Source organism: Apostichopus japonicus, chromosome 19 (assembly GCF_037975245.1).
Source record: "Apostichopus japonicus isolate 1M-3 chromosome 19, ASM3797524v1, whole genome shotgun sequence".
In the NCBI taxonomy this organism is placed as follows: domain Eukaryota; kingdom Metazoa; phylum Echinodermata; class Holothuroidea; order Aspidochirotida; family Stichopodidae; genus Apostichopus; species Apostichopus japonicus.
Window position 1 is genome coordinate 26,693,361 of NC_092579.1, and position 1,036,632 is coordinate 27,729,992.

General features: G+C 37.4%; 30 protein-coding genes and 9 long non-coding RNA genes across 107 annotated transcripts; 18 read left to right on the top strand and 21 right to left on the bottom strand.

Annotated features, from left to right (window-relative positions):
* Nucleotides 1-8,194: 8,194 nt before the first annotated feature.
* Nucleotides 8,195-24,923, bottom strand: LOC139959834 (tyrosine-protein kinase Fer-like). Its single transcript, XM_071957713.1, is given in 6 exon segments — nucleotides 8,195-9,413; nucleotides 9,954-10,076; nucleotides 23,095-23,118; nucleotides 23,121-23,248; nucleotides 23,904-24,026; nucleotides 24,721-24,923. Coding segments are annotated over 6 exon segments (612 nt in total). The 3' UTR covers nucleotides 8,195-9,402.
* LOC139959868 (uncharacterized) lies at nucleotides 10,737-23,088 on the bottom strand. Its single transcript, XR_011790247.1, has 2 exons — nucleotides 18,779-23,088; nucleotides 10,737-18,471 (listed from the first exon to the last, which is right to left on the bottom strand). It is a non-coding gene; the product is annotated as an uncharacterized lncRNA (long non-coding RNA).
* LOC139959867 (uncharacterized) lies at nucleotides 24,779-39,532 on the bottom strand. 3 transcript variants are annotated; one of them, XM_071957775.1, is made up of 6 exons: nucleotides 39,373-39,532; nucleotides 34,828-34,959; nucleotides 32,415-32,589; nucleotides 26,552-26,750; nucleotides 25,922-26,091; nucleotides 24,779-24,916 (listed from the first exon to the last, which is right to left on the bottom strand). In XM_071957775.1, the coding sequence occupies exons 1-4, from the start codon at nucleotides 39,429-39,431 to the stop codon at nucleotides 26,556-26,558; spliced, it is 561 nt and encodes a 186-aa protein (XP_071813876.1). In that variant the 5' UTR covers nucleotides 39,432-39,532; the 3' UTR covers nucleotides 24,779-24,916; nucleotides 25,922-26,091; nucleotides 26,552-26,555. The 3 variants fall into 3 exon arrangements, 2 of the variants coding, with proteins under 2 accessions (XP_071813876.1, XP_071813875.1); XM_071957774.1 differs by lacking the exon at nucleotides 39,373-39,532 and adding an exon at nucleotides 37,240-37,711; XR_011790246.1 differs by lacking the exons at nucleotides 24,779-24,916; nucleotides 25,922-26,091; nucleotides 26,552-26,750; nucleotides 32,415-32,589 and adding an exon at nucleotides 37,737-37,876 and having other exon boundaries at nucleotides 34,827-34,959; nucleotides 39,373-39,523.
* Nucleotides 39,533-45,415: 5,883 nt separating this feature from the next.
* On the bottom strand, nucleotides 45,416-110,057 carry LOC139960049 (unconventional myosin-Ia-like). The gene is made up of 25 exons (XM_071958073.1): nucleotides 109,419-110,057; nucleotides 78,509-78,637; nucleotides 71,868-72,103; nucleotides 67,199-67,365; nucleotides 64,634-64,730; nucleotides 63,580-63,657; nucleotides 63,102-63,261; nucleotides 61,368-61,471; nucleotides 60,181-60,307; nucleotides 59,669-59,787; nucleotides 58,365-58,512; nucleotides 57,387-57,532; nucleotides 56,632-56,805; nucleotides 55,480-55,580; nucleotides 54,683-54,873; nucleotides 53,544-53,604; nucleotides 53,060-53,168; nucleotides 52,260-52,359; nucleotides 51,928-52,025; nucleotides 51,141-51,235; nucleotides 50,530-50,712; nucleotides 48,875-48,995; nucleotides 47,930-48,059; nucleotides 47,403-47,530; nucleotides 45,416-46,251 (listed from the first exon to the last, which is right to left on the bottom strand). Exons 1-25 carry the CDS (start codon nucleotides 109,504-109,506, stop codon nucleotides 46,219-46,221), a joined length of 3,123 nt encoding a protein of 1,040 aa, XP_071814174.1. The 5' UTR covers nucleotides 109,507-110,057; the 3' UTR covers nucleotides 45,416-46,218.
* An 11,029-nt stretch (nucleotides 110,058-121,086) lies between these two features.
* Nucleotides 121,087-128,680, bottom strand: LOC139960050 (uncharacterized). The gene is made up of 3 exons (XR_011790292.1): nucleotides 127,230-128,680; nucleotides 125,886-125,971; nucleotides 121,087-122,261 (listed from the first exon to the last, which is right to left on the bottom strand). It is a non-coding gene; the product is annotated as an uncharacterized lncRNA (long non-coding RNA).
* Nucleotides 128,681-130,148: 1,468 nt separating this feature from the next.
* Nucleotides 130,149-133,600, bottom strand: LOC139960370 (uncharacterized). Its single transcript, XM_071958684.1, has 6 exons — nucleotides 133,468-133,600; nucleotides 132,774-132,988; nucleotides 132,546-132,648; nucleotides 131,928-132,095; nucleotides 131,137-131,230; nucleotides 130,149-130,827 (listed from the first exon to the last, which is right to left on the bottom strand). The coding sequence occupies exons 1-6, from the start codon at nucleotides 133,547-133,549 to the stop codon at nucleotides 130,221-130,223; spliced, it is 1,269 nt and encodes a 422-aa protein (XP_071814785.1). The 5' UTR covers nucleotides 133,550-133,600; the 3' UTR covers nucleotides 130,149-130,220.
* A 544-nt stretch (nucleotides 133,601-134,144) lies between these two features.
* On the top strand, nucleotides 134,145-137,164 carry LOC139960371 (uncharacterized). 3 transcript variants are annotated; one of them, XM_071958687.1, is made up of 6 exons: nucleotides 134,145-134,469; nucleotides 134,661-134,836; nucleotides 135,122-135,221; nucleotides 135,746-135,913; nucleotides 136,443-136,543; nucleotides 136,932-137,164. In XM_071958687.1, exons 1-5 carry the CDS (start codon nucleotides 134,358-134,360, stop codon nucleotides 136,529-136,531), a joined length of 645 nt encoding a protein of 214 aa, XP_071814788.1. In that variant the 5' UTR covers nucleotides 134,145-134,357; the 3' UTR covers nucleotides 136,532-136,543; nucleotides 136,932-137,164. The 3 variants fall into 3 exon arrangements, with proteins under 3 accessions (XP_071814788.1, XP_071814786.1, XP_071814787.1); XM_071958685.1 differs by having other exon boundaries at nucleotides 134,148-134,469; nucleotides 136,443-136,542; nucleotides 136,929-137,164; XM_071958686.1 differs by having other exon boundaries at nucleotides 134,148-134,469; nucleotides 136,443-136,539.
* A 16,889-nt stretch (nucleotides 137,165-154,053) lies between these two features.
* LOC139960384 (uncharacterized) lies at nucleotides 154,054-170,258 on the bottom strand. Of its 2 annotated transcripts, none has more exons than XM_071958717.1 (13): nucleotides 170,002-170,258; nucleotides 166,752-166,947; nucleotides 166,172-166,265; nucleotides 165,296-165,429; nucleotides 164,694-164,759; nucleotides 163,940-164,081; nucleotides 163,313-163,473; nucleotides 162,627-162,799; nucleotides 162,072-162,182; nucleotides 161,335-161,396; nucleotides 160,648-160,707; nucleotides 157,525-157,758; nucleotides 154,054-157,127 (listed from the first exon to the last, which is right to left on the bottom strand). In XM_071958717.1, the coding sequence occupies exons 1-13, from the start codon at nucleotides 170,052-170,054 to the stop codon at nucleotides 156,484-156,486; spliced, it is 2,130 nt and encodes a 709-aa protein (XP_071814818.1). In that variant the 5' UTR covers nucleotides 170,055-170,258; the 3' UTR covers nucleotides 154,054-156,483. The 2 variants fall into 2 exon arrangements, with proteins under 2 accessions (XP_071814818.1, XP_071814817.1); XM_071958716.1 differs by having other exon boundaries at nucleotides 166,752-166,950.
* A 331-nt stretch (nucleotides 170,259-170,589) lies between these two features.
* LOC139960385 (probable ATP-dependent RNA helicase DDX5) lies at nucleotides 170,590-186,574 on the top strand. Of its 2 annotated transcripts, none has more exons than XM_071958718.1 (14): nucleotides 170,590-170,776; nucleotides 172,425-172,626; nucleotides 173,016-173,109; nucleotides 173,473-173,606; nucleotides 174,072-174,137; nucleotides 174,488-174,629; nucleotides 174,945-175,105; nucleotides 175,656-175,828; nucleotides 176,363-176,473; nucleotides 176,851-176,912; nucleotides 177,094-177,153; nucleotides 180,294-180,527; nucleotides 181,007-181,306; nucleotides 184,663-186,574. In XM_071958718.1, exons 1-14 carry the CDS (start codon nucleotides 170,712-170,714, stop codon nucleotides 184,761-184,763), a joined length of 1,905 nt encoding a protein of 634 aa, XP_071814819.1. In that variant the 5' UTR covers nucleotides 170,590-170,711; the 3' UTR covers nucleotides 184,764-186,574. The 2 variants fall into 2 exon arrangements, with proteins under 2 accessions (XP_071814819.1, XP_071814820.1); XM_071958719.1 differs by having other exon boundaries at nucleotides 172,428-172,626.
* A 2,199-nt stretch (nucleotides 186,575-188,773) lies between these two features.
* On the top strand, nucleotides 188,774-226,864 carry LOC139960181 (sodium-independent sulfate anion transporter-like). Of its 3 annotated transcripts, none has more exons than XM_071958350.1 (16): nucleotides 188,774-189,213; nucleotides 205,747-206,065; nucleotides 206,670-206,889; nucleotides 207,398-207,563; nucleotides 209,927-209,981; nucleotides 216,985-217,084; nucleotides 217,790-217,941; nucleotides 218,544-218,616; nucleotides 219,415-219,465; nucleotides 219,866-219,926; nucleotides 220,879-221,075; nucleotides 221,588-221,718; nucleotides 222,589-222,759; nucleotides 223,718-223,783; nucleotides 224,454-224,586; nucleotides 226,381-226,864. In XM_071958350.1, exons 2-16 carry the CDS (start codon nucleotides 205,832-205,834, stop codon nucleotides 226,395-226,397), a joined length of 1,827 nt encoding a protein of 608 aa, XP_071814451.1. In that variant the 5' UTR covers nucleotides 188,774-189,213; nucleotides 205,747-205,831; the 3' UTR covers nucleotides 226,398-226,864. The 3 variants fall into 3 exon arrangements, with proteins under 3 accessions (XP_071814451.1, XP_071814448.1, XP_071814450.1); XM_071958347.1 differs by having other exon boundaries at nucleotides 188,775-189,213; nucleotides 226,469-226,862; XM_071958349.1 differs by lacking the exon at nucleotides 188,774-189,213 and adding an exon at nucleotides 201,527-201,846 and having other exon boundaries at nucleotides 226,469-226,862.
* Nucleotides 226,865-239,647: 12,783 nt separating this feature from the next.
* Nucleotides 239,648-246,440, bottom strand: LOC139959585 (ADP-ribosylation factor-like protein 16). 4 transcript variants are annotated; one of them, XM_071957305.1, is made up of 6 exons: nucleotides 246,106-246,440; nucleotides 244,974-245,011; nucleotides 243,948-244,003; nucleotides 242,511-242,630; nucleotides 241,357-241,472; nucleotides 239,648-240,909 (listed from the first exon to the last, which is right to left on the bottom strand). In XM_071957305.1, the coding sequence occupies exons 1-6, from the start codon at nucleotides 246,243-246,245 to the stop codon at nucleotides 240,729-240,731; spliced, it is 651 nt and encodes a 216-aa protein (XP_071813406.1). In that variant the 5' UTR covers nucleotides 246,246-246,440; the 3' UTR covers nucleotides 239,648-240,728. The 4 variants fall into 4 exon arrangements, with proteins under 4 accessions (XP_071813406.1, XP_071813405.1, XP_071813409.1 ...); XM_071957304.1 differs by having other exon boundaries at nucleotides 243,948-244,048; XM_071957308.1 differs by lacking the exon at nucleotides 244,974-245,011.
* A 153-nt stretch (nucleotides 246,441-246,593) lies between these two features.
* Nucleotides 246,594-264,785, top strand: LOC139959583 (hepatocyte growth factor-regulated tyrosine kinase substrate-like). Of its 2 annotated transcripts, XM_071957301.1 has the most exons (18): nucleotides 246,594-246,760; nucleotides 247,503-247,587; nucleotides 248,268-248,343; nucleotides 248,864-248,956; nucleotides 249,756-249,876; nucleotides 252,699-252,751; nucleotides 253,090-253,110; nucleotides 254,249-254,317; nucleotides 255,618-255,742; nucleotides 256,373-256,463; nucleotides 256,874-256,969; nucleotides 257,322-257,399; nucleotides 257,871-257,915; nucleotides 258,444-258,602; nucleotides 259,161-259,374; nucleotides 260,413-260,585; nucleotides 261,510-261,674; nucleotides 262,115-264,785. In XM_071957301.1, exons 1-18 carry the CDS (start codon nucleotides 246,724-246,726, stop codon nucleotides 262,799-262,801), a joined length of 2,388 nt encoding a protein of 795 aa, XP_071813402.1. In that variant the 5' UTR covers nucleotides 246,594-246,723; the 3' UTR covers nucleotides 262,802-264,785. The 2 variants fall into 2 exon arrangements, with proteins under 2 accessions (XP_071813402.1, XP_071813403.1); XM_071957302.1 differs by lacking the exon at nucleotides 253,090-253,110 and having other exon boundaries at nucleotides 246,595-246,760.
* Nucleotides 264,786-266,468: 1,683 nt separating this feature from the next.
* On the bottom strand, nucleotides 266,469-278,889 carry LOC139959584 (vacuolar fusion protein CCZ1 homolog). The gene is made up of 15 exons (XM_071957303.1): nucleotides 278,624-278,889; nucleotides 277,183-277,382; nucleotides 276,100-276,197; nucleotides 275,565-275,658; nucleotides 274,682-274,804; nucleotides 274,181-274,264; nucleotides 273,553-273,728; nucleotides 272,753-272,834; nucleotides 271,609-271,652; nucleotides 270,666-270,777; nucleotides 270,010-270,043; nucleotides 269,553-269,667; nucleotides 268,966-269,109; nucleotides 268,173-268,300; nucleotides 266,469-267,778 (listed from the first exon to the last, which is right to left on the bottom strand). Exons 2-15 carry the CDS (start codon nucleotides 277,261-277,263, stop codon nucleotides 267,723-267,725), a joined length of 1,371 nt encoding a protein of 456 aa, XP_071813404.1. The 5' UTR covers nucleotides 277,264-277,382; nucleotides 278,624-278,889; the 3' UTR covers nucleotides 266,469-267,722.
* An 8,824-nt stretch (nucleotides 278,890-287,713) lies between these two features.
* Nucleotides 287,714-302,403, top strand: LOC139959460 (glycerophosphodiester phosphodiesterase 1-like). Of its 2 annotated transcripts, none has more exons than XM_071957096.1 (8): nucleotides 287,714-287,874; nucleotides 290,228-290,655; nucleotides 291,035-291,210; nucleotides 292,500-292,605; nucleotides 293,567-293,659; nucleotides 295,927-296,138; nucleotides 296,669-296,838; nucleotides 300,809-302,403. In XM_071957096.1, exons 2-7 carry the CDS (start codon nucleotides 290,335-290,337, stop codon nucleotides 296,808-296,810), a joined length of 1,050 nt encoding a protein of 349 aa, XP_071813197.1. In that variant the 5' UTR covers nucleotides 287,714-287,874; nucleotides 290,228-290,334; the 3' UTR covers nucleotides 296,811-296,838; nucleotides 300,809-302,403. The 2 variants fall into 2 exon arrangements, with proteins under 2 accessions (XP_071813197.1, XP_071813198.1); XM_071957097.1 differs by having other exon boundaries at nucleotides 287,716-287,917.
* A 714-nt stretch (nucleotides 302,404-303,117) lies between these two features.
* On the top strand, nucleotides 303,118-336,308 carry LOC139959459 (TBC1 domain family member 16-like). Its single transcript, XM_071957095.1, has 10 exons — nucleotides 303,118-303,588; nucleotides 317,460-318,733; nucleotides 319,947-320,123; nucleotides 320,788-320,936; nucleotides 322,848-322,982; nucleotides 326,688-326,874; nucleotides 328,195-328,289; nucleotides 329,273-329,423; nucleotides 329,926-330,003; nucleotides 333,112-336,308. The coding sequence occupies exons 2-10, from the start codon at nucleotides 317,522-317,524 to the stop codon at nucleotides 333,274-333,276; spliced, it is 2,349 nt and encodes a 782-aa protein (XP_071813196.1). The 5' UTR covers nucleotides 303,118-303,588; nucleotides 317,460-317,521; the 3' UTR covers nucleotides 333,277-336,308.
* A 3,789-nt stretch (nucleotides 336,309-340,097) lies between these two features.
* LOC139959876 (uncharacterized) lies at nucleotides 340,098-341,786 on the bottom strand. The gene is made up of 3 exons (XR_011790250.1): nucleotides 341,753-341,786; nucleotides 340,441-340,512; nucleotides 340,098-340,260 (listed from the first exon to the last, which is right to left on the bottom strand). It is a non-coding gene; the product is annotated as an uncharacterized lncRNA (long non-coding RNA).
* A 3,375-nt stretch (nucleotides 341,787-345,161) lies between these two features.
* Nucleotides 345,162-352,547, top strand: LOC139960568 (uncharacterized). The gene is made up of 4 exons (XR_011790570.1): nucleotides 345,162-345,318; nucleotides 346,778-346,917; nucleotides 349,571-349,702; nucleotides 352,325-352,547. It is a non-coding gene; the product is annotated as an uncharacterized lncRNA (long non-coding RNA).
* Nucleotides 352,548-353,932: 1,385 nt separating this feature from the next.
* Nucleotides 353,933-356,904, top strand: LOC139960578 (uncharacterized). The gene is made up of 2 exons (XM_071959031.1): nucleotides 353,933-354,181; nucleotides 354,637-356,904. The coding sequence occupies exon 2, from the start codon at nucleotides 354,638-354,640 to the stop codon at nucleotides 356,756-356,758; it is 2,121 nt and encodes a 706-aa protein (XP_071815132.1). The 5' UTR covers nucleotides 353,933-354,181; nucleotide 354,637; the 3' UTR covers nucleotides 356,759-356,904.
* Nucleotides 356,905-361,985: 5,081 nt separating this feature from the next.
* On the top strand, nucleotides 361,986-364,965 carry LOC139960576 (uncharacterized). The gene is made up of 2 exons (XM_071959030.1): nucleotides 361,986-362,242; nucleotides 362,698-364,965. Exon 2 carries the CDS (start codon nucleotides 362,699-362,701, stop codon nucleotides 364,817-364,819), a length of 2,121 nt encoding a protein of 706 aa, XP_071815131.1. The 5' UTR covers nucleotides 361,986-362,242; nucleotide 362,698; the 3' UTR covers nucleotides 364,820-364,965.
* A 26,206-nt stretch (nucleotides 364,966-391,171) lies between these two features.
* Nucleotides 391,172-393,434, bottom strand: LOC139959443 (uncharacterized). Its single transcript, XR_011790118.1, has 2 exons — nucleotides 391,737-393,434; nucleotides 391,172-391,663 (listed from the first exon to the last, which is right to left on the bottom strand). It is a non-coding gene; the product is annotated as an uncharacterized lncRNA (long non-coding RNA).
* A 24,744-nt stretch (nucleotides 393,435-418,178) lies between these two features.
* On the bottom strand, nucleotides 418,179-432,279 carry LOC139959433 (uncharacterized). 20 transcript variants are annotated; one of them, XM_071957048.1, is made up of 11 exons: nucleotides 431,248-431,372; nucleotides 429,433-429,779; nucleotides 425,631-429,306; nucleotides 424,825-424,904; nucleotides 424,064-424,129; nucleotides 423,748-423,781; nucleotides 423,012-423,107; nucleotides 422,383-422,458; nucleotides 420,479-421,080; nucleotides 420,084-420,094; nucleotides 418,179-419,173 (listed from the first exon to the last, which is right to left on the bottom strand). In XM_071957048.1, the coding sequence occupies exons 2-3, from the start codon at nucleotides 429,581-429,583 to the stop codon at nucleotides 427,589-427,591; spliced, it is 1,869 nt and encodes a 622-aa protein (XP_071813149.1). In that variant the 5' UTR covers nucleotides 429,584-429,779; nucleotides 431,248-431,372; the 3' UTR covers nucleotides 418,179-419,173; nucleotides 420,084-420,094; nucleotides 420,479-421,080; nucleotides 422,383-422,458; nucleotides 423,012-423,107; nucleotides 423,748-423,781; nucleotides 424,064-424,129; nucleotides 424,825-424,904; nucleotides 425,631-427,588. The 20 variants fall into 20 exon arrangements, 16 of the variants coding, with proteins under 16 accessions (XP_071813149.1, XP_071813148.1, XP_071813151.1 ...); XM_071957047.1 differs by having other exon boundaries at nucleotides 418,179-420,094; XM_071957050.1 differs by lacking the exon at nucleotides 431,248-431,372 and adding an exon at nucleotides 431,728-432,279 and having other exon boundaries at nucleotides 418,179-421,080.
* LOC139959435 (uncharacterized) lies at nucleotides 431,525-442,634 on the top strand. 2 transcript variants are annotated; one of them, XR_011790113.1, is made up of 3 exons: nucleotides 431,525-431,661; nucleotides 432,291-433,842; nucleotides 442,515-442,634. XR_011790113.1 is itself a non-coding variant. In XM_071957064.1 (2 exons), exons 1-2 carry the CDS (start codon nucleotides 431,581-431,583, stop codon nucleotides 433,599-433,601), a joined length of 1,392 nt encoding a protein of 463 aa, XP_071813165.1. In that variant the 5' UTR covers nucleotides 431,525-431,580; the 3' UTR covers nucleotides 433,602-438,885. The 2 variants fall into 2 exon arrangements, 1 of the variants encoding a protein (XP_071813165.1); XM_071957064.1 differs by lacking the exon at nucleotides 442,515-442,634 and having other exon boundaries at nucleotides 432,291-438,885.
* Nucleotides 438,904-471,235, bottom strand: LOC139959432 (sorting nexin-14-like). 2 transcript variants are annotated; one of them, XM_071957044.1, is made up of 32 exons: nucleotides 471,083-471,235; nucleotides 468,397-468,597; nucleotides 467,465-467,540; nucleotides 466,487-466,533; nucleotides 463,252-463,339; nucleotides 462,841-462,925; nucleotides 461,786-461,942; nucleotides 461,371-461,446; nucleotides 460,396-460,440; nucleotides 459,917-460,000; nucleotides 459,031-459,145; nucleotides 458,156-458,311; nucleotides 457,373-457,430; nucleotides 456,347-456,413; nucleotides 455,121-455,176; nucleotides 454,239-454,307; nucleotides 452,094-452,176; nucleotides 451,479-451,540; nucleotides 450,548-450,747; nucleotides 449,205-449,254; nucleotides 447,195-447,307; nucleotides 446,324-446,426; nucleotides 445,703-445,743; nucleotides 445,019-445,089; nucleotides 444,018-444,063; nucleotides 443,765-443,894; nucleotides 442,540-442,633; nucleotides 441,937-442,007; nucleotides 441,048-441,143; nucleotides 440,620-440,711; nucleotides 439,761-439,817; nucleotides 438,904-438,972 (listed from the first exon to the last, which is right to left on the bottom strand). In XM_071957044.1, the coding sequence occupies exons 1-32, from the start codon at nucleotides 471,196-471,198 to the stop codon at nucleotides 438,919-438,921; spliced, it is 2,859 nt and encodes a 952-aa protein (XP_071813145.1). In that variant the 5' UTR covers nucleotides 471,199-471,235; the 3' UTR covers nucleotides 438,904-438,918. The 2 variants fall into 2 exon arrangements, with proteins under 2 accessions (XP_071813145.1, XP_071813146.1); XM_071957045.1 differs by lacking the exon at nucleotides 454,239-454,307.
* LOC139959445 (uncharacterized) lies at nucleotides 470,334-471,074 on the bottom strand. The gene is made up of 2 exons (XR_011790120.1): nucleotides 470,862-471,074; nucleotides 470,334-470,482 (listed from the first exon to the last, which is right to left on the bottom strand). It is a non-coding gene; the product is annotated as an uncharacterized lncRNA (long non-coding RNA).
* A 103-nt stretch (nucleotides 471,236-471,338) lies between the features above and the next one.
* On the top strand, nucleotides 471,339-481,309 carry LOC139959437 (phosphomannomutase 2-like). Its single transcript, XM_071957066.1, has 7 exons — nucleotides 471,339-471,556; nucleotides 473,761-473,952; nucleotides 474,933-475,024; nucleotides 477,152-477,251; nucleotides 478,138-478,213; nucleotides 479,030-479,142; nucleotides 480,065-481,309. The coding sequence occupies exons 1-7, from the start codon at nucleotides 471,491-471,493 to the stop codon at nucleotides 480,167-480,169; spliced, it is 744 nt and encodes a 247-aa protein (XP_071813167.1). The 5' UTR covers nucleotides 471,339-471,490; the 3' UTR covers nucleotides 480,170-481,309.
* Nucleotides 481,310-484,771: 3,462 nt separating this feature from the next.
* Nucleotides 484,772-499,940, top strand: LOC139959438 (uncharacterized). Of its 2 annotated transcripts, none has more exons than XM_071957068.1 (6): nucleotides 484,772-484,847; nucleotides 494,395-494,633; nucleotides 495,091-495,144; nucleotides 496,324-496,473; nucleotides 497,088-497,222; nucleotides 498,239-499,940. In XM_071957068.1, the coding sequence occupies exons 2-6, from the start codon at nucleotides 494,412-494,414 to the stop codon at nucleotides 498,371-498,373; spliced, it is 696 nt and encodes a 231-aa protein (XP_071813169.1). In that variant the 5' UTR covers nucleotides 484,772-484,847; nucleotides 494,395-494,411; the 3' UTR covers nucleotides 498,374-499,940. The 2 variants fall into 2 exon arrangements, with proteins under 2 accessions (XP_071813169.1, XP_071813168.1); XM_071957067.1 differs by lacking the exon at nucleotides 484,772-484,847 and adding an exon at nucleotides 493,439-493,598.
* Nucleotides 499,406-515,453, bottom strand: LOC139959440 (calcium-regulated heat-stable protein 1-like). Of its 2 annotated transcripts, none has more exons than XM_071957070.1 (4): nucleotides 515,224-515,453; nucleotides 513,702-513,891; nucleotides 509,214-509,336; nucleotides 499,406-507,990 (listed from the first exon to the last, which is right to left on the bottom strand). In XM_071957070.1, exons 2-4 carry the CDS (start codon nucleotides 513,818-513,820, stop codon nucleotides 507,834-507,836), a joined length of 399 nt encoding a protein of 132 aa, XP_071813171.1. In that variant the 5' UTR covers nucleotides 513,821-513,891; nucleotides 515,224-515,453; the 3' UTR covers nucleotides 499,406-507,833. The 2 variants fall into 2 exon arrangements, with proteins under 2 accessions (XP_071813171.1, XP_071813170.1); XM_071957069.1 differs by having other exon boundaries at nucleotides 515,210-515,396.
* A 1,049-nt stretch (nucleotides 515,454-516,502) lies between these two features.
* On the bottom strand, nucleotides 516,503-519,993 carry LOC139959444 (uncharacterized). Its single transcript, XR_011790119.1, has 2 exons — nucleotides 519,242-519,993; nucleotides 516,503-518,564 (listed from the first exon to the last, which is right to left on the bottom strand). It is a non-coding gene; the product is annotated as an uncharacterized lncRNA (long non-coding RNA).
* Nucleotides 519,994-522,841: 2,848 nt separating this feature from the next.
* On the top strand, nucleotides 522,842-535,380 carry LOC139959436 (ubiquitin domain-containing protein UBFD1-like). Its single transcript, XM_071957065.1, has 7 exons — nucleotides 522,842-522,994; nucleotides 526,325-526,872; nucleotides 528,287-528,466; nucleotides 530,402-530,499; nucleotides 532,299-532,404; nucleotides 533,344-533,426; nucleotides 534,997-535,380. Exons 2-7 carry the CDS (start codon nucleotides 526,455-526,457, stop codon nucleotides 535,105-535,107), a joined length of 996 nt encoding a protein of 331 aa, XP_071813166.1. The 5' UTR covers nucleotides 522,842-522,994; nucleotides 526,325-526,454; the 3' UTR covers nucleotides 535,108-535,380.
* Nucleotides 535,381-541,392: 6,012 nt separating this feature from the next.
* On the bottom strand, nucleotides 541,393-554,317 carry LOC139959441 (uncharacterized). 13 transcript variants are annotated; one of them, XR_011790117.1, is made up of 6 exons: nucleotides 553,607-553,817; nucleotides 551,997-552,099; nucleotides 551,550-551,744; nucleotides 550,132-550,282; nucleotides 544,679-544,751; nucleotides 541,393-543,483 (listed from the first exon to the last, which is right to left on the bottom strand). XR_011790117.1 is itself a non-coding variant. In XM_071957079.1 (6 exons), the coding sequence occupies exons 4-6, from the start codon at nucleotides 550,142-550,144 to the stop codon at nucleotides 543,302-543,304; spliced, it is 324 nt and encodes a 107-aa protein (XP_071813180.1). In that variant the 5' UTR covers nucleotides 550,145-550,282; nucleotides 551,550-551,744; nucleotides 551,997-552,099; nucleotides 554,299-554,317; the 3' UTR covers nucleotides 541,393-543,301. The 13 variants fall into 13 exon arrangements, 11 of the variants coding, with proteins under 11 accessions (XP_071813180.1, XP_071813177.1, XP_071813178.1 ...); XR_011790116.1 differs by having other exon boundaries at nucleotides 544,679-544,757; nucleotides 553,607-553,816; XM_071957079.1 differs by lacking the exon at nucleotides 553,607-553,817 and adding an exon at nucleotides 554,299-554,317 and having other exon boundaries at nucleotides 544,679-544,757; nucleotides 550,082-550,282.
* A 6,700-nt stretch (nucleotides 554,318-561,017) lies between these two features.
* Nucleotides 561,018-731,462, bottom strand: LOC139959431 (protein sidekick-1-like). Of its 6 annotated transcripts, none has more exons than XM_071957039.1 (41): nucleotides 731,289-731,462; nucleotides 728,368-728,593; nucleotides 649,832-650,095; nucleotides 645,113-645,193; nucleotides 635,987-636,187; nucleotides 624,978-625,104; nucleotides 613,102-613,283; nucleotides 602,550-602,707; nucleotides 600,238-600,358; nucleotides 599,581-599,697; nucleotides 598,750-598,917; nucleotides 597,594-597,872; nucleotides 595,736-595,870; nucleotides 592,203-592,367; nucleotides 590,569-590,639; nucleotides 589,834-590,068; nucleotides 588,097-588,212; nucleotides 586,259-586,553; nucleotides 585,771-585,962; nucleotides 585,271-585,570; nucleotides 584,544-584,614; nucleotides 583,148-583,382; nucleotides 582,131-582,246; nucleotides 581,557-581,743; nucleotides 580,047-580,153; nucleotides 578,912-579,089; nucleotides 578,165-578,357; nucleotides 577,632-577,735; nucleotides 576,643-576,713; nucleotides 575,868-576,096; nucleotides 575,184-575,489; nucleotides 574,532-574,669; nucleotides 573,753-573,920; nucleotides 573,275-573,403; nucleotides 572,571-572,741; nucleotides 571,998-572,138; nucleotides 571,180-571,318; nucleotides 569,534-569,548; nucleotides 566,558-566,602; nucleotides 563,856-563,985; nucleotides 561,018-563,049 (listed from the first exon to the last, which is right to left on the bottom strand). In XM_071957039.1, the coding sequence occupies exons 2-41, from the start codon at nucleotides 728,540-728,542 to the stop codon at nucleotides 562,819-562,821; spliced, it is 6,486 nt and encodes a 2,161-aa protein (XP_071813140.1). In that variant the 5' UTR covers nucleotides 728,543-728,593; nucleotides 731,289-731,462; the 3' UTR covers nucleotides 561,018-562,818. The 6 variants fall into 6 exon arrangements, with proteins under 6 accessions (XP_071813140.1, XP_071813139.1, XP_071813141.1 ...); XM_071957038.1 differs by having other exon boundaries at nucleotides 731,271-731,462; XM_071957040.1 differs by lacking the exon at nucleotides 731,289-731,462 and adding an exon at nucleotides 731,056-731,160.
* Nucleotides 731,463-737,902: 6,440 nt separating this feature from the next.
* Nucleotides 737,903-767,312, top strand: LOC139960495 (exportin-6-like). The gene is made up of 24 exons (XM_071958892.1): nucleotides 737,903-738,204; nucleotides 740,214-740,310; nucleotides 741,265-741,377; nucleotides 744,096-744,293; nucleotides 744,967-745,126; nucleotides 746,072-746,206; nucleotides 746,926-747,382; nucleotides 748,529-748,655; nucleotides 749,230-749,342; nucleotides 749,682-749,790; nucleotides 750,591-750,683; nucleotides 751,671-751,740; nucleotides 752,522-752,681; nucleotides 753,056-753,148; nucleotides 753,421-753,718; nucleotides 755,153-755,342; nucleotides 756,432-756,587; nucleotides 757,414-757,528; nucleotides 758,570-758,629; nucleotides 759,343-759,454; nucleotides 759,938-760,093; nucleotides 760,915-761,013; nucleotides 762,213-762,443; nucleotides 763,320-767,312. The coding sequence occupies exons 1-24, from the start codon at nucleotides 738,202-738,204 to the stop codon at nucleotides 763,419-763,421; spliced, it is 3,447 nt and encodes a 1,148-aa protein (XP_071814993.1). The 5' UTR covers nucleotides 737,903-738,201; the 3' UTR covers nucleotides 763,422-767,312.
* LOC139960494 (meiosis inhibitor protein 1-like) lies at nucleotides 767,096-834,331 on the bottom strand. The gene is made up of 31 exons (XM_071958891.1): nucleotides 834,312-834,331; nucleotides 813,903-814,178; nucleotides 813,330-813,377; nucleotides 812,879-812,952; nucleotides 810,480-810,585; nucleotides 809,339-809,539; nucleotides 808,216-808,316; nucleotides 804,486-804,652; nucleotides 802,499-802,639; nucleotides 800,925-800,954; nucleotides 798,478-798,612; nucleotides 796,543-796,767; nucleotides 795,480-795,645; nucleotides 794,272-794,383; nucleotides 793,760-793,817; nucleotides 793,039-793,172; nucleotides 783,780-783,924; nucleotides 781,452-781,600; nucleotides 779,740-779,864; nucleotides 779,287-779,409; nucleotides 778,790-778,973; nucleotides 776,954-777,058; nucleotides 775,475-775,600; nucleotides 774,569-774,741; nucleotides 774,068-774,140; nucleotides 773,362-773,531; nucleotides 772,590-772,671; nucleotides 771,148-771,254; nucleotides 770,846-770,962; nucleotides 770,154-770,272; nucleotides 767,096-768,127 (listed from the first exon to the last, which is right to left on the bottom strand). The coding sequence occupies exons 2-31, from the start codon at nucleotides 814,168-814,170 to the stop codon at nucleotides 768,028-768,030; spliced, it is 3,864 nt and encodes a 1,287-aa protein (XP_071814992.1). The 5' UTR covers nucleotides 814,171-814,178; nucleotides 834,312-834,331; the 3' UTR covers nucleotides 767,096-768,027.
* LOC139960498 (uncharacterized) lies at nucleotides 815,304-832,726 on the top strand. The gene is made up of 10 exons (XR_011790545.1): nucleotides 815,304-815,901; nucleotides 816,729-816,898; nucleotides 817,564-817,721; nucleotides 819,043-822,188; nucleotides 822,975-823,144; nucleotides 823,798-823,955; nucleotides 825,279-828,424; nucleotides 829,211-829,380; nucleotides 830,034-830,191; nucleotides 831,515-832,726. It is a non-coding gene; the product is annotated as an uncharacterized lncRNA (long non-coding RNA).
* A 1,310-nt stretch (nucleotides 834,332-835,641) lies between the features above and the next one.
* On the bottom strand, nucleotides 835,642-841,146 carry LOC139960432 (uncharacterized). Its single transcript, XM_071958775.1, has 4 exons — nucleotides 840,554-841,146; nucleotides 839,557-839,726; nucleotides 838,737-838,894; nucleotides 835,642-837,414 (listed from the first exon to the last, which is right to left on the bottom strand). Exons 2-4 carry the CDS (start codon nucleotides 839,641-839,643, stop codon nucleotides 837,339-837,341), a joined length of 321 nt encoding a protein of 106 aa, XP_071814876.1. The 5' UTR covers nucleotides 839,644-839,726; nucleotides 840,554-841,146; the 3' UTR covers nucleotides 835,642-837,338.
* Nucleotides 841,147-846,090: 4,944 nt separating this feature from the next.
* LOC139959847 (protein sidekick homolog) lies at nucleotides 846,091-900,697 on the top strand. Its single transcript, XM_071957728.1, has 18 exons — nucleotides 846,091-846,325; nucleotides 861,056-861,170; nucleotides 874,279-874,463; nucleotides 876,216-876,286; nucleotides 878,115-878,370; nucleotides 879,709-880,023; nucleotides 881,078-881,383; nucleotides 882,076-882,390; nucleotides 883,386-883,679; nucleotides 885,351-885,583; nucleotides 886,092-886,161; nucleotides 886,989-887,095; nucleotides 887,363-887,567; nucleotides 888,968-889,067; nucleotides 889,667-889,895; nucleotides 891,045-891,081; nucleotides 892,561-892,678; nucleotides 893,388-900,697. The coding sequence occupies exons 1-18, from the start codon at nucleotides 846,259-846,261 to the stop codon at nucleotides 893,434-893,436; spliced, it is 3,072 nt and encodes a 1,023-aa protein (XP_071813829.1). The 5' UTR covers nucleotides 846,091-846,258; the 3' UTR covers nucleotides 893,437-900,697.
* Nucleotides 900,698-902,195: 1,498 nt separating this feature from the next.
* Nucleotides 902,196-958,671, top strand: LOC139959885 (rab11 family-interacting protein 4-like). Of its 6 annotated transcripts, none has more exons than XM_071957792.1 (17): nucleotides 902,196-902,619; nucleotides 908,655-908,763; nucleotides 912,828-912,931; nucleotides 924,575-924,804; nucleotides 928,436-928,609; nucleotides 934,280-934,357; nucleotides 941,693-941,728; nucleotides 947,168-947,203; nucleotides 947,925-948,033; nucleotides 948,763-948,866; nucleotides 949,426-949,516; nucleotides 951,234-951,283; nucleotides 952,197-952,278; nucleotides 953,604-953,741; nucleotides 955,889-956,041; nucleotides 956,965-957,111; nucleotides 958,112-958,671. In XM_071957792.1, exons 1-17 carry the CDS (start codon nucleotides 902,494-902,496, stop codon nucleotides 958,286-958,288), a joined length of 1,944 nt encoding a protein of 647 aa, XP_071813893.1. In that variant the 5' UTR covers nucleotides 902,196-902,493; the 3' UTR covers nucleotides 958,289-958,671. The 6 variants fall into 6 exon arrangements, with proteins under 6 accessions (XP_071813893.1, XP_071813894.1, XP_071813896.1 ...); XM_071957797.1 differs by lacking the exon at nucleotides 902,196-902,619 and adding an exon at nucleotides 905,382-905,713; XM_071957793.1 differs by lacking the exon at nucleotides 941,693-941,728.
* A 6,776-nt stretch (nucleotides 958,672-965,447) lies between these two features.
* LOC139960496 (LLGL scribble cell polarity complex component 2-like) lies at nucleotides 965,448-1,036,041 on the top strand. 11 transcript variants are annotated; one of them, XM_071958894.1, is made up of 28 exons: nucleotides 965,448-965,731; nucleotides 969,951-970,073; nucleotides 976,146-976,243; nucleotides 989,043-989,124; nucleotides 989,895-990,004; nucleotides 990,723-990,869; nucleotides 994,154-994,226; nucleotides 994,794-995,001; nucleotides 998,249-998,461; nucleotides 1,005,713-1,005,764; nucleotides 1,008,840-1,008,997; nucleotides 1,009,704-1,009,776; nucleotides 1,010,248-1,010,395; nucleotides 1,011,107-1,011,322; nucleotides 1,012,034-1,012,186; nucleotides 1,012,981-1,013,370; nucleotides 1,014,207-1,014,312; nucleotides 1,014,832-1,014,948; nucleotides 1,015,311-1,015,474; nucleotides 1,016,291-1,016,396; nucleotides 1,017,555-1,017,744; nucleotides 1,018,269-1,018,366; nucleotides 1,019,179-1,019,235; nucleotides 1,023,218-1,023,338; nucleotides 1,024,751-1,024,773; nucleotides 1,029,140-1,029,198; nucleotides 1,030,030-1,030,095; nucleotides 1,033,336-1,036,041. In XM_071958894.1, the coding sequence occupies exons 2-28, from the start codon at nucleotides 969,981-969,983 to the stop codon at nucleotides 1,033,393-1,033,395; spliced, it is 3,381 nt and encodes a 1,126-aa protein (XP_071814995.1). In that variant the 5' UTR covers nucleotides 965,448-965,731; nucleotides 969,951-969,980; the 3' UTR covers nucleotides 1,033,396-1,036,041. The 11 variants fall into 11 exon arrangements, with proteins under 11 accessions (XP_071814995.1, XP_071814994.1, XP_071814996.1 ...); XM_071958893.1 differs by lacking the exon at nucleotides 965,448-965,731 and adding an exon at nucleotides 967,490-967,647; XM_071958895.1 differs by lacking the exon at nucleotides 965,448-965,731 and adding an exon at nucleotides 967,490-967,647 and having other exon boundaries at nucleotides 1,023,257-1,023,338.
* On the bottom strand, nucleotides 990,958-994,194 carry LOC139960499 (uncharacterized). Its single transcript, XR_011790546.1, has 2 exons — nucleotides 994,085-994,194; nucleotides 990,958-991,921 (listed from the first exon to the last, which is right to left on the bottom strand). It is a non-coding gene; the product is annotated as an uncharacterized lncRNA (long non-coding RNA).
* Nucleotides 1,036,042-1,036,632: the final 591 nt, after the last annotated feature.

Genomic DNA, 1,036,632 nt, shown 5'->3' on the forward strand with positions numbered 1-1,036,632 from the left:
GGGGGGGGGTGGATTGATAACATGGGAGGGAGGAAGGAAGGTAAGAAAGGGTGGACCATTGCACTTTTCCCAAAAACCTTCAGTTTTGTTTCTCTGATTCACTTTATGCAGATTCACTTTATGCAGATTCACTTTTTTCAGAGCCAAACACATGGCTAAATCTGGGAAATAAGCTATGGACACCCCTCCCCTCAGACCCCTGCCCCTGATTCACTTTATGCAGATTCACTTTTTTCAGAGCCAAACACATGGCTAAATCTGGGAAATAAGCTATGGACACCCCTCCCCTCAGACCCCTGCCCCTTATTCAGACATCAAAGCTCTATGCAGCTGTTAGTGTGATCCAAAGAAAATATCATGCTTTGTGCGCCACTGATGTACAGTACTTGTCAAGTGAGAAGATTCAAATTTGGCCACCCCACTTTCCAAACCCACTGCTGATGCCGTCATGAGGTGATCCAAAAAACTTTCATTCATGAAACTACACAAAATCTATAAACATGAATTATTCCTTAACAATTGCCAGCAAGAGCCTGATCATGGATAGTACCATATTGACATTTATGTCTAGCTAGTTTTCCTTGTTGAAAACAATTCTCCTCTCCTACTGACCCTACCAATTTAGTAGGGCAGCTGAAAGGGCTGTCAGCTGGGGCAGGTCTCACCCAGCATGCCCAGGGCCACGAGGTGAGTGCCCATACAAAGATTACACAAGTGGATAAAATGCTCTTTTTCCTGTTGTGATCCTAATGAAGAAAAAGATTGATGAATTCAAAATAAAATTTAAAAAAATTGAACCCCAAAATGACATGTTTGTTGGACAGTAAGAATGCATATATTCCATTATATTTTAGTAACTCAACTAATTGAAAAAGAACATTTTTCCTCTCTGCATGCAAATTATTATTTTTGTTTTGTCTAAGGTTAACTTCTAGCTAGGCTGACTCCTACTGGCTCCTGCTCAACTTGGTGTGTCTAAATTTCACCACATGGTAGAGCAAAGAAATACCATCATAAATGCATACAATTCAGCCATTACATCTTAAAAATGACAATAGTGTTATTGAACTAAAATTACAAAATATCTTACTTATATGTAAATATTAATTATCCTTCCTGAGTGGATGAGATTGCAAGTCTCAGCTCGACACATGGTCCTTGTCATTGATGGAATGTGTACATGAGTACAGGTGATATTTGATATTAGAAAAGTAGGTTTGAAAAGTTTGGTTTGTCCTATTGCTGTTGTCTATCAGGTGCCTGGATGACTCTGATGAATTAGCTGAGAGTAGCAACCTTAAAGGGGAGCATTGGTTTAATTCCTTTAAGTTGCTGATGTGTTTACAAGTCTCAGCTCATCACCTGATTGGTTGTTGGCATTGATGGCATATGTTCATGAGTTGCCAAGGCCTGTGCCATTTAAGTAAATTGTTCATGTGGAACATTGTCCTTATTTACTGCTTTTTATATCTAAACAATGAAATTAAAACTTCATTGTTACTTAAATCACATCAAATTTATGCATGTTGATGACCCACATTTGACCTACATCACTTCTCAGCAATAAAGTACCTGTCTGAACATATGATATTCCACTCTAAATTTGTTAAACATGACATTTTGTCACTAATATCTGAGAGTTAATCCTAATATTTGAATATTCATAACAGCATCTGGAAATTTTTAAAAGTACACATTGGATAGATGTGAGGAGGCAAACTGTTAGGATTTCTACTTGGGAGGCACACTGGTAGTGTGCAAACTGGTAGTGGGACAAAATGACCTGTTATCTTCTCAAACTGCCAAAATGTTGATGAATGAAAACATAGTATAGAAGCTTCTACTTCTTAAATGCATTTTCATATATTTTGATAATTACTTTCAAGAAAATGTAACAGTAACTTCAGTCCCATACAGAAACTAGAATTTCTTCACACATTTACTGTGCAAAAAATGTTTGTATATTCAAAACTAATTGTTGAGTGTATATTCCAGTTGGTTCATGGTGAGTCACTCTAGAGATCACAATTTTGTTTTGAGGTACTGATCAAGTTAGGTCTATAAACAATTATCACTACATTTGACAAATTTCACCATGATGTCTTTGTTGGTATTTCAACAAAACTTACAAGTTAATTTTAAGCAAAGTTCTGCATAAGTTTATTAGCTGCAAAACCTTACTTTTAACATACAGCCGGCTGTTGGCCAACAGGTACTGATAGAGTGCTGCAATATTTCTGTACCTTTAAAGTAGGGGGCTTCCATGGACCATGATATTTTCTAAACCAGCCCCTTACTATTAATCTCAAAATAACAAAATAAATTACTGAATGCAAATGAAAACTCCCATTTTATAAGGGTAAATTTCCACTCCAACCTGTTTTTTATCATTTAACCAATAACTCATTTGATTATAAATGAATTTGGATTCTACACTTGTGCAAAAGGAAATATCATCTACCATTAGATAATCACTAGTTATGGCTGGTACTTATAGTGGCTATCTTTGGTGTGAAAGCTATAAATAATCAAAAGTTGCTGTGAGTCTTAACTACTCTGGATCATACCTTGCCACTTGGATTTGTTTTTAACAAATATTCATTTTGAGAGCAACATGTCTCTGATACAAAATGGAAAAAAAAATCAACAAACCATAAAGAATTCTTTCTACCTATTATTAGATTAAACAGTAGTAATTATTTCTTAAGCGGCGACTTATGGGACATCATCCAGTTTTGCTTCTGCTTTTAACTTACTGCTTTCAATGTCATTGTATGTGTATTGTTTTTATGATTTTAAATATTTTGTGATGTTATCTCTCTTTTTTATGTAGTTTCTTAAAAGGATCACCCTACACCAGGACTGCCTCCATCATGTACAATCAGAGTGTGATAAGGAAGACTTTCAAGTGAGGTTCATCATTGATACCATTGGTAAGATGTAAAAAAAAAATCAATTAATGCCTTTTTAGGACATTCTGTATGATAGTGCATCAAATTCAGGTGGGAAATGATCCACAGCTTAAACTATAAAACTAACACTAAATATTTCAACTTGAACGTTGGTCAAATTGTTTTACTGACATTGGAGTACAGTATGTTAAAGGTAGTCTGTATTGGCCCTAAATTTTGGCATGCTTAAATTGCTAGAAGTTTTCAAAAAGTACTGACCTTGAGGTCTTTACTTTCCAAACTGTTCTCAAATTCTAAATGAACACACAAGACGACTGAAAGTCCCAGTGAGGTAAATTGATTTAGTTCCGATATGGAAAGTACCGCCATTTACTGTTGCTCAATGGAATACTATTATAAATACAAAGCAATTTTCCTTCCTGCCACTGGGATTGGGGTGGGGTGGGGGGATGAGGGGGTCATGCCCAGTGTCTCTCTCATTTTGTTTTGACCTTTTTGTGTGTGGGGGGGGTGCTCATTTAGAAGAGTTGGTCTTGATAACATTACTGTTTCATTATAATGATTGTACAGATGGAGGGATGGGGGTGAGCAGAAAGAAGGGAAATTATTTAAGAACAAAATCACTTTTAGAACACCAACTGTGTATGGCCTTCTGTGATTGTTCCCAATTCGATATGGAACGCGGGAGTGAGGCTGTCCAAGATTGAAGACATTGGACACAACATCAAAGAATTCTTCTATTTTCTTTCCCTGTATCAGAAAATCTTTTTCAATCCATTCCTTTTTTGATATCTTGACAGGAAGAGGAGTGTTTGCAACAAAGGAAATCAGGCAAGGTGATTTCTAGCTAGAGTATAGAGGAGAAATAATTTCTCCTGAGGTGGTATCCAAAATAGCTAGAACCAAGGAAGATGGCAACACCTTCATGTACTTTTATGAGAATGGTGGAACTATAGAATGGTAAGTTAAAATGTTTGCTTCCCATATTATGGTCTGTAATTGTTTATTTTTCTTTGACTATTCACAACATTAAGGATAACAATTTAAACTTTGAAATGCATATTTTGTTCTATAAATATTCACAAAATGGAGGGTTCGAATGTCACACTACTTGCTAATTTGTGAGTAGGATTTTATTATTACCAGGAGAAAATGAAAGGCACTACTATTTTTCATGGAGTAGCCTAAATTACCTGAGAATATTCGCTGCATATTTCTACAAATAAAACCTAGTCTACTTTCCAAAGATTTGTCTGATGGAGCGAGATATCACCTTTGAATTACACTGATTTTTCACCAGAAGTGGACTTGAAGCAAACGAGGGTGATGTCAGAGTTACGCACTGACAACAAAGCGTTTTTTTTACCTTTCACAAACTACTGTATGTTTGCACCTTGGAATGAATAACTTGCAAAGGGGAGTCATACTTGATGCTTGGGGTTGACTTTTGTGTGAAAAGAGACAACTTCAAATGTACATCAAAACATATGACTTGAATCAAATTCCTCCAGAATGTTACATTCATTTTCCTATTTAACCTGTCAAATATTCATTTTGGCTTGTACTATCATAAACCATGGGTGATCTGTCTATTTAGCTCTCTATACAGTGTTTCAACTTTTACAGTTGTTCAGTCCTGCTCCTTTGGTTTCATAGTCATTCTGAATTGTTTTATAATCCACTTAAACTTTCAATTTGTTGCCCTCAGTATTGATGCTACAGACACAGCCTGTGTTGCAAAGATGGTAAATGATGAGATTGGCAGGGAGGCCAATTCTGTTATGAAGAAACAGATACTTGAATGAAGAGTCTGTCTCTGTTTGTTTGCCCTAAAAGACATGAAACATGGTCAAGAACTCCGGTACGACTATGGGCAAACAGATTTACCGTGGAGAAAGAAGGTAAGAAAGAAATTGCAAGGCATGAGTAAAAAATCACTGGTTTGTTAAAGTTTAATAGGGTATGGAGAAACATCTTAAAGATAAAGTCTTGGTCATGATGTTTTTTTTCAGATTTTAACTTGTGAAAGTTCATATCAGCATTAAGGAAAACTGAATGGATATTGCAACTGTTTCCACATTATGTAGGGAACAGAGTGGTATGTTGTAACTGAACTGTGTAGACTGGCGATAAAAACACTGCTGGCACTAAACACATTTCTAATGTAAAAGATAAGTTTAAAAACCCTTTCTGCTTGAATGAGATTTGATTGAGGAAACCTTGGATGTTGTCGTAACCTCATTATTCAATTGCAACTATTTTTTGTGGTTTGACACATTTCATAACATTTTTTTAATTTAACCTTTGTGTTAGTTTATACTAATATCACCTTAATACCTTCCCTGGAGTTCAGTACTTGTCTTACAGTACTGATACTTAGCTATGCATGTGACTATGAAGAAGACAAATATGTGCTGTGAAAGCCGAGCACAAGACTCCTTTGATGTTTGTAAAACCATAAAAAAAAGGCATGAAGAAAACTGCCCAAAGCTTCAAGTTTCCTTCCTTATTTCGAAGATAAGAATTTATGGAAATTATTAAAAATAAGAAAACTTTTGAACTGTTCTAGACCTACCACGATTTGGACCCTAAACCAAGACCCAGAGAATTATAAAATTTATAATTTGAAGCAGTGTTAATATCACCTTTCATGGGATTAATAGTAAGGTACATAACCGTGAGAATCTGTAAGATAAAATATATACTTATACAGCAAAATAGTTCAATCTACTTGCTTCTGAACTAAACAGTGAGGGTGGTGTCTTAATTTAACAAATTGTAATGGAAGTTGTCAATACTTGGTAAACTATTTACGAGCTAATAGTGGCCAAACATGATGTGGTAGGAATTAGAAAATATGCAATGAAATATAAGCAAGAAATTTTTGGCACAGAAATAAATGAATTTATAACAACCTTCAAGAATATCAGCTTAACCACCAATATGTGCTAGAAATGAAATAATGGTCACTTATGCTCTTTGCTTCATTCCTCAAACTACTATTCTGTAGCACAAAATTTTTAGAACCATTTGTCGTGAATAATCTTTCTCTTCTCAAAACAATAAATAAAAGGTGTTACTGTAAGTTAAATGAAAACAAATGAATGTATGATCTTATATTTCTCAAGTTTATTTTCCTTTAATAATGTTGAAATCAAATACAGTATTACAAAACGATATCATGCAGTGTATGAAATATTACAAACCTCGGTCCCTGGCACCAAATGTTCCTATTTTCACCCATCAATCCTCGTCTACCCCCTCCCCACCCCACTCACAATCACTACTTACCCATCTAGTAACCTTTATTTACATAAACAGATTAATAGGGAAATATTCTAAATCTGTTGCATGATATGGATAAAATTGAAAGCAAATAGTTAATAGCCATCTCTGTAATTTCTTCCTCAAAAGAAAGAACTATTTCACACGTTTTTGTAGAAAAATAATTATTAAAAGTTTACTTTTAAAAATAATAACAACAACTATTGCAAAATAATATATACAGTATCTGTGAAGTTAAGATTTCCCTCTACCAGTAAAAAACAGAACACTATTTAAAACAAAAATAGGACAAAATGTACCACAAAAAAACAAAAAATCTTGCTTTTGTTTGAGATCTTGAACATAACATACATCGCATGCATCTTGCTCATGTCCAGATGTTTAAAGGAGCATTTTGAGGAAAAATTTAACAAATTTTCTGCCCTGTCAAGATACTAAAATCCCATGCCAATGAAGGTCATTAATTTCACTAGACAACTTCAACCTAAAATAATGTATTCCAAGTGGAACAATTTCAAACATTATCAATGTGATTTCTGTGCCTGAAATATGAAAAATGTCTTGAGTGTTAACTATGGAAGATCATTGGATTTGTTCACCACTTTAACCACTGTAGGCTTGATTAAATTTACAATTAAATGCATAAAGCTTCTGTAATTGCTTCAAGAAAGTTGTTGTTTTTGGTTGAAAGCAATTTATTCCTTTTCTCCCATGTTGTAAGTCCTATTCATATAGGGTAAAATGAATTGGTTTGTTTACGAGGTAAACACCCCCCCCCCACCCCAATACAGAAATCATTGATACAAATATGTAGCTAACCTGTTGCATTATTGTTCAAAATTATACATGGCTTTAGAACTCATTTGTATACATTGACTCAAGTTCTGCTTGTGTTAATTCTAGTTAAGAATGAAACTTCATGTCTTCCTATGGCATATATACATTTTTGTTACATGCGCAGTTTTATCAAGTTTTTTGAAACACACTTAGAAGGAAGTGAAAATACAAGGAACTCTTTTTTCTGATACAACAAATTTGTTACCATCGAAGAACAGAAAGTAAAACCCAAAGTGTGTATCGCAGTCTAAGAAGTAAAATACTAAACTTTGTCACACAAAAGAGAAAAAAACTTTATGAAATGTTGGTCCGTCAAATGTAATACAAACTATTCCTGTGTAAATAAAAAAATATCTACAATGGCAGAAAAGGAGACAAAAGTCCTCCAATCAATTCTGGGATACATATAAATATTGCAAAATTATGAGGAGATATCAGATATGGAAAAGTTATCCTGTGTGACATATTGACTTTTAATTTTGGGGATTAACCTTGAATAAATAGAAAGGAAATGCATTTCTTTTTCAAATGTTGAAAAAAATAGCCATCGCAATGAGCACTCAATCCATAACTTATTAAGATTTAATACAAACCAATGACCTAGTTTTATGATCGCATTGTAATGAGTGACCATTTAGCAGTACATGTAATTATCCAGCAATGAGCTATTTCATAGACCCATTGAAAGTAGTGACCATTTAGCAGAACGTGTAATTATCCAGCAATGAGCTACTTTGTAGACCCATTGAAATTGGTGACAATTTAGCAGTACGCGTAATTATCCAGCAATGAGCTATTTCATAGACCCATTGTAATTAATGACCATTTAGCAGTACACGTAATTATCCAGCAATGAGCTATTGAAATTAGTGACCATTTAGCAGTATGTGTAATTATCCAGCAATGAGCTATTTAATAGACCCCATTGTAATTAATGACCATTTAGCAGTACGCGTAATTATCCAGCAATGAGTTATTTCGTAGACTCATTGAAATTAGTGACCATTTAGCAGTATGTGTAATTATCCAGCAATGAGCTTTTTAATAGACCCCATTGTAATGAGTAACCATTTAGCAGTATGTGTTTTCTATTGTCTATTATCTATTGTTGTTACATTGCAAGACAATATTACAACTGTATTATTCATTATGAGAATTGAATTCATGTTATTGATCCACTAACCAAGCTCTGCCTGTATGAATTTCAATATGTTGAACAATCAATACCTTGTTTTGTGCACATTGGGACAATCATTATTAACTTTTGCATATGAACCTCATTTTCATCTTTCTTTCTTCAATTTTTTCAATAGTTTCAAATCGATAATCCAGCTTTTTGCCTGCAAACGGTCCAATAGTGTTATACAAACTTTTCTTGCAAAGCAAATACTGCAAAAGGAAATACCAAAGAAGCAGCTTGTGTCTCCAACATGGCTAAAAACTCATTGGGTATATTTCCCTTGATGTTATTGATCAAACTTTTTTGTTGCCAATTAATTTATAAGAAGTATTTGAAATTTTCTGATACAGAAAAAAAAAAGAGTTGGAACACAAAGATATATGTTGTTTCACTGATCATATTTACTTTGCCATCAACTATATCAGAGTAACTGTGGTAAATATGCTAATGGCCGTCACAATGTGACAACGAACAACATCTCACCTTTAAATAAAAGACCTGGTGTCATCCCACGACAAAATAGTTAACGAGACTTACCATTAATGTATATCAGTTGGAATTTAGGTACACTTACTTAGGTACACTTACTTAATCAAAAACTGTTTCAGACTGTATAAATGACAATTAACTCTACAGGGTGACAAATATATTGTAAATACATCATTTCTTAACAAGACTGCAAGCCCACGATGATTGGATGAGTACTGTCATGAACAAACTAAACATAGGTAGATGCCATGCTATGTATATTCCATTTTGAAACGGTTATCGGTTCCAATCGTTCCAAGAATCCAGTGTTTGATGGGGGAACCATGCAACCATACAATCCATTCTCTTCTTCACCAGAAAACACCGGATAACGTGAAACATTCTCGATCACGTAATTTGGGATTCACTTAATCGACGGCCATATTTCTGGGATGTTTCCTAAGCAAACATTGGCAATAGATTTGTAAAGATGGTGGCTTTTCACCTCTGTACCCTTGAGTTGTATCAGACTGAGTCTCACACTATTGGGCGTTGAAATAATTGAATTTTTTTAAAAAGAGATTGCATTCTATTTAAATATTTTATGTATCTTCTTCATCGCTGTCTTGATTTCTGAAAAGTTTTTTCTGTCCTCTGGTTCTTTCCTCCAGCAGGCCTGGATCCATTCCCAGACGGCACCTGGACATTCGGGAGGCTGGTTCATCCGATAGCTTGAAATTGAGGAGAAGATAGGCTTATAACCATGACAACGACAAACAAGCACAGGCATCTAACAGTCGCTATGGTAGTGGTCAATAACGAGACATTTTAGGCATATTTCCAAGAATGTCAGACTTTTTTCTACATCATTTGTATCATTAATATTATATGTAAATAGCAGTAGTTAGTGCTAACGTAAATTAAGGTGGCATTTTTCTTGAGGACGAAAAGAAGGAAGCAGTTACAGCTTTACACAAATTAATCCCCCCTCCACTCCCCCAAAGAATAATTCATTAACTGTCTGGTACAGCTTTGGAAACCCTCTATTATACCTACTGAGGCTTTCTTGTGTAACTATAGTAACCAACTGAGGACCACCTGGTGTAACTTTTGTTATCTATTATATATCATCTTTTAATTGTAATTTGAATTGCATACAGTGAGTACTATTATTTTCCAGTTCATCTGGCCAATATTCTTATTTTCCTTAAAGGGGGAGGGTAAGGTTAAAGTGACTTCATATTCCTCTCTCATTGTTTTTCAGTACTTACTGCCCTCTATTTTCTCTCTGGCCTCGTTGTTATTCATGCCGGGGTACGGAGTGCTACCTCTGGAGAATATCTCCCAGAGGAGTACTCCATAATTCCAGACGTCAGAGAGCGACGTGTATCTTCCTGAAAGAGGATAGAGAGAGGACAAGCAGAACGGGTTGATTCGTGAGGAGATAGATGATGCAAGTCTCACGTTGAATGGAAGAGTCTAAAAAACATATTTATATATATATATATTTTATTATATATGCAATCAATTTAATATGTATCTGAACAAGATTTGAATGCTAGTACCTGTCTGTTGATGTTTCATGCTACGATGTAAGCTAGGGGCAAATTTTTTACGGATTTTGACTGGTTGTCCATCTGACAACCCGGCCTAATAGTTTATATGTCGAGAAAATTATAAAAATATCAAAATAAGAATCACTAATATATTCACTTTAGGAGAGATTGATTAGACCATTGATTAGATTAGATTCATTAAAACTGATTGGTTGGAATTAAACAGGACTATATCTGAGCCTTATGATGTTTTGATTTATATATTTGATTATTGATTCCTAGAGCTACAGTATGATGTGTCAACTGTTTTTAACAAGTAATTCTTATTTTTCAAATTGGGGGGGGGATGTGGGGTGGGGAAATACATTATCAATGAATTTGGACAAAAAAAAGCTAAGATGCCAATCAGGATGCTCATTATGGATTCCAAGGGCTCAGGTAAACTCTTCAATGAAGTGGCAGGGTTTGGGATTGAAAGAGTTTCACATAATAAAACGATTTTCAAAATGTTTCCTTGTGTTTTATTTCAAATTGTGAATGTTCTGATTTTGGCCAAAAATGAGAAATAAAATCTTAATGCTTTGGCCAGACAAAATCATTAAATTTTGAAAGAAAAAAAAAATGTTCTCAAATGCCAGTCAGGATGCTCATTATGGATTCCAAGAGCTCGGGTATACTCTTCAATGAAGGTAAGTGTCGGTCTATGGAACACTAATAAAATGATTTTCAAATGTGTCTTTGTACTTTCTTTAAATTGAGAACGAATAATCTCATTATAGCTTAATAAGAAGGACACCCTCTATACAGTGTAGAAAAAACTAAAAAAAATGGCCAAAAAAAGAAGAGAATTGATAAGGCTATAAGCCATACAAAATCCCAAAAATTTTGACCAAAAAAAAAAAGTTCTCAAATGCCAGTCAGGATGCTCATTATGGATTCCCAGAGCCCAGATATGCTTCTCTCTGGAGTTAAAAGTGGTAGCCTATGGAATTTTTAGCCTATTAAAATGATTCTCAAAATGTTTCATTATAAATTCCCTCAAATTGAGAATGAATAATATCACTGTTGCTTTGGAAGGACACCCACTATCTAATGCATATGTGTAGGAAGAACTAAAATAAGGTCATGATTTTGGCCAAAAAAAAATAAACTCCTTAGGCTATATAGCCATACAAATTCATTAAATTTGGACCAAAAAAAAAAGGTTCTCAAATGCCAGTCAGGATGCTCATTATAGATACCAAGGGCCCAGATATGCTTCTCTCTGAAGTTAAAAGTGGTAGCCTATGGAATTTTTAGCCTATTAAAATGATTCTCAAAATGTTTCATTATAAATTCCCTCAAATTGAGAATGAATAATATCACTGTTGCTTTATAAGAAGGACACCCTCTATCTAATGCATATGCATGAAAGAACTATAAAGGTCATGATTTTGGCCCCCCAAAATAACTCAAGGCTATAGCCATACAAAATCATTAAATTTTGGAAACAAAAAAAAGTTCTCAAATGCCAGTCGGGATGCTCATTATTGATTCCCAGAGCCCAGATATGCTTCTCTCTGAAGTTAAAAGTGGTAGTTTGTGGAATCTTTAGCCTATTAAAATGATTCTCAAAATGTTTCATTATAAATTCTCTCAAATTGAGAATGAATAATATCATTGTTGCTTAATAAGAAGGACACCCTCCATCCAATGCATGTGTGGAAAGAACTAAAAGGGTCATGATTTTTACCCCCCCCCTCCCCAAAGTAAGGCTTTGGCCATACAAACTCAATAAATTCAGACAAAAAAAAGTTCTCAATGCCAGTCAGGATGCTCATTATGGATACCCAGAGCCCAGATATGCTTCTCTCTGAAGTTAAAAGTGGTAGCATATGGAATTTTTAGCATATTAAAATGATTCTCAAAATGTTTCATTATAAATTCTCTCAAATTGAGAATGAATAATATCATTGTTGCTTAATCAGAAGGACACCCTCCATCCAATGCATATGTGTGGAAAGAACTAAAAGGGTCGTGATTTTCACCCCCCTCCCCAAAGTAAGGCTTTGGCCATACAAACTCAATAAATTCAGACAAAAAAAAGTTCTCAATGCCAGTCAGGATGCCAAGAGCCCAGATATGCTTCTCTCTGAAGTTAAAAGTGGTAGCATATGAAATTTTTAGCATATTAAAATGATTCTCAAAATGTTTCATAATAAATTCTCTCAAATTGAGAATAATATCATTGTTGCTTAATAAGAACGACACCCTGTATCTAATGCACATGTGTGGAAAGAATTAAATAGGTCATGATGTGGGCCATATGGCTGCAACTTTACAAATTTAGTGAATTTGGAGAACGAAAGTTCTCAATTGACAGTCAGGATGCTCCCTATGTTTTCATACAGAGCTCAGAAATATGCTTTACTATGCAGTTTCTATGTTTTTTAGAATTTCTTTCAAGGTGGGAATGGTTCTTCTCATTCCATCTATTTTTGTAAAATTAAATGAAATTAGAAAATCAGAAATTTGCTTTTCTATCCAGATAAAAGTGGTAGTCTATGGAATTTTAAGCCACGTGATATCATAACAATTTTCAAAGTGTTTTAGAATAACCTTCTTTTAACCTGGGAATGAATAATACATTATTACATAATTCAAAAAGACACCCTCCATCCTATGCATATACTTAAAAGGTCATGATTATGGTAAAATATAGAGTTATTTTTAAAGGGTTAAAAATTCCCAATAAACCACTTTAAACTGATCCTAGACAAGCATATCTGGTAACTCATAATGAGCATTCTATCTGACATTTGAAAGGGGTTTTTTTTCCGACTGAATTTAGGGTTCTATTTATTATTGTTTAGCATTGGGTGTTTATTACTGTTTTAGGCTTTTACAATAATTGTCTTACTGTACTATTGTTTCTCATACTTATTTATATTTATAAACATAGACTATGATTTAATCTTTTGTGCATTTTGTTAAGTTTTTAAAATTATTTTACTATTTACATACTTCTGAAGTTGTTTTGGACTATGCGTTCAGGTTGTATTTTTTTATTATCGTTTAGTACAAGTGTTTTTTATATTGTTGGGCTTTTCATTTTATGCCTTATTGGTTCTATATATTTAATATTTAGGTTTTTGTTACTATTTGTTTTTAGGTTTTACATTTGCAAAGCGCTTTGAGCACTGTTGCTGATTATGCGCTTAAAATATTACTTATTATTATTAATATTATTGAGTGATGATTTTTTTGTCTTAGCTTTTTAATTCTTTCCAAAACTATGGTTAGGATGGAAGTTGTCCTACTGCATTAAGTTCAAATAATATGCTACATTCTCAATTTGAAAGGAAGTGAAATGAAACATTCTGATAATTATTTTAATATTTATAGGTTTAAACAGTCCATAGACTTCAACTATTAGTTTCAGTATAAAGCATATTTCTGAGCTCTGGGAATTTATAATGAGCATCCTGACTGGCATTTGAGTACCTTTGTTGATTTTTGCATGGCTGAAACCTAATGATTTTTTTGTGGCAAATCATGTCTTCCTGTTTTTTTCCACAAGCAACAATGATATAATAAATTCCTAATTTGAAAGAAGTTATAACAAAACATTTTAAAAATCATTTTAATATTTAGCGGCTCTAAGTTCCATAGACTAACTATTTAACTTGGAATCCATAATGAACATCCTGACTGGCATTTGAGAACTTTCTATTTTTTTTGGTCCATATTTAACAGTTTTGTAGGCTGAAACCTTATAATTTTGTTTTATTTTTGGCCCAAAAAATGACCTTTTAAGTTGAGGGTATCCTTCTGAATTAAGCAACAATTATATCAATTCCTAATTTGAAAGAAGTTATAATAAAACATTTTAAAAAATCATTTTAATATTTAGAGGCTTTTGGTTCCATAGACTAACACTTTAACATCAGAACTTTCTATTTTTGTTTGTCCAACTTTAACAGTTTTGTTACTCTAAAACCATAAAATTATTTTAATATTATAAGAGGCCTAGCTCTGAGAATCCATAATGAGCATCCTGACTGACATTTGAGAAATTGTTATTTGGTCCAAATTAAATAAGTTTGTAAAATTAAATTTAAGTTAAATTTAAATTAACTAAGTTATGATTTTCTTTAGCTAAACCATGACCTTTATAAGTATTTCCACAATGATGCATAGGATGGTGTGTGTCTTTCTGAATTAAGCAACAATCATATAATACAATCCAAATTTGAAAGAAATTATTATGACAAATTTTGAAAATCATTTTATGCACATTTCTGAGCTTTGAGATGCCATTATGAGTATCCTTACTTCTGTCCAAATTGAATGATTTTTGATAATATTGGAAAACAATCATGACCTTTTAAGGCCTTTCCAAAATTACGCATAGGGTGGAGGGTGTCCTTCAGCAAAAATCAATGGCATTTGAAAACTTCTGCCAAATTGAAAGTTTTGTAGGGCCATATATAGCCTATGACTTTTTTTTTTAATTCTTTAGCAAAAATCATGACTGTTTTAATTCTTTCCAAAATTATGCATAGAATGTCTTTTATTCTCAATTATCAGGTCTGGATGCTCTTTATGGATTCCTAGAGCCCTGGTTTGCATTTGTTTAGTGGTAGTCCCTAATTATCAAATTGATTTCATATAACACAAAATCATTCAATTTAGATTCTCAGCATCAAGAATTTTATGCTTTTCTCTGAAGCTAAAAGTGGCATGTTAAGAGGGTTAAAACTCCATTTTTTGCTGTGGCTAAAATTCTGACCTTTTTTTAATTCTTACTAATATTATACCTAGATTGGAAGTTGTCATTCTGATTTAAGTTATTATTACTTCTGAATTATTACTTCTGACTTATTACGTCTGAGTACTTATTACTTCTGAGTTATTATTACTTCTGAATTAAGTAATATAATCAGTTCCCACATTGATAAAAGTTATAGCCATTTTTTGTAAAATCACTTTAATTTTTAGAGGGTAAAACTTCTAAAGACTACCACCTTAAACTCCATTTTTTTTTCTGTGGCTACAATCGTGACCTATTTTTAATTCTTTCTAATATTATACCTAGATTGAAAGTTGTCATTCTGAATTAAGTTAGATGAATATGATCTGTTCCTACCTTGAAAGAGGTTATAGACATTTTTGGGGGAAAATCACTTAAATGTTAAGAAGGTTAACTTTCAGAGAAAAGAACATTTCTGGGCTCTGGGAATCTATTTAAGAACTTTCATATTTTGTCCAAACTATAATGATATTGTACATGCTTATAAATACCTTATTTTGTTTGCCTTATGATGATTTTTAATTATTTGCCAAAATAATGACCTGTTTCTAAAATGATTTGATCCCAATTATTTATTATGTAACGGGCAATAGCCCTGTGATTCAATTTGTTTTTGGCCACACTCATTTTATCTTTTCATTTTAACTCAATACATGTTTCTGCATTTGAAAACTTTCGTTTTAGTCCAAATTTAATGATTTTGTAAGGCTAAAACCTTATGATTTTTTTCATTTTTGGCCAAAGTCATGACCATTTAAGTTTTTTTCCACAATTAAACATAAAATGGAGGGTTTCCTTCTGTGTTAGGCAACAATGGATACAATCAATTCCAAATTTGAAAGAAGTTATGAGAAAATATGTTAAAAATCATTATAAATATTTAGAGGCTTTAAGTTCCATAGACTAACACTTTTTACTTCAGAGAAAAGCATATTTCTGGTCTCTGGGAATCCATAATGAGCATCCTGACTGGCATATGAGAATCTTTTTATACTTGTCCCAATTTAATGTTTTGTAATGCTAAAACTTAATGATTTTTGTTTTACTTTTTACCAAAATCATGACCTTTTAAGTTGTTCCACAAATATATGCATATGATTTAGGGTGTCCTCCTAAATTCAGCAACAATGATGTAATTCATTCCCAATGTAATAGAAGTTATGAAAAACATTTTGAAAATCATTTTAATAAGCATAAAAATCCATACATTACCACTTTTAACCTTCAGAGAAAAGTATGTTTCCAAGCTCGGAGAATCAGTAATGAGCATCCTGGCTGGCATTTGAGAACATTTTGTTTGTTCAAGTTAATTGATTTAGTAAGACTATTCATATCGCCTTACGAATTTTTAAATTTTCCACCAAAACAAAATATCATGACCATTTTCATTCTTTCCACAATGATGCGTAAGAGACAAAGGCTGTCCCTCCTAAAGTAAGCAACAATGATATAATACATTCCCAATGTGAAAGAAGTAATTATGAAACATTTTGAAAATCATTTTAATAAGCAAAAAAATCCATACACTACCACTTTTAACTTCAGAGAATAACATATTTTTGAGCTCTGGGAATCCATAATGAGCATCCTTACTGGCATTTGAGAACTTTTTTTTTTTGTCCAAAATTTAACAGTTTTGTAAGGCCTTGTAAGCCTTACAAGTTTTTTTTTTGGCCGCCAAAATCATGACCTTTAAGTTTTTCCACAATAATGCATAGGATGGCGGTGTCCTTCTGTATAAAGCAACAATGATATAATACATTCCCAGTAATTATGAAACATTTTGAAAATCATTTAATAAGCGTAAAAATCCATACACTACCACTTTTAACTTCAGAGAAAAGTATGTTTCCAAGCTCTGGTTCCGTCATGGGCATCCTGAGTGGCATTGGAGAACTCGTTGAGTTTTTGGCCCCAATTTAGATATCATGAACAGTTTAATTCTTTCCACGGTGATGCATTAGATGGAAGGTGTCCTTCTGAAGGAAGCAATATGATATAAAACATTCCCAATGTGAAAGGAATTTTTAGAAACATTTTGAAAATCATTTTAATAAGCATAAAAATCCATACACTACCACTTTAACTTCAGAGAATAGCATATTTTTGAGCTCTTAGAATCCATAATGAGCATCCTGACTGGCATTTGAGAACTTTTTTTTTTGTCCAAAATTTAACAGTTTTGTAAGGCCTTGTAAACCTTACAAGTTTTTTTTTTTTTTTGGCGGCCAAAATCATGACCTTTGAGTTTTTTCCACAATAATGCATAGGATGGAGGGTGTCCTTCTGTATAAAGCAACAATGATATTATACATTCCCAATGTGAAAGAAGTTATAATGAAACATTTTGAAAATCATTTCAATAAGCATAAAAATCCATAGACTAAACACATTTTAACTTCAAAAAGAAGCATATTTCTGAGCTCTGGGAATCCATAATGAGCATCCTGACTGGTATTTGAGAACTTTCTTTTTTTGTCCAAAATTTAACAGTTTTGTAAGGCTAACACCTAACAAGTTTTTTTGTGGCCAAAATCATGACCTTTTTAGTTCTTTCCACACATATGCATTAGATAGAGGGTGTCCTTCTGAATTAAGCAACAATAATATCATACATTCCCAATGTGAAAGAAGTTATAATGAAACATTTTAAAAATCATTTCAATAAGCATAATAATCCATAGAATAACACATTTTAACTTCAGAGAGAAGCATATTTCTGAGCTCTGGGAATCTATAGTGAGCATCCTGACTGGCATTTGAGAACTTTCTATTTTTGTTTGTCCAAATTTAACAAGTTTGTAGTGCTAAAACCTTACAATTTTTTTGCCAAAAATCATGACCTTTTTAAGTTTACCTACAATTATACATTAGATAGGTGTCCTTCTGCATTAAGCAACAATGATATCACCAATTCCATATTTGAAAGAAGTTATAATAAAACATTTTGAAAATCATTTCAATAAGCATAAAAATACATAGACTAACACATTTTAACTTCAGAGAGAAGGATATTTCTGAGCTATGGGAATCTATAATGAGCATTCTGACTGGCATTTGAGAACCTTTTTTTATCCAAATTTTAACAATTTTGTAGGGCTAAAGCCTTATAATTTTGTTTAATTTTTTGCCAAAAATCATGACCTTTTTAAGTTTTACCACAATTATACATAAAATAGAGGGTGTCCTTCTAAATTAAGCAACAATGATATAATCAATTCCTAATTTAAAAGAAGTTATAACAAAACATTTTAAAAATCATGCTTTAAGTTCCAAAGACTAACACATTTCAGAAGAAAAGCATATTTCTGAGCTCTAGGAATCCATAATGAGCATCCTGACTGGCATTTGAGAACTTTCTATATCTGTTTGTTCAAATTTAACAATTTTGTAAGGCTAAAACCTTATAATTTTGTTTTAATTTTTGCCAAAACTATTGACCTTTTAGGTTTTCCACAATTATGCATCATATAGAGGGTGTCCTTCTAAATTAGGCATCTATGATATAATCAATTCCAAATTTGAAAGAGATACAATAAAACATTTTAAAATCATTTAAATGTTTAGAGGCTTTAAGTTCCATAGACTAACACATTTCAGAAGAAAAGCATACTTCTGAGCTCTAGGAATCCATAAATGAGCATCCTGACTGGCTATCGAGAACTTTCTATTTTTGTTTGTCCAAATTAACAATTTTGTAGGGCTAAAACCTTATAATTTTGTTTTAATTTATGCCAAAACTATTGACCTTTTAGGTTATTCCCACAATTATGCATTAGATAGAGGGATGTCCTTCTAAATAAGGCATCAATGATATAATCAATTCCAAATTTGAAAGAGATATAATAAAACATTTTGAAAATCATTTTAATATTTAGGGACTTACATTCAATAGACTAACACTTTTAATGTCAGAATAAAACATATTTCTGAGTTCTGGGAATCCGTTATAAGCATCCTGACTGGCATTTTGAGAACTTTTCGTTCTTGATATTGTAAGAATTTGAATTTTAAAATGATAATTTTCTTTTGAGGTCATCTATTTTTTTAATTTTTGACCAAATTCATGAACTTTTTAATTGTTTCCGTAATTATGTGTGGGATGGAGGGTGTCCTTTTGATTTAAGCAATAATGATAGTTTACCATTTCAAAGATATTATAACAAACATTTTGAAAATCATTTGAGTATTCAGAGGTTTAAATTCTCAATATTTTAGCACCCTGACTTAATATTTGAGTCCTTTTTTAAAACCTTCCTTAAAAATATTGTAAGTCTTTAGTCATTATGATTTTTTTTTTCTAGAATCACAAAATTTTAAAATTTTTCCCAAAGTGATGCATAGGTCACCATGTTGATTATAAAAATGCAAAGAGTTCAATTAAATTCAGTGTTATTTAAAGCTATATTATAATTTGAGGCTTAATATTTCATAGGACCCCACTTTTAGCTCGAGAATAAACCAGACCCTAGTTTGGGGGGAATTTCTAGTTTCTAAACTGTTTAATTTTTGCTAAATTTTAAGGTTTGCATAACCTGTGATAATTTTTCAATTTTCAGCAACAAAGCACAAATTCCTCTTGCTTAATAAAAAACGTGCCATCATGATGACGTTATGACGTTAAAATGCCCCTAATGGTAATTATTATGACCAAAAAAAATAAATAAATCATCAAAAAAAAATAAAAAAATAAAAAAATATTCCACTTTAAGCGCTTTACAGAAGATATGTTACCCCTGGTCAATGATAACCTGTCCCAGAGACAATCCCTCCAGGCGGCTGCAGTTATATACTGCGCCCAATGACAAGTTACCTCACAGGTACCCATTTAACCCCTGGGTGGAGGGAGGCAATTGAGATAAAGCATCTTGCCCAAGGACACAACGTAATGGACTAGGCAGGAGTCGAACCAGCAATCCTTGGATCACAAGTCCGATGCCTTAGCCAATCGTCCACAACACTCTCTAAGGTTTTGAACACGCAGGTTTTGAAACAGACCCACAGAATATTTCACTTTTATATAGCGCTTATACCAGCAATAGGTCTCAAAGCGCTTTACAGAAGATATGTAATCCCTGGTCAAAGATAACCTGTCCCAGAGACAATCCCTCTAGGCGGCTGCAGTTATATACTGCGCCCAATGACAAGTTACCTCACAGGTACCCATTTAACCTCTGGGTGGAGAGAGGCAATTGAGATAAAGCATCTTGCCCAAGGACACAACGTAATGGACTAGGCAGGAGTCGAACCAGCAATCCTTGGATCACAAGTCCGATGCCTTAGCCAATCGTCCACAACACTCTCTAAGGTTTTGAACACGCAGGTTTTGAAACAGACCCACAGAATATTTCACTTTTATATAGCGCTTATACCAGCAATAGGTCTCAAAGCGCTTTACAGAAGATATGTAATCCCTGGTCAATGATAACCTGTCCCAGAGACAATCCCTCTAGGCAGCTGCAGTTATATACTGCGCCCAATGACAAGTTACCTCACAGGTACCCATTTAACCCCTGGGTGGAGAGAGGCAATTGAGATAAAGCATCTTGCCCAAGGACACAACGTAATGGACTAGGCAGGAGTCGAACCAGCAATCCTTGGATCACAAGTCCGATGCCTTAGCCAATCGTCCACAACACTCTCTAAGGTTTTGAACACGCAGGTTTTGAAACAGACCCACAGAATATTTCACTTTTATATAGCGCATATACCAGCAATAGGTCTCAAAGCGCTTTACATAAGATATGTTATCCCTGGTCAATGATAACCTGTCCCAGAGACAATCCCTCCAGGCGGCTGCAGTTATATACTGCGCCCAATGACAAGTTACCTCACAGGTACCCATTTAACCCCTGGGTGGAGGGAGGCAATTGAGATAAAGCACCTTGCCCAAGGACACAACGTAATGGACTAGGCAGGAGTCGAACCAGCAATCCTTGGATCACAAGTCCGACGCCTTAACCAATCGTCCACAACACTCTCTAAGGTTTTGAACACGCAGGTTTTGAAACAGACCCCGGAATATTTTACTTTTATATAGCGCTTATACCAGCAATAGGTCTCAAAGCTCTTTACAGAAGATATGTTATCCCTGGTCAATGATAACCTGTCCCAGAGACAATCCCTCCAGGCGGCTGCAGTTATATACTGCGCCCAATGACAAGTTACCTCACAGGTACCCATTTAACCCCTGGGTGGAGAGAGGCAATTGAGATAAAGCATCTTGCCCAAGGACACAACGTAATGGACTAGGCAGGAGTCGAACCAGCAATCCTTGGATCACAAGTCCGATGCCTTAGCCAATCGTCCACAACACTCTCTAAGGTTTTGAACACGCAGGTTTTGAAACAGACCCACAGAATATTTCACTTTTATATAGCGCATATACCAGCAATAGGTCTCAAAGCGCTTTACATAAGATATGTTATCCCTGGTCAATGATAACCTGTCCCAGAGACAATCCCTCCAGGCGGCTGCAGTTATATACTGCGCCCAATGACAAGTTACCTCACAGGTACCCATTTAACCCCTGGGTGGAGGGAGGCAATTGAGATAAAGCATCTTGCCCAAGGACACAACGTAATGGACTAGGCAGGAGTCGAACCAGCAATCCTTGGATCACAAGTCCGATGCCTTAGCCAATCGTCCACAACACTCTCTAAGGTTTTGAACACGCAGGTTTTGAAACAGACCCACAGAATATTTCACTTTTATATAGCGCATATACCAGCAATAGGTCTCAAAGCGCTTTACATAAGATATGTTATCCCTGGTCAATGATAACCTGTCCCAGAGACAATCCCTCCAGGCGGCTGCAGTTATATACTGCGCCCAATGACAAGTTACCTCACAGGTACCCATTTAACCCCTGGGTGGAGGGAGGCAATTGAGATAAAGCACCTTGCCCAAGGACACAACGTAATGGACTAGGCAGGAGTCGAACCAGCAATCCTTGGATCACAAGTCCGACGCCTTAACCAATCGTCCACAACACTCTCTAAGGTTTTGAACACGCAGGTTTTGAAACAGACCCCGGAATATTTCACTTTTATATAGCGCTTATACCAGCAATAGGTCTCAAAGCTCTTTACAGAAGATATGTTATCCCTGGTCAATGATAACCTGTCCCAGAGACAATCCCTCCAGGCGGCTGCAGTTATATACTGCGCCCAATGACAAGTTACCTCACAGGTACCCATTTAACCTCTGGGTGGAGAGAGGCAATTGAGATAAAGCATCTTGCCCAAGGACACAACGTAATGGACTAGGCAGGAGTCGAACCAGCAATCCTTGGATCACAAGTCCGATGCCTTAGCCAATCGTCCACAACACTCTCTAAGGTTTTGAACACGCAGGTTTTGAAACAGACCCACAGAATATTTCACTTTTATATAGCGCTTATACCAGCAATATGTCTCAAAGCGCTTTACAGAAGATATGTAATCCCTGGTCAATGATAACCTGTCCCAGAGACAATCCCTCCAGGCGGCTGCAGTTATATACTGCGCCCAATGACAAGTTACCTCACAGGTACCCATTTAACCTCTGGGTGGAGAGAGGCAATTGAGATAAAGCATCTTGCCCAAGGACACAACGTAATGGACTAGGCAGGAGTCGAACCAGCAATCCTTGGATCACAAGTCCGACGCCTTAACCAATCGTCCACAACACTCTCTAAGGTTTTGAACACGCAGGTTTTGAAACAGACCCACAGTAACTGCTTTTACCACTTCTTTGCCATACTCAGGCGCGTAGCCAGGAATTTGCCAAGGGAGGGGCGAACCTGTAGGCAAACTATCAGAGCCAAATATGGCTCTGCAAACTATCTTAGCGTAGCGCCATCACGAGTTGGCACGAAGCGTACAAGAAAACTTTGGCTGAAAATGCCTCCCAGATCGCTGGCACTTCTCAGGCCTTGTAAGTTGCATTTAAGCATTTTCTATTTTGAAATTACTAGGGATATCATAAAAATATACAAAAAAATATGCTCAAGGGGGGGGGGCGGTCGCCCCCTTGGCCCCCCCCTTGGCTACGCGCCTGGACATACTTATACACAACCTTTACCATAGTTCATGGCCTCAGGGGCCGCCATTTGATTGGTACCTGTCTCATGTTGTTGCTGTCGATCTGTTATTCCTCTTCTTCTCTCGACATTCCAAAATCGCTGATCTTCAGAATATTCTTCGTGCCGACCAGACAATTCCTCGCTGCCAGGTCTCTGTCAATGAGGTGAAAGCATGACCATGAGTTTTACAGAGGTATACTGTGGGAGCACGGCAGTGACCATATATCAATCTACTAGATCTGCTGTAATATACAGAGCATTTGGCATCTCACGTTATTGGGCCCCTCCCCAAAAATTTCTCCCTACCTTGAGGTTTCATTCCTTAATGTTGCCGCATTTTTGATAATGTTAACATAATTTCAGTTCCACAGAGTGTTTTATTCTAACATTCGTGTAGATGGATAGGAGATCAATGGTGTGAGGTGTGGAGGGGGGGGGGTGCATGATGGTGGTGAGGTTCTATCTGTTAACAGAAAGTTACTTATCACTACAATTTACTAGCAGCATTCTACAATTACAACCATCAAGAGCAAAACGTCTAATTTCTAAAAGGAGTGGGAATGTCCCATTCTCCTTATGTGGTTAAGTAACGAGAATTGTCTTTAATTAGTATCCAGTTTTGACATTTTCCCTTTGAAAGCAGATATCACACAAAGTATTAAATAGACACGAGTCCTGATTACTTATCTGAGTTCTTCTTGTTTGTTCCTCAACAAATACATACTAACATACATGCATACCCATGCCTACATCCATAAACCCACACACATACACATGTTTATTAATCCCAGGACAATTTCTAGTTTACCTGTGAATACAACTTTTGTCCTCCAAGTAAGCCATCCCTGATGCTCCGTCTTCACTCATTTGAATCCTCTCGGGGACACTCAAGGTCTTGCTGTCATCTCGAAGCAACTTCAAAGATCTCCTCCTGCAAAGGTGACAGAGAAGCAAACATCAGTCAGTAAAATCAATCTTTTAAACAATTTACTGATTTCATCTCATAAATCTATTGTTTTTAGACTGTTTTGTGTGTATTAATTATGATACAAGCCTAAACGTACGCAAATAAAGTTCCTCTGTTCATGGTACATGTTGCACATCAGTGTAGAGCAAGCCAAAAACAACTAAAAGAGCTTATATATAATTGCAATCTTCTCTGAATGTGTAACCAGAAATACACCATACAAAACTTCAATTTCTAGAAAATGTCACAGTATATTTAGAAAGATATTTATAAGGATATTTATGATATACGGATATATATGGACAATATAAGGATATTTATAATATTTATAAGCCGGTCAAAATAGGTTACATTCAATCAACCAATACATCTCCAGTTAGGTGCATAGATCTTGAGTTGGGCTATTCAACTACTAGCAGTGAGTAAAGATTTTCCTCTTCGATAAAATTTCACGTTGTTTGCGACCAGAAAATACTTCTCCATACAACTAACCAGAGTGGCAGGGGATCCATATACAATAACATGTTGATGGTGTACCATATTCCCTAATGAATCAAAGGCAAAATTTGACCCCTAATCTAACTAATTTGATAGCTGTCACAGAAAAAAAGAACCAATGTCAAATCTATTTTTTTCTGGTTTTTGACCTTGTACAAGCTCCATGACGATGTAGATTGGATGTCTGTCTGTTGCCACGCCGATAAGTTTGACGATGTTGGGATGGTTGTAATTCTTGAGGATGTAGGCCTCTGAGAGGAACTTCCTTCTCGTTGCAGCATCTACTGTGGCCTTGCACGTCTTGACGGCGACAGGTTTATTCTTAAATGTCGCTTTGTGGACGTCACCGAAATGTCCTTGCATGTACACAAGAAAAAGGATGCTTATGAAACTAAAAGTACAATGCAGTCAACAAACCCCGCCCTCACCCACCCCACCCCCATTTTCATTTTTTAATATTTTATTTCACTGGGGGTGCAATAGAGAAGAGTTACAACCATATGGGTTGTAATTAATACAGTTCTAACAAGATATTCATATAAAAATTCACTTTTTTTCTTCTTTTTTTTTCACCTTAAATAAAGAATGCAGCAGTAGTATAAACAAGGAGATGTCACATGCGAGGTCATGTGATATGTCACATGAGAGCTCACAATATATGTCACATGAGAGGCAACCAGTTGCTTAATCAACCTTAAAACAGTAATTTTTCATTGCCTACAGCTGAAGGGGTATACACTAGAATTCAGTTAACATCTTACGTTAGCCCATATGTACCACCAGTACGAATCTCCCCAACTAACTCAACATTAGTGCACACATACTGTGTTGATAGGAATAGACTGGAGTAAACAACATGACACATGTTGCGCACACAGGGTCATCCCTGTTAGCTTCAAATACAAGTCAATTGGCCCAAAAAAATTACAAGGTTTCAGGGTCACTGGTACAAAGTGGGTAAATGTCAGTGAAATTAATTCATCAACCAACTAACTTTTCAATACCATTTAAGGCAATGAAGACTCGCCCCAAACAGCGTGCTGCCATCTGAAAAAGTTAAATCTCTGTTGCTTACAAGTGACGTTTTGTTTGTGTCGCTACAAAATGCAGACAGTAATGAAACGTGATACCTTGTTATCTTTAGCTGGACCTGAGATGTCCATCTCTGTATCGTATGTACACTGTGCTGTGGGTATTGACCGCAGCTGTATGTACTGACTGTATACTAGTATCTAATTTACTGACGGCAGTTACACCTCATTTGAAACTAGGTCAGATTACTGGCATTAGACGTTTCTTTTTTTGCGCGAGTCTTCACACCCTTTAAAAGATTGAATCGTTGTGTCTTTCATGAAACTCACCTGTCCTAATTTGGTGTCCAGCAGGATGTCCTCATGTCGAAGGTCGTGCTCGTCCTTGACCTTACTTATTGGATTTCTGATCATCGCGTTGGACGCTTTCGTCACCGGTGTTTGAGTTGACATGTGATGGTTCACTAGTTCCTGGATTGACCCAAAACTTCCAATCGATACTGTAAAAAACCAGAACATTCAGACATTAAAAAAAAATTGTGTGGAGGAGAAAAGTCAGGCTTAATGATATATCATATCAAACACACACAGTATGGCATTTCAATTTTATACCTTGTCATCACGTAATGTGAGGGAGGAAGGGGAAGGAGGGACCCAGATGTGTGGAAGGGGGGCCTTTGAGGACCCCTGGCCCCACCACTGCCTACAGAGGATGGTATTGTAACACCAAAATGTGTATTTTACATGGTGTTTTTACATGCTTTTATTTAAAAAATATTATGCTATTATGCTAATATATTACATATAAAATATATGTAATATATATATATATATTATGCTATTATTAAAAAGTGAAGCACTATTGTAATAATAGCTATCAGCAAACATAAGTCCCAAGATTGATTTGCTGTCATAGATAGGTTAACTCTCTGCAGGTTTAAAAACTCGCAATGTACTGACCGTGCTATCGTCTTGTTTCACGATCAGGAAGTGCCTCTGTTATCGGCGGACCTGCAGGAGAGCACATACTGGCCGGAGGCGTCGCTCTTGAATCTGACGATGAAGTCTCCTGTTTCAGCAGCTCCTCCGTCTCTTGTCTCGGCAGGGCGCCGTGGTACCAGGCTTCATCCTCCAGGGGCACGTCCTTGTTGGAGCTAGGCTGTAGACACAAACATCTCTGCTGTAAGTTACTCAACATCAACAACATTCTGTTCTGTTAAACAACAACTTTGGACGACAAAAAATATAACTGAACCTAACTGTAATGCTTTCTAGTCACTTCGCCCAACAACCATTTCGCCCAACTGCCATTTCGCCCAACCAGCCTGGTCATTTCGCCCAACCAGCCTGGTCATTTCGCCCAACCAGCATGGTCATTTCGCCCAACCATCATAGTCATTTCGCCCAACCTTATATTTACTAATATTCAGTCAGAATAATATTACTTTTTCTATTCCACTAGTTCAATTTGATTTATTTTGCGTTAGGTTACTTCGTAATAGGTAAATAAAAAAGTGAGGTCCGCTCGATATCGATCGAAGTCTGAGCAGTTATTTCGGGTATAATGGGAGGATTACACTACTTTAGGCGTTTACGCATACAATGGAAGTTAAATTATTATACAAACACAGGGGAATCGGTCTTCATAAAAACCTATCAAACCTGACCCCTAAAACACTGATCCATCATACTGACTAAAAATTCCGAACGTTTCCTTATTAAATTGAAGAAAAAAATATAAAATCCGTCCATAATATTGAAGTACTATATTTAATCAACGTAACCACTTTATCAATGTAACCACATATGTATTAACATTTGTAATCAATTTAACCACGACTTCAAGTTTCCTTAATACTTGGTTCGAATCCCATAACGTTAACAATTCCCGAACGTTTACTATCAAACCTAACCCCTAAAACACTGATCCATCCTCAAGAATCCTTAATATTCGGTTCGTATCCTGTAACGTTAAAAATTCCCAAACGTTTCCTTTTGAAGTATCATATTTAATCAAGGTTGGGCGAAATGACCAAGCTGGTTGGGCGAAATGACCAGGCTGGTTGGGCGAAATGACCAGGCTGGTTGGGCGAAATGACCAGGCTGGTTGGGCGAAATGACCAGGCTAGTTGGGCGAAATGGTAAGGTTGGGCGAAATGGCAGTTGGGCGAAATGGTTGTTGGGCGAAGTGTCCTGCTTCCACTGTAATAGGAGACTGACTTGACACAATGAAGTCAGACCACAGTTGGAGCACGCTTCTCCCATCTCATGTTTGTTCAGCTGGAAGATTTCAATTATCATATGACATGTGCACACTGTCACCTGACTAAGTACACTTGTCACCTGATTGAGTTCACATATCACCTGACTGAGTGCACTTGTCACCTGATTGAGTGCACTTATCACATGACTGGGTGCACTTGTCACCTGATTGAGTGCACATATCACCTGACTGAGTGCACTTGTCACCTGATTGAGTGCACATATCACCTGACTGAGTGCACTTATTACATGACTGAGTGCACTTGTCACATGACTTCAGTGCATGAGAATGGTCTACCCTTCACCCACTCCAGACCGAAATACTTGCTCACGTCACAGAACCTAAGCAGACTCAGAGATTGAAATAAACCAAGACAATAGGATCAACTCATATCTCCCATTCTTGGTATCATTTAAATGTACTATGAATTAACCATAGTCCAGTTCTTCAATTATCGGCCAAATGCTTAACACGCTAAAATTGTTTAAAGTACTTCCCGAAAGGCTCTCATCAGCTCTACATTATACTGAGATGGGTGGGTGGGTTTTCAATTAGATAAATATGTCGCAGTGAGTTTATATGCTTTGTGGGTTGAAATAATATACTTCTTGTTATTTGATGTTTTTAGTATGTGTAGGGGACACACTGATGACTATTAATATCAGTGGTTGATGATTTAATATTCACACACACTTATGACTTGTATAAACTACCTTCATAACTCTTTAATACTTCACACTGTGACCCACGCATGTTTATGAGACTGATATTTTCACCGGTACATTAAAACAGAGCGAATCTAAAACATATCAGTGAAGAATTGCCAAAGTATAATAAATTCAGGTTGCAGATAAACCCAGCTTCCTTTAAAAAAATAAGGTATCAATAAAATCTGAAGTTTAATCTTCCTTCCAATCTGTAATATCACTAGTATACTAGCACTCTCTATAGCTAAATCAACTGTAACACACCTGCTGGCCTTGTTTATCAGACACGAGACACCTTGCAGCTAGCATTACTGTACGGACAGGTTAACACAATATTAGCAATACATGTTTTGGAAATGTCATGTCATAAGTGTAGTTTTCGTAGAAATCAAGTCAGAAAATCTGCTAAAAATGAAAACTTCCTTGTCCAAGGATATGTTTCTCTTGAATCTCCCAGAGGAAGGAGTCTTGACTAAGACGACAATGGAGATTCCTAATTCAGGATGTTTGTACATGAATAAAATTTCAACTAGCTTCAATTACGTCTCTAGTTTTACAGTAGCAACAGAGGATAGGAGGAAATGTATGTATTTTCCTCCCAAGTTCTTTGCAGACGTTTCTAGTCAGTTAAATAGGACATTTAAGTGTCTCATGCCATATGGTGGCCAAAGCAAGAATTTAAGTGCAAATGATTGGTCATGGATTACCACTTTTCTAGCACATTTTCACATACATATATACATGCACGCATACAGGGGGATACAGTAGGAGCTTGGGGGGGGGGAGTGGGGGCATGTGCCTCCCAACTATTTTTCAAAAAAGCAAATGTGCCCTACTGGCAAATAAAATGTGCCCCTTTGATGAAGAACTGTCTTTTGGATATCTTAAGCCTTTGTTAATTTAAAAAAAAAATTAAATTATTATGTGCACCAAAATTGTATTGATAGCATACTAACACATCATATATATATTTAAGTGATTTGGCCGGTGTGTATCGGTTTATAACATAACGAGTGGTGGTTGTGGAATGAGAAAGTGCCCCTCTGATGTTGTGCCCCCCCCCCCCACTTTTTGGAAGCTTCCTACCCCCTGCACCCACACATACTTATACATGAATACACAAACACATACACCCATACACATACTGCAATTCCATGCTCAACATGCAATAGTGACATCAAACAGGGCGCTTACTGTCAAACACATTCACTTATTGCTATGGGAACGGGGAAGGTGGGTGTCACATCAGGTCATCTACATTACCATATTCAGGAGGCACACCTCCATGATGTATCACGAACCCAATACTAAAGTTGGCATGCATGTTACTGATGGCAGTTAGGATGTGTGGGAGTCAACAGAGGTTGTTTTCATATAGGTACAAGCACCTCCTTTCCCAGGTTACCATCACAGCATGCACTCATACATGATAACATACACACATACATTTATACACATGCAAATGCAATTTTAATACACAAAACCCAAAGACAGGCTCCATCCTGTACATCTCAGTTTATGAGGTTTTATTAAGTTGTAACCATGGGGGTCTTTAGCTATGACTAACAGGCCAAGTGTACTGAAGCATCTTGTTTCTAACCAAAGCTAGAAGCTATTCCCACATATACTTCTTGCATTGTTGCTATATTCGATGAAAGGAAGGGCGTGCCTTTACCATATCGAACACAAATTGTTTGTATGGTGGAGGGATGGGGAAGGGGTATGGTGGTTCGTGGATCAGTCCTGACAGAAGATCCTGGGGGTGTAGGCCTAAAAGTTTGCATACCTCTGATAACAAAACCTAGTATCCTACACCTCAAGTTTATTGTAGTGTTCAAACGATTATGCATAACAGAAAATACCGATTACCGATTATTTTATTCATAATCGTACCGATTCCGATTCCGATTATTTGAAAATGAGAAAATATCCCGTTTATACGAAATCGGCAATAAAGTTTGACAGAAACAATTATTGTTGTGATTTTCCCGTTTCCTTTTGCTTCGTTTTAATACAAGGCTCTAAGGTATCCTTTTGTATTTACCAAATTACTTCTGGAGTTTCTCGGAAAGAAAAAAAAGGTTTTTTTTTTTTAAATTTCCAAAATACGGAAATATGACATCCTACCTAGTCAGCACTGTGCTAAGCGAAAGGCCTAACCACTTCGATGTGAATGTCACCTGTTAATGGCTTGAAATGGGCTAAGAATAGTTACTCAAAATATCCATCTCAAAAAGTATCAAATAGAAATGTTACAAACTTGAAGTTAAACATACAATTCGTTACCTATTTAACTCCATTCAGGTTCAATCGGAAAATGTAAGCTGAGGCCAATCAAACTGAAAAGCAAATTGTACCATTGTAACTTGTTTAAAATTACTCTAAGATGTAATACCAGATTGATGTAACAAAATAATAACAACTAGAAACTACTCCAATATAAAATATAACATTCCCTCTGTAAGACATAGAACATACAGTTCCTTCCAAACAAATGCCGATTTCCAGCAATTGAAAGTTGTAAACTAAGCTACGCATTTTTTTTTTTTTTTACAAACCGATGGTTAAGCTACATTTCCCATTGACTTAGTGTGGTTGTTAGGCTAACATGTGGTCGAAGGTTGCACTTTCCATGGATATTTTTATTGTTTATTTGCAACACAACTAGAGCAAATAAACAGATGGCAAGGTTATATTTCCATGCAGTGGACTTAGTGTGAAGTAAGGCTACCATGTGGTCGGAGATTTGTGGGGATTTTAGGTTATTTTCGCTGGTACTGAAATTGCTTCGTGGAGGCCGTAATTTGCCACGGGAACTTTCCGGTGATTGTGCGCGACCCTCCCGCACTGCTTCAAATTTGATGCGCGATGTGAGAACTGCTTGCGCGATTCGTGCTGCAACTGCAATTCCTAGCTTAAGCAAACGCATGTCACAATTAATTTTACACAGACACCTGATATAACGAGGGCGATTTTCTTATATTTCTTTTTTCTTTTTCGCACTCGTAATTGTGCTTTAGGAGGGCTTTTTTAGCACTTCCGAGGGCGAATCGCTTGTCATCCCCACTTATTTCCGACCCTGTCCAGCACATTCGTTAATTCGCGGAATTGGTATTGCTGCTATGCTTACTGTGCCGAGAAATATGAAGTCACTAACCACGAGGGAAGCAAAATCGGCGACCCTGGCAGCCTAATTTGATGAATTAACATTGTAAAAGACGTATAGAGGGTGTCTTTATTTTAATATTTGGCAGTTAAAGAACAAACCTAATACATCAGTTGGTTTTTTCAACTTCCCCATGTTTTTGAATAATGATATTTTCACCTTCCATATTTTTTTAAATAATTGGTATGACATTATTGGTATTCCACGTAATTTTTACCAATTCCGATTATGTTCCGATTATGCAATAATCGTACCGATTCCGATTAGGTTAATCGTTTGAACACTAATCCTACTACATTAAGTTGTATCCATGATGCCTTTTTTTCTTTTCAGTATCATCCATGAGATGCTTCTACAATTTATTTACTTCGTAAAGTTGAAGTGAAATATCAAGATTCGACAGAAAATTCCAAGTTTTTATCCAAAAAATGGTGTACCATCATCTAAACTAACTTTACAACCTAAAAGGAATTTGTTGGGCAAGAAGGATCTTTTTCAAGCACTTGAATTTCATTATAATTTCAGAAATAGCAGGTCTCTGTTAAGTACACCCCTGAGCCAGTCCTTATATTTCACAACAATTTAAAAGTTAACAATTATTTTGTCTGCCTTCATAATCCTAGTTTACCATCTGACCCTATTTTACATAATTATTCCAGAAAATTAAAGATTGTAATGTAAACTCACAGTCTGGGGTATTGGTCCCAGGGATTGCTGGTCCTTTAAGTCTATCCCTAACGGCAGTTGGTCCGGGTCAATTCCTTGTAACTTTTCCAGGAGGCAGGACAATTGCTGCTCTACTTTAGCTTCGTGGCACTTCAAGTTTAAGATGTCTCGGTAATCTTTCTGTTTTGTAAGCAGGCTGCGGAAAAATAACAACAACAACAAAGCAAAAGATGAGAGATCAACATTATCCAAGAGAACCACAAATTTCAGTTAAAATTGATGTAAAAGTATTTCCTACAACTTTTGATCAGCTTTTCTGCCCATCTGGTGTTACCATAAAAAGGAACTGTAATATTGCTAGAAATGTCATCTGTTATATTCAACCCAACAAATGAGTGGACAAGGATTAAGGATATAAGGCAAGGTTCAGTTTGCTCATGAAAGAATAAAGGATGACATTAAATCAACATTAAAGAAACCATAATTGTTAAATTCGTCTGTGATAATGGCTTGGGGAAACCTTCAACATTTTAATGGCCAATCCATCAAAAAGGTCATGCATTTAATCTTTTGGTAGTGCATAAGATTGAAGACAATGGTTTCTTTGTAATATTTTTCCTGTTCCTTGTGGCTTTTTCTTTGTTTTATTTACTTCCTTCAATAGAAGATCCATTTACAAAAAGTATTTGAATAAATTGATTCAAATTACAGGAGAAACAAACAAAAGATTGAATCAAGAGCAAGAAATTGGGCATATGTGACAAGAAATAACCAGAGGTTTTCAATACAAAGACTGCTACACCTAATACAGTAGGCAATAGCCTACACTTTAGTTTCATAACAACTAGTAGTATTAATACACTGCTAACCCAGGAAAACTACCACCAAATAGGAACATCTCCTGTACAAGTTGATTAAAGTACAGAAATATAAGTACAGGTGAAGCAAAGCAAAACAGAAAGAGGAGAATACAAGCACAACTACTGCATGCATGTACTTCACTGTCACCAAAGCTAGTAGTAACAAAATGTTTACCTCAAGAGCCTGTGAAATGACCTTCAGAACATTGATTTGCATAGATGCCTTAAAGTACAGGAAATATAAGTGAAGGTGAACCAAAGCAAAACAGACGCAATCAGAGATAATTTGCAGAGTATTGCAGAGGTTTGGTAACACATTTACAAACTACGCACAACTACAGTATGCATGCACTTGAGTTTACAAAAAGCAAGAGTGATTTGAACAGCCACCAAATATGGAAAATATTCAATATAACAAAGACATGTCAGAAATGTTTAACATACAGGACAAACTGAGGTAAACACTCACCCCCCCCCACCAAAAAAAAAAACCACCAAAAAAATTAAGGAGAATATTTTAATAAGTTATATGACAAAAGTTGTAATGCATATAAACACCAGGTACCACCACCAATGGATACATGGCTCATACACGCTTAATTCCCACACTTTTCAAGTTTATTAAAGAGTTGTTCTTTATAAACAACTTTTACAGGCATAATTAAGTACATCAAATAACTGGATTAATATTCGGTCAAAACTTTAAAGCCACCATACCTTCTACAGAACTAGCTAGGAACAATGTTAGACTTATGATTTCCAAATCTCTAACATTTTTTTGTTTTTTTTCCTTCTTAAAAATACTTTTCATAAAGGTTCAAACTGAACCTGGTAAACTATGTTGATTACCCTATCCATATACAAACCTGAATTAAACAACATTAAATACAACACAAAAGTAGCCACTAAGAAATAAATAAATTAATTATATATATAAAAGATTCAATAACTTAATTAACCCAACACGTGTAACTAACTGTTACACTGCTATAAGAATAATTCCATTATAAAAAAAGTCCACAGAAAGGCATAGAAAGAAAATAAAAACTTGACATTATTTAAATTGTTAAGAGTTACATGTATCAAACAAACTTTCTCATGTTGACTTCAGCTAATTTTGAATTGTAAATGCTAAAGCCGTGCAGTTTACTGGCGTGACTAGTTTACATTCACGTAATGGAGGAAAATTCAAATTCATATTTTTTATTTATTTTTTTTATTTTTATTTTTATAAGTTTTATAATTTTTTTAATATATATATTTTTTTTATTTTTTTTATTAAAATTTGATTATTTTTTGTTGTTGCAATATTTAAAAAAAACTTTTTTAACTGCATGTCATATGTTACTCTCATAGATTCAGGAAAGTTCCTTTTGGAATGATTGATGAGAACTCTTGTCAAATTTTCCTCTTTTGTAAATCAATAACAGAAAACTATAACTGTGATATATGTTAACAAATTAAGTCTTACTGATCTCCTTCAAGTTTTTGTCTAATGTCCACAAGACTGGAAAAAAAGTGCTAAAAAAGTGATTATCTACGATACTGCAAAATCCCTGTGTAAAATAACTTACTCCAAGACAGCAGTTTCTGTGTTTGATTCTGGAGGTATGTGTCTTATCTCCTCGTCTAAGATCCGTAAATCATTTTCTTTCTGGCTAATGTTATGTTGTAGTGTATTTAGTTGTTCACTCAATGCAGACAGTCTGAAATGGAGACAGAAAATAAGCAAAAACAAAATGAATTTTCAACATTTACTTACACCACCATCAAAGTCAAGAAGTTAGGTGAAAAATAAAAAAATAAATCCATCTACATTGTTTGTGGGTTTGCTAAATCCCTTCTACATTGTGAAAGATTTGGCAAAATAAGAAGATACTTCAAAGAGTCACTTTAATCATTTATTGATGATATCCTGAATATTTGTGTATGGTGTCATTGCACAGCGGGTGGAGCTAGCTGTGTGGTTCAACAATTTCAAATGACCTTTGACATTGGGTCACTATTATCTCACTGTTACACTTCCATGGAAATGGTTAAGATGGTCGAAACTTAAATCCTTTATGCAACCTTAAGTGTTTCTTTTCGATGGTTAGGATGGTCTAAACTTAAATTATTCGGTTTTTCTTTCACCAAGAAAATACATTTAATTTCCCTTCCGTTTGTTGGAAGGCATTATGAACTCCTCTTTAATTAAGTGATTAATTCTAAAGTAAACCCTTGTTGGTTTTTTTCTTCCCAGTGTATTTCCTGGTTATGTGTCACTTAAAAAAGCTATTTTGATGACATCTTAGCAACCCATTAAATCTCTACTCATTCTTTTTTCCAAATATTCCAGATCTGGCATTACACCTACAATGCTAAAACACCCACATTCCTTCCTACCTTCCTCACAGGATCACCAAATATCTTGTCTTTGCTTTGGTCATTAGTTACGCACTTTTAGTAATGTCACATGGGCTCAATGGCATTTTCTGTCACTAACACTAACAACTGCTGTTTCAGTTGAACCAAAATTCTCAGGCCTGTAGGCTACTTCTTGAATGATATCATAAAAGTCACTTGTCAATATTTAACTGAATTTATGTTTCAATTTCATTCTTTAAATCCACCTCAATCTAAAGTTGTTAGGTGGCTAATCATCCTTTGTAGAGAGCTTGCAGCCAGATTATCAGTGCACTGATGAAAGTACCACAACAATTATCCACCCATCATATATACCTTTAGCAATGGAAGTAAGTGAACTAATGAACATTACAAACTGGCAGGCAACTCTTGACCAAGATGGTCACATTTCTGATAAGTGGGAGGATACGTTGGGTGAGCCCGATGATACCTGTGAAGCTTCACCTTTGGAAGATGATGAAGAGTCAGAGACAGAGTCCAGGAGTGGTTCATCATACATCTATAGAGGACATTGGATGACAGTAGAAACAAGTCTCCTCCTGATACTCACATTTGCAACATTCCATCACTGATGTCCAGCTGTCTGATATGCTAGTACTAATTAGTCTCCATTGTATGGAAACTCACTCTGCCCTTGGTAGTCTTCATAAGTTTAAGAACTATTTTGAAAAGGCAGATTCACCAGTGCAAAAGTATTATTACTGTGGGTCCTGTTTTAGCTCTGTTGAAGATGGCCACACCAACTTACTGTAATATATGCAGGATGACAATTGACTTTGAGAAGAACAAATTCCTCAATGTAACACTAGAGCCTCAAATTCAAAACTTGTTTCAGCATCCTGGTTTTGTAGATAAAATGCAGCATAGATTTAAGGGAAGTATGGATTGTTTCTCAGTTACTTTCCAAATTTTAAAAACCTAATTAACATTTTAAACCTATTAACTGAACCTATTAATTGATTAACATAAACTACAGTGAAGTTTGGTAGAATTATGAATAAGAATCTTCCTGAGTTATGTTCTCACAGTTTTGAGATTACTTTTAAGATTCTAAAGATTTAATAATTTGCATTGCTTAGTGTTATCTGTGGGTTTCCTGTACGAATTAAAAGAAATTAATAGATCAGTAATTTTTTAATTGCTGATCTATAAGCCTTGATGTTACAGTAACCTATTTGAATTAAAGTACAGGAATCATAATCTCTAATGTGCCTCTCCTCATGTTGTAACCATTACAGTTTGTTCAGTGGTACCACATATTTTCTATTCCTACAGGAAAAGTTAAAACATTTAAAAGATTATGGCTCTTTAATTGAAACCAATAAAAAGAAATCCTTAAAATTGTATGATATCTGTTTGGTTTGTGTAGAGTTTGAGTCTGTAAGATTGTATGTAAGTTTCTCCTTGTTGTGAAGATAAGTTAACTGCAGAACCGCTGCACTGTGAGCTTCATTGTGCTGCACTATGAAAGCTTTCTCGCTGTGTAGTAAATACAGCTAATTGGAGAAGGGAAACCTGCCCATGAATCATGATCATGCAGTAATAACTTGAGTTCCCACAACTAGTCGCAGGAATGGTACCTTTCTGTAAAGTGATTATTCCTTGACGCAAAGTAGCCGGGACTGGTTGCAACGAGAAGACCATTCCTGCGAAGTAACTTTCTCTGCCGCGAAGTAGCTGCGACTGGTTGCAACAAGAGGGCCTTTCCTGCGAAGTAATTTTCCATTGCCGCGAAGTAGCTGCGACTGGTTGCAACAAGAAGGCCTTTCCTGCGAATTAACTTTCCTTGCCGCGAAGTAGCTGTGACCAGTTAAAACAAGATGGGCCTCCTGCGAAGTCATATTCCTTTGCTGCGATGTTGCTGCGACTAGTCACAGGAGCAAAACCCTGCGGCGAAGTAATATTTCTGCAGATGCGAAGTTACGGCAAAGTCAGAGTAAAAGTGAAGTACTGCGAAGTCTTGTAGCGAAGGAATTCCTTCGCAGCGAAGTCGCAGCGACTGCGCAGCGAAGTAACCCTTTTGGTAGGGGATTACATTGTGTGAATATGATACTTTACACAAACATTTGCTACTTACATTTGTCCTCACTAGTACTTAAGCCACAATCTTTGGCCTTTCTCCTTCACCTGGTGATGCCTGGCTACATGCTTCCCACAACTGAGGACATGCTTCCCGCAACTGACACACTGTATTGCACATCTATTCTCCATATTTGCCTATAGGAGAATATACAAGAATAAAAAAGATTGCTGTATCAAAGATTATATGAGATTCTGTATGAAAGATTGTAAAAAAAATTTGCCTGTGAGTCAAGAAAAGTATCTCAATGGAACATAATTAAAGTTATCGTGTATTGAAGCCGTGAGAAAAGTGAGGCAAAGAGCCAGATCATTTATAAGTCATCATACATACATTGTCCATTCGACTTTGAAAATGGAATTTGATTTTACCCATTTTTCCGAAAGAGTAGGTGTACTTTTCACAAGAGAGACATGTTATGGTGACCACATCAGAGTAGTAATTACTATACTCCTGACTTATAAGAACAAACTTTGAAACATTTTCTCGCCTCTTATGAGCAATTGGAGTGCTTTATGCAACTTTTAATGTCTGGAAAGTGTCATTTCCGGTATCAGAGAAGCATATGGCAACATTTTCTTGCTTGTATTATTTTAGTGCTCCACTCAGATAGTGTCATAGTTGTCCCAGGAAAATGCAGTGAAGAAGCAACCCTCCCTCCTTCCACCCCACTCCCCTCCCCCTTTCCACACACCTACTTTTGTGTAATATTTCCATATTAGTCTGTGCATGCAGTTTTCAGTTGAATGTTAATGTTGCAAAGTGGGTAGTAGATTATGCAGGATAACAGATCCCACCTTATGAAGTGAGAGTGCAAACAGTTTGATGCATATCTACATTTTGATGCATAGTTTGATGCATATCTACATTCAGTCACATATTGTCATCATTAGATGAGATGTTATCACAAGTAGTGGCTTGAGTGTGTTGTATTGCCTACAAAGCTTTGTCCAAACATGGTAAGTGAATATCATTAGGCCTTTAAATCATAGTTGAGTAAATTTATGCAAATTGCCTGTAATTAAGTTACTATCCAGAACATACCTGGCTATAGGCTTTGGCCTAGCCTACCTCAAGACTCAGATTACTGGCTAGGCCTTTAGCCTGCTTTACTGCTTAGGGGCCTAGGCTAGGCCCTATACCCTTTTGCCACACTTACTTGTACATTGTTGGGAATATGTTGCAAATGGAGAATGTGTGTGAATATTTGTACAATTCTAGTAGATATATTAATAGACTGAAATATTGTAGGCTTCGTTATGACCTAGGCTAGGCTAGGCGAACCGACGTTAGAATCTTACTCTTCAGTAGACCAAGGGCAAGGTAGGCTATGTAAATTTCATCTTCAGTTATTCTGGCATGTGGATCTATCGTTAGGGATAAAGTTTTAAGTAAAATGAGGTGGTGATAATTGCTGTCATTAGGCTTAGCCTAAGTCATTTCGCATCCAAAAGGACAGCCGTATAGCTGGTCTAGGGGCCTACAGTAGGCTAACTAGCCTAGGCCTAGGCTACATCCAATTTTCCAGTGAATAACAATACAGCACTACTCACTAGATCTTTAGATGGGCAGACGACACTAAAGTAATTATATTCCTATGTAAATGATTCTGCTATCGCTTCTTAAGAATTACCTGTGAAGCTGCAGTCCACTGCCACATTTTTGGCGAAATGCGGCACACGATATCACCATTTGGAGTGATTTATGTAAACTTTATCACTTTAGTTATGTCAAAGTTAGTTATGTGTTTGTACTTCGCGCTGGTACTTTCTTGCCGTTCAAGCAAAGCGCCACCAGTTTGATGAGTGGCTTCAGTCGATGTCGTATGACGTCATTCTTCCTACTTCAGTGCATAGAAATTGGTATAGGAAGGAAATTTAACATGTCTATGAACATGAATTGACACTTGTTGTAACTTTGTAAGTGCTCCATTGATGAAACATTTAGATGGTCAACCCATGATGATATTTGTAGAATTGAAGTGTGGCAGTAGCAATTTCTGACTGCCACACTTGTGTCAATTTTTCAACCAGGCTTATTGGTATGTTCCTGTTACACAATGGTTTTTGTGTGCTGACAAGAAAAAAATCTTGGATCCTCACATGCCCAAACATAACTTAACATAATTTTGAATTTATCTTTTTAGCAATGCAGTGGCTTAATTGAAAAATTCTCAACTTTAGAATTTTTGTCATAAAATGTTGACCTTTTAATCTCACAATTTGAGTGTTTTTAGCCAAAAATAAAATTTACAAAGTCAAAATTGTGACTTCGGTATCAAACTTTTGTCTTTTCGTTCTAAACAACTGACTTCATAAGTTATCATAATGAATTGACATTTTTATCTCAACATTTTCACCTCTATATCTCAGAAAGTGAGTTAGGATTTTGCCATACAGCACCCATGTTTTAAATGATATAACAAAATACAGCATGAACCATCCCAATTACCTCATATTTCACTTGGCTTGTAAATTTTTCCTAGAATTGGTTCAAATGTCATATTTTGAGATAAATCACACCCCTACAGTTGAAGGAGATATTTTAAGAGCTAGTTTGGTTTAATTGAGACTAGGAAATCAGTGGTCAGTGATCCTTCAGGATATCAGATCCTGATGTATTACCAGTGTAAATTATGCAAATTAGATCCAGATCAAAGCCCCTAATAGAGCGACCAGGATAAACGGCAGATCATTCCGGCGCTTGAGATCAGATTTTGAAGTGTAAACAATGTTGAGTGGTGAGCATACAACAAATTATTAGCCAAAGATTCAAGAACATACAATAGCTATTTTTTTGACATGATAGTTGATAAATTCCTGTTTCTTGATCTCTTGAGGGATCTCAGTATGTCAAAAGATCCAATGTTAATACCCTATGGTTCACGCGGGGAGGGGGGTGGGGAGGAGTCTGCTCCTTTGTCAGAGATCTGATCTTAAGAGTGGGGATCAATCGTTAACATGGCCTTAAAGATCTGCTGCATGGGCCCAAAAGTTGGCACAATAATAGACAGTGCTCTGACGTGCTCAGTATCAACCATCATTGAACACCAGGTATTGCTTTTCAGTCTAAATATATTAAGACACACGTTGTTGAAATTGTTTACACAAATACTTAGTGGGGCTAACCCCAGCAGTTCAATTTCATGGTGTTGGAAACTATTCTAGTTCATATCATATTATATTGGGAGTTGTGACCAATATAGCAGATAGCTGAGATCCTTTAGAGACATGTTTGGTCTTCTGTGCAAGAGAATTTCATAGCTCAGGTTATTAAATTCTGCATTAGTCTATATTGTTGTTATTAACACAGACATAAAATTTGAGCTGACTGGTTATTGCAGGTTTAATGGCAGATTTGGGGTGAGAGAAAAGGGCCTTTAAATAATCACTCATTTAATAAGGCAAATATGTAATGCACTTGTTATATTTTGTATCCCTACATCTACCATCACAGACGGACTCCACCTACGGTCACTAAAAGAAAATATGCAATTGGTATTGGTGAAAGCCTTAAAGATCCACATAGACCAACAGTTTATGTAAGTAATTTATTTCAATAAACTGGTTTGAATCTTATTGCAGATAATAAAGCTCTCAGCCAAAATTTGATATTTGTTGACCCTCAGGCCTTGAGCCTCTGCAAGGAAGGGGCAATGGCGGCACTCACCTCCCCTGGAAAATCAAACAGTAAAACATTAGTTGTGATATGAAATTATGCTTGCACAAAAACATGTTTATATGATAACTATCCTGGAACATGTATGATTTGATATTGGAAATGGCCACAGAAACCATATCATTTCAAATTTTATAATTTCTGTTGGAGAACCCGAGGAACCCCCCCCCCCCCCCCACCCGACGGTTTTGTGGCTATGGCACTTGCTGTGATAGGGACGTTGTTGTAAATTTTGAAACCATGCTTCGAAACAGTTGTTCTGCAGTATCTTAGTTCAACATTAATTGCAGAGATATTAGCATGGGTAGGAGGAGAAATGGTTTGTCTAATGCGCAGAGCCAGTCAAAATTTAAATTCTAGGTACTGTGATCTTCCCAAGGCAAGAGGAGAACTTTTTTTCTCACTTTAAATGTTGGGACAACACATTACTTGGCAATGGACATTGCCATAGAAAACATTTCATCCCCCCTCCCCCAACTTCACAGTAGGCAGAAACTTTGGTAATGTGTTTGCCCCCCTGCAATTCTTCCTCTTCATGCAGTGGCGGAGCGTTCATACAGTCAAGGGGGGGGGGGGGAGATGCACCCCCTGACGGACTCAAATGGACTGCTGGCGCCCTTTTTCAGATTTTTACCACTTTTTATTTATTCGCGATTAATGAATTTTTTATTGCGCTCTCATCTATTGTACCTATTGACATTTGACACATTTTGTTGGTGTAATTTTCTGACAAATGCTCTAACAGCTGTTTATTCTTCGTTTATCTGCAAATTAGCAAGGCCCGAAAAGGGTCATTTCCAGGAACTAGGGAATATGTTTACTCAAAAATTTCTGTACGCTCCGCGCCAACCTGTGGTGGCGCTCCGCTTAGAATGTGTCGAAATTGCCCCTACAGACCATTCTTTCCCCCCCCCCCTCTGACCGATACCCCTAGCTCCGCCACTCTCTTCATGCCCTTGAATTTAGCAGAAAAAGAGGTTAAAGGTCACATGCGTAGTGTTGCTAGTTCAAACTAAAATTACTGCCACATACTCTTGTGGTATTTCATAATTTGTGAGAGTATTCTTGATGGTAAAGATGTCTTGAAAGATACTTATGAAAACTCTTAGCGATTTTCAACCTTCAGCTTAACTTGGGAAACGACATTTGAAGTCTCTGACTGGATAGTGCTACATAATGTGGACCATATAGTACTAGGTACATTTCACTATTATTTTCAGGAAGCTTTTTTGGATGAAAGAACCAATACAGGATTCCTTGCAGCGAGGATAAAAAGCATTGCATTCTTGCTCCTGTATAACAATAAAATGCTAAAGAAAATTCATTGTGATCAGTTCTTGACATGTAAAGTAAATCCTGGAAATTTCTTGCTTGCAGATTGAACAAGACTTCAGGTTATTGTTTCCAGAGGAATAACCAAAAGCTACTGGAACAGTGGCTTTTCCTTTAAGCAGAAAGTTATTGCTCTTACAAGATAAAGCACTGCTATAGAAGCCACTGCTGAGCTGTTGGCAACAGTGGACCGTGGACCATGTGAGGATTTGAAGTTGAGAAGTAAGTAAACAAAGATGCTTCACTTTGTCCTCTCTCACCATCCCCGACATCACCAGTTGACACATGCAGAGCTGGTGGAATTGACTTTGTTGCATTATACACTCATTACTCAGAGGATGGTGATCAGATGCCATTGTTTATTAATTGATACTCATGCATTACTTGCTAATGTGGTGAAGGCCACTTGAAATCTGTCAAGTGGAGTGAAAGCCCATAGTCTGTTCAATTGGAATCATGTGACTTGTTTTAAATGCATGCGGAAATCTCCATTATCATCTGTAATATTAAAGCTCACAAATAATATTCCCTCATTAAAATTAAGATAATTCTAAGCTTCAGCTCAGTTCTCATGTAGAATACAAATGGGGGGGGGGGGGGTTAATTACAGCTAAAGTATGGAATAAGCATGCCACAGGGAGCTGCATGAAAACTATCCAACAGCTAAAATATTTACAGCTTTCCAATGGCTTAGTAAAAGTTTTATTAGAAAGCAAATTATCAATACTTGAATTAGTACCTCAGGTTATTAGGTTATGCATAAAAGTCTTAATCTTCCTCCCCATGTATATATTTCTACCTTTGCAGCTTGTGGTTGATAAATTCCAAACAACAAAAAGATGATTTAACTGAACACTTAGTGCCATGTCTCTTTCAGGCGCGGCGGAACGGAAAAATTATTGGGGGGGGGGGGGGCTAATGTGTGGAGACTATCTAAGCGGAGCGCCACCATCGGTTGGCGCGGAGCAGCAATTACTAAAATTATTACACCTATATAGTATACGTGTGCATCGGACAGATCGACAAGTATGCATTGAAAAATGGGCAGATGCACGTTTCGGAGCCTTGGTAAATATTGGGGGGGGGGGGCTTATCATGCATTTGCCCCCTCAACTTTTTCATTGGGCGCTGAGCCCCCCAAGCCCCCCGGTTCCGCCGCCACTGGTCTCTTTAATTAATTACCTTTTCATTTTACTTTCTTAGGCTGGGACAAAGAGACCGCTACCATACTGCTGGTGCTCTGTCTGTTACCACCTGCAAACCATGGACGTACAAGCTGGAGTGTCAAAATTTGAAAAGGTTTGATAATGGTTGTGTTAAATGTATTTTGCTGGGAGGATTTAGGTGAACATACAGGAAATATAAGTGACTTGTTGATACTTGAAAACTTTCATTGTGAAGGGTTGCCCTATTTCAATATCATGGAATAGTGGGGAATCCCCAATTTCTGTTTTGTGTACGGCAGTACGGATTACGGGTTTTATCCACGTGCGAACATGTTAATCTAATATCTTACGTAGAGTATGAATGAAGGATGGTGTGGGGTGCTTTATTCCAATGTTTGTGCTTTTCTTTTTGAAAGTGTATGTTAAAAACAAAGGCCCTAATATAGCGTGTTATTTTGGATGATTTTTTTTTATAATTGTACGTGTAAGAGTATGTACATGACCTAGGCTATGCCATTGAATGTATGACATTGACAGTCTCGTAACTAGTGCTTTGAACCGTAGATGAAATGTTGAGGAAAAACCAGGTAGTAGTTACAATACCTGGATTTTATGTTGCAACACTACCGGTTGTGGAAAATTTGCACTACAGCACAATGCTAGCCCATGTTAGGAATGATGTTTGGTTTTAACATAAATTATTTGGCAAGTATTACAAGCCTTTTCATTGTTATAGTCTACTGCAGTGGATATATCTTGAATAAGCTATAAAAATGTCTTTTGGGTTTTTACATGAATATTTGGCACTATTACAAGATTTTTGCTTTAAGTTGTTCAGTCTACTGCAGTGGGTATATCTTGAATAAGTTACAAAAGATTGATCTGTCCATGTTAAATATGTTTTGGCTTTAATGTACAATATCTGTCAAGTATTTCTCATGGATAAATTTGTGAAGTCTACTGAAGTGGATATTTGTTGAGGAAGCTGGAAAAGATCATAAATAGTGCTGAGCACTGCTTTGCTGGAAGGGTTACCTTAAAGGGATAAATTTCTTTCGACTGATATGAACCATGGTGAAATAATTTGTTTTCAATCCTTAGTGATTTTTCAAATTATTGATAGCGTGTATCATGAACTTTAAGCAAATAGGGGTGATGTCATAGTTGTATACTGACAGCTAAATGTTGTTTTTCACTTGCCCTTGGATTGGATTTGAAACTTTGATTAAGGGTATGTGAAGTAACGAATACCTGTAATGACTATAACGTAAAGATATGTTATTGGATGTTCATCTTAAAGAAACACATCTATCAATGTGCATCTATATGACAAGTTTACTTTTGGTATAAAATACAAATGCAATTTCACCAGGGTTCATAGAATGTTCACTTTCATCAGCCAAACATGAACTTTTGTCTCGACTATCCTTCTAAAATACGTATTGTAGGAATTACAAATAGAAACCATGCAAAATAAGCGAAAACAAGAGTAAATATTCATGATGATGTAACTTCTGTTTTGTTTATTTCTTATCACAGATGATTCAACTTTGATGATACAAGTTACACAAGGTTAACAAATGCATGGTAAACAGTATGTAAATGGTTGTATGAAAAGAAAGAAATTTAGTATCATAAACAAATAAGGTTATTATATAATACTGTACAAACTTAATATATTACAGCTAGTAATATTGTTATCATTATACTTATTAAAACCAGCACCATATATTTTCTTTGTCAAAAACCAAAATATATATTATTTACATTGTTAGATATTGTTGCACAGTGTAGCCACACTTACGTAGTTGAAAGGACTGAAAGAGAACTAAAAAATAAATCATCACTTTTCATGAAAACCTTAGCAAATTCAAAAAAGTACTGATTTAACAAAACTGTTGAAAACAATGCTCGCTGTTGGATCGTCATAACCTGTCAACTTGTGTGGCAAGATCGTTAGTGATGGTACATAGTGATCCAATTAGTGTTATCATCGTTAGTCGACATGTTAAGCGACTATATCGCACACTCAAAATCAGCTATTATGTGTAGGGCTGTCGTTCCTATATGGTGGTTCACACTTTACTAATATTACATTTACAGTGTTTCATTCTTTGGCATTTTACTTTCTAGCTGCCTGAACATTTTTTGTCTGAAAAAATTCCCTAATGAAATCGACGGGTGGTCAAACTAGCAAACAGCCTTGAGGTTTATTTTAGTAATTCTTGTATATATTGTTTATACTAATTATATATCATAAAAGTTAATTAAGTACAGGATATCTTGTGTCGTCTTCTTTGTCGTCATAACTTGGTTCCCAGCACCGTCCCGTTGACCTGCAGAGAAAAATAAAGTAAAATAATAGGTTGGAAGAAGGAATGGACTGAATGAAAGATTTGCAGTGTTAATTTGCAAACAACAAATTAACTACTACAACTCTGACATTTTGCTTAGCGATTTGTTAGCGCTATGGTGGTAGGCATCGACAGCGTGGGGGTGGTAGTCAGAGACACAGTGGGGGTGGTAGACAGAGACACAGTGGGGTTGGTAGACAGAGACAGAGTGTGGTAGGCAGAGACAGAGTGGGGGTGGTAGGCAGACACAGTGGGGGGTGCAAAGCAGAGACGGAGTTGGAGTAGTAGGCATCGACAGTGGGGGTGTTAGGCATCGACACAGTGGGGATGGTAGGCATCCCAGTGGGGGTGATAGGCAGAGACAGTTGGGGTAGTAGGCAGAGACAGAGTGGGGGTGGTAGGCAGAGACAGAGTGGGGGTGGTAGGCACAGAGTGGGCTGGTAGGAAGAAACAGAGTGGGGGTAGTAGGCAGAGACAGAGTTTGGGTGGTAGGAATCAACACTGGGGGGATGGTAGACAGAGACATGGCATCGACACAGTGGGGGTGGTAGGCATCGACAGAGTGGGGGTGGTAGGCAAAGACAACACAGAGGGGGGTGGTAGTCAGAGACACAGTGGGGTGGTAGGCATCGACACGGTGGGGGTGGTAGGCATCAACACAGTGGGGGTGGTAGGCAGAGACAGAGTGGGGGTGGTAGGCAGAGACAGAGTGGGGGTGGTAGGCATCAACACAGTGGGGATGGTAGGCATAACACAGTAGGGGTTGTAGGCATTGACACAGTGGGGGTGGTAGGCATTGACACAGTTGGGGTGGTAGGCAGAGACAGAGTGGGGGTGGTAGGCATCGACACAGAGGGGGGTGGTAGGCAGAGACAGAGTGGGGGTGGTAGGCATCAACACAGTGGGGGTGGTAGGCATTGACACAGTTGGGGTGGTAGGCAGAGACAGAGTGGGGGTGGTAGGCATCGACACAGAGGGGGGTGGTAGGCAGAGACAGAGTGGGGGTGGTAGGCATCGACACAGTGGGGAAGGTAGGTAGATACACAGTAGGGGTACCACGTTGGTAGATACACAGATTGATAGGTACGCAGATAGATAGATTAGATAGACAGACGGACAAACTGATTCCTTACCATTACATTGGCTAATTCTTCAGGGATCCTGAGCAGGCAGCTAGTATGTTCAACATAGAGTGTGTCTTCACCTTTGACCTTTCCTGTGACTAGCACAGCCTCTCCAGCCTTCAGTAAAGGCTCTTTTACTGTAACAGAAGTGAAACAGAAAGCTGTAATCACCACAGCTCAGAACTGACTGTCAGACAGTTCAAGGAATGATTAACAGTTGAGCACTATATAACATATATATCTAATATAACTTGGCCAATGGTCTGGATACCATTCTAGCCTCCAATTGTATCCTGCACAAAAGGATCTAAATTTAAACAAAACAAAGTTTAACGAAATCCTCACATCTTGCCATTATATAAATTCTATCATTTTCAATTTTACAATCTTTTTAAATTCAAAAGAAGCTCTTGACACTTTCGTTCTGGTATAATTAGCAATTGTTACGTTACATCTGACCATGCTATTGTGGAATAAACAATTTTAGCCTCGAGAGAAAGTTTGAAACATTTTCTGCTTCTGGATAGAAGACTCACTTGGGTAATCACACTGCATAATCCTGGTCTGAGGGTATTCCCCAATTGATGTGACTTCTAGATCTTGGCATGGATGGTTCCGCGGGAGAGGGGGAGGGAGTCCTTCAAGTGGCCGTGGTGGGGGTACAGCCTGAGGAGTGAAGAGAGGTAGTCATATATTGGTTGACTGACAAACATAAAGCTAGTTACATTTGCAACTTAATTTCTGAGAACATGTTAGTTTATATCATATCAATCACACCCTTGTCTGTCTTTTGTTAATACAACCCATAAATACTACCCGAGACTCTACCATACAATCAGGGCTGTGGTACCTGGCTCAGACAAATTTGACTATAATACTTGTCTATAACTTCAAACCCAACAAATAGTTGGTCAATGGTGACACTTTGTACCATGGCACAAACATTGAACCGAAGGTAACAAAACAGTTTTTTTACAAAGCTTTTCCGATGATGACATCAAATGAATAATTAGGGTTACTATTTATTTTCAAATGAGGTACCCCTCTCAACTGTGCTGGCTGACTTTAAGTTTGCAAGAAATTTTCAGCCACATGGATATTAAATACTATCATGTACATAAGATACATGTATACTAAAATGTGTAACCAAAATATCAAAGATATTTCACATGTTCATCTTTGTAACAATATACATCTAATGCAATCACAATATAATAACAGTACTAGGTACCCAAGCTATGAGCCTGGGCAAGACAACCAAACAACTTGATCCACTCTCAACCCAAATCTCCTAACATTATGATTACGGCAATGTCACATAATACAAAAACCTATACAAGATTGTATGTACAAAACGGTATACAAATATGAGTCCCTTTGTAAAGGGAATAAGATGTGACACGAGGCCAAGAAGCATAACTTACTAGGTACCAGGAGTTAACAGATGTTACCTGTAGTACTATATTATTATGATGACTTACTGGTTGTATTGTTGTCATCTCGGCTGTGATGATGACCGGTGAAGCCTCCATGTATTCCGGATCTTCAGGTCCATCCTCCATCTCATCCTCTTCCTCCATGGGAGCCGGGGTCAGTGGGATGCTGCAATCAGAACAAACCAATTAATACCCATGTACACGTACAAAGGTTTTACAAAGTAGCAATCAAACCAATTAATACCCATGTACACATTCAAAGGTTTTACAAAGTAGCAATCAAACCAAACCAAGTAATACCCATGTACACATTCAAAGGTTTTACAAAGTAGCAATCAAACCAAAACAAACCAATTAATACCCATGTACACATTCAAAGGTTTTACAAAGTAGCAATCAAACCAATTAATACCCATGTACATATTCAAAGGTTTTACAAAGTAGCAATCAAACCAAACCAATTAATACCCATGTACACATTCAAAGGTTTTACAAAGTAGCAATCAAACCAAACCAAATAATACCCATGTACCCATTGTTAGCTATGATATAGAACCTACCATTCATAGACAGGTGGTTAGCTATGATATAGAACCTACCATTCCTACACAGGTAGTTATCTATGGTATAGAACCTAGCATTCATACACAGGTGGTTAGCTATGATATAGAACCTACCATTCATACACAGGTTGTTATCTATGATATAGAACCTACCTTTCATACACAGGACCTCGTTTCTAATTAAATTGGTTAGCTATGGTATAGAACCTACCATTCATACACAGGTGGTTAGCTATGATATACAACCTACCATTCATACACAGGTTGTTAGCTATGATATAGAACCTACCATTCATACACAGCTATGATATAGAACCTACCTTTCATACACAGGTTGATATAGAACCTACCATTCATACACAGGTGGTTAGACTTTGATATAGAACTTACTATTCATGCACAGGTTGTTAGCTATGATATACAACCTACCATTCATACACAGGTTGTTAGCTATGATATAGAACCTACCTTTCATACACAGGATCTCGTTTCTAATTAAATCGGTTAGCTATGGTATAGAACCTACCATTCATACACAGGTGGTTAGCTATGATATACAACCTACCATTCATACACAGGTTGTTAGCTATGATATAGAACCTACCATTCATACACAGCTATGATATAGAACCTACCTTTCATACACAGGTTGATATAGAACCTACCATTCACACACAGGTGGTTAGACTTTGATATAGAACCTACCATTCATGCACAGGTTGTTAGCTATGATATACAACCTACCATTCATACACAGGTTGTTAGCTATGATATAGAACCTACCTTTCATACACAGGATCTCGTTTCTAATTAAATTGGTTAGCTATGGTATAGAACCTACCATTCATACACAGGTGGTTAGCTATGATATACAACCTACCATTCATACACAGGTTGTTAGCTATGATATAGAACCTACCATTCATACACAGCTATGATATAGAACCTACCTTTCATACACAGGTTGATATAGAACCTACCATTCATACACGGGTGGTTAGACTTTGATATAGAACCTACCATTCATGCACAGGTTGTTAGCTATGGTATAGAACCTACCATTCATACACACAAAGGTAGCTATTATATAGAACCTACCATTAACACACAGGTTGTTATCTATGGTTTACAACCTACCATTCATAAACAGGCTCTCGTATCTGGACATGTTTCTTGGCTTTCTTCTTCTTTGCTACTGGTGGTCGTTGAGCCTTCCACCACTGCATACAGATCCATCGTCTGACATTTGATTGGATGACGACTGCAGCTCGATTGCGACGGTGGGATAGGAAGTGGTTGAGGAACCTCAGGGTCTCATCGCTACCCAGAGAGAAATCGCAAGATAATGTTAAAAGAATAATGTCAACATTACTACAAGAATAGCAGAAAGCTTTTGATGAATAATGCAAATCAATGTTAACAAGGAACATTCTCTCCTTAGGGAGAAAACCCTGTATTACTCCTATCATCATCCTATGTCTTAACTTAAACATCAACGTTAACCATCAACAGATAAGCACTCGTTCTATTGCTTCTACAGAGTGAAAAGGTATTTAGTTTAGAGTACCACCAGATAACCAAAGATTGCAGAATCATCATCGCACAATTGTTATTATTATGTTAAGCGCTACGAGAATTATTTCATAGTTTGTTTGGTGCTATATAAAAATTATGTATTATTATTATTATGATTATTATAAGATCAGCTGTTATGATGGGCAATGTGTTTAAGGTGTACTGAGGCATACCTGAGGAAGACTTGAGATGAGCCAAAGCTCCATCTGGTGGTGATGAAGGGCATCTTACTCTCGTTCATCTTATGAAGGAGCCCCTCCAAGATTTCCTGTCAGAGTAAGAAATGAAAATAAATTACAGGTACATGACACATTTATAGTGCAATTAGTGATCACATTAGATGACAGGAGTCCTTCTTTATAGCACAAATAAACAGTTTCATGCGAATATACACAGCTGTTGCACTCTCGTTGATAATGTGGTCTTTAGATTTACGGAGATACTGTGAATATAGATAGATATAGTGTTTTACAGGATTTTCTTTAAAGGCAACCAGTTTATATCCGGTCAGGTGCTAGTAGGACCAAAAACCCATGCTATGATCTCTTTCAAGGTTATTTTTCATCCATTCTGATTTGGTTCTGCCTGTTATCCTCCCTTAACCTATTCTCCTTCATATTCAAGAATATGTTGACCATCAATGCATGGTAAAAGACAGACTATGAGTATTGTGTAAACATCAGAGAAGAGGAGGATTAATTGGTCACACCTTTGTCTTTGCTACCTGCTCATAAATAAAGTTAATGAGAGTTAAAACATGAGACAAATATTACAGAGCACACAGAATGATAACATTTACCAACACCATCACAGTCTTTGTGAATACCATAGCCGTATAATTATTATCTTTAACTATGATAGTACTGTTTTAGATACCAAGTTACTTAGAACTATACAACGATTCCTCTACCAGGGTACTTGTCCATTACTATATAAATAGGTTAAGTACAGATCACTCACTGTGCAGTATTCTTTCTTCTGGCCTGATGGGGGAAGGCTCTCGGCCAAACATTTAAACTGTCTGATAAAGGCATCAAGCGACATGTGGTGAGGAAAACCTGTGAAATTGAACCCAAAAAGAGAAAATTAAGAAACAATAAATAAACCCCAAATCAAAGAAATAACTACGAGCCGAAAATTGTTGCCAAAAGGTTGCAGAGGCTACAACTATAAATAGCCGAAGCAATTTTCTAAGACTAATAGATATGTCTATGTATAGTTAGGGCTATAAGTGGCAGAGGATTTAGTTTTTAAAGGATTGGTTAAAATGACACAAGAGGTGAGGTACTTACCAGCAGCCATGAGGTGTACTGTGGGTACAACCTGCAAAGCTTGGACCTGCCTCTGGACAACTTCCATCTCAAACTGATTGGCTGATTGCTTGTCATTTGTCTGCATATTAAAAAAAACATGACAGGATCAAACACTACTTAAAAGGTGTCATTATAGGTCACCCCTGCACAGAGAATCTTGTATTTCTCGAGTCAGTTGTTTACCGTTGATAATTTAACCTTTATCAGCATTAAAAGGCATAACATTTCAGCATGCTTTGATTGAACCCCTCCACCCCCCCCCCCCCACTTAAAAAAACTGTTTTCAAAAGTACTTTGTTGGAGGTTCTGACCCTACCAATTGTCAGCGATTCACTACTATTCAATAAGACAATACTCATGCAGTTAAAATTCTCCTTTAAGTTGACGATTATTTGACTTTCAAGAATAATTTTTAGCTATATCATGCTAACCACCTGTGTATATTTAAAATTGGGGATGAAGCTGTTTTAATTCACAGATGAAACTCAACCAAGGCCTAAGATATGGCTAGGAGGTATCCCAGGGTAGACCCACTAACCCCCCCCCCATCTCCTCCCACACCATCCCTCATGCCTCCTCCCCTTCATTAGACATAAGACTGATCTAAAGTTCTCTTCATATACCCAAACACACTCGAAATCGTCAGTCTAGTTTCACAGGCTGACGAATATCACAGCTTACGCCCTCAGCTCTGCTGCTTATAAAACCAATGGAAGCAGTTTCGAGTGGTTTCACATACACTTTTGAAGACACCTACTTCAGTCGTCATGGTGACTTACCTTGACACACAAAATGAAATGCTTGTCAGCTTCCTGGATGGTTTCAAGAACACCTTCAACTCTTTGTCGAAAGTCACTTCCAAACGAGGAAACATTCTCTGATACAGATCTGAGACAAACGAAAGTGAAAAGAGAAATTCTGTAAAACAATGGAACTAAATTAGGATGTTACAGATTGACTTTGTGTCTCATAGTGACAAATATCTTGTAAGTCACAAATCTGTAAGTGAAACACAGTAAGATGGTAATAACAACTGTTAAATTTGTACAGTTTTTCTTGCAAAAGTGTAATACACAGTTTGAACAGTGCAAACATTCTTGTTCAATTTACATCCAAGCTCCATGCATCCTTTCTTGTATTTTGTTAAGTTAAAAACAAAGCACTTAAAGGCTACTATACAGCTAGATATTGTGAAAACTAACTTACCAATCAAACAATGTTAAAAAAAAACATAAAAAGATTGCACAATTTTGGGAAACTTACTCAGAGTTTTCAGATGGAGGTGGAGGACAAATCCGAAAGAGAAGTCCCGGTGATCTGGTTCCTAAAAATGAAACAACATGAAAATATCTAATAACAGCTTGTCAGACCACTATGACACAATAACAGCTTGTAAGATCACTATCACAATAACAGCTTGTTGGACCACTATGACACAATAACAGCTTGTTGGACCAGTATCACACAATAACAGCTTGTTGGACCACTATGACACAATAACAGCTTGTTGGACCAGTATCACACAATAACAGCTTGTTAGATCACTATCACACAATACCATTTTGTTAGACCACTATCACAGTCACATCAATGAGAGTGCTGTGGAAGTCAAGCATCTGGAAAGACACCGGTTCAAGCCGGAGCAAACCAAGTAAGACAGCATAACAGAGTTTTACAGTTAATAAATTGAAAAAAAAGAACATCCAACATTTGCTAAACTAGTTGAAGTAATTACCACCTGACCAGAAATATGAGCCATTCCACAATACTAGCTTTAGTCTTCATGGCCGATTGCAAATCAGGTATCATTACGATTCAGATCCTGATTAGCAATATTGTTATAACTGCTGATTTAAGGAATAACCAACACAAAAAATCATTTATGGTCTTTGTGATAATGATGGTAATGGTTTCAGGGTCAAAACTGTTCACATTTTACCTTGAAAATGTGATTAGAAACAACATGAAAGGTTTCAGAATAAATTGACACTAAGACATCAAACATTTTCAAAAATGACCGCGCCCAAAACAAGACTTTTAAACTAGGATATCTCCCCAAATTGGAACAATATTTTTCTCAGCTGCTTCTGGGAGTTGTTCTTCACAAAGACCTTGATAATATAAGCTTAAGAAAACAGTTGGGTTCGTGTCATGAGTTTGTGAACGATAGCTACACGTTTTTGACACCTTCCACTTTTTGCCTATCCTTCGTAGAGAAGTACAAACCATACTATTAATTAATAAACATATTATAATTAATAGCCTGACATTGATAGCTTCAATTTATATGATATCAAACTTCGGTCAATATAATGAAAGTCATAAGGAAGAATTGCATACTAAGGCAATGTGTAACCAATCTTTCTATTAAAATTTCACAGGTACGAAGATATCAAACTTACTTTTCAAAAGTCTTAATTCTGGAATGAAGAGGTGGGTCGCGAAACCAAAGTTACAGGCCTTCCTGGAGAAGAGCCCGACAATCTCATCCCCGATGACATCTCGATTAGTCCAGATGAAATCTGAAGCTTGATACTCCACTGGGCCGTTAGCATGGCTGATAATGAAAGACTCGGAATTAACAGATTTTAAGCTGAAAGATAGAAATGCAAAGTGACACAGTTTAAGGGAAATCCTCACAGCTGTTTATAGGAGACCAAATATTAATCTTTGTAGCATAACTTGGGGCAATATTGGTAACTATTACATGACCAGAAGAATATGAAAGCCCCCTGTCAGAGAAATGGTTGATCAAAGGACAACCATTGAGCAGACTTGTAGCACAAGTACAACTGCAGGGGCAAGTACAACATTTGGGGGTTGTGGGTACAACAGCAGGGGTGGGTACAACAGCAGGGGGGCGAGTACAACAGCAGGGGGTGGGTACAAGAGCAGGGGGTGGTGGGTGCAACAGCAGGGGGTGGGTACAAGAGCAGGGGGTGGTGGGTGCAACAGCAGGGGGTGGTGGGTACAAATGCAGGGGGAAGTACAACAGTAGGGAGCAAGTACAAGCAAAAGTCTCGGAGTATGAATTACTTAATCTTGTGCTAGAGTCCCTAATAGATTTCTAAAACGCACGGAGTACATGTACAAGAACAAATCCATGAGGATCAGTGCAAGGCAACTATGCTAGAATCATTAGTACAAGTACAAACTCACCACCTGTCAGCCAATCAGAATGCCCTAGAGTATAACTTACCTATCTGACTGTGTACTCGACGTCAAGGTCTGCAGAAAGCTCTTTGAATCAGAGAGGCGCTGAAGACAAGCTTGGTCAAGAAGGCCCAATAGACCAGTGTCCTAAAAGAGAGAAGAATGTAGCTTATGAATATTTAAATGACATAGTTAATAATACATGTAGATAGTGGGATGTTCATGGCTCAACGGATTGCCTATATGGAAATTCATGCTACGGTGTTCAGTTGGGATATTATGTGTCACTGTGTGTTGTTTGTTGCAATGGGATATCCATGACTATGTGGATTCACTTTATGTACAATGTTCACAGTTGGGAGATGTTATGGAATTGCTGTGTGTTCCGTGTCAGTCACAAGAGTGGGATTTCAGTCACTTTGTGGATTGACTTTATTGTGCAAACTCATTCTGAATGGTTCTTCAATAACAAGTCTCAGCCTGAAAGTCTTCTTTACCTGTTCATACACCATGGAGTGATAATTGATCAAAACAACAATGTAAACTAAGTTCCCAAAGTAACCCTTTAGAAATAAACCTGTTAACTGTTGACAGGGTTCCCTGCTAAGCTTTAAACGACGATCATTTATACAAAGGCATTAACTGTATAAAAGATTACTGAGGCGTCCATTCAGGAAAAGCAAAATGGTTCACGGCTGAGTGGAAAAGTTAAAACTGAAATAATACAGTACAAACAGAGATTTATGATTAAAAGAAACACCGGGTGGATAGGTCGTGGGAATTTTTAACTTTGAGGTTGAAAAGAGTGAAGAATTTTTTTCTATTTATTTTTAACATCCACATGACAACAAAACAGAGTATTATTACTAACCCTGTTTGTATTGACAACAACTCAAGTCATGCTTAACAAAAGGAGGCATTTCCAATGCGCCTATATCTTTAAAAGCTATAGTCAAAACTAAACTACAAGCCAAACCTAATGTCCAATTTTTTTTTGTTGTACCTGTTTTACAACACAAGATAAATTTTTCAAAAATAAGACTAGATGCTAACGATATTATCTTGTATATTTGTTTTTTCACATTTCTGGGGTATTTTTTATTAATATTTTATTAATTTAATAATTATTTTTATTAATTATTTTTTAATTATTCATTTATTCATTTTTATTCATTTTTATTCATTTTTGTTGACATACCTGATGGTAGAGGAGATCCACCAGTACTGAGTTGTCTTCATACGTTACATTCACGTCACACTGAATCTGGTCGTCCCTGCAAGCTTTCAGACTGGACTCCAGCACGTTGGCGTTGTAGAACTGATGCAACCGTTCCGCTGAGATGTTTGATAACAGCTGGACTAGTCTATTATTCTGTTCAAGAAGATGAAAAATGATCGCGATAAATGACTTCTTTTTGCAAAAGCAATTCTTAACTTTGTTCATAATTTTTTTTTAATTCAAATAATTGAAAATTTTTAATTCTCTATTCCATCAAAGCTATTTATGGACTTATGAACTGATTCACTTAGTAATATGATCAAGCAGAAAGATGTCAAATTCACGACAGGCACTTAAAAAAAATCTATTGCCAGGGAGGATGTAAGAGGATTTTGCTTAGTACTGATCTGTGAACCCTATACTTAGTTTCAAGATCACAGATTCATCAACATTTTGCAATCATTTCCTTTATTAACTGTGTTCATATTTAATAATAATATAGGCTTTATGGTGCAGACGTAGCCACTCTGCAGAGCACTCAATGATAAGCCTCAGCCATATGAATAATGTTCCTAGAGTTTCTTTCTTCAAGTACAAATACTTGAGGCCCAACCTGACTTCCAAGAAGTACTATATTTCAATAACATGGTCTGACAGCAACACCTTATTTTCCCAGTAGTTTTATACAACACACCATTCAGCCTACTAGAGCCTACTAGAGCCTATTGACTTACTGTAGAGGACTGGAAACCAGGCATGTCTAGTATCTGTATGGTCTGTGTGACCTGAGCTGTAAGGGTGGCTGTACTGGTAGAATGAGATGTATACGAGCTGACAGAGGGAGTTGGTGAACCGATCGGAAGAAGAGATGAACAGGAGGCTACCGTACAGGAAGAGGATAATAATATATCAGGAATGATACATTGAAAGGAAAAGGGCACTTGTATTAAGAAGATTACTGGCCACAAAAGCAAACAAGTTTTTTAATGTTTACTGCACAAATTCACTCTCAACCCCAGTCATGGTTACACTTGGGACTGTGATACCGCACACGATCCCATCCAAAAGGCCAAGCAGCAAGGGCACTTATATAAGAAAAGTCACTGAAGATAGACTGTGCCTGAAAAACATAACTTGTTCCGCTATCAAGCCCAGTGCCCTTACATTGAGACTGTCACCATGTAATCATGTCAATAAGAACCTACCCACAATGCAATATTACAGAGAACAGTTAGCATGTTTTATTAAAGTATTGGACAATTTACAACTGTCTGTAATGCTGCAGGCTAGCCGTAGAGTAGACCAGGGAGAAAAAAACACAAAATGCTGAAGACGCAATACAACTGTGTCACCTCAAACATTGACTACTTTTTTAATATGATACTTTAGTACTAAATTTACACAAGAACCATGATAAGTTCTGCTTAAAATTACTCAATAATTGACTAATCTATCAGCTTTTAGAGAACAGTTTTTGCTTTCAGGCTTTAACTGTGACTGGTGTTAATATTGACAGTCAACGGGGCAGGGACAAGACTCAACAAATTCAACTAGCTGGTCTTAACCTCCCTTTTTTCTCAAATTTTCTATATTTGGAGTGTCCAACGTCACTCGTTGATTGGTTTTACAATATGAGATCATACTAGCAGTGAGGAATCTTTAAACAAGGTGCATCTCCCTAAAACGTAAAGACGGCATGCAGCATCACTTACTACAGTTGGCGATACCACACTCCTCCCCCGGAGCCGACAAGATTGCATATTGGTGTTCGAAACGACAAACTGAGTTGATCCTCTTCACGATTGCGAGGACTGTCCTGCAATACAAGGCCTTGGCAAGACTAGCAGCATTTAAATTGGCCTGAAAATAAAGGAATGCAGATAACCATCTATAGATTTAGAGGTGGCAAAGAGTGAAGTAAGAAATTAAGTATAATGTAGTATTAAACAAACAAAAATCCCTCTGCCCCTCTCTCTTAATCATTTTGGGGACAAACGGGGAGAAAAAAAGAAAGAAACAGGAAATGAATCTTCACAAGAAGAATAACTTATGCAAACAGATGAAGTTAATTTCAATAAATATACAAGGTCACTCAAAAATGAAGAATAATCTATGGTTTGATCTCTTCTTATCAAATAAAACATGGGAAACTTAAAAAAAAAACATTATTAGAGAGCAAAAGGGGAAAGTTTTATGTAACTGTCAACAATAACCGTATCCACCATTATGTTTTCATCACACTGTAGTCACTCTTTTGTTATTTGGGATAAATTGGAGATAACCGAAATGTTTCCACATAAAAAAACAGACAGAACATAAAGACACAGAACATAAAGACATAACATACAGACATAGAACATAAAGACATAGAACATAAAGACACAACATACAGACAGAACATAAAGACACAGAACATAAAGACATAACATACAGACATAGAACATAAAGACATAGAACATAAAGACACAACATACAGACAGAACATAAAGACACAGAACATAAAGACATAACATACAGACATAGAACATAAAGACATAGAACATAAAGACACAACATACAGACAGAACATAAAGACACAGAACATAAAGACATAACATACAGACATAGAACATAAAGACATAGAACATAAAGACACAACATGCAGACAGAACATAAAGACATAGAACATAAAGACATAGAACATAAAGATATAGAACATAAAGCACAGATATCAACATATTTAATGTGAAATAAAAACATTGTCATTTAGGAAACATATGTTTTGTCAATTTTTTTTATCTTTATTTCCAAAACATTTCTACGATTTCAGTTATTGATTCTCTGTGCACAATGATGTTCTCCAGCGTTGTTGCCGATGTACTGTTTACAAAATCTCCTCTTCAAAAGTATCATGATCGATATTGTAGTTCTCACACCAATGGAAAATTGTTTGCATTTGAACGTAAAAGGAAAGTAAATGGTGGAAAACAGGGACACCATCTAAGAATGAGATGTCTTTATAAGACAGTCTTAATACCTTCTTAGCATCACAGAGTGTTTTGATGGCCTGGTCTTTATGTACATGTGTTCTTGAGGTAAGTGCGTGGTACAGGCTGACTCCAGATATTCCCAACAGCGAAGAAACAAACTTGATTTCTGGAAGACAGATGCAATACAACAAATATTAGCAATACATTCTTGAACAGTGCAGAAAAATCCTGCTACGTCGGTGCAAAAGGTACACGCTACTTTTGGAGCAGCTGTAACAACCGACATCTTAAATAGTGGTCTGAAAATACTGATCAACAGAAACAAACAGCAGTACAAGTCTTGATGTATTTTGTAACTTATAAATGTAAATTTCATAAGTTTTCCCTTCCCTATTACTTTACATATCTGGCTATAGTATTAGCTGCAGTAATTCTGTTCACACTCACCACAAAACTATAAAAGCTCTCATTCTTTAAACGTACCAGAATATCAAAGTATTGCTTTGTTTTTAACATGATTGGCGATGCCAGTAGCTGCAGTAATTCTGCTCATACTCACCTTCATTGCCATTCATGTCCAACTCGTAACCACCGTTATCTTGGAACTCGAGATTCCTCAAGAGGAGGACAGCACTGAGTACCCTCATGACATCCATGAACTCTATCCCCAGGTTGTATAGAGCACTCTGACAAAAATAGAAGCAATAACAATGGTAAAATTAAAATATAAGTAACTAAAAAATATCAACATTTCATACTTGTACTTCATAACCACCTCAAGCCAGACAAAAATGAAAGTATTATTCATAAAATAAAATGCAAGCCATAGTAAGAAAAAGAAGAGTTTATAAGGAGAGTCATATAATTTTTACTTTCTCATTTTCTCATATTTCCTCATTTTCCTTGATCTTTCTAATTTTCTGATTTATTTTTGAACTGCATTTATTTCTTGGATTTAGGTCTTTTCACACTTCATGGGAGAAACTATTTTGGACTCAAGAAATCAAGAGAATTCCTCAGAGCACAAGCTTAGCCTAAATGGATGGATAAGCAATTTTAATCCAATTTTTGGGTAATCTTCTGTAAAAGTTACTCATACCAAATTTTTACAACAAAGGAGGCTCCTAGTCTTAAGTTTTCTCTGATGCGAGTGATCCACAAACAACCGCATCATCTCGTGCCACGGTAGAGTGAATACAGCCAATGACAAGTCAAGCCTGCTAATTTAACCTTAGCTATAAAGCTATAACTTTCACAAAGTTAGCTGTGAATGGAATCAACACAGCATGCATGCTGCAAGGCTTCACAATTTGGGCTCAAAATCTGTCCTCTGTGACTATGTGAGCTTATTCTTGCACTTGGATAACCATACATCATGGGGAAAAGAAGTTAGAACATGGAATAATGCAATGTCAACAGTTAATCTGGAAAGTCGTCTTGGTTCAGCAAGAGAGCAAGTGTTACATGGTAGCAGCAGTGGGATAATGTGACAGCAGTGAGGCTCTTAACAGTTAATCTGGAAAGTCATCTTGGATCAGCAAGAGAGCAAGTGTTTCATGGTAGCAGCAGTGGCATAACAAGACACAGTGAGGAAAACTGATACCATCAGATTTTCCCCCACTTATTATGCTTTTTTTTCCATTTGATTGCTGTGTCAGAGTTGAAATGAATGAACTATGATGATGTCACATGAACAATATTAAAATACAAACAGCCAATGAACATTCACATTGTAAATCCACTCACCCTAAAACATTCAAACTGTATTCTAAGGTAGTCGACATCATCGCTCTTCGATGCTGAAAGACATCTCAGACTAGAAGCAGTACAACCCTTCAGATGGAGCTTAACTACAGAAAAAAAACAAAAAACAGACACGATAAAAAACATGGTGAGAGATATTCTCATAGCAATGAACAAAACAAAACTTTCCCTCTTAAAGCTAACAAGAAGTGATTGGGGCACTAAGATAAACATGTGAGGACCTCACATATTCTCATAGCCGTAGTAAGAGTTAAAAGATGACCCCCTCTTCATCTTATACTGACTAGCATAAAGGTTTGAAGCATTCAAGACTGAATGACTTACTTCTCCTGTTAGATCGAATGAAGCAAAAATTGACAATCCTTTGAGCCCCCCAAACAGCCATCCACGAACAATTCCACTAAACCACTTCAGGGCCTTCAATTTCAAAATTCTCCATAAATTGCTGTAACCTAGTAATTTAAAAATCTTCAAGTGTTTGACATTAAAAGGGTACTTAATTAAGGTGGGTATTTTGTCATTAAAAAAATATATAAAAAAATATTAATATAGTGAAAAACAAAACATTCTTGTCTTTTGAGCTTCTCGGAACTGAAGACTGATGGATGTGCATTGTTGGTAAAGCAGGCAAAGTGTCTCTCTTGTATGACAGCACCGAAGACCCGAGGCTGTAACTCTTGCTAGATTTTAACATGCAGTGAAGCACATCGAAGCTGACAATGTGGACTGCCAATCACAGTCATGCATCAGCAGACTTCATTTTATTACCCAGACTTAAGGGATGGCAGCGTTACACGGTTTATTGTGACGAAAATCATTTCTGAAAGGTAAAGATCGGATTTCACAGCAGCTTGCCTTCCGCTAAAATTACCTCGGCGAGAGGGGGTTAGGATCACCAGGGTTATAAAGAAATCTGCACAAACTGTTTCTGACAAGCCAAAATTTATTATTTCCACTTCTATTTTGGACTTTTGACTGCTTTAGCTGTTGGAATAAAGTACTAGCAGCTGTAACATGGAGTTTCAATCTGGTGATATGTATACCATGCGTGGAGAGAAGCTGTGGTTCACCTTTATAGTCCACTAATTTTGTGGATATTATATGCAGTGATCCGAACTGACACAATATTCCACCCAACAGAAAACACAGTTTGAATTAACTTTTCCCCGCCCCTTTCCCCCGCCCCTGCCCCCCCGTCCCCCCCCCACGTTGTTACCTGCTGTATAAAATGTCTTTTTGTGAATTGACAGTACTACTTAATTAGTTCTCTGTTCAGGCTCTTATAACATTATGTAAATATATACCAAAAAATTATTTTAAAGACACTTGAATAGTTAATAGGAAGGGTGAGGGGAAGTGGACCCTATTACAGCGCCTTATCAACAACAGTCACCAATCACTGATCAAAACCAGATCTCTGCACATCTGTATATTTTGACTGTCGATATATAAGTGTTTCCCCGATAGTTTTATTTGACATGAAGGACTTTAATATTTCTTTCATATTACTTTATCAACCAATCAGGGTGAGGCACTAAGATAGAGATGACTCTATCAACCAATCAGGGTGAGGCACTAAGATAGAGATGACTCTATCAACCAATCAGGGTGAGGCACTGAGATAGAGATTACACTGAGGGCATCGGGGGAGTAGTGACTAAGGTAGAGGGCAGTGGGGAGAGGTGGGGGGTTAAGGATCTACTTAAAGAGTCTCACCTTTTTCTTCAGGTGTGAGCCCGACCACCATCTGTTTGAGGATTTGAAAGTTACTTTCATCGGATCGTTGGCTGACAACCCTGCACTGGTCCATCCAGAGAGGGTGGAAACGAATTCTATCCAGGCCCTTACTAGATATCCCAACCTCTGTTACGCAACCCTGCAAATAAAATTAACATAATCGATCAATCGATGTTAAAAGCTGGCAAAAAGTAAAACTCCAAGTTTAAATGCTTAAAACAAATTCTTCTTTTCATGTAGAAATCACAACTGATTTAAATGCCAGCCATATGCTACTCAGGTCAACAATTTAAATCAATCATAATATTAAAAACAAAATAGAAAAAAAAACAATGCTAGAACTTCACTGCCACAACTTGCAACAACAGTACCCCTGCAGTTTACCTAATTGTATATCCCCATAATATATGAGGGAAAAATTATAAACAGAACTCTGGTTAAAAACTTGAGAACCTACCATTCGCGTAGCACTTGGATTGGACTGTGTCTTGACGGAACAGAGCGCCCTCAGGACATGGCTGGCTGCGGTGAGAAGCTATGCGATACAATGAAGAAAACCAACAAGAGTGTTAACACGGTATGTGGTGAACAACCACACAATTCACTGACAGACATCTCGACAGGGGATTCCCCCGAAGGTAAAAATAGGAACTGATGGGGTGAAACATAGCCCAAGGGGGAGGGGGGCGGGTGGTTCTTATGAGGGTTGATAAGGTCAGGGTAATTTCCCTTGTATGAGAGTCGCTTTATATTCACTGTCAATGGCCAGGTGAAAATCTTCAGTTGGTATAAGTGGAATAAAGGTGGATATGTGGTTAATATATGACCTGATGGAAAACTTTCAGTGGTTGATTACTGCTTGCCTCAAAAAATTATTACCATCACATTTTCTGTGTTGTCACCCCTTTGTTGACTGAAAAGTCTGTAATAGGAAATTTGGGGAAATCTTCAAATGCTTGTGGAATATGTGGCATCCTCTGTCTAAATTTGGTGTTGCCATAAAAGTTTGAAGTAACCAATTGGAAAATATCCTTCAAAGATTTCATAGCAGATAGTAATATTTGTAGCAAGCAGGCTCATCGTCAAACTCAGACAACAATTCTTCAAACGCTGAAACTTTGAAACTTCTTGATCAATTTACAATCATAATTCAAGCAAAAGATGTAGCCATGATATTATGGAATACAGACTTGTTATCCCTTTTTGAGATTGTGACTAAAAGCAAAGCAATTGTGGCATGATTATAGAAAAAGAAATAGAAAAAGCAAAATATAAATTCACTTTAATATCTTCTTGTGACTATTGAAAAACTTCACTGCTAACACAAAACGTGATTACTTAACACTCAAACACACCTACAAAATTTGCATACTACAACAGCATGTTTAATGATCAAATTCTGGTCGGTTGATATTATTTTCATTTTTGTTTGTGTTCTCTTTTCAGTGGCGATAGTTGAAAATCTCCCTTTTGAAACCTTCCTTGGAATTCTTTCATGATTATTAAGTTACCTTGAATGACTCTGAATCTGACCCTTCACCTTTGAGGTCGTAGATCTGCCTCAGGAATAACTGCGAGGTGTAACTTTTACCACTCCCACTCTCTCCGCTGCAGGAAAAGAAAAACAAAAACATTTGGTAACATCATCATCATCAATATCCAACACAAATGTATTAAAGGTTTCTATATCCCAGAGGCAAGATAACTAAAAAGAAGTGTTGTAACATTTTTGCAGGCATTTGGATTCATGTAGCTTGATAACACACCCACCCATACATATAGTAGTACAAGGGAGTTAGTTGTTCCATAAAAAACTCCCTGGTAGTACATAATCAGGTAAGGCAAGACCAGCAATGTTGGTTACTGCATCCAAAACTCATAGAAAAGAAATTATTCCAAACCAGAAAATTTTCAAACTTTTGACAGTCAGAAACGGTATGATATATAAGCCACAGGTGATGTATGTGATGGGGTAAATGTAACTTATCCAAATGTTCCATGTTGTAGAAGTGGTATACATTAAAGCAAAATTATCCTACTGTAATGTTGCATATATATGTTGCAATGCTATCTCATTGCAACATTGCTATGTTAGATGATTGGGACTGGTTGCTAGGGATGAGTTGCTCAATAAACTCACCGGTGTTAGTGATACGGACGACATACCTAGGTTTCTTCGTCTACTCGTTATTTAAATTAGCTACATTTAGAAAAGAAATACAGAACACAACACCTCTGCTCCTTTTCCAGTTTATGCAGTCATTGCTTCACTTATATGACTCTTCTGTAGAGAGAGGGAGGGCATGAGGGGTGGGAAGGAGGAGGGGGCACATGGGGGAAGTTATAAAGGGGGAAACACTGAATTGTTGTCTTGCCTGGCTGGATCAATTAATAATCTGGTTAGAGTGTTCACTCCTTCACTTGATTGCTATTTCACCCTTCAGATCAATTGCATATGGGACAGTGTGTTTCATTCTCAGCCCTCCCTAGGAACAAGAGTGACCTCAAAACCACCCAGGAGGTTGTCAAACATAAGAGGGTCTCCCTCTTATCTTTGAACCTTAGATGAAACATCTGGGTAGATGTACCCCCAAGGCCTGTCACATAGCTACATGAGTATGTTTCACATTAAGCAGATTTCCAATGGCTTTACACAAAGTTAAAAGCAGGTCACACAGAGGGCCTGATAATAACTCAAAGATTTTGTTGGAAAACTTTGTCCACATTAAGTCAAGGCTAAGTCAAAAGATTTTCACCAAGTAAAAAAATGTGTTGGTGATTCTTCTTCTGTGACCACTGTAAGATGCCAAACATGTTTAAGGTCTCTCCTGTGGTTAGTGACATGAGTATGAAGGGGTTTTTTTTGGCAATGGTTTGTAAGTGTTGTGTCATGTACTATTCACATATGTCTTGTTAAGTTTCATTTCAAAAGCTTTTACCGGATTTAATCATTCCTGTAGCTATTTTTGGTAGACCATGGTTTATTTTTTTTTCAGGTATTTATTCTTAAATCAAAATGGATGTATAGAACCACCTGATTCTCATAAAAGTATGAACATAATCTACATTATTGTTAGTGTATGGACTTGCCACTACTTAACTGGTCTAGGAACCCAATTATAATCAACTTTCATCCCGGCTGGAAAAAAAGAAAAAGTTTACACCCGCCAAATGTCAACTGTCAATGTAATTTGATTTTCAATGTTGTATACATCCTTTGGGAATGTAAGTATCAAATATTGGTTGAAAGGAGCCCTTCACATTCTCCCATTTTTTTTCTTTCTTTTATTCATCTTTGATGTTCCCTTCAGTGAGCATTTTACTTCCATGCACCCTCAAAGCATTTCCACTTACTGACACATTTGAATTGACTAGCTGATAGTAATCCTGAGGGTTTTAAATTCCACCGGAAATTAGAACCTTTGAAAACTGTAAGCAACTTTTATCCTAAGATTTCAGTTCAATGCTGTTGATTTTTAGAGGCCTTTTGAATTGATCAACCTAAACCATCCACCCAAAACTATTGGGTTCTTGTACTAAATATGTGGAAGCCACATGCCAAATATGAGAACTGCAGAAGTTACCCATCTCAAGATATCTAGTTTAGAAGCTAGGGCATCTCAAATATACATACACACGCCAACTTAACTGCATCTAGGAAACTTGCCTGCCTGTGGCAAGTAACCAAAAATGTCAAAATTAAAGGCAAACAGGTACATTAATAAAGTCACAGAACTAAACCAGACTGAGAACCTACGCTATGTCAATTTGTACTTATTCTAATGAATGTCACATTAGTCATCCTTTTTACCAAGCCCATTAACAATCATTACTTCATACTTTGTTTTTAACATGCGTGGATGGTAATACTAATCGGTAAGTATTAACCAAGAACACATTCTATTACTATTAGCACTAACCGAGAGCAAAAATTGAATGCCCTTGAGTCCCAAGTAATCAATGATTTCACATTTTAGTCAGGTTTCCCATTCTTGAAATGCCTCTCATTACGACCTTAATGACTGTACAATCTCTTCAAGCATACACGTATTCAATTAACCATGGGATATACTTACTACAGGATGATTGCTTGAGATGATCCTTTGTCATGTAAATTATTAACGACATTGCTAGCTAATTGGCTCAGTGGGAGATTCTGTCCAAGCTGAGAGTACTGGAAGGCTTGCTGGATTGGTATCCCTCGATGAGGATTGAAAGTGAGCAGTACTGGACCGACACGAGTCTGCGGATGGAGGAGAACGTAAGAATTAGTTTAATTTGGTCAGTCCGTCCCAAATAAATGCTAACAAACTCACAAAATGGGCATTCACATATGAACTTCCAGAAAACATTTTACTGTATCCATGAAAGCATTATAATAGCTGAACACTTAATAGCCTAAATATCTCTCATTATCTAAATTACTAAACAGTCCTCCATATCTGGGAATAAATTACAAACATAACGAGTTACAAGCTTACCTGTCTCCCCGCAACTTTAACACTCTCAGTCCCTTGCCTAGAGTGAACAGGTTTTCTTTTAGCACTGTATGATCTCTATGATAGGACCCTCCCAGTGAATGACCTATCCTTCCCATTCCTCCACACATAGTGCTTGAAATGGGTTTTTTCAAAATTATCAAATATCAAAATTATCTCTTCCTCAGTTATTGTTATCCACAAACATTTTACCGTCACCGAAAGAGAATTAAGTGTTACCTCTTTTTACGGGCTGATATAAAAGCTCATTACCTAAAATTAACAGTCCTCCATGTCTGGGAATAATATGGAACGTCAAAGCCACAAAGTTCTTTTGGAAAAACTTTAGCACTTTCTAGCAATCTCACAAAGATTATTCCTTGCGACATTCAATTACGATGCAATGATCATAAACATCATAAAAGGCACCTACCTATCAGCACTATTCTGCTCATATGAACGGAATGATAGAATAGTTTAACCGACCCTAACACAGTGCAACTATACATCATTTTCTAATGACCTTTACATACATTGCTTCTGAGGTGTTGACCTCATGGTGACCTAACAGTGTTAGACTACAAGTAGTCCAGTCACTTTCAATGATCGCCTTCTGATATTTTCTCCTCAAGTCGCACCAAATAAATGTGGCATAGAAATGCTGTACAACCCTGACAACTGTAATGTAAAATCGACTTTTAGTGGGCCATAGCATGTCAAAATTTATGTTGAGGTTATATACAATCACCCGTTAAACACACGAGACATTCAGTTATGCACAGAGCCTCGTAAAATTACAATAACGAAAAGGAAATAATTGGAAACCTGTTTGAAATAGCATGTATATCCTCATCCTATTGAATAGGGTAGAATGTCTCTTAAAATGCTGATGCTTTTTCCTATTTCTGGGAAACTAAGAGCCACCTATCGGGTGATTTATACTGTTTTACGATGCCTCTAACGGCTATTGACACAGAGTCCCAGAAACCGCGAGACTACGAAAAGGACTCTTCGTGTTTAAACTTGAAGAAGTTGACATCTATTCCTGTCAGTCTCTGCTTAATTGGTTGTGCTTCAACTGTTCTCCTCCAGGAAAGTGAGACTACTTCTCGACACTTAACATCTCGCTGGGAGGCCCTATGAACATTTCCGCTTTAAACTTTAATAACTTTAAATTTTCCTGGACCACATTAAACAAATCTAGGGATCTAGAAACTACGGACAAAGGAGAACATCTTATAGAATCATGTCACTTTTACCCATCTGAGCGACGAGTTATAAAGCAAAAGAATTCAGCTCATTTCAACCTTAACCTAAGGAATAGAATGCTATACACATTTGCTCAAAAAAAGGTTTGAATTTGTGAATTCTGAGGTGCTCACTGCAATATTATGTTCTTTTCTATAATTTTGTGTGTGCGTGTGTCATTGTGCCTTCTCCTCAATGTGTTCTTCACACCTTATTATATATTATATTTTCCTAGTTTAGACTTATTTTTACGTATCAATTTATACTAACTACTCTCCTCTTGAATCATTGCTTTTCTGTATCTATATCTTGAGCCTCAAAACAAACCGTGAAATAAAATTTTTGAGAATGTGTAAAAAGCCTTTTCAATTAAGTGATATAGCAACTTCATGTATTTTATGTTATGTAGCATTACCCTTCTTTTAGAACTTTAAATCCTGATGGTTATAATAATTAAATCAATTTTGTATTTTTTTTTTTTTTTAAATATATTTACAGACATTTCAGGTCCTAAAATTTGTTCAATAGAATGAACTCATTTTAACAGGATGCGAAACTAGATAAAGCTCTTCTTTAAACACATGCATCAATATTCTCCTCTGTAAGATTTTTGTTTCCGTTTTAAAACCATTTTATTTTGCCGTTTTTTTAAGTGTGTAACGATAAGGATCTCCACTGAAACACTTTCACATTTCTTTTTTCCCCATCCAGCTAAAACTAGGAAGCAAGCAACCTTTTGTGACTAATGATGTACAAAAGCCTATGACTTTGACATCTGGGGATTATCGAGAACCCATGTGACCTGCTCTCATTCATTTTAATACAAAGTGTGGAAGACTACAGTACTCAATGCATCTCCATCCACTTTATGTATAATGTATGTATTCCATGCAATCAGCACAACTCCCCAGATGACACTACACCTTAAATCAGCTCCACTTAATCCGATCTGAAAATCACAAGTGAGTAATTCAAGCTCATCAAAGAAGTTCTTCTCCTTCTTCTTCTCTTTTCAGGTTTTAGCAGCGGCCGAGTAGCGCCGTCATTAACGATCTACGTTCATTATGCATTAATTATACAAGTCCATGTCTATTCCTGGCATTGCATTGCTATGCATGTTTTTTCGAGGATTATGACGCAGCCATGCATTTCATTACTTTTAATCCCACCGTGGTAATGAGTTCGGCCGTGTGAATAGTTAATAAACCTGTTGTCATCAAGCAAATACCAATCTCGCTGGTAAGAAGAGAATCGTCAAAGTCCTCCTTGAGAGCACTCTAGAGATCACTGAACCTAACAGACTTGTCAGAAACCAAGAACCACTAGGAAGACCGCCAACATGCACTCAGGCAACCACAACACAGCAAAGGTTCAATGACCTGAGGCTAGGCTTGCTGGCTACAGTACTGTAAGTATTCCTTAAAGAGGATTAAATCTCTTGAACCTACTCAAGTGGAACAAAAAAAAAATACTAGATAAATTGGCCTAATTCCTTGTTCTGTCGTAAACAACCGAGACATTGCACTTCAATTATAGTAAACATGCCAATGTACTCCCCCCCCCCCCCCTTCAAACTTAACTTCTGTTCCCCTTGATATGTCATACACAGATAGAATGCTTTTCACACAAGATTTCTGAGCCGGGGATCTCATAAGGATCTAAATCCTATGCTCGAGATTAACTTCCCAGTGAGAAAGCCATCACACAGTCACACCCAGGATTTGACCTCGGTATCTTAATCCTCCTCTCTGGGGAGATCCCCTCCATAGCTCAAAGTCACTCTCATGTTATATACCCATTTGACATCATGCCTTTTTGATAAGTTCCACATAATCTGGGACATTATGGGTGATATTTTAATTAAAATCCTGTTGATACAACCAGTTGGAGAGGGTTGCTTCACGATTCGTATTTGTGGTGTCTCTGGGTTGCCAACTCTAGGAAGAGATGATGCGAAAAAACACGGAGCGAACGCCGCTCCACCAAACAACCCAAAAACCCCTCTAATAATAAGAAAAGGATACTTATCGGGCTGCAAACTACTTCAAACTCTTCCAAAAGCAGTGGATGGGAAAAACTCCGATCCTGGGAAACCAAAAGTGGACTAAATCCAATGGAAAAATCCACTCGAAAATAATGATCTAGACACTTTGGATGGTAGAATGAGAAGGAAGGGCGGTGACCGGAGGAGCCGGTCGTAGAGCGTGCACAGTGTTAAAAGGTTACCAGGACATTCTAGGCACGGTAGAATGAGGGTGCTAAGGTTGTGGGGAGACAGGTAAGCGAGGAACGAAGTAAATAGTTGTGATTGTAACACTGAGGCTTTTCAACATGGATCATTTAAATATTCTAAAGACACAATTTTTTTTGTTCTAAGCAACACCACTCAGTAAGAAAAAACAAAACAAGTAGGTGCCCTACTGACCTCTCTACCAGGTCTGTGTTGATCATGTGTTGATCATGTGACTGTTAACTATCAGGCTTGCTGATGAATCTCAATAGAACTAACAACTGCCTTTTAGTACTTACCACCTAACAATAATATCCACCTATACCTGTTATGAATTTTTTTTTGTCATTCCCTTTTAATTCAACAACAAGACATTGTGGTAAATTCAGCTGTTTACTCTGTTATTGTGATCCAGCAAGTGTAAAAATTCTTTGTGGTTTCTATAAGAACATTATTGTTAGCTTGCATTTCGCAGTTTTACGAAGACAAAATTACAGAGTGGAACCCACACTCTTGTCTAGGGTAGAGATTTGATCTTTTAATGGGCTTTACCAAAACTGTTTTGATTTGCTTCAAAAGATATTGAATACGCTTGAGACAAATGTCTATTGTGGCAACGGTCTGCATGTCCTAGTCACTGAAAAAAGCTGTGTTTTTTTTCTTTCTTTAGAAACAAACAAACATTTACAAAAATTTACAAAAGTTATTTTTATCAGCAAATTCTGAATTAATTGTATTTTTTGTATGAAGTCTACAAACAGTTCATGAGAGTTTGTTAATCAAAAGTACCTGACATTCTCCAAATTTCCATCTCTGGTGGAGAGCTCTGAGGATGCTCTCTTCTGTGAGGGGACCTGACATCTGCGACAGGTCGTCCGGACGGGTACAAAAATCTGACGAGGACGAGGCTGAGGTCTGTTGCGAGCCGCAGGAGCACGTCGAGTAGACGCTCTTTGGGGTGGCCGAGGACACGTAGGAGGATGAATAGGAGGATGTCTCTGCTATCGCATCGCTGTATCCAGAATCTAAAACAAACAAACAAACAAATAAATCAATAAACATCCAAACTCAAACAATTAAAATTAAACCTCTGTTTGTGGCACTACTAATATTACTAAACACTGAATTTGTGGCTGGTGTTATTTGCATGGCCATGTAGAAGAGTATACTCCTCTACACACTAGAAAACAAACAACAAGTGTCTTAAATTCAAGGGGTTTAATCCACCACCCCCTTTCATCACTTGAACTCAAGAGCAAATTTCCTCTTCTTCTTCTTCAAAACCTGCTTATCTTGGAGTAATTTGGATGGCTGATTATAAGCCATGGTGTCTCATGACTCTTCATCCATATTAGCATATGCAATAACATCCTACACAGATGAAGCATTGGAACAAATAAACTGATGAAAGTAAACTTGGTTGAAGGGAAGTCTATGTCCACATTCTGAAGCAGTAATAAACAGTAAACCTCGGCTGGTTTTATGCGTATTAACAAATGACCTGTCTCCTCAATATGGATGCACTACAATCTACCCAGGTTTTGAGCACTCTTGCATATATACTGAGTGGGAACAGGTTTTAGACAGGAATGAAATACAGTAGATGCATGCAGTTGCAGTAGATGCATGCAGTTCTACATGCAGTTCTACTGAAACATTTAATTATAACATTTTCTTGCATTTTTTCACTGACTAATGTACTGGAGCCGAGCCCCAATTTTTCTTTTGGTGAAATCCAATGAAGTATGTCAGTATGAAAGTTACTCAAAGTTCTTATAAGAAGTTTACTACCAGTGATTTTAGTTATATTACCTACCTTCCCTAAACCCCTCCCTCCCCCATCAAACCCAACAGAAAATTGATACAATGTAGTGCAGGATCTGGTAGAAAACTGAGATGCTTATACATGTTAAAACTTTCAACGTACTGTATAGAACAACTATATATGTACGCTGTTAGTTTTACCTACAATGCTAACATATGTGGTACTGTATACAAGTAAACAGCTACAAGTACACAGTACATAACAGTAATATGCTAGGAATAATTTAGGTTTTCAAATTTTATGTACAAATTTGACTGCCCTTATAAAATACTACTGTTCCAGTGTAAAAAAAAAAATTGCTATGCATCTTTAGACCTGTATATTGCTTATTTGACAATGTTTGCATAGCATTTTGTGGTGCCACACCGGATAAATTATTCCCCGAAATGCATCGTAGATCATTTCAACACACCTGCAGAACAGCCAGGACTATTAAATAAGCCTATTGAAACTGTAAACACAAGACCTACTGTACACTAGTATAGTAATTGGTCATATACTTAACATGTAAAAATGTAAAGTTTACAACAGTACAGTAAATGTCAATCTATCAGCTCGTTTTATTGTCACAGATGGATGGATCAGTTTGTTTTTAATGTCTTCGTGGCATAATGTTACTTGGTTTAATTCTTTCCTCCACAAAACATTCTTCCAGAATATCTATATATATCAGTCACCAAATCAGACTATACATTTGAGTACCTGTATGAGAAGCTGGCCATGATGCATAATGAGACCAGGCAAGCAATAAGTTGAGACAGTAAGATATCCAGATTCAATTTCACCACAAATTATTCATGGCATGCTTTATTAACTACTTTATTAACTACTACTAACTGTACTGACATGTCTCCTTGAGCAAATATTTCTTTGATTATTTTTCTGTATTAGAAGGTCGCCCAAGCACTGAAATGTACATTCTGTTAACTATACTGGAGTAAGTGAGAAAGTAACCACACATAGCAATTCAAAATGATAGACATTTTGAATTATACCACATTTGGCATTTAGAGGGTTTCCTTAAATCCCTACATATATAGTGCTACTGAATAGCAGGGTAAGAAACAATGGAGCTCCTGACCAATGGAATTTGAAATCTAAACAAATAGTATAGTATAAGTTCTACAATGTACATGCAACAGACTATGTCACAAGTTGGATGCTGAGCTCTCATAGAAACAAGTAAACTCTCACACACACTTTAACATTAAAGTGATGTACAGTTTCAACAATACACACTGTCAATAGGGAACATTACTATCATTTACAAACCAGTAAGAATACACATATAGGGTAGTAGAAAATTAGAAATAAGTTCCTTTAAAACCAGTTAGGGGAGGCACTCTGAAGTCTGAACTTGTTGATCAGGCTATATTCAGGTTCTCCGAATACATCTGCTATTATTAACACTGACCTAATTGCTCAGTTTGACTTGCAACATTGATTCCATGATATGAGTTTCAATTCCATTATCTGTTGACCTGAAAACATCCAATGGTTCAATTCACTACCAGGTATGGCAGGTATGCCCAACCATGGAAATTCTGAAGATTGGGTAATACCCTCCATGGCTCAAACAATAGGTATCTTGCTGTTTGCATTATCACCAAAGTCACAATTTCATCAAAACATGTATTATTCTCATTTGGTAAGGATTACTAAAGGGCTTAGTATGTACAGTAGGTACAGTAATAGTGAATGATGATGCATAGTAGGTGGTTTGTGTACATACATACTAATACCAGTATTGGGTTGTTAACTATAACAAACTCTAACAAACTGTAACAAACTGTAACTAAATTATGCAAAATCAGCATTTGCATGTCTAGAACACATTTCTTATATCCTTTCTAAATTTGTATGCCACATAAAATAGTAACAAATTTTTCAAATTCTTAAGCAGGGCTTAATTTCTCTTATCATTTGTACATCCCTACGTGTCTAAGTTTGATGGTTACCTGCAGTGCGTTCTCCGAAGTAAACGTATTTGCATGTTGAGCAGATCTCTTTTGTTTCTTAAATATGAAAAGCTTGATGCTATAATACCTGTGGGCGACCTTAAACATTTTGTTGTTGATCAAGTAGTTTTTTTTCTTCTCTCAACCATCTTGTTTGGTTAATACAAGTTTCCCTATACCCATCCACACAGTATTGTATTGATAAAACTACTCATCAACTGTTGGGGATGGCAGATGGATGGGAGAGGAGGGGTGGGAGAGGAGGGGTGGGAGAGGAGGGGAGGGGAGAGGAGGGGAAGAGGAAGGGTGTCCTTTCATGACAGGAGATATAATGACTACCATGAGGTAGACTGTACATTTAGATAACTGCACAAGTAAACACGCCATCTTTAGGAAGAAATATTGATATTAATATTTTTAAAACGTTTCTGGTAAACAAGCAAGTAGCTTGATTATTTGCTTTTCTGGATGGATTTGGGAGGTGTGGAATGGAGTGCTGAATTAGCTCTGTGGGACATGTAACTTGAAATTTGACCTGCTTTGAAAGATGAACATGTAGTGGTTTAATTCTGGAGTCCGGAAATATAATTTATAGTTTTGCTTATTCAACTTAATCATCACTTATTTTCATTAATGTTCAATAATATATGAGACTTGTACTACAGTTTTACATTCACTGATCCAAATATAGCCCCAGGTGAATAGAGTAGTTCCTATGGTTTTCAATTTTCACCGGTTATGCCTCAGAAACATGGCCCCTAACTTACCCACTTGTAGTTGATTGAGATTTTATCGTTTCTTTACAGTGTGATAATGAATTTCGACTGTCGGGCAGATTGGACACGGTTATATACTGTACGTTCAGAAGATCAAACCAATGTACCCCAGTGGAAAAACATCTTTCACATAAATCAATAAGGGCTAATAGTTTATCGTTAGACTAAATCAATTAAGAGAGCTACTTCAGCTAGTTTGTTGTCTCAAAATCAGTATTCCTTTTTTTCAATATTTCGTCAGGGCAAATGAATTACTTATCCGGGGATCATATATACTGTATTGTTCAGAACATCAAACCAATGTACCCCAGTGGAAAAACATCTTTCACATAAATCTATAAGGGCTAATAGTTTATCGTTAGACTAAATCAATTAAAAGAGCTACTTCAGCTAGTTTGTCGTCTCAAAATCAGTTTTTCCTTCTTTTTTTTTCAATATTTCGTCAGGGCAAATGAATTACTTATCCTGGGATATGACATCCTGTCTGGGGATTTGTTTCATAATCTCAAATATCTCACGAAGGATAAGAAAAATACATCGGTAAGTAAGCAAGCTGCTGGCTCAGATGGGTTCGTGAATTGACATATATATTTAAGACAAGGTGATTTCCAAAAAGACACACACACGTACCTCAAACATGAACAAAACACCGTAGTGAGAATGTCACAACAAGCCATATACATGTGGACAAACATCTCCATGTGTCCAACAACACAAAATCTGTCGTCAAAGTATGACTGATTGCCAACCGTTATGTTTATTTCTACTGTGTTACCGACATCATTTACTACAGTGTATCTTTATGACAGGTTAATGATTTATAAAATTTCATATTTTTAAGAGTTATTTTCAGAACCAAGAAAAAGAGAAATCACAATTTATGACTTCAAAACAGTACATTGTTCTGAAAGAAGAGGAATTAGGCACTAATCATCACACCGAAAATCAGTCTGACAGTGGCAAAGTGTATAAAACTTTACAAGCTTAAATGTATCGGCTAGATTATAGGAGTAGGGCAAGAATTAAGTTTTAACTGCAGTATAAGCCTCAAAACACTAATTTGATGACTTTCTTACAGTACAAACAGTATCGTAAGCTAAAGAGAACTAGCTGTTCAAATGCCTTTTTTTCCTTCAATTTTTTTCCCCCTGCTTAGAGCATTTTGCTACTTCTTTTTTTTTTCTCTATTTTTTCCAATTTTAATTGTCTTTTTCTACCTTTTTACCTCAATTTCTTTTATTATGATTGACCTTATAACTTGTTGCTAACCAGCTAAGTTAACCATCTAACCCTTGAGGTCTCGGGAGTCAGAGCTGTAATCAATGGACCATTACTAGAGATAATCTCCACATACCATACTGTCAAGTAACTTTCAGATTTTGTTTCTGCTATGCCCTAAAAAGAAATACCCATTTGAGTAAATCCCTTAATTGCAAAATTGTTATCTGCTATTGACTTTTCGGAATGAAAGATGAAAAGAGGTACAAGTTAGAAAATCTCGTAATTTACTTACTCTGCGAAACTTTTACCAGTAATTAGAACACAGAACCTTGACAGACCGAGAAAATCTGAGATTGCGGAGAATCTCGGTGATTAATCGCAAGATTAGACGTGACATGTGCAATAGTGGCAATCTAATGAGGTAAATGTAGGGAAAACAGGGAGAAGCCAACAACACAGCAGACAACACACCAAAGCATTGTTCCGTGGGACTTCTATCCGTACTGACGCAAATCAAATTTACACATGAATTTAACATGAAATTGCATTCAAAACACAGCTTAACCTATACCTTTCTCTATACAGCCTGTTTTGGCACTATGTGTAGACATGACATAATCACTCAATCAAATGTTACACTTTGTTTGCCAAACTTTTGGCCCATTTGTTAGAGAACCAGTGGATGAAACATCCACATGTAAACATTACCTTTGTTGACTAAGCAATTCTTGTTCAAAACATCAATGGGAGGAGGCTGTGCATGAGGAAATGTGTTGACCTCACGATATGTGATATTGAAACACAATTAAATAAACACGGTGAACAACTCTATCTGGACCCAGTACAGTCATGGGATTCGACTGCCTACTAAAGTAACTTATGACTTGATTGTATTTGTTAAATGTGTCTTTTTAAATGGTTCACTCTGCTACAGATATGTAATTTTTGGGAGAGGGAGAAACCCCAGGTAGTGAAGTCTGTGGCAGACAACACATTACAGCAACTTTGTAAGTCGATGATTGGTTTAACTTAAAAAACATGATTGTATTTGTTGTACTACATAAATTCAATTCATCTGCAAGTCTCTAAAAGTTTAATGAATCGACGTTCCGCATACATATTCTACATATAAAACCAAATGAAAAAAGCAATTACTATTTCTAGGAGTGTCACTAGTTTTTATCTTTCTTGATCTCTTTTAATGATATTAATAGCCAATTTGCTTTCAGTAATCACTTACAGATTACATCTTTAGAGCAAATAGATCGTAAAGGTATAATAATCTCATGGTTGAGTGGATTCACACATATTGCTGCATAAAATACGCAATTCTGGTACACAAACAGTGCAACCCTCCACAGCAGGAGCTTAAATGATAGAAATCTCACACACCATGCAATGTTAACCTTTTTTCCCAACTTACAAGCAATATAGGTTGCTAGTGGAAGGTGACGTGATTTTAGGTGACGTGATTTTAGTGAAGAGCGAGTGGCCTTGAAGAAACTTCGTGAAAATATAAACTAAATAACGCCTCTGATGAATGATACAGAACAAGAGTCATCCTGACAAAGTCATATTTCCTTGGATGAAGTGGAAGAAACATTACTATACAGTCACCTCACGGAGTCCTCAGATTTCCAACAAAATTACCTGTAAATGGATGTGAAAATAATCCACCGAGTAGGACATTCTTCAACCCCAGTATTTGCTTCAGAGAGGCCAACTCTGCCTTCAGAGACTTGAGTTGTTCCTTCAACAGCTTCACTTCATCTTGAGTAGCTGAATGGAAAGAAACAAGAGACACATCGTTGGTTAAATTCCATCCTCGTAAGATGCATGTCAAAAGTTTCGCTTTTTAACCCCAACTTCAAGGGTGCCTTGGGATGTATCAAACCTAGACACTTTCGTTTGACTTTGACTCGGTCAAACACTCAGGAACATAAACAAGACAATTATAGGCTAGAGTTATGTAATTTACTCTATGGCTTCCTGTTACTCAATCCCAGGCTACCCTCCCTCCTACTATTTCATCTCTCATTCGTTTCTACTGCTTCGTCATGCGTTTGCCGTTGTTGTATCAATCTCTGTATCATATCACCTCTCATGCAGGGACAGCAGATGTAATGACCTACATGAGGTTTGATTACAGTACATCATGGAAAAGCACTACGTTATCAAGAAATTTAAACATATTGAATTATCACACATGAATAATATAAGATTATATACATGAATATACAAGGACTGAAAAAGAATAAATTCGTGAAAGCACTGATAAGCAGTTATCCTGTTATGATCCATTCATATTCATGTTGAGGAAGTGGAAGAGAACTGTGGGGCAGGTTATGGGTGACAGGAAGGGGAGTCATTGAAGGTGGCAGGTCCCTGAAAACTTAATGATCTGGGATATTTACCAGCAAAGATACTTTACTGTCTCCAATCAACATTTAAGCAATTCCTAATTTGTATGACATTACATCCTTTTGATATGGAATGCTTATAACTAAGGAAAGTACAGTAAGGGAGGAGAAAATTTAAAAAAATATTTATATATGGTGTAAAATTACATCGTGATTTTGAAGCAATTGTAAGAACAAGCAGAAAAGAATTTCAAAAATGATGGAAAAATTGACCAAAACATAATGGATGGTTATAAATAACTTATAAGAACACATTTATTACAGTGGAGAGAAGGTTGACTTGTAGTTCCCCACCCCTATCTCCCTTTCCCTTTGTCCCTTTTATTTCACAACTGAGATGAAGATGTTAAAATTTGCTTCTTTACATCTGTCAATCCTTGTAGTTGGTACAAGGTAGTAGGTTGAAATCTTCCTTTCATTTCATTTCCTTTTTTCTTCTCCCCCCCCCCCCCCCTATCTCTCAGTCTGAAAGTTGACCTTCTTGATACATGTTAAACAGTTTTAACATGAAAAGTTCTAAAAGAGTTCATGCCTGCTATGTAACCTCACATCCAGTGGGATGTCAAACATCATTTTAACTGTCACCTCTACTCTCCATAGATGATCAGTCTGTCATGGCTGGCTGATGTGGTCTTGACCTAGAGGTCAAACCATTATTAATCCCAGACAGAGGACACAGTCAGCTACCCTATTCAAAGTGTGGTTACCAGAATGGGCTGGGTGACAGATTTATGATTGACGGCCTCTACTACTAGGGTAAACTGCCACCTGGCAACAGACTAAATACTTGGTCAAGCCACAACAAAGTTAAAACACTGACTGGCCACTCAGATAATTAATAAAATGAAGTTGAACTGTAACTGTAGGAGAGAGATATCCAAATGTAAAGATGAAAGCAAATAGTTTCAGTATGGGGACTAAGTCAGTTTTTTTTTATTATAAGTATAGTTAAGGAGGCAGTGTATGAGAAATAACACAGATCAAAAAAAAAAAGGATATATGACCTAAAGATTGGTGGTCTCAAAAAAAGAAGTCATAAGCCAAGTGGATTCTCCTTCCCCTGATACCCCCTCCCCCCCTTCCTCGTTTTGCCGATCACAATGTACAATGTCCAGCATTTAAACAGGAAATGTTGGGAGCTATGGAATTAATTACTGTTATAACTCACAAGTTTGAGAAATCCTTTGTGTCTCGATTATTGCGATACTCGCGACCACACAAGTGGCAAGAGGAAGAGGATTTCATTGTTTTAGATTCCTGTTTAAGAACATGATGACAAATTACTGACACTGAATTTTCAAAGATCATATCATATGGATGGAAGTGTTGAAGGGACATATTTCAATGACAACATTACACATATGATTGAATGGAAAACGTCAGAAAACTACTGCTTTGTACATTGTACTATAGTTTCATCATTTCAAAAAAATGTCAAATATCTGAAAAATTCTGTTTAGTGGAAATTATGACCTATTTAAAGTGGTATTTACATCTTAATTATCACCGAGTGTACATAATAGTAATTTTCAGGTTTTAACCATAGCAAGTGTCTCACCACTCCAATTTTTTTTTTTTTTTTTTTGGAGATACTTTGCCAAAATGAAACTGATACATGTATGTGAGTTACAGCAATTGTTTTCAAAATGTTCACTTTCAAATGCTTCATATATTTGTCAAAATGTTCAAGTGTCCAATCTGGTTGTCAGCCTTTTATTGTCTTACGATGTACATAATCATGTGATATCTCTGTTAGTGTACCCTACTGTAATATAATAATCCAAACAGTTGTGAGCAGTGTGAATATAAAAAGAACAGATTACATCACAAAACTATTACGATTCCTTTTTCACTTTTAAGGAAACTATAATTACACAAAATATATGAAAATTTACTGTTTGTAAAAAAAAAAAAAAAAATTTTTTTTGTGTATTTTTTTTCCTTTTCAGAATTCCTTACACAGAAATTATAAGGATTTTACCTAGAATTAAAGTAGCTTTTTATTTACCACATATCTAGTGGAGGTCGTTTGTTTGCTCCATAAAGACCATCAATAAACGATAAAAGTGTTCTCTAATAAAGTGCCCTAGGGAAAATCCCAACCCCTCAATCTTTGCATTTATGGCTGGTTTTACAACTTGATCATGAAATATTATAAAATCGAAGCTCCCTCTTAATCCGCGCTATCAAAAACCTGTTTCCACCCCATCGCTTCATTTCGCTCCATCTCCGCTGTTTTTATTTCCTCATCAATTAGGATCCGCTTATAACTATGAGGTGTGAAACGTGATCCAAAACGAGTTAACTTTCTGCACAGATATGATGATAGAGTCCTGTAATTTCCACGAGCAAATTTCACGCTTATTTCAAACATTTATCCAGCAAAATGACATCCCAGCAAATTGGAAGGGAATGATGCATTAGTTTTTCTGCTATAGAATCCACTTACACTCTGCCAAAAAAGATTTATGATTTTTGGAAAGAGTCAATAACCTGCATTCTTGGCTTTCGAAATGAGTCTTCTTTTTCCACTCCTTATCATAGTAAAGATTGAAGGCTAGATAAACAGGTTCTTTGACTGAAATCGCTTTGAGCTCCGCAGCCAACCAAAACACTGGCCATTAGGAGTCTTATGATAGAATCCATCTTCCATTAATCATGACAGTTTAAAGAGTTTGAAACAACCAATGTCACATTTCCAAATTGCCAACAGCTAAGAAATATACGTGCTACTATAGTCAAGTGTAAGAAAGCTTTTTTTTCCTTCCCTTTTCAAAAATAAAATGTCTATTTATTTGGTAATCGCATTTTACTGTACAAGCCAGGAGCATATTTTGAAATGCCAAATCGTTTGGTGTAGGCATCAGTAGATTTTTGTATTTTAAACCACCAATTCCCAATTGATGGATTGATGCTGATTGAATATGCAGACAGAATGTTGCACGTTGCATTCCTACACTGAATGCACATGAAACTTTGAAAGTAGCAAAACTCGTCCTACATTTAACCCGGCGCACCCATCTGATTTCTTGCTTCCGTAGCTAGCGTGGATGATGCTATTGCAAACAATTTGCTTTACAAGAAATTCTTAACACTTACAGTATAGCAGTTGGTTCATATTGATTGGTTGGATCTTAAATACTATTCAATAGAAAGAAAAAAAAACACCAAAATAATGCACCAAAGAAATCAGGTCTCTTTGGAAATTTGACCGAGTTGAAAAATTGTGTGTATTTCTTGTCTTCTTTACAAATATGATAAAAGTGACAAGAAAAGTGTCTGGACAACAAAATTATAACTAATATCTTCACTTTTTCCTCATTTTTTGTGTTCCTTCCCTTGAAGGATACATATTGCTATCTGTATTCTTGTGCAATGCTCTCTATATAATTTAAGTTTACATTAGTACATATACGGAAACCATACTGTAGGTGCATGGTAGAAATTAGAGAAGATTGCTGCAACACAGAACAGATGTACTGTACCATTCTAAAACAAACTGTTCAAAATAAAAAAAATTGTATATATATGTATATATTTGTATATAGTATATGAATCATCTTTGTATCATATTGTATCATATTTATATACATATATATACATCATATTTGTATATATATGTATATGAATCATCAAGTTTTCACACTGAATTGCATTCTGGGGAATTGTGTTTGTTCAGCTTGGTGGACACACTGCTGTGCTTCTTGGATTGCCCAATTATTTTCCCAGGGTAGGCTAAATAGATCTGTCACTACACAAACTGTACACTTCACAGCATAGGCTAGTTAATGGGACTTTTAATATCTTTCAGTTTCTGGATTAAATATAAGTAGAATTTCTAACACGTTCTTGCACCTCTTTTAATTGATTTATAGGAATTTTGTAAGTGTGAGTGTGTGGGAGGATTCAGGAAGCAAATTACCTACAGAGAAAAATAAATCCAGAACAGAAATAATTTATACTTTGCCTATTTTTTGCCACACCTGAGCCTCCAAAGGTTGAATGTAAATTATATCTAAATCTTACAATTACCATAAATGTACAGTTATATCATGCAATAAAGCTACTTTGCCCAACAAGGGATTTGACCACCTGTAATGCATGATTTTCAAGTCCCTCATTTTCAGTGTTTGTAATAATAAAATTTGATGGCACTGCAGGTAAGATGATTCATTTTGACATTAAATTGATTACTTCATTTTACATTTGTAGTAGAGAGGTGCACTTTGGTGGAGCCCTATCACCCAGATTAATATCTCAATATTTAGATATATATATGGAGCTTCTTTATTCCATTTTATTCCATATTATTAAGTGTATGTTGTTGTTTCTAAGAAAGTTCTGTTCTTTTAATGTTGTTTGGGAGGGGTGGGGATAGGGAGGGGAAAAGCAGTGGTTTGCTTGTAAAAATATTTTTAAAAACTAGTTATCGGTCTGAACTAGTACCATATGAAATGTTATACAAGTAGTTTCAATATTTAATGTGTTTGATTTGAAGTCATACGTGTTATTATGCTGTAGTGTACATCCATACTTACATACAACCTTTAATAGTATATATATACTCTCTACATGTAGATTGAACTACTGTATTAAGCTGGAATAAGATTTTCTTTTTCTTCTACTTTTCTTTTCTTTATTCAGAGTAAATCATCTATGCTCTGATTCAAGATATTGACATCATCCTGGTAGGGTATTAATTGTGTAGACCTATACCAGCATATCAGCCACACAATAGGCTCTAAGAGGAGACTGAAGGAGATTATCAATTGATGTTTACAAACTTGTCTACATCAAACTCATCAGAAAAGGAGGATTTTAAGGTAAATGTCCTCCCTGACTACTGAGTCCATTCAAAGGCTGAACAGATGCCTATTTCATTTGGAATGGAAATAAAGGATTTTGACCAGTTTTATAGGGATTATGGAAAGAAAGTTGGTCTACAACAGAAACCATAGAAGCTTAAAAAAAAATCTCAGCCAATAAACCTACTAGTACCTGCATGTACAATACTGAATAGGGTTTAACTAAATGCACACTGTGTGTACACATATGTACATGTATGTGCATGTAAGACTTAGTATGAATCGCCAACATGCAGCTCTGTTACAAATAAGTGTTGCGGTACATAGTACTAACAGGAATTAACAGCCAAGGAAATTTCACACGTAATTAGACTCAAGGAAACATGGTTATGATTTCTACCAGATTTTATAGATTTTTATCTTACAGAGTTGGATTAAGATCAAACTTGTATTATACAGATCCCCAGATGGGAAACATTTAGTCCACAGGCAAACTTTCTGCAGCCTGCAAGGAATTCAATGCCTCACTAATGTGGCCTACCAAGGGGTTATATCTAAGAAAATTATGCATAAAATATGTATATACTTTGGGGATATTTGTGTTAAGTTTCAAAATGTGCATGTTTAACCTTCTATTCCTTCCCATTTCCCATAGAATATTTCTACTTTATTTTTGTTTATTTTTCACGGGAACAGTGCCTCATAATTATGCATCATATATGTATATACTTTGGGAGTTTGGGGATATTTGTGTTAAGTTTCAAAATGTGCATGTTTAACCTTGAAAACCTTCTATTCCTTCCCATTTCCCATATAATATTTCTACTTTTATTTTTGTTTATTTTTCACGGGAATAGGAACATGCTTATGAGTTCGGTTCATGGACCGCAATGGGTACAAAATCTCACTGTGGCCTAGGAGATCGTGTTCCTACCCACCCCTGATATATATATTTGATATTCCTATGTGATCTTTGTAGCAATTAACAGTACTATAAACAGGTATGTCATGATAAGGACAATGAAAAGACCTCTAATAGCCTATACAGTGCATTTTACCAAAGTGGTTTTACTTAAATGCACTTTTAACCTAACAAACATTCCTTTGAGATTCCTTGTTTCCAAAAATAACATATTTGATTTGTCATCTGTGTGTACTTAGAAATGTTAATGTGAATAATAAAATATATATATACCATCAACATCTGTTATGAAACTAAACCAAATTTGCATAGCCATTTCCTGTTTATCAGGGCTGGCATAGTTAACCACATTCCCTAACAGTACATCTACAGCATCTGTTAAGCGGTCCATGAATGAATGTCGTTATCAGCATCAAGGGACCCACAGTTCTTCTTCTTCATCACTTGCAGAAAGTTGGCCAGACCAGAAATCTCTTGTTATTTCTCTTTCTTAGAAATCTGGACTGCAAAATACCTATGAATCACCTTGAAATATCATCAGTGGTTTTGACAATGAACTTGATTCAGACAAATGAAAAAAGCCACTGTCCCCTGACCTAAATGTCTGACCTCAGACATCCATCTTCACAAATTTATTGGCATTTTTCTTTCTTTCTTTTTTTTGGGGGGGGGGGTGGAGAGGGAAGGTTGTTGATGAAAATTGTTGGTCTTAATATTAGAGATCAAGAAGGGTGAAGCAGATTCCCCACAAGTAAACAAATTAATGTCAGACTCCAGAAGGTAAGGAACCTTTTTTTCTTCAACATCAAAGTACATGGTCCTATGATCCTGGCTTGGTTTTATCTTCTTGTTTTTGAATTTTTCAAACAGGACAGTGAAATTAGAAACAGGACAGTGTCAAATAAAGTACAAAGTGGGAATGTAGTTCTTTTGGGGTTGTTTTTTCGCGTAGGTCACACTGTCACCCTTTGTGTCATAGTGTATTTACCAGCCCTAGATGGAAAATTCCCCAACCCCAGTCTCATGTGGGTCACACTGTGTCCCTCTGTGTCATAGTGTACTTACCAGCCCTAGGTAGATGGAGAAAAGTTCTTCAACCCCAGTCATATGGCTTGATTTGCTTTCTTATTGGTACAGAAGGTCATTTTACAAATTGTGACTGATCGAGCATTGAGGTTGCATGACAAAAGCAACCAGAAGATAAAACACTATACATTGTTTAATTTGTGTAAGTACTCTGTATGAATGGAGACACAGTACAGTAGATCCCATGTTTATAAATAATAGACTCATATAAAGAAATGTGCTGCAAAGTACATATACTCGAATTTGAAAAGGTTACAAAAATCTTCAGCGACCTCTTGAAGTATTTAGGGCAGGGCTAAGTTGTGGTCCTTTCGGGGTGACAGACTGGCTGTCCTTGTACATGGTCTGGTGATTGGCCGAATTATTCAGCGCAGCTGTAGACTGTCACTGGAGGTACCGATGGGGCATGCGAGCCGATATTCCTTGATATTTCTTGGTTGCCGCTAATTAGTACAGTATTCATATCGAGGATTCTATTCAGTAATAGGTTAGGGTTAGTTTGAATTGCCTTTGCATTGTACATTTTACGTTAAGTAGTAGTGGTTTTTATGTACGCCTGTGATAATTACACATATATACCATTTCATATATACTCTACTTTGTTTATTCCCTGCTTTGGGAATCAAGAAAGCAAGTAAATGTCACATCCGAGCTAAACAACCTTGATGAACAAGTCCCACGATTCAGCTACCCACACCCAATTCAGACTGTTCGCTCCATTACAATTCTGACTACACATTCAAGTACTTGTGGATAACCCTTTGCATAAGAGCTTGACTTGATGATAAAGCACCACATCGACATTCTCGTCTCACCTAAAACAAAGAGGTTCATTTATTTCCGACAACATAAGAAACATTTCATGTCACCGCCCCTGGTCTTAACTTTTGTCTGGGTATTGACAGCCCAGTTGCTTTATCTCCCTTCCATATCTCCTCTCTCTGAACTTGCCATGAAAATTTTGACATCTCCATTTGTTACCCCTTTTGTGCAGCTCTTACTAAACCTAGAAGCCTGCAAGTGTAAGCAGCTGACTTCTACTTGACATCATACTCACACGGTCATAAACACAGATAAAGGTTAACCACATCGGTCATAACCCTGCAAATATTGTATAAAAGGAGAGTGTAGATAATATACTGTAAGGCACATTTCACAGGTAACCCACAGAAAACAAAAGCATATGGAAAAATTGTCCTTGCCCAACAGTCATGATATAATTATTATTCACAAATATGGACTTACTGTAACTTAACTTTTTTGTCACTTTTGACATTTTTGTCAAAGGGTTAGAGGGATTTTGGCAGTCCATGATGCTCGGAGACCAAAGGACTGATGAGGTACACTTAAGAATAGGAAGTATTGTGACATGTTATATATGTAGCTAACACAGAGACAGAGATGTTCAACACTGCCATTGGGGCTATAAGGACAGATGTTTTCAGGAGTGGTGTGAGGTACACCAAAGATAAGAAGCATCCTTATCAGGTACACCGAAGATAAGACGCCATCCTATGCTAGAGGCAAAGCGCATGTGGAGAGGACCAAGCGTCAAAAAGAGGCTTTGTACTGTAGCAGTCATATGACAGACGTATCCAAGTTAGACAAGGCAAGACTGAGAGGTACTGTAAATGATTACACAGTAGAATCATTGGATAAGAGCGTACCCCCCCCCCCCCCCCTCTACTGTCTACAGGTCATCTACTCTACAAGTCTGTATCAACTCTCTGCACCTCTATCAAATAAGGATCAAAGAGGTAGCCCTCTTGATCTCTCCAGAAATAATCTCTAAAATCCTGCTGCCAGATATTATCCCTCCCTCCCTCCAAACTCACTTCCTGAGAAGACATGGAGAGAGATTGATTACAAGAGAATGAGAAGTTCATCAACATTGTGAATGCCAGTGTAAGTTGACCTGCTGGAGAGGTGATGTAGTAAGTAAGTTGAGGGTGGGTTGTTTAATATTAAAACAGCCCCCTGAGGCAAATCGAAATTGCTTTCAACTCTTAACAAGACAGGTGTATACAACAAACCTATTACTTACTATCCATGATGGAGGAAAGGAGTATAAACCTGTGGCAAACTGGCAAAGGTATAAGAATTCTCATATGCGTAACAAAATAGTGTGAATATATTTGGTCTTTATACTGTACTACACAGCAGTGATTCAATATGAACTCCTTTACACAATTTACTACCTGTATCAGTTATTACTAAAAATAAATACCAACTATTAGGTAAATTTAACAAGTAAATTTAGAATCCAGGATTAAACAAGTCAGCTGTTTATTAGATAGGGTCAATGGAGGTGGGAGCAGTGCAAGAATGTTACCAGTTATTAGGTAGATTGTAGTGCGTATGTATGCGCAGGTGTGCATCAATAAAGGAGACAGGTACAGTAGAGGAGTGGGGTAAATTAAACTCTTCCTAGCGAACAAACAGTCGGACTATAGACAGTGTAACTTACACTGTCTATGTGTAACTATTAAATAATCTACTAATTTTAGAGAACACATGTGAGCCTCCAGATTAAAGTACTGTAATGCTATTAAACAATGCAAATATATAGCATCAAAAAAAACAAGAGTTCAAAAGAGGTCTATGATTTTCTCAGTGAAAACATTTAGTAGAAAATGAAGGTTCAATTGGAATTTACAAAATACAAAATGAAGAATTGCAACTTTATTTTGGTGTATAACTGGCACTGGAAAGATCTATGTAAAAGTTAATTTGCCTATTTTATTAAAAATTAAAATCTTTTATGGACGATGCCTTTTATATAGTGAAAGAATTTACTCTACCAAATGGTTCAGATCATGTTGTGTATGATTTACATTCTTTTTTCTTTGGGAGGCGGGAATTTGTTTATTTGTTGACTAATATTATATTACGGTATACTGTACATTAATAACATTACAATTCTAAATCATTTTCAAGCTCATAAATACTTATATGCTAGATCTAAACTTGGTCACTTTCACAGATAAATAATGAATGGCATTCATCATACTTAAAGGTCATCAGTATTGTTCAAACTATTTAGCATGCTAATAATTGACTCCGAGTCTCCAAATTATTTCTCAGACAAGGGGCAGTGCTAAATTAGACATGTAATATCTCAGTGAGAAAGAAAGGTTTGGAGGCTGGCAGTAAAACTGATTGTACATTTTACGTCTTTTGTGTATCTTTATTATGTGTCCTATTTATAAATATTGTAATTTATACTGGAATAATGAAATTGAATTGAAAAATTGCAATCTGAGCATCAGTGACCAACATCTGACTTTCTAGCATATTTGGGGTGTTTACTGATGAATCAACGAAAAACAGCAACAGCACCACGGAAAATTAGTCAGGTCTTAGACAGCAGTCTTCTACTACCGGGGTTTCCCACCCCTCACTCTACCACGAAGGAATATATATCATGAACCGATGGTCCGCAGATTTTTAAAATTTAGACCCGACAGGGCCACGACCGAGGATCCTCTATTAGTACTGAGCCACGACCCACGACAGCTAGACTTAATAAGTGAAGTTACAAAAAAATGACTTAATCAATCTCAATTGGCACACGTCGCTCCTGAAAAATCCAAGCGACCCAATGGAAAATGTTCTCAACCCACTTTTGGGTTGTGGTCCCCCATCCTGTAAACAGATGACCAATATTCGTAGCAGAAAATTACAGAGGTAAGCATAGTGCGCGACTACCCATACCACCTTTGTTGGCCTACTTTGTGAAGGTCTGGTCTCTATACTGTGGCACATTGTCCTAGATATTTCTAATCTTTTTCATATAATTTGCACATACTGTATGAAGGCCTATCACTTTTCACACTCCCTTGGGCCCTAAGACAGATCTTACAATATTCCTCTAGAAACATTCACTACTCGAGTCAAATCTACTAATTAAGCAAATCAACCAACAGGAACAAAGGAAAAGAGATCTGCCATGAAGCAAGAGAGATTTTCTTTGAGACGGAACTAGCCAACTTGGTTCGTTCCTTCCTCTCCTCCGCCAGGTTATATAGCACCTCCTCGTGTGACTATACACAGCTCTTTTTACGCAGTCGTGCTTCGCGAATTCTCATTTCAAAATTGAAATTGGATCAATAATACCCCCCAGGAAAAAATTTGGGAAGAAATAAGTCCAAATTGGTTCGCCCCCACGAATCGGTAAATTATTCTACAGTATTCAAAACGCTGGGAGGAATATGTTCAGTGACACTTCCAGGTGTGAACCAATTACCAAAACCATGAGGCAAAATTTAACACTGCCAATGATGGGACTTTGCAAAACAATGAAAAAATGTAGGAATAGCCCAAAAATGAGATTAATTATGTGCTTTAACAACCTGGTTAATACAATATACATTTAATCACACTGTAGTAACAAAGTGCACTAAACAATCTAATCTGTGAACATATACCAGGGAACAATTTAGTGTTCAAATGTTGTGTAGCATTTTCAAAGGATATGAATTGTTTCTCTCATTGAACACTATAGTTCCTGTGTAGAAAACTGATATATTTACACCTGTATAGCAGCTTGACCGATTGTATAGCATTTTGGATAAATTATTCCCTGAATATACTGAGCTGTCACAATGATTAAGCACTGTTCAAGAGCATACAGCATAGTATTAATGTATATATTATTGGACAAAAGCAGAGAAATAAGATATGACTCATAATTGTCTAATAAGGAGTACTGTTTTGAGAAATATATTGGAATTTTTGGTCCTCCAGGGACCTTCATCAGCAATACTTTGCAGTGCCACTTGGAGTACACCAGGATTTTCTTTATAAGATACATCATATGTATCTATGTCTATATCACTTGTAAATGTAATCTAGACATTACGCATTTACTTTCATTACCCATCTGCAAAACATACAAACTTAACCTTTGAATTAATATTAAATTTTTCCACACTCCACGGGCCTAGAATTTCAGCCGCTTGCTAAAAGCAAACAAAGCCAGTGCATAAAGTACAATTCTCCCTTGGCATTTTCCTGGATTACAACCCATACATTGAGAGCAGACAAATAATGTTTCCTAATAAACAGTAGAATCCATGGCTCATGTCAGGTACGGAAATCATGCTGGCTCTTTGACCGACTATTACTATTAACCAACTTATCGATGTGTCTCAGTTCTTTGTCTAAACTGGCCAGTGCCTCTTTTATTCCCTTCCTTCTTCTAGCTAGCATATCGCCCAACTTTTGAGGTCTTACAACCATAAAGAAATTGAAACCCTCAACAACTATTTTGCATTACTTTGTTGCTGTGCAAACTTGCAGTACAAGTAGTCAAATATACAGAATGGCAAACTGATATACGAATCTATGTTAACGAAGAGGCCGTAAATGCAGATATACTGTAGTCTTTAAGAAGGACGGAGATAACCTATCTTTCAGCTGCCCCCCCCCCCCCCCCCCCGCTGCTGCTGCTACGTGAATGTCTCCGAAAGATGTGTATGTCTCCTGAAACTCCAAAACTTACTGGTTTGGATATTTACGAGTGACGAGCTTACCTGTCTCCCCCCAACCTATGCACCTCATTCTACCGCGCCTAGAATGTCCTGGTAACCTTTTAACACTGTGCACCCTCTGTGACCCGGCTTCACGGGTCACCAACCTTCCTTCTCATGAGACCAAAGCCCCTCCAAAGTGGTCTCTGCCTTGGAGTCGAGTAGTAGTCCTTCCCGACAGATGGGAGGGCTACCCCCTCGACTCCTAGTCTAACATCGAATTTCTGACGCTTCCAACGGGAGGGGTAGTACTCCCCTTCCTGTGGGGAGGGGGGGGGCTACCCTGTACGACCCCATCAGCCTGTACCCCTTAGGTCTAAAAAAGGTAGCAGAAGGTACTCTACAAGTTAGGCCCAAGGCCCTGAGCACCGTAGTGTTTAATGGAGAAAGACGAAGGAAAAAGAGTATCAACATTATAAAGGAAATATATATATAACGCTTCTCCATATATATATAAAACACTTTAAGACACTCTTCCTTAAGTCACTCATAGTGGCCCTAAGTTACTACGAGATACTACAAGTTACTACCGATTACTACAAGTTGCTACCGGTTACTACCGGTCAAGATAAAACTTTGCAACAAACTCGCTGGTAACAATAGGTGATGGTACGGGGGCTCGTACGGTAGTGGAACCTCCTTTCCTCAGGTCTCTTGGCCTGTGCTAGAAGGTGTTTTGTTAAGTCAATGAGACCGCTCCTCCGTGCGGCTGTGTTCCACCCCCCTCGGGGGAGGGAGGCGGGAATGGAGACAGGTAAGCTCGTCACTCGTAAATATCCAAACCAGTAAGTTTTGGAGTATTTACTTCGTTCCTCGCTTACCTGTCTCCCCCCAACCTATGCACCGAGTGGCACTGCCCGATGGTGGGAGGCCCGAGGGGTGGGACCTAGTACCCGCCGGATCTCGCATCACCACGCTACGTAATGTCGCCTCAGCCTGTAATGAGTCTGAAAGGTAACAGGCGACGAACGTCGTTGGTGTCCGCCAAGCTGCTGCCTTAAGGATGACCTCTATTGGGACTCCTGCAAAAAGAGCTGTCGAGGCCGCTTTTCCTCTAATGTCATGGGCTCTCGTTAAAGTTGTGCCAACTGCGAAGGGGCGAATAATCTCCGTCAGCCACCGAGAGAGGGTGTCCTTAGACACCGTTGAAAAAGGTGCTCTGGGTAGTATGAACAAGGACATGGTTGTTCGTCTCAGGGGTTGAGTCTTGTTTAAGTACCATTTGAGAGCCCTGACTGGGCCCCACAGTATATCCTCTGCGACTGAGGAAAGCGTCTTTATTACAGGGATAAAGATGTCCCCCGGCAGGAAGGAAAGGACCTGGTTCTTGGGTATGAAGGACGGATCGGGGACCATTCTCCCATAGTTCTCAAACCTAATATGGTTCTGCTTTGTAGGCAGAGCGTGGAAACAGCTCCTTCTTCTTGCTGACGCGAGGGTGATCAGGAAAGGGGTTTTCTTTCTAAGGGCTGCCAGCGAGGCTGAAGCCAGTGGTTCGTATGGTGATTTAGTGAGTGCCTGCAGTGCTGCTGATGGACTCCACGAGGGGGCGAGCCGTCTGGTCCGAGGACGCCTGTTTGCCATCCCCCTGATGGGCTGGGTGATGTCCCCGTTGTTGACCGGGGTGGACCCATCTGGAAAGCCGCGGTGGATCGTGGTAATTGCCAACCTGTAGTTCTTGATGGTTGACACTTGCTTTCCCTCCTCGAAGAGGGAGTGAGGAAGTCTACCACTTGTGCCAGAGAGGTCTCGGCTGGCAGTGCCTGTCTGTTCTGGCACTATTCCCCGCCTAACAAAATAACCCTGATCAGCGATAACCTGTCAAACATAGAGACAGATCCCTCCTCATTGCGGTAGCCAAAAAGCCCCCGACTGACAGTTTATCTAAAGGTCCCCCTTTATACACCTGAATGGAAAGACGCAATGGAGATAAAATGCCTTGCCCAAAGACACAACGGGATGATCTGGCCAGGACTCAAAACTGCAAGTCTTAGATCACCAGTCCACTGCCTTCACCATTTGACCACAGTGCTCTCGAAAATTGAGTACTGAATGGATAGTTTGCTTCATCAGAATCTTGGTCAATGCTACAACTGTTATACTGTATGTGACTACTAAAACTATATATGTATTTATGTATTTTAGTATAATGTATTATATGTATTTTGGATCATCCTGCAAGCAGGAACTTGTGAAGAAACCTCGTAGACCTATCAAGGCCGCAAGTTGACCGAATTCAGTCTCTTACATTCGTATTTAATTTCCATGATAATGAATTGTCAACAACTCTGTGACTGGACGACATACATTAATCTTGGAGTGACCCCAACTCGGGACCTTATAATTGCAAGGCACCGGCCTTAACCACTGAGCTACAGTAACTGGGCTATAGGTCTACTCATCAGAAACAAACTCCCAACAGGGACCGTGAAGTTGGTGAGAGGGTGGGTTTGTAGAAATTCCACCTCATACATCCCTGGCTGCTTTAACCGAGCCCGGGGAGTTACTCATCACGCACAAACGCGTTATTAAACGCTTCGTCTTTTGTTATGATAACGTTATTTGCGGTGTAAAAAAATATGTCACCGAAACGTTTTCAGGCTAGTAAATCCACACAAATTTCGTAAGGACATGAATATGACATTAATATAACATTAAAATCTCATAGAACGTTATGTCGACGTTTCAACAACACCACATTTGATGTTATAAAACGTATTAAATGTTATGCTAACGTACCTGTTACTTCTCAAGTCTCTTCATGTCGAGATGAGAATTGTATCACTATCGTAGTACAGTGAAGGTTTCCAACTTCCTATTGAAACCAGCTAGCGCATGGTCACGGCCAGCCTATCAGGTGCTACGAAGTGCAACTCTGCTTAAAGTTTTGGAACATCGAACAAGTTATTCATGGAGCGTATCCCGTATGTTCGGAGCGTGATAGCCCTTGTAGCTTTCATGGGGTTCTATCCTACCCCTTATTCAACTTACTCACGCGTATGTCTTGGTAATTCTCCAGAGAAATAGAGAGGCTTATACCATAGGATCGCTCACATAGTCGACAGCTCGTTGCAGCAAACGTTGAGCTCACACGTGGCAAGCCAGGTGACTGCCTGGCCCCGCCTCCTCTCTTAACAAATGTACCGCGTTATACACATTGCTGGCAGTTTGCCAAGGCTTAAGAAGTTTTCGTTTTTCTGGCACGTTGCCAATGTTTGAGATAGTCCTCTTTTTGGCAGTTTGCCAAGATATTAAAGCATCGTTTGAAACCATTCAGTCTTGCGCATTTTAGCATATTCGGCTTGCGCATTTTAACATGTTCTGAGAGTGGGTTCCACAAGTGTTTTAGAACACAAGTGAGGTTTTAAACCTAGATATATGGCGATGAATTATTATTATTAGAGAGGAGTATAATTAGCGAGGACGATCTGACCCATGAATGCGCAGGAAAACTATGTCATGTCCTGGTTTCTGCTGGTACTGTACTTGTTAAACACATTTGGGATGTGTAGCGATTAAAGGTGTAGCGGTTGCGGTGTTTTTCTGCAATTGATTCGAACCTGTCGTCGCAGCCCAAGCTGCTAGTTTCGGGGGGCAACGATCCCCCCGATGTAGAAGGCTTTCCTCCTCTGGGAAGCGGGAGTAACCGTCCTCTGTAACCCCGAAATCTAGGGGTCGACCTCGTCGTCTAGGCCGGACAGGTTGACCGACGTTCTGCAAACCAGAAGTTCCTCACCGGGGGACAAATCAGGTTGCATTCTTTGGTCTGGGATTGATCGTGGTGTCGCGGCCGGGTGTTCAGTGCCCGTATTTGTCCTTCCCTCTCTGAGGCTGGGGATAAGTATATGTCCCTTCGCCGTGGGAACCTCGTTCGGGGCCGGCTCTCTTTTCGGATTGGGCGCTCTGGGGGCCCAGCAGTTGTTACTCTCGTCGGCCCCCGGCCTCGGGATCGGCCGCGGCTCCAGCTAGGAGGTCTGCGGACCGGGTTTGTGCCCCTGCTTCCCCGTTCTGGGGGCCCAGCAGTCGTCGATCTCATCGGTTCCCGGCTCCGGGACCGGCTCTGGGTCCGTAGTGGGGCTTTGGTTTCGGGCTCCCTATGGAGTCTCGTCGGACCCGGGCCCTCCGAAGCCCATCTCTCGGGACCCAGCAGTCGATTGTAGCTCCGGTTCCCGGCTTCGAGGCCGGTCTCGGATCCGGAGTGGAACCTCGGTTCTTCACTCCCTCTGGGGTCTCGCCGGACCCGGGCTCCCGGAGCCCATCTCTGTGTGTACCACGCCGAGTACCACTCTCCTCGACCCGGACATTTTGTCCGTTCCGGTCGGAATTTCTAATGGGCTTTACATTGGCCTTTAGCCTTGCCCTTGCCTCCCCCTTGGTCATACAATCCGGACGTCGCCGGGACCTTGGGTTCTGGTCGGAATTTCTAATGGGCTTTACATTGGCCTAGGCCTTGCCCTTGCCTGCCCCCTTGGTCATACAATCCGGACGTCGCCGGGACCTTGGGGGGGCAAAAACTCTTTCTTCTCTCTCTCTATCTCTCTCCTCCGGAAGGGGAGTCTCGTACATCAGCTAGTACAGTGCGCCAAGCCATTGGGCCACTCTATGTGTTCTTGGCCACTCCCCATTCTATCTCTTAACGACTCTTTGGCTTCTTCCTCACCTCCAGTCTCTCCTACAATTCCCTCCCCTCTCGGAGAGCCGTTGGGGGTACGGGATGGTGTCCAGTTTGTCCCGGAGCTAGCTAGCTAGCCAGCCAAGTGTATAATTCTTGCCAAGGAGCTGGCGTAAACAAGATTTAGACCAACAAGGGTCTCTGGGCTACAGGTCCTGCCTCTGGGGCAAGGATCCTGGCCAATCCCCGCCCGATCCGGGCGGAACATCAAAACAATTGACATAATTCAAGTGGCTCCGAGTACATGATTGAAAAACTCACGTTAGGAAGGCTAGGAAAGGTAGTCTATCGTAAGAACGTAAACTAACCAAGGGAGTGGAAGGAGCGGGGTGGGGAGACTAGAATTGCCTTTGCGGTTTTTGATCGCGATAACTTTCGTGGAAAATTTGTAGAACTTCGTTGACAACCGTGCCCGCAGTGGTCTAAATTTTGTCAACGAACTTATTCGTTTTCAACTTTTTTTTTTTTTTTTTTGATTTTCAACGTTTGTTATCGATCGTTGGTTTTTTTTTTTTTTTTTTTTTTCCACGGGAGTTAAGCGAAACAGTACTGTACGCTACAAGAGTGAAAACCAACACTTAGAAAAGCGACCAAGTAACGAAGTACATGAAACGAGCAAACATCTTATAAGAAAAATAACAGATAAAAACATGTACAGATAAGAACATGTAAACAATGCGAGAACCGCCCATTCGCGCTAATGCGAAAAGGGGGTCGTGGTTACAAGGTACGCTACAAAAGTGAAAACCCAACACTTAAAGCGAACAAGTAACGAAAGCATGGAAGGCAAAAAAATTTTCTCTTGGCCGGAGCCTGGCCCTTCTCTTTCTCTGTCCACACTCTCTTCCTCGGCCCCCTCTCACCACCTCTCCTTCCTCTTCCTCTCCTATCTGTACTAGGTCTCCCACTACTAGGGAGCCGCTGGGGTTGGGGAGCAAGTCTAGTATGTTCTGTAGCTACAATCTAAGTCCTGCTAGCCAGGTAATGATAATTAGCCAAGGAATGGGGGTGAACTGGGAACGCACCAGACACGGAACCCTCCTGGAAAAGTACGGCACTAGGGACAAGGGCAAGTTCATCCCCGGCCCTCACTGGCCGGAACATGGAGCAGTCAATGCATTTCAGCTGATTCCTAGACATGACTGAATGACCCCTAGCTAAGGGAACAACTTCTTAACAATATGATAGGAGAAGCCCCCCTTCTTTGGGGAGGAAAACAGCTAACAAGGAAGAGATAGGTATAATGTAAACATTTACAAACAAATGTAATTATAAATATGATATACCCATGTAGTATAAATTAATATACACATGTGGTATAAGGATAATAAAATATACACACATGGTAAGGGCAATGCGATACTACCTTAACACCGTGCCTCGGCTAGAGGCCCGCGGCTTACAAGGTAACAGAATAGGCATAAGGCCAGCCCACAAAAAGGTGGGGAAAAAGCCAGGAACGAGCCTGGGAGCAAGGAAGGGACAAGTAATATAGATATATAACGTATAAAGCAGCGATAATACAAGAGAAGTAGAGTAGTTAACAACTAAACAACGGGTGAGGGAAAGAACTAACGCAATAGCGTGTGTAGCCAAAAAAGGCGGGAACTAGCGTAACTACGGTAAACAATTCGCGGAACTGCTACCAGTACTAGAGTTCTGCACAGAAAAAAAGCGGAGCGAACGCCGCTCCCGAAAAACAGCCCTAAAAACCTCTCTAAAAAAAGAAAAGGATACTTATCGGGCTGCAAAGACTTCAAATACTTCCAAAAACAGTGGATGGGAAAAAATTTCCGATCCTAGGAACCAAAAGTGGACGAAATTCGGTGGAAAATATCCGCTCGAAAAAATACGAAGTAGACGCTTTGGTTGGTAGAATGAGAAGGAAGGTTGGTGACCCGTGAAGCCGGGTCACAGAGGGTGCACAGTGTTAAAAGGTTACCAGGACATTCTAGGCGCGGTAGAATGAGGTGCATAGGTTGGGGGGAGACAGGTAAGCGAGGAACGAAGTAAATGACGTGTATGTCACCTGAAGACTGTTTCTCTTCGTTGTCAAGTCACAGTCTGTCTGAGATCTGGGACAATGACCTGCTTATCGTATTAAGCTGAGACAACTTTATTACAAAATATTAGTGACAAGCCCCGAGGAGTACATATCAGAATTGACAAAAAAATTACCAAGCTTTCCCAGCCAAGCCCTGAAGACGGTAACCAAAAATTTGTTCTTTCTTCAATTAACAAAGGTTACAGGCTGATCAAAAGTGACCATGCAGATCTTTTGTTAAAGCTTTTAGGGAACTGAAATTAGCCAATTGTTTCACAACAACATGTTTTGTGACATACTTTTAAAAGGCATTAAAATTAAAGGTTGCCCATTTTTAGCTCAACAGTTATTCCATGATAGAAATAAGTAGTACTGTTTGGCCAAACGATTTCCAAAATAACCTCTCTGGAGTCTGAAGGTTTTTACCCTCTAGAGGTACAAATTAAAGACAATATGAGTAATCTACAGTATTTGTACAGGTTTTGTTGATTGATCATCTCACAAAGTTTGGCTTTTTCGTCGGATTTTTTACCTCACAGATGTAATGGTTTTTGCATTTCAACCAGAGGTTTCTGACATTTTCTGATGCTTTGGACCTATGACAGTTATTTTCTTACTGTATGTGAACTAGGACAAACTACCATTTTCAACTTGGTGCAACTTTTCGTAGTATCGACAAACTAACCACATTAATGCAGAGGGTAACATCTGCTGTCCACTGTTTTTTTACTACGTAACTTCTACTCTGATAGGCTAGATTGTATACAAGCAGTACGGTATTCAAATCGCATTCTTAATAACTTAACTCTTAAATAATGCTGTATCATATACCTGTGCTACACATTCCCAAATTCCTACACCATTTCCCCCCCCCCCTTCCACAAATATTTTGTCAAAGCTGGTTACTATAGTCCATAGGGAAATCAAACGCAGCGACTTGTAAGAACAAATGACACATTCCACACACAAAAAAGAAGGAACCTTTGCTGTTTACAAGTCTTTTGATACCCACACATAATAATCAAAACTGATATTCCTAGAGGCACCATATCATTCAAACCTAAATAGAAGTTTTTTGAATTAAATCAGAAAGAGAACTAAAGACATATATACAGATCAGTGATCACAGCATTGAGGTTCAAATGCAATGGACACAAAAACTAATTTTGAAAAAAAATTTCAAGTTTCGGGCTGCCGTTTACATGTAACTACTGTGTTTGATCAAATTCGTGTAAGATACATATTATAGTTGAATCACCATTACTCTCTTTAAAGTTGTTACTGTACGTGGTGACAGAATTTAATGGTGAATTATATTGAAATATTGAAATTAGGCAAAAACTTTTCCAAATGAAGCAAGGATAGATCTATGTTGTTAAAGCATCTTTTTTTTCAGCTGAAATTTGATAAATGTTTCAGTGTTACTTCATACAGTAGGTAAATCACATAACAAAGTTACTCAGTAGTTACTAGTTAGTTTGTTGATCAAGTTTTATTTCCGGTAGCAAAGCAAAAGTCAAATATTTTGAAATTTACTCTGGTGTGCGTTTTAAAACGACTATGGAAAGTGTCTGGTCGATGAAAACTATTGAATGAAAGGATTGAATCAAATTCAATTCATTCATTAAATTCATTCTGTGAAAAAAACTGAAATCTAGAAACTCGGATGTAATAGTTTGAATAATTGCAATCTTATCTGCAGCAAAACTCATAGGTTTGAATTTCCGAAAAAAACTCAAAAAACGGCTTTTGGTGCTCAGGCATTTAAGTTTTAGGATCAGAATGGTAACCTCCCACCACCCCCACCCCCTCCCACCCCTCCTCACTTTCTTTTAGTTAGTTCCAGGGTTACACAACTGTGTGTGAATATTGCATGGCCAATCAGAAATTATGTAATCTGAGAAGCCAGAACAAACTTGAGCTTTCATGGAATGCAGGTTTGAAAAAGATTAAATGTGAATGACACATGTTACCATACTCTTGCCTTCAGGTTTATCGCCGGTCGTCTCTGTCAAGGTGTAAGAATTAAAAATTTTATCATAAGAGTCATAAAAACTACAACCGATTTCACGTTATCATCGAGTCCTTTCAACTCACAGGAGAATTGTTGTGATACCATTTGTACTTGACCACAGGCCTTGTAATCATTTGTGTCGGTATGAATCAGTTTTCAATATTCAATAGCTAGCGTCAACACCTAGATGATCGAGCATGAATAATATGGAGTGCAATGGACTGGGTTAATCCCCGGCACAAGAAAAAACAAGGTACCCTCCAGCTAAACCCTTCAAATCTTTGTCAGAGGAGGTTTAGTACTATAGCTAAGGCTATTTTTAAAGGCAATGAAACAGTAAAAGAATAAAGGGGCAAAAAAGGGGTCAAAAATATGAAACTATGGGGCCACCTCTTTTGTCAATTTCTAAAGGGATTATAAAATATCTTTTGCTGTTGCAGTATTGCTTCGCGACAATTTTATCGTCAGTAGTAAATGCTAAATATTGCATATATGTAAACTGTACCAGTTCCAAAGACTGTCGATTTCCTGACAGGTTTAGTACACCAAACCTACAGAGTAACATTCAAATCAAAATTGAAAAGAAAGATGCCCTTCTAGATGACTTCCTTAACGACTTATGAATAATTAATTAACGAATATTCGCATTTTCCTACTTTAATTCAGAGAATCGTGAGGCCACCTCTTTCCCACAGTAAGAATCACCAATTTAAGCAACTTTAGACAAAATTTAAATGATCCATTTTTTTGTCCATTCTGCACCAAAGCACTGCCTTTCAGGCATCCATTTTAGCTATCAAACAATACAAAAGATACAGTAGTTGAGTATAAGAGCCTATCATGCTATTTCCCTGGTTAAAGTAACTCTTATCTTTGATGCTTCAAAGAAAACAAACAATCCAAACTTACTTTAAAAACTAGAAATCAAAAGCCTTGTACAAAGTAAATAAATGTTGGTCTAAGAGGACTCCCAGAAAATGGGTGTAATGGCCTAGAAATGGGGGGTTTTATCCACAGTAAACAGAAAGGGACTTCAAGTGTCTATAGGAGGTCAGATAAGAATAAGACTGAAGAAACACAAATAGCTAAATTTCCAAACACTTGAGATGACTTGAGACTACCTGCAAAGAGCATTAAAGTGGTTTCAGCAAAACACTCTATTATACTGGATCTCCTGCAATGACCCACACTGGGTTCTTCAATACAGCAGGGTCATCACTTCCATTTTGCCACCAAATAAGCTAGGAATTCAAATAATGGTCAGCCATGTCTCTGGATTCAACAAGCATTCTGCGCCCATTGTCAATGCATTTTCCTCTTTATTTTCTTTCTCATTTATCACTTCTCTCGGGTCAGGAGAAGTAACATGGTCAGAGCCTCAAGAACAGAGTTCTTCAGAAAAGATTTTAGCTACTTTCTTGTTTTTTAGCAGTGATTTTTAGGTAATTACTTCTTATTGATGACCCATAGAAAGTTGGTATTTAAAAAAAGTGTCCAGATTTCAACAAGTTTAACATGTGTTCCTGTGAGCTATGGGCTATAGAGACCACAGTAGTTGAAATATTATACATACAGCATCCGCATGTCGGATTCACAATACGAAATGTAACATACTTTACCTGAATTTTGATCTGTGACACGGTTACAACAACAAAACAACACCTCACCAATAAAGATAATCATGATAAATTTGAACAGGAAAGATAAACAAAAGTAACATTTGAAACTAATCATACCCAATGCCTAAATCAGATAATAAGCATTTAAAAGGATTGTCTGGTGGCCCAAAGAAGTTACCTTAAAAAATAGTAAATAATTTTCCAAACATGTTGTCAAAGTATGAGAACGCTAATGTTGCGTTTGACAGAGAAACGATTTTTTAATCGTTATGGATAGACATTTCAAATATGATTTGAACAGTACAATACGTGACGTCAGCTCTGCCATAGCAGATTGCGTCATAACCCACCCTCCGCACAGTACCTATACGGTAATCACAACAAAAACAGCGTGTGTATACAGATAAATTTCTTCCTTAATTTCCGGTGAAATTTCTTAAAAATTAGATATGTTTTCAAAAACTCCTTAAGCCACCATGTACTTGAGCGGTGGTTCCGTGGTCTTTGTGTAACACAAGGTAAATTTTAACAGCAGACTCTGAGTTGTTCAGGCTATGCATCGCGCTATCCAGCTCCAACGCGAAAAATGTTCGCATGTAGGCTGTACTCAAACGTTGACAATCGGACAGTTCTGCGAAGCCTAAGCTTTTCAGCGCTATATTCTGCTCTGACAACGATTCGATCAATTTCTTCAATAATTTCCGGTGAAATTTCTTATAAATTAGATATGATTTAAAAAACTCCTTAAGCCGCAATATATTTAGTAGATCGGTGGTTTCGTGGTCTTTGTGTAACACGATAAGTTTTAACAGCAGACTCTTCGTTGTTTATACATCGCGGTATCCAGCTCCAGCGCGAAGAATGTTCGCGTGTATAGGCTACTGTAACGTTTACAATCGGACAGTTCTGCGATGACATCGATCCCGCCAAGTTTCATCTTTCGGTTTAACGAATACTTTATAAGTTTCCTTTTACTGTTAATTTGATCCGTGAATTTTATTTCAGCGAGTTCGAAGAACAGTTAATGAACTGTGGTTTGAGTGTGAGTGTACTATGTGTAACGCTATACAAGTACACCAACTGAGCATCGTAGTATATACGTTCGCGAGTATGTACGTTATATATATGAGGCAATTCAATGTGCTTACACGTGAGTTAATTTGCTGCGGAATTGGGAGTGCTAACTTCAAGTCGCCTGTTTTGCCTATCTGCAAGCACTACGTCAAACACCATATTGAAGCGTTCGAACAAACGGTACTTTTGGAGAGAAACTGGTGAATTTGAAAACCAGATTTCTACAAGAAGAAAATGTCGAATGGGGACAATTTTTACATGGTTAGAAAGAGAAAAATAATAACTACAAGGACAATGTATCGAAATCTTCCACCAGACAATTCCTTTAACAACTTCGTTTGATAGTTTTGGGGAAGTTTATCTACACAATAAAGGAACGGAACTATTCCAAAATTTCTTTTAAAAAACAAACAACTGCTGTGAGTAAACCCAAGTCCAATATTTACCAAGAGAATGTAGTCTGAGGGGGTGGGGGGGGGGAAGAGATTTGTTTGCCAAGCAACCTTGTCTTTGCATGATGTTTTTAACCATATATTCCGTTGCAGGTCAAGTGGCAATATAAGCACAAATGCTTCTTAACTTTGCTTCATCTACAGAAGGTGTTTCCTTTCATCAAATGTATTTTTTTTTTTTTTTTCTTTCACTTATTGACACCTAAAGTATAAGTATACATACCAATTCCACAGAGACCTTTGTTAATTTTCGCTACAGTACAGTGTTCATATCCGTAAGGTCATACAGCTAAGTAATGCTTTAAATTTCAGTAAAAAAATGGTAATAAATCTATAAACAAGGTAAGAAAATTGTCACAACAGATTGCATCAAATCCCATGTTGTGTCATTAGCCCGAGGAGGAAGTGATGGCAAGATGTGTTAATACCGTAGAGATGCTTACTAATGCTTGTGCTATCGATTATGAATGAATCTGTCCTCTATTTCCTATTTATCCTCTGTGACGAGACACCAATCTCTGCCCGCATCTCTCCTGCTTCTCAGATGGGGACACTATGACAACTTATGGAACAGACAGCCACAGGCTAAACATCAAATGACATCTGCAGAGAATAAAAGTCCTTCCATGGGGGAAGATGTTGGCAAAGATGGTAAAAAAATGGGGGGGGGGGAAGTGAGTAGACAAGATTTATGGTGTGAAAAAACCCAGAATGTTGTAAATTCTGACTGAAGGGACTGATGAGGCAAGACAGGGAGAATAGTCAGAACATAAAGAATTGTGTGAGTGTTACAGCAGGGAGCTGCATTAGAGTAGCAGCTCCCTGGTTACAGTATGTTGAAACTACTGTAGTCCGGTGTGGGAGAATAGTCAGAACATAAAGTATTGTTTGAGTGTTACAGCATGTTGAAGGACCATAGTCAGGTGCTCAAGAGCATGACATATGCAGAAAATAAATCAATAAAATGAGCCATACTGTGAGTGTGTGGTCACTGTGGTGGGGGAGGGGGCAACAGGTGTGGGAGGATTGGTGTGTGAAATTGGCTGTCTAAGGGACCTAGTTTGCTGTGAAAGGGTAGAGGTGAGGCAACCATTTTCTATGAGGGAAGCACTGATACTGTTTCTGTCAGTGACCTAGGTCAGTGGTTTTGTATTATGTACTATATATTTCAACTACTGTTGATAATTATATAGTGGTAAACAAGATGCTTTATAGGAACACTGTATATTGGGAGCACCACATTTAGTGGGAGCACCCTATAGTGACTGAGAGCACCATATAGTGGGAGCACCACATATAGTGGGAGCACCACATATAGTGGGAGCACCACATACAGTGGGAGCACCATATATAGTGGAAGCACCGCATAGTGAGACCCTGGGTTGAACCCAGTGGGTTCCCTTGAAGGTACTAACGACTAACCCATTGACACGTTGGTATATAGACAGCTGACTTATACGCAGCATTCAGCTTGAAGAGGCACACTTCCTGTAACACTCAAGTTACGGGGACACAGGACATCGACTGAAGTACTTCTATAAAGGTAATAGGTATGATGTCAATAACAAGCAACAGTTTCGAGTACTTTGAAGTGAATTCTGTTAATTAATGAACCATAATTTTTAATGATATGGTGATTGCATCAACCTGAAAGTGAGCAAAACCTTAATTTGCCAATGATACAATGTAGTTGAACAGATTGAGTTCAGTGCATGGCCATTTCCTGTTCCGATAACTTTCTTTTTCTGGGTAAAACGCTTACACGCAACTTTCATCCACAATTGTTCTATGCAGTATTAATTAGTCTCTTTTTTTGTTAAACTTTAAACCATCAGGAATTGACACCATCGGGAATTTGAATCAAGTTCAAATAGTGTTTCTCACAAGAATGTCCTTAAATTTTCAACAATGAGAGAGAGGCTGCTACAAAACCACATTCTTTTCATTGTGTGAATTGATCACATATTAAGAACGTAAAAGGACCTCATTTTCCACCATCCACAGAAAAGAAGGGAACCTTTAGAAAACCTTTAAAAAAAACAAGGTCCATTGCTTGAGCTTATTGGAAATAAAAAACAGCATTTCTCCCGCCCCCCCCTGAATCATCTCAATCTGAGCTCACACATCCATTATTTTCACCATCAGCTGATCCGTTAACTTTTGCCTCATTTTAAAACTGGCAGCAATGACAAACACAATGGATTATAAAAGAGAAGAACAAATAACCCTCCACAAAGACATCCAGTCATTTTCCTAAACTTAAGGGTACCTTTTTAAAGGAATTTGTATTTTAAATAATCCAATAAAGTTTATTGAAAAAATCCAACTGAATTCATCCACCAACTGACTTCACATGAACCCATTATGCTTGAACCAATATCAATGTACTGAGAATATGCATGAATCGATAGCATACTGGCACATTACATCTTCTTTTCTTTCTCGATATTTACTCTTCAAGAACAATCTAAACAAGAAGGGGACCAATTATTGAATACAGCAGTCATTGATTGCCAGAAATACAGTGAAAAGTCAATCATATCCAAATATAAGACGCTCAGCCTAGCGGAGAAGAGGATGTTTGATCTGAGAAGTATGAGAGGAAGAGTCAACAGCTGACCTCCGACAGTCAGACTGAAGAGGTTAGTGACTGAGAGAGAAGCCGAAGGACCAAACAAGACTCAAGATGACAAAGACTACTATATTTTAAGTAAAGGTTAACAAACGACTATTCAGTTCACCACAATTTATCGCTGCAAAAATTCCATCAAATAAAAAATTAAGCCCTTATTTCCTTCTCTACGACTGCAGGGTATTGGCTGTTCTGCAGCAGGTCTCACTAAAAGACTATGGGGGGGGGGGGAGGGGGGGTCTTTTTTAGCTGTAATATTTTCATGAAATTAATAAGTCCCTGTAAAAACTGTACAATGAAGAAATTGCAGAGCTCTGCTACATGGCAGCCTTGTCAAAATTTATGAGGACTATTAAAAAAAATAAGTACCGTGATCTTCCACAAGAACTATATACTCACTAAAAAGGAGGATAAGTTAACATGATAATGAACCCCCCTCCCCACCCCTCAAGCCCCTCCCTTCTGTCCTTTCTTTGTTCACTGACATATGTACTATATACTTTCTATGCCGGTAACTGTCAGAAACTATGGGTACTTCCGTCCCTTAATTATGGTAACTAAAAAAAAAAGCTTTCCCATAATCCATTTCTACAAAAAAAAGATTTCTCATCAATATGAAGCAAAGGTTCTACCATTAGAGCACATGGTGTAAACAATTGAAAAAGAAGAAATATATTTAAATCTTCAGTTAACGTTATTAGCTGAGACTTAATATACCACACATTAAAAAATCACTAAGTTTGATATTAAATGGCAAGCAAAACTTCAATACAGACTCAGAAATAATTTAAGTTAAGAAGGAAAATAAACAATTCAAATCCTTACCACCAGCCTTAGCTTCTGAATTAGGAGTAAAATCTACCTTTACATTAAATAACGTTTATCTTTTCATCTTCCTCTCCACTTTATACGTTCGTTCCACCAAACACACCTTATCCTACATATCTAACAACAAACAGTAGTTTCCCCCTTTAGACAAATATGCTTTCCTCCCCTGCAGAAGGGAGGCACTTTCTCTCTATGGCAGCGGTGAGCTACCGTTTTTCTACGTGGCGGAAACTAAAAGTAACCTTCAGACTATGGAACGCCAAAAGGACCACAGTGACATGTACCACTACTAATTTGACATGTACTACTACTAATTCGAAGTGTACTACTACTAATTTGAAGTGTAATACATGTAAAATGTCGCGTACTACTACTAATTCGAAGTGTACTACATCAAAAATGTCGCATACTACTACTAATTCGAAGTGTAATAATACTAATTTGAAGTGTACTACATCTAAAATGTCGCGCACTACTACTAATTCGAAGTGTACTACATCTAAAAAGTCACGTACTACTACTGAATTGGAGAGATGGCGCTATTCACAATCTTTCCGATACCATGTCATCGAGTTGCGAATCTGCATTAAAATAATGCTGAAGAAAACATTCTTCAATACTCTGTTGATTCAAATGTCTATTTTACAGTTTATACCTTTAAGGTCTGTGGCAAATATAGAAAATAGCATAAAGTTAGGCACAGCTGGGGAATCAAAAGCATTCTTGACATTTCAATGACGGGGAAATTGCTGCTTGTGAATAATAGTGTGTATAACAATTTTAAGAGTTAAAAACTGGTGTATTTGATATATATATATATATATATATATATATATATATATATGTAAAAACCTCGATGGACATGTCAAAAAAATAGAAAACGGCGCCCAAACGCAAAATGATGCTTTACATTCAGAAAAGACCGGTGAGGTGCTACTGTTAATGAGCTAAAGTTAGGCTTCCTAGACTTTTTCTATATGCTAGACCAGGCTGCGGCTAGGATATAGTGTCTAATTTAAATGATATTCCAAAACTGCTACTTGTTTAAATTATATACAGGTCTAGTACCGTATGCATTTTAGGTGTTCTACAAATGGCCTGAATATAGGCCTACTAAAGTACTAGGTCATGGATTAATTCCGAGCATAACTTAAGAGCCCAAATATACGTTACCGTTTAAATTTAGATTTTGGCACAGTAATGTGTGTATATGCAGAGCTTAGTATGCGTAGGATTAGGAGTATATATGTCCGTGTCAGTCTTCCTGAATGTTCCCCTTCTCCTTGCCTTCATTACTAATACTATAATCACCATTGTCTGTGACCATTGGGCATCACAAAAAATAAAATCCAGTGGTGGCAAAGCAACAAGTTTTCGAAGCCCCAGCAGGTGGAACAATCGATCCCCAAGAATGTGCTTAATGTAGCTTCAGTTTTTAACTCTTAAAATTGTTATACACATTATTATTCACAAGCAGCAATTTACCCGTCATTGAAATGTCAAGAATGCTTTTGATTCCCCAGCTGTGCCAAACTAGTATATGCTATTTTCTATATTGGCCACAGACCTTATTATTATTATTATTATTATTATTATACAAAATTTCTGTAGCGCCTTATCCAATCAGAAATTGCTCTAAGGCGCTTTACAGTAAAATACAAACAATCATGATATACAAATATATAAATCGATAATGTAAGGTATAAAAAGGGTAGAAAATTTGTTAAATACCATCTGACAATAAACTGTATAAAAACTGCAAATGTAAAAGCGAAAATGATACAAATTCTTAAAATTTAAAATATATATAAATGTGAAAATTTTTTAATTTTAAAAGCGCTATAAACGCAAAATGGAAACCTTAAAGGTATAAACTGTAAAATAGACATTTGAATCAACAGAGTATTAAAGAATATGTTTTCTTCATCATTATTTTAATGCAGATGCGCAACTCGATGACATGGTATCGGAAAGATTGTGAATAGCGCCATCTCTCCAATTCAGTAGTAGTACGTGACTTTTTAGATGTAGTACACTTCGAATTAGTAGTAGTACGCGACATTTTAGATGTAGTACACTTCAAATTAGTATTATTACACTTCGAATTAGTAGTAGTATGCGACATTTTTGATGTAGTACACTTCGAATTAGTAGTAGTACGCGACATTTTACATGTATTACACTTCAAATTAGTAGTAGTACACTTCGAATTAGTAGTAGTACATGTCAAATTAGTAGTGGTACATGTCACTGTGGTCCTTTTGGCGTTCCATATCAGACTGAACTATTAATTGCTATCCTTTGAGAATTCTTATGGAATTCCAATATTATCACCTTAATCAAAATCAACCAAACAGCTGTGCTTTGAAAGAGAGGTTACCATAATAATTTCCAGCTACTAAGAATTGCTAAATATTAAAGCCCCAACAGCTCCCTGCTTACACCATCATCATGCACTTACCTTTATCACAGCCACCGCTACATTTAATCGCTTTTATTTCCTCAAGGTATTTCTCCAACAATGTTTTCTCTGCTTCCTGGCTTGTCATTTTGTCCTCATTTTTCACAAGAGCAAACACTCTTGACAATTTCTTGATATTTTCATTCAATGAAATCCTATCAAATTGTCTTTGATCTCCACAAAAATTGTATAAAAAATTATGGTACAAAATATAGCCCAAAAATTTCTTCTCACTTGCACAGAACTGAGCAGCATCTATCAAAGTCTGCAACTGTCCAACACAATTAACAAGTTTGAAGATTGATCCTAAAATTAGAGGGTTTGTTTGGTAATAAACTTTACAGCTCAAACTTATAATAGCACAGCTTGCCTAGTCACCCTTGAGTTGAAACAGCTCAAATGTTTTCCCCTGTGGTGCTTGCAAAGTTGATATATCCCATAAATTCCTATCTTGAGATATTATGTGTTGCAGGAAAAACAGTTGATAAAGATGTCCAGAAGGTATTCTGCTCTATTACTAGTAATGATACCCCTGTCTAGTTGTTCCAGTTGGATTATGTCCGCTCTTGCTTTGGAATACTGCTAAGCCAACCTTACTACTGTGTAACTCCTTGTGGACATGCCACTTCACTGGCAGATCGGTGTGTGCAGCTATGTGTCTCTGTGTAGTTGAGTACAATAAGCCAAGATTAACCTAATACATATTCATGTCACAACAACCAATCAGAGGATACTTCAGTGTGAGTGGGTGGGACAAAGCTGTATAATTGTCATGCATGATACATATGGATGAGTCAGTAGAGGAAAGCTTTGACCAATAGCAATTGACAATCGGGGATTTGTGCCAAGTGAGGTGCAATGGTGTGCAGTGGAGTGAGTCATGTCTCTCCCCCATAGGTAAAAGAAGGGTTGATTGAGAGGTTGGGTAAGCTTCTTCACCTTGAGTTGAATGACCAGAGTAGGAAAGCTCAACTGAAATCCTTTGTAGTGAGTTACTAGACCAATTACCTGCCACCTTAACAGTTTATTGAAAACAAGACAATAGTTGGGGCAACAGAGGATTAACAGGAAATGAGGAGTCAGCATAGCAAATCTATTGAAACTTCCTAACTGAAAAGAGGAGAAAGTTGGAGAGGAATCTGTGATGCACAGCAGATTAAGTAGAGAGAGTGGTCTGTAGGTGTGGTGGGCTTATGAAATAAAGCTAATGCTACATACATGACATCCTGCGATTGTGATTCATTTATTGATATTTATCTGATAAATCTTCAGCTATATATATCTATATATAAAGAGCAAGTGGGTTCGATTTATTGATTGATTCATTGATTGATTGATTGATTAATAAGGTATTCTACTTCATGACATTCTTGAAATCTTCAATGTGCTCATCTATATAGGGGGAAATAATTAGCAAGTTTTGAAGAGGTCCGTTAATATGACTCTCTCATGAAGAAGCTGTTCCATTCAAAGACATTTTACATTGGCTAGATAAAGGTGGGAAGCCAGTGACTCAATCGAAAATGGTTAAGTCTTAATATTGCTGGTCAAGTTGAAATGACCAAACTGAAAAATAAGGCCACATAGTTAGATTATCAGTACATAAGGAATTGTACCCCTCCTGCCCTTCCTCCCTACTGCGCTCCCCCCTCCCCCCCCCAGAAACCAGATTGTAACACAGTTAGTACATTGCATTAGAGTAATTTACTAGCAATGAGCTATTGTTTTCTTGGAAAAAGAATCTAAGCTTTTGGATCCAAAAAACAAAAATCACTCAAAAGAAACCAGATGAATTTCCAAATAGTTAAGTGTAAACGATTAACACTGTTTGTATGTGAAATGTGGACTCACTTATACCTACACCTATAAATTACAGCCAATTAGGGCCAAAAACACAGTAATGTCATCACCATAAATGTACTTTAAACCTGCCACTCAGTTCACCAGCATCGCTTTGCAGAAAATGTGGAGAACTTTGATGAATCTGTAATATTTTAATCTTGTATGTTTCAGAATATGATGGCATCTCTCTATTAAAAAAAGAGATTTGCTCACTGCTTTGATTTACACATAAAGTGCACTGTGGCATTACCCTCTAAGGGTATAATTTGTCCTCTTTTGCACCTACCATGCTTACAGCCTTCAACAGAGCCTTCCACTCAGCTTCCCTTTTTCTTTTCAGCTTGTAAAAATTCTATGAACCCCCAAAAAAGTCCACTCACAATCGGCTGAGAAACCGACACGTGAGAATTTCAAGTTCGTGTCAAGATGTTGGCCGGGTGTAAAATTCTGAAACCCAAATTCCCTTTTCAGCTGAATCTGATCCCAAGGACACCCATACATTAAATTAGGTATGTGCAGTGTCTACAGAATAGTGGAAAGACATCATTTCAATCTAAGACACGTACCAAAAAGGGAAAAAAAACTGTCAATTAATGACGTTTTCTGGTGAATTCAAAATATCAACTTTGATCAAAGTTGGGTGCTGAGGTTCGTTGACATTTAATAGAGCTGCCTTAGTTCCTTTGGAAGATATTTCAGAATTTAGATGTAGATTCAAGTATCAATTTTTATCAACTTTGATCACCACTGGGTGAGGTTCATTGACATATAACAGAGTTGCCTTACTTCTCCCTTGCTAGATAATTTCAAATTTTGTTCAATATTTTGTGAATAAGTATAAATATGCAGAGAGGTGAGAAGTGAAGGGACCCTTGTGCTATCCTGAGTGTAGCCTCATATCCAACATTAGTTATCTAATTTTATACTTATCAATTATTTATTAGTTGTATTCACACTCAAATATTGCTTTTTGTATTGATCTTGACAAATATTTCCATACTGCACAGATACTTAAAATCAAATGAGAAATCAGTTCAGAGTCTTTATTATCGTGAAATTTTCTTGACATCTGTAACATGTTGACAGAAATGGCAAAAAAAAATTGAAAAATATCTGGAAATTGCTTCATGCATGTGATTGATAGCATTATTATAATAAAGGTAAGAGGGCCTGTGTTTCAATCCATGCAACAGTATATCCTTCAAAGGTGGACTTTAAACAAAATCAGAGGAGGGTCACACCACAAATATACAGAAGGACAGACAACTTAATTGGAAAATTAATTGACAATTAATTGATAATAGAATTAAATTAGACAACACAAAGACTTATACTGAGATGAAAGGAAACAAGAAATGATATTCTAAGAAGATATGAAAGGGCTGAGGAGATTACAGAGAGATTAAACAATGGGAGTAACTTAGAGGAGTAAAATGAGGGTAAGGATGAAAATGGGGGTGGGGGGGGGGGAAGATTAGGGATAAAATGAAATGTAAGGGTAGGATGAACATGATGTGTGATGAAGAAAGGAGGGTATGAAGGAGGCTGGGAGAAAAAGGAGCGGGTGGGGTGGTTTAGTCATTTGATCCTTTCTTGGATGACAAAGCCATCAGGTTGAATGGTGCATCAATAAAGGCATTACATCTATGTACAGTTGTTTCCTACTGAGGCAACCTTTACATCAGGGGGGGTGAAGGGGGGGAAGAGCCCAAGAAATAGGGCACAGAAGGTAAATTGCCATATGGGAGTGTTTATTCTTCCTTAGGAAGGGGAATGTCCTTTAATATCTTTTGGTTTTGTCTTGGTCTGTTGGGATTTGTGGGGGGGTCCCTCCATTTTCTCTCTCTTGCTTAAAACTTCCCCCAATTAAGGCATAATGCTCAGGGAAAACATGCACATATTTTGGAAATTATCAACGTTAACTTGAGTTTTGGTCAAAATTCTCTAAAGTTCCAGCTATATATACCAAAGCTGCACTTCTTTGACAAGGAGCTGAAATAATTTCTTTTAACACTTCTTACTGAGAAATAATTTCTACAATTCATAATTAAATGCTGAAATCATAACGTAGCACACGCAGTAATATTTACTCCACACCTGTTCTCTTTACACCCACTGGTCAAGATTCAGTCCAAAGTTAATTCATGTCCTGACAATAAAAAAGTTTCAGAGTAAAGTGAGACATTACCTGCACAGTCATTTGAGGACAGCTTATATATATAACCTGCCTGCTTGTAATTGTTTCATAAGTTAAATGAGTTTAATATCGAACCCTTGAACTCCGCTCGGACAAACCCTTTAAACTCCCTGCTTTTATCTTAGAACCATGGAGGCCTTTCCTACATGGTATTTAACACAGCTGTTTGCATTAACCATCTGAATCTCCATAAATCCTCCTAGTATTCAAGCTGTTTTCCTCAGAGCCAGCAGGTGATAATGACCACAGCAATTTTCTTTCCCATTTATTTGTCTTACGCCAACACAATTCATTTGCTTCAAAGAGCAGACAACAAACAGAAGGAAATCAGCAACATCATGTTAGTTCTTTGATTCACATTGGAGTGATCTATCACAATTGGGTTCTAAACAAGACTCCGCTCTGAGCAGGAAGGTTTGGTTTCTAGCCTAGTGCTCTACTCAAAGGATGCCGAACAGTCTACAGAAACCAACACGATAGGCAAAACTTTGTCATTAAGGACGTCTTTTGAGTGGGTATAGTAACGTTGCATTTAACATGATTCTCATAAAGCCAGATAAACATTCACTTAAGTATGAGCCCCAAAAGTTAGCACACTAAACATTGCTAGGAGTTTTCTAAGATACTTTGTCCTGTTTAAAGGTATGTTGGTTCTAATTCTGACATTCAGGGAGGTTGAAATAGACAACTTGATGTACATATCAGATTTTCAGAGAACTACAGTGGCAGTAAGAGGTGCATGTTGAAAGTTAATCACAGGCAATTTTTGATGACCTTTATTAAACCAAACTAACAAGATATATATGTGCATACGTTATAGCCAAATATAGACCTATATAAGACACAGAATGCACAATTTGACATCAACACTTTTGTTTTTCCTGGGGTGGGGGGACATCCTCAGATACCCTACATAGCAGTTGGCTTCAACAACCTTAGTGCCACACCCCCTCCTTTATAAAATCCTTTATTCAACTTTGACCCTACCATAAAGATTCATGCCACCTACATAACTCAGTGGGAGGGGGGTGGGAGAGATTTGAATTTGGCAACCTGCCCCACCTTTGAAATCCTGCACACTCTGGACAGAAATAGCATACAAATATATTTTATATTCAAGAGGCCTACAATAACAGACAAATCAAGTTAATTTTCCTTTACCACACTTTAAGGGGTGCAAGAGGGGTGGGAGCTGGGGTGGAATGGATATGATGGAGTAAGCTAAACTTCTTGGGGAAATAGAAACTGCTTTCTACTTGTTCAGTTCTTGTTCAAAAGATGAAAATTTAATGTAAGTTTTTCTGTGATATGTAATGAACTCTTTTAATAAGTGGTTGCAACCACTTCAAACCAGAAACAGTGCTCAATCAAATTACAGGTATGGAAAGCTGAGGATGGGCAGAAGCAGAGAGTAATGACAAAAAGTAAGAAAGTGACTCCCTTAATACAACATCACAACTACTTAAGTAAGCCGACTGATTCAGTGGGGATCATCCATATGTGAGTGGACAAAGTTTAGTTTTCAGATTTATAATATCACCTCATGTAGACTTAACAGATTTGTTTTCGGACAATGGACATCTGGACAAGGAAGTCACAAGGCAGTCTGTGTCACACGTAATCCATAAACTTTCCTCAGGCCGAGAGGATTAAACAATTGAGACGGATTTAAAATGTTATTCTCTCTGGTAGTAACTGCTTATACAGGTGAGCAATGTTATGAGTTGCGTAGGGGGAAAAAAATCTGTCCGCAAATAGGTAAAAGTCTTTACTCGACGAATGCTTCAGTGGCTTGAGAAGAACCCTTTAAGCTACTGGCGCTCTAACAAGTTGAAACTGTTTTGAAAGTAAATACAAAGGTTTCTTTTCTTAGGCCCATTGCTATGGCATTTTACTTTAATGATGGCTCATGGATGTTTTTCTTAAATTCTTGACTGATGACTGCCAACTTGTCAATCAAACATCAAGTAGATTATCAAACTGATTATCAAATGAATCGTACATCCCGACCAAAGCATCAAAGTTCAGCATATATAGGCTACCTCATTGTCACATCTTAATGCTAAGTAATACTGAGTGAATACAATTATTCATGTATCTCATATAAATATTCATATGTGATATGGATAAATGAATATGCAACGACTATATAGTTTATACATGCCTAGACATGTATGTCAGCTTGCTTTAGGAATCTGTTGAACAAAGGTTATACACTGTGAATACAGCAGCCTGGTGTTGAGGGGGGGGGGGGGGGTAAATGTTTACGTGCTCTTTGCCTGAGATATCCTCAGCCAAGTAATGGTAACTATTCATTAAGGGGTCACTCGCACACTCTTTGCAATTTTTTTACCCTTTTTTGCAAAATAATAGTTGGATGGAGGTTGGGAGGGACATGTTTTATCTGCATGTGGGTGTGTGTGTGCCAAACATTCCTCCCTACAATTACCACACCTCGGTCATGTATACTCAAATATAAGGATTCACCTAATGTGACACACACACACACTACAAGTACAACCCCAGTTGGCTGAAAATCATACAGGTCTGGTGAGTCCATTACAAGTCATTTGAACCTTTGATAAGTTAAAACTCTCAATTAACTGTCAATCACAAGCTACACACAACCAATTTTTTTATCCTTACAATTCCGCTGTGAAACAATTTTGACACGAACACTTCAAAAACTGCTCAGTCTTGTCAAAACTCTGTCTCTATAAATTCCCTCTCCTCATCTCAACTCATCAAAATAATATAGTCTCCACTTCACAGGGGCTCTGCATGCATTGGGATTTGAAATTAATACTGAATATTATGACTGCAATATATCACATGAAGAAAATATTGAAGTTTAAAGCAAACTGAATGGTTTCTATAGATTCCTAATATTATAACATCCAATATAGGGGGGGTAGGAAGCTTCCAAAAGTGGGGGGCACAACATCAGAAGGGCACTTTCTCATTCCACAACCATCACTTGTTATGCTATAAACCGATACACACCAGCCATATCACTTAAATATATGTATGATGTGTCAGTTTGCTATCAATACTATTTATTGAGATTGTTTATTGTTAACCGTGCTACAAAAAGATATGGGATGCCATTTTATAAAATAGCATATGTACAGACTAAAAATAAATAATTAAAATAAAATATTAACAAAGGCTTAAGATATCCAAAAGACAGTTCTTCATCAAAGGGGCACATTTTATTTGCCAGTAGGGCACATTTCCTATTTGGTAAAAAATTGGGGGGGGGTCACGTGCCCCCAGGGCTCCTACCCGCTGCATGAAGAACATATTGAAGTTTTAAGCAAACTGAATGGGTTTTTTTTATAGACTCCTAATATTATTACATCCAATATTTAACATACTCCGATTGTTAATTGCAAAATAGCAGACAGTAAACATTCCCGCCAAAGTACTACAACATACTATATCAAATTACGTACTATATCAAATTTTTTTAGCCTTTGAAGAAGATCCTGCTAGGATCGAAACGACAGGCCAACTTTAATACTTTTACACATTCTCCTACACAGGCTCTCTAGTGGATAAGCAGTTTGCTAACAGTTTTATTTTATTTTGAAAGTACTACAACATCGGAAATGCATCTGAGCATGCAGGGTGAACCCTTGTTTATAAAGTATCGTGTTGTATCATATAATGTTGCATCATACACAGTGTGTAAAAGAGACATTTGAATCTTGAATCCAAGGTAGAATATATATCAAATTTGTTGCTCCAGAAAATTCAAATGTATTACATCAAAATTTTTGTTTGGAAATCTTTAAATTTTTGCCTCACTGTCAGTTCCTAATTAATGCGATGCGTGTGGTTTGAAGTAAAAGACTACTTTTTCAGGTTTATTTTATTATTTATAGCAAATTCATCACCCAATTTATGCAGCAGATATTTTCTATACAGCTCTTCTTACATTTGCACCAGCATTGCCCACAAAAAGAAAGAATGTAAACAAATGTTTCAAGCATATTAATCCTTTTAATTTTTTTTGGGGGGGGGGGTTACACTAGGATACTTTGGGGGAGGATATTCTCAAACTGAATTGATTTACTACATATTATGTTTTGACCTCACCATAACTGGTCACAGAGGACAAACAATTTCATCTCATTATATTGTCACAAAGCATTTTCAGAAAATTTTGCATGCTTCAGAAAAGGAAGGGGGACAGGAAGGGGGCATGATGGGGGCATGAGAAATGAGATTGGGGGACTGTATACGATGAGTTGGAACCAAAAGGACAAGCCTTTATATGGTCAGTATCACAATGTCTGGTACCTAACACATGCTGACCCTTCAAAATAAACTGTTCTAGATCAGGTGCTATACATTAGGAATGATACCAACATCCGTTACAGTAGCTTCTGAATGACAGCACAGCAATGTATTGATTAATATCAACTAATAATGTTATCCTCACAAACTCTGGGTTGAGTTGCTCAGTAGGTCTGGACCCAATCTGGTCTTGCAGTATTTTTAGCTGACTCTTTACATCTTCTCCTTTTCAATCTTCAAAAATAGTACAAGCTTGCAATGAAAAAATCAGGTTTAGTCCAACTAGAGCTCTTATTATCCTCTAGGACTAAATTTCTTTTACACATGATTTTGTCAATTTCACAACAGAACAAAACAGTGACAGATTTTGTGACAACCTCCTGGGGATGCTATTGTTCTATGTTCAAACCTTTCTCTCATTATAAATAGCATCGTCCCTCCTGCAGAGTCACCGATATACCAGGGTGAACAAGGTAAAATTAGTAACATAAAAAATCACCCACAAATAGTCAATTGTAATTTAATACTTACAAGGATGGAAGAGAGGACACTGGATACTCTGACTGACCCCCTTTGTGTGGCCATCATGGAAAAAAAGTACAATCGGAGCCACAAGTGAAAGATCTCCTGCGAGCCATTTTATGCAAAACAATCATGACCAAATTGAATCCTGAAATATTCAAGGTTCCTTGTATTATAACTTATTTAATTGGTCACCGGGGAGGAACTGCCATGCATCCCCCTAAAATGCATGAGATTAGACGACAAAGGTGTGAGACAATTAACGTAAAATTATGCAAGAGTAATAGTCACGTCGTCTTGTATCTAGCAGTTCGTAAGGATTTGTGAATCTTTAGTGCATAAAACACATATGTTACATGTAAAAAAAAAAATTCTACATGCCAATAAAAATAGAAAGTTGTACACCTTTGCATTTGGATATCAGTTTGTCCCTTTTGGATACCATTTTTACTATGCTATATTCACAATGAATAATTAACTTTTGAAATGATGGTGGCAAATACCAAGAAAATCAGTTAAAATGGTGATCTTATCTATATTCATTTCAGCAATTGATCTTTGGAAACATCCTCTAATATTTAAAATTGATCCCACATCTTTAAGACTAGCTGAAATAGTCAAAGATCATTTAAAAATAAGACACAGCCACAAATGTTAATTTTTACAATTTGAGTGTGTACATTCGCAAACAGGTAAATTTAAAACCATGGAATATGAAATATGGGGAAATCAGAATCTTCTAAAATAAAAATTATTCATTGGCCGGAGGCCTTGATTTTCTCTGAATTGAAACCTAAGGCCATTACCAGAGCAGTATTGTGTTTAGTCTTCTAGGAATATATAGTATACCAAGCCTCACAGTGTAAGTAGGGCTGTGAATCCACTAATCAGTCCTACAAACACCATTTACAGAAAGAGACCACTCTTACAGGGAAAGAAAGTACCTGAAAAGGTTATCAAATAAACTTCAAAGGCATTCTGCAGTGTGTGTCTGGCCGGGAAATCTTTGAAGGTAGTAAGCTAAGTGTTAAAATTCACAGTCAAATCTCTGGAATGCAACCCATTCTCACCAGACAAGTTCAAGTAAGCTTAAGTATACAATGTTGAGGTTTAACTTGGTCAATAGTAATCCTTCATTGTGTAAAAGAAGGACAATAGAGGATTTATGAAAGAAAAAAAATACCAAAGTTATTTGACTGGTAGTTGATTATGGAAACCAATACACTATATGTACTTAACAGATTAACTGAGCACACAGGCTTACAAGGGGTAAGGATGAAAACATCATCAAAGGTCGCACACAAAAATGTAAGTTCTGGATCAATAAACAATCTTTATGTAATTAAACAGGATGATAATAAATGGTTTCCTGATTTTATTATTCCTCCTTAAATGATGTCCTATTGATAAGTGCTCCACCATTGATTTGGGGTTTTAAACAGTTTTGACAAAAACTGTCCACAAATTGCTATACTGTACAGTGGCGGAGCTAGGGGTATTGGTCGGGGGGGGCGAGAATGGTCTGTAGGGGTGCTTTCGACACTATCTAAGCGGAGCGCCACCACAGGTTGGCGCGGATCGTACAGAAATTTTTTGAGTAAAAATACTCCCTAGATCGCCGGAAATGACCCTTTCCGGGCCTTGCTAATTTGCAGATAAACAAAGAAAAAATAGGTGTCATCGCCATTTTGTCAGAAAATTATACCAACAAAATGTGACAAATGTCAATAGGTATTTGAGAGCGCAATAAAAAAGTCAATAATCGTGAATAAGTAAAAAGAGGTAAAAAGCTGAAAAGGGCGCCAGCAGTCCATTTGAGTCTGTCAGGGGGGGCATCCGCCCCCTCTGACTGTACGAACGCTCCACCACTGATACTGTACTTATACTTTCTACTGATCATTTCTGGAATGTTCCCACAAGCTAGTAACCTTTCCTCTAACATATACAATTTTATATATAATTGTATCAGTAATATATATACAATTATCCAAAAGTCAAATTCATAATTATACAAAAGTCAAATTCATTCATGCATCACTCATGTCCAAACTTCAACAAGGAATTTACTGCCACCTTCAAAGAATCTTCACTTAGTGAGACATTTAGGCCCTGTTAAAACATATATGACCGCAAGCATGCATGGTTACCCTAGTGTTCGCGGAGTTAAATTTGTAATACCCAACATCAGAAATGACATCGCGATTTGAACCCAAAGTTAGTACTGCGATCTACTGCGCTCAGCTAAAAATTTGTAATGAGATCGCAGCTCTGGGTTGACCCAGGATCAGAGATGACCTTTGAACTTCCATTTTTGTTCCTTACATGGGTAATTTGACAGAATAGTAAGCAAGTATGCATTAGAAAGCAGCACTGCACATCACATGGCTTATGGTTTCGCCCCTTCCCTCTGGGTAAAGAAAACTTCAACAAGGGTCTAAAACAGAGCACAGGGTCTGGTGTATACAACATCAATTTCTTGCTGGACACTAAGCCAGGCATCTGATTCAGATGAACTAATTTAACCTGCCTTCATTAATACTCAGAAATGATATTGAAGGTCGAAACCCCCAGGAGGGAACTTTCGTTAATTCTGAGAGCAGTTTGATAATGACCGTTAAATCCAGTTGAACTGTCCTTGTGAGAAATTCACTTGCCCATTTTTCCCCTTTTTTTCTGTTTTTTCTTTACGACCAATTAAACCTCATATTAATAATATTCAACTTAAGTCCCTGAAACAGAACTTTTTTATTTTTTCTCATACTCTCTGCACTTTCCATTCAAATCTCCATAAATCTCCACAACTGAATATTTTTCAATATGCCATTTTATCTGTCAAAGCTGTTTACAGGCATCTGATGAGGAAAACATCCCAAAAGTTTGACACTTAAATATTACTCATTGCTCTGGAAAGCTCATTTATCAGTGGGCGACTGTCACCAAAGAATGTGAAATTAATTCAGTAGAATACCCCATCAACTCAAAAAAAAAACAGTGTACAAAGTCTTCAAACCGCATTATTTATGTCTCTGTTTACTGCCTAAAGATTAGCTTAGTCACTCATAACTGTGGTTGACTGTAGACACATATCAGAGGAGAAGAATTTTATTAAGGCAAGAATCGATACAGATAAAAAAAAGAATTCAATTGAAACAGTCCCACGAAATGATGGTAGAATTGTAAGTATGATAAAACACACAAAGACTTGGTTCAAGATTGTAGGCAGGTCTAGCTCTTCAAAGGGAATTTCTGGGAAGACAATTCACAATTAATAATCCAGTAGAACACTCTTGGATGGAATGTCCTGATAAGCTTTATAGTAAGTGTTTGGCGGTAACAAATTTAAACAAAATTATTACTCACCATTTCGTCTACAGGGTAGCACTGCAAAAATATAAACTTGGTCAACTGGGCCGGTCCGTTGTAAAATAACTTAATAGGACAAACCGAATCCATCCATAATTAAAAGTATGTTAAGATCCATCACAAAGTACAAACAGTTTATGTAACGAAATAAAGGAAGGCGGCTCCAATAAAATAAAACGATAGAACTTGATGAGAATAATCCGATCCAAAGTAATAATAAGGCGATTAATGTAGACGATTAATTTAGGCGATTAACATAGTTGGTAGCTTGTTGTGTTAAGCAGTCCAAGTCGAAGTGGTGTAAGTTCGAACTAGAGATACCACAAGGGTAATTGAGGGCGCTATCAGTTGACGGAAACAATAGCGGTGTCAAATTAGCCGCTACAAGTGTGTAGCGGCTAATACTCATAGGTAATATCACAGACGACGTAGTGAGAAAACTCGGAAGAAAAATATACGTAAGTAGCTCAGATCTAGTATAGCTGCTTCTTCAGAATGGTAGATTCGAATGGAAGAGAAAGTGGGGCGGTGGCCCAGAAGCGAGGGGGCAGTGTACATTGTCTGGTTACCTTGAATCAGGGTTGCTAGTTTTTCTGTGATGCAACCGGCTAAATTGGCTGAAAATATGCCAAACACAAATTTGTTGTCACACTGAACAACAAAGACTGATTGAAATTAATGATCTTTGGGGGCATTTTCAGTTACAATTTTGATTTCTAGATTTGTAGGCCATTAGGAAATGCCCCAAAATATACAGCCAAAATGTTGTTTAGTCTATCATTTTCCACTGGCCGAGGAAATTATTAAAAGCTCAGATTTACCTCTTTTTTTTTTAATTGAAAGCATTAAAACTTGCAATCCAGGCCTTAAAATCATCAATCTTTCCTTAAAAGCATAGTCCAGGTGAAACTTTTGATACATATTATATATATTGATATGTATTTTTATTTTAAATTTAAATTTTTATTTTAAATTTATGTTTAATTATCTTCAATTTTTGAAAATATTTGATTGATAAAAGAGGAACATTTTCAAACATCCTGGTGAAGTGTAGTCGCTTTCTATGAATTGTTGCGAAATATCAACATTTGGAGGTTTGTTATGACCAACAGTGAACATGAAGCAAACAGGTGTGATGTCATAGATTGCACACTGACAAATTTGTTCACATCTTTCTTGGAAATCACCCGGTTGGGACAATTTTTTTCTACACTGTTCTGTCGGGGGAATTCCGCGAGACCGAAATTAAAGAAAAGTCCGCGAGACCGAAATAAAAAAAAAAATCCTCGAGACCGAAATTAAAGAAAGGTCTGCGAGACCGAAATTAAAAAAAGGTCCGCCAGACCGAAATTAAAAAAAGGCCCGCGAGACCAAAGGTCCGCGAGACCGAAACTATTACTAGGCCCCACAACATTGACGTAGCCAGAAATTTAGTGCGGGGCACATTTTGAGATTGATATGGGGGGGGGTCTCTGTTGAGATTTGTTTGAAAAATTGAAGGTCGTTAGATGCGATCTGGTGCAATGTTTTGCCAGTTTCATCGGGGGAATTCCGCAAGACCTTCGGTCTCGCGGACCTTTTTAATTTCGGTCTTGCGGACCTTCGGTCTCGCGGACCTTTTTTTATTTTCGGTCTCGCGGACCTTTTTTAAATTTCGGTCTCGCGGACCTTTTTTTAATTTCGGTCTCGCGGACCTTTCTTTAATTTCGGTCTCGCGGACCTTCTTTTAATTTCGGTCTCGCGGACCTTTCTTTAATTTCGGTCTCGCGGACCTTCGGTCTTGCGGACCTTTTTAATTTCGGTCTCGCGGACCTTCGGTCTCGCGGACCTTTTTTTATTTTCGGTCTCGCGGACCTTCGGTCTCGTGGACTGTAATCGTTCTGTCATGTCACGCTTCTGTGCACTCGCACAGTGTCAGTATCAATATCATATTCCTATCAGATAAAGGTTAGGAACTGTTTGTACTGTCGATAAGAGCTTTGAAGCATAGTACGAGAGGACAGTACAGAGTGGTATTAACACTCGGAAATTGGCCCAACTTGCTGTGGAAATTTTACTCCCAATTTTCTTCATCAAAAATAGAGATCATGATGATATGCATATATACAATGTAAAGTCTTTGTAGTATTGTTAACTTCACATTCCCTAAAGCAAAGTCTGAACCCTATCCAATTCAAGGTCAAAACAATACAGTAAGAAAATAGAGCCAACAAATTCTGCTGTCAGTGTACACGACTATGATATCACACCTGTTTGCTTCAAGTTCCACCTATTGTAAGAAATGTGACAGTTTCAAGTATCAATATCTTGAAAACACTTTTTAGAAAATGTATAGCAAATTCCACCTGGATGCTCTAAAATGTGTTTCTTTCATTTAATCCAAAATAAATTTTCACCTGGACTATCAAACAATTAAGCTACAGAAATCTCAAATCTCAAATCGGAAATATTGGTTATTTCCATCAAACATGGTAGATCTCTCTACTGATTTTTTTCCAAAATATGAATCATACTATTTGGCACTCGATCATCAAATCTCCAAAGAATCAACATGATGAATTTGGGGTTAACAGACCAGGAGCTTAACAGCACACAGCTCTACACCCGCAACTCAGAAAAAGATACAATTTATAAGATGGCAACTGATAAGCAATATCTAATTAGCCACAACATGTTAACATAGTGAGTGACAGTTCAATAAATGTAAACAACTTGGGATATATGTTGTTATAAATAGAAGTTAACTGTATATTTAAAAGTAACAATATGACCATTATTGGTTAGACTATTGCTCAATGCTTTGTGTTATTTTTGTAATCTTTATTCAGTATCGGTTCATGTTGCATTCGCCACATTAGGGTGGTATGGATGATATCAACAGTAAGCCAATACCCTTTTGTGTTCAAACTTGCCATCAAATTTTATGTTATATCCAACAGATAATTTCACACTGGTACATTCCATCACATGATTCCAAAAATAATACAGGGCTTTACAGAATAATCAATGCCATGGGGGGTTTAGCTTATAAAAAAACTTTAATTGCAAATGTACCAGCTAGCTAGCACAATTTATTGGTGAAGGATTCGTGGCCTCAATTGCCATTACTAAACCCAAATCCTTTCGTCTAATACGCCATGCATAAAAAAGTCTTGGAACTGATACACGCTGTGTCACCAAAGGTAACAGATATAGTTTTGCCTTGAGAACTGCTGATCAGTGTACATGTTTTGACTTAAAACCCTCTGAGAATTAAGGAGCCTCATCAAGAAATGATGACTTTGCAATGTATACTCCCAATGTGATTTCATTAGTCTTCGGCTAGTAGCACGGGAGACGTGATGTGATAAAGGAGGAAACATAATACTCGGGTTGCTACAAGCAACTTAATTACTCAGAAACCTTGATATGAAAATATCATCCCCGTCTGACTTTCGGAAATTGAGCTATAACAAATACCACAGCTTAGCGGCTTCACACCAGCGATGATATGGTTCAAGTTTAAAACTAGCTGATTCTGTGAGCTGCTAACTTAATTCCCCTCATACGGAGGGCTTGGAACTACATCGACAGAGATTAATATCAAATTAAGTCCAGAGGTATTCGTTAACACTGAAACAAGATTAGTACACCACTGCAGTAAAGTCGTCGTGGTATGGTCATGTGGCCAAGACAATTTAAGTTAAAAGAATTCAAGTTTTGCCCCCAAGTAAAGTTTAGCAATATCAGCATGCCACAATTTTGGGATCAATACTGATACTAACGATAAACTTGAACAGTTTGTCTCACTTTTATTCCTTTTTCTTGTAATTTTTTCTCACAAAAGTTAGTTTTCGAGAGTATTATTACTTGATTCTGCCATTTTGTTCACAACAGAATCTCATTACCCACTTCTTTTGAAGTTGATCTGGCTCGCAGAAAAGGAATGATTAATTTTGCTGGCATACTTTCATTTCATGAAATACACCATGAGATGTATAGAGAGTCTGAAACTGCTCTCTTTGATTTCTGTTGTAAAGAATTTACACAAAATACAATTAATTATTTTTCAAATAGTATAGTAACGTTGCCAAAATAGAGCAACAAGCTGCATGCTGTTAGACGGAGTTACCTATCAAATGCGAAACTCAAAAAAAAAATGTAAATTGAGGAAAAGGGAAGAAAACTATCGGATCATGGAAAAAATTACAAACGTTAGTTTTAAGATCATTCATGTTGCTAAAATGTTAAAAACCACATACCTCTCCATGTCTTTCTTCAAGCATATGCAAACACTGCTAAGTGAAATACGCACCAATATCTTCTCAATTCAGTGGATGAGAACTTTCTGGAAGAGAGTTAGATGACATTTTGGTATGCTATTATCAATTAATTAATTAATTATTATTAATAATTAATAATGATGACCTTTTGAAGGAGACTATTTCATACAGTTGTATATGGAATCTACTACATTCAAATTTATTTCCAGACAACTCCCTCCTATTTGTCACTGCCTTGAAGTGGATTATTTGAATAAATTAAAGAGATTCCGACACCGTATAACCTATTACCAGCAAAAGCTTTTACACTCAATTTGCCACAAAACCAACCATTTCATTATAATATTTTTTTTCTTTCTACCTTAGTGTAATTTGTGCCTTTAGCCCATTTCTGTGTGGAGCAAAAATTTGTCATTGTCTGTTTAGTTTCTTTTATTATTAACCTCAATACAATTTAAACTTTCATTCACATATACATTATTCAAAGGTCTTAGGCTACAGCTATGATCTTTATCTTGAGATGAACCATTTGGATGTATGAACCCTTTAGCATTTTAAATATTTACAACTTCAAAAGGATATTATCCAAGCGTTTGAGTAGCTTTTGTAAGTTTTAGTCCAGAACTTTATTAAACCAACCGAGTATCGATCAAAATAATGTAGCTGTTGACCCAAACTAAGATGCTTAAGATGCATATTTCATGAAAACAAATGGTTAGTGAGCAATTTAAAAAGAATCTGATTAGATCTTCAACATTTCATCACACTCAAAAGTTTACAGTCTCACCCACACATTCATATATATATATATACACACACACATACAGAATGATAGGAGAAAAACAGGCACAAGACACATGGCATGCTGCAAAATGATTTAAAATAATTAAATTAATATATAAGTAGTAGAAAAGTCAGATCAACAATATTTCAGCTGGATAAACCTTCCTTGTTCACATATTAATATATAACAAAATCATCAGGATGGTATTTTCTTCCAAAATGTCTGGAAAAAAACAATTCTGGAACGTCAGGAACTTGCTAGTAGTCTTTGCCACCTTACTAGCTTTGGAGATTGGACATAATCTGACTTTTCTACCATCTCTGTCCCTACATATCATTGTAGAAGATTTTTACAGTTATTCTATTACTTGAAAATGAAGTTTAGTTGAACATTTACGTATCCAAAACTATCAAGCAAATTATCAGACTGAACTCAAAAAGCTGCTCGATAAGTTTTCCTAGCTTTAGAAGATCAGTCATTACGGAACTCAGTCCCGCAATTTTTGTAACTTATTATTCAACCTGTGTAGGCCAACTTACCTGTAACCTATGGGCTATTGTTTAATGGCTGGGCATCCAGTGCTCCACTTTGATTCAATATCCACCATTATCCAGGACTGCTTTGAAGTATATACTTCCATTCCGGCCTGAAAAATTAGATCAAATAAAATAAAATATTTAATACTTTAGAATGTAAGATCCATCTTGGTCAGATTAAAGAAAACAACAATAAGTGCTTTTTATATTTTTTGTTTTAATACTACGGTGGCTACTATAATCATAATTATATGCTCAGTTGTGTACATCCTCAAAGCAGCATTTTGAGTTGATTTTTACAAATTTATAAATGCTACTCCATATTTAGGGAGATGTTAGGTCTCCTGACAATAATTTGGGTGATTTTCTTGACCATCAACATTTCACTTAATTCAAAATAAATCTGTATTGTTCGAAGTTGCATTTTCCATGTTATTGATACTATACATACAAAGGTGTCTGTACCAAAAAATTTGGAGCATCAAATTAAATCACTCATTAAAAGTTCATCTTGCTTGGAGTAAAGTCATAGTGAGAATGAGCTATAGTACAGGCTAAATGCAAAAAGGGAGCTGTAATTTGTCGCATTGCAGGAAGGATGATCTTATTATACAGAATGTTATGAAAGATGGTGATTCGTGTCACTAAGTGTGATGATGCAGCAGTTTTTTTTCTATTCCTAATGGCAGATTTCAAAGTATACAATAAACTAGGTTAAAGATGCCATATTTTCAGTTTCCTAAGGAACCACCAAAAATACTGCCACAGAAACTGCCATCCTTCCCTCAAAGCGTCCTACACAAATATTGACTTCATGACAGCACCAGATCTGCATTATTGAATATCAATATTTTGAGGTCTGTAAAGGCCTTCATTGCTTGCTTGAACCGTAAACTTTTCAAAGCTAGGCCTATCATCAGGCTGTTTTGTTTGTTCTTAGAGGAACAAGTATGAACTATTTCACCCATTTTACCTTTAGAAAGTTTACTTACAATAATCTCATTCTGGTGAAATTTTGTCAAGTAACCGACTGAGTTACATGACTAAATATTTAAGATAATCTAGGCCTTATTGTAAGAGCCTCGCCTAGGAATAGGATTAAGATAGATAAATAGGTATATAGACCTTGATAGCCTAGGACCAGGCTACTTTGATTTTACTTTCATTCTTAACTTAGGCATAGCATAGGCTAGGCATAGCCTATATTAGGTGAAATAGCCTAGCCTACGTCGGAGTGAGATGTTCTCCTAATTGATTTGCATCACTGAAACACCGAGTAGGGGTGCAAGCAGGTCCACTCAATGCTGTGGCCAAAAACCCAACAGTTTATTAAGTTGTCAGCAAAAACAGTGGATATTCTTTACTTTTTACTAACAAAAATATCAAAGACTTATCTGCAAAATTAATCTTTGACAAGCTTAAGTAGCACGGCGTGCTGAGAGATTGTAAATTGGGTTACTATGTATATAGCGGAGCTGAATTGGTCTTTGTACGGAAGCCATGGAAAGACCAATAAATTTGTAATTGTCTCAACTATCCACTTTATAATCCTTAAATACCTACAATGACATTACTTAATAACCACATTTACCTTAATTATACTTACATATCCACTTAGGCTTTAAAAAATAAAATATGGATAGTCATATTCAGTGACTTTCAATTGTGATTATTTGAAGGAAGCTCCGAGTTTTGATGAGAGAGACATTACAAGTGATTTTTCTGACCCAATGAAATTTATTCAATAAAGTCATGACATTACAGGAAGTTCAAATTCCTGAAATTTATGTAAAAGATATTGAAGGCTAATTAAGTTTATGAAGGTATTTAAATAGCTTAATGCGGCCATGAAGAAGCTAAAGTGTTTATTTAAGGATTATAAAGTGGGTATTTTCAGGGGCTTCCATAGTTCTGCTTTTGCATCCACAACATGTCACCACATTTCTGTTTTCTTTCATGTTTAATCAGGCTGTTACTTCCTTGTAACCTACTTTTTAGGAAAATTCACCCACGATAGACCCTGGGCTCGAAAATCAAACAACTTGATCCAGTCTCGGCCATGCATGGTTTGCTGGTAGTACATCTGACCTGAAGCATGGTGCGAGCAGGGATCGAGCTACTATACTTGTAACCAGGGGGTAGGAGCCGGGGCAGACACTGGGGGGGGGACGTGCCCACCCCCTCCCACACTTTTTTCCAAAAAAGCAAATGTGCCCTATTATCAAATGAAATTTGCCCCTATGATGAAGAATTGTCTTTTGGATATCTTAAGCCTTTGTTAATTTTAATATTTTATTTTAATTATTCACATGCACCATAATAGTAATGATAGCATACTAACACATCATATACATTTATGTGATATGGCCGGTGTGTATCGGTTTATAGATTAACGAGTGGTGGTTGGGAATGAGAAAGTGCCCCTCTGATGTTGTAACCCCCGCCCCCACTTTTTGGACGCTTCCTACCCCCTGCTTGTAACCGACTCTCTGGGTGAAATAGTGTGAGGTACGTGGTATTGATCGGACTAGTAGAAGATCAGATGAGGGCTGTCGCTTCTCGACTTTTCTTACTAGGGCGGAGAGGGGGATTTGCAAGTGGCACAAGGCTAAGGGAAATGTCGTATGAGATGTTTAAGAGATAAAACCCTTCCCTAATCCCACTCTCTAGAACGGTGACAATGAAATATTGTGCCCCCTCCCCTTAAAATTCGTATTGTAAATTAAATTCCCGGCTGGTTCCGCGCCTGAAGCTAACTGTTTGGGGCTCGTGATTTAAACGGGGAACTTTGCTGGTCATGAATACACTTTAACGTGAAATTACAGCTGTAACCTTACGTACATTATGTTACTTAATAGTTCGGGGCGCTCTTTTGTAACTAGAAGAAAAAACGAAATACTAGAAAGAAATGGTTTCCCAATATTCACTTGATGGCTCTGTACTTTAATTTATTCTCATAAAGACAATGAGCAGTTAACTTAAGACAAATTGAGTTTACATTTCACGATCCATGTATGAAAGAAGTTCCTTTAGAATCAGTTCCCGAGTCAATGCTGCATTTGATTTGGTTCCGTCGCCAGCCCCCGTTCCAGATCCACTAATTGGAGCGGACCCATCGCCACCACCAGTTCCGGATTCAGGCACACCATCGCCACCACCAGTTCCGGATTCAGGCACACCATTGCCACCACCAGTTCCCGATCCAGGTACACCATTGCCACCACCAGTTCCCGGTCCAGGTACACCAGCAGTTCCCGACCGATCGTCGACATTAACAGCCGCCGACCCAGATTCATTCCCTGGACCGGACCCATCAGTTCCCGATCCAGGTACAACATTGCCACCACCAGTTCCCGACCCAGGTACACCAGCAGTTCCCGATGGATCGTCGACATTAACAGCCGCCGACCCAGATTCATGCCCTAGACCGGACCCATCAGTTCCCGTTCCGGGTACAACATTGCCACTACCAATTCCAGTTACACCAGCAGTTCCCGACGGAGCGTCGACATCAACCTCTGCCGACCCAGATTGAAGCCGTGGACCGGACCCATCGTCACTTACCGATCCACCGTTGTTATTGAATAGCATTTCGATGCCTCTGCAGTATGGAAAGCAAAAAATAAATAAATAAATAACTAATGGGGAGCGAATGTGCTTAAGAAACGGTTAGAAACGTGACATGCGTTATCTAGGGTGGGGTGGGCGTGACGTACACTCATATTTACAACCCCTACATGGGGGACCCTACATATCAGAAGCCCTACATGGGGGAAAAGGATCCAACGACCCATTGCCAGAATATACAATCTTGCGACTCGTGAAGCTGGGAGTAGGAATTTCGTTAAGGTGTACCAAACATGAAACAAAGAATAATGGACAGGTATATACCGCGTAACGTTACACTTACTTAGCCGTTTCGCATATATCTCTCTGAAAATTCAGGAGAATATAATCTGTGATTTCCTGGGCTAATCGAATGGTGTCAAGGTACTCGTCGATCTCTGGCGAAAACAAAAATTCGAATATATTGAAAGTCCACATTTATTGAAGAATAGGTTGTAATAATGGGTGCGCTGGTTCACATTGTTCTTACACGTCATCGACTGTATTAACTTGACCAGTCTGTATAGTTAAATTTAATACTGTTCATTTTATCTTGGACGATGCTTGAAACGTTCCGGTACCCTCAGCGCCAGAGTGGTATTAGAACAGTGTATGCTACTTGAAATTACCCCGAGACAAAAAAACACATAAACTGTGCCTGAAAACCCCCTTAAAGGGTGTGAAGACTCTCGCACAAAGAAACGCTCATGCCGGTAATCTAACCTAGTTTCGAATGAGGTGTAACAGAAGTGTTTGACACCACCATCGATCCCAGAAAATACACACACAGCTTGCTAATAAGACACTAGTGTACAGTCAATACATACAGCTACGGTCAATACCCACAATACAGTGTACATATCAGCGTGGACATCTCAGGTCTAGAAAAAAGATAACAAAGTATCACGTTTCATTACTGTCTGTATTTTGTAGCGAAAACTCTGAAAACTCTGAAAAAGTTAACTTTCCGTTGCTTGCAAATGCCGTTAACTTTTTCAGAGCGCGGCACGCGGTTTGGGGCGAGTCTTCAATGCCTTTAAACCTATGATAGCCGTTAAAATCGATAATAACCCGCTAAATTTATTTAGATCTTACCAGATGTTGAGAGTGCATAGCTGTTAACGAGAAGATCTGCCTCGTTTCTTGCATCTTGAAGGATGTCCAACCAGACGGTCCTCAGTTTGCTAGTTATGTCCTCTATGTTTTTCACATCAGATGGAAATAAACCATATTGTTGTAGGAATGAGCCACATTGCAAGATATCTGTAAGTATAGAGAAAGAAGAAGCACCGTATTAACTGTTAAAATTAAGGCCCGTAAAATGTGCACGGTGAAGAGATAAGATGGAACATGGGCTCGTGTATAGGGTCTGTCACCAACTAGGGAGTTATCAGTAGGGGTTAAGAAGAGATACCGTGGAAGGAGAGAGGTTTGGGTGGGGGGCGGGCGGGGGAGTACATGGAAGGCTTAATCTGTGATTTCTAATTATTCTAGCATCTACTAAGGGTCGATGTACGCTATTGCGTAACACGAAACATACAAGTACACTTTCTATTGTATAACATGTGAAAAACACGCACAAACACATGATACATGCTATTGCGTAACGTAACGTATGAAACATGTAAACACCTGATGCATGCTAGGGCGTAACATGCCATTGCGCAACATAACGTCTCAACATGCAAACACTGATATGCTGTGACTGATTACCTTCAGAACCAGTGTCAGCACTGATCCGGACATTGTACATCGCTGTTGACAGGTCATTCAAATTCAATAGCTTTGGGTTGAGGGTTGTAGCAATTTGATCAATCTGTGAAAAATAAAGAGTTGAAAATTTTTATTTCCAAGGCAGCCAATATTTGACTTTTCTCGTATCGGGTATAGGTAACGACGTATAACTGACATTTTCTGCTAATAGTCGACATTTTAACTTACATAGTTAAGGATTTCAATCATATCGGTCCAAACAGGTCCATTGGGTTTAACTTGCGAGTATCTCGCTAATATGGTAGTATGAATGGCGTGTATCTCTACCAGAGTTGTAGTTAAATCCATTCGAAGGAGCGCCACTCGGTCCGCTTGAAGCATCTGCCGATACGCAGGCCTGGGATCATCTATGGTGACGTCTCTTCCGAAAATTTGATCGAATACTATTTGAGAGACAAACAGCTTTGAAAGATTACCCTGACATCAATCAAACACACGTCTACATTAAGGCAATAGCCATATAAAAGAAGGGATATTGTTTTGAGGAATATTTCTATGTATATACGGCTCAGCGAACGAAAATCCCTGCGTGGCGGATGGAAGAGGTGATGGCGGACGGAGGGGCGGATGTCGACCAGCCCCACAGAGGATTGCGTTGACTGGTGAGACAACCATTCCAAACAATGCTTTTTTACAAAACTTGGATATCATCGTATGGGCATTTTGATAAACTATACGAGACTTTTAAATAATGTTAATATGGCCGAACCCTGCAGCACGTGCACGTAGCATGTAAATAGTGCGAACATGGGGCGCTAAACCAACCATATCGGGGATGGGGGGGGGGCAGTCGAAACGTGTATCACTAAAATAAGCGTTTAATTTATAAAAACGACGTCCTCTTTATGTAAGGGTAACTTACCTGCACCAAAGTCTGGAAGTCCTAATGATGGAACGACGATGGCTCCGAAGAGCGTAATAACGTAGATGATGAACCGAGCCATGGTGGTATACCACTGCGGGAGAAGTAGTGCAAACTGCAACAAATTTGATTCTCCTTATAAATATCCGGCTATGGAAGTGTACGGAGACTTAAATTGACCAAGAAAGGGCGTAAATGTTTCAGGGTCCTATCATGTAAACTTGAAATCCCAAAAGGCTCACCTAGGCCTCCGTAGGTACTTTTGTTTTGTGGCAAGCATCAAGAAAAATCCTTTGAATTCCATGTCCAGCAGGTTTCCATTGTATCAGTTGTCTTATTTGAATGTCCATTTAGGAGATGTACGTACAGGCCAATCATATGTTAAACAGACTTAACATTTAGTACTTAGCTATATGATTTCGTGCACCTGTTTCTTCCTTTGGGACCGGTGTGCATGTGTTAGTTTGTTTTCTCGTTCTTCTAACTATTATTATTGAAACTATTAATTCTTCTAACTATTATTATTGTGTGAGTGTTTGTGGGTTTTTTTTTGGTATGTGTGTTGCGTTTTCGTTTACAAATTGTGAGTAAATCAGTGTTGTGTATATAGGTAACGAACCCACGTTCCGTAAAGGCTAGTAATTTACATATGAATCGGTAGCAATTTCACTCAGCTGATGAGATTGTGTAAATAACATACCTTGAGTTATTGAGACATTTAAAAGCGTACGTATCAGAACTGTGCATTACAGGCTGTTCAGGCTCGATATACGGATGCCCAGTGCGTCGATTCAGTAAGTCAAACTTGGAGAGTACCCGTCACTGGTCGCCATTGTAATTTATTACGGAGTTATTAGATAACTAATAGAATCTTGGAACGGTTTGTCACCATGGCTGCTACTGTAACCACGTCAGTGCTGCTTCTGTCCATTTTAATCGGAATTACAAGTAGTCGTCTACCCGCGGATAATAACCTGGAGATCTCTGCTTTTAAAAGATCTGGTGAGTCTGTGTTTTGAACTTTTTCCGTTTTCACTCAAAATGCAATACATCTTAGCAGAGTTTTGCAACCCCTCACCCCTTTTTCTCGTACCCTTGCCCCCCCCCCCTTTCAAGGATGAGTCCGGTGGTTTTAAGCAATCTTCTGGGGTGCCACGCATCGTTTTCATTACGATATTCCTTGTTCTACATAGTGCAGTCCGATGACCATGTCATCCAGACGCCAATCCCTCTAGTCCTGGTGGATAAGGTCCAGTCATTGCGGGAGGATTTGATCACGATCACGGCACTGCTAGGCACGTATGTCCTCCTGTATGAAAAGACCAGCTTCAACCCTCCAATCATACAAATTGTGGACGTTTTATTAGTAGTAAGTATATAGCCATATTTGTGGTGGGTATACCCTGTCTGTTATCACACTCTCAATATAGACTCATGAAATCAGTAAGCAACAGTACGGGGATTTCAAAATATATAAAATTTAATTACCAGGGGAGGAGGGGAGGGGTGGGGTGGGGTGGGGGGGGGGTTGTGCTCGTTGGTAATACATTGTATCCTGCAGGACTCCTGCATAAACACTGGCCATAAACACTGCCACACCATTTCAAATTTGGATTCAAAACTGTTTCATTTCCTCTTATTATATTCTCCGTAGTTAGAGAGTCTGTCCCAGAATATCCGACCAAAGGAAGACCAAGTCGATTGGGTGACGGAGGTACAAATCCGGTATGGCGAGGTCCTACAGAACCCCACTGGTGAGAACTATAAACCACGATAAGGCTTTAAACTGGCAGTGGTCACCATTTCTGTTTCATTATTTAACGGAAGATGTCTTGATGGTTTAACATTTTACTTAAACCAAATCGCCAGTATTGCTTTGTTTCAACTTGCAGTGAGACAGATAACTGATATCTTTCAACAGTACTTACCTGCAGGTTCTGACTGTCCAAGATCACCCAGGACAATGAGCGAGTTTTTAATTAGATAATAAAATACCCCATGCAGTAAGGGGAGGGGATGATTGGACTGTCATTGATGATGTTAATATGCGCGTCCCAAAAACAGACCTGCGACAGATATTGTCCGGCAAGGGATTGTGGAGTGTGGGGTGTATATCACCTTGTATTTCCTCTATCCCAAATGGAGGCGGTGTCTCAAAATTGGGGACAGAATCGATCCCGTTATAGCTTCGCCGTTGTCACAAAGAACTGAAATAAAAAAGTTAGGCTTTGCGATGTCAATATACAATGCATAAATTTTGGTTTGTCTTTCTTTTTAGCCGGACTATTATGCAGTGTTGAAGCCATTAAGAACGAAGATTTACCAGCAGGAATTGTGTCCTGGCTAGACGAACAAAACCCCATCCATGAAGCTTGGCAACAGATCGCAAATGACGCCAATATTGATGCACAACAACTTTATCAGAATCCAACGATGGATATAAAAGGTATGGTTTGTAGTGTTATCGTCTGTGCTTTTAATTTATTACGAACTATAAGGTACCGCAACACCTTTTGCAAATTAGAAGCTTGTATGACAAATATGACAACATGTTTTACAAATTTTCCTCACCTCACGGGCAGAGAAACTTTCTAGCGACATTACTTCTAACAATACTGCTTTAGAAAAGAACCCGCCAGCAGTTATACTTCTCAGGGGGTTTTGTGTGTATTTCTCTAGAATAAAATTAGGGTATCAGCACCCGCTAGCCCCCCCCCCCCCCCACTGGCAGTACATAAATATATAATAAATAACTAACGTGTATGTGCTGCACAACCTCAACAGTAAAAATGCCTTAACACGGTTTCAAATGTTGCTAAATATAGCACCATTTTGCATCTGAGCACCCTCCATTTTACCGAAATGTGGTAGGACCCCCCCCCCCCCATCTGACCCCTCACTGGACGACTTTTGGCCACCTAGTACCAATGAATTATGAAATACATTTCGGTTTCTTTCTTTTTTATTCCTAACAGAACTTGTTAAAAGACTGGATGGAATTGAACTTCTCCTCCGCTTTACGAGATACGCCGTTGATGGTTTGGGACGGAGTGCTTGCTATTAGTCATACAAGTAGGTAAAGTATACAGCTGACAGTACACGCGAAGACAAGGGCAAGACGAAGTGACGGACACATAGGCATACATAGTCATACACAGGCATACATAGGCTATAGTTATAGGTCTAACGCAAGGTTGTGTTTGGTCGGAAAGGAATGTTCACATCCTACTGAATAGTGGGTTGCATTGGGCAGGGATGGGCGGAGTAACTTCCAGCAGCGCTAAACTTTACGTGTACAATATGAGCATATTTCTACGTTATACGGTGAGGGGGGGGGGGGTACTTCCGCCGTTCGGTTCCCCTGCTGCGAAGGTATATTTACACATTGTTCATTTCTCAATTTAGAAACTGCATTATCCAAGTTTACCTGGAAGGTGATACCTGTTTACTTTTCTTTTGTGTAGATCTGCAGAGAATTTCCATCGAGGCACATCAGAACATATACCTCGTCTTGGACCGCTCGTACAACGTCGCTTATGTTTAACAAACACCACAGCCGAAAATGTAAACCGGGACTGCGGCATTGCTGTCAAAAAACCAACAATGCAATGATGTCCTAAAAAGGACAAGTTTTTAAAGTTATGTAAACATTTCAAAGATATGGAATTCATGTTTACAATTAAACTACCTCAACTGACATACCTTTAGTTGTGTTTCTTCTAATTTTGTGTTGATTATATTATTTTGCCACACTCTGCCAGCAACCCCCCCCCCCAACCCAAAAGCCTCCTTCACCAATCATAACGGATATTGCTATGGCGCCTACGCTCTGCAGAAAAGCTTCCCCATTCGCCTTCAGTAGCATGAGCCTTTTTCACTTAAATCGAAGAATAACTGTAAAAGTTAACATTGAGCCCCCCTCCCCCCACAAAAAAATCCTATTTCTGATCTCTTGTCCTCCCTTGCAAGCCTTCAGAGACAAAAAGAGAACAAATACCCTTAACGTACGACATAAAATAAGAGGGGAATGCTGAGCGTGTCGACATAAACAAATATGCTAAATTCGAGATGGCGATCTTTCCATGTTTTTGTTTACCAAAATATGACCTAACTTCTCTCGTTTGTGACGGTGCTTCTGTTGAATTTAACAAAAGTTAGAATACTCGCGATCACAAATATAGTCGAAAAATGATATCAATTTTCCACTGCATTATTCCCTTACAGCAACATAACCTTTCCTTTCTTATTCCTTCCGACAGAATCCGTTGTATAAATTTGAAGAATAACTGAAAAGCAAAAATTAAGATGAAACGTTATCACATGTTTTTCTTTCATGCAGGCGCGTAGCCAAGGGGGGAGGGCGAAGGTGGCAGCCGCCCCCCCCCCCCTTGAGCATATCTTTCTTGTATGTTTTTATGATATCGATAGTAATTTCAAAAGAGAAAATGCTAACATGCAACTTACAAGGCATGGGAAGTGCCAAAATTTTCTTGTACGCTTCGCGCCAACCCATGGTGGCGCTACGCTTAGATAGTTTGCAAAGCCGTATCTACGTCTCTGATAGTTTGCCTACAGTTTCGACCCATCCCTTGGCAAATTCCTCGCTACGCGCCTGCTTTTAGGTACGTTCCTTTTTAACCCTAGTGAGCTTTCCAATCATAATTTCTACATTATACTGCACAAAACACAAAATAACATGAACTTAAGTGTAAATTTACAACAATCAAAATAGCGGTATAGGAGCGTCTCTACATAACGAGTAGGTCTATATGTTAAATACGAGATTGCGACCATTCCAGGTCACTTTATTTCAGCTCTCATGGCTTAAAATTTCATCCGCATGGAATACCTAATTCCTCGAGCTAATTAAATATCGGAAGTCGACATATCAAGTATACTAACCTCGAAATTTTGACCTCTACTTCCGACATTTTAATTTCACCAGTTTTACAGTCTACAACTTACACTAGCATGTTACACCTCGGTACGCAAGCGATAACAAACATTAAGAATGTTGAAAGATAAATGGAACATTTTAATGACAACTCACCTCTCTTAACCCGTATTTATATCCATTCATATTTTGTATTCTTTCTTCAGCGTGTACAAGTTTTCCACACTTCGTTTACCTAACCATTACGTTTGGATTTCTATTTCGTTTGTGACGTAGCTTCGTTTAAGTATAGTTTTTTCTTCTTTTATTTTTATTAAAAGTTATAATACTCACTTTCTCTTTGTCATTCTTGTTATGATATCATTTTTTGGGCCGATCGCAAAATATAATATGTCGCAAACATTCAATTTTCATTGATTTTTCTTCTCGATATGTTTTCCTGAAAAGAGAATTCCCTTTTAATAGTTGGATCATCAGAATCCGTTGTAAAACTCGAAGACAGCTGAAAAGCAAAATTTTAGCTGAAAAGTTATTAATGTGATTTTCTTCCATGTACGTTCCTCTTGTACCCTTGTGAGCTTTCCGATCATAACTTATCTTACATTACTGCATACATCACAAAATAATCTTAAAGTGTAAATGTACGACAAAAAAAAAACAAAGGTGTAGGAACGTCTCGACTAAAGCAGTATAAATTAAATTCAATATAGTGATCCTATTTCTGTGAATTTCGTTCTCAGCTCCATGGCTACGAACTTAATCTGCAAGGAATACCTAACTCCTTAAGTTAATTGAGATATCGAAAGTCGACATGTCGAGTATGCTAACCTCGAGATTTCGACCGTCCGACATTTAAATATCATCAGCTCTACTTTCTACAAATTACAACACATTTTACACCTTAGTATGCAAGCTGTAAGAAGCGATAACCAACAGAATGCTAAATGATAAATGGAACATTTTAATGACAACTCACCTCTCTTAATCCGTCTTAATCTCCATTCAGGTTTCTTATTCTTTCTTCAGCGTGTACAAGTTTTCATGTTTCGTTTACCTAATCATAACGTTTGAATTTCTCTTTCGTTCGTGACGGTGCTTCGGTTAAATATTTAATCTAATCTTATTTTTATTTAAAGTTATCATACTCACTTTCTCTTCGTCATTCTTGTTATATAATTATTATTTCTCTTTTACCGATGTTGATCGCAAATTATAATCTGTCGAAAACATGCAATTTTCATTGATTTTTCTTCTCGATCTTTTTTCCTTGAAAGAAAATACCCGTTTAAACTTTGGATCGACAAAATCCGTTGTAAAACTCGAAGACAGCTGAAAAGTAAAAATTTAGCTGAAAAATTATTGATGTGATTTTCTTTCATGTTACGTTCCTCTTGTACCCTTGTGAGCTATCCAATCATAATTTATCTTACATTGCTGCACACATCACAAAATTCCCTAACAGTGTAAATGTGCGACAAATAAAACCAACATCAAACAAACAACGGTGTAGGAACGTCTCGACATAACCAGTATATGTTAAACTAGAGATAAAGATCTTATTACTGTGAATTTCGTTGTCAGCGCTCATGGCTGAATTTTCAACCGCAAGGAATACCTAACTCTTAAAGTTAACTAAGAAATCGTACGTCGACATATCGAATATACTAACCTCGAGATTTCGAAATTTACTTCCGACATTTAAATTTCACCAGTTCTACTGTCTACAAACTACAATACCATGTTACACCTAAGTACTAAAGCTGTAAGAAGCGACAACTAACAGAATGCTAAAAGATAAATGGAACATTTTAACGACAACTCACCTCTCTTAATCCGCAGTGTTTATCTCCATTCAGGTTGTATTCTTTCTTCAGCGTGTATAAGTTTTTCATGTTTCGTTTACCTTAACATAACGTTTCGATTTCTCTTTCGTTTGTGACGGTGCTTCGGTTAAATATTTTTTCTAATTTTTGTTTATTAAAAGTTATCATACTCACTTTCTCTTTGCATTCTTGTTATGTTATAATTTTTTGTTGGCGGATGTCGATCGCAAAATATAATATGTCAAAAACATGCAATTTTTATGGATTTTTCTTCTCGATATGTTTTCCTTGAAAGAAAATTCCCTTTAAACTTTGGATCAACATTATCCGTTGTACAACTCGAAGACAGCTGAAAAGTAAAATTTTAGCTGAAAAATTATTTATGAAGTTTCTTTCATGTACGTTCCTCTTGTACCCTTGTGAGCTTTGCAATCATAATTTATTTTAGCTTACTGGACACATCACAAAATACCTTAAATGTCTAAATGTGCTACCAAAAAAAAAAAAAAACAAAGTGTAGGAAAGTCTTGATAAAACCAGTTTATGATTAACTCGAGTTGTTGATCTATGGAACGCGAAAATGGCAAACTTATTTCGTTAGTAAGTTTAACGTATTTTATACAACGACGTAAATTAAGACAACGGAATTTTAGACATCAACGTGAGTTTGAGCAACAACGTGGTAAAACAACAGCAACAACTTTAGTTTAGACAACAACAAACTTAGTTTAGACAACGAAATAAGTTTGCACTTTTCGCGTTCCATAGTGATCCTATTTCTGTGAATTTTGTTCTCAGCTCTCACGGCTAAGAACTTCATCCGCAGGGAATACCTAACTCCTAAAGTTAATTAAGATATCGTAAGTCGACATATCGAGTATAGTAATCTCGAGATTTCGACCTATACTTCCGACATTTTAATTTCACCATTTCTACTGTCTACCAATTACAATAGCATGTTACACCTAGGCACACAAGCTGTAAGAAGCGATAACAAAGAACATGCTAAAAAAAATAGAACATTTTAATGACAACTCACCTCTCTTAATCCGCAGTGTTTATCTCCATTCAGGTTTCTTATTCTTTCTTCAGCGTGTACAAGTTTTTCATGTTTCGTTTACCTAAACATCACGTATCGATTTCTCTTTCGTTTGTGACGGTGCTTCGGTTAAATATTTTTTCCAATTTTGTTTATTAAAAGTTATCATACTCACTTTTTCTTTGTCATTCTTGTTATGTTAGATTTCTTTGATGGCGGATGTCGATCGCAAAATATAATATGTCGAAAACATGCAATTTTCATGGATTTTTCTTCTCGATATATTTTCCTTGAAAGAAAATTCCCTTTAAGCTTTGGATCAACAGAATCCATTGTAAAACTCGAAGACAGCTGAAAAGTAAAAATTTAGCTGAAAAATTATTTATGTGATTTTCTTTCATGTTACGTTTCTCTTGTACACTGGTGAGCTTTCCAATCATAATTGATCTTATATTACTGCACACATCACACACAAAAAACTGTAAAAGTGTTAATGTACGACAAACAAACAACAACAAACAAACAAAGGTGTAGGAACGTCTCGACTAACCAGAATATGTTAAACTCAATCAGTGATCCTATTTCTGTGAATTTCGCTTTCAGCTCTCATTGCTAAGAACTTCATCCACAGGGTATACTTAACTCCTAAAGTTAATTAAGATATCGTAAGTCGACATATCGAATATACTAACCTCGAGATTTCGACCTATACTTCCGACATTTTAATTTCACCAGTTCTACTGTCTACCAATTACAAAGCATGTTACACCTCGGTACACAAAGCTGTAAGAAGCGATAACAAACATAATGTTAGATGATAAATGGAACATTTTAATGACAACTCACCTCTCTTAATCCGTCTTAATCTCCATTCAGGTTTGGTATTCTTCTTCAGCGCGTACAATTTTTCCCTGTTTCGTTTACCTAAACATAACGTTTCGATTTCTCCCTCGTTTGTGACGGTGCTTCGGTTAAATATACTTTATTCTACTTTTTCTTTTTTAAGTTATAATACTCACTTTCTCTTCGTCATTCTTGTATTGTTATCAAATTTTTGCCGATGTCGGTCGCAAAATATAATAGGTCGGAAACATGCAATTTTCATTGATTTTTCTTCTCGAAATGTTTTCCTTGAAAGCAAATTCCCTTTTAATCTTTGGATCATCAGAATCTGTTGTAAAACTCGAAGACAGCTGAAAAGCAAAAATTTAGCTGAAAAGTTATTTAGATGAATTTCTTTCATGTACGTTCCTCTTGTACCCTTGTGAGCTTCAGTCATAAAATATCTTATATTACTGCACACATCCCCCCCCCCCCCAAAAAAAACTGTAAAACTGTTAATGTACGACAAACAAACAACTACAAACAAACATAGGTGTAGGAACGTCTCGACATAACCAGTATATGTTAAACTCGAGATAGTGATCCTTTATCTGTGAATTTCACTTTCAGCCCTCATGGCTAAGAATTTCATCCGCAGGGAAATCCTAACCAATAGTTAATTATGATGTCGGAAGTCGACATATCGAGTATGCTAAACCTCGAGATTTCGACATTTTCATCCGACATTTTAATTTCACTAGCTCTACTGTCTACAACTTACACTAGCTAGCATGTTACACCTGAGTACGCAAGCTGTAAGAAGCCATAACAAACAGTTAGAACGTTAAAAGATAAATGGAACAATTTAATGACAACTCACCTCTCTTAATCCGCAGTGTTTATCTCCATTCATGTTTCATATTCTTTCTTCAGCGTGTACAAGTTTTTCGTGTTTCGTTTACCTAAACATAACGTATCGATTTCTCTTTCGTTTGTGACGGTGCTTCGGTTAAATATTTTTTCTAATTTTCTTTTTATTAAAAGTTTTAATACTTACTTTCTCTTCGTCATTCTTGTTATGTTATAAGTTTTTGCTGGCGGATGTCGATCGCAAAATATAATATGTCGAAAACATTCAATTTTCATTGATTTTTCTTCTCGTTATGTTCTCCTTCAAAGAAAATTTCCCTTTTATTCTTTGGATCAACATAATCCGTTGTAAAACTCGAAGACAGCTGAAAAGCAAAAAATTACCTGAAAAGTTATTTATGTGATTTTCTTTCATGCACGTTCTTCTTGTTCCCTTGTGAGCTTTCCAATCATAATTTAGTTAACATAACTGCACACTTCACAAAATACCCTAAATGTATACGACTAAAAAAACAACAACAAACACACAAAGGTATAGGAACTTCTCGACATAACCAGTATATGTTAAACTAGAGATAAAGATCTTACTTCTGTGAATTTCGTTTTCAGCTCTAATTGCTAAGAACTTCATCCACAGGGAATACCTAACTCCTGAAGTTAATTAAGATATAGAAAGTCGACATTTCGAGTATACTAACCTCGAGATTTCGACCTTTACTTTCGACTTTTTAATTTCACCAGTTCCACTCTCTACCAATTACAATAGCATGTTACACCTAAGTACTCAAGCTGTAAGAAGCGATAACTAACAGAATGCTTAAAGATAAATGGAACATTTTAATGACAACTTACCTCTCTTAATCCGCAGTGTTTATCTCCATTCATGTTTTATATTCTTTCTTCAGTGTGTACATGTTTTTCATGTTTCGCTTACCTAAACATAACGTTTGGACTTCTCTCTCGTTTTTGACGGTGCTTCGGTTAAATATTTTGTCTAATTTTATTTTTATTAAATGTTATAATACTCACTTTCCTCTTCGTCATTCTTGTTATGTTATCAATTTTTTCCGATATCGATCGCAAATATTATAGGTCGAAAACATTCAAATTTCATTGATTTTGCTTCTGAATATGTCTTACTTGACAGAAAATTTTCTTTCTAATCTTTGAATCAACAGAATCCGTTGTAAAACTCGAAGACAGCTGAAAAGCAAAAAAATTAAGCTGAAACTTATTTATGTGATTTTCTTTCATGTACATTCCTCTTGTACCCTTGTGAGCTTTGCAATCATAATCTATTTTAGCTTACTGGACACATCACAAAATACCCTAAATGTCTAAATGTGCGACCAAAAAAAAAACAAAGTGTAGGAAAGTCTTGATATAACCAGTATATGATTAACTCGAGTTGTTGATCTATGGAACGCGAAAATGGCAAACTTATTTCGTTAGTAAGTTTAACGTATTTTATACAACGACGTAAATTAAGACAACGGAATTTTAGACATCAACGTGAGTTTGAGCAACAACGTGGTAAAACAACAGCAACAACTTTAGTTTAGACAACAACAAACTTAGTTTAGACAACGTAATAAGTTTGCATTTTTTCGCGTTCCATAGTGATCCTATATCTGTGAATTTCGTTCTCAGCTCTCAGGGCTAAGAACTTCATCCGCAGGGAATACCTAACTCCTAAAGTTAATTAAGATATCGTAAGTCGACATATCGAGTATAGTAATCTCGAGATTTCGACCTATACTTCCGACATTTTAATTTCACCTTTTCTACTGTCTACCAATTACAAAAGCATGTTACACCTCAGTACGAAAGCTGTAAGAAGCCACAGCAAACAGTTAGAACGTTAAAAGATAAATGGAACAAATTTTATGACAACTCACCTCTCTTAATCCGTCTTTATCTTCATTCATGTTTCGTTTTTTTTTCTTCAGTGTGTACAAGTTTTTCGTGTTTCGTTTACCTAAACATTACATTTCGATTTCTCTTTCGTTTGTGACGGTGCTTCGGTTAAATATTTTTTCTAATTTTTTTTTTAAAGTTATCATACTCACTTTGTCTTCGTCATTCTTGTTATGTTATAATTTATTTGTTGGCGGATGTCGATCGCAAAATATAATATGTCGAAAACATGCAATTTTCATGGATTTTCCTTCTCGATATGTTTTCCCTGGAAGAAAATTTCTTTTTAATCTTTGTATCAACAGAATCCATTGTAAAACTCGAAGACAGCTGAAAGGCAAACATTTAGGTGAAAAATTTTCTTTCGTGTACGTTCCTTTTGTAAACTTCTGAGCTTTCCAATCATAATATATCTTACATTACTGCACACATCACAAAATACACTAAAAGTGTAAATGTACGACACAAAAACAATAACAAACAAACGAAGGTGTAGGTACGTCTCGACATAACCAGTATATGTTAAACTCGAGATTGTGATCCTATTTCTGTGAATTTTGTTCTCAGCTCTCATGGCTAAGAACTTCATCCACAGGGAATACCTAACTCCTAAAGGTATTTAAGATATCGTAAGTCGACATATCGAATATACTAACCTAGAGAATTCGAAATTTACTTCCGACATTTTAATTTCACCATTTCTACTGTCTACAAATAACACAAGCATGTTACACCTCAGTACGCAAGCTGTAAGAAGACATAACAAACAGTTAGAATGATTAAAGATTAATGGAACATCTTAATGACAACTCACCTCTCTTAATCCGACTTAATCTCTATCCAGGTTTCGTATTCTTTCTTCAGCGTGTACAAGTTTTTCATGTTTCGTTTACCTAAACATAACGTATCGATTTCTCTTTCGTTTGTGACGGTGCTTCCGTTAAATATTTTGACTAATTATATTTTTGATTAAAAGTTATAATACTCCTTTTCCTCTTCGTTATTCTTCTTATGTTATAAATTTTATTTTTTGCTGATATGTATCGAAAACATGCAATTTTCATGGATTTTTCTTCTCGATATGTTTTCCTGGAAAGAAAATTCCCTTTTAAACTTTGGATCAACAGAATCCGTTGTAAAACTCGTAGACAGCTGAAAGTAAAAATTTAGCTGAAAAGTTATTTATGTGATTTTCTTTCATTTTACGTTCCTCATGTACCCTGGTGAGCTTTCAAATCATAATTTATCTTACATTACTGCGCACATCACAAAATACCCTAAAAGTGTAAATGTACGACAAAAATACAACAACAAACAAACAAACAAAGGTGTAGGAACGTCTCGACATAACCAGTATATGTTAAACTCGAGATAGTGATCCTATTTCTGTAAATTTCTCTCTCAGCTCTCATAGCTAAGAACTTCATCTACATGGTATATTTAACTCCTAAAGTTAATTAAGATATCGTAAGTCGACGTATCGAATATACTAACCTCGAGATTTCGACCTATGCTTCCGACATTTTAATTTCACCAGTTCTACTGTCTACCAATTACAATAGCATGTTACACCTAGGCACACAAGCTGTAAGAAGCATAGGCGTAGGAGCCCAATTTGATTGGGGGGGGGGGCTGTAACGACTTGCCCGAAAAATGAAGCCGAAATTTTTGCGCTTCGCGCGTGTTCAACATGTTAACGTGCATATCATATAGGCATGCATCGGTTATTACATCGCATGCCAATAACATAAAATCATTTGCCGTGTTATTACCCTTCCATATTGGTTAGAAATATTGGGGAAGTCGTTACAATAATTATGATAATAATAATATCAGTTTAACCATTAAAAAACACATTGCAAATTATTTTTCTTACAGTAGGTGCCCGAACAATTCTCAGCATATTGCCCGAATTTTCATAAAAATTTTGGTTGGGGGGGGGGCTGCAGCCTCCTAGCCCCCCCCCCCCGCCTCCTACGCCTATGGTAAAAAGCGATAACAAACAGCTACAATGCTACAAAAATGGAACATTTTAATGACAACTCACCTCTCTTAATCCGTCTTTATCTCTATTCATGTTTTTTGATATTCTTTCTTCAGCGTGTACAAGTTTTCCATATTCCGTTTATCTTAACATCACCTATGAATTTCTATTTCGTTTGTGACGGTGCTTCGATTAAATATTTTGACTAATTTTATTTTTATAAAAAGTAATAATACTCACTTCCTCTTCGTCATTCTTGTTATTTTATTAATTTTTTGCCGATATCGATCGCAAATATAATATGTCGAAAACATTCAATTTTCATTGATTTTTCTCCTCGATATGTTTTCCTTGAAAGAAAACTCCTTTTAATCTTTGGATCATCAGAATCCTTTGTAAAACTCGAAGACAGCTGAAAAGCAAAAATTTAGCTGAAAAGTTATTTATGTGATTTTCTGTACGTTCCTCTTGTACCCGTGTGAGCTTTCTAATCATAGCTGATCTTACATTACTGCGCACATCACAAAATACCGGAAAAGTGTAAATGTACGAGAAACAAATAATTAAACATAGATGTAGGAATGTCTCGACATAACCAGATAGTGATCCTATTTCTGTGAATTTCGTTCTCAGCTCTCATGGCTAAGAACTTAATCCGCAGGGAATACCTAACTCCTAAAGTTAATGAGATATCGTACGTCGACATATCGAGTATGTTAACCTCGAGATTTCGACCTCTATACTTCCGACATTTTAATTTCACCAGCTCTATTCTGTCTACAAATTACAAAGCATGTTACACCTCGGTACACATAGCTGTAAGAAGCGATAACAAACAGAATGTTAAAAGATAAATGGAACATTTTAATGACAACTCACCTCTCTTAATCCGTGTTAATCTCCATCCAGGTTTGGTATTCTTCTTCAGCGTGTACAATTTTTCCCTGTTTCGTTTACCTAAACATAACGTTGGGATTTCTCCCTCGTTTGTGACGGTGCTTCGGTTAAATATACTTTATTCTACTTTAATTATTTTTTTTAAAGTTATAATACTCACTTTCCTCTTCGTCATTCTTGTATTGTTATCAAATTTTTGCCGATGTCGATCGCAAAATATAATAGGTCGGAAACATGCAATTTTCATTGATTTTTCTTCTCGAAATGTTTTCCTTGAAAGCAAATTCCCTTTTAATCTTTGGATATTCAGAATCTGTTGTAAAACTCGAAGACAGCTGAAAAGCAAAAATTTAGCTGAAAGTTATTTATGTGATTTTCTTTCATAAACGTTCCTCTTGAACCCTGGTGAGCTTTCCAATCATAATTTATCTTACATTACTGCACACATCACAAAAATACCTTAAAAGTGTTAATGTACGACAAACAAACAACAACAAACAAACAAAGGTGTAGGAACGTCTCGACTAACCAGAATATGTTAATCTCGAGATGGTGATCCTTTTCCTGTGAATTTCGTTCTCAGCTCTCATGGCTAAGAACTTCAACCGCAGGGAATACGTAACTCCTAAAGTTAAATTAAGATATCGGAAGTCGACATATCGATTATTATAACCGCGAGATTTCGACCTTTACTTCCGTCATTTTAATTTCACCAGTTCTACTGTCTACCAATTACAACAGCATGTTACACCTAAGTACTCAAGCTGTAAGAAGCGATAACCAACAGATAGAATGATTAAAGATTAATGGAACATTTTAATTACACCTCACCTCTCTTAATCCGTCTTTATCTCCCTTCAGGATTCGTATTCTTTCTTCAGTGTGTACACGTTTTCCCTGTTTTTCCTTTCCTAAACATCACGTTTGCATTGCTACTCGTTTGTGACGGTGTTTCGGTTAAATATATTATTTTATACTTTTATTTTTATGAAAAGTTATATTAGGCCTACCCACTTTCCTCTTTGTCATTCTTGTTATGTTATCAATGTTTTGCCCAAATCGATCTCAAATATAATAGGTCGAAAACATTCAATTTTCTTGGATTTTCTTCTCGATATGTTTTCCTTGAAAGAAAATTTCCCTTTTAATCTTTGTATCAACAGAGTCCGTTGTAAAACTCGAAGACAGCTGAAAAGCAAACATTTAGCTGAAAAGTTATTTATGTGATTTTCTTTCATGTTACGTTCCTCATGTACCCTGGTGACCTTTCCAATCATAAGTTATGTTACATTACTGCACACATCACAAAAATACCCTAAAAGTGTAAATGTACGACAAACAAACAACAACAAACAAAGGTGTATTAAAGTCTCTATATAACCAATATAGTTAAGCTCGATATGGTGGTCCTATTTCTGTAAATTTCGTTCTCAGCTCTCGTGGCTAAAGAACTTAATCCACATGGAATACTTAATTCCTAAAGCTAATTAAGATATCGTAAGTCGACATATCGAGTTTATGTTAACCTCGAGATTTCGACTTTTTAATTTAACTAGCTCTACTGTCTACAAATTACAATACCATGTTACACCTCAGTACGCAAGCTGTAAGAAGCCATAAGAAACAGTTAGAATGTTAAAGATAAATGGAACATTTTAATGACAACTTACCTCTCTTAATCCGCAGTGTTTATCTCCATTCAGGTTTCTTATTCTTTCTTCAGTGTGTACAAGTTTTTCATGTTTCGTTTACCTAAACATAACGTATCGATTTCTCTTTCGCTTTTTACGGCGCTTCGGTTAAATATTTTTTATTAAAAGTTATCATACTCACTTTCTCTTCGTCATTATTATGTTATAATTTTTTGTTGGCGGATGTCGATCGCAAAATATAATATGTTAAAAACATGCAATTTTCTTGGATTTTTCTTCTCGATATGTTTTCCTTGAACGAAAATGTCCCTTTTATTCTTTGAATCAACAGAATCCGTTGTAAAACTTGATGACAGCTGAAAAGCAAAAAATTACCTGAAAAGTTATTTATGTGATTTTCTTTCATGTACGTTCCTCATGTACCCTGGTGAGCTTTCCAATCATAATTTATCTTATGTTACAAAACACATCACAAAAAACTGTAAAAGTGTTAATGTACGACAAACAAACAACAACAAACAGAACAAAGGTGTAGGAACGTCTCGACATAACCAGATATATGCTAATCTAGAGATAGTGATCCTATTTCTGCGAATTTCGTTCTCAGCTCTAATGGCTAAAACTTAATACGCAGGGTGAACCGAATTCCTAAAGTTAATTAAGATATCGGAAGTCGACATATCGAGTATACAAACCTCGAGATTTCGACCTTCCGACATTTTAATTTCACCAGCTCTACTGTCTACAAATTACAATACCATGTTACACCTCAGTACGCAAGCTGTAAGAAGCCATAAGAAACAGTTAGAATGTTAAAGATAAATGGAAAATTCTAATGACAACTCACCTCTCTTAATACGTCTTTATCTCCATTCAGGTTATTCTTTCTTCAGCGTGTACAAGTTTTACATGTTTCGTTTACCTATAACCATTACGTTTGGGTTTCTCTTTCGGTGCTTCTAACGGTGCTTCGGTTAAAACAAATTTCTACTTCTATATGTATTAAACCTTATAATACTCACGTCTTCGTCAGTCTTGTTATGTTATCAATTTTTTTCCGACACCAGTCGCAAATATATTAGGTCGAAAACACTCAATTTTCATTGACTTTTCTTCTCCATATGTCTCCCTTGAAACAAAATTTGCCTTTTAATCTTTGTATCAATATGTTGTAAAACTCGAAGACAGCTAAAAAGCAAAAGTTAGCTGAAAAGTTATTGATGTGATTTTCTTTCATGTACGTTCCTCTTATACCCTTGTGAGCTTTCCAATCACAATTGATATTAAATTTACTGCATACATCACAAAAATTACTTTAAAATACAAATTAATGTACACAATTTAAAGAGAGGGTATATACGGGCGTGTCGACATAACAAGTATGATCAATTCGAGATGGCGACAATTTCTCTTCAACTCGATGCATGGAGTATGCTAACTTCGTTATGGTGTCCTTATTGTTATGAAGTTCGTGGAAAGGAAAGACGTCTATTCTCAAGAATTATTATTTAACGTATGATGGTCTGATAGACTTGTATTTGAACGTTTGTTTTAATCATTTGAATTAATATATCATATTTGGGAAAGAAATATCTTGAATGACGACTCACCTTGTTTTATTTGTTTATTATGAAGTATTTTCAAGATTCTTCATTCTGCCAGTAATTCCCTTATTGTTCTTCTTTCTCATCTTACGTAATACTTCGCGAACGCTTTCGTGTTTTCACGATATGTGGGTCGTTGAATCGTCGATTCTTAACTACGACTGTGAATTCCTAGTATATATCAGTATATTTTATACATTTAAAGAGACCAGTATTACTACATCATATTCCAAGAAGAGAAAGTTTCGATAACTTTGACAATTATAATGTGGTGAAGGTATTGAATATGCTGGTTGTTGTAAGTTTGTGCTTTAAACCATACTTAAAAAATAAAAAAGTTAGAAAAGTTACTTTCTTAACGACACCAAAGCGTTGTCTGAATTTGAAATTCTATGTATATTATATATTTAGCCATTACTGTGTCTAAGCCTAGGTTCCCTTCAATGAACACTATCGGAACCTCTTTTTTTCCCTTCTGTTTTTCTTTTGTTTGCTAACTATTGAAAGGATCTAAGTTTACTACCGCAAACAATCACCTGTAAAGATGTATTCGAGACACTTACCAATTGGTTTAAGAGATTTTTTAGAAGTCTTTCCTGTGAAACTACCGTACCAGTAATAGTCCTGCTTCTTCGTCGTGTTGTTGCAGTTAATGAATGTCAACAATGTTTGTGTATACATGAACGTATGGCGTTGCTGTGCTCACTTAACTCTTGTAACTTTTATGACGAAAAAATGAAGTGCTTGCTCTCACGATATAAAGCGCGTTGCGCTTACTGTTGTCAACCAATCAGACGAATATATTTAGCACACGTCATAAAACCCGAAAACGCGCACGACATTGCGTCGTACAGTTTCACACATGATACTCGCAGAGCGTTTCCCGTTGAACAGTATAACATGTTGCTGATTCTATGGCAACCACATGGATTTCTGCGACGTTGCGCATTAAGAGTGTGAGTTGGCTTCAAATGGCGCTCTTCTTCAATACGCTCGAAAAAGACCGTAGCCAGTACACTCGGCGCTGTATCATGTCTCGGCCTTATTCTACAATGCATTACAGCGACTCGTTGTGTTTACGTATAGTAACGCACTGAGGTTGTTTTCCTTACCCCACCCCCACAAGTACTGTACTGGGATGATATATTGTACTCTAGCACAAATTTAAAGTGGTTATACTAGAGGGGGGGGGGGGTGGGGGATGGGTTGACACAATGATATGTGATGGACTTACCATTCTGAGGTGGGGGTCAAAAAGTAATGTGCGTCTGACTGTGTGTGTGTATCATAATCAATTTCTATGGTGTGTATATTGTGGACAAAGGTAGCCTATAGGCCTTTGACCGATGGACTTCAAATTATGTGGGTGTGTGCCTGGTTATGGGATGAAGTGCCTACCTAACTACTGACGTCATAAGTTCAAAGGTCAGACGTCAAATAAAAATTATTATGCGCATATCAAAATGACAAATTACAGAAACTTACTAGCCTTCTCCATTTAGTACACCTTGAAGTGTACCAGACTTGTTAAGTTTATATTACATTTATTAATATAACACGACAAAAAAGTCACATGGTCAGCGGAGGTCAAGGGGTCAAACTTGGCAATGTATGTGGCCGTACTAAAATGGGGACATGACGGAAAATGTCTCGCACATTTCTTTAATCTTAAAGGGATATTCCGGTGGCTGAAGTTGACTGCTTGACTGAATATTACTGGACATGGAAAACTTTAAATATTGAAGGAAACTGTTCTTGTGGTTATAATGTAGGCCTATACACATGACAAAGCGACAGAATATATCTGAAAGTGTCATAACCAGATAGGAAATAACGAACGTTGTAAGGAAATGTTTCAACGTATGTTTAGAGCGTATAAATTAACGTAAAGGTCAATGTCATAAGGTTAGTGACGTTCAATTCCCTTGTATTTCAAAATATAACGATAATTACAGATGCTTATAAAACATACTCAAATTTTGTGATGAGATCTGCAACTCCACGGATTACGTAAGTGTTACGGTTTTTGGTGCAAATTGCACAACAGATTATGTAATGAGGGTGTACACTTACTTGAGCAAAACCCAAACCATGTGAGTCCACATGGGCTTATACATGGACAGAATGAATATTTATGAATTAACGTACGGCCCCATTGGAAATGGGCCGGGGCTCTGTCAGCCTAATGGGTTTAGCTCCTGTTACTCTTTTTGTTCTTTTCAATCTGTTCAGTTCTATTATGTCTTCTCTGTTCCTTTTTTTGTATTTTGAACAATCTGAGTGCGAATAAAACAAACAAACAAATACGTATCTAGTGACTACCAGTCCCTGTGCCATACAGGTGCCAATTCATATACCACTACAAAATGAAGTTTCATGTACTACCTTAATAGATTATTAACATAATATGCACACATAACAAACGTCTACTTCTGTTAGGTAGTCCGTGTCGCACGTAAATGGGGTACCATGGGGGGGGGGGGGGGGATGATACACCAGCTCTGTAAATACTCTCTACATCAGGTGAAATAATGCAACCCTGTTAATGGTGATCTGTGACGTCATCCTGGTAGCAATCACAATGTTTGTACTGAGTGTGGATGGGGCAGCTAAGATGTTATTTCGTCCATGGACCGGTGTAAGGGGTCCCTCCCCCTTTGAGACATTTTGATATATTGGAGGGTGCTTAGATGTAATATGGTGCTACAGTTTTTAACTTTTAAACATTGTAGTAGAACTTTCGGCTATTTAGGTTGTACGGTACATAAATGGTATATTTAGCTTACATTAGTATTTTTTGGTAAATTGTTTGCCCGTTGGGAGGGGGGGGGGTAAGGGGATGATCCCCTGATTTTGTTCTGGGGGGGGGGCTGAAGTCCTTCAAGAAGTATGTGACTGCACCCCTAACTGGTAGATGGTCTTCCAATAAACTTTCCTTTGAAGTATTCTCTCTATGAAATGTCAAATAATCTGCCAAGAGAAACCTGAACCATTTGCTCATCTTTACTTTCTCTATCATCCTGAACAACAAGAAATATGTTAACAAGAATATAACTCTCATAATAAACAAATAAACCAATCAAATTTGGATTTTCTTGTGTCATTTATTTATGCTCGACAACCTACACAAACTACTCGTCCGTATTAAAAATAACTTCAACAATGAAACTTATGAAATATTACATATTATGACCGGTAAAAGTGTTTCTAATGGCTACAATCTGACCTAGTACTCACACACCTCTATATGTAGGAAGGCAATACAGTAGCAAGCTACTGGCCGTCGAATGAACGTTATGTCAGATGCAAGAAGCTTCCAATGGAAACTGCTGACCATTTAATTTAATTTCCTTTCCATATAAATAAATACTCAGTTCACGACCAAAACCAAAGAGGAAAAATAAATTATTATATTAATTTCCAAAACTTTCGTCCAAACAGTTAAGTTGAAAGTATAGGAATCACACACTACTAACAAGACAGTAAGTAACATTAACATAGTTTTGCATATACCATGCCTCTATTTTACCAACTATTCTTGCTATAATTTCCAACTTTTCCTTTAGTAATGAACCTCTTAACACCTCAAGAGTAAGCAAACATGTCAGTTCAATCAGTCTTTATCTACAAAAATCAATGGAATATTTGTATCAATTCAAACTGCATCCACTAATGACGAATGTAGTTCAGGCATGTAATACAAGTACACAAAAAAGTCAAGAAAGGAAAAACAGAACCTTGCAAAGTATCTTAAAGGCTTAAAAGGATGTCTTCAGGCACAAAATAAGAAAGGGAGGGAGGAGGGGCATTCTGTTTGACTATATGAAGTTATTTCAGTTGCTGGCTTTTATATAACATTAGATTAAGGTTTAACATTCAGCTCTACATTGAGGAGCTACTGTCATCCTCAACTTAAAGGAGCATTCCAGAATAAAAACTTTGGTGCCTAAAGTCTTCCTTTGACCGCATTCTTTGACTAGCATCAGTCCCTGACTGACTTCCATTATCAGTACGGTACCTTTAAATAATATGAAACAAATATTACTACTTTCAGCATGTCAAACCAACAAATCTCACTTTCAGATGATTTACTCCTACTCTTTCAAAGCTACATGACAAAATATGGCTTTATAATCACATTGCAAACTGGAAACCTACTGATTTTCGAATAAATCGTTAGAGAAAAATTAAAACACTCATTCATGGCACATACCCTTGGGTGATTGTCTTATTGTTATTCACTGGAAAAATGGTAAAGTAAGGTAAAATGGTGATGTACATATAACATCAAAGTCAAAAGTTGTATTTCTTTTTCAGTATTAAGTTAAGATTTTTTTTTTTTTTGTGGTAATATTCTTCTTTCCCTTCATTATTTTTTACATTCTTGTCATGAAAGGAAGCCTACTATTTTTCAGTGATTTACAGATATATGCACAGTAATGAAGACAAGAGAAGTTGTGTGTTTTTTTCCCCTATTAGTTAGAAGCATTGGCAGCTATATGCAAGCAGTAACCAATATGATAACAAAAAAAGGTCTCCTTCATAATGGACACCAATGCCTAGTGTAACAAAAAAAATTAAAAAATTATGCATAACAAACGAGCAGTAAGCATCCTGAACAAAATAACAAATTTAAATGTGCAATGCATTCAAAATGCAGCCGATCATGATGTAATATCACATGACACATGTCTCATATCTTTTCAATTATTCAAACAAAATTGCTGTTCTCTATCCACCGTTTCCTTTTCTGACTCCAACACGTAAAAGAAACGGATTAAAACATTTTAATAGAAAAATAATTCTGTGTGACCAGTGACTGCTTCTTTTTTTTTTATCTAAGCTGATAGAGAGACCATTAACCTCAGGGTACTGTCTTAATTAAAATGAGCCATCTAATTACTACATACGAGGGTTCCCTTAATGGGATAACACTGTCCATTTGTGCAAAAAGACGCATTTACGAAGTGTCATTTTGGTGCCCCACAGAAACATAGTCTATATACATAAAAAAAACAAAAACATGTGTTTGACAGTGCTCTGAGATTGCTGACGACATCAAGTGACTACAAATTACCTCCTTTTTAGTTTGTAATTCTTGTCATTTCATCCTTTGACCACATTTGAGATATTAGGGGAGTAACCAAAACAACATTTGAAGTGAATTCCAAGTACACTGGTGGAGTTTCATCTGCCATGCAAAACAACTAAACCATGTCCATATCCTTTGTAAATATCAATAGTAAACATCCACACTCTATACACAATATAGTTTATTTTGAAACTCTTTTAACAAAAAATGGGAATATGAAAAATGTAAAGGTTGAAAGCTACTCAAATTAAAATTCTAACCATTCATCAAATACAGCACAAATAACACCTTGAGACATGTACATAAGCATTGACGAGAATACTCCTTCAAGCACACTGCCCTCAACTTCTATAACAAAATTAAAGGTTCTATTCCTCCTACCCCCCCCCCCACACACATTAGTAAATGCTTGTTTGTGTGTTTTATACCTTCATTTGACTCTGAAGTTGGTTGTAGTATTGTGTATAATACTGCTGATAGTAACCCTGGTATTGTGCAAATGAAGCTGGGTCCAACTGGCCTTGTAGTTGGGCCATGGCAACCTTGGTGGCTTGAGCTGGGTCAAAGTTGGCCATGTTCACCTGTGCAGGGGCTCCTGCCAGACCGCCGACGGGTGCGGGGGCATTCTGCCCTGCCACTGGTGCCGCAGGCTGTTTCGGAGGGGCACGTTGGAATGTAGCTGGTGGTGGTCCTCTCATGCCACCGGGTGCACTTTGTGGTGGCTGCTGTTGTTGTTGTTGACCCTGCGGCGGTCTCTGGGTGGCATGGAATCCCCCATTCTGCATGCCGTTGGTTTGGCTCACTGGTGGCCGTGGACTGTTATTCTCCATCTGTCCGTTCTGTCCAGAGGATGACTGGAATCTACTTGGTCCTCTAGCTCCGTTGCTGGCAACATTTTGTGAACTGTGGCCCCCTTGGTTACCCTCCCTCGATCCAAAGCGATCCCTAGATCCAAAATCACTTCTACTGTCGCTCCTCCTGTCGTCGTATCCGCCCCTACCTCGAGGACTGTCTCTGTTTCGGGAGCTATCGAATCTGTCGTCCCGCTGACGGTACCTGCTTCGTCCTGCCATAGAAATAAGGATACACATAATCATGACGAATACAAGAATTTAGGGGAGACTCTTGCCAGAAAAAAACATGTTTACTTATCATGAATATTCATATATCTGAGAAATCAAGATGGCCAATACGAAACCTTGAGAGCTTCACTCAGCCTTACAGTGCAGTCGACAAACTGTAAATAAGAAGAGCTCTAAAACAACATTCAATCACACATTAACATTTTTAAAACTCCCTCAAACCACTGATCACCCGCCTATTACACAAGTAATGGCCGTCAAACTACATACCGACTTAACTACCAAAACACCCAATACCAGTGATCCACTATACCAGCAACAACCATCCACACAACATTCACTTCCATGAATAACTTGCCCATCTCCCAAAGGTCCACTCACCCCTTCCATATCCGCCACCGTAGCCAGACATAGCTTCAAGTTGAGGGTTGACGTTCTGTTTGGACTCCCTGAGCACTTTCAGCAAGTCCGGTACCTGCTTGGCATTGGCAGCAGTAAAGAAGGTGTAGGCCGTTCCGTGCTTGTTACTCCTGGCCGTCCGTCCGATACGGTGCACGTAGTCCTCAGACGAGTGCGGGTAGTCGTAGTTGATGACAAACATGATGTCGTTCACGTCTGGATTTTTACGTGAAAGTTCAGAAGAACATCACAGGGAGGGAATTTGGGGGAAAAAAAAACATATACAACATTAGGGTTCCCCAACTTTAAAATCTTTTTTCTATTCTTCTTGTTCAACACAAGAAACCTATGCTGGCTGGAAAAATTGTCCCAGTCTTTAAATATCACAGATCACAAAACTAATAACCCACTTATGTCAAGTAGTTCACACTTCAAATTTGTAGAACATTTTTTTTCTCCTTTTTGCAATTTTTGGCCCAGAAATGATCAATTAAGGCAATTTTCTTGCATTCCTTAAGAAAACACCTGAAACCTCTTCTTTTGTTTTTGAAAGAGTAACTAGTGTCCCATGCAATGTTACTATTTTATCATCCCCAAAGACATCAGAAAACAAGAGGAATTCATTTTAGCATAGCACTAAATTGTAGGAATAGTTACAGCTCGGTCACTCTGATCCTGAGCTATCGAATTCAAAATTTTCACATTCCGGGCGAGAAACTTGGGTTTCTCGACCTACTCACTGGTTGTTCTTACGGGGGGGCGGGCGGATGGCAATGGTTCCTGACATGACAGGTGACATCTTTGAGGCTCAACCGACAGGAGGATCCAGGATGAATATCCTCGACGCAAAGTGAAACAGTCAAAATGATTTGCTTTCCCGTTGCTTGCCTTACATTTCATGTGTTTTTTTTAAGATGCATACAAGTGAGAATATGGACACACACATGGAAGAAATCTTCCCTTAAAAAAAATGATTGTGAGTAAATCTCATTCTGAGTTACTTACATGCCCAGAAAAACACTACTCAAAAAATCCCACCCGAAAAAAATGGATGACCCACAGGCTACAATGTTCTGTATCGACCTATTTAAACTCTCTGCACTTTAAGAGCAAAAAGTTATTATGACTAAAGGAATGGATTTTGAGGTACAAAAAATTAACAACCAGGTCTATTGGTGGATGAAAGGAACTGTGTGTGTTGGATTTAGACGGGTTCGTTCTGAATCCGGCAATACTATCCCATTATACCGTGCTGTTTCCTTTCGAATAAATGTAGTAAATGTTAACAAGTATCCACCAAGACTCTCTAGGCTAAGGAAATGGGAATTGGGTAGAACTACTCAAATTGGTAATGAGAGTTAATTTGGTGAAAACTACAAGAAAGGTGTCTTAGTTTGAGTAATTGTAGTAGTAGTAGTAAGTTTTCATTTTGCAAATATTTACAACCCTTCTAAAACAAGAAAAAAAATGAAGCTGCTTTAACCAAATTTCATACTACTTGATTTGTGAAAAAATAGTGCAGTTTACCCATTTTTTTTATTTCGAGGGGGGGGGGGGCCTTAAACTATTGACTTCAATTAGACTGCCATTCCACATAAAAAAAGTATGATACCAAAAAAGGAATAAGAATAAGGGAATGTATATCCATGTGACAGAGATCCAATGTGTCCATTATATGTACCCTGAATCAATGTACTGTAAATGCTCGGAGCAAGCAAAAGCAACCAGAAACACCAAGACTGAATCAGACTTGCGGATCGAGGCAATCACTTGCCTTATGTCCCCTCCTCAGGTGAACGACACGTCATGCCAAGAAACCCCGCCACTTGTAAAACTAGGTTTCCTACAGGAGAGAAACTAAGAAAAAGAGAGACAGGTTTTGTAACAAGATGTAATTGCATCAACACTCAAAAAAAAAAAAAAAAAATCACCAATTTGCTTAAGTATCATTGACGACTACTAGCAAAGGTGATTAAAAAAAAAAAATCATCTTGTCACAGCTTGTGCCTTCTCTCGTTTGTAGCCTCCAATTTATCATGACTTGACAGAAACAGTGAAGATAAAATGACATTCTACACATAGAAAGGTATTATATATAGGACAAAACATGCACAAATTAATATTGTAAGACAAATGACTGATTTCGGTCGGGCACCACAGGCAAATTTCTTTTCAGCATGGCTCTGCATATGCATTCAGTGGGGTAGGTTGCAGATAAGGCAGAGACCATTATTAAATAGCTTTTGGAAATTCCAGTTTGTCTCTTTCATTTAGCAAAAATCAGGTGACTATCATTACCCGATTCCTGCCACTTCATAATCATCCGTAGGGGTTCCCAAAAACAACAAATTTAATTAACAAAATCAACGAATTTAATTCAAATTTTATTTTACAAAGCCAGCGCACATAAGCGGTTACAAATCATGAGGATACATTTTGCCTGCCTTCACAAGTACGAGTCACGAACAAAGGATTAGACTCAGTAGCGGGAGAGAAATATAATGAGGGTCGACAACGGAGGTTGGGTCACATGCTTCCTTGTAGTAAATACACAGAAGCGTGCATTACGAAAGCGCACTTGGAGGTTTGACGCACTAAAAAAAAACTGATATTCGTTACTTGCTGTTTTGATGCAGAGAGATACTACAGAATCAATACTCTGGTTATCCGTATCATAGCACTGCCATTAAACGTTTAAGGTGTTCGTCTATCAACCACAGAAAACACCTCCACGTCTGACCACGAGGTACCACTTTTGGCAGATACTTCAGTGCCATCTTTTTATAAATCTAGTAACTAGGCTACTAGCAATACTGGCGTCTTCATTTGAATTCAAAGTCCTTTCTATATCATTAGAACATCTTCTGACCTATTCGCCAATGACGATGGCTTAAATCGAGGACTTTCAAAGAACGTTATTCTCTAAAGGACCATGAAGAGTGTCGCAACAAAAAATCACAAGAAATGGAAGACTTGGATAGAATTACGGAAAGCAAAGTGTGTGCTAAGGATTTCAATTTCTTGAGAAGTATAAAAAGCTTGACAAAGCAAATATTGAAGATAATGTTTGACTTATTAAATGAATCTTGAATCTGAACAACAAACCTAAGCCTCTAGATGCCACATCAGTAGCTACCAAGATAGGAGCATTTCCAGTTCTGAATTCTGAAAGAAAATGGGAAAAAATTTATTCGTCGTGTGTGAAAGGGCAAACAAAATCAAACTTACTATTTACAGGTGACTTTCAACAGAAACTGATGTGTCTTGATATGTTATTGTCATAAACACAAAACACATTTGAGAATTAATGTTTCAAGAGGTATTCTGGCTTTAAGCTTGTTGCATTGATGACCCTTAACAGTTTTAAGGGGTCATTTTGTCAAAAATAAAGTGTTAAAGAAAATACTACTTGGACTGATAGCAGTGGTTTTTTCTTCACATATCTATAACATATCACAATTAAATTTGTCATCCTTAAAGAGATATGCACAATTCACAGAAATAAATTCCTCAAATTTTGCAGAAATGCATACTGGTAATTAGACACTAATAACGCAAATCTCAAATATCAGATTTCCGTGAGGAGAAACAAACTTTTAAGACGTGTATGTTGTGGATACACAAAATAATAACTGTCATCTAAGATGCATGTATTTACTGGGCTTTAACAGACATATAGCTATGACTGCAATTTGCCCTTAAATTTGGCCATCACTTCTCTCCTCCTCCAGAATAAAATGACTTATGTCACCTATACAGTTCTCTTAACACATTCTGAACTTGTTGCCTTACCATTTAACACCCAGTCTCTTTCTTGTTGGGCCTTATCGCCATGGATACACATTGCTGGCCAACTGTGAAAGAATTAAAGAGTTGAAAGACCTCAAAATGACAGAAGAGCAGTACAAAGGATACAATTATTCCTTATGCTTGTATATATTAAATCCATGGCTGGAGTGTCATTCATTGGTTGATATGGGTAAGTGAATACAGCAATAACTGATGGGAGGAGTCAAAGCATCTCCACTAATTTCACTTGTATTGTATGTTGCTGAAGAAATGAGGCTAACTGACCTACAAATGCAGAGATGGGAAATAGGTTTGTATCCAAAGCTTAATCTAGTCAATATCAGGGCAAATTTTTCAAAGATAGTCTGGTCATCCGAAAGGTCTGTTCGGACGACCAATGTCAGCTGTGAAGGTTGTCCAGTGGGCGACAAATTCAGATTGCATTGTAACCAAATGCCATAAAATAATATTTGTGTCACCCCTGAAACCGATTCTATTCACTAACCTACACAACCCTCCTACAGTGTACATTTGTTCATTGATATTTTGCTGCACTTTTACTCAACAACTATTATTGAAAGGCCTGGTTTTCCAAGGGACAAACCTAAAAGAAACCCTTAAAAGTTTGCCCTGAATATTATAGGGCAGAGGGCTACAGAATGACGATTAAAGGAATAACTCGTTTGGTCAAGTCTAAAGGGCAGGTGGAGGAAAATAAGTATAAGCAGTTAACAGCTTACCCATCCCGGCGTAATCTTCTGACGAGGTCATCCGATTTCTTCTTGGTCTCTGTGAAAATCAATGTCTTGTTTTCCTTTTCTCCCATTATCTCTTCTAAGAGCTTCATCAATCTATCATGCAAGAAAAGTTTGAATGTTCTATTTAAGGGACAGAAAATTTACTATTCTTTTCTACATCATTATCAAAACTGATTCTAACTTGCATATCGTTTAGATAAAATTCCTAAAACTGAAACATTCCGACAGCCAGTTCAGTCATTTCTCATTGCTTCTAACTTTTAACTGAGTCTTGACAGTGCTGCTGCTATGTTATACTTTACATAGGACCGAAAGCTACAGCAGACTCATAATACAAAATTACACCTGTTTATTTTACTTTCACTAATCTTCGCAATAAAAATAAAAGATGTCCATAGTTTTCTATATTCTTTAACCTTATCTAACCTTCTGCACAAGACAATATAAAGATGCAATTTTTTCTATGATATTAATTATTCTAACGATAGTATTTTGATGCGACCCCTGCCCAGATACAAACAATGATTTTTTGCTTACTTTTTGTCTTTTTCCTCTTCCCTGCAAACATCAATAATTTGAAGAATGTTATGGTTAGCTGAAAGGTCTTGGTTTCCAATGTTAATCTGGATAGGATTTCTGAGGTAGTCGCTGGCCAGGGAACGAACCTCTTTGGGCCACGTTGCACTCCACATGAGCACCTGCCTGTCAGGCTGTTTAAAAGCAAAAAAAAAAAAAAAAAAAATGTGGTTAGTGAGTCATGTTTCCCATATAGGCATTGGACTACACAGAAAGATGTCACTTATACAACATCTTACTACTGTACAAAGTCCTCTCATTTTGAAATGAACTTTGGCAAAAAGTAAACAAATAATCAGAATAAATTAGAAACATCAATTATCATCAAACAAATCAGCAATATGTAAATTAATATAAGTAATTAGGTAAAACTAATATCAGCATATAGAAACAAGTATCAGCAATCAACTTCATATCACCACTTAATCCACTAATATGAGCACTTAGTGATCAATTATCACTTATTAAACTACTAAATTTTCTGGGTAAAATATGTCAAAGACTGCACATTTTGCCCAGAAAATTACTTCAAGCTAAGACAGATTTTCCTAATTGCCAAGCGATGTCGCAGGAAGTTAAGAGAGAGCTTGTATGTTAGTACCAAACATACACAAAGCTTCCTTAAATACAGTGAATGTGCAACCTACCCTGATTTGATCCATTATTTTACGTATTTGAGGTTCAAAGCCCATGTCTAACATACGATCAGCCTCGTCTAGCACACAGTAGGTGCACCGTCGTAGATTGGTCTTCTTTGATTCTAGGAAATCGATGAGACGACCCGGTGTAGCTATACAGATCTCCACTCCTGATATGACAGAGAAGAAGGTCATCAAAAATTACAACATCAGAGTTTATAATTAATCAAAATGCAATAATGTCATCAATTAGTAAAAGAGTTTGAAGTAGAATGAAAGTAACCAATAAGCAACATCAACAAAACAGCTGCAGTGCACTGCTGCTTCCCCCCCCCCCCCCAACCCACCCTTATTTGTCGCTCAAAAATAAACTTTTTTTTCTTTTGTGGGGGGGGGGGTTCTGAATAGAATTTCTGTGAGCATTAAACTTCTACATTTCAACAAGAATGGCTCTTGAGGTCACTTATCACATATCTATTGAATGAACTGCTTCAAAAAACATACATCTACAATAAGAGACCATGTTCATCCCATGACCTGATGCAAGACCTAATACTTTGGAGAGCCAAAATAAAATGGTGTCAGAACTCCTACTTTAGCCCCAAACTATAATTTTCTCAATGAAGCTTGTCTCACCTCTCCCTAAGTCCCTCAGTTGTGGACCCCTCGGAGCACCGCCATAAACGCATGTGCTCTTTATTCTGGATGAGGAACCAAACTGAGCTGCCACTTGTTGCACCTGCTGGGCAAGTTCACGGGTTGGTGCGAGAACCAAACACTGTACAGAGTATGAGAGAATGTTAATAGCAAACTTAATTCATTTAACAAGATTGATTAAAAACGAATTGCAGACTACAAATAATGTATCTCATTTCTGTATCATCGAAAATGGAACTTAAGCAGACTTTTTGCATCTGAGGAATGGATAGGCTGCCATCAACATCACCTATGATTTGAAGTAGTCCAGACAATTGACAAATTTAATAGGCAAGATTCTTCACAGAAAAATATATGACCAAAATTTTGATGAGCTTTCACATATCAACTAATATCCATATAGCGTAAATTCCATCTTCTAACTTAAAACTGAATACTGTTATGACAAAAGCACAAAGACATCACTTCAGGAGGTCTTGCATACATCGGGACAAAAGTCGAAATCATAGTACGTTTTCAAACTTTGCAGTTGCCATAGAAATGACTACTCTAGAAACAACAACACTAGTTCCCACAGAAACAACAAATAAGGGACTATATAGTGATGCAAAGACCTTAAAAAAGTACTTCTCAGTACTTCCTTGACAGCTTTTAAACATCTATTTTTCATGGGTAGCTATGTTTGCTTCACTTTCTACAACCTCCTTTATGCAAAAATATTGTGTTCACTTACGACAGGACCATCACCAGATTCCAGGAATGGCTGGTGGTTGATATGTACAATTGCTGGCAGTATATACTGGAAGAAAAAAAAGAATAATATGAACTATATGAACAGACGAAAAATGCATTCATGAGTATATATATTATATTATATGTTATATGTTTTGCTTTTCATTTTGCTGAGAGAGCAAGTATCACTAGAGATAAGAATCTTTGACAGACAGCCATGGACCATCTAACTTTTGGCTAACTGTGCTGTACAATAATTTTCAGTTCGGTGGCAGTCTCAATAAACTTCTAACATAGGCGAGAAATTCTGCAAACAGAAAGATACTTTCACTCACATACACACATTGTCCTTGATAAATCTCCCAACCGAATAAAAGAGACAAAACTGGATGCTATATGACAAACACCTCAAACGCTAAGGTTTTCCATGTGACAAAGAAGAAGACAGATTTAAACACGATAGAACCAGGTTTTTTCACACTAAAAATTCATCTACAATTTACCAACATATCCTAACACAATTCACATCTGTTTGTTCTGAATCGACGACATATGACGTTGGCCTGATGTTATAGACCAATCGCTAACATCAGCAGTACTCACCGATAGGGTTTTACCAGAGCCTGTTCTTGCTATTCCTATCATGTCATTTCCACTCAGCGCTATAGGCCAGCCCTGGGCTTGGATGGGTGTCGGCTCTGTGAATCCTGCCTTCCTGATTTCCCCCATGACATCCTCTGGTAAAAGAAAAAAATAAAGAGGGCATTGAAAGGGCTGAAGTAGCCAGAAGGACAAAAAACTTGGCCGGTATTTCAATTAGCCAGATAAGGCTCCGTTGGACATTGTAGAGAAGCGATACAAAGAAGAAGACCAACTCACCTGGCAAATTTGTCTCTTCTTGAGATATCGTGTTTACAAGCTGGGCGTCACAAACCCACTCACACATACGGTTATCATGAATGCATTGGTTACGATTATCATCGAAACCAAAAACAAAAGAAGCCTAAATCTTCCATATCATGAAAAATATCCTGCATGAGTGTTGCTATGCTACATGAAAAAACATTTTTTAGTAAAACTCTATCCTCCCCCCTGGCTTCAAGCCTAAAAGCTGGAAAAATAAAATTTCTGATCTTGATAAAAATGTAGTGACGTCGGAGGAACGAGATGAGGAAGGTAACCCTCACCTCTGAAGTAAATCACTGATTGATTAATATCCCCCTTACCGACTCAACAAGTTACTCCATTAGAATAAGATCCAATGAAGGCTTGTTAAAAAGGGGTTTTTGCTATTTCATAGAATGGTAGAATGTGGAAGAGAAGAGATGCCATGCATGGTAACTTGTTAACTTGTGATATCTTAATGCTGGCCAACCCTACCAACTGATACACTACTGTTGGCCGGTATTTTAATTAGCCACATAAGGCTCGGTTGGACATTCTAGAGAAGCGATACAAAGAAGAAGAAGACCAACTCACCTGGCAAATTTGCTTCTTCAAATTTGAAGACAGGTTTAAAATTTGCACCTCGCTGGGTAATTTCTTTGGCACTGCAATATTCTGCTATTTCAGCCTGGAAAGCGGGGAGGAAAAATGAAATATGAATATAAAAGAGGCATCACAACACTACACAGACCCAAGTAAAATATAAGCCTTGTAACTAAGTTGCACTAGCTGAACAGGACAGAGATGATGAAAACAGCAGATGATTCAAACAGAATTTACGGACATAACTGGTGAGATGAACTATGCCAATGCAGGTTGTTCTAAGCGATGTACTACGGTCTGTATAGACAAATAATCATCCTTTTATTAAGAAATCTCTTAACCATGGCCAACCTTCAACCAAATTATAATAGACGTTATTGACCATCTTTTGACAAAGTAGAGGATCACTCTAAGATCAACATTTCATGCCTACATTGCAAAGTTAGGCTAGGAGCTGGATGTGGTTAGGCTTACCTATGGTGTATAAATTTATATTTCGGTTACCTGAGAACATGTCAAACACCCTCCTACAGTATACTATTGAACATAAATTATATCCACACAAACTTACTGGCGATCTATTTACTACATTTGGGTGTTCTTTGTAAAAGTTCTTGTCGAATGGTGTTAATTTATCCAGATCCCATCTTGGTTTCCTGAGAGTTGATCCTTTGTCCAAGTTGTCAAATTTGTCACGTTTGTTAAACGGTCCACTAGCACCTCTGCTTCCAAATCGTGGAGCCGAGCCCCCACGTCCTCCACCATAGCTACTAAAAGAAGGAAGGAATACAAGAGTTAACCAGAATGGAAAAATGCATTGTGGATTCGACTACGATTATCATCGAAACCAAAAAACAAAAGCCTAAATCTTCAATATCATAAAAATATCCTGCATGAGTGTTGCTATGCTATATGAAAAAACATTTTTTACTAAAACTCTACCCTACCAAAGCCCCCCCCCCCTTTGGCCTCAAGCCTAAAAGCTGGAAAAATAAAATTTCTGCTCTTGAAAAAAAATGTAGTGACGTCGGAGGAACGAGATGAGGTAGGTAACCCTCACCTCTGAAGTAAATCACTGATTGATTAATATCCCCCTTACCGACTCAACAAGTTACTCCATTAGAATAAGATCCAATGAAGGCTTGTTAAAAAGGGGTTTTTGCTATTTCATGGAATGGTAGAGTGAGAAAGAGAAGAGATGCCATGCATGGTAACTCGTTACCTTGTCATCTCTTAATGCTGGCCAACCCTACCAACTGATACACTACTGTTGGCTTAAATCACCTAGATAGGTCCACAATGGCATTATCACATGTTTGAAACCAGAATGCAAAAATGCATTGTGGTTTCGATGATGTAACATGAGCATATTTCTTCATGAATCTGATGTAACGTATAGTGAGGGTGTACATGTTTACAAGGGTTTCACGATTTGACCTCTGATGACCCCAAATGACCTTTGAACTCCACAATAAACAATAGGCCTTTAAACTCAATGTGGTACTTCTACAAATCAAATATGAAATTGGTCAGACCTTCCCTTCTTGAGATATCGTGTTTACAAGCTGGGCGTCACAAACGCACTCATACAAACACGTACACACGAGAGCTGTTACCCGTCCGGTATTCAGGTACCCGGGAAAATTGTTTACCCTTGTGTATCGTGATTTTCAAGAAATTACATATTGGATGCTATAATAAATGAATTATATTCTCCACTGACAGTGATTTCATCTTCAAATAAGTAGGTGTAAGATAAGGTATAAAACCTTCCTCAATAATTCCTATTTGCTTTTGTTTCTTGTTATTAAGCTCATATAGTTAACATCACTACTAACCTGGCACTGCCGCCGCTGCTTATGTTTCTCTCCACCTCTATTGCCATTAGATCAGACCATATAAATATCCCATTGAGCTCTTAAACAGTTTTTACTACTACTATCTACTGTATTATGCAGGCCCAGGGTTCGCATTAGCCGCAAGATTGTGAGATTCGCGCAATTTGAAATAAACGCTTAGTAAAAAGTCACTTGCGATTATTATTTTTTAGTTATCCTGTCTATAATCCATTAGTAACATCTCGTAAAATTCCTTGTCAGTTTTTCCTTAATAATAATTATGAGAATTCTTTCAATTTCTCCCACATGGTAGCCTAACACCACACTAAGTCAATGGGGTAAATCTAGCCTATACCGCTGAATTTGTGACGCAGTTATTAGATATCCATGGAATACTTTCATTATTGCTGTTATCTTCGACCACAAGGTTGCCTAACTGCACACTAAGTCAATGGGGAAATCTAGCCTATACCGCTGAATTTGTGACGCAGCTATAAGATATCCATGGAATACTTTCATTATTGCTGTTATCTTCGACCACATTGTTGCCTAACAGCACACTAATTCAATGGGGAAGTCTAGCCTATACTGCTGAATTTGTGACGCAGTTATAAGATATCTATGGAATACTTTCATTATTGCTGTTATCTTCGACCACATGGTAGAGTGAGATCTTTTGTATTCACAGCCATACACAAAGTCTGTAACTCTGTACACATTCCTGTGTATTGTTTCAAGGCCAAGTCTGGAGTGAGATTGGATCAATTCTGACCAATGTGCCGCACTGACGTTGATAACCCACTGATGTCACGTCTCAACGTAAGTCAGTGTTAGATTCAAATTTTCTGGCAGGACGGGTCAACATTTCAAGCACTCTATCATGGAATCTAAAATTCATCACAAGGCAAGACTTATTGCGATACCAAGACAAAAATGAAATATGACCGAAAGGACTAGATCCCATTTTCCACCGAACAATTCCTTTAAAGAGCAATTAGCCTATGTAAGGCCTAATTGTCTTGCAGCTATTTTAAAACTGCCTAGGAAAAGTGGTGTCTAAGCTACCACAAACTATATTACGTCATCAACTAATGCTGCTTGACCAGATTACCCAAGATAATAACTGTCAAACCAACTTTACCGATCGGCCAAATAAATGACTAGGCCAAGCAGGCTAGGTCTAGTTTGGCAAATCTGTCAGTAAACAATGCCAAGGCATATTAATAACTAATATAGTCAGTATTGCGAAGTTCGGCATGCTGCGAAGTTCGGACACCCTAAGAAATACACCATTTCACCATGAAAACCTACAGGAAGAGCCAAATTTCACCAAAAAGTACGAAGCTACAGTTATTTTCTCTCCAAAATGATCCGTGTGCAAGAAATTACTTTCATATTTGTCAATAAAATGACGAAGATCTATGAAGTCTGTTATAATTACTGAAAGAGCAACTGCGCCGCCACACCAGCGCCACACTGTGGGTTACGTGTCCGAACTTCGCAATACTCTAGCAAAGAAATACCAGTTCCACAATCACGAAGAATCTTCTTGGAAAACAACGTGAAAACAGTTTGCAGGAAAGAAAGTTTGGCCGTGTATCGTGCTATAACACAATTCTCCCACCATATGAAGTATATTTTCTGGTGATTTAGACCAGATTTAGTTTTGGGGTGTTTTAAGTCTTAAGTGTCCGAACTTCGGAAGTCACCATGCTACTAGTACTTTTATATATGTTAAATACTTTGCGGTATTCGTTGGGAGCGCCTGTGCCCACGTTAGGACTAGACTCCCAACAAAGGACTAAGTTTGGGCAACGTTGCTTAAAGCTTTGCCAAGGCAAGGCCCTAAATCTAGCATGTAACTAGTGTCAGTTAACCTAGGCCTAGCCTAATTATGACTGAAGTTACACAACGTAATCCAATTTGATACATATGAAGTTAATAAGAAAGGAAACAATTTCTGAAGACTTTCAAACTCTTCACCTTCCTCCTCTCCTTCCATTATCCATGGAACCCCTCCTATCGAATCGTGACATGTTTTAAAAGAAAAACTGTTTTTATGAATGCTCAAATTTCGAATAAGTTTGCGATGCACATGCGAGTAGCCGTCACACGATGATGTCGTTGTTATACAAAGGCAATGCTGATACGACGTGTGCGTACGGTAGGCTAGAATGTATACCGGTATTTCTATACAGTCATGAACATCCGATTTACATGTGTGTGTGAGCTCCACATTGTTCGGAAAGCCTATCTAATGACGTCATCAACGCCGGAAGTACAAGTCACGAAATCCAAGAAACCACGCACTCCCCAGTCAATTTAAGGCAGGTGACAAATATGAAAGCAACATCAAACATTATTTCTATCATAATAATGTACAATAATTTAAAAAATAATACATTTGCATATATATAAAAAGATATATATTATTATTAGTGGGTAACTATTTTCTTTTAGTAGACAATTTAATTAAATAGCATGACATTAGCAAGTGCCTGTACTAAGTAGCGATCTAAACTGCATTGATCATGCGCCTTACGAATGCCGGTCTTGCGCATGCATGGAAAGTACGACATATAGTTATTCAGGACTCAATAGGCCAATTTAGTTCAGGAAATAATTCCCATTCATTTCATTTTGGCAAACATATTTCTAGTTTGACCGTACCTTCTATCCGTAAATTTGCAGTCATGTCAAGATTTGGCAGGGGAAGACCTTTTGATGGTGGAAGTGGAGGAATGAGACGCGGCGGAGGGTAATTATATAAGTTTTTTTGTCTGCGCCAAGGCCCAACGTTGCTCGAGATGGCTAACTTAGTGAAAACCTCAGTTAGGCTAGGCCTAGCTATAATTATAACACAATGACATTGGGTTGCATTGTGAGTTTCAAAAGGAGGTTTTACCGATAACGGTTAAAAATCTTATATATCAGTAATGTTACTTGAGAAAAAGAGTTTCCGTCCCAGAGACGCAAGTCCCCCAACAAGTTTGAGTTCCCTAAAAAATGTTTGCGTATCAAACAAACACCAATTGCATTTAGTATATGATTACAAAATAAATTGTAAAGATGCGATTGTATCACCCCTCTTTTCGCCCACCCTGCCCAATCTGTTCAACCGATTTTCACCACCAGCCCCTCTTTCAACCACCGTTGTGCATCCCTAGACATCAAATCCGTCGTAGCTCCACGCTTTGACCTTGAATCGATTTCACCAATAACCAAACATCCAAGTACTTACAGTGTGCATATCTCTCGCTAAATTCCACAGTTCACTTGCGTCCTGTATGTACATAGGCATGTTCAAACTTCGGAGTTCCAACTACTGTACATATGCCCAAAACCTCACCCAACATTTTCCGTTGGCACTTTGTGGTGTTTGCAAACACCTCCACAAAAATTACAGTGGGCCTATGTAAATAACCTTTTCTACACAATGTCGATTGAAAAAATTCTCCAATGGCTACTTTTGATGATGCATGAAGTACACTAATTTACACATGACGTTACACTAAAAAGAAAATAAATGACCGAATCACATGGTCAAAGGAACCACAAAAAGAAGTATACAACAAAAAAACTACTGTGGGATGAATGCACATTTTACATTAGCAACTCTCAATGCAGAGAGAACAAACATATCATATCCTTTTCAGTATCAGAGAATTACCTTTCCTCAAAATTCGTACTCTCAACTTGTAACATTTTCTGATCAAAACAATGATTCAAATATTTTAGGTGATAGTCTCAAAAACATTTTGAGTGCATCTTCTTACCATGAGCGCTTTTTGTTGAAACATACCTGCTGTATGGAACAACAAGGCCTAACCGTATTATATTTAAGTGCACACAAATTATAGCCTATACCACAAACTTTGTATCTCTACACAGGGGAAAGTAACGTTGCAAGTAATTGTTGTTAAACAACATACTTTGTACTCATTGAGCACTACAGTGCAAGAATGTTTCCAGACAATGGTTAGGGACTAGTAGTCAATCAATTCACAGGAATTTTGGAAAATCTATTTTTAGCATGAAAATCTCTGTAATGGAGTGTTTTTAACCCTGTACCTTGCGATTGATTGTTATGATATATTTATTTCAAACAAAGTCAATGATCTGTAGGATTGGAAGAAATTTTTGTTCTTTTCCGAAGAAGTTGTGTGTTTTTTTTGGAAATATAGAATGAAAGATGTTCATTCAGAATGTGTTTTGTTATGTTTTCCAGAGACCTAGTTGTGTGTACTTGGGGTTTGTCTCTTTAGAACAATATATAAAAGTTTGAGCGGCGATTTGATAATTATAAACAGTGTTTCTGACCGTAGCCTTATATGCCAAAAGTAGATAAATTTTCTGTGAATTATGGTACTGATAGTTCAAGACCATATCACCTTGCCTTTCTATAGCAGCTATGGAGGCGGCATGAGCAGAGGTTCAAGCTTTTCAGGTCGATTCGGCGGTAGAGATATGGGTCCCCCACAAAGGAAATACGATGGCTTGGATCAACCAGGACAACGGTTAAAGAAACCAAAGTGGGAAACAACAGAGTTGAAGGCTTTGGAAAAGAATTTCTATCGGGAACACCCAAGTGTTGCCAGTAGAAGCTGGGTAAGGCATTTATGTCTATTCTGGTTTGGGTACCTATCAAACTCATCCCATTTGAAGAGTTGTCATATCTTAAAATGTTTTTTAATCTTACTTTGGTTAAATCCACCTATCAAGTATGGCATCATCATGAATGACTGACAGCCACTTGGTGAACTTGGCTAATTTATAACATTAGGTCCAATATTTATTTAGAAATGTCAAATTGTCTAATAAATTCACTGTATCCGATCTAGTTATGATTTTAATACGCAAGACAGACCAAGTTGACCTGGAACTTGTGTCGCTGTACACAAAAGTAAACGTTCACTGTTAGTTTGTTCCCCTACAATCTGATTGTCAATGTATTAAGACAGTGCTCACTTATTAAAAGATCTTTCCATTTTCCATAGGAAGAGATTCAATCATTCTACAGACAGAAAGAAATTACGGTCGATGGTGGAAGCATAAAACCTATATTCACATTTCAAGAGGGAAATTTTCCAGGTAAGTTATTCATGTTGCATATGCAGGTAGATTTCAAGGTTGTCAAAAAGGAGCCACTTGTGAACATGTGATCACTTTAACAATGTGTTGGTTCATTGTTATAATTCACACAACCTTGCATCAAACCCCAATGTCTTATCTAAATATGCTTCAGAATTTGCCATTTGATGTCTATTCTTTGAGTTCTTTGCTTTTGGTCGGGGTAATTCATTGCACCACTAGGTTGGGCAAGAAGTTGGGATGACCGTAGTGTTGACTGTGATAGTATGGAAATGTTCTACTTACTGTCAACAACTTTTTTTTAAATATATTGGTTCAATGATATATGTTTTTTCTTTCATTGGTCATTGTTTTTCTCTTCAGATTATGTCCAAAGAGAGATCAGTCAATCAGGTTTCCAGGAGCCAACAGCGATTCAATCTCAAGGATGGCCCATAGCTCTCAGTGGTAAAGATTTAGTTGGTATAGCACAGACTGGCTCTGGAAAAACCTTAGCTGTAAGTGTTGGATCATGATATTCATTTTCAGTTTGATGCTGAACAGGCCAAGCAATAGGAACTTGGCCTATTGCCTACAGTACTGACATAGTAACTGTTACCTGAAAGTATAAGGGTTGGTTGCAGCAAAGAAAAGGGAACCTCTAATTAAAGCAGAAGTTGTTAATGTCGTGACTGATTACCAGCTAATTTCATCTTTTATCATATAAAAATAATGACTCTGTGGCATTCATATAGAATATTGCACTAGTTATGTAAGAGTGTTAGACAGCAAGGAACTGTCTGGGTACGTAATGAAACCCAACCCAGCTGCAGATCAGTTGTGTAAGGTATTATACTAACCTCGTCGAGTCAAAGAGATGTATTGACGACAAGCCGTAGATGTTTTAGGGAGCTGATTGATATCACAATAATGACTGAGGTGTTGACTTTTCCAACCATCAATTTTGTTTCTCTTCCAAACAGTTCATTTTGCCGGCAATTGTACACATCAACCACCAGCCCCCTCTTGACAGAGGTGATGGACCAATTGTAAGTTGAATTCCTAGTCTTTCTTTACTGTGTGTTTACAGTGATAGATGCAGAAGGGAAGCATGGCAGCATCAAAAAATGATTCAAGTTCCAAAATGTTATATCTCGTCAACATTCCAAGCTATCAACAAGGAAGTTTGACGGACATGCTTCTTTATACTTTGTTCCCTGCATAATATATATAAATATATATATATATATATATATATAAATATATATATATATATATACATATATATATACATATACATATATATATCAAAGTTTTAACTTTGTGATACCTAGCCAAGGTGTAGGCAATGTCCTTACAAACGAGTCGTCAGTCAGTCTTCCATTGTTTCTTTCAACAGTGTTTAGTCCTGGCTCCTACCAGAGAGCTGGCACAACAGGTGCAAGAAGTCTCCTACCAATTTGGTCGCTCTTCTAGGATCAGGAGCACATGTGTCTATGGTGGGGCACCAAAGGGACCTCAACTGAGAGATCTTGAGAGGGGTATGTGTTGCCTACCTTAGAACATCTGTCATGAAACAGATTTAGCCTCTTAAAACATCCTGAGAGATCACAGTCATCAGCTGTTAACTTTGAACACATATGTTTTAGATCAAAGTCAGTATAACCCCATTTTGGGCAAATTGCTTCACAAATGCAAAGATGTGCATAGCATTTTTGGTACATAACATGCGCTGGTATTTTTTAATAATCTGAGACAAAGATCAAGGCCTTCACTACAGCTATGCAGAATTTCAACAATAAACTATTCCTTGTCTTCTTGTTTTCATTGGTTTTGTTTGTTCCGTATATTATCAGGTGTTGAGATTGTCATCGCAACCCCTGGACGTCTTTTAGACTTTCTGGAAATGGGAAAGACCAACCTTCAACGCTGTTCGTACTGCGTCCTGGATGAAGCTGACCGTATGCTGGACATGGGCTTTGAGCCTCAGATTAGGAAGATCATGGAACAAGTCAGGGTGAGGAACTTGATATTGTGCTCTTACTTTCTTGGTTAATTTAAATACTCTTTTAATGATTCTGTATCATTTGCACATGGATTTTGAGAATACTTTGTACATGTACAGAGAAACCAAAAAGCATTTAGTGAAACAAGGCAAACCTGGATGTGGTCTTTTCCAAAATATTTCAAAGGTAATGGAAGAGCAATAATTAAAAATATTTGGCTAACTTTAAGGGTAACAAGAAGTAGGTGGTACAACCTATGTGGATCTGTACATGTTTCCTTCACAGCTAATTTGCCATTAATAACTATGTTGGTAAAGTAATGTGGAAATTTGTTCATTTTCATCATTGCAAACACAGAATCTTATCTGAGATGGTGAACGCTGTGTTTTTCTTCACTTCACTTGCTGTTATAGTCATTACACATGTACATGCCTTCTGTTGAAGTCTTATAACCTGGCAAATCTCTTGATATGTAGCAATATATCTATATATGCATCTCTGACCATTTCATTGGCTTTAAGGTCGATTACACTTTGTTATCCCGGTACTTTCATTACATAGCCCGATCGGCAAACTCTCATGTGGAGTGCGACATGGCCTAAAGATGTCAGGAGTCTTGCCAGTGACTTTGTCAAGTCCCCCATCATGGTGAATGTGGGGTCGTTGTCTCTATCAGCCAATCATAACATCCTGCAGATCGTTGATGTGTGTGACGAATTAGCTAAGGACGAAAAGTAAGGCCACTTCTACCTCATGTTATTTCTGGTTATGAGGGGGGGGGGGGTTGGAGGGGCATGTTGTGGCTCAGATAAAGTATCCTGAACTGTTAGTAAGTCACGGTAACCTAAAGTATTGGTTAAACATGATAATTAGCCAAAATAGGCTTCTAATTTTCTTCTTCAAGCTTGATAATATTCTGGTCATTCATCTTTATTAACCAAGATATATGTCAATGCGATTAACTTGCCCCTTGCAATAATTACACACAGTATTCCTATATTTAGGAATTCCTTTCCTTTGTGTGCTGCGACCAAAGGGTCTGGCTATGTGGATTGCTATCACTGAAATGTTGGAAATGTTTTTTATTTAAATTAACTGTGTCATGTATGCCATGATAGTGACATATCCCTCGCTGAAACGTGCCACATGGCATCATTCCCAACAGCTGGTAAGAGTAACTCCGTTGGAGGCCTTACCAAACACAGTCAAATAATGCATTGCGGCAATTTTCCAGAATATAAGGCTAAGTTATACTTTTGTTCCTCCAGGCTAGTGAAGTTACTAGAAGAGATTATGCAGGAGAAAGAGAACAAAAGTTTAATCTTCACAGAGACCAAGAAGAAGTCGGACGAACTAGTGAAATGGCTGCGCAGGGATGGGTAAGTAGTACCGCTAGGCGAGGTGCTCCTTCACCGTTTAGACAGATTGTGACAATTGACCTCCCTCAGTGTTGTATTTGGCTGGTAGGGTTCTACAGTTCACAGCTAGGTTTGGGTCTCCTTAACTGGAGCTCTCCGGTAAAAACAACTCTCATACTTTGGAAAGAAAGTGATCCATTTTTGTGAATATTAAAATAACCAAATGAAAAACCCTCCTTTGTTCAAATGTTTCTTGGGGAGGAATAACATTTTAACAATTTTTAACAATTTTACATTTGGATGGCAAATGTATGTTCACAAAAGATAAAACGGTTGACTGTGTAATTAAGTGTAGTTTTTATTATTATGTAATAGTCAATTTTGTTTATTTTCTTCAGCTGGCCTGCTATGTGTATTCATGGTGACAAGGCACAAAGAGAACGTGATTGGGTCTTAAGTGGTAAGTTATTTGTCAGTTTTGTTCATGAGAAGATACACATGCAAGCAACGTTAAACAAATGTCATAAAATAAACTGAAACTCAGAAGGAAATACTTTAATGACCAGACACATGTGCATGTTTCTACTGAGTGCTGTTTAAAATGTTTATTCTCTCTCAATGTAATATTTTCATTCTTGCAGAATTCAAACATGGTCGCTCTCCAATTTTGGTGGCAACAGATGTCGCTTCTCGTGGACTAGGTTTGTCAAATCAAATCTCTGATTAACATATTTTGCAATGATAGCTTGTGAAAAGTGCTCTGATGAATAAATGTCACTTTAGTAAGGGTCATTTTCCAAATATCTTCAAGGTTTGTGTACAATTCCAATTAGTCAAGGCAGCTGATAGCTATTGCCATGTGATGTGTCCTACCAAGGAACAAAATTAATAGTTGTGGCATTAAAAGGAAAGCAAGCCCTAGTTCATGTTGGTTATGCATTCGTAAGATATTATATTGTTCATCACTGCCAGCTGTGTTCTTTCTTTACTACTGTTGAAATTATTTTACAGTCATACAGTCTTCTTTATTCAAGATAAAGGCTCTGCTACTCCATGGAATGGCCCACATTCTGCAGTTATAGATATCTTTGTATGTATTATGCCATGAGATTGCGTTTCTCCCAGAATGATTGCAGGAGATGGACAATGTCTGTATAACTCAATTCGTTTTTAACAGAAGATAAAACAGAAATCACTGAAAGTGAAGATGTTTGTTAGCTCATCATATCTCGCATATATCTCGCATCACCAATCATTCGCCATGGTTAAGTGTTTATTATGTGGACATGCTTCATCACCAGCAAGTTTGCAAGCTAATGGAAAAAATCCGTTTAAAAAGTGTCGTTATTTGATGTCAAATGTTAACGTGTATTCTCTTCCAGTTCTTTGAAACTGCAATTGAAACTTTATTGTATAAGTGGCGACAAAATGCTTTCAGTTTTGAACACACAGCATTGTGAATTGTGCCCTAAATTTCAATTATACAGAGGTTAAGTCTTTTTTCCCCCCTTTTTTTTTTGTCTTTGGTTTTGGCAAATATTACCAGGCAGCTAGATGATGCTTAATGTCATTTCATTGTTGGACCTTGAATTCAGGTCATTGAGGAGTTAACATTTCCTTTATACAGGAGAGTTTTTGCATTATTATTGTACTCGCTGTTACAGTTATTCCTTGCAATATTTACGATCCCTGTTATAAGTTATTTACCAGAAGATCCCTTTCAGTTCTCTTTCCATAGGATTTATTGGGATGTGCAGCCCCTTGGCATGACATGTTGTGGAGGAGAGAGACAGCCGACCAAGCTGCTACACAAAAATCAAATATACATAAGTTTTTGAGTCGGAGGATGATGGCCGACAGAAATCCCTAAATCTGGAAGACTTATGCCTTGGGGGAAGATTTGCTTCAACTCTCAGGTTTAGTCAGGTCTTTACGCTACCAGCCCTTTGAACTGAATTCAGGTTTTCTTTGACAGGCATGGATTGTGTGGGCTGATAGAACTCTCTGCTTTTGAGTAGTAAGACAGCTGTTTAGTGCCCTAGCATACTTGGAAGTCTAAAGCTGGTGCAATTTAGCTTGAAAGCTTAGCTGAACACAAAAGTGCTTAAGAAAACCATCACATTAGGTTCAAGATGTATCTACTCATTTTAAACACATTTCCACACTTTTGAGCATTCATGTTGTAAGTCCTTTAGTTCAAGACTAAAGAAAAACAAGGTTTAAACTTTTGAAAACAAAAGAACAAATAGAAAAACAAAACGGAACAGACTAACACAGTGCATACATTGAATTAACGAACACAATCTATCTCTATGGACACACATTGTGATGAAGTACAAACCTGAGTATAAATTTGATTGCAATATTGTACAAGTACATAGTGACCTCTACTAACAAGATTAGCCAATCCACCAGCCTTGTGGTCACATGTCTGCAAAGTTTGCAAGACTTTCTTAGCAAACGAATGGGGTTCTACCTTTTGTAGTTGGATAAGGTGCAAAGCAGAGATAAAAGCATCACACACCTGCCTGTTGAACAATGACACATTCAGTGTCCCTGTTAATGTGCCATCACCTCCCACCTATCTTGAAGCTGTGCACTAGAACTTTTTCATCATCCAGATCAGTCAATACTACCCTCTGTTAGGGGTGACATTTGCCCAGATAAAAAAATTAAAAAATGACTTCGGTTTCCAGTGCACAGCAATGTATCTCCCACTCATAGCGGTTTTCCGTGTGTCTGTTGCTATGGAGATGTCATGTGTCATGTCGAGGAGAAGCTGCCCGTCACCCTGGTTGTCAATCTTGGGAAAGGAGTCGGTTTTGTTTCGGAATGCCCACGGAACTTTTTGAAACAAAACTGAACATATTTTGGCCAGAGACATTTAGTGCTTGATATTAGTAGTGTCGGGTTGTTGTGAGTACTTCCTCCTCAAGTCTGGGGGGATTGATTGATTATTCAGGGGGCTGTTATGTTCCCCGACTTCCCCTACCAAGCTCTCTTTCAAAGAGACCTCTGACTCAAGATGAAGCAGACTAATTGTTCTTCTCTCAGGTAAGTCGGTCTCTTTGGAGGTAAAACCCCATGCATGTCTTTGGCCAAGACACCCTTTCCTCAGTAACATAAACGAGACACAATATTTAATGGTAATATTGATTATCAAATTCACTTAACGTCCATAGTCATTAGCCAGAAACTTCAAAAGTAAGGACTGAAGAATAGTGACTGAATAGTAACAATTGAAGCTATGTTATTGTGAATATGAAAGTTTTCAAATGCTGAAATCATTTCCAATGCTCTTTATTACTAACTTTATTACTGAGCAAACATACAATAACATGACTTTCGTTTCTTTGGATTGGGTAATAGATTCATGTTTGAACGTAAACTGCCGAATGTAAACCAAATGACTTAGCTCGATATGTCATTGTCTGTAAAACTCCTCCCCTACTCTCCCAAACTATATCACTCCTTCATAGTAGGAGAAAAAACTGTACGACATTGCTCCCTAGACAGTGAAACAGCCAAGAACTTTAAAGGGAATTTTCTTCCTAAGTCTGTTGTATAATATAGTACTGCAAATACTACTGCAAGTAAAATTTTATAGTACTGATATTCATTTTACTCTAATGTTTCTTTTGCATTGTGGGTTGGTTGTTAGTACCAGACTAGACAATGATTCAAATTATTTAAAGACATGGTACATGCTGTTTTTATTCTGTTTATCTCGGGGTGTGAGAGGGGGGGGGGGTGTCCTTCAATATACAGAAGCTTCATACCTATTCATCTTTAAATATTTACTATAGATTGTAATACCTGCCCTTTATTCCTAACCCATCAGATGTCAATGACATTAAATTTGTCATCAACTACGATTATCCAAATTCCTCCGAGGACTACGTCCATCGAATCGGTCGTACAGCCAGAAGTGAGAACACTGGCACAGCTTACACATTCTTCACCCCCGGGAACATTCGACAGGCTCCCGATCTGATAGACGTTTTACGAGAGGCCAACCAAAATATACCTCCGCAATTGATGTCGTTAGCACAGGGTGCCCGTGGAATGGGGAAAGGTACGATATATTTCCAACCTGTTACTTAACTTTAACCTTTCTTAAAATTGAATGTTGTCTATACAATTAAGAAAAAAACAGTGTTTGAAGTACTTATATATGATTATGAGCAACTTGTCTCTGTCATGATAACAGTTAGTAATTTATCCAGTATCGCATTGCAAATGCTATGCTAAATGGTGAAAGTGTTATACAAGCACAAAGATGTACCCCACTTTTCTTTTACACATCCTTTTTAACGTTTTATAATAGGCAAAATTCACTAAACACTAAAATTTATTCCCTGTGGTAACCTTTTAAGTTTTTTTCAGGTCTTTGCTATCTCAGTTCAAATGTTTGGAATTTTCAAACTGCTTATCGCCTTAATCCCTTCTCTCATGTGGCTGTGTTCTTCCATCATGCCTGGTACTTTGTGATCTCAAATGCAATGTAATGAAAACAAAGATACCTGAACGAATCCTCTACTCTTTTTTTTCCAGGGAGGAATCGCTACAGGTCAAACTATGGTGGTGGCAGCAGCTACGGTCGAGGAGGCAGAGGTGGCGGTCGGGGCGGCAGCAGCTTTGGCCGCTCGTCCTACGGCAGTTCAGACAGCAGAGGTGGAAGCTTCGGCCGTGGAGGAGGGAGAGGAGGGAGCTCGAGCAGTTACGGTAGCTCTGGCAGCAGTTACAACGGCTCCAGCAGCGGGTACGGGAGCAGCTCAGGAAGCCGTGGAGGAGGAGGATACGGAGGCAGTTCAGGCGGCTCACAGGGAGGATACGGAAATGGCTCAAGTGGAGGTGGGTTTGACAGGAATGATGAGAAAAGTGGTTATAGATCAACCCGTGAGGGGCCCAGGAGTCCCAGAGAGGACTCCAGCCGATCGTATGGTAGAGGGGAAGGGTCCGATAGTCGGGATGAAGGGAAGGGGAGGGTCAAAAAGACAGATATTCCATCCCTGATGAGCATTGGGCTGAAATCTAGAGACGGGGAGGAACATGCAGGTAAGAGGGAGGAGGAAGGTAGTTCCAGCTCTAGGTTCGGTCCAAGGGGTGACAGTTCACAGGAGATGGAACCCAGAAGAGATGGGATTAATGAAAGGTGGAGCAGGGAAGAACCCAAACCACCTCGTGATACCCAAAGAGTCAGGGATGAGGCTATTCCTCCCCTGATGATGGGAGGTCAGGTTAGTAACCAACAAGGGGGTATCAACCAACCTCATTCAACAGGTGAGGTTAGAGCAGGCAGCTTCCACCCTAGGGGTATACAACCTCCAAAGGAGATTGGAAGTGTTATTGTTCCTGCAGGAGTATCTCATAGTGATTCCCCTGTAACTGCAGGAAATCACACTCATGCTAGAGGTTATCATGACAATTCGCAACAACCTCAGGCACCACCCGCTCACCATAACAACCGCCCACCTGCCCCTTCTCATGCCTTGCCCTTTAACCGACCCACTACCAACATGAATCAACCAGCCCCCATGAGGATTCCAAAACCCCATGCCAACCCCATACAAACAACCCCGGTGCCTGCCCCTGTTACGACAGCAGCACCTGCCACCCCAGTTCAAGGTGACATGGCAAATTTTGATCCTGTTCAGGCTACCCAAGTTGCTATGCAACAATTACAAATGACCTTTGACCCTGCATTATTTACTCAATATCAGACATACTATCAGCAGTATTATCTTCAGTACTACCAACAGTTGAAAAGTCAGTGGAAGGGACAAACCTCTTAGATTTGTTTTTCCATCTACATACTGATATCACAATGTATCTCTCCTACAGAGTAAATTTGGAAAATTGATGATTTAAATGACCTGGGAAAGTCTCAAGCATGTTACTGTTTGATGTTGTTAATTTGGTGACTTCCAAATTGTGGAATGCACCAGTTGAAGGTATTAAACAGTCTCATTTTAATTTCCTTTTGTTTTGTTTCAGTGATTTTAACATACCATTACCTACTCAGTTGGTGCATTTTTGGTACCACAATATATAAAGATTCAAATTAAATAAAAAGACAAATATTGAATCTAATTTGACTGGGATCTATAACATTCCATAGATATCATTGTTGTCTTCCAGAAAGTAGATAACATTAATGCACATAAATCATCTGTTCATGGTGTTTCCTGTTTATTGGTACTCTACCGTGTGGATAAGTGATATCGTCTAGGTAGGAGATATTATCTCTATATCATGACTGAATATAAAGCTTCTGGCATTGTGCTCACATGAGGTGCCTAGAATTTGTGTCCAGATGTGTTTTCCATGTAGGCATTCAGGACAATTGCACAAATTTGGTGTAACTATATCCAAGTACGAGAGCTATATTTTTCCTCTCTTTGGTGGTTTTCTTTATAAAATATATCATTTGTCAACAATGCCAGGTTTCTTTTGCGTGTTTTATGCAATTTTCGAAATTTCATTTTAAGATCGAGCAATTGTCCGCAGTGGCGCTTGGCATAGTTTTGTAAATATTTCTGTGTTACTATTGACAAGAGCAGGGGCTTAAGATTTGTCACTAAAGTTTGATAAGGCTTTATGGCAATTTTTTTTTTTTTTTTGGCTGCAGACTCATTATGAAACTTGAAGCCATCAAGGGTAGTACAGAGTACAAGGTGTTATTAGTTATTTCAAGTACTGCATATAATTACAGACTATTAAAGGCAACTTTAGCAAAGTAGGAACAACCTACTTGTGTTAATATGTATATAATGAACTCTACTTGGTATCCTTGTTTTTCATTTGATTATTACTCTTCATTCTCGTTAACCTTTGTACATAGTTAAAACTTTTACATTAGTTCATTAGTTGCATACTTGCCAAGCTGTTTTATATTCCTATGTAAGAGGGACAGTTGTGTCTTCGCCAATATTTAGATTCTTCTTATTTGATAAGCTGTTTGGGGACAAAAAAATCTAAGGTAAAAGAAACAGAAATATTGTGCTTTTATTGTGGCAATCTGATTTGCCTATGTTATAATATAAAATTTGGAAAATTAAAGATTTAAAGCATATTAAACTAGGAAGAAATGTTTTTGATCAACTTTTGAGGGAGCTCATTGAGAAACAGAATGGGGAGGGGAATGTGTTATCTGAAGAGATAACTGTGTTGATGTTGTATGCAAGGGGATCTAGTTATCAAAAACTCTTACTCTTACCTTTAGCGATTAACCTTCAATAAGCCTAAATTCATTTTAATCTGAGACAGATGTTTAGTTTAAATATGCATGGATTGTTTTACATGTACTTGTTTTCTCCCGTTCATACACTTCAGTTGAACTATTTGCAGTTCTCTTCTTTCCTCCAGCTGTGTAGTAGCACGGTATCGAATTCTTAATGCACGATCTCTTATATACCTCAGGTAGAGAGAGTTACATGATACCATTTGATGTTGACACTGATTTCACCACAATTAACCATTTTTTTGCATTACTTGCTAAAGGTGCAAGCTAATTGGTGAATATTGAATAACTGTGTCACCAGACTGTTTCATTTTGATTTTCTCTCCATTAAGGTCATAATCTTGTCAGGAATTACCTCTCAGTTTACTGACATGATGGTATCAATTTATGTCAACACTAGCATATTTTTTTTCCTCTCCAAATACTATTATGTCAGCAGATCCGGCAAGGAGTTCTTTTGTTTTCCTCCTTTTCACAGCAATCATTGTTTCATTTAGTTTTAGTCCAAACAGTTGAGATGGAGTTGTACCAACAAGATGGTGCATCTATTTTGTACATTTGACAAGAGGTCAAAGTAACTCTATTAAGCGGTTTTCCAACAAGTCTATTTCTCTGTTGGTGAACGTAACATCAATATTTAATACTTGCCCAAATTTCTCTGCTGTTCACTTTCCAGTTCCATGTACCCCCTCATATCATTTATTTCCCTTACACCACACCCCTTTGCCTTCCATCCATGCTTCATGGGTGCCACCACCCCATGCTGCAGTGGTTCTCACTGCATGGAATGGGAAATTTTGACTGTCTCAAAAACAACCATCCAAATGAATTTTCCTTCCCTGCATCCTTGAATGTTTTGACCAAGTCACACCAGAGGCTGTGAATACTAATGCCATTCACTTCACAGTCTTTACAATTGTTCACCGATTTATCTTTCTCTCCAAATTCTTGGTCTTAATGTTTGCAGGGTATGGAAAGCCGAGCAGTCAATATGGGGGCCAACAAAATGGCAGTCAGTATGGTGGAAGGCAGTCTAGTAGCTACCCTCAAAATGGAGCCAGATGGTAGAGAACGGAGAGAAACTTGTAAAAGAAAAGATCAAATTCCGATTCCTTGGTTTACTTGGTATTGTAAGTTCAGTGTCATATAGGACTGGTGAAGTCACACTCATTCACCGGACTGATGAGAAAATGACCTCTTCACGTAGAAACAGCATTTCCATTCTTGTCTCTCCTTGGAGATAAAAAAAATGTATAAAAAATGTATTTTGAAGTGTTAAACAATATGCACACTATTGTCATGGGAAAATAGATGAACCTTTGCATTTAAGAAAGATTTACAAGGGGAAATGCTTTCAGAATAGGATTACGTAGAACATTTTTTAGGTCATCTTTCTTACGAAAAGTTTTGTCTTTTATTACCTCAGCGGCTTTTGGCTAACATGTTAATAAAGTATGTGATAAAAGCCTGTTCCGCAAGTTTGCTTAGTGATGTAATAAGTCATCTTTGTTCCAATTTTCAATCTCGGACATTGACCAAACACATTGAATTAATAGCGAAACAAACCAACACTTCAGCTGTAGTTTACTAGTACCATAGTGTAGTCTCTGTAACCACAAGTGTTTAAAACAATTAATACAGAGTGTGCCTGGAACAGTGGGAAATACACTATGGAAATGAGAATGATAGAATGACTCATTTTATTGCCAAAGAAAAATCATGGGAATTTATGGCATTTAGTCCTGCTTAATAATAATTAATTCATAATGCACTGAAACAAATACACCTATGTTCTGTTATGTAAGTATTCATCAGTTCGCACTTCCTTCATGTAAATTTGCAATCCAAAGGGAAACAAAAATTGTTCTGCACTTTTAATACTGGTGTCCTCCCTCACTGAAATTCATCCACAGGTGTCTGAATAACATCTTAAAAATGGAAGACATTTGTCGGTCTGCATATCATTAACCATGTGACCTCTTCACTACCCCTCCCCCCCCCCCCCCAGCTTGTTGTTAGGTCTAAATAGTCCGCAACTTCCTGCTTTGTTCACCGCTTTGCTCCCGATTGAGAAGATGTGACGCTTTGCCTCTTTCTTATTCAAGTTGATATCAGAAGGATTCACGTCTTCTTGTTTTGAGCGTTATTTCACAAATCTTTTTCATTCAGGAAGGATGGGAAGGAGGCCTGAAAAACACAGATCAGTGGTAGATGCATCATAACTTTTAGTGTCTTTGTAAACTGTTTCTGATTCTATAAGTGTATATAACCGACAGATAAGTAGTGTCTCTGAATTGGGAGTCAAAGCTTTCAAGATTGGTGGGGGGGGGGGGGGGAGGATTGGTGCATATCTTGAGAGGAACACAAGTTTTGGAAGAGAGGTGTAAATGCAAGCTTGAAAGTTGTTGAAGGAAAGTGCCCATCATTATGATATAATCCAGTTATTGTATGTGTGCTGAGGGTGGGAGGGGTTGACATTGCATAAATGGTATTGCACTAGGAAGGGGTAGGAAACCATTTGAAAGATGTGTAGTTTGTATAGTGATTTTTGCTATTTTTGTAAAAAGTATGGTCTTCAAACCTTTTTTTTTTCCTTTTCCTTTTTGGGCTTTTTATGTTGTGTAATTTTAAGCAGTACCTTACAGTTGTTTATGGCACAGGTCACTTGCAAGCTTTGCTTGAAATATTAGAATCTTGCATCTGGCCTTCACAAGCAATCAATACAAATAAGCAAACTTGCTTTGGAATCTTATCATAGGGGGTAAGTAGTCTAAACCAATTTTGTTCCCCAATTTTAGCTCCTTTGTTTAATCCCTGTCATTTTCATTATTATTATCTTAACTTTTGTTCATTTCAAGTAATAAATGTAGAAAACTACAGATATTTGGTTTGTGAACTTTATTTTTCATTCCTTTTCTGTTTATGGATAACAATACAGCCATTGTCCTCTGGCAATTCTGACCAGCCTCCAAACCCCTCTTTGCCCCTCCCACTATTAAGATATGACATATATGACATCATGGTAAACTACCACCATCCTACTCTATAACCACTTTATACCCCTCCTTTACAGCCATCGAATTACACCCAACCCACACTCCCCTACGACAGGCGCGTAGCCAGGGGGGGGGGAAGGGGGTGACCGCCCCCTTGAGCATAGTTTTTTGTATGTTATTATGATAGCGCTACGCTTAGATAGTTTGCAATGCAGAATCTATGGCCCTGATAGTTTGCCTACAAGTTCGCCCCTCTCTTGGCAAATGCGTGCCTGCCCAAGGAATCCAGAAAGGAAAGCTGTCAATTGTTATAAGGGGTGGGGGGGGGGAGAGTATAATGTAGTCTGTGCACCATTGTGAAAACGCTACATTTAATGGTGCAGTCACTTTTAACCCGCCCCCCCCCCCCTCCAGCTGATACATTATTAGCATGTATGAAATATCTACCTATGAACCTCACTTGTACGCTTATGAAAAATGTTCGGCGATGCCTTCTCGCTGTGACGTCACAGTAATTATTGACAAAGGCTTTATTGTTAAAATAACATTACAAATTTCCAGGCTTCTTACTAAATCTACCGAGTGTACTCCAGGGAACATTGCAAGTGATCAAACCGACACACCTTGGGGAAATTTTCATCCATATGAATGTAAATAATCATGTGTGTGTTTCCAACCAGCAGTGATCCAGTCTAAGGCGTCGCGAGATCATTCAACTGGATCTTTTCTTAGTTTCATGTGCCTCACTGATAATCCTTGAACACAAACCCAATTTGATAATACACATGAAAGAGCCCTAAAAGGCTGATATCAGTGGCGTAGGAAGGTACTTTTGAGTGGGGGGGGGGGCTGAAGATCGATGGCCGGCCTGGGAGAGGGGTCAAAGGGGAGGGGGACAGCCCCTCCCCTTTGGAATTTTTTGCATTTCCAGGTGGCCTCAGATGCAATTTGGTGCAATATAGCACACTTCAACACCCACTCCGTTTTGTAAACTTAATTTTGTATTTTCACCTGGCCTTAGATGCAATTTGGTGCTCCAAATGAGATTTTTTTCTCATTTGGAAATGAAAAAGGGGTTTTCTGACTTGCGAAGCGGGGGGGGGGGGGCGGAATGATACTTCGGCCCCTCCACATTTTTCACTGGGGGGCTGGCGCCCCCAGCCCCCCGTTCCTACGCCCTTGGCTGATATAGTTGTAAATAGCCTGTTATATAGATACATCAAAATAAAACTCCTCTTGGAATGGTTCCGAAATCACGCCCCCATCTGGCTTCCCACGCTCTCCCCCCATCCGTTTCCAAACGATACGGCTGCACTGCAGTGATTGAATGGAATTTGACGCGACAGAACTTTAGGTGGTTCGCTCTTTTCATATCTATTTTCCAAACGAATGGTATCACATTAGTTATACAGATTCGTTCTTTACTTGAAATTTGTTGTCATGATCAATTCCCGAGGAGACTATGTCGCAAATACATTTCTCAAAATGACATTGCAAAATATGAAGATGAGACTAAGAAACTCTCCTACATGATTTCATATTTAATTAATAACACTCAATGATTTTATTCGTCACAAACAATTTTTTTAAATCCTGTTATACATAATCTTAAGCCCCCCAAAAAAACGAAAAAAGTTCGACCTGATCTTCCTTACGTGAAATAGACCTTGATTAAATCCAAGCTATAAGAATGCGATCTCATTATGAAAAGTTCCATTCTTATCGTTAACATAAGTGGAAATAAACTGAATTGAACACTTGTGTACTTTGGATGAATTCGTAGTGTATGCCTATATCAAATATAAAATGTCTTCGCCAGTACATACAACAATTGCCAATACCTTCCAATCCATGTAGCATTTCCTTAATAACAAATAGAACACAGCCAAACGGCCCTTTCATTGTTTGTGGGCACACCTAGAGTTTAACCTAACAAGGCTTGTACTTGCGGGTAGCCGCTGCTCACACAGTGAAGGAAAGTTTTAGAATGTCCATACGCAAGCGCATAACCGACCAACCATGGCTTGGAGTACATCAACAGTTACATACAGACGTAAACAGAACACATCTTATCGGGCATATGTTTGCTATCTTCGTTGTGGTGAAGTTAGCTAGCCTATCGTGATACTCAAACATTCACTATAAATATCAGCTGATTAGCCACGGATTCCTTGTTGACAAAATATATCTACTGATAAAACTGATAAAAATGATGGTATATCTGGATACGACTTGATAGGAGAGTTAAGTGTGGTTATGCTATTCAAAGAATAAACACATTTAGCGCAATCGACGACCGAGGTACACACCTGTGCTTGATTATTATTAGCTAGGAACAGACCGGGTGACTTATTTTTTTAGAGTCCAATTCATAAAGTTAGGTTTTGTAATGATGTTTACATGTCATTACCTACAGTGAGGCCTAGTCACAGAAGGTTGCATTCGTCCGTCGAGTAATACCGATTCAGCAGAATTTGATCAACTGGCTGCTACAATTCTAGTCAAACAGAAAAACTTTGAACGTAAGTATAAACTCATTTCTTTCCTAGGTCAAGCTAGGTTTGCATATGGTGTAACTTTCGTTGTAGCCTAATCACATGTCAGCTGTAGCCCTAACTTTAGGCTTACCTTAGTCTAGTTAAACCCAACTTTGCCCTTATTGAGGTCTATGGCTCCTAAACGACAGACTGAGAGAAGTGCGGACCTAACGTTCCAAGACAAAACCAAAGCGAGGTCGTACATCAATTGAGTACATCGAAAGCCTCGACCTAATCACAAATGAAATCCATTAAAACTAGCAATTGAATTGAGCTTGAATTATGGTATCTGGTTATAATATTTCACCATTTTGATACTATAGCCTAGGCCTAAGGGAACCCTTTAAAAAAAACATGAGTAAAGCAGCAGAAGATAAGCTCAATCACCACCCAATACAGAAATATTTCTGAATGACAATGGGTGTGCTTTTCATGTTAGCCTGAGAGTTGGAAACAAGCTGGCTTTAGTTTAAGCACTGTAAAATGCTTCTCACCCCCCTCACCCCCATTTTATTTGCTCTTTTATTTTATGCAACATATATGGCCACAAATGATCAATTTTAATCTCCCAATTCATTGATAATACAGTTTGAAATATAGAGTTTATGGTTAGCATTGATAATTTGATAATAGAATTCAGAGGACTCAAGAGAAATGTTCACATGTGAATAACTTTCTCTGAGCGGCTAAGCCCTAAGTTGCACTATCACCTCCTCCTTTGTGTTCGACATTATACTGCACTCTTTTCATTTCATATATAGCCTCTGTTCACCTCCCTCCCCACTCATCTCTCTCTACATGACTGCAAGAAACAAATTTGTTTGACTTTATCAATTTATAAAATGCAGTTTCTCTATAGAGGGGATTTGTTTTCCTCGTCAGATGGTATCAGATAAATGAAATGAAAGTCAATCAAACACAGCAAAGGAGAACGTTCAAAACTCTCCGCAAATGAGGAGCATTTTAATTAGCAGGAGAACTCGAGTTCAGGGAATAATTTATTATTCTAAGTTTGTTCAGCAGTTTGAAGTCTGTGAATATTGTCTTTTATAAAATGCTAGATGGTTCAATCATGTGTAAAGAAAGAAAAAGAAAAAAAAGCTATACATCTCTTAACTTGTATATCAATTTGACTATTTGGGCATAGCATTTTGCCATGAAATACTGGATAAATTCTTCATTTGTGGTAACTCAATAGTTTTTATTCTGTGATCAAAGTTGATTTCCCCTTAACCAGCTTGAGTATTATGGTAGAAGAATATTATTTACATAAAACTCAACAGACACTTTGAATATTATTTACATAGAACTCAACAGACACTTTGATTTCTATGAGGATTTTACTGATTTGCCTAAGGTGCAGAAATGTTTCATCTGATGCATGCAAATTGAGTCAGCATTTAATTCACCAAAACAAATGTTTCCACCTTTTCTATATACCCAAGAATTCAATGAAAGGACAAAATTAGTCAGTTGCATTAAATATACCCAGGTCACTCAATGCATTTAATGAGACTGTTTTCTACTGTCTTTTTAAGTTTTTTTTTTTTTTTTTAGTCGTACCAAACAGTTGTGCAATATTTATATTGTATACATTTCTAATCTTTATGGCCAGTCATGAAGATAACCATCTTAACTTATATAACTAATACTATTGTTGTAGGATACTTTGACATGACTCTGTCAACCCAGTACAACATAAATTGGTAATATAAACCTATATAAAACAAATATATGTGTAAGACAGTTTGATTGTGTTATCATTTATCCTGAGTGACTGACCTTTGACTATCCTATGCAAACCATTGGTCATTTACATCACCCAGGTTGGATTTGTTTACATCCAAAACAAAATAAGCCCTTAATTACCCATGGTGCATGGACTTGACGTAAACTGTTGTAGAAAGTTAATGACTACCCATTTTTTTAAATAATTTTACGACTTTATAATTTTTTTCTACTATTAACATAAAGATGGGTAGACTGATAGATTCTGCTCAAATTAAATGAGGAATCCATCTGCTCTTATTAACATTTTTACAGTAAAGTTCAGCATTCTTGTTGTAGTAACTGTTAGAGTAATACCATGCAGGCCTAGGGTTGGCCCAAAGAAATTGTCCTAGCTTAATAGGAGACTTCCTCTCATGAATTATGTGAGTAGCCAAGTCACGTTGAGTGTCCCAACAAGATTTTATGACAGTATGACTGTGGACAGTACAGTGTGAGTCAGGATCAGAAGCCACGCCTAGGTTTCAGCATTCAATTGGTCTTGTTGATACATTAGCAGCTGGGCTCAGTATCAGACCATGCGCTTGGGATCACTGGAGAGTAAGTTCAGGTTTCTCTACTAGAAAACCAGAAGCTGCTACTGATGCCTACTACTATTGTGTAAAATAACGCATGCAACGAAAAACATTGGAACAAGCTTTACACCGTGCTTGTGGTCCAGTGTAAACAGGGCCTCGGTGGCATTACTGTCTCTCGGATATCCTCAAAGCCATTTAGATCTAGGTCATTGTGCAAAAGAAAACCTTTAGTACTTTCAGACTATGTATAACCCTTCAAAGATACCAGCTTTGGCCCTCTAGGATTTGGTGGACTGTGTAGACCAATACTGTGATGACCTTAAGAATTGAAATGTTTATGTGGAAAGCTCACCCAGGTGCTCTTTTTCATTCAAAATGTTCTTCCCAATTTATAACAGCCACAAGAAAATATCCTTGCACGCTGGCTACATATTCGAAAGTTGAAAAAAATTGGAAACAAAAAAGGGAAAAGAAAATACACACACATTCAAAATATGTTGAAGCAGTGTACATTAAAATGACAACCCTTTTTGCAGCCTGCAGCCTCTGCAGTGACGTTGCCATGACGTTAATCATTTGACTGTTACTTACTGTCACAAGTGTTATACAGAGTGACACTTAACCTTTGACTTACAAACACAGTGAGTGTTAAGTAATCATTTTCAGACACAGGCTGCTGTGGCTTATGAAATCAAGTTATTCAATTTAGTATTAAAATAATAAAATCACCTGTGCAAGTTTGATACTGTGGTAAATGCAGGACTAGCAAATCATTTTGTATTGTTATGTTGTTATTCTCATATATGATTTATTCTCATATAAATTAAATTTAAGTTTGATATTCATGACAAAGACAACATGAAAGTTTTAGAATCAACTTAATTATGACTAATATTTGTTAAAAGCAAACGTCAGTCAGTATTCTTTTAAAACATGAAAGATCAGCTATCAATCTGTTTGTTTGAAAGATAGTAACAATTAAATACTTTCCATGACATGTTTTTTTTTTTAATGATAAAGTTAAGATTTCTTAGTAATTAAATGTCATCATACTACAGTCCAATTTAAGAGGATTACTGTACCTTTCAGGCTTACATACTCGACAATCTAATTGTATTGGCCACGTTGCTGCAGCCCCCCCCCCCCCAACCCAGTATCTCATTCATGCATAAACATGAGCAAATGATTAGTTATAACCATTGAAAATTGAACATATTAAATATCCTTACTACAGTGTACATGTAAAATTTAGAATTAACATTTTGTTTCTTACCTTACCATCCACCTTTTTTTGTGACGATCGTTGCCTTTCTGGAGTTTTATATATATTTAATATCTGTCTATATTAATATCTGTATATATATTTGCATGGTGTTCATTTGGAATGAGTGTTTTGGGTTCACATTAATTGTTTTAATATGATGTTGATTGAGCAATTGGTGCAGTCTTACATTTTGGTACTATCAAAAGAGTTGCTTCTTTTTTTGCTGAAAACTATACAGTTCCTTTAAAACATATACTGTAACTGTATATTGGTAAAATTGCACCAATTTCTAGTTCAGAAGAAAATCTACTACGGCAGAAAAGAGATGAATGTGAAAGATTATGCAATTTAATGTATGTCGTCCAGATTAATGTATGTCGTCCAGTTACAGAGTTGTTGACAATTAACAATTCATAATCATGGACGTTAAATATGAATGTGAGAGACTGACTTCGGTCAGCTTGCGGCTTTGATAAGCCAATTAGGCTTCTTCGCGAGTTCCTGCTTGCAGGAGGATCTAATATACATACATACATACATACATACAATGCTTTCTTGTACATTCCCATTAACTGAATGTACCAGCCCATTAACAGAATGTACCAGCCCATTAACTGAATGAACCAGCCCATTAACTGAATGTACCAGGGTGGCTTTCTTGCACATTCCCCATTAGCGAAATGTACCAACCCATTAACAGAATGAACCAGCTCATTAACTAAATGAACCAGCCCATTAACTGAATGAACCAGCCCATTAACTGAATGAACCAGCCCATTAACAGAATGTACCAGCCCATTAACTGAATGAACCAGCCCATTAACTGATTGTACAAGCCCATTAACTGAATGAACCAGTCCATTAAATGAATGTACCAGCTCATTAACAATGTACCAGGAGTGCATGCGAATCCACTGTTGAATAAAGCTTTCTTGCACATGCCCCATTAACTGATTAATGTACCAGCGGTGCATGCAAACCCACTTTTGAATAATTTTGATGCAATGCGATTTCCCAAAGATCTCCACTTGCTGTTGGTCTGAACGGCATCCATGATGGACTCAAATTATTACACACCACAATTTTTACACTATGCAGTGACTTGGATTACTGTATGTGTTTGTGTGTGGGTTGGGGTGGGGAGGGGTGGGTATTACAGATGCATATTGAGTTATATTTCTGCCAAATATAATTTCTTTAAATGTACCGTATGTGTACTGACACAAAACTGCTACATTATGCTAAAACTAGCCATGCACAAGCAGAAATTGGGTCCCAACGAAAAAATGCTTTGAACGTTGTGTTTTACTGTTTTCCCTACCTTTCAGAATCCAAGTCTTACAACATCATCTCATACCTTCCAGCAAACAGTGATGGCTAAATTTAGTGACACATAACAAACTCAAAATTGTGAAATGACTAGATATTATCAGGGGAGTGTGTTGGACTAATAGTCATCAGTTTGGTAAACAGTATCTTGTACTTAACTGTGATAAGAATGAAGATTAGGGCATCTATATCAATCACTAATATACTCAATAATTGACAGACACATATGTAATTGAGATAAAAAATATTTGGTATAGGATAGAACAAGTTTGACTGATAGTTTAATCTTAAAGGGGATAAAACTCCAACAACATCCAGCATGCATCGTTCTAGGTGATAGAGATCACAGTGATGAACAACTTTCCCCAAAAAGCTAAGAAAAAATCTCTGTTTCTATCAATTTGGGAGATATCACAGGTTTGAAGTTCCTTTACATACAAGGCTGAGGCCTCGAGCAATTCTAAATCTGACATCGAACCACATGTGTTTTTAATTTTTTTTCAATATAATTTTTGTGTGTGCATATTACGATGTTTGTTTTCTGTATGAAGGAGATTGGTTTTGCAAATACTGAATGTAAAATATTGAAGTTCTATGTCAACGCTGAATACATTGTAACCTGATCCATGGAAATATGAAAAGAAAAACAGCGTGAGATAAAACGTGTCAGATTCTGAGCTTATCAAATTGGTGATCTCCATTATTTTAGATCAATAGTTGTTAAATTTCCATAAATTTCAATGCCAGAAATTTTCAAATTGCATTTAAAGAGTATAGCTTTAAGGTACAGTATCAGGAGCATGCAAAGATTAGTTAGTTAAAGATAGGTCTGTGGACTTTAGAATATGTCATTCACAATAATGTCTGTCATTGCAAGTATAGACAATTATTAACCTTGGTGTATGTAAGGCCATCACTGTTTAAGATCATGGTATGGTAAACAAAGTAACAGTTAAGTTTGATAAATATAGAACTAAATATGTCAGCCAATCTAATCAAGATGCATCCCCCCCCCTTCCAATGATTTTATCTTTTGCTATTTTACACTATCGATGTCATTAGTATACTGATAAATTGTTTTAATCGTATCTTACGATAGATTCTGCTAGTTGATCATTACGTTCTGCAGCACACAAGTGTGTTAATGAGTTGTTATTAAGAAAGACAAGAAAACAAAGGATTTAAACACTTAATTAGCCACATGATACCAAAGTATATGGGATGTAGGTATGGTATATGGAAGCATTTATGAGGCTGATGCAGTTATTGTTGTTATAAATTATATATATATTTATTTTTCAGATTTTATAACATTCTGAATATTTCATTTAAGTGTAACTTACATTTTTGTTAAATATGATTTAGAGGTGCCTACTTGCAATTATGCTAGAAAATAAGCAAACTTGGTCAGCTATGGTGACTTTAATCCTACCTCCATCCCAGGGTTCATTTTTGCTCAGTGAGACATGTTAAATGGTCAAGTAGACATTGAATTGCATAATAGGATCATTTTCAATATCTATTCAACATTGTCAGGTGGTGGGGGGGGGGGATGGGGGGAGGAAGAAGAGGAGGGGATTGTTGGAACCTCTTTTATCATAATTAATGACGATAGCTACAGTATTTGACATATATGAATTTAAGGTCGTCAGTATTGAACCCGATATAAAAACTTCAGCTTTGTATTGTACTGCAAACCTCAAAACCATTTCCCTATCTTAGAATGACATGATATTGGGCACTGACGAGGCAAGGGGGTGGGGGGAGGGGCTAGAGGGGTGCAACAATGCTCCCTTTAATTCTCCTCATAGACCTGTGTGGGAATCCCTATTTTTTATAAATTGTGTTGTCTATTTTAGCACTACTCATTGTCTAGGATTGATTTGGAGGGCCAGAACCCCTTCATTTTTATTAGAATTTTTTCCCCTTTTTTACAGTGTTAAGTATGTTAAAAGTGAGGCTATACAAGTGATCTATGATGTGAGTGTTACTGCCACATTCATATTTCTCTGTTTTGTTACAAACGTAAGTTTTGGATTCAAATTATAGAAGAATAGGGAAAAATATTTCAGCCTTGCTGCAGGGGAATTTGTGGCTGCAGCCTGTGTTTTTGACACAGTGCCAATTAAGTCAAAAGAAATTATCATTTGAGTCAATAGTAATGGCGACTGACCTTTTAATAGGACTGTATCTGTTGACTTTCTTTGTATACACATAGGTAGCAGTAAATAAAAGTCTTTTACAATGATTTAATCAAGCATCTCTTATAGATCGAGGGATTGGATGGGAGGCTTTCATGAGATTATTTGCAGTGCAATATATAATTTTCTTTTGAGTGTAGCTTTCATAAGGCTGCCAGTATTCTTTAATGTCTTAATTCTTGAACAGTTGGTGGTACTATAAACACATGATCTTCTACCCCGGTTTATGAGGAGATTATGTTGACAACAGTCATATTTAGGTGTACTTGCAGATGGGTACATCAATCCATATTGTCCTTCTAAAAGTTCAAAGACCAATATAAGTACAGTAACAAGTAACAAGCTTTGAATCGATTGCTCTGAATAGAAGTAAACATTTGACGTTTCCAGGCTTCTCAGAGCAAGTCGTCGACATTAAACAAACGTGGAAGTGCCATGTTCTAGTCTTAAATGAAGTGTGTTTCTGGGGATCAAGTGACATATAAAGTCCAAGTACAAAACACTTCACAAACCTCACAGTTACTATGGATAATATTTGATATTAATATGGGTACTAAAAAAGGTATTCTGCTGACAAACAATGTGAAACTTATATTGAAGAGAGTAATATTCCACACTGCAAGTTAAGACCCCCATCTCAATATCATATCCATATCTCGAGAAACGTTTGATTGAATGTAACCTATTTTGACTAGCTAAACCTTCAACTACACCAGGAAGTTGGATCACAGTAGGGGGTCTGTGATATAATCTGGGCAAATGCTCTTTGGAAGCTTTACTTAGGCTATTATAATCTACTTGTTGATTTATCCTTGAAACTTGATACATTAGGAATATTTGCATAGCTATCAAATTTCTCTGTACTTAGAATTACATCCAAATTCTTTATTTTGTAGAAATATTAGTTCTGTTTGTTAATAAACGATCCGCAAATTATAAAGAAAAACAAGACATTTTCAGCTGAAGCACCCTGATGACGTCATCCATTCTGCTGTTGCCAGATGCATATTTACAAAATATCTCTAAATTTAAAAAAATCATATCTTGGCAATACCAAATGCTATGAGGATGTGGTCTTCACGGTTAGATTCAGAACAATTTGGGCAACTTTGTTCAGCAATCAACTTTAGCCACCTGGCAATGCTTTAAACTACCTCCTCACAGTTGCTCAGTCTCATACACATCTTACTGAATCATTCTCATCTCTCCTCAATGGCTTGGAGTAGTAGTCTGGACATCTCATCCTCCAGTTAATAAATTAAGGCCGCCTACTATTGAAAATTCTTAGCAATATTGAGCTCAAAAAACTTTGGGGATAATACTGACGATGGACTTTCCAATAATGACACAGATTCATTTTCAGAGTTAAAGGTATTGTCAGTATAGACCCCAAATAATAGCAGGCTATAATTGCTAGAAGTTTTCAAAAAGTACTTTCCTGGAGGTGTTTACTCTCCAAATTGTTCCCATGACATTTTTAAGGTACACTGCACAAGATGACTGAATGTCCCAGTGAGGAAAATTTCCTCGAAGGTTGTAATGAAAACAGTTTAAGAATTTTGACCACAGGTGACCATATTTGAATATCTAGCATATTTGGGGCCAATACAGCATACCTTTAAGTCTTCTTCAACCTATAACCACAGTCACCTGCTAGGGTAGATGCACTGATTGGTTGACGTCACTGTGGTTCATCTGATGAATGGCTTCACCCCACCGGGTCATGTAATATGTGAGATAAGGTTAAAAAACCAAAAAAATGATGGCTTTTGTCTGTGACGTAAACATGTTTTTATGGGAGTTGGTCGTCAACTTTACTCACTGTGAAAGTTAACAGTTTTGAAAGCCAAAGAAATTTGACATGTTTGAAATAGCATTTATAAAGCCACTACTTTTCATCAACAAGTTACAAACTAATGATGAAATAATAATGGTTAATACAAGACTGTGTATCATAAGCCCACATATACTGAGTCATTAACCAAAATTTCATTCCGCTCCCGTACAAAATTGGTCTCGTCAAAACCATAGTTGATAGGAAGAACATGTAAGATCAACAACACGTGGAAAGGTTATCATGTAGATTTATAACGACTAACGTCAACAGTCGGGAAAAATCAGTTCCCATCTCACTTAAGTTGTAAAATTTCATTTAGAAAGCAAGGTCTCTTTGCAAAATATTACTGAATCTGTTTCTCACAGCACTAGATTTTTAACAAGCTTCCCTACAATGGTTACGCACAAAGTAAACTTTGACAGTTAATCAAATCGTATTGCACAGATGTTGATGTTAAGTTAGTGTTGACTTTTTTTTTTTTTAATATCCCTAATATGTTTGTTGTAGAACATTCTATTCCTAAATTTATGCCTTAGGTCTGGTGTATTCTATAAATTCAACTGCCCAAGCTGTAATGTTTGCTGTGTAGCAGAAACCCATAGACACCTCGCTACACAGACTTCTTAAACTGACAAGAAGTCACATATTTACAAACACTTAGATAAATCACACCATTGTAAGAAGCAATGCGATCACAACTCTTTCAAAAGTATTGACTCAGCTAACACTAAGCTCCAGCTTACGATCAAAGATTGTCTCCAAATCAGCTCGAAGAAGCCTAATCTGAACAAACAGCTTAATAGCCCATTGGTCACACTGATAAATTTAATCTATACTTTAACCTTGTGTTATTGCTATACTAGCCAAATGGTACCATTACTTGTTCACTATTAGTTGGTAACCTGAAGATGTAAGTAGTGACTTTTAAAACATGTCGTTTCTTCTTCAGTGTTTTTGTGGATAGATGTATTCGTTAAAGTATGCGGTGTTCTCTATGTTTATATAATACAGATATAAGTTTACATACATGCTTCAGTATGAGTCTATTTTAACATCTGTAGTACTTTTTTTATGATGTAGAAAATTTAGGGATCCAAACGTTAGTCATCCTTTGATCTTTCGACTGACAAAACATTTCCCACTCCTTAGTCACCATGTCGCATACACTGATAAACTAAACAGCACAAATCCTGGTACGGGGAGGGGTGTTTCATAGTCCAACTTTTGTAATTAATTTGTATATTAATTAAAGAGATAACAGGAGATAAAAAGCACTGTTGTTTCATAAGACTTTCATACATGTCCTTTTAGTTTCGGTTAATTTGTTGATTGTAGCTTAATCGATCAAGTCGGAATTCATTTCATCAAAAACACTGGAGATAATAACTTGATATTGGACTTTAAATTTGTCATGGAAAATTATCTTAATATTCTGATGAAAGATAATGACTCATAGGTGACACATCGTTTTTCTTCTAATTAACTAATTGTTCATATATATACATTTCTTTATCAGAGAAATACATAACCTATTGCATTATGGGAAAGAGGAATGGGAAATATATTTTACGTCGTCTCCTGCACTATAACTTTTGTACCCTTTTTTTTTTGTCTTTTTTTTGTAATTGTCCAACACTGGACTATCAAATAATATTTAATGATATATGTTATTATATTAAATAATAAGTTATATATATGAAGTTATCATATCCTTACAAATGAACTCTACAGATATTGTAGTCAAAAATTGAAGTTTAAAACATATTCTGTCACCATTTAAAAAAGTTGGTATCCTGTTAATATAAAATTCAAAATGTTGTGACAGAAGTAACAGAAAAGAATTCATGACATTTTTCTCTTGTCTCTTCATTTCCCTGTTTGAAATATTTGGAATGGGGATTAAGTCATTCCCTTCCCTTCCTGAGATGTATACCCGCTACTAGTGTTGGTACTGTAGTTCACATTTCAGAATTGGCAAAATAAGCAGTGTGACATTGTGTCCTCAGATATTTCACTGTATCAATTTAAGTTTACTGATGAATATATGTATAGTAATAATTATCATGATTTATTTAATATAAATCATTTTCCCTTAGAAGAGACAAAGATCTACTCCTTTGAATACAGTTAAAAACTGACTCTGATTGTTGAGGGGATGGGGTTAGAGCAGGGAACTTACACCTTCTGTTTTTATTGATGAAAAAATGTTAAATTGCAAATTTGTCATGAGATTATTTGACTGAAGTACACACAGTACTTTTGCCACACCCCAGTTAAAGGCCATATTATTCAAGCTGTATTTCAGTGCTTGGTTTTATAGTACACCAATGAATATTACAAATGTCTACTCACTCAGATAAAAAAATTCAGGAAATGCAGACTTTGAAGTCAACATATCACCTGTTCGTTATTGAAGTACAGCAGTGATAAATTGGGTACACTGTTGTTCCATGTATATAGGTCCAGAGATTTGTCGCTTACATGTAGGCCTACTGTACAACAAATTTCTGAAAGGAAAAGTTGACAGATTCCAGGAATGAGATTCTTTTACTAAATTATTTGAATTTAACCTGCTTATTATTCAGCTAGAAAGGAATGAACAGCAGCGGAATAATGTAATTATATCCATTTATTGTTCAAATGTAACACTAGTTGCATCTATGGCTATGAAAGCATGTTTTATAAAAATTTGAGTTTTCACAATTTTCACAAAGGTTTGTATGATATCATCTGGCAAGAGCAGAATGCAATGCTCACATGACATGTCCCAATTCCCTACCCCCCCCCCCCCACAGTAGCCTACTAGCAATAAGGCATGGGAAAGTCTCTGATGTATCCTAATGAGATCTTTAGCAGAATGGTACAGTATATAAAGCTTTCCAGCTTCTGTGGGGGAATAGTGTCAATGGGAAAATTTCCTCAAAGGTTAGCAACCTTTGCCTTAATTTGTTACTGGTTTCCAGAAAAGTTATCACTCATATCAGTTTTATATAATAAGTTCTCCCTAAAGTTTTTTTTTGGTATGATGGTTGGATGTAAACAACTTGGGCAATTCAGATTTGTCAGATCTAACCTTGCCCTTTGAAATCTTAAATCACCGCTCACTGTCAGAATGGTTTGGCAGTTTTAAAAAATACAACATTCTACCAAATATATATGAGTGTACAAACAAACCATTTTCAATAACTTCCAAAAAGGAAAAAAAAAAATTTTAAAAGCCACTCTGCACAAAGGTTCCTGATAATAGTCACAAACTACCTGGCACTATAGGATAAGTTTTTGTTACCGTGGAAACTGGGATCATCGACATTTTACGCATTTTACTACGTAAGTACTTGTGGCAAATAGTCGTCGTCCATATCTGGATTGCTTCAGGAGCCAGTAAAGAGTTTTGATCGAAGTTGATTTGATTGGTGGTAAAGTACAATAAGGAAGTACAACATATCTCGGGTACCGTCATTGGGAAGGCGTTCTCTGATGAGCCTGTCATACATACCTATACACAGCATTGATTTCAATATACCTAACAGTCTTGTCTGCCATTTGGTGTGGAGTGATGTCTTGAAAACCTGTCTTTGGCATTTTGTTTTTTGGTTGTGAATAGACATTATTGGCAATTTTGAAATCAAAGTCCACTGACAAACAATATAAGGCAAGTTTTCAGAGCTCTGCAGTTGATTGGTAAGCATGTTCTTTTGATTCTTTATTTCATATGCACCATACAAGCATACACGTTTTATATTGGATTTAATTGGAGTAGTATCCAGGCAGTAAACGCAGGTAAATGAACATGTCATATCACACAGTCACATGTAATCCTGTGTAGACATGTTAATATGGCTTTTTTTTTAAATTGTAACATTGACTTAAGTTCTGCTGTTTAACTTATGCCAGAGGACTTAAAGTTCCTCGAAATGATAATGAATCTAAGATTGGCAACAGAATGGTAAGGCTTGTTAAAATGATATATGAATCGTTCTGTAAGCTATAATTTGTTGATACTAGACACCTGGCAGAAATTATGATTATAGGTAGATGTTAGATTTTTGTCAAGATGAATTTGAAGGAAGAAAGATAGTTAGTTCAGATAGTTTGCAAACTTAATCCACACATTCCACGTCTGTAGTTACTCTTACACTTATTTTGTTCCTTTTCCATATATATGTATATAAACAGTAAATATGAATTAGTGATGCTAAGGGATTTTCAAGTGTACACTCAGTTTGACACTTTGATACATCATTCAAGTGTATTTGTTGTTGTTAGTACAGATTCAAAAGCCACAATTTTCTGACATCAAATAGAACATGGTTAACATGTATTTAATTCACTCCTGGAATCCAAACATTTCCTGACACTAAAGGAAAAGCAATTCAGTGCAATACTATTTGGAAAATACAATGAAGTACCTAGGTTTAGTGGCGTCACTGAGATCAACCCCCTTCCTCCTCCCCCCTCCCTCCTCCCCCTCCCCTCAATAAAGTTTGTCATGTTCAAAACAATTTGGCAAGTTCTGCTGATTTGAAGCTGATATAAGTTTCGAAAATGAAGAAAACTGCAAAGCTTCATGTGTTCTACTCACACTCATAGGCGTAGGAGCCTCATTTGATTTGGGGGGGCTGTAACGACTTGCCCGAAAAATATGACCAAAATTTTTCGCGCGCTCCGCGCGCGTTTCGCATGTTAATGTGCTTATCATATAGGCATTCTTCAGTTATTACATCACATGCCAATAACAAACAATCATTTTCCGTGTTTTTACCCTTCCATATTGGTTAGAATTATTGGGGAAGTCGTTACAACAATAATGATAATAATATAAGTTTAACCATTGAAAAACACATTGCAAATTCTTCTTCTTTTCAGTAGGTGCCAGTGGCGGAGCTATAGGGGTAGTAGTCAGGGGGGAGAGAATGGTCTGTAGGGGCGCTTTTTCGACACTATCTAAGCGGAGCGCCACCACAGGTTGGCGCGGAGCGTAAATTTTTTGAGTAAAGATACTCCCTAGATCGCCGGAAATTACCCTTTCCATGCCTTGCTAATTTCAAGATAAACAAAGAATAAATAGGTGCCATCGCCATTCAGTGTCAGAAAATTGCACCAACAAAATGTGACAAATGTCAAAGGTATTTGAGAGTAATTTTCTGGTATTTTAAGCTATTCTCCATGATGAGGCATTGAATCATCACTTTTTTTGTTTCATAATTTCCCCTCAAAGTATCAAATTTTGTATCTATTTCAAACCGATCCTCAGGTTCAACAGTACAATGACTTCCTCAGGTTCAACAGTACAATGACTTTCGGGGGGGGGGGGGGGGATGGGGTCATTGAGAGGTTTATTCTCTTTGCTGAAATCAAAGAAAAGTTGACAGACTACGTACTTCAAGGATATTTCAGTCGTTGACCAGTTTGTTCAAAGTTTAGGTCCCTTTATTTAGGGAAGAATTCTCTGATCTTCTGCCGACACCATAGATCATGGTGATACACCTCTTGAACATCAGTCTTATTATATTAAGTGTGGTCTCACAAATATTGAAACATTATTATTATTACTTACTTTACCCCTTACTTCCCCCCTTGCTTCATAAAATTCATTTCAAGTATACATACTGTAGGGTTGTTGTACTTTTTATAACCCGTTTCAACATATTCCTGGTTCGCAACTAAGTATTAAAATCAAAAACAATTTTAGCACTATATTGAGAGGTTTATTCTCTTAATTTGCTTTAATCAAGGAAGTTCCAGGATTTTTAAGTAGGCTACTTGAATCACTGGTATATCAATCGCCGAAAATATGACCATGCACATTCAAGGTCTTGGACACTATTCCACCTAACGGGAGGGGAGAGGTCAAGGGAACCATGGTCCCTTATATTTTACCGCACATCAACAACACCTCTGCCCCCCCCCCCCCTGCCTGCCTGCCCGCCCAAGGTCATACCTTTCTTATATCCCTCTACAATATGTTAGTTGATTATAAAAAAGTTAATTCTAACACTGAACCATTTTCAGACTTTAGGAATGTTAAAAATGGATATATATCCATGAGGGAAAATGTTTTTGAAGATTAATTGAAGGGAAATTGCTGTAGGCCAGGCCGGGATTTTGTTGCACTTGACTTTTTAAAAATATTTGAACAAGCTTTTCAATTTATGGCAATACTTAAAATTATACTTGCATTGTGAAGGTTTTCAAGACGTGCTCAGCTGTGCTGTATACGTCCTTAAGAATAAACTTTAAAAAACTATAAAAAAAAAATCCTACTTGAAGATATCATATATCAGTGAACAGATGATGAAGTAAACATATAAGCTTCTATTTTTATAACCATAAATGTTGAATAATCTTATACTCTTGAAGATAAAAAAGGGGCACAAAGTAGGCTCTGCAAAGTACCACTTAACAGAATTTAAGTTTAGTGTTTAAAAAGACTCACCTCACTGTGGGAACTTCTTTTGGGGAAAAACATCTTTCTGGTACTTGATTTCTTTATCATGCTATATAAATTGATCAAAGTTCTATCTAAAATTGCACAAATCGCTACACAAATACTTGTGAAAATGCATAGCATTTTCGTACACGGAACCTTATGAAAACAATATTCATAAACTTGGAAAATTGCCATACTGTAAGAGTTAGTCCTAACTTACTTGCAAAATAATGTAAACCAGAATTCAGAATGCATTGAGGTTTCGATGACTTCATTGCACTAGACTTCTGCTTGAAGTTAACCAGAAATAGCTGTCACAAAATAAATGCACTAGACGTCTGCTTGAAGTTAACCTGAAATAGCTGTCACAATATAAATGGCCGAAACACTATTTTGATGTACAGTTACACTATGGCATAGTAAACGTAGGTCAGTCTATTGTACCTGGCAATACGCACCACCACCAAATACAATAGAGGTCTTGTACTCAATGTGATGCATCCACACACCATAGTGTCCACAACTCCCATCGTTAGACATCATGTAAAGGGTTTTTAAAGTTGACCTCTGGTGACCTGAAATGAGATTTGACCTCACAAGCAACGATTCTTGTACTCAATATGGCAAATCTGTATGAAAAGTATCCATGATTTCTACTATGAGAAATCATATAGAAATCGACACTGAAAAATATTTTCAAAAGTACTCGCTACAGATCATCCTTTTTGATTTCTATACTGAAAGCTACTATATACAACTGTTCAAATATTCAACATATCTTTATCCATATCTTTCCCATACAAAGGATCACAATTTGGAACGATTGTTCGAAATCGATGGCATTCAGACTTTTTTGCTTGGTGATCACAACTTTCTACTGCCTCATCTTGGTGACCTTCGTGTGGATTATTCGAGTATCAGCTTAACATCAGCATTAGCCTACCATTTATACTTTTTTCTTTCATCTTTCTCCTAAGTAACAGTATACCCGCTACCAACGCAAGTAATTACCATGCAGCCCAGCAAATAAACTTATGTTGTTATTGCATCTCGTATTTACTTCAGTTATTTTTAACTATTAATAACTGGATTTGCATTTTCAGGATTGCTTGATTGATTGATTGATTGGTTGATTTCTATTCGCCTCCCAGATATTTTACTCGTGACTATATATCAGAGATCCCGGCCGCCACTCCCAGAATTTCGTTTGATCGTCGTACACCTACCTGTCCCAGAATGGAGCGCTCCACCTCCAGGACTCCGCTGACGTCTCTGAAGAAGGACTTGCGGAAACGCGGGAAGGAATACTGCTCCAAGGAGAGATGGATGGAGAGGTTTCCTATCAGTATCTGGGCTCCCAAGTACAACTTCTCTAAGGGGCTCCGTGACTTGATTGCAGGCTTCACTGTGGGTCTGACTGTCATTCCGCAAGGTTTAGCCTATGCTAATATTGCCAAACTGCCTCTTGAAGTGAGTATTTTTTTCTGTTTTTGAGTTCACATCAAGTTTACTTCCAGCTGCATTGCACACATGAGGATCAGGGATGCAACCATTTAAGAATGGTAGGGGAGGTTGTGGGATTTCCCCCCCCCCCCATCATCAAACTTAATATGCTACATAAATATATGACATGTATAAGTGGTGTATTACCTCACTAAGCAGTTGAAATTCTTTAACATTGTTTTTTCTATCTTCAGAAATTGCAAAATATAGTACCAAAATTATTCAAAGGGGATGGAGCACCCCCTCCCCCAGACATATCTAACATCTTAGCAGCCCAGTGCAAAAATGGTGGATGTGCATACCCCATGAGGAAGATCAACTTGGTTTCTCTAGCAAAAATTCAGTTTTGTGATTGTGGAAAACAATTGTTGTTTATCAAAAGGTTTCTTCAATATCAAAACCAAACTTGTACGACTCAAAGTTTGTTATAAATTTCAGAAATCATTTCCTTATAAATTATAGGCTGCCATAACTTGGACACAACAGTGGTCTGTTATCTTCTCCATTTTGATCTCATTGCTGTATAATCTGATTATTATCACCGATGATTTTCTATCCTCTCGTCACACAGTACGGATTGTACTCCGCTTTCATGGGCGGCTTCGTCTACATGTTCTTGGGCATGTCCAAGGACATAACAGTGGGTCCGACCGCCATCATGTCCCTCCTCGTCGCCGGTTACGGCGAACCGTTAGGCGACGCAGCAGATGACCTCAACGATCCTACCTATGCAATATTACTGGCCTTCTTCTGTGGAATAGTTCAGCTCTTTATGGGCATCTTTCATCTCGGTAAGTCTAACAGGAAAGGAAGAAAGCTTATCTATGATCCTCCCTATGAATATTCATAGTTTATCAAGGATTGATAATTAGATAGTTGCTTTGTATCAAACAGTCAAACAGACAGACAGAGAGACAGATGGGCAGATGGAGAGACAGAGGGACAAAGACAGTGAGACAGATAGACAAACATAGGGATGGACAGACAGATATAGACAGACAGATAGATAGACAGATGTGCAGATGGAGAGACAGAGGGACACAGACAGTGAGACATGGAGACAAACATAGAGATGGACAGACATAGACAGACAGACAGATATAGACAGACAGACAGATAGAGGAACACAGACAGTGAGACATGGAGACAAACAGACAAATGGATAAATAGATACAGAAAGACGGATGGACAATCTTGGTAGCAATCTTTGAACTTCTATTGTCTTATTGGTTTCCTCTTCCCTTTTTAATTTTTTAATTTTAATTTTTTTAATTTTTTAACTTTTTTTCTTTGCTTTAGGGTTTGTAACAAATTACATCTCACATGTGGTCGTGTCCGGATTCACCTCTGCCTCAGCTATTACCATTGGCTTTGGGCAGGTCAAGAACATCCTTGGCATCAAGTTCTCAGCTCACGGTTTCCTGGAAGAATTTATCGAGACGTTCAAACACATAAAAGATACCAGGTGAGTTAATTGATTTCCGTCCGTCCGTCCGTCCGCCCCCCTCCCTCCCCCTGTGGAGTACATACTTGTATAATAAAATAATAAACATAGAAAGCCAATTTGCTCATGAAATTCTTCCCCTTACACTCTCTGGGTTTTATCAGATGAAATTGGGGGAGGGGGGGGGGGCCTGATTACACCAACATGCATGGTACTGTATCTTCTGCAATAAAGACCCTTTTCTAAATTATTTTTGAGGTCAACTTGGTATTAATAGTTCAACAACACACTTGCCTTAAAATCCCATTCATGCATTGCATTTTAAACAGAAACTATTACCAAACCCCAACCTTACAATCTTTTTTTTTTTGGGTACTTCTGTGTTGTAACTAATCACGTAATCATATCAATGTACTTTGTTCCCCAAAAATGTTGGCCCCTTTTTGCTGAGATGCAGCAAATGCAAACTTTGAACCCAAACACGGTTTCTGTTCTTTGTTATTGTTTTGGCTGAGATTAAAACATTGGGCGGTTGGGCAAAGTCGCCTGGATGGTGTAAGTCAGTCCTTTTTGAAGGCATGGTTGGTTATAATGGAGGTTTCATCTTGGTATTCAAGGACTACATCATGCAGTCATTGTAAGAGGGAATTCATCCCTTACCATGCACCCAACCTTGCTACATCGCCCCCTCTCCCTGCCCCCCCTACCACCCATCCCTTAGCAACTAAATTTGCTCCATCCCCCTCTCTCCCTACCCCCAATGTTACCCACAGTATTCAGGCCAGAGGTGAATAGCAGTTTAGATTGAGGTGTAGTGCAGGTTAGATTGTGGTGTAGCAGGATAGATTGAGGTGAAGAGCAGGTTAGATTGAGGTGTAGTGCAGGTTTTATTGTGGTGTAACAGGATAGATTGAGGTGAAGAGCAGGTTAGATTGAGGTGTAGTGCAGGTTAGATTGTGGTGTAGCAGGATAGATTGAGGTGAAGAGCAGGTTAGATTGAGGTGTAGTGCAGGTTTTATTGTGGTGTAACAGGATAGATTGAGGTGAAGAGCAGGTTAGATTGAGGTGTAGTGCAGGTTAGATTGTGGTGTAGCAGGATAGATTGAGGTGAAGAGCAGGTTAAATTGAGGTGTAGTGCAGGTTCGATTGAGGTGTAGTGCAGGATACATTGTGGTGTAGTGCAGATTACATTGTGGTGTAGTGCAGATTACATTGAGGTTTAGTGCAGGTTAGATTGAGGTTTATTGCAGGTTAGATTGAGATGTAGCAGGGTAGATTTAGATGTAGCAGGGTAGATTGAGGTGTAGAGCAGGTTAGATTCAGTTTTAGTGCAGGTTGAATTAAGGGGTGAAGCAGGTTAGATTGAGGTGTAGCAGGTGAGATTCAGATATGTAGGAGGTGTATTTTAATATGATGTCATTTTGTCAGAGTTACACAAACAATCCAACTAAAAGAACACTTTTACATAGTATCATCAACTTGCACCCAAGCTGTTCAGTGGTATAATTTAAACCTAATCTACATTTAACATTTCATATCATCAAATAAATATTTCTTTACCTCCTGATATTACCAAAGTTATCTCCAGTGACTATTTGTATAAGGAGATTTAATGTATCATGAATGATAAAAATGTGGTTAATGGTATTGGAACTTAACCCTCAAATAGAATATGGACTATTTTGGAGGTTACTGAACATACATTGTACAGATAAAATATGATGTGATTATTATTTATATCCTTTCAGCGGTTCCCTTTTGTTTTTTCATTAGATAACAGAGGGCTAATAAATGGATAACAATGTTGTTAATAATGGTGTTGGAACTTACGTAAATCTCAAATACATTTTCATGCAGATTATGAATTATTATGTGATTGTTATTAATTATCTTTCTTTACAGCTCTCTATTCTTTCTTTAGTACAACAAATTTTCAATTGTAACAAATTCTAATCAACAACAACTTTATAGCAGAAAAATAAATATGCTTTTCAAGAGCAATGTATCATATGATGACATTATTTGATGACATCACATCTTCAGTGAAACATTTCATAGAATAAAGAAGAGGGTTTTATCTGGCAAACAGTAAGATTAAGAAGATAGTACACAACCAAAATGTGCCCTGAATTAAGTATCTCTAGTTGTTCCTCCATGTAAAATAATGTGATCATGTCATATATTCTACAAGACATAGTAGCTTGAATATGATATATAAATGCAATGCCTGTCACGCTTCCAAAGAAACCGTGCATTATAAATACTGCAAAAGGAAAGCAAGAATGAAAGTCAGTTTACAATTTCAAATAGTTAGCTTTTTTTTTTCTTTCAAGAATCTTTGTTTCATGTTTTGTTTTCTTCACTTTTCTCCCCTCTCTTTATAGGTGGCAAGATGTAGTTCTAGGCATCGTGTCCATTATCTTTTTGATACTTTTACGGGTAAGTCGTCTGTTTTTTATTGTCCTCAATTCTAATTGAGATTATGTAACTAACAGAATTGATTACATTTCATTTAAAACCCAGTATTACCCGAACATATGGGACAAACTTCAAAGTGATCCTTTTTTGGCTCACTTTCGTATGTCTTCCTCTCCTTCACCGGTCTTTTGCGTCGTGAACGAAAAGTAAATGCCAGGAAAGACAGTTGCTTCAGACTTATCCCATTTTTCTATTTACAATGAATTTTTAATAATATAATCTTCATGCCTTTTGCAAGAACAACAGTTGTATTATAGGATGTCCTTGGGGACGGACTTAATTTTGTACATTATATATTATGTTATGTTTTAATCTAATAGAGGGTGTAATAGTACCACATACCCCCCCCCCCCAATCCCACCCCCACCTCATTGAAATAAAAGATCAGAAAATATAACATGTGCATTATCCATCCATTATGTTGATATATATCCTCAAAATGCTCCCAAATAGATCCTGAAGGTCTTCTCTGTACTAGCTGCCAAAGTATATACATATGTCAAGTTTTCATTGCCTGCTAGTTCTGTGTTCCAAATCAACACAGCTTTAAAAACAAAACTCGCAGGGCACAGAAATTTGCCCTAGGTCGGCATGCCACCGGTAGGCCTCACATAGCCATCCAGTGGTTTAGACTATACTTAATTTTGATCATTTTAAGTTATTCACCTCAATGCTAATTTTTTTCATGTTTTGAAAAAAAAAAAAAAGTTACCCTTTAAACATTTTATGCTCATCAATCAAAGTGGATGAAGTAGAAAAATCAGTATGATCAATTATAACCTAATAATAATTCACTACTATGAAAGACGAATGGATTAAAAATTCTTCAGTCGTTACCCTGTTGCTATGCTACTTGGACACTTTTGGTAACGTTATGAGAGTTTATAATAGCATAGCTTAAATTGCACAATTTAACGGCATGAACAGAGATATAAGCTAGACCCAATCAGCAAGTTTGTGTTCATTAAAGGAGCGTTCTAGATCTTTAAAATAAGTTTGAAAGATGACTGAATTGAAGACCTCCCCTAACCCCCCCCCCCCACCACCACAATTTGTTTTTTTTAAATAATTGAGGGAGTCAGATGCTTTTCAAGCAAGAGTCAATAACTTAGCGCAAAGTTTTACCATCCTATCAAAGTAGAGACCCTCCTAGCCAATAATTTCAAAGAGCTGTTCAAATTCTAAACTATGCCTGCCTGATTAAGATAGGGGCACAAGGCGGATTCAGGAGTTTACAAAGGATTGTGACCCAGGGGTTGTTGAAGCAGACTTTCTATAAAGGGGTGTCTGAGGTCCTCTCTAGGATTTTTTGGGGGGAAAGTTTAGACATCAATTGGTGCATTTTTGAGTTAGACTATAAAGTGTGTCTTTTATTAGGTTTAAATACAAAGTTGTGCTAATGAGTTCTTGTTAAGTTCTGTTGAGGTTGAAAGGTGGGAGAGTACCCCCTCCACCCCCCCCCTTACAAATAAACCCGACAAAGTTTAATTTGCAGTAAATGGGACATGGTCATGAATGAGATTAAGTTACTTTAAATTCTACCGCAGGCCATAAACCCACGTGTTCATCAAAATATGATGAATCATGGATGAAAAGTTTACCCATGTTAAGAATGACCTACATTGCTTATAGAGTGCAGAGTCATCATAGATTCAGGCTGCAGGTGTCTTTATATTTGCCAGATTAGCAAATTTATTCCCATATGCCAGACAACATATAAACAACACTGCTTAATGGAGAAGATCAAAATTGAAACAGTCTGGTGACACAGTTATTCAATATCCACCAATCAGCTTTCACCTTTAGCAAGAAATGACAAAAAACCGTTAATTGAAATGAAAACAGTGTCAACATCAAATGGTATCATGTATCTCTCTCTACCTGAGGGTATATAAGAGATCGTGCATTAAGAATTCGATACCGTGCTACTACGCAGCTAGAGGAAAGAAGAGAACCGCAAATAGTTCAACTGAAGTGTATGAACGGGAGAAAACAAGTACATGTAAAAACGAATCCGAGCATATTTAAACTATACATCTGCCTCAGATTAAAATGAATTTAAAGAGTGTGAAGACTCTCGCAAAAAGTAAAGGTCTAATGCCGGTAATCTGACCTAGTTTTGAATGAGGTGTAACAGAAGTGTTAGACACCACCATCGATCCCAGAAAATACACACACACAGCTTGCTACCATCGGTAATTAGACACTAGTGTACAGTCAGTAAATACAGCTGAGGTCAATACCCACAGCACAGTGTACAAACAATACAGCGATGGACATCTCAGGTCCAGCTAAAGATAACAAGGTATCACGTTTTATAACTGTACTGTTTGCATTTTGTTACGACACGAACAAAACGTCACTTGCAAGCAACGGAAAGTTAACTTTTTCAGATATCCGCACACGGTTTGGGGCAAGTCTTCAATGCCTTTAAGCTTATTGAAGGTTAATCGCTAGTAAGGGTTTCTGATAACAAGCTCTCCCTGCATACAACATCAACACAGTTATGTATGTTTGTATGACCTTGTGATTGAAAGGCACCGGCTTAAACCACTGAGCTAACACTCCTTATCTCTCTTCAGATAAGGTTGTCTCTTCAGATAATGTTATCTCTTCAGATAACACATCCACCAATCAGCTTGCACCTTCAGAATGTTCTCCACTGTTTAGTTGTACACCTCATCTCCATATCTTGTTCCTAAAGTTAAGATATATCATATTTGGAAGGGCTAAAACCCACTTTTTTCTCCAGGAAGTGGATCACACTCAATGGTCTGTGAAGTTATCGTAGCAGATTTGCTCTCAAATTTTCTGTCATATATCTGACTTTTGACGTATCATTGAAATGTTTATTGCAATGTTTGGAATGCTTGGCTTCCATAGTCGTTGTCTCTTACTGTACTGTGAATGGACGTCTATATGCAATTCTATTGTAAATATGTAGATAAATGTTATAAGTAGTATAATGAAAGACAAAAACATTTTTCAGTTTAAATGCCAAGATAACATCATTCACTCTGTGGTTGCCAGATGCATTCATACAATATTTATACCAAGTTTGAAAAATTGATACATTTGCCATATATACAAAGTTCTTTTGAGAATGTGGGTTTAAGGATGCATGTATGTATGTATGTGTGTATGGGTGTATGTATGTATATTAGATCCTCCTGCAAGCAGGAACTCACGAAGAAGCCTCATTGGCTTGTCAAAGCCGCAAGCTGACCGAAGTCAGTCTCTTAGATTCATATTTAACGTCCATGATTATGAATTGTCAATTGTCAACAACTCTGTAACTGGACGACATACATTAATCTGGGGAGTGACTCGAACCGGGGACCTTGTGATGGAAAGGCACTGGTGTTAACCACTGAGCTAACACTCCACCGCATATAGTTTGAAACAACTTTGATCACTGGAAATATCTCTTTAATGCCATTAAAATGGAGTGAATCACATAGTTAATTATTCTATCCTAATCAGTTAATTCTCATTCTATTAATGTTGAAGTTAATTATAAATCCAGCCGTTCAAAGTCTGAAGAGATAAGATACATACATAAACCTCTCTCACCCGCATTGCTTAAGTCATGGAACAAAGAATGTGGGATTTGTCCACTGATTTCAGATTGACAGTCATAATCCTTTGTCATATTTTATGATGATGTAATATTTGCCGTAATCGTCAAACCTCAAAGATGGATGAGTTATGAACAAGTTTAGCTATTAAACTCTCTCAGGCAATTATTTGCCTACATTGATATATATCACTACTGCATAGAGTGCTTCAGTGGCTTTATCTGCAGCTTGGGGAGGGATGGGAGGCTCATGCCCACCCCAAATCGTAGGTTTCCCTCACCCAACCAAATGAAATTTTCCATATCCAACAGAAAACATAAGCAGGAAGATACACAACTCTCCATAGCTTCTGTTTACATCTACCTGCAAAATTCTGCTAATTTGAACTAAAACAAGTTCTGGAAATGATGGAAACCACAAAGCTTCAAGGGGGCCTGGACCCTTGACTCACTGTGTCACACTAGCGCCCCTGGTGCAAGCTGCCATATCCAGCATTAAGTCCCCTTCCCCACCCAATATTTCTCTCACTTTGCTGTGCCCAGCCCCCCCCCCTACTTATCTCACCACACTTTCAAAATGTCTGGCGACATCACAGGATATATGTATGTAAATCTGCGTAATATTTAATATACAGATAGACAAGACGATATGCTTTGATGTGGAAGAGATAACCATCTGGGTGGAGACAGTGAATATTGTTTTTAATATACTGTACAAACAGTTTTATATTTGGTCACTTATCCAGAGGTGCAGTTATGAAGTTATCAGGAAGGCTTGGCTGTACGATAATGTCGTGGGTTTCATGTGTGCACCATGGAAGGCCACTGAAAGTCTGTAATTAAAGTGAGCTAATTCATGTTGTAGTACCTGTTATCACTTGAATAAATTTATGACTCTATATATATATATATATATATATATATATATATATATATATATGTACACATATATATATATACACCTTTAAACAAAAACAAATCTAATAGTTAACTGAATTACAGTATACAAGAATGAGGATTGAGGTCTTTCATAAGAGATCCTGATGTAGATAAATCTCTTCTGTTTTTTTGAGATGATATATCCAGATTAAACTCATCAAAACATGTACATTAGGTCCCCTCCCTCAATAAACGATATAGATCTGGAATTTATATAATGGTAAGAATGCTTTATGCATCTATTCCCATCTTGTATATACATGTTTAATAAACCCCTCTGTTGAAATCATTAATCAGAGGAATAAAGTCCAACTTCTCTCATCTACCTCAGTGGGCATGATGTTGCTTGAAAAACTCTTTGTCCCTACAATCACTTCAGAGATATGCCACCTGTGTTTTATCATCTTATCAAATGTATCCTCAAGAGATTGATTAAATATTAACCAGACAATTTCGATATGAACATGCAAAGTTAAAGATAAACATAACTTATATTCTGCTTCAATATAGTCTGTTGTTTTAGTACTACGTCAGTGTGCTTGTAGAAACTTCCATGGGAAATGGATATGGAGGGAGTAAGTGAACCATGTAGGAAATATGGCATACCGTTACGCCTGCCATTCACTGCCCCCACTATACTGACTCATGTGGACCTAATGAGCACACCCAATGAATGATAATGACCTTGTACGACAGAAGCCGACGTGACTCAAAACTGATCAGTCGTAGTCTTAAGCACACAAACACACACACGGTCGGACTATCTACAATTTTCCAGGTAACAACTGTCGAGTCATGTCGCCTCTTGTTCCTCCAGACAGTGGGCGGGGCGGACATTTAGGTGAACTCTAGAACTCTGCTTTCAGTAGTCACACAGAAATATGAAATACTGCTGAGTTTAAAGCTCTGCATCAGGGGCTCATGAGGTCATTTTATATGTAAGTGTTTAAAAACATCTGGCCGACCCCTCCCTCCTCCCCCGATCAACAAGTCTTCATAATTATTTTGTCCCCAACACCTCCCAAATTTTGTGTCTCACAAATTCAATGAACTATTTTTTTTCATTTTCTTTCAAATAAGCTGATTTCACAAATCTTTTGCATATATGTTCATTATGTTCCCTGTATGCATTTCAATTACAAATTTATATATAAAAAAACCTGTGACTTTCCTGTAACATTTACAGTTTTTTTTATCACTGAATTGTGGCAACAGTGATTAAAAAAAGAGCATCTTTAAGAAGGTAGATTTTTTTCGGACTGAAATCCTGACCTGAATTTGTTTATATGGATTTATGTTTGTTTTTGCCCTCCTTTTCTTAGTATGGTTTATTTTTATTTATAAACTTGTGTAGGCCATCCCAAAGTTTGTATTTCTGTTCCTTTCAAGACAAATTAACCAGCAGGATGTACAAGTAAAGTCATAATTCAGAGCTCACTTATTTTGTTTCTACGCATGACCTTTGATATATCATACTAATGTACTGGCATGACTATGATATAGTATAGCAATAACCCCAAAAAAGAATATGGTACATCTGACCTTTTTTTTTGAAAAATAAAAACTCAGTGAAAGTGAGAGATACCTACTCCTTTCTCAAATTGTTTATTTTTCTTATTATTCACTCTAGACTTTTTCCAGTTGCATCTTTTGTTTTTCCTTTTTGTAAACAAAATGGCCGACAGCTTGTAGAGAACTTAAAACCCAGAGAAACATGTCTTTGGGATTACATTTCAAATTCTTTTTGGGAAAAGAAGGAGATTGTATGGAATACACCCATCTCGTCCAGGACACTTTATCTGTTACCTTACAATATCAAATGAGTTACTACTAGTAGTAACTCATTTAATATTGTAAGGTAACAGATAAAGTGTCCTGGACAAGATGGGTGTATCAGTTTACAGATGTATCTAATCAAGCTATAAAAAAAAACCGAATTCATAAGTCTGAATGTTTAAGGGCTTAAACTTTTACAAAGATTGATATTCCTGTTTCTGGTGTTGGATATGCTTACCAGTAGCTTTTTTCCTTTTTCCCTTTTCTGCTTTTATTGTGAGAGGTTTTATGTTATCTGTGGATTATGATCTTTGTTGAGTATTTTATCCTTTTTCCTGCAGACTAAACAAGGATGCATACCACATGAGTACACCTGTCAATTAAAACATCATATTATCTACAAAAACATTACAGGTGGTATCTAGCCTAGGGAATCATACATGTGGAATGGCATGCCATGGGTCGCTAAGAAATAAATGTTTGGGATGTCAAGTCCTCAACAAAACATGGAAGCACATTTAACAGTAACATTAGCAGTGTTGATAACTTCTCTTCATATGTCACATATTGTGCTTCTTTGAAATACTTTTTTCTTTTTTTTTGGCCGTCTACAATCAACACAGCCTTGCACATAATTTTAATTTTTAATCTTTATCGTCTTCCTTTCAACAGTTTCTTAAAAACTGGTCCCAAGGAAAAATTGAAAACCTCGGCAAGAAACCTCCCGTCGCAAAAATTGTGCATTGGAAGTTACTATGGATTCTGGGAACAGGTATGCAGTTTAATATATGACTTTACTATTTGGAAAATATGTAGATCGGATATTAATATTAGTACAAGTCATTTAAAAGGTAGAAATTATGTGAAGAGTGATAGAGGGCTTCATGGTCAAATGGAAATATGTTATCTCAGGATTGCAGGTCGGAGTTCTGGCCAGATCATTACGTTGTTATCCTTGGGCAAGGCACTTTATCTCCAATGCCTCTCTTTACCCTGGTGTATGAATGTCGGACCTAGCTGTGAGGTAACTTGTCAATTTAGTTGCTTGTACCAGTCTGTGGGTTCACCCTATGGGAATTCCCCAGGGGGACACTTCCATGTGATGCACTGTAGTGTCCTAGCTGGGAGTGACTGTTAAACTTGTGCACACTTGGGTGTGTGGGTGTGACGAGTTACCAGTGACCAGGCATCAACTAGCTGTTGTCAAGTCGTGTGAGAAGGCCTTGACCGTGACGCAAGATTGTTAACCCTTTCAGTTTTAACCTGAAATATCACAATTTACAATATATTTATAGTAAGGGTTTTTAAAGTTAGGAAGCAAGTAAGATGATTCTCTACGCTGTTTATTTTGGGTTTTTTATTTTCAAGAGGAGTAAATGTAACTGTTCTTTTATTGACCTTATTTACCGTTCCTAAACTTTATTTTATTTTCATTTCATGTCATAGTTTCAATTTGATTCTTATTTCTCTTTTGCAGCACGAAATGCAGTGTGTGTAATACTAACCGGTGCCTTAGCCTATGGCCTCATGGACGATAGGAACGACATCATCTTCACAATCACCGGCAATGTCACAGAGGGCCTGCCTCCGTTCAGCGCACCAAATTTTAAAGCTCCAAATATACTCAAGGTAAAAATGTCTTCAAATTTTGTTATAATATTCATAGCATAAACCTGGCTCAAACGAAAAAGCCAGCCGTTTATTGCACATGTCTAAAGTTGCAAATGACAAGAAAAAGGCTTTAATACACGGTGGCACGTAACACCAATACATCTGGCTGATCTTTTTTTCGGAATACCAGCCTTCTCGCTCATCTCGGCCATGTTTGCTCTGTCAGCCACCATCTGTCTGCACCTTCTACTGCGGTGAACCCGTCTTTTTCTGTCGCAGCTCCAGCAATATTGAGCAACCTACCATCACATAATCGCAGGGCAACATCTGTAAAACGCCTTCAAATGATCCCTCAAAAAATCATTCGTACAAGGACTGCACTTTTGTTACTAAGCGCATTGTGAGTTTCTATGTAAGACGCTATATAAAATATACTGTATTTTTGATATCATAATTAAATGATAAAAACATGATGGTTGGGTGTGTGTTCCCTTTAGCTTCTATGTATATGCATGTGGGATGCTGGGGTGGGAGTTGGCGGTTGGTAGAGATAAGAGGTTGAAATAGATGACTAATTTTGTTGAATTTTATGGATTTCTAATTTAATTCCTTCTATATAGGTCCTCGAGAGTGGGCTCATAATTGTTCCTCTTATCGGATTTCTGGAAAACATCGCCATCGCCAGAGGATTTGGTAAGTTTTATTATGGTCCTATTTGTCCCCAAACCACTACCTGGAGACCAACATTGCATGGATGGCTTAAAAAAAATGGTTGCATAAATAGAAATAAATCCAATTCACAGATGGCAAGAAAATCTGCTATATATCTGGTAAGTTCTGTGTACAATTCAATGAGAAAAAAACCTGACTGCCCTAATATGCATATTATTTGTCTTTATGATATCATGTACTCATCTAGTGTAATTAAGATTACATTTCTGCTAGACAGTGGGCATTGAAATTTCCTACAGCCAACAGTTCTCATATGCATATGCTTTTTTTACTAATATTACAAGTCTCAATGTTACAGTGGTAAAGTACGTCTTTAGATTACGGCCCAGACTCGCTCCCACAAGTTTACAAGTTTATAGCCCATGAGGTCGCTATCTGACCAATCTTGCTCGCTGAACAGCCGGAAGTTGAGCTTTCTTCATTAGAAGGAAAGGTCGAGAAACTGGTTTGTGTGATGTACAACGCTGTAACTGATGCCTACTACTATCGTGTCAAATTATGCGTGTGTCAAACAAGGACACCTTTATAATCCCAGGTCAACCCCTTGCAAGCTGTGTTTATAATATACCAATTGAACACAGAACGTTGTGGGGTCGGATCCTCCCCGCAATCCTAGTCTATGGTGGGGTCTGCTCCGCGTTTATTTCAAAACTCTAACACCGTGCTCGGGTATTAATTTAAAGGGTCCATAAAATGTATATGTGGTAGACATGAACTGCCGTTTTTTGGTATAAACAGTTTTCCTTCTTTTGTTTCCAGCACGTCAAAATGACTACAGAGTGGAATCCAACCAGGAATTGATAGCTTTAGGTAAGATCATCTTTATGACTATCTTTTCTTTCTTTGGGAGGACCCTCAAACCCCATACATGAGAGTCACCTTCAACAGACCCAAGGACTAAAACTCTTCCTTTGTGAATTCATCACCCGCCTATGGCTCTTTCATAAATGTTCAACCCCTACCTGAAGAGTTGGGGAATTTTTGCCCCCCGCACCCTTACTTTGAAATCTTCTGCATGCCACCGATGAGAAGTACAGAATTTGTATTGGGACTTTGCCACTTTTACTAGTAGTTTCATTGTATGTGGTGAGGTATGGAATATGATCATTATTTAATAAATGACTGTAAGTACTGAAACCCACAGCACTGTTTTAATATGCTGCAGAGATGTACAAACAAATCATACCTTTCTGTATCTTCTCCCCGATAGGTACTTGCAATGTAGCAGGATCTTTCGTCTCTGCGTATCCAGTCACCGGCAGTTTTTCAAGGTTTGTCATCTTGTGTTTTGGGAGGTACCATTACCTCTCTTTACAACTATGCCTTTTATATTCTTCATATATCTAATTGTTGCATTGATTATGTTCGTGTTATCCAACCTGTTCTGTGATGTGACAGGTTTTACTTTCTGTTCTGTGATGTGACAGGTTTTACTACCTGTTCTGTGATGTGACAGGGTTTACTACCTGTTCTGTGATGTGACAGGTTTTACTGCCTGTGATGTGATGTGACAGGTTTTACTACCTGTTCTGTGATGTGACAGGTTTTACTACCTGTTCTGTGATGTGACAGGGTTTACTACCTGTGATGTGATGTGACAGGTTTTACTACCTGTTCTGTGATGTGACAGGTTTTACTACCTGTTCTGTGATGTGACAGGTTTTACTACCTGTTCTGTGATGTGACAGGTTTTACTACCTGTTCTGTGATGTGACAGGTTTTACTACCTGTTCTGTGATGTGACAGGTTTTACTGCCTGTTCTGTTCTGTGATGTGACAGGTTTTACTACCTGTTCTGTCTGTGATGTGACAGGTTTTACTACCTGTAGACAGTGAGGTAGGCTTAATTTGATTCAATTTGGTTTGTATGGATAATCTCAATGGAAGAATTGATAGCCCTGTTTTTGTAATGCCAAGGACTTTGAAAAAGTCTGTTAAAACATATATATCCTATCGTTGGCACTAATAATAACATCACGCATTGGACAATAATGGCTGCCACATTATTTTTCTATAAACAGAAAAATTAAGATGTCGTTCAAGAACTGACAGTACAGAATTCCAACGCATATTCTTCAGTATAAATTGTCCCCAACTGTGCTTAGAACTTTTAGATAATGATCATCAAGTCTGGATGTCACAGCCTGGTACTGGTTTATACATATTAACTAATCAACTAATTTATCAATATTGTATCAATTAAAAATTCTACTGTCTCTCCAGATCGGCGATTAATTCGCAGAGTGACGTAGCGAGCCCTGCATCGGGGATAGTTACTGGTTTCTTGGTCTTGTTAGCCATTGCATTCCTCACTCCTGCGTTCTACTACATCCCCAAGGCATCTCTCGCAGCTGTCATCATCTACGCTGTAATCTTCATGATCGATTACAAGATCGTTCCGGAGCTCTGGCACGTCAGAAGTAAGTCACAGACTAAGGGCAACGAAACAATTTCAGTGAGAGGGAGGGGGAAGAGGGGTTTGTTGGTGGGGGGGAAGAGGGTCTATGGCAAAAAACATCCAAAGCAGTTTAGAGGAGGGGGATGGCAAGTTGGAGAAACTTACAGCAAGTTTTTGCAGGGCTTGATAAGTAAGGCACACCATATAAAGTATATAAGGTCAAGGCCAAAAGTAGACTTCAGAAGCAGATAGACACTATAATCTCACAACTGATATATTTACAGGATTACTCTCAGCAGCGTCGTCGGGGAGAGGGAATAGATCTCGCCCTTTGGGGTTGATTAAAAACGTAAGATAACAAAGCCTATAGATAACAGATTGGTGATCCCTCCAAATGAAAAAGTTAACAGTTCAAGTTGATATTGTCTTTGGGAGGAAGCTTCTTGTGAGGAGGGGGAGGGGGGGCAGGGGAAGAAATGAAATTTAAAATTTGCTTCATACACGATCTCTGCAACTTCAACTATTTCACCGCAGAAATTGACCTGATACCCCTTGGAGCGACCTTCTTCTTCTCGTTGTGGTTGGGGGTGGAGTACGGGACTCTGATAGGCATCGGTGTCGACCTGGTCCTCCTCATGCTGCCCTACGCCAAGCCAAAGACGGTGGTGAGTAAAACAACTTTTTGCTACGTCTCATGATTCTTGACTAGTGAAATTTTACAGGATGAGACTCAAAAAGATAAATTGCATGTGGGATGGAAATGTTAAACGTACATCTTTCGTTTAAACACAGAAGCAGAGTTGTTCTTTCACAGCAAATAATAAATCCCAATTCCTCAATGGTATTTGATTTCTCAGAACTGACAAAATGTACTTCAAATGAAGTTGAATCTTGGGATGAGGGACAATAGCAACTGGGGTCAATATGACTTATATGCACTAATACCGTGATATAGCTGTCACTGAACTGACAAAGGTGTACTCCACCGGGCATCACTGCATCATGGCCAGATGAAGTTGAATCTTGGGATGAGGGACAAAAGCTACTTGGGACAATATGACATGTATGCAGTAATACCATAATATAGTTGTCAATGAACTGACAAAGGTGTACACCACTAGGCATCACTGCAGTATAGCCAGATGAAGTTGAATCTTGGGATGAGGGACAAAAGCTACTTGGGACAATATGACATGTATGCAGTAATACCATAATATAGTTGTCAATGAACTGACAAAGGTGTACACCACTAGGCATCACTGCAGTATAGCCAGATGAAGTTGAATCTTGGGATGAGGGACAAAAGCTACTTGGGACAATATGACATGTATGCAGTAATACCATAATATAGTTGTCAATGAACTGACAAAGGTGTACACCACTAGGCATCACTGCAGTATAGCCCACTAATGTTGTATCTTGGGAAAAGGTTTGAAAGCTACTTGGGACAATATGACTTGTATGTAGTCGTACCATAATATAGCAATTCATATGACTGCAATGCTGATTTAGAACCTTGATTCCATCTCTACTAGGTGAAAAGGAAAAACCACACAGTTTTGGTGGAGCTTGAACGTGGCCTCCGATATCCAGCCGTGGACAAGATTGAGAGTCTCCTGGATGAAGAATGCATCATGAGAGACGACCCAAGCTCCGTCCTCTTTGACTTTACCTACATCAGCGCCATCGATTATTCCATGTTGGAGGTAATGTACTAAAGTACTAAACCAGGAAAATATGAAAACAACAAATGTTACTCATTTAACTGAATAAATACCAGCAGGTAATTTAAGAGAATTGTCAGCAACTCTGTTGTTTACTATTGAAACAATAGAGGGATATCATTTCAGGCAACTTGGTGCAGTTTTTTGTTTTTGATTTTTTAGTATAATATTAATTACATGCAAAGCACATTTTCCAAAACGTTCACTCAATTTTCTTTCATGCCTTGAAAATAAACCTCGAAAGGGAAAAGTCTACCCGATGAATTGCATTGTTTGTGATACCAAATTACTTTAAAATATGTGGAAATTGATGCGAAAAGCTGCCAACATGGTCAAGGCAAATGCTGCGAACGAAGATGCGGGCATGACTGAGGTGATGATATTAATAGTCCTGGTAACCACACCACACCCATCCAGAATAAAGGGGCTTTTTCATCAAAATTGCAAATACTTAGCTCCATGCATCTTAGACTTGAAGATTGTTTGAAGAAGTGACATCAAACTATGTAACTTCTTTTGAAGAATCCATGATGCATTTCATTTCTACCCATGTCATATCAATGAAGAATGAATAATAAATATTAGTTGGGAAGAATTGACATCAAAACTATGTATTTGGTGATGTAAAAATCTAATAAACATTTTATTTCTCCTCATTCGTAACAGTAATGAGACATTACGAATGATCAACAAATGGTTGATTTGTATGTATGTATTTTAGATCCCCCTGCAAGCAGGAACTTGGGAAGAAGCCATCAAGCTGACCGAAGTCAGTCTCTTACATTCATATTTAACATCCATGATTATGAATTGTCAATTAACTCTGTATCTGGATGACATACATTAATCTTGGAGTGACTCAAACTGGGGACCTTATGATTGCAAGGCACCAGCGTTAACCACTGAGCTAACACTGCCTTTTTGTCTTTTTCTCTGTCAGACGCTGAAGTTAAGCGCAAAAGCGTTCCAGAAGAAAGGGCAGACATTTGGAGTTGCTAATTGTAGGGTACGTGAGTTTCTTTGCTGCGTTGACATGTAGGCACAACATTATACATTACTCATTAAGATATGGACCAGAAACATGTATGTTATTAAATGAATGTTGCTGCCTAAAATTAAAAAAAATTGAATTGAAGTAATGATTTTTATAGTTATTTCCCCCTACGATGTTGCTGGTTATAACACAATGTTGTGGACAAAAATATTTTGCGCCAGTTTATAACCTGGCCTCAAAGATTATTCCCAGAAATCAATTAGGGTCATATATGATGCAATTTAATAATACTTAGTGAGCAACTGCTTTCATATTAAGAGAAATAAAACTTGCATCTTGAGCGACTATATTTGGTCTTTCTAGCATATTTGAGGATTCCTGATACTTGTGACAATATTCTACAGGATTTTGAAAAGAATGATGAATTTTAACTTCCACCCTCAAAAATCTTTTCCTATATGGAGATATTTATTTCACTATAAATTAAATGTAACCCTCCACAATGGGTGCAAGAAGAAAATAATAATAGGTGGCTACAAGCATCCAGGGATGAGAGTATTCTCTGTCAAGTTGAACAAGTTTAGACATTTATAAAATGAGTGACGATAACCGATGATCGAGTATTGATGAATTTTTATGGGATTGAATTGATTTTCTTATCTTTTTCTACCTCATGCCGCAGAGGAAGATATCTGATCTGCTGATTAAAGCTAACATCGAGGGGATGGACATCTACGATACCATGGAGGACGCATTATCCAAGATGGGACCATCCACGATTGAAGTGAATGGAGATGAGGTCATTGAAGCGCACAGTAAGTCTTAATATAGTCAATAGGTAAGGAATCTCTGTTGGGCCATCAGTGAGAGCACACACACATATATACATATATCTATCTATATATATGTCAAACTCTGTGGTCCCACCCTGTGTCTTGGTGTGACCTTCAATAAGCATTCGTGCTTCAGCCGGACTAGAGTCCGATGGTGTCACAGCTCGCTCCAAAGCAAATTATAAACCAGACATTTTCTTGCCTGTTTGCGATTCTGAAAGGAAAATCGAACGTGACCATAATCTTGACCTGTTACCTGATAGAGATATTATTGATTTATAACTCTAAACAAAAAACTAGCTAAACAGCACTCTGTTTGTAGCTGCCCATCTTGTGAAAGCTTGATATTCTCGTGCCACATGGAGAATGAAAACTTTTGTTACTTTCCTCTTTGCCTCTGTTTTCATATTATCATGCTGGAAAATATGTCAAGCAGCATTTTCTTCCTTAAACCAATACAAGTATTGCAGCAAATATTAACGACCTATGGATGATATACAATAGTAGCATTTTGAATAGTGATATAACATGAAAGAGTTTCTGAGTGACAGACTCTTTAGAATCGAATGAAAACAAGGGTTCTTTTGGTGTCCAAATCTTTGCAATCTCGTTTCTCGAAGAAGTACTCGGTAAGTTTTGATCAGACGGCGAATAAAATTAAAAGGGAGATGGCTTCCATCACTTTTCTTACACAAGGTTTGTTACATTTAATTCAGACTTTCAACAAAATAAACCTTTCATAGGCTGGGAAAAGAAGCAGCTCTTTTCATTTAATCACAGATTGTCATCGCCAAAATTTTCCAAAAACAAAAAAAATTACCAAAAAAAAGGGGGAAAAAAAAATTACACCCATGTGAACTTTTATAACGGCAAAAATCACTTCACCTCAACGGTAACATTCTGTAACCTCCTTTTTTATCTCAACTTATCCTGAAAAATATTCCTCTATCTCCTTGTAGAAACATTTTGATAAGGTAAGGTCGAAGATTTACTTAAATTGGTCATTTTGGTTGGTAATTCTCCTCATGTCATTTAGCTTTTCTATGTCCAGGGGACAACATATACTTACCACAGTGAATTTCTTCTTCAATTCTGTGAATAATAAATGTTAAGCTAAATAAATTAAAGCTGAAGGAAGACTTTCTAAGAGAGAGGACGGAAAATATGAGTGTAAAAGTTTGAGCATAATAGAGCTTTATTTTGAGGTTCTAGCATATTTGGGACCATTAATGTTGACCTTTACATTTACATATCGAAAATGAATTATCCCAAAGATTTTTCATCAAGCATTATTTTGAGTGTTCTTTGATGTATACATTTGTTGGTGTGTATCCCGACTATAAAAATCAACGATACAATGCAGATATAAAATAGGCCTTGAGTACTCCAGCTTCAATTAGTATTAATGAAGTATTAAATTTAAATAAAAAAAAAAGGTACATTGAAAATGTTCCTATTTTGATTTTTTTTATGTGTGAAAATTACTAGCATGAGACAGTGTCTGTGCTTCAAAATTTTTAGGAATCGAAAAGGAAATAGAATGAATAACTCAGTCGTTAAATTTAAGTTTCAGGGGGAAATTTTTCTAGGGAAATATCGAAATTTGAACAATCACAATTTTTGGTTTTGAGAAAAAAACGGTAGGTTTCTTTTAGTTGTAGAGGGCAAACAAAAAACGCTGTTTTACGCCCGCTTTTCATTTTGTAATTCTCGCTCATTACGGTGATGATAGTTTTATAGTGTGAGTGTTTCAGTGGATCAATTTCTCACCCACAGATACCCTTCTTCAGTGAGGATAAAAAGGGAAAATATTTGGAGAAAATTTGATGACACTCTGAAAAACTCTTGCTTTCTATTTTTGCAGTTCATTGTGAAGATGACCACCTTTGAGAGAATGGTTTGGTTTGAAAAGGGAAAAAGAAAATTGGGTTTTTATGAAATTCACACTCAATCGATACAACGTTGAGTAGTTTTGCTTTTATTCATTTTCTTTTGTGTGTTAAATGTTTTAAATTTTTTTAAATTAATTACACATCACTTTCACTTTGAAGAATCTTCCTCATTTTAACCATTAGCATTCCTCATTTACAATCTTTCATATATCCCTAATCCATCCTTTTGTGTACTAATTAAAGTTCTGTTGTTAGTACAGAAGAGTCATAAATTCTAGACTATATTAAAAAAATAAAATTATATTTTGCAAAAAACTAACGTTAATAAAAGAAAATTATAATAGGAAATCTATTTTGGGGGTGGGGGGATATATATATATATATATATATATATATATATATATATATATATATATACATATACATATACATATACATATACATATATATATATATATATATATATATATATATATATATATAAATGAAAATCGTAATGAGTATATATATATATATAGCTGGACCAGAAAGTCTGAATAAAATATATTAGCCAAAATTATTATTAAAGGAATGACATAACTGTGCTTTGTCATTATACCCAAACCAATGATGACACTTAAATATCAAAAACAGACAAAAAATATTTTTCTATTTTTCCTTTCATATTTTTTTTGGGAGGGGGTGGGGCATGGGCGTGGGAAGGACATTTAACCTCAAACATACAGATAACAGACTTACAAGCATGCAAACATTTCCAGATTTTAGCAGTTTATATCCAAACATGTAGCAAGTACTAACACATTCTGATTAAACACATTAAAAAAAAATGTCAAATGTTGTGCACAGTCCATTGCTTTGATAAAGAGATGCAAGCAATTTGCGTTTGCTTAACTATAAAAGATTGGCCATAATATATATATATATATATATATATATATATATATATATATATATATAATATATATATATATATATATATATAAATATATATATACATATATATATTTATATATACATCTTTATCTATATTGCTTCAAAGCTCACAGAAAGTGTCACTACTCCTTGCTTCATTCCTTTCGGACTTCAGATAACATTGATTATGTATCAAAACATAGCCAGACATGAGCTTTTCATATATTAAGTAATTACATACCTACAAGTGCATATTAGGTAGAGTTAAACTTTTTCCTAATAGCCATCACTGCTTATCATCATACTCTATATATATAGTATCTCGTCAGGGGGGTTCCCACAGTTACATCACTGTACCTAGAGTCTTCGGGGAGACACATACACACATCTAGGCTAAAGAGATGCCGATATGGCTCCTAGCAGCACCCCCTAGATTTGAGTATAACAGTAATGCATAAGATTTTTCTTGTACAATAGTTCAAACAGAGCTTTTTTCTTCTTCTTCTTCTTCTTCTTCTTCTTCTTTTTCCAAATTTTCCTGTATCTGCCATTTAATAACCTTGTCTTATATTCAAACTCACTGAAACAATTTGACAAATCATATCGATATAGTTTAATCCAGGGGTGTCCAACTTTGTGCAAATATCGACAAAGTCCATTCACAGTGACGAGGAAATATAAAATTCATTACACAACAAGTGTAAAAATATAACGATTTAAAATTTGATATTCGAGTGGTTATCGCATATAACCAAATATCATCTACCTAAATACTATTAAATGGGAGTTTTCATTTCATTTTTTTCTATATTCATTTTTACACTTAAACTTGACCAATCACAATCAACTTCAAACATTCACTTTATCCACGACAAATTTCACACCACACATACCACGTCGTTTTCTCCGTTTCTTTCGATATATTTTTATCACATCTTTGAAAACTGAGCGTTTGGTTTTCAATCCGGTTCGACAATCATTGCACTTCCATACAGAAATTTCCTCCTATATTCATAACTTCCTGTTTTTCATCTGATTCGCTGACATTTTATCAGCTTGTGTCATTTGTACTTCCCGAGCAACTAAAATGTAACCCTCCGATTCTCGGTCGCTTTTTGGCCCCAGCATCATTTGTTTGTTAATCCCATTTTCGTTTTTATTTGTATCGTATTAAACGGATGTGTTAGAAAAATGCTAGAATGACTCTAAATGGTCACACTGAGCTTGTTTGACCTCAATTTTTAAGATCAGTTGCCATGCTTCTGCTGTCTCAGATCATGAAAAAATGTTGAAACTTTGAAGCATGTTAACATTATGGCAGATACAGTGCTACCTTTTAAGGCAAAATATGAAATTTTCTGACATAAGTTTACAAGCTTATTCAATCTCTGTGCACCTCACTCGTGTAAGGTATGTAGAGTACAAATATGCTTACAAAGTTCATATGACAACAACTCACTGCCTGCTTGCTTTGTTATTGGAAGGGTGTGGGAGGGACATAATTGAAATTCAAAAGGCACTCCTTCAAATAAATGATCTTTTAAAGCAATGCTTAAAAGTTTCAGTTATGCTTTGCATTAGGGGGGGGGGAGGTTGGTTGATACATGAGTGCCACAAAATGTCATTTGTGCTGTTTTTGCATTCTTTTAATCATGATGTTAATTGTAATTGCTGCTTTATTGTAAATGTATTGTTTTCAATGTTTTTGATAATATTGAATAGTGTTAATCGTAAACGTATCGTGTTCATTGTTTTGATAGTATGGCATATGTTTCCATTGTTCTGATAGTGTCCAATTGTGTTAATTATAAATGTATTGTTTTCATGATATGGAACATTTCAACTTTCTTTTTGTTAATGTATTGTTGTCATCGTCTTAATAGTATGGGAATTGAGTTCATTGTAACTATTTCTTTTTTTGCAAATGTATTGTTTTTCTTCCATTGTTTTCACAGTATGAAATTTCATGTTATTGTTTGTGTTGTTGTTACTGCATTGCAAATGTATTGTCGTACGCTTTGACCACGTATTTTCAATCAAGCAAAAGCATTTTCTACTGAGATATTAAAAGCGATTGTTCTCATGACCCTATGGAAAGCCTTCCATACATTGTTTAGCTTTAGTGTTAACTTGATAGCAAAACATGTTCATTTAACATGGACCATGCAGAGGTCAAAAAGAAATTTCTGTCCAATGTCTGCAAAGTCAATTATCCATTGAATAGAACAAACTTAGACATTAGCAGCTAGGTTAAGATGAAATTAGGATGATTTCATATGGTTAAAAGCATTAGAAAAGTTATGAAAAGAGGAGAGAGGTTGAGGAATTCCTCGGATGCCAAATCCGTTTTGCAAATTTTTTACTGTGTATCATAATAAACCAACCATGGTATGATGTTTCATGGTTAAAATAGCAAGGGGTCGGGAGGGGGGGGCAGTTCGAACTGGGTCCACGTTTCATCGCACCACAATGAATGGCATGTGGTAAGATTAAACACAAAGAAAGTACTGCTTTGACTAGCATGCTTTCGTTGACAGCTTGCATCATTGACAAAAGTGTCGTGCAACGGATTAGAAATTGCAGGTTTCATCGGCCAGTTTCAGTCTGAGGAGCTGAAGAAGGTCGAAGAATATTCAAATGACTGGGCCCTGGGCATGACTGTGGAAATTGATCAATTGTGAACTTTGTATTGCACTTCTGTCAGTCCTAAACTGATGTTAAAAGTTTGTCCAAAGTTTTCCTCACTTAATTTTGTATGATTTTTGCCACTGCACTGTGTAATAACAATAATCATTATCATCAAATTGGTTAGAATCAACTTTGCACTGAATAATTGGCACGCTATGGGTATAATATTGCTGTGCATCAATTAAAAACAACATTCTGATAAACTTTTGGCAAGCAAATCTGATTTGCTTGCCCCCATTTTACAGGCCACAGTGGAACTATCCCATTTTGGCTACGGGGACCTCGTAGAGAGGGAGGCCCTGGTTCGAAATCCCAGTGGAAGCTGGAACTTTTTTCACTGTTCTAGACTTTCTAACTCACTGCTGTTTATATTAAATATATATATATATATAAATATATATATATATATAAGATGAAATTTAAAAAAAAAAAAAGGCTGCATTAAAAACATCTTTACAGCAAAAACAAGAAAAAATCAGAAAGAATAAAATAATGCTGATGGAATTGAGGTGAGCATACAATAACAGGAAATTGAGTGTGTGATACAGTTGTGAAGTTAACTGATGTATGCTTCTGCTACATCTAGTAATATACCAAAACACATGACAATTTTTCACTACTCTAACCAACTAAAAAGAAATCAATTGTTTGTTCTTTTCGCCTAAGTTTATTTTCTTCCTTCCTTCCTTCCTTTCTTTATTTTTATTTTTTTGTTTGATGAATCACATTGAATGGGGTTCCCAAAATGCCATAAACTTATATAAAAGTGCCAATATTGTTTTCTAAACTTTTAATGAAGCAAAGAAATATATTATAGTAATGATGTCTTCCAAATGAAATTACTATTCCAAAGAAAGCTTTATATGTCTTTATGTATTGGTTTTTTTTCTTCCGATTTGACCTTTTTCTTTATTTCTCTCTTGCAAACAAATATACAGTAATATACACATTGCAAAGACATATATCCGAATGCCAGTTTGTAGATATTGATATTTGAATTTCTTTCTTTGTTTTTTGTTTTGATGGAAGATTATTAATGGAAATGTGCACTTATGTTAGATGAAAGTAAAAGATTTTATTACAGGGCTGCTTTTAATAGTAAACTTAAAACAAAACCAGTAAAAAGAAGTAAAATATAACTTATTAATATCTTAATATCTATTTCATGTATTGACACACCAAATAAATTGATTTATTATTGATCATGATTAATGCCATCACTGTAGTGGTAAGTTATTAAAATCTCTATATCCATTTTGAGGTATTGATCATGCCAGATAAATTATTTTTATTATTTTATTATTGGTAAATATTCATGTTATCAGTATATTGGGTCACTTATTAAAATGTATAAATCCATTTGATGTATTGATCATGCCAGATATATTGATTGATTATTGATAATTATTCATGTTATCAATACATTGATCATTGATATAAGGTATTGATCATGCCAGATAAAATTTAGTAATGATAACTATTAATATTATCAATATATGTTGATAACTTAATGTTGACATCCATTTGATGTATTGATCATGCCAGGTAAATTGATATATTATTGATAACTGTTTAAAGTGGGTGACTGGTCTGGTAGTCTTTGTTTGTAATAAATTGATCGGATCATGCTTGATATATGAATGGATTTATTATTGATGTATTGATTTCAGTTATTGATCAGTCCAAAATAAGCCAAATTAATTTTGAAAACCTTACCGCAAGAGATTTAATAATCACTTTTTATCATGTTCCATGATTCCAGGTATTGATATGCCTGATATGTGAGTTATAATGTGTTATAATACGTTGTAATGTGTTATAATGTGAGTTATATATGTGAGTTATAATTAAATGTGAGATATAACGGTAACACCGCGTGAATAATAGAATCCTACGAAGGCAAGACAACATTTGAAGGGATTTTTTTTGAAGCTAACTTAATATGATCACAAATAACACTAGATCAACTAAAAAGCTATTATCTTCAAAGGAATTTTAAAATATTAATATTTAATGCCTTTGGCATTCGTTTGTTATACTATTCAGAATAGACACATTGTTTCAATATACCTACAATATACCTACTTTCACTCCGCTATGACTACAGTACTGCCACTGGTCACAGAATATAAACATAATGTTACATTTAATCAAGTGTAATATTCTCATTTCAAAGTACCAGGAAATGTCAACTTTTCTACCTGAGTTTTCATTTTGAAATGAAGATGCAGCTTGTAAATCAAGGCTTTGTTGCTGAACTATTATCAATATATTATTGATAATATTATAAATATTACCTTATTTTGAGTGCAGGCTATATTTCAATATCTTTTTTTTCAGTTTTCAAGATATTTTGCCTTTTAAACTTTGCACACTTGTCTGGAAAGTTTCTAAAAGACAAAGTCGATAAATGATGTCAGCTCTTCATTATATACCGGCATCAAGCACTGTGTTGACAACGAACATCCTTTAGGATGAATCAAAAAAAGATTTATCCATAATCCATTTTCAAAAAACTTTGTTTTGATATGCAAAGAAATTATGGGATCTAACAAATTGTCTTACCGTTTTTAGAAGATGTTTGTTGCCGCTGAGGAGCTAACTGAATAACAGCTACGTGTTACACTTGATAGTCCAGCCACTCTGACTGACATGCCTGCAGTCAGGTTAAAGTGGTCTTTCTCCAACTACAAAAATTGGTATTGTAATATAGCCTGCACTGATAAGTTTTCTTGAATGGAGTGCAAAATATCAAATTTGACTGTTCACTTTTAAATTCATCCTTGAATTGCATAGACAGTTAACAGATATGATCTATTCTGAAGAACACTTTTTCATTTTTGTATCCATCTCAACTTTTTCGTTATAAGTTTTAAATCGCTTTCTTGACTTTTTCTTCTTAATTCTTTCTTTGTAAGATTTGTCAGGCGATGACAAATTCTTACCCTTATACTTTACCGCAAAGGTGCTTTCCCCTTACTAGAGGCTTATTCAGTTTGTACATATACATATATATATACTTTGTCTTTTATTGATTCAGCTCGACTGCTCAACTTGGTTTCAACCGAAGCTTGGAACAATCCCTCCAACAAAATATGTTATACTAACTTTAAATCAATTCATTTTTTTTTTACCTCCTTAGTATGAACTATATTTTTCCTCATTAATCACTCTAGCCTGTGACATTTTTAGAGATCTTTCTCATACTTGTATTGAATCGACCAATTTGGTCTGCAAATTCAGATGGACTTTCTTTTTGACCTTGTCCCTAAATCTCTCTTCACATTCAATTTGTTTGTTTTCTAATCTTTCCTGTGTCATTAATTGTCCTTTTAAAGAAAATGTCTGAAATCATGCCAAATTTATTCAAATTTTATTCTCCGCCTCATTTCTGCCATGAGAAGTTTACTGACATTTGAGTCGCAGCAAGGAGAAAGATGGTAGTCCTTGTTAACATTTCTCTAAATCTCTAGTTGCTAAAACGAATAAGACTAAAAAAATATATATATATATAATAAATAAATAAAAACAGTACATATCACTTATCCATTCTTTATTCATTTGAATACAAACTTGCTGGGAATTCTGGTCAGAAAATTAATCTGCCCAAAAAAAAAAGAAAAAAAGATGCAAGAATGTATTGTTAAAAAGAGGTTAAAAAGTCTGTCCACAAAGTATACATATGCAAATGTGTAGAAAGTTCTCAATTTGTAAGGGAGAGTCAACGAGACAGTGAACCCAAGAGGTCACTGATGTTGATTTCATAAAGTGCCTTTATCTGTACAAGTCTTCTTTTATTATATTTTTTTAATATCTTCTTTGCTTATATAAATAGTAATTTGTAATGAAGAAACAAAAACATTTAAAATAAAGAGAATTATATTTTGAAACTTTCCATAACCATGTTCAGCTGTTAACCTTAATAGATTCTCTAAATGATGCTAAATTACTGTTTCTTGGTTTTATTTTTGGTTCAGATTTCTGAATTTCCATCCCAGAGACAAGGGAAGATTTGTGATGGTGATGGCATGTGCGTACTGTGTGTGTATGTGTATGTGTGTGAGTGCGTTTGTGACGCCCAGCTTGTAAACACTTTATCTCAAGAAGGAAAGGTCAGACCAATTCATATTTTGTGTGTAGACCTACCACATTAAGTACAAGAAGCCAATCGTTTTTGATGGAGGTCAAAGGTCATTTGGGGTCAAATTGTGAAAACCTTGTAAACACGATATCTCAAGAGGGAATCATGGGCGAACCTCATATTTGGTGTGTATAAGTACCACATTGTGTAAAAGAAGCCTACTGTTTTTGGTGGAGGGCAAAGTCATTAGAGGTCATCAGATGTCAAATCTTGAAACCCTTGTAAACATGTACACCCTCACTATACATTTCGTCTGATTCATGAAAACTGCTCATGTTAGATCATCGAAACCACAATGCATTTTTGCATTCTGATTAAACATTGAGCGAATTGATTGCTGTAGGAGGAGAGCTGAGGTTGTTGAGTTTCTCATAGGTTATTTCCCCGTATATTATTTATAATCGTAGAAAAGTATTAAGAAAATGACTCAAAAAAGGCAGCAGTGATCGATGCTGTAAAACGTTGTTTATTATGATGTCATTTAGAAGACACCGTATATACGTAGCGCGGGTTTGTCGCTGTGAAAGTTGCAAACCGGGTACAGAATCGGAATATTTTGGACCTAATGTTAAAATCGTGTATTGACCTTGAACGGAGGGGCCTACCGTGCAAACGTACGGGAATTTCATACATTAATATCTCAGCGAGACGATTTCACAGGAAACAGAAATACCACTCAGAAGTCGTTAGATGTTATCATTATAACAGCCATTCTGAAAGATAACTCTGAAAAGCAGATTAAAAGCATCATGAAACAGGAAATTCGGTTGGGAAAAACGATGTCACTACGGATGCCGTGTAACGACATTTATACAACGTGTGCACGTAGGTACGGTAATTCCATCGTGGAAAATTGCGAAATACGCGTAAAGCTGAGAGTTGCTCCAAGCATCACGTCAAAGAAATAACAAGAAGACTGCATGTCAGGTGGAAACCTGCTGCCTTATGATGGAATAGTATCTGTGTGGTGTGTGGGCGGGGGGGGGGGTTGAGGAGGGGGTTACATGACGGTGTAACCAGGGAAACCGATAATTTGTCTAATGAAGTTTGAAGAAATAAATTCAAAGATTGTTTTTATTAATGCCTGTTCTCGATGATTTGTTTTTAGGTGAAGTTACTCGGATGAAAAAAGACCCATTAGACAATGTTTTAAAGAACAGATTCTTATAAGTTCTTATTAAAAACTTTACACGTTAAATTACATTTGGAAAACGTTGATTCAATTTCATTAATGCTATATTTAAAACAAACTTCGTGGTTAAGTATATTTCATACAGCTATACATCTTTCTTCTCTCCATCCCTTATCTACTAATCCCCTTAAATCTTTCTCTTTGTGTTCACCATACTCATTAACCTGTCTGTATTCTGTGCGTGTTTTTGTCCCTTCTGTTACTGTTGTCATTTAGCCTTTGAAGAAGGTCCTGCTAGGATCGAAACGTCAGGCCAACTTACTTATATACAGCTATACGTTGCCACATATTTTCATTGAAAGATAAAATGGTATTACATATTAAGTGATTTTATTGTTTTAACAGACCAAGGGAGAGCAAAGCAGGTTCCAGGAAATAAAGAAAAAGTATCAGAAACCATGGGTGTCTGTGTGGAAGGGGGGTTGTTTTATCATTTTATTTTGAGTCTTAAACATGTTCAGCAATTAAGAACGAATAAAATAGTACTTTGACACTTTCCAACTGTTTTTCAACAAATTGAGCGAATTGATCGCTGTAGGAGGAGAGCTGAGGTTGTTCAGTTCACGACGACCATAGGTTATTTCTCGTATATCACTTATAATCGTAAAAAAAGTATTAAGAAAATGACTTAAAAAAGACAACAGAGAGAGCTTATCGATGCTGTAAAACATTGTTTATTATGATGCCGTTTAGAAGACACCGTATATACGTAGCGAGGATTTGTCGCTGTGAAAGTTACAAACCGGGGACAGAATCGGAATATTTTGGACCTAATGTTATAGTCGTATATTGACCTTGAATGGAAGAGCCTACCGTGAAAACGTACGGGAATTTCATCCATTAATATCTCAGCGAGACGATTTCACAGGAAACAGAAATACCACTCAGAAGTCGTTAGATGTTATCATTATAACAGCCATTCTGAAAGATAACTTTGGAAAGCAGAATAAAAGCATCATGGAACAGGAAATTCGGTTGAAAAACCGATGTCACTACGGATGCCGTGTAACGACATTTATACAACGTGTGCACGTAGGTACGGTAATTCCATCGTGGGCAATTTCGAAATACGCGTAAAGCTGAGAGTTGCTCCATGCATTACGTCAAGGAAATAACAAGACTGCGTGTCACGTGGAAACCTGCTGCCTTATGATGGAATAGTATCGGTGTGTTGGGGGGGGGGGGAGGGGGTGCTTTTAGGAGGGGTTCAAATGACGGTGTAACCAGGGAAACCGATGATTTGTCTAATGAAATTTGAAGAAATAATTTCTAAGATTTTTTTTATTTTTTATTAATGCCTGTTCTCGATGATTTGTTTTTAGGTGAAGTAACACGGATCAAAAAAGCCCCATTAGACAATGCTTTAAGGAACAGATTCTTAGAAATTCTTATTGAAAACTCTACACGTTAATTCCATTTGGAAAACGTTGATTCAATTTTCATTAATGCTATTTAAAACAAACTTCGTGATTTAGTATATTTCATATAGCTATACATTGCCATATATATTCATTGAAAGATAAAATGCAGGGGCGGACTAGGTCTTAAAACTGGCCCGGGCATTTTCCACCTAGACTGGCCCATTAATCATTGAAATGCTACTTAAATAGTGATCGCCGTCCTGGTGGAGGGGTCTAAGGGGGTCTATGGGTCTAGGTTACAATAATCCTTTTGAAAATTTTTGAAGTTAAGATGCAAAATGGTGCTATATTTCTCAATTTTGTAGGTTACAATAATCTTTTAAAATGACCCAAAAATAATTTTCCACAAGCAACACTTGATTAAACTGAGGAAAAATAAAAACGTAAACAAAAATAGACAAAACTATATGTTTTAGACTGGATTTTATTGAGTTTTTCAAGCATTTTGTGACAACATGCTTGAAAAAAAAAACCTAAGATCCATTAGCACGGACGGGTTGCAATTGCTAATAGCACGTTCTTTTTTCACGAACTAACAAACTAACTAACATGGTGATTTCATGAGCTGATACCCACAGTTAAAAATATATTTCTACAGAGCCCGTTTGTGTTCTGTTAACTACTGTGAAAATGGGCTGTAATTTTTACCAGGCTCCCCAGCCCACCGGCCCACCAGGCCACCGGGCATTGCCCAAATACCCGTGTGGCCAGTACGCCACTGATAAAATGGTATTACATTTTCATTGACTTTATTGTTTTAACAGCTCAAGGGAGAGCAAAGCAGGTTCCAAGAAATAAAGAAAAAGTATTAGAAGTCATGGGTGTCTTTGTGAAAGGGGGGGGGGTGTTTAATCATTTTATTTTGAGTGTTTAACATGTTGAGTAAATAAGAACGAATAAAATAGTACTTTGACACTTTCCAACTGTTTTTAAAACAAATTGAGCGAATTGACCGCTGTAGGAGGAGAGCTGAGGTTGTCGGGTTCACGACGACCATAGGTTATGTCCCCGTATATCATTTATAATCGTAGAAAAGTATTAAGAAAATGACTTAAATAGACGACAAAGAGTTTATCGATGCTGTAAAACGTTGTTTATTATGATGTCATTTAGAAGACACCGTATATACGTAGCGCGGATTTGTCGCCGTGAAAGTTGCAAACCGGGTACAGAATCGGAATATTTTGGACCTAATGTTATAGTCGTCTATTGACCTTCAACGGAAGAGCCTACCGTGAAAACGTACGGGAATTTCATCCATTAATATCTCAGCGAGACGATTTCACAGATAATAGAAATACCACTCAGAAGTCTTTAGATGTTATCATTATAACAACTATTCTGAAAGATAACATTGGAAAGCAGATTAAAAGCATCATGAAACAGGAAATTCGGTTGAAAAAACGATGTCACTACGGATGCCGTGTAACGACATTTATACAACGTGTGCACGTAGGTACGGTAATTCCATCGTGGACAACTTCAAAATACGCGTAAAGCTGAGAGTTGCTCCATGCATTTATACGTCAAGGAAATAACAAGACTGCGTGTCACGTGGAAACCTGCTGCCTTATGATGGAATAGTATAGGTGTGTTGGGGGGGGGGGGAGGGGTACTTTAAGAGGGGTTCAAATGACGGTGTAACCAGGGAAACCGATGATTTGTCTAATGAAATTTAAAGAAATGTTTTTTTTTTTTTATTATTAATGCCTGTTCTCGATGATTTGTTTTTGGTTTCGATGATAATCGTAACCTTTGCATTCATGGTGGCGTATGTACGTGTGTTGGTGTTTATGTGACTCCCCTCACATGATATGATATTAATTAGGTTCATAAAAGTACAACTTGGTTGAGCTTGACATTTGGTAGGTATATCCAAATAGTGCAAGATTTCTTTGGAAGGTTGGAGGTCAAAGGTCAGCAGGGGGCAACATATGAAAACTTTGTTAACACACTAACTACAAAAGTTACACTTGGGTGAACTTTGTACTTGATAGGTTGGTCCACGTTAGAATAAGAATGTAGCTATTCACTTGAAGTCAGTTATGGCCAACACTTAGAAATCTTGTATACTGGATAAAAATACTGTTGAATGTTCTCATATAAAAATGTAGTAAGTTCTCAATCACAAAGTGGATTGACTTGCTGATTTCTTTTCTCTTTTGTAACCAAGGATGGAAATTCTCTCTAAAGTGAGGTGGTTGTTGTCACCAAGGACACTATTTTTTGTTTCACTGCTAAGCATAGGAGGCTAGAAGCCCAATTTGATTCAGGGGGGCTGTAATGTCTTGCCCAAAGAATGTAACCAACATTTTTCGCGCGTTCCGCACATGTTAACAACATGTTACATGTTAATCCATATGACATTGGCTTTTACATTAGTAATGGAGAATTAGTCGGGCAGGCTTAGAAGTTTATTTTAATTACCGAGAGAATTTTTTTTAGCTACATAATTACAATTTTTTTTTTTTCAGTAGGTGCCCGAATTTTCACAAAATATTATTTGGTTGGGGGATGCAGCCCCCCCCCCCAGCCTCCTATGCCTATGCTGCTAAGCCCTAATTAGTACCCTTAGCAGCTCATACTTCTTACACAATGTGCTAGCCACTTCGTCTGCTTTTGTAGGTTTTGGTGATCCAGACTGGGTCCAAGCAATACTGATGCCAGTCGCGTTATTGTCAAAGGTCATAGTTACAATTTTTCAATGCAGGTCGACACGGCGGTGATTGTTCTACGATGATTTCAAATGCCATACTACATGGAGTGATCGTTCTTACATACATATAGAAGAAAGACATTTCTGGAATTCAAACAACGTGTATTTATTCTGGTTTGTGTTAAGTTCTATACAGAAACATCAAAGCACACTTTTGCATTTGCTAATAATTGGGATAACCAATATTCAATATTCTTTTTCTTGCGATATAAATTCTGTCACCTTGGCGGGCCGCAACAACCTCGTCTTCAAAGCATATTCTCATGCCAGCTTTTGTTCATGTAGTATAAAAGGAAAGGATCATATCTGAGATTGAAAACCATCAACATTAACAACTTAACTTCCAAACCTGTCAATCAAACGTTTGAAATTGAAACAAAGGATTTATCCAGTCCTTTTCAAGTTTTCTCTTAGTGCAACCAATGTTCATCAATCCCAATTGCACATCCCTGGTTCTACCAGCTGTGATAGGGCCAGTCTCAGCATCAGGGCAAAAATCTAGACCTCTGGATGGCCAATACCCCCTACCACACCCCACCCCCTCCCTCCCTCCCTCCTATTTTCAGATACAAAGTCTTCTTTGTATTTTGTCTTCCACCAAGGAACCTTCAGGTGCCTCCTGGGTGACCTTTCCTGATTTCTAATATCCACTACTCCACTCATTACATTCTGTCAAGCCTCTGTCGTCGTAACACTACCTTGCATCACAGTGATGCTCTAGGAAGCCAAGCCTTTCCGGTTCAGCAGCTCTCACCTGCTATTCATACATTATCTGTAGTATGTGCTTAGGTAACACTAGATTTTCAGATTCGGACATCACATAGAACTTCCTGTTTGAAAGCTGCTGCATCTTTAGTCGTTCATCACAGGTAACATTGTGATCTTCAGGTATTTGTTGAATTACCTTTACTGTATTCTGATATCCATGTCATAACTTCTGTCAAGTGGCTACCAGAGTAACACTACCTTGCATCAAAGTGATGTCCTGGGAAGCAGTGAACACCAAGCCTTCTGGTTTAGCAGCTCTCACCTGCCATTCATACATTATCTGTAGTATGTGCTTAGGGCACTAGATCTTCAGAGTCTGACATTATGGACCACCAGCTGTATGGGCCGCACAAGCATCTCCAGCGATTCATCAAAGGTGAGGAGGTTGTGATCTTCAGGTATCTGTTGAATTACCTTTGCTGTTTTCTGATATCCATGTCATCACCTCTTTCAAACCTCTGCCATCTTTGGCACTGCACTGTATCACAGTGATGCTCTGTGATGCCGTCAGTACCAGGTCTTCCAGCTGCATGAGGTACATTAGCTCTGACACCGACAAACTGGATGACATGTCACTGAAGACAAATGTGAACAGAGTATTAGAAGGACACTGGTGGCAAACAATGTGGACAGAGTATTGGGGGGACACTCTGGTGGCAACAATGCGGACAGAGTATTAGGACACTCTGGTGGCAAACAATGTGGACAGAGTTAGGAGGACACTGGTGGCAAAAAATATGGACAGAGTATAAGGAGGAGTTTGGAGTTTGCCAAAGAAAATTGCATAACAGGATTATCAGCTTAAAGTGTCTACTGGTATCTTTAAAGGAAATACATTCTGAAATTGCCACTGCAGCCCAGTTTATCCTCAACTTGTAAGATCAACAATAATATATAAACAACAGAATTATACATCAGGATTTGCTTCTGCATATAATAGATCCCTTTAAACTTGGTCCTCTACCCTTGGCACTCAATTAGTATGCCTAATAATACTGTATCTGCTTGAAATTGTGACTTACATTTTATTGAGGAGAACTAAAACTGAAGCGCTCTGAAGCTGATCCGAGGCCAACGTTGTCAACAGGAGGATGGTAGAAGCAGAGATTTGGGATGGACTAGAAGCATCAACCATGAACTTGAGAGGGAAAAAACAAGAGACAAGATAACCAATAAAATTCTTGAGCCCCTCAATTTGCATGCAAGAAAAAAAAGGGGTTTTCCCCATCTGTATGATGGTGCAGGTACATTTGCCTTGTCTGTGATCTAACAGTGTATTCTGACAATGATGTTAATGTTGGAAGCCATTGTCCTCTGGGGTGCATTCGATCACCTAGACATTAAAGGGCAACGGTACTGGCCCAAAATATGCTAGAAAATCAAATAATGGTCACTAATATTCAACCATCAATTAGTATATTACTGTTATCCTAATATCATTTTCCCACACTGGGACATCTCATATTGTCTGAATAATATAGAAGCAAACCCAACCATCATGTAATTAACTTACAGTATGATATGATAGACATGTGATAGAGTGAATACTTGAGCAAGTTTAAAAATGACATCGCAGAATCACTACATATGGGTTTCAGAAAATATCATTACAATTCTGTTTTCTTTAATACTTAAAACCACCAACAGGAAATCACAAAGGTATTCAATAGCCAGAAACATATAGATCAAGATTGTAAATTTGCTTCTCTGCTTGTGGCTTGCTTCATTGGTTGATATTTTCTACCAATGACAATGCCACGATTCAGCCACACCCCCCACATTAACCAATCCTTGAACATTTCTCTTATTTTTTTTTCTCTGAGAAATCAAGGCATTCATATTATTTTGTAGCTAGTCACCGACACATTAAAAGACTGACAAACCATGTGATGAAGTGTTACAAATAAGTGTCTCAACAGAAGGTACCCAACTTCAAAAAAGTCAGTCTGCTTTGCCAGAAAGACTATGAGCTCTTTGAGGAGAGTAGCAACTCCTGCATGGGTCTACTGTATTATACTTTCATACTATGCACAGTATATATGAATGATGTACAGAAGCCTAATTTGAAAGTGATACTAGGTGAATGCTGATATGGTAACAACATGAATTTGATAATTATCAACAAATTACACCCATTTGGAACTGGACAGAATTCTTCAGTTGAGACAGGACTTACGAGAATGACATTAGTATCATTCAGATATGTTGGCCAGATAGGAGCCATGGCACCTCCAAGCTCCCGTACCGTCACTTCCCTTTTCTTTTCAACTGTCAGATTAGAGAGATTGGTTCCAACCTAGGATTGATAATTAGTGTGAAGATAACACAATTGTATTTATGCTGTTTATGAGTCTATAGCAGTACATGCACAGTAAATCATCCACTTTGAATATGCATGCTCGGTCAGGTTCAACATATCATTTAGCAGCCTTTGTGATCATACAGACAGCAGGTATTCCAAAACCCAAGAGAAATTTGTTGTATTATAGAAGATGATATTTTATTAAATAAAGAAAAGAAATATGTAGCTGATGGGGATGCTGTTTTTGGAACAGCTTTTTTTTCACACACCCAAAAAACAATCATAACTAAATAAAAAATAGAATGAAAATAGAGAAATAAATATTGTAATAACATACAACTGTAACCAAACGAAAGCAAAATAAGAAGCAAAGCATATTAGAGGCTACCTAATACTGCAACACAAGGGCGTAGGAACCGGGGGGGCTGGGGGGTGCCAGCCCCCCCAGTGAAAAATGTGGAGGGGCGGAAGTATCATTCCGCCCCCCTTTTTCATTTCCAAATGAGAAAAAAATGTCATTTGGAGCACCAAATTGCATCAAAGTCCAGGTGAAAATACAAAATTAAGTTTACAAAATGGAGTGGGTGTTGAAGTGTGCTATATTGCACCAAATTGCATCTGAGGCCACCTGGAAATGCACAAAATTCCAAAGGGGAGGGGGACACCCCCTCCCCCAGGCCGGCCATCAGTCTTCAGCCCCCCCACTCAAAAGTACCTTCCTACGCCACTGCTGCAACAAGATATCTCATGATACTAATGCTGATAGTTCCAGGTACACTTGGAATGATTTGGACATTTGGAGATATGGGCACAGAACTGTTCCTGGCAAACAGGATCTCATAAAATTACTGTAATAGACATGATACAGTTTTCTTAAAGCAATGTGAAAATTGCCATAGGATATCAACTTCATGTAATACATCTTTCTCTCATACCATCCTCCCCTCCCTACACCCCCCAAGCACCCCCCCTTTTCATCACAATATTCAAGTTGTTCCCAGAGGTGTTACCCATGGATAATTCACCATTCAGTGTGTGAAATTCCTAATTTTCGCAACAAGGCAGTTATAATATGTGTATATCAAACCAGTGATTAATTTATTCGGTATTGCACAGTAAAATGCTATGCAAAATGCTATGCAAAATGCTATACAAATGCAAATAGTGAACATCGGTTATTGTATACAGGATGCTTAACATGTTAAAGACACAAATTTGAGAAACAAAACTACTACATTCAATTTGAACAGTCAATTTATGTTTCTTGCAGTGAAAAAGTAAATGAATGGAAAGAACAGTACAGAAGCCTACCGTTGGAATGGTGGCGGGAACATCAGTGAATGTAACAGTGCCATCACTGGATATTTCTGGACACAACATATTAAGGAATTCAATTAAACAATGAAGTGTAGCTAAATCAGAGAAAGAAATATGAAACATATCATACATAAAAAGGACAAGATGTTTGTCAAAGCTTTTAGTGAGTGAAACTAGAGAAATATGAAAAAAGTTACAGGGTGTGACATGTACTGCAATAAATGCAATGTCTTCACAACATTCAATTTCATGGTTTCAACATCTAGGAATAAAGACCTCTCATGACCTCGTTGCCCCTCCCATCACTGTCTGCTTTTAACCCTCATCTTCTGCTCTCCACCACTCATCTTCTCTTCTCCTTGATCTCCCACCCCTTCCTCTATTGTCCTCTTGTCCCATTTTGACCTTCTCTGCTGTCAAACATTCTCTTTGTTACTCTTCTGCAAAGTTTACCCTCATTTTATCTCCTGTAGCCCTTTCACCCTAATTGGGTTTCCTTTCTTCTCACTGCCCATTTGTCCCTGCTTGTTTGTCTAGTGCACTTCTATCTGTTACTTAAATTTTCCGATTAATGAATTTGTCCATCTGACAGTGACTTTCTAATTTACTGTCTTCCCTGTTCTCATTCAGTCTGTATCTGAAAAAGATGTAAACTGCTATGATGGAAAAATCTATAATGTATATGTTTACCTACCACTTTGCTAACAGTCTTTTTTTCTTCTCTATCCCTCTGATTTATAGTATACTTTGCATCAGTTTGCATTATCATATTTTTTAACACTGTTGGTGTCAAAGGAAGGGCATGCTGAAAATGTGTTTATGTACTTGATGATCTGCATAAAGATTCACTTTTTTCACTAATTCGTATAAATCACTATAAATAGGTGTGAAGCTCTACCTGCCGATTATCAGCACAACAGAAACTATGTATGCTTCAGAAGTGACTAGTCAGGAAAATGCTGTGCAAATTTCAATATGTTAAATGGTAGAGACAGGTATATGGTGCTTAAGTTAACTTACCGTTCCCAGCTAACTTGGGAGTAACGATGAATGGAGACCTACAAAACATGATAAAAAGTGTATATCCCAAGTGGAAAGGTGAAAAGCCTGAAAATATACTTATGAACTAAATAATATTGACAAACATGGCTATACCGCCTAACATGTTCAGCTTACATTAACAATGTATCCAGAAGAGAACTAGATTCTGGTTTCAACAAAACATTTAGACTGTAAACTGCTGCCAACTCAAATTCCAAGTAACAAGAGGTAGCTAGTGTGGAACAAAGAACAGCATTTTCATTGGAATGCCAGTTAAATATACTGAGAGATTGTCTGACAATTATAAAGAATGCAAACATGGTCATTACTAGTAGTATAGTCAGTAGTGCAAAGTTCGGCATACTGTGAAGTTCGGACACCCTAAGAAATACACGATTTTACCATGACAACTTACAGGAAGAGCCAAATTTCACCAAAAAGTACGAAGCTACAGTTATTTTCTCTCCAAAATGGCCCGTGTGCAAGAAAATACTTACATATTAGTCAATAAAATGACCGAGATATATGAAGTCTGTTATAATTACTGAAAAAGCAACTGCGCCACCAATTTTATCGCCAGCGCCACACTGTGGGTTGCGTGTCCGAACTTCACAATACTCTAGCAAAGAAATACCAGTTCCACAATCACGAAGAATCTTCTTGGAATACAACGTGAAAACAGTTTGCAGGAAAGAAAGTTTGGCCGTGTATCGTACTATAACACAATTCTCCCACCATATGAAGTTTATTTTCCGGTGATTTATACCAGAAGATTTAGTTTTGGGGTGTTTTAAGTCTTAAGTGTCCGAACTTCGAAGTCACCATGCTACTACACTGTACAATTATCATGTTACAAGCAAGGCTATCCTCGACTCAGTTGTTTCAAGAGTCTGAGTGTGCCCTAACTACACAAGTTTATATTAGGCCCCAATACATATATAATGTGTAATGGGTAGATGTAATAATAATCAACACTGCGGAGACGAAAGTGGAAGCTATTTGACCATTTCTGAATGTAGCCTAGGCCTGCCCTTTGATAGGCCGAAGCTTACGCTCATAACATTGTTTCGGGAAAGGATACTTTTCAGCCTCTTCAGGAGCAGCGTCTTACCAGTACCAGTTGCACCGATGAGAAGGCACATTCTGCCAGAAGTACGAGGTTTGTAAGCCTTTTGTAACCTCTATCAACTTGTCAACAAATTTAAGACTAAGCAGCGATAAACTTGAATGACAAATCCACTTAACCTGCATTAATCAGGCAATAACAAACCAAACCAGTATGTATAGGTTAGCACAGCTGAAGCTCACATAACACAGAGCGTCTATGGGTTGTTCATGGTTACCTAACTTCAGTATAATGGTATGAATCTAACGTCGATTTATACTCAATGATTCTTTGCACCGAAAGTGGAAAATGTATGGATGGTCATATTAATGATAACGACTGTAACAATTAAGCATAAAGGTGTCCCGCAAGGGCTTACATTCCCGTAAGCGCTTCCATATTTGCCTGAACCATTGAGTACAAGGGGAAAAAGCTTCTGAAGGTTAGATCTAAAAATAGTATATGTGTAATGTACCTTATGCATATGTGTGCGAAGTGATTGTACAGGAAGTGAGCGTTAACGTTTCCAGGTCATTCGATGTTTCATTACTGAGTGATACAGCAAGAAGAAAGAAATTTACGTCTACAGATTCGTTAACTGATTTAAGAAATTTGGAAGTAATCATGTTTTCGTCAAAAACGCCATTTGATAAAAATCTTGGTAAGTTGTTCCGAAAGATCCCAATGACATATATGCTTCTCAGTACCCAAAAGAACATCGTTGGCTATCCTAACACTGTCACTAGTGTTACACCACTTACAGTATTAAGTCAACGATGTTGTGTCAACATATTCTAGTTTAGGCCGTATTGTTATTGTCAGTATAACGTTAGGCCAAGTTCAGCCTAGGCTTAACATACAGTACAAGCTTTACAATTTGTCGTATGAATGCACACTGCTTTGTTAATTGAATCCTCCTAATTCCAAATGCAGCTCTGGCACTGGGGATGGTTTTGCTGTAGAAATCACAAGTTTTCAAAGGCTGTAGCCTAAGCTAATTTGGAACAGCAAATACTAACATTAACAAATAGATGATTGGAGACGAGCACTTAACTTAGGGCCTATAGGAAGTTAGCGTACTAAATAGTGCAGATCCAAAGCCGAGGAGCAGACGAAGAAGTACAGCATGTTTTAGGCCAAGAAGTCATTTGTAAGGCTTGGCAGTGTTTGAATTTTCTGCTGGTTTCTGTTTGGCTGCTGTTTCCCAACAAATCAGTGGAATAGCTTGACAATTTTTGTGACCAAACTGGGCTATATCATTGACAACTCATTTTCGAGAACACTTGTTGCTTAAATTTTTAATAAATAAAAATTGTTAAAGTGGAAATGGGTGACAAACATACTAATGGTGTGTATTTTCACTTGTATGTTTGTCACTTAATTCTGTTTCTTTGAACTTACAGATAAAGCTACCAGCCAACTTCTGTTTGAACCAGATTGGGATGCTACATTACAAGTCTGTGATTCAGTCCGGCAGCAGGATGTCACGTGAGTGCAAATATTTTCTTCACCACCCGGGAAATTAGACGGTTTTGAGGGGATATAATTCTGGTGTGCAAGATTGGCCATGGTTTTGATAATTTAGAAATTAGTGACTTTCTCAGTTTTTCCAAAGGAAGGGACAATAGAGGTCATTAATTTGTTTGTAGTAGGAACTTAAAATGTTTATAAGAATTTCTTTTCGCAGATGGTTGTGAATGAATGGAATTATTTGCCTTCAGGAGTCTTTTGTCCTTCTCACAGTGCCAATGGATTTAAGAATGCCGAACAGATGGTTCTTTTAAGAATTGAACAGGACTTGATGGGGATTTTTTGTCTCTCCTGCTCTTTGTCTTCTCCTAATCTAAATTAACTTGGGAAAGCTAACCAAACATATGTCATGAAGTACAGTGGCTGATAATTCTGGCAGTGGTACTATTGTTTTCAAAACACAATGATCATTTTTCTGTTTATAATTTACTTAAATGGATGAACAGTATGGTTTTCGTCTGGCTTTTAGTGCTGAATTTAGTATATTAAGACCACTTTCCTGTTTCACTTGGTAAAATAGAAAAAAAAGTTAGCTAGGCTATTATTGTTTTATATTATTATCAGCGAGGCTTTTATTAGATAGGCTATTATGAAATGAAGAATTAACTAAATCCCCCCTTTTGTTCACTCTCTTACAGAGCAAAGTATGCCTTGACACAGGTAAAGAAGAAGCTACAGGATAAAAACCCAAGAGTTGGGTTATATGCCCTTCAAGTGAGTTTGTAAATACTTTTTGTTCCTACCAAGAAACACACTAATCAATTGAAACTACATTTTTAATCTTGAGTATATTCTTTGGAGAAGAGTGAAGAATTTATTTTGTTAATTTTAAATTAATTAATTACCCCAGGAAAAGTTATTTTTATAGTAGTCCTCTTCTCATCTGCCATCATATTTTTACCCACTTTGTCTTCTTTCTCATTAAGGCTTTTAAGCAGATTTAATAAACACAAATGCAGCTTTAGGATGTTCAAAATGATGCTCTAATTTCTGATATAGAAAGTTGCCTACCAACATCTGATATGAATGTATTGTATTTTCCTTTGTTGAGTTTGGGTTTTATTTACTAACTTGAAGGAGTTTAAGAGAGCTTGAAAACGTGTGACTGTTTGTCTTAATATTCAACAAACTTACAACATACCTTTTCTTTTACCGTGTTCCCTGTGTGGGCTTTACTTTTTACTTTTTCAAAAAGAACCAGATGTGCTAACATTTGCATTGTTTTGGTCAACAGGTGTTGGAGTCTTGCATGAAGAACTGTGGAAATCCAATCCATGAGGAGGTAGCAACAGGTCCATTCATGAACGAGATGAAAGATTTGGTCAACGTAAGCTCTTTTAATACCCATGATACCCATATTAACCTCTTAAGTGAAGATTGGATTTCTAGAGTTCAAAATCTTTCTCCAATTATATGAAATATGAAGCAAATTTATCAGACCTTATTTTGTTTCAAAAGATTGCTAATTAGCAATTAAGTTAAAAGAATAAATAGTCCAGAGTTCTTTCATTTTGCTTTAAATTACCTCTGAAAGATATAACGATACTACGCCAAACTGGTTTGCTCATCATAGAAAGACTGAGAGAACGCAGATTGTTTGAGTATAATCCCAACTGCCAGAAGTTTTTAGCAGTAGGAACATGGCTGTGATGTGTTTTGCAGTGTATGAAAATATAGCTGAGGCCTCTTTTTGCTGGACCTTTCAAAATAACCCTTGTAGCCATTAGTATATATATATAATATTTTAGATTGTTTACCTGCATATAGGTTGTACTTGTTTGATATTTTCCAGGCCAAGAATTTCACAATTTAAGTCACCTCCTAAAGAATGCCAGTGGATAAATATCTACTGGCTAAAACCAAATGGAGTTTGTGTGATTGAAAAGGTCCTTAAAGCATTTGTTTGGTTATAATTGCATAAAATTGCTAAAATTAATCAATGGTAGACATTTTACTGTCGGTCCCCAGGGTTCCCGGGTAACCGTTCCCATCACTATTCTCTCGGATTATCAACGACGGTTAAAAAATTTGTCCCATTTCTAATATGATGCCTGAGTCAAACCTCCACTCCTGGTTAGTGAGTCAAAAATGAGTGAAATAAAAATGTTCATTTCTGATGATTACAGTCCTCCAATGATGCTCTGAAAAATAAAGCTAAGGAACTACTGCAGGCCTGGGCTCATGCTTTCAGAAATGAAGCCAAGTTGAAGATTGTTGTGGATACATTCAACCAGATGAAAAGTGACGGTAAAGTTAACTGCTCATTTTCTACTCTTTTTCTCTGTTTTCATATTTTTGAGTTTGGTTGGAAGCTGGTAAGAGATAGACAACTTGTTTCTACAGGCCTTTGGAGAACATCAGAAAGATTTTAATTCCGTTTGTAGTACAGTTTCTCCTACTACGGTATATGTAAATGAGCGATTATAACGATAGGCGTTTTCTTGTGTGGGCGTACATGTATATAGTGTAGCGTTAGGCTATGGTGCACTTGTATCGATGCATCGCTGTTTAATAACGTAACGGAGGTTTTTAAACGTATCGGGCGCGGCGCGTTGATTGTGTTGCGTGCGTGTAACTTGTGTGAGTGTGTGCGTGTGGTGTGAGAGAACTTTCTTGTGTTTGAAAATGTTTGGCAGAGCTTATGAATGAGGGAGTGAATACGGATGGTTGACCGGTCAACACTTGTGAGCGAGTGAGTACGTTTGAGTTATATGTGTATGTGTGAAGTGAGCTTGAGACTTGTAAGTAAATTATATTTTATATTTAGTTTGCTCCAGTTAATTATTATTAAATTATTTAAGTTTACCGTTAATCTTTTGTTCCTGCGTTATCTTTACAACTTCTCTCCCCTGAGTCATCATACTTTTGGGAGGGCACGCCAGTACGGAAAACCCCTAAACTTACATTGGTGTCAGAAGTGTTGGAGTACTGGCTTAGTTTTAAAGATTTCGCAGAGGCACGTACGTAATTTTAGTTAAAAGAAAAGTAAACAAGTAAAGTTGTTAGCGAATTTTATTCAAGATTTTATTTCAATATCGTATTAAATTATTAAATCATATTATAAGGAATTAAACAAAAAGGAAAAAAGGAAAGTCAGGGGGAGATGCAAAATCCAAGAAAAGTGGGAGGAAGATGTCTACATCATAGCTAAACAACCTAACCCGGACATACCAGTATATGTGATATTTCCTGAGAATGGAAAAGGAAAGAAACAAGTAATCCACAGAAACGAGCTGAAATTGTGCACCTTCCAGGAAGACATGAAACCGGACGATGATAAAAATTAAACGTCCCCAACCTGAAAGAAAAGGAAGAAGTCATGCATCCACTATATACTTGGAGGAGGCCAATCAAGAAAATCGAAGAGAAAAAGCCACAAGAAAATGCGGTTGAGAAAATAACAAATTCTACTCAAATAAGAAGATCCGAAAGGAGTAATAAAGGATTTCCGCCGCCACGTTTTGGAACTAATGCAATCACAACGGACACCACTGTCTTTGACCTGGGGTGGGTTTAATTAGCTCATTGATTAGTTTATTCTGAATGTGTGACAATTTTTAAGACAATTACAAATTTTAGGATGATTTTCTGATGCATCGATGCAAATTTGCCATAGACCTGTAAAGCTGTTCATATGTGTGCGCCGATACACGATGCATGCAGTGTTGTGGTTATTTATGAAATTTTTATTTTAATTATTTTATTCTAAGTAGTCCTTTTATGTGAGGTTTGATAAGAAGTGGCTGATCTCGATTACTACAATTGTTACGGACTCGAGCTCCGTTTGAGAGAGAAGGACTTTGAGTCAAACTGGCTGTCTAAGCCTAGGCATAAGTACCTACCTCCTTCTAGGTAGCGAGGAATGTGACTATTTTTAGTCTGTGTTTTAGGTGGAAAGAAAGTGTAAATGAGCGATTGTAAAGATTGACTAGTTTTAGACTTCAGGAGAAGTCTGCGTTTCAGGTGGAAAGAGTGTAAATGAGCGATTATAACGATAGGCGTTTTCTTGTGTGAGCGTACATGTATATAGTGTAGCGTTAGGCTATGGTGCACTTGTATCGATGCATCGCTGTTTAATAACGTAACGGAGGTTTTTAAATGTATCGGGCGCGGCGCGTTGATTGTTTTGCGTGCGTGTAACTTGTGTGCGTGTGTGCGTGTGGTGTGAGAGAACTTTCTTGTGTTTGAAAATGTTTGGCAGAGCTTATGAATGAGGGAGTGAATACGGATGGTTGACCGGTCAACACTTGTGAGCGAGTGAGTACGTTTGAGTTATATGTGTATGTGTGAAGTGAGCTTGAGACTTGTAAGTAAATTATATTTTATATTTAGTTTGCTCCAGTTAAGTGTTATTAAATTAATTAAGTTTACCGTTAATCTTTTGTTCCTGCGTTATCTTTACAACTTCTCTCCCCTGAGTCATCATACTTTTGGGAGGGCACGCCAGTACGGAAAACCCCTAAACTTACATATAGATACCAAAGATTTGATTTCTACATTTTGGCAGCTCAAAGTTTATGTAGATAGCATCACTAGGAATGGTTACATTTGATCATAAAGACTTTAAGACATATCATAACAATTTCCTGGTGATTTCAGATAGATAAAAAAATGCAGATAAGTGCAAGGCAAGTCATGTCAAGAAATCCCCATTTCACTCTGCTCATTTAAGATTGAAACAGGTTGTTCAACTTAAAGAACTTTATGGTTAATAAACAACAGAATGATATATTGGATTCTAATCTGTCAAAATTAACGTTAACAAGAGCTTTGATGAGCTACTGGAAGTGGTGTGGAGATTTATCATAGGAAGTACTTTCAATATTGTATCTGGCAATTACATGTGAATAATATAGCACTTCGTGTAATGAAGCACTTGGCAATTATTTCAACATTCTTTCTGCAGACGTCAAAAAGTGAGAAAAAAAGTGCATCGCCATGATTGTTTGTGATTGTTAAACGACACATAAGTGTAATAGAAACTAATTATGATTCATATATGTACACATGAATATTCATTTATTTTGGATGTATCATCAACAATAATGTCATTGTTTCTTTCTGGTCAGGTCATTCATTCCCAGAGTTGAAGGAGAGTGACGCGATGTTCGTAGCCGAAAAGGTATTATTTTATTGATAAATTTTTTTTCTAGATATTTTAAGCTGATTTTACCCAACAATTTTCAATCAAGAGTGTGTGTACTTTTCTGTATTTAGTTTCCTTGTAACAAAAGATTCCGTAGTGGATGTTTGGCTTCCATTGGTAGCGGACGACAGTCCAATGAAATAATTACAGAAAAAATAGGATTCTAAAGGTTGGCATTCAATTATCTTGTTGACACAAAAACTAAAATATGTAAGTGTTAAATTTGTTAAATTAGCCTATCTGCTGTCATCATTTAGGAGATTTATTTCTAAAGGTTACTGTTAAAGTGTGTTACTCTTTTACTCAAAATATAGACTGTTTCTACAACTCAAGAGGTAAGTTGATTGAATGTAATATAATATCTGCAGAACTGCCTCGACTTCTCACTAAGACTTCATTATTATTACTATATAAAACCAATACAACAAACCAATGTAAAGCCGCTGGTAGTCAGAAAGCAAAACCTCAGCTGTATCTCGGGTAAAGTAAAACATAAAGACACATAAGCTGCTCATATTTAAAGGATCACAGACTCTACTAATCATAGTTACAGATTTGCTCCAATCCACCCCTCATAGTCCACCTCCTATCCACCTGAGTTACCCTATTGATTCGTTTGACCAGCAGAGCCTTTTGGACACTTCATCTTTTAAGTCGCATCCTGAGAGTGATTTGTGGCCAGATGCAATAAAAAATGCAGCTCTAGTTTAATTAATTATTCAAAGATGGATATATTTTAGTTATATTAGGCTAACACTTTCTGGAGCATATCAGCTACTATGATAAACCAAGCAGTATCATGTTAGTATCATATTTATGTGGAGGTTTCATTTGTATTCATAAATTTTCAATTCTTGGTTGCTTCTTTGGCTTTCCTTGCAATGACACATAAGCTAACAGATACTATAGCTGCATCTCATGAATTCTTCTGCAAATGCTCATTTTGACATATATGCCGTCAGTAATCAGTATGTAAATATGTATATCATAGGGTATTTATATAGCCCATTTGCACTTTGAATGTTTTGTATGGTAAAATGAACTTGAAATGAAATTATAATGTAATGAAATTCAATTTTTCAAAGAAAAAAAATGAAATTATTATGGAAAATGCTTTGCTGGCAACTTGGGTACATTAATGCCATAATAAATGTTGAAATCCTGGAGAAAGGTTTGTTACCTTTCCGAATCATACGCCCACAAGGACAGATATATCTTTGCCTATCACACATTCAGGGTAAGGGATACTTTAACCTAGCCTACATTTCATATTATAATCTCTCAGCTTGTTAACTGTGCCTTTGCAAATGGCAAAGAAAAGCTTCAACAATGAAATGTAGTCTGCTACGTACATTGTATATTTTACAGTTCTGACATTTCTTCAGAATTTTGCATATTGTTATTACAAAATATTGATTTAAAAAACAGTTTTCTTCACTCACAGTTGTAAGTCTCTCTCTTCTTAATCTTCAGGCTCCCGACTGGGTCGATGGCGATCGTTGTTTCAACTGTAGAACCGAATTTGGGGTGATTCAGAGGAAGGTATGATCTCATGCAGCTGTCTCATGAACTATCTTAACAAGTTTTTAAAGCCCAGCTTCCCACCCTATACTCTGGTTATCAAAAATTGTGATTTCCATGGCTACTCTGACTGATCAATTTTTAAGGGCCCTGAAACCACCTAATGTTCAATCCCTGGGGATTTGACTGTTGGACTACACATTGATGGACTTGATTACAAGTTTGATTTGATCCCACATTTGATCGAAAGTTTCATGAACAACCTCATAGAAATTTATACATATTAAAACTTTGCTTGACAGGAAGGAAATCTACTGTCAGATTCTGTAGGAAACATAGTTGACAAATCCATTCTTCTTCCACTAACCAGCTCAAGAACACCTTTTGTAGGTTGTGGCTGATACTTTGGGAAGTGTAGGTTTAAATAATTTGAGTCACTATCAGGGGTCTGCTATCTTTGATGACTTACAATTAGATTGTTTTCTACTACAATGCTGATAAGCTCATTGCCAATCTTCTACAACAAAAAAGAGTTTATCTGGTTTTGGTGAACTTCTCTGGCAAACTCCAAAAATCATTGCCATTTATTATTTCCAAACTAGGGCAACCATCTTCTATTTTTTATTTTTATTTTAGAACAAGATGTATGATGTTACATAATGTGTCCTTCCTTATTAAAGCTCTGTTGGGCAATACTGGAAGGGATTAAATATGCATATTCATATATTTCTGTTTTCATCTGCCTTATAGTCAGACAAAAATTTAAGGGTATAACCAAGGCAAAATGTTCTTCCATAAGCAAAAGAAGTTCCTTCTCGTACAACCTTTGCAAAACAAGATCACTTCCCGCTGATATTTGGTAGTGAAGATGTAGATGATAAGAGTTATTTATCAATGGCTGGTTTGGTGTCCAGTTTTCTTTTCAGAGAAGTGAGACTGTAATGTTCAGCTTCCTTGATTTGGAGCAGTTTAAGACTATCGATATTGCAATGAACTTGTTTTTGGGTAGCTATCAGTGCTATGACCAATCATATTCATTGTAACAAAAGCTATTTATTTATTTCTTTTTTAATAGCTAGAGCTATTTGCACCTCCTGGTTTTCATTAAAATCAATGCTTACAACACTTTTTTGATTTTCATTTATTGAGGTCATTCTTTTGCATATTTAACGTATATATGTTTAATAGTTTGCTTTTGAATTTCTGGTATATAATTCTAGTCATGTGTGTCATATCGTAGACCATTCTTTGCTTGTTATCGGACAGTTTCCTTGATATATATTTTGGACCATATCTTATATTTATTGGTTGGTTTTCACAGCATCACTGCCGCCACTGTGGTCAGGTATTCTGCAGCAAGTGTTCCAGCAAGGAGAGCAACATTCCCAAGTTTGGAATCGAGAGACCCGTCCGAGTCTGCGATCCGTGCCATGGAAAGCTAACGGGGTAAAAATTCAAAAGCAAATTTTTAGTTTGTCTTACTTTTCATGTGAGAATTTAATAGCTGGGAATTGTAGTGATATGGAAGTGTGACCTGTTAATTGATCCTAACGACTTCTTCTACAAATGCTTCTGGGATAGTCGACCTTGGAAACTGAGGTTTTTCTTGCACTGTTTGTAAATGTAGTGATGGGTAGCAACTTAAAAACTTTTGACATCGTTAGTAGGAGGATTTACCCGGACTCTTACATTCCGAGTAGTTAGGTAAAACACTATCATGTATCGTTAACTTGTGACCCCTTCATCGCCATGCCATCGACGCTGGTAAATCGAGATTTGCTTCTCAGACTGATACTACCATCCTTCTCAACTGGGGGGGGGGGGGGGGTTTGTAAGGGCAAAAAGAGGTCTTTAACATCTGAAGGGTACTGTTAACATTTTACCGACTTTATGCTGTCAAGATGGTCGAAAAATATCCACATCTTGCAAAGGAAATTAACATTTCCCACAACTTTGGTGGGACTTAGGTCGTTTGGTGGTTCTATGTCTGGGAGGGCATGAACATGGTCAGTAGATGACAAAAAAAGAGTTGAATAAACAAGGTGTCACAACACAGGACTCTGTTTATATTTACAGGAAAGGTGGCTCGGAAGGAGCACCGGCCGGGGCGGCTGAAAACGATCTGCCTGCTGAATACTTGAATAGCCCCCTCTCACAGCAACCACAGGTAATCAGTTTGAAAACTTCAATTAAAATCTGCTAGCTTTAACCATCACTGAAGTCAAGGAAAGAGCTTTCTTATGAATTGAATCTCAAGGGAATACAACAGAAAATACATGGCATGTGTCTTGATTCTCTTGTTAAAGTTTATTGGGCTGTTGTATATCGTGAGCTGAAAATCATCCAAACTATTGTTGGCGTGTCTTTTCTACAAATTATGGCCATCAACTCCTGCATGGTTTTGCTAAAAGTTTAATTCTTCAGCATTCAAGAAACAATTACTATACAGCCACTATCCTTAATGATTGGTTTTTAATTATTTCACTTTGACTGCTTTCCAACTGTGACATGATTTATCAATGGCCAGTAATTGAAGTTGTTCATTAATTCTGACCCAAGACCTCTGACCTTTCCCAGGTGCCTCAAAAGAAGAGTGAGGATGAGTTGAAGGAAGAAGAGGAACTGCAGCTAGCCCTTGCTCTGTCTCTTGATGAAGCAGAAAATAAACACATCGTAAGTCATCCATTCCCCCTTCTCTACTTTCTCCACAATTCATCCTCTGTCGTCGATCTCAAAATATTATAGGATTAAAAAAACAAGAAAATTTGGAAGAGCAAAGATGTTATTGACTAGTGGATGAAAATGGGTAATATATCTAACATAGAAAAGCAGACAGTGATTGTTTCCTTTTTGTTGTTGAAATGCATCCAGCTGGTTTCATACATGAAATGAAAGTTACATGAAGAAACTTACCTAATGTTAAGCAATCTTGCATTGACTCTCTTGTTAGGATACCGATGTAGGTTTGTGTCTCTGTGTGTCATACTTTAAGAGATATATTGTAATTTGTCTTTTGTTTTGTTAGATTAAAAAAGAGAAGGGTAAAGGAAGTACCACAACCTCTGCTCCGTCTGCACCCAGCTCAACGTACTCTGCTCCTCAGGTGAGCGGAAAACTCTCTAGTCTTACAGACCCCAATCCCCAGCCCATCCGAATCCATTTTCACTTTTGTTTTTCACCTACTGAATGAAGAATTTTAAATCCCATTTCCATGAAGTTGATATCACAACTTCCCCTGTTTCCATGGTAACAACTTCCCAAGGCTTTCACTCATGGGTTCCACTTCTTTTTTCATTTGAGAACACTAGTTTGTTTCGTTTTCTTACTTTCCATAATTATATATGATGATATTATTGTAGAACATTTCCCAGTTGACAGTGTTCTGTCATAAATGACTGCTTGATATTTAAATTTTCGTTTCTAGTAACTTGTATGAAGTGTTGCTACCAAGCCCATACATACTATTAACTACCAAGCCCATAACTACTATTCAGTAATGCTCAGATTTATTAGAAAATTACAATATTCCCTCAGATTTATCAGAAAATTACAATATTCCCTCTTTCTTCTGTAGAGTTCTTCTTCAGCCCCTGCTTTCGAGCAAGAACTGGACCCAGAGGTAATCTATGGTCTTTTTTTTTAATAATTAATTTCTCTTTGCTTTTTTTCGCTAATATTTATCGTTTGAAGGTTTTATTCCACACTCTTTCTATAGTTTGGTCTTTACTCTTTCAATGTATTGTATGATCCTTGGAGAAAAAAAATGCAGTGGAAAAGTTTGACAGTGTTTTTGTCAAAAGCTTGGTTCACAACTGACTGGTGCAAAAAAGATTTGTATGGGTAGGAATTCAACCATCCTAATCCTACAATGGACATATTGTGTAACATAACAATGGTAGATAGAATTTTACAAACATGTTGCAATTCTCCCATCGTTGTGATACCCTTCAAAATGTTGGTGTATAGTGGCTTTTTGTGTTGTTTATGGGGGGGGGGGGGGTGGGGCGAAGGGAAGGGAGTGGGATGAGTTTGTGAAACTTCGATGAAATAATCCCTCGTTACTGCAGTTTGTTAGCTTAATCGGTTTTTAAGTGAAGTATAAAAGCAATGGAATTGAAAAACGTCCAATTTGGTTTGTCTCTTTCAGTTGGCTCGTTACCTGAATCGCAACTACTGGGAGTCCAAGCACGACGAGGGGCTCGCTGGAATGACACCTTCTGCTCCGGGGGTGCCTGCAACAGCGCCACCTATATCCCATGCAACAAACTCAGAGCCTATCTACGCCCAAAGCGGCCAAACCCAATCTGTAAGTCGTCCATTCCTGTTATCAATTTATATCACATATATTCATGTTCACCACTTCTTTTTTATCCTTGCAAACATTTCTAATGCACAATGAGTTTCAGGTTTCTGACATAACTTTGATTTATAACAATATTTGTTGTCACTTGAGGAGTGTTGCCTACTCCAATTTAAAGCAGCTTATTGTGTTGATTTGATAAAGCTGTTGAAGCTGTTTTTATACTAAAATCTCAAACCTCAAAATCAATAGAGTTCATTAGTCAACATTCAATTGAAATTTGAAATGTTTATGTATCTTGCAACTGTGTTTCATATAATGCTATGAAAAGTGTCCAGATGACAAAATTTTGAGAATTTAATCAAGTTCTTTAATTCCTTACTCATGAAACTTCATTTCGCCAGGAAAATCTCCACGAGTACCTTGGTATGATCAATTCATTCTTTATTTCAAGTAATATTCGGCACATAGAAAACAACTGCGGACCGAAGGTAAAATAGCTGCTCTGAACATAATTTTTTTTTTTATTAATTTAGTTTGTGTTTATAATTTTTTTTTTTACAGGAGGTGCAGCAGAACGGGGACGAGGATGACGACGAGCAGCAGTTTATCCGAGCAATGTCCGGGAGCATCGACGTCCTCGTGAACCGGATGAGGAGCGATTCCTCGAGAGGCAGGAGCATCGCCAGCGACACCACCGTACAGGGTCTGTTCCAGACTCTGCACCACATGCACCCCCGCCTGCTGAAGATGATGCAAGAGAGGGAGGAGAAACGAGGTGAGTAAATAAACTCTGCTAACACTTGGAAAAGTTGTTGCTTTTCAGGTTCCTGTAGGTCTTGGAATGTGAGGAACGAGATTGATTTATGGAGATGATTGGTCGTTTTTTGTTGTTTTTATTAATGACATTCCATTACTGGTCATATTAACACAAGTTGCTAAGTGCAGTGCTGTGTTAGTTTATAATTCTAGGAAGTGTCTCTTTGGAATCATAAGGGCTGGTTCTTAGCGTCACTCATTAATGTCATTTTACATATTTGGATCGGTTGGAGGTAGTTTTGTGCTGAAACAAATATATAAAAATATTTATGTTGGTGCCCTTTTTTGAATTTTTTATCGTGTTCTATGAACTTGGTTTATGGGATATGCAAGAGTTGCTAGGAAGTGATGTATGAGATGAAAAGAAGTGTTTGCTGCAAGAACACACAGCAGGCAAGATGAGAGAGAGAATGAGCTGAGGCAAACTAGGTGTGTCTGGTGTATAGTGTGGTGTGAACCCTCACTGTTATGGAGTGTGGAATAAGGGTAAGCTAACTATTCTATGCAGAACTTAACCTCAAGAAGATTGGGTGGACCAGACAAAGTTGGAGTTGGGGATGTGACAGTGTTTTCTACTACATAGTAAAGAATAATGGGTGTGTAGGAAAAATGGGAGGGGGAGAGGGGGGGGTGGTTGCAAATGAGAATGGGAGGTTGTGAGGAAAATTTCACCTTGCATTTCAACCATTGACAGTGCAGCCACCGAAAGACAGTTTCTTATAATCAACATCTCCTTGTGTGTAAACTGAGAGTAACATATCAAAAGTTGTAAGAGATAGGAATCTATATATAACTCTTCCTGTATAACAAAATATATGCCACAGATAAAGATCCATATACAACAATGTTATATAACTTACCATCAATTTTCTTATATATGTTACCCTATGGCATGATAGAGCACTCCCAGTGTGTCTGAGAGGGGAACAGGGATCAAGAGGGTTATTTGATAACAAAACTCTTGTGTGATTGGTTTTCATCTTGACCTTGATTTCAGCTCAAATGGAAGCTCTCCAGGATAAGTTGGCTCAGATCCGAGATGCAAGGGAAGCACTTGACGCTCTGAGAGAAGAGCACAGAGAGAAGCTGAAGAGAGAGGCAGAGGAGGCCGAGAGGCTTCGACAGATTCAGATGGCACAGAAGTTGGAAGTGATGAGAAGGAAGAAACAGGTTTGTTTTTTAGCAATTCCATCTGTGTTTGTTTGATTGACTAAATGATATAAAACCTTAAAATATCCGGAATTAAATCGCATCTCTTCACTGACGCAGTTCCAAGTTTTATCAAATCAGATTTGAGGTTGCTTTGAAGTCAACCAGTGTACACTGTGTGGCTTCTCATTGTTACATAGGGATGTCATAATAATCAGAGGTGGATTAAGGATTTTAAAATACGAGAGGGTGTGGCCCTAGGGTCATTGAAGCGGACACCCAAATAGATTGGACGGATGCAAAATCATAAATAGAAACACATTCTCTACTCGCGTTCCTTTTTTGTCAAAACTAAATGAAGTACACAAGATGGATGTGCATTTAGCTATGCCAAGCTTTTACTTTAGGCAACCACTATTCCTAGTACCATTATTCCGTGTCTGTCCCAGACTTCACCAGAGCAAGCCATTCGAAGGACACATTTAACTAATACTAGCAAGTTATTGCTTGGCTGGGTGTTAGGTCACTGGGTGCATTGTTTTTCAATGAGATATCTGTTACAGAGTATTCAGGTCAAGATATGTGTTCTTGTTTGTCCGAGTAATGTTTCAAACATTATGTTTACTCTCTCAGTACACCAAGGCAGGGCAAAGTGAATCATGCATGGGTGACGTTTATATTTGGAAGTTTCATTTGCCGCATCTTTCAAATGGGCCAAAACTTTAGGGAAAAAGTAAATAGTCAAGATTGTTTAGTAATTATTGGTGAAAAAAAAAGAAGCAACTTTTAGGTAGGTATCAGTTTGCCGTGGTAACTAGGAAATGCATAACAAGGCTGTTAAAACATGTGATTATAAGAAAACAAATGAAATATAATTATCAATTTAGGAAACATTTATGAATATTCAATATGCAATTTTTTTTTTTTTTGTATTTTTTTTTGTAGGAGATGTTGCAGATGCAACAGCAGAAAGCACTGATGAGGATGCAAGAGCAGGAAAGGGAGAGACAGATTTGGCTGGAGCAACAACGACAACAGATGCAGATGAGACAAACACAATACACCTTCCTCCCTCAGGGACTGCCAGGCCAGCAGCAGTTTCCACCGGAGGTAAGGCCCCTTTTATCCCTTGGTTGCTTTAATATTTTGATTAGAAGAAGTGGTATTGTTTGGGCAGTAGAAACTAAACTGCTTCCAAGGGGTGGGGGGGGTGAGCACCAAAACATTGCCATGTGAGAGAGGTAATTAAAAAATTGTGGTTAACTTATTCAGTTAGTTTACTGTTAAAAAATTTATGGAATCTTTTTCCCACTCTCCTTCTCCCCATGGCAAAAGTGATGTCCAATAGTGATTTTTCCCAGAACCCCTTTTAGTGTCATCTGCATTGGTTTCTGAAATATTTGTATATTTCCCTTCGTATGGTGGTGCTTTAACCATCATTAAACATCACCAACTTTATGAGTACACAAATACATTTATGAACACACTTCTATTGCTGAATGTTGTATGCTGCCACCTAACATGGCTAACATTTATTGTTTTCTTATCAGTATGGGTCACCATCTCACATGCACTATGGTGCTCAGCAAGGATACCCCAGCGGTCCTCAGCCTGGCATGGAGGTCCCTGTAGGACAACCTCCTTCAGGATACCAACCTGGTATGTATCAACAGCCTCAACAGAAACCTCCAGGGCAAGGGGGCATGGAGGGCCAGTACCAACCGGGGCAACAGCCACCACCACAGGGGGCATTCCCACCAGGCCAATATCAACAGCAGGAAGGCTACACGCCATTGTCGTCCGTTGACTACCAGGCCGGTGCACCGGGACAGAACCCATACAGCATGCAAGGAATGCAGGCAGCTCTGCCCAACCAACCACCTGGCATGCAGCAGCAACAACAACAGCCACCTCCTCCCCCACAGCAAACTATACCACAATCTCAGCAGCAGCAGCAGCACCACTACCAACCAACCACCACTGCACCACAGTATGGTGTGCCACCTGGTCAGCCACAACAAGTCCCAGGTGGGGCCCCCATACAACAGCCACCACCCATGGGTTACCAACAACCCAACATGGGGTACCAAGGAGGGTATGGACCACCTGCGGGACAGATGCCTCCACAGGGACAGATTCCAATACAGGGCCAAATGCCTCAACAAGGCCAGGTACCCCCTCAACAACAGCAGCAGGTGCATGATAGACCAGAAGAAACACTCATTTCATTTGATTAAATATTTGGTATGATTTGCTACTTTTATCATAATGATAGCTTTTACATGGGTAGTTATGAAACAATAACAGCAGAGATGTGAATCGCATGAGACATTGAGATAAAGCTAGTATCATGTTGAATAATAGAATTGGCTAAAAGGTGTTGGTTGGCATACGTGAATCACTTTAAAACTTTGAGCAGAGAAACAAGTCTGCAGTAAACAATGCTCGTTTTGGAAAGGAAGTTTCATAATCAAACTTTGAAAGCCATTCAGTAATTTTTTTTTTAAAGTTTTCATGCAATGCTTATGCTTTGGACTGTTACATATTAGATGTGTTTTACAAGCTGCTACCCATTTCACAAGAAATCATCATACTGAAAAAGATATCCTTAATTCAGCTTGATTTTGAACAGTTAGCAAAGCAAGATGGAAGATGAATGGGCATTGGATCCATTTGTTGACATTGGAGTATTGTCTGGCATTACAGGATACTGTGATATCGTCAATACATCCACACAGGGACAGATACAGTGTTGTTTGACTTGTAAGTACACTGTTGTGTGTAACAGTTGAGTGGTGACTGCTTTGCTTGTCAAGATGATTGATATCCATTTGTTATCTGAAATCACACAGTGCACACCCCAATCGGCTAGCGATCAGTTGATCACACTGATAGCACAAATGGTTAAAGCGGCTGGTTTGTACTTGGAATGTAACAACTCTTGGCATACAAATAGCTCGGTGGAGGGAATAATTTAGAGTCTTAAAACATTCAAAGTGTTAAATTCTGGAGAGAAAGGAAGACCAGCCATAATGGACTCGTTTATTAAATTATGATTATTATTATTATTATTATGATTCACAATTAAATTAATAGTGAAATGCAACCAGCAGCTTTAAAGATAATTGTCTGTTTTTTGTTGTTGTTTCTTTTTACCCCAGAGTTTGTGTCCACGCTAAGGTTTCATTTCATGCATACTGGTGACTAAGATTCAACAACTCATTTTGCGTAATACCTAGCATATTCTGCTGATACATCGTTGCATGCTTTTTACATTTATAAAATCATTCGCTGAGACCACTTTTCTTATTTCATGAGGCCGAATAATTTCCAGCTTTGCTAAAAACTGTCTGGGTAGATTAAAAAAATAGAAAAAGAGCAAAACATGTCTTTGTTAGATCAGGATTGGAGCGAAGAATGTTGTTGCCCTTACAGTGTCTTTCTAACCGAAAGTCAAATGATAAGTCTTGCATAAACTTAGCAGCCATCAAAAGAAATTGTTTGAAAAACAGATCAGGTTGTTGATTCTTCGACTCTCAGCAATAGTGATGGATGGAGAACTGAGTTGTTCCTTTTTTCTCAGATACCGCATATCAATGATCTCTGTATTCTGTTTAATCTGTTTCCAATATGTTTTGTGTAGCCTCTCAACAGTGTATTCATTAACATGTAACAATTTTCTGAAGTTGTCTTTAAAGCTTCCCATACCTGGATTATCATTTATCAAGCAAAGCACAACTCTTAACCAATTTTTTTTTTTTTTCATTTTTTTTTTACAGAAAATAGGTTATTTGTTGAATTAGAAAGGAAATTTCACAAACTGATTTAGCAAGAAATGGTCACAAATTAATTTTAGGAATTATACTGCATTTCGACTGAGTTAGAAAGTTAATTTCAGATATGGCCTTTATCCTCCAATAACTATTTTTCCTGTCAACATCTTCATGTGATTCTTTGAAAGTCCAGAATGGAATAAGTTGGTTACCATTTATCTTTCTTATTGGTATACACAAAGAGGGTGGAATGAAGGGAAATATTGAGATGCGTGAAGTATTATTAAACAATAACCATTTGTTGAAATAAACTATTTGGTATGTGGTATTTTAATCAAAGGAAATGGAAAATTAAGTTTTAATAGACGTCCCAGTTTAATGTGTTGCATCATTGTCATAAAGGAAATTAAATTAAATAAATTTGGAATCAAATACATATATATAAATATTCGTTTACAAAGTTAATCATCTTTTGTTTTAACCTATTGACAGTGTCATAGTCAAGCTCCCCCCCCCCCCCCAGTACCTTGAGATTCAGAGTAACAACTACAACAGGCTGAGTACTTGTTTTTCAAGTACCAGTGTCAGAACAATGCGTTTTACTAGTACTCTTTCATCTGAGTACATATGAGTTATGAAACAGACAAGAACATTATGCTTATTACTGCTCCTCGGTCATCAATGTTAGTGAAAGATGATCAATTTGTTGCATGCGACGACGTTGCTTGGATCTTTTCACCGTTTGCCTTATACTCAGAATGTCTGGATATTATCTGATATTGGAATGACAAAGTCACAATAGGAAGCAATGGCGTGACATGTACAGAATAGCAATGCTGCAATCGTGCTACGTTTAGTTCCGTACCTTAGCAAGTTGATGTACGCAACTCTACATTCTTCATTTCTGCACAGCCTATACGTAAGTGGTACAACACTAAGCTACATGTATGATACTTTTAGGAGATGTATCAGTAAGGTACTATCCATATAGAGCAATAAAGTAGAAGGCTAAAGGAAACAAGTTATGCAGCTTCCTGTAGTAAGTTGTTTTATATAACTAGTTTTCTATGTAACTCGTCCTGAGTACCAAGTACTGGTAATCTGGTACTCAGTTATTGGTACCCAATTACTGGTACCAATTACTGAGTACCAATTACTTTGAATAGAGAACGAGTACTTGAGCATCAGAGTCCGAGTACTGAACGAGGAGTACTTTAGAGTCCCAGTACTTTTCATCGAGTGCGAGATCGGAATACTTTTCGAGTACTACAACACTGCTATTGAATGTTATCTCATCTCATCTGCATAGTTCAATTTGTCAAGTAGCACCACAGCCACAAGTTGTATTTTAAACTTTGTGTTTGATATTTAGGGTCACTAGTGCCCTCCCAAATTTATCCAAAAGTTTGACTTTGTCCTGGTGGTTCTTATCCTCCATATTTAACCCAGACATGAGGTGTGTGGATTCCAACCAATGTTAAACATTTCACTGAGTGGAATCCATGAAAGGTGGCCATTAATGGTTTCTCAAATTTACTTTACATAGGTGACCATTATTTGACTTTCTAGCATATTCGACAGCAATACTAATAACCTGTATAAGGGCATATACATTTATGAAGTGAAACAGTTTTAAGTGGGATCTGTCACCTGATCAGTAATTAGCATCTTTGTTGTATATATTTTTTGGGGTGTTTTCAAGCAATTACCCCATAATGATATTTGACCTCATACACCCAGAACAGCCAACCAACTCTGGGTTATTATGTCTAAAATGCTTGGTAAGCATGCATAGATAAAGATGAATTCACTCTGTTTAGGACTCTGTTCAAGGACACTCTTTACGACCTGTACCTTGCTTCGATGTGTTGTTTCAAAGTGCTTACACTGACAGGTTTGAGCAGTATGAAGCACTTTGCAACATGATATGAGAGTACAGTGTACAATTGTAAATAGCATTTACAAAACTGTCCCAAACAGGCTGGATGAACTTTCTACAATTGTGAACACACAGACATGTAGAAGGACAGATAGACACAAGTTGATTGTATGTAGAGGTTTGTCAGCTTTTCAGGTACAGTCTGAAAAACTATTACTGCAAAAATATGATGCAAAATAAATACAGAACAATTTTATTTCTTTCAGGTTTATATTTTATTATTTTATAACAGTAGATAAAAAAAATTAATTTCCAGTAATCCAGAGGGTATCTTGTTTGAATTGTATTCTAGCCAATACTTTCTTTGTTCTCACAATTTTTTTTTAAGACAGTTGCCTGAAGCCTGACTTTTCCATAGAATATACCTCCTTCTCAAACTAAATCTTTGCATCCAGACCTCTACATTAAAGATAAATTTATGTGTCATTCTTTTCATAAATGTTTTCAATGTCACATCTTGAAAGCAAATAAAAACAGTTTAAAGTTCTTCCTCAATACCTACTTAAGGATTTGTTAAAAAAAAAAATCATTCATATTTCTCCTACACATATTTGTTGCATGCGCTCAAGTGGGAAGAAAAAAATCCGGATTGCACAAATGTTTTACTTATACCTCAAGTTGGTTCTGCAACTGTGCAGAAGAAGTGAATTTCATCAGCAATTTTTACAGTTAAAGAATAAGCAGTTTTGATGCTGGGATGGAAAAGTGATTCATTGCTCTCCTTCAGGATGCCATGTTGACTCCTGACATATCCAGGGGCACGACACTTTCCTATAGCTTCCATTTCTAACTTTCCTAATCTTTTTAAGTTTTAATCTGCAGTTCTTGAATATGCGTTACTATTCTATAGAAACATGCTATTATTATTATTATTAATATTTATGTCAGCTGATTTTCATGATCCCATCTTGATCCATCCTTCACTTTTAGTCTCAATCTTGGATCAAACCAATCAATGTCTAGACCTTCGATCAAACCAAATCTATTTCTCCCCAGGTGGTATTTAAGTTATTGATCTACGGTCTATCTCATTCTTGACGAATCTTGATTAATTAATCTCTGTTTTTCATCTTAACCTGATTGCCTTTGACCTAAGATCAACTTAGATTAGTGACTTTGTTTACCTATGATGATTCCATAACAGACAAATCTTACTTTATATTATCAATCTTGTTGCTACCCTATCCTAAATGTCTTGCACCCATCTGAAGATTTGATCCCATCAGAGAAATTTCTTGATCTTTGATCCATCCAAGTCTAGAAAATTGCTGATGTTATTGATCCTCATTTTATTCATGCTATTCTGGATATTCTTGATCCAAGATCCTTGAAAATGAAGCTGTTGTTTTAAAAGATGTTTTCAACGGCCCTTTCGTGCAATGTTTCAATGAATGGAGCCAGTCCACAGGCCTCAGTATTCCTTTAAACTTCGGATTGTGCTCGTGTTCAATCCAGAAAGAAAATATTTGTAAAATGAGAGGCACACATCTTCTTCATCTCCTCTTTAAGAAAAAAATATGAGAAAAGAAAAACAAGGAAGTTAATACCGGAGTTATAACGTTGAAATTACTGCAATCAGATTTTAACGGAACTTTTCATGATGACACCATTGTTTAACCTAAGATATCGGTAACGAGCATGTTACCTCTGCCCTACTGACAACTCGGGCTTAAAGTCTGCAGGGAATGTACCTAGACATGTCACCTGTGCCCTTATGTATAGGACTGGTTAGGTTAGCCATTTTCCCTTTTTAGTGCTTCTTTGACTTGCACGAATGAAACAACGTTCTGTTTCAAGGTAATTGTAAAAAAGATGAATGTACATTGGGAAATATAGATGTTGATAGCATGGTTTTTTTGGTAGGTAATTGGTGTTATATAGTAGAGTAACACTCACCATTCACTTCTATGAGGTTCCAGTTCTTCTGGTTGATTGCCACGTAAAACTCTCGCTGGTCTGACTTCTTCCCTACCACCCACCAATCTGTTAAGCTCCTCATAAATGCTTCACCATCTTCTTCTGATCTACGAGATCAAAAAAAAAGAGAAAAAAACTGATGTATCGGATACTTTCTACTAAGCACATTATAAATGTATCAGCTACTCAAAATTTAGCACATCACATCCATGACAGACTTGATACATAGCACATCACATCCATGATAGACTTCATAAATAGCACATCATAAAGACACAATGTATCAGATACTCAATATTTAACACATCACATCGATGATAGACTTGATACATAGCACACCATAAAGAAACAATGTATCAGATACTCAATATTTTAGCACATCACATCCATGATAGACTTGATACATAGCACACCATAAAGAAACAATGTATTAGATACTCAATATTTAGCACATCAATGATCGACTTGATACATAGCACATCACATCCATGATAGACTTGATACATAGAACATCACATCCATGATAGACTTGATACATAGCACATGATAAAGAAACTATGTATCAGATACTCAATATTTAGCAAATCTATGTAGCAAATCACACAATGGAAGAATCCATCAGGGACTCGATAAAAACACATGGAAAAACACATCTGCCTTAACTCAGTGGTTATACTGAACCTTTCTAACTAATTCAGCCGATGGTACTATGGGGCAGACTTGTGACAAGTTGAATACTTGTGTTTGATTCCTTAACTTTCCACTGACTTACTTTGAAAAGTCTGCATTGATATCTGCTATCAGCCTCAGAATCTCTGGACTGATGGTCAGCGACGCCGTCTTCTTACTGTGCACCGTTGTCTTCTGTGCCAAATTCATGTGATTGAAATAGACAAATTTGTAATCCTGACTTCCGCTGAAACCAAAACATGACCGCAAATGTGACATCACTTGAAGAAGATTCGTATCAGAGATAGAAAAGATATTAAAACTTTATCAGAATCAAAAAAATTAAGAGTGAACAAGAATTTACGGGAGCAAGACAAACACCAGTTGTTGATCTTCTAATGTTTTTTTTTTTACTAGGTTTCATTGGACTATGTTGCAATTTAATCTTTAAGTCCAATGGCTCATATGTAGATATTCTGCACATAGTTCCTGATGGGGAGCCACCCCCCCATCCTCCTGTCCATGTCCCCACAAAACAAATAAAAACACACACAAATGTAAACTGAATCTCTCTTCCAACAACCACTTTACATTTACTGCACACAAGTTTATACAGCAAGCTTGAGTCTATACAAATTTCCAGCTTATAAGAACATATCGCTATATTTCAGTCAAGTAAGTACGACCTACCCAGACACTTTCCTGTTTGCGTACTGTTCGGCGATGTCGGACGCCAGCCTACTGAGTTGAGGACCTAAGAACTGGTCTATCTTACGAAACCAATCCCTGGAAGGTAATGCACTACCTATGTCAGCAGAAAGGTAAATGGAAATGTGTTACATTAAGAACACAGAATGTGGTCAAGCCTCTCATTATGGTGTGACGGTTTGGGGCATAAGTATTATTTAAGTAATAATATTATAAAAACTTGGGTTCATCTGTTCAACCTATAAGATGGTAAGAAATGAATGCTACGGAAATCAAGTGTTACAAAGCCATCTGAGGTGCTCCTCAACCTTTCCACCTGTGCTAAATATTACGCATTAATGTGTTCTCATTCATGCGAGTAGAACGAGCACTTCCAACTTAAAACATCTAAGTGTGTAAAGAGGTTTCATTAAATATGACAGATTTGTAGAAAACTTACCATCCACCATAAGGCAAACTGTTGCACTTAGTGCCTACGGAAAGAAAAAAAGAACAATACCCTGATATTGAACAAACAGCAAAATCAGAAAAATATTTCAACCTTGGAAAAGTACAGGGACACAAGTTCTCCTGAAAGAACTCTTGTCATTAGAAAATAAGCAATAAACAAATTGCGAGACATCTGAATTAGGAAGTAATGATTACCTCCTGAAATAGCTATTAATTAATTATTTAATTAAATATTTAATTTAAAAACAAACACATTTCATCTTAGGTGTACGAGCCATTAGGGAATGGCATCTGTCCTAAGACTGGAAAGCTCAGCAGCTTGAGTAAAGGGATTTACATTCCTATGAAAGGTTACTGGTTTGAATCTCATTCTAGAAAAAATCACTTCAATGTGTCTTAAAAAATTGACTGAATTTGAATTATTTTATTACATCTTTGAGGGCATGCTTTCACTTTAAGAATTTTAAATTCTTACCCTATGAACAACATCATTTAGGTTGTGTTTTCACTATAAGAATTTTAAATTCTTACCCTATGAACAACATCATTTAGGTTGTGTTTTCACTATAAGAATTTTAAATTCTTACCCTATGAACAACATCATATTTGGCGTGCTTTCCCTTTAAGAATTGTAAATATTCTTACCCGATAAACGACGAGATGTAACACATCTGTTTTACTTTCAGAATGAATGTATATATTAGGTAGCTGGATGGAGGCGTTGACATCACCGAAATTTTTAGGTCCCTTTACAAACCTGGTAATAGATACGAAAAAACAAAACTATAGATCAGGAATGAGACATTCCTAAAAATATTTAGTCATAGAAATAGGTTAATTACGACATGTTTTTAGTCTTTACTTGTTTAGATGTATATCTGTGTTTATTTTAGACTTATATTTAATATAAGTTGAGTGTGTATTAGTATTCAGAAATTGTGTGTGTGTGCGTTTGTTTTGCATTCTGACCGAGGACTTGAACAAAAGAATTTCAGGTCCTCGGTTGTGATTTCTAAAGAATCACTATGTCCTCAGAAGAATTCTATTGTATGGGGTATTGCTAAGGTTAGGGTACATGGATCTGAACAATGGAAAATACAATGGGGTTGTCGGTCTGAATGTAATACAAACGTGTGTGCGTGTGTGGGTGTGTGTGTGTGTACATGTCTAGGCCTGACAAGTGGTGACATGAGCCAAAAGAAATCAGTGTCACCAGTTGTCAAGGCAATATAGAACAATAGTCAATTGTTGTCCAGACAAAGGGTTGTAGCTAATACAATGTCAAACAAATGTGTGTGATTGTGTGTGTTTGCATATGCGACAGAATAATATGCATCCCATCTTCTGTTCCCAGAGTCAAATCAACAGCAGAAAGAAATCCTTTTCCTGTTCACAATCTGCTGTTATCCAAATGAATAAAACTTAAAGGAGGTGGTATGAAATTTTGAAAGAATTATATCAGCCTTGGTCAATTCACTGTCTGAGAATGATTTGTTAATCATACTGAAAATACCGCTCCGCTCATGACTCTGTCCGCATATCATTTAAAATTTTAATTATGATTATAGCAAATGAAGATAGTCCTTACTTGCCAAAGTGAGCACTACCCTGGGGTCCTTTTGCTGCAGACTCCTGAAACGGAAAATAGCGGAAATGATATTTGATGTCATATTTTGCTTTATCGATATTATACTACATAAGGTACTTTCCTGAAATCACAATGACATGTCAAAGGTCAATTAAGGTAAGAAAGATTAAGATCGTATGATAAATGTAAATATCGGCCATTTTTGTTTTCTCTTGACCTCTTGGCTCACATCGCATCACAGGTTACAGATAACACGATCAAATTATTTATTACCACTACAACGACTAAGAAGATAAGTTAACATCACAAGACTGATGGTATTAATGATATCTCAAACCTGAATGTGACATATTGTGTCAAGTACAAATATTTGATGTCATGACATAGCTTGACACTTCCCCCCGGTTCTCGGAGTATACCAGAGTGTAGCCGATAAGCAGGTTTTGCTTGAATTCAAAGTACAACAAGCTGACATTAATGTATCCTACAGGACAAGGCTCATTATATTTATACTTCCCTAATGTGAACTGAAATGAAACAAGCATGTCAAATTTATGTCTGCTTCTCCCATTGTCCATTCCAGCAAATGGACAAATGAAATATATATGATAACACTTCTCAACCCCCCCTAGTGCTGTGACCGATAAGCGAGTACTCGCTAACCGCTCGCAAATCGCGATAAACGAATACTAAAAACACTCTTGCGATTAATCGCTTTTACAAAAAAGTTTTTTGAGAGTATGTAAACACACACTAAATAAACTTAACATTACGTTTAAGTTTTACATAAACTTTACATTACGTTTTTGGGGGGTCCCCCAAAAGGGGATGAGGGGGTTGGTGAAAATTGCGAAAATTTTAATTTTGGACAGAGAAATTCTGACACTATGACATGAAAAGAAGCACATAAAATAAATGCCCATTAGTAGAAGAACAACTCTATTTGTACAGAGGAAGAAAACCATCTTTACTGTCAAGATGAATATTAATATCATATGGTCCCCCCCCCTCATGCCCCTCTGCTTCTGAAAACATACACCAACTTATTCCCTTCTCTCATCTTCCCTCATCTCTTTCAAAATGTGTGCTCATGTTTTTTCATAAAAATTCAGTACTTCAAGGAAGAAGAAAAAATTGGCTTTACCTCTGTATCCAATAATGTTGGGAAAAGACTAGTGGTGAGATACTTGTAGAGTGTTCTCATGTCATCTTGTTCCAGCCCACTCCTGAAATAAAAATGAGAGCTTTTTTTGTCCCTTATACAACACTGGTGGTATGCTGACCCTTTTTAAGGCACAACCTAGTCAGTGAAGATAGCCAGGTCTCCTAAAAGAGGGAAAGGCCCAAAGGCACTCTGAGAGAAAAGGTCATGTACTTCAACCAATTCAACCTTTTTTGCCGTAACACACTCAAGGCGACAGTTACACAAATCTAACCGGGAAATGTCTCCCAAACAGTTTATATTTACTATAGCATGAGCAAGATAAACCACAAGCATACTTCATGGAGATAAAGCAACTTTTATTGGTTGTTTTCTGGCAAACCAGCTAACAAAAATATCCATAATAAATTCCTTTCTTTGGCATAACAGCTCACAAATGTATCCATAATACAGTCCTTTTAATCCATTACCGAAGAGTGATACAAATTTTTGTTTACGAGAAATGATTTTCCCGGAATTCTACCACCCCCCCAAAACATTGAATACATGAACTAGGATAGAGTGATACTAAAAATACATGTCTGATAACAGTTGCTAGACAATAGTCTCAGGTACATCATCTTCTAAACAGGACTGGGCTAGTACAGTCTCTTAATACATGCTTAACGGATGAATTAACTTCAGTATTAAATTAGAGGGTAGGCAAAAATGCAATGATAATGCTTTACCATACAGCAGCCAATTAATTGACTCTGATACTCCAGTCAAGGTAAAGCACTTACCATACTAACTGATCGTTGTATAGGAAAGCCGTATATTTGATCTGTGTGAAAGAGGCTTCGATGAGGTTGATGAAACACTGAATGCGTAGGTAGGTATTCTTGTCAAGCGGTAAAAACTGGATCCCATTCTGTATGTCTAAAATATCACTCTGGTTAAGCCTTAAAGTTTCCAGATACTTGATAGTAGAGACAAAAAAAAAAAAATTCAAATACATAAAAAAAATTGTCACTGCAAAGACTAGAAACATGATCTTATAAACAGAGATATTTTATACGATAAAAATGATAATATATTTACTTCTGAAGATAACACTTGTGACAAAAGCTGAATAGTATTTTTTTCCATTTTTTTAAACAGCATTGTACTATGCGATACTACAATAGAATTATTCCCTAAAGTGCAAGTCATCACAACAACTATGTGTTTGTAATACCACATGTTTGATAGCAATTTTTAGTGTATACTTTTAGTAAAGCAGAATCAGAAAACTATTCATCACAATAAAGTAAATTCACTCAGGGAGCAGACTACAGGGTGCACACTGCTAAAATGGTTACTCAAAGGAGCAAAGAGTGGTGATAAGGTGAGAGGTACACTAGTACACTAAGAAAGAAAACAATGACAAACCTGCGAGAAGAAATGGTTCAGTCGACTCTTTAACTCTTCAATGCTGAATTTGTTCACGATATCAGCAAAGCTGCCCATGAAGAACTACAGGATATGGAAAACAAAACAAGATATGACATTCACCTGCAACCTTGTCGTCTTACGATAGGATGAAAAATAATAAATCAATATAACAGGTCCGGAACATCATAGCTAAATAGGGAACCCTCAAATCCTTCAATGAAGGAAAATGCTTTGTACCATTTCAATGGCTTACCCTTATAAGGGAGCCCTTATAACACATTCACCCTCCAGTATTGTAGCGCCCTCCATACTCCATAGCATCTACATTTACTCACCTTTAAGTTTATAACATGTCTCCCCCCCTTCCCTTACCCTTCCCCTTCTCATTACCCACCACCAACTGCAGAATGGCATTTCATGGACATAATTCCGTCATCTTCGACAAAGATTATTTCCGTAGTCCAATACCCCTCAGACCAGACCAAGATCAGAGTTTACCTTGAACATGGTGTATGCTTGCTTCAGAACAGCCTGATATACTGTATCCTGCACATCTTCCTCATGGTACTCGGCTATCGTCTTGCCATCTTCCGTCCGATGTGTCACTGGCACTTTAACAATCTGGAATTGAAAAGGTAAATGTTCAGAAAATTATACCATTCATATTTCTAGATTGATGAATTATTGTTTATTTATCTAGATAACTTTATTTTTTTTTGGGGGGGGGAGGGGGAAGGTTGGTAATTGAACACCATTGCATCAAATCCTTCTGAAACTGTGATGGATTAAAATAATTTTATTAATTCTTGCTTTAATTAAACCAAATATCATATTAGAAGCAATTGAAATTGAATTTAAATTTCAAAAAGCTACTTTAGTTTAAGATTTTCATTTATAATCAAGACACACAATTCTCCAGATTTACATATAGCTTGATTTTGTATGTTATAACTATTAACTAGAAGCGGAGTTTAATAGTATAGTCACTGTGTTTAAGCTAAAAATATGAAAAGGGTTCCAAATTCAATAATGAGCACTATCTACAAATATTGAGAAGTCAAAATGTTCTGTCACTTGCTTGGAAAACACTGTGTAACTGTGATTAACATGAAAACATTAAATTTATCAAATTTATTTGAACTTAACATTGAAATCTCACTCACAAATTCATAAGTGAGGAATCAGCTATCAAACTGTATCAAGAGCTTCAGCAACGTCATTTGGCTAAAGTTCTTATAACATTTCTTCAGTCATGTCTTAAGTTTGAATTTGTATTTATCTTTCCACTTAAGGCATCCCAAAATTGCCACTTCTCCCCAAGATCACTTTGTTATTAAGAGGTTTCATGACTTGAAATCAAACATAAAATAAAAATACAGACCAAAACAATCCAGAAATCTGGCTCTGGATTTAGGAAGAGTTGTCTTGTCTTTTGAGTGTGAACTGCCTCGCAACTCTTGCTTGGTGCAAACTCACTGTGTGATAAAATACAAAATACTACATGTAGTTCCATTCAGAAAGGAAAACTGATTAAGACTCAGAGGATACATATATTACATACTCCCCTAACCCTCCCTCTCCCCCCCTCTCCCCCACCCCAACATCCTTGGACCCTCATATCTCACTCCTGTGAAATTGTGAAAGGTTTGAGATGACCATTGAGTTATATTCAGGCTTATGGCAGTATACTGAGAGGACAATACTCAATGTATTTTCAAATTAATTACATTAACAAGTTTATACTTCCATTTATTGGTATAATATCCTGTATGACTGCCAGGAATTATTCATCTTCCAATGAAATTAGCAAATATATTGATGACTATAACAATTCCATCACGAGTCATTCATCCGGCTGGAATATTAACAACACCTCCCATGTATTAGACGTGAATCAAAGGAATATAGGAACTCACTCTGCAAATTGTACCACTGCTTCAGAGAGACCGACGCTCCTAATTTGAGTATCTAAGTTTGTACTTGATGGATGGAAAAAGAGCACTTTCTTGTGTTCCTGTGTAAAACAATATCCATTGGTTTCTTGCAATATTAAATTATATAAATATGTGCAACATTCCAATAACAAATACACAACATTCTATTTCATTCATAAAACATATATCTTTCGACATGTTTCAAAATGAAGTGTGAAACGGGAAAGTTAGGATGACCAATGATGAAGCTGTAAACTCAGACTGGAATGTAATGGTCGCAAACTTTTAGCAAGAGTCTGTGGGAGCTAGGGGGTGGGGGGGGGTGGATGTTATGACACTACAATTTAAAACTTGGGTATCCTAAGAAGGGCACTGTCACACCGAAACATCTGCGCTGTACTTTTTCTACGTGACTTGTTATGACATTTGAACGTCACTAGTAAATAAATAGTCAATTTCTTGAATCAATTTATCGGACATATCATCAATTATTTAGGTATACTTTTTGAAGCTCTGTCAATAAGCAATGCCAATCAATGTTGAGGAACAGACATAGGCGTCCTTCTGAATGTTTCATATTGAAGGAGAAGAATGTGGACCAGATCTTGGAACCGAGATATGAATGGGGGGGGGGGGGGAGAGACAGCAGGCCTACAATAAATCATTTGTTTTACGGGTTAGATACATTAGATTAGGAAATCATTTTGAATATTCAGGTACCTAAGTAAATAATGTTGTTGACATATGAAGTATGTTAAGACAAGTGGTGGCCACACAGACATGTTGCTTACATGCACATTATGAGGATGTTGCTCAAAGAACAAATATTACGAATGCCTTGCTTTGTAAATCACTGAACTTTATATCAGTTGAAAAAAAACTTTTTTTATTGCTGAATTTTCTGCTTTCCTGTTTTATCTTCCAAAGATATATATCTTTATTCAGTTTCAGTTTTTTTCCTGTCAAGCAAATACATTTGAGATTGTTTGAGACACCCAAATTAAAGAAAATATTACCTATTTGCCAAACTATTTATAAAGCAAAGAATATTCTGTGAATAGTTACCTCTCCTTCTCTTGGTCCATAAGTTGCGTTGTAAATGTAAAAACTATGAAGCGAAATAGGACTGGTTTGTGCAGACGTCATAGTTTCACTGGAGATGAGTTACAGATGCCTTTTCTTTGGTCACACTGCTATGTACTTGAAATATGTTGAGTTTGCCACTTCTTTGTAGCAACAGAAAGAGTAATAACCTATGAAACATTCTGGATTAGAGAGAAAGAAAGTTAAATGTCTGGTGTCTGGTGTAACAATGCAATGAATTTGGGGCACCAAAATGAATTTTCTGTTGTTGTAACATCATCACAATAGGTCTGTGTTTGAGTCTTTGGGAAATTCCGTTCAATTTATAACATATTATTTCTCAACACTTGGCCTGCCACGTTTCATAAAGCAATTGGTTTCAGGCAATGGTTGCAAATGAAACTCTGTAACGAAGGCTGATATTCAACAGTTCTGGTTGAACCATACTGGCTGAAAAGCTATAGATCTATGTTGACCTACTTCATAGCACTTTCACAGACCCATTGTTACTGAACTCCAGTAGTGGAACTAGTGGATTGGGGTGATGGGAGGAGTGAGGAGTTGAACATGCGGAACATATAACAAGAACAATCTCAGCTTCAATTTATAGCTGCAGTTTTCCACAACATTAGGTTTATTTATCCTACTGTCCTGTTATAAGTCTTAAGAACTTAGAATGTAATTGTTACATGTCTCTTTATATCAAATTGCTGTTAAATTATCATGGATGGGGATGGGGAGGGGTTTAATGGATGGTTGGGGATGTTTTCCATTCTACTTTGTGGTTTAAACCTACTGTTGAGCTGTCTCTTTTCTGCTAGTCTTTGTAGTTCATTGTTTCGTTGTTTTTGACTACTGTGCATATCTTCAAGCCAATGCCGGTTTTCTGTGCACTTTCTTTCACCTCATGTATATATAATTTCTGTAATTACAATTTATGTTATGTTGAATCTGTTGTGTTTATACGTGAAGTGATAGACCAAATAAACAAAACAAAACAAAAACAGACATACACCGCCCAATGACTTTCACCATAGGTTAAACTTATTGCTAGGGCTAGGCCTGGACAGTGCCATGATATTAAATCCAATGTTATTCATACTATTTTCAAAATCACAAAAAAGTTAGACTACTCTATACCAATGGGCCTAAGTAATGATAGTTCTTCTTAATTGTAACAGACATTGAATAATGTTGTGGGGGAAGACCCTTGACCTTCTGAATCTGATGCCTAGCATTATGATTGTTAGTCTTTTATCAGATGTAAGTTACGTTCCCATTGTCTTAGACATTTACAACCCGTTGCCCAATATGTTGGTTACATGATAGTGTTATGGTACAACTATATCCTAACTTTAAAGTTTAGGCTAGTATTAATAGTTAAAGAAACTTAGAGACGAACTGCAATAGGAACTTCACTTGCCTTAACTCAGCGTATGAATCAGTTCCACGATGTTCCGTGAAAATCACCGAAAAGGATTGCTCTCATGGTCACACTTGGAATGAAAACGCCGATTGAGAGGTGATAATCCTATTTTAAAATGAAAAATCCAGTTATGACTTAACTTCACCTTGTGAAAAGCCTGTGAAATGAGTTTGTTTCAGTTTTCCGACGTTATTTCCGAGGTGCGGCAAATAAATTTTCATTGATTGACCAGAATGGAGGTAGAAATCTTCTGTACTAACTATACTAAGTAAATAAATTACAAATCGGTGTGTTAGTACGGTGGTCATGTAAGTCCTTACGGCATACATAGCGTGATTGTGTTACAATGACATGATATATCGAGATTGTACAATCTGCATGCACATATTATCCATCCCAGCATCAGCCGGGCACGGTGAACTCACAACCCTTTCAATAATTTGTGATGAAAAAAATGTTTCTGTCTACAAGCATTAATGAACTTTAGTCACAATCATGTTCATTTACTACTAGGGGGTGGGTGGGGGAGCCACCCCGTATACATGGGGAAGGGGTATGAGTGGCTTAGTATGATACCAGTGTTAACCCTGTTGTTGCCAGGTGCATTCACAAAATATTACCCCAAAAAAATGCAACTTAAAAAGCCATGAGTGTGTTGTTTGAGCTACATGCAGAAAATGTTAATTTTTTGGTGGAACATTAAATGATTTCCGCCACCGTGGTGTCCCTTTAACAGTACACCAACTAAAGCATTAGAGATTTCAGAAAGCATTTAATGGTGACAACTAATTTGGCAACAATACTGGCCTGTTGTATCCAACAGAAATTATCGGATAACCTCCCTAGTGAGACAACAGAAGTTTTCTGTTGGAAGATTCACACATATTAGAGATTAAATTTAAAATTGGCTGAGTGAGGAGCAATCATAAATACATCACAAAATGGCTCATTATTTGTTCGGAGTTCACGTTACATCGTAAATAAATAAATATCGCGATACACTAACAATGCATCTTAAAAAATATTATTAATTGTTGAGATGGTTTGTTACCCTCTACTTCTAAGTTCTATAAAATATAATGTGACAGAAGTGTTCTTCAGATTTGTTTTCCTCCAAATGCCAAAATCATGGAATGGTTGGTGATAGAGCTTTACCTTTAACATAGTAACGCTATATCTCGTATGTCCTTTACGAACCACCGTATTTATCAAATGAAAATTAAATTTGATTAGTACTTCTGCGGCTAGTCGTGGTTGTCATCAGTACAGTGCATGCACATGCGCCATTAATTCAGTTCGATGTCATGAAAGTAACATGGTACTGGACTTCTCTGTTAACATTCGATCCGGGTGCTGGTGTATGGAACGCGAAAAGGTCAAACTTATTTCGTTGTATTAAATAAAGTTTGTTGTTGTCTAAACTAAAGTTGTTGCTGCTGTTTTACCACGTTGTTGCTTTAACTCACGTTACTTTCGTTGTCTAAACACACGTCGTGTCTAAACTTAGTTATTGCTATCGGCGCTGTTCAAAATTGTTCAGAACTAGCTTTGTTTATAAAAAGATATATGTATTTTTATATTAACATTCAAGCTGCGTCCATTTTATTTTTCGTATTCATATTTTAGGGGTTTTATCATTTTATTACTTCATTGTAAATCTATATTATTTTTTAAATTATTCCTTCTTATATATATATTTTTTTTAATATTAATATTTTAGCTGCGTCAATTTTATTCTTCATATTCATATTTTAAGGGTTTTGTCATTTTGTTTTCATTGTAAAGCGCTCTTGAGCATGAAAAGAGAGCTAAATAAATTTGGTAAATAATAATAATAACAATAACCGCGTAATGTAAACCAGAATGCAAAATGCATTGAGGTTTCGGTGACTTCATTTAACTAGAAAGTTCTGCTTGCTAGTATAAGCAGAACTAGCTGTTGCTATAGAAATGGCCTGAACCACCATTTTGATACAATAACACTATGGCATGATAATCACAGGTCAGTCTACTATACGTGGCTATACACACATCCACCAAAAACAATAGGGCATTGGAGGTCCAAGTCCATTGGAGTCACCAGACGCAAATTGTGGTAACCTTGTTTTATAAGCTACCGTATCTCCCACCGCCAGCCTATCAGATAACATGTGCGTTAGTACAACTCATACGAATAGGAGGCTGCACGGTAAACAACTTTTAAAATGTTATAGGCTATGCATATACGCTGTGAATGTCGGAAATCAAGTAAAACGAGTGTCGAGACAAAATGCCAGCATAAAATACTGTACTTTAAATTGTTTTATTAAATGATGTCTGGATATGTTGTGAACGTCGGCAATGAACTAAAACGAGTGAAAGTAATATTACTAGACAAATGTTTTCTTCAGGTTCGAACACCGATTGCGTTTATTATATGACCTATACTTTTATTAGTGTAGTTGTAAAGATGCGATCTTATCACTGCCTGTACTTTGTGAATGCTCTACACAATATATATGGCGGATGCCATCCAGTGCCCTAGTTCGCTGTTTACAGTGGCGGCCGTCCGACCTTCATTTCGCCTGCCCTGCCACTCTTTCCTCCTCGCCAACTCCGTATGTAGTACCTCCATGCTTTGACCTGCAGCGATTTCAACAGCAACCCCAACTCTTCAAATATGTAGTTTGCATATAGTGTGCATATCTCGCTAAATTCCACGCAATTTTATTAACTGAAAATTTGTGGAGAAAAGATCACATCACCGTATACCTACAACACATAGCCCAAGTCAAAACTCGAGTGTATCTTGGATGATTCATTTCTTGCATAACATGTTAGCGGTCTTTTTGGTCTAAAAATTCTTAACAATGCTGAGCGAGGTTTGTGTGTATTCCATTTACCCGACAATTATAGTATTTAAATAACTTTTTACGCAATTTCGATTAAGTATCTCAAACTTCAATGACTACTTTTCACGATGTATGGATACGTACAGTAGTTTATACACACGAATGTTGCACCAGAATCATGACTTGAAGCACGTGGCCAAAGGGACTGCCAAAATTTACGCAAGTTTGCAACGAAGAAATTACTGAGGTATGAATGCACATTTTACATTATCAACTCTCAATACGGAGTGAACAAAACATACTGTGATATGAAAAGTTCATTTCAGTATCAGAGATGTTGTGGTAGCTTCCCGCAAAATTCATAGATTGTCTCAACTCATATCTTTCTGTGATAAAACAATTATTCAAATTAGGCGTCCTCGGAGTTGTAACAACTACTATGCAAATATCGTTGACAACGTGAATTTGCTCGACAAATCAGGTTTCTAACGATATCTACATTGCTGTTGCTACAAATCAGGACGTTAACGATTTTTTCCCTTTTCGCTTTCCATAGTTAAACCATCATACTTTGCGTTCATTGAGCACTGAAGATGCAAGCATGTTTGCAGACAATGGGTAAGGGACTCACTGGCGGACCCAGGGCCATTGTTTGGGAGGGGCCAAAGTGGCATTAGAGTGATATGGGGAGGGGTCTAAGGGGAGGGGGTGACCCCCTCCCCTTTGGAAAATTTTCTATTTCTGAATGCCCTCAGATGCAATTTGGTGCGACAAAAGTGTACAATGGTGATGTTAATTTACTTCTAAAAAAAATGTTTCCCAGGTGTAATTTTCTAAAATATTTATAAAACAAAGTTGAGATCATCTTTCTCAAAAAATTTGATGTCTCATAGGTTATAAATTTCTTACAACCAGCCTGTAACTGCAAAATGGTGTTAAACTGTAAATCCTCATGCTCATACATTTACATAGCTCCCAACTCTTGAGAAGGCAAATGCTGGTCCATGCCACGAATCGCCGTCCTGGGGGAGGGGTATAAGGGGAGGGGGTGTCCCCCTCCCCTTTTGAATTTTTTTTGGAATCCTGGTGATGCCTACATGTAAAATGGTGGCACTTAGAAAGGCTTTTGTCACCCAAAATTTTCTGAGAAATATGCATTTTTTTTGTGTGTAACATCAATAAATTGAATAGTATACAAATAATGAATGGTTATGAGTGCAGTAGTGCAAATATTTCATGAGTTGAAAGATGGAATGTTCCATTCAACGAGGCGCAGCCGAGTTGAATGGAACAAATCACCATTCATTATTTGTTTTATACAACACCTTCAGATTTGAATATAATTGGATGTAAAATGCACTCATGCAACAGATTGTTTTGAACAGACAGGTTTCTCTGCTCTCTTACCATTGAAAAAAGTGCTACCAAAAAAGTATAACGCATGGTTCTATCATCATAGCGTGCAATAGAGCGGATTTTGCATGCAATCGACGAGCAATTGACCAATCAAATCGTCCCCGTTCTGGCGTAGTGACGAATGTTCAAAATGTGAGTTTTGAGAAAACGCGCTCTAAAGATTTTCATATTTTGACTTTAGTTTTTTACCGAAAGTTGTCAATATTTTAAATATAACAAATAGAACTTTGAGTTCTCATGTTTGTTGCTGAAATTTCTTACATAGTAGTAATTTTAGTGTAAACATTTTCGTCGTTATGTCATGTCATTTTCAGTTAATTTTAGACATTCGCCACACATTGATCACTGTGCTAGAACTAAATTTTGAGGTTTCGTCCTGTCACAGACTTGTATTCGTCACTTTTGTGTGTAGTAGCCATAGGGTACACCGTGAATGTTCACTGTCACATGGGGAGAGGAAGGGGGGGGGGGGGGTTACGTGGAATAACCTTACGATAGAAGAAAATAATCGAAGGGGTGGTACATTGGTCTTATTAATTTTAAAAAGAATGTCCACGGTTTACTTTAATGTATAAAATAGACAAGGAATGGGTTATACGCAGGTATCAACATACGTGTTTTAGTATGTTTTTCTTGAGTGACATGGATGGAGTCGGATATGACGAGGGGAGGTGGTATATAGGGCAAGGAGAGCCGGCTGTTGAAATGGTGGTATATTGGTCTTATCAATTTAAAAAGAACGCCCACGTTTTGTTGCAATGTATAAAATAGACAAGGAATTTGTATGGGTTATGGGCGGATGTAAGTGTTTTAGTATGTGTTTCTTGGGTGAAATGTAGGGTGTCGGATAGAGAGATGTTGAGGTAGGGAGGGCAAGGAGAGCCGGCTGCTGAAAGGGTTATATATTGGTCCTATTTATTTTAAAGAACCCCCACCATTTTCTATAATGTATAAAATAGACAAGGTATATGATGAAATGTGAACACATGCAGTTGCAAAAATAATAGTTCCAGTGGCGTAATCTGTTAAGTCGGAACTCTTATAAAGCACACAGACTACGGAAAATTGTGTGCAATTCTTCATTTTCAAGTTAGTGTATTACGTGAAATGTCTCTGACGATAGTTTCTAAGTATCCTTCAAACGCTTTGGGAAGCTATTCCACTATACTATCCCCTTAAACGGAATGTGAAATTTTATTACGCTCACAGGCACATTCATAATAACCAACCCAACAATTGTGCAATTGTTCAAGTGTTTCCAAGTTGTACTATAGTATGTTGTTCCTTCTTTTTATTTCCTTCCAGTATACATATAAAAAATTTCTTACGCTCACAGGCACATTCATAATATCCAACCCAACCTCGTGTGAATCCTCAGATTTAAAGAAGGAAATAACTGTGCCATTGTTCAAGTGTTTCCAAGATGTACTGTAGTATGTTGTTCCTTCTTTTTATTTCCTTCCAGTATACATATAAAAATTATAGAGAGGAGTCATATAACACCTCAACAAGAAGAATAACTCATATAAAAGGTTTTTTTTAAGATGATAGGATACCAAACAGTCCAAGAATAACTAATATAAAAAGGGAGAAAATGTCAAGATGATAGGATATCATATAAAATACATCTACTAATACAAAAGTTATTACATAAAACGATATAACAAACAAACTATAACAAACATTCTAAGTGCTCGAATGGAATGTATAAAGCAGCACGGTAAATAAATGAGTTGCTGTAAACTTGCGTTCGGTATTTTGTGTGGATTTCTTAGATTTCTGCTGGATTTGTGCAGGAGAGTTTTCAGTACAGTATACAAAGGGTTATTCTGATCACTGTAAATCTTATTAGCCATTCTTGTAAACTCAGGTCTTGCAGCAGCATTTACTTTTTCTAAAAGTATATTGTATTCTAAATTAATATAGATGATGTGTATTTAAGAAACTTCATTCTTCTTTTCTTTGCTTTTTTTTTGCAATATAAAATGGTACCAGGCAGGCACTGTATAGATCACATGTGCCAGGGTAGAATAATAGTATTGAAAACATTTTCTTTAGCATTTTGGTTAAAGAAAGACACAACGTAAGCCACACTAGGTACTATATAATATACTTTTTTAATACCTTAATGTTTTGCAAGAAAAGGTCAAACTGTCGTCACTGTATACTCCCAGTACTCAGTTTTGGAGGTTCTAGCCACATCAGATCCCTCAATAATAATAATAATAATACGTTGCGACCTTGATAGAATGAGACCTTCATGTTTTATGGTTTATTTTCAAAAACAAATTTCCCTTATTTTTTTTATTTTTTTTGGGGGGGGGGGGAGTTACGCAATAAAGTCTTGCGGTCACATGTTGGAACTATGTCATTTACAGAACACTGAAAATTTCATTGGTCAGTTTCAACAGAGCTCTTATGAATTGTACATGATACAGCAGTATCATCTGCATATTTTGTATATAGAAATGTGTGAGTTTGACCTAATTTCATCAGTATATATAGTAAATAATGTAGCATATAATGGACCCCCCCTCCCACCCCAAGGCACACCAACCTTTATTTCCAATATTTCCGATAACCCTTTATCCAACCTTACTTGTCTGGGCCATCCTTGAAGAAATTGTGTCAGCCAATGAATAAGCCATGTTTCTTTGATAAATCGTAAAAGATCCTTCATTAATTGAAGCATTTGGCAAGACAGTATTAAAGGTTGCTATACAGATTTTCTAGTAATTCGGTCTAAACGCCCCCCCCCCCCCCTCCTCGTCCTTTGTAGCAAAGTAACTACTTAAGTATAAACTATGCTAGTACCTTCCAAAGTTTCATGTAAAAGTATGTGACCTTCAATTATGTAACTAGGTATTACTTAGCTAGAAAAAAGTAGTTTTAAGTTAGGCTAGAGTAATGCTCGTGATGAGCAAAGCCGCCAACAGCTAAGAGAAACCGAACTTCTTTAGGGAGATGTTACATTTGTAACGATTTGTATCTCGGCAAAACGTCAATTTTCAGATTGTTCTCATTTTGACGAGTTGTCGTATCTCAACAAAACGTCAATTTTCAGATTTTTTTTCATTTTGGCGACTTGTTATATTTCGGCTAAACGTTAACATTCAGATTTTATTCATTTTGACGACTTGTTGTATCTCAGCAAAACGTCAATTTTCAATATTTTGTCATTTTGACGACATGCTGTATCTCGGCAAAACGTCAATTTTCAGATTTTTGTCAGTTTGACGACTTGTTGTATCTCGGCAATACGTTGAGATTCAAATTTTTGTCATTTTGACGACTTGTTGTATCTCGGCAAATTTAATAATTTTGTCGTTTTGACGAGTTGTTAAACTCGGCAAAACGTCTTTTTTCGAATTTTGTCATTTTGACGAGTTTGTATCTCTTTCATCACCATGTCCCTTCTACGCTTCCGTAGTATATGAATACTGTATTAATCAATTAACTGACGAGGTGAACTAATAAAGATATTACCTTCCCATAATCCTGGGTGTTTTCAAATGGCAGTTAGTTGGTTCTCAAATCAGTATGGCATGGTTGTTATGTTCAGCTTGTTCCAAAGGGTAATATTCGTCGATATGCAAAAATGCATGGACCTTAGACAAATAGTGTTACTGAGAGGTTGTAATGATGACTAAAGTATTCGTCAGTATGTAAAAACGAGAGTGGGTCTTAGGTGGACATTCGTCAAAAATGAGTCAGAAAAAACGAAAAAAATAGACAGTTTTAAAACTTCTAACCCGGCTCAACCGATTCTTCACCCTCGAAGTAGGTAAGAACAATATTTAACTCAATTTCGCCAAAAGTGCACGTTCGCCACTACGCGAAAACGGGGACGAAATGGCCGGAATATAATTAGGTGTTGTATAATAGGTGATAATTCATTCTTTCCCGTGGCATGAAAATGTTCGCTGCTCGCCCCAATGAAAAGAAATATAGGCTAATTTGAGGTTCAAATGATGCTGTAAAGGAGGTTTTATACTCTATTATGCTAAATGCTAAAGAAATGATGGTTGCTAAGTCAAGATTTGATGCAAATTTTTTTATGTATACTTGACAATTACAATGCGGTTTTTTCGGACGCTTGTGAGGGTCAACGGGTTTGGGTGTTAGAATGCGGGTCTAATTCCCGCGAATTGCGGGTCAGTTGGGAGCTCTGCATTTAATTTTAAACCAGAAAACGAAAAGGTTTAGACTAGTCTACCACTGCTATTCCTCTCGATTTTTTCAATTTCCAATGATATGATTTAACGGATGTTCGGAAACACTTTTTGGCTCACCTTTGGGGGGGGGGGGGGGGGCATGGCCCCCCTTGGCCCCCCCTTGGATCCGCCAGTGAAGGGACTACGACTATTAGCCAAACAAATCTCGGGAAATTTGAGAAAACATCATTGTCTGTATTTAGCATGAAAATCACTGTAATAGACATGTTGTTAGTTCTGCACGGAAGCAACTTGCGGTTGGTTGTTATAATTTTTTGAAAAGAAAGAATGATGTTCGTTCACAATGTGTAACAACAACGGAACATTAGATATATAGCAACGAAAGTGTAGACATCAACGTGAATTTAGACATCAACCGTAAGTTTAGAAATCAACGTGAGTTTAGACCTTAAGGCGCGGTTAGTCATCAACGTGACTTTAGAGTTTAGACATCAACGTAAGTTTAGACATCAACGAACAACAGCAACATGGTAAAATAGCAGCAACAACTTTAGTTTAGACAGCAACAAACTTAGTTTAGACCATAATATTATTTCTATGGTTAAGACCGAACGAAATAAGGTTGCCCTTTTCGCGTTCCATACTGGTGATCATACATCCAACAAAAGCCGTCTGCTCACTTTGCGCGGAATATCTCTATGCAACTTTACTTTAGTTTCCGCTCTGCTTCAAGTTCAAGTTCAAAGTTGTGAAAGGAAGGCCACGGAATATCTGTCCTAGCCTGCATGCATTGAAAGTAGCAGTGAACGTATCTTGAGCAGTACAGGTGGTTGTCCTTCCAACCTTATGATTATATTTTGATCTGAGAAGTAAGAATACTTAGGCCTAAAGGCAGTTATGCTACTTGTTAGACCTACAGGCAATAGGCTAGCACGTAACTTTGCAAGTTATGCTTAAACTAGGCCTAGGCCTAGCCTAGTTCAACTTTAAAGTTGCCAAACGGAACTTGCCTAGGCCTAGTAAAATAACTTAAGTTAGGCTAGGACAAGGCTAGGAAAATTCCTGAAATAGGCTAGGTTGCAATATCTAGCGACTATCTAACTGTAAATGTGTAATATAGGATGGTGACTTCGAAGTTCGCCCACTTAAGACTTAAAACACCCCAAAACTAAATCTTCTGGTATAAATCATTTGAAAATATACTTCATATGGTGGGAGAATTTTGTTATAGTACGATACACGGCCAAACTTTCTTTCCTGCAAACTGTTTTCACGTTGTTTTCCAAGAAGATTCTTCGTGATTGTGGAACTGGTATTTCTTGCTAGAGTATTGCGAATTTCGGCCACGCAACCTACAGTGTGGCGCTGGTAAAAATTGGTGGCGCTGTTGCTCTTTCAGTAATTATAACAGACTTCATAGATCTTCGTCATTTTATTGACAAATATGTAAGTAATTTCTTGCACACGGGTCATTTTGGAGAGAAAATAACTGTAGCTTCGTACTTTTTGGTGAAATTTGGCTCTTCCTGTAGGTTTTCATGGTGAAAATCGTGTATTTCTTAGGGTGCCCGAACTTCGCAGTATGGCGAACTTCGCAATACTGACTATACTTAGTCTAGGTTAGTACTCGTAGTACCACTAGTATAGTCAGTATTGCGAAATTCGGAACACTGCGAAGTTCGGACACCCCTAAGAAATACACGGTTTCACCATGACAACCTATAGCAACAGCCAATTTCACAAAAAACTATGAAGATACAGATACTTTCTCTCCAAAATGACCCGCGTGCAAAAAAGGACTTACATATTTGTCTATAAAATGACGGAGATCTAGGCCTATGAAGTCTGTTATAATTACTGAAAGAGCAACTGCGCCACCAATTTTATCACCACCGCCACACTGTGGGAACGGGTGTCCGAACTTTGCAATACTCTAGCAAAGAAATACCAGTTCCATAATCACTAAGAATCTTCTTGGAATACAACGTGAAAACAGTTTGCAGGAAAGAAAGTTTTGCCGTGTATCGTAATAAAACACACTTCTCCCACCAAATCAAGTATATTTTCCGGTGATTTATACCAGAAGATATAGTTTTGGGGTGTTTTAAGGCTTAGGTGTCCGAACTTCGAAGTGACCATGCTACTAGTTTTAATAGACCTAGTATTAGTAACACTCGATTTGTAACATAGGCAACCTTACTTCAGCCAGGCCTAGCCTAATCCTAAGGCACAATGTTTGTATGTTCTCACAACATTTAAGTATTGGATTTAGATTTTCCTGCTCCACATCCAACATTTCAGACTATATGGGGTTAGGTCCTTCTTAATATTAGGGTTCCTTCAAATATGAATCATGATGGCAACTGGGTCTAAGAAGAAAGTGCCATAAGAAGAATATCTGACAATAAGCGAGTTCGCAAATTGCCGCGCGCAAAGCATGATGAGACGGTACGGCCGGGGGATCTTGGGATACCCTTGTCTGTAAGGTAGTTCTTTAACTCCTTCATTGATCCTCAGAATGCATGAAAGCTAGCTTGGGCTATGGATTTGATGTTTCAAATATAACTAACTCATCAATCTCAGTTGTCAAGATCTAAAAACTGTAGGTTAAATATTCCTAGGGTCTGGAAATATCCAGCAAACCACCAAAATTTGTTTAGGCAATCCACTGCTCTAAAGAGATATTGGCATAACATGACTGGTTGCCATTCACACCAAAAGATGTAAGTGTTTTCTATTTCCCATCTAGATCTGCTCCTTCAGTAAACTAATGCCTTGTATTAAATGTTCTCTCTCATTGAGTGACCTTACCAACCCCATTCGTACCAATCTGAGTATCTGTTGGTACATGTACATATCATTCCCTTGAATGTGGTTTTGGTCTAGCTAGGTGGCTCTAAACATGGAAGAAACTTGAAAAAGTTGAATTGTTGAAAAGTTGAAAAGTTGAATTGTCTTTGGTAACTTGAATGCAACCATGTTAACAATTAAGAATGCGTATTGTACTCAAGAACATACATATGGTTAGAGACATGTCTCATTCATATTATCCAGCAACTTGTATTAAAGGTTGTAAATGCATCAGCTTTGAAAGGAGACACACATTCTCATCATATTGTAAGTCTACATACTGTACCTTGAGATATATATAAATGGATCCTTTTTGTTTACCTTTACAGTAAATGAATGCAGTACTTCTGAGGATGTTGGATTCATTGCAGATGACCCCAAATCTTATTGTGAAACAGGATGTGAGGCACACGACCATAACGTGCAATATCTCACAATGGCAGATATGAACAGTCCCTACTCAAAACACATATGGAATCTTCTAATTAATGTTGGATTTAAACTCTTCTCGTCAATATTTGTAGTTTTAGTCACCATTTTAAGTACATCAGGGCTCTTGGGTGTCAGTTCTTGTCTAACTGTCAGTATCCTAGTTTGGTGCATCTTCTGTGCAGTTGTCTACTGGGGAAAGATTGATAGGCTCCCAAGTCACAGAATAGAAAAGTTCTTGGAAAATGAAGAGAACGGACCAGCCATTATTGGTCACAGGGGAGGAGCAAATGAAGCTCCTGAAAATACAATAGCAGCTTTGTTAGAGGTTTGTAAAATCTCCAATAAGTTTATTATTGGAAAAGGAGGGGCATAATATTCAATGCTAAGCATTACTCATCTGTCACTGATTGTATGTTATTTGTAGTCATAAGTTGCAGTAAATGAAAAAAATGCAAGTGAGTTAATTTGTTCATAAATTCTCTGTCAGTGTTTTCATTCATTGTTTACACATAAAAACAAATCAAGCCGAAGGATTCCATCATTTTTATGTCATTTACTTGGTTTGCCTGGTCAAGTTTAAATGGTATTTCTCTGGTTTTAGAGCCCCGAAATGAATACAACATGATTGACATTACTTGTCACTTGTAAACCTCTGGTTGGTCACGTTGCTCTCCGAACACTAAACATTTCTTCAAATTTCACAGGCCAAGAAGAATGGGGCATATGCTGTTGAGGTAGACATAGGAGTTACCAAGGATGAAGTTGCCATTCTGTTGCATGACTGGACCGTCGATCGTACCACTGATGGAGAGGGGAAAATTTCAGAGATGACCCTTGAAGAGGCTGAGCGTCTCAATGCTGCTGCTAACTTTTCAAACAGGTACAGTAGGTTACTGGAGATCTTGCAAGTTGGAATCGATTTGGTTCATCTCCTACCATTATAAACTGACATTTCATGGCTTGTACAATGTCATCAGTATAGCATCAAAATATCTACATGTATAAATTGTACAAAATATAACTTTTCCCCAAAGTTATGCCTTTTTACCCTATCTTTACTAATTATCTGTCTGTTTTCTGTCCTTAAAATGTTGTGTGAAATGACGTTGGTTAAGGTAAAACTGTCTCTCTCACATGCTGCATGGTCATACCAGCAAGTAAAGTAATTATTCAAAACATTTTGACAACTCTGCTAAAAAGTACCCAGCTTTCAAAAAAAAATTACGACATGGTGTGCGGTGCAGTAGTTTTATGTGGTAGTCCATTTAATGAGTGTTTTTTGACAAAATTCTTTGTTGCGTTGCAGTGAGAAATGCTTTAAACAATCAATATGGCCTTGTTGATTCTCTCTGCTAGTAAAACATGACCTCTAGGAAATACAAATTCCATTAAATTTACTATTTGGATAGTTGTTCCATGGTAGCTAGAACATTTCCATATTTAGCAACTTTTACTTCATTTTCAAGGACCATTCAGAAATGAGGTATCAATTTTGTTTGTTTATCTAACTTTTTGTAGTACATGCCAGAGATGACAGGAATTTATGCCATGGTGTGGTATTGTGTAAGGGCTTGCTGGTACAGTATGTAAGTGTGTGTATGTAAAGAGATGCCTGGTCTTGTAAACAATGTTAATCCAAGTGTACATTGTGGATGGATTTCATAGACACGGTGTGGCTTTCAAAACGCCTACTGATGTAAAAACTTGTCTGGTGGATGTTATGCACAAAAATTCATTGTAATCATTAATTGCAATTAAGTTACCTTTCATTTGGTGAAAAGAGAAAAACAAAACTAGTAAGACGACTTATTTTAAATCATTTAAGGAGTGAGTGAAACCCAGTAAGTCTGTCAAAGTATCTGGGAAATATCAAATGAATTAAGGCAAGAGCTTGCTTTATGGGCAGCTCAGCATGACTGGCATCTTGCGATATTTTATTAATTAGGTAATTATGAAGGCTGTGAGGCAAGGGTGGTGAAAAAGTAAGATGTTAGTTAAGCAGCTATAGAATAACCTCCCCGACCCATTGTCCATATTCATTTTGCCCAGTCAGTTTTATTTGTTGGTTAGAGTTAGCAACTAGTTTAGGCTTATGGTAATCCTATTGGCATGAACATTGTGAGGAAGCTGCATCAATTTTAATTATATGCAAATGATAATATTCAACAGATCTCAGTTTCCATCGGAGAAGATTCCAACCTTAGAGGAATGTGTCATAAAGTGCCTTGAACTTGATCTGAAGATTTACTTTGATGTCAAAGATTTCTCTGATAAGGTAACATTATCTAAAGGGGCCCCAGGACTGGCATTTCAGAAAGATTTGCAATGTCTTGAATGCTTATTGTAACATTGTCAGCAATATTAAAGAAGGTTTCAAATACTTGAATTTGTCTAGTGAAAATTCTGCCTGGGTATTAAAGATGGTTGGACATAATAGAAATTATGACTACAAGCAACATCTTTACTAGAATGGTGCTTGCCCATGGGACAACCTTCATGATAGGTTTGTGTATCCTACAAAAAAGTTTTAAGTTAAGTCATATCAGACCTCTTGAAAAATTAAAACAATTGTCTTACAGCCTTTGTTTATGAAAAGTCCTTGTCTCCTTAAATATCTGAATTCTTGGCTCCAAGCAATAACCAACTAATTACTTGGCTTAATTAAAAATGTTTAATAGGATCTGGAATAAATACCAGGAAGAGTGTCCAATTTGATGACAAGATTTGTTTACTGAGGAGTAAACTTCACAGCTCCAGCAAGAGCCCTAGTTGTACCTGAGATGTGTTGAGTGATTGCATGATTATCATATTTAAACACATATAGGGTATCAAATTGATGAAAAGAAGAGTGAATTAAGATTGCTTTTAAAGAATAAACAAGTTTTGTGAGCAATGTTGGAAATAAAGAAAACATGAGTTATATCTATCTTATTTTGCAATTTTTGTATCGTCTAGAGAAGCCTCCATTCTCTGGGCCCAATTTGAAGCTTTAAAGGGGGGACCAAAAATTTTGTGGACACAAGGCTAGTTTAAACTCAGCTTGGTAGTAAATTAATTGTTTAAAAGAACATTTTTCTTCTGATTAGCAATGAGCATTTTTTAAATGAGAATTCCAGGCTAGTTTAATACTGAATTGATCAGATTTGAAGAGGCCCAGAGGTCCAATCCCAAAATGAATTTGTACAGAATTTCTTTGTATTTCCAATGCACCTTTATACTTTCTTCTTATTTTGTAGACTGTATCAATTCTCATAGATATATATGAAAGATATCCAAGGCTAATGGAAACTGCTATCGTCTGTTCCTTCATTCCATCAGTTATTTACAAGGTGAGTGTATTTACAAATAGTTGCTAGTCTTTAATATAATAAGGATTGATACAGATAAGAATCCAAGTTACCCCAATTGAGCCCTAGAAGAAGGTCTTTCTGGGGAAATTGGGTGGCATTAAAAAAGCTCAAATGGCTGATGGTTTAGAAATCTGTTATCTTTAGGCTTTTATTTGGTCATTATCTTACATAAGAGCTAAAACTATTAATAAAGAGGGAACTAGGGAAGGTGTGAAAGTAGTAAAGGAGAAGAATGGGAAAGGGCCTTGATATTGTGTGTTTGTCTGTGTGTGTGTGCACTTGTTTTGTATTCTGACCGAGGACTTTAACAAAAGAATTCCAGGTCCTCGGATGTGATTTCTAAAGAATCACCACGTCCTCGAAGAAATTCTATAGTTATGGGGTATTGTTAAGGTTAGGGTACGTGGATTTGAACAATGGAAAAAACAGTGGGGTCCTCGGTCTGAATGTTAAACACACCTGTGTGTGTGTAAATATAATGAAATTGAACATTGCACAGACCATGTTATTGACAATGTAGGTGTGTTAAATGATATTAAAATGGGCAATATGAGCAAAATCTGTAGGGAGTGTGATATTAAATTCCAAACGTCTCCTTGCATATGATTACAACATTTGTAAGATATGAGAGTAGAGTTAGACAAACTTACAAACACATTGTCACGTTGCAAACGTTACACCAGCAATATTCAAGCACCTATCTACTATGTAAGAGGAGCCAACATTGTCACCAAACATGTGAATATCCAAAGGAGGTTATCATTGAAATGCCCCTTTTTTAAGATAACTTGAAGCTAATTAAAATAGAAACTAATTTAATACCATGTTGTGCCAAACAGGTCCTTACATCCAGAACTTCATCATAATTCTGGTGCCCCATCGAAAGCAGGAACAGCTCAAATTTCTGTTGTTACATTTTGCCTACTGGGTTTCTTTATAACTGTTGAAGACAGTTACGGTTTAATTGTAATGATTGTAAATAATGTTGCTTGAAAACTGAGTGACTCATGTGGAGTTTGTTCATAAGTTAAATGAATTATTACCGGCAGCTTTCAATAAGCAGCTCAGAAGTACTACAGTAGGAAAACACAAATGTTGATCCCAGTGTATCTCAAAAGGGTCCAAGAATATGGAGGTATTTGTACATAGTAACATATAGCCTAGTTCTAACATACATTGGTTTCAGTGTAATGTAAAATAAAGAATAAGAATGTGGACGCATTTGTTCCAATCATCTGTTGTTTGCCAGTTAACATTTTCATGATGTGTACACAGTCATATCCTGAGAATTATTGAAAGAGCGTAGGCGAAAACGACTTAATAAGTATTGCACTTCTGTTTTCTCCTGTTCCATGCAATAAAGGTACAATACAAGAACAGTAGCAGGAAAACATGGAAATATCACTTGTATATGTACACACATGCATAATGACGATGAAATGCAGGAAATAGTCAATTCATTCATACACAAACTGCAACACATCTGTCCTTCTGTGAAAGTTTGACAGTTCAGTACAGCATTTTGCTATGCCATGTCAACTTCATTATTCCACAGGCATTGTGTGAAAAAATAGTACTGTAAACATGGTGTTCAAAGATAAACCTTTTAAACTTGATATGAGATATTAGATACTGGATACTGATGTGCTGGTAGATGATATGATTCTGTGAAAATTTGCTTTAAAGGGTGTGAAGACTCATGCAAAAATAAACGTCTAATGCCAGTAATCTGACCTAGTTTCGTATGAGGTGTAACAGAAGTGTTAGACACAAATTTGCTTACAATATCTACATTGGGTTTTTGAGATATTGATAGTTTGAAATTGTCACACTTTGTACCATAAGTGAACTTGAAGAATGTGGATTCACCTTATTGAGTACAAGACTAGGATGGTTTTCTGTGGAGGTCAAGGTTAATTTGAAGTCAACAGAGGTCAAAGTCTGAAAATCTAAACCATTATAATTCAAAATGTAAAATTTGGAGGAACTTCATAGTGGTATGTGTATCCATCTTTTTTTTTTGGGGGGGGGGTAGGAGGAGGGGTGGTGTTGGGAGTTGTTAAAGATTGTGTAAGGTCAACATTGGTGAAAGTCTCTGAAAAATGTAAACAAGTAGAATATAACATGTAAAACCTGGATGATCCTTGCACTTGGTATGTGGATCCACGATTAATGTTAAGTATTAGAATCGTTGATGTCAAATGTGGCAAGGAAGTAATTAAAGCCTATTGTCTTTCTGGTCGTAGGTTAGACTCAGAAACCCAGAGATATTGACTGCTCTGACGACATCACCAAGGTTCTTCCAAACTGAGGTGAAGAAAATGAAGATACCACTGAAAGAATGGATTAGTCCCGTCAGCTATGTGATGGATTCCATCATGGTCTGGAGTATGTTTAACTGGCTCTGGTACCTCTGCGGTAATTCTGCTATTCTCCTCAACAAGGATTTCATCTCTAGGTGAGTTCAGGGAAAAAAATAGTTTAAGAAATTCAGATCTGTAACAACATTTTACATCGCACTACTCGAGACCCCGTACACCATCGCAGATACTCCATATCGTTCACCTGTGTAGACTAGGACACCTTCAAGGGCTGTAGCGTGAATTATGATGCAATACAGGCGCTTCTCTCTTTGTGTCCTGTTGTGAATGTGATTGTTTAGAAGACATGTAAGGGAGAAGTGGGTCTCACTTTTGTGGCTATTATGACACATACTGGTATCACTTGTTAACTTGCTATCCCTTCTTACCTTTTGTGTGACCTATGACCTTATGGAGAGCCGTCTGCATCTATGCGATGATTGATGAGGTGTGATGGGGTAAAATGATGGTTAAAGAGTGGTAAACCAGCTCACCAGTTTGGACATGGAGGATCATTCCAAATTCCTTACCTACTTCAGTGGTGAATATCCTGACACCCAGGAAAGCATTACAATCCTCACTAACACTCTGCCTAACTTTATTTTCCTCCCCTGTTCTTGCATCTTAGGTCAGTCTTGGACCATTGGAACGCCTGTGGGATTCATGTAGTACCCTGGACTGTGAATGACCCCGGTGACAAGGTGTATTTCACAGAGTCTCTGAAATTGGCCATCATAACAGACTGTGTTCTGAGCAGCGTCGATGAGTGACGAAAAGCAATAGCGGTGGAGAAAAATGGTAATCCATACAGATTGAACTGCAATAGTTGAGCTGCTGTTATTGCTTTGTTAAGAAGACTACTTTCATAAATTAGTGAAGCCTTGAGCAAATATTGTTGTGTTAGGTTGTTTTCCTTCATTTCTTGTACGAGTACATGATTTACACATTGAGGATATTCCGAGTAAATCTTTGTGCAAGCTGGATGGGCATCGTTAGACTTGAAGTAACAATATTTCACTATGCAGATGTACCTGGTTTGCATATAAGGTTTTGTAACAATGGCTGATATCACCACAAAATGATAAAGTGACAAAATGATAAGACTATTTTTGTGCTTATTGCACATGTTTGAACGTAGGGAAATGTCTGCATGGGATCTGTAAGTAACGACAAGTAAAAATTGCTGAAAGACTTAGTATGTGCAGGAATGTGCATGTTAGTGCATTTCACTTGTTGGCATTAGTTATGTAGAGCTGATTTTGACTAGTTTACTGGATTTTCTGTGAAGGTTGTCCAAACAGCAAAATCTGATTTATTAAAGGAAACTATTTGCATGCCCTTACTTCAAAGAAGAAAAAAACAAGAAGTGGTTGTGTCAAATACACCAAGGATTGTTTTGGCATTTTGGCAAAGAAAATTGAGTTACTTCAGACAACTAGATGTCTGTTAGTAATGAAATTGCAACAATCCTCATTAAAATAACTAATGGTCTAATTTGTTTCTAAAATTGAAGGTTTACAGTCTTGTTCAACGCCAAGGCCCTCTCACACGAGTTTACAACTTAATCCTGGTCATTGGTAACTTTTCACACCCACACACCAAAGTGTGCACAATTCAATCTTTCCTAGGGCACTACAGTTCACCGCATCCACGTGTCCCCAAGACTTCCCATAGGGTGCAGCCACAAACCGGCGCACATAACTATATTTACAAGTTACCTCACAAGTCCCTGTTTATACACCTGGGTGAATAAAGACAATGGAGATAAAGTGCCTTGCCCAAGGACTCAACACAATGATCTGGCCAGGACTTGAACCTGCAATCTTTAAAATGATTTGGTCAACCATATATGCTCATAATGTTTCAGAGTAATAACCCAGAATTTCTAGCATACATGCTTTTATTACTGTGTGCATTTAATGGATAAAACTACTGTATCACGGATATTGACTCTGTAACAGATTTTTAATAACACTTCACAACTTTGATGGGTGTATACCAGGTGCGTATCCAGGGGGGGGCGTTGGGGGCGCGCGCCCCCCGGGTAAGAAAAAGAGGAGAGAAAAAAAAGAGGGGAAAAAAGAGGGGAAAAAAGAGGAGAAGGAGAGGAAGAAAGGGGAAAGAAAAAGAAGAAAGAGAGAAAAAGGAGAAAAGGAGGGAGTAAAAGAAAAAACGCGAAGAGAAAGAGGAACAGTGACATCATTACAGCGCTGAAGGGTAGCCAGTTGACGTTTCCATTTTCCTCTCTCACTAATGATCTATATATATACTATATATGGTCTATCATAACGCGTGTGTAGAATTGTGCTTTGAAACCAACTGTAGCTGGTCTCGAACTCGACCGTGTCGTCGGGGAACATGACGATTTTTGGGATGGGGGCGACCGCCCGCCCCCCCCATTCAGCATTTGTTTTAAATGATATCGCTAAGTAATTTCAAAATAGAAAGTGCCTAGATGCAACTTGCAAGGCCTGGGAAGTGTCATTTCCAGCGATCTGGAAGACATTTTCGGCCAAAATTTGCTTGTACGCTTCGCGCTAACAAATGGTCCTGGGTAGTGCCATTTCCAGCGATCTGGGAGGCATTTCCGGCCAAAATTTTCTTGAACGCTTCGCGCCAACCTATGGTGGCTCTACGCTTAGATAGTTTGCCTACAGGCTTCGCCCCTCCCTTGGCAAATTCCTCGCTACTCGCCTGTTCGAATTTGTAACGCAAACAGCAGATATCACATCATATCAGTGAGCATGAAAATGGCGTTCCAGGATGAAAAGCCTCAAAACTGTCCAACTTGCCTGAAAAAATAACCAAAAATTTTCGCGCGCTTCGTGTTCATGTCAATATCATATAAGCAAGCATCGGTTATTACATCGCATGCCATCATGTACCGTACGGTCCGTTAAAATTGCGCAGTATACCGCGGGATGCTAATGTTAACAACGACATGTCTCATGTAGATGTATAAAAAGCATGGAGGTCCAATTATGTCAAAATTCTCTTTTACATTAGTAATGGCGAATTAGGGGCTGCACCCCCGCCGCGCAGTGGCGGAGCGTCCATACGGTCAGGGGCGGATGCCCCCCCCTGACGGACTCAAATGGACAGCATTTGTCAGCTCTTTACCACTTTTTACTTATTCTAGATTATTGACTCTTTTATTGCGCTCTCATCTACTTATTGACATTTGTCACATTTTGTTGGTGTAATTTGGCGATGACACCTTATTTTTCGTTTATCTGCAAATTAGCCAGGCCCGGAAAGGGTCATTTCCGGTGATCTAGGGAGTATCTTTACTCAAAAATTTTCTGTACGCTATGCGCCAACCAGTGGTGGCGCTCCGCTTAGATAGTGTCAAAGCGTCCCTACAGACCATTCTCGCCCCTCCTGACCATTACCCCTAGCTCCGCCACTGCCGCCGCGCCTCCTACGCCTATGTGTGTAGTGTTCGGTTTCGGATATATCTGCTATCTTTTCATTTCCTTCAACCAAGTTTTACAATAGCCGTTATAAGAGGTTTTAATATTTGTACACCAATAAATTAACTGTGTCTGAATTTTTGAAAATTTCTGACAAACATTCTGCATCACACTTCCCTCTACTCGTGCAATTTTGACCGGTCTGTTAGGGGTTGAAGGAAGTTTTTCTATATTGGTTGTCCATAGATGAAATTTTGTACAACATTATGGGTATGTTTTGAAGTGAGTTTATTCACGAGAAATGTGAAGTTTCAAATTCTGAACAAATATGGGGCTTAAAACCTTGAAAAGTGGGGCTGCGGGTATTGAGGGCCGCGACGTAGAATCACCTACAAAAGCAAAGACCCACAGGAAATGCGATCAGGTCGAACATGATGTGTGCCGGGTTGACAATCTTCAAAAAGGTTATGGATGGAAAAAAAAACTTTTAGGAAATACTTGGTTCTCAGGCAAAAAGTGTACATCTGGTTGGTCATTTCAAGCCCAAGAAGTGCCGTTTCCGGTGATCTGGGGGGTATCAAAATAAGAAATTTTCTTGTACGCTGCGCGCCAACCGATGGTGGCGCTCCGCTTAGATAGTAATTCGCGCCCCTGGGTTTCAAAATCCTGGATATGCACCTGTATACAAAACGAGACTCAAGACTATAACCATTCTACACTATTATTATTCAGTCGGTTTTGGCAAAGAAAAATATTCAAAAATATTACACTGAGACCCACAGAAATATTGTATTGCAACTAGCTGATGACTCACAGTAATTAAGGAAACCAGTGTTCTACTATATCATAATAGAACACTTTCATATTTTATTTTCAGATTGGTATTAAAATCTATCATAAATGTTTCAATATTGGACTCCATAGTAATAATAATTAAATGCACTATTAAATTTACATTTCTTAAAGATGGGAGTTCAGTTATTTAGTAAGTTAAATATGTACCAAATATGTAACAAGTGGTTTTGGCAAAGAAAAATATTTCAAAATACTACACTGAGACCCACAGAAAAATATTGTATTGCAACTAGCTGGTGACTCACAGTAAGGAAACCAGTGTTCTACTATATCATAATAGAGAACTTTCATATATTATTATCAGATTGGTATCAACATCCATCATTAATGTGTCAATATTGAACTCCATAGTAATAATTATTAAATGCACTATTAAATTTACATTTCTTAAAGATGGGATTTCAGTTATTTAGTAAGATAAATATGTACCAAGCTGGGCTTTGTTCTTCTATTTACATAGCAACTTTAAATGTCATGCATCTGCCATATTTATTTATTAGATTAGAATCTTGACACTGTACTACCCAAGCTACATAGTGCTTCAACAAATCCATCCTGTCCCTCTGTCTGCCATTCAGGTATCAACCAGCTAAATATGTCTGTAATTGTGGACAATTTGTCATTGTCTTTTTATCTATGCATGTAGCACCTGATGTTGACCAACAAGTGTCTGATGCATATTTTTGGCATTTTTAGTGTTAATACCCAAAAAGTTAACAAATGAGTCTGTGTAAAAATTAAACTTATATTTGAGAAATGATGAATTGCTGCATCATAAATTCCATGAAGGTTTATTTTGAGCATATTTGTAATAGGTATGTTTTAATAATTGGAACACACTCATTGACACTATGCCAATGGGATGGGGTGGGGGTTGGGGAGGGTGAACAAAATTACTTTTGTGATTCCTGCCAAACTAGGCAATCATTGATAGTGGTTACTAGCAAAGAGACTTGCCACTACTCAACTTTTAATTCCTGATTTTGACACTGTAGCTGATAACTAAGTCATTACTTAAAAACCTTTTTTTCTGGTAAATTTGTAGGTTTGTTCTTAAATGGTATATATTATACATATTAAATATGATTAAATAGTTTATAGTTGTTGTCATTCAATTTCATAAGAACTTTTCATAAATGTGTTACTTTAATTACTGTTTCATGGTTGGATGTTGGTTTTGTTCACTTTTCAACATTTTTGCTCTTTCCTGTTGATCTTTCAATTAATTCTCATCCCTTCCAATTGGTAGTAGAAGTTAATAACTTGAAAACTTGTTTCTTTATCTGAAGTTGTTGTAATATAACAGGGAAACCTGAATAGTTTGCTCGAATAATCAGCATACTCATCTATTTTCATCTGACATTATTTTAGTATTTGCTGTCTAAAGTTAATTGCAGTGTTTGCAAGACTTTTTTTCAATTCTGAACGTTTTTTAAACAATAGCTTTACCTTTTCTATTGTTGTCTTTGTTTTGGATTACTCAAGGGTTGCAAATAGCCACACAATTGGTCATTTCTTAAACACTTTTCTATGGTCAAATTTGACTTTAGTTAAAGCTTATACAAGTATTTTATTCGTTCATAGATTCAACAACTGTTAAAAATTCAACTTTGAGTGGACATGGTTTGTGAAATGTGTGCTTTGCTGAATGTGAAAGTGGACTTCATAAAGGTACTGTATAATTACAGGGCACTCAAACTGGCTAAATTGTATCCTAAAGAGATCTCATTCCTATTTTTAAAGGATCTCATTTGGTCAAAAACTTCATTTACGGTAGTATTTCTTTTGATTTATTCGCATAATATTCATTGTAGTGCTACTTACAGTAGCCAAAAGTCATTCTTTTTATGAATTTCAGTACCCGACCGTTAGGAAGCAACATTTCTTTGAGCTTCACTTAACTATATATAGATGTTTGAAGCAATAAATATATTATATACAATTCATTTACAAATGTGGGAGGGAGAGAACCTGGGGAGAATTTCAAGGTATTGCAAAGATTATCAAGTATGCTTTTCAGATTTTTTATTTTTACCCGGTGGTTAAAATATTATTAAAGAAGTAAGTCTGTTTCATTATAATAACATTTATGCAATTTCTGTATCTTATTGTCTTCTTTTTCCATTGTCTTCTTTTCCATTGTCTCCCTTCGCTGTTTCCCTCAGTTGAAGTTCACAACCAATAATTAAAAGATCACACAATTTGACCACGTATTCACATCTTATGATATTTCATTGTTTCTTGATGCCTTAGGGTAGCATACGCCCATCAAAAGCCCCATTGACTTACACACTAAATCACAAAAGTAATGTGGTCTATAAGTCTAAATAGAAGTTCTCACTAGCTTAACACTACCCATCACTGGATAGCTGACAAGGTGGCCTTTCATGGCACCATCAAAGTATCATGACCATGGAGATTGTTTGCTATCCGAGCCTGAAGTTTTCGTCACTTGTAAACAAACCTCTTCACTCAGTTGTAAACAATTTTCGAACGCTACTCCTGGGAGGCCTAAAGGGGTCTAAAATTGCCTCAATTGACCCAGTTTATGCACCACATGTACTTCCATTCATGCTCTTCAGCATGCAAACCACAAACAAACAGATTCTTATTGATAACATGTCAAAAAAAGATTTTCTCCTACTGCATTTTGGCACTTTTCCTACTGTAATAGGATTATACCACCTTAGCATACCCCCTGGAAAATTGTTCAATAGCGCCGTACGGATATCGGTAAAGACAAGACCCGTAAACAGATGGCGCTGTCGCACGTCTTTAGCTTGCACGGCGGTAACCCATTTTTGATTGGTGAGAGCAAAACAACGATCAGGCTCAGCCGTTTACGTCGCCGTGCAGGCTTGATGAGGTAAACAGCCTTGTATACAGGTTGTTCGTGACATTTACAAGTTCGTACTGAATTTAAGTTTGAGCTCGGTAGTTGTGACGAGCACAGACTGGACCCGAACCCTAGAACCATTATTTCCTTTGGGTACAGAATTGGAAACGTTCGCTGTAATAATCTGGACCAAGCCTAGCCTTTTCATGGCATGTGATATTTCAGGCCGCAGACTACAGCCTGGAAATAATACAAAGGCTGCATAGCCTAACGCGAACGACGAACGTTTGACATAAAATAGTAACAGCAGCCGAAGTTAGTAACAATAAACAGTATACTCTAGCTAACAGAAGTGCTTCTTGTATTAGCCTGGTTGTAAATTGCCTCATTTGACGTTTCAATTGACTTGATGTTACTGAAGTTGCATAGCCGTTGCAAATTTAGGTAGGTTGAACAACAGAAGCCTAACTCGAGGCGATTTGTTTTCATTAGTCTAACGTCCTAGCCTGTAGGCCTAACTTTAGTTAGCCTACTCAGTTGTTAATTTAAACGACGTAGCCTAGCTTGGCTACGCTAGTCACAATGCCCCAACTTGCTAGCTTCCATCCGTTACATATTTTCTTAAGCTCAGAATTACCATAGGGGCCTATAGAGCACTGATTCATGGCCTAACTTCCTATGCTATGCCTAAAAAAGAAGGCTTCGTTGGATGAGTACTAACAATCGACTGGCCTATAGGCTACTGACGTTTGGTGAAATAATGACTTAAATAAGGAGGACATTAGTTTCTACCAAGATGGAATGGCAGGTTCTTGATGGCGGATTGTAACATTCTTAGATTGATCTTGTTTCTTCAAAGATTTCACAAAATGTTTGTTAAAATGTCAACTTTCCTTGGTATGCCACAGTCAATTGACTTGTTAGTGTTATCATCGAATAGTCCTTTATCTGTCAATCTCTAAAAGCAGAGGACTTTTTGAGTGCAATTTATGGCACCATACCCTGATACACCCTTTCAATGCTGCCCATTTGTGTCTCTACATGCACATCAAAGGGGAAGGGGAAGTGATCAGCAACTCCTGCCCCATCCCTCCCAAAAAAAAAAATTACCGTAACATACAAAAGAAAAAAAGTTTCTTAGGTTACAACATGATCCGTCAATTTTTAATTCTTTTTCAGTTTGTTCATGCATAATATTCCATAACTTTCCCATATGTGTAACAACCATATTTATCAATAGTCTTATTTGATTGTTCCAAGTCCCACAGGAAGTGATAACACTGTGAAACAATTCAAAAATAAGCATCACTTGCTAAAAACAACATTCCCAGGACTCTATGACATCAAAAACAATATTGTGGTTTCCTGGCAACTCCATGCACTGTTATTTCTAACTTCCACTTTTGATTTTGCCATTAGTAAAAGAATTTATGGGATGGTGATGATGAGCCTGACATATTTCTGTTTGATCAATACTTAAAATGGTCTAATATATTATCCAGCTAAGGTTTTCACTCGCCCTACAAGCATGTAAAATTTCCAATGGAATGAGGGCTTAAAGTTCTTTCAGAAAATGAAATCACAAGAGGTATGGGGCTAGGCCTACATCAACTTTTTGGGGATGTGCTTCCAATGCAATTAAGTTAACAAGGAAGGAAAATGGAATATTATTTATGCTATCCATAAGCTGCTGAAGTCAATAGAATGTCTTATAAAAAGAGGAGCTAAAACCAAGAAACCTTCCTTTCACAATATGACCACTTGTATGTTGTTATTTTACTTATTTCCATTCTTTTGGGGAAAAAAAGTGTATTTGAGGTTGAAGTTGAAGTGTAATTCTTAAATTCAATTACAGAAAGGATTTAGACAAGTTTCTTGGTTTATACAATTTGTAACATTGATGCACAGCAAGAGTGCTATCATGTATCTTTGTATTAGTTGAGGGGGGGGGGGGGGAGATCGAGAAGGGGATGAGCTGTCATCTAATGGGAAGAGAGACCCTTCCCTTGCCCTTCATTTTGGTAAAATGGACAATGCTTAGATATAAATGGAGCGATAGTTTGCAACTTTCAAACAATTTGGAAGATTTTTTTACTGTTTAAGTTGTACAAACCGCATATGTGCATGTATATTTTTATGTGCAGTACACTAGGAATATTTGTAATATTCTGAGTGGTAGGAGGGATGGGCATATCCTCCCCCCCCCCACCCATATTTTCTTTCTGCATGGCCTAACCCCATCCCACCCCTTGAAGTATACAAAGTTGCAAGTGGTAGCTTACCAATTTTTCTTAAACTTGCTTGCACATTCCAGTTTATGTCAGAAAACCTAAGAATGAGAACTCAAACTTTCTTAAATATCCCTTGCACACAAATTTGTATCAATGAGCTGTTAGCAAATCTGTATTCTTTGTAGATTTGTGACATTTTAGGGTGGAAACCTTCTTGATCAGAATGTGAACATATATTTACGTTATGTGCTCTATGTTTCTATGAGATGCAAACAACACATATATCTTAACACTATATTGTCTAGACAAAGTCAGAACTAGAACTAACTTGCAGACTTAACTAGTCAATGTTTTCATGGTACATCCATCTGTCTCTGTCATTATATGAACCAGAGACATCTTCCTCACCATTCTTCAGCTCAAATATACGGATGAATTTTCCTGCCTTGGATGACCTCACTGCATAGCCAATAGCTGTGCGTGTACATAAAGCATTTTGTGGCAAAAACCATGTCTACCTGATTTTCAAGCAAGTTTTGGCTGTCCAATTGATGTTTCTTGGACAAATGCTAGAGATATAACTTGGACATCCCAAGAAAGTTTGACATTGCTAAAATGTCTTCATACACTTTTCAGTCCTAGAATTTTACAATTTTTAATGCCACTTGCTAACAAAGGTAAGTGCTTGAAAAAAAGACATATTTCTGAAATTATATATAGTGCACACATCAGTTACAGTAGCATGTACTGTACAATGTTTACAGTATGGAAGCAGCACAATAAATATTTTGCTGATCATAAGCATTAATTACATGTTGATTCTTTGATTGATGATTGTTTGCCAGTAGACAAAAAAAAAATCACAGTTTTCTGCCAGTAGACATGAGAACAATAATAGTATTTATAGTGTATATGAAAGATATCATCATGGTAGTCTCTATGGTTCAACAAATTGGAGTTGGGGGGGGGGGGAAGGGGTCAGTTGGCATTTGCCAGACAAAGATCTGCGGTGAAAAAAAATGTCAAATTAAACATATAGGCCCCAAATTATAGCATGCTATGATTGCTAGAAGTTTCCAAAAAGTACTTTCCTGGAGGTCTTTACTCTCCAAATTGTTCTCAGGCATTTTAAGGAACACACAAAATGGCTGAATGTCCCATAGAGGAAAATTTCCTTGAAGGTTGTAATAAAAACAGTTTAAGAAATTTGACCAAAGGTGACCATATTTGAATATCTAGCATATTTGGGGCCAATACAGCATACCATTACCTGACACCGCAGTATGAATAATTTATATTTAAAAATTACATGGTGATATTAAAAATATAAAGTTTGAAATAAAATATCATTTTTTGTGATAAAGGTAATCATTTAGAAATTTAAGTTTCAAAATGTCAATAAAATTTCTATTCAAAATTTTGTACATTTGCAGTGAAAGGTGGAAATAAACATCAAACTTTGGAGAAAAAACATCAATATTTCAAGTTTAATGTTTAAATTTCAAGTTGAAAGGTACGGTAGGAATTGCAGATTAAAACATTGCTTTCATAATCCGTTCATGGTAATGTGGACCATTTGTAGGCAAAACATTGTAAGTTTGTCGGAATTTTGTGATAAAATGTCACAATTTCAAAATTGCAAATTAAAATATTATAAAAAATATAAAATGTTGATTGTTGATATAGAATGTCAAATATTTAGTTACAATGTCAGAAGATACAATAAGACATATAACTAAAATTTCCAAATGAAATGTGATGTTTTATCTTGGGATTGCATTATATCATCGATACGCAATATTGTTAGTAAATATGTACTACAAAATTCACAACAGTCCTTGGTACAGTACACACAGATGCATTATGGATGATCCACTTTACTCATGAGTCTTTATTTATTTCATCATATTTAAGTACTACAGTAATGTGTATCGATATCATGTACATTAAACATCTACGATAGCATGTTTACACATAAACTGCACATACCCTGGTGACCAGTAGTGTGTATCGCAGCTGTTTATTATGACAGTGGCATTTACAGAGTGTGAGATGATGATGATCAGAAAACAGATGGTAATTGTGACAAACAGCCAACCTCCCGTTGTAATTGCTCCACCTAATTAAAATTGGATGTGACAGTTTCAAAATTCAACAGTTATCCGTACACATTTGTCGGAGGATTATTTGCAATGTAGTGAAGTTTGATGACTGTGTATCTAGAAATTGTCACTGAAGTGCTACAACCATGGAAACAAGGATGCATGCAAAATTCCAGTTTGTGTATTTATATGTACAGCACTGTGCAGTAGTTGTGCATAGCTGAAAGTGCTCAAGGTGTCGGCAGGTACATGTATGATCTCTGTGTACACCCCACAACACTAATTGTTGATGGGCTGTGTTACCAGTTACACTCAGAGTATCTGTGCAAGTGAGGTTTTGCAATATAGATGTAGTTAAGTATGATGACCGACTGCAAATTCGTCACTTTGTCAAGAAAATGCTAGGAAGAACAAGTATGTATGCCCCCCCCCCCCCCCCAAAAATGCATAATTTTATACTTCACAGAACATTGTGAAGTAATACCGGCATTGTCAAGTAATACCGGCCACTATCTACAATATCGGTCCCAAGGACGGTATACTGCACAATATGAATACAGTATTTGTTGCCTTGATTAAAGGTTAATGTGTTCGTGCAAATAAATCTTATGCAATGTTCATGTAGTTATTCAAATTTGTTGACTGTTTATTTATCTGTTTGTCATGAGAAATGCAAACAGCTTGGGATGCAAAGATGCAGACGAAATTCCAACTGTTGTACTATGTACAGTACTGAGCAGTACAATATAGTACAGTGCAGGACTGAATAGTACAGTTTAGAACAGTACAATATAGTGGAGTACAGTACTGTGCAGTATAGTTCAGTATAGTACAGTAGAGTAATGAACAGTATAGTAAAATACAGTGGAGTATAGTACAGTATAGTATAGTACAATACATTACAGTACTGTGCAGTATAGTACAGTACTGTGCAGTATAGTACAGTACTGTGCAGTATAGTACAGTATAGTAATGTAATGAACAGTACAGTATAGTATAATGAATAGTACAACACAGTGGAGCACATTACTGTGCAGTATAGTACAGTACTGTGCAGTATAGTACAGTACTGTGCAGTATAGTACAGTATAGTAATGTAATGAACAGTACAGTATAGTATAATGAATAGTACAACACAGTGGAGCACATTAATTTGCAGTACAGGACAGTACTTAACAGTACAGTATAGTACAATACAACACAGTGGAGTATAGTACAATGCATTACTATACAGTATAGCGGAGTAGTTTTTAATTACAGAAGCTGAAACCAATGCACATACAGACAAGTAACTCCCAAGTCCCAACTACAATCCCTGAAGTACACTCCACAAAATGAATAGTTGATGGGCTGTTTAAGCAGTGATTCTGCAATGCGATAGTTCAGCTATAGGAACAGTCTGCTGGTAAAATAACCAACGGCTAAAATGAACGTTTTCATATTTATACAGTGTATCTGAAGCATACTCAATAACATACAGTAAGTGCTCCAAATTGCACCAGGAAGTACTTAAATCAGGTTTTAAGGTCTAGTGTTAGAATAATTTGAGACAACTATACATAGCAAGACATTTTCTGGGACATAAAACATTGGACTTTAGTTTGAAGAATAAATACCAGTACCACCCTAATTTGGAGCTGCTGTACGTATTAGCTGTTAGTTTATTGTACCTACAATCAGAAATTAATGAGGCAAAGAACAACAAGCTACGTATTTATATAAAATTTGTGGATTTTTTAAAGTGCTATGTGTATATAAACTACAAGCGCAATGGTAAGTGAATTGCTTTCGTGTTAAACAGCAGGTCCCCCCGGTGGCAACCCGAGTAGCGACTTGCTGATTTGTAAACATTTAGGTAGTAAAGTACACTGTTGTGTGTTATAGCAGTGTTAACAACCTCACACACTGATTCCTCTCTCAGATATGGAATGTAATAGTTTACAAGGGATGATGATATTGCATGGCTGACGTACCATCATGAATACTAAAAATATTTTTGGTGTGTCCTCTAATTTAAGTTAGAAACATTTTCTACAAGTTACAGTCCTCTCTCTCTGAAAGGTTCTGAACTACAAAATTATCACTAGAACTTGAGGAGTGTTAAATAATTAGTTAAATGTCTCTGAGAAGGAAAATGCCCTAAGAGAATGAAACACTTTTCAGATGGGAGCTGTTTAAATTGGTGCTTGTTCAAAGATTTAACATGCACAAGTATTATGTCACCTGCGAAATTGTTCTTTGACAACACTAGTGACCTTCTATACAGACTTGTAAAACATTAAAACTTATAGCAATTATTAATCATAAGAACTCATAACTTTATCCCAGTAACCCCCTCCCCTCCCCCCCCCCCCACCCCAGCACTGTACAAATTTGAATAATTATGTGGTGAACGTCCAATTATTCTACGATACCATTCATCTGTTACAGTAATTGCAATATTGTTCAATAATTTTCCCCCTTGGAGCGATGCATGTCTGTTAGATAACTTCTCTGTATGTTGACAATACGGTAATGGTAATATAGACAATAACCCCGCTGTTACACAGCTGCAATTGTTGAATGTGAAAAGGTCAGAGACTTAATAAATAATCATTTCAATAGTAGATGTGGGTAAAAATTGACCTTGGTTGGTATCAGTGCATTGTGAATATTATAATGATATTTCTATTGGTTTAATTGGGTATTTATTGCAATGCATTAGATGTGCATTGTGAATATTATGATATTTCTATTGGTTTAATTGGGTATTTATTGCTATGCATTAGACCTGTTATGAATACAAACAGTGTCGACACATTTATACTGTTTGTACTTATAGGTTTGAATTTTCATTCATGTATATTAATTTTACATTTTCTCTCCAAAGGTGGGAAAAAAAATAGTTCCGAACAGGAAATTGTGCTAAATTTGATAGAAAATTTAATTTTGTTTTTCAGACTGATTTTTTTTCTTCAAAAGAGAGTTTAAAAGTTCAGTACTATTTTCCTACATGATTGCGTTAGGGATAAGTCAGTTTTGACCATACCTATTGTATATAGCTATATACTTAACAATGTTTATATCTAGATCATCTACAAACCACAGATTAACCCATGTAGTGTATATGTTTCTGAAAAAGGCTTAAATCAGAGTTTCCTTGTTAGATATAAACATTAAATTATTATCAAATACTAAAAATTCCAAAATTGTTTCTGCCTTAATTTTAGGATTCCTATGACTATTCCCCCCCCCCCCCACACTTTTTGTCTTTGTTTTTTTGTCTTTTGGATCCTTGAATGAAAGCGCCTGAGAAAAATTCACATAAATTTCTTATTAAAATTATCCTGTTGGACATTCTACATGTATGTCTGCAGAACTATATACTAGTGAGTGGTGACTGTATGCATGCTCATCAATAAGGGAACACAGTACTTGACTGAGTTGAAGTGCTGCCTAACAAGTACCTGCAATATTTGATTACCTATATAGCATGACTGTACTATGTATGTATGCCGTGTATATTGGTGAGGGATATAAGGATCTCCAGTTCAGCAATTTATCGTAAAACAGATATTTTGCCAAATGAAAATAATTGACAACTTTTTGTATTTTTTGTAGGATGGGATAGGGAGAAGGTGGAGGGGGGGGGGGTTAGGGTGTGGTATAAGAATACAACCATTTAATTCTATTGTTGCAGTATGAAATGACATTGTCATAGATCTTACATAAATTATTTGGTGAAATAGTATGTTGGGCACCATTGGGAATTCAGAGAATTTTTTATTTTTTTTTCCAATTAGTTTATAAGTTGTGGCTTGTTGTGGCGATTGCAGTAGATTTTATGTTGTCTGATCATGCTTGGCTGATAGAGAATAGAACAGTGTGCCCTGCGTTTTTCAAGGTAATATTCATGTGGACGAGTAAACAAGGCAGTTCTCATCTAGAACCTATACTGTTTGTATGTGAGATTACAGACCTGTACAGTCATCGACTCATTTGCATTGGTTTGCTTTGTTCAAATAATATGATATTTTTCAGTAAATTATACTGATATTTATATATGATATTTACATATGATGTTTTTCAATATATATTTTTCAGTTCGGTAGTTTTCAGTAGTGTTTTTTTATTTGTTTTATCCGAGCAATGGAACAAGCTATGAACACAGGTGGTACAATCAATAATTTCATGTAAAGTACAGAGAACAAGAATATCTGTGTAGATCTATTTTTTTGCGAGTGAGAGCAGCCTGGTAGCATTAACCTTTTAAAGTACCCTGGGCCACTTCATGGATTTTGGGTCCCCAACTTATTGTACTTAAGGCAATTCTTAGATTTTAATCCCTGGGTGCACACTGTGTCACTCAGCTGTGTGTATATATGATAAAATTTCATTCATAACTTTTGATTGATGTTGTATTTTCTAAACCTTGTAATTAGGAAAGTAAAATGAAGAGGCAACAAAATTTAGAGGTTCCTTCTGTAAGGTTTGCAAAATGCTTCTAAAATGTCACCATTCCCTCCCCTCCCGCCTTCCTTTTTTGCCTTCTAATTTTGGTAGCCCAAAATTGGGGGTGGGGCAAGGAACTGGATGAGAGACTGAGAAATTACAAAACTTTAAATTCAAGAAAATTATAAAACTTTCATAAAAAACTAGTTTGTAAATATTCCTTTACTTTTTCCAATGTTTTTGTATCTTTTAACAGTCACCCAGCTGTAAGTGATCACGTAAATAGTTTCTCGAAAAACTTACTCTTAGTGACAGACTCGCATAGAACTGTGAATTGGGGGGGGGGGGGGGGTGTAGGTGAGAGACTGGAGACACAGTGATGAGCTTGAAGCTGCGGAGGTCCTTGTAGATTTCTCTGGTTCAGTCGTTTAGGAGAACATACCTCACATTCTTGTCATTATTCAAAGGTTGTAAGGAATGTAGATTCATTATGTGATACATTACCGAGCTACAATATGGACTCAATCATGCTGGATACTCCATTATATTGTCTCGTCTATTCGGGAAGAATGTGCTGATTACCTGAGCTATACTTCAGTGTGTTACATTGGCTGTAGTACTGTATCTCGGTTAACAGTTCTTTACAGTACAGACATGTGTGTGTACAGAGTCATGGCCACTTTGATCAGAACTGTACCTGAAATAGTTCAGCAGGTATACCTTGGCCCTGGTTTAAAAAACGCACTTTATTCAACGGTACCTTGGCCCTGTTATAAAGTTCCCCGTTTGTTTAACAACAGTACCTTGGCCCTAATTATCCCAATTTATTCATCATTATCATTGCCCCCTTTGTCCCAATTTGTATAAGATTATCCTTGCCCCCTTTGTCCTAAATTTGTTTATAACAGTACTGTACCTTGGCCCTGTTTATCCCAGTTACTTTCAAGTGACTGGATAATCCTTGGGGATACACTTTTTCCAAACACCCAATATGGGTTTAATTAAGAACTGTACCCTACAATGGTTTTCTCATTCAGTCTTCCAAATATTGATAAATACAGTAGAACTTCCTTTTTCCTAAAGTATTAGCATAATACCATAAACTACAGTGGTCCTTGACTGTATTGCAGTCAAGATACAGTATAAATTGTATTTAAGATTATAGCATGTAAATTATGTTAAGTTATTACCAAAGGATAAACCACAAATTTGCCAATAAAAAATGAAATTTGAAAAGAAATCCCAAGATAGAAATATCTTTTGTGTTTGAGTGTTTGTATGCACATAGAGTGTATACAGTGTAACCAAGTATACAATTTGTACTGTGCCACAAATATTTATTCATCTTGTTTGTGAAACTGTTACACCTTTCTGGTTGCCTCTTGTTTTCATTTTCTTTTTTTCTGAACCGGTCATTGCACTGCTAAACTTGCACACAAAAAAAGAAAGAAAAATCATACGATTGTGGACGCTTAGTAACACCTCCCTAGCGGAAGTAACAGTAATTTCTCGTGGCATGTGTTGTTTTCTTCTTCTTCTTTCTCCTGCCTCTCATGATGAAAATGTAATTAGAGTGTAAGCACTACACTGTATGCCGAGTAGAGGAGATTTAATTTGCTCTGGGCTGATTAGGTAATTAGGACATGACCATGTTTACATAATTTACAACCAGGGTTGGCATTTTCCCGGGGAAAAACCTGTTTTTCCCACTAAGCGGTAAAAACCAGGTAAAAACCGGGAAAAACTGGTAAATACCGGTAAAAACCGCCTCCGTCTCGAAAACTAGTATTAATTGTCCGTAAAATGCAGGGTCATCAGTAGGCACGATATTGTTTCATGACAGGCATATTTTATTGAATATGGGAGTTTCTTAGCTTCATTTTGAGCTATTTTATCACATTCTTATTCGACTTTTTGTGGAAAAAGGAGTATTTTTCGTATTGCACATGTATAGTTATTCTGTCACGATCTCTTTAGCAGTATGCATTGCCTATTGCCCAAACCATTATAGGTCTACACTGGGACATTCACCCCTCCTAAATTCTTCAGGCCTATTATGTGGCATGAACAGCGGAGGATAGAACGAAGTGGCGAACCATGGCATCCAAAGCCTCAAAGGGACAAGGAACCATATAATAAGATAATATTATGTGCTCAGACAGTTCATTCCATTAATACAGTAGGCAACAGTCTATTGAGGTGAACTTCAATCCAGGGGGCTCAATAGAAACTGCTTTGAAACTTTGTAAGGCACATGGGCCCAATTAAAGTATTAAACGCACAATGGCCCTATGGAGCCATTCACACAACCAAACTGTTTACCTTGATGCAAACATGGTCCAATTATTATACAACTTCATGCATGAGTGTTTAAACACTTTGAGGTGGACAGGTAAGGTGATACTGGGCACTTCCTGTGTATAGGCTAACTGAAGAGGTAGGAGTATCAACAACACAAGTAACTGTTCCAATTGTTACTTATTCTCAAATTAGTTGATGTCACAACAGTCACTTAGTACAGTGCCTATAAGCAATATAAGCATAGTACAGTGCCTAGTGCGAAGTGTGAACAGAGTACAATTTATCGCAGACATGAAGTGATCGTTCTTGGATGTGAATCATCATTTGGATCTGAGCGGACTAATGTGGCATGTATAATATGACGAACCATAGCCCTAGGAGGCACCAACAGTTTGATACGAGTCCATTCTCTAGATAATGGAATTATGCATCTCGATAGGAAAATAAAGTTGGTTGATTTGAGCATCCAATATATTATTTATTTGAATTATTTATAATAGTCTAATCGGTAAACTCACAAGTTATAGATCATAGCTGTTCTTTGGATGTAACCCAACCCCCTACCATAAGATGCCATTTTCTTGTAGATTCTATGCTCCTCCACAAGTTCCACATGAGTTTTGAGGAATTCTATATAATTTGAGGTTTTTCCCGGTTTTTCCCAGTTTTTCCCACTTAAATGTGGGAAAAACCTCCCGGTAAAAACCGGTAAAAAACCTGTTTTTACCGGGGCGGTAAAAACCGCCCGGTAAAAACCGGCCAACCCTGTTTACAACCCAGCAGGCTTGAGAAAGATAATAGGAAGACCATCTCCTGTCAAAATGTTTGTTATGGGTGTCAAGTCTGTTTTCAGTAAATTGAAAAGAAAATCCCACATGTATGTGAGAATTTCTGGTTATTGGATGTTTCAGACTTGTTATGTTTAATAGTAAGGCACATTGTCCTGTATACTGTGTGACATTCTACCAGCTAATTTATAGCTTGTCTAATTTGATAAGATCTGTCTCTCTGCTGAGTAGTTCATTTAAGAGTAGTGGGTACCCTGTCATACTCCAGATGGATCATATGGTAAGTGCAAATTGTCAAAGTACGGTTCATATCATGTTACACTTTTGTATACCACATGCTTGGTCTTGAAAAACCACAAAATCAACCACTTCTTTGATGAGATTTAAAGTAAATTCCAAGTAACATGGTATTACTTTGTAATCTGATTATTTTAGAACAATCTACTACATGAATCACTCGGTCTCTGTGGCATGTGCAATGGGGGATCATGGCTTGGGTGATGGCTGGGGAGATGGCTGGGGTTCCCCTGCCCACCTTCCAATGTCACTTGAGGAAAATTGTTCAGTCAGGGGATTGTTACATTTTGGCCAGAGAAAAATTACCACTCGACCTTGTAGAAAAACTAAAGAGTATCACAACCTTTCGAGGTACTTTAGAGGTACTTTTACAGTTATAGTCTAAATATGCCCCAGAATGAACCATTTGATATCAAACCTTTTTTTTTTCTGTTGGGGGAAAATTCAGTAAGACTCATTTTCCATTGTTTGGCACATGAATGAAAGTTAAGTATATATACTTGAATGGCTTATCCATGCAATGGAGACCTTCATACTTTCACAGTACTGTTAGTCCATTTGAATGATTATATCAAAATACGAATATTCATGAGTTGTCGCTATCGGCGAAGGAAACCTGATGGAAGCTGGCAGGTGGTAACCAGTATAAGGTATCAAAGCTCATGAATGACACCCGCTACATAGGGAACTGCATACAGACACGTTGCATTACATCGTTTTGAAGACTGATATAAATCCGTACCTCGGACAGCATGCAGGGATGGTGTCGTCAATAGTACACCTCACATGACAATAGTATACCTCACATGACAATAGTATACCTCACATGACAATAGTACACCTCACATGACAATAGTACACCTCACATGACAATAGTACACCTCACATGACAATAGTGTACCTCACATGACAATAGTGTACCTCACATGACAATAGTGTACCTCACATGACAATAGTGTACCTCACATGACAATAGTGTACCTCACATGACAATAGTGTACCTCACATGACAATAGTGTACCTCACATGACAATAGTGTACCTCACATGACAATAGTGTACCTCACATGACAATAGTGTACCTCACATGACAATAGTGTACCTCACATGACAATAGTGTACCTCACATGACAATAGTGTACCTCACATGACAATAGTGTACCTCACATGACAATAGTGTACCTCACATGACAATAGTGTACCTCACATGACAATAGTATACCTCACATGACAATAGTATACCTCACATGACAATAGTATACCTCACATGACAATAGTATACCTCACATGACAATAGTATACCTCACTTGAGAATAGTATACCTCACTTGACAATAGTATACCTCATATGGTCAAATCCATCGAGCTGATTATGTTATGTATTATTATGTTATACTGTATGTATATTGCTGAACCTCATGGTTTATATAATGACACAAAACTTTGTATGGAATATTTCTTGTTGGCTTTTTAAGAATTCCAAATGGTTGAACAGAATGGTTCGTACAGAGCATCATCTAGGTCTGGGTGGGCAACTTACAGCCTGCGGGCCACATGCGGCCCTCCAGTGATTTTTTGCGGCCCGTGAGATGTCTCAAGAAAAAGACAAAAATTCAATCTATTTTACATTATCACAAAAAACGTGCTAGCTGAAGAGAATTTATTGGCACTAATGATGCTGTCAGGTAGGCCTGTTATCCCCATTAATTATTGACTGTACTGTATTGACATTATGTTTTTGTGAAAACAGATTAATTACACACACCTATTGCTTGAAAGTCCTCGGAATCAAAGGTTTGAAATCAACAGCAGGTTGTTGGTTAGGTGCGGCCCAGTCAAATTTTCACTCCTTATATCTGGCCCATTCATTCAAAAAGGTTGCCCACCCCTGATCTAGATGGTATTCTGCATTCCATAAAGTCTTCTGTGTTTGTCCATAATCTTCAAAGCTTTTGTGTGTTGTACTTTATAATATCTATACTTTTCACACAACTGCAAACATTTTACAGCTCGTTTCAAACACTACTTCAGACTAAATTTTGCCAGTATCTGAAGCCTATTTACTTTGATACTTATTACCCCACGGCTTCACTTGAGCACAGTGTAAATAAGATCATTTTCCAAATCAAAGTCATATATACATAATATTTCTTTATCTTTTCTGTAGATGAAGGGATTGAACGATTAGCCAGAGAACTTGCCTGTCAAAAAAAAAATCTCCCGGCCAGGATGTCGAACCTGTGGAAGAAATTCAGTGACTTTCTGGGTATTTCGGACCCAGAGTTTATCATTGCACCTCCACTGGAAGGAGAGATCATTTACTGCAAAAATAATGTTTGCGTGCACCCTCCACCTCAGCTGTCGTCCCTACCGAAGCATCTGCCGGGTTACATGACCATTCGGACCCACGGCAGTGGATATCTGAACACCTCCCTGATTCTGACCTGGATTCCTAACATCTCCATCAACCTGAACACAGCAGAGAGGGATTCTGTCGTATCGTCCACTTCTGAGTCTTCCCCGGTCAGAGTCGAAGAGAGTCCCAAGCTGAGTCTGGGATCGAAGGAGGACAACGAAAGCCACGACTCTGCCGTGGGCGGATTCCATCTGGATGGGGAGGAGAAGGACGGGGAGGAGAAGCATACAGAGGGCGACAGTCCAGTCAGTTTAAATGTGAGCTTCCAGGACTCGGGGATAGGGGATGGAGACCAAAAATCAAAGCTGAACGAAATGTCGGACGGCTCGAGAAATGACTCTGAGAATTTGGGGGACAGCCAGGTAATTCAGGCGGATGGACCGCCAGAGGTGGAGAGAGACGGCGTCAGCATAGAGGATACTGCGGAGGATGGAGGTCTGGCGGCACGGAGGGGCAGTTCCTCCGAATCCTCGACCAGCGGAGACTTACACACGGAGTTGATGCTCCATAAGTTACTGGGGGATCATGAGATCCGTAACCCAGAGGAGAGCGAGAGCCAGCCAGAGAGACCATCTGAGTTGGATCTACTGAACGGGACGAAGAAGGACGAAGACGACATCGGCGACGACAACAGCATCTCGAGCGCCTCTCAAGGCTCGGAGTATCCAGAACCGTTCAACAGCTTCCTCAGGAATCTACAAGAGGATGATCACATGACCAGCGACATGTCACAGGCATGGCTGCATAACATGATGTTTCCCGATAACGCCATATCTCTGTTTGCGGAAGGCCAGACGGTCTCCATGACAAACCCCAGGGAGCAGCTCTGCGGGGTGTTTGCAGTTGACCTCTGCCACATGAGGTCGTTGAGGATATTCTTCAGCGATGAGAGCTGCACAAGTGGACAGTTTGTGATCGCCAGCCGTGAGAGTCAGTACAAGATCCTTCATTTTCACCACGGTGGCCTAAATAAGTTAGCAGAGGTGTTTGAACACTGGCAGCATTGCATCAAAAGTCTAAACAGAGTAAGTTCAGATTTTTTTTTTTTTTTTTTTTTTTTTCAGTTTGGCATTTCCAGAGTTCTCTACTTTCAAATATTTCTATTTTTTCCCGAACTTTTCTATAATTGTCTTTTATTTGCTAGGACGACCCAATTCAAGTCTACATGTCAATGACTTAAAGTAAAATATTCATGAGGATTTTACCTGCGTTGACAGTATAGGCAAATATACTGCTTGGAAGGAGAACAAAAAGATGAGGCCTCCCACGCAATTTTCCTTTTTCTTCTTCTTCTTCTTTTTATTCACTCTGTTGAAAAAGGATATCTTCTACTCCAAAGGCATTTCAACCATAAATGGAATTTCATTATGTGGAGATTTTAAAATATTCAGGAGTCTACCTTCTAGGCTTAATGTAGTGCACATAGGCTTTCTGTGAGCTGAGTTTGACAACATTACCCAGTGTTAGTTTACAAAATAGTTGACGTAACTAATGTATCTGAAAGGGCTACATTTTGGTTAGCTTCAAGTTGAAGGGATGACTTTTTCTAATATTCAAATTGAACAGCTGTGAAGGTGATAGTTATTATAATTGGTCCTTATCTTGGGTAGGAACTCTAGGAAGAACGAAGTTGACATTTATAATATTTTACTTCATTTCTCGGTTAACTTTCTCCTCACAGCTAGAAAACTTGATACATACAATTTTTGGTTCATAACTGGTACATGTAGGTTTTTCTGGGCCCATTTTTGGGCTTGTTGTGCCCAAATTTTAATTTCCACCTCAAATTCATTCAGGACACATTCTTTGGACCCAAATTTTGTGGAGCCCAATATTTTTGGGACCATATGGGCCCACATTTTCTTTACATTGCAATAACTCTGCAAATGTAAGTTGGGTCGTTGCCATACTTGGTATACTGTTGTAGGTTACTAGCTGGTACACTTGGGCATAAGTATTATGATATTTGGTGATGACATACAACGCTTTAATATTCCACTAAGCAAGAAGCTGTAGTACCCGTTGCGCTCTTGATGCCTCCAGTCAATAGATTACCAAGAACACCATCTGAAGTCATATAGTACAAGATTTGGTGTCCAAGTAGTATCTATAGACATCTCTTGTACAACTTCCTGTTTTCTTGTTACTGATACAAGACCTTTTTTTTAAAACACATTTTTTTCATGACTTTTTTTTGACACAGAGTATCTACTCTTCAATTTCTATTTTCTATTACAGGACCAACCAGGAGGGGAGACCACCGACCTCTGTCGGAAATTTACGATTATCCAGTCGGGTTTGAAAGCCAAAGACTGCCATCCAGAAGAGGGTATTTATGGGGTCATTAATGAGGAAATTTGGAGGTCGTATGTTAATGAGAAAGGTCAAATTGAAGAACCCTATGCCTTACGGAAGGTAAAATTCTGCAATAATTTTTTTTCTTCTATCATTGCAAGGTGAAATTGAATGGTGAAAATATATACAGTAGTTACATATGTTTCTGCTTTGCATGAAGTACTGTAACTATTTTGGGATGGTTCATGTTCAAGCTTTGGCTACTATTCTACACTAAAATCCCACAGCAATGCAGTTTTTTAGCTTAGACTTCAGGTAAAGTTTTAAGCAAATTGGAAAAAAAAATTCAGCTGGTAGTTCTTTACATCAGATTTAAAACCAAAGTGAAAAGCATGTGGACCAAGAAATTGTTATTCATTCATGACTTACTTATTACTCCCCATTAATTAACTTTATTTTAGTCAGTGTGGTATTCATGTACGTTTGATGTTATGTGTTATCTTATGGCAGGTTTGTTAACACTGCTAGAAATAGCCTTCCAGATGCAAGCTGAGCTACTTTTATTAGCTACAGTTCCAATGTTGTATTTTTCATTTTGTAATATTTAGTTTTACAGTACTCTATGAAACGGACAGAATTCAAACTTTTCAGTTTCTTAAATAATAGACTACAAGTCTTTAGTAATTCAGTCCTGAAAAGTTTGCAACACTCAAAGTCTTGCTTTGATTTATACTCAAAATGTCTGTCCCCCTTTTCTTTTCTTTTCTTTCTTTCGTAAAAAAAGGCCATATTTTTCGGAGGCATCGATAAAACCCTCAGAGCAGAGATTTGGCCCTTCCTTCTGGGAATGTTTGACTTTGAGTCAACAGAAGATGACAGAATGGTGCAGGAGAAGGAGAAAACTGCAGAGTATGAAGATATCAAGAAAAAGAGGTGAGGATGACAAGAAATGGACAAATATAAGTAATGGTTAAAGGCATTGAAGACTCGCCCCAAACCACATGCGGCCATCTGAAAAAGTTAACTTTCTGTTGCTTGCAAGTGACGTTTTGTTTGTGTCACTACAAAATGCAGAAAGTAGTGAAACGTGATACCTTGTTATCTTTAGCTGGACCTGAGATGTCCATCGCTGTATCGTTTATACACTGTGCTGTGGGTATTGACTGCTATATGCACTGACTGTACACTAGTGTCTAATTACCGATGGTAGCAAGCTGTGTATGTATTTTCTGGGATCGATGGTGGTGTCTAACACTTCTGTTACACCTCATTCGAAACTAGGTCAGATTACCGGCATTAGACGTTTCTTGTTGTGCGAGTCTTCACACCCTTTAAGTAAAAAGAAGATAATAGGGTTCTCTAGCCACGCCCCAAATCAACAGAAGGCGCTGTCATGTCTTTCCCATCTACTTGACAAGCTGCAGTCTGAGTCTGAGTTGATAAGAAGTAATTTGTACAATTTGCCATCTTAATTATGGAGGAAGAGACCTTTTGAAACATATTTGAAAGTTTCAAGTCAGAATTATTGTTTTAAGCAACTTAACTTTTCTATATAACCCATTTTGAAGGTTCAGTCAATATGCACAAGTTGGGGCCTTGAACTAGTCAATCACTCAGCGTGTCTGTATGCAAGTTCATCCTGTGTGTTCACATGCATGTGAACGCTTTCATGGAGATGGTGTTACTCTGATTCAGGGATCTGTAAACGGTACAGGTTAACTTTCGTTAGGACCGATGTGAAGCCCTGGAGAACGCCCCATTGATATATAGTGTACAGCAAAGCATAGCACTTTCACATTTTAGCCAGACTGAAGTGAGCTGCAGTTTTCAATGAGCAATGAATATTGTGAGCTGATGCATGAGTCATCACTGCACATGGTATTATTTTGGAAAGCTTTTAGTCTCTTCAACAATTCATGAGTAAGATTTATGATCTGAAATGATTCACATTAAGCTTGCTCTCAGACTGTCATGTGATGCCTCGCCTGGAGGCCAACATCCAGAGCAAATATCATGTGTCAAAATGATTTGCAAAAATGGGCAGATTATTGTGTATGCAAATTTGTGTAAAGATGTGTATCAGGGTTTTTACATACAGACCATTGTACTAGTGCAGCTTCAAATCAGCATTTTACAATAAACCAAATAAAACCAAGAACTAAACTAAAACCCTGCCCAACCCAAATGTAATGTACAAGTCAGTGAATATTAAAGGTAGTCCCACCTCACTTCAACTGTAGCAAACTAAATCGGGTAAGAGGCCTAAGGACCCAAATTGATCCCACCCTAATTGCATTGCTCTACAGTAAGTTACAGTCTTGTAAATTCTCTTCTCTGTGTGTAGGGATGTGACAATTATCCTATTTCCCTAAAAATCCCTTATTTCAAATTCTTGGGAGGAGTTTCCTTTCCCCTACTTGATAAACTTTTCTTAAAACAAAGACCCTGGCTTTTTCTGCTAATGTAACCTTGATGCATCCTGTCACATGACCCTGTTTGCTCCTCTTTTCACCATCTCTGTCCTGCCATGCTCTTTCTCTGGTCCTTGCTCTGATCGAGTCCAGACGTGTTATTCGCAAACCACCACAAATCAGTATTCCTGATTCTTGGTTTAGATTCTAGTAATTCCGATCAAGTAGTGGTGGTACCTTATCATCCTGCATCTGATACAGATGACAATGGTCCTGAGCCTAGCAGTAGCGACAGCTCAGGAGATGATGGCAATCAGGCTGACTCTGATTCTTCAGATTCAGATGCCCCTAGACCACGGAAAAGTAATAGGGCCACCAATCTAAGCAAAGCATATGATGTGCAACTCTCTCTTTTTGCTTTTCATCTTTTCAGAGCATCAATGACTGAAAAGGAGAAAGAGCAGTTTTGGAAGGATGTCAGGTGTACCGTGGAGAAAGATGTCATTCGCACCGACAGAGGCAATCCCTACTTCAGAGGCAAAAATAACCCCAACCTGGATGTCATGTGGTAAGTTTTGTCCTCTTTGAATGCAGTATTATTCCAGCTTATCTTTTATCCTGGATTATTGAATACAGTAAATCCCAGCTTCCCTTTAATCCTGGATTATCTCAATCTGATCTCCAGAGTATTAAACCTGTCACTTGATTTGAAGGAAAGAGTCAAGTCATAACTACTTATGTTTTATTGATGTTGCTGGATGTGTCATCTATTGTCAGAATTTTGTGCTACAAGTACCTCAAAAACTGACAGATACGAGGTACAACCACATATACTGCGGGAGAGGGAGAGGCCAGAACAGTCTTGAGTGATGCAGTTCAACACCCCCCCCCCACCCAACCCACCCATCCCCATTGGCAGATCAAATTTCTAATGTACAGTATAAACATAAATAACAAGTATTTTGCAGAAAACTTGTTCCACTTTTTTTCAAAAGATGCCACAAGTATTGCAACAATTTTGCATATAAGCACCCTCCATATAACACCAAATTTCTCAAAATGGAATGGAGCAACCCTTCCCCTAGAACTACTTGGATTGAAGCACTCAGCTTCAGCTGATCTCCAACACTAGCTCCAGTGTGGGCTTCAGTACGAATTCTGAGTCCATTGTCTGATCTATTCTAACACATCTTATATCTGATTGGGGGGGGGGGGACTTCATGCAGCTGTACTTGGCTTGATTCTTGAAGAACAAACCAGCTCCAATGAACCAGGCACTGGCCTCGGTTACAGAGTTGACTCCACAATGTGCAGGATAAGCGAAGCTCCTTAACCAAAGTAAACCTCCAGTTTCAAAGGGATTGCTACCAGTATTGTGACAGTGGAATCTTGATTTGAAAACATGGGTTCTTGGAACCAGGGAGGATCAAAGAACTTTGCTCAGAGAGGTGGTTAAGTAAAAATGTGGGAGGAAAGGTTATTTTTTTTACTTGCCCTGTCAAATCTCCTTCAAAAGTCTTTCTGACAAATCTTCAACTCTACTTGCTCCAGAGACAGCTTCATATCTGTTCTGCAACTACTGTCCCAAATGACTGTTAGGCAAACCCTGGCTTGCACACCATATAGCAAGCCTATCCAACTCCCATCTCAGTCATGGTATTGAAGGTGGCTCCTTATCCCTGTTGGTCCCTAGATTACCTCCACTGAAGCCATCTTCACACCAATCACTGACAAGGTTTCCACCTGAAAGGAGTGGTTGCTTAAGGAACTAACTTTCTTCCTGAGAAAATCATATTTATGTTTGCAATTAAATGGTACCCCTGAGCCTAAGCTGATTTAGGGAATGAAAAGACATTCCTTATCGTTTGCTGGATTCAGTTTGCTTGAAATTTAACGATATTGGTCCTCACAGTCTGAGTCATGATTAACTGCTTTTAAGTCATGCACATTTGTTTCATTGATCATATCCGCCTTTAGCTAGACATAGCTGAAATATTTGCTCTTTACGGTAATTCTTGCATATTATTGTTTGTCTGCCATACATATATCTTCCTAAACTACGTATTAGATTGTGTCCTGGAAGGAATTGTCAACCAGTATTTGCTCTTGACAGCAATTCTTGCACATCATGACTTTGTTGGCATGTTGTATATCTTTCTTAAGTTCTCATATTACAAAGTGTCCAAGGTAGTGGTACCAGTATTGGCTTGTACAGCAATTTTACATGTTACATGTCTGCCTTTACTTCCCATCTTATATCTAGTGTACAAGGAAGTAGAACTGGTAATTGCTCTGTAGCAGTTCATTCAAGTTTATCATGATTTGTCTACATGTTGTATATCTTCATTTACTTGTGTCCATGATACCATCTGTTGTAGGCTAGGTAGATCAACTGCATAAGTAGAATCGAGACAGGTAAGTATCGTCATTCGTAAATCCCCAAACCAGTAAGTTTTGGGACCCAGCACAAGAAAGGTGCTTGTTCCTTGCTAACAGAAACAAACGAGTAAATGCCCCCCTGCTGACAGAAACAATGGAGTTAGTGTCCCCCTGCTGACAGAAACAAAAGAGTAAATGCCCCCTGCTAACAGAAACAAACAAGTAAATGCCCCCTACTAATAGAAACAAACAAGTAAATGCCCCCTGCTAACAGAAACAAACAACTGAATGCCCCCTGCTGACAGAAACAATGGAGTTAGTGTCCCCCTGCTGACAGAAACAAAAGAGTAAATGCCCCCTGCTAACAGAAACAAACAAGTAAATGCCCCCTACTAATAGAAACAAACAACTGAATGCCCCCTGCTGACAGAAACAATGGAGATAGTGTCCCCCTGCTGACAGAAACAAAAGAGTAAATTCCCCCTGCTAACAGAAACAAACAAGTAAATGCCCCCTGCTAACAGAAACAAACAACTGAATGCCCCCTGCTGACAGAAACAATGGAGTTAGGGTCCCCCTGCTGACAGAAACAAACAAGTAAATAACCCCTGCTAACAGAAACAAACAAGTAAATGCCCCCTGCTAACAGAAACAAAGAATTGAATGCCCCTCCTGCTGACAGAAACAATGGAGTTAGTGTCCCCCTGCTGACAGAAACAAAAGAGTAATTGCCCCTGCTAACAGAAACAAACAAGTAAATGCCCCCTGCTAACAGAAACAACAACTGAATGCCCCCTGCTGACAGAAACAATGGAGATAGTGTGCCCCTGCTGACAGAAACAAAAGAGTAAATGCCCCCTGCTAACAGAAACAAACAACTGAATATCCCCCTGCTGACAGAAACTAACAAGTAAATGCCCCCTGCTGACAGAAACTAACAAGTAAATGCCCCCTGCTAACAGAAACAGTGGAGTACATGCTGGCGCACATTATGATGCTATAGAATGTTGAAACTTTAGTTTGTTATTACTCAAGTTATTAAAATTACTAAATATATTATTACTATATTAGTACTTAAAGTGTAGAAACACAAGTTATCTTTTGATACTGCTTTAATTCCACATCCAGAGAGTCTCAAGAATAGACTTGTCTGCATATCCAAGGTTAATATGCATACACAGGCATTTAAAAAGATATATGTGGCTGAAGCTGATTGCTTGACAAAATTCCTGGAAACGTTGCATATCTTTAGGTCAAACTCACATTCTCGTAGTATATTGTTTGACAAAAGATATGAATTTTTTTCACAAATGGTGATCTTATGTGAATGCATCCGTCAATGGCAGAATAATTGATGTCATCATGGCAATTAAACTGAAAGTGTCTTTGTCTTAATACTGTATAATGTTTAAAATCATGCTTCCACTAACGAAAATATTATGTATATAAAAGCACATGAAGAAGGGAAAACTGACAGGAGAAATCATATACAATGGAAAAGAGCAAAGCAAATTTCTTTGCCCTTTTTTCATTGAAAATAATATTCCTACGAAAATATTGCTATTTGATACAATTTCTAAATATATAGAAACCATTACCAGCTAAGCAGATATGCCAGATATATCACACTTCAAGGATAAATGAAAAAGAATGTTATAAGAAGGATAGCTGAGCTTTTAAAAATGAAAGCATGATTACAGTATCTATTATCAAAGTTATCATTTTTTTTTTGTAATTTTTCTTTATGATCCAAGAATGTGTTGCATTTTTTTCTTTGTCGCATCCTGTTAACAAGGAAGACTTAGCAAATAAGAAAATTCGAATAATTGCTTTTCAAAATCAGTTTTGTTTTGATGAATAGAAAAATAAACTAAAAATCTTCTTTCTTTTCCAGTAACATCTTGTTGAATTATGCAGTCTACAACCCCCAGCAGGGCTACAATCAGGGGATGTCTGATCTGTTGGCGCCGATCATGGTGGAGCTGCAGAACGAGTGTGAGGCCTTCTGGTGTTTCGCCAGCTTAATGGAGAGTGTCATCTTTGTCTCGTCACCGAAAGATGAAGACATGGAGAGACAATTGGTGAGAGTTTGTTTCCCATCCACTATTTTAACTCCACTCTCTTTGATTCTGTCGATTTGATTCCTGAATTGATCTCACCCACTCACCTTCCCACCAGGCTCACTCGGGTAGTTGGCGTAATGTTACCGTACAAATGATGCGAGGTAGTGGCTCCTCAAGAGAAATAACCGGTTTACTTCACGAATAGACCACACAGCTTCATCCTATGCCCTTAACTGTTGTGCAAAAGGGGGCACATCCATACTTACCTGTTGCTATGTAGTAGATTTTATTATTAGTTTTGTCATGTCGCCGGTATATTACACCAGTGCCCTTTGGTTTACTATAGCCTTGTTTCACATTTGAGAACAAAATGGGGATCAGGATCCTGCCTTCTCTCGCGGAGGTAATAAAGCTGACCACGGATATATCCATAACTGAGAACAAAAGAGTGTTAACGCAAGCATGAAAAGGGCTCGATGAGTGTTTACAAATCAAGTAGCTGCTTTATGGTGCATCAGCGCGGCCCGCCATGGTCCCCCGCCAGTCTGTGTTTATGCGAAAGTGTCAACGCAGACGAGGGATAACAGGAGATCTGGGTTCACGTGATGCCTGTGCATTCTCACTTACAATCTTGATCACCATTGGGGGATCCTCACTAAACATAGATCATGTACCTAGGCCATTACCAGAATGAATCTGCCAGCCCTACTTCATAGCATGAAGGGTGACTCTCTGTGACAAAAGTAAAAAAAAAAAAATCAAAATTCCATAAATATACATTTCCCTGATGACCATCAGAGAAATTGTTGATATTATTTCACACACCTGTTGTAGGTCAATGAAAGCATTTCATTCAAACCTTATCTCATTGGTTTTTGTCTTCTATTCCCACTGAAATTACTACATAGTGTTTCAAGTCCTACAGATTTCTTTACCTCATTACTGGAGATATTTCTATCACATTTTGAATCTGTTTTGTTAGTGTGACTCATGTATGAATCATACTTCATTTACCCAGCTGCTGAGGTCCTTGACCTGAAACTTGCATCACGTTTTCAGAATGACACTGTAAAAGAATATCAAAATGTATGTTTGTTTATACTGTGTTAATGTAGAAGGAGAGGGTGTTGGTGGTTATCGAGGAGTGAGTCATGGGTAGGGGGTGATGGGCAGGGGGGGAGGGGGAGGGAGTCATTGCTAATAAATTTACAAACCATTTTTTTTTTTACATATTTATATTACTGTGTAGTTGATACTTCAACGATATAGTTGTAAGCTATCTGCATAAATCAACAATGAATTTAATGTAATTTAATTTTTTCTGCTTGTTTACTGAAGTCCTTCTTACGAGAACTAACTCGAGTAATGTTGCCAGGATTCTGGAAACACTTGCAGAACATTGAAAATTCCATGGAACTTCTCTTTTGTCACAGGTGAGACAATACAGTATGTTTTGATTTATGTTCAAGTAAATCATGGTAAACATATCTATAGAAGTTATCAGTTATCACTTGTGTAATAGCATAAACATGTGTACTAGTAATCACTTGGATAATGACAATCGCTTGTATAGTAGTAATGACTTTGTACTCTAGTATTACTTGTACACTAGTAACTACTTGTATTATAGTAATCACTTGGGTAATGACAATCACTGGGATGTAGTAATGACTTTGTAGTCTAGTATTACTTGTACACTAGTAACTACTTGTATTATTGTAATCACTTGGGTAATGACAATCACTTGTATAGTAGTAATGACTTTGTATTCTAGTATTACTTGTACACTAGTAACTACTTGTATACTAGTAATCATTTGGGTAATGACAAACACTGGTATGGTAGTAATGACTTTGTATTCTAGTATAACTTGTACACTAGTTACTACTTGTATACTAGTAATCACTCGGGTAATGACAATCGCTTGTACAGTAGTATAGACTTTGTATTCTAATATTACTTGTACACTAGTGACTACTTGTATACTAGTAATCATTTGTTTAGTAGCATGTACATGTACAGTAGTAAATAATCTCCGATGATGAGTTTTCAAACAGATTAAACTTCTTATAAGAATAACCGACGTGAACGTTGATTGTATCAACAGCAATTATTTGTGTAGTAGCCACTACTATGTATGCCAGTAATCAATTGTATCAAATGTACACTTAAATTCGCTTGTAGATTTTTTCCTGATAAAGAATGTTTAATCTGACATTCACATTTCAATCCTTAAGAAAGAACTTATCACCTCGGGTTCTCTATCCTTGTCATAGACGTGTCTAGTATTTCACTTACTCCTTAACAACAAAAAAAGAGGAAAACAAAAGGTATTTTGCCCCAATTAACTGGATTTGAATTTTAAATAGGGCTCTAAATCAATACATTCCCTACGGCTTTTCCCCGGCTCGTTCAGGTGGATACTTCTCTGTTTCAAGAGGGAATTTCCAGAAGCGGATGCATTGAGAATCTGGGAGGCCTGCTGGGCGCACTATCAGACGGATTACTTTCATCTCTTTGTATGTCTTGCTATCATAGCACTGTACGGTGAAGACGTGGTTCAACAGGTATGCTGTCTCTCTGAGCGTTGCTTTGAAATAATGATGAGAATTAGCTTTTGATTGAAATTATTTGAATGCGTAGTTAAGAACGGTCTGGTTGCTTCCTTCCTCGTTAGGGCAAGATGACCTGCTTTTCGGTACATTGAAAGGAGAGCAAACAGTAGGGTTGCCCTCGATGCATTTAATTGTATTAAATCCCCCGGAGCAGAAAGACATTACGCAGGTGGACTGTAAAACTCAAACTTAGGATAAAGCGACTCAAAAATGGAAGTTTTTTTTTATCATAGTCAGGGTGTATGGACCATATATAATTAGGGTTATCATTAGCTTGTACAGTGTACCTTTTGTATGACTTTTCATGTTCTTATGAAGAATTTGATGAAGATTAGTGCATCATGTTTGTATATCCCATTCATCAGAGTTCCCCCTGGAAGATGTATTTATTTAACTTGATCTTATTTAACTTTCATTTTATCTTTGTTTTTTTCCTCCCTCCCCTTTTGAACAGAAACTTCCATCAGACGATATGCTGCTTCACTTCAGTAATCTAGCCATGCAGATGAACGCCGACCTGGTTCTCAGGAAGGTATGATTGTCAACACCACCCACCGCCCTTCTTATGCCTTTTCCAGAATTCGTCTCATTACACATCCCCTTAACTGCTTATGATACACCTTTCCTGATATCATTACCCCTTTCTGATTATGGTTAAACTTTTGGTTTCGATGATAATCGTAACCTTGTGTGTGTGTGTGAGTGGGTTTGTGACGCCGAGCTTGTAAACACGATATCTCAAGAAGGGAAGTTCATACAAATTTCTTATTTGGTGTGTAGAAGTACCACATTGAGTACAAGAAGCCCATTGTTTTATGTGGAGGTCAAAGGTCATTACAAAGGGGTTACCAGGGGTGAAATTGTAAAAACCTTGTAAACACGATATCTCAATAGGAAGCTTGGGCAGATCTCATATTTGGTATGAAGGTGTATAGCAATAAATTAAAGAAGCCTATTGATTTTGGTGGAGGTCAGAGGTCATTTGGGGACAACAGGTCAAATCGTGAAAGCCTTGTAAACAAGATATTGGACGGATCTCATATTTGGTTTTTAGATGTACCATATCAAATTTAAAGAGTCTATTATTGCTGTTGGTGGGGGTCAAAGGTCATTTGAAGTCAACGAATGCGAAACATTTACTTCACTGCCCCCTTACCTGTCTCTTAACACACCTTACTATACATAATATTGCAAGGGAAACTTGGACAGCTCGCATATTTGCTATGTAATTGTGACACATTGAGTACAAGAAGCCTAATGAGTTCACTGGGGTCAAATTATGAAAACCATGCTTAGTTTCAAAATATTTCAGCAAGGACAAATGTCATATTTTTTAGTTTGTTGATGTATCTATCACATTTAGTACAATAAGCCTGTTGTTGAGGTCAATGGTCATTTCAGGACAGCCTGTGTCATTGTGAATTTATTGTTTGTTACATCACACTGCTTTCAACTTTTTCGAACTTTCGACCCAAATATGAGTAAATAATACCCATGCATTGAAGTAAATCCTGAAGCCCACCAAATGAACATCTTTTGTTACAAAATGCTCAAAAGTGCACAGTTTACTCTTGCTAATATAATGGAGTAATGTATATGTGTGTGTGTGCGGGGGGGGGGGGAGTTGAAGGAGGTGGTCTGGGAGGTGGTAGGTGGAGGGGGAGGGGAAGAGTGACTTGGAAGTTATTATGTGTTAGTTTGGTCAAAAAAGTTTATGGTGAATTCTGTTGTCATGAGATTATTTTCATTGGAAAATTTTGTATCGGGACAGGATAAGGGTGGTGATTGAACTAGAGAAAAGTCCTGTCACTGAACAGATTTGGCATGAAAAAGATCCAAGCTCATGTTCAAAATATCCTTTATTAAACCTTAAATATATTAGAAGCAAATGTAATCCTTCTCTAACAACTATCTGCATCTAAGGAATGGTTAGAATTACTTAATTCACCTGCTATGGAATGGTTTGTTCTAAATAAAACAATAAAAAATATATGTATTGAATTTTTAAAACATTTTGTTTGATGAGTTTTCTGCAAGCTGCTAAGCAAGGTAGGATATATTTTGATGAAAAGAAGGCAGTAGTTGGTATTGAACCAGGGACCTTCTGCTGCCAAAACTTTTTCTCTACCACTAGACCATTAGGTGGGAGAAAGCTTTTGCTTGATTTTGAAATATTTAAAGATCCAGTTGTTTGGACTTGGTTTTTTATAAAACATTTTCTCCACTGATCCTTGTCAGGGCTTGGGAACCTTGTCAGGGGGGCCGGCCAACTCCCTTGGCCGCTTGGGAACCTTGTCAGGGGGGAGGGGTGCCGGCCAATTCCCTTGGCCGCTTGGGAACCTTGTCAGGGGGGAGGGGTGCCGGCCAATTCCCTTGGCCGCTTGGGAACCTTGTCAGGGGGGGAGGGGTGCCAGTGAAGTGAAGTCCTTTTGCAGCGATAACTCACCCTGGACTTGAACCAAGCCAATCAGAAATGTCTAATCGCCTACGGAACAACCGATTACACCATTTTGGTTCCCAATGAATGTAAACACGATATCTCAAGAAGGGAAAATTGGACCAATTTTATAATTGGTGTGTAGGAATACCACATTGAGTAGAAGTTGTTTATTGTTTAACGTGGAGGTTAAAGGGCATCTGAGGTCACCAGATGTCAAACACTGAAAACCTTGTAAACACCATATCACAAGTTAGGAAGCATGGAGATTTTTATAAGTGGCATGCGGATGTGTTATATTGAATAGAAAAATTCGATTGCTCTTGGTAGAGGTCAAAGGTCATCTGGGTCACCAGCAGTCAAATCTGGAAACCATTTAAACATGATACCGTATCTCATGGTAGAAATCAGGACATTTATATTATAAAAGCTGTTTCTGGTTCAGCAGAAGCCTATTGCAATGAAGTAATCAAAACTACAATGCATTTTTGCAGTCTGGTTCCTATTGTAAAAACCCCTTTCCTAATACTGTAATACTTTATCCCATTCCTGGCATGATTACCTCTTTCCTCTAATTTCATTGCAAGTTTCCTTGCCCCCATTTCTACTCACGGCTGCTTTATATTTTCTGTAATATATATCTGAGTATCTGGTATATCACCTTTCCTGCCATCATACTCCGTTATCTTCTACTTGTTAATTTAATTCTCACCTGGAACGATTTTTGCCTCCTTTGATGTTGCAATAGCATTTTCAGACACATCTCTTTCAGTCACGATAGCCACACAGATGTACAATTTGTACTCTTAAGCGAGATGTCGATCCTGTCGAGTACGTTCTTTAGATATGCTATCATAATAAATATACTCAGCAACTTTATATTTGGATGCCATTTGCTTCAAGTAGTGGTGATTTAATCTCACCCCCCCCCCTGCCATCTACTTTCTACACCCCTCTGCAAAATTTCAAATAACCTCTGATCTCATGTGAAATGGCAATGACACATGGTCATAACCACACTAATATGTATCTGTTAAATTTAAACATGTCGGCCACTCTTGTTTTTAACTTGCATTTTGTCTTCAAATATGTACAATGCTGAGCAGACCAATCTTTTCAAGATGAAGAACTATGTTAAAGAACATGTGAAGTGTAAGAAAACATCACCAAGATTTGTGTTTCCTTTGTTAATTCAATCCCCAGGCAAGAGCTATGCTGCACAGCTTCCGAACGCTTCCCAGTATTCCCTGCACCCTAGACGACCTCTGCCGGACATGTGGCACCGGAATGTGGGACAGCGGGCACTCTCCAGTGGTGGAGTGCGTGGGTACCCATGCAGAAGGGAACCGTTGTATTCACATCCGGTGAGGAAGAGTTCACACCATGAAGTTTGTGAGTTGTTTTCAAGTTTGATACAGCTGGCTTTATGATTAGTTTGCAAGAATTTGGTGAGAGAGTGGAGGAACTTGAACTTGAACTAATTTACAAATCACTTATTTATATAAGGATGTTCATGAATGTTTATAGTTGGGTGCAGACTTTTTAAACATTTGCTGCTGCGGGAAAAAAATGTGCAAAAAAGTTGTTACAAGGACATTTGATGGATTCTCATCAATTTAGGAACATCAACAGTAGTAGGTCTCTTGAGGGAGTACCTTTTTTCAGAGGGAGGGCAAGATGTATTCGGTTTTGTACCAACATAAATTAAGTTATTTTAAAGCCTTACTCTTTGTTTTCATCATATTTTTAATTATCTGGCAAAGTTAATGATTTTGGGCTTCCATTTATGTCGGTTTGTTGCTGTTTCTTTTTGTGAAAAGAACGCAAAACATTCTTCTGAAATATGTGTAGAAACCAACAGTCCGAGCATGCCCGGCAGTATGAACAAAATGTAATGACAGAGGTGGTAAATATTAGTGTTTTTTTTTTATTATTGAAAGAACTTTTAATTGATTAATGTAATGGCCACTCAGTATCAACATTATCAGAAATTGTGATATTTTAAGTCATGGAATCATATATTCCTTCATGTAAATAATTATTTGTCAAAAGTGAACAAGTATCTGAAGTATTATTTTCACTGTAGCAACTCAAAGGGGATAGGCCCTACAGGTGATATCCTATCATTGCAACTCTAAAATATATATGCCAGATCGGGTTTGGTAGCAATCTTGGTCCGTCCCTGAAACAATGATCTGCTACCGTGTCACTTGTAATATTATTTTAATTTCGAATGGATTGTAAATAAAGAAAAAAAGTGTCATGTTAACTTTGTGGGTAAAAAAGTTTGACAGAGTCATACATGAATATCTTTCTAGTTTGAATATGTTTATCAGATAAGGGGAACTGTTCAATCTGTCAGTACAAGTGCTTTAAAGTATGATATTGGAGGACAGTATATAGTGGTGTCAGCATTACAAAATTGTCTCAACTGGCATATAATGTATAAAATATTAAATAATGTAAATAATACCAATTTATTTCATTTTCACAATTCTGCAGTGAAAAATTATTTTGTGTTAGGGCTTCAAGGAGCCTTCTTGTATGTTATTTATTGTAAGCAAAAGGGGAACAACTGCTATAGTGATCATCCATATAATTTATTTCTTAATTTTCATTAATTAATCTTTCAGTACTGAACTACCTTCTTATGCATAAATATGCATAACCTCATCTTTTAAGTAATATTTTCAGTAGTTACTGTATTTATGACAACTCTTCTCTTTACAAATCATTAAAAATGTTTTGAATTTAGTATGATCAGATGTGTGCAATTTATCAGAATGGTTATTCAATTAGTTGCGATTTTGTTGTTGGTAGCTTACGTTAAGGGTGCTAAGATCCATAGATTACCGTGTCATAAGATTATATCGAATACAAAACACAATTTTGAACAATGGAATCAAACCGTTCTTTGACATTGCACTAATATGTCTTCATTCAGTGATAGCATACTCAGTGATTGCATATTATTGCATATTCAGTGATTGATCACTAATAAGATACCCTGGAACTCTGAACATACTTGGTTGAGTTTGTATTTCACAGATCTATTCATGTTAATATGTTCTGTCTTTTGTGTATTTATCGACCACTAGTATTGCAATGTATCATAATGATGGTATTTACTATTTATATCTTGTCTTGTCCACTTCTAATGCGACCATGACCTACCTGTATGTTATATTTAAACAACGTATGTGTCATAATGTGTGTATTTCTTAAACATTCCTTTTTCATTTCATTTCAACAGTTATGTTAATTTACATTATAGACTTGCACATCTGTCTATTGTGTAGTCATATCTAAATTCTTCACATTAAGAAATGTAGTGTTTAGTTATACTTATGTCAATACAATGTGGCTAATGTGAAGTAATTTAAGTGAATCCCACTATTATTAGAAAAGTTATGTGCTTAACATTCTTGAAAATGAATGTTTTTGAGGAGTCACTCATAGCGGAATATCGTAGACTGCAACCAACATAGTTTTGTATTACAACTATCCCAAGTATTTTCAATGTGCTTTTTTTTACCCTTGGCTAGTTTCATCAAGTGTCTTTGTAAGTCTCTTTGACTGACTGCACAAAATACACAAGTTATTGCTACTCTTTGTTACTATACTTCATGCTACTCTTAATGCTGAAGAGCATAATTTCGATTAGATTCCTTTATTCTCTCATATATTAGTACTGAATCCATTTGTTATTACCGAAGTTGATGTTCTAATTTTAAACTTCATGCTCCTAAATTTGCAACCACCATGTATTAAAGAGGTCTCTGTTATATACAGATCATATCAGGTTGTGTGCACCCTACTCAGGCTCAACCTCAGAACCTAATCATGCCACCTGTATCAACGAAAATACTAATGCTAATCTACTGCTTGACTTGATCTCTGCTCTATTAACAGTCACAGGGCCTCATACTTGGCATTGCCATAGCACGGTTTTACTTTCAGTTTATTATATCCCTTGTTGCGAAAATAAAGAAAACTTTATTTCAAAAATTGATTTATTAGGTATTTAAGTTAGTTGAACCTATATAAAAGTTAAATAGCATATAATATTATTTTCTCCTATGTTATTTATTATTGTTTGTTGTTTAATATTATCTTCACACTTTGAGAATGTTAACTTGACATGAGCCGCAATCCATTACCACACTAATGCTAATGGTCATGTACTACGCATTTCAGTTCATATCGTCGCAATATGCTTAGCTGTTACATACTTTTTGGTTCATTGCAATCCAATGACTAATGTACTAAATTAATTCAAAAAATATTAAAAAGTCTCTGATAAGGTCATTGTTTATGTATCGTATGTGTATTACTTCAAATGCCTGCCTACAAATGAAAGATTATAAGAATTAATTGCTGGTGGTGAAATATAAAAGAAAGATCAGATTCAAGGAAAATATTTCATTCTTTCTTTACAAGTCTCTAGTATGGAAAGAGTATGGAACTCACACCATTTTTATTTAGTTCGCCACAAACCCTCTTCTATTTTCTGATATTTTCTGTAATTTTCTGTATTTTTAATAGTTTGAGACAAACTGACCCTCATGCCTTTAGCTGAGTTCCTTTCTGTCAACGAAACAAATAAAAGCGATGTATTATGTATAAATTGAATCGCCAACATCTTTCACCCATAAATTAAAATTGCTGGCATATGGCATCTTTATTTATTGCACATAAAACTGAAATACATTTAATTCAAAATATTCAACAGATATCTTATCCTCGCTTACTCAGATACTTGATAGTCTTGTAATAGTTGTTCAATAGTTGTTCAAACTTCAACAACATGCCTCAAAACAAAACACTCACTGAAACATTGAATTCAATCTTCCTCGATGCCTGGAAGTAATGGCCAGAACCAACAAAGGAAAACTTTTGGGAACTGCAGTAACTGCAACTCGGCAACTGCAGTAACTCAAACTTAGGACCCCAAAATACTTGTACAAACAAAACCTGCAAAGAAAATCATTCCATAATTCATGTTCTATTCTCATATCAGCAACATTTTCCACTATTGCTTCATAAACCTCTTCCGGGATTGACAACTCCGGGATTAAAAATTTACCCAGGGAATGTCACTGGATTTATGTACTGTCCAGGGAATAAATTAAAGTTACTGTCTGGCCTTCCAGTTGTAGAAACAAGCTTGCAGGTAAGCTGTAATTCTCTACAGTAACAAACCATAAGTTCATTCATCACTCCAGATAAAGGCAACCCTCATCATTAAATCATGTCATAGCCTGTTATTCACATAGCAAACATTTTCAGTTTTATGTGCATTGGGCTTTCTTGCTAAGACAACAGAGGTTTCTGCATGAGGTGTACTAAACTTAGACATTTGACCATCAGCCTTGAAACAGACTTAGAACCACCAAAACAATAATGACCAGCCCTCAAAATCCCTCTTTCGTATTAACGTACAGAGAAGTGACTAACCCTTGATGTCACTGTATCATAAAGAATATGGTCAACTTACATTATTTGCCTTTTAATGCTCTCTATTCTTCCATGTACTTGCGCAGAATTTCAACTTAATATATGTAGTGTTTCAGCTTCTCACATACCTGACATCAGTTCGCACTGTACTGCTTTGAAAATGTCACAGCAAACTACTATCTAGTGCCCTTCTATCTTGCCCCCCCCCCCTGCTCCTCACTCTTGCCGGAGCCCAAAGGCAAACAATAACCACAGATAATAAGCAAAAAGTATCTGGCCTCTGGATAACCCCTCAACTTCTTAGCTTACTACAGGCCATTTGTTGTGAAATTGTTTGACTTATTACAAGCCTTCTCGGATGCATGGGACCTCACATGAACCTGTGACTAGTACTTTAGTTTCCCCTTTAGCCATACAAAGCAAGTAATCCAGCCTTACAAGAGAACACATTATCAATGACAGTCTCAGCATAAATTTGAATGGCATTCTAGTAACACCGTTCATATGTATGTACCAGCCTTTGGACTTTTGTATAGATTATATTGCCATTGAAATGTCAGAGGAACTATTGACACTTTTCGAGACAGAGATCTAAACAGGTGCTCAGCCACAAGAGTTGTACAGTTTTATGGTTCACAATGTGAATACAAGGCTTTACTGAATTGTCAACATTTACAAAAGGAATGCATATATGCCCGCCCCTCTGAGGTTCTGACTATAAATTATTTACCTAGGATTGGATACTACAAGATGACCATGTACAGAGAATGGAGATATGTAACGATATATCCTTAATATATATCGTTACTATATATCCGATATTATGTCGTTACGATATATCGTTACGATATATCGTTATGATATATATAAACGATAAATGGTAAAAAATATATACAATTAAATACACTACAAAAGAAAGCAAATATATATCTATCTATGAGGTGATAGCTGAAAGAATAGGAATGTCTGCTAATTACCCTTATTAACATTACAAATTACAAACAAAGATATACTTACTATAGAGATCATTGTACGACACATTACCTACAAAATCATATAAAACACTACAAACCTCCAGATGTATCATATGAAATAGCTCTGAAACTAAACGCTATCATCCATATCTCCTATTGTGTAATGCAAAAGCAGTATAGACACGTAATAGGAATAATCACATACAGTGGCGTAGGAAGGTACTTTTGAGTGGGGGGGCTGAAGACTGATGGCCGGCCTGGGGGAGGGGTCTAAGGGGAGGGGTCTAAGGGGAGGGGGTGTCCACCTCCCCTTTGGAATTTTTTTGCATTTCCAGGTGGCCTCAGATGCAATTTGGTGCAATATAGCACACTTCAACACCCACTCCATTTTGTAAAGAATTTTGCATTTTCACCTGGCCTTAGATGCAATTTGGTGCTTCAAATGAGTTTTTTTTCTCATTTGGAAATGAAAAAGGGGTTTTCTGACTTGCGGAGCGGGGGGCGGAACGATACTTCCGCCCCCCCATATTTTTCACTGGGGGGCTGGCGCCCCGCCAGCCCCCCCGGTTCCTACGCCCTTGATCACATAGCTTGGCAAGATTGGAGACTTTGAAGAGAAACAATTACAACAATTTCAAATGACTTTGGTTTGGAAGCAGATCATTAATATAAATTTGGGGAATTAGTAAGAAACCATGGTGATTGTTGCATTCTTATACTGCAATTAAAAATGCAACTCAACAGCTTCTTGAAATAAAGTATTGGAAATTAGCACATGTTAGGAATTGGTGCACCATTAAAATTCACTCCAATCCAAGAGCAGGGATAGTCGAACCTGTTTGGATCCTGTAAGGGGTGATATTTGAAAGTGTAAGCAAGCCACACACACAATCAATCCATGTATCATTGAACATATGGCTGTTAATGTGGTTGTAAGGTGTTACTGCGATATGCTGTTTAACATACTACAAGCTACAAATCAAAGCAGGTCTACCAACACAAGGGCTAAAATACTGAAATCTACATACTGACAGGGGAGAGCCACTTAGGGCCCCCTCCCACCCCAACTATGATATATATATAAATGATGACAATGAAGTCATATGAGTGATGGCTAAATACAGTTCAAAACTAATAGCAGCTTTTTTAGTGTGATTTGGCAATTTTACAAATCCTACCATTTATAATTCAAAAAAAAAAAAAGGTCACCCTTTGTAGAATTCTCACAAAATTACTGTTTTTAATGACCAAGTAATTAAAAATTTGGTTCAATATATCAACATTTAGTCACTTTTCATAGTAGTGGTTACACATTTCAAACCAAAATTGGAAAATTGCAAAAGATTTTGATACACCTTACTATTTGACTTTGTTGTATTCCCCCCCCCCCCCATTTGTATTCTACATGAGAACTGAGCTGAAGCTTAGAATTATCTTAATTTCAATAGGGGAATATTATTTGTGAGCTTTAATATTTACAGATGATAATGGAGATTTCCGCATGCATTTAAAACAAGTCACATGATTCCAATTGAACAGACTGGGCTTTCACTCCACTTGACAGATTTAGAGTGGCCTTCACCACATTAGCAAGTAATGCATGAGTATCAATTAATAAACAAAGACATCTGATCACCATCCTCTGAGTGTATTGCAACTAAGTCAATTCCACCAGCTCTGCATGTGTCAACTGGTGATGTCGGGGATGGTGAGAGAGGACAAAGTGAAGCATCTTTGTTTACTTACTTTCCAACTTCAAATCCTCACATGGTCCACGGTCCACTGTTGCCAACAGCTCAGCAGTGGCTTCTATATCAGTGCTTTATCTTGCAAGAGCAATAACTTTCTGCTTAAGGAAAAGCCACTGTTCCAGTAGCTTTGGTTATTCCTCTGGAAACAATAACCTGATGTCTTGTTCAATCTGCAAGCAAGAAATTTCCAGGATTTACTTTACATGTCAAGAACTGATCACAATGAATTTTCTTTAGCATTTTATTGTTATACAGGAGCAAGAATGCAATGTTTTTTATCCTCGCTGCAAGGAATCCTGTATTGGTTCTTTCATCCAAAAAAGCTTCCTGAAAATAATAATGAAATGTACCTGGTACTAATATGGTCCACATTATGTAGCACTATCCAGTCGGAGACTTCAAATGTCATTTCCCAAGTTAAGCTGAAGGTTGAAAATTGCTATGAGTTTTCATAAGTATCTTTCAAGACATCTTTACTATCAAGAATACTCTCACAAATTATGAAATACCACAAGAGTATGTGGCAGTAATTTTAGTTTGAACTAGCAACACTACGCATGTGACCTTTAACCTCTTTTTCTGCTAAATTCAAGGGCATAAAGAGAGTGGCGGAGCTAGGGGTATTGGTCGGGGGGAGGGGGGCAAGAATGGTCTGTAGGGGCAATTTCGACACTATCTAAGCAGAGCGCCACCACAGGTTGGCGCGGAGCGTACAGAAATTTTTTGAATAAACATACTCCCTAGATCGCCGGAAATGACCCTTTCCGGGCCTTGCTAATTTGCAGATAAACGAAGAATAAACAGCTGTTAGAGCATTTTGTCAGAAAATTACACCAACAAAATGTGTCAAATGTCAATAGGTACAGTAGATGAGAGCGCAATAAAAAATTCATTAATCGCGAATAAGTAAAAAGTGGTAAAAATCTGAATAGGGCACCAGCAGTCCATTTGAGTCCGTCGGGGGGGGGGGAGGGCATCGCCCCCCCTGACTGTATGGATGCTCCGCCACTGCATGAAGAGGAAGAATTGCAGGGGGGGGGGGCAAACACATTACCAAGGTTTCTGCCTACTGTGAAGTTGGGGGAGGGGGATGAAATGTTTTCTATGGCAATGTCCATTGCCAAGTAATGTATTGTCCCAACATTTAAAGTGAGAAAAAAAGTTCTCCTCTTGCTTTGGAAAGATCACAGTACCTATAATTTAAATTTTGACTGGCTCTGCGCATTAGACAAACCATTTCTCCTCCTACCCATGCTAATATCTCTGCAATTAATGTTGAACTAAGATACTGCAGAACAACTGTTTCGAAGCATGGTTTCAAAATTTACAATAATGTCCCTATCACAGCAAGTGCCATAGCCACAAAACCGCCGGGGGGGTTCTCCAACAGAAATTTCCTTCGAAATTATATGGTTTCTGTGGCCATTTCCAATATCAAATCATACATGTTCCAGGATAGTTATCAAATAAACATGTTTTTTGTGCAAGCATAATGTCATATCACAACTAATGTTTTACTGTTTGATTTTCCAGGGGAGGGGAGTGCCGTTATTGCCCCTTCCTTGCAGAGGCTCAAGGTCTGAGGGTCAACAAATATCAAATTTTGGCTGGGAGCTTTATTATCTGCAATAAGATTCAGACCAGTTTATTGAAATAAATTACATAAACTGTTGGTGTATGTGGATCTTTAAGGCTTTCACACGAATACCAATTGCATATTTTCTTTTAGTGACCGTAGGTGGAGTCCGTCTGTGATGGTAGATGTAGGGATACAAAATATAACAAGTGCATTAGATATTTGCCTAAATTGCCTTATTAAATGAGTGATTATTTAAAGGCCCTTTTCTCTCACCCCAAATCTGCCATTAAACCTGCAATAACCAGTCAGCTCAAATTTTATGTCTGTGTTAATAACAACAATAGACTAATCAGGGGCGTATCCAGGATTTTCCAATAGGGGGGGGGGGCGTCAGGCATGAATGATCGCCGTCCTGGGGGATGGGTCTAAGGGGAGGGGTGGACAATTTTTGCTTTCGAAGAAGGGCTGAAATGCAAAATGGTGCCATATGTGATCCATTTTTCGACCTTAATAATAAGCAACAGGCGCGGCGGAACGGAAAAATTATTGGGGGGGCTAATGTGTGGAGACTATCTAAGCGGAGCGCCACCATCGGTTGGCGCGGAGCGTACAAGATAATTTTCGGTTTTTTCAAACCCCCAGATGGCCGGAAACGGCACTTCCCGAGTGTTTTATGCTGCGAATACCTAGCCCTAAAATATGGGTCTCAAGCCTGCAATTTCTCAGATTGCACGTAAAAGTCTGTAAAAACATTGTAATTTGTATGGTGTTTTAAGAGAGTAGCTATTACTCGTAGTGTACTCGCAAAGACGTTTTTGAGTGTAGTAAGGGCAGTGGCGGAGCTAGGGGTATTGGTCAGGGGGGGGGGCAAGAATGGTCTGTAGGGGCGCTTTCGACACTATCTAAGCGGAGCGCCACCACAGGTTGGCGCGGAACGTACAGAAAATTTTTGAGTAAAGTTACTCCCTAGATTGCAGGAAATGACCCTTTCCGGGCCTTGCTAATTTGCAGATAAACGGAGAACAAATAGGTGTCGTCGCCATTTTGTCGGAAAATTACACCAACAGAATATGACAAATGTCAATAGGTATATGAGAGCGCAATAAAATAGTCAATAATCGCGAATAAGTAAAAAGTAGTGAAAAGCTGAAAAGGGCGCCAGCAGTCCATTTGAGTCCGTCAGGGGGGGGGGGGATCCGCCCCCTGACTGTATATATGGACGCTCCGCCACTAAGTAAGGGGATGTTGGAGAACTGGCTGAAATGAGGCAAGTCATTGGCCTAAGACGAAGTTGTGTTACGCTTACCGGTACTCACACTAACTGCTTCCACTTTTCACGGGGCGTGAAGACGCGGTTGGGGTGACAATGTGGTCTATAGCCAGAGGACGGGCCGAGGGACCAGGGTCCCCCAGCAATTACTAAAATTATTACACCTATATAGTATACGTGTGCATCGGACAGATCGACAAGTATGCATTGAAAAATGGGCAGATGCACGTTTCGGAGCCTTGGTAAATATTGCGGGCTTATCATGCATTTGCCCCCTCAATTGTTTCATTGGGGGGGCTGAGCCCCCCCCCCCCCCAAGCCCCCCCGGTTCCGCCGCCACTGATAAGCAACATTTCCAGTAAAAATGGACACAAAATGCACAATTTAGTATGGCTGGCATGTCACTTAGTGTTTATAGTGATAATACAAACACAAATACCATCTATGTTTCTAAAACTATTATGCCGCCGAACTTCGCCAGAACCTTTTTTTGGCAAACAAAAAATAAAGCATACGGGAGGGGGGGGGGGGGTTGAGTGATCACCGACATCTCACATAAAGGTCGTCATCAATTTTTTTTTTTTTTTTTGCTAAACTTTTTTTTTTGTGGTGACGGCCAATAGGGGGGGGCGCGCCTGTTGCGCCCCCCCCTGGATACGCCCCTGCTAATGCAGAATTTAATAACCTGAGCTATGAAATTCTCTTGCAGAGAAGATCAAAAATGTCTCTAAAGGATCTCAGCTATCTGCTATATTGGTCACAACTCCCAAATATAATATGATATGAACTAGAGTAGTTTCCAACACCATGAAATTGAACTGCTGGGGTTAGCCCCACTTAGTATTTGTGTAAACAATTTCAACAACGTGTGTCTTTATATATTTAGACTGAAAAGCAATACCTGGTGTTCAATGATGGTTGATACTGAGCACGTCAGTGCACTGTCTATTATTGTGCCAACTTTGGGGCCCATGCAGCAGATCTTTAAGGTGATGTTTACGATTGATCCCCAGCTTAAGATCAGATCTCTGACAAAGGAGCAGACTCCCCCCCCCCCCCCCCCCCGCGTGAACCATAGGGTATTAACATTGGATCTTTTGACATACTGAGATCCCTCAAGAGATCAAGAAACAGGAATTTATCAACTATCATGTCAACAGAACAGCTACTGTATGTCCTTGAATCTTTGGCTAATAATTTGTTGTATGCTCACCACTCAACATTGTTTACACTTTAAAATCTTATCTCAAGCGCCGGACTGATCTGCCGTTTATCCTGGTCGCTCTATTAGGGGCTTTGATCTGGATCTAAGTTGCATAATTTACACTGGTAATACATCAGGATCTGATATCCTGAAGGATCACTGACCACTGATTTCCTAGTCTCAATTAAACCAAACTAGCTCTTAAAATATCTCATTCAACTGTAGGGGTGATTTATCTAAAAATATGACATTTGAACCAATTCTAGGAAAAATTTACAAGCCAAGTGAAATATGAGGTAATTGGGATGGTTCATGCTGTATTTTGTTATATCATGAAAATCATGGGTGCTGTATGGCAAAATCCTAACTCATTTTCTGAGATAAAGAGGTGAAAATTTTGAGATAAAAATGTCAATTCATTATGATAACTTATGAAGTCAGTTGTTTAGAATGAAAAGACAAAAGTTTGATACCAAAGCCAAAGGTTTGAGACAGTAAGATAGTGAACTAAAAAAGCCAATCCCCAGACAAGAAGTCACAATTTTGACTTTGTAAATTTCATTTTTGGCTAAGAACACTCAAATTGTGAGGTTAAAAGGTCAACATTTTATGACAAAATTTCAAAAGTTGAGAATTTTTCAATTAAGCCACTGCATTGCTAAAAAGATTAATTCAAAATTATGTAAAGTTATGTTTGGGCATGTGAGGATCCAAGATTTTTTTCTTGTCAGCACACAAAAACATTGTGTAACAGGAACATACCAATAAGCCTGGTTGAAAAATTGACACAAGTGTGGCAGTCAGAAATTGCTACTGCCACACTTCAATTCTACAACTATCATCATGGGTTGACCATCTAAATGTTTCATCAATGGAGCACTTACAAACTTACAACAAGTGTCAATTCATGTTCATAGACATGTTAAATTTCCTTCCTATACCAATTTCTATGCACTGAAGTAGGAAGAATGACGTCATACGACATCGACTGAAGCCACTCATCAAACTGGTGGCGCTTTGCTTGTACGGCAAGCAGAGCAAGAAAGCACCAGCGCGAAGTACAAACACTATGCCTTTGACATAACTAAAGTGATAAAGTTTACATAAATCACTCCAAATGGTGATATCGTTGCCGCATTTCGCCAAAAATGTGGCAGTGGACTGCAGCTTCACAGGTAATTCTTAAGAAGCGATAGCAGAAGCATTTACATAGGAATATAATTACTTTAGTGTCGTCTGCCCATCTCTAGTGAGTAGTGCTGTATTGTTATTCACTGGACCTTGGAAAGTTGGATGTAGGCCTAGGCTAGTTAGCCTACTGTAGGCCCCTAGGCCTAGACCAGCTATATGGCTGTCCTTTTGGATGCGAAATGACTTAAGCCTAATGACAGCAATTATCACCACCTCATTTTACTTAAAACTTTATCCCTAACGATAGATCCACATGCCAGAATAACTGAAGATGACATTTACATAGCCTACCTTGCCCTTGGTATACTGAAGAGTAAGATTCTAACGTAGGTTCGCCTAGGTCATAACGAAGCCTGCAATATTTCAGTCTATTAATATATCTACTAGAATTGTACAAATATTCAAACACATTCTCCATTTGCAACATATTCCCAACAATGTACAAGTAAGTGTGGCAAAAGGGTATAGGGCCTAAGCAATAAAGCAGGCTAAAGGCCTAGCCAGTAATCTGAGTCTTGAGGTAGGCTAGGCCAAAGCCTATAGCCAGGTATGTTCTGGATAGTAACTTTAATTACAGGCAATTTGCATAAATTTACTCAACTATGATTTAAAGGCCTAATGATATTCACTTACCATGTTTGGACAAAGCTATGTAGGCAATACAACACACTCAAGCCACTACTCGTGAATCGTGATAACATCTCATCTATTGATGACAATATGTGACTGAATGTAGATATGCATCAAACTGTTTGCACTCTCACTTCATAAGGTGGGATCTGTTATCCTGCATAATCTACTACCCACTTTGCAACATTAACATTTAACTGAAAGCTGCATGCACAGACTAATATGGAAATATTACACAAAAGTAGGTGTGTGGAAAGGGGGAGGGGAGTGGGGTGGAAGGTGGAGGGAGGGTTGCTTCTACACTGCATTTTCCTGGGACAACTATGACACTATCTGAGTGGAGCACTAAAATAATACAAGCAAGAAAATGTTGCCATATGCTTCTCTGATACCGGAAATGACACTTTACAGACATTAAAAGTTGCATAAAGCACTCCACTTGCTCATAAGAGGCGAGAAAATGTTTCAAAGTTGGTTCTTATAAGTCAGGAGTATAGTACTTACGACTCTGATCTGGTCACCATAACATGTCTCTCTTGTGAAAAGTACACCTACTCTTTCGGAAAAATGGGTAAAATCAAATTCCGTTTTCAAAGTCGAATGGACAATGTATGTATGACGACTTATAAATGATCTGGCTCTTTGCCTCACTTTTCTCAAGGCTTCACGGCTTCAACACAAGATTACTTTAATTATGTCCCATTGAGATACTTTTCTTGACTCACAGGCAAATTGTTTATACAATCTTTCATACAGAATCTCATATAATCTTTGATACAGCAATCTTTTTTATTCTCGTGTATTCTCCTATAGGCAAATATGGAGAATAGATGTGCAATACAGTGTGTCAGTTGTGGGAAGCATGTCCTCTACCTTGCACACCATGTAGCCAGGCAACACCAGGTGAAGGAGAAAGGCCAAAGATTGCGGCTTAAGTACTAGTTAGGACAAATGTAAGTAGCAAATGTTTGTGTAAAGTATCATATTCACACAATGTAATCCCCTACCAAAAGGGTTACTTCGCTGCGCAGTCGCTGCGACTTCGCTGCGAAGGAATTCCTTCGCTACAATACTTCGCAGTACTTCACTTTTACTGTGACTTTGCCGGAACTTCGCGGCAAGGAAAGTTAATTCGCAGGAAAGGCCTTCTTGTTGCAACCAGTCGCAGCTACTTCGCGGCAAGGAAAATTATTTCGCAGGAAAGGCCCTCTAGTTGCAACCAGTCGCAGCTACTTCGCGGCAAGGAAAGTTACTTTGCAGGAATGGTCTTCTTGTTGCAACCAGTCGCGGCTACTTTGCATCAAGGAATAATCACTTTACAGAAAAGTACCATTCCTGCAACTAGTTGTGGGAACTCAAGTTATTACTGCATGATCATGATTCATGGGCAGGTTTCCCTTCTCCAATTAGCTGTATTTACTACACAGCAAGAAAGCTTTCACAGTGCAGCATAATGAAGCTCACAGTGCAGCGGTTCTGCAGTTAACTTATCTTCACAACAAGGAGAAACTTACATACAATCTTACAGACTCAAACTCTACACAAACCAAACAGATATCATACAATTTTAAGGATTTCTTTTTATTGGTTTCAATTAAAGAGCCATCATCTTTTAACTTTTCATGTAGGAATAGAAAATATGTGGTACCACTGAACAAACTGTAATGGTTACAACATGAGGAGAGGCACATTAGAGATTATGATTCCTGTACTTCAAGTAGGTTACTGTAACATCAAGGCTTATAGATCAGCAATTAAAAAATTACTGATCTTTTAATTTCTCTTAATTCGTACAGGAAACCCACAAATAACACTAAGCAATGCAAATTATTAAATCTTTAGAATCTTAAAAGTAATCTCAAAACTGTGAGAACATAACTCAGGAAGATTCTTATTCATAATTCTACCAAACTTCACTGTAGATTCTGTTAATCAATTAATAGGTTTCAGTTAATAGGTTTAAAATGTTAATCAGGTTCTTAAAATTTGGAATGAGAAACAATCCATACTTCCCTTAAATCTATGCTGAATTTTATCTACAAAACCAGGATGCTGAAACAAGTTTTGAATTTGAGGCTCTAGTGTTACATTGAGGAATTTGTTCTTCTCAAAGTCAATTGTCATCCTGCATATATTACAGTACGTTGGTCTGGCCATCTTCAACAGAGCTAAAACAGGACCCACAGTAATAATACTTTTGCACTGGTGAATCTGCCTTTTCAAAATAGTTCTTAAACTTATAAAGACTACCAAGGGCAGAGTGAGTTTCCATACAATGGAGACTAATTAGTGCTAGCATATCAGACAGCTGGACATCAGTGATGGAATGTTGCAAATGTGAGTATCAGGAGAAGACTTGTTTCTACTGTCATCCAATGTCCTCTATAGATGTATGATGAACCACTCCTGGACTCTGTCTCTGACTCTTCATCATCTTCCAAAGGTGAAGCATCACAGGTATCATCGGGCTCATCCAACGTATCCTCCCACTTATCAGAAATGTGACCATCTTGGTCAAGAGTTGCCTGCCAGTTTGTAGAGTTCATTAGTTCACTTACTTCCGTTGCTAAAGGTATATATGATAGGTGGATAATTGTTGTGGTACTTTCATCAGTGCACTGATAATCATTAATCTGGCTGCAAGCTCTCTACAAAGGATGATTAGCCACCTAACAACTTTAGATTGAGGTGGATTTAAAGAATGAAATTGAAACATAAATTCAGTTAAATATTGACAAGTGACTTTTATGATATCATTCAAGAAGTAGCCTATAGGCCTGAGAATTTTGGTTCAACTGAAACAGCAGTTGTTAGTGTTAGTGACAGAAAATGCCATTGAGCCCATGTGACATTGCTAAAAGTGCGTTAATGACCAAAGCAAAGACAAGATATTTGGTGATCCTGTGAGGAAGGTAGGAAGGAATGTGGGTGTTTTAGCATTGTAGGTGTAATGTTAGATCTGGAATATTTGGGTAAAAAGAATGAGTAGAGATTTAATCATGGTTGCTAAGATGTCATCAAAATAGCTTTTTTAAGTGACACATAACCAGGAAATACACTGGGAAGAGAAAAACCAACAAGGGTTTACTTTAGAATTAATCACTTAATTAAAGAGGAGTTCATAATGCCTTCCAACAAACGGAAGGGAAATTAAATGTATTTTCTTGGTGAAAGAAAAACCGAAGGCCTTCATAAATAATTTAAGTTTAGACCATCCTAACCATGGAAAAGAAACACTTTAGATTGCATAAAGGATTTAAGTTTCGACCATCTTAACCATTTCCATGGAAGTGTAACAGTGAGATTATAGTGACCCAATGTCAAAGGTCATTTGAAATTGTTGAACCACACAGCTAGCTCCACCCTCTGTGCAATGACACCATACACAAATATTCAGGATATCATCAATAAATGATTAAAGTGACTCTTTGAAGTATCTTCTTATTTTGCCGAATCTTTCACGATGTAGAAGGGATTTAGCAAACCCACAAACAATGTAGATGGATTTATTTTTTTATTTTTCACCTAACTTCTTGACTTTGATGGTGGTGTAAGTAAATGTTGAAAATTCATTTTGTTTTTGCTTATTTTCTGTCTCCATTTCAGATTGTCTGCATTGAGTGAACAACTAAATACACTACAAGATTACATTAGCCAGAAAGAAAACGATTTACGGATCTTAGACAAGGAGATAAGACACATACCTCCAGAATCAAACACAGAAACTGCTGTCTTGGAGTAAGTTATTTTACACAGGAATTTTGTAGTAGATAAGCACTTTTTTTAGCATTTTTTTCCAGTCTTGTGGATATTAGACAAAAACTCGAAGGAGATCTGTCAGACTTAATTTGTTAACATATATCACAGTTATAGTTTTCTGTTATTGATTTACAAAAGAGGAAAATTTGCCAAGAGTTCTCATCAATCATTCCAAAAGTAACTTTCCTGAATCTATGGGAGAGTAACATATGACATGCAGTTAAAAAAGTTTTTTAAATATTGCAACAACAAAAAATAATCAAATTTGAATAAAAAAAATAAAAAATAAAAAATATATATCTATTAAAAAAATAATAAAAATTATAAAAAAAAAAAATAAATAAAATTAAAAATAAAAAATTTGAATTTGAATTTTCCTCCTTTACGTGAATGTAAACTAGTCACGCCAGTAAACTGCACAGCTATAGCATTTACAATTCAAAATTAGCTGAAGTCAACATGAGAAAGTTTGTTTGATACATGTAACTCTTAACAATTTTATTTTCTTTCTGTGACTTTTTTTTATAATGAAATTATTCTTAAAGCAGTGTAACAGTTAGTTACAAGGGTTAATTAAGGTATTGTATCTTTTTCTTTCTTCTTCGATTAATTAATTAATTTTTTAGTGGCTACTTTTGTGTTGTATTTAATGTAAGTTTAATTCAGGTTTGTATATTGATAGGGTAATCAACATAGTTTACCAGGTTCAGTTTGAACCTTCATGAAAAGTATTTTTAAGAAGGAAAAAAAAACAAAATATATTACAGATTTGGAAATCATAAGTCTAACATTGTTCCTAGCTAGTTCTGAAGAAGGTATGGTGGCTTTAAAGTTTTGACCGAATATTAATCCAGTTATTTGATGTACTTAATTATGCCTGTGAAAGTTGTTAATAAAGAACAACTCTTTAATAAACTTGAAAAGTGTGGGAATTAAGCGTGTATTAGCCATGTATCCATTTGGTGGTGGTATCTGGTGTTTATGCATTACAACTTATGTCATATAACTTATTAAAATATTCTCCTTAATTTTTTTGGTGGTTTTTTTTTTGGGGGGGGGGTTGTTTACCTCAGTTTGTCCTCTATGTTAAACATTTCTGACATGTCTTTGTTGTATTGAATATTTTCCATATTTGGTGGCTGTTCAAATCACTCTTGCTTTTTGTAAACTCAAGTGCATGCATAGTTGTGCGTAGTTTGTAAATGTGTTACCAAACCTCTGCAATACTCTGCAAATTATCTCTGGTTGCGTCTGTTTTGCTTCGGTTCACCTTCACTTATATTTCCTGTACTTTAAGCCATCTATGCAAATCAATGTTCTGAAGGTCATTTCACAGGCTCTTGAGGTAAACATTTTGTTACTACTAGCTTTGGTGACAGTGAAGTACATGCATGCAGTAGTTGTGCTTGTATTCAGTTTCTATAGACATTACCAAACCTCTGAAATACACTGTGATACATTTCCTGTACTAAAATCAATGTTCTGAAGGAGATGTTCCATTTTTGGTGGCCATCAAAGGTCATTTCACATGCTCTGGAGGTATAAACACTTTGTTACTACTAGCTTTGGTGACAGAGAAGTACATGCATGCAGTAGTTGTGCTTGTATTCTGTTTCTATATATATACGTTACCAAACCTCTGAAATACACTGTGAAACATTTCCTGTACTAAAATCAATGTTCTGAAGGAGATGTTCCATTTTTGGTGGCCATCAAAGGTCATTTCACAGGCTCTGGAGGTATAAACACTTTGGTCACAGTGAAGTGCATGCATGCAGTAGTTGTGCTTGTATTCTGTTTCTATATATACGTTACCAAACCTCTGAAATACACTGTGAAGTATTTCTCCTCTTTCTGTTTTGCTTTGCTTCACCTGTACTTATATTTCTGTACTTTAATCAACTTGTACAGGAGATGTTCCATATTTGGTGGTAGTTTTCCTGGGATAGCAGTGTATTAATACTACTAGTTGTGATGAAACTAAAGTGTAGGCTATTGCCTACGTATTAGGTGTAGCAGTCTTTGTATTGAAAACCTCTGGTTATTTCTTGTCACATATGCCCAATTTCTTGCTCTTGATTCAATCTTTTGTTTGTTTCTCCTGTAATTTGAATCAATTTATTCAAATACTTTTTATAAATGGATCTTCTATTGAAGGAAGTAAATAAAACAAAGAAAAAGCCACAAGGAACAGGAAAAATATTACAAAGAAACCATTGTCTTCAATCTTATGTACTACCAAAAGATTAAATGCATGACCTTTTTGATGGATTTGAAGGTTTCCCCAAGCCACTATCACAGACGAATTTAACAATTATGGTTTCTTAATGTTGATTTAATGTCATCCTTTATTCTTTCATGAGCAAACTGAACCTTGCCTTATATCCTTAATCCTTGTCCACTCATTTGTTGGGTTGAATATAACAGATGACATTTCTAGCAATATTACAGTTCCTTTTTATGGTAACATCAGATGGGCAGAAAAGCTGATCAAAAGTTGTAGGAAATACTTTTACATCAATTTTAACTGACATTTGTGGTTCTATTGGATAATGTTGATCTCTCATCTTTTGCTTTGTTGTTGTTGTTATTTTTCCGCAGCCTGCTTACAAAACAGAAAGATTACCGAGATCTCTCTCGAGAAATCTTAAACTTGAAGTGCCACGAAGCTAAAGTAGAGCAGCAATTGTCCTGCCTCCAGGAAAAGTTACAAGGAATCGACCCGGACCAACTGCCGTTAGGGATAGACTTAAAGGACCAGCAATCCCTGGGACCAATACCCCAGACTGTGAGTTTACATTACAATCTCAATATTTAATTTTCTGGAATAATTATGTAAAATAGGGTCAGATGGTAAACTAGGATTATGAAGGTAGACAAAATAATTGTTAACTTTTAAATTGTTGTGAAATATAAGGACTGGCTCAGGGGTGTACTTAACAGAGACCTGCTATTTCTGAAATTATAGTGAAATTCAAGTGCTTGAAAAAGATCCTTCTTGCCCAACAAATTCCTTTTAGGTTGTAAAGTTAGTTTAGATGATGGTACACCATTTTTTGGATAAAAACTTGGTATTTTCTGTCGAATCTTGATATTTCACTTCAACTTTACGAAGTAAATAAATTGTAGAAGCATCTCATGGATGATACTGAAAAGAAAAAAAGCCATCATGGAAACAAATTAATGTAGTAGGATTAGTGTTCAAACGATTAACCTAATCGGAATCGGTACGATTATTGCATAATCGGAACATAATCGGAATCGGTAAAAATTACGTGGAATACCAATAATGTCATACCGATTATTTAAAAAAATATGGAAGGTGAAAATATCATTATTCAAAAACATGTGGAAGTTGAAAAAATCAACTGATGTATTAGGTTTGTTCTTTAACTGCCAAATATTAAAATAAAGACACCCTCTACACGTCTTTTACAATGTTATTTCATCAAATTAGGCTGCCAGGGTCGCCGATTTTGCTTCCCTTGTGGTTAGTGACTTCATATTTCTCGGCAAAGTAAGCATGGCAGCAATACCAATTCCGCGAATTAATGAATGTGCTGGACAGGGTCGGAAATAAGCGGGGATGACGAGCGATTCGCCCTCGGAAGTGATAAACAAGCCCTCCTAAAGCACAATTATGAGTGCGAAAAAGAAAAAAAGAAATATAAGAAAATCGCCCTCGCTATATCAGGTGTCTGTGTAAAATTAATTGTGACATGCGTTTGCTTAAGCTAGGAATTGCAGTTGCAGCACGAATCGCGCAAGCAGTTCTCACATCCCGCATCAGATTTGAAGCAGTGCGGGAGGGTCGCGCACAATCACCGGAAAGTTCCTGTGGCAAATTACGGCCTCCACGAAGCAATTTCAGTACCAGCGAAAATAACCTAAAATCCCCACAAATCTCCGACCACATGGTAGCCTTACTTCACACTAAGTCCACTGCATGGAAATATAACCTTGCCATCTGATTATTTGCTCTAGTTGTGTTGCAAATAAACAATAAAAATATCCATGGAAAGTGCAATCTTCGACCACATGTTAGCCTAACAACCACACTAAGTCAATGGGAAATGTAGCTTAACCATCGGTTTGTAAAAAAAAAAAAAAAAAATGCGTAGCTTAGTTTACAACTTTCAATTTGCTGGAAATCGGCATTTGTTTGGAAGGAACTGTATGATTTACTTCGCTCCTCGCTTACCTGTCTCCTCACAACCTTAGCACCTCATTCTACCGTGCCTATAAAGTCCTGGTAAATAAATAACACTGTGCGCCCTCTATGACCGGACCCCCCTTCCGGTCCCTCCCCCTTTTTCATTCTACCATTCCAAGTGCCTACACGCATATTTTTCTTGTGGATAGTTTCCTTGGAAAATTGTCTTGGTTTTCTTCGACGATCGCCGGAAGTTTTTTAGCTTCGGATCTTTAGAAGTTTGACAGTCCTTTCCTGACCGATAAGTATCCTTTTTGTCAAAAAGGGAGGGTTTTGGGGACTGTTTTTGTAGTGCGTTTCCTCCTCGGGTTGGTTTGCGGCGGGGTTAGCAGTTCCGCGAGACTGCCTAGGTTCCCGCCCTATTCCTCCCCACGCTTAGGCGTGTTGTTGTCTTTTGTGTTTTCATAGCTTGTTCACTAGCTTTCTTCCCCCCAATTAGTTTTCTCTCGTCCCCCTTTTGGGGATTCATATTGCTCACTCATATTCACTCTTTTTGTATGTATTTCTCGCTCTCTCATATTCGTTTCAGCTTGCATTTTTCTTGTTAGGCCACCTCGTAGCGTTACCTTGTTTACCGTTGCTAGGTTACGCTACGCTCCACCTAAGCCTAATTCCCTCCCTAGTTCTCCCTTCTTACGTTAAGCTTCTATTGTTGTTCACTTATCACTAAGAAGTAATCTTCCTTAATCCGGTTATTCAGTATGTCACGCAATCCATTGAAGTGCATCAACTGCTCAATGTTTCGCCCAGGCAGAGCCTGGGACGAACACGACCTTTGTCCGAAATGCAGATCCTGCACTCGACGAGACCCCTGCCTGGTGTGTATTAAGTTTACACCAGCTCAGTGGCAGGACATCGACCTGTGGCTTGAGGGCTTACGTAGCAAGCTCCAGGGAAGGCTGGACTCGATCCCGAGCGCAATCGGGGCTCCGGAGGTTCCAGGAGTAACGGGAGATAGAGAGGAGGAGGGAGTAGTAGAGAGAGAGGTGGAGGAGAGTGGCCAGGAGAGGGCCGAAGGAGAGAAAGAGGTAGAGAGAGAGGAAAGAGAAAGAGAAAGAGAAAGAGAAAGAATTCCCCTAACGGCCCCGGCTACGTCCGGATCAGTTACGGCCAGAGGGAAGGGCAGGAGCAAAAGCAAGGCTCCTGCCAAGAAAAGACCTCCAAAGCAGAGGCACAGCTCGGCCGGGCTGGAGACTCCGTCTCAGTCCAGGCCGCAGCTAAACAGACCCACGGAGCGCGGCCCTCCGGCCGTGGGAGGCTCGGGTCCAAAAGAGAGAGCAACCGAGGGGACGCGGAGACGGAGCCGGTCCCGTTCCAGGGAGCCGGAGAGGCGGGTTCCGACGGAGATCCCGGCCCGAGAAAGTAGGGAGAGAGAGTCCTCCCGCCGACCCAGAAGGGAGAGATCGGGGTCACATACAAGATCCCCAAGACGGAGAGAGAGGAAGAGATACTCTCCGGTCTCCGACGAGTCCTCGGACTCATCCGACGATGGATACAGAAGAGCTAAGAGGAGGCGCCGGTCCCCGAGACGGCGTCAGGAGGAGGAGCCAGCTTGGCTATCAAAACTCACCGGCCTGCTACGGCCCCTGCTGGAGCAAAGGACGTCCACGGTAGCTGACGTGGCACCAGGCCCTACTAGCCCCGTACCGACCATGGCCCCGCAACCGGCCCCGGACCCGGACGCTCTGGATTGCAGAGCGTCGGTGAATCTTTCCGGCTTGGAGGACGAAGGGGAGCCCATAGATCCAGATCCTCTCGACTACGATCCTATGGAGGACAGCTTTGGCCATAATTACGAACCGGAGGAGGCGCCCGTGACAGGAGGAGCCCTCCCACAGGAGCTAATAACACGGGCGGCAGACATATTCAGACGACACCTGGGGTTCAAGGAACCCGAGACGCAACCGCAGAAGGCGGGCCGGGTATCAAAATTGACGGCGACCGGCGAGGCGTCATATAAGCCCAAGACTACCATACCAGTAGACGCAACCTGTTATGACAGATTTGAGGCCATTGCCAACAAGACCAAGTGGACGGCCTTCCCGGCCAGGGCAGATAGAGTGGTCAGGGTACCTGACGAGGCCTGGAGGGATCTATTTAAATGTCCAACCATCCCCCAGGAGGCCAAGGAGAGATTAAAAGCCGAACAAGGGGCCTCATCCACACACGTGTTCAAGACCCCGGCCCAGAGGAAGCTAGAAGAGCTTTTGGTAGAGGTGGACATGGCAGCCCGTTCGGGCATGAAGTTCGCATCGGTACTAATGCTATCAGCCGAAGTCCTCATGCGACACCACCAACAACTCCCTGAGGACAGCAGCCAAGTATCCAGGGACGAAGCGGGCCAGCTCCTCCTGCTGCTGGGCCCCCTTGTCAGGCTCGCGTACGATCAATTTGCAAGGATCGCTACCAGGTCCGTAAAGGCCCGTAGACAAAGCATCGTCTCCGCCATCCATTGGCCATCGACGGAGGCTAAGGACAGAATGCTGGAGCTACCAATCCTCGGGGAAGACCTTTTTGCGGGCTGCTTCCAAAAGAAACTGCAGGAAGAGGTGGCCCGAAGAGAGACTCTGGCCAAATCAGAATTCCGACCCCCACCTACTCAGAGAACCAGACCCTTCCGCCCGAGGGAGAGCAGAGCACCTAGGGGAACGAGAGCAGCACCCGCCAAATCTATGAGCAGAGGAGCTCTCAGAGGCAGAAGCCGGGGGGCAGCCTTCCGTCCGACCCGTCCCTGGGCCCCCAGAGGAGGCAGAGGCTCGACGTCGACCAGACGGGACAGTGACCGCTCCTCCACTCGACCAGCGTTCGCCGCCCAGCCCTAGGGGTGCCCACCTCACCGCGGCCATTCCGCCGGTGGGGGGGAGACTAACAAACTTCTCCCAGCAATGGGAATTTATTGGCGGGGACAAGTGGGTGTTGGACACAGTCAGACACGGGTACAAAATAGAATTCTCCTCCAGCCCGCCTTTCGGGGGCGGAGGAAGGCAGACACTCACACCCACGGACCCCGTCAAACGCTTAGCTCTAGAAGGGGAAATTCTGGCCCTGCTGGCCAAGCAGGCAATTACAAGAGTTCCGGAAGAGACGGGACCACTCTTCCGGTCCTCCTTCTTTCTGACCAAAAAACGGGACGGCACCTGGCGTCCCATTCTAAACCTAAAACCCCTGAACACAAAACACATCAGACCAAAACACTTCCGTATGGAGACCTTAAACTTAATATTACCCCTACTCAGAAAGGGCATGTGGGCGGCGACCGTAGACTTATGGGACGCCTACCTGCACATCTTGATACACAGAGAACACCGACGATTCCTAGCGTTCCGGTACGCAGAACAAGACTACCAGTTCCGGGCGCTCCCATTCGGCCTAGCCACGGCTCCCAGAGCCTTCACGAGAGTCGCGGGAGCAGTAGTCGCCTATCTCAGAAAAAGAGGAGTCACCCTCTACGTATATCTAGACGACTGGTTGGTAGTAGGGAACAGCCTATCGGAAGCAACCAACAACGTCCACAAAACGCTCCAGACCCTTCAAGAACTGGGCTGGATCGTGAACCAGAAGAAATCACGGCTATCGCCTTCCCAGACGATCCAGTTCCTCGGGGCCATACTGGACTTCACCACCGGGGTAGCCCGACCCTCAGAAGAAAGAGTCGCGGCGGTCAAGGCGACCACACAACAGATCTTGGCACACGGGGGTCACCAACGGGGACATGGCTCCGGGCCCTGGGACTCATGGCCAGCCTCGTCGATATAGTGAGACTGTGCAGGCTACACATGCGACCCCTGCAACTGCACCTCCTGAGGTCCGCAGACCCTACAGACCCAGACAAAACAACGCTCATCTACAGGTCAGAGGAGGTCACCCAACACCTTCGATGGTGGCTCGACCCAAACAACTGGAGTTCAGGGGTACCCTTTGCGATACAGCTACCAATGACATCGATAACGACGGACGCGTCACTGTCCGGATGGGGAGCTCATTGGAGCAATCGCACAGCATGGGGGACGTGGTCCCAAACAGAAAGATCTCTCCACATCCTGGAGATGATGGCGGTCAAAAGAGCCCTGGAAACTTTCAACGACCACGTACAGGGAACGATAACCACAATCTTCACGGACAACACGACAGTGGTGGCCTACATCAATCGACAGGGGGGCACCCACTCAGAGAGACTGTGCCGACTCGCGTGGGAGGTGATAACAGCGGCCGAGGACTCCGGCACGATCTTACGGGCTTCCCACATCGCGGGCAAGCTCAACGTGATGGCGGACGCCTTATCCAGGGGGCATATAGACCCCAACGAATGGTCTCTGGAACACGAGACTTGCGACAGAATCTTTTCGATCTTCGGCAGGCCCACGATAGACCTGTTCGCAACACACAAGAACAACAAACTCCAGACCTTCTGTTCCAGACGATTCCACCCCCTGGCCTACCACACGGATGCAATGTCCCTCTCTTGGGACCACATGGATGCGTATATCTTCCCGCCGCTGTGTATGATCAGACAGGTCCTCAGGAAAATTCGGAACTCCAAGGGCAGGTTCACACTAATAGCCCCGTTCTGGCCTCGCAGACCCTGGTTCGCCGAGATCCCTCAGCTCCTCATGGACGTCCCAGTGAGTCTACCGGACAAGCCCCACCTACTGTCCCAGAGACAGGGAACTCTCTCCCACCCAGACATCAAGGGGTTACAATTAGTTGCCTGGAGGCTGTCCGGTCTTCCCTACGACAGAGAGGCTTTTCAGAAGCAGCTGCCGCGATGGCAGCCGACGCTAGAAGGGGAACGACCGCAGCGACTTACGATTCCCGTCTGCGGAAGTTCGACCAATGGTGCCGACCGAGACAGATACTGCTGCCTGATGCCTCTGTGACACAGATAGCCGAGTTCCTCCTCTCACTCTTTGGAGAAGGCAAACAAGTCTCCACTATCAGGAATTACAGGTCGGCCATCGCTGCCATCCACCAGGGCTTCCCAGATGGCTCCACACTGGGCAATAACCCGTACATTGCACAACTCATCAAAGGCATGGCGAATCGTCGCCCACAGATCAGACGGTTGGCCCCCTCCTGGGGACTCTCAGCAGTGTTACATGCCCTGGCAGGACCACCATACGAACCAATGGCTAACACCTCCCTGGCTGCCCTCACAAAAAAGACACTCTTCCTCGTCGCAGTTGCGTCAGCAAGAAGGAGGAGTTGCCTCCACGCCCTATCCACCAAGCAGAATCACATCAGATTTGAGGGCCACGGGGTGAGGATGGTTCCAGACCCGTCATTTATTGCAAAGAACCAGACCTTGACCTTCTTGCCAGGAGACATTTTCATCCCGGAAATTAAGACCATGTCATCAGTAGCCGAGGACAAACGATGGTGTCCAGTCAGGGCACTGAAGTGGTACCTGAGCAAGACAGAGAAGTTAAGACAATCAACTTCTCTCTTCATCATACCACGACCACCCTACGCAGCGGCCTCCAAAGACACTCTATCCAGGTGGCTAGTAGAGATTATACGCCCGTTCACATCGGGGACCGCCCGACCAAGGGCTCACGACGTCAGAGGGGTCGCGGCCTCTACAGCTCTATTCGCCGGCATCCCGATAGAGGACATACTCAAAGCAGCAGCGTGGAGAACTCCAACTACGTTCGTCGCCTGCTACTTGACCAACACTTTACACGCCGAAGCGGCATTTGGTAGCGCGGTGATGCTTTGCTTCACCTGTACTTATATTTCTGTACTTTAATCAACTTGTACAGGAGATGTTCCATATTTGGTGGTAGTTTTCCTGGGATAGCAGTGTATTAATACTACTAGTTGTGATGAAACTAAAGTGTAGGCTATTGCCTACGTATTAGGTGTAGCAGTCTTTGTATTGAAAACCTCTGGTTATTTCTTGTCACATATGCCCAATTTCTTGCTCTTGATTCAATCTTTTGTTTGTTTCTCCTGTAATTTGAATCAATTTATTCAAATACTTTTTATAAATGGATCTTCTATTGAAGGAAGTAAATAAAACAAAGAAAAAGCCACAAGGAACAGGAAAAATATTACAAAGAAACCATTGTCTTCAATCTTATGTACTACCAAAAGATTAAATGCATGACCTTTTTGATGGATTTGAAGGTTTCCCCAAGCCACTATCACAGACGAATTTAACAATTATGGTTTCTTAATGTTGATTTAATGTCATCCTTTATTCTTTCATGAGCAAACTGAACCTTGCCTTATATCCTTAATCCTTGTCCACTCATTTGTTGGGTTGAATATAACAGATGACATTTCTAGCAATATTACAGTTCCTTTTTATGGTAACATCAGATGGGCAGAAAAGCTGATCAAAAGTTGTAGGAAATACTTTTACATCAATTTTAACTGACATTTGTGGTTCTATTGGATAATGTTGATCTCTCATCTTTTGCTTTGTTGTTGTTGTTATTTTTCCGCAGCCTGCTTACAAAACAGAAAGATTACCGAGATCTCTCTCGAGAAATCTTAAACTTGAAGTGCCACGAAGCTAAAGTAGAGCAGCAATTGTCCTGCCTCCAGGAAAAGTTACAAGGAATCGACCCGGACCAACTGCCGTTAGGGATAGACTTAAAGGACCAGCAATCCCTGGGACCAATACCCCAGACTGTGAGTTTACATTACAATCTCAATATTTAATTTTCTGGAATAATTATGTAAAATAGGGTCAGATGGTAAACTAGGATTATGAAGGTAGACAAAATAATTGTTAACTTTTAAATTGTTGTGAAATATAAGGACTGGCTCAGGGGTGTACTTAACAGAGACCTGCTATTTCTGAAATTATAGTGAAATTCAAGTGCTTGAAAAAGATCCTTCTTGCCCAACAAATTCCTTTTAGGTTGTAAAGTTAGTTTAGATGATGGTACACCATTTTTTGGATAAAAACTTGGTATTTTCTGTCGAATCTTGATATTTCACTTCAACTTTACGAAGTAAATAAATTGTAGAAGCATCTCATGGATGATACTGAAAAGAAAAAAAGCCATCATGGAAACAAATTAATGTAGTAGGATTAGTGTTCAAACGATTAACCTAATCGGAATCGGTACGATTATTGCATAATCGGAACATAATCGGAATCGGTAAAAATTACGTGGAATACCAATAATGTCATACCGATTATTTAAAAAAATATGGAAGGTGAAAATATCATTATTCAAAAACATGTGGAAGTTGAAAAAATCAACTGATGTATTAGGTTTGTTCTTTAACTGCCAAATATTAAAATAAAGACACCCTCTACACGTCTTTTACAATGTTATTTCATCAAATTAGGCTGCCAGGGTCGCCGATTTTGCTTCCCTTGTGGTTAGTGACTTCATATTTCTCGGCAAAGTAAGCATGGCAGCAATACCAATTCCGCGAATTAATGAATGTGCTGGACAGGGTCGGAAATAAGCGGGGATGACGAGCGATTCGCCCTCGGAAGTGATAAACAAGCCCTCCTAAAGCACAATTATGAGTGCGAAAAAGAAAAAAAGAAATATAAGAAAATCGCCCTCGCTATATCAGGTGTCTGTGTAAAATTAATTGTGACATGCGTTTGCTTAAGCTAGGAATTGCAGTTGCAGCACGAATCGCGCAAGCAGTTCTCACATCCCGCATCAGATTTGAAGCAGTGCGGGAGGGTCGCGCACAATCACCGGAAAGTTCCTGTGGCAAATTACGGCCTCCACGAAGCAATTTCAGTACCAGCGAAAATAACCTAAAATCCCCACAAATCTCCGACCACATGGTAGCCTTACTTCACACTAAGTCCACTGCATGGAAATATAACCTTGCCATCTGATTATTTGCTCTAGTTGTGTCGCAAATAAAAAATAAAAATATCCATGGAAAGTGCAATCTTCGACCACATGTTAGCCTAACAACCACACTAAGTCAATGGGAAATGTAGCTTAACCATCGGTTTGTAAAAAAAAAAAAAAAAAATGCGTAGCTTAGTTTACAACTTTCAATTTGCTGGAAATCGGCATTTGTTTGGAAGGAACTGTATGATTTACTTCGCTCCTCGCTTACCTGTCTCCTCACAACCTTAGCACCTCATTCTACCGTGCCTATAAAGTCCTGGTAAATAAATAACACTGTGCGCCCTCTATGACCGGACCCCCCTTCCGGTCCCTCCCCCTTTTTCATTCTACCATTCCAAGTGCCTACACGCATATTTTTCTTGTGGATAGTTTCCTTGGAAAATTGTCTTGGTTTTCTTCGACGATCGCCGGAAGTTTTTTAGCTTCGGATCTTTAGAAGTTTGACAGTCCTTTCCTGACCGATAAGTATCCTTTTTGTCAAAAAGGGAGGGTTTTGGGGACTGTTTTTGTAGTGCGTTTCCTCCTCGGGTTGGTTTGCGGCGGGGTTAGCAGTTCCGCGAGACTGCCTAGGTTCCCGCCCTATTCCTCCCCACGCTTAGGCGTGTTGTTGTCTTTTGTGTTTTCATAGCTTGTTCACTAGCTTTCTTCCCCCCAATTAGTTTTCTCTCGTCCCCCTTTTGGGGATTCATATTGCTCACTCATATTCACTCTTTTTGTATGTATTTCTCGCTCTCTCATATTCGTTTCAGCTTGCATTTTTCTTGTTAGGCCACCTCGTAGCGTTACCTTGTTTACCGTTGCTAGGTTACGCTACGCTCCACCTAAGCCTAATTCCCTCCCTAGTTCTCCCTTCTTACGTTAAGCTTCTATTGTTGTTCACTTATCACTAAGAAGTAATCTTCCTTAATCCGGTTATTCAGTATGTCACGCAATCCATTGAAGTGCATCAACTGCTCAATGTTTCGCCCAGGCAGAGCCTGGGACGAACACGACCTTTGTCCGAAATGCAGATCCTGCACTCGACGAGACCCCTGCCTGGTGTGTATTAAGTTTACACCAGCTCAGTGGCAGGACATCGACCTGTGGCTTGAGGGCTTACGTAGCAAGCTCCAGGGAAGGCTGGACTCGATCCCGAGCGCAATCGGGGCTCCGGAGGTTCCAGGAGTAACGGGAGATAGAGAGGAGGAGGGAGTAGTAGAGAGAGAGGTGGAGGAGAGTGGCCAGGAGAGGGCCGAAGGAGAGAAAGAGGTAGAGAGAGAGGAAAGAGAAAGAGAAAGAGAAAGAGAAAGAATTCCCCTAACGGCCCCGGCTACGTCCGGATCAGTTACGGCCAGAGGGAAGGGCAGGAGCAAAAGCAAGGCTCCTGCCAAGAAAAGACCTCCAAAGCAGAGGCACAGCTCGGCCGGGCTGGAGACTCCGTCTCAGTCCAGGCCGCAGCTAAACAGACCCACGGAGCGCGGCCCTCCGGCCGTGGGAGGCTCGGGTCCAAAAGAGAGAGCAACCGAGGGGACGCGGAGACGGAGCCGGTCCCGTTCCAGGGAGCCGGAGAGGCGGGTTCCGACGGAGATCCCGGCCCGAGAAAGTAGGGAGAGAGAGTCCTCCCGCCGACCCAGAAGGGAGAGATCGGGGTCACATACAAGATCCCCAAGACGGAGAGAGAGGAAGAGATACTCTCCGGTCTCCGACGAGTCCTCGGACTCATCCGACGATGGATACAGAAGAGCTAAGAGGAGGCGCCGGTCCCCGAGACGGCGTCAGGAGGAGGAGCCAGCTTGGCTATCAAAACTCACCGGCCTGCTACGGCCCCTGCTGGAGCAAAGGACGTCCACGGTAGCTGACGTGGCACCAGGCCCTACTAGCCCCGTACCGACCATGGCCCCGCAACCGGCCCCGGACCCGGACGCTCTGGATTGCAGAGCGTCGGTGAATCTTTCCGGCTTGGAGGACGAAGGGGAGCCCATAGATCCAGATCCTCTCGACTACGATCCTATGGAGGACAGCTTTGGCCATAATTACGAACCGGAGGAGGCGCCCGTGACAGGAGGAGCCCTCCCACAGGAGCTAATAACACGGGCGGCAGACATATTCAGACGACACCTGGGGTTCAAGGAACCCGAGACGCAACCGCAGAAGGCGGGCCGGGTATCAAAATTGACGGCGACCGGCGAGGCGTCATATAAGCCCAAGACTACCATACCAGTAGACGCAACCTGTTATGACAGATTTGAGGCCATTGCCAACAAGACCAAGTGGACGGCCTTCCCGGCCAGGGCAGATAGAGTGGTCAGGGTACCTGACGAGGCCTGGAGGGATCTATTTAAATGTCCAACCATCCCCCAGGAGGCCAAGGAGAGATTAAAAGCCGAACAAGGGGCCTCATCCACACACGTGTTCAAGACCCCGGCCCAGAGGAAGCTAGAAGAGCTTTTGGTAGAGGTGGACATGGCAGCCCGTTCGGGCATGAAGTTCGCATCGGTACTAATGCTATCAGCCGAAGTCCTCATGCGACACCACCAACAACTCCCTGAGGACAGCAGCCAAGTATCCAGGGACGAAGCGGGCCAGCTCCTCCTGCTGCTGGGCCCCCTTGTCAGGCTCGCGTACGATCAATTTGCAAGGATCGCTACCAGGTCCGTAAAGGCCCGTAGACAAAGCATCGTCTCCGCCATCCATTGGCCATCGACGGAGGCTAAGGACAGAATGCTGGAGCTACCAATCCTCGGGGAAGACCTTTTTGCGGGCTGCTTCCAAAAGAAACTGCAGGAAGAGGTGGCCCGAAGAGAGACTCTGGCCAAATCAGAATTCCGACCCCCACCTACTCAGAGAACCAGACCCTTCCGCCCGAGGGAGAGCAGAGCACCTAGGGGAACGAGAGCAGCACCCGCCAAATCTATGAGCAGAGGAGCTCTCAGAGGCAGAAGCCGGGGGGCAGCCTTCCGTCCGACCCGTCCCTGGGCCCCCAGAGGAGGCAGAGGCTCGACGTCGACCAGACGGGACAGTGACCGCTCCTCCACTCGACCAGCGTTCGCCGCCCAGCCCTAGGGGTGCCCACCTCACCGCGGCCATTCCGCCGGTGGGGGGGAGACTAACAAACTTCTCCCAGCAATGGGAATTTATTGGCGGGGACAAGTGGGTGTTGGACACAGTCAGACACGGGTACAAAATAGAATTCTCCTCCAGCCCGCCTTTCGGGGGCGGAGGAAGGCAGACACTCACACCCACGGACCCCGTCAAACGCTTAGCTCTAGAAGGGGAAATTCTGGCCCTGCTGGCCAAGCAGGCAATTACAAGAGTTCCGGAAGAGACGGGACCACTCTTCCGGTCCTCCTTCTTTCTGACCAAAAAACGGGACGGCACCTGGCGTCCCATTCTAAACCTAAAACCCCTGAACACAAAACACATCAGACCAAAACACTTCCGTATGGAGACCTTAAACTTAATATTACCCCTACTCAGAAAGGGCATGTGGGCGGCGACCGTAGACTTATGGGACGCCTACCTGCACATCTTGATACACAGAGAACACCGACGATTCCTAGCGTTCCGGTACGCAGAACAAGACTACCAGTTCCGGGCGCTCCCATTCGGCCTAGCCACGGCTCCCAGAGCCTTCACGAGAGTCGCGGGAGCAGTAGTCGCCTATCTCAGAAAAAGAGGAGTCACCCTCTACGTATATCTAGACGACTGGTTGGTAGTAGGGAACAGCCTATCGGAAGCAACCAACAACGTCCACAAAACGCTCCAGACCCTTCAAGAACTGGGCTGGATCGTGAACCAGAAGAAATCACGGCTATCGCCTTCCCAGACGATCCAGTTCCTCGGGGCCATACTGGACTTCACCACCGGGGTAGCCCGACCCTCAGAAGAAAGAGTCGCGGCGGTCAAGGCGACCACACAACAGATCTTGGCACACGGGGGTCACCAACGGGGACATGGCTCCGGGCCCTGGGACTCATGGCCAGCCTCGTCGATATAGTGAGACTGTGCAGGCTACACATGCGACCCCTGCAACTGCACCTCCTGAGGTCCGCAGACCCTACAGACCCAGACAAAACAACGCTCATCTACAGGTCAGAGGAGGTCACCCAACACCTTCGATGGTGGCTCGACCCAAACAACTGGAGTTCAGGGGTACCCTTTGCGATACAGCTACCAATGACATCGATAACGACGGACGCGTCACTGTCCGGATGGGGAGCTCATTGGAGCAATCGCACAGCATGGGGGACGTGGTCCCAAACAGAAAGATCTCTCCACATCCTGGAGATGATGGCGGTCAAAAGAGCCCTGGAAACTTTCAACGACCACGTACAGGGAACGATAACCACAATCTTCACGGACAACACGACAGTGGTGGCCTACATCAATCGACAGGGGGGCACCCACTCAGAGAGACTGTGCCGACTCGCGTGGGAGGTGATAACAGCGGCCGAGGACTCCGGCACGATCTTACGGGCTTCCCACATCGCGGGCAAGCTCAACGTGATGGCGGACGCCTTATCCAGGGGGCATATAGACCCCAACGAATGGTCTCTGGAACACGAGACTTGCGACAGAATCTTTTCGATCTTCGGCAGGCCCACGATAGACCTGTTCGCAACACACAAGAACAACAAACTCCAGACCTTCTGTTCCAGACGATTCCACCCCCTGGCCTACCACACGGATGCAATGTCCCTCTCTTGGGACCACATGGATGCGTATATCTTCCCGCCGCTGTGTATGATCAGACAGGTCCTCAGGAAAATTCGGAACTCCAAGGGCAGGTTCACACTAATAGCCCCGTTCTGGCCTCGCAGACCCTGGTTCGCCGAGATCCCTCAGCTCCTCATGGACGTCCCAGTGAGTCTACCGGACAAGCCCCACCTACTGTCCCAGAGACAGGGAACTCTCTCCCACCCAGACATCAAGGGGTTACAATTAGTTGCCTGGAGGCTGTCCGGTCTTCCCTACGACAGAGAGGCTTTTCAGAAGCAGCTGCCGCGATGGCAGCCGACGCTAGAAGGGGAACGACCGCAGCGACTTACGATTCCCGTCTGCGGAAGTTCGACCAATGGTGCCGACCGAGACAGATACTGCTGCCTGATGCCTCTGTGACACAGATAGCCGAGTTCCTCCTCTCACTCTTTGGAGAAGGCAAACAAGTCTCCACTATCAGGAATTACAGGTCGGCCATCGCTGCCATCCACCAGGGCTTCCCAGATGGCTCCACACTGGGCAATAACCCGTACATTGCACAACTCATCAAAGGCATGGCGAATCGTCGCCCACAGATCAGACGGTTGGCCCCCTCCTGGGGACTCTCAGCAGTGTTACATGCCCTGGCAGGACCACCATACGAACCAATGGCTAACACCTCCCTGGCTGCCCTCACAAAAAAGACACTCTTCCTCGTCGCAGTTGCGTCAGCAAGAAGGAGGAGTTGCCTCCACGCCCTATCCACCAAGCAGAATCACATCAGATTTGAGGGCCACGGGGTGAGGATGGTTCCAGACCCGTCATTTATTGCAAAGAACCAGACCTTGACCTTCTTGCCAGGAGACATTTTCATCCCGGAAATTAAGACCATGTCATCAGTAGCCGAGGACAAACGATGGTGTCCAGTCAGGGCACTGAAGTGGTACCTGAGCAAGACAGAGAAGTTAAGACAATCAACTTCTCTCTTCATCATACCACGACCACCCTACGCAGCGGCCTCCAAAGACACTCTATCCAGGTGGCTAGTAGAGATTATACGCCCGTTCACATCGGGGACCGCCCGACCAAGGGCTCACGACGTCAGAGGGGTCGCGGCCTCTACAGCTCTATTCGCCGGCATCCCGATAGAGGACATACTCAAAGCAGCAGCGTGGAGAACTCCAACTACGTTCGTCGCCTGCTACTTGACCAACACTTTACACGCCGAAGCGGCATTTGGTAGCGCGGTGATGCTTTGCTTCACCTGTACTTATATTTCTGTACTTTAATCAACTTGTACAGGAGATGTTCCATATTTGGTGGTAGTTTTCCTGGGATAGCAGTGTATTAATACTACTAGTTGTGATGAAACTAAAGTGTAGGCTATTGCCTACGTATTAGGTGTAGCAGTCTTTGTATTGAAAACCTCTGGTTATTTCTTGTCACATATGCCCAATTTCTTGCTCTTGATTCAATCTTTTGTTTGTTTCTCCTGTAATTTGAATCAATTTATTCAAATACTTTTTATAAATGGATCTTCTATTGAAGGAAGTAAATAAAACAAAGAAAAAGCCACAAGGAACAGGAAAAATATTACAAAGAAACCATTGTCTTCAATCTTATGTACTACCAAAAGATTAAATGCATGACCTTTTTGATGGATTTGAAGGTTTCCCCAAGCCACTATCACAGACGAATTTAACAATTATGGTTTCTTAATGTTGATTTAATGTCATCCTTTATTCTTTCATGAGCAAACTGAACCTTGCCTTATATCCTTAATCCTTGTCCACTCATTTGTTGGGTTGAATATAACAGATGACATTTCTAGCAATATTACAGTTCCTTTTTATGGTAACATCAGATGGGCAGAAAAGCTGATCAAAAGTTGTAGGAAATACTTTTACATCAATTTTAACTGACATTTGTGGTTCTATTGGATAATGTTGATCTCTCATCTTTTGCTTTGTTGTTGTTGTTATTTTTCCGCAGCCTGCTTACAAAACAGAAAGATTACCGAGATCTCTCTCGAGAAATCTTAAACTTGAAGTGCCACGAAGCTAAAGTAGAGCAGCAATTGTCCTGCCTCCAGGAAAAGTTACAAGGAATCGACCCGGACCAACTGCCGTTAGGGATAGACTTAAAGGACCAGCAATCCCTGGGACCAATACCCCAGACTGTGAGTTTACATTACAATCTCAATATTTAATTTTCTGGAATAATTATGTAAAATAGGGTCAGATGGTAAACTAGGATTATGAAGGTAGACAAAATAATTGTTAACTTTTAAATTGTTGTGAAATATAAGGACTGGCTCAGGGGTGTACTTAACAGAGACCTGCTATTTCTGAAATTATAGTGAAATTCAAGTGCTTGAAAAAGATCCTTCTTGCCCAACAAATTCCTTTTAGGTTGTAAAGTTAGTTTAGATGATGGTACACCATTTTTTGGATAAAAACTTGGTATTTTCTGTCGAATCTTGATATTTCACTTCAACTTTACGAAGTAAATAAATTGTAGAAGCATCTCATGGATGATACTGAAAAGAAAAAAAGCCATCATGGAAACAAATTAATGTAGTAGGATTAGTGTTCAAACGATTAACCTAATCGGAATCGGTACGATTATTGCATAATCGGAACATAATCGGAATCGGTAAAAATTACGTGGAATACCAATAATGTCATACCGATTATTTAAAAAAATATGGAAGGTGAAAATATCATTATTCAAAAACATGTGGAAGTTGAAAAAATCAACTGATGTATTAGGTTTGTTCTTTAACTGCCAAATATTAAAATAAAGACACCCTCTACACGTCTTTTACAATGTTATTTCATCAAATTAGGCTGCCAGGGTCGCACAATCACCGGAAAGTTCCTGTGGCAAATTACGGCCTCCACGAAGCAATTTCAGTACCAGCGAAAATAACCTAAAATCCCCACAAATCTCCGACCACATGGTAGCCTTACTTCACACTAAGTCCACTGCATGGAAATATAACCTTGCCATCTGATTATTTGCTCTAGTTGTGTCGCAAATAAAAAATAAAATATCCATGGAAAGTGCAATCTTCGACCACATGTTAGCCTAACAACCACACTAAGTCAATGGGAAATGTAGCTTAACCATCGGTTTGTAAAAAAAAAAAAAAAAAATGCGTAGAGGCTCGGGTCCAAAAGAGAGAGCAACCGAGGGGACGCGGAGACGGAGCCGGTCCCGTTCCAGGGAGCCGGAGAGGCGGGTTCCGACGGAGATCCCGGCCCGAGAAAGTAGGGAGAGAGAGTCCTCCCGCCGACCCAGAAGGGAGAGATCGGGGTCACATACAAGATCCCCAAGACGGAGAGAGAGGAAGAGATACTCTCCGGTCTCCGACGAGTCCTCGGACTCATCCGACGATGGATACAGAAGAGCTAAGAGGAGGCGCCGGTCCCCGAGACGGCGTCAGGAGGAGGAGCCAGCTTGGCTATCAAAACTCACCGGCCTGCTACGGCCCCTGCTGGAGCAAAGGACGTCCACGGTAGCTGACGTGGCACCAGGCCCTACTAGCCCCGTACCGACCATGGCCCCGCAACCGGCCCCGGACCCGGACGCTCTGGATTGCAGAGCGTCGGTGAATCTTTCCGGCTTGGAGGACGAAGGGGAGCCCATAGATCCAGATCCTCTCGACTACGATCCTATGGAGGACAGCTTTGGCCATAATTACGAACCGGAGGAGGCGCCCGTGACAGGAGGAGCCCTCCCACAGGAGCTAATAACACGGGCGGCAGACATATTCAGACGACACCTGGGGTTCAAGGAACCCGAGACGCAACCGCAGAAGGCGGGCCGGGTATCAAAATTGACGGCGACCGGCGAGGCGTCATATAAGCCCAAGACTACCATACCAGTAGACGCAACCTGTTATGACAGATTTGAGGCCATTGCCAACAAGACCAAGTGGACGGCCTTCCCGGCCAGGGCAGATAGAGTGGTCAGGGTACCTGACGAGGCCTGGAGGGATCTATTTAAATGTCCAACCATCCCCCAGGAGGCCAAGGAGAGATTAAAAGCCGAACAAGGGGCCTCATCCACACACGTGTTCAAGACCCCGGCCCAGAGGAAGCTAGAAGAGCTTTTGGTAGAGGTGGACATGGCAGCCCGTTCGGGCATGAAGTTCGCATCGGTACTAATGCTATCAGCCGAAGTCCTCATGCGACACCACCAACAACTCCCTGAGGACAGCAGCCAAGTATCCAGGGACGAAGCGGGCCAGCTCCTCCTGCTGCTGGGCCCCCTTGTCAGGCTCGCGTACGATCAATTTGCAAGGATCGCTACCAGGTCCGTAAAGGCCCGTAGACAAAGCATCGTCTCCGCCATCCATTGGCCATCGACGGAGGCTAAGGACAGAATGCTGGAGCTACCAATCCTCGGGGAAGACCTTTTTGCGGGCTGCTTCCAAAAGAAACTGCAGGAAGAGGTGGCCCGAAGAGAGACTCTGGCCAAATCAGAATTCCGACCCCCACCTACTCAGAGAACCAGACCCTTCCGCCCGAGGGAGAGCAGAGCACCTAGGGGAACGAGAGCAGCACCCGCCAAATCTATGAGCAGAGGAGCTCTCAGAGGCAGAAGCCGGGGGGCAGCCTTCCGTCCGACCCGTCCCTGGGCCCCCAGAGGAGGCAGAGGCTCGACGTCGACCAGACGGGACAGTGACCGCTCCTCCACTCGACCAGCGTTCGCCGCCCAGCCCTAGGGGTGCCCACCTCACCGCGGCCATTCCGCCGGTGGGGGGGAGACTAACAAACTTCTCCCAGCAATGGGAATTTATTGGCGGGGACAAGTGGGTGTTGGACACAGTCAGACACGGGTACAAAATAGAATTCTCCTCCAGCCCGCCTTTCGGGGGCGGAGGAAGGCAGACACTCACACCCACGGACCCCGTCAAACGCTTAGCTCTAGAAGGGGAAATTCTGGCCCTGCTGGCCAAGCAGGCAATTACAAGAGTTCCGGAAGAGACGGGACCACTCTTCCGGTCCTCCTTCTTTCTGACCAAAAAACGGGACGGCACCTGGCGTCCCATTCTAAACCTAAAACCCCTGAACACAAAACACATCAGACCAAAACACTTCCGTATGGAGACCTTAAACTTAATATTACCCCTACTCAGAAAGGGCATGTGGGCGGCGACCGTAGACTTATGGGACGCCTACCTGCACATCTTGATACACAGAGAACACCGACGATTCCTAGCGTTCCGGTACGCAGAACAAGACTACCAGTTCCGGGCGCTCCCATTCGGCCTAGCCACGGCTCCCAGAGCCTTCACGAGAGTCGCGGGAGCAGTAGTCGCCTATCTCAGAAAAAGAGGAGTCACCCTCTACGTATATCTAGACGACTGGTTGGTAGTAGGGAACAGCCTATCGGAAGCAACCAACAACGTCCACAAAACGCTCCAGACCCTTCAAGAACTGGGCTGGATCGTGAACCAGAAGAAATCACGGCTATCGCCTTCCCAGACGATCCAGTTCCTCGGGGCCATACTGGACTTCACCACCGGGGTAGCCCGACCCTCAGAAGAAAGAGTCGCGGCGGTCAAGGCGACCACACAACAGATCTTGGCACACGGGGGTCACCAACGGGGACATGGCTCCGGGCCCTGGGACTCATGGCCAGCCTCGTCGATATAGTGAGACTGTGCAGGCTACACATGCGACCCCTGCAACTGCACCTCCTGAGGTCCGCAGACCCTACAGACCCAGACAAAACAACGCTCATCTACAGGTCAGAGGAGGTCACCCAACACCTTCGATGGTGGCTCGACCCAAACAACTGGAGTTCAGGGGTACCCTTTGCGATACAGCTACCAATGACATCGATAACGACGGACGCGTCACTGTCCGGATGGGGAGCTCATTGGAGCAATCGCACAGCATGGGGGACGTGGTCCCAAACAGAAAGATCTCTCCACATCCTGGAGATGATGGCGGTCAAAAGAGCCCTGGAAACTTTCAACGACCACGTACAGGGAACGATAACCACAATCTTCACGGACAACACGACAGTGGTGGCCTACATCAATCGACAGGGGGGCACCCACTCAGAGAGACTGTGCCGACTCGCGTGGGAGGTGATAACAGCGGCCGAGGACTCCGGCACGATCTTACGGGCTTCCCACATCGCGGGCAAGCTCAACGTGATGGCGGACGCCTTATCCAGGGGGCATATAGACCCCAACGAATGGTCTCTGGAACACGAGACTTGCGACAGAATCTTTTCGATCTTCGGCAGGCCCACGATAGACCTGTTCGCAACACACAAGAACAACAAACTCCAGACCTTCTGTTCCAGACGATTCCACCCCCTGGCCTACCACACGGATGCAATGTCCCTCTCTTGGGACCACATGGATGCGTATATCTTCCCGCCGCTGTGTATGATCAGACAGGTCCTCAGGAAAATTCGGAACTCCAAGGGCAGGTTCACACTAATAGCCCCGTTCTGGCCTCGCAGACCCTGGTTCGCCGAGATCCCTCAGCTCCTCATGGACGTCCCAGTGAGTCTACCGGACAAGCCCCACCTACTGTCCCAGAGACAGGGAACTCTCTCCCACCCAGACATCAAGGGGTTACAATTAGTTGCCTGGAGGCTGTCCGGTCTTCCCTACGACAGAGAGGCTTTTCAGAAGCAGCTGCCGCGATGGCAGCCGACGCTAGAAGGGGAACGACCGCAGCGACTTACGATTCCCGTCTGCGGAAGTTCGACCAATGGTGCCGACCGAGACAGATACTGCTGCCTGATGCCTCTGTGACACAGATAGCCGAGTTCCTCCTCTCACTCTTTGGAGAAGGCAAACAAGTCTCCACTATCAGGAATTACAGGTCGGCCATCGCTGCCATCCACCAGGGCTTCCCAGATGGCTCCACACTGGGCAATAACCCGTACATTGCACAACTCATCAAAGGCATGGCGAATCGTCGCCCACAGATCAGACGGTTGGCCCCCTCCTGGGGACTCTCAGCAGTGTTACATGCCCTGGCAGGACCACCATACGAACCAATGGCTAACACCTCCCTGGCTGCCCTCACAAAAAAGACACTCTTCCTCGTCGCAGTTGCGTCAGCAAGAAGGAGGAGTTGCCTCCACGCCCTATCCACCAAGCAGAATCACATCAGATTTGAGGGCCACGGGGTGAGGATGGTTCCAGACCCGTCATTTATTGCAAAGAACCAGACCTTGACCTTCTTGCCAGGAGACATTTTCATCCCGGAAATTAAGACCATGTCATCAGTAGCCGAGGACAAACGATGGTGTCCAGTCAGGGCACTGAAGTGGTACCTGAGCAAGACAGAGAAGTTAAGACAATCAACTTCTCTCTTCATCATACCACGACCACCCTACGCAGCGGCCTCCAAAGACACTCTATCCAGGTGGCTAGTAGAGATTATACGCCCGTTCACATCGGGGACCGCCCGACCAAGGGCTCACGACGTCAGAGGGGTCGCGGCCTCTACAGCTCTATTCGCCGGCATCCCGATAGAGGACATACTCAAAGCAGCAGCGTGGAGAACTCCAACTACGTTCGTCGCCTGCTACTTGACCAACACTTTACACGCCGAAGCGGCATTTGGTAGCGCGGTGATGCGAGGTCCGGTGGGTAACAGGTCCCACCCCTCGGGCCTCCCACCATCGGGCAGTGCCACTCGGTGCTAAGGTTGTGAGGAGACAGGTAAGCGAGGAGCGAAGTAAATATTCCAAAACTTACTGGTTTGGATATTTACGAGTGACGAGCTTACCTGTCTCCATTCCCGCCTCCCTCCCCCGAGAGGGTGGTGGGACACAGCCGGACGGAGGAGCGGTCGCTCGACTTGACTCACGACTCCGAGCTTCACACCAGATAGACAGAACCACCATCCACCAGAGAGCCATCGACTATGTCTATCGGTGAGTGTACCTGTGTGTTTTCGTATGCGTTTGCGTACATAGTCTTCCACTTACGTTCTCACCTAAGTTGTTCTAAGGGTAACAAGTGGCGGACCGTAAATATTTAGGCTCCTTGTTAGTTTAAGGGGTAGTTCCGCCTGCAGGGTTCAGGAGAGTGTCCCCCCTTCCCGCTGCGCCGGGGAGGGTTACACTCCCCCCTGCTAGGAAGGCGTCAGTGACTTTTTGTTAGGGGTTCACTTTGGGAAGTTAACTCGACGGGAGTCGTTGGGGGTGGCCAGAGGGCCTTGCCACCCCCACTCCCATGTCCGTGAGGCCACTCTTTAGGAATGGTCTCATGAGAAAGGAGGAGGGACCGGAAGGGGGGTCCGGTCATAGAGGGCGCACAGTGTTATTTATTTACCAGGACTTTTTAGGCATGGTAGAATGAGGTGCTAAGGTTGTGAGGAGACAGGTAAGCTCGTCACTCGTAAATATCCAAACCAGTAAGTTTTGGAATTTCTATGTGTTACAGAGGGAATGTTATATTTTATATTGGAGTAGTTTCTAGTTGTTATTATTTTTTTACATCAATCTGGTATTACATTTTAGAGTAATTTTAAACAAGTTACGATGGTACAATTTGCTTTTCAGTTTGATTGGCCTAAGCTTACATTTTCCGATTGAACCTGAATGGAGTTAAATAGGTAACGAAATGTATGTTTAACTTCAAGTTCGTAACATTTCTATTTGATACTTTTTGAGATGGATATTTTGAGTAACTATTCTTAGCCCATTTCAAGCCATTAACAGGTGACATTCACATCGAGGTGGTTAGGCCTTTCGCTTAGCACAGTGCTGACTAGGTAGGATGTCATATTTCCGTATTTTGGAAATTTAAAAAAAAAAAAAAAAGTAATTTGGTAAATACAAAAGGATACCTTAGAGCCTTGTATTGAAACGAAGCAAAAGGAAACGGGAAAATCACAACAATAATTGTTTCTGTCAAACTTTATTGCCGATTTCGTATAAACGGGATATTTTCTCATTTTCAAATAATCGGAATCGGAATCGGTACGATTATGAAAAAAATAATCGGTAATCGGTATTTTCTGTTATGCATAATCGTTTGAACACTACAATAAACTTGAGGTGTAGGATACTAGGTTTTGTATATCAGAGGTATGCAAACTTTTAGGCCTACACCCCCAGGATCTTCTGTGAGGACTGATCCACGAACCACCATACCCCTTCCCCATCCCTCCACCATACCCCACCCCCCAACCATACCCCCACCCCTCAGAATCAATGCTCAGAATCCATGAAAGCTAGAAATACAGCTTAATTCATCTCCGTCGGCAAGCTAAATGAAAACATAGAAAACTTTTCCAATATCTGGAAAAGTTGAGCCACCCACTGTCATTTCTTTGGGACCCCCCACATAAGTGTTGTGCCCCCATCGTTCACAGTTGTTTCATATCATTTTCGCTGGCTGACGAATAATATTATTTTCAAATGGCCTTTGATGTCGTAATTCAAGAACATTTCAAAGGGGTAAATACCGTTCTTGATTGTCATTCAGTGAATAAGTTGTGAATTAGTTGTATATCTGCCATGAATTGGAGATAAATACCTCCTATTGTTAAATTGAGGGTTGCCTTTTTTGGGGATGCTCCAATCTGTGAAAACCTACAGTAGTTGTGGGACTGATGTGTTTTGAGATCCTTGACGTGTCATGTTTGAATGGTTATTCAAACCTTACTGAACAAACAGGAAGTGAGTGTTTTGCATCCTGGGAAGACATTATTACTAAATATTGCAATATAGCTTGTCCTGGCAATGTTAAAGCATTTTGTTGTGCATAACTTTCTTGTTACTTTGCTGAGATTCTCAAGAATGCCATAAATGACCATGTAAAACAATTAAAGAAAATTTCCAAGTTACTATTGCTAGCTGGGTCATGTCCTTCTGCTGGGTACACAATACCAAACTCTCCTCCACCAAACAACCCCTCCCCCCTCCCGCAAACAAGAAATAAACCAAAAAACAATGTGTTCGATATGGTAAAGGCACGCCCTTCCTTTCATCGAATATAGCAACAATGCAAGATGTATATGTGGGAATAGCTTCTAGCTTTGGTTAGAAACAAGATGCTTCAGTACACTTGGCCTGTTAGTCATAGCTAAAGACCCCATGGTTACAACTTAATAAAACCTCATAAACTGAGATGTACAGGATGGAGCCTGTCTTTGGATTTTGTGTATTAAAATTGCATTTGCATCTGTATAAATGTATGTGTGTATGTTATCATGTATGAGTGCATGCTATGATGGTAACCTGGGAAAGGAGGTGCTTGTACATATATGAAAACAACCTCTGTTGACTCCCACACATCCTAACTGCCATCAGTAACATGCATGCCAACTTTAGTATTGGGTTTGTGATACATCATGGAGGTGTGCCTCCTGAATATGGTAATGTAGATGACCTGATGTGACACCCTCCTTCCCCGTTCCCATAGCAATAAGTGAATGTGTTTGACAGTAAGCGATATCACTATTGCATGTTGAGCATGGAATTGCAGTATATGTATGTGTGTATGTGTTTGTGTATTCATGTATAAGTATGTGTGGGTGCAGGGGGTAGGAAGCTTCCAAAAAGTGGGGGGGGGCACAACATCAGAGGGGCACTTTCTCATTCCACAACCACCACTCGTTATGTTATAAACCGATACACACCGGCCAAATCACTTAAATATATATGATGTGTTAGTATGCTATCAATACAATTTTGGTGCACATAATAATTTAATGTTTTTTTAAATTAACAAAGGCTTAAGATATCCAAAAGACAGTTCTTCATCAAAGGGGCACATTTTATTTGCCAGTAGGACACATTTGCTTTTTTGAAAAATAGTTGGGAGGCACATGCCCCCACTCCCCCCCCCCCCAAGCTCCTATCCCCCTGTATGCGTGCATGTATATATGTATGTGAAAATGTGCTAGAAAAGTGGTAATCCATGACCAATCATTTGCACTTAAATTCTTGCTTTGGCCACCATATGGCATGAGACACTTAAATGTCCTATTTAACTGACTAGAAACATCTGCAATGAACTTGGGAGGAAAATACATATGACCTTTAACCTACCTCTATAAATAAGACATGATAAATGACTATATTCTGTATATTAACTGTTAAGAGTTGATCTGAATGTCAGAGAAAATTTGTGTCTGCTTGGAGATGTGCTAGTTCTCCTGTTTCCTCCTATCCTCTGTTGCTAAAACTAGAGACGTAATTGAAGCTAGTTGAAATTTTATACATGTACAAACATCCTGAATTAGGAATCTCCATTGTTGTCTTAGTCAAGACTCCTTCATCTGGGAGATTCAAGAGAAACATATCTTGGACAAGGAAGTTTTCATTTTTAGCAGATTTTCTGACTTGATTTCTACTAAAACTACACTTATGACATGACATTTCCAAAACATGTATTGCTAATATTGTGTTAACCTGTCCGTACAGTAATGCTAGCTGCAAGGTGTCTCATGTTTGATAAACAAGGCCAGCAGGTGTGTTAAAGTTGATTTAGCTATAGAGAGTGCTAGTATACTAGTGATATTAACAGATTGGAAGGAAGATTAAATTTCAGATTTTATTGATACCATTTTTTTTTAAAGGAAGCTGGGTTTATCTACAACCTGAATGTATTGTACTGTACCTTGGCAATTCTTTACTGATATGTTTTAGATTCGCTTTGTTTTAATGTACCGGTGAAAATAAACATGCGTGGGTCACGGTGTGAAGTATTAAAGAGTTATGAAGGTAGTTTATACAGGTCATAAGTGTGTGTGAATATTAAATCATTAACCACTGATATTAATAGTCATCAGTGTGTCCCCTACACATACTAAAAACATCAAATAACGAGAAGTATATTATTTCAACCCACAAAGCATATAAACTCACTGCGACATATTTATCTAATTGAACACCCACCCACCCATCTCAGTATAATGTAGAGCTGATGAGAGCCTTTCGGGAAGTACTTTAAACAATTTTAGCGTGTTAAGCATTTGGCCGATAATTGAAGAACTGGACTATGGTTAATTCATAGTACATTTAAATGATACCAAGAATGGGAGATATGAGTTGATCCTATTGTCTTGGTTTATTTCAATCTCTGAGTCTGCTTAGGTTCTGTGATGTGAGCAAGTATTTCGGTCTGGAGTGGGTGAAGGGTAGACCATTCTCATGCACTGAAGTCATGTGACAAGTGCACTCAGTCATGTGATAAGTGCACCCAGTCATGTGATATGTGCACTCAATCAGGTGACAAGTGCACCCAGTCATGTGATAAGTGCACTCAATCAGGTGACAAGTGTACTTAGTCAGGTGACAGTGTGCACATGTATGTCATATGATAATTGAAATCTTCCAGCTGAACAAACATGAGATGGGAGAAGCGTGCTCCAACTGTGGTCTGACTTCATTGTGTCAAGTCAGTCTCCTATTACAGTTAGGTTCAGTTATATTTTTGTCGTCCAAAGTTGTTGTTTAACAGAATGTTGTTGATGTTGAGTAACTTACAGCAGAGTTGTTTGTGTCTACAGCCTAGCTCCAACAAGGACGTGCCCCTGGAGGATGAAGTCTGGTACCACGGCACCCTGCCGAGACAAGAGATGGAGGAGTTGCTGAAACAGGAGACTTCATCGTCAGATTCAAGAGCGACGCCTCCGGCCAGTACGTGCTCTCCTGCAGGTCTGCCGATAAACAGAGGCACTTCCTGATCGTGAAACAAGACGATAGCACGGTCAGTCCATTGCGAGTTTTTAAACCTGCAGAGAGTTAACCTATCTATGACAGCAAATCAATCTTGGGACTTATTTTTGCTGATAGCTATTATTACAATAGTGCTTCTTTTTTTAATAATAGCATAATATATATATATATTATATATATTTTATATGTAATATATTAGCATAATAGCATAATATTTTTTAAATAAAAGCATGTAAAAACACCATGTAAAATACACATTTTGGTGTTACAATACCATCCTCTGTAGGCAGTGGTGGGGCCAGGGGTCCTCAAAGGCCCCCCTTCCACACATCTGGTTCCCTCCTTCCCCTTCCTCCCTCACATTATGTGATGACAAAGTATAAAATTGAATGGCATACTGTGTTTGTTTGATAGGATATATCATTAAGCCTGACTTTTCTCCTCCACACAATTTTTTTTGAATGTCTGAATGTTCTGGTTTTTACAGTATCGATTGGAAGGAGGGAGTTTTGGGTCAATCCAGGAACTGGTGAACCATCACATGTCGACTCAAACACCGGTGACGAAAGCGTCCAATGCGATGATCAGAAATCCAATAAGTAAGGTCAAGGACGAGCATGACCTTCGACACAAGGACATCCTGCTGGACACCAAATTAGGACAGGTGAGTTTCATGACAGACACAGCGATTCAATCTTTTAAAGGGTGTGAAGACTCGCGCAAAAAAAGAAACGTCTAATGCCAGTAATCTGACCTAGTTTCGAATGAGGTGTAACAGAAGTGTTACACACCACCATCGATCCCAGCAAAACACATACAGCTTGCTACCGTCAGTAAATTAGACACTAGTGTACAGTCAGTACATACAGCTGCAGTCAATACCCACAGCATGTATACGATGCAGCGATGGACATCTCAGGTCCAGCTAAAGATAACAAGAAATCACGTTTCATGCCTGTCTGCATTTTGTAGCGACACAAACAAAACGTCACTTGTAAGCAACAGAGAGTTAACTTTTCAGATGGCAGCACGCTGTTTGGGGCGAGTCTTCATTGCCTTTAATGGTATTGAAAAGTTAATTGGTAGATGAGTTAATTTCACTGACATATACCCACTTTGTACCAGTGACCCTGAAACCTTGTAATTTTTTTTGGCCAATTGACTTGTATTTGAAGCTAACAGGGATGACCCTGCGTGCACAACATGTGTCATGTTGTTTACTCCAGTCTATTCCTATCAACACAGTATGTGTGTGCACTAATGTTGAGTTAGTTTGGGAGATTCGTACTGGTGGTACATATGGGCTGACGTAAGATGTTAGCTGAATTCTAGTGTATACCCCTTCAGCTGAAGGCAATGAAACATTTACTGTTTTAAGGTTGATTAAGCCACTGGTTACCTCTCATGTGACATATATTGTGAGCTCTCATGTGACATATCACATGACCTTGCATGTGACATATCCTTGTTTATACTACTGCTGCATTCTTTATTTAAGGTGAAAAAAAAAGAAGGAAAAAAGTGAATTTTTATATGAATATCTTGTTAGAACTGTATTAATTACGTCCCATATGGTTGTTACTCTTCTCTATTGCACCCCCAGTGAAATAAAATATTAAAAAATGAAAATGGGGGTGGGGTGGGGTGGGTGAGGGCGGGGTTTGTTGACTGCATTGTACTTTTAGTTTCATAAGCATCCTTTTTCTTGTGTTCATGCAGGGACATTTCGGTGACGTCCACAAAGCAACATTTAAGAATAAACCTGTCGCCGTCAAGACGTGCAAGGCCACAGTAGATGCTGCAACGAGAAGGAAGTTCCTCTCAGAGGCCTACATCCTCAAGAATTACAACCATCCCAACATCGTCAAACTTATCGGCGTTGCAACAGACAGACATCCAATCTACATCGTCATGGAGCTTGTACAAGGTCAAAAACCAGAAAAAAAATGGATTTGACATCGGTTCTTTTTTTCTGTGACAGCTATCAAATTAGTTAGATTAGGGGGCAAATTTGGCCTTTGATTTATTAGGGAATATGGTACACCGTAAACATCTCATTGTATATGGATACCCTGCCACTCTGGTTAGTTGTATGGAGAAGTATTTTCTGGAAAACGTCAAACAACGTGAAATTTTATTGAAGAGAAAAATATTTTTACACTGCTTGTTGAATAGCCCAACTCAAGATCTTTTCCCCTAAGTAGAGATGTATTGGTTGATTGAATGTAACCTATTTTGACCGACTTATAAATATTATAAATATACTTACATTATCCATATATATCCATATATTATAAATATCTTTCTAAATAAACTGTGTGACATTTTCCAGTAATTGAAGTTTTGTATGGTGGATTTCTGGCCACACATTCAGAGAATAGTGCAGTTAAATATAAGCTCTTTCATTAGTTTTTGGCTTACTTTTACACTTCTGTGCAACATGTACAATGAATAGAGAAACTCTATTTGCATACGGTTAGGCTTGTATCATAATTGACACACACAAAACAGACTTAACAATAATAGATTTATGAGATGAAATCAGTAAATTTTTGAAAAGATTGACTTAACTGACTGATGTTTGCTTCTCTGTCACCTTTGCAGAAGGAGATCTTTTGAAGTTGCTTCGAGATGACAGTAAGACCTTGAGTGTCCCAGAGAGGATCAAGATGAGTGAAGATGCAGCATCAGGGATGGCTTACTTGGAGAGCAAAAGTTGTACTCACAGGTAAACTAAAAATTTGTCCTCGGATTTATAAACGTGTGTGCGTGTGTGTGTATGTGTGTATGCGTGCACTTGTTTGTATTCTGACCAAGGACTTGAACAAAAGAATTCCAGGTCCTCGGTTGCGATTTCTAAAGAATCACCACGTCCTCGGAAGAATTCTATTGTATGGGGTATTGTTAAGGTTAGGGTGCGTGGATTTGAACAATGGAAAATACAATGGGGTCCTCGGTCTGAATGTAATACAAACATGTGTGTGTGTTTGTACATGTTTGTTTAGGAAAAAACAAGAACTCAGATAAGTCATCAGACTTATTTTCTATTTAAAGCTTTGTGTGATATCTGCTTTCAAAGGGAAAGTGTCAAAAATTCTAGTTACTTAACCAAATAAGGAGAATGGGACATAACCACTCCTTTTAGAAATTAGACATTTTGCTCTTGATGGTGGTAAATATAGAATGCTGCTACTAGTAAATTGAAGTGGTAAGTAACTTTCTGTTAACAGATAGAACCTCACCACCATCATGCACCCCCTCCCCCTCCACACCTCACACCATCGATCTCCTATCCATCTACACAAATGTTAGAAAAAAACACTCTGTGGAACTGAAATGATGTTAACATTATAGAAAATGTGTCAACGTTAACTACAGAATGAAACCTTTAGGTAGGGAGAATTTTTTTGGGAGGGGCCCAATAACGTGAGATGCCAAGTGCTCTGTATATTACAGCAGATCGATTAGATTAATATATGGTCACTGCTTTTTATTCATCGTCATGTTCCCACAGTATACCTCTGTTAAACTCTGTTATCTAATATGTAGTTTGGGCCATGTTTTTACTCACTGACAGAGACCTGGCAGCGAGGAATTGTCTGGTGGGCACGAAGAATATTCTGAAGATCAGCGATTTTAGAATGTCGAGAGAAGAAGAGGAATATCAGATCCACAGCAACAACATGAGACAGATACCAATCAAATGGACGGCCCCTGAGGCCATGAACTATGGTAAAGGTTGTGTATGCATATGTCCAGGCACGTAGCCAAGGGGGGCCAAGGGGGCGACCGCCCCCCAGCCCCCTTGAGCATATTTTTTTTTTGTATATTTTTATGATATCCCTAGTAATTTCAAAATAGAAAATGCTTAGATGCAACTTACAAGGCCTGGGAAGTGCCATTTCCAGCGATCTGGGAGGCATTTTTGGCCAAAATTTTCTTGTACACTTTCCGCCAACTCTTGATGGCGCTACGCTAAGATAGTTTGCAGAGCCATGTATTTGGCTCTGATAGGTTTGCCTACAGGTTCGCCCCTCCCTTGGCAAATTCCTGGCTACGCGCCTGAGTATGGCAAAGAAGTGGTAAAAGCAGTTACGGTGGGTCTGTTTCAAAACCTGCGTTTTCAAAACCTTAGAGAGTGTTGTGGACGATTGGCTAAGGCGTCGGACTTGTGATCCAAGGATTGCTGGTTCGACTCCTGCCTAGTCCATTACCTTGTGTCCTTGGGCAAGATGCTTTATCTCCATTGCCTCTCTCCACCCAGGGGTTAAATGGGTACCTGTGAGGTAACTTGTCATTGGGCGCAGTATATAACTGCAGCCGCCTAGAGGGATTGTCTCTGGGACAGGTTATCGTTGACCAGGGGTAACATATCTTCTGTAAAGCGCTTTGAGACCTATTACTGGTACAAGCGCTATAAAAGTGAAATATTCTGTGGGTCTGTTTTAAAACCTGCGTGTTCAAAACCTTAGAGAGTGTTGTGGACAATTGGCTAAGGCGTCGGACTTGTGATCCAAGGATTGCTGGTTCGACTCCTGCCTAGTCCATTACCTTGTGTCCTTGGGCAAGATGCTTTATCTCAATTGCCTCTCTCCACCCAGGGGTTAAATGGGTACCTGTGAGGTAACTTGTCATTGGGCGCAGTATATAACTGCAGCCGCCTAGAGGGATTGTCTCTGGGACAGGTTATCGTTGACCAGGGGTAACATATCTTCTGTAAAGCGCTTTGAGACCTATTGCTGGTAAAAGCGCTATAAAAGTGAAATATTCTGTGGGTCTGGTTTAAAACCTGCGTGTTCAAAACCTTAGAGAGTGTTGTGGACAATTGGCTAAGGCGTCGGACTTGTTGATCCAAGGATTGCTGGTTCGACTCCTGCCTAGTCCAGTACCTTGTGTCCTTGGGCAAGATGCTTTATCTCAATTGCCTCTCTCCACCCAGGGGTTAAATGGGTACCTGTGAGGTAACTTGTCATTGGGCGCAGTATATAACTGCAGCCGCCTGGAGGGATTGTCTCTGGGACAGGTTATCGTTGACCAGGGGTTACATATCTTCTGTAAAGCGCTTTGAGACCTATTGCTGGTAAAAGCGCTATAAAAGTGAAATATTCTGTGGGTCTGTTTTAAAACCTGCGTGTTCAAAACCTTAGAGAGTGTTGTGGACAATTGGCTAAGGCGTCGGACTTGTGATCCAAGGATTGCTGGTTCGACTCCTGCCTAGTCCATTACCTTGTGTCCTTGGGCAAGATGCTTTATCTCAATTGCCTCTCTCCACCCAGGGGTTAAATGGGTACCTGTGAGGTAACTTGTCATTGGGCGCAGTATATAACTGCAGCCGCCTGGAGGGATTGTCTCTGGGACAGGTTATCATTGATCAGGGGTTACATATCTTCTGTAAAGCGCTTTGAGACCTATTGCTGGTATAAGCGCTATATAAAAGTGAAATATTCTGTGGGTCTGTTTTAAAACCTGCGTGTTCAAAACCTTAGAGAGTGTTGTGGACGATTGGCTTAGGCGTCGGACTTGTGATCCAAGGATTGCTGGTTCGACTCCTGCCTAGTCCATTACCTTGTGTCCTTGGGCAAGATGCTTTATCTCCATTGCCTCTCTCCACCCAGGGGTTAAATGGGTACCTGTGAGGTAACTTGTTATTGGTCGCAGTATATAACTGCAGCCGTCTGGAGGGATTGTCTCTGGGACAGGTTATCGTTGACCAGGGGTAACATATCTTCTGTGAAGCGCTTTGAGACCTATTGCTGGTATAAGCGCTATATATAAGTGAAATATTATTACTTTTTTTTTATTTCATTTATTTATTTATTTTTTATTTTTTGGTCATAATAATTAACATTAGGGGCAACGTCATCATCAAATGATTGCATATTTTTTTTAAGCAAGAGGAACTTGTGCTTTGTTGCTGAAAATTGAAAAAATTATGACAGGTTATGCAAACCTTAAATTTAGCAAAAATTAAACAGTTTAGGAACTAGGAATTCCCACCAACTAGGGTCTGGTTTATTCTTGAGTTAAAAGTGGGGTTCTATGAAATATTAAGCCTCAAATTATGATAAAGCTTTAAATAACACTGAATTCATTTGAACGCTTTGCATTTTTATAATCAACAGGGCATCCTATGCATCACTTTGGGAACAATTTAAAAAAATTGTGATTCTAGAAAAAAAATCATAATGACTAAAGACTTACAATAATTATATGGAAGGTTTTTAATAAAGGACTCAAATATTAAGTCAGGGTGCTAAAATATTGATTTCAAAAGCTCAGATATACCTAACTTTAAATTGTTAAATTGGGACAAACAAAAAAGAAAGTTCTCAAATGCCAGTCAGGATGCTCAATATGGATTCCCAGAGCTCAGAAATATGCTTTTCTCTAAAATTAAAATGTTAGTCTATGGAACTTAGAGCCTCTAAATATTAAAATGATTTTGAAATGTTTTGTAATAACTTCATTCAAATTAGGAATTGATTATATCATTGTTGCTTAATTCAGAAAGACACCCTCTATCTGATGCATTATTGTGGAAAAACTTAGAACCTCATTATTTTTGCCCAAAAAGTAAAACATATTTATAAGGTTTTAGCCTTAAAAAACTTAATACATTTGGACAAACAGAAATAGAAGGTTCTCAAATGCCAGTCAGGATGCTCATTATGGATTCCTAGAGCTCAGAAATATGCTTTTCTTCTGAAATGTGTTAGTCTATGGAACTTAAAGCCTTTAAATATTTAAATGATTTTTAAAATGTTTTATTATATCTCTTTCAAATTTGGAATTGATTATATCATAGATGCCTAATTTAGAATGACACCCTCTATCTGATGCATAATTGTGGAAAAACCTATAAGGTCAATAGTTTTGGCAAAAATTAAAACAAAATTATAAGGTTTTAGCCTTACAAAATTGTTTAATTTGAACAAACAGATATAGAAAGTTCTCAAATGCCAGTCAGGATGCTCATTATGGATTCCTAGAGCTCAGAAATATGCTTTTCTTCTGAAATGTGTTAGTCTTTGGAACTTAAAGCATGATTTTTAAAATGTTTTGTTATAACTTCTTTTAAATTAGGAATTGATTATATCATTGTTGCTTAATTTAGAAGGACACCCTCTATGTTATGTATAATTGTGGTAAAACTTAAAAAGGTCATGATTTTTGGCAAAAAATTAAACAAAATTATAAGGCTTTAGCCCTACAAAATTGTTAAAATTTGGACAAAAAAAGGTTCTCAAATGCCAGTCAGAATGCTCATTATAGATTCCCATAGCTCAGAAATATCCTTCTCTCTGAAGTTAAAATGTGTTAGTCTATGTATTTTTATGCTTATTGAAATGATTTTCAAAATGTTTTATTATAACTTCTCTCAAATTAGGAATTGGTGATATCATTGTTGCTTAATTCAGAAGGACACCTTCTATCTAATGTATAATTGTAGGTAAACTTAAAAAGGTCATGATTTTTGGCAAAAAAATTGTAAGGTTTTAGCACTACAAACTTGTTAAATTTGGACAAACAAAAATAGAAAGTTCTCAAATGCCAGTCAGGATGCTCACTATAGATTCCCAGAGCTCAGAAATATGCTTCTCTCTGAAGTTAAAATGTGTTAGTCTATGGATTTTTATGCTTATTAAAATGATTTTCAAAATGTTTTATCATAACTTCTTTCACATTGGGAATGTATGATATCACTGTTGCTTAATTCAAAAGGACACCCTCTATCTAATGCATATGTGTAGAAAGAACTTAAAAGGTCATGATTTTGGCCAACAAAAAAAAAACTCATAAGGTTTATAGCCATACAAATTCATTAAATTTGGACCCCAAAAAAAGTTCTCAAATGCCAGTCAGGATGCTCATTATAGATTCACAGAGCTCAGAAATATGCTTCTCTCTGAAGTTAAAATGTGTTATTCTATGGATTATTATGCTTATTGAAATGATTTTTAAAATGTTTCATTATAACTTCTTTCACATTGGGAATGTATGATATTATTGTTGCTTAATTCAGAAGGACACCCTCTATCTAATGCATATGTGTGGAAAGAACTAAAAAGGTCATGATTTTGGCCACAAAAAAAACTTGTTAGGTGTTAGCCTTACAAAACTGTTAAATTTTGGACAAAAAAAGAAAGTTCTCAAATGCCAGTCAGGATGCTCATTATGGATTCCCAGAGCTCAGAAATATGCTTCTTTTTGAAGTTAAAATGTGTTTAGTCTATGGATTTTTATGCTTATTGAAATGATTTTCAAAATGTTTCATTATAACTTCTTTCACATTGGGAATGTATAATATCATTGTTGCTTTATACAGAAGGACACCCTCCATCCTATGCATTATTGTGGAAAAAACTTAAAGGTCATGATTTTGGCCGCCAAAAAAAAAAAAAAACTTGTAAGGTTTACAAGGCCTTACAAAACTGTTAAATTTTGGACAAAAAAAAAAGTTCTCAAATGCCAGTCAGGATGCTCATTATGGATTCTAAAAGCTCAAAAATATGCTATTCTCTGAAGTTAAAGTGGTAGTGTATGGATTTTTATGCTTATTAAAATGATTTTCAAAATGTTTCTAAAAATTCCTTTCACATTGGGAATGTTTTATATCATATTGCTTCCTTCAGAAGGACACCTTCCATCTAATGCATCACCGTGGAAAGAATTAAACTGTTCATGATATCTAAATTGGGGCCAAAAACTCAACGAGTTCTCCAATGCCACTCAGGATGCCCATGACGGAACCAGAGCTTGGAAACATACTTTTCTCTGAAGTTAAAAGTGGTAGTGTATGGATTTTTACGCTTATTAAATGATTTTCAAAATGTTTCATAATTACTGGGAATGTATTATATCATTGTTGCTTTATACAGAAGGACACCGCCATCCTATGCATTATTGTGGAAAAACTTAAAGGTCATGATTTTGGCGGCCAAAAAAAAAAACTTGTAAGGCTTACAAGGCCTTACAAAACTGTTAAATTTTGGACAAAAAAAAAGTTCTCAAATGCCAGTAAGGATGCTCATTATGGATTCCCAGAGCTCAAAAATATGTTATTCTCTGAAGTTAAAAGTGGTAGTGTATGGATTTTTTTGCTTCTTAAAATGATTTTCAAAATGTTTCATAATTACTTCTTTCACATTGGGAATGTATTATATCATTGTTGCTTACTTTAGGAGGGACAGCCTTTGTCTCTTACGCATCATTGTGGAAAGAATGAAAATGGTCATGATATTTTGTTTTGGTGGAAAATTAAAAAATTCGTAAGGCAATATGAATAGTCTTACTAAATCAATTAACTTGAACAAACAAAATGTTCTCAAATGCCAGTCAGGATGCTCATTACTGATTCTCCGAGCTTGGAAACATACTTTTCTCTGAAGGTTAAAAGTGGTAATGTATGGATTTTTATGCTTATTAAAATGATTTTCAAAATGTTTTTCATAACTTCTATTACATTGGGAATGAATTATATCATTGTTGCTGAATTTAGGAGGACACCCTAAATCATATGCATATATTTGTGGAACAACTTAAAAGGTCATGATTTTGGTAAAAAGTGAAACAAAAATCATTAAGTTTTAGCATTACAAAACATTAAATTGGGACAAGTATAAAAAGGTTCTCATATGCCAGTCAGGATGCTCATTATGGATTCCCAGAGACCAGAAATATGCTTTTCTCTGAAGTAAAAAGTGTTAGTCTATGGAACTTAAAGCCTCTAAATATTTATAATGATTTTTAACATATTTTCTTATAACTTCTTTCAAATTTGGAATTGATTGTATCCATTGTTGCCTAACACAGAAGGAAACCCTCCATTTTATGTTTAATTGTGGAAAAAAACTTAAATGGTCATGACTTTGGCCAAAAATGAAAAAAATCATAAGGTTTTAGCCTTACAAAATCATTAAATTTGGACTAAAACGAAAGTTTTCAAATGCAGAAACATGTATTGAGTTAAAATGAAAAGATAAAATGAGTGTGGCCAAAAACAAATTGAATCACAAGGCTATTGCCCGTTACATAATAAATAATTGGGATCAAATCATTTTAGAAACAGGTCATTATTTTGGCAAATAATTAAAAATCATCATAAGGCAAACAAAATAAGGTATTTATAAGCATGTACAATATCATTATAGTTTGGACAAAATATGAAAGTTCTAAAATAGATTCCCAGAGCCCAGAAATGTTCTTTTCTCTGAAAGTTAACCTTCTAAACATTTAAGTGATTTTCCCCAAAAAATGTCTATAACCTCTTTCAAGGTAGGAACAGATCATATTCATCTAACTTAATTCAGAATGACAACTTTCAATCTAGGTATAATATTAGAAAGAATTAAAAATAGGTCACGATTGTAGCCACAGAAAAAAAAATGGAGTTTAAGGTGGTAGTCTTTAGAAGTTTTACCCTCTAAAAATTAAAGTGATTTTACAAAAAATGGCTATAACTTTTATCAATGTGGGAACTGATTATATTACTTAATTCAGAAGTAATAATAACTCAGAAGTAATAAGTACTCAGACGTCATAAGTCAGAAGTAATAATTCAGAAGTAATAATAACTTAAATCAGAATGACAACTTCCAATCTAGGTATAATATTAGTAAGAATTAAAAAAAGGTCAGAATTTTAGCCACAGCAAAAAATGGAGTTTTAACCCTCTTAACATGCCACTTTTAGCTTCAGAGAAAAGCATAAAATTCTTGATGCTGAGAATCTAAATTGAATGATTTTGTGTTATATGAAATCATTTTGATAATTAGGGACTACCACTAAACAAATGCAAACCAGGGCTCTAGGAATCCATAAAGAGCATCCAGACCTGATAATTGAGAATAAAAGACATTCTATGCATAATTTTGGAAAGAATTAAAACAGTCATGATTTTTGCTAAAGAATTAAAAAAAAAAGTCATAGGCTATATATGGCCCTACAAAACTTTCAATTTGGCAGAAGTTTTCAAATGCCATTGTTGATTTTTGCTGAAGGACACCCTCCACCCTATGCGTAATTTTGGAAAGGCCTTAAAAGGTCATGATTGTTTTCGAATATTATCAAAAATCATTCAATTTGGACAGAAGTAAGGATACTCATAATGGCATCTCAAAGCTCAGAAATGTGCATAAAATGATTTTCAAAATTTGTCATAATAATTTCTTTCAAATTTGGATTGTATTATATGATTGTTGCTTAATTCAGAAAGACACACACCATCCTATGCATCATTGTGGAAATACTTATAAAGGTCATGGTTTAGCTAAAGAAAATCATAACTTAGTTAATTTAAATTTAACTTAAATTTAATTTTACAAACTTATTTAATTTGGACCAAATAACAATTTCTCAAATGTCAGTCAGGATGCTCATTATGGATTCTCAGAGCTAGGCCTCTTATAATATTAAAATAATTTTATGGTTTTAGAGTAACAAAACTGTTAAAGTTGGACAAACAAAAATAGAAAGTTCTGATGTTAAAGTGTTAGTCTATGGAACCAAAAGCCTCTAAATATTAAAATGATTTTTTAAAATGTTTTATTATAACTTCTTTCAAATTAGGAATTGATATAATTGTTGCTTTATTCAGAAGGATACCCTCAACTTAAAAGGTCATTTTTTGGGCCAAAAATAAAACAAAATTATAAGGTTTCAGCCTACAAAACTGTTAAATATGGACCCCAAAAAAATAGAAAGTTCTCAAATGCCAGTCAGGATGTTCATTATGGATTCCAAGTTAAATAGTTAGTCTATGGAACTTAGAGCCGCTAAATATTAAAATGATTTTTAAAATGTTTTGTTATAACTTCTTTCAAATTAGGAATTTATTATATCATTGTTGCTTGTGGAAAAAACAGGAAGACATGATTTGCCACAAAAAAATCATTAGGTTTCAGCCATGCAAAAATCAACAAAGGTACTCAAATGCCAGTCAGGATGCTCATTATAAATTCCCAGAGCTCAGAAATATGCTTTATACTGAAACTAATAGTTGAAGTCTATGGACTGTTTAAACCTATAAATATTAAAATAATTATCAGAATGTTTCATTTCACTTCCTTTCAAATTGAGAATGTAGCATATTATTTGAACTTAATGCAGTAGGACAACTTCCATCCTAACCATAGTTTTGGAAAGAATTAAAAAGCTAAGACAAAAAAATCATCACTCAATAATATTAATAATAATAAGTAATATTTAAGCGCATAATCAGCAACACTGCTCAAAGCGCTTTGCAAATGTAAAACCTAAAAACAAATAGTAACAAAAACCTAAATATTAAATATATAGAACCAATAAGGCATAAAATGTAAAAGCCCAACAATATAAAAAACACTTGTACTAAACGATAATAAAAAAATACAACCTGAACGCATACAGTCCAAAACAACTTCAGAAGTATGTAAATAGTAAAATAATTTTAAAAACTTAACAAAATGCACAAAAGATTAAATCATAGTCTATGTTTATAAATATAAATAAGTATGAGAAACAATAGTACAGTAAGACAATTATTGTAAAAGCCTAAAACATAGTAATAAACACCCAATGCTAAACAATAATAAATAGAACCCTAAATTCAGTCGAAAAAAAAAACCCTTTCAAATGTCAGATAGAATGCTCATTATGAGTTACCAGATATGCTTGTCTAGGATCAGTTTAAAGTGGTTTATTGGGAATTTTTAACCCTTTAAAAATAACTCTATATTTTACCATAATCATGACCTTTTAAGTATATGCATAGGATGGAGGGTGTCTTTTTGAATTATGTAATAATGTATTATTCATTCCCAGGTTAAAAGAAGGTTATTCTAAAGCACTTTGAAAATTGTTATGATATCATGAGGCTTAAAATTCCATAGACTACCACTTTTATCTGGATAGAAAAGCAAATTTCTGATTTTCTAATTTCATTTAATTTTACAAAAATAGATGGAATGAGAAGAACCATTCCCACCTTGAAAGAAATTCTAAAAAACATAGAAACTGCATAGTAAAGCATATTTCTGAGCTCTGTATGAAAACATAGGGAGCATCCCGACTGTCAATTGAGAACTTTCGTTCTCCAAATTCACTAAATTTGTAAAGTTGCAGCCATATGGCCCACATCATGACCTATTTAATTCTTTCCACACATGTGCATTAGATACAGGGTGTCGTTCTTATTAAGCAACAATGATATTATTCTCAATTTGAGAGAATTTATTATGAAACATTTTGAGAATCATTTTAATATGCTAAAAATTTCATATGCTACCACTTTTAACTTCAGAGAGAAGCATATCTGGGCTCTTGGCATCCTGACTGGCATTGAGAACTTTTTTTGTCTGAATTTATTGAGTTTGTATGGCCAAAGCCTTACTTTGGGGAGGGGGGTGAAAATCACGACCCTTTTAGTTCTTTCCACACATATGCATTGGATGGAGGGTGTCCTTCTGATTAAGCAACAATGATATTATTCATTCTCAATTTGAGAGAATTTATAATGAAACATTTTGAGAATCATTTTAATATGCTAAAAATTCCATATGCTACCACTTTAACTTCAGAGAGAAGCATATCTGGGCTCTGGGAATCAATAATGAGCATCCTGACTGGCATTGAGAACTTTTTTTTGTCTGAATTTATTGAGTTTGTATGGCCAAAGCCTTACATTGGGGAGGGGGTGGGGGTAAAAATCATGACCCTTTTAGTTCTTTCCACACATGCATTGGATGGAGGGTGTCCTTCTTATTAAGCAACAATGATATTATTCATTCTCAATTTGAGAGAATTTATAATGAAACATTTTGAGAATCATTTTAATAGGCTAAAGATTCCACAAACTACCACTTTTAACTTCAGAGAGAAGCATATCTGGGCTCTGGGAATCAATAATGAGCATCCCGACTGGCATTTGAGAACTTTTTTTTCTTTCCAAAATTTAATGATTTTGTATGGCTATAGCCTTATGAGTTTATTTTTTTTTTGGCCAAAATCATGACCTTTATAGTTCTTTCCATGCATATGCATTAGATAGAGGGTGTCCTTCTTATAAAGCAACAGTGATATTATTCATTCTCAATTTGAGGGAATTTATAATGAAACATTTTGAGAATCATTTTAATAGGCTAAAAATTCCATAGGCTACCACTTTTAACTTCAGAGAGAAGCATAAATGGGCCCTTGGTATCTATAATGAGCATCCTGACTGGCATTTGAGAACTTTTTTTTTTGGTCCAAATTTAATGAATTTGTATGGCTATATAGCCTAAGGAGTTTATTTTTTTTTGGCCAAAATCATGACCTTAGTTCTTCCTACACATATGCATTAGATAGTGGGTGTCCTTCCAAAGCAACAGTGATATTATTCATTCTCAATTTGAGGGAATTTATAATGAAACATTTTGAGAATCATTTTAATAGGCTAAAAATTCCATAGGCTACCACTTTTAACTTCAGAGAGAAGCATATCTGGACTCTGGGAATCCATAATGAGCATCCTGACTGGCATTTGAGAACTTTTTTTTTTTGGTCAAAATTTTTGGGATTTTGTATGGCTTATAGCCTTATCAATTCTCTTCTTTTGTTGGCCATTTTTTAAAGTTTTTTCTACACTGTATAGAGGGGTCCTTCTTATTAAGCTATAATGAGATTATTCGTTCTCAATTTAAAGAAAGTACAAAGACACATTTGAAAATCATTTTATTAGTGTTCCATAGACCGACACTTACCTTCATTGAAGAGTATACCCGAGCTCTTGGAATCCATAATGAGCATCCTGACTGGCATTTGAGAACATTTTTTTTTTCTTTCAAAATTTAATGATTTTGTCTGGCCAAAGCATTAAGATTTTATTTCTCATTTTTGGCCAAAATCAGAACATTCACAATTTGAAATAAAACACAAGGAAACATTTTGAAAATCGTTTTATTATGTGAAACACTTTCAATCCCAAACCCTGCCACTTCATTGAAGAGTTTACCTGAGCCCTTGGAATCCATAATGAGCATCCTGATTGGCATCTTAGCTTTTTTTTGTCCAAATTCATTGATAATGTATTTCCCCACCCCACATCCCCCCCCCAGGCCCCCAATTTGAAAAATAAGAATTACTTGTTAAAAACAGTTGACACATCATACTGTAGCTCTAGGAATCAATAATCAAATATATAAATCAAAACATCATAAGGCTCAGATATAGTCCTGTTTAATTCCAACCAATCAGTTTTAATTAATCTAATCTAATCAATGGTCTAATCAATCTCTCCTAAAGTGAATATATTAGTGATTCTTATTTTGATATTTTTATAATTTTCTCAACATATAAACTATTAGGCCGGGTTGTCAGATGGACAACCAGTCAAAATCCGTAAAAAATTTGCCCCTAGCTTACATCGTAGCATGAAACATCAACAGACAGGTACTAGCATTCAAATCTTGTTCAGATACATATTAAATTGATTGCATATATAATAAAATATATATATATATAAATATGTTTTTTAGACTCTTCCATTCAACGTGAGACTTGCATCATCTATCTCCTCACGAATCAACCCGTTCTGCTTGTCCTCTCTATCCTCTTTCAGGAAGATACACGTCGCTCTCTGACATCTGGAATTATGGAGTACTCCTCTGGGAGATATTCTCCAGAGGTAGCACTCCGTACCCCGGCATGAATAACAACGAGGCCAGAGAGAAAATAGAGGGCAGTAAGTACTGAAAAACAATGAGAGAGGAATATGAAGTCACCTTAACCTTACCCTCCCCCTTTAAGGAAAATAAGAATATTGGCCAGATGAACTGGAAAATAATAGTACTCACTGTATGCAATTCAAATTACAATTAAAAGATGATATATAATAGATAACAAAAGTTACACCAGGTGGTCCTCAGTTGGTTCTATAGTTACACAAGAAAGCCTCAGTAGGTATAATAGAGGGTTTCCAAAGCTGTACCAGACAGTTAATGAATTATTCTTTGGGGGAGTGGAGGGGGGGTTAATTTTTGTAAAGCTGTAACTGCTTCCTTCTTTTCGTCCTCAAGAAAAATGCCACCTTAATTTACGTTAGATACACTAACTACTGCTATTTACATATAATATTAATGATACAAATGATGTAGAAAAAAGTCTGACATTCTTGGAAATATGCCTAAAATGTCTCGTTATTGACCACTACCATAGCGACTGTTAGATGCCTGTGCTTGTTTGTCGTTGTCATGGTTATAAGCCTATCTTCTCCTCAATTTCAGGCTATCGGATGAACCAGCCTCCCGAATGTCCAGGTGCCGTCTGGGAATGGATCAAGGCCTGCTGGAGGAAAGAACCAGAGGACAGACAAAACTTTTCAGAAATCAAGACAGCGATGAAGAAGATACATAAAATATTTAAATAGAATGCAATCTCTTTTTAAAAAAATTCAATTATTTCAACATCCAATAGTGTGAGACTCAGTCTGATACAACTCAAGGGTACAGAGGTGAAAAGCCACCATCTTTACAAATCTATTGCCAATGTTTGCTCAGGAAACATCCCAGAAATATGGCCGTCGATTAAGTGAATCCCAAATTACGTGATCGAGAATGTTTCACGTTATCCGGTGTTTTCTGGTGAAGAAGAGAATGGATTGTATGGTTGCATGGTTCCCCCATCAAACACTGGATTCTTGGAACGATTGGAACCGATAACCGTTTCAAAATGGAATATACATAGCATGGCATCTACCTATGTTTAGTTTGTTCATGACAGTACTCATCCAATCATCGTGGGCTTGCAGTCTTGTTAAGAAATGATGAATTTACAATATATTTGTCACCCTGTAGAGTTAATTGTCATTTATACAGTCTGAAACAGTTTTTGATTAAGTAAGTGTACCTAAGTAAGTGTACCTAAATTCCAACTGATATACATTAATAGTAAGTCTCGTTAACTATTTTGTCGTGGGATGACACCAGGTCTTTTATTTAAAGGTGAGATGTTGTTCGTTGTCACATTGTGACGGCCATTAGCATATTTACCACAGTTACTCTGATATAGTTGATGGCAAAGTAAATATGATCAGTGAAACAACATATATCTTTGTGTTCCAACTCTTTTTTTTTCTGTATCAGAAAATTTCAAATACTTCTTATAAATTAATTGGCAACAAAAAAGTTTGATCAATAACATCAAGGGAAATATATCCAATGAGTTTTTAGCCATGAGTTTTTGATGACACAATGAGTTTTTAGACACAAGCTGCTTCTTTGGTATTTCCTTTTGCAGTATTTGCTTTGCAAGAAAAGTTTGTATAACACTATTGGACCGTTTGCAGGCAAAAAGCTGGATTATCGATTTGAAACTATTGAAAAAAATTGAAGAAAGAAAGATGAAAATGAGGTTCATATGCAAAAGTTAATAATGATTGTCCCAATGTGCACAAAACAAGGTATTGATTGTTCAACATATTGAAATTCATACAGGCAGAGCTTGGTTAGTGGATCAATAACATGAATTCAATTCTCATAATGAATAATACAGTTGTAATATTGTCTTGCAATGTAACAACAATAGATAATAGACAATAGAAAACACATACTGCTAAATGGTTACTCATTACAATGGGGTCTATTAAAAAGCTCATTGCTGGATAATTACACATACTGCTAAATGGTCACTAATTTCAATGAGTCTACGAAATAGCTCATTGCTGGATAATTACGCGTACTGCTAAATGGTCATTAATTACAATGGAGCCTATTAAATAGCTCATTGCTGGATAATTACACATACTGCTAAATGGTCACTAATTTCAATGAGTCTACGAAATAGCTCATTGCTGGATAATTACGCGTACTGCTAAATGGTCATTAATTACAATGGGGTCTATTAAATAGCTCATTGCTGGATAATTACACATACTGCTAAATGGTCACTAATTTCAATAGCTCATTGCTGGATAATTACGCGTACTGCTAAATGGTCATTAATTACAATGGGTCTATGAAATAGCTCATTGCTGGATAATTACGCGTACTGCTAAATTGTCACCAATTTCAATGGGTCTACAAAGTAGCTCATTGATGGATAATTACACGTTCTGCTAAATGGTCACTACTTTCAATGGGTCTATGAAATAGCTCATTGCTGGATAATTACATGTACTGCTAAATGGTCACTCATTACAATGCGATCATAAAACTAGGTCATTGGTTTGTATTAAATCTAAATAAGTTATGGATTGAGTGCTCATTGTGATGGCTATTTTTTTCAACATTTGAAAAAGAAATGCATTTCCTTTCTATTTATTCAAGGTTAATCCCCAAAATTAAAAGTCAATATGTCACACAGGATAACTTTTCCATATCTGATATCTCCTCATAATTTTGCAATATTTATATGTATCCCAGAATTGCTTGGAGGACTTTTGTCTCCTTTTCTGCCATTGTAGATATTTTTTTATTTACACAGGAATAGTTTGTATTACATTTGACGGACCAACATTTCATAAAGTTTTTTTCTCTTTTGTGTGACAAAGTTTAGTATTTTACTTCTTAGACTGCAATACACACTTTGGGTTTTACTTTCTGTTCTTCGATGGTAACAAATTTGTTGTATCAGAAAAAAGAGTTCCTTGTATTTTCACTTCCTTCTAAGTGTGTTTCAAAAAACTTGATAAAACTGCGCATGTAACAAAAATGTATATATGCCATAAGAAGACATGAAGTTTCATTCTTAACTAGAATTAACACAAGCAGAACTGGAGGAAATGTATACAAATGAGTTCTAAAGCCATGTATAATTTTGAACAATAATGCAACAGGTTAGCTACATATTTGTATCAATGATTTCTGTATTGGGGTGGGGGGGGGGGTGTTTACCTCGTAAACAAACCAATTCATTTTACCCTATATGAATAGGACTTACAACATGGGAGAAAAGGAATAAATTGCTTTCAACCAAAAACAACAACTTTCTTGAAGCAATTACAGAAGCTTTATGCATTTAATTGTAAATTTAATCAAGCCTACAGTGGTTAAAGTGGTGAACAAATCCAATGATCTTCCATAGTTAACACTCAAGACATTTTTCATATTTCAGGCACAGAAATCACATTGATAATGTTTGAAATTGTTCCACTTGGAATACATTATTTTAGGTTGAAGTTGTCTAGTGAAATTAATGACCTTCATTGGCATGGGATTTTAGTATCTTGACAGGGCAGAAAATTTGTTAAATTTTTCCTCAAAATGCTCCTTTAAACATCTGGACATGAGCAAGATGCATGCGATGTATGTTATGTTCAAGATCTCAAACAAAAGCAAGATTTTTTGTTTTTTTGTTGTACATTTTGTCCTATTTTTGATTTAAATAGTGTTCTGTTTTTTACTGGTAGAGGGAAATCTTAACTTCACAGATACTGTATATATTATTTTGCAATAGTTGTTGTTATTATTTTCAAAAGTAAACTTTTAATAATTATTTTTCTACAAAAACGTGTGAAATAGTTCTTTCTTTTGAGGAAGAAATTACAGAGATGGCTATTAACTATTTGCTTTCAATTTTATCCATATCATGCAACAGATTTAGAATATTTCCCTCTTAATCTGTTTATGTAAATAACAAAGGTTATTAGATGGGTAAGTAGTGATTGTGAGTGGGGTGGGGAGGGGGTAGACGAGAATTGATGGGTGAAAATAGGAACATTTGGTGCCAGGGACCAAGGTTTGTAATATTTCATACACTGCATGATATCGTTTTGTAATACTGTATTTGATTTCAACATTATTAAAGGAAAATAAACTTGAGAAATATAAGATCATACATTCATTTGTTTTCATTTAACTTACAGTAACACCTTTTATTTATTGTTTTGAGAAGAGAAAGATTATTCACGACAAATGGTTCTAAAAATTTTGTGCTACAGAATAGTAGTTTGAGGAATGAAGCAAAGAGCATAAGTGACCATTATTTCATTTCTAGCACATATTGGTGGTTAAGCTGATGTTCTTAAAGGTTGTTATAAATTCATTTATTTCTGTGCCAAAAATTTCTTGCTTATATTTCATTGCATATTTTCTAATTCCTACCACATCATGTTTGGCCACTATTAGCTCGTAAATAGTTTACCAAGTATTGACAACTTCCATTACAATTTGTTAAATTAAGACACCACCCTCACTGTTTAGTTCAGAAGCAAGTAGATTGAACTATTTTGCTGTAAACTTTAAGAATATATTTTATCTTACAGATTCTCACAGTTATGTACCTCACTGATAATCCCATGAAAGGTGATATTAACACTGCTTCAAATTATAAATTTGATAATTCTCTGGGTCTTGGTTTAGGGTTCAAATCCTGGTAGGTCTAGAACAGTTCAAAAGTTTTCTTATTTTTAATAATTTCCATAAATTTGAAATAACGAAGGAAACTTGAAGCTTTGAGCAGTTTTCTTCATGCCTTTTTTTTTTATGGTTTTACAAGCATCACAGGAGTCTTGTGGTCGGCTTTCACAGCACATATTTGTCTTCTTCATAGTCACATGCATAGCTAAGTATCAGTACTGTAAGACAAGTACTGAACTACAGGGAAGGTATTAAGGTTATATTAGTATAAACTAACACAAAGGTTAAATTAAAAAAATCTTATGAAATGTGTCAAACCACATAAATAGTTGCAATTGAATAATGAGGTTACGACAACATCCAAGGTTTCCTCAATCAAATCTCATTCTAGCAGAAAGTGTTTTTAAACTTATCTTTTACATTAGAAATGTGTTTAGTGCCAGCAAATGTTTTTGTCGCCAAGTCTACACAGTTCAGTTTATACCACTCTGTTCCCTACATAATGTGGAAAAAGTTGCAATATCCATTCAGTTTTCCTTAATGCTGATATGAACTTTCACTTGTAAGTTAAAATCTGAAAAAAACATCATGACCAAGACTTTATCTTTAAGATGTTTCTCCATAACCTATTAAACTTTAACAAACCAGTGATTTTTTACTCATGCCTTGCAATTTCTTTCTTACCTTCTTTCTCCACAGTAAATCTGTTTGCCCATAGTCGTACCAGAGTTCTTGACCATGTTTTATGTCTTTTAGGGCAAACAAACAGAGACAGACTCTTCCTTCAAGTATTTGTTTCTTCATAACAGAATTGGCCTCCCTGCCAATCTCATCATTTACCATCTTTGCAACACAGGCTGTGTCTGTAGCATCAATACTGAGGGCAACAAATTGAAAGTTTAAGTGGATTATAAAACAATTTAGAATGACTATGAAACCAAAGGTGCAGGACTGAACAACTTTAAAAGTTGAAACACTGTTTAGAGAGCTGCATAGACAGATCACTCCAATACATTAGATAGTCAAAGCCAAAAGGATTTTTTACACATATAATAGGAAAATGAATGTAACATTCTGGAGGAATTTGCATCCAATTCTTATTGAATATAACCCCTTTTTATCATTGATATTTTTTATTCAATGGACACATGATTGTATATTAGACTGTTATTCTCTGTGATGTCTTTAATTATGCTGATAGCTTATATATGATTCTTTGTGTAGTATAAAAGTTATTTCAAATTTAAGACCAACAACAACATGAAAAAGATTTCAAACACCAATATTAAACGTCTCTCAAATTAGCTTGAAAATGGAAAACTATCAAATGACTCCATATCAATACTTCTTTAATTCCCTGTTGCCCACCCCAGTCCTTGCACACTCCCTCTTCCTCAGTAAATTAGGCTAGCATCCACTGCCAGATCACTACATCCAAAGTTGTACACAAGTTTATGCAAATTTTACTTTTGTCAACATGTGAATAGGCTGGCTTCTCCCATTTGACTGAGTGTAGTGTTAAGCAAAATGTGGTTGGCATATGGTGCCAGCACTCCCTTGTCCCTACCTTATAAACACCCATCCCTCTCTCCCCAGTCCTACCCTCTTCCCAATTTATTATTCTTAGCTCCACGATCCACTTACAGGTGACTACATGTAAAACTTGTAAGCATGGCTATGCATTTCTTTTGTTTTTCATAAAAAAAAAAATGTTTTTTCTTTTAAACAAATGTTTAGGCTAGATTTTCTGCACTTAACTTAGTGGATTGCTTTGTGCCAGCCACTCCCTACCTCTAGAAAAAAGTTCCTCCCTCTCTTCCACAAAACATTAAATATCAACCTCTGGTCATGCTACCCTGAGTCCTCCCCCCCCCCCTCTCCCTCCATCTGACAAATCTTCTGAAAGAAGACTTTTATTTGTAGAAATGTGTACCTAAAATTCTAGGGGAAGTTAGGTTACTCCCCAAAAATTACTAGTGCCTTTCATTTTCTCCTGGCAATAATGACATCCTTCTCACAAATTAGTGATTGATATAGTCAAAATTTGAACCCTGGATGTTGTGAATATTTATAGAAAAAAATATGCATATTTTAAATTGTTATCTTTGATGTTGTGAATAGTCATAAAAAAAATTAAACACATACAGACCATAAAATGGGAAGCAAACATTTTACCTTACCATTCTATAATTCCACCATTCTCATACAAGCACATGGCGGTGTTGCCAGCTTCCTTGGTTCTAGCTATTTTGGATGCCTCCTCAGGAGAAATGATTTCTCCTCTTTATTCTAGCAAGAAATCACCTTGCCTGATTTCCTTTGTTGCAAACACTTCCCTTCCTGTCAAGACCTTAAAAAAGAAATGGGTTGAACAGGGAAAGAAAATAGAAGAATTCTTTGATGTTGCATTCAATATCTTCAACCTTGGACAGCCTCACTCTCACATACCATATCGGATTGGGAACAATCACAGAATACCATACACAGTTCGTGTTCTGCAAATGATTCTGTTCTTAAATAATCTCCCTTCTTTCTGCTCACCACCATCCCTCCATCTGTACAACCATTATAATGATACAGTAATGTTATCAAGACCAACTCCCCACCCCCCCCCCCCAGAATAGGAAAGTGTCATAAAGTTCCATAAAGCTGTTTCAACAGTACACTGCATTACCCTGGTACTATACATATTACAGATGAGACAGACACTGGGCATGATCCAACCCCCCTCACCCCCACCCCTTCCCACAGGTGGCAGGATGGAAACTTGGATTGTCTTGATAATAGTACTCCATTGAGCAACAATAAATGGAGGTACTTTCCCTTTTTATACTTGATAAATTTACCTCAATGGGACATTCAATCTTATGTGTTAATCTTATGTGTTCATGTAGAATATATGAGAACAGTTTGGATAGTAAAGATTTCCAGTTGGCCTTTCTTATGTAGTATATATGTAAGCAAATGCTTGATCAATTACACTTTGGAAGCCAAAACTACATTCTATAGAATACTTTCAAGTGGTTACTGTAAGCTCTTGTTTAGGGTATATCATTCAGGTATGTCATTGCCCCGGCTTTCCAATATTTGAATCCCACAATCAATGAGAACATTTCTTGTCAAGTTCCATTTATTTTACTAAAATACTTTCCTCTGTTACCTTGCTGATTGATTTCTAATGGTGGTCTCTCTTCAGGAAACACTTACTACAGTTAGAGGTTGAAAAAGTTAGAGATACCTTTGAAGCCCTGCGAAAGGTTAAAACCCTCTATCATACTTAGTCTCGTTAAGACCATAGTTTAAGCTGCCTCAGTGTACACAGAGTTTACCTTCCTTCTTTACACAAAGCTGAACACATCTTCGCTCAGAGTGCCCCCCCCCCCCATACTTGATGTTTATATTCATTCCTAGGGTCTTGTACATTTCTCAATAGTTATCTTATCGTTCTGAGCTAAACGGTCTTTTCGATGTTTTAAGGCAGATTTGCCAAAGAAAAGTGAAGCAGCTAAGCAGATAGCCAGAAGGGCTCACTCCTTCATACATTCATGTATGTCCTGCATCCCACCCTCATGATTTGTTCTGTAAGAAACTGATCACCATGGCATAGCAATTTTGTACAAATCCCACATCTCTTATATGAATAAAGATTCATGTTGTTTGGAGGAATGTCCAAGATGTTTGTAACGGACAGAATCCTCAGCCAGGTGGTATTCAGTGAACGATCTCCTTCAAATACTGGGTATACTGGAATTTATCTTACACATGTTTCTCCATACCCTATTAAAGTTTAACAATGAAGCAAATATTTACTCATGCCTTGCAATTTCTTTCTTACCTTCTTTCACCACGGTAAATCTATCTGCCAATAGTCGTACCAGAGTTCTTGACCATGTTTTATGTCTTTTAGGGCAAACAAACAGAGACAGACTCTTCCTTCAAGTATTTGTTTCTTCATAACAGAATTGGCCTCCCTGCCAATCTCATCATTTACCATCTTTGCAACACAGGCTGTGTCTGAAGCATCAATACTGAGGGCAACAAATTGAAAGGTTAAGTGGATTATAAAGCAATTCAGAATGACTATAAAACCAAAGCAGCAGGACTGAACAACTGTAAAAGTTGACACAACTGTATAGAGAGCTACATAGGCAGATCACCCTTGCATACGATAGTACAAGCCAAAATGAATTTTTGACAGGTTAAATAGGGAAATGAATGTAACATTCTGGAGGAATTTGATTCAAGTCATATGTTTTGATGTACATTTGAAGTTGTCTCTTTTCACACAAAAGTCAACCCCAAGCATCAAGTATGATTCCTGATTTGCAAGTTATTCATTCCAAGGTGCAAACATACAGTAGTTTGTGAAACAGGGTTGGCCGGTTTTTACCGGGCGGTTTTTCCCACCTATAAGTGGGAAAAACTGGGAAAAACCTCAAATTATATAGGATTCCTAAATTTAACTTGTGGAGGAGCATAGAAAATACAAGAAAATGGCATCTTATGGTAGGGGGTTGGGTTACATCCAAAGAACAGCCATGATCCATAACTTTGTGAGTTTACCGATTAGACTATTATAAATAATTCAAATAATATATTGGATGCTCAAATCAACCAACTTTATTTTCCTATCGAGATGCATAATTCTATAATCTAGAGAATGGACAAGTATCAAACTGTTGGTGCCTCCTATGGCTATGATTCGTCATATTATACATGTCACATTGTCTTGTTACATATATATATAATGCAACACCATCACAAAAACATGGAAAGTGAGCAAACATATTCACAGTGTAACTTTTACAACTCGCTCGCCAAGTAGATCTCTCAAGTAACAAGTAACAATGAAAACTACATAGAGTGTACTCTGTTATGTTCTTGCAAACTACAGTATGAACTATGAACATGTTTTTGTGTCTTAAAATATAAGTTACATGAAACTAAAAAATACCTGTATAGTGTTCAAACTGTCAAGCTCGACATAACAATTTTGCAAAGTGAATATTAACTGGACCTCCAGAGTAAGTAACTGACGTTTAAACACATAATTCCCAGAACTCTAATGACAGTGTCCAGTATGAGAATATGAGTCTGATGTTGTAGCTCCTGCTATAGCATACTGTACTTTCAGGTTGAAGTGCTTTAGGTTTTCAGTAGGCACAGACTACCAGTCCACTTCTCCTTTCCCTCGTAGATACCTATAGCAAGCTACAAGTTTCACCTCAATAGACTGTTGCCTACTGTATTAATTGAATGAACTGTCTGAGCACATAATAGGCCTGAAGAATTTAGGAGGGGTGAGTGTCCCAGTGTAGACCTATAATGGTTTCGGCAATAGGCAATGCATACTGCTAAAGAGAGCGTGACAGAATAACTATACATGTGCAATATGAAAATACTCTTTTTTTCCACAAAAAGTAGAATTAGGTTGGTATAAAATAGCTCAAAATGAAGCTAAGAAACTCCCATATTCACTAACATATGCCTGTCATGAAACAATATCGTGCCTACTGATGACCCTGCATATTACGAACAAGTAATAATAGTTTTCGAGACGGAGGCGGTTTTTACCGGTATTTACCAGTTTTTCCCGGTTTTACCTGGTTTTTACCGCTTAGTGGGAAAACAGGTTTTTCCCGGGAAAATGCCAACCCTGTTGTGAAAGGTAAAATATATGCTTTGTTGTCAGTGCGTAACTCTGACATCACCCTCGTTTGCTTCAAGTCCACTTCTGGTGAAAAATCAGTGTAATTCAAAGGTGATATCTCGCTCCATCAGACAAATCTTTGGAAAGTAGACTAGGTTTTTTTTGTAGAAATATGCAGCGAATATTCTCAGGGAATTTAGGCTACTCCATGAAAAATAGTAGTGCCTTTCATTTTCTCCTGGTAATAATAAAATCCTACTCACAAATTAGCAAGTAGTGTGACATTCGAACCCTCCATTTTGTGAATATTTATAGAACAAAATATGCATTTCAAAGTTTAAATTGTTATCCTTAATGTTGTGAATAGTCAAAGAAAAATAAACATTTACAGACCATAATATGGGAAGCAAACATTTTAGCTTACCATTTCTATAGTTCCACCATTCTCATAAAAGTACAAGAAGGTGTTGCCATCTTCCTTGGTTCTAGCTATTTTGGATGCCACCTCAGGAGAAATTATTTCTCCTCTATACTCTAGCTACAAATCACCTTGCCTGATTTCCTTTGTTGCAAACACTCCTCTTCCTGTCAAGATGTCAAAAAAGGAATGGATTGAAAAAGATTTTCTGATACAGGGAAAGAAAATAGAAGAATTCTTTGATGTTGTGTCCAATGTCTTCAATCTTGGACAGCCTCACTCCCGCGTTCCATATCGGATTGGGAACAATCACAGAAGGCCATACACAGTTGGTGTTCTACAAGTGATTTTGTTCTTAAATAATCTCCCTTCTTTCTGCTCACCCCCATCCCTCCATCTGCACAACCATTTTAATGAAACAGTAATGTTATCAAGACCAACTCTTCTAAATGAACACCCCCCCCATCCCCCACACACAAAAAGGACAAAACAAAATGAGAGAGACACTGGGCATGACCCCCTCATCCCCCACCCCAATCCCAGTGGCAGGAAGAAAAATTGCTTTGTATTCATAATAGTATTCCATTGAGCAACAGTAAATGGCGGTACTTTCCATATTGGAACTAAATCAATTTACCTCACTGGGACTTTCAGTCATCTTGTGTGTTCATTTAAAATTTGAGAACAGTTTGGAAAGTAAAGACCTCAAGGTCAGTACTTTTTGAAAACTTCTAGCAATTTAAGCATGCCAAAATTTAGGGCCAATACAGACTACCTTTAACATACTGTACTCCAATGTCAGTAAAAGCAATTTGACCAACGTTAAAGTTGAAATTTTTAGTGTTAGTTTTATAGTTTAAGCTGTGGATCATTTCCCACTTGAATTTGATGCACTATCATACAGAATATCCTAAAAAGTCATTAAATGATTTTTTTTTTACATCTTTCCAATGGTATCAATGATGAACCTCACTTGAAAGTCTTCCTTATCACACTCTGATTGTACATGATGGAGGCAGTCCTGGTGTAGGGTGATCTTATTATGAAACTACATAAAAAAGAGAGATAACATCACAAAACATTTAAAATCATAAAACAATACACATGCAATGACATTGAAAGCAGTAAGTTAAAAGCAGAAGCAAAACTGGATGATGTCCCATAAGTCGCCACTTAAGAAATAATTACTACTGTTTAATCTAATAATAGGTAGAAAGTTTAAAGAAAGAATTCTTTAATATGGTTTGTTTGATTTTTTTTTCCATTTTGTATCAGAGACATGTTGCTCTCAAATGAATATTTGTTAAAAACAAATCCAAGTGGCAAGGTATGATCCAGAGTAGTTAAGACTCACAGCAACTTTTGATTATTTATAGCTTTCACACCAAAGATAGCCACTATAAGTACCAGCCATAACTATCTAATATCTATCTAATATCTGATTATCTAATGGCAGATGATATTTCCTTTTGCACAAGTGTAGAATCCAAATTCTTATATATTCAAATGAGTTATTGGTTAAATGGTTAAAAAACAGGTTGGAGTGGAAATTTACCCTTATAAAATGGGAGTTTTCATTTGCATTCAGTAGTTTTTTTGGTTATTTTGAGGTTAATAGTAAGTGGCTGGTTTAGAAAATATCATGGTCCATGGTAGCCCCCTACTTTAAAGGTACAGAAATATTGCAGCACTCTATCAGTACCTGTTGGCCAACAGCCGGCTGTATGTTAAAAGTAATGTTTTGCAGCTAATAAACTTTTGCAGAACTTTGCTTAAAATTAACTTGTTAGTTTTGTTGAAATACCAACAAAGACATCATGGTGAAATTTGTCAAATGCGAGATAATTGTTTATAGACCTAACTTGATCAGTACCTAAACACAAAATTGTGATCTCTAGAGTGACTCACCATGAACCAACTGGAATATACACTTAACAATTAGCTTTGAATATAAATACATTTTCTGCACAGTAAATGTGTGAAGAAATTCTAGTTTCTGTATGGGACTGAAGTTACTGTTACATTTTCTTCAAAATAATTATCAAAATATATGAAAATGCATTTAAGAAGTAGAAGCTTCTATACTATGTTTTCATTCATCAACATTTTGGCAGTTTGAGAAGATAACAGGTCATTTTGTCCCACTACCAGTTTGCACACTACCAGTGTGCCTCCCAAGTAGAAATCCTAACAGTTTGCCTCCTCACATCTATCCAATGTGTACTTTTAAAAATTGCCAGATGCTGTTATGAATATTCAAATATTAGGAATAACTCTCAGATATTAGTGACAAAATGTCATGTTTAGCAAATTTAGAGTGGAATATCATATGTTCAGACAGGTACTTTATTGCTGAGAATTGATGAAGGTCAAATGTGGGTCATCAACATGCATAAATTTGATGTGATTTAAGTAACAATGAAGTTTTAATTTCATTGTTTAGATATAAAAAGCTGTAAATAAGGACAATGTTCCATATGAACAATTTACTTTAATGGCACAGGCCTTGGCAACTCATGAACATATGCCAACAATGCCAACAACCAATCAGGTGATGAGCTGAGACTTGTAAACACATCAGCAACTTAAAGGAATTAAACCAATGCTCCCCTCTAAGGTCACTACTCTCAGCTAATTCATCAGAGTCATCCAGGCACCTGATAGACAACAGCAATAGGACAAACCAAACTTTTCAAACCTACTTTTCTAATATCATATATCACCTGTACTCATGTACACATTCCATCAATGACAAGGACCATGTGTCGAGCTGAGACTTGCAATCACATCCACTCAGGAAGGATAATTAATATTCATCATATAAGTAAGATATTTTGTAACATTTTAGTCCAATAACACTATTTTCATTTTTAAGATGTAATGGATGAATTGTATGCATTTATGATGGTATTTCTTTGCTTTACCATGTGGTGAAATTTAGACACACCAAGTTGAGCAGGAGCCAGTAGGAGTCAGCCTACTAGCTAGAAGTTAACCTTAGACAAAAGTCACAAAACAAAAATAATATGCAGAGAGGAAAAATGTTTTTTCAATCAGTTTAGTTACTAAAATATAATGGAATATATGCATTCGTACTGTCCAACAAACATGTCACTTTGGGTTTCAATTTTTTAAAATTTTATTTTGAATTTCATCAATCTTTTTCTTCATTAGGATCACAACAGGAAAAAGAGCATTTTATCCACTTGTGTAATCTTTGTATGGGCACTCACCTCGTGGCCCTGGGCATGCTGGGTGAAACCTGCCCCAGCTGACAGCCCTTTCAGCTGCCCTACTAAATTGGGAGGGTCATAAGGAGAGGAGAATTGGTTTCAACAAGGTAAACTAGCTAGACTTAAAAGTCAATATGGTACTATCCATGATTAGACTCTTGCTGGTAATTGTTAAGGAATAATTCATGTTTATACTGTAGATTTTGTGTAGTTTCATGAATGAAAGTTTTTTGGATCACCTCATGATGGCATCAGCAGTGGGTTGGGAAAGTGGGGTGGCCAAATTTGAATCTTCTCACTTGACAAGTACATCAGTGGCGCACAAAGCATGATATTTTCTTTGGATCACACAAATAGCTGCAAAAAGGCTTGATGTCTGAAAAAGGGACAGGGGTCTGAGGGGAGGGGTGTCCATAGCTTATTTCCCAGATTTAGCCATGTGTTTGGCTCTGAAATTATGGTATCTGCATAAAGTGAATCAGAGAAACAAAACTGAAGGTTTTGGGGAAAAGTGCAATGGTCCACCCTTTCTTACCTTCCCTCCTCCCTCCCATGTTATCCAATCCACCCCCCCCCCTCCCTATCACACCTTCTCATGTTATAGATGTTTAGTGGGACAAGATTAAAGTACAAGGCAGATATTGAGATACCAATAGATTAGCACTAAAAATTGGAAACGCAAACTAACATGGCCAAAGCTATTTGTTATAGGCCTCAGTAAACCAAGCCCAATCACTAATATTCATGAGTTGTGCACCGAAACAATAGGGATCACCAACTTCCCAACTTATTAAGTATGGTATCACTCTAGTATGCATTTTGTAGAGATATTTTGTTCACAAGCTCATTGTCACATACACACCCAGACACCAACTTGATTGCATAGGTTTTAGTTGCCTCCAGTATGGGAAGTAATTAACAAGGAGCCAATCAATTGTTTCAATGCAATACAACTCACTGATGTATGGTGTTGTCTCATTCTTCAGCATCATAACTACTGTGTTTATATCTTCGGCATCAATCACTTTGTCTATATAAAAGAAAAATATGTAATGACAACCTAGACCAGTAGAAATATCATGGCTTGCTTGCACTACTGATCATTATTTCACATGAAATGATAGTTAGTGTGAACTTTTCATTGTTTACCAACAATTAATCACATAATTAAATTAGTAAGGGATGAGTTTGCATATGATCAACCACCAATAGAAATGACTTCCTTGCCAAAAATGAGCTATTAGCCACAATTGTAAGTTGTTATTAATTAACTTTTACTAAAGAGTGCAAATTGTTCAAATCTGCATTGTTGATAAAGTAATGATAATAATCATATTTACATGGGTTCAATCCAAATGGAAAAAATAAAATAATGTTATAGCCATACAGGAATTAACATTCTAGTTAAGCAAATTTAACAAAATGGTAAAATATTCTCCAATATGATAATTTCTCACTGGTGCATGTTAACACCTACAGTAATCAACCAAGAAAATTTGGTAAAAAAAAACCACAATTATTAAATGTAACAGTCAATGTTATGTTTTTAGACTAATTGGCATAAGAATGGAATGATCCACACAACACAAATACAACTTTATGAAATGTAACAAAACATTCCCCAATTATTGGCATGTAGAAATCTTGTATTGGTCCATGAAAGTTTGTTTTTTACATTTTATGTTTGAGTTATAATAAAGTTTTCAAATTTTGGTAAGGTCAATTTATGTTGTACAGCAGCACATTCCATGCTTGATGAAATTTTACCTACTTTATAGTTGTGTATATATTGAAAACTTAATTCATAATTAATTTATGGTATGAGTACCAACAATCCAACATAACATGGCATATTGGCTCATTTAACTATATAACCCAAGATTCCATTATAAGACATACACACACACATAATCACACAAAAATATGCAGACTTCCCTATGTCTGATCAAACCTCTCACCTCTAATCTAGGATTTTAACTTTCTTGCTGGTCTCTTCGCACGAGTCCCTTGAATGATGATCTTTGAGCTTTGCATGGTGATTATCACACTGAAAATAAACAAGGTTTGAGGTTAAAATGATGCATTCATAGTTTTAAACAGCTATGGACAACTTTTCTGGGAGTCATCCTGTTCCAAAGTTTTATCTCTCCCTACCCCTCCTCCACACCCATACCCACCATTCCCCAATAGCCTCCTTTACTCTCTTCTGCCCCCTCCCATACAAGATGACATGGAAAACTTGTAATACTGGACTCATAGACTGCTTCATTAGCACTACTATGCCAAGAGTTTTAAAATGTCTTTGAATCCTAATTGTCACAAGCAGTTGACAAACTGTACATACTTATCATGCCTTATCGATAACATAATGGCAATCCAATATTTGCAAATATTTAAGTACAATCACAAACAACATTAGCAATGGCAATACATCCAGGCCAGCCAAGTTGGTGTGAGCAACAAAAATCAAAATTATGTTTCAACTAGATTCTCGACTCTGATATTCTTGTCCCGGCCTTCACTCTGATTCTGACATGGCTTGGACTCAGGACATGTTGACTTGGACTTGATTTTGGACAAGTGAACCTGGCTAGAGCCCTGCTATATGCCTCACTATTGGTTGCTCACAATGCTCAGATCATATTAATTAGGTCACATGGGTCAATACTATATTTCTGAATTTTTAAATGGTAAATCTGAACTTCTTCAAATTGGCTGGCCTGGAGATACTGCTACTGAAGTTGTGATTTTACTTAGATATTTGTAAAATATTAGATTGCCATGATTGTAGTTGTATAAACAATGATGAACCATATATAAAAGTGCTTTTCCAATGTAACAGCATGTTGGGCAAGGAAATGACAGCTAACAAGGAAAGAGAAAGGAATTAAAAATTACAGGACAAACAGGAAATTACAACCACAAAAATTAAAAAATTACAGAAACACATTCAACATTAATCAATAAGAAAAGCCACTGTAAGCTTGGATAAAAACAGTTCAGCACTGCAAGCAACAATTCCTGCTTTCCTGAAATGATGCAAGTGAAAGATAGTATAATTGACCCATGAACAGGAATTCCGATTCACAGCCTGACTGGACAAGCATAGCCAATGTTAGGTAACACATATAGTCTGTATGAAAAAATAATCAGAAATGCCTGCATGCACATAGCCACAACCAAAGATGTACAAATCATCAAACAAGAATATGACTAAGTAAATTCAGCCTGAGAATTGATAATGGGGATATTTTAGGTTACAAACCAAAATTATCATCAACTCATGCACCAGTGCTCAACCTCTGACCAGTGAGAACTGCTTAGGCGTACCTGACATTTATATACTGTAGGCTATCATTAATAAGAGAATGCTGAACTTGATCTGTCATTCCTCCATAACCTGAATTTTCGAGACTCACAAAACACACATCATTTCTATTCAAAGCAGACATAACTCAAGTATCCATAGGACACAGTCTGCCCTTTTACAGATGTCATGAAAATCCCTTTCTAACCCCTCTTCTTCACAAGTTTCTGGAAGGACCACTTTCATCCCGCCACAAATGAGCTTTCTGCCAAAGTCTAACTGCCAACTGGACATACAATATATGCCCAAAAGGCTAGGTAATTAACTAACTGATGAACAGGACACTCTTGTCAAAATGCAAACATTCTACAGCCTCTGATATGGCAAGGTTCATCCTTGGCTTGCCCAATGACAGACTGACTACCCATATCAGAGACATTCATTCCTACAATCTGACCAAGGATAATAACCATACTCACTGTCTCAGACTGGAACTGTTTGTAAGTTGATCCTTAACTGCTCCAGCCATCTGTGAGTCTACCTAGGTCCCCATCTATCAGTCCTGATACAAGAGACACACCCCTTCACAGACCATACAGTCCTTTGCTATAATCATATCAATTAGTTCATTTTTCATTGCTATTTTATGTCTATTCGAAACACATCAGTTCAACAGTGTTATGTGCTTTGAGGATGAATTTGAAAATTATGTCAACATACATCACACTTTTTACAAAATATTTAACCAAGGCATAATAGTGCAACTGATGAATTTGATTTGGTATCCACCATATTGTACGATATCAATATTTAAGCAGGTAATCATTTAAACACTTTAAGATGGCAGCAAAATGAATTGATTAGCTGCAAACTCTCCTGTCCATCAAAAAATCACTGCAATATGCCATAAGTCACAATTCATTCTCTGAATACTTAATTTCAACATATTTCCATCTATTTCTATCTTTGCAGGTTTTCCTTAGTTCCAGTGTGTCATCACTTAAATTCTTTACTCTAGTGGCCATCAAAATCTGAGTAACTACTGTACAGTATAGGATTGCCCCTCTGTGAAGATACAAATAAATTCAAACATGGTTACTATCTTAGAAACTTACATGATGGGTTATTCAATACATTATGGGTCCAAAAGTGTGGCATTTTGATAAAATATTTACTTTCAAAATTTAACAAAAGTACTGTGAGTAAATATTATGACACAAAAATAGTATTTTTTTGGCATGTGCTACCAAGACACCAAGCTCACTATCTCCAAGTTAATAAAAGTCTTCAGTCTCAAAACCTGGTTTGATTATACATATCAGCTTCACCTTTTTATAACATTTCATACTATTAGTATTATCTCAACACAAATTTGTTACAGTACTTGGCTATCAAAGATTTCAATAACTATCAGTGTTGAAACTGAAATTTCTTTACTTTTCCAGGATTTTCCACTGGACAAATCAAAGTTATCCACTGCCGAATAAAGTTACTGACTGACTGGAATAACATCACACAATATGAAACATGGTCTAGCCACTTAAAGTACTGCATCTTTAGATCTAACAGGAGAGACCTTGTAAACTGTGAAGGGTAATTTCTGAAAGTACCTTGGATTAAAAGTACTTTTGATTAAGGGCAGAAGTACAGGATGCTACTACAATTGCATGCTGATTGAGCAGAAAAGGAGAGAGCTAGATGCTGTCATTCAAATTGGAAGAAGAATGTGAGTTCCTTAATAAAAAAAAAGGCAGTAATTTTACTTGTCAAAATATTAGAACTTTACTTCTATTACATTGTGTGAATATGATACAGTACTTTACACGAACATTTGCTACTTACATTTGTCCTCACTAGTACTTAAGCCGCAATCTTTGGCCTTTCTCCTTCACCTGGTATTGCCTGGCTACATGGTGTGCAAGGTAGAGGACATGTTTCCCACAACTGACACACTGTAAATTGCACATCTTTTCTCCATATTTGCCTATAGGAGACTATACGAGAATAAAAAAGATTGCTGTATCAAAGATTATATGAGATTCTGTATGAAAGATTGTATAAACAATTTGCCTGTGAGTCAAAAAAGTATCTCAATGGGACATAATTAAAGTAATCGTGTGTTGAAGCCGTGAAACCTTGAGAAAAGTGAGGCAAAGAGCCAGATCATTTATAAGTCCTCATACATACATTGTCCATTTGACTTTGAAAACGGAATTTGATTTTACCCATTTTTCCGAAAGAGTAGGTGTACTTTTCACAAGAGAGACATGTTATGGTGACCAGATCAGAGTAGTAAGTACTATACTCCTGACTTATAAGAACCAACTTTGAAACATTTTCTCGCCTCTTATGAGCAAGTGGAGTGCTTTATGCAACTTTCAATGTCTGGAAAGTGTCATTTCCGGTATCAGAGAAGCATATGGCAAACATTTTCTTGCTTGTATTATTATAGTGCTCCACTCAGATAGTGTCATACAGTAGTTGTCCCAGGAAAATGCAGTGAAGAAGCAACCCTCCCTCCACCTTCCACCCGACTCCCCTCACCCTTTCCACACACCTACTTAGAACTGTGTAATATTTCCATATTAGTCTGTGCATGCAGTTTTCAGTTAAATGTTAATGTTACAAAGTGGGTAGTAGATTATGCAGGATAACAGATCCCACCCTATGAGGTGAGAGTGCAAACAGTTTGATGCATATCTACATTCAGTCACATATTGTCATCAATAGATGAGATGTTATCACAAGTAGTGGCTTGAGTGTGTTGTATTGCCTACAAAGCTTTGTCCAAACATGGTTAAGTGAATATCATTAGGCCTTTAAATCATAGTTGAGTAAATTTATGCAAATTGCCTGTAATTAAAGTTACTATCCAGAACATACCTGGCTATAGGCTTTGGCCTGGCCTACCTCAAGACTCAGATTACTGGCTAGGCCTTTAGCCTGCTTAGGCCCTAGGCTATACCCTTTTGCCACACTTACTTGTACATTGTTGGGAATATGTTGCAAATGGAGAATGTGTTTGAATATTTATATAATTCTGGTAGATATACTAATGGACTGAAATATTGTAGGCTTCGTTATGACCTAGGCCTAGGCGAACCTACGTTAGAATCTTACTCTTCAGTAGACCAAGGTAGGCTATGTAAATGTCATCTTCAGTTATTCTGGCATGTGGATATATCGTTCGGGATAAAGTTTTAAGTAAAATGAGGTGGTGATAATTGCTGTCATTAGGCTTAGCCTAAGTCATTTCGCATCTTAAAGGACAGCCGTATAGCTGGTCTAGGCCTGGGGCCTACAGTAGGCTAACTAGCCTACATCCACCTTTCCAATCACTAGATCATTAGATGGGCAGACGACACTAAAGTAATTATATTCCTATGTAAATGCTTCTGCTATCGCTTCTTGAGAATTACCTGTGAAACTGCAGCCCACTGCCACATTTTTGGCGAAATGCGGCACACGATATCACCATTTGGAGTGATTTATGTAAACTTTATTACTTAAGTTATGTCGGAGGCATATTGTTTGTACTTCGCGCTGGTACTTTCTTGCCGTCAGAGCAATATACGGCTTTATACAACACCTAATTATATTCCAGCCATTTGATTGGTCAATTGCTCGTCGATTGCATGCAAAATCCGCTCTATTGCACGCTATGATGATAGAACCATGCGTTATCGTTATACTTTTTCAGTTTTTGATAGCACTTTTTTCAATGGTAAAAGAGCAGAGAAACCTGTCTGTTCAAAATAATCTGTTGCATGAGTGCATTTTACATCCAATTATATCCAAATTTGAAGGTGTTGTATAAAACAACAAACTGCGCCTCGTTGAATAAAACATTCCATCTTTCAACTCATGAAATATTTGCACTATTGCACTCATAACCATTTATTATTTGTATACTGCTTGCCGTCAGCAGAGCCGTATATCTCTATATCCGGCTCTGGCCGTCAGAGCCGTAAAGCGCCACCAGTTTGATGAGTGGCTTCAGTCGATGTCGTCATTCTTCCTACTTCAGTGCATAGAAATTGGTATAGGAAGGATGCTGACACAGTGTATCGCCGTGTGTTTAAGAAAGTTTGGATAACTGGTTTTGCTTCGATTTTTCTTCACGCATTCCATGAAGAATAGAAGATCAATCTTTGAGAGATAAATGTCACAGTTACGTTCAATGTGTTCTTCTTAGAGTTGGCGAGGCGTTAACTTGTATACTACTTTTTTTCTAGGAGTATGAACAATTCTGTGCTATAGTCTGCTCCTATTTTTGCAAGTGTTACGTGATTTCTAAGCAGTCAAATAAAACGCTTTATTTTTCAGAAATGTTTTCCGGTTTAGTGTTGTTCCTCGGAAATTGAATGTTAAGCGATAGAAATGTTCCAAAATGAAACGGTGGGCGATAAAATACCGCTGTCCGATACAGTTGTTTTAACTGGTTGTTTTATATTAATATCTTTCATGTGCGTTCAGCGCCTTCTCTTACGTCTAGCAGCTGCAACTTCTTCGAAAATTGAAGTCATTATAATCAACATTAGTCTTTAAACGATCGTAAATTATCTTTTAGATATTCTTATGGAATGACTTCCGAAAATTTTAACCGAATCTTACGTAAAACTCTATAAACTCAGGGATTTGTGCTAAAAATGAACATGATTGAATTGATTGGGTTTATTCTAGGCTTGAGCAACAGTAAATATCTATTTCTCGGGATGATTCAATCAAGCCAATAAATATTGACAAAACGCTGTTACCTTGAGATAGGGGCCATTGCGAAATAAACAGACGTAAACTTTTGCTTACCTCTTACCTGCATTTTTTAAAATAAAAACAATAATTTTTGTTACAATTTTGAAATAGACTTAATATCCCTGGCAACTTTGAGAATGCTTATATATCGAGACCTATGGTCAGAGTTTATATTATAGATGTGTGTACTGATTATGAGTTGGTTAGCATCATCAGTGTCACAAAATATGTGTTATGATTAGGTAACATTACTACCAGTGATCGATGAGTGTTCTTTTAATAATATTTAAAATGTCATCATTTCTGCTACCTGCATACTGTCTTCATTTTAGTTAAAAGGCTATTCTTCTAATTCACCGATCTTTCAACAGTCTGTATGACACTAGGTTCATACAATTCATTATCCTTGATTATGATTACCTTATTAACTGAACTACTCCAGGATCCCTGGATTGTAAACAAGAATTAAATGATTCCCAAAGTCCCTACACTCCCCCCCCCCACCCAAACCCGGCCACCCGCACACATGTTACTATGTGTACAAATATGAACAGAATCCTTTTCCACTAGCTGTCAAACTTTCTTTCCTTTCGCAAGCAATACATTTTATGAACATAAAAGTTCCTCCTCCAATGAAGTTTGAGAGTTAGTTTTGTTGACCTTGTGGCTGTAATACCAAAGTTAGTTGCAAGCAGCTGTGGATAATTACTAACTATTTTATGGTGCAGTGTGAGGTGCACTCCAGTATTAGAATTAACAGATACTATTAGTTTGTTACCATACAAATGTACTTAAAAATGTACATCAGTACACATGGCTTATTAACTGAGTAACTGGGTTTCAATTTAAAATCAAAACACAAAGGTAAAGCCTATAATGTCAGAACAACTTTAAAGTGTGAGTCTTCAACAAGTTGTCCTTTTCTTATGACCATTTTAAAAGTATATTCCGTTCTTGGCATTGCCCAGGAGAGATCTTTCTGGCAATTTTACTTACTAAATCTTACTTCCGTAACAAAGTAATAGCATGTTGACAGTGGATGTGACCAGGGAAGGGGTGTGAATGGGGGGGGGGGGAGGACTGGGAGAAGCTTAGCCGCACCAGTTGGAGGATGATAGGAACAGAGACAGATTGAGAATGGGATCAGGATAATATTTTGGTATAGACTTTTCCAGAATAAGAAACTTTATTATTGTCCTATGTAATGTAATGTAAATAAAATCTTTCATAGCGCACTATGCGTGATGCATCTGTGCGCTTTACAAACAATCTAAAAATACAATGCCAATAAACTCAATAACTAGCAAATCACTCAATTTTTTGAAACTGGGAATTTCTCAATTAATGAAATAGTAACTCATATTGAAGCCACGATTATTCAAACAAATTTATTCATTTTACATCTTTCTCCATTGCAGCACTTCAGCACTCTTACCACAACAAACGCATTTATCTATAACAGTATTTCTTCTAAACTCTCATACATATTATATAAAGTGATTCCTGGTATTAAACCATCCTCTAATACTGCATAATACAGATAATTTTCTTGTCATATATGTCATGGATGCGCTTCAATTTGTTATAGTTTCATGAAAGCATCAATATTACTGGATTATTAGGATGTAGAAAATAAATCATTGAAGCAAATAATAAGCAGTTACATTTAGTTTAAATGTTAACTTGAAGTTAGTTGTAATATTGGTATGCATATATTAATACATACTTGGGAGAACGGCACAACTTATACCTGTATCTTATGCTGTAACTTTGAAATCATTCAGACCAAACCTGAAATACAACCCTCAATCAAGCCAGGACATCAGCCATTTCGTTATTATGAAAGAAAAACTTATTATAAAACTTCCTCTCAAGTGCAACAACTCATTATAAGCAAGGACAACAGACATTTCCAATAGAACCTTAGCATAAAAAGTGAAAATCAATGAGGCAACAGGTTATTTGGAAGGTTTTTTCTTAGAGTGTGGAATAATTCTAACATACTTTTGCAGCTGTTTATCCTGTGTGAACATCTTATGACACATGAAACAAAAGAAATGCTCTCGGTCACCTAACTTGATTTTATAATGTTTGGACATCTTCGATTTACAGCAAGCACATGACTTTACCAAAGTAGGCGATTGTGCACTTTTCTTTCGAATGGCCGACTGCTTCTTAGAAAGATTCAAAGCCTCAACTTGTGTCTGCTCATCTTGTACGAAGTTCCGAATGACTTCCTTAGCATGAAGGACCACCCTGGGTATGAGGGGTCAGAGGTAAACTTTGGTGGTGTAGTGATGACCTGGGTCATTGACTAACAGAAACCACAGGGTTGTTAACCTCTGAAGTGAGGGAGGTGGACTTAGCCCCTGATAGGAAAGCAAGAAAATGACAGTTGATCAATGACATAAGCCCCCACACAAGCTCTCTGAAAATCGATACTCATTCTAATAAAAACTTTCCTTTGCATTAAACTAAACATATAAGCTGTTTACATTTTCAAAACATCATCCCAAAGAATAGCTGAAGAAAGAAATTTCTCTAAATATTAAAAAGTAGATTTTTTTTTGGACAGGTAGCTAGAGTAACTTTACTGTAGGGGGAGACAGCGATTATCTGGTAATAATAAATAATATTTAACATTTACAAATTAATTTTGATCTTATTTCATGTTTTAATAGTAATACTTAATAAAACTGTGGTTAGGTTAGTACATATAAATATGAAATGCCATAAAATGTAACCCTTTCATAAACATGCCTTGTAACAACTAATGATTTGTCATCCAACCTATTTCAAGTCAACATATTAGAATATTGAAACAGTGAATCCGTGATAATTTCAGAAACACATCTACAACTCTGTCATAACAAGAATGGTGTTAAAATCACAGCTTAGCAACTACTGTCATCAACAACCACACATTTTTTTTATCATGCTGCAATATTTGAGCAATACAGATATAAAGCTGAGGTTTTGGATGGGAGTGATGGTGTAGTTGTTAGCAGGAGTCATGGTAAGTCCTGTTGATTGCAGCTAAGAGGCAGTTAGATACGTTAGTATGAAGAATACAGAACAAAACAATAAATGGAAACCTGTGACACAAAACAAAATAAAAGAGTACAATTCTTGTAACTATTCAGAGACTATGCTTATGCTCATGGTAAGATGTAATGTGAACCACCAACTGGGTATAATCATGATATTACAACACTGTAATTGAAACAACATTTTAAAGATGTGTAACAATGAGCAGAACTCTGTTCATGGCCAAACTACCTGTTACATCTCTTTTAGTTGGGAGGGCGTTGTGGTCAAGTGGTTAAGGCAGTGGACTTGTGATCTAAGGATTACAGGTTCGAGCCCTGGCCAGATCATTGCGTTGTGTCCTTGGGCAAGGCGCTTTATCTCCATTGCCTCTCTTCACCCAGGTGTATAAATGGGGACCTGCGAGGTAACTTGTAAATATAGTTGCGTGCGCCGGTTTGTGGCTGCACCCTATGGGAAGTCCCCCGGGGGACACGTGGTTGTGGTGCACTGTGGTGCCCCAGGAGAGATTGATTGAACTGTGCACACTTTGGTGTGTGGGTGTGACAAGTTACCAATGACCAGGGGTTAAGTTGTAAAGTTGTGTGAGGAGGCATTAGCCTCATACAAGACTGTAAACCTTCAACTTTTTAGTTGGTAAGCCTTTCCTCTTGGATGATGATCTGGTTCCAGCTGCAGGCTGTAAACTCACTGCCTCTGGGATACTTGCAGGCGCAACATCTGATGGTTCTGCACCCCTGGAGGGGTAAAGTCTCTTACGCTGTTGTCTCAATTTATCACCTCTAACAATATCCTCTTGCAATGGTTATGTGTCAGTCTGCACACTATCAATACTACTATAACTTGTAAAAAGCCGGCTCTGGTTAGCGAGTCTCTCGGCTTGAGCGAGCATTGCTCTAAGGTAAGTGGAATAATTTGGTTCGTCAAAGGGTGTTTGGCACTGTTCAACATGACTACCTTGTACTGCAGGCATAACCCTTACAGGTGGAGGAGAAGGATAACTTGAACAACCAGCCGTGGGACTTTGTAACTGACTCTGTTTGTCTGCATGGATGTAGTCAAAGGCTTCATTTTGTTCGGTAGCCGGTATGTTGTGATGTTCCGGTACCGGCGAAAGACTTCGACTGAGTGAAATAGCTTCTTGGATATTCAACATCAGGGTGTTGGGTGCTGGTGTCCGTTGTGGTCTTAATGCCACAGGTAAATGGCACCGATTCATCATGTGCATCTATATGGTGAAAAGAAACAAATTCTACACAACTCAACATCATATTTAAGTCTGAGTAGGGCATAAAAATATGCTAAACAAATGGGGCTAATTCGTAATAAATTTGCATTGTGTAGCAGTTGTAGTACACATAACAAGTAACAACACAAATCCTGAAGGCTTTGTGATTCTTGCCCATATAATATGCTTCAAATTCCACCTAACTATCTGACTTATCAGTTAAATTTGTCCAAGAATTAAGTGTGAACCTGAAAAGATCAGAGATTTCCCAGCTCTTATATGTAGCACTCGTTTGTAGGCATCTACCAATTAATTCACTGGTAAGGATTTTCAAATATTGAGGTTTTTTGACAAAATGTTTCAATATCCAGAAGAACAGTCTTTCTATGTGAAAAATAAAAACACAGATGTTTAACCTATGAGCACATGGACATTTTCTTTTACCTATTTTGAGCTAGCAAATCAGCTCTACTACCAACCATCCCTTTAATAATTGTTATTAATGAATGAGAGCTCCATGACATTGTTTAAACACTGTGAAACATTTTCACAACTTACTGTTAAAGCAAAAGACATCTAGTATATATCACTGAGAATAAGGCCAATTTTAAGACCATTGAGATAACCGGGTGATCCATTAAGAAAATCTTGCAAGGATCATTTGAGATAACCTATTGACCCTTGAAGCTCAGAGAGTAAAAACTGAAAGAGATGGCCATTTGAGTTTGTTTATAGAACCCAACACAAGAATATCTTTGAAGATTTCTTTCCTGATTGGCTGAAGAGTACTTCAGACCTATTGTATATTGAGCCCCTTTACAAAACTGAATGCAAATTAAATCTCAATCATGCCTTTGTTTGTAAATAGGAGCACACTCAAAGTAGGTCAAGAAAAGGCCCCTATCTCCTTTTCTGCCATTTTAATTACTTGTTACAAAAAATTTAGACCGTAAATTTTCCTCAAAATGAGCTAAATTTGAAGACTGGTCACATGTCTTCCACAATTTCTGCAATATCAGACATAAAATACTTTATATTTATGAAAAAGATGGCTCCAAACTTGAGGGAAGATTTAAGGCTCTTAAAATGCAACCTGGATTTTGTTGCTAGGTGTGGCCATAACCTAGCAACCAAAAAGTTTTAAAAGTTTTTATGCCCAATATCATCCTTTGAGACATGTGGCAAAGACACCATATCAATTTCAGGCAATTCTGAGAGGGTCAACATGGGGGCCTATGTTGATTTGGCATGGATTGACCCATATGTCAAACAGTTTATTATAACTGATTCCTTACAACTAACCTGAAGATGAACTCTTCTGGTTGTTCTTGTTGGCTGCTAAAGCTCCTTTCATCTGGCTTCTCAGTCTTGACAGAAACTAATGAACAGCAAAAACGATAAAAAAAAACAAAAAAAATTAACTATGACTTCTTAAAATAGAGGATAACAATGATGGTTGTCATCTCAAGGTTACAACTGATAAACAAACATAAACATAACTTTCTCCTATTGTTGAGATTTGTTTTTTTAACAGATATGTTCTTCTGGTAAACAGCTAGAGCAATGATCATCAGATCAGTGATAACCTTGTGATCTCTCTGCTGGATGAATCCTAACTTCTGAATATGCAACAACCACATCAGCTGGTGTACTGATCATCAAATTCAGTTTGCTATTGAACTCTCCTCATTCCATAACAAACACACCTATCCCCTGAATGAACAGAGTTCAATATTTTATACAACTCAATGATTGAACGAGATATGAAGCTCAGAGTACAACCATTAACTTCTTTGCTACAAGCTTGGTATTAAATATTAGTAAAACTTGATATTTTTGTCTCCGTTTATTGCTGCTTTTTGATAGAATGATATGGAAAACCAATGAATAAATGAACTCTTTTTTCTCCTTAATATTTTCTTAGGTCTTACCTAATTATGTTTTCTTGTCTGCAGGAGCACAGACATCAAGTGAATCCAAACTATGGTTATCAAGAATCTCTTGTTTGACTTGGACGGGACTGGACTCTGTAATGGAAACACACCACATCCATTTCCTTGGAGAGCAATGCATGTACAGTACTATATCTCTGGGAATCTCGAAGCAACTTTTACACTCAACATTTCTCCATTCTTCAACGGAACTATGAAACACTTGTTCAAGTAATCAATACAGTGAGGAGAAATTTGCAAGGAAAATACGAATGAACTAATTTTATGTTTGTATCAAACTTGAGAAAATCAAACATGAGGCACATTTTTTTAAACACCACTCAAAATTGAATTTAGTCAACCTCATTGAACATTGATGGGTATGTAACCAATCAATTTATTTCCCAGATACTTTTACATATTAGGCATTAACAACATGTTACAAATGAAATAAAAAAATGAAATAATAGCAAATCTAATTCTCAATATGTTACAGTCTGCACTTCCTCTAAAATTTCATCTATGCAATTTTTATCGGGCACTGCAAAGAAATTGATGAATTGGTTCTTAAATAAATAATCATTTATTTCAGTAAGCTAATAAGTTGGAAAAAAATCAAATCAAAATGAGAATAAGAAATAAGAGAAGTATGATATGAAAAACGAGAAATATGAAAATCAAATCAAAACTAAACAATAGCAAACCTAATTCTCGAGATGTAACAGTCTGCACTTACTCTAAAATTTCATCGATGCAATCTTCTTTAGGCACTTCAAAGAAATTGATGAAATGGTGAGTTAACAGACAAAATTATATCAATATTACTGAAGTTCTCAAATACAAATATACCATCAAACTGTAACAGTGTACAGATTTAGAATTTCACAAGTTTTGGTTACCTGCTCAAAATTGCTAGTCAATAAAATATTTGGCCTCATAGAACATTGATTGATGAGCATGTCACTAATACATTTATTTCCCAGACACTTTTCCATATTAGGCATTAACAAAAAGTAAAAAATCAAGACAGAAAAAAATCAATAATAGCAAACCTAATTCTTGAGATGTTACAGTCTGCACTTCCTCTAAAATTTCATCTGTGCAATCTTCTTCAGGCCCTACAAAGAAATTGACAAATTGATTTTAAATAAATAATAATTTTTTACTTCAGTAAGAAATAAGTTGAATGGAACAAGAAAGTAAACACATGTTACAAACAATGATAAGTTGTGATAATTAATGGGAACAGTTGACAGACAAAATAATATCAATGTTAGTGAAGTTCTCAAATACAAATGTTGCATCAAACTGTTTCAATGTACTGATTTCGAATTTCACAAATTTCAGCTACTTGCTAAAAAGTGCTAGTGCATTAATTTACTTGCTAAACCATATTCCCACTGGCATTTCCCTTAATCATAAAATACCCAACATGTGCTTACTGGTAGAAAAATGCATGTGCCTTATTTCCTACTGACAATTGGCAAGTATCCTCTGGCATTTAACCAGTCAATAGCATGCATTCAGAGGCTTGCATAAACCCAATCCATCATAAAAACAATAGAAAAAATCCCACTGTGGATGCAAGTGCCTGCTCAAATATGTCAAAATGCCTATAATACTTTACCTGATAAAATACATGTAGATAAATGAGGCAAGACGAGGTTTGCAAAGTCCAAACCTAGTTTAGCTAAAGCTTACTCCTGGAATTGACAAAATAAAGTCGGAAATACCAAAGCTCTCAAGATCATATATGCATAAAATAACTTTTACCACCAATACGATTCTGATTTTCACTGTCTCTTTGGCTTACCTTGTCCTCCCATTCCTCATCTCTGAATAGCTGGGAATTATCCTCTAAATGTGACTTGGAGTAGCCATTTAGATGTACTTCTGAAATAAGAGAACAATTGAACAAAGATAATCTTAAAAGTTTCTGAAAACTTGTTTTCTGTCCAACATGTCCAATGTTGTCCAATCTGTTGTCCAACATGTCCAATCTGTCCAACATGACTAACTGAGCTGAAAGAAGCATCTGAATACAATATGAAGCTCTTTCATTTCCAGATTATACAATATATATATATAATAGCATGTTCAGTGAGTCTTTTTTCGTTATATAACACACTTCTCCCACCATATCAAGTATATTTTCAGGTGATTTATACCAGAAGATATAGTTTCGGGGTGTTTTGAGGCTTAGGTGTCCGAACTTCGAAGAGTCCATGCTACTAATGATAAAAAGTCTATTCATGAACACAGAGATGATTAGACATGCTCATCAGCAAGAGATTCAATGCAACTTATTTATTATGTCTTTCGACAGCAGCTTATTGCAGCACGAAACGATTGAGAACCCACACCAAAATTATTTTGCCTGCATTACAGTGTGATGATGAGTGTGAGGCTACTTTAAGGGCCTTGGTCTAGTCTTACTCTTAGCCTAGTTTTGTTGGTGGCCAATAGGGCTGGGTAGCATGCATAGTATACGACCGTTTAACACATTTTGCTTTCCTACTTTCCCGAAACGAAATAAAAAAATATATTTTTAGTTTATAATACAGGATTGATGCATATACTATTGATTTTTAAAAAGAATTAAAATATTGTCTTTTGTACTTGCAGTATACCACAAAATATATTTGATGATATTTCATGGGCAGAATACGACCGCATGAATGCAGAATTCGACCAGCATTATTCACTATTCGACCACCTAATATATATACATGAATAATGATGTTAGCCTGTTAATTTATGGCCAGCCGTTTTCTCTCTTTAAACCATTACCAAACTATGAAACAAAGAGGGTGTAGCAGGGAGGGAGGGGCTTAGGTAGGGAGGAGGTTAGGTACATGGGAGGCAGACCCCCACTTTTTGCTACACTTATTTCACAGTGAAGATGACTTTATGTGCCCCCCTCCCCATTGGAGATAAAAGTTTCAGAAAAGAGAGATCGATACAGAATGTTCAAGTAAGTTACTTGGCAGTGCACTCCTTTCCCCACTTTGCTTTACCCCCCCCCCCCATTGAAAAATGGACTCCGTCTTCCCTGTATAGTATGCTATTATTTTACCAAAATATGAAAATATTTGTGCTTGGTTCATCAAAAATATCGGTATTTCTATTCTTTATATTTTATGCCTCTATTGTTTCACGTTTTTATTTGTTACTTAATGCTTATTGAGTAATTAAGGAGTATAGTTTTCTCCATTTTCCTGGTAGGAAAATCACGAGTACATGTATGCTCATATAAAAACGGAACTGAAAGACATCAATACACTTTCAATTTTATTGAAAATAATAGCTGAAATATGCAGAGAAATATTGGAACAAAACATTAACTGTACGTTAAGAAAGAGATATCAAGTATCAAAAATTCAGTGCATAGGCCTATAATAGGTCAACTTTGATCTTAACGAAGATCAATTCAATTTAAAGGTTCATATGTATAAAAGTTCATATGGTAAATGGAAATGAAATGTAGTAATATTGAATTATTGATGAATACAATTATCATATAGTAAAGAGTTTTGAAGAACAACCGACACATTTTTCAATCAGTAATTATAATTATTCTGATTTGTAATTCTGTTTGTTATATTGAAAGGGATATGCCATCAAAATGGAATACAGCTGCAAAGTTTGGAAAGAATATCATTGGAAGAAATTTGCTATGCTTAATAAAAAAAGTCAATTATTTAATTAATATAAATTGATTGAATACCCCCATTATATAATTGCAGAAAAATGTGATGAAAGAAAATTATTAAAGATTTTTTGCATATCAAGTATTGTGCATATCAAAGGAATTGGAAATTTCAAGCATTTAAATTAATTTCAGTAAGTATATGCATTTCAATTAATTGTACAGAAAATGTAATATGAATGATAAAATATAAAACGGAACCTGTTTTTTTAAAACACCAAGTTTGACAATAATAACAATAACAACAAATGATAGCATTCATTTATAAAAAGTTTGCATAACAACGATGAATCTGAAATTTATTGCACAACGAAAATGTATTATGTACCAGTATGTTTAGACTAACATTTATTAATAACCTGGCAAGATACGTACACAGCGGTAAAAAAATGACTTTCAAAAAAGAATGAATGAAAATAGAAAAATGATATATATTGAGGTGTAAAGTTTATTGCCAGTATTTGTTCAGGAATGTAGAAAGTAAAATAATTGCCAGTAGATGACTAAAAACTGGAAAAATAGAAACAAATGAAAAAGAATTTTAAAAAGCAAAATAGGTGTGGAAGAATAAGGAATTACTAGCCACCAGTGGTGGATTTAGGTGCATACCCCGCCCCCTTGAATATCAAACGTGGGTTCCCTCATACTCAATTCACTATATCGGGAACAATTGTTTGTCTACAGACTTTGTGCCACTTTTTAACATCATAGCTCCCCCTACCACCCACCCCTTATTGACTTCGCGCACAGTGTTCGAAATCTGTGAAAAAAAAAATCAGAATTTGCTATGATAAAACCCATTTCAAACAGTGCTTACGCCCCCCCCCCCCCCACCTTACAATTCTCTCAATGTGCCCCTCTCAATGAACTACTTTTCCATGCAATGGTCGCACTGCCATTCCAGTTCACTCAGCTCAGTGTCAGACAGCTCTGCTGCATCCATTATATCTGTGCATTCCTTGTGGAACCATCTCTCACAAAATTCGCAACCAATCCAGTTACCATCGTCGTCCTCGTACGGCTTCTTACATTTTGCACACATGTTTTCATCAATTTCTATCTGCTCATCTACTTCCTCGGTCGTGCATTTTCTTCGTGGTGTTTTCTTTGTGGCTTCATTCTTTGCAGCTCTTTTTTCACGGTTTATTCGCTTGCGTGTTTCTTCGATTTCTTTTTCCCTCTTTTTATCCTCCAAGTACTGAATAAATACTCTGCCGGATATGGCATGAGGGAGCAGCTTACGTTTTCCATTTTGAGGGCGACCTGGTTGAGCGGTGGGGTATCTCAAGTGTTTATCAAGTGCCTCACTTACGTTTGTTCGCTTTTTCGCCGCTGGAGATGGAGTAGTGATGGCGTGGTGATGGACGTCAATGGTATTGCTACCAGTTGCTGCCTGGACGTTATCGGTATTTATACCAGTTGCTGCCTGGACTTCATCAGTGGTGTTGCTACCAGTTGCTGCCTGGATGTTGTTGGTGTTGCTACCATCAGCTTGGAGTTTAATTTTTTTCCATGCGTTGTATAAGGTATCAGTGTCAAAATCGTAGCCTTCGTTTAGGCGTCGCTTGAATAGCCATACCTTTTCTTCCATCATGGATTCTTCTAACACTCTAAGTACCATCTCATATGCTGTGTTACTCTTCTTGGCTATACTGCATCCTGCTGCAAGGACGGCTGTCGTACCTGTTTGGGGTGTAGAGTCAGGACTCTTAAGAAAGATACTTGATGGTATCAGCTTGTCCCTGTCAAATCTGCCAGAGTCCAGAGGGAAAAGACCAGCTGATTCGAAACCGTTATTTGCGTTTTTCACCGTACTGGCGCTTTTCCATGCCCCCACGAATACTGATGCAAACTGCACTTTAGTTATAGTCTGACCTGCATGGTTTGCTTTCCATATTTTGGTGTGTATCTTCCATGCAGATTTGAGGCTCTTAAAAAGTGATAAATCACATGGCTGCAATACGTGTGAGGAATGTGCCGGTAAGCAATAAAGGATCACCTCATTTTCGGCACAGAAGGTGGCCGTAGCGTAACTCACATGAGACGAGTGGCCGTCAATGAAGAGGACTATAGGAAAAGGTATCGTTTTTTGCTGCACCTCCGGAACAAAGTGGTTAGCAATCCACTCATAGAAGACCTCACTGTTCATCCAGCCATTTCCGCTTCTCCCAACACACCACGTGTCAGGGGCACCGTCGAGTGGATTGTACCGAAATCTGGTGTTTGGAAAAATCAGCATAGGTTCAATGTAGAAACCAGCCGCATTCATACACGCTAAGACCGTTATCTGGTGCTTATCACTGTTACTAAACTGGTACACATTTTTGGTTCCTCGTGGGGCGAGAACCTTCTCTGCTTTTCCTGCCAGTGGAAAACCGCTCTCGTCACAGTTGAACAGACGACGGGGATCACTAAGGATTTCTTCACCATCTATTATTTCATCAGATGCCATGAATTCTTCAAGCTTTGCAAACCACTCTTCCAGTTTACTGCTACTTAGCATTGCCCTTTCCTTCCCCAGAGCCTCGCCTGCCCTCTCCGAAAGTTTCGGGTGACGTCTCATAAACGCTCTTACCCACTGAGGACCTGCAAAAGAAGAATACGTTTATTAATATTAGACTGAAAATGTGTTGTGAATCTTCTTGAAGTTTAAGATCTCTATATTTCATGGGCCCTGGTTGACTTTCTCCACCCACTCCCTCGTCTAGTTACCTGGCATATTGTCTTTAAAGGGGTTTTTTCTCCCATCGTCATCAAGTATTTTCTTGACCGTTAGATATAGCTCTCTTCTGGTTTGGCCATAGCCTATCCTTGACATACTTAATAACCATTTTTCCAACCGCGTCTCTTCTTCAGGTGTCATTACTGGTTTTGGCCCGTGTAGTATAGACGGGACGTCTGCCACTCAACTTATCCAACAGGGTCGTCTTGGGAATGTCGTACTGTTTTGAAGTAGCTCTAACACTATTGCCCCCATTTTGTATTTTATTTAAGGCCTCTACCAGATTTTCTTGTGAATAGGCCCTGTAGGGAGGTCGTTGCCTTCGAGCTCTCAACATCTAAGAATACAATATAAAGAAGAATTGCTCAATTATATTATATAATGGATATTACTATGATTGTCTTCATCATAAATTTCATAAAAAATAGTACATAACGTTTGTGTTGCAATTGGAGGGGGGAAATTTGGGGAGGGGAGGGGGGGTTGGGGATGACACTCTATTTATCAATTTTTGCGGAATACATTTTGAAGAGAATGTAACCTCGAAAAGCCTTTCGGATAACACTCCATACTAATTCATACCGTTGATAACAATCAACAAAACGTGTGGCCATTCTAGAATATCTAGCAGATTAAAATAACTAAATGATTCACATCATGATCCTAAATCAATATTTAACATGTGAAATTAGTTCATTGAGTTTGCTTTATCCTAAAAAGTTCTTAACCGAGTAGGAAATGAACTGTTTTCGAATGGTCGAATAAAAAACATGATGTATTTTTATGGTTTAAGTATTCGACCGCACAAATTTTACTGCGGTCAAATATTGGATAGCTCCATAATTTTATAATCTATTATTCGACCTCCCACCAAAGTAGAGGGCGTCAATCATTTCATTGAGTTTTCTTGGCGGCAACAGACGTATTTAAACTAGCTTGTAATTGTGACGAAGTTTCATACTTAAAAACGGGTGTTTGGCGGGTAAAAGGAGGTACTAACTAACCATAAATTCTTATAACACAATTTAAGAAAAGCTAGTGAGTGAAAAGTTGTACATACCTCGAGTATTTCAGATCCAAAAAATTCTTGTTTTTCGCGCCACTAGGTAACACTTGTAAGTGATATGAAGGCAACGGTTATAGCTGTACTGTGTTGTACAAGTATATATAGAAATTTGGCTGCTTACGTAGATTACGTAATGAATACTAATTAGCGGACGAATAGTGGATATAGGTCAAATAATGTGCACGTTACCCTAGGCCTAATTTACAGTAGGGCGCCCTTTTTAAGTTAAACCAGCTGGGGCGTAAACTATTCATATAGGCTAGGTCAAGTCGCCAATGACCCTTTGAACTGGGCTAGGCTACATCATACATGCATTATATTCGAGACTACGGATAATGGAGTAGGCATATGGTATCACTATCACTCTCCATTTCACATTATTAGTAAAATGGAAAGAAGTACTCTAATTTAAAAGTGATACATATAATCGTGATACACAGCCCTGTTCAAGGGCAAGTAGTTATTAAACTGCCAGCTCTATATGCCTCCCCAATGATACAACGTTACGCATGATCTAATACTACTACTAGACCTAGGCTTTGGGCCTCTAGAGGCTACAGGGCCTTCGGCAACAATTAGCTTAAGCCCAAGTTACGCAATAGGAGTATGTCTGTTAGGCATCTGCCTATGATGAAGTAATGAAAGGCAACTTTCCCTTGCCTCCGTATATTGCGTATCTTTTCACGAGAAAGTTGAAACCTATAGGCTATACACAGATTATCTTCAAGAGAATGCATACCGGTTTCAATCAAATCTCTGAATTCCTTGAACACCACATACTTCCTTGCTTCATTTCGAAATAAACGAACAATTATCATTTTGCCCGCTTCGTTTGCACTTCGCCTGCTTGCGCGACTTTGGCTGTATCAGCTTCGCAGACGACATCGATATGATAATTACTGCCACTACTATGGACCAATTAGGAGTCCTGGTTTCTATGACATAATGTTTTTACGCGATTAGGAGAGTAACTTGGAAAGGGATTGGCTGAAACTTCTACCTGTATAGTCAGTAGTGCCAAGTTCGGCATACTGCGAAGATCGGCCACCCTTAAGAAACACACGATTTCACCATGACAACCTATAGCAACAGCCAATTTCACGAAAAACTACGAAGATACAGATACTTTCTCTCCAAAATGACCCGTGTGCGAGTAAGTACTTACATATTTGTCAATAAAAGGAAGTTTTCATTCTCCAAAACACACTTAGAGTATTACCAATAAGGTCAGATGCAATGTTGAAGCCTAATTTCAGCTTTTTCTTGTCCCTCATCCCGCCGTAATCTTTCCTTCTAATGAATTCTGTCGTCTGCGTCATGGAACAAAGGTCGTAGTGCAAACAACATACAAATAGGCGGAGCCTAAGCTGTTTTGACACCGCCCACAAACAATCTTACTTAGGAAATTAAAGAGACCGTTCATCCATTTTTATTCAGTTAACAATCGTCCAATGAAACATTTGGGATATGACCTAGAAAGTCCAAGAAAATGCGAGATATATTCATAACGGGGAAAGGGCAGAGTTATAGAAACATAAACATGTTTATTGTGGATAGGTCCTGAGCAATTTGTACACAGGGTCGGGAAGGGGGGGGGGTGGTCTGGGTCTTGGTAGTTCGTCATATTTTTTATTTCTAGACAGGATACAAGATTGTCATTCGATCATGCATGGTCCCAAAAATGTGTTTGCAGCCGACATCAAATTTCAAAGCTTCTAACGTTAAAGTTGTCAGTGCAGGATGAAATCCTACCAAGAATCTTATATTTTTGTTTTGTTTTAGGAAAAGAGATACCGACAGTATGAGGAGAAAAACATGATCAGGGCCTTGCACTTAGTGAGGAACAGAAGATGGGCAGTGAGGAAGTCTGCCAAAATATGCGGTGTGCCAAGGAGCAGTCTTCGTGATATAGTGAGTGGGCGAAGTAAAGTTGGCATGCAACAAGGTGCTCCAACTTTATTTACAAAGGAAGAGGAGAAGCTTTTAGCTGATCATTCGAAGTATTTTGCAAAAATCGGTTACCCACTCGGCAGAAAGCAGTTTTTACGCCTTGCCACAAACTCTGCTATCTTTGCGGGCAAGAAACCTGACGGGAGTCAGCCGCTTACCGACGCTTGGCTCCAACGTTATCTAAAGCGGTGGCCAGAGCTAAAGTTAACCAAACCACAGAAGCTGGGGATAAAGAGGGCACATGCTATGTCAAGAGACACCGTGGACAGTTACTTTAATGAGCATGTTCTTCAACCTCTTGACAAGTGTATTTTCAGCCCTTTGAAATCCCACTACATTTCTGAGTGTGAAAGACATATGAGAGAAAACCCAGGAGAAAAAATAACGCGATATAACATGACAAAACTTATTTCGCGGAGTTATACAAAGGCATTTTCACCATCAAACCTATTCTCTGCCTTCAAATCTACAGGAATATTTCCAACAAACCAAAATATTATCAGAGAAGCGCATTTCAGTATTGCTGAAAACTTAAAGAAAACAGCAGCATCCCAAAAGGTACAAAAACCTGCTTCAACGACACGCAACAAAGAAGTCCCAGGAAAACTAGCTGAATATTTGCAAAGTCAGCTACCAGCACCTCAACCTCTTTCGAATCAGCTTAAAGCCAAACGTAAATATTCTTACCGTCCCGGAGGCGTTGCGATTACAGAAGATCGAATTCTTCTAAAAATACGGAAAGTGGCCGATGACAAAGAAAAAAGTACAAAATCTAAAAGGTCTAAAGGAAAGAGTAAGCTGGATGGAAAGAGTAAACTGGATGGAAGACGTAAATTAATTACAACAAGTGACACCACCAGCACAGGGACAACTGCAGCAATACATCTTCATAGCCCCACACTTGGTGTAAACCCTCCAATTACAGAAACAGAAACGGAAGAGGAAAATTGCTGTGTTTGTAGGAGATTTTCACCCCCAGAAATGAGAAATATTCTTCGAACTGAAATAAAATTTGTAGACTGGGCACAGTGTTGTGCTTGCCCTCATTGGGTCCATTTACAGTTCTGCACGAACAAAACACAAGCCGATCTAACTCATTCCCAACTGTTTTACTGTCCCCATTGTAACATTCAAGAAGAATAAAAAGCTTTTTTTTTAAAAAAATCAATAATCACTTTGACATCCAAAATTAACTCATTACCCCTTTAATGACAGAGATCTATGAAATCTGTTATGATTACTCAAAGAGCAACTGCGCCACCAATTTTATCACCAGCGCCACACTGTGGGCTGGGTGTCCGAAATTCGCAATACTCGAGCAAAGAATACCAGTTCCACAATCACGAAGAATCTTCTTGGAATACAACGTGAAAACAGTTTGCAGGTAAGAAAATTTGGCCGTGTATCGTACTATAACAAACTTCTCCCACCATAGGAAGTATATTTTCCGGTGATTTATACCAGAAGATTTAGTTTTGGGGTGTTTTAAGTCTTAAGTGTCCGAACTTCGAAGTCACCATCCTACGAGGTTGAAGGTCAGATTACATTCTCTTTGGTGTCAAATCAACACTGAATTAAACACCGACTAGCTAAATCCAAAATGTTAACACCGGAGTTTTTGCAGTGTACCCATAATGTTCAGGCGCGTATCCAGGGGGGTGGGGGCGTTGGCGCCCCCCGGGTAAGGAAAAGAGGAGAGAAAAAAGACAAGAAAAAAGGGGAAAAGAGGGGGAAAAGAAAAGGAGGAGAGGAAGGAAGGGTAAAGAAAAAGAAGAAAGAGAAAAAGGAGAAAAGAAGGGAGTAGAAGATAAACGCCAAGACCTCGGGAAGAGAAAGAGGAACAGTCATAATTACAGCCCTGACCCCTATTATGTACATAGGGTAGCCAGTGACAGATGGAGTATTACAGCGGGTTGTGCGCCTCACCCTACCCCTTACACCGACACCTCCATTTTTGACGTTTCCATTTTTCCTCTCTCACTAATGTATCTATATATATATATATATACTATATATGGTCTATCATAACCCGTGTGTGTGTATGGACGCCTTAAACAATTGTTACAATTGTGCTATGGAACCAACTATGGCTGGTCTTGAACTCGAACGAGTCGTCGGGGAACATGCATTTCGGGAAGGGGGCGATCGCCCTCCCGCCGCCCCCCCCCCCAGCAAATTTTCTTTACGATATCGCTAGTAATTTCAAATAGACAATGCTTAGATGCAACTTACAAGGCCTGGGAAGTGTCATTTCCAGCGATCTGGGAGACATTGTTGGCCAAAATTTTCTTGGTGCCAACCCATGGTGGCGCTACGCTTAGATAGTTTGCCTACAGGCTTCGCCCCTCCCTTGGCAAATTACTTGATATACACGCATGTTCGAATTTGTAAAGCAAAGAGCAGATATCACATCATATCAGTGAGCATGAAAATGCACGTTCCAGGATGAACAGCCTCAAAACTGTATATGTGTGTAGTCAAAGGCGTAGCTAGGAGCCCAATTGGATTTGGGGGCTGTAACGACTTGCCCGAAACATATAAGCAAAATTGTTTGCGCGCTTCCAATTATATCAAAACTCTCTTTTACAGTAGTAATGGCGAATTCGTCGGCCAAGCTTAGAACTTTATTTTAATTACCAAGGAGATAATTTTTAAACTATTCATTTCCTTAAGCTACTGTACATTGCTATTTATTTTTCTTTCAGTAGGTGCCGGGAAAATTCTCAGCATATTGCACAAATGTTCAGGGAGAATTTGGTTGGGGGGGGGGGGGCGGCATGTAGTGTTCGGTTTCAAAATATCTGATATCGGAAGTATCTGGTATTTTTCATTTCCTTCAACAAAGTTTTATAATTGCCGTTACAAAAGGTTTTAATATTTCTACACCAATAAATTAACTTATTTGGTGTACAAATATTAAAACCTCTTATAACGGATGCTATAAAACTTCGATATCATAAAAAAATACAAAAAACATGCTGGAATATTTTGCGCACAGTTTCATTGAATGGCCTCTAGTAAAAGAGATGTCGCTAAATTCAAACCATAATTGAGGGCTAGATTTTTCGTAACATTTCATCATTTTAAAAGCTTCAATTAAATCTCCTCTTAGTCTTCTGGTGGATAATGTGGTGAGATTTAGAGCAGAAAGTCTTTCATTGTATGGCAAATGCTGCAAAACAGGTATCATCCTTGTAAATCTTCTCTGTACTTTTTCAAGATAATCTATATCACCTTTTAAATATGGGTTCCAAGCTTGAATGGCAAATTCCAAGTGTGGACGAACAAGAGATTTATAAAGTTGCAACATTAATTCATGTTCCTTTGTTTCAAAAATCTGTAAATCATTCCCAAAATCCTGTTGGTGCCTTTTCACACAGGCAACAACTTGTGTATTTAATTTGAGAGAGCTTGAAACAATAACACCAAGATCCTTTTCTTCATTCACTGTCTCTAATGGCTGACCATTCATAAAGTAGTTGAAACGATGATTATTATGACCAAAGTGCAGAATCTTACACTTGCTAACATTAAATAACATTTGCCATTTCTCAGAATGTAGATGCAGTTTATAGATATCCTCTTGCAAAGATAATGCATCGTTTTCATCTTCATGATCCTGGTAAAAACTTTAGTGTCATCTGCAAATTTTAAACCACGGCTAGAGATTTTCATGATGAAAGAGTACCATTTAAAGCCACTCGCTGTATTCTACCATTAAAGCCAGGCTGAAATCCATGCATTCACTGATCCAGAAATACTATGAGCTTCAATTATGTGACACCTTATCAAAAACTTTAGCAAAGTCCAGATATACAACATCAACTGGATAACCTTTGTCAACTTCATTGGTAACATATTCAAGAAAAGTCAGAAGATTTGAGAGAGTAGAACGTCCTTTAGTAAATCCATGTTGTGTATCCTTTAATAATTGATGATCATCCAAGTGTTTAATAATAGCATTCTTTATCAACATTTCCAAAACTTTACAAGCCATGGATGTCAGATTTACAGGACGATAATTACATGGATCATGCTTTGAACCTTTTTTGAAGATAGGTATTACATTAGCCTCACGCCAATCATCTGGGACAATACCTTCATCCAGAGATTTGTTAGATAATTTGGCAAGAGGGCTAGAAATTTCTGGAGCCATGGACTTTTAAAATGTTATCGTACACATTATCAGGTCCTGGGGCTTTGTTTGGCTTCAAGCTCTTAATCTTCTATTTAACATCATCATGAGTAAAGCACAGACCTAACAATACTTCCTCACTTCCTCTTGTAAAAACACGATCTGGCACTGGTAAATGTTCAGTGGATTCATGATGTAAACACCGACGAAAAATATTGATTCAATATACTTGCCATAGATTGATTGTCAAACACCACATCACCCTCTGAATTATGAAGAGGTCCCACAGTATCCTTAGTTTTACATTTTAAACGTACAAAGGAATAGAATGTCTTTGTATCTTCTTTAATCTTATCGCCAATTTTTCTCTCAAACTGCCTTTTAGGCCTTCTTAATTCTGTTGTAGCTTCATTAAGAGCTTTCTTATATTCTGACTCTGCTGTCTTTGTTTGTAACATTCTGAATAGTTTCCATTTCTTGTACTTTCTCTTGCACACTTGAAAAGCCTTGTAATCCATCCAAATTGGCTTTTACTTCTTTTTCTCCAGGGAACAAAGTCATCCATTGCCTTATTCAAAATCATCTTGAAATGGTTCCACATGTCAACATATTCAGACCATCAAATAACTTATTCCAGTCAATACTTTGCAGATATCTTCTCATCCCATCATAATCAGCCTTTCTAAAGTCTCGGAACTTGTTAATCACCTTTTTAAAATTCACTTGAATCAAACGTGACTATATTGTGGTCACTAGTTCCAAATCGTTCCATAACATTAATATCTTCTACCATCCCAGGTTCAGAACTGTAAACCAAATCCAGTACAGAGTCACCTCTTGTTGGTACATAAACCACAAGCAAAAATCTGGTCAAAATCAACTCCAGTATTTTGCTAAACATTTTGCTTTTTCTTTAGCAGCCTCTGTTGAATAGGATGGATTGATCCTGCTAGTTATTTACAAAAAAATGTACATTCCTTCCAAAAGACATTCCCTGCAACTTGATTCACGAAAATACAGTTAATTTGTGCAATTTAACTCTCAATGAATGGATACTTGAAAGAATAGCCTACTGTGTGCAAAACTATCGTTAGAAAACATCATAAAACACACATGAAAATATTCACATATTTTCTATTAAACAAAATATCAGCTATCAATCATTATTTCAAGCAATGATTTTCAGAAATGTTTCTGACAGTTTGATCCTAATTATTTTTTACAACAACAATGCCAAAATGTTGGAATTCAATCAAAAGAAAATCCTTTGCGAACAAAAAAAATCTTTTGTTCTTTCCTTTGTGAACAAAAAAAATCCTTTGTGAACAAAATCCTTTGTGAACAAAAAAAATCTTTTGTTCTTTCTTTGAACAATCTTTTGTTCTTTAGTAATGTATTTGGTGTACCACTGGAACAGATAGTGTCTTCAGTCAGTTTAACAGCCACCCAGTATTGCATCTGACCAGAATTAAACAAACTTCGACATTATACTGTCTATGTACCTTTTTCAGGCAATAGTTCCAACAGGTGTTGGGTGGGCGTAGGGATGGAAGGTTTTGAGTGTGTGGGTGGCGTTAATAGCTGGGAGATATGGGTGGGGGAAAGGTGGGATAGTCATGGCAGGGGTCAGGAGGTTTTTGGTGGCAACAGGGACAGGGTTAGGTTTTTTTTTTCCCCCTCTTCTCTTTTGTTTGTTTCTTTTTTAGAAACATACTGTATGTATAGTTAAGTAGGGAGTGCTACTCATTATGCCATAGAGGTTTTTTAGAGCAACCCCTTTCACTTTTTTCACATTTTTTTCATTTTTTTTTCACATTTCACATTTTTTCACATTTCACATTTTTTCACATTTCACATTTTTTTTCACATTTCACAGTTTTTTTTCACATTTTTCACATTTTTCAGAATTTGTGACAGGATTGACGCTTGTTGTTGTTGTGATATTAGTCACTATACTTATTTTACTCTACCAATATCTTTTTTTCTGAAAGGATTTTAACTGCAAGTCTTTTTAATGTAAGTGCCACACGATGTAGCCTTCGAAAACCTCCAGCCTGCTAAATATTTCACGTTTAGCTACATTTGGATATTTGCTTTAAGTCTTTCTTGCTTAAGTCGTTTCTTGATATTTCTGAATTGGTATTAAAAGCAACATGTTTTTAGAAGTTGAATAATAATTTCTTGCAAAAATGACTACTTTTGATTTCCTTTGACACTGGACGTACAGCATCAATAAACTTATCATAAAGTACATTGCGACAGCCACCGAGTTGAAGCCTCCAAGAGATAATAATCTTTCAATTCTTGTAGTGGTCTCAGCATCTTTCAATTCTTGTAGTGGTCTTCGTCGTAAACTGTGAAGGATTCGCCCATTTTGTCCTGAACATGAAAAAGAAAGACTGTCACAAGATCAAACGAATTTAACACAAACTTGCTTTCAAAATATATTTTAAAAGTATTTAAAGGAGGAATTAAAAATATGTCTTGAGGAATGAAAGTGGAAAGAACATGTCATTACAGACAACAAATTTTCCTATTAGATCAAATAAACCAAGAGCATTAAAAATGGCTTTTAAATGATCATACTGTGTATGAAAATGTGAAATCATAATGGAAAAGTTATTGCTGGCATTATCTCTTAGCTGTTTAATTTGGACAATACATGAGAGTTATATTGGCTTAGAAAATTGGCCTGGAAGGCAATTATGTTATGATGCAAAAATAGCCACATGTTTATGTGAGAGAAGCGGAATGACTTATTACTTGCACTACAGGTCAATTGGTTATCCAGGTTACTGTTTTTATTCATTTTAGAAGTTTTTTAATAATTCTGTAGACCACTTCAGATGAGAACACCATAGATTTCTCCTGAATGAAAGACCCATCTAACTTTAGCAGGCTATGAGTGGCACCCCCAACCTCCCAAGCTGGTAGATTTTATTGCTAAAATTTTATTGCTAATGCCACTGCCTTTATCCACACAACAATAGCACTGTTAGAATATGACATGATTCACTGAAACATGATACAAATTCAATAGAACAAAGGTATAAAATCTTTTGCTCACTTTGACAAAGTTATTCATATTTCTTTCAGATAGTGAACTCTGGTGAAATGATATACTCCGGTGTTCACTTTGATAGATATCTCTGCAATAAAATACTTACATCGGCCAACTCTGGGAAAAGTTCTTGGGCCACTATATCCAATAAAATATAAGCCAACTGTAAAAATAAGTAAACATCAGATTAAATGCCTTGAAATTAATCAAATCCTCCATTTTAAAATTCTTTTCATGGCTTTATTACTGTGATGCAATTATTATATTATTAAATTTTATGTTTTGGGAGACATTCCAAAATTGTTCTAATGCATATTCTTAATAATTTATTACCATTTAGTTATAAACGTGTAGGTATGGAAATATTACTAAACCTGCTACGGCAGTCATAACAGTGGTCACACACATGTCATGCTTATCATTGGAGGCACTGAATACAAAATGGTCAAATTTCCCAAATGCAAACAAATGACCAAACACATTGGCTTTATCTACAGAATAGTGTTTGGTATAGATTTCTAGTAAGCTACTTGAAGCTATGGAATGTTTGAGAGGTTCTCGAAAATTATAGCTGAATTTTGCATTTGGACTGTAACATTTGTTCACTTCGATGAAGCCATGTTATAGTTGAAACCCGAGTTAACTGAAAATCCTCTCCGCGTTAAGAGAGATTTATGTAGTAACAATAATTTGCCTGTTACTATATTAGTAATCTAATACAACATTTTAGTGCCACACAAATGAAGTAATTTTATGTAAATTATTTAATTTATGTAAATTATTTAATTTATGTAAATTATGTTAATTATGTTTTGGGTTAAAACATCATGCCTGCCGGTAGACTACTGTAACACATAACACTATACTTATGGCAACTTTAACAGTAGTATGTATTACCATCAGATTATGACAAATTTGATGCATAATAAAACATTTGAAAAAAGATGAAGCCAAACTTTACTCACATGTTTGTTCAGTTTTGGACATTGTAGGCCATCAAAGATGACCTTAAAACCTGCTATGAAATTCTCCTCACCGAGAATCTTACCCAGAATATCTGAAACAAATATTGGAGGGAAAAACCAACAAAATTTGTAAGAAGAAAAAAACATCATGGACTTGTCACAGAGGATATTAATCAACATTCCCCTCATTTGATCAAATTTAAATTTTCTCCACAAATTTCATTATCCATATAATTATTTGGAGTAAGAAGAAGAAGAAGAAGAAGTAAAAACACAACATAGAAGAAACCATAAAGAAAATTTGTGCAGCATAATAACCTAGCTCCTGGTTTGGCAATTCAGGTAGGTATTAAATTGGCAATGTAAAACGTTGGTACTGATACCAGTAACCACTTAAAAGTTGAAAGTAAACGCCACATCTTCAATACCTGGAAAGAAGTCTATCATCTGCTTGAACGCTTCGTCTTTCCTCGTCTGTTTCTCCGTGTCCGTTCGTGGAGGGTCGTCATCGATGAATAAAACCTCTAAATTGAAAAAACAGCAAAATTGAAACAGTTTATTTCATCTGAGGTTTTATACTGAAGCATTTGAGCCCTTTCTCTCCCTTCCCTGCAGAAAACTCCAACTTTGCCCAGAAGAAACCCCTCCCCCCTCGCTGCACAAATCCCACTCTCCAAACGGAAATGCGCTTGAAAATATAAGTAACATAACATGCATCATTCCAATTGCATAATCAAGTCCCACCATCCTTCCATCCCAACCGATCAGCTATTAAGGAAACACGGATGGGGGGGGTGGGTGGGGGGATGCATAGTTTACCTTGTTCAATATCAAGATGGTAAGACAGAGTTAAAAGGTAAAAATTAACAGTGAGCCCTCTGGCTTTTGCTTTGTGATTTAGTTTAACCCTCACGCCTTCAGCTATGTGAATTTTTTTTGCAAATTTTCAAATTTTACCAATAAATTCCAATGGAAAGACTTTAAACAATCCCTTTAGAAAGACAAAAAATATATTATTATTATAATATTAATAATATAATTTTGATGTGTTCATGGTTAGCTTGTAGCAATGTTATTCATTTTGTGTTTAGAAAGAGGATTAAAATTGTGATTAAACACATGATTACACATGTTACATTCTGACAGCAACTGCAGTGTGTATCAATATGGAAACCTGTGTTTAAACCAAAATTCACAAATTTATGGAAAATTAGAAATTGCATAAACCAACGTACAATTACATAAGAAAAATATGTGGGATCGACTGTGCAATAAGGTCTTTTAAATTAAAGACATGACAACTGATTTGATTTTTACCTGTGAGTAATGTGATGAGCTTCTCCATTTCTACCTCACTGGCCACTAAATCCATCTTGTAGGATAGGTAACTGTCAAGAGTGTAGTAATGTAAACCATATTAGTCAACAAAGGATAGGATAGGAAGGTGTGGGGTGGGGGGAGGCAGAAGGGAGGAGGAAGCATTGCAACTGGTACATAACTTTAGGAATGCTGGAAAGGATGACAATTGCACTAACTATGAGAGGTCTCACAAGTCACAGGAGAACCTGTCGTTTGCCAAAGATATACGGATGGTTCCACAGGCAAGAAGGAATCGGTGATCAACCAGAGTAGTTACAGCTGTGGCCAAAATCTGAGGGTGGGGAGCAGAGGGGTTGGCTGAGGTGGGGGGGGGAAGGGATCCCTATATCTGGTTCTGAAGAAACACATTTGGATGAGAAACATCCTTCATTGGTTGACTTTGTTTTTAAAGGAAAAATATAAAATAGATACGCAGGTTTGTAGTAAAAACCATAAAATCTTGCACATGAATATGGGGATTATCTCTCAATTATAAAATATTTGAATACCTTGAAAAACATTTAAAAAAAATTCAGATAAAGAAGATTATGGGATACTCACTGGTCGAGGAATGTCTCCAGAGTGTTCTTGGCTACCTTACGAATCAGAAAGAGTATATGGTGCATACCGGATGAAATCTCAAAGACCGATCGAGCTGCAAAAAAAGGTAAAGTAAATGTCAACTTCATGAGCCAAAATACACCAATTTTAATATTTTACAATATAACAAATTATGCCATCTTTCACTCGCAACTGTGTAACCTGTTTCTGTATTCCTGTTATATCTATTTCTTTGTTTCCAAATAGGCTTCAAAAACAAAACACTAAAATTTGGAACAAAAAACATACAATTTTTATTTCTGACTATAGTTTGACAACTAGACTGAGACTTGTTTTGGATCCAACTGTTGAACCAATTCTCGATTTTTCACCTCCTCCTTTAGTGAGCTATTAAATGGTATACTCCACACCAAGAACTCTTGTGTCCTACACATTTATGGTACAATTCTATTGTTTTGTAGGCAATCCTTTATATGTCTTGCCTTCTTTCGTTCTTTAATGATATACTTGGTGTACCACAGGAACAGATAGTGTCTTCAGTCACTTTAACTAGCGACCGAGTATTTTATCTGATCGGAATTAAACAAACTTCGACATTATAACGCCTATGTACCTTTCTCAGGCAAAAGTTTCAAAAGGCGTTGGGTGGGGATAGGGAATGGGAGGTTTTGGGTAGGTGGGTGGGGTTACAGCTGGGAGTTATGGGTTTGTCATGGGATAGTCATGGCAGGGGTCGGGAGATTTTGAGTGAGGTCAGGGGTTTTTTTTCTCTTCGTTTTTGTTTGTTTCTTGTTTAGAGACATATATTTATGTATATTTTCATTGTATATTTTCATTGTTAAGTATAGGGAGTGCTCTACTCGTTAAGCAATAAAGGTCTTTTATAGCACTTCCTTTCACAACTCTTTGTATGTTTGTTACTTTATATGTGCTTATTATTATCACCTGAATGTTGCGATAACACAAATAAATAAATGAAACGAAATGTGAAGAATTTTTAAGAATCTCCGAAGCCTAGGCACTAAACTCACTGTTGATAGTTTGCAGGTGTATTCAAAGACAACGGGGTGAACTCAGACCAAAGTTACATTATATTTCCTGGGAATGAGTTGCTATAAAGCCCTATGGATATTGAATAAAGTACCCTTTGATATAAAGTTCAATTCTAAAATGCCATTACTCCATCTTACTTGACAGTACAAAAAAAAAGAAACAGTAGCCTTACCAATGTAGAGTATGTAATCGAAGATTCCATTCACCTCTTGGAGGTCACCAGATGACCTTTGACCTGGCATCTCCACCGTTGACCTGTCAAACATCTGGCAAGCATTGTTCCCATGGACGGGATCGGATACCTACGACCAGAAAAAGTTGACGCTTAAATACTCCGGTTCATTGAAAGCTCTAGGTGCGTCTATCAATGGCTCGAAAAGATACATTTTGCAATTTTTAATTATTTTATTTTTGTTTTGTCTTACCATGTCTTTAATAATCTTCTCTGGGTTAGCATCCTCTGTAGGATCTCTGGAAACAGTAAAGAAATAAAAATGAAAACAAGTAAGATAAACCTATTAATAAAAACTGAGAGCAAGCCAATAGACTTAGTATTTTGCTGCTTGAACATTGTTGACATTGAGGTTCTATGCGCAAATGCGGCCTAAGATGCAGTTCACCCACACTTTGATTTTGGGGATATTGTATAAGATTTCACTCTTGGATAGTCTGAGAGCCATTGGTTCTTATGCAGTCACTGACACAGAAGAAGCAAAATACCTTTAGAGACTACTTCAGCACAGTTCCCCTGAGCAAGTTATTCACCACCTCAATCAAGATCTGCTTCATCCCGAAGATCTGGAAATCAGCCATTACCATCGTTATACCCAGACCTCACCAAGTAACTACAGCCCGATAACCCTTCTCCCTGTATTAGGAAAATGCCTCAAAAAATCACCAGCGACAGACTATCACGCTTCATCTGACACAACCACATCCTGCAAAATGGTCGGGCCGGGCGGGCCTCAGAAGAAATTGTAGCACGACAGATCAATTATTCCACTTCATACAAGACACCAAGAAACACGGGACTCCATACCATGGCAGCCCTTCTTCGACACAGACAATGAACATCGGCCACATGTGGTATGAGGGCCAACTACTCAAACCCCCAAAAATACAACATACCAACAATGCTATCGTCGTCCCATCCTGTTGGGAGACAGGTGGCAGGAGAGAGAGCTGTGGATGCTGTCGTGAAGCTGATTAAGAGTCATTTTCATTTGACCATTTAGGCTGAGAGCCGTAGACCTACTTCACCACCTTGGGGGGGGGGGAGGGTGCATGTTCTACCTTTCTTTTCCAGGATGCCAAGATGCATGAGAGGTCCATGTCTTAATTGCTATCAGTATTGTACTTTCAAATCCTTTCCAGTAGATGCTGTCCCTGCAAATTCTTTTCTGTGATATGTTTGTTGAACACTTACCCTGGTTTAGGCTTCGGTTCTTCCACAGAACTCAAGAAAGACTGCAGGAATGGTTCCAGATGTTGGCCCCGCTATCACACAGAGAGAGAAAACTTAATAAGTCATTTTGATACTCTTTAATCATTGGGCAATCTCTGTACATAAATCGTTCCTTTCTGGATAATCTTGCAGGACGGATATGAATATTAATATTCAATGCTAACTTAGTAATTCTTGCAGGTAATTCCTGTATATGCTTACTGGGTAATTCTTGCATATGTTTACAAGGTAATTCCTGTATATGCTTTCTGGGTAATCTTTGTACATATGCATGCTGGGTAATTCTTGCATATGCTTAGTCATTAATTCCTGCATGATTACTGGGTAGTTTTTTCATATGCTTACTGAGTAGTTCTTTCATATGATTACAGGTAATACCTAAATAAATGCTTACTGGGTAATTCCTGTTAACTCTTGCATAGTTATATTAAATTCTTACTACAACCAAATTCTTTACTCACTGAGTAATTCCTGCAAGTTAATATTCAATGTTTACTGGGAAATTCTTTCATCTCGATATTCAATATTTACAGCGCATTTCTCGATATTCACTGAATTAAACTCACAAATCATTCACACTGCCAGAACTATGCTACAAAAGTAGAGCATATCATTATCTTATTTCATAACTCCACAGTGCCTTACCTCTTTAATCACTTTTGTTGAAACACTCTTCATTATTTTTCCTGAAAGGAAATATAAGAAAAAATGTATCAAATTTAAAGTACCTATCTCACTTTTTGTGGACAAATAAATTAACTATATCTTCAAATAACACAAATATTTCAAAGCACCAGTGATCTTATTATGTCTTTCCCTTCCTCTTCCACCTGGCCACCCTACAACCTCTAATTCTGTCCCTAAAATAATATTCAGAAAAAAAGTGGTTGAAGAGCTGCAAGCCATCAGAACACTTAATTTAAATAATGATAAGTAAATATTCCATTATTTTCAAGTCTGCACAGATGCCTTCCTTTCAATTTCATATTTAATGTTACTTTACATGAGGCAATTTAATTTCTTAGATACCTCTGAGTCCCCTCAACCACCTCCCCCCTCAACCACCTCCCCCTTAACCACCTCTCCTTGCCCCCCTCCTTTACCGATCCCCACTACTTACAGCTACTTAATATTTAGTTACCATCACAGAAGAGTAGTTGGCTAATTATTATTTTCAGGTGAAATTGTTGCAAAAAAGCTGTAAATTATGCAATTACTTTTGAAGAATGATTTTTTGACTCAGAGAGAGCCAAAAGTATGTCTTACCAAGGTTCACGTCAGGAAGGAACTTTGTCGCAAACTCTTCTTCAGATGTCAAGAATCTATAAAGGAGCTGACTGCCTCTCAGGAATGGTTTGGTGAGCAAAATCTAAAAGCGAGAAGCAAGAAACAAAGACATATAGCAATATCCTAATGGTCAGAAATACAATGGTAATAAAATGATACTAACAAACTAATTAAAAACACATCAAAGTAAATAATTAAAAACAATTACTGTGTAATTTGTAATAGTTGTTGCCATTATTGTGCCAAATGCTAAAATGCCAGATATTAAATTGTTAAATATTTGTTATTTTGAGGTTGAAATTTAAATTTGTCTCATGTTTATAAGATATAATTTACCTCTAACATTTACCACAAATTATTTCATTCTAAATAAACATATGACAAGATCAATAAACTTTTACAAATGACATATATTCAATTCCTATTAAGGTTTATAGTTGGCTTTGAAAACGTAATGAGATATAGTTTGTAATTTATTTAATTATGTAGATTGTCTACCTTACAGAAAATAGTATCAGTTCACAGTAACAGATTCACAAACTTATATGAGATTGGCTACTTAAGAAACATGTACAGGACAGCAAAAAAAGTAAGAAAATTGTGCTATGATCTTTAGATAGCTTTAAAGGTATTTACTGTATCATGAATATTAAACAAAGCCAACTAAGCATAAACAAACTCTTTCTTCTTTCTGTACACCCTTACAGTAATTTCAGATAACCTAGAAAAATACTTTTATGATTTGATCCTTTAAAGGGATTAAGTTACTTTTCTGCTTCTTATTCTTTGGTAGTTGCAATTTGCTCTCAATAATGGAATGATGTTGAAAACAATTCTTAGATCAAGTTACCTGTAAATATTTCTCAAAGGCGGGCCTTTTCTTCTCCATAAATTCAATGTTTTTAGCGATGACTAGAAAGGATCTCTTCGGAGGCAACTGTGAATCCTCAAAGTCAAAACCACCTGCAGAGAGACAGATCGAAACGTGATGAACTCCATACAGTCCACAGGGTTCTGCCCAGGGTGGATTGAGTGCCGGCAGGACTATCTAAGCGGAGCGCCACCATCGGTTGGCGCGGAGCGTACAAGAAAATTTTGGGTTTTGGAAACCCCCCAGATGGCCGGAAACGGCCCTTCCCGAGTATTCTGAGCCACATGTAGACAGCTTTGAAATGAGATCTCATGTTTGGAATTTTTCATAATTAATGAAAAAAGTTAGGACAACTATCTGGAGCACCAGAGTACAGACCAGCCGGTGGTGCCTATTAAATAAATCATTCAGGCTGAGATGATAATTTTAGATGGACAGTGAGTGAGAGTCCACTCCCAAATAAAGATGAATCATAATGAATTATGTATTCTCTCTCATTTATTCAACATCGGGCCTATGAAATCGGTCCATTGAAAGGATATCACATAATTACAGCAGTGACTGCCGACTCTGACCACTCAGCAGACGCAGTGTGTGAGTCTTCGATTCTGTCCATACCATACACGCATAGCACGATATCAAGGCCCCTTGCTATGGCCATCTTTATGAAAGGTACCCTTGTAATCACATGTTTTCGGCCACTTGGCATGATTAACTCAATGTTAAATATTGTTTCCATGTTCTTGTAGAAAACGTTAACTCCGCAAAATACAATTAGTTGTGATTTTGTAGATATAAATGAAACTATCAAAGGTACGATCGGGAGTTGGAAACGGAAAACAGTCATTGGTCTGGAATGCGGAACTCTGGTAATTTTTACTAAGTATGACACTGTGATGTGTTGGATATTTTGAACAGTTATGAACTGGATTTCCCCTAGTCTCAAACAGATTGTTTCTGTACGTTCAACCCTCTGGCTATGGAGCTGTTTTTTGGAGTTCCTATCGAAAATAAGTGCCGGTCGGAAAAGTCACTCAGGCAGATTGTGGCGGTCGGTAATTCAGCATGCTGGTCGGGCCGACCGGCAGTGGCAGAACCCTGAGTCCAGATATTGGGGGTGGGGAGGGGGGAGGAGAGGGTTAAACCAAACAGTGGGTGATTTTGAGGAGAGCAGCTTGATATCAGTGAACAGACCTTAATATTACCACAAAACATCCCAACAACAAAAAAAAGGAACCCTCTATGCTTTTCATACCACAAATTCTAGTTTCTGGAATGTGTTTCAAAAAAGGGCACTTTTTAACTATATATTTTTTAAGTTGTCAACACTATTTACTAAGCACTATTTACACACATTGGGCACTCATAGCCAAACAAGAGGCACCTATTTCTCCATCCAGTAAGACGGATCTCAAAAAACAGTTAAAAACTATCCTTTTTGAGAAATATCACAGTTAGACCCTTTATATGGGAGCGCATTTGAACATTGCCTTGTGCTCTGGATACCCCCCCAAATAACAGTTATTATTATTATTATTAATATTATTTTGCATAGCAAAAGATCCCTTCTTAATTACAAAATAACACAAAAGGGCACAATTTAATTACACAATGTAGAAAGGGTACTACTTTCTCTAACAACAAGGGGTAACTTCAACATTTATTAAAAGGAGCAGTTTTCAGGTTTTCACAAAAGTGGCAAGGCATGTGCCACCTCCAATCCCACCGGCTCCCCCTTCCCAAATTAAGTCAATTGATATTATCAAAAACCCACTCAATGTTCTACTTAATTGCATTTTACTTGGGGTACATGTCAGGAGACTGTTTCTCAAAACTAGCTAAATAGCTTAGGCAGATATTTACAAGTTTGATGCACTTTCTCAACTCAATATTTTTACACAAATAGCATTTTGACCAATTATTCCAAATTCAATGGAAACATTAAAACACCTGAAATAAGTAAAGGAGCACATAGTTAATATCACTCACCATGGAATTCACTCAGCTTGTTCTCTAGTACATAGAATTCATGGAACATCCTGTTGAAAGAGACAAGGCCAGGATGATAAAGAACTTGTCGGATTTGAAGTGTTCAACATCATTCAATGCTGTAAAAACCACCTAACTTCAACTCCAGCCCTGTTGGTTGTGCTTTATTTCACACTTCACAACAGATTCACTATTCATAACGAGCTGTACAAGAAATCTCTACAGACCTGCTTCCCAAACAATCCCCTCTGATGCCATAATGTGATTGTCATTGGCTAGCCGTGACCCTAAATATCTCCCCATATGTACTCCCTGGTATTTTGATGGGTAAACTGCACATTGACCACCTATTTGATCGTACATTGACTAAAAGTCAGTAAAGTCACAAAAATATATACATATTTAATCAATACTTGAGAAACAAATCACCACGCTGCATGGAGGAAGTTTACTGTCAGATTCTAGTGGAAAACTATGACTACCCATTATAACATATACCCAATCTCGCTGCCCAGGTCACGGCCCACCGTAAATGTTTGGCAACCCATATTTGTGTTTGGACCCATAGTTTGGGGAGGTTGGCTTTACAGAAGCTAGGATGGATTCTTGAATCTGAAAAGGGCTTTTAGTTATCAGTTAATGATCAAAAGAGTGTTAAAGAAGTATTCACTTCTGCTTTGATAAGTAAACATGCTTGCTTCAGGTTTGGAACCTCTGCTGTGTCCACCTTATGAATTGCATGAACATATGGAATCAGCTACAAATCAGGCCACACTGGTACATATGGCTATGGTACTGTATATATAGCTATGGGCAGACTGATAATGTAGTAATGGGGTTATTTCACTCCAGGTAGGCAAGAGAAGTCTACGGCAAGAGGATATTATATATATATAAAGAGATTGTTTATGTTGCTTTCAAAGGTGAAGACAAGCAACTTTTTAATGCACAAATCATTTCTTTTTCTATAACACCGAGGTATAACACTGACTGGTTAAACACTGACTGCTTTAACACTGACTGGTTTAACACCAGCTGCTTTAACACTGATTGCATTAATACTGACCACTTTAACACTGACTGCTTTAACACTGATCGTTTTCACACTGACCCCCTTAACACTGACTGCTTTAACAATGACTCATTTAACACTGATTGCTTATAACACTGATTGCTTTAAAACTGGCTGCTTTAACAATGGCTCCTTTTACACTGACTACTTTAACACTAGATGCCTTAACACTGATTGCTATTACACTGACTCCTTTAACACTGATTGCTAATAACACTGATTGCTTATAAACTTCATCGTAAGTTTAATGTAACGGTTTCTCTTTCTTTACCTTTCCACCTCCCATTCACTCCTCTCTTCAGAGTTGGTATTGATGTCGATCCTCTTGATGTGAATTCGGAAGATGAAGAGCTCTCGCCCCGCCTCTTGTCTGCTCTCCACCCTGGGGATGCTGATCCTCCACGCTGAGAGATCATGCTGAGGGGACGACATGCCACTTTCGTCGTCCTCCAGCTCGCTTTCAGCCTCCGACTGTAAGAGACAGGATTTTTTTAAATAAACTAGTACGATGTTTTGTGGAAGATCATTGCTGTTGCAGGTTCCATCCCATGCGGTCCACTATGCACTCTCTCCAATTAAATCATTTTGGGGAAAATATGTGAAACACTGCTTTATTTTTGCTGTTACAGTATATACAGACATAGTATAGTGTCAAAGGTTACAATGTTAAGTGTCACAGAGTAGTGTCACAGTGTGACGCATTACACAGAGTAAACATGAGACCGTGTTAAGCCTCAATGTTAAGCATTACAGCCTCATAGGGTAAAGTGTCACTTTGTGAAGCATCACAGTGTATAGGGTCACAATCTATATAGGATCACATTGTCAAGTGTCACACTGTTACGCTGTAAAGTGTACAATGCTACATAGCCATGACAAAAGCGTCACAGTGTTAAGCATTACAGCCTGATAGGGTCAAGTGTCACTTTGTGAAGCATCACAGTGTATAGGGTCACAATCTATATAGGATCACATTGTCAAGTGCCACATTCACTATCACATTGTGAAGAGGTAAATAGCCATGACGAAACAATGTTAACCTCTGGTTCATAACATTGGTAACGAAACAATTAATTTGTTATGTAGAACCCTAAGATGATATTAAAGAAGAATGTCCTGTAGTTATACATGTAAGTTTGTGCTGGAGTAGACCCTCCGGATAGTGTGATTACTCATTCAGTAGAGGTCTATATATAGCTTACATTTGACTGTGGAGCACTTTCAGAATCCGAGTAACCTAAGGGGTATCCAGGAACTTCATCAACTGCATACAGAAGAGAAGATATAGTCAGATATATATATTATAAAAAAGATGTGTTTGTAACTCATTGGCAATTAGTAACTTTTCATTCAATTAACCACATATAAATGTACCTTAAACCACCAATTATTGGAAGGCAATGCCCCAAAGTTTGTAACGATGAAATTAGTTAGGAGAAGCGTTGATACAAAATAAGAAACACTTTCTTGGTAGTAGAATCAGGTGTGTAGTTAAGATTCAGGCAAGTAAGTTACATACAAGGTAGAAACTATTCCCGCTTTACTTGGTTCTAGTCTAAAGTGTCAAGTTTGGAGGCGTATAATTGAATACCTATTGTTACAGAAAAATGTAACATGGGAAATATTGGTACTAAACTAAAACGTTAGAAAAGTTTATAAATTGCCATAAAAGGAACACAGCAATTGAAAGGTCCCAAAGCCCAAGCTAGTACAAAGCTTATGCATTGCTGCAAGAGTTTCTATACTTGTTTAGTAAAATTTACTTGCTTGAGGCTATAGCAGCAAGACTGAGCACAGCTGTAAGAGTTTCTACTTACTGGCTTGAGACTTGAAAACACCTCTTATTCTACTGCTCAGTTTATGCATGGCTGCAAGAGTGTCTGGTTTCTTGACCAACATCCTATAAATTAAAAATTAAATATAAATAAATTACACCATGCACAATATATAGTTTATGGTGATTGTCACACTGAACCCCTACCGCCAACCCCCACCTCATTCTCCAAGTTCACTCCATACAAAATATATTACTGAACTATTGCTTACACATGGTTAGATCCAAATTAAATTAATACCCAATACCACTTCGTATCCCTCTCTGCCTCCCCCCCCCCCCACCAGCTTTATCTCCATCATCCCATTCCACACACACAAACATCATCACAATAACAGTGATAGTATTCCTGCCCACCACTGGTTTGGTAGAATGTATGAGAGAAACTATGACAAATCTCTAATGCAAAAGAACAGGGAGAGAAGAATTCTCTAGAGATGGACCAACTTTGTGATATTACAAAACAGATATGGCAGAATTTTGGCTGAAATATGGAAAAAAAAAAAAACGGAGAAGAGTAAACAATATAATAAAAGAAATGGATTATCATAAAAAATGATATGTGAGTATATACCAAAGGTGTCATGCACCAATTATCGGTATGTGATGGCTCTTCCTTGATGACAATATGTAGCAGAAGTTTGGAAATATCAAAAAAACAAATGAAGCCCGGACAAAAACTCAATCGTTGGTTGTGAGAAGCAAAAATGGCATCCCCTTTGCAGACAGGAAGAATTCCAAATACAATCAGAATGTACGAAAATAGTGAGGAAAGCAATCTTGAGATGGTGTGAAGAATCTAGTGACAGGTGAATTTGTATTTTTTTATAAACAACTATGGAATGAAATGATGGACTATAGGAGGCCGTGGAGGAAGAGATTGGATGTTTCAAATCATGATGTGACTACGAAAATAAACATGGGATACACAAAACAACAAAATATATGTGAAGGTGACAAGTAGAAATAGTGAGAGTATAAAATAAAATACAGAGACAACATCACACCAAACATGATATACAAAGAGAGATCTAGAGAGAGAGACAGTCCTTCCTGAACCAAGGTATGTTAAAATCGCTCTTACAGCTTGTGCATATAGTTAAAGATAAAGATGAAGTTAAAGTAAATTAAAGTTAAAGATAAAGTGGATAAAGTAGCTAATTGCTTCCTCAGTTGCATATTTCACATCACCTTCTACTTACATTTTTTCATTAAAAGTTGGTCGAAGAATTTTCCTTCCATCAAACCTAAACCCTAAACCCCCAACTTCACCCCTGCCCTCCCTTCTATGAAACAGATTTTATAACTGCATCAATTCATTGCAAACTTCGTCTTTTTAGATTTCTACAGAGGAAAACTCATCTCACCTCCAGTCCCACCTCCCAGTATGCAATCCCACCCAGCTGGCCATATTACTTGTATGGCAAGCTGACAAGCCCCAGATCAAAATTTTCGCAATTTCGGACACTTGCTAGAAAAAAAATAGCAAGCGCTCAAAACAATCTACTGGCTAACTTCAGATTCACACTGGCATTTTAAAATTACAGCATATGATGGAAACTACATTAGCTTATAGGAGAAGCTCATTAATAATTGCTGATAATAATTAATAAATAAATAAAAGGCCTTGGTAGCTATGGATATCATGCCATGTTTTGACTAATGATTGACAACAGACCTATCATGTTCTTAATGTCAAAAAAGAAAAAAAATCTTGTTTTGCATTTGTACTGACTAACAGCAAAATCTATTGGCATTTAGCCAGAAAATGGCTTGAATTTCTAGGCCTGAAGCCTTACACCAAGCCACATTAAAAAGTTGTATTAAACTGCTTTTAATATCAGTAAATATGATAGCACAAGAGTAACAAATGTGATACAATAATGTAACACTGCGAAAACACTGATTCTGAACAAGGGCCACAAAATGACAATTTATCAGTTTCTGAGCAGAAAACAAAAATATTGAAAGAAAAAAAAGCCAGTGAATAATAATAATAATAATAATAATACAGAAACCAACGGACCATGTAGAATAGAAAAGACTAGTCATTACAAAAGATCACACCAAATCTAGACACTTAAAAGAGGTGGAACGACATTTACACGGAGAGGAGTCTTGTACAAACCGTAAAGTGGGGAAATAAGAAGGCGTTTCATTTGGAGGAAACACAAAATCCTCTCCTTCATCGGAGGAGCTAAAGGGTAGGCAGTAACGAGAAAGTAAAATAGAATCGGTGATAATTACTGAAACGTTTCATAAATTTCTATCACATATTTTTCCCAGAGGTGTAAAATTTTGCCAGTGGCCACAGATGACTAGAAGTGGTCGCTTAAAGTGATTCCTTGGTAAAAGCGCTTATTACTGAAGCAATTGGTTAGTTAAAATGCAGATTTTGCACTGCGGTTAAGAAATGATTTATGACTAAAACTTTGGTGAGTATAAATTGATTACGATGCATTCTACTAAGTTTCACTTCTCCTGTTTCATCACGAATTATCCAAGACCAATTTGTAAACGTCTTGATGTTTACCTCTGATTGGTACTGATATGAAGACATGACTGGGGGGGACAAACCATTTATAATCAGATGGAATCATTCATTATACTCCCTGGGTTAATTTATGTCTTGGTGAAGAAAGGAAACAACATAAGTAGTGAAGCAAGAATCTGTATGTCAGACCTCATACCTATCGTGATCGTCCCAACACGCTAACACCATCCCCTTCAACAACTGACAATTAAGACTGTTGATGGTACTAACACAGTTGCACCTAATTCTTAGTTTTGTGATGACTCTGCATTTCTGCACCTCTTGCAAAAGCTGTTCTTCCACTTTGAAGTAGACCCAGAAGAATGATGATTTCAACAAACATTAAGGTGTTGCAATAAAAGTTGACAAATTCAGTCTCAATTTACATTTAATTTATTAATAATTAGTAAAAAGACTTTGCAGTCAAATTTTGGAAATATTATCAGTTGTTTTATTTTTTTGGGCCTGTAAACTGACCTGGTATAGACGGGTACTTTGTTTTCTGGTCGGCTCCCGCAGTGAATTGTGAAAAACTGCAAAACAAGATGGAAGACAAAAGAAATGAATATGACTGACTAGCTTCTGAAGATTTCGGACAAGGACAGAGAAAGGTGAGCATTGCTAGGGCTTGGTGGCAAGCATTGTTAAAGGGTGTGAAGACCCTGCGCACAAAGAAACGTCTCATGCCGGTAATCTGACCTAGTTTCGGATGAGATGTAACAGAAGTGTTAAACACCACCATCGATTCCAGAAAATACACACACAGCTTGCTACAGTCGGTAATGAGACACTAGTGTACAGTCAATACATACAGCTACGGTCAATACCCACAACACAGTGTACATAGCAGTGTGGACATCTCAGGTCTAGATAAAAGATAACAAGGTATCAAGTTTCATTACTGTCTGCATTTTGTAGCGACAAGAAGAAAACATCATTTGCAAGCAACAGAAAGTTAACTTTTTCAGAGCGCAGCACGCGGTTTGGGGCGAGTCTTCAATGCCTTTAAGGCAAGGTGTACCTGACAGATGGTAATTCAAGTCCTGGACATATCATTGCTTGGGCAAAGCACTTCATCTCACCCAGGTGTTTATTAATGGTAACTTGTAAATATAGCTCAGTGAGCCGGATTGTGGCCGCATGCTATGGGGAATTCCCACCGAGAATTTTATCCATGTGGTCCTCTGTTACACCATAGGAGGGACTGGCTGAATTGTACACAATTGGATGTGTGGGTGTAAATAAGTAACCAATGACCCAGGGGTCAATGGTTGTGATGTTACTTGAGAGGGTCTTGACCTTGATAAAAAAAAAAATACAACTTTTTTACTTTTAACCTTCAACTGAAAGAGGGACTTCTGATAAATCCAATTCTAGCCTACACAATAGAGGCTCTCTAATGATCTACTAATTTATTACAGAGTGTGAAATGAATAACTTACTAAATCCTTAGAAGATGTAAGAATAGGGGAAAAGAGAAATTAATCAGATTGGTTTATTGTCGGAGGTCTGGTGTCAATACATTAACAAGCCCCAAAAAAATCTTTAATATTAGTACAGTAACCAAATACATGTTAATTGAATGTTTTAACAAAGCCTCATTAGTTCTATTCACCGCTTTCATTTAAACAAAACTAACAACATTTTCTGCAGTATAATAAATATATATAAAGTAAGTCTGTAATAATGTGCCCTACACATACCTCATCGCTATGATGGAACATTGGACAGAAGGTGTTCTCCAGTAAGCTGAATGCATGCTCATATGCTCTGTATAAAAGATGTAAAATTAATTTAAAAAATTGTTAAAAAAAACACATTGGGGAAAAGGAATACAGAAACAATTTCAGTGATGAATGGAATCCTGTTTATGCTTTAGTAAATGTCACCTTGTAATTGGAACTAAATTCAGCCAAGTCCAGTCCCTTGCTTGACTCAAATCTTTAAAGGAGAATTCCAGTGGCAGACAATCTTATATCTTTTCTTAAAATAATTCCACAATGTTGGTTAGTTAAAAAAAAAAACCATCTATCTTGTTCCTAATGGGGGTATGTTTGACTGAATTTCACCTATTTTGATTGGTTAAACCCTCAATTCCTGCTTTGGAATGGATCACTGGAAGTGGCCCGTGATGTCATCATAGTGAATGTTGTTCAAAATCTTTAGTTTCCAAAATTTCAATTATAATCTTCTTGTTGATTATCCTTCAAAGCTTTTACATTTGGAATGTTTGCTTAGCTGTCAATGTTCTCTGCGCTTACAATTTCATCAAAATGCAATTTTGTGGTAAAAATATTATTTTCTTCTGTGAATAAAAGAAGTTAAAAATTAAAAAGGAAAGTAAGGACAATTTCAGTTAAATTGCAATGACGACATCATTCACTATGCCCTTGCAGATGTGTATCTGTAACTGCATATCATCAAAATACAAAATGCTATTAAGGGAATGTGGAATCTCGTAGAAAATTTCCAGCATTTTCATTATCAGCCACCGATTACTTCAGTGCACACAAATGACAAAGACATTGGGACATAGCATCCATTATTAAAGAACCATCAGAAAAAGGAAAGAAAAACCACTGCAATTAATTCCTTAGAATTTATAGTTATAGTTCAAATTTATGACAACAAAGTTACTCTCAGCTATTGTATCTATTGCTTAGAGGGCATATGAGCAGTATGTTAGCTTCCAAGTCGGGTTATCTATAAAGCAAAGAGTTTGTCCTCACCTAAACAGTGCAGAGGATGTCCTCAACCTTGAGACTTCCTGAAAGTTTCCTTCTGCAACTGTAAAACATGGGGAAAAGGGGAACAGTAAGAGATGAAAGCACAAAATGCTAAATGATGTTAGATCCACCACCACAAGCAGATGAGTTAGCTGGGGTGGATGGGCAAGATCATAAGAGATGGGGTTGGTGGGGGCATCAGGTAGGGTAGATGGACAAGAGTAAAAATATGTGTTGAGGAAAGTGGGTTGATTTAGTTAGGCGGGTCAGGAGCAGTACCACAGGTGTAGAGGAGAGCAGGGGCTAAGGTGAGAGCATGGCGATTGGTATGTGGAAGAATGAATAGTCTTGAATTGGGATAGGCAAGGGGATAGTTTGAAGTATGACAATGAGCAGGAGAAGGGTGTCGGTACAAAGCAGCATCAATTTGTGGGATGTGGTGGGTAAAATCTGTCTGTTACGGAGTAAACTTTTCAATTCACTACTTTATGTAACTTGAACCTATGGCATTTCCACGTACGACTTTCTGGATTTTGTATATAAAGAAACCATGTATGAGACCAGAGTTCTCCCCCATTCCTTTTTTAAAAAGCTATTAGTTTGGAATGTTCTCGTAATGCAGGACACAGGCTGTATCTCCATTTCTCTCCATCTCTTGTTGAACTTACAGTTCTGCTGATTTCAGGTCCAGATAATAGAGTAAACAGATAATAGATATCAGGATAACCCAGGTTTTACTGTACTTTAGAATAATTTTCAATTTCAATAAATAGAATTCTGCCTTACTGTCTTTAACCTCTGCGATGATATCGTCGTCAAACTGGATCCTGTCAACAGCGTTAGCTGCAAAGTATAGTCGGTACAATTCCTTGGCCTCGCTGTGCAGCTTCATCTTGGCGGCGTCTGTCAGTTCGGGTATCAAACTTCTCTTGTTGAAATCCTCTGTTGAGCAATTTCAAAGTAAAACCATTTCATTGTGTGGTAGAAATATGCTTTTTGCAATGCCTAGTTAGTTTTCCCTATTAAACAGTACCATTTCACATAACTACATGCTTAAAGACTTCACCACTTCGACATAGGAATAGATTAGTTTATAATATTTTGAATCTAGATTTGATATTAATGTATACCTTTTTTTATATGTATTATATAACACTATATGGAAGAAAAAGGTATATTATTATGGTAGGGTAGCTTTGCTCGTCTTTCAACTTTGTGTACTGTGTTAAAGACATATGTAGCTGCACAGAGGTAGACACTGCAGTTGCTGTGTTTGTAAGTCAAAGCGTAACCCATTTGATCTATCGCAACTTTAATCTACAATGCCTTAACAGACACAGACAATATTGCCAATGTCATGAAAAACATCAATTTGGTATTTTAACAAATGTCTGTGAATTATTTTATCCATTTACAGAAATTATGTAATAAAGTTAAACACATGCACAAAATTAGTGAAATTTGTCCTTGCTTCGAGCAGTTTGACTCCCGACTTTTACAAGTATTATTCTTTCTATCACTGGCAAAAACAGGTTGAACTATAAGTGAAGCCACGTGGTAAGAGAATAGAACTAAATAGGTAGTCATTAACGTTGTCCTTTAAGAGAACATTGATGCACTTAGTATCGTAAAGTTACCGTACACCATCCTACTTCACTCACCGACGGTAAGACAGAACTGAAGAATATTAAGAGAGCCCTCCTTTCTCATAAACTGAATGAAGGGGAACAGTAAATCTCTGTTGTTCATGATTTCCTCTGCTTTAAAGTGCAGGGCCTGAGAGCAAGAAATTACAGAGAACAATCACAATTCATGACAATTAATTAATTAATTAATTAATTAATTCACCACCCGTTTCACATTTTGACAAAATTAATATGTATTTATAGATTTCACTGTTAACTTCAACAACAAAATTTAAAAGCACATAACTCCACATTTAATTATGTCAAACATTTAAGGAGCAATGTAAAATGGCAATGTTAATAATCTCCGAATATTGTCATTTTTATTGTAAAAGGAAAGACAGTTATATGATCTTAAATTTGAAAGAAACATTTATGAAATAATTTATGATAACAATAAAACTTTCTTGATTAGCCCATCACATTGGTATTAAATGCTCACCCTTTCTCTGTCAAAACAGGAGAAAAAAACACTAAAATAAAGAAAGAATGTATACTACCTGTTACAAGTAATTGTATAAATGGTCATATTATATCAAATTTTCTTAACATCTTGAAAGCAGATTTCCCTTGAAGAATCTAATAATATTGAGCTCACACTCTCTCTCATGAAAACCAATTTTGGAACGAGATTTCCTTTGAAGATTCTAATAATATTGAGCTCAACCTCTCTGGTGGAAACCATATTTGAAAGATTTCCCTTGAAGAATCCAATAATATTGAGCTCACACTCTCTCTCGTGGAAACCAATTTTGGAAGATTTCCTTTGAAGATTCTAATAACATTGAGCTCACACTTTCTCTGGTGAAACCAGTTTTGAAAGAATATTTCCATTGAAAAAATCTAATAATATTAAGCTCACACTTTCTCTGGTGGAAACGTTTTCATCACAGAAACTCTGAAGCATAGAGACTTGTTTTGTGGGTGGTTCGGTAGAAGGGACCATCTGTGGGTGAAGAAAATAAAAGATAATGAACTAGTACATCAGTAATGAAAGATTCCACCAACAGAAAAATTTTGCATCCATAATATGATCAATTAATATTACATAAAATATAGTTTCATTCCAAAGGAGATAAATTCATTAAATCACAATCACAATTATACATTATTATTTACTGGACTTTTCTCTTGGTTTTGAATATTGTAATATAATTACACTTTCATAACAGTTTTAATATCAGTAATTTTCAGCCAAGAAAGATCATAACAGCTCCCAGCTTAGTACTTGGTAGTTTTACAAAACAAATTAAAAAAAATAAAACAGTGAAATAGCGACCAGTACAGAATGTTTAGCTAAAGCACTGCTGCTATGAGAGATAGATAATCAATAGAACTCACCGCTTCGGGGTCGAAGAAAAGATACAGCAATAAGTTCACAACATCCTGAAGAAAAAGGCACAAAAAATATGAATTTTAATGTTTATTAACTTATCCCTTGGAAGCATAGAAGCACATATGTTACAAATGACTTATTTGTTTAAACATAAATGCAGCTTGCTCTTGCTAACTGTTTAAAAGTTACATGTGAATAATTCAATGCATCCATAATTCATTGCTTTTCATCTTACTTGTAAAGTACTAATTTCAACATGGACTCAACAAAGATGTCTTTTTTTTGTTCAACATTTCAGACCTGGTATCAAGCATCGTCATCTGTGGATAACAGTTGCTCAGTTAAAAATGATTATTGTTTAGTACAACACCCTTGCAAACCAGGAAGCTGTGGCATAAACGTACTGGAATATTCTTCAATCAACAAAAAGAGAATATAGAACTTTAATGATTCCACTCCTATCATTGTTTTGTCATACTTTTATATCTCAGGATATGTTTGTTGTTGAAAATATAAATGTAGCCACGATTTTTGTTTTTTTTTTGCTGAAAGCTCTGTCATCATTTTTTTATTAATAAGTGATGTAACTTTTAGCTCTAAAGTGAGGGAAGAATGTAAAAATATTTGAGCAAATATATGTACTTTCCCTTAGGTCCTAGTCCTCCCAAAACTTATCATCTCTAATCTTCTGACCACAGGGTTCTGACCTGACAGGTTTGACTGGACATACCTCATTTTTTCAATCTGTTTCTCTCCCCCTTTTTCTCACAACGATATTATATTTGTTACCCATTTCTTTAGAATTTTGAAACTGTATGTGAACTAGATCAGGGAACACCTATTGCAGCCGTACATATATATTTACATGGACTGACGAATACTAGGGTGGCGAAGAGGATGGGATTCGAACCCGCAACTCCACTGGATATTACATTACATAAGTACAGTAACACTTTTACATTGATACATTAAAAACTTACAGGATCAGAAACGACATCCATAGCCGGAAGAAACACTTTACAGGCAACTATCTCTCTTAGAAAAACTTTGGAACCCCTGAAAAATGATATTAAATGAAATAATTACATAACTGTCTAAGATTTACATAATCAAAACATATGCATTCAAGTGGGAGTTTGGGTGTTAGGTAATAGTTAATATCATGTTGGACATTAAATTTCTACAAGGGACAAAGAAAGTGAAAAGCTGTTCATAAAGGTATACAAGACAATAAAAATATAGAAAATTTGTGAATGTAAAACTAGTTATTGTTAATTATATTTTAATGCAAAATATTGATGTTGCAGCATAATTACAGATGAATTGCTGGAAGGAAATTTGTGATGTCTAGATGGGGACTTGAAAGTTATAATGTCTGTTATGTCTGTTACTTACTCGCTGTTAAGTGTTTTTTGAGGGAGTACAATTGGTAGAAGCAACTTGCAGAGATGTTGAAGATATTCCAATTCTGTAAGCCTGTTCCTAGCGGCGATATGCAAATGAGGTCCAAGTTCACGGATGGTAGCAGTCTGGATGTCTTGACCATGTGTCACTGAAAATGGATAGGAAAGAGTATGTTTTTTAACCTTTGTAATGTAGTTTTGACAGACCGAGTAAAGTACTTTATTAACAACGGTAGCTGCTCATTGGTTAAATATTAAGACGGTTGTTTACCATTGGTTACTTTGTTGCAGAACAAAGTATCTGTGTGGACAGACATACTGTAACAGCTACATGAATATTCATTGAATTGGTTAAAAAATATTACAGTACAAGATTATGGTAATATTCAAGCACACATGACATGAGGTACTCTGAATTTCAGAGATCTTGCACTTTCTCAAGTCTGTAAGTGTTCAATTAAACTGCGTCTCTGCTTATTTGAACTCAATACAAAAACAATAATGTGGTAACGTCTGTGAATGCAACAAGATATTTCTCTTAAAATGTGCTGTTTACTCTTCAACACTGTACAAACAGTGTCTGAAGCTAGCCAAACACTCTCAGACCGAATGCAACCCAATTCAAACCTACTGTCTGACCATGGAAAACTTGTGGATAGTCGGACAGAGTGTGCGTGCTTAAGGCTATGAAAAATCAAGAGTTTGTCAGTTTTAAGCTGTGCGGACTTCAGTCTGGGAAAATCGATATGCAGCATTTTCCATAACGGTAGTCGACAGTGTGCTGCAGTTTAGGACTAAAATTGCCCCCCATTTTCAGTAAATGTAACCAATCACAGGCAGATGAATCTGCATGTGACCTAAATGAAAATCTGTCATTAACAGAAAACAGTCACTGTGTGCACTCATCAGTCCTTCTTAAGAAAGAGTCAGTTTACTCAGTTACAAGACTGTGGGTCTTCACGACTATCAATAACTAGGTTTGGAGTCTTCCATTGTCTGTCCATTCTTAATTCACATCTGCTATTGTCCTACTGGTCGGTGACTTACATTTCCTCTTTGCTCTCAAATAGACATCCAGGTGAGACATTCCAGCCTTGACCAACTTATCGATAATTAATGACGGAATATCGACCTATGAAGGAAAAACCAAATAAAGAATGAAATCAAAGGGTCCAATATGTCTGGGAAAATTTGAGGGTGGCAACACCCACTGACCCCTCACCTGACCATCCCCCTCAAACCCTCCCTCAAACCCATCCCCCTGAAAATCAAACTTCTAGAACAACATTCTAGAAAGAGTTCTTCCGTTCTCTACTGTACACCTTGATATGTATGTTAATAGCACCCTGAGTGAAAGATACATTATCCAAGGCCAAGATGATATATGATAAATACATATCTAAACAAACAACTGATTTGACTTTGGTTATTCTCCAAGTAAGAATTGGAAGTCCTTACGTGGCAAACCCTCTTGAAGAACACTGCCATGATGTGTCTGATGGTCATCCGTAGCTGGGTAACAAACTCTTCATTACTGCTTAACTCCCTGTGAGGAAAATAGGAGGACAAATAACAACAATGAGATTTCTTCACACATAGGCACATGTACACCTTGATGTGGATAGACAACATGTATAGATCACAACATTTTTTTCGCCTCTCGGAAATCCTTTTTCTCAGTTAAATATTCATTCAGTATATTATTTCATCATTATTCTGTGAGAGTTCATTGTTAGTACTAAAAAACGTTGAAGATGCCACCTAGAAAAGCTACAAACGCAGCAAAATCGACCTCAACTAGAAGGCAGGTTCGCGAACCTCAGCCTAACGATGAGCCTACACCTCAACCTAACACTGATCTAATTAATGTGGACATTATAGACTCTATCTGCCAAGAGTTGAATGCTGCTATTAACTCAGATGACTTTTGCACCAATCTAATAAGCAAACTAGTGCCAGCGATAGCGGAAGCCGTGAAAAAGAAGGTATGTAAAGAAATTCATGACACCTTCCAACTTGAACTGTCCAAAAAACAAAAACAACTTGATGATGCCAGGGAGGAAATATGCCAGCTCAGACGAGACTTTATTGCAGTCCAGGACTCTGCTGACCGCCAGGAGCAGTACTCAAGGCATAACTGTCTCCGCATACAGGGGATTCCTGAATCTCCTGGAGAATCGACTGACGAAATAGTCATTAATCTGGCGACTGAAAACTGAACGTTACCCTTACCACAGGAGAGATTGACCGTTCACACCGCATTTCACACCGACCTAGAGCTAACAACATAGCAAACGCCACCAGACCCAGAGCTATCATCGTCAAACTGAACTCATACAACACAAGAGACAGGATATATCGTGCCAGGACCTCACTAAAAGGCACCAGAATATACATCAACGAGGATTTGACCCGCAGGAACCAGGAGCTATTCGCCCGTGCTCGCAAACATGAGAGAGTTAACCGGTCTTGGACCCTAGATGGGAAGATATTCGTCATTGATGGGAACGATCATAAACATCATATTGCTTCTACAGAGGACCTGGCAAGACTTCGGTAATGTACGGACACAATGGTGAATTTGAAGCCGTCATCTTGAATTTGAAACCGCTATCTTGATTTTTTGGGACAATACCTACCATTAGCGTTAGTTACTTTAATCTAACAAGTAGTTGCATGTATTACTGGTATTTTACGGATTACTTAAAAGGAATTCCCTTTTGTCGTATGTTTTCGTTTGTCCAACCACCCGTCTTATCCACATTCAAGGTATTATACGTTATAATACTTTATTTGCACTCTTCTTCTTTTTTTTTTGTTCGGTTCTATTTTCTTTTTCTTTTTTTTACTTCTTTGATAGTTTGCATTTGATACTGCATGGAGCATTGTACTTTATTTAGTCATCTCTGTTGTATTTGTGCGCATAGCTTAACGTCTAGTGATTGTTATTCCATAGGTCATTGCTGTAATTGCTCCGGGGTTATTAAATGGCATAATGACTGTATTAGTAATCCTATTGTTAGTTTACATGGGGGACATAGCCTGTATCACTTGTAAAAATACTCGTAATCACTTTCAAGCATGCGACGACATTAATTCCCCTCTCAGTTCTATTGATCCTGATATCAATTCTGTTCAAAGTTTTCAAGCTACTAATTGCAAGTATTATGATTTTAATTTCTTTCACGATTTTACCAACGATTTATGGGATCAGAAACTTACCTTGTAACATGTGAATGCTAGGTCTCTGAATAGTAACTTTAATAACTTATTATTATCACTAAGATCCGTTAGGCATAATTTTTCTGTTATCATTATTTACCGAGACCTGGCTTGGTAATCCTAATACTTTACATACTCTCTACAACATCCCTGGGTATAATATGGAACATGCCTCTAGGCACGGGCGTGGTGGAGGGGTCGCACTATATATCAATTCATCTCTTAAATACAAATCACGTTCAGATTTGAGTATGTTTGTAGAAGGAGTATTTGAGCCGACATTTATAGAACTACAGGCTTCTCATTCGCCAATCATCATAGGGATTATTTATTGCCCCTCCGGTGTTAGCGAATCTGTGCTTGACATGTTCTGTAGTTTATTTATTTCGTTGAATCGAGAAGACAGTTGTGTTTCTTAATGGGCGATTTTAATTGTAATCTCTTAATTACATCGGAAAACATTCGGTAATCAATTTATCAACCTTGTACACTCTTACTCTTTTCGTCCACTCCACAATTTGCCTACTAGGATAACGTCACACTCTGCTACACTTCTTGATGTAATTTTTACGAATAGTCCATCATTGTCATCTACCTCGGGCATAATTTGTGATGACATTTCGGATCATTTCCCTGTTTTTACTATTGTTGACATTGACAATGTTAAAACTAGTATTTTGTCAATTACTCTAAGGAGGCATGTTGATCAAGCAACTATACGGTTATTTCGGTCTGCTATTGAAAACGAATCTTGGCAAGATGTCTTTAATGACAATGATGTAAACGTTGCATTTGATCATTTTAATAAAATATTTAGTAAGCAATTAAACAACTGTCTTCCATATGTTGCTAGTAAAAAGAAGGGTATTAGTGACAAGAATGACTGGATGACTCCTGCCATCCTTAATTCTTGCCGTACAAAGAATCGTTTATATAAAAAATATCTCCGTAGTTGTACTGCAAACAACTTGAACGATTACAAATGTTTTCGAAATCGTCTTACGTCTGTTATCAGGCTGGCCAAAAGTCTTACTACACCAATATGTTTAATAATAACAACCAGGACGCGAAAAGTATGTGGCAGTCAATAAATACCCTTTTACATGGTTGACAAGCTAATCGCACTCCTGAACAGATTAATTATCACGGGGTCAGTTTTTCTAATCCATTGAATATTGGAAACATTTCAATGATTATTTTACTACTATTGGTCCAGCCACTCAACATAAGATTCCTAATGTTAACTCTCACTACAAAATGTACCTGCAAGCACCAGTCATTGACTCTTTATTCATTATTCCTGCAACAAGAGATGAGGTCCTTAAAGTACTTCTATCACTCAAGCCATCCGCTGCTGGTTTTGATAGTGTTTCTGATATTATTGTACATTCAAATTTTGAACATGCTCCTGAGGTTATCTATATTTCTATGGGTGCTGCAACTATCAAATAACCATGTGTAATGTACTTACTTGTACCAGAGCTCATAAACAAAATCTTTCAGAACGTATTCAAATAGCTGTGAAAAACAAGAGAAAAGAGAAAATAAATACAGTGCCTACATATAAACTGCTCGCTTTTATACTGTTTTAATATCTCCCCCCCTTCCCCTCTCTACAACCTCTCCCCCCAATCCACCCCAATTAAAAACAATAAAACACAACATATGTTTACATTTTGGTCAAACCTCTACTTTTGATGATTTTCTTTTGACCTTGATTTCTTCAAAGCAACATTTGTCACTGTGATATGACACTGACACTAATAAAAGAAATCATTTCATTTCATATTTCTCAATTTCGACTATTTACAATAGGATGTGAAAATACAAAGTATTGTATTCTTCCATTCTTCACAATATTGTTTTCATTAGACACTTCCCTCCTTCCTGTACAAACTCTACACTGATTTCCAAGTCTAATCTTTGAAATCATTAAAAGGCAAACTTGGAGAGGCCACCACCCAAAAAATATGGAACATCTGCCTCCCTCAACCCTGTGTTACCATGGAAACTTGTTGCAATCAGTTCAGGTCAAATTATATATTAATGTTTATCAAAATTGCAAATTAGTTTTGGCTGTTTCTTGAATTACAGTCTTGGATATTCGGAATAAGGATTACCATGAAACAGCCCGATTACATTCAATTTTTTGAATTTGGTTGTGTGAAATCAACTTGTGCAGACTATAAGATTTCTAAACCATAGCAACAAAAGAAATTTGTAATCAGGAAAGCACCTTCTAACTTTCAGCAAGTACATTTACATCATATGATTTCAAAATTTATAAAATTTTGACCGACATATTGCTCAGGCAAACCAATACAGTGACTGTGTGTGACAATGAAGTAGTTCCTGAATGTAACAATATTTTTTTTCAAATTTTACCTGACCAAAATTGTTCTTTTGATCCAGTGCAACAGATTTGGTTTTCTTTTCGTTTCAAACTTACCTTGGATAAAGCTTTATCAACTCTCTCAGGAATAATGATATCCATCCATGGTTGGTTATTTTTGGGATTCAACTGCCTGAAAAAAAAAAAAAAATAGTACAAACAAAAGTTAAAGATTGACAGTCTTGTATCAAAGACATGTACCATTCTACAATGAATCTACAAAAATGTAAACCCCCGGTTACTGGCAATACACAAGACATCCTTTACTGCACATCCCATCAGCAGAGACCACAACATGGCTCTCACGATACCCAAAGAAAGAGGCCATAAACTCATAAACCATACAGAATAAAATAAAAAGAAACATTGACAATGGTGATGATTAAACTTTCTCTTCTTGAATTGTTTTCAAGGGGCAATCTCCAGAGGGTAGTTTTGCTTTACGATTGAAGATATTCAAAGTTCTCCAAAGGGGCAGCAAAAACAAAAAGCTGTTAGTTTTTCGTTTTTTAAATGTATTAAAAAGTCAAACCAATCGTAACACAGCAATGGATAAGTAGAATATGTATTTACACTTGGGAGGAATTCAAAACAAGCTCAGGTGAGGAAGCATCAGTGCTCACTTATATCTAGTCTGTAAAGTTACACACATAAACAATTTAACAACAAGACAACAAGAACAAGGAGAGAAGAAACAACTAAGTGTGCCGCCAGCAAATTATACATAGGCTATTCATATAAGTAGGCCTAGTGTTCAATAGTTTTCTTTAAGAAATATTAAAGAAATATAAAGTGTGTTGAGAAGAGGTGAGCCAGTAGCAGGGTACACAAGGAGATTACTACAAAAACTTTACAATCAGAGTATGCCAATGATTTGAATTACTACACCTGAGAAAAAAATTAGAAAAAAAGAATTTGAAATGGAGCTGTCCTGAATTCCTCTCAATCAAATTTGTGCAAAAAATATGATGCAATTAAATCTTCCCTACCTGTGCCTGAAACAGTGTTTGTCTCCGCAGACTGGACAGCTATCAGAAACTTCGGCTTCCAATGCTTTCTTCACACCTTGTTTCCGTTTGCGCACAAAAATGGGGAGCAAGTTTGGCAGGACTGGCGTATGATCGAAAACGATGTAACAAGTGATGATTCCCAAGAGGACGGACCATGGTATAAGAAGTATGTGAAGATGGCTGTTGAGAAGGAAACATGACAGAAGAATCAATAAAAAACAATACTCTTTTACTTCTTTTCTAATGTTTTTGCTCAATTTTTACTGTACAAAGGGAAAGTACAAACAATTGAAGTAAATACATTTGGCTGTGTACTCTTGCAAATGGAGTTCCCAAGGTAAAAAGTCACAAGATTTGCCTCCAAATTATAGCAATTTTTAGAGTACAGTATATTTAATGACACTGCAAACTTACCCTGATGTTAAGTCCTTGATCTGGCTGACTCTTGCAACCTCTAGAATAAGCTCATGATATGTACTCAAACACAACCAAGGAAACCCCCAAAGCAGGAAATTGACTCTAGAGGCCACTTCTGCTTAATGTAGGTATTATAAAATAGGAACCTCTTCTGCTACTTGCCAGAAAATAAAATAAAACTGCTGTCTTACAGTTAGGGATGCACCGGATATCCGGTCCGGCCGGACTATCCAGCCGGATAGTGAGCAATTATCCGGCTCCTGCCGGATATTTTTCAAAATCCGGCCGGATCTTTTTCAAAATCTGGCCTGAATTATTCCTTAAAAAGGTGTTGGTATTAACTTAAATCAATGCAAACTATTTCCAAAAATTAATAAAAACATTCAAAGTAAGGAAAAATTTGGTTTAACATGTTTAATTTAATTTTCTCAATGGTCTGACCCACTGTTTCTAAAGATCCAATTAAATAATCATTTTCTTCAGTATAAAGTATGAGATTTATGAAATGTAGCTTCCTGTTTTAAAACAAACTTTATAGGTAGTATGCAGTATTTTTCCAGCAAACAAATTTACATACTGTATCAAGCTTGTCAACAATTATATTGTAGTTATTTTATTAAAGAATGTAGATTACACCACAAGTCATATTTAATGTCATAAATGGGGTCTTAATTTCACCTTCTTTTTAATATGCGTATACCTCACCTAAGATTTGCTCCTTGTTTCATACTTCTACTTCTTAGTAATGATTTTCTTTTGTGTAATGAAAAAATCCGGTTCCGGCCGGATTTTATGCGGCCAGATTTCATGTACTATCCGGCAAAATCAGGTTCCGGCCGGATCCAAAAATTTGGATCCGGTGCATCCCTACTTACAGTTATTAGTTTGATAGGGTTTAGGCCTAAGTTTAGATAATGCTACTGCAAGTATAGGTTGACCAGCAAGTAACTTAATCAGACTAGACCAAGGTTCTAAACCTAATAGTACTATTTTGTACTTCAGAAATGTCACAAATTATTAGCAGGAAAGCAATATTAAACTTGTACCAAGGATGAGAAATGATAAAAATTTGACTCCATTGTTTGGAGTGTACAGTTCCTTTTCCAGCAACAGGATCTAATGCCATGTGCTACCCATGTAGCATGCACTGACTAAGTGTATACAACAACATGTAGAGAAAGTAGAAATTTTCCATTCATGAATATTCAAGTATCAGCTTCTACTTGACCAATTGTGGTCATGAATTTTCTAATGAACAAATTAACATCACAACAGATATTTATAAAAATATCAAATAATTTATCAGTTGTGATCTGCCTTCACAAGTTCATTCTTGGAGATTTTTAACCTTGCAAATGAATTTCCAGACATTGAAAATTATTACATTAGACAATTAAAAGTACCTCAGGACGGCAAGTCAGCAGTACACTAGATGAGGTAAAGTTAACATCATACGATGTGCCATCAGTGAGCTTTATGTTTTAGTTTTCAACAATTACATCTTTTGTTCAAGCATTTCTATGTTATCCCGCGGCGGGCATGAAATCTGTGGCCTGTCCCTTTAAATTGGAGATGTCCAGATGGTCCAAATTACCCCATAATGTAACCAGCTCTGAACATTTGGGATTTTCTTTCATAAAGAAACACTCTGTCAATGGTAAATATATAACTAACTGATGTAATAGTTAGCAAAACCTTGCTGTAATGGGAGCTGGCAAAGAAACAGTTGATGCTGCAAGTTTGGTGTTAAATTCGCCATGTTTGTCATTATTGAACAACTGATTGTCATCTTAAACAGGATTGATTGTTATAGAGGTGGCCATAGTGCTCTCTAGTGAGACTAATTGAGTAATGATTGAGTCAAACTAGAAGTAAAAAAATCAGCTATGCTGTTGTAACGTTGGTTAGGCTAATAAGTCATAATAAGACACCTACCTTGTCCCTAACATAAATACAATAGTAAAGCAAGCAAACGTAATTGACGCCTGTGGATTGAAAAATGGTCGCCACAAGTTTGTAACACTAACTTATGTATGCTGTGAACATTTGAAGCCGGTTCCAATACAATATTGGCTCGTTTTAAACCACAGAGAATACCCATAAAACTCTGACTTAGGCTAGGTCTTGGTTACTTTAAGTTACGTATAAGTTGGCAACACCGTTTAGGCTAAGCAACATGGCTACTAAGTTTAAGCGATAAAACCATCATAAACCCTGCATATATATATATTCAGTACCGTTTCTTTACCTATAAAAAAATAAACTGAAGAGGAAAAGTATGACAGCAGCTCCAGACAGTAGAGCATTTTGTCTAAACAGTCGCTGGAGCTCGTCTACAAGTGCGTCCGCCATCTCTTGAAACATCTCAGATACCTCAAGACATAGCTTAGTACGATAGTAATTAGTAGTAAATATTTATCTAGTCTAGTGTATTGCGTAATAACATGACGTCATGGGACGCCTTGTTGACATTACGTGTCATGCTTGCCATTTACGTGTCCATAGAGCAAGTATACTAGCCAGGTATTCAGTACAGTGCATTGAGAATTTTTGGCACAAGTTTTTCTGGTCTTGAACTTGGAAGTTCTTTCACTATCCCAATCTTGGTGTTTTCGATTATTCCATTCCAGTAGTACATTATTGCAAAAGGAACAACATGGCAACCAAAAAATCTACGCTCTGTCTTTTTGACGTCGACGGGACTTTGACGGAATCTCGACTGGTTGGTGAATGAATTTTATTTTGCTCGGCCACTAAGCATACTACACACGTAGCCTTTGTGTTTGACGTTTAGTTCCTCTCGTAATTTCTTATATTTATTTTCGAAAATGTTTCCAGTTCTATGAATTATACACATATTAAGCGCCAAAAATAGTAAATGCTTTACTTCGTATTAGGCTTTAGTTTATGCAGTCAGGTAACCAAGTCTAGTAAAGGGGCTAGGCTTATTTCAACTTCTATCAAATAAGTTGTTGATTTTTAACTTTTAAGACATACCAAATTTCTTACAGCTTCATTCGTTTCACACCAAAGAAATATTTTAGACTTTCAGAGGTTGCAGTAGCCTTTAGTATTTATATACTTCTATTGCATTGGGGCAGATACAGAGATGTCTTTATAGGAGTGTAATTTGGATATCTATGAATGGCCTTCAATATGATTGGTAAAGTTTTGGGTTATGTTCCCCAAGTACAGTAAGTCCAACAATGAACTTGAAGTTTTCTGGTGATTTACTGTACAAAGTGGATTGCAGTTTTTGATAGAAGAACATTGCAGCCATAGCTTGAGAACACTGAGACTGTTATTGATGTATGAATATCATGACATGTAAATAATACATATCTAGGCCTATGACAAAAGTTTCATAACTTAAACCTAATTGTGTCAAGTTTTTGAAACTTTAATGGCATATCCATGATTACATTATAATGCACATGTAAGAAACATTAAGTCATGGGGTGGGGGGGGGGATTTATTCCACTCTGTTAAGTTTGAATGATAACTTTCAATTTTCAAATTAAATTTATATTACACTACATATCTAGCATTGTATCTAAGACAAATTCAACCAAGGTTATCAATTGAACTGGATCTAAGAAATTTTTTCATCCAGTCTATGGTTTCGGGGTTTGATGCATTTGATAAAAGTCTTCTGCAAGTCAAGTTGCTTGTTGCATCAGACTGGTGAACTAGAACCTTTATCTTCCAATCCAAAGGTCATATGAATGTAGTATAGAGAAATAAAGATATATTCTGCATTAGTTGTACACAGTACGCTATAGGTATACCATGTATCCACAAACAGTAAGTGCTGTATCTAGGAACTGTGACCTTTGGCAATCTTGACTAGCATTGTGTTAAGGTATTAGCCAATCAGCTAGAATTATGAGGAGGAGTGGCAAAGGTGTGACTGTGAAATATAAATATTCATACAACCCCTGAACTTTACAAAGAAATTGTGAGTTGTGGTTTATAGTTTGTTCTTAGCCAACATACAATATTGTGATATGCTTTGTTAATATAACTGAAATTATTGGATACTATAGTTTGAATTGCAAACTATCATAGACTTATTAGCATAGGAAAATAGAGAAGGAGAACTTTTAAATGGTTTGGAACCTTTTTATTTACTCATAGTGTCAGACTTGTATAGAATTTCTTAAGGGTCAAAAAATACTTTCCTGAAGGTTCTGACCCTCCAGTTGATTTCCTGACGATGAAAAGTATTGATCTCTCAGCCAGAGAAACTACTTAATGTGGTAGTTTTAAGCTACTTCTTGAAGTTTGAACATGGTTTTCTAGCATAATTGAAGGCAATATGTATAGAGAGAAAGGTCGAGACCCTATAGAGATGATCATACCACCAACCCCCCCCCCCCCACCCCCTTGTATTTCTTGCAATGTTCATGTCACCTTAGCATATTATAAAAACAAGCATACACTATCCCATGTTATCACAGTCCCCCTCTGCATGTTCCTGTGCCTCCTAATTGATTCCTAGTCCTAACCAACTCTTGCCCCAAGTTCGCATTATCAGGCCTGGCAATTCTTGAGACAACCTTCACAGGAAGCTACTTGAACTGCTTTGACCCAAAGTGTGGCAATCTGTTTTGGTGGGCGAAAGAAATACAGTAAGATGTAGCATTGATCCTAAAGAGATAGAATAGATATTCAGTTTAATAATTGTTACTTAAGTAGAAATTGTACATAACACTTATACTGCGACTATAAAGTGTATTCTAGTACTCTTGTGCCCAGAATGCATATATGGTCTGTATGCACAGTGTTTTGTAACTTATTATCACTCATAAGTAGTACATTTATGTATGCCTAAAGCTTCTTACAAATCAAAATCAAAATTTGTGTACCCAGCACATTAGTATAGCAGAATGGATTTTATCTCACATCCTTTTTCTTCATCTGCAGAAAATCAAACCTGAGATGGAAGAATTTTTAGCGAAGTTGTCAGAAAAGGTGACTGTGGGATTAGTTGGTGGATCGGACCACTGCAAGATCTTGGAACAGATGGGAGGAGACTATGCTCTGGAAAAATATTCCTACATCTTCTCAGAGAATGGAGTTATTGCATACAAAGATGGAAAATTATTTCACGAAATGGTAACAATCTTCTTTCAGATAAACTGTCTGTATTGGTTTTACATTGGCACAAATTGTTAATTTGATACTGTTTTATACAGATGGTCTTGTGTTTGACCTTGGAGGTACAATTATTTGTGTTTCGTCCAAACATTGCACCTGGCAAGTTTGTTTCACACTGTACTATAGTATACTGTTCTCACATTAGTTATAAAGTACAATGTAATGTGATATTATGTGAGGAACTGTTTTAATCACCTGCTCTTCAATCATGGAACTTAATGCTGATAGTTTGATGTTTGCAGCCAACTACCAGTAGCGGATTAAGGGCGGGGCAACAGAGGCACATGCTCTGGGCCCCCCACATTTTGTGGCTCCCACATTTAGAGTATCCTAAAATTTACAAAACTGTCGTAATTGTGATCCACAAAATTCTCAGTCCAGTCGTTATGTTAAAGAAACACAAACTCTGGTGTGATGATCGCGTACTTGTTGTGATATATGCAGAGACTGGTAAACCTCAGTATTCTCGTTATGGAAAGTGACATTTGAAATTCATTGAAACACGATGAAATACTCTCTGAATAGCAAGCATGAAAGTGCGGAAAAAACACAGACTATAGGGCCCCGCACACAATTACGTGCCCCGGGCCCCCCACACACTTATTCTGGCCCTGCCAACTACCTTCTCTCCTCTTCCCCTTCCTAGAAGAAATAGAAATGACTGAGACAATTGCTAAAGGTGACTTGAAACCTAAAATGTATTCTTTGGTCGGTTATAACCAAGTGGTTGAACTCCTTTCCTGAGACCAACCAAGCTTTTTCTAACCTTATGATTTTTTTGGTCATGTCTTTGTTGATTGTTAGTCAGATCAGACTCTTTCTTATTTTACATCACTTCTAAAGTTATTATTGTATTAAAAAACCTTTTTAATAAACATTTTCTCCTTAAATCCATTTTGACAATCTAATAAATATCAATAATTTATGTCCTTTCACAGAGTATAGCAAAGCATATGGGAGAAGAAAAACTCCAGGATTTCATTAACTTTTCTCTCAAATATTTGTCTGAATTGAGACTACCAGTTAAGAGGTATGATATAACTTGATATTCTCTCCTTCATCGTTTAACTATTCATTTTTCATTCTTGGACTTGGGATAACTGCCCCGTAATATGCTAGAAAGTTCAGTAATGGTCACTTTGACAAGGATCAGCAGTTTTTAGCTGAAAACAAAATTGTATAAAGCAGTTTTCTTTGTTTGATAAGATTTTTTCAACCCTAATGAGTATCACTAATAAGGAGATTACCGTTAATCACCTAGTTTTCCAGCGAAGTGAAAGTTAACGAACGAGTGATTGATGAACTTGATTTCTGTCTCAAGATTTCATCCCCACTCAGATGTTCTTACATTTCACTTTTCATTTCATTTATTCAATCCAGTATAAATATAAAATATTTATAAAAAAGAGAAACATAGTATACACAATTCTTATGAAAAAGATGGCTTGGAAGTTCTGTTACTTCAGGCCTCAAAATTTGGTCTATTTACTGGCTAAATATCAGTGGATCTTCTTCAAAATAAATGGGCACTGGCATGTTTCTGCCAGTAAGCACTAAGACCATATACACATGATGAGTGGGTTGGACAACCGTCAGTCAAATAATCGGAATAAATAAAGGTTCCATACAACTATTGAGAAGTTCAGATCAGGTGCTAATCATTGTGGTTGGAAGGAAATCAAGGCATTTAACTCCTTAATAGTCATGAAGTAGAAATTCTCAAAACTTTTGCTTCCTGTCTGGTCAAGAGGAAATTTTTGCGTCTGGTCGTGGTAAATATCTGTGAATCCAGCTGGCTTGATGACCAGGCCATATGCAATACAGATATAAACATCGTCAAGATCAGTAGTTAGTATCAGCTGTGACATCCAGCGACCCTTCTGGTGATTGTAGGTCACACAATTGTTACTCGCTGCAATTAATTTGTAGATGTACAGGAAATTCCATTTCCTGTGTTGCGTGAAGATAAGAGAGTGAATGTGTGTTCATGGTAGTCAAGGCATGGTAGTCAGCCGATATATCTGATGGTCACTTGTCTAGTGACCATCAGGTTGATAACCTTTAGGACAGGGTTGGCCATACAATGTACCTACAGTTGGCAAAATTGGCCTGCAATGATAACGAGTGTCGCACTGCAGATCCTTCTGTCATGTAATGACATGGAATATGTTTAATATTTTTGTATTCTGTTAAGCATCTTATAAGTCCCTTATAACTACCATGGAGATGTTCCTCTAGTTTTTCAGGCATCCCTAGGAGGTGTTTACTGTTTACTCAATTATAAAGGAAAAAGTCTTTTTGACAGGCACATTCTCAACTGTTCAGCATGTAGATGTAGCTATCTTTGAAAAGTTCTTATCTTCACTTGTAATTCTCTCTTTAGATCAATTTGCTATACGTTACATCAGATTCATGAAGAAAACTGCTCATGTTACATCATCGAAACCTCAATGCATTTTTGCATTCTGGTTTCGAATATGTGACAATGCGATTGTGGACCTATCTAGGCGATTTAAGCCAACAGTAGTGTATCAGTTGGTAGGGTTGGCCAGCATTAAGAGATCACAAGTTAACGAGTTACCATGCATGGCATCTCTTCTCTTTCTCACTCTACCATTCCATGAAATAGCAAAAACCCCTTTTTAACAAGCCTTCATTGGATCTTATTCTAATGGAGTAACTTGTTGAGTCGGTAAGGGGGATATTAATCAATCGGTGATTTACTTCAGAGGTGAGGGTTACCTACCTCATCTCGTTCCTCCGACGTCACTACATTTTTATCAAGATCAGAAATTTCATTTTTCCAGCTTTTAGGCTTGAGGCCATGGGGGAGGATAGAGTTTTACTAAAAAAAAAATTTTCAGGCATTCATGATGGCGTATGGGTGTTTGCGTGTGTGTGTGTGAGTGCGTTTGTGACGCCCAGCTTGTAAACACAAGAAGGGCTGGTCCGACCACTGTCATATTTGATGTGTAGAAGTACCACCCTAGGGGCAAGATCTGTAATCAATACCATCTATCCAACATTATTAGGAGTCCAATCCCTGTAATCTCACACTTTGTTTATCAAATTATACACTTATTCTGAGACTTTATTCTATATTTCTGGCTATAATTTTTCATAATCAAATCATTGTTATTTGACCTTCTCTTTGCAGGGGTGTTTTCATAGAATTTCGGAAGGGTATGCTCAACGTTTGCCCTGTTGGAAGGAGTTGTACGCAAGCTGAGAGACTACAGTTTGCTGAACTGGATGGTGTAAGTGAAACCCCCTCCCTACTACTGTTGAAGGTTTTGTTGTGTTTTTGAGGAGGAGACTCTGTATCCCCAATTAATATGTTCAACTCTCATATTTTTTCTCTGAGGTAAACCATTAATTTGTTGTAGCACTAAAGTCCTTTTAGATATGAAGTAGCAGATTGTAGCTAATTCAGTTTCAGTTTCAACTTTTTAAGTTTAAATTTTTTTTGCACATAATATTTAACAAACACATTATTTTAGGAACATGAAGTATACAAGTGAAAGTAAGTGAATTGAAGAATCTGTATGACCTCTGGAGGTCAAATGGTAATTTCAGCTCAATAGAGGTTCAAAATCTGAAATGAAAGCATTGTAACTACAAAAGTGAAGGTTGAATAAAGTTTAAACTTTGTATTCAGGTCCACCTGAGTTAAAAAAATCTGTTGCTTTCTGATGTCAAATGTCAGTTCAAAAGAGTTCAAAGTTCGAAATGGCAGTTGGGCGAAATGGTTGTTGGGCGAAGTGACTAGCTTCCGTTTCTGAGGATGGATTTGCTTATTGTCAGATGATGAGTCCCTATCTTTGAAGATAAAAAAGGGATCTTTTCTGATTCTAACAATTGTTGTTTGATCCACTATTTCATGAATGAGGAGAGAGTACTTCAAGGTAGAAACTCTGAAGGTAAACAGAAAACGAGTTTTCTAGTTAGTACCACCCTCCAATTGTAATTGGCATGTGCAATTTGGAGGCAAGAAATAACTCACTGTATTTAACAAAGCCTCTGCTTAATTGGTGATTGGATATCTGCATCCTCTTCCAACAAACTGAGACAGAGGTTCCTTTATTCTTTCTTAATCTCATCTCACATATTTTTTACCTTTTCTTGAAAACTTATTCCTTTTAGAAAGAGAAAATCAGGGAGAAGATGGTAGAAGCCTTTGAGAAGAAGTTTGCAGATAGTGGATTACAATTTTCAATTGGTGAGTAAACTTCCCATTTTTTTCCCTTGGTTTTTATTTCTTTTTTCTCTTAAATAATTCTCAGCCTTTCACAGCGACAGAAGACATACGTTCCTGTTTTGCCAGTGAATAGTGAGCAGAAAATATCTTACTTATTCACAGAGTAGTTCGTATGACGAAAGTGTCACAAAATGAAGAACACCTCCGTAATAATGGAATGAGCCATATTTCAAGACTCTTGGATTTTTGAAACCACTGTAAGAGAAGTGCTGTCTAGTGCAATGGTCATCTAATACCTGATCTGGTGGTCCGATTTTTCAAAAAATTAAAAAATAGCTTTCGAATTAGAAGAAGTTTGAAACCACTTCCGGCAGTCATCTACGAATAGATTGAAAATAGATGGTGCTTCTGGTCGAGCAGAGGTTCTTAATAGACAGCGTGTGGACCAGATATGGGCAGGACATATTGACCCCTAAGGTCATTAGGCTTGTGCACACTACTGTCCAACCCTGTATATTGAATAATCAGGTTTAGGCCTAGTGAAGCATCCTGAGCTCTCGGACTGTTATGTCACCTCCCTCCCCCCCTCCCCCCTCCCCCCTCCCCCCCTTCTTAAAGTCTTCAGTTCTAACTAATTATGTCATGAAAATGGGAACATTCATTTATTCCATATTTTTGTATATATTATTATATATGTTTCATATATTCCTTGTAGATGACACTAACAAAAATTCTTTCATAATTCACTTAAAAATGTTGCTCATTCATATTTAACAATGTTTCATGAATATTAAAATTAAATATATAATATCACTTTTTTTTTTCTACTTTTATCAGGTGGCCAGATTAGCGTGGACATCTTTCCAGCTGGTTGGGATAAAACGTACTGCTTACAATTTGTTGAGAAGGACTTTAAAGAAATCTACTTTTTTGGCGACAAGACGTGGAAGGTATTAGTCACCCTTCATTTATTTTTCTGTCATAATGTAGATATCTGAGTCCGTTTATGAAATTCCATTCTTGGCATGTACTACAGACACCTATCATACCAGTACAAACGATCTTTTCAGCGTCGAATAGGAAATAATTTATATTGTATTAGCTAGGCAAAATGCTCAACATTGGTACATAATTGCAGAAATTAAAGGTTAATGGTTTTGACTTACTTTCAGTGAGATCTTTCATGCCCAGCCTCTAGTCGCTTGCTAGATTCTTGTAACGTAGTAAGCAATGAGAGGTTAAATGCTTAAGTGTCCCCATCGATTGTATCACCCATGTTATGATGGGATCAGGTACTGATGAGTAAACCTTCCTAGTGCACGGGAATACATAACCCCTCATGTGCGCAACACAATTCATCAATTAACAGTATAGGTTTGTACATGTTTCTGTCAGAAATTCTATCTGCACGACCTTGGTCGAAAATAAAAAATAGTAGTATTGCTAGTGCTCTCGGAAGACAAATAAATGGAATGTATCACTGACCAAAGAACACTGCCTTAATAAGCCTCTTATCATGGGTAAAATGATTGCCATGGTAACATACACTAAAATGCCCAATCACAGCTTGTAATAATATTTTGTCTGCATCGGTTGGAGGAGAAGTCTTGGTAATTAATGCAATCTTCTTATCGACACTTGAAATAAATTCCAAAAGTTTTAAAGGGAGATTCTCATGCTCAATGTGGACTGTTTGCAACAACTACCGTAAATTGTCCCCATTAGCCGGTGAAAAGCCAATTGTTTGATGACAAAGGGTCTAATTTAACGTTGGTGTCTGCTTGTTTCCGAGATTTTTCAGTGTAAGTCTGTAAAACGTTAGTTTTGTTAATTTTGATCAATTACAGCTATTGTCTTTTCCATTGCTTTCAGGGAGGTAACGACCATGAAATTTTCAACGATTCCAGGACGAAGGGAACAACAGTCAAGGGACCAGCTGATACACGCCAAAAACTAGAAGAGTTATTCTTTAAGTGAAAATGTTAGGATGAGAAGTATCGTACGATGAAAAACTACCGCTTTAAATGACATAGACATTGCCACATTCTTTATTATATATTCCCCAACAATTTTAACTTTATCGTTGAAAAAGAAAAGTTGATTGTGAAGTTTAACAATTGCCAAGAGTGATGCAACTTGCAGATGGCATAAAATTTTTGGGAATTTTTTATAAAAAAAAAGAGACAAAATATATAAATATAAGTCCATCCCTTACATTTCCCCCACCAACACTCCCTGTAGCAAATCTAGTTGCTACAGAGTGTGAAATTTCAAGATTTGATAGCTAGCATATTCCAAATCTAGGCTTTTCTTTTCTTTTCTTTTTTTACCAAAATTGGTATGGAAACATTCACTTTCACATTGCAGCTCTTTCTGTTTGACATTATTTTCATTGAATACATATATACTATTTCATATAATTGAACGGGTAAAATAGAGGTGTATGAAAGTACCTGAAGGCAAATTGGGGACAAACAAAAACCTGGAATAGACAAACAGCAAGATTGGCTATTTCTTTCAGAATGCATTAATTATTTATTCATTTATATTTTCACTGAACAGAGAAGATTGACATAAAAATGCCCTATAACCAAACATGAATTAACACTTCATACACCGTGTGTATAGGTATGGCTTTAAGTTAATTAAGTTTAAATTTTTCCTTCCATGTTTGTACCCCCATTTGTAGAGACACTCCAAAGCCTTGTGGAGGTAAAACATTGGTGCCATCTGTTATGCCAGGCAGATGATTTCTACCTCTTTTTGACCATCATGCTAGAAATCAGTTTTTAAATTTTGTTTTTATTGTCACACTAGACAGTATAACAGGTCATCATATTTCAGGGGAATTCGTTAACCGAAAACAAACAGCAAAGCAAACAAAAGCAGTGTAAAAGAGTAATTGTACCTGTCCAATTTCATTTAAAGTGAGAGTATCAGTCATAAATTTATAACCTAATGTGATAAGGTTTTTTTCGTTCATTATTTTTAGAAGTTTAAGAAGGCTCAGGAAGATGCTATTTCCAGCCTAACGTGAAAACGTGTTTTCAATATCATTAGAGATTTTCATTTAAATATTTTGTATTATGATGCGATATTAAATTTATAAGACCATCAGCTGCTTGTGTCAAAATGTGTGTGTATGTGTTGCAAGTTTTGTCAATCTTCTTTGTAGGAGGCAATAACTATGAAATTAGAGGTGAGGTAGGGGGTGGGGGGGGGGGGGAAGGTGGTTGGTGGTGCGATCTTGATATTTTTCCTCCATCTGGTAATTCACCTTGTCTTTGAACAACCATTCAGTATTATAGCCAATGGATGTAGGGGACCTCCTTCACCCCTCTGTCCCAGGCACTCCATACGAATTATGTACTTTGGCCCGTTAGAACCCTTGTGATAGAAAATGCAGGGAGCAATTTGTTGCTAGTTAATACCAGAAAAGTTACCCCCTCAACACCTGCTCCACTCCTCTCCCCCATACTGACTATGTATATGATATGTATATTTCGCACAGGATGCTGACTGTGGGCTACCAAAATCCCATGGATGGTTTTCTCAAATTTAAAGTGGGGCTCTATCTAGTTCTTAATCTCAAAAAGTATGAACTCTAATTATACCTTTTTGAATTAATTTTTCATGAAAGACGTTTTGGTTTAACAATCAGGGGGAATTATTATCACATTATGCGTGGTATACAATCAACAGGCAAACACAGTCTGGGTAAATGATTTTGGAAAGAGTCAAAAAAGTCATAATTTCATTCCAAAATTTTAAAAAATCATAAGCATAATTAAAATTTAAATTCACCTTCTAAATGGAAGTTATAACGGCAGCTAGTATCATTCACTTGAAATGATTTGTCCTGCTCATGAATATTCATTTACTGTACTGTTTCTTCAGTTGTTGGGAAATATGAAGAGAGCAGTTAATACTTAGTCTAGTATTTAGTGTGATTGAGTAGCCACAGCTTGAAGGTGCTAGACTTAAGTTACAATGGACTTGTTAAAATGCAAACACAAGAACTAAGTAACTTTCTACCAAATCTTACTATTTTTTACTAATTTTTATATTTCATTTCCAATTGTTTAAGAGATCTGTCAATGAGTATATAAAGCATTGCTTTACATAGTATGTGAACAATGTTTCAGAATTTTGTTAAACATATTTCTGATTTCTATGTTAGCTTAAATTTGACAAATGATAAAATCCTAGTTCTTTATTGAAATTGATGCTGTGAGATGATAATTGATGCTTTTATAAAATGAGCACAAAATTCTTTTGGTAAATCATTTCAAATAAGAAACTCAGAGGATATGATTCTGTTGACACCTTCCAGCCCCACCCCCCCCCCCTCAAAAAAACACACACATTGCATCTCCTTCCTGTCCTGGTCTCTGCCACCAATTAAACCCCTTTGCAAAGAAAGTCACAGAAAAGAAGAATGGACATTTTTAATGTCATCTGTAAATATTTAATAGTTATTGGGTACCCGACTTTAGCCATTGTTTATTACAATTATAAAGTATAAGTTTCAATGGTACTTCAGTAAATAAATGACCAATCATAAACAAGAGACTTTCACTTCTGAATATTGCATGGTGATATTCATAATGGACAATTTCCTTTTCACCCTGATGAAAAACAAGTCTTGGGCTATAATGAATATGTAAGAGACGAAATTGAAATTAAAATTAAAATCTTAATGGATGTAATAAAGACAGCTAGTTTCGTTCACTTTATATGATTTGGCATTGTCATGGTCATGAATATTCGTATACTGTTCTATTGCTGTCTTGAGGAAAGCATGAACAAAGAAGTTAATACTTAGTGTATTTTTTTTTTAAAGTCTGACTGTTCCATCACAGTGGATGCGTTTGTTTTTTATCCAAAGTGAAGCAAGCTGTCCTTCATAATTATTCAACTTAATTCATATTTCTTGAGGGGAATAGTGAATATGGAGTTCCTTTGGAAGAGAAAAAACTGTTTGTTTTATTGCTTTTTGTTAATTTGTAATTTTTCTGGACTTTTGTCCGCATTAGGATCAGACTCTCGTTGTTACTGGAATGAACCGGGTGACATTAATTGCTCAATGTGTAACATGTCAAATGGAACCATCTTGGATTGTGGCAATAAGGGATTAGAACAGGTGACTGTTAATAGAAGCTGTTCCATCATTGGTTTGAATCTATCTCATAACAGATTGTCGAAACCTCCAAATATCTCTGGGAGTCTGGTAATAGAATGGATTGACTTGTCTCATAATCACATCAAGTTCTTGAATGCAGAGAATATTGCAAGACTGAGTAGTCATACCTTGAAGGTGATAGACTTCAGCTACAATGGACTTCTTATAATGAAAACAACAAATCTAAGTAACATTCTGCCAAGTCTTACTATTTTCAATCTGTCTAACAATCTGTTGAAAACCAACTCTTTTGAGGTTTCTGACTGGAAGAGCTTTCATCATTTTAAATTGCTGGATATACGGAACAACAGCGGTGATGCAAATATGAATTTATCTCCATGTGACCTTGCAGAAGAAGATGGAGTTATTCTCCTGAATTCACTCAACTGCAAGCTCTCCTGCATTCAGAGCTTCCTACAACGACATTGTGAATTTAATCACTACTTCTCCCAGTGCCTTCTTAATGAAGCATCAAGTTGTCACAGAAGCTTCGCCGTAGAGAAAGATGTTCACTGCAATGTGACTGAAAGTCTGATTATTGGTGATGAAGTTAAGACTTCAACAGAAGAAGTTTTCGTTAAAAGCACAGTGACTTCTGCAACATCGGATGGACCCGTTAGTTCAAGAGATGTGGGGGAAACAATACAGAAAGTATTATTGGTCCTTGTGACATGTTTAGCATATGTTCTAACTATTTACCTTGTCTGGACGTATTTCTAACAACCTAGATGACACAACTTTATTGTATTTCAGGCATAGTTGTAACATATTTAGAAGACATATTTGTTGTACATTTGTGGAGAGAAATGATAGTGAGGTCAGTCAATTAAAATGTCATTTTATTATTTAAAAAAAAAATCGTTCTTATGACCTGTCAAAATTTGTATTTGAAACAGCTAAGGATGAGAGAAAAACAGCCTTTATTTAATGTAAGTGTAATAGACAAGACATAAACAGTTTATTGAACATTCATTTTGAACCTTTGTATAGAACAGAGATACTTCAAGAAAATGTTTCTGAGAATTATTGAAAGTAGATTTGTGGCCATATCTCCACAAAAAGAAAAATATATATAACAATCCAATAGAACTACCTTGAAACAAGATAGTGTCCTTCTCATACTTATTTCTGAAAGTTACAGATACATGCAGTTATGCATAAATATTATTGCTTCTGGAGATTAATGCTCAGTCTAAGAAGTTGATCACAATGATACTAATCTTATTGGCATAACAGAAAACTATATTTACCTTTATAAAATAACTGTACCTATTTTATGTGGAAAAACTTCCTTCTGTTTATCATTATATATTGAACCATTTGTAACAGGGTTGCTGTACCCCCCCCCCCTCCCCCCTATAAAAATTCACTATGAAGTATTTGTCTAAAGAGGGCGCGCGACAATAATAAATTTGTTGCTGTATTTACACTTAAAGACGAATCTATACGTAATCGCTCACTCATACTTTACAGGTAGGTTAATGAATATTTGTGGTCATTTAACAAACAACACACTAGTCATTAAATGTAAAACATGTTACTGTCCTAACTAATGGTAAATCAGAGTCAATGACTCTCAACTGTAGTAAATATCAGAATAGAAGTAAATCGTCGCTATAAGCAGACCTTATGTTATAAGTTTGCATGTTAGTATATTCACTTATATAGGCGACGGTCGTCTGCACTTGTAGCCACTAAAGCGTTGTATTGTTTGTTATATTTCATTATTAATTCAGCCTTTTCATTAGTTATACGTATGATAATCCAGTGCTAGGGTGCTTCGAGGTTAAATTATGACATGTGTGTTTAACCTGGATGCAAAATTACGTGCCGCAATTCAAAAGGTTGTGGATGGATTAGACCGGCAGCCCAGTGCACTTTGATCAAACGAACGAGGTACCAATATCAGAGTATTGGAACATTTGTGGAAAAACCCAGTATATCCAAAAGTGGATGTCTGCCGTGGTCGCTCTGCTGCATGTGGCCCCTGGGGCCGGTTAAAGGGGGCCCAAAAATGCATCTGTGCAAACGAACGAGGTACCACTTGAAACCAATGTCAACTTAATGCATGAATGCCACATAGTACTGAATGGCCCATGCCAGACAAATTTTCTGCTGCAAAGGGCCCGCCAGACGCCCCAAAAGGGCCCATAAAAATGCGTCTGATCAAACGAACGAGGTACCACTTGAAACCAATGTCAACTTAATGCATGAATGCCACATAGTACTGAATGGCCCATGCCAGACAAATTTTCTGCTGCAAAGGGCCCGCCAGACGCCCCAAAAGGGCCCATAAAAATGCTTCTGATCAAACGAACGAGGTACCACTTGAAACCAATGTCAACTTAATGCATGAATGCCACAAAGTACTGAATGGCCTATGCCAGACAAATTTTCTGCTGCTAAGGGCCCGCCAGACGCCCCCAAATATGGCCCAAATGCCCATTAGCGTAGCATTGACCCAAATTAAATATGCAATGTACCACTCAAAACCGGTTTGGAATGTTCGGGTTGATCTTACAGACTATGGAAATCATCATGCCAGACAAATTTTCTGCTACAAAGGGCCCGCCAGACGCCCCAAAAGGGCCCATAAAAATGCATTTGATCAAACGAACGAGGTACCACTTGAAACCAATGTCAACTTAATGCATGAATGCCACAAAGTACTGAATGGCCTATGCCAGACAAATTTTCTACTGCTAAGGGCCCGCCAGACGCCCCCAAATATGGCCCAAAATGCCCATTATCGTAGCATTGACCCAGATTAAATATGCAAGGTACCACTCAAAACCGGTTATGAACCACACAAAAGCAATATTAAATGCAAAGGTACTTTCCACAGAGTAAAGAACTGCCATTGCAAGACAAATTTTCTTCTGCATAGGTCCCACCAGATAGAAAGAATAGGTGGCCCAATGTGGCCCTATATGTTATGCACAAATGAAATGGGAATGTTAATGAGAAATCTGTTGATCTGGCCCAGAACAATTCCATTTGCTTCTAATGATTTTTTTTATGTAAATTGAGTAAAAAAATTTGAATTTTTTTTCTATTACCGTTAACATAATCTTTACTGAATTCAATTCAATCTAATGAAACAAATACAGCCAGCAGAGAAGGACATTTCTGAGACATTTCTTAGAAATATGAAATTGGCTTTGTTTTGCACTTAATTTTGACATTGTGCTATTTTAAACTAAAAAAGAGATATGTAAAAGTAATCAAATGAATCGAAGCATTGAGAGAATATAGTTATTTTATTTAATCGTGCACAATGAAAGTGTAACAGGGTGGTCAGGATTCTGTAAAGTAGGAGAGAGCGATAACGTACGTATAGATTCGTCTTTAGGTGTTATGCAGCAACAAATTTATTATTGTAATTTATTATCTCCATTTGGAATATAATCAGTGGAAAGAAATCATAGAAAAACGATGGTAAAACTACTTAAATAAATTACACTTTACCCTAAATCAGTTAGTAAAATGAGCCCAAAACAATACAAACTAATAACACAACTGGTTCAATCGGTCCCTGAATGAGGAATTAGACAAAGTAGACAATAATAAGGGAGTTCCCCTAGTAAATACCGACTGCGCATGCGCAGAACAACGGCACCCAGCGCAGAACAACATCAACCGCCGTACCTGCGCAGAACAATATTAACCGGCGCTCAAAAGCGACCGTACGTACATCTAGACCAGCAGCCCAGTGCACTTTGATCAAACGAACGAGGTACCAATATCTGAGTATTGGAACATTTGTGGAAAAACCCAGTATATCCATTGTGCATTTCATTTTCTAATCATAAAGGAAATAATGCAAGATATAAATTGGGCTATCGTCTTTCTTTTCCCACTTGATAGAAAGGAAAAGGGGAAAACCCTGAAAACAATTATTGTTCTTGAGGTCGAGACTGACATAAAAATAGAGAGGAAAATTTGTATCTTACTCTCTGTATTGGCTTCTATTTGTTAATTCCTTCATCTCTGAATGTCTCTTTACAACTAATTGCCACACCCTAAAGTCCAAAATAGAAATATTGCCTATTTCCACTGAACTTATATCCCCATTAAAATTCCAACCTCTAACCCATGTGACCCCCACCTGCCAGGCCTCAGTGCACGACTATAGCACTACTACAGCTATACCCTCAAGGTAAGCCCCAAATGGAATATCTCTATACACCAATTCCTACACACAAAACTGGTTCACTTTTAAAGCTAATTAACTGCAGATAAGAGTCACTAGCCCGGAGGCCTGCAAAGGGGTTACAAACAATTATTAACTTGTAAGATTATACTTTACTTTTATGATTTTTAATATTTTAAATAACTCCACCTGTCCAATTATTATAAACTGTTTGTTTCTTTGTACTTGTTTACTTTAGTTTCTGAAAAATATTTTTAATAATAAAGTTAATAAAGGTCAATTTATTTTATGATTCTTAATAGTTTTATTGTATTTTAGTACAACCTTTTTTTCCTGAATGAAGCTCATATTTGCCTGCATGGCATGGCATGTTAACTTCTTTTACTCTTATGTTTGACAAGGTTATGATTTAAAGGGTGCCCTAACAGCCTATGGAATAAATATCATATGCAGGTTTATGAGCTGAATCTATGAGTACAGTTTCATATAGATATTACAAACCTTCCTATTTACCTGAGAGCTGCACATAATTAATTGTTAGTACAGTGAAAAAACACGTAGGAAGGAATTGTTGTAAACATTAATCAGGATGCCGACTTTTAAGAAGGTACCTGGGTTAGGAAAGTCTCTTTTAGTTTTATTTCCTAACATTTCAAAAATCTGATTATAAGGGAACATTTGTCAGTTCGTTATGCTTTTTCTTTTGTTGTAACAGACAAATTGGGACTTGAAATTATGACTCAGACTGCAGAAATGAAGACAGAAAAAGAAAAGAAAACACATTTTTATATGTCAGCAAATTGTCAATTCAGCAAACTTTAATATTGGAATGTTTGAAAGTTTGAACACACACCAGAGACTTCTTAGTCTGAAAATGTAAAGTCAGATCAAGACTAAACAATATACAGATAAGATATATAATATATCTACACTAGAAACATTCAAACAAAAACATTTATATACAACATTATATCACAAGCCTCCATCACCTATCACAATTTCGTAGAAAACAGCTGAACCCTCGGTCTAAAGAAAGATTTTTGATCACTGTCGTTACAAACGCGGAGAGCTTCTCTTGTTGTGCCTGGCAGTTCGAATTAGAGATATCCAAAATTGAATTAGAGATATCAAGAATTCGAATTTTTGATATCTCTAATTCAATTTTGGATATCTCTAATTCGAATTCTTGATATCTTGAATTCAATTTTGGATATTCGGAATTCTTTTCTTGATATCTCGAATTCAGTTTTGGATATCTCGAATTCAATTCGAGATATCTATAATAATAATAATAATATATATTAATAATAATAATAGAATAATAATATTAATAATAATAATTATAATAATAATAATTATAATATCATAATCAGCAGTTATTTTTAGGACGCTTAAGCGACCACAAATGTGGGAGAAGCCCGCAAGGGCTTATGGATTCCAACTTACACGTCGGGTGGCTTCCAATTCAACATTTTAAACTCAAATTTTGAATATTTTTAATTTAGAAAGTCATTTCAGATGGGAAAACCGTAGATTGCTCTTGGAAGAAAAGCCCACCTTACTATGACCCCCGAACCTCCCGATTGCTTAGCCTCATTGCTTCAAATGCCACCGCCTTTATACACTCGGCCACAGCACTGGTTATCTCGAATTCAAGTTTGGATATCTCTAATTCAATTCGAGATATCTTTGATAATGTTCCCTTTTTTGATATCTTTAATTTATTTCTTGATATCTTAAAATCAATTTGAGATATCTTAAATAAAATTAAATAAACAAGATATCGAAAATGCAATTTCTGATATCTAAAATTGAATTGAAGATATCTCCAATAATTAGAGATATCTTTAATTTAATTCGAGATATCTGAAATTAATTGAAGATATCTCTAATTATTGAATACATGTTAACATGGCGTTCCATACGTATGGTGTTATGATGAAACTACGGTCAAATCGTGGAGATGACGCAATGCTTAGCATATAACTGGTCTAACGTTACGCTGTACGTAGCTAACAAGCTGTCACACCAAACGTGACTCAGATAAGGGAGTTGTTCCATCACAACTCCCTGATCAGATCAACGAACGTGCGTGCAGATAAATCTACGTGGCTAAATGAAGATGCACTCGAGTGAGCTAAATTGAACAGTAATAAATAATTACAATTCCCCCCCCCCCCCGTTTCTCATTTGCCGTTCCCATTGCGTTCCCTGTCCGCAACCTCACCTGTTTGTAGCTTGTGTACATTAGAGACCAGTGGCGTAGGAAGGTACTTTTGAGTGGGGGGGGGGGCTGAAGACTGATGGCCGGCCTGGGGGAGGGGTCTAAGGGGAGGGGGTGTCCCCCTCCCACACCCCCTCCCCGTTGGAAAATTTGTGCATTGGCCTCAGATGCAATTTGGTGCAATATAGCACACTTCAACACCCACTCCATTTTGTAAATAATTTTGCATTTTCACCTGGCCTTAGATGCAATTTGGTGCTCCAAATGAGATTTTTCTCTCATTTGGATATGAAAAAGGGGTTTTCTGACTTGCGAAGCGGGGGGCGGAATGATACTTCCGCCCCCCATATTTTTCACTGTGGGGCTAGCGCCCCCCAGCCCCCCGGTTCCTACCCCCTTGTTAGAGACAGTACATTAACCCTAGAACGGAATGTTGTCATGGATATGGAATATGATTGCGCGATCTACCAAGATTTAGCATAGTTTTATCATATCTCTCTGGTCATTTAGATAGATGGATAGATAGATGGTTTATTCAGCCACATGCATAAAAATACAATGGAAATTGTTCAAAACACAAGAGCTCTAAAACAAACATGAAATTGAAACGCAAAACGATGAAACACATATAAAAAGTGATATTGCATGAGTAATAAATACCGGTAGGCTATCGACAATGGTATAAAAACATTGCGATAAAATTGACGATGTAAAAAAGTACGAATGATAAGAAATATGTACGGCAAGAACCATAAAATGTATACTTGTACGATAAACAGAGCGCTAAGTCAATAAAACAGAATTCAGAACAAATAAGACATAAGATACAGGGAGTGATAAAAAAGTTAGCGACTATGATGCGCATTGAAAACCTTCACTGCAGATGGATAAAAACTGTTGGTAAAACGCTTCGAACCTCTAAAAGCTAGTAATCTATTTCCTGAGGGAAGGACATTGAAATGCACAAATGCTGGGTGGGAATGGTCTTTCATAATACAGTCTACACGCCTCAGTGCTCGCTCCTGATACAGTGAATGGAGGAGGGACGGTAGACTAGTGCCAAATATACGCTCAGCACTCCTGATAACTGACTGAAGTTTCCCTAGATCCCTCTGACTCACACGACTAAACCAGACTAAAATGTTTGTAGTTAAAATACTCTCTATAATTGCACGATAGAAATTCACTAAAATAAAATCACTAACACAGAGTCCGTAAAAAGAATAGTCTCTGACGTCCCTTCTTCAATATTGCATGTGAATTTTCATTCCAAGACAAATTTTCCATAATGAATGTGCCTAATAATTTAAATGTGTGCACCTGCTCTACAGCAGAACCATTTATGATCAGAGGGTCCTTTGTATTTTTGTTACGCCTAAAGTCCACAATCAGTTCCTTGGTTTTGTCCACATTAAGAGTTAAGTTGTTATCGTGGCACCAGTTCACCAGAAGGTTTACCTCATCACGGTAGTGGCTTTCATCGTCATCTGTGATCAGGCCAGTCACTGTGGTGTCGTCTGCAAATTTGATGATCCGCGAGTTTGGGTGGACGGCTGCACAATCATGTGTGAACAGGGAGTACAGCAGTGGCGAAAGTACACACCCCTGTGGGGTGCCCGTGTTGAGAACGACAGCCGCTGAATAATGTTACCGACCCTCACAGTCTGTTTACGTTCCAGAAGGAAATCCAGGATCCAATTACAAATTGAAGGAGGGAATTTCAAATGTTCCAATAATTTAAAATGTAACTGTGAAGGAATAATAGTGTTAAAAGCTGAGCTATAATCGATAAAAAGTACGCGGGCGTAGGAACACTTCCTCTCCAGGTGAGCCAGGGTCCCATGTAACCATATAGAAATAGCGTCTTCAACCGATCTGTTCGTGCGATAGGCGAATTGCGAGCGATCAAAACCTTCGGGTAAAAGTGATTTGATAAAAGAAAGGATAAAACGTTCAAATGTTTTCATCGGTACAGATGTAAGCGCGACCGGTCGATAGTCGTTCAAGCCAGATACTTTGCCCTTCTTTAATTGGGATGGGTACTATGGTGGCATCTTTGAATGACCGGGGTACTTCTGACGTGCTCAGCGACCAATTGAATATGTCAGTGTAGACGCCAGCAAGTTGTTCGGCGCATATTTTGAGCAGTTTTGGAGTGATGCCATTGGGTCCTGGTGCTTTCCGTTCGTTGAGTCGTTTGAAATTGTTCCTCACCGAGGTCACATCGATGACAAATGGCGCGGTGACATCTGTGTTGTTGGCTGGAGATGGTTGGCTGTTATTATCTTTGTCAAACCGCGTATAAAATTTGTTCAGCTTGTCTGGCAGCTCTGCGTCATCACTATCCGCTGACCTCTTCACCCCTTTGTAGTTGGTAATCTCCCCGATGTTCGCCCATGCTTCTCTCGGGTTTACAGTATCAAACTTTTGCTCAATCAGTTCCTTTTGTGCTCTTTTCGCGTTCCTAATGGCTCTCCTGAGGTCAGACTTGGCGAGGTGGTATCTATCTGGATCAGTGGTCTTAGTCCGATAAGCTTCATCCTTGGCCTTTATTTTTGCTTTGACAGCTTTGTCACACCACGGTTTGTTGTTTGGGTATTGTGTGACAGTCTTAGTTGGTATACAAATGTCCTGGCAGAAATTGATGTACGCAGTCACCGTATTTGTGAATGAATGCAAATCATTATCCTCTTGGAACAAATCCCAATTCGTGTCATCAAAACAATCCTGTAGTTTATCGATCGCTTCCCGAGTCCATACTTTGACCGTTCTTTTCACTGGCTTCGTTATCTTCAACTCTTGTTTGTAAATAGGGATAAGTAGCACTGTGTTGTGATCAGAGTTACCGATACCAGCTCGCGGGACGCGAAATTATTTTTCCCACTTCGACGCGGAAACATGGGCGTGGCTAATGAAATACGTCACAGGCCGGCAAGTTTGTGACTTCGACTTCGAGCTCTTACGTATAGCTCTTTAATAATATACTGAGCTAATATACTCAGGCCTAATATACTCAGGCCTAAGACATGACTTCATGAGATCCATGATGATGTGCGACTGCTCCTCCCAGTCAATCGGTTCTTATGGAGCTCTTGAGGTAAATTCCATCACAAAATCAAACTGTGTTTGTTTATTAGATGTGTTATGAACCTCCCGTGTCTGGAAAAGTTTGGAAAAGAACCTCCTGTGACAGCAGGGTCTGGAAAAGCTATAAATGAACCTCCCGTGGTATTGATTATTACACTTCATATTACACCAGGTAGGCCCACTGACCTTTCAATGCTAAAAACCTACAAAGATACATGTATTGTATTGTGCCCCATATTGTTTTATCCATCATTCTAAAATATTTGTTCATTTATAAATGAACCCACTTTTAAACCGCAGTAAGGAGCCTACGTGCTTTCATCATTAGTTCGTATTGTTACGGACTTGAAATATTCTACCCATTTTATTAAACAGTTGTCACTTGCGTCTGTATTAACTATAACCAGGGAGCTGTTACTGTTAGAGTAGCAGCTCCCTGCTATAACTATGCCTAAATAGCAATGTCCCTCTGTACTATACTATTTATTATACTGGTACGTGTACTAGAATCCCTGACATGTAACTTCAGCACCCAAACAAACACCCGAGAGATATCGCTGCATAGTCTGTGACGTGGACCAATAAGCCGTAACAACGACCGATAGTCCACGCCCATTATGCTAATATGGCCGCGTCGAAGTGGGAAAAATAATTTCGCTCGCGGGACTGACCTAGTTTCTATTGACTTGACGTTCGCAGTCGATTTCGCAGTTGGACTCAGAAAGAAATCTTGGTGTCTGAAGAACTTCCTTTCATCCCCGTAAATACTGCATTTTTGATTACCAATAATGTTTTAAAACACTTCTGCTTATGTCAAGTATTTAATGTTAAGTTTATAAGTAATACCAACCATCGCCTTTCGCGTTGAAGAAAACCTTGCGTAGAGACCTAGGCACAGGCACTCGTAATGTTATCAAGGTGTATACTATATACACGGCTATATACTATACACCTAGATAACGTTACGAAATACGAGTGTCTGTGGGCCTCTAGGCACGACAGTTAGATCGCACTTATCCTACTTTATGTAATTTGTTTGAACACTAAAGCCTACATAATTTGATAATGTATCAAGTCTCTTACGTTTTATGATCACTTGGAATGTCAGATGCATCCCAAACATAGAAAGTAAATGATATCATAATATGTGTCACAACAGCGGGGATGTTGATAATGATACTCAAGAAGTAATGTTAGACTAGAGTTTTGACAGACAGATATGTGGAAATCTTTTATGTTGAGCAGTCTTTTAACACAATTTGTCTTTCCTTACAATATTGGTTAGCATGCTTACCTTGGAAATCGTTACCATGTTTAAAATGTTTTGGATTAACTGTCTTGGTCAGAAAGAAACCTTAAATAGTCTAATTTGTTGTTGCAAGAACATAATTTGCAATTTGATCAGCTGCTTTCTGCATGTACTTCAATCCTTAGTCATCCCTCCAAGACAACATTTCTTTCACTGCAATGCATTATATCCATATGCCAAACATAATTACCAAATTACTGTATGAATGTTTCCCATATGACATGATGTGTCTTAAATTTCTTTACAGATTCATAGCAAGTCACCATGCAAAACCCAGTAGATACCGGAATGCATGTGCAGATGGCACCATACGCACAACCAGCCCGCAAGTCATCTAGAATGAAGAGTATCTTCACCACTGGAATCCTGCAGATTATTGGGGGAACCATCCTAATCCTCTGTGGCTTCGTGCTCGTCTGTGTCCGTTACTACATTCCCTACAGGAACAATTTTGACAATTCCATCTGTGGGATCTGGGGTGGTAGTGTAAGTTACATGTCTTGTACCAATTGTCTTGCACCAGAATTGCACCAATATTTGGCTGAATAAAAGTGGTTTAGATGTTTCTGAAAATTTTTTATGGAAGGTTTACAAGCCTTTAGATTTAGCAGTCCTTGAGGAGTGGTGAATTCTACAATTAAATATCTTGTGGTATTTGTGCATAATGAGGCAGTAGGACAAGAGTGAAATGTTGACAAAATCACAAAAATTGGTTCTTTACAGAGGGCAGCACAGGTGGTACTATGGTTGTCACTCAGATTAAAATCTTTGTAATGAAGCTAGTTGTGCGTTTGCAATACATGTATTAGATGTCCTCCTATGCAGATTTATTGTAACAACGGCCTAATTGTATGATTAAATTGAATTTTGTCCGTACTGCATTCCTCTGCCAGAGATGATATCGGTTTTTAATTCATGATGTGTTTTGTCTATGTACACTTAGATGCTTCTTGTAACCGGGATCATAGGAGTGCATGGTGCAAACCGGAAGAGATGGGTATGTATACAGTGAAGAAGTAATTTTAACATTTAAAACAACATTTTCTGTGTTTACGTTTGATAAACTGTTTTAATGTTCTTCAATGTAAAACTAAATGCTGTAACAATGCTAGGGTGATTCCATTCAAAATCAACTAAATCACCAAATTTAAGAAAACCGTGACAGGTCACCCCTTGAATTTGGCTCATGTTTGCATCATTTGTTGATATATGTGATTCAGGAAGGCGTGCAAACTTTGAGCATTCTCTGACTTACATATTTTGAGTGACAGCTGTTTAAAGATGAGGTGCCACGCCCACTTTTGCTCGGCCTTTTTGAGTCCTAATAAATTCTTGATAAAACATGCTAGAGTCCTGAAAAAAGCTGCCTAGGCCAAGTTGTGGCCATAGAGTGTTAACTCACTGATATCAACAAATGGTGCAAAATAGGAGCCAACTCCATTAAGAGACCTGTCAAGCCTTTGATTGATTTTGTATGGAATGATCCCGTAGGGCATTGGCTGGATTAATCAAAATATCTTTGGAAGATGTTCCAAGTAAGAAGACAATTTTTTCATTTATCCCCAATGTCCGATAACATTTTGTGAAATACACAGCCAGTTAAAGGTATCTTTATTCACAAGTCTTTCTAAGTACAGTTTGTGAACGGCAAACTGAATTGCTCGCATGAAGTATTTTAATCTAGTGGTCTGGATGACTCAAGCCTATTTAGGGTACAAAGGTCTCAGTCGTAAAAGTTTTATAGCATTGCTAGTTTGTTTGCAAAACGTGTTGGATATAACACACTGTACATACATTAAGTGCTTTCATGCAGTATACTGTGGTGTAATCAAGGTGTATTGTAAAGTATTTTGCAAGACATCAATTGTACCATGGTACAGTGTCCTACTCCTTAACTACTTGTTAGATCTTAAAGACTGATATCAGACGTGATAAATAAGGTTATTGTCTTTGTAAGAATTTTGAGATCAATGGTATTCATTTGTTTACACCAGTTGTTATGAATCAGGAAAAAATAGTGACATCTTTGATAACTGATATCATGATTTGAAATATGTCATGTATCTTTATTCCACTGGTGCAGGTCTATATAACCTATTTTTATAATAAGATTTCACACTTCCCACCACTTTCTTATTTGTATTTTTGTGTGTCTGGTTTTTCGATTACTTGACAGTTTACTGCATACCTGATCTGCACGTTGGTCTCTATTCTGCTTCTCATTATTGTCACGGTCATCGGGGCCGTGGCTGCGGCAGACAACGTCCACTACTGGAAGGAACACCCGGGATACCATCACTATGATGATTACAATTACCCAGATCAAGTGAGATATTTACTAACCTCAGGAGTATGATTGCAAGGAAGCAGATATGCAATGATGGCTCCTTCAAAAATAAACATGGTTTACATTGCAAAGTGATGGGAATTTTTGAAAAAGAAGTGTTACATTATGGAAAGCACATCTTGAGTCCTTGTTGGAAGCAAAGGAACGTATGCAATCATGTTGGCTTGTGTATATGTGTGTGTTTGTGCATCTGCGACACTTGTTTGGGTCATCGATAACTGGGGTGATGGATATTTGTTGTACTTGCTATGTACTTGCTATAGTGAGAAGGTGTCCTCTTTGGCATTATGAGTATAAATGAGGCTATGTGGTTAAATGTGAAAAATCTTCACATTGCAAGAACTCTGCAACAGTAAGTCCAATTATGTCCAAACTTGGAGTACTGTTGTTGGTGAACAGCTGGTACATGTGGGCATAAATAATATGACATTGGGCGACAACATTCAACACTTTAATATTCCACTAAGCAAGGAACCATAGTGCCTTTTGGGCTCTTATTTGTCTATTGTTTGTTGTTCTTTGATATTTCATTGCTAAGATCTGCCTCTGTTTAATATCATATGTCTAATCCACTCTCTCCTCTCTGTCCGCAGCACGGGGTTTCTATCACAAAGCTTGCGTTCCATCTGGTGCTTTGCATCGTGGGCAGCTTGGAGATTGTGGTCTGCGTGTTGGCGGCAGTGTTCAGTTGCACCGGAATGTGCCCAGGAAGCAATCAAACCCAAACAGTAAGGGACCTTTTTTGTCTGAATTCTGTTATGCCAATATTAAAGCAGCCCTTTTTAACTGCTTGTGTAAATGTTATACATTTTGCAACACACTGAGACGTAACAACACAGTTTATAACCTCAACTACTCAAGTTTCTTTTCTAGTAATAAAGGAAAATTTGAAACGTTTTTTGTTTGTTTATGGTTTGCATGCATTGTGGAATTAACTTAGAACTTGTCCTGTGTGTAAAGATATGTTTAATGAAATAGCTCTTTTAGTAACTGTTTTAATTACTCTTTAAATATTTTATGGTGAAAATGTAGCAAGAGGAACCCGATTGAAATTGGTAGAGGTCAAAGGTCACAGGAGGTGAACATGTAATCCTTGTAAACATGTTAGCTCCAAAAATATAGCTACAACTCATCAGTGAGTTCTACCATGGGATTTCTCTTGGTGAATATAGTTTGGTCAATTTCAGTTCAGTTTAATGAAGGAGCCCAATATAAAATAGATCTCTAGTGATATATAGTCATACAGGGATTGAAATCTGCTTCAAATAGCTGTAAACACACTCAAAGTGGCCCTTTGGGAGCATTGCCAAATCAGATCGTCGTCAGCAGGGCTTGTGCGAGTCTATTGTCTATTCACTGAAACCAGTAAAGCATGACTACAGCACTTCGGGCTCTCTTCCCCAATATGCAATGTGGGCGGATTATTTGTTTTCATAAACTCTTTCACAAGAATATATTTGGCATTTGAATTATTTTAAAAACAAAACACACACAGATAGATAGAAAAGGGAGAAGACCAAAAGACCAAAGTCAAATAAATCTCGAAAGCAGTTATGGAAAAATTTTCCATAATTTTATGTCAAATTGCTACCAGGTACTTTCAATAATAAATGTTCATGTCAATTTTCAATTGTTTCTCATCTCCTCACTCCTTGACCAATGTTTCCATTCTTGTGTCATTCCTTTCTTTGTTTTATTTTTTGTGTCAAGTTTGTAAGCTTTTTGCTCTGCTTTGACTTTTCAGATCACCTACCAACCCACACCAATGCAAATGCCTGCCCCTGGTTCTTATCCACCATTGAATGTACAACAGCCTCCAAGCTATCCCTACCCTCCTCAACCCGGGGACAAACAGCCTGAAGTTACCCCAGGTTACTAACTTGGAATCGTCTGCATTTAGACAGGTTTCTATATTCCTCAATTTTTTGCTCTAGTTTAAATCATTGATGAATATGCAATCAGGACAATGAAAAAAGTTCAACCAAGTTTGTTTAGTAGATGTCCTCCCCCAAGCACTCCAAAATATGAAAATCAAGTTGGATTATTGTCTTTGCTCCTTTGTGGTGAGCGATTGTATCAAAGGACAACTTTTAACAGCTGGGTTGGCATTCTGTTTATATACTCTTTTGCACTGTAAAGTAAAGGGCTCATGTATATCCCTTTATGTATTCTATTATTAATAAAAGGGATAATCTATTAATATATGTATATATACAATATTTCACTTTTCTAAAGAAGAAAAGATTTTAAACTGTAAGATGAAAAAGGATTTCCAACTTTGACAAAAATTCTGCAATACAAAACGCTTTGAGGAGGTGGTTTGACCAATCAATGGCAGAAAAGTTAAAGCGTTTTACTACAGCCACTGGGGTATAGTTTAGTGGCTGTAGTAAAACGCTTAATTTTTTCTGCCATTGATTGGTCAAACCACCTCCTCAAAGCATTTTGTATTGCAGAGTTTTTGTGAAAGTTGGAAATCTTCTTCATCTAACAGTTTAGTAGGTCAGTTTAGAAAGGTCATCATCTAACAGTTTGAAGATTGCTGGTTTACTGAGGATGGTCTTCAAGTAATGTAAAAATGCAGCCTTAAGACAGCACTTGTCTTTCCGTCTTTGTGCCTTCGTCTTGCTGTCTTCATCATTGTCTCTGATTTCTATGAACTGTCTACAGTCATTAGCATGAGACAAGGAAAATGTTAAGAAATTTTAACCAATTGAGCTAATTCTAACTAATTGAAACTTTGGTCTAAAGCAATTTTTTAACGGTCAGTTATCTATTGCTAATATTTATTTATTAACATGAAAACCAGTTAATTATTATGTTCACTTTTAGATACCCAACAAACTTTTTCATGTTCTTTCAAACATGTATTTATTATAGACAATATAATGTCATCTTTTTCTTGTTGCAATGTATTGGGCATGGAATGTAAATTATTTATCCTCATAATTTGGACAATAGGTCAGTATAAATTTCTGAAACGATTGATTCTTTTATGATCAATTATTGCACATCAATTCAGTGATGGATGCATTATTTAAATAATAATTGGTGAAGGCTGGCCATTTATTTCAGAATTATTACTCAATCATAGTATTCATATCTCGCTGAACAAACAGTCAAAAGTTTCTTCTTTTCATCATTCAAACTTCTTCTGTAATGTAACTTGGCACACATTTCCCGATCTCTGAAGTGTAGAGTTTGGACAACCTTAGAAGGAAGTGCAAAGTTGATCTGAGGGCGGGTAGGGGAGAGGGAGCGGGGCAGGTGGGCAGGGGAATAATAATCATCCTTCAACTCTGATGTACTCTTTTACTAATATTTAGATTTGCCTTTGAAATCAATATAACATAATTACCTTTACTGAAACAGAAATTCCAATTTGAAGACTTTCATATATGTACCGTGTTTTAAAATATATATTATTAAAGACAAGTTAACCTTTATCTCTTTTGCTTCAATGCATTGTGCAAGGAATATTTGTTTGTTTTATGTGTTCATAAACGATATTCAATTTTTTAAACAGTTTTATCCTTTGTTGATTCAGCTGTCAATCATTTCCCTTACTTTCCTTATCTTGCCGAGGCTACCGCAGAGAGGAACAGGTTTTCTTCATTAACGCTGCCAAAGAGGCTGAACACAACGGTCTTTAAGGTTGTGATGTTATAAAGGCCGCAGCACTGCTCACAAGCTTCACAAAGGTGCTTACCATCTGACCATGGGTCTTTGATTGGCTATCGTTGGCTCCCATCAAGGCAAATGCCTCTGAAAAGCCCTTCTGTCTATGAAAAGCCCTGACAGTTTCCAGACAATTATGTTCAGCCCTTTGATGTTTGGGGTGATAGGGTTCCTCTCTGTGACGATAGATGAGTAAATCCACAAAAATTCAATGTGTAAATCGTGAGAGGGAAGGGCGAGAAAACTAGCGGTAGCAATTCGTGTAACCGCTACACATACTCCGAATAAGCAACACAAAACAAGAAAGGAACCGCTGCCAAATTTCCCCAAAAACCTTCCCAAATCATAAAGGATACTACTTGGGCTGCGCATGGAACATGAATTAATTTTCTTTGTTCTGAAAAGACCAAATATTGTCCTGATACCAACAGTTCTGAGCAAATTGGTCGAAAAGAAATCCAAGCACAAAACAAACATTCTAGACACTTTACTTGGTAGAATGAGAAGGGATGTTGTTGGCCGGAGGGTTCAGCCATAGAGGACAAACAGTGTTAAAAGGTTACCAGTGCATTTCGAGGCATGGTAGATCGAGAGTGCTGAGGTTGTGTAGTAATGTTCTGCTGAGGCACCGCTGCTGTAACAGTACTTACAGTAAAAGATATGATTACTTATTTTGTACCCAATTTTCTATTTCATTTTTCTGCAAACAATTATTTGTCATGACAAAAAGAGAAACTTCCAAAAAGATTGTTATTTTCTCCAACATTTTATTTCCATGTAGGAGAGATCATATTTACAGTAGACAAAGATTTTCAAAGTGAGTGATGTGCATCTGTAGTGAAACAAAGACAGACAGACAAATCAATATTCTGAAATGTAATTATAACAAGAAAGTTTACAACAATCTTTCTAACATTAAAATCATCGCTAAAATGTGTATATCCTATCTAACATTTAAAAGTATGTGAAAGGATTAAGAAATTATGTTGTACATAGAATAATAAGACAAATAACTTGGATGATTTCCATCTTCCGTGGCATATTTCAACGTTATACCTGTTTTCTGACGAGAAAAGGCACCCGGCATGGTTAAGAAAATTGTTGTCATGTAGGTTTTTTATTAATACTAGACTTCCTTTAGTACAATTCTTACAAACCAAACTGGTTGTCCTGTAGAAAACAATTTCTACAAATATTGATACAAATAGTTATTTGTTGCTGTAACAGCAATCAAAACAACACCTATATTTTTTTCCCTACTGACTGCAACAAATACTATCCATAATAAGGTCACTAAAAATACTGGTGTGTATAGAGAGAGAGAGCTATTATAGTTTGAAATAAGGTGTACATAACAACACTGTTCTATGTACAGGAAACGGATCCCCTGATTACATAATTTGAAGATGTCAGACTGTTTTGGAAATCATTTCAAAATGAGGTATCAATATTTATAAAAGTACAGAAATACTGTGGTTATACCATAGACGATTAAAGGAAGTCAGTATAGGCCCCAAATTGTAACACGCTATAATTGCTAGAAGTTATCAAAAAGTACTTTCCTGGAGGTCTTTACTCTCCAAATTGTTTTCAGACATTTAAGGATCACACAAGATGACTGAATGTCCACGTGAGGAAATTTCCTCAAAGGTTGCAATAAAAACAGTTAAAGAATTTTGACCAAAGGTGACCATATTTGAATATCTAGCATATTTGGAGCAAATACAGCATACCATTAAACAAAGCTTAACTTCCACACTCAAAAGAGATTGCCCCTGATATGTACAGTACAGAAACATGGCTAATTGAATTCTCTTTGGATACTGTAGTCTGTTTACCTGTACAGAGAAATCCTGTGAAGTTCTTCGCATCAAACTCCTCAATTTTCGCTGTGACTAAACAAACGTACCATACCTTACAGCTTCTTACATGTGTGGTACTAAATGTAACAATAGCTGGATTAACTGATGCAGATTATCTTGGATTCTGTTAATCCATGTTTATGTGCAATGCAACTTGCTCCTTTTTTTTTAAAGTGTGTCACAGTAATTCAGCACAATCTTAGATTCTAGCAAACCAAAGTGCTTTTAACACGATAACTTTCATAAGATCTACCTCTAACTTTTGAGGAGGATTTGTCGACTAACATTTTTTCTTCAATAAATGTTTTTTTTTGTTTCTCTTTTTTTGTCTTCTGCATAGTATTTTGGAATGTTTGGTAAAATGAATAGCTTTACTTGCTGTGTTATTTCTAACAATATTTGAGAGACATTATGTATTGTTCAACTGATGTGTCACTTCCGTATCTTGTCATAATGTCAACAATTTCACAGAAAAAATATATTACCTAATATTTTCAACAGAGCAATGAACTGTTGACTACACTAAATACATGTAGAAACCATGACATGAAAGTGATAAATTGTTGCTTTACTAATATGTAAACCATGGCGACAAACTGATGAGTTATTGAGTTAGTGTATCACCAACCATGACGACAAAATAATTTCTTCCTTGCGAAGTCATGAAAGTCACAAAGTATCACAATTTTTGTGATTTAAATAATCCAGCATTTTTATGCAACTTTGGTGAATTACTGATTGTTAATAGTACAAAACAAACAGTTTGTTACAAAAATGCTGACAATACACAGTACATATACATGAGAATTGATAAACTCTGGTATTTCCTGAATGGCAAAATTCTGCTTATTTAACGTGACATAACATATAACATAGGTTTGTTAGTAATATCAATCATTCCATAACACTTACATATATTAAAGTAATGCAACACTCAGATAAAAATGTGCTCATAAATGTATATGATAATTTTAATACTTCCCAGGCTCTTTAGCAGATCAAATGTTTTCCTTATGTATTTCCTGTCTTTCTGACACCTACAATAAATGTTTCCCTGGTTTAAGTTTGGAATGCCAATTAGTAACATTATATTCCTGAGGCATATGTCAACAAGTGGGACCACAACTAAACAGTCTTTGTCGCGTGGGAGACATTTGAAAAAGAGACATTTAAAAAAATTAGTGTATCCACTTGGTTTTTATATCATTTAAAACATTCAGTTCGTATTGAACAGAATTTTTGAATGAAATGTCCCTACTAGCGTCTACTTCTACCAGATACTTCAATTGATTTAACCTGCCGATGGAATGCCACTTTTTCTACACTAAATGGAATACTTTCATGGCTGACGTTGCTGGTAATGTTCTGCATCTTTAGGTCGAAAACTACATCCTCTGAGTATTTTCCATAACATTATGAATTTTGAAAATGAGAAATATTTTGTTAATGCATCTGGCAAGAGCAAAGTGAATGATGTCACCGTGGTAACTAGGTTGAAAATTGTCCTTCTTCCTCATTAAAATACATTTCAATTATTTATCCAGTGACGAAAAATAATATTTCTGTAAAATGAGTTGCATTTTGATGGAATTCTAACCATAGAGAAAGGGGTTGAAATGCTAAGCAAACATTCCAAATAAATGAAGTTTCAAGGATACCAAAAAGGACTCATTAAGTCAAGGTTCTAAAGAATGTCTAAACAGATGAAATCATATAAGCAATAACCAACCAAGGTCCACTTCTTCAAGAAGATATTGACATGTATGGAATATTTTTCTCTTCAAAATATATTTTACATTGTCTGTCTTTGGAATAACTTTGTAGATTTATAACATATTATTAACAGTTACAAACAGTATATGTGTTTTTTTCGTGTTAGTTCAGACAAATTAGGATAAAATTGTCGTTTGGAATTCTGGTGGCCCTTTCATTATGAACAACAACAGGATAAACACAATATTGTACTTTTTGACCAGATCTTACCGAAACATTCCAATTTCGTTTATTTTAACAATTGAAATAGAGAAATATGTTCTTGTTTGCTGTTTCTACCAGCTGTGTATGTTTCTTGATCAAGGTTCTGAAAGCTAGTTTGACCTGTTTTAAGCTTAAAGCACAGAATGTTTGACTGACCTTAAAATATATGGAAGTATTATTACACAATTTCCAAAAACACTGTTTTTGCCCTTGGAGTTTAGTGTGGTCAAGCGAAACACATTGAAGTTAAAAATATGACCTATAGCCATAAATAGGATCATAGCAAAACTGACCACTCCTATCATAATGAAAAGGAAAGGCAATGTTTTAGCTCTCAGTTTTGTCTGGGTGTTTAGAAATTAATTGTAAATTTAAAATTTCAAGTCAAGGTTGTAACTGCTGAGGCAGTGACGAAACCATTCACCAAAAGAGTTCTCGAATTAGAAAATATCGCAAGAACATGGCAATTTATTTACTCCATTTGCCAAAAAAAAGTTTCGCTTTCCTCTACTGCCCAACAGTACATAAGTCTCCACTTAATAAGAGCCCAACAAATGGTAAAAAACTCATGGAAAGTACAATCAACACTGTTGACAATTTCCAATGAAATGTTTCCAATATCCAAGGCATGGTTTACTTGTAACCAAAGATATGACATAAAGAAAATAAAGATAAAAATTCTATAAAAGACATCCTCTAAAACAAAACTTCTACCCAATATCTAAAGAATCTACGATAAGAGTGTTAGGATTATTAAAATGATAAATATCATGCTAAATCATAAACGATGAACATAATGTGATAGAACCAAAAGAAGATGAAACTGACAAACTTAACCTTATCAGAGATAGCATTATACCAAATGACATCCCTAACCATGTCAGAATGGTACAGAATACCCAATGACACCCCTAACCATGCCAGGATGGTACAGTATACCAAACGACACTCCTAACCATGTCAGAATGGTACATCATACCCAATAACACCCCTAACCATGTTAGAATGGTACATTATACCAAATGATACTCCTAACCATGTCAGAATGGTACAGAATACCCAATGACACCCCTAACCATGCCAGGATGGTACAGTATACCAAACGACACTCCAAACCATGTCAGGATGGTACAATATACCAAATAACATCCCAAACCATGTCAGGATGGTAGCAGGATCTTTCTTCATAGGCTGTTTTATTTTGTAAGTAAATCAACACTGAAAATTGACTGGGAAATTCTAAAACAAATTATACAGTTTTTTGACAAGATCTTACCTCCACCAAATAACCAATGTTATATTCTCAGACAGAGAAACAGGACACTATATACAAAAACTCATTACAAAAGGAGCTAAAAGGAAAAGAATTTTGGGAAAGGTTTAAAAACTTTTGACTATCATGTCAAGTCTGTTTAGCACATCAAAGAGCAAAACCCCCATAAAAGGATTATCTTAAGCCCTAAATTATGGCAGATTATCGGACCTGCTTTTCATCGTGCAAGGTATTTAATACACCATCAACATCTTTCACTGTATTACAACAAAGAAACACCCATCAAAATATTTCTCAAGAGGGAAATTAAACCATTCCTATCCCTTACTGCAACCCACCCTTTTCAATACTGCCTATCACATTTTGAAGCTACCCTGTTCCATTTCATATTAAACTACAGTATTTTCTTTTTCCATAATGACCCAGACAAAAACAGGTACTGTTAGTTTTACAGAACGGCTGAAAGTACTTTTCATTATGATATTTCAAAATTTGTAATTTTTAACTACTGTATGATTACATAATTTTGAAGTCTGTCAAACTACAGAGGGTAAGGAAACTAATGTCAGCTATTACAGCAACCCTACTTTGACTCCCGATTCGAAAAAAGTAGGTCACAGGGATTCCGACAAACTTTCCCATTTAGATCATGCCAAGTCAAACGAGCAGAACATTGTAAATTTTTGTGCATTTTTTGCATATTCATTACCCTAATAATACATAGGCTAACAGTGTTGAAAACTCCAGTGACTTGGTGCTATACCCATACATTGGTGCCTTTGGTTTTTTGTTAAGGAGTATGGAAGGTTGTTTTTTGTTAAGAAACATCCTTTGATGTAGTCACTCTACCAAGAAGAATGAACATAATAAATGACCTGCATAAACCCATCTAACCTACTTCCCCACCCTGCCCCTCTTCCCAACCTATACAAGTCTCAGAGTACCTACAAGAATTGTATGAGTGATAGATGATCAACAAAATAGTTTTGGTAGAAGCTTTCAATCTACCACAAATATAATCAGAAAAAAATCCAACATTTTTGGGGAAAGTTTGGAAGTGAATTTCAGCTTGTACCCCTCTAAAACTTGAACGTTTCTTCAGATATCACTTTGAAAAGTCAGACATTAACACTTCCTTATAGAGTCATATTTAAAAATATTTTAATAATTGGAATAGAGGTAACCCTGTAAATTAAGGAATATTTTCATATAATGCAACGATTGCGTACAAAATGTGTTCTACTCACAATAATATATATGCAGTCATTCCTGCAGTGTACCAAAGACAATAACCCTGTAAACTGTTTAACAGTAAACTTTCTAATTGCAGAGAGGGTGTCATTTGGGTAGTGATGCACCTCTATCAGACTAAATGTAGAACAAAAGACTCATTAGGAGAAAAGCTTTCTGTGTCTTGGCAATGAAACTTGTCCAAATGGGTCTGTCCAGCATATCTACTGTGAGATGATATCATATCGGTGCATAATATTTACAGATCTTCCAATCAAAGGTACAGGATCGCATGAATGCACTCACTAGGGAGAGAACATGCACACAGACACGCTGGATGATTGACTAGCTCAAGGTTCCACCTGTGCAGTTTGGCCAAACTAAATACAGTGCTTTATAGAACACAAGATGCTTAAAGCAATTAGTTCTGACCTGAAACATCAAAAATGTGATTCAAAAGATCTCTACAATAATTATGGACAACACCTACTTCTACAGTATGCACTGAATATATTCCTAACCACTTTTTGTGATATTAGATATACCGTTTGGGTACAAAAGTACACTTGGTATGTTTGAAAAATGCTGGGAAAAGAAAAGTCCCAAAGATCATTGGTGGAAAGTCTCAACTAGCAGTTTTCCCAATAAAGCGCTGCCACGTCTAGGTTGACATAGCTAATACCCTGAAACTTCATTGAAAGCCGACGGTTAGCCGAACCTCGATGTGACAGAACTGTAGCCCTCTAAGATCCCTTACAACGGCTAGTTGAGGAAATATCATACATACTGAGAAAATGAGAGGGATGTACACAGCATCATTGAAGCATAACACCTCAACTCCTCTACATTGAATAGGAATTTTATGCAACGTTCCCAAAAAAAGATGTGAAAGGTTTTGTTGTACCAAGTAATAAATTGTGTAAATTTCCAATGATATGATGCTTTAAACAGAAAAAAGAAAAAAAGGGTGTTGTTGTCTTCACAAATGTTGTCAAGACAACTGCATATAATTGTAAATATTATTATTGGCTCATTACTAGCGCTTCATCAATTTCCATGATTACAATATGTGGTCATTAACAGGTAACTGGATTGACGGCTAATGGTGTTAATACTAATGCACTTTTCTTTCTTTTTTTGTCATTTCTGACTCTCCTTTTGTGATTCAAAGTATTACCTGAGAACTTCACTGATGATGTGTGTCCACTCTGTAGCAAGAAAGAGCAAAACAAAATAGTGCTCTACTTGTGCAAGACAAAGTGATAAAGGCTGAGAAATCTGTTGTTTTTTTTTTTTTGGTCCATGAGTTGTGGTGGAGATCAACCGTCTGGGTCCTCCCATCGGTGATGTTTGGTCCCTGGTGCTAGGTGAGTGATGATGACCTCTACCGCTTGGACCTTGGACCTCTTTGGAGGTATGGGACATTCTTTGTAAGTCACATGGTCGCCTGCCATCGGCACATACTCTCCTTCGACGCTGGGAAAGAGAAGAGAAAAACAAGATCAAATCAAGAGGACCAGTTTTACATTTAAAGTAGCTTTCTTTTTTCTTGCAGTACTTTTAACTTTTCAACACTGTGCACAGGACAGGTACAAGGTGTGTGTGAGAGAGAGAAGTAAGGTGGTGGGAAGGGAGGGTTTCAAACTTGTTTCCAATTAGCACTTGGTGCACCAATCATTACTGCAGTGATATGAAGGTATTTATTAAACTAACAATCTGCACACTTTTAGGCCTACAACGTTCTATTGGGAGTTAGCCATGACCCATCAGACTCCCACCCCTGTGATTGAATGCTCAGAACCCACAAAGCTACAGTAGCTTAGAATATGGACATCGACAAACTCTGGAAACTGCAGATAAACTCTCAGATGCCTGTGAGCCACATTGGGTCGTGCCCAATAGTCTGTAATCTACCAAGCAGTATCCCACATTAGAAGGTTGTTTAACAAAAAGAGCAAGGATGTGAGCAGAATTTGTTGGCCTACTCGAACATGGAATATTTGCTTGTACATTGACACTTGATCCAATTTCCATACCTGACTTTATTTCTTCAATCCTAGAGTACAGTACTTTAGCAAGATATTTTCCAGTACTTAAATCCTAGACGACAACATCCAGAGGATGTAATAAGATAGCTGGTAATTTACTTCAATTTTAAACAACTTCGTCCTTAGAAAAACATATCCAATTACGTTTTTATGGCTTAATGACATTACTACGTCATCGCTTCGTTTAAAATTAATCTTTACAGACAAATTTTGACTTTTGGCTATGTAGGAGGAACAAAGCCTGTCTGTTGCAAAATACCAAACCAGACACTTAATTAAAAGATACACAGCGTGTACCGCAGGGCAACCAATGTTGTAGCACTGCACAAACAAGATGCATATTCTGGACTGGAGCATTTATCAAAGAGGTAACATTATTCTCTAGCATCACCATTATTTTCTAGTGCTCTGTAATATATTGGGGCATTGAATTTTCATTCAAGTATTTACCTAAATTCTATGGTTCTAGTAGCAATATGGGACAAATTAAGTTTCAACGAAAAATTTTCACACTACCTATGGTTCTGGACAAAATCGACGTCCACTGTATGGTATAAAGTAAAAATTGTAAAATTTCTGACATTCCATCAGAAAACAGAATTCTACTCGCTAAATATTCCCCCTAAGAAAGCTGGAAGAGAATGTACATACTCTGAGACGTGAACAAAGAGTCTGTCGGGGGATTCATCTGGCGTGATGAAGCCGTGGCCTCTCTTCTTACAGAACTCGGCGATGACTCCTGTCTTCTGTGGATTGTCTGCGGCGGACCGAGACCTGTCGAGAGAGAAGAACAAATATCCGATTTTAAAAGCAGCCGATTCTGTTGGCAGCATTACGATACTTCTGGAAAAGCGAAAGCTCTATGTGGTGTTCACTGGCACAACAGATATATTTAAGATCTTGAAAAACCCTGCATGATACCTTTGGAAAAGTAGAAAGAAAATCCTCAATATTGACTCTATATACTTTCATAACAGGACGTGTACTATGTCAAATTGGTCATAAAAGTATCTGGACAGAAGTTTGTAGTGACTGTTGATGAAATTTGAATACATATTGGTGTGAAAAGAAACACTTGATATAGTCGGTTAGTTGGACTAGAAAAAAATCAAGTCATGCTGATGGGAAGTTAAATATATGTCTAATATTGCTTAGACAATGGTTTGATGCTATTTGATAATTAAAACTCCATGAAAATGTGGCTTGACTATTCAAGTTTCACTATAAAAGGCCAAAAGCGAGTAAGAAAAAAGGAATAAATCAGTATTAAAAACCATTTACAAAGATGTTTGCTAGTGTGTAGTAAACTAACTTAATATAATATTCCTTATAAACTCCATGTTTGCTGCATTACTTTTGATGCCCATTCATGATTCCACTCGAGGCAGCAGAATCACACACTGTATCACACACAGTTCCATATATACCGTAGATCTAGCCGAGGGCACACACTGCACAAGACCAACACATACAAACATTTTACAATCATATTGAAGGCCTTGTTAATTTAAAGCCAAATCTCTGTATGAGAAGCATACAAACATCAAATTACAAAGTAAACTTAATTACAAAACAACCTAGATGACAGGTGACTTCAATATGTGTGTACTACCCCAGAGAGAGAAAAAAGGTGTCAAAATCAAAACATAATATTTGATATTTACAGAAAGGTATAATACTATGTGATGTAAACAAGCTCTTTTATACCCCCCATTGGTTTCTTACGAGAGTCAAACAAGGTTTGCCACCTTCTATAATCGTGTTAAATCTGTCAGGGTATACAGTATGTAGACGGTTGTATTATTAAAGTTTTATACACAACTACTGTATCACCAAACTGAGTATACAGTGGAACAATGATGAAACACAAACATGTTAACATTGCGGTGAGTTGTGCGCTTAGAAAGTCTGTATTTACACCAGTTGCTTTTATATATACTGAATATACTGTATATATACAGTATACTATAGTATATGTGTATATATACAGTACAGTATAAATGCAGTATAGTTTATATACTATACTAGTATACTGCATTCTATACTGTATATATTAAGTATAGTATACATACTGTAATTTATACAGTCTACAGTATGGGAAAGTAGCTACTGCAATGAGGCATATAATTTGTTTCAAAATTTCAACTGTTTGCTAGGTATGTGTACTTGCAACATGTTTGGAGCCAATTAATTACCAAACGGTGAGCATAATAGAAATGATGGGATATTGGAGATATATATTCAGGTAATAGGGAGTGTGGATATTCTTTGATCTTTGTGTAACAGTATCCATTTTAATCATGTACATTAAAAAGACAATATTAATGTATTTATCAATTTGAATTGAGGTTGACTGTTTGCAAACTTTAAATCAGTACATAAATGTATGGATTATAATATCAATTCTATTCCAATTGTAACTCATGACTAATACATTACACAATTCTATCAAGGACAACTTCCAAAAGAAAATCCTCATATATTACCGGGAACAATTAAGCGAGAAAATTTTGGATAGCAGCTCTGCAGGCTATGATTCTAAAATACTATGGCTCTGTGTACAGTAACTGCCATGCATCTTTGCACAGTTTGTATAACTTGCCTCATACAGTAGTATTTTGCGATTCGAAATTAGATTGATTATTCACCGCATTATACATATTTGGGGACATCACTCTCTAAACATCAGTGACAATAAAACAATAGGACTACTAATATGACTAACAAACTGATCATTGTTAGATCAGACTGAACAGCAGTCTAAAAATCAATAGCAAAGACAAACCACTTAAATTATGGCCTCAAAATAACACGTTTCCACTTTCCAATGGGTTTCAAATTTGTCAAGGACGGATATTAAACACCTGTCTAATGTGTAGTAATATCAGTGTTAGCAAGACTAATCCGATACTGAAAATTTTGTGTCCCATAGATATTTATTTCATGTAACGTCATATTGTTTCATTTCCTGACCTTTCAAGTCTAGATCCCTCATTTCATCATTCAAGGGGAAAAAAATCTTCAGGTACAATTCTGGTGGACAAAATTTAACAGATTCTATTTCCACAGATCTTCCGACTATCTGTATAACATACTGTAATTGCTACCACCAGATTCAAGATTATAACCAAATTCAACACCAAAAGTTAGCTGTACATTAAAGTGATGATCTGACTTTTGAAGAAAGAGCAAAAGAACAAAGAAACAATACCAGGATTACCAGCCTTCACTGATTGAATATCACTGATGAACGTGATGAATAAATCACGTAATGCTTGATATTGATGTACATTGCAGAGTTTACAAGACTAATTTATTATTTATAATATGTAGGTGTCATTTTTAAATGATTTATTCTCAAACAAGCCTTCAAATAATAATTATACTTTAATCTCAATGAACTGAGTTAAATCAAAGCTTATTGTTTTATAATAAGAATACTAATACTGTAGGTCAGATGCAGTCTGGCTTCATATCAAACGATCCAAATACTTCAGTGTGCTACAGTAGCTGTACAGTGATTGTATGTACATGACTACATGTGCCGAATAACACAATCATGCATGGAAGAGGCTAGCAATGACAGTAGTCTTGTAGGCTGTTTGACTAAACAGTATAACTGGGCTGGCTTCAAGTGTGACCTGTTTAATAGATTAGAGGCAAATATGTTAACCACTGACCTATGGAGCACATTTTGTGTACAAACTTACAGATAATTTCATAATAAATGTGTACATGTTATATTGTAACATAACACTATATATACTACAGTATATCAGTTTACAGCTGATTAGACTTAACTGCTGAATGTGAAATCCGTCCGTCCGGAAGATCTTACTATTACTGTGTGTTTATATCTTCCTGTTTGAAGTATCACAGATTATTATCTTGGAATGCATTTATTACACTTAACACTGTCATAGAGCTGTGTTATCAATACCTGTGCAGATATACAGTTTTGACCCCTGTGGAGGTTTGCAGAATTTTAGACCTAACCAGCATTGGCATGACTTTGCATATATTGTAGAAACACTGTGTATGGCTTTTTAACACAGTAATCACAGTCTGTGCTTGTGTTTCATAAGACAGATTCCGCATGGCGATGGGCAGTACGCATGTGCAGTGTTTACAACGTTGCAGTCTTGTGGAAATTTAGGTGGCAGATTAGGTAGAGGTTTTGACAAGATATATACCATTTGTGAGAATTGCGATGAAACCTAACATCCACTCTGAAATGGAATGGCTGGAAAGTGTTTATTCAAATTTTGGTTATAAATCCGATTGAAATGACAACTGACAAATTTCCCCGCCTGCTGCAGCTTTTACGCTGTAAATGGGTTTTATGTTGTTGTCAAAAAATAGGTTCCGATTTGTCAACCACAGATCAAGAGTGACTGCAGGCCAACCTGTGTCATTTCAACTCTTGAGTAAACCTCCTAAACAATACTAATTGTCTTTAAATTGCAGCAAAAAAGTTCTTCAGGTTCTAACAGCCAATCCAGAATAACTACTGTACTAAATGCATGGGATTCAAAATTTTGGGTTGGAAATGCACTTTTCGTGATTATGAAGTTTACCTTTTATACAAAAGTTTTATGTACTGTTAATGGACCATTGCAGTACAGTATGCATTTGTGTAGCATGGGCATGTGGAATAGCATTTTGTTGTGCATTAATCCCTGTACACAGACACTATATGCAGCCAGCTGGTTTGAAGGCAGATAAGTTCTAATTAAGTGTTTTAATTTTTGTGTAGCACTTTTCCAGGCTCTGAGCCACTATTTAAAATATGTAAGTTTAAAATAAGTTTTTAAAATAAGTTCCTGTGTAAAAAAGATGCATCTTTGGACTTGTGCAACAATTTGACCATTTTGCGATGTGATACTGGATAATTTATTCCCATGCAAAATTGTCCAAATTAACAGCGAGAGAAGTTGCAATTTAAGCAAATACAGTGATATAATTATTTCTTCATGCATTTGTTTGTTCTTTTGTTCATTCATTCATTCATTGAACTATTGAATCTCTTCTGAGACATCCACTTTCCTTCTTTTTATCCTTGTTGTGGCAAAATAATACGTCTTTGCTTGTTTTGTCCAAATATTGCAAACAGTTGCAAAAACACACTGAAATACTCACAATGATGACGTTCTTGTCCGTCTTGTTACTATGGGACTTGGAATGAGGAATCGCATTTTAGGCGACATCTGATTAGGGCTGAGCGGCGATTTCTTATTTGGAATATCTGCGGCAGACATATTGCATCGGCTGACTTTATTCAATATTGTTCAAAAATTGTTGTCTGCTTTCCTTGGCTTGGGTCGTCAATCTGTAAGAGAATCAAAATGGTGACAATACATTCAACTTTAATATTCACAATCATTTTGAGGGGTCTTAAAAAACCAAAAGAATTACATCACTGATGATACTGATAAAAATTTGACGAGAGGAAATAAGGATACAAATACAAGAAAACAGAACAAGATCATTCCACTTTAATAATAGATTTTAAGCATTTTTTTGCCACCACCATATTCAGAGCAAGATTTTGTGTAACCATTTCCTATCTGCTCTTTGAGAAACTGCATTAGTTTCACTCTCCCTTTAATGAAGCAAATCCCTCTGATTTGTCTTTCATGAATTAAGTTCAAATCCACAGTTTCTAGAAATTAAATGCATTTTGGCGAGGAAAAGAGACTAAAAGTTCTGCTATTAGGAGACCGTTTCAATTATCAATGCAAAATATCAAAAGCTAATAGATAATCACTTCGCTGATAGCTGTTTCAAAAACTTCAGACCATTCATAATTGTGGATAGGCCTAATTATCTTAGGTCAGAAGTTTAGTCTAAATATTCTGTCACTAATGAAAGATATAAGAATGAGCAATAGAAAAATGTTCAAGTAGTAATTGGTACAACCAATTGCATGTATCAACCTAATTATAGACCTAATTTATAGCCTACATATGCCTCTGAATGTACCATTTAACATCTTCCATCTTACTCTCTTTTTTTCTGGAAGAGGACACCCACATCCCTTCCCCCCTCCCCACCCCCCACCCCCAACCCCCCGACCCCAAACACCCACCAAACATGGAAGTCGTGTTGAGTGAATTTGTGGCCAAATCCCCTATTTTTACAATCCTTGATCTGCCACCTCATTTCTTGATTCAAATTTATTTCAATCTATGCAGGCTGCTACTGGTTATTTTGGTGTAATGGGGTAGCCTAGAGCAATATCATCAAGGCAAAGTAGGCTTCTAAGTTCTAGCATATTGTAGCCTAGATCCAACAAAGCTAGCAGTAGCAGTATGAAAATCTAAATGTATTGACAACTCAGTCTATAAATTACAATAGTAACTATTAGCAATAAGAAAGCGCTGTCGTGATTGCAGACGAAACCAGCCAAGCATACAAAGTAACATCGATACTAGTACTACCTTATAGTAGTAGTAGTACTAGTAGCCTAGGTCTACAGGCCTTAGTTTTATGCTAGGCCTAAGCTCTTATTAGCTACAAAACAGTAGCTTAAAGTTAGGCCTAACTTTGTTACTGTAGTGTAGGCTAAGATTGCTTGATAAATTCAAGTTACACTATACTCTAAAGTACGTTAGCTAGTGACAAGAAAGGATGATGTAGTTGCTTACACTTGCTTGCAAACCTCGTGAAGACGAAATGATTACTTTTAGAACAGTGAAATAACACACAATATTGTTCTATTCCTGTCTCAACCATTGAACAGCTGACCTCAATAGCCGTGAAGCAAGTTGGATACACACACAGATTGTACGTCAACAACAGATACCGTTGAATTGCATGTGATAGTACACGCCTGATCATGTACTTCAGTTGACCTCCTACGCATTTGGTTTACGCAGCTTGTTTACTTGGACCATGACGAGTATGCCTCCATTGTGGCCTGTCGTCTTAGGGAATCTCCCCAATTAAACGCCGTATTGAATATTTCATGGGCGTGGTCAAGTCGGTGGGGCCTATATCTGTAAACGACATTGAGAAGAAATTTGTGAAAGTTATGCTTCATCATGACAATTGAATTTGAATCGAGAATTACAATGATGCATGTATAATTGCAGAATTTGAAATAAGATGAAAAGGTGTTGCAGATAAAATTGGGGTCCACGTCATTGAACAGATCAAGTCCCCAAGTAATGCGTCCAAGCCTCGAATCGGAGTGCTGCTATAGCTGGCTTACCCAGTAGCTCCCTGCACGAAATAATCAAAGTATTATGTGGTTTCACCAAATGTGTTCAGTGCTACAGTATATCATGAAACTGGGCTGAGAGTCCACAGGAGTGAAGTTTTGATTGTTCATGCCCTGGTAGGCCATCAGCTGAAGCTCAAAATGTGGCTGTAAAATCAGTTTCGTTCCAGCAACACCGGGTCTAGACTTTTAATGCATTTTTGGGTAGTTTAATGCATCACAAACATTATATCAAAAGTTCTCCAAAAAATTTCCTGCAGTATTTTTGTAAGAAACCCTTGAAATTGGGTATGTTATGTAGACATTACGTGCTACGATGCTATGTATTAGGAACACATGTGCTAACGTTAGATTTGGTACAGTGGTGCATACATACCACTCTTTTCTTATATGTTAAATTACGACTGAGATATTTTTTTTGTATAATAGTTGGGTCAGGGTTACAAGAATGGTGGAAGAGGATTCTGGTCTAAGGGTCAGTGAGGGTTGTTTTCAGGCATTACAAGTTGTGCCCCCCCCCTCCATTTTCGCCAAAATGGTAAAAAATCACATTTTCAACTTTGAAATATGAAATACAATTTTTGCACATTATAACTTAAAGGTTTTAATTATAAAAATATACCACTTTTAATAAACTCAGATATAATGCTTTGTAATAAATCAAATATTTTTAGATTTTCCCCCTATGTTATGAATGCATTTCGTCTGTGCATGTATGCGTAAATATACACATATAATGAAAAGTTCCTCTCCATAATTGTTACACTCCCCATCCAAACTGTTTTACAAATGCGACCCCCTCCCCCTCTACTTTACATGTAGCTAAATCCCTAGTTACAATGAGATGTACCAATGCCCCAAGACCAGTGAGCTATTTCTTTTGTATAAATCAATATATAAGTTGGCACACTAAGACGTCATGGCATATCGTAGATGTGAAATAAAGTTATAGTCGGTATATATCCGTTACCTTAGTACTCTTTCTACAGTCTTCTGCACAACTAGGTATTTTCTCCTTGTTACTGAAACGACATGTTTATAATTCTTATTCCTGCAAAAAGAGTTTCCAAGGGAGTTAACGTATAAAAGAAAAGATCGACAAGGTTTCAAATGGTATTTTGAATAATAATAGTTCTATATTCTACAAATAATATGAATAATAAAGGTGAATGGTACAAATAAGTGAATAACGAAGACAGTTAACTTAAGCCCCAGATAGAAAGAAATAATGTATCTATTAAGACTGGGTCGATACACTCAATGGTGTAGTAGAGCTGGGCCTTTGCGATGATTCAAGATACAGGTTCTTCATCAAAAGGCGCGGCGCGGAATTAATAAGTGATTAAAAGTTCATCCAAGGACAGTTGTACTAGTCTTAACAGTATCCACTTCAATTCACTGCATGGAAGTCAGATATGGTATTGAAAAGGGAAAGTCTATTCCGTAGTAGAGGTGAAGATAATTAGATGAAATAAAAGTCACTAAAGACTTGAATATCCTTCTGTCAAAACTTGAACAGATGCACAGACATATTAACAATATGAATAAAACAGGTAACGAAATGTTACGGCAAACAATAAAGAACCGTGATATTGGAACAGGGTCAGGGGCGATGGTTCCCCAACAACAGTATATAAACCTTTGACTGGTTTCAGGACGCGGTATTTGCGTCATCGTCATCAGTAAATGTAGTTGTGAATATGCAAGAGGTAAAGCATGCCCATAACACTCTCCTCCCCCCTCCCCTCCCCTCCCCTCTCAAGAAAAAGTGTGATTTGAAGAAAATGTGGATATTTATCAAAGGTGTCTGGTAGGTAGGGTAATCTACGTAAAACTACTAATAGCTAAAATGAATATATGAATAAGATCATGTTTTCTGGTTCCTTTAAACTCTGGGGAACAAAATAATGACAACATGACTTTGAAAAAGTTAACCCTCTTCACAAACTTCAAACTTGATTAAAATTTCAGACTAAGATATCAAGATTTAACACCATCACAGTTCATCCTCCAAATCATCTTCCCCTGCATCAACAATCTCAACATCTTCTTGGAAGTTGCTGCAATTTCTATATTTACATAGGTCTGTACACGGTAGTTGTGCATTCATTCAGGAACATCTGTCTTTAAGACATTTGCCGACTCTACAGCTACTGCTGACACACTGAAGCAAAACATCTGGGTCAGGTGGCTTCGTCATCCAAGTGATTATAAGGTCATCATTTTCAAGTTTCCATCCATGTCCCTCTGGTGAGAGGGCATCAATCCTTTGCTGCAATGCCCTACTGTGAATAGCAGCCTGGTTGGTGCAGCGCTGGATCAGAGCATCTTTTGTTGGTGGTAAACTCTGCTCTGAGGAGGAGATGAACAGAACACCTTGTACCATGAAATTGGATATTTTTGAGTCTCACATTTTATGATGGGGTACCAATATAATTACAATTCAGCTAGAAATATGTTGCAAATTACTTTAATAATTTCAATGGAAAGATTAACCTGATATTGCATCTCAAAGCGTTTAGAGAATTTTTTAATTTTCCTTGGGGGAGGACCCCCATATTCCAAAAGTCCTAGATCCACCCCTGAACACTCAATGAACCACACATTGAAGAGAGTACTTTACCTTTCAAGATCTGTATGTCTTCCTTGTCAAGAATTGTATCTAGTTTCTTCAACATTGAGAGTGGTACCTCACTTCAATGGCAACAGGGTCTTTTCCTCTAATATTCATAAAATCTGGGCTCATCTTTTTTCCGCTCTGCTGCTTGTCGAAGCAATACCTTAATAAAATGAAATAAAAAAAGCAAATTGTTTTGCATTTTCTGTTGATCAAAATGTAAGTTTGAACGAATAAGAACCAAGACAATTTTATTTATATACCATGTGATCTGCTCATCTTCTATGGACAAACAAAGACACATTCAAATTTTGCAAACCAGTGTCATGCAAAACAGAATTAAAACAGGCTTTTTTTGACAGTACAGTACATTATCTCTTAATGTTACGGTTTAAATTATACAATGGTAGATTATATCTGTTACTAATAATAAAGAGACACATACTTGTTCATTTTGGTAAAGCTAGACAGGCTGACCATAAGACCTTGCAAACCTAACCTTATTGCACCTTTGTTACACTTATTTTTCTAACTAATATAATATCTCTATCATTCAAATAAAGGGCCACAGTAAGAAAACTATGAAGCCTGTATTTAACACTTAGGCTAGTGCCCCAGATGGAGAATTTGAAACAAATTTCCGTTCCTACCACCATATAACAAAACAAATCAGATGACCATGCCACTAATTATATTATGTTCAGGTCCAACACTGTGCCCTTTGACTTGGATTATATCCCTTAAGAGCTACCGATCTTGCATTATGCAACTTCTCTTAACACTTCAACTATGCCACAGAAGTACAAGTAGAGTCGTGTAGTATGCTTAGGCTTACTGTACCTCCATCGAAAGTCTCTGCCTGCTGCAGCTTGTCCCGTAATATAATAAATTGAACAGGCAATACACCAGAGCTTCTGCTTGGTTTCCTCGATCTTTTCCGTCAATTCTTCGTTTAAAATCATATGGGGTCTCCTCTGGAACTGTCCGTTTTCTTGCAGCAATGTGCTTGCTATCAATGAACCGCCTGTAACACTTATCGTGGAACCCCATCATACTATGCTGTTGAACACACGCTTGATCGTAGTAGGCCATGGAGTAATCAGTAGTACGGCGATATCACTGTCTCCGCCGCTGAGATTAAGCCAATCTTTAGCGCAGGAAGTAACTTTAGTCCATCGTTTATTCGTCAGTGCCTTAAATGCTTCAAATTTTACAGATTCAATGTGCACTGAGCACTGTAGATTTCCGTGTGTCGGAGACTGACTAGCGCCCGTGGGAGCCGCCATGTTTGTTGTTTTCTACAAAGATTGCACACAGAACTCATGGCTCATTGGACAATTCATATCACATGGTACAGATATCTCACTGGCGCACAACTTTTGAACGTAAAACGGCAAGTTTCTTAACATACGCAATACAAAATATAGTTCGATCTTTCGAGCGGAATTGCAAAAAAACTGCAGGAAAGTACATGGAGAACTTTTGGATCATTAATCTTAATTAATTTATGTATTCAATGCTGTAGAGAAATTTTAGACCCGCAGTTGCTGGAACGAAACAAGCGAATTTCGACCTTCAGCTGATGGCCTATGGCTCGTTCATGGATCAAATGTGCAATATTCAAAATTACCCAGGCCAATTTTGGGATCCAGTACATATCAATTGCGTGTCCCTGAAAGGCTGCTACTTAATTTCCAATGCATCATTGATTGATTGATTGTGAGAGAGAGGGGATCGGGGGTTGAAACCATTAGTTTGTATCCATGAAACCTGCGTTTTTTATCAGGGGTATACATAATTTACCATGGCTCTCCAATGTAAGGTGACATAAGTGAGATATGAGGGTCCTTCGGATTCCCGGATCTCTGATATTTGCAGTGCCTTAGAGCTAGTAACCAAAATCATACAGCTACTGACAAGTGAGACTCTCGACGCACCTATAACGTGTCCTCGGTGACAATGTCCTCCATCTTTCACATGAAATAACACTAGTTTCCAAATAAACTGTAAATAAAATAATACAAATAGCTATCAGCCGATAGAAAAACGTTTGCACATTGACAATTGAACAAGATCATTTTCTCGCATGCACTGGGCCATGTAGTCTCATGAATGAATGTATCCGGGGGCTGTGTCCTCATGAATGGATAATAGCTAGCCCCTTATTGTCAGTGACGAGTCTTTACCTGGGCGAGCTATAATGGGTGTCAATGTTCCTACCCTCCCATTCATTGCATTGGCCTTTCCCCCAAATAATATTGTGATGCATCTTCAGTCAGAGATTATTAGCTGTGACTTGCAAATGTGGCTCAAAGAGTCACCACTGGCCTTTTTTTTATGATGAAAGAGCAATATAATAGGCCGTACGGTAATTATGGAGTTTTCAAATGTTTGCGATTGTTTAGAATCTTTACATTGGAATCATGTTGATGAGGGGAGGAAGTTCAACTCTTTGACTAATTATGAATTTGGTTCAAGGATTCACCGATAAATATCTTTAGGAAATCGGTTATAACATAGTGCAGCGTATTTCCGATTATTGCAGATATGCGTAGGCCTACTAATGTAGATGCAGTAAAGCGGAAATACCTCATCAACATTGCACTAAAAATAAAGGCCTCCGGTACCACAGGGTAACTGCAGCAACTCCTTGCGTATATGTCTATATAGATTACTGTTAGCATGCGAAGAATGTTCACGCTTATTAATTTCCAACCAGCTGCTGATCAGCCCTTGCTGAGAGCCTTTTGTAAACACATTTGAGCATACAGAGAACTGCCTTCGCAAACTTTCTTGGAGGTCCCTGACCTTCCATAATTCTCGAAGCCATTGACCCGGTATAGCTTTTATAAAGTCTCTCAGTTGGAGGGTAAAGGAGGTTACAAGCTTACTGAAGTTTGAACCTGAACCATTCATTCCGAGCAATTAGCTATATAGTGACTGGTATGTGTGTAATTGTAGCGTTGTTGTAGGCTTGTAGCTATAGTAGTTATTCCGAAAAGAGCTGATGACAATTTGCGGAATGGACAAAAAATATCAATAGCTACACATAGAGTTAGTCGTCTGGACCCATAGCCAGACACGTGGCCATGGCCTGACCTCCATGGCACCCCCGTGTTTATATTTACCACTACACCCACTCACCATCATAGTACAAAACTTAACGAGTTTCACGAATATTGCGCCCACTTTAAAATTGTTGTTGCCAGTCTGCTTAATTTTTTAATGCCCCCGGCTCCAACTACTGAATTCCAGGTTACATTGGCCTGGAGCCGTCTTTATGGTTACTTATATTCATCAGACATTTTATACACTGCCAATATATGTTCATTATACAACTATAATATATTCGCATTTGCACGTAAATATAACTTTAAACGCTAAGTGATGACTGCCCGAGGTAAGGTTGTACACTGAGCTATATATTTTGCCGATGCGATATAATTTGGCAAGCAATATAAACTTTTACTCCACCTGGCAATGGTTTTCCGTTCACCGTCAAATATAGCAATGCTTGAGATACCGTACAACTAACTTACAGGACAATACAAGGCTTCCTGCGCTATTGTCTTGCAACTATCGTTTCTTTCCTCCAATAACCCGAACAGCTGCAATAACTTATACAAAACGAACACTGAAAGTGTGTACAACTAGTTAGCGCTGCATATATTGCAGGATAATGAAAAGTATAAAAATGTCGATATGCAACCTACGAAAAAAAGAAAAAAAAACTTTGCATTGGACACAACCGCTTTGTATTATGACGACATTTACGGTACCTCAAGGCTCACACATACACGTATGTATATCTTTTATGTAGGATAGATATTACAAAGCGCCCGTTTCCAACAATTTTGCGTTTTATAATAAGGCGCACTCGTCTTGCATCACTAGTGAGCGCGTATTCGGAATGAGATCCAAATCCAGAGATAGATGAATAGCACCGAAGATAGTTGATTTCTTACTGAAAGTTTAAGTATTATTGCAGTTTTGTGTCTGTGTTGTGAATAGATTTTATGCATAACAGAAGAGGCACATCGTATAAATTGTTTTATTTTCGGTACTTTCCTAACATAAACTTCTTCGCTTTTTACAAAGGAAATACATATGCTTCTATGCTTTCACACACAGAAAATTGAAGCCAGTGTATACGCCACTGAGTGTACAAATCAGTGGTATACGCTCGCCGGCCCGCCCATATTTGTCACTTAATTATTTCTTACTGCTTTGTTCGTAAATATTGTAATGATGATTACTTTGCTGTTTGTGGTGCCATGTGAAGGTGCCATGTGATAGGGACTTCACGTAATGCCTTGAAGAAGTTCAAAGGGTCTGAGCTCAAACTTTGATACGACCGAAAAATATATATTTGCTGTACCTACAAGGATAAACGTGCAATAGAGAAAATCCTCCCCTTAGGGACCCACATTTATTAGGATGTCATGTGAAAACGGCACAGTCCTAAATCGAGAGAACGAGAGTGTGGGGGCGGTGTTGCTCAATAACAAAACATGACGTAAGACCCCTGTGTTGAGAAAGGTGACGAGTTGCAAGGAAAAGAGAGCTGAATACCGCATAAATGTGTTCCCAACGGTAACTTAACCATTGCATATTATCAAAACAATGCTATTTGATCTGTCAATAGCTCATTTGTTTCTACGTTCTGATCTGTTAAGACTTTTGCAACATCAACATGTTCTCAATCGCAAGCAGCCTTTACAGATGCGCCTACTAACATGTTAAGAGATACAAAGTACAGAGCTTAGGCTAGACCTAGTGTTAAAGCATGGACTAAGCCTAGTGTGCTTTTAATTTCTTGAGCATTAATTGCTATATCATTCAGGTGTTCGTTAAAATTGAGGAGTAAGCTTACAGGTAGCGTATAGGCTACAGTAAAAATCTTCCAGTTTGCGACCAAGATTTAATTTAAGAGCTCAATTTGGCTACTAATCAAGGCCTAACTTAACACTGCAAATAACCTAGGCTAGCCAAGTTTGCAGTACAAAGGAATTGTTCTCATAAACCTAGTTATAAGGAATCTCTGTAAGCTACAATATGGTGTGTATTATAGGTAAACCAGACATATCTCTTAGGGCCTAAGATCTAACTTTGTTGCTGTACCAATATACTCTCTGCCCATTTCATACAACCCTGTAATAGACCCAGTAATTTATTCAGTATTGCATCGCTACTTGCTATACAAAATGGTCCAGTTCTGTTGCTATATAAGTGTAAATATGTGTAGCAGTTCTCTAAATGGCCAGGAACTACAGTATAATAATAATAATAATATAAAGCATTTATATAGCGCCTAACATCACAAAGGCCACTAAGCGCTTTACAATAAAAGGTGAAACAGAAAAATACAAAACTACAAAACTGCAAAATATCAAACAACGAATAAAAACACTAAAAAAACACATAAAAGATCAGGAGATACAAATAGACATGGTAAAAATGTGGATAAAGGTATAAGAAAGTTAAAGTATGGAAAAAGTTATGAAATGTCATTGTTAAAAAGATATGTTATTAAACGGCTCTTAAAAATAGTCACAGATGGAGCGGTTCTGATGTCAACCGGAAGCTTGTTCCAAATGTCTGGGGCTGCTGCTGCAAAGGCTCGGTGACCGTAGAACGACGTGTTGGTGTTCTTGGGGGGCTCCAGTAGGGCAAGAGATGCAGAACGAAGTAACCGGGGTGGTGTGTAAGGCAATAAAAGTTCAGAGATGTAAGTAGGTCCCTGATTGTTAAGGGCTTTGTATGTAAGAAGCGGACTTTGAAAACAACCCTGTCTCTAATGGGTAGCCAATGTAAATCTCGGAGAACTGGTGTAATGTGCTGATGGTCATTGCGCTTTATCTTAGTGACAAGTCTCGCTGCAGCATTCTGAACTAACTGGAGTCTCCCAAGGTCACGAGCCGGAAGACCATAAAATAAACTATGGCAATAATCCAAACGGGACGTTACAAAAGCGTGTACCAGGCGTTCTGTTGATGAATTATCGAGGAAGTGACGTATTTTGCCGATTTTGTATAATAAAAATGAAGCGTTTCGAGCAACTTCTCTGACATGACCTCTCATCTGTAGAGTGTTGTCAAGCGTGACTCCGAGGTCTTTCACAGCTGCAGACGGAGGAATTTCGGCTCCGCATATAGATATATTTGGAAAAGAGGGAGATCTCTTGAACCTAGACGTAAGATGAAGAACTTCGGTTTTGGATTCGTTCAACGTAAGCTTGTTTTTCACACTCCATGTTTTAATGTCAGCGATACATATCTCCAGTCTATGAATGGCATTGCCGCGATCCATCGGGTCCAACACGAGGTACAATTGTGTGTCATCGGCGTAGATCATATGTTCGATACCATGGGACTTTATTATATCGGCGATAGGTGCTGTATACATGGTAAAAATGGAGGGACCGGCTACTGATCCTTGTGGTACACCTTCATTAATTGAATATTCATCGGACTGAACACCATTGATGTTAATTGTCTGAACTCGGTCGCTGAGGTACGAAGAGAACCAATCAAGAGCTGTCCCACCAATGCCGTAGCGATCATGTAAGCGATGAAGTAAAATGTCATGGTCGATCGTATCAAAAGCCGCTGAAAAATCCAATAGTATTAAAGCCGTGTCCTGGTGGTGGTCGACTGCTTGGAGGAGGTCATTGTAGACGCGGAGTAAAGCCGTTTCAGTACTATGGAATTTACGGTAAGCAGACTGCTTCTCGGCCATCAGGTTATTACGTTGAAGGTATTCATTAATTTGAGAGAAACCGACTCGTTCGATGGTCTTGAATAAAAACTTCAAGTTCGATATTGGTGTGTAATTATTGAGATCATTCTTACAGAGGTTGGCCTTCTTAAGCAATGGTGTAACTCTGGAGGTTTTCAAAGAGGACGTTATCTTTCCAGATGTCAAAGATTGGTTTACAATCCGCGTGATGCAAGGGAGTACAGCCTCGATGCATTCCTTCAGAAGATCTGTTGGTAGCGGATCCAAGGATGATGATTTCATGGACGATTTCATAATGACGTCGCGAATTTGACCAACTGTCGCAGCTGTGAAATTAGTGAAAGAGCACTGACACAGATCCTCAATGTAAATAGGTGAGTCATCATCGTGCATCCGACCGTGAAGATCCTTAATCTTATCGTCAAAAAAGCTTGCAAACTTGTTTGCTAGTGTTTTAGCACACGTAAAGTCTGGTAAAATACGGCTTCTGGTGTTATCAGGATTAGAAATTTTGTCAACAAGGCGGAATAATTGACGGTCATCGCATTCGGCAATACATCTTTGGTGGTGAGCCCGCTTAGCATCGGTAAGCATTTGACGATAAGTCTTACACTGTTCATGAAAAATTTGTCTGTGCACTTCTAGGCCTGATGCAAGCCACTTCCGTTCACAACGGCGCTTGACACGTTTCGCTTGACGCAGATCATTTGTTCTCAGGGTGGTAGACTTGGTAGTCCAGGGAGCATGGTGATCGAGCAAGCTGGTAAGAACATTATCGTATTGGAGTGCCAATGTGTCGAGATCTCTATCAAGATGGTTGGCGAGGGCAGATTTTCCAATGTCATTAATGAAATCAGGGATGGCAAGATCACGCAGATTCCGAGTAGTTTTTGTCACTCTAATAGCGGCTGGTTGAGATATTCCAATCTGACAACTGATGGCGCTGTGGTCCGAATCCGTATCATACAAGATGTTGACGTCAGATATGACATCATCGATTTTGCGGGTGATGAGCAAGTCAAGTGTGTGCCCATTTTTATGTGTACGACCTTTGACATGTTGTTGGAGGCCAATGAGAGTAACAATTCAGTGCCTTTGAAAAAATACTGCACAAAATATGAGCATGATTATTCCCTGATGTGTTTATATTCACCTAAATTTTTTACTCTCCTTTCATCTCTACAGGATATTTATTTTGAAGGGCTAAAAGCAGCCAGTTATATCAGTCCGAAATATTTTACCTTGAGTGGATTTATTTCTTCATCTTTTCACATTGTTTCTTGTATTCATTTGCTCGCTTGAACATCTTTAAAAAATGGATGGAGAAAAGGAAACATTTAATTCGCCAACAAAGGACACAAGTGTGGATTTGCCAGATAGCAAAGCGAAACAGGGTGACAGCCCCATGGACATTGACCCACCGCAAGAGAAAAAGCCAGAGACAGTTGATAGGACTGAGAATGGTAAAGATTCTGGCCTCGAAAGTGGGAGTGGGGATGGCACATCGACAGAAGAGAAAGCTGAGAGTGCATCAGTAGAACAAAGCGAAGAAAAGAAACAAAAGCTTGACACCTCAGGAAACAGTAGCGAGACAAAAACTGAAACAGCGGAGGATGCAACTCCCAAGGAGAAGGTCACGTTCAAAGTCATGTTCAACAAGCAAAAGTACGATGTGACCTTTGACCTTGATGGTACAGTCTCCGGATTAAAAGGTCATATTCAAACTGTCACAGGTAAATATGTGTGCATTTTTATTTTGGAAGATACTGTACATATGGTCTAGATGCTGTTAAGCTAGTTTTGTGGCTATTTTTTTTTCACAAACAATATTTCTTTGTTTCTTTGTATTCTGGCAGGTAAATTTCTGTTAAGGTGGCAACAGCAGTTTCAGTGTTGGTCCTTTCAATTTTGAATCATGTTGTGAAAAATATCACAAGATCAGCAATATTACAGTTTTATTATACTGCATGTTCAGTTTTTGACTGAAGATGAGGTGACTTCAAACTGGCAAATGTTTATCAGTTGTGAAGTCTTAAGCTTGCAAACTGCCCCATCTATCCACACAATGACAATCAAGTTGAATGTGGTTTGCTTCTCATCTTGTTCACGTTTGGTCGAATTCCTTACCTTACCTTGAGGCTTTACAAAACTGAATTCATCAGAAGGTATAAAGTTTAACAGTCTTTTCGTGTGATTTAAAATGCAGGTGATACTGTATGTGTACAGTAATGACATGTATACATAATACTTCTTCACTACCTGAAAAAATGTGAAATATTGGTAATTATTAAGAGTCAAATTACATATCTCACATATTGTAAAGGCCAGTTTTATTTACTAGTCTCTTTCAAATTACAGCGATTATAAGAAAGAGAGTGTTTTAGAGAGGAACATAAATTAGTATTGTGTACAGTAGGTAGTCTTAGTCTTGTGTTTACAAGTAATGACCTCAACCATTCATATGTACTGTGTACACTGAAGCAACACAAGAAAGACAAAGTATATATTATAGTAAGCCAAATGATGTCCATGAAAAATTTTAATACTTAAAACTCCATCACAGGAAGTTAGACAGTAGTCTATGGAGGGAAACCTTGCCCTTCTGCTTGGAAAACCCTTTGGAAATTTGGCATTGTAAATTGCACCTGTCACACAAATGCTCAAGCAAAGAAATGTTAGTTTGCTCCGTCAGTTGCACAATAGTTGAAATAGGGTCATACCTGAAGCTTAGGAGAGACCTCACACAGACATGGTACAGAACAATGCTGAAGAAAAGGTAATTAAGTGAAAAACCAACAAGCCTGGTAGAAAGTACACTAAATTACCAATAGATGCCAAGGATGCAAAATTGCTCTTATTGAATGGAATATGATGAGCTGGATTTGAAATGAAGCTTTTACATAAATGTATGGAAGTACTGCACAGGTACTCTTTAAAAAAAGTATAATTATAAAACAAAATTGTTTAAAATTTTGTTTGTTTCTTGCATGTCAGGTTTAAGTATTCTACTCCTGGAGTGGCTATTTATTTTAGTAACTTGTAGCTTCTTTGTTTCAAATTTTTGGAGAATCATTTGCCCCCCAAAATTGTTTTCTTTGATTGATATGTAAGCTAACAACTATGTTGCCTATTGCTTTTGTATGCCAGGTGTTCCGTCTGCCATGCAAAAACTTATGTTCAAAGGGTTGTTGAAAGACGACAAAACGTTGAGAGAGCTGAAAGTTACGAAAGGTGCCAAGTTTATGCTGGTCGGGTCAAAGTTGGATGACGTACTCGAGGTCAACAAGCCGGTGGACAAAAAAGCACTCGCAGAAGAAGAAAAGAAAGGTTGGATCAAACTGACAATTACCCCCCTCCCAATCCACCCACCTCCCAATCCATCCCTCCCTTTCTCTCTTTACTGTTCTTTGTAGTGTAGTCCTGTTAACAGTAGCATAAAAATCATGAGCAAAATATTCTGTCATTGATTCAAATTTAAAAATTGGCAAGTTTGGCAGTAAATGTTGGCTGCAGTTTAACCATCACCTCGCACCATATATGAGGACTCCATCTCCCTCGCATACCCTAACTTAACAGAATACATGATTTTACGTTGTGAAACATATGGAGACGGGAAGGGGGGAGGGGGAATTTATAGGCTTTGACTTTTAAAATCTGTGACAAACCTATCGCGTATCACTCGTAGGAACCTAGAAGTAATATTTGACAATCTAAATATTGTTGAACATGTTATTATCATCTGTAAATTAGCTTCTTTTAGCTCTTCACAAAATTGGTAAAATCCATAACAAATTAGACCAACAAGCAACTGAAATGCTGGTGGATTCATTTTGGTCCTTCGGCTTGCACATTTGTAATAGCTTACAAATGGCCTCCCCAAAATCGTCACCTTATGAAATTATGACGCATTCAGAACTCTGCAGCCAAGATTAGTTTCACGGGCCAGATCTAAACTGTTGTTATTCTAATCCTTCTCAACTTGAACCTCCTTCCTGTTGAATCACACAACAATTTCAAAATTTCTTCACCTTTGTTACGAAGTCAGATACAGGTTTTAGTTATCTTTAGGTTTTGTTGTCGGAGTGGGAAATGAATCGGCAGACGAGAAAGTAGACGAAAGGGCAGTTAAATGTAAAATGAAATATAATAGAACTGTCCTTGTAATTGCATGAAATTATACAAAAAAAACACAACGTACCAGTAACTTACAAACTTAGAACTTAAGTAACGTGCGCAGAGGTTCCTCGTTTTGGTAGTGTCCGGTGGTGTAGGGGTTGGTCCGGCCGTTGGGTACGAGACTGGTTAGTACATTTTCCACAGTATGCTGGAGTATTCCACAGTATGCTGGTGTATTCCACAGTATTTATAAAAGTTCAGGTAAGCAGGTAATTAATTCTGATTGATTACGATAGAGACTTCGGTGCTGGGCAGAGTTACAGGAAACGGAAACGGGTTTTATAAGATAAAATATGCTGCGTCACAAGAAAGAGCACTAGAGGCATGTGGAACTGTTTGTTATATACAGTAGGGAGTTCAGCCGACCGTAACCGCACCTTGTTATTCAGCATGGCATGGCTTGACAAATAAAGGAATCCGGTCACATGCTTGGAATGGTAAACATGGTATACAGACACAAACATATTGACTTTGCATAACACCTTACTTTCAAATACATCCATTGCCTTGCCCCAACATACTTATAATGTCTTGTTCACAGGTATATATACCCCAGTTCATCACCTGTGCTTTAGTACTAACATTTGAGTTGCTATTCCTACTGTAACCATGAAGTCTAATATGATCATCAAACTTCTGCCTCTTTGTGGAATATTCTACCTCATCCAAAGAAGTTGAATCTGTGTCTAAATTTAAAGCTTTACTTAAGACTCATCTATTCTCAGTGTTATAAGTTTTTGGTCTTTAGAGCAGCAAGACTTTAAATGTGTGTTGCGCTATGTAAGACTTAGAGTATTATTATGATGATTATTACTCATGCTTAGCTTGTACTTAATCAAATTATAAACACTCCTCTAGAAACTGAGCAGAAAGTTCCCTTGAAATGAAGATGAATAGTAAAAGATAACGCTTCACTTCAGTTTTGAGCAGTTTTTAAAGTACAGATGGCTTTTACATTAATTAGTAAAAATATACATGAAATTGCCAGAGAATATTACCCTAAAAGCTTTGTAGGTAGATCTTGTGTCCCTTTCATGTTCCGCTTCTTTATGATCATAATTTTTGTATTTGCTTTTATTTTCTCAGGTGCTACAAAGGAACCTTTCTGTAAGATGAAGCTGCACAAAAAGATATTAGACAAAGGAGTACCAGATGACGCCATGCCTGGTATTAAAGGCGTTCATGTGAGTAGTTGGAAATGGAAGTACAATAATGGCTGCTAGCCTGGTATTAAAGTCTTACATGTGAGTAGTTGGACATGCAGTACAGTAATGGCTGCATGCTTGGTAGTAAAGACTTACAAGTGAGTAGTTAGAAATGCAGTACAGTAATGGCTGCATGCCCGGTATTAAAGACGTACAGGTGAAAAGTTGGACATGCAGTACAGTAATGGCTGTATGCCTGGTATTAAAGTCTTACATGTGAGTAGTTGGACATGCAGTACAGTAATGGCTGCTAGCCTGGTATTAAAGTCTTACATAGTTGGACATGCAGTACAGTAATGGCTGTATGCCTGGTAGTAAAGACATACAAGTGAGTAGTTAGAAATGCAGTACTTACATGTGAGTAGTTAGACATGCAGTACAGTAATGGCTGCATGCCTGGTATTAAAGAAGAACAAGTGATTAGTTGGACTTGCATTACAGTAATAGCTGCATGCCTGGTAGTAAAGACATACAAGTGAGTAGTTAGAAATGCAGTACAGTAATGGCTGCTAGCCTGGTATTAAAGTCTTACATGTGAGTAGTTGGACATGCAGTACAGTAATGGCTGCTATAATATCTCTGTCGCAGATGTTGAAATATCTTTCCTGCAGCTGTCTTGTGCTGGCAGCATAATCCCTTACAATGTAAATATATACGCATGAGTACAGAGAAATGGAAATAAATCACATTTGTCCAGGTTTCATCTTCAAAGTTTGTACAAATGTACCACTGATTGATAGCTTCAATGAGAAGAAATTATTGCACAGTCAACTGTCATGTCATGTACAAGACTGTGACAATACTTTGCTAGGAAATCTAGGGAGATGATATTTAAGTTGACCCTCTCCCTGCCCCCCCCCATTCCCACGCACCCTTGTTAAGATCAAGGGGTAATTACCTTCAGAATGAAAATTCAAAGAGGAGGGGTGGCATTTTGAGGGTCACTCAGAGTTTTGATGGTTTCATGGATGAAGGTCAAATATCTCAGTTTAGAACACCTCATGCAGAAGGAAGAAGTTTGTTCATGGCTAAGAACATGAAGGTCACTGGAAGTCTCATTATTTATTACTGTGTGAAAAAATGTGTTTTCAATGTGAATTGCAGGCTATGAAATTATTGAATGATCTGATATGGATTGAGTTTGCATTTGCAGTAGTAAATAATCACAGCTTACAATCAAAATTAAAATTAATAAGGGTCTTTCTATAAATTTTGGGACCTTCCGGGTACAGTACATAAAATCAAGGGAAATTGAGGGGCACTCTTTTAAACCCGCGATGGCACATTAAATCGGGGACCTCTGGACGCCTTAGTTGACGGACACATGGAATTGTGCAGCGCTTTCGTAATACAACTGGGGCTCAACAATCATAAATGGTGTTTCTAATCTGAGAGTTTGCTTCGCTCACTTAATTCTATGATGTTATGTAAATTTCTGTTTAAAGTGAAAAAGAAGCAGTTGTTATTGTAGTGCCCTGTTTGTCATGACAGATTATTGTGCACTTTTAAGTACAACACTCATGTAAATTAGCAACACAAAAAAATTCTCGTCTTTGTTCTGGTTTTGATGAGGTTTTTCAACTTAAGGCATTAATATTACTTAAAAAGGATTCTTTTTTGTGTTATATATCAACTAATTTGTGGTCTCTTAATCTTAAAGTATGATGAGCTCATAAAATGTATGGAAAGATGCTTATTTGAATTTCATGGTTTGTATGAAATTTTCTCGACTGCTGCAAAAGGTCATATCATAATTAATTATTTTATTCCTGATACAGGAAAGGCTGCCATCAGTACCTGTGTCTGGGATGGTGAACAAGGCAAACAGTAAAGTTAGGCTAACATTCAAGCTGGAACTTGATCAGATCTGGATTGGCACTAAAGGTAAGAATCGTACAAAAATTGTCCATTTGTTTGTGTCTGTGTGCGTGTCAGTGTGTGAGGTTTAAATCAAAATTGCACTTCTTAATATCAGTGTGACATATAATTCACTATTTCAGTTTGACAATTCGTACATATTTGCTTCCAATAGGGAACACAAGGAAATGTATATTAAATAAGTTTATTGTTTATTTTGTATTTACTTTGTATTTTGTTCATATTTAGTTTGTATTTGTATAAATTTGAAGCATGTTTCACTGAGCATAGCATTCATACTGTCATTTTAACTGATTAGTTGAATGTTTAAAACTGCAAAAGTCCCAAGTTTTCTGACTGATTTAGTTAGGGGCTGAACCGTTATGGAAGGGCCAGAGGTGAATGAAGGATTTTATAAAGATGGGGGTGTGACCCTGGGGGCATTGAAGGTGACTCTCATGTCAAGGGATGAAATAACTGGGTTCGCATAGCAATTTGCTACCCAAGAATTGCCAGTTGCTAATCAATATTACTTTTGATTAGCAAAAGATGCAGTACCTGCTAATGCTAATTGCTATTTCCAAGAATTGTCGAGCAATTATTGCTAATCAATTCTCTAAAACTATTTCGTCCCTTGCATGTAGGGAGGTCTGGGGACTGTCAGAAAGGTAGACACCAACTGGTGCATACTGAGGCACACATTAGCTATAAATTAGGTCTTAAAGCTTTAAACAAAGGATTGTCCTTATATTATAGCCTAATAAAAACACTTTTTTATGTGAGGTTGAAAAGGGGGTGCACACCCATAATAGTGGTCTTATTCTTCCCCCAACTGACAATGGAAGGCCACACCCCCAGCCACCCACCCACCCATCTTTGCACATCCCTAACGACAAATGACTTGAGTGTAGCTTCGTACCATCCTTGATACAGAGTTATGAAATCTGTAGTAACTTATAATTCCAGAGAGGACGGAAAAACTACCCATGAACTCAGTCAAGGCAGTTGTGAGTGAGCCCATAGAAGGACATGAAGAGTACCACATAATGGTGAGTTTGACAATACTATCTGTGTGGTGAGTAGGATTGGAGAGAACCATACAGAGGAGGTGGGACAAAGTATGGAGTTGGATGGTGTTGGTAGGATGAAATCTTGCAGAAGGGCAATATTAGTCAAGTATTGGTAGGAGTGGTGGCATAGAAGTGTTTTAGTATAGAGGGTGTTCTAATAAAGTGTTGGTAGGAGGGCTGGTGGGGTTGATGTGCTTGTACCTAAGTTATGGAGTAGTTATAATCAATTGATGATGGTAGGATGGGGTGTAGGTGGAGTTCTTGTGCCTTAGTTATGTTAGTTTTAATCAAGTGTTGGTCAATAGGGGTGGTGCGGTTGATATGTTTGTACTTCAGTTATTTAATGACTCGATTAAAACTACTCCATAACTTAGGCAAAAGCACTCTAACCCCACCCCTCCTACCATGATCACTTGATTAAAAGTCATCCATAACTTAGTCACAAGCACTCCAACCCCACTCCTCCTAACAACATCACTTGATTAAAAGTTATCCATAACTTAGTCACAAGCACTCCAACCCCACTCCTCCTACCAACATCACTTGATTGAAACTAAACCATAACTTAGGCACAAGCACTCCAACCCCACCCCTCCTACCAACATCACTTGATTGAAACTAATCCATAACTTAGGCACAAGCACTCCAACCCCACTCCTCCTAACAACATCACTTGATTAAAAGTTATCCATAACTTAGTCACAAGCACTCCAACCCCACTCCTCCTACCAACATCACTTGATTGAAACTAATCCATAATTTAGGCACAAGCACTCCAACCCCACTCCTCCTAACAACATCACTTGATTAAAAGTTATCCATAACTTAGTCACAAGCACTCCAACCCCACTCCTCCTAACAACATCACTTGATTAAAAGTTATCCATAACTTAGTCACAAGCACTCCAACCCCACTCCTCCTACCAATATCACTTGATTGAAATTAATCCATAACTTAAATTCAAGTATATCAACCCCACCACCCCTCCTACCAACACTTGATTAAAACTAATCCATGACTTAGGCAAAAGCACTCCATTCTCAACCCCTCCTACCATCATCACGTAATTAAAACTACTCCATAATTTTAGTTGGAATGATCAAGTTAAAAATTGTTGGTTTGGAATGTTATGTTAGGGCAGTTGGTCGAAGAGAGTTGGTCTGAAGTTTGTTTGACAGATAGTTGGTAGGTGGTTGTTTTAGTGAGATGGCGTTGCTCATAGATAGTAGATAGGTTGGGGGTTCTTGGTAGAAACACAATGAAGATGCAGATGTACTGGGAGACCATTGTTGTCAGGCTTTTTGGTAGAAGAGTATGCTCTCAGTATTTTGGGTAAATTAAAACAAAGGAGACAGGGTTTGGACATAGTAATTTGCAGTTATACCAATAAAGGCGTGTGCTGCAGAAGGACTTTTTGGCTTGCAGTTATCCCGATGGGTCACCAAGACCTCTGACAAATGATAGAAATTTTCCCCATGCATCATCCATCATTCTTGATTGAAGTGATAGTTATTTTTTTACATCATGTGGGAATTTTCTGTTTCACAGGCCATTCAACTCGGGCCCACAGAGGCTTCACGGTACTGGATTTACTGGGTCCCTGCGCAATACGTGAATGCAATCAAAGATACCATTCTAGGCAAGTGGCTCTACTTTTGACCCTCGGTTTGGAGGTTAGAAAACGTCGTTTGGCTCTCTGGCAGATGTGATTTCGATGACGAACAACTATCCATTTTGAACCCCTTTGACAATTTTTCTACCTATGGACACAACGGTTAAGTTTTGTCGGGGTGTCAATAAGAACAAGCCTTGTTTACTGTGGCACTTCCAAGTCCACGAAATGGAATTTTGTAGTTTGGAATTCTGTGTTAAAGCTGGCCTTTATAAATTTAAAGATTTTGAAGTGGCTTTCCCACCCCCACCCCCCCCCCCCCATAAAATTTCAGCCACTGTAAAATTAATGGTAGAAACAAAAGGATTGGTCTTGGAGGGAGGTTTTTGGTGTCAGTGTCAAGATTGCTACATGTGGACTTCCCAACTTTTCCCAACAAGAGATTTCCAACTTAATTTATTGGTATCTATAAAAATCTTGTCTTTTTACCGTGAGATGTGAAAATGTGACCCTTCCGAAAACATTCTGCCAAGGGATGAATTCAGAAGGATGGATTGAGGAGGAGCAAAAATTGTGGTGCGTCTGCCTTGTTTAGTATGGCGAACCAATTGCGAAGGAAAGAAGACAGAAAGAGAGAGAGAGGAGAGAGACGGTTGAAAGGCCTCGTCTAAAAATGCTGTTTCTGAAAACTGAAGTTCAGAAGTGTACTTTTGAAAGTCACAATAAGTTACAGGTGGTAAGTTTGAGCAGCAGTGGACTGATCTATTATTGGACAGCCTTGCTTCTTGGTCCAGTGTTTACATGAACTTTTGAAAGAAAATGCAATGCATATTGAATAGAGCTTGTGTCTTTGCAGGAATGGCTGAAATAAAATGCAATCGCCAAAGAATTTCTTGGGAATTTTTTTGACCTTTTTTTTTTGCCGCTTAATGGCAAAGTCACCGTCACGACAATTTTGTCACTTTGTCTGTCCGTCTGTCTGTCCGTGAAAATAGTATTAAATCAGTGGACGAAAGCCTACTGTTCCCAGTCTCGTTGCTAAATATTTTACCAGACTTAGGTGAAGTTGTAACAAATTATAGAGGGGTGAGAATTTCATCCTCAAAAAGTAGGTCAAAGGTTATTTGAGGTCATGAGGGTTCAAACAGTGATTTCACACATGAGCCTAGTACTCCTAGGGTTTATGTACGATTTTTGATCAAACTTGGTTCTAATGATGACATGTTTATAAACACTGTTCTCTAAAATCTCAGGTAGGGATCGTCATGCTTTTTTTCAATAAAATATGTAGCCCTCCTGCAAACTGAATTGTGCTGATTTTCTAAACATCTCTATGATGTTCAAACATTGCACTGTTTTCATGATATGCAAAGGTAACTAAATGTACACATACAGAACACATCACTGTATGTGACTGGATTATAAGCAAGATTTACACCTTTTTGCCAAGTAACTTTCAGGTAAGAAAACAATACATGGAAAGTTATACACTGAACTAAAGAGGTGAATAATGCATGTTCATATTCTATTTGGTATGCAGCCCTATTTAAAATCCATATGGGGGAGGGTTGGAATAAAACTCCCTTTCCTTTATAACCCAAGTACTGGATGCTATCCCAGTAAAGTAATATGCGTTAACATATGACCAAAGAGACTAAAAACTCTTGTCGACGTTGTGATGTCCTTTAAGAGACACCGTAGATAGGTTGCTCGGTTTGGTTTGCAGCAAGTACACAGCAGCAAATGGAGACCAAAATCCGAAATAATTAGACCTAATGTTATAGTCGTGCGTTGACCTTGGACAGAGGGGCCTACCGTGAAAACGTACGGAACATTCATCCTTTTGAGAGTTCCTCCATGCATAACATTAATGAGGGAAATAGATCATCGCGTTTTACGAGGAGGGAGTTTGTTTTAGTTATTAGCATAACTTCTGGGTAATAGGAACTGTCACTCTTTTCTTGGAAAAAGTTTGGAATATGCGGATCAGGAAGAAAGTTGCGAGTTCCTCCCATGTATTAGATTAATGAGGGACCTAGATCATCACACTTTACGAGGATATCTCATACATTAGGTGTAAGAGAAGCGGAGAGTGTGAGGTTGAGGAAGGGTAGGGTAGGAGCAGGATGGGGGGGGGGGGATAAATGAAAATATATCCAGGTGGACCTGATAATTCGTTCTATATGTCATTTGAAAAGTGAAAAGTAAATATTACTGCCTGCTCTCGCTGATTTCTTTTTAATTTACGCTTATCGGAAGACTAATTGGGCCGATAACACAATGCTTCAAACAAAGAGATTCTTCTAACTTATTACTAAAAACTGTGTAACTTCATTCTATTTGGAAAAAAATACACTTCGGAGGCTCAATAGTTGGGAGACTCAATAGATTAATTAAGAAGAACAAAGATGACTGCGTGTCATGAGGAATTTTCCTACATTAGGATGGAATGGTATCGGGGTGTGTGGGGTTGCGTAGGAAGTTAAATGACGGTGTAACTAAGAAATAAAAAAAAAAAGTCATAAAATAACTACTGCCTGCTCTTGCTGATTTATTAATAAAATACGTGTCGCTAATCAAAAGATATTCCTTAACAAATGGGGTTCGAGCAGAGGGGGGGGGGGGGGGGGGGGTTGTGGTGGTGACAAGACGGATTGACGGGGAAGAATGTCTGGAAGTGCAGTGTAGGAAGAGAAGGGGCGGTATTTTTGAACGCTTTGGGTGAGTGTCTGAAATGATTCGTCATGATATATTATCGCGAGCGTTCAACATGCTGAAATAAAATGAATGAATGAGGAGAAATTCATGTCACTTTTCAAAACTTTAAAACAAATTGAGCGAATTCATCGTTGGTAATCTTGAAAATTTGATTTTATAACGGTCATAGTCCTGTTTCCCATATGTACCTTTCTCTTATGAAAAAGGGGGGAGGGCGAATCTGTACGTAAGTTAATCAGAAAATACTGATAATATGACACCAGAGATACTAAAAATTCTTTTCGACATTGTTAAAAATGATGTCCTCTAAGAGACACCGTAGAAAAGTTGCTCGGGTTGGTTTACTGCGATAGTGGCAAATGGAGACTGAAATCCGCACTAAGTGGACCTAATGTTATAGTCGTGCATTGACCTTGAAAAGAGGGGCCTACCGTGAAAACGTACTGACGATTCATTCTTTTATATCTCAACGAAACGATTCCACTGGAAACCGAAGTACAACTCAACACTTTAAGATGTGGTCATTATAACGTTTAAAGCATGGCCGGAATGAATATTAACGATTTTATCCCTTCTGTAGAATCAGAAGGACCCATATGCATGACACTGCATGACAAAAGAAAAATTCACCTCAAACTCAAAAAGTTAGACCGAAAAACTTTTACGACGAACAAAGGATTAAAACCTTTTGTTGTCCCTAAAAGTTTTTCGCTTTTCTATTGTTCCTCTGAAGTTGCAAACTGAGCGAAATAAGTGTCATAATAGGGCGCTCTCGACGCATCTTGCCAGTAATACGTGATTTCAAAGCAGTCAAATCAAACCTTTGTTTGTCATCTTGAGTTTTATCTTGACATTTATGAATAAATGGGTCAGTTTTGGCAAAAACTGCAGGAGTTACGGGGTTTTTTTAGGTGAAAAACTTGTTGTTGCAAAGGCGATAATCGTGTATCTTTTCTGGTAGTTCGCGACACGCTGATTACGAATCTGAAGTTTATTTTGGAATTGGGTGTTGTGTGGGCCGCGCAGGGGGGGGGGGGGTGAGGCCAAAAAAAACTGATTTATGATTTATGAAAAAAATAGAAATCATATAGACAAAAAGCCTTTCCCGGTCAGATAATTACACGAAATTGGTGTATAACAAAGACAAGGGTGTCTTCTACTCCACGTCTAATTTTAACGTCGATGGGTGTTTCAGAGAGGACAAGAGAGGTGGCTGAAAAGAGGGGGTTTTCCAAATTGTGCACTTATAAAGAACATGTATTTCTATGGGGTCCTTTGGGACCACGTATCTCCCGAACGGAAGCAGATATGGACCTGGGAGTTGCAGATTTTGGGCTCCTGAGCATCGATTACTCCCTGTTACGTCTCTTGGGCGAAATCGATTTGGGGGTCAATTTTGGCAATTTTTATTTGCGCCAAAAATAGGTGTTTTGTCTTGAAAAGTTAAAAAAGTACCTCTTTTTGGTACCCAATTCCAAAATAAACTTCAGATTCGTAATCAGCGTGTCGCGAACTACCAGAAAAGATACATATTTATCGCTTTTGCGACAAAAAAAAATTTCACCTCAAACTTAAAATAGTTAGACCGAAAAACTTTTACGACGAACAAAGGATTAAAACCATTTGTTGTCCCTAAAAGTTTTTCGCTTTTCTATTGTTCCTCTGAAGTTGCAAACTGAGAGAAATAAGTGTCATAATAGGGCGCTCTCGACGCATCTTGCCAGTAATACGTGATTTCAAAGCAGTCAAATCAAACCTTTGTTTGTCATCTTGAGTTTTATCTTGACATTTATGAACAAATGGGTCAGTTTTGGCAAAAACTGCAAGAGTTACGCACCCCTTACGGTTTTTTTTTAGGTGAAAAAACTTTTTGTCGCAAAGGCGATAATCGTGTATCTTTTCTGGTAATTCTCAACAGTTCTAGTGGCGCAGTTGGTAGTGCTCTGGACTGGAGAGACACAGACAAACTCCATGTCTCAGGTTCGATTCCCAGAGAGAGCATTTTGATTTTTTCTCTTTTCCTTCTTCCATTCTGGACTTTGAAGTTTAAATATTAGAAACGAGCATTAAGTCTCAACAGTTCTAGTGGCGCAGTTGGTAGTGCTCTGGACTGGAGAGACACAGACAAACTCCATGTCTCAGGTTCGATTCCCAGAGAGAGCATTTTGATTTTTTCTCTTTTCCTTCTTCCATTCTGGACTTTGAAGTTTAAATATTAGAAACGAGCATTAAGTCTCAACACTTCTAGTGGCGCAGTTGGTAGTGCTCTGGACTGGAGAGACAGACAAACTCCATGTCTCAGGTTCGATTCCCAGAGAGAGCATTTTGATTTTTTCTCTTTTCCTTCTTCCATTCTGGACTTTGAAGTTTAAATATTAGAAACGAGCATTAAGTCTCAACACTTCTAGTGGCGCAGTTGGTAGTGCTCTGGACTGGAGAGACAGACAAACTCCATGTCTCAGGTTCGATTCCCAGAGAGAGCATTTTGATTTTTTCTCTTTTCCTTCTTCCATTCTGGACTTTGAAGTTTAAATATTAGAAACGAGCATTAATTCTCAACAGTTCTAGTGGCGCAGTTGGTAGTGCTCTGGACTGCAGAGAGACAGACAAACTCAATGTCTCAGGTTCGATTCCCAGAGAGAGCATTTTGATTTTTTCTCTTTTCCTTCTTCCATTCTGGACTTTGAAGTTTAAATATTAGAAACGAGCATTAATTCTCAACAGTTCTAGTGGCGCAGTTGGTAGTGCTCTGGACTGGAGAGACACAGACAAAACTCCATGTCTCAGGTTCGATTCCCAGAGAGAGCATTTTGATTTTCTTCTCTTTTCCTTCTTCCATTCTGGACTTTGAAGTTTAAATACTAGAAACGAGCATTAATTCTCAACAGTTCTAGTGGCGCAGTTGGTAGTGCTCTGGACTGGAGAGACACAGACAAACTCCATGTCTCCGGTTCGATTCCCAGACAGAGCATCATGTCTGCGGTTAATGTCCAGACAGAGCCTTTTACTTTTCTGTTCTTTGGAGGGAGTGGAAGTATAAATATAAGAAACAAAGTTTTTCCAGAGGGAACCGAAATGGTGTAATTGGTTATTCCATCGTTCAGTAAGCGGTTGGTTTGGATTGCATCGGTTCAAGTCCCAGGTGAGTATTCGCAAAAGGAGTGCTGACAAGTGGATAAGGTGAATCCCGAAGGCGGGCGGTCCCCCTCCTCCTGGCAGGTGGACAAGGTGAGTACCGAGGGTGAGAGGTGAGAGGGGGAAGGTGAGAGGGGGTGAGGGTGCGGACAAGGTGAGGTCGCCTCCCCCCTCCCCCTGACAAGGTAAAGGCGCGGACAAGGTGAGTTTGCCGCCACCCCTCCCCCCTGACTAGCTAATCGAGGGGTGAGGGAGTAGTGGAGGAAATGTTTTACAAAAAAAGACTAAGTCCAAACAGCAGGATCTTTAAATATTTGTAAAGCTTTTGAAACCAGAGGCCCACCTAATGGTCTAGTGGTAAAGACTTTTGCTTTTGCATCTCAAGGTCCCTGGCTCAAACTCAATCTCTGCTTTTCCTTTTACAATACTCAAGTAAAAGGAAGGAAAAAAGGAAAAAGAAAAAGAAAAAAAAGTGATACTTTGAAATAATTTCTTTTTTTTAATGACAAATCAGTTCATGGACAGGATATACCTTCATCCCTCCCACCACAGTTAATACCCTTCAACTACCTGTCCAGAAACAGGTTATCCCTCATCAAATTATTATGCAAATACTAATCAAAACATGCAATATATATTTCATAAACATTCTTAGTGATACCTGCATCTACTATTGAGATGGTTGGGTGACAACAGACAGTTATTTCCTATAATGTTTCTATTATTTATAATATCAGCCTGGAGGGCAGTTATTAAATGATACTAAGCAGTCACATGTACATATGGGATAAGCCCTATGGCCTTTTTACTTTACACCAGGTGGCTATCCAATTCACACCAGTACATTCTTTTTGGACATTTTTTTTTTAAAACATTTGGAAGACCATTTTTAAATGAAGGGATAAAGAATGGATTTCTCCTAGATAAAAATAAAAACCCCATCTTACTTTAGCCAGACAGTGCTTGGATCCATAGGTTTGCTTGACAACAAGTTCCCAATAAAAAGGAGGTGACCTTCCATGGCTGCTTGAGTTTACAATACCATGGTTCCCCTGCTACCATCAATATCATTTTCTTTAACTTTCATTTATTAACTTAACCTGATTTTGAATTAGTTTTAGAAAACTCTTAATTTTTACATTTTTGCCCTCCAGTTTGAAAAAGGAAACAATACTACCATAGCACAAACAACATAAATGTGGAAAGGTTGCTCCCTTTCATTGCCGTCTTAATCGCCCCCCACCCCGCTCGGACTACCACACCCCAAATTATATACACGAAGAGTGCATTATTGAAAGTATCTTTAAATATAACCTTATCAGTAAACCTGTGCTACTGCAAACTGAAAATTCAATTCAAAGATTCTCCCTCTTCACTTTCAACACTTTCATTTCTCCTTCTTGATCCTTTGCCTCACCACCCACCCCCCCCACCCCTGGTCCTTCCAACTAATATCCAAAACTCCTGCCAATATCAAATTCAGTCACCTTAACATCCCCATAAAGTGTCAGTCGGTCAAGCACCACAATGTTTGTAGACCAAGAATCAACAACCGAAACCCATTTTTAAAATTTTAAAGCCCCATCAAATAAAGATGCTGTTTTTTCTTCTTTTACTCTAAACGAGATAAACACACTAACACCAAATCCAAAATATCTGAAATTCCACTTCCCATTTTGAATGTTCTTCAAATTTTTTGGGCCAAGCCACATTAAAAAAGTGAGTGTTATTCTTTTTGGCCTTGCTCCATCTTTGTGTTTGAATTGCAACAAGGTGTACTTTTCTCTACTAAAAAAACAAATCAAATCAAATAAAACTTAAATAAAAGATGATGACAGCACATGCAGGAGAAGAGTGAGAGCCCTCCCAAATACTACCGGCTTTTGTATACAAAAGACCTCACGGACCAGATTAAGGGTGAAGGAGTTACAACGATTTGAAGTTCCAAATAACCTGGACTAACCCATTTGACCTGACGTGTGTCATTTCTGTAGTCTTATGATGGATGTTTACGAAATGTGATATATCAATCTATGGGTGCCTCACCTGAATGCACCCGGAACCACGACATGCAATACATGCAGATATAATCATGTACCTGTATAACGCCAACATATACATACTGTAACAACCAAAACCAAAGAAGAGAGGAAAAAAAGAAAAATAACATCGTTGGTAAAGGATATCACTCCTATTCGCCTGCTGACATTCCCACTGGGGATTGCATTTGATCCTGGAGAGTCGCTACCTTTGGATCCTTTTTCCGACATCATGGCAAATCCCGTTACTTTTCACCCCCGCTCCACCATCCACCCAGACCCCCCTGCGCGGTCGATTTATTCTGTTCCAGTTTCATGTCCAAGGAGGGTAACTCTATATGGTTCAGAGCTATGTCAAAAAAGAGGGGTTTGCATGGTGACGGCTTAAAGTCCGGTGGGAATGCGGTGAAGTTGGGCTTGGCTGCCAGGTCCGGCTGGTTGGGTTGTACTGGTCAAACTGTTCTGCCAGCGGTCGATTGTCCTTCAGACCGAGTTGCGCCATTCCTTTGCGGATGGAAGGTTCATTGGAATCTGAAAAATGAACACAGAGAGGTTCTCGGTAAGCCATGGCCTCTTTTTTTTTTAAAGTATTCTTGGGTGGAGGGTATTTTCTATGGGTGAGGATAATCCGGAGGGTGGGGGAAGTCAATTCAATAAACTGTGAGAAACTTCATTGAATTAGGAACCACCTAAGGCCTTTTCTCATCATTTTCGTAAGTTTGTCACCTTGAGCTATGTGACAGTTCATAAGTAGGGGGGTTATATTCGAGTGGAGATTCGAATCCCTGAATAGAGAAAGTTTACAAAAACTTGTTAATTTGCAGTCATTTTTTGTTGTTGCTGTCACAAACAGAAATGGATACCCACTTTCTATTATTTGTAGATGACAGAGACTGGTTCAATCGCAGTCTACACGGCCAGATAAACTCTTTATATTTTGGCTTTTAATTTCTTTATTCTGACAAATTTCGATAAAATACGGCATTTTTGATCGGGCTTCTGATACTTCCTTGTGATCCCTGGACATCATACATTCAGCTACAAGCAAAAATAACTGTTGTCTGTCCTGTCCACCACAATAATCCTATTGTAATATTTTCAGACCCTAAGGGATAATAGGTCTCCCCCAACCCCCCACCCCCTCCCAAAAAAAGGGTGAAAAAGGGCGGTGCTGCATCCAACCGAATGAATCTTTTCACTCATTGTTTAACCAAAGAGAAAAATTTGTGAAAGAAAACAACAGATTATTAATATAAATGCCATATTTCTCTGAATCATTGTCTATGCTCTGATGGAATACATTTGTTCCAGTAGCAGGGTTCAATTCCCAGGTTCCAAATGGACATGGCAGTTTAATCTGCATTTTCCTGACGATCAGACCCAAAAGAGAACATCGATATGTCTCTCCACCGTTATCCCAAAGAAGAAACCTTTCAGAAACTCAAGGGTACTAAAGGGATTTCTTTTAAATTAACCAGGGTCCTACACAAAATTAACAGGGTAGTAGCATGATGGTCTCTGCCTGGTTCCCCCCTCCCCCCACCCAATTTCTTTTCTTAAATTTTTGGTATTCATCCTTTCATATATAGTCCATCTTGCATTTTGCCTTTTGAAAAACAAGAATCCTTAATCTTCATCCAAAGCAGCAAAAAGTTTCTTTCCAAACACAGTAAATTGATTATTATTTTTATTATTATGATTATTATTATATTATATAAGTACATACCTAGAATGGAGGCCGCTTGAGCAGAGTACTTCAAGCCGTTGATATCTTGCGCAAGAGTGTCCAATTCCTCTACCTCTACCTATTGATTAAATGAAACCAAAATCTAATCATGATGTCTTCCACATTAAGTTTTTTAGGGAGTGTCACTACCCGACAAGCCCTATAGGGTTTTTTAGTACACTTCCTTTCACAAGTTTTGTTTCTTATCTCCTTCTATGTCATATGTCATACTTATGTTAAGATAGAACAAAAATAAATAAATGAATTGAAATAAATGAAATTAGTTACATTTTTTTTAAATTCAAGTAAAAGCTTTGTTTTTGTTGTTGTTGATATCGAATCAAAAGGAGTTTAACCCCTGGTCGACCTGACGAGAGGTCCTACGGGGGATAATAAGTTTGTTTTTATAGAATAGACATTTTTTTCCCTTTTTTTTCTTGGAATAGTTGTCTATGTTCAGTCAGGGAATTGCTGGTAAATGAAGTCTTATATATTTACATTGGACAGGATAGCCATAATCATACCCGAGGTCGGAGTCGAAGAGCCAATTAGGGAGTGACTTCTAAAGGACAGGAATTTCTAAGTACTGAGGATTGTGGAGACGGAGTGGTTTCTATTGTTTGGGTAGGGAGTGGTTGCAGTTTCTATTGTTTGGTATGGGAGTGGTTGCTACTTTATGTTTTAATCAATCAGTCATTGTTGGAGTTGTTTGTTTTGTTCTGTATATATAAGTATACTTGGAGTCGGGGCCTAGACCCATTTAGGAAAGGATTTTTTTAATGGAATGAGACTTTAAGTAGTAACAACTGTGAATACAGAAAGGGTTTGGTTTTTGTTGCGACTTGGTATTTCAGGGGGAGGTCTTCAATCAAAGTGTCGTTCTCGAGGTTGTTTTTGTATAACTTGGTGTTGAATTCTCCAAGTCGGGTGAAAGTAGATTTTGTGTTTCCTGCACGGAGAACGTACAAAGTAGCAATATAGGTAGGGATTTTGAGTGCGAGTCGATAAGCTGTGGTGTGGATTCTGTTTAAAATTTGTTTATTGGGAATAGAGATGGTAAGCAGGGAGATGCTCCCGTAACTGAGAATCGGTTTAACTTTTGATTTATAGATTTGGATAATTGTTTTCGGAGGGAAGTTATATTTGTGTGAGAGAATTTGGAATGGAAGTTGGAACCAGCAGCGTCCTGCAGTTCTGTTACAATGTAGATTAAACAATAATTTGCTATCGAAAGTGGCACCGAGGAAGGTTGCATTAGGAGTAGCAGTGATTGAGGTGTTGAAAAGATTAATTTTGGAAATATGGTTATGGTATTTTGAGTTTATTATGGAGAAATTGGCTAGGTTATATTTTGAGGGATTTATTTTTGTTCTCCACATTGAGCACCAATTTTCGAGATGTGTAATTGCTCTTTTAATATTTAGTTCCGTCATATAGATATTTTTACTGCTGCTCCAAATGGCTATGTCGTCAGTGTACTGACTATAGTTGCATTTAGATAGAGGGGGGATGTTCAAATCATTAACAAATAGGGTGTAGGGGAGGGGCTGAGAACAGCGCCCTGAGGGGTGCCTGCACGAAGTGGAATAGGTTTTGAGTATTGGTCTTTGTAGTATTTTTTTGTGTTGCGCTCACTAAGGAAAGATGAAAGAAGTCTGGTGTAATTGGAGGGGAGATTAAATTTAAGTAGTTAAATTCTTATGCCGTTGTGCCAAGTTTTGTTGAACGCCTTTTCGGCATCAAGGAAGAGGGCAGTGGTATCATGTTTTTTTATGAAGCCGATGCGAATTTCTTTGGAAAGGCGGAAAGTTTGGTTTATTGTAGATTTGTGTGCTCGGATTTAGCCTGATTGATACGGGCAAAGTGATTATTTTGCTCTAGGTGGGTTCTGGTGCGGCTATCTATAATTCTTTCGAAAATCTTACCTAAGGCTGGGAGGAGACTAATTGGTCGATAGTTTTGAATTTTGGTGTATCTTTACTTAGTTTCTGTATTCAAATCATTTTGGCGGATTTCCACAGGGTTGGGAAATAACCGATTCTAAGGAGATTGTTAAATAATGGGAAAATATGAGAGTTAATGAATATCGGAGGCAGACGGAGGGAATCTTTTAGCATTAGGTCATTTATGTTGTCAAGATCAGGGAAGGAGGCATTTTTGCATATTTAGTGGCACTATACCAATCGTTTATATCGCAAGGTCGTCGGATTTAATATTAATGTCGGCTTTTTGGAAGGTGTATTGTACTAATTCAATTTCAAAATTTGCGATATTAAGTTTTTCTTCAGTGGCGATTTTATTTGTTATTTCAATTTTATGGGTAGATTTGGTTACATTCGCATAGGTTCTTTGTTCTTGTTGTTTGTTATTAGCTTCAGTTTTAGCTTCTTTAAATTTTGGGCATCCTTTGTAAAGGGCGGCATGAGTCCCTGAGCAATTGGCACATTTTGTGTTTTCTTTTTGTTCGGGACAGTCTCTAACTCTGTTGACCGTTTTCGTCGCCGCTGGAGGCATGTCCAGCACCTAGCTAACCAATTCTGGCGAAAGTGGTTAAATTATATCTACCTGAATTGCAAAAGAGGTCTGAGTGGACGAGGGTCACGGATAATCTGGCAGTCAGTGACTTGGTTTTAGTCTTAGATGAAATGACTCCCCGTAACCTCTGACCGTTGGCGCTGGTTGTTAGTGTTAACTGTAGTAGAGATGGGTTAGTTAGGTTGGTAAGAGTTAAGACTAGGACTACCGAGCTGGTTCGTCCTATTACTAAGATTGTTTTACTTGAATCTGCATTCTCATCTTCTTAAGTGTTTGAACACAATGCATTATCGTTGAAATTCCAAGTAAATATAGTTGATGTGTTCTATCTTCGTTATTGAGCTGTCAGGTGTGTGAGGCTTTATAGTTATTTACTTGGTTTAGAAGACGTCACAATTTTGATTTCTAAAGCTGTTATGGAATTTAATGTACAGCCATGGGGTGGTTTAGTTATTGTAGGCATTGTTATACTTGAATATGACGTATTCCAGTGGGGGGAGTGTCATCGTTGCCGATGTGTGCTATTTGCTTAGCGTGACCAAAGGGAAATTTCCACTTGGTCGAGGTCGGGCAGAGGTCATTACTGCCCATTTACTGGTTGCCTTTCATATCCACCTCCTTGATCTGCATACTTATGTAATCGACGTACAATTACGTATTCGATGTATACTTGCATATTTTGTGAGGTACACGTGCTTCATTCCTCTCCTGGTTCAGAGAGGCGTCGCATGTGTTCCTGTAGCACTGTTCCTTAGTATGTAAGTATTCTCAATATATAAGTATTATGGGGCTTGATATTGTAATTGTATATCTATTTTAATATGGCATAATAGATATTTGCCTTTAATGTGATTTTGCTGTATGCTTGTGCTTGTTATTTTGATTGCCTTTTTTGTGTATTTGTTGTTTGCTTATTTGTAAGAGTATCTGGAGTAGAATATCTCACCAGAGGTTACTTTTTGTTGGTATTCTGTACATTCTCCAGAAAGTCGCCGTTAACCCCGGAAAGTCGCTGTTAACCCCAGAAAGCCGCAGTTAATCCATGTAAACCCCTGTACACCGCAGTTTGTCGTGCTGTTGGTTTTGCCCGGTAACGATTGTAAGTTAAGTTATAATTATCAAGAATGTAATTGTTGCCAATCTTTCTCTATGTCTTGTTTCATGTTACCAAATGTTATAGTTTTACTTCTTCCTTTTGTGCATTATTTATAAGGAGAAATATTATGCATTATCATGTTATTATTGATTTGTTCAATTCATGTGTTTATTTCACCAATGTTTGTACATTGATGTTTTGATATCTTTACTTTCTAGTATTCATTGTGGTCTTGTTGAAACCACGCGTGTAAATAAATGGATTAAAACCTACAACCACCTGTTCAGCTTCATTGAGCGTCGTCTCGGTGACAGTGAAAAAAAACTCTGTGGTTTTTGCTACATCTGAGACATCTGGTTTGATTTTTGCAAGTATGGTGGGTGTGTCAAAATAGTTGACATTTGAACATTGAGTGATTTGGGGGGATTCGTGGTATTCTTCTGTTTTGTGTTTAGAGTATCCTAAGTAGAAACCTTGTTAGATTAGGGATTGTTGAGGTTCTTGTTCTTCAAACGTTATTTTTACTTTCCAAGTTGGATTGTTTGTGGCGTGACTAATGAGTCTTTTAGTTGTATTGGGGTGTATTCTTGGTCTTTGAGTTCTTGTTCAATATCTTTGATTGAATTTCAGGGTTTATGCCACAGGCTACTACAGAGAAGTTTCTTTGTCTTACTTTTTTGGGGATTCTTGGTTTGGGGTTGCCTAGTTTAGTCTTTTGAGTCCATGGTTTCAGGAGGATATTTGCAGATTTAGGGTTATGGGGGTGGTTAGGATGTTGTTACTATGAAGATCGTTTATATTTGAGATCATGGCATTTGGTTTTTCTTCATTGATTAGTATAGCAAGGGTTATTGGGTTTTTTGATAGTTGTGGTAAGATTCCTGATACAATGATTGTTTGAGCGGACTTTTTGGTGGTTGGTTTGGAGTAAGGATGTGGGCTTATTTCAACAGAGTTTGGACGTTGTCTTTTTCTGCTATTTTTGTACAGGGATTCAGTCATTAATGTCTATGTCAAAATCAGAGAGGTTTAGGTTTTCGACTAGGGGGGCCGTTATAGGTGGGTTAGGGATTGCCATATTGGCAAAACAGCTCCTCCCTACGGGTTTTAAATGGCTTCTATACAATGAAATTGATTGGAAAAAAAAACGGAAAACTATTCGGAGACCCCGGGTGAATGCCGTCCTAACACATCCTACTCCTAGCTCTGACTACTTACACACTATCGTTATGTTAGGCTAGCTCAAAATTATTAGCGCTAACACATCCTACTCCTAGTTCTGACTACTTACACACTTAAGCCCGGGTCACATCTGCGCGATTCAACACGCGATTCAACTCGCAATACAATTGAAGTTGAATCGCGTAGTTAGACACGGGTATCAACTTGTTGCGCAATAAAAGTTGCGCCGTCGATTTGGGTTGATTTGCAATAGAGCAATGTCCTAATCAGCGCAACTTCTTTGAAGCAACTTTTCTGATGCGCGTGATTTTAGTTGCGAGTTGAATCGCGTGTTGAATCGCGCAGATGTGATAATTACCAACAAATTATCACAGCACTTCTCTTCAATTAAGCACAAACAGACCACACTAATTAGCTACTCATTCCACCAAACTAAGCCACAATGTCTCTTTAAATTATCACGAAACATAACACACCAATTACCGACTGGTTCCAACAGGCTAAGGCACCGTGTCTCCTACATTAAGCACTGATCTTGACAACAATCAACTGTTGAGAGGACAAGACTGATGTTAATGATTCTGGCTCACAATGATGTTTCCCTTGAAACTTGATTTTTCTCCAATTTCTGTTAAATCACCTCCAGATAACATTTCCAGATCTATCTGTAGAGGACAGGCTTGAAGGATCTTCTCGTATTTGGTGGAGTTGCGATCTTTACCAAACAAAACGTTTCCTCTCACGGTATCATTTTGGATCCAAGCTTGTTGAGCAATATAGGCCACAGATCTCTGATGAAAGGAGAGGAATACATAACAAGTAAGTCACTTTTCTTCAAAGTAACAGCAAAAGTAAAAATGTCAAACCCTACAACCAAACTGTCAGCCGTGAGACAAAAGATGTGTACCCTTCTAGAGGGGCATTTTGTGAAAGAAATGGAATTATATGGTCAGATCAAAGTTATTGGACACTGGCTTGAACAACTCTCAAAAAAGACCTCACTAAATACCAACTCGTTCCATCAAACTAGGTACAATGTCTTATTAATTTACCACAAACCAGACCACACTAATTGGCAACTCTTTCCAACAAACTGAGGCAACAATCATCAATTTAAGACAACCAAAATACTTATTACAAATTCATTCCAACAAACTAAGGCAACGGTCTCATTAATTTAGCACAAAACAGACCACACTCATTAGCAACTCATATCAATAAACTAAGGCAGAACTTATCAATTTAATACAAACACACCACCAATTACCGACTGGTTCCAATTACCGACTGGTTCCAATAGGCTAAGGCTGAGGTCTTATACATTTAGCACAAAAACAGGCAACACCAAATACCGACTGGTTCAAACAGGCTAAGGCACAATGTCTCCTACATTTGGCACAAAACAAACAACACTAATTAAAAACTAAAACCAATAAACTAAGGCACCATGTCTCAATAATTTAGCACAAAAACAGACTACATTAATTAGAATCTCATGCCACTAAACTAAGACACCAATTAGCTTCATTTTGATGTTGTCATGGTTGCTTGGAATGAATGGAATGTGTAACTCTGTTCAAACCATATCATGGAACTTATTCAGCCTTTCTGTAAGAATAGTAGTTTAGCACAAAAAAAATCACATCAAATACCGACTGGTTCCAACACGCAAAGGCACCGTGTCTTGTACATTTAGCACAAAAACAAGAACACACCAAATACCGACTGGTTTCAACAGTCTAAGGCACCGTGTCTCATTAATTTAGCACAAAAACAGACCACACCAATTACCGACTGGTTCCAACAGGCTAAGGCACTGTGTCTCGTACATTTAGAAAAAATCAGACCACACCAAATACCGACTGGTTCCAACAGGCTAAGGCACTGTGTCTTGTACATTTAGCAAAAAACAGACCACACCAAATACCAACTGGTTCCAACAGGCTAAGGCACTGTGTCTCGTACATTTAGCACTGATCTTGACAACAATCAACTGTTGAGAGGACAAGACTGATGTTAATGATTCTGACTCACACTGATGTTTCCCTTGAATCTTACTTTTTATCCAATTTCTGTTAAATCACCTCCAGATTGCACTTTCAGATCTCTCTGTAGAGGCCAGGCTTGAAGGATCTTCTCGTATTTGGTGGAGTTTATGATCTTTCAACCACTTGTTCTAAACCTGATCCAGCTTCATTACAGACATCCAAGACCCACAATTTTCCTTCCATTTTCTTCACCTTCTTCTTTCACCTGAGACAGTATTGTAAAAGATAAGAAGATGTCATATATTGGAAAGCAGATACTGTAGACATTGCAACTAGACTCAATTTTATAGACTCCCTCCCTTCCTCCCCTCCCGACTACCTAAACAACCCTGACTGCTGCCTCATTGATATAACTATGTATAAACAAATGTATATCATCGTGGTTTAATGGCAGAAAGAAACAAAACGAATACCAGAGCTTAAATATTTCTGTGTTACTATAGTTAATTGTGCATACCCAAACGAAAGCATTACAGAATCTTCAATGTCTCAGACCTCCAGCAGGATGTACAGTCACAGTTCATGGAGTCTTCTTGTGAATCAGTGTGGCCAATGCAATGCTGTAAAGACGAATACAAAAGCAATATGTATAGATATATACCTATGGTGTGAAATAAATTTTGGTATTTTTTGTTTAGTAGTTTTACATAAGATCATCTTCCAGTTTGCGTATGCAGATACCTTTCCGATGAATGTTTACAAACATGAATAAACTGTACCTCTTTTTGTTACTAAGTGCCTGTTTATTTTTAATACTTGCAATATGAATCATTAATGAACCTTACTAGACATTGCTTTCAAACATTTGGAGTACTTCATTAAATGCCAAAACTTCCTTTGATGTACATTGTTCACTATAATAGTAAGGAATGAATTCAACACAATTTTGAGAACATTTCATCAGCCAAACAATTTTCAGTGTACACTTAGCAAAGATGAAAACTGGCTTTTCAGCCTTACACAAGTACCAACAACATATTGTTATATTCATGGTACTGTAAACCCTCATGTGCTTCCATGACTTCTAGCACAGGTCTGTGTAATAATATTCTATATCAACAAGGACAGAGGTACTATATATTGTACTTATCTCTCAATACTCTTAATATGTGTTTACCATGAGTCATGTTCCTCACAACTTTCAATCAATGTTTTCAAATTAAAAACCAAATTAAGGACAATTACGTAACAATGAGAGGTCGACTTAGCAAAGTTTAAATCCGGTTTAATAATAAGCGAAGTTTCAGTGAAACAGTTCTGCCGACCATAAAATCATACCTTAGGCATCAAAAGAAGTCTATGATCTGATAAAGATATGCGGAGAGTTGGATCAATACTGTTAAGCCTAGCTTCAGGTCAAAATTATGCTACTTTATCAAATTAATACATGTATATCAATTTAGTTGCCTACGCTAGGTATTAATATGAGCTTGCATGGAGAGTTTTCTCCATATTTGAGCTATCACCAACATCACTTAGACCGCAGAGCTAAAAAGTTGGTTTCCTCCCCTAAAATTTCAGGGAGGAAACTAAGGTTTTTATTCTTGGAAGTTGGAGAGGAAACCGACGCTTTTCCTGTCCGGAACTAACAGTGGACGGCCTTGCCTATCTGACATGATAGAAATAGAAAAAATAGCAAAGAGAGAGAGCTTTCATCCTAAGCTAGTTTTTCTGGCTTCGAGTTAGTTTCTTGAGCCTTGAGAATGTGTTACTGTGCCATAAGTGCTAGATCAGATGGCATAGGCTATGGTAGGCTACTCTGGTAGGAATTTAAAGTCAATTAAGTTAGGCCTAACTGTACTAGCCTTAACCAGAACGTAATTATGTCCAACCAGCTAGGTCTAGTATTCTGTAGGCAAATATAAAGTGACTTATTTTACTTACATAAATAGTCTAGTGAATATCATATTAGGCCTAGGCCAATACTGTGGCATAATAGCATTCCAACTTACTATAGACGCCAGTGCCTACGTGAGCTAGCCTACCGTTAGGCCTAAGCGAACATATTATATGATAGGCTAGCCTAATTTATCACGCTCGCTGACTCAAACAATGTGAAGTACTAACTTGCTCCACAAAACTAAGAACAACCTTCGAGCTGGTGAATATATCTGCCATCCACATTCTTTGGCAGTTACTCCCCATACAGAATAGGCTACAAATTACAATTACGTATGAATTATTAGCCTACGGCTGTCAGGAAGCGAACTGCACTGCTCGTGCAACGTTTCGTGAGCTTTTATATACAGATCATAATTCGCGCTCCTTAGCCTAAACCTTTGACCACGACCGCGTGCGACTGACCGAAGATAAACTAACAATAACATGCTAGATGTATATCCATTAAAATCATTACATTTACAACGAAACAATTCAAATGGTCTCATAATATAGGCCTAACGTCATTAAACATGTTGGTCAAGATAATTTATTGATTTCGCTGAGAATCTCGTCACAAAAATTGATAATCTATGTCCCTCATTAATCTAAAGCATGGACGAACTCTCAACATTAAGCATATTCCAAAGTTTTTGCTACAGAACCTACTACACACAAATTATGTAAATGTCATTGAACGGCATCCGTAGTGACATCGTTTTTTGGTCCACATTTGAGTTTCCATCATATCTTTAATCTGCTTTTCATACATATCTTTTAATGTGATTGTTATAATGACCACAATCTAATGACTTTTGAGTCGTTTTTCTGTATCCAGTGGAATTGTCTCGCTGAGATATAAAAGGATGAATTTTCCGTACGTTTTCACGGTAGGCCCCTCTGTTCAAGGTCAATGCACGACTATAACATTAGGTCCACTAAGTGCGGATATTGGTCTCCATTTGCCACTATTGCAGTAAACCCAACCGAGCAACGTATCTACGGTGTCTCTTAAAATACATCATTTTTAACAAAGTCGAAAAGAATATTTTAGTCTCTTTGGTGACATTTTAAAAATATTTCTGATTACATTACGTACAGATTCGCCCTCCCTCCTTTTCTATGAGAAAGGTACATATGGGAAACATGACAATGACCGTGATAAAATCATTTTCAAGATTACTAGGGATCAATTCGCAAAATTTGTTTCAAAAAATGGTTGAAAAGTGACATGAATTCCTCCTCATTCATCCATTTTATTTGAGCACGTTGAACGCTTGCGATAATTTGTCATTACGAATCATTGCAGACCTTCACCCAAACCGTTAAAAAATACCGCACTCACCCCTTATCTTCCTACACTGCGCTCCCAACAGTGGCGGAGCGTCCATACAGTCAGGGGCGGATGCCTCCCACCCCCCTGACTGACTCAAATGGACTGCTGGCGCCCTTTTCAGCTATTTACCACTTTTAACTTATTCGCGAGTATTGACATTTTTATTGCGCTCTTATCTACCTATTGACATTTGTCACATTTTGTTGGCGATGACACCTATTTATTCTTCGTTTTTCTGCAAATTAGCAAGGCCCGAAAGGGTCATTTCCGGCGATCTAGGGAGTTTCTTGACTCAAAAAATTTCTGTACGCTCCGTGCCAACCTGTGGTGGCGCTCCCCTTAGATAAAGTCGAAAGCGCCCATACAGATCATTCCGCGAGTCGCCCACTCTGACCAATACCCCTAGCTCCGCCACTGGCTCCCAATCATTCTTCTCCGTCTATCCGTCTAGTATCCCCCACCCCCTTACCAACCGCACCTCGTTTGTTAAAGGAATATCTAATGATTAGAGACACTAATTCTAATGTTAAATCAGCAAAGAGCAAGCAATAATTATTTTATCACTAAGATTTTTTTTAAATTTCTTAGTTACACCGTCATTTAACTTCCCACTCAATCCTACACTCCTTGATACCCTTCCATCCCAATGTAGGAAACTTCATCGTTACACGCAGCACACAACGACCTTTGTTATGATCCTTACTGAGTCTCTCAACTTAAAAGCATGTTTTTTCCCGAAAAGATTAATGAAAGTTACACAAGCATCTCTTTGTTAAAGCATTGTATAATCGGCTTAGTCTTCCGATAAGCGTAACTTAGGGTTGAAAGAAATCAGTGAGAGCAGGCAGTAATGATATTAATTCTCACATATATATTTTTTCAAATGTCTTATTGAACGAATTATCATCAGCCCCCTGATTACATCGTCATTTATCCCTCCTCATCCTGCCCTACCCTTCTTCACCTCACACACTCCGCTCCTAGGGTTAAAAGAAATCAGCGAGAGCAGGCAGTAATGATATTTACTTACATTAATGAATTTTTCCAAATCTCATTTAGGACGAATAATTAGGTCCCCCTGGTAACATCATTTACTCCCCCCATTCCCCCACCCTTCCTCACACTCACAGCTTCTCTTACACATAATATATGAGATTTCCTCGTAAAGTGTGATAATCTAGGTCCCTCATTCTAATGCATGGGAAGAACTCGCAACTTTCTTCCTTATCCACATATTCCAACCTTTTTCCAAGAAAAGAGTTATACAGTACCAATAACCCAGAAGTTATGTAAATAACTCAAAAAAAGCCTCCCTCCTCGTGAAACGCGATGATCTTTGTCCTTGGTCAATATAATTTTTGGAGGAACTCTCAACTTTAAGCATATTCTAAAGTTGATCCACGAGAGAGCTACAGAACCTACTACACACAAATTATGTAAATGTCACTAGACGGCATCCGTAGGGACATCGTATTATGGTCCAAATTTGAGTTTCCATCATATCTTTAATCTGCTTTTCATACATATCTTTTAATGTGATTGTTATAATGACCATATCTTATGACTTTTGAGTCGTATTCCTGTATCCAGTGGAATCGTCTCGCTGAGATATTAAAGGATGAATTTTCCGTACGTTTTCACGGTAGGCCCTTCTGTTCAAGGTCAATGCACGACTATAACATTAGGTCCACTAAGTGCGGATTTTGGTCTCCATTTGCCACTATTGCAGTAAACCCAACCGAGCAACGTATCTACGGTGTCTCTTTAAGGACATTATTATAAGCAACGTCGAAAATAATGTTAGTCTCTTTGGTGTCATTTTAAAAGTATTTCTGATTAACTTACGTACAGATTCGCCCTCTCTCCTTTTCTATGAGAAAGGTACATATGGAAAACAGGACAATTACCTTCATAAAATCAATTTTCAAGATTACTAGCGATCAATTCGCTCAATTTGTTTAAAAAAATGGTTGACAAGTGACTTGTCTTCCTCCTCATTCATTCATTTTATTTGAGCATGTTTAACGCTCGCGATCACATGTCAAGACGAATCATTACAGACGCTCACCCAAACCGTTCAAAAAGACCGCCCCTCCCCCCTTCTCTTCCTTCACTGCGCTCCTGATCAGTCTTCCGGGCCCGTCAACCCGTCTATTTTGCCCCATGCACCCCCACCCTCCCAACCGAACCCCGTTTGTGAAAGGAATATCTTCTGATTAGAAACACTCATTCTAATATTAAATCAGCAAGAGCAGGCAGTAATTATTTTAATGACTAAGATTTTTTTTAAATTTCTTAGTTACAACGCCCCACTCAATCCCACACTAGCCGATACCCTTCCATCCTAATGTAGGAAACTTCCTCGTTACACGCAAAGATCTTTGTTCTACTTAATTGATCCTTACTGAGTCTCCCAACTTAGAGTATATTTTTTCCAAATAGAATAGTTAAAGTTACACAGTTTTAAGTAGTAACCAAGAAGCATCTCTTTGTTAAAGCATTGAATTATCGGCCTAGTCTTCCGAGAGCAGGCAGTAAAGATATTTACTTACATATATATATATTTCAAATCACATATAGAACGAATTATCAGGTCCCCCTGGTTACATCATTTACCCACCCCCCCCCATCCTGCCCCCTACCCTTCCTCAACCTCTCCGCTTCTCTTACACCTAATGTATGAGATATCCTCGTAAAGCGTGATGATTTAGGTCCCTCATTAATCTAATACATGGGAGGAACTCGCAACTTTCTTCCTCAACTTCGTATTCCAAACTTTTTCCAAGAAAAGAGTAACAGTACCTATTACCCAGAAGTTATGTAAATAACTAAAAAAAAGCCTCCCTCCTCGCAAAACGCGATGATCTAGGGTGTGGTTTTGACCCTATCATGCAGTACATTTCAAGCAATCAGCTTTGTGAAAGTAAATCAAAAACTCAACTTGGCAATCAACCACCAGAACTGAAACAGACAATGAATAAATGATATTCATGTGCCATTTTAAATACAATGGCTAGTTTATTATCTCTGATTGTTTCTCTTGTTCTAATAATAAAATAAAAACGGGGTTTAGTTAATACAAAACAATACAATAACATGAACAAAATGTACAATCAAATCAACCATTCTTTACATAATCTGTCGAGCAAAGGAGAAAGGTTCAGTTTTAACTGTGTTAAAACTCATATGTGAATTCTCCAATAAAAATGAAAATTGAACAATTGAAAGTGAAAACTAAGCATTTGGACAAATGTATTGAATACAACTGAATACCCAAATTAAAACAAAATAACAACAAACCAACATTGGCTGGATTATTTTGTGTTTTTGTAAAATATATAGTGCAATTTTACCTTTTATAATATAAACACAAAACATTCATCGATGGAAGTTAAATGATAATGCTCTTAAAGGTAGAGAAAATATTGGAACTACTGGAAACTAATTTTATATATTGTTTTTTTTTAAACTTACGGTTAACCCAGATTGTATTCTGTAGACACCATAAGCATCGTAATACATGTAAATGTAGGTTATCAGCTTAAACAATCTAAAAAATTCATGCCAGGCTTGTAAACCCATAATATTCTAAGACTTGATACCTATTTCAAATAATTATCTGGGAGAGAGGAGGGGGGAAAAATGAGTTGTGAGATTTCAATGTAAAAATATGCAAAACACCCAGATTGCAAAAGAAATTGTGAAGATTTGTTACATCTGATGTGCTGAGTGCAATAATTTCCGATACATTAATACACAACAAAATATTATTTCCAATTTTTGTCATAAACATAAAATAAGGTGGAGCACTGGAATTGTTTGTCACAAAACCAAGCATCCAATATTTGGCAAATTTGTTCTTCTTGTTAGAAAATTCTTCCACCATTCACAGCAAAGTAAAATTTTAATTTGGTGTTACAGGAAAATGTTACTGTAACAATTGTAGTACTTGGTGGTGCAAAACACAGATTTTATAGACAACATATTACTGTGTAAACGTATTGCTTCATCCCTAACATACAGTTACCTATAGGTGCATTCTCTAACATACAGTAACGTATGGCTGCATCCCAAACATACAGTAACGTATGGCTGCATCCCTAACATACAGTAACGTATGGCTGCATCCCAAACATGTAGTAACATATGGCTGCATCGCAAACAAACAGTAACGTATGGCTGCATCCCAAACATACAGTAAAAGTATGGCTGCATCCCAAACATACAGTAACATATGGCTGCATCCCAAACATGCAGTAACATATGGCTGCATCTCTAACATACAGTAACGTATGGATGCATCCCTAACATACAGTAACATATGGCTGCATCCCAAACATACAGTAATGTATGGCTGCATCTCTAACATACAGTAACGTATGGATGCATCCCTAACATACAGTAACATATGGCTGCATCCCAAACATGCAGTAACATATGGCTGCATCTCTAACATACAGTAACGTATGGCTGCATCTCTAACATACAGTAACGTATGGCTGCATCCCTAACATACAGTAACATATGGCTGCATCCCAAACATACAGTAATGTATGGCTGCATCTCTAACATACAGTAACGTATGGATGCATCCCTAACATACAGTAACATATGGCTGCATCCCAAACATGCAGTAACATATGGCTGCATCTCTAACATACAGTAACGTATGGCTGCATCTCTAACATACAGTAACATATGGCTGCATCCCAAACATGCAGTAACATATGGCTGCATCTCTAACATACAGTAACGTATGGCTGCATCCCTAACATACAGTAACATATGGCTGCATCCCAAACATACAGTAATGTATGGCTGCATCTCTAACATACAGTAACGTATGGATGCATCCCTAAGATACAGTAACATATGGCTGCATCCCAAACATGCAGTAACATATGGCTGCATCTCTAACATACAGTAACGTATGGCTGCATCCCTAACATACAGTAACATATGGCTGCATCCCAAACATGCAGTAACATATGGCTGCATCCCAAACATGCAGTAACATATGGCTGCATCCCAAAGATACAGCAACGTATGGCTGCATTCCAAACAAACAGTTAAGTATTTTTAGGTCCTGAAAAATTGATTATTGACCCATTTAACTTACGGTGCCAAGACAAATTACTGACGATAACAGAAATGTCAACAAACACAAAAATGATTTTCGATGTAACAATATGAGTGGCCAATTTAACAATATTTTGTATTACAAAAAAGAAGTAAAAAAAAAAACCCCTAAATTTGATGAAAATGTTCTTTAACACAAGAACTAAAAATACAAAAAGTGCATCCATCTCGCGAACATTATAAAGAGATCCAAAAAGAATCGTCCTGCACTGATACCAAATCGACTCCTTGCCAGGACTTAAATGGCACATGATGATTTTAAACGTATTGCTGCTGCATCTCAAACATACATTTATAGCATTTAACAATTGCAAGCATAGTTTTTTTCATTTCTTGTTTGGATGAATACCAACATCTTTTTACATTATTTACAGATCTTTTTCAAAGTTATACAACATTGCACCATACACATTTTTTTGATATTTTTGTTTAAAATTTGTATTTAAGTTTGTAACACCCCTTCCAAGTTTGACTACGTTCATACACTTTATCAAGTCTTGACAATTACTACTCCCTCACCACTGTTTTTAAAAGCACTCTTTTACAATATTAATTCTAACTCTCTATTTATGACACTAAAATAGTCTGGTATAAAAAAGGCACATAATATGAAACTTGGTTGGAATAGACAAAATACACAAAATATTTCAGTCAAAGATGACAGTGTTGCAATATTATTTAGGATTGTTTTGTACCCCAACTGGAATAGCTCTCTTCTTCAATGTTAAACGTTCACTTTTAAAAAGTGAAAATAATTTTTTAATATTCCACAATTTCGCATCGGGTGATTGACACCATGGTAAACATCGAATAGCAGAGTGCTAACAGACAGCAATAACACCAGACCTCTGAAACTGCAAAAAAGGATTCATATTTATTTTATACTGATATTAAACTGATAGATACGTTTGAAAAGGAAATTTGTCAAAAACGTTGTGTGAGTTAAATCACAGTGCGCTGCCCAGACGATAAGGCTATATAATATGTACACAATTGTTAATACATGGGAATTAATATTATTGAAACCTTGAAAAAGCCGAGGAAAAAACCGACAAGATGATGTAATGGGGAATAACTTTCCAGTATCACAGCAAAATGCTGGAAATCAATTTCATAATTTATGTCTTTGAAAAAGAGCAAAACAACTATGGCTGGAACGAGAGTTATTCCTTTACATCATATTTATTAAAATTGTTTGAGGTTCTGGTATTTGCAGACAGAACATTTACTGATTGAGAGAAATATGTCTGTATTAATTTTTGTTAATTCTTTACGATGCTGCAATCGAATCACTCATATAAAATAGAGCAGGTATTATTGCCATATAAAATCCCACAGACGCTAAACACGCTTTCGTGTTCATAGATTCTCACAATGAGTATAATTTACAAGTAAAGAGCCTTGAAAGGGAAAATCGGAAATAGGATTTCGAAAGGGTTAAGCATAATTTCAACCAGTTAATAAGACAAGGATTTGACTGAATATTAAAACCCAGTTTTGTAATAATGAAGAAAGAAAAAGAAACCCTCGCTATTATGTCACATTTGTTGCACCAGCCTGATGTTTTTTCTTAAAGTAAAATATTAAGGAAGAAACATTTCCAGCCTCAAAAGTTTTTAGAAATTGCCCCATAACAGCACTCCTTGCATTAACTGAAGAATCACAGCCATAACGATTCGCGGAAACAAATTCATGACGTTGCAATTTTTCTTAACCTCGATGTTGGCCTTTTTACCACCCAACATTCACATGTTTATAACATGTTTAGATTTGTCTATACCAATCTTGAAAATTAAAGTTTACTTTAAGAAAAAAAATTTGAAAAAAAAATTTGGACCCTGCAAAGGAGAAGAGAAAAGAAAACCCTTTTTAAAACTTTAAATAATTTTTATATGATGATAATTATTTTGTAACCCTTATGTACACTTCCAATGATTATAAGCTAATAATGACAAATGCGTGAGAAAGTACGATAGCTTCTAAACCTCACAAATCTGCTATTTCGGTTCATTTTAAACATACATAGACGGTCTCTTCTATTGCAGCCATTCCATATAAGTTTCTTAAGGTAAGTTAAAAATTGCATCAGAAACTCTTTCACCATATTCCCCCCCCCGTCCCCCGAATCACCACCTCATTCCACGCTAGACTTGTACGAGTGTCTCCATCAGAAACCACTTTGATGGCATTTAGATAGAACATTGACTTAAATACTTGAGGCCTCTTATTTCATCATGTAACAAATTTGTGACTCAACCGGTCAAATGGTAAAAACAAAACAGCTAAGCTTAAAGTCCCCCCCACCACCCCCCTTCACAGTACCCTTTAATTGAATACCAAGGTCGTATAGTTCCTTACTATGCCACAGCAACCAAACTGCAACTATAAAACTATTTATTCTTATTCAGATACAAATCCCAATTTTTGCTTTTCTTGTCACTTTTCAAAAATGTGTAACGACCCACCACCTATGATGTAAGAATTGGCCAAACTTTGACCGAGTTGTCGTGAGCAAACTTTAAGACACCAAATTGTTCAGGATAACATTCAATCATTTCATTTAAAATTGATAACTAGGGGGGTTTGGTCCTTTCTCTTTGTGATCTAAAGGACCAGTCTGTCTAGCACCTGCTCCATCACGATCAAGTTACGTCTGAAACGAGACGATGTCTCTCTTGGCCAGAGAGACGGTGTTCATGTTAACCTCAATCGAGGACAAATAAATTGCTTTCACTGGAAAGATTTGTACGGACCATTTCAGGACTCTCTTCATCTTGCTCTGTCTCCTTTCATCTCAAACTTTTCTCACCTCTTCTTCTTCCTCAAGCTAATCTATTATTTCAGAAGCAGAACAGACTCCCTGGATCCACGCTCATCTTTAAATCATCAAAGAGTTTTTTAGACGTTCCTAACTTTTCGTCGGTCGTTATACGAATGACGAGAATCCATGTATTGGGGTACGGGACCCGGCCTCCAATTGGGCCACGCCGTTATTGTACATAGTTACGCTATTGTGATCCGGTTCGCTGTCCGTGTAGCTGTAAGCCTGCGGCGCCGCCCTCTGTTGGCGCCAGTTCTGATTGGACGGAAGACTTGCATAATGGTTAACAAAAGTATCCATGGCTTCCTCCTTCATTTCAGCTTCACTCTCGCTTCCCTGTCGAGCAAAGGTGAATTAGAGTAGGTGAATTATTGATCAATTGAGAACAAAACATTATCGCCGCCTTCTTCACAAATAGGTTAATACTGCCTTGGTTTTCACGCAAGAACAGATTACGGCTTGTAAGTCCGAGTTCTAACCATGGCAAATGACCCTCTTGTGCATGTGTGTGTAGTAGTTGGAAATTTTCTGATTCCACTGTCAAACATTGCACATGGCAATGAAACCAGCAAGAACGGGTTGATAGCCAGGCGTGGGCTGCTAGTCATGAATCATGTTTCAAAGCTAATGGTGAACCCTGCAGAATCCCTAATTACCAGATGTCTGGCGATTCACCCTAAACTGCACTCCAATGCAGCACTGCACACTTTACTGCAGTGACATATAAACTGCAAACCACATGGGAACAAAACTCCACCCACTGCCCACCACAAACCGGTGGAGCAATGCACCCTCTGCTACCACCCTAATGCAGCAGCACTTCACACCATATTATTACTGCAAGGAGACACTGCATACAGTATGGCATTGAAACACCTTACATCATCTATATTGGTAGGGCCAATGGCTAGCTAGCTGTCTTTCTTGGCTAACTATAAGACTACTTTATCCTCAACGGGACTCTGGACAAATGTTATATACAAAGCATTTCTTTCTCACCAGACCACGAAGGTGTAGCATGCTTACAGAGTTACTCACCACTGACTCTGCAAATCTATCTTTTAGGCTATATAAATCAACAAATTGACACTGTTCTGTCCTATATATTGATTACTCAAGGTTAATGAGCCTATTGTACTCACCACTGACTCTGCATATCTCTCTGTTAGGCTAGTTGTCTCTGCAGTATCTCTCTTGGTGACTGGCTCGTAATGTTTACTCTCTTCTTCTTCTGAATACTGCACAGACCCAGGGCTTGGTTTCGGAGGAGGCCTGTGATGGAAAAGCAGAGGTAAATTTAGTTCACATGTAAATCTTGATGAGTTTGAACTTTACCTTGTATTGGGAGGGCACTGCTAGCAACGGATTATAGAGCGACTATATAACAGCATCTACTAGGCCCATCACTAAGCCAGTCCCGACAGGGTGTGACCTAATTAGTCTGCAGTATGGTGACCAGAAGGATGAGGGGAGCTGCCATAACCCATTGTGCTATGGGCGTGGTTTAATATGCAAATATATAGGTAATGTTATGTCCGTAGGATAGATACTGCATATACATTTGTTCAGTCGAAAGCTGTCCTTCTTTATGTCTATTTGTTTAATACTGAAAATTGAGGGTCTTGAAATCAGAAGACTTGCTAAGCTGATACAAACTATTTGTGGGAAATTAGACATGGTATTACCCCAAGCAATCTTTAAAAATGTCAGATCAAAGTTTTTTTTAGAAAAGTGAAATTTCACAATACCTACAAAGCAAATTGCAACATTTCCGGTATGAAAATTGAATGGAATTACACATTTACACTAATTTGGGACAGACGTTAGATTAACAATAGAGAGTAGAGCTTTCTTATGTTAAAGACAAAAGGATCAACAACTTGAACCGACAAACACTGTCGAAGATGAGTGTGAGTTAATTACAACCCATGTACATCGTGACATACCAATATATACATATATATATAGGATAGATACATGGCCCAGTGTTGGTTAACAGAAGCAGCGAAGGAACACGTTAGTGATAGCACAAAAATGCCGCATATTAATATACAAAACAGGATCAGGTTAATTACAAACATCAAAGCTATTTTAAGTCATTTTATTGCACAGGATGGTTAAAGTCGTTAAATGTTTTTTATTGGAAGAATGGACACAATTATTGAGATCGAGACATTTGTTTGGCACACAGCAGCCTTTTGCTTAAATAAAGTAAGTTCCAGTGGATTTTAACACCTTTTTTACATCTATGGATTGTCTTGTATAGAACTGAATCAAATCTGTGAATTTAAAGTTGGTCTGATTTGAGAAATCCACGATGTGAATCACCGAGGGCAAAAAACCAGCATTTAAGAGAATCAGAAAGTCGACATACAGCCTAAGATTTAACATCCTTATGTGGTGTTAGTTTGACGACACCTACAGAATGCCTACACGCATTGCTACAGGAGGAAGGGGAAGGGATGAGGGAGTAGTAGATTAGGGGGACCACCTAACAAGATCACTTGTGAAACACATGACCTACTGCTCATCGTCAATGTGATGGAAATACGCCGGAAACTGGCAGTTGATATAAATAGGCCAATCTGGCCTGTGCCAGGAAAAGTGAAAAGAGATGGAAAGTGACTTCAGATGTGTTGAGTATATTATGTTTGGTTTTTTATGTTTATCGTCTTATTAGGGTGCACAGGCCTGTTATCAGGACCTCTTCTGTTGCCATGCTAGAAACATATACCATTTACTGTCAGAAATTGGTGACTACCACTTAGGGTAATCAGATCATGTAGTGTCTACCATCACTGTCACCTAAAGTATCAAACTTTTCAAACCTTTTTTTACTTTGACCTTTCTTCGATTCCCAGCTCACGTTGCTTCTCAATCGTGAAGGATCCCTCCGCTGACACCAATGTTACAATGTTAAGTCTTGGTGTCAGCAGTGACAAACAATTTCAACACATCCACCCTCTTTCTTCCTTTTGCATAAGTCTCAATTTGCTACCTTATCTGATACTCCATTTGAACACAGCAAGTATAATATTCTCACTCCCCCCTACCCACCCCCACCCCTCCTGATCAAATTTGCATAAACAAAATATCATAAAGTGGGACGAAAACAACTCGATATAAAAAGTGAAATAAACGCAAAATGGGTATAAACAAAATCAAAATTGTCAAGCTGACAAACTGAAATTGATGATAGTGAAGTGCAAATTGACTATATGATTTCAAATGTGAAAAATTAAAAAAGAATGGAAACTGGATGAAATAAAATACTGGATGATAGATTCGTTCAAAGCGAGGAAATAAAAAATAAAATATGTAAATGATATTAAAAATGATTACTGGTACCCATGGATACCCATGCCGGAACATCAGCACAAAAGATGAAGATGATGTAAGAATGAAAACAATCCCTTGGGGAAAAGCAAAATATTAAAAAACATGCCATGGCCCACAACTTTAGACAACATTCCAAACATGTATCACAATGACTTGAACGGATGAGATATGTTCAGTTTGCTCAAAAGATCTTTGATTGAGGATTTAAAAAATGAAATTTATCGTTTTCATTTAAATGGCAGATTTTTTCAAATTTGATCAAATATTTATCATCTTTTGGCACAGAATTTAGTAACGTAAATCTTTTACTGAGCAAAACTGAACAGCAATTAAACATGCCTTTACTGTATTGACAAATTGCAGAGATAATTTTTTTTCTTTTTTTTGGTATTTCCAAAATGACACAAACAAAAGAGTACGTTTCATAACCCAATGAGGGAGGGGCAGAAATACTGCAACAAGCATTCCTTGGACTTGGGTTCAAGCCAACACCAAATGAACCTACATGACAAAATGGGTCTCCATCCAGCCCGTGCTGCCCTGTGAGTATCTAACCGAGGAAAAACAGCAAAGCAAAATGATGACCAATGGGTGGTGACATTAATGTAGGCTGCTGGACTTACTCCAAGTCACTGAACTTGCTATAAGTCTTTTGCCAAAGCCAAGAAGTTCTTAACGCACGGAATCCACAAAAAAAAGGCCAGGTTTTTAATTGGCAAGAATATGAGAGAATCTTACTTTGGAATTGATACCATTTACATACATAGCTAGTTGTAAGGTTTTACTAGTGTTTCTTGTCATATGTATTCTCCCTAAAATAGTCAATAACAAAATCTTTGTACTTTCATCATGTGACATTGAGGATTAACCAAGCTTGATTGAGTCTCCTTAAATGTATCTCACCATCTTCAGAAAATATGATCAATTTTGATATCTGATGTGATATTCATTAAAATTCATCAGCCAAAAAAAAAAAAAAAAAGTAGAAAGGTAATAATATAATTTCTTCCATTTGATAATATTCTATCCTGTTGGCAAAATATCCATGAAAAACCTGAGAAAACTTGTACAAAAACTAAACAAATAAATAAATAAATAAACATACACATAGGGTACAAAGATAATAGACTTTAGAAAGGACAAACTATAAAAAAATAAAGGGTGCTTCACATTCCAACAAAAATTGAGAGAAGTGCAAATCTTGAGAATCTGAACAATGGTATACAAAGGATCATGTTTCCCCAGTCGTACCTTAAGGTACACCATTCAAAGAAACGGTACCCATGTGCACCCCCTACTCCCCCCCCCTCTCAGCCCTTTCCATTCATTTACACATGAATTGCCTCATATATTCAGTTCAATGTTTGTATTTCATGTAGTAATTGACTATGTTGCCATTTAAAGGTATAATTTTTTTTTCTGCATTTGTACTTCTATTTTTTACTTTTCCTTATTACCAGCATGTATTAGTTTCACATAGATAATCTTATATCCTTAGACAACGTCACAAGCCATTTTTTCCTTAAGCAGTTTTGCGGGACATTTATCTGCTTTTTCAGTCACAGTTCCAAAAATTTACATTTTATCCTCCTTCAAATTCCACTGAATTCACTAATCTATTTTTCAGCTGTTTCACTTATTGGCATAGTTTTTTTGCTTTTTACTGTAGTCTTAAAACTTCTGGGTAAAAAAAAAGAGAGATATATGGGTAGGGTTACCAAATATGTCGTGATATTTTTCCATTTTTGCAACTTTTTTTTAAGATATCACTGTTTCTGTGATATGCCAAAAAAAAACTAAATCACTTGACTGCTTTTGAAGCATGATATGTTTTACATCACACAAACATGATGAATGGCTGGAAAAACTTTACAAAAGAGGTTACATAGTTGGCAACAAATTAAACTGATGTTTATTAATAAATGAAGCTGCTATCTTGCAAAGTTTTTACTGTAATTTACATACCTGTAAGGGTATAACGTACCGATTTTTAACCTAAATTTATATGATACCCTATGTATGAGGTAAGCAAAGGCTGTGGTTTAACATGAGACTGCCAGCCACCCAATTACTATAGCATCTATTCTTTCTGGTGTCCGATAAAACAAAACGGTTCACTCTACGAACCATCAAGACATTAGTGAGCTTAAGCAACACTAGAGATCCACTTAAAGACCACTACAAGAAAGTTGACTACAGAGTAGGGGACGGGGGTGAGTGGGGGGGAGGGGATAGGTAAAGAAGGAACAACAGCACTTTGTTTGTATTTCTCATATTCTATTTGTTTTCTTGGGGGATTTAATTGATGCATTTCATTCCATTGAATGGTGAGCCTTTTGCTACTATCACAATCTGGAAAAGATACACATGGTCTTAACAACGGATAAGATCCTTCAAGCCTACCCGGACAAATTTATATAGCTGAAAGTTGTTGGAAATAACTTTAAGCCCGGGTCACATCTGCGCGATTCAACACGCGATTCAACTCGCAACTAAAATCACGCGAATCAGAAAAGTTGCTTCTGAGAAGTTGCGCTGAATAGGACATTGCTCTATTGCAAATCAACCCAAATCGACGGCGCAACTTTTATTGCGCAACAAGTTGATACCCGTGTCTAACTACGCGATTCAACCTTCAATTGTATTGCGAGTTGAATCGCGTGTTGAATCGCGCAGATGTGACCCGGGCTTTACGACTACAGGCCACCTTTTTTCCACCCCTTCCCCTTGTGTCCTATTGCATATGTATCACAACTGACATTGAGATCATAGCAAATCTTGTGATGGAAATATGTTTTTTTGTCAAAATGAAAATGAATAAGTTTCTATAGCAATGAGCATGATTCTGAAGTAATTGAGTAAAATGTTGTTAGAAGAAAGTTTTAATGGAGTGGTACACGCAACAAATACTACTGCCAAAGATATGCATTGATTTCTAGTATAGATTTGAATGCACTGTGATGAGGGATTAAGTATCTGATGCTAGAAAGTTTTTAGTTTGAAAACATCAAAAACTTTGATTACATTGTTAGAATTTTTGGTTTTGTCAACAAATAGAGAATTTGCATTTGTAAATATTACAAAAAGGGCAAAAGTGCAAGTAACATGTATCTATTGTTTCTTGTGACAGATATGAAACAACAGAAAGTGTACTGTAATCAGAAGTTTGATTTAGTTTTGGATGTACTTTTTCTTGAATCTTTTTACTACAACTTTCCAGTACACTTAAATATGTACAAAAGTGTGAATTAATTGGCAGAAGTGGAAAGAGAAGATTCCTGCATATAAAAAGCAAAATGGAATGTGACCAATAGCAGATGCATGAAATCTGCTTGATACAAATGTCACATGCATTATACTGCAGAAGCAACTTGACCGATGAGTGTACATTAGTATATACGTCAGCTGTTTTTGCCCAAGTAAAGAGTGAAAAAAAAAACGAATGGGTTTTTTGGTTTGGAAAGATAATGTTTTTACCAACCTTGTCAATTTCATCCTTTGAGTGAAGAAAAATTTTGTAGAGATGTTAAAAGCACATGTTTTTCAAACCATGTTAATAAGATCAATTTTTAATAGTAAAGCTGTTACAGAATGTTCAGAATGAAGCCTGCTTGTGAAATGTAATCCTGTTCCTATAAATGGGCGCAATCACTTAAAGTTCCAGAATATAAGACTGGGTAGTTCCAGTTGTGATATCTCAAACAAACATGTACGACATAACCCTCTTTACTGTCTACTGAAATCCCAAAATGTTTGCTGCATAATCAATGTAGAATCCCACTATTGACACCATTAATCAGCCTTCATAAAATAATCTAATAAAGCCTAGGACTATACCATTAAATAACCATTTCCATATCATTATATAATCCCAACATTAGAAGAATTTACATGCTAAAGGATAGCCTTTTTTGTTCCCTCCATATTAATTTACCTAAGAATCCCACTAATGACACCATTTATTAGTTGTGTGAACCATCGTCATTACCACGAGCAAACTATGAATGAATGTTAATTTCTTCCAAGCTGTCATGAAAGGAGAGGTTGCAAAAGCTGGAAAAGGGAACTTGAGAGAGGATGAAGTAATGAGTGTCCAAATTTCTAACCATTTTCCAGAGTTTTGCAATGAAAGTCTCCATTCTATAATAAGGTTATGTGTGAAGTTTGGCTGATGTATGGCTAGTGAGTTGTGACATGGTGACTTATCAGGCAGCTGAGCAAGACAGATTCAATTTGGGAATTCTTGTGACACTTTATAATAAACCAGTAATACAATAGATTCTTCTTCCCCAAAAAGGCCTAGTAGGATGAAGTGCCACAAGAGCACGAGGTGTAACCATAACAACAAACGGAAGTGAAGATGACAAGAAATGAATGTGCTTTGACATGAATCGAGATGTTGATGGAACCCCTGCTGCACCCCGCCCTACCCCACACCATCCGACTCCATCTAAGTAGCGACATGGGAAAATGAAAAAGCAGTGTAAACTGCACGACAAACAAGACAAGGTTTCCCATCCTGCTGGAAGTCCAATATTTATGAATAGCCGGTAAAAAAAAAAAATCTAATGAGCTAGTAATGAGGACACTTTGCAGAGAACACAGAAAGTTTCGAGAAGAAAAACATGAAACACTGCTTCTTTTTGTTATTCACGTCACAGCAGTAGCGAGAGTGAGACAAATACTGCACAATCAGGAACATCACAACAGTGGCAAGAGGATGCAGGAATTTTCAAAACACATTTTCCTTCCAAGAGATGGGAAAGATGTAATTTCCTCAATAACAGGGAATCCCTCCCCTCCCCCCTTAAACTCTACTTATAACAATATTCTGGTAATGGTGCAATTGTGATTCAGTTCCTTCTCAATCTATACTTTTTTCACAGCAGGCGTGCTCAAAAACAAAACCCACAACAAAACTATCCGCAAGATATTTAAAGAAAAACAGCAAAAATGTTTAAAAACCAAAAAAAATTCTCCTCAACAAACTTGAAGAATGAACACCGAGACACAAACTGCATTTGACAATTGAGTATAAAATTTCAGCTGTCAGAGGTCAACAGAATCCAGCAGAAGTTGCCCTTAACACTAAATTCTAACTCTGAATCAAGAGGACTTTCTTCTTACCTTCTGTATGAGTTTGTGCTGGTGTAGTTTCCATTCCTCGGTCCCCTACGACCCCCCGTATTCATCTCTATGGGTGCAAAGTCGTTGTCGTCCTCCTGACTCGGCTGATGGACGTGGTTGATTCGCTTTTTCTTCTTCTCTGGTTTGATTTAAGAGAGGTGTAGAAGCAAAAAATCATGAGAAAGGGAGAAAAAAAGTTGCTAAATCATATAAACAGATGATGTCTGGACTAAAAAGGGGCAGGGAAGGGGTCCTGTACTGAAAAGAGGGTACTTTACGATATTAATATGAGCAGCACAGGGATGTGCTCAGGAATATTTGAGGGCCGGGCAGATTGGACAAATTTTGCACATGAAGTATGCTTAGGTGGTGCTATTTTTCCTATTCTGTGCCATGTATTCTCCCAGATTTTGGTTATGGTAAAAATTGTTAAATTATCATCAAAAAAGTGCCGGGCGGAAATGTTTAAAATACTGTTTGTGCTGGGCGGCATTCAGAACTGCTGGGCGCAGCCACCCAGTGCCGCCCAGTATGAGCACATCCCTGGCAGCATGTTCAAAATTTACCTCCCCCCACGCTCAATTGCTTGGCCACCATTTCATTGGAGGTGGGGGGGGTGGGAAAGGAGGGAGCAAATATTGTAATAAAATGGACACTCTCAATTTTCAATAGAATTCCTCATAACCACCAACCTCCCTCCCTCCAGCCAAAAATTGTTTTTTTTTTTTAAGCCTGTATGTATAAAAGTTGTAAAATGATACATATTTCAAACAATTGATAAACTCAGTAAAATTTGGAATATCTGTGGGCCAAAATACCTTTATAAAGTTTACTTCTACCCAACATGCATAAAGACGCTCCCACCAAGATGATGATGATGATACCAATGAGAGCCACGATCACGAGGAACCACCACTCCTCGTAGAAGTTTGCCTGCGCCCCGCCAGCAAAACTGACAGCTGCGAGAGGGAATGAGGAAATCAAACGAAAAAGGCATAAAATCAAAGAGAAACAAAACTTGATTGATGATTACAGAAATTCAATTCTTAAATGATTGTGTGAAAGATTTTTCCTGAATGACGCTTGTCATAATTTATACTTGAAAATCTCCACATTCTCTCACACCAATTTTCATAAGTTTAAAAATAAATTCACAAAATGTCAAAATGGACAGCGGCAGTCACCGCCAAATCGTGCTGTCTCAAGACTTGAATCAATTACAACATGGAGAGATAATCTCTGTAGACAAACAGTGCCTATTGGGGGGGGGGGGTTAAATGAGGATTAACTTCCGTATGCAGCCTAGATGCAGTGATGCTGCAGCCCTCTCAGCTTCCGACCTTTGACATGGTACTAAAAACAGATATACTTTTGCTAACAAGGATCAATACCTGATGTATCGAAAGGCTCGGGGAGAACGGCAGGTTCACTGATACTCTGAGCATTCTCTGCTAGAACCCTGAAGGAATAAACTGTAGCTGAATTTAACTCCTGGTACGAGAACTGGTAGGATTCCTCCGAGGGAGGTATTTCGTCTGTCAACATGATCCAGTCGTTTTGATCTGCGGTAGTCGAAAATATGAAAGACACTTGAAAATGGTATATTTTACCCGAAACTGATTTTCATTAGAGGGGCCAAAAATAAGTATTCTTGTCAGTACACATAAAGCTTATCCATTGTCTTTAAGTCATTCAAAGAGAGAAATGTTAATCGACTATCAACCAGATGTAACGATATCAAAGTTATTCATAAAAGTGCATCCGTGGTAACGATGACATCACAACTACTGGATTTGAATACATGTTGAAAAGTATGCTTGAAATGCAGTGTGCCGTACCAGACTGACACAATATGCAGTAACCCCCTTGTGCATGACCTTCTGTGATGTTGTCTTTTATCAGAATAAAATGTTAGTTATTGAAATCTGCCTAATAATCGCAATTGTAGACCCTATTACGGTGCTAGCGTTGCAAGTGAGATAACCACCTCACCCAGTTGGCCCACAGGTCATTTGACCATGGCAATCCCTCTGCGGACATATTCCATGGACATTGAATCGTAGGAGTGGGAGAAAAAAAGTCACAACAAACTCACTCTGTTCTTTGTATTCGATGATGTAACCCAAAATTCTGGAAAAGCCAAAATTCTCTGGTTCCTCCCACAGTAAAGTCAACGTTCCCTCGTCGACTTCAAGTCGGACATTTCTCGGACTGCCTGGCGCACCTGAAAGACCAGGTCAACGAAAACGGGATGACTCGACCGACAGGAAACTTACCAAAGTGGGTCATGACACTGAGAATTTGTGTTTCTACTTTTTTTCAGGACAATTCTCAAACGTTCCAACCGAGTGATGCGACCTACAATATAGTCGTTTCCGAAATATCTTTGCCAACAGTGGTTAACGACAAGGCCATAGAGGACACTGCATATTGGGTTACTGCAGTGGTTGAGGGTTAGGCGGGGGGGGGGGGGATAGAGAGGAATATGGTTGTCTTTGGAATCACAGACATGAATGTACATTTCTGCATAATTATTGTGAAACATCTATGTTGAAAACTAATGATGCACCTACCTAGTTGTGGTCCAGTTGTAATGTTTTTCGCTACGATGGGTCCATACTGGGGTTTACTGGCCGTCCTTGCGCTGATACTGAACAGGTACGGGACATTGGGCTCCAACTCTGCCACATTATAGGTGGTCTTCGACGCAGGGATTTCATTCAAAATTAATGACTTTTCACCTGTGAAAATTATATGAACAGAACCCATATTTCACACATCAGCTTCTTTTTTGTCCCCTCCTTAACCTTGAAATGTTAATTTTGCACTTTATTTTATATTTATTACCCAAAACTTCAATTTAGGTTTTGAAAGACTTAGTTTTCAACACCATTTTCAAGTACAATCAAGCCCAAATGAATACCCCAATTTTAAACAGAGCCAAGTACTTAAACGAGAAAGAATGTTTCCGAGCAGAAACGTGATCAGGTGCTGTTAATAATGAAGTACGACAGCATTGAGAAGCAGAACAGTAACTAGTTTAGCCCACCCTATCCTAACAGCTGTCTTATTCAAGAGGATGACCCCCTTTCAAAGGCCATTTCTATTCACCAAAGTAACACTAACAAAGCACCAAAAACTGGTATTAATATATATATTATTAATATATTTTACTCATCATCATCAGATTGAACCTACCTCAACCATCTTGAAACAATTCAAAGAGAGGTAGATAACTCCCATGAAGGAATTTCTGAAATATTTCAGCAATATTTGGAGGAAAATTACAGAAATGAATATAGGAAATGAGGGGGGAGGGGGGGAGGGTATCAGAGTCTTTCACTTCACTCACCGTTAATGGTTTGCAATGATTGGTAAGAGAGTTTATAATAGGTGATGTTACCACAGGACTTTGGTGGCTCTCCCCAGGTTACCATTAAGGAAGTCATTCGGATCTGAGTAAACGATAAGAACTCGACTTCACCGGGAACTGTGATACGAAAAAGTAAAGAAGTTACACATGATTTTACACCAATGATCAACAGAGTTTACTGCGGAAGAGTATAGCTTGCCTGTCGCAGATTGGCCATGAAGATCACAAAACTTTTCGCTTAGCCTTTGTCACAGATTTAAGATGAAGAAAAAGAAAGCTAAAAAGTAGTTACAAAGAAAGAAATTTTGCCAATTGTAAGGAAGTTCAAATCATGTCCGTTCTGTCAAAATGCCATTTCTGGTCTTCTGGGGGAAGCTGTCACCCCCCCCCAATGTTCTACCCTCAGCCCGACCATGGTGGGGCTTTGTTGCAGTTCAGATACCATCAGAGCAGGTGGTCTCATCGTAGAGTGAGACACAGTCCTAACTCTATTGGGAAGAATAAAAAGCTAACAACACAGAAAATATTGTTGATGTAATTTTCTTATTGGGATTGATGCTGAAGGTGATTTATTACAATAAAAATGTGTTAGGGGTAAATGGGAGGGGTGGGAGGGGAGAGGGGCACTTACTATCTTCATCAGTCGTGCTCATGTGCACATCACTGGCAGGTCCTTCACCAGCGGCATTGAACCCCTTCACCACGAGGCCGTACGTGGTAGCGCACTGCAAGCCGTCCAGGGTCACCAACGTCGAGGTCGAACCATACGTTCTGGTCTGGGTGTCAGCGTCTCGTTTCATGTCCACTTCCCAATAAATGACCTTGTACCCCTGGAGACCTCCGCTCAGGGTATCGACGGGGGGCGGGGACCAGCTGACTGTCAAGCTGTTGGGGCTGTTGGCATTGACACGTACACTGGTGGGCGCTGCCGAGGGGACTGTTGATGGGATTGAGAGGAGGAGGAGACGATGCCAGACGTTTATTATTTATTATTATTATTTATTATATTATTATTATTATTTACTGATTATCATACATTTATCATACTGGTGGAACATTTCTATTACAAATATCTTCTTTTTTTCTTTTTAAAGTTATCATCCAATATTGTTAGGACGGTAACACACATAAACTGTACGATGTAGTAACTCATTCTGCCAGTTGATGGTTTTCTCACACAGTATCATTTATAAGCAAATATGAAGAAAAAAAAGAAGATGCCTAAAAACATATATAATATTGCTAACGGATACCAACTTCACTCATGGCTTATAAATGAAGCATGCCATTAATGAAATAATACTTCCTGCCTTACCCGCTTCGCCGACGAACACCGTCCATGGTCTGCTCAACGGGCCAGTGCCGATTTTGTTATAGGCGGCCACCGTGATCTCATAATCCTGGAAGATGAGAAGATTCTCCAGGCTTTTATGCACGGCGTGCGGGTCCTCGATCAGTCTCTTCACTTCGCTGCCGTCTGGGAGCTTACGGAAGATGATCTGGTAACCGAGGAGGGCGCCGTTGAACGTGTCCGCAGGAGGAGCCTTCATTCAGGAAATAAGTAAAACAGCAAAACCATTGGGGGATTTGACATCACATGCAACTTTGCAGTTTATACTTTGGGATAATTCAGAGAGATAATTTATCCAAAAGACATTACATAATCATTGCACACACAATTACTTTGTTCAAACTTTCGCTTTTTGTGAGGAGGGGGTGTGAGGGGCTTTAGGAAATGCGGGAATAAAATCTATATGTTGGGTAGTAGCAGTCGTTAACATTGCAATCAAGGGAGAAGCAATTCGGTATAATTTTTTCTGGTGCTTCAAAAATCCTCTGTAACATGTTGTTGGTAATTTTAATGCACAGAACCTCAACAGTCACAACATCTCACATATAGTTTCATACATTTTCCTTACACTATTCTGTGCCAAATAAAAGTGGCCTTTAACAATGGAAATGAAACCTGCAATGTTAGGATATCATACAGACAGTGCCACATCAGCATTGCAAACATTTACAAAATAAGTAAATAACAAATTGATAAGTGCAAAACCAAAAGAATTGGTAAAATTATGTTCAGAACATACCTGCCATGTGACATTCACTGCAGTTGTAGTGTATGGGCGTACCTCCACGATTGTAGGGGATCCCTCTGGAGCTAAACAAAAAATGAAAGGGAATAAGAAATGAATTAATGCTAGTAGATGTTTCGAATAAAGTTTCCTTTCCTCTTCTTTCATCAGTGTTGGTTTGATATCTTCTTCTTCTGATGAGGCTCTCATTACAAAAATTTATCAAAATTAATCCCGAATCCCATCTGTAAAATTGAATATGGGCTGAAATTGTTAGAAACAAATAAAACTGCAACATATTCTAAATAAACAAATCTAAATATCACCAAAATGAATATTTTGTTGTTTGCAAAAAACTAACTTTGATGGGTTGTAGAACTGTTAAAAATACTTCTACCAGGCCAGGGTGTACTAATGTATAATTGAAAGGACACTTTGCTGTTGAACTGGGGTGAGAAAGTAGTGTAAACGCCGGGGGAAAGGATGTTCGGTGTTGACATTCCTGGGGGGTGGGGTAATGGGAGCTCCGGGTCTCTGCTGGTGACCACAACTTTCAAGAATGGAATAGACACCATGGTTTTGTTTTAGTCCATGTGTATTAAATCTACTAGTGTGTTCTCTGACACCAATTAAGAGCTCTCATAGAGCTATTAAAGAAACAACTTCAAATGCTGCAAAAGCAGACAAAAACGTAGCTAAAAGGTAAATAGAAATCTTGAAGGTGTTGTTATAACTAGTAAAAGAACATAGTGTCTCAGAACAATAGATTTCAAGGCTACCCCACGCCCTGGAGGGTTTCCTAATCTGAACGATAGGGTTTGACCAGTTCCGGTGGAGTTAAATGCTAAGGCAGGCCAGCTATGCCAAAAGGGCATGGCTCTACAGTAGGAAAGGGAATGTTTACACACTTTCATCAATTATCTATGACATGTTAGGATACCAAGCCTACACATGATCATATCTAATGACATACAACATATTCCTGTTGCTATAGTGGAACCTACCGTCCTCAAGTGTTGCAACAGGAGCGGAAGGATCGCTAAACGAGCTGGAGCCGACGTCGTTGCTTGCTTGAATCTTAAACTCGTAGCTTGTATCTGGTTTCAGCCTGTCAGGGGAACAATCAACCAGAACAACAAATTTATTCAAGTGAACTACATTGAAAATATTCCCCCCCCCCAAAAACTACACCTTTGGAGTAGGGTGGATTGGCAGGTCTGGTGAAGCGGAAGTGGGTACACATGAATTAGCAAACCATGTCTGGTTTTTACATGCAAGTTGTTATCAATGACATAATTTATGTACATTCATAGTTCAGTAACTGGTTGCTTCCCCCACCCCACTGTCGTCCACCCTCCCCATGCCCCACCCTCCCAAATGCTTCCTAGACCATATATGATGTGAAATATTGTATCGTGTAATATTGCACTACTTATCTCATAGCCTTTTTAAATTGATTTTAACCAATTGGGGTGGGTGTGGGGACTTGGGAATAAGCAACTTAAAATAAGAATTTTAAACCAAAAATTTGACATACCCCATGACCGTATAGGAGATAGCGTCTGGAGGTATTGTGGTGGCATGATCCATCCAGGAACCTCTATGGATCCTAACTCTGATCCTATAACTCCTCAGAGGGGCATCGTTGTAGCTGCCGGGGGTCCAGGAGAGGTCCGCTTGCCTGCTCTGTACGTGGTTAACGTTGACAATCGAGGGTGGGTCTGGTTTAGCTGCCAGAGTGGAATTTATGACCAGTGTCAGTATCTGTGACCAGCAGCCCTACCTAGAACTGCCATTACTTCTTACTTCCCAACTCCCTTCCCCCTACCACAACCCTCCCCCTATAGAGTCTATTAAGTCACCAGCATTCAACACATCAACTAAGTTTAACATATTACAGGATCTTTACGATGGAAAAAAAAGAGCAACCGAATTGTTGGGTGGAATGGGACTTGAACCGGTGACCTGTGGGTTAGGGTCTTTAAGAGTACAGAATATTCAGACCGATTCAAAATAGGGAGGGGCGTGGAGAGGGGGGTTTGCATACCCAAATAATATGTGATTGGCAAGCAAGGAGAGTAGATATCAAAGTAATTACGATCAAAAGAACAGGGTTTTTGTTTAGAGATACTAAACCACTTCAAAAGTTTTTGTTTTTCTCCTTCTAAATATGAACATGAAAAAAAACATCACTTTTTGACATTTTTGACTTTATGATAATTCTTGGGTCACAGTTCGTGTTAACCGCTCCCCAGTTACGGGGTCTGTCAGCCGTTACATTTACCTCTCTGGTTGGACGTGATGACATTGGCGCTGGCCGGTGCTCCCCATCCTTCCCCGTTGTGAGCAGTCACGGTGAAGGTGTACATTTTATTGCCCTCTAGTCCGTTAGCCACGTAGTGAAGATTACTGCCCTCGTGTGTGTTAATTATCTGTGAGTCGCCAGACAGTCTGTATGATATCTAAACAAAGATAAAAGGACACATTTTAAACAAATTCAAGGATACCCGTGTACCCATCCCTTCTACCTGTTCCGTGTACCTGTCCCATGTACCCGTCCTTGCAACCGTCCTGCACTCACCCTTCAGCATTTGTACTAGTCTGTCTACTCGGGCATTCTGGAAATCTTTTCTAGATGCTAGTGTGAGAATACGTGCTCATATTTGTACTTATTGCCTAGAACTCATACCAATGGCAACTTGTATTCAGAGCTGTTGTTCAGGTACTGCCAGACCTATTGATCACACATGGTTGCCACAAACCATGACCAGGGCAAAATGAATTAATTTGTCATTTCCTTTTTTAAATATTATTACACAGATGTTGTAAGGCATTGAACAAACTCGCAAGACATAATATCCTTTCAAAAACTGTTCCTCAAAAGTTGTATAAATATGAAACTTGTGCAGTTCACTATAAACTCACTATAAATTCAGTCAGTATTGGCTTCATAGGTTTGACATCACAATGACAAGTCTTTGACAATATCGCTAGCCGTGCAATGATGTACTTGCTAAGGACCAGATCGCTGAGGCTTAGATAAGTGTAGGTTTGACCTACTGTCATAATGTTCCGAACAAATGATTCAAATAAAAGGGAAAGAGTACAGATCTCAATTAATAATACAATTTTCCACCACAATCTATAGCATGGTGTTATGTTGAAACAATGAATGGCAGAAGGATAAAACGAGCAGTAACATAGTTTCTAGGCAACAAGAAAGAGATATTAATCACATTAAACCAAATTTCTAATTTGTAAAATTTTATATGCTTTGTGCAGCTTACCATTGTCACTTAGAATGATAAAAAAATGTGATGTGAACAACTACCCAAAAACTTCAAAAGTTCACTATTGGCATAAATAAATTCTCCTAGTCTGGGTTTTTTCTCCCATATTTCAGTAATTGCCAGCCTTACCCGATAGTTGTCAATCACTCCGTTCGGTTCATCCGGGGCAGTCCAGACAAGGCGGACACTAGCTTCAGAGGCGGTGGGAAAATGCAAGCTCATCGGAGGACCAGGTTCTGCGGTGGGTAGACGAATGACAGCGATAAAGGTTTCAGAGCATATCAATGGTGACTGTTGTACTTTATTCTTAAAGTGAGGATAAGGCTTTCTATCTCTAACCCCCCCTCCCACCCCTCTCTTTCTCCTCCCTACCCCACCCTGTTATTTCATTTCTTTTTGCCCTTCTTGCAATTCTCCACCGACGATAAGATGAACCAATTTTGGCATGGGGAGAGTTGTCTACATATCGGGAAAACCCCAAGGACTGGCATCTTCTGTAGTTCTTAAGAAGGATTTTAGCAACCACGAGGCAAAATATATCAGCCATGGCAAAGGCAATATTACTGAGTTAAATGCCTGCAAAAGTGGAGGGGGAGTGAATGGGCAGTAGAGGTGACTAGAGGGGGAGTAGAGAGACAGTAGGGGGGATCAGAGGGAGAGTGGAGGAGTAGTTCAGGGGACATAGAGGTGAGTGGAGGGGGAGTAGAGGTGAGTGGAGGGGGAGTAGAGGTGAGTGGAGGGGGAGTAGATGTGAGTGGAGGGGGAATAAATGGGAAGTAGAGGTGAGTAGAGGGGGAGTAGAGAGACAGTAGGGGGGATCAGAGGGAGAGTGGAGGAGTAGTTCAGGGGACATAGAGGTGAGTGGAGGGGGAGTAGAGGTGAGTGGAGGGGGAGTAGAGGTGAGTGGAGGGGAAATAAATGGGCAGTAGAGGTGAGTAGAGGGGGAGTAGAGAGACAGTAGGGGGGATCAGAGGGAGAGTGGAGGAGTAGTTCAGGAGACATAGAGGTGAGTGGAGGGGGAGTAAAGGTGAGTGGAGGGAGAGTAGAGGTGAGTGGAGGGGGAATAAATGGGCAGTAGAGGTGAGTAGAGGGGGAGTAGAGAGACAGTAGGGGGGATCAGAGGGAGAGTGGAGGAGTAGTTCAGGAGACATAGAGGTGAGTGGAGGGAGAGTAGAGGTGAGTGGAGGGGGAATAAATGGGCAGTAGAGGTGAGTAGAGGGGGGGTAGAGAGACAGTAGGGGGGATCAGAGGGAGAGTGGAGGAGTAGTTCAGGAGACAGAGGTGAGTGGAGGGAGAGTAGAGGTGAGTGGAGGGGGAGTAGAGGTGAGTGGAGGGGGAATAAATGGGCAGTAGAGGTGAGTAGAGGGGGAGTAGAGAGACAGTGGGGGGGGGGCTCAGAGGGAGAGTGGCGGGTGAGTGGAGGAGTAGTTCAGGGGACAAAGAGGTGAGTGGAGGGGGAGTAGAGGTGAGTGGAGTGGGAGTAGAGGGAGAGTAGAGGGGAATGGAGGGGGAGTGTAGGGGAGTAGAGGGGATCTGGGGAAGACAAAGACTTATTAAAACGACACCTTCCATTTCAAAATAGCAGGCTACATTACGACGACGGAACGATCTATAAAGTGTGAACAATCAACTTGCTAACCTGATTGTGATGTCCTGATGGTGATGGTTTCACTAGGGGTGCCATCACCAATCCTGGTTTTACCCACCACTAGGATGGAATAGCTGGTATACCCTTTCAGTCCTGTGATGGTGAATTCTCTGGTTGCATTATTCGAAATGTCCTCCTCCTTCGGTTCAGAAACTCTGTCTGTTTCTTGGTAACGGACCTGGTTCACGAAGAAGGGGCAGAAAATCGTTCCATAAAAATAAATCTATCAAATAGATTTACGAAAGAATTGGGTAGGAAATCCATTCCATAACTTGTTGTTTGAGTACATCAGTTGGCTGAGAGACAGGACTTGATATTCCTGAGATTATCACTTGAAACTCTTTCAAGCCCAAAACTCCCGCCTCAAATTCAATTCAAACTTGGTTTCGGTCATTTTATCAGTAACAGAGAGAAAATAAAACATGAGATTTGAGGGTATAAAAACAATAAAAAACACAATGGTGATGGATAAATATGAATCTGACAATGAAAGAGTAATTCACTGCATGCAGAGTTTCAAAACTCTCTTTGCCATTTAAAAAAACAAAAAACGCTATTGGTTTACCTTGTAGCCCACAATGATCCCGTTTCTCTCCTGGGCAGGGATTTCACCCCAAACGACATCAACAGACATGTGATCCACAGCTGATGCACCCAAATCTTCAGGACCAGCACTGGGAACTAGCAAGAAGTCAATGAAACATTTTAATTAATTTCAATTAAATAAAATTTCAATTAAAAATCAATAGTGTCAATGGTTTTGGCCACATTACAGAAATTTCTTGTAACGTAAAGACTTTTCCATTCAGATGGTTCCCTTAGCATATTTTTGTTGTTATTAAATTATGTAAGTTTCTTTCCAACATTTCAGTTTATACAAGTGGAATGTTTTGTACAGATGATATGGAGTAGTATATCTTCTCTCCTTTTCCCTTCCCATCTCCACTCTGAACCCTCCCAATCTTGTTTTCAAATTATTCCAGTGACCGATGGAATGTTTTTGTAACAATGAGCATTTCATTATCCTCTCCACCAATCCCTAACAATCTTCAATTTTGAAACCAAACAATTATGCAGTGATCCCAGCAGAATCATCTCCAGTAAATAGGAATAACCAGATATGTAGGTGAACCTCTTCCCCCCAGTTCCTGCTCCCTCTCTCCCTTTTCCCCTCTCTCCTACTCTAGGTTCCCTACCAAAACCTCTCCACCTCTAGGTTCCCTACAAATCCCTCCTCTTTACCTCTAGGGTTCCCTACCAATGCTCCCTCCTCATCTCTAGGTTAACTACCAATGCTCCCTCTTCATCTCTAGGTTCCCTACAAATCCCTCCTCTTTACCTCTAGTTCCCTACCAATGCTCCCTCCTCATCTCTAGGTTAACTACCAATGCTCCCTCTTCATCTCTAAGTTCCCTACAAATCCCTCCTATTTACCTCTTCCGGAAGAGTCCGCACTCTTCACCTCTAGTTCCCTACCAACATGGTAAAGAATCTTAGCAATAAAATGCAACAGGCTCCTGGAATTTGTCGTTTGATGGCCCAGCTTCCTTTACTTTTTTTTCTATTTCTGTGCGTAAATTACCTGTTTCATGGGTCCACTCGGTTTTAACAGCGCTGGAGGGTCCTCCTCCTAAGGCATTGACAGCCCGAATGGTGACCTGGTAACCCGTGTATTCCTCCAACCCGGTAATGATGTATTGACTGCTGTAGGGGTCGTTGATGTCACGACTGATGGGATTGGCGGACGTGGCGCCGGCCTTGGACCAGGTGATCCTGTAACCGATGGCTTCTCCATTCCAATTGAATTGGACCAGCGGCTAGGAATAACAAAATCGTATGTAACGTTGCCTCAAGCTGTCATACATGATGTCTTTTCTCAACCAGATTCCAACTCTGGAAAATGGAGAAATGCTCACAGACCTCGGGTTTTTTCTTTCGTCCAACGTGACACTCTTAGCGTTGTTTTGAGAGTGAGAAGTGAGAAAGACATTTACAGACCCCAATTTTTCTGTGGATCCATTGTCCACCCCCCCCCCCCCACCACAATTCAAAACAGCAATTGTGAACCCCAGTTCGAAGAGACTGATCTGTGTGACTAGCTGACTTGAGAAGTCAAGATGTGTAGATGGAAGGGCCAAATAAAGCTTTCTGGATTGTTTCCCCAAAACTTAGAGGTTTGGGGATTTTTTTTTGGCGCTGTGAGCCCATCTGAAGAACTGTCAGTAGGTGTTGACCCTAAAGTAAGGTAAGTTTCGTCATTCGTAAATCCCCAAACCAGTAAGTTGTGGAGAGTTTACTGAGCAAACATGTAATCATGATTTATTCAAGCTATGTAAGCAACATGTGAACAGGTCACATGTAAAAAACATACTTGTAAGCCTTGAGAATGGTAGATTTGGAAGGAAAAGGGTGTTGACCCTAAAGAAGGTAAGTGGGGGCGCTGTGCTAACATGTTACCAACTGTTGTAGACTAGGTAGATTAAGTGCATAAGTACAATAGAGACAGGTAAGAGATGAGTGAAGTATTAAAATACAATATATAATCCAGCCTCATGTGGTGCTTTTCCGGAACGTGAGTAAGTTTGGGTGCCCCAAATGCACAATAAACAACATAATGGTGCATTTCAAATTATCCCAACGGTCTCACTTCTCTTACGGTTGATGGCTCCGCACAAATTAATAACATCACAGTTAGATACTGCTATGCCAGGATTGACTGCCTTTGAGTTTGTACATTTGAATTATTGGAACCTATCAATGGAATATTTTAAAGCTGTGTGATGTGATAAAAACAGTCAGTATCATGTATATGTCTTTTATGTGATATTTGAAAGCAAAAAATCAAAATCAAAAATTTCTGCTTAATGTTTTGAAAATGGGACATTACAATAACAAAGAAACAATGAACCGTGCAGGTTCAAAACCCATTTCAAACAAAAAAGGCCATCCCCATGTTATGACATTATTTTATTACTCACCACCCATCGAATTCGAAGGGAACTTTCGCTGTAAGCCCGCACATTCACTTCCCTCGGTGCAATCCCTGGGACTGAGGTAAAAAAGAAAGCAAAAATGAAAGAAAACTGAAAAACAGCACCAAAAAAAAGAAGGTTTTAGACACTCGACAGGAGGAACTCTTTATCCCCCACCATTCTTATTCCAATTTACCTGTTTAATGCACCCTTTACACCCTTTCCCTGCCCCTTCACCCCTTTCTCCTCCCCTTCCCCCATCCCTAATATGGAATTACATATATCTACCTTCCCTTTTTCACCATTCCACTAGCCCTTTAATAGATAACATTTTCCTTTGCTTCACCCACTCAACATTGGGAAAGTTATGTTTTCCCATTCACTGCGCTTTACAATTACTCACACACCCATTTTAACAGAGAATTCCTTCAAAGTTGTGCCCAAGCGTGCACTATTGCAACATTACTTTGTCATTCATACCCCCTCAATGTTCCCCACAGATCAACCTACTCAAAGGACAGGAGGTCTTTGTCCTCCATTTGCCCCTACTACATCTTTATTGCATCATTCACGCCACCCCTTGCGACAAGGAACTTTCCCTTCAGATCTACCTCCCCACAGACCAATCAGGTCTATGGACGACCTTTTCCACTCCCATATCAGTACCTCCTTGCACCCCTCCCCCCTCCTCACTACCTATTCAGAGACACCTCTTCCTCCCCACCATACTCACCATCCGGAGATGTCTGTATACTGTTTGAGTTTTCGCTGGGTGGGCTGTCGCCAGCTACGTTAGTCGCTATGAGCCTGAAGGTGTAAGCAGTGTACGGGATCAGCCCGGTCATCTCAAATGCACTGGCATCCGGAGCACTGGTGGTGAATACTGTCCTCCAGGTCGAGTTTAAACCCACCATGGCCTCCACGGTCCACCTGGAGATGCTAGCGTGACCATCGTGGCCCGGTGTGAACCGGAGGTTGACCGAGCGTGACCTGATGTCCGAGATGACCAGACTCGTCGGGGCCTCTGGTAAAACTGTGTGACGACAATGAGAATGGAATAAAAAAAAATAAAAGAACTCTTTAACGAGAGGTACCAATAGGATTGATGGAATGGAAGAGCAGAAAGCAGCGTAATGAAGATGAGGCAGGGAACTTGACATGGTTTAAGGGAGGGGCATTGGAGGGTACACCAAAGTTGTGCAAGATTTTCGTTTCAGATCATAAAGAACTCACCTGGAGGTGTCCCAGAGCTAATGATGGTGGTCTGAATCTCTCCTGGCCCTTTAGAGGTTTCTGCCCAGACGGAGAACGAATATGTGGTCTCGGCTTTCAGCTGGGTGATGTGGAGGTGAGTCTGTTCGGGCTTCAGCTCCTCTTCTACTAAATTTGCAGACTTATTGACCTCTACATAATGGACCCAGTAATCTGTAATACAAGCAAAAAAAATCATACATAACACACATCACCCTCGGAATTTTACTGAGTCCCTCTTCACGAATGCAGCATCAAAACTTCAACTTCTCATCGGTGGGAACACGCGATATTACGTACTAGAATAGGGAGGCAAGTTTTGAGATTCTAAAACTGTGCTCACCAGAGCATTTGATGGATGATGCTAGCTGTCCGATAGCTCAATGTTTCTCTGATTTGGATGTTTTGGCAGTCAGTTCTGCGTTACCTTAATCTGTTAATACTTCAACCTACGTATCTTACACACATACCAGTCAGGATACCGTTAGCCTCCATTGGTGGGTCCCACTCAAGGGTGAGGGACATCGCTTGAACGTTAGACACCCTCAGGTTCTTGACGGGTCCAGGGATGTCTTCTTCGGTTCGGACGGTCACCAAGGTACTGGGCGGACCATCTCCGGGGTTAGTGTAGCACAGCACCGATGTGATATATTCTGTGTATTTCTTAAGTCCGACCATGTGCTCCATAAATCTGGTCACTCCCGGCGTCGGGGGGACGATGATCTCGAGCGGAGGACCCTCCCTGTCCACTTCCTGGGCGTGTAGCTAAGATGGAGAAGGGGAAAAAATTGGCTGGAGTCAGATGGGTCAGTCTCCTCAGCATATTAAATGGATTTACCAAATACAGACCAACTAGAAGGAGAAAACCACCATCCCCCCCAAAAAATAGTTTGACGCTATTTGAAAACCGTACCTTGATATAGTTTTCACCAATCTTAAACATACGGTTGTTTGGAAGATGAAAGAGGGATCTCAGCCTGGACCTCTACTATCAGCCCTCCAGATACTCTGATATCATTTTAATATACCTGCTGCCTGGTCAAAATTCATTTTACAATGTTGCAAATATATAAAATATCTCTTTCAATGAATATGTTGTGAGCTTTTTACCCTTGATTATTTGATATGTAGCAAACAACAGTGGTACCGAGCACTTTTAAATTTGTCAGCTATGACAGCGCTGTGAGTGGTCTTCCAGTACATACCATTATTTGAAAAACTGTTTCACACAATTACAAAAAAAATGCAATTAAATAGAAAAAGTTTAATAAAAATCTAACATCAATTCTAATTTGTCAACCGGCACACCCCATTCCCCCCCCCCCCTCCCTGGTCCCTCTTCTGTCAATGAAATTTGCCCATGTACATCTTAGCGGCACAAATCTTTGCAACCCGGAGGCTCCCAAAATTTATGCAGAGCTCTTTCATTAAGCAAATACATTTCAAACCACTTGTCATTCCAACTAAAAAATATCTGGCAACATTGACAATTTTTAATAACAAAATATTAGCTTTGATTACTACAAATAGAAACTGTCATATTAGCCCCAAAAAATGATAAATTTTGATGAATCATTTGTACAGGTACCATATATAGCTAATTGATCATAAAATGTTGAAGTGATCATTTTAATCTTTGAAAGAGAGAATATTAGTTTAAAAGAATTCTGTCATTTGCTCAGGTTCCTTTCCATCTCAAAAGACGACGTAGTCGTACGTCGGAACGATTACAAAAAAAGGAGTGATTATTTTCCAAAGGATTGATACTATTGTAGTGTAAATACTTCCTCATGAAACAGAGAGCTTAAAGAGTTGCTTAGTTTCAGCAAACCAACCACAGATTGGCAAGCAAAACCATGACAACATTTATTATTGCTTTAGCATTTTTATGGGGCAGTTTTAAAGCAATCATGACGTATCATATCATTAACTGATTTATTTTATTACACGTTTGCATGATAAAAATATAAAATTAGATATACTAATATACACTTGGTAACTTGCTTCACTTAATCAGATTCAGTTGGATTTGATTTGTAGAACAACGTTTCATAGCAACTGTGGACAGCAAAATTAAGATTGTTAAAGAGACATTTTCTATTTCTGGTTCTGGGGGTAGAAGATTATTCGTGCTTCAAGCAGTTGTAACCATCTGGATAACATGTAAGCAAATGAAATGCTACCTAGACCTTTATTCAGAAAGGATAATTTTAGCAAGTTTCTGGTGACCAAACCCATCCTTTAAACTAAAGCTTTACCGATGCAAACTGTTATTCCAGCTCAACAGTAGGATTCATGGCTTACTTACCTTGTACCCTTGGTTAATACCATTAATACTCCATGCGTCAGGAGGTGCCCAAGCGAACATAATCGATGTGGAATTAACAGCTTGAATAACAACGTTCTTTGGTGGGTCGCTTGGAACTGCAAAACGAAACAAACCGAGAGATGCCAATGTTTGAAAAATCAAAACACTTTTCAGTACTAAAGAGACCAAAAATGAGTGTTTCATACACAAGATCAGTGTTTTCATTTATGGCTTAACATTTTTACATACACAGTTTTGTATTACATGTTTTCATTCCACCCTCTATCAACAGTCGCAAATGCTTCGCCAAAAATTCCGTCAATTATTCAATCCTAAGTCATCTTTGTAACCCAAAGGGTTGGATATTTTACTTCCACTTTACGGAGATCTGACAGAAATGATACACAAATGTATTTCTAGTCATATTTTATGATTTTTTTGTTTTTTCCTCTGTAACTCAATGTAATAGTTGTGTATATGTGGAAGGAGTTTCATGTTTCAAGATATAAGAAGCCGATGTTTAATCGTCTCAAACAAGGAAATACTTTTTCAGAAATGCAGGTGCAACCAAAATCCAGACAACATAAATTAAAATCGTATTTCCATATTTATCGGTTTTTTTTCATACAAAGTACACAAAATGAAAGCTGGCTGACTTTGTCTGACAAACAAATGGGAATAATTTCCTTTTGAAATTTACATTCTTGCTGATTAAAGTCAACCATTTCTTTGCCCCTGCAGCTATTTTGTTTGGACTTGACCTATCAAAAGTCAAATGTTTCAAGGTTTTTTTTTCTTTTCTTTTCTTTCATTTTTCTTTTCTCCCAGGGAGTCTCCTACCTTGTTAAGTCCTTTTAAGACTTTATAGGAGACTTCCTTTTCCATTGTACACAATTGGCGATAAAACAAATAAATGAATTAAAGGTTACATTATTGTAATATGTAGATTTAAAATACAGTAAATACACCAAACTGCCAACTTTGTATATATAATTCAATATGTATGCAAATAAAATGTACATATTAATGTCAATGAATTATACACTGTAAATAAAAGCCTGGGATGACAGAATTCGTGTCTAAAAGTGTGGATGAGTTCATTCCGTTGAATCTAGTGAGATTGACAAATACTTTTTGTTATCTTGTAGTGGTTTCCACCAGTGCTACATTTACAGTGGCTTTAAAGAAGTGGTGGCATTATCACCCATGTGATATAACCAATATTTTGGGAGGTAGTGCTCTGGGTTTTTTTTAATATTAGACAATCAGTTTCTCAGTTAAAGAGCGTTCCACTGTTTTGTGTCCATTTCAAATCTTCCAAAACTGTTTAAAATACATCCGTAAACCTGACTGAAGGTGTACATTCAGATATCCTTACATGCAGTCATGTGTGGCATCACGGCATTGGAAACCAGAATGCAAAAATGCATTGTGGTTTTGTTGATGTAACATTTTTCTTCATGAATCTGATGTAATGTATAGTGAGGGTGTACATGTTTACAAGGGTTTCACGATTTGACTCCTGATGACCCCAAATGACCTTTGACCTCCACCAAAAACAATAGGCTTCTTTAACTCAATGTGGTACTTCTACACACTAAATTAGAGGTCGGCCCAAGCTTCCAGTATTGAGATATCGTGAGTACAAGGTTTTCACAATTTGACCCCTGGTGACCCCAAACGACCTTAGCAACTTAGAGACCACTAGACTTAATAATTTTGATATTAGAATCCTACCCCCTTCGTGTGTTTGTTCTCGGACGGAGTCGCTGAACGTTCCCACTCCCGCTGCATTGTATGCTGCCACCTGTATCTCGTATCTCTCCCAAATCATCAACCCGGTCACGGTGAACGAGGTCTGACGGACGTTGGTGATGTTCTCCACCGCCCACTCGTTGTTCTGGTAACCTTCCAGCCGATGCCGTACGATGTAACCGAGCAGAGGGCCGTTCCAAGAGTCTTCGGAAGGTTCCTGAGATTGTTGACGAGAGGGGAGTAAGGGGGGGGGGGATGGTGGCAGGAAAGATTTATATTAGTAATTTGAAGTAAGGTGGATTGAAAATGGTCAAGTCTTGAGAGAAATAATGACAAAAACCCACATGGATGCTTAACTCTGATGAGACCTGTTGTCTACAGTTTCTACTAAAATAAGTAATGAACAGAACAGAATCACTGGTGAGCACTTCCATCTTCACAACTTTGATAGTGACATTTGCAAATATATCACATTACATTGCAAATGTAACACATGTTGTCACACAGTACAACTGACTGCAGAGATACATTTAAATAGGCTATGCATTTTCATCTCGACTATACTTGGCTGCTAACATTCTCTCATTTTGTAGCAATTTGAAAGTTATACATCAGTGTGCCATACATGCAGCTATAGAGAGTTTTTCTAGAGGGGGTAAACTCTCTTACAAAACCGATGCCTAAGGAGGTTTATTTTATCATCATTTCTTTACGTACCTGCCATTCGACGATAATTGAAGTAGTTGAGCTAGCGCTGGCGACCACCCTTTGAGCTGGGTCATCAGGAGCTGTGGAAACATATAAGAAATATATAATGTTTAATATCCTTTACGAAAAAAATTTAACTTATTATTTATCATCATCATTATTATGATCGAGTTGTTTTTTCTTCTTTTAACGTAAATTTCATTAACTGGTACTTTTTTCCAAATAATTCCTCATTCCATCAAAGGTCATATCTAGACAAGCGGGGATTCAATTGCACCGTTCCGTCTATTAGCTTAATTTGTATCGTGCCTTGTAAAGATTCAAAGACACTGGTTGGTTCTCAATTTCTTGCTCGATCTTCAAATAAATTAAAAATTTATACTTCTAAACATTTTACTCGGTCGTAACATAAACAGACGATCTCGAAAAAAGGATTAGAGAAAAGCTTGGCAACCTCTTGCGGTTTAACATCAGATCTAGACAAACTTTACTACCGACCCAGTCGTGCCAAGAAAATGTGATAAAACATTGTCTTTGAGAGAGATGGAATACAAGCTGATCTGTAAGCATAAATAAATAAGTAAATAAATAAATAAATAAATCAGAGTTGCCTTTCGATGAGTAATACAATGTAACTATAAAGACAAACTTCACATACAGGTTAATCTCTTCAATCACGTGTGGATTACCTCAGGAGTGATAAAATACCAAATATCTCATGATTTCTATGAGTGATAGCATGTCGCTGAAGGATTATAAAAAAATTTGCACTTAAGTTATTTTGGAAGGATTTGTCCTTCCTTTTTTTATGGAAGATATGCCTTAAGAGGTACATGAAAGAGACAGGCCAACTAGGTCATGAATATTCATATCACTAGGAGACATATTTAATGACAGTAAGAATGTCAATGAGTGATGATGGTACATAGTCGAAGATGCTGATCGAAAGACTTGCGCTTAGCTATTTTGGGTAGAACTTGTCCACTTCAGGGAAGGTTTAAGTGCCGGGCAGATAAGAGAAACAGACCAATGAATATTCATATCGTCGGGGAGACATATCTTACGATAGAACCGATGACTCGTTCCACAAATTCATGTAGAGCTATGAACAATGTGACAATATAAGTGAGAGTTTATAGAGCAGACAATAAACACAGAAGTATTTGGGTTATTCTGAGCAGTTTCCAGCCAGTGTTTGTTGGTAGATTATCTGAAGCCTTTAGTGTTTGGCTTGATGACCTCATTTTGTACTTTCATTACCTTGATGGACCTCCAGTGGTGGATCTGGTGACCTAGAGGAAGGATCTATGGTCAGGAGGTATCCCTCCCTTCCCCTCCCTTCCCCTACCCATATTATAAATTGTTCATATTATTAAGGGTGCTTAGTAGCAATATGGTGTTGGCTTTTGCTACCCTACAACAACTTATGTTCAAGATTTTTCCCACCTGGTTTTCGACAAATATCAGGGTATATATTTTCTCTTCTTTGCAATTTTAAGGCGATCGTTCAAAAATATATTTGTTTTTTATCCCGATATAAGATGTGTCTCAACACCCAGTTGGAATGACTGAATAGTATCGACAGCAACATATCCGGTCTCATTTACAGATATATCACTTCGAGAGAATAGAGGAATACTTACGTTCCTGAGGTAGACTGACGGCCTTGCTAGGTTGGCTGTTAACTCCGGTTCCGACTTTGTTCTCGGCCCTTATCCTGTACTGGTAGCTCCGAGCGGGCTTGCCGACCACGTCAAAACTGGTCACAGATGGATCAACGGTCGACTCTATCTCTCTGTAACTGGAAACTGCAAAATAACAAGGGAAAAAATCTCCAAGGTTAAACTCAGCAAAGCTTCCTGATTTTATCAAAAAGAGAATGTCGTAAAAACAAAAATTAGTTTTGCAATAAAACTTTAAAGGTTTAGGTAAACAATTAAGCGCCGGGGGTGGGGGGGTGGGGACATCCTCGGTAGTTCCAGACTTCTCCCAAAGCGTCAAATTAATATACTACGGTCAGTTGCGAGGACAATCGAGAGTCCCGGTTCAGATCCTTTCTGTTTCAGAATTTGAAAAATTTGAATTCATTTCAAAAATAAAAAAGTAAAAATTCACAAAACTTCACTGCCTTTTCTTTTATGATAATTCATGTGCACCCTGCAACATGGACGAATACCAGATCTTAAAAGAAGGGTTTTTATTTTTTATCTGTTTATTCAGAGGCTTGGTTTCATGGAAAATTATGAAATACACCAGCATTTTTTTCCTCTCTGTCCATTTTTGGTGAACTGCCAAAAATTATTTAACAACAAAAACACAGTATACAGCAACCTTCTGTAATATATTAAAGCAACTTTTTCTTTTCTTTTTAAATTTGCTATTTGCTGAAATCATATGTCCCTGGTTTGATACTGGTATCTTTTGTGTATAGGCATCATGACTCATGATTCCTGGAACTGAGCCACACCCTTAATGTTTGATATTAATGTACAAACATTTGCGTTATATGTCATTCTACTCGGCAATAGAATTCACAGACCATGATACTTCATATGCAGGAAGTTCTTTCTACGACAAACATTTTCTTGTGTATATGAAAGCCCCTCACGACAATTCCTGCCTCACTTCTTTGAAAACCTGAATGAAACACAACCACAGCTCAAAACTACGGCTACCTTTATTAAACCATCAGAAGCTACGTGACAATGAGTGTCAAATTTAAATTCCACTCTAATCTTTGCTATTCAAATTACAATTTCCTCACACTTCGAGATAATTCTCTTCTCAATGTTTTAAACATGGATAGAACCCCTTCCCTTTTTATTAAGACAAACTAACTATCTATCATTCTCACGTTTCTCTTAATTATCGGTGACTGTCGAATGGATTAAACACAGAACATTTTCTCCTCTTTAATGTTTGTTCTTTCATAAAAACCTCTGTACAACTGGTGTTAAATAAACTGGAACCAACAAATGATCATACATAAAGTAACATTCAAAGTTTCCTCAAAAATACAACAAACAACGAAAAAACAAACCCCAAACAATGTTGCTCGCAGTAGCATTAATGAGATACATTTAAAAAAAAGCAAAACTGACTAATCACTCATCCAGTTAAGTAGAACAACCGCATTCTTAAATTTCTCTGTTACAAGGAGTCATGTCGCAGAGCGGATAAAACCGTTCACCGCAACGAGAAATGAGTGATTACTGTACCTGTCAGGAATCGTAAAAAAAAAACTAGATATTCTGAACGCGTAAAAAAAAAAAAAACAGTGGGGAGATCGTTCAGGAAATGTAAAAAATTACTTTATTATTGGGAAGAAGAGAGGTTTTTTTTTGGCTTTTCGTGTATAAGTGTTTATTCCTTTTCACATCACCCCTGGCACCAATTATCCAAATGGCACATTCGTTTTACTAATGTTGGAAGAAGCAGCCGAGCCAAAACAACAGAAAAACAATTCCAAAATCCGTTGAAATGAAAAGAATGAATAAAAATAATCAAGTTTATGTGACATCAGCTCGTTTACAATATTCCATCGTCAATAAAGACCAATAGAGAATGATTGTAACAAATACGTTTCTTTCTTATTCCCGCAAACGAGAAAATTTACAAATGACAAAAAGTACTAAATATTGTAAATCATATTTTCTTCAAGCCTACAAGATAGAAAATGAGACCCTAAGGTGTTTTCATTTTCACTTTTATACAACTTTTTATTTATTTATCTTTTTGTATTTATTTTTTTTACTTTTGTATATCAGAACTGATGTGCTTGCGACATGTGTATATTGAGTTACCTTCATTTAGTTGTGAAAAACTGTAAATTATATTCTCAGTACTTTACTGACTAAAGGCCACTACAAAATGTGATGTAAAGTGTGGGCATTGTGTTCACAGCTATAAACAATTCGGAGAACCCACATCATTTTTGCATTGGAATCATGTTACACCCACACTTTAGAGGTAAATTTCTGTTGCAATTTGGTTTCTGAAGGGGCAATAATTAGATTTCATTCTGGAGTGGATTCCATCTATCCAATATTAACCTAAGTATTTTGTGCAATAACTATGTAATATGCCTTTGCACTTAAAATGCATTTGCAATATCTATGTATTCTCTACGCATTTGTAATATCTATGTGTTACAGAGGCGTTGTAATATCCATGCATTCAATATGCATTTGCAATATCTATGTAGGTCCACTATGCATTGGCAATATCTATGTATTTCCAACGCATTGTAATATCTATGTATTATCAACACATTTGCAATATTATCTATGTAGGTTTCTATGCATTTTGCAACATAACTATGTATTACATATGCATTTGTAACATATATGTATAGACTATGCACTGTGCAATATCTATGTATTCACTATGACTGCAACATTTGATCTGCAATATTTATGTATTCACTATGCATTTGCAACATAAATATGTAGTGCTATGCATTATGCAATATACTATTTATTACTTTATAAACAGACTATTTATTAATATGTGTATTAATACCAACTAAACAGCAGGAGACACAGGCCTATGACAAAGTTTATAATAGAGGTTTCGTGAAGGGGTTTGGAGGAAGGGAGGTTAGGATGGATGGGGAAAGGGTGGAAGGGGGAGGGAGGGCTTACCCACATAATCAGTACACCAATAATCAGTCTAGTACTTTTTCTTCCATTTTCTCGGCTAGTCAGATAGTGCTGACAGAACGAGATCTGTATACCCCGAGTGTGAGAAGTGTTCAAGTTGGGAATTATTACTCCTTAAGACACTACAAGACATTCAAATGTGTACAACAGACATCGGGAGGTAAACACATAGCACTTTCCATCGATGGTTGAGTTTCTTTTTAGAGAGATTTTCTCCGATAAATAATTCCTCTTTTAGATCTGGTGTAGGAAATCAGACCCAGAGTGTCATTTAAGTACGACCGGCCACAAATACGTCAAATGGAATGGTCAGATTAACAGCGGGTGTATTGCAACAAGTTTAATTTACATCAACGTTAACTGGTTTTATGCCTCAATTACGGAGAATTGTTGGCACTGCTGACAAAAGTCCGCCACATCAATCCCTCCCGGACTTGACACAAACCAAAATAAGTCTGACAGGCCGAAGGTAAAAGGACGAGAAGAGAGAGAATGGGATGGAAAAAAAGACTTACGGTCTTCCTTCTGATCTATGATATATCGTAACAGCGGAGTGTTCCCGTCAAAGGGGGCTACCCACGTTAACGTGATGGTTCTGGAGTCGGAAGGACTTATCGACGCTTGGAGGGAGACTGGTGCAAAAGGAAGTTCTACAAGAGAGAAATAGAGATATAAAAAAAAATACAAATAATGTTGTTGATAAAAGAAGGAATGGCAAATGAAAGGTGTGCCTCATCCTATCAGTAAACTGAACGGAGAATAAATATGCCGACACCAATCAAACTTGATCATTTCATGGTTTGAATTTTTTAGTCAAACTTTATCATCAGGGACGTATCTACATGGAGCAATCCCAAAAGGTATGAGTTGGAGAAAGCACAGGTTAATGTTGTACTTAAAAGTGTTGAACATGCTAGGGCAGTGATCACTGAAACTAAAAACTCTGCATTTGCAAAACAAACACATTGAGGCAGTTTTATGATTCGTTACTGATTCCAACAGAAGCGTAATAACCGGTTAAAGGTCACATGTAAAACAAAGACTGCCGGTGACCTAATCATTCATTATCAAACAGTGATAGGGGGAGTGGGAAGTTAGGTGTTATAGGCTGATTCGTTTAACAAATCTTCTCTAATTTTAATAAAGTGTGAGCAGAGTGCTAACCAGTGTTAGCAAGAGTTGACACGTGTTAACACCCACTAACAAGTAGTCCGACGCATTTTACATGTATTAGCACCTAAAGGTTGACTTGTAATCAAATGTGTGTTCAAGTGTATGTTTCAAGTAGGTGTTCAAGTGTGTTTGACTTGTGTTAATTAGCATTAACAAAGCATCACACAGATGTTAACATAGGCAATCATCACATTTGCAAGAAATGAACTAAGCACAGTCGCAACGCTCAGTTGCTAAATCGAGGTCTTTCTAATTAGGCACTCCATCTTGTTTACGAACATACCAGTAATTTTATCTTCAAACACAAGACAAATCTGTGGCATGTTTTCATAAGGTCATTAATCAAAATGGGTAATTTTCCATTATTGTAAACAATGATACTGGATTAAGAAAGTCAACAGAGATGAAAAACATTTTTTTTTGTGGAAAATTGATCTCTGTTCCCCAGTTTATTTATGGAATGTAAACATCTTTTTTACTTTCTTATTATTTATTTATTTTTTCTTACCAAGCTACATTTTTAGGGACTGCACTATTTTTTTTTCTGTCTGTTTGCAGAGTCAAGGCTGGTTTCACAATAGAGGTAATAGATTTCTAGAGAGTCCCTCTGCCGTGACAAACTTAATTAGATTGCCACAGAGTGTAAAATTTCAGTGTTTATGGGTGATTTACTCCAGAGTAAACATACTTATATATTATCCGATTAATCTTTGTAATGATGTCTATATTTACAGGGCAGGGGGGGGGGAGGAGAAGAAAAAAAAGAACATGGGGATTACTTTACAAAATGGATAGTCATATATCCAATCTCCATTGGATTGCCAACTTTTTTTTTTTTACCAGAGTATGTACTTTCTTTATCAAGCACGACAAAATGTATACTCCTTTCCTTTTCTTCGGGGATAGATTTATGACGGATGAGAAATATAGCAAAAAACGTAGAATTTCTTTATTTTAAAGCCAATTTTTGTCAGGTGACAATGACATTCAAACGCTGCTTTGGTGATTATCCTCTACAGCTCATACTCACAGTATGTGCTTGATCACAACATTCCTTTCACTGAATGTGACAGTATTGACCGGTGTATTACATTCATTCTCACAGTATGTGCAGCATTAATCCATAGGTTTTATACATGATTAATAAGTCTTTCACCAGTACCACTGCCATTCTATAGACTGTACCATTCGTTTACTCACGTATGATAGAGAGCAGTGCGACGGCGTGGTCGTTTCCGGCCAGAGAGGTCACCCGGCATTCGTAGTTTCCCGCATCGCTCTGTCTGACTGTCGTTATTTCCAAGGATCCCGTAGTCTTGAGAGATATTCTGCTGTCCGTGACGTCCACCTCTAATCCGTCGTGGAGCCAAACTATAGAGGGAGCTATTCTATTATCATGGTGCACTTCACATTCTAAGAGAGTGGTCTGTGCTAAGATCTGCTCTGTGTTAGCTGGTCTCTGTGATATGTACGTTCTCTCTGGTTGAGGAAGAAAATTGGAACGGGGGGAAAAAATAGGGAGAGAGAGATAGAGAGAAATTCACTTCATTGAACAAAGACTAAACAATTCATAATTGATATGATGACTAAGATTATATTTTCAAATAAAAGTAAACAAGGAAGGGGGGGAGGGGAGAAAGGCTGGGGGGCATGTTTGATAAAATGTTTAAATATTGTACGCTAATACTAAGACATTTCAATTGAGCAAATACAAATATCTTGCTTAATACTAACAGCTACTCTATCCAATAGACAGTTATGGACTTGAAGGAATACTAAAAAGGACATATTGTCTTTGAAAGAAGTCATTTTTAAGAAAAATGAATGTCATTTTTTTTTCCGGGGGGGGGGGCAGTTTGGCTCCCTTGCTTGCCAATAATGGCCAATCATTTTTAGAAGTATTCTTCTACTGAGAAGTATTCTTTTCTTATTACTTATTACAATTACAATTGTATTCTTTTTCTAATATTGTCGAGTGAGTATGTCACCAAAAGTTGTGCAAAGTCTTTGATCCATTTTTTTTTAGGTAGATAGGTAGCATTAACCATAATGGATGGATACCAATGGCAGCTTTTGTATGCAAATATAGACTAGAGGTCTGGGTTTAACACAGTGTAAGGTTCGAGGTCTAGACTAATTGATTAAGTTTGGTATGAAAGTAACAAACTTATTCCAGGGGTATCAAAAATCAGCAACTACAGGGAAGCAACAATAAATAAAGCATTCTGTGATTTATCCCTTTGCACTGTTGGAAATGTTACATTACACACACACACATATAATCACACACCAGCAAATACACACAAAACCAGCCCCCTTGTAGAAATGACACTCGTGACAGAGAAGGTTGGCTTACCGTAAACGTTGAGCACAGCAGTGATATTGATGGCACCCTTCGTATTCACAGCTTCACACATGAATTGACCCGAGTCGGTCGTCAAAGCGTTTTGAATCCTTAGGTTACCGGACTCAAAGACGTATCTTGCGTTCTGAGTAGAATCCTCGCTGGCGACTAGACTGCCATCTGGAATAAAATAAAATAAAACTAACATTACATCACAGAAAACAGTGGAAAATAGTGGAGACAAGTGGGAGTGGGGATGGTGATGGGGGGTGGATACAAAATGTTCAAGTGAGGACAGTTAATTCCTGGAGAAGTTAACCACCACCATGACTCAACATTCACAGACAAAAGAAGAAAACCTATTTTTATCAAGGGATTGGGGAGGCCAGGGGGAAGGGAGAGGGGGAGAAACCACAATTTTCTAGAAATTCTGTATATCAGAATGTGGGCAGGAGGGTCAACCTGGAGTGGCTACAGACATTTCACTATCCATAAAATTAGCGAGTGGAGAATGGGTTAGCTCAATCCCGCAGAAGTTGCTACATGGAGCTTTTGTTGTCAAACCACGTTGGAGCTAATGTATCAGTTCTGTCATTCGTGGCACCAGTTTGATCAGCTAAAGTAATATATCCATGGGGCCTTATCTTTCCTTTAGAAGACATAAACCAAAATTCAACGGAACTTGCAGCTAGAAAGTGAACACATGTTGAACAATCTCGAAAGTGGCAATAAGATTAACATGAAAGACATTGAGATTAAATTAACATTGAAGATTGAAAAGCACCTTGAATCCATTTTTCAACCATGGTGGTGCATAAATGCTTTAAACTGTTGAATCCCTACCTTTGTACCACTGTATCGTCGGTACAGGAGCTCCTGAGGCCTGGCATTCAAGTAGTGTGGACTCTCCTGCTAGAATCAAGGTATCGTTGGGGTATGAAGTAAATTCCGGAGCGATCTCTGGAGAAAGAATGACATGCAAGAAGGAAGATTATGTTTAAAAAAATTTACAAACTGCTAACGTTCTTTTTTGTTTGTTATACATTACATACAGTATTACAGAAATAAGTTTGATCCGTTTGACTACTGAAATTCCACTCATTTCAAGTCCTACCAGATACCCAGACATAACTGTACAAATGTCATCCCATAATTCTTCTCTGAGATCAGAAACAATCTGAATAGGCAATATATACTTTAAAAAGTGCAGTAATTGTGTGGAGACATGTAAGTGAGCAGTCCTATAATACATAGATATTGAATATTCATAAATTCATACTAACTGACCAATTACAGAACAGTTCTGCCGACGGCATGATGAGAAGAAAAGTATATGAGATTTACCACTGTGGTTGTACAGTACCATTCATTAAAAAAATATACAATGTTAAATGGTTGACAGATTTGGCAAAGCATTATAGAGTTCACATGCTTCGTCTGGGAGGATGTCACAAAAAGTCACGCTGGGTCATAAATATTCATAGACTCATGTTTACTGACCTTTCACCTCTAGTAAAGTATCTTTGATGTCTTCCCCGACTTCGTTGTGAATACGGCACTGATACATAGCACCATCTGGCTTTTCTAAATCTCTTATCTGCAAACTGCCGGTTGATAAAATCTAAAACACAAAAAATTACAAAATAGAAAGAAAATAAAATATGAAAGAAAGAAAACAATTCTCAATCATTAAATGATTGATGGCTTGGTGAATGACACAAAACGTGATTCTGGGGTAAACCTCCTCCAGAGCGGGGAGGAAAATATTCCATATTTCAAAATCGTTTTTCCAATTAGAAACATAAAGAGGTGGAGAGGAAACGTTTAGAAGTTGTTTTGAATTAATGTTTTAACCAAGTGACTCTACCTGTAAATGACAAAAGGGGTTATCAAACTTCCCATGACACATTTTGACAATTTTCATGTATCACACGCTTCTCTTTGTTGCTACTGTGTTTTACATCTTGACTTTACCTCGTAAATTCATCCTCATTTCTTTTTCATACTTTTTGGAAGCATGTTGATGTTTATTTTCACCATATACAACCTTCAGAGTTCATCTGTACTGCTTCTTATGTTATATTATGTTGTTTATAAAACTTAGCAAAAGCTTTTACAATTCATTTTGGGCACTTAAGATACATCCAATTTTATACTAGATTATTTTGATGAGGGTTTAAGAGGGTCAAACCAGAGAGATGTTATTTATAAGAAAATGCAATCTTTTCAAGAACATCACTGTCCCCTTTGTCCTCCCTCCCTCCATTCCTACCTTTCTTCCTCAATCAAGTTCATCCTCAACCCTCTTGAACCTTATTACTACTGTCAAGGCATTATGGTTTCTCTCCTCCTAAATAATGTGTACTTTTCCAGTCTTAAATACCATTAAGCAACTACATGCAAATCGTTTGAAAGGCATCACACATCTCTGAAACTGGAAACTTTAAATTAACACATCTGAGAATTAACTCAGCAAACATTCAGTACATATTACATTTGTGGTTTAAGAATCTTGGGTTGGTTGTTAGCCAACTCGGCCTTCTTTTTTAACCATTTTGGCCATATAGATTGTACAGTATAGTGAACAAGTCTCTCACAAGTTAATCTTTACTAGCAATGACCAATCTACAGTGATATTGATCAGAAAAATCATGTGCAAAAAGTCTTTAAATTATATGAAAATTAAAAAAAACACAGCAGTTACTGTGTCTTGTTTGAAGATATCTCTACCTTGCAGTTTCCCCCCCCCCCACCACCCCCCCCTCCAAACCAAATAATGCTTTTCCAAACAGTTTTTACATAAAATTTGCAAGAGTTCATAGTACTTTAGGTACTTTTGCTTCCAACATTTCCTGTAAAGCTGTTCAACAGCAGAAGGTAAGAAATACATGCACACAAATGAATTCAAATATATCATATCCATTACGGGTCACACATAAAATAAACAAAACCCCCACACACGCACCCACACACATCTGCAGAATTTCATACAATAAATAAAAATATTGATAGAACGTTCTTGTACTTTTCAGCTCTGAAACTGCAAATTAACCATAAAAGTGGTCACATGTGGCAAAAGAGCTTATTTCCATTTGAATGTGGGAACCTCTGTACATTAAGCTTGATAAACATTTCTAATTTCCGTTTCACTCGATCGTGCTTTAATACTTTGAGCAATCATGATGACCATTCATAATGTTTTATCTTTTTGGCAAAAATGTGGGAATATTTGCAAATTTGCGGAAACTTTTTCATGCGTCATGTCCTAAAAAGAAATCCCAGATAAGTCCGCAAAGACAATCTCTGTCATGTAGGTTTTGCTGCTTTTTTCCCCCTCCTGTACTGAAAGCCCTGTTCCTATTCTCTTCCCCACATCCTCTCCTCCACATCCTCTCCTCCCCCATCCTACCCCCCCTTCCCAGCACCCATCCCAATCACTCCCTCTTCCATTTGTTTTCCAATTACAAATTTGTTACTAATATTCCTTTCAAATCAAAATGAAAAGTGGAAGGACCAGAGAAATCTTTGGTTGGTTCAAATCCCGTTCTAGTAAACACATCTCTCTCTCTTTTCCACTCTGTTATGAAACCATTCAGGGAAAACATTAGTGCAGCAAGTTCTGTATAGTAATTTGTAAATGGCTTTGCATTTTGTGCCTTATAATAAAAATACATTGGTTCCTATGTACAAACAATGCCTTTATACATCTTTTGACACTTGCATAGCGACTTTAACCATTTGCGATACTTGAATAAATTCTTCCTCGCTATTTCCCGCAAATGAGAAAATGAATAATTTTTCTTGGAACTGACCTGATATCTTGGATTGTTAAGGGAGACGACATCAACTGCATTCTGGTACCACACCAGGGATGGCTGTGGGTTACCCGTCGCTTGGCACGGAATAACTATGGTGCTCCCTACCGGACTGACCGTCGTAAGATCCGGTGAAATTGTGAAGGCGGGCATCGCTGTTGACGGAATTCAATCAATTTAAAGGGAAAAAATAATTAACACCCGGGAGATGAATCTTTATCGATTTCAAAATCTTTCTTTGTCTTTCATTAAATAACTTGTTCTTTGTGCAGAATTACAATATTTACCTCCACCATTCACCACCATACTGACAACCTTTGCATGGACGGTGTGAAAAGCATCTCTAAACTTCAAAGCATTCTTAGCACCCTCTCCTCCTCTCGTTCATCCGCCCCCCTCCACTCACTCCTCCTCTCGTTCATCCGCCCCCCTCCACTCACCCTCACCTCCCCTTTTGTCCCGTATTGTTTTATTTAACTTATAGGCAAAAACGGAAGACAAAGAATGCTTTGTTCTGATCTACCGAAATGTCCCAGAGACATAGAATTTAATCCAACGATGGATCAAAGGATAATTAAAGCTAATGTATTTTCCCTGAATATATTGATTTTTTATCATACTACACTGCTACTATACCTGCAGTGGGGTTCATAGTATTTAAAATGTACACCTTTTACAGCAAATCCTCCATTTTTTTTTTCCAGTTAATCAGCTCGTTTCATTAATTAAATCAAACCTGATTTGAACCACGACTGAAACTTCTCTCGAGTTGCGTTTAATACATAGTTTAGCTTTGGAAGGTGGTCCAAGCCATTGACTGACATTGTAACATTTCACTGCCAATAGTATAATTACCTAATTTAATATTCCATCATATTTATTGTAAACATTTTGTCAAAAAATATGCTGAATGATATTGGAGCAAAAAATACACAAGATTTTTAATCTCATGACACAGCATGAAACTTTATTGCCCTGTGGTTTTCACGAGCCTGTGTAAAAGGGTTGTCAAAAATTTATGATTAGCAGTGTGACGAAGTGAAACACCAAACACTCAACGACAAAATTCTCACTTCATAGCGGAAGACTCCTGCCATCCCATCGGAAGAAGGCAGCCTTCTTAGAAGTAGTAGTAGTAGATCGAAATTGAGGAATTACAAACTTTTTTTGAGTCGCATGAAGTTGCAATAAGGATAGCCTTTGCGTTAGTTATAACAAACACAAAAAAAGTGAAGATTCAACAATCACAAAAAGGAAAAAAAAAAAAAAGAGAAAAGAAAAAAAAACGTTTCAAAAGTTAGAGCGCATGAAGGGACAGGTAGGAGGAGTTGATTAACAGTGTTAGGGCACTTCACGTCCATGACTCACACACGTGTTAGTAAATAATGGTGACAACGGAGTTGCGCTGCCAATTTCGGCATGCCGTGTTAATCACATTGAATTAAAATTGTTTACACATACCGAGGAAACTCGGAGAAAGCCAAAGTAGAAAAAATTTACAAACGATTTCGGTGACTAACCCCCGAAGACCAAAGCCTTACACGGATGAGTAATGACGGAGCAGATCCCGATTCATAGACCATTTACCGTCCGTTGCGGGTGTTCCACGCGCCTGTCCGGCCAGGAACTTGTTTACGTGACGTCCTTATGACGACATCCATCAAAAATCGTCTGCGCGCATGATTTAACAATTCTCAAATTTCAAATGTTTCAGACCAGCTCTCTCTTTTTTTATCTCCTTTGTTTTCTCACTGTTAAATACTGGAGAGAGACGACCAGGAAGCATGAGAAACTCGGACAATCTTAATTTGAACAGTGGCAAGTGTTGATTAGGGTTGACAGACTGATATATATGGTAGTATATTTTTAAGGGGTGCACCCAGAGGGGGCTAACGCAATGTCTCTACAGACTCATCTTGATTTTTCCTCTCTTAAACCTTGAACGTGTTTCCCACTGATGAATTTACGATCAACAAGTCGAGAACATGAAATTCTGATAGCTTTAACGGCATCACCTTGGCTCAAACGTTTTGAGTTGCGAGAAAGTTTCTGCTCACCTTTAACAGTTAGATATACTAATTTTATTTCATCTGATTTTAATTTATGAGTATTTTTAATTCAACTTGTGAACGTAGCAGTCCACTCACGATTTCTATGTTATCTTTCCTGCCTGTAAGACAATAACCTGATACATAGACGTTTTAATATGAATCCCCCAAAAGATTCAATTCAGTCAAACCCCCCCTACTTCCCCCAGCCATACAAAAGAAATGAACTTGTCTACCCTTGATCATTGCTCAAGCTGTATAGTGAGACTTTTAATTCTCTCCAGCATTTTGCTCTCACCAATTTTTTTTTCTCTGCATGGTCCTTGTAATTTTCTCAGCAAACCCCCCCCCCATCCTCCTACCTACCCCCAAAAGAATAAAAACGTTCCATTGATCTTTTCTTGTTGCAATAAAAATATCTTCTTTGATCTGAGAATCTGACAAAGAAAGGCGTTTAATGTGGCCCTCTTCATCATGGTTGCTAGATTCCGATGAGTTTCCCTGTCTTACAGTAATGCTACTATTTCTGGTCACTCGTATCCTTTAATTATCACCATTAATTACCACCAGCCTATCAGGATAAATTCATACATTAAAAACGTCCTATTTTCTAATGCATTGACAAGCAACAGTTGTGGCAAAATGCACTGCCTCCCCGACATAGCATAATTTGAAACCATTTGAATTTTTGGCCTCTATATCTCTCTTTGTTTTATACTGTCTGAATCTAAATATATATAATCTACTGTAATATCCAGACCTGCTTTTTTTCTCCTTTAATTAAACCTAACAACAGTTATATAAATGTTATTTCCCAACATTAGCACCACATAAACAGGGCCCTGTTTTTATTTGCTAAAAATACTCAGCCAAATGTCAATTTAAAGTTATCGCTGAAATTTCCGAGCTGCTCTTGAGAAGTATTTCTCGAAATCGTGCAACCGTCACTCAACTTCCAATTCATCAAAACCCTGGTCAGAATACGTTATCGCTTTCTAGGGACGCATATCCGTGCATGCGCCTCTTTTTTATTCGAGAGGACGTTTTTCTTTCGCGGGCTAATGAGATATCCCCAACACATCTGACATGTGACGCCCCCTGATTAACTTTCAAAATTGCCACCGATCTTTCGAATCAAATAAACGGGGAAATTGTCGGTTATTTGTCACTCTTGGATCTGTGTGTGTCTATAAACATTCATTCATTGATGTAATTTGCATAATTTGGTGATCAAGACATTAATGGAAAGAGTGTTTCTTTGGCATATATCTCTCTCTCTCGCTCTCTCTATCTCGGGTCTTATAAAACTGGAATGAGTCACATCGCGTCTGTTTCATATTAACCGGCTACTGTCTTAAACCGGAGTGAATGTTATCATTACATATAGTTATTTTACTAAGGCCTTTTTTTTTTATTCTTTTTGCTCGCCACAAATGATATAGCATCACTCCGAAAAAAAAGGAGGGAATTTCTCTTTTTGTAAGATTGATTGACACGACAGTAAAAAGATCATTGCGATAAAAAAAAACACAAGTTCAATAAACAGGAAAGAAAAGAAGAAGAATAAAGACGGTGAATATTTTTTTCCCTACGAAAAAAAACGAAAAAAATGATAGCAATTATCCAGAGAAGAGAAAAGTGTTCATTTGATTTTCAGATATAACAAACACACCACACCACACCCCTTACCTGGAACTGAAAACATTGTGAGAATATTGGGAAGTAAAATAAGATGTTATTAAAACAACGAAAGCTTTGTGTGATTTAACACAAACAGCTAGCCAAAAAAAAGAAAGAAAAAAAAGATAAAGTATACTATATAAGACTGATATTAAAGTAAAGAAGAATTTGAGAATGAATTATGTTCCATCTTACGGGCTAACCCTTGCATCAATCATACGGGTAGCAGACTTGAGTTAAGTCACTCATTTTATCCAATAAACTTTGTTTGACAGTAACGTAAATAAGTCTACCAGCCGAGTCAAACCTTTACACATCCTTGCTGCTTACTAAGCCGATCGCTAATTTTTTTTTTTCTTCTTTTTTTCCCGCTGTACGCGTATAAAATACCGACCTCACTTTCGTCTCTAAAGGATGACTGGTTAGATTGCATCATATAAAAGTCTCTCTTAGTTATTTTTTTTTTGGGGGGGGGTTTCCTTTTTTTTTTTTCTTGTCTTTTTTGAAACATGGGCTACGGTAAACATTGATTAAAGCACTAAAAAGACAGCGGGAGAAATTAACCGATCATTTTTAACGGTTGAACATTAGACTAGTCGATGGCTCCACGGATAACGGTCGGTGCATGAGAGGAGTTGACGTGACTGAAATAACAAAACCCTAATAAATATGGCTGACTGGCTGAGAAATGTCTGCTTATTCAAGCAGCAAGAGCAGAGCTTTGCCTGATATATAACTGTCAACTTCACCACAAGGGGTAGGGGGGGAGGGAGAGAGGGAGGGAGGGAGAGAGAGAGGGAGGGAGGGGGGCGTCATCGCACCGTGGATGAAACCCGAGAGAGCTACTGACAACTTTTGTGGCTCTCAGGTCATTAATTACATGGTAACCTTACACCATGAGAGAATATGGGGCATTTTAAAGCTGCCTTCTGAGTTTGGTTTTGATACAAAAAAAAATCTACGCCGTTTTGATACTAAACTCCCAGAAGCATATGCAGTCTACGTACTTAACCCGACCAGTCATGTTACATTTCAAATAGGGCAGAAGACTTTTCAAAGTTCTCAAATGCAATCTGCTTTTTTTGTTACATGTGAATATTATTAACTAGCATTTAACAAAAAGGAAATATGATTGAAGATTGAAATTTAAGAAATGACTATGCAAATGTCCGGTTTGATCGATGTGGGTTAGTTGTTTATGATGGTGACTCCACAGGTCTGGAGATAAACGGTGGAGCCAATGAAAGCAGATACTAAACTGCTCTACAGCATAGCTTTATGACAAGGGGGTGTAGAATGGCTGGATGGATGACTAGGTCGAATATCAAAGGGATCTTATCTCCATTACATTCAAATACAAAGGAGAATTTATGCCACTGGACGTGTTGCCATGGTAACTGAACATTGGATATGAACATTGGATATGTTAGCAAGGCAACTGTACTGATACATCATAGAAATGAATACCTTCAATGTTGAACAAATAGAATGGTTAAATATTTTTTCATGAAGGGAGTGGGGAGGGGGATGCTTTTTTGTTTTTGCTTTCTTTAAAAGCACATGTTGATATTGCAAGGTTTTGTGTGGGGGAGGGGGGAGGCATTTTCAGATGCCAAAATCTCAAACCATTTCAGTTTACTAGTTTTTCAATTTCAGATAATGAAGAAACAGTTGACAATTTGGAATGCTTCAGTTTTGCATGTGCAAAACTTTTATTACTAATATGTCCGGTCACTGCAACTTTTAAGGTTGACTCATGGTAAATGGGCAACAATTAGTTTATACTTGTTACTGAATATTCAATTGGTGAGAAGGTCTAGGCGGTAACTTTCATGAAACTTTTATTAACTGCTGAAACTTTGCAGAAAAAAAAGCCCCAAAAAAAGCACCTTTAAGAAAATTTATCTTTATTAGACAGATTCTGTCGGTCTTCGTATTAAGTGTGCATTGTGAATAAGAAAGCACACACAGCCTTGCTGTGTTGGACCATCTTTAGGTTTTCAGTTAAAAGAAAAAAATGTTATAATACAATCTTTATTTACGATGTACCACTTGAGTACCACTTGAGTACCCTTTACAAGTACCGCAGGGAGTAAATAAAATATTCCCTTTTGTTTCCTCTGGTGACTTGAATATGATCAAAAAAGTGTTTTGATGATATGAAAACTAACATACATGTACACAAACATTTGCAGACAGAAAATGGCAAATATGATAATCTGAGAAAAGAAATATCAAACATGAATATTCATGAGCAGGCAGCAGATTATAAGATATTCATACCACATGAGATCAGTATAATGAATGATTATATTTGAACAGCTGTCAGCTAGTGTGCAATACCTGCTATCAATGCCATGCAAACATTAGCGCATTCTTACTGTCAGAAATGCAACCCTCGTTAAAATGCATGTTCCAACACCCACAGTAAGGGCTGGTAGAGATCTACAAAAGGCCACAATGAAATGATATGAAGGGGTTGTTGGGGAGGAAGGGGTAGGCGAGGGGAGAGGGGACAGAGAAGCATATTGTCTAGAAATAGAGCAACTCATATTTCAGGGTTTATATAAATGTGGCAATTCATAACCATTGTCTCAATGAATATGGGGGGGGGGGGGGAGGTGGAAGGGTTGGTTAACAATTGATCGGGTGATAATTAGTCATTATGGATAGTTTATATAATCTGGAGTTAATTGGGCATTGTAATGAGCAAAGAATCAACCAATTGCGAGACCAAATCTTTATGCTTTACCGGGACAAAATGGTTCAGAGTTTCAGTTGATATAGAACATATTGGTCCAATGTTTTATACCTTATGTTATCTGACTGCTTCAATGTTATTTGTAAAGAGCATTTCGGGATACAAGATTGTTGAATTTCCACAAGTGACATGGAAAACTAAGGCTACAGGGTTTGGAGCACATTCTCGGAAAACCAACTTAGTAAATTATCCTTTTCTGATAGTCGGTGGAGCCTAAGGGCCATCAAAATGCAGTCCATTGGGTTTAATAGGTTTTCATAGACTAGTTAATTTATTAATGTTATTAATATTTAAATGAGCAAAAGAAGAAAATAGAAGAAGAAAGTCAGATGAAAAACCTTTTTTAGAATCCAAGAGTTAAAGGGGGATGTCTATAATGGAATGCCTGTTTTGTTTTATTTCCTCTTTAAATATTTATTTGTTTTATTTGTTATTGTTTTTTCTTGTTGGTGGGAAGGGCAGGGGAAAGGGGAAAGGATGAGGTAAAAAAAATTCTCCTTTATTGACTGATTTATTTAAACTCTGAAAAACAACAGACACAAACACAATAATGGCAACAACATAATGCCTGTAATGGAAGACAAACATTTCGAACTGATTGACAAACGAAAAAACCAAGACAAATTTTTCAATTAATATGACTCAAACAGGTTCACAAATACATCAGCACAGACATGATAGTGACATGGAGAAAGTGGACCATGAGATGACTGATGGACTGACAGAGATACAAACAGACAGACAGATCAACTAAATGACAAAGGACAACAGGAATGGTGCTTTATAGATTTGCAACCAAAGGGGTCATGTGATATTTCCCCCAGTAGAATTCAGACCATGCTGTTATATCACATGCAACTGGTGGTGTTGGTAGTAGAGATTAATGTATTGTGGGGGGAGGGGGGGGGGAAGAAGGGAGAGTAAGGCAACCAAGTGTATCAATCATCATTCCAAATTGATCCTTTATTCTCTAAAAATAAACCCAGAATGCTGTATGCACAGAGCTACCAGCCAGACGTTTATAACTACAATGAGCATCGAAGTGTGCATATATAACACATATGTCTATGTGTATGTGTGTGTGCATATATATAGATATATTTATATAAGAAAATACCAAACACTAGACACATCAGCAACTCTGTATCGAAATTTACCTCGCCCGCCACCCCCCCCCCCCGGGAAACTCAGTATTCCTGAGTCAATGGGGTCCTGTGTCAATTTTGTTTTGATCTATTTTCAATCGGAATACATGTGGATCATCCTTTTATGATGTATATATCTATATATATATATATATATTTCTATCTATATATATGTATGTATATATATATATATATATATCTATATATTTAAATATAAATATATATATATAGATATATGTATGCATACATATATACATATTTATATACACACACACACGCAGACACACAGCGTATGTGTAGTTCTATCTCTGTGGGGCTGCGCTGGTATATGATCGTCTCGTGTGGATGGTCATGCTGTGTACAAGATTCCAAAATGGAAGACTGGTTCACTCACATTAACTGGGTTTTTTCCCCTTCTTTCTGGCAATGAAATATAAGACTCAACTCTACTGTACAGGTTTATATGTCTCTGCCACCGCACCATTTTAACATGTTGGGTACCATACTACTGAGCTAATTTAATCGACGTTTTGTTTCACTATTTTGACCGTGATTTATGTGAATTAACATGCCTAGCTAGGATGACCGCTTTAAAACTTACTTGGAATGACTGCATTAATATAGTAATTCTAATAATTCACTTTTAAATTTACACTCTAAAGGAAAATCACATTAATGTAGTTTACTCTCAAGATACACATTGATAGAAAAGGATAACGTTTCCCTTTTTTTTTTCTATTGGGCATTTCTGTTGTCCGACCATGGAAGTACTTAAAAGGAATTAGATTTATAACTTGGGAGTGGAATAAATTGTCTGTCAAAGCCAAAAGAATGTCTAAAAGAAAATGTGCAGTGTAGAAGAAGTGCACAGAGAAAACAAAACAATTATCCCAAATTGCATTGTGTTGTTCATATAATGGTTACTGCAAGTGATTCTTACCCCACCTATACCCCCCCCCCCTTCCTAGCTGCTCACCCTACCCTCATGTATTACTGGTCTTTAACCCCTTTAAGTGTTACATAGAGTAAAAGTGCCTTAGCTCTAGACAACAACATACAAATCCTTTTGAGACGACAGGACACTTTACGTGAGAGAAACAAAAGGAATGCAGTTACATGCAAATTAGGTGTTCATCTGGTTTTCCTTCATTATTATCTCCTTTTGTTTTCCACAAACATTGACTTTTTCAAACTCAGGGTGCATAGATATAAATTCAAGTATATACAATTCAATAAATTTAGGCATAGAAATAGTCAAGGCAGTACAAAAAATATCGAATGTGCCAGTCTTCCAGAGTTGGATAAATTGCATAAATATGTATAAATATTGCAAAGAAAAAATAAGTTTACAAAAGTTTCCAAAAATTCAGGAGTTCCATTCATTTCTCACATTTTGGGATTCCACTAAAAAAAAGTTTTTTTAATATTTTTTTAATGTTACTCACTTGCTGAATATTCCTTCGAGTCTTGACGTGGCGGAGCAAGATTAAAATTAAGAGGATGGTGGTTACTTAGGAGAGCTCGCTGTTCCACCGCTCTGTGAAACCACCCGCTGTATATTTATCAACCACCAGTAAGTACCCCACCCCTTCTTTGAATATGCAGAATGTGTGCGGTTATTATGATGAACAGAGGAAACAAAAGCCGGTTTGTTGATATACACCCCCAAAAGGTACCACCGCTGAGCAGATACTTAAACCATTTTCAGTTCAGGGATATTATATAGGGAACATTCAATGTCCCATCCCCTCCTAATGCCCAACCCAGTGTGGCAGCCCCTCGTTCTACCGTGATTGAACATTGTTTTACCCGTTTTTTTCCTTTGGATATTGAAAGCATGTAAGCTATGACAACAATGCGCAAGTTAAAACATGACGTTTTCTATGGATATGACAGATGAAACATTCATGAACAACATACTGGTATGGAGGATGGGGACGAATTATGGGATGTTGGGGGGGAGAGGTGTTAGTGGTGGTCGCATGGGATAGGGGGATGGGTGGGGTTGGTCAGAAGAGGATGGGCATGTTAACACAATGTTCAAGTATGACAAAGCATGAAAATGACATGATGGTTACTATGGTAACATGATAACTATGGTGACATGGTATATGAATCCTGCTGATAGAATATTTCCTTTATGATCAAAAAGATAATAAAGAATGGATCAACTTTGTTTTGGATAGGTAATGTAGAGATGAAATGAAAAAAAAACAAGATAACTTTAATCCCACCCCCTTTTTTTGTGGTATTTTGTTTTGACTATTTATAGAGATGATCGGGTTTCAAGGCTTTAGCTATACTTACCTTATAAACAATAAAAAAAAAAACACTAGGAGTATTAAAAGACTATATAGTAAACAAAAATTAATCAATCTTTTTACATTTAAATCTTAAAAAGAGCAAATATTTCATCTAGCAAAAAAAAGTTCTACATTCATGCCATTATACAAATGTTTAGGTCAGCTTTCAGATATGGAAGATCTTACCCTAGCTAATACTTCATTTATAGCTAATTTTCACAATTGCGCACAAAAACTGATTTAAAGGTATCTTTGTCTTGTCAGATAAAATCCCAGAATTCCAAACCCATAAAATATCCAAGATGCAGAAGATTCATCTTATCCACAATTTACTCGGAAAATTTTCTTGTTCTTTAAATGAATCATTTTTATGCAATGAGATGTCCAGATCTTGAGAACACACATCTCTTTGATATAAAAAAAAAAAAAAACTTGAGCCACTGATGTTAGTTTCGTAGTTTCAGCATAGAAAAAAAAGGCCATTTCATCTCTGAACTTTGGTTTGAACCCGGTATGTATCCTTGATTTTCTACCCTCTAGCTCAACCCTCCCTCCCCGACACCCACCCTCCCCTCTATATGAAAGATGATGGGGGGTCACCCGGTTACTTACTAAAGTATGTCAGGTTGGCGCTAGCTGTCACCACTGCACCATTTGGTAAGCTGGCTTCACACACATAGATTCCTTGATCGGCCATGCTGGGGCTTCTGATCTGCAGTTTGAATAATTCGGACCCACCGCTACTGTAGTCTTCTCCGTTCCTCCGCCATGTGATCGCCAGGTCTGAAAAGGGTCTACGAGAGGATGAGACAAAGGACGGAGATTGTACAATCATCATTCCATCCAGCTAACATTGAATATTTGTTGCATTGTGTACATCATAGAAAGCAAACAGGGGTGTATCCAGGATTTTCTGACCCGGGGGGCGCGAATTACTATCTAAGCGGAGCGCCACCATCGGTTGGCGCGCAGCGTACAAGAAAATTTCTGGTTTTGATACCCCCTAGATCACCGGAAATGGCACTTCTCTGGCTTGAAAATGAGCAACCAGATGTACACTAAGAACCAAGTATTTCCAAATAGTTTATTTCCATCCATAACCTTTTTGAAGATTGTCAGCAGTCACAAATCACGTTCGACTCATCGCATGTCCTGTGGATCGTTGCTTTTGTAGGTGATTCTACGTCGCGGCACACAATACCTGTCAGCCCCACTTTTCAAGGTTTTCCCCATCTACATAAGACATTTCGTTGTTTACATTAGCATCCCGCGGTATACTGTGCATCTTTCACGGATCATACGGTACACGATTGCATGCGATGTAATAACTGATGCTGGCTTATATAATACTGACATTAAAGTGGTGAACGCGCGCGAAGCGTGCGAAAAATTTTTGGTTATTTTTTCGGGCAAGTCGTTACAGCCCACAAATCCAATTGTGCTCCTATGCCCGTGACTTCACACATAGACAGTTTTGAGGCTGTTCATCCTGGAACGCCATTTTCATGCTCATTGATATGATGTGATATCTGCTGTTTGCTTTACAAATTCGAGCAGGCGCGTAGCGAGGAATTTGCCAAGTGAGGAGCGAAGCCTGTAGGCAAACTATCTAAGCGTAGCGCCACCATGTGTTGGCGCGAAGCGTATACAAGAACATTTTTGACCGAAAATGCCTCCCAGATCGCTGGAAATGACACTTCCCCGGCCTTGTAAGTTGCATCTAAGCATTTTTTATTTTGAAATTACCAACGATATCATAAAAAAGTATGCTCAAGGGGGGGGGGGGCGGTCGCCCCCTTCCCGAAATGCGTCATGTTCCCCGACGACACGGTCGAGTTCGAGATCAGCCACAGTTGGTTTCATACCAGGTTTCATATACACAGGCGCGTAGCCAGGAATTTGCCAAGGGAGGGGCGAAACTGTAGATTCGGCATTGCAAACTATCTAAGCGTAGCACCACCATGATTGGCGCAAAGCTTACAAGAAAATTTTGGCTGAAAATGCCTCCCAGATCGCTGGAAATGGCACTTCCCACCTGGCGTGTAAGTTGCATCTTAGCATTTTCTCCTTTGAAAATAGTAGCGATATCATAAAAACATTAAATTTTTTTTTAAAAATATGCTCAAGGGAGGGGCGGCTGCCCCCTTTCGCCCCCCCTGTACATATACATTAGTGAGAGAGGACAAAACGGAAACGTCAAAAATGGAGTTGACGATGTTAGGGGTAGGGTTAGGCGCACGCCCCTTCCAAAATCCTTGATCAGTCACTGGCTACCCTGTGTATATAATAGGGATCAGCGCTGTAATGATGTCACTGTTCCTCTTTCTCTTCCCTGTGTCTTGGGGTTTTTCTTTTACTCCCTCCTTTTCTCTTTTTTTCTCTTTCTTCTTTTCCCTTCCTTCCTCTCCTCCTCTTTTTTCCCTTTTTTCTTCTCTTTTTTTTCTCTCCTCTTTTTCTTACCCAGGGGGCGCGCACCCCCAACGCCCCCCCCTGGATACGCGCCTGGCAAAGGACTGAGTGCTAAACTGAATGAATCATTTTTAAACCAAACTTTTGAAAATTTGGGGGCAAAAAAAAACGGTAAACAAGCTTCGCTAAAATCAACTTTAATCTTAGATTAGAGATGCAGCGAGATGAAACATATTGACCTTTTTTTATTTTTTTTTATTAAGTTCAATTTCTGGTTTGTTCAATTTATGCAATTGGTCAAATCTAGTGACATTTCATTAGTATATAGAAGGGTTATTTAAAGGAACACAGGAGTGGGAGGGAGGGGAAATCGTCAACTATAGACATTGCTTTATAGAAGTAATATGCATTATTATCATCTCTCTTAGACTAATCTGACAACAACAACAAAAAAGTCACATCTTGACATTAATTCTTGTAAACCATAAATGTATGGTTTTGGGAAAAGGCATTGTTGCTACAAAATCTCCTCAAATGAAAGAAACACACCAGGTCTAAATCCGATAAGAATAAAATTTTAATGTAGGAAGACCCCAGAACACAAGTTAATAAATCATACCATCGTTTTTGCAAACAATTTTGCAAATTTTTCTTTAATACATTAAGAGCATTGAACTGTTATTCTTGAAACTTTCTGCTGCGCTGCTTGGAAGAGATTTATGAAACATCCAATGCTTTAGTGCTTTTCTATATAACCAAACAATTATCTCCTTTTGCCAAAATAAAAAAAAATAAAAATGTGGGGAGGGAGGGAGGGGAGGGGGAGGGGGAGGGAGATGATACACTATAAATAGCTTTGAAAGAGATGTTTTGACTAGAACAACATTTGAACGGTGACTTCTTGAAAACAGGGATGATAAAAATAATAAAACTTCATAAATTAAGACACAGAAAGCCCTAAATATTTAAAAATGAAAAGAAAAACAAGTATCTTGTGAATTATAGACAATTGTACATAATCCCTTTAAAGTTCCTAGTACCTCAATCAACTAGTCACACATTCCTAATAAACACCTAGAGGAATACTAACTTGAGGTACCACCGTCAGTATAATGCCAGCTTAATTTGGACATTTTCAAATTACCCACGGGCCGTTATGACTCAGTCGTTTATCTCATACCCTGCTGATGTGACAATGGACGTGAACAACAATGAAGTCAAACTAAAACTTAATTATTCCCAAATTGTTGAAATAAAAGGAGGATAGTTTAGAAAAGGAAGCTGCAATTTGCAAGATGAAAATGGATCAGGGAGGGTTTGGGGGGGGGGGGGGGTAGTTTCTTGTTGGCTTTCTTTTCGTTATAGAGCGATGAATTTCGAGTGACGCCTTCTTCTGTGAATGATACGATGACAGTTGGGAGATGGAGGGGGGGGCAGGAGGTAAGGTGAAGGGAGAGAAGGGAGGTAGGTCTGTCTATAACATAACAAATAAGACAAAGAAAGAAAAGGGTGCCAAAAGATGTCTGATTGGTGTATTACCATTCGCCCCGAGGTGGCCGAGACGAGGACGGCCTACAATAAGAATTCATGAATCCCTTGTGCTGTGTTTTCTGTGTCGACATCACGGTTCAACAACAAAAATAACCGAGCGAGAACACGGTTCGCGCGCTCTCGCTGTCAGGGTTTTTATCGTGGGCAGTTTATTTTTTTTCCCGTCCTTAATTTTGATCTCGGTTTAGAAAGCAAAATTGTTTATGCTTAAGAAGACCTTAATCCAAGAGAAAGCAAGCAGGATACATATTTATGAAACTGGGTTGAATGGAGGGTGTGGGTGTACGTGGGTCGAGAGATGACAGATGATAGAGTAGGGACATTGGCGGACACCCCGAGGCAACCACGTACTGAGCGCAAGACAATGTCAGCGATTTTGGTGTGATTATCCATTAAATTGACATCAATTTGTGCCAAAATGTTGCATCCAATTTTTTGATCATCAAATTCACAACTTTCAGAGCTTGCAGTAAATTTGCATGTTGCTAAGGCAACCCTGTGCCAATACGAAAAGGCCATATGACATTCACACCTATATGGATACCGCGTATGCTGAGCGACTTTCTGAGGGTAAAATCATTCCTTCCCACAGAATTAGCGAGGTATGGACTGATCAATTCGGTGAAGAATATTTTTGTGTGTCCTACCTGTTTAAATGCTATGTTTGGTTTCATCTCCAAACCTCATTTCAACACTGCTACTGATTAAAATAGCGGAGTTTTCACCAATCGATTGTATTCAAGAATATTTGTGTCCCACTAAATTTGATGAACTGCTTTCATTTCGTATGCTATAATCTTATTTCATCAAATTTGCTGATGCGACTTCGGAGAATGAAGCAATGGATCATTTGAACGACTTGAGCTGAAAGTTTTAATATTCTAATAGCTTTTTGAGCCACATGGGTTTGAGTTAATTTTTTAATGATTTTCAATAGTTGGAATACCTTGTCAAAACGTAGTTCATTAAAAATAGCAAAAAGTCGACAATTTGGGAAATTCACAATTTGCGATTCTACTCGTCAGAAGTCGTGATTAATACTACAAGCATCACATAAATCTTCAGGCAACACAATCGTGAGGATTGAATGGAATTATAATTATAATTAATACTTAATGTTTATGTTAATTTGTTTTTATAAATTCAAGTAACTCAACCAAAATATGTTTTTTTTTTAACTTCACATGAACAACAGAGCAGCATCCTTGGATGACATTTCAATACCTTTTGTCCTTGACCAATTTTAAGACAATTTGAAAAACTTGAATCAGAGATCATAAAACTCTCGTTTTCCCTTTGAGTTTTGAATGGCATCTGAGGAACTGACCCTAATGGTCTGAGTACTAGACTCAACAGTACAGTTACTTTAATTGATGACCCCCCCCCACCCAGATATTTAAAGGGTCAGTTCTTCCAAATTCGTTTTATAAAACTTTTTTTTTTTTTTTTTGTATGCCTGTGCTGGGGTTTTCTATGGTTGGGCTTGCCATTGGGCATGTTGGCCCTTTAACCTGAACGTGTTATGCTACTGTATGCTATGCTATGTTATGCTATCCTATCCTATGCTATGTTATGTTTAATGTTAAATGAAACATGGTAAAGAAATATAAGCTGAACTGATAACAGTGTTTTTTTGTTTCATTAAATGTCTGACTACGACATATATATCAAAACTAATTTCGGTGCCTAAAGTCAACCTTTTAATTTTTTACACAAACTAAAGGAACGTGCCTCAGTGAAATTGAAATCTTACTTTGAAGATTATTCCTTTAAAGGGAGGTGGAGATAAAGGGTATTTCCTAGATGTCTAACTGGTCTTCAACCCAGCCATACATCATATTTGAAATATGGTCAATTAAAATTTGAAGACAAAAAAATCCCATTGAATACACAATATAATTTGCCTTCAAACTTGAGCTACAATTAACGTCTTTAAAGGGATCTTCCAGGGGGTCTAAAAAAGCTCAGTTTGTTTTCGGATTTATTCCAAGCCTCACGTACGGTTTCCCTAAACTTACACGACATCTTGACTTAATAACATGCCGAGTATGACTCCAAATATCAGACCCTTCTCAAAGCAACATCAATAATTTCTACCAGCAGACTGCTTTATATAGTACCCATCTACATTTAAAAAAAATAAAAAATAAAAAAATCTTCCGAACCCATTAAAAATTTAACAACTCCTCAGTTCTCTTCAAATTGCCCGACAAACTAACACAAATTTTGACACAGGAGAAGAAAAGAATACTCGAAAGTCTCATCAGAGCCATTAAAAATTCAAGACCGAACCACTCGCGACTCTCTGTCGTAAACATAATATGGAGCCCTCAGGTCCTCGGCGAGTAACACTACCCCTCGGCGTTTGTAATGTCCGGACTACATATTGTATAAACCTTACCATCAACTCCGTAAATGCATTTTGCCACTAAGTAAACTCTTTCCATTAGGGCTTAGCTATTTTGATATCATTTCAATTCTATAAACTGTAATTAAACCTCTCCCCGATCATCGTTTCAGAAAATGAAAAGAAAAAAAAAACACCAAACGAGACCATATGCCAGTCAGTCCGTGCATGGGGAACCTGGGGATGAATTGCCTCGTCAAGGTCGTAAATTAAGTGCATTTAAATACTTTTGTTTATGCCACATCAATAACGGGAGAGTAGAGCTAACTGTCATGGTGCTGGATCTTTGCTTCTCTCTCGCAATTATGCACACATGTTCTCCTGATGGCCGAGATGCAGCACTGGGCAGCTAAACTATTTCCTTTGGCTAAATTGTTTTTTTTTTTTAACTTCTCTCCAGTATAAAGGATGGATTTATGGTCAATATCGCACAGACGGAGCTATGTTAGTAATAAAACACGATGGACTTTCTGGTGGCCAGGTAGATGGCTCACCCAGTTACGGTTGTTGGCGATGTACATATTCGGCCATTACGAATTGACCACACGTAAGATACACGTTCTTGCAATGGGTGTGTGTTATTGCATAAGTGTTAGAAACAGTGAAGAGAAGGTAATTTGCACTCTAATACATTCATTACAGTTTTACGAGTGAGTAAAACAGTGTTATCAGATTCTTATAGAATATAGAGAGGGTATAACATGGGTTTTAACCCTGTTACAATAATAAGAGTGAGTTACATTACAACAACAATGTTACAGTATTAACAGTGTGTTACAATACAAAAACAATGTTACAGAATTAACATTGTTACATGAATTACTTACAATGTTACAGTGTTAAGAGTGTTACATTAATTACTAACAATGTTACAGTGTTAAGAGTGTTACATGAATTACTAACAATGTTACAGTATTAAGAGTGTTACATGAATTACTAACAATGTTACAGTATTAAGAGTGTTACATGAATTACTAACAATGTTACAGTATTAAGAGTGTTACATTAATTACTAACAATGTTACAGTATTAGGCGTGTGTTATATTAAATACTAACAATGTTACAGTATTTAAGAGAGTTTTTAGTATAGTAATAACACTGTGATACTTTAGAGGATATTACAATGTTAGCACTGTTAAATTATTAACGGGGAGGGGGGTTAAGGGGAAGGCGGAGGGGAAAGGGAAAGGCACTGTTCTCTCCTAATCTCCAACAAAGCAAAAGTAAGCCAAAGAATTAGGCACCAAACTTTATAGCACCAAAAAGGCCTTTTTTACAAAAAATCATAATCTTTTCTGTGTACTTCTCAGGAATCAAGTGAATAAAGGTATCAACATTCTCAAGCAGACAGTTTAGTTAGCATTGCAATGAGAAAGAATACCTCATTTCCTCCCTTCCCCCTCCTCCCCCTTCTCTTCTCCTTCCCTCCCATCTATAATGAATTTTAACCCTGCTGAAAACTCAAAATAAAAAGCAAGGATTATTCCTACGAATTACATCATAATGTAGTGTTATGTATTCCTCTGAGAATGGAGAGAGGAAGTGTTTTTTTTTTCAAAACAGCACGAAAGGCTTGCTCTGCTTCCATTAGCAAACCCAGAATTTCTACTATTGGACGGTTTTGCAGAGTGCACAGAAGTATTCTGTCGACCAATCAAATTACTAAACCTTCTCGAGCTGACCTTCCCATCCATCTCCCTTCACACCCAACCCCCAACCTAAACCCTTCCCCCTACTGACACCCTGTCTCTTTTCCATGACTAATAAACTTCTTGTTCCCCTCCTCTAACACCCCCCCACCTTCCCACCTACCCACAAAACGTTTTGGCATTTCCTTTTCTAGTGTACTACTCTTGCACTCATGGTCAACACTCAACACTCATGGTCATTGTTGCGTTGTTTAAGCTAGGCTGACTTCACAACGCTACCCTTCCACATGACATCTCCTGTTAAGATAGCACAACTAAACTGCACACGATCTTCACCTGAGTGTACGACACCCATTAATCAAATACCTATCATAAACGCTCTGATAATTCCACATTTGCAGAGTTCATCGTTGCAACAATTTTTTACCCAATTAGTAATGTTTCCGAGGAAAGATGACACTATCCTACCTCTATGGAAAGTAATATGTGTCGTTCCAACATCTATCAAGTTCCTAATTTTAATGCCAATTCTTTCCATTAAACCCAAAGTGGATCATGACGGCTGTATCTTTGCTCAAAACCATCCGTCCCCTCAAACCAATCTTAACCAATCTTAACCAACTACATCTACGGGTAAACTCTGATGATCGAGAAAAATAGCAAATTTCCTTTGCAATTATATCGGATATTAAAAAGCCACCAAGCTATCGTTCGCTAATGATACTTTTTGCTCATCTTTTGTCGAAATATATATGTATGTATATATATATATATATACAGCGAGGATACAATGATCAGACAGAGCTTGTTGGTATTTTTTCTTCTTATTTTTTTTTTTTTTTTTTTTTGGGGTACAGTTAACTGATTCTGAGATGGCTGGAGGCTAGCTGCATCAACACCAACTGGATTCTACATCATTCATAAACAATTTGATTAAAAACCACTCCTGACACAAGAGGAAAGATCAAGAAGGGGGGGGGGGGGGAGAGAATTGGTAAGGAGAATCACAATGCGAATACAGCTTTTACAAGTGGACATGCATTTAAAAATTAAGAACAATTGGGTTAAGTATGATGATTGATAGCAGTTCTGCTTGATCCTCCATTGATCTTTTGGTTTTCTTGTATTCCCCGTTTGCCCTTTGCTATGGCATACACCGAGCAACCGGTGATCTGGGTTAAGCAGAGACTTAATATGAATGCCATGTAGAACACAGGTGAGTGAATTTTGTCTGGAAAAGTACAAACTGTCATCTTAAAAAACAGAGAGAACTATTTAATGGCCAAAAAAAAGAAAGAAAAAAAGTAGAGAGATCCTTGTTTTCAATGGTCACCGAAAATGATTCACGATTCTCAAGTGTCACAATTCTCTTGCGAAAGTGACATCCGATAAAAAAAGAGGGGGAGTCTATTAAAAGAAAAAGCAGTATTATACAACAGACAGAGAGAATTAGAAGATCACCTGTCGAGCATAAAAGAGGGTAGATTTTAAAAAGCACGATAGGCTTGGGTGGCGATAAAGTTTTGGAAGTCGTGTACCTGTGGGGCCCTAGGGGTTCATCTCTGAGAAGAACAAAAACAAAAGTAAACATGGTCCCTTCACATAGCAGTAAGGATTATAAAAAGAATATAGGAAAATAGGCCGATAGTAAGCAAATTGCATTGCAAGCTGAATGTAGTGTACGCAACTCGTCAAAAGTTTCGTGCGCGAGAGTGTCCAAATATAACATCATTGAGCCATGCACTTTCAATATGCTTTCAGTTTTTCTTTATAATATTCCTTTAGCGCTCATTTTCATCACTAGACGTTGGTTTACCAATGCTGATTCTATGCTTCTTTAGCTTATAAACATGAACTATACTTGCTGACACACTGGGTTCAGTAACAACACTACAACACTATGAAAAAAATAGAGAGAAAACATCATGGCGGAACTAATATGACATCACAAAATTGCAAAACATTGCAGCCCACCTAATCCACGACATTTACAGAACAGACCAAGATTGTTGTTAAATGTCACAGGCACCACTATCATAATACGGTGAAATATGATTGTTTGGTTTGCTGCTCGTTGGACATCTTGAACTGATTGTCAAATAAATATAGTACTTCCCGACCTGCTCAGGCTGAATTGCTCTGTAACCATTTCAAGATATCATTTTTATGGATAAAAAGTCTGGCCTGTTACATTTTGCATGTGCCCAGCTGCAGCTTGCTTCGGGGATGTGATGTATGTATGCGATGTATATGTGGTGTATATGCGGTGTATATGTGATGTATTTGTGATGTATATGTGATGTATGTGGTGTATATGTGATGAGTATGTGATGTTTATGTGATGTATTTTGCCATAGAGCCTTGTAGTTATACAGCTCAAGTTAAACTTAAAGAAATCATTTCACAATTTTGGTGAAGAATTCAGATTGCAACTATTCCAACTTCTTGAAATTATAGATTTAAATAACCAGCAAGGTGCTCTTTAATTCTTATAATCCAGTCAAAAATTGCAGACAGACCAAAGTATACATATATATGCATATATATGCATATATGAATTCAAATCTCCATTCTCAACCATTCGAACAGATTAATACTAATGGAAATTTAAGTTTCACCTTATACCACTTTGCAGCTGCTTTTCCAGTTTATATAATTAGGAACAGTAGGATTCACACCTTCCCCCCCCCCCCCTCTGTTGCTCCTTTTCTTTTCCTTTCCAATAGGACTTATTGCATTAGATTGCAAAAAACATTGTCAGTCCCAACATTACTCCCAATCCCCACCCCTGTGTTATCTTGCCATCCTGCACCCTTCAAGATGTGAAGAGTGAAAACATGGAGAAAATAAAAAGCTGATTAAGAAACATTTTCACCAACCTTCAAAGCCATTTGCTTTGCCCTCCCCTGTCCTAAAAACCTACCACATTCTCCAACTTCCCCAACCCCAATTTCCCGAACCCCAACCCCCCTCCCCAACCCTCCCTCCCACTCTCCCATCTCATCTTCATCCCAATCCAACTCAGACTGTATATAGTATCATATCAAGCCTCTTTGACAGACATTTTCAGAATCCTTCAAAAAGTACAGACAGAGAAATGATGCATGCTAAATGCATTCTTATCAGTGGCTTTATAATCGCATCACAAAACTCGAAAAGAAGAAAAAAAGAAAAGCGCTGTGCGCCTTCAGACTACTTGAAATATCAGGTCTGATACTCGAAGCAGCAGTAACCCCGCTAAATGCATCTGATAAGAGAAGTCTTCATAAAAAATAGATCCGATCTAAGAATAATAATGCAATTCATGTGACTCATTTGAATATCTACCGGATAAGGCCTTTACTCCATTAAAACAGTATTTTAAGTACTTTCCCTATACGCCTGTTTGAGTATACAAGACGAGCGCGATTATAATGTGGGTGTCATGAATATTTTGCTCCTGTTTCTTTTATTGCAAGGAGAGAAAGACAGTCCTTCTTACTACTGCAGTGACATATTAAAGGGGGGAAAACACCGGTCTAAAAAAATTCAGTCATTGCTTTTCTCCCCCTTTTTTTTTTTTACATCCATCTTTGCCTTTTACGGTGGCATTCTACATCTATCTTCCCTGGTAACGAAGGCAAGTGAAACAATAAAAGTTGATAAAAGAGTTTAAAAATTATAATAAAAGAAATGAGAATCTGGGTTAAGGCAGCGTTTTTACATTGATTTGTGTAAAATCTGCGATACCATCTGATATGAAAATTTCCTTAATTAATGAAGTCAATCGGCAGGGCTGTAGCAGTCACTTATCACTTCAACTAAGGGGGGGGGGCAGGGGGAGGAGGGCGAGGAGACTCCAGCAACTGAAAATTTGGTTTTTGATATATAAGTAAGTGAGTTAGTTATTTGATACAAAAGGTGTCTAAATGGGGTGAAAACAATTTTAGAATGCAAAAAGAAAAGAAAATTCCGTATTTAAGCACTAATAAACCTTAAATTGGTGCAAAACTCTTGGGGGTGTATTTACAGTTTGAACGGTTGCTCTCTTACAATTTGAAAGACATGTCAATAGATTTGTTAAACTGACAGCCAAACTCAGCTGCAAGTACACTATATAGCAATATGGTGATCATCTGTTGACTCTCGATTAAAGCTGCTTTCTCCTTTTCGATAAACGGGCACACAAAGCCATGCCTATCTTGGCAGCCTAAATCTCTTTCAAACTTCAGTGGTTCCCTACCGTAAGATTATTATGATGAGTCCTTTTTTCCCAATTTCCAAAGGCAATATTCAAAATCATTTTGCAAAGAATGAGCGAATTAAAGTTCTGCTTGTCAGAGAGCAAGATTTGTTGAGAACGATACATACACAAGTATGTCCACCTTCCTTAAACTTTTTCCCCCCTAACCCCCCCCCCTCCTGCCAGCCCTATCCACAGTCACATTCTGACATCCATCCCTTCTTATAACGACTGGTTTATATTTCTTACCTTCCGTTGACAATGCATTCCATTTCTGCCAGTGATGCGCCCTCATAGACCACGACATCCTTCGGTGGGACCATTATTGTCAGAGGGGTGGTGTCTTCTGTCGATGTGGCATCCTCCGCTGAGGGGCCTAACGGACAGGTAAAAATATATTTATAGGGCATGATGTTAAGAAAGCATGACAATGGCAACAACAAAACATGGAATAGATTGAAAGCATGTTTATGATAATGCACATATTAAGAAAAATGAGATCTATTTTGAGTTGAAATTGGTTCTGTTATCCATTCAACAAAGACTTTCCTACATGTACAATTTTAGCCCCTTGCTTCAAAAAGGCCAGCTGCATAAAAAATCTACCTGCTGAAATCTAAAATTCCGGCCCGGCATTTGCTTCAATAAATACAAAAGTAAAGGCCCAGTCACACTACAGCGATATTTTATCGAAATACGGTCCGATTTTTCCGATTTAAGGCCGAATAGTGAGGTTTGTGGTAGTGAATGTAATGAATGCAGTAGAATATTCGAATACCTACTTCAAATCTGAGGGGTTCTAGAACTGACTACATTCTGAAGTGACGTCACATCGAAAAGCGATAAAAATCGGAAGAGAAATCGGATAGCTAACCGATAAAAGGAAACGGAGTCAATATCAAAAGTTAGGAGAGGGCTATTCCACATCGGAATGGCTCAACAGATAGCAAATCAGGTCCTTTATCACTGTGGCTAGAAGACCCGAACGAAAAACTGTCTGTTTCGATTCCTCTGGGAAAATCGGATAGTATTCCGATAAAATATCGGTATAGTGTGACCGGGCCTTAACACAAGTCTACTGGCAGGAAACTTCTAGTGCCTTCTTTTTCTTCTACTTACAAACGGTAACATCTACTGGCAAGTTTGCCAGTAAATATGTCTACTTTCCCGGCCTGAGTTCAGATTTTGTTCAGCAGCTTTTTTTTTTATATAGTTTCATGGATATTGCTTGTCACAAGATACTGAAAATACAAACGTACACATAAACTTTTACACATTCTGTTTATTTCTGTGTAACACTTTACCTATTTTGCATAGCAATGAAATAACTCTCTGTAAACAATACCAAAATGTTGTTGCGACGAAACTTGACCACCCCCCAAACTGGATTTGAATAGAATAGACAAAGATAATATTATTTGTGCTAAAACATCCCCCTCAGGATGTGCTAGTACCTTCCAAATTCGTTTTCATTTATTTTTCGGAGTTACTTGTTGACCCATTTGTAAGATGAAGCATTCGTTAAACTGTGACAGCACAAGCCTGCAGTAAGTGCTTGATTCATAACGCTGCATACATCATTTGTTAATAGGTTCGATAATTGCAAGTAGTTTGATTCAAAGAATCCTCGTGAATGGTTTCGTCACACGCACATGAACACGACACACGCAACACAAAGTCAGAATATGTAGGAATCCAGTGAATCTACTTCAATATTCCATGTTCTCACTGTCTCACAAAAAACAAACAAAGAAACAAAAATCAAGACAAATTTAATAAACAAAGATGAGGAAGGAACTTGGATGCTCTGACAAAAAATTTCTGTTTATGCAATTTCTCTCTTTAGTGGACGAAAACAACACTGCAACATGTTCAAGTTTTCTAATCACAACAGGATTCAATTAAGGCGTTCTGGAGATTGAAAATTCTCCCCTTCAAAACAACCAAAATCTTTTTAGATGTAGTACAGTTAGAGTGTCGTATTTTCCGATGGTTAGGAAACAAACAGATGCTCGATCATTTGAAAACCTTATCTACGTGACGGTTGTGGACGAACACCTGGCTGATATACCCGGCATTGCTCTCGTTTCGATAATTGTTCAGAGGCGTATGTGGCAGGCCCGTAATTGTCGCGTTAATTCCTTCTACCAATACGGCCAATCAACATCCTCCCCATCCGATGACGGACAAGAGTGTAATTCGGCATCTGATGTACCACTTTCTCAAATACTGAGGAAGGTGAAGGCACCTATTGATATATCATCACTGCAGTGCAACTATGGTATATGTAAATTGTAAGGAAACCATTGAAAAAGAAAAAAACCAGAACCAAACCCAAAACTAGTTTGCAAGTCTCAAACCAGAAATACCAAATTCACAGAAGACTGCTACAACAACACTGCAATCTTTGAATAGGTCTTAGAGAATTTGGTTTTGGATAAAGTTTTGAACAGAAAAACTTATGGTTGGGCGAGAGGAGGGGAGGAGGGAAGAGACACTAACTGCTGGCATTTTACGACAATCTAATCACAAGAATTATTGTGGAGGTTACAAGAGAGATCCATCAAACTTGGTAACTGGATGACAGATTTCATATAAACACCCCACAAAAAACCATCTTTATGACACTTCTTGAGTTTTCTCCTTGCAACTCAGGGGGGCAGGGGTCATCAGGTTGACATGATGCAATACAAAGTATTTATGGTTCCTCCATTTTTCACTAGCATCGCTCCAGTTCAAACTGGACCAAACTTTATTTTCGAAGCATAATCTACCTAGTTTTAATTTTGGTCCAAGAGATTGCAGTAGCCTATGCTATTAGCATATGCATATGCTATTAGCTCTCAGCAGTTACTTACACAAAATAAAAACAAAATTTCTGACCTGATTCCTACATGCAAAGTAGGAACAGCATTTTAGGCTAAATAACCCTCTGCTATTTAGATGTGTTAATTAACTATAAACAATACAAGATATTTAGGTGTCTCGTCTTGATCGTCTTGCCCGTTCACAGTACTACTATATACAGTACTAGTATATATATAGGCCTAGACAATTAGAAGCCTCTTTTTCGATAAGTCATACGTGGCTCTGTGTAAACGTATATCAGCCGTCATGAGATAGATCGGCATACAAAACAGTAGTCGGTTCACAGCAGACGGGATGCCACGGTTGCATTTACAAAATGCTGATCACTATATGCTTTCCAATGAGGGCATTGCAATATCGTGACAGAAAATCACTGGCAAGAAAGAAATGGTGTAAAAGTTTGCTGAAAGTTAGTGTTTTGCTCACAGGCTTCCATGCATAACAATAGCAAATAACAAACAAATAACAAACAATAACAAAGCAACAAACAACAAAACAATAACAAACAACAAGCAAACAACAAATAACAATAGCAAATAGCATTCATCACCTGCACTCGCAGGTGCCTCCGGGGATCCCTGGGAAATAATTTTGACAAGATGCCTTCATAGAGTTGATGTATCTTTACTTCGAAAGGGACACTTTTTTTTTCTCCATCAAGATTTGACATTAATGCAACGACTAATCAAGCAGTTTCCATCCTATCGTATTGAATCGTATTGAATAGTCAAAATAAATTACATAGCGCAAAACCCAACCGGATGCTTTTTTTTATTTTTTTATTTTGTGGGTTTCCTTCTATGCTTTTCATACCGATGAAATGTAACCTTGGAATAGTTAATGATGGAAATACAAAGAACGACCCCTCGCTATAAATTTACATTTTATCAATTTTCCAGAGCCGTTTAAATTTATGGTGTTAGCCCATTCAACGTATGACGCCATTGACACCCAACACATTCAATGTTAACAAAAAAGGAAAAAAAGTTGTAAAAAATTCTTGACTTCTGGAAGCGATATTTTGCGTGGTACGTCTTCGTCGTCCTGATAGTCATCAGACCTTGAGGATACGCAGTCCTATCCTCCGCGATCCGCATCATCACTTACGTGCGAGGAAAGAGACAGATATATTCTCCGATCAAAATCCTCAAAAGAAATCATTTAATAGACAAATAAATCATGAGTCAAAACTATATAATCCTTATCAGATATTTTTGTTTTTGTTTTGACTTTTTCTTAAAGAGAAAGACAGAGCGAGCGAGAGAGAGAGAATCAGACCAAAAGAAAACTGCAGGCTTGGGTAAGACGCCAGTATCGTAATAAACTTCTCTACCTTCCATTATTGAAGGAGGACCAGATATTTCCATTGATTATGAGAGGAAACTTTCCCAGAGGAATCATAAATGCCTCGATACCGAGGAGTCTGCTGGAAAATGACTCAGATATTCATCCCAAGGAGTGACATAATATTTCTCTAAAGACCAATTTATCAAATCAAAAATGCATAAGCAACTAATGATAACGCAATCAGAAACAAAAACTATTACCCAAGCTTCCAATAACAGGAGAATATAGCGAGAGAGGTTTCGGCACCCATCGTCCGTGAGAGATTTACAATCTAATTTAGATGATACTGCTCGTGCTTTTGAAAGTCCGTCGGAAGTTTTTTCGCTGCAATCGCTTTCGATCAATGGACCATAAAAGAGAGGTAAAGATCTTGTGTAAAAACGACAAAGTGGCTAATAAAAATGGACAGTTCTGTGCAAAGCAGGAGCCCTTTGCAATTCATGGTATTTGAAAAAGTTGGGGTCAGTGTTAAAGGCTACTACAAGTCAAGTGGTTTCAATTCTTGTGGAACTTCAGAAGTATTTTCAAATTTTCAACCAATAACAAAGAAACCAAATTTCAACAATTTTAGTGAGATGACAAACAAACACTTTTTTGGAGATGAGAGCTTCAACTAAAGAACATACAAAATTAATCATTTTTAAAATGCTTTATACATTTCTACCAATTGTAACTTTTGATAGTTTCTGAATCAAGCTGATTGGTGACACCTGCTCAACACTTCAATTTTATCATGTAGGAATTTGTATCTAAACTCAGAATAGGTTAGAGCCGTATGGCTACCAGAACTGAATAAGTTATTTAAGCCTATAACCGTTGGATTGTTTCATACATATATTACACAATGAAGTGTTCCAATGTACGGTGCTCCCTACAATCTACAATTCCTTATTTTCATTACACTGACCTACTACCAAAATGACCTAACATGATCCAAGCAAATAAGAAACTACATATCTGCTGCCTATATCACAATATTCATACTGCGTGCCTATACTGCCCAATGAACTTTTCTTATATAATGCTGCTTTATACACTTACCTTACAAGATTATGCCATACTTGTATTATACTAACCCACTCATACTGTCTTTCCTATAATTACTGCTATAATACTGTTCTCATACTTTGTTCAATACTGTCCTAATACCAGAATAACCCTATACCTTCTTCATTCTGCTTTAAGCATACATACATCATATGTACCTTCCAATCATACTGTGTCCTCATACTGTCTTTCCTATAATACTGTTCTCATACTTTGTTCAATACTGTCCTAATACCAGAATAACCCTATACCTTATTCATGTTGCTTTAAGCATACATACATAATATGTACCTTCCAATAATAATGTGTCCTCATACTGTCTTTCCTATAATACTGTTCTCATACTTTGTTCAATACTGTCCTAATACCAGAATAACCCTATACCTTATTCATGTTGCTTTAAGCATACATACATAATATGTACCTTCCAATAATAATGTGTCCTCATACTGTCTTTCCTATAATACTGTTCTCATACTTTGTTCAATACTGTCCTAATACCAGAATAACCCTATACCTTATTCATGCTGCTTTAAGCATACATACATCATATATACCTTCCAATAATAATGTGTCCTCATACTGTCTTTCCTATAATACTGTTCTCATACTTTGCTCCTAATACCAGAATAACCCTATACCTTATTCATGTTGCTTTAAGCATACATACATAATATGTACCTTCCAATAATAATGTGTCCTCATACTGTCTTTCCTATAATACTGTTCTCATACTTTGTTCAATACTGTCCTAATACCAGTATAAACCTATACCTTATTCATGTTGCTTTAAGCATACATACATCATATGTACCTTCCAATAATAATGTGTCCTCATACTGTCTTTCCTATAATACTGTTCTCATACTTTGCTCAATACTGTCCTAATACCAGTATAACCCTATACCTTATTCATGCTGCTTTAAGCATACATACATAATATGTACCTTCAGCATACAGCATACGAGGGACCTCATACGGACTTCCTACTGCCCTGACTAGCTAATGTTCTAGCTCTATACTGTTCAAATATACAGTTCTAATATTACCAATTATACTGCCCTCTCTTTTTATGACCCTCACATAACCTCCATACTGCCTTCCTATTGGTTGAAAGTGGTATCCTATACTCACACAGTCTGTATTAAACTGTCCTTGTACCGCCTATGTGCTACTGTTTATATGTCCACTACTTGGCCGATAGACAGCTCAAATACTGCCCAAAAACCTGTCAAACCATTCCAAATAACACCATAAATGCAGTGTAAATTTATGCTATTGATTTCTCAACTGAAGAATTGCGCCTTTAGAAGAAAAGGATTGCCTCATCAGGAAAAAAATAAGAGGGCAGGATGATCGCAGAGACCAACAACCTTATCGAGAATCTAGAATCAAGTTTAGAATCATATTTTGCGCAACACCAGGTTCTGTCCAAAGTCATTCATGAGTGATAAGACCATGCATATCACAAGAAGATGAGTCCTACACTTTATTCACTGGTAATGGATTTTAAATGGTTAACAGCTTCCAACTCTTTCACTGTACTATAATCTACTCAATGAAGGAACCACTCTCAAAACTCTCAAAGGGAATATCAGGAGCAGTTATCATTCACCACCAGTCATGGAGACTCAACATGCCTTCAATCTTTGTACATTACGGATATTCTTACCCAAGATGTTTCAATTTCTTCATCTCTCCCCCTCCCCCCCCCCACTATTTTTTATTGTCACACTCTTTTTCTTTAGGATCAGGCTCAAAAGAGATCAATGCAACTATAGACACTGACATACGGACGGTCTACAATATGTGAATACTTTCAGCCGACCTCGTTAATTTAAGTGAAAAACAACCAAATGAGATTGCAAACGAAGTTTTAATTCAAATGAAATAACAGTATATATATAGATCTATATATACATCTATATATATCCTTCGTTCGATTCCGTGAGCAGCTTGAGCGAAAGCGATCTGGGCAAATATACAACTTGGCTGTCAGATCTTTACTAATCAAGAGTCTTGATCTCGGTACCACTGGGAGATCAAGTATCTTCAGTTTGTGTCTCGTATCAGGTGTTTTATCTACTGCAAAGAAGAGAGTATGGATGGAAGAGACCACAAGAAAAAAAGCTAGGAGAAGAAAAATATCTTTATTTTGTAACGACCATCCGCAACATATGGAGCCCCATGAAAACGAGAATGTGCCATCTGGGAACGGAAAGAGATGTCGAGGCAAATTTTATGCTGAGAGCAAATTTGAAAGGTTGACTGCAGAAAAAGGAGAAACAGTTTGACATTCGAAAACAGCTATTAGGTCGTCGTCGTAGTCAAATCAGCAACAAGTATTCTAACAATGATATTAGTCTGCACTAGTGTGTCTCACACTGTGTATAATGTGATTCATTCTGTACTAGTGTGGCTTATGCTGTCTCACACTGTGTGGCTCAGACGGTACTAGTGTCTAATGCTGTACTACTGTCTAATATTGTCTTATTCTGTACTAGTGTGTTGCCTTATGTACTACTGTCTCATATGTCTCATTCTGTACTAGTGTATCTCACACTATGTCGCATTCTGTACTAGTGTCGCATTCTGTACTATTGTCTCAAATGTGTCTAATTCTGTGCTACTGTATCTCACACTAAGTCTCATTCTGTACTAGTGTGTTGCCTTCTGTACTACTGTCTCATACTGTGTTTCATTCTGTACTGGTGTGTCGTATTCTGTACTACTGTCTCATATTATATCTTATTCTGTGCTAGTGTATCTCATACTATGTCTCATTCTGTACTGGTGTGGTGCATTCTGTACTAGTGTCTCATACTGTGTTTCATTCTGTACTGGTGTTACTCATACTGTGTCTCAGTCTGTTCTTTAGTGTATCTCACGCTATGTCTCATTCTGTACTGGTGTGTTGCATTCTGTACTAGTGTCTCATATTATGTCTCATTCTGTACTAGGGGTCTCATATTATGTCTCATTCTGTACTAGTGTGTCTCATACTATGTCTCATTCTGTAATGGTGTGGCATTCTGTACTAGTGTCTCATACTATGTCTCATTCTGTACTAGTGTATCTCGCACTATGTCTCATTCTGTAATGGTGTGTTGCATTCTGTACTAGTGTCTCATATTATGTCTCATTCTGTACTAGTGTGTCTCACACTATGTCTCATTCTGTACTGGTGTGTTACATTCTGTACTAGTATCTCATACTATGTCTCATTCTATACTAGTGCATCTCACACTATCTCACCCAACCTGAACGACATAACCAACATGACCTGAACCACCTAACCAAAAGGACATGAAGTTTCATAGTCAGCAAAGGAACTTTCGGTGTTTTTCAGCTTTTTTCTTTCTTCATTCTGATGGTTATAACTGACCCATCTCAATTCGGCAGAATCAGATCAAACCAGTGAAGATAAAACCAAACTACGCTGCAAAAAATTGCGAGAGATCTTCCAAACTGTGCTTGTCGAAGAGAACGTTTGTGCCCTTAGCATGGTGATGGGATACCTTATACTGTACAGCCAGCCATACAGTCAATACACTCAAACATTACCAGGGGTTAAGGTGAGAAAGTCTGAGGGAGCTACACATCCATTCCTCCCACAAATCCACGTCCATCTATTAACATTCCCAAACTATGGAACATTACAAGTTGATATAAAATATCTCCCTTTCTCTTAGTGTCCCCTGGATTTTCAAGATAAGATACTTTTGAATTCTCCAGAATTATGCCTGTGCCTGCCAAAAACTTGCATTTAACCGGCACGAGAGACAGCAAAGCGGAGAGATGTGCTTACTCTTCTTCTGTCCAAGGTTTTTTTTCTTCTCTCTATCGCTCTTTCTTCCAGTCCTCCTGTCGTTACAATGACAATACTGAGTAACTGATTATGACTAAGAAGAAATTTGCACATGAGCACGACACCTCTTTCGACAATCTTGGCGAAGAAAATGACAACACGCCACGAGTGGTTGTTAAAAGACACAAAGAACATACAGTCAATCATTCGAGATGCGTTGGCTGAGGGCCGGGTGACGTAGAAGGGGAAAAAGAGAAAAAAAAGGAACGTCGCCCTTCTTCTGTGAATGTTACAAGGAATCATATTTGCTGTGGGTGGATTAATTTTAGGGACTACAATAAATCAATTTGCAAATGGTGTTCTCCTGTTTCATAACTATAGTGAGTACATTACAGGTGAGTGTTTCCATAACCAACCGCACTCACACACACGGCTCCTCCGTTAATTCTTCATGTCCAAACTCGCACACCGTAACGTAACGGAGGCAAATAACAAGCCAGTTGTTAAATTGCAACTAGAGATCAAGATGGATGTGGGCCAGCCTCTGGTCCGTAGGCGAAGCGTGTCGGCGGCGCGCGTCATTAGGCTGCCGATGGGGTGCAAATCGTAACCTACACTTTTTCCCCGGGGACAAACTAGTAAGCCGAGGGCCGGATCGGTTTCGAAGAGGAAGGGTTTGAGCGTGCAGATCACTCGTCACACAGGTGGCAGTTGCTGTCAGTCAAACTCGAAAGCCGTTGGCAAAGATTCTGGTCCGATGTGCAACGTACACAAGTCTTTTGTCCATCCCGTCCTCCATCATATGAATTTAACCGAGATAGCTACAAGTGTATGCAAACACTGAGGAGGGTGATGGTAATTTATTCTCCTAATTAATACCACCACAACACGTAAGGTGAATTGATGGGGTCATTTGCAAGGCAGATTCAGATCTCACAATTTAATCTAGGTTAGGTTTTTGACCTTTTGGTCAATTAGAGGCCACAAACTGTGTGTGTCCAGAATCAAACAACAAAAACATCTACCACTGCTTCACACTTCTTCTAGAGTTGCACAAACATACAACATTAACATATTGGACAATACTGACAGATCTGTTGGGTAATTTCTCCCATTCAAATCACCTGACCCTCCCTCACACCTGACCCTCCCTCACACCTGACCCTCCCTCACACCTGACCCTCCCTCTCACCTGCCCATCCCTCTCACCTGCCCATCCCGATTAGCTAATTAAGCAGATTGTCTGCTGTGCAAAGTAACGATGCAATAGGTAGTGAATACCACAAAACTGATTAGTTGGGGCATGTACGAATGACAATACTTACCTGTTTCATATATATATCCATACGCATTCTGATCTACCTAGCTTACAACAATTGGTAACCACTCAACCAATAACGTCATTGCTATCCTCCTTCCCAATCTACCATTTTAATTTTCGAAGCTTGCAATGTAATTCATGCAAAAGTTTTTCCAGTTGCTTAAAAAGTATAATTACGGGCTGGATTTCGAACAGATGGAACAATGTGTATATGGGAGACCGGTACAGGGGGAAAGCTATATATACACAGATATCACATTTGGATGGGCTGTCCGTCAAGGCCTGTCCACTGAGGTACCTCCTTAGTACTTTAACAATATTACTAGAACATTTCTCTCGTTCCTTTGCTTTGGTACTGTCAAGACAAAGTGTTTAAACGTTTAGTACTAGTGACCATTTCCTAATTGTATGTGTTGTAGTCTTTGGTTCGATAAATTGTAAACTCCAGCACAACATATCTTATGTGTACGTACATACTGTACCATAGAGCTCACCAAAGCAATATACCAAACAAATGGAAACCATCTTCACAGTCTCATTTTCAGTGACCGACCTGTTTGACTTAATTAATAAAATCCATATCGTCAAGGACGATCGAACGATTCATTACTCATCCCCAAGTTACTATGTATAATGGGAGGACCAGTGCTTATTGTGTGAATCTGCATAACACAACAAGACAACACTCTCCACAGCCTGGCTGCAGGATGCTGCAGCCCCCCACCCCCTCTCCCATCTCCCCCCCACCCACCCCTTAATATCCCACCTTTGGCACTGTGGCTATTGAAATATACTATAGATTGGACAGAATGTAGCAGGGACTGATGTACAATTTTATGAAAACTACAACAAGCTATTTCAACTCACTTGTAACCAGGAGCGAAATGGGAGCACTCTCCACTTGATAGGCACTCTCTGTATTCTCAGCGTGGCAAACGTAACGACCGGCGTCACTGGCCGTCAAATCCATCAGAACCAAACGTCCGTCCAGGGTTACGATTGTCCTTCCACTGGGTAAGATTGTGTCCTCACCCTTGGTCCAAGATATGACTGGTGGTGGGTAGCTCTCTGGCAACGAGAAAAAACAATCAAGCATGAAAACCTGAACTCTCTGAGTTGGCATTATTACTATAACTTACGACCAATTTTATAAATATATTTTGTGGCAAATTTGGGTAAGAGGGACATAGCGCCCTTTGTGTCCCTCCTTTTTATTCCCCTTCCTGTGTTACCCAAAGTCAAGACATTTGACTGATCCTCCTCCCCACAAAGGTATAAACAATAAATAAATAAGTACATAAAAACACTACTTGTCTCACAAAGCTGCTTCGAGTCAAAATGCTAACAGTGATCCCTTGCCAACTTTTATATGAGAACATTAAATGTACAATATACAAACAAAGTTCTTGTACTTAATAACATGGATCCACTTGAATACCAAGTATGAACTGCATCCAAGTGTCACTTGTGACTTTTTCTGATCTATTAAAAGGTTTCCAAACTTTCACCTTGTGTTGACATCAAATGAACTTTGACCTCTACAGGAAATAATGGTATGCTTGTTCTCAATAGGTTGAATACTACGTTTAAAGAAAATTAACATATCTTTTGGACTTAATCCTCTGCAGACTCAGATCACTGACGATTGAATGATTGAATGACCGAATGCAGATATCCCTGGGATGCTTAGAATAAATCCCTTCCCCCCACCCCCTTTCATCTGTCAAATATTTTCTCTGGACTATCCTTTTAAGATGGCCAAGACATAGCTGTGGATACTTGTTAAACTCTCTGGAGCTTAAGACCTATTTGTTCTGGAAAATTTCCCACCTGAGCGATCTAATAAATCATGGACAAAGTCTCGACACTAATCCCGACAAGAATAAGACTATCAAACAAGACAGAACTAATCATTTTGTTCGCCTCCTGGTAAATGCGCGTTTCTGCATGAACACTCATCAAACACATCTTGCACCTGTTCATCCTGCCTAGAAACTATGTTATCTTTTCAACCTATCAAAAAGCACCCACATGTAATTGCATAATATTCTGAAAGAACACAGAACAAGCAAACCTTTGTATCATTTTTGGAACGGAATTATATAAAATTAATTAACGAAAACCACCACAGTCGACTTTTTCATGTGCTACTTGAAGAAGATTATTGCAATTGTGTTGCTAGCTTGTAATGAATGATGGGAAGGGATAAGTAAAATTGCTGACAGGACAAAAAACACCCAAATATGACATAGCAACAACAGGCTCATCTACAAACTTTATCCTCCCATCATTATTTCCATTTTCTGAAATTCTTTTCTTGGCCAAAACAATTTCCTTCACCAATAACTGGCCCTGTGAGACAAAATGATGATTCTATGTATCAATTCGACAGCTTAAATCGGAATTTGTTCGACAAGTTTGACCCCCAAAAAACCATCAAGTATTACTCGCAAATAATCGACTGAGACACCCTTCTACGTTCACTGTTAATAAGCCAGCGACCGTTAAATTTTACTGCGAATTTTGGCATTTTACCCCCAATTTTCCACAGCATTACTATGATCACATGCAAACAATTAATAGTAGTTTGGAACATTTGAAAAGCCAAACAAAAAAACAAAACAAAAACTGTTGACATTTATTTTATTACTTATTATGATCGACACTCGACTAGCCAAGCTGATAATGTACACTTGTTAATAATGGATTTTAATTTCACAAAGCGTCTAGGAAATCTATCAACACCGACTCAAAGAGCTGCTATAAGCAGTTGAGGATCGGGCGTCATCCTGTAAACTATTCCCGAGGAATGATAACATCTTTGGAAATCATCAGACAACAAGCTATCAAACCCAAGGATGTAAGATCGTAAAGCAACCTTCTCCGTCCCTATTTATTTCGTTTGGAATGAGCCTCCACTAAGTACGGACCCTCTTCAAGGATATCTGATCCACAAAATTAAAATTTGCTTTGACATAAATGTACCTCAAATTAGTTTTAAAGGATCTGTTTGTCACATTTGGTATCCAGATTAGCTGGCAGCCTCCCGCGGGGCTAATGGGTGGCTTCATCGAACGAATGTTAAAAGAATGAGTAAATACTGAATTCTTATTGATTCTGACAAAATGTTGTCATCCAGATAATTATCAAATTATGTATGTACAAGTAGGCACAAAATGTGATAACAACTGTCTTTTACTACATCATTAGAAATGAAATTTGCTAATGCTCATAAATGTGTTTTGCATGGTTATGTAATCTCGGTGCTGATGTATATATGTTTGTATATATATGTATATATGTGTATGTATGTATATATAAATATATATTTTTCTATCAATGTTCAAATGCTACTGAATTTAAATGCATAGTAATAAATCTAATGCATACCTAATTCATAAAGAAATAGTTTCAACTCAGTTCTTCTGTAAATTAACTGTGCATTGTTTTGTATATATGAATGACATGTATTGCCTTCTTGTCGGCGTCATGTAGTAGGTATTAGATTCACTTTTATTCATCTTCCTTTTGTCCCGTTTTGAACTATGTACATTGTCAGGTTTATTTAATGAGCAAGGGGAGTTTCCACCAAGAGTCTTATAAATATGCAAATTAGTAGGCTAGACCACGGATATATCATGCTATGGGAGTGCAACAAGTGTACTGCCATAAACTATGGTATATGCACTTTGAAAAGCAACCTTTTCTGTTTAATGTCCACAGCTAAATGGGAGTCGTTGACTTTGCAAACACAAATCCACTGCTTTAAGGAAAGCCTCTTTAAGACTGTAGACAGTTAGCATAATACTTGAGATGAGGCCTAAAAGAATCCATTTTTAGAAAGAATGAAAGTATCTTTTGGTCTGGGGAATAATTCTCTTGTATCGTTCGTGTCATATTCACAATTTAAAATAATACCCATCAACCTATTAAACTAAATGATTATTAAGTAAATTACAAGGTCCATTTACCTGATTATAACAGTTGACTTGTGGGAACAGCCAGAACCCAACAAAGAAATAGAAACACAAACCAATTAATCTAATATTTTGTCTAAATATCACTTTCAATCCTATGTGGTTAAATTAATGAAGTCTGAATCTCGTCGTTCTCAGAGAAGAAATTTTGCAGATTTAAAACCTTCTTTCAGGTACCCACGCCATCATCTTCTCCAACATTGGTCGGCCAATCGCCTGGCTCACATTAAAGATCACAAAGGGGTGGAGGAGGGAGAGGAATCAGGATGTTGTTTTCCTCCAGTAGGGAATAACGGTGAGCCCAGATGGGTCCATATATGAGAACAGGTGGTGGATATTAACTGGAACGAAAACTACAGCATTACGCAAGTTGCAAAAGGTGTTCATGGGGAAGTGAGGAGGGGCAAGTATTAACTGGAGATTTCAGGTCATGTGATACCCAGGCATCGACACTACAACCTTGATCACCTCTGCGGGATCAGGATCCTCCTCGAAAGAGGATTCATGATTGGTGTGTCTATTCCTGCGTGTTCGAACATTCACTCTACCATGATGATCCACCTTGCGGTATCCGATCTTTCTGTCTCAAATGTGGACAAGGCTAATTATTGTGACAAATTCAGTCCATAATGCACTCTTCCTTCTGACTGCCACAAAGGCCTGAATATGTATTTCTCTCGAAGTTAAAATCGTTTAGTAAAAGACGGACAGGATGTCTACTAGGTTAAAAGACAAGTTCTTAAGAAAAGTTCCTGGTAACAACACTTTTTTTATCATCGATATGAAATATATAATACTTTGAAACATGCATGTTCAACCAATATCCGTAAAGTAGTTTACACAAACAACAAATAAAAAAAAAAAATTAAATACAGACGTTGATGCTTTTGTTGCACTTTCTCCAAGGACAAGTGGTTAGAAGATGCTGGTTGTGTGGCTTTTGAACTTTACTGTCAAGAGGGCTGCTACTTTATATCTAAGAAGGTTTTACACAAACTGAAACTAGGACACTGACAAACTACTGTCTTTCTGTCAAGCTTAGTTATAATGCACTTAATTGTGTCACTAAATATATAATGTCATATCACAAACTGTCGCCTTTGGGGACTGGCTATGAGTGAAAGGATTAGACAAACAGTAGACGGAATTCTAAAAGAGGTACATTTGACGGGGTCTATTGTTAGGTCGACAAGTGTAACCTTTTAATAACGGCTCTAGCCATCACCTACCAGGTGGCATATTTGACACCTATATGCCAAGAGAAGGATATTGACAATAATAATGGGTTGAAGTCAGAGGACATGTACAGCAACCTTTCCACTCAAATAAATTGTGCTATTCCTTAAACATAATTCCATATAAGATTAATATGAACCTGTGAATTGATTTTTTAGCAGACTTAGGGCTACATATCACAAGCATGTATCTGCTCCTTCCCCCCCCACCCCCCCTCCCTGGGCACATTTAATCTACAGGTACTTCCCTCATATACTTTTACACACATTGCACATACACTCCATCTATTGATACTTAATTGCCTTATGGAATTGTGTTAAAAGTAGAATGCAGCGGGGGCTGCGGCATAACAGCACATAGGCTGCATGGGATGAAACCATTTCAGGCTACAGTATACACATTGACACACAACAGGCACACTGCTGGTCAGCAGAGATAATCTGTTTTCTCTGATATTGATTCAGCCGTGCTGCAGGGGATTTTACAGCTGCTGCAGCTTTTCTGTTTTGACCAGGTGCCTAATTTAGAGAACACAAACAAAGTATATTCAGTAATTACGCCCAAAACATTGACAAAGACCAGATGTGACTGAGATTGTCTGTTAGCTATATCACAACCGTTCCACCTTTAAGACACGACGTAGAAGGGTTTTCAAGTAATTTAAGACACGACGTAGAAGGGTTTTCAAGTAATTTTTCCCGATTTCTTTGCTTCAGGTATTGTAGACCAATTGTTCTCAATATTGGAGACAACATGTTTTTCTTCCCTCTTAGTCAGTTACACAGACCTATCCATCACTTAAAAGTGTTTAGTGAAAGTTTCGACAAATTAAAGATTAAACAACAACAAGTGTTTGATAATTTGATGCCCTGCTTTGAATATTTGCTTTGTCCAATATCTTTCTTACTAATAAAGAACTTTTACCACAAGCAAACCAGACCGGATGGATTTACAACAGTAACAGAATTATTTGTTGAGAAATGAAACCAAACTATGGAAGATGGCTCCCCTAAAAGTAATTATCAAGCTGAACAACTTTTGCCTTTAACCTATGACTAACTTATAACCAGAAGGGATGTGTAATATATGTGGACAAACATATTCCCCATCCCTTCATTATTATTGATTAACAATGAATGCCTTGAAGGCAAATAATTAACTTTGATAAAGTGACTACTCAGTCAATATAAACTTATGGCTTCTCAGTGCAGGTTGTACTGTAATACCACTTGCCTTATTCAAGGGATTCTATCCTTCAAGTGCATTAAGGGCAGGCTCACTAAAAAGAATTTCAAAGTGGCTAAATTCTGCTTTTAATTTTCTTTTGTTTTCTCAGCAATGAAAATCCAAACTTCCAGTATATCACGTGACATGTGGACTTCTCTCTCACTTGTGTTGAGTTGGTATTCTGTCCTTCCTCTCCCATCACCCATCACCACCACCAATCTTGTCCTATTAGAATGCACCACCTGTCCTGTCCTATCACACCTACCACAATGTACCACCAGTCTAGTCGTATCACACCCACCATCAATCTTGTCCTACCACAATGTACCACCAGTCTAGTCCTATGACACCCACCACTAATCTGTCCTATCACAATGTACCACATGTCTAGTCCTATCACACCCACCAGATAATCTTGTCCTATCACATTTTGTCTTTATCATGACAATACATTAATCCTTCCGTACATATCCTGGCTGTTCACCTGTTATACCCTATTACGACCACACCTATCCTGTCATGATCAAAGAATGCAAAAGGGAAAACGAGGTCAATGACCAGATGATCCCATGACCACTAACGATGGTCCACATCCCCTTTTCTTCAAATTATATCTTTTTGAAAAGTTTCCTTCAGCAAACATAATGCTTTCCATATGCCTTTTCACAAGGAAAATGGAATTTCTATCATTTCTATCTTGTTCAAACTGCCTACACATCAACTTTCTGATTGAATGATAAGTGGGAATTAACAGCCTTTTATTTCCCTCTATCCAGCTCTCTCTCTCTCACTTTCTCTCTCTGTCTCAATTAGTATGCAAAGAATAAAAATATTGAGATTAATTTTGGCAGAAACGAAGCTGATGGCAAAATGATTACAATCTTGCCACCTCCAGAAGACAAACTATCTACATACAGGTAGGTAAAAGTCGTTGATCACAGGAATCTATAATCTCTTCTTATTCGAAACGATTTGAGAGTGTGACGAGAAAGTCGATGATCTTTAAGGCAGTATCTACGGTTAAAATGCTTTCTCACATTTATACCCTGAGAACCGGGCATGAGAGAATAACGTTAACAGTGCAGTTTTATTGCTCTGTCTTGGATCACATTTCGCAGAGGATCTGTTACCCGTATCATCCATCTTCATCCGCGGGTATCGGGAGGAAGAGGATACGATTACAAACATGTTCCTCCGGAGAGGAGAAACGCGACGTTTAGGACGATAAACCAGCCAAAAACTGTCAGTCTCGGATACCAGATTTGTCCGTCAGAATTCCCATTAACGTTCCTCCTGCTTACCTTAAAAACATGTTGACAAAACTAGGGCAGTCCCAAATGGTTTAAAAAGTACAAAGCCTTCTTCTTTTTGTGTGTGAGCTAAACCTGAGGGCTTCTTTTTTTCTCTAAACTAGTGATGATGTCTTTTTCTGTTAGTGTGATACATTGTTATTTAAGAGTATGCTCTGAGAGGGAAGCAGAACGATTTGTTTCCTCTCGTACAAATGTTTAAAAGTCTCTCGGCCACCACGGGTGACTACTCCAACATCACTGCACATTGGCCTCACCCCTGCCACACTCCTGTCACCCTCCCCCCCCTACCCAACCCCATCATCCATGGAAAAATGTGTAGGCACACATAGACTTTAATACCATGTAAGAAGATACTCCAAATCTACTTCCAAAAAGTTGCTTAATTTCTTTGACTTTACGGCCAGTTTCATGAAATATCACTTGTTTGGATATCATGGCCATAAGTAAAACTGTCAGAGTCAAGACACCGAAAAATTCTGCAAAGGTAGATTACAAACATCTTTATGCTCCTTTGATGGCATGTTCCTTTTCTCTTTACGTAAGATCCAAATTTTCACAATTTTTATTTGACATATGCTGCGAGCAAAAAACTTCTCCCCTCCCCCCCTCCTCGCACCCATCCATCGATATTTTTATTTAATCTGTGGGCATGCAATTTTTCTAGAACAGAGCATCAATTGAGATTAATAATTCCAATTTTGACATCAGCTCGTGATATTTCTGCAGCTCTTGTCTTGACCCTCACCCAGTCTGAAGTATTCTCTCCAGTTGTCAAGTTCCTGACCGTTGGGATCGTTTCACCATCCAGAGGTGCCAATTAATTTGCAATTCTGACTTCATTTATCTTAACCACGGAATCTTCACACGACGACGATGACGGGGATAAGTCTTAGTAGGAATTTCTGCCAATCTTACAGCAATGGGAATCTTTAAGTTGGCTGTATTTCACGATGGAGTGTCTCAATGTTACTCAAAAAGTTGTTTGTTGTTTTTTTCTCTCTTTTCTTTCTTCAAGTTAACAACTTGTCAAACGAATATGTTCTAGTCGTCAAAACTTTACTGCGATCAAATTCATACGTATGAAGAGAAAGTGATCAGCTGTCAAATTGTATCATTCCTTCATTTTTTTCCACTTTCTTTCTCTTTTTTTATCAACGGTACATCAACAACACACATTTCTCCAGCTATTAAAACTACAATATTTTACAACTTTGACAGGTAGTTCAACGCCAAATTTGTGCTTTCATTATGACTTCACCATCTCAATCTTTTAGCCTAGTTTAGGGAGGCAACGTCCGCTGCACTTTCGACGAATGCTGCCGCGGGAATGGCCGACTAAATTCAAATCAAGTTGTTTATACACAATTTCTTTCCCTCCCTCCCTTCCCCCCTCCCAAGCAAATTTGTTCACCTTCAGGGGGAAATAGAGGAGAAAAATGTACAATGAACCAAAATGCATAAATATTTATGATGGCTGTTTTTTTTTTACCTTTTTCTTTTTACTCCTTTTGATGACAAAGATAACTGGTTCATATTGTCATTTTAATCAGAGTACCTATTTGGTGCCCCCTCTGAACACAATATCAGACATTCTGAATCATCAATTTTCTGGACAAAAACCTCCGAGAGACAAGTAGAAATGAATTCAATTTAAATTTCAAATCATCAAAAAAAAAAGAGGTTACTGCTAGTCCCATGCAAGTGACACACATATTTTAACTCATTTCAAGATTAATAACATCATACCAACACACACACACATTAACAATTGTATAAATAAGTTTGGTGAATAACATTCCATTCGGTGTGTCAATAAAGTACTTTCCCAAGAACGAGAGGCTTTCCCTAAGTTTTTACCGGGATTTATACGTAAGAAAAGGGCGGATCTCTTGTCAATAGACGGCAGTACAAGATAAATGACAAAACACTATGGAATTTCAAACAAAAGAATAACTTTTCCCATTGTTGAGGAATCTACATCTGCCACTCTACCCAACTCTACCCAGTTCTACCCCTGTGCCATCATACTCCTCTCATTTTGAATATGCTGCAACAACTCCCCCCCCCCCCATACTCCTCTCATTTTGAATATGCTGCAACAACTCCCCCCCCCCATACGCCTCTTACAGTACTTTGAATATGCTGCAACAACTTTCCTTATCCTGCAGGAGAACGTAACCCCAAGAGGTCCAACAGGAGATGTTGAACATTTACACCGTACATTCAGATATGGTTCTTACCTATTGCTGGACAAGAGATTATGACAGCATTACCGGCCATCTGTGAAAGTGAGGAGCCCGAAGTTGGGAACTCTCCCATATCTGTGGATGGAAACAAATAGTCAAATGGATTAACTAAGGTCAACTGTTACCACTCAGTGTGCGATATTGGGAGGTACACTATGACAGTGTCCCTCCAGATTGTCCCTTCTCCACATATTATCCACACCTTTCCCTTCACCTCCAAGTGGTCCAGTATGACAGTATTCCATCAGATATGCCCCTTCAAGTCATAATGTCCACTCGTTTGCCCTCCTCGGTCGGGTCTGACTAAACTTTATACAAATATGCTAAGGTATGGGACAACAACATCATAATCATATGAAGCACAAGGTCTCTAATAATCAAATTCCTTCCACACCAGTCCCGATGGTGGATCCAAAAGATCGGCCTCTGACCTCTGATTAGTTACTTGAACAAATCCTCCATGAACTGATTAAATATGCAAATGACATCAAAAACTTCACCCTCTATCCCTCACCACATCCTCATTCCTTATCCTCTTCTGTTCTTCAAGAGTGATTCCCTTCCCAGCAATTCCCCTTCTCTACCCCTCTGTTACCCATTTTACCATCTCTATGAAGTGGATATCAAGGGATAATTTCTTGTAAAACTTTTGCATAGCACTTTTGAAGGCAATGTACTCTTGACTCTAAAATTAAATACTATGTTTCTGTGTACAAAAGCTATGCACATGTATGGCAATTTGCTTATTTCGCATGTAGCATATTGCGATGCTTATACTGGATAAATTATTCACTGGATAGTGAAATGAAATTAAAAAGGGCAGCTAATTTACCTATGGTGTTATCTTTTATTTTAATCAATTGGTTAGTGAAAAATTCATACTGAACTGAATGTACTTCTCTCCAAAATGTGACGTAGCAACATTACGACGTTCGCCGAGCTTGGTTGCCCGGCATAAAATGACATCACACCATCGAACGTAAACTTTGGCGCTTGCCTTCCGCATAATCCTAGAGCTATTTCAGAGGAAAGTATTTAACATTTACTGGCTGGATGGTTAGACATGCCTTAAGAAAACAAAAATCAAGACAGTGTGATATTTATCGCATTCCTTAATGACAACGGAATGTGTTGTCTATCCTCTGAAAAGTATTGAGCTGTGAGATGCACAATTGCTTCTGTACCAGGTAAACTGCAATATTATAAATAAATTGAAAATAGCTGCACACCACATCTATCTAAGCATAAGAGAAATTTAAAAGACCTTAGCTAAATAAACTTTCCCTGGGTGACAGGGTCAGAGAGATATTGCTGAAACTAACAGAGGATGGCTTACCCTATATTTTTCTTCTTCTTTTTATTGTATTTATTTATTACTGACAGCCGCAAATCGACCGTTAAAGGAATACACCAAGTGTGAAAGATCCAATCATGTAAACTTTCATCCATGAAACTAAAATTGGCAAGGAATGTGAATGCTGATAAACTATCAATGAGTGGTGATTTGTAGGGAGGGGGGAGGGGTGAGGGAAAGAAGCTCTTTTCTTTATAAGAACTTATTGTTTTTCAGGAAAACTATTTGTAAAGGTAATCTGGGTATAAAACACCAAATTTTTAACATGTTACAAAATGCTAAATAGTTTCAGAAATTACTTCCCAGCTGTCAGTGGCATTGCCAGATATTTGGAAGTAGTGGCAGGACACAGCAATTTGAGATCAACATTTGGGGAGGTTGGATCAGCTTTGCGGTTTTTCACTGTTTCCAGAGATAACAGCTTCAAAACTGCAGAAGTTTGTAGTAAATTAGTCAGTAAAAGTCAATATATCATGTTTTGGACATGGCAAATTTGGGGAGGGGGGTGGGGGTGGCAGCACCACATATTTGGCATATACCATGCATGTTCCCCTTCCTCCCTCCCCCACCCCTCCCCCAATATGACTTTAGAAACTTGGTACTTTGGCTTTATAAATCTGGGTATTACTATTCAGTTCATCCACAGTTGACTGTATACCATTTTTGCATAAATTTGACCTGGACTATTGGCTCACCAACGCTGTCATTATCGACCCCGACTTGTACAATCTGTACAGTTTACGGTTCTCTGAATCGAGGTCACATGATGGCATGGAAGCATTCATCAGCATGCAAACCAGCTAGGGTGAATTTGCATACAGAGATGCTGGATGATTAACCAGTTCATGTCTCCACTTGTGCAGTTTCGCTGAACGAAAACCATGCCTTATGAAAGAACAAGCTTACGGTGCATAAAACAGTTTGGTTGAAAGCTCAAACGTCGAAAGAATGTTGCAAAAGGTCTCTGCTTCAATAACTACCAATGAAATTGTACTGTGATCAACTCATCGTGTCGTCATGATCGAGTCGTGTCACATCATGTCACATCGTGTCGTCACAGACAGCTTGTCAAGTGTTGTTTCCCGAAACTAGATAGACCAATACGGTGTAGCCCTCTGTTGAAGTTGGGCGTGGAACAAGTATTTTCATCCATATCAACCGAGTAGGACTTACTATATCCCTTAAACTTCCATCTGTTCTTCCACTTCTTCTTAACATGAAGCCAGGGGAATGTAGACAAATAATCTACATTTATGAGGACAAGGTTATTATTACCTTTCTCATTTATATATTTCTCTTTGACGGCCAGTGAAAGGGAAGGTCAAAGGTCACAGACAACTCTTGGTGACGACTAAAGCTCTTTGCAACTGTAAAGACCTTTTTATATATTTATTTTGTATCACACAGAGATAATGCCCAGGATTAAGATTTATGATAAAACTTTTTTACTGAGGGGGGTGAGTGCAGTTGTTTAACTGCAAAAGGCAAATGACACTGGGTATTAAAGCCATCTAGTGTGAACCATATATGGTGAATCTCTGGTTTCTTGGCATGTAGTGAAATAAGATAGACGCTCGCCATGCTTGTGCAGATGAATTATGGATTCATCTACTCTGAGAGATTGGTATGAGATCAGTTAATGGAATGGAAGGTGTTACAGTAAAATACTGCCTAGAAGACCAAGATGAATGAAAAACCCACACTGCTTGAATGGCCTTAAACCATTGCGTGAGATTTGCGTGAGATTATGTCCACAAATAAAAAAAATATTTTAAGTATATAACAAAAGATGTAAAATTGCTCCACCTACAAAATTCTACATTCAAACAGTAAATGGCAGATCAACAATTGTTAAACTTTCCTTTTGCAAGCTCAGTGTTCCAATTCTAAAGTGTTTCTTTCAGAATAAACTGAGCCTAACTTTTATTGAGATGACATAGTATTGTATGTATGTGTTATGTATTGCATCACATATTCCATTTTTCCCCCGCTCCATTTTCTCTCTATATACATCTATTCATCCAAAGAGAGTGTAAAATGACTACAAGGAATATTTGTTTTGTCACCAAAGGAGATCAGACACAAACAAACTTCAGGACATTTTCATCGGTTCAGTCAAAAGCTAAAGCATATGACAGTATCTCAAAAGTAAGTACTATTTTAGAGTTTACACATAAATGAGGGCGCCAAATATTTTTGTTCCATTATTTTGTCATAATTTCTACGTAGTTAATATTTAAATTTAAGACAATTAATTTCATGGACCAGCCAGGGTTATACCTAACCTCTGGCAAGGAAGGAAATTCCTGAAAAAGAGTAACTTTTATCCAAAAGGTTAAAACCATGGTTTAGGAGATTGAAAGTCTTTCTTTTCATTGCACTATGTCCCTCCCCATCCCCTCCCTCCCCCTCCTAATCATTCCTCATCCCATTACCCCATCTATCACATTTACTGAGACTGCATGAATGGCTTAATCCTAATTATCAGACATATATGTACCATCCACTGCTAGTACTGCAGGACAACTTGAACAGACCCCCCCCCCCCCACACTCGCCCCTCTCCCAACCACCTCTCCTACCAACCTACATATGTCATGGTGTTACCTCATCACTTTTAAATATGGTTGCTAAGCAACAACTGCGCACTAAACCCATGTGACTTCATCAACTCATAACGTCAGATTCCAGGACGAGTCAGAAAGTGAACCATGCAGCCCTACAAAATATTATTGTGTGTTTATATATTGTATACATATATAAATATAAACCAAGCCACTCAGGATACAAAAGTTATGGATACAAATCGTTATATTGCCTACAGATGCCAGCCAATTTAACGGTCAGATAGTTTAAGGATGAAGGAATGCTAAGCGGCACGATCACCTGCCATATTTTTCTTTGTTCTATTCTTAATTTTTCTTTTTCTGTTTTCCCTTCTCCTTCTTCAATATGGAAACTTTAATCATTGAAAGTCCATCGGGCAATTAAAAAAGAAAAAAAAAAGGATGTACGGTGTATGATTAATTTATACAATAACAATTCATGGTTGCTAATAAATCTTGTTTTGGCGTAGAGAAATCAAGGTGAATAATGTGATCTATATTCGTACAGATATATGCCCTCCGATGATATTTTTTGTAAAGACTTGTTTTCTTTCGGAAACAGAAGGAAACTATTCACTTGTGATGACTCTCTGTATTATTTGGCTAACAGGAATTATGATGCCGTCATATATCATGGTGCGAGTACGCGGAGTGTGTAGCCGAGTGTGTAGCCATTCATGTCTTTGGAGCTTCCCACGCAAACATTTCTGCCCTTCTATTATCAGAGGGAAGGAGGTAGAAAAGATATACTTACATGCAACTTGAATGTTGGCAACTTTGCTGATGATGGTACCCACTGGATTATTGACCAGGCAACGGTACATCCCGGCATCGTTTCTGTTAATGGCGGCTAACCGGTAGTTGCTACTGCTGATGTAGCTGTCCATGACGGGGACGTCGTCCTTCCACCAACGGTACAGCAGCGGGGCGTCTCCTATTGCCGAGCATCTTAAAACTTCTACGTTATTTTCAAGTGTGATGTCGCCCTCCGGGTGTTGAGTGATGAAAGGCGGCGCAACTGCAAGGAGAAAAGATGACAAACATGAAAATGTGACAATCTGGCAGATTGCTCATCCTTGTCAACGTCAGACAAGAAAACGAAAAGTGCCTCCCAAGATTGAAATGTCTGGCCATGCCACTGAATCCCCCTTCCACCTCCCCCATTCCCAATATGTAATTTTCTCAGATAAACAGATACGTAATGTGTACAACATATTAAGCCTTGATTTTCGATCAGAATAACTGCTTGATTTATTTGTATTACATTTTTATCTGATTTTACCTGTAGCTTTAAAAAAAATTCCAGTCTTGTAGTCACAGCTACCTATAAAGTTAGAGGTGTTATCTGTAGGGTATATGTTAGCACATGATGTTATGCCACGGCAAAATTAAAACTGTTTTCAGACATTATTTATTACTCCATGTGTAAATATTCGTTTATACCTTTATTCGGTTATATTTCCCCAGGGGTATTAACTCCTCCACTTCTCCCCTCCCCCCACCCGCACCAGTTATGTTAGTTCTAAGTTACGTACAACCACACTACATGACTTCTATTACATACATATGGCACTGGGCCAAAGGGTTTATACTACTATGTACATTCAAGCATGTGCATTTCAGATTTAACTTTTCAAAACCAGTGATTCACACTATACAGCTGCAGATCTTGCACCTAAACGATCTTACGCTATTAGCTGTTCCCATACTTTAGTCAAAGGAAAGATGAGGCTGTAACATGAAAACATATTGTCCTTCACTGAAGACCCCACCCACTGTACAAAATCACATTAGTGGCAATGAATTACGCATAATCCTTAAGAGGTGGGCAAACAAATGTCCAATGTTAAAATACTTTCAGCTTTTCTGTTGGACACATATTATTCCCAGTGTTGAATTTTCTACATAATCAAATAACTTTCTCATATTTAGGAATAGTGAATGGTTGTAAACCTATCTTAACATATAGATCTCTTAGTTAGATTTTTCCCATTCAGTTTTGCCATTATTCATATACTTATTTCACTCCATTAAAATGCTCTTTATTGCAGATTCAATGGCAGCCGTCCATTGTAAAGCTATAGAGTCAGTCCAGAGATGTGCACCTCCCTTTATGGATATGTACTTGTTAAAAGGGAGAAACACATTACTTCATCACATTACAGCCCAATATCAATCAGAAGATTATTAACCAGCAGTGTGTATGTCATCTACTTCATACTATCTGTTTACACTCTTGCAAATGCAATTAGCAGATTTTGCAGTTTTCGCTTCCGTTGGAAATAGTTGCAAAATAGCACAGAGGAAGTAAACCAGCAAAAACCAAGGATATCATCGTCAAATTTGACACATCTGCTGATTCTCTGACACACCAATTAAGTTTTAGGATCCTATATGGTGGGTATATGTTTCTCTACAACATACAAACTGAAGTAACTTATTACTATTTAACAACACAGAGAGAGAGATAGAGAGAAATTTAAAAAAAATTACATAAAAGTAAAGTAAAAATGAACACACATATTGACAGGGTGGCAAACAGCATAAACACTATAGATATGCAGTTATTATTAATACCGAAACTGGGTCTTTAACACATAAACACGTAGATTTGTATAGGATGTATACTAGTAAACAGACGACAGGGATATCTATATAACTTAAGTGCCAGAGAATCCGAACTTGGTTAGATGGGAGGGGGGGAGGCGACAGTTGAGGGAAGGGAGAAAAGATACGAATCACAAGTTTCATTTAGGAGGATGTTACTTTGATATCACACAAAGCAATTTGTACTTTATGGCAAGCAACAAACAACAATTATGCATTTGTTATATCCCATTTAATATTAATCTGCATATCATTCCATTTGTCTTATGTTATAGATGCATAAGCTTATCTATAATTAAATATTATTCAGGAAGTGTGTAATCATACTATTTACATATATATGAATAAGCTTGTCTATAGTTACATATTCATAAAATTGTTTGATTACATATGCATCAAGTTCAGACAGTCAAACAGCCAGTTGGAGCAATATCCTGGTGCTAACACCACTCTTTCGATGTCCTCCCATATCATGCTTCCAAGCACTGTTTCTGACAGTACAAACAGTTCCTAACCTTCATATCTGATAGAAACAAGTGATATTCATACTGCTTATGCTGTCAGTACGAGTTCTTTAAAGCAGGACACCAAAAGCACTTATAGAAAATTTGTTGTCCCAACTGGGTTACTGGGTGCAGCCTTCCATCAAACGTCCTCACTTGTGTCTTTATTTTAATACCAAAGTGTTCCTGACAAGACTGCTGCTATTGAAAGGGAGTGCTCTGGCATGTTCTGGCACTGGAAACCGTGGCACAAGTAAACATCAGAGCATACCTCTAAAAGTCGCCAGTAAATCATATTGAACACATGACCGATCAACTTTGCCAACACAGGATCATGTATTTGGAATGCCATATGGGCAACACTTACCAGAGGAGCCCGAGTCTTTCATCTTTTAAGAAATAAAAATAATTTATGTAGCATTGCGAACGTCATACTCGGAAATTAATCAGAGTGTGACAGCCAGATTGAAAAATGAAATCCAATGTCCCCCACTTACTTCTCTCTCACATAATCCTATGGTCAACTGAACAAGTGAACAGTTGATCTCATACATGGGAAGCTACTTCTCTCCACACCCCTCCTCCACCAAACCACACCCCAACCCCCTTCCCCACTCTAAAGCTTACTCTTGAAACCATCAATAAAACAGTTTTCTTTTTTATCAAACAACAATTTACAGTCATTCTGTTGTTTGTTCCACCAGCCTCTGAAATGCAGATCATTTTGCTTTATATCTTCAACTGTTGTTCCAATTTAACCTCGAATAATCACAGATTATATTTGTGATTTGAGCTTTACTGTGACATACCATATGGCCCGACAGGCATACACTTATGTCACAAAAGAATGTAGTGTTGTTTCTTTGTCAAAATCAAATGCAGGTTTTTTTAATTCTCACATAAAAAAAAAATAGATTAATAAATAATAAAAATAACTAATCAAGTTTATCAACAGTTCACCAAAACAAGAAAAACAATGTCACTTTAACATAACTTAACTGCTAGTAACATCACCATTAAAAAATTATTAAAAGCCATGAAATTTTGTTCACTTAAAGTCTGTTGATTTTTTTTCCATTGAGAACTTCTCCCCATTCAAAAGAACAGAGCTTAACAAATGCAATTTTTGTTCTATGAATAATTTTACTATTTTTTTTTCTTTCTCTCTTTCAATAATTAATGCCAGGAGAAGAGTGAGAAAAGTGCATTTGACCTTTCATAAAGTGTAATTAGCTTTTAAAGAGCATCATAGTTTCTTCTTTCAGTTCAAATTTATCATCTTCATCCATCCAAGACATTTGTAACTTTTCTGTTCTCAAATGAATAGAAGAAAAATGAGTAAATAAAAATTGGAAAAGCTCGCAAAGCGATCAATAACGGCACTTCCTGAAGTAATCACAGGGTTTCTTGTCTTGCGGCAACTCCACTTTTAAGCTTATATTAACTTCTAATACAGTTTCCCTGGAAACGGTTCTTAATTCTGATAGATGGTAACAATTTTTTTCTTTTTTTTCTTTCATTGGCCTTTTAGAAAACCTGAAATATGGCAAAAGTTAAACTAAAAGAAAACGAAAACAAAACTACATACTAAAATTTTGAAACAATACAAAATTAACTTTTTTATCAATTTAAACACTTTCACACGTTTTTATTTCTAACCATTCATGTGGAAAAGATTTCTTCTTCTTTTGTGTTTGTTTATGTTTCAGATCAGCAGTCATATCTTTGTCTACATGGTTGCCAGATGTACAAAAATCCTCCATTGATCACAATCACCTCCATCAAATTTATCTCTCGGCTGTTTTGCCAAGCAGAAGAAGAGATTCCGGGGGAAAGATCCTCCAAAAACTTCTTACGTTTTTACATTCTTACGATGACTTTTTTCATCCCCAGGGAAATGATCAATAAGTTTGTCTCCCTAGCCGCAGACTCTGCCCAGGGCCCAGGGAGAAAAAACGGTACAAACATCGACCTGGCGTATGGAAGTTCTTAGAACTTTTTCTTATCGGGTGCATAGTGACAAATCAGATTAAATAAGAATCAAAACTACAGTATGAAAGGTTTCCCGAAAGGTTTCCCCAAAAAGGTGATGAGGGCGGTATTGAAGAACTTAGCATATGTAGACTCCGGATGTGTGACCTGATTACTTCACTTTGGCTTCGGCTTTGAGTAAAACCTTTCTATATGCTGCCATGTTGGACAAATCTAACCGTAACAGTAATTACCGACTTTTGTGATTCCGCCTTATAGTCATTGCTGACTTTGCAATTTGGTGCCCCTGACAATTTTACAAGGTTGATAAGAATGACTACATAGGTTCCCCTTTCGGGAAACTAAAACTACAATGTTTAAGGTTCTGGCTGGCAACAAGGAAACACCCATGCAAGAGGAAATCAATACATCATATCCTATCACTAGAGGTATAGATGTGTGAGTCTTTACAAGGGGCGGGGGAGGGGGGAGTGGAAATGTAGGTCTTCAATGATAACAAATTAACCCATTTGTTTGACCCCCTTTGTTATTTTCATTAGTACTATTAAATTCAGTTGCTATGCAACTTCCTCACCAACAAAAATGGAATATAAAATGATCCGTCTGTATTTGCAATGAAATATTAAAAAAGCTTTTCATACTGGATTTATAATTAAACAGAAACCACAAGGAATGCAAGAAGACAGTTTCATTGACATAATTTAATGAACTGTGGTTGGTTGATTGGGGGGGGTGGGGGAGTGGGAGAGGGGAGGATAGAATCTGCGGACAAGGTATTTATGTGGTCATGGTTCATATTATAGGGTACAGGGTGCACTCTGGTTTAAATTTATCACCGAGTATACAGTCCTATGATGTTAAGTTTGTCTCAAAAGTGATACCAACAATTCCTCCACATCATCTTGGTTTACTAATCCTTTATTCATCCTTGTAACCTGTACGTGCGTACGTATGTAGGTACGTAACTTCTTGTTATTACTTTGCTTTGTCTGTATGATTACTAAATGTCAATGTAACACAGGACAAAAAAATTACTAAAACTTCTCCAATACTGTCCTGATGAATTCTTTGCCAAACACAATGGACATTTGCATTGAGACACAAGCATTCACTAAGCTACCACACTTTATAGATTTCTTCTATCAATGTCAAAAACACTTTCCCATCCACTGACATAGCTCATCTCATAAAGTACCAGCCAGGCTTTCATCCATCATCTCGGCATATTAACGAAGAACAGTTTTGATTTCCAATATGTATGATGCTTTTGCGGTTCTGTATGGTTCTGTTTGGTTGTATACGGTTCAGATACAATGTCACGTTATGGACGTTGACACGGATGTACCGACAGGGAATAGCACGACTTCTTGTCGAATCCCAAGGCGTAAGTTGTGAACGATACATGATGGAATCGTTAAAAAGTAAAAAACCTCTAACGAGTAACGATAGAGATACACTGCCAAGTTTTAACTCCAATTAAGACTCTCCAGATACACCACTTCAGAAATTGTAAAGATTGCTCAGATCATACTTCAACACGAGTACGTAATCCATACGCCTTCTCTGGCTCAAATTTTTTGAGTCGTGAGCTAAACGCTATAAACGTTCGGCTGATCATGTCTTCTCTTTCCCTTTTTCTGCTCCTATTCTGCTATTTCCAGCAAAGGTTAATTTCTCCTTGAGCTGAGAAAAATGTCAGCTTCTATATCCTGTCAGCTAAAATTATTCTCCCATATATACGTCTTTGAGGACATATCCGGATGGACGAGATGGCGAAAAGTTGACTTACGTCCGCAAAATTGAGGTTGCTTATAGGTTATGAGTTATTCATGAGGTACCATTGAAAATTTCCAAAAATGAGAAAGAGAGAGAGCAACTTACTTCAATGGTCAAATTGTTTGACCTCCTTTTCGGAAAGTCTTGTAAATCCCAATAATCGACTATGATTGTATACCAAAGAGTAGCAATGGATTAGCAGGTTATTTCTAGTTCAAAATAGCTGACTTTCTCTGTTTTCAATTGCATCATACTCATTTTCTTCACTTTTTGATTGAAGAAAAATGCTAATTTACTTTTATTTTCTTCCCCCCCCCCCTTTATTAACCTCAGCCTTCAAATATTTCCTCCCTAAAGGCATTCTCTGAATCGTTGTAACGTTGTCGCATGCAACACATTTAGTAAATCTCTCTATATAAACATCATTCCCCCCATTTACAACATCTTCATCTCTTAAAATAGATTTATCTTCAAATATTCAATCAGAAGTTTTATATCCATCAAGGAGAATTATCTTCTCTGTCTTTTCATATTAACAAACAAAATGCTGAATCACTCAAAATTTTCAAGGTTATAATTTACATAATTTTGTACGAGTCTGCTTTAAGGTTGAGGATATATTAAATCATGAAAAAAAAAAAGGCAATGTCATTTTGTCTAAGTTACGTTCCAATTTTTACGTCAAATTTTATTTATTTTTTACTAGCTCCATTGCTTGGCTGACATGATCAAAAGTACAAGTTTCTTTCCAAATGCCATCTGCGTCACATTTTCTAGTGAAAATCATTTTGTCTGTGGTAACTTTGCGAATGAACCTATAAGTCTAGTCAATTACAATTTTGACAGAAAGTATTGTTCTTGGATGAAAGCTGGAATATCGTAGACAAACTTGGATTATCAATGGAAAAATCTTGGATTATCGGCCGACAATCCTGGTTTTTCGACCGAAAAACCTGGAATATCTAATTATTAGAGTGCTTGGCTTGCCCATATATAATAGCTGTTTGATGTGAGAGAATTTTGAGACAGTTAAGTCCCAAGATCTTTGCAACTTGATCATGTGAGGAAGATGTACCACAAAATGTCCCAGTCTCCTAAAAGCAAATTCAGGAGGAAGCATTTTATGAAATGATGAAAATGATACAGGATTCTTTGAAAAAAACCTCTTAGGGACATGAAAATGGCGACAACGAAAATATTAATCATAATTTTATCTATGATAGTATACCAAGAGACATTCTGAAATTGAGTCATAAGAACATGTAGCCAGTCAAAGTCCGAAAAACTTGGGTATATACAACACTTGGGGAATAATGTATAGTGTTACTAATTTTGTCTAGCAGTTCGTTATGGCTTTGAACTCTCTTATAAAATAATATGGTTCCTGTGTACAAAGAAGTGCTATGTACACATCTTTGGAATTGTATAGCAACTTTTCCATATTGATGCAGAGCATTTTACAATGCTGTATACAGGATAAATTTTCATCTGATACTTTATCCTAATTACTTTTGAAGTTGTCCATATACTACACCATATTGATAGTTCATGTGTCAAAAAAACAAGAAATTTATAAATAAGACAGTGTACAGTTCTGTGAAATGTTTAATACGTTCGGCCATTACATTCGGAAATATTCTCTAATTGTTAAATACCTTCGGCTTGACACCGATGTGTGTGACTATCACACTCCCAGGAGTGAGGCCCTTAAGGTAAAGGATGCTCAAAGTCCAAGTTAAGTTTCAATACATTGAACTGCATCCTAGTTTCAACGTAATCCACAAAACATCCACAAAACTACATCACAGATCTATAAAAATTCCCGATTACCAATAGACAAAAAGCTTGTACGACAATTTTTATTCCCCAACTATTTTAGGGAGGCATAAGGAGAAAAGTTCTTCGAATTTGTCAATTGTCACATTGGCAACACTAAATCTCTTTGATTTATCATTTTGATTTCACCCTCCAGCCCCCCCCCCCCCCCCACAATCCCCATTTGTCTCCTTTTCACTTTTAAAATATAACAAAATTTGAGACAAGCAACCAACTAGTACATTTTGATAGATGTTTGCTTCCACACTACAGACTTGTACATCTGTGTTATCCAATATACCACCAGTTAGTTTATTTAATGCTTTATATTACATTCAAGGTCCTCTCAATGCGAGAAATCTCTCGTTAGCGCTCATCTTCAAACTTTCCTTATAAGATTGACACTGGGTGCGTCAATAAACGAGGAATTTTCAACGAATATTCAGAGACAAACAGCGTAACCTCAAGAAAGTACATCCTTCGTGAGGACAAAAGGGTTGATCATTACAAGAAGTATATAATGAAGATCAAATTTTATTTTTTTGGCTTTCTTGCCCTAAGTATCAAACCTTTCTCAATGTCACTTTTACATATGAACACAGACAAAACACACCTTGAAAAAGGTACTTCATTCTTTCTTCTATACATGCAGGATTGCGGTACTGCTAAGTTTGTTTGTTATATATTCATGGCAATGGACTACTCAGTCAGTCACTCCAAGCTTGACTGGTCTTGAAGGTAGAGTAGCATAATGGAGCATTTCAACGGCCTATTGACCGCTTTTCAAAGAGCTTTTCTTCCATTATAGACTATATGTCTATTGATTCTACCCTTGAGAATAATTAGACAAGTGCTGCAAAATATGAGCTTAGTTGTACTTTGTGAGGCCTTTCATGGAGCCCCTTTTCCATTTTTATTGTTGTCGCTTTTTTTTCATGTCACAGACCGTACGATACATTACGCAAAAGCGTCAAGATGGCTGTAATTACATGTTTGGAAGCTATATTCAACAAGACCTCTTGGGTGAATGTAAGCCATTTGGGTCTGTGTAGTAAACAGTGGGGTTATCGTATTTCGAGCAGTTGTAAACTTTGTTTATAAATAAAGGCAATATTAAAGACACCTTCACAGTGTACGTGTTGATAGTACTATGAGAAAACAGTGCAGACATGTCTCATATTGTGGTCAATGACATAATATTGAAAAAGAAAAAAAAATATTGCCAACCAGCTATGAGAGGAGCTTATCTCCATGCCACTGCGTAGGGGCAAATCTCTGTCCCCAAACATTGGGTAAGAGATATGTTCAATGAAATGACCATCATGTCCTATAAAATCATATTTGATCAAAGCATAACTGGTAAACTTTACAGAGCTGGGTAAATGGTTAAATGTAACGAAAAATTGGAGTCTGACTAACAAATTCTCCCTACCCCCCATCCCTACCTCCCATCCCCCCAAATCTTAAACCTCTGTCAGGGCTATTGCAACAACAGAAAGTGTTTCAGAAAATCAGAAGTCCTGTATTTAAAATTCTCCAATATTTGCCATTCGCTTTAATACTTTGTTTCACTTTTTCCTATAACTGCATGTGGCCAAACATATATAAATCTAACAGCATAGATTATCGCTAAAGTAATTGTATACCCGATTGAGCTAAATCCACGACCCGGATAATATGATCATGGTTTTCCTGCAGCACTTGCATTTTCTATTCACCTGGATGCAAAATCTTACTGACACTTAAAACTAGGGTACATTGTTTTACCCCAAGAATATATATTGTCCTATGTATGAATGTTTGACATTTAACTGTAACCGTCACTACTTAAGCAGAGCATGCATGAAACCTTACTATTCATTCAATTTAGACACTCGTAATGTCACATATAGACAGAAATGTCAGGTTAACCTATGGAAACTACTTCATAGTATGATAGCTCATTGTGTAGTCGTTGAACTAAAGAGCTGAGCTATATATATAGTATACCCCACAATACTATATTATCCTATGAGTGTTTGATACATGTACCCTGTAATCCTCCATAATTTAACATGAAACCTTATTATTCATTCAATTTAGACACTTTTAATTATTACAAATGGAGAGAAATGTCAGATGAACCTACACAAACATGCTTTACAACATGAAAAAATCACAACAGTACACAATTTACTATTCATTATAACTGATGAAAACCTAGCTGCACTGTACAACTGTGATATTGTGTGTTTGACACGTAGCTGAAACCCTCACTATTTGAATGGATCATGCCACATTACTATAATTAAGTTAAGACACTAATAATGTTATATATGGACAGAAATGGTAGGTTAACCTTCAAAAGGTTTGAACATAACAGTGTATGAGTAATCACAATAGCACCTGTACATGCCAGTTTATGGACTTAAAGCTTGGCTTCCCATTCAACAGGTCAAACTCATGATTTAACTCAAATTTGATAAAAGTTTTGTAACCATCAAACAGAAACCCACAACAGATGCCTACTTAACCATATGTATGTCCAGCTGCATGCAACTGTAGCCGATGCAACAGACGGACATCGTCTGACTAACCTAAAATAATCGCTCGGCGGGGTTGAATTATAACGATGGCCCCTTTTACAATCAGCACTAAAACCTCATGATTTAGTCCCAAATTTGGAAGATAATTTAATAGATCACAATACTGTCACATTTGTTTCTCTGGCCGCTTTCTCTCTGCGAGTGAAGACGACGGACAGTTTATGGGAAATCGGGTTACTAATTCGGACGGAAAGTCCAAATAACAACCTATAAAATGGCTTGCTTCTGTAAATAGCCTCTCCGGTTTGAATTTCAAATGCATGTATACGGAGAGTTGATATGGCAGATGTGGCTCGAAGCAGTACGATATACAGTGAAAGACGAGACGTGACTCTTAAACCGACGGTAATTTACAGATATAGTAAAAAGATGCCAGTACCTTAGGGCAATTTAGTTATTTACAGGTGTTAGAGCGCTCACGTTTGCTTGCCTCCAATCACCTAAATGGAGTTTCCCCAGACTGGTAAAATGTCAGAACTATCAGTCTTGGCTTCGTTTTTTTGGTTTGTTCCCTTCTTCTTGTTCTGTTTTTGTTTTCTCTTTGAGGGGGGGGGGGGATAAATGCAACACGACTTTTAACTCTGTAAAGATAAAAATGTTTCCATTTCAATGCTTAACATACAAACCCAGTTTCACATTCAACCATTATCACTGAAGTATCTAATCATAGTCATGAAGATCAGTGTTCCATAAAAAATACTACCCAAATTTTAGTTTTTTTTTCCCCTTAGAAAGCAACATTTTAGATGGACTGCAACACAATACAGTAGAACCATACACAATCTTGTTATAAATTTACCCAACAGGGTGGCTGTCAGAAAAGTTAACAAACAATGTAAACTTAACCCAAAAATCTTGCCAGGAATTATGGAATTAAGCAAAATAACACTTCAAAGGTTTTGTAAATGCAAAAGTAAAGCATATTACAGATTAACAATGGGACATTTTTTTTGCAAAGAATTAACACACTAATTAAGAGAAGCCACAGTTGGTTATCATCACAAAATATCTCTTAGTGAGATTAATGGGTATCTATAATACTGTATGAATAGACGAAGGCTTGGCCAGAGTGGCGTAAAGAATCAAACCGATGAAAAAAAAAGAATGTTACATACACAAACGGATAAAATTCAAACGTCCAAAGAATAGCATCTATGACGGTCATCTTGATATTAAAATTCTTCAATGAGAGTTAATTGGGCTAGAAACTTGTCGCCTATGCTTCAAAATTATTTCCGTTAGTAAAAAACAAAGTGTTGACACTTCTTTTGAGAACTTGCTTGAAGTTATAGAAAACAACAGTTTTTGACATACCGAAAGGTGCTTTAATACAGTGGATTCACAGGTGAATATGTTAAAAGTGCTTTGCTTGAACAATGTTGATGATTCGGAAAACAAAATCACTTTAAATAGATTATACTTATAGTCTACACCTGGGTGCCAAAATTTTAAAACATTTCTGCCCAGCACCCCTTTTGATGATTAAATTAACAAATTTCACCATTACCAAAATATGGGTGAATACTTTGGCACAGAAGTTATCGCCAGACTAAGAAAATATCGCATCATCTGCCAACCGAGCATACTTCATTTGCAAAATATTTCCAAAGGGGAGAGAGTACCCCACCCCTGAGACCCCTCCCCCAGGACTTGGATCACACTACCACACAAATCTGCCAGGCACTCAAATATTCCTGAGCACATCCCTGTATATATCAGCAAAGATCCTATTTGTCCAAATCACGTCGCAAATTTTAGCATTCCACATTCGGGTGACGTTAAACTTCTAATTATCAATCATAGCACACAAGTGTGGGGCCTCAGTGTACAGCTGGAACTCAGTTCCCTGATGCAGCTTGTGGAAACTTGTTTCGGTACGTGAGGCCGACGGCACGGAGATCCAACGAAAATGATAACAACATTTTTCCCCTCAGTCACCGATAACCTATAAAGCCCATCTCCATTATAAATTTATAAAAATATTCTACCCACTTACACTCTTAAAGAGTGCTATTATTTAACCTGCTAAGTGTTTAAACTTCAAACCTCTATCAAGGCACCCACCTGCTTAAGATTCCATTTACATGTGACCTAGCTGTCCACATGTTGCTTACATAGCTTGAATAAATCATGATTACATGTTTACCCAGTAAACTCCCCAAAACATCTGGTTTGGGGATTTACGAACGACAAAACTAACCTGTCTCTATTGTACTTATGCACTTAATCTTCCTAGCCTACAACAGTTAGTAACATTTTAGCACTGTGCCCCCACTGACCTACTGTACTTTAGGGTCAACACCCTCTTCCTTCCAAATCTACTATTCTCAAGGCTTACAACTTTTCTGTTAAATCATCAAGTATGGAAGAGGAAACATTTGGATTGTTTGCTTTATTAGCTATCAGAGTTCTCTGTTCTTAAAATTTCTTCAAGATGATGCTTCTTTTTTCTTTTCGTATCTCTTTGTTTTTGGTAGAAACATTCTTTTTCTCTGTCAATAAATGATTGACAAATTATAAAAGGATAACGAAAGACATTTTCAGCTGAAGTGCCCTGATGACATCGTTCATTCTGTTGTTTCCAGATGCATGTACAAGCTATCACAAAAGTTGAAAAATTTGTACCTCAAATTTTTGCCTCTAAGAGTCAGAAAATGTTTAGTAAATCAATCAACTGCAGCCACCATAAGATCCTCTTTAACACTGTAGAAACTAAGAGTGCAGTAGTCTGGTGGAGACATGTGTGCGATACATGATGGTATACTGAAGATCAAGGTAGAGGTTGTGAGGTCAAGGGTTATCAGATCACTCTAGCAATGACTGGGCAACGGGGTTGCAGAAGTTTTGTGGAAACATTTATGGTGTGAAGGATTTACATGCTTACACAAAAAGCATTAGGAATGGTTCACTTCAAATCATTGTGGAATGAAATGGTACAACAAAAGTGCAACAAAAGTAATGTTCACTGTATATATCTCCACCAGGCAATTACTGTCACATGACTTCACGTAAATCTCTGATTAAGTACATGCCACGACCAAAGACAATCTGGAAAAATGTCCTTTAATTTCTAAACTGATCCTGCCCCATTTAACCATCCTTCCTCAAACAAAAACAAAAATAAAATCAAACTTTTCCAACATTTTCCAACAAATCAACAGAATTGTTATTTAACCCAAACATTCTTTGACATTTTGGAAAACAACCATTTCCTTCAAAAGTAACAACATTTTTTTCTTTAAAAACATTTCACTTCCAAGTCAATTCACACTAATACAGGATGAATACCGGTCGATATATTAATGCTGCTCATGCCACCTGACGGGTATATATATTTCCGCAAATTTAGCATGATAACTGGATTACAGATGAAAACATCTGCTTGGGAGATTTCTTAATCCGTACCCATGTTCCGTTCTGACTCACTTTCGATTAAGTGCAAATGTGTGTCACTTTAAGTGCTCAGAAAGAGCCAAGTGCAACCCGCTGAATGGAAATTATCCAAATTATCCTACGGCCATTGCATTTAAATTCCCCCCCCCCCACCACCATATTTTATTTTCCTTTTTCCAAATTGTAGCACATTGGCTAAATCAAAGGTATTATTATAATGGGAAAATAGCCAAATCAACGTAAATTAGGCGGAGGGGAGAGACAAGGATAGAGAGGGAGAAAGAGAGAAAGAGATTGAGAAACATATCAGTCTTTTGGTTAGCAGTCACCTGCTTATAAACCTCTGCAGCTATGACGAAAAACATGCAGCAATGAAAGCTAAAAACAGAGCAGAGTGTCGTTGGGGGAAAAGTAAGGAAAAAAAGGATGTTTGTCCTTGCTTATAATACAAAATTTACGCCAGATGTAGTGCAAGGTTGCGACATGCTAATCAAACGTAGAAAATCGAAGAAAAAAGACATTTGTGCTGCGACAGTGTACGAATTATCATAGAATAATACAGGTCACATTTTACGCCGTTCCAATTCGTAAAATACTTTGTGAAACAAAAGGAGAGTTATTGAATGATATATTACATGGGTTATTAATTTTTTTTTTTGTTAATAATAAATTTTGTTAATTTTTTTTTTTTTATTTAATCACTTTCCTAAAATCCTTAAGACACATGCAGAAGAAGTGTGGTAATTCCTGAATTTCCACCGAATCGACACTCGATGCGAATAGTTGGAATGGAATTTTGACATCACAAGAAAACAGACAACAGTTTTGCATAATCAACTTTTCCATGGCAGCAGAGGATGACAAACAATTCTGCCACATTTGAGAACCTTCCAGATAAAGTCCAAGACAGAGTAAAAAGACGTGTCCCAATATTGTCAGAAATAGAATGTTACAATATGAATGCAAGCAAGACTATCATTAGAACAGGCTTTATACTTCGCAAAAGGTACATTCCAAAGGGAGGATGTGATGGACGATGACCCAGAGGAGGGTCAATAGGGGTGCAGTCCTAAAATGTTACCAGTTATTAGGCATGGTAGATGGGGATTGTGCCATAGTAGAGTTGAGACAGGTAGGAGAGGAGGAGCATGGTAAATCCACAAATTTCTTCTTTTGCCCTATTGATTATAAATTCAGTTGTTTGTGGTAAGCCCCGCCCCCCCCACCCCCATCGAAATCAGCCATGTGTGTTAAACTCTGCAGTACAGCCACTATGGAGCCTAGAGCTGTTATCAAAAGGAAGATCTCTGGAAAAATCAAGAAGTGGTAATGAAATGCTATCTAGACCAAATATAAACCCTAACCTTTGTCTGGTTTTATAGGTATTTATGAAACAAGAAATTTCACCTTTCTCCAAATAACATAGATGCAACCCAATTATCTTAAATGTATGTTTACACATATGTATGTACTGTATGCATGTATGTATATATACAGAGAGACTGACATAAGTTATTAACCTACCATAGGTCTATTCAGACTCTAGCATATATGCTAGATAACCAATATACCAAATTAATCCATCAGATAATTTAAGGTTTCCTTCCCCCAAAAGATCCAAATCGGTGTAAAATATATGAACATTAGATCATTTGGGGTTATCTTTACTATCTGATTTTCATTAATTTGATAACTATACAGTAGAGTTATATCTTCTCTTTCTCCTTCTATGATTTATATGTAATCAATAACACATCATGGCAAAATCCAGATAAAGAAGGTTAACTTATACCAACCAGGGAGCACTCTCAGAATGATTTGTGGCTCACTTATAGATTCTCAATTTCCAATCTGGCAATTAAATGAACTGAATTCATATATCAATGATGTGCAGGTTCAAATTAGAATGCAGATGAAGCAAAACCAATGGTCAATGTTTTCCCTCCTTGCCTTTTTTAAATTTTATTGTGGATTCAATTCTAGTTTTAAGGTTCAATTTTTTCATTATGTTTTAGATAATGCCGTATGTAAGTTGAAATTAGTAATGTGTACATTATTTAAACCAGAAAGCCAAAACATTTTATGGTTCCAATGCTTTTCTTCCAAGATGTCCATTACTGAAATTGAGATAATTGGTATTAAATGAACCTGATTGGACGATCAGACACTATATACGTAGAACAACCATGGTGCAGGTGCAAATATCATAAACTTCTAATGAAATTTAGTTGAAAACCAGCAAACCAAATGGCTAGTTTTAATTTTTCCCTTCTTTTTTCTGTCGCACCCATCCACTAATATTCCTGAATGGCTTGGACAAGCCCTTGGTTCGGTTGCATACATAGCCCTCTATCTATCAATTGCTGCCAATAATTACCTCAAACCTATACAATGTAGTATTGAGAATTGGCATACTGACGCCTAGACAGAATGTTACTTAGTTAGCAATCATGCGCTTATCTTGCAAAATGTAGACAAAATCATTTGTGCAATTTATAACACTTGACCATGCAGTGAGTTTAACCAGAAGGTTGCTTCCTTCCCCCCCCCCCTACACCAGGCTCCCTCCCAGTCCCCACCTCCAGGAAAAAATAGGAAAAAAAACTTAGAACATATTCAATATTTGCGTGATGTCTGCTACGAAAGTAAGATTTTTTTATCTTTTAATTCTTTTTCTTTTTTTTAACCTTTTCTTTTTCATAGATTTCAAATTATGGACGCTTTGTAGTTTATTCACTTTTGTAGTTTATTTTTAACTTCACTACCTTAGAAAAACAATACGACACAAGCTTTTTAGTTCCTACATACCACCCACCTATTCCATTATCCTGATTTTTAATTCTTATCAAGCACAATGTACCTCACTTTGTAAAAGTTTGCAATACAAGATCCTTGTAGTACTATGAACCTCCACAATCGATGAATTGAGTGATTAATCGGTAGAGGGTCCTAAAACCCTTAGAATTTTCACCAAGTGTGATTACAAAGCAGTTCTGGAAAAAAAGAACAGTTATATTTTGTTCAGAACAACAGATAAAAGAAACAATGGGGTATTGTTGCCGTTTATTTTACGACTGAAACACAACGTAACAAGCATAATGTCACGACAGCCCACTCGTAGAAACCCTTACCTCAGTGCAACGACACCTTTAGGATATTACGCAAAGTTTACCTAAACTAACCAGCAATTCATCTGCAGGACGTATCTATTGCTGTTTCTTCTGCATATTAAACTGTGTGAATTTCTTTCTCTCTGAAGAATAAAAAAGCCCCATGACAGCTTTAAGATATCAGCCTATGAATAACAAACTACATCAAACGGAGGTTAGTGAATCCACATCAGCGGATTCAATACGCCATATTAAGATGAAGTTAGATCACTCCAAGGAATAACAACGTCACTTTAGATCGTAATTACATCTGGCTTAAAACTGATCCTCCGACAGAAAAAAAAGAGGAAAAAAAAAGAAAAGAGTATTACGCAAATCTATTGTACTGGTTGTATGATAGTATTGTTTTAACCGATAATGAAGATTTTTTTCAGGGGATATTTTCATGTAAAATACTGTCATAATTCATAAATATGTATAAAATATATACATGTATAAAATTCACATTCATACTCTGTGTTTGTGTGTGACGGAGTATGAGAGATATGTTGTGAGAGAGGATTACATCATTTGGGAAGCTTAGACAAGTGAATCTTTGATGAGATTGTAATTAATATACTGAGGGACTGCAGCAATATTTACTACAAATATGAAAGTAGGAGGAGAAAATTTTCATCTCCTGTTTGCACTATGGTATACAACACAACTTGATCAAACATTGGGGCTTCCTTCTAATTAATAGGAGCGGTAGTTATTCAGTTAAAGCATCTCTTTGATTCTTCCAATTTACATTTTTTTGTAAAGTTAGGGGATGGTTTCCACAGAGAGAGAGAATCAAATCTCATTTTGCCTAGATTGAGCAAGGTATAGGGTAGTCTCACACAGGACTAAGTGCAAGATGGTGAGTCGATTTTGATTCCACGCCAGATTGATTTCTTTGACAGACCAGACCAGATTTGGCCCATGGGCCGCATATTAAAAACCCAAGTTACATAGTTTATAGTAAAACAAAAGTATACATATACTCAGCTCGGTATTAGGGCAAGAATCTCCAGGAGGATAAAAGGTGTGTATATATTGTGAGGAGACAGGTGTTAGACTTAGTATAGCGACATAAATACAACTTTTATTATTTACAAAGATGACTGTCATCATTTAACACAACATCCTTCAACAAGATCAACATTTTTTTAATCTCAAACCTATATCTCAATCTTCCCAATCCACTCCTTCTATGGCCTTGGAAGCCTTTCACACTATGAATACTGAGTGTCAACATCTACTGTACTCCACAATTTCTAGGTTTCTAATTGGCTACCTGGCGGGCTGCTCCCCTCATTGGCACCCGGCACAAAGAGAGGTACTGCAAATCGGCAAATACCTCCCATGATGGGTAAATTAGCTTCAAACCGACATGCAAATTAAAACGGTTTCAAGACATTCCTTCAGACACTAGGAAATATTAAAAGGGAAAAAAATAATGAAAGCTATTTCTATTTTTCAGCAGTACAAAGGATTGCGGAATGTAATGAGAATATTGAAAACATGTGTGCTTTAAATGTTAACCTAATCACTTCAAAATAACTTTATGCCAAACTTTCTCATTGCAAGGTTGAGCACTGCAGTGAATATCAAATATTGTGATTTATGTGCTGAAAAAAATAATTAAGAAAACAGAAGTTTTGGTTACTGTAGGACTTGATAGTCTATATAGTTCCCTATGTGGTACCACAATGGCAGTTACAATGTGTTGGAATGATCCCAAGTAAACAATCAGTTCAACTTGTTGGATGTATACACACAATGAAGTCCTTTGTCTTAACTGATTAGCCTAAGTTATTTGTCTGTTTTCTTGTTTTCTTCCATTTTAGGAAAATTGATGCGAGTGCTACTTTTGCTCTACATTTTGGCCTCAAGAAACAAAGCTAGCGTAATTTTTGTCTCTTTGAAACTTCCTCCAAAACACACTGGTTTGGGAATTTGTGAACGACAATACTTTCCTCTCTCTAACTTAGTTGCACACTATAATTCCTCTTCTAGCATATTTCCTACTAACATAGGATAGCTCCTGAATGGTAGATTTAGAGGAAAGAGAGTCCCTGATGTGTGGGGGGGGGGGAGGATGGGTGGGGGGTTATGGGTGCAGTGCCAAAATGACACTAAGTTTAATCAAGTAGGTCATGTAGGTAGATGAGGCGTGTACATGTTAACTAGAATGGGAAAAGCTAAGAAAGGAGTGAAATATGTTTGTTATCTTTCCAAAACAATTCGGTGAAATACATAAATTTGTACATATATACATCCAAATTATATCCATATTCCTCTAGTTAACCAGCCAGGTAACAGAGGAAGAAATTTCCTTTTATAAAGTCATCTTGGACTTCCTTTCCTTACAATAGTATATGACGCAATCATGTACGTGCATATGACATGCATAAACCACCAGTTTAGCTCCTGGGTGTGTACCACACACTATCGACATTAAACAGTGACAACCACTAACATACCATTTCTGCCCAAAGTTTGGCTGTCTGCCAACCGTCAGGCCAGAATAGAAAATCAAAGTTTATCCGACCTATTGTTTAAATAAGAAACGGTCATTAAAAACACAGTTCATATCCCAAACTCAGATGACTGATCAAACTTTTCAACACCTTGCCCCTCTCTCTATCTAGAAAGCTTTCATGGATCAGGACATTGGGTTAGTGTGTGTTTGTAGCATTTATCCTACATAATTGATGAGTTTACATGAATATTGTAAAATCAATGGATGTAATGATAAGCTCATCTGTGACGGCATAGCCATTACTTTATTACACGGTTAAGAGCTCTTGCATACAGAACCCACGGCTGTGATAAATATATTCCCTTATCTGCTTGATATGTTTGTAGTCGTAAACTAGGTTTTACTATCAGCATTGACATATATACCCAACATGTTATTTAGAACTGAAAATGGCCGGGAAAAAGTACATCTTTGTGTGATGACCTCATACAACAGGTTTATTGACACAGAATGAAGATTAAGATAAAATAATGATGATAATGTAAGACTTCCTCAATTTGGATGTTAAACTAGTAGTAGCCTTTCATATCCTCTATCTCTACCCTTACCTTCTCCCCCAACCCCCCCCCCTTACCCCTCATCTTCCTTTTGTCAACCATAATCATACCTCACTGATGGAACATGTTTTTCATGCATACTTGATGAGTTTGAGATAAACACTGGCATCATTGAATGACTGACTAGGTGGTAACATGTTATCAATAAACTCTGTATGAACTGATTAGCCAGTATTTTTGTGTTGGAAAGTATGGATCATATAAACAAGTACAGGGTATCATCATCAAATACAGCTAGCTAGTCAAACTCCTCTCTACCCACCCTCCCCCACCCCCCCCCCATGCAGTGATATAAGCAATGGCAAAAAGCCTTTGATGTACCCATGATTATCATTATTGTAATCCAATTCAGGCTTAATTAGTGGTGCAAGTTTTCTTTGAAAACACAACAAAGAGAAAACATTTATAAGTATGTACAATCCAATCCTGTCCTGGTGAGAAACAAGAAAATCAAAGACAAAAATGCTAAATAGTTCATCAGTGTTGTTTTCTAGTTTTACATCTATTTGATTTCTTTACTCTCCTTCTTTCTTGAGAGGGGAAGGGGAGGGGTGGGAAAAAGAGGGGCAAATTTCAGAACTCTTTTTTCAATTCATCAAATGTGCCATCCAAGAGAGCTATCGTTTGTAAAATTACACAGAAGAAAGACTATCACTTCAGTTTTCGACACTTTTATGAATCCAAGGAATTCCTAATCAACAACGACAATACAGACAGACGTTGTTTACTTAGTGTGGCAACTACGTTCTACATTATCATCCAATTCTGGCCTACACTCATAGCAATTACCCATTACCTCGTCTGTCGTAACAAACTCAAATTTGATCAGCTTGTATAAATGCAGCATGACCCCTAGTAAGGGAGCAGCACGTCTAATATATATATATATTTATATACATACCTACCTCATGAATCTATAATCCGATTTGGGAAAATGTTTGGGGAATCAAGAAATAACTTTACAAAAGAGAACGGGAAACGTCACAGGACGTAAGTATCAAATGGCAAGGGCATAGTGTTAGGAGAGCTGAAATTCTGACAGCCAATGCATACTAAAGGGAAAATTAGAGCACTGTTGTTTGTAAACTTGCTATTCTTCTTTCAAATGCCAAAACCAATCAGATAAAAGAGAAGAATTAAAGGGGGACATAGTATTGAGAATATGTTTACTTACGTAAACGTAATGAAAAGAAAAGTTTCTTCCTTTTTTGAAGTCTATTTAAGTAGTATTTAAAGTAGCCTTACTAGAGGCTAAAGGTAAAGCTGTACAATTTGAAATTAGGGATGATAAATATGATCACAACTTTGAAGCATTGTTTATCAGCATTGTTAATCATTATTAATCAGACATTTGAGAAGGTTATCTGCAGTTACATACACTTGTTACAAATGTTAGCATGCTAAAAAAATTGTTAAAGGCATGAAGCCTGGCTGTTATTATGACAGCCATATAATTGGACTGATTCAGACATATTTAAATATTCCGATATTCAGCAGAGTCCTTTTTTGACAGTTTGCTATATAACAAGAGAGTTGCATCTCACTTTTTGTCATTATTGTGGCCATATGCCAAGTAGCCAATTTCTGGTAATTATTCAATTTCTGGTAATTTCAAGATATATTTTCAATACCAACCACATGCTTTTGTATATATACAATAAATCACAGGGGAAAAAATCCAATTAAAACAGCAAATTCTCAAAATTTTGGCCCTTTTTTCCATCTATATTTGAAGAGTTGACTAGTATTAATTAATGGACTAAATGTTAATTGGATTATAGCAATGGTGTGCATGGTGTGGAAGATTAAAATATCCAAATCATCACAAAACCTGCTGTTAGTTGTCTTAACTCTACTACTGAATGGACATCAATGTATCAAGGCCATTATACATACATTTACCAGTATTTAACAACATCACAGCGATATCAACATGTATGTGTAAATGATAATACTGAGATTAATGCTTCCTGGATTTACAGTTGTGAACAAACAAAAAAACTGTAGCAATAATTGCTCTGGTGGAATCTACAGATTGTGTCCGACCGGTTTTTTCCAGAGGAGGTCCTTGACCTGTCACAGGGAGAGACATCTCTAAAAGGTTACTACTGTATGTCACGATAGACGCGGTGGACTGTGAGTGCTTTGGTCGTGTGAAGACAGGTACGGGTCCTGCATTGTACACATGAATAACCAATGGTATTCTCCTATGTAACTATTCCCTCCATAAGAACATGAGCTCCTCACTCTTGCACTCCAGAGGGTCAACCTTTGTTGACATACAGTATGCCTCACATACTAAATATTCCCTCTGTTCTTTTCCTCCAGACTCCAGACTCTTCCTCTTCAACAATGTGAAAGTAACTCACTTCTTTTTTTTTTCATTTTCCTTGTCATCTTTTCTTTCTTGTGTTGCTTTTTTTTTTTCTCTCTTTTTTTTCTTTCTTCTTTCCAAACTTTTGGGACAGCATGTCACCATGCAAGAACAGCAAAGAAGTTAATTTAAAAAAAAGCAAAGGGTCGTAGGTCGTGAAAACATCACCTCTATGACATGACACCAATGAAAACTGATAACATTTTAAACATTCCACATGATCAATCCCAGGCTAATGTTATACCGCAAATACTAGGAATACTAGCAGACCTCATATGTTATCATACAAATGGAAACCAATACCATTTGAAGTCTGTAGAAGTCACATCATCAAATCTACAACTGAAATCAAAACCCCACCGGTTGGCTCTAATGGATTTTAAAAAGAAGAGCTCCTGATTTCTAAACACCCCCTCGACAGCTGAACAAACCTGGAGTGTGCATACTCCAAGTTCCAAGTCAACAAAAGTTAAACATGAAAGTAGACACTTGATGATTGAAGATGGATGACAATCACATTTGATCGGTTCGTCTTAGCTGCTGTAGAACCAACTCCAAATGTGAAAAGTCTCTGGAGTGGATCAGTATAGAATACCTAAGAAAACACTGAGTCTACTTGAACCTTGCATCTACAAGTTTTTTTATTCAAAAAGTCATAGTAAATGTGTTTCACTGATCACAGCTTTAATTTCTGAAAGGTTCAGCATAGAAACCAAAACAATGCATTTTCTCAAAAAATGACTAAACAGAGAAGGGAGAGGACCTGATTACTGCCCTGTTGAAAATGTTCAATAGCATAACAAAAATAACATTAACTACCAATCCACTTGGTGTTAACAACCCTTCACCCTGAATATTATATGCAAATTTTGCTCATGGTTATGGATAGATCTACAACTTAGGCAGTGAAGGTAGAGTGCAGATGTTTTCAACTTTTAGAGAGTAAATGAATTTTTTCATGGTATCCATCAACTGTCAGTACAGTTAGCTCAGAAGCTCCATAACTCATGTGTGCAGTTTGAATATGTTCTATCAACTAATCCCACAGTCATATATAGCTCCCTCATTTTACTAGCACCATATTTAAATTGTGTTATTTGAGGTCATAAATTCTTATACTGTTTTCACATAGAGTTAATGTGTTGCAACTCTAGAACTGATCTAGTCCTCTATATATATGTATATATACAATATATATACATTTATACATTTCTCAAAACCTTAAAAATATCATACAGACTTAAACTTGGATAGATAGCGCAGTGTTTCTAGAATGGTCTATAACACATCAAATTTATTTTGTTGACTTAAATAGGTCATCCTTAATATTGTTGACTTAAATAGGTTATCTTTTTAACATACATACAATACACAATAATGTGGATCATATATTTTAACACAAAAAAAAAACTTTCACCCTTTTGTTTTTACTCTCCATTTGAGAGTGGCAATTTAAGATACTGTATATGTTAATTAAAACCGTAATCAGTCATTCAGAAATCATACCATGAATAATTTCTATTTAGCCTGTTTGTTATTCCTCCATGTCAGAATATCCCAGGTCTATATGTTTGGAAACTGGCTGGCTAATAGGATGGAACCGAAATATATTGACAAGCAGTTCCTAATGATGTGTAAAGTTTGTGGGAGGTGGGCAGTATTCCATTATCGGTGATATAACCAGCTTTTACAATGTAAATGCCTTTAAATAATTGATGATACAGCCTCCCAAATGTGGCAAGTATGTATAGACTGTCTGCTTTTGGATCTGACAGGTGAGATCTGCCGTACAAGAGGGTGTGTGTGGGGGGGGGCGGTGGAGGGGGGAGGGGGAATAATAATTAAATTCTCATGTTAAAGGGTTCACTCTGGCCCATTGCTCCAACCAATTTTTTCCTTAAATTTGGCCGAGGATGGAAGGTTATCATTGAGAATTATCCCTGCTCTAAAAGGTCTACATATTTCGTATAAAACAGCTGTGAAGCCTGAAATGAACATCATGTATGTAAAACATATACATACCATCATCTCACTGTACATCATTCATAAGAATCACCAAGAAGCCATTCCCCAGCCTGTGAATTTCCTAAAACACTATATACTTTTACAACATTATCTCTTGTTATGAAATCTGTTTAAAAAAAAAAAAATTCTGTGCCAAAATTAATTTCATATGCAGAAAGGATGGGAATCTTGCTCGTGTAACACTGGAACTCCGTTTAGCAGAACAAACACCCAAGGTTTTTTATTTTTTACAGTTTTTTTTTTGCAAGATGAAAATGAGAATTTTGTGACCTATTTTATTTAGCATACTCTGAAGTTTCTCTAGAACATTTTGGCACAGTTAATACAGTAATGCAGTATCTACGGAAGGTTCTTGTTTTACTGTCAAAAATTTCATCTCTGTCGGTAAAATCAATAGCGACTATTCTAGGAATTATTGGAGTTAATGGCGCATTCCATCTAATAATATTTAATGATTCCTGGGGTTTATTTTATAAACCTTTCAAAGGAGGTTGTTTTATACTTAATAGTTCTATTAATTTCCCTAATGTGGGTGGATATGCTTTGTGGTATATAGCATCCCTTTTTGAGGTGATGACTTCTTTGACAATAGACAGAAAGTCTGATAACTTTACACAATCAACAAAACCGGTGCAGTGTAAGCCATTTCAAATTGTCTCTCTGCTAAATTGTCCTATGAGGATGATAGCACGCACTTCCAACTGTTTTTTAAATGCTTTCAGTTGTCTATTATGAAAACAACCAGCCATGCTTTAGTATAGGGCTAATAGGCAACAATGTAAAACAACTGGAATTTTTTGCCTTCTTTTTATCATTTTTTAGACACTAGAAAAGTATGCGCATAGACCTAGCTGAGAATAAAACAAACCATCCTTCCTACGACAATTAACAATTCTAGTACATGCATGTACTAGATAGAGACACTCCCTACTGACCATGCATGCTCCTATAGTGATGTCGCATGTTAACTGAACATTATTTGTGACATAATTTAAGTAACAATAAAGTATAAATGGTATTTGTGGAAAACATGAAACCAACAAGCAAACTCAACAGAGCACACACACCCACACAGATTGATTGAATATTTGCAAAGATATAAATGTCTAACAAAAACTGTTAGGTTTAGTCTCAGGTTTCTAGTCTGAAAGATTCGTTCAGCTTTCTTCCCTAAACCGAGTTAGTCCAGAGTGTTGACTGAATCAATGTTGTACGTACTCTGCCTATCAACTTAAGAAAAGAGACATCCCATGGTTAGACCATGTGTGAAAATTATGCAACAATCGATGCTGCCATTGCGTTCTGCAGTAAAGTTATTTCAAGGGCTCTACCGTCAATTTCATGAGGAATGCACAACCATATTATATTAACGTTAAGGGGCACTTTATACACTACTTGATAAATTAATTAATATTGGGAAATATATCCAGGAAAATGCCAATGAGAACTTGACTTTAGCCAGTAGATCTCTCTTTTTTTTTCAAGCATTTGCTATACTTTTTATCAATAGGTCACTAAAAGTGTGAAATTCTAGGCCTGCAAAGAGGCCACTTCAACACATTTGCAATTCTGACCAAATAATGAAAGTCAATCCTTTGAATTTTACAAGATAAGCTGGGAATATAGCAACGCTTGACCCATGGGAAGGACCAAAGTAAATATAAAGTCAGAGCTGTATCATGGTAAACCAATTCAGACCTATATATGTGATTATACCATAACTGCTTTCTCATCATTGTTCAGGGAAGAAAAAAGTAAATTTTGGCTGCTTCAATGCCTTAAATTGACATAGCCATATTAGCTCCTGACAAAACTAACATCAAATGTTTGCCTTATTTTGCCCACATTCATGATAGGTCAAAAGGGTGACCCAAAAAATACAACTTCGAGAAAAGTTCCTGTGTGATTCAGTTGGATGTAGGGTTGGTGGGTTTTTTTGTCTAAACTATAACAATGCAAGTCATTTTGGAAAATTCTAGAAATATAGATTCTTGTTGAAAAATGTTACCTACTTGGTCATACAAAAACCATAAAAATACGATCCAAAAATGTTAATGCAAATTTTGCTGACAAAAGTGTGTAGTGTTCTTCCTGAATGGTAGCTTCAGAAGGAGGAGTATGTGGGCGGTGCCCAGGGAGCGAGGGCGCAGTGTTAAAATGTTCCAAAGTGTAGTTTGGTAGATGGGAGAGTGCAGATGTGGAGTGGGAGACAGGTAAGAGAGGAGCGAAGTAAAAACCAAGTTTTAACTTAAAAACTGTAAGAAATGGAGAAGATAGTTACATTTTCTGTAATAATTATAATCAGGTTCACTAACTAGAAAATAGACAAATTTATAAGAAATGTCTGTATTCAGAGACGATGCAAATTGGGCAAGAGATATCTACCACTGTACCCACCTAACCCCACTTAACTAAATACCATGCTCTCCATCTTCGTTTTTTACCAATGCACTATCCACGTTACGTTGTCTCTTCCTGATATCATGAATATTCATTTATCAAAGTTATCTGACCAACAGCCAGCTGGGACAATTTTCGAATGCGAATACCACTCTATACCGTCCTTTCCTATCTGATAGAAACATGATATTTATAATGCTCGTACTATCAGTACTGGAGCTTTGAAGTATCGCATGAATTATACAATTTACGAATAATTATCCAAAATGAGTGTATCCCTGCAAAGCCCAATACCTTCCTTTATTGTACAAACCTATCAACCAACCAATCCTTAATTAACAGACCCTCGAGCCCTACATGGACACTAATTAGCAAATCAATGCCCTCAGCCAAACTTCCTTGCTTTTGGTACTCCCTGTGCTCCCTCTTTGACGGCACTCATTTTACTTGCCTACGATACTTACAAGTCAACACTTACCATATGCTATTTAGCCGTATGGTAAATAAACAAGAGTGCAATTGTTGTGCGCAGACATTTAAATGTGGAGTATTAAAGTCACTGAAACCCTGTGACTCCTAACTCTGGGTAATCTAATCGTTTCCTTATCTGTTTTCTTTATTAAATCTCCATCTTGGAAACTTTCTCCTCGTAGACAAACTCTCTATTCATGCCGATCCATCCTTCAATTACCCATAATCCAACTCTAGTCATGTCACTCAGAGATAACTCGGAATATCATAAACTCTGACTTTTATAGCAGACATCACTATGTAAAGAGAAGAGGCAAAAGAAACGCAGAACGACAGAGGAAGAGAGAGAGAGAGAATGGGAAAACCCATGGGATTGTTATAATAAAGTAACTATGCTATCCATCAAAGAACCTCTCCAAAGACCACAATTAAAGTAACAAGAATCTATCCAACTTAGAAATTTCATGCAAAGAGAAAACTTCAAACCAAGTCAGACGATATCAGTATTGGCAGACTGTTTCGGGTATGTTAGTCTTGAGTGTTACACCAACAAATGTTTTTTACCAAATTACTTCTTTCTCTGACGATTCCCTCGATATTTAACATTCGAAAAGAACGAAGTTAATTCTTGCATCGGTGATATGATTAGTATTCAGTGCTAGGTTGCGGACAAATGTGTCACCCAACCAACTGCCTCGAATTTAATTCTTCTAAATGTAATGTTAGACAGAGTTGACATGTTTCTTCTGTCAAACTGTAACATTTTGCATTTGACGATCGAGTAAAGATAGCAAGCGCTGACTAATTAGATCATCTTATTTAGAACAAATGTCAGATCAGCTGTGATCGCAGCACAGAATTTTAGAAAAGCAAAAGAAACGTATGTCGTGCTTCTTGTTGCACTGTTTCTCCGAAAGAGTGCACACACTAGGATGATCAAAGGCATGTATTTTATGTAAATATCCTTTGAAGGTGTCACTCAAAAAAGGGCATGCTGTACATACTGACTAGTGAGCACATTAGTATTTTGTAAGTAGCATACATTAGCATGTATGTGTGCATACACCCTCCCCTCTCCTCCTACAAACACCCCATAAAATTGCATTGTCAAATCAAAATTTAAAAACTTCTATATTGTACAGTAGGTGCACTTTGCAAAGTTTTTTTCATCCAACAAATAACAGTGATGTTGCCTGACAGTAGAAACCTGATCAGTTTTAGAGATAAAAGTATTTCTCATATTTTAACCTGATACATTGATATAGATTGGCTATAACCATGACACATGATTTACAGCTTTCCCATCTTCATACAGTAGCATACATTGCAAGTAGTATGAAGTAGTATAAGTAGCATTGCAAGTAGTATGTAGTATAGTAGCATTGCAAGTAGTATACATGTAGTAGTATATAGTAGCATTGCAAGTAGTATGAAGTAGTCTAGTAGCATTGTAAGTAGTATATGTAGTATTGTAAGTAGTATAGTAGCATTGTAAGTAGTATGTAGTAGTATAGTAGCATTGTAAGTAGTATGTAGTAGTATAGTAGCATTGTAAGTAGTATGAAGTAGTCTAGTAGCATTGTAAGTAGTATATGTAGTATTGTAAGTAGTATGAAGTAGTCTAGTAGCATTGTAAGTAGTATATGTAGTATTGTAAGTAGTATAGTAGCATTGTAAGTAGTATGTAGTAGTATAGTAGCATTGTAAGTAGTATGTAGTAGTATAGTAGCATTGTAAGTAGTATGAAGTAGTCTAGTAGCATTGTAAGTAGTATATGTAGTATTGTAAGTAGTATAGTAGCATTGCAAGTAGTATGAAGTAGTATATAGTAGCATTGTAAGTAGTATGTATTAGTATAGTAGCATTGCAAGTAGTATGAAGTAGTCTAGTAGCATTGTAAGTAGTATAGTATCATTGTAGGTAGTATAGAAGCATTGCAAGTAGTACGAAGTAGTATAGTAGCATTGTAAGTAGTATAGTAGTATTGTAATACTATTGTAAGTAGTATGTAGTAGTATATATTAGCATTGTAAGTAGTATGTAGTAGTATAGTAGCATTGTAGGTAGTATGTATTAGTATAGTAGCATTGTAAGTAGTATGTAGTGGTAAAGTAGCATTGTAAGTAGTATATGTAGCATTGTAAGTAGTATAGTAGCATTGTAAGTAGTATAGTACCATTGTAGGTAGTATAGTAGCATTGCAAGTAGTATGAAGTAGTCTAGTAGCATTGCAAGTAGTATGAAGTAGTCTAGTAGCATTGTAAGTAGTATATGTAGTATTGTAAGTAGTATAGTAGCATTGCAAGTAGTATGAAGTAGTATATAGTAGCATTGTAAGTAGTATGTATTAGTATAGTAGCATTGCAAGTAGTATGAAGTAGTCTAGTAGCATTGTAAGTAGTATAGTATCATTGTAGGTAGTATAGAAGCATTGCAAGTAGTACGAAGTAGTATAGTAGCATTGTAAGTAGTATAGTAGTATTGTAATACTATTGTAAGTAGTATGTAGTAGTATATATTAGCATTGTAAGTAGTATGTAGTAGTATAGTAGCATTGTAGGTAGTATGTATTAGTATAGTAGCATTGTAAGTAGTATGTAGTGGTAAAGTAGCATTGTAAGTAGTATATGTAGCATTGTAAGTAGTATAGTAGCATTGTAAGTAGTATGTAGTAGTATATAGTAGCATTGTAAGTAGTATGTATTAGTATAGTAGCATTGTAAGTAGTATGTATTAGTATAGTAGCATTGCAAGTAGTATGAAGTAGTAAAGTAGCATTGTAATAGTATATGTAGCATGTAAGTAGTATAGTAGTATTGTAATTCTATTGTAAGTAGTATGTAGTAGTATATATTAGCATTGTAAATAGTATGTAGTAGTATAGTAGCATTGTAGGTAGTATGTATTAGTATAGTAGCATTGTAAGTAGTATGTAGTAGTAAAGTAGCATTGTAAGTAGTATATGTAGCATTGTAAGTAGTATAGTAGCATTGTAAGTAGTATGTAGTAGTATATAGTAGCATTGTAAGTAGTATGTATTAGTATAGTAGCATTGTAAGTAGTATGTATTAGTATAGTAGCATTGCAAGTAGTATGAAGTAGTAAAGTAGCATTGTAAACAGTATGTAGTAGCATTGAAAGTAGTAAACATGTAGTATTATATTACTATTTTAGCATTGTAAGTAGTACATAAAATATATACATTTTGATCTATCACAATCACACAGTTATGACTACAAATTGTGATGTGTTTGGCTAGGTTAACTCTTCACTTCTTTCTACACAGTTTTAACTTGGATTAAGCATATACATGAACCACCAAACTGGTCACCATAAAGCCCATCATCATTTTCATTTTCATTTTCCTACTTCAACTCCCTCATTTAGAGTCCTATTTCCTCATTTTCCTTTCACATGAAAATACTTTATACCCTGATCCTCTTCAAAATATGGAGAGAGAAAAACAACATTTTCTCCTGAAGAAAACTAGAACGGATAGCATTACCTAATGGAAAGAACAAGTTTAAAAATAAATTTGTCAAGGCTTTCTTTTGGGACGAACTGTACTTTAGAAATTATCACTCAGCTGAAACTTTTTAGGGGGAAAAAATGGATTTTGCTGTTTGCAGAGATTCATAATCACTTCCTGAACAGTTGTTTCGCATTTTTCAGAGCCGAAGGTAGTCTCGATTCGCATCAGCTGCAAGTAACATTGTTTTTTATACACATGAAGTATCTGCCCGTTGATTTATGACAGCAGTCCTCGGGGTCTTTAACTATTTGATTAAAATGACAGCCGAACGTTGCATCATACCTGATTGCCCAACAGATGTAACTTTTTTTTAACAGTATCTTTTTTGAAATCATTCGCTTATTAGAAGATTATGCAGAATGATTGCAGAATCCCCTGTAGTTTATTTTCTGTCTCTCAAAATCTAAAAAGTATCACGATCTCCATCGCACATAAATAACTAGGGGATGATAAATGTGATCCAAATTTTTATAGAAGTAACTATATATCTCGTGGGGGGTCAAACTAGGTCAAAAAAGTTGAAGTATGGAAAATAAGTTTCATGTGTGCTTCGGCAAACGATGAAGCAAAGAAAACTGATCAACAGGTGAAGATGGAAGAGGAAGCCCAGCATTCATCTGGGTTGAGTAGATAATTTTCAACAACAAAAAAAACCTGATTAATGCCAGATGGATTTATTAAACTATTAATAATTCTTTCAGAGCTATTGACGTCAACGTACGACGGGGCAAGAGGAAAGAATAATCAAATGGGAGCCGCAAACTATTCAACAGCCCATAATGTTAACATGTCAAAGTTTAGGTTCCGTGTGTGTTGACAAAAAGTACATAGCAATATCAACGGGAAGTAAAAGGATAAAGTGTGTCACCATCATGGCCTCAGTTTTTCTTCCATAACTTTGGAACAAGAGACTAATTCAGAAGACTAAATGTGGAAGTATGAGAGGCATGCAGGTAGATCTAAAGTGGTTTGCTTGACATTTTTTAAACAAACTTCTGTGTGAATAGACCTGTGATACTTTTTGAAGGCATACCAATCGAAGACACATGTCAATTGTTTTATATGGTCGAAGGCACGATCGAAGGCAAGATTGAAAGACTTCTCAGTGATCGAAGGACAAAGTTTTTCAGACATATATTGCAAACTTCTAGAGTATAAATCCAAGGTATTCCGGGCGAAATTTGCGAAAAATTTTTTAACTACGAAAAACACAGTGAGACACTTTGTGGGTAGAAAAATGAAGGAAGGCCATTAGGGCCAGTGAGGGTGTACAGTGTTAAAAGATTACCAGGGCATTCTAGACACGGTAGAATGTGGTGCATAGGTTGTGGGGAGACAGGTAAGTGGGGAACGAAGTAAATATATATGATTGCAAATTTGACATTATCACTTACCAGCTATAACTATGACCACATCAACTACCGACAATTTTGAATGATTTTAATATACTTCGTCAAGACCATCCTAACATCATTCGACAATACCAACTAGGATAAAACAATTATAATAGATAAATAATATTTATTCAAACCACATTTCTAACATAAGAAGAGAGGAACACAGGACAAATAGAATGGCCTACAGTTAAGTAAAGTGCGTCACTTACTTTACTTCCAGTATCTGGCCCCAATTTAATTACATTTTTTGCTCAAATTTCTGAATTAAGTTCCGACCAACTAATAGAGGCATTTTTTATTAATATGAAGCTTTCGCCCCAAGTTGATTTCGAATTGAACTGATACAAAACAGAAACAGGTTTTTAAGCACAATTTGGCACTATGCATGATTTCAGTTTTGAAATTTGAATCTATATACAGCTAGCTGTTACACTGTTATGCAATAGGCAGCTCAGCCTATACACAAAATCTTGGCAATTTCAGCATTACATAATTAACCATATCCACCTTATCCTCAAAAGAGTTCTTTTATAAAAAAAAAATACCAACAAGGGTTTCTTACAGTTTTTGAATGTTCTGATACCTGTTTTACAAAATAAATTTCTGACAGATATAACAAATATATGACCTTAGCCAAGGAGTTTGACTTGCGCTTTCCTAAGAGCCAACTTCTGCCAATTAAAGGGAATGGGTATGACAATGACAGAGCTTTCAATAAGATGAGAATAAAGGGGGGGGGGGGAGAAATTTAAATAGCAATGATTTACTTTTGAGTTCCTGCACCCTGTTTATAAACTCCTCTCTGTAATAAACTCTAAGAAAGCTTCTCTTTTATCCTGATTTTTCAAGTCCGGGATGACTCAGTTTACCCAAACACTAGACTCTCTCTTTCACTGGAGGGTCTCTAGCTGTTCCATAGTGGTGGATTTATCTTAAGCTATAAAACAGACTATTGACCAACACCTTACTTAAATTTTGTAATAATACTTCTTAAAAAAAACACCCCTCACAGAAAAGTTTCCATTGATCCTAGGAGACAAGGTTTACATTCTATTCAACCTGAACCAACCTTTCAACCTTGTAAGTGGATTTAAACCAGTAATCTGGACAATGATTTGGGCATTCAAACAAGGATCCCCCTTGCGCCTATCTCAAAGGAAAAGTCACTGCAGAGTTTCTGTACATAAAAGTCAACAGAATAAATCTAAAACCCATTGATGGATTGTACTTTACACTGGGAAGGATTTCCATTCTTGAATGTTCACCACTGTGCAATCTGTGGTCAAGAACTAACCGTAACTACCTTGGAATATGCTAAACAGCAAACCAGTGCAAATAACAGTGACCACATACTTACTAAGTATATGTGCTTATAAGAATTAGGTACACTTACATAGTAGACTACACATTGACATTTTGGAGATCCACACAGTTATTACATTAAACCAATTGGAATCATACTTGTAGACAAAGATATTATCAGTGTAACCAGAATATGAATGGTACAATTTTTACATGAATTAGAAGAACCTTTTTTTTATTGATTAAAAATTGCTGAGAGTTTCAAAAGTAAACATTCTTACCATCCAAATTATTCTCGGACATTGAGAGAAGTGTTAAACTTAGACCAGTGTCTCACTGAAGATAAATATTTAAATGAGAATGGCAGTGACAGAGTGGAAGTTGTGTGACCATCATTTTCACTATCTAGCATATTTGTGCTCTGACCCTTAGCTAGTGATCAACCACCAACATACTTTACCCGCCCTCCCCCCAACCCTTTATAATTCCCATCCAATAATTTTTAAGGGTGGGAAAGATAACAATAATTTATATTTAATTATGCATCTACAGTACCTTATCATAATTTTTTGTTCAGGAAACACTAATCCTGTTCCCCTTCCACTAAACCCCCAATGCCCCTCATCATCCAGTTTCTTGTCAATTTATCCCTGTCACTTAACCGAGCCAGCACTACCCTTGACTCTTAATTAGGTCTAATGCCAGAACAAATCTAAAGCCACTTTCCTGACAACGCATTTAAAAGTCTCTACTAACTTTACTAAGTCTGCGAACATCATAAAGTGTCGCATTCTATCAGCAAAGCCCCGAAAAATGAAGGGTATGTCTTTCACATCATCTCAAACACAAAGATGTCCAGCTAAGAGAAAGCTGAAGTCGTCACGAACTAACATCGAATGAACCCAGATGGAATATGTCTGTATTCTCCCAGTGCGAGCTTCACTTAATATTAAGAAGTGATTTACACTCTCAGCTGATGAAAACGTTCACGCATGTGAACTTTTACAGAGAATGAATACTTGTTTTTTTTTTGGTTTTTTTTTTTATTAACAAAATAATTAGACCAATTGCAAAAGTTACATGTCAAGAAGTAAAGTCTCTGCCTTTGAATAAAATGCACATCACATGCTAAAAGAAGAATGGGAAAAAAGGATTCTTTATATACTAAAATTTTCTGTAAAAGGAGAAGATATTGATCTTAAGGAAAGCAAAATCCATCTTTTGTTGGCTTCATTGGTTATACAGCCACCATTCAAAGATGAACACAAGTGTATGACTCGATCCTGCCATATAAAAAAAAAACAGAATTAAAGTTTAATGATTTTGCTACTGTAATATATATGTTAAGTATATATATTCTCTCCAAAAACTCATGTTTTATTAAAATAGGGCAATCTTTTGCCGTCGGTGGAAGCTAACGTATTATTCCGTGCAGCATCGGAGACACAAGTATGAATCATGGCTATACCGCTATGGCGAACACCGGGAGCTACAATGATCAAACTGAGATACTGTGAGAGAACGTTCACAAAAAGCAAAAGATATTTTCTTATAACATAGAGATCAGCAGGTGACCGAACCATTAAAAACCTGCTTTTTCGAAAGATCAGAAAAATTCATTCATGAATTCATTCATCAGGAATTTGCTACTCAACAACCTAAGATTGTAATTTTTCCAACTATAAAGATCCCCTTGGTAAGTTTTTCACCAAATGAAGGGTTAATTAAACAGGCAAACAATTAATTGTTTCATCTGAATTAATTGTTGTCAGTATTCTATCACATTATAGCCTTTGGCATTCGATAAAGGCAGTTTGGAAAATTTAAAAGGCTTCAGGTAAATAAACTTCCCTGGTATGGGACTTTTGAGTATATATTATATATATTCTGCTTCCCACCATAATCACAGTATCTTTGTGCCAATTAGAATATGGTTCAATATTAGACCAAACAAACGTCAGCCCTGATTCTTGTATTCAGCATATCCATTATTAAGGTATGTTTTGTATGAATAGCTGGGCACTATAAAGAGGAAAACTATTGCAGTAATTGGTCATGCTGTATTTAATGGATTTAATTAGTTACACAGCAAAAGGTTTGAGTTTCTCAGCATTTGATCTGACAAGTAATATTTCTTCACATAATTAATAGTCAATTAATATCATTAACCAGGAAACATTGTGTTCAACGGTATCAAGTTTCCTATCATATTGGGAGATCTTTACATTTGAAATCGTTAAGTTTCAATCCTGTCGTTTCAAATTCGGCAGTCTCGGATGGATTTTAGTGTCTCATGTTGAACGAAGATAGGTAAGCGAGTTGTGAACTCACATTCATGTAATACGTACGACTGTAAATGGAGATTGCCAGGCGTATCATCAGAAACCTCAGAGATTTAAGCAAATGTTTGTAATTTCTCACCACTTAATTATCAACAGGCTCTACAAAAACAGATGGTTAGACGATTCTCACACGTGTATAATACCCGCACCGTGATATCGAGTATGTTGCAGTGATGGGTTCATCAACTATCATGAGTATTTCAACTGTCAGCTTTCACAACTACGCCTCTGGCTATTGGATGAAAGTTTCCACCGCCAACGATCCCAACAGAAATTCCAAAAGACATCACAGATCTAGGCGCTTTCGTAGGACAAATGACGACAACGACAGACAGTGTGCAAGACTTGAAAATAAAATTCCTCGTGATCATAAGCTTCAAGATCTCTTCATCTGCTGAGAGTTTTTAAAGCTTACGGAGAGGGATTCGAGAGACGGCCATCCACAGATGGCAAAGCGTTTTGTGGTTTAAGGACCGTCAATGTAGATGTTAAACACCATTCGGCGGGATATTTATATACCCAGCTCCCATAAATACCACCTACTGTTTCACTACCACTATATGTAAACGAACAGTACTGGTTAAGGTATTTTTCAGAGTGGAAGGAGTTATAATAAAAGGTAAAAAGGAACCAAAACAAAATACCATTTACTTTCAGCAAAATACCATAGCAGCAGCTGTGCAAGCCTCCTCCGGCTTTCTATGGAAATATACCCATATCTATGCCCCAAATCTTGTCACAAAAAAATTCTCCTATTTTTTATGAAAATTTATGATTTTTACAGATGAGGTTTAAGTGCAGGGGTATGTTTAGATAAGAAGGTGCATGACCCAAGCAGGTTAGAATGACTCCGTGGGGACCCTGGGTTTTACAGCTCTCTGTGTTTCTCATCAAACCCTCTCCTTGCTCAGAAATATTGTCTCATGTTCCATGGGATGTTTCATTGCAAATTCCATTGCGGGAGTTCTACTTCCATATATTTGAACTGTTGTATGAGAGCACCACACAGTCTAAAGCCTGTGGCACCATTCTACAGGACCATTCTATGGGACCATTTTAGGGCAACATTCTGTAAGCACCATGCAGTCTATATGAAGGCAACAACCTGTCAGGGTCCGAGCCCGATCATTTCTGACCAGGAATACCTGATGTCGACAATGTAAAATGGAAACATATTGTAATAGTACAGCCTATTGGCCTACATACAGTATCCTATAACTAGTACTATAAAAAATATATATATATTTTTCTAGTTAGTGGATAAGAAACCTCCTAACTTAAAAATAAAAATTTGTTAGTAATAAACTTTCTACTTAATTTTTTCTCATCTGGTATTAAGAACCTTGATCTGTTAAATGCTTTATTATGCCTCATTATAGCATAGTTTATCAGTAGTGTCTGCATCAATGTTTCCAAATAGTGTAATGGTATATTGTGTAAAACCTACATGTTGTAGAGTATACCACAGTACATGACAAAGATTTATAAATATTTACTCAAGTCTGAGAAAGGAATATGAATTCAACTTCTTTAAAATTCCAAAAGAGCAAAGGAAGTCCCCAAAAGAACTAGATTCAAACCAGTTACTTCATAATTACAGATTCCCTATTCTAACAAAGTAGCTATCCAACCATTAGTTAGTGGTGATCCCTCAATAACCGTTTCTTTGCTAGGGGAATATTCCGTTTAGAAGCCACAGTGGCACAGTACATTGCATATCATGCATTAAACTAGGGATCATGCTTTCATTTCAAGAGATACTACCCAAATGGATTCCAACTCAGAGTGGAGATTCTAACCCAGGAGAGGAATCAAACCCAGGAAAAGATATCAACCCAGGGAAGGGATTCCAAGAGACAAACTGAGGTCATTGGTTCGAAACCGTTCAAATAATCACGTTATGGTTGGAAAATTTCTTCGCTACTTTCACTTTCTTTCACATAACATTCCCAGCAAGTTTTCTGTTGTTTGGTATGCTTTATAGTTTGAACAAGAAATTGAAAGACCGACCGACCGACACATTTTTCATGAAAATGAAAGTTAACGATTAATCTGGCAGATGTGCTCTTCACTTGTGAACTTGTGTGGTATCATTTTTTACTGGAGTTTTCCCTGAAATGGGTCAAACATAACAGATGTAAAGTACCGTTCTTAAACTCAACACACACTCTAATTCCCAAATTAACACCCAACTCCTTGTTTCTGGCAGGAGGACTTGAATCCTCCCCAGGGTTCAACAACCTTTTTTAAAAATCCATCATTGCTCCCCAGAGATTCTCCTGTTGATCTAGCTATGCTAGCCTGCATCTCAAATGTCATCTCCTTCGCAATTGGCACTGCCTCCTCCTCCAGATGACATCCTCAGAGAAGCTGCATCATCCCCCGTTTCTAAACCCATTTATAAAGATTAATTTAATCTACAGCGATATAAAATATGACATGTTTATTTTTCCACCGGTCCCTAAGATGGCTTATGGAGCCCCTTCGCCTTTAGCAGATTATAAACAATCATCTTCCAGGCCAGACAAACCTTCCATTTTCTCTCTCCACCTCTCTCTCCTCTCTATGTTTTTCCTCTCTCCTGAAAGTCTTGAAAAGTTTTTTTTTTTTTTTTCAGACTGGGTCTGCGTGGAAGAACTTGTCCACGATTAAGAATTAGCGTGTGCCCTGAGACGGTAAACGGTAACGCCCCAACATATTTGATGATAGGCACCTCAAAAATGGAAGATGTTTTTATTGATTGAATGAAACAGATTTATGGATGTTGTCGGGTTAGTGATTTATCATTAAAAGCCACGCGACGACTGTATCAATGTCCCCATTCTTCCGAGTAGTTTGGAAAGGCAAAAACTGTCTATAATTAATTTACTTTATTCTGATTTGGAAATTTTGGGAACCGTTTCCCATTAAGAAGATTGAAAGTTTGAGTGAAATTCTTTCTTTCCTTTTTCTTTCATATTCCCCTTTTGTTTTTCTTCTCTCTCTCTCTTTGGTGTAAGTTTCCTTTTTTTCTGCGGTTTTTTCTTTTATTTTAAAACATGTTGGGACAACCCTACCAATGTAAACTTTTAAAAGTCTGAATGATTTATGATCACGTTTTATAGCATTTGTGTACACACACAATGGCTATGTATCTAGCATGATTCACACCTCTTATGGATATAAAAGATGGTGGCATGTTCTGATTGATACAGTTAAGAAATCATTAAAATGTATCATCAGTCTGATCCGAATGGTGAATTTGAAGGCAGCAGAGAGAATCCCTTGTGTGACATTACCACCCCCACAGGAAGTTATAGGTGGCTCCCATAGTCCAAGCGTTGGTGATGGTAAGCCAGCTTAGAGCAGCTTCTTCGACTACCTCTAAAATTTTCTCCAAATCTATGTAGTCTTTTTAGGTTGTTTATGGTGTCCTCAAAATTTTATGTAACGGAAAATCAATTATAGATAAAGGCCATATCTGTACATGAAAGCAGAGACATACAATAGTAAACAAGATGTAAAACTCATTCATGTCAAAAATGAGCTAATAGAAAAATCAAACTAAATTAATACACCAAGGTAGCCAATCCTTTTCTGCGGTTACCATCCAACATATTTCATTATTGAAATACAACTTTTTTATGAAAGATCAAAAAGTACAATAAATCTTTCAAAGTCATGCATATCTCCATATACTGATGTGTATCCCTTTACGTAATCTTACAACTGAACATATTATAAACTTTCACACATGTGAAAGATTCACAATTGACGGGTGGAATCAACACCAAACAGCACAGCAGAAATGTCAGTTACTGTACTTCTGGCAGATATTCCATTTTGGTGAAAAACTTTTCTTTAAATGATGCTCAATCCTCTTGGAATAAATGAAAGTTAGAAAACCAATGCAGAACTGTCTCAGTAGATATAAAAAAAAAAAAAACATGTGCATACTATTTTTACATACTACATCATTTTTAAACTTTTATTTTTTACTATTGAATGAAGGTGCTGTTAATAAATAGATTTAACTAAATCCTCAACATTTTGTCTCTGTGACACTGCTTTATATTAGTTATAATCACACATTTCAAAAAGCAAACTTGGAAAATTGCAAATAGGTGAACTTTTACTTCATTATAATTTGAAATAAAACTCACATGACTAGTCAATAAAGCTAATGGCCTGCATTTTTATTGGATTTTCAACATAATAATATCATCGAAACATCAATCAAAAAGTCAAAAAAGCTACTTTAAGCTTATTTCATACATCTTTCCCTTAGGTATATAATGGTACATAAAGACTACCTTTTCCCTCTTGATTTCTGAAAGGATATAATTCCATGGTGTATACTATGCTTCTATCAAAGAACCAAATACTCAAGAATATGGTCACATTTTAAATGTGTTGCATTGTCCATGCATAGAGAAACTTTAACACTGTGTAGCAGCTACACCAATGTGTACCAATGAAGACTGATGCATTATCCACTAAAATATCTCCATAATTCATTTAAAGGTTTGGGGGTTCGAAGAGAGGGTGATGAAGGCAGGGACGGAGACAACATTTTGAGTAACAACAGTGAATTATGGCTTCAATCACTTACGGAATCCTACGTTTACCTAACGTGAGCCTAAAAGTTGCCAACAGAAAGTGCAGGTTACTGTTCTGGAAACACTTGTTACATACGATGTTGGACACTGCCGAGACAGCCATAACGTTTGATTGATAGGTGCAATGTTTTATGCTGCAGTGCCTTACACACCAGACTGAGCCATATGCTGTTGTCTAAAGAATTGGTCAGTGGCAACTGAGAATATGCAAGAAACCCAACAGAAGAGAACACTCCTGCACAGACACTTCCCGAGTGAGTGGAATGAGGAGGAGGAGGAGGAGGAGGAGGAGGAGGAGGAGGAGGAGGAGGAGGAGGAGGAGGAGGAGGAGGAGGAGGAGGAGGAGGAGGAGGAGGAGGAGGAGGAGGAGGAGGAGGAGGAGGAGGAGGAGGAGGAGGAGGAGGAGGAGGAGGAGGAGGAGGAGGAGGAGGAGGAGGAGGAGGAGGAGGAGGAGGAGGAGGAGGAGGAGGAGGGCAGTATATATACTGTAGACCTGACATATAGCTAGATCATGTGACCATGCATAACAAGCAATACTGATGAGATGGAAAGAAACGGTAACTGTCAAACAATATAATTTGCAATACAAAAACCCTGGAGAATATTCAGGTGTGAACATTCTTTATACAAGTTTTCCAATCGAACCACTGTGTCTGTATTGCAAGGACTTGCTTCCCGAGCACTTAATACAACGGTTTGGACTAGATAATGTGTAATAAATTATTTAATGTATTCGCTATAGATATGCTTCCAGGTAGATCATTAAAACCTTGTCAATGGTGACCCGTTTGCATATGTAATTAACCTCAAAAGCCCATCAAGAACATAACACCTTTCAGCCCTTTCTTCTATCTGCTTTCAGCTAAGGGTATTCCCAAAAAGAAGTGGGTTTTTTTTTCTTTTTACTATTTTCTTTTTTCATCTTTCATTTCTTTTTCTCTTTTAGTTTAATTCCATCTACAGCTGACAGCATCTAAATTGAAGTTTATCACCAAAGATGTGAAGAAGCTAAGCTCCACTTGGGAGACTTTGAGACTTTGGGTTAATTGTTCGAGAGTCCTTCTCTCCAAGAGTGGAAAAACATTTGCATTAAATTATCATTTAGGAGAACACTTGACGACTGCAAAGCAAATTACGCTCAGTGAAGGAATGATAAAGACTTAATATGGAGTTTGAAACTTGTCGTTGAACTTTCAAAGGAAATTCGGCTGTGCAAATGGGAAGGGGGGGGGACGGGGGGACCCTCAATATATATAACAAGGGATACTTAGTCAGAGCTTGAAAATCTTGTAGTTAACATGTTCCAGTACACAAAGCCTGATACAAGAGAGCAAAACATGCAAAACCAAGTCAATTTGTGCAGATGAAAAATCTCTGTCGCGAATGTACCCGTTTTTAACTCCAGAATGAAAGCTCAGGGAGGCAGAGGAGGTGGACTGTTCCAGAATTAGGTAAGCAGGGGCGCAATGTGAAAAGGATCCTTATTTGTACAGGTTAGATAGAAGAGAAAGTGCATGATTTGAGAGGAGACAGGTAAGAGAGGAGCAGCAAAGTAAATAGCATTATGTATGATCAGGCGCGTAGCCAGGAATTTGCCAAGGGAGGGGCGAAACTGTAGATTCAGCATTGCAAACTATCTAAGCGTAGCGCCACCATGGTTGGCGCGAAGCGTACAAGAAAATTTTGGCTGTAAATGCCTCCCAGATCGCCGGAAATGGCACTTCCCATGCCTTGTTAGTTGTATCTTAGCATTTTCTCTTTTGAAAATACTAGCGATATCATAAAAACCTTAAAAATTTTTGTAAAAAATATGCTCAAGGGGGGGCGGCTGCCCCCTTCGCCCCCCCCTTGGCTATGCGCCTGTGTATGATAAGACAGAGGCACACCATCTTAGCTGAAGAAGAACTGTTCCTATCCCTGTTTTAAGTTTTTTGTTTGTTTTTGAAAGAGACATTTGCAAGAGATCAAAAGCAGGGACACAGGGTCCTAATCAAGTCCAGATCACAAGCAGTAGAAATTCACAAGGGTTGAACTAAAAGGAGAGAAATATCATGACAGTAATGTTTAAAACCTGAGATAAAATTTGCCTCAGTGTGACTACTATTATATGCTTCCTAGCATTATTTGTAGCCAACAGAGATCAACAGAAAGCACAGACAGCTCCTCCCATTCCATTCTGTATTGATTCTCTCACTGTTGATCTCCTCCTGAACAACAAACCAGAAAAATTCTCAGTTTGCCTACTTAGTCAATGAATTAATTAATTCTACAATTAACTCTGCAATTTTAACTCTACTTCAGGAAAATTTGAGTCATATGAATGGCTGAAGATGCCAAAGTGCTCAATTGGATTTTTGAAAGCAGTAGGTTGGATTTCAAATATTAAAATTATCACCAGATAACACACATCCCCCCTCCCAACCCCCCCCCAACAGATCCGCTGGTGTTTAATATGTGTATTAATTCTTCCGTGGAAACATTATATGCAGTATATAAACAAGATTGTTAATATTGACCCAATAAAGCTGATGAGTGATAAGTCTTCCTAATTAATTAATCGGAATATTATTTACTAACTGTACCATGAAACTTACATGGGAAATAGGTTAGTTCGATGCCCATTCATTGTGACAATAGTACAGGCAGAGATCCCGATCTGATATTTGTCTTTTTATTACTCTTTTTAGCTATTTCACGTACACATATGTTGACAGTCACAAATTATATGCACAGTAAATATGGACAATTCTACATTCTGTCTATTACCATTGTGTCAAAGCGTACGTACGCCTACAGAGGTAAATAATTGCAGCTTAACAAATATGTGTACTGTACCCAGTTCCTTTGATAAATCTAGACATTTGTCTAAATTAAGACATCCAGTGTTTGTTAATCTGGGGTACACGCAGCCCCTGGGGGGAGACAAGGCAGTACCCTAGGGGGGTGCAACGCTACAAGTATTAAAAATAAATATGTGGAAAGTGTTCATCCTCAGCTTATTAAAGGAGGTGCTAAAAGGGTTTTCATTTTTGTCAATTGCTAAAGGGTTTGAGTAGTGTAAAATGTTAAGAAACACTGTTTCGAGGCAAAAGAGTCATCTGTCTACTTAATTCAAGACAACAGAATTATTTGCATATGAGTACTATATCAAAGAAAAAACACCAATGAAAATTACTGATTTCTTCAACAAACCAATTACACCAGCTGGTTATGTTTCCAGCGTAAACGTTTGCCTTTGTTCAAATATTTTTGCATATTTATTACTGTGGGAACAAAAGCTAAAAGCGTTTCGTCAAAACGAGTAATGCTTATAAATTTAATCATGTAACATCTTTTCTAAAATTTTCATTATTGCTAGATTGATAATAAAATTTTACAGTTGAGCTACTACAAGTTGCAAAAATTGCAATATATTTATAAAGGACATAATAAAAACAGCATAGTAACCAAAGTTTGCATTTTCCAATATGTTTATGTTTTCAGACAAGTTAATTAATCAATGCATATTCATGAACAGAAATGATTATACATTATTTTTGAAAGAGCCAAGAAATTTAAAGTTGCTTAGATGCCAGTAAAATATGACCATCCAATACTATATTCAAATCTTTCTCGGTACCCTTTAAGATATCTTCCATCTCTACCCTCTTTTCATGAATAATTTGCACTATTCAAAGGCAAATTATTTGTTTCGTTTTAATCTGGACTTCTTTGACATCTTTTCCTCTTTGGTTTTTTTCTTTTTCTTTCAGACTATATCTCTTTAAAGCCTCCTTCAAGACTACTTCATGAGCTTGTAAATTCCTGTCAACCCATATTTTTAAACCTCCAGACAAATTTTTAATGGTCGTTCTGGCCCATAGTGCCAAGATGCTTGTAAATCAACCTCCTCTTGGAGAAAATACCCACCAAATGAATGGGAGATAACCAGAAAAGGTAAAAGAGTGCCCAGGTTTAACAGTACTGTGTCACACATGCTACTATAGTAATACATGGTATGTAACCGTACAGTCAGTGCAATATTCCTTCTTCATTACAGCAAGTGAGTTGACTCTCCATCCACTATAAATACTGATAATTCCAGGACTGTTGGCCACTCCATCACTTATGGTTCCTGTATATCATATATATCTGTGGTTTTGTGATCTCAGTATTTATATATCATCTGTACAGTTTCTCTTAATTTCAGCCTGTGTGGGTAGGAAGGCTGGCAGAGTATACAATAGTACCCATTGCAATGATGAGGAGGGGGGATTTAGGAAAAGGAGGGGGATTAAGGATAAGGGAGAGGGGTTAAGGGTTTAAGGGTGGGGGTGGGGGTGTAAGAGAAGGTTTTGGATAAACATATGTCAGTAGTAAAGTCTGTGTCCTCCACCATGTCGAGAACAAACTAACAAATGCCATCAGCTATGAAATGATCCTCGCAGGGTCTTTACGACTCCATTCCCACCACATTACCCCCATTCAGGTGTTCACCCATGTAGCTAAATGTAGCTGCATAACCTAAGGCCAGGGTCTGGTTTCTGGAAAAAACTGGAATAGACCCAAAAAAAATTGCAACTTGCTATCTGTTTTTAAGTCAAACACTGGAGAAAGAAGGAGACACTGGAGAAAGAAGGAGAAAAGATAGGAGAGAAAAGATAGGAGAGAAAAGATAAAAAGATAGAAAAGATGAAGAAAGGTAGGATCCACACATTCTTTAATATAAGAAAAATGACACATTCAGTTATTTAAAACATGTTTGCTTCAAATTTGTTATAGTTATTATAAAACTTACTGGTTTATATATTTACGAGTGACCCACTTACCTGTCTCCCCACAAACACAGTGAGACACTTTGTGGGTAGAAAAATGAAGGAAGGCCATTCGGGCCAATGAGGGTGTACAGTGTTAAAAGATTACCAGGGCATTCTAGACACGGTAGAATGCGGTGCATAGGTTGTGGGGAGACAGGTAAGTGGGGAACGAAGTAAATATTTTATTTCCTGCTAAAATCTTACTAATATGGACTAGAGACAAACTACACAGGTAAAGAGCAGGCATATGCGATGACAATTTTCTAAAACTAATCTCTTTTGTAAACCTTCCCTCTTATTCCAATTTATACACATCTACCTGTAAAATCCCCTCCATACAGGCCCCATTAGATAATTAATAAACAGTTTTGATCTTGTTTTTTTCTTTTTTTTCATCTCCATCACTCAATTCCTCTTGCTTTGCCCTCTCAAACTTTAACAAATTGTGTATAACGTTATGTCAAATACAAAAACCTCTCAAAACGTCCAGTTGTGACCATTTGCGAATATTTACACTAAGATGTGTCACAGTAATTTGCCAATTTTCTTGACTGTCCCTTTGTAACCCGATCTTGAGCACGAGACAAAATAGGGCGAGGCGGGATCTCCTTCCAATTGATTCTATATCGAGTGATTCATGCCTGCTTATTACGAAGAAAGATTGCGTGAATTTAACACCCTTTCAAGATTCTTTTAATCCTTTCCTATTACCCGTGAAATTAAAATGTAATGCCGTGCCAAACTTTTCCTCCCTCCCTTACAAAAGGATGGGGAGTGACAGATCGGATTTCACGAGTGCACCAAACGCTTCTGCCCGGGTCACTCTGACGGCGGCGGTGTTTCATCAGGAGCTGGGAGGAGCTGTCATCACCCTCTGATCGGAATGCTTCCTGGCTGTCCGGTTGCAGGGGAAAGAAACTATATACGGCTGGTTTGGTGAGGCAATGAAGTCAATCACCACGGCAGATCCAGATGAGTCTTACCCTGGTTTTTATGGTTTCTGTTTCTGATGGATTTGGAAGTTGTACCTCTGCATGCTAATCTTAGCATGTTGTAAATATTTTGTGTGTACACTACAAAAACATGTGGTAAATGCCAGACATATAAAGAAACAACATTCCCCAACCCCCCTTGCTAAATCAATTGAAGTTGTCCATAACAACCTCATACTACATAAACTAGTATCCATAACAAGTTTTGGGACATAGTTTTACTTATCGGATGGTGTCTATGAAAAAGGTGGAACAATTAAAAAAAATATATATTAGTAAAGAAATATATAGATATCTGGCTTCATGTTAACATGCTGCACTAATGGATGTCAAGCTCTGTATAGTGGTTGCCAAGGTATATTAAGCTGTCATTGAGAGCCAACACAACAACCCGCCCCCCCATCCCTCCCCCTGCCAAATTTGTCAAGAAAGTATAAAATCATTACATAACTATTAATGAGAGAATTTTGTATGACAAGTGGCAAATAGGAGGCAATGGCCTTCAAATGACAAACTGGTTGAGCATTAAATTTCATTAACTTCCTTTAGTTGAGAATTAAGTTTTGATCTATCACAGTAGTCACATTATGGACAGAACTCTACACATACTTGGTCAACATACTATTCCATGTACCTAAAAGACCTCAACAAGCACCTTAACCTTAGACTACGATTTACTCAAATATTACAAGTTTACATGCCTTTATAACGTTCTTTCAACAAACTTAAAAACTCTTATAAAAACTTTAGAGAGAACTACTTAAGATTGAAGTACACATAATGAGTTGAGGGAGGGAGAAGGGACTGGGGGGCAGGATGGCAAGAAAGTGAATGTGAGATAATGGGGTTCCTATACTTGATGTTTTATTCAAATGTTCCAATTTACACTCCCCCACATTTGAAGATAAACACTCTGTTCTATAAAAGGAATTTTTATTAAGATGTTTGTCAATCTTTGGCTCTGATTAATTTGACAATTAAGTAACAAGGATATCGACTTAAATAACCGACCAGATAGAAACGGAAAAAAACATAAAGGACACTAAATAGGGTGCATTCTGATTTGACTGTCCACTTTCAGATAGCTTGGTCATATTGAGACTTGTGTTTTTACAACGTGACGAAGATGGCCGTTCGACTTTACAAGACAGCCAAAGGTAAGTGAGGAAGACAGATGATGGCGAGAGCAACCTCCTCGCGCCTCCCCCTCTTGAATTGATGGGATCAGAAGACGAAAGGCAAATAGCCAGAAATTCCACTCCTCCGTTACGGAAACATTAAGATGGTGTACGGGATATAAATCAACCAAAGAAGCTTGTCATCTACGATACTCAGTACTTGGCTGTTATTCGTCCTTGGCTTCGAAAATTCTCATTGGTCGGAAACTTCCATCTTCGAATTAAATGTTTAAATCAAGGATGCGACTGGGAGTAAGTTTTTTTTTTGTGGTATTGAAAGCTTTATGCTTTAATTGCCAGGGAGTGAGAATGGGCTGATAGAAACTAATTTGATATATGGCAGGTACGTCAGCTATAAAACAGACATTGCAAAACTTATACATGTATGTGTGTGTGTATATGTATATATATAGATATATATATATATATACATATACTGTATGTATGTATGTATGCAAATATTGATTTTAACATGCTATACAAAAATGTATACAACATCAACTTTAATACTACCTAGCAAACCAAAGGACAATAATAAGCCTCTTCTTTTTACAACATTTTTACCATTGCTTTGGAATATTTACAAACTTAACACTGGCAATTCTCTTTGTCCAAAAAACACTGCAGCAAGCTTTCATCATTAACACATGTACATATATTAGACAATTCCATCTAGAGCAAAGAATATTAGGTGAATAGCGAACTTAGTGATCAAAAGGAATGAACCTCCTGGTAAGTACATGCAACCCCCACTGTGAGGCTCACACTTCAATTGATTAAAAAGTGCAGTTCCAAAAAAATTCAAATTTTTAAAAATTATGCCTCTTTAAAGGCTATAATCATAACCTGAGCTCTGTAATCAGTTCAATCTCGCACTCGCAAGCTTTGATTGAAACGATACAAAGCAAAGTTCACATTTTGTATGCAGGCAAGATCTTACTTTGTAGCACATTGAAAGAAAAACTGACACTTATGTATTATTGCTGTTGACAAAAATATTCAACAATTTGATAAGAAATTCTCAGTTTTCGGCATTTGCTTTATCAACTGTAACATTTCCCTTAAATTTGTTGCCTCTGGATATCACTGATGGCTAAAAAATGAAAAAGTCCTGGTATACAAAATACAGACAAATCCAAAAGGGACAAAAAAAGAAGACCCATGAAGCAGACAGATGCCCAACTATTGTGAATCAACAAAGCGGAAAATTTATTCCCAATAGGCCAGCCACTGGTAGCACAGTTGGTTAGTGTAGCATTCTTTGGGTATTTTCAGAGATTTTTTTTGTGCATTGCTGACAACAAAGGACTTTTCACAGTTTCAAGAAAATCTCAGACCCTGATGAGGTGGGTGAATAGAGTCCATGTCGGGGAGTTAACAGAGGGACATGTGTACACACCGATGCCTGCTAGAGCATATTATATGCTAGCATGTTATAGTACAGTGTTGCAGCATTGTAAATTCAAGTGAATGTACTTACAAGATATGCTTACACAAAAAATACAGAGAGGTATTAAATATTGAGTGAGGAGAAGGGGGGGGGGGGGAAGCTTAGTAAAGTCAACTAATAACACTGCAAATTAACGTCATTAATGTTTGCTTTTTTTTTCAGTAAGGAAAAGAAAAGCAGTCTCTCCCAATTGATTTTGGAAACATGGGGAAATAAAACTGTTTTGCTTTGTATAAGGAGGGCATGAACAGAAGAATGAGGGAAACTTGTAAAACCCATTCAGTTTGTGGCACAGGTGACTACAAAATGGTAAAAAGTCCTTCCTGGTGCCCCCGTGATACTGCTCTCCTCACGAACAGGCATTGTGTCAACGGAGTGGTCAGATGTTCACGTCACAGACTGCTATGTCAACAGCAAAATCAATTTGATAATTAGTGAAGCATATTTTAGGGTTTTTAATAACCATCAGGTTACACACTAACAATAAGTGGTTTGTGTACATGTTTCTCATCTGCAGCTTCCATGGGTTGAAACGTGGAGAGTTCGTATATAAGGTTAACTTGGTTGACTACGTTGATAGCTGCTACACTGCTGCTGCCTTTAGCATATAGTCTTCGATCACATATGGGGCCACTGATGGCTACCGATTCTTAAGATTTAAACAGACGATAGTTCCCAACAAAACAACTCTTTTAGGCACTTTGGGTGGCAGAATGAGAAGAGAGGGCATTGACCAGAGAGGTCCGGATATAGAGGGCGCACAGTGTTAAAAGGTCACCAGTTCATTCTAGGCACGGTAGAACGAGAGTGATATTGAAAGGTTGTGAGGAGACAGGTAAGCGAGGAACAAAGTAAATATTTGAAATCAATCATAGTTTGAACCTGTTACTTTGACATAAATATATTTCAACATTACATGTAATCATCACTCCTTTCCCATAGATGCAATATCATGAACAATGCCAAAATCATTGAATATTCAATTTATTCAAATTAATAACCGTAGTATAAAATATTTCTACTGGGTAATAATAAAAGGAAAACTTCTTGAAAACCAACAATGGTACAGAAACTTGAGTTTATACAATGTAATATTCCATTTAATAATTAGTAGAAATGCTTTATTATGTTAATTGTATCATATGTGCCATCTTTGTTTATCTCAAGGGTCAGTTGTATACATTGATGGATGCAAACTTGAATAATCACTTTACTGTTTAGAGCATCTACAGTAACACGTCTGCCTAAAGCTCTCTTTGAAATGAGATGGACAAATTATCTGTAACATGACTGTTTTGGTGCTTTTTCATCAACTTTCATTCCAATTAATGAAGGATATGGATGAGACTATCAATGCCCTCTTTCCTGGTCCCCAGAAGAATACATCTGAAAATTGAGCATCTGGCATGAAAGAACTTTGACAGACAATGGCTTTTCATGTATATATCCCGACAAGCCTACCCTACCTCAACTCTATGCAGCAACTCGGTATCTTCAGGCAGTATCTCGCTGTTTTATGTCCCTCGAATGAAGCAACGACCTCTCAGCTCTCAGCCAAATAAAACCGACTTTATTTACATTCAGCATGTATTTAATGCGGCTTTGTCCCTATGCATGGGTCAGTGTACCTTTACATCTGTACACCCAATACTGTAAACATCGACAACTCTCACAGAGTGGCTCAATTAAGGGCAAGTACGATTACTCACAAGACTAACGAATGGTATATGTCAAGAAATACACTGCCCATCCCCTTTGTAGAGTATTAAGTTTCCCATCGTAGAATCAGCCACCATCAGTACACAGGGCAGCACAACAGATATAGCTGTTAAATTATCGTTTCTATTATTACAATTTTAATATTAATGTTTATATTAATATTAAAAGTCACTCGGAAATATTTGTATAAATTTTTCTCTTTTTCTCGATGAAAAAGGCATTATTGGACCTGGTTCAGATTACTCGTTCCAATCAATTAAAACCACAAATATCTCTGACAATATTCGTTCTCAAGGTCAGTTTATATATATATGTTTTCGAATCAAAAGATATGAAGTTGATATATGATTCTCTGCAAAGCTTGTTAATAAATAATCCAAGGGGATCATACTTGTATCATGTGTGAGGAAAAGCCTACAGGAGGATATCGTATTAGGGGGTAAAAAAGGACACTTGCCAAGTAAATGTAGTTTGTTAGCAGTTTTTTCCTCCCTCTTGGAAAGCAAATAGTTGTGTAACTATTAATACACACACAGACAGTTATATAGGCTATATGTGATTACTGAGACACTATGCATGTTGCGAAGTTTGATTGCGTTTACTACATGGTACATTAGGAACAATCGACTCAAGAAAGTGAAAATACAGCGACGTCACTTTATTTTAGAGTATTAAAGCTGATGTGTTTGATTATCGGGGGGTATCAAATGTGGAATTTTAACATGATTTGCTTAGAATGTGGAAACTCCATTTTCCAGTCATCATATCTAGTGAACATAGCATGTATAATAACATGCTATATTTCTATTTCAAAAGTCAACAGTATCGGCCACAATTTGAGCATACTAAAACAATTTTAAAAAGTTTTCAAACCTACTGTCCTAGAGGCTCAATTTTTTTTTCTTCAGATATACTGAGGATTGCTAGAACTGTTGATGATCAAGTGTGGACTTAATTTACGTTTACGAGTAGGCACAGTAATCTGCTGGTTGAAATTTGAGCATGGGTGACCACTTTTTGACTTTCTAGCATATTCAGTGGACAATAAAACTGATGACCTTTTAACTGTAGCTAAAAACTACTGTACTACTGTAATATCCACATAACTTCAAATCATTTTTGATAATACCATAAATAACCTGACATATGGATAGTCAGGTATAATATGTCAATCAGTTATTTCTAAGCCTTATCAAGTTTGTCAGGGTATGACCTTTACCCAGCTCCTGAGTCATGATCATCAATTGGTCTCAATTGGTATCTAATTTGCAATCACATGCTGGTATTTCATTACAGTCTCTCCAATACTCCCTGCTTTCATCAACATCTCAACTAACCGAGAGGTTAGAGCAACCATTTATATCTATATAACCCCCCTCTGAAAGGTGAAACCTCATAGCAAAACCAAAATAGATCTCCACAAAAATCTTTCATAATGTTTCTTAACATGTACTGTACACCCACCCCTTACTTAACCTCCTCTGATGCCCATAATGCACCTGCCTGATCCATCAGGGCAATGTGTGTATATAATGAAGGGGTGGGGTGCCCATCAAGAAGAGGTTAAAGGCCAAAGTTTAAAAAAAGTCCTAAAACCACTTACAAAAAATTTCTCATCAATTTTCATCCCCAATGATATGACCTAATGATATGTTTACCCATGCTGCCATAGTAAAGCCGGGATTGCAGTATTTTAACTAGGCTCCTGATAACCCTAAAACTTCTGACAGATAAATATGTACTTAAATGTTATTGACATTTTCCAGGCCACTTAGAATCCAGCAAGGAATTAAACATTTCCATGACCAACACAAAGAAATAAGAAATCCCAAAAATCTTCACTGTCTTGTTTGAGCTTTCATGAGAGAGAAGCAATCACATACTTTAGTATGGATGCATTGGATATCACTTATAATTTAGACAAAGAATTTGTAATGCTTTAATATGACAAAATTGGTAACACAAACCTACAATCTCTATATAACGGAGCACGTTGACTATCATCCGAGTATGTTCCATAGCAAAGGCTGCATAGACATTAAGGATCAGGCCTGGAGGTAGGTGTTCAGCATTAAAACAAGCAACATCCATTTTGAACCACTTTTCCCTTAGCTGTGTTACATTACAAATTTGATCTGAGCTTTCTTCAAACAATTGTTATCACAGGTTCCAATCACAGGGTGGGGGTCTCTCCACCTGCCCCCTCCCCCAACCGTGGGGCTCAACATCTTGCTCACAAGCTGATGGAAAACAGGGCCACAGTATTAGTGTTAGCATATATCCTACAACAGAATGCAGGCAAACTTGGCAGGAAAGTATGTGGTCACATTTTAGTTGTATTCTTAACGTTTGTTCAAGAATCAATACCACACACACTAAACGGCTAGTGGCCATGTACTGTAAGTCGTACGTAAGTCGTACGTAGCCTTCCCGGCCTGTACCGGGCAAGTCGAGGGGGGAGGGGAACTGGGGGTGAGCAAGTAGAAGAGCAGGGAAGCAGAGGGGAAATAGGAGGTGAGGGGGAATGGCACATAGAATTGCGCATGATCAAACACTTGCATAATTACAACCACGATCTCAGATATAGCTACCTAATACAGGCCTAGAAAATGCTGTTTTAAGAACTTCACTTGAACCAATTTTTTTTGCAAAATTGTGATTTCAACACAGCTGCTTCCAGTGGAGTGTAACCAACCATAAACTAACCAGGTATCAATCACTGTAATTACCACACACAACAAAGCCTTCCTCTTTCTTTCTTTCTGTCTTGTTTTGTTTTTCTCCTTTTCTTTTTCTCTATTTGGTTATGATTCTTTGGAACCATTGGGGAGTAATGCTTATTATGATATTTACTAACCTTGAAGGTTGATTATGCCTGATGAACCATGTTACCCACAGGACAGACCAATCAAATACCAATCAATGGGGTCACCATAAAGCCTCATTAGCTATCCCCACATCCTATATACTGGGTCAATGCACTTTGGGTATCCGTTCCTGACCAGTGTGTAAACGACTCAACCGAGACAACACAGAAGAATTAGACTATTAGACCCTTTCTTACTTTCAAATATTGTGGACGCTACATGGATCACTGCCTATCGTAACAAAAACCAAATGCAAATATTTTTTTCAGTCCTTTCCGGTTGGTCAACCGAAGCATATAATGAGGCTTTATGACTGATGAGCAACTTCCATCAAATATGTTTCCATGATAACTTGATGATAATGATAACTTGCTGAAACTTGATGAACTTGATGAAAATGATAACTTGCACAGTATCAAAACATCTATCCTCATGTGACTTGACAGATTCATTGAATCATTTACTTTCGTAACTTCTATGTTCGCACACAGGCTAAGAAAGCAACAGAACAAGAATCCCTTATAACTTTTATAGTTTAAATTCCAATTTAAAATGGTTTAGACAGAGACCAGTTCCAGATTTAAAGCAATGAATATATTTGAATCTGATGGTAGTCATTGGATATAAAGCAGTCATTCTGCATTCCATTATAAACAAACACACACAGAAACTGATGCCTACCAGTCATGATGCACGTCGAGTGACTCATGTCGTACTTTGAACATCTTCCAGGTGATGACTTACAAGCAAACTTGTGTCCATGTTGACTTGTTAAATTAACAAACCTTTAATTCCTCATTCTTCCCCAACTGGACTTACTTTTATGGAAGGGAAATACCACATCCGAAATAATAATGGCCCGGTCACCAGTAGAGGAAGGGGGTGTTTAAGGGTCACCAGATGCTCTAGACACAGTAGAACGAGAGTGCATTAGTTGTGGGGAGACATGTGAGATAAAGAGTTTAGGGAACCTTTCAAATGTGTGAAAGAGATGATTTAAGCATCTGTGTGTACATGGAATGTAGAATGCACTTTTACAGCTCATCATTTCTTCTCTTTAAAATAGTTTATTGAAAAAGACCTAATCAGCAATTGCCCATGATGATCCTCTCCTGATGCAATTACCCTCCAGTTTACCTAATCCCTATCACCCATGGCACACGTTTCAATACTCCAGTGCCCTCTCTTCTTTATGAAACTGGTACACATCAAACCTACAATCAAACAGACGATAGAATAAATGATATCTAATAACTAATGATCACTTAGTAATTGAAGACTACAAACCAGAACTGTAACGACTAAAACCCAACGGAATAAGAAGAAACCACAGAGAACGTGAGAGGTTCAATAAAATAATTCGCTAATTGCAGGAGAATGTGTCGTATACTGATCTTCTTAACGTCTCGAAAGGGGTCCGGTTGGGCAGAACAAAGACAAGTTAATATTGAAGACAAATACGTTCACAACATAGTATACTATGGCGTTGTTAAACAGTTGGAAGTTTATTACAGGCTGCGAGAAAAACACAACCAGTGTGTTCGACTGGATTGTGCTAGTTTGGTAGGTTTCGACGAAATGACTCACAAAAACACAGCTTTCTATTCCCATGAAATACTGTACGCCATGCCGTATGCAGGAAAAACACTCTAACGCGTGATATTGCATGCTAAACTTCTGCCTTCCGACAATTCAAATAATTCAGATAAATTTATTCCATAGCAATGAAAATTCATAGCTTTATGCAGTTTAAACCACCTGTGACTCTCCAGTAGCAAGCACTTAAGTTCCTGTTTTTGCATGTCATAAATGAAATAAAAAAGTTATTATATTTTTCTCTCCTCTTTTTGGCAGCACAGTCCTCATTTGTCTCCTTTTGCATTCTGTCTGACCATCTGCTTCTCCACCTGCTCCGGTAGTTATGACCTTACCACCGGCAAAACAAACCCATTTAATTTAACGCAAGTACAGTTGCTGCTTCATAAGCAGCAGCTCCCTGATGTAAGAGAGCCCTAGTTCAGTATCCTCTAGCCTTTGAAGGTAACTTATAAATCATCTTTGGGTTTATTTGCCGGGATAAATAGTTCATACTTTATGACATTGAATGCATGTAACATTACAGTTCGTAAGCTGGATAAATCAAGTATTATTTAAATCAATGAAGAAAGACTTGAAAATTTTGATGATTTGATGTTTGTGTAATTATTATAGTAACATATCCAGATATATCTGGGCATCAACAATTTCAGGAATTAATAGGGTCGACGATTATTCAATACTTAATTTCTCATTTAATTGACTTACTTATCTCATTATTTCCCTTTTTGTATTGGGAATCCATCATGAATGAACTAAACGCACTAGGATTCCCATGAATCAAAATCCGAGCTAAAAAATTTGTAAACACGTACAGTAAACAATGGATGCAAAGATTTGGAAAGATTGTGCAATCTTCTCATATTTCTTTCATCTATGGATTTTCTCCCATTTATTGTTTGGTCAATGATGCAACTATCCACTGGAAAGCTGGATGGATTGTTGGAATGTTGGCTTAAGCCTTGCTCTCCTCTCCTCCCCAATCTTGCTTCTCATTCCTTCTCAATATTGCTTTTCCCTCTTCCACCCACAAACCCCCCCTCCCCTCCCCTTCAAAGGTTTTCTGAAAAGGGCACACTGGTAGTTACTTTAGATATGACACTACTGTAACTCTCTCCCTAACTATTTTATTTTCTTTCTTTTCTTAGTTTTATAATCTTACAGTGATCTCTTTTTATATACAGTTTAATGGTATCATCCCATCAATCACTCACAAAACAAATGAATTTTGGAACCAATAACTGATCTACAAAGGGCCAAAATTAAAATTCAAATATATTGTTATCCAACAGGCTATAAGTAAAGACAAGTATGATCTGGGGAAATAAAGTAATGCAGTTTGCAAACCCATTTACATACTAAATCAATAGGTTCCTCCTCACACTGGGCCTCCACAGTTCAAAATCCTGCAGGGTCAGGAAACCAATATGTCATTCATCCTTGGCAAAAAAACCTTTCACCAAATTTACTGTCAATATGTCATATCTGTCACAGGAACCCTGTCTATTGTAATGTATGTGCCCTTATATTGAGACAAGATCTGATTCCACAGCAACAATTTGGAGAGAGTTTGCCTTTTTTTAATTGCTGGAATAATTTGCTAAATTGAGCAGGATTCTGGGAATTATTTACACTGATATAACCTTTCTTTCATTTGATTTTGTAAGGTACAGCATAGTATGTAGCCAACAACACTAATCATTTCATTTTTTTTTCTCACTCTCTCTGTTTTTGTGTGAATAATTTGGAATTAACCTTTGATCCTTTTTTGGAAGTTTAACTTAGCAATGAAAAAGAAAAATATTAATATAGACTGTAATTTCTCCACTGGGTTATCCTCAATTTTTTTCATAATTGTGCAAAATTTCTGTCACTAGGGGTTGAACATGCTCCAGTCTCGAACAACCTGGAATGTGTGAGCTCCTAATAGCTCAATGTTATTAAAATTACTAATTAATAGAAAAATTTTAATTCCTGCATTACTTTCCAAACAGAAATATGATTAAAATTATGACAAAACAACATTTACATCGAAATTAAACCCAGTCTTTACAGATAAGGATTTCAGCTTCCAATGCAACAAATTTATAACAAGTATCGCTGTTAATTTTTGTTTTCCGTGACAAAACCAGCTGCGGTAAAATAAACAACACAAACAATTCAACTAGAACTAATGCATGAATAGTCATAACACAACCCTCCAACCCCCCCCACCCCCTGACCTCCCAACCATCCCTCATCAGTGCATCTCAAAAATTCACTCTCGCTTAACACCACTTGGGTAATAAACAATGCATTTTCAAGATCTATTTACATATTTTCTTAAATGGTGCAAGAACAAATATTTGTGATAATTTACGAGGCTCACAATTTCTAGACCTGGCTTTAAACTCTTTTTCTATATTTTCTGTTTGTAATCTAAGAGGAGTACCTTTCTCAATGACCCCCTTTTGTGGTACCTCCGAGGTTTTTTGTAACCGCTGATACTTTCCCCCCAGATTCAGTTCCGAGCAATTTGAAATCCGTCCCAAGGGTTCCTTGTCTTGATTAGAAAATGCGGAAAAAATCGTCTGACATTTTCACTGGGCACCTGTTGGCTCTGAGACTTTATTTCTTCACAATATTTGACAGGTGTATATATATTTATATATGATGGCACAAAAAAACAGCAAAAACATGGATGAAATGAGCAGAACACCACACACTCCAAAACGCATTTTATGGTCGTTTCTATGTATCCCTTTCTCACGACGCTGAGGCCTCGCTCTCTGAATGACAATTTCTGACATGTCCTCGTTCTCTTCAGATGTGAGATAACCACGATAAAAAAGAAATATTGGCACAAACTGTCAATTCGCTACTTCACACATACAATCAATTAAAATACACCACTTTTAACAAACAAATGGCCATTTCTTTATCTACCATCTGTTTTCATTAAAGATCATCAGTGACTGAAATTCCAAAATGAAAAATAGTTGGAAGTTCTCCTGAAAGTCTACACAAGCACTTTCTTTTTCTGCTCTTAGCCCTCCTCCCCAACCCCCCTCCCCCGCTCATCCTCAACTTACTCCGAGAAATAGACTGTTAAGTTTTGAGGTGAGGTCAAATGCTTTGCAGATGGTGATAATAAATGCAGTTTGAATCTTGATCATGTAAGAGACAACTCAGCAAAGTAAATCAAAACACAATTTATTTGGGCGGTCTGTGTCAATAGGTTTACCAGGTCACTCTAGACATGGCAGAGTGGGAGTGCAGATGTAATGATGAGACATGTCACTGAGGAAGTTAGGTCGGCCAGAATCAAATGTCCTTGCAAGTTACAATAGTGTTGTGAAGAAATTGTGAGGAAACTAGTACTGTACATGGGAAGCATTGTAAAGAATGATTAGCACCAAATTTTTATTTTTTCTCTGAAAAGACTGATACAGAATACTAGTAAACAAAACAACACAGTGCATAAATACCCTCTTTGCAAAGAACACCAAAGTGATTCTTTTTTCCCTCTCTATTTTCAAATAAGCTCTACCAAAATGAGTACAAATTCAGTTCTCTGTAGAAGCCTTTATCAATCAACTGGTATCAGGCGCTCCTTGCTTCTCCCAACAATTTACTCTTTTTGGAGAGATAAATATTATCCAGCCTGTTTCATCTTAGCAATGAGAGTAACTTAAAAATAGAAAACTCTGAGGGTCAAATGCTAGTTTTGGTACAAATTAAAAGCCATCCCCTTGAATGGCTCTGATGGTTTCAACATTCTAAATCAATGTCACCCACTGGCTGGAGGGTAAATTTTGGCTGCCACAGGGATTTATTTTTGGGTCACCACTCTGTGTGCTGGTTTCAAGCTCAAATATCAAATCAAATGTCAGCTAAATATTTCACTGATGGGATATCATATTTATGGTGATTAATGAGCCACAATTAAAATCCTACCCTAATTACTGGAAAATATAGGACTTAAATTTCTTTGTTGCAGAAAAACTTCTTTTGAGTCTGATGATCTGTTCATAATTAATGAGAGAATTTAGAAATACAGTCAGTCACAGTTGATGTTTTTTTTTTTCTCTTTTATTTATATATATAGTTTTATTTTGTAAAGTTTAATCTGTGTAATGAAAACCAGCGTTAGACTAGCGGAACTGCTGCCTTCCCCTAATTTGTGATACAAGATGGGACAAGACCCACTCCCAAAACTGTCTCAAAAACCTTTCTAAAGCAATAAGGACACTTACCAGGCTGCACACAAAATATGACCAGTTATTCCTTCTGCAGAAAGTCCTGATTTATACTGTTCAGAACGAACTGAATCAAACTTAAATCTGAGCCCAAAAAGAACCTTCTGGACACTTTGGGTGGTAGAATGAGAAGGAAGAGCAATGCCATCGAGGAGGCACAGTGTTGAAAGGTTACCACTTTATTCTAGGCAGTAGAATGGTGCTAAGGTTGTGAGGAGACAGGTAAGCGGGAAACAAAGTAAAACCTTTTAGTACAGCAGGTTTTCTGGTAATATTTGACCACTCTGTCATGTGAGATGCAGCCAAAGCCTAGCAAATTTGCTTTAAAACAAAAAGCTGCATAAAATCTGGGACTCAACTTAAAATCTTGGAGGGAATGGTATGGAATAACGAAGTGACCAATAAACAGCCCCAAAAAATGTCAGCAAATTTTATCAGACTATTTGAAAAAATTAGCTTTCTTCTTCATTTTTCTTTTCTTTCTTGTAAAATTCCAACCTGCTCCATTTTCATCTTCCAATATAAACAAACATGAAATGACTGTCTTGGATATTCCGTACTTACCTGTCTTTTCTATGCAACAGCATTTTCCCCATCCATCTAGTAAGTACCCTAAGTGATAATTAATTAGCACATGCTGATGACCCTTTAATATTCCTTTTTCTTCCATGCCAACAACTCTTACTCCTCTGTCAAATCTAGAATTCACTCATGGACATTACTTTTGAAGATTGTTTGGTGCATAAGTATAAAGTATCATCACCGACATTGTGTTACAAAGTTAAACAACACGGTCACCTCCAGACTTCGACACACATTCTACTGCCTGCAGCCTCGACTCATTATCTCTCACATGGAGATTTTGGGCGTTCTTCACACCAGAAAGCGTTTTCATACAATTCTAGCAATTTTCGCACTATAAAATTTGGATGCAAAATCAATGCACTTTTTAATATATATCTTCCCACACATGTGACTGAACCAACTTTTCGAGCTGTGAATCAAAAGGCAAGATTTGCATATTTAACATAGATTCTGTGACCAAGATACTATTAGACTGTTTTCTGTTTCTTAGAAGGAAGACAACATTCCCATTTAGGCACAGCCTTCATTTTTTCTCTCGTACATTAATGCTCTTTTGTTTCTAAGCACGGTGTGTTTTTTTTTTTTAGCGTCTCTAAAATGGTGGTCCAATTGAAAAGTTCTCTGGGTCACTCTATCGTCACAAGTCTCACAGGGTAGGCAATTAATCACTGTCCATTGAATAATTAATCACTTTAATAAATTAAAAAACAATATTGCCTTTTTCAATAGGAGAGAGTGAGGGTTGACAAAGACAAAGACTTGGAAATGAGCCGTTAATAAACAACGAGGGATCAAAACGAACATTGGTGAAAAGGTTACTGTACCTTACAGTAATCCCTTGGAGTAAACAATTTTAATTTGAACACCTGAGTACAACATCATACCATGTAGGTTCAAGGGAGGGAGATACAACGATAAAGAGTATAATATCCGTCACACATCTGGTTCCATTTACCATTTGTAAGTAAAACGAGGAAATGTCTCAAATGCTGCTCTTAGAAACCATAAATATTTCTTGAATACTTCTTTTTCGTTTTTTTTTTTATTTTTCATCTCTTTTTCAAATAGAAGGAAAATTAAATTCACAAAAAGGTTATGTTTGAAATAAAATGCCTCATACTAATGAACCTACTGTTGTGACAAGTATCCTAAAGGTAAAATAAAATCGTTAATGTGTAAACACTAAATGTCACAACAGGGGGGAAAAAAACCACAGCATGTGTATTGTCGAGAGCTTTCCTGTTTTGATACTATCAGGATGCAAACAGGAAATAATAAGATTGCATTTATAGTTGAAATATCACAGAATTATGTAAATTACACAAATTTACATCTACACTGCGCTGGAACAGTGAGGCTTGTTTTTACTCTTCCTTTTCTTTCATTTTCTTGTTTTTATGAGTAGTCTGTTCCTAGCATAGATCCTATATTTGAAGAAATAGAAAATGAACAAGTTATGACAAGATTGCTACAGTATCACATTCTACATCTAAAAACATGATTTGCCCTGTCTGGTTAATTAAGTTCAAAGGTCACACAAAATGGCCTAAAATGGGTGCATTCCTTTTTCAAATTCCTGTTGGTCTTTGTCATGGTTAATGACTTAGTTCTGGTCAAGTAGATACTGTATTGTGTGAGTCCTTGAGGTTAAAAACAAATATTGACCCTCAGTAGAATTCTAGGAAGGTATTTTACAAGTAGTCAAAGAAACCATTTAGGACCGACTTGGGCGGAACAATAACTGTAGAAAGGTGAAACTTCAAACAACAAGTTTTAGGAGTACATTTTTGCTTTCAGTCCACAGTATATAATGAAATCTACCGAGCTGTTTACTCTCAGTAAAATTTTAATCGAGATCAGACAATATGCTGGATAATCGCTGCAGTTAACTGCATGACTTTTTGAGCATCTGATTTGCAGGTTGGGTGAAAGGGGAAATGGCATCATTTGAATAGAGACATGTAGGATTGGAATAGTTAACACACATGCAACCCATATCATGAAAAACAATAAACAATAACAACAACAATAAATAACATTGTTTGTATTTATCTTATTTCTCAAGGAACAATTAGCTGAGGGATCCATGATGGATTAAAGAAATACAGAAACAGTGACTACTATGATATATTGCACATATATGTTAACTCCACAGAGGTAAGACAATTATATGCACTGTTTTCCATTCTTTATTGTACAAAAATTCAATTGTTCTCTTTTTCTTTCTTTCTTTTTTTTTTCTTTTCTTTCTACATACACAGGCTGGGTGTTACCGACTTTCAAAATCAACCGCCCTATACTCCCCTCATTTTACGTCTTTGAAACCGGTTAAGTTTTGTAAAACAATTTTCCAAATTTCAATAGACTTTCAGCTATAAGAAAATAGTAATTCTCCAGCTACAGTACAAGTTTTCAAAAACAAAAACATATGGAAAGCCATACACATACATACTGTACTACCTACAGTAAACTACTATTATAGTAGCTAGATGTTATAAAACATATTCGATAATACATCAAACAAACAGTGCTGTATTTCTTTATTAAACAGCTGTCTAAATTCCATGCCAGAAAAACACATGATGAAAAATGTACCAGTAACTTCAAAGAAACTGTTGAATGCTGATTGACATTACGATAGCTACCCCTAGAATTATTGGATTGCTGTATCCACTAATATTACAATTATTCAGACTGTTAAATTCAAGGGCTTTACTGACGGCAGAGCATATATTCATAATTGGGAAAAATCTTGACATGGTAGAACGAGAGTGCAGTAACTGTGAGCAGACAGGTAAGGGAATGGGTCAGTGAGGGGGACACATCTTGTGGTAACATGGCCCGAATTTCGAAGCCTGCTACTGTAGTGTTATCAATGCATTTGAAATGTAAATAATCTGCCTTCAGGCAAGATATGTCAGAGTGGAACTGTTGTGTGTAGACAGGTCAGTGAATAGAGCTAAAGCAACCTTTTAGCAGCCTAACTTTTCCATATTACAAACTCTTTGTTACTTCTTTGTTTTCTTTTTTTTTGGGGGGTAATGTCAAAACTTAAAGCATTTGAAAAAATGATTCTTAAAAGTTACAGTAAACCTCAGAGCTAGAATGGAACTAAAGCTGCAACAATAAAAACAGCAATTCATCTCAGATACTTCCTGTATAACAAGACTTCTTCAAATTGCCATCAAAACTTGCCCATAACTTTCTCGAGCTGATAGTTTGAAACATAAGATGCAGATAAATGTCATTAAGAAGCCAATGCATCACACGAAAGTTAAATATTCTTCAGGTAATTAGCCATGTCGTCTTCTTTGCCACTTTTAAAAGTAAATTGCACATAAGTAATCTGCCTTGTTTTCCATGTCTTAAAATGGCTTCTACTCTTCCTTCAGTCAGACAAGAAAATTACCATTTTTGTCAAAATTCTGTACGTCAAACTTTTCTCATAAGACGCATCTAATAGTCGCCCCGAGTGACAATTTCCACTATGCCTTTTGCTCTTTAACTTGTACAAAAATCGTAAGGTTTCTATTGTCTATTTTGTCGTTTTTTATTATAACATTCATCAATTTCTCTCAATTCTTCTTGGAACTTTAGCGTCACACTTTCCCTTTTCTCAATGGGGGGGGGGGCATGGGGGGTGGAGAGAATAGGGAAACTGACTTCTTTGAAAAATAGTAGTACTTGACACTCATATTTCATTTCCATGATTTCCTGTTGATAGGAATAATGAAATAATTCTTGCTCCAAATAATGGAGGTTTTTTTTCAAGTTTAAACTGTAACCTTTGCAGAATCGTTTTTTCAGGGATGGCATCTTGTCGGTTTCATCTCAGATACAGAATGACAAACAGTAAGTAGTAGGGGAAAAAGACTGCAACTGGTGCTTCCAAAAACTGCATTTGATTCTCGGATCTGACAGTGTTTATAATGCAGCTGTTATCGTGATCAACTTCTTCCGATCTGGAAGCTTGCCAGGATCCAATCCAGCAGGGCTGCAGTGTAACAGAGCTAGCTCCTCTCCCCTTTCCTCCTCCCCTCTTTCTCCCTCCTTTCCCCTCCTTCCCTCCTCTCCCCCTTCCCAATTTTAAGCAGGGACTAACGATCAACATTATAATATACATACAATTTATTAAAATTTGTAAAAACTAGACGTGAAATCAAGTCTAAAATGACAAAAGCTCAACAAGCTCAGAACAATATCTTCAAAAATTTATCCTCATCCATGACAAATTAAAGGGGGGGGGGGGGGAGGGAATCCAAATCAGGCTTATGTTCTCAAACCACAGTACTACAGTATACTGTATTTATAAGAGTCACTCTTGATAAATGTAGTAGAGAATTCAACAATGGTAAACTACTGATACTGTGGGTCACATTTAATATCAACATTCAAGATAACCCAGGTTCCTAACTCAATTCTATATCTCTATTTCATCTTTTGACATTGAAAGATAGATTTCCTCCCCCCTCCTAGCCTTTGGTATGTTGCTTCTCACAATGCAAGTTCTTAACAACAATGTCAATTACTGCCAGTATTTATAGCTTTTTCTCCAGACTTTTTCCTACAGTTGGAGACTAAACTTTCAAACCCTGCCATAAAATGTGGGTTACATTGAGTAAATGGGTTCACAAGTGTAAAACAACTACTCAGGCGTGCAGCAGGGTCTGCTATTGTTTTTTTGTTGTTTTTCTTTCCCCACTGTGCTAAGAACAATTATTTGATACGCATTTTAGGCGCAGAATGTATGAAATATTTTGAAACAGTAGATCCTGACAGAAGAGGTACTTATTTAAGAAGGACAGACAGACAGACAGACAGACAGACAGAGAGAAACTCATGGTGAATGGTGATTATACGTACAGCCAATCAGAGTGACATGCTGTGGATGTTAAAACTTTTGCTTACTTCTATCACTGTGCTATCCACATCACAAAACCTCAAAAGTTATGTTGAATGCCCAAAACTCACTGGTTTGGGAATTTACGAGCGACGAAACTTACCAGTCTCCCCACTCCACATCTACACTCTCCCTCTACCTAATTACACATTGGAATGTTTTAGCACTGCGCCCTCACTCCCTGGGCACCGCCCACTTACTCCTCCTTCCAAATCTACCATTCAGGAAGAACGATAGGCATTTTCATCAGCAAAATTTGCCATCAAGTTTTTAATCGTATTTTACGATTGTCGTGATTGGATTTGAAACCTTCTCAAAAAGTAATGTTGAACATGACGTTTTGGGACCAGCTTACCTGTCTCCTCATAAACTGGGTAAGCCTCGAGGAACTGACCTCCCTTTGGTGTCCAGCCCACTCTGGATTACTGCCATCCTTCTCATTCTACCAACCAAAGAGTCTGGTCTTACTTGTTATTATTTGTCAGGATTTTACAAGATCATATGGCATTTAGACTGATATTAAGATGTTCAACTGCACTGTAATTCAAATTAACAGAGTACCTGAGCAGAACTTGTTCCTTGGTACAAATGCTCTACGAATGGTATTGATTTTTAGCCCTGTCTACATTGTACATGTTTTCCGACCGATGAAACAATTACTCCAAAGTTACTTTCGATTTTTAAAATAATTGATGACGCGCTCTCCAACCAGCGTTACCACCGTTAGATTATAGTCGACTTAACGAGGACAAAACCATTGACAAACCAGCAGAGGAAAAAATAAGATCTGGGTTAAACTTCACGGTAAACTTAAGAGAGAGAGGGAGAGTTTTTTCGAGAGAATGGAGTGAAGACGGACAATGAAGAGAGGAGCGTAGTTTAATTTTGAGTTTCAAGCATATTACTGGATATGAAGTGTACCTCATTCAAACTTCAAATGATCATCACAGTTAATTTACCAACTTATAGTATATATTCACTATTTCACATCCACATGAAAAAGTTCACAAAACAGGCAATAATATATCTGGCATGGCATCCAAAATGTTATGCAACATTGACCAAGTTGCTTATAATATAGAAGGATTTAAGACATAAAGCAGTTTTTTTGTACACAAAAGAATTCAGAGCATTTCAAAACTGCGATTCAAAATTTTAACACTAAATTGAAACACCCTGTAAAAGACCAAAGTTCTATTTTTGTCTTTGGCAAGTTTGTTTCTAAAAATGATTGCAACAATGCACAGGGTACCACCGTCTGCGAAAGGCGAGACACAGATAAGGTGAAATATCCCACGCCACGTCCATATCTGGAGAAACTATCGCCAGCAAAGTCACCTGAACTTTGAAATAAACTTGTCACTTCAAAAAACATAAACTTGAAATGGCTGAAAGCTAGATCTACATTATGATGTGTACATTAATGTTATTACTCTCCAGGGTAAAATGTACACAAAAATGAACATGCACTTGAAAGAGTGTCAAGTTATTTGATTTCAAGGACATAAAAAAAAATATTTTGGAAGGCAAAGAATCATTTTAGTCAGCCACTATTTTTGGGAAACAAGAGATTTGACCTCAAAGGTCAAAACTGAATAGGAATTGCAGAGCTCAGACAAGATAATGGTATCTTCCAGATTTACATCTCACCTATAGATCCTTGTACAAAAGAAGATTGCAGGTTGTGGTAAAGCAGTACGGTACTATCAATTGGATAAAATCCCAACAAGTAAATATATATATTAACCCAAAAAATTCTCTCTTAATCTCAGCTCAAGAAACAACAAATTCAACAAACAACAAAACATTCAATTGATCACAGACTCCTATTGGTTGATCAACCTTCCAATCTATTATCTAAACAACCAATGAAACCTTTGAATTGTCTTGACATCATCATTGCCTACAGAAATTATTCATGTTATTGAAGATTTCATTGGTTCACATTTTTTGTAATGACAGTAGTACAACAACGGAGCCAGTTAAAGAATGATTGCAAGATCAGACACGCTGGAACGTGATGTCAGGATGTAACGTGACCAGCACTCTAAGAGGCTACTAAAAACAAAACAAAGAGGAAACATGACAAAAACAATGCCCCAACTTATTACCAGGAAATAGATAACATGATTAATTAAATGCCGTATCCGTTCACATTTCAGTCTTGGGCTGCAATTGCATCGTCTACGTCACATGGAAAGTGAAAGTACTTAACCTAGAAACTAACTGTGTTGCACATACGGTCCCTTTATTTTATTCTTGTTCGTTTCACAAAGATTAATTAACTAACATTTAACTGCAGTATGTGACAGTTCTATCACTGTAGGTTTCAATGTGTAGCCGAGCCATAATACTACTAACAGGATGTGTCCTTAGATTAATAATGGAACTATATCTAGTATTTCCTGATATCTGGAATATCCACTGAAGCGCAGAGAAACATACCATCATAATAAAAATCCTGTTGGGTTTTGTGTCATGTCATTAATTATTAAATCATTACAGTTCATTGCCATTCAATTTATAATTACAATTAGAGAAACTTATATGCCAAAGAGATACATTTTTTCAGAATAACAAGTAGTCCTACTCCTATATGATTAGTTTACAAACAGCCATCAAACACTTTGCAACCAGATCACACAATTATCATTATACTTGTCCATACCACTTTCAAACTTTTATTTTTCCTGCCTGAAACCAAGAGAATTCCCTCTTTTTGAAGAGCTGACTTTAGTACGATACTTCAGGTGGTACGGTAGAATGCAAGGGAGGTAGGTTGAACGGTCATCAATGGGAGGGTAGTGTCCAAAGGTTACACCAAAACTCCCTGGTTTGGATATTTACAAGCAGACGATACTTCTGCCTCAACTCTACTACGCCCGCCCCCCCCCTCCCCATGCCACCACATCTACCATGTCTATTAACTGGAACCATTTCTAGTGCTGCACCCCCATTGACCCTCCTCTGGGTCAACCACCATTCACCCATCTTCCTATATACGAATCTACCATTCATTAAGTATATATAGCAGAGGTTACCTGTTGGCTATAGACACTGAAAAGCAAGAGTGCGGTAGTTGTGAAGGGTGAGAAAGTGAAGTACATTTTGTGACAATCTGTTGGTATCATATAACAGACCATTTCAGGTGAAATATTATTAATGGCCCATGAACACATTTATGATCTATTACTTTCGGGTAGAATCGCAAAAGGAGGATTCTGAGGGGGGGGGGGGGGTGGGGTGGCTCCAGCAACATGCAGCCAGGCTGTGTAGAGTTGTGTGTGTGTTCCACAGTTTCATACAATTGGCACTGCTGGTCTGCAAAGATAATCCATATTGTTTGATATGGATTCATCCCAGCTGAGCCAGAGTTTACAACTGCTGCAGCTTTCCTTTGGACACAGTACCTTTCGTACAACCAAAATAATTGTTCTAGGCACGGTAGAGTGAGAGTGCTAAGGTTGTGGGGAGACAGGTAAGCTAGGAACGAGGTAAATCTATAGCATCGGCTTTATCAGGTTAAAAGCAAACATTTATTGGAAGTAAAATTTTTTAACAAATCTACCAAATATTACTAAATATAAGGTTGAGACGGTTTCAAATTAAAGACATTCTGCCAACATTTTGTCCATAAATGGAGATTAACGAGCGCGCAATTAATCTATTTGATTCGATTATTGCCACTTCGTTGGCAAGACAGTTTTGACATAAGTATGATCGCCACATGCAAATCTTGCAAGCTCAGTAAACTAAACTACAACATTTTCGAGCTTTAGTTCATTAGTTGAAATGAAGATTGATTTAGTCAAGCTACGAAACAACCTTATGATGGGATATTAAGAATACTATAACATTGAAAAGATCTATCAATGTCAACTCAAAAGGCTGCTGTAAAAGGTTTCAAAGGACAAATACGAAACGAGTACTGCTGTTACATCTGATTCAACTGTTCAAAACTTGGAAATGCCAAATGATTATAATCACATACAGTAGCTCTGTATCTTTCTGATTGCATAGAAAAAAGGAAACCATTCAATCGTGTGACAAAAAGTTTAATATGCGATGAAAACTGCAGCCTTAATGACAGCTCTTAATGGCACAATGTAATGAAAGGGCCTCTCTCACATAAATTCAACAGGATTATACACAACTAAAGTTTGTTTGCTACTGTAACTGTACTGTCTGTACATATGGCACATTGGCATGAACATACCTAAAAAGTCTTAAAAAACAGTCACCTTTCATTTTTATGCCTAAACCCTAAAGCAGAAGGTCATGGCAACTGACACAGGGCATGGATACAAGTGTGCTGAACACCTGACAGAAGAAAATATGGGCAAAAACAAGAAAAGTTTCTACAGAGTTTAAATCCCTTCGGGGCTACTAGCTGGATGTTATGGACTAACAAAACTGCAACCCTAGGGGGCAAGTGTGTTTTTCTGGGTGAATTGCTTCTGAACTGTCACCCCAATAATACCGCTGTATAGGCAGACAGATCAGGACAGACAAATTACCAAAGCTAAACTTGTTGATTTTACCTGGGGGGAAGCTTAGACTTTCTACCATAGCTGAAGCTGAAATGTATATGACACTGAGCTTAACATAGAAAGCACCATATGCAGTAGAGGATACAGAGCATGTCAATATTTTGTCAATTGCAGTGCAGTGGACCAGAATGGACCAATATTTTTCTAATTGAAACAGTACTATATGTTTATTGGCCCAATCTTATTAGTTGAACAGGTGTAATTATGTCCATTCATGCAGTCAAAATCCTTATTTAACAAACTACTATAATGGGCCGGCAGCCCGGATTATTAAAATACTTTTTGTAGAATTGTGTTGTGCAATGGACTGCATGCATGTTACATACGTAGATGTCTACAGTATAACGTTTGTAATGGAAGACTATTAATTAAAGCAGTTGGTCTTTTCCCTCAAATTTCTAGTAACTTGTGATTTAATTTTGATTCATATACTGTATGTACATCTAAGGTTGGATTGCTAACGTATCCCCCAACTTACCTGTCTCCACACCGGTATTACTCTAGTTTGAACAAATTAATCTGTAAGCAATGTTTTATGAGAAGAGAGGTGGTCTACTGGGCTCGGAGAATCACTGAATCAAGGGGTCAGAACTAACCATACGATCTCATAAATACCAGATGGCTCAATGTAGACACTGTAGAGTGAGAATGCAATAGTTGTGTGTCGACAGGTGAGTCACTTTTATGAGGTTATAAATAGTACTTGTAGGACTGAGACTTACATGTCTTCACCTCCATCCATGCACTCTATCTATGAATCTACATACATGTAAATCTGTCATGAGTAAACTAAACTGATAGTACAATGCAACCCGACATCCAGTTTAATTTGTGCTATGAAGAAGCTTTCACTGTGTATCACTATCATAGGTCAGCCCTCATAGAAAAGCTCTCTCGTCAGAAATGCTGGTAGATTGATGCTTTGAGTTCACCCACCAAGTAATTGTAAATCGGACAGGTGAACACGTTCATATTTACCAAACCTTACATAAGTTTCTTGCATTACTATTACAATTTGAGTTACGTTCAGTGTACGTTGACAAAGGTTACTGTTGATAACAGCAAACAATTGTCTGGGTACAAAGTGCAAAACGTACTTTCAGTGAGGATGAAATTTGTAATACCATGGGAATTCAAAGGCATGATATTTGCATTTTAATTATGCTAATATTTACACAAATGAGTGTACAATCTATCACCATACATGTTTAGTCTTGCAGGTCTGCCAACAGACATATCCAATCAATTCCTTCCATTTTTCTTTCCTTTCCCTCTCCCCTACTTTCCCACCCCTCTCCCACCCCTCTCCCAACCCTCTCTCATCCCACTCCCCCTTGCCTCTTCTATCCCTCTCCCCCACTTCCCCTCTCTCCTTCTCCCATCCCTCTCCCTTATTTTCCCTCCCCTCTCCCCTATTTTCCCTCCCCTCCCCTCTCCCATCCCAATCCAGTACTTTCCCTTGCCTCTCCCATCCCTCTCCCCTCCATTCCCTCTTTCTTTCTCCCATCCCTTTCCCCTACTTTCCCTCCCCTCTCCCATCCCTCTCCCCTACTTCCCCTCCCTCCCCCCTCTCATATCCCTCTTCCATACTTCCTTCCCCCTCTTCCATCCCTCTCCCCTCCTTTCCCTCCTCAACTTTCCCTCTCCCCTACTTTTCCCTCTGCCCTACTTTCCCTCTCTCCTACTTCCCCCCCTTAATGCACCTACCTCCTATAAATAAGCACTCCAATCTCCCTGCCCCCTCCCCCCCCAAAACCCCACTCGCCCAAGGAACCAATAATAACTACCATCAGGTTTCCTCTTATATTTAGTTTAAAAGCAAAATAATTAACCGGTCACCAAATTTATACGCAGACATATCACAACCCCTCATATCGCTGTTAAGTTGTAAACCCTTGATTTTTTATTCTGATTTGTCCCCAATCTCTTTCGACATCCATGGACACTTCAGCCGGTCTTTACAAAACCAGGTTAAGTGATTAGAAGAGGCAGAAAGAGTTCATCCTGTCCATCATCACAAGTCTCCACTTTCAAGAGTTGATATCTAATGGATGATTAAACTAAGACCACAAATTGGAATAGGTTTATTTCAGATCATGTAGTCTATAAACTTCCATCCATTGTGTTTACATTGTTTGTTTTTTTTATCTTTTTTCCCCATTGGAGAGAAGGAAAATTACTGAAGAAGGGAGGGGGGGGGGGGGAGAAAATTAGGAGAGGAATCAAAGAGAGATGCAGAAAAATATTACAGATGAATTACAATCCAATCATTCTTAAATGTAATTTTCATTATAAAAATCCCACAAGTTTTGTTGAAGATGGTATGTACCACCCAGAACCTAAATAGCTCTCTGGGTGTGGTCAGCAAACTTCACCAAACTTACTAACGGAATACATGTCAACAAGATGCATTGCAATTGATCAGACCAAAACGACCGCCCAGATACTTTCCACCAAATGAAGGTTTAAACTTCTTGAGACCTAACGTTCAAAATGTTGTCGCTACGACACTTTTTAATACTAACATTAATCGCGAGTAAGAAGGCCAATTCAATGAGCTACAGTAGACATGTCATGGGATGTTAGTATGTAAATTATATTAGCCAACAAATAAAGTCAATCAAAATAAACTAAAACAAGCAGATTTGACAAATTCCACTTGTCAATAAATATCACGATCAAACTGATCTCACAGAAATTTATTTTAAAAAAAACAAATAAGCAAACTATCAGAATTGACATTTCCTGTTCAAAGTTCTGAAATAAATTCTTTCCATTTCCTAGAGAGCTGAGAATAGTTTTGGCTTATAGTGGACATGTACAGAGTAGACTATACATGTGATCATATTAAAGTAAACTATTGTATGTACAGTATGTATGTATTTATGTATGGGACAATTTTGAATTTCCAGCATTATATCAACTACTGTACTAAGAGGTCAAAATGTGTGCAGTGTATCTGCTATGTGGGTTCATATCTATACTAAAGCTAACATACACTAAACAACCAGTCATCAATTCAAAATCAATTCAAACGGTGACTGTCTCTAGAAACCGACTACCACAAAGATATAGAACAAAGGATTGGTTTACTAGGAAAACAATGTTGAATGTTTTCAATTGTTGACTATATTCAATAGCTGCCTTCAAGCATGATGTACAATACACGCACACACATAGATATGTAGACGGTGCAGTGTTGTAAATACCACCTATTTTTAACAAATTATTTCAGTCGTCGTCACGCACCAACTGCATGTGCGGTGTTAATAGCCCAGAGACTTAGCGAAGTGCTGAGTGTTTTATATCTACATGTACAAACATAGGGCGTAACAGAATAGCCATATTTTTTAGGCAATTATTTCATGTCCATCTAGTTAGTACTTTCTAAGTCAATTTACAGGTAATTCTTAGAAAACATGTAACAATATACTGCAATGAACGTATCACTTTGTAATAAGAAAGCCATACGGCAGCTGAACAGTTAATTACAACACATAGCCGACATGCAGTCCAATCTTATAAAGGTCTAGAATAACATTTATGCCAGTATAAATTCTACGCACACTTTGTTCATTTGAAAAATACTGGAAAGGGTGTCAAATACATAGCATATATGAGCCATCCATATAAAATAGTCATTTACCCGGCAGTATAATGCACATATAACTTTTAACTGCACAAGCTAGTAAATGTAGTCAGTACCTGCAAAAGTTTCAAAATTCAAGATAGGGCATCTACAGGCATGCTAAACGGTTGCTAAAGTGAACTTGTCATCGAATGGATGCTTGACTGGAGTACCAAAAAGACTCCAGGGTAGTAGCATTTTAACTTAAACCAATGTCAGATGGAGAGAAGTTGAATGCCAAAACAATTTAACTTAATACAAGTGAAACCAATTTCGAGATTAATATTGATCAAGAAAATAACACAAAAATGCTTATTATTTATGAAATGAAATCAGATGTCTTAAGAATTGACATAATTTCAGACAATCAATTTCAAGTATGATATCATATAATATTTACATTATAGCATATATATGGATTAGGTTCTCAAGCCTCTCAACCTTTTGCACCTACAGACCCCTTGGGACAATGAAATCAATGAATTCAGCCCAACAGGCACCTTGTATGGGGAATTTGTTATTTTCTTTGCCTGATAGCATATAAAAGTCAGTAAAAATGTTGACAAAACTGTTAAGTGTTTACTGTCCCCAATCTTCCACGGAACCCCCTCCCCCCCCTCCAGTAAAAAATAAACCCCTTTGCCCTGACAGTTTTTGTCGCAGATGACCCCCTTTCCCTGCACACCGTATATAAAGTACTGAACCTACTGTAGATATGGATGTATGAATTGCATTACTCTCATTTAAGGTTGTTTTTTTTTTTTTTCTTCTTTTTTTTTCTTTTCATCCATGTACATACATGAATCATCATATTTTCAAACCATTCCACCAGCAATGAACAGGCTCCTGACACTCTAGTGAACTTTGCAACCTTGAATATATTCAAAGTTAGATCCTTCACGTAAAATAACATTGAAATGTATACTCTCTTGTTAGTCATTAAGCCAGTTTATCTATCATAACCCATACTATATACACACACAAGAGGCAACTTCCAAAGTTCTCCAAAATATTTGCTCTTCTTCTATCAATAGAAAGGTGTCATATCAAGGGAGAGCCTACAGTAGATATCTTGCATGTACTATACTGTATATCACAGACACTAAACCCATACAACAGCAGTTGTTTACTTTGTATACAAATGTAATTTATCCCTGGATAAAAAGTCTAGCCTATTGTGCACACTGAGAGACTGTACTGCTGTGTCACACATTGTTACAACCTTACAATATATATCCTACCTACAATAGCTAAAACACCATGGCAACACCTCAATTGAGTTTTAGCCAAATCCAACAATCAGGTATAAGGACAGATTTTGAACTGCTAAAGTATACACATCACGCATACTCAAAGCCATCTGTGGCTCAATAAGCAGAGCCACGTTTGTTTTCTTAAAAAATTTCGTTTAAAAGCTTCCGAAATCTTTCATCAGAAGTTTTCAATGGTTTGCAACTTGCACATCGGTTGAGTAGGCAGAGGGGGGAAAACAGGTGTCACATTCTACAGCAATCCAAGCTCAGGAGGTGTTATCCTGGTGGTCACAGTTCACACCCCAAGGAATACAAAGTAATACACATTTCATAAGTGAATCATTCTTTTCTTATTAAAAATGTATTATTAAGATAATGGTACAGTTAGGCAAGAGCTAGGAACCCTCAAAACAGTTAATATTGACACTGTATGGCTAACATAGTCGGTATGTAACAGTGAATAAATAAATTGGTGGTTCGATTCCCCGGTATAATAATATGTGTAGGACATGCAAATAAATGGCTGTTAGCATGGATAGCAATGCAAACAAGGGCAGGTCTAGGCAGAATTGTCTATAAACAAACCATGTACATAACACATGTATATACTGTAGAATGACTAATGGTTATTAGTACAACACAGCATTAACAGAAGTCAGTATGTATAGCTCCTACTTTTAACAGGCTAGAAACTGCTGAAAGTTTCCAAAGTCCAAAGAACTTTGCTGTAGGGGGGTGTACTTTTCTAAATTACCTCAGAAGATTGAAAATAAGTAAAATAAATAACATTGAGTACAGCATCAGAGAAAGAACAATGATTTGAGGATGGACGTTAAATGTCTGTTGGAAGTTCAAATATGAGTGAACAACTTTCTTTCTTTTTTGTAATCTTTTCTTCTTTCTATATTTTTTCCTTTTTATTTGTGGTTATTTCTAGCAAACTTGGAAGTAACACTGTGAGCACCTATATAAAGTGAATATTGTAATGTCAGTATGGACATTTGGACATTTTTCTTTCAATAAAATGGAGATCACGTGGCAGTTCAAGTTTTCACATTATTTCATGTAATTATGATTCAAACCCTAATGACGCACCTACCTACATGCCTGAACCTTCGTCTCCAGCTTTAACCCAAGACGTTAACCCCAACCATCCCATCATTACTACATGTCTTCACACAAACAAAATGTTTTCTTTTATTATCATTTTATGAAATTCCCCATTGTTAATGGACAGTTTTGCCACATGTTTATGAAAACCTCAAATCCAATGTTTGTTCTGCAGTAGGGCTCCTACTTTCAAATAGCCAGAAAATAAGACATCATTTTGCAACAAACTAGGAACTGTTCAGTGTGTCAATTATGTGTTGCTTATCGTCTGGTCGCCCACCATAACACCACCTCCCGACCCACACCTGTTCCTAGACTACAAAGCTTCCCTATCATAAGACAATAATCAGACCATTATCTCTGCACCTCAGAATTTACCACCGATAAGAGTTCTTTGGCTCCTTTTCTAAACCAAACCAAGATCAATGTGACAACATATAATCAGGGTCGTTACCCTCCCAATATCTACAGCCCTTCTCTTTTTTTTTTTTCCATGTTTTTCTAGAGTTTGAATATTTTCACCTTAAGGGAAAAGGGGGTTCTCCACAAAACCCACAACAATTTCTTCAGAGAGGACATTTGACAGCATGCATTCAGCACTAGCCTCTTGGTTCACCTCCTTCAATGACTAGCTCCTGCTGTGGGCATAGTAGAGGCAGTAAGCACTGCAAACCCTGCTGGAGGCCGGTGACAGAGGGCTCCATGGGGACTTAGTGTATGTACATACCATGCAGACATGATACCCAGGTGACTGTTTTGCAACATGCATTACTGACTACATGAATGATACTAAACTTCACTCTTTGCTTTTAACCCTGTTTTTTAATAGACACGACTACATTTTACTCCACTGTCTAAATTTAGATGGCTCATATGGATGACCCACATATATATGACATTTAATGGATGATGGATACAGATCTAACTGCACAAACTCCCCCAAAAAGACATTTTACTCAATTAAATGCATGATCTATATATTTGACTGATAGACTGTCAGTCTGAATAATAAAGGGCTTCCATAGTTTTGAGTTTACATGGAGGCCAAAATTATAACTGGTTGCTGTAGTTCAGTGCTTCAAGATTGAATAGCCACACAGCTATCAACAATTAAACTTCATACCCCCACCCTGCATTCCCCCTCCCCCACCCCCCCCCCCCATGAAAATACATGCTTAGCATTCAGTATCCATTTCACCCAAGAAAACTGAGAACTAAATGTGCGGTACAAAAAGTTATATCTGTTACATTACGAAATGGATCAAATTTGACCAGATGATGACTTGCTGAGTAATCAAAATTTGGACGTTACTGGTCACCAAACAGACCAAAAAAAATGTAAATTTTACAACAAGGAAATGTCTCCATCTTTGCTGAGGCATATGACTCGATACTTTTGTCAAAATAGATACCTTTGTTACAAATCCATTACCCTACTTTCAAGTAATTTAATTTTAGTGAAATGATACTGGTTTTCCATTTGTTTTTTTATTTCAGTTTTAGTTCAATTCTGGATACATCGTTTTTTCTTATACTGACCTTCTTTTTCATTACTTTGATCATATCTTCACACATTATATATGTAGGCATCATTTGATGATTATGATAAAGCACGCCCTATATTTTCAAGGTTGATTGTAATTAGAATGATTCTCCAGAAAGTTCCAAGGACTTCACCTTCATTATATTTAACTTTAACAACTGAATATATTGAAACAAAAAACAAAAAACAAAGAAAATGCTTAAAGAAAATCACCATCAATAGACATTGAACAGGGATGTTAATTGATAGTTTTATGACTGCAAGTCACGTCAATTGTGAAAATTTGCATATCATATCAAGGTAAAACCATCGGTTTCATGAATCATGTCAGATATTTGTTACTTAGAGGAGGAAAGTTCTATAAGAGGTCATCCATACTTGTCTAGGTCTTTTCTTGACGGTTTTACTCACCTAAAAACTGATATACTGTATTTCAGACAGCATATTAGAATTTTCACAGACTAAGGTTAACAGAATTCATGATCGTTCAAGTCGTGTTCAAAGTCATACTCTTTTTCGCTATAATCGTCTATCTATTGGATCATCCTACCTGCATATTTCTTCTTTTTCATTGCTTCTTTTTTTGGGGGGGGTGGATTATAAAAAAATTACAGAGACTGAGAGTAAGGGGAATGAACATTGATGCCGTTGAACTTGTTGCAAAATGTATGTCATCATGTTACCAACACCATCAAAATCAATTGCCCTCAAAAAACTCTACGGATAACAATGCAAACCGTGAAATATTCCAATTTGGAGTACTTCAAAGCTCAAAAGAAATTTGCTGAAAAGTGTGTTGCAAGTATTTTATGCTTGTGGCCATGTTAGCATAACTAACAGTTATTATGATCACTGTCCCTTTAATGATTATTGGCAAAAAGTACTTCAACAAGATGTTCAGTTTATTTATTTGCTTGTACATATTTAAATAATTTGATGAAAAGATCAATTTTGGCAAAAACTCAATTGTTGAAAAGAACCAAACCTAAAGCAGACATACTGTAACCTCCATTCAACGAGAGATGCCGTACTTCGGGTGGGTCGTCCAACTTTTTGGGAACGGACTGCTCGATGTCACCCCACCATCGAGTTCATCAACTCTTGAGTTCCCAAGCATTTTGAAAGCATCTCTGATTTTCTGAGCAGTTCCAGACAAATCCGATTGCATTATACTGGCTTGGGGTGCAAATGGCACCAAAAGCACTTCTATCAATGTTTTACTCTACAATGAAAACAGGAGGGCAATCCACAGAGTTGCGTGCGTATCTCATCGCCAGCAAACACTGAAATCTTTCAAATGAACAAATTTATCATTAGCTATGCAATTTGACAATACGATTTTGGAAGTTAACATGACTACATTCTTTCGTGAAAACCTACACTGAACAAAGAGGTCTTTGCAATTTGTTTGAGTGACATCTACCAAAGAACACCAATTTGAAACCCTTGTATTTCTAGTGAGATCTTGCCAGCACTTGCGTTGTGCAAAATGGCAGCATAATTTTCATTAAAATTCATAGCTTCATTAAAATTTACTTACCTGCAAAGCTCTGCATCACACAAAGCAAAAAGACCAAGGCCCATAAGGGAGAACTGTTTCTGAAGGGGGAGAGTATGTTCCTTGCTGACACATTCAAAGTTCTCATTAGGCGTATACTCCTCTCTGTATATTGGGCTTGACAGCCCTCGCATTTTAGTTTGATAAAATTTTCCATCTTGATTCCCCGGTTGGAATTCCAATGAAGAAATAATCCTCACACACTACCCTAAACAGAAACAGAGAGATAAAAAACAAAAACCAAGAATGAAAACTGATTGCTATAAAAAATAACCTCAGAGAGACCTGACCTGGTTTTCAGCTCCCTTCTGAAAGGGGAATTCCACCCAGAATTATCTGTACGAATACCAATTGCCAGTATTTACACACATGTTCAGCAACCTATTTCAGAAGAGATTTGCTGACATTATGGAGTCAAACAGGAACAAATACAAGGCAACAATTTCCCAAACTTTTGGAAATTGTGGGATGATCATAACAGTCTTACCTTACAAATTATGCAATGACACAAGCGCAAAGGAAGTCACTACTGTAGTACTATGTACAATCACTTTCTATTATTGCTAAACACAATCCAATTAAAGTTCTCCACGAGCAAAACCAATAGCAAGGAAACTAATTATAAAAAAAAGGTTCCCCATATAACTTTTCCTGAGAAGATTTTCTGAGAATTCAGAACGAAATACGGTAGCATCCCAATCACCTCCGAAAGAAAAAAAAGAATGTACCCTGTACAGGTTAACTAATAGCGAGACACTCATTGACTTCCTGAACAACCAATCATCCTTCCTGTATTTCTAATAACCTCTTCAGTAAACAAGTAGGAACTGATCAGTATTCAACAGATGACATTCCTGTAATCCTGTTTCTTCATCTAGGGATAACTTTATCCTTCCGATGACTCAATCCAAAACTACACATTTAAAACATGTAAAAGGAATCAAATAATCTGATTGTTCCATAATTGATACTTTATCTAGGTACTAAAACAAGATTAGAAATAAGTCATATTTGGTGTGTTTACTTTAAAGGGGTCATCAATACTTTCCATATAGTATGTGTAAATGACAGTTGGAAATGTTGTCAAAATTTAATCCCAACAGAATCGGGACCTCAAAATTATTCCCATATATTGAGTTTGGGTTTCATCTAGCTAATTACATGTCCAAACTACTGTAGGGAAAAAAGCCTTGAAGGTAGAAATGCAAGTACATAGAAGTGCAAGGATTACTGAATGTTTGATAATTAGTGACGATTATTTGACACTGAATTATACCCCAGCTTTACCGACCATTCTGATTGGTAGTACAAGTCCCAGGGTGGACTGTCTGCTTGAGATAAGAGGGAAAAGAAGTATAGGTGGGGACCATGGTGGAGCGTAGTAAAGGACAACACACCACAAGCATGGCACAGTTTTCAAAGTTAGGAGGCAAATAATACACAAAGTAAAGCTATCACACATAGGCCTATTATTAAGAATTGGTCACCATGGCTTATGAGCTCATCTACCAATAGTGTTAAGGTCCTAAACCACTATGGTTAAACATTAACAACAGGCTACTACTAATAACAGATCTAGCTCTAAGCTTTGCCAACCTGTAATTTAGGAATAGATACTAACTAGTTGGTTCTGCTAAAGATTTGGCTAATATTCACTTCAATTTAGGACCAGATAAGATGTTTTCAATTAAGCTTGGCATTCATTGAATGGAATGCAGTTTTGTTTGGGGGGGGGGGGGGTAGGGATAACTGTATATAACCAATTTGGCCTAGAGTTTTCAAACGTCCAAAAAATGCGATAGCCAGAGGCCAAAATGCTATAGCCTAGGCAGATAGGCTTTGACTTGAGCTATAACTTGTTAGTTCAAACTTCAAAACTAATAGCCATGTTGAACTAGGCCACAGAGTTGGTACCAATTTGATGAACAGAAACGTAGCACCACCCCAAAAAATTATAGAAAATCATTGAGATTTGAAAATATGTCAGCAATTGGTTGGAAATTCAGTCAATTTTCTTATTGTCAAGTGTATGAACTAAATATTTTTGTCTTACCATTCATAGAAGGATTTTATAGAGTAAATGTCAGTCCTGACAGTGTAGGTAATCAGTGTTGTAAATTATTGTATCCAAAGTATGCACAAAATTAATGGCAAGCAATCGTCACAATTATCTTGAAATATTTCCTTTCACCACAGCAGGTCACGAAAAGGACTTTGATCCCCTTTAATACAAATGGTCTAACTTAGTTGGCCTAGGCTATATTAAATTGGGCTTTATCCTTTTCAAATTAAGAATTTTCCATTTCTTTTTTATGGTCCTATGTCTAAGAATATGCATATTTCTTCCCCAATTGCTGTGACTTAGATGGAGAAAGAGATCGGTACTTCATTTAACGAAAAATTAACGTAAAAAAAATGTAATTACTGTGGTCTAGCTTGGTACTGTCTATGAGAAGCCTATAAGTTACTTTGGGCCTTGGTGAGGCCTAAGTTAGTAATAGTAGCCTAGGGGCCTAGCCTGCATTCCTTTCTGTAATTCAACATTAGTGTGCTGTTCCTGCACCAGACATTGTCTTAAGACGAAGAAACAATATTAGAGTTTCCAAATCAACATTACACAACTTGCGTTTATGCACTAAGTATAAGGAAAAGTCAAGCATTCAACATTACTGGTAGACATGGGCCTCGACTATGCCTGACCCTGGCCTTCAACTTATAAGTTCTAATACAAATTGACCACTGCAATACCAATGACAAGCTGCAGACAGTCAAGAGTTTTCAGACTCAGAGCGCCAATCTGTGCAAGTGTAGCAAATAGGTAACAATAACATGCATTATTATCAGAACAAAATCAAACTATTAAAATGAACGAAGCAATACAATACCTCTTTTTTGTAACATACAATGGAAAAGTTGTCCGTTTAAACTAATAATCCATCCAATGATCATGTCATTTTGAATATATGTAAGTGAGTCCAGTAAGAAATCGCTATGTGTCTCTCAGAAATACATGTCTCGTTTGTACTCCTTTAGAACGTAATAGTTCACTCTCGTTACGGTGTGCATGTAGTGCAGTTGTACATGCGTAACGTAAACACACTTGCTGGGAGAAACTTTGAAAACTACACAGAGAACGGCGTGAACCAGAACAGCAATACGGTTAATCTCTAGAACTACAGAAGTCAAGCTTAGCAAATAGATGACTTACAGATATTTACTTGAGTTCATTCAATGAAAATGGGATGGAGTCTAAGTTGCTGAATCTGGCCATGCAATTGCTATAACAATGGAATTGTAGCCAGTAGCCAATCTATTACATGTTCAACTGTAGACGAAGCAACAACCGTAGCCAACAAGTTTAATTCTGGAGAACTAAATACTTATGATGAACTTTCATCCTTTCTTTTAGGGAATGCATTCATTGTAGTCATCATTCGTTGAAATTAAACTTTTAATGTTATGCTGCATTAAATGAAAAAAATATATAGAGAAAGATTTTGAGCATCACTACTTTTCGCCTAACTTCTGTTGAGTATATGTCCAATTCTAAGGGTTCTAATGGCGTATTCATCGTAGGTACAGTCACCTATTAAATGATTTTGTGTACTGACTTATGCAATTTCGCCTTTTAGTCTTGCATATTCTTTTAGTACAGAATAAGTGCGCTTGAAATTGAGAACAAGTACAAGTATCATATGTTACCCCTTAGTTCTGTTAATGTGATTTTGAAGCGCGTCTCTCCTTGTGCAAACACAACTACAGTCGATGTACTAATCTTGTTCGTTGTGTTATCTGTGAATACCAAAGCCACACTCTCTACTCACCATTCACAACTTTGCGGGTTGTCTCTGAGGTGGCTTTGGCTGTCAGGATTTAATTAATATCATTTGGTCCATATTGAACGAAACGATTAGAACAATTTACTTCTATATCCCTACATGTACATTAAGACAAGATACAGTTATGAAATTTGACAGCTAAGATCACAGCGTGCCCTGCGTGAGCTGAGACTTGAATTTCTATGTACGTTTGTAGGTTTAGTACAACAGTAAGGGAGTCATCAAATTGCTATAGCTATTATGTGATGAGTCATATAGCGAACGCTCTCCACCCAAGTCCAAAATATAGTTTTTTATTCTTTGTCATTAGCCTTTGTTATATGACTGATGACTGGCATCACGGACGGCATGCGTTTCCTGTAATTTATTCATTACAGTCAATGTGAAAGAGAAGGAAAAGTAAGAAGGTGATTCTCGTGAGATTATCACTGTTAAGGCGGTGACCGATTGGTCTGGTCAGGAGGCATAAAAGCTTGAGGAAGTAACAAACATAACAAGATCGGTAGAAAAATAAAACCGGTCCAAAGAAAAGGCTGCAAAACACGAAAACAAAAATTAACATAACGATGAACACATAGGATTATTGTTAGTTAATCGGCTTCTCACGTTTTCTTTTACTGAGGAAAGGAATAAGTGGAATATTGTTCTATTACTTTCTATGATAATGATAATACCCCACATGGTAAAAGGGGCGACGGGCTCACTTACTTTCGACGCGAATACAATGTGAATTGTTGTATTGTGTACATTAGGTAAAATACTTTCATACTGTTACCTGTTATCGACCAGTTTCTAGATATGGGTTTAAATGATACAACTACACCTCCTATCCCCCCCCCCCCCACACACACACGCACGCACACACAAACATTTTCTTTGGTAACCGGTATTGCAAGCAAATATGAAACTGCCACATATAGCCCGGAGCGTACCGTATTTTCGGTCACGTAGACCATGGTAAGGCTAAATTTGCTGTTTGCAGTGTGCGGATTTTCTTTGGTCAGGAAAATTGTTTACCCATTATTTTGGAATAATATGTAATAGATCTATATGAAATTATGTCATATCTCTGAAACCTGAAGGGAAAGAGTAAGATTTCAAATTTATGATTAATGTGTATGTTCTTAATGATTTATATAGTATGATCATTATGATAGAATTTTCTTCCATTTTTTTATCTATCGGTAAATGTCTTATCCCACGATATTGTGGTAATTGTTCACTAAATACTAAAAGTTAACACAATGGCATACACCATACCGTCATTACACATAGGCCTATATATACCCATGGAGCTATCTGTTTATAGCACCATGATATACCGCAGCTGAAAGAGTAAGGACTCCTCCGTCTTCGTCCGAAGGCACGCCGAGTTCATTAGTCATTTCAGTCTAGTTCTTTACAGTACTCAGCCTCAAGTTATTGCAATTTTCTTCCACCTTTGCCCATATCTCTTTGGAAGTTAATCCAATCAGATCAACGAACAAGAAGTGATCAAGGCGTTTGAAACTTTTTCAAGTTTTGGTGGCGGTATTGCAACTTGACAGAATGGGTTGTTACGATGTTCGGCCTCCTGCTTGGTTGGTATTTGAAGTTCCTTTTATAGTCAAGATAACCAGAATCATAAGTTCGGCTCCGGTATCGAACCATTTGAGCAATTTTTCTAAAAGATAAGGGATTCATATTGCTCATTATTCCTCAAAGTTTGCTATATATGCTTTACTATTAAGTGTAATAAGTTCAGGATGTCCCTTACCTGTTGCAGTTGGCAAAGAATATTTCCTGTGAATCTCGGAAATCTGAAACGTTTTGAGAACAAGTGTGACCTAAACTTCACACACATGGGGGGGGGGGGGGGAGCTGGGGAGCACACAACCGTATCACTTGACAGATATGTGATATATACTTTGGAATCTCTGCCTCTCGTGCGACTGCCAGTTCTAATATGCAGATGAGGTGTCTAGGTGACCCTAAGGTCAAGGAGCTTCTGTGACAAATACAAGTCGAGGCACATATCAATTTATTTTTGAGTTTATGCCATGCAAAGCTATAAAACCACCAGATGATATTATTCTGGCATTGGTGATAGGTCACTATCCATTGTCTCAACATGTCCTCTCCACCAACCCCATGTATATCTTGGTTGGTTTTTCCGCTTAATAATCCGATTTGATCACTAAATGAGAACGAGATCTTCCCACGACTGTTCTTCAATGGTAAGACGGTGGTCTAAAATTGCTTCAATCGATGAGCTATTATGGATGCTTTCGTGGATTTCAAATGTGGAGTCTACACCCACCCCCCCCCCCTCCCCCTAACGACTGATTTAGCTATAGGGGCATGAACCTTTATGGAACGGCCAGAGGGAAATCAAGGATTTTATAATAAAAACAAAAATAGAGGATTTATCCTATGGTCGTTGAAGCCGACTCTCCAAAGTAAAGGTCCAGATGCTAAATAAGGTATGTATATAGCTCAGTTGAGTATAGGGGATGTATATCTTTATAACCATCTGTTTGCCAAAGAGAGGCAGGGAGGGGTTGCCGTTCAGAAACTAAATAATACCTTGCATACATTTTTACCAGGATTCACATCCACAGTTTCGTTCGCTATACAACACTGAAAGCGTCAGAGAGTGTATTTTGAGAGATATTCGGCTTTTGTTTTAAATAAAAAGTGTTTTGTTAGTAGCCTACACATGTAACCCCGGACAGGCTATGGGAATGTATCATTGTTTGTTCGACTTTTATTCTATACTCATGTTCTACTTTATTCTTACATTGAAGAAAACCGTGAGCCATTCTCAATCGTGAAATCGTTATTGCTTATATTCATTTGCCATTAGGAAGATATGATATTAGTTGACAAAGAAACAAATAATGGACCGTTATAATCATTTTACTTCGAAGAGTTGAAAGAATAATGCGCCACCACACAATCGCATCAAACAGAAATGGTGGAGCTATGTCTAAATTCTTTGTCGTGATATCCAGGAGTTGTCCATCACTTCCATCGGGCTCATTCAACTTTGTCTCGGCGGTTAAGTTGGTTACTCCTGCATTCTTTAAGAGCCTTTGTATGCAAATTCGGGATTGCGACCCGTTGTTATGTCGCCCCAAAATTTTGAGGTTTGCCCAAGAATTCCAAAGAAACGAAATTGATGATGTTGTGATGATGGAAAATTCTTAAAGATAAAGTACTTAAAAAATTGCAATCAAATCAAATTTCTCAAAGAGGATGGGATACTTCCTCCCTGTTTACCCCTATACTAGGCCCCAACATCATCAATTGGAGGATCACCAAGGCGATGAAGGTGATAATTGGGTCCTCAATAAAAATAGTTTGAATATGAAATGTTGTTTAAAGTAACAAAACTATAGCTTGTCCGAATATGCATGCACCCATATAAGTTTTAAAGTACTGTAGCTTTATAGAGGGGATGGCCGGGATCAGGAGGGACTCAGCTCAGGGGGGAGGGGGACCAGTTGGAATGCAAGATAAAGAATGTCCTTGAATTTTCATAACGAATTTACGGTAGATGAAGCTGTGTTAACAATTTCAGCGATTACAAATCTTGGCGACTATCGAAAACTCACGACAGCGCAGTTGCGTTGTTTGTTTTCAATGGCCTTTTTCCAGTCGGGCCTCTGTGTACGTGTCATCGGTTTAAGGGTTAAACCATCATATCTTTGCGGATATAAATACAACAAAATAACACCCTTATTACGTTAATGTACACTGTTATTTTACAGTATGAGCCTAACCTATACTTGCCATATATGATTGACGCAGTTATTTTGGGATCACTATCTTAAAATAACTTTTCGTCAACCCTCTCTCAAAATTTAAAGAATAAATAAATTATTACAACCTTGCGTTCAGACCTAATTATAAAACTATTTTATTAGTGTAATAAATATGACGTCTTAACTCTTGTTTCCTTTTTTCTCAAAGACCCCAGAATTTATAATATGTCCCAGCCCCCACTTTTGGAACCATGTGCACGCCGCTCACGTGTCTACCAACCACGGTCCCAAAAGATAAGCCATTCTAAGAACTAAGGTAGTCGGTTAGAACGAAAGTAACACATATAATATAGTTTAGTAAACCTGTTTTTAACTTTACAATGACCGCTCCACTGAGTCCATATTGATCTTAGCCCTTCATTATCAACCCCAACAAATTATCATGGAAACAACCTATTAGATATTCAGGTTTGGTACATTATTGGACGAAATACTGTTTCATCCTTCATGCCACACCCTAACCCAGGGGGTAGGAGCCTGGGGAACTGGAGGCACGTGCCCCCACTTTTTTCCAAAATAGTAAATGTGCCCTACTGGCAAATAAAATGTGCCCCTTTGATGAAGAACTTTTTTTTGGATATCTTAAGCCTTTTTAATTTTAATGTTTTAATATTTTATTTTTTAATTATTTATGTTTAGTCTGTACATGCTATTTTTAAAATGGCATCCCATATCTTTTTGTGGCACGGTTAACCATAAACAATCCCAATAAATAAAAAATCATATATATTTAAGTGATATGGCCGGTGTGTATCGGTTTAAAGCATAACGAGTTGTGGTTGTGGAATGAGAAAGTGCCACTCTGATGTTGTGCCCCCCCCCACTTTTTCGAAGCTTCGTACCCCTGCCCCAACCCCAGTCATAGCCCGTCGGAGTTACAAGTGGTGGGCAAGGGCGGCGGAACCGGGGGGCACAGGGGGCACGTGCCCCCCCCACTTTTCCTCAGGTTAAAAATGTGCCCTTTTTTTACATAAAAATTGAGGTGTCTCAAGTTAGCAAGAGGCCAGGGAACCAGAATGAACACTCGGGAAGGGCCGTTTCCGGCCATCTGAGGGGTTTGTAAAACCAAAATTTTTCTTGTACGCTTCGCGCCAAACCGATGGTGGCGCTCCGCTCAGATAGTCGTGCATACAACTTTGCAAATCCTGGCTACGCCCCTGACTTCTAATGAATTGCTGTGGGTCAAACTCAAAGCTATTTCGAATGGAAAAATTTGTTAACATATTAACAAGAAATAAACTCTAATTCGGAAGATTCCTACATTAGCAACTAGCAAGATTTCACCTCATTTTGTCTCAAAAGAAAACTTGTTCCTTGTTTCCCAATTTGCACATTGGATATTGCAGTGCTAGTATGCATATTTTCCTTGAGGGGGGGGGGGGGGGCGTTGATGGAGTGATGTGTATACGCAAATAAGATAATACAATAAGAGTTATAAAGGGTACTAAATATAAGGCTGCATCAGTCCAATCGAATTTCTGCAAAGTGCCCTTTGATGTCGGTGCCCCCCCAGATTAAAAGTGCTTCCGCCGCCCTTGGTGGTGGGAGGTTCGTATAGCATCACTCACAATTCTTTTCCACTACTCCAGGCTAAGGCTGTTTTCCCGTAACGTTTATGTCCTTAAAATATATATCTCCCATTCACTCTGTTCTTGCTCTGACTCTTTCAAGACTCGTACTTCGTCGTACATGAAATGTTACCCCTCCCTTCCTTTCTCGTTTGTAATAGTGGGGTAAGACTATATATGTGCGGGGGTGGATGGTACTGTCAGAATTGCTCACCAATATTACAAATCGGAAAGACGCTTTCACACTTCTTAGAGAAACACACGCCTGCGTTATGACCTTTCCAAAGTTCAACCGCCGGCAAGATCGGGATCACATATCATGCAGTTCTGTGTGGATCACATGCGCACGTCCGTATGCGATGAGAATACGTACGGAAATATAATATAGCAGGTTTAGACTGGTTCTGCTACATAAGGCTAACGTTATATATGCTGAATCCAGGTAGAGGGGATTTTAATCTAAGTAAGACTAAGAGTAAGAAAGGCTTAGCAAGAAGCTATCTTATTTACCACGAATCCAGTATATGAAAACCCTTACTGAAGAATTTGTCATCTCAACGTTTTCTTCTCCTCGACGAAGCCGTTCTGTGTTAATCGACAAGAATGGTAGGCGGGGTTTCATTTCCCTAACGAATATCGTAAATTGTCATGAGTGTAGTTTCTGCATTGGTTTTGCATTGTAACACAAAGTAAAGACATTTTTAGGCTAGTCTACATCATGGACGGCAGTTTGTAATAAAACGCAGCAGTACAGGGCTTCCACATGGCCATAGTGCTTTTAAACGTTAATTGTTAAGGCCTAGTCTTGCTTAGATCTTGTTAGCATTGCATTACACTTGAAGTTGGAAAGTATAAAGTGTGGAAATGTCACATTTCAGACACACCCACCTATCTTAAATTTAATTCAGCAAAATTATAGTGCCACCATATTGAGTTTGAGCTAGATGTCAGCTTCAAAATGTGGAAAAATGTCACAAAGCTGTGAAAAGTGCCCTAACACATCAACCCTTCAGCTTTCATAAGTCACTGACAACTACACGAAAGCATTGGTTAGGCCTACCCACTCTTTGTGGGGGTTAAACAGCTGATTGTTGATTGACGGCAGAGAGAACAAAGATAGATTTCAGAATCAGTTCTAGAAAATTCTTTCATAACTGCAACTTTTAACAGCAGTCTACTACTACTAGACTACTGTTGATGTAGGAAAAAGACAACAAATTTGCACAATTTTAGACTTTGGGCTTTTCTCTATACAGTATGTATGATTGAGGTATTATACCATTAGAGAGTGGTCAACGAATTATCTGACCTTTTTATGGTTTAAGAGATCAAAGAAAAACACTGGCTATTACAGTACTATTTATGTTTTAACTCCTGTTGAAAATCATAGAAAAATTTGCGTTTTTCTACGAATTTTTAATGATTTGCTGCAAATTTTCTGAGACTGTGGATTACATGATGCGTAGACATGTCACCAGAATCCTTTGGACTCCTTTTATGGTCCAAGAAATGACTGAAAAGTTTCCCTGTGTGAGAATTAAAGGAGGGGACAAAAATAGTATTGAGACACCGTATTTATATGGAAAATCCACCGCAGAAATTAAAATGTTTAATCCACCATGGCAACAAAGTAACATTTTAGAGGGTGTTATTAAAACGAATGACAATTGCGTTACACATAACGAATGACAATATGTTGTACACACTAAAAAATTGCGTTGACTAAAACGAATGACAGTGAATGACAGCACAGACATTTGCTTCAACCGGATATCACAGTTCAGACTTCGTGTGTATATTAAAGCCACGCAAACCGAGTGGACGTGAAGTGCGTGGCTTACAGATCTAGTAAAGTACGGACAAGATACAAACGCACCTTATAGTAAGCGAAATTGTAAGTCTGATTTTAACAAGTAAATTTAACATCATTTTTCCGATATTAATTGTTAGAAACTAACAATACTATAATCTTGAAACGGCTTCAGTTATCTTTCTATATAAATCTACAGAGGTAAATGTCAAAAGCACAGCACTCAAGCGCATTCTCACACAAAAACTTTCCCTGTGGTTTCTATCCGTAAATTACACCAAAACCCTGCAACCACGTAACATGCGATTTTCCTCAAATCATTTTTGCGCAGAAAACCAATAACCGCATTTACTCCACTCCGTTAATCATTCTATCTCCACTCAACACTGTCCTTTGTTGTCATTCGTTGTCATTCGCTGTCATTCGCTGTCTTTCGCTGTCATTCGCAAATGATAATTAACCCTGTGCAAAGTCAATTGTCATTCGGTCATTCACTGTCATTCGTTTTAGTTTGTCCCATTTTAGATAGCACCAGCAGTATAATCCTGCATATTCCATTAGAGCTCATAGCGAGACCTAAATAATCTGCAATGTGCACCAGTCAGTGCTTGCAAATTAGAATTTACTCCAAAAGAACCCAATGTAAATAATGCCTCAACAGAGATGGTTAAGCACATACATGTAGGCTATGGCTTATTTCTATTAAATGTCACTGGTCATCCCAGGAACAATTCATTTTTTTTTTTTGCAGTAATAACTCTGGACATTTCATAATTTTCTTCTTAATTTTTTTTTTATCATTTAGGCATCGTCATCAGAGGAGGCTTCTCTGAGGGCTCTGGAAGTGCTCATGAATGAGTTTTTTGCAATTTCAACTAGTAATCAAAGGAAAAAAGATATTGGTAAGTGAACTTTGTCTCGAAGGGAGGGGGGTATTCATGTTTATAAGCTACTCCAAGCTTCTTGTGGGCACTCCTCAATCTCTTTCTCTTTAAAACGATCCTGTTCTTTGTATCATTATGTTGTTTATTGCAAATGTGACTGAAAGAAAGTTCTACGAATCTGAATCAGGACAAGATGTTTTGAAAGAACAAAGAAGGTCTGGCTTGGATGCCCCCAATTTGTATCCTTCCAGTAATCTAGTATTATTTATTCAAACTTACATTGGCCTCCTGTTGTTCCTGTTACACAGGAACAAAGAATGAAATAACACTTATACTGATATCAAGTTCGGAGTTAAGCTTTCAGCTCGATGGTTTAGAAATTTATGGACTTGTTGTGCCGATGTTGAACATTCAAATCAGTTTCTTACCTCCTTCACCACCTCCCCGTCAAAATGTTACAAAATCTCTTTACAATTTACTATCCTCATTTTGCAGGAGTTCATCTTTCCTTCCCTATAATCAATACAGCTCATTTAAAATTTTCAAATGTTTTGGGTTTTCTTCAACTTTGAATTTCAAATAAAACACAATTTCGTGTGTGAATGATTGTTTGTTTGGACTTGCGTGGGAATTAGGCGGATGTAGTACACCGCCTGACAGACAGATTTGTCAGATATCGAATGGACAAGTTAATTTCTCAAATAATTTTGAATGAAACTTCTTGGGTGTGTTTAGTATAATCAATAGCCACCATGGGTCTGTCAAGACGTGGTACGTTTGCTGAATCTGCTGTTAAAGTAGCAACTGAAGGTTGAAATGGAAGTTTATAACAAATGTGACGGTCTTCTCCTAATACTGTGCAGTGGATTTCTTTCTGATTACGTCATGTTTGAGTAATGTTTTGATTTGCCAGGCTTCATTCTCATTTCTTGATGCAGGGATTCATTTTTGTTATTTGTTTACTCTCTTCAGAGGAACTGCTGAATAACTTCAGCTCCCAACAAGGAGCGTGGCACCAGTGCTTCTATTTCTTGGGTCATACCAGGAATGAGTATGTGCTGATGTATACACTCAGTGTCTTCGAGGTAAGGCCATACAGATTCTCTCTGACGTAAAACACCAAAAGCCGAGTAGCAATTCACAAAGAAATATCTGAACAGTTGCCATCTTGTATCAACTATATTTATAACCATTCAAAACCATTTTAATCAGAGAAAACACTTTAAAGTGTGAAACATTAGTTGTTGATCACTGTATTTGCTGACTTTGACGGTAAAGCCAAGACCAAAAGATCATTAGAAGGAAACAAAATTCGGAAATTTGAGTAGCAGTGAAGTTTAAATTGGATGGAATATATATGCTCTGTTGTACTGAGCACAGTATATTGTTGTATACATTAGTTTTGCCTTTCAACATCTGTGGTATATGATCCTTTCTAACTGTGGTCTGGTTTAGCTACAGAAAGGGTATGTAGGCTATGCTTCTTTTTTCTTTCTTATTAATTCCATAGCAGCATATTTTGTGCTTCCTCCCCCATAACACACACCGCACCTAATGTACAGTACTCAAGTTATTACTAGTGCTACACACTTTAACACCCAGTGCTTGCTGAGGGTTAATGTGTAAAAGTAGCAAGCACTCGTTTATGACAGTAACGACCACTGCATGGACATAGTTCTTCGATGCAAAATTGGCTAGGAAGCTTTCATCTGTAATAATAAGAGTTGCAAACCCAGGCTGAAAGTTAAATGTAATTTATGAAAAGACAGCAGACTTTAGACAAAGGGTTTTTGTCCATAAGCTCCTTCTGTCAATATTTAGCAAAGATATAGTATAGTAAAGGCTTCGTAATTGACGCACCCCCGTAATTGACGCACCTTCAATTATAACTAGCAACGATACAGCAGGCCACCTAAACTTTTTGCAGTCAAGCATAATTACATATTCATGAGTTTGAATCCACTTCAACTATTTGCTGACCAAATTGTGGTTTCTATTAAGCTTTTACCACCCTCCCCCCAGTTTTACACGTATTTTGGACATTTGGAAATCTTACTCCCAAAAAATTACCAAAATTACTTCAATATGATACAACTACTCTCTGGGACCTGACCTGTCTGAGCTAAGAGGTTCAGAGCATAGCAAACAGCATCCAAAGTCAATGGATGTATACTTAGGCCTACTCTACAGTTAGCTTATCGACGAATGTGTCAATTTAGGGGTATGAAAGAACTTGACACAGCAGACATTTTGTGTTCAAATTCTTCTCAATTGTACGTTGCGTAGGCATAGAACAATAAATATTTTGAGATCATTACATTTGTGAGGAACTACACATATGAAAAATGCATGCAGTCGAGTGATTTTGATTTTAGGTTGACAGACATCGTCAATCCAATCCTTAAGTGCGTCATTTATGAGCCCACCATGCTATAGCTATTTTAGTGTTGCCCAAGTGTACATATGTGGTGTGCGGTTTTACATTGTACACACAACTTGGTTCCCTATGTGGTGCTTTGAGTTGCCTTGGTGCCTTTTAACAGAACTGGACTTTGGACATGTGCTGAATGGCCTTTAAACAAATTTTTTAGTGGCAGCCTATTGGGTATATGAAAAAAACTCCATAATTTTTTCATCACCAAAGTCCTAATTTAGGGAATTTTCCGTCCTATGATTCAGGAGAAGTGAATTTTTTAACCTCCAGCCAACTTAATCTAGTATATAACAGTGGAGAATAATGAGCATTGTGACGTCATCGCGGCACTTTGTTTCTGGGGCTGCAGCGCCGCTATCATTAGCAAGCTACACTTTATCAAGGAGAGTTCAAATTTTTAAAATTAAAATAGCGATTAACCTGGAAATTTCTTGGTAAAGTTGCAAGTAAGCAATCTTTGAAAGAGTTAAAACGTTCCAGAATTCCCTAACTTGGTTTTCTATATAATATGTGGTTCAGATATTTGTTATCTGAGCAATTTTTTGAATCACAGCCGTACGCGAGTTCTGTACACATTCCTGTGAGCGTAGAGTGAGAACTGATCGATTCTGACCAATATGCCGCACTGACGTCACGTATAGACGTAAGTCAGTGTTAGATTCAAATTTTCTAGCAGGACGGGCCAACATTTCAAGCACTCTATCACAGAAACTAAAATTCATCTCATGGCAAGGCTTGGGGTGATACAGAGACAAAAACTATGACCGAAAGGACTGGAACCCATTTTCAGTAGAAAATTCCTGTTAATGCCACCAGTACTGGCCCTAAATTGTACCATGTTAAAGCTTGCTAAAAATTTAGAAACATTCTTTCCTTGTGGTTCTGATCACCAACTTATTTTCGGACATCGAGAAGTGTGTTAATTCAGACAGTTCAATGTCTCAATGAGGAAAGATAATTTCAGGGTGGCAATACAAATTTCTTTGAAGGTTAAGCATGTGTGACCATGATTTTGGATCAACACTGATCATCTTTTAATTTTGTTGCATAGCAAACTTAGTCATAGGTTTGTTGAAATCATCACTTGCATTGTTGTATACACATTTTTAGAGCATTTGCTGGTAATGTTTGTAACATCATTGTCTTTGTATACTTTTTTTTGTATATGTGGATAATGAGTTACTAGGTAAAACAATAATGGATTTTGTACTGGTAACATATCTGCAAGGTTTTTGGACTTCACCACTTTAAGTACCACCCTATATATATCAATAACACTTTCATTGGTTTGCTAGGACATCGGTACACTTTTGTTGATAACATTTATTATTTATTTAATATTTAATTTTGTTTCCACACTCTCTCCCAGAACCTCATCAACAGACAGTGGGTTGGACTCCGTCCGGCGGAAAAACTCGAGATCCGAAATGTCTTGACCAAGTTTTTACTTACGAATCACAAGTCGATGCAACTATCGATAAGGAATAAATTAATCAAAGTCCTAGTTTGTATCGGGAAGTTAGATTGGCCTCACTTCTATCCGGACTTCTTTAACAACATTATTCAGGTTTGTGCTCTCTGTTTACTTGATTTATTTCATCTTTTATATCCCTGGTCAGGGTTTTCATCAAAGCTTTAGGAAAAATTGTGATTTGTTAGCACCAACAATATAGATTGAATAATAAGAAATGAAGCAAAGGTACCATTGTGGATATTTAATCCCTGATCAGGGTTCCAGCACAACCCTTTATTTAGGAAAGGTGTTGATTTGTAAGCACCAAAAAATACAGAGTGAATAATAAGGAATGAAGCTAAAATGCCTTTGTTGACACTGTTATCCCTGATCTGCTTGTTTTAGCACTAATGACGTAATTAATTATATAACCTATGAGGCAAGTGGTCTTTTCACACCATAGATGGTGATTTTGAATCCCTGATCAGGATTTCCACCTCAGTGTTGCAAAAGCCGGTGATTTGTTAGCATCAGCAATATAATAATAATAATAATAATAATTATAATTATAATTATAATTATAATAATAAAATATTAATACTTTACACCAAATGCAAATCTCAAACACAACCCTCTAGTGTTCAGAAACAGTGACTAAAATGTTACAGAGACATTTGATGTGAATATTTATGCCGAGATAAAACTGTTTGGATATAAAACTGTAGAACAAACGAATCCGTTTCTGTATGTTGTGTATCTCTAATGGACACTGGCTCTTTGGTTACAGCTGATCCAGCAGCAGGGTACCACCAGCATGGGACTCCAAATGTTGTTGACAACCTCCGAGGAACTGGTGTCACCGCGAGAGGACCTCAGTGCCGACAGAAAGGAGCAACTCCGAAAACTATTGGAGGAACAGATACCTAGCATATTTGGCATTATCACACGTAAATCACCACTCTTTTCTCACAGAAACTTACAAACATATCTTAATCTTTATTATTGTGCTTTGTTTTGCTATTGTAGAGTTTGTCCAGGTTTTTGTACATGGCAGGATGGAAGGTTAGATTGGGGTGAAAAGGAGGGTGGCATGGTGAGGGGAGGGGTTGGAGGAGGCGGAGGCTGGTACCATTTTAAGGAGTATTCCATGTTATATTATACAGGTTAGCTAATATTGCGAGTGACAGGAGGGAAAATGTGGTATTGGGGGAGGTGTTTTGGGGGGCTTGGGGTTAATAGAAGGGAGATGGTACCATGTTAGAGCCTTGGAAGTAGTATTTATTATTATATTAAACAGTTTAGCTAATATACTGAGTGACAGGAGGGAAGGTGTGAGTTAGGTTGGGAAGGTTGATTTAGGGGTGGGGTGGGGTGGAAGGGTGCTGGTATCATGTTAGAGCCTTGAATTAGTGTACATTTGTTATATATATTAGTATGTAAGTATGTAGCATGTTTGTAAGTGGATATGTTTGTAATTAAAAAGAAATCTTGTAACAATGATAGGGCATGATGGAGTGACATAAATTAGTTAAAGACAAAAGTTGAAGAAATAGTTATGTCTTGTTGCCACATGATACCACCACTCCATCTGATACTGCACATATAAACTTGCTATGATCTGCTATTTGGGGTGTGGATGTGCTGATTGAAATTAAGCCCAGGGTAGCATACCCCAAAGATATTAAACAACCGTAAGTCATTCCCTTGTTAGAAGAAATGTTAAGTGGTTAGGTAATACTTCTCCATGATTTGTAGCTTTTTTTTGTGTTATAATTATTATTACAAACAGTGGTCTTATAGCCCCCCCCCCCCCCTCTCTTTGCCCTATGTTTGTTTTCTTTGAAATAATTTTTTTTTACTAAAAAAATGATACATATATTTTTTTCTTCCAGATATTCTGGAAACTATATTAGACAAACATCGGCAGTTAGTGACAACTTCCACTCCCCCACCCTCCCCTACCCATGGGGATAATGATGACGGTAGCCCCTCTCATGTGGCTTACGGATCTTCTCCATTACAGTCAGGTTGGTATCACTCTCTATTACCAACAACTTTGTACGACAGTCTCTGCAAAATTTGATATTTTGTAATTTTCCTAACTTTGGTATAAATTTGCTAACGATGTATCTGTTTGTTTATATAGTATATTGACGAAACTGCGTTATCTTCCAGAAATTTTAAACATTTTCAGAGAATAGTTGACATTTTATATAGCAGTTTTATAATTTTTTTAATTTTGCTTATGACATTTTGTACTGAAAATACTGTTTCAGTGTAAGAAAACTGCTACGGGCTACATCTTTGCCCATTTTGCATTGCAATTTGCTTCATGAAGCAGGCCATGAAATCCAGGCTATTACTGCTTAATGCCAGTGGATTTTTGTTGTTTGCCAGTAGAAGAAAAAGGCACTTGTATCTTCTGCCAGTAGACATTAAGAACGTTATCACATGTTAAGTCGCTCAGCAGTCGTGAGTGAAAGAATCGGCAAGATTTCCATACCTGACATATGCACTGCATCAATGCTTATGATCAACGAATATAATAGGGCTGCTGTCATACACCTGTACAGTAACTGTTGTGTGTTGAAAGTCAGGAAAATGCCATCATGAACGTATTGTTAACCAGTAGATTTTGTAAGCCGTTCGTAAGTGGCTGAAATTGTAGGTCTGCAACTACTATTTGCTATCTTCAAGACTACTGAGACATCACTTTTAGCACTTCCTTCTCATTTTCCACCCTCAGGGAGCCATCTGATCCGCACCATGTTCAAGACTCCCCCCAGTAACAAACAGAATCTTCAGCCGCTCCCGCCTCTGGACCACGAGAGCGAACTGTTAACCTCTCTGTGCTTGAATTGTCTGACTCATTTTTTCAGTTGGATGCCCTTGTCTGCCCACATTTCCTCAAATCTATTGACAGTCATTTTTCACCTTGCTAACTTTGGTTGCGATATTCATTCGGTGCACCAGGCGACGTCTCCCTCCAAGGCCAACAGTAGCTTCAGTACCAGTGGTAGTTCCTCCATAGGAGTCCTCGCTATGAACTGCATCAACGAAATAGTGGGCAAAAACTGTGTTCCTGTGGATTTTGAGGAATTCCTGTTAAAAATGTTTCAGCAGACGTTCCAGCTCTTGCAGAAGCTCACAAAGGACACAACTTCGCAATCGGTCGGAAATCAGCTGACGGAGCTCGATTCTAGGTGAGAACTGATTTAATAGATTTGTCTTTAAAAGAGTACAGGGATATGCCTACGCTGCTGGCACTTGGCGGCCCCGCCCAGCACTAAAAATTACCGCCCAGCACTGTCTTAAAAATCGTGAATCCCGCCCAGCACTATTTTCATCTAAAATCCCTACATTCCTAATAATATATTCAACATAAATTGGGCCTAGCCTATGCCAAAATCATACAGAATAATAATGCATTAGTTACGCATGCTAGAAACATTACTTACGGCTCTCAATCGGTCCCTTGTAAAATCTCTTTGAAACAAACTAATAACTTTTACCAGGTACGTAATATATATAATATATATATAGTGCCAGCATTTGGCATCTGAGCACCTTCAAAAATAAAACATCGATACCCCCTCCCCCTTAGACCCCTCTCCAAGGACGGCGATCAGTATACCCGGCACTCAGGAAATCCTGGGCACATCCCTGAGTGTATGCTACTTTATGCGGAAAAAAGATTAAACCTTGGAGAAAAATATCAAAATGTAACACATCCCTGTGTTAGCCATTTCATAATTCCAACTGTACATTGTACTGAGTAGTTCTCTGTGACTAGCGTAAACGTTTTGTGTTGCGTTTGGTTTTATAGGGTAGTTAAAAACTCTCTTAATTTGTGATATATGAGTGAAATTAAATTTGTTCACAAAAATAAAGATAAAACTACCACAAAAGTGTTGAAACTTTTTTCCAGCAAAGAGATGGAAGTCAGGAAGTTTGGAAGAAAATCAAACAAATAGTTATTATTTCACAAAGTGCCCGACATGAAGCAGGGCTAAAAATTCTTCTGTGCCAGGTCCCTCCGAGGCTCCTTATTACAGTATTCAGACTACCTAACCTCACAACATGTGTGGGCTACCAGCAATCATCTTATCAACATTCTTCGATACGTGTGTAAGAGTAAAAAATATCTGAATGCTGTTCTGTACGGCCCACACAGCACAATTTTCTTTCACAAGTGCAGCTAACACAGGGTATGCTTCTATTTGTGCCACAAAAAAAAAGTGGTTGCATTTTTAATGTCTTATCTATGAAATGGTTATATGGGAAGTGATCACAGTAAAATCAGATTTTCTTTCACCATGGTGCCACTTCCTTTCACTTCTTTTTCACAGTTATGTTGAGAAATTTACAGATTTTCTGAGGCTCTTTGTTGATGTTCACTTAAAGAGGTTTGAAAGCAATGCTCACTTTCCTGTGGTTGAGTTCTTAGCTCTGCTCTACAAATACACCTTCAAACAGGTAAAGAGTCATCAGTCAGGATTGTAACATATATGCACGTTTTGTCCTTTTTAGGTATAGGATGGAGGGGGGGGGGGAACTGCTGGATAAAGGGAGGGAGAGGGGTAGCGAGATAATAAGAGATTTAATACCAATACTAATTTTCCTGTGGTTGAGTTTTTTGCCCTGCTCTAAAAGTAAGTAAGTGTTGTCAGGATTGCAACATGCACGGTTTGTCCTTTGTGATATGAAGGGAGAATCCTGAGGGGGTGTGGGAGGGGGATGAGGGAGGGGGTAAGGGTAGAGAAGGGATTTGAAGGTAGTGCTCACTGTTTAAGTCATTAGATCTACTCTATGAGCACATCTTCATGTGGGTCACTGTCATGAGGATTATACACCTTATAATATTTTGATTGATTGATTGATAGGGGTAGTAGGAGTGGTGGAGGGGTTGGGAGAGATCATTTACTGAACAATATTACTGGTTGTAGTAGCATTTGCCTTTATTTACTTCCAAGTACCAACAAAACCAATCTTGATTTTCATAACTTCAATTGTTAATTATTATTATTATTATTATTATTGTTTTGCTCAGCCGTCAGAGGAAGGTTTCTTCAATTGTTTAGATATTTGGTCGGTATTTCTGGATTACCTTCAAGACAAGTTCCAAGCGTCCAGATTACAAGAAGGCAACCATCTTATTGACAGGTAATATTCTAAGCCTTTTATTAAACACATTTGTTTGTCCTTTCCTTTAATTTTATGCTACACCAATCACAATCGACAATGACTGAATTTAGGGCCCCCCTCCCGACCCCTTACCCTGCCACCTTCCCCACACCAACCTACCTCTCTGCCCTTTGTCAGGCCTGTATTTATTTGAATCCCTGCCACCTCATACCTAGTAAAAACTGTCGTGGTATACAGTACAAATTGTTTTCCATTGACCTATTTTGTATACATCTTAAGGCGTCAGTAGTAATAAACAAATCTATATATTAGAATGTTACATTATTTCATCATCACTGTCATCATCACCTTCCACAGGTATCGAGATGCGTTAGTTTCAGTAATGAGTGAGCTTTTGAGGAAGATGCAGTTTGGTTTCAACCAGACACAGCTGGAGGAATTAGATGATGAACTTCTCGATGATGACGTGAGTTTAATCTCTGTTTGCTTTCTTATATTCTCATCCAGTTGGCTGTACTTTAAAAACCATTGGTTAGATCTTAATGAGCTCGCTTTAACTTACTCTGCTGGCTTGTATCTAAATCCATCTTATAGGTCAGATATATCTTTATCCACTGACTATATCTTAACCAGTGGCTATTTCTAAATCCTCAAGCTTAATCTTGATCTGCAGTCTTAATCCACTGATTACATCTTATTCCTTCAGCTTTAATCTGATCCCACTGGTTATATTGTTATCCACTGGTTATATTGTTATCCACTGGTTATTGTTATCCACTGGTTATATTATAATCCACTGGTTATAGTTTAATCCACTGGTTATATCTTAATCCACTGACTTAAGATTAATCCACTACCTATACCTAGTCTCTTATACCCTCTTTGTAGTGTATTTCAACAAAAAACTCATAATGCAACTTTCGCATTTGTTTCTGCATGTTTACATATCAGATGGCATTTCTAGTCTGCGTTGATTACTACAATTAAAATGTGCTTTTATGTGACAAAATGCTGTCCAACAGTTAAAATAATTTCTAATTTCTAACCTTCAAACCACAGTAGGGTACGAAAGAAATATTCCCAGAAAGTACACTCTACACTCTAAATCATTTTTCACACTGGCAAAACACTGTCCCCTCCCCTCCCCTCCCCCTCACCCCCTCTCCCCTCTCCCCCTTCCCTCTTTTTTGGATGTTGTGAATAGTTGGTAGATGAAATCCAATCTTTGAGATCTGCTCATTTACATTGAATTTTATTATCTTGTAGGAGGAGACCGAATGGCAACATTTCTTGAGACAGTGTCTGGAGATCATCGCCAAAATAGCTGAACTGCTACCAACAGAAGCATTTGGTATTTTGGTGAGTAACACTGATTCAGTATGCAGTATCTCCTATTACACATTGTATGCTAATAGGTTATGTGGAATTAATGCTAGTAATTACCCACAGCACCACACACATTAAAAAAAACTAATTGAGTTAGTGCTCTGCAAGATAGCATTTATATGTCTTGATATAATTTACTGAATTTACTGATTCTCAAATTTAATGTCATTCAAGGTAGAACTGCTCTTAATTTCTATTTTTGTCTAGTCATGTAGTTTTATGTCCACTCTTGTAGAAGGTTTGTAATGTCTTAGAGAAAACTTAATCTGGGCTCGATGCAACAAGATCACGACAGAGCCAGAACACAAGGAGATCGCAATAGAAATAGTATAGGAGAATATGGTGCAAGGTGTGAGTTACAGACACACTACACAAGAATATGAAATATGATAAATGTTGCACAGTAAAAACCTGGACTAACTGGATCCTGCGTTATCGGAAACAATAGCACACCATTCATAATGGTGTAATGCTGCACTTGTATACATGCAGTAAGTTTAGTGTGTTCATGTACAGAAAGTCCATACAAGAATATGATGGAAGTAGATGTAAAAAACTGATGCCTGCCATTCATAATTGTGTGATACTTCACATGTAAATATGCAGTAAGTTTTTGTGTGTTTATGCAGTTACAGCAAAACATGATCCTAACACAGAGAAGGATCAATGCTGCAGCACTTTTAATTTCATAACTGTTTATACAACAACGTTTAACAGTAATACATTACAATTGCAAACTACGATACAGTATAAGAAAGAGGTGAACGTTTTCCTTATAAACCCAGACAACATCCAGTCCAGACATGTTCCGACGATCGAGGTTTTACTGTATTAGGTAAACAATACATTGTAAAAGGAAATTAACTGTTGATACAGAATGGAGTTTACAATTTTCAGCCCAAAAATTTGAAAAATAAATCCATACTTTGCATAAATTATCTTTGTATTTTCATCTCATAGTATCCAGCTTTTCAGGAGAATCTGGAGGTGTACTTGGGTCTCGGTCAGTTTGTTATCGATTCTTCAGAAGGTACGTTCGTCTGATTCGTTTTTTTGAAATTATGTGACCAGCCCTAGAATTTCCCAAGTTACTAGTATATGTCAGTGCTTTATAAATGGTCTATTGGCTAAAATCCAGTTCTCATTGGCCCATTCCTGAATTACAACACATGTCAGTTACACTGTACAGGCATATCAGAGCACCCCAATAGTATTTAGTATAGATGATAAGCAGTATTAATACAGTGCTTTATATTAGGTACAGAAATCATGCTAGTCCCTTTGATTAATTTTATTTAATTTAGATTGTCCATTGAATATCCTGTCAGAAGGGTGTGTGTGGGGGAGGGGGAGGGGGCAGGGAGGGAGTCAGTGGGGAGGGGTGTCCTCCATACTGCAGTTTTCCAAGTTAAACCAACCTTTTGTCAATGTTCAATGAAATCCAGTAACACTGCAGCTCATTTGGCTTGCTTGTTTTGTCTTTGTATTTTTCCAATAAATAAGGAAGAGTCATACGTTTTGAAAATTTCAAATCCAGCTTTCTCACAATGTATTGGCATTATATTGAAATGAATTAGTATGTAGGAGAATGTAGAAATGAATAGATTAATTTTTAGAATGATTTCTTACAATTATTCATGTTCATATTTTGTTTAATTTCAACTAAAATGCATGTGACCATACGGTGCTACATTCCAGCCCCCAACCCCCTCCCCCTCTCCCGAAAAAAATGAAAGAAAAGAAACATAAACATCCTCTGGGTTAAATTGACCTTGAAGCTAACACAATACTCTTGATGTTTTCTCATCTAGGTCGCAAACTGACCATCGTGGCTGAGAACGAATGCAGGAAACTACATTGCACACTCCGAGACCTCTCGACGCTACTGCAGGCCATGGGGAGACTGTCTGATCACTTTATCTCCGAAAAATTTGCCAGCAGATTTGAAAATGGCCTGTCTTTAGTGGAGAAGTGAGTTTTGAGAAGGAAGGTTTGCCGAGGTCATGGGAGCTTTGCTTGCATTTTGAACCCCTACTTAATGTCTCTTATCCTCCTGACCACCCTGTGATATTTTCTATCTATCTATATTCACATTGTTTAATTAGAAAAGTGCTACTTAATTAATGATGTTTACTAGCTGGTGTTATATTTCAGTATCTTTTAATCATAATAATAATAATTTAATAATAATTTTGTATCAAATTTAAACCTGCTCCAAACTGATTTTTTAATGTAATATTTAAAAGTGGAAGCTTTTGCAATTTCCTTTAATGTTAATTGTTGTTTAACCATCAATGTTTAAACATCAATTGTTGTTGATGTACTTTTTTCCCATAATCTTACAGATTTTGCCAAGCAGCTGTTTACGGAAGTAGCTCTAAATTATTCTTAGTCAAGACGGCAGTTCCTACAGTGCTGCAACCAGATCTAGCTGAAGTGTAAGTACTAACCAGGAAATAATCTAGTGTTTGTTCATATGAACGCTTAAAGTACTCGAAATATGATCTGGATCGGTTACATTGATGTGTGCGCCGTCTTTGTCTTCTCATAATTGTACAGTTATCAGATGAAATTTGGCAAAAGTACCTTCAATGGATGTCGTCTGTTTTTATTGGCTTTTTAATGACACACGCTTGCAGTTCAGTTTGACGTTAGCTAACCATTTCAACTTCACAATTCATCATCATATTTTTGTGTGTCTTCAATTTAGACATGCACACACTTTAGCAGCTGTTCAAGCCTACAGTCACTGGTTGGCTCAGTTCTATGGGGAGACGCAGCGCCAGCCGACCAACCAGGAGAAGTTTGTGCCTCTGTTGAGGAGCATCATAGAGGCTATTGAACCTCTGTTAGGGAAGGAAGTTCCTGCCAAGGTAGTCCAAGCTGCCGTCCATCTGTTCCTCTCCATCTCCACCACGGTGAGGCCCACGTTTCTGGTGGAGCTGCCTCAGGTGCAGAAGATGTTTAATGACGTCAGCCGAGGATCAATGAGCTCACACCCTACTGACGTAAGTTTGAGGAACAGAATCTGGAAGGAAGAACCTAGTCTGGTTAAAATGTATGGGAAGGGGATTGGTGATGAATAGAGGGTAGAGATGGGGATAGATGAGGCAGGTAGGGGTAGTGTGAATGGTAGGATGTTGGGAAAGGGATTGGTCAATGGAGGGCAGAGATGGGGAAAGATGAGGCAGGTAGGGGTAGGGTGAATGGTAAGATATACGGGAAGGGATTGGTCAATGGAGGGCAAAGATGGGGAGAGATGAGGCAGGCAGGGGTAGGGTGAATGGTAAGATATACGGGAAGGGATTGGTCAATGGAGGGCAAAGATGGGGAGAGATGAGGCAGGCAGGGGTAGGGTGAATGGTAAGATATACGGGAAGGGATTGGTCAATGGAGAGCAAAGCTGGGGATAGATGAGGCAGGCAGGGGTAGGGTGAATGGTAAGATATACGGGAAGGGATTGGTCAATGGAGGGCAGAGATGGGGATAGATGAGGCAGGCAGGGGTAGGGTGAATGGTAAGATGTACGGGAAGGGTTTGATCCATGGAGGGCAGAGATGGGGAGAGATGAGGCAGGCAGGGGTATGGTGAATGGTAAGATGAACAGGAGGGGATTTGTAAATGGAGGGCAGAGATGGGGATAGATGAGGCAGGCAGGGGTATGGTGAATAGTAAGATGTACGGGAAGGGGATTGGTCAATGGAGGGCAGAGCTGGGGATAGATGAGGCAGGCAGGGGTAGGGTGAATGGTAAGATGTACGGGAAGGGATTGGTCAATGGAGGGCAGAGCTGGGGATAGATGAGGCAGGCAGGGGTAGGGTGAATGGTAAGATGTACGGGAAGGGATTGGTCAATGGAGGGCAGAGATGGGGATAGATGAGGCAGGCAGGGGTAGGGTGAATAGTAAGATATAGAGACAAGGTTTGAGATGGGTAGAGTTAATGGTAATTGGATGGGAGGATGGCCAACTCATGACATAGTTGAAGGTAACTCCTGTTCAAACAGTGTGCTAATTCAGCGATAGGTGAACAATGATTAAAGCAAATATCTTTTTTTTTTTGGGGGGGGGGATAGTTTTTACTGTAGAGATCAGAGGAAGGGGGAGTTAAAGGCACAGATGGGTCGAGTAGATAAGTTGACAGGGTGGATGTTGGCCATACCTGAAGGCATATCCAGACATGAAGACGATGCTGATTTCAATCATTGTTTTTTATCATTTTCTATACACTGGGTATATGCCCTGGTAGCATTTCTTACTTTAAAATTACACAGTTGAAAAACATATTCTCTTGTCCCCCAGAAGTTGATACTATTTGGTGATTATTATAGACCCCACCCTGTGTGATATGTAAGTTCTATCCATGAAAAGTTCATAAACATGGCTATTTATCATAGTATTGTAACCAATAAAATTTTAAGATTCATTTTCCTTTTTCCTTCAGGTCCAGTTAATAGTCTGCAGAGCGCTCTCTAACATTTTAATATTGCCGTGGCCAAACATCTCGGAACGAGATCAGCAGTGGACCGCGAGGTCAGAGAATCACTTAGGCTTCATTCGAAGAATCACCTCAGATTACAGAGCGTTAAAGTCGATGCCAAACCTCAGTAAAGACAAAGAACTACAAGCTAGAGGTGAGTTCCGACAAACTTTTGACCTTTACCTTCGGAATAAACCTCTCCCAACCATAATGTCTGCTGACAGATCCTGGGGTAATGGCTGTTGTACTTCTGCTGCTCATCTTTGGAACAAATAACCTGAATCCATCAAGCTCACTCCTTCTCTTATGTCCTTCTACTCTGAAGACTCATCTGTTTCTAGAACTTAATGACTTCTACCTTTTCCTTCTGTTATCTTATACTTTGTCTGATTCTTGCTTTTCCCTCTCTCACTGTTTTATTCACTTTGCCATGAGTGTCTTTTTGACGGCGCATCACAAATGTTCATTATTATTAATTTGTTGATGATGCATAGGAGAATGGAGAAGAACACTGTCACAATCAAATTGTATTTAGAAATTTTGTATTAACACCATTGACCACAGTAACAGTGCTGTCATATACAGGGCTGTTACAAGGTGCTTCACAAACTTATTCCTTGGCCACCCCTGTTGTGTGGTTTCTCTAGGCAAGTCATGATCGTCAATTAGTCCAATTTGATTGTCAAGTTTATCCTTTTTCGAAGGCCTTCAATCATCCAATCTCTACTGCCTGGTGATTGATGTTTTAACAGCACATTGATTGAGAGTTAGTTAACCACAGCACACACATACACGCACACACATTTAGAAAACACTTACTGTACATGCACACATAGTCAGAACACATGGGAAAGAAATCACTGCATATTAAACTGGGGAGTAGTTTCTGTCAGATACCATCAGAAACATTGTTATACGTATCAATGTAGTGTTTCCTTCCTCTACCCAGCTTGCAGCCATCGGTTAAACCTTTGCAAACTTGGAAGTGTTGGCTGTAAACACATTCAATTACTGGGAACCCAGCTATGTCCATGTTAATACAGCACTATTATGACCCATTTCTTTTTGTGCTGGAGGTGTGATGGGGGCGGGGGGAAGGGTGTGGAAGTTGCGCAGGTGTGTAGAGCTCCATAGTATGGTATGTCCTACAAGAATGGCTTTGTAAGAAGTTTCAGAGGTCATGTCTGTGTCATAAATACAATAATAAGATAATCCATTTGTTGACTCTTCTTTTCTTCTGTAGTTAAGCCAACGATTCACAAAACCCTGCACTTGTTATCAGATCAAGTTGAGTCCATCGCAGGGGAGGTCTCCAAGACCAAGCAGGTCTGTTACCACTCACTCCAGGAATCCATCCAGGTTACACTACATATCTTTCCAATATACATCCATCAACCAGGTAATTGTCTGACGGAAGAACGGTAGTTAGGAAGGTATAGATGGGAGGACTAGAATGGGTATGGTATAGGGGAGAGAGGTGGGTGTAATGAGGGAGAGGGATAGGTGGACGTAATGGGATAGGCAGGTGGGGTGGGTACAAGTAATGGGTAGTCGGGAGGGATGGGAGAGCTGGAATTAATGGTAAGAGCTAGAGGGATAAGTTGACGTAATGGTATAGGCAGGTGAGGCGGGTACGATGGGTAATGGAAAAGGATGAGATGGCTGGAACTAATGGTAATTAGGGAGAGGGCTGGGTGGATGTAATAGGAGGGGAGGGGGGGATGGGGTGCTGGAACTAATGGTGAAAGTGAGAAGGGTGGGTAGTATAACTTGCTTTAATGGTAGAGGGGAGAGAGGAGGGTGTGTTCTTACTAAAAACACAGCAGGGTTTATGTTTGCACTGATGATGCAGACTAATAAGAAAAGAAAAGATAGGTTGTTCAAGTTGGAATATAATTTTCAATGGGTGCTAACTTCCCTGTCAGATTGAACATTATATGAAAAGTGCCTGGGCAGCCTTTATTTTTACCCTTGATGTGATCCATTGCATTAGGTATCAACAGATACCATCATCTGCATATCAATTACCTCTTAGATTGTTATAAATCTTCATTACACATTTGCGTACAAGTCTTGAAATGAAATGAAATATTTTTCAAAACAGTATTAATATCCTTTTCATGTTTATATCCTTTGCACATCTGGCATATTATTTTTTCTTTCTTTTCGTTTTTTCAGACATTTTTAGAGATATAACCATCTGTTTTGTTTATTGATTTCACCAGATGTCATAGAGGACATGATGGGGTTCTACTTGGCTCTCTTTCAGGGTCTACGGGTTCAGATGGGCATACCATCCATTCAGAGTACCATTGCAGTATTCGTCAGCCTCTTCACAAGGTTCGTTAACGATCATCGACATTTACGAAATACATCAATGATTCAATTTATATTCTATAGCTAATGAGTAGTTACAGCCAGTACAGTAGTGTAAATTATTTACATATTTCCATATTTTTGTATGTGAATCATTGCATAACTAAAGGGTACAATTTTGTATTTACGTTGTTGGTTTCCTTCTTTATTGTACAGCAATAGAATATTTTCTATAGTGGTGGCGCTTTATAAACTTTAATATTATTATTATGTTTCAGTTATACAGACACTGTACACACAAAAAAAGGTCACTACGATCAAACAATATTTCCAAAAGTAGTGTTTATAAAGGTTTTGCTACTCTTTCATAAAGGTTGTGTTTAAATTACTAAGTTAATTTTTAAGGTAAGTGAATATTATTATACAGGATATGTTTTCCATACTGATACACAGTAGTGTAGCATGGATGTCAGGACTTCCATTAATTGAGTCTTTTACTCGAATGGCAGATAACTCTATTTATCTCCCATACGTGTAGTACATGTGTCATCTCTATCTAGCCTTCTGGTTATATATCAGTTTATCAGCATCTAAAATAGTGATAGATTGCTGTTCTGATCTCAGCCTTTGTTTCATCTGTGGACCCATAGGGACCATAAATAAACTGTTCACATAACCCCCTCCCACCCCCATCCTCCCTCTGTGACATAGTGAATTTCACCAATGTCCTCAGTTTCACCCTGGTTGGGTCTTGAGCGTGAGCGAAAATCTCAAGTTTGTGCTTGAGCTTGAGCAGAAATTTTGTTGTTTGTTTTGGGTATGAAATGGCTCTTCATACTTTTGCCTATTGTCTAAACAGCATATTAAGTCACTATACAGTTATGAGGTCCCAAGGTCTTTAAAGCACATTCTCAATGACACCCCCTGTGAACCCCCACTGCACTCAGACTCTTCATAAATGTAACAGACCCTATAGGGACCTGCAGACTCCAGGCTGAGAGAGATGGTTATACACTCCAACAACCACCGTTTCTTAATTTGTTTTTGTTTTCCTTCTCTCTACAGAGATCAGTTGGCTGAAACCATCCAACACGAAAGTACAGCGGGAACGAGAGTAGTAGAGAAGTAAGACATCTTCTTTACATAATAAATTAGTTTATAGATGTTTGTTTGTAGAATGTACACTATCCTTACATGTTATGTAGTATTATCCTTGCATGGTTGCTCCGGTAAGAAACTGCAACTTTGGCCAACAGAAATATTTTAGTGTCACCTTTCCCCTTCTCATTGTACCTGCTGCAATCAGTCAAATTTCAGGCTGGCATGTCACTTGTAAAATGGATACCTGAGGACGCTTAACAAGTCATTTGCCCAAAGTTATGTGGTAAACTTGAAGAGGATTGCCTCATAGATTAAAATACCCATATTTGGGAATAAAATGTATCCTTTTTCCATTAGTATAATTAAGTAGTGTATTTTTTGGTTGTAAAGTTATGAAAAGTTTCAAATTAAAATATGCCTAGTAATTGGGATTGGGAAGGGAATAGATGTTATGAAAAAATCTACTTTTGTCAAAAAATCAGATTCTGGAATTTTTTGGTATGGAATGTAATACACTTCTTTGCTTGGAAAGTTTTTAGGTCACTTTGTGGTTAACCCACTGAAATGAAAGTCACATTTCTGACTGCCCTTCAAAGTTTGTACCTCTCATGGTTGAACCCTCTTCCTCAGCCCAATTTTTTAGTTTATTATTGAGATTTGGAAACTTTTTGCATAAAACAGTCAGAAATTCACTGCATTATCTGCATAATTTCATCCTTTTTGTCTTCAATTTACAGATTTCTTAATATATTAGAGATAATTATTCAAGAGCCCGGATCAGCATTCAAAGCATTTATACCAAACATCATCTCAATCTGTATGGATCACATCTATCCAATCATAGCTGAGGTTAGTACCAGAAAAATAGACTTCCTGCAGTAAGAAGGCTTTGTATTGGTCAAGGAAAGCATTTATCCTACAGTATGAGTGCCTTAATGTTGATCAAAGATTGTAGTTTCCTTACTGTAAGAATACTCTTGATTGGTTCAGAAGAGCTGTGTCTACAGTAAGGCAGCTTTTGATTGGTCTAGGAAGGTATGAAGTAGTATGACTGGTTGCATCTCATGTTTTCTAGAGCTTCCTAGATGGACATTAAGATTTAATTAAATGTAATTCTTAAAGAATAATGCACATGACTTCTTCTACGATTTGGTCTTTTTTATTTTAATTCACCAGATTAATACCAAATTTAAATAAACTGCAATGATGTAGCATATTTTTTTTTAATTTTTCAGTGCCAAATCACCCACACATGTTGGATGACAATTTTATCTTACAGATGTCATGAAACTGTTCTAATAATTAATTCCCCCCCCCCTTTTTTTTTAACAGAGAGCATCTCCTGATATCAAGCCTGCCCTCTATCGGTTACTGTTTGAGCTGCTTCAGAACAAGTGGCGTTATTTCTTCCCGACATCCGTGTTGAGCAAAATACAAGGCGGTACAGATGCTGTTGAGAATGACCAACAATTCATTGCCATTATGCAGGTAAACACCACAACAATGGGGAGTGTGTAAAATAAATATGTATGAGAATTACTACTATTAGATATCCAAATCCAGGGTGGTAGGAAGCTGCTACAAGTTTGGACCATTTTCCACTGCTGGTACCACTATATACTGTACTCTTACACCATGCTTCAAAGCATTGGTACTGACAGTATGAACAGTTCCTAACCTTTTCATTCTGGTTAGAAACAGGATATGTTCACACTGTCAGTACCATTTCTTTGAAGCTTGTCATGAAAGTACAGTGTGAATAAAAGTTTTCTGGGTGGTAGGGAGCCACAGAGGGTTATAGCAAACAGTGCTATTAATATTTGTACTCTTTATGTAACAGTCAGTACCAAACAAGTTTTCCTTTCATATCATTTTGTTGTTTATATTTGTTTGTATTTGTTTCATGACACTCTGTTGAGGCAAGTTTAATCCATACTGCACTTTGATGTCCTGCTTCAAAGCACTCATATTGACAGTAGAACAGTATGAACAGTATGAATATCGTTTCTATCAGATAAAGAGTTAAACTGTTGCTACTGTCAGTATGAGTGTTATGAAGCATGAATGGGATGACAGTATAGAATGGTATTAGCATTAGGAAATTATCCAAATGGCTGTTGTTGTTCATGGGCAATGCCTGTTACATATTCATGTCTTATTTCATTTGCACCTGAATTTGTGTAAGAGCTGATTGAAACAGCTGCCTTTATCCCTGTTGCTTATAGCAAAAACATGTTTTTTTGTTTTGTTTGTGCTGTGTGCTATCACCCACAGTTCTGCTTCAAGTTACTTTGTTTCATTTTCTTCAGGCCTTTGGACAGTCTTTCCTTCAGCCCGATATTTCAGTCTTCAGACAAAATATGAAGGCTCTGGAACTTCTTAATTCAAAGTCCAAGCTGTACGATAAGGTAAGTACGAATGATAATGATCAAATCTTAAGGGGGGGGGGGAAAAAACATTTAAAGTAGATCTTGGAAAGGAGGTTTTGACAAATTATCCGATCCAAAAATATGTAGGCTTGGTAGAGTAACTAGACTCTTCCTCAGTATTCTCTGCTAAAAAAAAACCTTCACCAATTTTAAGGTCGGTATTTGGTCAAGCTTGAGCTTTGTAGTATGAAAGCCAAGTTAGATTAATATTTCAAGGTAATTTTGATTTTGTGCTGTTGCTTGATCCTTATAAATATTTCAGAAGAAAATTCTTTTGTAACATTGATTACTCTTACTGGAGCCAGCCTCAAAATTCCAGCTATTTACTGGCTAAACTGGAAGTGGATTTTGCATGTGTGACGGTAGAGAAACAAAGGCTCTGACATTTTCTGCCAGTAGACATTAAGAACATGTTAGGTTGCTTAGCAACCATCAGCCAACACAAAATTGGCATGATTTTCAGTGCCCAGCACTGTCTTAAAAATCATGAATCCCGCCCAGCAATATTTTCATCTAAACTCCTGACATTCCTAACAATATATTTCACACACAAAATTTAAAATGTAAATTGTTAGCAAAACTAGTGTATGTGCTTAAAAAGCTACACAAGTGCCAGCATTTGGCATCTGAGCACCTTCAAAAATCGAAAAATTTCTCAAAAGGGAGGGGGACACCTCTCCCCTTAGACCCTCCTCCAGGACGGCGATCAGTATACCTGGCACTCAGGAAATCCTGGGCACATCCCTGGATTTGAGTACCCATCATAAGCCCCATTTTGCTGCAAGTATCAAGTTGAATACATGGTAGGTTGCTTAGCAATCATCAGTCAACACAAAATTGGCATGATTTCAGTACCCAACATAAGCCCTGTTTTGCTGCTAGTATTCAGCAAATATTATTGGAATTCTCTCAAAAACCCTGTACAGTAACTGATGTGTATTGTAATATGGGGCAATGCTAGAGATAACTTGATTTTAGCTGTTACATTTTGTAAGCATTTGGCAAATATTTAACAAGTGGCTGAACTTGTGAAATTCACGACCTTTTCAGCATCAGGAGTTAATGGGACGAAATTGTTCAGTTAGGATCCAGCTTGTATGATATTAAGATCAAATTTCCGGCAAAGCTTTTGTACCGCTTCAAGTGTTTGATGGTTGTCTGTTTTTATCCGCCTCCAGAAAATTTTCAAGGACATGATGATGTTTCCCTTCTTGAACGTCCTTCACCAAGTATTACTCGGGAGGACGCACGAACTGTTAAACGAGGAGATAATGTTAATGATATACAATATGGCCGCTGTGGATATGAACCACTATTTTACAAACTTTCTTGGAGAGTTCTTATCGAGCTCTGAAGGTATACATGAGCACCAAAGAGAATCCCTCGCCAGAAACTTCAAGAAAGATGACGTAAGTAATGCTTTAATAATACTAGACTACAGACACAAATAAAGCTCACACATATGTTTGTCTATATATCTATAATCTGGTCTTGATATTGTCTGTACCTTTCTGGTGTAACAGTTACCCATGGATCAGTGGCATGCACACAAAGAGGAGGGGGGGGGGTGGGGAGGATGCATCAGAATGAACCATTTCACATCTAAACTTTGATTTAGTTCTGGGGCAGGACCCCCCAGACCATGGGGTCAACTTCAAATCACTTCTTCATCAGATCCTTCACGCCTTTCTGGCCCTTCCCCGCCTTTGAAAATCCTGCCCACACCTCTGCCCTGGATAGTATACCAATTAGGGTGGAGTGAAGAAATGTTTAGTACCAGTAGGAGGAAGGGTGGCCACTGACGTGACATCAACATGGACGACATGTCCAGAAGTGTCCAGAGTGAGATTGTTCTATGGGGACAATTACATGACTGACCTAAGAACCCCCTCTTCACTCAAGTTAGCTTTAATGCCCAGATGTTTGCAAGGGAACAATTAAAGAACACATTACCGGTGGGTTGATGAGTTACACCGAGATACCTTGTTTTTCATGCCAAATGTTGGTATAAAAGTATTAAACACCTACCATACCAGTTAGGAGTGCTAATAATTATATCATTGAATGTACCAGTTAAAGGTGACGTTAAATATTTAAAGGTAAAAATACTTTCTCCATCTACAAAACCTGTCAAAAGTATTTCAGGTAAATCTTGTATTTCTCTGAAAACAAGATTGTATTCTCTGACAGTTGTGACTTCCAGCAGCCAAATATGCCAGGCTGTCTGAAAATGTCAAAATTCTTCTCAAAAATTAATTGAATTTTTCTGTTTTTTTTATTCTAAGGATTTGCCTACGTTCACCCATTGCCTTCAACGATTTGTCAACGACCTCCGATACTTCAGACTGTGCAACAATTCTCTACCAGAGGGGTCGATCAAGCTTTGATGGTAAATCAAGTCCGGTGTATAATTCATTTTCCTTCATTCAGGGATTTCTGTTTTGCGTCAGCCAAAGGTCTATTGTATTAAATATATTCTAGCATGTGCCTTGTAGTGTCGCAGAATTGAGGAAATTACATTTAATGTTAACATTAGTAAGATGTTAATATGTGAAGTTCATTGATAGCATCTCAGTCTAAATGGACTTTTAATATTCTGAGATGGTAAGATAAAATTAGAATCAAAGCTTAATTCGAAGTCATTGGATCGTATCAACTTCTTACTCAGAAAGACGTCATGGATTGCATTGATGATCTTCAGAGATGAAGAAAGGTCCCCCCCTTACCTCTACTCTACCCCCAAAACACAAGAAATAGTAGGCTTAAGTGGCACTCTTCGTGTCTAGAAGGCTAAGCCAATATCAATGCAGTGCTTAAATTTATCCCAGTCCGTGTGGACTTTCTAATGTCCCTTCATTGAAGCTTTTGAGCTACAATTTTCACAACTGAATCTCATAATTGATAAAGCCTGCTGGGAAGTAGCCCTGACTGGTTTCTAGGACAGTTCGTACCATCAACACTTCTATCATTCACTATCTAGAATTGTTTCTTTTTCACAACTGTTCATCTCTCTTGCTGTTTCACCAATGCAATCATCTCCCAATTGTCAGAGAATAGTTGGTCAGTTTATCCAAGCATACAGTAACCTATCAGTGTAGTTTTGTATTATACCAATATTGAGAGAGTGTTTTATACTTTAAAGAGTCTTTACGTTATGGGACAAATCACTAAGAATCATTTTTACAGCTGTCTTGAAAGGGGTTACACTCCAGCAGTTTATAACAAATAAAGTTGTACAAGTACATATGAAAGTAGACGTACGCTGGAGGTTTTGATGTCACATGTACCTGGTGTCCGAGACTTCATACAGCTAATGCAGTTCTATGACAGTTATGTGTCCTCAAAATAAAAAAGGATGTAAAATGGTTCTGGTTTATAAAGGTTACTATTTGTGTTCCGGTAAGGAATTTTTGGCGATTTTATTTTAAGTTTATGGAGGGTTTCCCAAAACAAGGTTATCAAAAACGAACATTTTTATTCGTAAATATTATTCATCTTTTTTATTCTAGTCATCCCATCAAGTAATCACACTAATTGTTATGCTATATCAGTGATCAATGGCCAAAGATAGAAGAATAAAAGTGTAAAAGATAAAAAATGCTGAAGCACAAGAAACCTTAACATATAACAAAAAACAGGTTATTTATTTTAAATTTGGATCAACTACCATTCTCAATTAAAATTGAAGGTCTTGAAATAGTTAGAAATTATTACGATAAAGATGTACTAGGTAAACAGAATTGTCTGCTGTTGTTACAGAAAAGTTTTTGAAACATCAGCAAAAGTTGTTATTTTATTTATTTACTTTTTTTTATATTTATTTATAAAGGGGAAGGGGAGGGGTTCTGTTATCTAATCATTTTTTTCATCATTGTAGCCTCCCCTCCTAACTCCCCCATCATACACAATCTTGACAGTAATTTCAGTGTATGTATATGCCCACTCAGCTTTGCAATGTGCAAAGTTAGCGTGAATTTACATTCCATATCGAGCTTGCTCAAGTCATTTCATAACAATTTTCAATGTGAAGAGTATATTAGGAAACACCATTAGACGTTACATCAATTAGGATGGATGTTGAACTCTAGGTTTCCAGCAAATATATCTGTTCCCCCTGTCTCTCCCCAACCCCCCCCTCCATGAAACATGCTACATTAAGTCTGTGGGGTGCCATCTTTCCTGTCTATATTAATAATCTCTTTTTGACAAACATGACCGATGTAGAAATAAGAGTTTCGGAAAATGATGTTAAGATCACAAAGTCCAATAGTCTACGTCATATCATTCATACCTATACATACTTCTCCAATACTCTTGCCATCTTTCTTACAATAATATTCAACTCAGCCTAATTAATCAGCATCGACAAAATGGAAATAAATGATAAAAAAAGAAAAAAAAGTTAAAATATAGTTAACAACTTAATATCATAGCTTCAAATTTTTCCTCTCGCATTCATTGTACATTGTTGATCTCGCAGGTTAAGGCAGTTAGAATTAGGACAGGATGAACACAAAAGTCCAAATCAAATTTGTATTGTTAAATGTTCTCCATGTCAAAGGCGAGACCAAACTTGAATGGAACCACTGCGATTATATACAATATAGTATACATATACGGTAATTTACAACATGTTGTTACTAGAGCTTCACGCCTGCACGGCCATCATCAGACGTGAAACCCGAGTAACAAAACAACATGCTGTAAATTACCGTATAGGTATACTATGTTTTATTATTTGCTCTACATCTACGTACTGAGCGCTCCTGCAGCAGGAAGTGAACAATGGAATCTTTATTACATATATATCTATATATATCTTTATATATATTCAGTGTATACTCTGAAGTAGCTGTGCAACACTACTGTATAACAATTGGTGTTAACTTTAATATGGTTCAGATCTCCAGATTAAAGCATAAAATCCAGAGGATTTAATGTTCCTCCTAAACCGGCCGTTAGTAAGCCTGAAATCATCTGAGATTAACCTTCTGTATTATTGTAGTCTCTAGCTATGAACAGTCAACAGAAACTTAAGTTTCATGTTTTATAATCAAGGATGCGGCCTGGACAAGTTTAGCGCTGGTCCTTTATGATATAATATTGTCCTATTTTTATTCCGATGTGTCTTTTAAACTGGCAACAATTACCACCCAAGTGATGGAATATCAGTACTGGTTGAAGGAATCAGGGAATGCTGGCCTGAAAGAAACCAATCTCTGATTGGTGTCGGTGGTTAAGACTGACTGCAGGTTGATGCCGCCACCGTCGACCAGCGTGGTTATATAACTCATTATGTTCGTAAAATAGGACTTTGATAGAGCTTAATACCTGTGTCTACAGTATTTAACACTGAAACTGATCATAGTTAATTATATTGTTAGCATATCAGGTTAAGGGAAAGATTTCATGATGTATAGAATGGATTTATTGCAAAATATTGGACTGTTGCCTGGTTTACCCAGACAGTTGACTTTTTGCAAATTCAGCTGTATTTTTTTCAGCAAAGTTAAAAAATGTGTTAAACAATATGATTTGAGGATGCCTGAAGAACAGGTGCTAAAGAAAACCATAGGTGACAATCGTATTCATATGTAAACAAATACTGTTCACTTTTTGAATATTTATTGCAGGCTAAGTGAGACCTGCCCTAAAATGCAGTATATATTGAACCCTCGCTCATCTCTACCAACAATCCAAACCTTATACTGTCAAGGAACCCTACAGTGAGAGCTTGACACAACAGTTATCTTCAATGGTTTCCATTTTCCAGGTTTAGAACCTCTCCCATCCCCTTCCATCCTTTCTCAACTCCCCACCCCTCCTCTCCTTCCTGCCCCCATCTATTTTCTTACAAGTACATCCCCAATCCCGTTCCCCAATGTTTACATAATTAATACAACTTTATGTAGTTCCTATCTATGAGTATCCTCTCGAGAATAAGTGTACAAATGATGGCTTTACATCATCGTCTTCGAGAAACATCATAATTGATATCAGTTTGATTTATTTATAAACAAAATTTCCTTTATGTCTGTGCAAGTTGCTGAAAATTTATATGTATGTTATTAAAGTTTGCATTTTTTTCCATCTTTTTTTTTTTTTTCAAAAGAAAATGACTTCTTGAAATGTGGACTATGAGCAGTTTGTATATTATACTGTAAGAAAATGTGCATAATTATGGACTCTGTATGCAAAAATAGGCTGTTATTGTGCTTAACTCATACCATATAAACGCAAATGTTACAGTACTTTCAAATAAAAAGGACTGAAAGAGATTTCTGTTTGTATTTTTCATTTTAATTCTCAGAATTTGAAGCTTGACTTTTAATGTGGAGATAATGTTCACTATCTTTTCAAAAGTCTAAGATGTATTATCAAATCTTTGTAGAGTCCCATCGACTTTGGTACTCTTTTAGGTACCGCAATTGTGAGAGGAGCTGTGCGTACAAGCCAAACAGTACAGTATTATGCCCAGTACTAGCCCACCTCCTGGCTTCGTCGATAGCCCGCCCTCTGGCGCCCCTCTACACACTTAGGAGCAATCTTGAAACTAGTTGACTGATCTCCTGTTGTAGTGGCTGTTTCTGTAAAACCTAAAAGTCACTTCTAAGACTTGAAAAGACAGACAATTGGCTCTATATAAAAAGCTGAAATAGGAAACGATAGTAAACACAGCTAGTGTATAGGGGTGTTCACTGGTTACTACAGTATTAATCTTGCTTTATCCCAAAAGTTCTTCTCTCTTTGGCAAATAGAACCGTTGTGATACTTTGTATCGGTATTGACAAATCCACACAGTGCTACAACTCAATAGACTCTCAAATAGGAATTGAAATGTATACAAAAAATATCAATTAAAAATACCGCCACTGCTGCTTATATTTCATGTTAGCGAGTTGAGTCATTTGAGGACGAATAATCGCAAATTGTTGTGCAAATGCACCATACATCTTAAACTTTTATCCACGGCGACATCTGCGACTCTGTTTACTAGGAGGACACCATCATATTCATCAGTTCTCCCAGCATGCTTTGTAATGATTTATCCTGTTGCGTTAGATCTGCTGGGATAACCATCTCATTTACAGGTCTGTGTAGAATCAAGTCAAGGGTGACAAACCACTTGGGTCAAGGTAACCCAAACAAAGAAAGTAAAATTAACTCTCAACCATTAAATGTATATGTGTACTTCAGAGTTGATGGTATGAAACAACAACAATATTGTAACAACAATAATGAAGTAACAAAATAGAGTAAACTTATACACTGCAGAAGAGAGTATTTCAGCAAAGAACAATTATACATGGTCAAAGGAAGATAGAGTGTGGCAGGGGGGGGGGGGGGTGGGGAGGATGGGCAATTCCCCACCCGTCCCATAATTGCTTAAATCCATTCTCAGATTAGAGCTTATCTTCTTACACCATAATGGAATATTTGTGGCAATATATCACAAGTATCTGTTTGTGGACAAAAGTTAATATGAATCAATGTCAATTTAGTTTTTTTAAAGAAAATTACATTTATTGAAGAGATAAACTTGTTCTTTTCCATTCAAAATAAAGGAAAACTGACCGATAAAAGCTAGGAATGGCAAACTTTATAAATATATTTATATAAATATGTATATATTTATATATTTTCTCAGTTGAATAAAAATTCTCTTGACAGTATTATACTTCTTTTAATATGAAATTTACAACTCAAAAGAGTGTATAAGCCATCTGTCATACGGTGATAAGGAAATTTTAATCTTACTTACATAAGTATTAGAAGCTTATTAAGTTAATGGAGATTATAAGTCTCCTTAGGTTTATATCAGACTTTCCTTGTTTTCATTTGGGATTTCTCAGCAGGGCATAATAGTAGTTACCTGATTTACATGCAGTTACACAGCATACCTACTTGGTATTGTATAAAACAAAGAACTCACTGGACATAATGAAAGTCATTTACTCATTGGTATGCTGGGTATTTCTGGAAGTTTATGAATAACTGGAACATAGTAGTATTGATGTCTCTGGCAGTTTGCAAATAATGTAGGTTACTTTGCTTTTGGTCCTTCAAGGAGACTGAGAAGTTCATATGGAAGCTGTTTGGGGCTATAGGTTAATTTGGAAAGCTAAAAGTTTAAATTATAACAAGTGAGGGCATCATTCCACTAAGTAGTTTTCTTGCTGAAGTTTCTACTTTATTTGGAGAAGTTTCTGGCAAACAACCCACATGGATGGTCATCAAGTCTACATCGACATATGCAAATGAGCCATTACTGAATGGTAAGAATTCTGATTTATTTTTATGTGTAAATAAAATGAATTTGTGTCAAGTAATTGTTGTATCCCACTCTGATGAAAACAGATAGAATATTTCCTCTATTCTGTGTTATGTCATAAAGTAATCATTTTCTCGAAGATAGAAATGTATTTTTTGAGAATGTAGCAAAATGTTTTAAGTTACCTAGGATATTTGCAAAATGCAAGAGACAATACCTTTAAAGATATATATCTAGCAGTGGCGTAGGAAGGTACTTTTGTGTGGGGGGCTGAAGACTGATGGCCGGCATGGGGTCGGGTCTAAGGGGAGGGGGTGTCCCCCTCCCCATTGGAATTTTTTGCATTTCCAGGTGGCCTCAGATGCAATTTGGTGCAATATAGCACACTTCAACACCTACTCCATTTTGTAAACTTAATTTTGTATTTTCACCTGGCCTTAGATGCTATTTGGTGCTCCAAATGAGATTTTTTTCTCATTTGGAAATGAAAAAGGGGTTTTCTGACTTGCGAAGCGGGAGGCGGAATGATACTTCCGCCCCTCCACATTTTTCACTGGGGGGCTGGCGCCCCCCCAGCCCCCCCGGTTCCTACGCCCTTGATATCTAGCTAATGTCCAGTTAATAGTTATGTTAAACCAGGTAAGCAAATGTTACCAATATCAGGACCAAATAAAGCTAGGACAGTCTAAAATAGCCTAAGGAGACTTATAACTTAATTAGGTTCAAAAACTTATAAAGGGAATGTTTAAATTTCGATACCACCCTTTGACACCATCTATGAGTTTTCTTAATCATTTTTATCTTATTCCTAATTGATGATATGATTTTACATGATATTAAAGGATACAACATTTCCACTGGTGTTATTTCTGTGGAAGCAACTGTGGTGATGGTCGCTGAAAGTCCTTCTAACCACTGCTTGGTAGTATCCACAAACTTCTGGTTGGAGTTTAATTGATTCCATTTCTGTAAGAATAACATTAACTGTTGTGAACAGACTTGAAGGTCAGGGATGCATCTAGTTTGAAGTAAATGAAGGAAATAAAGGGGTGGGGGCCTGGGGGGAGAGATTCAGAACAACATGAGTATTCTTACATGTACAAATGTATGTATGTATGTATGTATTTTAGAGAACTCGCAAAGAAGCCTCATTGGCTTATCTAAGCCGCAAGCTGACCAAAGTCAGTCTCTTACATTCATATTTAACATCCATGATTATGAATGTAGACTTTGAAAGCAACAAAGTTGTCACTGGATGCAACTATCAAAGGCCCAAGAAAGGTACGATATTTTTAAAATAATAGCAGGCCCTCCTTGTCCTGGAAGTGCTCAATCAGTTGTTAGGAGGGAAATGTAAAATGGTAAGGGATTGTAGGTAGCCCATAGTAATTATACTGGGGAGACAAATTGTCAGACTATGAAAAACTGATTTAAAAGAGTACGGTAGTGGGATTCTTTCTTGTAACTCAGTTAATGTTTGAGGTCTCCACCCCCTACCCCCTCCCATCTTTGCTCTGGCATTATTTTGCAAACACTTACTCGATGAAGAAGTAAGAGCAAAGATGCCAGCATCCTGTGATCTACCGTAGCTGTGTCTTGTTTCATCGCCGTGGCGATCAGCGACTCAAGTTTCTTATGAGATACCAATGTTGGAAACTGAAACAAAAAGAATAGTAAATAATGAGTTTATTACCAAAGACATTGATGGGTGGTTTTATATCAAGGGGAGATTGGGGGGTAGGGGAGGGGGGGGGGGAGTTGGGCACATGGTCTACCATCTTTTGGCACCTGCTGATTATGCCAAGAAGTAGTAGAGAGTTTGTAGCTAAGAATGAACCTACCAATGGAATTAACTTGAAGAGCCAAGAGGAGGGGCAGGTGTCCCCATAGAAGTCTACACAGCTGTTAATGAGAAATTCATTCCATGGCTGCTGTGCAAGATGATCAGCTGAAAGAAAACGAGTAAAGGGTGTGAAATCATCAAAGGAAATGTTGCTTGAACTGGTGGCATTACTACACTGGGGTCCACTTGGTATACTAGGTTTGGTGGCTGTACCTTGACTAGCAGCCACCAGCAACAAACGGTTAACAGAGATTCCCTTTAAACTAAGGTTAAACAGCTGTTCTTTGACCAGCAATTACCAGCAACGAACGGTTAACAGAGATTCCCTTTAAACTTAGGTTAGACAGCTGTTCTTTGACTAGCAACCATCAGCAACGAACGGTTAACAGAGATTCCTTTTAAACTGAGTTTAGACAGAAATAAACTCAGTTACTTGTCACAAAATTACCTTTAATATAATTTACCAGTAAGAGTTCTATTTATCATTTTCACTGAAGAATGATAAAGAGCATTTTATGCGAGGTGCTTATAACATATGCAGCTAATAATATTAGTAGCTGAGGGCTGTGTATATGTGATAAAATTGATTAGGACACTGAATAAAAATGCAAATATATTAAGCACACAATCTTTGTATGCAAATTGTCATGGATAGTCTGCCTGGGTATGTGGTCTAATTCTGTCCAACACCCCCCATCCCTATGTAGATATCATTTAGAGGCACCCCCTGCCACCTTCATACCTGCTTAGAGACCAGTATTGCCAAAACACCATACTGCCATTAATACCAAATCTTGAGGATCAGGTATGTTGGTTGACAGAAGTTTGCTCATTTGAGTAATCTCTGTCACCCAAATTAAGTTCAATGGCAGTTTTTTCAACCCTGTCTATGCATCAGCTCCCATTTCTTTTCTCTTCTCATCACTGTCTCTGCTAAAACAACTGATTGACAATATCTGTTACCATATGTTGTGAATGATAGTAGCAAGGAATGTTTAGTGGAAGAAAAGAAGCATGCTGCCCTCACTTTACAAAGTGGTTTCAGATACATTGCCAGTTCAGTGTTACAATTAGATATTACACAATATGTGTTTCCTTTGCTTAATTTCATGTGTAGCTGCTTGAAAGGAAATGTTTCTGATAAAAATATTGCTTGCATAAGATAACCCAAACAGACCACACTTTATAACAGATACACATGTATTTTAGAACATGCTGGTTTTTCTGCATTTGCACCCCCAAGAAAGCTCACGGAATATCATGATTTAGAGATTCTCCATTTTTGTTCAAGCCTAAGCAAATAAATATTTTTACGTCAAACTTTGTAGGAATGTTCTTTTATATGATGGACACTGAGTATGATAGTGTTTCATACCTAACACTGTAGTACCCTATAATACCATGATTAAAGTGATTGAAGAAATCAAAGATTGTACTCACAGAGCTGTTTACTCCTTGGACGTATGTACCTGAGTAGCGATGATAAGCATTGCACACAGTTCCAGGAGAGAAAGTCACTTCCCTGCATGGATGTGTGGAGAACCAAAAACATTTCATGGGTATGTTCTTCTGGAATACTCATTAATGTTATTGCTTAATACTATTTACATACAATAATACTAATGTATTACTACCATAAGGAAGAGCAGTCTTGGTGATTCGTATCACTGTTTATCTCCCACATATCTTTCAGCCTGTAAAGTGATATTCATCAAAGATGATTGTATTAGTACTTACAGTAGGATCATTTCTGGAAAACAAAGCCTCATAGCATTAAAGGACACATAGGAGAGTAACAAGAAAATCAAAGAGAAAACTCTAATTGTATAAGAATTTGATTTAAACCGTCCCAAACTCCCACGTATGACTTTAAGTTTTCATACACACCAACCAAAAAAATGGTGTCATAGACCAATTGTAAAAAGTTGAAAAAATGTCAAAAAGGAATCAAATTTCAAGCAAACAGTCCTTTCATTTAAGATCAATGAGTTGATAGTCTTATTCCCCTTTCGTCGGCACTACTATTTTATACTGCCCCTCCTCTACCCCTCTTCCATCCCCTCCCATTCCGAGCCCCTTCCCCTCCCATTTTTCACACTGAATAACAAATCAAAAACTATTATTAAATTATTAAAATTATTAAATTCTACACACAAATGCAGAAATTGTGAATTTCTTCCGGACAGCGACAAACTTGTTAGGGTTTATTCACCTGTAGGATTATGTTTTGTAGAAGGAAGAACAGACTACGGATGGTGGCAGCAGACAATTCCAAGCCGACATCTTCTCCCTGTCTGGACTGCGAATGTTCAGGTAAGAGTCGGACAATCTGGCTATCAAATCCCAAATCTAAAAGAGTGGTCAAGAACTGCAAGCAGACCACTAGATATAAAGATTATGAAAAAAATAGGGGGAAAAAATAGTAAAAATGAATATAAAATTGCCTTGAAAGAAGAGTTTTTATCTGGGAAGCAAAGCAACACATTGTTGCAAATAAAGACCTATAACTAAAAACTCATACCAAAGAATAGTGAACAGGATGTGAGGTGGGAGAGGGGGGGGGAGAGGTGTGGGATAGAGGGGGAGAAGTGGAATGGAGGGGAAGGGGAGATAGCAGAGGGGAGGGAGAAGAAAGAAATTTAGGATAGCTAACATGGTATCCTGAAGTCACTGTTCAAAACTTTCGTCACAGTTTTTAGCAGTTTTTTTAGTTTTGTTGCGAATCTCTCAAGTTTCATGAAAACCCAGAAGTAAACAAAAATCTAATCAAAAATCTAACTATGTCAATTGGAATATATATCTCTGTGGTTGGTCACATTTTTGCCTTTGAGCTATGAATTTTGCTATCTACATCAGAATTGAAGACACAGGAAATAGAAAGAAGTACAACAGATATTTTGTTGCAGATGATTTCTGACCTTTGACACAGATGTCTTTGTCCATTAGTGAACCCAGGATAAATTCCACCTCAAACTTCATGATATGACCAGGCTAAGAAGAGGAGAAAGACATATTTTGACAGTTTTTGCATGAGAACAGTAAAAGTCACATCCAAAATCATGAACGACACTTGTCTGGCAAAAGCAATGATTAAGAGATTCACCGGAATTGGGTGGGCGGGTGTGCATGAGTGTGTGGGAAGTCACATCTCATGATGCATGACACAACATAACATCATACATTTTCAAGTGGGTTTGGTGTGGTGGTAGTAGAGCAGCAGTCTTTTGTAATTAATTTCCAACCATAGATTTTCACCAGCCTGGAGAGTATTTCTGAGGTGACATGTATCAACGGTGGTGTACCTAGTAAATTGGTTGGAGCAAGGGGGGATGGGGGTAAGGGAAATTGGTCATTTTGACCACTGCAGGTGTGAGAATAATATAACTAATAATGATATTATATTCAAGAATGGGAGTTACCTTTAACTTGAAATCTGCGCAGGATTTCACCAAGAGTGCTACAACACAGAGGCTCTGATATCTAAGTTTCTTTGGAGCGCTGAAGATAACGTCAAGAGACTTCGATTTGCTCTCGGTGATCGTCCGATGAAGAAGGTTCAACAGAGGTTCGGAGGATATCATCATGGAGGTCGCTAGAGGGTACAAAAGCATGAAAGACTCAAAATATATGTGTATTAATCAATAATATATGTATGAAACATGGCCAAATATATCATCATATCTTACTTTAAACCTGCAGAAGTTTTGCATCGTTTTATTATCTAATTATGCAAATATGTGAACTATGCTAACAGATTATGTCTTCCAGTGTCAATCAGTAGACCGTTATGCAATATGTTACCAGATTGTTGCTAAAATGAATACAATAAATAAAAAAAAATTAAAAAGGGAAAAAGTCCCAGCTAGATTTGCAACTTTGAAAAAAAAACAAAAAAAACAACAACAAAAAAACATGTACCTGAGAGAAGCATTCAAAACAGAGCAAAGTTCTGTTCCCTTCATCTATGTTTCATATTGATGTGTTTGCTCTAATTTATTTATATTTTGACAGTTGGGATCAGCAATTCATATTAATGAATATTAACAAAATTTACAACTGCACAAGGCAACAACTTTCAGTCCTCTTTGTGACATTAATGTCTACAGTTTGCTAAAGAAGAAATTGTTGACACAAGATAAGTGTTTTCCAATCATTTTCATGTTTAAGTTGCCTATATTTATAGCCTGAATACTCTCATCAATTTATTCAAAAAAAATATTCAACACCTCTGAAAGGGTACTTAATCGAAGCATTTGCTTATTTGAGTACTTCTATTTAAGATAATTATTATCCCCCCCCCCGGGGGGGTTCAATCTTACACCGACCTCTGCTGTCTTGTGAGTTGAGGGCCTGGAGGAGAACTGACGAGATATAGTTCATAGTCGTAAGCATCTCCTCTGCAGATAGCCTAGACTCCCCCTCAACCACGGATAAGCTCATTAACTTCATAACTAAAGGAAATGAGAGAAAAAAGAGAAGAAAAAAAGGCAACCGTTATTTTGGTTGTGTCAGGTGAAAGCTGGAGGGAGATTTTTCTTGTGTATGAAGAGCAGTGAGCATGTTTGCAGAAAATTGAAAATGAGGTGAAATGATATTAGCAGCTGTGAGATGGCCATGAAACCTTTTTTTCCCCTTTTTCATTGCCGACAAAAAAAGAAGAAGAAGAAGATGGCATGTTTGAAATGTGAAGTGTGCATCAATGCAATCTCTGGGGCACTAGCCATGACTGTCCTTTGGGGATTTACATGTTAAGTAGTTTACTCTCTAAGTGAGAAACATTTGTCTAGACTCAATCATATTGAAATTGTATGCCCGGATTTTGAAATACATTTACCAGTACCTAACCAAGGCAAGGAAGTTATACAATGCTTAGAGGCCACAACGGTCATTCAGTATATGAAGATAGTGGGATGACATGCAGTTTACATTTCACATTGTGTGGCTATCAACGTATTTAGATCATTTTAAATTTATTATTATTATTTTAGAAATAAGACGACAATTTCAGATCAAGAAACTATGAATTACTCTTGGAAGGAAAAAAAACTGGCCCTAGAGGAGCTGTACCTGACTAGAACCTAGGACCTTCAAGATAGCCGTTCTGATCATAGTTCACTAATGTGGATTGGAATGAAACTATTGAAAAAATCTATATTGGAAAAAGGGGGGGGGGGGTGAGAGTGGGACTGGGTAAGGAATGGTGAGGTAGAATGGGTACATAGAAGGAGGTGTATAGGGGGGGGAGGGAAGAATCTCAAGTTTTGTCAAGTTTAAAAATACAAACAGCACTCTAGGACAACTGAACAATGATGCAACAAACCAAAATATTCTTAAAACTTTACTTTTCCCCTCAATATTTTTCATTCATGATAAGTTGAAGTGAAAATGTGATCCAATGAGTGAAATGAGACTTTTATTACAGAATAACAAAGCAAGAATCAGAGGTTTGAAAGGGGGGGGTGGATTGTAGGGTGGGGAAGGAGCAGGAATCCTAATCAATGTTCAGTGACGACTAATTCGCTGGCAACACTGCTGCATGAATATAATCACTGTGAAAATTATTGGAAGAAACCCCCCACCCCCATTTTGGGCCTTGTGAATTTAACCCAGTCTGCTGTAATAAAGGATAGGTAGGACCCAAAGATCATATATGCAAATGAGAATCGACAGAAAAATGGTGAGGCTGGAGAGTAAGAAATGATCGAAAGATTATAAGTCCAGCTAGATCATATATGTCAGCAAAGTAAGTCTTTAAACAGAAATTCATGATTATTTTAAAAATAATAACAAAGAGGAAGACTTACCGTGGAAGATAAGCTTCAAGTCAGATGGTGTTACAGCTAGGACTTGACCACACTGGCAATGAACTGACGTCACAAGTTTAAAAAATGTAAACAACTGTGGTGATCCTTCAAAGGAGATTGTAAACAGTAAAAATAATAATAACATTTCCCTTTTACCTTTAAAAACTGTAATTTACCTTGAACCCCCCCCCCCCTCCTCCCTTACCTTCTTTCCCTCTACCCTAACATCATCTGTCAGCTAAAAAGTGTCTGAAGTTTGGTCTTTCCATACACATTCTATTCCCACATGTTAAAAGACAAGCGTGCAAAGACCTACCAGCAGAAGGCTTATTAAGTTTGAACATAAAAAGTAACCATAACCTTGAATGCACGGAATGAATCTCTGACAGGCATTGGATAACAAAGTAGAATACTATTATGGAAATTTGAAACCATTCGCAAACCATCAACATGTTTCTTCCGTAAAAAGATTATGGTATATTAACGAAAAATTACCTTTTGCAGGAAAAAGAAATCAGAACTACAGTATGCAATAGTTCCCCAAAAAGGTAATTAGGTATTGCAGAACTTAGCATGCATAGACTCTGGTTATATGACCTGATTAATTCGCAGAAGACATTGCAAGGGTCCTACCTGAACCGTGTGAGATTTGTCACGGGTTCTACTTGTAAATGCATTAGGTTGGAATGTAATATACATTTTCGAGTTGTCAAATGAGAACTTTTCTTCAGAAATACATAAAAGAATAAATGTGTGCCTTATACATTATCTGCCCTACCAGCAGATGTTTTCGTTATAGATATATGTTCATTTGTACTTTTATTTAAAGCCAACTTACATTACCCCTATCAGCATAATGGACTCACCAACAGAGCTTCAGGTACATGGACTATTTTATAGGGGGTTAACAATTTCTGTATCAAACACAACAAATTAAATATTTAAAGACATAAACAAAGACTCAGATTATTATTAACATTTGCTAATTTAGAAGTATCAAGTACAATTTTAGTGTTCCATTAACAATTTTATTCTACCTGTTGAATGTTTTGTCTACCATTGACAAACAGTGCAGACCCTACCATTTTAGTAATAGCAAACCTTTCTGAGAAATGACTGTCTAACCAATTATTAAAAGAGCTTTTGCAGGTACTGCCAGAATAACAATACAAAACAATAACAGTGTGAGAGAGAAGAGGCTAAACACACAATGAAATATACTTTAATGACTCCAAGTCTTTCAGGTATGGCACCAACATGGAAGTGAATGTCCATACTCAAGCTTTATTCTCCTATAGAATATTTTTCTCATGTCCTCACTTTTAAGGTTGTGTTTCTATTCTGTTGTTTCCTTACAAGTTCTTTTCTGGGGGGAGGGGAGGGGGGTTAACATGAACACATTCTGATTTTGTTTAAATCCTCCCCCCTCCTTCAGCCCCCAGTTTCTGTTCTGGTCATTGAGTTATTCAAGTTCCACAAATGGTGGTGGATGTTTGTTTTGTAATGTTTCAATTTATAAACCTTTCCCTGATTATAATTCTGTTTTAATACTCTCCATGAAAATATGAAATCTTGAAATTCATCTTCAGCACAAAATTCAAACTTGGAAGAGACAATTTAATTTTTTTTTTTCGACAACTCAGTATAACATTCTTCTAGCAAACCGCTGCTGTGTTGCACTTTAATACCAATAAATTGAAAACGTCACCCTTTTCGACTTGAACTGTATTAAAAATTTTGTCAGCGATCCTTCCCATAAATTAATATATTTATCACTACATCTTTGGTTCTAGAGGTTTAATTTTGAAGACAATATGGAAGCTGTTTTGCTGTCACCTTTCGTTTCATTTTTCTCTTCGGTCATGAGAACTTGTCTTTGAAGGTCAGGGAGTTCTTCGACGACTCTCTTCGTCACCGCTGAGAGGTCCGACCCGCTGGTCATCGGATCCGTGAACAAAATCTGCAGTACTCTCAGGACTTTCTCGACAATTTCCGGTGAAACTGAAGTAATGAAGAGATTCTGCGGTGACAAGAGAAGAAAATTAAACTCCAAAACTACAAAAAGTCAGTAAGCTGCATATTGGTTGTCTAATTATCAGCACCACAACAGATCTCACTTTGGCAGAGATTCTTCAACTACATTTTTTTTCCACTTTTGATAGATAAATAAATGGAGCTGCTTCAAAAAGATGTGGATTTTTTTTGATATGCTAGTAACAGATAAACATATACCTTTTGTTTTTTTTTCTGCTCATAAAACCTGGAGAAGGCCTTTAACCCATTCTTTTGCTTCGTAGAAACATCAAAAGCTTGTTAAAATGAAAAACACTTACCAACAGAGCACTTAGACATTGTTGATTGGCGACTAGGAAAGGAATCAAGAAACGGATATCTTCATTGTTCTCTTTTACGATCTCTTCATCTGGCAATACAAGTCTTTGTATCCATAGCTCCAGCTAATTATTGAAAGACAAAAGAGGAGAGAGAAATTGAGAGTGGATTAATTAAAAATTAGAGAGAGATGGCAAGGGATAACGAGTTAGAAAAGAGAAACAGAACCTGTCCGAAAGCATTTTTAGGGGGGGTATTTTTATTATACTTATGATGTGTGACTCCATAAATGAAACCCTTTCATCTTATATATATTATTATAAAAAGAAAAAGAAACACATATCCATAAAGGTCATTACAATATCATCCAAGTATGCTAGGAAATCACATAATGGTCAGTCGTAGATCAAACATCAGCAAAACACTTTTTACTGTCACCCTGGAAATGTTCTCACCATCTGAAGTGCAAATTTGGAGGACATTCCCGGACAGGAGAAACACCACATGATTACTTGCTTGTGGTGGGTGTAGATAGCTCGGGCTGGTATGTCCTTTACCATTCGACACAAGGTAGAGATGCCTTCAACAGGTCAGATAAAAGATATTATGTGAAATGGAAAATTAGTATGATTTTTAATTACGACATTAACATACATATTTGGGTGGGGGGGGGGGGGGAATGGGCACCTTGCAACGTTGAAGCATCATTTGATGGTATCAATTTAGTGTAAAAGCTACCCTGATCATTGTAAACTACTACAACAAACCTTGGGGGGGGGGGGGAAGTTCCCACAATCACTTCTGAAAATCATTCATTTATATAATGCAAGATTCTTCCCAACAAATGCTACAAGTGTGTTGTAATGTATGGAACTATTTAACTAGCAACTTTGTGAGTCCCTAGATTGTCCCTGTTTACCATGAAATATACGTTTTGTATGTTTGTGTTCTCTGCATAGCTGAAGGAATTGAGAATGTATTTGAGCTCCTGTGGTATAACCTCTGTCCACTCCCTCCCTCCCTCCCTCCTTCCTTCCTGTAAATCTTAAAGCAGTGGCACATGGTTAATTGGATCACACCTCCAGTGGCCCCTTGAGAGGGAAGATGAGGTCGGTGGATGGAGATGAGTGCATCGACTGTGCAGATTCCACTGGGAGTGAGTTAAATCTTCGCTAATCAGATAGCTTTTTTTAATACTTTAATCACTATATATTACCCAATGTTTGGATCCAAACACATATAAACACACGTCTGGCTATGCTGAGATTCTGTTGTGTACTTGCACTCACTATAAATCACAGCAGTTAAAAATGGAATCTAGCCAGTTATGTAAATTGTCGTTGCACGTTTCCAGGGCATTTACTAGGAGTAAAAATAATTCTTTTAACATAACGTTTGGCGCATTTAGTCGACAGCTTTAACCAAACCTACTGAGTATTGATCAAATATAACATTTGCAATAATTCATCAAACTAAAAGACATACATCACCCTACTACATTTTCCATTAATCAAGTAAAAGTTAATCGAGAGTAATTTAAAGGATTTGATTTATTCGCCGAGACACACGTCTGGTATTTAGTATTAATCTCATGTCATTTATAGCAAACAAGTTGAAACTCTAGATTTTTTAAACTTTTACAACAGTATTTGAAATTAAACTCGATGACTAGTAAAGTTAATTGGGTACTTTTTTAGAGGAGTTTAGTTTCACAGAGCATCTTAAAATTTTTCGATACGCCCACACAAAGACTTGCCTTCCAAAATTTACTATTCATGTTACACATGTTGCTCTGTACAGCAGTTATTCTTTTATACCTGCAAAATTCAGAAGGTTTATACTGCAAAGTCCTGCCATGAGATATGATCGAGTACTACTTGAGCTGAATAAATAAAGGACTCGCAGTGACTTCTACACTGAAATTATTTGCTGATCCTCCCCCCACCCCTCCCCCTCCCTCCAAATTTGCCATGCCCGAACACAACCCTTTGACTTCTTCTGACTAAGATAAAGGCTATAATCACTAGCATCTACTTTCATGGGCCTTGCTAAATATCACCACAGTGTTTACTTCTCCTTTATCTTATCCCAGTGATGAGAAGCTGAGAGTTATTATGGTGATAGCGCATTCTCCGATCAGGTGAGAACGTCACACCCGGGCGTTTACCGTGTATCTGCTGGTTGGTGTCTCCTGAATGGTGAACACTGGCAAGTAAGAATGTGATGTGTTTGAGAGAGTTATCTGAGAGATTGTCTTCAGCTCTCTGCAACAACAGACAACTTAATTTCTCCATCAATACCACATCAGCAAGTAGCCTACATGGTAAAAAGAAAGAAGAAATGTACAATTGAAATGATTATAACATCTCATCTAAAGGCATTGAAGACTCGCCCCAAACCAGGTGCGGCCATCTGAAAAAGTTAACTTTCTGTTGCTTGCAATTGACGTTTTGTTCATGTCGCTACAAAATGCAGACAGTAATGAAACGTGATACCTTGTTATCTTTAGCTGGACCTGAGATGTCCATCGCTGTATCATTTATACACTGTGCTGTGGGTATTGACCGCAGCTGTATGTACTGACTGTACACTAGTGTCTAATTACCAACAGTAGCAAGCTGTGTGTGTATTTTCTGGGATCGATGGTGGTATCTAACACTTCTGTTACACCTCATTCAAAACTATGTCAGATTAACGGCATGAGACGTTTCCTTTTTCGCGAGTCTTCACACCCTTTAAATCATTTTTTTCTTTATTCTATAAAATGGCTGGTTGTTTTGATTCTTGCCTCCCTAGGATCCTCTGCGGGCTGCTCAGACTGACAGAGTTGAAAAAAAAAACATTTACACAGACAGATTAGTCACTGCAAGCAAACATAGGGAGCGACACTGTTATTGAATAACAGCCAGAAAAAGATGGATCATTAGTGAAAGAAAAACAAAAGCTTTCTCCATTGCTCTCTCTCTCTCTCTATTGCTCTTTCAATACTGATGGAAAAAAATTACAGGGCCTGACATTTTTTTCCTTGCAGTATCTTTCAAAAAAGCTCTGTAACAAAGATAAAAATTTACCCTTTGCAATTGCATGCTAGAAGTGCATCTTAAAACTTACACTGCCCGAGAGAGCTTAATAATTATTACCAGGTAACGAGGATGGTCTAATTAGGCAATTGAAATGCTACACACGTTCACAGCTTCACTGTCACAAGAAGATTAAACACCTTAATACATGGCCGATTTGGTGTCTATCAGCAACACCAGTTATTTAGCCAATTTAACAGATGTTGACATTTGGAAACCGTCCCATCTGCCTGAGACGGTCAGTTTATACTCTGGCCAAAGGGTCACTTTGTATCCAGGCTGTTTGTCAACTGCTGTTTGCTCCTTTTTCTACACTGTATAAAATTTTCATGAAATTAATGACAGGAAGTGAATAACACTCTAATTGTTTTACTGTAATTATTATTTTGATTTGGCTCTGCTGATGTAGTTATTGGCCTTAGTCTGACCTTTGTCACGTTATGGATGTAGCTCTTTAGAAAAGCTAGTCTCCTTGTACAAAAACAAATTAATAATTTAAAGCAATATGCATTTTGATATTGACAGTCATAAAGGTGATTTGCTTTGGAGAAGAATAGCACACAAGTTCTGTCATAGCTATTCATTTAAGGCCAACAACATTAGGGCAGTAGGCCACCCCCCTCCCCCTCCCAATATTTTTCACTACAAGTAGTTTGCATGGGCGTGGAATGGCCCCATGCAGAGGCAGCAATTTCAACAGTACAGACCATTGGTCTTTGTCCTGTCCTGTCCCCCCTCCCCGCCCCTCCCTACTGAGACCCTTGTCAGGGTCCCTGTTATGTCCTTTGTTTTCATCAACTCTGAATTTTATGTCTATTGCATACTGTGCAATTAATATTAACAGTAAAAAACATTTGTGCCCAAGTTCTACATTCCTACCAAACTATAAGCAGGAAAGAACCATTCTGACATATATAGTACACATGTATCAATCAAACTTTACTGTTTCTAGCACTTTGCTACAACAAGTGATGGTTAAACATGTAAAAACATTGCACATAGGCACACAACTTGGCTGGTTAATGCATTTATGCGGTTGTGCTTATCTGTATGTACTGTCTATCCCCATAAGAAAGGCTGTTAGATATGTAGAAACTAAGGTGGAGTTATATTATCATTGAAAATGGATTAAAAGAATTCAATCGAAAAACTACACAAACCGTTGTTTGATTTCCAAAGTTAAAAGTTAATCTTCATTACAATAACGAGTTTAAAAAATCTTCACTACCCTTCCCCCCTCCTTCCTCCCGACCCTTCTTACAAATGAAAATAATTAAAATCCTGTTATCAATGTTTTAAGGCATTCTTTAACTTAAGGTGCTACCTTTATAATTTAGTTACTTATACTTACATTGATTCGGAAAAAAATGAAGAAAAAAATGGAATAAACAGTTGCAAAAGAGAAGCAAGCATACTTATCATCATGTAACCATGCACAGTACAAAACTGCTAGACAACCTTCCTGGACTTCTAAAATTGTTGCTTCTGATTGGTCGTTAACTTCATGATTATTCATTTCCTCAAGATCAACAGTCAAAAGCTCTCCGAAAGACTTGATATCTGAGAACAGCATAATGAAAAACTTGCAGGTTATTGCCATCCTGTTCTCTAGGGGGATTTCAGACATATCACATTGCCTGATATTAATAACATCAGCATAGTAAGGACTCTGCTTTCTGTTTATCTCCCATAATCAGACTCTCATATTCAAGTGCACTGTAGCTGCGGTTTAGTTCTAAAAGAGGCTTCATGAGGGGGTGGGGTGGGGGTTTTGGGATGGGGTAGAGGTAATTTAGTTTGTTATGAGTTGTGTTGTGCCAAAAGCTGTGTGGAAAGTACCTATGATAAGCTTAGAGCTTACTGTGTCACAGGACCCCTAGTCGGGTGCAGGGACGTAGCTAAGGCCTGATGATTGGGGGGGTGTAGTGGCTGAAATTCCAACTGGATGGGTTTTGGAGCCAGAAAATTCCGACTGCTGCCTTGTACCCCCCCCCCTCACACCGCACTAATCGTCAACGATACGGTCAGTGTCAGTCAGACACCCCATCTTTCGCGACTGAACTTATGTTCCGAACTTTTTTCGATACATTTGTACCTTATGGGGCAAAGTTTTTGCTTATGTGGGTGGCACTTTTAAGCTTCCATAGATTAGCATTGGCGTTTTAATTGTATACCATAGAGACAATATATATCCCAACGACGTAGCCAGGAGTTTGAAAGAGGGAACACCTTTTGCGATTGTTATGGGGGAGGGGTCTAAGGGGAGGGGGTGTCCCCCTCCCCTTTGAGATATTTTTGAACAATTGAAGGTCCTTAGATGCGATCTGGTGCAATTTGCTGCCAGTTTCATCATTATCATATGATATCATATTATCAGCAGATTTTGTTTTCCTGTTTGAATTCTTTTACATGTTCTTTTACATAATATATCAGAAATACATTTGACGAACTTAACTGATGGACAATATAAACTTTCATATTTTGTAAGACAGCCAGATGTGCAGTGGCCTAAAAACAAATATCGTTATCGCCGTGTATTAGCAGTGTAATAACAACAGTTTTTAAACATATTTTTCGACACTGAAAGGTGGGAGCAGTCGCTCCCCTGCTCCCCCTGGCTACGTCCCTGTATATCCTGAACTTACTTGAAGCAAGCGAACAGGGTCGACCCACCCAATAGTAAAATTAATACATAAATTATCCGAATTGAAGCTGGCGAACGTTGTATTTTTTTTTAGAGTATTCAAAGTCATACGAAGTTTTGTATGGTGGAGTATAGGGATCGCGAGATACAATTTCTCAATGTGACGAGGAAAACGTGGTAAACATGACTGATTAAAGGTCAATTTTGATCGAAAATTTCATGTCACTCACAAATTACAAGAACATATGAAAATAAAAGTGCGACAGTCAGAAAAATTAGAGTGCGACAGTCGGAAATTCCGAATTGAAGCTGGCGACAGTCGGAAATTCCGACAGTCGGAAATTCCGACTGTCGCACTCAAATTTTTCCAACTATCGTAATTTTTACCAAGATTGGGGGGGTGAGACACCCCCCACACCCCCCTCTAGCAACGTCCCTGGTCGGGTGGAAGAGGGAGGGGAATTCTATAGTGTGGTTGAGGGGGGTTAGGAGAAAACATGGGATCTCGATACAATATGTAACCGTATACATGCTAGTGTCATGTTCCATATAGTTCCCTTCATCCCGTCCCCACCTCAGCAACCCCCCTACACCCCAATCCTCTCCAAACATTCTTGCTCCAGCACTGTTCAGGGCTTGCTATTGGCTTTCTGTCTCATGTCTTTCATAAATTGACTCAATGTTAGACACAACTGCTAGAAAACCATGAGGCACTGTGTGGACAGTAGGATCAAAGGTTGACAGTGTTGAACATCATTACTGCAGTGAGGTTGCATAGGACAAAACCTTTCTGTTTGTGTAGTGAGGTTGCAAAGGACTCAAAACCTCTGTGTTTGTGCAGTTCCACACCATGGACACTGCATGCTGCTGGTCTGCAGAGATAATTTTCTATTGTTTGACATTGATGGAGCCTTGCCATAGGGGATTCTGCATAGCTGCTGCTACAGGTTTTCTTCACGGAGGATGGGGGATGGGGGAGGGAGGGGCAGTGTCTTCCTTGTAAAACTAAGTTGCTCATACATTCCAATAGCATTGGTAAAAATATATAACTTTTCTTAAAATTAAAGTAAACAAACCTATCCATAGCAAAACAAAAATGAGTCATTAGCAATAGTACAAATAATTACATATGAAAGTTAAGCATCCAACCATGGATGGACTACATAGCAACATAAGTCTGTCGGCTTTACAGGAAGTCATTTTGCCACGATAGGCACACTTGACTGGCCAATCGGCCAACTGGAACTTGAAATTATCAGCAATCATGAAGGAGTGACAATGGTTTAAGCTTAAGTACTGATAAAGAACAAGGATGAAAGAGCTTATTAAACATATGCCCCCCCCCCCCAAAAAAAAATGTTATCTGACTGTCTTCCAAATGGCAACATTGTACAACACAGATGAACTAGTTACAATGATGAGAATGATTACATTGGATTGCATCTAAGTCCCCTTATCCAAACAAAGATCTATCAAAGCGAAGGGACACCCCTCAGATCCAGATCGAGGATGGACATCAGCCAGCATTCCTATCACTCCTCTGCCCCCCCCCCCCTCCCTCTCCCTACAGCCTGGTACATACTATTTCAACTGTTACAAATGTCAAAATCTATTTGTCGACTGGTTGAGGATCTGTGCGTCATCTGTCTGTATTTCCTGGCAAGAATAACATCATTGACTACATTCTGCATCCATCCAGACTTCAATGTTTATTCAATAACAAGACAAATATCAGGGGTCTTCAAATCTCTGCAAGTAGCTATTTAATCATCTTAATCAACTTGACTGACTTTAATAGTCACAGCTAGTATATATATATATATATATATATATATATATATATACACTGGTGGATCCAGGGCCTTTGTTTGGGAGGGGCCAAAGTGGCATTAGAGTGATATGGGGGAGGGGTCTAAGGGGAGGGGGTGCCCCCCTCCCCTTTGGAAAATTTTCTATTGCTGAATGCCCTCAGATGCAATTTGGTGCGACAAAAGTGTACAATGGTGATGTTAATTTACTTCTAAAAAAAATGTTTCCCAGGTGTAATTTTCTCAAATATTTATAAAACAAAGTTGGGATCATCTTTCTCAAGAAATTTTATTTCTCATAGGTTATAAATTTCTTACAACCAGCCTGTAACTGCAAAATGGTGTTAAACTGTAAATCCTCATGCTCATACATTTACATAGCTCCTAACTCTTGAGAAGGCAAATGCTGGTCCATGCCACGAATCGCCGTCCTGGGGGAGGGGTATAAGGGGAGGGGTTGTCCCCCTCCCATTTTGAATTTTTTGGAATCCTGGTGATGCCTACATGTAAAATGGTGGCACTTAGAAAGGCTTCTGTCACCCAAAATATTCTGAGAAATATGCATTTTTTTGTGTGTAACATCAATAAATTGAATAGTAGGTGATAATTCATTCTTTCCCGTGGCATGAAAATGTTCGCTGCTCGCCCCAATGAAAAGAAATATAGGCTAATTTGAGGTTCAAATGATGCTGTAAAGGAGGTTTTATACTCTATTATGCTAAATGCTAAAGAAATGATGGTTGCTAAGTCAAAATTTGATGCAATTTTTTTTATGTATACTTGACAATTACAATGCGATTTTTTCGGACGCTTGTGCGGGTCAGCGGGTTTGGGTGTTAGAATGCGGTCTAATTCCCGCGAATTGCGGGTCAGTTGGGAGCTCTGCATTTAATTTTAAACCAGAAAACGAAAAGGTTTAGACTAGTCTACCACTGCTATTCCTCTCGATTTTTTTAATTTCCAATCATATGATTTAGCGGATGTTCGGAAACACTTTTTGGCTCACCTTTGGGGGGGCCATGGCCCCCCTTGGATCCGCCAGTGTATATATATATATATATATATATATATAATTGAAACTGCAATGAGTTGATAAATCCAGAACAGTGAAAAAACTTCCAGCCTCCACCGGGACCCGAACCCGGGCCTCCCGCTTTATATGCGGACACCCTTACCACTGGTCTATGGACGCTGATTGTATGTCCAGAGTTTCTAAGGAAGGTCATAATTCCACTGTAGGCATCCGTCACCCGCATCAAGCAATACTAGTTCTGTTTTGGTGACATATTTGCCCTACTCTATATATATATACTCCATTATTCCAAAAAATAGGATTTTTTTTTCTGCTGTAGACGTTTGAACGGATGTTTAAGTAGTGTATTCAGTTCTGAGTTGCTCTCAAACCAAACCTTCTGGGGCCTCATGTTACCGTTTAAACAAACAAATTGCAGCCTTTATTTGTGAAATAATAATTAGTTTTACTTCATAAAGTTGGAAGAAACAAATAGCTCTTAGTTTTGTAGAGTCCATAAAGAATATACTAAAAGCATATTTATCTTCGTTTACTGTAGTCGGGTGCCATAGCAACTGAGGATGACTGTATTTTGATTGTGTAGTAAGTCTAGGCTAGTACTAGACCAATGTTAGACGATGCAGGGGAATCATTCTGTGACATATTTATAGTCCACTAATAAGTTGCCTAGAAGCAGGTCATAATGTGACATCTATTAAACTTAAATCATTCTTTGACAAAGATTATCTCTCTTTCTCAAAAAGAAAAAAGAATTGATTTCAGTCAATTAGCTTGAATAGCATGACTTTTTGCAAATATTGAAATCAAGATCAATTCTTCGATATCATTTTCACCTGCGATTGAATACTGATGTCTGGAAAACAAATGTTGCAGATGGATTGGATTTGAGCAAAAACTCTCATTTCATCATAATGGAATCATCACTGTATTTAATATAGAACTATACATCTAATCATCCATGGTACAGGTATATGTCTTGAAGTGAACCACTTGACACGGATGCCATGACATTCTAAAAATACTCTTAAGAAAGCTAGTAAAGGAGAACAGCAAACATGGGGGATGCCCAATCATCTCAAGTAGCATCAGGTACAAGGGGTTAACACCGACCAAGGAGCTACTGACAAACTGGATTGGAAATATTATGCATAAAGACTTGTGTCAATGCGATATCTCTAACTGCAAGTGACTGACAAATCCTTACCTCCACCTCCCCCCAACCCCAACCTGCCTCCCCCCCCCCCCGAAATCAGCTTGGAGCTGCTGTACATAGTTCGTTGATGACTCGCCTCATAATCTCATTACCATACATGGAAAAGTTTTGTACCATTGCCTACCCAACATCGTACAGCTGCTTTAAGACGTGATTACCATTTAATGTAAGGATCCAAAATAAGGACGTTTTTATTATCTGGGGAATTTCCTGAATGATGTGTCAATATTGTGAGACTTAGTTGGCTATAAACCTAATTAGCCAATCAAACAACCCACTCAAGCGATTAACTATAATTGACCTTGTTTTAAACTTGGGTCAAGTAGATCAATTGGGCTTATATAGGCAGAGATACCTTGATAACTGGCAGCAGAAGGTATTATTCAATTTACTGACTGTAGGTCAATATTTTATTTGTAACGATGACAATTGCAATGAAACTGATCATTAAATAAGGGGCAGAGAGTCCAGAAAGTCAACAGAATGTTAAAGCTGCATTTCACTTTGCTTCAGTGTTGTGGTGCCATTGTTCAAGAGTAAAGGAAAAACATTGAGGTACCCCCAAAAACATTGAGGTACCCCCAAAAACATTGAGGTACCCCCAAAAATATAAAACATATCATTTTAGTTCACCTAAATCGAATCAGGAGCCAAGAGATTGGACATAAACTTGTTAAGTGTGTGACTGAAGATTGGAAAATTGCTTTAAGTTTGAGGGACATAAATTATTTTTGTAGGTGACTCTTAAACAGTGAATAAATCACAAATTAGAAGCATCTGACTGACTGCTTGTAAACCATTGGATTTCTTAGATTGCACAGGGAGCTGAAATTTGGAAAACCTAAAATTGGCACAGAATTTTGGGTAGAAACAGCAATTTTTTGTATCTATTAATCCAGTGACCATACAATGTAATCTGATAACTTGACGATGTAAAAGATGTCTGCTGAAACAAAATATAATATGGTACAATGTTTGAGAGAATGTGAGTCACAAAATTCCTGCTAATTTTTTAACACTCACACTCACTCAAAGGTCAGGAAATGTGTGAGTCACTTCAATGAGGCAATTTGCCTTTGCTTGTTGAGTTAAAATCTATTTTTACTGACTTAACTTACGGGGGCTCTGTCATCTCCAAGCTGATTTCAAGCACACAAATATGAGTTTACACTTTTTATGAATTTCAGGTTGAAGAAGCTCACTGGAAGAAGGGGTAAAAAAACTCTTAAAGCCCCAATAGGACAATTTGCCCAAGGTAGATTAAGTAACTACCTGGGAAATATTAAAATTATTAAAAATATAAAAAGTACAAGATATGCACATCATTCCACGTGGTACTTGATGTTACCACCTTTTTTCATCTCCCTGACGTAACCATTTGTCAATTCAGCTTTCTTCCGAACTTACAGTCTAACCAGTATAACCTATATCGAGCGTCTTACTGCAACCCATTCGTAACGTTCAAATCCGAAATGTTTCCTTTTCTTTAAATCCAAGGAAATGAATTCTGTTACATGACTAGAGGGGTTGTTAGTTTTAAATGACAGTACATACCAACGCATGAATCTCTAACACATTTATAACAGACTGTACGATTGTAATCAAGAAGAAAAACAATATTGGTAATAATGTGGAAAAAGTGACAAAAGTATGGAAATTGACAGAATACAGAATATGATTGCCCCAAGGCAGAGAAAACAGACAATGTTTACAGTCATGAGTGCTTCCATCATCATCATAAGAGAATCATCATTCCCGCAGGCTATATTTCCCTCTACGATAGGAAGAATTAGTCTAAATTGGCTCCGTATCCCTGGGAAACTGATCAATCCAGAGAGCAATCAAATCCCCATCACTCACAAGTAATATAAACAAAATTGATGATGGCAAAGAAATGGATAAAACGACCAAAAGAGAGAAAACTGCAGAGCATGTGGAATTGACTATTAAAGTAAACTGTTTCTACATTTATAAGCATAACACATAGCAAAAAAAAAAAATAAAAAAATATATATTGTAAGCAATTTCAACACCACTGAACATTCATATGACTTCTGGTCCATGACCACCCACAACCTCCCTCACCCCCCCCCCCCCTTCTCTCTCAGAAGTAATTACAAAATTGACAGCATATTCTGAGCACTGGATCAAAATTGCAGACACCAAGAAGGGGAGAAAGCTTTAGAAACTCGAGGGGCAGAATATAAAACCCATCTAGAATAATGCTACCAATTTCAAAACTACTGAATGTTGGTCTGACACCTGGCTCCCCCCCCTTTTCCCATCTCAGAAGTATAAACTTAATTGAAAGCACATTCTGAGCAGGCTAAAGACAACTGTCCATGAAAGAGACATAAAATTCTTGAGATTGGGGAATGGACTCAGGATGCTGTTTCTGTCATTTTAAGCATATAAACAAAGCCCCACCACCTCCCCCACCCCCCTCAAGTTGAAATAAACCTTGAGATATTGTTAGCAATTTCAACACCATGCAGTGAACATCAGTCTGTGTTCTGGACCATGCCCCCCCCCCTCCCCCACCTCCGCATCTCAAACCAGAGTCATTTTCCCCAAATTAAGATAGTGATAACTTCTCTATAAGTATGGAGTATGATTGGCCTGATCCTAGAGATATCCCTATTTAATAATGAGACTGCAAAGTTGCAGACAGAAACATATTGTTTGTTTGTTGTAGTTTCACATTGAGTCAATAAAGTTCATTAGTATAGCCTCCCACTTCCAGGTAAGCCATGTTCATATATCTAATATATGTCTTTCAGTTGTGTCTTTGTACTATATCTTTCATCTGAAGTTAGGAACAAGATACAGAGATGCGGTTTTACAAACCGAGTAGTGTGGAAATATTCATCGCTTGTCTGTAATTGTCCCAGTGTCTGGTAACAGAGTATCCATAGAAGAATACTACTAATTTTCAAGCAAGCTAGCCTTTTATTATAACTGCTGTTTGTACAAATTTTGTCTGTAATATATTTCTTGCACTATTCTGGTAGATGTTTGAGTGTATAATTTATGTATATATATATATATATATATATATATATACATATATATCTGCATGTTAGACCAGCCAATGTTTGTTTCAATTCATGATACAATGGCTTCTTCCACATAAAGGGTCACCCATATACACAAATAGCTTTGTACAGGTTATGTCTTTGTATGACTTTAACTGAAGTTATGATTTCGATAGAGGGCAATTTTTTAAGATTTATAACCAAGCAGTGCTTAATAGTGGTAATACTTTCTTTGTAAAGCGCCTTTAGCAGTGACTTTTGTTTACTGATTTGGCGCTATAAGTCTCATTTATTATTATTATTATTATTTCATCTTAAAGTGATCAATTAATGTGGCTTTGTCTGACACCAGCATATACCTCAGAATAATGTCAGTAATTTCCAAGAAAATCGTCGATAAAGTGGTTAGTTTGTTACATTTGTCGTTACCTCTCTTAGAGCACATACGAGTCATGAAAGCAATTTCACATACACGACTGCATCTGAAAATGACACAGTGTTTGTTTCATTTTATGCTACTATAGATAAAGTGTGCCCATAACTTTAATTTCACTATTTCTTGTCTTTGTACAACCATACCTAAAGTTATGAACAAGATATTTTCACATTTTATAGTTGGCAGTGTATAATACTTTCATCTTCCCTGTCAACCTCACTTTTTTTGCCAGCTGAATATTGCATTGAAGAAGGCGACAACATTTGTAAAAGGTACTGACATCTTTATTTCTGAACTAATCATGTTTGTTGGTAATGTTTGTACTTTTACTCTTATAGCTGAATGAGTCATAAAATATCAAACCAGCTATAACTGATAAGGAGCACAGACGATAATTTTTTTTTTTTTTAAATACAGTTAATGCTAAAAATGGCTTCCAGGTGAACGATTGTACATGTACATACTAAAGAAATATGGTTGTTCCTTATATTGGATTTTTAATTACCTCTGGATCGACGCAAGGCGGCCTTCAAGGCTAAGGAGAGAGCATCAGATGATGATGATGATGATGATGATGATGGGAAGATCAGCCTCATGCACAGAGTAGAGACGAAGCTGTCCACAGCCAAGCGCAACATGCTGATGAAGATGGAGCATAATTGGATGTGGATGAAACGAAAACAACAAAGAGAGAAGATAAATAATGTTAATTGAGAAGAAAGGTTCGTGGAATTGAAATGAAGATTGAAGCTGTGACTTGGCAATCTGAAAGGGCAAGACACTTGCAAGACCTAACTGTTTTCTACCGAGGTTTCCCCTTCTGTGAATTTGATTTTTTTCTCCTTGTTCTGGTTACATTTTATTTATTATCCTTTTCATTTTTGTTAGCCTTCTCTTTTTCTCTTAGTCACTAGCTTTGATAAACATTTTTTTTTTTATATATGTGTAATTATATGAGTTTCTCATCATTTTGTCATGTACTACTGTAAAGCATATGAAAAAATAAATTTGAATTGAATTGCATTTATAAAAATGCTGAGAGTTCAATTGTTATTTTTGGTTGGGTTGATTATAAAGCTAGAAGGATGGTAGAAGTACAGGTTTGAATGACAGGGTGGGAAATGAGTACAGGGGGAGGGGGGGGGGTACAGTAACTCATATACAGTTATTCATAATCGAGTGAACATGCAAGAAGGAAAGTGGAAAGGACACAATGACGTTCTTACCAGTCAGAGTAATACTTGCACTTAATCTCCATTGCCCAATGTATAAAGGATGAGGACACTATAAAAGAAAAAAATCTTTGATATTTGGTATTATTTATGGATTTGAAAGAATACTGTTGGCATGTCGTATCAAATAAGGAAAAAAAAATGCAGAAATTGTAAAAAAAAAAACGTATATTGGTCCAACTCTCAGCTTCATAGCTTCTTCCAATGTTGAAATATGAATTAATACAATGTATTTGTAACAAGCCATGAAGATAGAAACTCTGCCAATGTTTTTCATGTAACTTGCTGTGTCACAGCAGACAATGTTTAGACCTCAGATCATTGGTAAACATTTTAATGTGATACACTAATGAGTGTGGACAATGTCTCTCTGTTTTTCCCTTCCCTCCCTTCCTTCCTCCCTCCCTCCCTCCACCCCTCCCTCCCAAACACTTCCTCTCCTTTCCCAATGTAAAGCTAGGATAGATGAATGGACAGACAGACATATACATATGCAAGGACTTTACCAAGCTTTTCGCTCAAGTCCAGTGTGACATCTACATCTAAGCAGTGACATAGTGTCCTCAAGAATGATCCAAATAGAGTTGAGGCTGCTTCTTTGAAAATTTCATAGTTTATCTGGAAAAATAATGAAAAACAGTCATATAACAGACAGACATTAGAAGAATAATATAAACTTGCCATTATGTTGATAATATATATTAATTACTGATGTAACACTATGTCATGCAGAAGGCATCAAAACAACTCCTGTCTGCATATAACAATTTAAAGGTATCAATAATTGAATTCCCATAATTTTACATTTTAATCATAAATTGCATCAAAACATTAATTATAGCTATGATAGAAGCAATTTTATCAAGTGTAGAATAAGGGATATTTGCAAAGTTTGAATCAGATAGACAGGGAATTAAAATAGAGAAATTAAGAGCTAATTAGATTTCCAGAAATTAGTTATAAATAAAACCAGAGAGACCCACTGAAACCTTTAGTCAGTTTCAAAGTAAGTGACCAATTGAAGAAAATTCAGCCGTGATATTACAATAATCTTTCGATATCACTTAGTTTCATTTGGGGCCACGATTAAAAAATGCAAAAAAGTGGAAGTATTTCATGATTTATCTCACAAAAAGAAATGACAAGACACAAATATCTTGTACTGAATTAGATATGATGATGCATATTTCATTGGAAATTAGAATCAAACCCTGCTGGCCACTTTAAAAGCTGTGAATTGGATTTGCCATAAATATGTTCCATATGGTTCCATATTTAACCATTAAGGAAAAGACGGGGTGCCTGTTAACATAATCTGGCTATTTTTTCTCGATCTGACAAAATCATACCTGGTATCCTTTAATCTTGACAAGAAACTAGGTGAAGATTTGTAAACACAAAACTAAAATATTATTATCATAAATTACAATTTAGTTAATTTGGGATACAAAATTTTCTGCATTGGAATTAAATAGTTTGTATGTATTTTTATTTTAGATCCTCCTGCAAGCAGGAACTCGCGAAGAAGCCTCTTTACAAATTTTACAAATCGTTTATTTTCTGGGCTGTAAAGTTGTTGTATGTCCATATCTATATCTTTGAAAGATGGACGGTTATCCAAATTGTGTATGAATCATTCCATATCGTAAAAAGCTGGAAACTATAATGGATTAAATTTAGTCTCAGCAAAGATTAATAAGGTTTCTTCTCGTACCATTATCAAAGGAATGATCTCCCTGTCAAAGACTCCCAGCAGATGCTGGATGAAGGATGAGAGACTGTTACCATGGTTACTGTCGCCAATGGAGCCCTCTCTGGAAGGGGCAGTAAATTGGCTCTCATCATAAAGAACCAGATCTTCGTTGCTCACTGTCGATAAACTGTAACAGAGAAGTACAAGAAAATGATAAATTTCTTATATGTAGGAAAAAAGCCGAAATTTTGCAATACATAATAGCCCATGGGGACTTGTACAAGCCCCCAGTACGGCGCCACTGACATTTTGTATCAAAAATGTACACTGACTGAATGTAATAGCAATTATTTATTTTTGTGTTGTGTAGCTATGAGAGACGAAATGTACATGTTTTCCACCCGCATCATTCTCGATAATTAAATTTTTTCATCACTTTGCAATAACTGCTTGAAACCGGGCACAGTTCAAAATGATACTGATTTATGCATTGAGGCAGGCACTTAAATTTCAAAATATCATAACGAAAAAGATGAAGATATATATGGTAATTTATTACTTTACATTTTGCTAATATGGGCTTTAAAAAATAAAAATAAATTGTTATCAACTAATCTGTTATGCATATATGCAATAATATTTAGCTATGAATAGTTTTGATATCTAAGAAGCCTTTTTTTTTTTTTTTTACAAAATTTATGAAAAACGAGAGATAAATGTTGATGCTTTGCTTACAATCTATTTACGGGATGAATAAAATGCAGTTCTTTAGTCAAGTCCCGCATGTGACGTTGTTAAAAATCCATTGTTGACAAATAGTAAAAAGAAAGGGGTGGTTTGACCCCCTCCCCCTTTCTTGAGTTCTTAAGTTGAGATGTGAGGGTGACATTGGTCTGCTCGTCTTACTTCATAATTTCAGTCACACTTTTGCAAATCCTTTTCCGATTGCATTATCCGTCTCCGGTTAAGATTTTTCAGTCATCTCCACAAAGACAGTGTGCCTCCTCCTCCTCTCACCCCTCGCCACCCCCCCTCCTCCATCTGCCCCTTCTAGACTATGTTATACTAATAATTCTTTCAATACCTGAAAACACTCTCTAAGAGTTGGACGGCATTCAGTATAGCCTCCTCTTGCTTTGCTACTTTTGCGTTGTTGGGTTGTTGTGAGTCGTCGACTCTCTGCGTGATCGTCAGGTGTCGTTTCGTACCTCTCACGAGGGGTCTTGGGAACTGGTTGAGCACTTTAACCACTGCAGTGATAGGTAACTGGAGATCGGAGAAGTTCACTGGAGCGGGTAAATAGTCCTTTCTATGGAAGCAGGAAAAGATTTGTGTGTCCGCAACTTCACATTTTGAGTACTATCAATTTTGCGGGTATATTTAGTTGAGGGTTTTCCCTCAAGGTATAGAAAAATGCAACAATTGCAATCCAATGTCATGATCTGACATAGAAAAACTGGCTGTGAACACTAAATTATAGTGATAAATAAAAGTTCTTCTGCCTATTTAACATAGCATTTTGATCTAATTTATTGTGAGGATGATTGACAATCGGATGATTAACAAAATTTTCCAGCCACCCATGCTCCCAGACCCCCCCGTCCCCCCTCCCCCAGTGTCACAAACTGCCTCTCACACAAGAAATCCCAGGGGAAATCCTGTAGTTCTTTAAAATCTTAAAATAAGGGGTTAATCAACGGTATAGCGTGCGTTACTCACAGGATTAATGCACGATCGGGGGATAATGCAAGCGATGCACGAGGACGGAGCCCGAGTGCATCCAGCGATGGCATTAACACCCGGAGTGCATTAATCATGTGAGTAACGCACGCTAGACCGTTGATTAACCCCGTTCATTCATACACTACCATTTGTGTGGGGGAAAAATCATAAAACAAAACATTTTTGGTTACATATAACCAAAGATTTATTAAAGTGATGCCTCGTAATTTTACCGTGCGTTACTCACAGGATTAACCACGGTCAGCTGACCTGAATGGACCAATAGGATTTAGGAATCTTTACTAAGTATGAATGAACATTGAATATACTATAGGTTAATTTCTGTGTACAAAGACAGCTTTTGTACTTTGGCGTCAATTTGTCTTTTCCTTTCTATGGTCATATTATTTATAATAATTATTTATTTATTATAATAATGCACTGGTATTAAATCAACTGAACGCTTCGATAAGAGGAAAAGCATCATGCAAGGAAACTGACCCAATTTATGAAAGCTATGAGGTCAAATTGAGGGTAATGGGGATGAGGAACCGTGGCTTCAGATAGGGATATGGGTACTTTCAAGTAAGGAAGACAGAACAGGGTCTGGTTGTATCTATGTATGTATGTATTTTAGATCCTCCTGCAAGCAGGAACTTGCAAGCTGACCGAAGTCAGTCTCTTAGATTCATATTTTAACGTCCATGATTATGAATTGTCAATTGTCAACAACTCTGTAACTGGACGACATAAACATTAATCTTGGAGTGACTCGAACCGGGGACCTTATGATTGAAAGGCACCGGCGTTACCCACTGAGCTAATGCTCCCTAGTTTACTCAGGTAATAGTCAGCTGGAATTGCCTTGTAAAAGTTAACAAAACAAGACATTTTGATGTACAAGTAAATTCACTCTATTGCATCCAAGCAGCTCTTTGCATAACTTGATACTTGTACAATTTACTGTTGTTTGATACTACAGTACTGTAGGCTTAGTAATGCAGTTCATTACCATGAATGGTCAAGTTCATATTAGAAAAAGAGAAAAAAAAGCATGAAACGTTCTTTGACTTTTAGATGTGAGGAATTTAAGCTTACATTAATTTTAGAGTATAAAGGTAACCAAATAAGGAAGGTCTGTACATAATGCACAAAAAAAAACATTAAAATGTTGGTTATATTGGTTTGAACAACCAATTTTAGATACAATAAAGACTGGATGAGTTTGGTAAAGACTTTTGTATTTTGGAAAATGACATGGCATTAAAAATGCAACAAGGTTGTTTAGTTCTCTAACCTGAATAAGTGACGGAGGCACTTCATGCCGAGAATGAGAACCTTGGAATCAGCAATTTGCATACAATGAGTCAATAGGGCTGAGGCATGTTTAAACATGTCTACCCCACTCATGAGTTTCTGATCTGTTGGATGTCTGCAAATATGAAATAGGAAGAAATGGAACAATTTTGACTCCTTTTCAGTTTGTACGAAGGGTAGTTTTGATGTAACTGCCATCTATCTATCCTTAGTACCAATTGTACTTTTGTCTACATGTATACAGGAATGCCCTTGGATATCCTGTTGTGCCCAATCCTACCATCTCTTCCTGTTCTCTGTAGGTGGAACGTACCCAGTGTCCTACTTAATTTTCAGCCTTCCTAGTACAAATGACTTACAAGTTTAATAACTCAGGCTAAAGAATGAAAGTGTGAACTACACGAATGAAGTTTAATTGTTAGAAATGATAGCACCATTTTTCCATGTAAGCCTTTTTACACAAACCAAAACAAATTTCTCAAAGAGAAGGGGACATCTCTCCCCAGGATGGACATCAGCAGTCATTTATAACTCCCCCTCCCCCAACCCCACAAAAGAAAACAAAGTGCAAAGTTTCTTCTGAATTGTATCCAACCTAGGCCACTCAACTGCTATCTAAGGTTTTTTTTGTAGTCAGTGCATATATTTTTGAGAATTATTTTCTGTTCGAGATTTACGGTCAGACTTGCTTATCAGAAAACTACTCAGCTACAGAAAGTCATCTTCCACTCCCAGAGCTGATTTATTAAAAATATGTTTTGATGAGGGAGTCCACCAATTTTTAAACTACCCTCTTTTTGGGGATTACAGTGACAATCTCGAGTCATTCATGCCAATTAATACGACCTGACATAGACAAGCTAGCTATAGTGATCAAAATCCAGCATCTATCACTTCTAACCTTTATCTAGCTTTATATCAGAACAACTTTTTGTCATTTTTTTCTTCTCTCTTGAGCTTTACACTGAGCCTTGCTCATCAGAAATTATTCAACCACGGATGTCAAGTCCCAGTGCATAAAAGGACTGAGTTATTAAAATCTGTTTGACAAGGGAGTCTAAATACCTTTCTATTATCCTGATCTAGGGATTACCAGAGAATGACATTACTTCTCAACTCCTTCATGCCAATTAAAAGGAACCGAGAAAACCAGCAAGACGATGGTAACAATAAAGAATTTAAAAAACAACATAGGACACTCAAAGATTATCTAGGTTTATATCAGTGAACTTTTCTTTCGATATTTTACAGGCACCCCTTGGCTCTTCAGAAATTAATTGACTACCGAAGGCATGTTCCATTCTTAGTCCCAGTGCATGAAAAGAACTGATTTGTTGAAATTCTGACTGATGAGGCATCCACTTATCATTTAATAAACATCTTCTCTGGGAATCACGGAGAGTGACAGGACACCTCAACTCATTCCTGCCAATTAACAGAACTGACATATACAAGCAACCTCGCAATCAAGTAAAACAAAGAAACGAGCAGCACGACCAATCTGTTTTGATGTCATAATCACAACCATCCATTCTCTGGTGGTGATAGGTATGAATACATACGAACGGCTTAATGTCATATGCGCACATTAATACATGTGACATACGCACATTAAAGGAGCCTTACTTTGGACGGAGCTTGACAAGAAGGTTTCCACTGCTTTTGTGCAAGAAGTTAATATTCACACCAGATATTCTGAAAACTTTCCATTTCAGCACGGAACTTTTACCAAGGTATTAGACAAAAGTTGTTGCTAATAGTTTACATTTAATTTCTGCATAGCATTATCCAGATAGTGATAGTTGATCTCGTGAATTTTTATCGTAAGTGAACTACAACAGGGTTTTCCCCTGGTATTCCTTTTGTGAGGTGGCCACCTCTCTTTATTTTGCGACCGCCTTGCAAAAATGTTACCAACATCGCGGCCTCTCTGTTTCAGAGTCGGAATAATAAAATCCAATGACTGCAATCCAACATTTTTAACCCATGCCATATCATTTGATATTGAAAACTTGGCTGTGAACATTCAATTTTATAGCAACAAATAAAAGTTCTTCTGCCCATTTAACAAAGCATTTTTATCTAATTTATTGTCAGGATGATATACATTAGGATGTTTAACAAACTTCTCCGGGCAACCATGCCCTGTCTCCCCCCCCCCCCCCCAGGTATGTTCACACCCCCCAGTGTCACAAACCAGACACCACCTCTCACAGGAAATCCTGCAACTATATTCTTTCTTTATTTTTTATACAAAAAGTGTCAATGTTTGTGATTTGCAAGGAGGAGATTGGAACTGAATGCACTTAGGATAGGTTCCTATTTCAGACTTTCATTAGTCCAAACATAAATTTACCGCTTGAACCATCCCTTCAAGGGTTCAGCTAATTTACAGGACTAACAATTTTCTGTATGATATAAACTCACTTTTCAAGTACCACACACAGTAACTGTAATCTGTGGAAGTATAAAGAAAAAATAAAGACATACATATGAGGCTTAGTATACACTGATCTGCTTGAAAAGGCAACATATAAATTAACTTTGCTTCCAAATGTTGCCAAGCAATCAATATTAGCAAAATGCTGTACTACCCCAAAAAAATCAATCAATTTGTAACTGGCAGGCATTTTTAATATGACTCAAGCATAGTCAGTTAATAACAAAAATTCTGACGAGATAATAAACTGAACTGAACATTGGGACTTATAGTTCTTTTGCCACAAAAGGAGTTTTTGTTCCTCAAGATTTTATATATATTAAATATTTATTCATATTTTCACCAAGACTGGGTTGATAAGAAATAAATGTTTCCTGCATGCATATAAATGTATATTATTAAATATGGTTTATAGTTAGCTATGCTCAATTATATTGACTGAATCAACACCAAGGATGCTGTAACACTCATTTCTGGCCCATATAAGTCATTCCATAGCAGTCTTTCAAGCTTATTTCTTCATTCATTCTGTTGGTGCTGGTCAAATCCCACTGCCCTCTTCATAATCCCACTCCTTTTCCCCTACTTCATCCTCCCTCAGTCTGCCCTACTTTCACCCCTTCACCTCCCTTCTCTTCCCTCTCTCCTCCCTTGCCATTCCTTCTAGGCTCATCCTCTCCCTCTCCCTACTCAGTCCATTATGTGTTCTCTTCTCCCCCCCCCCCTTACTCTCTCATCTACTCCCTCTAGGCCTCACCCTGCCCTTCAAAAACTTCAAACCTGCAGAAACTGCAATCTTGCATTTGGGGAAATCATTAAGCCATCCAAATGATTACCAAAAGGGAAAATGCATCCTGATTGCTGGCAGTTAATATGCTTGTTAAACATAAACGTTCACTTCAAATCATATTGTGAAACTAACACACTGGTTGCCCATATGATAAACGATATACTTCTACCTCCCCCTCTCCCCCACCCTCACCCTTATAGTGGCAATTATCAATATGATTACAGATATGAAGCTAGCTCAATGGATACAAGGGCTGACTAATAAGACAATTGAAGCTCTAATGTGTGCAAGTCTGGTTTAGGGTTAAAACCTTGACTTTCCCTCCCTTGGATAGACATTAGGTGCCATGAATTGCTGGGAGAGTCAATGATTATTGTTCTGAGGGAACAAGAAGTGAAATATAAAACACTGGGTGCAGACAGGTCACTTGCCTCTGCTGCCTAATTATATTTCATTGAAAGGGTTTCGAAGTAACTTTCTCTCAGCAAATTTGCAAAAATATTATCATAATTCACAGAGAGGGATATTCAATTAATCTTGCGGAAATTGCATCAACCAGAGACGAAATCGTCAAACAAATTGATTAATAATTATAAAGAGAACTATACTCTGAATCATGCATATGGATGTTCAAAATTCTAGTAAAAGTCAGTGATTATTGAAAAAAAAATTAAAACAACATCAACTTTTTGTAAAATTGTCTCCTTCCCAAACATTACTTCTCTTTTCTTACATTTTATTCAGGTTTGGTATGAAACAACTACCACTTACCCATAATGCAGAGAATCAAAATAGCTCATGGCCAGACACTGCTCGGCAGATCTCAGGATGGAGTCGATGCCAAGGACACTGTGACACTTCGAGAAGAATGTCTCACTCTCAGTCAACAGGAGAAGGCTACAAAATATGGAACTGAAATGTAGAACGGGAAAAAGAATAAAAGGAAAAATACACACAGAGAGACAAGAAGGTAAAAATGAAGTAACTTCAGATACAATGTATATTAAATGTGGCTTTGCACCTTGGTCAACAATTTGACTAAACTCAAATTACACAACTTAATTACATGAATTCATAACTTAATTGCATAAATTGATCTATATTCATATTGACAAGCTAAGTCAATATAAAAACTTGCATGTGAACAGGTTGAAGTTTCAATTCAATTCTTGATAATCTGTCTGTTTATGAATATACTGCTCAATAAAACAGGGATTAAATTGTCCACAACTGTTTGTAACAATACATGTTGAGGCTTAAAAATCTACCTCCTTCCTATACAGTTTACTTTAACACTGTAGCCCCCCATGTTAATCCACTTTTCAAATCCCGAAAACCCCACTTTGCTTTAGACGGCCAGTGGCTTGACCCATGACCTCCCAGATGCTACTTATCGCATTTCACTTTTAATGTCGCTGCATTTATCCATCTGTTTGAATATATAGCACAGGTATCCCTATGTGATGTAATCTTAGTCATAAAATGCATCCAGTTACTTTAACTATATTATCTGTCATCGATAATTATGAATCAAAATAAATGCAGGTACCATGGTTACACCAGATATTAACAAACGGCGATGACACATAGGATTAATCATACCAACCCAGCTGAGATGATACAAAAATGTGAACGACAGAAGATGATTAGTATTTTTAAAGCAGCTTTTTGTGGCGCGTTTGATCATTTTTAAAAGTTTATTAGTCAACACTTAAACCCCAGAAGAGTGCAGTTTATTAGCTTAGAGTTTACTGCCTGTGTTGACTCTAACAATACTAAAGACATGTGACAGAAAAACATTCTTGTATCACACTTGTACATAGTGTGAAACATAATGACGTGATGGAAACACATACTTATATCACATTTGTACATAGTGTGAAACATAAAGGCATGCTAGAAACACATTCTTGTATCACACTTGTACATAGTGTGAAACATACCTAAGACAATTATTCAGGGGGAATGCTGCACATTTCAGCCGACTTCAAAATCATCGAAGGATATACTTGATAAGTTTGTCATAGCAATGAAGGTTCCTAGTCGCTGCTAACTCTGTGGTATCTGAGTGACCGATTTGTTATACAAGCCCCTGGATAGATACTTGACCTGACTTAATACCAATAAAGGAACTAAGATATTTGGTTGGGCTGGTGACAAATGAATCACTGTTATCTTCCAAAACAACTTAAGTTGCTACATATAACCCTTATACTTGCAAAATATTAATGAGCTGACAACCATTTACTTTGGATCTTGCTTGTTCCCATATCTTTTGTTTCTAATCCTCTAGTTCAATGGCACTCACAACAAGATGAGGAAACTTCTGGAGTAAAATTTGATGACTTAATTAACCTTAAGAGCTGCTTCTATGGTCCTTGTTTTAAGGTCTATTGACAGTTCAACCACTTTGGTGGGGAAAAAAGCCCTCAATGCTTTAATTGGTAACTTCTAAAACAAAATCAATCAAGATGGCATTGAGATATTAATTGCATTGATAGTCATTTTTAAGTGATTGACTAAACTATCAAAAGATAAAGTTTGTCACAGTAGTTGATGTCTGTGAAATTGTTCCCCTTTCCCCTAAAGTATTTCCCTCAAACCCTCCTTGAGGACCCTGATATTACACGATAACCCTGTCAGGCAGATAGCCCTTAAATTTGCGCACATTGACACAATTTTGATGAAATGACAAAAAAAGAAGGGGAAAAAAAAGAAATGAAAGGGATAAAAAAGTAAAGAAGAAAAACATACGTACCTCAGAAGAATTTTGTTTGTAGTTGACAGCTGTTCAAAGAGGAACTCCGCCAAATCCGCATCCAATAATTTCTCGGCGAGTTCTGTCAGGTTCTGACTATTGGACAATGTTTGACCAATGATCTGCACTGCACTGATCTGAAGATTGGGCTTTCTGGTGTGAAGGATCTTATAAATGAAGAAAAATGGGTGAAACATCATTTTATATAATAAACAGAATACAAGGTCAGAAAGGTATGGGGCCCTTTTAGGGAAGACTACTTTAAGGCAAAATATGAAATTTAGAATCTGTGTTATATTTACCCGAATCAAAGCCCCTCCACCTCCCTTGCCCTTGTTACCAGCTGGGGGAGGGGTGATGGTTGGGGGTTAGGAATAGATATTAATATTGCATCTCTCCAATTTTAGACAAGAAGTTGTAAGCAAATCCAAAGTTCAGCCGCTAAAGTTTTGACATCATTACTTATGTAGATACACAGATGTTATTTACCTCATTCCAACCTTTACCAAACTCCTTGTTGCACCTCTGGCAACAATCCAATACCCCTCCTCCCCCCTCATGCCTTCCATCACCATGATGTAAAATACAATAAAGAGGAATTAATTAACCATCATTTACCTCATGGTACTTATACATTATTTTCATATTCATACAATTTTACTGATTGATTTTATCAAAAGTTTAATGATGTCCATCTGGTTTGGATGAACTTCAGCTACATATGCTGAATTTCACTTTCAAGAAAGACTTGTCCACTTTTTGTATCAACTTGTCTGGAATAAAAGGGGAAAAACCCTGCCTTATGAGATTTTCTACCATTTACAAGATTAATATCAACATTAATATATTTATATTAAACAGTCAAATACATCTAACATATGTCACAGTGGTTAACAGTTTTGTATAAAGTGTAGAAGCTATAACAAAGAGCCTTCTCTTTTTATACAGATAGTTCACATTATGCAGCATCTCCCAGGATCATAATACATTATGACAAACTAAGCCATAAATCACAGTGTTACGTGATACTGCCATACATCTCATCTCTATCATCAAACCAGGCCTAGCTCATATGTTGTAATACAGAGCTCTGTCTGGAATATCTTACCGTATTAAACCTTCTGATAGCAAAGAACTCCTTCACAACAGCCATAGCTGATATTTCTTTAGGCATAGCTTAAAGAGCATGTTGTTGTGTTGACCGTGGTATTCTTCGACAACATACAGGCATATAGGAACTAAAATCCCACAATAACAATGTAGGAAGTTCATTTACATATTATTATAATAATAATGATCATAATAATAGTAATAATAATAGAAACAATAATAATAATGTTAAGTGTGATGATGATGATGATGATGATTATGATGATAATGATAATAATAATCCACTTTTCAATTAGTTTGACTAATTAAATTGTGCTGGAAACAACCATACAAATAACAAGGCTGCATCTTGAACTTGTGATACAGCATGGAAGATAGTGATAACTGGTGCAGTATTACCATAATGGTTGGGAGGAGGGGAAATGTGGGGGGAAACTTACCCACAGCTTGTATATATAAAGGTGGAATATTGTTAAGTAAAGTTATGAATGGAAATGAAAGATTTGCTTTCATAAAAGTAAGGGGATATACTTTAAACAGGGGGTTGGAAAAATGCTTTGCAGAAGTTGACACATTCTTTAGCATATATGGGTCCAATATTAATGATGTTTATAGTTTGAATTATTGAGTGACCAAATGTAACACTTGCTGAATCTGCAGTGCAAGCTTTTTCCTATTGTATTGCTCTACAGTGTCAAATAAAATGTATATTTGGATCTTTTATCTCGTCTAGTTCGATACATCATGTAATGGTAACATACTCCACCAAAAATAGCGCATACTAAAACAAAATCTGTTACTTTAGTCGAGATAAAACTTTCGAGAAGAAGCAATTAGGCAAATTTATTGACGGTTATTCAAGTGTTTGTGATTATTACATTGTTTCAGTACAAGATACCACAACTTCAACTCAGCATGTAGCTTTTAATAATTGGTATACATTGTTACCTCTGTGAGTTTCATATGAAAACAATAACATTGCGTGATTTATGCACAGACCGGAAATATTCAAAGCACATGATTATTCCAGAATTAACAAGTCTGGTGCCATCAGTCGCACACTTCTTCCACCTGCGATGCCTAATTAACCAGTTTTACCACCTAATTGCTATTTGTAGTTCCTTGTTGATATCTTAAATGGTACTACATAACACAATCTCATTAAAGGTATGCAACTTCTAGCAGATGCTATGAACTTTGTTTATCGGGTTGGTTACATTGTATGCAATCGCTGATGTATGATTTATAACCATTTCAAAATATAACGACAGAGAGCATTGATCAGCGTGTCTGTGTGTGTGATTGTATGTATGCCGTGAACAGAAATATACGCCAGCTTGTTTCTCTCCGTTCGGATAGTTCTAGTCTACTGAACTCATGGATATTAGATATTACCATCAAACATTCACAGAGAAGATATCACTCTTCTGTTAATAGAGAGCTATGAAGCTGAAACCTTGGATATGTGGTAGAGCAGTTACCATAACCCATGTGTGTTGATATACCCATGTATTAATAGTAATTAGTTGCACTGTTATTCATTTCAATGGGTAAACACTGGGAATGACTACTTTCAATGAGGTATTCAAGGTCATCAGTATTGACTTCAGATATGCTAGAAAGTCAAATAATGGTCACTCGTGGTCCAACTTCATCAAGCATTCTCTGCCACCCTTGAAGTATTTCGCTTGCTGATACATTGGACTATATATAATATACTACTATATATGATATACTACTATATATAATATACTACTATATATTATATACTACTATATATAATATACTACTATATATGATATACTACTATATATGATATACTACTATATATTATATACTACTATATATAATATACTACTATATATGATATACTACTATATATGATATACTACTATATATAATATACTTCTATATATAATATACTACTATATATAATATACTTCTATATATAATATACTTCTATATATAATATACTACTATATATAATGTAGTACAATATATAATATAATACTCCAGAATTATTTGGAGATTAAGAACCTCCAGCAAAGTCCTTTTTCAAATTTTAAGCAAACTTGATAAGCATGATAAATTTTGGTGCCAATACTTATGACCTTCAACAAGATTGTAATGAAAGGATGTTGCAGTTCGGTAAAATGGACATGATACCTACGTATTCTCAGCCGGAGTATTACCCTGACATGCTAACACATCCACATGCAGAGAATAACCACTGAACACCACCACACTTTATAAAAGGTCATCAGTATTGGCCCCAAATATTGGCACCCTAAAAGTTGCTTGGGTTTCCCCAAAAGAACTTGATTCTGAATCTTCTATTGTCTCTCAGATCTCACAGAGAAATTTAAAAGAGACAATTCAAATTTTCAGCGTGGATAGCTAAGTTAGGAGTGGCAGTAATATACTTTTAAGGGTACACTGTTATTTTTCTGGCTGATAAAGTAAACAGCAGTTAAGAATATAACTATGTAACATTAATATCACTCTAGAATCCGGGAACCCTTGTCCGCGCATTTCACATGCAGGAAGTGATCAATACATTTTATGTTGAATTTTATTTTCTCCATATTTGACAGTTTGGTAGTTAACCATGACATCATACCTTCTTTACGACAGCAGGCAACGTGTGTTGGCTGACAGAGAAAGCTGCCGGCATAATGACTCCAACGTACTCTGGGACTTCTGAAAAAGTCTTCAGTAATCCTGGAGGAGGTATGAATGAAAGTTAAGGGCATGCTGAACTGTATAATCTAGTCAATCGTTTGATTTCGATGGTCCTTAAAGACATAAGTACATTATATTTCATCTCCTGTACACATACTTGTGGGAAAAAGCTACTACACACGGCACGATCAAACGTCTAAGGGATGAAAAGAGCAACAACAAGAGGATGTTCACTTAAAGGCACAAGTAAAATGATAAGTAAAAACGTCTTGCAATTTTTATTTTAAAAAAATCGCAAAGATGTTCACTTCCATGCTTGTGGGTTGATGGCAGTTCCATAGAGTTGACGGCTCAGAATTTCCGATTGATTTCAACCCGTAAAACAACAGTAAATCTATGTGGGCTTCATGAAAATGATCACTTTTTTCTTCTCGATCTGAGTACAACATTACATTTCGATCTACTCGCAGCCATAACCAATTAATTCAGATTGTTAACGGTCTAGGAAAAGAAAGAGAAATCAGCAAATGTGCAAAAATTTAGACCACTATACAAGTATGAAAGATTATGAATGAAGAACTTGACCAGATGTAGAATTCATATAACCGGGCCAGTGGCAGAGCGTCCATACAGTCAGGGGGGCAGATGCCCCCCCTGACGGACTCAAATGAACTGCTGGCGCCCTTTTCAGCTTTTTAACACTTTTTACTTATTAGCGATTATTGACTTTTTTATTGCGCTCTCAAATACCTATTGACATTTGTCACATTTTATTGGTGTAATTTTCTGACAAAATGGCGATGACACCTATTTATTCTTTGTTTATCTGCAAATTAGCAAGGCCCGGAAAGGGTAATTTCCAGCGATCTAGGGAGTATCTTTACTCAAAAATTTTCTGTACGCTCCGCACCAACCTGTGGTGGCGCTCCGCTTAGATAGTGTCAAAAGCGCCCCTACAGACCATTCTCGCCCCCCTGACAACACCCTAGCTCCGCCACTGCCTCTGACCAATACCCCTAGCTCCGCCACTGACCGGGGCAGGAATTACATGGAAAACTTACCCACAGCACTCTCTATGACATTATGATGTTGAGTAGAAGTTATAACAGCGAAGAGTCTTCTGCAAATCTCTTCTATACAATTCGTTGGCATCGTACCAGTAGTGGAAGACTTGAACAAACTGTTCAGTAACGATAGGACTGAACATACCACAGCACCGTCAGTCGAGGAGAGTGCTTGAACTGCAAAGTCCATTAAACCCCCTATCAGTCGGAAATTATTAAAGAAGAGATTTCATCACAAAACATTGTTTTTCAACATTTTTGTGAGAATTGTGGAAAAAAAATTGAAATTCATTTTAAAGCAGCATTTTGTGTCCTTTTCTATGGTTTTTTTCAACCTCACTGATTCCTCGATGCCATTACCACATACATAACTAGCATATCTTTTCAAATCTTACTTCAAATGGTGGCATAAAAGTCGAAACATTTACAACTTTTAACTTTGTTTCTCTCGAAGATATTTTCCGTTGGGATCCAAATAAACCTTTCCCATAATATGAATATTTAACTTTGATAGTTTAGTAGCCAATTAATGCTTTTGGCAGGGAAAAAACTTGGCTAATATCTTAGTTTGCTGTTTTGTGATTGATATGTAAAAAACTTGATGGACTTGTCAAGAAAGTGGAAAACGGCGCAAAATGCTGCTTTAAAGGCAGTTTAAATTCAAAATTGTTGTACTGTTTGCTAAGAGAAGGCCTATTCTGATATTCAGTTATAGAGACACTGTAATACAGTACTAAACAAGCTATGATCAGGTGGTACATATGATATTTATTATAATAAAGAATATCATAAAGAATTATCATAAATAAGAAAATTATTATAAAGAATAAGATAAGGAAGTGTATCTGAAGCAGAAATTTTCAAGCAAGGATTTATGGCTGTGATATGGCTATGAATCACACAGGCTTTAAGACAAGCCCTTCTGTATTTTCTGAGGACATGATGCTTCACAGGGAAAATTGCAAGCCAATCTGGCTGTAATTTATGCAAAACCCTATCTTTACAAAAAAAAGCAAACCAAGACTTAAAACAAGTATGCAAATATCTCCTCCTCACCCCTTCCCGCCCCTCTCAACCCCTCCTTTTGCCACTGAAGTTTTCTGTTTCTTGTTGAGTTTGGAAATGATTGTTTTAATACCTTCACTTTCCAGTAAAGTTTCAGTTAAAGAAGGAATGGAATCGAGGAGTCTGTTTATTAGGGATAGGACTGAGAGACACTCCCCAGGCTCACTACTACGCAGGATCTGAAATCAGAGAAAACATAATTATAATTAATCTCTATGGTCAAATATAAATTGATAGAGAAAATTCTTGTGTTAACGTAAGGTTACATTGTATCCTAAATTGTATCGTAACTTTGCAAACCTTTCCTTAAATCCTTTCTAAACCTTTCTTTCTGCTTGAGTTGATCACTAACATTTGGTGCAATTTTGGTGGACAAGTAAACCGTTTTTATTTTATGGAGGGGGGGGGAGGTTCCTTTTTTTTCTTCGAGGCTCAATTTTGGCACCTTGAAACAGTAACAAAATGAAGTTTTAAGAGTGATATGGGAGAAAATAGCATTAAATAAGCTGGAACATGTCTTGTTCATGGTTAAATGAGAACCCTTTAAGTTTATGATTTAAGGACAGTAATCATACTCGTGGTGATAATATTCAGAACATTTAATCACATATTAATCTGAGGCAGCAGCAATAAACAGACAACTATAGATATATGATCCAACAGTTAATCATATTTATCAATATTAGCTTGATGTATTCTCTCCCTTGTGGAAAGGAGGCTATAGAAACAAGGTCGGCACTAATTACAACTTGTGACGAAACAAGGATACGGTTGAAAATGTTCATATTTATTCATATTATTATGTATTCATATTTATTACAACCATTCAATCATAAAAACTCACTTTCTTTAAATCAATAGTTTTCATTGAATTTGCTATAAATCTGATGGTACTCTACAATAAATGGAAAAGGTACTTTGAAATTTGAAAACATTATTTGCTACTTTTGTTCACAAAAGGAACTGTGCACTAAAATATCCCAGTTAAGTAATTTTAGCCATCTAGATCACTGGGGGAATTTGGGAATAGTAAACGATCTAATTATGAAATTTAATTACTATCCATATCACTGTCTCACTGCATACCAAGTTTGTAAAATAATTTATAAACAGCTACAAAATAAATGAAGACTTTGGGGATTTTGGGATTCTGAAAACAGCTAGATTCATGGTCAAAGTGAAGACTTTAGCCGAAATGAGTTCTCTCTTGACTTGATTGATTGCTGACTAACGGTCAATGTCTGTACCAAGCAAACACCTACAGTATATACATAATCACTAACATCACACCTTGACACTGTGAAGGAGAGAGGAAAGAGCATGGTATAGTTTTATCAGTGTGTGGGTTGACTAATCAGAGAGACAATCAGGAAGGTATCTGGGTATTATGTAATGTTTACTAGGTCAACAAACCTTAGGAATGAGAATGATTATCATACAAAGAGAAGAAGAAGGAGAATTTTGCCTTTGGTCAACGATGACATGCGGTATTAAAGTCTGTCATTATATACCATGTACTATGTAGATAGATTCTGTACATCTGGCACACGGTAAATTTCAATAGTAAAAGATTAACATGTGAGGGCAACTTCATCACATTCCAAAATTATGAATCGGGCATTGGCTTAAGCATGGCGAGGTATTTCCTTTCAAAACATACACTTGCAACACACTTTCAGATCCTGAATATGGTTGTTGTAATTTCTTAGGTATAACCAGGAGATAATTGTCAGTTGTTGTCATGTGTGCAGTGGTTTAACACTTCTAGTATGATTCTATCAATCTGTAAACAAGCCATGACCCAAAGTGAAGAGGTTATATGCATGTTTAACAGTGAATGCCACAACTCCTTCAAAAGGTGTGAAAAGGTTTCTACAAGCTAATTTAATTTAAAAATTATGGCACATCCTCAAAGATGAAGGCAAAACACATGATTTACAGATTGAAGAAACTGCCAGTACTTACAGTAAAAAGTACTAGAAAATAGGAGTGGGGGGATGCAAGTGTGCTGACTTTGCAAGGGGGGGGGGTGTACCTCCTTTTTGAGTTAGTCTGGAACTGTAACAAGCCATGACAATATCACTAGGCATTGACACCCAACCATTTCTATGTGCTGGTCGGATGGGAGGGGAAGGTGAAAGGGAGGCAGTGGTTTTACTGCAGATTTCATAGGAAGCATCACAGCATGAGTTGCAATCACACATAGAAGCATAATCATCAATGGCAATAGCAAAGAATGCTACAATTATGTCAGTGAAAGCTTTGTAGTGAAGATACTTTTATCGTATTCTGTTTGAGTATCATAATCGATCACTTATATTTCCAATTCCCATGCTGCAGTGTAAAGTGTGCAGTGTAAATATATCATCAAGCCATCTAGATAACTAATTCAGCTCCCTATGTGTTCCCTCGTGATAGTAAAAGCCACCAGCAAACAAATAAACAAGCTCTATTATTTCGATACCTACTCACTTTGGTTAAGATCTTTTGCAGCAATCCATAAACCAGATCATCTGACTGAAGTTGACAGCACACCTGTAACAAAACTTCAAAATTCTTGGAATGGGATATCATTTTTTCTAAATTGTAATTATATTATTTAATATGATATGTGATTCAAATTTATTAATGGAGAAAGCCACTACCGAGACCATACTGATCTCAGCGGCCTAAAATCACAACCCTGGGTTTCAATGCTCTCTGTATTCAGAAATTTTTAAAGCATCTTCGTTGCTATCGAACTGAATAATGCTGGAGAATAAGTAGTCCAAATGACACCAACTTAAACATGTAAAAATGCATTCAGGCTAAATTTCCTATTAAATATAGCCTTGATACAAATCTATAAGTAAAATCAAAGACAAGAATGCATGTAACACAGGGTATTAGCAACATTTTCAGTCACTTTCATATTTTAAATTACCTTCAATTGAAATTTGACACAGATGTTCATTGTTCTGCTGCACTATCTCTACATATATATAAAGAAAGAAAAACAAATGTAATGAATTGAACAAAATCTAGTTTTAAATTACAATGAGATATAGTTTGCCAATTTCTCTGGTGTATCAATTGGTAGAGTCGTGAAGACTTACCCCCCCCCCACCCCTTCAACATCATTATTATCATAATAATGTATTGAAAAGGTCAATAGTAGTGGCCCCAAATATGCTAAATAGTCAAAATATGGTCACACATGTTCAAACTTCTCAATGGTCGAAATAAATTGGTCAAATTGGAAGCTCCTGAAGGTATTTTTCAAAAAACTCTAGGAAGGTGTACTTTGAGCAATTCTACTGATGATAAAAAGCATAAAACAGAAGTGGAATTATTCAAACCATCTTTCAAAACATGTTTTTTAAACATCAGTTTTCACTCCATGCTTGTATTTGATCAAGGTTACAAAGGAGGTGTTAGTGTATGTGTGTAAAGGGGAGAGGGGGGAGGGGGGAGGGGGGGGGGTTACAATGTCTAATTTTTTTATTAGTTTACTCACCAAACAAAATATCAACTAAGTGCCAAGTGAATGTCTCATGATTAGTGAAAATTTCTGTCACGACTTCTGAGGAATCTTTGAGGATGGACGACAGCTCATTGAGAATAAATTTTTGCTTCATGACTGGTACGGAGGCTGTATCTTCCAGTAGGTCACAAACACACAATAAACAGAAGAGCCGATGGTTACTAGCATGAGTAACCATCCACTCAAGGCTATGTGTCACATGACCTGCAGATAATAGTGAAAGGTTGCTCAATCCCTCCATTGGATATGCTGGAGAAAAAATGTGCAATTATTGAAGGGCTTTATATTTCTTTCGGCCTCTCATTGTTGTCTTGAATGTGTTAACAATAAAGGTCTTCAATTAAATTGCTTGGGAGGAGGAAGGAATTGACTAACATAGGTTGGCAAACATACTGAAATCTTTCAAAGATATCTTGAACAAAGATTTTAAACCTCCTATCTTTAACAGTCACATCTTGATTTGGCAGCTGTTGTCACTCTTCTTGTTCAAACTTGGCAGTTGAGAGTATACCAAAAATAGTTTCATGTGGCTATAGGAGGGTGACAACATGATCCTTTGAATTATTAATTTCTAATTTTGCTTAATATTATGCTGAAATTTGTAGCTTGGTACACTATGCTGTGTGATACATTAAAACAATCGGTTTGGGCTAGTAGTGGTACCCCATGCATGCTCACCAACTTTTCTCATGAATGTTCTACTTTTAAATTATCAAAAGGAAATCACAAAGGTACACATAAAATTTTAGAGTTGTTTATCCAGCACACTTGACTGAATATGTGGAAAGGAAAATTGTTACACAAATCTACACATGCAATCCAGTATAACTGAGTTATGTGCGATACTGACAGAAGGTGCAAGTATGTTAACTTAAAAATGAAGCCATGACAACATAGGCCTACTTTTCTGTGCTAAATTACCTGAATACTGGTTACACTAACTGTTGGTCTTGACCTTAGATGCCTAGCTTGCTGCTTAAGTAATTTGTTCCTATAAGCTACCTTGCCTACCGTTACTTCAGTACTAACTTTAGGCAATTGTAGCATGTTTTTGTGATTGTGAAGCTAGTGACTATGGTACTTGGTACTACTACTAGCCTAGTCCTACTTACTCCAACTTAGTCTAGGTTAGGCCTTACTTTTGTCCTCCATTACTCTTTCATGGAGGCTAAAAAATATACCAAAAGAAATGTTTTTACAGTGTATTAAAAAAGGCTTACAAAGAAAGATGTCTGCATCGAATTAGCACAAGCGTTCGCTCTCTTCCAAATTTATTGCATTTGCATGAACTTGCGGTCACATAATCGCTCTCAATGTCCGACGTGCGCGTAGAGCATTATAAGCATATCCGATCCTTCACGGTCCGATTGGCGCCGGTGTAGCAGTACAAACTGTCGCAAATATTCCATATTCAGTATAAACTGTCCCAGTCCCACTGGGACAGTTTATACTGAATTTACCAGTACATTTAGTCTCCCGGACCTTTTGTACAAGGCCAGTTGGTACAGACTGTCTCCCAGGACAGTTTATGCTATGATGAAACGAGGGGGGACATTATTTGTTGGTCGCATATTTGGTTGTAAATTGTGTCCCCCTGAACACTACGTCCGCATTAGCATGTACGTTCGAGTAGCAAAAATTTAATTAGTAATGGACTCTGGCAGTATCCGTATTATTAGCAAACTGTCGTATTTCGGCTTCCGTATATTTAGCAGTAAACTCGTGCGACAACTAAAAATGGAAAAGCTAACAGAAAACGTGAGACAAATTGCAGATATTCTAAGAGATGAGAGCTATCCAAGTGGGTTTACAAGAATAAAACAGAGAAGGATCTTACGGAGACAAAGTCAGTCTTTCAGACTGGCTGAAAATGGAACTCTTGCATACCGAAAATAAAGGAAAGTTTTGCTATCTAGGGCTTCTCAACTCGCCCAAATCGAGGCAGCTCATACTGACTAGTGACATCTATAAGGTAATGTTTGTAACTTACAGTATAGGATACACAATATGGTATTGGTTGTTAAATGGCGAACGGCCATTCCACAGTTAAACTATAACCAGGCCTCTAGGACTGATTGGTGCACAAATCATGATATTCTTCTACCACGTTTGGTTATAGTTGTAAAAACTCATTCGCAAAAGTCAAGCAATTGCTTATGCAACATTATAATCAGTTGTATGCTTGAGCAAAGTTGTAAGTGCATGAACAAAGTTGTTAGGGCCTATTTCTTTTCGTTTTGTTTACCCAATTGTCTTAACAAATTTTTGTGAAAATTATTATAAATTTCTACCCTTTATCGCCCTGCCTATCATAAAAGATAACAACAGATCACTAACGCTTACAGAGCTAGTCTGGTTTGCATGCATGGGACACTATAAAATGCTATTATTGGACTATAGCATATAGCCTAGCCTACTTCTAGAGGAAAGTGGCACTAATACTGTACATAACAAATTCACGTTCATTAATTTTGGTTGGTAAGAACAGATATTGAAGGCCTGATAGTACTTTTTTAGGTGTGGCATATTCTCTACATGCCAAACTTCACTGCAGAAGAAAACTCCTTAAATATCTATAGACCCAAATAGTGGCCATGCAATATGTACAATAATGGGAATATTCCATTTCAAACACCAATATAGAGTTGTAATTCAATTTTAAGGCACTTCAGCTAGAACTACCAATCCTGCAGCCCATATATTAGTGTGTGTTTGTTTGTTGTTGTTTTTTTTGGGGGGGGGGGGTGGGCAAAAAAACATGATATCTCCTTGATCATGAATTTTCTTATCTCTTTGAAGGTGTTCATCTTTGCATAGATAAACCAGACAACAGACTATGTCTAGATTCTATTGGAAAACTATCAACGTTGATGTAACAAGTTATGTTCAACAGGATGTCAAAGCGTCATTGTCCTGTAGACCTACGAACAAGTCTCCATAGCATTCCTGTAACTGGATTATGGAAACAGGTAAATTCTCAATCTGTTTTAATTGCACAAGATGTCCACAGTATGCAGTGAAGGTTTAGTATAGTTAATGTCACTCTTTCTGGACAAATTCAACATTTACAAGTTTAAAGGTAGTCTGTATTGGCCCTAAATTTTGGCCACTTTAATTGCTAAAAGTTTTCAAAAAGTACTTTCCAAGGGGTAATAACCCTTTAAATTGTGCTCAGACATTCTAAATGATGACACGAGATATTGAATGTCCCAGTGAGGTAAATTTCCTCCAGGGAAATAAACATACTTATAGAATTTTATCCATAGTGAAAATTTGGCATATTTAAGGCCTATACAGCATACCTTTAAGCCACACTCTGGCCTAACTGCAGAGCAACCATCAATATAGGAATATAATTGTAAGTTGCAAAAGTGGCGTATCATTTTTCTGGTTAAGTGGTTGAAGAGATTGTAAATATATGGTACAGTATGGTGTAAGTTACATTTTCATGTTTGCAAGGTAAAAATAATTGGCCTAAATCCACCAACACCCTGTTTCGATCAGATATCCCACTGTTTTTATCTAGATCTCTGTACAGAATGAAGCAATGGAATAGAACAACAGTCAAGGCAAAGCATGCAACTTGTAATTGTTTTTGAAATTAGCACCTAAATGCTGTCTTCTTTCTTAACAGGTTGGTGTAGATCTTATTGGTCCTCTACCAGTGACAGCTGCCAAGCGACTGTACATCATAACACTGTCTGACTTCTATTCAAAGTGGCCTGAGACTAAGGCAGTGCCTGAAAAGACTGCAGCATCAACTTCTTATTGCATTACTGATGTGATGATGAGGTAAGCATGTCTTAAAAAGTGAATAATTTTCTGTAGTTAGTTCCATTATGAATGGCATCATATCTGTTATTTGTACCATGCAAATAACTTGTAGTGCATGGCAGAATGCTGTGTTTGAGTATAAATTATTTCCAAATAGGTATTAAGCATACAGAAAGATCACGAAGGTAGGTGAGAACAGAGAAAGTGTACTGTAAATCTTTGCAGGTTAAGTCCCCATTAACAAGTTTATATGTACATAGTTTTTGTTCCTATATTTACTTGCAAAGTTTCCACCTCTGGTTCTTAAGTAGCATATAGCCTGACAATTGTCGTCATTTGATTTACATCCCCAAAAAGTGATTTTGGCTGGACATGTTTCACTGCAGCAGACACAGTTTATTTGTTCAAACAAATGATGAGTAAATAATTAAGACCACATTCCACAGCTAGACACCACCTATTGTGTGTTGTTTTTCAAAAAGGTGTTGGACAGTTTGATATTGTAACCACAGGGAACTTTTCTGTTTAGAAAGTGTGAACTTATTACCACTTGGCTGTTTTGACAGGAATTTCGACAAGATAAGAGAGATAATGTATCAACTGAGTTTTGGTACCATTTTTCTGTTAGGTCCGTTGTGGAAAATTGCTAAATGTGTTTGTGTGTGGTGGGGGATATTTCCTGAAACCTGGGAGAGGGACCCCTTTTTCTTTGGCAAAATAAGGCAATGTTTAGGTCTCTTGATGCAAAATGATGTATAATAGTACATTTTACTATAATAATGGTAAGCTAGCATTATTTGTTTTTGCATTTGGGTCATACAGAGGGTGTTTTGAACCCCCCATGGATCCTGATTCAGGACAATTAATGTTTGATCGGCATTAAACAGTCATACCAGGCACACATACATCAATAGAGCACCAAAAGGCATCAAATTTCTGTTGTATCCTAGCTTACTCTAATTTGATAAATTTCTGATATTAAATTTAATTAATATGCCCCAAAGTTGTATTGGCTCATGTGGTTAAAACTTTTCAGGTTTGGTAGTGAACTGTACAATATAGCGCCAAAATTATGACATGCAATCTCCAATTAATAAAATGGAGCCAGTAATCCCATAAACATGTAGGTGTCACAATAAAAGATCATCAAATTAACTCAATGCCTAAGCATAGTTCAGTTGTACACTATACAGTCTACACTTAACCAATATGGTGAATGTTAATTATCTTTGTAGTGGAGCTTACACATAACTTTTCAAGATGATAATTTATTTTATATATGACTTACAGTGTGGTATTCACTACTCATAATATTGCTTTCAACTTTTATTTTGCACAGATTTGGTTGTACTGATATCTCATCCCTGACCACCAATGGAGGGAGTATGTATGAGGTTAACAGAAGACATGTCTAGACGATTTTCTTAGCAGTTAACTTGTTACCGACAATAATCTTGTCTTTCACTCTAACATATCATGAGAGAAAATTGCGTCGGCTGCTATACGTTTAAGCAAAGACAGGCCATTGACTTTTCACTGCCAGTCGTAGTCGAAGGGATGTGACGCTCGAAATTCTTTATCACCTCATTACTTCATTAAATAACAAATACAGTAAGAAGGCGTGTTTCTTGGTTCTGGAAGTTGTGTTCAAGATAAGTTCTCATAGTAAAACATATAACCGACCATATTCTTCTTCCTGTTGTAACTTTTGCTGTTATGGATTTCTGTGTAAGTCTTAACGAAAAACCCATTGGATATATGAGATTCAGCTGTTTTATTTGTAATTAACAATCAAGATTAAATTTTTGACGGTATCAAGTTGCACATTAAAGCATTATATAGGTAATCCTACTGTTTGTGGAAAGCAGTTAAAGGGGGGGGAATTCTAATAGGGAAACTTCTGCATGGTTTTATTGAGGTCTTTACCAAACTCTAAAGAGGATGTTCTTCATGTGGATTATGAGAGTTTCAAGTACATATTGTTTGAAGAAGAGTGACAGTAGTATATCATTCTAATCAAGCAATACCTCCCTGCTTGAAGGATGCTCTAGAAAGCATGGATTATCTTTAGTTGCATCAGAGCTACAAAGGGAGAGTCATCATTCCAGTTAAATTTCCCCATGCAGGGGGTAGGAAGTGAGGGTGGGCACACAACATCAGAGGGACATTTTCTCATTCCACAACCACCACTCGATATGCTATAAACCGATACACACCGGCCATATCACTTAAATATGATGTATGATGTGTTAGTATGTTATCAATACTATTTATTGAGATTGTTAATTGTTAAACGTGCTATAAAAAGATATGGGATGCCATTTAAAAATAGCATGTACAGACAGTGCCCCCCCCCCAGGCTCCTACCTCCCAGATCCCATGTATAATCATTTTTCACTCTTTGCCCAGTCTGATATAGATTCAGTATATTGTGTTTGTGCATGACTATCATCCAATTTCATGTTTTGATTTTTACTATATTAACTTTCTTTTAACAAACTTTTCTCTACAAGAATGACATATTTAAAGTGTGAGAAACATGATGAGACAAAAAATCTAGCATATTGCATCCTGCTCTGTCCTATTTGCTTTATTCTTTCCCTTGTTTGGCTTTGTTTTGTTTCCTGTATGTTTGCAGCTCTTTTGAAGAGGGTATCGTTCTAATATATCTTTTCTAATTTGAACCACTTTTGTCCAATAAGAAACATTCATAATAAGAAACAACAAACCTTTATCACTGGAATTGCCTGGAATGCCATTTGTCTATACAAATGAAAATTTGCTTCACGCATGGCCATCACAACGGGGCAGGGGGTGGGGGAATGGCCCTCCACCTTGTTGAAAGGGAGAAAACCTTGACGATTGAGTGACAAAAATAAGGAAGGGTAAAAAAGTAAACAATAAAGTAGTAATGAAAGTCAATAAATAGGTGTCAAGCCCATACGGAGAGGGTTGGGGCAGTGTTGACATGTTCAAGGTCAGAGAAGTATCTAGTCCAGCTACTTCATGGTTGTTATTAGCAAACAAAAATATTTTGGAACTCATCACAGATAGGTCACAGACTTAAGAAGACCCCTCCCCAGGACACAAATTCGATAACTTACCATCCCAACTCCCCCCCCCCCCCTTATCCGTAACTTAAAAACACCCTCGGTTCCCGTCCTATAATGAGCTTTACGCACGGATGAAATTTCATATTGCCATGGCAACTCTCGTAGACCCATGAAGTACAGTTACCATACTTGCCAAAACTTACCCACTGTGTGTTAGGGAAATACGGCAACAATGAAGTTTGGACTCCTAAAGTTCGTAATATTTTACCTCTGCAATTATCATTTTTTGTTGTAGCTGTTGCATTCCCTATCCCGTACCCGCCCTCCGTTGGGAGGGGGGGAGTTAGGTTTATACTATCCCTCCCTCTGTAAAGATGACTATGAACGCAATGTAGTTGCCGAATACAACATGCAACATATACGGAGGATGAAATAGCAGCAATCACAACAAAAACATGATTAACATCTTCTACAGATGGAAGACTTGTTTCTTTTTCTTCTTTTTTTCCCCTTCTATTTTTTGTTTTGCAACAACGCACAACGTCTCATTTATATCCTGTAACATTTAACTCTGATGTATGCATCTGCTCTAATTATTGATATAATGAACTCAATTGCCATTTGAATGTCGAAATGCTTAAATTTTATGCGGGACAAAAGATGCTATGAAGTATTTGCGGACATTCTGTACCAGGACATTTCGTCCGGTGGGACTATATTTGCTGTGAGGGTGGGACACAATTTTCAGCAGATAATGTCCGACCGGACTAAATATGCTGGTACAAAGTGTCCGCGGAGACACTTTGTACAGGGGGACACTCTGTACTGTCACACCGGTGTAGCAGTACAAACTGTCGCAAATATTCCATATTCAGTATAAACTGTCCCAGTCCCACTGGGACAGTTTATACTGAATTTACCAGTACATTTAGTCTCCCGGACCTTTTGTACAAGGCCAGTTGGTACAGACTGTCTCCCAGGACAGTTTATGCTATGATGAAACGAGGGGGGACATTATTTGTTGGTCGCATATTTGGTTGTAAATTGTGTCCCCCTGAACACTACGTCCGCATTAGCATGTACGTTCGAGTAGCAAAAATTTAATTAGTAATGGACTCTGGCAGTATCCGTATTATTAGCAAACTGTCGTATTTCGGCTTCCGTATATTTAGCAGTAAAGTCGTGCGACAACTAAAAATGGAAAAGCTAACAGAAAACGTGAGACAAATTGCAGATATTCTAAGAGATGAGAGCTATCCAAGTGGGTTTACAAGAATAAAACAGAGAAGGATCTTACGGAGACAAAGTCAGTCTTTCAGACTGGCTGAAAATGGAACTCTTGCATACCGAAAATAAAGGAAAGTTTTGCTATCTAGGGCTTCTCAACTCGCCCAAATCGAGGCAGCTCTTACTGACTAGTGACATCTATAAGGTAATGTCTGTAACTTACAGTATAGGATACACAATATGGTATTGGTTGTTAAATGGCGAACGGCCATTCCACAGTTAAACTATAACCAGGCCTCTAGGACTGATTGGTTCACAAATCATGATATTCTTTTACCACGTTTGGTTAGTTGTAAAAACTCATTCGCAAAAGTCAAGCAATTGCTTATGCAACATTATAATCAGTTGTATGCTTGAGCAAAGTTGTTAGGGCCTATTTCTTTTCGTTTTGTTTACCCAATTGTCTTTTGTGAAAATTATTATAAATTTCTACCTTTTATCGCCCTGCCTATCATAAAAGATAACAACAGATCACTAATGCTTACAGAGCTAGTCTGGTTTGCATGCATGGGACACTATAAAATGCTATTATTGGACTATAGCATATAGCCTAGCCTACTTCTAGAGGAAAGTGGCACTAATACTGTACATAACAAATTCACGTTCATTAATTTTGGTTGGTAAGAACAGATATTGAAGGCCTGATAGTACTTTTTTAGGTTTGGCATATTCTCTACATATGCCAAACCTCACTGCAGAAGAAAACTATATCTATAGACCCAAATAGTGGCCATGCAATATGTACAATAATGGGAATATTCCATTTCAAACACCGATATAGAGTTGTAATTCAATTTTAAGGCACTTCAGCTAGAACTACCAATCCTGCAGCCCATATATTTGTGTGTGTTTGTTTGTTTGTTTTTTGGGGGGGGGGTGGGCAAAAAAACATGATATCTCCTTGATCATGAATTTTCTTATCTCTTTGAAGGTGTTCATCTTTGCATAGATAAACCAGACAACAGACTATGTCTAGATTCAATTGGAAAACTATCAACGTTGATGTAACAAGTTATGTTCAACAGGATGTCAAAGCGTCATTGTCCTGTAGACCTACGAACAAGTCTCCATAGCATTCCTGTAACTGGATTATGGAAACAGGTAAATTCTCAATCTGTTTTAATTGCACAAGATGTCCGCAGTATGCAGTGAAGGTTTAGTATAGTTAATGTCACTCTTTCTGGACAAATTCAACATTTAAAAGTTTAAAGGTAGTCTGTATTGGCCCTAAATTTTGGCCACTTTAATTGCTAAAAGTTTTCAAAAAGTACTTTCCAAGGGGTAATAACCCTTTAAATTGTGCTCAGACATTCTAAATGATGACACGAGATATTGAATGTCCCAGTGAGGTAAATTTCCTCCAGGGAAATAAACATACTAAAAGAATTTTGTCCATAGTGAAAATTTGGCATATTTAAGGCCTATACAGCACACTCTGGCCTAACTGCAGAGCAACCATCAATACAGGAATATAATTGTAAGTTGCAAAAAGTGGCGTATCATTTTTCTGGTTTAGTGGTTGAAGAGATTGTAAATATATGGTACAGTATGGTGTAAGTTACATTTTCATGTTTGCAAGGTAAAAATAATTGGCCTAAATCCACCAACACCCTGTTTCGATCAGATATCCCACTGTTTTTATCTAGATCTGTGTACAGAATGAAGCAATGGAATAGAACAACAGTCAAGGCAAAGCCTGCAACTGGTATTTGTTTTTGAAATTAGCACCTAAATGCTGTCTTCTTTCTTAACAGGTTGGTGTAGATCTTATTGGTCCTCTACCAGTGACAGCTGCCAAGCGACTGTACATCATAACACTGTCTGACTTCTATTCAAAGTGGCCTGAGACTAAGGCAGTGCCTGAAAAGACTGCAGCATCAACTTCTTATTGCATTACTGATGTGATGATGAGGTTAGCATGTCTTAAAAAGTGAATAATTTTCTGTAGTTAGTTCCAATATGAATGGCATCATATCTGTTATTTGTACCATGCAAATAACTTGTAGTGCATGGCAGAATGCTGTGTTTGAGTATAAATTATTTCCAAATAGGTATTAAGCATACAGAAAGATCACGAAGGTAGGTGAGAACAGAGAAAGTGTACTGTAAATCTTTGCAGGTTAAGTCCCCATTAACAAGTTTATATGTACATAGTTTTTGTTCCTATATTTACTTGCAAAGTTTCCACCTTTGGTTCTTAAGTAGCATATAGCCTGACAATTGTCGTCATTTGATTTACATCCCAAAAAAGTGATTTTGGCTGGACATGTTTCACTGCAGCAGACACAGTTTATTTGTTCAAACAAATGATGAGTAAATAATTAAGACCACATTCCACAGCTAGACACCACCTATTGTGTGTTGTTTTTCAGAAAGGTGTTGGACAGTTTGATATTGTAACCACAGGGAACTTTTCTGTTTAGAAAGTGTGAACTTATTACCAATTGGCTGTTTTGACAGGAATTTCGACAAGATAAGAGAGATAATGTATCAACTGAGTTTTGGTACCATTTCTCTGTTAGGTCCGTTGTGGAAAATTGCTAAATGTGTTTGTGTGTGTGGTGGGGGATATTTCCTGAAACCTGGGAGAGGGACCCCTTTTTCTTTGGCATAATAAGGCAATGTTTAGGTCTCTTGATGCAAAATGATGTATAATAGTACATTTTACTATAATAATGGTAAGCTAGCATTATTTGTTTTTGCATTTGGGTCATACAGAGGGTGTTTTGAACCCCCCATGGATCCTGATTCAGGACAATTAATGTTTGATCGGCATTAAACAGTCATACCATGCACACATACATCAATAGAGCACCAAAAGGCATCAAATTTCTGTTGTATCCTAGCTTACTCTAATTTGATAAATTTCTGATATTAAATTTAATTAATATGCCCCAAAGTTGTATTGGCTCATGTGGTTAAAACTTTTCAGGTTTGGTAGTGAACTGTACAATATAGCGCCAAAATTATGACATGCAATCTCCAATTAATAAAATGGAGCCAGTAATCCCATAAACATGTAGGTGTCACAATAAAAGATCATCCAATTAACTCAATGCCTAAGCTTAGTTCAGTTGTACACTATACAGTCTACACTTAACCAACATGGTGAATGTTAATTATCTTTGTAGTGGAGCTTACACATAACTTTTCAAGATGATAATTTATTTTATATATGACTTACAGTGTGGTATTCACTACTCATAATATTGCTTTCAACTTTTATTTTGCACAGATTTGGTTGTACTGATATCTCATCCCTAACCACCAATGGAGGGAGTATGTATGAGGTTAACAGAAGACATGTCTAGACGATTTTCTTAGCAGTTAACTTGTTACCGACAATAATCTTGTCTTTCACTCTAACATATCATGAGAGAAAATTGCGTCGGCTGCTATACGTTTAAGCAAAGACAGGCCATTGACTTTTCACTGCCAGTCGTAGTCGAGGGATGTGACGCTCGAAATTCTTTATCATCTCATTACTTCATTAAATAACAAATAAGAAGGCGTGTTTCTTGGTTCTGGAAGTTGTGTTGAAGATAAGTTCTCATAGTAAAACATATAACCGACCATGTTCTTCTTCCTGTTGTAACTTTTGCTGTTATGGATTTCTGTGTAAGTCTTAACGAAAAACCCATTGGATATATGAGAATCAGCTATTTTATTTGTAATTAACAATCAAGATTAAATTTTTGACGGTATCAAGTTGCACATTAAAGCATTATATAGGTAATCCTACTGTTTGTGGAAAGCAGTTCAAGGGGGGAATTCTAATAGGGAAACTTCTGCATGGTTTTATTGAGGTCTTTACCAAACTCTAAAGAGGATATTCTTCATGTGGATTATGAGAGTTTCAAGTACATATTGTTTGAAGAAGAGTGACAGTAGTATATCATTCTAATCAAGCAATACCTCCCTGCTTGAAGGATGCTCTAGAAAGCAGGGATTATCTTTAGTTGCATCAGAGCTACAAAGGGAGAGTCATCATTCCAGTTAAATTTCCCCATGCAGGGGGTAGGAAGTGAGGGTGGGCACACAACATCAGAGGGACATTTTCTCATTCCACAACCACCACTCGATATGCTATAAACCGATACACACCGGCCATATCACTTAAATATGATGTATGATGTGTTAGTATGTTATCAATACTATTTATTGAGATTGTTAATAGTTAAACGTGCTATAAAAAGATATGGGATGCCATTTAAAAATAGCATGTACAGACAGTGCCCCCCCCCCCAGGCTCCTACCTCCCAGATCCCATGTATAATCATTTTTCACTCTTTGCCCAGTCTGATATAGATTCAGAATATTGTGTTTGTGCATGACTATCATCCAATTTCATGTTTTGATTTTTACTATATTAACTTTCTTTTAACAAACTTTTCTCTACAAGAATGACATATTTAAAGTGTGAGAAACATGATGAGACAAAAAATCTAGCATATTGCATCCTGCTCTGTCCTATTTGCTTTATTCTTTCCCTTGTTTGGCTTTGTTTTGTTTCCTGTATGTTTGCAGCTCTTTTGAAGAGGGTATCGTTCTAATATATCTTTTCTAATTTGAACCACTTTTGTCCAATAAGAAACATTCATAATAAGAAACAACGAACCTTTATCACTGGAATTGCCTGGAATGCCATTTGTCTATACAAATGAAAATTTGCTTCACGCATGGCCATCACAACGGGGCTTAGGGGGCAGGGGGTGGGGGAATGGCCCTCCACCTTGTTGAGAGGGAGAAAACCTTGACGATTGAGTGACAAAAATAAGGAAGGATAAAAAAGTAAACAATAAAGTAGTAATGAAAGTCAATAAATAGGTGTCAAGCCCATACGGAGAGGGTTGGGGCAGTGTTGACATGTTCAAGGTCAGAGAAGTATCTAGTCCAGCTACTTCATGGTTGTTATTAGCAAACAAAAATATTTTGGAACTCATCACAGATAGGTCACAGACTTAAGAAGACCCCTCCCCAGGACACAAATTCGATAACTTACCATCCCAACTCCCCCCCCCCCTTATTCGTAACTTGAAAACACCCTCGGTTCCCGTCCTATAATGAGCTTTACGCACGGATGAAATTTCATATTGCCTAGGCAACTCTCGTAGACCCATGAAGTACAGTTACCATACTTGCCAAAACTTACCCACTGTGTGTTAGGGAAATACGGCAACAATGAAGTTTGGACTCCTAAAGTTCGTAATATTTTACCTCTGCAATTATCATTTTTTGTTGTAGCTGTTGCATTCCCTATCCCGTACCCGCCCTCCGTTGGGAGGGGGGGAGTTAGGTTTATACTATCCCTCCCTCTGTAAAGATGACTATGAACGCAATGTAGTTGCCGAATACAACATGCAACATATACGGAGGATGAAATAGCAGCAATCACAACAAAAACATGATTAACATCTTCTACAGATGGAAGACTTGTTTCTTTTTCTTCTTTTTTTCCCCTTCTATTTTTTGTTTTGCAACAACGCACAACGTCTCATTTATATCCTGTAACATTTAACTCTGATGTATGCATCTGCTCTAATTATTGATATAATGAACTCAATTGCCATTTGAATGTCGAAATGCTTAAATTTTATGCGGGACAAAAGATGCTATGAAGTATTTGCGGACATTCTGTACCAGGACATTTCGTCCGGTGGGACTATATTTGCTGTGAGGGTGGGACACAATTTTCAGCAGATAATGTCCGACCGGACTAAATATGCTGGTACAAAGTGTCCGCGGAGACACTTTGTACAGGGGGACACTCTGTACTGTCACACCGGTGTAGCAGTACAAACTGTCGCAAATATTCCATATTCAGTATAAACTGTCCCAGTCCCACTGGGACAGTTTATACTGAATTTACCAGTACATTTAGTCTCCCGGACCTTTTGTACAAGGCCAGTTGGTACAGACTGTCTCCCAGGACAGTTTATGCTATGATGAAACGAGGGGGGACATTATTTGTTGGTCGCATATTTGGTTGTAAATTGTGTCCCCCTGAACACTACGTCCGCATTAGCATGTACGTTCGAGTAGCAAAAATTTAATTAGTAATGGACTCTGGCAGTATCCGTATTATTAGCAAACTGTCGTATTTCGGCTTCCGTATATTTAGCAGTAAAGTCGTGCGACAACTAAAAATGGAAAAGCTAACAGAAAACGTGAGACAAATTGCAGATATTCTAAGAGATGAGAGCTATCCAAGTGGGTTTACAAGAATAAAACAGAGAAGGATCTTACGGAGACAAAGTCAGTCTTTCAGACTGGCTGAAAATGGAACTCTTGCATACCGAAAATAAAGGAAAGTTTTGCTATCTAGGGCTTCTCAACTCGCCCAAATCGAGGCAGCTCTTACTGACTAGTGACATCTATAAGGTAATGTCTGTAACTTACAGTATAGGATACACAATATGGTATTGGTTGTTAAATGGCGAACGGCCATTCCACAGTTAAACTATAACCAGGCCTCTAGGACTGATTGGTTCACAAATCATGATATTCTTTTACCACGTTTGGTTAGTTGTAAAAACTCATTCGCAAAAGTCAAGCAATTGCTTATGCAACATTATAATCAGTTGTATGCTTGAGCAAAGTTGTTAGGGCCTATTTCTTTTCGTTTTGTTTACCCAATTGTCTTTTGTGAAAATTATTATAAATTTCTACCTTTTATCGCCCTGCCTATCATAAAAGATAACAACAGATCACTAATGCTTACAGAGCTAGTCTGGTTTGCATGCATGGGACACTATAAAATGCTATTATTGGACTATAGCATATAGCCTAGCCTACTTCTAGAGGAAAGTGGCACTAATACTGTACATAACAAATTCACGTTCATTAATTTTGGTTGGTAAGAACAGATATTGAAGGCCTGATAGTACTTTTTTAGGTTTGGCATATTCTCTACATATGCCAAACCTCACTGCAGAAGAAAACTATATCTATAGACCCAAATAGTGGCCATGCAATATGTACAATAATGGGAATATTCCATTTCAAACACCGATATAGAGTTGTAATTCAATTTTAAGGCACTTCAGCTAGAACTACCAATCCTGCAGCCCATATATTTGTGTGTGTTTGTTTGTTTGTTTTTTGGGGGGGGGGTGGGCAAAAAAACATGATATCTCCTTGATCATGAATTTTCTTATCTCTTTGAAGGTGTTCATCTTTGCATAGATAAACCAGACAACAGACTATGTCTAGATTCAATTGGAAAACTATCAACGTTGATGTAACAAGTTATGTTCAACAGGATGTCAAAGCGTCATTGTCCTGTAGACCTACGAACAAGTCTCCATAGCATTCCTGTAACTGGATTATGGAAACAGGTAAATTCTCAATCTGTTTTAATTGCACAAGATGTCCGCAGTATGCAGTGAAGGTTTAGTATAGTTAATGTCACTCTTTCTGGACAAATTCAACATTTAAAAGTTTAAAGGTAGTCTGTATTGGCCCTAAATTTTGGCCACTTTAATTGCTAAAAGTTTTCAAAAAGTACTTTCCAAGGGGTAATAACCCTTTAAATTGTGCTCAGACATTCTAAATGATGACACGAGATATTGAATGTCCCAGTGAGGTAAATTTCCTCCAGGGAAATAAACATACTAAAAGAATTTTGTCCATAGTGAAAATTTGGCATATTTAAGGCCTATACAGCACACTCTGGCCTAACTGCAGAGCAACCATCAATACAGGAATATAATTGTAAGTTGCAAAAAGTGGCGTATCATTTTTCTGGTTTAGTGGTTGAAGAGATTGTAAATATATGGTACAGTATGGTGTAAGTTACATTTTCATGTTTGCAAGGTAAAAATAATTGGCCTAAATCCACCAACACCCTGTTTCGATCAGATATCCCACTGTTTTTATCTAGATCTGTGTACAGAATGAAGCAATGGAATAGAACAACAGTCAAGGCAAAGCCTGCAACTGGTATTTGTTTTTGAAATTAGCACCTAAATGCTGTCTTCTTTCTTAACAGGTTGGTGTAGATCTTATTGGTCCTCTACCAGTGACAGCTGCCAAGCGACTGTACATCATAACACTGTCTGACTTCTATTCAAAGTGGCCTGAGACTAAGGCAGTGCCTGAAAAGACTGCAGCATCAACTTCTTATTGCATTACTGATGTGATGATGAGGTTAGCATGTCTTAAAAAGTGAATAATTTTCTGTAGTTAGTTCCAATATGAATGGCATCATATCTGTTATTTGTACCATGCAAATAACTTGTAGTGCATGGCAGAATGCTGTGTTTGAGTATAAATTATTTCCAAATAGGTATTAAGCATACAGAAAGATCACGAAGGTAGGTGAGAACAGAGAAAGTGTACTGTAAATCTTTGCAGGTTAAGTCCCCATTAACAAGTTTATATGTACATAGTTTTTGTTCCTATATTTACTTGCAAAGTTTCCACCTTTGGTTCTTAAGTAGCATATAGCCTGACAATTGTCGTCATTTGATTTACATCCCAAAAAAGTGATTTTGGCTGGACATGTTTCACTGCAGCAGACACAGTTTATTTGTTCAAACAAATGATGAGTAAATAATTAAGACCACATTCCACAGCTAGACACCACCTATTGTGTGTTGTTTTTCAGAAAGGTGTTGGACAGTTTGATATTGTAACCACAGGGAACTTTTCTGTTTAGAAAGTGTGAACTTATTACCAATTGGCTGTTTTGACAGGAATTTCGACAAGATAAGAGAGATAATGTATCAACTGAGTTTTGGTACCATTTCTCTGTTAGGTCCGTTGTGGAAAATTGCTAAATGTGTTTGTGTGTGTGGTGGGGGATATTTCCTGAAACCTGGGAGAGGGACCCCTTTTTCTTTGGCATAATAAGGCAATGTTTAGGTCTCTTGATGCAAAATGATGTATAATAGTACATTTTACTATAATAATGGTAAGCTAGCATTATTTGTTTTTGCATTTGGGTCATACAGAGGGTGTTTTGAACCCCCCATGGATCCTGATTCAGGACAATTAATGTTTGATCGGCATTAAACAGTCATACCATGCACACATACATCAATAGAGCACCAAAAGGCATCAAATTTCTGTTGTATCCTAGCTTACTCTAATTTGATAAATTTCTGATATTAAATTTAATTAATATGCCCCAAAGTTGTATTGGCTCATGTGGTTAAAACTTTTCAGGTTTGGTAGTGAACTGTACAATATAGCGCCAAAATTATGACATGCAATCTCCAATTAATAAAATGGAGCCAGTAATCCCATAAACATGTAGGTGTCACAATAAAAGATCATCCAATTAACTCAATGCCTAAGCTTAGTTCAGTTGTACACTATACAGTCTACACTTAACCAACATGGTGAATGTTAATTATCTTTGTAGTGGAGCTTACACATAACTTTTCAAGATGATAATTTATTTTATATATGACTTACAGTGTGGTATTCACTACTCATAATATTGCTTTCAACTTTTATTTTGCACAGATTTGGTTGTACTGATATCTCATCCCTAACCACCAATGGAGGGAGTATGTATGAGGTTAACAGAAGACATGTCTAGACGATTTTCTTAGCAGTTAACTTGTTACCGACAATAATCTTGTCTTTCACTCTAACATATCATGAGAGAAAATTGCGTCGGCTGCTATACGTTTAAGCAAAGACAGGCCATTGACTTTTCACTGCCAGTCGTAGTCGAGGGATGTGACGCTCGAAATTCTTTATCATCTCATTACTTCATTAAATAACAAATAAGAAGGCGTGTTTCTTGGTTCTGGAAGTTGTGTTGAAGATAAGTTCTCATAGTAAAACATATAACCGACCATGTTCTTCTTCCTGTTGTAACTTTTGCTGTTATGGATTTCTGTGTAAGTCTTAACGAAAAACCCATTGGATATATGAGAATCAGCTATTTTATTTGTAATTAACAATCAAGATTAAATTTTTGACGGTATCAAGTTGCACATTAAAGCATTATATAGGTAATCCTACTGTTTGTGGAAAGCAGTTCAAGGGGGGAATTCTAATAGGGAAACTTCTGCATGGTTTTATTGAGGTCTTTACCAAACTCTAAAGAGGATATTCTTCATGTGGATTATGAGAGTTTCAAGTACATATTGTTTGAAGAAGAGTGACAGTAGTATATCATTCTAATCAAGCAATACCTCCCTGCTTGAAGGATGCTCTAGAAAGCAGGGATTATCTTTAGTTGCATCAGAGCTACAAAGGGAGAGTCATCATTCCAGTTAAATTTCCCCATGCAGGGGGTAGGAAGTGAGGGTGGGCACACAACATCAGAGGGACATTTTCTCATTCCACAACCACCACTCGATATGCTATAAACCGATACACACCGGCCATATCACTTAAATATGATGTATGATGTGTTAGTATGTTATCAATACTATTTATTGAGATTGTTAATAGTTAAACGTGCTATAAAAAGATATGGGATGCCATTTAAAAATAGCATGTACAGACAGTGCCCCCCCCCCCCAGGCTCCTACCTCCCAGATCCCATGTATAATCATTTTTCACTCTTTGCCCAGTCTGATATAGATTCAGAATATTGTGTTTGTGCATGACTATCATCCAATTTCATGTTTTGATTTTTACTATATTAACTTTCTTTTAACAAACTTTTCTCTACAAGAATGACATATTTAAAGTGTGAGAAACATGATGAGACAAAAAATCTAGCATATTGCATCCTGCTCTGTCCTATTTGCTTTATTCTTTCCCTTGTTTGGCTTTGTTTTGTTTCCTGTATGTTTGCAGCTCTTTTGAAGAGGGTATCGTTCTAATATATCTTTTCTAATTTGAACCACTTTTGTCCAATAAGAAACATTCATAATAAGAAACAACGAACCTTTATCACTGGAATTGCCTGGAATGCCATTTGTCTATACAAATGAAAATTTGCTTCACGCATGGCCATCACAACGGGGCTTAGGGGGCAGGGGGTGGGGGAATGGCCCTCCACCTTGTTGAGAGGGAGAAAACCTTGACGATTGAGTGACAAAAATAAGGAAGGATAAAAAAGTAAACAATAAAGTAGTAATGAAAGTCAATAAATAGGTGTCAAGCCCATACGGAGAGGGTTGGGGCAGTGTTGACATGTTCAAGGTCAGAGAAGTATCTAGTCCAGCTACTTCATGGTTGTTATTAGCAAACAAAAATATTTTGGAACTCATCACAGATAGGTCACAGACTTAAGAAGACCCCTCCCCAGGACACAAATTCGATAACTTACCATCCCAACTCCCCCCCCCCCTTATTCGTAACTTGAAAACACCCTCGGTTCCCGTCCTATAATGAGCTTTACGCACGGATGAAATTTCATATTGCCTAGGCAACTCTCGTAGACCCATGAAGTACAGTTACCATACTTGCCAAAACTTACCCACTGTGTGTTAGGGAAATACGGCAACAATGAAGTTTGGACTCCTAAAGTTCGTAATATTTTACCTCTGCAATTATCATTTTTTGTTGTGTTGCATTCCCTATCCCGTACCCGCCCTCCGTTGGGAGGGGGGGGGAGTTAGGTTTATACTATCCCTCCCTCTGTAAAGATGACTATGAACGCAATGTAGTTGCCGAATACAACATGCAACATATACGGAGGATGAAATAGCAGCAATCACAACAAAAACATGATTAACATCTTCTACAGATGGAAGACTTGTTTCTTTTTCTTCTTCTTTTTTTCCCCTTCTATTTTTTGTTTTGCAGCAACGCACAACGTCTCATTTATTTCCTGTAACATTTAACTCTGATGTATGCATCTGCTCTAATTATTGATATAATGAACTCAATTGCCTTTTGAATGTCGAAATGCTTAAATTTTATGCGGGACAAAAGATGCTATGAAGTATTTGCGGACATTCTGTACCAGGACATTTCGTCCGGTGGGACTATATTTGCTGTGAGGGTGGGACACAATTTTCAGCAGATAATGTCCGACCGGACTAAATATGCTGGTACAAAGTGTCCGCGGAGACACTTTGTACAGGGGGACACTCTGTACTGTCACACCGGCTATTAATATTGCAAGATACGCTGGTGTTGAACTCAGTTTCACCTTCCCAAATGACAGGATAGGTAATTCTAGTTTAGATCAGGGTACTGAAAACTCACTTCAACAAGTGAATTTTGACTCCGTTCATGTTTTGTGAGAAGTTTAAAATATATTGAATACCGGAAATAAAAATTGCAGATTTAGGCCTAGGGCCTAAGTATTTCTAGAGAATATCATATCACTAAATTTAGGTTATGACCCTACCCAAAATGGAATGACTGAATTTTCTGCAGTGTCTTCAAAAGTGGAGGAGAAATTTGCATGGCGTAGCCTACATTGGCAATATGCCAGGGAGGTATTACTACGGAGAGCCAAACGTATAGAAAAATCAAATGAGGTGGATTGTGAACATACATTTCAGAATGTTATAATATAATTTAATATGCATAATGACGACTTGCATATGAGCGTGTCAAACGTTTATACTGGCATGCCGAAGATATTAGCATACTAAAGACTACGAAAGCAGCATTAGTTTTGCATACTTTGGTACGCTAGTGTTGAACATTTATTTATATGATACGCGCTTAAAACGCCATATGTTTCATAAAATGTTGAAAACGTATCAACATGTCAAAGGCGTTATAGGGTGTCCAAATACAATATCAGCAAAATACATGAAGTTGGGTTTTTGTCTAATAAGACAGTTCCCATGGTAACAGCATGACAAAATAAGTACAACCAAGAGGAATCAATGAACCGTGCAATATTTTTCACACAGGGAAGGATTGACCGGTTGTCTGGCTAAGAAGCTATGCACCGCCGGTGTGACAGTACAAAGTGTCCCCCTGTACAAAGTGTCTCCGCGGACACTTTGTACCAGCATATTTAGTCCGGTCGGACATTATCTGCTGAAAATTGTGTCCCACCCTCACAGCAAATATAGTCCCACCGGACGAAATGTCCTGGTACAGAATGTCCGCAAATACTTCATAGCATCTTTTGTCCCGCATAAAATTTAAGCATTTCGACATTCAAAAGGCAATTGAGTTCATTATATCAATAATTAGAGCAGATGCGTACATCAGAGTTAAATGTTACAGGAAATAAATGAGACGTTGTGCGTTGCTGCAAAACAAAAAATAAAAGGGGAAAAAAAGAAGAAGAAAAAGAAACAAGTCTTCCATCTGTAGAAGATGTTAATCATGTTTTTGTTGTGATTGCTGCTATTTCATCCTCCGTATATGTTGCATGTTGTATTCGGCAACTACATTGCGTTCATAGTCATCTTTACAGAGGGAGAGATAGTATAAACCTAACTCCCCCCCCCTCCCAACGGAGGGCGGGTACGGGATAGGGAATGCAACAGCTACAACAAAAAATGATAATTGCAGAGGTAAAATATTACGAACTTTAGGAGTCCAAACTTCATTGTTGCCGTATTTCCCTAACACACAGTGGGTAAGTTTTGGCAAGTATGGTAACTGTACTTCATGGGTCTACGAGAGTTGCCTAGGCAATATGAAATTTCATCCCTGCGTAAAGCTCATTATAGGACGGGAACCGAGGGTGTTTTCAAGTTACGGATAAGGGGGGGGGGAGTTGGGATGGTAAGTTATCGAATTTGTGTCCTGGGGAGGGGTCTTCTTAAGTCTGTGACCTATCTGTGATGAGTTACAAAATATTTTTGTTTGCTAATAACAACCATGAAGTAGCTGGACTAGATACTTCTCTGACCTTGAACATGTCAACACTGCCCCAACCCTCTCCATATGGGCTTGACACCTATTTATTGACTTTCATTACTACTTTATTGTTTACTTTTTTACCCTTCCTTATTTTTGTCACTCAATCGTCAAGGTTTTCTCCCTCTCAACAAGGTGGAGGGCCATTCCCCCACCCCCTGCCCCCTAAGCCCCGTTGTGATGGCCATGCGTGAAGCAAATTTTCATTTGTATAGACAAATGGCATTCCAGGCAATTCCAGTGATAAAGGTTCGTTGTTTCTTATTATGAATGTTTCTTATTGGACAAAAGTGGTTCAAATTAGAAAAGATATATTAGAACGATACCCTCTTCAAAAGAGCTGCAAACATACAGGAAACAAAACAAAGCCAAACAAGGGAAAGAATAAAGCAAATAGGACAGAGCAGGATGCAATATGCTAGATTTTTTGTCTCATCATGTTTCTCACACTTTAAATATGTCATTCTTGTAGAGAAAAGTTTGTTAAAAGAAAGTTAATATAGTAAAAATCAAAACATGAAATTGGCTGATAGTCATGCACAAACACAATATTCTGAATCTATATCAGACTGGGCAAAGAGTGAAAAATGATTATACATGGGATCTGGGAGGTAGGAGCCTGGGGGGGGGGGCACTGTCTGTACATGCTATTTTTAAATGGCATCCCATATCTTTTTATAGCACGTTTAACAATTAACAATCTCAATAAATAGTATTGATAACATACTAACACATCATACATCATATTTAAGTGATATGGCCGGTGTGTATCGGTTTATAGCATATTGAGTGGTGGTTGTGGAATGAGAAAATGTCCCTCTGATGTTGTGTGCCCACCCTCACTTCCTACCCCCTGCATGGGGAAGTTTAACTGGAATGATGACTCTCCCTTTGTAGCTCTGATGCAACTAAAGATAATCCATGCTTTCTAGAGCATCCTTCAAGCAGGGAGGTATTGCTTGATTAGAATGATATACTACTGTCACTCTTCTTCAAACAATATGTACTTGAAACTCTCATAATCCACATGAAGAACATCCTCTTTAGAGTTTGGTAAAGACCTCAATAAAACCATGCAGAAGTTTCCCTATTAGAATTCCCCCCTTGAACTGCTTTCCACAAACAGTAGGATTACCTATATAATGCTTTAATGTGCAACTTGATACCGTCAAAATTTAATCTTGATTGTTAATTACAAATAAAATAGCTGATTCTCATGGGTTTTTCGTTAAGACTTACACAGAAATCCATAACAGCAAAAGTTACAACAGGAAGAAGAATATGGTCGGTTATATGTTTTACTATGAGAACTTATCTTGAACACAACTTCCAGAACCAAGAAACACGCCTTCTTATTTGTTATTTAATGAAGTAATGAGGTGATAAAGAATTTCGAGCGTCACATCCCTTCGACTACGACTGGCGTGAAAAGTCAATGGCCTGTCTTTGCTTAAACGTATAGCAGCCGACGCAATTTTCTCTCATGATATGTTAGAGTGAAAGACAAGATTATTGTCGGTAACAAGTTAACTGCTAAGAAAATCGTCTAGACATGTCTTCTGTTAACCTCATGCATACTCCCTCCATTGGTGGTCAGGGATGAGATATCAATACAACCAAATCTGTGCAAAATAAAAGTTGAAAGCAATATTATGAGTAGTGAATACCACACTGTAAGTCATATATAAAATAAATTATCATCTTGAAAAGTTATGTGTAAGCTCCACTACAAAGATAATTAACATTCACCATGTTGGTTAAGTGTAGACTGTATAGTGTACAACTGAACTATGCTTAGGCATTGAGTTAATTGGATGATCTTTTACTGTGACACCTACATGTTTATGGGATTACTGGCTCCATTTTATTAATTGGAGATTGCATGTCATAATTTTGGCGCTATATTGTACAGTTCACTACCAAACCTGAAAAGTTTTAACCACATGAGCCAATACAACTTTGGGGCATATTAATTAAATTTAATATCAGAAATTTATCAAATTAGAGTAAGCTAGGATACAACAGAAATTTGATGCCTTTTGGTGCTCTATTGATGTATGTGTGCATGGTATGACTGTTTAATGCCGATCAAACATTAATTGTCCTGAATCAGGATCCATGGGGGGTTCAAAACACCCTCTGTATGACCCAAATGCAAAAACAAATAATGCTAGCTTACCATTATTATAGTAAAATGTACTATTATACATCATTTTGCATCAAGAGACCTAAACATTGCCTTATTTTGCCAAAGAAAAAGGGGTCCCTCTCCCAGGTTTCAGGAAATATCCCCCACCACACACACAAACACATTTAGCAATTTTCCACAACGGACCTAACAGAGAAATGGTACCAAAACTCAGTTGATACATTATCTCTCTTATCTTGTCGAAATTCCTGTCAAAACAGCCAAGTGGTAATAAGTTCACACTTTCTAAACAGAAAAGTTCCCTGTGGTTACAATATCAAACTGTCCAACACCTTTTTGAAAAACAACACACAATAGGTGGTGTCTAGCTGTGGAATGTGGTCTTAATTATTTACTCATCATTTGTTTGAACAAATAAACTGTGTCTGCTGCAGTGAAACATGTCCAGCCAAAATCACTTTTTGGGGATGTAATCAAATGACGACAATTGTCAGGCTATATGCTACTTAAGAACCAGAGGTGGAAACTTTGCAAGTAAATATAGGAACAAAAACTATGTACATATAAACTTGTTAATGGGGACTTAACCTGCAAAGATTTACAGTACACTTTCTCTGTTCTCACCTACCTTCGTGATCTTTCTGTATGCTTAATACCTATTGGGAAATAATTTATACTCAAACACAGCATTCTGCCATGCACTACAAGTTATTTGCATGGTACAAATAACAGATATGATGCCATTCATATTGGAACTAACTACAGAAAATTATTCACTTTTTAAGACATGCTTACCTCATCATCACATCAGTAATGCAATAAGAAGTCGATGCTGCAGTCTTTTCAGGCACTGCCTTAGTCTCAGGCCACTTTGAATAGAAGTCAGACAGTGTTATGATGTACAGTTGCTTGGCAGCTGTCACTGGTAGAGGACCAATAAGATCTACACCAACCTGTTAAGAAAGAAGACAGCATTTAGGTGCTAATTTCAAAAACAATTACAAGTTGCATGCTTTGCCTTGACTGTTGTTCTATTCCATTGCTTCATTCTGTACAGAGATCTAGATAAAAACAGTGGGATATCTGATCGAAACAGGGTGTTGGTGGATTTAGGCCAATTATTTTTACCTTGCAAACATGAAAATGTAACTTACACCATACTGTACCATTTACAATCTCTTCAACCACTAAACCAGAAAAATGATACGCCACTTTTTGCAACTTACAGTTATATTCCTATATTGATGGTTGCTCTGCAGTTAGGCCAGAGTGTGGCTTAAAGGTATGCTGTATAGGCCTTAAATATGCCAAATTTTCACTATGGACAAAATTCTTTAAGTATGTTTATTTCCCTGGAGGAAATTTACCTCACTGGGACATTCAATATCTCGTGTCATCATTTAGAATGTCTGAGCACAATTTAAAGAGTTATTACCCCTTGGAAAGTACTTTTTGAAAACTTTTAGCAATTAAAGTGGCCAAAATTTAGGGCCAATACAGACTACCTTTAAACTTGTAAATGTTGAATTTGTCCAGAAAGAGTGACATTAACTATACCAAACCTTCACTGCATACTGCGGACATCTTGTGCAATTAAAACAGATTGAGAATTTACCTGTTTCCATAATCCAGTTACAGGAATGCTATGGAGACTTGTTCGTAGGTCTACAGGACAATGACGCTTTGACATCCTGTTGAACATAACTTGTTACATCAACGTTGATAGTTTTCCAATAGAATCTAGACATAGTCTGTTGTCTGGTTTATCTATGCAAAGATGAACACCTTCAAAGAGATAAGAAAATTCATGATCAAGGAGATATCATGTTTTTTTGCCCACCCCCCCCCCCCAAAAAAAAAAAAAAAACACACACACACACACAAATATATGGGCTGCAGGATTGGTAGTTCTAGCTGAAGTGCCTTAAAATTGAATTACAACTCTATATCGATGTTTGAAATGGAATATTCCCATTATTGTACATATTGCATGGCCACTATTTGGGTCTATAGATATTTAAGGAGTTTTCTTCTGCAGTGAGGCTTGGCATGTAGAGAATATGCCACACCTAAAAAAGTACTATCAGGCCTTCAATATCTGTTCTTACCAACCAAAATTAATGAACGTGAATTTGTTATGTACAGTATTAGTGCCACTTTCCTCTAGAAGTAGGCTAGGCTATATGCTATAGTCCAATAATAGCATTTTATAGTGTCCCATGCATGCAAACCAGACTAGCTCTGTAAGCGTTAGTGATCTGTTGTTATCTTTTATGATAGGCAGGGCGATAAAAGGTAGAAATTTATAATAATTTTCACAAAAATTTGTTAAGACAATTGGGTAAACAAAACGAAAAGAAATGGGCCCTAACAACTTTGTTCATGCACTTACAACTTTGCTCAAGCATACAACTGATTATAATGTTGCATAAGCAATTGCTTGACTTTTGCGAATGAGTTTTTACAACTAACCAAACGTGGTAAAAGAATATCATGATTTGTGCACCAATCAGTCCTAGAGGCCTGGTTATAGTTTAACTGTGGAATGGCCGTTCGCCATTTAACAACCAATACCATATTGTGTATCCTATACTGTAAGTTACAGACATTACCTTATAGATGTCACTAGTCAGTATGAGCTGCCTCGATTTGGGCGAGTTGAGAAGCCCTAGATAGCAAAACTTTCCTTTATTTTCGGTATGCAAGAGTTCCATTTTCAGCCAGTCTGAAAGACTGACTTTGTCTCCGTAAGATCCTTCTCTGTTTTATTCTTGTAAACCCACTTGGATAGCTCTCATCTCTTAGAATATCTGCAATTTGTCTCACGTTTTCTGTTAGCTTTTCCATTTTTAGTTGTCGCACGACTTTACTGCTAAATATACGGAAGCCGAAATACGACAGTTTGCTAAAAATACGGATACTGCCATAGTCCATTACTAATTAAATTTTTGCTACTCGAACGTACATGCTAATGCGGACGTAGTGTTCAGGGGGACACAATTTACAACCAAATATGCGACCAACAAATAATGTCCCCCCTCGTTTCATCATAGCATAAACTGTCCTGGGAGACAGTCTGTACCAACTGGCCTTGTACAAAAGGTCCGGGAGACTAAATGTACTGGTAAATTCAGTATAAACTGTCCCAGTGGGACTGGGACAGTTTATACTGAATATGGAATATTTGCGACAGTTTGTACTGCTACACCGGTTCAGGCGCTGTACTGGGTGCGGTGTCGAAGGCACCGTGTCCGATATCCGCTTTGTCGGGAAAGTTGCTAGTTTCATACAAGACGTCAAATGCACTGCTTGTTAAAGTTCGAAGGCTCCAGTGTGGATCAGTGATCCCGGAGGCAATGTATGCCCCTGTGCGCCCCTGATTCCACCAAGGGAAATGTGCCATACCCCACCACCATCGATAGCGGTTGAAAACACGAAAATTACATAGTCATCTCTCCATGGACCTAATTTCTGCAATATTGGTTATAAACGTACATCTTGCGTGATATGATGCTCTGCATATGACAACAACCATCTTGACACAGCGCCCTCGCTTTTCACAGTGACCGCCCCTTGCTAAATAGCCTACCAGTCGCACCCTTTACATATATATAAAGCATATCATCCCCAGTTCCTATGATAGTACCTATATATCTTCTTAAATACGACATAGGTCTTTCAAGAAGGATGAATCAGGCATGAGTTCACGTCCATTAGAAAAGTGTTTCAAACACCCATATGATGCATGAACGTACCATGAATTTATGAAGGCATCAATAAGAGAGAAAAAAAGAAACGGAAAAAGGAGGCCCGCTTATAATGATGGTCCATTAGGGCCCACCGTGGCTCTAAGTGCCCCTGAGTGCACATAACGACACATACAACCAGCCTTATAATATGTTAAACCACCAATGTATTGAAACAATGTCTGCGACATTGAATATACCTTGGCGACACAATTCCCGGCAGTGTAGGCAGTGGCGTAGCCAGCGGATTTTTTTCAGTGGGGGGGGGGAGGCGCTCGGAGGGGGGGGCTTGACCATTTCCAAGGAGGGCGTCTTGTTACTATCTAGGCGGAGCGCCATCATAGGTTGGCTTGCAGCGTACAGGAATTTGTTTAGCTAAAAAGGCCTCCTAGATCGTTGGAAATGACACTTCCTAGATCGACTGGACTTTCAGCCAAGTACGGTAACATACTGAAATGACCGAATTATATGTCAAACTGACTTCAAAGATTGCGTCTGAAATATTATTAGGGTGATAGACTCAAAGGCGTAGGAGGCGGGGGGAGGGGCTCGGGTCTGCAGCCACCCAATGAAATATATTTTTGGAAATTTGGGCAATATGCTGAGAATTGTTCGCGCAACTATACTGAAAAGAAAGATCAATTGCAATGTGTTTTTGAATGGTTAAACTTATATTATCATATTATCATTATTGTAACGACTTCCCAAAAATTATAACCAATATGGAATAACACGGCAAATGATTGTTTGTAATTGGCATGCGATGTAATAACCGATGCTTGCCTATATGATATTTACATGCCAAAATTTTGGTCATGTTTTTCGGGCAAGTCGTTACAGCCCCCCCCCCCCCAATCAAATTGGGCTCCTACGCCTATGGATAGACTGATTGGTACGTAGTTCTCATCGATAGTATTGTCTCCTTTCTTGATTTTTTTTTTAGCGCTTTTATGAGCATCAGGGTACGTCCCAGAAGTGAAAACCCGATTGAAAATGTAACAGAGTATCGAGGCAATGACGCCAGCAATGATGTGAGAAACCTGTATGATGTCAGCATTTTTTACCTTTTAACATCTTCTTTGGCATTCCAGTACCTAGAAACCTCATCATGGAGATCCGAGTCCATTCAGACCAATGATATATTTTCGCACATGTAATTTTTTTTCGACACCCAAAATTCCAGAGGGAGGGCGACTGAGGGGGGGGGGGAGAGAGACAAGCTTTCATGGGGGTGTCGCCCCCCCCCCCCCACGCCACCCCCCTTGGCTACGCCACTGAGTGTAGGCTACTGTAAAGTTATAACAAAATGTTATATGATAGACTACTCAGTTTTCATAAAGTTTTTAATGATGACAAGAACTGGCTATAATATATACTTATCTTTCTATATACGTATACATATATATATATTTTTATATATATATATATATATATTTATTATTATATTATTATTTTTTATTTTTATATATATATATATATATATATATATATAAATATATATATATATATATATATTTATATATATATATATATATATATATATATATATATATATATATATATATATATATATATATATTGTATCAATGCGGGGTTCATCAGCCCTGCACTCACATTGCTGTTAATAATGTTTGTTGTTTACGTTTACGTTAACTATATAGATATCATTCTCTCTCGAACACATGGTCTTCTAAATCATTTGAAAAGATCGATATGGGAATAGGACGGCTGATTTCAGAGTATTGGATTTCTACACCACATATATTGACTATGCCATGAATGTTGCTCGCCATGCCTGATTCACGTTCAACCAAAAGGGATGACTATAGCGTTCAATACAGATCATCATATCTTCCGACAAAATAAATTGTCTGGATCTTTAATGAGCCTGCTAAGCGTGCATAAGTTCGAACATATGTATATATTTGTCATTACGAGAAACACTGTATTGACGATATCAAAACCATATAAATTAAGATTTAAGCAAAGTATATAATATTTTAGATTTTTATTCAAAGTCCTATAAGTAAACTATCATAGTGCGTTTCTAAAACTGTAAAAGGCATGCTACGGGAGGAAACGATTACATATTTTTCTGAGCGTTGTAACGATTGCTTCAGTTCAGACTGAGTTGACAGTTCACAATAGTGGCAGACTTGAACGATATGATAAAAAAGAACTATGTTTTCGCAATTGTTGCTGATGTTGTAATTTTACGATTTTAAGCATTGGTGGGGCAGGGTGGGGTGGGGTTGGTGGGGTGGCTGGGGTTTAGTTGGGGAGAGTTCCCACCGTAGTGGTATAGCATAGTCGTTAAATAAACTACCGGGTATATCTTCACTCTTCACCCGTTAATTAAAGGTCATCAGTTCTTACCCATAGTCGCAAGAAAGTCATTCATGCTCCACAACGCCAAGGGGCATTTTATTGCCACGGTGCAACCTCAATATATTTCGTCATTGGGAGAACAGAATGTGATGTGATTCTGTGAATGATGCATTGAATTGTCTAATTTAACACTTCTCGATGTCTTTTGATAATCAGGAGTAAATAAGTGCCAGGAGAGTATATTTTTTTTAAAACAGTGTTACCAAATTTCCTAGTTCGGTTTCGCCTCAAATTTGTCACCTATATGGACACTGACAGCCTATAGTATCCAGCAAAATAAGTATCACATCCTAACAAAATATTTGTGATCACAAAATGACTATACGCTCGGAGATTAATGACAACTTTCATTTGTCAAGTCACGGAATCTATTAAAAGTGAACTTTTGACCCCAAAACAGAAGCAGCGCGCTATCTCATTACTGTGTGGCGGGAATTTTGCTGGTCTAGGACGACCGTTGGAAAAAGATGAAGTTTTTTTAAAGAACCTAGTGCAATGACCTTGATCTTAACTCACGGTCAGTGAATTTGTGAATAATTTGGTTGAGTATAACTTGAACGTTCAGCTCGGTAGAAACCCTTTTAATTCCCCCAGGTCATAGGCAAGTTCTGCGCGACAATTTGATTTCGACAGAGAGCTTTTTTTCTGAGAAAAAAAAACTAACGGCAAGACATGACCGACCGTGAAGGCAGTATATGGTTGTAAAGATTTACTTACATGCTCCACTACGCCAACGAACTTTTCATTGCCGTGCACGGTCAATATATTTCCTCGTATATATATATATATATATATATATATATATATATATATATATATATATATATATATATATATATATATATATATATATATATATATATATATATATATATATATATTTATATAAATGTGTGTGTGTGTCAGGCGCGGCGGAACTGGAAAATTATTGGGGGGCTAATATGCGTGGAGACTATCTAAGCGGAGCGCCACCATCAGTTGGCGCGGAGCGTACAAGAAAAATTTGGGTTTTTCAAACCCCCCAGATGGCCGGAAACGGCACTTCCCGAGTGTTTTATGCTGCGAATACCTAGCCCTAAAATATGGGTCTGAAGCCTGCAATTTCTCAGATTGCACGCAAAAGTCTTTAAAAACATTGTAATTTGTATATTCGATGGTGTTTTAAGAGAGTAGCTATTATTCGCAAAGACGTTTTTGAGTGTAGTAAGGGGATGTTGGAGAACTGGCTGAAATGAGGCAAGTCATTGGCCTAAGACGAAGTTGTGTTGCGCTTACCGGTACTCACACTCACTGCTTCCACTTTTCACGGGACGTGAATACGCGGTTGGGGTGACAATGTGGTCTATAGCCAGGGGACGGGCCAAGGGTTCCCCAGCAATTACTAAAATTATTACACCTATATCGTATACGTGTGCATCGGACAGATCGACAAGTATGCATTGAAAAATGGGCAGATGCACGTTTCGGAGCCTTGGTAAATATTGGGGGGGGGGCTTATCATGCATTTGCCCCCTCAACTTTTTCATTGGGGGCTGAGCCCCCCCAAGCCCCCCCGGTTCCGCCGCCACTGGTGTGTGTATAAATAGAACATATTAAACAAGTTATTCTACATGAGTATATTTCTTCTTACTTCTTTTTCTACTGCTCGGATAGACGAGTATCGGCGGTTGAGCGGGGAAAGAGGGTTCTTAAAAAGATGTATCTATCCCATGTTGTTATAACATGCATGTGCCCCACCCATTTTTAACCCAGCAGCAACTTGTGGATTACGTAATAAATGCACGCTCTAAACTAACGAGTTTTACGGGTTGACCACGGTGTCCTAACAATACTTTTATTGGCGGGAGTGGTGAAACTTGATCTCTGTCACACTCTACTAATTCTCAGTCTTTCCTCAGTAAGGATTAAATCTACTAATTCGTCCCTGGTTTCTGCTAAGTAGCGTGCCTGTTTTCAAGGTAACGTTCTGCATTGTGCGTACATAGCATAGCGATCATCCACGCCCACAAACGTGAGCAGTTCATACCGCATTCACTGTTGGCGTATGTATAGTTCGTATTGTGTGCAGCCGCATTTGAATTTCACTTTTGTGTTAGACCCAACGTGCAGTGGTCGTGAAGAGAAGAAAGGCGGAAAGTTGGAATTATATTGGATTATAAGGAATATTAAATCGCAGGAAAGCAATGGAATCTTGGAGATCTATATGGTCGATTTATCTATTATTTTTTGTTTGTTCAGTTAGTTTTGCACGTAAGTTTATTCATTAACGTTTCTTTTACTTCCAGTCAACCCCTGTTGTTAGTGATATGTATGCCTCCACAATAGCACTATATAACCTAGTTTGGCCTAGACGCACACACATTACTGCAACCCGTTTCTTTGGCATTTTACAGGGAACGGTAAACGAAAATTCACTATTTAAAACAGGTTAAGTAAGCGGTCATGAGTTTGGTAAACACAAAAGGCATATAGTGCACATATGAAAATACAATTGGGCCATTGCAGCCATCATTACTAATTTAAAAGTGACAATTCGGGTCTTCGTTTGTTAAGGCCTACCATTACACCCACGTTGAGACGATTTTGTTTATTTAAGCCATGTTTTAGCGTCCGTTGGTCATGCACTGCCAGCTTAACTTTGGTCTGATAACTTTTAAAATTCATACATGTGTGGTTTTGTTGTATTGATGGTCATCCTAACGAAGTTGCGATGGTCAAAAGACAAAGCCTCATTTGAATTGAAAAGGCGCGTAAGGGCATTTATAATCGTAGATAGGAGTAAATTTCTTTCCTTATCAATCGTAACTGGCCTAATAATTCCAGAGCACTATTCACTTTTGTAATGCGAGGGTTACCTAGCCAAGCGTGGTTTGGATTTTTGTGTCAATTGGCGGTTGGTCGCGATCGATAAAGCTAAGAGAAAAACAAATCCATAACAGTCTAGTTACTACTACTAGTTAGGCTGATGGGCCAGACTGACCATTACTAGTCCAGGGAATACCTTATATTATGGAAGTATGATTTATTTTTCCATGAAAGTATCTTTTTGATTTTCGAAAAATAGGCCTAGTGGGTAGGCCTAATGTTAGTTCCTATAATTCCTCAGACGATTACAATATTATTTTGCTGGTTTACTCATGATGTAGAGACTATTGTAGGGCTACTGCGAGGCCTAACAGTATGACACATAAGCCTAACAAGTAACTTTTAAAAACCACATTTGGCTTGTGATGATTTGGTGGTGAAGTCTGACAAGTAATAATTTATCATTGATAACTTTGCTGGAGAATCAGTCATCAGAAGTTTATATTCTTGACACTGACTGGTAAAAGGTTACATTTATAGAATTTCACTTTCGTTTATAAACTGGGCCAGGCCTACAGTAAAATAAAACAAGCTTGACTTTATGGTACCAGAATTCAGTGAATTCAGTTTATGTCACCATGGAAATATGAACAGAGACATAAAAAAAGCTATGCAATAGAGATATTGATCGCAAGATTGCTGCAGAAACACAGAAAAGAGTTGTTCTTAAAACTTTTTTGGCCAATTTTGAAAATCTATCAGGATTTTTTTGTCACTATATATTGTATTCCTTTCAATTCATCCAATAATCAATAATTCAATATGTTAGTACTGTACGTACTTCAAACTTTTTGGGGAAAATATTGTTACCATAGTAACAAAATATACGCAAAGTGCCTTTGATCAGTGCAACATTTTGATGACAAAAAGTTCTAGCCAAGCCTTTATAAATGTATGTAGGGCTCTCACTATTCCATATATGAATAAGTTATGATCTGAGTCTGCTGCTAGTCAGAACAATTAACATACATCCAGCTATCGTGTTTTTACTTTATTATTTGCCGAACTCTCATACAGTATTTATATTTGTATGAAATATATTTTTCAATTTTGTTTTGCCTTGTTTCTCTTTATTCTGAGCCAGGATAGCTGGCCATCTTTATGATAATAATATCATTTGGTTAAAACTTAAAAGCCTCAATTCCGGTTCATTACGATTACTGATGATTGATGTGATTTCATATAAAGCACAGCTGTCGTCAAAAGTCAGAAAGGCATGTTATAGCCTCGTAGAAGTCATGTTATTTCTTCCTCAGCTGTTCTTTGTAAACTATCCATGTCATAAAACAGTCACATTCGAAGAACTTTTATTGCATGCGTTTCATTTCAGATAAATACTGCTTTGACTCGACTGTGGGAAATAAGTTGTTTAAAAAAATACATTTCAAAGCCAAAATTACACAAATTTAAATTTAAAGTAGCAAATGTAACTTACAAAAAAGTAAATTTAAAACGATTTACTATACAGGTACTTGTTGTAATGTATCGGAGCAAGAGAATGGCAAACTTGAATATTCACATAGGCTCCAGCACTGTACTAAGCACAAGAAACTTTTCAGAAAAGCATAAAAGTTTCCAAGAACCTTGGCAATTCAGTCATTTCCCCTTCACCTGAATGAACCGTAATAAAATCTAATGGAATTTGACTTTAATAAAACCATTGACTAACTATTGCAATCAGTCTGTATTTATCTTGTACATTGATTTTACTGTAGTATCATCTCTCATTCCTTCTAGTACCCACGTACATCTGTGCTAGTACATACTAGTACATGTCATCAGTACTAGTACATATTGCACATCTGTACTAGTGCATTCATGTACATTTGTACTAGTACATGTACATCTGTACTAGTAAATGTATGTATCTGTATTATACAACACCTAATTCTATTCTGGCCATTTGATTGGTCAATTGCTTGTTGATTGCATGCAAAATCTGCTCTATTCCACTCTATGAAATAGAACCATGGGTTATACTTTTTTTTGGTAGCACTTTTATCAATGGTAAGAGAGCAGAGAAACCTGTCTGTTCAATACAATCTGTTGCATGAGTGCATTCGTTGAAAGATGGAATGTTCCATTCAACTCGGCTGCGCCTCGTTGAATGGAACATTCCATCTTTCAACTCATGAAATATTTGCACTATTGCACTCATAAGTCATTTCCATTCATTATTTTATATACTAGTGCATGTACATCTGTACTAGTGCATGAACATCTGTACTAGTACTTGTACATCTGTACTAGTATATGTACATCTTTATTATTACATCGGTACTTGTAGATGATTTGTTATTAGGAAGATGAACTGTACCTTAAAATCTAAATTTTCTCTGTCCTTTCAACAGATTGTTTGTTATATCCTACTTGAGCAGCTTTTATTCCCATTTTACACTTTAGTCTTTCATTAACGTTTGTTTGTCACTCCTTACTTTGTTGTTTATCACCATCTTCTTCACCACAATGCCTTTGTCAATGTAGATGAGTCATTGCCAACACTTTTTTGTTTGTTGCAAGATCTTGATATGTGGGTGAATGTGGAATGAATCACTGAATAGCATGAAGGACAAGCTCTCACCAAATTACCAATCTGTGTCATTAGTTATTTAGTTTGTCCATTCACCATTTAGAATAAGATTTTTTTGAATTTGTTATTTCACAACCAGGAAATTGTAAGAAGTAAAGAATTTCTTCCTCAGGTGAAGAGAAGAGGAGACTAGCTTTTTTTTTAGTCCTGATCTGTTGCTATGGTAATATTACCATAGCTGATAATGCCTACAGGTATGAAAAGGCATTGAGGGGTGGGTGTGTCTTTTTGGTTAACTCTGTGAACTTCTCCTTATAACTTCAACATAGATAATTTATCAGAACAGCTGGTTGTAATACCATGTCCAGAAATTCTTCTTTCGTGTAGCTTTTCATATGGATGACTTTAACAAGGCGGTGAAATTAATGTCCAAAGCTTAGATCTAGTTAACATGCAAATAATACTGAATTTTTTCTGTACTTGCTTGACAATATCCAGGTTATCCTCAACATAACTTTTTTTGAACTTATAGTTAAGTCTATAGACTGTAGTTTCTAATTCTTTTTTGAGTTATTTAGTAATGATGAACTGTAAGGGACCTTAAACCTTTCCTAAACCTTAAACCTTTCCTAAACCTTAGACCTTCCCTAAATACAATACAGAGAAGACAAACAGTCATTGCTAGTTAACCCCAAAACACACTACTGCTCTCCTCATTGATCTATGTAACGTAAAAAGGGTAAAAGTTCCACATCTAGCTGATTGAATTTGACATCATTTCCTTCCTAACCTTTTTTTAATATATCCCTAACATGAAGCAAAGCAATGGTTGCTTAGCAGGTGGTCTTGGGAAGGTCAGGACCCCTAACTCTCCTGTTTTTACTAGTAATATCAACATAATAATGTTGAAGGTTTCTTCTGTAGTATAAATGCAGACTTGTTTTGAGTATTCCAGATGTTTACAGAATTAACATTGTGCTATTTTAAATTGTCATAATGTACTGTACAGTTTCTTTTCCATGTCACTTATAATGGTCTTTCGCATTATAATCACTACATTAATTGTGGTATATATTTCTAATGGTAAAATTGAATAATAATAATAATGTAAGTTTCATCAACTTGTATTTCAAGAAATGAAGTGACAATTGAAAATTTTGTCAAAAATACACAAGTTTTCAATGATGATGATTTAAAATGGAATGTCTGGGCACCCAAAAGTCACAAAATGTTGCAAACAGAATAAAATCATTAATTTATATTGACATATTTATTGGCAATCAGTTTGATGGAAATGTAGAGGATTTATCTGTAGCGTCTCAGTGACTTGAAATTGCAAGTACAGTACGTAATACGTATGATTACAAAATTGCAGTTCTAACAAAACACGAAACGGAGATGAAGGAACTTTTTTATGTTGCATACAATGCATGTTTTGATGTATAGAAAAAAAATGTATCCTTTTCCAAAGGGAATTTAATTCATCACTAAATATCAACACTAAATTATTTCAGATTGCCATACCCTCAAAATTGGAAATATATGACTGCCTCTGTAATTAAATTCATTCCAAGTGGGCAGTTATGCATAGTTAAGAAATGTAAGCCAGAACAGAGAACATGAATTGTTGTACCCTGCTTTTTAACAGATAACAGTATACTGTACTTTTGCAATGCCAGAGTGAACTGAGTTGACAAACCAGGCAGGTTTCCCTACCATGTGTTGGGTTAAACCTGGGTTGTCCCCGCAGGCCACAGTCCGGCCCACCGCATGGTTGCGTCCGGCCCGCCAGAGATGCTCTACGGTGCGAAATGTTAGTGAGCAGATTTATTGATAACAATTTCAAGCTATATAATCAATTATCCGAACCTTCTGGGCCCAAAAAAAAACTGCATACAGGTCAGTTTGTGTGACAATCTCTCAGCGGACTTTATTCATGTTTTATCAGGAAGGAAAATAAATCAGTGCGCTCCGCGCGCAGTGCTCATATCTTGTTGCCTTGGGCTTCGGGCAAAAATCGAAAAATCGAGCGTAGGGTTCATGCGGCCCCCTCCTTCATCATAATCATTCCATGCGGCCCTCCTCTGCAAAAGGTTGGACAACCCTGGGTTAAACAGACAATTACTGAGTTATCACAGAATGCTGCTTGATAGAAAAATGTAGATTTTTAGAAATATAGAAAATTTAAGAAATCTGACAGTAAAAAATCACTGTGTCTTTGTGTCCTAAATGTGACACAGCGAACAGCAGGAGCTGAGCTCAATGTCTTTTACTTTAGATTTGCCTAATTGGTAAAGCGGTTTGATTTAATAAACGACCAGCTCACAAAATGTCACACCGGGACGTCTTTTGGTTTCAAACAGATCGAATGTCAACATAAATGGAATTTAGTCATTTGTTCGCTGCAGATGAAAGTGTTATAGAAGCAGGCAGAGATAACCGATACAAGCACCATAGTGTGTTTGTTTGTTTGTCAAGTTGTTTAGGAGCCTTGTTTGGGAATATCTCACCGATGAGATCATGGATGATGATCATGTGGCTCATAATCTCATACTTTAAGTAGATCACGTGGATTAAGATTTATTGCCTTAGATGTCGGTCAACGTAAGGCAAAGTCCGAGGTGGAATGTATGCAAATTAAGTTTGCAAACCTACAGTCCAGAGGATATCTCAGGAGGTCAACATTTTGGAATATATATAAAGATGTCGTTACTGCCATGTATTAAAAGAACCCTATTGTTTTTGGTGAAGGTTCTAAAGGCCCTCCAGTACAGCAGAGGTCAAACTATTTATGCATGATATTTGAAGAATGGTAAAGTTAGGTAGATATAACATGACAGTACTTGCAAAATGGATTACAACAAACATTGCAAGAAAATAATCCTATTGTGTTTGGTGGAATTAAAGGTCAGTAGAGGTCATGTGAAATCTGCATGTCAAGTAGGGGGAACCTACAGAACTCTCATAACGGTTTACCCACCATTCACTCTTCAGTTTATGTATACTCCATTTTATGCATCATGTACATTAGTCTCATCATAGAGATATTGATTTCATGTCCCCAAAAACCAAACCAAAAACAGACAAGCTAATCATTTTACTTTCCCTACTTCAAAATGTTGTTTTCAAACATGAGTGGATATGTAAATTAGTACCAGCACTTTGTGAAGAGTTGCTTTCAAAGACTACAGAAGCTCATGTTATTAGTGAGTTTACAGTACTTGGTAACTTGAGACATAAATGGATGACATTTATATAGTTGTAGAGCAAGTATCTTGCTGATTACTATATCAGTGGAGTCAACAGTGGTCCACATTTAAAAGTCCTTTGAAAAGTCTAATTGTCACTTTAGGAGTCTTGTTGAATTTGTTGATTCTTATAGATTTTACTCCCTTTCAGATAGACTGAGTTGTATGGTTGGTTGAACTTATCTCTGTTACATTGCTTACTTGAACTTTGGGGTGAGACTTTAGGGTATGTTGAGTGTAAATAATCTTGACCTACTTTTTACTCAGGCTTTGAGCTCCAGTACTGTTGAAGTTGTCCACTGCATAACAAGGTTTGACTGGTTCAATATCACCAATACAGTAATTACAAATTTGCTTGCAGCCATGGACTGCCTCGCTTGTTTGGTAAGGCCAGTTCTATCTGTACAGATATTTCATGCTACGTATATACTGTACATGTCACTCAGGACAATGGAAGCCCTTCAAGAATGGAACATTCTAGGAGAGATGTTTACGTGCCGAATTGATTATTACTGCATTGATCTGTGAAGTGAAATGTAGGCTAAGTAAGCAACTAATATGATTAATCAACTTTTACAATTGAGACAAATTGTTGACAGTTTACAACATAATTTAGTATTAGTCTTGACTATATATAGGCTAATATAAAAGACAAAAGGATAGGATTATTAAAAGTCATAAATTTTCTGTTGTCCTTAAGATGACTATAATACCATACAAGTCTAGCCAATTTATTGTTTCAAATTTTAAATTTTTCTCAGAGCCTTTGTTCAGTTGTAGTTAGGGAATATGATTCGCTGTCTCTTTGATCAATAGCATCTCCACTCTAATTGAAACGGTGATTCATCAAGTGATAAATTCATATTGCTCTTGTACATGTCACATATGGTTGTTCCATGTGTGAACCAATAATTCTCAGTGGGTTTGTTGTTGCTATTCAAGGGTCTCTCATAACTGTAGAAGTGGTAAATTGCAATTGGCTTGGAAAAGTGCAGTATAAAGTGTGTGGTTAATTAAACCTAAAGCAGTTAATTTCTGTAGTCAAGCTTATGTTGTAAGTGCCCTGGACTTCTAGAGTGAACAGTCTATTTGAGAACTAGTTCAAACATATGTTGGAATGATTGTAGCAATTATGTGGGCTGTATAAATTAAACAGAGGGAACTTAATAGCCAGTATCTAAGGAATCAATTTTCAATTCTGGATGTTGATGTTGGTTTTCATTGTGACAGACGTTGAATATTAGCATAGCATTTGTACTACAACAGAGCAAGAGAACTATATTCTTCTACATAAAATAGCACATGAAATAGCACACAAAATAGCACAATGAACTACAAGAAAGAGGAAGGATGTTTCTGAGCTCCTCACATACAAAATTGAAATTTTTGATGTTATCCAAAAAGTCCCCTAATTCTTATAAGATCAAATTTATCAAGAAATCTAGAAAAGTATGAATTAGCAATAAAGATAAACTATAAGCATGACAAGGGGATATATTTTTTTTCTGAAAAAGAACTCTACAGGAAGTAAGATTTCTCAAACCCCACACCTTGAACTAAATAAGAAAATTTGAAATAATGAGTTGAATTTGCATTCTAGCTTTGTCACCTTCAATTATCAGACACATATTAAGTTCAAGTTGCTGAATATTCAAGTTGATGAATGTTGAATATTAGCACATGCTGAATATTTAACGTATGGTAATACTGTGCAATGGTTTGATAGTATGATCATGGCAGCTCAGTGTTACCCTGCACTATGATTCATTCAAGTTGGCCTTCAAGTTTGTCCTTCCTCTCTTTAGTAAGAGTCCTTGGAATATTTGAAATGGTCTTTGTGCTCAATTCTGAGTCAATCCTTTTCCAGTTTGTTAGGATCAGCATGGTTGTGTTTTCAAAAGCTTTTGGGTCTTTTTGTATTCGTTTAAAAAGCGTTCACTTTATCAAGAAAAAGGGAGAGTTCTTTGCAGCTGCCCCGATGTTTTTCTTTCTCGGTCAAAAGATGTTTCGGCTTGTGTTGCATCAAAGGAACTTGTGACTGTGACTGATTGGTGATTGTGGGTCTTTGTTTAATACCTTTGTTGAATTTTCTGCAAGAATTAGGTGTTTTCAGAGAAGTTGTGGTCTTGGTAGAGAAAAGATATAGGAGTAAACAAAGTGTTAAATACTTAATAAGACTGAAATCTCAAGTGTTCCTCACTATTTGCAAATGAGCAAAAGTGTTCTTTAATTCAGTCGGCTTAGAGCTATAAAGCATGCAAAGTACATGCATGTTAATTAAACCTACCAGCAGGTCAGCTTGGTTTATCACATAAAAGCCCGGAGTGAAAGGACAGTCTTCTTTGTCATTTCAGCTTGTTTGTAGAGCAAGGTTAGAGAAGTTATTACTGTATCTGGCTTATGAAACAAACAACTTGAATGGCTTCGGCTGTATTTAATGGAGCATTTCTCAATTTAACTTACTCCTCACTCAATTTCCATGGCCATCTTTTGGAACAGCCTGAATATATCTAGCAATTATTCTGTCCCTAAGCTCCTGCCCGATATCTTCGTTCCTCTGCCAAGGCCTACCTTTCTCTTCCCAATCCACGTTTAACAACATAATGGGTATGGATGTTTTGCCTACTCTGCTCCTTATCTGTGGAACTGGCTACCAGGACCATATTTAGATTTTGCAGTGAACTTTCTATGTTCAAGGTATTAAATTAATAACCTTCAATACAATAAATTGTAAAGTTGTAATGTTTTCTTTGTGTAAAGAAATTTAACTTGAGTTTGTTATTTGAAGTTAAACTGACAAAGTCAATCTAATCATGCACAGTGTGTGTCGTTATGGGATTTTAGTACCAAAGTAGCATCGAAAAAACTGTAGAAATTAACTCAAAAAGCAGCATTTAATTTTTTTGGAAGCCTTTACATGAATCCAAGCTTTGGATTCATCAGCCTATGAAAGGACGCTAAAACCAATATACTGTAGCTGTGGACACTGATGTTCAGTACTGTCTCGTAGCATGCAGTTGGATTTGTTTCAGTATCGTTACGTACAGTAGGTGGTAATGGCATGATGTAGAAATAACAAGTTTCCTATCAAAGTAAATAATACATTTCTGATTTGGATTGGTAAATCTGAATAAATGAAAACTCAGTCAGATTATTTGAGGTGTAAAATGTGTGCTCATATAAAGCTATGAATTACTTCTTTCGCAGCACGTAGGCATGCATAGTATACATGATGTATGCATACAGTAGTTGCACATTGTATGTAGAATTAGCTTGCAAGTAACAAATAATGTACATATACTGATAGGTAATGTATTGACAGGTTGTTCATGTAATGTTTGAACATGTACTTTACATATTATGTATTACTTTAGGTAATGTATGAACCATGTACCTTAGGTAATGTATGTACTGTACACTAGTTAATGTGTGAACATGTTATTTAGGTAATGCTTTGATATGCACTTAAGATAATGTATTATTTTAGGTAATGTAGTATGAACCATGTACTGTACCATAGTTAATGTATGAATATATACACTAGTTAATGTGTGAATATTAAGTTTCTAGGTCATGTTTGATCATGTACTTTAGGTAATGTATTACTTTAGGTAATGTATGAACATGTACTTTAGGTAAGGTATGAACAGGCACATACCTTTGTTTAATGCATAAATATGTACACTAGGTAGTAGTGTGTGAATATGTACAGGTAATGTGAGATCATGCACTTTAGGTATGAACTTGTATTTTAAGTTATGTTTGAACATGTACTATGGGTCAATGTGTGAACTATAAACATGTTCTTTATCGATCTCAGGCAGAAATGGGGTACCTGTACATTACAGTGTACATTAACTTGAGGAAATTTTGAAGTATATATGTACAGTATTGGGGACAAACTCAATGTGTACACTTTGAGAGAATTAGGTTTGTGTCTTTGTGACATTCGATACTATACCCAACATGTCATCTTAGTTACCGGTTTATTTCCCGCTCACTCAAGTGGAAAAGTTGTGTGAGCTTGATCATTCTGTACAGTACACACAGTAATACAGTTTATACAACATACAGTATATAGTGTATAAAGGACTATATTATGTGCATGCATAGTCTCCTTGTGTGTCATTTTATGGGAGAAGGTATGGTTTAATACCAGATGGACGACCTAAGACATTTTATTAATCATTTTGTTATTGTAAACAATCAACTCTTAAAGAATGCTTAAAACTCATGCTTTTTGTCTTACACTAGTTAGCATTGTGTGGTGTATTAAACCCCAAATGCAGATTGTTGTTTCTGGCGTCTGCGATCAAGAAGCTTAAAAAAAATCAACATTTTGATTTTGGTCAAATCATATATAATTATGTAAAACTAATATTGTAGATGACAAAATTTGTTTTGAATCTGAAGTTAGTAAAATTCCATTTTTCTTTTCATAGATGATTTATATAATATTAGCTCCACTGCCAGTCATACTCTTTATGTCATCCACAAGTAAAAATGAACTTATACACATGTATTTGCCAGGTTATGCCATGTTCCCCCCCCCCCCCTATCCCCTCTCTTGTCTGGTTTATTGATCCTACTGTTGTTATCCAGGGAATTTTCTATGATTCACTCTTGCAGCTTTATTGGTCTCCATCCTTAATCACTCATATTGTCTAGCAATCCAAAGTATCCAGTCTGCTCATGAATGCCTCCAGCTTTGATTTACCATTCATGAGTCCTATCAAAGGTTTACATAAGGAGACACTAACCCTACTACAATATCAGTGTTAGCTTACATGAACAAACTCCACCTTGTGTACAATCATCATATTTTCGGCATAGAATTGTCATATTTTTGACATTGCAATCAAATGCTATCATTACAGTTGGTCATTTTGTTAGTTGTTCCATATTTAGTTAAATTAGCATAATTTGCAAATTCCATCTCCAATATTACAGAAAGTAAACATTGTAATAGAATAGAGAAAAACATTAAAACCTTGAACTTGTTCAAGTCTTCAGACGTGGGATTGTGTGAAAGAATATTAAACCTGTGATATCTAACAAATAGAAACAAATAGAGTTTCTTAGCTATTTGGGACAGTCGTTCATCACAGTGATGGATGCCACATCTAGACCAATGGTAATGGTTTGGTTACTTTAGTTTGTTGTCTCAGGATTATAAATATCAATCTTGTCCTGTATTTGAAGGCATATTTAAAACCCTATTGTACCTGAGAACTGTGTGCCACGTTCAGCACATCCTAGGGATCTTTTAGTGTTAATATCAATCCTAGCTCTGTATTCAGGCATAAAACAGGAAAACACATGGTGTAGACCATGTACTGTATTAAGCATTTAGTACCTGTGAACTGTGTACCACAGCACATCCTATAGGATCTTACAGTGTTAATATCAATCCTAACTCTATAATTTGGCAGGCATAAACAAGGAAAACACATGGTGTAGACATTGTACTGTATTGAGCATTTAGTACCCATGAACTGAGTCTGTGTGCCACAGCACATCCTAAAGGATCCTGTAGTGTTAATTATACCAATCCTAGTTCTGTATTTTGGCAGGCATAAAAAAGGAAAGCACATGGTATAGACCTTGTACAATATTAAGCATTTAGTACCCGTGAACTGTGTACCACAGCACATCCTATAGGATCTTATAGTGTTAATATCAATCCTAACCTCTATATTTTGGCAGGCATAAATATGAAAAACACATGGTATACACCTTGTACTGTTTTCAGCATGTTATACCTGTGAACTTTCTGCCACCACACATCCTGAAAGATCTAATCGTTAAAATTCATGTTCCACTCATCCAATTGAAAACTGAATGATTAATTGATCACAGCTGTTCCCTACCAGATATAACTCTCTACAACATATGTAGCACATCTTTATGTATGATCTTGTGTACAGTAGTTATGACTAAAGGTGTCAGTACTACACAGGCACATTGGTAGCATAATAGATCTACATTTTTCCTATTGGAGGATGGGGATTCATGTAATACCCTGATAATCATGGCTCTACAGTGTTTTTTTCACAGAGGGCGCCATCACATAAGTGCTTAAGAAAAAGAATCTTCTGGGCAGAATCAAGTTTTCACTGGCATTTCCCTGCATTACAACACACATCAGTTTAATACTGTACAGACTTTCTGTTTGATAGCAGCTCGATAATATTTGCTGATAGTAAAGCAGCAATATGGGGGCCTTATGGAAATCATGCTTTGCGATTGTTAACCTACCGACCTTACATTCTTGATGTCTACCGGCAGAAATATACCATTGCGTGTTAATTTTACTGGCAAACTGCTAAAATCCAATGATATTTACCCATTACAATTATAACCCAAATTTCCAGGCCTAATTGCAACTATAACAGATATTTTGATCAGTAGTGTGTACGTGTTTAACTTACTGTGCTTCCATGCCACATGCAAAGTATACGATATAACCACCAGCAAAACCACTAATTGGAACAGGAGTTGGAAACAATGGAACCACTAGAACATCCTTTTGTTCCTAGGTGTAGTTTAAAATTTTTTTTTTTTTTTTATGACTGAACAATTCGTTCAAATCTGTTTAAAAAGGTTTTTAACCCTTTAAAGCCACTTTCTTCACTTTCATTCAAAACACTTCATCGGGTAGGTTTAATTAACCTGTACCCAGTGTACCGCAATGTGTGGTTTTGCACAGTGTCTTTGATGACCTACAGTATAAAGTGCATTGTTCACTTAAATGAAACCAGTCATCCTCATTATGCAAATGAGCTTTTAGTCATTCACTGAATCACATTTCGTGGTTGGAATGTCTGTTTTGGTTAGGGTTGAAATACTATAGAAATATATATATTGATATACCAATGAGTATGTATGAATCATCCATAGATCTCTGTTAATAGCTTTCAAATTAATTTTGACAAATTTGTCAACGCTGTTCCATACTACAATCAGAATGTTTTACATGAGCATGAGTTTGTCAAGTTTAAAATTGCAAATTAAAAGTCAGAATTCTTGCAATATTTTCCATAATTGTTTCCAAGTGTTTAGTACTATCGTACGTATTTAGTCTCCTGGCCATGAAATGTTTGGGATCAGTCAAATGTTTTCTTTTATGGTGCATTTTCTGTATACTATCATATAAATTTATATTATTATCATGTAATATTACATTATCATCATCAGTTGTAGTTCTTTTGGCATTCCATAGTTTACTGCAGTCAAGCAGTCCACATTAGCAAACATACAGGATCCTTGTGAAAACTATATATTGCATGTTTTCTTTAAACAGAAATTACAAGAATGTTTCACTAACAACAACTTCATATGAATGTTCAGAGAAACCACATAACAAGAAAAGAGTAATTCACATACTATTAAAAGTTCTAGGGCTATTTGCCTGATATTGAAATTTATAACTATTTACATTTGTTGTTGCCATAGGTTACAACAACTTTAAGAAGAACTTCAGAGAAAACCACAATAACATGAAAAGAATAATTCACATAGTATAAAAAGTTACACTGTAACTGTTTGCCTGGTATTGAAATAATAATTCACATGTGTTGTTGCCATTGGTAACAATCCAAGGTCATGAGTCATCTCATTGTGCATATTGATTAAATCAGATTTCCAGCATTTTTAAAGTCTATGTGGTTTGAGTGGGTGGGTGTGCTATATGTAGGTAGTGTTAAACAGTTAGTATATATATATTCTGCATGACTATATAGTAGTATGAACTATGTATAGTTGGAAGGCAGGGCCAGGGTACCTGCATGATTGTACCAGTTTGTGTACAGAAAGGAGAATTATTGCATCACATTGTGTGTAGGTGTGGCCGGTGGAGGGGTTGAGGGGGTGGATGGGGAGTGGGTTGGAGGAGGGGAATCAATGAAAAAGGAATGAAATGCTGTGTGCGTTTATACAAAGACATTTGAAGGAACAAGGGTTAGAGGGATTTTCAAATTGTCCCAAAGTCATCAGATCGTCAAGCCTTCTACAGCACTCTCTCACATCTAGGCCTACTCACATCCCACCTCTCCCTCCCCCCCCCCCATCCACATTTACGCCCCTCATGAGAGAAGGCTGATCTATGGTTGCCATTGTTTACTTTACTTCTAGAACTTTCCTGAATAGGGATTGAGTGACGTTGCCCCTTGAGTGGTCTGTCGAGCCATGGTATGAGGTCATTCTGAGCCCTCCTTATAGCCAGCCTTTGATTAGTCTGTATCAATACTTTGAGGGTGATTATAACTTTAATGTAGATCCTGCAAACATTAAATGATCCAGGAAAGGTCTTGATGGTTTAGTCTTATTCCTCTACAGAGCTACCAAGACTTACAACCGCCCCAACTGCTGGGATCTTGAGTTCAGACGGTGTGACTGTCCTATGGCAGGCATGGAGTTCAGCTACTGATGAGGGTATCGGCCCTGTTATTGGGTATGTAACATTCACTTGTTTAATTGTCATGTACCGTATTGACTTCGCTTTACTATAGTACCTATCCACACACAAACCCAGCTCTCTCGCTGTGTCATGTCTAGAGTCTATCTGGTAACCTTTTTAGCACTGTACGACCTCAGTGACTGGTCAGTGAGGGAGGGCGGGGGGGGGGGTTGGTTAATGGACCCTCATTCTAGCACCCAGAATGTCCAGAAACGTGTTTTTTTTTTTGTACTGGATGATCTCTATTCAGTCGAATCACTTGAATCTGAAACAACCATCCTGATGTTGCTTGTTGCTTTCCATGTTGTTCAACTATAGTGCTGTGGTTGTGGGGAGATAGGTGCAAGCTCGTAGCTCTGGTAAATATCCTGACCTGTCAAACTTTAGGATCTCTATACATAAATGGTCTTGTCTAAGTTGTCTTGAACAATTACCTGTCTCCACACAAAACACTACATTCTTGATTAACTTTTGTGTGTTACAATTGAATTATTTACCGATTAAGTTATTTGTCAGATTGTGTCCTGTGTAAGAATCCCAAAAATACAATTGACTCCGCATCCTGACTTACCTGTCTCTTCGTAACATCTGCACTCTCACTCTATCATGTCTCTGGTGACCCCTGACCTCGCATGGTGACTGGTCACTGTCGAGTCAACCAAAGAGGTCTCCAAAAATATACTTTGTGTTAGTCCATCTAGAGATGGAATAAGTGATACAGCCAACCTTACCCCACTTCTCAGTTTCTGGAAGTCTTCAATCTAAACTTAATGGATGCATGACTGTTGACAAAATTTAAAGATCAGCAGCATTACGCCCCCCTCCCCTCGCCTCCAAAATGAGTCCAAATATGCAAAGTTCATCGCCCTTGCACATATCAGGTCTCTGTTGATCGCAAACCTATGTGTACATGGCTTTGTAACCTGCGAAAAGTGCACCAGGGAAATTGAAATTGTGCATAAACGTCAAAGGTTAGCCAAGAATACAAATTATTATATCCCATTTTGAGTCCATTTTTAATGTACTAGACTGACTAACTGAACTGCAGCTGTTTCACTCTTGCAGACAGGGAAGGAGAGGGGAAGAGAGAGAGGGAGGGGAAGGGTGGAGAGAGAGGGAAGGGAAGGTAAGTGTGGGGGGAGGGGGAGTAAGTGTCACAATATAGCCGCTCACTTTTGCAAATGTTTCTTAAAAAGATTCCAGATGACTGTGGAAGAGAGACATGTCTGAAGAGCATCAATTATCTCTCAAAATTTGTCCTGGGTGTGAACATGTTTCTGAACATACCAATTTCAACTGCACATGTGTTATGAATAAAACTTGAATATATATGCGTAGACATGATTTAACAATTCCAAAACTAACGCGTACTTGATATTTTGAAACTGCTTGCACTCGCAATTTCACGATATGTGTGAAAGAAATGCAACTCTAAGTACCGAATTTAGTGGGCCTGTGATCAAACTGGATTAAACATTGCACATGGTGAATCAGCACCATACTTTTTGTACACTTAAGATTAAACTGTGTAAAAACAGCCTTTGTATTGTAATGTATTGAAAAACACTTTTTTGTTAACACAGTTTCAGACAATGCAGCTGCCTGTGTGCCATATTTGTTTTGTTGCGATGGTGATGTTTTGGAGACTTTAATTATTTTCCAAGTTTTTGTCCCTTTCTTGGTGGCATACGCTGCAGAAGTAGTGGCCTCTTTAGCAATCAGAGGTGTGAGCATGTTCAGCTTCTCCGATGATTAAAAGTCGCCTCGAGCTCTGACCAGCCTTTTTGGTTTTTCCACTCGCCAGCTTCTAACACTCCTACATCAACTTTGCCGATAGGGGTTCAATTTTTGCATTTACATATATTTGGAGTTGTTTTCGTATGCTTTTTACTTCTAAAGGCAGATATATTCTTTGTATTATGGGAATAATGAATGGATACCCATGTATGTATGTACTATACATATATGAACAGTACTGTTACAGCACAGTATATTCTGTACATGCATAGTCAGTGCATCTCCCTGTGTCTATTAGTGTGCCCTTCAGTACAATGTGTACTGTACTATGTTGTACCCTAGTTAGTTCATGTAATCATTGATAACAAGATGCAGAGAAAAGTTGCTGATAATTACCCAAAAAATTTTTTGTTGGTTGGCTCTCTGATTCTTTTTTATTATGTTAGTAATTAGTGTGTACTATACAGCCTTAGGTCTTAATTTTCTGTATTTGCTATATAGTAATCTTTCGAGTTTCAGTAAATTCTTTTTCCAATTTCTGCACAGTGCACACTGTTTTCCTAAATGTGGAGGTACTGTACAATGCCTTACTAAGGAGTAACATGTAATTGTTTCGAATAAATTTGTTTCTAAGAAATTCCACGAACCTTTGCCAGTTACAGGTTTAAATATCGTATGCCATGTACCAATTCGTAGACTTGGAAGAACACATTTAAGTAACAGTTGTGTGGACACCGCCGTTAAGAGACACTTTGGTGACATTTGCAGTATACAGTATTTGATGAGGTGTTTTCATTGTTTAAATTTGTGTGCACAGTGTTTACATTGTTTTGTATAACGTATGAACTATGAAGTTCCATCGTGTAATATCCACAATATTTTATTTATCAGGTCTAAGGGTGCACAGTATTAAAATCCAATCTTTCCAGTCTTCGTAGGCTAGATAGATTGTTGTGCATATTTCGAGGGAAGCCAGGTACAGTAGTTAGTTATCTTCATTTAAGTAACCACACCATGCAAGACTACATTTGGAATACACATTATTGCACATGTAAGCCGCATTTAGAATACATTGTTGCATGTTGCGAACCAAGTTTTGATAAAACTATCCATTTATGACTGCATAGAAATGTTGCAGGTACTCTGAAGATCTTACAGGATAACATTAAATGAGTTAATGGCATGTAGTCTGCAATATGCTTTAACAAGGTGTTTCAGTACAGGAAGATGTGGTAGAAATTGTAGAATATTGCGAGTTAGCCAAGATGGATGTTCTGGGTTAGTTAACTGTGCTCAATCAACAGTTAGTTTCAACGACATAAGACCTTAAAACATATCGTATATGAGAAAGGCTCACTACTTGAAAGCAAAGGCCAGTTCTTGGCAAGACATTTAAAGCCAATGTGGGGGGGGGGGGATCTCCAGCCACGCCCTAAATCAACAGGGTGCTGTGATATCGGTCCATTCTAGTCCCACAAAATCCGACAAGTTGCATTCACTGAAATCACTGAGAACTCCCTCTCTCTCTCTGAGACACTTCTGGGCTACTCTGCACATTCCCCAATTACACAGCGTGAAATATATATGCAAACTAACATGGTTTGTACAACTCGTAACCGGCCACAGTTTAGCGGAACAGAATGCTGCCCCCATTCAGATGGAAACTTGTACACCCCATCGGACAGTCAACCAATCAGAAAGCTTTCTTTGCTCAGGCATTTTAAATCTCGACCGCTAAAACTGACTTTAAGTTTTGAGAGTCTTTAAAACTGGAATATTCTGCTCGCAGTTACAGTATTTAAGATGAGATCTTTCAAAACATATTTCTACAACATGCATGCATAGCTTGAAATTTATTTATAATAATAATAATCAGCAGTTATTTTTACGACGATTAACCGACCACAGATGTGGGAGAAACCCGCAAGGGCTTAGGGATTATAACTTACACGTAGGGTGGCTTCCAATTCAACATTTTAACCCAAATTTGGAATCTTTTCAATTTTAGAAAGTCATTTCAGGTGGGAAAACCGTAGATTGCTCTTGGATGAAAAAACCCACCTTACTATGGCCATTTGCTAATCATGCCAAAGATTGGCATTTATAAGTAATTTATGTGTAGAAAAGTTGTATAAATTGACAGATATTCTCTGAATCATCCTTCTTCACAGAATGTCTCCACTGTTTCCAGTTTGGAGGACTGGGTGTGTCAATGCACTTTCCTATGTCTAAGCAGAAGGCTATACTGTAGGCCATTGAGTGAGAGTGAAATGTTTTTTGTGTTTGCCTTGGTGATTGAAAAACTTGTTTCTGTTTTGAAATGTCAAGGAAGTTATTCAAAACACATGAATCCGGTTGAAAAATGCACTGATGCAATATACAGATAGAAAGTACCTTAAACACTTCCTTATATATACTCAGTTGAGATGATATTACACTAAATTGCCAGTCCATGTTATCAAATAAGGCAAATGTACTTTCAAGACATCCCCTTAACCTTGCTTTCCTGAAAATTTTGAAAAACTTTGAAAAATGACAATATCTATTTTGAAGTAATAGTCACCATGTTGAGTAAAACCTTCAACAATTGTTTTCCTTTGTTTTAATGTTAACAAGCAAATCTGATGAACATTCACAGATACCCAATGGTAAGTAAGCCTTCCACCAAAACTAACCTATCTGAATTATGACAAAAGAATTTTCCATATTAGTCTAAAACCACATTTTTAGATTAATTTTCCTTAGCTGGGATGATCAAGAGATCAAATTCACGTGTAGTGTACATGTAAGCCACTCCTTTAATTTGTTTCAAATATGGGGCTTTGCCATGGATGGCCAAAGGGTCGGCACTATCGTTCTGGTGAGCCTTTCCGCGAATTACACCGTGTACATTCTGATGTATGTATTCATCGCCGTGTATCATCTACAGTGTATCATCTAGTACTGTATCAGATACAGTAGTTTCTGACGCTTACAGGGTGTTTGTTTTGTACAGACTACACTGCATATTACAAATTTCAGTTTAACTGTGTTATAACTAAGTAATCATTCTTCTTGCTATATAGCCTACAATTTATGTAGAGCCAGTAACGAGTTTCGCTACAGTGTATGCTGTGGGGATCCCATTGAACTAACGACTAAGTCCAAACATTCAAATGCACTGTCAAAATACGACTCTACAAAAGTGATTTATGATAGGTTCCTAACTTTAGGAAGTGATGAGAATGTTGATGCGAATGTTGCTACAGTAGCTCCATGTTTTGGCCGCAAAAATATTTTTGAAAGCTGTCAGTTTTGCTTACAGTAAATGCGAACAACTGTCAACAGTATTAGTACTTTTATTAGTATTAAATGTAAATTGCGTAATGAATATTCAATTGTGTAATGAATATTAAGTTGTTAAAAAGACAATACCAAAATAAAATAGTACAAAGAACAATTTTACGTGATACTGTAGCTATATACTTTGCAATGATAGTTGATGGGCATAATTTTGTAATAAGCATACATGCATAATGTATACATGTGGCTCACTCATTATTTATTATGTTACCTAGACAGCAGTATGGTATCCCTATATGGTGATTTCATTGATCAGATGTTGCAGTTAAAAAACTTAGCTGGTTGTATTTGTAACACAGCATCGACCACTATCCAATTACACTTGGGCAAATGAAATAAAAAAATATGGTACGCGTTTCTGGTATATTGCATAGCAATTAAATGCTATACAAAATAGTCATATCCTATGCAGGTTCAGTGATGTATATACCACAATTCACATGAACCCAAAATAAGTGCCAACATTTAGAGGCTTCCAAAACTGCTACACAAAATTTGAACACAACCTTTATACAAGATACAGTAGCCTACTTTTCATGAAAAGAAAAACGAAAGAGAGTCGAAGTTCTTGTTATCGGCAACCAGTGAGGCGAATAGCCAGTCCCATTTAATGCACCTATGTATATGGAAGAATCTAGATGAAACTATGAAAGAATGTGTGCTAGTTCTGGAGGCCCATTGGCTTATGTGGAGGTCATAATTCGCAAGAAAAAAAAAGTAGCTGAGGAAAAAATAACTAAAAGAAATATAGGTTTTATAAGTCTCCTACTCATTTACTATTTGGATGTACATGGACTATGATTTTTGGGAAGATTTCAAACGGTGGCTTGTAGACCGGTACGAAGGTAGAATGAGAAGATAGGGCGTTGACCAAAAGTTAACTGTATAGAGGGTGTACACTGTATACAGGGGGCACTGATGCTCTGTTAGGGTGTCAGGCAGGACCTATCTTTCTGACCATTATCTTTTGGAGGGGGGGGGGATTGGCAGAAAAATGTTTTGGATGGGGGGACCCTGCTTTGAGTACTTAAAAGTGACCATTATTTACACAGATTTACTGTACTGTGAACAATCTGGAAAACACATTTTTTAAACATTTGTGAGAAAAGTACTCACTTTAGTTAATATTTTAATTGTAATTGACAGCTAAAACCTGTCTAGTTTTTATTGAGTGATACTCTACACAAAATAAATGGGATTTCAGTTGACTTTATATGAAATCACTGTACTAAAATTTTCACCTTAACTGTACATGCCTATTATAAAGTGATTGGGAATTTTAAAGCTTTTAAAGATAGAGTGAAGACTTTTAATATCTTTATGTAAGAGCTGGACTAATCTAGCAACTGTAAACAGCATTGTTTGTTGCTTTTCAGAATCCTATAGTCATGAAAATTTACTAGCAATAATGCAAAAAACCTTGCTAAATAGAACACACATTAGACAAATTTTACATTATGATGCCAACAAATAAGCCAAATGAAAGTATTTGAGCCAAACCCCTGGATGACCTAATTTTACCAGCTATGGTTTGATTGACCAAAATCCATATCATTATGGAGAGTACAGCAGTATACACTGTGCAATGCATACATTATATTAAGTTAGTTGTGATATATATTTATATATATTTGATGTATCTACATATTTCAGTCTCCGGGATACCAGCCACAGATATTATGTGTGAGGCTGGAAAAAATCCATCATTTTTTTTAGAACCATGCATGGTCACCTGTGTGATAATTTGGTAAGATCATAAACTTATTTATGAAGGATCAAAGAAGGCAGAATTTAGTTTTTGATATGCATAGTCCAAGATAACAGAAGAGTTTGAGTGCATGCGAATAATTTTTCTGATAGCTATTGCAGTTTTACGAGAGATATTGACTTTAAAAATATGCTAGAAAGTTTCTGGAATGCTCCATTAAGAGTTAATGACTTTGGTTTACTCGGTTCAGGCTTGAATCTGTTAATCCATTATTTTGTCATTCGAATAATTCATCCAGAATATGTTCTTTTAATCATAATAATAATAATAAATGAGACTTATATAGCGCCAAATCAGTAGACAAAAGTCACTACTCAAGGCGCTTTACAAAGAAAGCAGATTAATTTACAAAAGAACAAGTGAAAAGATGTTTTAAACTTCTTATTAACAACAGAGCCCACTAGATATGAATTTCAATACAATGTCCTCGAAACATTTACTATGCATTTTTTTTAACATGCCATTGGAGGCCATTATAAGGTCTTGTCCTTCCCAGTGAGTTTGCAATGTTAGTCCGAGAAACTGACCTAAATTGTCTTTATAGTCTATTAGACTAAGTAGTCTAGTCACTTTATTTGTTGAACCTCAGCTATAAAAATTACAAGCGTTTAAATGCAGTACGCATATATACAACCTAGACTGACATCAGTGTTTTTGAAAGGTCAGCTACAACATATAGTATAAAATATGAATTTTTCTCCTAAACAGTCATCCTTTAAATACTGATATTTTCTTAAATTAAAACTGATCTTAAAACTGATATTTTATTATTGATATTACTGATGAAACTGATATTAAAACTGATATTTTCTTAAATTAAAACTGATACAATTAAACTAGTAAATATTGTACGACAGAACTTTCCTACCCTTGTCTTTTTGCTATATGGAAGATAGAACTGTAGCTATACATATTGCATGCTATGAACATTAATTACAAGCCATTTTGAATCCTAAATGTTTTGTGCACATGATGATGGCCCTGATGATGTGTTTAGTAAAGTGGGTTTGTCATAGGAAACCATTGCCAAGTGTACAGTATATATTGCTTGGTCTATGCAGCTCCTATTAGCAATGCAAATGGAAGTGATATTTTCAAATATAAAATGTCACGCAGGAGTGACCAAATTTTAAGCCCTTGTTCCCAGCAGGTACTGTACAGTATGTCACCTACAGTTGCACACACAATGAGAACAACCCTAAAGCCAGCATATGAAGGGAAATGAATTGTTTGGTAACGCTGTAATAGTTACATTTTGAGAACCACCGTGATATTACCAGGGAGGTGCTAGTTCAGAATAAAGCGATATAGGGACTGACTGGTAGTAAGATCATACATTTCACAATATCCTAAAACTGGGGCCTAAGTTCTGTAATCAATTCCTTACTGCAGTATTGCTTCCTTAATTGCATGAACTAATTGGTTCTTCTTTTCCCTCCTCCCTCTATTATGTGGACATTCATATCTTTTTATGTATAAGTTATGCCCAAACCAGTATGTGTTTGGGCATGTACACTAGAAACAAAAGAGTGGGTTGTCATACCCAATAGCAACTTCTTGCAGTACTTAGGCCTGATTACCATGTACTGTAGGGGCACTGCCTGTCATGAACTTAGAGGTGTGTGTGTGTTTAAACCAGTAGCAGCAGTGTGTAATTATACTGTAGATTTATGTACACATGTACATTTAATACAGGCGGTGGATGTTCACCTGCATTTGTGCAGAGAATCACTCTCTTATCAAGGACTTCCTATCTCTGGCTGTAAAATTGCATTTGCTTATTAGGTAATATTACATAATATTGACAGCAGAAACTGAGCTATGTGTGTTTTGACCTTGGTTGGCCAGTACTGGTATATGCTATAGCCTATAATAATGCATTGAAGGAAAGTAGTAAAATAACAACTACCTAATAAAGGATTTGTGGGAGAGGAAGAGGCAAGGGATACAGGCCCTTCTGGGAAAAAGTTCTTTCTTACTTGTTTGGCAGAATGGTTTAACAACAGGATGCATCATTTTAAATGGTTGGATTGACTATTTCTCCTTAGATACAGTACTGCAAAGCCTACCATTTCCTCCAAAGAAAAACAATTGGATAAGGTGAAACTCTGGTCATGCCTGACCACTTTTGTAGTTCACCTTTTGACATACATAGCAGTAGCTTTATAGACTATGGTGAAACGATATTTATAGGCAACTTCAGCAAGTTCTCACTATCCCCTTTATATTGCTATCAAGCAATCTATGCAATTTAAAGCAATATATTATGACAGGCTCAGGGGCGGCGATCTGTTTCAAATATTGGGGGGGACATGCAGGCGAATTACTATCAAAGCGGAGCGCCACCATTGGTTGGCGCGCAGCGTACAAGAAAATTTCTGGTTTTGATAGCCCCCCAGATCACCGGAAATGGCACTTCTCGGGCTTGAAACTGACCAACCAGATGTACACTTTTGCCTGAGAACCAAGTTTTTCCTAATAGTTTTTTTTTTATTCATAACCTTTTTTCAAGATTGTCACCAGTCACACATCATGTTCTACCTCATTGCATCTCCTGTGGATCATTGCTTTTGTAGGTAATTCTACGTAACGCCCCACAATACCCGTCAGCCCCACTTTTCAAGGTTTTAAGCCCATTATTTGTTCAGAATTTGAATAATAAATTCACTTCAAAACATACCCATAATGTTGCATAATATATTTCATCTATGGACAACCAATACAGAAAAAAACCCTCAACCCCTAACAGACCGGTCAAAATTGCACGAGTAGAGGGAAGTATGATGAAGAATGTTGGTCACGGAATTTTCGAAAATTCAGACACAGTTAAATTATTGGTGTACAAATATTAAAACCTCTTATAACGGCTACTGTAAAACTTCGATATCATAGAAAATACCAAAATAATATGCTCGAGGGGGAGGGGCGGTCTCCACCCTTCGTCCCCCTCCCTTGGCTACGCACCTGCGGTTATAGAAATCTTGTAGGAAACAGGCCAAATGGAAACCCAGTGAACCCATATCGATGTGGATCATATGTATGATTGTACGTACTTACACAAGATGCAAACCAAATTTCATTACGGATGCGGTCCGTCTAGCTATTCATTTCGAAAAAAAAGTAAAAACTACTTTCGGTCATATATAGTAACAAATTGTGACACGGTTAGACAGGCGCCTTGCGAGGAATTTGGGCGGGGCAAAGCTTGTACCCAGACTTTCTAAGTTGTCGCGAAGCGCAAACAAAAAAAAATTGGCCGAAAATGCCTCCCAGATTGCTGGAAATGGCACTTCCCAGGCCTTGTAAGTTGCATCTAAGCATTTTCTAGTTTGAAATTACTAGCGATATCATAAAAAAATACAAAACATATGCTTAAAAAAACTATGCCACCAAATATTGGGGGGGATATTTGATACTATATCCCCCCCACCTATGGACAGGCTACTGTGTAAAAGGAATATAGGGCTCTTGACTGCCTAAATTGGGAGCCTGTAAAATGAATTTTTTTTTTCAGACTCACAGTTTAATATTTTTAAACAAGAAATATTGTTTTAATTGTGTTTCTTTACAGTGGGCATCAATGTGTGTGTGTGTGTGATCTTATATCGGTGGTATAAAATTAGTTGTTAAAAAAAGTCGGTGACTACATCAAAGTTACGACAAAATCGGTGTCTTCATCGATCATTTGCAAGTATTGAATATTCCAAAGGTTTGGTTAATTTGCCTATCAAATGTCAAAGAAAATAAGCTGCTTGAAGCCTTGTGGACTAAAGTTCAAGAACTGGCTAAATCCTCCTTATCAATGTTAGATTAAATGTTTTTACTGGGCCAGTTTCAAATCGTTTTGAAGGTTTTATTCTCTTTTAGCAAATGAGCACTTCTTCATTTCGGAGTCGCTCTAACCGACCTTGCAAAGTTGTACAAAAGGGACACACATGTCAATTTTTTTACAAGATTTGAAAATTCCTCCTTCAAGTAGTTCTCCTATTATGTACAGGAATCCTGAAACAAGTTTGAGATGGGGGTGGGGCAAAGTGGGGGGGGGAAGGGAGCGCCAGGATTGAAGTGGTGTTGACATTACAGCCTGACATTTGCCTTTGGGGTTTTGTCTTTAGTCTTTAGCTTCAAAACAAAATTGTTAATAATCTCGCTTTCGACTCCAAAGAGAAACTGCTTCCCAACTTTGCTCATCCATGTTATATATTACTCTGTGCAACCCAAATACCAAAGAGTTCAAACAGACTGTTTGAATGCATGGTTTAACAATTAAAGGGCTGGTGCACACAAGATCTTATTTTGTCCATTTGTGTTTTTGTACTTTTATTATCACGCAAGTCTTTGATATCATTCGAAATGGGCATCACGCAAGAACGAACTGACGAAGAGGAAGTATTACGTGTAAGAGGAATGCAAAGAATCCTTGTTTCACTTTCAGCACTTTGGGACTTGTGTCAAACCCAACCATCCTTGTTGCTTCATGTGACGGGGATTTATAACATCCGTGAACAACTTTCCCAAACAGTTCAGAAAAAATTGTTAGTCCATTTGTTGGAGATATCATCACATATTTAATGTTCCTACACACAACACTCTGAAGACTTCTGAAGAAAAAGCCCGACCACTGCATCCATTGAAATTGAAGCGAGGCTCAATAAGGAGATTAGCATGTTGAGAGAGGAGAGATGGGATCACACAAATATTGAGCTGTTTGCCTATGAAGGGCCTTCCAGGTTAGCAGGGGGGGGGGGGGGGTGGATGGGAAGTTCTGCAAAAAGATGTGCATCTTTAGCAAAAGATGAAGCTTGGGTTTTTGTGTCCCCTTTATTAAGAATACCTGACTTGGATCTTGTAGAAGCTGGTGAACTACACATGCAAAGAAATGTTGGCAAGTATCAAAATCCCTCGCCAGGTTACAGCTAGTTATATACAGGGTTATTCATTTCCAGCAAAAGCATTTCCCTTTGAAGAGAATCAAGAAATATTTTAGCGGGTAGTTGTAGCCACATGTAGTAGTGTGCGAACCTTAAAAATCTCTAAATCTCTCGTCAGATCAAAGGCTGACATATATTGGTAATAACATGTACAGTAGGTCCCCACACTTTAGAGCTACCATCATGTTTTGAAGGTGGTAATTCCAAGATAATTGAGGGTATAACTCATAAGCCCACACTGACTACAGTACAGTATATATACAGTATATCAGCTGATTGAAAGTATGTAACAGACATACACACACACATGTAGAGATTAATTCAAATTCATATCAGTTTCCTCACAATGAATCACACTAATTTGCTAATTAATAGGTTAATATCGTCATCGTCATCTGTTCTCCTGCCCCACTCCCCCCCCCCACCCCAGTCATTCTTTGCGGAGAATTTACCCAGCAGGTTTAAGAGAAAGGTTTAACCAAGCCATGCTGCACCCATAGCATTTGCTTAAAGGATTTACTTCACTCCTCTCTTACCTGTCTCCTACAACACTTACGCACATTTCCTAGTCTACCACTCTACCTAGACGCCACTGGTATAATTTTAGCACTGCGCCCCCGGTGACCTCTCCCATAGGTCACCGCGCACCCTCTCTCCCTTCCGAATTTACCATTTACCATTCATTTGCTTAAAGGATTGGTTCATGACTGGTTGACATATCTATTTTGTATGAAAGAAAGACAAAAAGAACAGTGAAGAAACTACCATGATAGCATGCTCTGTTAAGGAGATATGACACTTTGAAGATATCAAAATTTCTTTGAAAACGACTGGTGTAAAAAGACTTACTGTGAGGGTATGACGTCACATCCTCACTTCCTTAACATTTGTGAATATATATATTTTTTTTAAATTATTTACATTTTTTAACACATTTGAAAATAATAAAATCAAAAATTCTTCAGATGTTTAATCTCAAATACTTCCTTTGACAAATATGAGATCTCCTGACATATCTCTTGGTTGAAAGTCATGAAATCTCACAAAATATTTAGAGAAAAAAACAAGACTTTTCAGGAATGTGAGGATGTGACATCACAGCTAGTCAGATTTCAGCAGTTTTCTACACCATCTGATAAAACTTTACACTTGATTATCTCTTTAACCGAAAAAGATATTTGAACAGTTTTTTCACCATTGTGTTTTCTTTTATTGTCCTCTCTCATATAACATAAACATGTATGACAACTGAACCAATCCTTTGAATTCCAGAATGATCATTTTGTCTACATTTGCTAATGCTGTGCTGTTTGTTCGTTTGCAGGTATGTTGTGGAGGCACAGAATACCATCAGTGGAGACGTGCGATCCATAGATGCTGGAACCTCTACGAGTATCAAAGTGGATCAGTTGACGTTTGAACAAGACTATGACATTACCGTGATCTGTGTGGCTAGCAACGGCAGGGGTGCACCCAGCCCCGCGTTGTCTGTTACGATCCCATGCGGAGGTAAATTTAATTTGTGGGGTTAAAAACGCACCTCTCACTCTGACTAATACTGTACAGTAGATCGAGAGGGTCATTTGTCAACCTGATAACTTTTGTAAAGTAAATTCTGAATCACAAAAGAAAAGTTAAAACAAACAGAATCGCTTGGTTGGTTGGACCGACAAGTTTACACACCACTCGCTCACAAACAATTGCACACACTCTCTCCTACACCGTGTCTAGAGTGACTCGGTAACCTTTTCACATTGACCTCGGATGGTGACCGATCATCTCCGATCAGCCAGGGTGCCTCCTGCACAGTTTTGAGAAGTGTCTAGCTTTGTGTTTATTTAAGAGATTTCAAGATCTTTGTGTACCTTCATCCTTCAGTAATCATCCTTTATTATCTTAGATCTTCCATGAGAATCGAACAAGTGACCCAAGGATTACAATTCTTACCAACTGAGCTCTTAAGTTCAGTTCTTATCAGCCAACAGAAACTGTTTAAACCATTTCTTTTGTTCAGGGCTTGCCATTTCCAATATATTCTACAGTAGCATTCATTTTATGAAAAAAAAAACCAGTAATGAAAACTCATTCTCATTGGGGGCAATGTTACAAAAAGGTGTCCAGGTATTGATAACGTTTTCATAGGGGTAATTTGTATTAAATCAACAATTGAAGAAGAAAAAAACTGATAACATTTTGGGAAATCTGAATCACATTTTGGAGAAGATTGATAGTCACTGGCTGAAGAGAAAGATCAAGAGGATTATAACTGTATTTTTACAGTTGATGCCTTTTTTGGTTATACTTGGCCTAAAAAATTTGTTAAAAATTTCATGCAAATTAGAGGTGGTGGATGCATAGGTGCAATTTCACTGACCGACAGAATAACCGGATTCAGTATTACCCGGCTCATATGTCGCTATTCCCCTCCACGCCAGAAAGAAAAAAGAAATAAAGGAAAATTACAAAACAGAAAAGGGGTTAATGTACTGTTTAGTTGATACTGTAGCCAAGAAAAAGAACTATACAAAAGGAAAGCATGAGAAAAATGTTTCTCTCTAATTCATGGTGTCAGAAAATTAAATTTTCACAAAAAGTTTGAAGTTTTTACCAAATTGCTGATGGACTAAAAATGATCTGTGTGGATTATTGCATGGAGTAATCAGAGGACCTGGGACAAGTTAGACAAAGCATGACAGACGGTGTTAATTGAGTAAGGGAACAATGAGAATAGAAGCAGGCAGATTAAGGAAACAATGGACTGAGAACAATGGAATGAGGACATAGGACAATGGATTGAGACCAGTCACAGTCTGGACAGCCAGATGACGGCTATAAGAGATTGACCGAAGAAGAAAAATAACAAAGAGAGAATTATCAGCATGGGGTTAGGATCGAAAGAGAACAAACAACAGGAGGTTGGGGGGGGGGGGCAGGAGGGGGTTGGCGGGAGTTGATGGTAGGCAGCTTAATAAGTGTACCTTTAAATTTACAGAAGTTTGAGAGTTAAATTGCTTAGCTCCTATCATTTCTCCTGTCATCAACTACATGATGGGGGGGGGGGGGGGCCCTCATGGCAGTACTTTGAACATTATGTCACCTTTTAATATACTGAAAGACTGCCCTCTTTTATTTTTCTCCAAACTTTGGTATGTATTCTTGCGTTTCTTTGTCACACATGTTGACACTTTACCTTTACTGAAGTTTTATCGAGACATTGGAAAATAAAGTTTTTATCCTGCCTGGGTTTTCTGCTTTTCACAGTCCCGACGGAAGCACCGGTCCTTACAAGTTTGGAAAGTGTCAATAAGACGGCTCTTCGTCTGTCTTGGACGGTGAGTAACGAAGGCCAGAAGTGCCGGCTAAAAACTCGCTAATGAACGCTGTAAAAGTTGTAATTGATTTTGTCTTTGAGACAGTTAACTTTCTGAAGGACCAAAGATATTTATAGTACATAATGTTTGTTACCAAGGTCAAGTGGTTATATTATTTGAAGATATCATTTCCCTTGAAAGTGAATATTAATAGCCTAGTTTCTATGGTAACTGATTATTTTACTGATACTACTGTGTTAAATTGATAACATGGCATGATAATGTCTGGGTTCATACATTTTAAAACTCTGAAATGACAAAAAATTTACCCTGTGAGCTGGACTGGACACCTTCATTCTCCTAACCTGTGTCTTTAGTTGACTGAATGTGGTAGGATAACTTTGGAGGAGAAATTTGGAGGAGAAATTTGGCTCAAACAATACTTTTTCCTTGGAAAAGAAATTTTATTGATTGCCCTCTACACTGCATGATACTACATGGTAGAGTCATTACTCATAGTGAAGGGGGAATATTTTAATTGTATAGTCTCATTTTAATTTAAGAATTATTGGGTGACCACTGACCAAAGTTTTTCAGCTCCTTAGATGGACCAATTCCCAAGCACCGTTATCTTTACTTTCCTTTGTATGTTAGCCTACTGTATGTAGAAATTCCACTTTATCCACTACCTGACCACGTCAAATGAAACAGTGGTTGGCACACGGTACTATGTGATAACACATTACATTTGGTATGGTCTTAAACATACAGTATGAAGCTGTCACATTGAATTCAGGATCTGTGTTCATTGAAGCTCCTGGATTTCCAATTTCTCTCCCCTGCCTCCACACCCCTATATCTCAGATGGTTCTTGTGTGTTCCACTTGTGGGCTGTGATATCGATCCTCTTGGCTTTCAAATTAGACGTTTTTACATAGTATGGTAAATGTGGAGGTATAATGCTGTTGCAGACTAGGGAATGTCCTTCCTTTCAGATTCAACTATTGACCCTGTAGCACACTAAAAGATAGATAGAGGATTACCAGTATCTCTTTGAAGAAAAGCCCTTGAGGATTTAAGGGTTTAAAGCAAACCATGAAATTATATCATCATTGAATGGTGCACCGGCAGGGATATCATCAATGGGATATCATCAATCCTACTACACATTCAGCCTGCCTTCTCCTCATGAGAGGCCATAGAGGGCGCTAGAATGTAGTATCTGTTCTTGTTTAATATTTGTGATTATAACTATCGAGGCCGTGGTTAATATAGTTATTCCGAGGAGAAGGCAGTTTAAGGAGTTTTAAGAGAGGGGATAGGCTAGAAGACATATTGTTTGGTGGAAGGAGCATCAGTGGATGGTTTGTAGGTTTAAAATAAAAAATGAAAGGATGTATTGTTTGAAAACCTAATTATTTAGTAAATCAGTATAAATACATGATATGATTGATTTTTCTGTATTGATTTATTTGCAATGTTGATTTTCTGTAATAGAGAGATGTGGGTTCTTGCAAATGGTGACTCCAAATGATTGAAAAAATGTCGACTGTTGGGATCACTGCCAAATGGAGCCAGACTTTTCAAACTGAGTGTACAAAGATCTCTATCGTGTATAAATTCAAGTTTAAAAATGATGGCTCAGTTTGTGTCCCCCTTAATAATTGGAACAGCTCTTTCCCAGGGTACGGAATAGTTTAGTTTTGCCAGTGTTATTTTGTATTGCTGCTGAGTGTGTACATTAAAATGAATCACCTTGGCATCACTTTATGTCTGCAATTTGAACCGAACAGTGCGAAGTGATCTGCGGTTGCTCAAAACTTCCATTTTGGATTTGAATTATTTCCAGAATCCTCCCCAGGAGTCATGGAGATGCAGTAACTTGGATGACATCATGATCAGTTACGAGTACAAGCTAGACGAGGATTCAGACTTCCCCACATCTTCCGATAATCCTAAAGCACCCCTCGCAGACGGCGAGTTGGTCATCGGAGGCCTGGAAGCCTGCGGTCAGTATGAAGTCGTAGCCTTCACGTACGCGAGCACCGCCATGGAATATTCTAGCGAGGTGTCCAATGTCATCAACGGGACGACCGAACTCGACCGTGAGTAAACAGCGGTGTCCGCAAGTGGCGGTCTTCGAAAACGTTAAAACCCCGACCGACATTTTGAGGCATCTCCCTTTTGCATTACTCTTGGTCGCAAAAGTTTTAGTACTACTACTACTGCTGATGAAGACCTAAGCGATTTATTATTTCATTTAAATCTTGGATGGAAAAATAGTAAGAAGCAGAGAAGCTTTTGGGGAAATTCCCTCTTTGCTAATGCATAGGCTATGGTTAACACTAATTTTGGAATGACTATGTAGGGTGACAGTATCTTCAGAATATGGAATTATCTATGGAAATTGTGTAGTTTCTTCCATCTGGTAAAGAAAATGAGTAACATTTAATATATATTGTATTCAACAGAGTACTAGAACAGTAGAAACAAAATGAAAATTTTCACAAAATTCTGATGGTTCATAGGGTTGTATAATGTTCCTTGTTATGGGTATTGTTGTAGAGAATGAAATACAGGGATTTTGAAAAATATTTGCTAGGTATGAAGCAAAAGACACTAGTTTTCATATTCAGACAGACAACTTGACCCCTCCCCCACCATGCCCTTCCCCCCCCTCTATCTGGAGGCCAGATTTAAAACAATCCATAGCTTTAATACATACTGTAGGTTAATACATCATCTCATATGATTATTTAACTGACAGGCAGATGTTCCCTTAATGCTGGTCCAGGGACAATCTGTTCCCTTTATCATTGAAAAAAACATCTTTTTCAATTTTTCTAATTTCACCCGATTAAGCCTTAGGTACTCCTCACAGCTGCATAAAAGATTCAACTGTTCGGTACACTTTTCATGGTAACAGGGTTAAAAAAAATTTTCTATGCATGTTACACTGGAACGATTAATTCACCTTCGCATCAATTAAAAAATAACTATTGAGAGAAGAAAAAGAGTGGAAAGCTCTTGAACTTAGACGACTTCAAAAGTTGAAAAATATACCACCATTTAGCATCCTTTAATAATAATCAAATTGTTCAATTTGTGCAATTGTTCAATTCGTTCAATTTGTTCTATTCAACAAATTTTTCAATATGTTCAATTTGAAAATCTGTTCAATTTGTTCAAAAAAATAAGAATCAAATTTGAAAATTTGTCAAATCAAATTGAAAATTTGAAAATCTGATGATAATCAAATTGAAAAAGAACTGCTTATGAACTGCATTATGATTTTTATGAACTGCAGCTTTATAAACTGCTATCAAAAATTGCTCAACATCGCCAAAGTAAATCAAGATTGTGATTAGGATCAAGAACAGTATCTGTGATACTTGATTGAAATATCATAATTGATTTCCTTTCTACTTACAATCAATCGACAGTCGTTGGCGTGATCAGCAACCCAAGCTCAACGGGTCAGGCAAATATCGCACCCAACTTCATCCTCACCTGGCAACCGCCCTCCGGAGGCCTCTGTAAGCCCGATAAATACATAATTGACTACGCTGTGGTGCAAAGGCTAGCCTGCCCAGACCCTGTCGAGACCATAGCCACCATGAACGAGACAGAAACCCTAGGATCACCGTACCTCCTGACCGATCTGGAGTTTTACGCAGAGTATGAAATTAATATCACGGGTGTGAACGATCTCGGAAACGGAGAAACATTCTCTCACCGTGACAGTACCCGAGGCGGAGGTGAGAAATACTATAAAATGAGTTGAATCAAGCATTTGACAAAATATTTTTATTTTATATTTGAACCAAAAATCAGTTTTTACCCAGGCTTTTGTGTGATATTGTTGTAGTCTGTAAGCAATGTCCATTCCAGCAGGGATTAATGTCAATGAAGACATTCATTGACAGACTTCATTTCAGATAAGCCAATATTCGGCCGGAGAGGGGGGGGGGGTTGTTGCTTTTGACAGCTTGACTTTTAGATGGGTTTAGAAAGAACTTCTTCCTTCAATGATTTTGAAAACGGGATATCTTAATTGTAAAAAGAATCTTTTTCTAGGAGTTCCCTTAGACCCAGCGAATGGGAATGTTAAGTGGAGGTTGCTTGGTGAAGAACGAAATATGGGTATATCTTAGCAAAATTTATTTTCTGATTTGCTTCTTATCGTCCATTGTTATGTCAAAGCCATATTTTGACTAATATATTCTTATGAGCCATAGTTTTGTATTTTCTATATATATATATATATATATATATATATATATATATATATATATATATATATATATATATATATATATATATATATATATATATATACATATATATATTTTTCATATAAGCCATACTTTGACTAATATATTCTTATTTAGCCATATTTTTTTTAATTTATTTGTTCTTATATCTCAAAAGTTTCTTATTTTGTCCTTTTTTGTTTCTTATCAGCCAATGAACTAGCATAACTTATAACATTATGTATATCCGAAGAAGTTGTAACCTTGTGTTGTTCTTAGAACACAAGTGAATATCACCACCTGGATGCTCCTGACTTAAAAGTTTACTCCACATTCCAAATATTTGTTTTGTTGACAAAGTTCATAAAATGTTCCATTTGAGAAGTGTATCGAGTATTTTCGGTGAGCTCATGGTCAAGTGTCGTACAGATTATGTTATCCGAATAAAAAATTGTTGGGACTAAAAAGAGGTCAGGTAATTGGTATAACCTGGCGTTTGCTAATTTAACACGATATATATTTTATCTTGAAACAAAACTCCTTTTCCATTTGTTAAAAGTGCCATCCTCTGCCCCTATGCCTTCACTTATGGAGGAATTGGCAGCACCTGGGGAGTTGCACTTCAACTGGACGGCGTTGCCGTGTGAGGAGGTTCGGGGGGTGTTCCGCCGGTATCTCTACGAACTCTACGAAGAGGAAAAAAAAGAACGCATTGATTTCGGTCAGAATAGGAAAATCGACGACCTTGAGACGTCCTTCACAGGTCTCAAAGGTTGCACTGGATTCAACTTTAGAGTGAGAGTTACGAACGCCGATGGCGTGGGACCTTTCAGCGAGCTACTGCCAGTAACAACACCAACCGAAGGTTAGCCAGACGCATGAAAAAGAAATAGCACTGGAAAGTAGAGGGAAGCATTTAAAGTAGAGGGCAGTTTTTAAGTAGAGGGCAGCATTTATGTATTATGGTCTGCATTTATGCAATGGGTAGAAAAAGAGGTGCCCTGTTTAACTATTAGTAGTTAATTAGTCAAACCTTGACATCTATTAGAGAGACGAATATGAAAGATTTGGCAAAGAGGACCAAAAAATTGGCAAAAATTTGATTATCCTTTGTGGTTTTCTTTTGTCAAGGTTTGTTTCACCTTCTTAATTTTTTATGCAGCGTTGTTATAGAACTTCCAAAGGAAAATCGTGAGAAAGAGCTTTCCTACCAATTTATTAGAAAATGTCCTAGCTTTTGATAAGTATGAAATGACCTTTTTCTAAGCTGCAGGAATTGGAACATAACCCACTCCACACCGCCAACTTTCTTCAATTTTCCCGTTCTGCCTCTACGATTTGCAATCTAATCATCACATGTAACAAGTAAATTTCATTTATCCATCAGTCGATCGAATTGATCAGTTATTTTTTTTTGATACTCCCCCAACCCCTCCTCTCCCCTCTATGTTCATGGCTTAAACTTCATAACATTTTAAGTTCACAACAAATTTTTTGCCCCAACCTTTTTCAATTTTTTTTTTTTTTTTTTTTTTTTTTTTTTGTCTTCTCCTCCAGCCCCCGGTTTCGTTGGGAACCTAATGGTGAGCCCCTCTGTGGACTCTCCGACTTCGCTGAATGCCTCGTGGGTGCCGGACACGACCACACCCTGTGGACCGGACGCATATAACCTAGAGTATACCCTGAAGGTGCTCGACAGGTGTGAAGACGTAGACATGCCACCTGTAGCCCTGCCAGCCATTCCGGTCTCCGATCTAAGTTACGTCGTAGAGGATCTAGAGCCGTACTCTGAATATGTCGTCAGCGTCTACGCCAGCAATTCGGGCGGAAATTCTTCAAAGGTCGAGAAAGTTGTCTTTACCGGAGAGCAAGGTTTGTAATCTTCTTTTTTCAAATTTTTTATCCAGCTGAGAGATGGTAGACATCTCTATGGGGAGTCAGGAAGAGGGTGGGGGGGGGGTGGTATTTCATGGAATATGCTGCATATCATATTGCATCCTTCTACTATAATTGAAACATTTCAGCTCATCAATGTGTTCTTCCAAACCTGCTATGTTGTGAATTTTCATTGACGTTGAAGATGGCCGCATGTATTTGGCATGTTATGGTTGTTTGAGCCATGTAGTTAGTAACTTAAGCTTATTGAAATGTAAAGATACTCTGACCCTTGTACACCCTCCACTGGTGCTAAGCCCTTAAATACCAAAATAAAAAACCAAAAAAAATTGATTGAATTTTGAAATCTTGACATTTTGTGTTAAAGGATGACTTGAGCCAAAATTTTGGAATTATTGTCAAATGAGATAAAATGGAAAAGAAAATAATAAAAAAAAAAATTATTACTCTTAATATTTCTACACGTGTTCTGGGTTTCAAAGTGCTCAATCAATCTCAGGAATGCTCCTTTTAGGCTGGATCGACCAATATAAACGGCTTCTCAGTGCTGATCTAAATGTTATAATATTTTATCAATTCTAACAGCTCAACTCAAATAGTTTCTGTTAATTCAGTTTACACCACAGAGCATATTTGGGGTGACAAGTTTGTACTACATTGTAAACATGTCATTAGAGGCCAATAAAGGTCTTATGTTTTTCCTCTTTTTTGTGTGGGGGGGTGGGCATCTGAGGAGCTGTGTATCAGAGTATATAGTCCCATGACTTTAAATCATGAACATTAGCGTATTAAAGGGTCCTTTTTGCAATAACTTGAAAGTGTCATAGAAATATTACCTAGACTGACAGCATTTTTTTTTTTGGAATGGTCAACAACTTACTGCAATTAATATTTGTATGCCTAACATTGTCGTTTCAATAGAATTATTTCCTCTGTGACCCTGTAGAGTTTTTCTCTCCTTACCGTCACAGCTCCCACCGGCATGCCCAGCGATATCGTAGCCAATACCGTGGAATACAACAAACTGGCGTTTTACTTCAGCGAGCTACCGTGCGGCACGAGGCACGGAGACATCACCGTGTACAATTTTAAACTGAGGCAGGTCGACACGGACGAGGTCATCATGACCGGTACCACAGACCAGACCCGCGTGACTCTAGAAGGTCTGACCCGTGACACTGAGTACGGAATCATGATAAATGCCGAAAACAGCGCCGGTCCCGGTAGTTTCAGCGAGGAAGTCTTGCAGTACACAGCTCTTGGACGTAAGTCGAGAAAATAATTTACTTGCCAGATGAACGTGTGAAAATTAATTATTGGCGTATTTTCGAGGAAACAGGCAAAAAGAAGAGGTTGCAGGTGGGAGAGGGAAGTCTGTCTAATAGTCGGCGGGAACGCTGCACATTGAATAACCGGAGCTGTAAATAAATAATCTCTAAGCTCATGAATAATTTAGTAATCCAAAAGTCTGACACGACTACGAACAGTTGCAATTATGGAAGAATTTGTGTATTTTCAGAGATTGAAACTTCTCTTACCACCAAAACAGCATTTTGTATTTGATTATTTTGTCCAAGTGCTTTCTGTTACATTCCATTATTCCACTACTGTGGAATTTTCTAGCTTAAAAGCTACTTGAATTGATTTTGATATAAAAAACAAAGCTGCGTTATACTTATCTCTCATATCAATTGATATCAATAGATGATTTAGTTAGTTATATAGTTCAAATGAAGTAAAATTCCCAACATTTTCATTTTCAAAAATTTCATGTACTTTTTCGGAACTGCATTTGATACGATGCTTTGACAATTCTGGAATGACAAAATGTTGAGGATTGAATCAAGTTTTACTTACTCATTCAACTCCATTCGGTGGTAAAATCTATGTGAGTGCCTTAGTGTGATCAATTGTAATTTATACTTTGAGTATTACTTGGCAGGTTGAGGGGAAAATTTGATGGCAAACTGTATCAGAGAATTCCCCCCCCCCCCCAAATTAAAAAAAATATTTAAGAGGAAAATTTGTTATTTGGCAGATGACAGAGATTCATGGTCTAAACCAACCTGGTGAAATTTGCATTACAGTTCCTATATACCAGTTTTGAGATGTTTTTCAGTGGGAGGGGGGAGCTTGAAGCAAACAGGCGTGTGTTGTCTTAGAAGCCCACAATAACCAAATTTGTCTTTCTTCAAAGCTTAATTACAAGTTAAGTTACCAGTATGAAAACCCTCTATAGGTTAAGTTGGAAACTGATTCCAATCCAATCCGAGGTCCAAACAATAAAGTTTAAAATTATAAGGACTACCAACACTTTTCTGTCATTGTGCAACTATGTTCACTTATGTTACAAAACTGTGACAATCTTAGTTCTCATTTAAATCGAGATGGCCATGTAGGACGTGCATGTGTAAATTCCACCAGGACCCTTAGAGTATATTCTCATTAATGCGTCACAAAATAAATTTTCCTCTGGACTAGCTTTTAGCTTTTTTTTCTCTTTTCAATATGCAAAGTAATATGATTCATCAGCCTAATATTGTATCACAATGAAATGCATTCCAAAAAATATGTGTAAGAAACATGGTGGATTTGTAGAAAAGTGGATATGGCCTATTGGTTACTTAGGGTCAAGAAGGACAAGTAGAAAGGAAACAGTGACCCACTTGCAATCCAGGGGGTAAGGTGGGGGGGAGAGGGTCAGGTAAGAGGAAGCACAGTGCTCTATATTTGTGGAATTAAACAGATGGAAAGATGCAAATGTTTCAAGGGGAACCCCTTTGATAGCAGTTCATAAAAATCTGTAGCCAAACCATTCCTTCTTGCTCTTTTGTTTAATAATCACCGAGTCACTTTTTCCGTCGTTCACCTTACTCGTAATAACTATAATAGCATCATCTTTTTTTTTAATAAAACAATTGTTGTTGTTGTTTCAGTGCCCTCGGAACCCTTGAGGCTGGCCACTTATGACTCTCCTTCTGCCTTGATGCCATTGACGTGGCAACCGCCTGCCATGCCTAACGGTGCCATCACACGCTACGATATCCAATACTGGGAGAGCGCCACCGAGGGAGCAGAACCTACGTCTATCGAATTTACTGATGTAAACGCAAATCAGTTGAGGTTGATGATCACTGACGTGGAACCGTTAAAGGAATATACCTTTAGGGTACGTTGGACACCTCCCTCGCCCCCTACCTCCCTCGCCCCCTACCTCCCTCCCTCCCTCCTTCCCTTACCTGCTAGTGTGTGCTCGAATCAGTTTAATGCTGTTATGCATTAAACAGGTCTGTGGTCCAGAAGGGTGTGTATTGCAGGTTGCATTTGAAAGGTACCATTCTTGAGTTGTGTGATAGAACAGTAGGGTAAGTGATGCTGTTTGCTCTGAATCTTGAGTAAAAATTCTTGAAATCTGTGATATGATAAGGTAGATGTTGCTGTTTTGCCTTTGAAAAAGTAACGGTCTGGAGGTGTGTTGTAAGATAAGATAAAGTGTGGCTGTTAGCTTTGAAAAGTTTCCTTCTTGAGGTCTGTAGTACAATTGGCTTTCAAGTGATGCTGAATGCTGTTGTAAAATTCTTGAAATCTGAGTCACGATAAAGGTAAATGTTGCCTTTTTTTAAAGTCTGAAACAAGTGACTTGTTGACTTTATCATTCATTGCTTTTGTCTCTTTAGATTTCAGCGACTAATGAAGCTGGAGAAGGTTATTGGTCTAACAACTTCACCCAATTAATTGAAGAAGGAGGTAAAGTCTCATTTTTGGTTCTCAACGATTCTAAGAATAATTTCATCCGTCATTTGACGAAGGCATGCGACCATTTTTCTTATCAAAGCTTCGATCAGATGGTATCATATATGTACAAGCAAAGGTGTTGGATCATTTTGCTAATGCTATGTTGACAATGGAATCCCATCACAATGAAATTCCTTTTCAGGAGTATGATGGGCAATTTGTCTTTTTCAACTAACGAAGAAATTTCAATCTTGCGAGGAGGATGGAGGGGGGGGTGGGGTGTGGGGTTGTGCATTGTGGGGTGGTATCAATTTGATTCAAGTCCATAAGCTAGTTGTATATAATGATATGACAGTTTTACTCAGGTGTTTGGTATTTTGAATCAAGTCGCGGCATATTTATTTGAATACTTCAATCCAATGCTTTTGTAAAACCATGCGATTCATTTGAATAAATCGACTTAGCTGTCAGTTAGTTAAACCTGAGTGATAAAATAATGAGAGCCAAAGAGTTGGATATATTCACAACCTTTTTTGATGACATCGGAGGGAAGACCTGATCCAAATAGTCTGAGCTTTTCGAATTAACAGATTTTAATCAGATCCTATAAACCTCTTGTCCTTTCTTTTTGAGCAGATGTGACTATAGAAATACTGTTCTGTACTTGAATGTTTTAATAATAATAATAATAAGCAAATATTTATAGAGCGCTTTATGCAAAGGCCTCAAAGGGCTTATATTAAATATATTAAAGAGCGTTTTATATTAAATATATTTTTTGTATAGCTTAGTTTTCAGTTTTAGGGATTAAATTTCTTCTTCTTCTTCTTCTTTACTAGCTCCGAGCCGAGTCGTCGATCTGTCCGTTACAGAGATCATGGAGGAGGCTATCACTATCGAATGGTCAGAACCCTTAGAACCCAGAGGAATTATATCCAAATATATCGTGAGTCTGTCGTCATGTGAATTATTTTAAATTATTTAAATTAGTTTAATTATTCTAATTGTTTTTATTATTTTTATTATTTTAATTATTTTAATTGTTTTAATTATTTTAAGTATTTTAATTATTTTAATTATTTCAAAAATTCTTCTACCGACAGACAGATGCAACGCTTAACTTAAAGAGGGGGGGGGGGTTGGGGGGGTTGGTCGGGGGAAATATTCAGCATGTTACGTTAACTTGAATCAATTTTCGGTTCTTCATCTCCAGGTCCAGTACGTCGTGAGTGACCGGCCTTATTACGAGAATGAGGTGGCCGAGAAGAGCATTACCGTGCTGCTAGAACCCGATGTGACTACATTTGAAATTACAGACTTAGAACCTGCGACCGAATATAGCATCAAGGTATTGGCTCGTACGTCCAAGAAGGAGGGAGAATCTTCCATGGTGAAGCAATTTACGCTTCCTCCAGAAGGTGAGAAAAAAAATTAAAAAATCAAAAATCAAAATTTTGTTATTGTCCGAGAAATGTTGTGACCTTGTCTACAGATAGTTTATTCAATAATAAGAATGAAGTTAATTGAATCCATTGTCGTTATTAAGACATGTCCTAGTTGAAAGGTGTAGTAAAAGATATATGAGAATTTTGAAATTAATTGGGTGACAAAATGTTGAAGATGGTACTCAGTCCTAAAGTCAAGGGGGTGAGATGTGTTTTAATGTGTCTTAAAGTGTCTTAAAGTCTGCTTGATGACACAAAAAATTGTGATGGGAAAAACCCTCCTTTGTGTATAATGTGAAAAATGAGATGTGATGATTTAAACCATAAAGTCTGCTAATATGAAGTAAATCTGCACTACCACCTCCTGGAAGTCCAACAATGACCTCAAAGGCGGCAGTATCCATGTAAAAATATGAGTTATAATATATAAGTTACAATATATATAATACTATATATATATATGTAAACCAATAAATAATACTATACATATATAATACTATAATATTGTATGGTATATATTATTACAATTCAATACTGTAAGTTACAATACTATAGTATGTATAATACTGTAGTTTATGTAAACCTATATATAATACTATACATATACAATACTATTATATTATATAGTATATATTATTACTATACAATACTGTAAGTAACAATACTATAATATGTATAATACTGTAGTTTATAATACTATATATATATATATGTAAACCTATATATAATACTATACATATACAATACTATTATATTATATAGTATATATTATTACTATACAATACTGTAAGTAACAATACTATAATATGTATAATACTGTAGTTTATAATACTATATATATATATATGTAAACCTATATATAATACTATACATATACAATACTATTATATTATATAGTATATATTATTACTATACAATACTGTAAGTAACAATACTATAATATGTATAATACTGTAGTTTATAATACTATATATATATATATGTAAACCTATATATAATACTATACATATACAATACTATTGTATTATATAGTATATATTATTACTATACAATACTGTAAGTAACAATACTATAATAGAATATAAGTTACAGTATTGTTGTAATTGTTGTATAGCATGTAGATTTATCTGCCTGTTAACAAGTGATGTCTCAAGCGGAACTCTCGGACGAACATTTTTAGTAATGTTGTAAGGTCAAGGAAGTAAAAGGGCAAATATACAACTATATTGTAATGTTTTTTTGTAATGATTGAAATCTACTTTTTTGAGAGTTGCTAATACTGAGAGAAGTACACACCCACATATGACACTTACACAACCGTTTATGAAACATAAAGTGGAATAATGCGACTTCTGTCAATTTGCTGCCCTCAGATATTCCTGAACCAGAGAATGTCATGATCGTGTCCGCCGATGTCAGTGAGGACGGCACTATTATCGTCAAGCTTCCTCCTATCTCGTACAAGTATGCTACGTAAGTATCGCGGCCACTATTTAACAAGGAAATCAAATTGAAAGAAAAAATGAAAAGAGAAAAGAAAGATAAACCTGAATGCGTAAACAGTTTACCAGTTTTTGTCCTTGTGTTATCGATGTCGACTTTGTGGATTATGGAGCTACGACTTCCAATTTTGTACCTGGTATGGCTTCACAAGCTTCCATGATGATGGGTGGTTTTAAGACTGACTAAAGTAATCGTTGAATCACGAAGAAGTGACAACAATTCTGTACTTCCTTCGCTGGCTGCCGCTGCTGTTATGACTGATGCATGATAGAAACGTTTTGAACGTCTAACATTTGTAATCCTTACTGCCATCACCCGAAAATATTTCAAAAAGCGGTTACGCTCTGTTCATTGATCTGTATGAGTCCCTTCATTGCTTAATTGTTTTATTTTGAGCCCTGCATAAAGTATTATGGAGTGAGCAAAGACTCGTTTGAAAATAAAACTTCATAAGTTCACTGGTCGTAAAAAAAAAACATGAAAAAAATAAGAAACACACTTTTATGTAAAATTTAATCATTTGAAATAATTGTTTGTTGATGTTTGGGATTCAATCTCTTCTTCTACAGTGCGTATCAAATCGGCGTCCACTGCAAGGACGTTGAAAGCGAGCCGACGTTTTTCGACGGCGAAAATTCAACGGACTGCTCGTACATCGCGGGAGAAGTTCCCAACATGGAAGAGGACCAGGAATTCATCGTGGGTGACGGAAAGAAGTACGGCAATTACGAAAATAAGTTGTTGAAGAAAGACATGGAGTACGATATCTACGTGTCCATAGTCACACGCACGTCCGAGGTACGTCAAGGCGTATTCGTCTGCCCAATCCCCCCACCCAACCCCCAACCCCCCCACCATCTCATTCGATCTATTTCTTAAAATAAACCTTTATTGTGTGAAAGATTTCGTCATTTTATGATGATGTAATATTTCTCAAGATTTAGTATTAAAAATATTAGTATTAAAGTTATAATGACAGTTCTAAGTTCAAGTTATTAGTATTATATATTAGTATTTAAAATATGCTACATCTGAAGCTTCATGTTAACGTTAATCCGTTGTTCTATGAAGATTAAGACACGTTCTTTCAACTTGATACATATAAACCACAGCGCGCTCTTGAACGACATGCAACACCCATTTGTCCATCAAAAGTTGTAACTTAATTTTAATTTGTTTTTGAGGCTATGAGAGTCTTTTGTATTTCCATTGGACCTTTGGGGTCATCTGAGGAACAACTGAACTTAACGGTCGGTCTGTTAGACTATATTGTCCTTACGGACGTAAATTGATGAACCTCAGCTGCTGAGAAACTTAGAAACTTAACAGTGGTGTATAAATACAGCCTTGATTGATAGCAGTTTTTTTTTTTTAACCGGTCTACAACATACCAAAATTAAGTTTGAAAAGTCATCCTTCAAAGATTAGCTCATCGTATATATCAATGCCCTGAAAAATTTCATTGTTCTTGTTGTGTGTGTTGTATTCATTTTTTGGATCAATTAATTGTTTTTTGAAATTGATCAAAACAATAGGAAGCAAAACTGAAATATCCTTTTGTATTTTAACACTAATTTTATCATTCTGGTTTCATTCTGGCAGAGCAAAAAAAATACAGATTGTATTCGGACCTTTATCTTATGATTGCTTTCAAGGGATCTTCCCCAATGTAACACTTATCTTTACAAAGGACAAAATATTCCATCTCGGTATCATATTTGTAACTCATATTATGGTTGATTGAATGTAACTTATTTTGACCTGCCTGAAGCCTGATTATGCATCATCGGATCTCCTTATCCGTCGCCATCGTTAATTAACGATCACCTGGTCATGGTGGCACAACACACTCTCTCGCAAAAAGTCAACTAATTTTGGCCAAAATCGATCGAATGCAAAAATTAGAAAACTAAAGATCGAGTCTCTCTACTCTTTTTTGTTTTTCAGGGCGCTGGAGTGAGTTGGGGAGCTGAACCCTTAGAAGGTGAGGAGGAAAATGTCACTTTCATGCCAATTTATCGTTTCATCATTTTCTCGTTGCATGTTTCTTTTTTTTTTTTTTTTCTTCGTCGTCGTTTCCGACACCTGTCTTACGACATCTGACAAAATTTCGTCATTTCTGACACTCTTCAAGAAATGTGACATTTTAAAGACCACCTACATGAGGAAGTGGTGTCATAGTTTGTTAAAATGGTGCTTGCAGGGAGGGAAAACAGATGTCAAAAAATTGTCTGACATGTTGTTGTCCTGGCTAGGTGTTGTGGCGAAGAGAACCCCTGCTTCTGTCCTCTTTTTTAGAAATAGTAAGGTTAAGTTCACTGGGAAATAAAGACATCTATAACATGGGTAAAAATTATAATAATGCTGATTTCCTTTGCTGTAAGTGATTCTGTAACAGAATGTGTAGCAGCAAATAAGGAAAAACAAAGTTAAAATCATTTTGAAGAAGCCACAAAAAAAAAAACAATTTCTTCTGCTCGTTTTGAGATGTTGAAGTGCTCGATTGAAGTTAAGTCTTTAGCTGATTAACAAACACATGCTAAAGACTTTAACTGAAAGGTGGACTAACCATTCTGTGATTTTTTTTCCCCTGAGCCAAATAAGAAGTTATATGTCGCCCTCTTTAAAATCATCACAGGGACGAGCTTAACAAACTTGTTTGTGTCAGCTCACAAGTGTGACTGGTCTCTACACTATTTTTTGATTATGTGACTATGTGTTCTATGGCTTGAGCCCGCACTGTGGTGTGTGTCATAGCCAGTAACATTCCCTTCAGGATTATTTGATATGACTGTATATTAATTTATCAAATGACCGGAAGATACCATGCGGAAGCTATGTTGCAATCCCTCACAGAATCCTTTACCACCAGCCTCCCCTTCCCCCTCCCACTTCCCCCCCTTCCCCGCCCACAAAAGAAAGTTGCAAATAACAACTTTATTGTAATCACTTTACCCAGGCATAAACCTTGCCTATTGAAATAATTTACGAGCTTGAAACCTTCTCCCTTCCACCACTACCTTTTGCCCACCCCCCTATTCTTCACCCCTAACTTCATCCCAATTCTCCAACTTTCTCAAAAGCTGCATATCAGATTGAAAGTTGTCACAATCTGCTGATACCATAGTTTCAATCTTAATAAAGCAAAAAACATGTTCAGGCTAATAAAAAAAAAATCTGCTACCTTAAGTCAATCAAATGAGCATCTCATTTTACCTTTTGTGGGATGCAAAAAAAATATGATTATATGATAATGCAAATATTAAATGGAAAAAATTAGGAGCTGCCCCGAGCTGATTATAAACTCACAGGACTTCTTAATCACAATGATGGACATTCAAGTATGTGTGTAACATATTACTGCAGCCCTCCTCCTCGGCATGGTAACCTAACTGACCATCCAATGCAAGTCATTATTTTAATTTTTTATTCCCCTCTTTTCTCTTCTTTCTGTCCTCTTCAGCTGAAGAAAAGAGTTCCGCAGGTCTGATCATCTTGTGGATCTTCATCATCATTCTTCTCATCATCATAATTTTACTCGTCATCTGGTGTGTTTACTCGTACCGAAAAAAGCAGCAAAAGTGAGTATTTGAGTCAGATAGCGAGTAGATTTGACGATGGGATGACGAAAAATTTGGCCGAGTTTGATTTGTTTGCTAAGACAAATTTATAATAAATAATAAATAATAAAAATGAACTTATAAAGCGCTAAAATCTACGAAGTATTCAATAGCGCTGTACAACCCTAATAGAACGCCAACTTGAAAAAATGAGTCTTCAAGCAAGACTTGAACTGAATGAGAGTGGGAGAACTCCGCACAGATATGGGCAGACCATTCCAGAGCTTGGGCCCGGCTGATGTAAAGGCACGGTCGCCATATGTTTTCAGTTTAGTTCTGGGAACAGTGAGAGTGAGTGTATTGCTAGAACGCAAATGGGATGAGTTGTGTAGAGACTGCCTCATCACCCTCCAACTCCCCCCCCCCCTTCACCCTCACTCCATCTGATGCCCATATATCAATGTATATTTTTTATGTACTAATAAAATGAAGGAAACTGGGTTGAAATCCTTGTTGCCATGGTATTATAAAGACTGTGGGTTTCTGACTGGCACATCTTGTAAAGAAACGGCTATGTAGGGATGTACCACCAACTACGGGCTGGTTAGACTGCAGGAGTTTTGGTCCCGAGGGTCAACGGTTCGAATCCCCGTCGCACGCCAGAACCGTCCATTGCTCTCGTCACAAGGCAGGATGGCGACACTAATTATTTTCCTCCCTTTGCCAACAGTGAGAAGAAACCACCGAGCGCCCCAGAAGAAGACGTACCCCTGAAGTAAACCGACGTCGAACCACGTCGGAAGAGTCGAGGCGAAGAAGCATGAGCTGTGAAGGGTTACTAGCTGGGGCTAAGTGAGAGAGAGGATAATTAACCAGTAAGAAAGACACGGGACGATTACAGGGACACTAACAGTGGTAGCGAGGAGAAGGAAGATGATGTTGATGATGATGAAGATGGCGATGACGACGATCATTATCATCATCATCTCAGCGATCCCGTCTGTCTTAAAACCTTGATCTTATTTCTTTGTAGCTAATCCAATTTTTGGGGGGGTTTTTTCATTCCTTTAAATGATAAGATTTTCAAATTTCAATGTTTGGATGATCAGTACCTCTTTGTTTGCAAAAACTACAAATGAGGGATCAGAGGTGGGCGGGGAAGTACAATCTCTGTTCGCGCCCGTCTCGTGTGTAAATTTGCCTTAATTCTTTTTTTTTATTCCTTTTTTTTATTATCATCAAGAGATTTCTCATCCCAGTTTTCGTCGACCTTTCACGACATATTCGCGTAAAAGTTGTTCAGAATATAAATAAGTCAAGTTGCACTTTTATGGTGGAAAATTCCCTGTCAGGTAGCATGGGTTTGTCCATCTCATTTGTGAGATTTTTGGTTGGGGGGGGCGGGGGTGTTTTGTGGGAGTTTTTTTTGGCCGAAAAGAGGAACAGTGCTTGCAGGAGGAGCTCATTTGTGATCCCTCTTAGTTCCATTTTAAAATCTAAAACCACATTAATCGAAACTTCTTTTGGACATTCTCGGTTATTTAGTTTCAATCCTGTTGTATTCATATTTTTAATCAATTCTTTTTGACGTTACTCTTCCTTTTGCAAAACTTTCATCTTTTTTCTTGCAAGAATCTAACGATGATAGGTTAAACAGTACAGTTGTGGGAATTGTAAATTTTGTCAAAATGTTTCTCTTTCCACTTTTCCTGGAAAGGTCCAAACTTCAATAACTGCACACAAGGTTACATTCGGCTTCACAAATTCAAAGAGGTCAGTTTGAAACTGAAATTCGAAAATGCCCAAAAATTAACAAACAAACAACAAAAAAACCTACGGCAAGTTCCAATATTTACTTCACTTATTAGGTTACCCTCGTTCTACCATGCCTAGAGTGAGCTGGTCATTATCATATCGGATTACTATGCTAGATGGTATGGCATCGTGATACTAAGTGAGCTTGACGAGCATTTCCCTGTCACTGGGAAAGAAACTCTGTATGCTATCGTTAACTTCCGAATAATTAGCAGTCAGAAATGAAGAACAACAAGCTATTATTTTAACGATTAGACGAACACAGATCCCACAAGGAGAGAGAGATAGATTGTAGAACAGCTTTTGAAAGAATTTGGAAATGTGGGAATCGTTTTGGAATAACAGGCCAAGGAAAAAAAAAAATATGGGGGTAACTTTTTGATGCTCGTCAGGGATATGCTTTGTTCTTTCATCAACACCATTGTAAATAATCCTGTTGTTTGTGTTGTTCGCTTTTTTGTGTGTTTCTTTTGTGTGTTTTGCCTATAACTTTTTGATATGTCTTGGGATCTTGTCAAACATACTACATGAGAGAGAGTTAATGGATAAATTCATGATATTCCTGAATAAACAAAAGATCATATAATTAATGTGTTTATTATTCAGTGTGGTAACATTTTCAAGCTAGTCAAACTTATGTGGTGCTATTTACTACGTTTCAGGACTGCAGACTTTATGCATGCTTCCAAGTACAGCGGTCGTTAGAAAATATCAGAGCAGTGGGTTGCATTTATAATCATATCCCCGCCCCCCCCTCCACCCCCCTGTGGGCCAACCCGCTTTCATTATAAGTAGAGTATTTGATGGCATATGGTGGAGATGACATTAGTTATTCTCAGCCCCAATTCTTGTATGTTGAGTCGAAAGTACACATCTGCTTTTGAAAAGTTTGGCACGTCTATTCTCATTATTAATTTTTTTTTTTGTGGGGGGGGGTTTGAAACTTGACACGCTGTTTTTTTTTCCCTTGCAAGACTTTAAGCAACTGTTGTAACATTTATTCTACAAACTTAGGAATATACCGCACGTTCGTTCGTTCCAGTGTATTTGATGGTTTAAAAGAATTAAAATGGAATCTCAAAGAGCTGCTTAAATAATCCTTAGACTACTTGTTCATCTTTAGCCTTTCTTTATAAGTCTTTCTCTACCTTTCTATTTTTTTTTTTTTTTTTGGACATTCCATTGATATATCTTTTGCCCTCTCTGTAATTTGCTCTGTTGTTTTTATTCCCCTGGGAGAGTTTGAATGGAGTAAATAGAGAGAGACGAACCCAAAAGATTTCTGCGAGCAAAGTTATAAAGTACCAAAGAATCACGCAAAATACCTAAGAAATCCATGCAACAGTTTGTTTCGACTAATGTATCAGTACTTTGGGATGAAAAGACCTACCAAAGTGTAATTTAGCATCAGAGCTCAAACAAATAGAACGTTTGGGGTCACCGTGTTGGTCGTAATCGTTCAAGCACTGGACGTTCTGTGTCGACTGAAAGCTTTCTAATTGCATTATTAGAAAAGCGTCAGTTAAAAAAAAAAAAAAAATCAAGATGAGGAGGGATTTACTTACTCTCAAGTGTCATTTTCGTATAAGATGGCTTTTTGGCCTAAAGGTGTAAAATTGTTGATATTTTTTGGGACATGGGAGAAGAAATGGTTTGTGATAAGATAGTGACAACCGTAAAGTTTTAGAATAATATCTAGCCAATACTGCCGTAGAAATTCTTAACCTTTGTTTTCAAAATTCAAAATTTTTAGATTAAGATTCTTTCTTATGTATCCCTCATGCATGGTCTCCAGTAGATTTGGAAGTGCTTTTTTTCTCTGCATAATTAAAAAAAAATTTTTTTTTTTTTTTTTGCCCTTCACTAAAGCTACAATAGAAATTTGTAGTGAAGAGAAACACATTTTCTTTCCATCTTATTAAAATACAAGGACAAAAGTGTGGAAAGTCAAATTGGTTTCAATTTTCCCTTTTTTTTTTTTTTAAATGTAGGATATTTGATAATGAGAAATATTAAGGTTAAACCATAACTTTGTTAATTTCAATTTGAATAATAAATGTTGAATGCATGGGGGCATACAAAAAAACAATGTGAATATAATTGTAACCAAGATGCATCAAAATTTCAAACATAATGATAACCTTTTTTTTCTCAGATATTTAAATTTCATCTACCTATTGGAATGACTAACTTTTGTGTGTGAACTTATATCAACCCCCCCCCCTACCCCACACCTCATTCTTTCCCCTCCCTAATCACTACCATTTTATTGGTGTTAAAATAACTTTTCTTGGAGTGCCTCTATAAACCTTAAACCTTCTCAGTGTTAATAAACTGACTGTAATATATTTGAATAATTCAGTTGGCACTATACTATGTTTATAATTCATCTTTAGCTTCGCAGGGTAATGTTAAGTGTTTCTTTTTTTCTTTTTTGTCATTTTGCCCCCGTTGTACATTTTTACAGATTAAAGGCATTTCTGCCCTTGTTGCCATCCTTCCCCCTCCCCCTACCCCGTGATGGTGTAGTCACCATCTTGTGTAGCTTTTAAAGCATTTGTGGCATATTTAAGGTAATTAGGCAATATATAATATATATATATTTTCGGTGCATTTTGATGGAATCAGTGTAGAGTAGTATTTGTTAGTGGTTTTTGTAGCTAGTAGATAAAAAAAAAGGAAAAAAAAGCAAAATATGATATCGAGTAAAAAAGAGCAAATATGTATGACAGTAGTCTTAAGCTAGTTTTCTAGAATCTTTGGTAGTGTCTGCTAGTGTGATGTAAACTTTATGACTAAGTTGCAACTTTTTTTTTTCTTTTTCGTTTTTGTCTGCTTTAATATCGCATTTTTAACACAAAATATGTTGATTTAACATAAGCAATATATGTTTTGTTATAACATAAGAAAAAGGGAACATAATATTGATATGAATTGTAGTAGATCAGGTTTTTTATATTATTTGAGCTCCTCTTGGAGATCAAATCCACAACTTCTTTGCTCCCCTGCTGCATGACGTCAAGGTAGATTGGAGAACACGAGTTGGGGGGGGGGGATGGAGGGTGGAAGGGGTGCCCAGGGATGAGAATAATCCATGGGGAGTGGAGTTGGGGTTAACTCTTTAAAAAAAAAAACAGAAAATAATTAAAACCCAGCATTGTTAAATGTTATCATCTTCTAACAGTAAATTGTAACTGATACAATACAGGTATACCAGGGTAAAGACAAAAAGTCAGAGTAATTATTCAACTTTTGTAGAGATGTAATGTAAAAACCAAGTGTGTGATGTTTAAGGTACAGGGTTGGTGTTATATCTTTGGGAAAATTGGAACAAGGGGGGAATACCATGCATTTCTTTTTGCATTATTATTTAGGAAGTGTTCCATGATTTTCACTGCACGTAAATGGTGAATGTGGTATCATTCTTTATCAGCTATATTGGAAAGTGGTGCCTAAGCCTCAAACCTTTAACTTTATGAGTTGTTATTTTTTTTTTTTTTTTTTTTAATATTCCTCTTTGTTTGTGGATTATTGAATAACTTCCATTATTTGTCAAGGGTATAAACAAGTACTTGTTGTCTATGCATAACAATTTAATTTGATAAATCTTTTTTTAATAACTGTCTTTTTCCCTATTCTGTTTTGGGTTTTTATTAATTCAATATTCATTCAATTCATAAAATACATCCTTTTGTTAGCATGGCATAACAATTAGTGCAAAAATGTTTAATTACTTTTCATCTTGTTGCTACGGACTAAAGAGGGTAACATGAACCCCTCCCCCCCCCCAACAAAAATTAAAAAAAAAGCATTCTTGCAACTTGCGAGATATCGTACTCCCGCTCAAAAGCAGAATTTATTGTTCAAAAAATGCCACAATAATGCAAAAATTATGAATTTAACTAACATCAAATTTCCTTTCAAATAATGATACAAATTCTCCATAATTTGGAAAGTTCCTGATTTAATAACATGTGATATCTCTATGTGATATAAACCTTTATGCACAAGAGTCTGGACCAATTGGACGACTGGACAAATTGCCAGAAGCAAAATTGAATCTTTGATCATGTTCTTATTAATTAAAATTAATTAAAAAAAAAAAAACCAAGGTGGGGGTCTACATGGTTGTCATTGTTTGAATTAGATTGTCATCATATTTCTGCATGTCATCAGATAGGTGTGGAAAATTAATGAAAAAATCATGTTGCAAGGCAAACAAAGCCTGGCTTTGAGAGCTTTATTACCAATCATGACCACTCATTGGAGTAAACGTAAAACTTTCTTTTTTCTCTTTTTTTCGTAATAAAAAATTGAAAATTTGAAGCTCAACCGATGCAGAGCATACTGCAGCTCCTTAAAAGAAAACTTTGTTTAATTTTCAATAATCATGATATTTCATTCAAAATGTTAAATTTGGCTGTTGAGCTTCAAGTCACTATCTGTATTATTATTACTGTTTTTTTGGTTTTTTTTTTAAATTTTCCATTTTGGAGAGGAATTACATTAACATTGTATGGTTATCTAACCCTGGTGATTTCAATGTACCAATCCATGAAATGTTGTTTTCTGTGATGGTCTGTTTCAAATGTCACTCTGTTGTTTTGAATGTAGCAGTTTTTCTCTCGTTTAATGTACTTCATTGACGTGTTGGTCCTGTTGGATGTCATATCATCCCAGACGTGGGAATTGCGTACATTTGTCGCTGTTGTCATTTACGCACATGAATTAATTAAATGCTTTTCATTAAACATATTGAAGTCTTGTGTTGTACTGAACTTTTTTATATTTCCTGTTTTTTTTACTTTTATGGATCTCCATTAAAGTGTGTAGTCGTTGTAGAAGCTATGATGTAAATCTGTCTTATATGGAACGTTATGTGTTCATTACAATGACTTGTGAGTTCTATTACAAAATCCGACTATATATACTCTGTAACAGTTCAGAATCTCATCAGATCTATAAATATTCATTACCTCAATGAATAACCATAATGTCACCTATTCTCAAGCATGAATATTTATAACAGCAGACTTTTGTCATTACAATTAGCCTATGCACCAACATGGCAACCCTACTGTTTGCCATAGAGCTGAGAGAAGCAACTAGCGTTAATAAGGGGGTGGTATGATGGTAAGATAATTTTGTGATATCTTTTCTCTTAATAGTTGGTGTCTCCCATGTATTTAAATTAATTACATGTTCAACCTCTGTGAATATTCATCTTTGCATGATTAGAGGCAGCGCCCACTTGTAGGTAATGTAATCTGGTTTGCAGCATAATGTATAGTTCTGTTTTATATCAATTTACTGTATTTGTGTATGTTCCTTTAAATTAAAAACAAGATGAGCTTTGCATGCTGCAGTACAGTTTAATAATGCTCTGAAAGATTTTTACAAAAAGAAGCCTTTTGCAATAAATTGTGAAATAGTTTCTGTTTATTCATGAAGAACACTCACATTTTCTGATCGAAGGAAACAGAGGTAAAGCAGAAAATTAAACTGAATGTTTTTGTCACGGTCTGATGATGATGATGATGATTTTTTAATCATCCACGGAAGACCCGTCGAAACATATGACTTTGATCTCTTGTGATTGGACGGTTAATATGTGCCAAAAGGAATTAACCTGTCAAACTAGATCTGATTGGTTTTGAGGAGAGAATAGTCGGAAAATAGTTACCTTTTAAGTTGTTTCCTAGGCAACCATGGCTGAATAAGAATTGAATGTAAATTTTGTCAGTATGTCAGTATCTTTACCCCAAATTTTGGCCTCCCCAAAATTGCTAAAGCGCATCCAAATTGCTTTTTGACCAATTAAAATAATGGTAAAATATAACACAAATACAGCCAAAGGGAAGTAAAATCATGTTTGCAAGTCTGTTTCAAGTTGGTTCCTGGAGTTCTGTGGGGGGGGGGGGGTGGGAGGAGGGGTGTGGGGACTTAACCAAGCTTTCCATTTCCGTGTCACCTGTCATTTTGGATGTGTCTGACTTTTGTTTTTGTTTCTTCGTTGTTTTTATTTTACTTCTAATCGGAGTAAGATTTAGCCAATAGTCAACCAGATGTTAACCTCTGACCTGAGAACTTTCACTTCCCTGTGCAAGAATTAAAAAAACAAAAAAACAGACAAAACAGTATGGATTTTGCTTTGTATCCAATGTATCATAACCATATAGGTAGAAGGAAACATCATGAATAATAAATAAATAATTGGTTAACATATGTTACCTTCTCTTTTGTGTTTTCTTTCGGACTTGAATTTCCTTCACTTTATTGAAATTTCTAATAATTATAAATATTAATGACATGACCCATTGTACCCTGGTGTTTGAGACAACTAACAACAAAAACAGTCCTCACAAAAAACATAACTTTTGGATTTTTTTTATTCTCCTGATTTGATAACATATTTTATAGGCTAATTTCGTTTGTTAAAGACTCTTGTTACACCTTGCTTATCTATATTTAGTTTTTCTCTCTCCCTCTGTGAGAACTTAACATTATAAAGCAACAAGAGAGAAGTATGTCCTTTAAAGCTTTACTGTGTAGTGTATTCCATCCCCCCCCCCCCCCATACAGGTTAGTGGGGTAAAGTAAAAGTGAACATAGAGCTATACAGTAATCCGATAATTGTATCTGTCTGCTTATAACATTATACAAACATTCACCCTGATGACATCATTCATTTTGCTGTTGCCAGATGCATTTAGAAAATAACAGAAAATGTCAACAATTCTTATCTTTGCACTACAAAATGCTACAAGGATGTGGTTTTCACCCAAAGATTCCGAAAATTGTAAACAATTTTGCAAAGCAATCAACTCCAGTCACAAGAAAATCCTTTTAAAGATTGGATTTAATCACAAAATTAATATTGATAAGTTGCAGACCCTTATAAAAACTATGGTAGATCCCAGGTTGTATTGTTATATCACAGTTATTTTTTTTAGAAATGACCCACCCTTTAAAAACATCTGAGGGCCATTAATTAAAGTGGCTGGGCAACTTAATCTAACCCACATACCCTTTGGTCAGTTGCTCTGATGCAACACAAAATTTATTTGGAAAACATAAGATTTAATAGCCACAAATGACATGTTAAAAATACGCTACAACTGTGTCAAGGACATATTGCGCTGGAATTTATCAAAAGGTTCTCTATTGTTTATATACAGTTAAAAGAAAATGTTTTGGTTCAGTTATAACAACTTAGAAAACAATGTATTAACATAAACATTCAGTCTGAAGATCGACGTCACCATCAAGTTAAGCCATTTCCAGAGCATATTTAAAAGGGAGATATCTTGAAAACCTAAATAGCTGTACATACATTACTTGCACTCCATTTTTCATTTTTTCTTCTTTGATTGTAGCATATCAAGACTTAAATTCTGCTGAAAGTCATCCTTTAATGGCATCCTTTAACGAAAGACATGTTTCACATTCCCCCATCCCAACTGTAGTCCTTCACCCCCCCCCCCCCCTTTCCCCCTCCTCCAGCTCCACTTCCTCTAACATGGTTAGCGTTAGCCATTTTTAACAGGAGCGCGGAGATAGGAAGTCAGTTAGATTTTAACTTATTAATTTTCAAAGTACGCCATCTTTATTCAAACTAACCACTGTCTCCTAGCTGCATATCTAGTTCCTAAAGTTCGCCCTCTCTTTGATACTTTCACTGTATGCTACACATAACAGGTGATATCAAACAAAAGTGAAAGCTGCTAATTAGCCGATGAACGTACACAAGAGGAAACCAAGCAAAACAACTTCAGACTATCATCGAATTTCTGCAACGTTGTATGAAAGTACGGCATTGGAAGTCACCGTTGCTATATATATTTCCTTGCTCTTAATTATTGAAAGAGTTACAAAATAGATTCGGTAATTTCTGGAGATTTTTCGTGTTCAGACATATCTTACATTTGTAAAGAAGGATTTTAAGGGAGATTAATTCAATGTAGTAACGGAACGAACCGTTATATTCATGAGATGATGTGATCGAACATGGAAGTTTTGAGATGGAGCTTACGGAAAGTGAGATGAGGACTGTGTTTGATGCTTTTGATGAGCACAAAGAAGGAGTTATCAGTACGGATCGTTTTCTGTTATTGGCTCAAGAATATTTCGGCAGTGCTAATAGAGAGGTTTGTTACGAAGATAACCGTCCTATCATTTGTCTCTGTTCAATCTCCAGTTGCTGCCTTCTTTGGATGTTGAGAAAAATGATATATTTTCTGTAGACTACTGTTGTTAGGCCTAGCGTTAACTTTTGAGGCTTAAGGCGTCTGTGAATTTTTGCAAGCTGTAACGTAGGGTACATACTACAGCCAAGATTAATGCTATTTTCGAGGTTTGGTGTAGGTCTACGCATTGACACATGGACTGGCAAGGTCAAAGCTTACTAGGCATAGGTTAGGTTGGGGTTTGTTCAAAATGCTACATGGGCCAAATATAGGGGTGTTACTAAAACGAATGACAATTGCGTTTCACATAACGAATGACAATATGTTGTACACACTAAAAAATTGCGTTGACTAAACAAATGACAGTAATGACAGCACAGACATTTGCTTCAACCGGATATCACAGTTCAGACTTCGTGGGTATCTAGATCTAGTAAAGTACGGACAAGATAAAAACGCACCTTATAGTAAGCGAAATTGTAAGTCTGAAGTAAATTTAACGTCATTTTTCCGATATTAATCGTTTGAAACTAACAATACTATAATCTTGAAATGGCTTCAGTTATCTTTCTATATAAATCTACAGAGGTAAAAAGCACAGCACTCAAGCGCATTCTCACACAAAAACTTTCCCTGTGGTTTCTATCCGTAAACTACACCAAAACCCTGCAACCACGTAACATGCGATTTTCCTCAAATCATTTTTGCGCAGAAAACCAATAACCGCATTTACTCCACTCCGTTAATCATTCTATCTCCACTCACCACCGTCCTTCGTTGTCATTCGTTGTCATTTGTTGTCATTCGCTGTCATTCGCTGTCATTTGCAAATGATAATTAACCCTGTACAAAGTCAATTGTCATTCGGTCATTCGCTGTCATTCGTTTTAGTTTGTCCCAAATATAGACTGGGAGTATTAGCTAACTAAGGGTAGTGCAAGTTAAACATTTTAGACATGGTGTTCCCTAATATACAGTATTCCAATGTAAAACTACTTAGCCTACAAAATAACTAGCCTAGGTCAAGGCTACCTAAGATTATTTTCATTTTATCATTAGATTATATATATTTTAGGTCCGACCTAATTGATAATGAAATTTTATATTTTTAATTATTAATTGAATACTAAATTATTCCCTATCATAGTGTTGATAGTGCTGTAACATTAAAGGCCCCATGGCCTGCATAGGTCCTAACCGTATTTGGGCTTCCCATATGCATGAACCGCTTCCTGCATGTATACATGAATGTTATGAATTATTTCTCTTAGAAAACATCTATTACCAGCAGTGGCGTAGGAAAGTACTTTTGAGTGGGGGGGCTGAAGACTGGTGGCCGGCCTGGGGGAGGGGTCTAAGGGGAGGGGGTGTCCCCCTCCCCTTTGGAATTTTTTGCATTTCCAGGTGGCCTCAGATGCAATTTGGTGCAATATAGCACACTTCAACACCCACTCCATTTTGTAAACTTAATTTTGTATTTTCAACTGGCCTTAGATGCAATTTAGTGCTCCAAATGAGATTTTTTTCTCATTTGGAAATGAAAAAGGGGTTTTCTGACTTGCGAAGTGGGGGGGCGGAATGATACTTCCGCCCCTCCACATTTTTCACTGGGGGGCTGGCGCCCCCCCCAGCCCCCCCGGTTCCTACGGCCTTGATTACCAGCTCCAATACTGGTAGTAAGTCATTTGAAATGGAAGTCATGGCTTAAGTTCATCTGCTGTCAATGTTACCGCCAAATGTTTATGTTTTGTTTAAAATATGAACAACCCAGCGAGATTCTAGCTCTTACCATTGTGTACTTGAGTCCATCGGACTATAGTCCGATGGACTCAAGTATATACTGTCACATTGCAATAAAGGGCCCAGTCGTGTTGAGGCAATAGAAGAGCTAGGCACTAGATACATTGCAATTTATACAACCCCATCTTTTAAGCTCTACAGGTAGTAGTCTCCATGAAATAAAAAATAATTATCATCAGCAATATGAATCCGTGTCCAGCAAAATCTCTAAAATTGTATAAATTGACTGTCTCAATATTTGATATGAAGCCATCTAGTAAATTTCATCAATGAGTCAGTTCTCAAATGAGCATTTATTGGTGCGTTGACAGCAAATGGTATGTTTGAAATAAATTTGCAGATATATACACTGGAGACTGTTTTCTTCAGTTGTCAAACTTCATTTGTTACCATTTGATTTTGGCAAGATTTTGGCAAGTTGTCCATTACATAAAAGATATCTATAGAAGTGTATTTAAGTTAACAAATTGATGATTTGGTTTTAATCTGCTCTCTTCCCCTTAATGTGTGAAAGTAGAACAGACAGACATCCATATTTTATAGAAAAAAAATGGCTTATAATTTTGGTACATATTGCAGTTGTTTCTTTCTCATAATAAAAAATTGGTCAATAACTTTTCTTCAAGAGTGATAGGGGCCCGGGGGGGGGGGGAGGGGAGCGGAAGTTTGTACCTTTCAACTTCCTCTTCTGTCCCTATCCCTTTCCCTGTCCTTTCAAATTATCATTCAAATTAACTTATCAATTGATGAATGGGTTCTTTGAATATCTAAGGAAGGAAGTGAATTATTGTAGGGCCTTGTTTTGATCAACTCGATCTCGTGCTAAGCTAGCCGATGGATGGTTTAGATATATTCACACATAGTCATTTTAGTGTATATTGTACAGTAACATGCGTTTGACCTCACTTGCATGTGATAGCCGTCCAGTACGGATGTTGAACAAGCTGACATCATTGAATAATATTGTGAGCGTTTCTAAACCAGAGAGATTCCTGTTTGGGTATTACTCAGAAAACTGCTTGCCTACTTACACACTGATAAATAATGGACTGTCCTATTTCTTCTTGATTGGTGTCACTGCATTTGCAACTTGTATCTATAGGCACAGTTGAGCACATATAGTGGCCAAGCTTGGATTTTTCGATGGTTTATTTGTGGCGTCGCAATTCTTTACCTCAATATTCTTTTGTTGATCGAGTAATATTGCTTTCTATTGGCGAATTTTCAGTTTTCATTTTCGAAGCTCAATTCTTCTGTAAGTACAACATGCATTTCAATTGAACATTTGAACAGTAACAAGTGCATTCCCACTTCAATTAGTAAGAAGAAAAGAATCGCTTAGATTAGAAAAGTTCTATTAATTTGTAATTGTGATGAGTGTGTCATGTGTACTTTTATTTATAAAAACAATGTTAGAGCTGAACTCGACAGTTTATAATAGGGAATAATTGGTCTCCCTATGTATCACTCAACAAAATTTTGCAAAATGGCTTGAAAGCTATACAAATGCAAATATATAATCTATAGTACTTTGTAACAGAAGAAAGTGAATGATGTGAACCCAGCTAGCTTATTCACTGTACATAGGTCCCTAGATCAGGTATATAGCCTGCACATCTATATACTCTCTATAATAGGTGAATTTTGATTGATCCAATGTTCCAATCTTACTTCACTTCATATCAATAAATGGACTTTTTGGTTAATTTATGCATGTATGTTAAACATATGTTTAAGGTAAAGCTTCTATATTATGGTAATGACATCACAGGCCATCTATTGTGATCTACTCCAGGAAAGAACAAAAGGTTTAGCCAGTCAAAATGTATTCCATTCACTCAACTATATATCTTAAGTTTATAGGAACAAGATATTGTGGTATCTAGTGCCATGAAAATACTTCATCCCCCTTCCCTGATAATGACTGTTTAGCTACTTATAATAACCTTCCCAACATGCATTTCTGCTGTGGTTTGATCTGCATATTCATCAGCATATCATGTATTGTTTGTGTCAGTTTAAATAGTGTTAGTGATATTATTGGAATGGTGTCATATATCTTCATAGGATTCTGGTGTGAGGTTTGTCTCTCACAGAACTATTTTTAAGGTGATATTCTTTTTTCAGTGCATGTTTAGAGTCATAAAATAAGGCCATTTGAAATCCATACCCTTGATCTATTGTGGGTGACATTCCTGACCAGTGGTGCAGTTAATTACTTCCAGAATAATCACTATTAAAAGTTAATTGTGTTACTTTTAGAGCAGTGCAGTGTAAATTCACTTAAAAAACTTGGAACTAGTGGGCATAGAGATGTTGATGTAGTTGGTATAATAGCCTGGGTGCCTCGCTTACCTGTTACCATGGTAACGCTATGTTAGCATTGTGCCCCCATTGACCTACTTCTGATTCACAGAGCTCTCATCCTCTTTCATCCACATCAAACATTCTGAAGTCGTTCATCTGTGTGTACAGCTATTTCCCAGCAGTATTTACATCTGCTGGAAAGAATACAGTTGACCTTGCCTTTCTTGGTGTCATTTTCTGGATACATCAGAGTTGCCCGTTTATGCATAGGTTGAGCCATATTGCCTGTGTTGTACCTACCTAAACAATTACAATGATTTTGAAACATCTTCAGACAATAAACTTTATAATTTTAGGGTCCATGCTTGACCCTCCATGGTCAGATCAGCCAGATCAGCCAGTTCAATACTGGGTGTTCCGTTCATTGTCTATGAACTAATACATAATGTTATTACTGCTGATTCTGTCCATTACTTAGGAAGTGGATGGTGAGAACTTTTGAAGATTTTGTTGGCAGTATTTTTTCTAAGTGAAGATATATGTACATGATTATCAATTCGCAATAAAATTGCAAATAATATTTAGTTCAGTTAACGGTAACTTTGCCCATTGGTAACTAGATCAGTTGGCAGCACAGGCTGCCATGTTCTGTAAATTAATCATTAATCCCTGAGGTGATTGTTTTGACAGCTTACCCTCCACCGTGCAGGGCGTGTACACACTCAATGAGTCACACTGTGGATCATTAGCAGAGGCACATATATATTGCTGTTCTGGGTTAAAAGAATAGTCCAGGTCAAAATGTCTTTTGTATATGGTAAAGAGGAACATAATCTAAGCATTCTGGTGAAATTGCATTCAATTCCTATGTACCATTTTTAAGATATTGACAGTTGAAATTATCTGATATTCTACCAAAAGTGAACTGGAAGCAAACAGGCGTGATGTCATACTTGCACACTGACAAATAATGTTTTGAATTTTCTTTATTTTTCCTATTGATTTGACCTTGGATTGGATAGGGTTACTAGTTTGTCTAATGGGGATGTGAAGTTTATAAAATACCAATACCAAAGGTACAATCACATTATGGATGCATCCAATTGTGGGGTATAAAATTAAATGTAAATTTCAAAGGAAAACAAAACATTATTTATCAATGTGCAACAATGACGTCACACCTGTTTGCTTCAAGTTCACTTTACAGTAGGTACAAAAGGTGGCAACTTCAACTGTGCCAATTTCACCAGCATGCTTTGATTATGTTCCTGTTTACTGTAACATAGCAAAAAGAAATTTTGACTTGGACTATTCTTTTAAATTGTTTAATGTATGATGACTTTACCTAGTTTAATGTTGATGACAAAAGAAGTGGATTTTAAGATCATGTTTATCTTTAAGGGTAATTTGACTTGTAAGATATTCTATTTTTGAAAACTATATAGTTATGAATAACAGTTTTGTATAATACCAATTAAGACAAAGCATATTGACAAAAGCTGTCTGTTTTTATTTTGTTCCATAGCAGGCATTTCTTTTTACAATGATAATAATCCAACAATGTTTCAGGTCAGGTCAATAATATTGCTTAATAACAGGGCTTCAAAGGCCCAGGACCATTTATGAGGATTGAGCCACAACCCTCCAGAAATCACCACCCCACAGAATTGTTGCTCAGAGCTGTGTATGAAAGTTAGCTTGGATGATGAGCTTTATGTTAAATGTATTACTGAATGGGCCTTTATTGTCAAGCTCCCAAAATCTGCACAGTAGTCTGCACAGGGCTCTTTCTGTGGATTTAATATCTAATATAACTTTTGTTTTCTTCAGACTTAGTTTTTTTTGTTTTAAAGTTAATATGCTAAATTCTATTTTTTCTTCTTTGATAGGAAGTAAAATCCATCGGGCTGCTCGAGGCTCTCGATCCCTCCTGTACCGGATACATTGACTTTCAGGCTTTTCGTAGAGGTGTAAAGACCATCCACACAGCTAGGAAAGGTAAAGCAAATAGCTCAATGTGTAGATGATTAAAAGTAATGAAAACTGATTTTACTTCTTCGTTGCCCTGAGTTAAAAGTGTTATTCTGATTCATCAACGAATTATGTAAAAAAAATAATAATCTTATTGATCTAACCAGTAAGGATCACTGCAAAAGCATATATCTTTGTCTTCTGTCTTTATATAACATCTGAACAACCTTGAGAGATACCGGTTCTCTTTTTCTTTTCAAGGAGTGTGTAGCTGTGTCTTTATTGTAATAACTTACCCATCTCACGCATCCCACCCATCCCTCCTTCCATACCATCCCTTCCATCCCTCCCATTCCTCGCGTCCCTTGCGTCCCACCCATCCCGTCCCATCCCTCAAGTCCCTCCCATCACATTTCATCCCTCCTTCCATCCCATCCCTCCCATCCCATCCATCCCATCCCATCCCATCCCATCCCATCCCTCCTTCCAACCCATCCCATCCCTCCTATTATCCCATCCTTCCCTCCATGCAGACTGCATGACCATAGTAGCGTCATTGTCAGGCTGGTATGTTAAACATCTCTCTCCAAGGTTTGTTCACAGCAGGAACACCCACAATCAATCTGAAGACTGTATCACGAGAACTTCTCTTTTTTGACAGGAACATCATCAGGCCTACGAATAAACAATGTTACTGTGCCATCAGCAATGCAGCTTAGAAAAAAGTTAAATTTGTTTTCTGATGCCATTGTCAATGAAACCACTGTACAGATTACACAGTATTTCAAATTAACACAGATTTTTTAAACTTACGAGTACTTGTTTTTCAAAAAAAGGAACAGTTTCTGTTGACATATTTTGCCCATGTGGAGTTTATGACATATGGAAGCCAATTCAGTCGATGGCATAGTGAAATCCCATCATATCTGTGTAGTTGAAAACACTAGCAGATTATTTGTGTAGGAAAAAGTAATAATCCAAATTAAAATGTTTATTTTTGTAAGTAGCGGCTACTTAAATTCCATAACAGAGAAGTTCATTAGCTTGACTTTTCGAGTTCATTTCATATAAAGAAACAAAAGTCACTACTACTACTACTACGTCCTTCGACGAAATGGCGAGAACCATTTAGTTCTGTGAGAGTTTTAATGTAATTAATTTGATCAAGTTTAAGCCTGATTTGGAGTAATATTCAGTAGGTCTGGTAAAATTTTCCACCAAGTTCACAAGGCTGCTTGAATATCTTGAACTGAAACTTGTTTTTATGATATTGTGAGGCTACACAATCATATAACTTCAAACTGTCGCAGGTATAAATCAGAAACCCAAATTTTTTTTTCCCAAAAAATATGAAATGACATTAAAGGGACAAAGATATTTATATTTGGTTGGGATTTTTTTCTAGTAATTTATATCTTTTATCAAGAGTTTTTGTAGTCTTGTTGACATTAATCCTGAAGTTTTACTGAGCGTGTGTCAGTCAGTGAATAGCATGTAGTATGTCCACGCATTGGCACACACACACACATGTGTACTGTATATACATGTATTGATCAGCCACATGAAATATTTTACCAGTGAGAATGAAAATGAGAGAAAAACCATCAACATATGTATGACTTTGTTTGCTCTAAAAGGTCTGCAGATCAATTTGATGAGAATATAGTGAACGGAAGGTAACATTGATGAGGGTCATGTGACAAGGCGTCTAGGTTACATGTTTTGGGTTTGTATGTGGAAGGCAGTTGTTAAAATAACACTGGATGAAAAGAGAAAATAAAAATAAAGGAAAGAAGGTGTTAAATATCAGAGGTGAAAGTTATTTCTGTATGACCACAGAAGGATGTGAAAGTCTCCAGTTACTTTATGATAAATATAGGTTTATAACAATTCCCAGGGACAGGTCCTGGCCTAAAAGGGAGATTTGAAAACAAGGAAGTGAAGCCATTTATCTACAGATAATACTGTAGTGTCTCTCTATGCTATAGCTGAGTAGTTATGTACTGTACCTACCTAAGCCTTTAAAGCTTAATTTTAAGTGGATTACTCTACCATATCAAATAAAATTGTTACAAGATTTGTTTAAAAAGTACTAGATCCAACAATTTGCTAGGTATTTCACTTGTAAGTTCATGTCTGGATGTGAGAGGTGTTTTTCTTCTTGTTTGTACCCTGTGATAATGGCATATATACTTGTTGCTAGCCAGACTGCATAATAAACATAAATCTGCATTGTGCTCCTTCGTTGGTTGCTGTGAGATAAATTCAGATGTGCTTTAAATGTGGATTTAATATGGTGGAGTTGCTATATTATATATATTTATATATATATATATATATATATATATATATATATATATATATATATATATACATCTATATATATACATATATATACATATATATTTACATTGCTCACAACCAATAGCACTCTCACTCTACCAAACCTATAGAGTGATAAGTTTGTGTGGAGACAGGTAAGCTAGTCACTCGTAAACATCCAAACCTGGTAAGTTTTCGGATGACCAAGTCATGAAATACTATAGGAATATATATAAATTGTACTCACATACATACTGTACATCGAATTGTGTTTTACATTCAGATTGAGGACTCCATTGTTCTTTTTTCCATTGTGTGAATCCACATACGCTAACCTGAACAATAGACCTTATCATTATAATTCTTCTGAGGATGTGGTGATTCTTTTCAATGACATTCTGAGGACTTGGAAGTCTGTGGTGCAAGGTGTCTGTCTGAATGCAAAACCAGTATATATTTTACACACACACATAAATATTTAAACACATACACACATTCATAAACAACACATACATACAAATTTGGATATCACTCATATATATGTAACTTAGAGATCATATATGATTATCTATGATACTACACATTCGGCATAGCTACTAGCCATTTGTTTGATTCAATTTTTCCTCTACCATCAGGGATATAATATCATATCATTATTAAATTACCATAATAAAGTGATTGGATGTTGGCCAAGATTTTTTTTTTCTATTCTTCTTTGTATATATAATCTTGATTGGGTCAGGCCAGGTGTTAACTTTGCTCTCCATGAAAGTTCAACCCTACCTACATGGGAGGTAAGGCACATGGTTCCCCAATTTGAAGACCTTGACCCTTCTATGCATGGTGAAAGTTTGGTCAGATAGGAGGTGCAACATCATATATCTGCACTAATGCTAATAAGATTTACTATAGATAACTACAGTAGGTTATCTACTACTTATCTTATGGTTTGCTATCCAAGAAAATATAGAACATTATTGTAGAAGATGGGCAAAGGAAAGTGAATGTGGGGAGCAAAAGGGGTGGGGGTGAGGTGGGATGGGGGTGAGGGGGTGGGGATCAGTTCTGTTATATCATATCAGGGACAAAACAAAATTAATAATAATAATAATAATTTATTCTTATATAGCGCTTAACATCAAAGAGTGATCTCAAAGCACTTCACAAAATCGCATAAAATATTACAATGTAAAATTATTACAGCTTTATAAAAATACAGCCTAAAAATATTGCAACATAAAAATTACAAAAATGAATATCCTAGCAATAAATATTAAAGCAATAAAATTCAGATATAAAGACGAAAGCAATAAAATATGAGAGCATATATGTTAAAACTAAAATACTAAACTATTACAGCGGAAAATAATAATAATAAAAGATAAATAAATAAATCTAGCATTATGGAATCCTGGTAATGCACTGCTGATAGGTGCAATGCCCTATCATTAAACTATGTATGAGAAGGTACAATAATATGGTGGGGGGGAAGAGGGGGGAGGTGAGGGTAGACAGTGAGATGGGAGAGAAGGCGGGTTTTCGGAAGAAGGGATCAAAATCATATAATTTAAGGGAGCCATGTCTTATGCATAGAATGGATTGCCTTGGTTTACCATGTCATACATTGTTAATGCTACAACAATGGATTCTACAGACAAAAGAAGTTTTTCTGACTATATTTATCAACATGTTTTGTTCTAATTCAATTAATTTTGTTTGAATTCATGATGTTGATCAGTGTTTGTCATTTTCAATATTTTTCTACACAGGTGCTTCATCCATGTCAGTACCAACCACTGCCATTTCTTTCTCGTTCAACATTGATGAAATTCCAAACAGAGCCACCTCAGACGATGATACACATAGCAACGGGGTGAGTCTGTGTTTAATACCGTACCATGTTACACCCCCCCCCCAGCTCTGCTTGGAGTGGTTCCAAACTACCACCTCTTGCTCTTGTTATCACATGAACATAACAAAACTTATATCTTTGGGTAAATTCTAACCTTGCTTTTTCACAACTGTTAAACTTTTTAATTCTTCTAATGTTTGTTTTCATTATAGCAGTCATACAGAGGTTTTAGTGTTGAAATTAAAGTTTCAAGGACATGGGACCACCTGCTTTAAGACTGTGCTAAACAATAAAAATTTCGTCCAAAGTTGGTTGATTGATGAACACTTCTTAAAATTAATGAACAACTTCAGGCATGTTTGTGACAGGTCTGAAAGGGACCGTTTGGCACGTTATGCACATTTAGACCCCAGGCATATCATCACCCATTCTTTCATACAGAACTATGCACTAGTTTATAGTGTTGCAAAATGAATGTAAATACTGCAGATCTGATATGTGTTAAAGCTTATTAGTGTTGCCATATATAGACAGTGCAACCAGATTTGAAAAGTACCATTGTGGTCTCTGCTTCTAATAATTGTTCTCATACTCAACGTGGCTATTTTCCGCCATTTTTATTCGGAGATTGTCAATCTAGTTAGTGATGATATCTAAAGTTGACAAGGAAACTATTGTAATACTGCTTTCATTGTGGTACAGTACCTAGAGTTTGTCCATGGCTTAAATTTGTAGGAGGAATAAATTTGGTATCCAAAAAAAAAACGAAATTTAATTTGAATTAGCCATGCAGTCTGTTGAAAGAGGGAAGCTCTGTGGCTCTGAGCAATTAGTGGGAGTCGCACAATGTAATATGACGCACTGTATCCGCGTGTCTTCAAGATCTATGGTTTCTATAGCAACCACAAACTGTGTATACATTTAAGTCTCTCCCTATATAGAGAGAGATATATAATATATATCTTCTATAGAATAAGATAAAAGATTCTAAGCAGAGGAACTGAGTAAAACTACACCAAGTTGTTAAAACCTATCTACGGTCAACGAACAATTACTCAAGAGCGATTTACAGAATGTTTACTTTGAAGAAAAACGTGATGACGTTCGGATAAACCAAGATTTGAGCTGGAGACTAGTTGATCTTGGCAGTAATTATATACCTATCTTGAAATTATATAAAAATAAAACTTAATCTCGGACCAAATCTCAAAGATACTTTCAATTCACATTTTTGTTTATAAAGAAAGATAAAATCACAGAATGCAGAAGGTGCAGAGAAGTGACAAAATTAGCAGCAGAGTAAAATGTAATAATAATAATAAAAATAAATTTAAAAAAAGGACAAAAAAAGGTAGAGGGAAAAAAGTGGTAAAATTTTTGTTTGAAATTGAAATTTTCTGGTTCTTTTTCAATTTTTTCAATTGTCTTCTATTGAACTTTTGTAGATTCCAAGTCATTTGGTTTCTTGCAATCACATAGAAGGATTGGAAGACATTTGAAAGAGCTGTTTAAATTAAATTGCAGTTTATTTTAGGAGTGAAAAATAGACTGGTTGGTATCAAAGGATCCGGAGAAATAATATGAACTTCTTGGAAATTTCCAGGAAAACAGTAGCTGGTATTCTGTGAAGAGGGTGGTACTGTGTGAGTCTTTGAGATGTAGAGTACTTCCACATTTTTAGAACAAAATGGCTGCCAGCTGTTCCTTCAGTAATGACAGAAGGTGTATATATATCTATAGTTTACTTTGTGTTGGGACTTGCATTTTATTTTTAATCCTAGCACAATCTTCCTTAGAGACAAACTGGGGCCCTTCTCTCATTGAAGAATACAAGGGTGATCACATGGGAGTAATTTAGTGTTCAAATTTTCTGTAGGAGGCTCAGATATATTTGTCTCTTATAGAAATATTAGAGGTAGTCAGTATAGGCCCCAAATTATAGCATGCTATAGTTGCAAGAATTTTCAAAAAGTACTTTCCTGGAGGTCTTTTTCTCTCCAAATTGTTCTCAGACTTTTTTTAAGGAACACACACGATGAATGAAATGTCCCAGTGAGGAAAATATCCTCAAAGGTTGTAATAATTAACAATTTAAGAATTTTGACCAAAGGTGACCATATTCGAATATATTTGGGGCCAATACAGCATACCTTTAAGGTTCATATACATAACAATATCTCCTATTCATCTTTGAATTCATAACGCAATTTGTCCGTTTTTTGGATGAAGCATTTGCCATGCGATACAGGATAAATTATTTCCTGCTGTTTAAACCAATAAACTTTCATATTTCGTGTAAATCAACGAGCACCTTACGAGTCACATAAAATCCATCATATAATGTAGCCATGAAAAATAACCTGCTGTGGTCCCCAGATACTTAGGTGTAGGATGTTTCCCCTTGCGGGCAGGAAACCATTTTGAAGGTTATGGGTACATCATCTTTCATTTATGTAGGACAGACAGAGAAACCAGTTGAATCTTCCTTCACGCACCCAAGATAAATGGTTCCTGGAGCCTAGCTCTCTGAGTCTTGGCAGGATCTTCATGTTCATTTGGCTTCACCAACATTGTGCATGATGAGTCATTGTTTGTGTTACATTTAAGGAACCTGTTCAAAACATTAATATGAGTCATGTCTTGGATCAGAAACACAAAACTCAAGGTAAATACTTCACTCCAGGATGTGGAAGTGGCTGTACAGGAATTGTTTGCAGACCTGTAAATAATGGAATGCTGGAACAATTTGTACGTGACTAGGCTGTGTGTTGTAAATGTGTTGTTAGGTACTCTCCTACCCCTACATTACAGATAATGTTAAAACATATTGCACTCGACTAGGCTAGATCCAGATCTGAGCAAAGTTTCTGTGGGTCACAAAATTGCCCTAGAACGTGACAGAGACTAAAATGATGGGATATGCTCCATCTGAACTATTGATTGGTCAAATAGCAACAAATCTACAAAATAATTAATATTTATACGAAAATTTTAGCCAGGAAATCTCCAACGGATGTCTACAACACGTGCAGGACTTTAACAAAACATGTGCATTTCAAATCTCATTTTTCTTTATATTTGAACGTGAGAAAGTACAAGTAGACACATTCCCAGGGATGCATTAAATCTGGGGATATTCTTCTGAGCTGCTAGGAGGGGATTGAAAGGAGCTTACAGAAGAAATTAAATTATTACATGACAGTTTTGATAATTCCCAAATCCTTTTGGGAAAGTAATTCCATCAGAGAAATCTGTTGGATTACGTGTTTCACAAGACTTTGATGACATCATTACCGAGCATCTGTTCTGTTCTGCGTGCAACAGAGTGTATTCATATGGTGGTAACATTTTGCATAGGCTGTTCAATAATGGTTTGATGATAGCAAAGTTTTAAACAACGCTTTATCTAAAATTTTACTCTTCATCCACCTTCTCAAACCTCTTCTTGCTCCCTCCCAAGTGATGAATTCCCTTTTCCAGTGTTTTAAAGTTTGATAAAACTAATGTTTGAGGTAGAATGGCTTTTGACGTTTTTGACATTTCAAGCATAGCACTTGACATTATAGGGAAGTTCTTGCTTAGATGGAAGCATTATTTCAGTTGATGTGTGTTGATGCAGCCTGATATGATGTCAGCTGTCAGGGACTGTAATAAATCAATTAAACAGAAAGAAAGTGTCAGTTTTCTATGTAACTAAATGCTGCCAAGCTAATGCATTGGAATGCCAAAAATATCAGTAGATTCTAATTTACCCAAGGCTAAAAGCAAACAATACGATGTTCATGGCATGTGCTATGTGCAATCAGTGTGCATGTATGTGTGTGTGGGCAAAACGCTTGCTGATCATTTCACAAGTTAACACCAGTGGTCAAACTCTCTTGCACACTTTCATGGCAGATGTGCCTCGCCTCTAGTCTACTTTTCATGTAAGAATTGGGTCGAAACATTTTTCATATACCTGGTAAACTACAGTTGCACCTGGTTGGGCAACAAGAAATTGTTAAATTCAGTTTTGTATGGAATATTGCCATCAAGTTACTTCACTGAATTCAGACAGAAAGTTAAAAAGATTTTGTATGCTTAGGTCTGGTGGTATACCTTACTGTACATATGGTACATTAGAAAATATTATCTATGCACACCAAACTTTGTACACATTTGTTGTGATTATTTGTTTAGAGCATTTTAATTATAATTTGCATGACAAATTTTCCATAATGATTAGGGCCTGCACAGGTATACTGTAAAAGGTACAGAGCAGTTTTCAGATTTGCTTTTGAAAACTGTACATGGGCATTCCATCAACTTGTGTTTCTTGTGGAACAAATTAATTATGTGCTGAATTGCACAATACCCTGTAACTCTTGAATCTCACAGATTATGACCAGAAGTCCCTATACTAAACAATTATTGTCATTCTCAAAAAGCCCTGTGTACAGTATACCTTTTCAGATAATTTCAGTGGCCATAATTTTCTCCTTTTTCTTGCATCAATCTTCTTGCATGTATAGTTAGATCATATATATGGTATGCCAATAATGAAAGAAACAGCACAGATATCATTTAACCCCCCCCCCACTCATTCAAATAAAAAGTAATTAACATGGCAGGCATAGTTGCAAGCTGGTTCTTTCAAAGATGATGAGCCTAAATTCTGCGCTTCTATTTTGTTCTGAATACCTATCTGTTAACATGGACAGTTGGATACATATGGTTGGTAAACAATGACCTGCCTACATTTTAATCTTGAAATCGATAGCTTGTAATATTTATCTTGAGATTGGAAGGTGGACCAAGAACTGGTTTTTAATACTCAATGAAGCATGGCATGATGTGCAACTGTGTGGGGAGTAGAGTTATCTTACATGTTGATTTAGTATTGATTTTCATCGTAAAAGTAGGAATAGGCAAAGTATACGTGAATGGTATAGGCCTACTATGCTGAGTGTTGGAAGTACTGCTCTGACATGCAAATTTTGTGTAGCATTTTTTGTAAGTCTCTGAATTTTAGCTCTCATTGAATATTATACTTCCTATGTAGAAAACTGATACATCTTAACACTTGTATACATAGCAACGACCATTTTTTATCTAGCAATTTGCGATGCAATACTCGATGAATTATATCAGTGGCGGAGCTAGGGGTATTGGTCAGGGGGGGCGAGAATGGTCTGTAAGGGCGCTTTTGACACTATCTAAGCGGAGCGGAGCGTACAGAAATATTTTGAGTAAAGATACTCCCTAGATCGCCGGAAATGACCCTTTCCGGGCCTTGCTAATTTGCAGATAAACGAAGAATAAATAGCTGATAAATTGAAGACCGCCGTAAGAGCATTTTGTCAGAAAATTACACCAACAAAATGTGACAAATGTCAATAGGTAGATGAGAGCGCAATAAAAAAGTCAATAATCGCAAATAAGTAAAAAGTGATAAAAAGCTGAAAAGGGCGCCAGCAGTCCATTTGAGTCCGTCAGGGGGGGGGATCCGCCCCTCCCCCCTGACTGTATGGACGCTCCGCCACTGAATTATATTCCCCTGCAGGGTCATACTAGCTTGCATGGTGTTATCTAGCTGTATATTTGGAAGATCGTTTTAAAGCGATGGTATTTAAACAACCTTATGATTTCAAAATCCATCAAGGCTTGCAGAGAGAGTGATAAATATTGTCCGCAATTTAAAGCGAGTTTAAAGGGATGGTATTTAAACAACTTTTATGATTTCAAAATCCATCTAGGCTTGCAGAAAGTAGTATTGCCATTGGGAGAAAAGTCATAATCTCGCTATGTACACCTTCATATCTACAAGTTAAAATAGCCTAATAAAAAAAAATTAAATAACCTAATTATTCTGTACAATTTCTCTCACCAAATGCACAAGTAGAATATATGCATATTTTGGAATTACATCAGTTTAAATAATTTGAAAATTTCATGTCCATATATGACGAGACTTGGAATATGAAGGAAAAAAATGATTGTGATCTGTTGATTTTCCCGAGATTGCAGACACACTGATTGTTTGAATGCAATCATATCTAGATGTATTATAAATTCTTCTATGCTAAGATCTGCCAATGAAATTGAGACGGAATGACACATTCATTTGAGGCTTTTGAGCATCGTAGGAATGATGAATATCGCTCTAAACTGAAATTGATTTTTTGATGCTCAAATTTCTAATTTTTTGGAACCATCACCAATCAAACCTGAATTTTTCTCTTCAGTTATAGATGGTAATGAAACAATGTTGAACGTTTTGACGATAGTTCTGTTTTCAATTTATAAAAGCTGTCGGCAGTTGCCAGGGACGATTAGATTGGATGCTGTCATGTGATACTGTCCCAAAAGACCCTGCGGGAGGCATCGCTCTTTCATAGTTTGCTGATTGGTTCTATTGTATCATTCGGAAAGTTGGAAACTGAAATTTAAACTTCAATTTCAAACTAATATTTTCATGGGGGGGGGGCAAAAATTGCGTAAATTTCTGTGTATTGAGTACTGAATGTGCTCAAACATTGAATGGTTTCAAGTTTCCTTGTTTGCTACAAAGCTGGACATTATCAAAATTACACACAGTTTAAATGATTCTTTGAGCTGGATTGATCGTTTTGTTTATGCTCTGTGGTCATAGGGGTCAGTGGGGGGGGGGGCAGGATGGGTTACAGCTCCTCAACAAGATATTTTTGTGAAAATTCTGGTAATATACTGATATTATTTAGGGCACTGCAAAACAAAAATAATTTTTTTTTAATAAAACATTTTTTAGGCAAATCATTATAGCTCCCCCCCCCCCCAATGACCATGAATTTAGGTTGATACAGTTTCCAACGTCTTCTTAAGGAATGATTCTGGGCAGACATGTGGCAGGAACTGGATAGTCCAGTGCGTCCCTATTTCTAGCTTGCTTCTCAAGGTGTAACATGTAGTATAATTACTACCGTGAGAATTGTCTGTCTGAGGTTGAGGATCATATAAAATTCATTTATAACTCATACCACCAGTATAGTGCAGAGCGTTGCATACCAGGAGAAGCTATATTTAAGCTGGTTGTTTCCAATTTTCTGTGACCTGGAATACTTCCCATGCCCTCAGGCTTGTCTCTGCAGAAGGTATTTCTCCTAGACCTCTCAATATTTGAAAACCTATAATGGACTGTACAAAAATCAGTCACTGATAATTTGAATAAGTTTGTTTCTGTCTCCAATAGCTAGTGGGGTATCTTAACTGATTTATGTATGGTACTTGGGTAGTGCCTTGGGGTTGCTGAAAAAAATAAACCAATTTCCTAACGGTAAACACTATTGTCAGTGTTATAAGTTTGCCTAGGTGGGTTAAGTCTTGGAAAGCAATTTGTGATGCATTAATGAAAAAAGATGGTTGTAAAAGTTGGAACAAAACATATGTGAATGGATTGTATCTAATCCCTTCCCTTTCTCATCCAACACACCTTCCTTTCCACGTCCATGCACATTCATAGAAAACTTCCCAGTGAAAACTTCCCAGAGAAATGTTTATTGCAAACAAAGTTTGAGCGTCTGTTCAGAATTCCAGCATCCAGTGGAAGCAAGGAAGATGATTGGTCGGTTCTTGAGTGCAACAACTATCAGTTTTCATCAGAGGTAGGGTAGAGGGGGGTCAATAATGTTTTCAACTGTTTGGTGTGATTTATGGCGAGAGCTAACTTTCTGGATCAAAACCTCTTGAACAGGGCAGGGGTTCACCTCTTTCCTGTTACACTTAGCATGAGCTCATGTTGTTTGCGATGACATACTCTCTAAGAAAAGTCACCCAAAAGTAGAGTCTGAGCAAGCTGAGGAAACTTAGTAACAACGTGATTCACTTTTCACAACTTCATTCACCTCTCACCTCCATTCTCTTAACATTGAGGCTGTAAACCATAAATGTGGTCACATGACGGGTTTTATGTGAAGTGTCAGATTGTTTCGTGACGTCACATTTCATCGAGCCTTAAGTTACCTCCTTTCCAATCCTTCCAACTCTCCTTCCCATTTCCCCAACCTGTTTGTAAACACTTATGTTATATCTGTTTCCATAACAGGATGAGGCACTGCATCGGGCAAACATAATCTGTCACTTTGGATAAAATTCATTGGGGAAAATGATCGAGTCTTGTAATATGATTCCACGATATCTTTGTACTTCTAATGTTCCAATTTATTCAATTTCGATCCTGGCTTATTCAACTCGTGATTTGTGATTTTGTCTGTATGTATGTATTTCACATATATCTCAAGGCTATGTTTTTTAAAATATTTTTTTAATCATCGCTAGTATGAAATCCCCTCAATCTTTATATACCCTAAATGCATTCTGTTGCTCATTGACAGTTTGGTTTACACATGACCAAAGCCTAAGCAGAAAGGTTCTTACTTTTTCCTAAGTGCTCACAATAGGGATGATAACACAGCTGAGAGGGTTTGAAGGACTCAGAGTGAACTGTGTAAACAATAGAAACTTTCTATAGGGCTGATAGGCGAGCAGGTTGGTGTGTTTGTGTGCGTTAATTTACAGTCTCTGTGTGTGAGTGTGGTGGGTAATATACAGTGTAATATATACAGTACAGGCTTTAATGTATAATGTGTGACAGGTGTCTAAGGTTCACAGTGCATTATCATTACTGCATAGTAGTAGTAGTAGTAAAGAATTTAGACTCACTGTAGTAAGTGTTACAGAGTTCCTTTCACAGCTATGTTTAGATCGTAGTAGTTTTGTTGGGATTATCGGGATTATTATAAAGAAGACCAGTGCTGTGAGGACATATGATATAATTAGCTATACTTGGTTTGATGAAGACATTGGTTTTTGTTGGTAAGTAGTTTACAAGATTTCTGTAAAGCTTTGGTTGTTTTCCTAGGTTTAGTGACATAGATAAGTATTTAGACAGAACTAATCATTTTTGGATATTACAGGTACCAGTGTTAACTACCACTGTATGTATGTATGTATGTGGTTTAATATCATGTCCTGTGGAATTGTGTATGCCGGTAATTTGAAAACATGGCTCTGTTACCCTAGTTGTCTTCGATAACCATTTCTTATGGGGCTTTCTTCCATACTGAATTTGAAACTGATCACTTTAAAATTTATGCAGGGTTTACTATGAATGTCATGTAAACATTACAATAAGACACAATTTGGGGAATTTGTTGAGGACGAAATCTGCTAATTACTGTGTGTCATGTGTTGTAAACAGAAACTGATTAAGGGGGGGGGGGTGTTCGTCCAGTACCAACTTTAAATTAATGATATTTACACTATAACAAGAAGAATCCTAATCCTCAAACCTTGAGGTTAGGAAAAGTTAGGAAAAGGAGTGGGGGGAGGGGTAGACATTAGTAACTTTGGCTATTTTAACAAATAAGAGCCTAAACTTAAATCTCTATTGGTTATTGCCAATATTAAGTTCATTTATTTCATTACAGGGGGGGGGGGGGTGGGAGGTGGGATGCACCATTTACAATTGAGTAAATTCAAGCAGCAATTTAATAACCCAAATCTTAGATGCAAAAAACATCACTTTTAAACTGGCAGTTGAAACCTCTTGTTGATCCGGGGATAATTGTTTGATTTTTGTGTGTGAGTATTACGCATGTTTAATGCAACATGTTTAAAGCTTTTTCCACCTCAATTATACCAAACATATTAGGTAATATTAAAAGTATGATTGCATTTTGTACCAAACTTGGACATTACCTTAGCTAACTTTTTACAGTAGCTCAAAAACTTAACTTTTTTGTGTGATTAGTTAACAATTCAGGTAATGAACTAATAAGGTATTCATCAAGACACTTTATACTGCTACATTAGTATTGATTTTTTGGTAGCCTATTAAGCAAACAGTAATTTAAGTACAAACAAATAAAGTTTTCTTTAATACTTTTATTGGAGTTTGAAAAAACCACCATATTCTACACAAAATGTTGCTTCAAGTAAACTTAACATGTTTTAAAATTATTCTGGTATTTTAGCCCTGTGGAAAAGTGCAGTGTTCTCTTATTGGCTGAATTCATTGACGATTCATTCATACTTAGTCATTGATTTATTCACACCGATAATATCGACAATAAAAAAAATAAAAATATTCAAAACGTTTTTAATAGAAGGAGGTATAAGCTGAGAACTTGGTGGTCTTGACAAGAGCCTCCTTCCTACCTGAAACCCAGAAATATTAAGTTTTATCAGAATTTACGAAACGGTTTATTTGTACAGTTGAGAAATCATCATCAATCCCAGGCAGGACAGCTGTACATAATAAGTTTTCCAAGGATTTACACTGTGCCCCCCTGATCTTGGAAAAATGTCAGTTCTAAGTAATCCTGGTACCTGGCACTGCCAGAAAGGAATATAGGGGTCAAAAGGTGGATTGATACCACCTTAGAGGCTTAGACTTGCTGAAAGCATCTTTAGGGTCTATTTACTGTTCCTGGAACTCTGAGTAGGCTATGAGTCTTTCAATTGCCAGTGTTGGAAATATTGTTACTTTGTTGCAATAGCTATTATGTAAATACTTAAAGTCATTGTCAGATAGTATTAACAAGCAGTGATAACAATTTGTCATATGCTTGCCCCATTGGGAGTTTTTTTTTCTTCGAATGGCTCTCATTGGTGCAAAGCTGGATTTTTTCCTGGGAATTAATAGATTTCTAAGGTGACTTATGTAAAATCATGAAACTTTCGTAAGGATGATCTCGCACTCTGAGTCACCTAGAGGAAAGAGGAGAAAGAGAAACAGAGAGAAAAAGAAGAAAAAGAGGAAAGAAAATATCAAATTGAATATGAAATAGAAAATTTCATCTTGTGATATTCTCCCTTTCATGTTCACTTTAGACATGTATGTATTTTAGATCCTCCTGCAAGCAGGAACTCGCGATATACCTGAATAAACAGTTTTTACAGTTGTCTGGTAATGTTGGATCATAGTTTCAGCCTTTCAGGTGATCTACCCATTGTTGTTAATTGTTTCAGAACTGTTAGTAATGATTGACTTTAACCCAGGTTACATCTCCCACCTTAAAGGGTGTGAAGACTCGCGCACAAAGAAACTGTCTCTTGCCGGTAATCGACCTAGTTTCGAATGAGGTGTAACAGAAGTGTTAGACACCACCATTGATCCCAGAAAATACACACACAGCTTGCTACCATCGGTAATTAGACACAAGTGTACAGTCAGTACATACAGCTGCGGTCAATACCCTCAACACAGTGTACATTGCAGCGACGGACATCTCAGGTCTAGATAAAAGATAACAAGGTGTCACGTTTCATTACTGTCTGCGACAAGAAGAAAACTTCACTTGCAAGCAACGGAAAGTTAACTTTTTCAGAGCGCAGCACGCGGTTTAAGTTCTCGGAACAGATAACCCATGGTTTTCCCCTTTCTCCCCTTCCCTGTACAGTCCTTGAATGAGTGAATATCCTATTCAGGAAGCTCTCCATGTAACCAGATTGTTTTATTTGGACATTAATCTTTTCACCTCCAGACTTCCAAAATTACTTTCAGAAATACTGTGGCCCTTTCTCCTTTTCCACTTCAACTGCTCATGAATTCTTGATCCTAATCAGACATCTCTATTGCTTTAAAGAACGTTTCTCTATTCAGATGGAATTGATAATCGATTTGCTTTTTTATCTCTTCGCCACCAGACTTCGGAAAGTACTTTCAATGAATACGACGACAGCGTGTTGACTGACATGAGCGAAGATTCATCGCCGTCTCTCCTCATCAATGAAGTGTTCCCGTCATCATCCTCATCATCACTGGAATCCCAACAGAAGAAGAAGAAGATATCGTCCTCCTCCTCATCATCGGATCATCACGGTCGTAGTCGTCGAATCGAGATGGACGAAAACGTTTTAGAGGAGAAGACTAACCAGTGAGTGGAGCCGTAGATTTACTCTCGTAATCTTTTAAGTGTTTTGCCTAGAGGGCTCTCGAGTAGGTCTGGTCTGGTCAGGTACTCTCTCTGTCCGTGCCTGGGAGGAAAATGTTTATGATTTCTGAAAAGAAAGAGGAAGCCTGACAGACCTGAGACTTGACTTTAAGGCGTTGGTTAGCTTAACATAATTGAGGAATTATGTGTGTAAAACAGGAAGTATGCCTGTAGGTAAATTCTAATTTTCACCAACATTTATTTAATGACCTCTGAATATTAGATCTTTTCCACGATGGAGAAAGACTGAAAATGTGCAAACTTTGTTTCGCAATAAGTGGAATTTTGCTTCAAAATTGTAACTTTGTTAATTTAGTTATAAACAGTTTGGAAAGAGTGTTTGCTATTGGTGTAATTGTCACACACATGTATGGCAAAACTAGGTCACCAGTTTTTCACCAGGTGGGTGGGGTGCTGAGAGGAGTAGGAATGGGGAGGTGAAGTTGGAGGGGGGAGAAGGGGTTAAATAATGATAGTTGTACTTTTAAGCCTCATACTGTAACCTCTTATAGTGATAATAAAATTACTCACTAATTTCAATGCATAATTTACCACTTAAACTTTAGGGGAGGGGGAGACAGGCGAGGAGGAGGGAGGGGGGAGAGTAGGCAGTTTGGCAACATTTTACAGGATTCTCTTAAAACTTTGAAACTTACTACTGATTACCAAGGGAAGTCATCTGAATGATCGGCAGGGTGTGGAATCTTTGTTATCCTAAAGAGCATTATCGACCTAGATCTCGAAAAGGCTCTTGTGAATTCTTGTCATTACAGTATCTCATTTGATCAGCCATTAGTACTGAGCATTTTATGATCCTTAGATGTTACTTTCCAAGGGCTTTAGAAGATTGTCCCTACAGGATGGATTCAAGCAACACAAGGCGGGGGAAACAAAAACAAAAGTTATACATAGTTTTAATCACCAGATCTCCTAGAGTCTTCCTGTTTTTAATGTCAGAAAATAACTTTTCCAAGTCTCAAGAGTTTTGGCGTAGACTAATTTTGGCTTTCTAGTACCGTGCCTCTTGAAAACAGGATACAATTCTCTGGTCAACAATTGATGATTAAATCTTGTATAAAGTACAAAAAGCAGAGAAAGAAAGAAGGGGAAAGAGACTGTGTGCCTGTTATTTTCCGATAGTCGAAGTAGTCTTCAGCGAGTTTTAAAAAGAACATTTATTTACTTCTTTGCTGATACACTTTGATCACCATAGTAACCTACATCATTTTCATTAAGGGTCCTCACTTACTGTACCTGTCCCCTCATAGCAGTTGCACTATATCCTTGTATAGCTTTTGTAGCTCACTTTTGTTGCAACATGTTCTTGAAATTGAAAGAAAAATACAAAACAGGTTCAGTGCAGACTTTTAGTTAGTGCTAGTATACAATGGCATGAGTATGTATGTGTACAAGTACAGTAGGATTGCCATAACTTGTATGAATGAGTGAGTATGAGTGCAAAATTCCATACTCACGTATGAGTACTTACGCTTGCAGCAGTGTATATTCTAGATTTCAAATGTCCTGAGTATGAGTTGAAATCCATGAAGATGAGTATGAGTATGAGCAGCTATGGTAGAGTAGGAGAATGGACTCAGTGCAAGTCTAGCTCAGGGTGAACTAGAAGTAATGGTGAAATTGGTACACATGTATATATATAGATGGTTGCATTACATACATACCTGAATGAACACAACCACAACTGGATAGTTTACTGCCCTCAATAACTTACCTGTCTCCTCACAACAAAAGCACACTTGCTATACTGTGTTTATAGCACCTGGTGAACATCACTCGGGGAATGGCCCATTCCAGTCTACCCTCCTCCTCATTCTACTGTCCTAAGGTGTATGGCGCACATAGCAAGTGTAGAAATTCAGATCTACAAAGATTTTTTCACTTTTCAGTGTCCTGACCCCATACAGGTCTGTTGGGGGTATTCTTCATACCAATAACTGTGAAGGTTCTTTTCAACCCAAAACTGGCCAAGAGGACAAATAGGCTTATAGTAAGTCAAACCAGACAATAGCAATAATATCCCTAACTCTGTCGAGACTTACAATGCAAAGAAGGCTCGGCCTATAGGAACAATAATTTGAGATTCTCGCAATATGCCTCGATAGGCTACAGTACAGTATGTTCTGGTTCGGTCAGAAGGGAATGTTGGCGTGTCTGAAGGTTTAGTTTGTGTCGTGCATTTGTGACATTTATGGGAATTAACTTACTTTGTAATGCATGAAGTATATTTTAATACATTGCAGTGAATGTCACAATGCTGCACAAACTATGAAGTTGGTTGTTTCAGTGGCCATTTTTCAGAGAGCCACCACTGTTAGTATGTCAGGTTTATTCAGATCTCCAGATTTAGGACATGTATCCTGAGTTATATCTACAGTACCTGTGAGTTTTTTGTGCAAGTGCCCAGCTGGTTACAACTGGACAAGATAGTGGTGGACAAGGTTATATTCAAAAATACTCAAGAGGATCAGTATCTTTTAATCAATAAGAACAGGTGGTTTGGGTTTGTCCTAAATAGACAACATATCCGGAAGTACTCTATATTTGAAGTAAAATTCTTTGGCCATTTATGTGAACTTGTTTGAACTATTGAGTGTGTTTCTGTGAGTTTTGGTCTAAGTGGAAGCATCCTACCAGGTAAACAGCTTGACAAGATTGTTTTCAAGTATCCGAAAGGATCGATCGGTATAGTAAATTTGTACAGAATACACAGGTGTTTGGTTTGTGAAGTAGAAAGATTATAACTAGCAGTTTATATGAAGATAAAACCTTGGCCTTATGCGGACTCGTTAACCTTGGGTTTATTTGAACTTGTTAACCTTGGGTTTAGGTGAACTGGTTAAAAATTTTCAGTGTATGTCTGTGAGTTTTGGGTCAAGTGGTGAAGCAAGCTATACCATGCTACAGCTGGACAGGATTGTTTTTAAATATTTGAGGGCCCATTGCTGTTAATAGTAAAAGTACACACACATATTTGTCTTGTGAAGAAGAAATAATAGTAAACTAGCAGTCTATAATTTGAAGGTAAATACCTGGTCATATGAACTTGCTTGAACTTTTGAGTGTATTTGGAGCAGCATTGCTTATTAATAATATTGTTTCATCATAATATTAATAATATTATAACAATAACCAGTCTCGAAGGATGTTGATTTAATATTGCTACACAGCCACTGGTGCATGTTACAAAAAGTGACTGGCTAGAAGTTAAGACCATTTCTGGTGCAAAAGCTGCCCATTGATTGCCCGTGGATGCAGAAACCACCCCCATCCCAACCACTCCCATCCCAACCACCCCCATCCCAACCACCCCCATCCCAGCTGACTACCTGCCTTCAGCCGGCTTTAAACCCTCAATCTACTACCATTTTGCCTTTATCCACTGGACAATCGTTGCACTTGGTCTGTATTTGTTACCATTAGCTTTGCTGAATTATAAACTGCTTATTCCAGAAAGATGGTTAACATCATAATATCATGTCTGAAAGAAGAAAAGACGACAAGTTTTGCATTAATATTTTGCAATAACCAACATCCAACAAATTTCTCTCTCCAGTATGAATGGCGACCCGTCGCCAACTGACGAACATACTAGCCCGTTGAAACTGAATGGTGAAGAGCAATATGAAGACTATGGAGAAAATGATGTAGGAATCGAAATAGATGTACAAGACCTGTCCAGTGCCTTGGATACAACAGAGGCTGTCAACGGCCAATCACCTTCCAACAGGTAAAAATATTTATCATATCTACCATATTTATTCATCTGTGTTTATATGTTTTGTCATTATCTAACATACAAGTTTGTATTCTCATAGAATCATTCTTAAATTAGTTATCCCACGTTGAATACAAGCATTAAAATCTCAGATACTACATAAACATGCTTGGACTAACGTTGTTGAAGTCCAAACAGGTGTCTATTCCAGGAAGTTCCTATGCAGTGTTAACTTGATAAAACCTAGATGCTGAAAGTTACTACATGATAGGGTAGCCACATAAATACATGTGGAATAAAATAAGATGAATAAGAGTCTATTTTTATCCAGGTATCTACGGCATGTAAATGCTAAACGTTGTGGAGCCCAATCCCTTTGAGATTAATTACATTTAATTCTTTCCTGCAGTACTAGTACTCAGTGTACATTTGTTAATGTACTATTTCCATGTTAGTGAAGTGGGATGGCTAGCACATATATCCCATGAACAGCATTAGCGGCTTTCTTACTGGTACAGGCTTGAAACATAGTATTTAATTATCACTGGCGTTTTTGCAGTTCCTCATTATTTTACACTTAACTGTAGTGTTACAATGAACTTCACAATTTTTCTTGTTTCAAAAAGCTTACCTGCACTGTTACTTGTAATCCTCTTCAAGTGGTTGAATCTGATCAAAGAGTAACCTTACCGAATGTCACAGACTTAATTGACTCGCCCTTGACTATGCTCATCGCCCCCCACCCCTCCCCCATCAGGGCCTTCCTCCAATTTGATTAACAGAAAAAGTACAAAACACTGCTTCAGTTGTCTGGGGAAGCAGCAGCTCTATGGCTTCCTGTCAGGTCTGAAGGCGATTTGTCTAGCCGAAGGTGTCGTTAATGTTTTACTTATATGTGATTGTGTTCAGAGGAAGAGAAACAAATGCCAGTTGATTTTATCTACAGGAGGTCGTTAGATATGTATGTAGGAAGGAAGCAGTTCTCATTAGTTTGTATGTATAAAAAGTGAACAAAGCAATCAATATCTCATTATGCCATTAGGCTGTCCTATTGCTTCAGATCGTCACATCGTATTGTATTGTATCGTAGTTTCACAGAAAATAAAGGAAAGAAAAGAGATCGTCTTCTAGTTGTTGAAAGCAACAATTTTTGTTATGAATCTGAAGATCTTTTGCCATTTCCGAATCTGATTCAAATGTTGTTGTATCGTAATTGTTTTAATTTTGCATAGATAATTTTTTGTTCTTTATTGTGAAGTTTCATTTTTTTCCAGTCCGTAGAGCAAATAGCTTTTTTGTACTTGCAAAAATAAAGGGGGGGGGATTGTGTCTGGGCATGGTGGGTTGGATCTAAATTTGTTTGGGACATACTTGTTGATTACAGTATTCAATATTTGGGGATCTTAAACCATGCAAATTCACTTTCCACTATAGTCATACAGTTTGTGGTAGTTTCTTCATATAGCATGCTCTTTGTATACTAAAACTAACAGATTCAACCTGTGGTGTACAGGTATGGTTCCAAGATTTTAAAATGGATGGGGTGTGGCTGATTCATATGCAGGGGGATCTGGGGATCCCCCAGAGAATTGTAGATGTGAAATGGTGCATTCTGGGGCATATTATGTAGATTGGGTCTATACACAATGTTGTGCTGACAACTACTTACATTTTTTTGTATGTTTGTATGGAGTTGAAAGCTGTTTGTGGGTGAGTTGTTACTCATGACCATTGTTACTATCACAAATCTACATTATCTATTTATTTATTCCAGGCAGTAGAAATATAAAATTGATAAAGAGGAGTCATAAAATATACATGTTAACAGGAAGATTAACTGATATGAAAGGTAGAAAAAGTTAAGGTGATAGGATATCATATTTAACATACATCTACACATACAAAACATTGATAAAAATGATGATGGTTGCTGTTTGCTTTTGAGGCCGATTGAGACTAGTATTATCTAGACTAAAATCATACTATATTTGATACTGATTCTTCACGATCAATCTTTGACCAAATGCATGCATGAGCACCTTTATTAAAAACAACCCAATATGCTGCTTTTCAAATCCCTTTAGTGACAAAACTGCCAACCCCCTCCTCACCCCCACCCCATCTCAAAGCTTATCCTTGCTTTAATTCCAGCATAGCAGTTTGCTCAAAGCATGATGTTATCTTTTGCTTTAAGTTAGATGTACTGTATATGAAAGGCACTTACAGTGTATACATATATGGCTACAGTACATCCACATAACTATGCAGCCCTCGTAATGGTTTTAAGAAGTTCCGAATTGGAAAGTTACTGGTATTAACATAAAACCATATGTTTGAACTTACAAATTCCACCTTCACACCTTTCGATGCAATATGTATCAGACTTTATATAATGGAGGCATCAACTTCCTTGTGTGCGTGTGTGTGCATGTTTTTAGATATGCTTGTGATCAGACAGACACCTATTAATATGGTGTCTGTTTTGCAAGAAACTGCACCAGTAAGGGGCCCTTTGAAGTTTGTTTTGTGTGTTGAGCTTGCTGCAATCTGCCGTGACATTTTCAAACCATTCATGAAAGGAAAGACCACATACCTGAAAGCACAATAGTTCGTTGTACCAGACATGTAGTACTTGGGTTTTTACTCTTACTCTAGTACATTTTCATAAGCTGTATTCAGGACTTTGTACTCGTACAGTGTCGGCGAAATCTAGTTTCATGGTACTCCTACTCCTACTCGGGGCTTTGTAGTTTGTTCTCATACACATACTGGGGACTTTGTACTCAGGATTTTGTACTCGTACTACTACTTATGGACTTGTACTCGTACTGGGGACTCTGTACTCAGGGCTTTGTACTCATACTCCAACTTGTGGGTTTGTACTCATAGTGGGGGCTTTTTACTCCAACTTTTGGATGTGGACTCGTACTGGGGACTTTGTAAGTACTCCTACATGGGGATTTGTACTCATAGTGGGGACTTCGTACTCATACTGGGGACATTGTACTCATACTCAGGACTTTGTATTTGTACTTGGGACTCTTTACTCCTACTTGGGGAATTGGACTCTCACTGGGGACTTAGTACTCATACTCAGGACTTTGTACTCACATTCCAAGTCTGCTTAAATCAATCAAAGCCACAGGAGTAGTGATGAAAATAACCACAAGAATTGCAGATGGAAAAGAAAAAAATTAAATTTGTTGGACACAGCAGTATTAATTTGGTCAAGATTTGCTAATTAGGAGCAGACATCTGCTTGTAGGCATATAGATCTCTGAGCTATGTGTGAATATTACATGATGCACAATAGGGTTGGGCGATATATCGAAAATTATTATTATCGCGATAATTTTTTTTCAAGACGATATTTTTTGAGGATTGAACAAATGACGATAATTTCTTGTGAAAGAAATTTGAAATAAGTGTGGATAAAAATGCGATTATCCTTTCTCCGTTTTATGTGTAAATGTTTATTCTAGCATTCCATGGTTAAGAAAGTTGAAACAAAATAAAGTTTATCAACTTCATTTACTGACTTTTGAACTTCGTAAAAAACCCGTCCTTTACAACATTAACTGTATAAAAAACCTCGAAAATCAGTAGAGAAATTACCAAATGTGCACGAACATTAAGTTGGTACACCTTTCAAATTTTACGAAAGATCGAGCAAAATACTTTCGAAAAATTCACGCGAAACTGGCATATCGTGCTAAATGCAACAAATGTCATGTAAACAAGGCTCTAGTACACCCATTTATGAATAAACCATACGACCACATCTGCTGTTAAGCGGGGGAAAGAGAAAGTATTTTCTAGAATTTCCACAAAAAAAGGAAAAAAAATATCCTACCATAGTTAGGAGTATAGTACATAGCCTAACCACTTCGTTGGTTACGAATCTCACGTAACAACAAAAACACAACTAATTGTATTTTGCGAAGTTGACGTTTTCTACAAGGACATGGAAACAATATTTAGCATTTAGTTAATAATGCCAAATGGCCTAAAACATGGGATTGCAAGATATACTTTCATAAAGATGGCCATACTGTAGCCACTGGGGCCTTGATATCGTGCTGTCTGTATGGTATAGACTGTGCCTCGTGTATCATGGGGAACATATTGTTTTGTTCATGCGGATGAGTCGGTTGGCTTGAGGTGTGTTTTTACCTCCATGGTTTTACCTACCTTAATGTTACGGGGATATAAATTTTCTTAAACGTCTAAAATAATATTTTGCATAACTTTACAGATCCTTTACTGACTGACCTAATTAATTCTAGAGTGGAGTCAAAATAGTTTACTCCATAAAAAGTTTTTTGGACACGTGCCAAAAATGTTAACAAACAGGTGTTAGGGGGGTTGTTTGGCAATTTACCTGGGAAAATCCGCAGCACATGTACAGTAGCCTACCGTGATATTTAAGTAGGGGTAAACACTGCAGTTAACTTGTAAACTGATGTACGTATAGCGCACGCTGTTCATTGTTAGGCAGTCTAGAAATGGGGCTTTGTCGAACACAGTTTCTTTCATAATATCGTCAGTTTTGTAAGTTAAACTTTTTAAAGATTGTAAGACAGATTAAATCTCTTTTCATTTTATCACATAATATAGCTACTCTAACTTGTCATTTTCAAATTTTCATCAGTTTCGTGACAATTTATATTCAAAAAGTTGTTAGTATTTTGAATCCTCAACTGCGAGTTTGTTATCGCCAGACACGCAAAAATACTAAAATTTTCCGGGGCCTTCGCCCCTGGACCCCGCACAAGGGGTTCCATCCCTTAACCCCACTGGGGCCCTAAGGCGGGCCCCTTGACCCCACGCCATTATGCTCGCACGCAACAGGGGTTGGTGTGTTCGCTGCGCGAAAACACCGGTGGTAAATCGGCAGTTGTTTTTAGTGTGTTTGCGAACACACTAAAAACAACAAGGAAAAATTATCGTAATTATCGAAATATCGCGATAATTTTTGAACTATTTATCGTGACGTTAAAAAGCAAATATCGCCCAACCCTAATGCACAATTACAACTCTAAAGCAAAATTCAGGCTTCTATGAGTAAGGGAGACTACCAGACGTTTTTGAAATGATCACAGTTTTGTTGTTGTTTTTTTGGGGAGGGAAGGGGACATCAGTGAAGGGGACGGGACACCAGTGAAAGGGAGGGGCCATCATGGAAGGGGAGGGACATCATGGAAGGGGAGGGGACATCGGTAAAGGGAAGGGGACATGGAATGGGAGGGGACATGGGATGGGAGGGGACATCAGCAAAGGGGTGGAGACACCAGTTAAGGAGAGGATACATTGGTGAAGGGGAGGGGTCAGCAGTGAAGGGACTGTGTTAAACTAGATCAAGGAAAGTACATCATGTGGGCCAATGTTTTACCCAAATTTTCAAGTTTGTAGTTAACACTAATTCATCCTGGACAAAACCTGATATTAAAATGTTGGCCCCGAAATGCCAGTTAAATTTGCATTTTGAATTTTGTTTAAGGTCAGATAGTGTCATACTGTTGATATCAAGAAATATTAATGCAAATTAATGAAACACGTAGTTGTAGATTACCTCAACGTTGATGGTGTAGGGACATGTTTGAACACAATCGTGAATTTTTAATTTTTTACTATTATTGTTATTATTATTCATCCCTGTCTTCCTTCTTTCCCATCATGCAGTTTTTCTTTCCCTAGCTGCCCAGGAAAGCTTTTCATATTAAAACGAGATGTCTGGTCCCAAGCTCACCAAGTATCTGGGTACAAAAAAATGCTCTTTCTTAATATTATGGTCTGTCATATCATGGAATGGAGTCTTTAGTTAATAACACTGCACAGTGTCAATGTAGTTTTTCTTCTATATCACTGCGATTAGTTGCTCTATATTTGAAAAAGTGTGCTTTGAAAATTGCAAGGGAAACAATATGTGTCATCTCTGTTTTTAATGGAGAAAAAAAGTGAAGTCCTTTGGGTTTGGTCAGTGAAGGACAGATAAAGATTCGGAGACAGAAGGGAGGTGGGAAGAGGGGCTGGTGGACCAGTAGTATGGACTACGTGTGGGGGAATTTTAGAGATAGTTCTCCTTAATTGCTATCGAAGGAAGGATAAAAAATGCATTTCCTCATTAATCCCATATTTGTAGCTGGAGGACCTTGAAATAAAATACAGGATGGGGTGGGTGGGGGGGGGGGAGAGGAGAGACTGGGTGTGAAAATTGGCTCAATTAATAAAGGCATTGAATATTTGCATTTTAAATTCTAACATAGTGTTTATACAAAATACAGTTTCTACTCCTTTCAACTACAAATTTCCTTTAAAAAGCATAGCAATTGAGATTCTTGAAGGAAATGTGTCATCTGAAGCCATTATGTTTGGTACATTCTGAGAAAATCAAATAGGTGTGTGTTATTCACTGCGACGACGATGACTGGGGGTCCGAAGGTCACATTTCTAGAGTTACGATGTTAGTCATGGTGATATTAGGACAAGATTATGAAATCGTTCTTTTGCATATTGACACAAACCATTTCCTTAATAAGATTGATCCTGCCATAAAAATATTTCCTGTTTTGAGCTGACACCTGTCACAAACACACAGTCCCTCAACAAGTTGAGCAAAACTTTGAGGGACATTTACAAAAAATCAGACAACAATTTTTCTGACTGATTGCAATGTATTACCTTTGTACACAATGAGGATTATAAGGTTTAATCAGGGAGGATAGGCTAATAACATTGATAGTGGTAACTTTTGTTCCTTGAAACTATTTTCAAAGCACACGATTTGTTTCATTTATATTGTAGTTGTATGTGTGTGTGGGTGATTCAGCATTGTTACTGCAGTCTGCTGGTGTATATAGCACTGCATTATACAGCTTTTGTCCTAACTACAACACATGTAGAAAGTGTCACCATTCAGATATGGTGTCCTATGTCATATTGTCTGTTAGCCTTTTAACACAGGATTGCATGCTGGTTTCTGTCCTTGCCTGTATTCTCATTCAATTATCTCTATATGTACAGTGTACTATCTATCACTGTACACTACTACAGTCTGATGATATCGGCTGTATGTACATATTCATTACAATAATCCATGCATGCATTGTCTGGTCTGCTTTTGTTTTAATATTTAACCGCAACTATGCATCTCATTGTCAGATATCATACTGTATATGTACACCATTTCCTCACACAGGTGAATAATTATTCATCCAAACCCATGAAGCAAGCTTTTCGAGTTGAGATTATTCTTTTTTGTTGTTGTTTATGTTATCAATTAGTACAGAACTATTTAGTAACCATGTTAGTTAGGTTCACTTGCCCCCACGAGGGAATTGCGATATGTCACTGGACATAAAAGGCATCGAATATGCACTTGGACACAGTTCCAGTGTATTTTAAGAGGACTGTGACTGAATGTGTATAATAACTACAAAGGGCTTTTGTACCCATGCTCTATGTGGGGTGGGTGGTCTTTCTTAAAAAAAATATCAAATTGTCTTTTGTCTTTTTATCATATAATTAGCTTTATCATGTATAATTTTCAACTTATGTGACCTTTAAATGGAAATAAGACAAAGGCTTCTAAGTTTTGTCTGTAACTGATATATGTAACATTTAACATTTCTTCTGCAATCTCCTTGCTACCTACTGTAATATGTTTCCATCAATTCCTACTTGTTTCGTCGCAAACATGCCAGTCAACTTTCAAAGCAATTCAAAGCATATGTAGTACAGACATTCCCACCCTACTCAAGTTGCGATGCCTTCCTCATCCATTCAATGCCCCCCATATCCATCTCAAACCCACCCAAATCCCTGGCGATCTCACCCCCCCCCCCCCCCCCCCCGCATCTCAACTCAACCCAAGTACTGTAATTAACCTTCCCAATTTGTCCTGAAAATGCTACAAAATGACTCTGAATAAATGACTATTTGCATAAGATAATTTCATGTTGTACTTTGACTCTGTAGTACTATATAGTATGTAGAATTCCATACATGTATACTGAATGTAAGAAATATGTATACATCATAGTCACCTGGTAACCTATTTTCTGTTAATAATAGGCATGCAGCAAAGAATGCTTTAACCCCTTTAGTGTAGCAGTTCACTGTTGTGTAATATAAGGGCATATGGGGTGAATGTGTGTGTATTTGTGTATAGGTTGATAGTGTACAGTACCATATAGTAACAGATAAATGCCACTTACAGATCAGCTACTGTGCAATCATTGTAAAAACTGGATAGAACAATTTGTACAATGTTTGTTTAATTGTTCGCACAAAATTCTCAAGATACAGGAATTTTTTGTCACTTTTAGCTTTGTGGGTGTGTAGTTACTAGCTAGTTCAGTGAACAAAGTTAAGCTATGCAGTAATTTCTTTGTCATGCCAAAGTATCAAATCATATGGGCTGTAAGTGGGACATGGGGATCGAGTGGCACAGGATGGTAAAGTATTCAATCATATAGGGTGTAAGTGGGACAAAGGTGGGAGAGGGGAATCAAGTGGGACCGGGGATGCCAAACTATTCAATCATATAGTGTGTAAGTGGGACGCAGTTGGGGGAGGGGGATTGAGTGGGACGGGGGATGCCAAATTATTCAATCATATAGGGTGTAAGTGGAACACAATTGGGGGAAGGGAATTGAGTGGGACTGGGATGCCAAAGAATTGAGTCATGTTGGGTTTAAGTGGGACAAAGATGGGGAGGGGGATTGAGTGGGACCGGGGATGCCAAATTATTCAATCATATAGGGTGTAAGTGGAACACAGTTGGGGGAGGGGAATTGAGTGGGACTGGGATGCCAAAGAATTGAGTCATGTTGGGTTTAAGTGGGACAAGATGGGGGTGGGGATTGTATGGGACAAGGGATGCCAAACTACGATTATACCTGTAAGTGGGACAAAGTTGAGAGGATTGAGTGGAATGGGAATGCCAAAGTATTGAATCATGTAGGGTATATGTGGGACAAAGGTGGGCTGGGCAATTGAGTGGTTTGGGGGATGTTGGGGATGGAGGAAGTTTTTCATCCACAGGCAATCGGCTGTTATCCCAGAATAATATGACAGGAGGGCCCCCCCACCCAAAAATGAGAAATGTCGCAATAGAATAATTTCACAGTTGAAAGGCTAAGTCCAATCAACAATGAGATAGCTAATTTAGGAATTCTTTGTACTTTACACACACACACAGTGTTAATTTACTATTTGATGTGTATGCAATATAGAGTATGTCAGTTTTTATATCTATGAACACACACAAACACATGTATGTATACACACATATGTGTATATAAATATATATACATATACATATATATATATATATATATATATATATTTACATATATATATATATATATATATGTTTATATATAAATAAATATATATATATATAGTTATAGATATACATGTACATGTATATGTATATGTACATAAAACCAGCTATCTTCCCACCCCAGTACAAAACATCGTTGCCAGCATGGCTTCCTGAAATTTGGAAAGTCGCAGATCAAGATTCTTTTTAATATTTTCCCAGCTGTAATTTCATTGATTAGTTTCCCTCATGGTGATTGAAAACAGAAATTTTGCGAATTTAAATTGGAGAGTTTTTTTTTTTTTTGTGTTGTCGACAGTCATATATTTATGTTATATGACTTTTAGCTGGGAGTGGGAACAAAAATCAATAAAAATGAGGAAAAGAGAGAGGGGAATCATTTTCATAAAATTTAGGATTTGATATTAGACAGTCCAAGAGTTAAAGCAGTACTGAATAATTCGGTCAGGTTCTGCATGTTGATCAAATGAGAACATTTTTAAAGATCAGTTTCAATTTAGATCAGCATTCATGCAGTGTTAAATTCACCATCAAGGATCACTCCAAAGAGACAAGTACAATGTCACACACAGAAATCAAGACCAACAAAGAAATCAAGAACATTGTATGATTTCAAAATTTTCAAAGCTAAAAATCTGTCAACTTTAAATAGCTGAAAAAAGGATAAAATCATTTACAATAAAAGACGATTATGATGTACTGTAGGACCAGTATGAAATATAAAAACAAAGGTATACTATGTCTTTCAAAGTTTCTTCTTCAGTGTACTGTTGTTTAGCATATATATATCTATCGTAGCTGTCATACTTCCCAAGGATTCAATCAACGAACTCTGGACTTAAATGCAAATAATTTACCTACAGATAGTGTGACCTCCTTTTGTTTTAATATCCACTTCAAATATCCAGGGTATGAGAAACGGATCAGTGTCGCCCTGGATAGACAAAATATTTGTCCTTTTTGTTCTCATTGTTTAATTAAATTAATTAATTAGTCTCCTTCATGGTGAAAGGGAGTCAGAACGCCATATAGATCTCATAAGCAAGAACTTACAGAGTGATAAACAGAGAGATAGGATAACTGTATGACACAAGTTTCAAATTCCTTCACTAGCTAGATCCAAGTACACATGCTGTCCTTTACAGTATACCAGCATTAATAATGTTAAAACTGATTTCGTTACAAATTATATGATATTAAATTGTTATAAATGCAGTTCATGTTTGTGGATTGTCCACTGTCCATATTAACAGTAATACTTACCCCTCTCCCCCCCCCCCCCCCACGGAATCCACTGAACTCTGACCTCAGTACAGAGGGTTTTAATGAACATTATATATAGATGCCCTTGCCTATTTCATTTACCTAGTACAACTGCTCTACACATCAAGGGCTGGAGGACTATGCCAGTATTGATCTGTGGTATTGTGTGTATAGTCAACTGTATTCAATATTGATTCTCTGCAACTTAAAACTATATTCATGACAATAACAACATGTATGCTGCTATCAGTTTTCCTATTATGTTGAATAGCGATATAGAGCTGTGTTGTACAGGTTTTTCACTTGCACACAGTATATGTTTGGAACTTCACTCAACAAAGGCTTTGCTAGTAATATGTATTGGTACATGTTATTTCAGCACGAGCTTTTACGATTTCGAAGCTTGCCGTTCATAATGTGTATGGATCAGCAAAAAGACAACTACAATTGGTTAACAATGACTCTGTATGTCGGGATTAAAGTTTAAAATTCTATTGTTATGTAAACGAGCAGTTACCATTTAGAATATACGTAAAATAACAAATGAGACTTTCCACCAAATGCAGGACTGATAAACTACGGTGCATTACAATCATTTTGGTGTAACAACGATATTAGGTAAAGCAGTAAAATGTCAATAATAAACAAACCCTTCATTTCTCGGTAAATACCAGACCAGTAAAGCTACTTGTAGGTCGGTATATAGTCTTCCAGAATGTTTGTTTGTTCAGTGCTTCATGATGACATCCTGGAAAGGTGGATTTTTTAAAGGTGTTTACAAAACATGCAAGGTGGTGGGTAGGGGAGGGGGCGGGGAATTTGAAAAAAAGCCGACCAATTTAGTTTAGGGAATTAACATTTATGGAAGGGAACCCAGGGCTGAGGGGAGTGGTCCAATTCTTTCCCAACTGAATGGTTAATCCCATAACAATGTTTAACCTCCTACCAGTGGTAGCCCCACCCTCCACCCCCCCCCCCCCCCCTTAATGCCACTGATATCATGATAGAAGGCATTTAAATACTACATGTACAATGCCAAGTTTCCTTTCAATGTAGCTTAAAGGAGAATTAATGTTCCATAAACCACTATTATACTTTGTATTTATTTTAGTGCCAGACGACCTAGAAATTAAGTCATGAGGGGGAGAGGGGGGGGGGGAGGGGATATGAATTGTTTCAACTTGGAAGCCAGAAGATGTAAGAAAATGTTTTACTGTTATGTCTTTTCAATCCCTGCACATGCTTCAGTCTTTAATAGGTTTCTTTATTGAATATATATTTTCTGATGGAAGGATGTATTGAAGTTCCATACCTTGGCCTTGGTTTCAATTTCAACAGTTTCTAATATGGTTACCTTCTCAAAATGCGGGAAAAAAGGTGGTAGGGGTGGGAGGGGATTCAACGTATGAAAATATAAAAATATGAAAAGATGAAAAAACAAGAATGAGGGGGGGGGGGCAGTGTTGTTGGCCTTCTAGTATGGCACCATGACATCACACTATAACAAGCTCCATTACACAACTTTTAATCCTTGTCTCCTCAAACAGAACACGCTTTTCCTTATATATTTTTGGAAGTTGTAAATCACAGATATCTATCATATGTAAATATGATGCATGGCTTAGCTTGCTTCTCCTTTAAAGTGATAATATAATATTACTTAAAGTAAAGACACAAATATTTTACAGTTTGTTTGAAATCCCATTCTAAATATCTTTGCCCTAATACGAGATATGGTTAATTGAATGTAAGTTAATGTTAATTGAACATTTTGAGTGACTACAACCCTCCCTTACTCCAGGAAGTGAATGACAGGGTAGGATGGTTGTGACATATTCATGGCAGAGTTCCTTCAAAAGCTTTTACGCCCCTTTTATAAATAATCTTGTTGATATTCCTTTAAAATACGATACATTTAGAATGTTTTTTGCTTTGCTCCCAATGTTTTCTGTCTGTAGAACCTCATCAAATTGCCAGTGTATTTGCTGAAATACTGTAATCCTCCTATAATAAATGATTTAAGCATAAAGAAGAACAGAGACATTTTTTGAGGGCAATTGCCATGACAACATCATTCAATCTGTTGTTGCCAGATGCAATCACCAAGGATCATCAAATTGGAAAATACTTAATAATTTTGCGATACAAAAATGCTACGAAGAAGTGGTATTTACCTATACAGATGGAGAAAAAATCTCCAGCGATTTTGTCAAGCTCTCACTGATCAGTGACTGAATTTATCCCTTTTATAGTATGTTCCCATGACGATATCAGCCAAATTTACCTTCCCCAAGTGGATAGATGGAAGTCTTTCAAAAACCCATGCTCTCCATTCCAGTACTTAGCGTTTTTTTTATCACAGATGAGCATTCCGTTACCAATGGTCGTTAAGTTCATTTAGAGTTCCCAGGTTTTTTTCTAGTCCCTGTCATCTCAATATCAATTTGCACTTTCATGTCTCTGTCTCTCTCTCTCTCTTTACCCAGAAGGCATTTCAGGCATAAGTCGTGGAATGGACGCCGGTAAATGAAAATCAGTCAAATTTGTGTTGTCCTTTTTTTTCTGCAGTGTGTTTTTTTATACTTCTCTTTTACTTTCGAGGACGCCAAAAACGATCAGGTTTCTCATCTGTTTTGCTGTGTTCGCAAAGTTTACCTCTTCTTTCACAAGTGTTTCAGACTTTCTTGCTAGTAGTATTAAATGACGAAAATTTCTTTCTGTCTGTGAGTTTTTCTTCACTTTATCTGAAGTACTCGGTCTTTAAAATGTTTGGCGCAGTTGTCTCCACTTCAACTTGAGATTCTCCTCGACTTCAATATTAAACAAAGAAATGTTCTTTCTGACTTGTCTGTTGCCTATGTGTGAGATACTCTTTTAATGTTTTGCTGCAGTTGTGTTCTTTTTTTTTCAATGTTTTGATTTATCTGATTTTTGTAACTTTCACTGGCTGTGCTAATCGAAAATATGAAAAAAAAACGAAAAAAAAACTTACCTTTAGGATAAGGAAGAAGATCGTGGTTGAAGATCCTGCTAGGATTGAAACGTCAGAACCCTCTAACTTTAACAAATATATATGACAGAAATTAGTCAGAGAGTACAATGAATGAAGAAAAATCCTACAAATTAACAGGTTGATTCCCAGTTTGTTGCTTAGAATTGTCCATGTTAGAAATCCTGATATGCAAATTTGGAAATGACACTATAATAAACATTGACTTTACTATAGTTTCTATGGCAATGTGAACTCTTCAAACTTAATTTTCAATTCAGATGTGAACAAAATATTTGTAGCCCTAAGCCGATCTAAATACCCCCCTCCCCGCAATCCCTCCCCCCCCCTTAAGCCACAAAAAAAAAATTGGTGAGGTGCAGAAAAGGACAATCTTAGAATAACAAAATGTAAAACACGATTACAGGATACAAGATTGCCATGGGTCACCAATTTAATCTGAATTTAGCAAGAACTTTGCGGCCTCATTCAATTTTGAAAATATTACCCCCTGGACACTTTAATATTAGCATTAATCACATGTAAAATGCAAATTGGAAATGTTCGAAACTTTATCATTAATATCTTCATTTTTGAAGTGAAATGACGGAGTCGGGCTAGTAGGCCTCCCTGTAATGGAATTTAGTATGCAGTAGTATCACAAAATTTGTCCAAATTAATGCAAATCTTGCCGTTTAATATTCGTACAGACACCTCCCGTCAGCAATTTTAGCTGGATCAGCGCTCTGTCAGAGACGGACGGCTCCCACGCTTGTAGTATCGGCGATGAATTTTATCTGTTGAATAAAACATGGTCAGATTTTATGAGCTAATGCTTCTAAGTAGGTGGACAATTTATTAAGTGACAAAAATTATAAATCATCAAGGTATAATTTATGTGGCGTTAAAACATCTAAATTCTGGCCGAAAATATTTCTTCATACTTGCATCGGCTCCTGTTTAAAGTAAATTCCATATCAGATAAACATGTATGCAACTTCTTTCTGTCAGACACACTCAGTACTTGGTCTTGCTTTCTCTCATGGGAAGCTGTCTGCACATTTTTCACATCTTGCATTTTATTGTCTGGATAAGAGTTGATATTGGTTTTGAAGCTTCCACCATCTGTCTCGCTCATCATATATGTATCAATTAGAATCTTGGCATTTTCCTCCCGTAGCTAAAGGGTCCGATAGCGACCTGTTTTCAGATTTCAGTTTCAGGTGGTTTAACCGGCTTAGAGCTGAATGTTACATCTTGGAAGGAGGAATGTAATGGAGAATGGGGAGATGAAGCAAAGATATTAGTTTCATTGGAGATGAAAAGTTTAAGAATGTTGTCTTTTTGTGGACTATTAGGATTTTGAGAATAAAAATGTTGTTGGAATTGGAGGTAAGGGAAATCTTAAGCTCGGTAAATGTTCTTTACCTGTTTCCTAGCAACTGTGGCACACTGATTTTTACCCAGTCTACAGAGTGACCTGGTAACACTTTAGCACTGTCCTTAACTCCCTGTTGATTGTGGTCTAGCACCCTCCTTCTCTTTCTACCGCCCAAAGCGTCCAAAGAACTCTCTTATGGATCTTGTCAATCTCTCGTGATCTTAAGCAGTGGCATATCCATATGGTTCATGAAAGTAGTTTCAGAACTCCCATTTCTGTTCTTCGTTTGTCCATGGTGGGGGGGGGGAGGGGATGGGGGTGAGATTCATATATCTTTGGGAATATACGGTGGAGTACTCTTAAATGTGTCCTACATTAATAGTCCATTTACAGTATACATACTAAACCAGCCATCTAAGTACTGGGATTTAATATACAGTTGGTTAGTCTAATAACAGATTTCTGCTTCTTCCGCCATGTGCCTCTTTGAGATGGCTGCAAAAGTTAATACAGATTTGTGGTTTTCTACGTACTTTGGGTTTGTTATTCAAGACTGAGTAGTGATATTTTTCGCAATGAAAAATTTAATGAGTAGACTAAAAGCTAGGCTAGGCTGTCAGTGTGGCAAAATATACATATTCAGTACTATTCGCATCAGTAACTTTGTCAGTAGTCATATTGCGTTTGTCCTTAAGAACTGTTATTTTGAGCGGCTACTTAAAGGTTAATTCTTGAGATTTCTGAACTATCTGGGTAGCCAACCGTAGACACATGACAGATGCCTCATTCCGCTCACTTGCTCTTTTAAAAATAAAAAGAAAGTCTAAAGTAAAAAAATGCTAGACCTCGGGTCTATATGGGCATGACTTATTATTGCGTCAAACGTACACCTCCGTGACATTGTTTTTAATTGGGGGAGGGGGGAGTTTAGGGTACAGTGGGGTGGGGCAGAGTTTGAGGGACAGTGGGAAGTGAAGGCAACAAAAAGGAGGAAGGGGTAGTAACAAAAGGGCGGAAGGAGTTCCATGGAGGTATTAAACGAATCAAATTGTCAACAGTGTTTTGCAGTTATCAACAGCCTGTTCTGGTTTTAGGTTCCAAATTTAAGTAACATAAAATGGTTACATTTGCTTCCTCGCTTACCTGTCTCCTCACAACCTCAGCACTCTCAGCCTACCGTGCCTAGAAGGAACTGGCCACCTTCTTAGCACTTGACACAATCAGCTGAGGTTGTGAGGGGACAGGTAACCTTGTCCTTTACTTGTACCTCGTATCTAAACTATAACCTTTACTATAACCTTTAACATAATCCTTACACAAGCAGGAGTCTTTCATTTCACAATTTAAAATTCCTCAGTGAGGATAGATGCTTCGAGGGTGGAAAACATACTTTGTTGAAATTTTCAAACTTGTGACCATTGTTAGCATATTATTTGCCTATCTAGCATATTTGACAGCAATAGTGGTGAGCCTTTAAATTATCTCTTCCATCAAGTTGTCTTATATAATTTACTTTCCTATGCTGTCATTGTTATGTTCAAGTATGTTAACATTTGCACATTTGAATGTTGCATGGCACCTTCCTCTTGTTGGCTTCTGTGACTGCAACTTTTCATCGAACAACCTTTGTCAATTCTGAGAAAAGTTTGCTCACGAATATATGCAACAATATTGTTTCTTGTTAATAAGGTAATATTTAGATTACCACACGCATGAAAACAAATTATTCTTACGGGAATTTTTGGGGTTCTTTCTGACCAATCATTCATCAGCCTTGTTAATTGCATGATAACAAATCATTGGATTAAAACCTTTTCAAACAGAATATTTTCTCTTGAAACCATTACTTGTAAAATATAGCTAGAACTTGATCATTACTCAGCAATTATTGATAGTGAAGAATTGGCAACCAATGTTTCATAAATTCATTTCTATTCTTTTCTTCTAACATTAAAGTGCTTTAAAGTTATTTTTGTGTGTGGCTAAAGCAGATAAATTTTGCCTATTGTTTTACATTGTGGGGTTGAAGGGGGGGGGGGTTGTACCCCACCCCACATATCCCCTGGATTCACACCTGTTTGAGATATTAATACATGGTGATATCTTATTGTCTTTTGGTATAATGGACTAATATTAAGCTGGCTCTTTTTGAATGTTTTCTGTATCATAAACAGGTCAACATATTAATAACTTACTCAATGGATTATGACTTGCAAACAATAGGAAATTATTAATCAGAGCTAATTACCATTGCTTAATCATTCTTAATCATTAACTTGAATTATTGGAGGGTTTCTTTGATTGTGAATGCAAAAAACATAAAGTATAGAGAAAAGATTCAAGAACATAACTGTATCTGAATCCAATGCTGAATGTGTTTACCTAGCAACACCCACAGAAACCATGAAAAGAATTTTAATATGCACATTGAATATAAACATGGTGGAATGAATAAATACATGTCTAACTGAACATTGGCATGTCTAAAATGAAAAAGTTAATGTCTAAGTAAACATATATGTCTAACATGAAAATTCACATGTTGAAATGAATATATACATGTCTAAATGAACATCGGCATGTCTAAAAATGAAAAGTTAATATCTAGGTAAACAATCATATGTCTAACATGAAAATTCACATGTTGAAATGAATATCTAACATGAAAATTCACGTTAGAATGAATATATACATGTCTAAATGAACATTGGCATGTCTAAAATGAAAAGTTAATGTCTACAGTAAACATACCTCTTACATGAAAAATCACATATTGAAATGAATATATACATGTGTAAATGAACATTGGCATGTCTAAAATGAAATGTCTAAGTAAACATATGTCTAACATGAAAATTCACATGTTGAAATGAACATTGACATGTCTAAATGAACATTGGCATGTCTAAAAATGAAAAGTTAATGTCTAAGTAAACATATGTCTAACATGAAATTCACAAGTTGAAATGAATATAAACATGTCTAAATGAACATTGGCATGTCTAAAATGAAAAAGTTAATGTCTAAGTAAGAAAAGAGGAAGCAATTAACAGTCAAGTTCTAGAAGCAGATGAGTCTTCAGAGTTGAATAGAAGGATGTGCACATCTAGACATACTGTATGTTAATGTTTGCATGAATGTGCATATAGTTATTGCAAGATACTAGGTTGTACCAGAACATATTGCCATATCTGGCAACAATTTTTTTTGAATTTATACAAAATGACAGACTGCAACATTCTATGGCTTATCAGGCTTACAAATAATTTTTCTTCCATATATGTTTATGCAAATTAAAGATTATGAAAACATCTTTTTATAGCAAAAAAATTTGCACATCCACCTCATCATCTTAGAAAAATTATGCTGGCATAAGTCATGTATAAAGTAGAGTACATAAGTACATAGTAATGAATACTGTTTGTGTGACTGTTTTAGAAGGTGTGTATTTGGTCATGGTAAGCAATGCTTGGTGGTCCACATAAAATCCCTATGTTAAGGTCTTTCCTATTACAAAAGAAATACAAAATTTCTTTAAAATTCTGAACAATATGTGATTTTTTTTGATTACCTTCTTCTTTTGAATTGCAGCCTTAACAGAAGAATCAGTTCCACAGAATTTGCAACGTAAGTCCCCTAACATATCTTAAACTATCCAGTTTTGAGTGGTACGTTTGTTTGCCTGCTTGATATGAATTTTGTGTTTCATCTTTCTTCTGAACTTGATTTGACTTTCACTAGCATCTGCTGTTGTAAATAAGAAACTCCTTGAGGTGTGAGGAATGCAATTCATTTAACTGAAGTGGTAGCTATAGTGAGCTTAATGTTCTAGCAGATTGTGCATCTCCACATTGGCCAGATGCAGCAGATTCCAGTCTAACATTGGTCACTATCATTTAGTGGTTATCTCATCTGTCAACAAAACACTTCTCTCTTTGCATTTATTTGATCGAGGGTGTTTTCAGGGTAAGGAGGGGTAAAGGGGTTCAAGGAAAATGTCCTGAATCCTGACCTTTGCCTTCCTAATTTTTCAGAACTACCTGTTATCTGGTACCAATTATCTGGTTTCCTATTAGACACCTAATCCCTCATCCCTCTCCCCTCCCCTCCCCGTCCCCTCTCTCCTCTCCTCTCTCCTCTCCTCTCCCCTCTCTCCTCTCCCCACCCCTCTCCCCCATCCATCCACATTGCTGCCTTCCATGGCTGATATCCTTCCGATGCCCTCCGTAACAGATGTTTCTGTTCTTGAAGTCTTACAAATGAACCGGTATCCCCGTTGATAAGCGTCACGAATAATATTTGCATTCATTTGCATAATTGATATTTCCGTTGGTTTTCTATTATCCAGGCAGCTGTATCGGTCTTCTTCCTCTAATAATATCCCGTTGGGGCCCGCGGGGGAGGCCTACGGGGAGTATGCCGCATCTGAGGGCGACATCATGGAACTGACGGATAAGGTATTTAAAAGAAAGGCCAAGGTTTCTCTTTACATCCCTCCCCCTGCTGATTTCTGGGTTTGTATCGTCCGAAACTGGGGCGTATGCCCTGGTTTACAGATGGTTATACATGGCACTGTGGCTTCTTACTGATGCTCCCCCACCCACCCCCCCCCCCCCCTCAGCAAAGAAATGGATGTGGGACTTTGACATTTATAGTGGGAGGCAAGAATATCGTTATCACTGTGATCTAAAACAAAATGTTCAGCAATTTCTGAACATTTGTAAGTCTTATATTAGCTATAAAACTGTTCTGTAGACCTTCCAAGAATAAATAGTTAGATAGTAGTGATATCATTAAGTCAGATTATATACGGTATAGAACATTGACACAGCTGGAACTTGAAGCCAAGTTGAGTGCCAATACGAACAGTTTAGAGACTTATATGAGGAAGGGATTTAGAAAGTGATTTTCAAGTTATTTATAGATTATTTCAACACAATTTTTTATGATTCCAACGTTGAGAAAATGTTTATTAATGCAAAAATAAGACGTGAAGAAAATAGATCGTGGGAAATGGGAAATCCAGTCCCTTGAGGCGACAGTAAACGTCTCTGCTTCCAGTCAAATTGTTTGGTGTGTTTTTGGTTTGAATTGAACGTTTCATTTTTTGGTGATATTATCTTCATTCATCCATCTCATTTTTTGTTTCTGTTATTTTATCTTTTTTTTTTTTATTTACTCACCAGGTGAGAGAACTTGAATCACAGGTGCTGTACCTTGAGAAGGATAATGCTTGTATAGAAGATGGTCGAGAAAAATTGAAAAGTGACAACACACATCTACATAAACAGTGAGTAAAATAATCAAGAATTAGTAAAAGTTAAAGGCACTCCTTTAAATATCAATGAAAAAAATTAAAAAAAGGAAAATGTATTAACACAGCTCATTGCAGCTTTTGCAATGCAACTTTCCCTTGCTTGAAAACAGATATTGCATAATTCGTTTGCTGCATCAATCTTATCTAGAATGAGATCTGGCCCAAGGATAATTATGTCATCAGGCCCTCTCTTCCAAGGTTCATTCTTCCTGAAGTATATTGTGCAAATTGAAATACATTATTCCTTATTTGCCTGTGTCCCCTTTAAGGCGGGGAGGAGGGGGGGGGGGTATTTATATAAAATTTAACGACATATTTTTGGTAGAACAGTAATTAGTACAGCGGGTGAACATCGTCCTGAGAGGGATAACCATTGAGTTAAAGCCAATTTTTGCATAGCAATGGTCATTCCCTTGTAAAAATATTCAAACACATTTTGCCTCGCTTTAGATCATTCATCCCTATCATTCCGAAGGTCGTCCTCAGTAAAGCCAAGATTATTAAGTCTTTGGATTCTTTTCTTTATTTATAGCAAAGAATTATTAGAAGAACAGATGAAGGAGTTAGACCAGAGGCTGGATGAGACGGTGAAAGAACGAGAAGCTAAATATTCTGAGGCCTTAGTGAGTATTGGATACTATGTGTATACCCCTCCTGCCCACCCCCCCCCAACACCAGTAAGCTCTGGAATTACCTTTGGAATTTAGTATCCTCTGTAGCTCCAAACAATCTCATGCAATATGCTAATTGGGCATTTAAACCATCAAAAAAGTTGACTGTTTTCTTGTGTTTGCTTCGAAATCGTAGCTGACCATGTCACGTTCATGAACAACATTGTGACTTGAATTGAGTATCAAAATATCACCTAAAATCAACGAAGTCGTGCTGAAAAACACTTTTAGATACTTTAGATGGTAGAATGAATATTGGGGGGGGGGTAGGAGGGGTCATGGGCCAGTAGGGGCTGGTCACTGAGGGTGTACAATGCTATAGAGATTACCAGTTCACTGTAGCCATGGTAGAACATGAATACTGAGGTTGTGAGGAGACAGCTTAAAGTTTGTCAGTGATAAATAACCAAATAATTGTGGATTTTCCCCCGAATCAACAAAACAGGTTTGGGGGGGGGGGGGGGTTGGGGTAGGGTTAAAGGCTTATTTGGCACTCCACAAGGTTGTAAGTCGCTCTAGCACTTGTGTCAATAATTTCACTAATATGCAGTATTTGAACAGTCTAAATACCTAGATGTTACATCTCAAGAACATGGAGGTTTACCATATGACCGAACATTAATTTCAGCAACACATTAGGTCTAACTGGATTGGCATAATAAGTGATCTTTCCATAAAAACATGGTGTTGAATTTTAACCTTCAACCAGGGACATAAACCCAATCATCATCTTTAGTTGTATGACAGAGTATTTTATTCAAAAAAAAACTTCTGCAAAAGTCTCGTCTGAGATCTGTCATTTTGTAATAAATCTGTAACGTCATAGTGCCACAAGGATATGGGAAACCTGTTCCTTTTCTCTATGGTTTTCTTTAAATATTTTCAAGGTAGAATGTTAAACATTTTTGACATTGAAACCATTGACAACATTAGTTCATGTTAAGAGGTTCAATATCATTATTTTCATAATTTTCAAAACCCATCTTCATTGTAAAAAATAAAACTGAAATGCAAAATATAACCAATTGAAGCATACGTGTCTTGGTGATGTCATATTTAGACTTGATCAAGCCTTTGGGCGTTGTGTGTGAAGGATCACAGTGCTACAATTTTTGCTAATATTATACAAAACACTGTATCTTCCTAACTCAATAAATCAGCCAACTTAACTGTGTACACATCTTGCCCAGAGCTCTACCAGTATCGTTTTCAAGAAGTATAAAACCTTTTTTATGACAGCTAAAAGTCGTTAAAATAAAATATCTCATGAAACACGCCATTTGCTACTTAATATTCAAGCGACGTCTTGTTACCTCTGTAACGAAGCGTTTGGTCTGCGTAATTTACGAACGGAGTTCGTAAATTACGTCTGCGGGATAGATGTGAGCGCGCATTGTTTTTTAATGTACTGCATCGTTTCTTGATTCGGGCTAATAACAAGCTTGGTGTAATGAACATTTATTATCTTCAGGTTGTGTTTAATGGCTCAGGCTTTTCGTAATTCCCTAAGATTGTATTTTCTGCCTGTTTATATTTTGTTTTCTTTGTGACATGAGGGATCTGCTGAGATAAAACCTTAATGATCATGTTTATGATTATTGTGTTTTTTTTCAAGTGCGATGTTGTCATGGTAACATGTTTTTTTCTTCTTCTGTCTTATGCTGTTTAGGCAAAACGAGAGAGAGAATTTCAAGAGGATCTTTCTTCACTCCAAAATAGGTGAGATTATTAAAGTTAACTCGGTCTCATCTGGGACCGGATTTTAAAGCAGCAAGTTGTGTTTGTGGCGCATATCTGGTCATACAAGTACACAACATGGAGTGAAAAAACTATTTTGTATCAGTATATTGCGTTAAAACATCTGCCAAACCGAACAGAAGCTTTTGTGGCAGATATTCATTGTAGGCATCTCCTTCACAGATATATTAATGGCATGAATTTCACAACAAGTATTAGTAAAACAGTGAGAAAAGTCACGTACCCTCAAACTTAGAATTATAATACCTTTCCTAGCAACCAGACATAGCATAGCCATATTTGCATTAGATTGAAGCTGTTGTTGTTGTTGGTTGTTTTGTCGTTTATAACTAGTCAGGGTAATAACCATCTTAATGCACCTAGTTTGACATTATACTGTGTAACATGGATAACTATTACACTGTACTACTGTAATTCACTTTCATGTTCCTAGTGTGTGACTCGGTGATAACACATTATGTAAATAAGTCGTAATAAAGTCGTTGGTAAATTTGTCAGCTGCTTTTGTTGAAGTAGAATATAATCACTATTTATTTTCCAATAATCGATCAATAAGTAGTAAATGTTGTAATTCCAACTGCGCATAAGCGATGTGACATTACAGAGGGAGGACCCTACAAGAGAAGCTGGTCAATACCTTCTTTGTTTACAAACTGACTTATTGTCTCTTATGAAGAGATTATGAAGAGAAGAGTCTCTTATGAAGAGATCTATTGTCTCTTATAACTTATTGTCTTCATGAAGAATGGGAGTAAACCATTGAAAATTTTTTTATACGTCTGTGGCAATTTGTAGCCTGTACTTTTACTTTCTTTGTTCTGATTTAGTTTTTTTCTGATTTTCTTTTCTTTTTTTTTTTTTCTTTTGTCCATAGACTTTCAGTACTTCAATTGGAGAGGGAAAAATTAGACAATGATATATCACAATACAGATCCAGAGTGGTTGCCTTAACACAAGTAAGTATTAAATACCCCTGAAAGAGAGAATGAATTGGTCAATCTATGTTTTCTGGGTTGCTGGTTGATTCATACCTCAAAAAACAGCATCTGGCCCTACTGCAACCCAGTCCTCACAACCCATCCACTCCCCAACCCTCCCCTCCCTCCCCCTCACCTAGAAATGCTGCCCAACCAACCCTCGCCTCCCTCCTCAAAATGTTAGCATGTCAAACCTTAAGTAACATCCATGTGTGACAAGCCCATTTGATTTATTTGCTCCTTCTTCATGTTGACATTAAAAGTTGTTTATGTTTGTTGTTGTTTGTAAGTCCTAGTCAAGTCTTAGTTGGTCTCCAGGTGGCAGATGATTTGACACTTATCTTAACAAAGAACAATATACCACACTGTATAACATCTTGCTTCTAATTGGAGATTGAGATGATATGAATGTAACCTTTACTGACATGTCCAAACACTCAGTTCTCATCATAGCAAATGTTGTTCACTTTCAATTGTAATCTTTTTTGTTGCTTTATCCTTGAAATGTGATACCGTTGGAATGTTTGATTAGCTGTCAATGTTTACTATATTTTGCATTTCATCAAAATGTAACTTCCTGTGCAAGAAAAGGAGTTCAATAGGATAAAGCAAAACAAAACCATTTTCATCTGAATTTGATGACATGATAAGATTGCCAGATGCATTCTTAAAATATCATCAAATTAAAAAAAAAAAATCATTTCTTAGCCATACAAAGTGCTATGAGGATGAGGATTTGACCTAAAAATGTAGACAACTGCAAGCATTTTTGCTAAGCAATAAATTTCAGCCATATCAAATATCCCTATTATTACAGAGAATTTGTGTGAGAGGGACTGAATGGAAACAGTCAGGGATAGGTAGGACAAGGAACATATCACATCTGTACTATCCTGTACTATCCTGTACTATCCTATACTATCCTGTACTATCCTGTAATATCCTGTACTATCCTGATATTGATGTTATCCTTATCCATTTAAGAGTTAAGACTGCATTCTTTGAATTTGTATTTAACTGGCTAGAATCATCACAACACAGCATTGACAGTACCATGTGAGAATGTGACCACTTTTCCAGAGATACAAAGTTCTATAAAAAAGTAATTTGAAAGTCAAAGGAAAATCCATGCAAGACATCAAATTGATTTATTTGTATAATAATATTGCTGGTTAGAATCTGATAATTGAATTAGCATGCTTGAATGTGTTTCAAAATATGACATTTGAAATGGGAATGCATACTTTTTTCTTTTTTAAACATCCTTCTCTCTTTCTTTTTCTTGCTGTTTTGAATTATTATAGAAAAACAAGACATTAGAAGCACAACTTCAGGAAGCTGACAGTAACTGGCTTTCTCTCTCGGTGCAATACCAGCAGAAAGAAGAAGATTACAAATTAGAAAAGGAAGAAATGGAAGACGTCATTCACAATAGTAACACAGTAAGGACGTCTTTCCCTGTTTGTTAACCCCTATCAAAGGATATCATATGATAAGGGGGTATCCTCTTACAAGGATTATCCCTTTCCTTAGGATTGGAAGACATTCATAACATGGTTATGTAGTTAACCATTTCGTACCCACTAGTATTCTACAACAATGATGGAGAGAACGTGTATTTACAAGCACCCTACAGCTGCATTTTAATGTCCTCTTGGAGCAATGTAAACCTTAAAGAAAAGGAACGTTTGAAGTTTATGTACGAATGTGTGTCGGTTATGACTATATATTTACATGACCCATCTCCCATACATACACACACACACACTGATCTACCCTAGCCTAACGAACGATCTTGCACTCTGCCCCCGATGATCCGCTCCGAGGTCTGCTGCCCTCCTCCTTCTGAATCTGCCATTGAGAAGCCTATACATGCATGTATTGAAGACTGGAAGTAACTGAAAAAGACAAGAATCCATGAAAGGTCAAAGGTCATGGAAAGGCCTCTCTCTCTCTCTCTCTGCAACTTGCCTGGATAGTTATAGTTTACTGTATAGGTTACTGGTTTGTCATTGGTTTTGATCTCTCAAATCTGCGGTCGGTTGACTGTGAGAGTTTGCAGTGCAAAGAAATCTAAATATGATTGTATAACCAAAATAAAATACCGTTGCCATGCAGTTCTTTTGTATTTCGGTGGGAAAGGAATTCCAGGAATGAAAAATACATGATAATTCATGCATGATGTCAAAAAAATGTACAAAAAGTTGGGCTTTGTTTCGAACAGATGGCTTAGGACAACATTGAAGGTTGTTGCGAGGATTTTGATGCAGTAGTGTAAGACAGTCCAACCTTTCAGGTGCAAAAATTTGTTGCCATGGAAATCCTTTGCACTGAAGTTGCGAGAACCTCGATCATTGCAAATTATCTGTTTATTACAGTGTTTTGATCTTTCATGGTCTTTGAATTTCCGCGTGGGATGAACGGTTGTTATCTTAAAAATTCTTAATTTTTCTGATCCTTTAAGAGGTTTAAATTGTGAAAATGAAGTACCTCCTGCCGAATAAAGTCCATCGCTTGGTATCTTTTATGGAAAATAGACTTTGAATTATATCACAGATTACCTCAGAGTGGGTTGAAAGCGACAGTAGTTAAATAATTTAAAAATTATATTACCCAAAGTCAAGTTAATAAATAGGAAAGTTTTACTTCTTGTAATCTGTTCTGGTGGCTCACTTTTTTAATCAAACAAATTATGCAAATGAAATGTCACCACAAGCCAACTAACTGTATTAACAATATTCTTGATATAAGATATATTCTAAATCCCTTCCCTGAGATTGATGATAAGATCAGTTCCGATGAACCTGAAAAAGGAAATTTGGGCTTTTAATAGAAATTTGTTAATGAACAAAAATTGTCATGATTTCTCTGTTGCCTTTCTGTTGTGGATTGGTTTGTAGTTATAAAAAGTTAAAGTCACAATTCTCTTCAAATCTGCTTCCTATTTCTGGGTAATAATGAACAAATTTTGGATGTTATTTTTATCCATCATTTGTTTCACGATGTGTGAGAATGTTGTGGTCAAATGGCTAAGGCGATGGGCTTGAGCTATGAGGATTGCTGATTTGAATCCTGGCCAGATCATTAACATTGTTTCTTTGGGCAAGACATTTCATCTGTATAGCAACCCGACACTCAGGTGTATAAATAAAAGGGGGACCTGCAAGGCAACTTGTAAATATAGTTGCGTGCGCAGGTGTTGGCCGCAGAGATGTGGTGCACTGTGGTGCCCCAGGAGCTGCTGTTTGAATTTTGCACACTTGGGTGTATAGGTGTGACAAGTTACCATATTGTGTTAAATGTTGTAAAGGCTTGTGAGAAGACCGCTTGGCCTAGCACATGTTGTTCATTGATAGCTGTCGCAATGTTTTCTGAATGGCAAACCATTGCTAGCAAAGAAGTACTAAAATCAGGTCGCTATAAACCAAAGGACTCCTGTGTGTATCTTTGTTGCTGGCGCATAGGAGTTATATACCTGTGGTTACCTGTTCTAGCTCCCTCAACAAAAAAGAAAATGAATGAAAATAAAAGGTTAAGCCTTTTTTTACACTCTATTACACTTAACATCCTATATTATTAATGTTTACAGATGATAGATAATTTATCCAGAAAGTTAGAAACACTTCAGGCAAACCACCAAACCGAGATGGAGATGAAGGACGCACTGATGAGGAGTCCGAGCATAGCAGACTTACCGAGTAGATTCACAGAAATGAAGCAAGAGGTCCACCAGTTACGCAGAGTGAGATAATCGTTAAGGCTCCCGGGCAGGGATGTGTGGGGGGGGGGGGGCTAGTGGAGTCTGTAGGAACCACAGGAGGTGTGAGAATATCAGTCAAGTTTGGAAGTTTGGAAATCACAACATTTTGAACCTCTGTGAGGTTGAATAAATTAATGAGGAACTGGCCTATGCTCTTGGTCTTTTGATGTTGAATAAATCTCTACTTATTCATAAAACAGGGGGAGGAAGTAATTTCTTTGTTACTTATCTCCTTCACAATGTTAAGTAAAAAACGTCAATCCCTCTCCTGACTCTCCCTCCCCCACAATAAAAAATAAATTCTAAGAGCACATAGTCTTCATCACCTCTTGTCAGAATGCAAGATGGTCTGCACAGATTTAGTATATACTTGCATTAGTAGCAGGGGGTAGGAGCCCGGGACACTGGGAGCATGTGACCCCCCCCTTTTTTCCAAAATAGCAAAGGTGCCCTACTGGAAAATAAAATGTGCCCCTTTGATGTAGAACTGTCTTTTGGATATCTTAAGCCTTTGTTAACTTTAATATTTTATTGTAATTAATTATTTTTAGTTTGTACATGCTATTTCTAAAATGGCATCCAATATCTTTTTGTAGCACAGTTAACAATAACAATCTCAATAAATAGTATTGATAGCATACTAACACATCCTATATATTTAAGTGATATGGCAGGTGTGTATTGGTTTATAGCATAACAAGTGGTGATTGTGGAATGAGAAAGTGCCCCTCTGATGTTGTGCCCCCCCCACCGCACTTTTTGGAAGCTTCCTACCCCCTTGAATTTAGTAGCATCACTGCACTATCGGGGAATTTACTCTGAGTACTTCTTTAAATATTACTATCAATGTCTTCTGCTGTCGTGGTCTTCGTCATCTTATTAAACACTTTTCCTCTCTGCTTCAGGAAAATCAACAGCTTAAGGACACGAACGATGAATTGAACGTCCAACTTCTCAACAGTAGTGTGAAGATGGGGAGATCGTTACTACACAAAGGTGTGACCAGGACAGAATCTTTTGCATCTGAAATGGAAAGCTCTTCCAAAGACGAGGTAAGGACGAAGCACAAGTTGTCTTGTTACGAAAATTCGGAAGAAAAATATTTGGTTGTATTTATTTCTTTCAGAGTAATTGTTATTAACATATTGTTGTTTTGAAGAAAAGTAACTTAAAAAATGCTCTTTTCAGTTTGAAAAAGAGCTTTCTCCCTTGAAGAGAAAATTTCTTGTAATCATGATTTTTCAACAAAACATTGAAATGGTAGGTGACAGTGGTTCTAAGTATATGATGAGAAGACTCCCATATTGTCTTTTCTTGTCATTGCTCTTCTTAATCTATTAATTTAGCTGGGTTAACGAAAGAATTTTATTCTTATGCCCAAAATTGAATACGAATCAGGTAAAGAAATGTAATATTCGTTAGGGTTCATTGGGAGGTTGCTGTGGCTGAAAATGTTGAATTTGTAGTCCGAGTGAATCACATGCAAGCAGAAGGCTGTGATGTATGTCAATTGGACAACGTTCCTGCCTGCTTACAACAAGTTTATAACACAAAAATTGTATAAACCAAATAGCTGATGTCTTCATCAACTTTGCTTTAAGAGAGCTTTAATGATGTTTTATGTCCCCGAGACCTGCGGCAAGTGTTTTGTTAACCAGAAGAAAGACTTATGAAAGGTGAACAATTGCTTTTAGATGGCTAAGTTAAGAGTGGGTATAAAAAAAATCCCAAACCATTTCAAGAATACTTTTTCCGAGATGCTATGAAATTCAAATTTGATACCCAAACAATGAGGAATGTTCAGTTTTCAATAAAATATCTTTGTGTGGGGAAGTACTTTTAAGAATGGTCTTGTTGGTTTTTTGGCTTCTGGAGGTATTGCATTTAGCGATCAGTTTTCTTTTAGACCCCCCCCCCACTTGGCACGCTACAGTACTGTATCAAGAAAGGAGCAGACGCAAATGTGACCATTATTAGACATTCTAGCATATTGTCAGCAATACTGTTAAACCAATTAAAATATCTTTATTTGTTTTATTATGCTTTATTCAGATTATGCAGGCCTTAGCCGAAGAGAAGAAGATAACGAGAGAATTAAAGAACTATGTCGGCAAAATCCTCGAAAAGGTGATTGAGAAACATCCCAGCCTTCTGGAAATAGAACCACCTTTGAGGAGGGATGTGAGAGAGGGCAGTATTTCATCAGAATCCAGCATGAAGAGCTGTTAACACAGGGAGAGCGTGTATTCATCGTTTTAAAAACATTTTACCAAACATTCCAAATCTTTCAACAATGCCAAACAAAAATTTGTAGAAATAGTCAGTGGCAGTAATAACGAATGAAGCATTGCATAGGCAGGGCACTATAAATGGGGGTTTTTTAACCATAATTTTTAATACATTATTAGAATAAAGTGCCAAGTCTTGCTTGAACCTGTTTTTATTTTGCCATATGAGCAATGTTTAATTTTTCAAGGTGAAGCTATTGTTTAACCATTAATGTCCCACCCATATTATATGAAAAATTGACTTTTAACTTACCTACAGATACTTGAAAGTGTTTGTTTTGATTATTTTTAATTAAATGGTAAGTTTTATGATGTAGCAAGACTACTAGAAGTAGTGAAAGAATAATGGGTTTTAAATTTCAATTTTTAATTTTTAATATCAGATCACTTTGTGCGTAAACATGAGTGTTTTATTCCAATATGCACTGTGCATCGTTGAAAGTATATCTCCCCACCTCAAGGCCTGCAGTCATTACAAGAAAGTTCCATTTTCAAGTTATAAACAGTTGGAGATATAAACAAAAGAGAAAATACAAAAAAAAATAGAGACAAAAAATGATAACAGAAAATGTATTCAGAAATACAGTATAAGTTGGTCAAGAAATGGTTACAAATAAAAAAAGTAAAATAAAAGATACTTGTTTACATGCTGTTTGTAAACTAGGCACTTGGTTCTTACTTGGAAGGTTGAATGTAAAGTAAATAGTGTAAAGACTTTCAAAGGCTTTGTAATTATAAGTTATCCTGTCCCTTTAAGAGTGAAAGGAGTATCTTGATCAAACACCTACTGAACCAAATTTGAAATATGACATTCCTATTTCCAACTTCAGGAAATTTCTCGAGCAGGGTATGTAACGTGAAATGTATTCTTATTGAATATGTTTGTCAGTCAATCCACTGTTACCTCTCCCCCCCCCCTCCCCCAAGAGAACTTACAATACTCTATACATTGTGACAGTCTGTTAAATTGACAGTCTGACAAATTACACCTTAAGGGGTATTCTCTTCCTCTGAAAAGTCAGTTTTACATAGTTAAAAGTGATAAACATATCTTAAAGTTCATTTGTTTTTTACAGGACAATATTGTAATGGGTTATGAAATGACAAGTAATGATAGTTTCCTTGGTGTTTTTTTTTAATAGTCATAACATTGTCAGAAACATAAGATATATAATATTGATAGAAAAGTGCTTCAGTTTGACTAGTCTTCAATAAGGGGATGGAGAGGGGGGGGGGGATATGTGGGTTATGGGTGTGATGATGCCATTAAGTTGAAGGGAATACAAAGTTGTTCTGGAAGTACCAATATGTAGACTCATTCTCTGTGATTGTCTAGTGTCTAGTAAGACAAACGACAAGACCACTTGGGTCTTGCAATATATTCAGAGGGTCTTCACAAATCAGAACAGGAAACAGGGAAGCATTACATACCTCCAATTATCAATATGGTAGTATGGAAAGGTAGAAAGGGGTAAATCCATAATTGGAGGGAAAAATCAAATCTCCTCAAGAGGAATAGGCTGGTAAATTTGAATTAAAAAAAAACAATCTCGGTTAGTTTTGCGGAGAGGGTGCCCGGGTGAGTCGATAAGGCAAGGTGGATGCTTGGTCTCATGGAAGTTACGATGGACTGTTGTTGACATCTGGTGAAGGGGTTATGATTATTTTCAATTTTTCCATGACACAAAAGTTTGGACATGATTGCTAAGTGATTGATAAGTATTGCTAGGTAAATTGCTAGGTAGATTGCTAAGTAAAATAAAGGAACTGGCTGAAAACTTTATCAGCAGTTGTTTGATATGGTAGAATTGTTAGTAACATTGGAAATTGATGTATGGAGTTTGTGGTAAGTACATAACCTTGTTTTAAGATTTGTTTAACAAATGTTTAACAGTTGTTGATAAGGTTTGGATGTGTAGACACGGTCACAACTAAATCATGTTGTGACATTGTTTAAGTTTTGTTCTCATCAAATATTGTATTCAAATAAAAAAAATAAACTGATTATTACCTCTGTCCAAACCATTTGATATTTGAAAACAAAAATTGTATATAATTCCATACTTTCTGCATAAAAAACAACTATTTTACTGTAAATAGATGATAAAATAAATGTTAGTTTATTTTGTATTGCCATATCTTGCATGGCTAATAATAGTAGAAATTAAATTTTTCAACAAAACAATATTGTAAATAAGTGAAGAAAAATTTAGAGATAACCGTTTTTCAAGAGTTGAGGGAAGAAAAAGTGCCTACAGGTTATAAATTAGTGTGTGGTTTTATTTTGTGTGTTTTGTGTGTCACAGTAGATAAGATGTTTCTTAAAGTTGATAGTAAGTCTGCTAAGAGAACAAAAGCGAAGGGGGCGGGGGGGGAGGGGGAAATAAGAAAAAACATATGCAGAAGTGAATTGTGCAGAATCTAGCCAAATAAAGTGTTTCATAAATTTGGACAATTGTACCAGTACAACCTCATCACCTGAGATTATATATGTAGCTTTTGTTTGCAGTTAAATTTCACTGTCCAGTTCTGTAACAAATGAAGGTGAACAGACAAAAAAGTAACAGATTTAACCCAAAAAAAAGTGATTCTTATTGTAAAGAGGAAAAAAGAAAACATGTGAGTTTGTTTCCAGGTATTAAAAGTTGTGCTCCAAATATGAAAAACTATTTTATAAAGGAGTTATTAGGGTTAGGATTTTTAAAAAGAGAATAAAATAGTATATATATTATTTATTTATATATTTTAGAGTTGTCTACCTGTAACAGTACCCTGATGTGATGTCAGTCTGTGAGTAAATTGCAGGATTCTAATATCATGTTTACCCAGAGATGTACTATATATTCTTTGTGTACCCACAAGCTGTGGTACTTATTCTAGAAGACAAAGGGTACCTTATAACCTGGTTCATGAATATGTATAAGTGACTGCATATATTAAGGGAGCATTTGCAAGCAGACATTGGTTTTGATTTGGGTTTAAAGTTACAATTAGACATGATGGTAAATTTGCACAACATCCAATGCCAGTTCATTCCAGTTCATTAGTGTTATTTATAAGCATAAATAAGCCTCGGAATATACCCTTTCATGTCTAAATTTGATTTGTTTTTTTTGTCCCCTGGGGAGTGACACCCAGATTCCCCTTCATGGTATTCTTTATCAGCAAACCCAGGCAATCCCCCCCACCCCCTTCAATTCTTAAACCTGGCTATCAACTCCTGAGTTAACATCTGAATATTGCTATCTGTAGTATTATGCAAAGTAACAGCCAAATGCAAATGCAGTTTGGAAAAACCTTCTTTGTGTATTGAGTATCAAGGTATATAAAAGACTTTTTCTCTCTCTTTCACTAAGAAACTTTATGTTTCAACTTCCTCTTCTAAATCTATTCATTCATGTTATTCATAATATTGTCTTGTTAATGATGTCTTAGATTACCAAAAAGGGATATTCTTTGCAAGAATTTATAATTTTGAATTATGTTCATTTTACAACATAATTATATCGTGTTTAACATGGTTCGAGTATGGTTTTGATATTCAAGAAAATTATTGGTGCTGGCTTTGTTCGACTTAAAAAAAAAAACTTTCACACGTCAAGATCTTTTTAGTCATTTTATAGTTATTTCTTAACAATCTAAAGCCATATTTTGAAATTCCTATACTTTTAAACCAACCAACCAAATTATCAACTTAATAGTGAGGTATTCCTTATGAAATTAGACAACAAATCAAAAGCTATTTCTGAATTAAAACTTGAGATTCCATTATTAAACCTCACATCTATTTTGTTTTTGAAAGACAAATTTATACAGGACCCCAGACAGGGGGATGGGTGGATGATTAGGCCAATGCCCATCAGCCCCCTCCCCCACCCTACCTCCCATATGTGGGGGGAATAGGGCGTAGATAGGGCTCAGATCACAAATTTGTGCCAGATCACAGTTTAGCATGAGATACCTTGTCAGATATAGATCATATTCTGGTCTCCTAATTATTTCTTCGGTGACTTTTCTTAAAAAGTGTGTCTTCTATCACATTTTATGAAGTTTCCCTGTACCGGTTTCATGCAAACATAGAAGTCGAGTCTCAAGCAGGGCATTGTTATTATTTTAAGGATTATCCGTTCATTTTACCATTAACGTCACCACCTGATATATACAGTGATTGAATTTCGAGTTTGTTGGACATGATTGAAAGGGGGATTTTTCTTTTCGTTTTCTACCAATTGTGTGCTATGACTGTAACATGCGTAATTACTGCAGTGAGTATATTGGGCAGGTTCATACGTGGAGGAGAAGTTAATAACTCTTTTTTTAATGTCAATATTTATAGACTGTCATAAATCAATGTAATATATATTTTTGCCTGTATTAATTACAACATCAGCTATAGCTTAAATTAAATGAGAATTGTGCAGTCACTGTATTGTGCAGCCAGTATCATTATCTACAGTGGAATTAATGGACACTTGATATCCATACTTAGCTAATGTTAACCATACACATAATATCCTAAGCTCCGGAAGTTTTTATCGAGCATGGTTAGGCCGTGCCAGGATGTGGATCCTACATACCTTACTTTCAGAGAAAGACTGTGCAAGAGGGGGGAAAATCTTCCATATTTTATAGCTGTTCAAAAGTGATTAATATTAATTAAACAAAAAGAGTATTTAGATATAGACATCTTGTTAGCATATCTTTGTATTGAATATTGGTAACATCAGTATAAACCATATATGATGCAATTTCATTGCTATATTCACGGTTTATGAATCTCAAAACCTGCATATGATTTAGCTATGCAGTACATATCGCAACAACAAGTTTCTTTATTTCCATACTGGGACTTACAAATTTCAATATTTCTTTTCCTTGTCCTGTTTGTTTCCTGTAACATTCTGGAAAACCAGTTCTTTTGGTGGTTTTAGTGCTTAACTCTTCAATTTTCTCTTTTTCCATGTCTCAACATAATCTGTCATTTTCTCTGAATTATCACCAGTGTTATTGAAGTTACTTTGCCAGAGGAAAGGGTGTGTGAAGGGGGTGGGCAAGGGAAATGTAGGGAAGGGGATGGGTATGTTTTTCAGGGGAGATTTTGGTATCCTATGTATCTTTATTTGAATCTTGAAAATAAATTCCATTGCAGTTGCCTGGAAAGTAGATTCAGCTAATTATGGATTTTTTTTTGGAGGGGAGGGGGGGGGGAGGGGCTTGTTTTAAGTTACAATTTTTTAGACATGTTTCAAATTATATCTTTTTCAAAGAATACTTCGTTCTAGCATGGACAGTGACAATACAAATGAAAACACTTACGTGATGTTTTATGTTCATCTTTATAGTCTTTTTGAAAATGGATTGGTTAAAGAAGCATGACATATATAGAGCATGCCTTGAGACAGCATAATTAATGCTGTGAAAGGACGTAGTGCTGTGAAACTATATAATGACTTGCGACAACAATATGCTTTGAAAGGACATAGTGCTGTAAAACTATATGACTTACGAAGACAAAATGCTGTTTAAGGACATAACGATGTGAAACAATATGACTTACGATGGCAAAATGCTGTGAAAGGACGTAACGATGTGAAATGTCATGAATTACAGGGACAAATAAAGTGAAAAGACGTAATGATGTGAAATGTCATGAATTACAGCGACAAATAAAGTGAAAGGACGTAATGATGTGAAATGTCATGACTCAGCTACAAAATGATGAGAAAGATGTAATGATGTGAAAAGTCATGGCTTACAATGACAAAATGCTGTGGAAGGACATAGTGCCATGAAATAACAATTGCGATGAAAGGACATAATGCTGTGAGACTGCAAAATGACATACCTGGAAAGACAATGCCATGGGATGGCATGATGACTTACGGGGTCAATATAAGTTGGCATAAAAGATGGGGTTTACATAGCTAAAACACCTTCATGAAACATACTAAAGGTATAAAATGTTTAATGTACCATCACTACTCAACACAGGTGTCTTTGGAAATGATGATCGAATTGTCAGGGTTTGGAAAATTGACTTCAGTATCACTTACCTGTTCCCATATAACTACTGCACTCTCACATACTCTACCATGTTGATAGCTATCTGATCACATTATGATGAATGGGCACCTGTGGTTCACTGTCCCCGTCACTTTACAGTTCCACAAAATTAGCGTATGATTTCATATTTTGAGATCTGTATAGAGCTGACATTCTCGCAGGGCGTTGCCTGGAGTAGCATCATGAGATAAGTAATTGGGTACATCGCTAGTGTTCACTGACTAATCATTTCTTTAAAGATGAAGTGATGTATGACATATTAAGAAAATCCCCTAGATTCTCTGCTTCAGCATTTATCGCATATATGAAAATGACCAACCAATTACCACAAGCTAGTTCATTTATTATATCATCAACATCTTCATGGTCTGTTTGCACATAAACAAGGCATATCTACCTCAATTTGGCTCTCTAAATGTCTGATAACTAAATAGGACAGACCACCATAAACAAAACACTTTTGAAAAGTTCTTGCAAGTTTGGTACATCATGGGGAGGAAAAGGGGGGGGGGGGAGGCATAACTCTGACGAGCTTAAACCCCGCTAACAACAAGTAATTGTTGCCTTATGTATAAACAGCCCAATTGGAGAGGAATGCAATTGGTTGTTTTCATTAACCCATCTCTATTTACTTTATTTGACCGTTTGTAAGATTTGACGGTTTGTAAGATATCGCCGCGTACGTAGCCCAAACAGTCGATGTTTCTTTTGAATGAAGTACAAAGGTTATTGTGTCCTCCACGCAGTGACTCACGAGAACTCGTGTTCGCGTGTTACCGTAGTTTCATCAAAATATAGATCTTAATATATTCTGGGTTTTTTGGTTCCAAATAGTTCGCATTACCAGATTCAACCTGTATGATATTAAAAATATATACATAATAGATACTTTGCTGGTCTATGCAGGACCGTGTACTACTGAGCTATTTCAAAATCATTTTATGGTTCCCTTTGAAATACTGGAACAGTCCACTCCTGACGTCATGTTTTTAATAATGTCTTAGAGAGCTAGAGGTAAACAGTGTGGTTATTATTCAAGCAGCACTGGTGTGTTATCCAATTAAATTAACGATTCGTTAGATTTGAACAGACGAGTCTAGCATGTCGCATTATATTACTTCAGATTACATGTTGATCTTTGATACCTACTCAAAAGTATAATATAGGCTAGTAATAAGGCATGCTACTTCGTCAACACGTTCCGAATGGAAGGTCAGATATAGCACAACGCGTTCTCTTGGATATATTGTAAATTATTATATTTTTCGATACTCGTCGACTTTACTGCAGAACAAAAGAGGAACGTTCGCCGTAATATAAGGTAACATATTTTTGGGAACGTTTAATTCTTCAAATTCCTGTAGATAATTAGATCTGAAAGCTCATCTGATTGAATTTTTAATTTTATATTTGTTCACAGTTGCTCATCATTAGTTACGCTATAGCCTTCAGGATTTGCGATTATAGCTACGCATATACTAATCGTAGCCTTCTCAGAATTCAAGCACCCGAGACTGCCACTTAAATTCAGAACAATTCTTCAATTTTCGTTAAAAACACAATGGACAACACAGTCCCAATGAAACTTGTAAGGAATCAGTAAGCATAGTGAACGCGATTATGGTAGCGTCAGCCATCGACCATTTCTACCACATAACCATATTTTTATTATCAGATCAGAAATGAATCAAGCACGCAGGAAACTTTCACAGGACGCATAATTTGAGAGAAGGTATATTGCATTGCCCCACCGGGAGATTCGTGTAAGGAAATAATTTGGTTTAATTTGTAATAATTTCTACCGATTTATAATATAAGTTCATTCTTTGGCGGCCTATATATTACAGCTGCCAGTGCCAGCGCTGTCGACTATTTTCCATTCATATAAATCATTGGTGACCATACAAGACAACGTGCAAAACACCCACACTTGCAATTTAGAGGGTTTCTATTTTAGGCCAATTGTAACTTCGAAGACCGTACCTTTCCTCTTGGGTAGAAAGTCGTTTGCGAATGCTCAACAGACGAAACAGCCATAGAGAGGAAACGAAAGACTGACACCAATTTCTGGGCGTTGCAATTCAGCACAGCAGGTACAAACCGCAGACTGCTTTTACTCGACTGTTCATACGTAGCGAGAGTGGTATATATATACGTCTCTTTCTCTGAGTTGCTCAGCTCTAGAGCAGATGATGGATTTGTCAGTCTCCAGCTATAACACGATCTTGAGCTATTTGCCAACCTGTATGTGGGAACTAACTACTGTATCGTCGAATTGAACTTTGTGCTTCATTGAAAGAAGTGGCATGTATTGGGTGAGGGATGGGAGGGTGATGGGGATGGGCGGGTGCCAAGATTGTATGAAAGCATTGGATAACGATCTCAGAATTGATTCGTTCAAAGCAGTGTCTCTATGTTTTATTTCAATGATTTTTCCAAATTAAAATTCCTTCTCTTCCACTGTTTAACTATTGGCAGATAACGTGATAAAAGAAGGAATTCTGGTTTAGGTGGGTTGTGGGTTTTACCAATGGGCTTTCAACATCTGTCTCGTTTTTGGATTATACTCAAAAATATGGCCCTTTACTTCATTAGGCCAAGCACTAATTATGCAGTCATTTGACAAATTTGAAAATTTTCTCAGTTGTGAATATAATGGTTTTCTTTCTAAATACTTCATGCCCAAATTTAGGAATATAGTTCCCTCTTCAAGTCTTCATCTTAACGCAAACTTGACAACATAGTCAGCTCAGTTAGCTCAGTTAGCTAACATACTGTTAGCTCAGTGGTTAACGCCGGTGCCTTCCAATCATAAGGTCCCCAGTACGAGTCACTCCAAGATTAATGTATGTCGTCCAGTTACAGAGTTGTTGACAATTGACAATTCATAATCATGGAAGTTAAATATGAATCTAAGAGACTGACTTCTGTCAGCTTGCGGCTTTGATAAGCCAATGAGGCTTCTTCGCGAGTTCCTGCTTGCAAGAAGATCTAAAATACATACAAATACATAGTCCAATCCTTGCGTAAGAAGGGGTTGGGCGGTGATACTGAAGCAGAGGAGGTCGGCTCGGAAAGTACTCACTGCTTTCTGTACCAACCAACTTGTTTGTACATATGAAATATATTCCGTTACTTATAAGGTGCGGTTTACTTACTCCCCGTACTGCAGAGGGAACTTACCTGGAATTATTGGATAGATAAACTGCTTGAAAGCATCGGGTCGTCAGATCGTTGGTAATATATAAAATTCACATTAAACATCAAAAGATAATGATGTCATCTTTCTTTTCCTTTCAGTCTTAGTTCATCACAAAACGTAAATGTTTGTCAATGCAATAGTGTTGTTGCCAAGTGTGTGTTAATGTGTTTGTGAATGATGTACAGTGTGTAGCCATACTTGTAATACTGTTTGCTGGTTAGGCCTATTTATTACTACGGTGATAGCCTACAGTGTGTAGTATAGTATACTAGTACTACGTGTAATTAGTAGGTTGTAGCCACTTATTACTGTGTTAGTGTTACTGTAGTGTTAGCCTAACTTGGCAAGTGCTACCAGAGCGCGAATAGCTTTCTCACTTCTTGTAGCAACGTCTCATGTTTTAGACAGCTTTCTAACTAACATCTTATCGTATAAGGCTTTGCCTAACGTTTGGCCTAACATTAACATTGTAACATTTTTTTCTAATTATGTAGACCTAGCCTCCTAGGTCAGGGATAGGAGTATCCAACTTAGCCTAGGCCTTATATTAAATATGAGCTGTTGATTTAGACTATTTAGGGCCTTAGCCTAGTGTCATGGATCCTGGCTCTGTTTTCAGAAAATTGCTTTAAAAGTTAGGTGTTAGCCTAATATTGTTAGTAAGGTTTAAAATATATCATGAAGTGTCACTAATTCTGGAATAATACAACTATAAACTAAGCAAATGACTGTGGACTAAGCTACAAGATTTAGTTTATATCCAAGTTAGTCAAATGTCTCTTGTCACCACTGACATATAGTCTAATGTTAGATCTACTTGCAATAGGACAGTAGGCTACCAATAGTCTGTGAGATTATGTGACCAGGGCTTAGATTTATAGGTTAGCTCAGTCACGGATATAGCTTATAAAGATCTTAGTTAGGACCATCGTGTTTGGAAGTTAACTGACCAGTATGATGTTGGAATTAATTGCCTAGTTTTAGCAGCTGATTTGTTCTCATGATTTATGTTCTCATATTAGATAGAGCATTGAGCTTTCTAATTCAAAATTGAAAAGATAATTTTTTTAGTGTGGCAGATGAAAGTTCATGTGATGTTTTAACGCAACAGATGACACAGCTATATGAATGTTGTTATTTTGAATATGAAACATTTAGTACGGAACATAGTTATCTTCTTTGCTATATGTACATGATTTGTATAGTTGAAATATCAACATAAGTAAAGCACCTCCATTGGAAAACAATATTTTGTGTGAAAATGAGTTTCTTCAATAACAGTGTTATTGGAATTTAATAAAAGTTTGCATTATTTGACTTTCTCAAAGTGTTAATACTAGATAATGTCTCTTTTTGTGTAATATCAATTGTGGTTTCAGCATGCACAATTTGTTTTAATTTGGACAGAGCTCTGCCAACCAAGCTTAATTAGATCTCTGGTTATTCCCCAAGTAGTGAATAAAAGTTCCTATTTCAGGTTGTGTTATGTCTTTTTGTGCAAGTGAGTTATTAGAACTGTCTTTGAGCAATCCATTTTCTTTCACTCCTGTTTATGTTATATCAGTTTGCATGCACATAGTATAACTTACTGTTCCATTTGTGTGGTAGGTTTCCCAAACAGGTTTTCTAACCCACCTGTTTATGCAGTGTAATGTATAGATCCAGCCCAAACCCTCTAAAAACAAAACCCATTCCACAGACAAGATTAGAAGTCCTCCCAAATGGGATCAAGATTTTCTTAGCTGTTTGGAAGTGCTATTCGTTAATCATGGTCTCTATATATAATTGTGAAGATGACTATTAGGCCATCTTTTCCTAAAGAAGATTGAAACTAAACATTATACATCCATTTGTGGTCATTAAAATTGGTGGGTTGGGAGGAAGAGAATGGATTCAGTGGATAAGCTCTTGGACAAATCATAGACTCCTTTTTCTTCTGTTCCGCATAACCAAGTGTTTGTAATATATTGAGCCAAATTTGTTAGCTCATTACTTCAGTTTGGTGAGGGAAAATCACAGCAATCAATCAGTTACCAGCTGTAAATCAGCTCCCTGATGCGAGTGTATTTTGAATGAGTGTTGTATTATTACTGTGTGTGTTTGCTTGCATCCTTGTGTTGGAATGCTTAAAACATGTATGCTACTCGCTGGTGATCGTTACATTGGAGGAAATTTATTTACTGAATGGCTACTGTCTTGGACCGGTAGAAGAGATATCTTTATGCTTTGAAGCTTAAAAATAAATAAACTGTGCTCTTACTTGTAATTTGTAAAGACTGTTTCTGTCTGTGGTGGTTAATTTTGAATTGGTTTCTTTTGCATTTCCTTTTCTTTGAAGGTGTGAATTGGTCTTGTGGGACAGTTAGAAATGTCTAGCAAGCAGAAAGTGAAGAAGAAGAAGGGAGGAGCAGGAAAGGCCGAGAGGTTGAAGATACAGAAGGAATTGTGGGCTTTCAATCAGGTGAGAATATATATGTCATATATACCTTACCGGAGGCAGAGAAACATTCATGCGATGGTGGGGGCGCTTGTCTGCATGTGTGTGGCGCTGTGCATGTGTGTCTGTGTGAGGCCTCGAAAAACTTGAAAACTGAAGCTTAGATGAACTTTATATGTAGATGCACCTCATTGCTAACAAGAACCCTAATATTGAAATTGCTAGAGATCGAAGGTCATTTGAAGTCAACAGAGTACCACTGAAAATGTGTAAACAAAACTCAAAAAAGTAAAACTTGGGTGAAGTTCATACCTGGTTAGTAGATTCCCATTGGTGAGTGCAAGAGTTCTTGTGAAGTTGGTGAAGGTCAAAGGTCATTTGAGGTCGACAGATGTCAATGTCTTAAAAGCCCTGTAAACATGATAAGTTTCACTCAATAAGTAATGTTGCCAGTTGAAGTTTCACTGTACATGTTACACCTTATACTTGATAGTTAGATTCATATGAGTGCAGGACCAAAGTTGCTAATCATTCACTTAAAAGTCAGTATTGGTTGCCACTTTTAAAATTGTCTTGTTTGCAGTTTTTGCTGTAGAATGATCCTACAAACCATAGCAAGGAGTCACTAAGCCCCCACGGTTTGCTGGTGTCATTAAGTTATCACAATAAATTTCTGTACCATAGCATATTAAAATTGTATTCGAATTGCCGATACTTCTGCCCATTCAGTTTTGTGGAAAGAGTTGCTCACGGTGTGTGACATAATTTTATACCTGTGTTAGCCTTGATTGTTTTGTTTGTTATACCATAGTTTAAACATTGAAATTCATTACTCATTTAATGATGGAATTCAGTTTGGTTATTCTCAATTTAATAGTTTGCAAATAAAATATGATGGTACTAATGTGCGTGGGTGTCTCTATTGATTACAAAATTAGTGCTGGTTATGTTACTCATGATTAATCATCAGGAAGAATTAATAAACAAGATTGTGAATAATTTAGATGTACACGATTTATAATCTATCTTCAACATGTTAATGGTGGAATATAATAATATATTTCAGTAGTCAAATTATAATGAAAATTTTAAGTTTATAAAAATAAAGAAACAATATCGGTAAGGAATATTGGAAGAATTGTATGTAAGAAGAAATAAACGTTGCTTTTATTGAGATACATGGTGGACTGTGTCATCTGATGACATGAAACCTTGTGTTAATCTTTCATTACACGTTTAAATGCATCACCCATTAGCAGACAATGTTGGTAGTATATACTTTCAAAGTATCCAGTATTTTTCATTCTCTTAGTTGAAAGGGTGTAGACCTTCCTCCTTGCAATAGGCCTCTCCCCCACCCGCCCCCCTCCCATATCTTCAAGGAGAATTAAGTGATGGAAATCTCATTTTATTACAAACTTTAAGTAAAATTTGAAAAGTTTCAGAAATAATTGCTGACTTTCAGATTAATCATACTAACTAGGTTTTACAATTTGTGGATCACTACAGGAGAGTTTGATGCCATTCCCCACATACCAATTCATTACGCATTGACCTAAGAGCCAACTAGGCCTATGCTAAAGGCACACTCTATTTGCCTTACAGTATGTTACTATGTGTACACAGGCTATGCAGGCCTTCAGTCACGTATATATAGCTAAGCTATGAACAACCGTTCGTTAAACCTGGGAACAAATTTACACTGCAAGCTGCATATTTATATTTACTATATTCTAGAATTGTATTTTCAAACTCAACACATGCAATGTTTCCTTCTAATGATGATGGTCCATCAGGTTCACAGGGACCTATTCCCAAATGTTACTAATAAGTATATTACATTAGAGTCACTAGACCTAATGTCACAAAGTGCTAATCTGTAGCATTTTAGAATAGATAACACTAATTGGATGAGGAACATTTAAATTACCAACTCCCCCCCCCCCCCCCACCACAAGAGAGAAAAAAGAATGCTTTGAGGTTCCAAAGAAATATCATAGACAGCCAGATTGAAGGTAGTTGTACAGATACTCAACACTGTTCAAATATGAGCACATCCACTGGAGTCACTGTTGGTGACCTTTCCAATCCATGAGGCATTTGCTAAACATTGTGTCTTTAGTACAGTAGCTTGAGTTCCCAGTGCAGCCCAGCATGCAGGCCCGAGTGGGAGGACGTACACAGTTTTCTAAATATTCTCTATGCAGTACACACAAGTACCAATGATCAATGTTGAAAGGGGGGGAAAAAAACAGTCAACATTCTATTAATGACTGAAATTATTGTTCCAAAGAGGAAGTTGACTTCCATATTTGAATGAATTAGACTATTAACTGTAAGCATTTTAGCCCAGGGCATTCAAGTCTGTTCAAATTCTTGATTGGTTCTTTTCATAGTACATGGTTGAATGCATGCAATGAAACTGTTAGCAGTGTTAATAGCACACTATGCTATATGGAAAACGTTACATCTGTTGCTCATAAAAGCACAGTAGTTATGCTGTACATGTAGACAGATCTAAAGTAACGTGGATCGAAGTAACATGGATCTAAGTAACATGAATCTAAATAACATGGATCTAAGTAACATGGATCTAAGTAACATGGATCTAAGTAACATGGATCTACCCTGTAAATAACATGGATCTAAATAACATCCATGGATGAAAGTAACATGGATCTAAGTAATATGGATCTAAATAACATGAATCTAAATAACATGAATCTAAATAACATGGATCTAAGTAACATGGATCTAAGTAACATGGATCTAAGTAATATGAATCTAAATAACATGGATCTAAGTAACATGGATCTAAGTAACATGGATCTAAATAACATGGATCTAAGTAACATGGATCTAAATAACATGGATCTAAATAACATCCATGGATGAAAGTAACATGGATCTAAGTAACATGGATCTAAATAACATGAATCTAAATAACATGGATCTAAATAACATGGATCTAAGTAACATGGATGAAAGTAACATGGATCTAAGTAACATGGATCTAAATAACATGAATCTAAGTAACATGGATCTAAGTAACATGGATCTACAGTAAGTAACATGGATCTAAATAACATGGATCTAAGTAACATGGATCTAAGTATCATGGATCTAAGTAACATGGATCTAAGTAACATGGATCAAAGTAACATGGATCAAAGTAACATGGATCAAAGTAACATAGATCTACAGTTAGTGTTGTAGGATTGCAGTCTTAGAATCTTTTCGATCACCCCAGACAATTTTTGAGGGTTGTTTGTTTGGCAATCAAACATAACTTAAGAATAACCAAAGGACCAACGATCTTTCATCATAATTATAGTAAATTCTGTCAACTTCCAGACTTTTTGTTGTACATTTGATGCAAATGGATGAACACCTGCAGAAAGTGAACATAAATTCAGAGAACTTGGCAATTACACTAGCAAGATAGTTTAAATAACTGATCATAACAACTTAACATTGAACCTTTGTGGTGTTTCCTTTATTCGAGTCAACCCATTAATGTCTTCATGTAAATCAGTGTATTATAAATAGCAGCTCAGTCAGTACATGTACTTTACATACTGTAGTGTGTTGTAACAGAACCATCACTGTGGATTTAAACCAGAGTCCGGTCTGTGTAAAGATATTTCATGTGCGGGTAAGAGGCTAAAAGCTGTACATAGCTAACAGTGCACATGGTTTCTCATTGACGACTGTGTCTGTCATTGCAAAGTTCTGTAAGGCTGCGGCAACTATGGCAAGGATCATTTGAATACTGTGCAAAATATTCTTTGAAATCAGCCGTTCTAAAGAAAGTTCTGACAGTGCTTCATTTAGTGAAACCAAAAATGTTAGACCAAGGAAAATTTTTCTAGGGTCAAGCTTTAACTTTACCTTAAGTCTGTTGCTAGCTTCAGAGAATGTTCATGTGGGCCAACTTGCCTCACTATTATAATGTACTCATACACACAGTTATTGTAATAACCCTCCTCAATGCTTGGGAATTGTTCAAAATTATTTTAAAAAAAAGTAAGGGTGATAAAATTGGTAACTACTAGTCCTACTAAAACTACTAGTTTATAAAACAATAAAACTTAGTAAAAACTAAAAACCCTAGCAGTACTTGAATTTATCATAATCAAAGAGGTGCTGAGTGATATAATGGAAAACATTTCAGAATCCTGTGTTACAAGCAGTGTACAGTGCAGCAGTAACAGTGTGTACACAACTACACACCCTAAGTATTAACTATTAATTCCAAAGCTTTCTAGTCATTCCCATAGAGAATTAAGGCTTTGTTGCCTGGCTATTACTGCAGTTAGTGGGATTATTTGCTGTGTTCAGTGTACCCTTACCATCAATGAATAGAAAGTTCTTTTTCATGCTGCTGCTTTGTGTCAGTTGGTGTGTGTGTGTGTGTGTTATAGTGTGTGTGCATTTTGTACATAATAAACTCATTCTTGAAATCCTCAAAACCTGTTTTATTTCTCTCTGCTGGAATGTCAATTGGTCTTGAAAAATGCCAGCAGTGACATGGTCAGGTATTTCTCTGTTCACAATCAAAGTCAGTCACTATAGTATTGGTAAATCTCTTAAGTGTGTTGGACAAGTTTGGGTTTTCCATGCTGACATTGGACATACCTACTGTAGTACTTCACAATAGACATACACGTAAGATAAGGCTGGACTTTGCTCAAGTGGTTTTATGGTAGACACTAGACAGTACTATGCAGAATGGACGAGGTGGAGAGGAGTGCAGTGCAGTGAAAAGCACAATTCTATTAATATCATGTCTGCAATGGTGAACTGTATCCAGTAATTTACAAGTAAATTTCAAACTGTTTGCCGACAAAAAATATAGTTGGGATGTTTCTGCTGTTTTGCAATTGACAGGTAAAAGACGATATTAATATATAAAATAATTTTAAAAAAAGAGTTGCCCAGTTGGACCTTCATGATTCAACCTTTGTCATCATTTTTGTATCCTTTTCCTCCCTCTCACAAAACATGGAGGTGAGGATAAAGTTGGTTACCATTTTCTACATAGTCAAGCATTCTCTCAGAGCATATTTGCTGTACATATGAATTGCTGGTATATATTTAGTTGAACCTGCTTGTTAAGAACACAGAGTAGCCATGCTACTCAGTGGGATCTCTGCATTCCAAGCAAAAGAATTTTTCAGTAGGTCCCCGGTATTTTGAATTAACTAAATGGTTATGGGTAGAACTATGTTGATTGAAGAAGGTATTGCTCAGAAATACACCATTGACCTGGTAATTTATATAAGTAAATATTGCAAGAAATTTTGGTTTTGGTGGTTTTAGTCCTTTAGGACAAGTGTAGTTTAGTGTACCCTGTTTTTGTTTTTGTACATGACCCCTGTGGTTGCTAAGGACCAGAGCTTGTGATAACTGAGTGTGGACTGAAGGTAGTTAGGTGTAGTTCTTCCCAATATTAATTAAAAATGATTTGGTAGAGTGATGCATTAATTAGTGGTTTTCTTGTGCTGATAATACTCTGGCAGGGAATTTGAGAAAATGGCAAAATGCAGTTGTACACTTGTGCAACTTTATAAATTATGGTATATGGTTAAAAAAAGTGATTCAAAAGTATTTTGCACCAGGTATGACATGTTTGTACGGCAATGTAAAATTTGTAGTTTTGTCTTGAACGTGTCGACCTTTCTATCCAGGTTACGAATGCATGTGTTGTAAGTTTGCATTTGGGGAATTTGTGCAATATATATTTACATTTTACAATCAGGGCTTTTGCATACATTTACTGGTATCTGGCATTCATGGAACTTTTGTAAATTAAAAGGTATGTTTGTGTGTGTGGGGGGGGGGGGGGGCATGGGTTGTAAGATGATAAGGAGATATCAAAATTTACAGTTTTATATAATTTAATATTTTATATACTGTATCTGACATTCAGGGATGTATTTGTTAAAAAAATTTCCTTGCAGATCAAACTGTAAGTTTCAGATATTCATGTTGTGTATGTGGTTGTTGTAATAACAACTAGACCCCCCCCCCCCAAGGAAAAGAAGCATCTCAGTTTGTCAGTTGAACTAATTTTTATTTCCATTTTCTTTACAGACGGTAGAGCATGGATTTCCCAACAAGCCATCTGCCCTCGGATATGATCCTGTGTTGCGCCTCATGGCGGTCGGAACCAGTAATGGGGTCCTAAAAGTGTATCCTTTTCTTGCCTTACAAGTTATTATAGCCAAAAGGAAGTTTTGACACTTTGTGACCAATTTTGCAAGTTTATGCAGTTCTTGACATTGAAAATACTTCTTTTCATCTATCCAGATCAGTTTTTCCATTAGAACAGTTCTTCTGGTAATGTTGCTTGCATCCCCTAGTTCTGCTGGGTCATCTTCCATTTTCTCTTTACAATTATCTCTTTTCCTGTCTTTGCCTTATCTCTTTTCCAATAACATATTTTAACTTAAGGCATCACCCCCATGACTCTACCAGATGACACCCCCCCCTCCCCCGCTTTCACATTCATAACCAATGAGAATGTTGTGGTCAAGTGGTTAAGGCAGTGGACTTGTGATCTAAGGATTGCAGGTTCGAGTTCTGGCCAGATCACTGCATTGTGTCCTTGGGCAAGGCACTTTATCTCCATTGCCTCTCTTCACCCAGGTGTATAAATGGGGACCTGTGAGATAAAACTGTCAGCTGGGCGCGGTTTAGCTGCTGCGATGTGGAGGGTTTGTCTCTATGTTTGACAGGTTATCGTTGACCGAGGTATCATTGTAAAGCGCTTCGAGCCTTTGGGAAAGGGGCTATATAAAAATATGAAATTATTATTATTATTATTATTAAATTATAACCCATATTTTCCTCTCCAAATGTATTATATCTGAAATCCACACTGGATTTTCAAAGAGTCGTTCAATGGGTGTGAACTGCATGTTCATTCTGGATGGTGTTTCTCCATCCCAGTGAATTTTACTTTTCGCTGTAGAATTTGTAGGTTCCACATGTCTCAAGGGAACAGTTCAGTTATATAAGTCATATTAATTTTTTTGTATCTTAAAACAGTAATGAAGATGTAGCAGACTTTGTAATATATATACAAAAGAACCTACATTTCCACATTTGGATGCAATTTCGGTATAATCTTGTGAAGCATTTTGTTATGAATGCTTACAGCAGATAAGTGTTTTGTACTTCTAATGTCTAGCCTTTGAATACATCTACTGCAAAAAAAGTAAGTAAGCTGTTTTTCCTATAAGCTATCTCAAATGGGTCGCTTTTCTTTTCAGACGTGTATACATGCTATTTGAAGAGAACATTATAGACTCTGCCATTTGTCAAAGTACAAAGGTTGTTTGTTTTGCAACTTAAAAGTAATAACTTGTAATTTGCTAAGTTACACAAGACCTTTTCTGTCTGACATTGATTTATGCACTGCATGCCCTGGGTAATAATTTGATGTTCTCTGAACACCAGTACTCATAAAGAACTTGTCCTGTAATGACAATGACATTTGAGGAACCTCCATTTACAAGTCATTCTGAAACCCTGAGAATCAGTGAGACACTTTCTGAGGATATAATAAGTATTAAGTACAGTTTAGAAACTGGATGGAGAATTGTAAATGAATTTTGAAAGTAACAGGGTGGTGGAGGGGGGGGCGGAGGGGATACAGATGCTTCATTACAGAATGGGTAACCATCTGCAACAGTGTAGTACTTTAGGTTTACATATGAATGAGAGATGCAGGTTTGAAGAAGCAGTGGTTGTAGAGGCACCTAGGGCCGGGGGCGGGGGTGCATATTGCTGCAGTAACACCAATGTTTGTAGGTTAGGTAGATGGGAAGTGTGCATATATATGTAATGCATGGAGACAGGTAAGGTATAGTAAGTTGGAAAGACTCTAACCAATAAGGTTTAGGAGAACCTTTATAGAATTGCTAAATTTTTCCAAATAAATATCAGTTACATTCAACAATTACCAAGTTTCTGCACAAAAACAAGCAAATTGACTAGATTGTATTTGTACAAAAATAATGTTAAAAATCAGAGGCTTAACTACATTATGCATTGTAGAAGAGATTGCTGCAAACAACCTTTCAAGAAATTAAGCTGTGGTTAATATGCACCCATTTATTAATTTGCTCATTTGATTATGCGTTAAAAATGTAGGTTAGGAGTCGAATAACTTGGTTGCAGCAGGGAGGTATGCACATTAATTGTGTAACAAAGTAAACACCTGGCATGGTTCGCAGGTTATTCATTCACAGCGGAGAAAGATAACGTTCCTGAAGATAAACGAGCGAAGCACGGCTACTGTGTGTGACTACCGTTGACACTTAATGGTACATACTACAGATGAGTGTACACTAATGTCTCACTTAACGTAATGCATTCCGATCCTTGGTTCAGCTGCACTATCATGTTAATGTTACTGATAGAAATTCAAATTACTTGTCTCCAGGAATGGATGGAAGGCTATCCTCCTGCAGTTATCCTGCCCCCACCCATTCCACCACCCACCCCCTTCCCTTCTGCACCCCATTCCACTATCCCCCTGTTTTTGTTACTGACAACAGAAACCCCTTGACAGAAAGTCTTTCCAGTAATTCTGTGTAACCATTATTCAAATGAACACCATGAAGTTAAAGATTGACTAAGGTCTTCAGGGTAAAAAACAATGGAAATTAAGCACAGCATTGTGTCCTCTCATGTGATTAATTCCAACTGAATAACTAACTGTCTGGGCAACATCACTGTTACCCAGAGAGCTGCTTCAAAATATACACTATTCTCGTCTTCTTACAGTATGCCTGCTTTATGACAGCATCGATATGGGGGTACTACCCTCAGTAGAAATTAAAGACAGTTGTGTAATAGTGACAGGAAGTGGATGAATGCCTTTACAATATATCTGATTCACTGCTACAATATTGTCTGTTTTAATACAGTCCTGTGACTATTGTTTAGTCACAGCGGAAGGCACTGTTCATTCATTAGCTACAGCCACTGAAGCGTCTAACCATTGTGTTATTGGGGGTATAGGCTTTTGATAGCAAGTTGCTTTGTGTTGAGGCTGTATTGGCATGATGCAAGATGGGTATTAAAAGCAAGTTGTGTCATACTGTACATGTGCAATAATTAGGCAGATTGGGAACCCCATGTGTGTTAACACCTGGGACCTACTGAACCGCATTCTGACCCTCTTCTGTGAAATATTGTTTGATATTGTATAACAATGCATTGATCAGAATGTTTTTGCTCCCAGCCTGTGGTGAGTAGATGTATTCTGTATTATTTAGGCATTAAGGTGTTAAAATTCTAAATTTTCAAAGGAAGGCGAGTGGTTTTACATTCAACACCAAGCAATGTCCGTTTCCACGAACTGACAAACATGTTATAAAAACAAATTTTGTAGGCAGAACGTTATGACTTGTATAAGGTAGCCACAATTTTTTTAAAACCAGTTAAATAGTATCACGAGTGTATCTTGGGTTGTGTGTTTGGTAGAAATATTTAATGTGTGTTGAAGTTTTTAAGAGAGGGGAGGAGGGGGAAGTGTGTTTGCCAGGATTCACCAAGACATTTTAAAATGGCAAGGCAATGTCATATCTTGATGTGAGAGAGATGAGGCCCTGCGATTTGGGTCTATGCGCAGTTGCATTAGTGTGGCAATTCCACACAGAACTATCAAGGGGCCACTTCCTGTCAATATTCCCGAAAAACAGAAGGCAAACCCACCGGTGGTTCTGGCATGAAGTCGCCATAAAACCAATAATTAATCTGTCGAATCAATGCAGCCATTTGTTTTGAAACATTCTTGTTAGAGACCAACCTACATTTTCGTAGCAGAGGTACCCTATCTATAGCCTACATCTAGGCTACTTTGAATATACCAATCAGGGCAGACGGTCGTTACTGTGGTAGGCTGTCGAAGCAAACAACCGCCCTATAATTGTGCCAGTTTGGAAGAAGAGGTAAAACTTGGTAGGCTTTGTCGTACAGGACAAAATAAAGCTGAATTAACTTGAATTGACCCTACAGAAAAAAGTGGAGTATTCTGATAATGAATTTAACTTGAATTGACCCTACAGAAAAAAGTGGAGTATTCTGTACTTTTATAATAGACAAGCAACTGCTTCAAATAATCGATAGGAATTTCCAGATTGAAAGAGCCATTTATTCGAAATTTGAGTGCTCAGTATTTAAGGTCTTGGTATAAACAGTAAAATAACTACTTTCATGATTATCTTCAGTTCCACTCAGACGACCTGTTTTAAAATGATATAAGCTCTCAGGGTACAATCTTTCAAGTACTTTGAAATGTATGATGGCTACTTATAAAAGCATCAGGAAATCATAATCCAGTCATATTTGCCTCTTTAAAATTCTGCTGGTTTTCTCTGACTACGGCAGGTTCTGTCGTTCTTACCCTCATCTTTTAGAATCCATGCAGGGATCATTATCAATCTACGTAAGTCCTAAACCTTTTACCGGTTTATAGCGCTACTCCAAATTCAATGTTTTGGGTTTACATGGTAGTTTGGAAATTCTTGAAACTCGTCTCGCTGTAGTTTGTCACAATATTTCATTGCAGTTTATTGATACTTGATCTACATTTGATCAATTATAAGGTAGTGTGTAGGAATAGCAGTGGTGCTACAACGACTATTTGTACATTGAATGAAATGCTAAACATTTCTTGTTAAGAAACAAAAGGGTTCGATTTGACTGGTCAAAAGGGACCCAAAAAAGACAGCAATTTTAAAGGGACTGTAGTACAGGTGAAACAACCAAAACAAGCCCATGATGGAATGAAAGTTCAGTTAGAATGTTCACTGCCTTGTGAAAGTTATGGGGACATGTAAACATAATGTGTGCTTGTCACAAAATTATGAACACCATTAAGATATTCCAATGTTATTTGGAGAATTGCTGAAATGTTTATGAAACTTTCTGACAAATCCTTGTAATTTTATTTCAACATATAGTAGCATTTCAAAAAATTGTAAAACTTCTCCAGAATGGGGCCTCATGACGTTCTCAAAAACCCATGAGAGATGATTCAAGGAATACTATCGCTCTAAATGCATTGTATGTGAAATTTGATACTATTCAGAGTCACCATGTTATGTATTATATAGTGTCTATAATAGTATAGTTAGTGGAGTTGAGTTGGAAAACCATAAATGTAGTTATAGTACATAGTTATTTACTATAAGTCTCCACAATTGCAGAAAAGTGTAGAAATCAGAGGGAAGAAGAGTCACCATGCAAGTTCTTTGTTTCCTTTAGACGCTCCCTAAGGCATATTTACTCTGAACCAACAATATAAACAAATGGTCCTGTTTGCGGATCCAGGATTAGAATCTAGTCACCACACCATCATGATGTATGTAGAGATAGCAACTCCCTGGAGATAGTAAGCCAAGTTCTTCCGGAGTCAAGTGTAGGACTATATCTAGTCTGGTTAGAGGACTGGATATAAAGCTTGGAAAAGGGAGTGGCATTCTACAAGAATGGTGATGTTGCAGAAGAGTATCTCAACACCTACTATCATATGTAATATTCAAACCCACACCAAATCATTATTTAACATATATATATATAGGTATATATATATATATAGGTATATATATATAGGTATATGCAGTATATATATAGATATATATATAAACCTATATATATAAACCTATATATATATATAAACCTATATATATATATATATATATATAAACCTATATATATATGTGTGTGTGTGTCTGCTATATCAAGATCTGTTATTCTGGCGATAAGTTTCTGTTTAAGTTTGCAGGAGAATGGTATGTGGCAGGACAACATAGTTTGTGTGACATTATAGGGTTATGCTTAAGGCAGTGATGTGACAGAATGAGGCTGTGACAGACCAATCAGTTGAAACACAGTCCTACACAGACCTTTACTTTAGTTATTTCTATGATAGATTTAGACAAAAGGCTTGTAGCTTCTGAATAATATCTTCTAAGTGATGTATATCAGGTAACTTGTATGTTTTGCAGTTTTCTTAATGATGTAGCATAATATCATCATTGGGTGCCCTACATAGTTTAGACGTGTTGCATCCTGCCTGCACTTTGAATCTAAAAAATATAAAAAAAACTATTTAGTATTTATTCATTCTGATTTCCAGCCTCTCTTCTCAGCACAAAGAATGGAAACAAAAAACATGGCGCAAAACATGTCTGCAAAACAAAAATATCCAGATGGTTGACTGCAGAAGTTGCCAATACTAGTTATAAATTACACACTGTCTCGTCTGCGCTACATCCATTCGTCATTGAAAGTTCTGGAGGACAAAAAAAAAAAAAAAAAAAGTAGAAAGAAGCCACAAGTGTTTGCATTTTGTGCTCATCAATAACAAGCATAGTTGTTGTAGGACAGCGTGCATTCTTGGTTCATTTGTCAGGGAAAGCCCTGTATAGATTCTGTGTACATTCATCGGAAGGTATTGATCTGTAAACCGCACAAAGTGGGCGTCTCGCTAACAACAATGAGTCCAGCTTTATATTTGCAACAGCGATGCTACTCATGCTATTTAATAGTAGGCTTTTGATCCAAGTTGGTTTCACCTAAGGCAGATGGTGAAGTGATACAATGAAGTGCTTTATACTTAATTTGTTCTATACCTTGGAATTAGTGCACTAAGAAGATTACATTACTGTGAAACATTTTCTAGTCACTTTATCATTCACATATCATGGCCCTCATTTTTACTTTTTTTTTGTAGGATATTTAGGAGATTTTGTTGTTGTTTTTTTTTTGAGAGGAAAAACTGCAAAACTATCAGCCATAAAATTTGTGTGTTGAACAAAGGTATATTGAGGAGTTCCTTTAACTTAATGGATAGTACCTTGAAACAGGGCAATTTCTTTTTTTTCAATTTCACAGCATCAAACAAGAATATTCTTCAAGATCCTTTAAAGGAAGAGTCAGGATTTTATTTAGCTTCCAAAGCCATGCTAGGAGTCCTATATACACTATGGACAGTACTGAAGCATATATTGTAAGCTCCTTTAATATAGAAGTGTTTGTGTCATTCAGCTGCAAGATTCATGTACAAAGGGGGGAAGGGGGGTGGGGGGCAGGGAGGCATACAGATTGGCAGTATCAAACAAGAACATACTTCAAAATCCTTTAAAGGAAGAGTCAGGATATTATTTAGCTTCAAAAGCCATGCTAGGAGTCTTATGTACACTATGGACAGTACTGAAGAATATATTGTAAGCTCCTTTAATGTAGAAGTGTTTGTGTCATTCAGCTGCAAGATTCATGTACAATGGGGGGGGGGGGCAGGGGGGAGGGTGGCATACAGTTTGGCAGTATCAAACAAGACCAGAACAAAGCTATAAAGATATGTCACAAAATATTCAGTAAAAAAATTCCAAGAAAGCACATGCTTAGAGAATGATAGATGCAAACTGTTCTAGCAATATGATGTTGATTCAAAAAAAGTGGTAGGATTTCTTTCCTCACTTTGCTTTAGGACAAAACGTCTACTTTTGTTGGGTATTAAATGTAAAGAAACAGTTTTGTGATTGAGAGCATGGATGGGCCACACAATCTTATCCAACACCATAGTCTGGAAATTTTATCCATTATAAATAGCTCTTTTGTACCTTAGGTTGACACTCGTCACACAGAAAGGTATACAAATCTGGTCTTTTGTTGGCAGGCATATAAATTCCACTTAAGAATCTAACTGCCAGCTGTGGTACTATTTTGCCCGTTTGATTTCATGTGAAACTTTGTTGGTACATTCCATTGACCTTCTAGAGCAAACAATAGGTATAGTCCTATTGGTATTTGGAAAACACACACACCTACAGATTTTAACAGTGTTTACCTTATGACAAAGAGTTCTTCTTGAAGGAGAGAGGTCCCCTTTAGTTGTACTGTACTAACCTTATAGGATCTATTAAGGACAAGGCATTTTATGCATATTTTTTGTCATTTAATGTTTGTCAGAAAAATATGGCCTTGGAATTTTTTTCCTAGAAATTTTAGATAGTTAGATTTGCATGATGATGACGGAGAATTTTTAGAGGTGTAGTCAAAGAGCCCTTTGGCAGTGAAGAATATGTTTTAAGGTAACCATTGTCATGCTTTTGCATCCATTGCCAACTCGGTGAGGGGAACTGTAAACTGTTTAAAGCAGCTTGGCAATGTTTCAAATCATTGCTTGAGTCATGAAGGTTTTATCACTTTCCTTGGTTAATTCATCCTGCAGATTGTTGCGATAGTCAGTAATTATTCATACAAATATATGTGCAGGGGCAAAGGAGGGGGGTGGGGTTGGGTGGGAGGGAGGGAGTTTAGAGTTGCCAATGTGCAGTATCGTTCAGCATATATACTATATAGCTTCTTTCCTTTTTTCCATGTGAAACTGGATGACTTGAAAAGCTTGGTAAAAGCTCTGTAGATCTTTTTGTCGATTATTGGGTATACCCGATAAAAGCCTTGGAAATTTAAAGACAGTGCAATGTTCATTTGCATAGTTATGATGATTTTAATATGCCAAAAAAAATTTACATATAGCAGAGGTTATTTCTTGCAATCCTTGTGCCTTGCCAGATAAATGTGGAAGAGGTATTTTTGCAACCTAATTCACTATTAACTTTGAACAAATAACCTACTTGACCTTTCCAAATATCTTGAGAGATTCAGTTGCCTGTTTTAGCAAGTTTGAGCACAGCTGAGTTAGTGAAGAGTAGTTGGAATGAAGCACTATGTGTGTATGTTTTATGTTTACAATGGAAGCTAGGCCTGTACAGTGTTTAATACATACTGTGGTACATTAAACGTGTGAAAAAATTCAGAAAATGTCAGCTGAGTTTTCCATGCTTGGGAAAAGCAAACACTAACAATATCAAGTTTCATTTGCATTGATGATTTTAATAAAGCTTAATGTACCATGAGACTTTTAATATTCACAACATCGCCTCTATTACAGATAAAGAAACAGATATGTTTCAATAGAGCGATATGATATATATATATTTAATTATTTACAGAAATGCTTCCATTTTATTCTTAAAGGCACATGACTTTTGGACTTAGTCTGATTAAAGTGCTTATGGAAAGTACAAACACACTCGATATTAGCATTTCTCCCCCCCAAAAAAAATGAAGAATGAAAAGAAAAAAAACTTCATGAAGTTTGGTAAATTTTCTTTTTAATTTTAATTTTAATTGATGAGTTTGAGGAGAATAGTTGATGATCCTTGATTAAGTGGCTTGATTAAGTAGCATGGTGATGTTTTGAGTTGAATTTATAGCAAAAACTTCCTTCTTCGCACATTGTGTTCTCATCATCTCATGAGATGATTTATTACTGGATGTTTGAAAATATGAAGATCTTTGTTGACAAAAGTTGCTAAGTAATAAAAAGGTTGGAATGAAAACAGCATATAGTATTGAGGTAGTGATAGGAATAGTAACTTACAATATTGTGCAAGAAATGATACCCTTCCCCACCCTCCCCAACCACAGATCGGTATGTGCTACGATGTTGATGTATAAGATAACATATGGCCGTGCCTTACAATATTGTGTAAGAAATTATACTCTTCCCACACTCCCCAACCACAGATCTGTATGTGTTACGATGTTGAATGTACAAGATAACATATGGCCGTGCCTTACGATATTGTGTAAGAAATGATACCCTTCCCCACACTCCCCAACCACAGATCTGTATGTGCTATGATGTTGATGTACAAGATAACATATGACCCTGCCTTACAATATTGTGTAAGAAATGATACCCATTCCCACACTCCCCAACCACAGATCTGTATGTGTTACGATGTTGATGTACAAGATAACATATGGCCATGCCTTTCAATATTGTGTAAGAAATGATACCCATTCCCACACTCCCCAACCACAGATCTGTATGTGTTACGATGTTGATGTACAAGATAACATATGGCCGTGCCTTACAATATTGTGTAAGAAATGATATCCTTCCCCACACTCCCCAACCCCAGATCTGTATGTGTTACGATGTTGATGTACAAGATAACATATGGCCGTGCCTTACAATATTGTGCTAGAAATGATACCCTTCCCCACACTCCCCAACCACAGATCTTTATGTGCTATGATGTTGATGTACAAGATAACATATGGCCGTGCCTTACAATATTGTGTAAGAAATGATACCCTTCCCCACACTCCCCAACCACGTTGCTGTATGTGCTATGATGTTGATGTACAAGATTACATATGACCAGTAATAACATCATTTTACCTTCAGTAACTGAACACTGTTAAGTCTTCCAGCTTGTCAATTTAGCAGTTTAGAAGTTTGAACCTTCATTTAATCTGTTTGTGTACAAAATAGTTTCACTTTGACTGTTTGATTTGTTATGACATCATTAGGTGTTCATTGATGGCAAAGGTAATTCAACTTGATTCCCTAAAAGTATTTTGCTTTCCTTTTGCACCAAGAGAGAGCACTGTGTCCTTTTTTACCAGTGATCACCCTCGTGAAAGATAATTATTTTTTTTCTTAGTAGTATGCCCCTTCATATTATGAAGAACTGCATCTTTTTGGTTGTTAAATTTTTATATGTAAAAGTTGTTGAAACTTACAATAAATAGTCCACACAGCAAAACCATCAAGTGTTGCTACTGTTGTATTGCATATTATTTCATTGCTTAAATATTTAGGCAAAGTGGTTTGCTTTTCTCTACACAAAATTATGCGAAAATTTATATCTAACAGTAGATCATCACTCTTATGCACAGAATTGGAAAAAACAATAACATTCTCGATGTTTCATGATCTATAATAAGACAAAATGCTTAGTCAGGAAATTCAGATTGATACAGAAAATTGATCCCATTGGCTCCACTTTATCAAACAGATGGTTCCGTTGAACCATTGTTCTTTTGGACTGTCAAGGTCAACTTCAACTGTTTTTTTGTTGTTAAACACCTGACATCATTTTGCATTGGTCCCATCTGGGTTGAGCTATGTATACTGAAAGCTGATATCAATTAATATTTAACCAAGTTTTCTGCTAGTCTAGACTTTATGTTGTGATATTCTTCAGCGCATATGGGTAGGAGGGGAATAGAAAGAGAGAGAGGGGGAGGGAGGGGGGTCGGAGATTGAGAGGGAGTGGGATATGAAGGGGAAGGCAGTAAGACAAAGAAAAATTGTTGAGGGCAGATGTTACAAGAATGTGGTTTGGGTATCATTTGCACTTATCTTCTGTGGTTGACCCTTATTTCTTGAGTGTGGTTGACTTCCACAACCCTCTCCTTCCCTTGCTTGTTGCTTGCTGACTGCTAGTAGCCTATTGCTGCCTTTGCGGAAAATAATGAGGTTTTTCATCTGTAAATGCAACCTCCAATGGACTTTCAGGGTAACATAGACAAAGTATCCACATCCACGAAATTCCAGAGAAAACAAAAATCCTTCGAAAGGGTAGAAGAATAATTGCTATATATAACACTTACCAGTGTGGTATCGTCAATTACTAGTTATGCTTGTGATTTATTTACAGAAAACACTGGTGTGAACTTTTTGATTTGATTTAAACATGGCAATTTAGTAACTTGACCAATCAAATCACATTTCACAACATGCTTCATGTGGTAATAAAAACTTGTCGTCACGACAAAAATATGTGACTTTGTTCCCCTTGTCCCACCGAAAAAAAAGGGAAGAAAATAGCCTCCACCCCCATTGTAAAATGATATGATCCGAGCGAGTACTATCATTCACTCACAAACGACAAACATGATTTTTATAATATGGCGCTGGCTAACTCACAAATGCTTTGGGTATTGTTGTACAATATGTTTAAGCACTGACTGCAGTACGTAGGTTCAGTTCAAGACTGAAATATGCTTTATTGTTAGTGTTACAGTGTAAATAAAATGTTTGCTTAATGCAACAAGGAATTTTTTTTTCAGGGTCAAGTTCTATTGGTAGCCAAATCTCGTTTTGAATCTATTGAATGAAGTTTTGGCGGGCTTCTGTTATCCGTCTTTGTCGATAATTAACCAGCCGACCGGGTGACGGTAGCCAAGAAACCACTTGAAAATGTGGATTCTTTGTCTTCTAGTATTTTGTAAACAGGCTGTGACAAATTATTGCGTTTCTAGGGAAACAGTTGGCAAAGACATGCGGGTATCAATCTAGTAGCTTAAACTGTAATAATGTTCAGATATATTGAAGTGTTTTGTTACATCCATGATTAAATTGATGGAAGTGAGAGACTTCTAATAAAGTTGTAATGCATATTGTTTAATGTTATTTTGATTGTTGAATCAGGGGAGGTCTTTGATTTTGAAACAATTAAATAAACCTAAGGCATGGAGCCGAGCAGTTTTTACACATACTTTGCTTGGTGCGGTTTAGACTATGTTAACCGTTGAAATGAAAATAAAAATAAAATAAAACTGTTAGCAAACTGCTTATCCACTAGAGAGCCTGTCTAGGAGAATATGTAAAAGTAAGTTGGCCTGACGTTTCGATCCTAGCAGGATCTTCTTCAAAAGCTAAATGACAAGTAACAATAACAGAAGGGACAAAAACACGCACAGAATACAGACAGGGTAATGAGCATGGGGAACACAAATGAAAATAAATAAACTATCGATTGGTAGTTAATTGAAAGTTACATGCATGGGAACCTTATCATACAAGGGCAAAAGATAAAATTTGTGAAGAAATTAAATAATTTATAAAGGAGGTGTTAATACTTTGGACAGAAATGACAAGTAAATCGTTATTCATATTTTGTGAAGGTTAATTTGTTATAATTGATTTGACATAAATTACAATTTAAGAGTTGTTCATCAGACCTTCCAACTTATGATGATTGGTGTGACCGTTCTCACTTTTTTATCTCATATATTGTCTACTTTGATGCTGGTTATTCATTGTAATCATTGACATTGTATAATGATAGAGTTTTGGAATATTCCTTAATTTGAAATGTTAATCAGTTATGGCAAGCCTGGGGTTGAGTTCATTGGATGTCATCAAAATGCAGCACCGGTCCGAAAACTGTTCTTCCTTCCTGGCCAGGTAAGTCTCTCTTATGCAAATTTTTGTTGAATATGCATATATACTTTTCACTGCATGTTTTATGGGCAGTTCTAATGCAAGGGTAAATTTTGGCTTGAGGTGGGGGGGGGGGGGGGATAGATTAAGAGACTTTTATGACAGCAACTGCTAAGCCATATCTGGAACATATTTTGATGATAGTCTCTGAATAAGCATTTGGTCTCAATCTTGTTAGGAAGTTCAGCATTCCGTGGGAAGAATGTGAATTGGAGATCTAGGTTTCCTACAATTTACTTTGTTCCTCGCTTACCTGTCCCCCCAAAACCTTTGCACCTCCTACTATGCCTAGAATGAACTGGTAACCTTTTAACAATGTGCGCCCTCTATGACCAGGTTTCCTACATTTCATAGAACCACCTGTCTGGAAGTATCACCTGTTAATGTCACTTTGCTGTAATTTGAGTATCCATTTTTGATCACATTTACACTCATATCTAGTTTCCCAATGGGATCCTGTAACAGCATAGTTCTAAACCAAGCTACACATTTTTTTTTCACTTCTGGTGGAAACATCAGCAGGAGGGGCTTGCCATCATTAGGGGAATAGTTGTCTGGAATTTAACAGAATTCACACTAGATTCACACCTGACCTTGACAATATTTGACTGAATAATGTAGGATTTAAATTTACTCATAAATAGTTTGTCTTTCATATTCAAGTATGATGTTTTCTTTGAGTTCTTCACTACACTTATTATCCTTGTTGCAAATCTCCATTTTGCTCTTCTCAGGGTAAAATGATCAGTTGGTGTGGTGATAATACTCTTCACTTGTGGGAGATCAACAACAGACAAGATAACGATGTCCTAGAGGAGGTTCAAAACTACTTTATGGAAGGAAAGTGAGTATTTCCCTTTTCCTATCACCTCACAGAGGAGAGTCAAAATTGGTAAATGTTCCTCAATTAATCTCAGCTGAGGATAAAGTGTCGTGTGGCAATACCGTGATATATATAACATCCTTGCACTTCTTGGTAAGGTCACCTAGCAACCCTCCCTTCTTGGTATTGTCACACAAGGACTGCCAGTGTTATGTAAGGTACAACTGCCTTTCATGATACAATAATTATCACAGTAACTTCCAATAGCAAGTCAAGTTACCTAGTTAGTAGCTTTATTTAATTCAGTGGTTTGTAGTTTGCCCTCATATTTATTATTCACATTTACATCTTTAAGAAAGTCTTTATCCTTCCTATTCATAAGAAAAAAACTTAATAACCTGGCTGTTGAGACAGTATTACAAGATGATCTTTCCTTATTCCTTCCTCCTCCTTCTCTGCCTCTACAATTCCTTTCCTCTATGTTTCCTCCTCTTCTTCTCCCTTTTCTCTTTCCTCTTCTACCTTCCCGTCTCTCTTACATTCTTTTCTCCATCTCCCGCCTTCCATTCTCCCTCCTTCCATTCTTCTCCCTCCTTCCATTCTTCTTTCTCCTTCCATTCTTCTCCCTCCTCCCATTCTTCTTTCTCCTTCCATTCTCCCTCCTTCCATTCTTTCCATTCCCCCCCCCTCACCACTAATTTTGAATCAAGTCGATGCATCATGTCCACTCTTATTACAGATTGAAGAAAGTCTCTGTGTGTTGCCTGTCTATGGACTCCACTGCTTTCTACATCGGCACGGAAGGTGGTAACATACTCGTGATGGACGTCCCTAAATTTGAGCTAGATAATGACCACGTCATCTACCAGGATGTCGTTATGCAAAAGTAAGCAACCGAACTGATTTCAAGGATTTTTGTCACTTTGTGGTAGTTTGGTCAATTTTTGTTTCCATAACTGCCAAACATTTTGTTCCCCCCCCACAATAAGTGTAGTAGTCAGTTCAATTTTTGACCATCCCTGCTACTTTTACTGGATGAAACCACTTTAATTAATAAATTGTAACTAACACTTAATTTAAAACTCATTACATACCAGTAGAATTGAACACTGGTTTGCTGTAACTTCTAAGCAAGAAAGGTTGTGTTGCATTCTCTCTATTGTGGGTGTTACATTTGAGGTTTGTAGTGGCCTCCAAAGAAACCCAAAACTTAACTCTTTGACATTTATAAGAAAGAAATATTAAAATTGATGTTGATTACTAATGTTCAAAACTTGTTAATGTTACTAGTCAAACAAACCATGGACAGAAAACTGACTAGGAAGGTATAAAAATTGTTGTGAAAGACCAAATACTGGACTACTTTTTGGCTTACATGGTATTCCCTGCCATAGCATAACCATAAACAAATCAATTTAAAAAGTGTTAAAGTTTATCTTTTGGTTTGGTCCTAAGAAGGTACTTGGATGTGGTTTCTTTTGTAGAAGTAATGTTTGTAAATTTATGTTAATTTGAGAAGAGGTTTGGATGAAAAAAGAATGTGTTGGCTAGAACAGGATTGAACCAATCATGTCAGGATTACAAGTCTTTATGGTCTACTCCTTGTGTCAGACTCCCATCAGAAAATTAATATCACTTCCCATCTTAGCTATTCCAAGAAAGTTCAGCAACATTGCCAAAGCCCAACCTGTCTGCACTCATTCTCAACACATGAACATAGGAACAACTGTCGAATGCCTCTGCCCTAACGGTAGTTGTCGTGGTTTCAAAGTTGAGAATATTATTCAGCTAGAGCTGAGTCTCTTGCCTCCCAGATATCTGCAACCTCCTCTTTCCTGCTCCTCCTCATCGGCTTGCCTTCAAAATCGTATCTCCATCAGTAAATAATTCTCCTCGGAAACTGATTTCCAAGGCCGGAAGGCAAAACACACAGAGAGTCTGTAAAGATATAAGTAATTCAACAGTGATGAGATAAGATAAAAATAAAAATCCATCACTTAGGATTTCCTCTCCCCCCTCCCCCCCCCCCTCGAGGGCCGGTATGATACAATAGATACGTCGCTTAGCCATTTGATCCTCAGGCGTAGTTACGATAGATACCTCACGTGCGGTATCTCAGTTTTTTTTTTTTTTTTTTTTTACTCTGGTCTCCATCCAACTGTCTGGGGAATGATTAACTCTCGTGCAGGAGACATCGAGATGGAAAAATGGGAAAAAATATCGTTCGTTGCTATTTAGGAAGTTGACCGTAGTAATTCATAACTCATTTACGGCAGCTAGCTGCGGTGAATTGCCCTTTGGAAATGATAAGCTTGGTTGGTTTGTTTGGTAGACAAACCGTGGAATAATTGATGTAACAGCGGTTACGGTAGCTAATATGGAGAGTTAAAGAGGGGAAAATTCAGTTACATGGTGTCTCAATGAATGGTAAATTTATATAATTTGATTGTGTGGATTCTGATGTATTTAGAAACTAAAGAAAGAATCGTAGAGGGTTGTCATGTCTAGTGGATGTTATGCCGTTGTGATGTTAAGTAGCAGATTCTTGAGGAGAAACCTTTGCGGGTTGTCCAAAGGCAAAATTGGTCATTAAGAGAGATAAATTTCAATTGAAAGGTTTGCTGGTGGGTATGTTTACTGTGAGTAAAGGAGTCATCAGCGATTTCATAATCTGGCTACATACCGAAAATGTAATATATGAAAATGGACAAATTGCTAAACATCCATGAAGAAAATCCACACCAAATGTGTGTTTGGATTGTAGCGGGTTAAGTATTACCTGAAAAATTGAGCAATATTCAGTGCATTATTTATTTCTTTGAGAAATGTTTGTTGCTGAGTTTAGGAGTTTCATTTCAATAGGTTTTGAAATAATTAATGATCCTGTTACATATTGTTAAAGACTTGTACAGCTAACCCCGTCAGCTCTTTTACCATACATCAGTCCTGTTGGCCGATGTCCTTTTTGCAGTTCATACAACCTCCTATTTGGTGGACAGCAAATCTGCAGTAGTATCTCATAAAGCAGTATAGTTTTGCACAAAATCTGTTGTTTCTTCCAAGGTCAATAAGAAAGCCCACTCGCCTTAACTTAAAACTGTTCAATTTTCATTTCAAATAAACAACAAAATCTGTCCTTGTCGTAATCTCTGGCCTTTCATTATAAACAAATAAGGCAAGAGTAAAATGGATTTGTTAGTTACCTGATGAATAAAATGTCTTTGGGCGGGAAAAAGCTAGGATGTCTTTCTCGCTTTAATCAGTCGAAAAGTAGTATTTTGATCAGGACTAATGTTATTTGTATTAAACATGTTTGGTAAAATTGTTAAATTGCAAGTACCTAGTGATCAACTGCCAGTTTACTGCTTGTAAGGAGTAGCTATGGAAAGAAATGTGATGCAATTATCATGTACTACAGTAAACTACAGTATGTTAAGTATGTGATAATGCAGTAGTTACAACCTTAGTACTTAGAGAAGGAGAGGGAATGCCTTGCAATACAGAATAGTAAAAAAGGCTTTAACTTCCTCAGACCGACCTATTTCACAATTATGGGACAAAGGTTATCGAAAGAATACGAGTAGCAGAAGCACTTTGAGTTAGGCATGTCTGTAGGATTTTGTAAAATTCTCTACCTTAAGGACAATTTTATGAAATGTTAGAAAATTAGCTTTTTAAGCAAGAGGTTGTTTATTTAACTCGGTCTGGAATTTTGAACTTGTTTTGATGGCTGATGTTAATTGGATCGTTTGCCATAATTGTGTCAACCCCTGAGAGTATACTATTCTTTTGATCAGAATAACATGGAAAAGGAGTCATACAGTCTCCATAAGTGATTGTAATTCAATGAAAGGTATTATTATCATTGGAACACTGTGTGTCAAGTTTTCCCCAGGGCAATTCATTCTCCTAATATGTTACATCATAGCTTCACTGACAGTGTCCAGTATCAGAGTTTGGTCCCTACCGTTGTGTTACAGGTACCATACCTTCAACAGTGAACTTAAAATGTTAAAGCACTTAAATGTGTAGCAATGCAATGTGTCCTTGCCGCATTAAGATTTGAACTGACTATTTCAGCCCAAAGATAAAGCTACTTACTGCACGAGAGGACCGCACACTTGATACTAGCTATTCTTGCTTCTTGTTTTTCTTCTTCTTTCTGTTAAGCGTGCCTGATGATTACAAAGTCAACCCTGGTCCAGTTGAAGCCATCTGCCAACATCCTACAGAGCCAGAAAAGGTACATGGGTTATTATTTGTCTCCTAGACAAAAGGAAAATTTTCAATAGTCGGTTTTTACAAAGAGGAGATAGTCAGCTGGCTGTGAGAGAAGCTTTAATAAAAGAGAGGCTTGTGTTGGTGTTTAGTAATGGTCTACTTACCCTAGGGTTGGGTTAATTGACAGGGTACTTGCCTCTACTGGTAGTAGTCACATCATTTACTGAGATGTTCTCGGGGACGCCCTCCGTTAGGTCAGCGATGATGCTCTCATATTTTTAGATCCATAAGACTAGATGATCTTGTCCATATAGTAATATTGCAGAAGGGAAAAGCTGCCCACCTGGTCTCTATATTTTCAAAATGAATGTTCAGTGGACCAACAAAAATTTATGAAAGGAATAGATACCTTTGTCTCAGGCCGTCTTCAGTACAAGGCGATCGAAAATATACCTGGCTGGCTATGCAATTCTTTGGCCTACTGGGTATTTTATTTTGAACTACTTTGTCGCTTACCCTACGAATGCAAAGTGACAGGTACGTCGTGTTGATAATGTTGGATATATATATATTCCCCTATCTCTGCTAGCTTCTGATTGGCTACAATAGAGGCCTGATCGTAATCTGGGACAGCAAGGAGTTGCAAGTGGACGCCACCTTCGTCTGTAACCAGCAGTTGGAATCCCTGTGTTGGCGGCGAGACGGCGCCCAGTTCAGCAGCTCACACTCAGACGGCAGCTACACAGTCTGGGACATAGAAACCATGACCGCCACGAAGGACGCTACGGTACCATATGGTAAGTATTTGTGGCATAGTGTGTGGTTGCCATGACAACATTCATTCAGGATTATGGAAACTATGCTACTTGTTTATTTATTGTAATAGAGAAGTCAGCAACCTTTGTACATTTTCACAGTTAATGCAAGCCCCTGGGCGAAATACATGTTCCTTTCATAAGGGGTCATGTGATGTTACAGGCAGGTGCTGTGGATTTTTGTCTAACTTTCCATTGCCTAGAGAGGTAAGAGGTTGCTCTTTGACCTATTGTTCTCCTCTACATGTGTTCTGCAAGATAGTAAGTATTTACCTTCAAGAGATCCATCTCAAATTTTTGATTTGCTTTGTTTGTTTAGGGTCTGCAAGTTTGCTGTAGCCTTAAACTATCTGACATATTTTTTTAAGCAGCTGGTTTTGATTGTAATATAAATATCCCTTCTTTTACAAATCAAAGTAAAAGACACCTTTGAGGTTTTCACCAAATCAAGGTTAATTACCGAGTATTCAACGAATTTGATTTGAGCTTCAAAAATGATGTATTTCAAAGCAAATTTGAAAAAAAAATCAATGATTAGCTTCTCTATATTTTGAAATGAAAACATTGGCATACCAGAATTATTACATAGGTAGATTATCTTCATTAAATGATACTTAATTATCAATATGTGGCGTCTTTATTGATGATAAATGAATACCTTATAGCATTCATAGAGAACAATGCTCTAGTTTAAGTTAGGGAAGCTAGTAGGTTGTGGTGGTAGCTCAAGCTAGTTATAAATAATATATATATATTATAGAACAATGGTATAAGAGATATAAAAATGAAACCTGGTGAGCTTTGATTATTTGAAATAACGTGACCTGTGAACAAGATGAACATTTTATATGAAGCGCGATAATTTTGGGATTCCTTGAAAAGATTGTTCATTTTGTTTTTCCTCTTCTCTGAAATAAAGTTGTCTGTAGGTCTCAAGAACCTTGTAAGACAAGTTGTCTCACATGGCTTGGGAAGAGTTTGTGAAAATGTGATTTTGTTTACAAGACATTGGGTACAAGGAATCTTTGGTATTACTACCCTTACATTAGTGATGTAGATACTACAAGACTGAAAATTATATTTCAACTTTTACTACAATGACTTACCAAAGATTCCTGTGAAGTTAATGTCAGTTTTGTCACAAAGATTGCAAGACACTTTTTTTATGGGAGATTTTCATTCATTTTGAGGACAGAGTGTTTGATAGGTAGATGTATTAATAAAGATCTTTGCATAAAGATCATGTTAATGTTAAATGCGATCATGTTAGAACTGTGTTATTGTGGTTTGTATACATTAGTTTGATCGTCCATCTTGTCCTTCTATATATCTCTCTTATATGTCAGACCATTGTGGCCCTCTGTTCATCAATAGTTTGTCTTTGTGAGAGGCAATAAATAAGCCCCCCTCCCATCCATGCTCCCTCCCACCTCCAACAATAATGAAGAAAGAAGGAAACATAATGAGAAAAAAATGAAATCAGTCCTGTCCTAATTCGTCCATAAAATGATTTCATCACACCTTATTTTCAGATCTACGGGAACCACTTTTACCAATAGTGTCAACATTCCTTCCTTTTCTAAGTAGAGAGTGTTGGGATTTTATTTTTGGGGCAACTTTGAGGTGAAACTGAATAAAATGGACCGTTGTATTTTCAGTATGTTTTTCCTTTCAAATAGCCTCCTAGAGTGTATGAGGATAGGAGATGTTCGTAGCAGTTTTTAAACTTGAAAGTGACAGGGTGATATTTAGAAGACAGAAAGTATGCTTCTTAATGGGATTGTGAAGCACCATCGAAATCACTGTAGGTGTTAAAATGGAGTGTTTAAGCTGAGAAATATGCTTTACAGTAAGAAGTGCTTTTCAGTATCAGTTTTAGCTCAGAACATGTAAGACAAGGGGTCTGTATTGTCCAAGGACAACGTACAACGGACAATACTATTGAGTAGGTTTCACATACCACCAAATTAAGGGAGTTGTAGCTGAATTATCAAGTTCATTTGTTCCGCACAAATGCATCCACAAAATTTGTTCTCTGAGCACGAGTGGAATCATCGGTTTGTGACGAGCCTAATCTTTTAGCAGCATAAACGACATTTGCAATTTGTAATAATTATAGAATCATAGAAAAATTTAAATATTGCGTATTAAACTTGCCCCTTATGGACATGTGCTGTAAAAAATATTTTGGACCGACTGGTTAGGCTCAGAAATTTCTTTACCAGGAAGTAGGAAACTAACATTGTTCGAAAGGGTAAGCATTTGTTGTGACACACTAATGCAAGAGAACTAACATGTAGTTATTTGCTTGCAGGGATGTGTTACCTTGCAAGCACATCCAGTGCTTTAAGTGGCCAATATCGTAGTTTGCGAGGGTTTGAAACAAAAAAAATATTCAAGAACTGCTTTCCTTCCCATATTTTTAGATTATAGGTTTAGAACTTGACAGTTTGATTGCCATCTGCAAATCTTACGATGTTTATCAAAACTCCTTTCCTCTTGTTTAAACTATTTTGATACTTTCAACCGTTCATACTTTTTTTCTGTCATTTTCTTTTGTTATTCGATAGTTGGTATCCGATCTTTTCCACTAAATCTTGTATAGTTTAAACAAAAAATCATAAATAAAGAAGAATAGCTTTCTTTGGCATTCCACCATGTTGCTTCTACTTTTTTATTAACATTCCAGGGAAATGAAAAGAAAAGAAAAAAACCCATCACATTCATAGCTTCAAGAACTGTTACAACCTAACCTTGCAAACTCTATTAATATGATCTTGCGTTTCTATTTAGCCTCGATAAGTGTTGCAGTGAGTTAGGTCATTGTACGGTTGGAGCTACTCCAGTCATCCCCAGTAATCTTTCCCCAACTCCAGTCACTCGCTTATCGAGATCTCTTTGGGTGAAAAAAAAACCACCTTTGTTAGAATCTTTTCATATGAAAGAATGGTCGACTCGAACCTATGGACTCATTGCAACACTGACCCAAAATTAATATATATAAATTTCTTTGCAAAGAATAAATTTGTCAGCTACTTGCCTACCCATGTCCTGGTGTGTTTCTATCTCCTTTTTTGTCCAAGCAATATTTCCTTTCCCGACTAACAGTGTTCTGTCGTCGTTGTTTTTTTGTACTTTTTTTTTTATTATAATCACATCCTCTCCTCTTTCTTCGTCAGTCCTTCACAAATTCCTACTTTTTCTTGGGCCCTTTTGTTTCTCTGTACAGCCCGAGAGTTTCTACAGGGGGTCAAAAAGGCGGGCGTGAAATTCTCCCGGCTATTTGCCCTCCGAGAGAACGGGAATAATAAAATGCTGGCAGAGATTACCCGATACGCGGTAGACGACATGCAGTTTACTAAATCTCACAAAGACAATAGTTACATCATTATGAATGTGGATGAAACAAACGCTCCTTTCACAGACCCAATTGTTCCATATGGTAGGTCTGCACTTCAGTTCCACCTCCCCCATCCCCCCACCCCCTCCCCCACAAAAAAAAACCCATCCTCTACTTTCTTGTCCAAGATGTCAGCATTCATCCCTTTCCTCCATCTTTGCTCCATCCTCTTCTGTTTTTTTTCTTCCGTTTTCTTGTTTGGTATGCATTCACCTGTCGGCCTGTGGTGCTGTTTTACTTCATGCTTGCTGCACTCTTCTTTCAAAAGCTTGTCTGTCGTGGTTGGCCTGTAAAAACTTGTCGTGAGTCAAACGGAGCAGGGGTGCGTGTGTGTGACGTACCTGGCGATGCTGGTTACCTTTATTATTAGTTGCAGCATTTTCTTTCTAGTACTCTTGTTTTGATCTCACAATGGATTTAGTTTTTCTGTTTCCAGTTTTACACATCTTTTTTTGTTACTTTTTAGTCACTTTTCACCATTTTTTTCACAAGTTTCTCAAAGATTTTTAGTTTCTTTTCTTTTGGAGGATTTTAGCGAAATATTCTTTTCGCAAGCACTGTCAGGCTTTCTATAGAGTACTAGTAATTTGGAAATTAGTAGAATCCTTTGTATTTTCTTTAAGAACGTTTAATTTTTACAGGTTCTCTCAAGCATACCAGATGTTGTTGTACATTGGCTTCAGAATTTCATCCAGGGGGATGCCCTTACCATCTTTCTAATAACCTACTAGACTTCAACTTTTAATCTTCTGCTGACAGGAGAATTATTTTTCTGTTTGTTCATTGCTTAGTATTGCCGGCATTGTCTGTCGAATTTTTCTTTGTACGTTTTGAAGTCTGCAAAAGAACTATTTTCTTGTTATCAAGAGGCAGAAAATGTTTTGAAAAAAGCAGTTTGATGTTCAAGTATATTTATTGCTGAGAAAACTTGGGCTGAAAATGCAAACAGATGCTTTAACCATTAAGAAAGGCTCTATTTGGTAGATATAAGGGATGTCCAATGCACTTTTTGCCATGCTAAGAATCCAGCAGACTAGATGTTTTAAGACGTCTGGAGTTGTGTAGATTTGTGGTATTGTGTATTGAGATGCCTTGCTATGTTGAATCCCTCAAGCAATAAGAAATCAACTTTGCAATGTATGACACAAACAGAGAATATTTCAGGAAATGTCTCAAGTGTCTTGTTTTTTCAAATTTATTGTCAGCTCTTGTTTGTTTAGAGACTTTGATTTTGGTTCAAGGTAAAATTATCTCCTATAAAATTCAGGGATGCAATTTTTGTTATTGACCTTTTTCAGACTAGGTTTACTAATGCTCAAATGAAACAGTAGTCACTCCTGATATCACTGTACTATGACATCTCTGCTGCAGAGTTCATCACATATTAAATCTAATGCTACCCTTTTAATATTGGTTCTTAGCTTGTTTGAAAATAGTCATCTTGTGCAAGTTACTGTATGTGCATTAATTATTAATTAGCTGTGACTCATAGGGTGTGGTCGAAATTTGCAGTATTTTCAAGCCTTTGACCCTGTTATTCGTCAACAGGTTTGTCGGGTACACTGCTGTAACTAGGTTACATCTCCAGTCTATACTCTTTAGAATAGTTTATTCAATAATATCGGTGTCAGGTTAAAATTGTCTTCTGCGATCAATACGTCATTCGTCTATGAATATGAATTCTGGAATATCTTTCAGATCTCGGTCTGGCCCAAGAGAAATGGAGAAACAAAAAAACTGAGTAAATGTCTTTAACAATTTGGAAAATTCACTTGAATGCAATTTGTTTTAATATCAGAAGAAACAAACATATCAGTAAAGAGTAAATAAGGGACACCAGACGTTTACAATGAAAGCAGACAATAAAGTCAAACAATAAGAAGGAATGAAAAATAAATTAATTTTGCGGCTGTTAACAAGCTTTTGGTGGTCATGATGGTCTTACCTTACTTCATATGAAAAAGGTTAAGGACTTGATCAAGTCTAAAATGTCATCACAGAGACACCGTTTGATTGAGAATAGTTTACTGTCACCTTGAACGATAAAACAGGCTTCGCACTCGTGACAAACAAGCAGCCCATGGTCAAGACTTTTGGAATGTGATTTTGCTGCAAATCTTTCTCTCTTTGCCTCTGGTTCCTTTTTGGATGGGTTTAATCTGTTGATCATTTTGTCGTGGATTTTTTTGATGAACCGTCACATTTGTACGATCACGGCGGTTTGGCAGATCACTTCCTGGATACACTTATCCCAGACACCCTAAAAATCGCAGGTATTTACAAAGAGTGTCGACCGATCATTTGGTTCTTTTTCTAGGTTTGGTGGTAATTTGCTGTTGATAAATGGGAAATTGTCAACGGACCAATTGCCCACTGTTTCAAATTATCTTTTTTTTTTGATCAAGCAAATCTTTGTCTGGAGATTTTTCATTGACTTACCTCACGTCATGTAGAAGATCTTCGCAGTTTGGGGACCGGAGAGATTTTGCCTGCTCGATTCTACACTTGTGTGATGGATTTGAGGCAGCATTTTGGTTCCGACTTAAACTGAGCTGTCTTACTTGATGGACACTTATTGATTGACTGCCACTAGGGATGTGTCATGGATCCATATTAATCCTGTTCATATGGTTTAGTTTTCATTGTGGATATTTTGTTTTCCTATTAATTCTATCAAATACTGTCACATCACCGAAGCATTTAATTAAACCAACTGTCCTTGATTTGGTATAAACCATCATATGGAGATCCTCGTGGATTATGTCATGTGATCATAGATCCACTTTGATCCTTGTCATTGTCATTTGGTTTGCATCCGGATCTTATCGGATGCTATATGTTTACCTATTGGATCCATGTTTGATCCTCACCCATTTGATTTGTCTCTTATAGGGATTCCTATGGATTTTGGTAATATGCATTGAGTTCATGGATCCACTTTGATCCTTGTCATTTAATTTGGTTTGCATCAGGATCATAATGGATTCTATGTGATTACTTAATAGGTCCGTGTTTGATTCTTACCCATATAATTTGTCTCTTACAGGGATTCTTATGGTTGGCTGGTATGTACTGAGTTCATGGGTCTGTTTTGATCCCTACATGTATGATTTGTTTGAAGAACCTATGTATTTTTACCATTTGCTAATTCATGAATCCATTTTGATTCTTTGCTTGGGATTTAGATCCTTTGGAATCCCCTGCGGATTCTATTATCATGGATCCTACCTCCTGGTACTGTTTTGATCCTTATGATTACGACCATGATCCTTGGACCCTAATTGATCTTGAACATTGATCCCTTCTTACACAATGTTACCTCTCAAATCCATCTTAATCCACAGCCTTTGTTCTTCAATGACGGATCTAGAGTCAGTCTGTAGGTTGTCGGTCAATGAGCTGTCAAATCCTGTTATATGTCTTTGAGGTGTGCCTTTTCATGTCCACGTTGAGTTTTTACACTCACTCAGTATCCATGTCCCCATAAGGAGCTTCTTTTGTTCCTTCCACTGGTGTCTCTTCGGAGCTTCTTTTGTTTCGCCGTGAAGTCTCTGTTTTGTATTTGCCTAAGACAAAACATCATCAGTGTGATGAATATAATCTTTGAGAGACTTTCAACCATCGTAGAGAATTGAAGATGATTAACCAAGGATAGAGAGAGTGAATACATCAGCCACCTCTGGTACCTCGTACAGTGAATTTAGTGAGTTATCTCGTTATTTTCGAACACACTGTAGTGTCGATGGGGAACAAGGAGGGGGAGGAGGTGGACAGGAATGTGGATGTATAACATTAATGTCATATCTCTTCTCCTCGACTCCTCTCCTCTTCTCGACAATGCTCCTTTCCCTTCACACATTATCTACGATGCATACCTAGAGCATCGGCCCCGCCGTTCAGCAGAAGATAATGTTTCAGTTCTAACTTTGCAATTTTCTCCTCCGCCAGGGCCAGGAGTCACCTTTGTGTAAAAGAAGATAAAAAAACCCATCCCCGGAGAGCGGAAGCCTTTTTAAATCACTGTGTGAATGCAAACACTAATTACTGCATGATACTGTGTGACAAACACTAATTACTGTGTGATCAGAAGTGGACAGCCTTCTCTTTATGCTTGCATCCCAAAACATTTATCATAGTATAAATAATAACTAAAAGTATTAAATTTTAATAAAGATAAGGATGAAGGATGTTTCCGAAGATGTTAAAACGCAGCCGAGTGTTTTTGGCGAAAGCCAAGTTATTTTGGCTGGCAGCGTGCCGATTGTTAGGTTCCAGCTAGATATCAGATTTTGTGTTTAGTAACAATTTGGAAAGCTGTTTTAAAATGGAGAAAAAATTGCATCTTTCCCGGATGAAATTACCCCACTCACTTTATTGGGGCCGAGGCTCGAAGCCATTACCTCAAAGGTGCCCTCTGATGGTATGCTGCTGTTATTTTCTCAACCGTAGCCCATAACACAGTTTTAAGATAATACTTACACTTTATCCTCCCAGTCCCAGATTAGTTTGCAGGTAATGGTTGTGTCAGTATTAACATTAAATACGTTTGTCAAGAAGAGGGGAGTACCGATTCAACAAAACACAAGATGTCAAAATGAATTTTGAACCAGAGTGGCTTTGGAGGATGATTTATTAATATTTGATATGGTAAATTGTTAAAGAGATTGTACGACTCTCTTACAGTGGAGGCAAACTTTGCCCAAAGACCTCAGAAGCCAATGCAGTTTTTCGGCTCTCATTTTCTCACACAGATCTGAATGAATCATCCATCCTTTTACAGACATTTGGATTACTCATCATTTTACCGAAACCTGTCAGAATGTTTTGCAAATGTATGTTATGGGAGAGGGGTTCTAATTTCACAAAATTTCTCACAGAATCCTAGGGAGTAACCCCAAGTGGGGGGTATAAACTTTGCCCCAATTTTTCCTTTTTTGTTTTTTGGTTTGGATAAATTGGTTTGGCTTTTTGTATCTGCAAAGTGTCGGAATACGCTGTTCGACAATGAAGGACCCCCCACCCACCCTATCCTACCCACATTCCTCCCACTCCCCTCCCACCCAAAGAAAACCAAACCAAAAAGGAAAATAGAGAGAGAGGAAATTGAAAGATGTTCCCAAACACAGATTTATAAAATTCACTAACTGCTGGATTTGATCTCCGCAGGATGAAGCTCACAGATGCTCCGGTGTCTTTTTGTTTTTTTTAAATTAAGATGAAAAATTGATAGACAGAAATGATATTGCTTTCCTTTCTGGTTGTTTATCTGTTAGAAGCATGTGTACATATCATAAATGTTTTATTTTCTGCATGCAACATTCAGTTGGTTTAGCCTTCAGTGTTATTTTTGTTGTTGTTGACATGTCACTCTTTGTTTTCTGCTACTGGCCAATAGCAGAGCATGCCAACTCTTCGGACACGCCCTCTTTTTATATTTGACTTGCATGTATCTTGGACAGTCATCTTTAATAGTTTATCATCAGAAAGGATTTACTTTGAAAATTGTTAATGTTGTTCATATTTTGTTTTTGGGGGTGTAAAATAAATTAATTTATAAATCTGAACTTTTTGGATCATTTGTATTTGAGGGACATTTTAATTCTTTCTCACAGATGTTATCTCGTTTGGAATGTCACCTTTGCGAAATGTATAATTTCAGTAAAATATGTTAACGAATGTTGTGTGTAGTTTAATATGAATACATTGCTGTGATTAAAGCTTAAGTACATATGCCCAAATACCCAACAGGAATTTCCCAACAACTAGCAGACATATTAAAAATGAGATTAAGTTTTCATACAATGCTATTGCTGAAACAATTTCTCTTTATTAATTATTTTCTCTCAATATTTGCCATACTAACAAAGAGAAGTAATCATCAAAATATGCTTGTACAAAAAAAAAGCAAAAAAAAAAAAAAAAAGGAGGTTAAAAGAAGAAGAAGAATATAATAACTTTATAAAGCTGGGGGGTCGCTCTGTTTGCTAATTGTAAATTTAGTACATTATCATTTTAGTTGAACTGTATTCATGAAAACTGATTATTAAAAAGTCTGCCTATGAATTAAATCGTGTGTCTGTAATAGCTGTGAATTAGACTTAGGATGTAATTACTCAATACAAAATAATGTCTCCATTTAGGAATACAGAGGGATTGTAAATTGAGGGTCTGATTAGGGATCAAATTTATGGCCACATAGGGTCCTACATTTAACTGAGACTGTCACTCCAGCTGTTCTTTTCATGAAAAGGAGCTTTTTTTTTTAAATTTAGGATTGGACTCATACTTAAAGGAACAGCTTGTTGAATAGTTTCCAAAAGAGATTGATTAGTTGTTTTTTTTGCACTCGTCCTTGTCAATATTGATACTCACTTAGTGAAGCCTACATTAGGGAAATTGGTCCTTGTCGTTGAAGTGAATTAGTATGTGATGTTCAGATTAGCTAGATAAAAGCAAAAATGAAAAAAATAAATAAAAAGATGTTGGACCTATTAGGAAAGTTGCAAACATTTAAAGGTTTACTTGATCATAAAGAAGGAGAGGAATATTTAAAGAAAATGATTTTTGGCAAATATTAAATTTGTTTTCACATTTGGGACTAGTGCAGTTGACTTTTGATCACAGAATTGTAGAGAATGTCAATATTTCTGCCATGTTTTTTTTTAAGATGTTGAAACTTTTGAAACCAGTTCAGATAATCTGTTAGAACATAACTTTAATGATGAAAGCAGGTTACAATCAACTCTAAAAATTCTCCCCCCCCCCTCCCCCAATTTTCTGTATACTATTTCAAAGTATTTGAAGCTTCAAAAAGGAGCTTTTTGTAATTTTAGGGTTGGACTAATACTTAAAGGAATGGCTCGTTGAAAATGTTCCAAAAGAAATTGATTATTATTTTTTTTTTTCACTTGTCCGTGTCAATATTGATACTACACTAAATGTAGCCTACATTAGGGGAAATTGGTTGTTGCCATTTTCAAAGTATCTGAAATTTCAAAGTGTGAAGTGCTCTTCTTTGTTCAGAGCCATACATTTTGTGTATAAATAACATTGCAACTCTCTTTATGATAAAAAAAAAAAAATTACCAGTTCAATAAAAGCCACCCACACAATTTCTCTGGCAGTGATTTTCATGATAAATATGTTGAAATAACTGCTAATTTAGCTCCTAGGTTGTTTGCCTAGTACATTGTTAAACCTGGATAGTCCAAACGATTTCTCAGAATTTGATGTTTAATTACCTGTGAGTCATTTAAATAGATTTATTGAAAAATATCTTTGTTTTCTTTCCAGGGCCCTTCCCATGCAAAGCCATTCCGAAGCTACTCTACTTGACAACGGAAGAGTAAGTTTTATTTTATACCAACTTATTTTTTTTTCCTTTACCAGTAGCAAAGCTTCAAGCCCAATCGTAGGGAATGAATTCAAGAGTCTTTTCTTCGCTCAGCCGAAGGCGAGAGAATGAAGATGGTAAAACTACTAGTGTTGAGGTTCAATTAAAAATGTCAAAATGTCAAAATTTTCATTGCATATAGAGAAATATTGCAAAAAGCAAAAAATGGGAGGAAAATTCAAATGTTCAAGATTTTATTTTATTTTCAAACAACATTAAATAAGTAGCAGGTAAAGATTTCCAGCTGCAATGAGCATTTCTTACACTGAGTTTTTAACATCAAAAGAAGTGTGCATCTCGTCATTCAAAAGCTAAAAAATTGGCATTGACAAAACCTCATACGGTTTGACTCATACAGTTGAATTTATATGACCAGGTTGAAGTTAGTAATAGAAATGCCACGCCTGTCTGGCAGCTCAACTTCTGGTCTGCAATGACAGACCAATTACTTTCAAGTGGCCTTCACTTGGGATCTAACGATTTATTTTGTGAATAATGTCTAGTTTTTGAACCGTGAAACATTCATCCCATTTTATCCCTTGCCATTCATATTTGTTAATAACACACATTTGTTTTATATCTACATGTCAGGCCTAGAATTTCACAATTTTTTAAATGCATACAAAACAAACCCCTACTGACTAAAATGAGGTTCTTACTGGCATTTTTTTGTAATCATAGGCACACGTAAGTTATTGCACAGGCTTATTACAGCAGTGCAATAGTTTTAACTGATAATGAGCAGTGCTTAATGCTTGGTACGGAAATGCCAGTTTTCATGATTGTTAACCAAAATGTCATGTGCTTATGTACATTTATAGTTTATACGTCTGCTGGTAGTAAAACTATGAGTGCCCTTTTTTACTACTAGCAAGCAGCAAAATTTATTGGCATTTAGCTTGTAAATAGCCTGAAGCTTTTAGACCTGACATTTTTTCAAGTTGAAAAAGCAGCTCAATATTTGTCTTTGTTTGTATAGTGTTACTATGAGAAAAATTAAATGTCCACACTGGAAAAGATTCTTACCAAAAGCTTTCTATTCTGTCGAAAAATAAGAATCAAATTTGTTTACTTTCTGCAGAATTTGTTTTTCTGACAAAACTCGCTGTAGTGTTACTTGCCTTGATTAGGGCTGATTCATTTTTCTCTTTGGACAAACAACAAGTTTTATCTTTAAGAGGATGCACTTTGCATTCATGTTTTGCAAATCAAGGTTGCCCTTCTTGGGAAGGAGTCGTCGTTCGTGTGCCAACAGACGTCGACAGGTTTTAATGAATTCAATCCTTGTGGCTACATGAGCTTACCGTGACAAACAAATTCAGGGTTTCATTAAAGTGTTTTCAAAATTACTTGTCAGATTTAGTGCATTTATCAAGTGAAGTTAGCGAGTAAACAACTTATCTTCGCTTCCATGTTTGACTTCACCAGAGAAAAGAGTCCAGGTTTTTGAATTTTTATTTTGTGGAATTCTTGTTCGAGTTGGATGATTTCACAAGCACTTAAATGTGCAAGTATGAGTAGGTTATAGTTATAAAAAACATGGAATTTTTTCTATAAATTAGTCTCAATTAATCTCAGTTATTGCTTGTGCTATCAATAGCACACAAAGTTTCTGACTCAAAAAGCAGTCAAACTAGCTGCGAGAAGGTGCTCTATTATGTTACAATAATAAAATAATCTATCAATCAATCATTCAAATAAATCAATAAATTGTATCACAAAGTGACATGGTTTGTCATTGCAGTGTATTGCTGGTAAGATGGAGCTTGCTGTTGTGTGTCATGTAGAGTTCAATGTTAGCTTAAAATGTTCAGATCGTTGAACCAAAGACCTTTAATTAATGAACTTTAATAACAGGTGTATGATGAGGGGTACCTATGATGCAGCGGTTAAGGCGGCCATAACAAGGCTGCATTACATAACATTAGGTTGCCATCCTATCGTGCAATTTTCACTATTGTAGCAACGATGCTAGAGTTTGGATGTTTATTGGTTGTAACTTGTGACCTTGCTTGGCATCGTCGATACAGTGCGTTGCTATTAGCTTGCTATTGGAATTGGAGCCCTGTTGTGTTGTACTTAAACGTGTTAGGTTATAGTGCTTTGTTTACAGTGCGTGACTGTTAGCTTGCTATTGGAATGGAATTGAAGCCCTGTTGTGTTGTAGTGTGACATATCAGGTTATAGTGCTTTGTGTAGGGTAACATGACTGACTGTGCGAAAGCTAGCCGTTAAGGAAGGGCAGTTCCTAAATGGTGAAGTTTTAAATTCTCATATCAAGATAGTGATTCGTCCTTGGGATTTGAGTGTCTTTACACTTCTGTTGTATTGTTTCTTGCATTTGGATACAAATGTCCCCTACATGAAAAAAAGAAAGAGGAAAAATAAAGGGAAATTTGTGTCTCACAAAATTTAACGTATTGCATTATATTTGCTTTTCTATTTACTATATATGTATTTGTAAATATCTATGCAAATATGTTTATGCCAAATTTGAATAATTTCCGATGGGAGTTTGACGGACCGGTAATAAATTTTGTTTTCAGTTACTGTATCTTCGTTTTACTGGTCAAGTATTATCCACTTAGAGTTAGGCAAACTGAGCAATTTTTGACAAATTTTCTGGTCAATTTTGGCAAACTCATCCGATCTGAAGCATCATGATATTTTTACATTCAAAGTTTGCGGAAAACTACAAAGTATCAATGCACTTATTGGCATTCTTGATTTGCCCATAATACAGGGTACCATTGATAACACAGAGTACCATGGTAACATAGGGTACCATTCATAACACAGGGTACCATTCATAACACACAGTACCATGGATAACACAGGGTACCGCTGGTAACACAGGGTACCGCTGGTAACACAGGGTACCGCTGGTAACACAGGGTACCGCTGGTAACACTATATAGATGTTCAGAAATTCTGCCAAGCTTAACACTTTTTACTGTGTAATATTTTCGTCAATTTTAACGATGAAACCGTCAACATTTTCTTCCTCTCTTTATATCCTCTCTCTAGGAGCACTATCATGATCTTCTCCGGGGCAATGCCTAGAGCCAGTTTTGGAGATCACAATGTTGTGAATATATTCGAAGAAGAGGCCAAACATGTCGCCTTCGATTTCACCTCCAAAGTCATCGACTTCTTTGTCATGACTGGCGGAGAACCAGGAGACGGTAAATCCTTTGCCCTTTAATCGCTTTGAAGTAATCTGAGTAGAGAGAGGAAGGGGAGGGGAGGAGAGGGTTGGATGGATGGATTGGGGGGGTGGTCCATAAAGAAGTTGAAAAGAATAAATAAATGTACATTCTGTTGTTCAAAGACTGTAAAGACTATTTGTAATGTAAGACTTGGTTGAGTAACAGATGGACCTGGAAAGAGTATTTGTGCGTGGGGGGGGGGGGGGGAAGGAGAGGAGGAGAGGGTTGGATGGATTGGGGTGGAGTGGTCTGTGAAGTAGTTGAAAAGATTAAATAAATAAACAGTCTGTTGTTCAAAGATTGTAAAGACTATTTGTAAGATTTGGTCGAGTAACAGGTTAAACCAAAAGAGTATTTGGTAGTAGCGCGGTGGGGTAGGGGCTGGGGGAGGCAGCAAAGCTGAGATGTGAACGGCTGATGTTCACCATCTGATCTAGCCTCGAATGAATTTTCTGTCTTCCTTTTTTTGGTTATTCACAAATGCTAGGAATGTATTTATTTCATCTTTGTTAAGAGGATGCATTAATGGAATGAAATCCACATTAAACAGATAGCCAAGTCCAAGTGTGCAAACCATGTTAAACTGCAGTCGGAAGAATTGCCCAAAATGTGCCTAAATGGCACACATTCTGAGATGATGATTTGCATAACATTTGTGTTTCCTTGACTTTTCTTCACACAGAATATGATAATCCCCATACTGTTGCAGTCCTGTGTGAAGAAGAAATTGTGTTCATTGATTTGCTTTCGGAAGGGTGAGTGCAGGCCACAACATGGTTTACTTCATGTTTAAGTGTTGCACATCTTGACATATTTTGGGGGTCAAGTGAAATGTACCTAATGCCAACCAAAACACATTTTGTCTTTTGTGTAGCTTGAGGGATATATATGAAGTGATCTACAGTGTTTCTGTGTTGAAGAAATATATTTTGGTCTCTATATTCTATTTTATGTCAAAGTTTCCTTTGATGCATCTACTGATAATTATATTTTTTTCTATTAAGCAAGCCATAAAAAACAAATTAGTCAATCAAACAATGATAAATTAACATATGGTAAACACCAGATATTTCATGGCAGTCAGACTTCTGACTAGCATTCTCTTGTCAAATATTGTTTTCCTGAAATCATGTTGCTGCGGACGGAGGATGCGATAAAGTCTTTGACCTTCTGAGTGATACTCCTCGTTCATCTCTCTTTCTGTCTCCGTCTCTCTCTCTCTGCAGTTGGCCCTACTACTCTCTGCCGTACCTGTCCTCTCTCCATGCATCGTCCATCACCTCTTCCTCCCAAGTATCCAACGTTCCTTCAGATATTTACGAGAAGATCGTCTCCGCGGGAGAACATCAGATGATGGGAACTGTTTCGAAGAGGGTAAGCAGGTTGACCCTTTGACCTTCCAAAGGAAGGCTCTGTTGGAGTCGTATGTGCTGTCTTGAGATTATGTATAGCCTTCATTGTTTCCCTTTTGCAAGAATGTGATTTAGGTTGGGCTGGTGGACCAAGAAGGGTTTTGGTGTCGTAAACCATTACTAGACGAATCATGTTTTGTTTCTGTTACGTTACATTTTCACCTTTTTGAATTCCTCTTTATAATGCTCTCCATGATTGGAGTTAACAGCATTATCTGTAAGCCTTTGTTAGGACATGGCAGTTACCATAATGGGTCGTTTCAACATTTTGATCTCTGTACCAAAGACGTCAAGTCTACCATTGGGGTAACAAAATGTAGCCTCTTCTGAAATTGTGGAATGATATACCTAAATTAATAGTGCCAGCCATTCAAAGTCAAAGTTAAATTTTGAAGACAAGCTGTAGAGGTTCTTTCTCATTTCCTACATTTTTCATAGCTTTTGCTGTCCCTGTATTCATACTATTTAAGCTAATTGTGTGATATTTTTCCATTTTTGCGCTTATGGCTTTCAATTGTTTTAAAAAATAAAAAAAACAATTATATTTAGTTAATTTCTTATTAATAGTTGTGTTTGTACATCACCTATTATTACTGACATGTGCAAGTAGTGCATTTGTAATAATTTCTAATAATAATAAAAGCAATGATAATAATAATAATCTCTTTCTTAGGAATGGCCCTTGGATGGTGGCCAGAATCTGGCAGATTCTCCCGTCAGCAGAGACATCCTCTTAACTGGTCACGAGGACGGATCCGTGAAGTTCTGGGATAGCTCGACAACGTCCTTAAAATTCCTGTACAAGCTCTCGACAGGGAATATACTGCAGACGGAAATGGATGGGAATGAAGGCAATGAAGAGGAGGAAGAGTGGCCGCCTTTCAGGAAGGTAAATCAAAGACTAAAAAAAAGGAGAAAAGATTTAGGAGAAAAGATTGATATATGTCTGATTGTCTGGTATTGAGTAGCAAAATTGTTATGTGAAAATTACCCAAAAAATTGTTAGACACAGTTGCAAAGGTGTATGGTAGTTTCTGTGGCAGTGGACCATGGTAATACATTCATTTACAATGAAGGTTAACTCGTAGACCGAACAATATGTTAGCAAGACATAAGACATCACACTATGTTCTGACTGTTAAAAAATATAGTGGAAAGATCAAAAGGGAAACTGACAGTTGTACATTCTGGATGTAAGAGTCTCGCTGAAAATAGCATCAGGATGAAAGTGATTTCATGTGACACAGGGCACAGTTTGTTGTAGGGCACAAATTGTTGTAGACTTGAGTTAAGGACTTTTGGTTGGGAAGTAGTTGGGGGGGTGGTGGGGTGTAGGAAATGTTTGGATTCTTGCATGTGAGTACCTACAAATTAGGTTCTCCAAGTGTCCAACCTCAATGAGCCAAATTTTCTGATTCTGTGGATAGTTTTGGCACTTTTGTGGATATTTAGTGATACCTGAGGCACTTTAGGTGTTTTGCACTAACATTGTAAAACTTCAGAGGATGTCCACCCCGAATATTCATTTGAAAATATGATGCCTGCTTTACTTTCATCTCAATACTCAATATATCCCTGTCAATCCAATCGTCTCTTTTAGGCCGGTTTATTTGACCCATTCAGCGATGACCCGCGGCTAGGTATCACTCAAATCGTGATGTGCCCGCTGACCGGTAAGCTTCTCCTCGGAGGCTCCGCTGGCCAGGTCATGTACTTCCAGCTAGAAGAGAAGGAAATGGTTCGGAGAGTTGACGTAAGTTCACCATCTTCTTCAGGGACTAAGAACGAATAGATCAGTGGATCGAATAGACTAATTGTACTGATCGAATGTACTGATTATTGATTATTAAAAAAGTTATATATTGAAATGCTTTCTTTATCATGAAAGATGCAATAATGTCACATATACTAAGGTGAAAAATGAGGGAGATTAAATAATTGATTGATTGCTCAATTGATTGACTATATTGATTATGTAAACTATACGTGATCCATTGATTTGCGATTCAAAATACTTTATCAAAGCATCTGAACTGGTCGATCGAGTTGGTAGGACCGATTTCATCACATGACTCATATCATCTAGCTATCAATGATATGTCAAAACTGTCATAAATTTGTTTGCAAAAACGTGTTGTCCTTTGGTTTAAAGTTGGCTTTCTTGTTTTCAATGTTTCTATGGCCTTATAATTGCAATGTGATCGTAACTACGTCGGTACCTACCGAACTAGGTCATCATAGATGTCATGACACAGACCAAATTAGACTGGTCAGTTTAGTAGACCTGTAGAGACTGATTGCAGCATATGAATAATCTGTTGTTGAATTCATGTTTCTTTATCAAGCTAACCAGGGAGAATGGTAAACAAAGAAAATTGGTTTTAGAGCTGTGTCTTTTAGTTTTCATGTTTTCCTTTGGCCGGAAATGAGGGGTGGGGTGGGGGGGGTTGGGAAGCAATAAAAGTGTAATTGCACATATGGCTTACTTATTGTTTAATAAGTTTATGGAGGTGAAAGTTCTTTCATCTGTAACTTTGATACCTCTAGGCCTTCAACTGCCGTATAGTCGGAGAGGTGGACGGGTTCATCTGGAAGGGTCACGGCCCCCTAGAGACCAAGCAGGAACCTGTGAGGCAGGATCCAGGGTTTCATTGTGAGTGCGTGGCCCAGGCCTGGCCACCAGCCGGTATCACATCTATGGCATTCCAGTCGCTGTGGGAGGTAGGAGCGTTCGGAACCAGCCACGGCTTTGCGGTGTTTGACAGCATGCAGCATAAACCCATCTTCTCCCAGTGCACCCTGAACCCAAACGACCTATCAGCGACAGGAGAAGCCATACAGAGGAAGAAGTCGCTGAAGAAGTCACTCAGAGCCTCGATTAGGAGACTGAGGAAAGGTCGGCAGAAGGGCGAGCAGGCCCGGAGACCTCCAGAAGGGGTAAGAGATGGTGAAAGTAACTTAGGTCTTGCTCTGTGTGATGACCAGTGGAAACATTCGGACACGTACACATGGTAGTGTCTGTCTGTGTGTGAAATCCAAGGAAGGCATGTTTACGTACATAATAGCTACTTGATTTCTGGATTTCCTAGAGGGGAGTAATAGAACCGTATTGTTTTTGGTGCAGCTCAAAGGTCATCAGGTTAAAATGGTATGAAGGTGTAACAAAGTATGTTTGTAGGCTTGGTTTTGTGATGTGTTGTAGCAGTTAAACTTAACCTCTATTGGTGGAGGTCAAAAGAGGTCAAAACCTGAAAAGCTATAGGTTTGTACTAAGTTTACTTAGATTTCTCAATGCTTTGCTATGTAATGGTCTATTATGCTATGTTTCACTGTGTGTGAGTGCCTTACTCACTCATTGATAAACTCTTCTATGTCAACAGCCCTTTGTACACAAAAATAATCAAACCCTTGCGGTTGGGTCACGTAAACATAGTTAGTTATAATGATTGTTGTCTTGAAGGTGCAATAAAAGAATAAAAATCTAATATCTTACCTTTATCTTGAAAGTATAAGGTAACAGTCATTGGATTGTGGAATATCTGGAAAATATTAACAATGATCCGATTTTAATACGTTCCTTGTTTCGTTAAATAGTGTCAGAGTGGTCAAAAGAGGTAAGAAACCAACCCCCCCCCCCCCCAAAAAAAAGAAAAAAAAACATGCTCATGACCTCATTGTGTTTGGGTAAGGGTGGTGAGGGCAGAAGGAGGGTTGCAAAAGTAAAAACCCGCTTTATTATCTTATCCTTGTCTTTTCTACAATTTTTATTTCAGGGTGACGTTCCTCCTGCTGAGAGGAGAGTAGAGGCCCGTAGCTCCTCTGAGAACATGATCAGTCTGGTGAGGTCCATCTATTTTGCAAACAGCTTTATACGTGATGGTAAGTTTGTCGGTCTTCTAGAGGTCTTGAGAACAGAAAGAGAAGATATACATAAATATATAAATATATAGCAGAACAGTGGTGTTAGCTCTTTTAAATTAGTTTGGTTTTATTACCTTAATGATACAGTTACAGAAATACAAATGGGTCTTAATATTTTTTTAACGCTCTTGCCTGTCTTCTCAATGTCTTCTTCCTCCATTCAAATAAAATTAACTGAATAACAGAAAATAACTGGTACTTTGCCGCAATGTGACTATACTGGATAAAGGGATGGATGCCTTTCCTGATGAAAGAAGAAGGGGATGGGGGGGCGGTGTGGGGGTGGGTAAGGGAGCAGGAATAAAGGGGAAAAAATTGCATCTACTTGCTTTTGAAATGTACAGATAACAAATTCAAGTTCAGGGTACATCATAAGGAAAGATTCTATGGTCTTTATAACTTCATGTACATTACATGTACATGCAATGTTCCTTTTGTTTATCACACCATCTTTGCCGTTGTCCTTTCACTTTGCAGCTAATGCCCCCGCACCGTCACTGTGGGTCGGCACCAACGCTGGTATCATCTATGTATTCACGCTAAACATCCCCGTAGGGGAGAATCGTGTCATGGGGAATGTGATGGCTGAAATAGGTGAGGTGCCCTCTTTATACTTTTCTCCCTCTCGGCATTTAAAAAAAAAGCTGTTTGATTAGACTTGCATGAAACCTTTGGATACTTTCCCACGGAACAACATAAGGACTCGGTTTCTATTCTGCCTTATCAAAGGGCAATACTAAATATTTCCCTTAGTGATCTCTACTACTTGAGAAAAGTGAAGCCTGGTTCTACTTGATTTCGTTTCAAGAGTGAGCTTCGTTCTGCATTTGCATGAACAAATTTTTATCAACCTCAAGATTATTCTTTTTCTTCTGTTACTCTTTATGTACCCTTATCATACCCCTAATACATGCATGGGCTCTAGGTTAACCAATACCGTCTCTTTACTCACACAGCTAAGGAGGTCAAACTAAAACATGGTGCCCCCGTTGTGTCTCTGGTAGTGGTTGATGGTGACTGTAACCCTATCCCAGATCCCATTGAGATCAAACACCAGAGAGCCAAGCCACCCACTACAACTGGCCATCAGCTTATTGTTTGCTCTGAAGAACAGTTCAAGGTCAGTCTATACTTCTTTGCAAAGAAGTTGTTATTCCCATTTTAAAGAAAACAAGTCAAATTCATAACAAATGATAGTGTTAGTGGTATCATACATGGACATAGCATATCAAATGATAGTTCTAGTGGTATCACACATGGACATAGCATATCAAATGATAGTGTCAGTGGTATCATAGATGGACATAGCATATCAAATGATAGTGTCAGTGGTATCATTCATGGACATAGCATATCAAATGATAGTGTCAGTGGTATTGTACATGGACATAGCATATCAAATGATAGTGTCAGTGGTATCATCGATGGACATAGCATATCAAATGATAGTGTCAGTGGTATTGTACATGGACATAGCATATCAAATGATAGTGTCAGTGGTATCATCGATGGACATAGCATATCAAATGATAGTGTCAGTGGTATTATACATGGACATAGCATATCAAATGATAGTGTCAGTGGTATCATACATGGACATAGCATATCAAATGATAATGTTAGTGGTAGCATACATGGACATAGCCTTCTAAGAAACTTAAGTGGGAGGCTGGAAGCATCATTTAACAACCTGTTGGTACTTGTTATAAAAAAACATAATAAATATTTCAGGAACTGGGGTGGTAGAGGAAGAGGAGCCACACCCAGCCAACTTTATTACACTGATTTCACTCTGCAGAATTGGCCGTTGCCACTCTATCCTGATTCCCCTCTCCTTTGTACTAGCATTCAGTAACCTAAGTTTTTTTAATCACTGTTAATTTTGAGGTAATAAACTTCTTGATAAATCTCTCAACTTAACATGTCATATTGATAGGCTTTCTCCATGCCAAACTTGAAACCTCTGAGGAAGGTCAAACTGACCGCTCACGATGGGTCCAAAGTCCGGAAGGTGTCCTTTGTCAACTTCAAAAACAAATCAGGTAAGAACAAGCTTTTCTTGAGATAGTACTAGAGGCATTGCGGATGTATATCGGCAGGCACGCTGGTAGGCTCATAGGTGTTGACACGATGTTAGAACTAACTAGAGGCATTGCGGATATATATCCGCAGGCACGCTGGTAGACTCATAGGTTACAGACACGATTAGCTGCTGTGTATTGTGTGCAATTGAGTACATGCATGTCTGACAGATAAGAATTGTAGGAATTAAACCTTGTAGAGATGGACCAGGGGATAGTTAATCCTTGTAGAGATGGACCAGGGGATAGTTCATCCTTGTAGAGATGGACCAGGGGATAGCTAATCCTTGAAGAGATGGACTAGGGGATAGTTAATCCTTGTAGAGCTGGACCAGGGGATAGTTAATCCTTGTAGAGATGGACCAGGGGACAGTTAATCCTTGTAGAGATGGACCAGGGGATAGTTAATCCTTGCAGAGATGGACCAGGGGATAGTTAATCCTTGTAGAGATGGACCAGGGGATAGTTAATCCTTGTAGAGCTGGACCAGGGGATAGTTAATCCTTGTAGAGATGGACCAGGGGACAGTTAATCCTTGTAGAGATGGACCAGGGGATAGTTAATCCTTTTAGAGATGGACCATGGGATAGTTCATCCTTGTAGAGATGGACCAGGGGATAGCTAATCCTTGAAGAGATGGACTAGGGGATAGTTAATCCTTGTAGAGCTGGACCAGGGGATAGCTAATCCTTGAAGAGATGGACTAGGGGATAGTTAATCCTTGTAGAGCTGGACCAGGGGATAGTTAATCCTTGTAGAGATGGACCAGGGGATAGTTAATCCTTGTAGAGATGGACCAGGGGATAGTTAATCCTTGTAGAGATGGACCAGGGGATAGTTAATCCTTGCAGAGATGGACCAGGGAATAGTTAATCCTTGTAGAGATGGACCAGGGTATAGGGGAGGACTGCCCTGGGGTCTGTAGGTACAGTTAGGGGAGAGGTGTAGGGGGGAGGGGGGAGGAGTAAGTTACAAAGAAGTATTTGTTTTGGTTTGGGTTTTCATGCTTCTAACAGTAAAATCTACAGAATGTTTGCTTTTTCAGCTTAGGTAGATTATAGAATGAATAGAAGGGAAATTTGTAAATTGCTGACTTTGTTGTTTATTTTTGGTTTACAGGGAGCTATGCCGAGACTGCCATCCTCTGTTGTACTAATCTTGGAGACGTCTCCATCTTTGGCATCGAGCAACTGAAGAAGGATTACACGTACGATCTTCTCAGTCAGGCCAACGTCGCAGGCATCATGTCACTCATTTTCACATCCAGAGGGGAAGGATTTTACCTGCTCTCACCGTCAGAGTTGTCAAGGTAACGCACACAGTTTTGTGAATTTGGGTTCTGATGGTCTTCCAAAGGCACATGTAGTTCTGTTTCAAGATATACAAGTTATCAGGTGGGCTATCCATGTGACTAATGTGTCATTGCGTTTAAGTGACAGTCGGAGGTTAAAATCTAAGGTTTCTCCTCTTGTGTTTTTACCTCCCGGTAAAAGCAAATGGAGTTAGCCACTGTAAAAAAACAAGACCCGATTATTGGGTATGGTTAAACCTGTTAAGTACTTACATATACCACCCCAAACAAAGTACCGAATGTGTAGCAAACAACATTTATATAGTGAAGTGATGTCATCTTTAGTCAAGTCATGTTTTAGTTAATCCTTTTGGATTAATCCTTTAGTTAATCCTTTTGGTGCATGAAGCAATGTAAAATATCCCAGATGGATTGTTAACAATTGATATTCAACTACTTAATTATGAAATGGTTTTGTGTCAATTTTACTCTTGTTTTGACCAATACTTATGTTTTATATTTTTATATGATATTTCTAACAGGTTTTCGGTGTCAACGAGGCACATCACAGAACCACAATGCACAGTTACGGTCTCTGAGAGAGGTGACCCACGCACTGCTGACGTAATTCAACATCATGGTAGGGCAAACCCCTTCGTCGCTTTTCTAATCTACTTGATTTCAAGCTATCTAGATAGCTTTCAAGCTTTGTCCATACTAGACCAGTCGCTGTTTGTAATATCAGTATGTTGGTACAGAATTCAAGGTTTCTAGATGGGTTTTCAAGCTATATCCACATTAAAACATGATGACAGCCAGCTTCACGTGGCTACCGTACAATGTTGCAACTCGTTAATCTTAAAAGTAAGGCCCTTAATCCCCGGTCACCTGGTCCCTTCGGCCTAGCTTGTACTTTGACACTGTGTCTTACCCTAAGTGACCATCACCGATAAAATTAGCCTCGGTATGATTTTGGAATTGGACAGTGTTCGAAGAGACGCTGGAGTGATTTGCATCAGATGCGACTAGTGACTTTCATCGCATGTGGATGTATTTGTCGGCAGATATTGTGATCATTAATTTCAGTTCAGTATTAAAGTAACATGCTGGAAAAGGGGGGTTTATTGCACAATGCCACTCAGAACTGTTCACGTATTGAAAATGATCGACGGCATGTTTTTACTGTAGTTATGGGAAGTCGGTGCATAGGGAGTAGATGTAGGGAGTAAGTTAAGTATATAGGCACACTGTTACATTAATGCAAATATGTATAGCAGTTTCTTTGGGGGAACTTGAGTATTTTCAGTATTTTTATGATAAGCAAAAATGCATGAACAAAACAAAGATTGTTTATATGATGTTTACCCTGACATGGCGTATATTCATGTTCACACAGGTAGTAGTGTACATGTGGTTGGTACATTGTGCGTTTATTTCTCTTTTGTTGTTTAGTGAACCAGCCGACAGCCAATGGGGATGCAGGAGGTGAAGAAGAGCAAACTGTAGAAGGTAGGCTATTACTTTAACCAACCCCCTCCCCCTCCAATCCCTTCTATTGTAATAATAAAAACAAAGGAGGAATAAAAGTTAAACAAAGGAGGAAGAGATAAATGAAACAGAAAAAGCCTGTTGTTTTGAAATATTTTATAAATAGTGTGATCCATGAGTTAGTCATATAGTGTTCTTAATGAATCGTAAAAACATATAATCCAAATTTTCAGGTCATATTCTTATTCAGGATTGTCTTTAAAACAGATAGACATATCTTTCCTCATCAGTAATCAAATTTTTCCTTGAATTAACTGCAATAACTGGTAACCTAAGGGTTTGGGTCAATGTCATGACGAATAAATGGTTGGAGTGCTCCTTTAATGATAGATGTAGGTTTTTTGTTGTTTTAAAAAAAAAATTCTCATCTCTCTTGCATAAGATGTTACATTAGCTCCTGTTTTAGTAACATGGCACTCGGGGATGATATTCAACTCCTCCTTGGTAACTTAATAATGGAATGGAAAATATGTTTGTTGACAACCACAAAATTCTTGTGCTTTCCTTTTGATTTTTTGTGTTGCTTCTTAGTAATGGAAGTCAGTATTCTGTAGTAAAGGTTTAGCCAGCTAAACTAGCTAGAACTACAAGTCAAATTTGTTGTTAAAATTGTCATAAAGCACGGCATGATCTCAGCATCTTTTTTCAAAGCACAAAATGCAAACTTTGTCTTTTGTTTTGCTTAACTTTTCTTAAAAATGCACGATTTTGAGTCCATTTGTTTCACTTACGACCGTTTTTTCACCCCAAATTTTTTAGTAAATGAGCCGTGAATGAATAATTCTTGTTTTTCCCCCTCCTTTTTGGTGAAACTTTGTTTAATTTTCTAGGAAATTACCCACTTTCATTTCTTATTTCATAAGTCAAAGTAGTTTCTTGGGTGAAACTCTGGAATTGATTCAGTGTTACTGCATGTGGTTGTGATATGGATCAAATTAAATACCAAAAAAAAAAAGGTTGTTGAACGGTGGGGTGTAAATTTAGATTTCATCGATTTGGGAATTACCCAAAACTCGTTTCATTGGTAGTTTTTAATGAAGTAAAATAATATTCATTGAAGTTTGAGTTGATTAACCATTGTCAATTGATATTAAGTGAAGGAATAGGATGTATTATTTTACCCTCCACAATGATAATTTAAAGATTGTTTGTAGATAATTATTATATATAATTATTATTTTATGCACACAGTGTCATATCACAAGTCCTGCATATAATATGACAGCAGTAAAAGTAGTGCAAATTTGCTCAAATTGCTTTGCTCTAGTAATTTCTGTTTCAAATTATGCAAAGCAAGGGTTATGTTTAATAAAAACCAAGCAATGCGCAATTTAGTTTTAGGATGGCATAACTGAGTGGGGGGGGGGAAATGTGTTTGTTTGTCCGTGTCTTGGGCGTGGTTGGGGATATTGATTTTATTTCATATCAGCCCTGGTAATAATATGCAAATCAGGTTAGGCTAGGTTCATCTGTTCCATTAGCATAGTCGGGTTTTAGTCATTGATAATTGCTTATAAAAGTAACGGAATTTCTTTTGATTTTAATCAAATGTTTTTGAACCAACCATAGAGAAGTTTTATTTTTTCAAGCATCCTTGACGGAGAGACGAACTAAGGTTACAAATACGAAACCATCTGCTCTATAACTTTAATATCAGAATGTCAGTTTTGTTTGTCTGGTTGTGGGAGACTATTTCTTACAATTTTATGATTACTTTTATTTATAACTACTTGCAAAAGGCTTTGAGGATAAAAGACTGTTATCATTTTCATTCGCTTTGTCGTTTTCATCAGTTTGTCGACTGAGTCCTTGTTGCTTGTACAAAGTTAGATAAACTGTAGAGGAATCTATGAAAATAGTTTTTGGTAAGCACTGCTTTCAGAAAATCCCCGTCAAGCCCAGCATTTAATACCCAGACAATGCAGAGCGTAGAGGAGTGAAACATAGTGGAGAATATTTTAACAATCAAAACAAAAAAAATGGGAAAAAGTTATATTGTTGCTAATTTAGTTTGGTCCAGTTGAAGAGTGGAAAAGTTGACTTGTTCATTGCATGATGTTTTAGGGCATGGAAGGGCAGGTGTGTGGCTGGGAGGAAGCAACATTGCTGTAGTATATCTAATGTTTTATGGAACCATATAGAGGGAAAGAGGTTTGAATACTAGCTATGAGGACCAGTGAGTGGGAGGAGAAGTCCCTAACCGATTAAATCTCTAAGGATAGAGAAACGTAACAATGCGACAAAAAGTCATATTTGAAAGATAGCAGAAGGGGTAATCACAGAATATAAAGTACATTCAGGCCTGAAAAGACATAGGACATTTGTTTAATTGGCATGTGTGGGCTTTTCAATTAAAAACTGTCGTTATGACCATCTTAATATGTATGAAATATAGTGCATAAGGAGCAAGTAAAAATTACAAAGTTTCAAGACCTCTAGAGCAATAAGAGTGGTTCATGTTGGTCTCAACTTTGCCGATAACGGAACTAGTTGAGTCATTCCCCCCAAAAACCTGTTTGTGTCATGCTTTTGACCTTATATATCCTTGATATCCTTGAATGAGTCCAGAAGACTAAACGGACCAAAAATGATAATAACGATAAAAGAAAAAAGGATGGTTGGTTCTGTAAACAATGATGTAGTTAACAATAACGAAATATGAAAGTAATTATTTAAAATATAACAAGGAAAAAGAATTGTCCAGCGGTTATCTCACCAAGAATCATTATTACTTACACATATACATATATATATATCTCAGTGACGGGAAAAACTGACTTTTTTTTTTCATTCTCTCGTTTGTTTTTTTCCCCAACAAATTTCCCCTAATATGCATGACAATAGTGTTGTGGAATATTAATCATAACAGTGTTTGTTAATACCCCCCTAACCCCCACAACCAACCCAATCCCTCCCCCCAACTGTCAATGCCACATTTATAGCAGCTTGTTGATTTACTTATTTTTTTTTATTATATATATAATTTTTTTTGAAAAATCTCATTTTGACACAAATTCCACCCCGTCACACCGGCGAATTGAAAGCATTGCTTACTGTGTTTATATCTACAGTCCGTATAGCCTCACATAGAATTTTTTTTTTTTAGTTCAAGCTCATTAATGATTGTTCATCTTTCTTTCTTTTCATCTTCTTTTCCCTTTTGTGTTTTTTCCCTCCATTAAACCATCATCCCCCTCTACCCCCCGCCCCCACCCTCCATCAACCCTTACCATCACCTTTTCACTCCTTCATTACTTCCTCAAATCTTATTTTTTAACAACTTTCCCTGTCCTATCTTTCCTTTCCATTTTCTTTAATTTGTTTTTTCTTTTTGCTTGGCTTCTTTTTTTTTACTTTATATTAATATTATTATTTAATTGCTTGCTTAATATAATTTTTAAAAACTTTTTTATTTTATTTTGGCAATCTTATTGCTTCCCGCATATTAACATTTTGTTTGTCACCTTTGCTGCAATTATTGTGGCGGTATTTTTATTCGAATACAAATTTAAAAAAAAAAATCATTTCATTGTATATATCATTTAAAACCATTTTTTATGCCTGAATATATGTCTAAAATCTACCTTTTTCTTCTTTGGGATAAATTTTACTTTACAATTTAATTCATTTTGACAAAACTTTGTTCTCTGGTGAAATATATGTCCACTTTTACTTATTATTATTTCTATTGCTATGCTTTTCTTGGGACTAAAAACAACACAAACACAAAACAAACACAAACTATGGTACATGCTTTTGCTATGCTGTGGTCTGTTCCTCCATTAAATCTTTTTTGTCATATGACTAACCCCCGCCCCCTTAACCGCACCCTCATCTTTGCCCACTGTCACATCTGTCACACACCATGGTCACACACCATGTCATCCCTATTAACCCTCCTCCTCCACCCCTGCACTCACTGCTGTAATATGACTCACCTCAGAGCTGGTTAATGAAGTTGATGAATTGCTTGCCAAATCAGGGATCAACGTCAGCATGGACGACGACACCGAAGAGAACATCGACATCGCTAACATCACCGTAGACGAGGTCAGAGAATTCGAGTGAGTATAACAGGCAGGCAGGCAGAATGGTGCATTGTGGGAGATAAAGGTCATTTGGGGGCGAACTTCCGAACTCTTTGAGAGAACATTTTGGGTGAACTTTGCAAAGTTCACTTTATATCTTTGTCCAAAGTCCTTGTTGGATGAGTACAAAAGGCGCGAGGGAAAATTACAGTTTGTCATATTAATAACAAGTTGTGTCCACCAGTCGTTATCAGAAACACTAATAAGCAGTGTGATTTAGAAATTGGACTGGTACTGATATGTTGTCACACTCGAGTAAAGAATTTTGGCTCGAGGAAGTGGTATATGTTAGTCGTGGAAGGAAGGAAGATCAGTACAATCATAAACAAGAAAAAAAGAAGTAGGAGAGAGAAATAGGGATGGCGAGGGTGAGGGTTAGGGTGAGGGGACAGTGACAGGAAGAGGAGAGGGGGAGAAGGGCAGGGGATGTTTGGGAGGGGAAGGAAGGGGACGATAAGGGTGAGGGGACAGTGACAGGAAGGGGAGAGAGGGAGAAGGGGGATGGGATGTTTGGGAGGGGAAGGGATGGGGAAGGTTAGGGTGAGAGGACAGGAAAGGGAGAGGGGGAGAAGGGGATGGGATGTTTGGGAGGGGGAGGGTTAGGGGACAGGAAGGGGATGGGGTGTTTGGGTAGTTTGTTCATTTTAGTCAGCTCCATCACATAGAAGACCAAAGGCATTTGTTCGATTCTCCTGTCTGCTAGAGATGTGGAATAGATCAGAAATATCGGGGCTATGGATGTTGGTCATGTCTAAGGCGCATTTCCAAGTGGAAAATTCTTGTTTCTTATCATTTATTAATATTCTTGAAGTATATGTTAAGGGAAGTTTAAGAATATAGGCAAGCCTAAGAATGTAGAGTGTTTTTCCAAATTATATCTTTGTTTGAGACACTTAGTAAGCTAACGGCAGAATTTAAGCCACATTTCGCAGAAGCAGAGAACACTATACAGAACCGTTAAGTCTTGAATTGATATATTTTACGGTATAAATTAACGTTTTCACATGTTATAGTTTTAATAGTCACAGTTTGTGTATTGATTATTGTTAACACTTACTTGAGGATGTGTACATTTCACATGATTTGATGTAGTCTATTGATACGCATAAGGGTGCTCTCCTATATAGAATATTTTGAAATACAATTCATCATTGCAAAATATGTTGGAAGCTAAAAGAAAAGAGAAGTTTGTAATACAGTGAAATGAATAAGAAATGGGTGAGGTGGGTAACTTCAAAAGAATTTTGCTGGTCTTGTGCTCCTATTCTGAAAAATACTGAAATGTTTGTGTCAAACTCAGACTTGCAGTATCAATGACTGTTTGACATCAAAAAGTTTGAAATATGATGATTATTAACTTATTTTAATTTCTGTCATTTGTTTTACAGGCGTACAGATCATCAAGAATTCGGTAAATTAATCTTCTTTATTTAATCTGTTGTTTTATTTTTTCCAATTCAAAATAAATTAAACATTAACACCACACATGGTAAATGCTTTTCTATTAATCAACATGACATTATCATTTCATAGTATCATTTGCCCATGAAGATTTTTCCCCCCCATTCTGAATTTGTGACAAAATGAGTTTTTTATTATTATTTTTATTATGATTATTTTGATTAATATTAACAAGGAAAGAAGTGCTTGCTTTGCTTTAATAAATGTGGTATTAACAACTTTGCTGTGACATTTTACAAGCATCTTGAATGAGTAACTGTGAAAATATGATGAAAATCCCCCCCCCCCTCGTACCTCTGTTTAGTCACGATTCGTTTAGTATTCTCAATTGATCGAGGGAAACGTGAAATTAAATAACAGTCATTGGAAGAAAACAAAGGATTACAATAAAAGTATAATTAAAGAACAACCATAAATACAAAAGAAAATATCTCCCAAGGAAATGATAGATGACAAAAGGAGGATGAACAATGGAAGACAGAGAATACAAAAGATAATGGCAGAATCATTGATTGAAGTAACACAACAGAAGTCACAGGAAAATGAAACAGGAAAAGAAAGAGGACATTTCCATTGAAGTAAGAACTATGGAACACACATGATGATGATGACAACAAAGGAAATATCAGTTGAAAAGCAATAAAATTTATAAAAGAAATTTTAACTAAGGAACACTTTGTTGTCATTTGTTTATTGAGGGCTCCTCTGGAAAGCAGTGTTTCTGCACTGAGCAGGACTACCATCATTAAAGATGAAAATAAAAAAACACACTGTCATAAAAAATCTTGAGAAGATCAATATATAAATGAGAGGTGATTATAAATCAGAAAAAAAAAGAACAAAAAAAGCAACCGGAGTATGAGTAAAATGTCTAAAGAACAGAACAGAAGGCAAGTGATATCAGTCATACAGAACAAAATATATTATAAGTTGGAAGTATGAAGTAAAGAACGCAAACGAAGCCACAGAAATATCATACAGAGAAAATGAAAGAGTTCAGTAGAAGCGTGGAACTAGGGAAGTCATTGGGATAGCCATCAGAAGAAGAAGAAAATCATAAAAGTAAACACTGTGGAACAAAAGAAGTCACATTAATATCATTAAGGGAAAACAGGATTTGATCATTAGTATGAACCAGTGACTCAAAAAAGAAATTAAAAAAATGTCGAGCAGAAAGAGAAGATTTCAAGTTTAGTAAGGAACATGTATATCCAGAAGTATGAATTAGTGATTACAAACAGAGGTCAAGGGAAATTGAAGATAGAAACCAAACAATATTAAGGGAAGTATGAACTAGGGAATGCACACACATGGACTGTCTTGTGAATATGGAACAGAGATACCAAGAAGCTAATGGCATATCTGTTTGACACAAAACAGGATTCAAGGGCACATCCAGGAAAAAAAATGTAACGCTACACATGTGGTGTATCAATTAAGAAACCGGAAAAGACTTCTTCAGTGAAGATGCGAGTATGGAAACTACCAAATTGCTACTAAAGTGAAAGATTGATTTTGATCCAACTTTCATAAGTTTGGGATCAATGAGGGAGGAACACCAAAGAGTTAATCTCATTTCCTTACGGATAGTTTAATATCAGCTATAATATAATATATGTAACAAATAGCATCGTGCGTTGTATTTTGCGGTTCAGTACTTTAAAGTATAAGCAAATATCTGTGAAGGAAGGTGTTTGTGTCGTTGGATGTTTTGATGATAATTTTATGAAAGTCGACGTCGTCAAAATTTTGTTTTGTTTTTGTCTCATGAGTCAACTTGTTTTCTGACAGCAAATACTAAGTAAAAGCATTGAATTATGTTTTGAATAATTCTAATTTGTAAGCTCATCATTGAGGTCAGTTTTAGTGCTACATGCTTGTTTAAGTGATTAAAACAAACTGGTTCGCACTTGAAATAAAATCCAACAGGGATTAGCATGGTTTGAATTGCTGGATTCCATAAGAGGATGACAATCAAAGCAGGCTTTATAATTAAAGGCATGGAGACTCGCCCCAAACCGCGTGCCGCACTCTGAAAAAGTTAACTTTCCGTTGCTTGCAAGTGAAGTTTTCTGCTTGTCGCTACAAAATGCAGACAGTAATGAAACGTGATACCTTGTTATCTTTAGCTGGACCTGAGATGTCCATCGCTGTATCGTTTGTACACTGTGCTGTGGGTATTGACCGCAGCTGTATGTACTGACTGTACACTAGTGTCTAATTACCGAAGGTAGCAAGCTGTGTGCGTATTTTCTGGGATCGATGGTGGTGTCTAACACTTCTGTTACACCTCATTCGAAACTAGGTCAGATTACCGGCATTAGACGTTTTTTTTGTGCGAGTCTTCACACCCTTTAAGTACTTTGATTGCAACCAATTTGATTGTAACCATATTTGATTGCCTAACTGGTAGAACAGTTTATTGGAATATGATGGACTAACAAAATAGCAGTTTTGAGTAGATCAGTTGTATATCTTCCTGATTAGTTATAAGAAGTCGAATGAGATTCAGGAAACTTTTCCAAAATGTAAGATTGAGTTTTGTTTCAAACCTAACAGAAGATGGTTACTAATTGAGAGAAAACTGATTGCTAAAATGACAGCTAATATGAATTCATTTCTCAAAAAAATCCAATTGCTTTTTTTCAAGTGTGATTTGATATAATATGCTTTTGTATGCAAAAGTAAGAGTAAAGTGTGGATTTACAAAGGTCCTAGCCTTGTGTCTTTTTGTGAAGAGGGGGAACTGTATATGTTTAAACAAAATCCATAGTTGCCATACATAGTTGTAATACAACATACATAGTTATAATAAAACATACATAGTTTTATAATACAAAATACATAGTTATAATACAACATACATAGTTATAATACAACATACATAGTTATAATACAACATACATAGTTATAATAAAACATACATAGTTTTATAATACAAAATACATAGTTATAATAAAACACATAGTTATAATAAAACATACATAGTTTTATAATACAAAATACATAGTTATAATACAACATACATAGTTATAATACAACATACATAGTTATAATGGTAGCATTTTAAATGGTAGTGTATTATTATGCAATGTGACTCTCATTGCCAGTAATAGGTGAACAAATGTTTGTGGTAGTAGTCAAACCAACATAACCCAAGGATGTTTTCACACCTTCACTATTCCAATTCTTATATTACCACTTAAGAAGCATTTAGCGACATTAAGTTGCCATGTTTATCACAGTCCTTCCTATTTCAATGTCTTACAAGGAAACAAATTCAGTGCTTTCCTCTTTATTAGGCAGTCTTGGTTATTTTCTATTTATTTTAAAGGTATGCTGTATTGGCCCCAAATATGCTAGATATTCAATTATGGTCACCTCTGGTCAAAATTCTTAAACTGTTTTTATTACAACCTAAAGGAAATTTTCCTCATGGGGACATTCAGTCATCTTGTGTGTTCCTTAAAAATGTCTGAGAACAATTTGGAGAGTAAAGACCTCCAGGAAAGTACTTTTTGAAAACTTCTAGCAATTATAGTGTGCTATAATTTGGGGTCTATACTGACTACCTTTAAGGTAGACTTGTTTACCCTCCAAGATTCAGTGACACGTCCAGTTGAATAACATATATAGGGGTCAATGTAATCATGTTTGATTACATATGTGTTGATCTGTCGAGTTTACAGTAATTTGTAGAATGGAAAATATAGCAGATCTATGAACTCTTTAGGACGATTGGGTAATGGAAGAGTAAGATACTGTGACCTTGTATGGTAACCATACAAGGTCATCAAGAATTATTGCACAAATATGACATCAAAATTAAAGAAAATCATCACGGTATATAATGGCAATCATAGATCATGCTTTCCATATGTGGCTTGTACAAAGAAGTTGTACAAACCCCTATTTTGAAACAATTTATTTCGGTCACCAGACTAATCATTTGTAATAACTCATCTTTCCATTCTTATGAGAAGTTGGGGGATGGGAGGGGGGGGGGTGTGGGTTGATAAATGACACAATTGAAAGGCCTTTATCTTCTCTACAAACATCAGCTTCTGGAACATTGCTCATTTGCAGAGATTTTTGAGGTATTTTGTCAAATGCCTCAGGATATAACAGACAACATTGATACATAATGTACAAATCATGAATATGTATATTTTAACTCCATTTCATCATTTGGTTGTCATGTATATATTTATATATAATTGCTTTCATTATTTGGCGATCACTTTTAACCATCACATGCTATTTTTTTCCTTTTGCTTCCCATCATGCTTTGCTCTCTGCCTGCCTGTCTGTCGTAGATGGCGGTTACATGGTTAGCACAGAGAGAACCACAATGCAAAAAACAAGACATACCGAGGTTAGCATGGAATATTTAAGACAATAATTGAAAATTTGGTGGGGCGCATGTCGGCATGTTAAATGGTCGATAGCAGTGTGCCATCATTTCCTGCATGGTTATGCCCCATCATTAGAATGATCTTTGTTTTGTCATTAGTGACTGGGTTGGAATTGTCTTCAGTCATGAAACTTGGAAGTTTAAAGTCCTTAATAATTTACCAAGGAGTAGTTAACATGGTTTTAGTTGATTGCATTTGGGTTAAATTGTTGCATGTTATACCTTTTTAATTGTGATCAAGTTGAATTATCAGGTGAGGTATAAAATTGAAGCTTTGGTTGCTAGGTTGGTTTCAGAGTGGAGTGGGAAGTATGGAAACAAGGTAGAAGTATTAAATGGGAAAATTGAAAGAGATCAAGATATTATGGGGGAGGGTAGAGGGGTGGGTGAGGGGGGTGTGGGGAGGTAGATTAATGTGGGAGGGATAGCCCTTCATGGGTAGGGACAAACAGGTATCAAATTCAAGAGCAGATTTCATTATTGACAGTTAAGTATCATTTACAATTCTTTACTTTAATATTGCAAAAATAAATATTAGTATTACTAATAATAATAATAATAAAACTCAGTTGGCACTAAGAAGACACAAAATATCTAATATTTGTGTCATGGGATAGATAGAACGATGGAACAGCCTGGTATTATGTTTTATGACAATCCAGCCCCCCCCCCCTCTCCACATCCCCTTCCCCCTTTTAACTCCTTATCATCCATATTAATTTGTAATAATTTTTTAAATTTTTTTATTTCCTCTTAACCCGGTGGTATATATATATATTAAACTCCCTTCAGGTTATTGAGACGCTAGAGACTTATGTAGTCTCCAGCTCTGATCAGGAGCAACTATCGTACACGCAGGTAAAAGGGTGCACTAACGTAGAATATCCACCCTAGACTAAACCCGCCATGCAGTGGCTAAAAACCTTTTCATCCATTCCTTAATATCACACTCTGTCAAGAAAGAAACAATACATTATTGTCACAAGTGGTGTACTTCTCGGTATTTAAAGCCTCGTTTCTGCCGATATTTGTTGTTACAAGTTACAGCAAGTCTCTGAGCCGTGTACAAATTTTTCTGAAAATGTCTTTTTCGGACAGGGCCGTCTTCAAGGAGTCTGGATTATGACAAAAAAATATGAGAAATACACCAAGTGCGGCATATTGATCCATATAGAATATTTTCCCCTTTCCTTATAGAATATAACGAGTAATACCATCTCTCCTCTTCCCTTCATGTTTGTTCAAACTACTTATTTGAAATAAGAACTCATAAAATTTCTCCATTTTTTTTTTTGTCGCCACAGATTAACCCTTGGTAGTAGAGGTTGTACATTTCCGCCCAAAATCAAATATTCTCCTGTAAATCATTTCCTACACGCTTGCCATTTTATTTCTCTTCTCTCTGAGATATTCATTGTTGTTGCTCGTTTCATTTTTTTACTCCTCCTGGGTTTATTTGAAAACAAAGAGGATGAAAAGATGATGGGGAGGAAGGTGAGGGGGGTATAAAACAGAACTGTGCTTCTTTTTGCATGGAGGTAGAAACCCAACCAACATTTTCACTTTCATTTTTTTCCATCCTTAAAAAAAGTATTTTCTCTGAAGTTGTCATGATTAGGGAGAAGGGACCATTCATTTCAGACTGTAGGTTTATTTGCTTTTGTGCCATTTGTAAATACAATTTTCACCAGTCATGTTGATCCCTGCATGCACTCACCTATTTAATAGTGTAGCATGAACTGTGGAACTTAGGTAATTTGATTTAATAGAACAAGGGCCAAATATGGTACTAGTAGTTATAGTAGGATACTGGTAATTATAAAATGATACTAGTAGTTATTAAATGTCAGTCTGTCTTGTTCATTAACTTGTGAAGTTTTCGTCTAATACCATAACTCCTGATGAAAAATGTGTAGGTTATTACAAATTTAATGCAAGATACAGCTATGATGATGATGTTATAGTCAGGGTACATAAGGGATTTTTGAGTTGGGTAGGAAAGAGCATGGTTGGGGTGGAGGTAGAGTGAAGTAGGTGGGGGGGCGGGGGGGGGGGGTTGGGGGGTTGGGAAGCAGGAGAGGAGGTATCAGGGAAGGGATCAAAGTGAGATATATCTGTTGTAGGACCTTTATTTGAATATCAAGGTGTTAAATTGATAAATCATAGCTGTTTAGGATTAGAGGACAGGTCAGTCCAGCACTGCTCAATTTGAATGTTTTGGACTTACCCCAATCAGCTTGTGTCTTGAAGGTTATGTCATATCTTTTGTCTGTATCTGTAGTCAGTGGGCACTGTATATTACAATCAAGGGTTTGGCAACATTTCTGTTAATATTATTCAAACAGCAGAATAGAAATAGATATAAAATTGAATACAATTTCATTATTGGGATCCTGGGGGACATTGTACTGTTCTTTAGTCTAAGGTATCATTTTAATGGCAGTCAGCACATTGTCTCTACTGTTAACATTGGAAAGTATATCAACTTTAACGATTGTTATTTACTATCAGCAGTGAGAATTATATGAATGGCTTCTTATACCCAAACTGACTAGCACGAGATACAATGTGCATGGCTTTATATACCTTTAGATCACAATAAGCGTTCCCATGAACCCTCCCTCTTTTCTTATACATATTTAGCTGCATGAACTCCCTTTAAAAGTTATACTACTTCACATCAAAAACGGTATGTTCTATCACCCGATAAGAGCAGGCCAACTGTTTGGAATGTAACCTTCATTACTTTTTTTTTATTATTTAAAAATTGTGCATGTTGCATGTATTTACTAAATAGTTTGAAAACTTTAATTTCACTTTATTTGAGCACTTTGCAGATTTATGAAATGCATTCTGTAGCCAAACCTGTTTTATTTTACTGCTGTCTTATCACAAAGTCATTGATAAAGCGAGTATATATGTAATGCACATTGCCTAGCTGCTATCCGTATCACAATTTTGTACAGGAAATTGTTGGTTAAGGATTGGGCTGCATTGCGATATTGTAAATTATGAGCAGAAAAGAAAATTAAAGAAAAAATTTAAATTGGGCGGGTAGATGGAAGGTGGCAAAGCAGAAAAATGAGCAAACACATTTCCCAATAACTTTTATCTAGATGGAATGCAGCATACAATTTACCATTGTTTTAGGTGTGGGGGGGGGAGTGGCCCGGGGGGGGGAGGGGATGGAGGGAAGGGCTGGTACTTTTATTGATGAAGTTAACTCTGATGGGTATGTTGTCACATGTACTAAATATTGTTTGAAGTACTTTGTTACACTATGATGACACTTATGACAAAGTTGAGCTGGAATATGTTCAACCATCGTCTTGGAAATGCAGTTGTTGTCAATTCCCTTTGTATGCAACTTGATCCGTTTCATGTGTGTCATTTTACAGGGTAGTTGTGTTATTTTACAAAGGTAGTTGTGTTATTTTACAAGGGTGGTCGTGTTATTTTACAGGGTAGTTGTGTTATTTACAGGGTAGTTGTGTTATTTACAGGGTAGTTCCCAGTTAATAGCGTGACAGGGTACATTGTGTCTTCCTGCAATGTTGCTTGTAATTGGCTCATTACTCTATTAGTGGCCCACTATGAGACAAAATGGCTTGAACCGAGTCGGAAGAACCTACTGTAACTGAAATGAGGCAACTTGACAAGAGCCACGATATTAACTGACGGTCTTTTCATTTTCACATTTAATCTTGTGGGTGGGTGGGTGTGTGGGGACTGTATTAATAACATATCCTAGGGTAGTTCTGTCACCTGAGTTAGGATATTTCCAGTGCTATGTCGGTATTTCAAACGAGGAAACCAAGCAGTTAGGGTGTTGGGGCTCTGAGCACCAGCTGGCTACAGTAAGGTGGCGTATCCATCCATCCATGCAACCACTGTTCAAGTGGTCTTTCATTTGGTCATACAAATCCAGACTAAGCTAAATTTCTAACTGCATAGCAACCAGACTTTAAGCCTGCGACAAGCATTCATCTTTCCCCGCAAAGGGTTAGTCTTGGTAAACTATCTGCATTGCTGGCCGATTATCGTTATTATTGTGTGACAGGAAATTTTTTATGACTTTCATTTTTTTTTACTTTACAGTATCAAACTAGCGAGCACAATGGAGTGGAAGAATTGGAAGAGCTTCAAATTCAAGAGTAGAAGATAGCAGTGTCTGACCAGTTACAGAGGACGAGAATCGGCTACTTTTTCTGATAGCTAAATTGTTGCTATGGTTACAGTAACCCGGTTGGATAAGGAAGCCATGTAGGGGGGTGACTGGGAACCAAAATTCATCTTATTTTACACCTTTTTTGTTGTTTTCTTTTGTTTAAATATCCAGTGAAGGGAAAGCATTTTTGTTTTGTTTCTTCTCAATGGTATGGTAGCTTGTAGGGGGCTTATTTTCCTGGCTGGTTGTGTGGTAAACTTTCTCATACAGAAGTAACTTGCAAAAAAAAAAGAAGCTTTCTGGCAACAATTTTGTGCCTCTCTCAAACTTTGTGCAGATTCAGCTAGTTTCTATATTTTTCCTTTTGGTTTTCTAGTTTATAGTTGTGTACAGCTGTTTTTTTTTTCTTTTTTCTTAAGATGTGTCATAATAAGTGCCATAATCTGTATCATGATGGCGGGGAAAAAAAGAATAAAAAAAAACAAAGATCGGAAAAGTAGAAAAATTGGGTGAAAAAAAATATATTAATAGGGGTCCAAATTTTTTTTATTCTTAAATGATTGGTATTGTAATTTGATGACACAAAAATAGAATTAGATTATGGGTTGTACAAATTAATAATTGAAAATAAACATAGCATTGCATATCATGTAATTAGAAGAATTTGTTTTTTTAAAAGAAAATAATTTGGTTTCGTTTCTTTATTAGTTATTTACTGTACGTGTGCAACTGTTGTGTTCCTTTGTTGGGTTAGGTTTATATCCCTGTGTTCCTCTGTTTGGTTTATGAGAGACCCTTGTGCCCCTTGTCAGAGGTATGCCGACAATTTCACCTTTGGGGAGACGTATGTGTCCACTTTTATAAGCACTGACGTTTGAACTATTTTACGGAATTCAGTAGATATTGGTAATTAATAAATGTAGGGATATTTGAGGGTTTTCAAATATACAGTCCATATTGACTATCATATTGGCAAATATTGAAATAAGTGAGGGTTTCATACAAAGTCAATGAGTGGCAGTATTGTACTATATACTCTACGATATTGTGCCCGTTTAGATTCATTACAAGATCTGGTGACCAGTTGAATTTGGGGGTTTGGAAATTTCATCTTGGTGAACTGAGCTACTGGGGATAAATTTTTCCAAAATGGTATTCATTAACTTGTATTCATATCTACAAATATCCTTTATCTCTAAGGTATTCAAAGTTGTGCAATGAGTACAAGTTTGCCCTAGTTTTTGTGAACAAACGATGTTTTGTGCAAGATCTATCACTGTCAAATTTGCTAATGAATATTTTAATTTAAGGATATACCCTGATTTTTCTTTTTTTTTTTTCTTCTTCTTATTACTTAAAAAATCCTTTGTTTTTGTGTTTTCCTTCCTGTATTCAGTAAAAGTATCTTAATTTCAAATGTATTCAAATTTTTTGTTGTGGCCTAGTATGGCACTCAAAAACATCCGCCATATCTTGAGGAGGGACATCTAGTTGCGGTCGTCTCGGTACAATAGTATCAGTACATTGTAAGGAAGTACTACTAACCACAATCCTTGAATCTTGTTATCTTGGGCGCATCAGGCCATTTTTTGTACCCAAAATTTCCTTGAATTTCTGCACCAAAGAATGCTTATACTTCCTTCCTTCCTCCAACCTCCCTCACTTTACCCTGGGCTAATAACAAGTTGTGTGGTTTCCTGAGGGAATTCCCCTACTCAGTAAGGGAAATTCCCTTTACGAAGAGGATGCGATACGACTGAAATGTATTACAACCATTTGTTTCCTTTTTATCTGTGCCTTCTTAAAAAAAAAACATAAAAAAACCCAGACAATATGATATGGTGTTAGTCATATGCATATTTTTTAGTTGCTCAAGTGTTTAAATGTGGCTCTAGGAATTATAATAATACCTCTGTGCAGTCCATCTATGTATGGAGCAGGCGCTCAACAGATCGTGTAGTGTAACATCACTTATAGTTTGGTTTGACATGATTAATTTTAGTCATTCCTTTTCGACGACAGCGTAAACCGGAAGCCTGAAATCTGTGAGATAAGAGTCACCCATTTTCCGATGTTTGCAACTATCCGACCAATTCCAAAAAAAAAGAAGAAAAACACCAACCAGCATGTTTATGTGAAGCTCATGAATATGCATAAATCTACTCAACGACTTTCATAAAGTGTTTTTATATTGTATGGCAAGTTTGACAAGTGGTCCAAGAAAAGAGAAAAAAGTCCCTTCAACCTGCCAAGCATGGCATTGTTCTCAATGGGAGACAGTATTTTATGTTGGCAAAAGTGTCTGATTACACTCTTGTGGAATGAACATTTTAATGCTCTGCCTCACAGATTTCAGGCTAGGAAGATCTGCTATGAAAACATCACAATGCTTTTTTGTTTTTCTTTGGTAGTGGATGTTTTAATAGTTATTATTCCATGCCTGGAGAGTGTGAGACTAATTGTTAATTAACCATTACCCTGCTATAACAGGTTGTATTTCTGGTTGGGAAATTTGACAAAGTTGTGGCAAGGTGGGAAAAAAATCTCAGCATAGGTATTTGCTCATTTTAATCATGATTATTCACATCTTTTCTATCCATTCAAATAAATGTCTCCTAGAGCAGAATAAATCTTTAGCCTTTAGTACAGTTCTATTTTTCTTTTGTTTTCTGTTTTTATTTACAACCAATCACAGAGGGCTCGGAAGAAACCTGCTTTCCCCAACCCCCCTCCCAGGGCATGACTTGAAGATAACATGCAAAACAACAAAACATTGTTAATACTTTCAGCTCTTTTGGGAGAGCAATGCAACACTGTGTGCAACAAAGACCAATGCCCCCCCCCCTCCCAGAGCTGACTACAAGATGACAGGCAAAAACAAACAAAACATTGTTAATACTTTCAGCTCTTTTGGGAGGTCAATGCATGACTGTGTACAGCAAAGACCACATAGTTAACAGTTTGATTTAGAAAAGAAAATAGATATGTTTCGTTTAATGCTTTGTATGATTAATAGTCAAACATTTGTTGAAATAAAATTAGGTCATATATTGATACATTTGACAGAAATAAGGTAAACATTTTAATAAGGAAAGAAAGTTCTTTACATTTAGTACATGCTGGTCATAAATTTGTTAAACTGTTATTAATCTCTGTTAATCATTAATCTTTTTGGATATTTTAGCAATCAACAAAATGATTTAGAAAAGAGATAAAATAAGTTTCAT

Coding starts and splice junctions, on each gene's coding strand:
- LOC139959437 (XM_071957066.1), top strand. CDS start 471,491: ATGGCAACCAAAAAATCTACGCTCTGTCTTTTTGACGTCGACGGGACT. Junction 471,557..473,760: donor CTTTGACGGAATCTCGACTG/GTTGGTGAATGA, acceptor CTTCATCTGCAG/AAAATCAAACCTGAGATGGA. Junction 475,025..477,151: donor TTGAGACTACCAGTTAAGAG/GTATGATATAAC, acceptor TTCTCTTTGCAG/GGGTGTTTTCATAGAATTTC.
- LOC139959436 (XM_071957065.1), top strand. CDS start 526,455: ATGGATGGAGAAAAGGAAACATTTAATTCGCCAACAAAGGACACAAGT. Junction 526,873..528,286: donor TCATATTCAAACTGTCACAG/GTAAATATGTGT, acceptor TTTGTATGCCAG/GTGTTCCGTCTGCCATGCAA. Junction 528,467..530,401: donor CGCAGAAGAAGAAAAGAAAG/GTTGGATCAAAC, acceptor TTATTTTCTCAG/GTGCTACAAAGGAACCTTTC.
- LOC139959584 (XM_071957303.1), bottom strand. CDS start 277,263: ATGACGTCTGCACAAACCAGTCCTATTTCGCTTCATAGTTTTTACATT. Junction 274,265..274,681: donor AAGCATACACCATGTTCAAG/GTAAACTCTGAT, acceptor CATATCCTGTAG/TTCTTCATGGGCAGCTTTGC. Junction 270,044..270,665: donor TACATCTCGTCGTTTATCGG/GTAAGAATATTT, acceptor TTCTTTCCGTAG/GCACTAAGTGCAACAGTTTG.
- LOC139960494 (XM_071958891.1), bottom strand. CDS start 814,170: ATGGAGGGATTGAGCAACCTTTCACTATTATCTGCAGGTCATGTGACA. Junction 796,768..798,477: donor TGCCTCCGTCACTTATTCAG/GTTAGAGAACTA, acceptor CTGCTTCCATAG/AAAGGACTATTTACCCGCTC. Junction 770,273..770,845: donor TGCTCTTACTTCTTCATCGA/GTAAGTGTTTGC, acceptor TTATTCTTACAG/AAATGGAATCAATTAAACTC.
- LOC139960432 (XM_071958775.1), bottom strand. CDS start 839,643: ATGTTCAACAGGATGTCAAAGCGTCATTGTCCTGTAGACCTACGAACA. Junction 838,895..839,556: donor TAACTGGATTATGGAAACAG/GTAAATTCTCAA, acceptor CTTTCTTAACAG/GTTGGTGTAGATCTTATTGG. Junction 837,415..838,736: donor ATTACTGATGTGATGATGAG/GTAAGCATGTCT, acceptor TATTTTGCACAG/ATTTGGTTGTATTGATATCT.
- LOC139960370 (XM_071958684.1), bottom strand. CDS start 133,549: ATGGCTCGGTTCATCATCTACGTTATTACGCTCTTCGGAGCCATCGTC. Junction 132,989..133,467: donor ACTTCCAGACTTTGGTGCAG/GTAAGTTACCCT, acceptor TCTCTCAAATAG/TATTCGATCAAATTTTCGGA. Junction 130,828..131,136: donor GATATATGCGAAACGGCTAA/GTAAGTGTAACG, acceptor TCCATACTGCAG/AGGCATCGAAATGCTATTCA.
- LOC139959867 (XM_071957774.1), bottom strand. CDS start 37,385: ATGGAAAATTACTTCGCAGGAAAGGCCCTCTTGTTGCAACCAGTCGCA. Junction 34,960..37,239: donor AATAATCACTTTACAGAAAG/GTACCATTCCTG, acceptor TCTCCATTTCAG/ACTGTCTGCATTGAGTGAAC. Junction 32,590..34,827: donor ACAGAAACTGCTGTCTTGGA/GTAAGTTATTTT, acceptor ATTTTTCCGCAG/CCTGCTTACAAAACAGAAAG.
- LOC139959441 (XM_071957079.1), bottom strand. CDS start 550,144: ATGTTATCTGGAGGTGATTTAACAGAAATTGGAGAAAAATCAAGTTTC. Junction 544,758..550,081: donor GTTTCAAGGGAAACATCATT/GTGAGCCAGAAT, acceptor TTTAATCAATAG/GTAGAGGTAGAGGAATTGGA. Junction 543,484..544,678: donor TCAAGCGGCCTCCATTCTAG/GTATGTACTTAT, acceptor TTCATTTTTCAG/ATTCCAATGAACCTTCCATC.
- LOC139960181 (XM_071958347.1), top strand. CDS start 205,832: ATGGAGCGCTCCACCTCCAGGACTCCGCTGACGTCTCTGAAGAAGGAC. Junction 209,982..216,984: donor TCTTTTTGATACTTTTACGG/GTAAGTCGTCTG, acceptor TCCTTTCAACAG/TTTCTTAAAAACTGGTCCCA. Junction 222,760..223,717: donor TCGATTATTCCATGTTGGAG/GTAATGTACTAA, acceptor TTTCTCTGTCAG/ACGCTGAAGTTAAGCGCAAA.
- LOC139960384 (XM_071958716.1), bottom strand. CDS start 170,054: ATGTCACGATTCGATAGGAGGGGTTCCATGGATAATGGAAGGAGAGGA. Junction 164,760..165,295: donor GCTCTGGTAAAACCCTATCG/GTGAGTACTGCT, acceptor TTTTTCTTCCAG/TATATACTGCCAGCAATTGT. Junction 164,082..164,693: donor AATCTGGTGATGGTCCTGTC/GTAAGTGAACAC, acceptor TACTCTGTACAG/TGTTTGGTTCTCGCACCAAC.
- LOC139959583 (XM_071957301.1), top strand. CDS start 246,724: ATGTTTTCGTCAAAAACGCCATTTGATAAAAATCTTG. Junction 256,464..256,873: donor CCCTCTCACAGCAACCACAG/GTAATCAGTTTG, acceptor GACCTTTCCCAG/GTGCCTCAAAAGAAGAGTGA. Junction 257,400..257,870: donor CAACGTACTCTGCTCCTCAG/GTGAGCGGAAAA, acceptor TTTCTTCTGTAG/AGTTCTTCTTCAGCCCCTGC.
- LOC139960385 (XM_071958718.1), top strand. CDS start 170,712: ATGTCAAGATTTGGCAGGGGAAGACCTTTTGATGGTGGAAGTGGAGGA. Junction 170,777..172,424: donor GGAATGAGACGCGGCGGAGG/GTAATTATATAA, acceptor GCCTTTCTATAG/CAGCTATGGAGGCGGCATGA. Junction 174,138..174,487: donor ACAGAGGTGATGGACCAATT/GTAAGTTGAATT, acceptor TTCTTTCAACAG/TGTTTAGTCCTGGCTCCTAC.
- LOC139960578 (XM_071959031.1), top strand. CDS start 354,638: ATGTCACGCAATCCATTGAAGTGCATCAACTGCTCAATGTTTCGCCCA.
- LOC139959438 (XM_071957068.1), top strand. CDS start 494,412: ATGCAAAACCCAGTAGATACCGGAATGCATGTGCAGATGGCACCATAC. Junction 495,145..496,323: donor GTGCAAACCGGAAGAGATGG/GTATGTATACAG, acceptor ATTACTTGACAG/TTTACTGCATACCTGATCTG. Junction 497,223..498,238: donor GAAGCAATCAAACCCAAACA/GTAAGGGACCTT, acceptor TTGACTTTTCAG/ATCACCTACCAACCCACACC.
- LOC139959432 (XM_071957044.1), bottom strand. CDS start 471,198: ATGTTTCAAGAGATGGCGGACGCACTTGTAGACGAGCTCCAGCGACTG. Junction 457,431..458,155: donor CATCGCAGAGGTTAAAGACA/GTAAGGCAGAAT, acceptor CATGTTTTACAG/TTGCAGAAGGAAACTTTCAG. Junction 441,144..441,936: donor GCTCATCACATTACTCACAG/GTAAAAATCAAA, acceptor TTTTCAATTTAG/AGGTTTTATTCATCGATGAC.
- LOC139960371 (XM_071958687.1), top strand. CDS start 134,358: ATGGCTGCTACTGTAACCACGTCAGTGCTGCTTCTGTCCATTTTAATC. Junction 134,837..135,121: donor TTGTGGACGTTTTATTAGTA/GTAAGTATATAG, acceptor TATTCTCCGTAG/TTAGAGAGTCTGTCCCAGAA. Junction 135,222..135,745: donor GGTCCTACAGAACCCCACTG/GTGAGAACTATA, acceptor CTTTCTTTTTAG/CCGGACTATTATGCAGTGTT.
- LOC139959885 (XM_071957792.1), top strand. CDS start 902,494: ATGGAGCTTACGGAAAGTGAGATGAGGACTGTGTTTGATGCTTTTGAT. Junction 951,284..952,196: donor CTTTCTTCACTCCAAAATAG/GTGAGATTATTA, acceptor TTTTGTCCATAG/ACTTTCAGTACTTCAATTGG. Junction 952,279..953,603: donor GAGTGGTTGCCTTAACACAA/GTAAGTATTAAA, acceptor GAATTATTATAG/AAAAACAAGACATTAGAAGC.
- LOC139959585 (XM_071957304.1), bottom strand. CDS start 246,245: ATGCAGGTTAAGTGGATTTGTCATTCAAGTTTATCGCTGCTTAGTCTT. Junction 245,012..246,105: donor CATCGGTGCAACTGGTACTG/GTAAGACGCTGC, acceptor CATGTTTTGTAG/GTCTCCATTCATCGTTACTC. Junction 241,473..242,510: donor ATGATACTAATGTCATTCTC/GTAAGTCCTGTC, acceptor TTCCCTCTCAAG/TTCATGGTTGATGCTTCTAG.
- LOC139959431 (XM_071957039.1), bottom strand. CDS start 728,542: ATGGAAAATTTTATCAAACTAAAATGCGAGGGCTGTCAAGCCCAATAT. Junction 650,096..728,367: donor TGTGATGCAGAGCTTTGCAG/GTAAGTAAATTT, acceptor TTCTCCTTGCAG/TTGCGCCGCCTTTCATCACT. Junction 571,319..571,997: donor TAGAAGTAAACTTTATAAAG/GTATTTTGGCCC, acceptor AAATCAAACCAG/AGAAGAAGAAAAAGCGAATC.
- LOC139959440 (XM_071957070.1), bottom strand. CDS start 513,820: ATGTCTGCCGCAGATATTCCAAATAAGAAATCGCCGCTCAGCCCTAAT. Junction 509,337..513,701: donor CGGACAAGAACGTCATCATT/GTGAGTATTTCA, acceptor CTCTCTCGACAG/GTCTCGGTCCGCCGCAGACA. Junction 507,991..509,213: donor CTCTTTGTTCACGTCTCAGA/GTATGTACATTC, acceptor TCTCTTTCCCAG/CGTCGAAGGAGAGTATGTGC.
- LOC139959847 (XM_071957728.1), top strand. CDS start 846,259: ATGGAATCTTGGAGATCTATATGGTCGATTTATCTATTATTTTTTGTT. Junction 883,680..885,350: donor GCAGTACACAGCTCTTGGAC/GTAAGTCGAGAA, acceptor TTGTTGTTTCAG/TGCCCTCGGAACCCTTGAGG. Junction 891,082..892,560: donor GGGAGCTGAACCCTTAGAAG/GTGAGGAGGAAA, acceptor TGTCCTCTTCAG/CTGAAGAAAAGAGTTCCGCA.
- LOC139960496 (XM_071958894.1), top strand. CDS start 969,981: ATGTCTAGCAAGCAGAAAGTGAAGAAGAAGAAGGGAGGAGCAGGAAAG. Junction 970,074..976,145: donor AATTGTGGGCTTTCAATCAG/GTGAGAATATAT, acceptor TTTTCTTTACAG/ACGGTAGAGCATGGATTTCC. Junction 990,005..990,722: donor AACTACTTTATGGAAGGAAA/GTGAGTATTTCC, acceptor CTCTTATTACAG/ATTGAAGAAAGTCTCTGTGT.
- LOC139959459 (XM_071957095.1), top strand. CDS start 317,522: ATGTCGAACCTGTGGAAGAAATTCAGTGACTTTCTGGGTATTTCGGAC. Junction 322,983..326,687: donor CCCAACCTGGATGTCATGTG/GTAAGTTTTGTC, acceptor TTTCTTTTCCAG/TAACATCTTGTTGAATTATG. Junction 326,875..328,194: donor AAGACATGGAGAGACAATTG/GTGAGAGTTTGT, acceptor TGTTTACTGAAG/TCCTTCTTACGAGAACTAAC.
- LOC139959460 (XM_071957096.1), top strand. CDS start 290,335: ATGGCAGATATGAACAGTCCCTACTCAAAACACATATGGAATCTTCTA. Junction 291,211..292,499: donor GCTGCTAACTTTTCAAACAG/GTACAGTAGGTT, acceptor AATATTCAACAG/ATCTCAGTTTCCATCGGAGA. Junction 296,139..296,668: donor AACAAGGATTTCATCTCTAG/GTGAGTTCAGGG, acceptor CTTGCATCTTAG/GTCAGTCTTGGACCATTGGA.
- LOC139959435 (XM_071957064.1), top strand. CDS start 431,581: ATGACAACCTATAGCAACAGCCAATTTCACGAAAAACTACGAAGATAC. Junction 431,662..432,290: donor CCAAAATGACCCGTGTGCGA/GTAAGTACTTAC, acceptor GTTTTGTTTTAG/GAAAAGAGATACCGACAGTA.
- LOC139960495 (XM_071958892.1), top strand. Junction 752,682..753,055: donor GGCCTGTCTTTAGTGGAGAA/GTGAGTTTTGAG, acceptor ATAATCTTACAG/ATTTTGCCAAGCAGCTGTTT. Junction 757,529..758,569: donor TTCGTCAGCCTCTTCACAAG/GTTCGTTAACGA, acceptor TTCTCTCTACAG/AGATCAGTTGGCTGAAACCA.
- LOC139960576 (XM_071959030.1), top strand. CDS start 362,699: ATGTCACGCAATCCATTGAAGTGCATCAACTGCTCAATGTTTCGCCCA.
- LOC139959433 (XM_071957050.1), bottom strand. CDS start 429,583: ATGACACCTGAAGAAGAGACGCGGTTGGAAAAATGGTTATTAAGTATG. Junction 429,307..429,432: donor CTTTAAAGACAATATGCCAG/GTAACTAGACGA, acceptor CTTCTTTTGCAG/GTCCTCAGTGGGTAAGAGCG.
- LOC139960049 (XM_071958073.1), bottom strand. CDS start 109,506: ATGACAAGCCAGGAAGCAGAGAAAACATTGTTGGAGAAATACCTTGAG. Junction 78,638..109,418: donor TAGCGGTGGCTGTGATAAAG/GTAAGTGCATGA, acceptor CTTTCCATTCAG/CTACTCAAGATGAAGTGAAG. Junction 60,308..61,367: donor TACAGTTTGAATGTTTTAGG/GTGAGTGGATTT, acceptor TATTTTTGTCAG/AGTGCTCTATACAACCTGGG.